At 39.0% G+C, this 1,153,433-nt stretch overlaps 3 protein-coding genes and 1 non-coding gene across 7 annotated transcripts; 1 reads left to right on the top strand and 3 right to left on the bottom strand.

Annotated features, from left to right (window-relative positions):
* Positions 1 to 120,833: 120,833 nt before the first annotated feature.
* On the bottom strand, positions 120,834 to 209,607 carry LOC136862781 (zinc finger protein ZFP2). Of its 3 annotated transcripts, XM_067139036.2 has the most exons (5): positions 209,417 to 209,607; positions 208,273 to 208,507; positions 189,210 to 189,371; positions 158,803 to 159,228; positions 120,834 to 122,671 (listed from the first exon to the last, which is right to left on the bottom strand). In XM_067139036.2, the coding sequence occupies exons 4-5, from the start codon at positions 159,195 to 159,197 to the stop codon at positions 120,967 to 120,969; spliced, it is 2,100 nt and encodes a 699-aa protein (XP_066995137.2). In that variant the 5' UTR covers positions 159,198 to 159,228; positions 189,210 to 189,371; positions 208,273 to 208,507; positions 209,417 to 209,607; the 3' UTR covers positions 120,834 to 120,966. The 3 variants fall into 3 exon arrangements, with proteins under 3 accessions (XP_066995137.2, XP_066995135.2, XP_066995138.2); XM_067139034.2 differs by lacking the exon at positions 208,273 to 208,507; XM_067139037.2 differs by lacking the exons at positions 189,210 to 189,371; positions 208,273 to 208,507; positions 209,417 to 209,607 and adding an exon at positions 182,412 to 182,514.
* A 110,815-nt stretch (positions 209,608 to 320,422) lies between these two features.
* TRNAK-UUU (transfer RNA lysine (anticodon UUU)) lies at positions 320,423 to 320,495 on the bottom strand. The gene has a single exon. It is a non-coding gene; the product is annotated as a tRNA-Lys (tRNA).
* A 75,211-nt stretch (positions 320,496 to 395,706) lies between these two features.
* On the top strand, positions 395,707 to 935,850 carry LOC136864067 (prolyl 3-hydroxylase 2). Of its 2 annotated transcripts, XM_067140608.2 has the most exons (13): positions 395,707 to 396,489; positions 457,528 to 457,671; positions 504,125 to 504,305; positions 578,992 to 579,117; positions 579,217 to 579,353; positions 615,270 to 615,383; positions 762,070 to 762,444; positions 776,884 to 776,979; positions 855,765 to 855,915; positions 890,661 to 890,775; positions 902,694 to 902,772; positions 933,548 to 933,945; positions 934,022 to 935,850. In XM_067140608.2, the coding sequence occupies exons 1-13, from the start codon at positions 396,031 to 396,033 to the stop codon at positions 934,059 to 934,061; spliced, it is 2,415 nt and encodes an 804-aa protein (XP_066996709.2). In that variant the 5' UTR covers positions 395,707 to 396,030; the 3' UTR covers positions 934,062 to 935,850. The 2 variants fall into 2 exon arrangements, with proteins under 2 accessions (XP_066996709.2, XP_066996710.2); XM_067140609.2 differs by lacking the exons at positions 933,548 to 933,945; positions 934,022 to 935,850 and adding an exon at positions 923,531 to 923,904.
* A 138,653-nt stretch (positions 935,851 to 1,074,503) lies between these two features.
* LOC136864066 (probable serine hydrolase) lies at positions 1,074,504 to 1,097,577 on the bottom strand. Its single transcript, XM_067140607.2, has 2 exons — positions 1,097,320 to 1,097,577; positions 1,074,504 to 1,081,356 (listed from the first exon to the last, which is right to left on the bottom strand). The coding sequence occupies exons 1-2, from the start codon at positions 1,097,369 to 1,097,371 to the stop codon at positions 1,080,506 to 1,080,508; spliced, it is 903 nt and encodes a 300-aa protein (XP_066996708.1). The 5' UTR covers positions 1,097,372 to 1,097,577; the 3' UTR covers positions 1,074,504 to 1,080,505.
* Between the last annotated feature and the right edge of the window lie 55,856 nt (positions 1,097,578 to 1,153,433).

Genomic DNA, 1,153,433 nt, shown 5'->3' with positions numbered 1-1,153,433 from the left:
ACTACATTTCTGAACATTTCTTAATATCACGGGAATGACACGTGGCAAGGAGGTTGCTACTTTCCGTCCCACGCTCTGAGATGTGACGTCATCCGCACGTGTCGGCAGTGGAAGGATACAGAAGAAAGTTTATGTTGAATAAATATAATTAAATGAAAGAATTAGTGGTGAATGCAATATAATGCGGATCCTGTAATTATTTATCTTTAATATAATTGGTCTTTAGTAAGACAGATTTGAGACTGCTAAGCCATTTCTGTGGATTATTTCAGATGGACGAGCGTGTCTAGCTTATCCACGCTAAGTCGACAAAAAGTAGTGCCTATCAAATGAGGTCATTTAACCCGTTAACTTAATAGGAATAAATTTTAAATGTCCCGGAACACTGCCGATAGCAATGTAACAAGTATGTGGTTACATCCAAAACTCTTTTAAATGCAGTTCATTCAAGTCGAAAAAGTTACGCAAATTTTCTTGGCGGCAAAGGGAAAATGCCTAGAGAGAGGGGTACTGTCTATAAATATAGAAGGGACGCCATGTTGAAAGCCCTGCATTTTGTATCGTGAGGCTGAAGAGGGAGGGTTGAACTGTTTCTGTAAATCGATGGACAAGTAGACTAAGTCCAACCAACAGATTTAGCCGATGTGGCTGGGGTCTTGACTCCATGTGGAGATAGTTTTTCTTTGAGCAGAAGTAATTGTATAAAAAGGACGGTCATACCGAAGAAGTTTTTATAAAATTGTTGTGTGGTAAAGAAAGTAATTCGTGTGCGGGAAATAAATACTATCAGTCGTGTGCGATCAACAAAATCAACAAGTGAAGGGCATTTCTTTTTTTATGCTTTATTTCCAGGAAACAGGAAGAAAATGCTATGTAAAGCCAAAAATGTAAAAAAAATGGCTAATTAAAGGAAAAGGGGTCGTCGGTGAGCCCAAAGATGAACGCTGGCGTGACTTAAGGTAGGTGACATGCCATCTTAACGCCTACTATATCTTGTTTCATGATGTCAAACTTATAGGTATTTGAAGTGGGTATTTATGACTCAGTTGGTCACCCATATGTGCTTTTTTTAAATGTCAGAAATGTGACGAAAGGGTCATCTGTTTTATTTTCTGCTTGGATAAATTTTTGAAGTCTTACGAGTGCCGTGTAATGTTGTAAAAGTTATTAAGGAGGGTTTCGAAGTGATATCACGTCCAAAGTAGATCGTCATTTTCCGTGTAGTTATTGCCTATATTTTGTGATCTCAAATTAAGATGTTTATTCGACGTAAAATTTTCAGTTGGAATTTTGATGAAATTGGTGCAAAAGGGATCCGTGGTTACCCATTTTCAATCGCATGGAAGCGCTGTACGTAGTGTTGAGTAATGCATGTCGGTGAATTTGTCATGAAATGTAACGTATTCTATGTCCGTTTAAACCGTGTCCGAGTGAAATAATAACAGTAAAATTTGTCAGTCACTTTCGTGGAAATCCAGTTTTAAAATACGAGATCATTTTATGCGAAGTTGTTCATTATTAAAGCATTGTGCGCTATTAGGCGTCAGGGATTCTAGTAAGGGTTTTTATTCCAGTTCTTTTGTTAGTGAGAGTCGTCGAGTTTGAGAAACAGAGATTAGATTTGTCGTATGAGTTGAGATAGGATTTGTGAATCAGGTGATTGGAAGCCTGTAGATGATGCCGGGATTTTGTGGAAGCCCGAGGAAGATTTTATAATGTTTGGGATGGAAAGTAGAGTACGAGAATCCGCGCCGGTATTAATTTGCGACGTGTACAATTGTTGTGGGACATTTAAAAGTAAATCTATGTGCATATTTGTTTGGTCAGAATATCGTATTTTGTTCTATTTTGCGAAGTCAAAGGGATTCATTCTTTGAAGCCAGTCATGTATGACCGCAGACATATGTTTAATGTCGAAACTGACAGACAGAGAAGGGTGGTTTGTGTCCAGTACCGCCCGCTGATCGGAATTCACCGTTCGAAGGTAACGGGGATGGGCGCGTGCTACGTGTTAAAACGAGATTGCATTTCTTGGTAGTGGATATCATTAACTGTTGGATCTAGTTGAAATTTTCATCCGGGAATAAAGTGTAGGTTATTAGATACTGTGAATTTGTTTAATGGAGATTGTAACGTATATCTGAAACCCTAAAGTTAGAGTATAATGAGCGAGGTTAGCCAATTTCAGGGTTGTCCAAAATATAGAGTGGTGGTAGTGATGATTGTTTTGTTTGCGAGGGTGCACAAACTTTATGATATGTTATGACAAGATATGACATCGTTAAATCGGCTTACATTATACGGCGAGTTACTTTTGGTTTGTACTAGATTATTAGGGTTATCCAAGTATTAATAATGGCTAGGGTTAGGTTAGATTTAAAGTGTGATGTCATGAAACAAGATAAATACTGTAAATGAATGATGTAATTTTTTTCCAGCTACATAATGCCAGATAATAAACATTAAACATGAATTGAATATAACTGCGTGAAAACGTTAGTAGGGACTTGTGAAAGAAACCATTCGTCCGTGGAGATAGAATTTGTTGTTCAATAAGATTTCATTAAATCATGTTTTATTTATTTAATTATTAAATTCCGTGGAACCGTATTTGTGAAACAAATGTAAAGCAAGCGAATAACTTGGAGATGCATTCTGGAAATCTTAGTTTATTTTTCTGGGAATATTTAAATGTTAACGTAACGATTAAGGGGACATATCCGAAGGTAATGGATTTTACTGCCACAAAGTATTGTGAGCGTTGTTGTTGAATTATTTGACTTTGATTTATTGAGCAGTAAATGTGCTGGGGTTAGTAAAGTGGAAACTTTGGTCATCAACCGATGTAACTTAATTGTGTTTAGCCTTCAGCTTAGAAACATGGATGGTCATGGGGTCATCAACCTCAGGGACTTAGATTAGGGCCATATGCCACTGTAACATCACTTTCCTTGCAGTCATCATCCACAATGACTTTAAAGTAACTTAGAAGTTTAGAGGTCGGTCCATGACATAATCACAGGTCACATCGATTCAATTAAGGGTCCATGCCGTATAACCACTGTGTGGCACACACCGATTGGACTGCCTTAATTATACCCAGAGTCCAGAGTTCGTGTTACGAGGGCTGGACCATCAAGAATCATTATTATGGTACATGTAGTCTCACATGGAAGCCGAATTTAAGGATTTCCAGACTTTCCTTTCTTTATTTAATAATTGAGACAATGGTTTCTTGTAAGGGTGCCCATCAGGCAGTTATGTCAAAGGCTAAAACCAGCGTTCCGCCCCTGAGTGTAAAATGATTGTGAAAGAGTGGACAATAGAGAGTCCGAATTATACATGGATTTCAAATTATTAGTTTCTTCAGTAAATTTTTCCAAAATAAAAATACAGACATTTTATGAATGAGACCTTTCATTTGAGTAGATAGATTAGGATTACTGAACCCTACCTTTACCTCAGCAAGTGATGAAGAACCCGATACGACCCAAGAGACAGATCTCATGAAATTTTGCTGATAGGTAAGGAAGGTAGGTATCCTTCAGAGTGGACCAAAGGGTTCAGTAAGAAGAAGGCGAATATGTGAAATATATACATCTTCATTTATCTTCTTCTTCTTGTTCTTAATCTGCTTACCCTCCAGGGTTGGTTTTTCTCTCGGACTCAGCGAGGGATCCCACCTCTACCACCTCAAGGGCAGTGTCCTAGAGCTTCAGACTCTGGGTCCGGAGATACAACTGGCGAGGATGACCAGTACCTCGCCCAGGCGCCCTCACCTGCTATGCTGAACAGGGGTCTTGTGGGGGGTGAGAAGTGGGGATAGACAAGGAAGAGGGAAGGAAGCGGCCGTGGCCTTAAGTTAGGTACCATCCCGGCATTTGCCTAGAACAGAAGTGGGAAACCACCGAAAACCACTTCTAGGATTACTGAGGTGGGAATCGAACCCACCTCTACTCATTTGACCTCCCGAGACTGAGTGGACCCCGTTCCAGCCCTCGTCCCACTTTTCAAATTTCGTGGCAGAGCCGGGAATCGAACCAGGGCCTCCGGGGGTGGCAGCTAATCACACTAATCACTACACCACAGAGGCGGCCATTCTCATTTATCGTTATTTTTTAATAATAATTATATATATCCGATAAAAGTCCATGCAAATAGAATATACCTTTTTCATTATATTACCTTTGAAGTGTAATATATTATATGATAGACTACCACAAGAGTTGTGCGGTCCCGTGGTGTTGGGGGAAACGCGGTTGTCTGTCACCCGGCGGCCCCGAGCTCGATTCCCAGGCTGTTCAGCTATTTTTAATATTAATTATTAATATCCCTGTCCTGGGGACTGCGTATTTGTGACGTCCTTAATCTTCCTTTCCTCACACACAAAATTCCACAATATCGCCACTCAAATTACACGCAGGTTCATACAATATGTTGCCAGTGGGGGCAAAAGATCCACATGGGTCGACGCCCCGAACAAATAGCATTTTAAAGAAAATGACCAGTGTTGAAGAACAAAGCGAGAAGCAGGACTCGAACCAGCGATTACGGAGGTTGAACGCTAACCACTCGATAACCGCCGTTTCGTGTTCGTGACCCCAACGCACCGGTACATATTCGACGATAAAATTTCTCTTGCGATTTTCTCGAGAACGCCTTAGTAGTACGCCTTACTACTTGCACATTATGTTGTCCTAATGGACTACTAAATGTGTACAGAGTTTGAAGGTAGTCCATGATCCGAACGTCGTGGCCTCCCCTTAAGTGTGTTGTACCTGTATTCAGTATGTGCTTATTAAATTTGCGTCTATATTTCCTCTGTTTGTTGTGTTTTGTAGATAATGCAAAGTATATTAGAAAATAATTGTGGTATTAGTTTGATATTTAATACCATTTTAGATGGTATTCATGTTTTAGAATATTTAAATGAATTTAATAAATTTTTACAGAAATTTGTACCACAAATGGCACGAAGACCGTCTGATGCATGGCATTTCTTTGGAATTACTGATGATAAACATCAGCAAAATGCAAATTTTGCGGCCGCATATACGGGACGGGTGGTAGTGCATCAAATTTGTGGAATCATATCAAGAGGCATCACAAGGATGAAATGAACAGGTCGGCTTCAGCAGCAGAAAAAAACATTGCTGTATTAAGCGAAACAGTTATGTTGTGAGAAAAGGGCATTGAATAGACAGGTGAAATACCTTTACGTTGTCATACCAGTAACGTGTTTAAACGTTCCGCTACAGTACATTCACTCCGTAGTTTACTCGGTACAACCGGATGATGACGTCACAACAAATGCTCCGCCACGTCCCAACCACTAGGCAGCGCTCTGCCGTCTGAACTACTCAACCCGGTACAGCATACTGTATAAACAATTCCATTCAGTTCTTTCTATTCAGTAATAAATGAGCTACGAATATAATTTATGGAAGAGCATCGTATATAGCACCTGTTCACATGCAAAGGAATATAATTATTACTTAAACATTTTAACTATTATAATATTGTAAATGCATTTGCAAGGGCATAATATATAGCAATATTCATCATCATCATCATCATCATCTGTTTACCCTCCAGGTTTGGTTTTTCCCTCGGACTTAGCGAGGGATCCCACCTCTACCGCCTCAAGGGCAGTGTCCTGGAGCTTCAGACTCTTGGTCGGGGATACAACTGGGGAGTATGACCAGTACCTCGCCCAGGCGGCCTCACCTGCTATGCTGAACAGGGGCCTTGTGGAGGGATGGGAAGATTGGAAGGGATAGGCAAGGAAGAGGGAAGGAAGCGGCCGTGGCCTGAAGTTAGGTACCATCCCGGCATTCGCCTGGAGGAGAAGTGGGAAACCACTGAAAACCACTTCGAGGATGGCTGAGGTAGGAATTTAACCCACCTCTACCGAGGCTGAGTGGACCCCGTTCCAGCCCTCGTACCACTTTTTCAAATTTCGTGGCAGAGCCGGGAATCGAACCCGGGCCTCCGGGGTTGGCAGCTAATCACACTAACCACTACACCACAGAGGCTATAGCAATATTCAATCTACATTATTCTATCCACCTGCACCTTTTGCAATCTGAATGTCTTCTTCCTCTTCTTTTATCTGTTTACCCTCCAGAGTCGGTTTTTCCCTCGGACTCAGCGAGGGATCCCACCTCTACCGCCTCAAGGGCAGTGTCCTGGAGCTTCAGACTCTGGGTCGGGGGATACAACTGGTTGAAATGACCAGTACCTCGCCCAGGTGGCCGCACCTGCTATGCTGAACAGGAGCCTAGCGGGGGGATGGGAAGATTGGAAGGGATAAACAAGGAAGAGGAAAGGATGCGGCCGTGGCCTTAAGTTAGGTACCATCCCGGCATTTGTCTGGAGGAGAACTGGGAAACCACGGAAAACCACGTCCGGGATGGCTAAGGTGGGAATCGAACCCACCTCTACTCAGTTGTCCTCCCGAGGCTAGTGGACCCCGTTTCAGCCCTCGTACCACTTTTGAAATTTCGTGACAGAGCCGGGAATCGAACCCGGGTCTCCGGGGATGGCAGCTAATCACACTAACCACTACACCACAGAGGCAGACGCAAACTGAGTTTCAACAGATCAAAATCTGTTGTTCATAGCGTAACAAATAATGAGGCAATCTTGAAACGATTGCAGCATTTGAATGACAAACGTAGAAAAACACACGCATCTGTGGACTTAGTACTGAAACCTAAATTGTAATTCCACCCAAGATCACCGTTACTACATTGCCCACATTAAAGCATTTGAATTTTCCGCCAGTGAATTCAATCGGAGGACTATCGGAGGTCTCCAGAGGAAGAGCAAAAACAATTGCTCCTCTCCGCTCCTACCGTTCTCAGCTCTAGCCAGTCTGTCTTCGTCTTTGCTATGTCATGTTCCATAGTTTCATTTGAGATTGCATCGGTTCGTCATTGGATGTAGAGCTGGGAAACGGAGCAGTTGCTCCTATGATTGCAATCCGACAAATATTGAAGGCACTACGGGACAGTAGAGAGTCAGGTGAATTGTTTTACAAAAAAATAGAAGCGAAGGGATTGTTAAAAAACTTCACTTAATAATCTGCATCGCAAGAGTGAAGACGTAACCGGTAAACGAGCTATATATTGAAAGAAGATACAAGAATTTAGAGGAGATTCTTGAAGAAAAGGGATCGTCGTTGTAAAACAAATAATATAATTCACCGGCCGACGAACCAGAGTTAATTAAAATATTTTTTAAAAATAAGCAAGATACGGTGATATACGCCTAGAAGGATCCCGAGAGCAATCGCGTCGCATTCTGTAAGGAGGGACCACTTGAAACCCAAGAGAAATACTTTCATACGGCAAGAAGACTACCTTGGTCTAATTCAAGAAAGAAGAAGAATAAATTTTTGAGATTTTCCCAGAAAGAGCCGATATATATATATATATATATATATATATATATATATATATATATATATACGGAGAACTTAAACCCGACGAGATCAAAGTTACATCTCAGAGAGCAAGAAAAAAGGAATAACAACTGGAGAATTATTATTGTCAGATGGATCATATCATGACAATTTTCTGCTCCGAAATGTATATTTTTGTTATCAGCAGAAGTAATATGATGTGTGCCTGCTAAGCATGCATGATGGACCAAACTGCGGAGCGGTACATCCTAACCAGATGACCAACCCATAATGAGGAAGGTAACGGCAAACCAGATGACAACCCATAATGAGGAAGGCAACGGCTAACCAGATGACCAACCCATAATGAGGAAGGCAACGGCCAACCAGATGACCAACCCATGATGAGGAAGGCAACGGCTAACCAGATGACCAACCCATAATGAGGAAGGCAACGGCCAACCAGATGACCAACCCATGATGAGGAAGGCAACGGCTAACCAGATGACCAACACATAATGAGGAAGGCAACGGTCAACCAGATGACCAACCCATAATGAGGAAGGCAACGGCTAACCAGATGACCAACCCATAATGAGGAAGGCAACGGCCAACCAGATGACCAACCCATGATGAGGAAGGCAACGGCTAACCAGATGACCAACCCACAATGAGGAAGGAAACGGCCAACCAGATGACCAACCCATGATGAGGAAGGCAACGGCCAACCAGATGACTAACCCACATCCTGACCGCAGAGCTAACGACATCCCAGTGGAGGCGGAACAACTAGACCAAATGTAACGACAAGCGAGCTAAGTCTTTACATTTTTAATTACGTAGTTTTTGATTTGCGTATACATTTACTTGTGGCATGTGCTGATAAGTTGGTGATAAAAACCATTCAATTAAGAGTGCAAGTGAATAATGAAAGTGAAGTGTGAGATATTTAAGTCTATAGTAATACGATCGAGCAGTGCAGAATAAGATTCTAGTACATTACATATACGCCACCGCATTTTTTTGGTCAGAATAACTAATGAGTTACGAGAATTTGAAGGAAGTGTCTTTTGTAACAGCTGATAGCAATGATTTGACACATTGTGGAATTTTGATAAATCTCGTATTGGTTATACTAAATGTTTACGGCATGTTTGGTCCGCGCGTCTGAGATGAATGTGTAGAATCACGTACTCTTTGCTCCGCAACATAAAGGTATGGAACTCAGTTTGGGGTTATGATATATAACGTTATTGAGATGTGTTTATAAGAAAGGCAATTGTGACATATTTGGCATGGTAATATAAGAGTAAACGCGACATGTTGTAGTGTTGGTTATGATAATGAAGTTGTTAATTGAATGTTGAAATCATGTTACAGTATTGGTAACTCGGCGAAATAAGTCAATGTACACTGACTGACAGAGCAAATGCAACACCAAGAACGAGTGGTCAGAACTTTATGCCAATTGCAGGGTAGACTGACGTCACTGAGGTATGCTCATGATGTGAAATGCGCCGGTGTGCTGCGCACGTAGCGAACGATAAAAGGGACACGGCGTTGGCGAATGGCCCACTTCGTACCGTGATTTCTCAGCCGACAGTCATTGTAGAACGTGTTGTCGTGTGCCACAGGACACGTGTATAGCTAAGAATGCCAGGCCGCCGTCAACGGAGGCATTTCCAGCAGACAGACGACTTTACGAGGGGTATGGTGATCGGGCTGAGACGGGCAGGTTGGTCGCTTCGTCAAATCGCAGCCGTTACCCATAGGGATGTGTCCACGGTGCAGCGCCTGTGGCGAAGATGGTTGGCGCAGGGACATGTGGCACGTGCGAGGGGTCCAGGCGCAGCCCGAGTGACGTCAGCACGCGAGGATCGGCGCATCCGCCGCCAAGCGGTGGCAGCCCCGCACGCCACGTCAACCGCCATTCTTCAGCATGTGCAAGACACCCTGGCTGTTCCAATATCGACCAGAACAATTTCCCGTCGATTGGTTGAAGGAGGCCTGCACTGCCGGCGTCCGCTCAGAAGACTACCATTGACTCCACAGCATAGACGTGCACGCCTGGCATGGTGCCGGGCTAGAGCGACTTGGATGAGGGAATGGCGGAACGTCGTGTTCTCCGATGAGTCACGCTTCTGTTCTGTCAGTGATAGTCACCGCAGACGAGTGTGGCGTCGGCGTGGAGAAAGGTCAAATCCGGCAGTAAGTGTGGAGCGCCCTACCGCTAAACAACACGGCATCATGGTTTGGGGCGCTATTGCGTATGATTCCGCGTCAACTCTAGTGCGTATTCAAGGCACGTTAAATGCCCACCGCTACGTGCAGCATGTGCTGCGGCCGGTGGCACTCCCGTACCTTCAGGGGCTGCCCAATGCTCTGTTTCAGCAGGATAATGCCCGCCCACACACTGCTTGCATCTCCCAACAGGCTCTACGAGGTGTACAGATGCTTCCGTAGCCAGCGTACTCTCCGGATCTCTCACCAATCGAACACGTGTGGGATCTCATTGGACGCCGTTTGCAAACTCTGCCCCAGTCTCGTACGGACGACCAACTGTGGCAAATGGTTGACAGAGAATGGAGAACCATCCCTCAGGACACCATCCGCACTCTTATTGACTCTGTACTTCGACGTGTTTCTGCGTGCATCGCCGCTCGCGGTGGTCCTACATCCTACTGAGTCGATGCCGTGCGCATTGTGTAACCTGCATATCGGTTTGAAATAAACATCAATTATTCGTCCGTGCCGTCTCTGTTTTTTCCCCAACTTTCATCCCTTTCGAACCACTCCTTCTTGGTGTTGCATTTGCTCTGTCAGTCAGTGTATAATGAAATGCGGATGTTTATTTATGTGTTACGGAGAGGGCAAGGATTGCCTGCATCTAAGGAAATGCCATGTCACATTTATAAGGGGTAAGGATTTGTGTGAAATGATACATGTACGTGAAACTGAGCACACCGCGGGAATGACCTAATCTAAGGTATGAGTGATATGCATTGAAGTAGAATTGAGATTTTGATGGCATTATATGACAATAGTAGATGCTATATTTCAAGTACCAGAATATTATGATATATTTTATAACGGTGTTCATGGCCAAATACAAATATGATATTTATAAATGCGGGAATATATTTCCGAGCATAAATGCATAGTATTTACATTCTGACTGCCCAAATGAATTGAGTAACTTGCGAAGATGAGAAATTTTATAGAATATGACAAAGGGAGAGCACATAGAGCCTGAAATAGATGTGTATGTGAATAAAAAATTATGTGGAAAGCTAGATAATAACTTATTTATTCTGACACAGAGTTTATTTGAATTTACATTCTTTAAGAGAATAATGGCTAGGGAAATGATAGGCTAGGAGCCACATTTAACAGGCATTAGGGAAATATGCCTTAGCCCGTAAGTCGTTACCGAAGCGCATCATAGAAGAAAGACCAAATTAAATGAGTTCAGATTTATGTTGAAATTTGTGTTCAAACTTATGTTCAGATTTATGAGCAGATTTATATTTATATTCATATTCAAACTCAGATCTATTTGTTTATTTTACGTTTTATTCTGCTAAACTATGCATTTTATTCAGATCTAATTAGCCTGATTTTGATGATAATGAGCAATCTAAACATCATAACGATATTTGCGTCAACTTAATGACTTGTTTTCAATGAAGACTGTGGATGTCCAGTGATCAATTGTAAATAGTAATATTCATTTTTGACTTCATTTCGGAATTGGTGTAAATAGCTTAACATTGCATTTATATTTCCTTCCTACGAGCCACCGGTGACTTTGAATTATCATCTGTACATAGTAACAACGTGAATACTACCCTAAATCACATTACTTTTTCCTAGGGCAATCTTTTATTCAAATAAATATTATTATTATATTTTCTAGAATTTGTGTGTGATGAATTCTTTCCCTTTTACGTAGTTGATAAGCTAGTTGGTAAGCCAAGAAAGTAATTGACTGAGTTGATGCCTGATTTGAATTTATCAAGGACTTACATCGTTGGTACTTTAGTCAGGTGAATTAATTATTTGGTGTTACATCCTCGGTGAACCGGCATTCTCTTCGAACTCACGTTAAGCGAGACCTAATGTAAAATCTTCAGATTTTACTTGAAAGATGGATACCCTGAGAAGAAATTGAGCCGCTGGGAATTATCTGCTTACCCTTTTCCTACATGGGGGCACAATATGATACAATGAATTGGAACAAGTGTGTGAGCTATATTGATAGTCTTCATTTTTTGTATTATGAGCCCAATTACTCCAGAATTGCGTCCTGCCGTAGAAGGTGCACCATCTGTTGCTATTGAAACTAGTTTGTTCCACGGCACGGAAGCATTTTCAACATCACTTACAATGCAGTTGAAAATGTCGATGCCTTGGTATTCTTCACAGGCACTAAATCCAGTAGCTCCTCCCAAAATTGTAAGTTTTTCGTCAACCCCCCATACGAAAACGGCTAGTTGTCAGTTCTAATAATTGTAGGTTGACATCATCAGATAGGTCTTGAATTCTTCTCGACACTGTGTGCGCGGACAAGCTGGTGGCTTCGAACTCTTCAATGGTATTTGGACAAAACTCTTCACGTGCTAGAATTAAACATTCCTTTACGAATTCACCATCAGTGAACGGTTTAAGTTTCTTTGCAATTAAATGTGAAATTTTATAACTCAGTCGAACTGCTGACTCACTGATCAAATGCTCGATAGGGTTATTTAATTTACCTTTTAGTTATGTAATTACACGTACCCTTTCCTCGCCTTGATACTGATCATAATCTGTAGCGTGACACAAACTGTAGTGGCGTTGTAAATTATATCCTTTTACATACTGTAGCACTTTTCTACAAACTAAATATTTAGCTGTAGCATTCCTATCATTTTCAACAAATAAATATAGATCTTCCCATAAAGATAAAAAGACCGGAGGCGTAGGTAGCTTGTCGCACCGTGATGTGCCCGGTTCGTCCATACTTATGTACTGTACCACTAACACCACCACTACGTACGGCACTGCACGTGTTTACTACAAAACGAGGCTGTCTCTTCGTCTAACTCTACGACAGCGACTCCCCACCTTCTGCGCTCTTACGTCACATGGGCTCTCCGACGTCACACGGGCTGTCTTACATCACACGCCAGCCAGTTGGCTGACCCTGCATTAGTACCTGATTTTAGTACAACCATGTCCGCCTCTGTGGTGTAGTGATTAGTGTGATTAGCTGCCAACCCCGGAGGCCGGGTTCGATTCCCGGCTCTGCCAGGGAAATTTGTAAAGTGGTACGAGGGCTGAAACGGGGTCCACTCAGTCTCGGGAGGTCAACAGAGCAGAGGTGGGTTCGATTCCAACCTCAGCAATCCTGGCAGTGGTTTTTCGTGGTTTCCCACTTCTCCTCCAGGCAAATGCCGGGATGGTACTTAACTTAAGGCCACAGCCGCTTCCTTCCCTCTTCCATATCTATCCATTCCCATCTTCCCATCCTTCCACATGACCCCTGTTCAGCATACCAGGTAAGGCCGCCTGGGTGAGGTACTGGTCCTCCTCCCTAGTTGTATCCCCCGATCCGTTGTCTGACGCTCCAGGACACTGCCCTTGAGGCTGTCGAGATGGGATCCCTCGCTCAGTCAGAGAGAAAAACCAACCCTGGAGGCTAAAAAGAAGAAGGTCAATGCATGTTTAAAAATAAAATTACTAAAAATAATAATTTTATGAAATTAATACAAAACAGCCGCTTCCTCCCCATTCCTAGACCTTACCCATCCCATCGTCGCCATAAGACCTATCTGTGTCGGTGCGACGAAAATAACAGCAAAAGGAAAGAAGAGTTCTAACGCAATGTGACTTACTATTAAAGACCCTACAGTTCATCAGTGTGACCTAAAATAAGTGGAGAACAGGACACTTGAAGTTTTACGATATTTTAGAAGTAAATAATGTTTTATTTAATACTAGCAATTGCCCGCGGCTTCGCTCGCGTGGATTTCGTAATTTTATTAAAGTAAACGTTCCTCGCCATTGTACTAAGACATTATTTGAAAATTCCTAAAGTATAAAAACACGCCCAAAATTGAGTTTCATTTACCAAGGAATTCTTTGTAAACCAAGTTTGTGGTATTACCTTTTGGGGCTATACTCTCAAGTCGAAAAAATAAATACACGTTTCTTTATTTTTAAAGGAGATTCCAAATACCTATTCCCACATCTGTAACATCTTCAGATTTTGAGATATACATAACTATCCCCATAAAAAGAATTCAACCCCTTGAACAGTGCTTCCCGCATCCCCACCCCCATCTAAGTGTATTTTCTGAAAACAAAATTACATGTTCCTTTATTTTTAAAGGAGATTCCATACACCAATTTTCATGTCTGTTACATCTTCAGTTTTTAAGATATAAGTATCCTCATAAAAAATCATTCAACTACTTTTCACTTCTCTTCACCCCCCCCCCCCCCGTTAAGTGCCTTCTCCGAAAACAAAAAGTACATGTTCCTGCCAAATTCCAAGTTTCTTGTCTCTAACATGATAAGTTTTTGACATGTAATGTAGATATACCGGTACTCATTTAAAAAATCACCCACTTTTCCAATTCTCATCAGCCCCTTAATTGGATTTTCCGAAAACAGAAAAATGCGTGTTTCATTATTTTTAAAGGAGATTCCAAATACCAGTTTTTATGTCTGTACGTCTGTAACACCGTCAGGTTTTTAGATAAATGTATACTCGTAAGAATAATTCAACTTCTCTTCTTCCTCTTGACTTCTTTCCACCCCTCTCCCGCCTTAAGTGGACTTTCCGAAAACAAAAAAGTAGGTGTTTCTTTATTTTGAAAGGAAATTCAAAATACCAATTTTCACGTCTCTATCAGCTTCAGTTTTTAAGATAAAGTATCCTCATAAACATATTTCAGCTCCTTACTTCCTTATTTTCAACCCCACACTTCGTCAATTTTCAGGAAAAAAAAAACAAATGTGTGTTTCTTTATTTTTAAAGGAGATTCCAAATACTAATTTTCACGTCTGTAACATCTTCAGTTTTGAGATATAAGTATCCTCATAAAAGTAATTCAACTCCTCCTCCACCCCCCTTCCTACCCGTTAAGTTGATTCACCCCTCCACAAAAGTGCCTGTTTCTTTATTTTTATAAGTTGATTCACCCCTCCCCAAAAGTGCGTGTTTCTTTATTTTAAAGGAGAACCAAATACCAATTTTCACATCTCAGACAAGGTATTCAACTAATTTTTCAATTAATTCACCCCTCTTAAGGGGACATTCCGGAGACAAAAGAACACGTGTTTCTTTTCATAGAAAGAAGATTCCAAATACAAATGTTCATGCCCCTAACATCTTCAGCTTCTGGGATATAAGTATCCTCATAAAAAGAATTCAACTACTTTTTCACCCCAGCCCGTTAAGTTGATTCCCCCCTCCAAAAATGCGTGTTTCCTTATTTTTTAAGGTGATTCGAAATAAAAGATGTTCACGTGTGTAATTTTAAATTTTTTAGATATAAGTTTCTCCATAAAAAATTAAACTTTTTCACTTCCTTTCACCCTCCCCCTTAAGTGAATTTTCCGAAAACCGAAAAGACTTGTTTCTTTATTTATAAAGGAGCTTCCAAATGCCCATTACCACGACTGTAGCATCTTCAGTTTTGAGATATAGGTATACTCATAAAAAGGATTAAACTCCTTTTTCACCGCCCCCGCCCCTAAGTTGATCCCTTCCCCCCACAAAAATACGTGTTTCTTTATTCTTAAAGGAGATTCCAAATACTAATTTTCACGTCTGTAACATCTTCAGTTTTTGAGATATAAGCATCCTCATACAAAGTATTCAAATAATTATTCAAGTAATTCACCCCCCTTAAGTGGACTTTCCAAAGACAAAAGATTACGTGTTTCTTTACTGTGAAAGAAAATTCCAAATATAAATTTTCATCTCTGTAACATCTTCAGTTTTTGAGATATAAGTATCCTCATGAAAATAATTCAACTCCTTTTTCACTCCACCTCCGTCCGTAAAGTTGGTTTTCCCCCTCCCAAAAAAGTGTGCTTCTTTATTTTTAAAGGAGATTACAAATACCAATTTCCATGACTGTAACCTTCAGTTATGAGGTATAACTTTTCCAGAAAAGGAATTCAATTTTTTTACTTCCTTTCACACTCCCCACTCAAGTGAATTTTCCAAAAATAAACAGTACCAGTTTCTACGATTTTTTCCGAAAACCAAAGAATACGTGTTTCCTTATTTTTAAAGGAGATTCCAAATACTGAGTTTCACGTCTGCAACATGTTAAGTTTTCGAGATATACTGTATATAGTCTCATTTTCAAAATTCACCCCCTTTTTTAGTTCCCCTTAAGTGAAGTTTCCGAAAAAAATATTTATGTTTCTTTAATTTTACAGGAAATTCCAAATACCAGTTTTCAGATCTGTGATATGTTACGTGTCTGAGATAATTTTCCGATATGATATTTTTTTAAATTTCACCTCGTTTGTCACTCCAGTTCACCCCCTATTCATCGGATTATCCAAAAACACAAAAAATACGTGTTTCTTTATTTTCAAAGCAGATTCCAAATACCAATTTTCATGTCTGTAACACCTTTCGTTTTTGAGATATAAATCTCCTCATAATAGGTGTTCAACCCCTTTTCCCCCTTTTTTCAACCCACCTAATGAGATTTTCCGAAAACAAAAAATACGCGTTTCTTTATTTTTAAGGTAGATTCCAAATACCAATTTTAACCTCTGTAAACGTTTAAGTTTTTGAGATATAGATATCCTCATTTTAAACATTCCCCCCCTTTTCCCACCTTAGCGACGGAATATCCGAAAATCCTCCCTTAGCGAGCACCTACATGTTAATATGAATGTATCCCCAAAATTTCATTTCTTTATGCCCTGTAGTTTTGGCTCGGCGATGATGAATCAGTCAGTCAGTCAGTCAGTCAGGACAAGTTATTTGCGATATATAGATTGTTCGATCACTGCACGGATGTAACATAGTTGCAAAGAAAAGACAACAATCCGGCGAAAATTGGCGATGGGGGTAAACCTCCATTTGAGACAGTGCAACAGCACGACAAAGCTACAGTGTTGTTTACTGTTCTTGACATACTTCAGCAAGAGATAGAGACTAGGGTTCAAGAAAATAACTTGGATGTTCCCAACCATTTAAATCAAGTTATAAATGGAAGCGAAGAAGACGTGGTCAGTGTAAAATATGTCAGTAAGTTCCCTTTGGACAAGAAACTTCTTCTGTATGAGTTGCAGTGTTGTCTTTTACAAAATGGAAGAATCAGACAGCAAATACATCCAAGAAACAGCTACAGTATTTTGTACAGAAGTATTTGGAAAGTGTGTTCGCTTTCGTTTTTAAAATTTCCCATATGTTTTTAACAGTTCCAGTGAATTCACCAACCTGTGAGAGGTACTTTTCATGCTTGGCGGCGTTTAATATGATACTGCTGGAACACGATCGCCCAGGAGAGGTTGTCTTCTTTGGCTTTTTGGCTATCAAAAGTAGTATTGTCCGCCTCTGTGGTGTAGTGGTTAGTGTGATTAACTGCCACCCGCGGAGGCCCGGGCTCGATTCCCGGCTCTGCCACGAAATTTGAAAAGTTTTACGAGGGCTGGAACGGAGTCCACTCAGCCTCGGGACGTCAACTGAGTAGAGGGGGGATTCGATTTCCACCTTACGCAACCTCGAAATGGTTTTCCGTGGTCCCCACTTCTCCTCCAGGCAAATGCCGGGATGGTACCTGACTTAAAGTCACGGCCGTTTCCTTCAGACTCCTAGTCCTTTCTTATCCCATCATCGCCATAAGATCTATCTGTGTCGGTGTGACGTAAAGCAAATTGTAAAATAATAATAATAATAATAATAATAATAATAATAATAATAATAATAATAATAATAATAATAATAATAATAATAATTAGTCCAGTGCCGACATTGTTCTCTCGTAAAATTCTATTAAGCTGTTTTCCCATGATGTCAGCACAAACAAAGAAACAGAGAATAATTGAACCGAACCTACCTTCGAATTTTGTATACCAAATCGGGGATAAAAACCGAGTATGAGGCAAAAATCTGACGTGTGCTGACAAAATTACATGTTTATTTGTATAGATGACTGGTGGTGGGAACAATGGAAAGAGGATATTGACAATAAGTGAATGAACATAGAAACTGTTTATCCCATATATTTCTAGAGTTGCTGTAGCAACCAGGCTCATTTTGGTTTAGGCCAGGAGTTTAAGACCGGTGTCCACGTGATTTTTCAAGTTAAAATTGAAACCCAAAATCGACCACGATTCGAACCGCGACCATCCGGACGGAAAGCCACTGAGCTAATCAGACACCCCCCAACCCCAATCAAGTTAGAAAAGTACAAATTAGATGGAAATATACGCATGCACTGTCTTAGGCAGTGGGTTAAGGTGAGATGAATGGATGAAGGTAGCGTGGATAAGAAATGAAAGAATTCGGCAGGGAAAAGCCTAGAAAATTATTGTTCGACTCGGTATTTCATTATTTCAACCTTACATGCATGGAAGCTGAAGATGATTATGATGGCACTTAGTTCAACCGCAGAGGTTTGTAGACTGAACATTAAAGGTACAACAATATAATGAAAAGTATGCATGTATATCCTTTTGCTTTTTTAATGTAGCACTAATTAATTTAGGTTTTCAGCATCAAATCGATAGGAAAGGGCTATAATAATAATAATAATAATAATAATAATAATAATAATAATAATAATAATAATAATAATAATAATAATAATAATAATAATTGTAGAACGCCAGTTCTGATTGAAGACGGTCTCATCAGACACCGTGGTGTCGGAATGTTATCCCACGGGAGTTTCTTAACGTGCTGGAAGTCTGTAAGACGGAGTTTTTGTATTGAAACACCTTTAAATGACATCGACATCAGCTGGCATCGAACTCAATATTTTAGGAAGGTAAGGGTAATGAATAATAATTGCGCCACAGAGGTCGACACGATGTATGAACGAAGTGATGGATCTTAATATTAGAACAATTACAGCTTCTCTATTCAGAGTTGATATTAGTTAGGTCCCTTATAGACGCGACTTTCAGCACCCTCATATTGGTGGAATTTCTTATTCTACTGCTGGCCCTGCGGTCTAGATATAGGCAGCCTGCCTTTTACCCAGACAACCCGGGTTCAATTCCCAGCCAGGTCAGGAATTTTTACCGGGACGTGAGGGCTGGTTCGAGGTCTACTCAACTTATGTGAGAACAATTGAGGAGCTACCTGATGGTGAGATAGCGACCCTGGTCTAGAGAGCCAAGAGAAGATTCGATGCGCTGATCACGTGTCTGCTCGCAACCTGCAACCAATCGGGCTGAATAACGATGGTTATGAGGGTTTTAGCGCCATGGGGCTGGTTTTGTTCGTCATTGTTACTGTACAACTCAACTTCAAGGTGAAGATAATTAGGCATTAATGGCGAAGGAGATGCTAGGAACGTTGGGTACGTCCACCCACTGTTCTGGAAGTTACACTACCAATATCTCCTAAATGTATCGATGATGAAAGCTCGAACCGCCAATACTTTTAGTTCTGGTGTTCGTTTAAAATATTTGGTGCAGCACTCTTCGCTCAGCAGGCTGAATCTGGAATGATTCTTGCAGTCGGTTGTTAGGCTGCCCACTCTGTACACAACTGATAACATGTAACTGTAAGCGTGGTCGGTAGGTGTACGTTGGCTAGGATCTGCTGACTTGGCTTTCCGTCTCAAGCTCCCGTCCAGGGCTTAGCGTCCTTTGGGCTCAGAGAGTAGGTGGAAGGCAGCCGCAGCGGTCGCATCAGCCAAGACGGTAAGTCACTTCAGAAGTTCAGTTATAGAACACATCACCTACCTCCATGGCCAACACGAATTAGGTGTATACAGGCTACGTTACGCTCCAGTTCATGCAGTCTTTAAGAAAAATGTCAGAATTTTGTATACCAGTACTCTCCATCAGTAGCATTGAATTCTTCGTGTTCGCCCACTCCCAATATAATTCCTCTTAAACTTTATACTCCTATAGTCGTTGGTACATAGTTTGACCTATCTTCTTCTTCTTCCCTTTCTTTGCCTTTTCCTCAAATACTTCAGATCTATATAACGTCGCCCAATATTCCCTTGCGTCCGCCTCTGTGGTGTAGTGGTTAGTGTGATTAGCTGCCACCCCCAGAGGCCCGGGTTCGATTCCCGGCTCTGCCACGAAAATTGGAAAAGTGGTACGAGGGCTGGAACGGGGTCCACTCAGCCTCGGGAGGTCAACTGAGTAGAGGTGGGCTCGATTCCCACCTCAGCCATCCTGGAAGCGGTTTTCCGTGGTTTCCCACTTCTCCTCCAGGCAAATGCCAGGATTGTACCTAACTTAAGGCCACGGCCGCTTCCTTCCCTCCTCCTTGTCTATCCCTTCCAATCTTCCCATCCCCTGCAAGGCCCCTGTTCAGCATAGCAAGTGAGGCCGCCTGGGCGAGGTACTGGTCATCCTCCCCAGTTGTATCCCCCGACCCACAGTCTGAAGCTCCTGGACACTGTCCTTGAGGCGGTAGAGGTGGAATCCCTCGCTGAGTCCGTGGGAAAAACCAACCGTGGAGGATAGGCAGATTATGAAAGAAAGTATTCCCTTGCGCACAACAGATAATGGCACAAAATATCGCCCAATTAATGCAACGCCCTGCACTGAATCATTTCTCCTATACGTAGTATAGTATGAAACTATGCAATAAAATAATCTAGTTTATCTTAAAACACGCGGTCTTTTCTTTGATATAGTGGTGGTATAGCAAACGGATGTGTATCATCAGTAGCGTAGCCAGGATCGACCGATTGGTGGGGGGGGGGGGTGTATAGTTTTACAAAATGATGGCAGATCATAATGAAAGTGGTTTTGTGTGTGTGTGTGGGGGGTGCGTGCATGCGTGATTATCATTATAATGGCAATGTTATAAGTAAATCATGTTGAACCGGGCGAGTTGGCCGTGCGGTTAGGAGCGCGCAGCTGTGAGCTAGCATCCGGGAGATAGTGGGTTCGAATCCCACTGCCGGCATTCCTGAAGGTGGTTATCCGTGGTTTCCCATTTTTACACTAGGCAAATGCTGGGGCTGTTCCTTAATTAAGGCCACGACCGCTTCCTTCCCATTCCCAGTCCTTTCCTATCCAATCGTCGCCATAAGACCTATCTGAGTCGGTGCGACGTAAAAAATAGCAAAAAAATACACAACAATAACAATATGATCAAGGTGAACAGTTTTACGACGAATGGTATGCTCAGATTACAATCTAAAATCCAACTTTCAGAGCTTCTTTGAAAACAGATTCAAGAAATCTGTTGGTTTTATAATTATATCTCTTTAAATGTTCAAAAGAGTCAACCCCTTGAATCGATTTTCACTTCTATATTGTCAATCTCTGTTTATTTTATTTTGTTAAAATTCCATGGCCCGGGGGGGAGGGGTCAACTCCCAGTAACCCCCCCTTTGGCTACACTCCTGTGTATCATAGAGTTCAGCTTTACAGTGCTGCTACGTACTCAAGTTCTGACTTCTACAACTCCAGAACCACACAACATTGGACATTGTTATTGATGTCCGGCTCCATGGCTAAATGGTTAGCGTGCAGGCCTTTGATCACAGGGATCCCGGTTTCGATTCCCGGCAGGGTCGGGAATTTTAACTGTAATTGGTTAATTTCGCTGGCACGGGGGCTAGGTGTATGTGTCGTCCTCATCATCACTTCATCCTCATCACAACGCACAGGTCACCTATGCGAGTCAAGTCAAAAAAGACCTGTGTCTGGCGAGCCGAACTTGTCCTCGGACACTCCCGGCACTAAAAGCCATACCCCATTTCATTGTTTTTGATGTCAACATGTAGAATTCCCTGATGGAGTGCTTGTCAGAAGGCATCCAGTCCTGTTGGATCTCACTCCTCCAGATGCTGTATCATCTACGACATTAGCGGGGAATAGAATGTTTCGTCAACCAGCGAGGTTTTACTTCAGGTTATACAAAGTTATTCATCTTTAAGAGGTCCACCTCAAATAACTCGTGAAGCGTTCAGGATAACGACATTCTTGTTTTGACTTTCAGTAATGGTAACAAAGCGCTCATGACTGGACTTACAGTACATTTCTTTTTCGCGCGAGTTGTCCGTGCGTTTAAGGACGCGCAGCTGTGAGCTTGCATCCTGGAGATGGTGAGTTCGAACCCCACTGTCGGCAGCCCTGAAGATGGTTTTCCGTGGTTTCCCATTTTCGCACCAGGCAATCGCTGGGGATGTACCTTAATTAAGGCCACGGCCGCTTCCTTACCATTCCTAGGCCTTTCCTATCCCATCGTCGCCATAAGACCTATCTGTGTTGGTCCGATATAAAACAAATAGCAAAAAAATCTGAGATAATAGTACTAACTTTGCTTTTCAAATAGAACTACACCGTTTTCTACACATAGCATTCAAACAGTAGCGTATTCCAGGATCGGCCGATGGAGCGGGTTATAGTTACAAAATGATTATGGAATACAATGAACGCGCTTGTGCGTGTGCAGTGCGCGCATGGAAGACTTTTCATTATAAGGACTGATAGTCTACAAGTGATATTGAAACTGTAGTACACTACAAAATCTCACATTAAAATAAACAACAAGAACAGTACGATCAAGATCAACAGTTTTAGATCGAATGCTATGTTCAGTTTACAATCTGAAATCCAACTTTCGAGGCTTCTTACAAAATAGATTCAACATATATGTTGGTTCTACAATGATGTCCCTGAATGTTTATTTAGTTTATTGTTAGTTTCTGTTTATTTCCTTTTCGTAAAATTTCCATGGGGGAATCCCCCCTCTTTGCTACGCACCTGCCATAAATTGGCAAATATTGCAAATTCAGCACCGTGATTAATTTGAAAATCGGATAGGCACTTCTCGAGAAAATGGATTAAAACGTGCTTCACTTGCCAGCTGGGGACTGCCCTGTTCGTTGAAACATGAGCCGAGCTGAGCGGCTCAGACGGTTGAGACGCTGGCCTTCTAACCCCAACTTGGCAGGTTCGATCCTGGCTCAGTCCGGTGGTATTTGAAGGTGCTCAAATACAACAGCCCCGTGTCGGTAGATTTACTGGCACGTAAAAGAACTCCTGCGGGACTAAATTCCGGCACCTCGGCGTCTCCGAAGACCTTAAGAAGTAGTTAGTGGGACGTAAAGCAAATAACATTATTATTATTATTATTATTATTATTATTATTATTATTATTATTATTATTATTATTATTATTATTATTATTATTATTATTATTATTATTATTATTATTGACATACGAAGTTGCTTTATCTTCTTCCTGCATATACAGTAGCTTTCTCTACCGTACTCGTAAATACACTATGATAAAATGTATGATTTAACACGTTTAATATCGCCGTAGGATAGATACGCGACGGATTTCCTTTCCTATCCGACTTCCCTTAGTCAACCCATCTTTTCTGATCCCGACAGTATTAGGTTTGCGAAACCTAGGGAGTCCTTCATTTTCACGCCCTTCGTGGCCGTTCTCTTCCTTTTGTTCATTATCCAAAGAACAGAACCACTACTTTCCCACCTCCTGCCTAATGCTAAGTTGTACCTTTTGAAATAACACTCACTTCTTCTTCTTTATCTGTTTACCCTCCAGGGTCGGTTTTCCCTCGGACTCAGCGAGGGATTCCACGTCTACCGCCTCAAGGGCAGTGTCCTGGAGTGCGAGACATTGGGTCGTGGATACAACTGGGGATGAGGACCAGTACCTCTCGCAGACGGCCTCACCTGCTATGCTGAACAGGGACCTCTTGGAGGGAGGGGAAGATTGGACGGGATAGGTAAAGAAGAGGGAAGGAAGTAGCAGTGGCCTTAAGTTAGGTACCATCCCGGCATTTGCCTGGAGGAGAAGTGGGAAACCACGGAAAACCACTTCCAGGATGGCTGAGGTGGGAATCGAACCCATCTCTACTGACTTGACCTCCCGAGGCTGAGTGGACACCGTTCCAGCCTTCGTACCACTTTTCAAATTTCGTGGCAGAGCCGGAAATCGGACCCAACCACTACACCACAGAGGCGGCTATACTCACTTCCATTACCTTAAAACATTCAAATTGACCTTTCTTTCTTTCTTTCTTTCTTTCTTTCTTTTTGTTTATTAATGCTTCTCCCTCTTTCTCGGCCAACGGCCGTAGCCGTTTTGAAACACCGGATCCCGTGAGATCTCCGAAGTTAAGCAACATTGGGCGTGGTCAAGATTTGAACGGGTTGCCACGCGCTGTTGGTGGGGGGTAAGGGAATGGAGGAGCGGAAAGGAACCGGCCACCCTACCTAACGTAAACTCCGGCTCAGGCATACCTCTGCGGAGGTTCGGACCTGCCTTCGGGCAGAATACACCCTTACCTTACCTCTTTCTCTGCCACTTCTCCCACAACTCGGTGGGAAGAAGTTGCGATCCTTGTCACGCATGTCTAATGGGCCCAGTTTTACGAGCAAATGTTCTTCCTGGCGGCAATCATGTATGGTTTTCCTTTTTCCTAGTGTTTTTTTTTTCTAGTTGCTTTACGTCGCACCGACACAGATAGGTCTTATGGCGACGATGGGACAAGGAAGGGCTAGGAGTTGGAAGGAAGCGGCCGTGGCCTTAATTAAGGTACAGCCCCAGCATTTGCCTGGTGTGAAAATGGGAAACCACGGAAAACCATTTTCAGGGCTGCCGACAGTGGGGTTCGAACCTACTATCTCCCGAATACTGGATACTGGCCGCAATTAAGCGACTGCAGCTATCGAGATCGGTTTTTCTAGTGTTAGCACTAAAATGGTGGATTTCGGCGACGATGGGTGAGGAAAGGACCAGGACTGGGAAGGCAGCGGTCAAGGCCTTAATTAAAATGAAAATTGTGTGAAAATGGCAAATCACGCAGAACTATCTTCAAGGCTGCCGATGGTGGGGTTCGAACCTACAATCTCCCGAGCGCAAGTATGTGTCTAAGAGGCCCACACCGCCCAGCTAGCTCGTTCGGTCCTGTCTGATTTAATGTCACGTCAGGATAAAAATGTTGTTTCATAGAACCCGTTGCATATCCCTTTTTCATTTACCTGTTACCTATGGCGATATTTTATTACATAGTATAATTATGAATACAGTACAGAGAATATCTACAGTATCTCTCAGAAGAAGGTGAAGCAGCTCTGTATATAAACACGCTGCTTTACGTCGCACCGACACAGATAGGTCTTATGGCAACGATAGGACAGGAAAGGGCTAGGAGTGGGAAGGAATCGGCCGTGCCCTTAATAAGGTACAGCCCCAGCATTTGCTTGGTGTGAAAATGGAAAGCCACGGAAAACCATCTCCAGGGCTGCCGACAGTGGGGTTCGAACCCACTATCTCCCGAATACTGGCCGCACTTAAGCGACTGCAGCTATGGAGCTCGGTAATCTGTATATAAATAGCTAGCACTTAGTGTAAAAAGTATTCGAACACTAGTCATTTGTAACAAAAAAGACTCTCAATCTTCTTGGTTATGTCGATATTTAGAGCAAATACACAACAGAAATATTTCTTCATATCTAAACATTATATAACTAGCGAAATTAAACAAAACATTTCCTTGACAATGAAAATTTAAAGAAAACTTTGAATATGCATTCAAAACACTGACACCGTGGGTAAGTATTCGAACAGAGTCAGTTCACAGGAAATTTCGGTCTCTCAAATCCACACGGCAATGATAATATTACACATAGCCTTTGGATTGGATAATGACCTGGAATCGTCTTGGCAATGAAGTTACCAAATTATACGCGGTAGAAGCGAAAATGTTCTATTCTTCTGCCAGTGCTCGCTCGTTTCAGATCTACTTTGGATGAAATGTGACCATTACGAATTTTTCTCATGGTAAACCCACAGATGTTCAATGGGATTGGCATCTGGAAACTGCGGAGGAGTTTAGAGCTACCTAGATTGTTTTGTGGAGTATCCACATTCTTGTATTTCAAGCTGTGTGCTTTGAAGCGTTATCCTGCGTGAACACAAAATTGTCTTTAAACCCCATTTTGCCGAGCTGAGGTTCAGACGGTTGAGGCGCTGGCTTTCTAACCCCAAATTGGTAGGTTCGATCCTGGCTCAGTCCGGTGGTATGTGAAGGTGCTCAAATACGTCAGCCTCGTGTCGGTAGATTTACTGGCACGTTAAAGAACTCCTGCGGGACTAAATTCCGGCACCCAGCCCAAACTTTGCAACATTTTTGCAACGCTACTCTTTTATTCGGAAATCTCCCAGAACAAATCCAGCTGCTTTTCTTTTAATTTTTCAAAGATCTTGAAGCAAGTAATGCTGGTGAGGGTCCCATTCACTGGGAGCATACTCTAGCTGGGGTCTTACCAGATACTTATATGCCCTCTCGTTTACATCCTACTACAACCCCTAAACACCCTCACAACCAGGTGCAGAGATCTGTACTCTTCATCTACAGTCATATTTATGTGATTAGCCCTATGAAGATCGTTACTTATATTAACATCTAGGTACTTACAATGATCCCCAAAAGGAACTTTCACGCAATCAAAGCAGTAATTAAAACTGAGAGGACTTTTTCTATTTGTGAAACTCACAAACTGAATTTTAACCCCGTTTATGGTCATACCATTGCCTCCTGTCCATCTCACAACATTACCGGGGTCATTTTACAGTTGCTCACAATCCTGTAACTTATTTTTTACTCTGTACAGAATAACAACATCTGCAAAAAGCCTTATCTCTGATTCCACTTCTTAACTCATATCATTGATATATATAAGAATACATAAAGGTCCAATAATACTGCCTTGAGGAATTCCCCTCTTAATTAATCTATTTTCTAGCCACTAAATCAGTCGCTCTTTTGTCTACTCCAATTGCACTCATTTTTGCCAGACGTCTCCCATGATCTACCCGGTACCCTGTCAAATGCCTTAGATAGGTTAATCGCGATACAATTCATGTAACCTCCTGAATCCAAGATATCTGCTATACCTTGCTTGAATCCTACAAGTTGAGCTTCAGTGGAATAACCTTTCCTAAACCCAAACTGCCTTCTATCGAACCACTTATCAATTTCGTAAACACATAATCAGAAATAATTCTTTCCCAAAGCTTACATACAATGCATTTAAAACTGACTGGCCTGTATTTTTCAGCTTTATGTCTATCACGCTTCTCTTTATGCACAGTGGCTACTATAGCAACTCCCCATTCATTTGGTATAGCTTATAGCTCCTTCATGCAAACACTAATCAAATAAGTACTCCAGATATAGTACTATATCCCAACCCAATGTCTTTAGTATATCCCCCGAAATCTTATCAATTCCAGCTGTTTTTTTTTTTTTTCAACTTTGGTATCTTATTGTAAATGCCGTTGTTATCATGGGTAAATTTTAACACTTCTTTAGTACCAGTCACCTCCCCTATCTGGACATTATCCTTGTAACCAACAATCTTTACATACTGCTGATTGAATACTGTTTCCTTTTGAAGATCCTCGCGTACACAATTCCCTTGTTCATCAATGATTCCTGGAATGGCCTTCTTGGAACCTGTTTCTACCTTAAAGTACGCATACATACCCTTGATTTTCGTTTGCCGAAGCTCTTGGATTGTTGTTTCAGCTCTATGTATTACCCTAGATATATCTCGCAATTATTTGCATTGATTATGAAATCTAATAATTACCTTTCTTTTTTACGAAGTCATTTCTTTCGCCTTCCGACCCGTTTTAGAGGGATGTTCTTTATAACACGCTAACTGCACAGCAACTGAAACTTCAGACAACTACAAGGACACAAGAACACTGCCTCACTGACAAAACCCGTCCTGAAGGGACTAAAGGGCCAAGAAACATGCCTGTATTCTACACTGCTCGAATACTTATTTTGCCTGTATAATTTTGCAGATATGAATTTGTTTGTGCTGTTGCGCGGCCAAGATAATATTCCTTTCTTTACTATTTGCTTTACGTCGCACCGACTCAGATAGGTCTTATGGCGACGATGGATAGAAAAGGCCTAGTAGTGCGAAGGAAGTAGCCGCGGCCTTAATTATGGTGCAGCCCCAGCATTTGCCTGGTGTGAAATGGGAAACCACGGAAAACCATCTTCGGGGCCGCCGACGGTGGGGTTCGAACCCACTATATCCCGGATGCAAGCTCACAGCTTCGCGCCCCTAACCGCACGGCCAACTCGCCCGGTAGGTAATATTAATGCTTAGTTATCTGTAAAATTTCATCCGCACATTTAAAGGAATATTTATATTACTAGCAATTACCCGCGGCTTCGCTCGCATGGATTTGGTAATTTTATCAAAGTAATCGTTCCTTGGCATTGTACTAAGACATTATCTGAAAATAACTTAAGTGTAAAAACTCACCCAAAAATTGAGTTTATTTACCCCAGGAATTCTTTGTAAACGATGTTTGTGGTATTACCTTTTGGGGCTAAGACTACCATGCGACATAGAACAGTACATGTGAGAAACAGTCTTCTCTCAAGTCGAAAAAATAAATACATGTTTCTTTACTTTTAAAGGAGATTCCAAATACCTATTTCCGTATTTGTAACATATTCAGTTTTTGAGATATACATACGCTTCCCCATAAAAGGAATTCAACCCCTTGATCAGGCCTTCCCCCATCCTCACTCCCATCTAAGTGTATTTATTCCAAAACAAAAATACATGTTTCTTTACTTTTAAAGGAGAATCCAAATACCAATTTTCACGTCTGTAACATCTTCTGTTTTTAAGATATAAGTATCCTCATAAAAAATTCAATTATTTTTCACTTCTTTTCACCCTCTGTTAAGTGCCTTCTCCGAAAACAAAAAGGTACATTTTCCTGTATTTTTAAAGGACTCTCCAATTACCAAGTTTCTTGTCTCTAACATGTTAAGTATTTGACATATAATGTCGGTATAAGGGTACTCATTCTAAAAATTCACCCGCTTTTCCTATTCTTTTCAGCCCCTTAAGTGGATTTACCGAAAACAAAAAAATGCGTGTTTCATTATTTTTAAAGGAGATTCCAAATACCAGTTTTCATGTCTGTACGTCAGTAACACCTTCAGTTTCTGAGATAAATGAATACTCATAAGAATAATTCAACTTCTACTTCTACACTTCTTTCCACCCCTCACCCGACTTATGTGGACTTTCCGAAAACAAAAAATACGTGTTCCTTTATTTTGAAAGGAAATTCAAAATACCAACTGTCACGTCTGTAACAGCTTCAGTTTTTAGATAAAGTATCCTCACAAACATATTTCAACTCCTGATTTACTTATTTTCAACCCCACACATCTCACGTAGATTTTACAAAAAACAAAAAATGCGTGTTTCTTCATTTTTAAAGGAGATACCAAATACTAATTTTCACGCCAGTAACAGCTTCAGTTTTTGAGATAAAAATATACGCATACAAGTAATTCAACTCATTTTTCACCCCCCTTCCTACCCGTTAAGTTGATTCCCCTCTTCCCAAAAGTGCGTGTTTATTTTTAAAGGAGATTCCAAATACCAATTTTCACTCCAAAAATGCGTGTTTCTTTATTTTTAAGGCGATACCAAATACAAAGTTTCATGTGTATAACATTTCATATTGAAATATGTGTCTTCATACAAAGCATACAACAAATTTTTCAATTAATTAACCCCCTTGATTGGACTTTCCGAAGACAAAAGAACACGTGTCGCTTTACTTTGAAAGAAGATTCCAAATACAAATGTTCATGCCTCTAACATCTTCAGTTTTTGAGATACGAGTATCCTCATAAAAGAATTCAACTCCTTTTTTTCACCCCAGCCCGTTAAGTTGATGTTCCCCTCCCCTCCAAAAATGCGTGTTTCTTTATTTTTTAAGGCGATTCCAAATACAAATTTTCACATGTATAACATTAAGTTTTTGAGATATAAGTTACTCCATAATAAGAATTACATTTTTTCCATTCCTTTCACCCCCCCCCCAAATACGTGAATTTTCCGAAAACCAAAAATACTTGTTTCTTTATTTTTAAAGGAGCTTTCAAATTCCAGTTATCACGACTGTAACGTCTTCAGTTTTGAGATATATGTATCCTCATAAAAAGATATCAAACTCCTTTTTCACCGCCCCCACCCCCAAGCTGATTTCCCCCCAAAATGCGTGTTTCTTCATTTTTAAAGAAGATTCCAAATACTAATTTTCACGTCTGTAACATCTTTAGTGTTTGAAATATAAGTATCCTCATACAAAGTATTCAACTAATTTTTCAATTAATTCACCCCCCTTAAGTGGATTTTCCAAAAGATAAACGATTACGTGTTTCTTTACTTTGAAAGAAAATTCCAAGTACAAATTTTCATGTCTGTAACATCTTCAGGTTTTGAGATATAATTCAACTCCTTTTTCCCTCCAAGACCCCCCCCCCACGTTAAATTGGTATGCCCCCAACAAAAAATGAGTGTTTATTTTTAAAGGAGATTCCAAGTACCAATTTCCACGTCTGTGACCTTCAGTTTTGAGATGTAAGTTTCTCCAGAAAAATAATTCATTTTTTGACTTCCTTTCACACTCTCAACTCAAGTGAATCTTTCAAACACAAACAGTACTCGTTTCTGTAAAAGAGCTTCCAAATACCAATTATCACGACCGTAACATCTTCAGGTTTGAGATATATGTATCCCCGTAAAAGGAATTCATCTCCGTTTTCATCCCACCCACCTTACCAAGTTGATTCCCCCAACAAATGCGTGTTTCTTTATTTTTAAAGGAGATTCCAAATACCAGTTTTTACGTTTGTAACATCTTTAGCTTTTTTGGTATATTCTCATACAAATAATTCAACTAATTTTCAATTCTTTCACCCCCTCCCCCGTTAAATGTTTTCCCAACACCAAAGAATACATGTTTTCTTATATTTAAAGGAGATTCCAAACACCAATTTTCACGTCTGTAACATGTTAAGTTTTTTAGATATACTGTAGATAAGCTAATTTTTAAAATTTGCCCCCTTTTTCAGTTCCCCTTAAGTGGATTTTCTGAAAAAATATTATGTTTCTTTACTTTTACAGGAAGTTCCAAATACCAGTTTTCAAATCTGTAATATGTTACGTGTCTGAGATAATTTGCAGATATATCTTTTTAAAAATTCACCCCGTTTTTCACTCCTGGTTCACCCCCTATTCATTGGATTATCCAATAGGTATTTCTTTGTTTTCAAAAGAGATTCCAAATATCACTTTTCATGTCTGTGACATCTTAAGCTTATGAGATATGTCTCCTCATAAAAGGTGTTCAACCCCCTTAATGGGATTTTTCAAAAACAAAAAATCGTGTTTCCTTATTTTTAAGAGAGATTCCAAAGAAGAATTTTTACGTCTGTAAACGTTTAAGTTTTTTAGATATAGATATCCTCATTTAAACAACCAACCCACTTTTCACCCCCTTAGCGACGGAATATCAAAAACATCCTCCGTTACTGAGCACCCCTAATATAAATCTATCCCCAAAACTTCATTTTTATGTCCAGTAGTATTGGCTCGACGATGATGTATCAGTCAGTCAATCAGGACAAGTTATTTTATGCTAGCAATTACCCGCGGCTTCGCTAGCGTGGATTTCGCAATTTGATCAAAGTAATCGTTCCTCGGCATTGAAAATTCCTAAAGCATAAAAACTCAGCCAAAATTGTGTTTGCGTGGTATTACCGTTTGAGGCTAAGGCGTCCATGCGATATACAACTGTATTTGTAAGAAACAGTCTTCTCTCAAGTCAAAAAAATAAATACATGTTTCTTTATTTTTAAAGGAGATTCCAAATATCTATTCCCACATCTGTAACATCTTTAGTTTTTGAGATATACATAAGTATCCCCATAAAAAGAATTCATCCCCTTAACCAGTTCCTTCCCGCCCCTAAACCCTATTTAAGAATATTTTCCGAAAACAAAAATACATGTTTCTTCGTTTTCAAAGGAGATTCCAAAGACTAATTTTCACATCTGTAACTTCTTCAGTTTTTAAGATGTAAGTATCTTTATAAAAAATAATTCAACTTTTTTTTTCACGCTTTTCCGCCCGTTAAGTGCCTTCTACGAAAACAAAAGTACATGTTTCTGTATTTTTAAAGGACTTTCCAAATACCAAGTTTCTTGTCTCTAACATGTTAAGTTTTTTTTACATATAATGTAGATATACCGGTACTCATTTTAAAAATTCACCCACTTTTCCAATTCCTTTCAGTCCCTTAACTGGATTTCCCGAAAACAATAAAATACGTGTTTCATTATTTTTAAAGAAGATTCCAAATACCAGTTTTCATGACTGTACGTCTGTAACACCTTCAGATTTTGAGATAAATGTATACTCATAAAAATAATTCAACTTCTTCTTCCTCTTCACTTCTTTGCGCCCCTCTCTCGCCTTAGTGGACTTTACAAAAGCAATAAATACGACTTCCTTTATATTAAATAGAATTTCAAAATTCCAACTTTCACGTCTGTAACAGCCTCAGTTTTTAAGATAAATTATACTCATAAACATATTTCAACTCATTATAAACTTATCTTCTACCCCACACCCCTTACCTAGAATTTCCGAAAAAAACAAATTAGTGTTTCTTTATTTTAAAGGAGATTCCAATACTAATATTAACGTCTGTAACATCTTCATTTTTTGAAATATAAGTATCCTCATAAAGGTAATGCCACGCCTCCCCCCCTCTTCCTACCCGTTAAGCTGATTCTCCCTCCCCAAAAGTCCGTGGTTCTTTATCTTTAAAGGAGCTTCCAAGTGCCAATTTTCATGTCTTTAACTTCTTCAGTTTTAAGATATAATTATCCTCACACAAAGAATACAACTAATTTTTCAATTAATTCACCCTCCATTAAGTGCATTTTTCCGAAGACAAAAGAACACGTGTTTCTTTACTTTGAAAGAAGATTCCAAATACAAATGTTCATGCCACTAACATCTTCAGGTTTGAGGTATAGGTATCCACATAAAAAGAATTAAAATCCTTTTCCACCCCAGCCCGTTAAGTTCATCCCCCCACCTCCAATTATGCGTGTTTCTTTATTTTTAACGGAGATTCCAAATACAAATTGTCACGTGTGTAACATCTTTAGTTTTTGAGATAAAAGTATCCTCATACAAAGAATTCAACTATTTTTTCAATTAATTCACCCCCTTAAGTGGATTTTCCAAAGACAAAAGATACGTGTTTCTTTACTTTGAAAGAAAATTTCAAATACAAATTTTCATGTCTGTAACATCTTCATTTTCTGAGATTTAAGTATCATCATGAAAATAATTCAACTCCTTTTTTAACTCCACCCCCGCCCTTTAAGTTGGTTTAACACCACCCCAAAAAATGCGTGTTTCTTTATTTTTCAAGGAAATTCCAAATACCAATTTCCACGTGTGTAACCTTAAATTTTTGAGATATAACATTCTTCATAAAAAGAATTAAATTTTTTCACATCCTTTCACCCTCCCTCTTAAGGTAATTTTCCGAAAACCATAAATACTTGTTTCTTCATTTATAAAGTAGCTTCCAAATGTCAATTATCACGACTGTAACATCTTCAGTTTTGAGATATAAGTATCCTCATAAAAATAATTCATATCCTTCTTCACCCCAACCCGTTAAGTTGACTCCCCCCCCCCTCAAAAAATGCGTATGACTTATTTTTAAAGGAAATTCGAAATACAATATTTCATGTGTGTAACATCTTCAGTTTTTGAGATATAAGTATCCTCATACAAAGAGTTGAACTAATTTTTCAATTGATTCACCCCCCTTAAGTGGATTTTCCAAAGACAAAAGATTACGTGTTTCTTTACTTTGAAAGAAAATTTAGAATACACATTTTCATGTCTGTAACATCTTCATTTTCTGAGATTTAAGTGTCCTCATGAAAAGAATTCAACTCCTTTTTCACTCCACCCCCGCCCGTTAATTTGGTTTCCCCCCAACCAAAAAGTGCGTGTTTCTTTATTTTTAAAGGAGATTCTAAATACCAATTTCCATGTCTGTTACCTTCAGTTTTGAGATATAAGTTTCCTCAGAAAAAGAATTCAGTTTTTTCACTTCTTTTCACACTCCACAAAACAAGTGAATTTTCCAGAAACAAACAGAAACAAACAAAGAGTTTCCAAATACGAATTTTCACGACTGTAACTTCTTCAGTTTCTTAGATATATGTATCTGCGTTAAAGGAATTCATTTCCGTTTTCATCCCCCCCTTCCCTACCAAGTTGATTACCACCCCAAATGCGAGTTTCTTTATTTTTAAAGGAGATCCCAAATACCAGTTTTCACGTTTGTAACATCTTTAAATTTTTATGTTTTATATATATATTCTCATACACATAATTCAACTAATTTTTCAATTCTTCCAACCCCCCCCCAATTGAGGGTTTTTCCGAAAACCAAAGAATACGTATTTCCTTATTTTAAAAGGAGATTCCAAATACCGATTTTCACGTCTGCAACATGTTAAGTTTTTGAGATATACTGTAGATATGCTAATTTTAAAAATTCATCCCCTTTTTCCGTTCCACTCAAATGGATTTTCCGAAATAATATATTTATGTTCCTTTACTTTTACAGGAAATTCCAAATACCAGTTTTCAAATCTGTAATATGATACGCATATGAGATAATTTGCAGATATAGTCTTTAAAAATTCACCCCGTTTGTCACTCCTATTCACCCCCTATTCTTCGGATTATCCAAAAACACAAAAATACGTGTTATTTTATCTTCAATGGAGATTCCAAATACCAATTTTCATGTCTGTAACATCTTTAGTTTTTGAGATATAAGTCTGCTCATAATAGGTGTTCAACCCCTTTTCCTCCTTTTATCATCCCCCAATGGAATTTTCCGAAAACTAAAAATACGTGTGTCTTTATTTTTAAAGTAGATTCCAAATACCAATTTTTACCTTTGTAAACTTTTAAGTTTTTGAGATTTAGATATCCTCATTTTAAAAATTCACCCCTCTTCACCCCTTAGCGATGAGATATCCAAAAATCCTCTCTTAGTGAGCACCTACACCCTAATATAAATGTATCCCCAAAATTTCATTTTTTTATGCCCAGTAATTTTGGCTCGGCGATGATGAATCAGTCAGTCAGTCAGTCAGTCAGTCAGTCAGGACATGTTATTTTACATACCAGGTGGCTCTCGATCGCCGTGTTTTCTACTTATAAATGCCCCGCATGTACAAATGATGAATGGGATGTCTACCAACTGATTTTCACAGGGGAACTACTGCCAATGAGCAGGTTACGTCAGGATATGAAGAGATAGGAAACGGAGTGTCGCTTGCAGCATGTTACTCAGCGCTACTGGTCTAATGCACCCCTTGCATTAGTAAACGTCGTTTTCGACCGCATAGTTCTAGGCTGGTGTATGGTACAGCCGCACTATATTTGCTGTCTGCATATCTATTTTTTAATTTTTTTTTTTTTTTTTTGCTAGTTGCTTTACGTCGCACGGACAGAGATATGTATTATGGCGACGATTGGAAAGGAAAGGGCTAGGAGTGGGAAGGAAGCGACCGTGGCCTTAATTAAGGTACAGCCCCAGCATTCACCTGGTGTGAAAATGGGAAACCACGGAAAACCATCTTCAGGGCTGCTGATAGTGGGGTTCGAACCTACTGTCTCCCGAATACTGGATACTGGCCGCACTTAAGCGACTGCAGCTATCGAGCTCGGTGTCTGCATATCAGCAATGGCTGGTGTGATCAGCAGCGGTAAATATACAGACATTATTTTAAGCTGGGCAACCTGGTCGGAGTGCAACAGAAGCTCCAAACAGACGTACGCCTTCTACACACGTACATCACTGAACAGTATTAGTTTTTGTTCCATACAATCAACTCTTTTATCGAGTTGAATGTCCACACGTGTATAAATTAATAAGTTATTAGATTTCATTTACTGCATCTTTGGCGTGTCTACAAATGGTAGCGGCGGTTAGGGTGTGGGGTGAGGAGGGACAGTCGCTCCCACCCCCACTTTGTAGAGTAAATATTACATTTTATTCCACTTTAGCCAGCTGGAACTAGGAATTATTTTTTAAAAAACTATTTGTACAAGCCTTGTTGTCTTATATGCTAAACCTTTCCTTTATTTTATAGTGCTACGGCAAGCACTGGAGACTTTGCATGTGCTGTGAGGAAGGGTAGTAGGGGTACATATTTTTTGCCGAGGTCGTGGCCTGAGTTAGTGCTGTAATTCACCCGCTTACTGCGCGCATTCGTCAGTCTGGAACTCTTCATTGTCTGTTAGTTTCTTAGTGTGTATTCAAATAGTAAATTATTTTAATTGCATAATCATGCCGTACATCTATGTAATTGTACCGGGCGAGCTCGCCGTGGGGTTACGGGAGCGCAGCTGTGAGCTTGCACTCGGGAGATAGTGGGTTCGAATCCTACTGTCGACAACCCTGAAGATGGTTTTCCGTGGTTTCCCATTTTCATACCAGGCAAATGCTGAGGCTGTACCTTAATTAAGAAAATAAACTAAGGAATTAGCAGATAAGATAACAAGGTTTGTACAAACAGCTTTTTTAAAATAATTCCTAGTTGCAGCTGGCTAAAGTGGAATAAAAATATAATGTTTACTCCACAAACTGGGGGGGGGGGGTGACTGACCCTCCTCGCCCCACCCCGTAATCGCCGCTACTGTTTGTAGACACGCCAAAGATGCAGAAAGAAAATCTAATAATTTATTAATTTATACACGTTTAGACATTCCACTCGATGGAAGAGTTGCTTGTATGAAACAAAAACTAATACTGTTCAGTGACGTACGTGTGTAGAAGGCATTCGTCTGTTTGGAGCTTCTGTTGCATTCCGACCAGGTAGTCCAGATTAAAATAATGTCTGTGTATTCGTCGCTGCTGATCACACTAGCCATTGCTGATATGCAGACAGCAAATATAGTGCGGCTGTACCATACACCAGCCTAGAACTATGCGGTCGAAAACGATGTTTACTAATGCAAGGGGTGCATTAGACCGGTAGCACTGAGCAACATGCTGCGAGCGACACTCCGTTTCTTATCTCTTGATATTCTGACGTAACCTGCCCGCTGGCAGTAGTTCCCCTGTGAAAATCAGTTGGTGGACATCCCATTCATCATTTGTGCATGTGGAGCATTTATAAGTAGAAAGTACGGCGTTTGAGAGCCACCTGGTATATAGATATAAAATAAGTTCTCCTCACACAAATAATTCAATTTTTTCAATTCTTTTACCCCCCTTAATTGGATTTTCCGAAATCAAAGGAATACCAGTTACTTTATATGTGGATACCTATATCTCAAAAAGTGAAGATGTTACAGATATGAAAATTTGTATTTGGAATCTTCTTTAAAAATAAAGAAACACGTATTTTTTGTCTCTTCGGATAATCCACTTAAGGGAGTGCGGTGTGTGAAGAGAAATGAAGAAAGAGTTAAATTCTTTTTATGGGGATACTTATAGATCAAATACTGAAGATGTTAGAGTCGTGTAAATTGGTGTTTAGAATCTCCTTTAAAAATAAGGAAACACGTATTTTTTTGTTTTCGGAAAAATCCTCGTAAGGGGGTAAAAAAAGTGAGAAAGGTGTGGAATGCCTTTTTTAGATACTTATATCGCAAACACTGAGGATGTTACAGTCATTAAAAGTTGTATTTGAAATCTCCTTTGAAAATAAAGAAACATGTATTTTTTGTTTTTGGAAATCCTACTTAATTTGGGGGAGGGGAACAGGACTGACAAAGGGGGTTAGTTTTTAAAATGAGTATATCTACAGTATATTTCAAAAACGTAACATGTTACAGACGTGAAACATGGTATTTTAACCTATTTTAAAAATAAAGTTATATCATTTTTTGTTTTCGGAAAAATTACTTAACGAGGGGGAAGGGGTTACATTATTTTAGGATACTGGTATATCATAATCTGAGGATATTACAGACGTGAAAATTGGTATAAGGAATCTCCTTTCTTTTGGAAAATCTACTTAAGTGGGGGAAAACAGGAGTGACAAATGGGTCGAACTTTTAAAATGAGTATGTCCACAATATATCTCAAAAACGTAACATGTTACAGACGTGAAAACTGGTAGAATTTACTGTAAAATTAAAGGGACACGCATAATTTGTTTTCAGAAAATCCACTTAAGGAGAAGTGTTAAAGGGGTGAATTTTTAAACTGAGCATATCTATATCTCAAAAAATGAACATATTACAGACGTGAAAATTAGTATTTGTAATTCTTTTTAAAACAAAGTAACTCGTATTTTTTTGTTTTCGGAAAAACACTTAAGGGGTGTAAAAATGACTGAAAAAGGGGTTGAGTTATTTTTATTAGGATACTTATATCTCAAAAACTGAAGATGTTACAGGCATGAAAGTTGGTATTTTGAATCTCCTTCAAAAATAAAGAAACACGAGCAGTTTGTCTTCGGAAAGTCCATTTAAAGGGGTAGGGGGTGGAAAGAAGTGAAGAAGGAGTTGAATTATTTTATGAGGATACTTATATCTCAAAAAATGAAGATATGACAGAGGCGAGAGTTGGTATTTTGAATCTCTTTTCAAAGTAACGCGCATTTTTTTCGGAAAGTTCACTTAAGGGTCTGAAAAGGTGTAAAAAGCGGGCGAATTTTTAAAATGAGTACCGGTATATCTACAGCATATGTTAAAACTTAACAGGTTATAAACATTACTTGGTATTTGAGAAGTCCTTTAAAAATACAGGGAAACACATTTTTTTCGGAAAAAGACACTTAACGGGGGTGAAAAGAAGTGAAAAAAGTGTTGAATAAATTATTACGAGGATGCTTATATTTCAGAAACTGAAGATGTTATAGTCGTGAAAATTGGTGTTTGGAATCTCCTTTAAAAATAAAGAAACATGTATTTTTTTGTTTTCGGAAAATACATTGAGGTGGCGGTGGGGGAAGGACTTATGAAGGGGTTGAATTCCTTTTATGGGGATGCTTATATCTCAAAAACTGAAGATATTACCGACTCGGAAATTGGTATTTGGAATTCCCTTAAAAATAAAGAAACATGTTTTTTCAACTTGAGAGAAGAGGGTTTCTCACATGTACAGTTCTATGTTGCATGACCACTTAGCCCTAAAAGGCAATGCCACAAACGTGGTTTGCAAAGAGTTTGTGGGGTAAATGAAACTGAATTTTTCGGTAAGTTTTATACTTTAGGGATTTTCAGATAATGTCTTAGTACAATACAGTACAGTATCGAATTACGAAATCCACGCGAAGGAAGCCGCGGGTAACTGCTAGTCTATATAACTATATAACTATATAAAGTAAAATGTCCTGACTGACTGACTGATTCATGATCACCGAGCCAAAACTACTGGACATAAAGAAATTAAATTTTCGGGATACATATATATCAGAGTGTAGGTACTCACTAAGGGAGGATTTTTGGATATCCCGTCACTAAGGGGTGAAAAGGGGGGGGGGGAATTGTTTGAATGAGTGTATCTATATCTCAAAAACTTAAAATTGGTATTTGGAATCTCCTTTAAAAATAAAGAAACACGTATTGCTTTTTTATTTTGGAAAACCGACTTAACGGGGGGGGGGGTGAAAATAAGTAAACAAGGAGTTGAATTCAGTTTATGAAGATATTATATCTCAAATTTTAAGATGTTACAGACGTGAAAGTTAGTATTTTGAATCTCCATTAAAAAAGAAACACGTATTTGTTGTTTTCGGAAAGTCCACTTAAGGGAGATGGGGTTGGTAAGAAGTGAAAAAGAAGTTGAATTATTTCTATGAGAATACATATAACTCAAATACTGAAGATGTTTTATTCGTGAAAACTAGCATTTGGAGTCTACTTTAAAAAGAAAGAAAGAAAGAAAGAAAGAAAGAAAGACGTGTTTTTCTTGCTTTCGGAGAATCCACTTAAGGGGCTGAAAAGAATTGACAAAGCGGGTGAATTTTTAAATTGAGTACCGATATATATACATATATATATATACAGTATATATCAAAACTTAACAGGTTACACACAAGAAACTTGGTATTTGGAAAGTACTTTAAAAATACAGGGACATGGATTATTTTATTTTCGGAAAAGGCGCTTAACGGGGGGTGAAAAGAAGTGAAAAAGAGTTGAATTATTGTTTTTGAGGATACATATATCTCAAGAACTGAAGACGTTAAAGACGTGAAAATTGGTATTTGGATTCTCCTTTAAAAGTAAAGAAATGTGTATTTTTTTGTTTTTTTTTTTTTGTTTTCGGAAAATCCACTTCTGTGGGGGAAGGACTGATAAAGGGATTGAATTCCTTTCATAGGGATACTTATATTTCAAAAATTGGAGATATTACAGACGTGGAAATAGTTATTTGGAATCTCCTTTAAAAATAAAACATGCTTTTTTTTTTTCGACTTGAGTGAAAACTCGGTTTCTGACATGTACAGTTCTATGTCACATGGTCATCTTAGTCCCAAAAGGCAATACCACAAACATGGTTTACAAAGAGTTCCCGGGGTAAATGAAACTCAATTTTTAGGTGAGTTTTTATACTTTAGGGTTTTCCAGATAATGTCTTAGTGTAGTACCGAGGAACGATCATGTTTTTTTAACTACGAAATCCACGCGAGCGAAGCCGCGGGTAACTGCTAGTCTTGTATAAATTAAATGTATGGTTCACTGCCTTACAGACGTCATTCTCTAAAGATTTTGTTGCCGAGCTGAGTGGCTCAGACGGTTAGGCGCTAGCCTTCTGTCCCCAACTTGGTGTTCAAATACGTTGGCCTCGTGTCGGTAGATTTACTAGCACGTAAAAGAACTCTCACGGGAATAAATTCCGGCACTTCGGCGTCTCAGAAAACCGTAAAAGTAGTTAGTAGGACGTAAAAACCAATAACATACATTCACTACTGCGTGTTTATGGCGGTTAATAATGTGGTGTAGTGTGTTGTATGCAGGTGAAGAGAAGTGTATTAAGACGAACACAAGCACCCATTCCTCGAGACAGAGGAATTAACCGTACGCAGTAAAAATTATCTGTCCAGCCGGGAATCGACCCAGGGACCCTCTGAACCGAAGACCAGTATGCTGACCATTCAGCGGAGAACTTCTGCGCTCCTGAACATGTGAAACAATCGAGGGCATTCTCACAAAAACCAAACAAGTACTAAACGTTAAATGTACTGAAAAGTAAATCAAGATGTCAATGTAGAATCATGGTTTTCTTCCCAAATTGTAAAACAGTAGATCAGATGGTATGAATAGCGCAGTGGTTTAGCTGCAGTGTTGTTTTTTTTGCTAGTTGTTTTACGTCGCACCGACACAGATAGGTCTTACGGCGACGATGGGACAGGAAAGGGCTAGGAGTGGGAAGGAAGCGGCCGTGGCCTTAATTAAGGTACAGCCCCAGCATTTGCCTGGTGTGAAAATGGGAAACCACGGAAAACCATTTTCAGGGCTGCCGACAGTGGGGTTCGAACCTACAATCTCCCGAATACTGGATACTGGCCGCACTTAAGCGACTGCAGCTATCGAGCTCGGTAGCTGCAGTATTTACAATCAGACGGCCATGATTCGATTCCCGGTGAATCCACGAGTAAATTTTCGCTGTAATGCGACGTGGTGTCAAAAAGGTCATCCAGCCGAAACCGAAAATGACATAGGGTGGCTTCAACGATCCCAGAAATACCTGGAATGAGCTGAAGAATATTCTTAGATCTTAAATCTAAATTAATATCTTAGCATTCTACTTCGTAACGAAAAATACAACTGAACCTAAATGAGTGTGTAACATGCAGCAACCGAGTAAGACCTGTTTGACACAGTGCGTGTTTAGTGCGTTGGTTCTGAACTGCGAACAGGAACATGAACGACCAAAAGATCAATGTACAGTTTTGTTTTAAGCTTGACAAGACACCGAAAGAAACGCATGCGATGCTGGTACGTGTTTATGAAGATCAAGCACTGTCCTTGAAGTGTGTGTACTAATGGTTCGCTCGTTTTCGAGGAGGCCAGGAAAGTGTTTCTGACAACCCCCGTAGCGGAAGACCGGCGACCGCCGTCTGTGACGAAAACATTGAGAAGGTGAGGACATGAATCACGAACGATCGGCGATTAACTGTGCGCATGATAGCGGATGAGCTGCAAATTAACCGTGAATCCGTACGACAAATCGTTACCCAGAAGTTAGGGAAGAAGAAAACGTGTTCTCGTCTTGTGCTACATCACTTGACTGACTATCAGAAGTAGCACGTTTAGAGGCTTCACAGGATTTTGTCGAAACGGCGGATGCGACACCAAATTTCCTGAACTGTGTTGTCACTGAGGATGAAACCTGGTGTCTCAGGTACGACCCTGAAACGAAACGGCAAACCATGGAATGGCGTTCTCCGGGATCCCCTCGTCGGAAAAAGGTCAGAGCCGAAAAGTGACGCATCAAACTCGCTTTGAAAGGAAAGAGATTGGGCGATAATCCAGAAATCCAACGAAATGTGACGAGGCTTTTGAACACCATCGCAAAGGAGGCCTTCTTGCAAAGTTTCCAGGTTATGTATCGCCGATCTCAGCAATGCATAGTTATGGGAGGGGACTATTTCGAAGGACAGTAAAGTCACTATCGTGCATTGCTCATCTATGTTGATAGTACAGGACTATTCACCGAACTTCATTGTCACAGGTTGTATTAACCTAAACTGTACATACATACATACATACATACATACATACATACATACATACATACATACATACATACATACATACATACATACTGTCCCCGACGTAGTCAGTCAGCGAACACGAGACACCCCAGGGGTGCTCAGTTCGATGGATGAAGGCTTATAAAAATAAATGAATGTGGCAGGATTAACATAGGGTTCATCGAATAAGCATGTTCAAAGTATAGAACAAATATGACACTTTTATTGAATTAAATGAAATATTAGCCATCCTGAAGTCTGTGATTATGACTATGACCACTATTTTAGGTAATTTAATATGGCTCTTGATGTAACAAACTCAAATGCAAACAAATGGGATGGTACACGGCAGTTGTTTTCCCTAATATTCTAACACAGTATTTTACATTGTTAATTTTCTTTATCGTCTTTAAAGTCGCTAAATTATTAATTTAAAGTTGAATCAAAAATTGTTATTCAAAAAATGAGGTCTGGGCCAAGCCTTCCTCGAACAATCTGGAAAAAAATGCAGTAATTGTAAGAACGAGTATAATAAAGAAACATCCAAGATTCATTATTTCGACTGTTATGGCAAAATAAAATTTACATTCGTTATATCAACAATTTGTAGTTATAAAATGAAAAGTTGAATTTGCCTTTGTTTTCTCTAAGCTAATCTGAGACGTCGGATATATCTGTTCACGTCGTCTCACATCTCTTTTCGTGAGAATTAATACTGAACTTTAAGCATCTGATCAATAATTGAACAAAATAAAACGCCTTCTAAGCTTACGAACATTCATAAGTGGAGAGAATATCATCCATGTGGAAATCCCATCCACTATCCATCGATAATATCAAAGTGTCACACATTATCAGAACAAAACATATAGAAAATAATTCTCTGACTACTAGCAAATTACTACATCTACAGCTAACTACTGAAATTATCAAGAAGACTGTGATTATCAAGAAGAAAATATCTACAATATTTACATGTCGACGAGTGTCGATCAACTATATCACTCTCCTGTTAACAGATTTATTACGTTCCAACAAGATCGAGTTACCTCATGAGAGCGAAATATTGCATTAACGAATGAACTTGCCTAGTCACGAATCAAATATTATTGAGATATTTCATCTAAGATCTGTTCTTCAGACCTAAGGCCTTCGCGAACATTCACCTGTACCTTCAACTTGAAATTATTAAATTACTTGAGCAAAATTGGGATATTCTCACGAATTAAGAAGTGCATCGATTAACATGGACTTTCATTTTCTTCATCTGAAGACACTAATATTAGACTACACTGCGTTCGTCTCGAATAATCCATATTCACATTACAACCTAATCAACATCAGGCTTAATAATATTCCAACATTAACATGTGAAAAACTCAGTTTCACGAAGATTCATATCATGCGCAATTATTCCACATACTCTACATGTACAGTGTAACACCATGACGACTCTAACTTGTCGCATCCTAATATCAAATATGTGTAGCCACGAAATATAAGAACCTACCATCGTCCTACAAATACAGAATATCCACTTAAATGCGTCTCGATGATTAATTAATCCAATTAATTTTCACATGCCACAATGCACATATTCCCATTAAATTCATACATAGAATTCAGACTTAATATCCCGATGACACGTTATCTCAAACACGAGGTACAAGTAGAAGTTCCATTTCAAGGAAAATATTGAAAATATTGACAAAATATCCTTTCATCAAATCCATCGGACATACAGTAACTCATATTCGTAACGAAATTCACTCAATAAGCAAAGATGGTTTCGATAACACATGGATAACTCTATCGGAACCCTCGCTGTCAAATTCATAGCCACATGGTCATTAAGCAATCACATGTGCTAATTTTACGACATATCCGAGCGAAAGATACAACCATAAAAATGTGTCAAAATAAATTACTAAGAAGAAAGAAAGAATAGATCAAAACTACATAGAACAGATATAAATGAGACGTAATCGACTTAACTTAAGGAGATATCTTCACGTCTGGAAGTCTGGATTCTCAATCAGCCATTCTAGGATGAAAGAATCTGCATCCCGACGCCGCCGACGGTGGTCGATGGTTTAGCATAGCACAGGTAATCCATAATACGAAGTTCCGTCCTCTTCTGGAAATGATCAAGTCCAGGTCCTCCACGTTCACTCGTGAGAAAGCTGAAACTTACACAACGTGCTTTAGAATAAACTCCAAACACACACGTAACTGTATTTTGGAAATGACACGTACTTAAGGGATTAATATCTGCACATTCGACGTCTGATCACAACACTGTTCTACGTTGTAGACAATTATCAGAAGTGTAGAGCACAGGAGTGAAGTCACTATTCCTGACGACAATATTCACGATGTTCTACGTTGAAAATCTTGCTGACCAGGACTCTGAGCGACTGAAGATGATAGTTCGGGAACACGTCAGTATGTGAGAGTGAGTACTCTTATCACATGACTTAAATATCGGTCTGGTGCTCATGCACGGAAGTAAAGTCAATTTAGATACTGAATTCTTCTACCGTATGAATATATAATTTTATCACCATTTTAGCCAAAAGGTCGTGTAAATTAGTTCAAAAATGTTAGTTTTTAATTTATATAATCTAAACGTGCTGTTATTCATCCAGTTTATTTTAATTTAATCCATGAGCATTCCGTAATTGTGCATGTCACTCCACCAAAGATATTATAAATATTTCATTCATATCGTTCCTCGCAATTACAAGTGACACGCGCTAGCAACTTTTTTTCTCTCGCCAACCTTCATTTTTTAAATTTTATTTTGTTAGTCGACCAGCCACCCTCTCTACGTCAAAAAAAACTTGTTCTCGTCCACGAGCCAAGGTCGCGCACACTCCCTCTCGCCGACAAACGAACACAAGCCACACACCAACACCTGTACAGTCAGCTTGTGACCTAATTACGGCCACAATACATACATACATACATACATACATACATACATACATACATACATACATACATATTCATTATAGACTGAAATGTTCAGTCTGTGTATAAATAACTTGCTTCTACAGTATAATCCTGTTTCCTCATTTAGTTCCATAAGCCTCATTATTCCCTCATCGTTGCAAACTGAGCCTAACCATCGACGCCCTAGTCTCTCTGCTTCCCTTACTCTCCACGGTCGACATTGTTCTCCTCCTCCATTCCCCTCACATGGCCCCACCGCCGAAAACGGTTTATGCGTACTTAGCCTGTATCTACTCATTCCGGGTACCTTGTTGCCATGTTTCTACCAGCTCTTACCAGCGATTATTCTCACTATCTTCGTGTTAGTTGCCTCCAACTTCTGAAAAAGGCGGGGGTGTTCAACGTGTTTATGTGGGCCTAGCCGAGATTTTATAATTTATTTTTTCGTAGATAACGGAAAACTAGACAATAAAAACTTTATTGTAATTTACGGTGAAAGGGGATAAAACCATAAGAAAAATATCTGAATTATTCGTAGTTTTTTCTTGACATGATGTTTCTTTTACTGGGCTGTAGAAAAGTTCCAAGACGCATAATTATTCCCACCTTAAACGCAGGTAAGGGTTAAACTTCATCCGTTCATTTCTTGGAATGACAGCTGCAGACTTGCCTTGAGCGTGAAAGACCTGCATTGCACGGGGGACTAAATCAGTTATCTTGGGACATCCACAAGAAATGGCCAGTTTATACCCGGAAAGTGCTTTGAGAGGTTCGTTGTGATTTATTATTTTACCCTGTGAACTAGCGTTCTTACGAACTGCTGTTATTCAAAGTAGTTTCAAGAATTTATTGTGAACAAATATGTCGCTTTCCAAAAGTAGAAAAGTGGGTAGTAAGTGCCGTGTTTTTGAAGAAAAATCAATTTTGCCCTTATTAACTTACATGTCTCAATAAATCCATCCTTCTTGGCAACAATAATTAAAGAATTTACACAATGACTACAAGATGGTTCAATTATTCCGTAATCCAGCATGATGTTTATCTGTTCTACGACGGCACTAGCATATTTAAGTGGAATGGGGCACTTACCTCCCACAAATGATGAATGGTCATGTACTACAAATTTATGTTCATATACGTGTTCTTCCTGGCTTATCACTAAATACTTCTCGATGATTATCTAACATCGAACAAAATTGCTCCTCCCGTAATTCACTCAAATTACCTTACGTCACTGCCTCATACAGACTATCCCTCGGATCCTGGTCGTATAGACACGTGACACACATCAAAACTTTTCCTCTCACTAGGAACACCTTCACTTACCTCTCATATATCTTCAATAGAACACACGTTACCAAACACTTGCCTCAGACCATCATAATTAACACGTACTTCTTTGCTAGTTTTATCCCAGAACAAACACACACTACCTAAATCAAAGTCTACTCTACTTCCATGATTTTCAACCAAGTTAGCTCCTAAAATAACTGAATACACAAGTTTTGGTACAACAAGGCATGACTGAAACTTACATTTTTCTTCAATCGTGATTGGTACCGATATCATCGTATTGACTCACTGTGACTTACTCAACGGCTGTTATAATATCTACTAATACCTTCACTTTCTTCTCCATATCTTAATTGCTATCGTCGGAGTTACTGCCTCACTACTTACAGTATATTTTCAGTATTATAAGTACTTACATCACTTAACAGATCACTTCTTACGTCTAATTTACTACTACCATTTATTACTTCATTATCTACGACTACGTCATTACTTAAATATATCACTTAATATTACTTAGGTCACAATCACACTGTTCTCTTAAATCTACTTTCACTACATAACTACTTATACTACACACCTGTTCAACTTCTACCTTCGGCCTGTGCACTTACTTTATCCGATTCCCTGTGCGTTTGGAATACTCTGGCCAATATTTGGCCAATCATAATCCCTCTGATAACTCAAATCCATATGCCTCCCATCTTCCGATTCTCTCTGGTTACACTTCTGACCCCTGCCACCCACGACATAACTATTAATCCTCAGCGGATCATGATTATTGATTACTATCTCTCCTCTGATACTTGGCTAACATTCCCCAACCCCTCTCTCTACTATACTACTTTCACCAGGCATCATGTGCTCTCTCTCTCTCTCTCGCGACCTTGTACACATTACTCCCAGAGCCTGTCAACGAACTTCTCCTCAAATTCTCCTAAATTACGCATATTATCCCAGTACACTCGAAACCATTCTTTACTTTCACCGATAAAAACATTCGACAAGATTTTCAGCACGTTTTCCCATTCAATAACATTATTCCTCAACTTACTTGCAAATCTTTTCTCAACTATTTTTACAAATTCCATTGGATTAAACTGTTTTCCAGAAAACATAGGTAAATCACGATCCCTACTGAACAAAACACTCGCTACTATCACCTCACCCGCTGTGTGACCTGTGAATTCCTGCCGTATCACTCCCTGGCAGTTCAAAATTTCTTCTTCCGCTACTCTCTCAGCATTCTCTTCCACTATTCTCACTTCTTCCTGCAATTCTTCCTCTCTCTCTCTCTCGCCCGCTGTGATAGCGTTTCCTGTTCATTCCGTAGTTCAGTGACCCCCTCCCCATGTTTGCTTTCAATTTGTTCGATTCTACTAACCTGTTCCCTCGTATCTTTCCCAACTGCATTGTAAATCTTGTCCAATCTTTTCTCGTCTACCTCATGAACTTCTTCCCGATTACTAGAAATGTTATTACTTAACAGTATGATGTTGTTCCTGTCCCCTGGACATATTTCTTCGACTTGCTCGGTCTGAATATGAAGATTGCTCTGACTCAACTCCATTTCACCTTCAATTTCAACACACTTTTCATTTGACTTATTTTCTAACTTAGATGTTTTACCATTTACTTCTAATATCTTAGTATCTATATTACTAAGGATCGCACTGTTACTACTAACCAATTCTTCGATTTTACTACTTATAGAGTTAATCTGTTTATTACAATTTTCACTATTAGTACTAATTAATTCTTTCATCTCTTTCGTATTATTTTCACTACTACTACTAAATAATTCTTTCATCTCCTTCTTATTATTTTCATTACTACTAATTAATTGTTTCATATCTTTCTTATTATTTTCACCGAACTCGGTAAATCTGGCCATCAGCAAATTTATAACATCTAGGTTCATCCCCCCGCGACTTCCTTTTAAGTTTCAGTGTGCTTACCAACTACTGCACTTTCCTGACTTACCACAGAATCTTCCTTCGTATTCACCTGCTCACTACTCTCAATTTCACCTCGGATGTCCGCAGAAGCAATGACCTCCTCGTCACATAACTTGTCACTGTCTTCTTTTCCATCTTTGGTTCACTAGTAATAGTACGCGATCTCAAATGTATTTCCCTCTTCAAATCCTTTGACATACCCCCAAAATACAAATATATATCACAAAATTACACTCCTGACATTTACCGATAATAATTTCGTTGGATTAAATGTGCACACTCTTCCCAAAATAAACCTATGATATGCTGTCATTCAGAACAAATTCTGAATTTATTCGAGTCTCACTTTGCGGCGTCACGATGTAATATGTTCCCAACTCGCTTACTTACTTCTGAAATGTATATAAATTAAAAACGAAAAATATGAAAATTAATATTCATTAAATAAAATACTCAATTTTCGGACCTTGTACTCACACTTAGTTCTTACCTGATTACTTACACATGCGTCATTTGAAGGGCGCCAGCTTAAACTCAGTGCAGCAATTATAGAATGTGAATCTTGACTATCTCTAGGGTGTGGGGTAATAAGCTTACTTTTGACAACATACCATATAAGTCCTGGGAAAAGGAGATTGGCGTTCGGTTTCCCCATTAAATTTGAGGTTATGTCATTCTACTCTGGAAATAAAACGACAAATTAATTTGATAGAACAAAATATATTCTTGAAAGAATTTCAATAAAAAATAGTAAGAACTGTTGCGATAAAACAGATGAGAATATAAAATTATGACATTGCAACTAAAAGAAACTCGGCAATAAATTTGAATTCTTCTTGACCGGACATTTAACAATAATTGTATAATTATTATACACGAAATGTATCCCTCACTGGTTCACTTGACTACCTTCAACACTTTGAGTGTAACTACGACGTATTCCTTTGATCTGGTGTTTACTGTAGATGTATCAAGCCTAATTTGGTGATGTATCCTTTTTGTTTCATTGACGACTAAGTATCCATGTGACTGCTTCTTCTCCACCCAGATGACTTCTTGGTCAGTCTGTCCTGTATGACTTCATGGGAAGCCTTTCCTTCCAACTGCACTGACTGACCAACTGTGGCCTCACTCTCTCAATGACCGATGACTAATGACCGACTGAGGCCTCTCCATCCCGTTGACTGAAGCTATAAGATGTTGGTCCTAGTATTTAAAACCATTGGTTGACACACCTACGCAATCTACAGAAATAACTCTGATCTACTCCCACCCTGCTCAAACTGTTTCGCACTGTGGTGAAACCGCCTGCGGCACCCTCCGTTTCTCAAACAAAGTGAGCTCGCCGCTAAATACGCACGATGACAGAGCGATGACTCGCCAGTTACTCCAGCAGTATTTCGCAATGTTACAATGTCACAAGTTATTGCACACACTACATCTACATCTGATATACAGCAACTCTTACTTACATGTTCTTCTTTTTGCTAGTTCCTTTACGTCGCACCGACACAGATAGGTCTTATGGCGACGATGGGACAAGGAAGGGCTAGGAGTGGGAAGCAAGCGGCCGTGGCCTTAATTAAGGTACAGCCCCAGCATTTGCCTGGTGTGAAAATGGAAAACCACGGAAAACCATTTTCAGGGCCGCCGACAGTGGGGTTCGAACCTACTATCTCCCGAATACTGGATACTGGCCGCACTTAAGCGACTGCAGTTATCGAGCTCGGTCTACATGTTTTTTAGTGTTAATATTCACACACATATATACACAATTTAACTACAATCACGCAAGCGACAAGCATTGCAGAATTGAATTGAACAATAATAATAATAATAATGACAATAATAGTAATAATAATTATAATAATAATATCACAGATGAAATAATAATAATAATAATAATAATAATAATAATAATAATAATAATAATAATAATAATAATAATAATAATAATAATAATAATACAGATATCATCTTGTAACGAGATTTGAACCGTTACACTTTAGAGATGAGCCTTACCCCTAGAATGTCGTGTTCGTCATCTTTAACATTTCCGTAGCTTACAAATTCTTCTTTCACCAGAATGAATATTCCCCCTCCTACGATTCCTATCCTATCTCTACGATACACCCTCCAGTTCAGTGAGAAAATTTCTGCATCCATTATAACATTTCTCAGCCATGATTCAACTAATATCACAATGTCTGGAAAGTATATATCCATTAAATTACTTAATTATATTCCTTTCTTTACAATACTTCTACAGTTGAGCACTAACAATTTTATGTCATCCTTACTTGATTGCCAACGGCCGTAGCCGTGTTGAAACACCGGATCCCGTGAGATCTCCGAAGTTAAGCAACATTGGGCGTGGTAAGGAGTTGGATGGGTTGCCACGCGCTGTTGCAGGGGGTAAGGGAATGGAGGAGCGGAAAGGAACTAGCCACCCTACCGCACGTAAACTCCGGCTCAGGTACACCTCTGCGGAGGTTCGGACCTGCCTTCGGGCAGAATAACCCTAAAATTGCCAACGGCCGTAGCCGTGTTGAAACACCGGATCCCGTGAGATCTCCGAAGTTAAGCAACATTGGGCGTGGTAAGGAGTTGGATGGGTTGCCACGCGCTGTTGCAGGGGGTAAGGGAATGGAGGAGCGGAAAGGAACTAGCCACCCTACCGCACGTAAACTCCGGCTCAGGTACACCTCTGCGGAGGTTCGGACCTGCCTTCGGGCAGAATAACCCTAAAATTGCCAACGGCCGTAGCCGTGTTGAAACACCGGATCCCGTGAGATCTCCGAAGTTAAGCAACATTGGGCGTGGTCAGGAGATGGATGGGTTGCCACGCGCTGTTGGTGGGGGGTAAGGGTATCGAGGAGCGGAAAGGAACTGGCCACCCTACCGCACGTAAACTCCGGCTCAGGAATACCTCTGCGGAGGTTCGGACCTGCCTTCGGGCAGAATAACCCTTACCTAACCTTACTTGATTTCCAGTTCCCTGTTCCCTTAACACCGCACCCTAGGCCACCCTGTTTCCCTGAATGTACCTACCTATAACTCTTCTAAACAAATTTTGCTAACTTATATGCACCACTGCGATTTAAGTGAAGGCCATCTCAGCGCAGATCCCTCCCATTAGGATATAGAAATCTCACTCCCAGTTTTCCACATACCCACTCCATAGTATCATTTAAATCCCCAATCACCTTCCAGTCAGCATCCCTCCTACACGGTATTCTACTGATAAAAATCTCCGCTTCCTTAAACTACACCCGTGCTGCATTTACCACGTCCCACACATCCCCAGCTATGTTGGTACTTATACCTGCTTGTCTTACGTTGGTTTTTTTTTTTTTTTTTTTTTTTTGCTACTTGTTTTACGTCGCACCGATACAGATAGGTCTTACGGCGACGATGGGACATTAAAGGGCTAGGAGTGGGAAGGAAGCGGCCGTGGCCTTAATTAAGGTACAGCCCCAGCATTTGCCTGATGTGAAAATGGGAAACGACGGAAAACCGTTTTCAGGGCTGTCGACAGTGGGGTTCGAACCCACTATCTCCCGAATACTGGATACTGGCCGCACTTAAGCGACTGCAGCTATCGAGCTCGGTAGGCAGAAACCTAGGAAAATTATTGCGGATTGTTGTAAAGGGAGAAATGTAGAAAAAATAGTAAATTGACCATCAAGTAAGCGACAATTTATTACGCGTCGGAAAGTGAAAATGTTGAATCCTTAAGTACAAATCAGTTATATGAACAAATTAAGGTCGTAGACTGTGCTTTCTCGATAATTTTGAAACCAGTGTGTGAAGGTGAATCCCTCTTTATCTCCACTTGCATTGTCCAAAACATCGTTGAAGGCGCCGTAGAGCTAAGCGAAAGGAACCTCTTATTTCAGTGTCTGAACGAGTTGGACAAACAAACAGTTAATAAACTATTTAGATGTTATGTTGTGAATAATTTGCCTGGTGGTAACATATCACTAGCTTCCACAAATTATGAGTGCATGTTTCGGAAAATATTCATTTCTAGAACGAGGAGTAAGGTATTGGAATAAATTATCAAAGAAAATGTTCGATAAATTTCCAATTTCATTGAAAATATTTAAGAAAAAGCTAAGTAACAATTATAAATAAATGTAAATATAATGTAAACACTTGTTAGGGAATCTGCCACTTGGGCAACCGCCCTCAATGCAAATGATTGATGACTGATTGACTGAAATTGCATTGATCACCTATTATAGGACATTAAGAGGTATGAAAAGAAATGGGGTGGTAAGATTGTCATATTTGGGGAGATACTTGCCAAGCTCCTGTGGTATCCAAAGGGTGATGAGCCTCAGATAATTGAGGCATGTATCCAAAATGCTCAAATATGGTCAAAAATTAAACTATTGCACCTGAAAACAAATATGCGTGCGAAGCCTTCCGAAAAGAAATTCGCGGCATGGCTACTACAACTAGGAAATAATGAAAATAACAGTGACATAGGTAATGATAAGATGAGGGTTTCCAATGACTTTATTAGTAACGATTCATTGGTGAGTCGGTTCGGCTTCATGGCTAAATGGTTAGCGTGCTGGCCTTTGGTCACAGGGGTTCCGGGTTCGATTCCCGGCAGGGTCGGGAATTTTAACCATCATTGGTTAATTTCTCTGGCACGGGGGCTGGGTGTATGTGTCGTCTTCGTCATCATTTCATCCTCATCATGACGTGCAGGTCGCCTAAGGTGTCAAATCGAAAGACCTGCACCTGGCAAGCCGAACATGTCCTCGGACACTCCCGGCACTAAAAGCCATACGCCATTTCATTTCATTGGTGAGTCACGTTTTCGGCAACTGTATACATTTCAATTCTTCAGCTTCAACGATGACCGTAACAGCATAAATTAAGACGTTCTTCACCTAATCCCAGGAAGCTTTAAGGAATATAACAGTGTCGAGATTCTGTTGTCAGATGACGATGCTGACACAGATTTCGTAAGCAGCACACCCACAGAATACCTACACTCCATTATGCCATCTGGAATGCCTCCATATGTATTAAAATTGAAAATTGGTGCAACTGTAATGCTTATAAGAAATATACCCATGGCCTTTGGTTTAATAAACGGAGTGCGTATGATATAGAAATGTATGACAAAATTATAAAATTAGAAGTAATTACAGTTGCTTCCAAGAATCAGGTAATTTATCTACCTAGGACTGATTTGGTGTCTATTGACAGTAACCTGCCTTTCAAATTTAAATGGAGGCAATTCCCGTTATGTCTTGCTTTTGCAATGACCATTAATGAAGTATGGGGTCAAAAGTTTGGCGAAGTAGTTATTTACTTATCTCAGTGCGTTTTCAGCATTCTGAGTTTAAGCTACGAGGGATGTCAAAATTAAAGTTATAACTACACCGTATCCGGGTCAGTTCCCCGAAACTGAAGGGTATTTCACACACACACACACACACACACACACACACACACACACAGACATAGTTTACAATGAAATACTAAAAATCAGTCAATGAATAGGACAGTAAAATGCAATCATTTACAGTGAACTCTAGCCTACATCATTAACGTGATTACAACATGACTGTTGCAAGCATGCATAAGAAGATTATGATAGGGTAATTGCTAAGGTTCAAGAATTCCACATCTATAGTTTCAATGGAAATGTACGTTTAAAGGCAAATAAATGGTATTCCGGAGTTCAGTATAATTTCCGTTACTTTTCTCAGGATTCTTTTATTATCAGTTTCATGCTGCGACAGGCACTAGTTTACTTCTAAAAGTCACGAACACTTATTGTAATCATTGGGTAGTGGTCTGACAATAACGTACTAAACCTTATCAATAGAGCTCGAAGTTCCTTGTGATGACGTCAAGTACTTTAAATGCGGGATATTCGCTTCGTTGGCACGATGTTGTTTCATTTTCGGATCAAATAATAAATCAGATTTCTTGGTAGAAGCTTCAACGCTACGTTGACCTACTGCAAATTGGAGCGACGAGGGGATAGGACAACTGTCTACGCTTGATACTGTTACTGGTTAATGGATAGGTCAAAGAAATTCGGTACTGGGAATCAATCAGTCTAAAACCATCAGACAAAACAAATTTTTCACTACTAGTATAGCCCCAGGCATTTCATGATGTGAAAATTGGAATCCACGGAAAACCATCCTTAGGGCTGTCAACAGTGGGGATCGAATATATTATCTCCCGAATGCAAGCTCACCGCTACGAGACGCAAACCACGTAGTCACCTCGCTCGACCGTAAATAGTTTAATAACGGAGAAAGGCAGAGAAATAATTTAGTTTCCAATGGAATTGTTAAACAGTTTGCAATTAAGCGGTTTTCCTTAATATACCCTCACATTAAAAACCGGTGCCATTGTGACAGTATCAAGAAAATTAAATGCCACTCAAGCTCGTTAAAAGCGGGACATGATTAATCGTACGAAATATATATGACAAATGTCCAGACTTCATACTGTTACTGGTTAAAGGATAAGTCAAAGGACTTCGATACCAGGAATTAATCAGTCTAACACCACCAGACAAAACACTTCCTTTTCGGCGTCAGTCTTATTTATTATTATTATTATTATTATTATTATTATTATTATTATTATTATTATTATTATTATTCTTTTGCTATTCGCTTTACGTCGCACCGACACAGATAGGTCTTACGGCGACGATGGGATAGGAAAGGCCTAGGAAGTGGAAGTAAGCGGCCGTGGCCTTAATTAAGGTACAGCCCCGGCATTTGCCTGGTGTGAAAATGGGAAACTACGGAAAACCATCTTCAGGGCTGCCGACAGTGGGGCTCGAACCCACTATCTCCGGATTACTGGATACTGGTCGCACTTATTTTTATTTTTTTAGAATTTGCTTTACGTCACACAGACACAGATAGGTCTCATGGCGACGATGGGATGGGAAGGGCCAGGAGTCGGAAGGAAGCGACAGTGGCCTTAATTATGGTAGAGCCCCAGCATTTGCCTGGTGTGAAAACAGGTAACCACGGAAAATCATCTTTAGGACTGCCGACAGTGGGGTTCGAACCCACCATCTCCTGGATGCAAGCTTACATCTGCGCGCTGCTAACCGCGTGGCCAACTCGCCCGGACGTCAATCTTTCACTAAGCAATATTGAATTAAAGTGCAGCAAAGGTAACGCAGTGGCAGTTACTCTGGGTGGTTTCAGGTTACATTAATCCAGGGGTGTTCAACTTAATTTGAAGGCGGGCCAAATGGCAGATTCCTAAACGTACCGGGGGCCACATTCTTCTCCCACCCACCAAACCTTCTCTAACACAAATATATCCACACACCCAGGTGCCCCCTTCTTCAGTCACCAACCAATTAACCAATCAAGCTCTCACACGGCTATTCGGCAACATAAACAATAACCTGAACCACAATACAAAACAAACTGAGAAAAGTAAACAATACTCTGTAACTTAAACTTACCAATTAATGAGAGGCCTAGGCCTTCGCTTGAAGTGACTGTTGAAATGTTTGGAGATAGATTGGACACAGCCACCCTCAGAATGGAATGTAGGTGTTCATCGCTGATCCGGGAACATAATTTTGATTTTATAAACATCATTTTTGAAAATGTTCGTTCGTTCACAAATATAAGTACTCGCAAACGCGCATAAGAATTTTCTCGCAAATTTAAGAAAGCAGGATTTTTAAAATTACTAAGTGCCCTGTAAAAGTTAATAACTGCAAATGGATTTTCGAACAAATTAATTTTCTCCGCATTCGCAGAAAGGTCTTTAAATCTGGTTTCAAACTCATTCTTCAGTAGGTCATTCAACTTAATAAACCGATCATATAGCACTGAACTGTTTGAGTTCGCTTTTTGAAGCTCAGTACAACAATAAAAGTGTGGGAACGTGCCCTTCTCTAATTGCTGTCGAAATAATTTCAATTTATTTTGAAACGCTAACACGTAACTATACACTTCATAACAGCACGCCTTTCCCTTGTAATCTCTTATTCAAAATATTTAAATACTGCGTTAAATCTGTGAGTGTTGCTAAATCCCACATCCAGTTTTCTTCCGCAAATTATGTCACTTCTTTCTGTTTCATGTTCATAAACGTGCCTATTTCTTCACGAAGATGAAAGAAGCGTTTCAATATATCACCACGACTAAGCTAGAGTACCTCGCTATGATAAATTACATCGCCGTAATCACAATCAATTTCAGCCAGAAATAACTGGAACTGCCGATGACTGAGTGCATGCGATCGAAGATAATTATTTGTAGATGTCACTGTGTTCATCACATGTTGCAAATTTAATACTTTTCCACATAACACTTGTTGATGAATAATGCAGTGTAATTCAAGAGGCATATCAGTATTTCTGCTAGTAAATTCGTTTCTTATTCTCCCAGTCAAAGGGCTCATGCGCATGTTGTTATTTTAGTTGCTAGCGCTCGTAGCGGTGACTTGTGTAGTCTTTCAGGGGCACGGTAGTAGCTTGTGCAACTACAAACACACAGAAGAATTGAATGTTCAAATGTCGTCTCTAGATATTTGTGTAGGATTTCGACAAGTTCAGTGGGATGTATCGTATTTCAGAGTTTCTACTTTAAAGAAGGGTGCAAAACTCTGTGACAGTCATTACATACTACAAGCAAGGGAAGCGTTGGGAGAAGAAATATCCCGCTTGTGTTTGTGAGAAACAAACATCCATCAGCCGCCTTATGCTGTTAAAATTAAAGTATGCTTATTTTTTCTCTTTCTGTATAATAACGTACCACAATATTTGTATCTATTGCAGTTTTAAGTGTTTTTACAATGAATTTACACAAGATTAAAATGTTTACAGATTGATTGCGGTAGAAAGGTTAAATCAGCTGAGTGCGGGCTTTCACAATGCTGTAAATATATTGCTGCATTGTGTATTTATATCAATACTGAGAGAGATCCTTCCCAGACTTCCTCTCTGCAACAATAGCAGGAATCTTTTTTTTTGTTTTTTTTTTTTGTTTTTTTTGCTAGTTGCTTTACGTCGCACCGACACAGATAGGTCTTATGGCGACGATGGGAAGGAAAGGGCTAGGAGTGGGAAGGAAGCGGCCGTGGCCTTAATTAAGGTACAGTCCCAGCATTTGCCTGGTGTGAAAATGGGAACCACAGAAAACCATCTTCAGGGCTGCCGACAGTGGGTCTCGAACCCACGATCTCCCGGATGCAAGCTCACAGCCACGCGCCTCTACGCGCACGGCTAACTCACCCGGTGCAATCTGTATTCTTGAATTCCTACTTTATCTTCATATTGTGGTCTTTCCTACTTTTAAAAGCTCCCAAAGCTTATTCTTCTACTTATGTCATTCCACACCAACTCACCACTGACAGCTTGAAACATACCACATAGTGGAACATCCCGTCTCCCAAGTTTTCCCAACCCAAAGTTTGCAACATTTTAGCAACACTACTCCTTTGTCGGAAATAACCCAGAAAAAATCGGGCTGCTTTGCTTTGATTTTTTCCAGTTGTCCTATCAAGTAGTAGTGGTGAGGGTCCCTTACAGTGTAGCCATACTCTAACTGCCTTCTTACCAGAAGCATAGTCCTCGGACACTCCCGGCACTAAAAGCCATACGCCATTTCATTTCACCAGAAACATACACGCCCTCTCCTTTACATCCTTACTACAACCTCGAAATACTCTCATAACCATGTAAAGAGATCTGTAACCTTTCTTAATTACCTCGTTAATATGATTACCCCAATATAGATCATTCCTTATATTAACACCAAAGTACTTACATTGTTCCTCATGAAGTACTATCACCCAAGCAACACAATAATTAACAATGAGAGGACTTTTCCTTGGGTGAAACTTACAGCCTCCTTGTCATCCCATTTACATTCATACCACTGTCTGCTGTCCATCTCACAACATTGTTTATGTCCCCTTCAGTCGCTCACAATCCTGCAACTCATTTACTATTCTATACAGTATAACATCGCGCGAATATCCTTATCTGTGATTCCAGAACAATAAACGGAAAGGCCGGGTAGGAGATTCCAGATCGTCCCAGTCACCAGCCCCTTCCTGGAAGTACCGGTACGGAAATGAGCTACTATGGGGCTGCCACGTAACAATATGGACTTAGCAACAAATGTACAAACTCATGAATAACTCTGTTATTTCATGTTTGTCATCTTCAGATATGACACTATATCCCAACCCATAGCCTTTAATGTATCCCCAGAAATCTTATCAACCCCAGCTGCCTTTCTAGCTTTCAAATTTTGTACCTTTTTATAAATGTCTTTATTATCATAGGTAAATTTCAGTACTTCGCCATTATTATTTGCCTCCTCTATCTTTATATCCAACTACCTTTACTGCTAATGCAAGCTCCAGGAGGCTGCGGGAAAACATTTGTCTATTCAAGTTTAGTATGCATGATTAGAAGCCGGGGTGAGATTGCAATCGCTGCTGCATGGACAGGAATTGCAGCTGTGTTATTACCAGGTGGTCAGACAATTCACAAAAATTTTGGTTTGCCTGTTCCAGTAACAGAAAGTTCAGTGTCATGTATTAAATGGAACACCTCAGAAGCAGGCGTTTTTGTGAAAATCAGCCATTATTATTAACTTTCTCGTAGCTTACAAATTCTTCTTTCACCGGAATGAATACTCCCCCTCCTACATTCCCATCCTATGTCTAAGATACACACTCCAGTTCCGTGAGAATATTTCTGCATACATTATATCATTTCTCAGCCATGATTCAACTCCTATTACAATATCTGGAAAGTATATATCTATTAAATTACTTAATTCTATCCCTTTCTTTACAATACTTCTATAGTTGAGCATTAACATTTTATGTCATCCCTACTTGAATTCCAGTTCCCTGTTCCCTTAACGCCGCTCCCTAGGCCACCCCGTTTCCCTTAATGTACCTCCCTATAACCCTTCTAAACAAATTTCCTGACATATGTACCACTGCGGATTAAGTGAAGGCCATCTGAGCGCAGATACCCATCTCCTACCCACCCACTAGGATCTAGATATCCCACTCCCAGTTTCCCACATACCCACTCCATAGTCTCATTTAAATCCCCAATCACCTTCCAGTCAGTATCCCTCCTACACAGTATTCCACTGATATAAATCTCTGCTTCCTTAAACTTCACCCGTGCTGCATTTACCAGGTCCCACACATCCCCAACTATGTCGGTACTTATACCTGCTTGTCTTACGTGGTTAGTACCAACGTGAAACACTACCACCTTCTCCTTTCCCTCCTCCTTCTCTTCTACTTTCCTCAACATCTGCCTTAACCTAATTCCTGGATAACACTCTACCGTGGTTCCCTTTCCGCCACACACTTTCCCCACATGTCTAACGATGGAATCCCCCATGACCAGAGCTCAACCCTAACCACCCCTCCTGGCCAGTCCTATCTTTCCTGACAGGTGCAGAAGCTACTTCCTCCTCCATTTTCTCCACCCCATGACCCTGTTCTTCCTGTCTTTTCCTATCCACTACTCCACATTTCCCTTTTCTACCTTTTCCCTTTCTCCTACTTCCACACTTTTCAGCAACACTTCCCTGTTCCTCACCTTCCCTCAGTTGTTCTACCTGCAGTGACTCGTACCGATTTCTCACAGACACCTGTCCTGAATTCTCATCCTGAATGGAGCCCTTAGCCTGCGACCTCCTTCCCCTCAAAACATTGGACCACCTGTCTTCTACAATTCCCCCCTTTCCTTCCCATCCCTCTTTTACACCTACTGTATCCTGTACATTGTTTGAGGGAGGCCTACTTTCCTTCCTATCCTCTGAGAGAATCCTAATTATCTCCCTCAAGCTCTCCAACTACTCCCTCATACTCGTTAATGCCTGGGCACACCCACAGTTCCTACACCTGCACTCCTTGGCCATTCTTTACTGAATAATGAAAATAAAAGGAAAAATAAGATAACTTATTCTGTGCAAAATAAAAATGAAAGGAAAGAAATATTGTCTAGGATAGTTCACAAAGATCACACAACAATAATTAATATAGGCTACTACTACACTACAGTACTACTTAATTGTACGATTTTTATTCCTACAACACCCTAACAGGATGAAATTTGCTGTCAATTACTGGAAACAGAGAATAATACACAAGAATTACACAATTCTTAACTGCAGTTAAGTCTACCCTAATTACTTCAACAGAATTCTAGTAAGAGAGTTACTACAGATACCGCATATACTATACTACACAAATATTTCACAGTAATAGAATAAACACACTATTTTCTAATAAGATACTATAATACACTACAGTAATTTTAAACTACGTTCAGACCTATTTTGATTACAACAGGTTATTACCAAACACAAACAGAAAAGAAAATTACCATTAAAGTTTGAAATTCGCAAAACTACTCAAAATAATAGAATAGGCACTCTAATTTCTAATAAGTTACTATACTACACTACAATAATTTTTAAACTACGTTCAGACGTATCCTAATTACAATAGGTTATTTCTAAGCGCAAATAAAAATGAAAATTCCAATTAGGCCTAAATTTACCAAAGATTACCAAAATTACCAACAAATTTAAACACGTAGACAGATTAATATTAGTACTACTTTATCCTACTATGCTGTAATAGAAATGAAATCTGCCGTTTGCACAAAAATACACACGAATAGAATAGGCAAGATACTATCTACACTACACTACAATTCTCAACTGAAATGTGGTTATGTAATTATTACAGAGGGTGGATAATTGTTATTTTTCCTACTGTGCGGGACGGAGAATAAAAGTGTACTTAAATGCTGAAAAAGTATGAGGTTGTTTACAGTAATTTCTCAACAATAGTTCTGTCTAAACTACGCCAGGGACTTGAATTGCAATTATTGGGATGTAGGAACTTGATTATTAATTATTAGCTAACTGCTCATAAATACTGAAAGATCGAGGGTGCGAAATATACATTACGGATACCTTAACTGCCTACTCAGAACTACAAATGATCGGAATACAAGAATCAGCTGATTTTATTCATATTTTTTTGATACACTACACCCTTTGTTCACGACTGTAGCCAACAATGCCAATATTTGAATACGAAGAGCGACAATAATCAATAACAATACGACTGTTAAATATTTCGCCAGTGAAATACTGTCTATTCTGTAGAAATCCTTCCTTTAGATTTCATTATGATTAGGCACAGATTCAGAAACCACGTGTTGAATTGCAAGACTTTCCAAAGGGCAGACGTGGACTCTGACCACAACTTCTTGGTCGTAAAATGTCATCTGAAGTTGAAGAAATTGAAGATAGAAAGGAATGCAAAGAGACGGGAACTAGGCAAGTATAACCAAATGAGTGTGAGGGGTTGCTTGAAGGAAGATGATGCACGAGGACTAAATGGTTTTTCTACAAGTTGCTTTATGTCGCACCGACACAGATAGATCATATGGCGACGATGTGATAAGAAAGGCGTAGGAGTAGGAAGGAAGCGACCGTGGCTTTAAATAAGGTATATCCCCTGCATTTGCCAGGTGTGAAAATGGGGACTAAATGAAAAGGCGGGAGGAAACACAATAGAGGATGAAGGGACCACCGTGAAAAATGAAGTCAGTAGGGCAGCTGATGAAAGGTTAGAAAGAAAGGAAAGATCAACTAAGAATAAATGGATAACTTAGGAGATACTAGAACTGATTGGTGAACAACGAAAGTACAAAGAAATAGCAAAAAATGAGGAGGGCAGGAAAGAATACAGGCGATTAAAGAATTAAATGGATACCATATCATTAAGCAATTTATCCAGATCTTCTGCAGTCTCAAATAAAATAACAATATCATCGGAAAATCTCGGGATTTGATTTTCCTTCCATGGATTGTGATTACCTTTCCGAATTCCTATTTTATTTCCTTTACCTCCTATTCAATATAAACATTGAAAAGGAGGGGAGACAACCTGCAGCCTTGCCTTACTCCTTTTCTGGATTGCTGCTTCTTTTTCATAGCCCTCGGTTCTTAACCCTGCAGACTTTTTTTAATGTGCTTTACCTCGCACCGACACAGATAGGTTTATGGCGACGATGGGATAGGAAAGTGCTGGGAGTGGGAAGGAAGCAGCCGTGGCCTTAATTAAGGTACAGCCCCCAGCACTTTCGTGGTGTGAAAATAAGAAACCACGGGAAACCATCTTCAGGGCTGCCGACAGTGGGGTTCGAGCCCACTATCTTCCGGATGCAAGCTCACAGCTGCGCGCCCCTAACCGCAACACTAATTTTTATACAGATTGTAGATAATCCTTCGTTCTCGATATCCGACCCCGATCACCTTCAAAATCGCAAATAGCTTGGTCCAATCAGCATTATCGAATGCCTTTTATAGACCTACGAACATCATTTACGTGGGTTTGTCCTCCTTAATTCGGTCCTCTAAGATCTGACATGAAGTCAGGAATGCTTCACGCGTTCCTGCATTTCTCCTGAAGCCAAATTGATATTCTCCCAACTCAGTTTCAACTTGTCTTTCCATTCTTCTGTAATTAATATGTGTTAATATTTTGCAGGCGTATGATACTGCGCCCTGGTGGGGGTGTGATAAGCGTCATGCAATTATGATGAATTATTGAGGAATATATATTTCATTTACAGAATAAAGAATATCTTACTGTACATACAGTAAGAGCAGGCCAGGCCGAGATGGTATGGTGAAACATGCACAGACTATTGTCTCCACTGAGATTAACAAACACAATGAACGGCAGAATTAGAATTCTCAGAAATTGTGACGAAGGGGGAAAGAGAAAGGCACGAGTTGTTGACAAGTTGCGGAAAGTTTTCATAGCCCCGGGCAGAATAGGTAGTAGCAACAGCGCAAAGAGCTGGGTGCAGATTTCTGAGAAATGATGGCAGGGTATCTCCATGTACTAGCGGGAGTTGAACGCGGGGATGGCAGTGGAAGAAAAAAATATGAGCCTTCCCGGTCCCGTGGTTTATGTGGACCAATAGAAAATTTCATCGACCAGTCGCAGGTACGCCAATTTCGTATTGTAAGAAGCACTAGCGAGGCTAACTCCGCGGATTAAACTGGTAGAAGGGAGTGAGTTATCAATTCAGAATAAGGTGGAATTTAGGAGCCTTACTATATTATAAAACTTATAAAAATTAATAATTGCGGGAGATTGCATGGTGTAATTCTGAGAATTCATGAATGCTATCTGATGATTGGCTGGAGGCAAAGAACGCCACAATAGAGCGCGAAATCCCAGGCCGGGATACGGCAGCTAAATTCGCAAATATATCCATTACCAGCGAACGATAATAGTTGAGAATTGGTATAGAGCCTTTGAGAACATAATTACATCATTGGATATCATATTTAAGCCACGGGCCGAACCGCAAATTGACGTATGAAGATATCGGGACTGCGCGTCCCAAGATGAACTCCGGTGAACTCGGAAGAGAAGGGATACAGGTATAAATATGAGGTCGTGAATAAGGACTGACAACTACTTTTGACAAAGCGTTCGAGCGGATACCACGCCTGGGGTGCGTGACAACTTCTGATATTTTGTTCGAGCCGTGATTACGCCAGGGGTGCGTGTGTGTACTTACTCGTGGAGTAGGGTTCGAAGTATTATATTGTTACATAGTACAGTGATTCATGACGTGATGTAGCTCATATTACAGTTTTGAGCAGTATAGTAGTATGAAGTGTTTCAAATAGACAGGACTCAGTAAAGCATAACTTACGGAGTGTGAAATTCTACCAACAGATTAGGAAGTGCGTTACGTAAGAACGGTTACGAGTGTTTATGTCACCTAGTAAACAGTCGATTCTAAACTGATACCTGGTCAGCTACACGAACGTGAGACGGGAAATTCAAGTGCGCGCACGGGCCGTTGTAAAGGGGATCCCGAGGTATCCCATGTTCCTAGTGTCCGGGAAAGGAATGAAGAATGCATATCTACATTAAGTGGGCTAGATACAAGGCCGAGAGTGTAAAATTTTTGAGTAGAATTTAGGGTGGAACTTATTCCAGAGTGCAACAGTTATTTTATTTGTTTTTATTCAAAATGTGTAAAGTTGAAAAGGGTCAAGGATTAATTCTTCAAGCTGGCATGAATACCAGTGGAATGCAGGGCTGAGACTGGACGGGGCCTGTGCTTCTCGTCCGGCTTAGCAGACTACAAAAACGAGATGAGTAACCTTTTCAAATATTTGTAGATTGCTATCGTTAGGGGGAGGAAATCATATTATTTTATCATGGTAACTTGATTGTGAAACGAGCCGTTTCCGGCTCGTATAAATTCAAAGATAGATAGACAAAGGGACAAATTAATAGGTACATGATTAGATCGAGCATTCATCATAATTTTGATTATTAAATAGAGTATAGTAGGGTTGAGTTGTTCATTCAAGTACTTGAGTTGTTTGATATGATATGGAGCACGTTTCACGTAAAGATAATGTTAATATTCATTTAGAAGTGCTTCCAAAGTGTTTTTCCAGTATCGGAACTTTTATAGATATTAAGGCATGTTGTTAAGATAATCCAGAGGTAGGGTTGCCAAGTGATATAAATTGTTGTGGGACGGAATGAAGTCCATTGATTTGTTTGTAAATATCGCGAAGTTCGCCAGTGGACAAAATAATAACAATCTGTACAAGTGTCGAAGTAGTTACATTAATATTGGGTAATGTGTAAAGGCGTGTTTAATAATAATCTTTGAGAATAAAGGCACGGGCCTAGTTGGATAGAATGATTGCAAATTAAAGTCATTTAAATGTGGAGATATTATGTGGCATGAATATTTAAGTTGGGCAGTGAATCCTATTTTAACACCAATTGTTGATTTAACGTTTTTGTACTCCATAATAATCATAAATAATTTTGGTAGAAACGAGATAGGCATTTTGATAATATGGTCACGCTATGCTTGAGGCCCAGAGTGATGTGAGCCAAAAGTTGAGATTTGGAGTTTTGTGGGACTGAAATCCGGCCCGAAATGAAAGTGAATTGTACTGATGTTGAAGAAATAGATGGATCTTAAGGCCTACATAGAGGTTGTATTTCTATACCGGTGATATGAGTGGCAGAAGAGAGTCCACACACCGAGGGTTAATTAATGAAAATGTTTTGAAGAGTTCAGATGGATAAATGGACTTCAAAATGGAAAAGGAAGGAATAATTTAACACTTGCAGAGATTGGAGGTATTTGTCCAACTGCGAGGTGTTATGGGATTTGAGAATTGTCTTAGGAGCATATGGTCTCCATGAATTAACGACAGTACGAAAATAAGGTTGCGGGTTCGAACACTATTATGTCCCGACCGATGTGAATTCGGATCTTGGTGATTTCTGTTTGGGAGAGAACGTATGTGACTAAATTATAAAGATGGGGAATAAAAATAAAGATTCTCGAAAGAATAATAATATTAATAATAATAATAATAATAATAATAATAATAATAATAATAATAATAATAATAATAATCCAAGTAAATCATGTCTGGATTGATTAGTGCCAAAATAAATCGGAATTGTAAAAGGGGTTATGCGTTAAACATATTAAGAGTGGACTACCGTGTAACAAGCGAAATTTCTTTTTGAAAATTAATAATAATAATAATAATAATAATAATAATAATAATAATAATAATAATAATAATAATAATAATAAGAAGAAGAAGAAGAAGAAGAATAAATATTTGAAGAAGAAGAATTTTTAAACAAATTATTTATGAACACAATAATGATGGTGGGAATTGAATTGAAAATATTGAAATTTTCAAACCACTTTAATAATGATAATATTTGAAGTATAAAAAAAGAAGCTACTTTTTTTTAAGAAGAAGAAGAATTTACTTTTTATATTTTGGACATAATGATGATGTTGGGAGTTGAAATGAAAAATTTGAGATTTTTAACTAATAATAATAATAATAATAATAATAATAATGAGAATATTTGAAGAAGGAGAAGAAGAATAAAAAGGAAGCTACTTTTTTATGAGAATAATAAGAGCGAGAAGTTGAAGTATTATAGCGAGGATGATTACGGGTGACGATAATCACGATTTCCACTATTAATAATAATGTTGATAATAATAATATTAATAATATTTTTTATATTTTTATTTTATTTTATTATTTCGGATGCTGATGATGAATGATATTAGGGAGGTCAGCTGGCGAATTAACGTAATAATGTCAAGCTGGCATGAATGCATAATAATGGTGATAATAATAATAATAATAATAATAATAATAATAATAATAATAATAATAATAATAATAATAATAATTTAATATTTTTATTTTATTTTATTATTTCGGATGCTGATGATGAATGATACTAGGGAAGTCAGCTGGCGAATTAACGTAATAATGTCAAGTGTTGTGAATAATAAGTTAAGTTAATAGTTGTAAAATGAAGGCAAATCCCTACATCTGCACCATTAGGTTATAGTCGCTTTGTCGTTTCCTTCAACTAACGATTAGCATATCTTGGTTAGGAACCCGGGGAGAGTTTGTAGTTTACCGGGTTGGTCTCATCTCACTCAAAGTGGAGGCGATAACATAGTTCATGTGATCGCGCCCACTTAGCCAACAGGTAATTGGTCCACGACCAAATAGGGTCATGGTGTTAACGAAGGTAAATCTGATACCTTCAGATATCAACGGTTCCACCACCCAAATGGAAGGGTGGTCAAAAGTGATAAATATTATGTAATCATTTTTCAGGAATAATTTGCCAAATTACCGGCAAATCAAGGGTCAACAGATTTTTATTGTGTGTAAAAATTATTTTGTTTACTTAAATAAAATGCTCCTTTAGCATTTGCAAGGAAACAGTTCCAGGTTCTTGTTCTTGTAGAATAGTAAACCCTTGGTAACCGTTTAAATATCCGTCCCCATTCCTAGGACGAAGCCTTCATAATTTTCCTTTGATCTGAATATATATGTATAATTTGTATGTTTGATGATGAGCCCTAAAGTTAAAGATTAGAGTGTCCCGTTCAACCCTGTAGTACTGATTGGATGGCGCCCTTACATTTAGTTTGAGATCTTATATCTCAATATATATTTTGTTATTGTTTATTAGTTGCGATGGATTCGGACCGTAACACTCCCTGAGATAAATGCTGGTTGGGACTCAGGCTTTAAGCGGGTACAATACTTAACTAATAGTGCGGTAGTTTTCACGCTTGTCAGCACCGGCATTCTTGGGATTAGTTATAACAACATTCTGCCGAAAATCGAAAGGCACTTCTCCTGTATCATATGGTACATCTTACACACTAAATGGAATAAATTCGCCGTGCTGGTATCTCCTAAGGCAGTCAGTAATTCAGAGGGTGTGTCATCAATTCCAGGTGCCTTGTTCCTATTTTTGTCCCTCAAAGCTCTATCAAATTCTGATCTCCCATTTCATTATCATCAACAGCCTCCTCTTGTTACGGAACCATATAATCTACGCCTTTACCTTGATCCAACTGTTTGATATGTTCCTAAAATCTTTCTGCCTTGTCTTCTTTCCCTAGAAGTGATTTTCCATCTGAGCTCTTAATGTTCATACACCTATTTTTTTTTTCTTTCTCCAAAAAGGTTTCCTTGATTTCTCTGCATGCAGCACCTACTTTTCCTAGGACCATACAACCTTCATCATCCTTGCACTTCTCTTTCAGCCATTCTTCCTTATTTGTCCTGCACTTTCGATCCACTTCATTCTTCAATCCCCTGTATTCTTTCCTGCCCTCCTAGGTTCTTGTACTTCCGTCGTTCGTCAATCAGGTCTAGTATCTCCTGGCTTATACATTGATTCTTAGCTGATCTTACCTTTCTTTCTAAACTATCTTCAGCAGCATTTCTGACGTCACTCTTCACGACGGTCCATTCTTTTTCCATTGTGCTTCCTTCAACATTTTCATTTAGTCTCGTGCAGCATGTTCGTTGAAACAATTCCAGACCCTTTTTTACTTCAACTTGTCTAGGCTCCATCTCCTTGCAATCCTTCCCTTCTTCAACTTGAGATGGCATTTCATGACCAAAAGTTGTGATTAGAGTCCACGTCCGCCCCTGGGAAAGTTTTGCAATCCAACACCTGGTTTCTGAATCTCTGTCCAATCATAATGAAGTCTATTTCATACCTTCCTTAGTGTCTCCAAGTCTCATCCACGTATAAGCCGTCGATTGCTGTGTTTCAACCAAGTGTTAGCAAGGACTAATTTGTGATTGGTGCAGAATTCAACCTGCCGACTTCCTTTTTCATTCCTTTGTCCCAATCGAATTCTCTTACTGTATTACCTTCTGTTCCTTGGCCTATCACTGCATTCCAGTCTCCCATCACAATTAGATTCTCGTCTCCTTTTACATGTTGTATTAAGTCTTATATCTCTTCCTATATTCTTTCAATTTCCTTATCATCCGCTGAACTAGTAGGTATATAGACATGCACTATTGTGGTAGGCATTGATGTGGTGTCTATCTTGACAACAATAATCCTTTCACTATGCTGGTCGTAGTAGTTTACCCGCTGCTCTATTTCTTATTCATTATTAACACAACTTCTGCATTTCCCCTGTTTGATTTTGTGTTGATAATTCTGTAGTCGCCTGACCAAAATTACTGCTCTCCCTGCCAACGTACTTCACTTATATAAACTACATCTAACTTTAGTCTATCAATCTCACTTTTCAGATTCCCTAACCTTCCACTACGATTCAAACTTCTTTTTTGGCTAGGGGCTTTACGTCGCACCGACACAGATAGGTCTTATGGCAACGACGGGATAGGATAGGCCTAGGAGTTGGAAGGAAGCGGCCGTGGCCTTACTTAAGGTACAGTCCCAGTATTTGCCTGGTGTGAAAATGGGAAACCGCGGAAAACCATCTTCTGGGTTGCCGACAGTGGGATTCGAACCCACTATCTCCCGGATGCAAGCTCACAGCCTCTACGCGCACGGCCATCTCGCCCGGTGATTCAAACTTCTAACATACCACGCTCCGACTCGCGTGATGATTGTCCCCTCTCGTGTAGCCTATACCTGAGATCTGAATAGGGGACTATTTTACTTCCAGAATATTTTACCCCGGAGTAAGCCATCATCAGTATATCATTCATACAGAGAGAGCTGCATGTCCTCGGGTGTTAGTTACGGCTGTAGATTTCCGTTGTTTTTATAGCCTTGTAGCGGTATCAACACAGCTAAGCCATATTGAGTATTAATACAAGGCCATATCAGTCAATCATCTAGAATGCTTCCTTCGCTAATTCCGAAAGGCTGTTACCCCCTCCCCGTTCGAAGAACCATTCGTTACTTTGGTCTCTCGATAGAAATCCATCCGATAGGGTTTCACCTGCGGCTCGGCTATCCGCTTCACTGGGACACGTAAGCCTCTCTACCGCAGCAAGGCCGCAACTTTCTTCTTGTGTTCTTTACTACAGAGCTACAAAACTTGCAGGGCGACTGGCTGGATTCCGGGTTTTCCATCTGCAGCTTGGAACTCTCACTAGAAACCACAATATCACATGCGAATGCAGAATTGCCTTCGTGATCATTGTCACTGGACTTATTTTTATTGTCTTCCTTATGTATCTCGAAAACGCTCTCTTCAATTCAGTCAACTCCTGAATAATTATATCTAATCAATTCCGTCACATATTGACACATTTCCTTCTCTTTCATGTTTATATATTTCTAATAGAAGAAAAACACTTTCCCGGAAATAACTCAACATGAACTCAACCCTATCAACAGAATGTAGAAGATCTCGCTCACAATCAGTGCGAACACAATGCAACTGTCCTTTCTATTTCTACATTACCCTCTCAATCCGTATTACAATTATTTCGCTAACACGAAATGGCGTATGGCTTTTAGTGCCGTAAGTGTCCGAGTACATGTTCGACTCGCCAGGTGCAGGTCTTTCGATTTGACTCCCTTAGGTGACCTGCACGTCGTGATGAGGATGAAATTATGATGAAGACAACACATACACCCAACCCCCGTGCCAGAAAAATTAACCAATGATGGTTAAAATTACCGACCCTGCCAGGAATCAAACCCGGGACCCCTGTGACCAAAGGCCAGCACGCTAACCATTTAGCCATGGAGCCGGACTTCGCTAACAGCAAATCGAATGTCAATAAACAGCTGATCTTTACTTCAACACAACTTGCTCACATCCTCCCTACGTGACATGACCGGTCTCTACGCTACCCTCTCTCCAATCCAACGTGACCTTCAGGTAAGCAGTCAGGGGCGTCCAGTCCAGCCAGTAAGCTCAAGTATTACTTACCTGTGCGGTTTAGCCCTAGATTTCGGGGCCTTGTACTTTAAAGTACCGTAGCAGCTAAGATTTTGGATATGACCTTCTATGATGCATCGCTACTGTCACTGGAATTTCAAAGCAGGTTTCGGTATGAAAGGTAAGTAAATTGCACAGAGTTTTCATCCATCACCTCGCCGTTTGAGCTGCTTATCCTCAACCGTTTCTTCTTTTCACTTCTAGTCTAAAAACCCAAAATTCCCAGGATATAAGGATGATTTCAGCACTGAAATGCAAGACATTCCACGAAGAGAGAGAGAGAGAGAGAGATGTCAGTTGGTAAGTAGACGTGCACAACGATATGTAATAGCCTGTTATACACTGCTGTGCAAAAATTAAGGACGAAAGTAACTTTCGCATGTTGTGTCACTGCCAAGTAACATAGCTCGATGAAACATGAACCATACGTAGGAAGAACTGCTACAGTATGCTACGGTAGGAAACTGAAAGGAGTATGCAATGAGGCGAACAGAAATGACACTTTTATGCACAGACAATAAATTACACGTAAGACACTGCGACTCAAGGTGGTACCCTGGACATCACAAAAGAAGGGACATGTTCTTAAAGGAGTGTGTGATCACCACGGACAGCGATGCATTCTCTGCAACGTGGTCCCATCATGGCCACCAGAATGATAAGGAGTTGTATTAGCTGGGCGTACCATTCCACCAACAGCGCGGTTGACAACTGCTGGATGGTCGTTGGTGCACGTGGACGTGCTGCAATACATCTGTCCAACATATCCCACACGTGCTCGATGGGATTTAAGTCGGGGGAACGGGCAGGCCAGTCCATTCGCCGAATATCCTTTCGTTCCAAGAACTCCTCCACCTGCGCTGTTCGATACGGTTGTGCATTGTCGTCCACAAAAATGAAGTCAGAGCCAAATGCACCCCCTGAAAAGACGCACATTGGGAAGGAGTACACTGTCACAATAACGTTGATCTGTGAGTGTACCGCATTCAAAGATTTGGAGGTCGGTACACCTATGCAACATTATGCCTTCCCCCACCATAACATTTGGACCACAAAAATGATCATGTTCGACAAAGTTCCTGGGTGTATTACGTGTTGCCACCTCTCGACAGATGAGGGTACATCGAATCACTACTCAGACTGAATCTGCTCTCATCTGAGAAGAGCACGCGACCCCACGCCTCGTCGATCCAGACCTGATGCTCTTGGCACCGTCTGTTTGACGTTAGTCTCTTCTTGATTGTTGCACAATGTAGCGGTCCTCTGCTGCTCTAGTTGACCGTGATCGACCCACTCATCTCCTTTGGGAAGCTGTGCGTGTGGTTCGGAATGCTCTCCGTGCACGTGAAACAATGCTGTGAACAATACCAAACTCCTGGGCTACACTCGTCACAGTTCATCCTTCTTCCTGTTTCCTGATGATTCTTCCCCGTGTGAAGTCATCCAAATGATGTCTTCGGGCCATGTTGTAATGAATAACACTACCGCAGTGCATCGCAACTGCTCGCTGATTGACTCACACTGCCTTGTCCCGTTCCTTCAACTGCCTCGTTTTGTGGGGCCAGACCCATTTGGCGCTATAGTCGCGCTGACTTCACACCAGGTTTCTATGTACGTGTGGGAGACCTCTGGCAACATGTTACTGCACTTTCATTCACTTCCACCTAGTAGTTTATATGTTAGGTTGCTTTATCTATCTCATCCCTAAGTTTTGCACAGAAGTATATGTTATAAGCTTACCACCAAAAGTGAATTGGTGAAGTACGATCGACTTGTACCACGAATCAATTCACAACGTTTCTGCATACTTCATTCGAGAGCCCAAGAGACTAGTTTCAGACCATGTGATGTGCATGTGGGCTTTCTGATATATTTGACTGGTGGCCCACACTCACATTACTAGCGGCTGGGACTAAAGCTCAACAAAAGTTCGCGTCTTCCCGCTTCAACGAGAGTCAGGTAAGTTTAAAATGTTATAGTCATAATGTATAGCGACACTTGTGCTCATTGTGTTTAAATCTCGAACTCACTCATTAAATGAATATAAGATACAGGTGATACATTTTGTATTTTATGATCAAATAGACTTAGTCCGCTACACACGTTCAATTCGGCTTGTCAGTTCGGCTTGACAGTTAGAATTGACAAATCGAACTGACGCAGAAATCGCATGCACACGTTCAGTTTGGTGTGTCAATTCGATGTGGTCAACTCCAAACTTTGGTCGTGCTTGTGTTTCGGAAATTGCAACTTCATGTTTTCGGACGATGAGTTATTACTGATGTATGATGCAGTGGATTGTGCAATAGTGAAAAGAAGGCGTCAATTCAAGCGGAATGTGTGGGTTAAAGACTGGCTTTTAAAACAAGCCCAGTACTCCCGTGTTAACCTTTAAAAAGAGCTTCGATTTCACCCCAAAGATTGGCATAGTTATTTGCGGATGAACGAAGAAACACATCTAGATCTGCTGCCCCGTGTATCTCCGTTGATAAAAGACACTGATAACGAAGATTTGGACGCACGCACATATGGATCGTTAACGTTGTACAGATGGCGCAGCGAACGAGTCCCGTACTCAACAGAACGCGCACTGCCTCTACGTGACCATAACGCAGTAGCGACCAGCTTCAAGCGGACAGTGTAGGCCCTACGTCAACATGTGTAGATGTAAGGATGTGACAGTGTGGTCGTGCCCATGGTCATACGGTGCGTGAAGTTGCTGGATTTGTTGATGTTTCGCAGTGGACTTTTCAAGGTATCTGCAAGCAGTGGTGTTCTACACATGGCCACGAAACACGACGTGAGAATGGTGGTCGGAAGAAGATCCTGAATGAGAGGTACCGGAAACGCGTTTCACGTCTTGTGAATCAAAATCGCTTCCCAGCCCGACAGAAATTGCTGCAGTCATTGAATGAAGGTCCATCTCAACCTGTTAGCAAGAGAACACTGCGACGGAAACTGCATGCAATGAGCATTTGGATACTGTCACCTCGCAAGAAGCCGTTGGTCATACAGATACATAAAGCTGCGCGTCTTCAATGGGCAAAAATTCATCGAACGTGGACTGACTGGCGGAGCGTAATGTGATCTGACGAATCGCGTTTTGCCTGTATTCCAATGACGCACATAGTCGAGTCCACCGAAAGCCAAATGAGGCATTTTATCCTGGATGTGTGCAAGGTCAGGTTCAGCCCAGAGGTGGGACTGTAATGTTTTGGGGATGTTTATCGTATCACGGATTGGGCCTGCTCACTGAGGTGACAACTAACATGAATCAGCATGTTCATTTAAACATTCTGGATGATCAGGTGTCGCCTTTCAGTCAATATCTGCATGATGAGTATGTATTGACACCCCAATTTTTCAAGATGACAACAGCAAAGTTCATCGGGCTGGACGCATATGTGACTGGTTTATGAATACCCCCGCCCCTTCCCCATTACATCTCAATTGGCCTGAAAAATCACCTGATGTGAACCTCGTTGGAAGTCTCGCCGACATCAGCATCTCCACAATTTGGTTGAATTGCACGATCAAATCCTCAGCGAGTGGCTTAACTTGGATCCGACGTACCTGCACAACCTTGTAGACTCAATTCCTAACCGAATTAAGGCGGTTGTCAAGTCCAGAGGCTGAGTTACACCGTATTAAATGATGCTTGTAATGATTCCTTCAGGGTTGACAATTTTTTCGCCCGGTGAGCTTATTTTCATTCGTTGAAATTAAATTACGTGGTAATAATGAACTTAGTAACAGAGGATGTTATGACGAATATTCTAGTCTTTTACTATTATTAATAATAATCCTGTTTGTCATCAATGTACCTTTCTTGTACAGGTTCAGTGGTGCAACAGGCTCAATTTCGGACTTGGGTGGGAGTTCAGAGCCAAGTATCCTTCCTGCCATCACGTGCTAGCTTTAGTTAAAATTCCACTCGCGTCGCCAGAATTTACACCAGAGACGTTTTAGTTGGGAGTCGAGTGGCTACATTACAGTCACAGAGTATACTAAGTGGTATGAATAGTGTGGCCTTGTGCTTCCCTTTGGGAGCGAATGAGTTCGAGTTCCACCGCCGTTAGACTTCAATCAATCAATCAATCAATCAATCAATCAATCAATCAATCAATCAATCAATCAATCAATCAATCAATCAATCAATCAATCAATCAATCAATCAATCAATCACTACTGATCTGCATTTAGGGCAGTCGCCCAGGTGGCAGATTCCCTATCTGTTGTTTCCCTAGCCGTTTCTTAAATGATTGCAAAGAAATTGTAAATTCATTCAACATCTCCCTTGGTAAGTTATTCCAATCCCTAACTCCCTTTTATATAAACGAATATTTGCCACAATTTGTCCTCTTGAATTGAAACTTTATCTTCATATTGTGATCTTTCATACCTTTAAAGACACCACTCAAACTTATTCGTCTACTGATGTCCTTCCACGCCACATCTCCACTGACAGCTCGGAACATACCACTTAGCCGAGCAGCTCGTCTCCTTTCTCCCAAGTCTTCCTAGCGCAAACTTTGCAACATTTTTGTAACGCTACTCTTTTGTCGGAAATCTCCCAGAACAAATCGAGCTGCTCTTCTTTGGATTCTTTCCAGTTCCTGAATCAAGTAATCCTGGTGAGGGTCCCATACACTGGAACCATACCCTAGTTGGGGTCTCACCAGAGACAAATATGCTCTCTCCTTTACATCCTTACCACAACCCCTAAATAGCCTCATAACCATGTGCACAGATCTGTAACCTTTATTTACAAACATATTTATGTGATTACCCCATTGAAGATCTTTCCTTATATCAACACCCAGAGACTTACAATGATCCCCAAAAGGAACCTTCACCCCATCAATGCAGTAATTAAAACTGAGAGGATTTTTCCTATTTGTGAAACTCACAACCCAACATTTATCCCCGTTTATCATCATACCATTGCCTACTGTCCATCTCACAACATTATCGAGGTCATTTTGCAGTTGCTCACAATCTTGTAACTTATTTATTACTCTGTACAGAATAACATCATCTGCGAAAAGCTTTATCTCTGATTCCACTTCTTTACACATATCATTGATATTTATATAAGAAAACATAAAGGTCCAATAATACTGCCTTGAGGAATTCCCCTCTTAATTATCACAGGGACAGATAAAGCTTCACCTACTCTAATTCTCTGAGTTCTAATTTCTAGAAACACAGCCACCCATTCAGTCACTCTTTTGTCAAGTCCAATTGCACTCATTTTTGCCAGTAGTCTGCCATGATCTACCCCATCAAATGCCTTAGACAGGTCAATGGCGATACAGTCCAATTGACCTCCTGAATCCAAAATATTTGCTATATCATGCTGGAATCCGACAAGTTGGGCTTCAGTGGAATAACCTCTCCTAAACCCAAACTGCCGTCCATCAAACCAGTTATTAATTTTGCAAACATGTCTTATATAATCAGAAAGAATGCTTTCCCAAAGCTTACATACAATGCATGTCAAACTTACTGGCCTGTAATTTTCAGCTTTATGTCTATCACCCTTTCCATTATATACAGGGGTAACTATAGCAACCCTCCATTCATTTGGCAAAGTTCCTTCATGCAAACAATAATCAAACAAGTACTTCAGATATGGTACTATATCCCAACCCATTGTCTTTAGTATATCCCCTCAAACCTTATCAATTCCAGCTGCTTTTCCAGTTTTCAACTTGTGTATCTTACTGTAAATGTCATTGCTGTCATTGGAAAATTTTAATACTTCTTTAGTATTAGTCACCTCCTCTATCTGGACATAATACTTGTAACCAACAATCTATACATAATGCTGACTGAATACATCTGCCTTTTGAAGATCCTCGCATACACACTCCCCTTGTTCATTAATGATTCCTGGAATGTCCTTCTTGGAAGCTGTTTCTGCCGTAAAGTACCTACACATACCCTTCCATTTTTCACTAAAATTAGTGTGGCCACCAATTATGCTTGCAATCATGTTATCCTTAGCTGACGTCTTTGCTAGATTCAATTTCCTAGTAAGTTCCTTCAATTTCTCCTTACTTTCACAGCCATTTCTAACTCTATTTCTTTCCAACCTGCACCTCCTTCTTAGTCTCCTTACTTCTCTGTTATAATATAGTGGATCTTTACCATTCCTTATCACCTTTTATAAGGTAAAAACCCATTTTCACATCAACAATTGCTTTAAACCCATCCCAGAGTCTGTTTACATTTTTATTTACCGTTTTCCACCGACCATAGTTAGTTATTAAAAACTCCCTCATGCCTGTTTTATCAGCCATATGGTACTGCCTAACAGTCCTAATTTTAATCTCTTCCTTTCTTTCACATTTAATATTAATTACCACAAAAACAGCTTCGTGATCACTAATACCATCTATTACTTCGGTTTCTCTATAGAGCTCATCTGGTTTTACCAGCACCACATCCAGAATAATATTCCCTCTAGTTGGTTCCATCACTTTCTGAATCATGTGCCCTTCCCATATTAACTTATTTGCCATTTGTTGGTCATGCTTCCTGTCGTTCGCATTACCTTTCCAATTGACATTTGGTAAATTGAGATCACCCGCTACCATCACATTCCTTTCCTTATCGTTTCCCACATAGCTGATTATCTTATCAAATAATTCTGAATCAGCATCTGTGTTACCCTTTCCTGGTCTGTACACTCCAAAGACATCAAGTTGCCTATTATCTTTAGAAATGAGCCTTACCCCTAGAATTTCGTGCTTGTCATCTTTAACTTTTTCGTAGCTTACAATTCTTATTTCACGAGAATGAATACTCCCCCCTCCCTACCTTTCCTATCCTATCTCTACGATTCACCCTTCAGTTCCATGAGAAAATTTCTGCATCCATTATATCATTTCTCAGCCATGATTCAACTCCAATTAAAATATTACAATTACTTAATTCTATTCCTTTCTTTACAATACTTCTACAGTTGAGCACTAACAGTTTTATGTCATCCCTACTTGAATTCCAGTTCCCTATTACCTTAACACCACTCCCTAGGCCACCCTGTTTCCCTGAATGTAGGCTACCTCCCTGTAAACCTTCTAAACAAATTTCCTAACTTATATGTACCACTGCTGTTTAAGTGAAGGCCATCTGAGCGCAGATCCCTATCTCCTACCCACCCATTAGGATCTAGAAATTTCACTCCCAGTTTTCCACATACCCACTCGATAGTCTCATTTAAATCCCCAATCACCTTCCAGTCAGCATCCCTCCTACACAGTATTGCACTGATAACAATCTCCGCTTCACCCGTGCTGCATTTACCAGATCCCACACATCCCCAACTATGTTGGTACTTATACCTGCTTGTCTTGCATTGTTAGTACCAACGTGAAACACTACCACCTTCTCCTTTGCCTCCTCCTTCTCTTCTACTTTCCGCAACATCAGCCTTAACCTAATTCCCGGATAACACTCTACTCTGGTACCCTTTCCTCTACACACTGTCCCGACATATCAAACGATAGAATCCCCCATGACCAGAGCCTCAATCCTACCCACCTCATTTGATCCCCTCCCCTCCTTGTCAGCCCTATCTTTCCTGACAGCTGCAGAAGCTACTTCCTCCTCCATTTTCTCCATCCCATGACCCTGTTCCACCTGTCTTTTCCTATCCACTACTCCACATTTCCCTTTCCTACCTCTTCCCTTTCTCCTACTTCCAAACTTCGCGGCAACAATTCCCTGTTCCTCATCTTCCCTCGGTTGTTCTACCTGCAGTGACTCGTACCGATTTCTCACCGACACCTGTCCTGAATTTTGATCCTGAATTTAGCCCTTAGCCTGCAATCTCCTTCCCCTTAAAACATTAGACCACCTGTCTTCCACAATTCCCCCCTTTCCTTCCAATCTCTCTATTACACTTACTGTATCCTGTACATTGTTTGCAGGCCTTCTTTCCTTCCTGTCCTCTGAGAGAATCCTAATTATCACCCTCAAACTCTCCAACTACTCCCTCATACTCCTTAATGCCTGGCCACACCCACAGTTCCTGCACTCGCGCTGCTTAGCCATTTTCTACTAAATAATGAAAAGAAAAGGAAAAATAAGATAACTTTTTCTGTGCAAAATAAAAATAAAAGGAAGGAAATATTGTCTACGACATTACACGACAGTAAGTTATTTAATATAGGCTACTACTACACTACAATACTACTTAATTGTACTATTTTTATTCCTACAACACGCTAACACGATTAAAATTGCTGTTAATTACTGGAAACAGAGAATAATAGACAAGAATTACACAATTCTTGACTGCAGTTAAGTCTACCCTAATTACAACAACTGAATTTCTAGTAAGAGAGTTACTACAGATACCACAGAAACGTTACTATACTATACAAATATTTCACAGTAATAGAGTAAACACACTACTTTATAATAAGATGCTATAATACACTACAATAATTTTAAACTACGTTCAGACGTATTCTAATTACAACAGGTTATTACCAAGCACAAACAGAAAAGAAAATTACCATTAAAGTTTGAAATTCGCAAAACTACTCAAAATTAGAGAATAGGCACTCTAATTTCTAATAAGTTACTATACTACACTACAATAATGTTTAAACTACGTTCAGGCGTATCCTAGGTTATTACTAAGCACAAATAGAAATGAAAATTCCAATTAGGCCTAAGAACTACCGGTAGGTACTCAAAGATTACCAACAAAGTTAAACACGTAGACAGATTAATATTAGTACTACTTTATCCTACTGAGCTGTAATATAAAATAAACCTGACGTTTGCACAAAAATATACGCGAATATAACAGGCAAGATACTATGTAATATACCGTATCTACACTACAATTCTCAACTGAAATGCGGTTATGTGATCTTTACAGATGGTGGATTACTATTATTTTCCCTACTCCGCGGGATGGAGAATATAAGTGTCCTTAAATGCTGAAAAAATGAGGTTGTTTACAATAATATCGCAAAAGTATTTCTGTCTAAACTACGCCAGGGACTTGAATTGCAATGATTGGAATGTAGGAACTTGATTACTAGCTAACCGCTCGTAAATACTGAAATGTCGAGGGTGTGAAATATAAATTACGGATATTTTAACTGCCTACTCAGAACTACAAACGATCGGAATACAAGAAACAGCTGATTTTTATTTATATTTTCTTGATTTCACAGACTGTAGCCAACTATGCCAATATTTGAATAAGAAGAGCAACAATAATCAATAACACTTACGATTGTTAACTATTTCGCCAGTGAAATACTGTCTATTCTGTTGATATCCTTTCTTTAAACAAAATTTACAACAGTATCGCGTTATTAAAAAATTTATTACCTTCGTGATAGATGGGACCGTTGAACTGCTATTTGAAATATCCTGTCAAATGCCTGCACTAATAGATAATACCGCTGCCGAAGTTACGACTCTTTTTATTATCCCGTCTTTGTAAGTACCTTATTTTATCAACAAACCTATTGATATTTTAATAATACCGTTAAAAAGAAAGATATATTTCTTCTTTCACGCAGACCTAAATTACCGGATGTAATCTAGCGAACGCCTACGGAACTACTCAGTGTGAAAACTGTAAATAAATGCCACTAATCGCAAATTACTACAAATAAACACTAAACACAACTATTTGAGGAGCTAAATGTATCACACACACATAAAATTTGGAAAATTTCTACAATTATTAACTACTTTATCGCTGAGATAACACAGAGCTCTTGGAACAGTCAACCACTCGCTAGCGCATCCAACAATGCATCTTAAAAATGACGTGAAAATGATTTGTAGGTGTATGACGTATCTGTAATATTAATTAAGAAAAGAGTCCCATATTATGCAAATCTCACCTCGTTTTTACTCTCGAATAAGATATTGCTAAAAAATAGGGATCATAGAAACTGTACTGCGAATGATGTGTTTTCAGCAACGGTATCAGATACAATTACCGTACATTCTTTTGACCGGAGAAGATGAAAACTAAATTTTGATCCACTTAGACATGACCCAACATTTCACTGGAAATGTCAAATGGTGTAGGGGAGGAAGTGCTGAAACCAAGCCACATGAGAAAAGCACTCTCAAGTGTAAGACAGAGTAGGAGATAAGACGCGACGCAACGAACAGTCTAATACGCCCAGAGGTGTGGCCCCTTTTACAGGGTTCCACACTAACAGAAGACACTTCCTGTTTTTTCTGCATGTTTCACGTGTGCCAACGTCAAATTTTGGTGCGCAAAATTATGCGATATTCTGATCCAGACATAGGATAAATATGTGAGGCACATCAATTAATAGAGCTGAATTTTCTGTGTATCCCAGACTGAAATTATGGAATACTTTATTTACGGGGTGAATTGAGATCACCAGACGTCCAGCTGTAATGTATTGCTAACTCGTGTGAATATAGCACGTCTCCCAAGCCGAGAATTGCGCCCTAAGTTAACCCCTCCCAAGAAGGGACGCGAGTGCCCTAATTAATGGCGGGAGCGTCATTACTTAAGAACTACCGATCGGATTGCGATCACATTTGGCTCGAGTGAAAGAAGGAATCGAGATCTACCATACGCAACCTTTAAATTTCTTGAACTCCAGTTATTAACGGAGCCGATGTCCATAATTCAGCGTGAAGGAGTCTTCCATCCTAGGGTCAGCGGGCTGACAATATAAGGCCGGTCCCGATCCACGCTGGGCAGTCAATGGGAGAGTCTCGTTACCACTTACAAAGACGAAGTTATTGTGCTCGTCGTGATCGTACAACTTTTACAAAGACGAAGTTATTGTGCTCGTCATGATCGTACAAGTATACAACCCGGGAGGGCATTTTGTGAACTGTGTATTAGGAACTTGAACAATAGCCAATCGAGCCTAGGCAAGTGTCTCAGTGCTGTACGTAATTAATTAAGTAGGCCGCTGGAAGAAGTTGTAGAAATGAATAGCGGGAGTTCGCTATGAACAACGCCGGCATAAATTAGTGCGCCCTATCAGTAAATTAGTGGTATCCAATTCGTAGCAGTAACAGTCGGTGGTAGAATAGCGTCGACAGGGACAATCCGCTTTTCAGAGTAAGGATTCCTCAAGCCTTGTGAGTCACCCTAATACTGTGTTAATGCGTGCCTCCCTTGATTAGAGTGACTTGCCTCCATAAGGGAAACTCCTGTGCAAATTCGGTGTATGTGTCGTTGTAGACAAAGGGAACATGTGACGAGTGCTGGAACTGATCCAATTGGATTACTTCAAGATATGTAGCAGTTGAACGAACCGATCAGGATGATGGACAGTCGCAAACCAGGTTCGAAGGCTGATACTCTCGTTTACAGCGCCGAGAGGAAGGACGAGTAGAACTCTTTTTTTTTTTTTTTTTTTTTTTTTTTTGCTATTTGCTTTACGTCGCACCGACACAGATATGTCTTATGGCGACGATGGGATAGGAAAGGCCTAGGAAGTGGAAGGAAGCGGCCGTGTCTTTAATTAAGGTACAGCCTCGGCATTTGCCTGGTGTGGAAAGAAATATTAAAATGTGTGGTAAAATAGTTCTATAAGTCTCATATGAAACTTGCAATTCACTGTATTTCTCCAGATACATACGATGCATCTTTTTTATATTTAGCTCTTCTGATAGATATGTTCTGTTCTGTTCGTGTTCTGAAGGGAATAGAGACTCTTTCTACCTTTATATGAAGCAATATGCTCAATGACAGCTTTTTCTTTACTTTCGCTTAATTTATGTGGGCGAGTTGTGTGCTTACCTCTGCCATCGCTTGGTGATTTTCCTGCTTTCATGTAAACTTGCAGAGTTTCAACTCTTCTCTTAGTTATGCCATGTAGAGCTTGGAATGCCTTCCAGCACAATGGAATTTCTTCACACACACACTATTTCTCAACACTCTAACCTTGTAAGTATAAGAGAAGTCGTCAAAACTCGCAGTCTCTTCGTCATTGCATGGTCTTCTCCTTGCCACCTTTGCAACTGAAATTAGTTTCGCTCATCTATTGTGTTCATGTTGTTGAATGCAGAAATATATTATTACGTCTTTTTTCAACAGAAATATTTTTGAAACACTTTAACCTAACACACTTGCAGTCACTACCAGTACAGTGAGAAGCAAGTAAACGTTTCTTCTTAACTTCTCTCATTCTGCCGCTCTTCTTCCTCTTCTTAGTTGAATGTTCTTTATTCATATTAAATTTACAGCACAATGTAAATCAGTGAATTAATACTGAACTATTTCACACCACGAGATCAAACAAACAAAAACAGCTGAATCCCTGCCAACATTATTCAACAACATGCTTACCAATATAAGGAAGGTGATCTCGTACCCATTTGGACCTTCCGCGTTTTTACTTGCTTTCTTGGACTCTCCTCGTTATTCTTCGGTTTCTTGTGGACTATACCCGATTTTCCATTGGACGGCATTTCTTAGAATGGCCACAGCACAGTGACTACCCACTGTATGCGACTGGCAGTTACACAGAACGTGCTTTATACAATCCTCTACAAGATGGCGGCAGTATCTCGATGTCAACAAAAAATGAACATTCCCCGTTTCTCCCCTGCAGTCCTCAAATATTAAAATATTCAAGCTCTTTAGGCCTTTTCAATTGTGAAAATTACCAGTGTTTCACCCAGTGTTGTGGAAGATAGTGTTGTATATGGTGCAAGAGTTGCAAGAATGTTGTGAACAGTACAAACTCCAAGTTCCCGAGCCAAGAAAATTAACTATGCAAGATCAAAATCTCTCAACCCACCAACGAATCAAACCCAGGGCCTCGAGGACTGAAGGCCAAGATGCTGACCACTCAACCATGGAGCTGGACAGTGTTATATAACGACAGATGGAAAAGGTAAGTGAGGTCATAAGAATAATGAAAAAATACAGTGAGATAAGACATAACACTACCATACAAGGCAGTAAATTCGCAGGAAGGAAATTCAAAAATATACTGATTTCAGTGTGGACTGGGAATGGGACGAAAGGCAGGGGGGATGATAAGTAACTTATAATGTATAAGAAGTGGAAATACAATGTAGGAAAATTTCTTATATAAGCTTCTACCCATACATCAACGAAAACATTAGTAATTTTCTTCATGTAACAGTCCTTTTTATTTATAACTACGGAGGCATTGTTAAAAAAGGTACATATCTGTGATGTATCTGCAAAGAAAAGAAGTTATACTCCCTAAAACAACAATTATCATCTCGTAAAGAAAAATTATCATATATTCGAGTGGCAGATCCTTTGCAAAATCCAGATGACAGAAACTATGGATCAGAAATACACGAGAAAAAAACATGGCACAATATGTTTCCAAGGTATTCTACAGTGACTCTTGATAATAAAGTCAGTGTTTGAAAAAATATAAGACAGACTTCAAGAAAACTACAGATCAATTGATCTAATTTTTACATTATGTACAATCTTAGAATCGTTAATATAGGAAGATAGTAGATTTTATTTAAAACAAATGGAATTTAATAAATGCATAACAGTTTGGTTTCAGAAAGGGATTAACCATCACATATCGCCCCCACTAAGGCAAACTAGCGAAAGTGACGAACTAGGGAACCTGTAGTTCTAAAGTTTTGGTCTAGATTTGATTATTTATATATATTGTACAAGGAACCGCCAGCGGTCTGGAACATAATATATTTCAGCGCGAGGTACTGCTAAGTAAACAAAGTCACAGCTGGAACTTTTGGTGAGAGAACGAGTAAATACGTCACGAGCTCCATGCAAGGAAGTGATATTGCTGTGACGCGCCGATCACGTGTACAGCGCGTGATTGCATGGAAAGGAATGGAACTTATTTTTACGATATCTTGATCCGGATAAGCTATCAAATAATGGAATATGTCATTTTGTAGCCCATCATTTGAAAGCAAACATAACCAAATTTCAAGTGAATCGTTCCACGGATTTACGAGTATTTCCACCTCAAAGGAGATCAATACTGCCTCGGCAGAATGATATAAAAGGAGATGGATTCGCCAAGTAAAAGTCAGTTCATAACTAGCAGCTGAAGGAACAGCACAATGTTGTACGCGAGTGACTGCGCCGAGGTTCGAACAAAGCCGCCACGAGTGAGGTTTGCCGGTAAGAACTCTGCCGTAATTGTCGTCAAAAGACTTGTATTCAAAGTGCTACTTTTACAAATTTTTCGAAAATTAAAATACGAACTTAGTTTTCACGAACTACTAGGACTGTTTCGAGAATGTGTGACAATAACTTTCGGACTGTTTCGAGAATGTGTGACAATAACTTAAACGGTGGAATACTGCCTTTTAACTTCAACTCAGTTGAAAGCGATTGTGCAGTACTTGTACTCACACCAGATTTATTTTTAGCTTGAAACATTTGAAATTTATAAGCGTGTGCATATTAACGCAATTGTCCAGTGAAATACTTAAATACTTAGTCTGTTAAAACCAATAACGCAATAAAAGGTGCTTAAAGATTGGTATTTAATTAAAGTGTGATTAACTCTAAACAGCATCAAAACATTCATCGCGGGTGAACAAGACAGTGCCGCATTAGACGATCTCTTCCTTGTAACACTCCAACTATTTGAACGTACAAACATTCATGAGTTTAAAACATCTACTGTTGTAAATAGAACTTTTCTTCTTGTGTCCTACCAATGATTATGTTGGAACTGTGTTTTTCCCCTGAACAGTTCTTCCGATAAATGAGCTTTCATAATTTTGTTGCCAGTGTTAAGAACAGTGAACAAGTGCGCATTACAAAATACCGTGCATACTTTTATGAAGTGCAAATACGAGTTATTTTGAATAGGACACTACTAAGCAATCATAGTCAGTTGAACATTCACGTGTTCGCTAACACTACACAGTGACGCGTGAAATCGTGACAGGTGCCTATTTCTCGTAATCATGATATGCCTGCCGCTACACAAGCTGAATCTCGAATCGTCGTGGGACCTGTCAACAAGGGAATAGAACTGCGGTATCAACGTGGGATATGGAGCGTGGTGCTATGTTGATGACTTCACGACATCGGCTGCCTATGGTAACAACTTGCTGTTCGCTGACCAGCAGCTGTCTACATTCCAGTCCTGAGTTCCAGTAAAAACAGGTGATATGAAGTGCATTTTAAACCACTTTTAAAGCAAGTGCATAAAATTCCACAAAAACTAACTTTCTTCTTGCAAGTGAAATAGTAAAATCAGTGACTTCGTTTAGCAGCTTTACGAACAATTATTACAACGCTCATTGGAAACTAGACTTTTTCTAAATTCTAGATTGCGTTATTTTCGAAATGTTAAATTTTTCATATGTATAAAAACTTTTATGGAGAAATTCACAAACTTTGAAAGTGAAAGAGTATTTATTTTAAAGTGAAGGAATATTTATTATTTAAAAAGACTGTAGGAAACAAGTGAAATTTATTATTTAAAAAGACTGTAAGGGAAAACAATTCAGCATTTGGAATTTGGAATTTGATCTTCTGACGAAAGACATTCATTTCAATTAATTTATGGTGGCTTACGTAAAAACAAATTTTCAAAACATAAAGATAAAGGCAATCTTTTGTGGATATCATGTTTTTAAATCAGGCAAACATTGCATTACGAAAATTTCGTAAAAATAACTTGCTTTAATGTTCAAATAATTTGCCAACGAAACAAATATTTCGTGAAAAGGAGCAGGAATATTACAGTAGGAAACATTGCCCATAAATGCATGGTGGTGAATAAATTGAATTTTAAGCCTAACTATTATTTTGCTCTGCGTACGCCTCTCTGTACCTACTCCATAAGAACCGTCCACCCCTACGTGAAGATTCTCATGCCCAGATCCCTGATCGTTTCCCGGTACAATATATAACGCCTATCCTCTAACAAAATCTCACATTTGCAGCTTGTTCTGTATGGCTAACACATAAAACCAATCATTAAATACAAAAATTGATTTTACATAAGTAATCACTGAAGCAACTGCCTTGAAAAGACTGAGTGAATCATATGGCATCATAGGAACAGCTCAGGATTGGATTGAGTCATAAGTGAATAACAAGTGACTACAAACAGAAATTTGTTTTAATAGTCTCAGAGGAGTATTCCACAATCAGATCAATTTCAGTCAAGAATCTAAACGGTGTACTACAAGGCTCTGTTCTTGGTTCCCTACAATTTATTCTCCGTATAAATGATCTATCTTATCAAGAAAATAGTTTGAATTATATTCTATTTTGACTCCAAAATGTAATGTAACCAACATTTTCGACAGTACTTGAATGATTAAAAACTAACTGAACAAATCCCGAGTATACCAAGATGTGCCCTATCAGTCTCATTTTCCGGTCACATTTTGCCAAGCATTGTACTCTCACCATCCTAAACAGCCAAATAATGTACATTTTTCTTTTTAATGTTAGAAGCAAGCAGAGAGGAGGGGAGGGTATTCAAAAGAGGTCTTATGTGTGATAAATATCCAAGTTATTTGAAAACATTTAAGAAGAGGTAGGTAAACAGTCGATAGGGAATCTGCCAACTAGGCAAAGGCCCTAAATGCAGACTATTGCTGATATATTGATTGACTACTTGTAGTACCCATCGATGGGACAATCACATAGCATGTGCAAAATTATCCCCTGCTACATTTTGCCAATTTTCATTCTAGATGTTTAACTCAGGATGCAGCAGTAATCCCATCTATCAGAGATGAGTGGCAGCAGAAGAGACAAATCACATCACAACAAGCGTCAGTGTAATGTTATTGCTGATCAGTTTTATAAGCTTTCAATATTGTAGCTATTCACATTTAGTTTTCTTCTGACTGACATTGCGGCATCTAACGTAAAGGGAGTCCTTCTTTATTTCACGACTCCCGCTTATCTTATTCTTCAAGCCATCATTCCTTCCTTTAAATTATTTCTCATTTTTTTAACCATCTTCACAATTTTCCTTGTCGATATGGACAGGTGATCACATGGTTTTACACCTTAAGATATTCATGACAAATACCATTGCCAGTTAATTAGACTGAACAATATTTCCATGTTAGCAATGCACGGCGTTGATATAGACTAAGCAACAAAAGTCTAAATTCATCAATTCTACAATCCACTTTGTCGTAGTTAAAACTAAATGTGATAGAAAGGAAGGTATTAAAAGTAGGACAATTAGGCAGTACCATATGGCTAACAAAGCAGGCCTGAGGCAGTTTCTAAAAAGTAATTATGATCAGTGGAAAACAGAAAATAAGAATGTAAACAGACTCTGGGAAGGGTTTAAAGAAATTGTTGAGGAATGTGAAAACAGGTTTGTACTTTTAAAGGTGGTAAGGAATGATAAAGACCCACCTTATTATAATAGAGAAATAAAAAGACTAAGAAGGAGGTGCAGATTGGAAAGAAATAGAGTTAGAAATGGCTGTGGAAGTAAGGAGAAATTGAAGGAACTTACTAGGAAATTGAAACTAGCAAAGAAGGCAGCTAAGGATAACATGATGGCAAGCATAATTGGCAGTCATACAAATTTTTGTGAAAAATGGAAGGGCATGTATAGGTACTTTAAGGCTGAAACAGGTTCCAAGAAGGACATTCCAGGAATCATTAATGAAGAAGGAGAGTGTGTATGTGAGGATCTTCAAAAGGCAGAAGTATTCAGTCAGCAGTATGTAAAGATTGTTGGTTACAAGGATAATGTCGAGATAGAGGAGGAGACTAAGGCCAGTGAAGTATTAAAATTTACACATGATAACAATGACATTTACAATAAGATACAAAAGTTGAAAACTAGAAAAACAGCTGGAATTGATAAGATTTCTGGGGATATACTAAAGACAATGGGTTGGGATATAGTACCATATCTGAAGTACTTATTTGATTATTGTTTGGTCGGAGGAGCTATATCAGATGAATGGAGAGTTGCTATAGTAGCCCCTGTGTATAAAGGAAAGGTTGATAGACATAAAGCTGAAAATTACAGGCGAGTAAGTTTGACATGCATTGTATGTAAGCTTTGGGAAGGCATTCTTTCTGATTATATTAGACATGTTTGTGAAATTAATAACTGGTTCGATAGAAGGCAGTTTGGTTTTAGGAAAGGTTATTCCATTGAAGCTCAACTTGTAGGATTCCAGCAATATATAGCAGATATCTTGGATTCAGGAGGTCAAATGGACTTTATCACGATTGACCTGTCTAAAGCATTTTATAGGGTGGATCATGGGAGACTACTAGCAAAAATGAATGCAATTGGACAAGACCAAAGAGTGACTGAATGGGTTGCTATATTTCTGGAAAATAGATCTCAGAGAATTAGAGTACGTGAAGCTTTATCTGACCCTGTAATAATTAAGAGGGGAATTCCTCAAGGCAGTATTATCGGACCTTTATGTTTTCTTATATATATAAATGATATGAGTAAAGGAGTGGAATCAGAGGTAAGGCTTTTTGCGGATGATGTTATTCTCTATAGAGTAATAAATAAGTTACAAGATTGTGAGCAACTGCAACGTTACCTCGAAAATGTTGTGAGATGGACAGCAGGCAATGGTATGTTGATAAACGGGGTTAAAAGTCAGGTTGTGAGTTTCACAAATAGGAAAAGTCCTCTGAGTTTTAATTACTGCATTGATGGGGTGAAGGTTCCTTTTGGGGATCATTGCAAGTCTCTGGGTGTTGATATAAGGAAAGATCTTCAATGGGGTAATCACATAAATATGTTTGTAAATAAAGGTTACAGATCTGTGCACATGGTTATGAGGCTATTTAGGGGTTGTAGTAAGGATGTAAAGGAGAGAGCATATTTGTCTCTGGTGAGACCCCAACTAGGGTATGGTTCCAGTGTATGGGACCCTCACCAGGATTACTTGATTCAGGAACTGGAAAGAATCCAAAGGAAAGCAGCTCGATTTGTTCTGGGAGATTTCCGACAAAAGAGTAGCGTTACAAAAATGTTGCAAAGTTTGGGATGGGAAGAACTGGGAGAAAGGAGACAAGCTGCTCGACTGAGTGGTATTTTTTTTGCTACGGGCTTTACGTCGCACCGACACAGATAAGACTTATGGCGATGATGGGATAGGAAACGCCTAGAGTTGGAAGGAAGCGGCCGTGGCCTTAATTAAGGTACAGCCCTAGCATTTGCCTGGTGTGAAAATTGGGAACCACGGAAAACCATCTTCAGGGCTGCCGACAGTGGGATTCGAACCCACGATTTCCCGGATGCAAGCTCACAGCCGCGCGCCTCTACGCACACAGCCAACTCGCCTGGTGATTGATTGATTGATTGATTGATTGATTGATTGATTGATTGATTGATTGATTGATTGATTGATTGATTGATTGATTGATTGATTGATTGATTGATCACATCATCATCAGCAAACAGCATTACCTAATTTCATCTCCTTCACCAAATACTTCATTTGACTCCTTCACTATTTCATTCATTAACCATTTAGGGCAAATCAACTGTGGATTCCATCTTTAGCATGAGGCAGTTTATGGAAAGATATTGGGAGTATGGCAAAGATCCAGTGATGGCATTTCTCCGTATAGTAAAGGCATATGATAATGTATCCAAGGAAAAGGTAAGGGAAACAATGCTAAGAGAGTGAGTAGCCAAACAAGCAATGGATGTACGGTAAACGTTTTAGCCGTGACCAGACTTAAGTTGGGAGGACGGAATGGTTTAGGAATGTTACAGGGCTAACACAGAGAAATACGCTGTCACCACTATTATTTTCATTCGTACAATGTTTTAGCTGTGTCCAGACCCGAGTTGGGAGGATGGAATAGTTTATTAATGTTACAGGGCTAAGACAGGGAAGCATGCTGTCACCACTATTATTTTCATTTGTACTTGTTCAAGAGATTTACTAGCATTTTTTTACTTAGTTAAAACTTAAAACAACTGTGGATAAATGAGCATTTCTCTACATTTAAGTGTTCATAATGCATTCAGTTGCCTAATCCAATACAATCAAAATGTCAGAAATCCCATTCACATACTGCAAGTGTTCTATTCCAAACCTGTGTCAGAGTCTTGTCCAGCATTAGCAAACATTTCATATAAATCTTCATCACGTGCTCTGGCCATACCCATTTCAAGCACTTCCTGCGGTACTGCTGCATGCTCTTTTTCCTCTGTCACTTGTACAGATAGCAGCATCTTATACTTTCTTCAGGAGTTTCTGCTGATGTTGCATTCTCTTCCTGAATCCACAATAGCATCTTTTCGTGTACTCTTAGTGTTCTCTCCAGAAATATTCGTCAGCTGGCAGGCAGGAATTATAGCTGGACGGGGAATAGGTACTACATAAAAATGAATATGATAACATTTCAATTTATTCCCCTCAGGGCATTAACAGTAATATCAGACAGGTAAACATTAATTACAAAATTAAACTCTTTTAGTGTTATCATAAGCAAGACATACCCGAGTATTTTGAACTTCCAGTATTCTGCTTGTTCATAATCATGTAACACCACGCCTTACCACTCGGTTGCTGTGGAGTGCCATGCGGTTTTGTAACATCATGAGGAATCGAGTGCTTGCATGCGACTCCAGCCATTGCTCGCACACGACATTACGTGATAGTCAAGCTAGACATTTAAAATCCTATGTAATTATGCTGACAATAATAAGATTTATCATTTAAATAAACAGTTTTACAGTATTTACATTTTAATTTGGAGCACCCAATGACTACAATATGTATTCATATTATGTAACTGCCAAAAAACTAGGTTATGTTAGGCAGGTGGCCTGTAAACCTGGCAGGGCCATGCGCCCATTAAATAGGTCCTAGGGAGAAAACTGACTCTTACTGCCCTTGGTACTGTTTTACAAATTGTCCTCCTTTCTATTTCTGGATTCCAATGCGCCAAGAAAGGGTCTTTTAGAAATTTCTTTTTTGCTAGTGGTTTAACGTCCCACAAGCACATCAAAGGTTTTCAGCAATACAAGCAGAGGAAAAGGGTTAGAATTGGGAAGGAAGCAGCCATGGCCTTAATTAAGGTGGGCTACCTGGTGTGAAAATAGGAAACCATTGAAAACCATCTTCAGCGCTGCCGATGGTGGGATTCGAACCGACCATCTCCCAAATGCAATCATTTAGAAATGACCTCCGTAAACTTAATAATAATGTTATTGGCTTTACATCCCACTTACTACTCTTTTACAGTTTTCGGAGATGCCGAGGTGCCAGATTTTAGTCCCGCAGGAGTTCTTTTACATGCCAGTAAATCCACCGACCCGAGGCTGACGTATCTGAGCACCTTTAAATACCATCGGACTGAGCCAGGATCGAACATGTCAAGTTGGGGTCAGAAGGCCAGCGCCTCAAACGTCTGAGCCACTCAGCCCGGCAAAATCTCCGTTAACTTCTCACAGTTATTAGTGTTCTTGGAATATGCTTCAGTGCATTTATAGCAGCAATGTGCATTATGTCAAAAAGACAAGCTGAGAAGCCAGCAGTGTGAATTCGTTGGAAAGTCAATATCTGATCAAGAACATCAACACCCAGTTTTGCTGCACTGTAGTGAGTAATCATTCTCAGTTTCTCATCGTCACCTGTCTTGGTATCAATTCTGCTGTTGTGGTGCATTGTTGAAATAACCAACATCACCTTGTTTCCCTACGGCACTTGCTCATTAAAGTTATGTCACCTCTAAAACCAGACATTGCTCAGGGCTACTCTGTTCCTTACACCACAAATTCAGATGATATTTCTAGATTGATTTTTTAGAGTGTGCCTGCCATGGCCACCTCATTCTGCAACAAAAGTTGAAACAAGATCGGTAGGACAATATTACATATATGGCTTTGAGTCCTGTTGCACTCGTCACATGCCTCTTCATAGACTTAGATATGCTGGCAAGGAGAAGTATTCCAAACAAGGTTTTCATAGACTTCATAGACTGTACTACCCTCAAGCCCATCGTCGGTGCTGTGCTCCGACCCCAATGCTACCTCTCCTTCACTTTTATCTCCGTGTTGTAATAAAACATCACAAGCCTTTTATTTCTTCTTCTTCCTCCTCCTCATCTAATAACCACTCATAATGACTAGGGAATACTAATTCCAGCAGATATGGTCAGTTAAGAAGCACATAAGCCATAAAATAACTTATCTCAACACAATAACACACTTTGACAGTCATGTTAGAAGTAGTTCACTTGGATTACAGATATGCTATGGGTCAGTGGTGCCGTATTTTGCAGTAATAAGAGTGGGAAAACCTTCTGAGAAAAATATTGAACAGCCTACACCAAAAGCTTGTTTATTTTATTTGCAGAAATAAAACGAAAAAGCCTGGAATTTAACAGTAATCCACCAGACCACAGAAAGGTTAAAATACACTGCCTGACAAAAAAGTTAAGCACCCAGAAGGACTGGTCCAATATTATCCAACTTCAGTATACATGCATACCATTGATGTGTGAGTAAATGATTAGACTTACAAGGATCTGTAATATGTACAATGCCCACCAGAGTCCATTCGTGATGGCAGCATCCTGTTATTGACAAGTTGCTACCAATCAACTGCTGTGAGTCAGACAGTTAAGCAAGACGTGCAGAGAGGACTACATACAGTACGAAGCACCCGCGATGCCTCGCAGACGCGTTAGACAGTCTATCCACCAACTGACAGCATTTGCCAGAGGCCGCATTGTGGGACTGCATGAGGCTGGATGGTTGTATCATGCAACTGCCAGGCATGTGGGCCACTCAGATGTTACAGTGGCCCAATGTTGGACTCAATGGGTACATGAGGGCACCCAATCACGTCGTGAAGGTTAGGGTCGACCAAGGTACACCACCCTGAGGAAGGACTGTCGTATGGTGCGCCAAGCATTGCAGGATCCCATAACTTCGGCACCCGCCATCTGCGAACATGTACTGGAGACTCTACAACATCCTGCGAGTTCCCGCACAGTATCTTGACGATTCGCATCCGCCGGATTCGTGTCCTACCACCCCATGCATCGGTTGCCATTGACACCAGAACACCAATGCCTTTATTTGGGGTGGTGCCGCATCCAAGAGGCGTGCACAGAGGACGACTGGCATTGCATCTTGTTCAGTGATGAGTCCCGCTTCTACATAACCTCTAATAACCATCGTGTGCGGATTTGGCGGCGTCGAGGGCAGAGGACAGATCCTGCCCATACTATGGAAAGACACACAGGCGTAGTCCCTGGGATTATGGGGTGGAGAACCATAGGATGTGCGTCCAGGTCATCTCTAATAGTGCTTCGGCAGACTTTGACGGCACAGCAATACATCACAGTCCTGTTTTAACCTTTCGTCGATTGTGTGGTGCTTGAGGTCCGGTTGAATTAAGATCCTCTAAAGGTTACGTTTGAACATCGTGTTTCATAAAAAAAGGTCAACCTTCGGCCTCAACCCACCTATATTTGAAGATACTACTGAAATTTTAGCGTCTATTATTATATGACTCATCAAGTTAAGACATACCAGTAAGATTACAACAACAATTACACTAAGAACAAGCTGTCCAACTGCTCTAAACATCTGACCAGTTTACAATGGCTATCTGAGTTTTTACCAAGAGGAACTATTTTTATTTACATTGAATGTACAATGGTCTTCTCTATTTTATACTGTACAGTAATACTCTAAAATGTGATAATTATGTATATAGGATTTAACCTTACACGTTAGAACGTTCTCAAGGACTCTATATGGTGTTCAAGAGCAATAGAATAATCGTCATTTAACTATATAGATGGTAAAAAAGAAAAATGAAGATCTTACATAACTTGTAGCTCTATACATAGAAATCATTAATCAACATTATTGGGTGATAAGAACATACTGAAATGTACATACAAAAAACTCTTATCTTAAATCTAGAATTCCAGAATTTCAGAATTTTAATATGTTTTTAGAGATATTATGTGGTCAAAATGTTTTATGATGTAACGCGACTACCATTGCTAGCTATATATGTACATATATATGTATATTATTAAGTGCCCTTGGTTCCTTAAATCTTGGGCTGATGATGGCATTATATAATGCCGAAACCGGTACCCACCAAATGGAATAATAAAATGTGATATTTTAATGATAACACATTGTAAGTAGTATTGAACAGGTGGATAACCTTACCTCTGTTTTTGAATGTAAACCTTTTTTTTCAATACGGACCATTATGAAGTTTTTGACGTTAAATACAAAGTGTGTTTCAAAATCTCATTACAAGATGTGAAGCTTGCACTGCAGCTGAAGGAGATCACTTTCAGCATCGTCTGTCAAATAGCGGTGAGTTCAGTTTAATTTCCTAGTTGATTTATTTATTTGTTTATTTATTAGAGTGAGCCTCCGTGGCTCAGATGGCAGCGCGTCGGCCTCTCACCACTGGATACCGTGGTTCAAATCCCGGTCGTTCCATGTGAGATTTGTGCTAGACAAAGCGGAGGCGGGACAGGTTTTTCTCCGGGTACTCCGGTTTTCCCTGTCATCTTTCATTCCAGCAACACTCTCCATTCTCATTTCATAGCATCTATAAGTCATTAATAAATCACTTTGGGAGTGGCGATCCCGTCGTAATAATAGCCTATATCTGCTTCATTCATTAGTATTAGTATTTATTTATGAACAAACAGGCTTTCCGCCCCATTACATGTTCACAAAGCAATAAGACACAATATTAATAATTATAATAAAAAATAACAATAATAATAAAATTAATAATAAAATAATTATAATAATATTTAACTAAATACATAATAATATAATAATGATAATAGTGATTATAGGAATAAATAATAACAAAAATGATAACAATTCTGTAGCAGTCATCGGCTCGAGGATCCAGCAAACTCATCACTTGTCCTTATGCCTACAGCAACTTTCGTCACATTCATTTTCCCTGACCTACTCCCGATCAATACCAAAACATCGACAGTCAGCACTTACATTCTAACCAGCCATAACACAAACAAAAGTCCTCCACGTTCACAACAATAAATAAAACAATCATAACACAGAAGAAAATAATAATAACTTACAACCAAATTTCAACACTGGTTTCTCTCCCCACTTACCTCAAATACCACTTTTCTTTCAACACATTAATACCACTCATGTTGCAACTTATCCTTATTTACTCATGCTTGATCTCATTTTAAAACCCAAGCCATGCTCAGCATTACATTTGCTATCGCAACCACCACTCATTACGTGTCTTTGTGCATTCAGCACATACTGTACCATTATATTTAACCGCGAGAATGGATATTTAACGCAGTAAAATTTTTGCAGTAGGACGCCGCTTGTGAGGGCGTGATGCTATACAGAGCGCGGGAATCGAGAAGGTGATTTCCCGAGGCAAGGCGTGGTCATGTGTGACGAAGAAAGAATATGTGAGGAAGAGAGAAAGAGAGATGGGATTTTGTCTGGGGGAGAGACCTGCCATTTTAACAGAGATTTTTAGCGGGAGCAGACAGGCCCACCACATTACGGAAATTGAGTCGTAATTCCCGTAATTGAAGGTTTCTCAGGAAAATAAAAAGATGGAAATGATGGCCAGAATTTTACGAAGCTATGGATACCTCTAGGTTTATTAACATAGAATTAGATCAATAAATATGTACCAAGCAGAACCACCGTGGGAAGCTCTGTAGTGGCCACATTCCAGACTCAAGTTGTTTCTCGGGACTTTCCCTGGCGTCCTTAGGTGTGTTGCCTCATATAAAAGCTGAGTGATATGGGGGGAGATCATCCAGTTGACGATCATATTGCTGCCAGCACGCGTCGCACGTCTGCCTAGATTGCGCCAGAAACCTTTTGTTCAGAACAAAGACAGTGTGTAATTATTACAGTGCGATAACTTTGATCCAGTGGATCGGTGACTTACAGAGTTACAGGTGGTGGATTTTTAGGTGGCGCGATGTTCAGATACCTATCGGTGAGATCGCCTGTGGTTAATTGTATCAGCAACAAAAGAACGCCGTACTTATAGACTCTGATAATAGCGGTAGGGGCGAAGCTCCCGAGGTGCCGAGGAAGTGTGGACAATAGGCTAAGGAGGTCTATATTTATCCTCTGATAGACTGTTGAATCCAAATTAAGCGGGCATAAAAACACAATAACCGAGTGGATAGTCTCTAGAGCAGAAAATAGTTTGGGGCATAGTGCACAAGTTAGCGAGTATTCAGTTATACGAGAATGGAGGACGAGGAATGTATATTGCAAAGTGTTAGCGCTGTATGTTAGCTCAACCTACATGAAGTCCAGAATGTTGCGTTGTGTTTAAAGTGAATATTTCATTGTAGTAAGAAGTCGAGATATTCCGAGGGAAGTGAGGTGCAAGAACTTCAGAACGTGGCTTCGAAGACGCTACCTTGAACGAGGCATCCCTCAAGAAGAAGACAGCACCATGGACCAGCGGGGCAGGAAGACCGGACTCCAAGAATCGACCCTGGCTGAGACCTCTACCGTGATGGGCTAAATCATGATAGCCTACCCGGAGGGAGAGAGGAGGAGATCATCATGATGAGATAAGTGGACCATGAGATACTAGACATATGGTAGAGTTGGGGTGTCACGCAGAGATAGTAGAATTAAGCTTGTAAATATTAACATAGGATTTGATTGTGGCCCATCAGGCTGCATATTAAGATAGTTTGGATATATCTCAAGGGTAAGGGTAGAGAGATTTTTTTTCTAGGTAAAGCAGACAATGATATAATTTTGTTAACACGGCAGGAGGTAGTATGCCTAGTTGAAACGTATTGTTTGAGTACGATAGACCGGATATTTTCCTTTGGGTCGGTCGTTAAATACATTTTCCTTGTAGGATTAGGATCACTATGGGTAATTCCCATTATATTCCAGGGGAAGGGCAGACATACCTGCGTAATGTAAGGTATGCATGCTGATGGTATTTATTTAGTTAAGGGGCTCTATTTACGTAAACTATAGCGGAGGCGCAGGTTTTAACGCTATTCGACTCTGTGCTACTCTGCCAAACGTTGGGTTTGAACCTCTGACCCCCAAGGTTACTGTTGACACGCCGCATATTGACGGTGATGGTTTGATGTGATAGTATGGTAGAACACTTTATGTGATTTAACTGCGACCCGTGTGGGTGGTTAAATGAAGTCAGGTGCGTATGTGAGATGTGTCTTTCCTCACTTATTTTGTGGCCATTTGCTGCTATGTGTAGAAGCTTGAAAGTCCCTTTGTGAAAGAATGTAGGGTAAGACGTCTAGCGGTAGTTTGTTTACAAGTTTTTTTTTGATGTAGGGGGAGGCTCCAGACCTGACTGCAGGTCAATGTTCGCCTGCTCTGTATTGGGGTGAGCTCGGCCATTTTTAAATCGCTCTGGAGGTAGGTCATTCTCCTTTGGCAGAGAAGCCTTTTGCAAACACAGTGCGTCATTTATTTTAACCATTTTACCTCCTGTTCCTTTCTTGTTTGATTCGCATTCTTAGGGTTGCGTATTTTACTAATGTGATCTTGGCACTATGCTACTGTTATGATTGCCCTGTTGACACAAAGTTCTGCCTGGTGGACGTGGGTTCACGTCCGTGTAAATATGAAATTGAGGGCGCTAGAGTAGGTTATCTGAGATGATTTTTATTACTTATTGTGCTGCTATTTTTGTGTATATAAATATCCCGGTATGGGAGGAAACTTTCATAATAGCGGTAATCTCTGCGGGTATCCTTAATTCTACCATTATATCATTTTATATCGCAGGCATAGCGATGCGGTTTCCATGTGGGGGAACACATCCGGTCTTTCTTGGTTCACAGATCGACAAACTTCAGCATAACGTCATCATCCAGATGGTATTTTCTTTGTTTTCCTTTTAAACTGTAGATGTGAGCCTTTGGGGCATTTATTTGGGCACTCCAGGTGCAATCATTGTAAATAATTTGAGTTGTGAATACAAACTTATGCTAAAAAATTCTGATCACAGCGAAAGTGTTCCTCTTTTCGTAGTTTAATGTAATTGTATGAGTTCGCCATGATCCTCTCGTCATAAGAACCCAACTATCGACCATTTCTGCCGACTGCAGCTGAGCTGGTGCCCGTATGCAAGAACAGAAGAGCAGGTAGGTATCATCCTGCAGTATTAATGTGCCCTGTAGGGTACAATACGTCATCTTCATTGTCCTCTAGCTTACTCTCTGTTCAAACCATAACAACAAACATTCCGCAATTGCCCTTCAATCCATCATACACTACATTTACCAACCCTCACTTAATACAATCACCTCTCCAACTCCAAAAATTTCAGCAATAAATTAAACCATCTCATTACCAAACCACCTTCGCCTACAAAAACCAAACACTCATACACCAACACTTCTCCCACACCACATTTCGTTTCAATCGATAATAAAATCACCTCTCAATCACTACCATTTAATGCCAACACATTACCTCATATACCACCTCTCAATCTCCCGAATTCAGTAATCAATGCTCCGTTTACATCATCTTACTAATACCAAACACAAATACAATAATACCACTTCCCAAATCTAAAATAATTCAGCAATAAATAAACCATCTACATACAAACTCCAGGATTCAGATACCACCTCTTACCCACAATTTCCATTCCAGATCCACCTCATATACCTTCCACAATACACCACGAAATCAAAATTTACAAAATCTCAGATTTACAAAATAACACCACTTCTCACCACATTTCAACCATAGTCCTCAATAACTGCGACCATTTTATACCACCACTTCTCCAACACCTCATTTCAGCAATATGACACATCATAACTTAATCATAACACATAATCATATGTAGATACCAAGCCATCTTCACCTTAAAATACCAAACACTCATATACCATCTCTTCACCAACACCACATTCCAATCTCCACCATCCAAAACTCTGCTCCCTCTTAACACTCACTTAGCATTAAATAAACCCCCTACCAAACCAAAAGCTAATACAACTACCCTTCAATACCAACACATCGCTTCATATACCACCTCTTAATCTCATACCACACTATCATGCTATCCTCTCTCTTATATACATAACAATTCCACCCCCCGACCCCCTTTGTCCACCCTCTAACTCACCCTCCTTCATTTTACTCTCGCAGGCCTTTTTTGTCGCACATAAATACCTGTTCAATTCCCCCTTTTTCCCACTGTTTAATAATCCATCTCAAGATTGCTTTCTCATCCCCTCTCCCCAAAATGTTCCGATGCTCGGCACTCAATAATCCATGTCTTATCTCCCTCGTTTTCTCACAGTCTCTTAGCCAATGAAATTCGTCATTCACAGCTCCACAAAGTATACACCTTGCCTTATCCCTCCCCTGCAGCCAACCTGCATTCCTTTGCAATCCTAACATCCACCACATCATCCCATACCGTTTTGACCTATCAACGTATCTGATATTCAACCCTGCTATCTCCTCTATTTTCGTCAAAACATTCAGCGAGTTTCTCAATCTGCTTTCCCCCAATAATTTCTGCCTATGGATATCTCTAATTCTCCTTTCAAGTATCTTCATCCCTCTCACTTCTGTCTTCGACCAGAACTCCCCCCACCGGTGTCCTAATCCTATCCTCTCCAAATATCGCTTTATTTTTTCTAGCCATCCACCCCTATGCATGCTCCTACATTGCTGTTCATACGCTGCCTGTAATACCCTCCCACCTTCCTGTCTTTTCAAATTCATCCAGTATCTAACTATTCTCTTTACACCCTCTGATTCCAAATCCTCCCAACACAATAATTTCGCCCCTGCATTTGCCGTACACCTAGGTAAGCCCATTACCAACTTAGCAAAACTACTAACAAACCTTCTTAGTTCCTCTCTTTTCTCGTCCAGCCCCCAAACTTCTGCGCCGTACACTACCCTCCCAAAAATTACCGACCTTAACACTAACCTCAGTGTTTTATAACTGATACCCGGGTATTTGGCTAGCAGATTTCTGACTGCGGCTAGGGATGCCAATCCTCTATATTTCACCCTTTTGATCTGGTCATTCCACGTTCCTTTATCATTAAAAATAACTCCTAGGTATTCCAATTTCCTTACCTGTTCCAATCTTTCTCCCTGAATTACCCATTTACCTTCTACCTTTCTTCTTTTGTCTACCTGGACTACTAATATTTTAGACTTATTTCCATTAATTCTCAATCCCCATTTCCTCGCAAATAGCGTCACTGAATTTAACGCCATCCCCCCTAAAGTTAGCGCCATCAATAACACATCATCCGCCATTATATCAGTCCTGGTGCCTCTAAACCATTAATTACCGGCACAGCCCAATTTTCTGCCCCAAACCACTCTAACACATCGTTGATAAATAAAATAAACAATATTGGCGATAACTTGCACCCTTGTTTTAAACCCACCTTGGACTCTAAGGGTCCACTCAGTCTCTCCTCTCCCAATTTTACACAAAACCTGACAACCCTATATATTCCTTCCACTGCCCTCAACATCTTTCCCAAAATCCCTAGCCTGCCTAATTTCTCCAATAGGGCCTCTCTATTCACCTTGTCAAAAGCTTTCTCAAAATCTATTGCTGCTACATAAACCGTACTTCTAGCCATATTCTTATACTTTTCTAAAATAGTCTTTACTGTCCTTATATTATCCACTGTTCTTTTCTTTTTCCTAAATCCCCCTTGGTAATCTGACAAAATTTCATTTTCTTCCGCCCACCCGCTTATTCTGTTCGTTAACACTCCGGTGTATATTTTACTCAAGGAATCTAACAGAGATATACCTCTATAACTGTTCACACTGTTCCTGCTACCCTTCCCCTTGTATATAGGGCATATAATTCCTGTTTCCCATTCCTTCGGGTACGTACCTCCCTCAAATATCTTATTGAATAGTTTAACTATGCCCACTATCATTATCTCATTTTTGCTAATTTCCTTCCAAAACTTGTTATTTATACCATTACATCCCCCGGCCGACTTTGCTCTGACTCTGCTTATCACTCTCAGGATTTCCTCCCTTGTGATTTCTTTATCCAGATCATAAATTGCCACTCTCCTATTCCTCCAAATCACCTCTTTCCCCATCCCTCTCCATCCTTCTTCCCCCTTTTCCCCTAGTAATTCATCAAAGTGTCTGACCCATTGCACTTCCTCAATACTCGTTTTCTCTATATTCCTCCCACCCTTAATAATTTTATTAATCTTGTCCCAAACTCTCTCAAAATTATTTGCCTTGCAATCATTATTTATGGCTTCAATTTGTTCCTCTAACCACGCCTTTTTTGTCTCACAAATTTTCTTTTTATACTCCTTCCTCAATTCACAGAAAATCTCCCTTTCTTGGCCCCCACCTTTCCTTCTATATTCTCCTAACGCGTCCATCACCTTCCTCCGCATTCTTTCGCACTCCCTATTAAACCATTCTTCTCCCTCTTTCTTATTTCTCTTCCTAGCTTTCGCCTTCTGCGCTATTATCGTTATTGGATGTAGCAGCAATTCCAAGGCTTTATCAGTATTATTCTCTTCTAACGCCCCTTCCCACCCATATTTCAGGAGTTGTAACTCCTCTTTTACTACCCTATTCCAATCCCGGCCCACCTTCTCTGACCATTTATACTTATTATAACTACCCCCTCGTTTATCATTCGTCTCATCCTCCTTCCTTGTACACTTCTCTACCCCCCTTTTCAGCATAACCCTCACCGGGAAATGGTGTGATTCAATCCAATCTATTATTTCCATTCTTACAATATCCTCAATCACCCCTTCCGAACTTAAAACCATATCTATCATACTACCACTCTTCTCAGTAACATATGTCAATTTCCCTATCCTGTCACCTTCTATCCACCCATTCAGAATATACAAATTTCCCACAGCACACATCTCCAGGAGCTTCTCTCCATAACTGTTTATAATTTTGTCCTCACTCCTACTTTTCAACAAACACATTCCATCCTCCCTACTATATACTATATATGGGCTCTGTTCCCCTATTCTCGCGTTCCAATCCCCGAATAACAGCATATCCTCTTCCCCTGGAAACATTCTTCTTATCCTACCAATATCAACCAATAACTCTTCAAAAAATATTTATTTGCATAAGCTGAATTACTCGGATGGCAATAAACAAAAGCTAGATTTATTTTCTTCCTCCTTCCCTCATCCCCTCCCATATTCAATCTCAACCACATGGTTTCTTTCATATCGGTTTCCCTAATTTCTTCCTTAATTAGAACTATCATCCCTCCTGGAGCTCGTCCCTTATTCTTCTCTTTTCTTCTATATTTATATTTTATCACAAACCCCTTCCATGAAATCTCCCTCCCTGTTTCCAGCCACGTCTCTAAGAGTGCCACAACATCGAAACTTCTATTACTTCCCGAACTTTCTTATTTCCTAATTTGTTCCTTAGTCCCTCAATATTCACACATCCTATTTTACGATATAGTTATAACTTTCCCTCCCTCCCTTCTAAGTCTCCCCCTCTATTCTTACTTCTTGTAGTTATCGACCTCTCATACCTTATCTCCAATCCTCCTTTTTTAACCAACCTATTCCGTTCCATGTCCTCTGTATCTTCCAACCCTTTAAGTACTTTTCCCCAGATGTCTTTTAAGCTCCTACTTTTTCCTTTACTCATATTTTTTTTTACCTTCCTGTCGATCAGTCTCCTCGTGTCCTTTCTTGCTCACTACACCACTGCACTCAGCTCTCACCGATTCTTGCTGCTCACCCCCACTCACCCCATCACTATTTTGGTCTTCTGAATCCACACTGCACTGTCCGTTCTCGTCTGCGCTGATCTCCTCTCCTTCCACGTCTCCCCTCCTCTTTGTTACTTCCTTCTTCTTTCCATCTTGCCTTGTCATCTCTCCTCTCTCGGAAGTAGCGCTTTCGTCCATCTCCTTTAGTTTCGCCACTTAGTGCTCCCTCATCCATCGTCCGTTTGTCACCACCAACCTCTGACCTCTTATTCGGGCCTTTAGCCCCTGATTCCTCGCTCTCCATAAGTGCCTGTTCAGGATCTTCATATTTTCACTTCCTTCCCTTCCTAAGTCTCTTTCCACTCCTACTTTCTGTCCCTGTAAATTATTACTGTTATGTAACACAATATCTGCCATTAAGGTTGAAAAAATTTTACCCTAATAGGCCTCCGACCTCTGGTTTTTCCAACTCTCTCTACATCATCAATGTCTACTTCACTGAAGTTGATCTTCATTCTGTCTCGTATGACTTCCACCACCTTGGATATCAGGTCAACCTTGTCCTCCCTCCCACCTTCAACTCCATATATAAATATGGCTTTCTTCAATCTCTCCTGCCTGTACCCCTCCACTTCTTTCTTCATCTTCATCACCTCATCTTTCAAATGTTTCACTTCCCCTCTCAATAACTCGATTTCCTTCTCATTATTATCCACTCTCCTGCTCGATTCCTCTGTCTTCGTTTCAAGCCATTTCTTCATGTCCCCTAACTCCTTTCTCTGCTCCTCCATCATGTCCTTTATTTCCTGCACCTTATCCCATTGACACTTTTCCTGAATTACCTCACTCACTACCACCTTGAGTGCTGTCAAGTCCTCCATGCTAAATTTTCCGCTAGTATTTGGGCCTGGGTTTAATTCCACCCCCCCAATAACCAGCAACACCGCTATCACCGTCACTACCAGCACCGCTTCACTCATTATTACTCCTTTTCTAAGCACCCGTCCATTCTTGGTATCCTTCTTCGCCTGCCATCTCCCAATCGCGGCCCGGTACTGCTCAATACCGACCATGTTCGCGGCACGCACTACACCACACGACCTCGCTCCTCAGCTGCTCGAGCTAGACTGTCGCTTCATTCATTACATCCCTGACCCGGTCAATGACTGGAAAACAGGTTGTAGGTTTTCATTTTCCATTTATTTATTACTGGTCAGTTCAGTTTAATATCCTAGTTGATTTATTTGTTTATTCATTAACTTATTTGTCCAGAGCATCTATGTATCCGGTGAGTTTCGTTTAGATTCTATAGGCGTAATCATGCCGCTTCTTTGAGCCGACTATGCCTGCTTGTCAAGGCAGGCACTGCGCTCGCTGCCTCCACTTCCTGGCGCGCCTAATCCTCGGCACTCTGCTCTGAACTTTTAAAACAATCACCCTGTATAATTTGGAAACAATTCCCTAAGTCCATGGGTAAATAGAAGAAATATCGAACTCGATTGGTAGGTGTTATTATTATTATTATTATTATTATTATTACTATAACTTGTGAGGTATGGTTATGAAGTCGTTTATGTCTATTAGTATTATTATTTACGTAGTTATGTACGGACTTTATATGGTATAAATCGTGGTCGTATCATTTATTATTTGTGTCTTGTGTAACAAAACATGTGAGGTTATGTCACGACATGTCTGCTGTATGTATATTAGTAACAGTTTATTTAATGTAAGAACACATAATTAATAGTATATAATTTATTAATACCTGTAAATATGATGCATAAATCCAGTGCAATATTGTGCAACACGGTAATAATGCAGAACAACGCATCTAGTCACTACAGAGTTACAGAACATTCAATCCATTTGTAAATAGGTTATTGGAGATTCTAGAAATTACAAGAAAACATGTTGTGTCATACTTTTCTACAAGCCTGGCCAGGCAATGTATATAAAGAGGCAGCCTTGGGAGTTGAGAGTTAAGTTGTTAGCGAGAGTTGTTAGTGAAAGTCGTTAGTCAAGTACGTGAAATTATGTTGTGATTTTGTTGTGTTGGTTGGTTGACATGCAAATGTTGCAGTCTTATTCTTATTCTTCAATTGACAGCAACACGCGTGTGTCCTTCTAGTTACAACAATGGCGACTGTAACAGGATTTGAGAATAATTTTCGGTAGTGAATACAAGGTAAGAGAAATCAGAACAAAATGCAAGTGACACTGGAAAATACTGTATGTCTGTAAAACAACTGCAAGACGAACTCACAAAAAAGACATCTTCTAACGAACAGCAACCATTGAAGACACGGCTACGAGAAGACCCCACTGAAAACGGCTATGATCCCGACAAGATTGTTATCGAGGTGGACGAAACACTCGACTCGTCATCAGAAGAGGAGGTAAATTTAACCAAAATGTGTTTCAACTTAATGATACAGGCACTCAAAGACAAGATCTCAGACGTTAATGCACGAGTTAAATCTACCTTAACAGAACAGATTTCACAAGTTAATTCTACCTTAACAGAACAGATTTCCAACATTATTTTGAAAGTAAATGACAAAATTTCAAACATCAACTCCTCCGAAACAGAACAGATTTCTGAAGCTAACACAGTTTTAACTAGATAAATATCTCAAGTGTGGATGCAGGTTTACGAAGTCAAACAGTACCTAGAATTAAAAATTTCAACCGTAGTTGATAAAATTTCATCCTAAATTAGCAACGTCACCAATCAATTAACATATCAGATATCAGACATCAGGTCAAAACTGGGACAGGTTGAGCATATCGATAGTAGGGTAAGCCAGCTGGAAGGGGACATCTCGAACCTCAAGGAGGAGGTGGAAGTCCAGATTTCCGGTATCAAACAACAGGTAGAGGGGAAAATTTCTACCATCGAGGGAAATTTTGAGAGCCGTTCTGCTGTTGGGTTAGAAAACTGGATTTCGACCATCAAGGGAGATGTGTAAAATATGAGAGAGAGCATCCTTCACGCGGTAGAAGATAGATTAACTCGAACAGGACATATCACTACACCTTCAACCTAGGGTTGGGCAGACCGGAACATTCACTTGTTCCGCAACATTAGAAACTTGAGGCGGAGTGTTTCGGTACCGAGTGCCGAGACACGGGACACAGAACACAGGACTGTAACTGCGTCCTAGAGAGAACTTCGAGAGGCAACAGGACATGCTCCGCTTCAGCTGGAATGTGCCTGAACCGAACGTGCTGTCCCAAGGCCGCACTAGATAGATTAGTTGGCCTTGGCTGTCTGCCTGTCGATACAGGCTGTGTGCCGCCCTGTGTTGGAGTGTCAACATTTTTTCATCCAGTTATATCTTTAATTCCAAAGCGATGACCCGTGTTTTTCTTGGGCTTAAAAGTTTCCTTAAAGTCCAAATTAATTTTTAACATCAATTCCCGAGAAAGTGTTGAGGGAAATTTTTGAGATATTGAAGAAAGTAAATGGAAGTTGAGAGGGAAGGAATTTGAAGTGCAGAGAGCATAAGGCGGAGCGCACATTGGGACGCAGGCGAAGCAGCTAAAGCAGTGCAGCGCAGCGCAGATTTTTGTAATCCACACAAATCATTGCACCATCGCAAGTTGACAGACAGGGAAGGACAGAGCAGAGCAGGCCGGTTCTGCACCTACTTCCGCCTACCACGCGCAGTCTTCGAAATACAGTTTCCTGCGCACGTGTCACGCAGTTAGTTAAAAAATGGAGGAGAAAATTACCAAAGCCATTCAGTCTCACCATGTTTTGTAGGTACTATGTGAATCATGTGGACTGCAATGCAGTATGTACGTATATATGTATGTACGTATGTATGTATGTATGTATGTATGTTCGTGAGAAAATGGCTGAACAGAATTTAATGAAAATCGGTATGTAAATTCGGGGAATAAGGCACTACAGTCTAGGCTATAAATAATTTTATTCACGTTGCGTAACAAGGTAGTTTAGAGAAAGGCCTAAAATGTAATCCACCGAGCAAGTGGCCGTGCGGTTAGGGTCGCGCCTCTGTGAGCTTGAATTCGGGAGATAGTGGGTTCGAACCCCACTGTCGGCAGCCCTGAAGATGGTTTTCCGTGGTTTCCTATTTTCACACTAGGCAAATGCTGGGGTTGTACCTTAATTAAGGCCACGCCCGCTACCTTCCCAATCTTCCACCCTTCTTCTGTCGCCGAAAACCTTCGATATGTTAGTGCGACGTTAAACAAACAGCAAACAAAAGAATGTAATCCTCATATATCTATGAAACAATCCGTGACCCAAGGTATCGCAACATATAGAATTTAAGACAAAGATCTAATGCTGATTATGGAGAGCATCATCGCCGACTCCGTCGCCGTCATCCATCATCACATTTACGTGAAGAGATAAATACGGAAAATCATTTATCATGTCCTGTCAAATATAAATGCAAACGCGTTCACAACAGATTGTCAATGTTGATTGATTTTAGTATCTTGTGTCTTGTGACAACTAGATGAAAATCTAGCAGTACATTTGTAAATACATATTTTTCCCTCTCCCCCACTGTGATCCTATTAATGAATTTACCATGCAAGTTGGTCGTGCGGTTAGGATCGCCTTGCTATGAGCTTGCATTCAGGAGATAGGGGGTTCGAACCCCACTGTCGGCAACCGTGAAGATAGTTTTCCGTGGTTTCCCATTTTCACACCAGGCTAATGCTGGGGGCGGGGCTGTACCTTAATTAAGGCCTCGGTCGCTTCCTTCCCATTCCTATTCCATCGTTGCCATAAGACCTATCTGTGTCGGTGCGACGTAAACAATATAAAAAATAATCATGAATTAAATTCTTTGCTTAGTCCATATGAACGCCGAACATCGGTAACATAGAAATATTGTTCAGTCTTGTAAACTGGCGAAGGTGGTTGTTTTTATTGCGATTGTCTTACGCTGAATAACCGCGTTGCCATGAGCACAAGGGAAATTGTGAAGATGACTAACAAAATGAGAAAAATCGCGAATGCTTGAAGAAAAAGAAAAAAAGAGCCTCTTTATACTGGATGCCCCAGTATCACAGAGTCTAAAGAAAATATGTTATTTCTGAAAACCGACGAGACCCTGCGTGTCAATGTGTGCTCACGTCCACTTCGCAATTTCGTAAACTTCGCGGTGTTCTGCTCTGCTCTTCCCTGCTCTGCGGCCAACTGCTTCTCAATGTGCGCCCGGCCTAACAGCACGAAAGTACAACAATGTATTCATCCAGTTATATTTTTAATTCCAAAGCGATGACCCATATTTTTCTTGGGCTTAAAAGTTTCCTTAAAGTCCAAATTAATGTTTAACGTCAATCCCCGAGAAAGTGTTGAGGGAAATTTTCGAGATGTTAATTACTCACTAATTACTCACAATACAGGCCAATACATTCAACTGGTAAAAATATTCTTGAATTGGTTACTTTTAAACACCTGCACTGCCATTGTAACCGTGTTATGTGTATTTTATATTGACCGGAAATATCTTAACCTAAAAGCAGCCTTTAACGTGATTATTGGGCGCGAATTTCAGTGTTCCGACTATTCGTTCACGTTCCCTGCAGCTTTATGCTGGACATGGCCATAACTACACACAGGCACACACCACACAGCACGTTCCGTACAGGCACACTCCCAGTTCCCACTGGCGCGGAGCATGTAATGTTGCCTCTCGAAGTTCTCTCTACACTGCGCAGTTAGAGTCCCGCGTCCCGTGCGCCCGCTGCACAGTTCAGCTAGTAGGCGAAGGGCAGTGCATAGTGGCGCTTCTGATGGGACAGCGAGTCAGTGTCTCCAGCTCGCTTGAGAATGTTTCGGAACAATTGACACTCGGTGTTCTGGAACAGCGGAACATAACTGTGCACCGGCACCTTGTGCCGAAACAGGGACATAGTGCCCAACCCTACTTCAACCCCCTCAAACCTAACCGGCAATACAGGACAAATAGACCCGACGGTGATTATAGAGAGCCTTCCAGAATTCCATGGGCAACTGGAAGAGAAATTGCTTAATCGAGGGACCGGTCAGTCTACTAGGAAGGACTAATCTATCGGACGACATCTTCGTTCAACTTGTCAAACCGCAGTTAACCCTCCAGTACTAACACGACAAATCCTAGCATGAGTGCTAACATCGGTCTGTGAGTTCGAAGTAGTAAACATGCATATTTCTTACGTTTTAAAGCAAGTAAATCACTTACTAAAGAGAAACCACACTACAAAACCTGATTACTAAGCCTTGCATTATTACTATTAATAAAGAGGAAAAGAAATAAAATCACCGTTGTCAGGTGGAAGCCACATCTCCTAAAGCCTCAAGTTTTTTCGTCAACTCCGATGGGGTGTAGTTCGCTTGAAAATTTGCCACCAAAACGTCAAATACATGCCGAATTGCAGCCAATTTATATGTTTCTTGATGGTGCAATCTAGTTTCTTTGTTTGCAAATCTAATATGCATCAGCAGAAACCTAAAGCTATCCAGTGACATAGTGAGCCGAAACATCTCGATTGATGTACCGTTAGTTTTACGTAAGTCCGTTGCGTTCAAATGATTTGTCTTACATACACCAGAAATATACAAGTAACCTAGCAAAGCCTTCATTTCCAATAAGTCAGTAAGTCTTGCAGTTCGGTATTCTTGGTCATAAGGTTCACGGGTTATAGAAAGATTTGTACAATCGACCTAAATATTTAGAATTCTGGCATCAAACAAGCAGTTCCATATATCTACAATAGAAGTAATATTTCTTGCCGGTCCTTTCACAAGAGTTACGAGTTTCACTGAGCGAGCTCTCACATTTTGAGGAGGAATATGCATTTTCTATTTTGTGACACCGTCTTTTCCAATGAAGTGCGGAACATTACGTTGTCGTTTTTGTTGTGTAGAAGTCCCATTATCAATATATTTTTCATCTTATATCTCCTCCACGCCCTGTACCGACTCCGAATCTTCTTCACGACGTTCAAGGTGATCTTCTTCCACAAAATCTTCAAGATCTTCTGCAGCCACGTCATTTTCTTCAGATTCCAGTAGTAATTTCGGCAGGCACTCTTGTTCACGTTCGTAATTCATTTCGTTTCATTTCCAGCAGAAAGTAGCACAAGTACTAACTTCGGTCTGAGAGACCAAAATAAAGGAATTCTTGCTAAGAACTTGAGCCAGGCACTTAAAATTCACGCAACAATAAGTAAACTGACCGATTTGAAGGTACCAATGTGCAAAGCGTAAGCGAAGCATGCGCACTGAATTTATATGAGAACAATTGGGCGGCCGGTCTCGGAGACCGGATGTTAGTACTGGAGGGTCAAAGGGCCAAGCCGCTACTTGGTGGAATAACTTGAGGGACTTAAACTGGACTGACTTCAAGAGGGAATTCCTTGCTAGGTTTAATTCCAAAGGGGTGAAAAGCTCCATGAAAAGGAGGCTACTGACTGATGCACAGCTCACCAGCATGAGAGCTAGTGCGTTCGTCCTCCAGAAACACCAGCTCTTCAAGCGGCTGCATCCTGAAGGAAACGAGAACAAGATCTTACCAGACATCGTAGAGCTACACCACGATAAGAATAGACCCCCAGTGAAGGTTATCGCAACCGAGATCCTTTGACGATCTGCGGAGGATCATCACCCAGTTGGAAGAAGAACACAAGAGTAAAGCCATGGAATAGACTAGCTAGGTTAGGAAATGCTACCAGTGTGGAGGAACGGGACACCTGAAGAACAGATGCCCAACTTCGGCATCAGAAATCTAGGTCCGGCTCATTCTGGATTGAGGGGGGGATGGGACCGGGAACAGGAATGCGCCTCAAGACCCAACAGACAAGCAGCCCTGGGCAAGTAGGAAAGGGATTGGTCAGATTGTGAGCAGAATAGGTAAACGTCACCCAGCTATCATCTTGAGGATAGGCAACGAGAATTTTCCAGCCATACTCGACAGCCAAGCAAGCCATGCATTTGTAAATGGGACTGTTGCCAGATTACTACCCCCTATGAAGTCTCACCATCTCGGAAGGCTAGTGGGAGCAGCGGACGGGGTAACCTATTCCATCCAACGACAGACTAACCGAACCGCTAAATGCATGGACCTCCCTATTGTAATTAACGTAGCAGTGATTCAGAACCTAATACCTGACATTATATTAGGCCATGACTTTTTGGTAGAATACAAGGTGATCCTAGACTATGCAGCTCATAAAATCTTTTTGGGAAAAGACAGATGTCTGAGGGCCGCCTGGCACGATGGAAATCCCCGGAGTCGCAATGATGTGGAAGTCAACGTACACCTGGGAGATATCCAGTTAACGCATCTTCAACCAAGTGAAGAACAGGAGCTGAGACACACCTTAAAGGACTTTCCGGAAGTCATCACTAATAAAATAGGATAGGCTACCACTATAACGCACACCATTGAATAAAGCACTACCTCACCCATCAAGCAACGCCCATATCCAATCAACCCGGATAAGCTCAACTTCGTCATTCAGAAGATTCAAGAGATGGAAGGGCAAGGTCTCATCAAACCCTCTACATCCTGTTTGGCTTCGCCTTTTCGTCCTACCGAAGAAGAAAAAGAAGAAGAAGAAGAAGAAGGAGAAGAGGGAGTATGAATTGTGCGTGGACTTCCACAAGTTGAACGAGAAGACCGTTTGTGATGCCCACCCAATGCCTGACCTGAAAGACTTGCTGAAACAAGTGAGTGAATCTAGGATTTTCAGCACACTGGATCCCTATTCCGGATACTGGAAAGTGGAGGTCGAGGAATGTTCTAAGCCACTGACCGCCTTCATGACACCGAGAGGATTGTACCAGTTTACAGTAATGCCTTTTGGACTGAAGAATGCTTCTGCAACCTTCATGCGACTGATGGATAAGGTATTGTCAGGATATGCTGGAGATTTCTGCCAAGTGTATCTCGATGACATCTTAATCCACGGCACGAATTTTCAAGGAAACCTTGTACATCTGAAGAAAGTGCTGGAACGACTGAAGATTCATGGACTGACTTGCCAACTGGAGAACTGCCACTTCGCACAGTCCCGCGTAGAATATCTTGGTCATGTCCTAACATCTGAAGGCTTAGAAAGGCAACCGGAGAAGAATTGAGCTATCAAACAAGGTGAACGCCCACGGACCAAGCAACAAGTATGTCAGTTCCTTGGCTTGTGTGGATGGTATAGCAGCTTCGTGCCACACTTTGAAGAGAAGGCAACACCAATCACCGATCTACTCCATAACAACCACCCGTCCAGATGGACCAGCAAGAAAGAGGCTTCCAAGTCATTAAGGCTGCGATACGCAACACTCCTGGTCTAGCCCATCCCGACCCTCAACGGAAGATGTGCCTGCAGACGGACGCCAGCAACTCTGGCTTAGGAGCAGTGTTATTCCAGGAGAGGAGTGAGGAGAAAGGGACATCATAGAGTATGCCGGCAGAAAGCTATCTCCAACCATACAACGCTTCTGCACTGCCGAGTAGGAAGCCTTAGCCTTGGTGTGGGCCATGTGCAAATTCAGAGGCTACGTGGAAGGAAGTTCCAGCTGTACACCGATAACGCAGCTCTCGAATGGTTGAACTCGGCCGCTGGCTCAAAATCTAAACTGATGCAATGGGCACTGTTAATCGCATAATTTTATTTTGATGTGTGTCGCATCCCAGGATCCACGAACATAGGAGCAGACAGTATATCTAGGCACCCACCGATGGAACCTGAAGCTATAATAGTAATAATGCTATTTGCTTTACGTCTAACTACTTTTACTGTTTTCGGAGACGCCGAGGTGCCGGAAATTTGTCCCGCAGGAGTTCTTTTACGTGCTAGTAAATCTACCGACACGAGGCTGACGTATTTGAGCACCTTCAAATACCACCGGACTGAGCCAGGATCGAACCTGCCAAGTTGGGGTCAGAAGGCCAGCCCCTCAACCGTCTGAGCAACTAGGAAGCTAGGATCACCATTGTCAAGAGGGTGTTTCCGGGCGAGTTGGCCGTTCTATTTCTATACTAAAACACAAATAATTAATGTTATTTCAATTAAATAAATTTCCCCTATTCACTAATTTTAAACTGATACTTTCAAAATAATTCGAATCGCACGAACATCCTCTCAGTGTAAATGAAATGCTTCACTTTAAGCTTTATTTTGCATTCTAGATACACTTTCCAGTTGGCCGTGCAGTTAGAGGCGCGCGGCTGTGAGCTTGCATCCGGGAGACTGTGGGTTCGAATCCCACTGTCGGCAGCCCTGAAGATGGTTTTCCGTGGTTTCCCATTTTCACACCAGGCAAATGCTGGTGCTGTACCTTAATTAAGGCCACGGCTGCTTCCTTCCAACTCCTAGGCCTTTCCTATCCCATCGTCGCCATAAGACCTATCTGTGTCGGTGCGACGTAAAGCCAATAGCAAAAAAAGAGGGTGTTTCCACAAAACCACCAGAACGAATCCAATGAACCTGTTCTTATGATCATCAAGAAGGAACTTTATCTGAGAGTAATCAAGCAATGGCAAGATCAAGACAAGCCCTGTAGGACCATGACGCAGTGGATTAGGAGACAGCACACCAATAGTCGACTCATCCCGAGGGACTTCAAGATGTGCTACGAGAACTTCCGGGTTAATAATACCAATATAAATGGTCCGTTATTGGACATTATTAATTTTCCAGCTAACTCATTCCTGGTTGCCAGCGTTTCGCCCTAGTGTGCTAGGGTGGGCTCATCAGTTGGTACCTTGCACACCTACCAATACGCTGGCTAGTGCATACCGGAGAGAAAGGCAACCGTAGAAGAATCGAGCTATCGAGCAAGGTGAATGCCCACGGACCAAGCAACAAGTATGTCAGTTGGCTTGTGTGGATGGTATAGCAGCTTCGTGCCACACTTTGAAGAGAAGGCAACACCAATCACCGATCTACTCCATAACAACCACCCGTCCAGATGGACCGTATGCACTAGCCAGCGTATTGGTAGGTGTGCTAGGTACCAACTGATGAGCCAACCCTAGCACACGAGGGCGAAACACTGGCAACTAGGAATGAGTTAGCTGGAAAATTTATAATGTCCAATAACGGACCATTTATATTGGTATTATATACTCATTCGGGACAAATATTTCAGATTCCCTATGGGAATCAATATCTATATCAACTTCCGGGTTGACGAAGGACTCTTAATGTACAGATGTCACCTATCCAACATGCCTGCAGTAGTGGTGATCCTGAAGACAGCACACAACGGACATCCTTGAGAAGTTCCACGACAGCACTGAAGCCGGACATCCAGGAGGTGAAGAGACATACCAGTCTATCCGACAAAGATTCTTCTGGGTGAACATGCAGAAACACATCCTTCATTATGTGAAAGGGTGCTACATCTGCGCCTGCACCAAGGCCATCAACAGGAAGGCAGATTCCAGTCAGCGAGCAAGACGGCCGTAACGCACTTGGTAGGTCATAGCCCTGGACTTCATGGGTTCCTACCCTAGAACAACAATAGGGTAAAACAGGACTCCTAGCAATCACCGACCTCTTCACAAGATGGACTGAAGCCTTTCCGATACAAGAAGCCATGGCGGGACACATCACCATTCTTCTACAGGATGAGGTATTCAGCCATTACGGTTATCCACGGTGCATTCTGTCAGACAACGAGAGTCAATTCACGTCAAGGAAGTGGCAGCAAATCATGACTGAATTGGGTGTGGAGCACTGGACCATCCCTATCTACAACCCAACAGAACGACAGAACCAGGAGCTAAAAAGGATGCTACGGGTCCACCCAATAGACAAGGAACACTGACCCTCAGATACAGCAGTCACTCTTTGCCCTGCTACGACGCATCAACCGTGTCGCTGCCCACTTCGCAGCGGAGCTGTTCCTTGGGCGACAGCTATATGGCACCGGGGATTGGGAGATTCGTCCACCACCTCGCAGCTGTTTCCGTAGCAGAGTGGCAGCATAAACAGCAACAGGACATCAATAAAAAGCAAGCTTTGGCCGAGAAGAGATCCTTTACCCACGGCTAAGCTCAAGATGTCCAAGAGACCCAGATCTTCCTGCCAGGCCGGCAAGTACTGCGACGTAACCACCCAGTCAGTAATAAGACTGGAGGGTTTCATCCAGGTCTCGCACCTAACTGGGTTGGTCCCGTCGAAGTCAATAAGCAGCTGGGCCATGGTGTCTACTTACTAAAGATCATTCTCCTGTCAAGGACCACGCATTGGAATTGTGGCGAGTCACCCAACCACTGTGCATACAGAGCAAGCCTGGTACTGCCACAGATCCACCTGGAAGAGAGGCTACTAATGATACAACCCAACCTGGCCATCAGGAGGAGAACGCATCGACTACCACCGAGGAAGAGGCTAGCAGTGAGGCGACATCAACCCCCGACAAGGCACGATCCGGTCAAGAGGAAGAGAGCACATCCAGCAAAGTCGAGGAAGAGAGAAGATATAATCTACGACCAAGGCAAGGTCGATGAGTATGATAGACTGTTGAAATTGTTTCAAGTTATAGGGAGGATATTGTTGCAAGTGTATGGACTAGTATAACTTGAAAACAATTCCCTAAACCCATGGGATAATAGCAAAAATAGAGCTCGATTGGTAGGTGTCATTATTATTATTATCATCGACTTGTGAGGTGTGGTTTTGAAGTCGTTTATGTCTATTATTATTATTATTATTATTATTATTATTATTATTATTATTATTATTTATGTAGTTAGGTACGGACTTTATTTGGTATAAATCGTGGTCGTAACATTTATTATTTGAGTCTTGTGAAACAAAACATATGAGGTTATGTCACGACACATCTGCTGTATGTATATTAGTAAGAGTTTATTTAATGTAAGAACTTGTAATTAATAATATATAATTTATTATTACCTGTAAATATGATGTATAAATCCAGTGTAATATTGTGCAACACACGGTAATTGTCCAGAACAACGCATCTAGTCACTACAGAGTTTGTGATAGTACATATATCACACCCCCGAATTATATGTAGAAGTTAGAGATATTATTATTATTATTATTATTATTATTATTATTATTATTATTATTGGTATTTCATTTGTATATTGCCATTTACATTGGTAAGCTGGAAGATATCCACATATGTAGGTATGAGTAATTTGTTTTGCACGAGTGGGAAAACATTGCTTTAATAACTCTGGTAATTTGGATTAGCCATGTGGCTACCCCAGTATTTGTTGTGGTCGTCGGAAAGTTCGTATGAGTCATGTATATATCCCAGCCTGATGAGATGAGCTTGGTGTTGTACCAGGGAAAGTTTGGCGATTCATGGAATATACCCCAGAGTTTGTTATTGTCTTGGGAGGAAGAAGTAGTTCAGGGCTTGGGCTTGAGAAGAGAACCACCCATGATTGGCTGGCAAGCACCAATCCAGGCGTATCATCTGAGAGGAGGGGGATGTTGATGTCTATAAAGGTTGATGATACGGCGGCAACCAGGGACATTGTAAAGAAACATTGTAAGGGAGATTGTATGGGTGATTGTAAAGGTGAAGGTAAAGGAACGAGAAGGAAGATAACTACAACTACAACTGACGCACTCTACGGGAAGGAAGTGGTGCTGATACACGGTACTGGAGTGACACGGCTGCAATGGACTGGACTTCAAACGTTCGTGGAGCGTAGTCTTGTTATGTTTGTGGAAAGTGGCTGATTGTGGAGAGTGCTTGCGCATTAAGTATTGTAGCACTTGTGGCGGCCTAGCATTATACGTTGGTGAAAGCTATCTCAGACTTTCCATAAATTTATGTTGAGGATCGACAGACGTGTGTATATATCTTTACAACAAGTGTTAAAATATGTGAACACAGTAGTACAAGGTACAGTATCTGTGTGATGTGATAACTGCCGATTATGAGAATCGGTATGTCGAATTGAGATAGAGACAGTGAAGGGTATTTATCTTCATACATGTACATTGTTCATCGGACTATCTACAAATGGTAGCTTAGTTCTCGCTTTCGTTTTCCCACGATTTTCATTATTATTGTTGTTGTTGTTGTTGTTGTTGTAAATATGGAGTCTTCCAGCAATATTTTATGTGTGTATTATATGTATAATGTTGTATGTTGATGAGGTGCTCATGCACGGAATTTGTTAAGAATATAGTTAGCTATTTTAGAATCAGTGTTATTGATGAACCTAGGTGCAGTTCCTACCTAATTAGTCGTTTTCAGGAGGTTAGGTAAGGCCTGCAGCAGATGTACCAGTACGCAGCATTATGTACACGCCCTGGGATATACAGTTTATCATGCTCTTATCTAAATTCGAGGGATCCATTCTGGTGAACTCTGGCGCCCATACTACGGACATTTCGGTTAATTATGCTTATTAATTTTATTAAGTTATTGAGTAATTTTATTTATATATTTTTATTCATGACTTTATTAATTATTATTATCATCAAAAAGTTACAAGTTACAGAACATTCAAACCATTTGTAAATAGGTTATTGGAGACTCTAGAAATTACGAGAAAACATGTTGAGTCATACTTTTCTAGAAGCCTGGCCAGGCAATGTATATAAAGAGGCAGCCTTGGGAGTTAGAGTTGAGTTGTTAGCGAGAGTTGCTAGTGAAAGTCGTTAGTCAAGTACGGTACCGTATGTGAACTTATGTTGTGATTTTTGTTGTGTTGGTAGTTGGTTGACATGCGAATGCTGCAGTTATCTTCTTCTTCGTAGCAGTGTTTTGTTCAAGATAGCAGTTTATTAGTGTGTATATATAATTTGTAAATAAAACCACTGTACACAATTGACAGCATCGCGTATGTGTGTCTTTGTAGTTACACCACCACTTGTAAAATGACATTGGAAGGGAACTCCGTCCCAGTACCAACCTGCGGGATCTCAAGGGACAGCTGCAATATCTGTGGATGAAGTTGCCTCAGGAGAGGATTTAAAGGCTGTCTGACACCATTCCGAACCGCATAAGGGCAAGCATCGCGGCTGGGGGGAGGGGAGGTGCGCCACTCTACTGACCTAGCACCAACACTCCACCTGTAATTGCTAACGGCCTTGTCTCCTTCATGCCATATTGTAATCAGTTCAATAAAGGCACATGGTCTTTCAGCATATGTAGCTTCATTCACTTTCAACTATTCCTTCTGGGTGCTTAATTTTTTTGTCATGCAGTGTAGTTACAGCAGAAACACTGCACTACTGGTATAACTTAACACACAGATACTATTGCTTTTTGATATTTAACAAGTAAATGGCACTTTGAATCTCTGAATTGATAGAATACATTACATACATTACATTACATTATATTACCATTATAGACTGTTATGCCTTTCAGCATTCAGTCTGCAAGCCTCTGTGAATTTACTAAACGTCGCCACAATCCTCGATTTGCAACTAGTGTTGTGGCCTCATTTAGTTCTATACCTCTTGTCTTTAAATCGTTAGAAACTGAGTCTAACCATCGTCGTCTTGGTATACCTCTACTTCTCTTACCCTCCATAACAGAGTCCATTATTCTCCTAGGTAACCTACCCTCCTCTATTCGCCTCACATGACCCCACCACCGAAGTCGGTTTATGCGTACAGCTTCATCCATCAAATTCATTCCTAAATTAGCCATTATATCCTCATTCCGAGTACACACCTGCCATTGCTCCCACCTGTTTGTACCAGCAATCATTCTTGCTACTTTCATGTCTGTTACTTCTAACTTATGAATAAGATATCCTGAGTCCACCCAGCTTTCGCTCCCGTAAAGCAAAGTTGGTCTGAAAACAGACCGATGTAAAGATAGTTTCGTCTGGGAGCTGACTTCCTTCTTACAGAATACTACTGATCGCAACTGCGAGCTCACTGCATTAGCTTTACAACACCTTGATTCAATCTCACTTACTATATTACCATCCTGGAAGAACACACAACCTAAATACTTGAAATTATCGACCTGTTCTAGCTTTGTATCACCAATCTGACATTCAATTCTGTTGAATTCCTTACCTACTGGCATCAATTTAGTCTTCGAGAGGCTAATATTCATACCATACTCGTTGCACCTATTTTGAAGTTCCAAGATATTAGACTGCAGGCTTTCGGCGCAATCTGCCATTAAGACCAAGTCGTCAGCATAGCCCAGACTGCTTACTACATTTCCACCTAACTGAATCCCTCCCTGCCATTTTATACCTTTCAGCATATGATCCATGTAAACTACGAACACCAAAGGTGAAAGATTACAGCCTTGTCTAACCCCTGTAAGTACCCTGAACCAAGAACTCATTCTACCATCAATTCTCACTGAAGCCCAATTGTCAACATAACTGCCTTGGATTGATTTTAATAATATACCTTTAATTCCATAGTCCCCCAGTATAGCGAACATCTTTTCCCTCGGTACCCTGTCATATGCCTTCTCTATATCTACGAAACATAAACACAACTGCCTATTCCTCTCGTAGCATTTTTCAATTACCTGGCGCATACTGAAAATCTGATCCTGACAGCCCCTCTGTGGTCTGAAACCACACTGGTTTCCATCCAACTTCCTCTCAACGACTGATCGCACCCTCTCTTCCAAGATGCCAGTGAATACTTTGTTTGGTATACTAATCAATGTGATACCTCGATAGTTGTTGCAATCCTTCCTGTTCCCTTGCTTATAGATAGGTGCAATTACTGCTTTTGTCCAATCTGAAGGTACCTTACCAACACTCCATGCTTATCTTACTACTCTATGAAGCCATTTCATCCCTGCCTTCCCACTATACTTCATGATTTCAGGTCTAATTTCATCTATTCCTGCTGCTTTATGACAATGGAGTTTATTTACCATCCTTTCCACTTCCTCAAGCGTAATTTCACCAACATCATTTTCCTCCTCCCCATGAGCTTGGCTGTTCGCAACACCACCAGGATGAATTCCTTTTACATTGAGATGATGTTCAAAATATTCCCTCCACCTCTCCAGTGATTCCCTGGGATCTATTATGAGTTCACCTGAATTACTCAAAACACTGTTCATTTCCTTTTTCCCTCCCTTCCCAAGATTCTTTATTACTGACCAGAAAGGTTTCCCTGCTGCTTGACGTAGCCTTTCCAGATAGAATAGCATTCCAAAATCATAATGAATAGACTTTAACCAGTCAAAATTCCTCATATTTATCTCCATAATTTTAATTATTTTATGAATGCATAGTTTCTTCAGGAGGATAGTGGATTGTGTTTTAAAAGAACTGCTTAGTGACTGAGTATTTATTTATGGACTTCAAAATGTTATCTTGGCATGAAAAAGAAATGAAAAATCAACATCAAATATGTGTGTGTAATTTACAGCAATAGAAGGAGGTATTTCTGCTACTTGACAGTCTGGATAAAGAACCATAAAAACATTCATCAGACAAGAAATGTAATTCAACATTAGTTAAGCACTGCAGTCATAACATTAAAGCCTTTAGTATTAACTACAAATCAGTCTTTTATGAATATATTTTGAAACATTTACTTGTATAACAGACTAGTAGCTCACACCATATAAACATAAGTAGCAGAACCAGGAATGTGTGATTGTTTATGCTTAGCGAGTGAAGTATCAAATGGGAAGCCCTTGCCACACACATCACAAATATGACGATTCTCTCCTGTGTGCAAGCGCTCATGACGTCGAAAGCTTGACCCATCAGCAAAGGCACGACTACACACCTGGCAGGTAAAGGGTTTCTCTCCAGTGTGGGTCCGTCGATGAGTCAAAAGATGGGACTTGGTAATGAACATCTTGGTACACTGCTCACATTTGTAAGGTCTTTCTCCACTGTGAATTCGCTTGTGAGCAACGAATGTTGAACTGGTAGAGAAAGACTTCTCACACACAGAACACTGATATGGTCGCTCTCCTGTGTGAATGCGGATGTGCTTCTTTAAACCACATGAGTCCACAAAGGCATTGCCACATTCCTCACATTTGTAACGCTTGATGATAGTGCCATTTGGCCCATGAGTACGTTCATGTTTCACAAAAGCAGATCTGTCAGCAAAACTTCTCCGGCAGAGTTGACACTGGAAAGGTCGTTCCCCAGTGTGAACTCTGCGATGAGTAACAAGGTGAGAATTGGTAGCAAATGCCTTATTACAAGTTTCACATTGATAAGGACGTTCGCCTCTATGATACCGTGTATGATTCATTAAAGCTGTGCTTGAGGGGTAGTTCTTGAAACAAATTTCACATGTATAAGGGCGATCGACATCTCCATAATGTAGTCTTCTATTGCTTTTAGTACACAACCTACCACCATCATTTCCCACTTTACAATGATTAAGGTTACTGTGCTGTACACTGAGTTTCTTCATGCCACTGACACAATGACTCACTACACTCTCTGACTTAATGTTGCTGTCTACACCATGATCAGAAGAAAATGAACAATTAGTACATAAATTATGGCATGAATTAACAGTATGGGGACTCGCAGCATTATCAACATCACTCAAATTCTGTTCCTCACCTGTTTGTTTTGTTTCAGCACTATTTCTAGAACAACACAAACATGAATAATGTAAGCCAGAGTGAGAAATAAAATTACATTTAATACAAGTATTCCCCACTACTTTTGCCATTTCTTCATTATCATTATGGTTTGAAACCAAACAACAATGCATATTTCTTTCATGAACACACTTCGAGCAGGGACTTAATACACAGTCCTTTTCTTTTGAAGACTTTGATGATGAATCACTATCATTGTTATCACCTGTATTAGTCTTAGCATCTTGATGAACTGAAACATATGGAATAGTCTGTGAATACTTGGATGCTGTATGAGAAGATGATTCATTGCCCTGTTCTCCACTATCATTTCTTGACACTGGACATGGGGAATATATAATTTTATGACAATGGGTCCTTTCTCTATTGGTCACACATGTAGAACAACTGTGATCAACTGGTGCAGTTTGTGTGTTTTTGTGAGAGGAAACTGTGCTGTTCTCATGATCACAACTATGTTGAGCAGCTTCAGAATTACAGTGATTATTTACACCAGACGTTGACTCAGGATGTTCTTCACTTGAATGACTGGACCGTGTTGAGTCAAAGAAAAATATACTACCAGAAAGTTGTTGATTCAGCACATAGTTCAAGAATGTATTAGAGTCACAGGTATCACCATTGGATACGCCATTAGTGCCACTCAACACATTAGAACCATCACGCTTACATCCACTTTTCAGCAACCTGAAAATAACAAAAGAGATACAAATGTACAGTTACATCCAGCACGAGATTAAGGAAAAATGTAATTTTATAACAGCATGGATCAACACATACTTGATATGCTAAGTACCCTCAACATAAGAGGAAAACTCAAAAGTTCAATACTATATATTCTGAATTCCTGGAAATTCCACTGATGTAATACGATCATGAATCAAATAGGCTACTATTTGTAATTACCGGCTGAGTTTACATGGAAATGCCATAAATGTTTTCAAACCTTAGCAAATAATGTCTCAGCGTAATCTTGCATATAAAGTCGTCTGAAAAGAAGTCGTACAACAAAAGCAATTATAAATTAAACATATTTTTAAAACTATTCATGATAAGAATAAAAAGGTACATACCAGAGTTTCAGACTAAGATATATTTTTCACTCACATAATTATACTCTGAGGTGGTGGCTGGTGATTATTATTTAAATGGAAGTACAACTAGATAACCAACTTTTAGCCACTCACAGTGAAACCAAATTATGTCTCCCTCATTCTGTCCAACTCAAAACTAAGATGCCATCTAATTCATACATGCAATATATTCAATATCTGCCACCTAGATGACAGCCCTAAATGCAGATCAGTGGTATATGATGATGATTTATAAGATACAAACATCTTTAATACTGCTATGTGTTTTAATTTTCATTTCTCTCCTAAATTACTATTTTCATGTCGTTAATTTTGTATTAATCTCCAATGAATGGAGATCCTTCCTAAGTGGAGATATTTTTAAGCTTAAAACTATAAATAGAAGCTAAATAATCATCCTTATAGTAGTAGTAGTTTCGTGTGGCTACGTCTAGCCGGGTGCAGCCCTTGTAAGGCAGACACTCCGATGAGGGTAGGCGGCATCTGCCACGTGTTATTGCGGTGAAGGATAGTGTTATGTGTGGTGTGTGAGTTGCAGGGATGTTGGGGACAGTACAAACACCCAGTCCCCGAGCCAATGAAATTAACCAATCGAGGTTAAAATCCCCGACCCGGCTGGAAATCGAACCCAGGACCCTCTAAACCAAAGGCCAGTACGCTGACCATTCAGCCAACGTGTTGGACAGTAGTAGTAGTAGTAGTAGTCTATGGTTGGGTATTAGAAAACTGTTCTACTGGGGGTTGCGGGTTACTTATTGTAGAATCTTGTATTATGAAATGATATTCCTCCATTATCATAAGTGAAATGAAATGAAATGGTGTATGGCTTTTAGTACCGAGAGTGTCCGAGGACAAGTTCAGCTCGCCAAATGCAGGTCTTTTGATTTGACCCCCATAGGCGACGCGCATCATGACCCAGCCCCCGTGCCAATGAAATTAACCAATTAAGGTTGAAATTACCGACCTTGCCGGGAATCGAACCCAGGACCCGTGACCAAAGGCCAGCACACTAAACATTTAGCCATGGAGCCGGAAATTATCGTAAGTGAAGTGTATCATTATTACTATCAATTGTTGAATATTTAAAAGACAGTTTCAAATACTGACCATTGTCAATAAGGTGAGTCAAATCAACAATAGAAGATGACGACGATGTGACACTGAAATGATCAGTGCACATTTTCAAACTTTTTTTTCTTTTCAGGAATGAATTGAATGGGTCATTTCTACGAGGCCCTTTCTGACACTTTTGGTGAAAATGAGTTAAGTATTGATTTTTGTTGTTGAAACGTTAACATACATACCACTCCATGCTGAAATGCCCTCTTTCTACCTATTAGTGTAGTCACAGGATGGCAATGATATTTGCATTCATTTCCAAAGGTCCCTTTCTGCAGTAGAAGGGGCAGTTTAGCAAGGAATCATAGCTAGCCAGATACAGATACCATCTGGTGGAGAAAAAGGGAACTTCCTAACAGCTGCTCTGCTATGATATAATGAGTAACATAAGAGGTTCTTTCTTGGACTGATCTGTGTTAAGTTCATAGTTTTGATTAGAAACGCGTGAATTAATATAAGAAGAAATGGAGGAAGAACGTAAAACAAGGAAAGGGCGTACCAGTAATCCGGAAAATTACCGGAAAAACATTCTAAAGAAGGCCAAAGAGAAGGGCATTGCTCACATTACATACTCTGGAAAAGGAATACCAGAGAGGAAAACAGTTGGAGACTGTCGGTAAGTAATTTTTTTTTCTATTACATAATAGGAAGTCATGTTGAAAAGTGATAATCTTAATCTATCATCATTTTGTATTCATATTGAGTAGGCCATTATAGTGTTAGAATTGGAGGTTATATTAACTAAAACACAGGTAACAAACTGCAGAAATAAGCCTAAAGCATTTTTACACAATATATATATATTGTTACTATAGTCCACATGGTGAGATGTATACTCATTTTGTTTTAGTTGTAACAAGAAATGCTTCATGAAGCTTCCTGAGGAACTGCAGCTTCAGATTCTGTCACAGTTTTTCTTACTTTACCACTAAAGATGAACAAGACATACATCTCCAGGGACTAATCAAAGCCATCCCAGTGAAGTGCCGCTGCCCTAAAAGCAAGGATCAACCACAACCATCCCGCCTCAGCTTCCTAAAGACTATGTGTCCCCACGAGGAGAGAAAGTGGAAGTTTGCAGGAAAGCTTTTCTATGTTTCTATGGCATTGGAGAGAAAAGGGTATGTAGACTTAGAAACCTATCATTGTTAGGACATTCTCCCCATGATCAACGTGGAAAGCATGTTAAGAAAGCCACCGCTCCAGAAGAACATACATAATCATATAATCATTTCCTGTCAAGGAGGCTCACTACACTTCTAGAGACTATTCTTACCTTGATTCAAGATTGGATGGTTTTTTTTTGTTTTTTGCTAAGGGCTTTACGTCGCACCGACACAGATAGGTCTTATGGCGACGATGGGATAGGAAAGGCCTAGGAGTTGGAAGGAAGCGGTCTGGCCTTAATTAAGGTACAGCCCCAGCATTTGCCTGGTGTGAAAATGGGAAACCACGGAAAACCATCTTCAGGGCTGCCGACAGTGGGATTCGAACCTACTATCTCCCGGATGCAAGCTCACAGCCGCACGCCTCTACGCGCATGGCCAACTCGCCCGGTACATTGGATGTTAAGGCAATGTATAATCTGTATAAAGCCAAGTATCCAGATTCCCCAACTAAATATTTCTACCTTAAATACTTCAAGGATATCTTCAATCTTCAGCTCGGCTGACCACAAAAGGATTCATGTTGTGCTTGTGAAGAGCTGATGATAAATATATGCAGTCCATTTTTAAATGATACTGCCAAAAAGGTTACAGTTGCTGAATTAATAGTTCTCAAATGGCGAGCAAACAAGTTTTATGTCAACATGAAGGAATCTGAGGACATATGCAGTGAAAGAGACGATGTACTTGCTCTTTGTTTTGATTTTATGCAAAACCTATCTTTGCATAATATTCCCGTGCAGGAACTGTGCTATCTATCAATCAATCAATACAGATCTGCATTTAGGGCAGTTGCCCAGGTGGCAGATTCCCTATCTGTTGTTTTCCTAGCCTTTTCCTAAATGATTTCAAAGAAATTGGAAATTTATTGAACATCTCCCTTGGTAAGATATTCCAATCCCTAACTCCCCTTCCTATCAATGAATATTTGCCCCAGTTTGTCCCCTTGAATTCCAACTTTATCTTCATATTGTGATCTTTCCTACTTTTAAAGACACCATCCAAACTTATTCGTCTACTGATGTCCTCCCACACCATCACTTCACTGACAGCTCGGAACATACCACTTATTACATGTAACTAATCTCATTATTAGACCCGTATTGAACTATGCTATGATATACTAACAATTTGTTGGTATAACATAACACTTAGTCGAGCAGCTCTTCTTCTTTCTCTCAATTCTTCCCAGCCCAAACTTTGAAACATTTTTGTAACGCTACTCTTTTGTCGGAAATCACCCAGAACAAATCGAGCTGCTTTTCTTTATATTTTTTCCAGTTCTTGAATCAGGTAATTCTGGTGAGGATCCCATACACTGGAACCATACTCTAGTTGGGGTCTTACCAGAGACTTATATGCACTCTCCTTTACATCCTTATTACAACCATTAAACACCCTCATAACCATGTGCAGAGATCTGTAACCTTTATTTACAATCCCATTTATGTAATTACTCCAATGAAAATCTTTCCTTATATTAACGCCTGGATACTTACAATGATCCCCAAAAGGAACTTTCACCCCATCAACACAGTAATTAAAACTGAGACGACTTTTCCTATTTGTGAAACTCACAACCTGACTTTTAACCCCGTTTATCAACATACCATTGCCTGCTGTCCATCTCACAACATTTTCGAGGTAACGTTGCAGATGCTCACAATCTTGTAAATTATTTATTACTCTATACAGAATAACATCATCCGCAAAAAGCCTTACATCTGATTCCACTCTTTTACTCATATCATTTATATATATAAGAAAACATAAAGGTCCGATAATACTGCCTTGAGGAATTCCCCTCTTAATTATTACAGGGTCAGATAAAGCTTCACCTACACTAATTCTCTGAGATCTATTTTCTAGAAATATAGCAACCCATTCAGTCACTCTTTGGTCTTGTCCAATTGCATTCATTTTTGCTAGTAGTCTCCCATGATCCACCCTATAAAATGCTTTAGACAGGTCAATCGTGATAAAGTCCATTTGACCTCCTGAATCCAAGATATCTGCTATATATTGCTGGAATCCTACAAGTTGAGCTTCAATGGAATAACCTTTCCTAAAACCAAACTGCCTTCTATCGAACCAGTTATTAATTTCACAAACATGTCTAATATAATCAGAAAGAATGCCTTCCCAAAGCTTACATACAATGCATGTCAAACTTACTCGCCTGTAATTTTCAGCTTTATGTCTATCAACCTTTCCTTTATACACAGGGGCTACTATAGCAACTCTCCATTCATCTGATATAGCTCCTCCGACCAAACAATAATCAAATAAGTACTTCAGATATGGTACTATATCCCAACCCATTGTCTTTAGTATATCCCCAGAAATCTTATCAATTCCAGCTGCTTTTCTAGTTTTCAACTTTTGTATCTTATTGTAAATGTCATTGTTATCATGTGTAAATTTTAATACTTCACTGGCCTTAGTCTCCTCCTCTATCTCGACATTATCCTTGTAACCAACAATCTTTACATACTGCTGACTGAATACTTCTGCCTTTTGAAGATCCTCACATACACACTCCCCTTCTTCATTAATGATTACTGGAATGTCCTTCTTGGAACGTGTTTCTGCCTTAAAATACCTATACATACCCTTCCATTTTTCACAAAAATTTGTATGAATGCCAATTATGCTTGCCATCATGTTATCCTTAGCTGCCTTCTTTGCTAGATTCAATTTTCTAGTAAGTTCCTTCAATTTCTCCTTACTTCCATAGCCATTTCTAACTCTATTTCTTTCCAGTCCGCACCTCCTTCTTAGTCTCTTTATTTCTCTATTATAATAAGGTGGGTCTTTACCATTCCTTACCTCCCTTAAAGGTACAAACCTGTTTTTGCATTCCTCAACAATTTCTTTAAACCCATCCCAGAGTCTGTTTGCATTTTTATTTACCGTTTTCCACCAATCATAGTTACTTTTTAGAAACTGCCTCATGCCTGCTTTATCAGCTATATGGTACTGCCTAACAGTCCTACTTTTAAGACCTTCCTTTCTATCACATTTATTTTTGACTACAACAAAAACAGCTTCAAGATCACTAATACCATCTATTACTTCAGTTTCCCTACAGAGCTCATCTGGTTTTATCAGCACCACATCCAGGATATTTTTCCCTCTGGTTGGTTCCATCACTTTCTGAATCAGCAGTCCTTCCCATATTTATTTGCCATTTATTAGTCATGCTTCCTGTCGTTCGCATTTCCTTCCCAATTGACATCTGGTAAATTCAGATCTCCCGCTACAATCACATTTCTTTCCATGTCGTTTCTTACATAGCTGATTATCTTATCAAATAATTCTGAATCCGTGTCAGTGCTACCCCCGGTCTGTACACTCCAAATATATCAAGTTGCCTATTATCTTTAGAAAAGAGCCTTACATCTAGAATTTCATGTGTCTCATCCTTAACTTTTTCGTAGCTTACAAATTCTTCTTTCACCAGAATGAATACTCCCCCCACCATTCCTATCCTATCTCTACGAAACAAACACACTCCAGTTCCGTGAGAAAATTTCTGCATCCATTATATCATTTCTCAGCCATGATTCAACTCCTATTACAATATCTGGTATATCTATTAAATTACTCAATTCTATTCCTTTCTTTACAATATTTCTACAGTTCAACACTAACAATTTTATGTCATCCCTACTTGATTTCCAGTTCCCTGTTCCCTTATCACCACTCCCTAGGCCACCCTGTTTCTCTGAATGTACCTCCCTATTACCCTTCCAAACAAATTTCCTAACTTATATGTACCACTGCAGTTTAAGTGAAGGGCATCTGAGCGCAGATCCCTATCTCCTACCCACCCATTAGGATCTGGAAATTTCACTCCCAATTTCCCGCATACCCACTCCATAGTCTCATTTAAATCCCCAATCACCCTTCAGTCACTATCCTTCCTACACAGTATTCCACTAATAACAATCTTCGCTTTCTTATACTTCACCCGTGCTGCATTTACCAGATCCCACATATCTCCAACTATGTTGGTACCGGTACTTATATCAGCTTGCCTTACGTTGTTGGTACCAACGTGAAAATACTACCACCTTCTCCTTCCCCTCCTCCCTCTTTTCTACTTTCCTCAACATCTGCCTCAACCTAATTCCTGGATAACATTCTACCCTGGTTCCCTTTCCTCCACACAATTTCCCTACATGTCTAACAATGGAATCTCCCACGACCAGAGCCTCAACCCTACCCACCTCATTTGATCCCCTCCCCTACTGGTCAGTCCTATCTTTCCTGATAGCTGCAGAAGCTACTTCCTCCTCGCTTTTCTCCTTCCTATGACCCTGTTCCACCTGTCTTTTCCTATCCTCTACTCTACATTTCCCTTTCCTACCTTTTCCCTTTCTTCTACTTCCACACATCTCAGCAACAGTTCCCTGTCCCTCATCTTCCCTCTGTTGTTCTACCTGGAGTGACTCGTACCGATTTCACAAAAACACCTGTCCTGAATTCTAATCCTGAATAGAGCCCTTAGCCTGCAATCTCCTTCCCCTTAGAACATTAGACCACCTGTCTTCTACAACTCCCCCCTTTCCTTCCCCTCCCTCCTGTACACCTACTGTAACCTGAACATTGTTTGAGGGAGTCCTATCTTCCTTCCTGTCTTCTGTGAGAATCCTAATTATCTCCCTCAAACTCTCCAACTCCTCCCTCATACCCCTCAATGCCTCACCACATCCACAGTTCGTACACTCGCGCTCCTTAGCCATTCTTTACAGAAAAATGAAAATAAAAATAAAATAACTTATTTGCAAAAAAATAAATGAACGGAGGGATATATTGCCTGGGATAGTACTCAAAGATCACACAGCAATAAGGTAATTAATATACGACTACACTACCATAGTACTTAGTCGTACTCTATTTCTTATCCTACAACCTCTAACCTCTGTTAATTACTGAAATTGAAAGGAATACACAAGAACTACACAATTCCAAACTGCAATTAAGCCTATCCTAATTACAACAGAATTGTAGTAAGAGTTTATACGGATACCTCTACTACACCAGTACTACACAAATATTTTACAATAATAAAATAAGCAAACTAAATTCTGATAGGATATTAGGCTACTCGTATACTACTGTACCGTACACTACAGTAATTTTCAAACTACTTTGAGGCGTATCCTAATTACAATACCGGTACCGTATGTCACTACCAAGCACAAAAGAAATGAAATTTGCAAGAACTACTGTACTCAAAGATTACCAACAAAGCTAAATGCTTAGACAAATTATTATTAGTACTACGCTCTAATAGATACACACGAAAGATAACACACAAATATAGCAGGCAAGATAATGGCACTATCTAAATATACTATATCTACACTAAAATTTTCAACTGAAGTGTGGTTATATGAACTTTTACCGCTAGTGGATTAGTATTTTTTTTTTTTTTTTTGCTACTATGCGGGACGGAGAATAAAAGTGTCCTTAAATGCTGAGAATACAAGGTTGTCTACTATAATTTCTGTCAAAACCACGCCGGGGGCTTGAAGTGCAATACGGTATTATTGGGATATAGGAATTTAATTATTAACTTTTACTCGATGAATAAACGAAGGTGGAAAGTACAAAGTATGCAGGGAACTAAGACTACAAATTATCGGAATAATAAATCAGCTGACTTTGTATTTATTTACACAACTATCATGTGCATGCAGCAACAATCGTCAACAATCCAAAAAACTGTTAAGTATCGTAATTATCCAGTGAAATTACCGTGAATTTTCTTTAACTTCTCTTTAAATCGATGTTTACAGGCGTATCATGTTATTTAATGTAATAAATTATTACCTTCGTGATAGTTTGAACGGATATCTGTACGAAATATCGGAAAAGTAGCGGCGGAAATTACAATGAGTTACAGCTCCTTATGATAATCTGCCTTTGAAAGTATTATACCAAAGAACCTACAGATATTTAAAAACATTGTTTTAAAAGTTAATATTATTACCTAAAGTATTTCCTAAACCTAAATTTGAAACGAAGTACACCTAGCTAGCCTACTTATCCTAGAAAACATAATCTACTGAACACCAAATGAATTACTTGTTATAAAATTCAAATAAATAACACTACTCCCAATTTCTACCAACAAGCACTAAACACCAATATATAAATAGCACTAAATGGAACATGCACACACAAAATTTAAATAATTTTAATAGGTTTTAAGTACTTTTTCACTACAATAATGCAAGAGCTCTCTCAACAGCCGACCGTTCACAAGCGCATCCAACAATCCAACCTACGGCAGTTGTGGGTCAATGTATTTTGCATATACAATATTAAGAGTGGGAAAATTGTACTGTACGTGTATGATGAAAGTACAGCAAAGAAAGGTGCCAACGAGATGTGTTTGTTCCTTTATAACTACATAGAGGAGTACGTTCCACGTTCTGTGAAGGTCTTATATTTGTACTCTGACTCATATGCAGGTCAGAACAAGAATCATTCAATGATTTGGCTTCTGGCAGCTCTCACTGACACTCACCGGCTTGAAGAAGTTCATAGATTTCCAATTCGTGGCCATTCATACCTACCATGTGATAGGGATTTTGGACTCATCAAGCAAGCTGTTAATAAGTTAGACAGAGTGTATATACCAAAATAGTACAGTAGAGCCTCGATTATCCGACCTAAACGGGACCTGGAGTACGTCGGATCACCGAAAATGTCGGATAATACAGAATAACTTTGAAAATGAACTAAAACAAACAGGAAGGCTGTACTCTAGTACTAAAACAATGACATGTTTTACGGTGCTCTGTTTATTGAATTATCAATTCAATTGTACAGTACATCCAGTATTGAACGAAAACATTCCAGATGTCTTACGAAAAGAAACTTTTCTCCATAGGTATTAAGCTGCCTGCCTAATGCCGTATCGTTTCTTCCACCAATCAAGCCACCCAGCACTGGCAGGAAAATTAGGGTCCCCTTCATTAAACTCCTTCTGGAAATACACAGCCTTTTCCTGCAGAATGGGGCCAGATATTGGCAGCTCCTTCTCCCGGTGTTGAGATAACCAAAGAAATAGTGCTTCACTTACTTTTTCGTACTCACATTTTTCATTTTTTCTCTGCTCTGGTAGAGAAGCACTTTTAAATTTCTTCCCTCTGTTTTTTTTCCAGTCTCCCACTGTAACACATCCAACGTCCATAATCTGAAGCCACATTTTGAAGAATTTCCTCTTTGTCCAGTCTCTTTAATGCACTCAACTTGTCTTCCATAGAAACAATCACTTTCTTCCATATACTCGCTATACTCACAGAGGATATGAAAACTACAACATCCGCACCCAACCAATACTACAATGAACAATGACTGAAGACTCACTGCACCTGTCCTTGAGAAAAAAAAAACTGCCCTACTGCCAACGGTCAGGCCAGTGCTTGTCCCATGGTCGCACCCTCCACAGCGGGTGTGCCTGAATTTAGTCTCCACCAAAAGTTCAAATTAAGTCTACCAGTGTCGGATAACACGGAATGTCGGATAAGCGAAGGTCGGATGAGCGAGACTCTACTGTATGTGAGAATCATTGTAAACTGTGCCCAGAACAACAAATTTACAGTTCATATAGTAGGTACAGAGGACATTTTGGATTTCAACAGCTGCTGGCAAAATCTCTACAAAAAAGGAGGATTCACCATGGAATCTACAGAAGAGAAGTTGAACGCCAGTCAAAGGTATCATTCAGTCCTGCCAATTTCTGTAAATTCAAATATAAGTCAACAATTCCATACACTGTGACGACTTTCGACTTCATTGGTGGACTTGTAAAGCAAGCTTTTGATTTGAGTTTGCCAGGAAATCCTCGCATTAATCTTCCTCAATGCTCTGTGTACAACGGACGTGTTCCCATTAACTCGAACAAGATAGAAGACATCAAGAAAGTTATGAAGTACATTCCAATTTTGGAGTATTATGATGATATATTGAAATGTCCGACAGAAGAGAACTAGAGCCATACACAAGAAGAATACTTGATGCTACTCAGTGTTATGGAATACTACTATACATAACATTATTAAAAATTACAACATTACAAAATAAAGTTTTTGACAAGTTTATTGGATGTGATCATTAAAAAAAAAAAAAACACAAGAATATTAAACATTTAGCACATATAAATATTGACTGTAGAGTCATTTCTAAAAGGCCATTATTTTACAGATTTTGGAAGCTTATTCTGTACTTCCTAATGAACCAGACCCAACAAATTTTATTTCTTAACATCTATTATGACATTTAGATGTATTGTACAAAAAATTGTTGGTCTCAGATAAATAGTTTAAATGGTGCTTTTCTCAAAACTAATCTCCATGCACATGGAGCCTTTTAGAAATAACCAATTCAATTGTAAAATGAGGGAAACCTTTTGTTTTATTTCATGTGTGATCTGTTACTTGCTTGATGATGCTTGTTGTTTAAAGGGGCCTAAAATCTAAGGTCATCGGCCCCATGTGTTATGTTAATGTGAATACTGATGTGATAAGTTACAAAAATATATATACACACCCCCATCATTATAGACTGTTATGCCTTTCAGTGGTCAGTCTGCAAGCCTCTGTGAATTTACTAAACGTCGCCACAATCCCTTATCTGCAACTAGTGCTGTGGCCTCATTCAGTTCTATACCTCTTATCTTTAAATCGTTAGAAACTTGAGTCTAACCATCGTCGTCTTGATCTACTTCTACTTCGCTTACCCTCTATAACAGAGTCCATTATTCTCCTATGTAACCTATCCTCCTCCATTCGCATCATATGACTGCACCACCGAAGCCTGTTTATGCGCACAGCTTCATCCATCAAGCCGGCCCCGTGGTGTACGGGTAGCATGCCTGCCTCTCGCCCGGAGGCCCTGGGTTCGATTCCCAGCCAGGTCAGGGATTTTTCTCTTGACCTGAGGGCTGGTTCAAGGTCCACTCAGCCTATGTGATTAGAACCGAGGAGCTATCTGGCGGTGAGATGGCGGTCCCAGTCTCGAAAGCCCAGAATAACGGCCGAGAGGATCCGTCATGCTGACCACACGGCTCCTCGTACTGCAGGCCTTCAGGCTGAACAGCGTTCGCTGGCCAGGCCAAAGCCCTTTCAAGGGGAAAAGGGCCGTGGGGTTTGGTTTTGGTTGGTTTCATCCATCGAGTTCATTCCTAACTTAGCCTTTATCTCCTCATTCTGAGTACCTTCCTGCAATTGTTCCCACATGTTTGTACCAGCAATCATCCTTGTTACTTTCATGTTTGATACTTCTAACTTATGAATAAGGTATCCTGAGTCAACCCAGCTTTCACTCCCGTAAAGCAAAGTTAGTCTGAAAACAGACCGATGTAAAGATAGTTTTTTATGGGAGCTGACTTCCTTCTAACAGAATACTGTTGATCCCAACTGCGAGCTCACTACATTAGCTTTACTGCACCTAGATTCAATCTCTCTTACTATATTACCATGCAGGGAGAACACACATCCTAAATACTTGAAATTACCTATCTGTTCCAGCTTTATATCACAAATGTGACATTCAATTATCTTTGATTTCTTACCTACTGACATAAATTTAGTCTTCAAAAGGCTAATTTGCATACCATAGTCATTGCACCTTTTTTCAAATCCCAACATATAAGACTGCAGGCTTTCGGAACAATCTGCCATTAAGACCAAATCGTCAACACAGGCCACTGCTTACTACATTTCCACCTACCTGAATTCTTCCCCTGTCACTTTACACTTTTCAGCAGATGATCTATGTAAACTACGAACAACAAGGGTGAAAGATTACAGCCTTGTCTAACCCTTGTAAGTACCCTGAACTAAGAACTCATTCTACCATCAATTTTCACTGCAGCCCAATTGTCAACATAAATGCCTTTGATTGATTTTAACAGTCTACCCTTAATCCCATAGTCCCCCAGTATGGTGAACATATTTTCCCTCGGTGCCCTGTCATATGCTTTCTCTAGATCTGCGAAACATAAACATAACTGTCTATTCCTCTCATAGCATTTTTCAATTACCTGGTGCATACTGAAAATCTGATCCAGACAGTAAGTCTGTGGTCTGAAACCACACTGGCCTTCGTCCAACTTCCCCTCAACCACTGATTGCACCCTCCCTTCCAAGATGCCAGTGAATACTTTGCCTGGTATACTAATCAGTGAGATAGCTTGATAGTTATTGCAATCCTTCCTGTTCCCTTGCTTATACATAGGTGCAATTACTGCTCCTGTCCAATCTGAAAGTACCTTACCAACACTCCATGCTAACCTTATTACTCTATGAAGCCATTTCATCCCTGCCTTCCCACTATACTTCACCATTTCAGGTCTAACTTCATCTATTCCTGCTGCCTTATGACAATGGAGTTTATTCACCATCCTTTCCACTTCCTCAAGCGTAAGTTCACCAACATCATTTTCCTCCTCCCCATGAGCTTGGCTGTTTGCAACACCACCAGGAAGATTTCCTTTTACATTGAGAAGCTGTTCAAAATATTCCCTCCACCTCTCCAGTGATTCCCTGGAGAACACTGTTCATTTCCTTTTTCCCTCCCTTCCTAAGATTCTTTATTGGTGTCCAGAAAGGTTTCCCTGCTGCTTGACCTAGCCTTTCCAGGTTACAGTATTACCAAAATCTTCCCACAGCTCCTTTTTGATTCAACAACTATTTGTTTCACTCTGTTCTTTTCATCTATCTGCATCACTCCTTGTTTGGAGCCATATCTGATAAGCCTTCCTTTTTACGCTTGCAAGCTGCTCTCACCTCATCATTCCACCATGATATTCGCTTTTCCTCATCTTTACACACAGCTGTTCCTACGTATTCCCTTCCTGTTTCTACTACAGCATCCCTGTATGTCACCCATTCTCTTCCTATATCCTGAACCTGCTTACTGTCCACTGTTCAGAACTTCTCGCTAATTATATCCATGTACATCTGTCTAATTTTCTCGTCCGGAGATTTTCTACCCTTATTCGTTTAGACAGACAGATTTCACTTTCTCTATCCTAGGCCTAAAGATACTTAGTTCGCTACAGATCAGATAGTGGTCTGTATCACCAAAAAATCCCGAGAAAACCCCTACATTCCTAACAGATTTCCTGATTTCGAAGTCAGTTAAGATATAGTCTATTATGGCCTTGGTACCCCTACCCTCCCATGTGTAATAGTGAATAGTCTTATGCTTGAAGAATGTATTCGTAACTGCTAAACCCATACTAGCACAGAAGTCTGGCAAACAACTTCCCATTCCTATTAGGTTCCGTATCTTCCTCACATTTACCAATCACCCTTTCATATCCATCAGTTCTATTTCCAACTCTCACATTGAAATCACTCATTAACACTATCCTATCCTTGCTGTTGACACTGACAATGACGCTACTCAGTGCTTCATAAAACTCGTCAACTTCATCCTCATCTGCACCCTCACATGTTGAATACACTGAGACAATTCTCGTCCCTAATTCCTCAAACTGCCAAATCTTTTTTCTTTTTTTGCTATTTGCTTTACGTCACACCGACACAGATAGGTCTGATGGCAATGATGGGATAGGAAAGGCCTAGGAGTGGGAAGGAAGCGGCAGTGGCCTTCATTAAGGTACAGCCCCAACATTTCCCTGGTGTGAAAATGGGAAACCAAGGAAAACCATTTTCAGGGCTGCCAACAGTGGAGCTCGAATCCACTACCTCCCGGATGCAAGCTCACAGCTGCGCGCCCCTAACCGCACGGTCAACTCGCCTGGTACTGACAAATCTACCCACATCATTCACTCATTTACGTGCCTAACAGAAACTATGTTGCATGCAATAGTATTCCTGCTGAAACGCCCTACCCCACACTCTGCCATTCCCTTTTTAACACCCGCCATGTACACTTTATACTCTCCTATCCCTTCCTCATTATCTCTCCTTACCCAAATGTCACTTATTCCTAACACATCCAGATGCATCCTCTTTGCTGACTCAGCCAGTTCTAGATTCTTTCTTCCATAAGCCCCATTAATATTGATAGCTCCCCATCGAATTCAGTTTCGTTTGCCAAGTTGTTTCCAAGGAGTCCCTCGCCTGTCAAATGGGAGTGGGACTCCGTTACTCCCATACGTCCAAGGCTTGCTTAAAATGTTCTGAGCTCGCTGAATTCATGAAGCAGGATGCTAGCCTACCTACGCATAGTCCAAGTGAGGATCTCTCCTCTAACAGGTTAGGGACCACCGGTGGATTGTATAGTCCTAGCCACCTGAGCACAAGGAGGGCTATGACTCAGAATATGTCCGAGATGCCCACTCCCATTCCATAGCAACTGGTATCCCGACTCTCAGGACCACTTACTAAGCCACTCAGCCATTGTCCATGGTTCACGAACTAGGACATGACTACAGTAACCCACACCATGAACCATAAACTATAGACAGTTATTTTAAAATACTGACAGTTATTTAAATTCAGTGTAAGAATTATTTTTAAAAGTGCAGTTCCCACAAGGAATGTTATATGTTTTCTGAGGGTGAAGTAAGGCCAAAGTAAGATAGTCCAATTCACACCCTGCGATAGAGGAACATCATTGTGCTCTAGTTTGAATTAAATTCTGAGGGATCCATTTGCTGAACTCTACTGCCCAATTTATTGGGTCAATGCATAAGTTCATGCAGTTCTTATATTTTATGTTTTATTTTATTTTACTGTCACTGTCACGTACTGTAACTCACAATCACAATCATTCAGTGATGTATTCACCTCCACTCTCTATGACCTTCTGCCAACATTCAGGTAGCAGTTGAATGCCTCGCCTGTAGAACTGTTTTGGTTTTGACTGGAAGAAATCTGTTACCCATTGGTCAACAGAAGCTTTGTCAGGAAACACTTGCCCCTGAATGTGGTTAATAAAAGAGTGGAAAAGATGAGGGAGCAAGGTCAGGGCAATACGGAGGATGAGGAAGAGGTTCCCAGCCAAGTTCAGCAATCACACCTTTGGTCAATTGTGCTGTATACGGACGAGCGTTATCATGGAGCAATAATACCAATATAAATGGTCCATTATTGGACATTATAAATTTTCCAGCTCACTTATTCCTGGTTGCCAGCGTTTCGCCCCCATGTGCTAAGTTAGGCTCATCATTTGGTACTTAGCACACCCACCAAGACGCATGGCTAGTGCATACCATAGAGGCCACTCTTTTGTGAATTTCAAATTGGGTTCGATTTCATTTAACTTATCTAAAATTTCTTGACTATTAGTGCCGTCTTTGTTTATAATTACAAATGTATCATCTACATATCTCAACCATAAATCAATTCCTTTAATTTTTGCTATTATTTCGTTGTGCTCGATTGAATCAATGATTATATCGGCAAGGAAGCCCGATATTGGGTCACCCATTGCTAATCCTTCTCTTACAGAGAACATTATCCCAGCATCTACTGACATTTCTCGACAAGGTCTCTGACAATATTTCCTACCGGTACAAAGGGCCACTTCTTCTACAATAATTCAATTGATGCTTCAGTTTCGCCTTTACGTGTATCTACCTGTGAATGTTTTAGTACCTTCACGCTTATGACTTTAGAAGCGGCCTTGAAAATGTTGTATATATGTCATCCGTTTTTGTGCTTATGTTCACGCACTCCTTTCATTGGCATTACATCATTATCACATTGGTAATCCACTAACAAGTTTATTTGAACCATTTTAATTAGACAACGTATTTTTAATGGAAGAAGTTTTAGTCTCTGACAAGATAGTTTTAGTATACGGTAATCATTGACAGTGTTCCATTAACATGTTTTTATTAATGTATCAATATTCACATTTTATGTATCAATTTTAGTAACTAGCTAATCTTTTAGCTTCCATATGTAATATTATATGTACTTTTGAAGATCATTTTAGGCTGAAGATGACCTAAATTGAGGGTGAAACATGTCCCAAGTAAGTGTTATTGTGTTTATGTAACCACTATAAGTGGAAATAAAGTATTGAATAGGTGGATTAAAGTAAACCTTTATTATTTTTGAACTGTAAATTTTCAATACGGACCAAAAATGAGGTTTGTAACATGTAATATAACATGTAACATACCACTTGGTCGAACAGCTCGTCTTTTTTCTCCAAATTCTTCCCAGCCCAAACTTTGCACAAATTTGGAATGCTACTCTTTTGTCGGAAATCACCCAAAACAACAGAAATCACCCAGTTCTTGAGTCAGGTAATCCTGGTGAGGGTCCCATACACTGGAACCATACTCTAGTTGGGGTCTTACCAGAGATTTATATGCCATCTCCTTTACATCTTACTACAACCCCTAAACACCCTCATAACCATGTGCAGAGATCTGTACCCTTTATTTACAATCCCATTTCTGTAATTACCCCAATGAAGATCTTTCCTTATATTAACAACTAGAAACTTACAATGATCCCCAAAAGGAACATTCACCCCATCAACGCAGTAATTAAAACTGAGACGACTTTTCCTATTTGTGAAATTCACAACCTGACTTTTAACCTTGTTTATCAACATACCATTGCCTGCTGTCCATCTCACAACAGTGTCGAGGTCACGTTGCAGTTGCTCACAATCTTCTAACTTATTTATTACTCTATACAGAATAACATCATCCGCAAAAAGCCTTACCTCTGATTCCACTTGTTTACTCATATCATTTGTATATATTCTATAACAAAACATAAAGGTCCAATAATACTGCCTCGAGGAATTCCCCTCTTAATTATTACAGGGTCAGATAAAGCTTTGCCTACTCTAATTCTCTGAGATCTATTTTCTACAAATATAGCAACCCATTTAGTCACTCTTTTGTCTAGTCCAATTGCACTCATTTTTGCCAGGAGTCTCCCATGATCCACCCTATCAAATGCTTTAGACAGGTCAATCGCGATACAGTCCATTTGAACTCCTGAATCCAAGATATCTGCTATATCTTGCTGGAATCCTACAAGTTGAGCTTCAGTGGAATAACCTTTCCTAAAACCAAACTGCCTTCTATCGAACCAGTTATTAATTTCTCAAACATGTCTAATATAATAAGAAAGAATGCCTTCCCAAAGCTTACATACAATGCAAGTCAAACTTACTGGCCTGTAATTTTCAGCTTTATGTCTATCACACTTTCCTTTATACACAGGGGCTACTATAGCAACTCTCCATTCATCTGGTATAGCTCCTTCGATCAAACAATAATCAAATAAGTACTTCAGATATGGTACTATATCCCAACCCATTATCTTTAGTATATCCCCAGAAATCTGATCAATTCCAGCCGCTTTTCTAGTTTTCAAATGTCATTGTTATCATGTGTAAATTTTTAATACTTCTTGAGTATTAATTTCCTCCTCTATCTGGATATTATCTTTGTAACCAACAATCTTTACATACTGATGACTGAATACTTCTGCCTTTTGAAGATCCTCACATACACACTCCCCTTCTTCATTAATTATTCCTGGAATGTCCTCCTTGGAACCCGATTCTGCCTTAAAATACCTATACATACCCTTCCATTTTTCACTAACATTTGTATGACTGCCAATTATGCTTGCCATCATGTTATCCTTAGCTGCCTTCTTTGCTAGATTCAATTTCCTAGGAAGTTCCTTCAATTTCTCCTTACTTCCACAGCCATTTCTAACTCTATTTCTTTCCAGTCTGCACCTCCTTCTTAGTCTCTATATTTCTCTAATATAATAAGGTGGGTATTTACCATTCCTTACCACCTTTAAAGGTACAAACCTGTTTTCACATTCCTCAACAATTGCTTTAACCCTCCAATACTCGTGCAGAGTATTTTCACTCCAGTGCTTGCGTGGGGTAAAATATTACCCCATTCTTTCATGTATATTTACTGTAACTTAAAAATGAAATTATACTCTTTTCATGACTCACCTGACTAAGTGCCCTATAAATGAATAAAACACAATTAATATAAACACAATTAATATAACTCCTATTATTGCCATTAATATATACACCATGCAGAAAAGGTTTCTTGCATAAAAAGCAGACAATTTCATTCATAATAACACTCGAGTTCATGTAGTCTTAAAAACTAGAAATATGAAAATCAATCACACTTCATTACTATTTGAACACTGATGTTTAGCCTCTTTTAGTAACTATCGGTTTTCTTGTTGAGGCATTCTTCACACACGGTACTGAAATTGTCTTGGCACATGTACTTTTCACACAGCACACAAGAGTTTCCGCTTTTCCTGTCCCGACTTCTAGGACATAAAGAACATCGTCCGGATGATCCTGGTGTTTTTTTTTTTTTTTTTAAGAGTAGAGTCAGAGAGGTATGGGAAATTTCTTCCTTACCATTTAAACTCATTTTCAAGGCTTTCACTCTGATACTGTGAGGCAAATTTGTTTGTGCCGCTCTAACAGCTATCCTAAGTTTCACCAGTTCCATTGCAATTGAGCTTTCATCAATAAAAAAGTTAAACAATGTCACTGGATCCGTAACGCGACGTGTTTTCAGCCTAGAGCCAGGCAAGTACGATGAAACATTGTTGTGAGCACGAGTATGAATGTTTTTTGGAGGCACTATGGTGCTTCATTTAGTCACACCATCACGTCTATATATGTAGTTTTGGCAGGGCCTGTTTGAAGCATCGTCATTTTCACTCCCTGATGTATTGACACAGTCTTCTTCAGGTAAGTCACTAACATCCTGTTGTGAGAGTGAATCATGCTCTGATGTTTCTATGTTGTCCTCGTCACTGTTGTCTTCTGAATCCACTAGTCCTTCGTCAGATAATTCAGAAAGGAGTTGACAAATTTGTTCCTGGTCCTTGCTAACGTTCTTGGCTATATCACGACTCATATTTACAGCCTACACTAACTAGTCGTTCTCACAATAAACACACATGCAAGAATGAAAATTAACAAAACATGAATATGCCAATCTACTTCCGCCAGTGCTTGCATGGGGCAATATGTTACCCCAGTCAACTTTGTGTCACTACCGGAAAAGTACCGACGCATGAAGATTTAAGATAGACCGCTCAGGAGGCACCAAACAGTGTCCTTGAAAGGTACACAACAGCCCAGAAAGTACGCGACAGAAAAAAATCAGCGTCCGTTTTCCAAAGGTTGGTGTAATTTATTACCCTGCACGAGTACTGGAGGGTTAAACCCATCCCAGAGTCTGTTTACATTTTTATTTACCGTTTTCCAAGGATCATAGTTACTTTTTAGAAACTGCCTCATGCCTGCTTTATCAGCCATATGGTACTGCCTAATAGTCCTACTTTCAAGACCTTTCTATCACATTTATTTTTAACTACGACAAAAACAGCTTCATGATCACTAATACCATCTATTACTTCAGTTTCTCTATAGAGCTCATCTGGTTTTACCAGCACCACATCCAGGATATTTTCCCCTCTAGTTGGTTCCATCACTTTCTGAATCTGTTGTCCTTCCCATATTAACTTATTTGCCATTTGTTGGTCATGCAACTTGACAGGTTCGATCCTGGCTCAGTCCGGTGGTATTTGAAGGTGCTCAAATACGACAGCCTCGTGCCGTAGATTTACTGGCACGTAAAAGAACTCCTGTGGGACTAAATTCCGGCATGTCAGCGTCTCCGAAGACCGTAAAAGTAGTTAGTGGGACGTAAAGCAAATAACATTATTATTATTATGTTGGTCATGCTTCCTGTCCTTTGCATTTCCTTCCCAATTGACATCTGGTAAATTCAGATCTCCCACTACAATCACATTCCTTTCCATGTCGTTTCCCACATAGCTGATTATCTTATCAAATAATTCTGAATCCGTGTTAGCGCTACCCTTTCCCGGTCTGTACACTCCAAATATATCAAGTTGCCTATTATCTTTAGAAATGCGCCTCACACCTAGAATTTCATGTGTGTCATTTTTAACTTTTTTGTAGCTTACAAATTCTTCTTTCACCAGAATGAATACTCCCCCTCCCACTTAAGTAGGTTAGGAACTGCCAATGCTTAACTGTGATTTTAAGAAAGTAACGCACATTCTTCAAAGCTATCATTCGAAACTATACGACAATCGAATTTGAAATTTAGAGTAGATATGAACATTCTTGCGGCAATTTGAAAGTGAATATTGACAGCAGTTCACCATCAGTTCTTTACTTTTAATTCTTTTTTTCTTTTTTTTGTGAAGAAATATTTTTAACATATCTGAAATCAAATGTAAACGAGATCACCTGACTGTGATATAATCAAAAGTGACAAAGTGACTGCTACATTATGGTTTTTTGAGCTTCAATTCTTCTTAACAACATTCCTTACGACTTTGATCAAGTTCACAAGCTACTCACTAGATAGCAAATTTAGGCAGGTCACTCACTCTCTGTAGTAGGCAGTGCAATAATAGGAAACAAAATCTGTGCCAGGGCCAAGAACCAGAACGGGGAAGCTTCCATGTTCCACACGTTAGTTCACAGTACTTCACGAAAACGAGAACTGGAACCTTGAAGTAAACTTAACCTAATATTTCGCAATAAGCTGGAAGTTGAGTGTATACTACAGTTCCGTGAAGTGTGCGACATGAAACAATGTGATAATTTCTTATTTTTAAAAAATATATTTTCCTATAAGGTTAGGTTAGGAGTATCTGACTTTGTGAACGGGAATTTTAGTTCAGGTTAAATAAAAAATAACGGAGTCATTCTTCACAAGTTGTCATTCATTCAAAAATGGTGGATGCCTGGTTTGGCGATATGAATCAGAACGAACAAGGAACAAGGAACCAAGGAAAGAGTTGCGGTTGCTATCTCTCGATTCAGCTTTCGATTCACAAATGAGTCGATTCATTTCGTACACTGAATCACGATTCAATCGTTCAGTGCAATGATTCATTTGTTATGAATCACTTGTTCAGAATCTTCCCATCTCTACAGCTAACCGTCAACTAGGTGATCGTGTCTACCAAATCCAACCCCTCTTTGAAAAACCAAAATTTTGAGAATGCCTTGACAATGAGGAAAGACACTGTTTCGTCCAAATATTTAGCAAACGTCCTGTGTGGGAATCGGCTGCGCATGTGGCGAGGGGCAATCAAGGGGGGTTGCGTTTCTCCCACTCCTCCCGCTGCCCAATCTTCGTCTGGGAGCGTGTTGCTGTGGATGATTGACAGGCCCCTTGATCATTCCTAGATCAAGTTCTTAGTTCCAAGCACAGTTTCAATAGGCATTTTTAGTTCTATAGTTTGGTCTGGTAATAATATAAGCTTATATTGTGCTGTGATATAGACTTTGAATTGTTCATTGTTCAGCTATTAGACTTGTTAGTTGTTCGACTCTATTGTGAAATGTACGTAGTGGACATGACTTCTAAGTCCTCTTTAAAACATTTTGCACCGAGCTCGATAGCTGCAGTCGCTTAAGTGCAGTCAGTATCCAGTATTCGGGAGATAGTAGGTTCGAACCCCACTATCGGCAGCCTTGAAGATGGTTTTCCGTGGTTTCCCATTTTCACACCAGGCAAATGCTGGGGCTGTACCTTAATTAAGGCCACGGCTGCTTCCTTCCAACTCCTAGCCGTTCCTTGTCCCATCGTCGCCATAAGACCTATCTGTGTCGGTGCGACGTAAAGCAACTAGCAAAAATATATATATTTTGCGCCTCCTTTCCAATCCTCTCTCCAAATACAAACACATACATTAGTACAGTCACCACAGTTACACAGGTTATCAGACAAATCTTCACACTTGCTTAGGGTTACCACATTACCCGTTTTTAACATGAACCACCCACCACTGAGATCCTTCCCCCAAACCCCCGTTCATTTTTGCTAGATAACACCCCCCCCCCCCTTTTTTTATAGAATCAAATTATTTAATACATATGATTTTAATTTATTTCGGTCCCTAGCAGTCTATACATGGGAATACAATACCTACTTTTATCTAGCTTTCTAGATAATTCTTCACACTAAGCATTTTATTCTATTTTATTTTTATAGATTTGAGTATATTTTTTAACATGTCTGCCCTCTAGTGAGTCTTTACTGTACTCAGTTTTAAAGTTGTAAAACAATGAAGGTGCCACTCAGTTCTTGTTTGTATTTAACTGGTTAACTCTTGAAAAAGTAGGTAGAGTAGCAAGATGTGCAAAGGTTGCAGAGAAATGGCACCAATGCATGTCCACTAATGTTGATTACGCTGAATTGTTAAGAGTGGTACAGTACTTCTTTGTCATATCTGCACACACTGCAGCTGTAGAGGGAAAATTTTCTCTTCTGAATTTTCAGTGGATGGACAAGTGAAATAAGTTCACAGTTGAAAATGTAAAATTGTTAATTGTACTGTACAACACGAAAAATGCAACATGTGTACAGTACTTTTGTTCTACAATTTGTTTTATGTCGCACTGCCACAGATAGGTCTTGTGGTGACGATTCGATAGAAAATGGCTAGGAGCAGGAAGGAAGCGATCGTGGCCTTAATTAGGGTACAGTCCCAGCAATTTCCTGGTGTAAAAATTGGAAACCACAGAAAACCATCTTCAAGGCTGCCAACAGTTGGATTCGAGCCCACTATCTCCCGAATGTAAGCTGACAGCCATGCAACTCTAACCCAAACCACACAGCCAGTCAGTCATTTATCAGTATAACAGTATTGTCTCTAGAATTTATGTTCTAAAATAATAGAAGTCCAAGCCAGTTAAAAATATGTGAAACAAACCACTGAATATGAATTACCCCAGTTTTTAAACTTTACAGTCTGGTAACACCCACCCCTGGCTTTTTTCATTTTCAAATAGGGTAACCCTACTCTTACTGAGTACAAGGGGTTGATGACCTTGAAGTCCTAAGCCCATCATGAAACTACAACAACATATTATGTACATTAACTTCTTAGTTTGTTTCATCATCTTACATTTTAAAAAACAGGCAAGCATACCAGGATGCAGTATTCTTTTATCCATGGCAAAATGAATTGTGAATAATTCTTAGTCTAATCAGTATTCTACTTTCAAACTTTTGTTACTTTCTCAATGGACTCTTCCAAGTATTTGTAATGGCTTGATATTTTTCTTCTTCTTCTTCTTCTTCTTCTTCAGCTTTTCCTACACCTGCGGGGTCACAGGTGCAAACTTGTTGGCAGGGTGTTGTATGAATATGAAGAGAGTGTTGGGGAAAACACAAATACCTAGTCCCCGAGCCAGAAGAACTAATCAGATGTGATTAAGTTACTACTGATGTTACAATAATAAGTCCCCAACCCATCTGGGAATCGAACCCAGGACCCTCTGAACCGAATGCCTCAACGCTGACCATTCAGCTAAGGAGTCAGAGAGTTTGATATTTTCCTTATGTCTGCGTTCTTCGAGATGTTGATTTCAGTGTCGTGTAATTTCAACCAGTGCATATGCTAACATAAGTTAACAAGAGAGGTCTAATTTTCTCATTGATGATGCTTGTTGTTTTAAGGGGTCTAACATCGAAGGTCATCGGCCCTAATTTTCTCATTCACTATTCGTAAAGCGATAATTACTTGGTGACAAAAAATATGAAATAATTAGTAGAAGTGACGAATGATAAAGACTTTGTTTATGAAAGTGGCCATAGAAACAATACCGAGTAAAAAACAGCTGTGCATCAAACATCAAGGGTTTTCTTTCAATGAATCTCTTCATGAAGTTGATAAGGACTAGGCCCCATTAGCTATGAGACTTCATCTTTATAAACATGCTAACTTCTCACCATGAAGTGCAACTTCATCACATATTTGTATGTTCTATCTGTGTAATATCATTCTAAAACAGTTGTTCACGTTTATTATTATATCATCAGTAGTAACATTATTAGGCCTATAGCAAGTAGTGAAAGTAGTGCAGTTGTATAACTGAATATTTTGTTTAATAACACTGATAAAAAACGAAATACTCCTTTAAATGAAGGTAAGTGATCTTTATGCATTGTGAGACGTGCTGATAACAAATATCACATCTGTTTCCCTGTATCACCTAAATTGTTTACAGAACACTCACATTTATAGTTCTATGGTTTCAGGTCTTCACAACTGGCTCCACATCCGGCTTAGTGGTTGGTTCCTAGTAAATGGACAAGAACAGTTTAGCGACCTTGTATGTTTATGACTGGCACTTAATATTTCGTGGAGGAAATATCTAGCAGTAGAGTAATGCCCTGTTCCTCTGTTTAAAATTTGTTCTTTTGCGGGTGAGTCAAGTCTTAACTTCCTTTCCGATCACTTCGCGAGTAGCGAGTAACCGTATTTTATGTTTGTGTATTTTTGTGAAATTGTAAATGTATCAATCAATCAATCAATCAATCAATCAATCAATCAATCAATCAATCAATCAATCAATCAATCAAGCAATCAATCAATCAATCAATCAATACTGACCTGCATTTAGGGCAGTCGCCCAGGTGGCAGATTCCCTATCTGATTTCAAAGAAACTGGAAATTTATTGAACGTCTCCCTTGGTAAGTTATTCCAATCCCTAACTCCCCTTCCCATAAATGAATATTTGCCCCAGTTTGTCCTCTTGAATTCCAACTTTATCTTATTATTGTGATCTTCCCTAATTTTATAAAAGCCACTCAAACTTATTCGTCTACTAATGTCATTCCACGCCATCTCTCCGCTGACAGCTCAGAACATACCACTTAGTCGAGCAGCTCTTCATCTTTCTCTCAATTCTTCCCAACCCAAACTTTGCAACATTTTTGTAACGCTACTCTTTTGTCGGAAATCACCTAGAACAAATCGAGCTGCTTTTCTTTGGATTTTTTCCAATTCTTGAATCAGGTAATCCTGGTGAGGGTCCCATACACTGGAACCATACCCTAATTGGGGTCTTACCAGAAACTTATATTCCCTCTCCTTTACATCCTTACTACAACCCCTAAACTTACCAAGGGAGATGTTCAATAAATTTCCAATTTCTTTGAAATCATTTAGGAAAAGGCTAGGAAAGCAACAGATAGGGAATCTGCCACCTGGGCGGCTGCCCTAAATGCAGATCAGTATTGATTGATTGATTGATTGATTGATTGATTGATTGATAAACACCCTCATAACCATGTGCAGAGATCTGTACCCTTTATTTACAATCCCATTTATGTGAATACCCCAATGAAGGTCTTTCCTTATATTAACACCTAGATACTTACAATGATCCCCAAAAGGAACTTTCACCCCATCAACGCAGTAATTAAAACTGAGAGGACTTTTTTTATTTGTGAAACTCACAACTTGACTTTTAACCCCGTTTATCAACATACCATTGCCTGCTGTCCATCTCACAACATTATCGAGGTAACGTTGCAGTTGCTCACAATCTTGTAAATTATTTATTACTCTATACAGAATAACATCATCCGCAAAAAGCCTTACCTCTGATTCCACTCCTTTACACATATCATTTATATATATAAGAAAATACAAAGGTCCGATAATACTGCCTTGAGGAATTCCCCTCTTAATTATTACAGGGTCAGATAAAGCTTCACCTACTCTAATTCTCTGAGATCTATTTTCTAGAAATATAGCAACCCATTCAGTCACTCTTTTGTCTAGTCCAATTGCACTCATTTTTGCCAGTAGTCTCCCATGATCCACCCTATCAAATGCTTTAGACAGGTCATTCGCGATACAGTCCATTTGACCTCCAGAATCCATGATATCTGCTATATCTTGCTGGAATCCTACAAGTTGAGCTTCAGTGGAATAACCTTTCCTAAAACCAAATTGCCTTCTATCGAACCAGTTATTAATTTCACAAACATGTCAATATAATCAGAAAGAATGCCTTCCCAAAGCTTACATACAACGCATGTCAAACTTACTGCCCTGTAATTTTCAGCTTTATGTCTATCACCCTTTCCTTTATACACAGGGGCTACAATAGCAACTCTCCATTCATCTGGTATAGCTCCTCCAACCAAACAATAATCAAATAAGTACTTCAGATATGGTACTATATCCCAATGCATTGTCTTTAGTATATCCCCAGAAATCTGATCAATTCCAGCTGCTTTTCTAGTTTTCAACTTTTGTATCTTATTGTAAATGTCATTGTTATCATATGTAAATTTTAATACTTCACTGGCCTTAGTCTCCTCCTCTATCTCAACATTTTCCTTGTAACCAACAATCTTTACATACTGCTGACTGAATACTTCTGCCTTTTGAAGATCCTCACATACAAACTTCCCTTGTTCATTAATTATTCCTGGAATGTCCTTTTTGGAACGTGTTTCTGCCTTAAAATACCTATACATACCCTTCCATTTTTCACTAAAATTTGTATGACTGCCAATTATGCTTGCCATCATGTTATCCTTAGCTGCCTTCTTTGCTAGATTCAATTTTCTAGTAAGTTCCTTCAATTTCTCCGTACTTTCACAGCCATTTCTAACTCTATTTCTTTCCAGTCCGCACCTCCTTCTTAGTCTCTTTATTTCTCTATTATAATAAGATGGGTCTTTACCATTCCTTACCTCCCTTAAAGGTACAAACCTGTTTTTGCATTCCTCAACAATTTCTTTAAACCCATCCCAGAGTCTGTTTGCATTTTTATTTACCGTTTTCCACCGATCATAGTTACTTTTTAGAAACTGCCTCATGCCTGCTTTATCAGCCATATTGTACTGCCTAACAGTCCTACTTTTAAGACCTTCCTTTCTATCACATTTATTTTTGACTACGACAAAAACAGCTTCAAGATCACTAATACCATCTATTACTTCAGTTTCCCTATAGAGCTCATCTGGTTTTATCAGCACCACATCCAGGATATTTTTCCCTCTGGTTTGTTCCATCACTTTCTGAATCAGCTGTCCTTCCCATATTTATTTGCCATTTGTTGGTCATGCTTCCTGTCGTTCGCATTTCCTTCCCAACTGACATCTCGCAAATTCAGATCTCCTGCTACAATCACATTTCTTTCCATGTCGTTTCCCACACAGCCGACTATCCTATCAAATAATTCCGAATCCGCGTCAGTGCTACCCTTTCCCGGTCTGTACACTCCAAATATATCAAGTTGCCTATTATCTTTAGAAATGAGCCTTACACCTAGAATTTCATGTGTCTCATCTTTAACTTTTTCGTAGCTTACAAATTCTTCTTTCACCAGAATGAATACTCCCCCTCCCACTATTCCTATCCTATCTCTACTATACACACTCCAGTTACAAGTAACTATTCTCATTTTGGTTCCGTATTGAAGTTGACGTATGTCTCAAATATTATTACAATATTATAAGTCCACCTGTTCAATACAATACAATATGATCCACTGTTTCATATGGTCAAAAAAAATTTATACATAATACATAAAAGTCAAAGGTACATGGTTCACCCTCCTTACGGGCATCATCAGCCTATATCAATCTTAAAAATAATACAAATAGAGACATTCTAATCTTATAAATTATAGGTTAAAATGTTGAAAAATGATTTCGTAAAACATTATACAATAACATCTAAAACAACGATAATGCACCAAAGTATGTTAAAAGAGAGTGAATTAACAGTTTTGAAGATTAAAACGTGATTAGACATGAAATTTTGAGAGTTTAAAACTAAAATGGATCCATTTTTTTATAATATCATTAAGACTGTGATGGCCTTGAGTGTAAACACAATCATCAAACGGGGATGTTTCTTCAATTCCCAAGTTGAATCCAAGATCATTTTTCAACATTTTAACCTATAATTTATAAGATTAGAATGTCTCTATTTGTATTATTTTTAAGATTGATATAGGCTGATGATGCCCGTAAGGAGGGTGAAACATGTACCTTTGACTTTTATGTATTATGTATAAACAAATTTTGACCATATGAAATAGTGGATCATATTGTATTGTATTGAACATGTGGACTTATAATATTGTAATAATATTTGAGACACACACTCCAGTGCCGTGAGAAAATTTCTGCATCCATTATATCATTTCTCAGCCATGATTCAACTCCTATTACAATATCTGGTAAATATATTATCTATTAAATTACGTAATTCTATTCCTTTCTTTACAATACTTCTACAGTTCAACACTAACAATTTTATGTCATCCCCACTTGATTTCCAGTTCCCTGTTCCCTTATCACCGCTCCCTAGGCCACCCTGTTTCCCTGAATATACCTCCCTTGTGCACAGTGAAGTGATGTTTATGTTGTATTTTAACAAAACGATAACAGCATTCATCATAATTGTTTTTGTAAAGGACTATATTATAACTCAATAAGTTTGTCATGTCACGCAAATGTGTGACTATATAACAGGAATCAATTGAGGGATGTTCCACCATTCAACACTTTATATTATATATAACATTCATTAAAAGAAAACCAGTTCCGATTCCCTTGGAATCATCATTAGTTATAAGTTACAAATTATGAATATGTGAATAACCCGAACTTGTTTTGTAATGTTTGCGGGGAATTTACCCTGAGGTCACAGAGAAATACTATCACTCCTATAGTAAAGAAAGCATCTGAGTTGTATTTTGGATGTAAAGAAGATGAGGGGAAAAAGCTGGGCAACAGATAAAATTAGTTGTCATTACTTGCAAACTTTATGTGGTTGACTTAATAGCACTCACAAATCAATGGCCTTCAGAAACCCTGTAATATGGACAGAACAGAAAGATCATCCTACGGATTGTTACTTCTTTTTAACAAACATAGTGGGATATAGTTCTAAATCAAAACATTCCATATTATATCCTGATGTTCCTTCAGCCAAGAAACCTATGAGTCATGATTTTATACCAATTCCTAAGCCTCCTAAAGAATGGACAGTGGATGAAAAGAGAACCAAGCAGTGGTTCTCCAGATGACAAAATTGGGCCCCATATTCAAACACCGATCCAAATTTCCCTGATCCAAATATACCTCACTTTATTTCCCAGTCTGAACTAAATAATCTAATCAGACACCTCAACATTTCTTAAGTTCAAGTGGAATTATTAGATTCTCGCCTTTAAGGGTGGAATTCATTACAAGGTGGAGTTAAGGTGTCATACCGGAAATGCCAACAATCACCGACACCTTTTTTTTCTTCTGTTAGTAATAAGTTAACTTGCTGCAATGATGTATAAGGCCTTCTGCAAGAACTTGGAAGAAGTCACAACCCAAAGAAGTGGAGACTATTTTTAGATTCATTTAAGAATTGTTTAAAAGTAGTATTGTTGCATAATGGGAATATATACTCATCAGTACCCCTTGCCTATCCTTTGTCCATGAAGAAAACACATGAAAATAAGGATAATATATTAAAAGTGATAAATTATGAAAAAATATGGTTGGCAGATATGCAGAGACCTCAAAATGATTGGTATACTGTTAGGCATGCAGTCTGGGTTTACCAAATTTAGTTGCATTCTTCACAAATGGGACAGTCAGGCAAAAGATAAACATTACAAAATTGTGGACTGGCTCATACAAAAAAAAACTTAATTCCTGGAGAGAAGAGTGTTAAGAATCACCCTCTACTTGAGATAGACAAGATTTTGTTACCACCATTGAATATAAAGTTAGGGCAGATGAAAAATTTTGTTAAGACATTGGATAAACACAGTGAGGGTTTAGATTACTTGAGAACAAAAAATTTCCTAAACTCAGTGATAGTAAGTTAAAAGAAAGCATGTCTATTAGGCTGCAAATCCGTGAGATCATTCATGTTGAAAACTTTGTGGAATTGCTAACAGAAAAAGAGAAATGCACATAGTTAGTTTTCAGGCAAGTATGCTATAATTTTCTTGAAAATGTGAAAGCTGACAACTACAAGGAACTTACTAAGAACCTGTTGACGTGTTATCAGTGCATGGGATGCAATATGTCCTCGAAAATTCACTTTTAACATTCGTATTTGGACTTCCCCTGCTAACTTACGTGCGGTTAGTGACGAATGCGGCGAGAGATTTCACCAGGATATTTCTGTCACGGAGATATGACATGCAGGAAAATCGGTACAGAACATGTTAGCAGACTGACTGTTGGAACTTTGAGGAAGAGGTGGCAGTTACAAACAGAAGAGTTCAAGAAAGAAATTTTGAAAATGTGAGAAAAAATGTACTTTCTTCCCCTGATTTTGGAATTAAAATTCTTCACTGAACAGTCAAAATTAGTCCTATATATATTTGAATATTTCATAATTATTCTCTTCAATATTTAAATATTATTTCATGAGCAAACAAACAAAAATAATTTCAAATTTAGAAGTATTAATACAAAGAGAATTAAATTTTTATTAAAAACAAACAAATGAAAATCCAGGGAAAACGATAGGTGATAGAGCATTTCTACTTTCAGATTTGGATTTAGCAGGGTCAAATTATAAATAATCACCTATTTTCATTCAAGGGAGCAGAAAAAGGTTTGAATTTGTTTATCAGTGTAATGTAAATCACTCATTATAAAGATTCTACGTTCCCACATGGTTGGTATGCAGTACCAAGCTTTATGTTTCACATTAATGTTGAATATAATTTTCTGTTAATGATGTATTATTAGATTCTTAAGTGTACAAATAGATATAGCATTTTTTCTTATCCCATTTAAGAGGAAGTAGACCTACTGTACTTATACATGGTGTTTTACCAATAAACTGGTTCAGTAAAATTTACCCAGTGCGCACTCGTACACTAGAAATCTGAGCACACGTCCTAACGGGTTAAAATATCCCGCTTGTGGACCTTAAAATAGTTATTACTAGGGCTCGGATGTTTAAGACCTAAAAATAGCCCAAATAAGCAAGCAAATATTACCTCAAAAGTGATGAAATATGACGTAAAAATTACAAAATATGACCCGAAAATGGTTAATCAAAATATGGCCATTTTAAAATAAGGTATAAATCGAAACGGCAATTCCTCTGATAGATATTTGTTAGCTAAATTCTTTATTCTTACGTTCATATTAATTTTCAGTGTAATGAGATGCTTGCTTGTTGTTTTAAGGGACCTAACATCGAAGGTCATCGGCCCTCAGTGTAATGTAAATCACTCATTATAAAGATTCTACGTTCCCACATGGTTGGTATGCAGTACTTTTCCTAAACATCCTAGCCCTAGTTATGAGCATGTTTAGCAGTTATTAATAGTCTATTGTCCTTGATTCACTTATCAAACATTTGTGAATACATACCTATAAAGTACTAAGTTCACTATAACTATCAGATCACACAACATTTTAAAAGTCCATGTGATTGTTGTACTGAAAGTTCAACACTTCTCATAATTTCAATACTTGCATGAATTTCTAAGCTAGCAGCTTCTAAACGAGTAATTGCACTCAATATAATTCCAAAATTCGACTTAATAAATGCCAGACTTTCTGACAAACTGTTGGAAACAATTCCTGCGCAATCTTGATAGAAAAGGCAGAGTATTCCACTTGTATTAACTGCAGATATGATACCAAGAAGCAGTTTTGTGGATACTAGTTCACATTTGATAAGATGAAGATGATTTTGCACAGCCACAGTTGTCGTCAAAGCCGAAATATGACGTTTCTAGGAAAATAGCTCAAAATATGACCTTATGACAAAAAACAGCCAAAATATGCATTTATATGTCAAATGAAAATCACTTAATTGTGACAATAATAACATGACTTGCACCCAAATCCAATCAGGCAAGAAAATAGAGACAAAGAAAAAAAATTCCGACTTTTCCAAAACATCCTAGCCCTAGTTATTAGGTTTAACAGGACAGTAGACAACGTCAGCTGAATCGTTGCTTACATGATGAGCACACAACAGCTGAACACGTGTCAACAAGCGAGTTAAGAGGTAGCGAATTGGGAAGAGAGAAAGTGCACTAAGCAGACCTCTTACACTACCTATATGACCATGCCCTGCCGGACACTCAGAAGGGCGTTTGCTAAGTATTTGGACTATATGGCTCCTTGGCAAAGTTGTTTAGTTTTCAGAAAGTACATTCCTAACAAAGCTCACACATATAGAATTAAGCTGTATAAACTCTGTACAAAAGAAGGCTATACTGTTAGAACGAAGATCTATGCAGTAAAATCTAGTGCGAGAGAAAACGGAGTGGGTCATGCTCATTCTGTTGTAATAGAGCTTCTAAGAGTGTTTCTAAATTAAGGCTGTATCCTTTGTGATGATAATTTCTACACCAGTGTACCTCTGGCAGAAGAACTTCTAAGGAACAAAACATTTGTGTGTGAGACCCTTCATAGCGATAGATGTTGACTGTCATTGATTGTGAAACTGAAAAGAAATAAAGAAAAGAGAGGTGGTGGGTAAAATAAGTCAACACAGTACTAGAGTCATCAAGTGGGTTGACAAGCGACCTGTTCTAATGCTTTTAACACTGCCAAGCCGTAGTGACTGTCTAGTAGACTCTGAAAAGAAAAATGGAGACAGTGAACATGTAAGGAAGCTTCTCACTATCGTCGATTACAGTGGAGCTATAAATGGGGTTAATTTCAGAAATCAAATGTCTTCATATTATTCAGGTCTATGGAAAGGATTAAAATAGTACAGGAAAGTAGCCCTAGAAGTTATCATTGGAAAGGCCTTGGTTAATGCTTGAATACTTCACACCATAACGTCTGGGAAAAAAAAAAAAAACACAATACTACAGTTTCAAGAGGAGGTCGCGAGAACCCTGGCTAGACCACAGTCAGAACCTGTCATTAGTCCTGGGAGGAGATGTGCACACACTCTGTCAGAGATAGAAGGACCAGCCTGAAAAGACTGATGACAATCTGTAGTTTGCTATCAAGTTCAGTGAGAAAGTGACATATCAAAAGAAGCTGACAAGAAAACCAACCGCGAGATAACATACTGTGAGGAATGCTGTGCACTGGATGTTTTAAAGTTCATAAATACTGAAATTGAACTTACTATGCTCAAAATACAAATTGCTGTATAATAATAAAAAAATTAGTGAAATCAAAAGTGTAAATATTTTTGGAAATTTCAAGATCACTGAAAAATATAGCCAGTTAGGTTCAAATAGAGAACAGTATTATTAAAAACTACTTACTTTTATATGCAATGCCTCATTCTATTGTAGAGTGTAAACCATCAATATGGAATGATACTAATATCTTGTAATTATGCCTCACCACACCATAATGCTTGGACCACCAAAATGATCATGTCTGAAAATGTTCCTGGGTGCATTACGTGTTCCCACCTCTCACCAGATGAGGGTACATCTAGAATCACTACTCAGACTGAATATGCTCTCATCTGAGAAGAGCACGCAACCCCACTCCTCGTCTGTCTAGACCTGATGCTCTTGGCACCATCGCAAACGGTGCCACCAATGTGCGGGTGTCAACGGAACACAACATAATGGTCATCGGGCAAACAGACCACCCCCACGCAGTCACCGTGCCACTGTGGAGCATGAGACTGGTGCCTTGCAGTCCTGTTAAATGTGGTTGCAATGGACCCGCTGTTTGACATTGAGTCTCTTCTTGCCTGTTGCACAATGTAGCAGTCATCTGCTACTGTGGGTGACCATGGTCGACCCCTTTCCCTCCTTTGGGCAGCAGTGCCTATGGTTTGGAATGCCCTCCATGCATGTGAAATAATGCTGTGAGCAATACCAAACTCCTGGGCTACACTTGTCGCACTTCGCCCTTCTTCCTTCTTCCAGTTTCCCGATGATTCTTCCCCATGTGAAGTCATCCAAATGTTTTCTATGGGCCATGTTGTAATGAATACCACCACCACAGTGCACCGTAATAGCTTGCTGACTGACTCACACTGTCTTGTCCAATTCCTTCAACTGCCTCGTTTTTAGGGGCCAGACCATTTGGCGCTATAGTCGCGCTGACCTCACACCAGGCTTCTATGCACATGTGGGAGACCTCTGGCAACATGTTACCGCACTTTCATTCATTTCTACCAAGTAGTAGATATGTTACGTTGCTTTATCTATCTTGTCCTTAAGTTTTGCACAGCAGTATAGGTTCATTTATTGTTTGTCTAAATGTGAATTTATACTCCTATAAGTCTACCTTTTTAACATGCCTGCCTCTTACCCGGAGGCCCTGGGTTTGATTCCCAGCCAGGTCAGAGATTTTTACCTGGACCTCAGGGCTGGTTCGAGGTCCACTCAGCCTACGTGATTAGAATTGAGGAGATCTGACGGTGAGATAGCGACCCCGGTCTCAAAAGCCAAGAATAAAGGCCAAGAGGATTTGTCGTGCTGACCACATGACACCTCGTAATCTGCAGGCCTTCAGGCTGAGCAGCGGTCACTTGGTAGGCCAAGGCTCTTCAAGGGCTGTAGTGCCATGGGGTTTGGTTTGGTTTTTTAATAAATCTACTTTTACCAACATATAGAAACAGATGTTACGCACTGTACTGTTCTACGTGAGGCATGGATAACTCGTGGACTTGAATTATTATTGCCGCTAAACTGAATGCTAATGGAATGCCCTACTGAGGAATGCAAGAACTCAACATGTCTTACAGCTACCAGTCTCATTATTTCGAAATAATATATTTTCATCATCCACCGGCATCCTGCAGAACTACTTCCTTAGCATGTGTCACACCTGCCTCATGGTGGTACACCAGCGAAGTACAATACAAGACATCGGTAATTCGTGACTCACACACACTTAATGCCAACATTGCAACAATAGCAGGGAACATGTTAATATAAAAGTTACACTACCAACAGAAATGAAACTTCAAATTATGAATACATTAAACCATTATTCAAAGTCCCAATTCTGTGAAGAATGCTCAATAAATAGTCAACAAAAATGTAATCATACACATACTAAGTGAACATCTCGCCAATGATGGGGACAGGTATAACAGTTAGTGTATACATATACAAAGCCGAATGTAAACCCACAGCCACTGTATAAATAAAATTCTTTATCTAACACACAGTACAAAAATTAGAACATTAATTCAATATCACGACTCAAAAAACATCCCATCAGTACTGAGTAAATACCCCTGTACTATATGCAGGTTCAAACTAAGGATTTTTGCAGCACTAGTTTTGTTCATGTCAAGCATGAGGGCCATCCAAATGTTGACCTGGATTTCGAACTTAAGAAAGTGTCGTAAAAGGGAGAAAATGGGCTGATCCCCAATATTCAACCAAGACACTCCTCTCCTAACTACACTTGTACTTTCTTCAGGTATGATTAACAAAGTTTATCCTCTTTCAGACTGGAGCCAGTCATACGGTAGTTATACCTTGCCATAAATTAACATAACCAGCACAATTCATTACAGTTTTTATTAGGTTCCAAGTGGAGTATGTTTCACCAAGTCATACCATTTTTGAATTTGTTGTTGGTTGTAGGGTACAATAAACAACATATCCTTCAAGTTGATTTTTTTAAAAATCAGGCACACACACAAACATATAAACACGCGTGCAATGTGCAAGGAAATACTACACCTTTCTCCTTGGTGTGTCAGAGACCCATCTTGAGTCAGGTAAGACGACTGTGAGCACTCGGGGTTTATCTGAGATGTGTAACAGTGAGAGAGCCATGGGGGTAGCTCAGGCATACTCGAACCATGGTGGTGCCGGAAGCAATGTGCAGAAGAAACTCCTTGAGCTGAAGTGACAGAATGTTGCTGCAAATTCTGCATTACTGATGTTTTTGAACTTTCTGTACCGCTATACTTTACAAGGTGGCTATTACTTGCAGTATGACAAGTAGAGGGATCACTGAGTTTTTCACTATTGTCCTCATTTGATTCAAGTTTAACACTCACAAAACATTCTGGTAATATTTGTGTGACTCGATCAAATTCTGAATCATCTTCAGGATCACCGGAACAATCCATTTTGTTCCGTCATTTCATTGCTTCCAAATACCTAAAATGCAAGTATGACTCTTAGACAAATTTTAAAAAAATAATCACTAAGTATTAACAGCAAACAAAATTTAATACTTCAGAAAAATTATATTGTCTTTGACAATCCAACTATAATTTTCCTAGAATCTATACAAAACAGCATTGAAATGCATTCACAATATATTTCAGAACTCAGCAATGGAAATGGCAATATAAAGCATCCATGAACTTTAATAGAAAATATCAATTTTCGTCAGGTGTAAAGGCAATGATTTCTTTAAGAAAGCCAATATATAATCTTGCTTCCTTTCTCGCACTTAATAAGCTGTTCTGAAGTATTTCATAATTTGGGAGACCAAGTGAAAGACATACCTCATACCCCTCTTACAATTCCTACCAGGCAACAGACAGTCAACAGTCAATATCAATGCAAATTATTAAAAATGTTATTACTTTTGATGGTCTTTTATTTTTGATACTTGTTTGACATCGAAGGTTTTCAATGATGGAAGGATGGGAAAGGGCTAGGATTGGGAAGGTAGCGGCCGTTGCCTTAATTAAGGTTGTGAAAATGGGAAACCACGGAAAACCATCTCAAGGCTGCCGACAGTGGGATTCAAACTCACTATCTCCCAAATGCAAGCTCACAGCTACGCGCCCCCAACGGCATGGTCAACTTGCTCGGAGGTACGATCTTTAATCAAGCTATTTTTAGCATTGTACGAAATCCATATAAGTTAGTGTATTTTCAAATTTAAAAATATTCTCCATTATATATCTGCACATCTGTACCTAAAAACTCAAATTTTTAAATAGTTAATAGAAGATCACAGAAATAAAATTGCTAACAGGTAAACCAAATCGAACCTCCAAAAATGCACAAACATAAATACCTAAAAGTTAAAAGAATACAAATATTCTGAAATCTCAAATCAAATGCAAATGGAGTAAGAACTATGAACGTTAATAAGATATTTCATTCCCTAACCACTTCATTAAACTCAAAGTATTTTAAAAGAAAGTCAAAACCTACAATTTATGACATACTTTAGGCCTGTTGCCTATACAAAGCAGGAACATAGAGAATAACGAAGAAAGAAATACCACCAGCTTCAAGTTTTGAAAATAAAAGTACGGTATCCAAAAACAATTTTGGCCCATATGTCAGACCACAAAATGGAGATCCAAACATGAAATTCACTCTCCCTACCAGGCAACCTATAGAAATTAGAATTCACTGAGCTAGCTACACAATCAGGATGAAGTTTACAGGGCAATACCAAATATTTACAGGACAATACCATAAACAGACAACAAACGTCTACATGGAACAGATGTCCAGGAAGACCATGGCATAATACAAGATGATGTTTTTTCAATATAACAATCCACTTTACGTTGCACCGACAGAGATAGGCTTTATGCCAACGATGGGATAGGAAAGGGCTAAGAGTGGGAAGCAAACGGCCATGGACTTAACTAAGGTACAGCCCCAACATTTGCCTGGTGTGAAAATGAGAAACCAAGGAAAACCATCTTCAGCACTGCCGACAGTGGGATTCGAACCCACTATCTCCTGAATACAAGCTCACAGCTGCGAGACTTTAACCACAGGGCCAACTCATTCAGTAAAGAAGTTCTCAAAGTGCCTTCCTTCCAATACATACAGTACATTTCCTCTCCCTTTTCTTGTTTTTTCTTTTTTATGACTTCCATGACTTCCTTCTCTGCTCAGGATTTTGGAACAGTGTTACATTCTCTTCCTCAAATGGTCATGGCCTATGTTCTACTTTACATACTGGCTTAAAAACATCTCAAATATTAAGCTAAAGAAAATTTGTCTGGTTAGAGATATTAACACCTCACATATCTGTTCAGTAAATTTCTAAATGTGTTTTGGCATTTGCTTGATAAAAAGGATGACAGGTGCTACGAGAACTGAGGTCACATTACCTAGATTGAATAAATTCATTGTTGGCACAGGAATATCATGAAATAAAATCACTATTTCAATATTTCAGACAGTCGTGCTCTTATTAAATATGCTGCAATGCCATAACGATTAGTTTTTAACAGATATGTAAACAATTTAAGGTAATTATTTTTTCCTTAAAAAGAATATTGTTCAGTAATCTTACAATTCTTGCAGAAATAAGATTACAGAAGTCACTGGTAAGCTACACCTTATTGTGCCATCATAAGTATTCCACCATTGTTTTCCACATCAGTCCATAACCAGTGCACAAGTTAGGACATAAGTTTCCAGAAATCTGTGGAATTATAGGTTGTTTCAAGAAACTGAATTTACATAGAGCCAATTGAAAGGCTCATACACGATGTATTTCCCATTTATTTAAGATTTGTCATAAGTTAATTCTACAAAGAATGAAGAAAAAGTTATTTAATTTAGATTACAGGAGCAGCTCTGGTGAGACTGCTCATTTAATAGTTTGTTACATAGTTGCAAGAAGGATGAGTGAAGTTGTTTTGTTCATTTTAATCAGTTGCTTTGATCTTTACAGAAAACCCAAAAATTTGGGATGCTCTAGCTACTCACAGAATAAGTTACACTACACGAATAATCACACTCTTGGTTTGGAGATAACCCAGACTATTACAGCATCCTGGGAGTTTGTTAAAGGGAACAAAGCTAAATTAACAAGCTAAACGAGAGTATCAATTAACTAACAGCTTTAAAAAAAAAGCTATGAAGTACAGTAGCTTGTTTACCATATAGACTGTAGTGAAGTTATCATTCATTGTCATTAACAATAATTACATAATACTGTATTTTAACAGGTAAATTAAGTTCTGAGGGAGGCAAGCAACTTTATTTCACTTCCTGAGATTTTGTAAATCAGTCTTCATTCATGTAAAGTCTCAAACAAACTCAAGTTACACAGTTCTTTAAACAATTAAATGATATCAAATCAAATCAATCACTACTCATCTGCATTTAGGGCGGTCGCCCAGGTGGCAGATTCCCCATCTGTTCTTTTCCTAGACTTTTCTTAAATGATTGCAAAGAATTTGGAAATTTACTGAACATCTCCCTTGGTAAGTGATTTGAATCCCTAACTCCCCTTCCCATAAACAAATATTTGCCCCAATTTTTCCTCTTGAATTCCAGCTTTATCTTCATATTGTGATCTTTCCTACTTCTAAAGACACTACTCAAACTTATTCATCTACTGATGTCATTCCACGCCATCTCTCCACTGACAGCTCGGAACATACCACTTAAATGTTAAAATACAAGTGTTTATTTGTATGTTCACCTATTCAATACATAAAATACATTTATAATAGGACTTCATCCTTGTTATAAATTCTATATTTGGTACATGTTTCGCCCATCTACCAGGCATCATCAGCCATAATAATGTCTCAAGGTTAGTTCAGGATCCTGACTTGAATCTTTATAAGTTACTAGCAAGATACCCGTGCTTCGCTACGGTATTATACTGAAGTTTATAATTAAATGCTTATTGTTTTAGATACATAATCCGCCGAAATTCGCGATCTGACTCGTTTTCTGTGAGAATCCACCAAAATTCCCGATCTGACTCGTTTTCTATTCTTTTACAGCACGTTTCCTCCCATATTGCAATCTTCCTTTCCAGCAATCGATTTCGTACTTCCCGGGCTAGGCTCAGGTATTCCTCCTGGTCGGTTGGGTCAGTAAATCTTTGCCATCTTTTCCTTTAATCATTTTTTATCTGGATAAAATCCTTCAGGAGATCCGGCGTGGTGTCATATTGGGTGCCATGGTGGCACTGAACCCGCGGCCGGACTGCATTCTTAGTCATTACCCGTCCAGGAGCCGTTACCAGTGCGGCCCGCACATTTGACGACGGTCCGGAACATTATTATTATTATTATTATTATTATTATTATTATTTTTATTATTATTATTATTATTATTATTATTATTATTATTATTATTATTATGTGTTGCTGGAATGGCTGATGACAGGGAAAACCGGAGTAACCGGAGGAAAGCCTGTCCCGCCTCCGTTTTGTCCAGCACGAATGTCACATGCAGTGACCGGGAATTGAACCACGGAACCCAGCTGTGAGAGGCCGGTGCGCTGCCGCCTGAGCAACGGAGGATCCTTATAAGTACATTAATAACAGTAAAATCAATTGGTCTCACCTCCTTCTACACCCCACCGCCGTTAAGTTGATTTACCGCCCCCCCCCAAAAAAAATTAAAAGAAGGCTTGTTTCTTTATGTTTAAGGGAGATTCCAAACACCAATGTTCACGTCTAATACCTTCAGTTTTGAGATATAAGTATCCCCATAAAAGTAATTTACTTTTTTCACTTCATTTCACACTACTCACCCCCCCCCCCCCCCTAAGTGAACTTTCCCGCAAAAAATACTTGTTTCTTTAATAGTAAAGGATTTTCTAAATACCAATTATCATGACTCTAACTTCTTCAGTTTTTGATTTATGTGTCCTCATGAAAGGAATTCAACTCCTTTACTCTCCCGCCCGCCAAGATGGTTTCCCGCCCAAAACGCGTTTTTCTTTGTTTTTAAAGGAGATCCAAATACGAATTTTCACGTCTGTAACAACCTTAGTTTTTATTAGATGTATGTATTTTCATACAATTAAGCCAATTAATTTTTCAATTCTTTCGCCCCCACCCCCCGCTTCATTGGATTTTAAGAGAATACGTGTTTCTTTACTTTTAAAGCAGATTGAAAGTATCAAATTTCACGTCTGTAACATCTTCATTTTTGATATATCAGTAGCCTAATTAAAAGAATTCAACACCATTTTCAGTTACTTTTACGCCCCCACTCCACCCAAGTGATATTTCCGAAAACTAAAAATACACGTTTCTTTATGTTTAATAGAGATAAAATACCATTTTTCACTTCTGTAACATGTTAAGTTTTTTAGATATACTGTAAAAATTCTCATTTTAAAATTTCACCCCTTTGGAGTTCCCCTTAAGTGGAGTTTCCAAAAACAAATCGCCTATGTTTCTTTACATTTACAGGAGATTCCAAACACCCACTTTTTACGTCTGTAACATTTTACGTTTCCAAGATATTCTGTAGATATAGTTTTTCAAAAAATTCACCCTAATTTGTCACTCCTGTTTAACCGCCAATTATTGGATTTTCCGAAAACTAAAAAATACGTGTTTCTTTATTTTTAAAGGAGATCCCATGTACAAATTTTCAGTTCTGTAATATCTTTCGTTTCTGAGATATATGTATCCTCATTAAAGGCATTCAACCCATTTTTCACCCTTTTACACCCCCCCTATTGGGATTTAAGGAAACAAAAAAAGACGTGTTCCTTTATTTTTAGAGGAGATTCTAACTACCAATTTTTACATCTGTAAATTTTAAGGTTTTAAGATGTAGACACACTCATTCTAAAAAATTCACCCCCCTTTTCACCCCCCAATATTTGGATTTTCTAAAAACGAAAAAATACGTGTTTCTTTACTTTTAAAGTAGATCCCAAATATCAATTTCAAGGTCTGTAATATCTTCAGGTTCTGAAATATAAGTAGCCTCGTTAAAGGCATTCAACCCATTATTCACCCTTTTACATCCTTCCTATTGGTATTTTCCGAAAACAAAAGAATACGTGTTTCTTTATTTTTAAAGGAGATTCTAAATACCAATTTTTACATCTATAAACTTTAAAAGTTTTGAGATATGGATACACTAATTTTAAAAAATCACCCCCTTTTCAACCCCCAACCAATTAACTGGATTTTCCAAAAACAAAAACATACGTGTTTCTTTTTAAAGGAGATCCCAAACACCAATTTTCAGGTCTGCAATATCTTCAGGTTCTGAAATATAAGTAGCCTCATTAAAGGCATTCAACCCATTATTCACCCTTTTACACCCTTCCTATTGGGATTTTCCAAAAACAAAAAAAATATGTGTTTCTTTATTTTTAAAAGAGATCAAGAGTACCAATTTTTAAGTCTGTAATATCTTCAGTTTCTGAGATATAAGCACCGGTATCCTGATTAGGCATTCAACCCCTTTTTCACCCTTTTTCACCCCTCCTATTGGGATTGTCTGAAAACAAAAAAATACGTGTTTCCTTATTTTTAAAGAAGATTCTACATACCAATTCTCACATCTCTAAACTTTTAAAGTTCTGAGATATAAACACACTCATTTTAAAATTTCACCCCCCTTTTCACCCCCTTAGCGACGGAATATCCAAAAACCCTCTCTTAGCGAGCACCTACATCTTAATATGAATATATCCCCCACATTTCATTTCTTTATGTCCAGTAGTTTTGGCTCGGCGATGATGAATCAGTCAGTCAGTCAGTCAGTCAGTCAGGACAAGCTACTTTATATATATAGACTAGCAAGATACCCGTGCTTCGCTACGGTATTATACTGAAATTTATAATTGAATGCTTCTTGTTTTAGATATATAATCCTCCGAAATTCGCGATCTGACTCGTTTTCTGCGAGAATCCAATATAATTCCCGATCTGACTCGTTTTCTATTATTTTACGGCATGTTACCTCCCATTTTTCAATCTTCCTTTTCAGCAATCGATTTCGTACTTCCCGGGTTAGGCTCAGGTATTCCTGCCGGTCAGTTGGGTCCGTAAATCTGTGCCATCTTCTCCTATAATCATTTTTAATATGGATAAAATCCTTTAGGAGATCCGGTGTGGTGTCGTATTGGGTGCCTTGGCGGCACTAACCCGCGGCCGGGCTGCATTCTTAGTCATTACCCGTCCAGGAGCCGTTTCCAGCGCAGTCCGCACATTTGACGATGGTCCGGAACATTATTATTATTATTATTATTATTATTATTATTATTATTATTATTATTATTATTATTATTATGTGTTGCTGGAATGGCTGATGACAGGGAAAACCGGAGTATCCGGAGAAAAACCTGTCCCGCCTCCGTTTTGTCCAGCACGAATGACACATGGAGTGAACGGGATTTGAACCACGGAACCCAGCTGTGAGAGGCCGGCACGCTTGCGCCTGAGCAACTTAGGATCCTTATAAGTACATTAATAGCAGTAAAATCAATTGGTCTCACCTCCTTCTACACCCCACCGCCGTTAAGTTTATTTACCGCCACCTCCCCCACCCCAAGAAAAATTAAAAGAAGGCTTGTTTCTTTATGTTTAAGGGAGATTCCAAACACCAATGTTCACGTCTATTACCTTCAGCTTTGAGATATAAGTATCCCCATAAAAATAATTTTCTTTTTGCACTTCATTTCATACTACTCCCCCCCCCCCCCAAGTGAATTTCAATTAATTTTTCAATTCTTTCACCCCCCTCCCTTTCATTAGATTTTCCGACAATACGTGTTTCTTTACTTTTAAAGCAGATTCCAAATATCAAATTTCACGTCTGTAACATCTTCATATTTGAGATATCAGTAGCTTAATTAAAAGAATTCAACACCATTTTCAGTCACTTTTACACACACACACACACACACCCCCCCCGCCCAAGTGGTATTTCCGAAAACTAAAAATACACGTTTCTTTATGTTTAATAGAGATAAAAAATACCATTTTTCACTTCTGTAACATGTTAAGTTTTTTGAGATATACTGTAAAAATTCTCATTTTAAAATTTCACCCCTTTTGAGTTCCCCTTAAGTGGAGTTTCCCAAAACAAATCACCTATGTTTCTTTACATTTACAGGAGATTCCAAACACCCACTTTTTACGTCTGTAACATTTTACGTTTCCAAGATATTCTGTAGATAAAGTCTTTCAAAAAATTCACCCCATTTTGTCACTCCTGTTTAACCGCCATTAATTGGATTTTCCAAAAACTAAAAAATACGTGTTTCTTTATTTTTAAAGGAGATCCCATACACAAATTTTCAGTTCTGTAATATCTTTCGTTTCTGAGATATATGTATCCTTATTAAAGGCATTCAACCCATTTTTCACCCTTTTACACCCTTCCTATTGGGATTTTCCGAAAACAAAAGAATACATGTTTCTTTATTTTTAAAGGAGATTCTAAATACCAATTTTTACGTCTATAAACTATAAAATTTTGAGATATAGATACACTCATTTTAAAAAATCACCCCCTTTTCACCCCCCATTAATTGGATTTTCCAAAAACAAAAAATACGTGTTTCTTTATTTTTAAAAGAGATCCCAAACACCAATTTTCAGGTCTGTAATATCTTCAGTTTCTGAGATATAAGTAGCCTCATTAAAGGCATTCAACCGCTTTTTCACCCCTTTTCACTCCTCCTATTGCGATTTTCCGAAAACAAAAAATACGTGTTTCTTTATTTTTAATGAAGATTCTAAATACCAATTTTTACATCTGCAAACTTTAAAAGTTTGGAGATATAGATTCACTCATTTTAAAAATTCACCCCCTTTTCACCCTCCGATTAATTGGATTTTCCAAAAACAAAAAATACGTGCTTCTTTATTTTAAAGGACATTCTAAATACCAATGTTTACATCTATAAACTTTAAAAGTTTTGAGGTATAGATACACTCATATTAAAAAATCATCCCCCTTTTACCCCCACCATTAATTGGATTATCTAAAAACAAAAAAATATGTGTTTCTTTATTTTTAAAGGAGATCCCAAACACCAATTTTCAGGTCTGTAATATCTTCAGTTTCTAAGATATAAGTATTCTCTTTAAAGGCATTCTACCCCTTTTTCACCCCTTTTCTCCCCTCTTATTGGGATTTTCCGAAAACAAAAAAATACATGTTCCTTTATTATTAATGCAGATTCTAAATACCAATTTTTACATCTCTAAACTTTAAAACGTTTGAGATATAGATGCACTCATTTTAAAAATTCACCCCCCTTTTCATCCTCGCATTAATTGGATTTTCCAAAAACAAAAAAATATGTGTTTCTTTATTTTTGAAAGAGATCAAAAGTACCAATTTTGAGTTCTGTAATATCTTCAGTTTCTGAGATATAAGTACCGGTATCCTGATTAAAGGCATTCAGCCCCTTTTTCACCCTTTTTCACCCCTTCTATTGGGATTTTCTGAAAACAAAAAAATACGTGTCTCCTTATTTTTAAGGAAGATTCTAAATACCAATTTTCACATCTGTAAACTTTTAAAGTTTTGAGATATAGACACACTCATTTTAAAATTTCACCCCCGTTTTCACCCCCTTAGCGACGGAATATCCAAAAATCCTCTCTTAGCGAGCACCTACATCTTAATATGAATATATCCCCAAAATTTCATTTCGTTATGTCCAGTAGTTTTGGCTCGGCGATGATGAATCAGTCAGTCAGTCAGTCAGTCAGTCAGTCAGTCAGTCAGTCAGTCAGTCAGGACAAGCTACTTTATATATATAGATTTGTACTTAATTACGATCTTAAAACTAATTTACAAAAAAATTACATTGTAATTGAAGATCAGTTATTACACAGTATATAAAATAACAGCTTGGCTGTGAACAAGAAAATTGACAGATCTGTACATTTTCAATTATATTAATTACAATAAAATTCTTGAATTCTTTTAAACATTGAATGTCTAAAACTCAATAGTGTCGTTCAGACTTGAAATGGTGAATGAAGGCAATTTTGTTGTAAAACATTTTAAAGTTTAGAGCGAGAAATCTGGCCAAAAGCTTCATGCATTTCCTGAACTTGTAAAATTCTTAAAAGTCTTACAGGCCTTCATCTTCCCATTACGTACTACTTATTTAATTATTTGTAGCCATGATCATCACAAGATTTTGTAGTTTGTTTCCAATAAATTAATTGTTGACATTATCAACTATGTCATACTGATGATGTTTACTATTTAAAGACTTGAAAGTAATCCGTTGGCATTGTAGAGTTTGAGGCTGGTAGTTTATACCAGAGCGTCGGTAAAAAGGAACAATCAATTTTTAACCTTAGATGTTGAATTAATTGTTGCTATTTATGCCAGCTGCAGTAAACACCACCAGGCAACCTAGCAGTAGTCAAAGGGACATATCAACATGTACTGTTAAGAATTTTACAAGTTCAGGAAATGCACAAAGCTTTTAGCCAGATTTCTCACCATAAACTTTAACATTTTTTACAACAAAATTGCCTTCATTCACCATTTCAAGTCTGAACGACACTATTGAGTTTTAGACATTCTATTTTTACAAGAATTCAAGAATGTAATTGTAATTAATCTAATTGAAAGTGTGCAGAACTGTCAATTTTCTTGTTCACAGCCAAGCTGTTATTTTATATACTGTGTAATAACTGATCTTCAATTGCAATGTAACTTTTTGTAAATTAGTTTTAAGATCGTAATTAAGTACAAATAACTCATAAAGATTCAAGTCAGGATCTTGAACTAACCTTGAGACATTATTATGGCTGATGACGCCTGGTAGACGGGCAAAACATGTACCAAATACAGAATTTACAACAAGGATGAAGTCCTAATTATAAATGTATTTTACATATTGAATAGGTGAACTTACAAATAAACACTTGTATTTTAACATTCATATTGAATTTCAATACGGGCTCAAATATGAGAATATTTACTTGCAACATACCACTTTTGCAGTTGCTCACAATCTTGTAACTTATTTATTACTCTGTACAGAATAACATCATCCGCAAAAAGCCTTACCTCCGATTCCACTCCTTTACTCATATCATTTATATATATATAAGAAAACATAAAGGTCCGATAATACTGCCTTGAGGAATTCCCCTCTTAATTATTACAGGGTCAGATAAAGCCTCGCCTACACTAATTCTCTGAGTTCTATTTTCTAGAAACAGAGCCACCCATTCAGTTACTCTTTTGTCAAATCCAATTGCACTCATTTTTGCCAGTAGTCTCCCATGATCTACCCTATCAAATGCTTTAGACAGGTCAATCGTAACACAGTCCAACTGACCTCCTGAATCCAGGATATCTGCTATATCTTTTTCGAATCCTACAAGCTGAGCTTCAGAGGAATAACCTTTCCTAAACCTGAACTGCCTTCTATCGAACCAGTTATTAATTTTGCAAACATGTATTTACCCTTTCCTTTATACACAGGGGCTACTATAGCAACTCTCCATTCATTTGGTATAGCTCCTTCATGCAAATAATAATAATCAAATAAGATATGGTACTATATCCTAACCCATTGTCTTTAGTATATCCCCTGAAACCTTATTAATTCCAGCTGCTTTTCTAGTTTTCAACTTTTGTCATCATCATCATTACTTCCCATTATCCAGTTGTAACTGGGTAGGGGCAAATATGTGTTCCTCTCCACTTTCTTCGGTCTTTCCACCACTCCTCCTCCAACTCATGTCCCAGTCCAGGTTTCTTTCTCTAATACTAACGTTGGATTGCGTCCTTCCATCTCAATCGTGGTCGTCTGCGGCCTCTCCTTCCTTGCATTTGCATTTCCATCACCTTTTTTTGGCACTCTTTCATCACTCATTTGCTTTATGAGCCCAAACAATCTTAATCAGCTCTTCTCTATTCTACCATTAATTTTTTTCCACTCCAATTTTCCCCAGATTTTCTCATTCCTTATTTTGTCTCTTCTACTCTTCTGTATCATACTCCTCAAGAACTTCATTTCAGCTGCCTGTATTCGACTCTCATCCTTCTTTGTCATTGTCCAAGTTTGTGCTCCATAAGTTGTTACAGGTACGTAATACACCCTCTACATAGTTTCCTTTGCTTCCATTGACATATCTTTGTCCCATAACATGTTCCTTACACTATGATAGAAATTGCTTCCAGCTTGAATCCTTCTACTAATTTAGGAATCCAGTCAAGCATTCTCCATTAATTCACTCCCCACATATTTGAACGTCTCCACTACTTCCAGGGGCTTGTCTGCAAGTCTAATCTGTCCTTTCCCTTCTTTCTCCCCTCTAGTCATAACAAGAGTTTTACTCTTTTGTACAATTATTTTCAATTCACATTCTTCGATCATCCCATTCACCATATCCAACTGTTCTTGAACATCCATGTCCTCTTCTCCCCAAATCACAATATCATCTGAAAATAACAACATGTTCATTTCTCTTCCTCCATATGCTGCTTTTGCTGTTCTCATGATGTCATCCATTACTATTGTAAACAGGACTGGCAATAGAACACTTCCCTGCCTCAGCCCTCTAGTGATTTTGAAACAACCTGTCCTGAAAACTTGTGTTTGCACGCAACTACAACATTCCTTGTACAATGCCATGATCATTTTTATTAATCCCTGTCCAATTCCTTTTTGCACCAGACTGTCCCTAACTTTAGTCCTGGGGACATTGTCATATGCCTTTTCAATGTCAATGAATGTCATCACCATATCATTCCCATACTCCCATTGTTTTTCCATTAGTTGTCTCATAATGAAAATGGGCTCTATTGTTGACCTTCCACTTCTGAAAGCAAACTAATTTTCCTGTATCTGATTTTCAACCCTTATCCTTATCCTGCTTTCCAGTATCTTCTCCATTATCTTAGCAACATGGGGTATCAGAGTAACTCCCCAGTAGTTCTTCAATACTTTTATATCGCCTTTCTTGAAAATTGGGATGCTTATTCCTTTTTGCCAATCCTCAGGGACCTCCTTATTTTCCCAGACAATCCTAAGAACTCTATATGCCCACTGTAGACCTACAGCTCCAGCTGCCTTTATCATCTCCACTGAAATTTCATGTATTCCAGCAGTTTTTCCACTCTTCATCTTTCTTACTGCCATTTCAGTTTCATTTATTGTAATTTCTTTATCCATTTCTTCATCAACTAACTGCCTTTCCTGGTGGTCCATTGAATGACTGTCATTAGTTCTCCTGCTCAGCAACTTCTGAAAATACTCTCTCCATCTATTTGTTATTTCTTCTGGCTTTGTTAATATTATGCTGCCTTCATCCTTCACAAATCTGGTGTTTACATGATCTCTCTTTTTTTTTTTCTTAAGATACCATACAATAATTTCTTGCTGCCCTGCATATCATCTCTCAATTTCTGTGTGAATAAGGCCCAGCTTTTACTCTTTCCTTCCTCCACTACTTTCTTGGCCAACTTCTTTGCCTGCACATATTTTCTTCTACTTTCTTCAGTCTTAGATGTTTTCCATGCTTTTCATGCCATTTATTTTTCCTTCACTTTCATCTTCACCCTACCAGTGTGTCTCTTTGTCTTTCACATTTCCTGATGTTCTACCACATACCTTTTTCTGCACATCCAACCAGTGTTTCTTAAATCTTTTCCATTCATCTTCAACATTCCCCATCTCCGTCCTGGGTACCAAGGGAATCATTTCCCTTTGAAATTCTTCTTGCATGCTTTTCTCCTTCAACTTCCATACTTTAATTATTTTCTCTCTTCTTAATGAGGGTAAGTTTTCTACATATTCATCTATGCAACCCGTTTGTGGGCATACAATTGAAATAGATCTTTCATGCCATTTTCAAACTGAAGTCTCATCACCATCATCGTATCGCTGATGCATTTTGTAGATTCCACATATTCTTGGATTTCTTTTTCTAAGTATGATGGCCACTCCATTTTTTGCTTCAGGTCCTCCACTGTAATACAACCTGTATCCTTCATTCAGAGGAATCTCTCCCGTACCTATCTTCTTGGTCTCGCACAGTCCAAGTACACAAGAACCTTGTTTATCACTTGTACAGTATTTTTTTATGGCGTAGATTCTTCTTGAATGTCTTTTTTGCCAAGGATAGTTAAGGACAGGAATCGGAAGTAAGTCGGCCACGGTCTATCAAAGGTATTGTCCCAGCATTCGCCTGGAATTGAGAATGGGAAACCGTGGACACTTCTGAGTTCCTTCACCTATTTGCACGCATTCCCAGATGCTCGGATGTAGATGTGAATGATGTAAATGACTGGTTGAAAAATGACTGTAATTCAGGCTACGGCATAATAACAGATGAAGGAATTATTGCCTCTTGTTCCTCAGCAGATAATGACGAGAGTGATGGTGAATTTGAAAATGAAACCGGCGCTCTATCAGAAGAAACAACTCATAAAGATGCGACAATGCAGCTGGACAAACTGATGGCCTATTTAGAATCCCAGACTAAAACCACACCAGCAGAACTGATGTTAGTAAAACATGTGATCATGCTGCGCGCAAACACTACACAAATGTAAAACAGAAAAGGCTCACACATTATTTTAGTGCATAAGACAAAGTCGTAAATGTAAGAAAAGTGTTCTTATATTTTTCTGTACAACTGAAAAAGGTATTACTGTACTACTTATCTTAATATAACATGTACTGTATTTGTTTTTTAGTTTTCCTGGATTATCCGGATTTTCGATAATCCAGATCAGTTCTGGTCCTACTTAATTCGGATAAACGAGCTTCTTGTGTATGGCTATATCTTTTCCTTTCATGAAGTTCTGTCTTTCGCGTCAGTGTTACAATGTTTACTGTCACAATCGTGATGTAGTTTGGTGCTGGTTACCCATTTCTCACAGTTCCCCAGCACCCAAAGCGCTGCGCGTCGCTTTTAGCAGGGGACGCCCTAACTTTTCCAAGGCACCATATCTGTTTTATCCATATAGGCTATTGTTACGATGGGCTCGCCACACCCAAAGGCATTTTATACCCACTGCCACGTTCAAAATTAGGCCACCCCTGACATGGGACAGACACCTTTCATAACCACTGCTCTGGAGTAGAGACGCTATGGGTTTTCCCCTTCCGTGATCTCTACCGTACCGAAATTCATCTTTTCCGCCGTAGATACTGTTGAGGACTTCACCCATAACCCAGGGCAAGAGCCCTCCATATTTATGATCCCTGGGGAGAGGGTGTCCCAGTACCTTAACCCATTCACATACCATTTAACTTGGTGTACCATTTATTTTCATTACTTCACATGACATTATCACCGACACTGAAATGCATGCTTTACAGCAACTTAATGGGAGGAAATATCCAAACTACTGTCAGATGCACTTTGTGAAGTCTTTATCTGTATGGTAGATCATAAAGCAGTCATATACGTGCAGCGCCACCTTGCACCAGTGGCATTCAAATGAAGATTCCTTCCTCAGACCCCGTATCACACAGACTTTGCGTCTCCATGATGGTATAACCTTCTTCGTTGTTGGGGGTATTTTGGTTGGAAAGTGTCCCCAGTACCTCCCCTGAAGTCTCAGTGGTTTATCCCCAGGGCTTGGGCGTCATTTTGGATAGTCAGGCAAGGTCACACTTGCGAACAGCTGTTCAGCCAAATTGATCCAGAAGCTGGCAAAGCTTCTTGTCAAGGTTGAGGAGGCGATGAATGATGCTGGAATTCAGAAGTGTCATGTCGAGCATGTAGAAGTATATTTTTTAGTATCCTTTTAGATACTTTCTCACCAAGGGGAATGATGCGAGTCTCTGGTCATGGGAATCAACACCACCCATTCCACAGTTGTAGTCAACAACAAGATTGGGTCTGAACTTCCTTTTTCCATCATACTTTACCACTTCAAGGTAATCTGGCCTTCATTTCATTTCATCCGCAGATCCAGAAACCCAGTGTTCCTTTTCATATGACATTACCCTATTTACATCCTCGGCAGCTGTTACAAGACATTTACTTCCATAAGCATTTGTCTCATTGGTTAGATGTTCCCAAAAGTCTGCTGTTAGAAATTCGTTCACAAATTACAGTTTGTTCAGGCACTGTCCTACATGCCTTTGAATAACACTATTTATTTCACCAGTTGCGATGCATGAATGATAATCTGGAGTATTACTTACATGCTCCCAGTTCCATTCCCTATCGTGTAAAATATGATTAGAAGCCGTTGGTGTGGCATCAGTTATAGACCTAAAATTCAGTGACATATTTGACGGCAAAACAGCGCTCTGTTCACCACTACCAGCGCTCATGTCACTATCACATGAACTACTTTCACTACTTTCATTTCCACTAAATTCTTCGTCGCTTATATCTATATCGATGTCACACTCTTCTAAAAATTCCCTTATATTTGCTTCGTCACTCAACTTGGAGCCAGCCATGATTTCGCTTACAATGAGGTTGCTAAGACATAGGTTATTCTTTCCACAGAATAACTGCACAGAAGTATTTATCGAATACATCAATGGAATAAAACATTGCTTCCATTTGTCAAGAAGTTACCTTACTAATATCAAATCCTTTCAGAAAGGAAACCGTCTTGGAGTGGGTCCGGAAATAAACACTACGTGCAGACAGAGAGATCCGTCTTTGTGCCGGAGTGCAGTCGAAAACCAGGACAGAGAGATCAGTCAAAGTACGTCAAATGGTTAAAGCCCCCAGGAATTGGGCTACCTGTTGGTCCGTGGGTTTTACTGGGTATTTCAACCAGCCCTACGTACTGTCGGGGCCCCCTATCTGCCACCTGGAGACGCGCTCCGTAGGGGTCAGGTTTCCCAGGTTACTTTTGGAAGTTAACCTCACTCACAAAGGCTGAGGTTATTTGCATCTTGTATCTTACTGTAAATGTCATTGTTATCATAGGTAAATTTTACTTCTTTAGTGTTAGTCACTCCTCTATCTGGACATTATCCTTGTAACCAACAATCCTTACATAGTGCTGACAGAATACTTCTGCATTTTGAAGATCCTCACATACACATTCCGCTTGTTCATTAATGATTCATGGTATGTCCTTCTTGGAACCTTTAAGTACCGATACATACCTTTCCACTTTTCACTAAAATTTGTATGACTGCCAATTATACTTCCCATCATGTTATCCTTAGCTGACTTCTTTGCTAGATTCAATTTCCTCTCCTCACTTCCACAGCCATTTCTAACTCTATTTCTTTGCAACCTGCACCTCGTTCTTAAGTCTCTTTACTTCTCTGTTATAATATAGTAGGTCTTTATCAATCCTTACCACCTTTAAAGATACATTCTTGTTTTCACATTCCTCAACAACTGCTTTAAACTCATCCCACAGTCTGTTTACATTTTTACTTACCGTTTTCCACCGATCATAGTTAATTTTTTTAAAGTCCCTCATACCTGTTTTATCAGCCATATGATACTGCCTAATAGTCCTAATTTTAATACCTTCCTTTCTATCACATTTATTTTTAACTACGACAAAAACAGCTTCATGATCAATAATACCATCTATTACTTTGGTTTCTCTACAGAGCTCACCCGGTCTTACCAGCACCACATCCAGGATATATTGTATACACCACTTCATGAAAATTTCTGGAACTGTTTGCATCCCTTGGTAGCGACCAATACACATCAAATACACATGTCAACTTCAAATGGACTTGAAAGAACTAAATAAGTGGACCAAAGACAATAACTCACCTTTCAATATTAATAAATGAAAAACAATTAGATTCACTAGACAAAAATCTAGCATCAACTATCAATACAAAATTTAGGGCAAATCACTATGTATATTTAGTGAAGTATGTGATCTAGGAGTTACATTAACCAATGATAGAAATATTACAACTCGTGTAGAAAGCACTGTCAGCAAGGCTCACAAATATATGTTTGTTTGTCAAGAATTTCTCCACTTTTTCTTATAGGACCTTCATAATAGTGTATAATGCTCACATAAGATCAAGACTAGAATATGTCTCGATTATCTGGAACCTGTACACCGTGAAGTATGTCAATGTAATGGAGACAGTCCAAAGAAAATTTTTCAGATATGTTTATTACAAGAGGTTTGAATCGTACGCCCTTATACTCAAACCTGTTGATGCCAGGGAACTGTCATACAGAAGAAATTGTCAGGGTATGAATTTCCTTTTCATAAAGTAATAAATAAAAAAACTGACGATAGTAAAACTTTTGTTCCAACAAGAACGGGAACAGTTTGCAAACTGGCTGACGCATGCGCAGTAAGGAAGGAGCATTCCAACAAACTTCAAACTCAAGCGCGGACTCAGAGTCGGTTGTTCCAACAGACTATGGGTTGTTTATGAACCAGTTTGCGGACTGGCAAAGCAGTTCGTGCTCCAGAACAAGAACTGTTCGTCAGTGACATGCGCAGTACACCAAAATTATTGTGGGCTGTGCATTGTGGTCCATAGCTGTCACTTGGTGAAGCGTGAACAGCTGATTGGTATCATCTGGCGCGAGTATACAATTATACAGTAAAAGTAAAAGTTATACAGTTAAAAAGTCATATTTGACTGCACATTAATAAAGTAAGAGGCACGAGATAAAAACAAGAATGATGCATGACGATTCTGAAGGCAATTCCTTGAGCCACTAGCTCACTGGGACATTCTATAACCAATAATAATAATAATTATAATAATAATAATGTTATTTGTTTTACGTCCCACTAACTACTTTTTAAGGTCTTCGGAGACGCCGAGGTGACGGAATTTAGTCCCGCAGGAGTTCTTTTACGTGCCAGTAAATCTACCGACACGAGGCTGTCGTATTTGAGCACCTTCAAATACCACCGGACTGAGCCAGGATCGAACCTGCCAAGTTGGGGTTAGAAGGCCAGCGCCTCTATAACCAATAAATAAAATAAATAAATTCTGATGATGACCTTATGAACTCGGACTCCAGTGAAGATGATCTAGGGATATATTACAATATCCCAAAAGCGAAAAATGAAGATTATTTAGGCAAGTTATTATAAATTTTTTACTTGTTTGCAATCATGTTTAAATGATATTTATTTTCACTACATGTACGAGTAACTCATAATTTAGTACCCAAAATTCTCTATAGAAGAAACAGTGCCTCGCTATAACAATGAAAGGTTCAAGGAGCATTTACGCGTCAGTAGGGAGATAAGGGAAAATATTGCAAGGTATGAAGGAATTGACCAGTACTGCACTGAGTCAGGTTGGTCTGCAGCTGCAATAATAATAATAATAATAATAATAATAATAATAATAATAATAATAATAATAATAATAAAAATAATAATAATAATGACAGTAATAATTCTTTCTTTCTTTCTTAATTCATTTACCCTCCAGGGTTGGTTTTTCCCTCGGACTCAGCGAGGTATCCCACCTCTACTCAAGGGCAGTGTCCTGGAGCGTCGAGACATTGGGTCAGGGGATAAAACTGGGGAGAATGACCAGTACCTCGACCAGGCGGCCACACCTACTATGCTGAATAGGGGCCTTGGTGGGGGATGGGAAGATTGGAAGGGATAGAAAAGGAAGAGGGAAGAAAGCGGCCGTGGCCTTAAGTTAGGTACCATCCCGGCTTTTGCCTGGAGGAGAAGTGGGAAACCACGGAAAACCACTTCCAGGATGGCTGAGGTGGGAATCGAACCCACCTCTACTCAGTTGACCTCCCGAGGCTGAGTGGACCCCGTTCCAGCCCTCGTACAACTTTTCAAATTTCATGGCAGACCCGGGAATCAAACCCGAGCCTCCAGGGGTGGCAGCTAATCACACTAACCACTACACCACAGAGGCAGACGACAGTAATAATAATTTTAACAATCGTTTAAGTGTTGCTTTTCCAATATAGGTTCAAATTTTCCTGTGGTTTATTGGGCATCAGACTGCAAGTTTCTGGAATGTTGCAGATCGGTTTGACATTTATTTGAGCTCTCTACATAGAATTGTCAAACGATTGACTGCCTCCATTAGCAACTTATCTCCACAAGTGATCACTTGGTCTACAGAAGATGAGAAAGTAAATATTGAGCAACATTTCAGGGAAAGTGAATTTCCAGGTGACATTGGTGCCATACGTGGCTGTCATATTGAAATTGTCCGGCTCCATGGCTAAATGGTTAGCGTGCTAGCCTTTGGTCCAGAGGGTCCCAGGTTCGATTCCCGGCCGGGTCGAGGATTTTAATCTTAATTGGTTAATTCCAATGGCTCGGGGGCTGGGTGTGTGTGACGTATTCAGCATTAGAAATCATCCTAGGTAGGGCCCTCATCTTCACAGACATGCAGGCTGCCTTATAGGCTGTCTATGAGAAAAAAACCTGCAACAGGCCTCTCCGGAGGCCATATGCCATTATTATATTGAATTTTTTTTTTTTTTGCTATTTGCTTTACGTCGCACCGACACAGATAGGTCTTATGGCGACGATGGGATAGGAAAGGCCTAGGAAGTGGAAGGAAACGGCCGTGGCCTTAATTAAGGTACAGCCCCGGCATTTGCCTGGTGTGAAAATGGGAAACCACGGAAAACCATCTTCAGGGCTGCCGACAGTGGGGCTCGAACCCACTATCTCCCGATTACTGGATACTGGCCACACTTAAGCGACTGCAGCTATCGAGCTCGGTATTATATTATATTATATTGAAATTGATAAGCCTCTTACATAAATAGAAGACACTATTCCATACAGGTATATTTTATGTATCAACATATGTCTCCATAGTAAACCACTGTTATTATCAATAAATGCGTATGATGCAAGCTGTTTGTGACCACAGGCGAAAAAATTTTTTGTTCGGGGTGTCGACCCATGTGGATCTTTTGTCCCTACTGGCACCATATTGTATGAACCTGCGTGTAATTGGAATGTTGTGTGTGAGGAAAGGAAGATTAAGGACGTCACAAACACCCTGTCCCCAGACCAGGGTATTAATCATTACATTTAAAAAACCCTACCTCGGCTGGGAATCGAACCCGGGGCGGTCGGGTGACAGGCGGACGCATTTCCCCCTACACCGCGGGGCCGGACTAGTAGAGTATTTAGAAGTTCATCTCTTGGCAATAATTTAGAAGAAAAAACTGTGGTCATTATTTTCTTTTAGGTGACAGTGGCTATCCTCTGAAGAGAACCGTCTACATAATCGGTTTTTACGCTGCCAGTACTCGTAGTAGAATTATAAATTATAAATTTAATAATTTATAATTATAAATTCACGTAATTCTGGAATAAATTAATTATTATTTTAGAAACAGGTCCATTAGTCTAATTTTATTAGCTGAGTCATTTATTGCAATTACCTTCCATTGACTAGGCCTAACAAGTTGTTTAGCATAGATGAACAAGAACAGCTGTTTGTTTATCCTCAAACAGGAACTTCCCGCGTAATCGTGAACGCATGCGTACTGTAGTTTTTCTTGACCGTCCACGAACCGTTTCAACAGACTGCTGTTTAGCGATGGTTCCCAACGAGTACATAGCTCGCGGATGCGCTTACATCAGTCCATGAATCGATACAAAACTGTCCACAAACTGCTTGTTGGAACAAACCTAAAATTAGGGAAGAATTAACATATATGTTTCTAATGTAACTTCCAGTAGACACTGAAGTAATACGAAATGAAATGAAGCATATCAACTGCCGTGTAATGACTTTCTACTGACTAACGACATTGATGATAAGGTTGACGGACTGAACTCATTAATACTAGGACTGTATGACAAATAAGCTCCGAAGAAGCAAATTCATGTTTCTCACCTTTCGTCTCCTTAGCTAACAAATGAAATTAAGTCGGTCATGGCAAATCGTGATACATGCTATTTAGGCGAAGTGGAAGCACTAGTGATTTCAAAAATTACCATACTCTTCAAAATAAAGTTAAACAATTAATTTGTAACAGCAAGTATAAACATATTCAAGAGATAACAAACAGGGGAAGTTTAGCACTAACATGGAAACATTTGCATCACATGGGTATATTTCGCACCCTGACCTAGCAGACACCCAGTATACCGCTTGATGATCTAAATTCTCATTTTACGAAAGCAGCATATGCTAATAATGATATTACTAATAATAATAATCATCATCCAGATGATGACCTAACTGCTCTGATGATATTAACACCATAAATACTCATTTCCAAGTAAATCAAGTAAAATTTACAATCAAAAAAGTTAGTGTGAATGATGTGAAGCATGTAATTTACTCCCTACAGCCAGATGCCCGGGTAATGATGGCATACCTTTATCTTTCACAAAAAATATTGGTGCAATATTACCTATTCTGACGCACATATTTAATCATTGCCTCGTACAGGGATTATTCCCAACTCTGTGGAAGTATGGTATCGTTATTCCCATTCCTAAGAAGTATTCTCCCAGTTTACCAGCAGATTATCGCCCTATATCCATTCTCCCACCCCTTTCCAAAGTACTAGAACGCTTGGTATACGAACAAGTCCTTGTTTACTTGACTAACTACTCACTGCTTAACCCTTACCAAGATGGTTTCAAGAAAGGACACAGCACAAAGCCTTACTGAAACTAACTGATGATATCCGACATGCAATGGACACTCGACAAGTGACTGTACTGTTTCTGCTCAATTTTTCTAGTGCTTTTGAAACTGTGGTTCCTCAACTGCTACTTTCGAAATTGGATTCATTAAATTTCAGCAAGACGGCAATAAGCTTTTTCAGTTCATATATCAAAAATCGCCGTTAGTGTGTCACAGTAAATAATAACAGATCTGAGTGGCTTAACAAACCCCTTGGCGTCCCCCAAGGGTCTGTAATTGGACCATTGCTGTTTGCAATTTACATACATGATGTTGCCATATTGATTATACACTAAATCATCTTTATGCTGATGATCTGCAGATCTACTACAACTTAAGAACTGATAAAATTCAGAGTGCTGTATGACAAGTTAACGTAGATTGAAGTGTTATCTACTACCACTTAAGAAATTATAAAATTCAGAGTGCTGTATGATAAGTTAACGCAGACTGAAGTCTTATAAGTAATTTTTCATTGAATAACAATCTCAAAATGAATCCTCTTAAAACGCAGCAATAATCATCGGCACATCAAAAAACTTACACGTCTTAAAACAATAACAAATTCCTCCTGTACCACTAAACAATAACATTATTCCATATTGTGAAACAGTTATGAATCTTGGTGTGGTTATAAACGAAATATTAAACTGGTCGCAACATGTGACGAAAGTAGATGTATGTGTAATGGAGTAGTATAACTTGGAAACAATTCTCTAAACTCATGGGTAAATACTGGAAATATTGAGCTCGATTAGTAGGTGTCATTATCATTATTATTATTATTATTATTATTATTATTATTATTATTATTATTATTATTATTATTATTATTATTACTTATGAGGTGTGGCTATGAAGTGGTTTACATCTATTAGTATTATTATTTACATAGTTATGTGTGGACTTTATTTGGTATACGTGGTTGTATCATTAATTGTGTGTTGTATGACCTGTCTTGTGTAACAAAACATGTGAGGTTATGCCACGACACATCTGCTATATGTACATTAATATGACTTTATTTAATGTAAGAACACGTAATTAATAGTATATAATTTATCCTTACCTGTAAATATGATGTATAAATCCAATGTAATGTTGTGCAACACAGGGTAATAGTCCAGAACAATGCATCTTTCTCACTAGAGCTTTACAGAATGTTCGATCCATTTGTACACAGGTTATTGGAGACTCGAGAAGATTAGAGAAAAACATATTGGTCCATACTTTTCTAGCAGCCTGGCCAGGCAATGTACATGGAAAGCCGAGTAGAGTTGTTAGTGAGAGTTGCTAGTAAAAAGCTGCTAGTCAAACTCGTGTGTGAACTCACGTTGTGATTTTATTGCGTTGGTAATCCGCTGACATGCTAATGTAGCAGTCAAATGTTTGACCAAAATGGCGGTTCATTAATGGGTGTATATAATGTGTGTACAATTTGTAAATAAAATAGTGTTCACAATTGACAGCATCCCATGAGTGCGTCTTTGTGAATACGATAACTGGCAACCGTGATAGAATGTGAGAATAATTTTCAGTAGTGAATGAGAGTGTAGAGGAAATCAAGACAAAATGCAAGTGATACTGGAAAATATATCTGTACAACAACTTCAAGACGATCTTACAAAACGAAATCTTCAGATGAACAGCAATAAGAAATCACTGAAGACACGGCTACAAGAGAACCTCATTAAAAACGGTGAAGGTCCTTAAAGGTATTTTATCGAGGTGGATGAAAAACCGGACTCGTCATCTGAAGATGAGGTAAATATAACCAAAATGTGTTCCAACTTAACGAGCATGATACAATTTACAAAGGTAAAAATTAAGTGTATCCTCATAATTCAATACATCATATAATTCCATCATTAGATGGAGTAATCAAATTCAAACATTTCAGCTCGTTTGAGCCATCTTGAGTGAAAAAAGAAAAGCGGGGGGGATTGAAATAATTTATATAATACAAACTAAATATGGCAAGAAAACATAATGAAGGAGCAAATGAAAAACAAAACAAAAGAGAGACATGACGGGAAAAAAATAGCACAATATACAAAGGCGTTTTTTTTTTCAACCTCCGATCGTGCAGGTAAAGAACCACACAAGCTGTGGGAACTGTTTGCGCATGGAAGGTGACTGCACAAGTCCTCCCCTCTACCCGCGGTCACAGCCAACTTCCTCACACCAGTGTGAGCCGAGGTATTGGCACGGAAACATGGCCGCTACTATTGACGCTCCCGCCAAATGTGAGGTGCATAGTGTGATACGTTTCCTCCAAGCAGAAGGGAATAGTGCAGCTGACATTCATCGACGAATTAGTCGAGTATACGGTCCAAATGTTATGAGTGATGGTGTTGTGCGTGAATGGTGCAGGAAGTTCAAAGAAGGCCGGACCGATGTTCACGATGAAGGGGGGCAAGGACGTAAGTCTGTCGCTACAGATGACATTGTTCACGAAATTGACCAAGAGGTTCGCAAGAACCGAAGGATTACCGTAAGTGAGTTGTGTGAGAAATTTCCTGCAGTTTCAAGGTCATCTGTTTACAAGATCCTAACAGAACACCTGCGCTACATGAAATTGTGCGCCCAATGGGTTCCGAAGATGTTGTCTGATGACCACAAAAGTCGCCGGATGGCAGCAGCGTTGACGTTTCTTAAATGTTATGAGGCTGAAGGTGGCGATTTGTTGAAGAAAATTGTGACTGGCGATGAGACTTGGGTTTCGTACGTCACCACCAAAACAAAACAACAATCACGTCAATGGATGCACACACACTCACCAAACAAACCGAAGAAGTTTAAGCATACATTCAACGAAAGGAAGATGATGGTTACAGTCTTTTGGGACCAAAAAGGTGTGTTGCTTGTTGAGTTCATGAAACGGGGTCTACGATCAATGCAGCTGTTTATTGGCAGACTTTACGACGACTGCGGAAGGCCATACAGAACAAATGACGAGGCATGCTGACGTCTGGAATCCTCTTCATTCATGACAACGCATGCCCTCACAGTGCTCGTGTCACCCAACAACTTCTGCAGGAGGAATTTCGGTGGGACGTTTTTGACCACCCACCGTACAGTCCCGATTTAGCGCCGAGTGACTTCCACCTCTTCCCGGGACTGAAAAAGTGGCTGGGAGGGCAGAGGTTCCAGAAGGATGAAGATCTTCAAACCAACGTTCGGGCCTATCTGAACTCACTGGCGGCAACGTACTGTGCAGGGGGATCGAACAGCTTGTCCACAGGTATGACAAATGCCTCAACCTTCATGGTGATTATGTTGAAAACTAACCACATTTGTACCTAACATTTGGTAATAAATTAATTTGGATACGTACACTTGTCTTTCATTTATGACCCTCCGCAGGTTGAAAAAAAAACGCCCTCGTACAATATTTACATCATCATGTGGAGCAAAAAACAACTCGCTGCGATAAAATTCAGTGAAAACGGGTTAATACAAAACATAATTGAAACTTAAATCTGTGTTAACTTAAGACGAAAAGGAATAAAAACAAATGATACGGATGGAAATGAACAATAAGTACACATAGCGAGGTTGCGGACCTCTTAGTTTACAAAATATTGGTTTTATAACAATTCAAAACAGGATGAAATCACTGTGTTGAAAATTCAGGCCGAAAGTCTGTCTTTGTAGAAACATCATCATATCGAATGTCTAGGAGGGGAGCGAGAGCTTGTATTATATAAATTATATCACACCCCATCTAATGGTGGAATTATATGATGTATTGAATTAAGAGAATACACTTAATTTTTACCTTTCTAAAGTGAAAACCATCAATACGGAATGACTCTAATATCTTGTAATGAGCATGATACACTCAATTCCACCTTAACCCTTTCTGCTCGTGTGTCGACCTGAGGTCGACAGCCGTCACTCAGCGTTATAGCTCGTGTGTCGACCCTGAGTCGACACAATGTTTCGCCGCTCGTTGCTTGGTTACCTGGAATGCCAGGTCTTTTGTACTTCGTTTCGTAAGTGCTGGTCCCTTCCGGAAACTGAAAGAAACCAAATAGGTGTGTTTTAGTTACTCTTTGCTTGGCAAAATTGCTCCGTTTCCTTGACAATGGAAAGCAGTCGCGTGAAGCAACATGGCAGCACACAGTCTGACCGAAGCTGAGTTTCTTGCGTCTATTTCGGCTGATTGTTTTTATAGTGACCATGAAAAAGATGAAAATTTTGAATCTGGCAATGAAAGAGATATATCTATTAGTGATTCAAATGGCAATTTTGATATCAGCGTTGCAAGAAATCATGGAGGCGGCGATAGTATTTTGACTCGTCCCGGTCCCAGTGATACAGTGCTGACTTCAAACTAACTTGGAGATCGCGGAGAACGGGTGATGCAGGATTACCCAAATGTCCTTACAGATTAGTCAGTGCATTCATAAATTGTGGCAATAGACTTAAAATAGAACTAGAGTACTGGTAGCTATTTTTGACTGATCAGTTGATAACCTCTATTGTCCATGAGACAAACAAATTTGCCGAAATATAAATTACAGCAAAATACTCCACTTCTGAAGAGATCTATCTGGTTTTCTTGGAAAGCTGTGACATTAGAAGAGCTGAAGGCATTTATTGGTACAATTATCAACATGGGGATGAACAGTAAGGCAAAAATGCAGGATTAATTTAGTGCAGACTGGTTGGATAAGCAAGCAGGGCTCCATCCAAGCATTTGCTTTGAACGCTTCCACACACTAAAGACATATCGTTAAGAAAGTGAAAAACATGATTTTGTGTCATGTAAATACCATACATTCATTAATTTTGTAGTTTCTTCCTGTATTATTGTTACAACCAGTACTTAACACCAGGTTTTAAAATATGAAGAATGCTGACAGAAATAAATGCGAGTTGGGAGAAATCAGGACGTACAAATAATTCGAGTGGAAAGGGTTAACAGAGAAAATTTCGAACGTAAATGACAAAATCTCAGATGTTGATTCACGAGCTAATTCCACCTTAACAGAACATATTTCACAAGTTAATTCCACCTTAACAGACCTTAATAGAACAGATTTCCAACAACATTTCGAAAGTAAATGACAAAATTGCAGACATCAATTCCATCTTAATAGAACAGATTTCCGAACAACTTTCAGAGGTAGAAGACAAGATTCCTGAAGCGAATACAGTTTTAACTACACAAATATCTCAAGTGTATACGCAGCTTTACAAAGTAGAACAGTGCCTAGCATAGCAAATTTCAACCGTAGATGATAAAATTTCATCCCAAATTAGTGACGTCACCAATAAAATCACACAGCAGATATCGGACAACAGGTCAAAACTGGGACAGGTTGAGCAGATAGATAGCAGGGTAAGCCAGCCAGAAGAGGACATCTCAAACCTCAAGGAGGAGGTAGAAATCAAGGTTTCCGGCATCAAACAACAAGTTGAGGGGAGAATTTCTACCATCGAGGGAAATTTTGGGAGCTGTATTTCTGCCATTGAAGGAAGGTTAGAAAACCGAATTTCAACCATCAAGGGAGATGTGCAGAATATGAGAGAGAGCATCCATCACGTGATAGAAGATAGATTAACTCGAACAGGACCTATCACCACACCTCCAACCCCCTCAAACCTAACCGACAATACAGGACACACAGACCTGAAGGTGATTAGACAGAGCCTTCCGGAATTCCATGGGCGATTGGAAGAAAACCCGACTAGCTTCATCAAGGGATGAGTCAGTCTACTAGGAAGGACTAATCTACCGGAGGATATCTTAATTCAACACGTCACACCACAGTTAAAGGGGCAAGCCGCTACTTGGCGGCATAACTTGAGGGACTTAAACTGGACTGACTTCAAGAGGGAATTCCTTGCTAGGTTTAATTCCGAAGGGGTGAAGAGCTCTGTGAAAGGGAAGCTACTGAATTACGCACAACCCGCCAGCATGAGTGCTAGTGCGTTCATCCTCCAGAAGTACCAGCTCTTCAAGCGGCTGCATCCTGAAGGAAGTGAGAAAGAACTTACCATACATCGTAGAACTCTACCACGATAAGATGAGACCCCTAGTGAAGGTATCACAACCGAGATCCTTTGATTATCTGTGGAGAATCATAACCCAGTTGGAAGTACACAAAAGTAAAGCCATGGAAGAGACCAGCTCGGTTAGGAAATGTTACCAGTGTGGAAGAATGGGACACCTGAAGAATAAATGCCCCACTCTGGTGTCGGAAAACTAGGTCCAGCCCATTCTTGATTGAGGGGGGATGGGACCGGGGAACAGGAATGCACCTCAAGACCCAACAGACAGGCAGCCCTGGACAAGTAGGAAAGGGATTGATCAGACTGTGAGCAGAACAGACCAACCTTGCCCAGCTATCATCTTGAGGATAGGCAACGAGAATTTTTCAGCCATACTCGACAGCCAAGCAAGCCACTCATTTGTAAATGGGACTGTTGCCAGATTACTACCGCCTATGAAGTCTCACCATCTCAGAAGGGTAGTGGGAGCAGTGGTTGGAGTAACCTATTCCATCCAAGGACACACTAACCTAACTGCTAAATGCATGGATCTGCCTATTGTAGTTAACGTTGCAGTGATTCAGAACCTAATACGTGACATCGTATTAGGTCATGACTTGTTGGTAGACTGCAAGGTGTTCCTAGACTATGCAGCTCATGAAGTCTTTTTGGGAAAAGTCAGACGTCTAAGGTTCGCCTGGCACAATGGAAACCTCCGGACTCGCAAGGATGTAGAAGTCGACGTAGACCTGGAAGATACCCAGTTAATGCATCTTCATGGCAAGGCATTTTCTAGGCACCTGGCAAACGAAGCTGAAGCTAGGAGCACCAATGTCGGGAGGAAGTTCCCACAAAAACACCAGAGCAAGCCCAATGAACCTGTTCTTATGATCATCAAGAAGGAACTTGATCTGGGAGTAATCAAGCAATGGCAAGAACAAGACAAGCTCTGTAGGACCATGATGCAGTGGATTAGGAGACAGACCACCGAGAGTAGACTCGTCCCGAGGGAATTCAGGATGTGCTACAAGAACTTCCAGGATGACGGAGGAGTCTTGATGTACAGATCTCACCTCTCTGACATGCCAGCATTAGTGGTGATCCCGAGACAGCACACGACAGACATCCTCGAGAAGTTCCACGACAGCACTGAAGCGGGACATCCAGGAGGTGAAGAGACATATCCGTCTAGTCGACGAAGATTCTTCTGGGTCAACATGTGGAAAGACATCCTTGACGATGTGAAAGGGTGTTACATCTGTGCTTGCAGCAAGGCAATCAACAGGAAGGCAGATTCCAGTCAGCGAGGAAGACAGCCGCAACGCCCTACGGAGGTCATAGCCCTGGACTTGATGGGTCCTTACCCTAGAACACCAAGGGGTAAAACAGGACACCTAGTAATCACCAACCTCTTCACAAGATAGACTGAAGCCTTTCCGAAACCAGAAGCCTCGACGGGATGCATCACCAGTCTTCTACAGGATAAGGTATTCAGCCGCTACGATTATCCAGGGAGCATTATGTCAGACAATGGGAGTCAGTTCACGTACGGAAGTGGCAGCAAATGATGACCGAATGGGATGTGGAACACCGGACCACCCCTATCTACGAAGGTCAATCAAATATAAACAGGATTTTTGTTCCTGAACATGACGCAAGTGAGATAAACTGTTATAACCTGAAAACAATATTCTCTCACCCATGGGTAACTAATACAGAGATAAAGTCTGAATTATTATTATTTACGTAGTCGAATGATCGTACTGTGTGCGAGGTTATGTCATGAATACGTGTTGCACACAGACATTGATATCAGTTCTGTTAATGTAAATACCTGTAAATTAATATTATAATTTATTCTTACCTGTATGTACAGTCCGCCTCCGTAGCGTAACGGTTAGCACTATTAGCTGTCGTCCTCGGTGGCCCGGCTTCGATTCCCAGTACTGCCAGAAATTTAAGAATGGCAGGAGGGCTGGTATGTGGTTAAAATGGTACATGCAGCTCACCTCCAACGGGGGTGTACCTGAAAAGAGGTGCACCACCTCGGGATGAGGACACAAGTTTACTTTTACTTTACCTGTATGTACAAATATAAATTGTAATCCATAATTGTGAAACACACTGTAACTTCCAGGATGGTATAGACACTAGAATGATTGAGAATATTTTGTACACTTCTATGAATTGAGCACTCTAGAATATTCAAGAAGGTCATTTTTTTTTGTAACGTATCTTTCTAGAAGACTGCCCAGCATATATATAAAGAGACGATCTTGACGGAGAAGTGAGTTACAGTTGTTGGACGAGTTGTGGTTTGGCAGTTATGGGAAGAGAGTTATTGTTTAGTAGCACGTGGCTGACATGCTGAGCCAGGCAGTCTCCATGTTGAATTAATCAGTAGTCATCTGTTTTCAACTGTGTTTCAAAGTGTAACCTCTGTGGTATTCGGTGTCAACTGTCAACTTTTTAAAGATGGCGGCTTTGTTGGTATCCTGCAAGTGAAGTGTTCTTGTTTTGTGATATGGTGATTATGGTTGTGTGTGTATTAATTTGCGAATATATGTAAATAAAAGTATTGTACCAACTGAGAGCATCTCGTATGCATCTGTGTGGCTACATTAACTGGTGACCGTGACATGACTATTGAAGCTATTGGACTCGAAAATGAAGAATGACCAGAGGACCGTGGTGATGCTTAAACAGTTAACTTCCTTCATTCAGGCCATTTGGAAAACTCGAGAACAACATCGGCACCCAGTTGGAAAAAAGTTGAGGAGGACATCAGAGCCCAGTTCGGAAAACTCAAGGAGAAAATCGGGGCCCAGTTTAAGACCGGATTGATGTCAGAAGAGGGAGCCGAATACCCGATCACTGGACTTCGTGGACAGGAGATGGAAGCACGACACAGCCCGCAGCCATGTTTGACCTGCGAGGAAGTTGTGGGAGAATTCGGCAGGCGCGGCAGTGTCCACCAGCTGGGAGCCGACTGCCGAGTCCAGCTGCAGGAGGGGGCGCAGCGCGCCAATGGAGCACCGCGGGTGTTCGACACTGAGACCGAACAACCAGACAACACGACGGTGAATGGGCCATACCGGCATTACACCAAGAGCAAGGCGTTCGACAGCCGCAGTAAGCTCAACGGCACAGGGAACTGTCCAGGGAGGATGTTCAGCGTGGAGCAGAACTATGGGGATGCTCAGACGATGTCCCAGGAAACGGAGGCATCGATGGCAATGACACAGCCAGTGGGACACCCTCTACAAGATGAAGAACCAATGGGGTCCGAACCGAGAACCAAAAAACGAGGGTGCCACCTGACAGAACACCAAGGTACGAACGAGGCCAGCGGAACTTCGAATGCCACGCAAGGAACGAAGACACCGTCGACCGGACCCAGCAGATCCACCATGGGAAGGTGGTGGTCCCCGATGGAACTGCCGGGCTGCGAACTGTGGACTTCAACAATGCTAACAGGAGGGCTGTGTGACCAAAGTAGTCTGTGTGCAGTTAAATGGTGAGGACCAAGAAAGTGTGACAAAGTGAGAAAATTGTTTCGAATTATAGGGGGGATATTGATGCAAGTGAGATAAACAGTTATAACTTGGAAACAATATTCTCTCACCCAGGGGTAACTAATACACATATGCAGCTCAAATTATTATCATTTACGTAGTCGAATGATCGTATTTTGTGTGAGGTTATGTCATGAACATGTGTTATACATAGACATTGATATCAGTTCCGTTAATGTAAATACCTGTAAATTAATATAATTTATTCATACCTGTATGTACAAATATAAATTGTAATCCATAATTGTGAAACACACTGCAACTTCCAGATTGGTATAGACACTACGAATGACTGAGAATATTCTGTACACTATTTCTATGCATTGAGCCCTCTAGAATATTCAAAAAGGTCATTTTCTTTGGTAACGTATCTTTCTGGAAGACTGGCCAGCATATATATAAAAGAGATGATCTTGACGGTGAAGTGAGTTACAGCTGTTCGATGAGTTGTGATTTGGAAATTATTGGAAGAGAGTTATTGTTTAGTAGCACGTGGCTGACATGTCGAGCCAGGCAGTCTCCATGTTGAACTGATCAGTACTCATCTGTTTTCAACTGTGTTTCAAAATGTAACTTCTGTGGTATTCGGTGTCAGTTGTCAACTGTTTAAGGATGGCAGCTTTGTTGATATCCTACAAGTGAAGTGTTTTTGCATTGTGATACGGTGATTAAGGTTATGTGTGTACTAATTTGTGAATATATGTAAATAAAAGTGTACCGGGCGGTACACCTCCACTCCGCTAATTTAAAATGTGCGCCTGTTGAAACTCCTCTGCTGGAGGAAGTCTGAACTTTATTGACAGTATTAATTTTCTACCGTCTCAGAAGATGTCACCACGTGGAAAATTTTGAGTTTTTGAACTGTGTCATTTTTGATGTGTTTTTGTTTCGCTTGAAGTAAGAAGTGTGAACTTTCTCTTCTAGAGGACACTACTGAAGATCTACAATAGTGCAACCTAGTGCGGAGTCAAAGAACTATTTTTTTGGAGAAAATTGAATTTCAAGAGTTTGTTCTTTGTTAAATTTCCTTCTATCATTGTTTAAGTTGGCAACATTTACCCCTTTCTTCCCCTTGTGTTGAACCTAACCAATCCCGAATTTCTTAAATTAATTTCTATCCAATCAGATGTATCTTCCCCCAACTTTAATCTGTTGCGGGGTCCTATCCAATAAAGAGTTTGTGGGAGGGTGTTTTCTTTCCCCTAACGCCTAGAAACTTCCGCGAGAGTATTTAAACTGCTGATTTTTGGGTCTCTAGGCCACTTCTGTTCCATCTTTCAGTGTGTTAAGTACATAGCAGGGGGCGGGAAGCGCCTCTTTCTTCTCCTGCCGTTCAACACAAGGTAATGGCCGATTAATAACTTCTTTCTTTGCTAGCTCAGCAGTTTAACTTTCGGGGCGGGTTTTAAGCGTTCAACCATGTAACCTTTTCCTAAAATGTAACTTCCCTTTTCATCTATTCTCTTGCAAAACGACATGTTGGGATAGAGAGTACTAACCCTCTCGAGCTCCCACTCACATTGTCTTGAGGTGAACTTATTTTCTCGACCTATTTTTCGTTAATGTAAAACAAATTGTTCTTTTCTTAAGTCACCTCTTTAGCATGGGATTAGCCCTTGTATTAACGGCCTAGTGCCAAGTAGGTCTTAATCAAAGTGTATTAGGAGTGCAAGTTCGCCTCCTCTCAAATTATTATTTTAGAGGTCATTTAATTAACCTGCTTTTCTTTTAATAGACCTCAGTAGATTGGGTATTTTACCCCTGTGTTTATGTCCGTTGAGGACAACTTGAAGGTGGAGTTTGGTGTGGCCTGGGAGAGGCTTAAATTTTGAGAGCGAGTGACTCTTTTGAAAATTCTGGGTTGTATGCCTCATGGAGGTTTTTCAGTGTAATTTGGAGCAAGGGCTCCTAGGTATGAATGGGGTTTTCTCCCCCTCTGTTAAAACTTGTGTTTGGGGTAAAACTGAGCTGATTGCCCAAGCATTGTGAAGTCAGGGCGCGAAGCCCAAATTCTGTAAATATTGTAACTAACCCCTTTTGAATTGCTACTTTGTACCTGCCATGCTTGTTATTTCTTTGTTTTCGAAAAGAAAATATAACCTTGTTAAATTTTAAATTAATTTTACATTGCACTATAATTTCGTAGCTTGAAACCCATTCACACCCGCACCTTCTTTCACCTCTACCTACCACGGAAAAGTCCGTAACAAGTGGTAGCAGAGCGTGGTTGAATGGGTCTCAATTTAGCCCCTTTTGACGGCTAAATATTGTTTGTTCCGAACTCTAACTATTTTCCCAGTTGCTGGAAATTTTTGAGTTTTTCAAAATTGGTCTGTCATCATGCCCGGCCCTCGCGATGTTCTCCTTCTTAACTATTTGCGCAAGGAGGAGTTGATCTATGAATTAACTATCAGAAATGTGCAATCTGGAGGCACGGTTGCAATAGACACTAACAAGCATAGAGAGTCCCTTGATTTGCCCATTTCCATCCCCAATTTGGGAGAGAAAGAAATTGACGACTCTCTTTCCACGATCACGGAGAATATTACTGGGCTAGCTTCTGTAGTTAGTTTTTTTGATGAAAATGATCCGTCTTCTAATCAAATTAAGCGTGTGCAAGGCAGGCTATATCATTTTTCGAATAGGGTTAACGATCTGTTGTCTCTAAAACTGAATGATGTTCAGAGGAAGGAAGCTAGTACGCTCCTGGAAAATATTTCCGAATTATCTAGTAAGGTCACTCAATTGTTAACTGGGGAAGTTCCTCCCAAATCTGATCAACCCACCATAGTAAATGCAGGTAGTGAGGAAGCGCCTCCCAAGGGAGAAGTTAATAGAATAACCGTTGCTGCTCAAACTATCCCTGCCCCACTGGACAACGAGTCTGAACGCCGTGCATCGCTGAGTAACATCCGTTCTGAATTAACTTCCTTGCCATTGAAACCTTTACCTACTATGTCACCCGGGTTTAGTAGCTTGCCTCATCCATTGGCAATGTTGCTCAGAGGTATATCTAAGTTTTCCGTTAATACCACCAGTGACGTAATTTCATTTTTAAGATTTCTAGTGGAATTCCAGGATCATGCCCTTGTTTTTTCTCTTTCTCCATGTCAAATCTTGCAAATTATCTATCCGTATGCTATTGGTATTCTCTCTGATAAAATCGTAAGAGCCATTGCCGAGCAATCATCTATTGAGGATTTCCATGCCCATTTGCTAGCTAACTTCATCCCTGCTAGGGCCAGGTCCTCCCTTATTCAGAAGTACTATTATCGTGTACAGCGCTTGGATGAAAACTTGGCTGATTTCATACAGGACATTAAGTTTTATACTAGGGTGTTTGCCCTTCATTTTCCTGAAGATCAGATTGTACAGGCTATTGTAGAGGGAATTTCACCTCCCTATAGGTCATATTTGTGTTTCGCGGCGTGCCCGCAAACTTTCTCGGAACTTGAAGCATTGGCCGTCTCAGCGGAAGGAGTTAGATACGCCGATTCTTTGCGTGTCGCGAAAGAACCCCCGCCTTCCATTAGTAATACTCGGCCTCCACCTCGCCGATCAGTCACCCCCCGTAAATGTTATGCTTGCGGGTCGCCTGACCATCTGCGCAATAAGTGTCCTCTGATCAAAACTAGTAGGGCAAATAATGGAGCTGGTTCATCACAAGGCTGTTTTAAATGTGGGGCTTTCTCACATATCGCAAAGAATTGTCCAAATTCGAATAGCACCCCCTCCTGCTCAACTTCTGGTGTAACTTCCAACAACAATCAAAAGTGACTAGTGGCTGCGGCTGAGTCAACTAATTCTGCTTCCCAAGGCTCAGCCCCTGGCAAAAAGGTCGAGAATTCAGGGAACGATAAGTCTTCGAATACATCTTTTGAATGCCCCAAAGAGTGTCTTAGGATTGCGGCGGATACCCCCGCACCTGTTCCTTTTCTTAAGATTGAGTTAAATAACGAGCCTATAACAGCTCTCTTAGATTCAGGCAGTGTTTGTTCGATTATTTCGGCTGAATGGTATTCTAAATTGAAATCGGTTTGTAAACTTCCTGACTATGTCTCATCTTCTATTCAATATGTTTCGGCTAATTCATCTCCATTAGAAATTCTAGGTTCCGTACTGGTCAAAATTCGTATTTTTAAGTTTACTTGGAAAATTAAATTGTTTGTGGCTAAGCACCTGTCTTGCCCCATTATATTGGGAGCTGACTTTATTTCTCACACTGGTCTTGTGCTCGATCTCCAGTCTAGGTCGTGCACATTCAAATTTGCTTCTAGTTGTAAAATACCACTATTAAAGTGTAATTCTGTGTCATGTTCTTCTATTTCACCTACCCAGGATGAGATGTTGTTAGACCTTAGACATCTACCTGAGGAGCAGGCTGATAGTATTCGCAAACTGTGTCAGTCATTTCCAGAGGTGTTCTCTGATACTCTTGGTGTTACTGACCTTATTGAATACAAAATTGAGGTCACGGATTCGATTCCTGTCCGTTTTCCACCTTATAGGCTATCTCCACCTAAAATGAAGGCTCTGAAAGAAATTATCGATCAGATGTTGAAGGATGGTATTATTAGGCCCTCTAAGTCGGCGTATTCATCGCCTATTTTTCTAGTCCCGAAACCCCAAGGAGGCTTCAGGCCTGTCATTGATTACAGGGCTCTCAATCGGAAGGTGGTGTTGCAATCTGTGCCCCTTCCTGACCTTCATTCTTGCTTTTCATGGTTTCGTAAGGCCAAGTTCTTCACTATCTTGGACTTGAATCAGGCCTATAATCAAATTCCCCTTGCCGAAGAGTCTAAACACCTTACAGCGTTTGCCACGGACTGGAATTTATACGAATACAACCGCGTGCCTTTCGGGCTCCCCACGGGGGCAGCTGTGCTCACTAGGCTACTAGATAGGGTCTTCTCCGACATCAAATTCGAGTACTTATATCACTATTTAGATGATGTCGTCGTATTTTCAGAGACTTTTGAAGAACATCTAGATCATTTGCGAGAAGTTCTCGATCGCCTTCGTAAGGCTGGGTTAACTGTTAAGTTGTCCAAGGTTGCCTTTGCTAAGCCCTCTATGTCATTCCTAGGGCATATTGTGTCACCCGATGGTGTAGCAGTCGATCATTCTAGAACACAGGCCATCCGTGATTTTAAACCTCCCAAGGACATTAAAGGTATCGCCAGGTTCATTGGTATGGTGAATTTCTTCAGGAAGTTCATTCCTAACTTTGCTAATAGAGCGGCGCCCTTAAACCTTCTTCGTAGGAAAGGCATCAAATTCGAGTGGGGACCTTCTCAACAAGCCGCTTTTGAAGATCTTAAATTAGCGCTTTGTAATGCCCCTGTCCTTGCTATGCCTGATTTCTCGAAGAAATTCATTGTCCAAACCGACGCATCGTCGTCAGCAGTAGCTGCAGTCCTTCTTCAAGAGACTGAACTAGGGAGGCGACCTATCGCCTATGCCTCTAGGACCTTGTCGGCTCAAGAAGCCAAGTATTCCATCTATGAGCTCGAAGGTTTGGCAGTCTTATTCGCCTTAGAAAAGTTCCGTCTCTATCTGGAACACGTCAAATTGGACCTGGAGACAGATAACCAAGCATTAAGCTGGGTCTTAGGTAGGCCGCATCGTACTGGTCGTATAGCCCGCTGGGCTATTCGTATTTCCGCCTTCCAGTTTGATGTTAGACATATCAGAGGTACCGAAAATGTTGTTGCTGATGGACTCAGCCGTATGTTTCATAACGACGTCGAGACCCACGAACCGGTCGACAGTTCATCACCTCCCGAGTCCATACTATCTGGTGTTAATGCCATCTTAACAGATGCTCCCATGCTTTTTAGGGATATTGAGAAATACCAACGTGAAGATCCGACGCTGGCTCCGATAATGGAAACCCTTTCTTCTGGGGAACATGTTGTCCCTTATGTTCTGAGGAATGGGGTTCTATGTTGCCCATCGAGGCATGATAGGATGATGAAAGTTGTCGTTCCAGCTGTTCTTGTACCTATGATCTTCAAGTATTATCATGAGACCCCATTAGGAGGGCATCTTGGAATCTTTAAAACTCGTGAGAAGATTCGTGAAATGTTCATCTGGAAAGGTATGGACGGTGAAATCCGGGAACTTGTAAAAGCTTGTAAATCTTGTTTGCTCAGTAAACCCACCATGTCCACCAAGGTAGGCCTTTTGTCTTCGCATCAAGCGTCGCGCCCCATGGAACGTCTGTATATCGATTATGTAGGACCCTTCCCCCAGTCAAAGGGTAATGCTAACAAGTTCATCTTTGTGTGCGTAGATGGTTTTACCAGATTTTCTTGGTTATTTCCGACTAAGCTGGCTACCGCTCAGTCTACCATTACCTGCTTAAATTCTATTTTTGCTTCTTTTGGTCCGTGTCAATATATTGTATCTGATAATGCTAAGGCTTTTACATCTAATTTATTTCGTAAATTCTGTTTTGACTTATCAATCTCTCATGTAACTACTTCTGCTTATTACCCTCAACCATCTCTGGCTGAAAGGGTTAACCGTAATCTCAGGTCAGCACTTATTGCCTATCATCATGAAGATCATTCCAGGTGGGACACGTCCCTGCATTGGATAGCTTTTGCTTTGAATTCGGCGGTTCATGAATCTCACAAGTTTACTCCAGCTTCTTTGATGTTCAAGTTTGTTCCCAACTCGCCGCTCTCTAACCTCTGGTCTCTGAATGACATTCTACCCGAGACAATAGATCCGGATAACATTAAAGATCTTTGGAAGAAGGCTAAAGCCAATCTTAAAGTGTCTCATGAAAAGGTTAGGGAAAGGTATGATCGTGGACGGAGACCCACCCCTTTGAAGGTAGGTGACCAGGTTATGGTCAAAAATTTTGTTCCCGCGGGCAAGCTTGCCCCCAGATTTCATGGGCCTTGTATAATTCTCGATTTCCTCACCCCGGTTACGTTGTTATTAAGCAATCCAGCCACCGAGAGGATATTTAGGGTTCACCTGTCACAGGTGAAACCAGTGTAAATTTTGTGTCAACTTGCTTCATATAATTTGAAAGGAATATGAAGGTTATATTTTTTTTTGAGTTCAACTTTTAAGGCATTCTGCTCCTTCTATTTTATTTTATATGTAAGCATTTCTTGTAAACCACCCTGATTGTTAAACTGCCTTCCTGTCCTTACCTCGGCCATTACCACGCTCCCGTCTCCTGCTTCAATACACACAGTGGCTTGACTTAAGCCATGGATATTTGCACGCCGCTGGCCCCTCAACCTCTCCACAAGCCTGTACCCTCAAAAAAGATGATGGTCCAACACAATTCTGCCGCCAAGCTTTAATGTTTCAGTGCCCCCGCAGCCGCGCGGCGCCGTGCAACAACTGGAGCTGAGGACGGGCCCCCTCGGCCCCAGCGAGGACGACGTGTGCACGGCGAGCCGGAGCTCTCCTCCCGGCCAAGGCTGATGTGCGGCGCACGACCTGCTACTTGCCCGCAGCCTGTATATGTTCACCGCGGGCGCGGCGTGCTTCAACACCTCTGCTCCCCTCATAGTGCGGGCGAGCGGTATCTCAGGGTACTTGAGGGGTCCGAGCGGCCTCCTTTGGACGCAAGCCGCAACGGCCGGTCTGGCAATCCCACTTCATCACCATCTACTACATGAACAGATACCATAAGTAATGACTACACTTGGGAATTCAACTGCAATATTTGGTGGACTTTGAAATTTCTTTTTTTCCTTCACTTTCAAGTATAAAAAGTTATCTTCAGAAATTCAACTTCTACAAATATAAAGACTTTACTTCATCTGCAACAACAAATTTTGAAACCAAATCAACCCCAAATTAAGAAAATCTTATAAATTTTTTGGCAATCAATCTTCATACCCACAGCATAACTTGGACCTTGTTTCAAACTGATTTCATGTGTCATCCCTGGAGGAACTTTTGGGGGGGGAGGTCTGTACCGGGCGGTACACCTCCACTCCGCTAATTTAAAATGTGCGCCTGTTGAAACTCCTCTGCTGGAGGAAGTCTGAACTTTATTGACAGTATTAATTTTCTACCGTCTCAGAAGATGTCACCACGTGGAAAATTTTGAGTTTTTGAACTGTGTCATTTTTGATGTGTTTTTGTTTCGCTTGAAGTAAGAAGTGTGAACTTTCTCTTCTAGAGGACACTACTGAAGATCTACAATAGTGCAACCTAGTGCGGAGTCAAAGAACTATTTTTTTGGAGAAAATTGAATTTCAAGAGTTTGTTCTTTGTTAAATTTCCTTCTATCATTGTTTAAGTTGGCAACATTTACCCCTTTCTTCCCCTTGTGTTGAACCTAACCAATCCCGAATTTCTTAAATTAATTTCTATCCAATCAGATGTATCTTCCCCCAACTTTAATCTGTTGCGGGGTCCTATCCAATAAAGAGTTTGTGGGAGGGTGTTTTCTTTCCCCTAACGCCTAGAAACTTCCGCGAGAGTATTTAAACTGCTGATTTTTGGGTCTCTAGGCCACTTCTGTTCCATCTTTCAGTGTGTTAAGTACATAGCAGGGGGCGGGAAGCGCCTCTTTCTTCTCCTGCCGTTCAACACAAGGTAATGGCCGATTAATAACTTCTTTCTTTGCTAGCTCAGCAGTTTAACTTTCGGGGCGGGTTTTAAGCGTTCAACCATGTAACCTTTTCCTAAAATGTAACTTCCCTTTTCATCTATTCTCTTGTAAAACGACATGTTGGGATAGAGAGTGCTAACCCTCTCGAGCTCCCACTCACATTGTCTTGAGGTGAACTTATTTTCTCGACCTATTTTTCGTTAATGTAAAACAAATTGTTCTTTTCTTAAGTCACCTCTTTAGCATGGGATTAGCCCTTGTATTAACGGCCTAGTGCCAAGTAGGTCTTAATCAAAGTGTATTAGGAGTGCAAGTTCGCCTCCTCTCAAATTATTATTTTAGAGGTCATTTAATTAACCTGCTTTTCTTTTAATAGACCTCAGTAGATTGGGTATTTTACCCCTGTGTTTATGTCCGTTGAGGACAACTTGAAGGTGGAGTTTGGTGTGGCCTGGGAGAGGCTTAAATTTTGAGAGCGAGTGACTCTTTTGAAAATTCTGGGTTGTATGCCTCATGGAGGTTTTTCAGTGTAATTTGGAGCAAGGGCTCCTAGGTATGAATGGGGTTTTCTCCCCCTCTGTTAAAACTTGTGTTTGGGGTAAAACTGAGCTGATTGCCCAAGCATTGTGAAGTCAGGGCGCGAAGCCCAAATTCTGTAAATATTGTAACTAACCCCTTTTGAATTGCTACTTTGTACCTGCCATGCTTGTTATTTCTTTGTTTTCGAAAAGAAAATATAACCTTATTAAATTTTAAATTAATTTTACATTGCACTATAATTTCGTAGCTTGAAACCCATTCACACCCGCACCTTCTTTCACCTCTACCTACCACGGAAAAGTCCGTAACAAAAAGTATTGTACCAACTGACAGCATCTCGTGAGCGTCTGTGTGGCTATGTTAAACATCAACATTTGGTAGGACTGGCCCCACGCTTCTGCTATGCTTAGGCGGGACCGTTAGGAGTGGGGAGAGCATTCTGTTAGATATTTCCTGCCATTCCGTCAGTAACGCTCATAATGTACGAGGGCCATCCAGAAAGTAGTACCTGTTATCGCCGCATGAAGAGCTGACGACTCGGGTAGCCGCTGGGCAAAGACAGACCGTGTCAGTGGCTTGCCTGCCTGCTCTGTGCGAGGTTGCGTGACACTAGCATTGCCTGTGTTGTGTCTGTGATCGTTTAAAATGTTTAAACAAATTGAGAACCCCGCCAGTTGTGAAGTGAGGGCCGTGATTAAATTTCTTAATGCACGAAACGTTTGACCTTGAGATATTCATCGCCAATTAACGGAGGTGTATGGAGACAATGTGATGGACGAGTCGTCTGTTCGGCGCTGGTGTCGCAACTTCAACCTGGGGAGAGAGAATACACATGACGAGGAGCGTTCAGGGAGACCATCTGTCATTACAGACCAACTGCTGAGCGCAGTAGACAAATGTGTGAGGAACGATCGGCGCGTCACAATTGATGAACTCTGTGAACCTTTTCCTAATGTGTCTCAAACAATTGTTCACGAAACTGTCAAAGACCATCTGCGTTATTCAAAAATCTGTGCAAGATGGGTCCCTCGCATGCTTACAAAGGAGCACAAAACCAAGCATATGGCTGCAGCACTGACGTTTCTGGGATGTTATTCCAATGAAGGAGACTCTTTCCTGACTCGCATCATTACTGGGGACGAAACATGGGTTTGTTATGCATCACCTGAGAGTAAACGACAGTCAATGGAGTGGCATCATGCTCATTCAACAACCAAACCAAAAAAATTCAAGACAGTTCTGTCCACCAGGAAACTCATGGCAACCGTTTTCTGGGATCGCCGAGGTGTACTGCTCATTGATTTTAAGGCCCGTGGAGACACAATTAATGCTAATGCATATTGTGAAACATTAAAGAAATTACGGCTGGCAATACAAAATCGACGGCGAGGTCTATTGTCTAAAGGCGTCATTCTCCTTCATGACAATGCCAGGTCTCATGCAGTTGCGATAACACAACAACTTTTGCAGCAATTCAAGTGGGAAACCTTCGACCATCCCCCGCATAGCCCGGACTTGGCCCCTTCGGATTTTCATCTCTTTACGAAGCTTAAAGACTTTCTGGCGGGAAAAAGATTTGACAGCAATGAAGAACTTAAACGAGCTGTGACTACGTATTTCAATACGCTGACGGAGGACTATAACGCTGGAATACAAAAACTCGTCCCACGTTATGACAAATGCCTAGATTTGCTTGGAGATTATGTGGAGAAGTAGTGTGAAGTATGCTCTTTCCAATAAAAATGTGTATATTTGTTAATATTTACTCCTGTGTCTTTGTTGCGCAAACGGGTACCACTTTCCGGATGGCCTTCGTAGGAGCAACAGTGCACCCCTCCACTGCATAAATGCATAATTACAAAATTTCTTGCTCGTGAAGGAGTTACAGTGGTGGAAATTTGCCAGAGATTGACTGCACAGTTCAGTGATCAAACACTGTCACGGACACATGTGTGTAAGGTGTGATAGAGGAAAGGGGAGACAGTACCAGTGAAACCCAAGACTCAACTGTCAGCTTGCAAGGTTCTTGCAACCGTTGATTTCGATCAGCAAGGCATTTTGCTGATTGATTTTTTGCATGAGCAATGCACAATCAATGCTGCTTACTATTGCAAGCTGTTGAACAAGGTGAGGGTTGCATATCGCCACAAAAGACGAGACCAACCGATTTGAAACTACACTTGATCATCCTCCTTACAGCCCAGACTTATCGCCCAGCGATTTCCATTTGTTCAGACCGGTTAAAGAAGCTCTAGGAGGGCAACTCTTTGAAGATGATGAAAGTGTGGAAGCTTTGTGCGCAACTGGCTGGTGACATGACCCTGTTCTTTTTACGATGAGGGCTTCAACAGCTGCCCACATGCTGGACCAAATGCATTTCCAAAGCAGGAAACTATGTGGAAAAATAAATCGTAATTGCCTTGTGTTTTTCAATAAATGAATTTAAATAAAAAATAAAATGCCGTTTATATTTGATTCCCCTTCGTACAACCCAAGCACCAATCCAATGGAACGAGGGAACCAGGAGCTAAAAAGCATGCTACGGGTCCACCTAATAGACAAGAAACATCGACTGTGGGACCGACTGATACAGCAGTCACTCTTGATTTTAAAACACCGCACATATACATAATGCCTAGCAGAGATTTGATTTCCAACTCATCTGTATATTTAGCATCTCTATCTCTGCTAAATGTATTTCTTATCTTATCTATATATATGTTTGTGCTTGAAACTACATGTCGAATCATTTCATCATCGATAAGACACAACAATGACGCTAATGGACTTGTTGCATGTTTTGCATTTCCTTGAGGCCCAGGCCGATGAAAAGCAGGTATTATGTTGATATCGGGTGTTCCTGAAGTTCGTGGGACTAAGGGTTCTAGATACCAGCGAGATGGTTCTTTCCTTTCCCTATTTTCTCTACCAATGTAAAACTCACGCATAAACATAAATGTTGCGTATGTGTTGCTCCAACAGCAGACTGTATCGGCATGGTTTCTTCATCCTCTTCTTCTTCTACTATTGGTCCTGGTGTGTCCTCAGTATCACTGTGTTCTGCACTTTCTTGTACAAAATCATCCTCTAGTTCTTCTTCATCCTCAACACCGAGCACACTTTCATTATCACTTTCTGCCTCCTCCTCCAACCACATTCGCACTTGCTCCCTGTCACATTCCGACATTTTCAATTGTATATAATCACTCAATTGTCAAAAAGGACATGGAGAGAAAAAAATACACGTGAGAATTACAAAGCACAAATGGTACGCGAGAGATAGCGCGATCTACAATAGTAGAACACTACATTGTTGTTCAGCTCAAGCTAAGTGCGCGACAGCTAGACGCGCGAAACTGCACTGGGGTACGTGTAAGTGTGTGGGGGAAGGTACATTGACCCTCACGGCCACACATGTTGCCAACCGCTCAGGGCTGGAAAAGATATTCTACAATAGTAGAACACGCGATCACTGCAGTGTTAATTATTAATTACTAGCAGTTACCCATGGCTTTGCTCGCGTGGATTTCGTAAAATGATCAAAGTAATCATTCCTCGGTACTGTACTAAGACATGATCTGAAAATCCCTAAAGTATGAACACTCACCGAAAATTGAGTTTCATTTACCCCGGAAACTCTTTGTAAACCAAGTTTGTGTTATTGCCTTTTGGGGCTAAGATGACCATGCAACATAGAACAGTACATGTGAGAAACAGTCTTCTCTCAAATCGAAAAAAAAAAAAAAACAAAAAAAAAAAAAAAAAAAGTCTATTTTAAAAGGAGATTCCAAATAGGCCTACATATTTTCACGTCGTAACATCTTCAGTTTTGAGATTTGCTATAAGAATTCCTATAAAATGAATTCAACCCCTTTATCAGTCCTTCCCATCTTCTGAAAACAAAAAAATACATGTTCCTTTACTTTTAACAGAGATTATAAATACCAATGTTTGCACCTGTAACATCTTCAGTTTTTATAAGCACCCTCATAAAAGTTATTCACTTCTTTTTTCACCCCCCATTAAGTGCCTTTTCCGAAAACAAAAAAAGTGTTCCTGTATTTTTAAAGGACATTCCAAATACCAAGTTTCATGTCTGTAACATCTTAAGTTTTGACATATACTGTAGATATACCGGTACTCATATTCAAAATTCACCCACTTTTTCAAATCTTTTCAACCCCTTAAGTGGATTCTCCGAAAAAAAAAAATACATGTTTCTTCATTTTTAAAGGGGGTTCAAAATACCAACTTTCACGTCAGTAACATCTTCAATTTTTTGAGATATAATTTCCTCATAAAAAGAATTCGACTTATTCTTCTCTTCTTTCCACATTGTTCTCTGCCACGTACGTCATCAAATCTTAAACATCGAATTAGGAATCTGAACTGATGCTCACTCATCGTGACATAAATCACCTCACAACCAGTCCCACCGGGCGAGTTGGCCGTGCGCGTAGAGGCGCGCGGCTGTGAGCTTGCATCTGGGAGATAGTAGGTTCGAATCCCACTATCGGCAGCCCTGAAAATGGTTTTCCGTGGTTTCCCATTTTCACACCAGGCAAATGCTGGGGCTGTACCTTAATTAAGGCCACGGCCGCTTCCTTCCAACTCCTAGGCCTTTCCTATCCCATCGTCGCCATAAGACCTATCTGTGTCGGTGCGACGTAAAGCCCCTAGCAAAAAAACAACCAGTCCCACAAATATTGTCCCAGAGCTCAAATATCATGTGAAACTTCAGCCTCATATGCCAGTAGATTTCAGAGATATGAATATTTGTGTTTTTGGGCCCCACCCTTACGGCCAAAACCCCTTAGGGGTATATTATTTTACGACCAATTTTTATTTAAATTCTAAGGCATACAGGAACAACCGCCATGTGAAATTTCAAACTTGTATGCCAAATGGTTTGAGAGAAATTAATATTTATGTCGTCAAGACTTCAACTTACATCTTCGGGGTAGATTATCACTTTTTGCTGATGACACCAATATATTCTATACCAGTGATAACATTCAAGAACTTGAACAAGATATGCAGCATTATGCAAATTTAACTGAAATATGGTTCTGTAAAATATTATTTACAATTAATCTGACAAAAACCAACGATATTCTATTTCAGAAACCTAAAAAGAATTCTTTTTAGCTTTACAATCGACATTTCTTGGACAATTAATACCTAATACCTAATAACCTTTGCTACTAAATTTCTTGGACTAATTTAGATGAATCACTAACGTGAAAAATCATGTCGAATCTATCTGTGACAAAGTGATCCCAGCTATCGGCATTCTAAACAGAATAAAATATACCTACATTTTCTTATGATTTACTAAAAGGTGTTTTCCAAGCATTAATTGAGAGGCATATTACTGATATGATCCATATATGGGCATGTTGTCCTAAAGAATTATTCACTAGCGCTTTTATACGGCATAAAAGGGCACTGAAAATAGCCTACTTTTTTTTAAATGCCTAGCTGTTAACTCCTACTGAACAATTGTACAGGCTATGCAATGTTCTTTCACTCAATAGCCTATGACAGAAATCTCCATTGGTATAAAATTACTCATATGTATCACATGTATTACATATATAAAATAACTCGTAATCTGGCACACTCAAATATATTATAGTATGTAAAAGAAATTCAGTAATTCACAATTATAATACAAGAAAAGCTAATAATATGTGTGTTCCCCTGATGAACTTATAGTGGAGTGATGAGGGAAACAGACTATCTTTAAAAGCCTTTTCTCAATTATGCAAGTTCTTATCAATGGTGGTAAATCCTGCAAAACTGGATTCTACACATTATTAAGAGAGAAAAATCTGAAAAGGCTTGTTAAAGGGCTTTCCACCAGGCGAGTTGGCCGTGTGGTTAGGGTCGCGCAGCTGTAAGATTGCATCTGGGAGATAGTGGGGTCGGCCCCCACTGTCAGGAGCCCTGAAGATGGTTTTCGGTGGTTTCCCATTTTCACACCAGGCAAATGCTGCGGCTGTACCTTAATTAAGGCCATGGCACTTCATTCCCACTAATAGGCCTTTCCTATTCCATCGTCACCATAAGACCTATCTGTGTCGGTGTGACGAAAAGCAAATAGCAAAAAAAAAGGGGGGAGAGGGGGAGCTATCCAAATAAAATTATCAGAATTCTGACTAAAGCTAGTAATCACATATTTTATGTATCTTTATAGCCTACAATTTCATAATATAAATGAAGCCACGTGCTACTTTGCCCCTAAAACTTTGCTGGTCACACTACTAGTGGTTATGACCGGAAGCACACATCCAACCAATGAAAGTAATCTTGTGTCCTCATCCCGCACGGTTGCATCTCTTTTCACGCACACCCTCAGCAGAGGTAAGCTGCATGTACCATTTCAACCCTAAACCAGTCCTCCTGCCATTCTTAAATTTCTGGCAGTACTGGGAATTGAACCCGGGACCGTGAGGATGTCCACTAATAACACTAACTGTTACGCTATGGAGGCAGACATCCAACCAATCACAAGCTCATTCATAACCATTCGTATTGACAGAGTGGAATCTCGAAACTTGATTGCCAACTCTCCTGTTTACATTCATCACATGGTAGTTATTTACTGTTTTTTACAGTTTGCTTTAAGTCATACCAACACAGATAAGTCTTATAGCAACGATAGGATAGGAAATGGCAGGGAGTAAGAAGGAAGTGCTCGTTGCCTTAATTCACTTACAGCCCCAGCATTTGGCTGGCGTGAAAATGGGAAACCACAGAAAACCATCTTCACACCTGCCGACAGTGGGGTTCGAACCCACTATCAACCGAATAAAATTAATGGCGAATGGCTTTTAGTGCCGGGAGTGTCCAAGGACAAGTTTGGCTTGCCAGGTGCAGGTCTTTTGTACTGCGCGTCGTGATGAGAATGAAATGATAATAAAGGCAACACATACACCCATCCCTAGTGCCAGATTATTAACCAATTAGGGTTAAAATTCCCGACCCTGCCTGGAATTGAACCCGGGACTCCCATGGCTGAAGGCCAGCATGCTAACCATTTAGCCATGGAGCTGGACTCCCAAATGAAAGCTCACAGCTCCTAATCACACGGCCAACTCTCTCGGTACCACATGGTTAAAGTAAAACATGTATGACTAATTGAAATGTGCCTCAAAACGTACCACACTCTGGTAAAAGGCTGGCCAGATAATTCAGTAGAAGGAACAATGGCAGTGTCCATTTAAATTACTGAGTTACAAGGCAGTACAGCAAACAAATGCATTCCTAGCAGTCTGTACATGTTCAAGGAAACTGGGAACTACCATGAAAAGATAAACAGTGCTACATTTCTGAATTGCTCTGAATTCTCATTAAAAATTAACTGCCTCATAACTGTATATTAATAACAATAATATCTCATCCAGACACACAATTTTTGTATCATATACACTACTCATAATGAAAACTGTAACACCAACAAATACTGTCATTTGCAATGATTTTCAACATATGGGATGGTGCTCTGTAGGTATGAGAACAATACCATTTTAAGCCAATTAAAATGCTTAAATGGCAGTATGTGATTGGTCAGACAAGCCATTTCCAATATGTAGAACACAATGCAACTTAGATGATTATGATGATATTGGATTTCTGTCCCACTAAAAACTTACAATTTTCAGAAATGTCATGGTGCCAAAATTTGGTCCCTGCAGGATTTCTTGTGTCAGTAACTCTACTGACATGAGACTGGCATATTTGAGCACCTTCAAATAGCACTAGACTGAGACAGGATCAAACCTGTCTACATTAGTTCAGAAGGCTAGTGCTCTAGCATCTGAGCCACTCAGTCTGGCAAAAGCTACATCACAGTCTGTGATATGAAATAGTTTCTTCTCTCTTTTTCCTAGTGATTTAATGTCGCACTAACACATTGAAGGTTATGAAAGGAAGTGATCCTTGATCAAACCTGGATGACAAAGATCTCAGTATCAACAAATATTGCAATTTGAGAATGTTTGAATAATTTATCTGTTTGAGAATGCTTCATCTCCAAGGACTGAAACTGCATGTGTTGGTCGACATGCTCTTATGGTACAACACACATGGCAGCAGTGGTCGAATAGTGGCAAGAAGAACTTGGTATCAACAAATATTGAAATTCGGGAGGGCTCTAATAATTTGTCCATGTGAGAATGGGCCATCTCTGAAGTGAAGTGTTGGCCAGCATGTACCTGTGGTTCAAGATGTATGGCAGCAATACAGGCTTGTAGACCAGGCACAGGACCAATCCGACGGACAATAGTGCGTGAAGAGCATCATTCGGGTGGCCTAGAGGGATACTTGAATGTGGCATCCAGTGTTATGCAACAGACATTTGGTAACTGTTTGCATGCAGCTGGCGTAGGAGCCTGCCAGCAGCAAGTATTCCTTCAATTCCACAATATCAGTGTGAAAGGCTGCACTGGCCTGGAATCGAGTGAACACATGTGAGTACTCTTGAATGCCAACAGAATGTACAGTATTGGGGTACAATACTGCAACCTTGAGCACAAATAAATCTAAATAAGTCATGTAACCAGTCGTAACATCAGAAGAGAAAAGACACAAACTTCTGGAAGATATCACTGAATTAGTAAGACAGGTGTTCGAACCTCCAACACTCACCAGCTGTGACCATACAAGCCAGTAGTTAACGTAACATAACCTGAGGGGTACAGAGGAACACTAAATCAATTCTACTTTTATCACAGATGGACTATAAACAGTACCTATTACAAACAGGAATACAAGGAGTTCAGAAAAGATTGCAAATTATCTGCAAGTGATAAAACCATGATTGAATGAATGAAAACTTCCTTGCCTTTTCTGAACAGTATCAAGGATTAAATTACAATAGGACAGGACTCTCAGACTAATGCTTGTTTGCTGTTGCTTATTGTTTAAAGGGGCCTAACATCTAGGTCATCAGCCCCTCTCAAACTAAACAATGCTTTCAAATATCAGAACACCTTACTGTAGCTATTTAAAAGAATATTCTGCAGCACAATTTTTCACATCACAAAAGAACCACGCATTTTTCTTACTTATAAGCTACCATTCAAACAAAAAACAATCTACGAAGTTGTTTATGTTCTCATTTAGGAAAATTAGCCAATGCTGAAGCACTTTCATTGTTAAATAACTCCCTGTCTTCAGTTGTTGCTATGGAAAACAGCACCAATGATGTCAGCTCAAAGTGACAGATGAGTTATCTTAATGAGAACCTTAACAAAAATCTTTAAGTGTGCTGGCCAGAATAGAAAATGGTCTACAACAATTGAGAGGATTGTGCATAATATCATTGACAACTCCACACAGAAATAAAAATAAACATACCGAGTGAAGTCAGCCTTAACCTGACCAATTATCCAAGGAATTTTCTTTCATTTGTATTTATTCCGACGTAATTATATGCTTAAACCTCTAGCATTTATGTACTGTTTCTACAACCAACAAGGGCAAAGGGAAGTTGAATTCTTATGCCCACATTTGACAGCACACCGCGGTTCTAACACTAAGACAATCTGTATTCCACTTCATAACAGGATCAATCAGAGCCCGCTATTTGAGCGGGGATTTGAACTTTCAACTTGTGTGTCCAACCACACCACCCTAAGCTGAAAAGCTGTACTACCAGAGCGACATTTGGAACTCAAAAATAAATGGCGAAATTTATTAAAGGAATAATCCTGTTAAATACTTATTTGATTTCACCAATTCTAAGATACAACACGCATTCGGTAAGTAAATCTGTACCTCACGAATACGCACTGTTTTCCTAACCAATCCTTCACCTTCAAAATCTCCATATGTAGTGCAGGAAGTTTGTTATTATTCTAAAGAAAGAAAAGCAAAAGCAAAAGCAACAGTACCGATTACATTTAATAACCTTCTTCTTCCTGAGGGATGTGGTTGGACTCAAGGATTGTCGTCCAGTCTCAAAAATTTACTAACCTCAACAATATCACAACACCACTTCAGCCTGTAATTTACATAGGCACACAAAGCATATAAATCGCAATATATAAATCGAGAATTCATTCACAATACTTACAATTGGATGTAATGAAAATAGAAATGTCACCGTCTTACAAATGGAATAAAATTCAGGGTGCAGATTTCGACAGAAATTTAACCCAAACCCAAAATTAAATCTAAGTTGAGGTATACATTCAATCACCACCTCCGAGAATTTTATTTTTTTGTTAGTGGCTTTACGTCGCACCGACACAGATAGGTCTTATGGCGACGATGGGACAGGAAATGGCTAGGGGTTGGAAGGAAGCTAGCTAGTGGTTTTACGTCGCGCCAACACAGATAGGTCGAATGGCGACGATGGAATAGGAAAGGCCTAGGAGTTGAAAGGAAGCGGCCGTGGCCTTAATTAAGGTACAGTTCCAGCATTTGCCTGGTGTGAAAACGGGAAACCACGGAAAACCATCTTCAGGGCTACCGACAGTGGGATTCGAACCCACTATCTCCCGGATGCTTGGAAGGAAGCTGCCGTGGCCTTAATTAAGGTACTGCCCCAGCATTTGCCTGGTGTGAAAATAGGAAACCATGGAAAACCATATTCAGGGCTGCTGAGAGTGGGAATCGAACCCACTATCTCCCGGATGCAAGCTCACAGCCGCGCGCCCCTAACCGCACGGCCAACTCGCCCGGTACCGAGGAAATTTATTCAGGTTTCTAACTACATAAGAGACTAATGGAGGGAAAACCCTTTATTAGCAGAATAATAATTTCTCAACCAATACCAGAAAGTACCGTATAGAAGTTCCCCATATTAAATTGAGGCTCCTGACCAACATCATTTCAGCACGTCACTATGACAGCTAATTCATTTCCTTAGTGTGTTGTGGCATTCATTTAACCCTAGAACACTAACCCTTTGTAAATTTGACGACGGCCTTCCGCGCATGCATACCTGCCGCCATTCTGTGCAGCTGATTTTTTCGAGCAGTTACTGACTGTGGCATGTGCGATTGTCGATATCTTTGTTCATTCTTGTAATAATTGGGTGGGTGTCGTCATATTGACGAACGGTTAGTGATAGTGTGAACTTATAAGTATAATGTGTCTTCATGCATTTTTTACATTTATACTTATTTTATTTATTTTCTTGGTAGTTTTGGTTTCTTTGCGATGTAACTAACACACATTCATAATTTTAAGGGTTTATTTGAATATGTTGTGTTATAAAATTCATTTCTTATAAAACCGGGCGAGTTGGCCGTGCGCGTAGAGGCGCGCGGCTGTGAGCTTGCATCCGGGAGATAGTAGGTTCGAATCCCACTATCGGCAGCCCTGAAGATGGTTTTCCGTGGTTTCCCATTTTCACACCAGGCAAATGCTGGGGCTGTACCTTAATTAAGGCCACGGCCGCTTCCTTCCAACTCCTAGGCCTTTCCTATCCCATCGTCGCCATAAGACCTATCTGTGTCGGTGCGACGTAAAGCCCCTAGCAAAAAATTTCTTATAAAACGTGTTCATTTAATATTTTTTGTGTGTCAAGTTTTCTATATTTAATAAATAATCACATAGAATTATTTAATATCTACGTATTTTGATTCATGTTAAGTTTTCAACACTATAGGAACTCTAAATAATCAAAATATTGCCAAATATAAGCTGTTACGTAGAAAATATAACATTTATAAATTGCAGTAGTCAAATTTACGAAGGGTTAGTAATAATGTGTGGCGAAATAGGCTTAGTGTTCTACGGTTAAACAAGGTATTAATGTTAAATGCATACAGGCTATGACTACAAAACATGAGGGCAGCATCAAGTGAACACCAAATATGGTGAAAAAAAAACCCATTCTTTACATTTCTAACACATGAGAAGACAACACGCACATGTAAGTTATCACATAATTTATATCACGAATTAGTAAAATACAACAAAACCCCGGTGACGCTCTAGAAAGATTGAAGACTTTCGCTCATGGAAATTCTTCACTAAAAGGTAATTAAATTCCTTTATTTGTTGATTACCGGGCGAGTTGGCCGTGCGCGTAGAGGCGCGCGGCTGTGAGCTTGCATCCGGGAGATAGTAGGTTCGAATCCCACTATCGGCAGCCCTGAAAATGGTTTTCCGTGGTTTCCCATTTTCACACCAGGCAAATGCTGGGGCTGTACTTTAATTAAGGCCACGGCCGCTTCCTTCCAACTCCTAGGCCTTTCCTGTCCCATCGTCGCCATAAGACCTATCTGTGTCGGTGCGACGTAAAGCCCCTAGCAAAAAAAAAAAAAAATTGTTGATTAACTATCGTACCGGTACGTACGATATTATTATAAAATCGTTTTAAGCCTAGAATCATCTCCGATGAGATGTAGTAATTAGGCATTATCTCTACAGTGGTGTTAATGAGATGGTGTAGAGAATCAGCAGTAATTCAGTGTGTAGTATTATAGAATTAAGTACAGATATAAGTGAAACCTTAAACTTTCGAGGCATATTAGTGATACTACGTACACGGAAACGATAACGGGCAGACATGCCAAAGGAAACGGAAGGAGCGACGCGTTTGTGAATTTACAGCGCGTGCTTACAAGTTAACCACTTACGACAGTTTGGAACTTAGAAGTGTCGAGAGATGTTACACCGCTCACCACAGAAATAAGATCTTGTCTTGTCTTGCTTGATAATTTAATGGGAAATAAGATCAACAGTAAAAGATAAAATCAAATCAGCGCTGCTATGATACGACAGGGACATTCGGAAACAAGCGCAACAGCATCACATACCCAGTGAATCCTATTTGAAACAAAAAAGTAGTGAGTGCGCGAATGATGCCTGGAATCGCGGTACTCGACTCTTTCGAGTCCAGGCTCGGGCTCGTTTCGCTTGCGAAGACTCGATGACAGCATGACGTCACACGTTCGCTCTCTCGCCCGCTCTTGGATGAATGGAGCATATGTACATGTGATCGCCGAGGTTTTATGGGATTGCGATAGACCGGTACGATATAAATATTCTTAATGAGTGATCAAAATAAATAATCTGAATTTTATGATGGCTTGCGAAAGATAATACTACAACTATATACGCATATTAAAGTATGAAAATAACCGTTCACGGCGTCTCTCACCCACTCCACTGAATATGCCCTATATTCTAATAATGATAGCATAGCTTATCTGGCCTTCAGCCCAACTTGGCAGGTTCGATATTGGTTTAGTCCGGTGGTATTTGAAGGTGCTCATATACGTCACCCTCGTGTCGGTAGAATTGCTTGCACATGAAAGAACTCCTGGGTGACTAAATTCCTTCGCCTCGGTATTTCCGAAAACCATAAAAATGTACGTAGTCGGACGTAAAACTCATAACATTATTATTATTATTATTATTATTATTATTATTATTATTATTATTATTATTATTATTATTATTAAAAATCACTGTCACGGTGTCCGGCTCCATGGATAAATTGTTAGAGTGTTGGCCTTTGGTCACAGGGGCCCGGGTTCGATTCCCGGCAGGGTCGGGAATTTTAACCATCATTGGTTAATTTCGCTGGCACGGGGCTGGGTGTATGTGTTGCTTCATCATCATTTCATCCTCACCACGACGCGCAGGTCGCCTACGGGAATCAAATCAAAAGACCTGCACCCGGCGAGCCAAAACCGTCTTGGGATCTCCCTGCACTAAAAGCCATACGCCATTTCATTTTTTTCACTGTCGCGGTATGCCTACAATCGTCCGAGGGGACAGGTGAATAGTTTATACTTACATCATACTTTCGGCAGATATAATGTATAATTAGGCGTCCGGAATGTGATGTATGTACACGAAGCAAGTCATCAGACAGATCGTCCTTCTGTTCTAGCTAAACAATGAACGCAATGAACAAAATACACCCTCCGTTTTGACGTTTATCATTGCAACACATGACTGTGCAAAGGAACAAAACCGAGTGTAGTCTTCAGAAGTTGAGCGAAGCTCGAAGAATAGCGGCGGGATGTAAGCAGTACCTTTTTTTTTTTTTTGCACCGACACAGATGGGTCTTACGGCGACGATGGGATAGGAGAGGCCTAGGAAGTGGAAAGAAGCGGCTTGGCCTTAATTAAGGTACAGCCCCGGCATTTACCTGGTGTGAAAATGGAAACTCACGGAAAGCCAGGGCTGCCGACAGTGGCATTCGAACCCACTATCTCCCGGATGCAAGCTCACAGCCGCGCGCCCCTAACCGAACTGCGTGTTTCTGTGGTGATTTGTAGTGTAGTGTGTTGTGTGAATATGAAGAGGAGTGTGTTGGGACGGAAACAAATACCCAGTCCCCGAGCCAGGAGAATTAATCAAAATCAAATCAAATCAAAATCTCTTTATTTGCAAATGAGGTGTTTACCTCGGTGGCAAATGGTACACTAAAATACATTATTGTCAAGCACTAAATATTAAATTAACAAGAGAATAAAATTTTCCTATAATACAATATTATATAATTTACGCTAACAATTTTTTCTATTAAACACACAGCTCATCCTTAATAAATTTACATTGTTTACAAAATTCTACTTATATCTCCTGTACTACTTACAAATATAGTCATCTGATATACAGTATGTGGAATTACTTCAAATGATACTGTACAACTGGTATAAGATTAAAATTTACATTGCATTTATTTACTTTTTCTTTTCTTTACCCATTCTGGAACCTAAGTAGCATAACGACCTGCTGCGTCTTAACCAGAGCCCCTTTCACCACCACTTTTCAGAGTTCCTGAAGGGCCTTCACAGCTACCGTAGCGGTCCCAGGGCCCTCGAAGTCCCCACTGTACTTCACCCCTACAGGCAGTCCCCTACTTTGGCTGTCCAAACTCCTTAGACCAGGGGATGGAATTAATTTATTCACACACATTTTTTATTTACATTAACCTGCACTGGTCGAATGCCCTCTAACATTTCATTTATTTTCTCTGTTGCTGTTTATTCTCTTCTTGAATATCTGTACAGATTTTGGAAAAGGATCAAACACTACCCCTGGTAAACTGTTGCACTCTTTCACACCCTTACCAATGAATGAAAATTTACCCCAATCGCTTCTGCTAAAATTCCTTCTAATTTTATATTTGTGGTCAGTCCTGCCGATATAATTATTTTCCAACTGAAGCCTCTCACGGATATCTCCCCATGCTGCTTCTCCTGTATAGGCTCTATATAAACCTATAAGTCTAGTTTTATCCCTTCTCTTACTTAAAGTTTCCCACCCTAGTTTCTTTAACATTTCTGATACACTACTCTTTCTCCTGAAATCCCCTGTTACAAATCTTGCTGCTTTCCTCTGCACACTGATCATCGGCGGGACGAACGACGTAGCTCACAACGACGCTAAGAATGTTATTTCTGAACTTAAATGTACACTAGGTAAGCTGACTCACACTAACATCTTTGTAGTGAACGTGCCCCACAGGCATGATTTGATTAGAGACTCGTGTGTGAACATTGAAGTGGACAAAGTTAATACAGATATGGTTAAAATTTGTAAACATTTTCGTAATACACAGGTAATTGATAGCAGCAGTTTCGAGAGACACTGTTACACAAAGCATGGCCTTCATCTAAACAATTCAGGTAAACGAAAAATAGCAAATATTGTTCTAGATTTTATTAATCATAAGATGTGTACTGTAAAAAAGGCAACTCCCTTGAGTTATAATACTGACCAGGAAAACTAGTAGAAGGAGCCAGCTGTACTTCAAGCTGGCTCAGCCAACTAGAAAATGAAACTCAGGAAATTAAGGAATTTCAGGTTACCCAATTGCAACAGTCAATTTTTAGGGAGGAAGGGGGTCTGAGATTGCTCTTGGTAAACTGTCAGAGTGTAGTAAATAAACAATTAAAATTCAGTACATTGATGGAATCTTATGAGACTGATGTGGTGATAGGAGTGGAATCGTGGTTGAGAGAAGGGGTGGGTAATAGAGAAGTATTTCCAGAAGGGTACACAGTCTATCGTAGAGACCGAGGAGATAAAAAGGGAGGGGGGTGTTTATTCTGGTGAAGGAAACATATTGTTCACATGAATGGTTTACCGATGAAAGGGATGAAATATTAGGGATAGAATTAATTTGTGATAATATGAAGGAGGTAGGAATTACAGGAACATACAGGCCTGGAAGAGAGGAAAGAGACATGGAAATATTTGAGAAAATAATAGATTATACTCATAAAAACAATAATAATGATGTGGTAATAATTGGGGGAGATCTAAACTTGCCTGAGGTTGAATGGAATGGAGCTGCAAGTGAAGCCCATGAACAGAAACTGGCAAATAAGTTAATTTGGGAGGGAGGATTTACACAAGTAGTACAAGAACTGACTCGTCTCAATAACTTACTAGATGTATTCTTGGTTAAACCATGGGAAATTGTTGATAAAACTGAGGTAATTGAAGGAATAGGTGACCATAAGGCTGTAGTAATGGATGTAGGACTGGTACCAAAAAGGCTTAATAAGAGGGTCACACAAGGCAAGAAATTGTACAGAAAAACTAAAGTTGATGAATTTGGGGCTTACCTTAAATCACAATTCAGTTGTTGGATAAGTGAAGGGAGTAATGTGGATACACTTTGGGCTAAATTCAAAGGAATCATTTGGGAAGGAGAGAAGAGATTTGTACCTGTTAGGAAGGGTAAAATGACCTCAGACCCTGTTTATTATACAAGGGAAATAAGAAAATTAAAAAGAAAATGTAGAATAGTAAACAGGAAAATCAAAGAAGGTAGGGAGAGTAGAGAAAGTAGAAAACAGCTAATGAGGGAACTGAATAGAGTGAAAAAGGAAGCAAAAGAGAATTATATGAATGGCATTCTTCAAGAGCGTAATGACCACAAAGGGAAATGGAAAAAGCTGTATTCATATATCAGGAATCAAACAGGAAAAGGTATCCAAATTCCTACAATGGTGGGAGAAGGGGGTGAACACTATTTAACAGATACCGAGAAAGCAAACCTCTTTAGTAGGGATTTTAGAGATTCAGTAGATGATTATCAGGAGTTGGAAACCGAAACAGAAGTTACAGAGGGACAGACACAGAGGGAAACAAGAAGCTTCTCGTTCACAAATGAAGATATTTTCAGAGAAATCCAACTGCTTCAGCATGGAAAAGCAGCAGGAAGTGATCAAATTACTGGGGAGGTGATAAAGACAATGGGGTGGTACATAGTGCCTTATTTAAGATCAGAAGCCGGGACCCTCTGATCAGAAGGCCAGTACTCTGACCATTCAGCCAACAAGTTGGACAATAACAATAAGTGATACTACAGCACATATATGTTTCTGAACGCCCTACACATGTATCTTTGCAATAAATTCTCTGGCAGTAATATTGTCATTATTTCGCACAATATTATTACACGTTTTCCTACAAGGACATCGCGGGAATAATATTTCATAGCTATCACCAAATCCCTGATCGCTACTTCCAGGTTGAATAACAATAATAATAATAATAATAATAATAATAATAATAATAATAATAATAATAATAATAATAATAATAATAGAACGCTGCCGTTATCGACATTAGAAAGGGTCCCCACCACAGTGTGGAAATTGTCCCCATCCCACGCTCATCTTCGGTCCTACGTGTCTATCTTTCAAGTTGACGGTTTGTTAGTAAGTCATAAATATTTTGCCTTTGATGATAATAATTATCGTAACAATCAAATTATTGACGACCGATGACTCAATAAAATCAGTCATCAGCAGCAAACATAATGCAATCGACATCACACAAATATTCTGTGGGTGACCCTGGATGAGGAGCAATCCAGTACAATAGATTATAGTCCTAAGGCATGTCCACAGATAGCGACACTAGTATGCTTGGACTCAAGTCTGGAGTCGAGTATATCGATTCTGAGAGCACATTACTCGATTCTACTCGATTCCGTCGCTAGCCCATCACTACAAAAAAGTGAAAGGGAATGACACCTGACAGGACGTACTACGGCTCCACTCTGAAGCTTTACCGAAACCTTACGGAGCAAGCCGAAGCTTTCCGAATAGCGTTCGCCGCCATCATGAATCGAGTAGTTCAGATAACTAACTGATCTGAACTGAACTATTCTGAAGAACATTGCTGTATGTTTATTTTCACCTACTGCAGCTTCACATGGTCAGCACTATTTCTATTATTTTATGCTCAGAGTATTAGCATATGTGTATATAAACGTGACTCGTGTGTTGAGAATGTCTTGTGAGAAGATATTGGATAGTGCTTTCCGTCTCAGGAGCTCAATGATTTTTACTGTTTGTTGTTATATCTCCGAGTGGTACATGTGATCTACTGCCCGTTGCTTGTGAGAAGATATTGGATAGTGCTTTCGGTCTCTGGAGCTCAATGATCGTCATTGTTGTTATATCTCCGAGTGGTACATGTGATCTACAACCCGTTTAAAGAAAGCCCAGTCTTTTAAAATGTACAGGCTTTATATAAATAAATGTGTAAAAAAAATTGTGTGTATTTTTTAATTTTATATTTGACGTTTATATTGTATATTCCAGTTCAATATTGCATCGAGTATTATAACCTCATATATTGGAATGAATGCCCTATTTTACCTACTTTACCTCAGATACCGATATACAGTTTGATTAATCAATAAGAATTGCACTAATAATCAGTGATCTGCATTAGGTGCTGTTGCCCAGGTGGCAGATTGTACTTTCACTTTAAGTCTCAACTAATACAGTATAGACCTACGGGATTGATAAAATTAGCCAAAAGATAATTAATTATAGTACAAGGTAGTGAAACTAAGGCTGTACTTTTATTCCAGTATTGCTGATCTTGATGGGTATATCCATCAGTGGTTGGTGAATTTGCTTGAATCTATATCAGGAAGTCAGAAGAAAGTGACAATGAGAAGGTTGAATATAATCCCATCAAACTCAGTACCTCTAGGTTATAGAAGAGGTTATGTAATTCCATAGGCAGAACTGACAGTGAGCTGATATTGAAGGGTATTCTTTTTCTTTCTGCCAAGCATGAGATAATATTCAAGCAAATTCGCCAACCACTACCGTAATGGATATAGGCTATCCTTCAAGGTCAACAATACCAAAATACAAGTTCAGCCTCAGTTCCACTACCTTGTACTATAATTAATTAATCTTTTGGCTAATGTTATCAATACCACATACTGTACTAATTGAGACTTATAACAGTATTTCTAGTGAAAGTATAACCTGCCACCTGGGCGACAGCACTAAAGATAATCTCTCATCCTAAAGGGTCAGTGGTACACTCCTGTTTCTATCGTAAAAAAAGGTCAAGTCACATGAAATTTTCAAGCACGATGTACTATGGTATGATTTTTTTTATCACACTCCATGAACTGTGTGACTGATATATGATAATTACCTTCCTGAAAGCTGCAGGTAACAGCTAAATCTGCTCTCAAGATTGTTGATTTGCAGCTTCCCTGTTGGTACATGGTAGTACTGCTGAAAGTGTCAGTCATTAGTGGCTCAAATTAAGAGTTCTGCAACTGTTAAGCCATGATCAGAAATTTGAAAGAAAAGTGAGGTGTCATTTGCATAACTTAAATTTGCTTCCAGAGGATTCCTGTTCAAAGTAAATTTTACAAATTTCTTACAACCATACATCATTACCTTCAAGCTCCAGTTTCCCAGGTGTGGAGTACAAGCGCTTGCTACTTCATCCTGTTAAAGTTTAGTTTCTGTTCCTCTATATCTTCCCACTTGGCATTCCTCTTGCTGACCTCCGATTTCACTGTCTCTATCCATCAACTCCTTGGCCTCTCCCTTTCACTTCTCTGTCGAAATGATTTCTTGCTGTTCTCGTTCTGTCCATTGTCATAACATGTCCAAACCATTGTAGCCTGCCTCTTCCTAAAAGCTCGGTAACAGTCATTTTGATGCCAGCCCCCTTCCTATTTGCTTCATTTCTAATCTTGTCCTTCCTGGTCTTTTGGTTCATTGTTCTGGTGAATTTCATTTCTGTTGACTGGATTTTACTATTTGCCTTGTTATGCAGGGTACATATTTCAAGTCCATATGTGAGAAATGGAATGAAGTAGGTATGAAACATGGTCAGTTTTGCTTTCTGGGTTATTTTATCATCCCAGAGTAGGTTTCTCACACGAAAATAAAATTGAGAAAATTTCTGAGTCCTGTTAAGTATTTCATTAAATGTGTTATCTTTTGAAATGATTCTTCCAAGGTAGCCTATTTGAAGTTAGAACCAGACTGCAATAGACTTCCCTCCAGGAAATTGTTTGATTCTGTACCTTTACTGTTGATAGTCATTTAAAGAGCTTTTGTTTTATTGATTTTTAGTCCATATTCTTTAAATTGCTATTCCAGGGATTTATGTTCTCCTCTACATCTGCTTCATTTTCTCCCCAGATCAGAACATCATATGCAAATATTAGAGTGTTAGGCTCTTTGCAATGTTCTTTGTTGGATTTTATGATCCAATCCATGCCAATGATGAACAGGAGTGGTGTCAAGGCACTTCCCTGCTGGACGTCTCTTTTGGTTTCAAACCAATCTGATCTTCCATCCAATATTTGGACACAGGTTAAGCACTTTTGATAGAGCATCTTTACTTTATCAATCAGGATGTCTGGCAGACCTATACCTTCTAGGTATTCCCGGATTATCTCTCTAGGCACACTGTCGTAGGCCTTCTCGATGTCCCTAAAATCCATCACTAAGTTCTTAACATAGCCTATTCCCAGTGCTTCCCCGTTACCATTCTGATGGCAAATATCAGGTTTGTAGTGCTTCAGTTGTTCCTGAACCCGCGTTGTTCCTCCTCCAATAACGGTTCAACTATATTCCTAATTCATTTTCAAATGATCTTCTCCAAAAGTTTGATTGAGAAAGTTGAGTGATGCCCCTATAATTTCTGCATTTCTTCCCGTCTTCCTTTTTATACAGGGCAGTAGCGGCGATTGTGGGGGGGGAGGGGGCAGTCGCCCCCTCACTTTGTGGATAAAAGATTACATTTTTATTCCATTTTAGCCAGCTGAAACTAGGAATTATAGAAATTATTTTTAAACAAAGCAATTTGTACAAGCCCTGTTGTCTTATCGGCTAATTTTTCCCTCATCTTATTTAATTATTAACAAAATTATTAGAGGAAATACGCACAGAATGTCGTTCGTCCCGGATAACCGATTTGTATACCGCCACAGCAAGTAGTGGACACTGCATGTGCTATGAGGAAGGGTATATTTTTTGCCAAGGTCATGGGCACTGAGGTATGGTTCACCCGCTTGCTGCGTCCATTCTTCAGTCTGGCAGTCCCTTTAGTGTCTGTTAGTTTCTTAGTATATAGTCAAATACTAAATGATTTTAATTGTATAATCACACCGTACTTTATTTAATTGTACTAAATGCGTAATATTGTTCCTTTGGTGAAAGTTTTATTGAATGGTATAGTATTGAATCGACCACCTCTGTGGTGTAGTGGTTAGTGTGATTAGCTGCCACGGTTCACGCAGACAGTTCTCATCCTAATTCCTCCAACGGCTAAATCTACCCAAGTCATCACCTCATTTACGAGCCTAACCAAAATTATGTTGTGTGCAATAGAACTCCTGATTAACAGTCCTTCCCATTTTAACACCTGTTAAGAACACTTTCTAATCTATCTCTTCCTCATTATCTCCACTTACCTGAATATCTTCAACTCCTAGCACACCCGGATGCACACTCTTTGCAGATCTGCCAGTTCTACTTTCTTTCTTGCATAAGCCTAATTGATATTGACGGATCCGCATTGAATTTCATTTTATTTGCCAAGTAGTTTCCAAGGTAAAAGTCCAGAAAACAAAAGCAATGAATATCAAGGTGAAGAGCAAACAGAAATTCATTGTCAGTGATGAAGACATTCAAGTCGAAGAGTTTACATATCTTGGCAGTATGGTTACGCAGGATGGAGGAGCGGCTGCAGATGTCAAAATGAGAATCCACAAAGCAAATGTGGCATTCATACAACTCTATCCGATATGGAGGGCCAGAGAAATCTCAATGAAAACCAAACTTCGCACTTTTCGAACAAATGTAAAAACAATACTGTTACATGGTTGTGAAACCGGGAAAGTTACCTCAGAGATCACTCATTAACTACAGGTATTTATAAACAGATTCTAAAGGAGAATTAAATGCATTTTTGGCCAAAAGTAATTTCAAAGGAAGATCTCTGGAAACAAACAGAAGAAGAGCCCGTTGGCATACAAATAAAGCGGAGGAAATTGAAATGGTTCGGCCACACACTGCAGAAGCAGCAGGATGCAGTGGAGAGAGAGGCTCTGTTTTGGAACCCCCAAGGATAACGGAAGAGAGGTAGACCCAGAAAGTCATAGAGAGACAGTCTGATGGAGGAGGCAAAACAAGAAGGGAACTCCTTTGGAGAACTGAAGATCCTAGCTCAAAATAGGATACTTTGGTGCTCCGTTGTCAAAGCCCTATGCTCTCCAAAAGAGTAAAAGGACATAACTAAGTACGTAAGTTTAAAAGGAGTCCCCCCCCAGTCAAATAGAAGTGGGACTGAGTTACTCTCATAGGTTCAAGGCGTGTTTAAAATATTCTGAACTTGGTACATTCTGTGAAGCAGGATGCTGCCTTACTTACACATAGCCACAGTGAGAATCTCTCCTATAGGAGGCAGGGAGCACTGGTTGAGTGTATAGTTCTAGCTGCCAGAACAACAGGAGGGTCCTGGCTTGGAACATGTCAAAAATGTCCACCCCAATTCCATAACAATGGGTATCCCAACTCTGAGGACGATTAACTTTGCCACTCAGCCGTTGCCCATGGTTCACACACTAGGATATGTCTACAGTAACACTCACCATAAACCACACATTTGGACTTAACAGTTGAGGGTTATTCAAACATTTGTGTAATGTAATACTGTTATGTAACAAAATGTGTGACATTATGTTAGCTGGCGACATTACCTTGAGAGCTGCACAAACCATGGATCTTAATGTCATGGTCCATTCTCCATCAATTCTTCAGATCACAGCCTGGATGGTTGCTAGGCAACATAGCATCACACATTTTATTGAAAGGCATTTATGCCCATTTGATTTTCCCAGAGGGAAATGCAATAACTTTTTTAAATATTCATTATTTTCCATTACCGAGACACAGTTTGCAGAAAATGTGCAATTAATTACTCCGTTTTACACTCTTGTTTGATCACAGGAAATGTAGTTTCATAGAAGTTATTAACTGCACAAGAGTTGTTGTTCAAGAGTATCTATGTGGAAAAACTATTCTGAAGTTTAGCTTGGGAGCCATTCTCAGCTAACAACCACTTTCTTTGGGTACACGCTTCTGATATCAGAACTTGGCAGCTGTTAATTTGTCATGGTAATAAAATGATGGAAATATTAAAGCTTTTTGCAATCTGTTTGGTTAAGCTCAGCTGATTATGATAATTTTTAAAATATACACACTGTCAAAAATGAAAGTTATGAAATTGTTTGAGAGATGACACTCATAACTTGCAGATATTGACAAGTCCTTAAACATTACATGGTTCACTCTGTTATTGTCTGCTATTATCACACAAATTTTAAGCCCTCATGTTACAACAGGCTTCACTTGCATAGGATGTTAGGTCCTTACCTGTGATATTTACAGTAGTAAGGGATAAAGTTTGCTTCTGTCTGTTAGGTCATCAGCCCAGAGGCTGGTTGGATCCTCAGAGCCCAAATGAGGCATACTAGGCAAGATGAGGAGTGAGGTAGTTTGCCATTGCTTTCCTCACTGGACCAGAAGGTGCTACTGTGGCATGACTGATCCTATGAGCAACACCTTTCATAACACTCAAACACTAGTTGTGCTCCAAATGTCATTAATCAGCACGACCAATACCCCAGCAGCTTCCATAGTCACAGCCATGGATGAGATTGGGACTTCGGTAGAAGCTACACTTTGCACTGGCCTGTGCCAAGAGACACATACAAAAAAAGTGAAATAAATAAAGAGGCACTAAAGATGCCACAACAGTGTTTGCTGCTGCTGATAATTTAAGCAAACCCATTGAGCACACCGCCAGTGTAGACTGTACTCTCCTGTACATACACAAACTTCCCATTAATTAAGCCACATATTTTTCGCTTGAATGTGGTACCATTAATGGTGGACTTTAAATAAAGTAAGTTTTCGCTGGGATTGTCAACAGTCACATTCAATGGGAAGTATAGGTGCTGAAATTTTCTGAAAATTATTTTGCTTTTGAACTTTGATAACTACTGACTCAAAAATTATTTTAAAAAATGCATACAGCATCATGATAACTGAATAATTTCTACCATGTTCTAACAGACAGAACTAAGTCTCGCTCTTCAGAAATATTTTGTGAGTTTTACCACAAACATACCAGTACAGTTTGTAGATCCGTAACATCAACTGGAAAACTACAAATTAATCGATAATTTCTTTTTTAATGTAACATACAAGGGTGAATTGAGTTTTATGCCCAGTGCAGCTTTGTTTAGTTTTTTTTTTGTTTTTTTTGTTTTTTTTTACAAGTTGCTTTACGCTGCACCGACACAGATAGGTCTTACAGCGATGATGGGACGGGAAAGGATTAGGAATAGGAAGGAAGTGGCTGTGGCCTTAATTACGGTACAGCCCCAGTATTTGCCTGGTATGAAAATGGGAAACCGCGGAAAACCATCTTCAGGGCTGCCGACAGTGGGGCTTCGAACCCAATATCTCCTGAATACTGGCCGCACTTAAGCGACTGCAGGTATCAAGCTTGGTGTTTAGATTACTCTCTGAGACTTTCCGAAAAAGAGAGAATGTTTATTCAAGTTTCTGTATGATGAGCTGAAGAATCTTGGCTACTATAACATTTGTAGGTTTGCAAGACTGATGTATTATGGAGGCTGAATACAGCATGGATTAAGGAGGAGATATTTCAGTTATGCAACCTTCTTTAATGCTAAGTAGTATTGGTTACTAATTTGTGAAAGACTTGCCAGAAAATGAAGCCCTTTTTTCTTCTGAAAAGTGTACAGGAACACTATACCACCAGTTGCAAACATCTTGCGGGGGAGGGGGGGGGAGAATCTACTTCTGCACATTTTGTAATACATACCTGTTTTTTACAACCTAAGGAGAAAATTCACATCACTGCTGTGTAGATATGGTGAAGGTTGCAAAGGTTCTTCCCATTGATATTTCGACTTATATTCTTCACAATAATAATATTTCCATTTCCATTTATTTAGGAACAACGTCCTGTATTTACAGGCTGCCACTAAAGACAAGGTAAAACATATCAAATTTCTGTACAGATCTATTAATTGAAGAAAACTCTAAATTATAAAGGAACAGTATAATTAGTGTGGCATTCCAGAGCCGTAGCTGTAGAGGTCGTGTCTCAGGATTTTGATGGAGCCTCTGAGGACGAGGGTCGCAATTTCAGGAATGAGCTTCATTGGAAGTTGGAAGCGCTTCCATGTGGCGATGAAATGACGAGGTACGGTACCGCGAACTCGACCATTATTTCTATTTCCTGAAGGTGGTATTTAGATTTGTAGTAAGGGATAGTGGATTTGTATTTGTTAATCTTTTTAAGATTAACCTCCTCTGGCTGACCGCTATGGTGCTCGAATCTGACAGTTGGATCTAATATGAATCCTTGAGAGCTGCTGTCTTTAAAGACTATGATATCAATTCTCTGCGAACTACTGTTTATGGCCAGTCTGTGTATCTCCTCATGTACATTGAATCCCTTCTTTCTTAGTTCTTCGGCAATGAGGGATCTGATCTGGTGGTGCCGCATGTTTCTTAGGAGCTCCCCGCGTGTGCAGAATCCCAGGACATAACCAAGAGTTTCTTTCTCTCCGTGGCAATGCCGACAGAGGTTGTTGTCCAGGGATCTGCCTGGCACCGAGCGCACCGCAGAAACATTAGCAGTCATCTTTATAGCCTCTCTCCACTCGTTACAAGACAGTCCGGTATGATCTCGCACCCAAGAGTTTACTGGTGTGTACTCTTTGTACAGTTGTACTCAGAGTCCTTTTTGCGGCAGTGAACACCAGGAGGTGAATTCACGTCCTCGTAGCTCTTGCCGGATCTTCTTAGTATCGTACAAGCCGCTCTGGGCGCTTATTTTCTGGATATCAGCGTTTGTTAGTTTTAGGCGTTCTACGCATCACCGACTCTCCGCATGAGAATCCCTTGAAGCGACGCCGAGTGGGTGTTTAGTCTTAAGCAAGATGTTACAGGCATTAATACATTGAAGGTAAACTTCCCACGAGGTTTTAAAAAGAGCGAGTCCTTTGTATTTCTTTTCGGTGTACAGCATGCCATCTGGAGTATCCGTCGGTAACTGCAATATCTCCTTTGTTGCACTTTTAACCATTTTATCGCTATCGGATAAGAATTTCTGTGCGATTTTCTTGAAACTGCATGTCAGGAAAGGGTACATCAGGGTGGGACAGATTGAGGAATTCAGTACTATGAGTTTTTGGTCTTCCTTAAGCAGTGGTGACGATGTTAGAAGTTGGAGCTTATTGTGAAGGTTTTTCATTACAGCAGTCTCGTTGAACACTAGAGTATCCCTGAATGTAGTTCCAAGATAACGAATTTGTTCGCCGTCTCCAATTAAGTCAATTCTACAGTCTTCCTCCATGGATAGTATTATCCTTCAAGATGAATGGAAAATATTTAAGTTTGAGAAAGTTAAGGCAAATTAAAAATCTGTAAGTTAAAAGAACCAGAAACCTCATATCAATCTAGAACTTCCATGTGGGAAAGGGAAATATCCTGAAGTAGCAGATACAATTAAGATATGTTTCACTCTATCCTGTAGGAGTGCAGATGTAGAGAGCTTTCTCTCAGATGAGCCAAGATTTGACCAATGACAAGGCATCGCCCATGTCACCAGGAATATTAAATACAAGAATAAATATTCAGGATGCTTTTAAAAATTACTGCAGTAAAACAAACCATAATTGATCTGGTCACAACGAAGAAACTGACAATGACAAGATATGCTCACACTTGCTACACTGCTCATCCAGAAAGGACAGAATGAGCACCAAATGAACTTGATGGAGAGGAAGAAAAGTGCATCAAAATTGGAAAAGTAAATAAGAAATGCAACTTAAATACTGAAGAATTTGAAGATATCAAGAAACTTAAGAAATAAAAGTGAAGAAATGGCAACTAGTGACAAGCTTTTTGAAGAAGTAAAATTGAAGTTAAAGAAAGCTATGTAATAAATGGTCTTGGCAATATAAAGGTTACTCAGGGAATGAATTTCATGGAGTAATAACTTTAAAACAAGAGAAAGCTTGTATATAAAGAAGTAGAATGCATGCAAAAGAACTTAGATGGATGTCTTATCTTATAACAAAACATTTTCCAGAAAAAATAGCAATTTAATGGTTCATAGAAAACCTTTTTAGTTATTGATCTAATATTCATATTATAGTACTTCTTTTTCATTGTATTATGGTAGTATTCTGATAAAAATTAGAAATTGAGGGCAAATGACAGATTGCTGTAAGAGGTGATGTAAAGGTTGTTTTGTGAAGAAGATATGCAATGTGTTTCTTTTTGTTTTGTTTTAGAAAAAAAATAGTATATCAATACTGAGTGGCAGCCTTGAGTTTTGTACAGATTATTCACCCACTTCAAGACACAGGTCCGACAGTGAGCTGCTGATAAGTTTTTCCTTCCTCTGCCAAGTATGACTGCTGTTGTTTATTAAGTGACTTAAAGTGTTCTGTCTCCTGAATTTCCTCCATCATGACTTTGATACTGTTCCTTGTATGATTCTTTCAACAATTGTAAACATCACTTATATTTTTCTTAACTAGCATACCTATTCTAAATTACTTAGGTATTCATAGTAGGATATATTGCAGTTGATTTCGATGAGAAAGACTTTGGTAGAGGAAGGTGGTACAGTACTGTACTACAGCACCCTGAAGATAATCTCGTGCTCTAAACAGACAGTGGTACAGCCCACGAGTCTATTGTAAAAGGTCCAATCACATTAAATTTTCAAATGTAATATCTTATGTATGGCCTCTCTTAAGTAGATCTCACGAAAAGCTTTACCTCGTTTTCAACTCGCAACCTTCTGCCCTATGAAAGGTCAACTATAAAGCAAGAAAGTTAAAAATAATTATACCCACCAAGTTATGCACCACCTCCATCATAATGTCTAGTGATCCTTCAGAACAGTACTTCTGAGGATTTCAATTCAGGAAGAAATAAATAGTAGTTTGTATATGCCTAAATGTATTTATTCATGATTAAATAAAGGACCTCAAATCTGTATCACATGTTCCTTTTTTTCTTTCTTTTCTTTTTTTGTGTGTGTAGTCTATATAGGATTAATTATCAAAGTTACAAACGAGAGTTTTACAGTGATGCTCATAACTTCCTACTTTTTGCATTAAAATCCTGAAAACAGTGATTGCTTAATTCTATGTATTATTTACCTACATACTGACTATATATTTCAAAACATTCTAAACCCTTTTCTTTACAACAGGCCACAAACACATATCTCATCTAATACTGATATCACAACATTTGGGGCTGATGACCTAGATGTTAGGGCCCTTTAAACAAGCATCATCATCATATGACAACATTCCAAACTACTCATTACTAACTGAAATAACAACTGCTTTTGATCTGAAACACTCAAAGCACAATGTTCATAGTCACTTTAAATCAAATGTTACATGATGCTATACACTCACTGACATAGCTACTAGGTGTGCAAGACCACCCCTATTTAATTCACAAAAATCTAAATATTGTTGCATTGTTCTCAGAATTTTATAAACATTTCCTTGTTTTTCCTTCCCATTTACTTTGGTCTGAATATTCTTCCTCCATGCTCTGTCAACATGCCATGAGCAAAATAATCTCATGGTTGCAGGTCCCATGACTGCATTCCAAGCATTGTAGAAGGCTTCTGCCAAATCGGACATGAAGACGTTTGGGGATACACGACCAACCTCATTCTTAATGTAGGTGAAAAATAGAGACAATATTTCCTGGTCACTTCTATTGGAAATCAGAAATTCACAAGGAAAGCCCTGTCTCAAGTCATCCAGAACTAAAAGCGTTATTAACTCAAACCCGTAGCTATTAAGCCCATGTGTTACAAGAGTGCATATACAGTCACTAACATATTTCTTTAATATTTCATAATAATTAAAATAAACTCATCACTGGATGCTTTTCACTGGTGGTCCCCTGAGGTTTATAGAATAATACACAGGGACTGTCACCTGAATTAACTTCATTGACCCAGGCCTCAACACTTTTACCATCCTCCTGATGTCTGACAGATTTAGAGCTCAAGTTAAAACTATGCTCAATATTATACAAATCCTGTTTTGTGATTAAATGAATTCTTTCAAGCTTTGAGTCTGTCACATATTCGCGAATTTTGTCCAGAATAGCTTGAAAGGGAATCTGGTTGGCAATATCTGTTGCTAATGTTTTCCTCTCTACATCTGCGAGGGCAAGATGGCTTAGATCATTTTGATGACCTCTGTGAGTGGGAACATATTTTACTTCACACATTCCACTTTCGTGTTCAATTAGTCGAATACTTGCTGGACAGATCTCATCAACTTTGTTGCTTCCCTGAAGCTTCAAGTGCCTGATGCCTTTACTTTCAGACACAAAAAAGCCTGATCGATGACACACATAGTAATGTCTCTTCGTGTTATCTGTTGCAGTGTAAGAACCCCTTTTCTTTACATACTGTGAATATATTTCGCTTTCAATGTGCTGTTTCCCCATAGGAAGCTTGAGAAAGAAGGTAATTTTTTTATCCTGTGTCTCAGGTCCTCCAATTAAGTTTTTGTGTGGCAATGACGCTCATGCCGTTTTAAATTATAACTGTGCGTGAACTGTTTATCACAAAATTTACACTGGTGTGGAAGAGATGTCTCGCCCTTTAAACAAGGCGCAATTTTATCTAGTTTCTCTGGATGGGCCTTAGAAACATGTTTCCTAAGATTTTTATTATACTCAGCTTTTATCACATTCAGAACACGAGTATTGCTTAACGTTCCTCATTATAACGCTATGTAAGTAGACCTACCTAAACTGAAGAGAAACTAAATAAACACGCGACACGTACCGTAACTAAATACACACTATAGCTGGACACACCAAACGAAATACACTAATCCCACAGGTACAGTAACGAACACTATGCACAAGTAGATATTCGAAAATATACACACGTAATTTTCTTCTCAAACCACTCGTACAATAAATACACTTTTCGGCTGTCAATCGTCACTGCCCGGTTCTCTTCGTATGTATTCGTAGTGTACCTCATAAATACTACAATAGTTCGTTCGTTCGTTCGTTCGTTCAGCAGATCTAAAGTTCGTTCTTTTGCATTGTCAACTCAAAGCCAGTGCGCCGTTCGGAAATCTTCGGCGTCGTCCGTAAGGGTTCGGCCGTGGTATCCAGGTGGAGCCCGAGTACGTCCCGTCAGGGGCTAACGTCGAGTGGGAATGAGAACATGAGAACTGAAGAAGATAGAATAGAAATGAGAACGCAGTTGCATGTGACGGCATTTGCAAGAGATAGCGCCACATCACCCGTACCAGAGCCATCTACCGTTAAAGCCTAGAAATTCTGTACCAATTTGCCACCGCCCTCTGGATCCTCTTATACCGCCTGCTCTATCGCATTTCGCTGATAATACAGGCATGAGGGAGTTTTTAATAAGTAACTATGATTGGTGGAAAACGGTAAATAAAAATGTAAACATACTCTGGAATGTGAAATAGGTTTGTACCTTTAAATGTGGTAAAGAATGGTAAAGATCCCCTATATTATAACAGAGATGTAAAGAGACTAAGAAGGAGATGCAGGTTGGAAAGAAATAGAGTTAGAAATGGCTGTGGAAGTATTATAAGATCCCATAAGCATCAGGAAGAAGAAGAAGGCTGTGGAAGTAAGGAGAAATTGAAGGAATTTCCAACGAAATTGAATCTAGCAAAGAAGTCAGCGAAGGACAACATGATGGCAAGCATAATTGGCGGCCATACAAACTTTGGTGAAAAATAGAAGAGTATGTAAGTATAGGCACTTTAAGGTAGAAACAGGTTCCAAGAAGGACATTCCAGGAATCGTTAATGAACAAGGGGAGTGTGTATGCGAGGATCTTCAAAAGACAGAAGTATTCAGTCAACAGTATGTACAGATTGTTGGTTACAAGGATAATGTCCAGATAGAGGAGGTTACTATTACTAAAGAAGTATTAAAATTTACCTATGACAGCAATGACATTTACAGTAAGATACAAAAGTTGAAAACTAGAAAAGCAGCTGGAATTGATAAGGTTTTGAGGGATATACTAAAGACAGTGGGTTGGGATATAGTAGGTACCATATCTGAAGTACATGTTTGATTATTGTTTGCATGAAGGAACGTTACCAAATGAATGGAGAGTTGCTATAGTAGCCCCTGTGTATAAAGGAAAGGGTGATAGACATAAAGCTGAAAATTACAGGCCAGTCAGTTTGACATACATTGTATGTATGCTTTGGGAAAGCATTCTTTCTGATTATATAAGACATGTTTGCAAAATTAATTACTGGTTTGATAGAAGGCAGTTTGGGTTTAGGAAAGGTTATTCCACTGAAGCCCAACATGTAAGATTCCACCAAGATATAGCAGATATCCTGGATTCGGGAGGTCAATTAGACTGTATCGCGATTGACCTGTCTAAAGGATTTGATAGGGTGGATCATGGGAGACTACTGGCAAAAATGAGTGCAATTGGACTTGATAAAAGAGTGACTGAATGGGTGGCTCTGTTTCTAGAAAATAGAACTCAGAGAGCAGGTGAAGCTTTATCTGTCCCTGTAATAATTAAGAGGGGAATTCCTCAAGGCAGTATTATTGTACCTTTATGTTTTCTTATATATATATCAATGATAAGTGTAAAGAAGTGGAATCAGAGATGAGGCTTTTTGCAGATGATGTTATCCTCTATAGAGTAATAAATAACTTACAAGATTGTGAGCAACTGCAACGTGACCTCGATAATGTTGTGAGATGGACAGTAGGCAATGGTATGATGATAAATGGGGATAAAAGTCAGGTTGTGAGTTTCACAAATAGGAAATGTCCTCTCAGTTTTAATTACTGCGTTGATGGGTTGAACGTTCCCTTTGGGGATCATTGTAAATACCTAGGTATTAATATAAGGAAAGATCTTCATTGGGGTAATCACATAAATATAATTGTAAATAAAGGGTACATATCTCTGCACATGGTTATGAGGGTATTTAGGGGTTGTGGTAAGGATGTAAAGGAAAGAGCATATTTGTCTCTGGTGAGACCCCAACTAGAGTATGGTTACGATGTATGTGACCCTCACCAGGATTAATTGATTCAGGAGCTGGCAAAATCCAAAGAAAAGCAACTTGATTTGTTCTGGGCGATTTCCGAGAAAAGAGTAGCGTTACAAAAATGTTTTAAAGTTTGGTGGGAAGACTTGGGAGAAAGGAGACGAGCTGGTCGACTAAGTGGTATGTGGTATGATACGTGCCAAGTCTCCCGATTTGAGCGGGAGACTCCCGGTTTTTCATCGTTCTTCCTGATCTCCCGATTGCCGGGTCCGATCTCCCGATTTTCAGAGCAATATCCGTAATTTTCGTATTTTAAACTCCAACGGATTTCTTCGTTCTAGCGATATATGGCTGAGTATGTCTGGTCGATAGTAGTTCTAATAATGATACCAGATGGCAGTACGGGCTCACAGTGGCCAGTCATGTGCTCCTCTTTGGTCTATAATACAGTCATTCTCTTTGCAAGCGAGTCAAGCAAGTAGCATTCTCTATGGAGTAACCTAACCTCAGAACAAGACCAACTACAATTACATCAGACCGTAATCCAGGAAAAACATGGCGGAAATCCTTGGGCGATATGAGAGGTTGAGGGTAAGGTTAAGCATGTTTATTCATAGTCACCTAAAGAATAGATCACAAGTCGAACGTCATAAAATACAACTCATTAACTCGAAATATGAATAATTAAACACCAAAAGTAGCGTAATGCTTATTGTAAGTCTAAATGTAATTTCAGAGGGGAAAATAATAACGAAGGGAGAATTATTGTATCAACGTCAGGTTGAAACAGACACAGAATACTGTATAAAAATATTTCACATATGAATCTCCGGTCAGCAAATACGATATATAGATGTCAACAAAGCATTATTATCCTTACATGAAATACTATGACACCACCATTAACCACAGCCCATTATGTAAAACACGCAAACAAATTTCTCCAACAATATTTCAACCCTCCAAAATCCACCTGTATTGTTGAGTAGGTACAAGCGATATTTGTATGATACACTCGAGCATCTAAAGCACTCGTCACCTTAAAACTCACCAGAATTGATGGCATAATTGTATATTATATAAAAAATAACATAATCCTCATGTTCACTCACGGGAAATGGGGTTAAGTTTAGTTTACGCACGTTCATTGTAAAACGTTGAAAATTAATTACATCATTCTTGCACCACCGTTTAAGATTAATTTCGTCATAAATCTTGATCATGATTTTCCGGATCTTTCTGGGACTGATTTAATTTTCTTTGTAGTAAGGTACGTTGGCTGATAGGGCATCATTAGGTTAAACATCGGAAGTTTGCGCGGCACTCGAATTAGATCATCACCTTCTATGGGTATATAATGTCTTCCCTAACAATACATTTGATTTCAAAAATGATAAAATGATTAATGCACAGAACATTATTAGGCCTATGATTCGGTTCGAAGTTTTCCTTACGAATGCTCTTAACCCAACTTTGCCTTAATACTAGGTCTGTTGGAAACGGGAACACTGAAACTCTTATAATTATATCCAGGCATACAGCACATTAAACTATATACATATTGCATAGGTAACTAAAAATGAAGAAAATACTTTCAGAGAACAACACGAGAATGAGCATCAACCTAATCACTACCGATATTGTTGGAATAAATAACCTCTTTGAGAACAAACAACTTCTTACGGCACTGCAAGAGGATCTATAACCTTCTTAAGACTATAAATAAATATAATGTACGATTAATAATATTCAAATATCCGTAAATATTTGGTAACAACACGACTTTCACAAATCAAAACAAGCGCATGCTAGCACTCCAGCTGCCACCATTATGGACAGTTTCGATAGGTCGGTTAAGGTCTGAGATATTGTAGTTGGTCTTGCTCAGAAGTAGCACACCATAGTCGTTCTACCCTTAGTCTACAAGGAATACAAAGCCTGCTCACTCGCAGTGCTCTCTTCAGAAACAGTGTCCGCCTGGCAATGCGCGACTTGACCACTGCAGCGCTAGTCGACTCACTAGCATTGCTAACGGGAGCAAAAATTTACCTCTACATTATACTTCCTGTATATTATATACGTTACTGAGCAGAATCAAAATAATAAATGTTCACCTTTTACCCCTAGGAGTTCCATTCAGCTGTGGATTTTAATTTTAGATAACACACATAACTGTCTAAATTTATGCCTGGCATTTAAAAGGATATAAGGTCTGCACTAGATATTTTTACTACCGCGCCGTAGATTTTCTGTGAAAAGGAACGACTTTAACCATTTTCCTTCATATTTTCTTCTCATAAATTGTTTTTCCTCTCAAGAAGTATTTTCGGCAATACTCATCTGTCATGCCATTAACGTAGTTAGTGACAGAGGGGCGCAGAAACTTCTGCAGTATTATTCTGCTTAGTTCCTCAGGATGATCACTTTTCCCACACTGTAGAGTAGTATTTTTAGCAACATGTGGCAACAGTATTTCGGTTAATGCTTGTGCTATTTTTGGACTGACCAGCGTTACCGATATCATTTCGTCCGTTACTTGCCCCAATTTCATCAGCAGTGAAACAAAACTTGGCTTTGGATACCTGAGACCACCTCTGTCTTTGATTTTTATTAATGAGGTTAGTGGAGATGGACTTTGGATACTACTAATTTTATCAACACACTCTTGACATGGCATGTGGTCTTCGACAACTCTTACTAAATACCTTCCAATATATGCCATTGCAGCATTCGACATAGAAACGCATGGTGCTCCCTCAGCTTCCTTTTCGGTGCTTTCCAGTTGTGTTTGAAAATTTCTTGCTAACTCAGGATTCGTTGCTGCCGGTTCATTCGCGTGTGCGATTTGTTCACTAACGGTTGCAAAAGTTAGAAAAGATACATTTTATTTATTTTGTTCCGAAAAATAAAAATAAAACCATTTAGGAGCTTATAGGAGACCATTTATTCCTTTTCTGTTTTTTTTTTCACGAAGAACTAAAAGGTAAAAAGGAACTGCTTATGTATGTCACTTTAAGTTCCACAACTATTACTCTCTTCCTCCTGCATATAGGAGCACATTAACTTACGCTCTGTGATAGGAATGAGCAGCTGCACTCTTCGAATATTCCAAGGTCCAAATCATAGTTTCCACACTGGCAATTCTCAATGTGAGTTTTATGTAGAGTATACCACGAAAATAATGAAAGTATGAGAGAGCCTTCAAGTCCTGGAGTGCCTACTCCAATATTTGTGCCAAATACGATGGCCATGACACCCAAGGAGTCTGGCATTGCTTATACCTTCCCAAATAATATGCTAATGTTGACGGATCATGTAACTACTAAATATTTTCATTCCTTCCCTGAAGAGCGTGGTAGACTTCCTAGACGGTGACACCGTCTCTCGGGCCAGGAGATTTATATCGAAGATAATATTATCATCAGAACAGGAGCAATAATAATAAGTAACCTAATTTTTGCCGTCACATGGTCTGCGTATTTACTGTACCATACCTTGTCTGCTTATTGCTTTAATCCATAATTCCCTAGTTGGCTCTTGGCAAGGGAATTCATGGAAACTAGTCCCAGGATCTTTATTTCTAGAGCCTTGTTTACAAAACGGTAAGCAACAGTACACCATTGTAATATACTCTAATTGACGTATTTTAACAATACGACGTCACCAGTAAGCATACAACGTGTAGAAATACTGCCAGCCGAGGTGTTCATGTGAGGTTGAATTGCAGCGCCTCTAGCGGCAAATATAGCATCCACAGGGCGGACAGCTATGAGTGGCTATTGGGCAGGCCTTGTATTCCTTGTAGGCTAAGTTCTACCAGGGCAAGAACTGCAGAATTGCTCGTGTTGTGCCTTAATATTTGTTTGGGCCAAGATGTCAAAAAAGAAATATGATGCAGTGTTTAAAAGTGCTTATAGGGAAGAGTTTCCGTGTTTCAGTGAATCCAGAAAGGGACCAACGTTCACATTCTGTACTATATGTAGGTGTGATTTTTCAGTTGCACGTGGCGGGAAATGCGATATACTCGAGCATATGCAAACGAAAAAACATAAGGAGAGTGTCCAGTGTGTAGAAAGAAACCATGTAAAAACCAAGAAGTAAATCCTGCGACGAATGCCGAGGCGTTATTTACGTCATTCAGAGTAGAACATAACCTGCCTGTAAATTGTGCCGATCACGCGGGACCTTTGTTTCGCAAAATGATTCCCGATTCGGAAATCGCCAAACGATATGGGTTTGTAGAATTAAAACAGCGGCTATCATTACAGAAATGTGCATGGAAGAAAGGGCGAAAATTGTATCACATTTGCAGGTGAATGCATTTTCTGTTGCTACTGATGGTAGCAATAAAAGCGACCTGAAAATATATCCCATTGTTGTAACACTTTTTAGGCCTGAACTCAATGAAATTCAGAGTTTTCTACTCTCTGTGCTCAATTTAGAAGGGGATGCTACTGGAGCTAACATTGCCAATCTTTTGCTCTCAAATTTTCGGGAATTCTGCATTCCATTAAAAAACTGCCTTGATCTTGGTGCTCATAATGGTCCAGTAATGGTAGTATTAAAGAATGGTGTGGCAGGATGCTTGAAGCGGGAAAATAGTAACATAATCATCGTAGGCTGCTCTTGTCACCTAATTAATCTTGCTGCCGAGAAGGGTGCAGCGTGCTTGCCCGTAAATATAGATGAAAGTATAATTGATATACTTTATTATCTGGAAAGGAGTGCAAAGAGGAAAGAAAAGTTCAGAGAATTTCAGTCTTTACACAACACAGAGATCAGGGAAATTCTGAAGCATGTGCCTACTCGATGGTTATCACTAAGAAGGTGTTTAGATGTGATTTTGCTTCAGTGGGACCCTTTGGTTACGTTATTCAGGAGTGAAATTGTGAGTAAGGATTCTCAGGTGGGAACTTTGAAGACTTACAAAATTCCCAAGCACTGTTTAAGTGCAGATGTGTCTTGTTTGTCTGAAAACGTTAAGGATTGTTATAACATTTCACCTCACTCCTCAATTAAAAGGAAAACCCAGTCATCAGTTTCACTTTAAAAAATGAAACTTTGCCTACACTAAGAGCCATGCATTGTCACGTGAAGAATGACTTTTCATGCTCCTTTCATCAAATTTACATAAATCATTTTGCCCTTTTCTCTCAAGTTTTATGGATATCTTTGAGAATCCAAACGTAGCTCTTCAGTCAAGTATGCCGCACATCCACTTATTGAGGTCAGTTTTAGAGGAACTATTGAAGAATGTGATGGCAAGGTTTGTGAAACCACACGTTATTAAAAGATCCTCCTCTCTCCTTGATGTAGATTATCATACTCCAGCAAATCAAACGGATGATGGTGATCTGATGATAGGGAATTCTGCGTTTGTTTTAGTGAACACCTTGAAGTCTGAGGAAAAGGGCATATTCTTTAAGTCTATTAGAAAGTGTTTCTCTTCATCATGTGACTACATGGAACACACATTTCCATTCAGAGGTGAAGTTTTAATTAATGCAGAATTTGCAAATATTTCTGCTATAAGTAAGATTTTCCATTAACAAGTGTCCGAACATTTTGACTAGTGAAACGGAACATTTGGATGAAGAAACTGATATTCTGCACTCCCAAGTTTTGTATCTTTCTGCTCGAAAAAACAGACCTGACAAAAGGAAGAATTGATGTTCAATGGCCATTGGTAGGTCAGATGAAATCAGCTGATGGTGTACTTAAACATGACACTCTCTCTAAGGTGATACTTGATATTTTATCAATTCCACATAGCAATATAGAATGTCCAAGAATTTTTAGCAGAGTCACAAAGACAAAAACACAGTTCAGATCCTTGCTGTCTGAACAAACATTGGAGAAACTTTTAACTTTGAAATCAGTTCAGCAAGGCAAGTGCTTTGAGCAAAAATTTAGTTCAGAGTTTCTGAAGAGGGCTAAGTCAGCTATTGGTGGGTTGAACAACAATTAGTCGTAATGTGATCACCATGTTGAAGGATGAGAAGTCACATATTCCTACAGTTCAGGTATGTCCAGTATTTAGTATTCACATGTAAATGATGAAAAATATATATGTGTGGGCCAAATAGAATTGTTAATGTATTGAATTATAATGAATTTGCACATGTTCTGCCATCAGTGATGTGTCGTAATACGTCGCGATTCGCTGCCAAATTTCTCCTGATTTTTCACTTTTGAAAGTTGGCATGTTTGGATATAGATGTTGATTCCCATAGGGAATCTGAAATATTTGTTCCGAATGAGTAAATTTATAATACCAATATAAATGGTCCCTTATTGGACATTATAAATTTTCCAGCTAACTCATTCCTGGTTGCCAGCGTTTCGCCCCCGTGTGCTAGGCTGGGCTCATCAGTTGGTACTTAGCACACCAACCAAGACTCATGGCCACTGCGTAGGCTAATTATAGATACCGGCAGTGCCAATGCACTATGAGAGATTTTGTCACATTACCAAAAATTGGTGCCTGCTTGGCCATCAGATGACATGGATGTTGATTTCCGTAGGGAATATTAAATATTTGTTCCGAATGAGTAAATTCCCGGACTTTGAGGTTGAGGTGGTCGGTGTTGCGAGTGGTGCTGGATTTGCACGGTTGCGGCGGAAGAGGATGGCTTGGGTTTTATCTTTAAGTGCCACCGGTCGCAACAGGAGATGAAGTGTCGAGGTAAGTTTGGATGGTTCGGTTGATGGTTTGAACTGAGTATAGGGGGGCCAGGATAGCTGTATCAGCTGCAAACTGTAGGAGTTAGGTAAGGGCAGGGGGTTGCGGGATATCAGCTACGAAGAGGATAAAGAGTAGCGGGGAGAGGGGCGATCTTTGGGGGACTCCTAGAGTGAGAGAAAAGGGTGGAAAGAGTTGGTTGTTGATGGATATCTGTGTAGTGCGGTTGGTTACGTATGAGGATATCAGGCGCATGTAGAAAATGGGAAAGGTGAAGAACCTTAGTTTAAAGTGTTGCGGGGGGTGCCGGATAGAGTTGAAGGCCAGTTGGAAGTAAAAGGTGATTAGGACCGTGGGGAGAGCTCGGTTAAAGTTATGGGACGTGGTTTGGATGAGACGGAGGAGTTGGTTTCAGTGGAAAGTTTGGGCCAGAAAGCGAATTGTGAGGGGATAGGAGATGGTTGTTTTGCAGGTGGGAGTGGAGATGGCGGACTAGGATTTTATTCAGGATTTTGGCTAGGACTGCGATCAAGGAAATGGGGTGGTAGGAATCGAGTTCAGAGGGGGTTTACCAGATTTAGGAACAGGAGCAATGTGGTATGTTTCCAGGCCGTGGGATAGAATCCTGTGCGAAGGATGAAGGTGTAGAGGTCGGCCAGTAGGGTGAGGAGAGATTGCGGGACATATCGGATGTGGAGGTAGCGGATTTTGTCGGGTCCGGGGGTTGTGTTCAGGGATTTCGACCGGGCTGATTGGATTTCGGTAGGTGTGATGAGGTGACAAGGGTTTTGTGGGAGAGGGTGTGGTTGTTTTAAGGGGTGAGTGGGGGGAGGAGGCTAAGGAAAGATATAGTGGGGTAACGGTGTTGTCGAAGTTGGAGTCGAGGTGGGTATTAAAGTGATGGGAGAAATGCTCAGCGAAGATTTCCAGTTTCTCCTGGGTGTTGGCTGGAGCTACTCCAAAATGGGTTATGGGGTATTGGGGGATGGATTTTGTCCCGAGGAGGCTATTGAGCTTTCGCCAGAATTTGGTGGGATGGGCGTGGAGGGAGTTCAGGTTAGTGCAGGTTTGGGCCCAGGTGCGGCGTGAGTGGGCTGTGAGGTAGTTTTTGATAGTTCTAAGGGTTTGGGGGTGTAGGCGAAGGAAGTAGCTGTCACGGGTGGTGGTGAATTCTTGAAGGTAGGATTGAGAGAGTTTCTTTAGGTGGATAAATCGGGGGGGCATTCGGAGCTGTGAAGGGGAATGTAGGGTTGTGGGGATGATGGATTGTGAGGCGGAGTTTACGGCGGAGAGGATGAGCGTGTTCGGGGTATCGGTGGAAGTTTGGTAGGTGAGAGGTAGGGGAGGGTTCTCTAGGGCTTTGCTTACGACAGTTTGGTAGGAGGGCCAGTCGGCTTTGGAGAAATTAGGAATGGGGATTGGGGGAGGGGGTGTTGGCCGGGTGTTTGCGGATGGGATTTGGAGGAGGACTGGGAGGTGGTCGCTTTCAATACTAGGGAGTAGTTGGATATTGAGGATTTGGGCTAGGGAGTTGTAGGCTATTATAGAATCTGGGATGGTATTGGAGACGGGACGGGTGTGGCCAGGTATAAGGATTAGGGAGCAGTCTCTATCACTTAGGAGGGTTAAGAGATTGTTCATTTCACTGCGGGTTCTAAAAGTGAGGTTCGGGTTGGCTTGTAGTAGGAAGTGGGGAAAGTTATCGCTCAGATAGGTTATGAAGTCTAGGGGAAGGGGGACATGTGACTGGTGGTATATGGTGGCTATGTGTAGGATCCAGCAATGGAAGTAGACTGTGATGGCTAGGGATTCGGGGAAAGAGAGCAGGTGGGGTGGGGTGTCGGTGCGGATGTGGAACAATGTGCGGGTGGCTATTGCAGCTCCACCTTGGCCCATGTCATGTAGGTGGTCTGCTCTGTGAATAGTGAAGCCAGGAAGGTGGGCGTACTAGTGGGAGTGTAGCATGGTTTCGTTGAGGAGGGTTACGTGTGAGGAGTATTGCGTGGTGAGGGATTTGAGGTGCAGGCGTTTGGACTGGAAGGACTGGATATTAAAGAAGATGATGGAGATGGGTTCCAGAGGCCGGGATCTTCTTGTAGGGATAGGGTCCATGGTTAAACGAGGGTCTCTAGGCGGTTGAAGTGGAAGTGGGTGTTGAGACTTAAGTGGGAGGTCTGGAAGTGGATGTTTAGGGTTTGGCTGGTGGTAGCCTGCAGTTGGGATAGGACTAGGGGATGGTAGTAGGGATGAATATTGAGGAGGGGGATAGTTAGGTATCGGATGATATCTTCAAGGGTAGGGGGTGGAAAGAGGGATTGGGAGGGTTGTGTTGGGGCATCGATGGTTTGGACAGGGGCGACCAGTTTAGGGTGCTACTTGGGAAGTTGCGGGCGGGCTTTGCACTTAAAGGAGTAGATGGGGTGGGATTCTCCGGAGGTGTTGCATTTGGGGGAGCTGGACGTTGGGGCATCAGGAGGTGGTGTGGGACTACGAGCAGTGGCTGCACACCGAATGTTCGGCGGTGCATGCACAGTATCATGTTTGTTATAAGATAGGTAGCGCTCGCATCGAATAGGATGGGTGCGGGGGCACGAGAGGGTTCCACTCGGTGGTGATGCCTGAATATAGATACCCCAGTTTCAAGGACACGATGCACGTCCTGGGAGGTGGGGGGTATTCGAAACATGAAGGTTGGGCCTGAGTTCTTAATCCGGACGGCCTTCCTTACCGGAATATTATTGGATTATTGTTTCCTCAGAAATGTCGGGGTCTACCCCATGGATAATGCAACTAAAGAGTCTGTGTCGCGGGGGTGCAGGTGGGGTTTTGGTTGCGGGGGGTGAGACGGGTTTTAACGGGGAAGCTGAGCCGAGTTGGGAAGCGCCGACTGAGTTGGTACGTCGATGGGCTGCGTCCTCACCATTAATCTTAATTGTACCGGGCGGTACACCTCCACGCCGCTAATTTAAAATTTGCGCCAGTTGAAACTCCTCTGCTGGAGGAAGTCTGAACTTTATATACGCTATTAATTCGCTACCTTCTCAAAAGATGTCACCACGTGGAAAATTTTGAGTTTTTGAACTGTGTCATTTTTGATGTGTTTTTGTTTTGCTTGAAGTAAGAAGTGTGAACTTTCTCTTCTAGAGGACACTACTGAAGATCAACAATAGGGCACCCTAGTGCGAAGTCAAAGAACTATTTTGTTGGAGAAATTTTTATTTCAAATGTTTGTTCTTTGCTAAATTTCTTTCAGTCATTGGTTAAGTTGGCAATATTAACCCCTTCTTTCCCCTTGTTTTAAATCTAGCCTGTCCCGAATTTCTTAAATTAATTTTCCACCAATTATGTGTTTCTTCTTAGTATTGTGTAGGGGGTTTATGGATGAACCAATAAAATCCTCGTGGGAGGGTGTTCTCATTCCCCTAACGCCTAGAAACTTCCGCGAGAGTATATAAACTGCTAATTTTGGGGTCTCCGGGCCACTTCAGTTCCATCTTTCAGTGTATTAAGTACATAGCAGGAGGCGGGAAGCGCCTCTTTCCTCGGCAGCGGTCAACAACAAGGTAATGGCCGATTAATAACTTCTTTCTTTGCTTGCTCAGCAGTTTAACTCTCGGGGCGGGTTCTAAGCGTTCCACCATGTAACCTTTTCCTAAATGTAACTACTCCTTTTATATATTATCTTTTGAAGCTACATACTGGGATAGAGAGTGTTAACCCTCTCGAGCTCCCACTCATATTGTTTTGAGGTGAACTTATTTTTCTCAACCTATTCTTCGTTAATGTAAAACAAATTGTTCTCTTCTTAAGTCACCTCTTTAGTATGGGATTAGCCCTTGTATTAACGGCCTAGTGCCAAGTAGGTCTTAATCAAAGTGTATTAGGAGTGCAAGTTCGCCTCCTCTCAAATTGTTATTTTAGAGGTCATTTAATTAACCTCCTTTGCATTTAATAGACCTCAGTAGATTGGGTATTTTACCCCTGTGTTTACGTCCGTTGAGGACAGCTTGAAGGTGGAGTTTGGTGTGGCCTGGGAGAGGCTTAAATTTGAGAGCGAGTGGCTCTTTTGAAAATTGAGTGTTGTATGCCTCGTGGAGGCTTTTCAGTGTAATTTGGAGCTAGGGCTCCTAGGCATGAATGGGGTTTTCTGCCCCTCTGTTGAAACTTGTGTTTGGAGGTAAAACTGAGCTGATTGCCCAAGCATTGTGTTTTCAGGGCTCGAAGCCCAAATCCTGTAAATATTGTAACTACCCTTGGACTTGCTACTTTGTACCTGCCATGCTTGTTATTTCTTTGTTTTTGAAAAGAAAATATAACCTGATTTAATTTTAAATTAATTTTACTTTAGTAGCTTGAGACCCGTTCACCACCCCGCACCTTCTTTCACGCATAACTACCACAAAAACACGGTAACAAGTGGTAGCAGAGCGTGGTTGAATGGGTCTCAATTTAGCCCCTTTTGACGGCTAAACATTGTTTTGTTCCGAACTCTAACTATTTTCCCAGTTGCTGGAATCTTTTGAGTTTTTCAAAATTGTTCTGTCACCATGCCCGGCCCTCGCGATGTTCTCCATCTTAACTATTTGCGCAAGGAGGAGTTGATCTATGAATTGACTATTAGAAATGTACAATCTGGAGGCACGGTTGCAGTAGACACAAACAAGCTTAGAGAGTCCCTAGATTTGCCCATTTCCATCCCCAATTTGGGAGAGAAAGAAATTGACGACTCTCTTTCCACGATCACGGAGAATATTACTGGGCTAGCTTCTGTAGTTAGTTTTTTTGATGAAAATGATCCTTCTCCTAATCAAATTAAGCGTGTGCAAGCTAGGCTATATCACTTTTCAAATAGAGTTAACGATCTGTTGTCTCTAAAGTTGAATGACGTTCAGAAGAAGGAAGCTAGTACGCTGCTTGAAAATATGTCTGAATAATCTAGCAAGGTCACTCAATTGTTAACTGGGGAAGTTCCTCCCAAATCTGATCAACCCACCATAGTGAATGTAGGTAGCGAGGAAGAGCCTCATAAGGGAGAAGTTAATAGGAAAACCATCGCCGCTCAAACTATCTCTGCCCCATTGGACAACGAATCTGAACGCCGTGCATCGTTGAGTAACATCCGTTCGGAATTAACTTCCTTGCCATTGAAACCTTTACCTACTATGTCACCCGGGTTTAGCAGCTTGCCTCACCCATTGGCAATGTTGCTCAGAGGTATCTCTAAGTTTTCGGTTAATACCACCAGTGAAGTAATTTCATTTTTAAGATTTCTGGTTGAATTTCAGGATCATGCCCTTGTGTTTTCTCTTTCTCCATGTCAAATTTTGCAAATTATCTATCCTTATGCAATTGGTATTCTTTCTGACAAAATAGTAAGAGCTATAGCCGAACAGTCATCTATTGAAGATTTTCATGCTCACTTGCTTGCAAATTTTATTCCCGCCCGCGCGAGGTCTTCTCTGATTCAGAAGTACTATTATCGTGTACAGCGATTGGATGAGAACTTGGCTGATTTCATACAAGACATTAAGTTTTATACTAGGGTGTTTGCTCTTCACTTCCCTGAGGATCAAATTGTACAAGCTATTGTGGAAGGTATTTCACCATCTTATAGGTCATACTTGTGTTTCGCGGCGTGCCCGCAAACTTTCTCTGAACTTGAAGCGTTGGCCGTCTCAGCGGAAGGAGTGAGGTACGCTGACTCTTTGCGTGTGGCAAAAGAACCCCCTCCTTCGTTTAGTAATACTCGGCCTCCACCTCGCCGACCAGTCACACCCCGTAAATGTTATGCTTGCGCGTCGCCTGACCATCTTCGCAATAAATGTCCATTGGTCAAAACTAGTAAGGCAAATAATGGAGCTGGTTCAGCACAAGGCTGTTTTAAATGTGGGGCTTTTTCACATATCGCCAAGAATTGCCCAAACTCGATTAGCACCCCCTCCTGCTCAACTTCTGGTGCAAATTCTACCTATGCCAATAATAAAAAGTGACTAGTGGCTTCGGCTGAGTCGACTAATCCATCTTCCCGAGACTCAGCCCCTGGTAAGCTGGTTGTAAATTCAGGGAACGAGCAATTTTCAAATTTATCTTTTGAAGGTCCCAAAGAGTGTCTTAGGATTGCGGCGGATTCCCCCGCACCTGTTCCTTTTCTTAAGATTGAGTTAAATAACGAGCCTATTACAGCTCTCTTAGATTCAGGCAGTGTTTGTTCGATTATTTCGGCTGAATGGTATTCTAAATTGAAATCTGGTTGTAAACTACCTGACTATGTCTCATCTCCTGTTCAATATGTTTCGGCTAATTCATCTCCATTAGAAATTCTAGGTTCCTTATTGGTCAAAATTCGTATTTTTAAATTCACTTGGAAAGTTAAATTGTTTGTGGCCAAGCTCTTGTCTTGCCCCATTATATTGGGAGCGGACTTTATTTTTCACACTGGTCTTGTGCTCGATCTTCAGAGTAGGTCTTGCACTTTCAAATTTGCCTCTAATTGTAGCATCCCTTTATTAAAGTGTAATTCTGCATCATGTTCTTCTATTTCGCCTACCCAGGATGAGATGTTGTTAGACCTTAGACATCTACCTGAGGAGCAGGCTGATAGTATTCGTAAGCTGTGTCAGTCGTTTCCAGAGGTGTTTTCTGATACTCTTGGTGTTACTGACCTGATAGAATACAAAATTGAGGTCACGGATTCGATTCCTGTCCGTTTTCCACCGTATAGGCTATCTCCACCTAAAATGAAGGCTCTGAAAGAAATTATCGATCAGATGTTGAAGGATGGTATTATTAGGCCCTCTAAGTCAGCGTATTCCTCGCCTATTTTTCTAGTCCCGAAACCCCAAGGGGGCTTCAGGCCTGTCATTTATTACAGGGCTCTAAATCGGAAGGTGGTGTTACAATCTGTGCCCCTTCCCGACCTTCATTATTGGTTTTCATGGTTTCGTAAGGCCAAGTTCTTTACTATCTTGGACTTGAATCAGGCCTATAATCAAATTCCCCTTGCCGAAGAGTCTAAACACTTTACAGCGTTTGCCACGGACTGGAACTTATATGAATACAACCGCGTGCCTTTCGGGCTCCCCACGGGAGCAGCTGTACTCACTAGGCTGCTAGATAGGGTCTTCTCCGACATCAAATTTGAGTACTTATATCACTACTTGGATGATGTCGTCGTATTTTCAGAGACTTTTGAAGAGCATCTAGATCATCTGCGAGAAGTTCTCGATCGCCTTCGTAAAGCTGGGTTAACTGTTAAGTTGTCCAAGGTTGCCTTTGCTAAGCCCTCTATGTCTTTCCTAGGGCATATTGTGTCACCTGATGGTGTAGCCGTCGATCATTCTAGAACACAGGCCATCCGTGATTTTAAACCTCCCAAGGACATCAAAGGCATCGCCAGGTTTATTGGTATGGTGAATTTCTTCAGGAAGTTTATTCCTAACTTCGCTAATAGAGCGGCGCCCTTAAACCTTCTTCGTAGGAAAGGCATCAAATTTGAGTGGGGACCTTCTCAACAAGCCGCTTTTGAAGACCTTAAATTAGCTCTTTGTAATGCCCCTGTACTTGCTATGCCTGATTTCTCGAAGAAATTCATCGTCCAAACCGACGCGTCGTCGTCAGCAGTAGCGGCAGTCCTTCTTCAAGAGACTGAACTAGGGAGGCGACCCATCGCCTATGCATCTAGGACCTTGTCGGCTCAAGAAGCCAAGTATTCCATATATGAGCTCGAAGGTTTGGCAGTCTTATTCGCCTTAGAGAAGTTCCGTCTCTATCTGGAACATGTTAAATTCGACCTGGAGACAGATAATCAAGCCTTAAGCTGGGTCTTAGGTAGGCCGCGTCGTACTGGTCGTATAGCCCGTTGGGCCATCCGTATTTCTGCCTTCCAGTTTGATTTTAGACATATCAGAGGTACCGAAAATATTGTCGCTGATGGACTCAGCCGTATGTTTTCAAACGACGTCGAGACCCAAGAACCGGTCGACAGTTCATCACCTCCCGAGTCCATACTATCTGATGTTAATGCCATCTTAACGGATGCCCCCATGCTCTTTAGGGATATCGAGAAATACCAACATGAAGATCCGACGCTGGCTCCGATAATGGAAACCCTTTCTTCTGGGGAACATGTCGTCCCTTATGTTCTGAGGAATGGTGTTTTATGTTGCCCTTCGAGGCATGACAAGATGATGAAGGTTGTCGTTCCAGCTGTCCTTGTGCCTATGATCTTCAAATACTATCATGAGACCCCATTGGGGGGGCATCTGGGAATATTTAAAACTCGTGAAAAGATTCGTGAAATGTTCATCTGGAAAGGTATGGACGGTGAAATCCGTGAACTAGTAAAGGCTTGTAAATCCTGTTTGCTTAGTAAACCGACCATGTCCACCAAGGTAGGCCTTTTGTCTTCCCATCAAGCGTCACGCCCCATGGAACGCCTGTACATTGATTATGTAGGACCCTTCCCCCAGTCAAAGGGTAATGCTAACAAGTTCATCCTTGTGTGTGTAGATGGTTTTACAAGATTTTCCTGGTTATTTCCGACTAAGCTGGCTACCGCTCAGTCCACCATTACTTGCCTAAATTCTATTTTTGCTTCCTTTGGTCCGTGCCAATATATTGTGTCCGATAATGCTAAGGCGTTTACATCAAATCTTTTTCGTAAATTCTGTTTTGACTTATCCATCTCTCATGTAACTACTTCTGCTTATTACCCTCAACCATCTCTGGCTGAACGGGTTAATCGTAATCTCAGGTCCGCACTTATTGCCTATCATCATGATGATCATTCCAGGTGGGACACGTCCCTACATTGGTTAGCTTTTGCTTTGAATTCGGCGGTTCATGAATCACATAAATTTACTCCAGCTTCTTTGATGTTCAAGTTTGTTCCCAACTCGCCGCTCTCTAACCTCTGGTCTCTGAGTGACATTCTACCCGAGACAATAGATCCGGATAATATTAAAGATCTTTGGAAGAAGGCTAAAGCCAATCTTAAGGTATCTCATGAAAAGGTTAGGGAAAGGTATGATCGTGGACGGAGACCCACCACTTTGAATGTAGGTGACCAGGTGATGGTCAAGAACTTTGTTCCCGCGGGCAAGCTTGCCCCCAGATTTCATGGGCCTTGTATCATTCTTGATTTTCTTACGCCAGTTACGTTGTTAGTAAGCAATCCAGCCACCGAGAGGATATTTAGGGTTCACCTGTCACAGGTGAAACCGGTGTAATTTCCGTGTTAACTTGCTTCATATTATTGTGAAAGGGGATATGAAGGTTACATTTTTTTTTGAGTTTTCAATTTCTAGGCATTCTGCCCCTTCTATAATATTTTGTTTTATATGTAAGCATTTGTGTGAAACCTCCCCCGATTTGTTAAACTGCCATCCTGTCCTTGCCTCGGCCATTACCACGCTCCCGTCTCCTGCTCCAATACACACTGTGGCTGGATTATATTAAATGCCATGGACATCTGCACGCCGCTGACCCCTCAACCTCTTCACCAAGGCTGTGCCCTCAAAAAGATGATGGTCCAACACAATTCTGCCGCCTAGCTTTAATGTTTCAGTGCCCCCGCAGCTGCGCGGCGCCGTGCAGCAACTGGGGCAGAGGACGGGCCCCCTCTTCTCCAGCGAGTACGTCAGGTGCACGGCGAGCCGGAGCTCTCCTCCCGGCCGAGGCTGATGCGCGGCGCACGACCTGCTACTTGCCCGCAGCCTGTATATGTTCACCGCGGGCGCGGCGTTTTTCAACACCTCTGCTCCCCTCATAGTGCGGGCGAGCGGTATCTCAGGGTACTTGAGGGGTCCGAGCGGCCTCCCTTTGGACGCAAGATGCAACGGCCGGTCTGGCCATTCAACTTAATCAACATCAACTACATGGACAGTTACGATAAGCAATGACTACACTTGGGAATTCAACAGCAAGATTTGGTGGCAATTGCAAAATTTTTCTTCACCTCTAAGTATTAAAAGTTTATCTTCAGAAATTCAACTTCTACAAATATAAAGACTTTACTTCACCTGCAACAACAAAATTTTGAAACTGAATCAAACCAAATTAAGAAATCTTATAAATGCTTCTGCAATCAATCTTCATATCCACAGCATAACTTGGACCTTGTTTCAAACAGATTTCATGTGTCACCCCTGGAGGTACTTTTGGGGGGGGAGGTCTGTACCGGGCGGTACACCTCCACGCCGCTAATTTAAAATTTGCGCCAGTTGAAACTCCTCTGCTGGAGGAAGTCTGAACTTTATCTACGCTATTAATTCGCTACCTTCTCAAAAGATGTCACCACGTGGAAAATTTTGAGTTTTTGAACTGTGTCATTTTTGATGTGTTTTTGTTTTGCTTGAAGTAAGAAGTGTGAACTTTCTCTTCTAGAGGACACTACTGAAGATCAACAATAGGGCACCCTAGTGCGAAGTCAAAGAACTATTTTGTTGGAGAAATTTTTATTTCAAATGTTTGTTCTTTGCTAAATTTCTTTCAGTCATTGGTTAAGTTGGCAATATTAACCCCTTCTTTCCCCTTGTTTTAAATCTAGCCTATCCCGAATTTCTTAAATTAATTTTCCACCAATTATGTGTTTCTTCTTAGTATTGTGTAGGGGGTTTATGGATGAACCAATAAAATCCTCGTGGGAGGGTGTTCTCATTCCCCTAACGCCTAGAAACTTCCGCGAGAGTATATAAACTGCTAATTTTGGGGTCTCCGGGCCACTTCAGTTCCATCTTTCAGTGTATTAAGTACATAGCAGGAGGCGGGAAGCGCCTCTTTCCTCGGCAGCGGTCAACAACAAGGTAATGGCCGATTAATAACTTCTTTCTTTGCTTGCTCAGCAGTTTAACTCTCGGGGCGGGTTCTAAGCGTTCCACCATGTAACCTTTTCCTAAATGTAACTACTCCTTTTATATATTATCTTTTAAAGCTACATACTGGGATAGAGAGTGTTAACCCTCTCGAGCTCCCACTCATATTGTTTTGAGGTGAACTTATTTTTCTCAACCTATTCTTCGTTAATGTAAAACAAATTGTTCTCTTCTTAAGTCACCTCTTTAGTATGGGATTAGCCCTTGTATTAACGGCCTAGTGCCAAGTAGGTCTTAATCAAAGTGTATTAGGAGTGCAAGTTCGCCTCCTCTCAAATTGTTATTTTAGAGGTCATTTAATTAACCTCCTTTGCATTTAATAGACCTCAGTAGATTGGGTATTTTACCCCTGTGTTTACGTCCGTTGAGGACAGCTTGAAGGTGGAGTTTGGTGTGGCCTGGGAGAGGCTTAAATTTGAGAGCGAGTGGCTCTTTTGAAAATTGAGTGTTGTATGCCTCGTGGAGGCTTTTCAGTGTAATTTGGAGCTAGGGCTCCTAGGCATGAATGGGGTTTTCTGCCCCTCTGTTGAAACTTGTGTTTGGAGGTAAAACTGAGCTGATTGCCCAAGCATTGTGTTTTCAGGGCTCGAAGCCCAAATCCTGTAAATATTGTAACTACCCTTGGACTTGCTACTTTGTACCTGCCATGCTTGTTATTTCTTTGTTTTTGAAAAGATAATATAACCTGATTTAATTTTAAATTAATTTTACTTTAGTAGCTTGAGACCCGTTCACCACCCCGCACCTTCTTTCACGCATAACTACCACAAAAACACCGTAACATTAATAATTACCCCATTATTAGTAGGGCGAATACCTGCGATGTCTTCCCGCTTGAAGTTGAATTGTAATAATTTTGTGAAAATGGTCCTGGGGTTGTGATATTCGGGGGCTGGTTGGAGGAGTAGGAAAGAATTGGTCCCGAGGGGGGCTTTATGTAGAGTTCTGGGGTTGGAAGCGCGTTTTCGGGATCCTGAGAGGGGGGAAATTCAATGGTGGAGGAGATGTTAGGTGAGGGGGGAAGGGGGTTCTCTGGTCCAGCGAAGGCAGGTGTCTGTTCGGTTGCTGGAATCTTCGTCCTATGAGTATTCTCTGCGGGGCTGGTGAAGGGTCGCTTAGGTACCACGCGAGAGGTATCCCGGGTTGGTGCTGGGGTTACTGGCAGTTGATGTGAGGTTCATTAGGTTTGTGTGGGGTCGGTGTTGGTGCACATCACTGAGCTGGAGTGGGCCATGCTATATAGCATCAAGTCTGTATTGGCCAGGGTTGCTGAGGTGGTAGTGGTGGTAGTAGTAGAACTGGCGGTGGCAGCTCTTTTGGGGTACATTGTGGTCCAGGTGAACACGTCACTGCTTTGGGCACTAAAAATCAAAACAAAAATCTATTTTTTTGCAAATGAGGTGTCTGCCACGGTGGCAAATGGTACATTAAAATACATTATTGTCAAGCACTAAATTTTAAATTAACAAGAGAAGAAGAAAAGTTTCCTAGAATACAACATTATACAACTTACGCTAACAACGCTAACCCAGAGCTCATCCTTCATAAATTTATATTGTTTACATAATTCTACTTATAATATCTACTGTACTTACAAACATGGTCAACTCATATACATTATGTGGAATTACTTCAAATAATACTATGTAACTGGTATAAGATTAAAATTTACATTACATTTATTTACATTTTTCTTTTTTTAATACCCGTTTTGGAACCTAAGTAGCATAACGACCTGCTGCGTCTTAACCAGAGCCCCTTTTGCCACCACTTTTCAGAGTTCCTGAAGGGCCTTCACAGCTACTGTAGCGGTCCCAGGGCACTCGCAGCTCCCACTGCACTTCTCCCCTACAGGCAGTCCCCTACTTCGGCTATCCAAGCTCCATAGACCAGGGGATGGAATTAATTTATTCACACACATTTCTTATTTACAACAACCTGCACTGCTCGAATGCCCTCTAACATTTCATTTATTTTCACTGTTGCTGTTTATTCTCTTCTTGAATATCTGTACAGATTTTGGAAAAGGATCAAACACTACCCCTGGTAGACTGTTCCACTTCTTCACTCCCTTCCCAATGAATGAAAATTTACCCCAATCGCTTCTGCTAAAATTCCTTCTAATTTTATACTTGTGGTCAGTTCTGCCGATATAATTATTTCCCAACTGAAGCCTCTCACGGATTTCTCCCCATGTTTCTTCTCCTGTATAGGCTCTATATAATCCTACAAGTCTCGTATTCTCCCTTCTCTTACTTAAAGTTTCCCAATGAAGTTCCTCTAACATTTCTGATACTCTACTTTTTCTCCTGAAATCCCCTGTTACAAATCTTGCTGCTTTCCTCCGCACACTATCTATTTCTTTTATTAGGTATTCTTGGTGAGGATCCCAAACACTGTTTGCTAATCCCAATAATGGACGAACCATACTTAAGTAACTTTTTTCCTTTAATTCTTCGTTGCATACTTTAAGTAGCCTCATTATGACATGTAACGATCTGTATGCTTTCCCAACAATGTCATCAACATGACCCTTCCAGTGCAAATTACTTTCAAATCTCACACCTAGGTATTTGCACTTGCCACCTTTTGGGATAACTACCTCATCTAAAGGATATTCAAATTCAGTTTTAAAGCTCCTGTTTGTAAATGTTGTAACTGTTGATTTGCCTCCATTAACCTTCATATTATTTTCTTCAACCCATTGTTTTATACTCTCAAGGTCTCTTTGTAATTCTGAACAGTCCTCAATGTTATTTATTTCCCTATAAACAATTATGTCATCTGCATACAATCTTATTTTTGATGTTATATTGTTCCCTAAATCATTTGCGTATACCAGTATTAAGAAAACTAATGGACCGATTACACTACCCTGTGCAATTCCCTTCCAAATTTTTCTTCCTGTGATACATTATTTCCTACTTTGACTTTTTGAACCCTTGAATTTAGAAATGTTCTTATCCAACGTATAACCCTTACGTCCAATCCTATTCCCTCCAATTCCTTTAATAATATTCCATGTTCCACTCTATCAAAGGCTTTGGAAAGATCTATGGCTATGCAATCTAACTGGCCTCCTGAATCCAACTGATCTGATATGTCCTCCTGAAATCCCACCAGTTGTGTCTCACAAGAATATTTCTTTCTAAATCCATACTGGGTCATCATGAACCAATTTTTATCATCACATATCCCTCTGATGTACTTTGCTATTAAACTCTCCAGTATTTTACAAACTATACTGGTCAGGCGCTGATTGGTCTGTAGTTCTCTGGTTTCCTTTTATCACCCTTTCCTTTATAAATTGTTATTATTATAGATTCCTTCCATTCCTTTGGTTTTACACTGTTATTTATGACATAGTCAAACAGAAATTTTAAATAAGACACTATGTACCACCCCATTGTTTTAATACCTCCCCAGTAATTTGATCACTTCCTGCTGCTTTTCCGTGCTGAAGCAGTTGGATTTCCCTGAAAATATCTTCATTTGTGAATGAGAAGCTTCTTGTTTCCCTATGTTTCTCTTGCTCTCTATCTTCTGTTACGGTTTCCAACTCCTGACAATCTTCTACTGAATCTCTGAATTCCCTACTAAATAGATTTTCTTTCTCTTTATCTGTTGAATGGTGTTCACCCCCTTCAACCACCACTGTAGGAATTTGGATTCCTTTTCGTTTTTGATACCTGATATATGAATACAGCTTTTACCATTTCCCTTTGTAGTCATTACTCGCTTGAAGTATGTCATTCATATAATTCTCTTTTGCTTTTTTTCACTCTATTGAGTTCCCTCATTAGCTGCTTTCTAGTTTCTCTATTCTCCCTAACCTCTTTGATTTTCCTGTTTACCATTCTACATTTTCTTTTTAATTTTCTTATTTCCCTTGTATAATAAACAGAGACTGAGGTCATTTTACCTTTCTTAACAGGTACAAATCTCTTCTCTCCTTCCCTAATGATTCCTTTAAATTTAGCCCAGAGTGTATCCACATTGCTCCCTTCACTTATCCAACAACTGAATTGTGATTTAAAGTAAGTCCCAAATTCATCAACTTTAGTGTTTCTGTATAATTTCTTGTCTTGTGTGACCCGCTTATTAAGCATTTTTGGTGCGAGTCCTACATCCATTATTACAGCCTTATGGTCACCTATTCCTTAAATTATCTCATTTTTATCAACAGTTTCCCATGGTTTAACCAAGAATACATCTAGCAAGTTATTGTGACGAGTCGGTTCTTTTACCGGTACTACTTGTGTAAATCCTCCCTCCCATATTAACTTATTTGCCAGTTTCTGTTCATGGGCTTCACCTGCAGCTATATTCCATTCAACTTCAGGCGAGTTTAGATCTCCCCTATTATTACCATATCACTAGCACTAGCACTTCACTATACTACACTACTCCAATGTTCACTAATAGCTTGTGAAAGTATACAGGGGTTGGTACCCCGGACAGTCCAGGAGTCAGCCCAAGTGATCTCCTTGTCTTGCCTTGCCTCGTTTTGCCCAAAACACACACTCACAAATGGAGAAAACAATCCAGGGATGAAACCCTACGCGGAGCATTTCGTCCACCTATCTGACCACCATTTCAAGGCAACCTTCAATTGCCGTGGCAGCTTACCGTGTAGGACTCCCGTTGGACATGACAAAACAAAGACATGCATTACTCACCGGTCGATGAAGTTCCTCAAGCAGCCCAGCAGACGTAGTAGCCGTCACCTGTTATTTCCAGTGATGGCCACTGCGTAGGCCACTTGGAGCCACCGGCAGTGCCAATGCACTACGAGAGACTGACTTTGCCTCATCACCAAGAATTGATGCCTGCCTGGCCATCAAATGATATAGATGTTGTTTACCATAGGGAACTTGAAATATTTGTCCCGAATGAGTAAATTTATAATACCAATATAAATGGTCCCTTGTTGGACAGTATAAATGTTCCAGCTAACACATTCCTGGTTGCCAGTGTTTCGTCCGAGTGTGCTAAGTTAGGCTCATCAGTTGGTAAATATCACACCTACCAAGAGGCATGGCTAGTGCATATCATGAAGGCTTAGGACCCAGGAAAGGTTTTCATTCCCCTCCCCTTTTTTAAGGGAAGCGTGGGCCAACTAGAAGGTAACGCCTTCTCTCTGGCCAGGAGATTCGGTGGGTTTGGTGGATTGATGGTGTTGGAAGAGGGGGCTGGGGGTTTGTTTTGGTGAAGGAGCTTGGGGGGGGGGTGTTCCGACCTCTTGTCTAAGTGCTTTATTGGATTTTCAGTTTGTACAGTTGTGTCTTTTGGTTGACATATTATATGTTTTTTTCAATTTGATTTGATAGGGTTACAATATGATTCTGAGTTTTTACATTGTCTTTTACAGAGTTAATGGTGATCTTCTGCCAATTTTACCGTTGATTTTGCATTGTTACAATTTAGAGTTTTTACACTATATATTTCAAAGTATATCAATTTCCCCATTTTCTTATTGGGGTTATTAGGATATTTACATTTTTTACAGATTTGATGGTAAACATGGTTTATGATAGTTACAGTTGTTAGCCATTATTTACAATATTTACAAGGCTTTTTTGTGGCATTTTACAATATTTAAAGTTGGTTATCTACTATTTACATGGTTTTTAACTCAAGGAATTGCGGTTTCCTGGATACAAGTTATTCTTACAGGTTATTTATGGTGTATACTGCTTCTGCAACATATTTAAAAACATATTAGTACAATGGTTTAAAACTCCTGTCTGATGGAGAGGAGGAATTTGACGAGGGCTCCCTGGGACTTATGTCTAGGTGGGGTGGGTTAGGGGTTGGGGATTTCCAGGGAGTTATGAGGGTTAGAGTGATGGGTTTGTTGTCACAGCTTCCATTTTCCTATGTGGCACCCCCATCGGGTTGGGGGAGGGACCGGAAAAGATGGTATGGTGTTTGGGTGAAGTGGGTGTTGGGGGAGGGTCTCCGCGCAGGAGTTGGTTTAGGGATGGGTTATTGCGGTGTAGGGCTCGGTAGTAGGATCGTTGGAATTGTGTGAGGACGGAGGAGTCAAAGGGTGGGAAGGGGAATATATCGAGAAGGTCCTATGAAGGCTTACTTCAAATGCTTTCATTCCCCACTCTGAAGGGGTTGGGCGGACCACCTAGAGAGTACGCCCTCTCTCTGGCCAAGAGATGTGAGCGAGTTGGGGAGATGTGATGGAAGAAGGAGGTGGGTAAGAGGATGTGGAGAAGAAGGACATGGGAGAGGAATTTTGCGTATGCCTAAGTTTTTTCTTTTTTTGCACATAGCTTTATTGTAAAGAGGTACAAAGTACAATACAAGAGATGAGAAACAGTGCTTTACAGAAAGGTGGTAGGGAGTAAATGAAGGGCTAGAAGGTGGTAAAATGAAGAGAAGTTAACAAGGGAAGTGAGGAGAAGGCGAAAAATGTCTGGGAAAGGTAACGGAGGTGCACAGCAGGTGGGAGGGGGTGAGGCGGTTGGAAAGCGAAGATAGGGACGAGGGGATTGGGGAGGTGGGACAGGCCGGGGGCGACTGCGTGATGAGGAAGGGCGGTGCGACTGTTGTAGAGGAGAATTAGAAGGTTCCACTCTATGATAACGACCGTACAGGTGGACTTCTTGATCGATGAGACGCTGGACATCGGCGTGGGTCGGCAATTTAAGTCTCACCAGGAACGTAGGACCATCGGTGTTATATATTCGAGATGATCTTCTTACAGGTCACGGGTGATGACGTCAGGCGCCAGGCTGGGGTCCATCCCACGAAGAACACAGCTGGAAGTAGCTGTGCGATCTGATGGTGGTGGCGGCGAAGGTGGTCGTTCCGCATTCACAGGAGGAACAGTAGAAGGTCCCTCGACAGATGGCAGTTGAGATGTTTGCTGGGGACTTGGCGAAGCGGGGTTGGGAGGGAGAGGGTGAGAGGTCAGGAGGGGATAGGGATGGGACGTAGTGGTAGTAGTAATGGGAGGGTTGGAAGAAACCAGGGCAGAAATAGTGGTGGTGGAGGTGGTAGTTGTGGTGGTAAAGACAGTTACGGTAAACGAAATATGTCAGAAAAAACAGGAGAGGCGGGAGCAGCGATGGTAGGAACGGTAGTAGTTGTGAAACAGGACGACGGAGGAAGAGGGGGTGAATAATATGGTGGAGGAGATCGGACAACAGGCAAAGTAAGGCCTTGAACGCTGATGTAAGCTGGATTAGAGGTCACGCGATGAAAACGGCGATGAAGAACCACTCCGGTATCTTGAAGAGACGTGCAGGTACGGGCAGAGGGAAAATGAAGCAGTACTTCAGTTGAAGGTTCAGGACCAGAGTAGAGACGGGTGGCACTAAAGACACCGAGCTGTCGAATTTCGGTAGTAATATCCTCGAGCGAGAGAGCTTGATCGACATCATGGACTAAACAGGAATACATAGCTGGGTACGGCCGTCCACCATCGTGGGGGCAGCCTATGATGTTGCGACTCGGCGAGGTGCAGAGATATAGATGATGTGGCACCCCGGCTGAACAAAAAATATTGAGGAAGAGCGAGGTGTTGCCATGTAGAAGGCCAAACCAATCAATCAAATTAGTTATTTCATTCCCACAACTCGTAGAGGGGTGGGTGGGACGTCAGCTATACGTGTAGCTCTTGGGCCATGGAGTGAGGAAGGAGAGTTGTGAGGATGAAATAATTCAAGTTGGGCGTATGTCTTGTACATACAATAAATTGAATTGAATATGATAGTAAATGCCTGACCGGCGCAGGGAGATAACCGCAGCAACAGGATGGACCCCAAGGGAGGCCCACAGAGCACCTCACCCAGGACAGACACCCCACAAACACCCCGTTTATTGATCAAATTGCATGGTACAGTGTTTACATAGGACAATGTTGACATATAGACATGGGTAAATAAATAAACAAACAAACAAAGAGAAGTGTTTGGCCTTGAACTTGCTGGGCCGAGTAATACGAGTTCTTAGTCCAGATATGTAAACAAAACAAGCACTGAGGTCAATGACCAAGCTGCACTCTGAAAGTCTATAGTGCGGATTACAGGCGATGTGCCACGACAAGGCCAAACTTAAACATGTAACAGAACGAAAGATGTAACTGTGGCACATGAAAACCAAAGTACAACCTGCGCCGGGGAAATATAAATATATCTTTCATTACTGTATTGAAGCACAGAACAGAAACATAAAAGCACTCCGGCACACGACACAAAGGGTAAGTCAAAGACTAAAAATTAACGGTGTCACATGAAGCAAAGGATAAGACATAAATAAACGGAAGTCTCACAATGGGACATCTTAACTTAAAAGAAAAGAACTAAAGCTAAAGAATAAAATAATAACAATAATAATAATAACCAAACATCAAATATGAATAACAAGAATGTGACTGAAAAGGAGAATGAAAATAGGAATAAGACAAAAATATGAACAGGTGTATAATAATAACAATAATAATAATAATAATAAGTATACGAGTAAGAATAGGAATAGAATAAGTTCAATACGAATAGTAGCAATAATGATAAGACTAAAAATAATAAGAATAAGAACTAAAAATAAGAAATCTCACAGTAACGCTAGTGTGGTATGCACCACTGTACCCAGGAGCAAGACGAAATTATTGCACAAATACTGATATTGAAAGATGAAATAGGAGGACAGTGGCGGGTAGGATGTGAAGCTAAGTGATGGGGGGAGAGAAAAGATGAGAAGTGGCGGGGGTACAGGTTTTATTGAGGATGGTCATGACGAGAGGGGAAAGGGTCAGGTATTCGGTTACCAGAGGGTTGCGGTGTAGAGTGCCATTAGTGAGATATTTCAGACGGAGGGAATGAAGATGTTCAAGAATGGTGGGGAAGAAGTAAAGGGGGTAAAATTGGCAGAGGGGGCATCATATGGAAGGTGATGGGCGATACGTATAGCGTGGCGGTCATGTTTGAGAAGTTGTATGTATTGTCGGACGTCGGCAGTAATCCATGTAAGTGAAGCGTACGTGATAATTGGTCGAATGAAGGATTTATAAATGTTAAGGATTTGAGAGGAGGTAAGACCCCAGGTACGCGCCGTGAGCATACGAATGGGCCGAAAACGGGAGTAGGATTTCTTATAGGCGAGGGTAAGATGATGGTTCCAACTGAAGTTGTTCTGAAAGAGGATACCAAGGTATGTTAGTGTGTTAGTTTCGGTTAACGGGGTTTTGTATAACGTGAGTGGAATGAGGTGACGAGAACGGCAGAGGCGGGATTGTTTACGAAAAACGATTAATTGTGCTTTGGCGGGATTGGCATAGATATGCCAGGAATTAAACCAGGATTCGAGGATGTCAAGATAATGTTGGAGTTATTTAGTAAGGGAAGCAGTGGTGTTACAAAGGGCAAGGTTGGCAAGGTCGTCCGCATATTGATAAAGGCGCAGGAGGGGGGGGGGTCGGGATGGGGTATATATGGGTAAATAAAAGATACAATATTGGAGACAATGGGCTGCCTTGTAGTACACCGGAAGTGACAGGAAAAGAGCATGACGGAATGTGATGTATAATGATACGCGCAGTACGTGAGTGAAGGAAATTATAAATGAAGCGGATGAACGTGTCAGGGAGGGGAAGGAGGCGGAGTTTGAAAAGGAGACCCAGGTGCCAAACAGAGTCAAAGGCTCGATTGACATCCAGGCATACTAGGGCGGCGGTTTTATGAGGACGGAGGAAAGTGTTAAGTGATGACGTAATATGAAAAAATGGTCATGAGTAGAATAATGAGATCGAAAACCGGCTTGGGAAGCAGGAAAAAGATTTAATGAGGTGAGATAGTGGTATATTCGGCGTGCAAGTATACCTTCAAACATTTTTGAAAGAATTCTTAATAAGCTGATAGGGCGATAGGAGGTGATATCTGAAGGGGGATGACCAGGTTTAAGGAATAAGAGGATGTTAGCTCCACCCCAATGGCTTGGATAGAAACCAGTGTAGAGGATGGTAGTATATAATATACTTAGTAAATCAAAAAGAAGGGGTGGAGCTTCACGGATATTGCGATAGGTAATTTTAACAGAGCCAGGAGCGGTATTACGACGGTGGGAAACAAAAGAACGGATTTCTTGAGGAGTGATAGGAGTGTTAAGAGGGTGAGTGTAGTCTATATTCGGATAATGAGAGAAGAATGGTTGTAAGTCAGGACGAGTGGGGTGGGCAAGTTGATTGAGGAGAGGTTCATCGGGGTGATGAAAGTGAGGAGAATAGGTCGAAGAGTAAACAGTGGAACAGTATTGTGCGAAGGTGTCTGCTTTGTCTTCATCAGTAGAGGGGATTCGGTTGCTATAACAGATGGGGTAGGTTGGGAGTGCTTTCCGAGTCTGGGTGTCTCTTGAAAATCGTCCAAAATTTACGTGGTTCGTGTGTGTCAGAGAGGTCGGTACAGGCCATAGTCCAATGTTTACGACGAACAGCTTTTATGTAGGAGCGTGCATGTCTAAGGGTACGTCTGTGCTGGAGGAGCGTGACGGGGTCGCGTGTACGAGTGTATTCACGATATAAGTCCTGTGCTAAGCTTAATAGTTGAAGTCCTTTAGGTGGGATAGGAGGTTTTAGAGGGGTATATGAGTGACGGGGGATGTGAAGACGGTCTGCAGTAATTAAAGCATGTTCAATGGTAGTGACAAGTGATTGAATGTGCTGATGGGAAGTGGGAGAGTCTCGGAGAAGAGTAGTGACAGTCTGACGATAGGCATTCCAGTCGGTATGATTATAGCGGCGGGTGGGGGGAGGGTGTGGAGGAGGGTTGTGTGACAGAATACCAGGAATGGTGATGAGGGCAGGTGCGTGATCACTGTTGTGCATGGAACAGGGTTCGACCGTAAGGTGGATGGACAAGGAAGGTGAGACTATGAGGAAAACAGGGGTGGAATTATGGAAAGGTAGAGTGGGGACGGGGAAAGGGAAATGTATGTCCCGGATATTATTACAGACAGCTGTAAAAAGAGAACGCTGATAAAGGTTGTATGAAGTGATATTTAAATCAGAGAAAAAGATATAATTTTGAAAAGAAGTATCGATGTGTTTAATAAAAGCTGTAGGAGGGGGATTTCGGCCGGGAAGATAGAGAGTTTTTTTTGCTAGGGGCTTTACGTCGCACCGACACAGATAGGTCTTATGGCGACGATGGGATAGGAAATGCCTAGAAGTTGGAAGGAAGAGGCCGTGGCCTTTATTAAGGTACAGCCCCAGCATTTGCCTGGTGTGAAAATGGGAAACCACGGAAAACCATTTTCAGGGCTGCCGATAGTGGGATTCGAACCTACTATCTCCCGGATGCAAGCTCACAGCCGCGCGCCTCTACGCGCACGGCCAACTCGCCCGGTAAGATAGAGAGTGACTATAGCAAAAGATTGAGTAGAAGTGACAATCTCTAAAATGAGCTATTCTTGAAAATTATCGGGAAATTTATAGAAATGGCGGCGAACTGTTAGATCATTCCGGACGCCAATGGCAACGCCACCGCTGGCTTTATGCGGTCGGTCAGCACGAAATAGTTTATAAGTAGGAAAAATAGGCTGCTGGCGACACGTCAGGAAGGTTTCATTGAGAATAAAGAAATCCGGGGCATACAAGGAAAGGGAGGTTAGAAGGAGGACACGGTTGGTGTTAACTGAACGAATATTTAAATAATAGAACTTAATATTGTGTTCTTAGCGAATAATGATAATGGTGTTCAGGGGAAAGAATGCAAAGTGCATTCTGTTCCCCGTATACGCTACATCCACGTGTGTGTTTAACAACAACCGCGCCGCGAGTTGGATTTGTTTAAGGATTTGTTGACGACGGAAAGGAAGGACATTTTGGAGAACCATCATCACAAATCGGATAATGTTCTCCGTAGTGGGGAGGGTAGTTTGGATGAAGGGGCAGGGGTAGGAAGGTCCTGCGAAATGACAGGGACGGCAGTTTCGGGATGGTTGGGGATGGGGAGAGGTTTCACCTTATATTTGTAGCTAAAAGAGGGGTGGGACTCACTACAATTTACACACTTGGGAGATTGCTTATTGCTACATGCATAAGAGGGGTGCTCCTGGGCACATATGGCACATACCTTAGGGTGAATGCACGGCTGTCCCGGAAGATGATCGAAGCGTTGATAGCGCTTGCAGCGGACACGACGTGGTGGGGCGGCTTGAGAAGCTTCCACGCGATTGTGGCGGGCGTAGATCAGCGCGCCGCCCGTAGAAGATTGTCTAAGGTGTTGACGTCCCGGGACAGGATCCCCACCAGAGACGTCGGTCCATTTGCATTCTTGATCCGGACAACCCGGTAGATGACGTGGCCCCCAAGCTGAAGCTGGGCAGCCACCTCCTTTTCGGTGTAGTCCCGTTCGACCCCATATGCCACCACAGATAATATGGGGGTGGGTCGAGATGGAGCTTGCTGGCGAGGCGCTGGTCGTTGCTGTGTCAAGTTGGTAGCCCTGGCATGCTTACACAACTGATGTATGCCGATGGCCCCGGTGAAATGGGAGCAGAATGGTAAGGAGGTTTTGAGATTAAATCCTTCTCTCGTGCGTTGAATTTCCAGATGATACTGGGCCAAATTAGGAGTGAAACGGGAAATAAGCTGGTAAAAGATCCTGGTATTGGCAAGATGGGGTTCGATATTGGTGAGCTTAATGATATTGAACTGGGGAGGTGGGGTAGAATTGGAGGCGATGAGACTGCACTGGTGAACTTGGTTGGGCAGGGCAAGGTTCTTCGCTGCTTCGGCGTAGCTTCTGACATAGCCTGGCATATAAATAGCCGGTGAGACTGAAGAAGTAGACGGTGCAGGCAGATTATTCTCAGGAGGAGGCAGCGGGTTAATGCCGCTGACGGAGGACGGCGTGCCTGCTCGCTCAGCCACGGAGCTGTCAGTACAGGTGGAACCAGCAGATTCGTCAGCGGAAGGTGGAGGAAGGGCACAAACATTCTTCCTACCACCAGGAGGACTAGGTGAATCAGCCTGAGAACGTGCAGATTTGATGATCTGGACATCCATGTCCTGATGTTCTAGGGTGTCCAATAGTGAAGACGGATCACCTTCCAAAGGTGAACTCATGATGAACGTAGGATAAAGTGAGGCCCTTCTAGAAGAATCCACGAAGTGAAGTGCAGAAGCGAAACCCGTAGATGGAAGGTGCTGGAAGGTTCTAGAAGCTTCTAGAATACGGAGATGATGACTGATGGAAGATAGATATAACGATGAAGATAGTGTCCAGGCCATGATGATCTTGCAGATACTGAGAGATGAAGAAGGCCACTGCGTAGGCCACGTGGAGCCACCGGCAGTGCCAATGCACTACGAGAGACTTTATCTCATTACCAAAAATTGATGCCTGCCTGCCCATCAGATATAGATGTTGATTCCCATAGGGAACTTGAAATATTTGTTCCGAATGAGTAAATTTATAATACCAATATAAATCGTCCCTTATTGGACATTATAAATTTTCCAGCTAACTCATTCCTGGTTGCCAAACGTTTCGCCCGAATGTGCTAAGTTGGGCTGATCAGTTATGGCCTACACAGTGGCCTTCACGGTATGCACGAGCCATGCGTCTTGGTAGGTGTGCTATTTACCAACTGATGAGCCCAACTTAGCACACTCGGGCGAAACGCTGGCAACCAGGAATGAGTTAGCTGGAACATTTATAATGTCCAATAAGGGACCATTTATATTGGTATTATAAATTTACCCATTCGGGACAAATATTTCACGTTCCCCATGGGAATCAACATCTACATCATTACCTGAGGTAAGACTTCAAAATTTGGATTTATACGTGGTATAGGTCTACAAGTCGCAATTATTGAAGAGGTTAGACATTCTGTGTTGGTAGCTAGGCCTATAACAATATTTATATTAAAATGCATGTGGCACAAAATAGTATAGTCATTGTCTTGAATAATGTACGTGATGTCTGTAAAGTTGACCTATATTTAAATTTAAAAATTAACATTACCATATTCCAGGTTTACATAACAGACTATACAACGCAGTGTCCTCAAACTATACACAGAAATGTACTTTTTAATATATTAATTATCGGTATGTATATAATCTTAACATACGCAGAAGATAAAAAATATATGATTAGTTAACCGGTGGGTAGACAAAATTGTATTACTTAGCTCCATATTTACATTAACATAACATAAGTTAACATAATATACTGTTACATTTTACTCGTAGTACTAATAGAAAGAATAATGAAAACCTGCTACCCTTTAGTGGTGAAAACAAGCAACTGTCATGGTCCCCGGGTTGTGTATAGTGCTCCTTTAATGATAGCTATGGTTTAATCTCCGCAATGAGGAATTAAATATTAGTATCACTATACCACCGGCATATTGTTTGAGAAAATACTACTTGTTGCTCAGTGAAAAAAAAAAGCAGTTATCCTGGTCCGGGAGTACTTGTATTCAGGACTCAATTATCGACCACCCGCGGTTCGATCCCTGTAATGTGCGACTAATTCTGTGCCCCGGTTTGGTTAGTATTAGTAGATATCCGCTGTATTTAAAACATTCTATTTGCTACTATAGCTTTTGCTAATACATTGTTATTACTGTTACCATTACCTTCTTTTTTTTTACCGCTCATCCCACAATTGTGGGGTTGTGGGTGGAAACTGCATCACACATGTGGATTCGGTCCTGTTTAATGGCCTGATGACCTTCCTGACGCAAATCCTCTCTGGAGGATGTAATCACTATTGCGTGTTTCTATGGTGATTTGTAGTGTGGTATGTTGTCTGAATATGAAGAGGAGAGTTATTAAAATATCTCGCCCGGCCAGGAATCGAACCCAGAACACTCTGAACCGAAGGGCAGTAAGTTGACCATTCAACCACGGAGTCGGACTATTATTGATATCATTATAATGTATGGGAAAACTCAACTTGATGCTAGGCGGCACTTAAACCACGTCCTTTAAGGGATGAATAGCCATAAAAGTTTCAATTCGAGAATATATCAATAATAATATCTCAAATGGTGAAAGTGTATGAGACATACAGTAAATGATCAGGAGTGACTTTTGTTATGCAGAGGTTTTAGATAAAACATATGTTTTCGAAGATATTCGGAAATTCGTGAAAATAATATAATCGTAAAAGTATCTTATTTTTCCTTACGCGGTAAAATCTCATAAAATATAAATGATCGGAAATTATATTCTAAACAACCTTTTAAGTACAGGTTTTCGATACGGCGAATATTAACGGATAAATTTGACATTTACACTCTTGGCCTCCATAAGATTACAAACCCATTTTGTTTATGATGATGATGCTTGTTGTTTAACGGGGCCTAACATCTAAGGTTATCAGCCGAACCCATTTTGTTATTATTGTTACCATTATAATGCACGAGACAACTAATCGTTGCTGGTAGCGTCATATAACGTGCTACTTTCAGAGCTGAAATCAAGCAATTGTCCAATTTCATATTAAAACCAATTCCGGGCCTCTTCCTGTATCCATAAGTAAAATAGCGTGGCGTAATTTTATTCAAAATTCAGACCTCAGAAATGCGTAAATTCGCACACATTTCGAAAATAATAACACAAAATAATCGCCCGTGTTTAATAAAAACTTGTTATCGGTTGTACTTCACTGAAATTGCATAGAGCGTGACCTTATCCTGTGCGAAATACATGAACGTTTAAATCAGCTGACGGGACATTTGGCTAAAACATGGCGGAGCCAATCAGAATGAAGAACTCGTTGACCACACTGTACATATAGAGTCACTGTACACAATCGTCGCGGTCAGTGTGGGTGTAATGTTGTGCTATTGATGCAAGCATGTGTGAAAAAAGCTGACTTATTTCGTACACTGTGTAAACTGGCCTGTTCAATTCTGTTTGTACAAGTGATATTTTGTACAGAACTGGGAAATGAATTAATCATGTTATGCTTACAAATATTTTGAAACTTATTTTAAAGTGTACTTGTTTTCTTCCGTCTGAGAAAGGTTTTTGATTTTAGAATTGAAACTTAAGAATTTTCTCCGAAATATTCAACTGTTGTGTACAATTTTGCAAATCTCGGCAGGGTAGTTCGCAACCAGAAGAATTACTATTTCAGGAAACACCGTCTAGAAGGGAATTAAGAGAAACGTGGCTGTCGGATATATCTAGGCATGGTCCTTCCTCATAACGGAAGTAGTTGCATATCCTCAGATTACTCTCGCATCTGTAACATTTCAACCTTATTTCAGTAGGTGATTAAAGCAGTGGAGGGTGCCGGTAGTGGATTCCTTGTGATAAGAATTTTGACCGACAATCACAAAACAAACGTCATGTTTAGACATTTTGGACAACCTCAAGTATCCAGATGATAATGTCCCAGTCAACCTAGAAATAGAACATTAAATCCTAATTTGCGGTTTCTTGGTCCGTGTTGAAGAGAGAATGGAATGTGATTTGAGCCCGGTGTTTCACTTCAAGCCTTCGTCCAGGTGGAGAAATTTTGTCGCCGCCTATTCGCAAATATGCCTCGCATAGAGCAGGCAGTATAGGAGGATCGAGACGGCGGTGCTATCTACACGGACGACTTGATGCATCGCTCTAGCTAGCTCCTTAGCGACCTTGACAATTGGGTCCAGTCACTGTAATAGGAGTAGTCTCATAGCTCGACACGTGGCGCTGGCGGCCTCAGTTTTTGCGATAGAAATGCACTTGCTTTCTGTTTCCTCCATAGCTCGGATTGTAGTTAGATGCACGACCTCTCTCATTCATTCTTCCTCTTCCAAAAGACTGACCTCTCCAATTTCTAAATTGTATCCCCCATGATACTCTGTATTTTGATTCTCATGATTCCTATTATCGTAAGTGTTAGTTCCCTGGGTCTTCATTTCAGATGTGCAGTCATCCTTAGTTAAATCAAATGTATAGACTAATTCAATATTTCTGTTTCTTGGATGGCATACGTTCGACGACTGTTTTAATTGCCCTAGCAATACTTCTGCTTCTACATCTGTTTTAACGTTAGCGGCTATCAAAGTCCTTTATACACTTACTGGTAATTGTCTTTCAATCGATGCCATTAATTCTTCTTCTGGCGGCGGACTGTCCAGTTTGCGAAGTTTCAGAAGCTGCCCACTGAAGAAACAAGCATATCTTTTAGGTACTGTACTCTGGTATTTACGTGAATATAGCTCAAGTCTAAGGCCCTGTTGAACTTCCTGTCCCCAGTACTTTTGTAAAAATGCACGCCTGAATACTTCATAAACCTCAAAACAATACTTGAATGCTTTGAACCAGATCAATGGTTGTCCAACAAGAAAACATTCTACTGTCCTTAATTTCCTGTCTGGGTGAATTCTGTGATCCTGAATATACGCGGATATTTCTTTAAGGGAACTTGGGTGTTATCTCGGGTCCACCTGTGAACTTCCTTGGCTTTCCCTCCGATAATCTGATCAATTCAAAGTATGGAATCGGTCCCATAACTTGTGGTGTCGAAGTTCGTTCCTCAAATGGCTGATTTGTGGTCTCAGGCAAAAGAGTATGATCCACTCCATTTCCCAAGCCTACACTGCTAGAACGACTCCCTGTTTGTTGTATGATATTCTGCTTATTCATCATTGATCTCATTAGCAGTTCGCCTTTGGTCTCCTGTAATTTTAGGATTTCCAAATCTTCTTTTAATCCCTTGATTTGTCCTATCTATTCTTTCATTACTTTTATTAGCTCTTCATGGATGTCCACCTACACTTCAGTCTTATGAGATTTGTGTGCCCATTCACTGATTTGCTTGTTTACTTCAGTTCCTTAAGCTCTAAGATCTGCCTGTATCCCAATTATTTCTTCCAATATTTCCTTTCTATTTTCGGCAATTTCTTCTTTCACCTGGTCTCCTATCTTCTTGACTTCCTCATGAACATAATCTCTTAATTGAAGTATCCAGTCACTAAATTCGTTAGCAGTTTTAACGAAGGATTCCTGCATTTCCTTCTGTAGCTTGGAAACATTAGCATCCGTCAGTATAATTGCTTCTTCCATGTCAATCATTGTATCCTTAACAAAATCCATTTTTCAGATAACCTGGCATCAACCAGTGCTACTGTTATGGCAACCTGGTCTACTTTCTCTTCTTGAGTGTCATTACGAGTTCTGGCTTCCATTCGTACTTCTTCTATATGTTTCTCTAATCTCTGAGCGTTTCTATCACAACCTTCGTTAATTATAGTTATTTCCTTCGATAAATGATTCTTAATATTGTCCATCTGGTCCCTAACTTCTTTGAATTGTTCGTTAATTTGTGCTATAACCTGTTATAATTGTTCCTTTGTTTCTTCCTTAACCTTCAATATCTGTTCATTAACGCCTTGAAATTTTTGGTTAACACCCTAATATTATACATTTGCGCTTCCCTAAATTGTTCATTAATGTTATCCATCATCTCCCTCATACGTTCGGTCATCAGACCTTTCATCACCTCTAAATCAATCATAATTTTCTCTGAGAAAACGGGGTTTCCCTCCGGGCTAATGGTGTATTAATCTCAAAAGATAATGATTTAATGTCGTATTTCACCAAATAATACCATGTATTTTAATTCCAGCTTCTTCACTTTACGTTAAATAAAATCAATCCAAACTTAGGCAATCAACACTGCCATTTAGAAGCTGTCCTTACCTCATCCTAGATTTTGCCAAAGTTATAGAACAAAAACCACCAAAAGAAATTCGCGTAAAATAATGAACATGTGCCCCAAAATAATTTTAAAACCGAACAACCGAATATCGCAAATGTACCATTGGGCTTTCGAATTACTAAGTACTTCACATACAGTACATGCCTGTTTATAAACACATGCTCTCAGCATTACGGCGAATACGACCTAAACAATGGCCTATACCGTAGTAAACTGACACCATATAATTTGTTACTGCCATTTTTCACAAAATGAGACCGAGGCCATCTCACCATTCCACGAAAAACTACGAATATTATTTAACTACTGCCCCTGGCTAAGTTTATTTGAAGAATAAACGATACACATTAACGTCGTTTGGATTTAACACAATCAATGTGGTTCATGCGCTCATGAACGTACGATTCGTTGGCAATTTTCACTATTTTCGGTACCTTTCCTACTTGTCCGAATTTATGTTACAGATGTTGCTCTTACCTTAATTGCTTTATGTTTGGTTAGTTTCCGTTGATTTATTATAAGTTCCCTTCGGCGTGCAATCATGTAACAGGTTAGAAGAATACTGCTTGCCTATTTTCTTTCTCTTGCTCCGCGGAATTACGTCATTTTTTCTTGTCGGTTGATTGGTTACATCACCTTGACATCAATGTTTGCGTCACCGGCAACTTTATTTCCAGTTGGTACCGAGAATGTATTCTTCCGCATCTTTCTACTTTTTCATTGGTCATTTCTGTTATTTGCTCTTTGCCTTTGTTATATTATTAATTCATTGGAAATTATTAATATTCTTTCTGGACTTCCTTTTTCCCGTTATTTCTTTTTTTTGATAAGGTTTTATGTACTTTTTAGTAATTACTACCGTTAGTCTTACGGCACTACTTTAGGTCGGATCTGGAACCTTCTGCAGTGCTTCTTAAGGACTGCCCTTTTCATGTTCTCCAGGGTTTGGCTCCTCACTCTGAACGAGCATCTCATCATAATTGCCGCTTTGCGGCTACTTATATGCTGACTTATCGCCCAGGCAGATATTTCGCCGCGATCTGGAGGCGGCACTCGATGACATGCATTTCACTTCGCCTTCCCTGAGGCCGTTCATTTGAGCCTTGCTCGCCTGTTTGAACCAAACCATGTCAAGTCGAGCGCTTTCGACACTTCAGCATCTGGCTCGGCTGGCACTTCTATTTTCTTATTGAATTCTACTCATGACAGCCTGGACTTTGCATTCTGCACAAATTTGTGCATTAATCTACGTTTCTGTCAGCATGTCTGTTTCTGGAAGACGACATTGGTTTGCCTTCGAAGATTTATCTATAGCACTGCAGTGTTGGACTATTCATTTTCCAGTTACTTCTATATGTTTCTCTAATCTCTGAGCGTTTCTATCACAACCTTCGTTAATTATAGTTATTTCCTTCGATAAATGATTCTTAATATTGTCCATCTGGTCCCTAACTTCTTTGAATTGTTCTGAATTGTTTGACAACCATTTCTTTCAATTGTTATCTCCCCGGTGGAGAGTTTAGTGCTGCAAACTCTTATTTCAAGTTCTGTTCTCAAATTTAGAGTCTTTGTTAATCTATTGGTCTTGGAGACCTCTTTTACAAGTTTGTCATGTTTTTATGTTTTTAATATCTAATCTCGCTTTCAAATGTCAAGATTGGTCTGGCATGGACAGGCCTTTAAGTTAATATAATGTTTTTTCAGATATTCTGAATTTTGTCAGCTTCAATAAGACACCAGTCTGATTTATATTTACATTTATGTGCACAGCCGGTGATCGCTTTTAGGTCGAGGGCATGTGTACGCTACCTGATTATTAGCCATTGTTCAAATCATTCAAATTGTTTATTGTTAATCTCAAATATTCTAATAAATGTTGTGACTGCTGATCCCTTACTTTTCTCATTTCCCGTAAAACGTTGGAAACCTCTCTGGCCTTTCCTAGTTTTGCCTCCCTGTATTCATTGGGCATATCTACTAAGTGACTGTCATGAGTCTATGTCCACAATATTGGTACTCATGATCTGTTCTCATTGATTTTCGCAAAATAAAATTACATTTACATGTCACTTAAAAATACCTATCAAAAATCATGAAACCCGAAATTTAGGATTTTCCGAAATTTTCCCCAAATTTCTATCATCACCATGATTAAATTGGTTTCACATACTGGGCAACAATACGCGAGCCCCACGGTGGGCGCCAAATCAACCCTCTACCCATCCAGCCTTTGAAATATGGCACCGGCAAAATCCCAGGGTCGTACACGGGTAATACCCAGAGATATCATCGAGTAAAAATAACTAATATTAAATTACTGAGCAGGAACGATAAGAGAGAAGAAGAAAAATTAATAAAATCTGAATGAGGACCTTTGTTGCAAACAAATTTATTAAAGAAAAATGAAAGGAACTTTGGCAAAGCAAAAAACGTAAAATAAATTAAAAATAAACAACACCTCGCTATGAAAATTTGTCAACCACGCACTAGGTCAACTGAAACCCTTACTAATTATTTCCTCTCATTAAATTAATAAGATCCACTTGTTATTAATTCCAAGTAAGCGCCAGTGCTTTCATGTATGGAATTTCATAAGTCGGCTTAATTTCAAATCAATTCAATTTTTACTCATAAATTTATTAACACTAAACAATCTTCTTTTGTAAACTCCAAATCTAAATAAATGCATTTTAATATTTTGAAATATATTATCACTTAACAAATTCATTTTGACAACTTCGTTATAACAAATACCGCCGACACCAATTTAATTAACTCATCCGTTTAATTACTACCTATCGCGTTTCATTATTATTTACTCATTAACATTTTTCCAAAAATATCATTTCCCTAGGTTATCTACCTCAACTTCATTTTGAGTGAGATTTGAATCCAAACACATATAACTACAGTTCTTCTATACATGAATTGTTTACTCGATATTACATCCGGACTGATGAATACATTCGGACACGGCGACTATAGAATATCATTCTGATTTTGGCTTAAAAACATTATCTCCACACATACATAACCAGCTGTTTATATATCTCACTAAAATAAAACAAACTCGTAGCGAAGGGCCCTACAACTAACACGAATTCCCCCCAAAAGCTTATATCTACACTGAGTCTACTGCAGTAGGACAGAACCTCTGACTCAAAAACATGACAACCATCTGAAATAAAATTCAACAATCAAAAACATTACAACCACAAATCATAACATGCGTTGCCAAAATGTACAATAAAGCAATTCTCATATGCCAACAAAATAAATTCATCCATCAACAATAATCATTAGGAAATATCGAGTCCACTAACCTGGTCGAGAGTCGAAGTGACGACTATCAAGATTGTGATATTACAGTGACCTAAAAATTTCTACCTTTAATTGAAGTATGTTAAATAATATTAAATCTTTAAATCTCTAGGTCCTGATACCAAATTATTCAATCTGAATTAAATAATAAATGGCATCGTAACTATCCTTTGATGACCCTATTTCAACGGGGTTTGTTCTTTAAAACGAAACGCAGAGCAGTGAAAACATCTCATCTTGAAACTCGAGCTCATTTAATTTCCTCGCACCTTAGCGGTATATCGGTCAACTCAACCAATATCTCCGTGTCCTCGGCAAATCATATAATTCCTCTCAAATCGTATTCCATATAACGTAGCCTCCACTAGGTTATATTCTCAATTGTTCCTCTGCCTTCTACATTTTAAAACACAAAACGTCTAGCATATAACAAGTAAATCCACTGGTTCAAACCTCACCAGGATTTATATTATCTTACTTCGACAACACGTAATTTCTTTGCCTTCAATATCCTTTATGGTCTCTCGTTCCATATTATCCTTGCTTCACTGCCTACTACAAGCGTTTTTTTGTGTTAAAGTGCCTAATCCCAAACTAATCTCGAAACAAATTACAAGATGAAGTATATAAAAAGATATAAAGTAACTCACAGCACATATCATTAGCCTGATAAATACAATCCCTTATCGATTAACAAAACTCTAAATATTCACTGTAATGTCTGTAGGTAGCCATTGGTTCATATCCGCAACTCAATATCAATGAACTTTCTCGACGATTACGGATATACATGCCACTTACTATAATTAACATGCCCCAAGAACTACTAAAAATCGTACTAAATGCCATACACCATTATCATTATATTCACACACACGAGTATTATTTCAGAACATCACACGCTTATATTATTCCAGAAGACTATATTACAACCACACGCTTATGAAAAATATGTTAAAGATCACAATAACATTGACACACGCAAATCAATATGTACAAAAATACTCATTCCCCCAAGGCATTAGTACCATAAATGAATATCTAATCCTAGCTGACCCTTGCTAAGTTTAAAATAAAAATGAAATTTAATCATCGCATGCAGGAAGTTAATATTTTAAAAAATTAAATAATAGGCTGATCATGCATATGTAAAGGATATAGAATCAGAATGTACTCATCTTAGTCCGGCCTCGTTCCACATTCATCCACACACCATCGCAGCCGTCAGATCGGCCCAACGACATTGTACTACACCATCATGACGGTGCCGTTACTTTCTGTGAAGATTCTTCTCTTGAAGTCCATGTTCATAACACAGTTTGAGTACGGCATAACACACGTTTCCCCACAGGTTTGACACTCTGAGCATACACAAAAGAAAAATTACATATTACTTATATTACAAAGTATACACAAGAATTTACAATCTACTCACACGCGTACGATTTCCATAACAGTTTAATAAGAATTGTATCTCGGCAAGAATCCACGATTCCATAATAAACTGCACTCCAAACGTAGCCCGAAACTTCACTTATAGTCACGTTTACGGCTGCACAGCGATCAGATTATTGGCGCTCGTTACTTAATATTTCAAATTTATGATAATTTAAGTGTCTAATTCCCTTACAGGAACAATCCCGGCGGATTACGTTCTACATTCTACTTCTACTTACTAGAAAATTGAATCTAGCAAAGAAGGCAGCTAAGGATAACATGATGGCAAGCATAACTGGCAGTCATACAAATTATAGTGAAAAATGTAAAAGTATGTATAGGTATTTTAAGGCAGAAACAGGTTCCAAAAAGGACATTCCAGGAATAATTAATGAACAAGGGAAGTGTGTATGTGAGGATCTTCAAAAGGCAGAAGTATTTAGTCAGCAGTATGTAAAGATTGTTGGTTACAAGGGTAAATGTCGAGATAGAGGAGGAGACTAAGGCCAATGAAGTATTAAAATTTACTTATGATAACAATGACATTTACAATAAGATACAAAAGTTGAAAACTAGAAAAGCGGCTGAAGTTGATCAGATTTCTGGGGATATACTAAAGACAATGGGTTGGGATATAGTACCATATCTGAGGTACTTAATTGATTATGGTTTGGTCGGAGGAGCTATACCTGGTGAATGGAGAGTTGCTATTGTAGCCCCTGTGTATAAAGGAAAGGGTGATAGACATAAAGCTGAAAATTACAGGCCAGTAAGTTTGACATGCTTTGTATGTAAGCTTTGGGAAGGCATTCTTTCTGATTATATTAGACATGTTTGTGAAATTAATAACTGGTTCGATAGAAGACAGTTCGGTTTTAGGAAAGGTTATTCCACTGAAGCTCAACTTGTAGGATTCCAGCAAGATATAGCAGATACCTTGGATTCTGGAGGTCAAATGGACTGTATCGCGATTGACCTGTCTAAAGCATTTGATAGGGTGGATCATGGGAGACTACTGGCAAAACTGAGTGCAATTGGACTAGACAAAAGAGTGACTGGATGGGTAGCTATATTTGTAGAAAATAGATCTCAGAGAATTAGAGTAGGCAAAGTTTTATCTGACCCTGTAATAATTAAGAGGGGAATTCCTCAAGGCAGTATGATCGGACATTTATGCTTTCTTATAAATGATATGAGTAAAGGAGTGGAATCGGAGGTAAGGCTTTTTGCGGATGATGTTATGCTGTATAGAGTAATAAATAATTTACAATATTCTGAGCAACTGCAACGTGACCTCGATAATGTTGTGAGATGGAGAGCAGGCAATGGTATGATGATAAACGGGGTTAAAAGTCAGGTTGTGAGTTTCACAAATAGAAAATGTCCTCTCAGTTTTAATTACTGCGTTGATGGGGTGAACGTTCCTGTTGGGGATCATTGTAAGTATCTAGGTGTTAATATAAGGAAAGATCTTCATTGGGGTAATCACATAAATGGGATTGTAAATAAAGGGTACAGATCTCTGCACATGGTTATGAGGGTGTTTAGGGGTTGTAGTAAGGATGTAAAGGAGAGTGCATATAAGTCTCTGGTAAGACCCCAACTAGAGTATGGTTCCAGTGTATGGGACCCTCACCAGGATTACCTGATTCAAGAATTGGAACAATCCAAAGAAAAGCAGCTCAATTTGTTCTGGGTGATTTCCGACAAAAGAGTAGCGTTACAAAAATGTTGCAAAGTTTGGGTTGGGACGAATTGAGAGAAAGAAGAAGAGCTGCTCGACTAAGTGGGATGTTCCGAGCTGTCAGCGGAGAGATGGCGTGGAATGACATTAGTAGACGAATAAGTTTGAGTGGCGTTTATAAAAGTAGGAAAGATCACAATATGAAGATAAAGTTGGAATTCAAGAGGACAATCTGGGGCAAATATTCATTTATAGGAAGGGGAGTTAGGGATTGGAATAACTTACCAAGGGAGACGTTCAATAAATTTTCAATTTCTTTCAAATCATTTAGGAAAAGGCTAGGAAAACAACAGATAAGGAATCTGCCACCTGGGCGACTGCCCTAAATGCAGATCAGTATTGATTGATTGATTGATTGATTGATTGATTGATTGATACTTTAGCAATTTATTATTTATTCAGTCAAGAAATGCTCAGGTCCGCGTTCCTCCGACGGCGATCACACATGCACGTCCGAACCGTTCCAAAGTTGAGAGAATGATTGTCTTCATCACAGCTTGGCGTTCTTCTGTCCACGTTCCTCCTGGCGCAGCATCCTAGGACTCCCCTGACCAATTTGACCATATCCTGCTTCCAGTAGTCACATAAATTAAATTAAAGAGTTAGCCAGGATATTTTATTTTAATTTTTCTAACCATGTAGAGGTCTTATTCGTCTTTTATAATATCCTCTTTTGGATGTTAGGTAATATTACAGTGCGTTCACATTGGTGTCATAGCTATTGCATTCACTTCTCTCCTCGCGATCTCCTTTGTGATTCGCTGGTTCCAAGGTCCTGCCAACTTAATTTTGGATAGCTCTGTTGCCTAACTCTTACACTTCTCTGTCTAGAGTGGAAGATTCCATTGCCTCCGTTCTTGTGCAATATACACCAACCCTGATACATGCGCTGTTGGACTTATAAATTTAGCAGGCTGGATTATAACATGCATCCGGCTACTCATACAGACTTTGCCTCATATAATATTACTTCTATACGATTTTTACAATTATATGCCGATGACATGAACCAATTGGGTTCAGATATTGACTTTGATTGCCGATTTATCGTAATTTAGAGATATGGAAAAATGTTACATTGGTTTATACTGTTAAAATGGCTAATCTTAATGGTTACTTTCGTTTATATTTGTCAAGATACAGTCGTGAAATGAAACTGCGATGAGATAGAGTAGTCCAGCTGACGTTCTGATATTGACTTTGATTACTGATTTATCTTAATTTAGAGGAATGTAGGAGAATGTTAGATTGACTAGTACTGTTAAAATGATTAATACTAAAGGCTACTTTCGTTGATATTTACCAAAATAACGCCATGAAATGAAACTGCGAGGGGATGGAGTAGTCCAACTGACGTTCCTTAACTGTCAGAAGTAAGAGTAATCACTTTTATTATCCATAGCATTTAGATACATAGCGGAACTTATCACAATACATTTGTCTTCTGATGTTAATCTTGAGATTAAGAATCATTAGTCAATTAGAGTTTTAAAGTTATTCTCGTGCTGCTGTCGGGAAGGGCGCATGGTCAAAATATAGTCTTATTTTTATACTTAAATATTCGGTGTATGGAAAACAAATATTTTGATTCAAACATGTTTAAATTTTAATTTCATTATATATAGTTTCAGATTACATTTCATTCATACCTTGCACTAGAATTTTACATAAAAATTCGATAAGAGGAAAGTATTTTGAGTAATACCCGGTAAACTGTTCATTGCACAGGTAACACTTAGCCTTATACGTTGGCCTAACTGTCATAACTGTAATGGATCCTACTTGTCAGTGTTTAAAGGTTAAATTTCAGATTATCTTGGAAACAAATGTGTTATGTTGTTGTCATATCGCAAATATGACTCCGCCTAAAGGATTATTCACTTAAATAAAATGTGGGGGTAATAAATGCCCGAAAATTGAAGCGGTAAATTAAGGTGTAAGTGCTAATTCAAGGGTGGTTCTAGAGGGCTATAATAAAAACTTAAGTGTTTCAGTAATCTTTGCGCCTGTAATGTCATTTCTGCTTGAGACATATCTTCACTTTATGCCAGTTGTCCTACAGTGAAACTGACATTTGAAACCTTGACTCTACTTTCGTTAGTGGCTGTTGAACAGTTTGGATCAAGATTTTGAATATGATAAGCAGATTCAACTCTTTTGCGTTTCATGGGTGAGGGTGGTGCGGTTCTGGTCATTTTTTCTTCTAGGATCTTTTGTCCTAATCGCCTTAGAACTAGGATAGATAGGGAACACTAATGGTACAGAACCCTTCTTCAGTGCTCTTCCAAATGAATAATGTTTTTGAAATGAAAGCTACCGACAACGGAAGAAGCAGAATTAGTGTTACGGACAAAGATATCGCAAGAAATTGCTCTGAGCCACTTCTTCGTTTTGCCCTGGTCTGCAAGGAATTCGTGAAATTACAGTGTCCGTTTGCTCCTTTTTCCTGTTCGAAGTACAATAAGGCACACAGCAATACAATGTCGAATATTTCCAAACGCATTTAAAGGAAAACAAACCACTTCACAATTTAAAAAAGCGAATTATTAACGCATAAATTAGAATTCTTATTTAGGATGAAATTACGACGAGAAATTACATCGAGCACTTATTACATTTGTTCTGTTCGAAGTACAAGAAGGCGCTCAACAATATCAAATATTCGAAGATTTGTAAACGCAGTTTAAAAAATCAAATCACCACACTACACAATAAAAAGTAAACTAATTAGCGCAAAACTATCAACTCTCGATAACAAGCCAACAAACACCTCATTATGAACACATTGCCAACACTTACGGCAGCAAATCAATATAAATGAAACAGCAAATGTGGTAGTTTGTGGTATTGCTTCCTGTCAGGAGTTAAGTGGCCAGCGCTCCAGCGGCATCTTGGAGAAACTTTTCAATCACAGCTTTATGCTGGTCTTCACAAGCGATTGTCAAGGCCGGTATAAGGCGTGCAGTGAGGGATCCAGTCGGCCGTGCTATCTGTCAAGCGGAGATCGAGAGAAAAGGGGCGCGCCCAACTTTGAATGACCTCTCACCCATATTCAGCGCATTCATACCAACACGTTGATTATGATAAATGCATGCTCTTCATAAGTGATATTAGGATTCATATACACAAACGAATACACTCAATAACGTCAAAGATACACATTTTTTAAGCATAAAAATAACATATTTGAAGAGCAGTACCCATAAATTCAATGTTTGTAAAGCCTTGACAGCCACCAAAACTCTTGTTCTTCATCTAAAAGAAATCCCACTGCGCAATAGCTTCCAAGGGTCTTTCCCTACATAGCGACCGCTGCTCAGCACGAAGGCCTGCAGATTACGAGGTGTTATGTGGTCTGCAGGACGAAACCTCTCGGCCGTTATTCTTAGCTTTCTACACCGGGGCCGCTATCTCGCCGTCAGATAGTTCCTCAATTGTAATCACGTAGGCGGATTAGACTCCGAACCAGCCCCCATATCCAGGTAAAAATCCCTCATCTGGTCAGGAATAGAAACCACGCCTTCCGAATAAGACGTTGGCACGCTACCCCTACACCGCGTGGCCGGCTTGTTCTTCATCTGCCTGGCTGTTCCATCTGGTGACCTAAATTTCAGAATGGATATAGGAATTGCCAAGAGTGACGAAGTTATCAATTGCCGGTACCTAAGAATCGAAGGTTTTGAAATACGTAATCGAAGTCAAGACTGGACTCATATAAGTTACAAGGGGGCAAGTACAATAAACGTCATATGCCCCAGAGGAATGTCTGGAAAAATGAGCGCCAATACAATATTGTCAGGAGGAGCTGCTGTCCGCAATCACATCCCAGTCAGAATAGGAATAGATGGTGAAGCTATCGAAGATATTCAGTCAACAATAACTAACCGCAACATAGCCACTGAACAAGGCACTAATAAATAATATCTCCCGTAATGATTTGAATGGCCCCCTTGCATAATATCTCAGTGCGGTCAGCAATTGCTGCATTGGAGATATATGGCAATTTCTTCCTGTAGGGTACTCTGACCCCTCTTTTTTTGTAGAAATAAGCCTAAGAATTGAATACTGTAATATTCACTATTTTCAGCTGCGTTGTATGTGTACAATTTCTTTTGATTGAGTGTTTTTCTTGTTGTTGTTGTTGTTGTTGTTGTTGTTCACAAGATGTCTTCCATTTGTGTGTGTGTGTTATAATAAACGTGTTCGATTACTGAGGAATTGTACCCGTGTTTTATAGTTTTGAAGTGCATTCCCAACATTTGGCGACCGTGACAGAATATTAGACAGTTATATAATTACAGAAAATCTTTCATAAATACAAGGACTGGGGCAAAAGTCATGGCAACTATTTTTTTCTTGTAGATATGTGAACGGATCACAAACGTATATGTGTCATGTGGAAGTTCTGTAGGCATAGTGTGTATGCAGAACAACAGATGGCTCTGTCATAGCTGGTAGTAGCGCAGCGAGGTATGTGAAATCAGTCAGTTGGTGAGTGTCATGCGAGATGGACGTAACCCGTTTTGAGCAGCGCGCTTACATCAAAATAGTCGTTCTCCGAGATAGGAATGCGATGGAATGTCACAGTTAATTAGTGGAAGCTTTTCGGACAAGCATTTTAGAAAAGGGTTCAAGAACGCTAACAACGTTCAACGTCACGAAGCCGCGTGTAACGTAGCTTCATCGAGAGAAGAAAACTTAAAGAGATCAATCGTATTCGAGCAAATTTTGATTTACTTTTACAAAGTACACCTCTGCGAGAGATTTCTTAATTCTCCCTTATTGTCTAGGCCTGCTACAAGTTCTGTTACTAAGCACACATTTCAAGATGAAGAGAAGCAAGATGATTATGATGACCATGAGGAGGATGATGATAATAGTAATAACAAAGAAAAAGAAGGAGAAGAAGAAAAATAGATCTGAATGTTTCTTTGCCATTAGAGCCTTATTACTTTATTTCATTTTCTAAACCTACCACACTTTCTGTTGCCGCGTAAACATTTCAGGAACAAGAGGTACAAGATTGTGTAGAAGAAGATTTCAATAATTCTTTGCTGTCAAAACAAGTTAAGTTTGTACGTAGAAACGCTACTGCAAAAGCACGTATTACATCAAAACAAGTCCCTACACATCAATTGTCTGCTTGCAGGCTCAAAGTTCACAACAAGCCCCTGTTAACCCATCTAGACGTAAGATACTGCGAAGACCCCAACTTACTTGAAAAACGTTTGCGACTGCTAAAAGCCTATCAAGGTGCTGGTTACACACAGTATAAAGCATATATTCTTAAATAGAGCCATTATTACGTCGTGCGTGTATTATTGAGCAATAGCTCTTCAAAGTTAAGACCTTACCTGTAGGCTACCTCTGGACAATACAGCAGCCTAAACACCTTTCTACATTCCCAGCCCCACCCTTACTCTCAACCTCACCCTCACCTACGTCATCCTTATGTAGCATATAGTGGATCGAGTAGCTATACTGGTACAGACCCTTTTCCATCGTTCCCCCTTCCTTAGATGATTAACACCGCCTCTAGCTGTAGAGCCTGTCTCAAGCCAGGATAAACGAGGAGAGACAACTTAAATACTAGAAAATGTAAACTCTTTTGCTCTTTTGCTCTTTAGCCCTTTTGCCATTTAGTCCTTTAGCAATTTTACTATGTTGCGATAATGCCATTTTCCCCTTTCGCCATTCAGGCCTTTTGCCATTTGGCCCTTTCGCCATTTAGGCCCTTTGCAGTTTAGCCGTTTTGCCCTAACTTCATTTTAGCCAGTAGCTCTTTTGCTCTTATTACCCTTTCGTCATTTAGCCCTTTTGTCCTTTATGTGGTCGCGCCCTCGAAGAGAGAATAAAGTACTGGCTACACTTTTGTAAGACAGGCTTACAGCCCCTGCTGCTGTGTTAATGACGGTTTCTACCTTCTAACATCCCGGTTGGCTTGTAACACTAACTCCTGCGTACCTCCAGGCTGTAACAGTACAAGTGTATGATCCCCGTTTTTTAGGTTAGGAAATTTTCGTAAAATAATTCGTAATATTGAAGTCCTGAGAATCATGTGATTTTGTTCATTTATAATGTAAAGATATAATATTTTAAGAAGAATTACTAGTAGGGAATATTGTATCTGTATAACTTTAATTTGTGTAAGAGTCTGCACATGACATGGCAGTGTAGGTTGCTCAAGAATTGTGCAGCACGGAAAACATTGGCTATATCGCGAACGACGGTTGAAGTCAGTTGAAAGTGTTGCAAACAAAGTGGCTTGGAAACACGGGGTACGGCAGGTAGTATAGGCTGAAGACTGGAGTTCATCAATGTCAATGTACATGAGTGGACGTTCTATGTCACATCAGACGCTCGATAGCCAATACGAGGGCTTTGTTTTAAGCAAGGTTGGCTTGACTGAGTGACGCGTAAAGAAGTGCCTGTGAGGGTGTTGCTACCAGTAAACTTTTCGGGACGCTATTTCCACAAGTATGTTAGCGTGTGCGGCAAGTGATTCTGATTCTCTTCCTCATTCGGGCCGGTACGTGGGAGCTACTTTGCATAGTTTCCTATGCGTTTTTCAGTATCCATTACGGAGTGAGCACTCTATAATCACAGATGCTAACGAGTTTCCGGTGGCTATTCTGTAAAAGACACTACTAATAAGTGTTTGTTTCTAAAACTCTATATAATAATCATACTATAATTCTTCTATGAAATAATGTACAGTGGATGTGAGGGTGCATAGTGAATCTTCATTCTGGAGTGGCTGTGCGGTTGTGCACAGAACTAATTCTTGGTAAGGGAAATCGTCGGCCGAGTATGCAGCTTTTCAGTTGGAGAAACGTGAGGCATCACACTAACCTGTGCGGCAATCGGGAATGACTCAAGACATCAATGAAGAAGAGTGTAAATGAGGTTAGGGTTGCTCTTCGTAAAGAAGGGTGCACCCGTACGTAGAGAAAGTCGTCGTACTTTTCTTTGCTAGTTAAGGATTTTCTTCTGCAGCAATGAGGAATGCCGTAAGACTGTTACCTGGAGGTATGTTGTGATATGTATGTAGTGAAAATAATGCTGTTGGTGTTTTTTTGTGGTTTGTATATTTGCCCTTTCGTTAACGGCAAACACGAGTTGGTCTTGTCAGCTGATGTTTTTGTTGGTGGTTTTTCGTTGTCTGTATATTTGCCCTTTGTAAACGGCAAACAGTGTTTGGTCTCATTAAGTGATGATTATTGTGGTGTTTGTCATATTGTTATTTATTTTGAGAGTAAAATCATGGAATGAAACTTGCAGTAAATCTTTTATCAATGGATTAAGGATGAACCTGTCATGCTACCCAAATTTAATTTCAGGGATAAATAGCAACAGGTAAGGTTATAAAGTAAGTCTGGAGCTTCGTCAGCCTGATGACCGTCGCCATGAGAGAGGGAGTTGCTCGTCGCTCTACAAAGTTAATCATTCCTGTAATTGTTTTGGAGGTGGCGCCCAATCTTCTTATTTATACTTATCATAGTCACCATTTATCCATTTAATAATTTCAATAGCTTGCAGATGTTACAATTGGCGCCACAACGTGAGGCCGAACGATATGCAGACTTGCTATATGACCTCGATAGGCACATTTGGTCCAGTGTTTTAGTGAGCTTGTGTTAGGAGATATGTATGTTTATCAGTGGAATGTGAATACTAGTGAGAATAATAGTAATGTTATGAATTTGAGGAGGAGAATAGTGCATACAGGAAGTATGTCCGTTCATGATCAGGAGAGCAGCTCTGACACAAGCACACAAAGTTTTGATGAAAGGAGTTGTCAGAGTGAAAATATGTCTATGGGAAAGTGTATGAAATTGTAATGGGGGGTGAAGGGGAATGTAATGAGCAAAATCGAAGTAACATGGGGATAATAATGCGTTTATGTAGTTAGTCTTAGAGCAGTTGGCCAAACTGACTGATCAAGGGAATAATTTTTTAGTAGTAAAGTTAGTAATCAGGGGAAGGAATTAAGTGATAAAATTGAGAGTCAACAGAAGGAGTGGCATAGTTTTGGCAAGATGCTTACAGAGAAAATGGAAGAGAAATTTTCAAGTATTAGCAGAGAATTGCAGAGTGTTAAAGTTGATACAGAAAGGAGGTTTGAACTGGTGGAAGAGAAGGCAATGAAGATGGATGAGATTAAAATAAGGCAGTATGTTTTAGAGAGTAAAGTTGAAAGCCAAATCACTCAATTCCAAAACCAACATATTCAGGTGTAGACGGACAAAAATGAATTTAGATCTATTCTTGAGGAGAAAGTAGAGAGCGTTAAGTCTAGTGTGACAGACGAAATTCGAGGAATGAGAATGAATGTTGACACAAGAATTAAGGAAACGAAAGAGAAAACTGAAAAGTTAGAGTGGGAATTAACTAATTTAAAGTCGAAGGAGGTAAACATGACCGAGGTAGCATAGCAGATTGAGGTGATCAAGAAAGTTGAGTTGCCACGATTCAATAATAGGCAATTAGGCCCTATCGAATTTCTCAAGGTAGGGTAACAAAGATTTGGGAAAGGGCTGTCAGATGGTATCACCCAGTGGGATACCGTAGAGGTTAGTGAATTTGAGGTAGCCTTTTCAGGCCAAATTTTGGAACAATGATATTCAAGGGAAAGCCAAAAACAACATTAATTTTGGCAGATATAGGACTCTGGGAGAGGGTAGCATGACCCAATACTTCTTGGAGCATGTGTTACTAAATCAGAGCCTGAACTTAAATTCTTCAGAACAGGATATAGTGAGAAGGATGTTGGGACATATTTCTGAAGAAGTTCAGATGGCAGCATGCATGCAGGGAATTAAAACTATTAAGGTCATGGAACAGCTTTTCGAGAGGTTCGATTCCTTAAGTTCTGCTAGGAATAGTGACAGTCATTCCAATATCCGCCAGAGTGGTGGATAGAGACAGAACGGTCCAGGAGAGTACCATCGGTACCCTGACAAAAACAATCGAGGTGGCAACCACAGAGGTCAAGACCCAGGGAGGAACAACCGTGGTTATGGAATAGGTTCTGAGTCCCACGGATATGTGGATAGTCGGGACAGGGATGAACAAGAATCGCATGGAAATCATAATCCAAATCAAGAAGGTCAGCCACCAAGAAGAAATTTAAACGCTTAAGGGGCGGGCGAGATAGGTCAGACGACTTGTCCCGAAATGAAGATGCTGTTGTAACATGTGCTATAAAGTTAATTAACTATCAAATAGATGTTCAAGAGGATCTGATTAATGACCACATTTCTGACAAGGATAATTTAACTAACATGCCCATTATTGAATTCTTTATTGAAGGGGAGAAAGTGAAATTGCTATTGGATAGAGGTAGCCAGAAGTCCTGTATTAACAATAAATTCTACGATGAGCTGAAGTGTAAAGGAATTGAGTTTGAAGAGATTCCTGTGTCTAATGTATATATGATTTCTGCTGTTGGTAGTAAGTCGCAGATAATCAGGAGCCAAGTCCTTGTCAAAATGAGCATTGGTGTTGTAGTGATTGAACAGATATGCTTGGTGGTTCCAAATTTAATTTATACAGTTATCTTGGGTTCAGACTTTCTGAGTAGAAGTAAGTGTAAATTAGATTATCTCAATGCTGAAGTAAGTTTGCAGACAGGGGAAGATCTGAAATCTGTTAGGCTGGCCTACTGTGAGACAGAGAACCAATTTGCATATGAGATGTGTCGTATTCAGATGGTGAAAGAGAGCAACCTGTCTTTGTCGAGAGAGACAGACTTTGGAGAATATTATGATGATTCGGAGAGAGAAGATGGAAGTATCCCTGATGGGAAGGGGAACTTTAAGAGTAAAGAGATCAGAGCAGTTGCTGAGGAGGTGGATCTAGATAAAGATCAGAAGTAAAGATTATTAGAGTTATTAATAGAATATAAGGAAGTGTTTTCTGGGAAACCTGGAATCACAAATTCATATGTACACTCGTTCAATGTTACGGAGAGGTCGAGTATTGATAGCTATCGGTATCCCATACCTCGCGCATATGCTAAGGCGGTAGATGATTTAACCTCTTAACATGAAAGCCCGAGTATACTCGGGGTTTAATATATTAGAATAAAATAAAATCCCGAGTATACTCGGGAATGTCGCTCATTGATCGGCACCTAATTTAAAAGCCCGAATATACTCGTTTCTTTTTGTTTCTCAATATTTCCGCCAAATGTTTGTGAAATTATTACTTTAGGGTCCTATTTTTGCCAACAGACGTCTCTGACTCAACCGTAGTGGATGTCGGTGACTCAGGCAGTTCGTTTTCGCGGCTTTCCCTCCCGATGTAGCATTGCGTGTGTTTTAGGGCATTTCACACAGCCACAAACATATGAACAGTATTGAGTGTCATTTTGTATTACTTGCCATCTGTTTAGTGCTGTGTTATTTATTTTAGAACTCGTAAAAAAATATCACGAGTATACTCGGGATTTTAAAACAAGAACTTTCCGGAGCCTTATATTTCATTGTTAAGTTCGAAAAATGTATTTTAATTGTTACCGCTGTCATTAGTTTTCAATAAATAGCCCATTTTAACAATTAAAAAATTAGGTAAAAAAAATCACCATTTTGTAAATAATTGGTATGTTAAGAGGTTAATTAAGGAAATGTTACTAGATGGGATTATTGAGAAGTCAGTGAGTCCGTATGTGAACCCATTGCTTGTTGTGGGTAAGAAAGACGGCACAGTACGCGTTTGCTTAGATGCTAGGCAGTAAACAAACGCATCACGGCTGATCATGAGATACCTGAGACCACAGAGGAGCTCGTTCAGAGATTCGAGGGTAGACCTCTGTTGACTTGAGTTCAAGTTTTTGGCAGGTCCCTCTCAGAAAAGAAGACAGGCCACTGACAGCCTTTTTTGCATCGTGGGAAGCTGTACCAATTTTGCCGTGTACCATTTGGCAGTAAGACGTCGTCTTCTGCCTTGATACGGGCATCAGATATTGCACTTGGGCCGGAAACTAATGAGTTTATGACGAATTACATTGATGACTTAGTAATTGCTTCTAGAACATTTGAGGAACATTAGAAAACTTGTTTACTGTTTTAAGTAGATTGTTGAGATCTGGCTTCACCCTGAAATTAAGCCAATCTAAATTTTTCACCCATAGTGTTACTTTTCTGGGGCATAAAATCACACCGGAAGGTGTGAAACCTGCGATAACTAGGCTTGACAAGATCTTTTCGGCTAAGACACCTAGGAATGCGAAACAGTTGAGATCATTGCTAGATGTATGCAACTATTTCAGGCGATTCGTGATTAAGTACTCCTATCTCACAGAACCGTTTAGAGAGCTACTCAAGCAGAATGCTCAATGGAAATGGACGAAGAGGCACGATGAAACGTTAGAGGCTTGGAAGAAAGGTTTTCACGAGGCAGTCATATTGCGGTACCCCAAACCAACGCTGGGTTTTTATGTGATGACAGATGCATCTGATTTAGGCATAGCAGCGGCGTTATGTCAACCTGACGAGGGAGGTAACTTTGGTGTTGTTTCTCTGGCCAGTAGAGGGCTTAACCCTGCCGAGGAAAGATACACTGTAAGTGAGAAGGAATTGCTTGCGATATTATATGCTCTTAGAAAATTTAGAGTTTATTTGTTAGGGAGGAAATTTGCGATCTACACAGATCATAATGCTCTTGCTTTCATTAGGACCTGTAAATTGATTTCGGATCGCTTGTCGCGGTGGATACTTGCAATCCAAGAGCAAGACTTCGAAGTGGTTCATATAGCGGGGAGCCAGAATGCCTTTGCAGACTATATGAGTAGGCACCCGGCTGACATGCAAGGGGAGGTAAGGAATTAAGAGAAGGGGGAATACTCATATGTAGTTTGAGGACGGAAGACAGTAAGCAAGAAAAATTAAGATTCTTAAAGATGAGAGAAGAATAGCTCTAGGACAAATAATTGAGAGAGTTTAAACTAGAATTGGAAGTGGAAGGAGAAGGAAAAACATACTTCGGGGAGTAGTAAATATAAGTTGATAGGGGACTTGGTGTCAAGAGAGGATTTTAAGGGGCGTTGGAATGTGGTAGTACCACAGCCCCTCAGGTCAGATCAATTTGGTTTTACCACAACAAGCTGGGTCACTCTGGAGCAGACAAGGTACTGGATGCCATACAGGAGATTTCATTTGGATGAATATGGGGAGAGACATTAGGAAGACTTTGGCAAAGTGTGATTCTTGTCAAAGAAGTAAACATCCTAACCGTTATCTGGAGGGCCCGAGGCAAGCGGTAGTGACGGATGGACCTGGAGTGTTGGTTTGTGTAGATTTGTATGGTCCCCTTGTCAAAACTAAGTATGCATATCAGTATATATTTGTTGTTATTGACTCATTCACCAAGTATGTCAAATTGTATCCATTGCGTAAGGCGACTGCGGGGGCCTATGTGGGGAAAATTCTGGACAGATACATACCGGAGTTCGGTAAACCGAAAAGAATCTTGTCGGATCATGGATCCCAGTTTACTTCACGTATATGCAGGGACGGACTGAGTGTACTGGGGTTAGCGTACATTACTCTTCCATACGATATGCTCAGGGAAATATGTCTGAGAGGGTAATGCGTGAGCTAGGCCCCTTGTTCCGCACATGCATTAGTGAAAACCACAATTCTTGGTTTTACTACTTGGAAGATGTGGAACACTCGTCCAATGTAACGAGACATGACAGCACTGGATTAACACCAATCGAGCTGCAGTTGGGTCGTAAGCCTGAACGAGAATTGGCTAGAATTCTAGGTCTTTCCACTGGAGAAGATGTCCAAAGGTTTTGGTGATTAAATTAGCGGGAAAGAATTTAAGGAAGGTGGCTGATAGGAGGATGATGCAGCAGGGCAGGCATCATGGAGATAGTTTTGAAGTAGGGGAGGAGGTGTTACTAAAGGTTCCACACATTTCATCTGCAGACAATAAGGAAGGAAATACACACGTTTTTTTAATTGTATCAGGGACATTACACAATACGTAAGAAAGTCGGCAAGTGTGCTTATCGTCTGTTGAATAATAAAGGTGACATGATTGGTACATTTTCCTTTAAAATCTTGAGTGAATTTGATTGGATGTGTAGACGTCTATTCTGAAACGATTGTGATTTGCTCAGATGTATTTCAACTAAATCTTCACAAATCAAGGGGATGTATTGTAACTGTACAAGTGTATGATCCCCACTTTTTAGGTTAGGAAATTTTTGTAAAATAATTCGTATAATTGAAGTCCTGAAAATCATGTAATTTTATTCACTTATAATTTAAAAACATAATATTTTAAGAAGAATTTGTAGTAGGGAATTTTGTATCTGTGTAATTTTAATTTGTGTAAGAGTCGGCACATGGTATGGCAGTGTAGGTTGCTTAAGGATTGTGCAGCACGGAAAATAGTGGCTATATCGCGAAAGACGGTTGAAGTGAGTTGAAATTGTTGCAACAAAGTGGCTTGCAAACCCGGGATACGGCAGGTAGTATAGGCTGAAGATTGGAGTTGATCAATGTGAATGTACATGAGTGGACGTTCTATGTCACATCAGACGCTCGATAGCCAATACGAGGGCTTTGTTTTAAGCAAGGTTGGCTTGACTGAGTGACGCGTAAAGAAGTGCCTGTGAGGGCGTTGCTACCAGTAAACTTTTCGGGACGCTATTTCCACAAGTATGTTAGCGTGTGCGGCAAGTGATTCTGATTCTCTCTCTCATTCGGACCGGTACGTGGGAGCTACTTTTCATAGTTTCCTATGCGTTCTTCAGTATCCATTACGGAGTGAGCACTCTATAATCACGGATGCTAACGAGTTTCCGGTGGCTATTCTGTAAAAGACACTACTAATAAGTGTTTGTTTCTAAAACTCTATGTAATAATCATACTATAATTCTTCTATGAAATAATGTACAGTGGATGTGAGGGTGCATACTGTACACCCTTACATGAGTATTTTTTGAGTATAATTTACATTTAATTACCACGCGTAATGTTCTGAGCACGCCTGGTTTGTTTACCGTCAGCGGGGCAAGCAAACCAGTGAAGGACAGCTGTGAGCTGTGACGTAGCCACAGGGGCTAGTTAGACCACCCGCCGATCACACACGTGTTCCCAGCCTGGAATCGTATATTCTAGATTCCACGTCACATCTTCCAGATTGTTCGACGGGGAAAATTTTGTAACTCCCGTAATAATTATGCTAGCGGCTTGAGCGATATGTCATCTTGTTTGAGATCACCTGAACGTCGCAATGCTTGAGTTTGAAGTAAATCCCTCGAGAGATTCAGGAGATATTCAGTCAAGCCGTATTGTGACGTAGACGTCCCGGATCGAATAAAAGGAGGGCCCACTGTAGCCTGTTCACTCAGTTACAGCTGAGTAGTCAACGTGGACACTCTCGCTGCTACTATCGTCGTGTAGTGACAGTCCCGACTAGGAACTCTGTAATTTTCTAAGTATTCATAAAGTGAACTTGTATTTTCTTCGAGTGTAGGAGAACGAATTCTTCCAAGTATTCTCAAGTGGACTTGCAATATTTCGAGTGTTAAACAACATTTTCTAAGTCTTCATAATTGAACTTACAATATTTACGGGTAGTCGAGACTGGAATTTTTCCAATTATTCATGAAAACGACTTGTATTATTTACGTGTGTTAAATTCATAATTGGACTTGTATTATTTACGTATGTTAAAGAACGAATTCTTCATAAATTGAACCTGCAATATTTGCGAGTGTTAAGAGACTCATTCCTCTAATAAACTTGTGTTTTTCGTACATGTTCACTCAAAGACTTGTACATTCGCCAGTGTTGATTCAAAGACTTATAAATTTCGCCAGTGATAGATTGTAAATTTATTCATGTGGATGGACTTGTGTTTTTCGTCCCTGTTCACTCAAAGACTTGTACATTCGCCAGTGTTGATTCAAAACTTTATAAATTTCGTCAGTGATGAACTTTAAATCTGTTCAGATTTTCATGTGGATGGACTTATGTTTTTCGTCCGTGTTCATTAAGAGACTCGTACCTTCGTCAGTGGTGAACTTTCAATTTGGTCATAGTTTCATGAGAAGGGACTTATATTATTTACGTATGTTAAAGAACGAATTCTTCATAAATTGAACCTGCAATATTTGCGAGTGTTAAGAGACTCATTCCTCTAATAAACTTGTGTTTTTCGTACATGTTCACTCAAAGACTTGTACATTCGCCAGTGTTGATTCAAAGACTTATAAATTTCGCCAGTGATAGACTGTAAATTTATTCATGTGGACGGACTTGTGTTTTTCGTCCCTGTTCACTCAAAGACTTGTACATTCGCCAGTGTTGATTCAAAACTTTATAAATTTCGTCAGTGATGAACTTTAAATCTGTTCAGATTTTCATGTGGATGGACTTATGTTTTTCGTCCGTGTTCATTAAGAGACTTGTACCTTCGTCAGTGATGAACTTTAAATTTGGTCATAGTTTCATGAGAAGGGACTTGTGTTTTTTTGCCAGTATTTATTCAGAGACGAGGACTTTGCTAGTGGTGAACTTTGAAAGTGTTCATAGTCCTCGTATACAGAGACATATCATTTTACGAGTGTTAAATTTTGAAAGTCTTGAGAAATAATTACCAGTGACTTCGTTAATAGGTTAATCACCCAAGGTTTTCATGAACTCAGATTTATCAACACTGCGAATGACCTTGGAGACATCAACCCTCTCAGTCATGTTGGACTGAGGTAATAAATGATCATCTGCAACATCACCTGGATCATCGGGGTTCGACCTGGGCCTCGAAAGTTCGAGGCATCTCTACCTTCTACCAACCCAGACAGTCCAGCTGCTTCTGTACGGAGTCCCTGGAATCTTCTGGAACGTGTTCCAACCTGCTCGGCTTGGTGAACTGGAGAATCCGAGCCATATTATAGGACTATGTGGAAGACTGCTTATATCTACCTGGAGGTGATGTGCAATTTCATGTCTTATATGAATAAACTCATGTTCAGTCAAAGTCAAAGTTTTCTTGTAGATAGGACCCTACCTCCTGTACCGAGCCCTAGCTACTAGTCACCCAGTTTTTGCCCTGAGAACTATATACTTGCTTACTTTAAAATATAATCTGAGAGTCGGGCTCTTTTACCGGTACAATACTGAATCTTCATTCTGGAGTGGCTGTGTGGTTGTGCACAGAGCTAATTCTTGGTAAAGGATATCGTCGGCCGAGTATGCAGCTTTTCAGTTGGAGAAACGTGAGGCGTCACACTAACCTGTGCGGCAATCGGGAATGACTCAAGGCATCAATGAAGAAGAGTGTAAATAAGGCTAGGGATGCTCTTCGTAAAGAAGGGTGCATCCGTACGTAGAGCAAGTCGTCGTACTTTTCTTTACTATTTAAGGATTTTCTTCTGAAACAATGAGGAGTGCCGTAAGGCTGTTACCCGGAGGTATGTTGTGAAATGTATATAGTGAAAATAATGCTGTTGGTGTTTTTTTGTAGTTTATATATTTGCCCTTTTGTAAACGGCAAACACGAGTTGGTCTTGTCAGCTGATGTTTTTTTTTTATTGGAGGGTTTTAGTTGTCTATATATTTGCCCTTTGTAAACGGCAAACAGGATTTGGTCTCATCAAGTGATGATTATTGTTGTGTTTGTCATATTTTTTTATTATTTTGGGAGTAAAGTCATGGAATGAAACTTGCAGTAAATGTTTTATCAATGGAGTAAGGATGAACCTGTCATGCTACCCAAATTTAATTTCAGGGATAAATAGCAACAGGTAAGGTTATAAAGTAAGTCTGGAGCTTCGTCAGCCTGATGACCGTCGCCTTGGGACAGGGAGTTGCTCGTCGCTCTACAGAATTAATCATTCCTGTAATTGTTTTGCAGATGACGCCCAATCTTGTTATTTATACTTATCTTAGTCACCATATACCCATTTAATAACTTCAATAGTTTGCAGATGTTACAAGGCTTGGACTAATTGATGTAAGAGCCCTCACAGAGGGAGTGGGGTACTGGCTACACCTCGGTTAGACGCGATTACAACCCTCGCTGTGGTGCTAATGGCGGTTTCTACCTGCTAACATCCCGTTTGGCTTGTAATCCTAACACCTGTATACCTCCAAGCTTTGACTAGTTGATGTTGAAGCCCTCACAGAGGGAGAGGGATACTTGCTACCCCTCGGTAAGACGAAATTACAACCCTCGCTGTGGTGTTAAATGGCGGTTTCTACCTTCTAACATCCCGGTTGGCTTGTTACCGGAACACCTGCGTACCTCCTGCGGCTCTGGTGAAGACGCAGCAGGTCGTTATGCTACTTAGGTTCCAAAATGGGTAAAATAAAAATATGTAAATAAATACAATGTAAATTTAATCTTATACCAGTTGTATAGTATTATTAGAAGTAATTTCACATACTGTATATGAGTTGACTATGTTTGTAAATACAGGATATATTATAAGTAGAATTTTGTAAACGATATAAATTTATTAAGGATGATGTGTGTGTTTAAAAGAAAAAAATATTAGCGTAAATTGTATAATATTGTATTCTAGGAAAATTTTCTTCGTCTCTTGTTAATTTAAAATTTAGTGCTTGTCAATAATCTATTTTAGTGTACCATTTGCCACCGAGGTAGACACCACATTTTCAAATAAAGAGATTTTGATTTTGTTTTGAAGGTTTGTCTAGTTGATGTTAGACCCCTCACAGGGGGAGTAGAGTACTGGATACACCTCGGTAAGACGAGATTACAACCCTCGCTATGTTGTCAATGGCGGTTTCTACCTTCTAACTTCCGGTTGTCTTGTAACCCTAACACCTGCGTACCTCCAAGCTTTGAATAGTTGATGTTAGAGCCCTCACAGAGGGAGTAAATTACTGGGTACACCTCCGTAAGACGATATTACAACCCTCGAAGTGGTGTTAATGGCGGATTCGACCTTCTAACATCCCGGTTGGCTGGTAACCCTAACACCTGCGTACCTCCAAGCTTTGACTAGTTGATGTTAGAGCCCTCATAGAGGGAGTAGAGTACAGGCTATACCTCGGTAAGACGAGATTACAACCCTTGCTGTGGTGTTAATGGCGGATTCTACCTCTAACATCACGGTTGGCTTGTAACCTTAACACATGCGTACCTCCAAGCTTTGACTAGTTGATGTTAAAGCCCTCATAGACGGAGTAGAGTACTGGCTATACCTCGGTAAGACGAGATTACAACCCTCGCTGTGGTGTTAATGGCGGTTTCCACCTCTAACATCCCGGTTGGCTTGTAACCCTAACACCTGCGTACCTCCAAGCTTTGACGAGTTGATGTTAGAGCCCTCGCAGAGGAAGTAGTGTACTGGCTACACCTCGGTAAGACGAGATTGCAACCCTCGCCGTGGCGTTAATGGCGATTTCTACCTTCTAACATCCCGGTTGGCTTGTAACCCTAACACCGGTAAAAAAAGTAAAAAAGTACTCAAAACGACTGCCATCTTGCGCATCAGTCCTTAGGCCGTCCCCTTGTGTCCTATGTATATCGCCTATCCTACCGTTGGCCAGCTTTCTCCATAAAATACTATGTATAGCCACCATCTTGTGCATTTGCTCCTGTGCCAGCTCTCGTATTTAGTCCCTTATGAGCCCTCTTATAGCCGTCATCTTGCGCATTAGCCCCTGTGCCAGCTCTCGGAGTTAGTCCCATAAGAACCCGTGTATATCGGCCGTCTTGCGCATTAGCCCGTGTGCCAGCCTTCTCTTATTCTCACTACTCTTAAGTTGTGGGTGAATTTGTATATGATGATATTGGATATAGAATGTTAAACACGTAGTTCTTCTTACAATAGGTATGTTCTTTCCATGGAGTTGCTTGCTGTACTCTTGTTGTTTTGTAATTATGTTTTACTTACTTTATTATCACACTACTCTAAGTGATCATTGGCACTGGGATATTTGCCAGTTGTCATGTATTTGTTAATAATAATAATAATAATAATAATAATAATAATAATAATAATAATAATAATAATAATAATAATAATCATTCGATCCTAAAATGGTTCCTAATCCACTCAGGTCTTGGAAATGTTCTAGGAAACCTAGCAAACAAAGATTTTTTTAAAAACAAGCATCAAAAGTAATAGGAATTGTATAGGGCAAATAACATTATAAGATTATTATAAGATTATAAGATTACAACCCTCGCTGTGTTGTCAATGGCGGTTTCTACCTTCTAACATCCCGGTTGGCTTGCAACCCTAACACCTTCGTACCTCCAAGCCTTGACTAGTTGATGTTAGAGCCCTCACAGAGGGAGTAAAGTACTGGGTACACCTCGGTAAGACGATATTACAACCCTCGCTGAGGTGTTAATGGCGGTTTCTACCTCTAACATCCCGGTTGGCTTGTAACCCTAACACCTGCGTACCTCCAAGCATGGGCGCCCGCAAGGGGGAGCAAGGGGGGGGGGGCGCTTGCCCCCCCCCCCCTGGAATTCTAAAAAGTTGATGTTCAATTGTTTAATATCATACCAGATTATTTCATAAACTGAACTTACTGACAGTCATCTAGCATCTGTAATATTCGCAAATTTCTGTAAAAAATTTAATGTTGCTGACGTTATATTGGTATTTATATTCAAGAAAATTGTTAATGTGCCCCCCCTTTGAAAAGATCCTGCGGGCGCCCATGCCTCCAAGCTTTGACTAGTTGATGTTAGAGCCCTCACAGAGGGAGTAGAGTACTGGCTACACCTCGGTAAGACGAGATTACAACCCTCGCCGTGGTGTTAACGGCGGTTTCTACCTTCTAACATCCCGGTTGGCTTATAACCCTAACACCTTCGTACCTCCAAGCTTTGACTAGTTAATGTTAGAGCCTTCACAGATTGAGTAGAGTACGATACTGGCTACACCTCGGTGAGACGAGATTACAACCCTCGCTGTGGTGTTAATGGCGGTTTCTACCTCTAACATCCCGGTTGGCTTGTAACCCTAACACCTGCGTACCTCCAAGCTTTGACTAGTTGATGTTAGAGCCCTCACAGAGGGAGTAGAGTACTGGCTACACCTCGGTAAGACGAGATTACAACCCTCGCCGTGGTGTTAATGGCGGTTTCTACCTTCTAACATCCCGGTTGGCTTATAACCCTAACACAGGTAAAAAAAAAAAAGTAAAAAAAAAAGTACTCAAAACGACTGCCATCTTGCGCATCAGTCCCTAGGCCGTCTCCTTGCGTCCTATGTATACCGCCTATCCTACCGTTGGCCAGTTTTCTCCATAAAATACTATGTATGGCCACCATCTTGCGCATTTGCTCCTGTGCCAGCTCTCGTATTTAGTCCCTTATGAGCCCTCTTATAGCCATCATCTTTCGCATTAGCCCCTGTGCCAGCTCTCGGAGTTAGTCCCACAAGAACCCATGTATATCGGCCGTCTTGCGCATTAGCCCGTGTGCCAGCCTTCTCTTATTCTCACTACTCTTAAGTTGTGGGTGAATTTGTATATGATGATATTGGATATAGAATGTTAAACACGTAGTTCTTCTTACAATAGGTATGTTCTTTCCATGGAGTTGCTTGCTGTACTCTTGTTGTTTTGTAATTATGTTTTACTTACTTTATTATCACACTACTCTAAGTGATCATTGGCACTGGGATATTTGCCAGTTGTCATGTATTTGTTAATAATAATAATAATAATAATAATAATAATAATAATAATAATAATAATAATAATAATAATAATAATAATAATAATAATAATCATTCTATCCTAAAATGTTTCCTAATCCACTCAGGTCTTGGAAATGTTCTAGGAAACCTAGCAAACAAAGATTTTTTAAAAAAACAAGCATCAAAGGTAATAGGAATTGTATAGGGCAAATAATATTATAAGATTATTATAAGATTATTATAAGATTATAAGATTACAACCCTCGCTGTGTTGTCAATGGCGGTTTCTACCTTCTAACATCCCGGTTGGCTTGTAACCCTAACACCTTCGTACCTCCAAGCTTTGACTAGTTGATGTTAGAGCCCTCACAGAGGGAGTAAAGTACTGGGTACACCTAGGTAAGACGATATTACAACCCTTGCTGTGGTGTTAATGGCGGTTTCTACCTCTAACATCCCGGTTGGCTTGTAACCCTAACACCTGCATACCTCCAAGCTTTGACTAGTTGATGTTAGAGCCCTCACAGATTGAGTAGAGTACGGTAATGGCTACACCTCGGTGAGACGAGATTACAACCCTCGCTGTGGTATTAATGGTAGTTTCTACCTTCTAACATCCCGATTGGCTTGTAACCCTAACACCTTCGTACCTCCAAGCTTTGACTAGTTGATGTTAGAGTCCTCACGGAGGGAGTAGTCTACTGGCTACACCTCAGTGAGACGAGATTACAACCCTCGCTGTGGTGTTAATGGCTGTTTCTACCTTCTAACATCCCGGTTGGCTTGTAACCCTAACACCGGTAAAAAAAGTAAAAAAGTACTCAAAACGACTGCCATCTTGCGCATCAGTCCTTAGGCCGTCCCCTTGTGTCCTATGTATATCACCTATCCTACCGTTGGCCAGCTTTCTCCATAAAATACTATGTATAGCCACCATCTTGTGCATTTGTTCCTGTGCCAGCTCTCGTATTTAGTCCCTTATGAGCCCTCTTATAGCCGTCATCTTGCGCATTAGCCCCTGTGCCAGCTCTCGGAGTTAGTCCCATAAGAACCCATGTATATCGGCCGTCTTGCGCATTAGCCCGTGTGCCAGCCTTCTCTTATTCTCACTACTCTTAAGTTGTGGGTGAATTTGTATATGATGATATTGGATATAGAATGTTAAACACGTAGTTCTTCTTACAATAGGTATGTTCTTTCCATGGAGTTGCTTGCTGTACTCTTGTTGTTTTGTAATTATGTTTTACTTACTTTATTATCACACTACTCTAAGTGATCATTGGCACGGGAATATTTGCCAGTTGTCATGTATTTGCTAATAATAATAATAATAATAATAATAATAATAATAATAATAATAATAATAATAATTCGATCCCAAAATGTTTCCTAATCCACCCAGGTCTTGGAAATATTCTAGGAAACCTAGCAAACAAAGATTTTTTAAAACAAGCATCAAAGGGTTTTTTTTCGTGTGGCTATTTCTAGCCGGGTGCAGCCCTTGTAAGGCAGACCCTCCGATGAGGGTGGGCGGCATCTGCCATGTGTAGGTAACTGCGTGTTATTGTGGTGGAGGATAGTGTTATGTGTGGTGTGTGAGTTGCAGGGATGTTGGGGACAGCACAGACACCCAGCCCCCGGGCCATTGGAATTAATCAATGGAGGTTAAAATCCCCGACCCGGCCGGGAATCGAACCCGGGACCCTCTGAACAGAAGGCCAGTACGCTGACCATTCAGCCAACGAGTCGGACAGCATCAAAGGTAATAGGAATTGTATAGGGCAAATAATATTATTCGAGTTAACTAACCATTGGAGGTCCTTTAGGAAAAAAATATAAAGTTAGGAGCCTGGTACAATTAAGTGGGAGAAAGCCTGGCCTCAGCTAGGTAGCCCGTGGTTGCAAACCGCGCTTCCAAGTTAAGAGATCCTGCGGCCTCTTTTGGTCACCTGTTTGGACAGGTAGGGGATACCGTCGGTGTTACTCTACCATCCCCACCCACAGTGGGTATAGATTATCAAAGCCCATTACAAACTGGTTCGCAGGTATCTACCACAAGTGTTATACCACTCCTATCAACGTGAGATGTGTGATTAGAATGATAAGTGTAGCCCAATATTCGTATAATGCCTAAGTATTCTTCCTCTTCTTTTTCTACAATATGCTTTACGTCGGTCTTACAGAGACGATGAGATAGATAAGGGCTAGGAGAGGGAAGGAAGTGATCCTAGCATTAATTGAGAAACAGCCCCAGCATTTGCCTGGTGTGAAAATGTGAAACGACGGAAACCATCTCCAGGGCTGCCAACAGTGGGGTTCGAACCCACTATCTCCCGAATGCAAGTTGATAGCTACGTGACCCAAACCACACGGCCACTTGCTCTGTCTTCTTCTTCTTTTTCTGATGATAATGATGATGAGTATTACCTTGAATTCTCTTTCTTGCCAAAAGCCAACGGACGAATGTAGCACTACAAATTATGATCACCAGTTTTCAAATGATTTTGCAATTTGTTTTACGTCGCAACGACACAGATAGGTCTTACGTCGTAAGTGGCGACTTAAAGGGCCTCCAGGGACTCTTAACTTGGGAGTGTGGGTGGACAACTGTGAGGCCCTTAGTTGAGTCCTGATATTGCATTCACTTACTTGTGCCAGGCTCCTCACTTTTTCTATCCCATCCAACCTCCCTTGGTCAACTATTGTTCTTTTCCGACCCAGACTGTATTAAAGCATTCGAGGCATAGGAAGTCTTTCATTTTCACGAACTTCATGACCTTTGTCTTTCTTTGGCCGTAATCTTCATCTTTTGAAGTGTCGGATCTCTTCCAATTTTTTAGCAGTTGATGAGCGTTAATAGCGGTTTGTTGTCCAGTTGTACTTCCTCCTAAAAATAACCACCACCACCACCACCACCACTTTGTACTATTTGGCTACATGGGTTAACTAGTTAGAGTAGCTAAGAACATCACTCTTGTTGTATATGTGAAGAGCATTTTTGCTTCTGAACCCAAAGAAATTACTGCATGAATGTATAACAACAGTTGGCAAACGTAATGTAATGCACTCAACTCAAGAGGCACTCAATGTTTGTCAGCATGCTCGGATAATCTTTAAAAAACTCAGTTCCGGTAACTACTTTCTTAATAAAGGAAATGCTGAAGGTAATTTACTACCACTGTCTTTTTAAGTACTTTTATTTCACTCTGTGGTTAGTGTGATTAGCTGCCACCCTCGGAGGCCCGGGTTCGATTCTCGGCTCTGCCACGAAATTTGAAAAGTGGTACGAGGCCTGGGGCTGGAACGGGGTCCACTCAAGCCTCGAGAGGTCAACTGAGTAGAGGGGGTTCGATTCCCACCTCAGCCATCCTCGAAGTGGTTTTCCGTGGTGTCCCACTTGTCCCCCAGGCAAATGCCGGCATGGTACGTAACTTAAGGCCACGCCCGCTTCCTTCCCTCTTCCTTGTCTATCCCTTCCAAACTTCCTATCCACCCCACAAGGCCCATGTTCACCATAGCAAGTGAGGCAGCCTGGACGAGGTACTGGTCCTCCTCCAAAGTTGTATCCCCAGATCCAAAGTCTCAAGCTCCAGGACACTGCCCTTGAAGTGGTAGAGGTGGGATCCCTCGCTGAGTACGAGGAAAAAACCAACACTGGAGGGTAAACTGATTAAGAAAGGAAGATTTCATGTAATCATAATATAACAGAGGGACCGTGCAGATTTCTACGTTGCTGTCACATGATATTGATAAAAAATGCAGTAAGACCAATCTGCATGGACGTAAAACAGTATACATGACCACTTCTGCTAATCTTGTTTCTCAATAAATGAAATCCAGGTTCTGTTAATTATCTTCCTGTTCAAATAGCTGCGGATGTTATATAGTTATATATACATGATCAAAGGATGCCCAATTAAATTCTACATTTAATATAGGCGTTTGTTTTTATTTCAACGTCTTCCAGATTCGAATACACCTGCCTTTGTTTACGCTCATTTAAAGACTCAACATGGTGGATCCGTAAGCAACATTCGTGTCTTGACCTCCCTAGACTGACCTTGATTCACTAACGCTAAGAAGAAGTCTTACTAATGTCACTTATATCAAATTTGTTACTTTCATTGACCTGTCTCAGTCTCATCCTTGGCTTTGACAATATGAACGTGACTGAGGTATGAGCTATGCTAGTAATACCATTGCTTATGCAGCCAGTACCTGTTATGAATGGTGTAAAAATATCGCTCATAGGGTCGGTTGGTGCATGCATCTCAGTGGGCTTGGCAGACTGATATGTAACAGCAACGGCTGGCTCGGTGAGGAAAGCAACGGGAAACTACCTCACTCCTCATTTCCCTAGTACGCCTCTTCAGTGACGCCTAGGCTATTTATGACAGCTGTTGGTGGTGCTGCAGAGGATCAAACCGGCCTTCGGGCTGAATACCAAACATACAACATACATTATTATTATTATTATTATTATTATTATTATTATTATTATTATTATTATTATTATTATTATTATTACGGAGTTATCCGTGGAAGTCAGAGGTGAAAGAAGGTGCGGGCTGGAATGGGTCTAACTACATGTCCGAAAGATGAATTAAAATTTCAATAAAGGTTATATTTTCAAAACTTAACAATTTTCATATAGACTTTCAAAACTCAACAAGTAACAAGTCAACAACAAGCCAAAATCAGGTACAAAGAAATCACAAGTGTTAGGGGATTATTACAAGATCTGGGCTTCGAGCCCCAAGTATAATTTCTGAGCTCTCAGCTCACAACCACAATTTACCAAAGGGCAGAAAACCCCTAATTGCATGGAGCACTTGCTCCCAACTTTTAACCTCAAGCCTCCCAGAGGCACCTTTCACACACAAGAAAGAGCTGACCCGCTCTCAATTTTTCAAGCCTATTTAAGAGGCCATAAACTGACTTTACACTAACTGCCCTCAAGGCACACTTATAATGGCACAGGGGTACCTCGTACCCAATCTACTGGGCCTTCTCAGGAAGGAAAACAAAACGGGTTAAATAAATGGCCCAAAATACAAAATTGAATGGAGGCGAGTACTTGCACTCCTACACTAAAGTTTTTTTTTAAACCTATGTGGCGCTAGGCCGATAATACAGGGGCTAATCCCAAGCTAGGGAGGTGACTCGTATGAGAAACTTTAATACATTAAGGAAGAGAAGAAACGGTTTTGAAAACGTAGTCACCTCAATTTCAAATGAAGGGGAGCTCGAGAGGGTAAGGCACTCTCTATCCCGAATTAAAGTTAAAAAAAACTGAAGTTTACCAGGAAAAGGGTTTACATGTTTAATAGTTTACATATTAAAGGTTTCGAACCCTCCCCGAAAGTTAAACTGCTGAGCTAGCAAGAAATAAAGATGTTAAAAGACCATTACCTTGTTGGAGATCTATTGCCCGAAGAAAGAGGCGCTCCCCGCCCCCTGCTACATATCCCCACACAAAGCTAGATGTTACTGAAGTGGCCCGGAGACAAGAAAATCAGCAGTTTTTATACCCTCGCAGAAAATTCGAGACCTTTCAGGAGTGAGTAGACACACCCACTCAATTTTTATTGGTTGACAAGGAGTTACACATGGAAATTCGAAGAAGAAAACTATGATTGGAGGAAAATTAATTACAGAAATTACTGACTGGCTAAATTCAAAACAGGCGGAAAGAAAGGATTAATGTTGCCAACCCACAAACCACAGAACAAAATTTAGTAAAGACAAAACTTATGAATACAACATTTCTCCAAGAAGGTTCATTCCTTTACACCGGAGTGCGTTATCATAGTTTTTGGTAGAGACATCTGTTAGAGAATGTCCACACTTCTTGATCAATGAAAAACAAAAGCAAATCAAAAACACTCAGTGACATCTTCTGATAAACCGTAGAGTTAGTTCAGTTGTTAAAGTTCTGGGTTTCTCCAGTAGAGAAGTTTCAATTGGCGCAAGATTTGAACTTTAGTCGTAGAGGTGTACCCCCCGGTACAATTATTATTATTATTATTATTATTATTATTATTATTATTATTATTATTATTATTATTATTATTATTATTATTATTATTATTATTATTATTATTATAGCTGGAGAATTTATGCATGAAAAAATAATGTTAATATTTTATTATGGTAATCTGTAGTAGGAATACGTCAGGTGCAAAGCCCCAACATTATTTGGGTTTGTTTTCCGTAACCTGAGAGGGGGGCAGGACTTTAGCCAAGAGAGCAACATCTCTTACTCTCATCTGGCCCATAATTACATATATAGCCCCTGTATAGCACCCAACTTCGAAGGAAAACATTAAGAAATTCGAAAGCCTAGATAAAAGAGCAATACAATTCATCAACCCTTTCAAAATCCCAAATGAATCCATTCTTCTCATACAAGAAGCAAATATTTAAACTTCCTTGACCTTATGTTTCTCAAAAACTGTTTAGCCCGCAGCTAAAATAGTGATCTCCTACGGCATTCGCAGTTAGGAAACAGATCTGCAGCTCACGGGCGAGGAGTGCCTCTACTTAGGCCCGCCAACTCAGCATTTCATATCACATAGGCCTACTACCCTAGAATAGCTCAAGCCTGGAATTCCCTTCCTGGGGCCTATTCCACAAAAGTATGATCTTGTAAATTACAAGTTACTAGTGTGGGTTCTTGTAATGTATGGAGTTGTACATTTATGTTCTACAAAAGATTGAAAGTCTATTGTTACAAGTTTTACAAGTGAGGACATATCAAAAAACATAATACGTCATAGCATGAATCAGCTGTTTTTCTTCGTATTCCATTCGTTGAATTAGGTTATGCTTGCCTCATTTATCGTAATATCGTATTTTAAGGTAACTTAAGCCCCATTCACAATGCAAACGTAACGTAACGTAAACTTAAAATTAACGTTAACTTAGAAGTTAGCGGCCATGTTATCTAATGGAACCATTCACAATGTGCCGACGTAAACCTAACTGCGAGTCCGTAAAATTAAGGGATTGCAAACTCCAAGCTCTTGCGGTTAATTTTATGTTAGGTTTAAGAACCAGCCAATCAGAGCAGACGTAAACATTGTATTCTGTGCGCGATATAATGTCTTCTTTCGACGAAACATTTGTAATTCTCTTTCAAAATAATCTTTGTGTGTATGTATGATAAAAGAAAAAGAATTACATAGACGCTGTACTGTACCGAAAAAGAATACGTGGAAATAAATATGCTGTAGCAATGAAATCTGACGGTAAATGGCGGGAGACAAGCTCGCAGCGCTGGCGACCGGAAGGGAAACAATCCCTGTCATAGATAAAACTATGTCCCTGTACGATATATATATGTCTTAACATTATGACAGACTACTAGTTTACGAAAACGATATCATCCAAACATAGCTAGGCGCGTAGATGTAGGTAAAGGAGACCTTACATGTCTTTTTATTAGGGAAGGGGAATCAAATCGTAAGATAGTGTCAAACAGTTCATCCGCATATACAAAACGAACTGATGAGGGTCATTTCTTACAGTAGATTACCGAAGTCGTCCTGAAATAACCTTCTTTGATTCAAGGGATGAACCCATTTTCTGCACCGTCGTTTAGTTCGCCTTTTCACGTACATAGCTCCCAGGAGCAAAGCAAGAGATGTCTGAAGAAATATGAATTCCGCTACCACGTTGTTTGATTCCATCGAGATATTAAAATATAAAACTGCGAGATAGCCTAAACCCCGACTTCCGTGCTAAATAACATGGCAGTGTTTTGATTGGCTGCTGTGTACTCTTTACGTCCATGCTACGTTCCTCCATTGTGAATACCCCAAATTTTACGTTAATTTTACGGCTACGTTACGACGTTAAGTTTACGGTTACGTTTGCATTGTGAATGGAGCCTTATGCGGCAAAGATTCAAAGAAATAATATTCTTGTGAATTTCTTAATGCTACGGTGTTATTTTTCAGTTTATTTCTTTGATGATAGGAAATTACTCCGTTATTATCACCCTTTCTGTTCTTCCGTGATCCTCGCATATGTTCCACGATAGTCTGACATACCTTGGTCTGTCATTAGGAATCAGTTGCCGCTAATAACGATATTCGGCCGCCAAACTTAATTGCTACGAAATTGCAAACTCTGCATGAATTGTTAAAATGATGTCAAGAGAAACGAATTTTATTCATTTAGAAGGAAATAGAAAGAAGGAAAGATATTCGTTTCGGTGCATTCAGCGAGATTCTGAAAAAACAAGACAAAATAAATGGTTGGATGGAACTATTTGACTTGGGAAAAATGGAGCTTTTGAGGGGGAAAGTTGGTCGTATGTAAGAGATATTATGCTCATTAATGATTCCAGGAATGTCCTTCCTGGAACATGTTTGTTCAGTATTTTCAGGCCAACGAACAATTTGAGGAAATGTTATATCATTTATTGCAGCTACCACAGAATGTATTGACCTACAGACCGAAGATTTTGCTATCCCATGCATATCTGCAATACCATGGTACTGACCACCATTTCCTAGCCAATGTAGTGTTTTTAGTAACTGTTGTTTAGCAGAGAGAGATTTATTTCTGTTCGTAGGATGTTTTAACTTATGTCCAATATCTATCAAAAGTTATTCCACTTGTATTGTGCTTAACCTAAAACGTTAATTATATTGAAATGCAGTGTTAAACTGGAAGTTTATTCTTTTCCTGTACAGACGGTAGTAGACTAGTAATTTGTAAGTATGGAGTAGTAAAGTACAGCTGTAGAAAATTCTTTTGTGGAACACAAAATCTGGTATTTGTACTAGTTACTAGAGAATTTACTTGTACTGTACAAGACCATACTTTTGTGGAATAGGCCCCTGGTGAGATTAAAACCTAAAAGCTAATCTGAAACCAAAGTAAATATTGGTTTGTCACTCCTGCGTTCAGTCTCAAACTCTCTCACTACATAGCTTCTTTCCATGCTCTCCCTCTTCATCCTTTTCAATTCACCCCCGGTCTAAACCACCCCATCTGTAACGATGTAAATATAATTAATTTTTAGATTTAAGATCTGAGTATTGATTTGAATCAATTAGCATGCCGTAACAAATAATAATAATAATAATAATAATAATAATAATAATAATAATAATAATAATAATAATAATAATAATAATAATAATAATAATAAAAATAATAATCTCCCCTGAGAACCATGTGAGCTTGTCGCGGTTGGAAGGCTTGCGGGTCACAGTGAAGCAGACAGCCGATCCGCAGGCCAACCGTATTGGATGGGTACTGTATCAGTTGAGAGACCAGACTAACGAATGGTCAGTGGCATATGCTAGGATCAAGACGTGGGCTACCACTAGACTTAGGTTACCCCTTTTCGATAGTTGGTTTAGTAAACGTGAAGGCTGCAAGCATTTTGAGCTGCAGCCAATAGCCAACGGAGAAGCCTGCTATAGTGTCAAGGGTGCTTCACAAGCTACTGCTCTGACCTCCGCCACTGCCAATACTCAACACCTGTTCAGTGGACATTACAGGCCAGTAAGTTTGACGTGCATTGTATGTAAGCTTTGGGAAGGCATTCTTTCTGATTATATTAGACATGTTTGCGAAATTAATAACTGGTTCGATAGAAGGCAATTCGGTTTTAGGAAAGGTTATTCCACTGAAGCTCAACTTGTGGGATTCCAGCAAGATATAGCAGATATCTTGGATTCAGGAGGTCAAATAGGCTGTATCGTGATTGACCTGTCTAAAGCATTTGATAGGGTGGATCATGGGAGACTACTGGCAAAAATGAGTGCAATTGGACTAGACAAAAGAGTGACTGAATGGGTTGCTATATTTCTAGAAAATAAATCTCAGATAATTGGAGTAGGCGAAGCTTTATCTGACCGTGTAATAATTAAGAGGGGAATTCCTCAAGGCAGTGTTATTGGACCGTTATTTTTCTTATATATATATATATAGGCCTATATATGATATGATATGATATGATATGATATGATATGATATGATATGATATGATATGATATGATATGATATGATATGATATGATATGATATGATATGATATGATATGATATGATATGATATGATATGATATGATATGATATGATATGATATGAGTAAAGGAGTGGTATCAGAGGTAAGGCTTTTTGCGGATGATGTTATTCTGTATAGAATAATAAATAAGTTACAAGATTTTGAATAACTGCAGCGTGACCTCGACAGTGTTGTGAGATGGACAGCATGCAATGGTATGTTGATAAACGGGGTTAAAAGTCTGGTTGTGAGTTTCACAAATAGGAAAAGTCGTCTCAGTTTTAATTACTGCGTTGATGTGGTGAAAGTTCCTTTAGGGGATCATTGTAAGTATCTAGGTGTTAATATAATGAAAGATCTTCAATGGGGTAATCACATAAATGGGACTGTAAATAAAATATACAAATCTCTGAACATGGTTATGAGGGTGTTTAGGGGTTGTAGTAAGGATGTAAAGGAGAGGGCATATAAGTCTCTGGTAAGACCCCAACTAGAGTATGGTTCCAGTGTATGGGACCCTCACCGGGATTACTTGATTCAAGAACTGGAAAAATCCAAAGAAAACCAGCTCGATTTGTTCTGGGAGATTTCCGACAAAAGAGTAGCGTTACAAAAATGTTGCAAAGTTTGGGCTGGGAAAAATTGGGAGAAAGAAGACGAGCTGCTCGACTAAGAGGTATGTTCCGAGCTGTCAGCGGAGAGATGGCGTGGAATGACATTAATAGACGAATAAGTTTGAGTGGCGTTTATAAAAGTAGGAAAGATCACAATATGAAGATAGAGTTGGAATTCAAGAGGACAAATTGGGGCAAATATTCATTTATAGGAAGAAGAGTTAGGCATTGAAATAACTTACCAAGGGAGATATTCAATAAATTTCCAGTTTCTTTGAAATCATTTAGGAAAAGGCTGGTATAACAACAGGTACGGAATCTGCCACCTGGGCGTCTGCCTTAAATGCAGATCAGGATTGATTGATTGATTGATTGATTGATTGATTGATTGATTGATTGATTGATTGATTGATTGATTGATTGATTGATTGATTGATTGTGAAGAGAATGTAATTGTGATGGGAGAATGGAATGCAGTGGTAGGCCAAGGGAGGGAAGGTCAGTGTGCGAAATCGCGGGGAAGAAGGGAGGGTTTACCCCCACCGATGATATTATCACAAAGGTTCCTCCCCACTAAAATTGCCTGGGAGAGGGGAGGGAACTTTCATTATAAAATAACAAGGAAAATGTAGAACACTTATAATACTGAAATTAATATTTTTTTTACTTTGCATATTTTCATAAAAACATCAGCAATAATAGGCCTATACGTAATTAGAAATAATGGAATGAATTTGAACAATCAAACAACGGAGCGGTGGCAACGCCACACCTGCATCCTATTGTTCATGTTTCACGCTGGCAAGTCCATCTGAATCCCGGGCAAAAATATATCTTATTTGAAGCTCTCCTCCCTTGTCATTGCTCTAAGAAGCTCGAGCTTACACCACTCCTGTACTTCTTGGAGAGGGTGTGTTTCCGATAGGTAGCCAATAGGACAATATTCACTTAAGATGTGTACAAAAGAAATAACTTTTCAATGTTTATCGTTCTTTAAAACAACAGAATTCAAACGAAAAATTCTTGGGGGAGGGAGTAATTTATTTACCGGGAAATTATATACCCCTCCCACGCCACGCCACGCCACGATGAGTCTGTTTTTTGCGGATGATGTTATTCTGTATAGTGTAATAAATAAGTTACAGGATTGTGAACAACTGCAAAAGGACCTCGACAATGTTCAATGTTGTGAGATGGATAGTAGGCATAATTTCCCATAATTTCTTTCTGATTTCGCACCCTGGAAAAGGTAACATAGTGGGAGAAATCGTACTGGGGCAGGGGAATGAAAGAGGAAGTCGGCTGCTTGAATTCTGCACCGATCACAATTTAGTCCTTGCTAAATTTAGTCCTTGGTTCAAACACTACAAAGACCTCGAGACACTGGAAGGTATCAAATAGACTTCATTATGATTAGGCAGTGATTCAGAAACCAGGTGTTGAATTGCAAGGTTTTCCCTAGAATAGACGTGGACTCTGATAACAACTCGTTGGCCATAAAAAGCCATCTGAAGTTAATGAAATTGAAGAAAGGAAGGAATACAAGGAGATGGGATCTACACAAGTTGAAAGAAAGGAGTGTAAAGCATTGTTTCAAGGTACATGTGGCATGAGGACTAAATTAAAAGTCTGAAGGAACACTTTAGATGAGGAATTGACAGTCGTGAAGAATGAGAACAGTAGGGCTGCTGAAAAAAAAAATGAGGAAGAAAGGAAAGATCAAATAAGAATCAGTGGATAGCTCAGGAGATACTATACCCGATTAACGAACGACGAAGGTGCAAAAAAAAAAAAAAAATGAAAAAATGAGGAGCGAAGAAAAGAATACAGGCGATTAAAGAATGAAGTGTATACAATGTGCAGGACAGCTAAGGAAGAATGGCTGAAAGAGAAGTGCAAGGATGTTGAAAGTTGTATGTTGTATGTTCCTCACTTGCTATGCTGAACAGGGGCCTTGGTGGGGGATGTGAAGACTGGAAGAGATAGACAAGGACGCGGGAAGGAAGCGGCCGTGGCCTTAAGTTAGGTACCATCCCGGCATTTGCCTGGAGGAGAAGTGAGAAATCACGGGAAACCACTTCCAGGATGGCTGAGGTGGGAATCGAACCCACCTCTACTCAGTTGACCTCCCGAGGCGGAGTGGACCCCGTTCCAGCCCTCGTACCACTTCCCAAATTTCGTGGCAGAACCGGGAATCGAACCCGGGTATCCCGGGGTGGCCTGTCTTCGAAAAAGTAAGGGGCTGGTGAACCACCTGGTATATAAATGATATGAGTAAAGAACTGAAATCAGAGATGAGTCTGTTTTTGCGGATGATGTTATTCTGTATAGTGTAATAAATAAGTTACAGGATTGTGAACAACTGCAAAAGGACCTCGACAATGTTCAATGTTGTGAGATGGATAGTAGGCATAATGGTATGTTCATAAACGGGGTTAAAAGTCAAGTTGTGCGTTTCACTGAGAGGAAAGTCCTGTCAGTTTTAATTACTGCGTTGAATGAAATGGGCGTATGGCTTTTAGTGCCGGGAGTATCCGAGGACAAGTTCTCCCGTAGGCGACCTGCCCATCGTGATGGGGATGAAATGATGATGAAGACGACACATACACCCAGCCCCCGTGCCAAAAAAATTAAGCAATGATGGTTAAAATTTCCTACTCTGCCAAAGGGCAGCACGATAACCATTTAGCCATGGAGCCATTACTGCGTTGATGGGGTGAAAGTTCCTTTTGGGGATCATTGTAAGTACATAGGTGTTTATTTATTTAATCGTGTCAGAAACATACATTATACTTACAATTATACAGGACAATAACAAATCTGATACTATAATCATTAATCACTTCTGATGATGTCAGGTAACGATGTGATTTAAGCTCTATATAAATAGGCTACAAATTTAATTAAATGTGGTGTCACAAATAAGCGGCTAATTTACATGCTTCCTTGGTTGCTTCGATCCCATTCTGGAGGGAGCAAGTAGTTGGACACAAGTTACAAACAAGAAGATGGCTCATTGTCTGTTCTTCACCACATTCAGAGAGAGTGGAGTCACAAACAAAACCCCACTTTCTCATGTTGGTCTTTGTTCTCCAACTCCTGAACGCAACCTGTTGAGCATCTTCCATGTTGACCAGCTTTCCTCGTGGCCTGAAGGAAGTCTTTCGGAAGGCGTCATCCATCCTGCAAGGTGGCTGGATCTGGAACGCCATGAATTCACTCTGAAGTTCGATGGTGATTAAGTGAGGCTTTCAGTTGTATGGAGAAACCATTTCCTTGAATTTGAGCCGTTGGGTTGCTGGATGGTACCCATATAAAGTATGGGTCGTCAGGGTCAGTGCTTTAGATTTCTCCAGTCTGGTTGCACACTCACGGCGAATATGTGGAGGTGGGATACCTGGTAGACAATAAACTTTATCAAGTGGTGTAGATCTCAAACATCCTGTAATGAGTCTGCAGGTTTCATTTAAGGTGATATCCACTTGATCAGCATGACTAGATCTACACCGGACAGGGCAGGCGTATTCTGTTGCTGAATAACAGAGGGCTATCACTAATAATAATAATAATAATAATAATAATAATAATAATAATAATAATAATAATAATAATAATAATAATAATAATAATAAATAATATTAATAATAATAATAATAATAATAATAATAATAATAATAATAATAATATTTGTTTTACGTCCCACTAACTACTCTTTTACGGTTTTCTGAGACGCCGAGGTGCCGGAATTTAGTCCCGCAGGAGTTCTTTTACGTGCCAGTAAATCTACCGACACGAGGCTGACGTATTTGAGCACCTTCAAATACCACCGGACTGAGCCAGGATCGAACCTGCCAAGTTGGGGTCAGAAGGCCAGCGCCTTAACCGTCTGAGCCACTCAGCCCGGCGAGGGGGGGGGGGGAGGGCTATCACTGATGTTCTTAAAAGGAGAGGATGCGTCCCCCAGGTTGAACCCGATAATTTCCGGACAATGTTGTTCCTTGCAAATACATTCCTTTTGGTGTTCAGACAGTGTGTTCTATAGGTTAGTGCTCGGTCAAGAGTTACTCCTAGATATTTGGGAGTGAAGCAGTGTTCTAATATTTTTCCTTCCCAATGGCAAACTACCTCACTCCCCATCTTGCCTAGGACGCCTCATTTGGGCTCTGCCATTGGTTCTTGCGGTTTCCCTATAACTGCATAGCCTTCGGTGGTGCTATGTGAGGATCCAACCAGCCTCTGGGCCCATGACCTAACAACAAATCACTTGCAATTTTCTCGCTGTCTGTCGATTTTTAGGTGGAAGGCACAGACATGTGCTATTGATGGGTTTGGCTGTAGTTGGTTCTCTTGGTAATAACCACCTAGACTTTGCAGGGCATGGGAGAGCTTCTCTTCAGCTAGTTCAAACGTTTCCTCTTGAGCTGCCAGAGCGACATCATCTGCATTAGTGATGTGCGCGAGTGATGCCTGGAATCGCGGTACTCGACTCTTTCGAGTCCAGGCTCGGGCTCGTTTCGCTTGCGAAGACTCGATTACAGTAAGGCTCTATAAGTCTTTAGAGAGCCCTAGATTACAGCATGACGTCACACGTTCGCTCTCTCTCCCGCTCTTGGATGAATGGAGCATATGTACAAGGGGTCGCCGAGGTTTTATGGGATTGCGATAGACCGGTACGATATAAATATTCTTAATGAGTGATCAAAATAAATAATCTGAATTTTATGATGGCTTGCGAAAGATAATACTACAACTATATACGCATTTTAAAGTATGAAAATATCCGTTCACGGCGTCTCTCACCCACTCCACTGAATATGTCCTATATTCTAATAATGATAGCATAACTTATCTGGCCTTCAGCCCAACTTGGCAGGTTCGATATTGGTTTAGTCCGGTGGTATTTGAAGGTGCTCATATACGTCAGCCTCGTGTCGGTAGAATTGCTTGCACATGAAAGAACTCCTGGGTGACTAAATTCCTTCACCTCGGTATTTCCGAAAACCATAAAAATGTACGTAGTCGGACGTAAAACTCATAACATTATTATTATTATTATTATTATTATTATTATTATTATTATTATTATTATTTAAAATCACTGTCACGGTGTCCGGCTCCATGGCTAAATTGTTAGAGTGTTGGCCTTTGGTCACAGGGGCCCGGGTTCGATTCCCGGCAGGGTCGGGAATTTTAACCATCATTGGTTAATTTCCCTGGCACGGGGCTGGGTGTATGTGTTGCTTCATCATCATTTCATCCTCATCACGACGCGGAGGTCGCCTACGGGAATCAAATCAAAAGACCTGCACCCGGCGAGCCAAACCCGTCTTGGGATCTCCCTGCACTAAAAGCCATATGCCATTTCATTTTTTTCACTGTCACGGTATGCCTACAATTGTCCGAGGGGACAGGTGAATAGTTTATACTTACATCATACTTTCGGCAGATATAATGTATAGTAATTTCCACGTAAGGAAATACCCCAGAAAGTAAATATCGCCACCCGATGCTCTTCTTTTCTCTTTTTTGTAATGGCTGATCACTGCTGCCAACCTGCCTGGTTACATATTAAAATCACCAGACATAACCATAACAAACTAACCTCAATGTAGGAAACACCGATAATCAATGTTTCCCTACCCTAGTAAATGATAAAAGATAAGATCAAATAAATCAAGATAATTATGAATATCTCGTCGATTTCCGCGCTCAATGAGGAATTAAGGAAATAAACACACTTTCTCACTCAAATTATCCGTCTTTATTTTGATATACACTAGGCGTACTATAACCATATTCTTGACAAGAGGGGCGTGTTAAACGATGCAATTTATTTAATAAGTCTTTGCAGTGTGATTTTAGAGAGTTCCAGACATCCAATGACTTCCCTTTCTTTTGCGCGAACATTTCCTTCTCTCTTCAACACCGGTAACCAGTAAGGAGAGAAATTATTGGGCATATTTTCAGCCTGCAGGCTGGTTATATCTTCAAGCTTATCAGGAAACATATAGGAATACTAATGTGCCAAGCTCCGTGAACGGAAATTAGGTCAGGTTTCAAGTTCACTGCGGATTTGAAAATAATAATGTTATAAGTTATACTGCCAAAATTTCGTCCCGCAAGAGTTATTTCGTGTACCGGTAGATCTAGACATGAGACAGACGTACTTGAGCACTGTAATCATTTCACGCAAACAATGTTAATAAATGCATTATCCGAACATGCCACAATTCTACTTAGGCCCCTACTTGGTATTAGCCAAATAGATTTACAATCCCACAGAAAAAGAAAATATGCTTTAAATATTCTCGCAAATGTATCACTAGTGACTTTAACGGCGATGCGGTGGCAACACGCAATTCATGCTAGAACAGTGATTGAACGTTGCCAACGTGCCAGATTAACGGTTAATGTAAGACGTCGTATCGGCAAGTAGGGTCCCTAAACTGTATGGTTACCGACACTGAAAAAGACCTGCAAAATACCCAACAGCAAGAAAAGTAACTATAAATTGATACCTTAATATTACAGGGGAGAAAGGGTAAGGTTGCACCCTTAGGGTACGTCCTTACACGGAGGCGTCCAGAATGTGATGTATGTATACGAAGCAAATCATCAGACAGATCGTCATTCTGTTCTAGCTAAACAATGAACGCAATGAACAAAATACACCCTCCGTTTTGACGTTTATCATTGCAACACATGACTGTGCGAAGGACCAAAACCGAGTGTAGTCTTCAGAAGTTGAGCGAAGCTCGAAGAATAGCGGCGGGATGTAAGCAGTACTTTTTTCTTTTTGCACCGACACAGATGGGTCTTACGGTGACGATGGGATATGAGAGGCCTAGGAAGTGAAAGGAAGCGGCTGTGGCCTTAATTAAGGTACAGCCCCGACATTTGCCTGGTGTAAAAATGGGAACTCACGGAAAGCCATCTTCAGGGCTGCTGACAGTGGGATTCGAACCCACTATCTCCCGGATGCAAGCTCACAGCCGCGCGCCCCTAACCGAACTGCGTGTTTCTGTGGTGATTTGTAGTGTAGTGTGTTGTGTGAATATGAAGAGGAGTGTGTTGGGACGGATACAAATACCCAGTCCCTGAGCCAGGAGAATTAATCAGAAGCCGGGACCCTCTGATCCGAAGGCCAGTACTCTGGCCATTCAGCCAACGAGTTGGACAATAACAATAAGTGATACTACAGCACATATATGTTTCTGAATGCCCTACACATGTATCTTTGCAATAAATTCTCTGGCAGTAATATTGTCATTATTTCGCACAATATTATTACACGCTTTCCTACAAGGGCGTCGGGGGAATAATATTTCATAGCTATCATCAAATCCCTGGTGGCTACTTCCAGGCTGCATAATAATAATAATAATAATAATAATAATAATAATAATAATAATAATAATAATAATAATAATAATAATAATAATAATAATAATAATAATAATAATAATAATAATAATAATAATAATAGAACGCTGCCGTTATCGACATTAGAAAAGGTCCCCACTACAGTGTGGAAATTGTCCCCATCCCACGCTCATCTTCGGTCCTACGTGTCTATCTTTCAAGTTGACGGTTTGTTAGTAAGTCATAAATATTTTGCCTTTGATGATAATAATGATCGTAACAATCACATTATTGACGACCGATGACTCAATAAAATCAATCATCAGCAGCAAACATATTGCAATCCACATCACAAAAATATTCTGTGGGTGACCCTGAATGCCGTTGCAATCCACTACAATAGATTATAGTCCTAAGGCATGTCCACAGATAGCGACACTAGTATGCTTGGACTCGAGTCTGGAGTCGAGTATACCGATTCTGAGAGCACATTACTCGATTCTACTCGATTCCGTCGCTAGCCCATCACTAGTCTGCATTAATAAAGCTCTTTGTCCCTTGTGGGCGAGGCTGATCATTGGTATAGATGTTGAAAAGTACAGTATAGGTGCTAGCACACTCCCTTGTGGAAGGCAATTCTTTAAGTTCCTCCATCTACTCCTCTGGCCTTGGAATTCAACATGAACAAAGATCTTCATTGGGGTAATCACATAAATGGGATTGTAAGTAAAGGGTACAGATCTCTGCACATGGTTATGAGGGTATTTAGGGGTTGTAGTAAGGAAGTAGAGGAGAGGGGATATAAGTCTCTGGTAAGACCCCAACTAGAGCATGCTTCCAGTGTGTGGGACCCTCAGCAGGATTACTTGATTCAAGAACTGGAAAAAATCCAAAGAAAACCAGCTCGATTTGTTATGGGTGTTTTCCGACAAAAGAGTAGGGTTACAAAAATGTTGCAAAGTTTGCGCTGGGAAGACCTGGGAGAAAGGAGACGAGCTGCTCGACTAAGTGGTATGTTCCGAGCTGTCAGTGGAGAGATGGCGTGGAATGACATCAGTAGGCGAATGTTTGAGTAGAGTTTTTAAAAGCAGGAAAAATCACAATACGAAGATAAAGCTGGAATTCAAGAGGACAAATTGGGGCAAATATTCGTTTATAGGAAGGGGAGTTAGGGATTGGAATAACTTACCAAGGAAGGTGTTAAATAAATTTCCATTTTCTTTGCAATCATTTAAGAAAATGCTAGGAAAACAACAGATAGGGAATCTGCCACCTGGGCGACTGCCCTAAATGCAGATCAGTAGTGATTGATTGGAATCCAGAAAGGAGCGAGACTAGGCTGTAATTTGCCACTGTTTCTTCTTCTTATTCTTATCCTTCATCTGTTTACCCTACAGGGTCGGTTATTCCCTCGGACTTAGCGAGGGATCCCCTCTCTACAGCCTCAAGGGCAGTGTCCTGGAGCATGAGACATTGGATCGGGGGATACAACTGATGAGGATGACCAGTACCTCACCCAGGCGGTGTCACCTGCTATGCTGAAAAGGGGCCCTAGTGGGGGATGGGAAGATTGGAAGGGATAGACAAGGAAGAGGCCTTGGCCTTAAGTTAGGTACCATCTCGGCATTTGCCTGGAGGAGAAGTGGGAAACCACGAAAAACCACTTCCAGGATTGCTGAGGTGGGAATCGAACCCACCTCTACTCAGTTGACCTCCCGAGGCTGAGTGGACCTCGTTCCAGCCCTCGTACCACTTTTCAAATTTCGTGGCAGAGCCGGGAATCGAACCCTGGCCTCCGGACGTGGCAGCTAATCTCGCTAACCACTACACCATAGAGGCTGACTGCCACTTTCCTTTTCGTGTTTATATAGAACAGGCGATAAATAAAATCAAATAGAAATTTGGAAAAGTAATCACAACCCAAGAACTGGAAATCAAAACTCTTAGATTTGTCGATGATATTGTTATTTTATCTGAGTCTGCGGACGATCTGGAGAAATTGCTGAATTGTATGGACAGAGTCTTGAAGGAGTACACGATGAAAATAAACAAATCCAGAACAAAAGTAATGGAGTACAGTCGCACGAAGTCAGGTGATACAGGAAATATTGTATTAGGAAAAGGATATTGTTACTTGAACACTAGAAAAACTAATGATGGTAGAAGTAAGGATTACATAAAATGCAGACTATGAACATTGATATAGGTGTTAAAAAGATATTTCTTGAGCGTGGCATTGTACGGAAGTGAAACATGGACCATATCTAGCTTAGAAAGAAAGAGAATATAAGCTTTTGAAATGTGGTGTTACAGACGAATGCTGAAAGTGAGATGGATATATAAAATTACGAATGATGAGGTAATGAATCAAATTGGTGAGAGTAGAACGATTTGGCGAAATTTGACCAGAAGAAGAGATAAAATAGTAGGACACATCTTAAAACACCTAGAACTTGTTCAGCTGGTTTCTGAAGGAAGTGTAGGCGGTACGAATGGCAGGGGTAGACCACGGTATGAATATGACAAACAGATTAAAGTAGGTGCAGGATATATGTTAGTTACGTAAGAATGAGAATGTTACCACTGGGTAGGGTGGAATGGAGTGTTGCACCATACCAGTCTGTGGACTGATGAACCAAAACAACGACAATAATAATAACAAACATACACCCAGTAATCAGGGGTACCGTATATAAAGTTGATTAGAATCAGTTAAGCTCGATGTTTCTAGGAATGTTTGACCTGCCAGCTGGAATTTTGTATTTATTTTATTTTTTCGGCTTGCCGTCCATTGCTGTTGGAATCTTATTGAACGAAGGATTATATTCCTACCACACTGCGTGCAATGTGTACGAGGTTGTAACACTTTTAATTCGATGTACACGCAAGCACATAAATGGTGCTCCGATATAAACAAACCATTGTGTACCCCCACCTCCTCTCTTAACGCATTGCTGCAGGTAGACAGCCCGCTACAAGACTGTTGTCATTGAAATGGGCACAGTGGTGGATGTATAGTAATACACACACTGTGCCTTCAGTACTACCCGTTCACTCATTTTCCCTCCTTTTTCGGAGTCTTCAACACTACCTTTTCACTACCTCCCCTTCTTTTCAATACTGGAGTGGGGCAGCATTGATTATGTATGTCGGGACACCAGTTCTGTGCACGCGTGTACAACTGGAGAATACCGAGCAAGTCAACTGCTTGGTTTGTGTCACGTAGCTGTGATCTTGTATTTGGGAGATGATGGGTTCAAACCCCACTGTCGGCAGTCCTAAAGGTGCTTTTCCGTGGTTTCCCATTTTCATACCAGGCAAATGCTCAGAAAGGCTGTATCTTAATTAAGACCACTGTCGCTTCCTTCCTAATCCAACGAAGTTCCTATCCCATCGTCGCCAGAAGCCCTGTCTCTGCCGGTGCGATGTAACGCAAATACAAGGAGAAATCAAACAACAACTGGGAAACGGATATTAGCCTATTTAACCCAAACGATTCCCATCATATTTTATTTTGAATGGCATCGAAGACGGCGGAATGGGGTGAGGACGATCAGAGGAAATAAAAGGAAGGGAAGCGACCATGGCCCTGCCGAAACTTACCTTCTCGGCATTCGCCTGAAAATGGCAATAAGAAACCACTTTATAGGAGAGATGATGGTGGAATTCGAACCCATGCTTCTTCCAACGCAGTAACCCTGGTTCTACAGCCACTGAGTTTCACCGCCCTCGCACCGCGCCGAGCTAAACCGTCCGATGCCACTAGGATCAAGGTGATACTTTTTTTACAGTACAACAATATTACTCTTTTTTTTTAACAAGGAGGGTGCCTGGGCCGGAGATCTCATACCGATACTTTCGCTACCACAGATGTCGTATAGTATGTCCTACGAACGCTCTGGTACGTTTCGGAGGTTTTTGTCTCAGTTAATATACACATACAGTCGCTCAGAAATGAGAAGAGAAAATTAGCGCAGAAACAATTGAACCTATAGATATAATATTAGTTGTGGGCATCCATAGGGAGGCGAATTATATTTTGATACTAATTAACATCAAGTATGATAAAATATTAAATACCGGGCGAGTTGGCTGTGCGGTTAGGAACGCGCATCTGTGAGATTGCATCCGGGAGATAGTGGGTTCGAATCCCACTGTCGGCAGCCCTGAAGATGGTTTTCCGTGGATTCCCATTTTCACACCAGGCAAATGCTGGGACTGTACCTTAATTAAGGCCACGGCAGCTTCCTTCCCATTCCTAGGCCTTCCCTATCCCATCGTCGCCATAAGAACTACCGGTACCTGAGTCGGTGCGATGTAAAGCAAAATAGCAATGCCATACGCTCATTCTTTTTTTTTTTTTTTTTTTTTTTTGTGACTACACATGTACGATCCCTTCTACAACACAATATCTAGTGACATCTGTTTTTCTGCTTTTGAATTTATGCCCCAAGTTGATATTATTCATCGATACAGACTGAACAAGGTCTGTGTATCTCTATGGCTTTGTCAGTGACTAATCTCGAGTATAGAGTTTTGTAAACGAAAACGGCTGCGTCAACTCGTTCGCTGAATGAAGAAGAAACCTTCGCGAGTTATTTAGTGCAGAGTCGGAAATCGATGAAGATGACAGCAGTATATTAGAGAATGGACTCTGTCTTCAAACGGAAGTGAAATTTTGGACAGTGACACTCAAAATCTGATTATGTCTTTTGCATTTTGATCATGTGTAAAGCTATTTAGGGCATATAGAAATGAGTTTCACAGAACGTGAATAAAATGAGAGTGAACAATTCTACATGTTTCAAAACTAGTCATTAAAGGGTGATGGGATTTTGAAATGAAAAGTCACGTACCGGTACGTCCCTGTGGTTAGGATTCCAAGAAAAACTGGAGTTTCCGTGGCTATTGCCGCGATATATAGGTACAGTAACATAAAACTACATGATGCTAGCTTGCTCGTATATCATCTCAAGGAATAATTGAGGGAAAGTTATTATTAATGATTTAATTTAATTCTCAAATAGAAAGGGGTCCGCCTCTGTGGTGTAGTGATTAGTGTGATTAGCTGCCACCCCCGGAGGCTGGGGTTCGATTCCCGGCTCTGCCACAAAATTTGAAAAGTGGTACGAGGGTTTCCACCTCAGCCACCATAGAAGTGGTTTTCCGTGGTTTCCCACTTCTCTTCCAGGCAAATACCACTCCATGGCCGCTTCCTTCCTTCTTCCCTTCCGATCTTCCCCCCCCCCCCCCGACAAGGCCCCTGTTCAGCATAGCAGATGAGGCCGCCTGGGCGAGGTACTGGTTATCCTCCCCAGTTGTATCCCCCGACCCAAAGGCTCACGGTCCAGGACACTGACCGTGAGGCGGTAGGGATGGTATAATAATAATAATAATAATAATAATAATAATAATAATGCCGCCTCTGTGGTGTAGTGGTTAGCGTGATTAGCTGCCACCCCCGGAGGTCCGGGTTCGATTCCCGGCTCTGCCACGAAATTTGAAAAGTGGTACGAGGGCTGGAACGGGGTCCACTCAGCCTCGGGAGGTCAACTGAGTAGAGGTGGGTTCGATTCCCATCTCAGCCATCCTGGACGTGGTTTTCCGTGGTTTCCCACTTCTCCTCCAGGCGAATGCCGGGATGGTACCTAACTCAAGGCCACGGCCGCTTCCTTCCCTCTTCCTTGCCTATCCCTTCCAATCTTCCCATCCCTGCACAAGGCCCCTGTTCAGCATAGCAGGTGAGGCCACCTGGGCGAGGTACTGGTCATACTCCCCAGTTGTATCCCCCGACCAAGAGTCTGAAGCTCCAGGACACTGCCCTTGAGGCGGTAGAGGTGGGATCCCTCGCTAAGTCCGAGGGAAAAACCGAACCTGGAGGGTAAACAGATGATGATGATGATGATGATGATGATAATAATAATAATAATAATAATAATAATAATAATAATAATAATAATAATAATAATAATAATAATAGCCGCCTCTGTGGTGTAGTGGTTAGCGTGATTAGCTGCCACCCCCGGAGGTCCGGGTTCGATTCCCGGCTCTGCTACGAAATTTGAAAAGTGGTACGAGGGCTGGAACGGGGTCCACTCAGCCTCGGGAGGTCAACTGAGTAGAGGTGGGTTCGATTCCCACCTCAGCCGTCCTGGAAGTGGTTTTCCGTGGTTTCCCACTTCTCCTCCAGGCAAATGCCGGGATGCTACCTAACTTCAGGCCACGGCCGCTTCCTTCCCTATTCCTTACCTGTCCCTTCCAATCTTCCCATCCCCCTTCAAGGCCCCTGTTCACCATAGCAGGTGAGGCCACCTGGGCGAGGTACTGGCCATACTCCCCAGTTGTATCCCCCGACCAAGAGTCTGAAGCTCCAGGACACTGCCCTTGAGGCGGTAGAGGTGGAATCCCTTGCTGAGTCCGAGGGGAAAACCAACCCTGGCGGGTAAACAGATTAAGAAGAAGAAAGATAGCAAGGACGATACAAATGACAATCGCTTAACGGAATGATATATGTTATTTTGGAGACTGGAAAGCAACTCGAGATAGAGCTATTTGTAAAGGTTCCTTTAGGAAAAAAAGTTCGCCCGAACAGGGACTTGAACCCTGGACCCTTAGGTTAAAAGCCTAATGCTCTACCGACTGAGCTATCCGGGCTCTGCTCTGGGGTATGTCTGGAGAGGAACATGATTAGTTTCTTGACTAGTCAGTCGTTGAGACAAATTGGTTATTAGGTGTACTTACGAAATTATTTTAGCCTACACTGCACGAGTGACATCGTGTTACTAGAGCCAACGTTCAATCGATATTTCCTCACTGTGCTCAGCTTGCGCAGCGTGGGGCGTCTGAAGCACATGCCTCACAGTAGTGGCGTTCCGGTATGCTGTGATCAAGACGTGGGCTACCACTAGAATTCGGTTACCCCTTTTCGAGTTGGTTTAGTGAACTTAAAGCTTTAAGCGTTTTGAGCTGCAGCCAATAGCCGACGAACTAGCCTGCTGTGTTGTTCATCTAACAATTTTAGGTTTTTTTTCGAGTAATTTCTTCTTTTTCTTCTTAATCTGGTTACCCTCCAAGGTCGGTTTTCCCTCGGACTCAGCGAGGGATCCCACTTCTACCGCCTCAAGGGCAGTGTCCTTCAGCCTCTGGGTCAGGGATACAACTGGGGAGGATGACCAGTACCTAGCCTATGCTGAACAGGGGCCTTGTGGCGGGATGGGAAGACTGGAAGGGATAGACAAGGAAGAGGGAAGGAAGTTTTTTTTTTTTGCTAGTTGCTTTACGTCGCACCGACACAGATAGGTCTTATGGCGACGATGGGACGAGAAAGGGCTAGGAGTTGGAAGGAAGCGGCCGTGGCCTTAATTAAGGTACAGCCCCAGCATTTGCCTGGCGTGAAAATGGGAAACCACGGAAAAACATTTTCAGGGCTGCCGACAGTGGGGTTCGAACCTACTATCTCCCGAATACTGGATACCGGCCGCACTTAAGCAAACATACATAGCCATAAGAGCTATCGAGCTCGGTGGGGAAGGAAGTGGGCGTGGCCTTAAGTTAGATACCATCCCGGCATTTGCCTGTAGGAGAAGTGGGAAACCACGTAAAACCTCTTCCAGGATGGCTGAGGTGGGAATCGAATCCACCTCTACTCAGATGACCTCCCGCGGCTGAGTGGACCCCGTTGCAGCCCTCGTACCACTTTTCAAATTTCATGGCAGAGCCGGGAATCGAACCTGGGCCTCCGGCGGTGATAGCTAATCACACTAACCACAGAGGCGGACATGTTGTCATCCATTCTTAAAAAATAAAGACGTTGTTGGTTTGTTTCCATGTAAGAACCAAACGTCACATTTCTTAGAAGAACTAATTTTGCATGTCCCTTAAGTATTAACAGATATAGGTTATAAGGTAGTATGCATAATTCCTGATAATAACAGTGTTAATAGAAAAATGTTTGAAAAGCTGTGCAAAAGCAATTTACAAACCACTTTCAAAATCCATTTGACGAAACACACAAACAAATTTATTGTTTGATACTGTTCATTTATTTAAAAGCTAAAGAAATAACTGGTCCGCCTCTGTAAGGCCACGGCCGCTTCCTTCCCTCTTCCTTGTCTATCCCTTCCCATCTTCCCATCCCCCACCAAGGCCCCTGTTCAGCATACCAGGCGGGGCCGCCTGGGCGAGGTACTGGTCATCCTCCCCAGTTGTATCCCCCAACTCAATGTCTCACGCTCCAGGACACTGCCATTGAGGCGGTAGAGGTGGGATCCCTCGCTGAGTCTGAGGGAAAAGCCAACCCTGGAGGGTAAGCAGATTAAGAAAGAAAGAAATAACTGGCTTAATCAAGCTGGTAACTGACAAACTTTCGTGTTCCCTGACGTTGACAACACTGAGCCAGACAAAAAATGTTTTTCTCTTGTTGGTCACCTTTTTAAACAGCTGCAGAGAGGAGAAGAGAATGATGTAGTTAAGCTTGCTCCTGCCTTGAACCAAAAAGTGTTGTACCCAAGTTCTTTACAGCGACAAAATGTAAACCTTTGTTCTAAGCTGTCCGATGAGAAAACTGTCGCCGCTTTAAAACACTTTGATAACATAAAAAATACAGATAATTTTAAAATCACAGCTGTATTTTTAGAAATAATTCTTCAGCGGTGGAAGATTGTTAATGTTAAACATGCTTTCAAAGGTGATAGATTTAACGACCCTCACTGTAACGCAATGTTTTCAATTCATGGCGACAATGTTTTATTTCTGCGCAAGTTTTTAACATGGATAATCTGTCTGTTCAAGAGGGGATTAAAAAAAAAAACATGGAGTCGTCATGGAAAACTTACTAATGAAAATCAAATAGCCTTAGTTCACACTATAGAAACACCGAACTCGATAGCTGCAGTCGCTTAAGTGCGGCCAGTATCCAGTATTCGGGAGATAATAGGTTCGAACCCCACTGTCGGCAGCCCTGAAGATGGCTTTCCGTGGTGTCCCATTTTCACACCAGGCAAATGCTGGGGCTGTACCTTAAGTAAGGCCACGGCCGCTTCCTTCCCACTCCTAGCCCTTCCCTGTCCCATCGTCGCCATAAGACCTATCTGTGTCGGTGCGACGTAAAGCAACTAGCAAAAAAGAAAAAAACACTACAGAAACTATTTTGGAGTTAAAATTTGTCTTGAAACAAGTTTAGGATTCAAGTATGTATTGTTAGGGAAATTTGAAACTGACAAATTAGAAGCACGATTTGGGCAGTACAGGGAAATGAGTGGTGCCTGCTACCATATTTCAGTGAAGCAAATCCTTGAGTCAGAACGAAAATTGAAAGCCCTAGCGGTAATACATTCATACTCTGTTAAACATACAGCCATCCCTATTAGTGATATTTCATCAAGTATGTGGATTGCAAGAGCTTAGATTGTAAAAGCTTCAAACCTACGGACATTTCACAGTTTGAAAATGTGGTAGTTGAGTTAAATGTTATTGTGTCTGAATATTTTGTGAGGTCTAGTTTATATTGGTGGATATATTTGTAAAATAATTATGAAAAATTGTACATGTATAAGTTGTCAAGATGTTTTATTGTTAAATAATGACAATGAAACGTCAGATAGGTCTAGTTTATATTGGTGGATATATTTGTAAAATAATTATGAAAAATTGTACATGTATAAGTTGTCAAGATGTTTTATTGTTAAATAATGACAATGAAACGTCAGATACGTTAAAGCCAGAGAACAATTATTATTTCAATATAATCGACAAGGGAGCTTTGAAATATGCATAAGATATTATTCTTAACATACTGATCACACAATTTGAATTATTTAGTGTACTTATAAGAGATAAATTTGAATCGAGGATTTTACATGGGGATTCTCAGAGAAGTATTCTGATTTTGCTTGTCAACAATGTTCTGGAAAATGAAAACGTCATCTTTGAAACATGCAGTAACTTTAGAAGTCGTTTTAAATGTTTCGTTGACAAATGTACATGCATCTTTTGCAATATATTATTGAACTAGTAGTTACCCGCGGCTTCGCTCGAGTGGATTTCGTAAAAAGGTAAAAGTAATCGTTCCTCGGTACTGTACTAAGACATTATTTGAAAATCCCTAAGGTATAAGCACTCAGCGACAAACTGAGTTTCATTTACCCCGGAAACTCTTCGTAAACCACGTTTGTGTTATTGCCTTTTGGGGCTAAGTTGAACATGCAACATAGAATTGCACACGTGAGAATTGAAAAAGGAAAACATGTTTAGTTTTAAAAGAGATTAATTTTTTATCTATTTCCATGCCTGTAACATCTTCAGTTTTTCAGATATAAGTCTATATCTATTAGGTCATCAGCCCATAGGCTGGTTGGATCATCAAATAGCACCACCAAAGGTTATGCGGTTATAAGGAAACCCCAAAAACCAATGGCAGCATCAAAATGAGGCGTACTAGGCAAGATGAGGAGTGAGGTAGTTTGCCATTGCTTTCCTCACTGGGTCAGAAAGTACTATTGCAGCACAACTGACCCTATGAGCAGCACCTTTCATAACACTCAGATGCACTAGTCGTGCTCCGAAAGTCATTACTCAGCACTACCCATACCCCAGCAACTTCCATATTGTCACAGCCATGGATGTTGACTGGGACTTCGGTGGAAGCTACACTTTACTATGGCCTGTGCCAAGTATCCCCATAAAAATAATTCAACCCCTTAATCAGTCCTTCCTCCACCCCCACGTAAGTGGATTTTTCGAAACAAACAATACATGTACCGAGCTCGATAGCTGCAGTCGCTTAAGTGCGGCGAGTATCCAGTAATCGGGAGATAGTGGGTTCGATCCTCATAAAAAGAATTCAACTCCTTTACCCCCACCCCCACCCCTTTAAGTTGATCCCCCCCCCCCTACAAATGCGTGTTTCTTCATTTTTAAAGGAGATTCCAAATATCAATTTTCACGTCTGTAACCTTCAGTTTTTGAGATATAAGTATCCCCATAAAAATAATTCAATTATTTTCACTTTCTTTCACCCTCCCCCATTAAGTGAATTTTCCGAAAACAAAAAATACGTGTTTCTTTATTTATAAAGGAGCTTCATAATATTAAGTATTTTCCGAAAACAAAAAATACGTGTTTCTTTATTTATAAAGGAGCTTTATAATATTAAGTATCAACATCTTCAGTTTTTGAAATATGTGTCCTCATGAAAGGAATTCAACCCCCTCCCCCAAGTTTAATTTCCCTCAATATGCGTGTTTCTTTACTTTAAAGGAGATTCCAAATACCAAATTTCACCTCTGTATCGGACTTAAGTTTTCATAAGATACAAAAGTATCTTCATACAAATAATTCAATTAATTTTTCAATTCTTTCACCCTCCCCTAAATTAGATTTTCCGAAATCAAAGGAATATGTGTTTCTTTACCTTTAAAGGAGATTCCAAATACCAATTTTCACGTCTGCAACATCTTTAGTTTTTGAGATGTAAGTATCCTCACACAAATAATTCAACTAATTTTTCAATTTTTTCACCCTGCCCTAAGCGGATTTTCCGAAAACAAAAAGTACAAATTTCTTTATTTTTAAAGGTGATTCCAAATACAATTTTCACGTCCGTAACATCTTCTGTTTTTGAAATATCAGTATCCTGATAAAAATAATTCAACCCATTTTTCAGTCCCTTTTACCCGCCCCCCGCAAGTGCTTATGAAACGGTTCAAATCCCGTTACAAGCATCCATCTGTATTATTATTATTATTATTATTATTATGATTGTTATTGTTACCGTATTTTTGTGGTAGGTAGAGGTGAAAGAAGGTGCGGGGGTGAACGGGTCTCAAACTACGAAATTAAAGTTAATGTGAAATTTTAACAAGGTTATATTCTCTTTTCAAAATCAATAAATAACAAGCATGGCAGGTACAGAGTAGCAAAGCCACTATTCGAGAATGTACAATTACAGAGTTACAGGATGGGCTCCGAGAGCCAAACCCACAATACATGAACAATTAGCCCAATCTTACGATATACAGAAATTCAACAAAGGGGCAGAAGACCCCAATCATGCCCAGGAGCACTTGCTCCCAATTACACAGTAAAGCCTCCTCGAGGCATACAACACTCAATTTTCGAGAAAGAGCCACTCGCTCTCAACTTTAAGCCTATCAAAAGCCACACCAAACTCCACCTTCAAGTTGTCCTCTAAGGACATAGACACAGGGGTAAAATACCCAACCTACTGAGGCCTATTAAGTGAGAAAAAGGTTAATTACATGACCTCTAAAATAACCATTTGAGAGGAGGCGATCTGCACTCCTAATACACTTGTTTAAAAACCTAATCTGGCACTAGGCCGCTAATGCAAGGGCTAATCCCATACTAAAGAGGTGACTTAAGAAAGAAACAATTTACATTACTGTTACGGAAGAATCGGTTGAGAAAAATAAGTTCACCTCAGAACAATATGAGTGGGAGCTCGAGAGGGTTAAGCACTCTCTATCCCAATATGTAGTTTAAAAGATAGAATAAATACAAAGTGTCTTTACATTTGAGGGAAAGTTACATGGTGGAAAAGCTTCGGACCCGCCCCGAGAGTTAAACTGCTGAGCTAGCAAGAAAAGAAGTTATTATACGGCCATTACCTGGTTGTTGAACTGCTGTCCGAAGAAAGAGGCGCTTCCCGCCCCCTGCTATGTACTTTACACACTGAAAGATGGTACTGAAGTGGCGCAGAGACCCTAAAATCAGCAGTTTATATACTCTCGCGGAAAGTTCGAGGCGTTTCAGGAAAGAAAACACCCGCCCACAATCATTTATTGGTTAGGGTTAAGCAGCATATCCAATTTGAAGAAGAAACACCTTATTGGCCATAAATTAATTAAAGAAATTCAGGATTGGCTAAATTCAAAACAAGGGGAAAGAAAGGGATATACAGCCAACTTAAACAATACCAGAAAGAAATTTAACAAGAAGCAAACTTTTGAAATAAAAATTTCTCCAAAAAAATCCAGTTCTTTCACCTTGCACTAGGGTGCACTATAGTAGTTCTTCAGTAGTGTCCTCTAGAAGAGAAAGTTCACACTTCTTACTACAAGCAAAACAAAAATACGTCGAAAACGACCCAGTTCAGAAACTTCAAAATTTCCAAGTAGTGACATCTTCTGGGTAACTTGAAAATTAATACATTAGATAAAGTTCGGACTTCCTCCAGCAGAGGATTTTCAACTGGCGCAAGGTTTGAATTAGCGGCGTGGAGGTGTACCGCCCGGTACAGACCTCCCCCCCCCCCAAAAGTCCCTCCAGGGGTGACACATGAAATTTGTTTGAAAATAAGGTCCAAGTTATGATGTTGATATGGAGATTTATTGCAGAAGTATTTATAAAAATTTTCTAAATTTGGTTTGATCCAGTTTCAAACTTCTTGTAGTAACTGTTGAAGTAATGTCTTTATGTTTGTAGGAATTGAATTCAGAAGAAAAACTTTTAATACTTGAAAGTGAAGAAAATTTTCCTAAGTCCACCAAATATTGCAGTAGAATTCCCAAGTGTAGTAATTGCTGATAGTAAATGTCCATGTAGTTGATTAAATTGGATGGCCATACCGGCCGCTGCAGCTTGTGTAGAGAGGAGGCCGCTCGGACCCCTCAAGTACCCTGAGATACCGCTCGCCCGCACTATGAGAGGAGTAGAGGTGTTGAAGCACGCCGCGCCCGCGGTGAACATATACAGGCTGCGGGCCGGTAGCAGATCGTGCGCCGCACATCAGCCTTGGCCGGGAGGAGGGCTCCGGCTCGCCGTACACAGGTTGGCCTCACTGTGGAACGGCGGGCCCATACCCTGCCTCAGGAACGGTACGGCGCCGCGCTGCTGCGGGGGCACTGAAACATTAAAGCTCGGCGGCAGAATTTTGTTTGACCAGAATGATTTTTAGGGTACAGTCTCAGTGGAGGAGATGAGTGGCCAGCGGCGTGGAGATATTTATTTCATTCCTCTAAGCCACTGTGTGTTGTGGAGCAGGAGACGGGAGCGTGGTAATGGCCGTGGCAAGGACAGGATGGCAGTTTAACTAATCGGGGGAGGTTTACAAAGAAATAATTACATACAAAGGAAACAGATACCAAGAGCAGAAGGCCTTAAAGGTGAAACCCCTCAAAAAAAATATATAACCTTCCTATTTCTTTCAAAATTATATGAAGCAAGTTAACACAGAAATTACACCGGTTTCACCTGGGACAGGTGAACCCTAAATATCCTCTCGGTGGCTGGATTACTTAATAATAAGGTAACGGGAGTAAGGAAATCGAGAATGATACACGGCCCATGAAATCTGGGGGCAAGCTTGCCCGCGGGAACAAAATTCTTGACCATCACCTGGTCACCTACCTTCAAATTGGTGGGTCTCCGTCCACGATCATATCTTTCCCTAACCTTTTCATGAGACACCTTAAGATTGGCTTTAGCTTTCTTCCAAAGATCTTTAATATTATCCGGATCTATTGTCTCGGGTAGAATGTCACTCAGAGACCAGAGGTTAGAGAGCGGCGTGTTGGGAACGAACTTGAACATCAACGAAGCTGGGGTAAACTTGTGAGATTCATGAACCGCCGAATTTAAAACAAAAGCTAACCAATGCAGGGACGTGTCCCACCTAGAATGATCTTCATGATGATAGGCAATAAGCGCGGACCTGAGATTACGATTAACCTGTTCAGCCAGAGATGGTTGAGGGTAATAAGCAGAAGTCGTCACACGAGAGATGGCCAGGTCAAAACAGAATTTACGAAAAAGATTTGATGTGAAAGCCTTAGCATTATCAGACACAATATATTGGCACGGAACAAAAGAAGCAAAAATAGAATTTAGGCAAGTAATGGTGGACTGAGCGGTAGCCAGCTTAGTTGGAAATAACCAGGAAAATCTTGTAAAACCATCTACGCATACAAAGATGAACTTGTTGGCATTTCCCTTTGACTGGGGGAAGGGTCCTACATAATCAATATACAGGCGTTACATGGGGCGCGAAGCCTGATGCGAAGACACAAGGCCTACCTTGGTGGACATGGTAGGTTTACTAAGCAAACAAGATTTACAAGCTTTTACTAGTTCACGGATTTCACCGTCCATACCCTTCCAGATGAACCTTTCACGAATCTTTTCACGAGTTTTAAAGATTCCAAGATGCCCCCCCTAATGGGGTCTCATGATAGTACTTGAAGATCATAGGCACAAGAACCGCTGGAACGACAACCTTCATCATCTTATCATGCCTCGAAGGGCAACATAGAAGACCATACCTCAGTACATAAGGGACAACATGTTCCCCAGAAGAAAGGGTTTCCATTATCGGAGCCAGCGTCGGATCTTCACGTTGGTATTTCTCGATATCCCTAAAGAGCATGGGAGCATCTGTTAAGATGGCATTAACCTCAGATAGTATGGACTCGGGAGGAGATGAACTATCGACCGGTTCATGGGTCTCGACGTCGTTGGAAAACATACGGCTGAGTCCATCGGCAACAACATTTTCGGTCCCTCTGATATGCCTGACATCGAATTGGAAGGCAGAAATGCGGATGGCCCAACGGGCTATACGACCAGTACGACGCGGCCTACCTAAGACCCAGCTTAAGGCTTGATTATCTGTCTCCAGGTCGAATTTGACATGTTCCAGATAGAGACGGAACTTTTCTAAGGCAAATAAGACTGCCAAACCTTCGAGCTCATAGATGGAATACTTGGCTTCTTGAGCCGATAGAGTCCTAGATGCATAGGCGATGGGTCGCCTCCCTAATTCAGTCTGTTGAAGAAGGACTGCAGCTACTGCTGACGACGACGCGTCAGTTTGGACGATGAATTTCTTTGAGAAATCAGGCATAGCAAGGACAGGGGCATTACAGAGAGCTAATTTAAGATCTTCAAAAGCGGCTTGTTGAGAAGGTCCCCACTCGAATTTGATGCCTTTCCTACGAAGAAGGTTCAAGGGCGCCGCTCTATTAGCGAAGTTAGGAATAAACTTCCTGAAGAAATTCACCATACCAACGAACCTGGCAATACCTTTAATGTCCTTGGGAGGTTTAAAATCACGGATGGCCTGTGTTCTAGAATGATCGACGGCAACACCATCAGGTGACACAATATGCCCTAGGAATGACATAGAGGGCTTAGCAAAGGCAACCTTGGACAACTTGACAGTTAACCCAGCCTTACGAAGGCGATTGAGAACTTCTCGCAGATGATCTAGATGTTCTTCAAAGGTCTCCGAAAATACGACGACATCATCCAAGTAGTGATACAAGTACTCAAATTTGATGTCGGAGAAGACCCTATCTAGCAGCCTAGTGAGTACAGCTGCTCCCGTGGGGAGCCCGAAAGGCACGCGATTGTATTCGTATAAATTCCAGTCCGTGGCAAACGCTGTAAGATGTTTAGACTCTTCCGCTAGGGGAATTTGATTATAGGCCTGATTCAAGTCCAAGATAGTAAAGAACTTGGCCTTACGAAACCATGAAAAACAAGAATGAAGGTCAGGAAGGGGCACAGATTGTAACACCACCTTCCGATTGAGAGCCCTATAATCAATGACAGGCCTGGAGCCCCCTTGGGGTTTCGGGACTAGAAAAATAGGCGAAGAATACGCCGACTTAGAGGGCCTAATAATACCATCCTTCAACATCTGATCGATAATTTCTTTCAGAGCCTTCATTTTTGGTGGAGATAGCCTATATGGTGGAAAACGGACAGGAATCGAATCCGTGACCTCAATTTTGTATTCAATAAGGTCAGTAACACCAAGGGTATCAGAGAACACCTCTGGAAACGACTGACACAACTTACGAATACTATCAGCCTGCTCCTCAGGTAGAAGTCTACCGGGCGAGTTGGCCGTGTGCGTAGAGGCGCGCGGCTGTGAGCTTGCATCCGAGAGATAGTAGGTTCGAATCCCACTATCGGCAGCCCTGAAAATGGTTTTCCGTGGTTTCCCATTTTCACACCAGGCAAATGCTGGGGCTGTACCTTAATTAAGGCCACGGCCGCTTCCTTCCAACTCCTAGGCCTTTCCTATCCCATCGTCGCCATAAGACCTATCTGTGTCGGTGCGACGTAAAGCCCATAGCAAAAAAAAAGGTAGATGTCTAAGGTCTAACAACATCTCATCCTGGGTAGGCGAAATAGATGAACATGATGCAGAATTACATTTTAACAAGGGGATTTTACAATTGGAAGCAAATTTGAATGTGCACGACTTACTCTGAAGATCGAGCACAATACCAGTGTGAGAAATGAAGTCAGCTCCCAATATGATGGGGCAAGACAAGTGCTTAGCCACAAACAATTTGATTTTCCATGTAAATTTAAAAATACGAATTTTGACCTGTAAAGAACCTAGAATTTCTAATGGAGATGAATTAGCCGAAACATATTGGATCGAAGAGGAACAATAGTCAGGAAGTTTACAAACAGATTTCAATTTTGCATACCATTCAGCCGAAATAATAGAACAAACACTGCCTGAATCTAATAGAGCTGTTATAGGCTCATTATTTAACTCAATTTTGAGAAAGGGGACCGGTGCGGGGGTATCCGCCGCAATCCTAAGACACTCTTTGGGGCATTCAAAAGATGGATTTGTAGATTGAACGTTCCCTGAATTTTCGATCTGTTTACCAGGGGCTGAGCCTCGGAAAGATGGATTAGTCGACTCAGCTGAAGCCACTAGTCACCTTTTATTATTGGCATTGGTGGAATTTGCACCAGAGGTTGAGCAGGAGGGGGTGCTATTTGAATTTGGGCAATTCTTGGCGATATGTGAGAAAGCCCCACATTTAAAACAGCCTTGTGATGAACCAGCTCCATTATTTGCCCTACTAGTTTTGACTAATGGACATTTATTGCGAAGATGGTCAGGCGACCCGCAAGCATAACATTTACGGGGTGTGACTGGTCGGCGAGGTGGAGGCCGAGTATTACTAAAGGAAGGAGGGGGTTCTTTCGCGACACGCAAGGAATCGGCGTATCTAACTCCTTCCGCTGAGACGGCCAATGCTTCAAGTTCAGAGAAGGTTTGCGGGCACGCCGCGAAACACAAATATGACCTATAAGACGGTGAAATGCCTTCCACAATAGCCTGTACAATCTGATCCTCAGGGAAGTGAAGAGCAAACACCCTAGTATAGAACTTAATGTCTTGTATGAAATCAGCCAGATTTTCATCCAATCTCTGTACTCGATAATAGTACTTCTGAATCAGAGATGACCTCGCGCGAGCAGGAATAAAATTTGCAAGCAGATGTGCATGAAAATCTTCAATAGATGACTGTTCGGCAATGGCTCTTACTATTTTATCTGAGAGAATACCAATTGCATAAGGATAAATTATCTGTAAAATTTGACACGGAGAAAGAGAAAAAACAAGGGCATGATCTTGAAATTCAACTAAAAACCTTAAGAATGAAATAACTTCACTGGTGGTATTAACAGAAAACTTCGAGATACCTCTGAGCAACATTGCTAATGGATGAGGCAAGCTGCTGAACCCAGGTGACATAGTAGGTAAAGGTTTCAGTGGCAAAGAAGTTATTTCAGAACGTACATTATTCAACGACGTACGGCGCTCAGACTCGTTGTCCAATGGGGCAGAGATAGTTTGAGCTCCAACGGTTTTCCTATTGACTTCTCCCGTAGGAGGCTCTTCCTCGCTACCTACATTCACCGTAGCTGGTTGATCATTTTTGGGAGGAACTTCCCCAGTTAACAATTGAGTGACCTTACTAGATAATTCAGAAATATTTTCAAGCACCGTACTAGCTTCCTTCCTCTGAACGTCATTCAACTTCAGAGACAACAGATCGTTAACTCTATTTGAAAAATGAAATAGCCTGGCTTGCACACGCTTAATTTGATTAGGAGAAGGATCATTTTCGTCAAAAAAACTAACTACAGATGCTAGCCCAGTAATATTCTCGATGATCGTGGAAAGAGAGTCGTCAATTTCTTTCTCTCCCAAAGTGGGGATGGAAATGGGCAAATCAAGGGACTCTCTAAGCTTGTTTGTGTCTACTGCAACCGTGCCTCCAGATTGCACATTTCTGATAGTTAATTCATAGATCAACTCCTCCTTGCGCAAATAGTTAAGATGGAGCACATCGCGAGGGCCGGGCATGATGACAGAACAATTTTGAAACAGGACAAATCAAAAATTCCAGCAACTGAGAAAATTGTTAGAGTTCGGATCAAAGCAATGTTCAGCCGTCAAAAGGGGCTAAATTGAGACCCATTCAACCACGCTCTGCTACCACTTGTTACCGTATTGTTGTGGTAGGTAGAGGTGAAAGAAGGTGCGGAGGTGAACGGGTCTCAAACTACGAAATTAAAGTTAATGTGAAATTTTAACAAGGTTATATTCTCTTTTCAAAATCAATAAATAACAAGCATGGCAGGTACAGAGTAGCAAAGCCACTATTCGAGAATGTACAATTACAGAGTTACAGGATGGGCTCCGAGAGCCAAACCCACAATACATGAACAATTAGCCCAATCTTACGATATACAGAAATTCAACAAAGGGGCAGAAGACCCCAATCATGCCCAGGAGCACTTGCTCCCAATTACACAGTAAAGCCTCCTCGAGGCATACAACACTCAATTTTCGAGAAAGAGCCACTCGCTCTCAACTTTAAGCCTATCAAAGGCCACACCAAACTCCACCTTCAAGTTGTCCTCTAAGGACATAGACACAGGGGTAAAATACCCAACCTACTGAGGCCTATTAAGTGAGAAAAAGGTTAATTACATGACCTCTAAAATAACCATTTGAGAGGAGGCGATCTGCACTCCTAATACACTTGTTTAAAAACCTAATCTGGCACTAGGCCGCTAATGCAAGGGCTAATCCCATACTAAAGAGGTGACTTAAGAAAGAAACAATTTACATTACTGTTACGGAAGAATCAGTTGAGAAAAATAAGTTCACCTCAGAACAATATGAGTGGGAGCTCGAGAGGGTTAAGCACTCTCTATCCCAATATGTAGTTTAAAAGATAGAATAAATACAAAGTGTCTTTACATTTTAGGGAAAGTTACATGGTGGAAAAGCTTCGGACCCGCCCGAGAGTTAAACTGCTGAGCTAGCAAGAAAAGAAGTTATTATACGGCCATTACCTGGTTGTTGAACTGCTGTCCGAAGAAAGAGGCGCTTCCCGCCCCCTGCTATGTACTTTACACACTGAAAGATGGTACTGAAGTGGCGCAGAGACCCTAAAATCAGCAGTTTATATACTCTCGCGGAAAGTTCGAGGCGTTTCAGGAAAGAAAACACCCGCCCACAATCATTTATTGGTTAGGGTTAAGCAGCATATCCAATTTGAAGAAGAAATACCTTATTGGCCATAAATTAATTAAAGAAATTCGGGATTGGCTAAATTCAAAACAAGGGGAAAGAAAGGGGTATACAGCCAACTTAAACAATACCAGAAAGAAATTTAACAAGAAACAAACTTTTGAAATAAAAATTTCTCCAAAAAAACCAGTTCTTTCACCTTGCACTAGGGTGCACTATAGTAGTTCTTCAGTAGTGTCCTCTAGAAGAGAAAGTTCACACTTCTTACTACAAGCAAAACAAAAATACGTCGAAAACGACCCAGTTCAGAAACTTCAAAATTTCCAAGTAGTGACATCTTCTGGGTAACTTGAAAATTAATACATTAGATAAAGTTCGGACTTCCTCCAGCAGAGGATTTTCAACTGGCGCAAGGTTTGAATTAGCGGCGTGGAGGTGTACCGCCCGGTACAGTTATATATTATTATTATTGTAACTATTATTATTGTTTGATTCAATTCTATAATCTGATTTCACTGTATAGGCCTATTAATTAATTATCGCTTGCTTTATTGTATTTAATTTATTGTGTATATGTATGTGTGTGCGTTAGCATTAACGAGGTATTTAAGAAGGTTACAGATCTCTTCATATAGGTATGAGGGTATTTGGGGATTGTAGTAAGGTTGTCACAGAGAGGGCGTATAAGTCTCTGGTAAGACCGCAGTTAGAGTATGGCTCCATTGTTTGGGTCCCTCACCAGGACTACTTGGTACGAGAACTGGAAGAAATTCAAACAAAAGCAACACGATTTGTTGTGGGTAATTTCCGACAGAGGAGTAGTGTAACGAAAATATAGCAAACTTTGGGCTGGGAAGAGTTGGGAGTAAGGAGACGAGATGCTCGACTATTAATATATGTTTCGAGCTGTAACTGGAGAGTTGGCGTGGAAAGACATACGTAGATGAATAATCATGAGTGGAGCTTTTAAAAGTAGGAAAGATCATGATATGAAGGTAAGGCTGGATTTCAAGGGGACATATTGGGGCAAATATTCATTTGTAGGACGAGGAGTAAGGGATTGGATTAAATTATCAAGGGAAATGTTCGATAAATTTCCAAGTTCATTGAACATTTTAAAGGAAAACCTAGGTAAACAATTCGTAAGGTATCCGTCACCTGGGCGACAGGCCGGTATGTAGATCACTGATTGATTGATTGATTGATTGATTGATTGATTGATTGATTGATTGATTGATTGATTGATTGATTGATTGATTGATTGATTGATTGATTGATTGATTGATTGATTGATTGATTGATTGTGAGTGCCAGTGGTGTTGGATAATTGGGGGCAAGTGTTTGCACAGGTTTTTCTTTTAACAGCCTAAATTAGTTTTATGGTCACGGAGTGTATTTGGGTCATGAGTTTGAAGCTATGCCTTGTAAAGTTCACGGGAATATTTTAATAGTTGGAGTACTATGGGTGGGGGAGGAAGTTTAAAGGGATGGGAGGGTGGCCATGAATATAAAGTAGGTCAGTAGGAGTTATTGGGGATTCCATGTTCTGAACTATTTCTTGTAACTCGTGTGGTGAAGTAGGTGGTTCAGTATTGCGTATTATATCTGTTATTGTTTGTATGTATGCTACCCAATCGGCTCAGATTTACTATGTGACTGGTGAATGACGTTGGTTATGTTGGTACATTATGTACAGTAGGGCAGGGTTACGGTCACTTCCGATTGAAGGTAGCATGATGATGGCACAGTTCGTTGCTAGGTTAGGGGAGAGGATCAGAATTTCGTGGGTTGTATTTGATATTGTGTGGTGAGGGAAAGGAAGGGTAAATCAACACCCCGTATATCAAGTAATAGTTGATCGTGAATACTTTGTTGTTGCATACATGGCGTATGGCGTAATGTTTAAGTCTGCGGTAATAAGTACTGTATTTACTATCGATATACTCTACAAATTTGTTAAATGGGGAAGAGCCAGGAGGCATACACATACATTGTTGCTAAAGCTGTTATTTGATTTCCAATCGTGATTACTGTTATAAAGTTTTCAGATGGATATTCATGTATTTATGAATACTAACTGCTACCCCTCCGCTTTCTCTGTTGGGGCGATCGGCGCGGTGAAAAATACGGTCTTTAAATTTTGGATTTTGTTTCCTTGTTAAAAATATTTCATTAAAAATTTGAAAAACGGTTTGTGTTGATCTATCTGCAGATTCAGCAGCGGACGCTTGATCTTCCAAGAAAATACATTATCTTAATAAAACTTTCAATTATTACAACAGTAGACTTGGATCGAGGTGGACAGAATGCGTCTATATTGGTCCTTGTCTAGTGGAAGTGACAACGAGACGTTCAGACTGGAATTTGTTATTTCACACCGCCAAAATCAGCTGAAACGAGCAGCAGCATGGCTAATATTGACCTGTAACGTGTCGAGAGGGGAGAACAATTCGCCCGAGGACGTTATTTTTATTTCTATTTCCTAGTGCTTGCTGCAAGCAAGGCACTGTACCACGTGACTGGGTGAACTCCACGAAACACACTCTAGATCAGATTATTCTCGGAACTTTAGATCCAAAAAGAACGAACTAGTGATAGTTAAGACTGTCGAACACACCTCCCCGGGAAACGAAGTGATAAAAGCTGTGCGCAGTTACTCTTACGCTCTCTTATATTATTTATTCTGCCAGTGGCTTTACGCCGCACCGACACAGATAGGTCTTATGGCGACGGTGAGATAGGAAAGGGCTAGGAGTTGGAAGGAAGCGGCCGTGGCCTTAATTAAGGTACAGCATCAGCATTTGCCTGGTGTGAACATGGGAAACCACGGAAAACCATCTTCAGGGCTGCCGACAGTGGGATTCAAACCCACTATCAACCCGATGCAAGCTCACAGCTGCGCGCCCCTAACCGCACGGCTAACTCGCCCGGTATGTTACTCTGCTCTGCTCGGGCTATGGCTTAGGCAGCTCCCCACTACTACGCTACAAGACTACCCAACATCACGCTGGACTCTGGGATATTTAACACGGCTTGCATAAAGCAAGTTGGCTTCGTGCTGCTTTAAGACATCACAATACGAGACCACAGATTCTACAGTATTACAATCTTCACTTACTCATTATTATCATCACAGCTGTCCGACTCGTTGGCTGAAGGGTCAGCGTACTGGCCTTCGGTTCAGAGGGCCCCGGGTTCGATTATTGGCCGGGTCGGGGATTTTAACCTTAATTGGTTAATTCCAATGACACGGGGGCTGGGTGTATGTGTTGTCTTCATCATCATTTCATCCTCATCACGACGCGCAGGTCGCCTACGGGAGTCAAATATAAAGACCTGCACCTGGCGAGCCGAACCCTTCCTGGTATATCCCGGCACAAAAAGCCATACGGCATGTCATTTCATTTCATTATCACAGCTTAGTACAACATGCATTTAGCTCTCAACACGATTCAAGTTGTGTATTATTCAATGAGGACGATTTAGTACAATAAACTGACAAAAAAGCACATCCTAAAGTTTTTGTTAGTTTCAGCTCATGACAGGAGAAAACCAAGAGGACATCGAATACAATCAACTACTGTATATCAGCGAGGTATCAACATGTTCAACTCATCACGAACATTTAACATCCAGCTGAGGCCTCCGACGATGGATCACCAAATCAACATGTGTGCTTAAACTCGACACGCTGCCAGGACAGTAAGGTGTATCATCCGGAGAAATGAAGGACTGACTAAAGAATTGACTCCCATTTACAAAAAATTACTACAATTCTGGCTAATATTTCCTTCAGTTAGTAAAATACAATTCGATCTTCATTGTAGACTTAATATTTACAGTTATTTCGAAGTAGTTTAGCATTCTTCCCTCTTCCATAATATACACTGACTGACAGAGCAAATGCAACACCAAGAAGGAGTGGTTCGAAAGGGATGAAAGTTGGGGAAAAAACAGAGACGGCACGGACGAATAATTGATGTTTATTTCAAACCGATATGCAGGTTACACAATGCGCACGGCATCGACTCAGTAGGATGTAGGACCACCGCGAGCGGCGATGCACGCAGAAACACGTCGAGGTACAGAGTCAATAAGAGTGCGGATGGTGTCCTGAGGGATGGTTCTCCATTCTCTGTCAACCATTTGCCACAGGTGGTCGTCCGTACGAGGCTGGGGCAGAGTTTGCAAACGGCGTCCAATGAGATCCCACACGTGTTCGATTGGTGAGAGATCCGGAGAGTACGCTGGCCACGGAAGCATCTGTACACCTCGTAGAGCCTGTTGGGAGATGCGAGCAGTGTATGGGCGGGCATTATCCTGCTGAAACAGAGCATTGGGCAGCCCCTGACGGTACGGGAGTGCCACCGGCCGCAGCACATGCTGCACGTAGCGGTGGGCATTTAACGTGCCTTGAATACGCACTAGAGGTGACGTGGAATCATACGCAATAGCGCCCCAAACCATGATGCCGCGTTGTCTAGCGGTAGGGCGCTCCACAGTTACTGCCGGATTTGACCTTTCTCTACGCCGACGCCACACTCGTCTGCGGTGACTATCATTGACAGAACAGAAGCGTGACTCATCGGAGAACACGACGTTCCGCCATTCCCTCATCCAAGTCGCTCTAGCCCGGCACCATACCAGGCGTGCACGTCTATGCTGTGGAGTCAATGGTAGTCTTCTGAGCGGCCGCCGGGAGTGCAGGCCTCCTTCAACCAATCGACGGGAAATTGTTCTGGTCGATATTGGAACAGCCAGGGTGTCTTGCACATGCTCAAGAATGGCGGTTGACGTGGCGTGCGGGGCTGCCACCGCTTGGCGGCGGATGCGCCGATCCTCGCGTGCTGACGTCACTCGGGCTGCGCCTGGACCCCTCGCACGTGCCACATGTCCCTGCGCCAACCATCTTCGCCACAGGCGCTGCACCGTGGACACATTCCTATGGGTATCGGCTGCGATTTGACGAAGCGACCAACCTGCCCTTCTCAGCCCGATCACCATACCCCTCGTAAAGTCGTCTGTCTGCTGGAAATGCCTCCGTTGACGGCGGCCTGGCATTCTTAGCTATACACGTGTCCTGTGGCACACGACAACACGTTCTACAATGACTGTCGGCTGAGAAATCACGGTACGAAGTGGGCCATTCGCCAACGCCGTGTCCCATTTATCGTTCGCTACGTGCGCAGCACAGCGGCGCATTTCACATCACGAGCATACCTCAGTGACGTCAGTCTACCCTGCAATTGGCATAAAGTTCTGACCACTCCTTCTTGGTGTTGCATTTGCTCTGTCAGTCAGTGTATATTTAGGTGACGGTAGATTAGCGAATTTCTGTTGTAGTTCTGCATTGAATGGGAAGGAAGTAGTAATCATCAAGCGTCAGAAATTCAATTGCAGGTTATCATGTCAAAAATAATTTAACTAAAAATAAGTGACCTAATCGAGAAGTAATTAATTAATGCTCGGATTAATTTCCGAATTAAGTTTGAGTTGTGATGAATTCACGTGTAGTATTAATAATACTCTTCTTCTTGAATTTCCTCGCGATAAACGACTTGGTCATCATATCAATTTCATGACAATTAGGGATTAAAAAAGTTACCGAGTTTTTGTGGTAGTTATGCGTGAAAGAAGGTGCGGGGTGGTGAACAGGTCTCAAGCTACTAAAGTAAAATTAATTTAAAATTTAACAAGGTTATATTTTCTTTTTTAAAACAAAGAAATAACAAGCATGGCAGGTACAAAGTAGCAAGTCCAAAGGGTAGTTACAATATTTACAAGATTTGGGCTTCGCGCCCTGACTCCACAATGCTAGGGCAATCAGCCCAGTTTTACCCCAAACACAAGTTTCAACAGAGGGGCAGAAAACCCCATTCATGCCTAGGAGCCCTTGCTCCAAATTACACAGAAAAGCCTCCACGAGGCGTACAACACTCAATTTTCAAAAGAGCCACTCGCTCTCAAATTTAAGCCTATCAAAGGCCACACCAAACTCCACCTTCAAGTTGTCCTCAACGGACCTAAACACAGGGGTAGAATACCCAATCTACTGAGGTCTATAAAATGAAAAGAAGGTTACTTAAATGACCTCTAAGGTAACAATTTGAGAGGAGGCGAACTTGCACTCCTAATACACTTTGATTAAGACCTACTTGGCACTAGGCCGTTAATACAAGGGCTAATCCCATACTAAAAAGGTGACTTAAGAAGAGAACAATTTGTTTTACGTTAACGAAGAATAGGTTGAGAAAAATAAGTTCACCTCAAAACAATATGAGTGGGAGCTCGAGAGGGTTAGCACTCTCTATCCCAGTATGTAGCTTTAAAAGAGAATATATGAAAGAGTAGTTACATTTAGGAAAAGGTTACATGGTGGAACGCTTAGAACCCGCCCCGAGAGTTAAACTGCTGAGCTAGCCAAGAAAAAAGTTATTAATTGGCCATTACCTTGTTGTTGACCGCTGCCGAGGAAAGAGGCGCTTCCCGCCTCCTGCTATGTACTTTATACACTGAAAGATGGAACAGAAGTGGCCCGGAGACCCTAAAATCAGCAGTTTAAATACTCTCGCGGAAGGTTCTAGGCGTTAGGGGAATGAGAACACCCTCCCACGAGGATTTTATTGGTTCATCAATAAACCCCCTACACAATACTAAGAAGAAACACATAATTGGTGGAAAATTAATTTAAGAAATTCGGGATAGACTAGATTAAAAACAAGGGGAAAGAAGGGGTTAATATTGCCAACTTAACCAATGACTGAAAAAAATTAGCAAAGAACAAACATTTGAAATAAAAATTTCTCCAACAAAATAGTTCTTTGACTTCGCACTAGGGTGCACTATTGTTGATCTTCAGTAGTGTCCTCTAGAAGAGAAAGTTCACACTTCTTACTTCAAGCGAAACAAAAACACATCAAAAATGACACAGTTCAAAAACTCAAAATTTTCCACGTGGTGACATCTTCTGAGAAAGTAGAGAATTAATAGCGTAGATAAAGTTCAGACTTCCTCCAGCAGAGGAGTTTCAACTGGCGCAAATTTTAAATTAGCGGCGTGGAGGTGTACCGCCCGGTACAGACCTCCCCCCCTAAAAGTACCTCCAGGGGTGACACATGAAATCTGTTTGAAACAAGGTCCAAGTAATGCTGTGGATATGAAGATTGATTGCAGAAGCATTTATAAGATTTTCTTAATTTGGTTTGATTCAGTTTCAACATTTTGTTGTTGCAGGTGAAGTAAAGTCTTTATATTTGTAGAAGTTGAATTTCTGAAGATAAACTTTTAATACTTAGAGGTGAAGAAAAATTTTGCAATTGCCACCAAATCTTGCTGTTGAATTCCCAAGTGTAGTCATTGCTTATCGTAACTGTCCATGTAGTTGATGTTGATTAAGTTGAATGGCCAGACCGGCCGTTGCAGCTTGCGTCCAAAAGGAGGGCGCTCGGACCCCTGAAGTACCCTGAGATACCGCTCGCCCGCACTATGAGGGGAGCAGAGGTGTTGAAACACGCCGCGCCCGCGGTGAACATATACAGGCTGCGGGCAAGTAGCAGGTCGTGCGCCGCGCATCAGCCTTGGCCGGGAGGAGAGCTCCGGCTCGCCGTGCACCTGACGTCCTCGCTGGAGAAGAGGGGGACCGTCCTCTGCCCCAGTTGCTGCACGGCGCCGCGCGGCTGCGGGGGCACTGAAACATTAAAGCTAGGCGGCAGAATTGTGTTGGACCATCATCTTTTTGAGGGCACAGGCTTGGTGAAGAGGTTGAGGGGTCAGCGGCGTGCAGGTGTCCATGGCATTTAATGTAATCAAGCCACAGTGTGTATAGCAGGAGACGGGAGCGTGGTAATGGCCGTGGCAAGGATAGGATGGCAGTTTAACAAATCGGGGGAGGTTTACAAAAGATGCTTAAATATAGAGAAATATTATAGAAGGAGCAGAAAGCCTTAAGAGTGAAACACAAAAAAATATAACCTTCATATCCTTTCAAAATAATATGAAGCAAGTTAACACAGAAGTTACACCGGTTTCACCTGGGACAGGTGAACTCTAAATATCCTCTCGGTGGCTGGATTACTTAACAATAAAGTAACCGGCGTAAGGAAATCCAGAATAATGCATGGCCCATGGAATCTGGGGGCAAGCTTGCCCGCGGGAACAAAGTTCTTGACCATCACCTGGTCACCTACCTTCAAAGTGGTGGGTCTCCGTCCACGATCATACCTTTCCCTAACCTTTTCATGAGATACCTTAAGATTGGCTTTAGCCTTCTTCCAAAGATCTTTAATATTATCCGGATCTATTGTCTCGGGTAGAATGTCACTCAGAGACCAGAGGTTAGAGAGCGGCGTGTTGGGAACAAATTTGAACATCAAAGAGGCTGGAGTAAATTTATGTGATTCATGAAACGCCGAATTCAAAGCAAAAGCTAACCAATGCAGGGACGTGTCCCACCTGGAATGATCTTCATGATGATAGGCAATAAGTGCGGACCTGAGATTACGATTAACCCGTTCAGCCAGAGATGGTTGAGGGTAATAAGCAGAAGTAGTTACATGAGAGATGGATAAGTCAAAACAGAATTTACGAAATAAATTAGATGTAAAAGCCTTAGCATTATCAGATATAATATATTGGCACGGACCAAAAGAAGCAAAAATAGAATTTAAGCAAGTAATGGTAGACTGAGCGGTAGCCAGCTTAGTCGGAAATAACCAAGAAAATCTGGTAAAACCATCTACGCATACAAGGATGAACTTGTTAGCATTACCCTTTGACTGGGGGAAGGGTCCTACATAATCAATGTACAGGCGTTCCATGGGGCGTGACGCTTGATGGGAAGACAAAAGGCCTACCTTGGTGGACATGGTTGGTTTACTAATCAAACAGGATTTACAAGCCTTTACTAGTTCACGGATTTCACCGTCCATACCTTTCCAGATGAACATTTCACGAATCTTTTCACGGGTTTTAAAGATTCCAAGATGCCCTCCTAATGGGGTCTCATGATAATATTTGACGATCATAGGCACGAGAACAGCTGGAACGACAACCTTCATCATCTTGTCATGCCTCGATGGGCAACATAAAACACCATTCCTCAGAACATAAGGGACAACATGTTCCCCAGAAGAAAGGGTTTCCATTATCGGAGCCAGCGTCGGATCTTCACGTTGGTATTTCTCAATATCCCTAAAAAGCATGGGAGCATCAGTTAAGATGGTATTAACATCAGATGGTGTGGACTCGGGAGGTGATGAACTGTCGACCGGTTCATGGTTCTCAACGTCGTTTGAAAACATACGGCTGAGTCCATCAGCGACAATATTTTCGGTACCTCTGATATGTCTAACATCAAACTGGAAGGCAGAAATACGAATGGCCCAGCGGGCTATACGACCAGTACGACGCGGCCTACCTAATACCCAGCTTAAGGCTTGATTATCTGTCTCCAGGTCGAATTTAACATGTTCCAGATAGAGACGGAACTTCTCTAAGGCGAATAAGACTGCCAAACCTTCGAGCTCATAGATGGAATACTTGGCTTCTTGAGCCGACAAAGTCCTAGATGCATAGGCGATGGGTCGCCTCCCTAGTTCAGTCTCTTGAAGAAGGACTGCCGCTACTGCTGACGACGACGCGTCGGTTTGGACGATGAATTTCTTCGAGAAATCAGGCATAGCAAGTACAGGGGCATTACAAAGAGCTAATTTAAGGTCTTCAAAAGCGGCTTGTTGAGAAGGTCCCCACTCGAATTTGATGCCTTTCCTACGAAGAAGGTTTAAGGGCGCCGCTCTATTAGCGAAATTAGGAATAAACTTCCTGAAGAAATTCACCATACCAATGAACCTGGCGATACCTTTAATGTCCTTGGGAGGTTTAAAATCACGGATGGCCTGTGTTCTAGAATGATCGACGGCTACACCATCAGATGACACAATATGCCCTAGGAAAGACATAGAGGGCTTAGCAAAGGCGACCTTGGACAACTTAACAGTTAACCCAGCCTTGCGAAGGCGATCGAGAACTTCTCGCAGATGATCTAGATGCTCTTCAAAATTCTCTGAAAATACGACGACATCATCCAAGTAGTGATATAAGTACTCAAATTTGATGTCGGAGAAGACCCTATCTAGTAGCCTAGTGAGGACAGCTGCTCCCGTGGGGAGCCCGAAAGGCACGCGGTTGTATTCGTATAAGTTCCAGTCCGTGGCAAACGCTGTAAGATGTTTAGACTCTTCGGCAAGGGGAATTTGATTATAGGCCTGATTCAAGTCCAAGATAGTAAAGAACTTGGCCTTACGAAACCATGAAAAACAAGAATGAAGGTCAGGAAGGGGCACAGATTGCAACACCACCTTCCGATTGAGAACCCTATAATCAATTACAGGCCTGAAGCCTCCTTGGGGTTTCGGGACTAAAAAACTAGGCGAAGAATACGCTGACTTAGAGGGCCTAATAATACCGTCCTTCAACATCTGATCGATAATTTCTTTCAGAGCCTTCATTTTAGGTGGAGATAGCCTATACGGTGGAAAACGGACAGGAATCGAATCCGTGACCTCAATTTTGTATTCGATCAGGTCAGTAACACCAAGAGTATCAGAAAACACCTCTGGAAACGACTGACACAGCTTACGAATACTATCAGCCTGCTCCTCAGGTAGATGTCTAAGATCTAACAACATCTCATCCTGGGAGGCGAAATAGAAGAACATGATGCAGAATTACACTTTAATAAAGGGATGTTACAATTAGAGGCAAATTTGAAAGTGCAAGACCTACTCTGAAGGTCGAGCACAAGACCAGTGTGAAAAATAAAGTCCGCTCCCAATATAATGGGGCAAGACAAGAGCTTGGCCACAAACAATTTAACTTTCCATGTGAATTTAAAAATACGAATTTTGACCAATAAGGAACCTAGAATTTCTAATGGGGATGAATTAGCCGAAACATATTGAACAGGAGATGAGACATAGTCAGGGAGTTTACAAACAGACTTCAATTTAGAATACCATTCAGCGGAAATAATCGAACAAACACTGCCTGAATCTAAGAGAGCTGTTATAGGCTCGTTATTTAACTCAATCTTAAGAAAAGGAACCGGTGCGGGGGAATCCGCCGCAATCCTAAGACACTCTTTGGGACCTTCAAAAGATAAATTTGAAAATTGCTCGTTCCCTGAATTTACAACCTGTTTACTAGGGGCTGAGTCTCGGGAAGATGGATTAGTCGACTCAGCCGAAGCCACTAGTCACTTTTTATTATTGGCATAGGTAGAATTTGCACCAGAAGTTGAGCAGGAGGGGGTGCTAATCGAGTTTGGGCAATTCTTGGCGATATGTGAGAAAGCCCCACATTTAAAACAGCCTTGTGATGACTCGGCTCCATTCCTTGTCCCACTTGACTTGATCAGTGGACACTTGTTGCGCAGATGGTCAGGCGACCCGCAAGCATAACATTTACGGGGATTGACTGGTCGGCGAGGTGGAGGCCGAGTATTACTAAAGGAAGGCGGGGGTTCTTTCGCGACACGCAAGGAATCGGCGTATCTAACTCCTTCCGCTGAGACGGCCAATGCTTCAAGTTCAGAGAAAGTTTGCGGGCACGCCGCGAAACACAAATATGACCTATAAGATGGTGAAATGCCTTCTACAATAGCCTGTACAATCTGATCTTCAGGAAAATGAAGGGCAAACACCCTAGTATAAAACTTAATGTCTTGTATGAAATCAGCCAAGTTCTCATCCAAGCGCTGTACACGATAATAGTACTTCTGAATCAGAGATGACCTCGCGCGGGCGGGAATAAAATTTGCAAGCAAGTGTGCATGAAAATCGTCAATAGATGACTGTTCGGCTATGGCTCTTACTATTTTGTCAGAAAGAATACCAATTGCATAAGGATAGATGATTTGCAAAATTTGACATGGAGAAAGAGAAAACACAAGGGCATGATCCTGAAATTCAACCATAAATCTTAAAAATGAAATTACTTCACTGGTGGTATTAACCGAAAACTTAGAGATACCTCTGAGCAACATTGCCAATGGATGAGGCAAGCTGCTAAACCCGGGTGACATAGTAGGTAAAGATTTCAATGGCAAGGTAGTTAATTCAGAACGGATGTTACTCAACGATGCACGGCATTCAGACTCGTCCAATGGGGCAGAAGTTGTTTGAGCAGCAACGGTTATCCTATTGACTTCTCCCTTATGAGGCTCTTCCTCGCTACCTACATTCAACGTGACGGGTTGATCAGTTTTAGGAGGAACCTCCCCAGTTAACAATTGAGTGACCTTGCTAGATAATTCAGACATATTTTCAAGCAGCGTACTAGCTTCCTTCTTCTGAACGTCATTCAACTTCAGAGACAACAGATCATTAACTCTATTTGAAAAGTGATATAGCCTAGCTTGCACACGCTTAATTTGATTAGGAGAAGGATCATTTTCATCAAAAAAAATAACTACAGAAGCTAGCCCAGTAATATTCTCCGTGATCGTGGAAAGAGAGTCGTCAATTTCTTTCTCTCCCAAATTGGGGATGGAAATGGGCAAATCTAGGGACTCTCTAAGCTTGTTTGTGTCTACTGCAACCGTGCCTCCAGATTGTACATTTCTAATAGTCAATTCATAGATCAACTCCTCCTTGCGCAAATAGTTAAGATGGAGAACATCGCGAGGGCCGGGCATGGTGACAGAACAATTTTGAAAAACTCAAAAAATTCCAGCAACTGGGAAAATAGTTAGAATTCGGAACAAAACAATGTTTAGCCGTCAAAAGGGGCTAAATTGAGACCCATTCAACCACGCTCTGCTACCACTTGTTACCGAGTTTTTGTGGTAGTTATGCGTGAAAGAAAGTGCGGGCTGGTGAACAGGTCTCAAGCTACTAAAGTAAAATTAATTTAAAATTTAACAAGGTTATATTTTCTTTTTTAAAACAAAGAAATAACAAGCATGGCAGGTACAAAGTAGCAAGTCCAAAGGGTAGTTACAATATTTACAAGATTTGGGCTTCGCGCCCTGACTCCACAATGCTAGGGCAATCAGCCCAGTTTTACCCCAAACACAAGTTTCAACAGAGGGGCAGAAAACCCCATTCATGCCTAGGAGCCCTTGCTCCAAATTACACAGAAAAGCCTCCACGAGGCGTACAACACTCAATTTTCAAAAGAGCCACTCGCTCTCAAATTTAAGCCTATCAAAGGCCACACCAAACTCCACCTTCAAGTTGTCCTCAACGGACCTAAACACAGGGGTAGAATACCCAATCTACTGAGGTCTATAAAATGAAAAGAAGGTTACTTAAATGACCTCTAAGGTAACAATTTGAGAGGAGGCGAACTTGCACTCCTAATACACTTTGATTAAGACCTACTTGGCACTAGGCCGTTAATACAAGGGCTAATCCCATACTAAAGAGGTGACTTAAGAAGAGAACAATTTGTTTTACGTTAACGAAGAATAGGTTGAGAAAAATAAGTTCACCTCAAAACAATATGAGTGGGAGCTCGAGAGGGTTAGCACTCTCTATCCCAGTATGTAGCTTTAAAAGAGAATATATGAAAGAGTAGTTACGTTTAGGAAAAGGTTACATGGTGGAACGCTTAGAACCCGCCCGAGAGTTAAACTGCCGAGCTAGCCAAGAAAAAAGTTATTAATTGGCCATTACCTTGTTGTTGACCGCTGCCGAGGAAAGAGGCGCTTCCCGCCTCCTGCTATGTACTTTATACACTGAAAGATGGAACAGAAGTGGCCCGGAGACCCTAAAATCAGCAGTTTAAATACTCTCGCGGAAGGTTCTAGGCGTTAGGGGAATGAGAACACCCTCCCACGAGGATTTTATTGGTTCATCAATAAACCCCCTACACAATACTAAGAAGAAACACATAATTGGTGGAAAATTAATTTAAGAAATTCGGGATAGGCTAGATTAAAAACAAGGGGAAAAAAGGGGTTAATATTGCCAACTTAACCAATGACTGAAAAAATTTAGCAAAGAACAAACATTTGAAATAAAAATTTCTCCAACAAAATAGTTCTTTGACTTCGCACTAGGGTGCACTATTGTTGATCTTCAGTAGTGTCCTCTAGAAGAGAAAGTTCACACTTCTTACTTCAAGCGAAACAAAAACACATCAAAAATGACACAGTTCAAAAACTCAAAATTTTCCACGTGGTGACATCTTCTGAGAAAGTAGAGAATTAATAGCGTAGATAAAGTTCAGACTTCCTCCAGCAGAGGAGTTTCAACTGGCGCAAATTTTAAATTAGCGGCGTGGAGGTGTACCGCCCGGTACAAAAAATATTGAGCTGATACTAAAGCTTCATAATTCTAAAATGTTACATCGGGAAATAGTTTCCGTCAAATTTATTGAGTGCATAAATGAAATTTATAGATAATAAAATTCGTTAAAAATGCGAATCAGTGCTCAATTCAACCGGCGGAATAAACGCTATGGTATGGTCCATTTTAATCATTTTGAGCTAAATAAATCATTAGTGGATGTATATAAATATTTTCAAATTAGCACGTGTTGCCATGTGGATGCAACCGGTAACTAAACAGTTATAATAATCTCTCTGAAAGACGCTCAACATCAATAAATATTGAGATAGGTATTAAACCCAGATGAAAGTATTACAGTCTTAAGAACCTTGTGAGGCAGTGTTCTTCAAATTAATTCCTAATGTGTCATGCTACGTCGGAATTTAAAAAAGGCTAGTGCAACAATGTGATATCCTCTGGATTCAGTCACGAAGAAAATGTGTTCAGTACATACAAATTCATGAGACATTTGATATTTCAGGTCATCTTCAGATTAATTTGAACTGCAAACGTTCACTAATCAACGTTAAAAGTCACATATTGGATGTGTGCTTGTGTGGGTCATGAGTGTTGATTACTGATGTATAATTGATATTGTATTTCGCCATGTGAATATTATTTAAGGGATTTCTGAACTTCAAGTGTTCTGTCACGGTGAAATGATGAGATCATTTAAAACCTAGGGATTTCGAGTAGTGAAAAGAAATTTTTTGTGCTTGGTGATTATGAAATTAATTCAGTTAACAAATAATAGATTTTTTGGAATGAGAATAATAAATATGAGTGAGGATCGTATATTGAGAGGAAAAGCCGACGAAATAAACAACAATACCTTCGTGTAAACGCAATGAAATAAATAATAAGGGAGGGTAATAGGGAGGTACACTCAGGAAAACGGTGTTGTGTAGGGAGCGGTGATGAGGGTACAGAGATCTGGAAGTCAAGTAGGGATGACATTAAAATGTTAGTGTTAAACTGGAGAAGTATTGTAAAGAAAGGAATAGAATTAAGTAACTTAATAGATATATATTTAACAGATATTGTAATAGAAGTTGAATCATGGCTGAGAAATGACATAATGGATGCAGAAATATTCTCACGTAACTGGAGTGTGTATAGTAGAGATAGGATAGGAATGGTGGAAGGGGGAGTATTCATTCTGGTGAAAGAAGAATTTGTGAGCTACGAAAAAGTTAAAGATGAGAAACATGAAATTCTAGGTGTAAGGCTCATTTCTAAAGATAATAGGCAACTTGATGTCTTTGGAGTGTACAGACCGGGAAAGGGTAGTGCTGACACGGATTCAGAATCATTTGATAAGATAATCAGCTATGTGGGAAACGACATGGAAAGGAATGTGATTGTAGTGGGAGATCTGAATTTACAAAATGTCAATTGGGAAGGACATGCGAACGACAGGAAGCATGACCAACAAATGGCAAATAAGCTAAAATGGGAAGGACAGCTGATTCAGAAAGTGACGAAACCAACTAGAGGGAAAGATATCTTGGACGTGGTGCTGATAAAACCAGATGAACTCTATAGAGAAACCGAAGTAATAGATGGTACTAGTGATAACGAAACTGTTTTTGTCGTAGTTAAAAATAAATGTGAAAGAAAGGAAGGTTTTAAAAGTAGGACTATTAGGCAGTACCATATGGCTGATAACGCAGGCATGAGGCAGTTTTTAAAAAAATGATGATCGGTGGAAAACGGTAAATAAGAATGTAAGCAGACTCTGGGATGGGTTTAAAGCAATTTTTGAGGAATGTGAAAATAGGTTTGTACCTTTAAAGGTGGTAAGTTATGGTAAAGATCCAATATATTTTAACAGAGAAATAAGAGGCTAAGAAGGGGGTGCAGGTTGGAACAAAATAGAGTTAGAAATGGTTATTGAAGTAAGGAGAAATTGAAAGAACTTACTAGGAAATTGAATCTAGCAAAGGAGGAAGCAAAGGATAACATGATGGCAAGCATAATTGGCAGTCATAGAAATTTTAGTGAAAAATGGAAGGATATGTATAGGTATCTTAAGGCAGAAACAGCTTCCAAGAAGGACATTCCAGGAATAATTAATGAACAAGGAGAGTGTGTATGTGAGTATCTTGAAAAGGCAGAAGTATTCAGTCAGCAGTATGTAAAGATTGGCAGTTACATGGGAAATGTCCAGATAGAGGAAGAGACTAATGCTAAAGGAGTATTAAAATTTACATATGATAACAATGATATTTACAATAAGATACAATAGTTGAAAACAAGAAAAGCGTCTGGAATTGATAAGATTTCTGGGGATATACTAAAGATAGTGGGTTGGGATATAGTACCATATCTGAAGTACTTATTTGGTTATTGTTTGGTTGAAGGAGCTATGCCATATGAATGGAGAGTTGCTATAGAAGCCCTTGTATATAAAGGAAAGGGTGATAGACATAAAGCTGAAAATTACAGGCCAGTCAGTTTGACATGCATTGCATGTAAGCTTTGGGAAGGCATTGTTTCTGATTACGTTAGACATGTTTGCGAAATTAATAACGGGTTCAATAGAAGGCAATTCTGTTTTAGGAAAGGTTATTCCAATGAAGCTCAACTTGTAGGATTCCAGCAAGATATAGCAGATATTTTGGATTCTGGAGGTCAAATGGACTGTATCGTGATTGACTTGTCTAAAGCATTTGATAGGGTGGATCATGGGAGACTACTGTCAAAACTGAGTGCAATTGGACTAGACAAAAGAGTGACTGAATGGGTTGCTATATTTCTAGAAAATAGATCTCAGAGACTTAGAGTAGGCGAAGCTTTACCTGACCCTGTAATAACTAAGAGGGGAATTCCACAAAGCGGTATTATTGGATCTTTATATTCTTTCATATATGTAAATGATTTGAGGAAATGAGTGGAATCAGAGGTAAGGCTTTTTGCGGATGATGAACTCGATAATGTTGTGAGATGGACAGTAGGCAATGGTATGATGATAAACGGGGTTAAAAGTCAGGTTGTGAGTTTCACAAATAGGAAAAGTCCTCTGAGTTTTAATTACTGCGTTGATGGTGTGAAAGTTCCTTTAGGCGATCATTGTAAGTACCTGGGTGTTAATATAACGAAATATCTTCCTTTTTGCTAGCTGCGTCGCACCGACATAGATAGGTCTTATGGCGACGATGGGACAGGAAAGGGCTAGGAGTGGGAAGGAAGTGGCCGTGGCCTTAATTAAGGTACAGCCCCAGCATTTGCCTGGTGTGAAAATGGGAATCCACGGAAAACCATCTTCAGGGCTGCCGATAGTGGGGTTCGAACCTACTATCTCCCGAATACTGGATACTGGCCGCACTTCAGCGACTGCAGCTATCGAGCACTGTGAAAGATCTTCATTGGGGTAATCACATAAATGGGATTGTAAATAAAGGATACAGACCTCTATACACGGTTATGAGGGTGTTTAGGGGTTGTAGTAAGGATGTAAAAGAGAGGGCATTTAAGTTTCTGGTAAGACCCCAACTAGAGTATGGTTCCAGTGTATGGGACCCTCACCAGGATTACTTGATTCAAGAACTGGAAAAAATCCAAAGAAAAACAGCTCGATTTGTTCTGGGTGATTTCCGACAAAGGAGTAGCGTTACAAAAATGTTGCAAAGTTTGGGTTGGGAAAAACTGGGAGAAAGGAGACGAGCTGTTCGACTGAGTGGTATGTTCCGAGCTGTTAGCGGAGGAATGGCGTGGAATGACATTAGTAGATGGATAACTGTGAGTGGCATCTTTAAAAGTAGGAAAGATCAGAATATGAAGAGAAAGTTGGAATTCAAGAGTACAAATTGGGACAAATATTCGTTTATAGGAAGGGAAGTTAGGGATTGGAATAACTTGCCGAGGGAAATGTTCAATAAATTTCCAATTTCTTTGAAATCATTTATGGAATGGTTAGGAAAACAACAGGCAGGGAATCTGCCACATGGGCGACTGCCCTAAATGCAGATCAGTATTGGTTGATTGATTGATTGATTGATTGGTTGATTGATTGATTGCATGATTGATTGATTGATTGATTGATTGATTGATTGATTGATTGATTGATTGATTGATTGATTGATTGATTGATTGATTGATTGATCGATATTCAACAACCGCCATATCACACCTCTTCTTTCCGTTCTCCTAACTTGTCTTATCTGCATCTTAATAACTTGGCTTATTCTATTAAATATCATGAGAGACGCTCTACTCCTGTATTCAGCCTCAAGTTTTGTTTTTGGATATCTTTCACTCTTCTTACGGTATTCTTCCAATTTTATTCCTTTATTCTTTACCCTGTCTCTCTCCTAGTAATATACGAAACCCAGCCTCTCCAAATTATGTTTCAGCTTATCTGCCCAATATCCTCCATACTTGCTTTTAATCTGATGATGGTACACTATCTGCAGGAGTTGTCTTCCCTCCACTCTTTTCAGTCTTAACAAGTAACTTATCACTCTCTTTAAGATGTCTACCTTTATGGATTCGTTGCACATTAATCTTACTCCCGCACTGGGCGCACAGCATGGGAGAACCATTACAATTTTACTAAATTTACGAACTATCTGATCCAATAATTCACTCTCATTCTCTAGTCCTCATACCTCGTTCCCATATGAAACTCTGCTTTTAACTACCTTTCGAAAAACCATTCTCAGGATCTTGTACTCAATGTTCGGGAATATATTTCCTATTATCCTTGTTACCGAGAGTGCAGCTAATCCTTTCCACTTAATTTTTTTTAATTTGGTCGGTCCATATCCCGTTCCTACTTATAAGTTTAACCAGATACCCTAGGTTGTACAATGCCTCAATTAGCTCATCCTTTATCAGCCATTTCCTCTCTTAGCTTTTCTTCTCCTATCCTTTCTACACACCATCACCTTTGTCTTACTACTGTTGGTTTTCAACGACCAATTACTGGCATATTCCACCACCTCATTAACACTTCCTTTGTAGGCCTCCGGCTGACAGGGCCAACAAGACGACATCATCCGCAAAAATCAGGCCCGAAATCTCTTGCTCGCCTAACGCAGGACAAGCCCATTCCACCCACCGTGCCCAATTAATACATACTTAATAAATAACAAATATAATAAGGGAGATAGTTTGCATTCTTGTTTCAACCATATTTTTGACTCATTTAATTACTAACCCTTCTTCAGTTCTACTACTGCAGTACATCTGATCATATAACGCCTCAAACGCTTTTTTCATATTTTTGGAAACACTTATCCGGCCCAATCTCTCGAACAATGCCCCTTGCTCACTGTGTCGGAGGCCTCTTCAAAATCTACCGGAGCCATATACACTGTGCCCTACTGCACTATAAAGTTCCGTCCAGGCGAAGGCCGGTCTCGAACCCAGAGTACAGTAGTAAACGAACTCTCACAGATGTGAGCTGGTGCACATAGTCTTACCTGAACACTGTCCTCTTCAATCAGCCGGGAGAGCGCTCTTCTCAGGGATAACATGGGTATAACGGGGCAACTTAAAGATAAAACACTAGGACATGTGCCTACTCAGGTAAGAAATCGACTAAATAAAAAAAAAATTAAAATAAAATATCTAACAGAAAACACCGCTGCATTCAAAGTTTAACAAATAGGGATTTATTACATAAAATTGAATTATTTACAAATAAAAGATCATTTCAATATGAGATGGAAAAAATGACGCTGAGCCGATGACTATCAGTTCACTGCCTTCATGAAAACCCGTGAGCTGCAACAAGCATGTAACAATGGTGTAAGTAACGAAGTTTTGGAAGATGGATATCTGCTTAATTACACAAAAACAATGATTCCCCATAAAAATTTACAATGCCTCGCGCCGTCGAACCCCGGTGCCAACAAAATCACCACAAAAATTTACAATGACCTGACTTGGTCACGAACCCTAGTCCTATGACAGGTAAGGTGTCCAAGATACCTATGCAAACAATATGAAAGAATCCAATCAACACATACAAGGGTGTCATTATAAAACGGGCCAGTGTTAAAATATTACGTAAAACAAATAGGACATAAAACAAATCTCTCTCTGCTTTCAAAACAAGAAGGTCGTTTCTTCCCCTCCTAGCATACTTGAAATACTGCAGACGACCAACACACCAGCCTGTGACGTCAAGCTCAATGACCTCCATTCTCACCCCTCCACTTGCGGCAGCCCCCTAATTTATGAGCTCCAACGGGGAGACAGGCTAAAGTCTTGCCTTTCAAAAGAACACTTCACGTAGTCAGCTGCTAAAGCCCTCATTTAAATATACCTGGGCTATCTGCCCTCGTCTCAATACCTTCCGCAATCTCGCTCATCTTACTAATGCCTCTCATGGGCTAAATCCTGGTGCTACAAAACACTAATCATTAAGCGATCGTCACATTGCCATACTAGGCATTTCCAAAATATATTCAATAAACTCTCAATGGTTGGGCTCTCTCATACCAACTGCACATTTTACTTCAGCCTCTTATGGGCTCAAATCTCTTAAATATTTGGACTCGCTCACTCTATCAGTGAATCTGGGTGAATTCCTGGTCACGACTTGGTCACGATTTGGTCATAACTATACACTTCTACGTCTGCTGAAACAAATGCCTGAATGTGATCTAATAAACGTACCTATCTGTAGACTAACCTCCTATGACCAAATGAGTTCAATCAGACCCTTACAAAAACACGTACGTTAAAATAACGCAATCAAAATGAACTATAAATTCGCTAACAAGGACTCTACCAATAACATCTACCTTAAAGTACGGGGTTCGAGTTTGAGGCCTAGCTCTATATTACAAGGGAAATTATCCTATTACCACAAATCTGCTGACTGACGGCACCCATAATCCTATCTAAATTTAAATGACATGCATGAAACAGAATTGGAAAGCTCTGACCTTAATTTAGAGAACATAGCGGAGCGGCCATCCCTGTGGACTACTGGATCTACCACATTCTGATAGACTGCAGAGCTGTCATCAGAGACTGTTGACCACTTGGAGACATTCTTGCTGGTGTGGCGTCTTCGTACAGCTCCCTCTGTAGTCGGAAGGTGTCCTCTTCGATGTTGTGCTGGTCAGGTGCTCCCAACGTTCCTGGATCGATGCCCGTTGTTGTGTTGGCTTCAGCTCCTGGTTGTGGCTTCTTTGCAATGATGCTGTCAAACACTCGTTCTGACTTGATGCTGAGGTAAATCTTTGCAGAAATAGCAGTACAGGTAGTCGGTGTAGCTTGAAGACAAAGCGTTGTTCTCAGCACCAACACGCAGTATGACGATTCGTTCCCGCAGCCTCTCGGTCCAAGAATGACTCTGATATGCCCTGGCGGCCTTAATTTATAATTCCGGGTAGCGTCATCAAGCCGCTTGGCTGCGTGTAATCTTAGCGTGCCCGGGAAAATTTCCCGCATTAATTATATCATGAGCTCAAATTAGCGAATGCATTAATTAATGCAGCCCTAATGCCTATCAAAATAAAGCGGAAATAATACAGGTTGCAATTCTTGTCTCAAATCCAATGCAACTCTTCTGTAACCAAAGATATTAATTTATTTCATTCTTCCCTCCTAGAATAAGTTTAGCCGGGAACTGGAAAGCGTCCCCAAACTTCATCAAGAGGCTTGGCTTGGGACATAACTTCTTTTAATGAGTTCTGGAGATTTCTCATAATGACGCTCGCGCTCACTTCACATAAGAACGCTTCTTCTGGACCCCTTTATGACATATACTGTAAGACATCGGCTTCGTGGGTGGCCTAGTATGATTCCAATATCCAATACTCAAATTAATACAATTGCTCCAATGAACAGAATGGTTCATAGCCCCCCGTGAACGACAAAATAAAATTTTGTCAAGAATTTTATTTTCCCAAAATCCAAGATCATTTTCTCATTGCAATCATATCTGCTGTCAATATTCAAAACTTCAGGGCATGGGACTATCTTCAGCTACAGACATGATAGCCTCCCTATCCTTCCTAACTTGGTAATAGGCATCCAGCAGAGCTAGAAATCTCCGGTGGTTACTCTCGCAGTCTTGACACTCCGTTTCTTTGCGCTGCTCAGATAGCTGTTTCTGGTCGCCTGGAGAAATCATATTCACTTCTTCTTCTTCTTCTCCATTGGGTACCTCTGGTTGTTCTTCTTCGCTGTCATTTTCATCTTCTTCCGGAATGATAACCTCCTCTCTGGCAATATTTTCGGTCTCTTCGTCCTCAGGTTCTTCTTCCTCTTCTTCGCCTCCTTCTTCTTCTTCTTCTTCCAGATTATCTAATTGATATTGGCCGCGTTGGAAAAAGGGCTTAAGGTTTGATGAGTTAAAGACCTTAGTCACTGTAGCATCCAAGCTTTGTACCTTGTATGAGTTATTTTCATAACTATGAATTATTCTGTACGGTCCAGTGTATAGCTCAGTATCTCTCTGTAGGGTTAGAGACAGTGGGTGTCTTAACTAACACTAACTCGCCCACTTGTAAAGGTCTATGAAATCTTTTATTCCTAGTTCTTCGCAGCCGCTTCTCAGCCTGTGCTTTTAAGTGTTCTGCAACGTTATTAACACATATCTCTTGAGCTAGTTGAGGATCCCTAGGGCACGGAATTACATTTTCCCAAGGACGTTTAGGCAGCTCATTATTGTGAATCCATGCTGGAATCATACCGGTCGATTCGTGTCTAGTTGTGTTAATACACTCTGTAATAATGGGCACTACAGTGTTCCACTTATAATGTTCTCTAGGGCAGTATATCCTGCAATACTTGGATATCTCCCTCATGATACGTTCACTCGGGTTAGCTTGCGGATGTCTGATGCTGGATAAGACATGCTTGATCCCTAGTCTTTCTAGTTCACGCTTAAACCCTGCAGCAGTGAATTGACTCCCATGATCACTTAAGATACTCTCAGGCTTACCCATAATGGGTATTACCTTTCTTTTGATCTGCGATAGCGTCGAACGAGTATTCGCCTTTTGAATAGGGCACAATGTAACAAATTTACTGAAGACGTCCATACAGACAAGGATGTACTTTAAGCCCCTAGTAGCAGAGGGTAAGGGACCGAAGAAGTCTATTGCGAATAATTTACGTGGTCCCGTAGGTATCAGTGGTCGTGGCGGTTGCTTCAGAAGGTACGGATTTGGTTTCACCCTCTGACAAATGTCACAGGTACGCAGGATTTTCTGTACCATCGACCTCATTTTAGGCCACACGAAAGTTTCCTGCAGTGTTGCTACCACTTTATCAATTCCTGAATGTCCTGTAGAGTGATGAGCTATCCATATCAAGTCAATCTGTAATCGCGGAGGCACCACAATTCTAAATTTCGTATGATTCTCATCCACAAATTTATGCAAAATGTTGTTAAAATAGTGGTAATTTACCGCTTTGCGCTCCGCTTCAGCGTGCTGTGGAGTCCCGGGTTGGAGTTCTTTCCGAAAGTACTGGATTAGCCGTCCGGTCTCTGGGTAATTTTCCTGTTCCTCATGAATATTCCGAAGTCTCTCCAGTATATTCTGATCCTCTTGGTCTAACAGAGTTAGGTGTATTGTAAGTTCCTCCGGATTAGGATTTCTGCTCAACGCGTCAGCTAGTATGTTCAGTTTCCCTGGGCAATGTTCTACCGTGAGGTCGAACTGCTGGACGTAAAGTGCCCATCTACTGACCCGTGCATTAGCCATGTCCGTCTTAAGAATGAAGGTAAGTGCTTTGTGATCAGTTCTAATCACTACTGGGAATCCGTACACATACTTTCTCCAGTGAGCTAAGGCCGTAACTATGGCTAACATCTCCAACTCGGTGGTCGTGTATTTCAACTCGTGTCCTCGTAATTTTCTACTCATGAAAGCCAAATATGATATTTTAGGCTCCCTCTCGGGTGTTTCCTGGTACAGCACTGCTCCGACTCCAACTGCAGAAGCGTCCGTCTGTATGATGAACTTCCTATCGAAGCTAGGGTACCCCAATTTTACAGAATTTTCTAAAAGTACCTTAGTGTTTACAAAAGCTTTTTCTTGCTCTTCTCCCCATTTCCATCTATTATTGGTTTTCAACATATCTTGAAGAGGCGCCACTGTATCCGTGTAACCGGGACAATGATTGGAGAAAAAGTTCGTTAGGCCCAAGAACTGCCTAACATGTTTAATCTTGATCGGCCTAGGAAAATTTTGTATCGCCGCAATTTTAGCTGGGTTGGGCCGAATGCCTTGACCATCGACAACATGCCCCAGGAACAATACCCTGCGCTGACAGAAGTGTGACTTTTCAAAATTAACCTTGAAATTGCATCTCTCGAGGTCCTGAAAGAGTAAATTCAATTTTTCCATGTGTTCTTCTAGGGTTTTAGTGCAGATTAAAATATCATCGATATACCGAATCGTAAACTCTTTTACCTCGGGACTGAGGTTCGATTCCAGTGCCCGTATCAAAGCAGCACAACTTGAGACCAGGCCAAATGGGAGACGTAGGAAAATATACGTCTGGTTGTCAAATAAAAATCCAGTTAGCATATTTGTACTTGGATCCAAAACGATATGGTGAAAGCTTGAAGTCATGTCTACCGTACTGAAAAATTCCATATCTCCGAACTTCTTGAGAATATCCTTAAGGTTTGGAGGTCTCTCATACTCGGGGACTAGGCGTTGGTTCAAAGATCGTGCGTCAAGGCACACGCGCACCGTTCCATTCGCCTTGGGCACTGCACATAACGGATTCAAAAACGGACTCGGGGACTTGGCGATTATCCCGTTCCTCTCCATGTCTTCGATTACCTCCCGGACCTGGGGTAACATCTTCTCTGGAATTGGATATGGTCGCTGTTTGAAAGGCTCCCAGTTATTTACACATAATTTGTATTGGTAATTCGGGATCTTTCCAGGCCTCGAACCAAAGACCGTCTCATGCCTCATCAATAACTCCTGCAGCCGTCCCTTGTCTTCCGGACTAATCTTTGCTTCTTCGATTTTATTCGGCAATAGTTCCAGAAATTTTTCTTTCTCTCGCTGTTCTTCCAATTCGGATACCATAATTTCGAACTCTGGAATAATTTCTTCGTGATCCTGTAGCCATCTTTCTGAATCAAGTTCTTCCGTCTGCATGTCCATTGTCCAAATACGTTCCCCGGGTTGGTAATCCTGGTTCTGGTTTAATTCTACTCGTTCCTGGTTACCATTTAATTTTAACAGGATAGAGTTCGTACCCATGTCAATTACAGCTTCGTATTCTCTTAAGAAATCGGCTCCTAATATAAGATTGTATTCCATTTTAGGCAGCACAATACATGGATGGGACACCAGTAAATCTCCAATCTGGATGTCAAGTAATACCTGCTCCTTACAAGACGTGACTTTGTCAGGTATAATCCCTTTAATTTTTACCTTTGAAATTGGTATAGACGGGATACGAACTCTACTTTGAATGTCCGAAACTAAGGCCTGTGATACTACACTGACCGTGGCTCCAGTGTCAGCCAGACAGCGTACGTTTAAACCGTGAATTCTGGTATAAATTACAGGTAATTCTTTCGGTCTGGGCAAATTACTTTTATTAGGATCCTCTAATAGATCATCAGGAGTGATAACCCAATTATGAATAGCTATAGTCATCCAACCGGCATCCTCGCGAAATATTCTATCTCCTGGCACTAAATTTCTCGTTTTTTTATCCTCTCTCTCGATCTCGGCAAAGCTAGGTGCATTTGGGTTGAGACCCTTCGGCCTGGCGCCATTATGAAATTCTTGGTATGCCAAGCTCGCAGCTCCAGGAGAGTTAGCCGCACTGTGATTCCGGATCGCTTCCTGCCATGTGTCGCGTGTTGACATCTCCCCCGACTCTCTCCCTCTTGAGTGGTAGGCGCCGTCTTGTCTCTCACCATTTCTCGGGCGCAGTGAACTCTCCCTCGGCCTGTCGTATCTCGCTCGGTTCCCATTCCATCGCTGGCGGTTGCTTCTAGAGTTGTAACGTTCACCGTCTCGTCTCCAGTACGGCCGGTCATTCCGCCGTTGTTCGAATGAATTTCTTCGGTGTTCTTGCCCTTTCCATCGGTCCGGTTCCTCCTGCCATGTGCTCCATCTTCGAGGTCGCCAGTTCGTATCTCCTCTGGGTTTCGGATTTTCTTCATCTCGTTCCCTCCGGGTAGGTGTTTGAGTGCCGGAATTTTGACATTCCTTGTGGCTTCTTTCTTCCATCTGCTCTTCTGCCTGTATGTTCACATTATGGACAGTCTCTATGGCCCGTATCCGTGGTTGATGCAGTGCAGACGTTTGGTCCCAGAGCCTAAGCATTTCTTCCGCTGCTACCGCCGTCGTAACATTAGCCGCGATAAGAGCCCTCTGTACCTCTACAGGCAGCTGTCTGATAATGGTTGTGACGATTTCCAACTCTTCAGGCTGATGATCTAGCTCTTGCAAACGTAAATATTGGGAAATGAAGAACTCGCTTAGTCTAGTGGGGGTACTATTCGCATATCTTCGTGCGTAGAGTTCCATTCTCAGCGCCAATTGATGTCCCTGATTCCAGAATTTATTCAGGAATGCCCGTTTAAACTCATCATAATTCTTAAATGATTGCCCAAACGCTTTAAACCAAGCTCCAGCAATCCCTCCAAGATACTTTTCTGCCGTGCGTAGTCTGCGCTCCGGTGTTATCTGTCCATCGTCCATGTAGGTCTCTAACTCTTTCAGGAATGAACGGGGTGTGACCTCTCCATTCCCCTCAAATTTCTTCGGTTTCTCCTCGGGTGCCCTAATCCAATGGTAACCCGGGAATACACTGTCTTGACTGAATAGGGTTGAATTTCCCATCCTTGGCTTAGCCCTAAATGATTCTCCTAGTATCTCATGTCCCTCTTCCTGACTTTCATTCAGGCTGTCATCTCCATACTGGCGTTCCATCGGGCTATGAGTTCTACTCAGCTTCCGCTTCTTTACTCCGTTGTCTTCCTCAATTTTTAACTGGTCCAAATTATCACGTATATTCTCCATTTCATGTTCTAACCCTAGTATACGTTTCTCAGTTGTCCGTTGTTCCTGCTCACGGCACTTCTTCAAACCCTGGACCTCCGCGCTGATTTCCTTCCTAGTTCGTTGTAAATCCAATTCTAGTCCAGCAACTTTAGCCTTATTTTTCTCGGTCGTCCTTTCATGTTTGTCTACCACTTCTTGAGTCCTAGCCTCTAGTTTTTCTTCTATTCTGACTAGTTCTTCTTGAGTATGATCCATGCGGACTACGACTGCCACCAAGTTTTCTCTAAATGTTCCTAGTTCGGACTGAGTCTCCTTATCTTTTTCTTCCATGCGCTGTTCTATCCCCTCGATACTATTCTTTACTTCCTGAATTTGCTTCTCTACCGTTCTGTGCGATTCTTCCATCTGTTGACTTAACTTCTCGGTCGTGGTAACACAGCACAGCCGTACATTTTCTATTTTGGTATCTAATTCTGCTATGGTCTCCCTAGTCGCTTCATTTTCAGAGGCCAATTGCTCCAAACGAATGCTAGTGTGTTCCTTTAGCTCAGTTATTTGGTTAGCTACCCGTGTTTCGGTGCGTACTACTTGTTCGGTCACCTTCTCTTCGCACTCCGCGATTTTCTCCGTAAGCTGCTCGGTTACGTGTACTTTAAGTTATTTTATCTGATCCGAGTTCCTAATTTCTTGTTCTTTAAATTGAGCACTGACTTGGTCGTTCAAACGTTCACCGTTCCTATCCGCTTGTCCTTTAATAGCTCCTACCTCCTCTTTAAGTTCCTCTCTAAGCGTAGTCTGTTGTCCTTTAATAATTCCTACCTCCTCTTTAAGCGCCACAAACTGTTCCTCGCTTTTCGCACATTGTTCTTTTATCTGCTCGCTGAGTTGCCTCAGCATCTCTCCTATGTCTACCGACATTCTACTCACTTGTTATAAAGTCCGGCGGGAAAAACCGCTCCGTATGTCCTCGATTAAATTTCAAATACTCTAAATTTCCTACACTTTCTAATTTATCAAAATGTTCCTACTGCTAAACTCTCGAACTTTCAAAGCCTAAATTGGCTACCTCAATCTAATATCATGTCATTCAAACATAGGGTAACCGTCAGTACAACACTATGATACAAAATATATATACAACACAAACATAAAATTCTCCCATAAAATGTCATAAACCAGCAAAAACTACCACATGCACAAATCCAAGCTATCCGATTATACACCTGTAAAACACAACACCTTGCAGGTCAAATCCCCGCACGAATATCATCCATCACTTCAAGGAAACCACAAAATCAGCACATCCTCGCTAAACACCATCAACAGCAATATCCATAAACTAATGGTAAGATCAAAGACAGAACCTCACAAAATACCTCTCTGAACTGGCAGTCATTCAACCTCACAAGTTTAACAACATACTCCAAATATATCACCAAGCTAACAGTACAGATCACAGACCAAACTTGGTATACCTGCATAACACCTAATCGAATGCAGCTGTCATAACATATGTCTGAAATCAAGCCTTGCACGACCTTTATTTCCCGAAATATCAGGTCCTGCCTTTATAGACACACATTATGACCTATGGCCCTATTTTATGGGGAAAATCAGCAAAATACCACTTGGTTATGTGAGCTCGTTTACACAAATATCAAGCATCACCTGACGGCATAATAAAATAAGCTGTATGACACTCCTTACTGCAATATCGGGTCCTCAGTTAGCCACACCAAGTTCACAATGTAGACAAAGGCGCTATGGTCCCTTTTACTGAAATATCGGGCCATTTGTTACTCGTCGTCATTAATACCATGGCGCTATGTTTAGCCCTTTTTCCAAAGTTATCGAGCCCCATCGTTGCTTGGCGATTTATACTATGGCGCTATGGCCCCCTTTACGGAATTTCGGCCACCACGTTGCTCGGCGCCAATTAAACTATGTGCCCTACTGCACTATAAAGTTCCGTCCAGGCGAAGGCCGGTCTCGAACCCAGAGTACAGTAGTAAACGAACTCTCACAGATGTGAGCTGGTGCACATAGTCTTACCTGAACACTGTCCTCTTCAATCAGCCGGGAGAGCGCTCTTCTCAGGGATAACATGGGTATAACGGGGCAACATAAAGATAAAACACTAGGACATGTGCCTACTCAGGTAAGAAATCGACTAAATAAAAATAAAAAAATTAAAATAAAATATCAAACAGAAAACACCGCTGCATTCAAAGTTTAACAAATAGGGATTTATTACATAAAATTGAATTATTTACAAATAAAAGATCATTTCAATATGAGATGGAAAAAATGACGCTGAGCCGATGACTATCAGTTCACTGCCTTCATGAAAACCCGTGAGCTGCAACAAGCATGTAACAATGGTGTAAGTAACGAAGTTTTGGAAGATGGATATCTGCTTAATTACACAAAAACAATGATTCCCCATAAAAATTTACAATGCCTCGCGCCGTCGAACCCCGGTGCCAACAAAATCACCACAAAAATTTACAATGACCTGACTTGGTCACGAACCCTAGTCCTATGACAGGTAAGGTGTCCAAGATACCTATGCAAACAATATGAAAGAATCCAATCAACACATACAAGGGTGTCATTATAAAACGGGCCAGTGTTAAAATATTACGTAAAACAAATAGGACATAAAACAAATCTCTCTCTGCTTTCAAAACAAGAAGGTCGTTTCTTCCCCTCCTAGCATACTTGAAATACTGCAGACGACCAACACACCAGCCTGTGACGTCAAGCTCAATGACCTCCATTCTCACCCCTCCACTTGCGGCAGCCCCCTAATTTATGAGCTCCAACGGGGAGACAGGCTAAAGTCTTGCCTTTCAAAAGAACACTTCACGTAGTCAGCTGCTAAAGCCCTCATTTAAATATACCTGGGCTATCTGCCCTCGTCTCAATACCTTCCGCAATCTCGCTCATCTTACTAATGCCTCTCATGGGCTAAATCCTGGTGCTACAAAACACTAATCATTAAGCGATCGTCACATTGCCATACTAGGCATTTCCAAAATATATTCAATAAACTCTCAATGGTTGGGCCCTCTCATACCAACTGCACATTTTACTTCAGCCTCTTATGGGCTCAAATCTCTTAAATATTTGGACTCGCTCACTCTATCAGTGAATCTGGGTGAATTCCTGGTCACGACTTGGTCACGATTTGGTCATAACTATACACTTCTACGTCTGCTGAAACAAATGCCTGAATGTGATCTAATAAACGTACCTATCTGTAGACTAACCTCCTATGACCAAATGAGTTCAATCAGACCCTTACAAAAACACGTACGTTAAAATAACGCAATCAAAATGAACTATAAATTCGCTAACAAGGACTCTACCAATAACATCTACCTTAAAGTACGGGGTTCGAGTTTGAGGCCTAGCTCTATATTACAAGGGAAATTATCCTATTACCACAAATCTGCTGACTGACGGCACCCATAATCCTATCTAAATTTAAATGACATGCATGAAACAGAATTGGAAAGCTCTGACCTTAATTTAGAGAACATAGCGGAGCGGCCATCCCTGTGGACCACTGGATCTACCACATTCTGATAGACTGCAGAGCTGTCATCAGAGACTGTTGACCACTTGGAGACATTCTTGCTGGTGTGGCGTCTTCGTACAGCTCCCTCTGTAGTCGGAAGGTGTCCTCTTCGATGTTGTGCTGGTCAGGTGCTCCCAACGTTCCTGGATCGATGCCCGTTGTTGTGTTGGCTTCAGCTCCTGGTTGTGGCTTCTTTGCAATGATGCTGTCAAACACTCGTTCTGACTTGATGCTGAGGTAAATCTTTGCAGAAATAGCAGTACAGGTAGTCGGTGTAGCTTGAAGACAAAGCGTTGTTCTCAGCACCAACACGCAGTATGACGATTCGTTCCCGCAGCCTCTCGGTCCAAGAATGACTCTGATATGCCCTGGCGGCCTTAATTTATAATTCCGGGTAGCGTCATCAAGCCGCTTGGCTGCGTGTAATCTTAGCGTGCCCGGGAAAATTTCCCGCATTAATTATATCATGAGCTCAAATTAGCGAATGCATTAATTAATGCAGCCCTATTGCCTATCAAAATAAAGCGGAAATAATACAGGTTGCAATTCTTGTCTCAAATCCAATGCAACTCTTCTGTAACCGAAGATATTAATTCATTTCAATCTTCCCACCTAGAATAAGTTTAGCCGGGAACTGGAAAGCGTCCCCAAACTTCATCAAGAGGCTTGGCTTGGGACATAACTTCTTTTAATGAGTTCTGGAGATTTCTCATAATGACGCTCGCGCTCACTTCACATAAGAACGCTTCTTCTGGACCCCTTTATGACATATAATGTAAGACATCGGCTTCGTGGGTGGCCTAGTATGATTCCAATATCCAATACTCAAATTAATACAATTGCTCCAATGAACAGAATGGTTCAATACTTTACCCCCATTTGACTTAATATATATATCCTCTGCGAACCATGTGACCTTGCCGAGGTGGGGAGGCTTGCGTGTCCCAATGATGCAGATAGCCGAGCCGCAGGTGCAACCATATCGGATGGGTATCTGTTGAGAGACCAGACTAACGAATGGTTCATCGAAAGGGGGGTAGCAGCCTTTCGGTAGTTGCAAGGGCGGCAGTCTAGATGATTGACAGATACGGACTTGTAATAATACTCAACATGGCTTCGCTGTGTTGATACTGCTACACGGCTGAAAGCAACGGGAATCTACACTATCTCCCGAGGACATGCAGCTCTCTCTGTATGAATGATGTACTGATGATGGCTTCCTCACGGGTAAAATATTCCGGAGGTAAACTAGTCCCCCATTCGGACCTCCGGGTGGGGACTTCATGAGAGGGGGCGATCATCAGGAAGATGGATACTGACATTCTGCGAGTCGGAGCGTGGAATGTTAGAAGGTTGAATCGTTGTGGTAGGTTAGAGAATCTGAAAAGGGAGATGGATAGGCTAAAGTTAGATGTAGTTGGTATAAGTGAAGTACGCTGGCAGGAAGAACAGGATTTTTGGTCAGGCGACTACCGAATTAACAACACAAAATCAAACAGGGGAAATGCAGGAGTTGGTTTAATAATGAATAAAAAAATAGGGCAGCGGATAAGCTACTACGACCAGCATAGTGAAAGAATTATTGTCGTCAAAATAGACACCAAACCAATGCCCATCACAATATTGCAGGTCTATATGCCTACTAGTTCAGCGGACGATGAAGAAATTGAAAGAAAATATGAGGAGATAGAAGATTTAATACAATATGTAAAAGGTGACAAGAATCTAATTGTGATGGGAGACTGGAATGCAGTGGTAGGCCAAGGAGGAGAAGGTAGTACAGTAGGAGAATTTGGATTGGGACAAAGGAACGAAAGAGGAAGTCGGCTGGTTGAATTCTGCACTGATCATAATTTAGTCCTTGCCAATACTTGGTTCAAACACCACAAACGACGGCTGTATACGTGGACGAGACCTGGAGACACTGGAAGGTATCAAATGGACTTAATTATGATTAGGCAGAGATTCAGAAACCAGGTGTTGGATTGCAAAACTTTCCCAGGAGCAGTCGTGGACTCTGACCACAACTTGTTGGTCATGAAATGCCATCTGAAGTTGAAGAAATTGAAGAAAGGAAAGAATGCAAAAAGATGGTATCTAGACAAGTTGAAAGAAAAGAGTGTGAGGGATTGTTTCAAGGAACATGTTGCACAAGGACTAAATGAAAAGGCTGAAGGAAACACAATAGAGGAAGAGTGGAGAGTAATGAAAAATGAAGTCAGTAGGGCTGATGAAGAAATGTTAGGAAGGAAGAAAAGATCAACTAAGAATCAGTGGATAACTCAGGAGATACTAGACCTGATTGATGAACGACGAAAATACAAGAATACTAGAAATGAAGAAGGCAGAAAAGAATACAGGCGATTAAATAATGAAGTGGATAGAAAGTGCAAGATAGCTAAGGAAGAATGGCTGAAGGAGAAGTGCAAGGATGTCGAAGGCTGTATGGTCCTGGGAAAGGAAGATGCTGCATACAGGAAAATCAAGGAAACCTTTGGTGAAAGGAAATCTAGGTGCATGAATATTAAGAGCTCAGATGGAAAGCCACTTCTAGGGAAAGAAGACAAAGCAGAAAGATGGCAGGAACATATCCAACAGTTGTATCAAGGTAACGATGTAGATAATTTGGTTCTGGAACATGAAGAGGTTGTTGATGCTGATGAAATGGGAGACCCAATTTTGAGGTCAGAGTTTGACAGAGCTGTGAGTGACCTAAATAAGAACAAGGCACCTGGAATTGATGATATTCCCTCTGAATTACTGACTGTCTTAGGAGAAATCAGCATGGTAAGGTTATTTCATTTAGTGTGCAGGATGTATGAGACAGTAGAAGTCTCATCCGATTTTCGGCAGAATGTTGTTATACCTATTCCCAAGAAAGCCGGTGCTGACAGGTGTGAAAATTACCGCACCATTAGTTTAGTATCTCATGCCTGCAAAATTTTAACACGTATTATTTACAGAAGAATGGAAAAACAAGTTGAAGCTGAGTTGGGAGAAGATCAATTTGGCTTCAGAAGAAATGTAGGAACACGTGAAGCAATCCTGACTTTACGTCTGATCTTAGAGGATCGAATCAAGAAGGACAAGCCCACGTACATTGCGTTCGTAGATCTAGAAAAGGTATTCGATAATGTTGATTGGAACAAGCTATTTATGATTCTGAAGATGATAGGGATCAGATACCGAGAACGAAGAATTATCTACAATCTGTATAAACATCAGTCTGCAGTGATAAGAATCGAGGGCTTTGAAAAAGAAGCAGCAATCCAGAAAGGAGTGAGGCAAGGCTGCAGTTTGTCCCCTCTCCTTTTCAATGTTTACATAGAACAGGCAGTAAATGAAATCAAAGAGAAATTTGGAAAAGGAATCACAGTCCAAGGGGAGGAAATCAAAACCTTGAGATTTGCCGATGATATTGTTATTTTATCTGAGGCTGCAGAAAATCTCAAGAAGTTGCTGAATGGTATGGATGAAGTCTTGGGTAACGACAACAAGATGAAAATAAATAAGTCCAAAACAAAAGTAATGGAGTGCAGTCGAACGAAGGCAGGTGATGTAGGAAATATTAGATTAGGAAACGAAGTCTTAAAGGAAGTAGATGAATATTGTTACTTGGGTAGTAAAATAACTAATGATGGCAGAAGTAAGGAGGACATAAAATGAAGACTAGCACAAGCAAGGAAGAGCTTTCTTAAGAAAAGAAATTTGCTCACTTCAAACATTGATATCGGAATTAGAAAGATGTTTTTGAAGACTTTCGTGTGGAGCGTGGCATTGTATGGAAGTGAAACATGGACGATATCGAGCTCAGAAAGAAAGAGAATATAAGCTTTTGAAAAGTGGTGTTACAGAAGAATGCTGAAGGTGAGATGGATAGATCGAATCACGAATGAAGAGATACTGAATCGAATTGGTGAGAGGAGATCGATTTGGCTAAATTTGACGAGAAGAAGAGATAGAATGATAGGACACATCTTAAGACACCCAGGACTTGTTCAGTTGGTTTTAGAAGGAAGTGTAAGTGGTAGGAACGGTAGGGGTAGACCAAGGTATGAATATGACAAACAGATCAGAGCAGATGTAGGATGCAATAGTTACGTAGAAATGAAAAGGTTAGCACAGGATAGGGTGACATGGAGGGCTGCATCAAACCAATCTATGGGCTGATGACTCAAACAACAACAACAACCTATATATCATCATCAATCACTACTGATCTGCATTTAGGGCAGTTGCCCAAGTGGCAGATTCCTTATCTGTTGTTTTCCTAGCCTTTTCTTATATATCTACTAGCAAGATACCCGTGCTTCGCTACGGTATTATACTGAAATTTATAATAGAATGCTTATTGTTTTAGATATATAATCCGCCGAAATTCGCGATCTGGCTCATTTTCTGCGAGAATCCGCCAAAATTCGCGATCTGAATCGTTTTCTAATAGATTACGGTATGTTTCCTCACATTTTTCAATCTTTCTTTCCAGCAATCGATTTCGTACTTCCCGGGCTAGGTCCAGATATTCCACCCCGTCAGTTGGGTCCCTAAATCCTTGCCATCTTTTCCTATAAGCGTTTTTAATATGGATCAAATCCTTCAGGAGATCCGGCGTGGTGTCGTCTTAGGTGCCTTGGCGGTACTGAACCCGCGGCCGGACTGCGTTCTTAGTCATTACCCTTCCAGGACCCGTTTCCAGGGGGGTCCGCACATTTGACAACGGTCCAGAACATTATTATTATTATTATTATTATTATTATTATTATTATTATTATTATTATTATTATTATTATTATTATTATTATTATTATTATTATTATTATTATTATTATTATTATTATTAAAAGATGTTCTGAACCCCACAGCAAGATGCAAGATCGCTACTTGGCGGTAAATTTCATCTGCTGCCGGTGTCATTATTACAATGTGACCAGCACCATCGTCGCGCGTAGGCAAGTGTGCGGGATTTCTGGCGATACCAATGACATACTTCTGTGCATTGTTGACCTTATTATAGAGGTGAACAATTTGACGGTCCATCTCATTCCTATCGTTTATTTCAAATGTGTTTAAATTTTTATTTACATGCCAGGAGAATCTACTGTAATCTAAGAACGTTCTCCGAAGGAAAAGATGGCTGTTGAAAACGAACCCAGGAAAGATTAAAAATGATCGGTTTATGATCAGAATAAGTACATCGAAACTATATAGCCTGTTTCCAGTCATTCGACAGGGTCAGGAATGGAATGAATAAAACCCCATCTAGCGGCGACAATAGGAATTTTGCCGGCTGCCGAAGCGCACCTCTGGGGCAATGATCGTTGAATGACAAATGAAATGAAATATTAGACAGTGTTGCTGGAATGAATGATGACAGAGAAAATCGAAGTATCCGGAGAAAAACCTGTCCCGCCTCCGTTTTGTCCAGCACGAATGTCACATGGAGTGACCGGGATTTGAACCACGGAACCCAGCTGCGAGAGGCCGGCGCGCTGCCGCCTGAGCAACGGAGGCTCCTTAAGTACATTATGAACAGTAAAACCAATTGATCTCACCTCCTTTTACACCCCACCGCCGTTAAGTTTATTTACCCCCCCCCCCCCCGAAAAAAAATTGAAGACGTGTTTCTTTATGTTTAAAGGATATTCCAAACACCAATGTTCACATCTGTTACCTTCAGTTTTGAGATATAAGTATCCCCATAAAAATAGTTCACTTTATTTTCACTTCCTTTCACACTCCCCTCCCCCCCCCCCCACACCCCGTAAGTGAATTTTCCGGCAAAATATACTTGTTTCCTTAATAGTAAAGGATCTTCTAAACAGTAATTATCACGACTCTAACTTCTTCAGTTTTTGATTTATGTGTCTTCATGAAAGGAATTCAACTCCTTTTCACTCCCGCCCCCCAAACGCGTTTTTCTTTTTTAAGGAGATTCAAATACCAATTTTCACGTCCGTAACAACTTTAGTTTCTATTAGATGTATGTATTCTCATACAATTAATTCAATTAATTTTTCAATTCTTTCACCCCCCCCCCCTTCATTGGATTTTCCGAGAATACGTGTTTCTTTACTTTTAAAGCAGATTCCAAATGTTTAATTTCACGTCTGTAATATCTTCATTTTTGAGATATCAGTAGCCTAATTAAAAGAATTCAACACCATTTTCAGTCACTTCCCCCCCACTTCCCCCCAAGTGGTATTTCAGAAAGCTGAAAATACATGTTTCTTTATTTTTAATAGAGATAAAAATACCATTTTTCACTTCTGTAACATGTTAAGTTTTTGAGATATACTGTAGAAATTCGCTTTTTAAAATTTCACCCCTTTTTATTTCCCCTTAAGTGGAGTTTCCAAAAACAAATCACCTATCTTTCTTTACATTTACAGGAGATTCCAAATACCCACATTTTACGTCTGTAACATTTTACGTTTCTCAGATATTCTGTAGATATAGTCTTTCAAAAAATTCACCCCAGTTTGTCACTCCTGTTTAACCGCCATTAATTGGATTTTCCAAAAACAAAAAAATTCGTGTTTCCTTATTTTTAAAGGAGCTCCCATATACAAATTTTCAGTTTCTGAGATATATGTATCCTCATTAAAGGCATTCATCCCATTATTCACCCATTTACACCCCTCCTATTGGGATTTAAAGAAAGCAAAAAATACGTGTTCTTGTATTTTTAGAGAAGATTCTAAATACCATTTTTTTACATCTGTAAACTTTTAAAGTTTTAAGATGTACACACACTCATTTTAAAAATTCACCCCCTTTTCACACCCCCATTAATTGGATTTTCCAAAAACAAAAAATATGTATTTCTTTATTTTTAAAGGAGATCCTAAACACCAATTTTCAGGTCTGTAATATCTTCAGTTTCTGAGATATAAGTATCCTCATTAAAGTCATTCAACCACGTTTTCACCCCTTTTCACCCCTCCTATTGGGATTTTCCGAAAACAAAAAATACCTGTTTCTTTGTTTTTAATGAAGATTCTAAGTACCAATTTTTACACCTGTAAACTTTAAAAGTTTTGAGATATAGATGCACCCATTTTAAAAATTCACCCCCTTTTCACCCTCCCATTAACTGGATTTCCCCAAAACAAAAAAATACGTGTTTCTTTATTTTTAAAAGAGATCAAAAGTACCAATTTTCATGTCTGTAATATCTTCAGTTTCTGAGATATAAGTACCGGTATCCCGATTAAAGGCATTCAACCCCTTTTTCTCCCTTTTTCGCCCCTCCTATTGGGATTGTCTCAAAACAAAAAATACGTGTTTCTTTATTTTTAAAGAAGATTATAAATACCAATTTTCACATCTGTAAACTTTTAAAGTTTTGAGATATAGACACACTCACTTTAAAATTTCACCCCCCTTTTCACCCCCTTAGCGACGGAATATCCAAAAATCCTCTCTTAGCGAGCATCTACATCTTAATATGAATATATCTCCAAAATTTCATTTATTTATGTCCAGTAGTTTTGGCTCGGCGATGATGAATCAGTCAGTCAGTCAGTCAGGACAAGCTACTTTATATATATAGATTATAGTACTCACTATCATGATATTATCCACAGTCACTCTTCCTTTCCTGAATCCACCCTGGTAAATCGAGAGTATGGAAAACTCCTCCGCCCAATTTCTCAACCTCTTCGCTAAATTGCCAGTAATACCTTACTGACGACGGAAGTGCCCCGGCTCGAACGGCTAAAACCGACAGAAAGTGGGCTTGAAATATACAGTTGTACCTATGTCAATAGCTATCAAAGCCATTAATCCGTAAAATTACGTGTTCGGTCGCCAGCGCCATCTAACACTCAGCGCACAGGCCGCGCTGCATTGGAGCTGTACACGCAATGCCTGTTAGTCTGTTGGAGTGTGTCGTAGTCTGACATGAGTAGGTGGAAGCCAATAAACCCTGTGAATGTTGTGAAGTTGCTGCGCGAAAAGATACGCCGACGCTACACACTGGATAGTGAAGATGTAAGTGGAGTGGAGGATGGGCCATTTGCATGCATGTTGTATGATATCATAACGCAGGAATACAGTGGATCTGTAACAGAACTACATACTGACGTATTGGAGAGTAATGGCGACAGTGGGGCGGACGGCGTAGAAGAAACAGCACATGAGTACGAGGGTTCCAACCGTACCGACAATCCAGCAACGGAAGGAACTACACGTGACAGTGATTTCGCTCCTTCACCCCAAAACGTGTACGACCAAGTTTAATACGTAGTATTGGTGACTGAACATTGGACAACATTTATGAGGATTATTATAATCGCCGTTACAATTCTTATCAGAGACTAATGAAGAGTTGTAGCTGCATTAGGTCGAAATCAAACTGCAAAATAATTTTAGACAATGTGACGCGCAAAAGGCAAGACCCAGGTCTGTTCAAGGGAAACAAAATATTAAAATTGAAGGCTTTAAAAGAGTCTGTAAAAGCAAAATTTGACAGAGCTAGAGATAATGGATCAGTGGTCCACTACTGGCACATTCAAGCGTGGGCTCTGGAGGCCGCTAGAGCGGTTTCTCTGGACAATTTTAAAGCTTCGTTGCATTCTTTCAGGGCCTTCAAAGACGAATATAATATTTCGTCCAGACATATCACTATGTTCATGGCTCGCAAAGAGATTGAAGATCAGCATGTTATTATACAAACAACAGAAACATTTTTAGCAGACGTCAACATGTTTATTAAAGACGGGAATATAACGAAGGAATAGTAATCAGAGCCTTTTTTATGAACTAACGTCTTCTGCAATACTTTCAAACAGAGGTGAAAAGTCAACAGTTAGTCTGGTACAGTCTGTGCATAGTTCTACGCATAGTTACACAATTGATGTGGCTGTGTCCATGAATGGCAAATTAGCGAACAAGCTTTACATTTGTCTGCAGGAAAAGGATGGAACGTTTGGTCCGCAGGTTGCAAAGAAATTGACAGCAATGTGTCCACGGAACATCCATTTTGAAACGAGTAAAAGTGGAAAAATGACTAAAGAACATACAAAGAGCTTCTTCAATTCGGTCCTCACTGAGTATGTTGGTGAGAGAGGTCTATTACTTTGCGATTCCTGGTCAATACACAAAGACTACAGCGTCATTGAAGAATGTTTTCCAAATAAAGATATTACATTTAAAGATATTCCCACCAAAGACAACCAAATACTGTCAACCTCTGGATGTATATCCTTTTAGACAATACAAGCTCTATGTCGGACGTATTGTTGATTTTGCACGTTTGCAAATAGATACCACGCAGGCCACGTTACATGATCGATACTTCATCATCCGTCTTCACTCCGTCATCTACAACCATCTGCATCGAGATACAGACCTACGTTAACATACGCATGGCAAAAGCAGGTTATGATGTGGATGTTCCTATTGCTTCGTTTGACAATGTGATCACCGTGGCATTTGAGTTTGGACTATTACAATGTGGGAGCATTGTAAATAATGTAGTATGTCAACATGTTGACCTCGTTAAGTGTGCATACTGTTCCATTCCGTTGTGTTTTAATCACTTCATTGAAACTCCACATTTATACTTCGACGTCGAATAAAGGACAACACAGTATATTCTATTGTGGTAAAGATGACTATGTCAACACGGTACTGCATGTGTTAAGAGTTCTTGTTGCAAGCACGTGTTCAACCTTTTGCCAGATGATACTGTTTGATACTGTTTCTTGTTACTATAATGGTCCGAAGTGCTTGTTGCACGGTAGTTTCTGCTGTGAATTGTGTTTCTGCACTCATTGTACGCCGTAACTTCCAAATATTGATTGTACACAAATACAGGGTTTTACAGATAAATGCCCTTTATGGGTAGTAGAACAGACATATCTTCGTATGTTAAGCGCACTTCCAGAAGGTTTTGGCCGTTCGAGCTGGGGTACTTCCCTCGTGAGTGAGTCTAATAATGTTTTACCCATATAGTTGCTTGGATTATTCCTATCTCCTTTCTTTTTATAAATGGGGTATAATATGCTTTTTGCAATTTTGCGGGTATTTTGCAAACTCAAAAATCTTATTACATAGCATCACCAAACTCTCCAAAACGTTTTTACTTTTACTGCCTCTTTTCAAAACACCGATGTTGTATCATTCAATCCCCCTCTAGACCCAACATTAAATTTTGCCAGCGCTCCTAATACCTGATCTTCCGTTATCTTATCTAAGGCCGAACTAGCCAGCTCTGTCTCCCACCACACCTCTCTCGTCAACCCCGCCCTATTAAATATATCTCTCCCCACAGTAATCTCTGGAAATATTCGACCCATTTTTCATAATAAATATTGACCACTCATTGCCTTCCCTCCCCTCTATATATTATGTTTATTCTGTCCCGCACCTTATTACTTTGTTTGCTTTAACAGTCCCTATTTATTGCCTCTGCCTGTTCCTTTCTACTAACATGTCCTTATACACCTTTCTTAACATACAAAAGTCCTCCCTCGTCTCCATCCCCCTTCTTCCTGAACACCCTTAAAGTCTCCATCACCTACCTCCTCATATCCCTACATTCCTTATTGTACCACCCATCCCCTCCTTTATGTTTTGCTCTACCTCTTATCACACCTGCTACACTCTCGATCGGTTTTTCTAATATTTTTAACGCTATATCAATATTATTATCCCCCAGCGCTACTTCAATCCCACTCCAGATGATTTGGACATTCTCATCTAAATAATTAATTAATTTTCTCTTTTGACTCGTCCAACCATTTATATTTAACATGACTCGTGCCTTTCTCTCTTCCCTCCATCACCGCAACCCCCTTCACCACTTCCTTCATCTTCCTTAATATTATTATATACCGGCACGTGGGATGATTCTGCCTAATCTACTACTTCTATCTTATTTAATATATCCAGCTTGTCTCCCGAACTAACCAAGTCTATTACACTCCCTCCTAGCGTCGATATGTATGTCATCTTCCCTTTCTTTATCCCCTCTCAATCAACCATCCATTCAAAATGTACAATTTTCCTGCCGCACAGAAACCCAACAGTTTATTTCCGTAACCCTTCTATACTAAGATTCTTCCTACTGATAGCCATGTATCCAAAAAGCAACAATATCAAGACCCTTTACCAACTCGTCCACTTCTTCGTTGCAAAGCTTATTAGACACTCCTTCAATATTTACAAAACCCACTTTCCAGAATAGTTATCTATTGCCCCTTCTTCTTCTCTGATCCCGCTTCTATTATTACTGCCCTCTATTGTATATGTTGTCTTGCTTCTAGTTAAACTCACTTTCTCAATTTCACCTCGTTCACCACCCTTTTTACCATTTCTCCACTGGTACCCCTTTCTCCTCTAGCACATTGTATTTCTCCCCTCAGAGGTCTTTTAAACTTAAGCTTCTTCCCGTACCCATTGACTCACGTCTCCTTTCTTCTCTCTCCTCGCATTCCCTTGTATACGTCGTCCTCTGGCTGCCCTCCATTCTTGCTCTCCTTGACTCCACGTGCCCCACATTCAGCTGTTCTCCACTTCCCGAACTTGCTGTGCGGTGGACTTCCCTTACTTCCGTAATATCACCCTCCTCTATGTCATCGCTACTTCTCCTTCTCGTGACCTTCCTCACTTCTCTCTCTGCCGTCCGGGTCGCCTTCTGTTGATGATGATGTTATTCATCAATTTCCTTCAACCGACCTACCGGTACCTTCCATGTACGTGACCATCTTCCATCCCCGACAACCAGCCACTTATATATATGCTCTAAGACCATGTTTTCTTGCCTCCCTTAGATGCATGCTAAGGATTCTGTTTTCATCAACGGCTTCACTGTTCATCTCCCTTCTCATCCACACCTTCCCTCCTTTAAAATTACTGGCATTACGTATCACAATGTCCGCCATCAATGTAGGTAATAATTTCACTCTAATGGACTTCCTTCCCTTAAATTTCCCGGTCCGATGCACATCGTCTATATCAACTTCACTAAAGTTAAACTTCATTCTATTCTGCACCACTTCCACCACTCTGTACACTAATTCCACTTTACTCTCCATTATCCTTTCTTGTACACCATAAATGAAAATATTTTCCCCCAAATGTTCTTGATCACCCCTCACTTCTAATCGCTTCGCCTCCCTCAGATATTGCTTTAAACTTCTTATATTCTTCCTCAATATTTCCATCTCATCTTTATTACACCCTACCTCCACCTTTAATTTCCTCACATCTTCCTTAATACACAGCTTTAGGTCCTTAAACTCCTTAGATTGCTCTCGAATTATTTCCCTTACTTGCTCCGTCTGACATGACTCTCAATCATCTCTTCTATCGTTTCAAATTTTTCCCATCCAATGGAACCCACTGTACCAGGAACCGGATTAACTTCCGCCCTCCTCTTTTCAACAACACAACCATCACCGCCGCCAACAGTAGAGCTGCCGACGTCCCCAATTTTTCACCTTATCTTCTCTCATTTCTACTTTCCATTCCATAGTGCCAGCTCTCTATCGCTGCCCTGCATTGCACCAACATTTTGCCTATACTCCGCGCTCAACTCAGCACATACGCACCCCTTGTCTACTCAAACGCAACTGGTCCCAAATACATGTTTCCTCGTCCGTAACACCTTCAGTTTGTGAGATGTATGTATCGCCATGAAAGGAATTCAACATCTTTATCAGTCTTCCACCCAACCTAAGTGGATTTTCCGAAAAGAAAAAAATGCGCGTTTCTTTATTGTTTAAAGAAGACTCCAAATACCAATACGTCTGTAAGATCTTCAGTTTGTGAGATATAAGTACCTTCATAAAACGAATTCGACTCCTCCACTTCTTTCCACCTCCACCCGCTTAAGTGTGCATTCCGAAAACCAAAAATATGCTTTTCTTTATCTTTAAAGGAGATTCCAAATACAAATATTCACGTTCTTGAGATATTCAGTTTTTGAGATGCAAGTATGGCGATAAACAGAATTTAACTCTTTCATTTCTTTTCATCTACTATCCCCACGTTAAGTCGATTTTCCGTAAACACAAAATACGTGTTTCTTTATTTTCAAAGGTTATACCAAATAGCAATGTTCACGTCTGTAACGTGTTCAGTTTATGAGATATGCTGGGGATATACTCATTTCAAAATTCACCCGTTTTTAAATTTTTTCGCCTCTTAATTGGATTTTCCGAAAACAATTGGATTGGTGTTTATTTTTAAAGGGGATTCCAAGTACCAACTTTTATGTCTGTAACATCTTCAGTTTTTGAGACATATTGTAACAGGAACGCCCGTACTTCAGTATATCGGAGAGCATGAGGAACGACAAGGCGTGTACGGCCCATGCTAAGAGAGTAAGAGAGAAGGGTAGTGAAAGAAAAATTCATGATTAAGTGGATCCTTCAGTTTATTCAATAAAATAGGCAAATAATTATGTCACCTTTTATAGCTGAATTGTAGATTTGTCCCTGAGGGCGTGAAGAGGACGTTGTCCCGCGGCGGCTGCGTCGTCTTGCGGTCGGCGTCGGCGTTGTCTTCCGTCGTTGGTGTTTGTATTAGTGTTGATGACTCGAACCAGAGGCAGGAACGGGGAAATGTGGAGCTTCCACATTTGACGTCATGGGGTACTGGTGTGACACTTCCCTATGGCGAAGCACGCCGAAATAGTTCCCACAGCAGCAAGGATAAAGTTAGAGTCACAGTTCGTATTTGGAATAATACGCAAATGAAACAATCTAGGACCTTCCGAGGTGCGGTGATCAAGCACTTCATAAAGAAAATCGAGTACAGTCTCTGCACTGTACTCCACCAGCATAATACATTTGTTGAAATAAATGACAGTCCAAGTTCCAGTACGTCGTGATTTTCAGATTATCACTGGCACTTAAGATCATAATGCAACACAGTTCAACGGATAGACACAATTAATGCAAGAACACAGTTTTAAACGAATTCAAAGCTGGCACAGTTTATGTGAGAACACAGTCTTTAAATGAATTCAAGCTGGCGAGAACACAGTCTTTAAACGAATTCAAGGCTGACATAATTAATGCAAGAACACAGTTTTTAAACGAATTCAAAGCTGGCACAGTTTATGTGAGAACACAGTCTTTAAATGAATTCAAGCTGGCGAGAACACAGTCTTTAAACGAATTCAAAGCTGACACAATTAATGCAAGAACACAGTTTTAAACGAATTCAAAGCTGGCACAATTTATGTGAGAACACAGTCTTTAAATGAATTCAAGCTGGCGAGAACACAGTCTTTAAACGAATTCAAGGCTGACACAATTAATGCAAGAACACAGTTTTTAAACGAATTCAAAGCTGGCACAGTTTATGTGAGAACACAGTCTTTAAATGAATTCAAGCTGGCGAGAACACAGTCTTTAAACGAATTCAAGGCTGACACAATTAATGCAAGAACACAGTTTTTAAACGAATTCAAAGCTGGCACAGTTTATGTGAGAACACAGTCTTTAAATGAATTCAAGCTGGCGAGAATACAGTCTTTAAACGAATTCAAAGCTGACACAATTAATGCAAGAACACAGTTTTTAAACGAATTCAAAGCTGGCACAGTTTATGTGAGAACACAGTCTTTAAATGAATTCAAGCTGGCGAGAACACAGTCTTTAAACGAATTCAAGGCTGACACAATTAATGCAAGAACACAGTTTTAAACGAATTCAAAGCTGGCACAGTTTATGTGAGAACACAGTCTTTAAATGAATTCAAGCTGGCGAGAACACAGTCTTTAAACGAATTCAAATATACAGCCGGACCGAGAGACGAATTATGTCGCGACGTGCTTACTTGCACACACTCGCTGACTCACGGCTTACTGCCGACTCACTCCACTCTCTGCCTTCAGCACACTGCCGTCGCATACCGCACACTCTCTTTCTGCTTTACTGCAGGCTCTCTGCTTACATTCTCTCTTACCCCAGGCTGGCGACTCGCTTATATTTCGTTCATGCAGCAATGGAACACGAAGGAACCTTCTGCGTGACGTCGCTTGTCCTTGGCCGGTGTTCTGGAACGTCGCGAACTTGCTCGCAGTTCCCATTATGCCTGTGCGCTCGGCGCAAGTTTTAAATGCTTACGGCCGGGTGTTAGCGAGCTTCTCTTAATAAAAGAATGAAACGTGAATGCTCGTAGGGTGTTACCGTTTCATCTCCCCCCCTGCTCGGGAAAAAGAAAATTGCTGGGCGATTTTCTTTTCGCTCATCTCCTAGTAAAGTATTTCTTGAGATTGGCCGAGTTGAAGATTCCCTCAACGTCGCTATCTGCCCTTCCTACTTCGTAGGCACCATTATCTAGTGCGGTAAGTATCCTGAAGGGTCCTATGAACAAGGGACAAAATTTGGCGTAAATTCCCTGGTCAGGGTGTGAAACTGCAGGCTTGCGTATTAATACTAGGTCATCCACTTGTAAGGGTTGTCGAAACTTGTGATGCCGTAACTTCTTTTCTCGGATTTGAGCAGCATGTCGTAATTGCCGAAGTGCCTTAGTAATGCGAGCTTGTTGGCTCACTGCTGCGTCAGGTTGATCAGGCAAAACTCGATCCCAAGGTCTGTCAGGGGTGAGGCCTTTATATACACTCAAAGGGATGTCCTGAATAGACTCATGCATGGTGGTATTGACGATCCTTTGCATAATGGGCAGAACTTCAACCCACTTCCAATGCTGTTGTCCACAATACAATCTACAGAATCTGGCAATTTCGCGCATAACCCGTTCGGCTGGGTTGGCTTCCGGGTGTCGGATAAGGCCGTTTCTTATAAGGTGATGTGTCAGTAACATCTAAGTGGTGCTTGAAACCCTTAATGACTCCAGGTTTCTCAGAAAATACATCTGGAAACTTCTTAAAAAGCTCTTGTTGCCTTTATTACTTTATCATCATCGTAATCTGGGCTTTCAGCTACATTGGCGTAAAGCGTGAAGTTGTAGTGGTCCTCGTTAAACTCATCATCGATAATGGACGCCATCTGGTCCTCTACGGGTCCCACTTCCTCGGGTCGCCCCTCTTCGTGGACGCTTTCTTCAACAGGCGGAGCCTCGCTCATCTTGCCTTCTACTATGCCCACCGGGGTCTCACATTCCGGATTCTTCACGTCATTATAAGTAACCAACTGTAGCCCTACAGATTCGACGTGGAAAAATTTAATCACATTAGCGGGATAATCAATGATTCCCCCATGTTGAATGAGAAAGTCTGATCCAAGAATTAAGTCAAATTTCATTTGCGTCAAGATCAAAAATAGATGTTGGAACTTAACACCACCAATTTCTAACTCAAGAAACGCTTGGAATTTGCATTTAATAGCTTTGTCAGGAACTATGCCTTTAACCTCAACTTGAGCAACCGGCAAGATGGAGATGTAGGTCGTCTCCTGCGCCACATCTATTAATTTCTGCGAAATTAGTGAGGCTTGCGATCCCGAGTCTACTAGAGAGTGGACAATCATATTACCTAACTTAATGATAATGATCGGTAAGCCGCGTTGTATCTGAGGCTGTCGTGGTGTTGAATCCTCATATAGTAAATCTGCATCCTCTAAATACCAATGGTTAATGAGTGCGCTACATACTACTTCTCCTCCCTCCCAGTTTTCAGGCAGTCTCTTTATTGCTTCGACAAAGTTTTTTTTTTGTACCCGTAGCTCTTGGATCCATTTCCGTTCTCTCATTTCTTCTCTGTATCTCTGCCTGGTATTCCAAAGAAGCTGCTCCAGGTAAACCCTCTTCCCTGTTCTTATTCCTTACATATTCCGTAGTCTCTCTCCAACGTTTCTCTAATTCTTCCCGCTGGGAGTTCCTATTATCATTGGGTTGATTAGCTGCCTGCCTCCATGAAGGTCCAGGTTGAAACTTAGCCCTCCCTTCGTAGGGGCGATTCCTAGATCTTCTATACCGAAACGGAATATCTCGGCGAGTTTCTCTTTCTTCTCGCGGTTCTGGATTTACTTGAACTGGAGTTTTCATTTCCGTAAAGTTGGTTGTAGTTTCTTTGGTTCGACCTGCTTTTGCTGCGCTCTGAGTGTGCGCAGTATCGAGTTTCCTCAGGACATGATCGAGCTGCTCCAAGTCCTGGACGTTTGCTGCCACCAATATTTCCTGAACATTTGGTGGAAATTGCAGCGTTATGACCTGAATAAGTTCTTGCTCCGGTAAAGGAGGGTCGAAAAACTGCATCTTTTTAAGCTGAGATATGAGATAATCTGAATATCGCGAGGAATTGACGGGCGTGTTATACTTTCTAGAGTATAATTGAAGTTTTATCAGGTGCTGAGCCTCAGCACTCCAAAATCGTCTAAGTAAGGCTTCCTTAAATTCTTCGTAAGTGTTAATACTGAATTTAAAAGCGGTAAACCACATTAACGCCTTGCCTTCTAACAATCGAGATGCTATTCGTAAACGACGGTCGGTCTTAACGTGATTTTCTTGAAAGAATTCTTCGAGGTTGAGGAGAAACTCCTTAGCAGTATACTCCTCCTTCCCCGAAAATTTGGCTGGTTTTTCCTCAGTTATTTTAAAAACTGTGGAAACATTCATGGATTCTCCACTAGTGTTGTGAAGGCTAGATGATGAAACATCCTGTTCGATTTGCGATACTTTGCTGTTGAGAGCTTCTATATCTCCTTGGAGTTCAAGTTTTAGGGTTTTAATTTTCCCCTGTACGGAATTCTCAATTTCCTTGACCTCCTTCTCTATGTCGGTCTTGACTTCTGCTACATCGCGACAGATACGAGTAATCTGCGTGTGAGCATTATCTAACTGAGTCTTGACACGTTTATCGGCCTCCTCTTGCTGACTTTTCAGAAGAGTAATTTCGTTTCCCAACTTCATGAAATTATTTTTAACAGATTCATGAAGTTTGTCTTGAATAGACGCGATTTTAGTTTGCGCAAGAGATAATTGAGCATGGGACTCTTGAAATTCTTCCTTTAAGCTTTCTACTTCTTTAAGGACTTCCTGAGAAGAAGACGGGAAAGCAAGTTTTAAGTCCTCCGCCACTTGTGATTTTATGTCTTGCTTAATGGTTTCTAAGTCACGTGTTAATCTTTCATTTATTTCCGTAAACTTAGAATCCATTCTTTTGTTAGATTCTTTAAATCTTTTTTCAATTTCGGCACCTGCACTATTGAGCCTACGTTCCAAATTATTATTAACTTCTGCAAATTTTTGATCAACAGATTCTGTCAATTTTACAATGTTGGCATCATTAGCTTCCCTTAGTTGACCTATACTAGCCTTAGTGGCTTCCAGGGTCGCGTTAGATTCTTTAAGTTGAGCTCCTAAAGTATTGTTAGGTTCTGCAATCCTACGCCCGAGATTAGTGTTACTTTCCGTAATCCTGTCATTTGGACTGATTTTTAAAGCCTCAATGGCAGCTAGTATATTTTCCATATTAATGTCGTTATTTTCACAAAATGCAGAAAATACAATCATTCACCTCATACGTAAAATCACCATTATTGTCCAATGGTAAAGTTCAAAATTTCACCAACACAAAATATCAAACACTTGTGCATAAAATTAAATGTCACCATTATTGTCCAATGGTAAAGTTCAAAATTTCACCAACACAAAATATCAAACACTTGTGCATAAAATTAAATATCACCATTATTGTCCAATGGTAAAGTTCAAAATTTCACCAACATAAATATCAAAATTTATATAAGCCTGTGCATGAATATTATGCCTGAAATGTTTTACATAGCAAGAGAAAGAGAAAAATAATCACTTGTGCCATAAACTTGATCAGAGTTCTGTGCCAAAAGTTTAAAATTTCGTCAAAGTCATTGAATTGAACTTCGTAAAATTTTAACATATTCACTGAACTGGAATTAACGTACGTACTATGCACTTTTATTTGAATTGGTAAGTTAAGATATCACTGATTTCAAAGTTAATTTTTATCAATTTACTCTCTGTAATCTGGCCCCAACGTCACGGGTGCCACTATTCACTACCTTCTCTCGGTAACAGGAACGCCCGTACTTCAGTATATCGGAGAGCATGAGGAACGACAAGGCGTGTACGGCCCATGCTAAGAGAGTAAGAGAGAAGGGTAGTGAAAGAAAAATTCATGATTAAGTGGATCCTTCAGTTTATTCAATAAAATAGGCAAATAATTATGTCACCTTTTATAGCTGAATTGTAGATTTGTCCCTGAGGGCGTGAAGAGGGCGTTGTCCCGCGGCGGCTGCGTCGTCTTGCGGTCGGCGTCGGCGTTGTCTTCCGTCGTTGGTGTTTGTATTAGTGTTGATGACTCGAACCAGAGGCAGGAACGGGGAAATGTGGAGCTTCCACATTTGACGTCATGGGGTACTGGTGTGACACTTCCCTATGGCGAAGCACGCCGAAATAGTTCCCACAGCAGCAAGGATAAAGTTAGAGTCACAGTTCGTATTTGGAATAATACGCAAATGAAACAATCTAGGACCTTCCGAGGTGCGGTGATCAACCACTTCATAAAGAAAATCGAGTACAGTCTCTGCACTGTACTCCACCAGCATAATACATTTGTTGAAATAAATGACAGTCCAAGTTCCAGTACGTCGTGATTTTCAGATTATCACTGGCACTTAAGATCATAATGCAACACAGTTCAACGGATAGACACAATTAATGCAAGAACACAGTTTTAAACGAATTCAAAGCTGGCACAGTTTATGTGAGAACACAGTCTTTAAATGAATTCAAGCTGGCGAGAACACAGTCTTTAAACGAATTCAAGGCTGACACAATTAATGCAAGAACACAGTTTTTAAACGAATTCAAAGCTGGCACAGTTTATGTGAGAACACAGTCTTTAAATGAATTCAAGCTGGCGAGAACACAGTCTTTAAACGAATTCAAAGCTGACACAATTAATGCAAGAACACAGTTTTAAACGAATTCAAAGCTGGCACAATTTATGTGAGAACACAGTCTTTAAATGAATTCAAGCTGGCGAGAACACAGTCTTTAAACGAATTCAAGGCTGACACAATTAATGCAAGAACACAGTTTTTAAACGAATTCAAAGCTGGCACAGTTTATGTGAGAACACAGTCTTTAAATGAATTCAAGCTGGCGAGAACACAGTCTTTAAACGAATTCAAGGCTGACACAATTAATGCAAGAACACAGTTTTTAAACGAATTCAAAGCTGGCACAGTTTATGTGAGAACACAGTCTTTAAATGAATTCAAGCTGGCGAGAACACAGTCTTTAAACGAATTCAAAGCTGACACAATTAATGCAAGAACACAGTTTTTAAACGAATTCAAAGCTGGCACAGTTTATGTGAGAACACAGTCTTTAAATGAATTCAAGCTGGCGAGAACACAGTCTTTAAACGAATTCAAGGCTGACACAATTAATGCAAGAACACAGTTTTAAACGAATTCAAAGCTGGCACAGTTTATGTGAGAACACAGTCTTTAAATGAATTCAAGCTGGCGAGAACACAGTCTTTAAACGAATTCAAATATACAGCCGGACCGAGAGACGAATTATGTCGCGACGTGCTTACTTGCACACACTCGCTGACTCACGGCTTACTGCCGACTCACTCCACTCTCTGCCTTCAGCACACTGCCGTCGCATACCGCACACTCTCTTTCTGCTTTACTGCAGGCTCTCTGCTTACATTCTCTCTTACCCCAGGCTGGCGACTCGCTTATATTTCGTTCATGCAGCAATGGAACACGAAGGAACCTTCTGCGTGACGTCGCTTGTCCTTGGCCGGTGTTCTGGAACGTCGCGAACTTGCTCGCAGTTCCCATTATGCCTGTGCGCTCGGCGCAAGTTTTAAATGCTTACGGCCGGGTGTTAGCGAGCTTCTCTTAATAAAAGAATGAAACGTGAATGCTCGTAGGGTGTTACCGTTTCAATATGTATCTTCATAAAACGGATTCAACTCCTCCACTTCTTTTCACACCTCCCCCATTTAGTGGAATTTCCAAAAAATACGTGATCCTTTATTTTTAAAGGAGATTATAGATACCAACTTTCAAGTCTGTAACATCTTCAGTTTCGAGGTATAAGTATTACCATAAAAAGTATTCAACTTAAGTGGATTGTACGAAAAGGAAAATACGTGTTTATTTTTTAAAGGAGACTCCAGATACCAATTTTTAAGTCTGTAATATCTTCAGTTTTAAAGATATAAGTATCCTCATAAAAATAATAGAACTCCCTTTTAATTTCCTTTAACCTCCGTTAAGCGGCTTTTTCGAAAACAAAAAATACATGTTCCCTTCTTTTAAAAGTTGATTCCTAATACCAGTTTTCACGTCTGTAACATGTCAAGTGTTTGGGATATACTATAGATATACTATTTTAAAAATTCACCCGTTTATTTAATTATTTCAACTCTTTAACTTCACTTCCCAAAACAAAATATGTGTTTCTTTATTTTTAAAGGAAATTTCAGACACCAATTTTCACGTCTACAAAACCTTCAGTTTTGAGATATAACTTACTTACTTACTGGTCGACGCTACAGTCATTGTAGGTCCTTGGCCTCCTTTATCACCTGCCTCCATTCATCTCGGTGCTGAGCTTTTCTTCTCCAACGTTTAACTCCTAACTTTCTAAGGTCATCCTCAGCATCTTCAATACATCTTTTCCTGGGTCTTCCTCTCCTCTTCCTTCAATCAAGTTTTCCTGTAAACACCTTTTCAACGGTGCAGGTTTCTACCATTCTCTGAACATGACCGGCCCACCTAATTCTTCCCTGCTTAATTTTAGTAACAATATCTGTCTGGCCAAAAAGTCCTTGCAGCTCTGCATTTGTCCTCATTCTCCACCCATCCTGATCTCTTACTGCACCAAATATCTTCCTTTCCCACCGTAACAGCCACTGTTCTTCTCTGGAGGTAATCACCTAGCATTCTGATCCATAAATAACTATTGGCCTTAGTACTGTTGTGTATCTTTTAATTTTTGTATTCCTGCTGACATTCCTGGATTTAAACATATTTTGCAAGGCGTAAAAGCATTGGTTTCCACTTGTTATCCTCTCCTGTATTTCCACGGAGGTTTTATGTTCCTCTGTTATTATAGAGCCTAGATATTTGAAAGATGTGACTCTTTGATATTCCTTCCCATTTAATCTTACTGTGGTCCTTCCTCTTGCTCCCTCTGTATCTCCCATCTCCATATACTTTGTTTTGTTTATATTCACTCCTAGTCCTAGGTCCCGTGCTTTCTCTTCTATTACTGAGTAGCTCTCTTCAAGAGCTCTTTCATTTCTTGCAATTATTGCTACATCATCAGCATATGCTATCACTTTTACTAATCTGTTCAAAATGGTTCCCCCTGGGTTGATGGGCAATTGACGGATTACTTTTTCCAATGCTAGGTTATAAAGCAGTGTGGAAAGTACATCTCCTTGTCTTAGTCCTCCCTCCACTAAAAACTCCTCTGACAGATCTTGCTCCACTCTCACCTTGCATACTGTTGTTTTCATGGTCATTTCTGTTAATCTAATCAATTTCCTCGGGATTCCAAATACTTTCATAATCTTGTAAATTTTACCCCTATCTAGACTGTCATATAAAACAAACCCCATGGCACTACAGCCCTTGAAGGGCCTTGGCCTACCAAGCGCTCATCCCTAAGGCCTGCAGATTACGAGGTGTCGTGTGGTCAGCACGACGAATCCCCTCGGCCGTAATTCTTGGATTTTTAGACCGGGGCCGCTATCTCACCGTCAGATAGCTCCTCAATTCTAATCACGTAGGCTGAGTGGACCTCGAACCAGCCCTCAGGTCCAGGTAAAAATTCCTGACCTGGCCGGGAATCGAACCAGTAGGCTGCCATATGCCTGTTTAAATCAACATGCAGCTGATGTAGCTGTTTGTCATATTCATAAAACTTCTCTAGCACTTGTCGTAATATTAATATCTGATCCAGAGTAGAGCGATGTTTTCTAAAGCCTGCTTGGTAATCCCCTAATATTCTTTCCATCCATAATTCAATCGGAAGGCTAGTACCTTACCAAAAACCTTGTGCGTTCCATCAAGCAAGGTGATCCCTCGATAATTTCCACATACTGCCTTATCTCCATTTTTACGTATTGGGTAAATTATACTCAATGTCCAATCCTTGGTTATTTCCTCCTTTGTCCAAACCTCCTTAATCAATTCATAAACAACCTTTTCAATTCCCTCTCCCCCATATCTCAACAACTCTGACTCCATTCCATCTTCACCTGGGGCTCTATTATTCTTTAATGCATTAATTGCAGCTTTGACCTCTTCTAAGTCTGGCTGTTTTACTGATTCATTTTCCAATTCTCGTTCTTCCCCATCAACATTTGTATTTTCCTCCTCTCTATCATCTTCATTATTTCCATTGAGTAACTCGTAAAAATACTCCTGTCATCTTCCAAGCACTTTGCTTTTATCACTCAGAAGGTTTCCATCTTTATCCTAGAAGAAAACAGCTCTTGGTTGAAATCCTCTCTTAAGGTCTTTTGTTCTTTCATAGAACTTTCGTACCTCGTTTCTATCCTTCATTTCATCCAGTTCTTTGATTCTCTTTCTTTCAAATCTCTTTTCTTATATCTACATATCTTATCTGTTCTTCTTCGTTTCTCTCTATACTCTTCTACTGTTTGTCTTGTTCTCCTTTGAAGCATTCTGTTCCTAGCATCATTCCTCTAATGGATTAGATAACATGGATCTAATGGATCTAATGGATCCATAACATTCCTCATCAAACCATTCTGCTCTCTTTACCAATTCCTTCTTTCCCAGGGTACTATCTGCAACTTCACTGATAGTTTTTTTCAGTATCTCCAATTTATCTTCCACTTCTCCTTTCTTCCATAATTCCCTTTTTATTTCCAAAGTTTTAGCCATTTTCTATTTTTATTTCTCTTACAATTCCTCATTTTTTAGACCTTCAATATTGTGCTTTGTCTTTCTTCTTACTTTTTCCGTTCTTGCCAAATCTATTTTTGTCTGTACTTGGCTCTAACAAGATAGTGGTCTGTATCTGCTTCAGCACCTCTGCAGCTTCTAACATCCATAATATCTGATGCATGTCGCCTGTCTATGATAAAATGGTCTATTTTATTTCTTGTCACACCATCTGGTGAAATCCAGGTCTCCTTGCGAATGTTTTTCCTAGGATGCCAAGTACCTTTAATTATCATCTGATTTCCACTCACAAAGTCAATCAATCTCAATCCGTTATCATTACTTACTTCATGCAGGCTTTCTTTCCCTACTAAGTGTTTGTACACCTCTTCTCCTCCAATTTTTGCATTTAAATCTCCATGGATAATTTTCACATCGTGTCTTTGAACTTCATTATTTTCTTCCTCCAATTTAGTATTAAATGCATCTTTCTTCTCATCTTCTGCCTCCTCAGTAGGGGCGTACACAAGAAACACAGTTACGTTGAAGAATTTTGCCCTAATTCTCACAGAGCACATCCTATCATGGATTGGAGTAAAGTTGATCACGCTTTGCTTTACCGACTTATGTATCAGGAATTCTGTGCCATTACTGCCTGCTTCCTCTCCACTGTACATCAAGATATGTTGTCCAGACATCATCATCCCCTGCCCTTTCCATCTCAGTTCCTGTAGATCTGCTATTTTCACTCCGTACTTATCCATTTCATTCCTTATTCTTTCAACTTGCCAGATCTTTTCAATGTCTTAACATTCCACGTTGCTAATATAATATACTTTTTCCTTCTCTTTAGCCGTTTTTCTCGCCGGTTCGTCACCAAGTTTTCCAGTCCTGCTTTATTCATTCTTAAGGTATCTGTAACAGTTGTTTTTTACGAGGTAGGGGAGTTAACCCTATGCTCAGCCCCAACTTGGATGACCAGGGTATCACTCTTAGTCTGGATCATCACCTTACACCTGTCCGGCTTGAGTGGCCCTACCAGGAGCAGATGCACCCGCCGGCATAGCTCTAAGGATCATTTGACCACGCAAGCCTCCAATAAACACCCGGCAAAATATATTTTGCCTTCGTCAAAGTGGTGATACCTTCGGGAGGTTTGAGATATAAGTATGTTCATAAAATGAATTCAACTCCTCTACTACCTTTCACCCCCACCCCCACCCCCCTATTAACTAGGCTTTCCGAAAAAAATGCGTGTTCCTTTATTTTTAAAGGAGATTCCAGATACCATGTTTCACGTCTGTAACACCTTCAGTGTTTGAGATATAAGAAATCTCATAAAAATAATTCAACTCCTTGTTCACTCCTTTTCATCCCACCTCCACCTCCCTTAAGTGGATTTCCGAGAGACAAAGTACCTGTTTATTTTTAAAAGCGACCCCAGTTACTGATTTGCTCGTCTGGAAATCTTCAGTTTTTAGATATATGTATCCTCAAGAAAAGAATTCAACACCTTCACTTCTCCCCTCCTCCGTTAAGTTGATTATTCAAAAACAAAAAAATATATGTTTCTTTTTCAATCACTCAATAAATTATCATCAGTCACTACTGATCTGCTTTTAGGGCAGTCGCCCAGGTGGCAGATTCCCTATCTGTTGTTTTTCGAGCCTTTCCTTAAACGATTTCCCCTGGTAAGATATTCCAATACCTAACTCCCCTTTATATAAAAGAATATTTATCCCAATTTGTCCTCTTGAACTCCAACTTTATCTTCATATTGTGATCATTCCTAGTTTTAAAGACACCACTCAAACTTATTCGTCTACTGATGTCATTCCACGCCATCTCTCTACTGACAGCTCGGAACATACCACTTAGACGAGCAGTTCGTCTCCTTTCTCCAAAGCCATCCCAGCCCAAATTTGTAACAAATTTGTAACGCTACTTTTTTGTCGGAAATCATCCAGAACAAATCGAGCTGCGTTTCTTTGGATTTTTTCCATTTCTTGAATCAAGTAATCCTGGTGAGTGTCCCATACACTGGAACCATACTCTACTTCGGGTCTTTCCAGAGACTTATATGCTCTCTGCTTTACATCCTTACTACAATCCCTAAATACCCCCATAACAATGTGCAGAGATCTGTACATTTTATTTACAGCCATATTTATGTGATTACTCCAAGGGAGAGTTTTCCTCATATTAAGATCTAGGCACTTACAATGATCCCCGAAGGGAACTTTCAAACCATCAACGAAGTAATTAAACCTGAGAGGACTTTTCTATTTGTGAAACTCACAACTTGACTTTTAACCCAGTTTATCATCATACCATTGCCTACTGTCCATCTCACAACATTATCGAGGTCATTTTGCAGTTGCTCAAAATCTTGTAACGTATTTATTACTCTGTAGAGAATAACATCATCTGGAAACAGCCTTATCTCTGATTCCATTTCTTTACTCATATCATTGATATATATAAGAAAACATAAAGGTCCAATAATACTACCTTGAGGAATTTCCGTCTTAATTATTACAGGGACAGATAAAGCTTCGCCTACTCAAATCTCTGAGTGATATTTTCTAGAAACGTAGCCACCCATTCAGTCACTCTTTCGTCAAGTCCAATTGCACTCATTTTTGCCAGTAGTCTCCCATGATTCACCCTATCAAATGCCTTAGATAGGTCAATCGCGATACAGTCCAATTGACCTCCTGAGTCCAGGATACCTGCTATATATTGCTGGAATCCTACAAGTTGAGCTTTAGTGGAATAACATTTTCTAAACCCAAACTGCATTCTATCAAACCAGTTATTAATTTAGCAAACATTGCTAATATAATCAGAAAGAATCCTTTCCCAAAGCGTACATGCAATGCATGTCAAACTGACTGGCCTGTAATTTTTCAGCTTTATGACTATCACCCTTTCCTTTACACACAGGGTCTACTATAGCAACTCTTCATTCATTTGGTATAGCTCCTTCAACCAAACAATAATCAAATAAGTACTTCAGATATGATCCTATATACAACCCATTATCTTTAGTACATCCGCCGAAACTTTATCAATTCCAGATGCTTTTCTAGTTTTCAGCTATTGTAGTTTACTGTAGGTAAATGTCATTGTTGTCATAGGTAAATTTTAATACTTTTTTGCATTAGTCACCTCCTCTATCTGGACATCATCCTTGTAACCCACAATCTTTACATACTGCTGACTGAATACTTCTGCCTTTTGAAGATCCTCGCATACACACTCCCCTTGTTCATTAGTGATTCCTGGAATGTCCTTTGAATCTGTTTCTGCCTTAAAGTGCCTGTACATACTCTCCCGTTTTTCACAAAAATTTGTATGACCGCCAAATATACTTGCCATCATGTTATCCTTAGCTGACATCTTTGCTAGATTCAATTTCCTAGTAAATTCCTTCAATTTCTCCTTACTTCCACAGCCATTTCTAACTCTATTTCTTTCCAACCTGCACCTCCTCCTTAGTCTCTTTGCTTCTCTGTTATAATATAGTGGATCTTTACCATTCCTTACCAGCTTTAAAGGTACAAACCTATTTTCACATTCCTCAACAATTGCTTTAAACCCATCCCAGAGTCTGTTTACATTTTTATTTACCGTTTCCCACCGATTATATTTACCTTTCGAAAACTCCCTCGTGCCATTTTTATCAGCCATATGGTACTGCCTAATAGTCCTAATTTTAATACCTTCCTTTCTTTCACATTTATTTATAACTATGACAAAAACAGCTTCGTGATCACTAATGCCATCTCTTACTTCGGTTTCTCTATAGAGCTCATTTTGTTTTACCAGCACCACATCCAAAATATTCTTCCCTCTCGTTGGTTCCATCACTTTCTGAATCAGCTGTCCTTCCCATATTAACTTATTTGCCATTTGTTGGTCATGCTTCCTGTCATTCGTATTACCTTCCCAATTGACATTTGGTAAATTGAGATCACCCGCTATAACCACGTTCCTTTCCTTATCGTTTCCCACATAGCTGATTATCTTACCTAATAATTCTGAATCAGCGTCATCAGCGCTACGCTTTCCCTGTCTGTACACTCCTAAGGAATCAAGTTGCCTATTATCTTTAGAGAAGAGCCTTACACCTAGAATTTAATGTTTGTCGTCCTTAACTTTTTCTTAGCATACAAATTCTTTTTTTCACCAGGATTAATACTCCCATTCCTATTTCTAAGGGAGATGGCAAATACCAATTTACACGTCTGTAACATGTTCAGTTTTTTTTAGATACAGTGTATATATAATCATTTTAAAAATGTATTCACTTTTCAATTCTTTACACCCCCCCTTAGGTGGGCTTTCCTAAAACAAAAAAATACATTTTTTATTTTTAAGTGACATTCCAGATACCATTTTTCCCATTTTTCACGTCTGTAACACCTTCAGTTTTTGATATATAAGAATTCTCATAAAAATAATTCAACTCCTACTTCACTCCTTTTCATCCCGCTCCCTCCACCTTAAGGGGATTTTCCGAAGGCAAAGGTACTTGTTTATTTTTTAAAGGAGTTTCCAGATACCGATTTTTACGTCTGTAATATCTTAATTTTTTTTAGATGTAAGTATCCTCATAAATAGAATTCTACTCCTTCACTTCTTCCCGTCCCCCAGTTAAGTGGATTGTCCGAAACAAAAAAGTAGTTGTTTATTTATACAGGAGATTCGAAATACCAATTTAATGTCTGTAACATATTTAGTCTTTTGGATATAAGTATTCCAATTCAACAATTCAACTTATTTTTTCAGTACTTTTCACCCCCCGCTCTTAAGTGTATTTTCCGAAAACAAAAAATGCGTGTTTATTTTTAAAGGAGATTCCAAATACCAGTTTATGTCTGTAAAATGTTACGTTTTTTAGATATACCGTTACTCCTTTTAATCACTCGCCCCATTTTCACTTCATTTTCCGAAAAAAATATGTGTTTCATTATTTTAAGTTAGATTCAAAATACCAGTTTTTACGTCTGTATCATCTTACGTTTTTGAGATATATAGGTACTCAGTTTTAAAATTCACACCATTTTTCAGTTCTCCCCCCCCCCCCAAGTGGATTTTCCGGAAACAAAAAATACGCGTTCTTTATTTTTTAAAAATGTTCCATGTGCTAATTTTCACGTCTGTAACGTTCTCAGTTTTGAGATATAAGTACCTTCATAAACAGAATTCAGCCCCTTTTCCCACTCATTTTTAACCCACTTAAGTGGATTTAAAAAATACGTGTTTCATTATTTTTAAAGTACGGTAACTATATTCCGAATACCTGGAGAATTGGCTGTGCGGTTGGCTCTTTGCTGCGACCGTGCGACGCACTTTGTGTCCTCCTTGTTGCTGCTGTGTGTTATCGTTGGTATTGTTGTATTGTATTGTATTTTATTTCGTCCAACTGATCATACTGATATGGGACACGTCAATAATCATATTTACAGTAACAAAGGATAAAACAGTAATATACATGCCATGATAAATAAAGAGAAATATACAATGTGGTAAAGAGGCACAGATTTAGAAAAAAGTGATACATAAGTTAATTTTCAAGAGCTAAGTATTCTTCAATAGAATAAAAACAATAATTAGAAACAAATTTGAATAATTCTTTCTTAAATTTTGAACATGGTTTTATCTGCTTAATGTAGTCTGGTAATTTATTAAATAAATGTACTCCTGCATAACTCAAACTTGATTCATATAGCTTAGTTTTGTGTGGTTCTATGTGCAGACTGTGTCTATTTCTAGTATTATACCTATGTACATCAGAGTTTATGGTGTAGCTGTTTACATTCGCCTTCATATATACAAGTGTATGGAAGATATAAAGGCTAGGCAATGGTAAAATAAATAAAGTTTAAAGTATTTCTTGCAGCTTGTCCTCCTGCCGACACCGGCCATTCCTCTAATTATTTTCTTTTGTAACTTAAAGATGACTTCGCTATATCGTGAATTCCCCCAGTAAATGATTCCATAGGTTAGTATGGGATGGACATATGCAAAATACATAATTTGGCAAGCCTTTAAATTAAAACTATTTTTCAAAGATATTATCATGAAATAAATTCTACTAAGAGCACTGTTTAATGGATGATGGGCAGAAGTTTTTCTTCTTAAAATGTATCCGGGAGGTAGTCGGTTTGAACCCCACTTTCGGCAGCCCTGAGGATGATTTTCCGTGGTTTTCTGTTTTCACACGAAGCAAATGTTTGGGCTGCACCTTAGTTAAGGCCACGGCCGCTTCCTTTGTACTCCTAGCCCTTTCGTATTCCATCGTTGCCATAAGACCTATCTGTGTAGGTGTGCGTAAAGCAGCTTGTAAAAAAAAAAAAAAAAAAAAAAGAGCTTCCAAATACCAGTTTTCACGTTTAAACTGTTAAGTTTTCGAGATATAGATGTTCTCATTTAAACATTCATCCCCCTTTCAACCCCCTTAGTGACGGAATATCCAAAAATCCTTCCTTAGTGAGCACCTACATTGTATTATAAATATATCCGGCCTCCAAAATTTAATTTCTCTCTGTCCAATAGTTTTAGATCGTCGATTATGAATCAGTCATGGCATGTTCCTTTCCATACAGATACATATGGATAGAACAAGCTAGATATAGATAGATTAAGATAAAGATAGATAGATGGATATAGAATGATAGAACAAGGAGAAGAGTTTTGTTTGTCAGTCGTGGTCATGCCGCATTTTTTGGCCCATGACGCACACTCTTTGCTGCGACCGTGCGACGCAGACGCACTTTGTGTCCTACTTGCTGCTTTGTGGTATCGTTGGTGGTGTAGAGCACTAATGGATGATAGGCAGAATCTTTTCTTCTTAAAATGTTCATATTCCAGTTATCCATTTCCTCACAACCAGTCACTCAATGTTCGTCGTTCGGATACTGAACTGTAAATTAATCTGAGTGAAATATTCCATGCATGTTTCCCACAATACACGCGTGTTTAAACTCGACCATAAGCCAGTTTAAGACCATCATTGGTTTTAATGCCCTCTTTTATTACCAGTTTTTTTCCTTTCTTCGGTTTTTTTTTCTTTTTTCTTTTTTTTTACATCAAGCGTCATCGCTGTTATTTAGAACCAATGAACTGCAGTTGCTACTGGAGCTAAGATCATGGCTGCTGCGGTTAAGTGCTTTTCAACATTATTTGTTGTCGCGATGTATTTCGTTGTGTTAATAAGTATTTTGGTGGTTGAAATTCGCGCGGATACAAACAAAGATAACTTGTCGTGTGAAAAGCTGTACTTTCAAGGTGTCGAAGCTTACCTTGAAGAAAGATGGGATGACTGCATTGGGTTTTTTGAAAAGGCAATGAAGGAGTATAACACTTTCAGACAAATGACTATTGACTGTCGCTCGAGATGTCAGTACGAAGCTGAAGCAGCCCCTCATATGGCCCCATATGATACTGAAAACCTTCACTTTTATGAAACGCTTATTAAAAAGACACTATGTATTCTGAAGTGTAAGAAGAATGTTTTCAAAGAAAGGAGTAGTTCCATTGCTGCGGGGGCAGATAAAGCATTTTCTATTTACAAACCTTACGATTATCTTCACTTATGTTACTACCAGGTGAGATATTCAGTAGTTCGTTTCATTAAAGACCTGAAGTTAAATCGTAATGTTTGCGCCCTTGGGAATTGAAAAATGGGACCAAAAACCACGTGACTATGTTTTGTTATTGTCCCGGTGTATGGACAAGACTGTCTATAGAGAGTGGAATGCAGTAATGTTCGTAATAGAATCGAAAGCTTCACTGATTTCAAACCACTTTTTTTTTTTTAAACTTTCGTATTGACTGTATGTTAAAATCCGTAATGTAACTAAATATCAGTGCATGTAAACAAATACCTAACCTTATCTTGGGTAACACGGATTCTGACGGGTCTGAAAATACTGCAGACCTTGTCATCTCGCCCACAAAATGCTGAAAATGCTCACATTTTACTTTCCTATCCAGCTCTCCCGCCTTGCTCCGAAAACCGTAAAGGTAGTTAGTGGGACGTAAAGCAAATAACACTATTTATCTCCCTCCTTGGATTGTAAATATTGTTATTTTGGAAACTGTAGCATTATTTGCCGGCGCCGTGGTGTAGGGGTAGCGTGCCTGCCTCTTACCCGGAGGCCCCGGGTTCGATTCCCGGCCAGGTCAGGGACTTTTACCTGGACTTTAGGGCTGGTTCGAGGTCCACTCAGCCTATGTGATTAGAAACTGCATTCTCTCTCGTTTGCATTTGATTTACTGTTGGTGACAGCCACTGTCCGACCTACCAAAAAGCACAACAATAATTAAATTAATCTATAAATATTATGTAACAGTCTCCAAGATCGCTGTAATATCTGTATGTTTTATAATTCCTTTTGTCCTCCCCCAGCAACAAGTGGACCCTTCCTTATACATGCTAGTTTAAGTGTTCATTGCTTGCTGTTATTGCATTTCAGTCAGAAACAAAATAAATAAATATACATATATTTTATTACATTTTACATAGCCTAACTGATATGTTATGAAATATTTCTTCATTGCCCAGTTATCACAGACAGGATGGACAGTAATCTCTCTCTCTCACTTTTATATGAGTTGTACAAATTAGTATGTAGTAAGATAATTTGTGCACACAGCTGAGTCGTTGACTGTGTAAAACTTAGTGAGAGGAGATCAAGTGATTATAAATTAACTGTCACCTCTGAAACTGATGCTATTCTGGAGTTTCTTTGATACTGAATTGGGCCATCACATCAGTGACAGCTTTGTTCTTCTGTTCGTGGAGGTCATTCGTTCAGTCTGGCTCAGGGTAACCAGATTTTGAATACAGAAACGGAGTTACATTCCACTTTATCTTCTTACTTCAGTTAGATTCTTGATTGAATGGATTAGCTTCAGTTTGGATTTTAATGAACACTTTTTTAAAAAATTATTACCGGTAATGAAAGGACTGTTGTGCAGACTATTTTACTCAATATGAACATGGACACTGTACTAACTTACTGTATGCTGTTACATTCACACTGAATGACCTAAGTGGAAGTTGCTTCTATGCTGTACATTCCTGCTTTTATTTCGTTACTGTTGATCGCTAGGCACCTGAAATGGTGTCATACAGTGGGAATTGTTCAGAGAACATTCTCAGAAAGATGATATGATAATTTTTTAGAAAACCAGAACATACTTGCATCTCAGGAAAGGGTTTTGGGACGTGGGATAAACTGCAAGATACCAGGACTGTTATGGTAGTATTGAGACGTCTGGTCACCATGGTCTTGACTCTCAATTAGCATTTAAGTTATTTAAGGTAATTCCATAATATAGGCTTTCAAAAATTTGAGAAGGAAATCAGTAAAGGCCCGAAGGACAAACTGACCAAGGTTACAGTTGATATTTACAGAATATCCTCAAAGGAATACAATAAGAGATATCTGTGTGATACCGAGCGAGAAGGCTGTGCAGTTTGGATCGCGCAGCTGTAAACTTTCATTCGGGAGGTAGTAGGTTCGAACCCCACTGTTGGCACGCCTGAGGACGGTTTTTAGTGGTTTCCCATTTTCACACCAGGCAAATGTTAATTAAGGTCGTGGCTGCTTCCTTCCCACTCCTAGCCCTTCCCTATCCTATTGTCAACATAAGACAAATCTGTGTCGTGCGATGTACAGCAAATTGTAACTATGTGGTTATTCCAAAATAAATGGCCAAAGTACGCTATGACCACATTCAGTCTTCCCAGACTCCTATTTTACAGAGTGTAAGGGAACGTTTTAGCAAAAACATGAGGAGTATATAGGAAGAGTATTTGCTGCAATATGGCACAGGTGTCTATGTCCTGTTATTGTCCAGAAGGTAAAAAGGCATAGGTAAAAATTTGGGGGATTTAAATCAGGAGACAAATTGCCCATCTAATTGGTCCATTGCACCCTATCCAATGGGATTGAAATGTATGGTTGAAGTATTCACATACACATGGCTCACATGAGATTGTGAACCTTCATGAAGAAATTACATGTTCATGCGCATTTGCAACAGTACATTCTCAGGCCCTAAGGCAGTAGTTCAGTTTGTTGTATTTTAGAGTGATCAAATGTAAATTTTGTTTTATTTTAGAGAGACCAAATACCCTGGTTTTCAGGAAAACCCTTGGAGGCACTTGATAGTTTCTGCTTTTTAGTCCCCAAATACAAGTCCCAGTTAGTTCTATTCTTAAAATTACATAAAATTGATTTACGGTACTAAAAAGAAATGGAGATTAGAGTTCAAGGAAGTATCTGTGTTAAAATATAGTGACGGTATTGTTAATTTTTCATTTAAGGTACTTTTAGAGGCTAACCATATGTCATATGTTGTTATAGGTAGGGCCTAAAGATGAATGAAGGGAATGTTTTCCTACCTGTGTGGTGTTGGTGTGTCTGGTAGGCCTATAGAATTAAGCTATAATCTACATTTGATAACATTAACTGTCTGGCCAGGTGACCCAGCTATGGTGATGGAGTAGACCATACAGCTGACGAATCAACAGCTAGTGTTGGGCAGGGGGAAGTAACACGACACCCTGAGAGGGCCAACTGCTTTGGGCAAGGGAGCCCTCTTGGGACAGATATTGTATCTCAGAGGAGGAAATACCTCTGAAACCCATCAGGTAGCATCTGTATCCTAGTTTAGGGGCAGCTACAAGAGTGGTTTTTCTTCAGGTGAGGAGCGGCCTTTTAGATCCCATGGAGGGTTGATGTCAGCAAAGGCATCTGGTGTTAAAACCTTGCTCCAGGATCAATAAGAGACCCAATCGAAGTCTGGAAACTGTTCAAAATGATGATGATTCAGGATGTTAAAAACAATGGGGAACAGTGATTTTGATGAAGTCTGTGGCAAGAATGCATTACCGTATAGGACGGTTGCACGTTGGGTCAAAGCATTTTGTGCGGGTCAGAATGAGACTGTGAATTTGCACTGCACAGGTCGGCCATCCATTAATCAGGATCAGATTGACATCGTGAGTGGTCTTGCTTCCATTGACCATCGATGGACTGTCCGGGAATTATCTGTAGATGTTGGTCTCGGTCATCAAACGGTGTGACACATACTGATGAAAATTGCATCCCATTGTGTTCCACATCAACTCACCAATGTACAGAAGTGGCAGCGATATGCACTGGCTGGCATCCACCAGGACAGGTGCCGCAACGAAGGAAATGCATTTCTGAGGCATCTTATCGCCATTGATGAGACATAGGCACGTGCTTACGAGCCTGAATTAAAGCGCCACTGGAATGAATGGCATCACCCAGGTTTGCCACATCTACAGAAATTTCAACAGGAACCCAATTGTGTGAAGCTTATGCTGATTGTGGTATACAACTGCGAGAGTGTTTTTCTTACTCATGCTGTGCCTGAGGACAAACCGTCAACAGTGACTACTATTGCTGATTTCTGGAGTGACACATGCATCTGGCTAAATGGTGCAAATGTCCATGTTTATTGGGAGACAATTGCCCTATTGTATTGCATGACATCGCACATTGCCATGTCGCAAACATTGTCAAGTTCTTATTGCAACGATGGCATTGGGCGGTCTTGGAACACCCTCCGTACTCACCAGACATGAGTTCTTGCGGCTTTGACCTGTTTCCGAGTCCACCAATTTCCTAACGTGGCATATGTACTCTGCGCTGTAGGGCATTCTGTTACTGTCATTAACAGAATGGTACCCTCTGGCTTCTCGACATTAGGCAGATAGACTGTGGGTGACTACATTGAAGGAATGTAAAGTAATTAAATATTGCGACTACTTCAGTTACAGCCCTCATATCTAACCACCATTATTTATTTATACATTTATCACATTAGGTTCATTCATTTCCTTCCATCAGCTCGCTGAATCCTCATTTCTGTGATTTCCTCTGATGCATTAATCTTGGACATTCTCATTGGATGCTCCAACAGCAGTCTACCATCATATGTATATCACATTGTCCACGACACCGTTCTTCCATTTTACTTATTTCCTGGTGAAAACGCTCGCCCTGTTCCTCGCTTACATCTCCAAGACAATCTGGAAATCAGTCCAAATAACTGTGCAGGTAGTGTAATTTGATGGTCATGTTACAACCAAGTGCACAAAAAGCTGTGAGCATATTCTCCACTTGTTAATCATAGTTAGGAGCCTTATAGTTTCCAAGGAAATTCTTCTCTACCATACAGAACGATGACCACGCAGCTGCCTCAGTATCATTCATTGACTCTTGAAATTTCTGGTCATTTATGAGTTGACAGATTTTTGGTCCATCAAATATACCTGCTTTTATTTTTTCCATACTCAATGCAGGAAATTTTGTACATACGTAGCCAAAACATGCTCCATATCTATTTGACGCCTTGATGAACTGCTTCATTAACCCATAGTTTGATATGCAGTGGTGACCAATAAGATGATGTTTCTGTCAACCAAAGGTTCTGTGATGATGTTTTTTTTTTCTCCAACGATTATGCTTTCTCCAAGAGGCTGCTGTCTTCTCACCCAGTGTTGATCTTTAGCTCTGTAGTCCCATAGACATATACTGCAGAGGTATTTGGTGTACCCACCTTGTTGTCCTAGAAGAAAATTCACCACCTTGAGATCGACACAGATAACCCATTGGTGATCGCGGTTTGAGATCTTCTCTAGCACTGTGAGTATTGTAGCTCGATTTGCACGCGTAGCAACTGAGTGACCAATTGGGATTGACCTGTATATCTTCCCATGAAATGAAATGTTGCATGGCTTTTAGTGCCGGGATATCCCAGGACGGGTTCGGCTCGCCAGGTGCAGGTCTTTCTATTTGACGCCTGTAGGCGACCTGCGCGTCGTGATGAGGATGAAATGATGATGAAGACAACACATACACCCGGGCCATTGGAATTAGCAATTAAGGTTAAAATCCCCGACCCGGTTGGGAATCAAACCCGGGACCCTCTGAACCGAAGGCCAGTACGCTGACCGTTCAGCCAACGAGTCAGACATATGTTCCCATTATCCAAAAGAACACATTTTAGGCTGTGTTTGGAGCTATCTATAAATAACCACCATTCACTTAGTGTGTATTTTCTTGTACCCAGTTTCATTAACAGTCCTTCAACATTGGTGCAAAAAAACAAATTGGTTTTCTGCTCTGAAGAACAGCAAGAAATCTGTTTCTCTTTTGCGATAGACTGTGATTTTTGTTCCCGGTAACAGACATTGTTTCTCTGCCAGCCCGGAAGCTAACAGACGACTTCTTTGGAAGACTTAGATCTCTTATGAGGTCATTCAATTCCACTTGATTAAAACCAGATGGAGCTGATGAAGGTCCTGCAAAATCACTGTCATTTTGCTTAGCATAGCTTTCAGCTGATTCATCCTCCTTTTCTGATGATTCTGGGAGACTGTTAAATATTGGAACAGGTATCTCCTCTGAATGTGGAAGGGGTGTTTTGCAGAGCATAGATCAGGATATATCCACCTATTCCAGTTATTGCTATTGATGCCCTTTACATTAACTGAACAAAAGTAACAGACATCATGGTGGTTTATTGGTTTTCATTGGTTAATTTATAATAATATAAGAAATTTGTTTTAACATAAATTTTTATATTATTATAAATTAAGATTCTTTCAATACAGAAAAAAATATTTTCATTACTTGCTATATCATTGGTTCCCCAAATTTCAAACACTTCCGTTTCCAATTAGTCCACTGTTGCAGATAATCTGTGCATGTTTTACATACAATATGAGGTGCCTAAGCCTTATCTTGATCTCCTAGTTTAATAATAAAATAATAATGTTATTGGCTTTACATTCTACTAACTTCTTTTACGGTTTTCAGAGCAAGGAGGGAGAGCTGGAGAGAAAAGTAAAATTTGAGCATTTTCAGCATTTTGTGGGCAAGATGACAGGTGGTGTGGAAATTTAGTTCGCTTGGCCTATATACATGTGACATTGCAGTTTGTTATTTGACATTTGAGTTCATTTAAATTAAGCTACCATTTTTCATTGTTATTACAGTTTTATTATCTTAATTTGAATAATTTTTTTGAAAACTATTTAGGGGTTGTCTAATGAGCTTTTAATGAGCTGGTTAGTTTTTCTTTAATTTTTGTTCTGTAATTTATGTCTATGTGAATGGCTTTCACGGAACTATACTTTTAGATTATTATTGTTGTTATTATTATTATTATTATTATTATTATTATTATTATTATTATTATTATTATTATTATTGTGATTATTATTATTATTATTATTATTATTATTATTATTATTATTATTATTATTATTGTCGTTATGTCCAACTTGTTGGCTGAACGGTCAGCGTACTGGCCTTCGGTTCAGAGGATCCCGGGTTCGATTCCTGACCGGGTTGGGGATTTTAACCTTAATTGGTTAATTCCAATGGCACGGGGGCTGGGTGTATGTGTTGCCTTCATCATCATTTCATCCTCATCAAGATGCGCAAGTCGCGTACGGGGGTCAAATAGAAAGACCTGCACCTGGCGAGCCGAACCCATCCTGGGATATCCCAGCACTAAAAGCCATACGACATGTCATTTTATTATTATTATTATTATTATTATTATTATTATTATTATTATTATTATTATTATTATTATTATTATTATTGTGTATTTGGGATTAATTTATATTAATGATTTCATTGAGCAATGTGTGAAATGAATTAGAGTATATCATGTAAGACATTATTTTTATTGATAAATGATAACTTGTTAAAACGTTATTCAGAGAATTTACTACAGATAAGAGTATCCTAACCCACATTCCAAACTTTTAAGTCAGAGAAATCTCCAGTGGGATTCATTATGCGCTAATGTAAAAGGTGTGAAATGTTGTTACAAAATTAAGGGTATGAATTTTTAAAATAAAAAATACTAAAAATGTGGTTTTGAGAACCACCTTGATATCTGAAACACTTTGCTGCTTTGATCAATAGAAATACCTGAATAAATGTTGCAATCCTCTCATTTTATGGCTTATAGATCATTGCAGGTAATGATTTTGTTCAATTTAAAGGTACTTTCCCCAAGTACCAATGTTATTTTAGCGGTCTCTGAAGCTCTTTTACCTCACCCTTGCTATTTCACCCTATTATGATCCAGGTTTTTTTAGTTATACTGCTGTTTACCATCCTCCAGTTCCTGGAGTATGGTCTGATGCTGTCATCATTCTCATTCAGATCAATTCTTTCATTCAATGCTATGAGAAGTTTGGTTTTCGGGCGTGGCTGCAAACAAACTTCTACAGTCTGCCCAGGGTGGTCTGCCACCAAAGCCTTTAACTTTTCATTCCCTGAGATGAGCAACCCCCTGGGAACAAGCACAGTTTGAAGGCATGAGATCCAGCTTCCCTAGGTTCTTGGTTGCTACTTGAACCAATGGGCAAAAGAATTAAGCTGGTGAAGTCAATGTTGTTCAGCAGACACATTGATGATATCTACGGCATACTTGAAGATTTATAGAAAATGCACAGCGGTAGCTTGTTATTGAAGACATGCACTGCAGTTCAGGCTGATCAGTTGTTCAAGTATGACCACTTTGGCGAAATCCCCGTCAGAATGGAAGAGCACAAAGCCTTGAATCTGAAGTTATCTTCTACCATGGTCTCATTCTGAACACTGATGATGAGTTCATGGAATACATGAAGCAGCGTGGTGTGACACGTCCACCACATTACTCGCAAAATCAGCGGTGGAGACGTTGCCACAAATGCATTCACTGTCTCCTTCAAATTGTCACTGTTGCCAGAAAAAGTCGAGGTTACAACCTATCATTACGATGTGAGGCTGTACATCCCGCCTCCCTTGCAGTACTGTCAATGCCAAAGATTCGGGCATATGGTATCTCATTTGAATCTGTCTGCGTGTGGTACATGTGGAAGAGAAGTTCATGGTGCGGAAGAGAGCACACCCCCGAACAAATGCACTAACTGCCCTGGTCTTTGTTCTCCTTGAGGTGGAAACTGCAGTCTATCTCAGTGAGAAGAAAATCCAGGAAATCAAGACTATGGATGGTCTTTCCTACCAGGAAGCACACCTAGTGTTGCCAGATTTCCGTATGGCAAATAAGGAACAGTTGCTCGATTCCAGATAGCAAATAAGGAACACTTCCATTTCCTTGCCATATAGTGCTAAATTAAGGCACCATAGCCATGATTAAGAGAAAAGACCAGGGTTATATTAATAAATAAATACTGGTAATAATATAACAGCATCAGGGTGAAATATGTAGGTACTTAATTTGTTACAAACTAATAAAGTGTTAGTCTTTACATTGATATGAATATTTTGCAAGTACTTGTCATTTGAAGAAGCAATTTTTAACAGTTTCTTATTCAACAAACTTTCTTGAGAAATTCCTTACAATTCTCATCATAGCTGATGTACACAAGAAGTTCATTTTTAATTAAATCTACTGAGCATCTGTTTCTGTCATCTCTCCATTTTATTGCCATTACTGAAAAATTTGTCAGTATATGCATTCGATGGAAATATACTTAAGACAAACTTAAGTAGGCCTACCATCAAAATGATTTCAGTTTTTGTGGGCCAATTAAACCGGTGATATATACCCACCTATCTAGTATTGTTTCACTTAGGAGAGTTAGTTTTAGCTTTTCACCAACACCACTCTCACCAAAAAACAAATTGACTCTTTCTACAAATTCTGAACACATGTCATCAACATTCAGCTTTTTCTGTAAACCTAGTGCCTCCACTAACTTTAAAATCTTGCTGTACTGAGGTGAGTTTTCTAGAGTTATACAATTCATCAGTGAAAAACATTAGAATCATCACTAAAATGAAGCTATTTACATTAGATAATTAATACAAACTTCATAGACATGTATAAAATCATTTTCACAAACCTTAACTTCCCATTAAACAAATCATTCAATTTATTTAATGTGCAAGTCATTTCGTAACCAAAAAATGATTTCCTCATTCTCTGTTCCAGTTACATTTTCAAATTTTTCATAACAGTATATACCTCACGGACTGTCAAATCACTAGTTTCAAGACTAAGAACTGTCTTATGGAAAACATCTGCTAATGAAACAAAAATTTAGATACAATTCTACTAGAAGTGTTTCAATCAATCAATCAATCAATCAATCAATCAATCAATCGATCACTATTGATCTGCATTTAGGGCAGTCACCCGGGTGGCAGATTCCCTATCTGTTGTTTTCCTAGACTTTTCTTAAATGATCGCAAAGAAATTGGAAAACTATTGAACATTTCCCTTGGTAAGTTATTCCAATCACTGACTCCCATTCCTATAAACAAATATTTGCCCCAATTTGTCCTCTTGCATTCCAACTTTATCTTCATATTGTGATCTTTCCTACTTTTAAAGACACCACTCAAACTTATTCGGCTACTGATGTCCTCCCACGCCATCTCTCCACTGACAGTTCGGAACATACCACTTAATCGAGCAGCTCGTCTCCTTTCTCCTAAGTCTTCCCAGTCCAAACTTTGAAACATTTTTGTAACGCAACTCTTCTGTCGGAAATCACCCAGAAAAAATCAAACTGCTTTTCTTTGGATTTTTTCCATTTCGTGAATCAAGTAATCCTGGTGAGGGACCCATACACTGGAACCATACTCTAGTTGGGGTCTTGCCCTCTCCTTTACATCCTTACTACAACCCCTAAATACCCTCATAACCATGTGCAGAGATCTGTACCCTTTATTAACAATCATATTTATGTGATTACCCCAATGGAGGTCTTTTCTTATATTAACATGTAGGTACTTACAATGATCCCCAAAAGGAACTTTCACCCCACCAACACAGTAATTAAAACTGAAGGGACTTTTCCTATTTGTGAAACTCATAACCTGACTTTTAACCCCGTTTATCATCATACCATTGCCCACCGTCCATCTCACAACACTATCAAGGTCACTCTGCAGCCGCTCACAATCTTGTAACTTATTTATTCCTCTGTACAAAATAACATCTGCAAACAGCCTTTCTCTGATTCCACTTCTTTACACATATCATTGATATATATAAGAAAACATAAAGGTCCAATAATACTGCCTTGAGGAATTCCCCTCTTAATTATTACAAGGTCAGATAAAGCTTCACCTACTCTAATTCTCGTGAGTTCTATTTTCTAGAAATATAGCCACCATTCAGCCACTCTTCTTTCTAGTCCAATAGCACTCATTTTTGCCAGTAGTCTATCATGATCTACCGTATCAAATGCCTTAGATAGGTCAATCGCAATACAGTCCATTTGGCCTCCTGAATCCAGGATATCTGCTATATCTTGCTGAAATCCTACAAGCTGAGCTTCAGTGAAATAACCTTTCCTAAACCCAAACTGCATTCTGTCAAACCAGTTATTAATTTCGCAAACATGTCTAATATAATCAGAAAGAATGCTTTCCCAAAGCTTACATTGCAATGCATATCAAACTGACTTGCGTGTAATTTTCAGCTTTATGTCTATCAGCCTTTCCTTTATACACAGGGGCTACTATAGCAACTCTCCATTCATTTGGTTTAGCTCCTTCAACCTAACAATAATCAAATATTTCAGATATGGTACTATATCCCAACCCATTGCCTTTTGTATATCCCCAGAAATCTTATCAATTCCAGCTGCTTTTCTAGTTTTCAACTTTTGTATCTTACTGTAAATGTCATTGTTATAATAGGTAAATTTTAATACTTCTCTAGTATTACTCACATCCCCTATCTGACATTATCTTTGTAACCAACAATCTTTACATACTGCTGACTGAATACTTCTGCCTTTTGAAGATCCTCGCATACACACTCCCCTTGTTCATTAATGATTCCTGGAATGTCCTTTGAATCTGTTTCTGCCTTAAAGTGCCTATACATACCCTTCCATTTTTCACTAAAATTTGTATGACCACCAGTTATGCTTGCCATCATGTTATCCTTAGCTGACATCTTTGCTTGATTCAATTTCCTAGTAAGTTCCTTCCATTTCTCCCTACTTCCATAACATTTCTAATGCTATTTCGTTCCAACCTGCACCTCCTTCTTAGTTTCTTTACTTCTCTGTTATAATATAGTGGATCTTTTACCATTCCTTACCACCTTTAATGGTACAAACCTATTTTCACATTCCTCAACAATTGCGTTAAACGCATCCCAGAGTCTGTTTACATTTTTATTTACCATTTTCCAGCGATCATAGTTACTTTTTAAAAACTCCCTCATGCCTGTTTTATCAGCCATATGGTACTGCCTAATAGTCCTAATTTTAATACCTTCCTTTCTTTCACATTTATTTTTAACTATGACAAAAACAGCTTCGTGATCACTAATACCATCTATTACTTCGGTTTTTCTATAGAGCTATTCTGGCTTTATCAGCACCACATCCAAAATATTCTTCCCTCTAGTTGGTTCCATCACTTTCTGAATCAGGTGCCCTTCCCATATTAACTTATTTGCCATTTGTTGTTCATGCTTCCTGTCGTTCGCATTACCTTCCCAATTGACATTTGGTAAATTGAGATAACCCGCTACAATCACGTTTCTTTCCTTATCGTTTCCCACTTAGCCGATTATCTTATCAAATAATTCTGAATCAGCGTCAGCGCTACCCTTTCCCTTTCTATACACTCCAAAGACATCAAGTTGCCTATTATCTTTAGAGATGAGCCTTACACCCAGAATTTCATGTTTTTCATCCTTAACATTTTTGTGGCATACAAATTCTTCTTTCACCAGAATGAATACTCCCCTCTTACCATTCCTGTCCTATCTCGACGATACACACTCCAGTTCCGTGAGAATATTTCTGCATCCATTATATCATTTTTCAGCCATGATTCAACTCCTGTAACAATATCTTGTAAGTATATATCTATTAAATTACTTAATTCGATTCCTTTGTGTACAATGCTTCTACAATTGAGCACTAGCATTTTTATGTCATTCCTACTTGATTTCCAGTCCCCTGTTCGTTTAACACTGCTCTCTAGGCCACCCCATTTCCCTGAATGTACCTGCCTATAACCCTTCTAAACAAGTTTCCTAACTTATATGTACCACTGCGGTTTAAGTGAAGGCCATCTGAGCACAGATCTCTGTCTCCTACCCACCCATTAGGATCTAGAAGTCTCACTCCCAGCTTCCCACATACCCACTCCATAGTCTCATTTAAATCCCCAATCACCTTCCAGTCAGTATCCCTCCTACACAGTATTCCACTGATAACAATCTCCGCTTCCTTAAACATCATCCGTGCTGCATTTACCAGATCCCACACATCTCCAGCTATGTTGGTACTTATACCTGCTTGCCTTACGTTGTTAGTACCAATGTGAAACACTACCACCTTCTCCTTTCCCGCTTCCTTCTCTTCTACTTTCCTTAACATCTGCCTCAACCTGATTCCTGGATAACACTCTACCCTGGTTCCCTTTCCTCCACACACTTTCCCCACATGTCTAACGACAGAATCCCCCATGATCAGAACCTCAAGCCTACCCACCTCATTTGAACCCCTCCCCTCCTGGTCAGCCCTATCTTTTCTCGCTGCAGAAGCTACTTCCTCCTCTCTTTTCTCCCTCCTATGGCCCTGTTCCACCTGTCTTTTCCTTTCCACTAAACTACATTTCCCTTTCCTACCTTTTCCCTTCCTCCTACTTCCACACATATCAGCAATAGTTCCCTTTTCCTCATCTTCCCTGAGTTGTTCTACCTGCAGTGACTCGTACCGATTTCTCACAGACACCTTTCCTGAATTCTGATCCTGAACAGGGCCAGAATCTGATTCTGAGGAACCTAACAAATATTTCTTAATGAATACTGTACAGTCATCAACACTTGAAAAATAAGATACTATCTCTGGGAAGTTTCTCATCAGTCTTTCAATAGCAGGCTTTATAGAAAACCATTTTGTTGGCACATATCTTAACAAATTAGTGTATTCAATATAAAGAAACTGAAATTTTTTAAGTGTGGAACTCTTTTTTTGGTGAATTTGGAAAGTAATTGAATACTTTAATTATCAACATTTTAATATTAATTAATATAGAATTCATCCCAGCTTTACATGAATTGTGAACATGTGCACAACAATTAGACTGAGCCAAGGTTGGATTTTCTGCCTTTAGGTGTACATATATAGATTTTTCCCCCCAAAATTAGAATTTGTGTTGTCAGCAGTATAGCTTGAAATCTTCGACAACATTAAACCATGTTCCAAAATTCTGTTGTAAATTTTTGAGACACTTTATAGCAATTTCGTCTGCATCTTCATAGAAGTCTATAATTCTGTTACAAATACCTACTTCTTCATCAAAATACCTCACAGCTATTGGGAAACATTTTTGGTTTCCTTTATTTGAAGCATCAAAACCCACACCAAAAAAAGACGTGTTCTCTTAATTCTTTTTTTACACATTCCACACTACATGGACCTAATACAGCTTTCACTAGAGCCTCACACTTTTCTCTTCCCACATGATATTTTATTTGCTAGGGAAGAATCTGGAAACAATTTGACAGAAGTTTGACATGGCAGTCTGTGCTGACGTAACTTAGGTGGTGTTTTACAGCATGGTATACAAGTGTAAGTTCCGATACACTTTTCTGAAAAAAATAGGCCTACATTAGAGAACACTCATTTAAAAAATTGTACGCTGACCCATCTCTTACAAGAAAATGTTGACTTACCTTTTCTGACTCGGAAGAATTTTTCTGAAAGTAGCTTTTCAATACAGTTGCATGCCGAGCTGAATTCTGTCTCTCCTTATGCGAAGCACTGTTGAAATGTTGCCGTACATCCGTCATTCCGCCATGACTAATAGAAAAGCCTTCTCCAGCTATTCCAGTACACACTCTGCAACTCGCTTTGTACTTATTATTGAAGGTTGTAAACTTCATTATTGGTTCTGTATTGAATTAAGATTACATATAATATATAAAGTTTATTCCACCTACGCAATACTGTACAGTAATTGCAATGTTTATAAATACATTACAATATATTATCAAGGTAGGGTTGAAACTAGTACCTTGATAATATATTGTAATGTATTTATAAACATTGCAATTACTGTACAGTATTGAGTAGGTGGAATAAACTTTGTATATTATATATTGTACTTATTACCCACGAGGTGCTGTAATTCTGGGAAATCTTTTTCCCAGATGGAATGATACTGCTGCAACCTCCTTTCCTTCTCTGTGTCTTTCTCTTCAACATTGATCTCTTCCCGTTCTCGTTTATTTATAAATTTATCCATTACGGTTATCACTCAAAATATTCCATGTGGTTAACGTAGCTGTCGTTTACATAACACACTATGCAACAGCAATTTCTTGTTTACCGCACACGTCATGCATCTGCTCACAATGTAACTCAAGAATAAAATGGAGGAGAATCATGTTCTACATGCCCGCTAGTACCGCTAGCACACTGCCAGAGGTGCTGTTCTCAACTCTGATGGTTGATCGTTGGTCAGGTCAGAATACAGAATATTCTGATCATAACCGTGCACTTTTTCTATACTATACTATTGTTTAAACCCTGATATTTAAAAAAAAAGAACACTGGGCTTACGGTTTAAAGGGTGCACCGTACGCGGAACAAAATGAGAAAAAAACGTATTTTTCTGGGCAAAACCGTATATCTGGCAACCTTAAGCACACCGTAAGTTTAATTCCGTGAATGCTCCTTCAAAAACACTTGACTTTGGCCAGATAGCACAGAGTCTACCAGGTTCCTTGTTTGCTTTGTCAACACTTGTAAAGATCACTGCGCCCGAGATGGCAGTTACTCCTGTGGGTAACTCTGCTAAGAGTAAAAGCTCGAAGGTGGGGTCTACCCACTCTTCGACCACACAGAAGCCTATGCCGGCTAGAAAACCTAAGCCAGCACAGCAGGGGGAGTAGGCCAAGTCTACATCCCCCAAGAGGGGAAACATCTCCCAGCCCATCTAAACAAGAAAATAAAGCTGCAAAAGAAGGATGCCTTTACCAGGCACTCCCCTACCCCTTCTGCAAATAGGGAAATGCCCTCCATCCAGAGGGTCTGTTTTAGCGCCAGAAGATCCACTTGCTGGAAAACCTGCACGCTCCTCTCACAGGAGGAAATCCCACTCTCGAAAAGTGTCCGAAAAGCTAAAGGTGTATATCACCTCGTCCAGTGACAAGGTGATGTACATTTGAATTATAACACAGTAGAGATTTCCACCTATTCAATACTAAGATGTATTTACAATATTTACATTGCATGGGACTAGTTTCATCCCTCCTTGGGGTCATCATCAGCCATATTAAAACATACATAATGTATGGCAAAATACTAAAACATGTTTTTTAATGGTAAGAATCTTATGGATTTATAATTTACAAAATGAAGTGTGGTTGAAATGTTGCAAATGAAAATGAGAGATATTACGTGTGATGCAGGTGAGTAATAATTAATACCAATAAATAATACATACTAAGAAGTCTGGAATAAAAGTACAAATAAGGTGCTCTGTGTTGTAAAAATTTATAAACTCATGGAATTCAGTAGGTCCTGGTAATAATGAACACAATGTAAAATGATACATATAAAAATATACAAGTATGTACAAAGTCTGGGTAGTAAAATGTGATACTCTCTAGATGCAGAGTCGACTTTACACTGTATCAGCTTAAGCAGAGAATTTGGCAGTTGGTGTATTAAGTAACCAAGCCATGTTGATGGGCTGCATTGTTGATTGTTGGAGTTGTGCAGAATGTGAAGTTATTTTGAATTCTTGTTAAGAAGAAAGTAGACACTGCGCGTGGAGATATTGATTGGTGGAATTCTCAGTTCATAGCAGAAACCAAATTGGACCTCGCGCTGCAGTGTGTGTAGTTTAGCTGATAGTGTGCGACTTCACATTCTGCACAACTCCAACAATCAACAATGCAGCCCATCAACACGGCTTGGTTACTTGATACACCAACTGCCAAATTCTCTGCTTAAGCTGATACAGTGTAAAGTCGACTCTGCATCTAGAGAGTATCACATTTTACTACCCAGACTTTGTACATACTTGTATATTTTTATGTGTGTCATTTTACATTGTGTTCATTATTACCAGGACCTAATGAATTCCGTGAGTGTATAAATTTTTACAACACAGAGCACCTTATTTGTACTTTTATTCCAGACTTCTTAGTATGTATTATTTACTGGTATTAATTATTACTCACCTGCATCACACGTAATATCTCTCATTTTCATTTGCAACATTTCAACCACACTTCATTTTGTAAATTATAAATCCATAAGATTCTTACCATTAAAAAACATGTTTTAGTATTTCGCCATACATTGTGTATGTTTTAATATGGCTGATGATGACCCCGAGGAGGGTTGAAACTAGTCCCATGTAATGTAAATATTGTAAATACATCTTAGTATTGAATAGGTGGAAATCTCTACTGTGTTATAATTCATTTGTTATTCTCAGTTCAATACGGACCAACAACATGAAATTCATAACCCTTGAAGGTGATGTACGTCGAGAATCTGTCTCCATCTTCGGATGGAGATGTTAGTGTAGGTTAGAAAGCATCTATCATCTTAAAACCCAACATTTTTTTTAGTAGTCTACACTATGACAGGCATCTTACCTAGCTGCACCAGCTTACTAGTCAGTTTTCGACAAGTATAGTCTGTATTCAAGAAACTAATCTCAGACCAGGTCATCTTATGGTCCTGAGAAATTTTAGACTGTTCTTGATGGTACGGGATTATACCAACCGGGCTTCCCGTGGCGTTGGTAATTTTACTCGTTCTGACACCTATAGCAAAGCGGTTCCATTAAGAACTCAGCTGTAGGCAATAGCGGTGCATGTTTCGTTGCCTGTCATAACTACAGTTTGCAATGTTTATTTCCCACTAGGCCAACCTTTTAATATGAATGATGTAATTGATCTCATAGATCAGCTCCCACCGCCCTTCCTCTTATTGGGTGATTTTAATGCCCATCACCCATTATGGGGCTCTGAAATGCCTTCCCCCAAAGAAGGGAGTTGAAAAAATTAATAGGAGATCTGTATTTATGCATCTTGAATGCAAGGGAACCCACACAATTCAGCTTAGCGCACGGTACCTTCTCCCGCATTGACGTTGAAATCTATGCATCCATCCACTCGTTCCCCTGCTTCGGTGGGATGTACACGATGATTTCTGCGTCAGTGACCATTTCCCCATTATTCTTTCTTTGTTGAATCACAAATCCATCGAGTTTCCTTTCTGATGGATTCTTAAACATACATCACTAGCTGTCCGAAGGTCTTGCTCCAAAGAGGTGAATGAATGATTAAAATCAACCATGTGGGAGCTCATGGCCGGATTTTACATTTAAGTAGGAAAGGTAATTTGCTTAGTCCTTTGAAAATATCTTTATAAATTTGGATCAGAAACTTGATCCCTCTCACAATGTAAATGGAGATCTCAAGGAGTTAAACATTCTTATTGAAGAAATCGTTGATAAATTCCTCAAACCCAGATGCAACATTAGGTCAACACACTCTCTCGCCCCACAAGCTGGGTCAGCCCCTCCGCATTTTCCCCTCCTAGGTAGCTCACCTCTTAAGTGACTTCCCAGTACAGCACTTAGTTAGCGCTGGAACTCAAGGTGAGCCAGGCCGATTTGGACGGGGCAGGGCGTGAGTAGCCGGGTGTGCCATTGCATTACTTAAGACTACTTAGCTGGTTTATTTTATTTTCGCTTATAGATTATTTCTATTTTTAGGCCAACTTTATTACTGGAGCACAACCCTCAAAGCAACTTATGCAGTTCAAATCAAATACTCCACCTCCTTGTAAATTTGCTTACAAAGCAACCAAGGCTTGCAGCAGTCTGTGCACATCAAAGACAATTGCACAACAGTCAACACCGAGTGCATCAAGTATTCATTCATCACACAGACAAGCTCACCTAAGATTTTCATCTGTGCTGTTTTAAATTCTGATATTTCATACATCGCATTTTAGCTGGACGCAATCATCATTGAATTTTTATACTTAATATGTTCAATATCCTTGTCACAATTTTAAAGTCTGTACATTCATTTTTTGACTGAAGATGTCCTGATAAAGGAAGAAACATATAGAATGTTAATACTGTGATGCATCAGAATTGCACAAGTAGTTACTTATGACGAGATGCGAATTATAGGCAATAAAAACAGTTAAAATAGGCAGGCATATCGGCTCTTAAATTAGCCAAAATAGGTATGTAAGTAGGCACTAACGTGTAAAATAGACAACACAATAGGCATGAAAATATTACCTATAATTTAATAACACACTCAGTTACTATAAAAGGAATTTACAACAAGCAACTTTTCAATATTTTCTGATAACAATCTTGTTCTCCTGTCATGTAGAATGTTATTGTACTGAGAGAAAGATCTCTCAACATCACATGAAGTGATTGGACAAAACTTCAATGAAGTCACTCGTAGCACCCTGGCTACATTTTTACCATCGCTTTCCATCCTGGATTCCACTGCATGGCCCTATCAAACTTTTCGCTGACAGTGGCTACCTTCCCAGAGGTTCGGTCAGAACTTCCCCTGGCTTCTTCCACAATTCTAAATGACTCCACCAGGGGCATGCCACTTTTCTCCAACTTGGTGATTGCTTCCGGCAGCTTGTTGAAGTTTGAAGATGCTCCATTTTATGCAGGGTAATATTAGCTCCCACCATTGCAGTGCATAGGTCTGAAGAAAATTGTTGTTGGTCGCTATTCACAGTGGACTGGTAGAAAGGCTGCGTTGATACATCTTTTTTTACTCGTGTCAGATGCATCGCAGTATTTCTTTGTTGATCAATATGGTATTATTTTTCACATTTGATCTGAAAAAATAATAAAATTGTCTTAAATTACAATGTTCCTATGTCTTACATTTTTACAGTTGGCCTAATTGGCAATAATGCTCAATGTATATCGTGCAATTGTTTTATAAAGAAAAGACTATTAGATGTGATGTTTCGAGAAGTACAAAACTTTAAAGGGAATTCATAGTTTACACAGAAATATGTCTTCAAAGATTTTTCAGTTATAATTTGGCAGTATCGTGTCAAGTTCATCGGGTGAAAAAATAAATAAAAATGATGTGAAATTATATCTGAGTAGCGTAGAGGAGATATCCATCCTTTATGCTTGCTAGGGACCCACCAAGCTGCCCCTGGCAATACTCTTACTTATATAGAAGAATGAAAATGGAAGCACTATAAATCTCTGATTTTTGAACATTTTATTTGTTGCTATTCGCTGGCTTTGGTTAGCTGGGTCAGCTGTCATGAAAACTATTTTCTTTTGCCTGCAATAGATCCTGTATCTTGTGTGCGACAAGGCTGTCACCCTCGTTAAAAATAAAATTAAAAAACAGCATAGTTTGAAATGGTCGTGCCATGCACCTATAACCTTACTTTTTGTCACAATTTAGCAAGACTCTTAGGGGATGCTAGAGGCTTGTTGGCCGCTTTGCGGCCCTAACCTGGGAGTTTATGCACCCCAGACTCTCTTTGCTTGCCCCCAGCACAACAGTTACTAACCAGACCTCACCAATCCAGACCAGTGGTCTTTTCACTGGCCTGGTCTTGTAACGATAGCCTTGGCAGCCTTGTAAAACACGCTGTGACATCGTCCGAGCCATGCCATGTTGTAGGTCTAGCCTCTGTGACATTGTTCTAGTCACGCCACATTGGAACTGCAACCTATGTTTCGTGGAAGCGTAATAGAGTTCACTATAGAGCATACACATAGCGCTGGTGAAAGTTACTCACAGTTTAAAAAAAATGTATTTCAGTTGTAAATCTCTATTTTCACAGGAAATGAATCACAGTTAAAAATACTGATTTTTAATTTTCATCCACTCTGTGACAAGAGACACTGGCATTTTAACTCCTCGTTCAGTAATTGCATGGTTATTTACATTTTAGCAGTATAAATTATTGACAGTTCACGACTAATACAGCATTTGCAACAAAACAACTTGCCACAATACATAAATTAATAGGCCTATAAATGCTACAATGAAATGCGGTCGTAGTTCTCAATCACAAAAAAGATAAAAGGAACAACCAAACTTACCTCCTTACAGCAAGCTTGGCAGAAGATTACCCTTCCATCCATAGGGGATCCACTGCTTCAGCCATTAGGACTTTGATGATTATTCTTTGGGCATTGCCGCAGACACTCTTCTTCTTCACAATAAATCACAACACATTTTGAAGATAAATCGTACGCGTACAACAGTTCGACGTTGATTGGTTCTTGCATATGTCTTAGGAGGTTGGAGGGGTTGAAGGCTTTGAGGTCAAATTGTTTCTTGTTTCTCCTGACGGAAATTTCCCAAGAACTATTTCTGGTGACTTCCGAGAATTCCCACTTTTTGTTTGTGGGGTAAACAGATATTGAGAAATGAGAAGATGATTCTGTCGAGTACACCAGCTACAATATAATGCACAGGAAGAAAACCAGCTTCTTTAAAATACAGTCAAAAGGCATAAAATAGGCAATTATACTCCACATAGGCACAAAACCCTGAAATAGGCATTTATAGGCACAATAAAACCGATAAAATCTAGCTAAAAAGACCCAAAAGCGGATTTATATTTCAAAAGCCTATGTTTCTGAACACAGGAATAAAATAAGCAAATTCCCATCTCTACTTATGACAATACGGGCTTTACGATGAAGTTTATTTCATATAGCGGCTTTCGTGGAACTATATTTGTAGCTTTGTTTTTCTTTGCCCCCCCACCTGGTGTCAGGCGGGAAAGGGGAATTGATTATGATGATCACCGCATTTGTCGGTATTCACATTAACCTGTGAGAGGAAGCAAACAGAGTTTTTGTCCAGGCTATAAATAGTGTAATTATGAATGTGTAATGTCATAGGATTGTGCTTACAGTCTGTCCCTTTCAATACCTTTTCCTCAAAATGTTTACTAGTGGTGTGGGAGGTTTTAGCCTAGCAACAATCACTTTTGTCAGTGTGAGCGCACTTTTCGTGAATGCCTGAAGCATTCCTCTGTGTGTGACCCCGCACGTTTCTCAGCGAGCCGGAGTTTTCAGTCGTGTGTGACCTCCTATATTACAAAAATTATGCAAACATTTTTGCTCAGTGTGTAAATATTTCAGTAGTGAAGTGCTTTACATTCTTCGTTGACATGGAAGAAGTAAATGAAAGAATTCGTAGACTGTTGGACAGTGTAGAATGTGAGGAGGGGCAAGAACTTCTAAATGCAAATAAGTCCACAGTTCCTGCTGGTGTATAAGTATTTAATACATCTGTTTGGTAATTTAATTCTGGAGTGAAAGTTTCTGTCAGTTCATTGTCTTCAAATCCCTCTGAGTTTATCTGCCTAAGACACATTATACCATTTGCAACAGAATTTGTACGTAACTGAAAAGCAAGTCTCACATTCATGCACTGACAACGGGAGGTCACGATGGCCGCATCACCGATTTTGTTCAAACTTTGCAGGTTGGTAGTACTACATCACAAAAACACACTGGCAAAGTAGTAGCGTGCAACTCTCAAAAATTTCCAAATAAAGCGATTTTGAAAATGTCGAGAAAAGTTACAAGAGCTTTAGCATGCCAGGTACCATCAAGGGAGAGAATGTGGTGCGGTGGTCGAGTGGTTAACGTTCTCCTCTTCAGTTATGAAGGTGGCAAGTTTGAGTTGTGCTCATCTCAGCTTTTTTTTCCTGACATTTCTTGATCCCCTTTTGTGAATGAAAGCAGCAGTTAGTCACTGTCTGACCGCGTTTTGTTGTGTAACGGTTGTGTGCGATGTAACTAGACGTCCTCATCATAAATTCGATCGGCATGGAGATCTCACATTTTTAATTATGTTTGAATGAAAATGTTTTTGAAAGTGAAGCTACACAAAGTACAAACGAGTTACCGGTAGAGCAAGCAATAAATAAACCGTTGAAAAGGGCCATGGCTTACGTTGAGCACCTTCTTTATATAAATCGCTTACTGGATCCCAGCAACTTTGTAAAGATTAAAGAATAGGCCGTATTACTGGAAAAGAAAATGTTTAATCTATTTTGACAGTAATAGAAGAAAATAAATTTTTAGTACATGAAAAAAGGGGGAAGGGGGAGGGGGTGGTAAAAAGCTGGTAGCAGCGTGACTTGAACTCGCCATGTTCATAACTGAAGTGGAGAACCTTAACCACTCGACCACTGCACCACAGTGTCTCGCTTGATGGTACCTGGCATGCTAAACCTCTCTTAACTTTTTTGGACATTTTCAAAATTGCTTTTTTTTTTTTTTTTTGAGAGTTGCGCACTACTACTTTGCCAGTGTGTTTTCGTGATGTAGTACTACCAACCTACAAAGTTTGAACAAAATCGGTGATGCGGACATCGTGACCTCCCCTTGTGAAATGAAGTGGGTTCTATATGCGCAGATGTTAGTTTGTGGCAAATTTTCAAACCTGCAAATTTATGGCAGTTATCCATTTCAAAAACCTTTCGATAGAATTTAATGTCCGCCACTCCATCATTGCAATAGACTTGCCTTTTGTCGTGGAAATTATTTTGACGCTCATAATTTTATGTACAGCATGTGAAAAGGCCAAAAGTCTCCTACGTTCATCGAAAGGGTTTGGTGTAGTGAATATGACTTTCCCTTTCCCAGTTATTCCTAAATATTTCTACACCTTCTTATTAGACTGACTTCAGTGTAAGGTACTGTAAAACCAATCATTCTGGTGCCAATCTACTCCAGTTGTAAGACCACTTGGATTAAAATTTATGATAAAATATCACTCGGTGTGGAATTTCGGCTTGAATTAACAGCAAACGTTTTAATCCAATTATGCATTAAGGGCACAAACATGAATGAACCTCAATGCCTGATTTGAGAGTTTATTTCTCCCATGTTCTTGTCATGTTCTCCAAATTCACATTCTCTTCATTTTCATTTAACAGCAATACAGGACTCTTAGGTTCTTGCCTTCACAGAACAACAGTACTGAAAATAAACACATTAGAACCACATATACCAACCCCCAAATAGCAATAGTGCTGCCCCTAGCAAACAGGTCATTATAGTTCCTGTACTAGCCAATATTAAACAACTTAAGAGCTCACACTTCCTCTTCTACTCTCTATGGTATGGGAGTATCTAGACAAAAAACATATACTGGTGTCGAGTATCAACAAAAACTCTAATTAACCCATGTCTAGTATACTGTATACTATACTTGTTTCACAGCTAACAGAGTGGCTTAAAATTATGTTGAGTGCTGGATATATGAAGTTAAGTTATTGACTTATTGTAAAAACAATAAAACAAGAAAGATCTGGCAGCATCCTGATTTCAGGGACATGGACCGAAAGGTTCATCAGTATGAGACATGGAAACAGGAAGCAATAATGATTGTCGTTTTGCAGAATTTCTCCCAATTGAAGACTTTAAATTCCCAACCCTAGGAGAATGTGATGTTTATTATATTTGTCAAATAAAAATGTAAAATTGTGTACTCGTCCCAGAGTGGTGCAAATCATTTCAGGCACACTCCGAATGGAGGTGAACTGCACTTATCTGTTTTAACCACAGACCAGCCATCGTGCCAATCTTAAATTGATTTCCTAGGAAACAATTCTGTGATGGGCAGTAATAACAGTACCAGTCAGTTTTTGGCAAAATCAGGATAAGTACATATTTGACATCGTCAGTTTGATATCCATGAGCGGTCAGATGGGTACAAGTCAAAGCCTGCCCTAACAGCCTGCATTCCTTAGCGCACATAGCAGTACAGAATGAAACTTTCAAATGACATACGATCAGAACAGTACAAGTCGACGTGTACTCTTGAACACTTTTTTGATTTGTACCATTATTGCATCCCATCACAAAATTGTAGTATGTGTAGATTTGTCACATGTTCATTTCATACAGATTTTGAAAATGAAATTTTTTTCCTTTTCATCCATCAGTCTTTCATTGTCATCTTAGGGTGTAAAAGGTGTCGGTTTAGAAAAAATGTCTTTAAGTGTGGTACCTACTGTGCCCAAGCTTAACTTTAGCAAAACGATAGGTGTTTTTAAGGATTTGGAGAATGGGTGGAGAGAAAAAGAAGTGACACGAATGTGAGATATTGATTGCTGCTAAGCATTGCATCAACCCTTTGTATAAAAAATATATAAATACAAATTCTGGGGAACTGGAATGTGGAAAATGTAGGAAGATGGTGATTATTCTTCTGATGTTGACTAGTGTGTGTTAAAGTGGTTAAAGTAACATTACAATCAGAACATTCTTTTAAGTGGTCTGTTTATCCGAGACAAGATGGTAAAAATTTAAACAAAAACTGGATGTTTCAGGCAAATTCTGATTAGTTTGCTGGATTCGGGGACAGAACTGATATCTCTTTTTAACAATATATGTGATTAAATCTTTAAAGTACATGGGACAGGTCTTTGTAAGTCTATGCCACACAAAGCATTATAATACCAATATAAATGGTCTGTTATTGGACATTATACATTTTCTAGTTAACTCATTCCTGGTTGCCAGCGTTTTGCCCCTGTGTGCTAAGTTGAGCTCATCAGTTGGTACCTAGCACTCATTCGGAACAAATATTTCAGGTTCCCTAGGGGAATCAACATCTGTATCACACAAAGCATTTACGTTCAAAGGAGAATGATGCAGTGAAGGAAGAAACATAGTAAAGAAGCAATCATTATTTTAGTGGGAAAAATTGAGAAAAATAAAAAATGAAAAGGAAAGAATATATTTAAAACATAATTTTTTTCCATGTACAATTCTGTTACCATGTTTTCTTTTTCAGGTAGTTTATAAATTTATTTAATTCAAAATTAGTTTCAATAGAGTGAAGAACCTAACAGTTATAAATTAACTGAGTCAAAACTGAAAAGAATATCACAAATTAAAATCTTTGGACCTTATATGCTGAGTAAAGCCTGAAAGAATTTCATTCTGTAGGCAATTACAAACTGCTTTCATGAGGCTGATTTCAAACCTCATTCTACATAAGAAACTGATGTGGCAATTGATGTCTCGAATACTCTCGGAAGATACAGGTAGTGAAGGAATTAATTCCTGCAGTTGTAGGCCATGGTCAAATTGGGTTAGTAGTTCCCAATGTTTCATTGGAAATTGTGCCTGGCATCCTCAAGGGGTCTGCTTTCTCTGAAGGTCATTAGTGGACTAACTGGAGCTCACAAATAACACGATTAATTTACTACTGTATCATTCATGAGGCACCATACATAAACAGTGTTTTATTTCTGAATATTGTCTCTAAATTTGATATATAAACATCTGCAGTGACTTCAGTAGCACTGGCAGATTGACTTCCATATTATCCAAATATACCATACAAAAAACTATGCACATTACTTACACTACTTTGGAGTTCCAAGGATAGGAGAGGACTCGAACATTGTTGGACATGTTGCATTGGTGTGTCTAGAAAATAATATTGTGTATTAATTTCATTTAATGTTGAGTACTTAAATTAGCAAATTAAATGGGAAATAGTTTATTTTCCAATTAGCTGTACTAATTCTTAGGATGTAGACTAAGAATCATATGATAATGCTATTTAAAAGAGAGGAATGCCTCAAGCTTTTCATTAGAATTTCTGTAGTTCTATCCAGATTATAGATTGTCCAAGAAGGTTCACAAACTTATAACCGATGAGCAATTGAATTAGAGACAACTGCCTTTTTGGCAAAATGGGGCTGTGGTCGGCCCAGCATGGTACATGACGGCGATGTTGTCAAACCTCGTATTAGCCATTTGAGTAACAGAGAATACCGAATTGTAAGACACACGATCTTGGTGCATTTGATCGCCATCTGATTGTCAGTGACGTACATATGGGCTATTCCTCTTCGAAGTTGTGCAGGCAATGAGTGTTCCATGGGCCATTGTGTCCAGAGTGTACCATGAATATGTTGACTCGGGTAAAACCACCATCGCCAGGGTCAACTGCCATGGAGTACATGTTGTTGACAGGGGTCAGCGTCGAAGGATTTGGCTGGTAATGTAACGTCGTATGGCTTTTAGTGCCGGGAGTGTCCGAGGACATGTTTGGCTTGCCAGGTGATGATGAAGACAACACATACACCCAGCCCCCGTGTCAGCAAAATTAACCAATGATGGTTACAATTCTTGACATTGCCGGGAATCGAACCCGGGACCCCTGTGACCAAAGGCCAGCATGGTAACCATTTAGATTTGGCTGGTGAGACCAGATACATGAGTCACAGTTCAACAGATTACTCACAAATTCAATGATGGATAACAGCAAAGTGTGACCATCCATACCATCCAGGACCACCTTCTCGCAGTGAGTTACAAAAGGCCACCATCCCACTTGGGTACCACTGCTCACTGCATGTCACAAGGCACAAAGAACAACATTGACACAGGAACACCACCATTGAACTCTCAAAGCATAAAGATAGATCGCCTGGACAAAGTGAGTCTTGGTACCAGTGTGTACATACCACTGGCAGGTTACGAGTGCGTTACCAAGCACCCGAGGCAGTGGATTCCCTTGTGTGCAGAGTACAGTTCAGGCCAGAGGTGGTTGTCTCACCGTAAGGGATGAAATGGGACCTCTGATACATCTAACAATGTCCTTCACTGACAAACTATACGGAAACCTGTTGTTAGATCATTTCCATCCGTTTGTTTCAGCACACTACAGGAGACCTGTAAGTACAGTAACACAGTGCACCTTCCAGTCTCTCCTGAATTGTTGTTGATTAGTTTGATGAACACTCCATGCCATGTGGATGCATGCCTGGACCGTTAGATCACCCTACCTCAATCATGTTGAGCATATCTAGGGTGCTGTTGAGAGAGACGTGCATGCTGATGACCCTGCTCCAAGCATTCTCTGCATTATGGAAACACTTCATGGACAAGTGGATGCATGCCTGGTCCCTTGGGTCACCCTACCTCAATCCTATTGAGCATATCTAGGGTGCTGTTGAGAGAGACATGCATACTGTTGACCCTGTTCCAAACATTCTCTGCATTATGGGAGGCTATGCTGTGGCCATGGAACATTATGACTTCCCAACTTATGGTATCTTGTGGAGTCCCTGTCATGCCACATTGCCATCACCATCAGGGTGAAAGGTTGCTACACGCAACTCGTAAGATATCTCTAATTAAATTGCTCATTGTGTGTAGCCTTCTTTTTATATAGTGCTACTGTTGCATGCACCTATATTCCTTAGAATGTAATATTGTTCTAGTACAGAACTTAAAGTAGTTTTCATGATGAGGTTTGAGGAAAAGGTTTGACATATTTTGTTCATGTTACATGTACAAGAAGACAAACATTAATATTTTAATTTACCATAAAACTCTCAACTAAATTTTGGTTATTATGCATTTCTGAATAGCAAATACTCTAGATATACAGCACTTTGAGAGCATGTACTGACTTGGCCCTTGGAAAAAAGTACTGTTTCTAGGCTTTACATTTCACTCAAATTTATAATAACAGATCATCTACATCCTAGTTTGCTCTGTAATGCTAAACAATGTGTATTTACTGTGTAGCACCACAGAAAGCAGCTAGTTACAGAATATGTTGGAAACTGCTGTCTAACGTGCCAAACCATGAGCGATATAGGAAGTATGCTACAAAAGTTATATTTTTGTAACCAGAAGTAATTTTGTAATGAAAAGATATAGGAAAAACTGAACACCAAGTGGCTGAAAGCAGATTGAAGCTAATGGACTGTTTGAACTACTTGGGCTAAGTATTCATACAGAATGGCAACACATTATTATTTATAGTTAGATGTACTTCACTACAACATAGCAAAGCAAATTCACTGGCTTCTGTGTTGTTAGCTACTCTATTCTGCAAAAAAGTAGTCCTCCGATTAACCAATATCTCAAGTTTTGATAAGAATTCTCTTGATGGAAGTTTTCCAGTATTACATACTTCCATTGGTAGACTTAACAGTTACTAGGGTGTTTGCCAATACTGGATTGTGGGAACAGTGAAAAGGACACCTATAAGGAAAACATTGTTAGAAGAAATAGGAAAAATTTGGAAGATGAAAGACAAGGTGTATGAATCACTTTAGATGGAGTGGCTGTGCAGTTGGAGTTATTGATCAAAATGGTCAAGATGCATAGACTGTCTGTAATGTGTAGGAGAAGGAGACAGGCTTTCAAGTTACTGGTTAGATTTCATATTTCATTATTTTAGGGTTGTTGGTGTTGATTCAGATAATGCCACAGTACTAAATTGCGAGGATCGGTTCATGGAGAAGATAAGTTTGATCACATGAACTAATTGACTGAATTCTCAAATAATATAACAGTTTGCTACGAGTATGTATGGAAGGACAGGCAAATGGGATGTTACATATTCAAGTTAGAAGGGATATAGTATATCATTGTATAAATACTGAAAAGTGAGGTGTTTATTCAGAGAAGGAGCCTTCATGCTTAGCTATAAACAAAGGAATCATAAAAGAGTTTAGCGTGGAGCCTGAGCTAATGCTAAATATTTATTATTGTTGTTGTAATGGGAGGCATTTCTTCTCAGTTTTGATTTAGTTAATATATTACTGTGAGATTCTTTAGTCTGTCAAAACTAATTCAGGAACAGATTATACCTGATAAAGGTACCATTATTTAAAAATTGCAAACATCAGCATTTACCATCTAATGGTGATTGTATTATTTGGTTTCTCTGCATTTAATTTGGTTCTGCAAACTGCCTGAGAACAGTTGAATATTTAAATACAGCCATGCTGAAAATTAAAATTCTTAAGTTGTTCCAATGTAAGTTTTCTGTGTAAATGTGATTTGCTTTGCTCATTCGTATGTTATTTTCATTGCCATCAAAAGTTACAAGTTGCTAGATTAAGGAATGTTCTCCTTATACTTCAAAAAGACTCAATGAAAGGGAACTGGTGGAAATGAACATAGTAGAATGTCACCAGGACTTCTAGATTTCTGGGAAAAGATCTGAGAAAGCATTCTTTCTAACAATTATGACAGGCAGATTGATATTCTTTTATCGAGTTCATTGTTAATATCGAAGTTCTAGCAAGGAGAGATGTAAATTTTCAGTTAAAATATAATTTGTCCTGCAAGTGATGAATGTGTTAGCTCTCCTCTTAGGTACTCATCTGAACTTGAAACCTACTAGCCTGATATATTAGCACAGGATACTGGAGAGACTGAATTATTATCTCCAGAAGGTACTGATGCAAAAGAATTGTGATTCAAAAGAGTGAGATGAAGTCTAAGCATTAAAGAGCTTGGTTATCCTTCAACTTTTGGAAGAGCTATTACATGACAGTGAAACTACTGTAGTTCTGAATCTTACCAGAAAGTAAAATACAAACATAATATTGTGTACTAATTATAAGAGTCAGAACTGGTGTAATTCGAGAAAAATAGATAAGTAAAATTAAAAATCCACCTTTTCAATAGTAATATTAAACCAAATAAGTTATAACATTTACTTGGAACTAGTTTCGATGCTGGTGAGCGTCATCTTCAGCCAAATATGAGAACAGGCAATCGTAAATATACATATCATCATTAAATCAGTGCATATATAAACACTCTTAATATGGGACTTATGATGCCCCTAAAAGTATCTGGGGAATAAAACTTCAAATAATCACAATTTCAAAATCTTGAAGTCACGATTAGCATGACACTTACCACAGTATAATCCTTCTCACTCAAGTTAGAACTTTGAAAGTATTGAGTTCGACTTAGAACTGTAAGATTCTCAAATATATAAAAAGTCTTGTCATAAATGAAATGTTATACAAAGGTCAAACCACATGTAGAGTTCTTAAATTTAAATAATTCAAGAAAACCTTGAAACTCAAAAGAATAAATGGATGAAATGGCAATAGTCAGTAAAATTATTGTTTTTACCATAGTAGAAAATTGTGCAAACATAATAATGAGAGAACTATGAGTTAGGCCTCCCTGGTTATTCAAATCATCCACCAGCTCTCTGTAGTGTAACCTACTTCAAAACTCGTGAAATCTCAGATGGAAGAAATTTAAACTATATGAACTAGATGTTTCCAGGGTCATTTTCTTAGCAGTGCCTAGTGTTCAAACACTTCAATTAATATGGAGAAAATTATTCTTTTAACGTTTGATCATGTAATCTGCATTCATTTGTTTATCTGTTACCATCCCTGCTATTAAAGTAATCTTTCAATCATGTTGCTTCTCTCCTAAAATCCTATCCTTCAATCACGTCTCCTCTTTCTTATTCCTTCTGGAAAAATCTGCTGGGTAGTTATTTAAGGAGTGCCTTTTTCTGAAAGTCGATCTTGCTGCTGTGAAGCTTTTGTAGTGCTACGGTGCGAAGTGTTCCTCAGAGAGGGGAAAACGTAGAGGTGGGGAAGTGGCAGGCATAAGAAGGCAGTTATGAGGTAGGCAGAATACCATTATGTGAACTATCTGCGTGTGTACGTAGGGAAGATTTCTACGCCCCCTTTGGTAATGTCATTTTCAGTTTCTGATTTAGTTAAATTTTAATGTAGGGTCTTCTCTTGTAAACTTCGATTCATGTAGGCGTCCATTCCCTGTCTTCGGACATATATACATTTTTCCCTAATGGGAACTTGTAAAATATGAGGAAGCACGATAAAATACGAGGAAGCACGAGTGATGTACCCTTGTTAACCCATTGCCTTGCAATGACGGAAATTTCCGTCATTTTCCGCGGGTTCCCATAAATGCAATGACGGAAATTTCCGTCCACCCTCTTTGTTGCTTTGTTGAGGTTTCCAAGGATACATATCGATATTTCTTTGCAATCCCAACATGTCTACGAGATGTTGGTAATCGTATTTCAGCTATCTTTGCCCTTTAGCTACGTATTTCGCCACCCAAGAGTCTAAATATGATCGAGTAAATTGCCACGTAAAGCTTTAGTGAAGGTAAAGTCAACGTCATGGCCGAGTCGGATGAAGCTCGAATATTACGTTTTTTTGGAAGAAAGCGATGTCAGTGATGGTTTTTCTGATGAAAGTGATACTGAATTACCTTCGAGTGACGTTAGCATTAGTAATTCTGAAGAATTAGATGACATTATTGAAGAAAATGAAGACGGGGACGCAGGTGGGCGTGTGCATAATCTAGAAGACTGAAAGTGTACATAAACAGACAATGTACCAAATAATATGTGGTGAAATCTTCTTGCTACCACAGAATTTAGTTCTCAAAGCCCCATAGTTTTTCTTCTGCTGAAAGAAGGTATTGATGCGGTTTGTCAGTCTTGTATTATTTATCATCATCATCATCACCATCATTATTATTATTATTATTATTATTATTATTATTATTATTATTATTTCCTGATGCCTGACTAATGAGCACAATTAAACTTATTTAGCTGATGTCGTTGCCTTTTCCTTCTCCCAAAATCTCTTCATCTTCTCACTGTGGCTTTTCTTGCGAGGTCTGCTATGACTACAGAGGAAAAAAAAATCCCAGGGGAAAGAACAGGGGTGAATCCCGCTATGAATGTGATAAGTGTAAGGTGGCACTGCATGTATATGAGTGTTTTAATATCTACCACACTGTGTTGAACTATTGTTAGAATGTGAACTGTGTTTCAGTGTGTTAACTTGCTGTAGTAAAAGTGTTTTCTTTTACGCCAGATTAAATTGCAATCAATGTATAATTATTTTCAAGAAAAATTGCAGTTCAATGGGTTAAACTTCCTTTCAACTTAAATTTTGGCGACTAAGTTTTTCTTACTGCTAAATTTAATATCTTCTTTTCGGTCTTTAATTTTCTTCCATTACTTATTCACTTGAGTAGTATGGATTAGCCTCTGCTTCATCGGGCCTTATGCCCAGTTAGATAATGTGAATATTTTCTCTGAAGTGCTTGGGTTTTGCCTCCATTAATTTTGATTTTTGGCCTTTCTGTTTTTTATTCTCTTTGTGGCCTTGTAGTGTGAACCATCTGCTCCTGTTAATGATGGATCTGTAGATCCTAATTTTCTTGTATCATATGAATAATGAGTGTACTACTTCCTTTCAAGCAACTGTTGTTGCTTCCCAAATTATAATGTAATCATCTGGCCCGTTTATCAGCATCTTTGTAAACTCTCGCATTGAAATCTCCCATTAACACTACCCTATCCTGCTGTTGTCCCTGACTACAATGACACTCAATGCTTTGTAAAACTTCTCAATTCATCCTCGTCTGCACCCTCACATGGTTAATACACTGAGACAATTCTTGTCCTAATTCCTCCAACTGACAAATCTGCCCACATTATTTGCTCATTTATATGCCTAACAGAAACTATGTTGTTTGCAACAGCATTCCTGATGAACAGTCCTACCCCACACTCTGGCCTTTCCTTTTTAACACCTATCAAGCCCACTTTATAATCTCCTATCTCATTCTCATTTTCTCCCCTTATCCATTTCATTCACCATGTTGTTTCCAAGGAGTCCCTCGCCTGTCTAACTTCGTTACTCCCGTAGGTCTGAGGCTTGCTTTGTTCTGAGCGTCCGTGGTGAAAACTCTGTGAAACAGGATGCTACCCTTACATGCACATAGTCCTAGTGAGTATCTCTCCTCTGACGTGTGAGGGAAAACAAGTGGATTGTATAGTTCTAGCGGCCTGAGCACAAGGAAGGCCATGACTTAGAATATGTCCGAGATGCCCACTTCCATTTCATAGCAGCTGGTATCCCGACTCTCGGGGCCATTTACTAGGCCAATCAACCATTGCCCAAAGTTCACGAACTAGGATGTGACTACGGTAACCCACACCATATTGACTAAATTCTGTATGTAACTAGAGGGCAGTGGGTAATAATGATGATTCCATCAGTAATTTTAAAACAAACAAGTTTTAACATTATGTACCATTGGTTCTAGAGTTATGTGGGAAACTAATCATGTACGTGACTTAGTGCATGTTGATACAAGTATGAATTAATGTCACTACTTGAGTACTACATCATTCATTCTCCAATTCACCCTTGCATTCATACAACCTGGCTGCGCACATACGATGAAACCCCAGCACGATCTTTTAAGAGAGGCTAATATCGTGCATTTCCTAACTCTTAACATGAGAGAATTCCATAGCCTAGCACCAGACATATGGAATGTACAGTTATATACAGAGTCTCCCATCTAAACTAAGACTGAACGCAAGCTGTTTGTACTCTGCGCTACGGCAGTTGCCACAGGCGTACTTATGTCGCATGGCTGCCCTGCTTTAAGCGTATATACAATCTTGTATGAAATCTTACCTTATAAATGATGCTGGAAGTGTTGTCCCGGTCTAGAAAGCCAAGAATAATGGTCGAGAGGATTTGTTGTGTTGACCACACGACACCTCGTAATCTGCAGGCCTTCGGGCTGATCAGCTGTCGCTTGGTAGGCCAAAGCCCATCAAGGGCTGTAGTACCATGGAGTTTGATTTGGTTTGGAAGTGTTGTCATACCTGGGTTATACAGGCATTGTATCTGGTAACTGCATTTTGGCTGACGCAAGTGAGTTCTGCCACTGTAATGTTTCTGGTTTCATTCATAATGTTTTCTTTCATTTCCTCCAATGTGTGAAGATTTGTTCGATACACTTTTTAATTCTGTCTACCCCACAAGTAAAAATCACACACTGTTAGATCTGTAGAATGAGGGGGAAAAAGACAAGCACAAATCTCACTGTCTGAAAACACTTCCGAGATTGTAAGAAGGGAGTATTTTGCTGTACGAACATGGCAGAATCTTGCTGAAACCACCCACGCTATTTTCCTTCTTCTGTTAATTGATGAAAGAACGGCATCAAAATGTTATCTTGTTACCTCTCTGCATTTACTGTTGTCTCGAAAAAAAATAGGCCCAATTATTCCTCTAATAACACACCAAACACCAATCTTCCTATCATAATGAGGGACTTCATAAACATCATTAGGATTTTCTGCACAACAATAGCGAGAGTAGCGGCTGTTCACACCATCATTAAGATGAAACCAGGCCTCATCCGAAAAGAACACAAGCTCTGGGTCGAATAAACGATCATTCAATGATGCAAGATACCACTCACACTATCTCACTCTTATGGCTGGATCAGCTGGTTTTAAACAATGGACTCATGTAAACCTGTACGGTTTGATGTGTAACAGCTTTGTAGTTCCGTGTGCAGATGAAACTGAAATCCCTACTTGTTGTGCTAATTTTGTGAGTGATTTATTCGGTGACTGTTCAAGATTCACACCAATGTCATCTAGCTATCCCTCTGTTAACCCTTGTCTAGTCGCACGAAAATTATTACGTTACTAGTCGCGCACGGAGGTAACCTCCGGGGTGAAAAATGCGCGTCATTTTTGTCCTTTGAGATGTTGTTTTGGCTTGTTCGTTTGCACTATTCTTTGGTATAATTAAAAGAAAATCTTTTAAGTACTTGTAGGTTATTTTTACACAGTATGTTTGATCTAAAAGCAGAATACTGTATACCTTAACTATGTCAAATGATCTTATGATATTAAATTCGTGAGACTCGCCATTACCTACGACAATCACATCGTATGAAATATGAAATAATATTTTTCTAAAATAAGTTCAGAAGAACAAAACAACAAGGTCATCGACCTCCAGAATAAAAAATTATGCACTAAAATATAAGGAAATTTACTTAATCGCACACGGAGGAAACGTCCAGGCGATGTCACTCATCAAAACAATGATCCCACACTCGCACACAGGATGCACTATTGCGCCAAAATGCTAACAAGATGAGTCCTAATGAACAAGGTATAGGGATGGGGAGACCCCCAGTTCAACTGGGAAGTTCAGTACCGTACAAAATGTAATTGGCCCGGAGGAAATCTCCGTGAGCGACTAATTAAGGGTTAAATCTGTTCATGTACACTCATGCTTTTATTATGCACTGAGCCAGTAGTTTCAAATTTATTTACAATTACATGAATCTGTGCTTGTGAAGGTTGCACTTCACCAAGAAATTGCTGAACAAATGCATCGTGTACCTGTCGAGCCGACTCATATTTAAAATAACTTTTACATTTTTACATATGAAAATATGGTGTTGCAATGATAACTGTTTCACCATGTTAACAGCTAAGATTCAGACTGGCGACTGATGCTTGCGAGGTTAAACATGTGCATGTTGTTTGCAAGGTCAAGAGCTATGCACGCACCTCCAATACTGCAGCTTATGTATCAGAGAGTAAAACCGCTGCTTGGACAGTCTTAGTTTATATGGGAGACCCTTTACTGATGTACAATTTACGGTTATTGTTGAGAGGTTGGGTCGAGTGTAATGCTGATGAGTGGAGGGGAGATAGCTAAGATCTGAGGTAAGATATTGTAGGGTTGGTTCATTTAAAAGTTGGAAAATGACTAGCAATGTGTAAATATCTGATATGATTAAACGTTAATCAGCTGAGTGTCTCGTAGTAGGGGTGACATGAACAGTATACTTTAATGTTTCTTTATATGTTCATTGGTAGCATCAACTAATACAACATCACAATAGTTGAGTATGGGTAACATGAGCATCTGAATTAATCTTATTTTCAAAGTGAGTGAAAGAAGCAACAGGTGAATTCTCAGTGGGTGAAGCGAAGCATATCCTTTCTTGAAAGTATCAGTTATTTTTTCATTCACAGACTTTTGCAATGGTATTACCACACTGTTGATCATGAGTGGGGGAGGAAACTTTCTTTTAGTATAGTTCTTACCTGTCTTGTAATTACAGCGTATGTCTTTCCTTAATTAATTAGGAGAAAATTTTCACTGGCATAGGTGTTGATTAGTTTTTTGCTATTTGCTTTACGTCGCACCGACACAGATAGGTCTTAGAGCGACGATGGGACAGGGAAGGGCTAGGAGTGGGAAGGAAGAAACGGTCGTGGCCTTAATTAAGGTACAGCCCCAGCATTTGCCTGGTGTGAAAATGAGAAACCATGGAAAACCATCTTCAGGGCTGCCGACAGTGGGGTTCGAACCTACTATCTCCTGAATACTGGATACTGGCCGCATTTAAGCGACTGCAGCTATCAAGCTTGGTTTGATTAGTTTTATGTTGGTGTTCATTTGCTGAATAGCGGTATCAGTATCTTGAATTTTGAAGCAAGTATAGATTGGTAGGTCATCTGCATAGAGGTAGTGGGTACAGTTAAGTAAATGATTTGCAATATCATTAATATGATAGCAATCATAATTGTATGGCCACAGGTACCATGAGCAGACATTTTAATTAGATGCCATCTGGGTGTTTGGTCGTCAATTTTGACGTTCCCTTGTACTGTAGGCGTATTAGATGGCATAGTAAACCAAATCTCTCTTGGGTGTCTACAGCCGTGTTTTGATGAATTTTGTTGGGTGAACACCAAATGTGTCACCAGAGATCTTTTTCATGCTATTGTCATATATGGAATGTTGAATGGACTTTTTTTCACCCTTCAAAAATCCAACTACCTCTGCTGTGTTTGAACCTGCTATCTCGGGATCCAGAGGCCGGTACTCTGCCTCTGATCCACAGAGGCAGCACCATTAATATAATGAATAAATTGCAGAGGTCCATACAGAACCCTGTCGGAACCTGTGATTTCACTGATGTTTTATCATCTATCACTACACACTGATGTCTTTCTGTGTGGAATGAGGAGAACATTCATACTGTAATGGAACTGAGATGAAGTCCTCGTAACGTTAGCCAATAAGGTGTCAATATTAAGAGTGTTAAAAGTGCTGTTGGAGTCCAGGAGAGTTAGAAGTGTCATTTTTCTGTCAGCCATGGATTTTCTGATGTCCATAATTCTAACTAGATCTGTCGCAGTGACGTGTCTTTTCCTAAAACCGCATTGAAGAGGATCAAACAGTGAAAATACTTTCCCAAGTATTGTATCAACTGTGTATGTACTAGTTTTCCTAGGGCATTAGAAAGAACCAAAAGGATAGATAGGGGGTAAAAATCTAATATGGCTTTTGCAGAAGACTTCTTTGGCATGTGAATGATAAAGGCATCTTTCCATATAGCTGGAAAATAACCAGTGATGTGACAGGCATTAACCCCTTAAACAGGGAGCTCGGTACACACCGGCTCACTCCCAGGTGGGGAGTGTTTTCCCTGATTGAAGAAATTATTACTCGATTAAAAACAATCTTAGACTAAAATGAACTATAGAAGGGCCCTAAGAGAAATATTTACTTGAATATAATGTATTTAATTGTTGATAAAACTATTATTTTAATTTTTCAATGCTTTGTGAAAGAACGTACTAAGTGCTTTCACACTGTGATATCGAGGTTGCTTCTTCCTAATAGCAGTCACTTTTACCTGAATATTTTAGACAGTTTACTAACAATCTCTGCCTGGAAATAAATGTTTCTGTATATGTAAATTGTAGCTTTACAAAGCACATAAAAAATTTACAATGGAATTAATTATAATACTCATAAAATTTTATGTTATGTTGGTTAGTGCTTTTGAGGGATCAAGTTTATATACCTACAATTCATAAGTGACACACAGATACTGTATTACTCTACACTACAGGTAATAATTACAGTATTTTCTGTCTGCACCGTGTTACGCCTTTTACAGCTGATACACACGGAAACAGATCATGTTATATAAACTGTCTTGGCTTCGCATAATTTGTATGATTCCATTCTGAAACGCGATCATTTTCTTGGTATGTATGGATGGTTCACATCAATTGACACTTTGCCATCAAGGGTAAAAGCTTCCGAAAATGTTGCTAACATATGGACAAATACTGGATTTATCTTGTACATTTTGGGAGTTAGGAGGAATTTGTTCATTATTCACCTCATTGTCAGAGATATGTAAAATGCTGTGGAGGAAAATCTAATAATAATAATAATAATAATAATAATAATAATAATAATAATAATAATAATATTGGCTTTACGTCCCACTAACTACTTTTATGGCTGAGGTGCTGAAATTTAGTCCCGTAGGAATTCTTTTGCATGCTAGTAAATCAACTGACAAGAGCCTGACGTATTTGAGCACCTTCAAATATCACCCGTCTGAGCTAGAATCGAACCTGCCAAGTTGGGGTCAGAAGGCCGGCCAGCACCTCAACCGTCTGGGCCACGCAGCCCGGCGAGAAAAGATCTCTTCTGTGTTATCAGCTCATAGAGAATAGGTGTAGTGAACAATTTATTGCGAGAAATATAGTGTCCTAATTTAGGTTTCTGTATAATCCTCTGCGGCAACAGTATGGCCACAAGAAGCTTTATTTCATTCTTATTTGTTATGACCCGGTCTTGATCTCGACTCCTTCATTTCATCTTACTAAACTGGGTTTTATGTGCGATTTCTTGGTGGTCATCATATCTGTTCAGCTATGTTCTGGCATATCTCATCATAAAAAGTAATTTAAATAGTTTGCTCGGTTTTATTTTCCCTAAAAACTCTCCCTTTACACCACGAGGGAATTTTGGATCACTGCGGGACCTTCTTTGTACATTTTCGGTATAAGTCAACGAAAAACTAGGACTGGTTGGATTGTAATCAGTATTGTGATCACTGTCATGATATCGCTACTTGAACTGGAATCGAACACATGTTGTCTTTTTCGCTACTACTGAATATTTGCATCAGCTGGGCCCGAACCCTGTAGATTCAAGCCTGCAGTACTTATTCCAGGTAAGTTCCCGTCACTTACAAATTCTCCTTCGGCAGAATTTACTTCACTATGATCACTATTCTCCCCACTAAATTCCAACATTTCGTTTATCATGGCCACTAAATTATCTTCCCCTAACGGTGGGGGCCGGTAATTCCTTTTAGAAATTTTAGCGGAAAATAATTAAGAAAAAAGATTGAATAGAACCGTGCTCTGTGCAGTGTGGATGGAAATTATGAATTGTGGCTGTATACGGATGCATACGATAATAAATGTTGTGTAACTCGCAGTAAACACACACTCCATTCGTGAAGGAAGAACACAAGACTGGGGATAATAAATCAGATCACAGTTCTGAAATGTCATCAGAGAGGTCTGTTCAGTATCATAATCTTTAGAAATCCCTCCTACAGCAATATTATTGCATCCAAGGGACGATTAGGCGATGAGCTAAAGCTTCAGTGCGAGGCTATTGGGCTCTAGGTCGTTCTTGCCCGGACGTAAATTGAGTTCTTTATGATGCAACTCGTGGATGGCACATTGGTATTGGAAGAACATAGTTGAAAATATTCACATCAGAGGGGAGACTCGTCCAGAATACGCTGCTGAGAAAGAAATAAACCTCTGCTGGCAGGCAACTGAGAAAAAAATTGAATTGGCGGATATATCCGCGTTCCCCGCTGAGCAAGTGACTTGTAGCCGTGAATCTTGCAGCATTGCTCACCGAATGGGTTAAATATATTTTGTTATTATTGACAAAATTATGTCATTGACATTGATGATGTAGGACATAGGTATGTCATCAACTCCCACAGGAAACTTAATAAAGAGTATCTCCTTGCTTAGTTTGTACTCTGTAACTGTTGTTCCGAATTTGAATGTTGGGTGATCTGGTGGTTGTTGCCTTAACAAATAGTTGATGGTATTTTGCAACGATTGTTGTCGTGTCTTTAGGACTTCCATAGCAAAGTGATTGTTTAGCTCATCGAGAGGGATTTTGGGTCCATCATGATAATATGGGGTTTACCAATACCTAATGATCGGAATTGTTTCCAAGTGATTCCACTATTTATGTTATTACCTAAATGTTGGAATATTTCTTGTTATGGATCTGTTGTTTGATTCTATTTCTTAGAGTTCTGTATTGTTCATATATATATGTCTGACTCTGAAATTTTGGTTATAACATTGATACAGAGCATCACAATTTGCCAGCATAGATTTTAGTTAAATTTTCAACCAGTTGGAGTCTGACCGGAGACCTTCACTCTTCTGTTAGATAATATGTATGTCATAAAGTCAGTGGATAATGGAATTAAACAGTTCTACTTTCTCATCTGTATTATTTGTCAGATTTACAATATCCCATCTCTGTAAGTCACGTATTTTGGTCAGAATTTAGGAACATGTAGTGAATAAGCTAAGTAAATAAAATCATGCGTGGAAATGTCAGGAAGTGGTATTTGGACATGTTTTAGGATTTTTGTGGATTATCCATTATCATAAGGTCAATCAATGTGTCTTGAGGTTATAGTTGAAATACTAACATGATTAGTTGGTTTAAGGGGCAATACAGTCATGTCGCAAGACTTGAAAGTGTTTATGAATTGTGTGAATCAGTGGTCTGTATAAATATGATGTTAAAGTCACCAAAAACAAGTACGTGTTCATAATGTTGTGTGTGTGTGTCAGGCTGAGTGGCTCAGATGGTTGAGGCGCTGGCCTTCTGACTCCAGCTTGGCAGGTTCAATCCTGGCTCAGTCCGGTGGTATTTGAAGGTGCTCAAATATGTCAGCCTCGTGTTGGTAGATTTACTGGCACATAAAAGAACTCCTGCGGGACTAAATCCCGGCTCCTCGGCATCTCTGAAAACCATGAAAGAATAGTCAGTGGGACGTAAAACCAATCATCATCATCATTTCCCAACTCCAGTTTCCCGGGTGTGGTGTACAAGCGCTCGCCATCTCCTTCTGTCTTCATACATCTTCTGTTCCAGTACATCCTCCCATTTGTGTCCTCTCTCCTCCACATCTGATCGTACAGTCTCTATCCAACATTTTCTTGGTCTTCCCTGTGGTCTTCCTCCTACAAGATTTAAGGTCAAAATATTTTCTGGCAGGTCTTTCCCTGTTCATTCTCATTATGTGCCCATACCACTGAAGTCTGCATTCCTTTATGACACTGGTAATAGGAACCTCAATACTAACTACTTTCCTGTTCACTTCATTTCTGATCTTGTCCTTTCTGGTAGTTTGGTTCATGGTTCTAATGAATCTCATTTCAGTTGCTTGGATTTTACTGAAGTCTTTGTTTAGTAGGGTACATGTCTCTAAACCGTACGTGAGGATTGGTATGAAGTAAGTGTGGTACATGATTGTTTTAGCTTTTTGTGGTATTTTGCAGTCCCAGAGAATATTTCTGACTTGACTGTAGAAGTTTGATGCTTTCTGTGTCCTGCTGAATATTTCCTACCTAACAGTGTTATCTTTCGAGATTGTGCTTCCGAGGTACTTGAAGTGGGAAACTGATTCGATTTTTGCTCCTTCCAGAAATTTATTGGAGTTTGTTCCTTCCCTGTTGATGGTCATTTCCACTGTCTTTGTTTTGCTCATCTTCAGTCCAAAAATTTTGAATGTATTGTTCCATTCAGTAAGTTTCTTCTGAACTTCAGCTTCTGTCTCTCCCCATAAAAGCACATCATCAGCAAATACCAGGGCGTTTGGTTCACTGTCCATTTTCTTGATAGATTTGATGACCTTGTCCATTACTATTATGAACAGGAGTGGTGACACAGCACTTCCTTGTTGGACACCTCTCTCTGTTTCAAACCATTTTGATCATCCTTTGCCTATCTGGACACAGCTGTAGGACTTCTGGTATAGCATCTTGATTTTGTCAATTAAGTACTTTGGCACCTTTAGGTCTTCCAGACATTCCCATTCATATGCTTTTTCAATGTCCACAAATGCAATCACAAGATATTTTCTGTATTCCCAGTACTTTTCTGTCAGCATCTTTACTGCAAAGATAAGATCCACAGTACTTCAACCTTTTCTGAACCCGTGTTGTTCTTCCTCAAGCAAAGGTTCCACTATCTTCCTAAGTCCCATTTCTATGATATTTTCCAGCAGCTTCAGTGAGTGTGACAACAGCATGATGCCTCTGTAATTTCCACATTTCTGTTGGTTGCCCTTTTTGAACAGTGGGATGATGATTCCATTGCTCCAATCTTCTGGGATTTTGTTTCTTTCCCGAATCACTGATAACACTCTATATAGCCAATTCAAGCCTGGTATTCCAGCTGCCTTTATCATGTCTGAGCTGAGATCATCAAAGCCTGGGGCCTTCCCATTTTGCATGCTCTTTAGTGCGGTTTCTACCTCAAGCCATGTTAATGGGTATTTGTTGTTTTTTGTTTCATCTACACTACAGTCATTGGTGGTGGTGTTGCCCCCATCTCCATTTAACAGCATGTTGAAGTACTTCTTCATTTCATCCCTGATCCCTTCCTGTGTTTGTATTAAACTACCATCATCTGTTTCCAGTGCAAGGATGTTTATATATTAATTTATTTTATTATTTACTATTTTGTATAGTAGTTTCCTACTTCCTTGACAGTCTTCCTCTATCCTTGTAGTAAAGTCATCCCAGCACTTTTCCTTTTTTTCCTGGATCAGTCTTTTTACAGCCAGTTTCTTTTTCTGGTATTCCTGTGCTAGGTGTTCAATTTCTAATTCATTTCATCTATCAAAACCAATAACATTATTTATTATTATAATGTGGTGTAAGTCTTTAATGCTCCCTGATCCTGCCTGAGATGGTATGTATACTGCTGCAGTGAGAACCTTGATGTTGTTAATAACAATCTCTACAAACATAAATTCAGGATTGTGGTTTTTGGTTGAAGCTGACATATATATTATCTTTCTCTTTAAACCTGACCTGCATAATAAAGCCACCGTTATTCCGGTCATGATGATGAATACAGTACCCCTTCAGTGTTAACCTGCTGGAACAGATGGATTTTCACAGCCAACTTTCACTTACATCAACAGTGTGTCTTTCACTCCTTTTAAAAATATCTTTCAGTTCTTCCAGATGAGCCACAACAGACTGGCTTTTTATATTGGCACAACATAGTGCCTGGGCAAAATATTTGTGTAGTATGGTAGGGGAAATATCTCTGTAGATATTTAGCTCTTACTAGAACACTATTGTTGTAAACCCCTGTGGGTGGGGGACGCAGACGACGAATACACCCACGGTATCCCCCATCTGTCGTAAGAGGCGACTAAAAGGGGCGACAAAGGGAAGATTATATTAGAACCATGAAACTCCTTGTGATTAGTACCACCTAGCAGGGAACACTATGGGTCGTTTTCCTTGCGTGTAGACCCACTATGTTGGGTACCAAATAGGTTTGTGATTAGTAGCAAACGAGAACGCGACGGCTTTTACAATACCTGTGATTAGTAGCACTACATGAGCAACACCATGGTATGACGGAACCCATGGTTCTGGTTTGCCTATGATTAGTAACCACTCTATGAGGAACACCATGGGATAGTGAGTAGTACCATAATGTGTGAGGCACTGTGGGTTGGTTCCACTGATTGTTTTAAATTCATATCCATCCATTCATTCTTTGTCCTCACGTTTTGAATTGTGGTCAGTGGAGGATTTTGGGTTTTTAATTTGTCATTTCATTTCGTATCATTAGGGGCAGATGACCTAGATGTTACGCCCCTTTAAACAACAAGCATCATCATCATCATCTATTGTTGTAATTAGGATTGGCTTAACTGCAGTTTAGAATTGTAGCATAACTAACAATTTATAGTCTTAATTTAAACCATTGATGAAGTCTGAGTAACATATCCACACTTCAGTCAATCAATCAATACTGATCTGCATTTAGGGCAGTCGCCCAGATGGCAGATTCCCTATCTGTTGTTTTCCTAGCCTTTTCTTTAATGATTTCAATGACATTGGAAATTTGTTGAACATCTCCCTTGGTAAGTTATTCCAATCCCTAACTCCCCTTCCTATAAATGAATATTTGCCCCAATTTGTCCTCTTGTATTCCAACTTTATCTTCATATTGTGATCTTTCCTACTTTTAAAGACGCCACTCAAACTTATTCGTCTACTAATGTCATTCCACGCCATTTCTCCGCTGACAGCGCGGAACATACCACTCATAATATGCTTACAATATTGTGATTTTTTATTCCACCTTTTCAGTACAATTGGTTTTATGTTGTTAGATCATAATGCTACAACTCTATATTATATAGGCTGAAGATGCTTGAAATTCAAGCGAAACATGTCCCTATAAAATAGTGTTGTAGCATTATGATCTAACAACATAAAACCAATTGTATTGAAAAGGTGGAATAAAAACTCACAATATTGTAAGCATATTATAGCAAATTCAATACAGGTCTAATCATGAGATTAGTTACATGTAACATACCACTCAGTCGAGCAGCTCATCTCCTTTCTCCCAGTTCTTCCCAGCCCAAACTTTGCAACATTTTTGTAACGCTACTCTTTTGTTGAAAATCACCCAGAACAAATCAAGCTGCTTTTATTTGGATTTTTACCAGTTCTTGAATCAAGTAATCCTGGTGAGGGTCCCATACACTGGAACCATACTTTAGTTGGGGTCTTACCACAGACTTGTAAGCCCTCTCCTTTACATCCTTACTACAACCTCTAAACACCCTCATAACCATGTGCAGAGATCTGTATCCTTTATTTACAATCCCATTTATGTGATTACCCCAATGAAGATCTTTCCTTATATTAACACCCAGATACTTACAATGATCCCCATAAGGAACTTTCACCCCATCAACACAGTAATTAAAACTCAGAGGACTTTTCCTATTTGTGAAACTCACAACCTGACTTTTAATCTGGTTTATCATCATACCATTGCCTACTGTCCATCTCACAACATTATCGAGGTCATTTTGCAGTTGCTCACAATCTTGTAACTTATTTATTACTCTGTACAGAATAACATCTGCAAAAATCCTTATCTCTGATTCCACCTTTTTACACATATCATTGATTGTATAAGAAAACATAAAGGTCCAATAATACTGCCTTGAGGAATTCCCCTCTTAATTATTACAGGGTCAGATAAAGCTTCGCCTACTCTAATTCTCTGAGATGTATTTTCTAGAAATATAGCAACCCATTCAGTCACTTTTGTCTAGTCCAATTGCACTCATTTTTGCCAGTAGTCTCCCATGATCCACCCTATCAAATCCTTTAGACAGGCCACGATACAGTCCAATTGACTTCCAGAATCCAAAATATCTGCTATATCTTGCTGGAATCTTACAAATTGAGCTTCAGTGGAATAACCTTTCCTAAAACCGGATTGCCTTCTATCGAACCAGTTATTAATTTCGCAGACATGTCTAATATAATCAGAAAGAATGCCTTCCCAAAGCTTACATGCAACGCATGTCAAACTGACTGGCCTGTAATTTTCAGCTTTATGTCTTATCAACCTTTCCTTTATATACAGGGGCTACTATAGCAACTCTCCATTCATTTGGTATAGCTCCTTCCTACCAAACAATAATCAAATAAGTACTTCAGATATGTTACTATATCCCAACCCATTGTCTTTAGTAAATCCCCAGAAAATTAGACTACTGTCTGCAAGTAGTTGTAATGATAATCTGTCAATTACTGTACACATTTAGTGTAGTTATACATTTCTATAGTTAGGGTAGTTAAAGAGAGAAAAGGAAGGGGGGAGTGGTTACTGGAGGCATCAGGGAAGTTAAGGGTGACCAGGAGGAGAGGGGATCAAGTGAGAAGGTAGGGTTGAGGCTCTAGTCATGGGTGAATCAATTGTTAGACATGTGGGAAAAGTGTGTGGAGGAAAGGGAACCAGAGTAGTGTTATCCAGGAATCAGGTTAAGGCAGATGTTGAGAAAAATAGAAGGGAGGGATGAGGGTAAGGAGAAGGCGGTAATCTCCCACGTTGGTACCCATAATGTTACCAAGCAGCAATAGGTACTAATATAGTTGGGAATGTGTGGAATCTGGTTACAGCAACATGGAAAAAGGTTAAGAAAGCAGAGATTGTTATCATTGGGATACTGTGTAGGAGGGATACTGACTGGACGGTAATTGGGGATTTAAATGAGACTATGGAATGGGTATTTGGGAAATTGGGAGTGAGATTTGTAGATCGTAACTGGATGGTAGGACATAGGGATCTGCACTCAGATGGCCTACACCTGAAAGGCAGTGGTATGTATTATTTAGGAAGTTTGTTTGGAAGGGTTATAGGGAGGTACATTCAGGGAGTGGTGATAAAGGTACAGGGATCTGGAAGCCAAGTAGGAATGACATAAAAGTGCAAGTGTTGAACTTTAGAAGTATTGTAAAGAAAGGAATAGAATGAAGTAATGTAATAGATATGTACTTACCAGATATTGTAATAGGAGTTGAATCGTGGCTAAGAAATGATATAATGGATGCAGAAATTTTCTCACGGAACTCGAGTGTCCATACAATTTACGAATTTCGATCTCCCCAGTCAAAACACTGAAACTAGCAGATTCTAACAAGGCTTGCAATGTTTTTCAAGTAAGGTCGTTCATATTTAACTTGGCTGAAAGAGTGTTTGCAAGAAGTTTTAAGCTACCTCTTTAAATATGTGTATATTTGTTCTGCTATGTTTTCTCAATAGTTTAAAAAGGAACTTCCGTTTCAAATACGGACAGCAATAATGGACATTGATTCCGTACGAGACTTTATTTACGAATTTCGATCTCCCCAGTCAACACACTGAAACTACCAGATTCTAACAATGCTTGGAACGTTTTTCAAGTAAGGTCGTTCATATTGATGTTCGCTGAAAGAGTGTTTGCAAGAAGTTCTAAGCTACCTCTTTAAATATATGTATATTTGTTCTGCTATGTTTTCTCAATAGTTTAAAAAGGAACTTCCGTTTCAAATACGGACAGCAACAATGGACAGTGATTCCGTATGAGACGTTATGGCAGGCTTGTCAATTTCAAGTTAATTTTTATTTTTTAACATTGAAGACAAAAGTTTCTGCAAGAAGTGAGGTCAATTTGTGTAAATAATGGATATATATTTGTATCTTTTGCATTTCCCAAATAGTCCTTAAAAAGACATTGGGTTCTTCCATTTCTTTTCATTTTTTTTTTTTTCAGTTTCTGATTTGAGTTTTGTAATCTGCCATGTGATTTTATGGCTGGTGAAGTCTCAAATAGAGACGAAACATGTCCCTAAATATTTTAAATATGTTTTTAATTAAATAGTTCACTTGTAAAGTGATGTGTGTTGATTGGGTGGACCAAAACCTAACATTGTTTCTTAGTTTTTACTGGAGTGTCTATCGTAGAGACAGAATAGGAATGGTAGGTGAGGAAGTATTCATTCTGCTGAAAGAAGAATTTGTAAGCTACAAAAAATTTAAAGATGACAAACATGAAATTCTAGGTGTAAGAAGGCTTATCCCTAAAGATAATAGGCAACTTGATGTTTTAGGAGTGTCTATATATAGAAAGGGTGATGCAGACACTGATTCAGAATAATTTGATAAAATAATCAGCTATGTGAGAAACGATATGGAAAGGAATGCGATTGTAGCAGGTGATCTCAGTTTACCAAAATGTCAGTTGGGAAGGTAATGCGAAAAACAGAAAGCATGACCAGAAATGTCAAATAGGTCAATCTGGGAAGGACAGCTAAATAGGAAAGTGATGGAACCAACTAGAGGGAAAAATATTCTGGATGTGGTGCTGGTAAAACCAGATAAACTTTGTAGAGAAACTGAAGTAATAGATGGTATTAGTGATCACAAAGCTCTTATTGTCATAGTTAAAAATAAATGTGATAGAAAGGAAGGTCATAAAAGTAGGACTATTAGGCAGTTGATATAGATGTTGATTCCCATAGGGAATCTGAAAAATTTGTCCCGAATGAGTAAATTTATAATACCAATATAAATGGTCCGTTATTGGACATTATAAATTTTCTAGCTAACTCATTCCTGGTTGCCAGCATTTCATCCCATTGTGCTAAGTTAGGCTCATCAGTTGGTAAATAGCACACCCACCAAGACGCATGGCTAGTGCATACCGTGGAGGCCACTGCGTAGGCTATTTGGAGCCACCGGCAGTACCAGTGCACTATGAGAGACTTTGTCTCATTACCAAAAATTGATACCTGCCTGGCCATCAGATGATATGGATGATGATTCCCATAGGGAACCTGAAATATTTGTCCCGAATGAGTAAATTTATAATACCAATATAAATGGCCCATTATTGGACATTATAAATTTTCCAGCTAACTCATTCCTGGTTGCCAGTGTTTCGCTCCAGTGTGGTAAGTTGAGCTCATCAGTTTGTAAATAGCACACTCACCAAGGCTCATGGCTAGTGCATACCGTGGAGGCCACTGCGTAGGCTACTTGGAGCCACCGGCAGTGCCAATGCACTATGAAAGACTTAGTCTCATTGCCAAAAATTGATGCCTGCCTGGCCATCAGATGATATAGAGGTTGATTTGCACAGGGAACCTGAAATATTTGTCCAGACTGAGTAAATTTATAATACCAGTATAAATGGTCGTTATTGGACATTATAAATTTTCCAGCTAACTCATTTCTGGTTGCCAGCGTTTTGCCCTAGTGTGCTAAGTTGGGCTCATCAGTTCGTAAATAGTTCACCCACCAGGATGCATGGCTAGTGCATACCGTGGAGGCCAAACAAACAAAGAGTTATTTCATTCCCACCTCCGCACAGTGCGTAATTTCAGGAATCTAGCCGGCCAAAAATCGTATATCGGAAACTAATGGACCGATTTACATAAAACTTAGTACGTAACTGCTATTATTGGAGATAATTAAGTGTGTGGTCAATCAAGTACAAAGAACAAATTACTACGCCAGGAATAGAATTGTTAGTCTTTGTAATTTTAATCATTTTTCGTCATAGCTTTAAGAAATTAAACAGATGTTGATAGTGGGACATGCGGTTTAGAATGTTTAAAATAGATACAGGATTACGTGTACTTGCCAAACCAGTTATTCATTAGATACAGTTACATCAGAATCGCTATCGTCACTGTCATTATCTCCTTTGGCAGAACCAGATACAGGAGGCACAGGCAGTAAGTTGAGCACTTCTCGTGAAAGCGGAATCAACTTCCTCCTTGATTTCCCTAAGCTGGTAATATAAGGGTCCGATGATATAAGCAGCCTATGGAAAAGGTCAGTATTTGTGTTTTTTGTGGAAGGTTTCCTATTACCTTTATTCCTGGTCTCCTGAGCTTCCTCAGAGAGTTGTCCAACAGGTATAATACAGAGCCTAATGACCTCCTCTCCATAACCCAAGAGTTTGCGCAAAGTTACAGGCATGTAGTACGATTTTTTTAAAAAGTACAATTGTATAGTTTCCTTTGCATACATGCCAAATGTCACTTTATCAATCGCATACCCACATGAAAGAGTTTCTACAATTGCATGTAGGTGGTTTATTAAATTTATATCTACTCCAGTAATATCCGCAGAAGTGGAAGCCTCTCTGAAGAATCCTCTAGCAGTTTCCATCACTGGTATTGCCAGCAGTTTGCATTGGATATCAACCAATAGACGCGTTTTCTTCCTGAACTTCTGTAGTGAAGTCATCTACAGTATTTATTTATTGCATGTGTATTTTAGACTTTAAATCTGTGCGTAAATGTATTGTGTTGAATGAGAGTTATGCGATAAGCCTACGCGTGTGATTTATTTCTTTAACATTAATACGGTGATCTTTTGTAGTCATCTGCAGTATTTATTTACTGTGTCTGTTTTCTAGCTTTTATTGTCTGGATAAATTTATTAAATGCAATTAAATACATCCCCGGCCCCTCGAGCCCATAATATTGTCTATTTTCTGCCCGCAGTTTCACTGCTGAGGTTTCCTGTGTGCCGTAGTTTACCTCTGATTCTGTACAAGCCAAAAGTGGCCCGTGGCCCCTGCAAACCCCACGTCCCCCTCAGTTCATAAAAGTAATTTGTAGCTTAGTTTCTTCAGCCTTTTGTCTTGAACTTGCATACTGAATTTCACAAATTTATGTGCCGCCGTTTTCCCGTGATGGCGCTGAGCGGAGCCGTTTGATATGGCAACATTGTTGTCATAAGAGCAATACTGTTTTCTTAACATGGAATGAGCTATAGAACTGGCAGGCTCATCCTGACATTGTTGTGATGCACGTCCTTCTGCAAGGCTCATTCTTTGCTCAAACCAACTTTTATTGCACTTCAGCAGTTTGTCCCTTTTTCTACTATCTTTTGTCCAGCGTGATCGACGAATTTCAGCACACAAAATACTGACAGATTTCCTTATTGACTTGGATATATCCTCGGAACAATCCTCAAAGCCTAAATGTTCAATTACAACATTCGCAGTATCATCGTTTTGCTTATATTCCCTGCTATTCCTCAACAGCTCGAAAACCGACCTCCTGGTTACAGAGTACATGGCTTCTGAAATAAATAAATTACTCTCATGGTCGCGCCTGGTCGCAGCAAAAAGTCACAGTTTTCTATTCAATAAAGTATACATAACTCATTCAAAAACTTTCATTGTGGAAATCAAAGGCAATCCATTTTGAAAGTCAGCTCAAATTTGTATAATTAGATAGCGCTTGGACACCGTGTACCTGAATTTTAAGTGCATATTTCGGACAACAATATAGTAATTTTCAGTAAATGCTACATACTATATAAAAATACATACCTTCATCTAATATAATCACATTGCAAGCTAAAGAAGTATTTAGTTCTGACGTCTTTACTGAGCCCTCACATCATAATAATAACTGCGCGCTCGCCTTGCCAGAATATGATGCCCTGACGAAGGAGAGCCACTTTATTCCTTCGGTGAGATTAGATAATTAGACAGCGCGACTTTTCAATACTTAATTACTGTATCGAATAGTTTTATAGACACGACTCACAGAAAATGCGCACCAAAGACAAGGGTTGAAAATATTATTTTTGGCCGGCTGGATGCTAGAAATTACCCACTGTGCTCTGATACTATGGAGGTGGGTGGGCCACCAGCTAAACCTGCAGCTCTTGGGCTGGTGAATTGAATTTTGAGCTTTGAATTTAAATGAGCACATCATTGAAGGTATGTATGGTACATGCAGTTAAGGAATGGAAGGAGTGGCGCAGATGTCACCGTAGCCCGCAAGGGGCACTTCCAGAGCAAACTCTCCCCACACCCGCCATAGTTGCCCCCTGCTGGCTACCCCCCCCCCCCCCCCTTCGTTTATTGGTCTCCGAAACAAATGCAGTGGCAGAGAATTATACGACAAGCTATACATAATATACATACATAAAGGGAGACAAATGAGAATAGATTTGAGAAAGTATTTGTAGTTCATAGTTCCGGTAGGGTATTAATTTACATGCACTAAGTACTTTTCATGAGGCGTGGGTATAACCACAAGTTGTTTGGAGCACTTACACAGAAAAACTGAAAAAGCACTGAATATGAAATTTTAAGAATAGCGGACACCATAACACAAAATAGCAAACCTATGGTTGTGAGGTACAACTTGGGTGCCCGTTATGCAACACCAAAAACAGAAAGAACTAAACTAGTACCGCACTACACTCGGTGCTTAAGGTTCACAGTTTCTGATGTAAACAATAAACAAGTGCTCGTTCTGTGTTTAGAAAAATAAGAGCACAATGAAAAGAAAAAATAATACTAGAGTTAATAACAATAAGATAATAATAGTAATAGTAATAATAATAATAATAATAATAATAATAATAATAATAATAATAATAATAATAATAATAATAATAATAATAATAATAATAATCATAATAATAAAAATAGTGAGAATAATAATATGAATAAGAATATGAATAATAAAAATATAATAGTATAATAATATAAATAATAATAGTAAGAGTACAAGAGAAAGATGTCATAATAATATGAGGATTGGGGCAAAAGTCATGGCAACTAATTTTTTTCCTGTAGATATGTGAACGGATCACAAACGTATATGTGTTGTGTGGAAGTTCTGCAGGCATAGTGTGTATGCAGAACAACAGAGGGCTCTGTGATAGCTGGTAGTAGTGCAGCGAGAGCTGTGAAATTAGTCATTTGGTGAGTGTCGTGCAAGATGGAAGTAACCCATATTGAGCAGCGCGCTTACATCAAAATAGCCGTTCTCTGAGGGAGAAATGCGATGGAATGTCACAGTGAATTAGTGGAAGCCCTTGGGTATAATGCCCTACCATACCATACAGTAGCAGGGTTGGTAGGAAAGTTTCAGCAAGGACGTGTGTCAACCAGTAATGAGCAACATTCAGGACGACCTGTCAGTGTGCAGACCGACGTTGCACTTGCCGTCATCGAGCAGCTCCTGGATGAAGACATACGATGGACGCTACTGGAGTTGGAGAGGACAAGTGGCATCGGGAAAAAGTCTGGATCTTGTGGACAGTGCAATAATCCTGCACGACAATGCAAAACCACATAAAGCAGAGTGTGTAGGGCAGCTACTGCGACATTGGCGATGGGATAAATTGAGCACCCACCGTACTCTCCTGACATTTCGCCCTGTGACTTGGATCTCGTTCGAAAAATTAAGGAACCACTACGTGGTGGGCGCTTTGCAACATGCGAGGACATTGCTAATGCTGTGTGCCAACAGGTGACCTGATTTGCACATGGTGTGGCAAATGCTGAGGCAGATGGTATTCAGCGCCTCCCACATCGTTGGCAGCTTGTGGTGTCAGTAGCAGGGGACTACTTTGAGGGTCTTTAGGCCCAGGTTTGTCATGTCAACTTATCATTCTGCGATGCGATTTTATTTTACGTAATTTTGGTTCAAACACCACAAACGACGGCTGTATACGTGGATGAGATCTGGAGACACTGGAAGGTATCAAATAGACTTCATTATGATTAGGCAGAGATTCAGAAACCAGGTGTTGGATTGCAAAACTTTCCCAGGAGCAGACGTTGACTCTGACCACAACTTGTTGGTCATGAAATGCCATCTGAAGTTGAAGAAATTGAAGAAAGGAAAGAATGCAAAAAGATGGGTTCTAGACAATTTGAAAGAAAAGAGAGTGAGGGATTGTTTCAAGGAACATGTTGCACAAGGGCTAAATGAAAAGGCTGAAGGAAACACAATAGAGGAAGAGTGGATAGTCATGAAAAATGAAGTCAGTAGGGCTGCTGAAGAAATGTTAGGAAGGACAAAAGCTCAACAAAGAATCAGTGGATAACTCAGGAGATACTAGACCTGATTGATGAATGATGAAAATACAAGAATGCTAGAAATGAAGAGGGCAGAAAAGAATACAGGCGATTAAAGAATCAAGTGGATAGAAAGTGCAAGGCAGCTAAGGAAGAATGGCTGAAGGAGAATTGCAAGGATGTAAAAGGTTCTGTGGTCCTGGGAAAGGTAGATGCTGCATACAGGAAAATCAAGGAGACCTTTCGAGAAAGGAAATCTAGGTGTATGAATATTAAGAGCTCAGATGGAAAGCCACTTCTAGGGAAAGAAGACAAAGCAGAAAGATGGCAGGAGCATATCCAACAGTTGTATCAAGGTAAAGGTGTAGATAATTTGGTTCTGGAACATGAAGAGGCTGTTGATGCTGATGAAATGGGAGACCCAATTTTGAGGTCAGAGTTTGACAGAGCTGTGAGTGACCTAAATAGGAACAAGGCACCTGGAATTGATGACATTCCCTCTGAATTACTGACTGCCTTAGGAGAAACCAGCATGGCAAGGTTATTCCATTTTGTGTGTAAGATGTATGAGACAGGAGAAGTCCCATCCGATTTTCGGCAGAATATTGTAATACCTATTTCCAGGAAAGCCGGTGCTGACAAGTGTGAAAACTAATTTATAGACGAGAAAGGTTCCACCTTATCAATACAAATTTATTTATACAAATATCTACAGTACCGGTTTCGACTCTTTACATGTAGTCATCCTCAGCTGTAGGGTCAGTCAGGGTAATTATGAGACAGACAAAAAAAGGGGAAAAATGAGACAGTCAATTTTTTCTGCTCTGATTAATCATCTCAACACTTTGCATGAATGATATTATATATTAGTCTTTTATCCATTATGGTAAAATAATTGGAAAGTGTCTGAACTATATATCTAGCAGTACACAAGTTTTTCGTCAGTGGTGTTTTTTCTAACCAAAAAACTTTCATGCATTGCACTTTGTATTTTGTTACTCTGGCTCAACCCAAATATCCAGGAAAGTGTTTCTGGTTTTATTTGGTAGTGTAAGGGAGAATCTTCTTTTTCAGCTTGAAAACACAATTTTTAAGTTTTTGATTTGAGAAGAAAGTTCATTTTTAAAAAAGGGGGTAAATATGAGACATCATTAGGGTAGAAGTGAGACACTTTTAGGGGAAAATGAGACAGATGGTACACTTGTTTCTGTACCTAAATACTTATGTTTGTCATTCCTACAGACTCCTTTCCTGATATACTTCCTGAAAATTCTTTCGAGAACATCCTACTTTCAAAAATCAAACACACTGACTAAACCATGATGAAGCGAAGATGAGTGGACCCAACAGCAAAGGTGATAACATCTGAAGAGTATTTCCAGCTTGTGAGGTAAAAGCAGAAACCACTTCATAAGAAGGATAGAAAGCGTACAGGTATTCAAAAGGCAACAGTTCCAGCAGTAAAACCTCCATCTAAGACAAGAGCAGAAGTTAATTCACTGAGCTTGATAGCTGCAGTCGCTTAAGTGCGGCCAGTATCCAGTATTTGGGAGATAGTAGGTTCAAACCCCACTGTCGGCAGCCCTGAAAGTGGTTTTCCATGGTTTCCCATTTTCACACCAGGCTAATGCTGGGGCTGTACCTTAATTGAGGCCATGGTCGCTTCCTTCCCACTCCTAGCCCTTTCCTGTCCCATCATTGCCATAAGACCAATCTGTGTCGGTGCGACGTAAAGCAACTAACAAAAAAATTACTTCAGTCTTCTGACTCAGCTACAAGTGAAGATGAAGATTGGCAAGGTAGCGGTGACAGTCTTGATGAAGTTGATCTGCTTGACACAGATGCTATGGAAATGACCATGGCAGATGTAGTAAATCCAGGTGACTTTGTACTTGTACTTTTTGAAAGTTCTGGAAAGCGGCATTCTTTTCAATATAAATATGTTGCCACTGTTCAGAAAGTTCTGGAAGGTGGAGACATGCAAATCATGTGTCTCCATTGTGTGGACAATAACAAAACTGTGTTAAGGCTTAATGAAAATGATGTATCTGTTGTGGAAAAGTGAAAATTACTAGGGAAATTGCCTCTTCCAATAATAACAGGGAAAGGTAGAGGCATTACATTTGCATTCCCAGGAACAGTTGATGTTTTTGAAAAAAAAACAAACTAGAACTCCTACAATTTCTTTTAAGCCAGTTTAAACCAAGTGATGTCTCATTTTTTTCACCATTCTGATTACAGTGGGCACTATGTATTTATTTAGTATAATTAAAATGTAACATAAATTCAGGCATAAAGCTCAGGTACCATTTAATTAGATGGTATAATGTCAACAGTCTATACTAAGTAATTTTTGTCAGGAATGAGTATAAAAATGCATCTCAAGCCAAAATTTCGTGGTATTTCATGGCCATTTTGTTCATATAATAAAACTGAGGAAAGTGTTGCAAACTATTACACCCAGATTTTTTTCCTGTCTTCCTTTGACCCTAAGCTGTCTAACAATTACCCCATTAACTCTCTAAAATGATTTTACAGTCTGCTACAATACTGTCTCACTTTTCCCCTGGGTTGTCTCATAATTCTCCCTTTTGCAGGTTAAAAATGAGATGCACATTTATATTTATTTTTCAAAAGTTAATGAATATTATAGTAATCTGTTGTTTCCAGTGTTTTTTGTAACACCAGTCACAAGTTATTATGATTTTTTGTATAACTGTCACTGTTGTAGTTTGTAATTTATGAACATAATAATAATAATAATAATAATAATAATAATAATAATAATGTTATTTGTTTTACGTCCCACTAACTACTTTTACGGTCTTCGGAGACGCAGGAGTTCTTTTACGTGCCAGTAAATCTACCAACACGAGGCTGTCGTATTTGAGCACCTTCAAATACCACCGGACTGAGCCAGGATCGAACCTGCCAAGAATTTATGAACAAAGTTGTAAAAAATGGCTCATATTTACTCTGACTGACCCTATCATTCTATCCCTTCTCCTCATCAAATTTAGCCAAATCGATCTCCTCTCACCAATTGGATTCAGTATCTCTTCATTCGTGATTTGATCTATCCATCTCACCTTCAGCATTCTTCTGTAACACCACATTTCAAAAAAGCTTCTATTCTCTTTCTTTCTAAGCTAGTTATCGTCCATGTTTCACTTCCATACAATGCCACGCTACACACGAAAGTCTTCAAAAACATCTTTCTAATTCCTATATCAACGTTTGATGTGAGCAAATTTCTTTTCTTAAGAAAGCTCTTCCTTGTTTGTGGTAGTCTGCATTTTATGTCCTCCTTACTTCTGCCATCATTAGTTATTTTACTACCCAAGTAATAATATTCATCTACTTCCTTTAAGACTTCATTTCCTAATTTAATATTTCCCGCATCACCTGCCTTCGTTCGAATGCACTCCATTACTTTTGTTTTGGGCTTATTTATTTTCATCTTGGACTCCTTACCCAAGAGTTTGTCCATACCATTCAGCAGCTTCTCAAGATCTTCTGCAGTCTCAGATAAAATAACAATATCATCGGCAAATTTCAAGGTTTTGATTTCCTCTCCTTGGATTGTGATTCCCTTTCCAAATTCCTCTTTGATTTCCTTTACTGCCTGTTCTATGTAAACATTGAAAAGAAGGGGGGACAAACTGCAGCCTTGCCTCATTCCTTTCTGGATTGCTGCTTCTTTTTCAAAGCCCTCGATTCTTATCACTGCAGACTGATTCTTATACAGATTGTAGATAATTCTTCATTCTCGGTATCTGATCCCAATCATCTTCAGAATCTTAAATAGCTTGGTCCAATCAATATTATCGAATGCTTTTTCTAGATCTATGAATGCGTGCACGCCAGGCAGCCAAAGCTAGCGCATCACAACCACAATAGCAATCACACACATCGGCATTTATAGACCAAAGAAAACCCACCTTCCTGCATTTGACACTCACAGAATAGAAATTACATTCAATACTCCAGCCATATTCAACCGCAGCTGCACACATCTACCTCGGACAATACATCAGACTTGTTATTAATGATTGATAAGTCAACCATAAACTAATGAATAAGCATAATATACAGCAGAAAGAAGAGCACCACTTACAAAAAAGCCTGTACTATCTCTTCTGACGATGATACTGAGCATCAGCTGCAATCAGATCAAAGTCTGGAGGAAGTTATGGCCCTTTTGGTCGGTAAGTGAGCGATTTGACTTTAAAAAAAAAAAAAGCCATGCATCTCCAAGTTTCAATGCTGCCTCCAAACAATTGTCCCTGACACTATGCTTCTTCACCAAGTGAACGGGATCCATTTATCAATAGCTTATTTTTTTCTATTCTGAAGCTCATTGTAATTAGGGGGAATCGATTCACCACATAATAAACAGTGATTTTTGAAGTCAAATCGCTCACTTACTGACTGAAGGGGCCATGACTTTGAAGGTCCTGCTTTGTGTAATCCTTGACGTCAGTAAGATTCAATCCTTCTCTCGCTACAATAATTTTTTGAGCAGGCACTGTACTCTTGAATCACATCTTTCCCCTATAGAATTTCCTCCAGACTTTGATCTTATTGCGGCTGATGCTCAGTATCATCGTTCTTGTCAGAAGAGATAGTACAGGCCAACAGTGGCAGGGTTGAAATGACGATGCAGACCGCTTACCCACACTGATAAAGCCATGGAGGATATTTATACTTTTTTGTATGAAAAAGGCAAGGAATGTCAATTCTCATTTCAACAACTGATGGATGCAATCAAGGAAGAGTTGAGGGAGACCGAAAAACATTGAAGTCCCGTTTGCTGCAGAAGTATGGGGAAGACATCCTCTTTGTGGAAACAGGCAAGACATCGACAGTCTGTTTAAAAAATACTGGGTATAAAATATTCACTGACTTGGTATGAAAATAAAGAAATGAATCCTGAGGAAGAGAGACTGAGAGTAGTCAAGGCAGCTGCAGTTATCATTACAGAGGACATTCATTCTAAGGCTTACAATATCGCAGAGGACATTCGCTCTAAGGCTTACAATATCACACAATACCCACTCCCTGATCAGTTTTTGGATACCGTTGAATCTGACATTCCTCAATCTTTATTGACTCTTCCCGAAATTGTGATCCTCAATAATAATACGTCAGTAAGATTCGATCCTCTTTTCATCACAATAATTTTTTGCACTTGACTCACATATTTTCCCAGAATTTCCCAATTATAATTTTGCCCTCTATTGATACTTGCTTTCTGAAGGGTCTCAACTCCTTTTTTTATTGACATTAACTGCTATCCCCTCTTCCGAACTCCCCTCGCATATGAAGCAACAAACATGGCCAGAAGTCCATGTTGCAGATGATGAAGCCATTGTACACGTCTCACCAATATTAGAAATGATACAATAAATTGTTAATTTATTTTTAAAAAAGGAAAAGGCTTTTTTAAATCATTTATATACACGGATATGAGTGAGGAAGTGATTGAAAAGTAGAATGCATGAAACTAAATGATCAAACATCATTTCTGGACAACTAAAAAAAATGTTCCTTCAGTTTTACCCCCACCCTTTGATACTGGTGGTAAAAGAAGCTTTTTGAGACATGCAAATTGAAAGTAATTAACATTTCCACAACTTAGTTGGGTGCATATTTATTAAAATTGGTTTTTCATGGAATTAACGGGATATAAAGGGACGGGAAAGTGACAATTTTGCTGGAATTGCGATTTTATCCCTTCTTTCCTGCTCTGTACCTCTTTTGCTATTGGTCATGGAAACAAAGTTTATTAGTGATTCTTGTAGGAAAGTTTGTCCTCTGCAAGAATGAATATGGAGCAAATTTGGCTATGATGCACTGTTTAGGAGTTATATGCGAAACACTGGAAAAAGTGTATTTTTTTCAAGATGTCAGAAAAAGCAGAGGGGTGGGGATGATGGAAACTTGGTTTATCACTCTCTAACCATCCCAAACAACATATTAAAAAATCAGAACTACCTGATTTAATGTGGGGTTGGACCCCTCTAGCGACTGGACTAAAGCACTTCTTTATTGGATAATTTGGCCCCTAGTCTTGGCTTTGTTACCTTCATCAATGAAAAAAAAAAATGTTCACTTATGCATGTGCTACGGAAAATTGTCATAATTCACACTGCAACTTTACGAACCATCATATGCTGTCCAGAGCTTGTAAAAGTTATTAAGGTCTTAGTTTGGGTTTGATTACCTCCAAGTCCTGAAATCTTCTATTGAAATCCATCTGAAATAATTTAACATAGGCTACTGCAGTATTTTTCAGTATCAATTGTAGTATCCATTGACTGAATATGCTGGAAATGAAAGTGACTGTGTAGGATATCTGAGATATCCACAAGGAAAGCGTCATCTTGCAGCTGTTATTCATGTCTGCTGTATTATAAAGCAAAATGTTTTTACCTTGTATCTTCAAATTAAAATTATTTAGGTGTTCAAGAAGGTCAACTAGAAAATATCCTGTATCCAGTTTGGGTCCAAAATTTTAGGCATTGCTCTGTACACCCTCTGAAGCCTGTGTCCATACCAGTGCGCTCGGCATGCTCAGGCAGTGCATATTCTCTGTTGCTCTTATATAGCACACTCCGATTGGTATTGCTGTTGTGTTGTATTATAAGTGATTTGCTTCTCAGCTGGTGGAGCCCTTACTTTGCCTAGAGAGTGGAAAGTAGAGTTCCGATCTTGTCAACTCTGGAAAACTGTTCTTAATGGAAATTTTATTGTTTTCCTTAACTCACTCTGTGCAGATCTCAGAACTCAACATTATGCAGGGTGGCTGTTCATCTTGTGGTCAAGGTCCGCAGAGTCCTGTCGTGGGAAACGGCACATTCTTAGGTCCCAAAATATACGTATGCCTTCATATGTAGGGTGTCCCAGGAGTAATGGCTAATATTCAGTGATATGACGGGAAAGATCATTTGAAGCAAACTTCATGGGGACATATGCCCTTTTCAGAATGGTTTGTGAGACACATTTAATGTGTACTTGTTTATGGGCTAGTAAATATAATTTTGTGTGGCTCTAGCCCAAAAACAAATGTACATTAATGTGTTCTATCTCACAAATAGAGCACATGTCCACTTGAAGTTTTTTGCTTCAAATCGTTCCTGTCATATCCCTGAATATTGACCATTCCTCCTGGGACACACTATATAAATCTTTGTACATTCCACAAATGACAGGTGTCCCAGTTCACAAAATAGGTAATATCTAGAAAGTTTTTCTGAAAGGTGTGTAAGGTGCTGAAAGTCACTATTACTGTGCCTAAGATCAAACTGCCTCTAATTTGGTATGCTCAGTGTCAAAATACTTGACTAATCGGAAAATATGTAATGTAGAATATTTAGGTTGATATTATCCACCTTTTGAAAATTATTTAGTATATAACCTACTAATATAGAAAATATTCTTCAAGTGATGCAGATTTTCTTCTTTTAAAAATTAATAACAGTGCACACATTTCTTTTCAGGATCACTTGCTTCATTTCTGTCATTCATGTAGGTCTTGAAGTATGAAATAATATCAGAATAGTGTAATTTTGGATAATTCATACATATTGTTAATGCAAAATATTTTGCTTGTAATTTTTTTTGTTTTGTTTACAGAAAAATCTTCTTCAGAAAGCAGCATCAGCAGCATTTACCTTCTTAGTAGCAAACCCAAAAAATGAAGTAATGATAGAAAACCTAAAGTTTTATTCAAATCTGCCAGAAGTTGACATGACAAAAATAGAAAATTTTGAATCTAAGGTACAGTGAATCAAATTTTATATTGTACTTGTTGAGGAATTAAATCCATTGCTCTATATTTCTTCTTTTTATTATTATTATTATTATTATTATTATTATTATTATTATTATTATTATTATTATTATTATTATTCTCCTATATTGATTGTTTCAGAGAAAGAATTTAATGTGTCACTTAGATTGGAGGTAAATAGGGATGTAAACATTTTAAATTTGCTATTCCTATTTTAGTATTATGAGTTAAAAACATGTTACTTCATAAAGTGATATGCATAAAGACAAGTAAGTATTTTCCACTCGCATATTTGGAGTTTTAACTCATAGTCGCATGCATAAGAACATGTTGGTTAATCCTGTCTGTATTGACTTATATTCAAATTTCTATAGTTTATTAAATTAGTCACTATATGTTATAAAAAAATTTTAAATCTGCTCTGCTCTTTGAACTTACATCCTTATTTACATCTAAAACAAAATAAAATGTTTCTTTGTGTCTAAATTTACATTTACTTTGTCATTTAATAAAACACTTGAAACAGATTTTTTTTGTCTAAAAATAAATAACAGCTATTAAGTTAGTCACTATGTTGAACTTAAAATATTTTCTGCTCTCTTCTTGAAATTTTCTCCTTTCCTTAAGACCTAAAAATTATATTTAAATTTCTAATCAGTAATTCCATTACCTTATTTATTCCAATAATTGTCCCGTAACTTACTCCTATATTTCTGAGACCTCTCATATAAATTGGAATTTCCTTCTCTTAATCTCGTCCAACCATGCTAGCCATTTTAACCGTCCAATTTCTTTAAAATAAACAACCAACAAACCAACTTTAGAGACATTTTTGCGAAGAAGAAGAAGAAGAAGAAGAAGAAGAAGAAGAAGAAGAAGACAACTCAGATGACTGGGGAATTTATTTTACTTATTTCAGTTTCAACTAAATTTATCCACAAATTCAAATGGCATAGCACTGGTCTGAACCAAACAATATGTCCTCGCTTGCTGTCAGTGACCTTCCAGGGCGAGCTGCTACCATGGTCGGGCGGGATTAAGAGGAGGAATTTCGGATTTATATGAGAGGTCTCAAAAATATGACAGTAAGTTAAGGGACAATTATTGGAATAAATACGGTAATGGAATTATAGATTAGAAATTAGAAATTTTTAATATAATGTTTTTCTTTTTTAGGACTTAAGGAAAGGAGAAAATTTCAAGAAAAGAGCAGGAAATATTTTAAGTTCAACATAGTGACTAATTTAATAATTATTTACTTTTAGAAAAAAATCTCTTTCAAGTGTTTTATTAAATGACAAAGTAAATGTAAATTTAGACACAAAGAAACATTTTATTTCTTTTTAGATGTAAATAAGGACGCAAGTTCATAGAGCAGAGCAGATTAAAAACAATAGCATATAGTGACTAATTTAATAGGTAATCATTTTTTATTTGAAAATTTCTATTTTAAAGTCTGTAATAAATTGACATAGTAAGTAAGTTAAAGTTTAAACACAAACAAATATTTTAACAATTTCAAGATTTATTTATATATAATTGTTGTGTTGATATGTATATTTGTAACAATGTACCAAGTCCAAAGATTATTGATGTTTTTTCACTGCTGAGGAAGAGAGTACGGGAATTAGGTATAATAAAATATGTAAAGTATTGACAAGGCAGGAAAGTATTCTATAGAAATTTGCATAAGAACAAGTGAGAAGTCCACTCACTATGTGTGTGACATCACCCAGCGGAGGGGTGGGGCAAGCAGACACTCGTTTCCGAAAGTGCTTTCTCCAGAGTGGTACGCATAAAGATCGAGTGGCGGTAGTTTATACTCAGAAAATCAGTGAATTACCTCTGCAGTTGACTCACGAGGAATTATAAGGGGTACACATGCAATGGAGCATTTTTTTGGATGTTGCAGGAAGAAGGAAGACCTATAAACCTTGCCGAGACTCTGATATCCTTAATTATAAAGAACTTTATAGGTTTGAAAAGGAAAATGTGCATTGGATGGCACAGTAATTTCTGGATTAAAAAATGAAACAAAAGGTGGTGCTCTTAGCAATCAAGAAAAGATGAGGAGATGAGGTTTTTTTTAAATTTTTGCCCTACATTGGCGATCCTGATTTTCAGAGTGGCATGACTGAAGACATGGGTGTTAATGAAAGAACAGTATCCTGTACAGTTTCCGAAGTTACGATTGCAATTGAAGTGAAAGTAAATTACTGGATGAAGTTTCCAATGACAATCCAAGCTCTACAGTCTGCCAAAATTCTGTGGCAGGAAAGGTATAATTTCCCTTGTGCTATAAGGGCTGTTAACTGTACACACATTCTTATAAAAAGAAAGCTGCATCAGCATGGTGAGGAATAATATAAGAAGAAAGGGGTACTCAGTATAAATGTGCAAGCCACTTGCAACGCGAATGAAGATTTTTTTAGTGTGGACGTCACTTGGCCTAGTTCAGTGCACGATTCCTGAATCTGGAGTAACTCTGATAATTGCAGAATAATGAAAGCCAATCATGCAAGCAACCCCTGTTGATTTTCTTCCTGCAATATTATTAGAAATATTTACTAGTGCAATTACAATTCATGTTGCACAGTAATTATATTATAATTTTTAATAGAATTATTTATTGTTTCAGGACTTTTTCTTGCCTTGTAGTCTGTTCATTGATGGAATTGAGTCACTCTCCATTATATCCAGTAATTCCTTTTCCCATGATAGTAGGTGGACTGGATTGTTCCCTGTTCTTTTCAAGTTTGTTTTTGCTTTAATTTCATGATCTTCATCCCTGTGATGTTTTGCTACATTGTGCAGAATGAAACAGTGTGAAATAACTAACGGTACTTTCTCTGTAGCTGGTCGTATTTTATTCTGAAGTATTGGAAAGCGTTGTTTTACCTGCCCGAAATATCTACTATGTCGTTCCGCGATGCGATTTTATTTTACATAAATAATTATCACACGAGAACACGTTCACTTGTATAAATTATTTTATTTACACTTTAAGTCACAACACACAATTATACACAGTAGCAAATGACACTGCAACACTTAATAGTGGAGTACCCTAGTGTCGATTCTGACAAGTACAGATATCAACAACACTGACTCGCGCACTATAACATACACTCTCTTGAACTCACCAACCCCACCTCGGAGCCGAACAGTTACTCGCAGTCCATCACTTGCCTCCGAGTCCAACCTGACTCAGAGTCCAACACTTGACTGAGTCCTAAGAACTGACTTCTCACTGACTGACAGCTCGATATATATATACTATCCGATCAACCCTCTAGAATTATCGATTTATGGAAGAGTTGTTACAACACTCTAATGGAACACACTCAAAACATTGATCGACCAGCTAGTCGAATGGGTACTCAAACTTTTGTTTACTGTTTACCAATACACATGGAAATCTCTACAACATTCGTAATGTCCCTACATGTATCTGGATAATAAAACCTTGCAATAAGTTTCCTGAACCCTTCATATATACCAAATTATAGAACAATAAGTCTAACATATGAACATTATGGAATTTTCTACCGCTTTCGACTATATAGATTTTGAGGTTAAACTTATACACAATACGTATTTGAGGTTATACAAAGTTTATAATACATATTTACAGGGAAACCATGTTCTAGTCATGTTTAACATTTAATAAAAGATAATTTAGCATTAAATAAACTATAATTAAAATATATTAAACATAATAATTGAAGGTTTTTCACCGGTTACGATGTCGTACCTACAACAATTATCCCCCACTAAAACCTTCAATATCTACCCTGTACATTCTTTAATCTAGGTCTTAAATTATATCAAGGTGTCCTTATATCTCTTTCTTCGTCTCTCTTAGTCCTCACTATTAATTACACTTAGACAACCTCAATCACACGGTCTTCCCTTTGCCGCTGTTGCAGTACACATTTCGCAGCCAGATAGTTCGATCGGTGGCCACCACCTTTCCATGGGGAATCCGTTGGGTCTGGCTGATGGTGTCCCTGTTCTCGGTAGCAATGATCCCCAGGTCCTCGCGTGGCAGTCGACACTCCACTGACTTTCCCCTTGCTCGTACCGTTGTGTTCTGTCAGGGCCCACGCCTCTTCCTAGTCCACCGATGTGATGCCCGGGAGAGGCTTACGTCGTGGAATTGGCCCTGTTGAGTCTCGTCTTTTTCCGGGGTGCTGAATTCAATGTTCCTACCGGCATATGGTTTCGTACCGGGACTAGTGTCCTGGTCAGGTGGCACCCTCGTTTGTTGGTTGTCGTCGCTACAATGATCCTGTCATCCCATGGAGTTGCCATCTTCACGATGCCGGAGCCGCCATCACTGCTTGCAGTCTTCACCCGTGTCTCCAGAGCTATCGTGCTTTAACACAGGGCACTCTGTTTTTCCGCTGGACCTTGAACTACACACTCCACCATCGCTAACAATGATCCCATCGCCCCGTGAAGTTGCATATTCACGACGTCGGAGCCGCCGTCACTGCTTGCAGGCTTCACCCGTGTCTCCAGAGCTGTCGTACTTTCACACAGTGCTCTCGCTTTTTCCACTGGGCCTTGAACTACGGACTCCATGGAGGCTCGTACTTCGTTGCCCAAAGACTTGATTTGGTCCTTTATTTCTTGAGACTGGGCCTCAATTTTATACTCAAGTTTTTCGGATTGGGCCTGGATTTTTCCAGACTAGGCCTGAATAAATACAGTTATGCAAACATAATGCTTACCCGGTCGTTGGTTTCTTCCTCCGAGATGACTTCAAAATCGAAACTGCCTGGGTCCTCCTCATTGTCTATCAAATCCTGGTGCAGCCTCTCCTGTAGGTCCGCTTTGCTTCCAGCCGTCGGTAAACCTCGGGATGCCAGCGTTTTCCGTAACATCGCCACAGTCATTTGTTTGATCTTGATTGCCGAGTCTTGAAGTGTCCTGTCCTGTCCTGTCCTGTCCTGTCACGGTTGCCATTTTGTCGTTCTGCGATGCGATTTTATTTTAAAATAAATATCACACAAGAACACGTTCACTTCCTTGTATAAATTACTTTATTTCCACTGTAAGTCACAACACGCAATTATACACAGTAGCAAATAACACTGCAACACGTAATAGCGGAGTACCCTAGAGTCGATTCTGACAAGTACAGATATCAACAACACTGACTCGCGCACTATAATACACACTCTCTTGAACTCACCGACCCCACCTCGGAGCCGAACAGTTACTTGCAGTCCATCACTTGCCTTCGAGTCCAACCTGACTCTGAGTCTAACACTTGACTGAGTCCTAAGAACTGACTTCTCACTGACTGACAGCTTGATATATATATTATCCGATCAACCATCTAGAATTAATGATTTCTGGAAGAGTTGTTACAACACTCTAATGGAACACACTCGAAACATCGATCGACCAGCTAGTCGAATGGGTACTCAAACTTTCATTTACTGTTTACCAGTACACATGGAAATCTCAACAACATTCGTAATGTCTCTACATGTATCTGGATAATAAAACCTTGCAGTAAGTTTCCTGAACCCTTCATATATACCAAATTATAGAACAATAAGTCTAACATACGAACATTATGGAATTTTCTGCCGCTTTCGACTATATAGATTTTGAGGTTAAACTTATACACAATACATATTTGAGGTTATACAAAGTTTATAATACATATCTACAGGGAAAACATGTACTAGTCATGTTTAACATTTAATAAAAGATAATTTAGCATTAAATAAACTATAATTAAAATATATTAAACATAATAATTGAAGGTTTTTCACCGGTTATGATGTCATACCTATGGCAACTATCACCCTCTCTTTTTTTATATACGTATTGTAGGATGTTTTCTTCTGGGGTTTCAGGAATTTGGTATGGGGTCATGTTGCAATACCATAACCTGCATCCTCAAGAAGAAGGGCACTTAACCTTCAGATAAATCGATCCCAAAGCTATTTCTTGTTTCCTTGATGATCACTTGCAATGCTGCCAATTTATTATTTTTTTTGATCGAATATCTGGTAGCTCAGATTTTGAAAATCGGAAGAGTTGTGACTTCAATACATATACAAAATCTGCCTGAAATTCAGTATCGTCCTCCTCCATGGTAACTAACACTTAAAATATTCTGGATACTGTAACCCGCTGTTAATTAAAATTCTTTAAAAAGCCAGTTTCATCCATGTTTAGCTCATCATAAGCAGCTATTTTTATGTTTCTTAGCACCACATCCAGATGTTTTATAATTATTTCTCAACAAAACTCTTCAAATTCATAATTGATATGAACCTTCTATAAATCACTAACACTATTGCCATGCAAAATTGAACATCAGTGTTATTAGCTAGTTTTGTGAGAAAATATTTTTACACTATTGATGCAAAAAAAAGATTACAACAAACACCAAAGATTTGAGTGTTGCAATATTTCGGTTCGTCCCCGGGAACTTGGCAACGGTAAATCGCAGGCTCTAACTGCACTCACTGTACCCCTGTGCTGTATAGAACATTTTTTTTTGTATAAATTACTAACTTAAGATGCTGTAAGTGGGTATTGAAGACGTAAATACGGCGTAATGAACCCGGAACACTTCCCACTCTTACAAGTCGTACGGAATGTCCTCTCCTAAATACTTTAAAGTAATTAGCTGACACATCGCATGTAATCAGCCGGTCACGTGGTACGAAATATCCATGGTACGAAATGTCCGGACACCAACCTACCTCAATGAGCCTCAATTCCCAGAAGCTGTGTGTTTGACACTGAGAACATTGAATAAAGACTCGTGCAATGCAGCGAGATGTTGTATTGTATAAAATTCTAAACAGTGCAATTGAATGACAGTCCTCTAGTCTTCTTCTTCTTCTTCTTCTTCTTCTTCTTCTTCTTCTTCTTCTTCTTCTTCTTCTTCTTCTTCTTCTTCTTCTTCTATATTGATTGTCTCATAGAGAAGAATTGTATGTATCACTTGGATTGTTGGTAACTAGGGATGTGAACATTTTGCATTTGCTATTCCTGCAAATTTTTGTATTATGTATTAAAAACATATTACTTGATAGTTGCCATATGAAGTAAACCAGTGAGTTACCTCGAAGTATTCTGTCCCCAAAGGAAACATTTCCCGTAGTAATTTACTGAATTGTATAAAATTCTAAACAATAGAATTGAAACAGTCAAGTTTTAGGGAGGAAGGGGGTCTGAGATTGCTCTTGGTAAACTGCCAGAGTGTAGTAAATAAACATTTAAAATTCGGTACGTTGATGAAATCTTATGAGACTGATGTGGTGATAGGAGTGGAATCGTGGTTGAGAGAAGGGGTGGGTAACAGAGAAGTATTTCCATAAGGGTATACAGTCTATCGTAGAGACCAAGGAGATAAAAAGGGAGAGGGGGGGGGTGTTTATTCTGGTGAAGGAAACTTATTGTTCACATGAATGGTTTACCGATGAAAGGGATGAAATATTAGGGATAAAATTAGTTTGCGATAATATGAAGGAGGTGGGAATTATAGGAATGTATAGGCCTGGAAGAGAGGAAAGAGACATGGAAATATTTGAGAAAATAATAGATTATACTCATATAAACAATAATAATGATATGGTAATAATTGGGGGAGATCTAAACTTGCCTGAAATTGAATGGAATGGAGCTGCAAGTGAAGCCCATGAACAGAAACTGGTAAATAAGTTAATTTGGGATTGAGGATTTACACAAGTAGTACCGGTACAAGAACTGACTTGTCACAATAACTTGCTAGATGTATTCTTGGTTAAACCATGGGAAATTGTTGATAAAACTGAGGTAATTTGTTACAGGTGAACTATGTAATGCGAGTGGAATGTATTTTTTTTAAGACTTTGTTTGTAAAATATGATATGATGTTTTATTTTCATTGACCTCTAACCTGTACTGTATAATGTTGTAACATAGGCATTTGTAAATAGTAGAATTCTGTCTATAGTTCCTGGAAAGATCCAGAAAGTTACATAACTTTTGTACAGGGTGTGTTACTTTGTTGGTATGTGTTCTAGAAAGTGTGTTCTGTCTATTCTGGAAAAATACGACTTTCGCGATCATGCGTATTCTAGAATGTTAGTCAAAGTTCGCGATCGAAAGTAAGGTTGTGATTGGTGAGTCTAGGTCGCGATAGGGAACACGTGCACGCTGATTGGCTGCCTCCAAGGCCAGTAATTCCTACATATAGTGAGCGAGGCAGTGTTCGAATTAATTCTGTATCCTGAATTCTGTCGGTCTCGGTTTATCTGTCTGCGAGCAGCCTATCTGGTTGACGTCCCCCGGCTTCCGGGATGGCACTCTCCTCGGGTAAGCACTCTTGAATTCCGTTCCTGCTAAAATTTCCGTAATGTTCCGATTTGCTTTTCATACAGGAGTCTGCCCTAACCTCGCCTAGATTCACCAAATTAGTTACTTATGACGCCTTAGTTTTTCAGCTGGACTTACCTGTTCGTTTCCGAGGCATTCCCATTCCTTGTTTCACTAAAATTTGTATATTGTAGTTTAATATTATTTCCCTTGGGGTTTGCCTCTGGTAGTTCTGTATCACTCTAGGTACGCTAGATTTTGGAGAAACCCTTCAACTTCACTGTATATCGCATTGTACAACTGCATTGGTAAATAGATGTATAGTTGACTTGAAATTTGAATTTACACTGCTACGAATAACCTATGTATATCACTGAACTTATAGCTCATAACTTGGAATGTATTTGTAAAGTTATCTTGTAAATAACATTTTTAAAAACTAAGGATCACGGTGATTTTTTCGGAATCCGCTATCTAAGCCATGTCCATGCCTTTGGTAGGTTCCCAGCCTTTTCATCTTCCCGGTTTGTTGTTCACTAGTTGGCCCTACTGATATTTCATACATGTTTTGTTGGAGATCCGAGTAATGCCAGCTACTGTTTTTCCGAGTGTGTAGTGATTTCTTATATTGTGTAGTTTACTCTTACCTTCCCCTTTTAACTCTGTTTGTGCCTTGTTTTGTGTTACCCCTGCACTTGAAGTAGCATAATTGAAGGAATAGGTGATCATAAGGCTGTAATAATGGATGTAGAACTCGTACCAAAAATGCTTAATAAGAGGGTCACACAAGACAAGAAATTATACAGAAAAACTACAGTTGATGAATTTGGGACTTACCTTAAATCACAATTCAGTTGTTGGATAAGTGAAGGGAGTAATGTGGATACACTTTGGGCTAAATTTAAAGGAATCATTTGGGAAGGAGAGAAGAGATTTGTACCTGTTAATCCTAGAATCATAAACTTTCGTCTCCCAGACTACGCACCCCTGTAGTTTAGGCGGTAATTTCCAGATGCTAATGAACTGTGCCTTCCCCCTCCATCTATTCTTCCCCGGCTATCAACAATCAGTGCTGACCTTGGTTTCAAGCATAAAGGTCCAGTTGTTTGTTCACTGCGATATGACCATCATCTGAGAGACGAAAGTTTATGATTTGTGAAAGTATTCGTGATTTGTACATAACTGTAAATAGCGTGAATATCTGGTTTATTACAGTAATGTTTTTGTACGTAATACGTAAGCTTAACAGGATACTGAAATGAAAAATCTAGCGCACGATGATGAATTGATAACAGCAGTGTTTTCTGAATTAGACAGAGAACCACTCTCTTCAGGGGACATTAGTGGTAATGTATTTCGTGAATGAAATTACCCAGCCAATACATGCATCAAAGAGAAATATTATGACCGACAATTGGTTCACCTCAATTCATCTGGCTGATTCTCTGCATGGCGACCATAACCTGACAATCATTGGAACAATGAGAAGAGACAAGCCACAGATACCACCAGAGATGAAAACAGTCAAGGGAAGAAAACTTGGGTCCTCCATGTTTTTTATGATGGTGTAAAAACAATGGTATCCTATAAGAGAAAACCAAACAAGAATGTAATCCTCCTTTCTACATGCCATGAAATAGGAACAATAGCAGCCAGTCGGAAAAAGATATGGCAGAAGACTACAATGGGACTAAAGGTGCCGTGGACACTTTCGATGAAATGTCAACATTGATGTCCTCTTCAAGAAAAACGAGATGGCCAATGTGTATCTTTTATAGTATGATTAATACATCACTTGTCAATGGATACATTATTTATGTTCATAAGATGGTTCAAAAAGGCCAAAAGCCACTTTCAAGGCGAGAGTTTTCAAAGGATATATCCAAAATGCTAATGGCTCCAAAGCTGCAAGAGAGACTTCAGACACCAACTTTGAGGCGCAGCCTGAAGGGGACCATTGCTGAAATTCTTGGTAAAGATGATATTCCTGAAGAGCCTCAATCAGGTACTGCTGAAGGAAGAAAAGTTTGTGCGTTTTGTCCATCAAAGAAAAGAACCGATTCCTTTGTAAGACATGCCGAAGCACATTTGTCTTGATCATCAGGCAAAACAGTGCATTGAATGTGACTATTGAAGAAAAACTGACCAGAGTGTGTTGTCATCACTACGTGTGGTAGTTTTAAGTTTAATATTCTTTATTTTGTGTAAAATGTTGGGTTTATGCTTATTAATGTACGTTTCTTTTTGGTAGTCTGACAGGCGAAAGTTTATGATTCGTGTTACCCTGGAGGGACTTCATGATTCTAGGGTTAAGAAGGGTAAAATTACCTCAGACCCTGTTTATTATACAAGGGAAATAAGAAAATTAAAAAGAAAATCTAGAATAGTAAACAGGAAAATCAAAGAGGATAGGGAGAATAGAGAAACTAGAAAACAGCTAATGAGGGAATTGAATAGAGTGAAAAGGGAAGCAAAAGAGAAATATATGAATGGCATACTTCAAGAGGTTAATGACCACAAAGGGAAATGGAAAAAGCTGTATTCATACGTTAGGAATCAAAAAGGAAAAGGAATCCAAATTCCTACAATGGTGGGAGAAGGGGGTGAACACTATTTAACAGATACTGAGAAAGCAAATCTATTTAGTAGGGAATTCAGAGATTCAGTAGAAGATTGTCAGGAGTTGGAAACAGTAACAGAAGATAGAGAGGGAGAGAGGCATAGGGAAACAAGAAGCTTCGCATTCACAAATGAAGATATTTTCAGAGAAATCCAACTGCTTCTGCAAGGAAAAGCAGCAGGAAGTGATCAAATTACTGGGGAGGTATTAAAGACACTGGGGTGGTACATAGTGCCTTATTTAAAATTTCTCTTTGACTATGTCATAAATAATAGTGTAATACCAAAAGAATAGAAGGAATCTATAATAATACCAATTTATAAAGGAAAGGGTGATAAAAGGAAACCAGAGAACTACAGACCAATCAGCCTGACCAGTATAGTTTGTAAAAAACTGGAGAGTTTAATAGCAAAGTACATCAGAGGAATATGTGATGATAAAAATTGGTTCATGAGGAGCCAGAATGGATTTAGAAAGAAATTTTCTTGTGTGGCACAACTGTGGGATTTCAGCAGGTCATATCAAATCAGTTGAATTCAGGAGGCCAGTTAGATTGCATAGCCATAGATCTTCCCAAGGCCTTTGATAGAATGGAACATGGAATATTATTAAATAAATTGGAGGGAATAGGATTGGACGTAAGGGTTATACGTTGGATAAGAACATTTCCAAATTCAATTGTTCAGAAAGTCAAAGTAGGAAATAATATAACACAGGAAGAGAACCTTTGGAAGGGAATTGCACAGGGTAGTATAATCGGTCTGTTACTTTTCTTAATATACACAAATGATTTAGAGAACAATATAACATCAAAAATAAGATTGTATGCAGATGACATAATTGTTTATAGGGAAATAAATAACATTGAGGATTGTTCAGAATTACAAAGGGACCTTGAGAGTATCCAACAATGGGTTGAAGAAAATAATATGAAGGTTAATGGATGCAAATCAACTGTTACAACTTTTACAAACAGGAGCTTTAAAACTGAATTTGAATATACTTTGGATGAGGTAGTTATCCCAAAAGATGGCAAGTGCAAATACTTAGGTGTGAGATTTGAAAGTAATTTGCACTGGAAGTGTCATGTGGATGACATTGCTGAGAAAGCATACAGATCATTACATGTCATAATGAGGCTACTTAAAGGATGCAACAAAGAATTAAAAGAGAAAAGTTACTTAAGTATGGTTCGTCCATTATTGGAATATGCAGTGTTTGGGATCCTCACCAAGAATACCTAATAAAAGAAATAGATAGTGTGCAGAGGAAAGCAGCAAGATTTGTAACAGGGGATTTCAGGAGAAAGAGTAGTGTATCAGAAATGTTAAAGGAACTTGGGTGGGAAACTTTAAGTAAGAGAAGGGAGAAAACTAGACTTATAGGATTATATAGAGCCTATACAGGAGAAGAAACATGGGGAGATATCCGTGAGAGGCTTCAGTTGAAAAATAATTATATCGGCAGGACTGACCTCAAGTATAAAATTAGAAGGAATTTTAGCAGAAGCGATTGGGGTAAATTTTCATTCATTGAGAAGGGCGTGAAGGAGTGGAACAGTTTACCAGGTGTAGTGTTTGATCCTTTTCCAAAATCTGTACATATATTCAAGAAGAGAATAAACAGCAACAGAGAAAATAAATTAAATGTTAGAGGGCATTTGACCAGTGCAGGTTATTGTAAATAAAAAATGTGTGTGATTAAATTAATTCCATCCCCTGGTCTAAGGAGAGCGGACAGCCCAAGTAGGGGACTGCCTCTAGGGGTGAAGTACAGTGGGGACTTCGAAGGTCCTGGGACCGCTACGGTAGCTGTGAAGGCCCTTCAGGAACTCTGAAAAGTGGTGGCAAAAGGGGCTCTGGTTAAGACGCAGCAGGTCGTTATGCTACTTAGGTTCCAAAATGGGTATTAAAAAAAGAAAAAAGTAAATAAATGCAATGTAAATTTTAGTCTTATACCAGTTGCATAGTATTATTTGAAGTAATTCCACATACTGTATATGAGTTGACTATGTTTGTAAGTAAAGGAGATATTATAAGTAGAATTTTGTAAACAATATACATTTATTAAGGATGATCTGTTTGTTTAATACAAGAATTGTTAGCATAAATTGTATATTATTGTATTCTAGAAAAAATATCTTCTCTTGTTAATTTAAAATTGAGTGCTTGACAATAATGTATTTTAGTGTACCATTTGCCACCGAGGTAGACACCTCATGTGCAAATAAAGAGATTTTGATTTGATTTGATTTGATTTGATTAGATTAGATTATAGTCCTCTATATCTTTGGAAGCAAGGCTGTACCCAGGGTTTTTCTTTTTAGAGGATAGGGGGCTTCCAGAAACAAAAACGATAGGAGCAAATATAAATACTGAATTTTTACTTTCAAATAGATTTTGCAGGAAAGTTAGAAACATTTTTAGAACAGTACCCTTTACAATTCAACTGGTTAAGTGGAAAGGTAAATTCATAATGGTCTAGCCAGCAGCATATGCTTAACCCTAGAACTATGGACTGTCTTTCTGGAAGACGGTGCACTGTTTCGTCAAATGCGATCGTCTTTGTGAGAGACGGTGCCGTTCTTCCCCTGTAGAGTTGTATATGGACACCAGATGGCGCTAATATAGATACCAGCTGAATACTGATACTTTTATCTTCGAAAGACTTTGTAAAACAAGCAACGGTCTGGAGAAGTTTATTTAGCTGTAGAAGTGAAAGTACTTTCATATGTTCTTCGATTCAAGATTGCAGCCAGTTTTGTTGACGATTCTGAAATCAAACACTTTATTTTCAAAGGTCTTATTGACAGTACTAATGGGGACAGTGATTATTGTGTTATTTCCGACAAGAAAATTATTCCTGAAAGTAGTGAAAGTGACAATGGTGTACAAGGTGCCTCAGAAGTAATGGGAAATTCCAATAACCGAAATTATGTTCAAGTCGGTGCAGGTTATGTTATTATTGGCAGTACATCAATATATGAAGAAACCAGTGTAGGGATGGATAAATGTGAACTGTTGATATTTGTGTAGATTTTTATAAGGACTTTGATCACAACACAGGAAAAGGAGAAACTGACCTATGCACGCATAATGGGCAGGACGAGTTCCTTCATCGTTCACAGAAGAGTATATGCGTAAAAACACTATCGTCACATTCCTTGAGTATACCGCATAAAATGCAACGATTGTGAAGCCAGCTACATGAACTCCACAGGCCCATTGCTCAAAAATATCAGTATGGACCAATACGCTAATCCCAACCTCAGCTTAAATGAAATTACAGATAAAGCAATCATTCTCTTCAACACAGCAATTCCCATTCTAAAAGACACATATTTAAAAAGATTCAACAGACACAAACCCACACACAACCCAAAAGACACACCCCACTCCACCCCACCCCACCCCCTCCAGAGGTTGCTTCCCCCTCCCCACCACCTCTCATTCTGAACACTACGACAGCCACACGACGTACATGCAACGGTGTGCAGCACACACCCAACTATACTTAAGGACATATCCAGCCCACACGTAACACACACTCTATAGCAGACAAACCATTTAGCAGGCACTCTTTATCAGTTATTCTAATTCCTACTTCCTTTTTCTTTCTCAGATTTTTTAATTTACCTTAGTGTAAATGCAAGTATGAAGAGGGGAGCTCTATCAACCTACTTTCTTTAATTTCAATATGTCATACATAGCATGATATGCCTCAACAAGGATCCTGAAAACTAGCATGTATCAGCAACAACATAGACTAAGAATGGACATAATACATGTTAAACAAGCTACAGAACCTCAATCTACTGAATGCAATATTCCCCACAAAATTGCAGGCCAACAATGCACCTTGATTCTATCTATACAACAGTTGGACATAATGCTGGCATACTGCATAGATATTTGAACTTGACACCAAAATCTCAGTGACCCTTTATTCTCTAAGAACTATACCCTATTTTTAACCTCAGCTATGCAATTTTTGGAATATGTGGCATTCATGGGACTCCAGTATGCCAAAGCTATTCATTGTACCATATGCGGTATACTCAAGGAATGTGACGATAGTGTTTTTACGCTTATACTCTTCTGTGAACGATGAAGGAACTCGTCCTGCCCATTATGCGTGCATAGGTCAGCTTCTCCTTTTCTTGTGTTGTGATCAAAGTCCTTATAAAAATCTACACAAATATCAACAGTTCACATTTATCCATCCCTACACTGGTTTCTTCATATATTGATGTACTGCCAATAATAACATAACCTGCACCGACTTGAACATAATTTCGGTTATTGGAATTTCCCATTACTTCTGAGGCACCTTGTACACCATTGTCACTTTCACTACTTTCAGGAATAATTTTCTTGTCGGAAATAACACAATAATCACTGTCACCATTAGTACTGTCAATAAGATCTTGGAAAATCAAGCGCTTGATTTCAGAATCGTCAACAAAACTGGCTGCAATCTTGAATCGAAGAACATATGAGAGTACTTTCACTTCTACAGCTAAATAAACTTCTCCAGACTGTTGCTTGTTTTTCAAAGTCTTTCAAAAGTGAAGATAAAAGTATCATTATTCAGCTGGTATCTATATTAGTGCCATCTGGTGTCCATATACTCAACAGATTAAGTGGAAAGGTAAATTCATAACGGTGTAGCCAGCAGCATATGCTTAACCCTAGAACTGCGGATTGTCTTTCTGGAAGACGGTGCACTGTTTCGTCAAATGCGATCGTCTTTGTGAGAGACGGTGCCGTTCTTCCCCTGTAGACGTAATGTTGGCAACAGCATAGATATTTGAATGGGACTCCAACAAGTCAAAACCCTATAATTGTACCATATTTATATATCTTAACATCAGTATTATGTTAGAATAAGGCATTCTTGTTTAATTCGTTTTTAGTAATGTTTTATTATGTGCAATCGCTATTAAGCAGGTTCACCAACAACTGATGATGACCTATTTACAGGTCAAAACTGGTACTGGTTTAATGTAAATAATTCTAAACATTTTGTGAAATAAAGTATTGATTAGGTGGAAAACTCATCCTTCATACTTGTGTGCTTAAATTATCAATACGGACAATGAAGCTGATAAATTATAGATTATAGTTCACACTTATCATGTCACAATCTAACCTGTCCAGAAAAATGTACCATGCCTTTTTCATACTACAAACTCTAGAATGATCACAATGCAGTTCATGTCACGGCTGTTCACGTCAGCTGACGGCATTGTGATGTAGAATTAGGTGACAGTGCTCTCACGTGGAGCACAATTTTCTGCTCCAGCACATACCTGGCAAAATGAGATGTGAATAAAAGCAGTTTCCTTTAGGGATATGGAGGAAATGTTAATTGAATTAGTGTGGATGCATGAGAATCTCTGTGATGTGCGTTTAATTAACAATAGAAACCAAGCATGGGTTGAAATATGAAAGGAATTAAAGTTCACAGGTGACCACTAAAATTAAGTAATGGAATAATTTTAATAGGCAGTTGGTGAAAACAGCCACCTATGTTTATGATAATTATGGTAATGATGATGATGATGATGATGATGATGATGATGATGATGATGATGATGATGGTGATGGTGATGATACACTTGAGCATACAGCTAATTTCTGCTTGGTGCAGATAGCTTCTCAAAACGTCTCTCTGTGGATCAGTGGTAGAATGTCGTCCTCCGGATCCCAAGGTAGGGGTTCAAACCCGTTAGAGGTGGTTGGATTTTTGAAGGGCGGGAAAAAGTCCTTTCGACACTCCATGTCGTACAATGTCAGCAAGTAAAAGATCTCTGGTGACAAATTTGGTGTTCACCCAACAAAATTCATTAAAACTCAGCCATAGACACCCAAGAGAGTTTCAGTTTATTGTGCCATCTAGTAGGTGTAGAGTAAAACAGAACGTCGAAATTGATGAGAAAGCAGCCAGATGGTGTCTAATTAAAATGATTATTAATATTGTTACTGATTTTACGTCCCACTAACTACTTTTATGGTTTTTGGAGATGCCGAGGTAATACCAGTACATAGTTGGTCCATTATTGGACATTATACATTTTCCACCTAATGCATTCCTAGTTGCCAGCGTCTCGCCCCAGTGTGCTAAGTTGGGCTCATCAGTTGGTAAATAGCACACCTATCAAGACGCATGGCTAGTGCATACTGTGGAGGCCAATGCGCAGGCTACTTGGAGCCACCGACAGTGCCAATGCACTATGAGAGACTTTGTCTCATTTTCAAAAATTGATGCCTGCCTGGCCATCAGATGATAAAGATGTTGATAGCCATAGGGAACATGAAATATTTGTTCCAAATGAGTAAATTTAGAGCACCTTCAAATACCACTGGACTGAGCCAGGATCGAACCTGCCAAGTTGAGCTCAGAAGGCCAGCGCTCTACCGTCCTAGCTACACAGGCTGGCTTTTTATTACTATTAGCTTCTTGAAATTGTGTATTGTGGCCAAATTTTCATCTTTGATGAGATTATTCAAGTAATGGTATTCCTCTTCATTCAATCTGAAGTACATTTATCTTTCTGAATGTCCATTTAGCTTACTAAATTGTGATATTCTCACTTTACTTCCATCCACAAATTTGTTTCATATACCCACTGTCTTTTGTGGCAGACAGTATTCATGATAACACAGACAGCACAGGCAATTTAAAGCTCATCAGAATCCCATGAAGTGGATGTACTATGGTAACTTGCCATCAGAGAAAGTGTGAGCGGGAGGACAGTGTGTTTCCTGCTTTCACGCCACGTGCAGTGACAATGTCAACCTTTCCTCCACGCTGATTCAGCTCGCGGGAGTTCACGTGAGGTGACAGTGGTGTTTTCCTGCCTTAATGGGCGTGATAAGGTAACTCATCACCCACATCATGATAATGGGTGTGACGAATTAACTCGTTTTCATTCAAAATATATTCCCCACTGTGAATGTTTGTTTCTCAGTGGAAACTCCCAGTTAAGAGGTTAAATAAATTATTATAATAATCCTGTTATCTTGACATGATGCTTTAAGGGTAACTATAACTTGACATGCTACTTTCACATGGATAAATTAATGTACTTCCACAGAGGTCAATAGGAATAAACATTTTACAGTAGTCTTAATTCCCATGTGATCAGAGTATCTCTCTACCACTAAAAACCTGAATTCTGCTGTGGAAATGACCACCAGAATCTGAATCATGGAATAACTAATATCCTCTTAGGGGCTCACAATCACACTAATTAACTGTCCCAAACTGGACTTAGGACAATCATCACATATTATATCTCAGGGGCACCCAGGCTTCATCTCGAAGTGCACATCACATATCATGTCTCAGAGGCTCACAGGCATATCTATGGACAACATCAAATTATAGGGACAAACACACATCCTCCAAATTACCTCACACAGATTCAGATACAACACTGCCCAGTTCAGAATTAGCAAACATAACTTCACTGGGATACAGAAGCCTACAAATGTGTGATTTAAAATTGGGCCTCAGTTCTATCCTGAATGAACAACTTCCATAAATATTGTTAAATTGCACTAACTTTACGAGTCATGTCAAACAAACTACTTTACTCTTGTCTTACATAGGATCAATTTTTATTATTATAAAACTTTTACATAGGAAAAAACAACTTCCTCCCTATTTCTGGACACACTAGATTCTACCTGGCAACCACAGCTATGAAACTTGATTTATTTCCTGTAGTTCCTTTAGGATCATAGGGCTTCAGTGAATTTTCGCCAATGAACTCTGCCGTGGATCATCTGACGAAGTTCTCCCGAGATTTTCCCTGCCTTGCTTGTCTCCTCTAGTACAGACCTCTTCCAGGTCTGCCTTGATCAACCTCGCTTTCGTTGTCCCGGAGAGTTCCACTCCAGGGCTTGCTTCTTGATAGCTCCAATGTGCTTCCTATCCAAATCCACTTCCGCTGTTTCCCCAGTCAATTCCCATAGACCTTTGTTACTGATCATATCCGACCAGTTTAGGATCATGCGGAAACACCAGTTTACAAAGGTTTGGAGCATCTTAATGAGTCCTGTAGTAACTTTTCAGGTCTCACATGCATAAAGGAGGACAGACTTGACGGTACTGTTGAAAATGCTCAATTTCGTTTGTTGTGTAACTGCTAACTATATAAATACATCAAGTAAAATACAACATACAAGGTGACGGAATTGGGCACCACAATACAAAATTAGTATGGAAATAAAGACATTTTTAAAATCGAGCATGAACTCTTCTTCTTTCTGGGCCATTGGATCATCAGCTGATAAGGCTCCAAATTTGCTTTATAACCTTACCTGACAGCTATTAACACCTGAAAAAAAAATCCGTAGTATGCCAGGTAAACCTTCACTACTAAAGAAAACATAAGGTTTTAACTAAACATTTTACTCCATTTATCTAGCTAACTCCTGCTCTCCAACAAATCACACCTTCTCCCAACATAAACAGATTTTTCCTTATCCCACTCCACAATCTTCCCACAGACAATTCATAACCCTGAATCACTATTTAGAAATACCCTCTACACTCACCTCACACTTCACTGTCCAAAGTGACCATCTCCTTTAAAATACCTTCAAATAACTTAACAACTGCCTGTACAAACAATATTTACAGATCCTGCTTCCTCTACAAAATGTCTGAAATATACACTTCAATTTACTCTCTTGAGTACCACACACTGTCTTATGCAATCCCTTCACATATGCACAGATAAATTTTGTCTCTCATATTGTTTTTAAACAATAAACCTAGAGCGTCATGACAACCGACTGCCTCTAGATTCGGTGCAATTACGAGCATAACTCGACGGTATAATTAGAGATATTAGCCTTCGTGTACCTCACCTCAAGCAGCAGAAACCGGCTGAAAACTCATGCACCTGGATGATACTGTAGAAATTAGGCCCATACCTGTACCTCCATAATAATTACCAAATGCTACTAACACTCACGACCTAACGTCGGCATAGATGATGACTTGTACAATAAAACTGAGGTTATAACAGATGCACACATAGACATAGTAAGAAAGTCATATGCATTGGACAGGCCTTTATAAAAGGTCTCAAGTGTGCCCATAATTCCTGACATTCAAAAACACTAGCGTCCACTCCATCATGATCTCTTCTTTACAAACACTCGTTCTTATTGGTTAATACACAATGTGCCTCACGCTACTCAATTGTTTACATAGTTGCCATATTAACTTTAACTTAATTTGTCTTGCATTACTACGTCTTGCTAGGCAAGGTTTCGTCACCTTGGGTGTTTCGTGCTTATTCAACTGCCACAACTCCTGATCCCTGGCAACATGATGCAGCATAACCTTCACCAACATAAATTTATACAAAAGGTGAAAATTAATATACTATCTTACAATTCTCCTAACCTAAATTATGGAACAAACTCATGTCATAGTCTTACCTACTAAACTTAACATAAAAATTTACAATAATATTTTAGTGGAGTCCTCGTCTTATAGTGATGAAGGGGCTTGTACCTAGGTACAGTTACATACCTCCCCTTAATTTGTGAAACTTGATGTTATTAATTGAACAAATCAGTTTGCAAAGGTACAGTCATGAAAGTACAAAATTCTTAGGTTGAACAACAAAATCATACACATATCATCAGCTAAGTAACCTTGGACATACCACCCTGTCCCCTCACATAATGTTTTAAGTTATGGATGAAGTGCCAGTGGTTCTATCATGATCATCAGTGATTTGATATGCATAGGTCCCTACCTTCTTGTCCACCATATAAGGACCTTCATACATTGAAAAATCTTATGTGTAGCTTTCTGTTCTGCAGACGATGGATGAAAGACCTTCAGGACATCCTCCTCTTCCTGAAAACTACCCCCCCTTGCCGTTGCTGCTCTCTTTCCGTCTTAACACCAGCCTTCTGTAGGTTCGCCTTAGCCATCTCGGTGACTATCTCCTTGGGTACTTCCTCACTAGTGGAAAGACCCAAGATGGTTTCCAACTCCTTCACAGGCTTGTAACTGAGTTAGAGTTTGATTTGTGTTAGCCCTGTACTATCATGCCTCGTCACATTACACCAGTGCTCCACATCTTCCAGGTAGCTAAACCATGAATTGTCCTTGTCACTGATGTAAGTGCAAAACTTTCTACCCAGTTCGCGCATTACTCTTTCAGATATTCCCCAGGGGATAGCGCGTGGACGAGTAACACCCGTGCACACCAATCTCCTTCAATTCATTCTTCTATATCCTAGATATGAACTGAGTTCCATGGTCAGATAAGATGCGCTTAGGGATACCAAACTGAGGAATTTAGTGGTCTAAGTTCTTCCCTACACAAGCCCTTGCATAAAGGATACAACGTACTTGTTAAAAGCATCCATAACAACAAAGATATATTGATGTCCATATCGTGACTTTACTAGCGGACCATACAAATCTCCACACAGCAACTCGTTAGGGCCATCTGTTAAAACAGTTTGCCTAGTACCCTCCAAATACCTGTTGGGATGCTTGCTCCTTTGTCATGTATCGCACCTGGCTAGTGTCTTTCTGATGTTATGTCCTGTATTTTGCAATACAAAATTCTCTTGGAGAGCAGCCAACACTTTATCAGCCTCAAACCCCGAAGTGACCTAACTCCATATGATAGAGCCAAATAACGGTTGTCCTGAGAGACTGTTGCACAACCACCTTCCAACTTCTTATAGTATCCTTTCTGGTTAGGAGACCGTTTTGTATTCTGTATCTCTTATTCCCACAGATTATTTCTCTTCCTTCATCGTCGCCATAAGACCTATCTGTGTCGGTGCGACGTAAAGCAAACTAGCAAAAAAAAATGTCTCTTCCACCTCTTTCCTTATCTCTTTCAACCTTTCATCCTTGCACTGCTCCTCTCTCCTCTTGGCAAATTTCTGCTTCCCTTCTAGGCAGGTGTCCTTCCTCAGAATGCAAACCAAGATTCCCTCCTATTTTTGTGCATTCCTATCTGCCTCAGCTGGATGTCTGCTCAGATAATCAGCCAAGACATTACTTGTACCTTTCACATGGACTACGTCATAATCATATTCCTGAATGGCTAACATTCATCGGGATCAGCAGCGCATCAAACGTCCTTTGGAAGCAATCACGGCTTTTCGGCATGGATGTCACCAGTTGTTGTTTTTTTTTTTTTTTTTTTTTGTCAATTTCAGGCCTATTTTGTGCCATTCGTCCATGAAGTATTGCTTCAAAGCTTCTTTATTTGTAATACGCTGCTTGCTCACTTTACATGCTGATTCCGCCCATAAATGCTCTATGTGGTTTACAGTAAGTCTGGGGACTGGAGTGGTGTCTGCAGCACATGAGGTGTATTGTAGAATAGTCATTCCCTAACAACGCGAGCAGTGTGCTTAGGGTCATTATCTTGCTGGAAGAAGTACACACTACCAAGACCTAATTTTGCTATGCTGGGTAATATGTGTTGCTTTAAAATATTCAAATACAGCATCTTATCAATCCGTTCAGGTATTATATGCCGGTTACTTACCCCGGCCGCCGCCATACACCCCCTACCATAATGGAACCTTATCCATATTTTACGGTTGGTTGCAGACTGATTTTGGAGCTCGTCGTTCTTATTTCTCCATACACGTCGCTTCCCAGAGCAATCAGATAAACTAAATTTGCTCTCTTCAGTAAACAACATGCGTTTCCAAAATGCTGGTGGCTTCTTAACGTACTCTTTGGCAAATGCCAGCCTCTTCTTACGGTTCACTTCACTCGTCCAGGGGCTTCTTCCGACTTGTACGGCCCTGCAAATCAGCTTTGTATAACAAACATCGTATGGTGTTTGTGCTGATGTTTTTCTCAGTGTACACTTGTACATCTGTTCATAGCACAGGTCCAGACATATGGGGATTTTGCTGGACGGTGCATATAATGCTTCGCTCTTCTCGTGCTGTCAGCTTCCTTGGCCGCCCAGTTCTTGTTCTGTTTAGTACAGTTGCACTGGTCTTATATAGCTGAATGATACTTGCGACTGTAGTTCACGGTATTCCTCTTTTGCCAGTTCGTTTCCTTATCTTACCCACTGTACTCGGGGCATGCACTAGATGTTGACTCACTGACACTGTCCATATCACTGATTGACTGAGCTTGGTGATGTGACTCACTTCCTTAATGCTGTGATGGTTATACAAGACAGTGAACAAGGCGGACGAATACTTTTGCGTTTCCATTTCCGAGCCCAACCACACTTATTATTTTCCTTTTGATTAGTTTGTAAGCATCTTGTTCACTCAATATAAAGGAGAGGTTCATGCTTAGAGTAGGGTCCTTTTTAAAATTCTGATCAAGTTATCTGAAATGGACATTTCAGTTTTTTGTATATACACTTGTTTATTCATGATTACTATAGTATTCCCTTTGTTGGCTTTTGTGATCACTAAATCATTGTCTTTAATTTTTTAAATTTAAATTCTTGAATGCTGCAGAAAAATATTATTATAATTCATTATTATTAGCTATTGACATTGTAAGTTTTTTTTGCAGACTTCAAACCTTATTTCTTCCCGTTTACATGTGGTTAGGAGCGCGCAGCTGCGAGCTCGCATCCGGGAGATAGTGGGTTCGAACCCCACTGTCGGCAGCCCTGAAGATGGTTTTCCGTGGTTTCCCATTTTCACACCAGGAAAATTAAGGCCACGGCCGCTTCCTTCCAATTCCTAGGCCTTTCCTATCCCATCATCGCCATAAGACCTATCTGTGTTGGTGCGACATAAAGCAAATAGCAAAATGGGAAGGGCAGAGTATAGGGTAGGACAGTTCTTTGGGAATACTATTGCACGCAACATAGTTTCTGTTAGGCACGTAAATGAGTGAATGATGGGAGTAGATTTACTGTAGCTGTTGTAGGAATTAGGACAAGAAATGTCTCGGTGTATTCACTATGTAAGGGTGCAGATGATGAGGAAGATAAGTTTTATGAAGCAATTAGTGACGTCGTAGTCAGGGTCAACAGCAAGGATAGGATAGTGCTAATTGGCGATTTCAACGTGAGAGTTAGGAATAGAACTGAAGGGTATAACAAGGTGACAAAGTGATGGCTAAATGTGTGGAAGATGAAGCTGATAGGAATGGGAAGCATTTACTGGACTTCTGTTCTAATAGATTAGCAGTTATGAATACATTCTTCAAGCATATGACTATTCACTGCTACACATGGGAGGGATGGGGCACTGGCTCCATAATAGACTACGGTATATCATAACAGACTTTGAATTCTGGAAATCTGTCAGAAATTTGCAGGTATTCTGGGGACTTTTTTTTTAAAATGATACAGACCATTATCAAATACACTATAGAGAATACATGCCACTTTGCAAGGTATAGCAAGACATTGATTGCCAGCGCACCTAGCAGAACGGCTTTCAATCTGAGTGTAGTAGTACACTATACACTATGAATTATGCCAAATGTGTCAGGCTCCAAGTCATCCTTAATTAAAACGTGGTTACAGGAGTTTCCCCATTTCACATCGGATGGTAAAATTATATTCTGTGACGTTTGCAGCAAAGAGGTGTTGAAATTTGTTTTATGTTTTCCCCATATGAGTTATTATCAATTTAGAAAAATAAGCATGGTATTTTAATTGATGCCTATTAAAATATGTAAAATTGAAGCTGCCTAAAAATATTTTAGAACCTATTTGAGAGTCTATTTTATGCAGCTAAGAAAACATTTAAGCACCTAAAAATCTTAGGTCTGGTTAACACTATTACATGTTTCTGTGGTGGTTGGAAGTGTAGTGTGTTGTCTGAATGTAAAGAGAAACATGTTGGAACAAACACCCAGTCCCTGAGCCAGATTAATTAGACACAATTAAAATCCACGATCCAGGTGGGAATCGAAGCCGGGACCTTCTGACTCAAAGGCCTCAACGCTGATCATTCAGCCAAGGATTCGCATAAAACGAAATTATTATTGAGTTTCATTATTTCTGTCAGTGTTAACATTCAACTTTTGTTGTAGAACAAAGCAAAAATCATTATTTGATTTCATTATTTGTTATCACTTTTAACGTGCAAATTTTGTAGTTTCAATCTTGCTGACTGATATTTAAGATCGGGCCGACAGGTGCGCCACTGTCACACTGTCAACAGTTTAGTATGGGAGAATACGGAAATGTCTAGTATTGTCTATATTGTATTTGCCACTATCTGATATGTAATGAACTAAGCATCTGTAGACCTAGGATAAGTATTTTTGTTATTTGGTGTGCTTTGCCAGTCAACAGACTGAGTTTACGGACGAGTGTTTCCCTATTTATGAAATTGAAGGCTTTTCTGTAATCTGTGAAGACTACAAAATATTGTTTCCGTGGGTGTCTTCTTGTATCTTGAGCATGTTCTAGTAACCAGTTCACACCATGGAGAGTGCTTCTTCCCTTTCTAAAACCAAATTGCTTTTCTGGTATTAGGACATCTACTTCATCAGGAAGCCTGCTGTTTAAAATTTCCATGAATATTTTGAAAGAAGTGTTTTTGAGGACTGTCCCTCTGTATGAGTCTGGGTTACAGATTTCCCCTTTCCCTTTGAACAGAAATTTTATTGTTGGTGTTCTCCATTCTTCAGGTATTTTCCTGTACTCAAACATGTATTGAATAATTCTATGCAATAGGCTTCCATCAGATTGTAAGATTCTTCGAGATCTTCTGTATAAATGCCGTCCGGTCCTGAACCCTTGTTTTTTGCTTTTGGTATTGCATAATATATTTCCTGTATATTGAAGTGATCATTAGGCGGAGTTCTACCCCATTTTGTTTAATCACTATTTGATACAAGAACTGGAAAAGATCCAAAGGAAAGCAACATGATTTGTTCTGGATGATTTCCAAGAAAGGAATAGTGTAATAACACTGAAAAATCAGTGGTAATGTTATTTATCCACCTTGTCAATAATAATAAAAATCAATTTAATTCATATTAATTAAACTGTCGTGTTGTTCAGTGTTGTTGTCAGACATAAGTCAGTACGAACCAAAATAAACCATAATGGTTAAAATAAAAAAGAAGGTGTAGTGTTATGAAAATGTTGCAAGGACTGGGAAGATTTGGGAGTAAGGAGAAGAGATCAAATCAAATTACTTTATTTGCAAATGAGGTATCTACCTCGGTGGTAAATGATGCAAAAAAAATACATTGTTCTCAACAACTAAATTTTAAATTAAAAAGATAAGAAGACATTTTCCTAAAATACAGTATTATACAAGTTACATTAACAATTTCTCTATTCAACACACAGCTCATCTTTAATAAATATATATTACTAGCAAGATACCCGTGCTTCGCTACGGTATTATACTGAAATTTATAATTGAATGCTTATTGTTTTAGATATATAATCCGCCGAAATTCACGGTCTGACTCGTTTTCTGCGAGAACCCACCAAAATTCCCGATCTGACTCGTTTTCTATTAGATTACGGTATGTTTCCTCCCATTTTTCAATCTTCTTTTCCAGCAATCGATTTCGTACTTCCTGGGCTAGGCTCAGGTATTCCTCCCGGTCAGTTGGGTCCGTAAATCTTTGCCATCTTTTCCTATAATCATTTTTAATATGTGTACCGGGCGGTACACCTCCACGCCGCTAATTTAAAATGTGCGCCAGTTGAAACTCCTCTGCTGGAGGAAGTCTGAACTTTATTGACGGTATTAATTTTCAAGTTTCTCAGAAGATGTCACTACGTGGAAAGTTTGGAGTTTTTGAACTGTGCCACTTTTGATGTATTTTTGTTTTACCGGTAGTAAGAAGTGTGAACTTTCTCTTCTAGAGGACACTACTGAAAAACTACAATGGTGCACCCTAGTGCGATGTGAAAGAACTGTTTTTTGGAGAAATTTTTATTTCAAAAGTTTGTTTCTTGTTAAATTTCTTTCTGTTATTGTTTAAGTTGGCTGTATACCCCTCTCTTTCCCCTTGTTTTGTATTTAGCCAATCCCGAATTTCTTTAATTAATTTCTGACCAATCTGATGTATCTTCCCCCAACTTGAATATGCTGCTTATCCCTAACCAATAAAGTGATTGTGGGCGGGTGTTTTCTTCCCTGAAACGCCTCGAACTTTCCGCGAGAGTATATAAACTGCTGATTTTAGGGTCTCGGTGCCTTCTGTTCCATCTTTCAGTGTGTAAAGTACATAGCAGGGGGCGGGAAGCGCCTCTTTCTTCGGCAGCGGTCAACAACAAGGTAATGGCCGATTTCTTTCTTTGCTAGCTCAGCAGTTTAACTCTCGGGGCGGGTCCGAAGTTTTTCCATAATGTAACCTTCCTTAAAATGTAAAGACCCTTGGTATCTATTTTATCTTTAAACTGCATTTCGAGATAGAGAGTGCTTAACCCTCTCGAGCTCCCACTCATATTGCTTTGAGGTGAACTTATTTCTCACAACCGATTCTTCCTTAATGTAATGTAAATTATTCTTTTCTAAAGTCACCTCCGTAGTATGGGATTAGCCCTTGCATCAGTGGCCTAGAGCCAAATTAGGTTTTGAAACAAATACATTAGGAGTGCAGATCGCCTCCTCTCAAATTGCTATTTTAGAGGTCATGTAATTAACCTCTTTCATTTAATAGACCTCAGTAGGTTGGGTATGTTACCCCTGTGTCTATGTCCTGAGAGGACAACTTGAAGGTGGAGTTTGGTGTGGCCTTTGAGAGGCTTAAAGTTTGAGAGCGTGTGGCTCTTTCTTGAAAATTGAGTGTTGTATGCCTCGAGGAGGATTTTCTGTGTAATTTGGAGCAAGTGCTCCTGAACATGAATGGGGTTTTCTGCCCCTCTGGTAAAACTTATTTTGGAGTAAAGTTGGGCTAATTGCCCTAGAAGTGTGAATTCGGGGCTCGAAGCCCAAATACTGAAAATACTGTAATTGCACCTTTTGTTGCCTTGCTACTCTGTACCTGCCGTACTTGTTATTTCTTAATTTTGAAAAGAAAATATAACCTTGTTAAATTTTACATTAACTTTGATTCCGTAGTTTGAGACCCGTTCAAGCCCGCACCTTCTTTCACCTCTACCTACCGCAAAAACATGGTAACAAGTGGTAGCAGAGCGTGGTTGAATGGGTCTCAATTTAGCCCCTTTTGACGGCTAAACATTGTTGTGTTCCGAACTCTAACAATTTTCTCAGTTGCTGGAATTTTCTGATTTTTTTTTTCAAAATTGTTCTGGCATCATGCCTGGCCCTCGCGATGTTCTCCATCTTAACTATTTGCGGAAGGAGGAGTTAATCTATGAATTAACTATCAGAAATGTGCAATCTGGAGGCACGGTTGCGGTAGACACAAACAAGCTTAGAGAGTCCCTTGATTTGCCCATTTCCATCCCCACTTTGGGAGAGAAAGAAATTGACGACTCTCTTTCCACGATCACCGAGAATACTACTGGGCTAGCATCGGTAGTTAGTTTTTTTGATGAAAATGATCCTTCTCCTAATCAAATTAAGCGTTTGCAAGCCAGGCTATATCATTTTTCAAATAGAGTTAACGATCTGTTGTCTCTGAAATTGAATGACGTTCAGAGGAAGGAAGCTAGTATGTTGCTTGAAAATATTTCTGAATTATCCAGTAAGGTTACCCAATTGTTAACGGGGGAAGTTCCTCCCAAAATCGATCAACCAACCCCGATGAATGCAGGTAGCGAGGAAGAGCCTCCTAAGGGAGAAGTCAATAGGATAACCGTTGCTGCTCAAACTATCTCTGCCCCATTGGACAACGAGTCTGAACGCCGTAACTCATTGAATAATGTACGTTCTGAATTAACTTCTTTGCCACTTAAACCTTTACCGACTATGTCACCTGGGTTCAGCAGTTTGCCTCATCCATTGGCAATGTTGCTCAGAGGTATCTCGAAGTTTTCTGTCAACACCACCAGTGAAGTTATTTCCTTCTTAAGGTTTTTAGTTGAATTTCAGGATCATGCCCTTGTTTTGTCTCTTTCTCCGTGTCAAATTTTGCAAATCATCTATCCTTATGCAATTGGTATTCTCTCTGACAAAATAGTAAGAGCCATAGCCGAACAGTCATCTATTGAAGATTTTCATGCACACTTACTTGCAAATTTTATTCCCGCCCGCGCGAGGTCATCTCTGATTCAGAAGTACTATTATCGAGTACAGAGATTGGATGAAAATCTGGCTGATTTCATACAAGACATTAAGTTTTATACTAGGGTGTTCGCTCTTCATTTTCCTGAAGATCAGATTGTACAGGCTATTGTAGAAGGAATTTCACCACCCTATAGGTCATATTTGTGTTTCGCGGCGTGCCCGCAAACTTTCTCTGAACTTGAAGCGTTGGCCGTCTCAGCGGAAGGAGTGAGATACGCCGATTCCTTGCCTTCTTTTAGTAATACTCGGCCTCCACCTCGCCGATCAGTCACACCTCGTAAATGTTATGCTTGCGGGTCGCCTGACCATCTTCGCAATAAGTGTCCACTGATCAAGTCTAGTAGGGCAAATAATGGAGCTGGTTCATCACAAGGCTGTTTTAAATGTGGGGCTTTCTCACATATTGCCAAGAATTGCCCAAACTCAAATAGCACCCCCTCCTGCTCAACTTCTGGTGCAAATTCCACCAATGCCAATAATAAAATGTGACTAGCGGCTTCGGCTGAGTCGACTAATTCTGCTTCCCAAGGCTCAGCCCCTGGCAAAAAGGTCGTAAATTCAGGGAACGTTCAATTTGCAAATCCATCTTTTGAATGCCCCAAAGAGTGTCTTAGGATTGCGGCGGATACCCCCGCACCTGTTCCTTTTCTTAAGATTGAGTTATATAACGAGCCTATAACCGCTCTATTAGATTCAGGCAGTGTTTGTTCAATTATTTCGGACCAATGGTATTCAAAATTGAAGTCTGTTTGTAAATTACCTGACTATGGCTCATCTACTGTTCAATATGTTTCGGCTAATTCATCTCCATTAGAAATTCTAGGTTCTGTACAGGTCAAAATTCGTATTTTTAAATTTACATGGAAAACCAAACTGTTTGTGGCTAAGCACTTGTCTTGCCCCATCATACTGGGAGCGGACTTCATTTCTCACACTGGTCTTGTGCTCGATCTTCAGAGTAAGTCGTGCACATTCAAATTTGCGTCCAATTGTAAAATTCCCTTGTTAAAGTGTAATTCTGTATCATGTTCATCTATTTCGCCTACCCAGGATGAGATGTTGTTAGACCTTAGACATCTACCTGAGGAGCAGGCTGATAGTATTCGTAAGTTGTGTCAGTCATTTCCAGAGGTGTTCTCTGATACTCTTGGTGTTACTGACCTTATTGAATACAAAATTGAGGTCACGGATTCGATTCCTGTCCGTTTTCCACCTTATAGGCTATCTCCACCAAAAATGAAGGCTCTGAAAGAAATCATCGATCAGATGTTGAAGGATGGTATTATTAGACCCTCTAAGTCGGCGTATTCTTCGCCTATTTTTCTAGTCCCGAAACCCCAAGGTGGCTTCAGGCCTGTCATTGATTATAGGGCTCTCAATCGGAAGGTGGTGTTACAATCTGTGCCCCTTCCTGACCTTCATTCTTGTTTTTCATGGTTTCGTAAGTCCAAGTTCTTTACTATCTTGGACTTGAATCAGGCCTATAATCAAATTCCCCTAGCGGAAGAGTCGAAACATCTTACAGCGTTTGCCACGGACTGGAATTTATACGAATACAACCGCGTGCCTTTCGGGCTCCCCAAGGGAACAGCTGTACTCACTAGGCTGCTAGATAGGGTCTTCTCCGACATCAAATTTGAGTACTTGTATCACTACTTGGATGATGTCGTCGTATTTTCGGAGACCTTTGAAGAACATCTAGATCATCTGCGAGAAGTTCTCAATTGCCTTCGTAAGGCTGGGTTAACTGTCAAGTTGTCCAAGGTTGCCTTTGCTAAGCCCTCTATGTCATTCCTAGGGCATATTGTGTCACCTGATGGTGTTGCCGTCGATCATTCTAGAACACAGGCCATCCGTGATTTTAAACCTCCCAAGGACATTAAAGGTATCGCCAGGTTCATCGGCATGGTGAATTTCTTCAGGAAGTTCATTCCTAACTTCGCTAATAGAGCGGCGCCCTTGAACCTTCTTCGTAGGAAAGGCATCAAATTCGAGTGGGGACCTTCTCAACAAGCCGCTTTTGAAGATCTTAAATTAGCTCTCTGTAATGCCCCTGTCCTTGCTATGCCTGATTTCTCAAAGAAATTCATCGTCCAAACCGACGCGTCGTCGTCAGCAGTAGCTGCAGTCCTTCTTCAAGAGACTGAACTAGGGAGGCGACCCATCGCCTATGCATCTAGGACCTTGTCGGCTCAAGAAGCCAAGTATTCCATCTATGAGCTCGAAGGTTTGGCAGTCTTATTTGCCTTAGAAAAGTTCCTTCTCTATCTGGAACATGTCAAATTCGACCTGGAGACAGATAATCAAGCCTTAAGCTGGGTCTTAGGTAGGCCGCGTCGTACTGGTCGTATAGCCCGTTGGGCCATCCGTATTTCTGCCTTCCAATTCGATGTCAGGCATATCCGAGGTACCGAAAATGTTGTTGCTGATGGACTCAGCCGTATGTTTTCCAACGACATCGAGACCCATGAACCGGTCGACAGTTCATCACCTCCCGAGTCCATACTATCTGATGTTAATGCCATCTTAACTGATGCTCCCATGCTCTTTAGGGATATCGAGAAATACCAACGTGAAGATCCGACGCTGGCTCCGATAATGGAAACCCTTTCTTCTGGGGATCATGTCGTCCCTTATGTTCTGAGGAATGGTGTTTTATGTTGCCCATCCAGGCATGATAAGATGTTGAAGGTTGTCGTTCCAGCGGTTCTTGTACCTATGATCTTCAAGTATTATCACGAAACCCCATTAGGAGGGAATCTAGGCATCTTTAAAACTCGTGAGAAGATTCGTGAAATGTTCATCTGGAAGGGTATGGACGGTGAAATCCGTGAACTAGTAAAAGCTTGTAAATCTTGTTTGCTTAGTAAACCAACTATGTCCACCAAGGTAGGCCTTTTGTCTTCGCATCAAGCGTCGCGCCCCATGGAACGCCTGTATATTGATTATGTAGGACCCTTCCCCCAGTCAAAGGGAAATGCCAACAAGTTCATCTTTGTATGCGTAGATGGTTTTACAAGATTTTCCTGGTTATTTCCGACTAAGCTGGCTACCGCTCAGTCCACTATTACTTGCTTAAATTCTATTTTTGCTTCTTTTGGTCCGTGCCAATTCATTGTGTCTGATAATGCTAAGGCGTTTACATCAAACCTTTTTCGTAAATTCTGTTTTGACTTGTCCATCTCTCATGTGACGACTTCGGCTTATTACCCTCAACCATCTCTGGCTGAACGGGTTAATCGTAATCTCAGGTCCGCGCTTATTGCCTATCATCATGAAGATCATTCTAGGTGGGACACGTCCCTGCATTGGGTAGCTTTTGCTTTGAATTCGGCGGTTCATGAATCTCACAAGTTTACTCCAGCTTCTTTGATGTTCAAGTTCGTTCCCAATACGCCGCTCTCTAACCTCTGGTCTCTGAGTGACATTCTACCTGAGACAATAGATCCGGATAATATCAAAGATCTTTGGAAGAAGGCTAAAGCCAATCTTAAAGTATCTCATGAAAAGGTTAGGGAAAGATATGATCGTGGACGGAGACCCACCAATTTGAAGGTAGGCGACCAAGTGATGGTCAAGAATTTTGTTCCCGCGGGCAAGCTTGCCCCCAGATTTCATGGGCCGTGCATAATTCTCGATTTCCTTACACCGGTTACGTTGTTATTAAGCAACCCAGCCACCGAGAGGATATTTAGGGTTCACCTGTCGCAGGTAAAACCAGTGTAAATTTTGTGTCAACTTGCTTTATATAATTTGAAAGGATTATGAAGGTTATATTTTTTTGAGTTTTCACTTTTAAGGCATTCTGCCCCTTCTATAATATTTTGTTTTATATGTAATCATTTTTGTAAACCTCCCCCGATTAGTTAAACTGCCATTCTGTCCTTACCACGGCCATTACCACGCTCCAGTCTCCTGCTCCACTACACACAGTGGCTCGCATCTGAAATGAAATGCTGCACGCTGCTGGCCCCTCAACCTCTCCACAATGAATGTACCCTACTATTATTCTGGTCCAACAAAAATTCTGCCGCCTAACTTTAATGTTTCAGTGCCCCCGCAGCCGCGCGGCAATGCGCCGCGTCTGGGATAGAGGAAGGGCCCCCTCGACCCCAGCGAGGACGATATGTGCACGGCGAGCCGGAGCTCTCCTCCCGGCCAGGGATGATGTGCGGCGCACGACCTGCTACTGGCCCGCAGCCTGTATATGTTCACCGCGGGCGCGGCGTGCTTCTACACCTCTGCTCCCCTCATAGTGCGGGCGAGCGGTATCTCAGGGTACTTGAGGGGCCGGGCGGCCTCCTCTGAACGCAAGCAGTGGCGGCTGGTCTGGCCGTTAAAATCATCAACGTTTGAAGTACATATCCAGCTATATGGACATTCCAGTTCAACTTTACTACCTTTTCTTGGGAATTCAACAGCAATATTTGGTGGACTTTGAAAATTTTCCTCAACTTTAAAAACTAAAGTTTTCCTTCTGAATTCAACTTCTACAAACATACAGACTTTACTTCACCAGTAACTACAAAAATTTTGAAACTGAATCAAACCAAATTAAGAAACTTTTATAAATACTTCTGCAATTAATTTCCATATCAACATCAAAACTTGGACCTGGTTTTCAAACAAATTTCATGTGTCACCCCTGGAGGAACTTTTGTGGGGGGAGGTCTGTACCGGGCGGTACACCTCCACGCCGCTAATTTAAAATGTGCGCCAGTTGAAACTCCTCTGCTGGAGGAAGTCTGAACTTTATTGACGGTATTAATTTTCAAGTTTCTCAGAAGATGTCACTACGTGGAAAGTTTGGAGTTTTTGAACTGTGCCACTTTTGATGTATTTTTGTTTTACCGGTGGTAAGAAGTGTGAACTTTCTCTTCTAGAGGACACTACTGAAAAACTACAATGGTGCACCCTAGTGCGATGTGAAAGAACTGTTTTTTGGAGAAATTTTTATTTCAAAAGTTTGTTTCTTGTTAAATTTCTTTCTGTTATTGTTTAAGTTGGCTGTATACCCCTCTCTTTCCCCTTGTTTTGTATTTAGCCAATCCCGAATTTCTTTAATTAATTTCTGACCAATCTGATGTATCTTCCCCCAACTTGAATATGCTGCTTATCCCTAACCAATAAAGTGATTGTGGGCGGGTGTTTTCTTCCCTGAAACGCCTCGAACTTTCCGCGAGAGTATATAAACTGCTGATTTTAGGGTCTCGGTGCCACTTCTGTTCCATCTTTCAGTGTGTAAAGTACATAGCAGGGGGCGGGAAGCGCCTCTTTCTTCGGCAGCAGTCAACAACAAGGTAATGGCCGATTTCTTTCTTTGCTAGCTCAGCAGTTTAACTCTCGGGGCGGGTCCGAAGTTTTTCCATAATGTAACCTTCCTTAAAATGTAAAGACCCTTGGTATCTATTTTATCTTTAAACTGCATTTCGAGATAGAGAGTGCTTAACCCTCTCGAGCTCCCACTCATATTGCTTTGAGGTGAACTTATTTCTCACAACCGATTCTTCCTTAATGTAATGTAAATTATTCTTTTCTAAAGTCACCTCCGTAGTATGGGATTAGCCCTTGCATCAGTGGCCTAGAGCCAAATTAGGTTTTGAAACAAATACATTAGGAGTGCAGATCGCCTCCTCTCAAATTGCTATTTTAGAGGTCATGTAATTAACCTCTTTCATTTAATAGACCTCAGTAGGTTGGGTATGTTACCCCTGTGTCTATGTCCTGAGAGGACAACTTGAAGGTGGAGTTTGGTGTGGCCTTTGAGAGGCTTAAAGTTTGAGAGCGTGTGGCTCTTTCTTGAAAATTGAGTGTTGTATGCCTCGAGGAGGATTTTCTGTGTAATTTGGAGCAAGTGCTCCTGAACATGAATGGGGTTTTCTGCCCCTCTGGTAAAACTTATTTTGGAGTAAAGTTGGGCTAATTGCCCTAGAAGTGTGAATTCGGGGCTCGAAGCCCAAATATTGAAAATACTGTAATTGCACCTTTTGTTGCCTTGCTACTCTGTACCTGCCGTACTTGTTATTTCTTAATTTTGAAAAGAAAATATAACCTTGTTAAATTTTACATTAACTTTGATTCCGTAGTTTGAGACCCGTTCAAGCCCGCACCTTCTTTCACCTCTACCTACCGCAAAAACACGGTAACAATATGGATAAAATCCTTCAGGAGATCCGGCGTGGTGTCATATTGGGTGCCTAGAAGGCACTGAACCCGCGGCCGGACTGCATTCTTAGTCATTACCCGCCCAGGAGCCGTTTCCAGCGCGGTCCGCACATTTGACGATGGTCCGGATTATTATTATTATTATTATTATTATTATTATTATTATTATGTGTTGCTGGAATGGATGATGACAGGAAAACCGGAGTATCCGGAGAAAAACCTGTCCTGCCCCTCCATTTTGTCCAGCACGAATGTCACATGGAGTGAACGGGATTTGAACCACGGAACCCAGCTGTGAGAGGCTGGCGCGCTGCCGAGGATCCTTATAAGTACATTAAGAACAGTAAAATCAATTGGTCTCACCTCCTTCTACACCCCACCGCCGTTAAGTTTATTTACCGGCACCCCCCCCCCAAAAAAAAATTAAAAGAAGGCTTGTTTCTTATGTTTAAAGAAGATTTCAAACACCAATGTTCACGTCTATTACCTTCAGTTTTGAGATATAAGTATCCCCATAAAAATAATTTACTTTTTTCACTTCATTTCACACTACTCCCCCCCCCCCCCCCCCAAGTGAATTTTCCCGCAAAAAAAATACTTGTTTCTTTAATAGTAAAGGATCTTCTAAATACCAATTATCACGACTCTAACTTCTCCAGTTTTTGATTTATGTGTCCTCATGAAAGGAATTCAACTCCTTTACACTCCCGCCCTCCAAGATGGTTTCCCGCCCAAAACGCGTTTTTCTTTGTTTTTAAAGGAGATCCAAATACGAATTTTCACGTCTGTAACGACTTTAGTTTTTATTAGATGTATGTATTCTCATACAATTAAGCCAATTAATTTTTCAATTCTTTCACCCCCCCCCCCCCCACCGCTTCATTGGATTTTAAGATAATACGTGTTTTTTTACTTTTAAAGCAGATTGAAAATATCAAATTTCACGTCTGTAACATCTTCATTTTTGAGATATCAGTAGCCTAATTAAAAGAATTCAACACCATTTTCAGTCACTTTTACCCCCTCCCCCTCCACCCAAGTGGTATTTCCGAAAGCTAAAAATACACGTTTCTTTATGTTTAATAGAGATAAAAAATACCATTTTTCACTTCTGTAACATGTTAAGTTTTTTGAGATAAACTGTAAAAATTCTCATTTTAAAATTTCACCCCTTTTGAGTTCCCCTTAAGTGGAGTTTCCAAACACAAATCACCTATGTTTCTTTAGATTTACAGGAGATTACAAACACCCACTTTTTACGTCTGTAACATTTTACGTTTCCAAGATATTCTGTAGATATAGTCTTTCAAAATTCACCCAATTTGTCACTCCTGTTTAACCGCCATTAATTGGATTGTCCAAAACTAAAAAATACGTGTTTCTTTATTTTTAAAGGAGATCCCATATACAAATTTTCAGTTCTGTAATATCTTTCGTTTCTGAGATATTTGTATCCTCATTAAAGGCATTCAACCCATTTTTCACCTTTTTACACCCCTCTTATTGGGATTTACAGGAAACAAAAAATACGTTTTCCTTTATTTTTAGAGGAGATTCTGTAAATTTTAAAGTTTTAAGATGTATACACACTCATTTTAAAAAATTTACCCTCCCCCCTTTTTACCCCCCAATATTTGGATTTTCTAAAAACGAAAAAATACGTGTGTTTATTTATTTTTAAAGGAGATTCTAAATACCAATTTTCACATATATAACCTTTAAAAATTTTGAGATAGATACACTCATTTTAAAATATTACTCCCTTTTCACCCCCCCCCCCCCAAATTGGATTTTCCAGAAACAAAAAAATATGTGTTTCTTTACTTTTAACAGAGATCCCAAACACCAATTTTCAGGTCTGTAATATCTACAGTTTCTGATATATAAGTAGCCTCATTAAAGGCATTCAACCACTTTTTAGCCCCTTTTCACTCCTATTGCGATTTTCCGAAAACAAAAAAATACGTGTTCCTTTATTTTTAATGAAGGTTCTAAATACCAATTTTTACATCTGCAAACTTTAAAAGTTTGGAGATATAGATTCACTCATTTTAAAAACTCTTCCCCTTTTCACCCTCCCATTAATTGGATTTTCCAAAAACAAAAAATTGCGTGTTTCTTTATTTTTAAAAGAGATCAAAAGTACCAATTTTCAGGTCTGTAATATCTTCAGTTTCTGAGATATAGGTACCGGTATCCTGATTAAAAGCATTCAACCCATTTTTCCCCATATTCACCCTTTTTCACCCCTCCTATTGGGATTTTCTGAAAACAAAAAAATAGGTGTTTCCTTATTTTTAAAGAAGATTCTAAATACCAATTTTTACATCTGTAAACTTTTAAAGTTTTGAGATATAGAGCAACTCATTTTAAAATTTCACCCCCGTTTTCACCCCCTTAGCGAAGGAATATCCAAAAATCCTCTCTTAGCGAGCACCTACGTCTTAATATTAATATATCCCCAAAATTTCATCTCTTTATGTCCAGTAGTTTTGGCTCGGCGTTGATGAATCAGTCAGTCAGTCAGTCAGTCAGTCAGGACAAGTTATTTTATATATATAGATTTACAAAATTCTACTCATAATATCTTCTGTACTTACACACATAATCAACTCATATACAGTATGTGGAATCACTTCAAAAAATACTACACAACTGCTCTAAGATTTAAATTTATATTGCTTTTTTAACTCATTTTCGTACCTAATATGCATAACGACCTGCTGTGTCTTAACCAGAGCCTCGTTTGCCACTGCTTTTTCAGAGTTCCTGAAGGGCCTTCACAGCAACCGTAACGGTTCCAGGGCCCTCAAAGTCCCCACTGTACTTCACGCCTACAGGCAGTCCCCTACTTCAGCTGTCCAATTTCCATAGACAAAAGGATGGAATTAATTTATTCACAAAAATTCTTTGTTTGCAATAACCTACACAGGTCAAGTACCCTCTAACATTTCTTTTCCCTTTTTCTGTTTATTCTTTTCTTGAATATCTGTACAGATTTTGGAAAAGGATCAAACACTTTCCCAGGTGAACTGCTCCAATCCGTCACGCCCTTCCCAATTAATGAAAATTTACCCCAATTGATTCTGCTAAAATCCCATCTAATTTTATACTTGTGGTCAGCCCTGGCGATATAATAATTTTCCAACTGAAGTCTCTCACGGATTTCCCTCCATGCTTCCTCTCCTGTATAGGCTCTATATAATCCTATAAGTCTAGTTTTCTCCCTTCTCTCCCTTCCCACACAAGTTTCTCTAACATTTCTGATGCACTACTTTTTCTCCTGAAATCCCCTGTTACAAATCTTGCTGCTTTCCTCTGCACAGCTTCTATTTCTTTTATTAAGTATTCCTGATGAGGATCCCAAACACTGTTTGCATATTCCAATAATGGACAAACCATACTTATGTAACTTTTCTCTTTTAATTCTTTGTTGCATCCTTTACGTAGCCTCATTATCACACATAATGATCTGTATGCTTTCCCAACAATGTCATCAACATGACCCTTCCAGTGCAAATTACTTTCAAATCTCACACCTAAGTATTTGCACTTGCCATCTTTTGGGACAATTACCTCATCCAAAGTATATTTAAATTCAGTTCATGTTTGTAAATGTTGTGACAATTAATTTGCCTCCATTAATCTTCATATTATTCTCTTCAACACATTGCTGGATACTGTCAAAGTCCCTTTGTAATTCTGTACAATCCTCTACGTTATTTATTTCCCTATGAACAATTATGTCATTTGCATACAATCTTATTTATGATGTTATATTGTTCCCTAAATCATTTGCATATATTAAGAAAAGTAATGGACCGATTATATTACCCTGTGCAATTCCCTTCCAAACTTTCTCTTCCTGTGATACATGATTTCCTACTTTGATATTTTGAACCCTGGAATTTAGAAATGTTTTTATCCAATGTATAACCCTTATGTCCAATCCTATTCCCTCCAGTTTCTTTAATAATATTCTATGTTCCACTCAATCAAATGCTTTGGAAAGGTATATGGCTACGCAATCCAACTGGCCTTCTGAATCCAACTGATCTGATATGACCTGCTGAAATCCCAGCAGTTGTGCCTCACAACAAAATTTCTTCCTAAATCCATACTGGCTCCTCATGAACCATTTTTTATCTTCACATACCCCTCTAATATACTTGCTATTAAACTCTCCAGTAATTTACAAACTATACTGGTCAGGCTGACTGGTCTGTAGTTCTCAGGTTTCCTCTTATTACCCTTTCCATTATAAATTTGTTTTATTATAGATTCCTTCCATTCCTTTGGTATTACACTATTTTTCATGACATAGTCAAAGATAAATTTTAAATAAGGCACTAGATACCATCTCATTGTCTTTAATACCTCCCCAGTAATTTGATCACTCCTTGCTGCTTTTCCTTGCTGAAACAGATGGATTTCTCTGAAAATATCCTCATTTGTGAATGAGAAGCTTCTTGTTTCCTCATGTGTGTCTCCTTCTCTATCTTCTATTTTGGTTTCCAACTCCTGACAATCTTCTACTGAATCTATGAATTCCCTACTTAGTAGATTTGCTTTCTCATTATCTGTTAAAAAGTGTTTACCCCCTTCACCCACCATTGTGGAAATTTGGACTCCTTTTCCCTTTTGTTTGCTAATATATGAATACAGCTTTTTACCATTTCCCTTAATGGTCATTACCCTCATGACGTGTGCCATTCATGTAATTCTCTTTTGCTTTCTTTTTCACTCTGCTAAGTTCCCATATTAACTATTTTCTAATTTCTCTATTCTCCCTATGTAATAAACAGGGTCTGAGGTCATTTTATCCTTCTTAACAGGTACAAATCACTTCTCTCCTTCCCAAATGATTCCTTTAAAGTTTGCCCGAAGTGTATCCACATTACTTCCTTCACTTATCCAACAACGGAATTGTCATTTAAGTTAAGTCCCGAATTCTTCAACTTTCGTTTTTCTGTACAATTTCTTATTTTGTGTGACCCTCTTATTAAGCCTTTTTGGCGAAAGTCCTACATCCATTATTACAGTCTTATCGTCACCTATCCCATCAATTACCTTGGTATTATCAACAATTTCTCACGGTTTAACCAAGAATACATCTAGTAAGTTATTGAGATGAGTTGGTGCTTGTACTACTTCTGTAAATCCATCCTCCCAGATTAACTTATTTGCAGTTTCTGTTCATGGGCTTCACTTGCAGCTCCATTCCATTCAACTTCAGGCAAGTTTAGATCTCCCCCAATTATTACCATATCATTATTATTGTTTTTTTTAAGTATAATCTGTTAGTTTCTCAGATATTCCCGTGTCTCTTTCCTCTATTCCTAGCCTATATGTTCTTGTAATTCCCACCGGCTCCATATTATCACAAACTAATTTTATCCCTAATTTTTCATCTCATTCATTGGTAAACCATTCATGTGAGCAATAAGTTTCCTTCACCAGAATAAACACCCTCCCCTCCCATTTTAAATGCTTGGTCTCCGTGGTAGACTGTATACCCTTCTGGAAATACTTCTCTATTATCCACCCCTTCTCTCAAACATGAGTCCAGTCCTATCACCACATCAGTCTCATAAGATTCCATCATTGTACCAAAATTTTAATTGCTTATTTACTACACTAAGTTCCCTATGGGAATCAAAATCTGTATCATCTGATGGCCAGGCAAGCATACATTTTTGAAAATGAGACAAAGTCTCTCATAGTGCTTTGGCACTGCTGGTGGCTCCAAGTAGCCTACACAGTGACCTCCACGGTATGCACTAGACATGCATCTTGGTAGGTATGCTATTTACCAACTGATGAGCCCAACTTAGCACACTGGGACGATACGGCAACCAGGAATGAGTTAGCTGGAAAATTTCTAATGTCCAATAATGGACCAAGTATATTGGTATTATAAATTTACTCATTCGGGACAAATATTTCAGGTTCTGTATTGGAATCAACATCTGTATCATATGTATTATGTTTCGAGCTGTCAGTGGAGAGATGGCGTGGAATGACATTAGTGGTCGAATAAGCTTGAGAGGAGCTTTTAAAAGTAGGCAAGATCATAATATGAAGACGAATTTGGAATTCAAGAGGACAATGGTGCTGAGAGCTAGACGCGTGTAAGTGTGCTCCGCATTTCACCCGCCTAAATCGCAAGGCAACCAGCAAGTCGTAATCGCGAGCGAGTGTAATTTGATAGTTGATAGTTTGTCTGCTCTCACCGGCAGTGCTACCAACCCCAGCAATGTTCTGACTGTGCTTCAAAGAGACTTCTGAACATTTTGAAATTCTATCTGTGCTGATCTCTCTGTTTTGGAAGATAATGTTGCTGATATTGAGAAACGACTGGAAATTCAGGAGGCTCGGAGTGACGAAGCGGAGCAGTACAGTAGGCATAATTGTCTCCTTCTGCATGGAGTGAGCGAGACGCGTAATGAGGACATCTATGGGAAGGTTACTGGAACTTTCCGTGATAAACTGAAAGTTGAACTGTCCATGGACTGCATTGATCGCTGTCATTGACTGGGACGCCAACGTAGATCGACTGCGGACGTAGTGCCTGAGGGGAATCGGCCTGTCATAATAAAATTCCTCCGTTACCACCAGCGGGATCAAGTTTGACGCGCTAAGCGACAGCTGAAAGACTCCAAACTACTTATAACTGAATCCCTCGCTAGGCTGAGAAAGGATGTTTTGAACACGGGACACTTTGGACTGCGCAACACATACAGTCAAGGTGGAAGGATAATCATTCACGTATCCGGCAAGAAATTCCAAGTGAACTCACTCGTGGAATTACAATCATTAATCAGGCAGTATGGTGAAAGCAACATATGAACAATGTGCAATCTATGTAGTTTATTTATTTTTAATTTAGTGTGTACTTGTGAATGTGTGTGTTTGTGTGAATCAGCTGGTCACTGTATGTATGAGGAAATTAAGGTAAGCCGCATGTTTTACATTCCTTTGGTGTGCTTGAGTTGAGAAGTGCTATTGAAAGCCCGCCTCCTTGCTCCCTCCCTCACCCCTCAGCACTCCTCTGTAGGACAGACCCCCCTCCCCTCACTCTCCCTTCACTACCCGTTCACCGGAACATACGTCTGGAAGGACATGGCTTGCCTCTGACCGTTCCTCAGCACTTTCTCCTTCCTATTCTACCCATACCATTTTAGAGAAGGAACTGATGTCATTTAATCGCGCCCTGTTGTATGCGCATGTCAACAACCAATCCATCATTGCTCACCTCGATAAACTGAAGACTATATTTGAAGACAGTCCAATTCATATCGCTGCTGTACGCGAGAGTTGGCTCCGTAGTTCGATACCCTCAAGCATGGTTGACATATCGGGCTATGATATTCACAGGCATGATCGAACGAATAGACGAGGTGGTGGGGTTGCGCTATATTGTAAATCAACGCTCAAGAGTAGAGTTGTTCACACGTCTACTCCTGCTGTAAAAACGGCCCCTGAATATATGTTTGTAGAGGTGCTTGTCAGTTCTGTGAAAGTACTTATAGGTGTAGTATATAGGCCTCCTGACACAGTGTGAGACTTCCGTGACTTAGAAGACAGCTTACTGAGACTGCTACCATCATACAAGCACGTGATACTTTAAGAAGACTTTAACACAAATTTATTAACCCAGAACGACGCCGCCTTACGACTACAAAATATTTTTTAATCCTGTGACATGACTATATTGCCCCTTAAACCCACCCACCACGTCCATACTTCCACTATTTCCGCTGATACATTCATAGACCTAGTAATAACAAATAACCCCCAAAAAATCCTTCACTATGGTCAGTATCTGTTCCTGACATATCTAAACATGACCTCATATACGTAGCATACTCTCTTCGTGTGCCTAAGTACCGACCGAAATCTGTAACATTTAGAGACTTTCAAAGGATGAATTTAATACAACTGAGATAAGATGCACAACTCTGCCCCTGGCATGACATAATGATGAAGAGTGACTTTGACAAGAAAGTAGAAATATTTAATTCCTATTTACATGAATTGTACAACAAACACGCCCCAAAGCGCAATGTGAGAGTAACACGTCTACCCTGCCCTTGGCTGACTACCGATGTTAAGACTATGATGAAAGAACAAGACGCACTACACCGATGCTATAAGCAGACTCAACTATCTGACGTACATGAGCAGTACCGTGTTCTTCAAAACCGAATTAAGCTTGTAATTCGTAATAAGAAATTGAATTACCATATTTCCAGCATTTAAACAAAAACATTAACACTGGTTCCACATGGCGACAACTTCGGTCACTGGGTATTGGCGACCCACTTGCGAAGTATACTGATCCCGAGGTGTCCCTTGATGAATTAAATACATATTTCTCCATGGAACGCCTCACTCCTGACACGACGACAGTACAAAACACCATTGAAAATATATTAAGGCAACAATCCCCAGTCCGTTCTTTATTTGAATTTGATACCGTTTCAGAGCATGAAGAAAGAATTAAATCTCACGCAACAGGAGCTGATGAAATTCCCATTTCATTCGTGATTTACATAATCGACATAATATTGCCCATTATTACGCGTTTACTTAATACCTGCCTTACTTCAGGCAATATCCCAATTAAATGGAAAGATACAGTCATTGTGCGTGTCCAAAAAAACTCTCCTGCAGGCAATACATCTGACTACTGGCCTGTCTGCATCCTCACAGCACTTTCTAAGGCTCTGGAGAATATAATGCATAAACAGAGAGTTAAATACTTGGAAAAAAATCTGTACTTGATCCCTTACAGTCTGGTTTCAAGAAAGGACACAGTACTGCAACAACACTAATCAAAATCACGGATGACATTAGACGGGCAATGGACGAATGAAAACTGACTATACTTATCCTTCTAGAATTCAGCAGTGCGTTTGACACTGTAAATATAGACATATTGATAGCTAAGTTACAAAAACTCCACATGGCTCATTCTGCTATTCAGCTCTTGGGCTCATACCTCAAAAATAGATGACAGCGAGTTGTATCAAACATGAAGACTACAGAATGGAGGACTAAGCTATCTGGCATTGCCCAAGGGTCCATTCTTGGACCTCTTTTATTCTTAATCTATATTAATGACATTTCTTCTAATATGCATGAGTGCAACTATCGTCTTTATGCTGACGATCTTCAGATATACTCACACTTTAAAGTCCCCGACATTGACAAAGCAATTCACCATATGAACTCAACTTTAAATTCAATTAGCTCGTATGCTAAAGAGAACTGCCTATTAATTAACCCAAAGAAAACGCAAGCAATAATAATAGGACAATCTAGGATTTTAAATACGCTAAACATCACACAACAGCCTAATCTCATGCTCTGTGGTGAAGCTATACCTTTTCAGAAGTGTGTAAAAAACTTAGGCGTTGTCATGAATGACGTATTAAACTGGAATGACCATATAACAAGTGTCTGCAGAAAGGTATATGCATCTCTTCACCCCCTAAAAATGAAACAATCCATTCTTCCACACAGCATGAAAATAAAACTTATTCAAACTCTCATTTTTCCAATAATTTATTACTGTGTTGTCGTATTAACCGATGCAACTGCAGAACAAACTATGAAACTTTAAAGGGCAATGAACTCTTGCATACGATTTATATATTCTTTGAACTTTAGGACACACATTTCCCCTTATGAGAAGCTATCCTGGCTGAAAATCGATCAACTAAGAAATGTACATACTGCGACACTAATTTTTCGACTTCTGGGTTTCTGCAAGGATGATTTTCGACAGTGATTTCAACCTGTTTTGTTATTGTTACTAAACAATATTTTGTAAACTATGAGGTCCACAACCTCACCAAGTGCTACTATTGTTCATTTCCATCTGCATCATTTGTTTTTTCATTCCTTTGTTTTCTTAGGTTAACACAGTTTTTAGTTTCAATTATTATTTTAAATTGACACCTTTTCGCTGAATTTTGTCGCAGTGAGTTGTTTTTTGCTCCGCATATTGATGTAAATATTGTATATTTGTGCTCATTTTGTTTCCGTCTAGGCTCTCTTTTGTTTGTTTTTTCATTTGCTCCTTCATTATGTTTTTTAGCATTTTTTCAACTTATATTATGTAAATTATTTCAAACTCCCCTCATTTTTCACTGAAGATACCTCAAACGAGCCGAAACATGTTTGAATTTGTTTACTCCGTCTAATGACGGAATATTTATTGTATTGAATTAGGAGGATACTCTCATTTTTCACCTTTGTAAAGTTCTGAACGAATCTACACCTGAATATCTATCCTCACAGTTTAACTTCCTCTCACATATCCATGGACATAATACCAGATCGACTTCTACCCTTATGATATCGGTTAATCACTCAACTGTATACAGCCGCTATTTCCTAGTGTCTGGAGCAAGGCTGTGGAACACACTCCATGTTAATATACGTAATAGCACTTCAGTAGTCTCACTTAAACGGTCTTGTTGAGATTTCCTCTTAAATACATGATCAGCTGGTATGAATGTTAGTGTGTATGAGTGCAGGTATGATTTAGAGCTATTATTAGGTGATATAGACAGGCTAGATAACATTAATCATTAAAAATAACAATTATAATCTGTTATAATATTACTCCATTAATTTAGGTAGTTCCTAGAGACTGTTAATGTTATTTTTCCAAGTTATGTGACTATGTACTGTATGTTGTGGTTAAGTGTAAGAGAGGGCCGTGAGTCCTAACTTTGCCACATACGAAGGCATAAAATAAATAAATAAATAAACAAATATTCATTTATAGGACTGAGTAAGGAATTGGAATAAATTATTAAGGGGATTGTTCGATAAATTTCCGAGTTCTACGAAAATTAAAAAAAATTGGTAAGCAATTTATAGGGAATCTGCTATCTTGCCGACAACCCTAAATGCAGATCATTGATTGATTGATTGATTGATTGATTGATTAATTGATTGATTGCAGACTGAACACTGAAAGGGATAACAGTCTGTAATAAAGATGTATGTATATGTGTGTGTATTTATAATGTATTCTGCTTGTACATGCCAATGAAGTTCTAAAAGATATTAATTTTGTCCTATGAAACTGTTATGTTAAGTGAAAAGTGATACTACATGAAAGTTTGTTTTTTTCAGCCTTATGTGTCACTCTATATTCATGGTTCTGATGCTTACAACAAGGGAGACTATAAGTCTGTCATCAATTACTTTGAAAACTCCTTGGAGGACTATTTGAAAGAAGACGAAGATTGCAGAGCTTATTGTGAAGGTCCATTTGATCAAGGCTGGTTCCCAGACTACACCTTATCAGTTGCAAGTGAGATTTAATGGATTATAATTTTCAGTAATGTTCTATTCTTATCAGATATAATGTTTTTTGTAGTCTGACATGGATTGGTGTGCTCATTAACCTCTGTAAGGTGAGAAGGATGTCAGTATCTACTGTGGATTTGCTGAAATTGTTTCCTAGTAGCTTTACATCTTTATCATTTCCTTATGCGTTTGGTGACAAGACTAGTGTTTACAATGCACTATGTCCTCTGGTATGGGCTAGAGCAATATTGTTACTTTCATTGATCTGTCTGTCTCACGAGGAACCCTCACGAGTATGAGGTCGTGAATGGCCAATGGTATCGAATGCGTTCAAATCCCCATCTATTGTCTGCGCAGTATTGGCCTTTAATGACAGGAGGAGATGGAACTGTAGGTATCAAAAAGTAAATAGAGTGTGAGGCTATGAGACGCAGATAAATGACACAGTCAACACGTACATCACAACAGTGCTATACTGCTTGTAGTATTGATATAAACCAGTGCAATGGCAAACATTCCCTTATGTCTACAGCAACAGTTGCGGACGTTGACATTCAGTCAGAAAGGAAGGCAGGACATTTCGCAGAGTGAGAAGGAAGTGGCAGATGATATATTAGCTTTATTGCAAGATGAGTCAGTGGAATGTGTAGTGTCGAATACTCTCGGCTGTGTGGACAGTGCACATGCGGATTGCACTGAGGACAATACGGGTGAAAGTAACATAAAAATAGATGTCCAGGCATGTAGTTCATCGTCCATGTTGGAGCCAGAACTCCCAGCTCCAGTGAAGTGTAGTAAAGAACAATCGTTATCCAGTAAGCGGGTACAAGACATAATTATGTACATGAATGACCATCCACATTGTAGTAAAAAAAAAATTTACTAACAGATTTCGAATGAGTCCGCAGTGATATGACCGTGTAGTGCAAAAGAAAACTATGGTACTTCAAGGGAGGACAAGACAAAACGGTTTTTAAAAAAAGTTGTTTGTGCGATTCAAGGACGCTCGAGGCCAATTACACGATGTGCATGGTAGTGGCCTACATTATGGGTACCAAATTGCACAAGACATAGGTTACAGTGACTTCAAGGGATGTAGTAGATGGTTGCACAACTTCAAACAGAAATACAGTTTTGGACAACTCAAAATAACAAGATTCCAAAGAAAGCGGCAACTTGACAATTCACAGCAAACTGCAGAATCAGCTCGAGCATTTGGTAGATGAGGTAAACCACCTTATCCCATCATTTAGTGCAGTATTTGTTTTCAACGACCAATCGTGATTTCTAAGAATCAAAGAATTATTTTTTAGCCACCTAATTGATACCTTTATTTGCCTTTGGCAATTTTACAAAATCATTAATTGTACATGTTTCGACTGCTATGCAGTTATCATCAGTTACATTCACATTTGCTTAGGTGTAAATAAGGTAAAAGTATGCACAATATATGTTCTTGTATTAGCCTTGATATCTTTTCATGGGAAACTTAAAATTTTTGTCTATTGGGGGAGGATGATGGCGGTGAGGGGGTGGGGAAGAATGCTTAAAAAATATTAATAACTTCTCCTTAGCTAAAATATTGTTTAAAAAATTTTCTTCTTCCAATAAGAAGATAAAAACGTCTTTTAAGTCTCTTTTTTAGCTTCTGCTCGGAAGCATATTTGAAATAACACTGATTAACTTTTTACCAACTAACTACTTGAGGTGTAATTAAATTATAATAAAAACTTATTCTTAACTAAAAACGTGTCATCTTACACTTGAGGAGTTAAAATCTTCTTTTTTAAGTCCCATTCATGTGTGTGCTTGAAAGCTTGTGGAGAAAGATGGTTAACTTGCTTTTTTATTGCCAAAGGTGGATTCTTAGGACGCTTTTGCAGCTCAATGTTGGGACGTGCTTAGATGTTATTTGTCCATAAACCAGATAATTGGGCAGCTTGTAACATGGTCTGCAACTGGTAGAAAATAGGTAAAAAATAATTTTAAAAGTTCTTTCTGAAAGTGTTGGCATTTAGAATTATTTCTTAGGAAAAAAGGGGGTGGTGTTTTGAAAAGTCCTAACTTATCCCTGTCCGTGGATATCCGTTTTTACTTCCCGCTGTCTTGTGTGTGAGTCTGTGCTAGTGTTCTCCATCCTCGATCTGGTATAGTAGCAATGTGTTGTAGCCTGCTTGCTAACATGGTTTGACGGGGAGAGGGGAGACAAGGCCGTGTCGTCACCTGTTGTTGTTTCTCGGGAGGTGCTAACTGTGACTTAGAGACGTTGTACTTGTTCGTGTTATTTGGTAAGCTTGTTTGCTTTCTTTCTAATAGTTTCATATATCCAAGTACTGTATATGTTCATATAGAGGGTTTCTTTGTTCGTTCGTATAATTTAAATTCCGATCCTTATTCGTAAACTTGTCAAGAAGAATGTGAATATTTTCTAAATTATTCATAAGTCTTCCCTTGTTTATTCTGTTAATAATTCCAAGGTCCTGTTTAATGTTGGTGAATTTGTGTTGTGATTTAATGAGGAATTACATACGAAAGGTACCCTGGCAGTTGGAGGTACCGAGAGAGTTCTAGCACGAACGACGAACGTTAGTGCCCTAACGCATGCATATACAATTATTTATGCCTACTGTTGGTCTGGATGGCACATTGGTTGGGAAGTTATTTATTGTGCTGCGAGCAGTTGGAGGTTGTCTGCCTCCAACGATTCTATTACGTTTCATGGACCTAGCAAGGGCATTAGGGAATGTTTATGTCACAGTAAGCAAGAGTGGGTAAAAGAGTTTACCAGAACTACAGCTATCATATGAACACTGCTTTTAGCCCATAGCTGGTGGAGATAACTTGCTGTTGCTTGACTCGTTGTCTGCCTACAAAAATTGTACTGTGTTAGAGAAAACCATCTCTCCTGCAACGTGTGTGACATTGTAATTCATACCACCTGGAATCACAGGACAAATTCAACTTCTGGATATCTGTTTTTTCATGCCTACAGAACGTACTATCACATCATCTGCTGCTACACCATAAAGAATAGTCAGTTTCACAATAAACTGCACAACGACTGGTTCGCATTCGGTTGCATGCAATCACTTTCCATCAGTTCACATCACCACATTGTATCAACATGATTATCTATGCATTCTGTAAGAGTGGATACCTAGCTGATCGTCCTGAATGATTCTTAACTCCCAAGGCACTCTAAAGGCGCTAAATTTTGTGATCACTGTGGTGCATCATATTTCTGCACCGCCTGGACACTCATTTGCTTCGCTCTCCTATGCACATGGTGCGTTACTAGCAGCTATTATTGTTTCCTGTCTCACTTGTTACTACAGCACTTTCAAATGCCGCATACTAGGCTTCGCACCTGCGACCTTGCACTCGTGAGGGTTCTTGCCAGTCTTATCCTTGGCTTTGATGATATGAAAGTGGCTAAGGTACTAGTAGTGCTAGTAATGCCATTCCTTATGCAGCTAGTTCCAGCTTTGAATGGTGTGAAATTGTTGCTCGTAAGATCGGTTGGTGCATGCATTTCAGTGGGCTTGGCAGACTGATATGTAATGGCAAATTCTGGCTCAGTGAGGAAAGCAACAGGAAACTACCTCATTCCTCATTTCCCTAGTACACCTCTTCAGTGATGCCTAGAAGATCTATGACTGGCTAATGGTGGAGCTGTTGAGGATACAACCAGCCTTTGGGCTGAGGACAGCACACATACTCATATCATTACCTTCTGTTTTTCATGATTAAGTATGTTGTGTAATTTGTTATACAAGGTAATTCATGTAAACCAGTGATTTTTAAAATAATATAACATTGTATACATTGCACCCTTTTCAGACAGGTTTTTGTTTGACAATGCAGGGTCTGTGGGAGTTTTGTTTGCCAAGGTAAATTTTTGTAAATTGTAAGTAACTTACATGATGTCATCGCACTGCAGGAGTTCAGTTTTTTAAATTTCTTTTTCTCTTTCACCATTGGAACACAACTAATTGCCTAGAATGCATCTGTCAACAATACACAAGTTATTTGTTGCATTAATAAGCAACAGTGCCCTAGTTATTTGCTCCATTTCGGTTGTTATTTTCGTCTATTCCTTCATGAAGATGGCCATACTCTTTGCCTCAATGTGTGTATTTAGTAAATTATTACTGGATCAGGTGTTTCACGGAGAATATTGTTTGCATGATCTTTCATTGAGCGAGACTGGCAAGCATTGCACATGTGCTTTGACAAATGTAGTAGATGATCATTTACCTCATCTACAGCATTCTCTTCAAAAATCCTTATTTTGATCACCTTAAGAGGTAGGGTATTTGTATTACTCTTTGACAAGAGTGGCAGTTAGGTAGAAAACAACACCATGCACGACGACAGTCAATTATGAGCTGCAAGAATCAAACTAAAAGAAAATAGCTTGTTACTGAACATGTTCACATTCACTAAATGCCATCTGGCATTTTTAAACATCACATAGTTCACAGATGAAGCCAGGTTCTATTTCTCTGGATTTGTGAATTCTGAAATTGCATGCATTTGAACTTCATTGTCAGCAATGTGGTGTTCACATTAAATCTTCACATCCACAGGGGTTGCATTTTCGTTTGTAGTTTCAGCTAACGAACTACTGAATCCGTTCTCGGATGTGATGAACACAGTCAAGTACATTTTCCAGGAATTTGTTGAGCAGCTAGAATGACATTGAACTAACTCAGGATCATTTTTATCAGCTACTTTGATGTCAGCTAAGTCTATGTATGGCTGTATGTTCAGGAAGGAGGTAATTTTCAACACTCCAGTGATGGTAAACAATTCTCCTAGAGGAATTTTACATTTAAAATGTAATTGCATTACCATAGTTGCTATCAGGTAGGAATGTGACAATTTTAAATATTACCTGTTTGTTTGAATCACCTGGCATACATACATACATACCGTACGCGCACCTTTTAGCGATACATGGACACCTTAGTGCTGAATAGGTCGACCTCGGGTATCTTCGAGATTCATATTGACAACCTTTGAAACACAAACTATGAATCGCTTATGCATTGCTGTGTGACATCTGGCGTACACTTTACGTACTAGTACTGTTGTTTACACAGCAAAGCCAAACTATAGAATTCATGCTGGGAACAAGATTTGCATCGAGAAATGTTATATAATGTTATATGAAGTGTGTATGACACAGTTGTTGCCTTAAGATAATAAAGGTTTAGAAAATTAATATCGATCAATCATATTATCGATTCAATTCAGATTTCATTTTCATTCAGTTGGCAGTATAACCGGAACCATGAGAGCTCCCTCCTTCCTCCACCCCCCGTACAAAGAAATAATGCTAAAAAGTGCGCGGACTATACATACATACATATATTATTATTATTATAGACCGTTATGCCTTTCAGCGCTCACTCTGCAAGCCTCTGTGAATTTGCTAAACGTCACCACAATCGTCTATTTGCAACTAGTGCTGTGGCCTCTTTTAGTTCTATACATCTTATCTTTAAATCATTTGAAACTGAATCTAACCATCGGCGTCTTCGTTTCCCTCTACATCTTTTACCCTCCATAACAGAGTCCATTATTCTCCTAGGTAATATCTCCTCCTCCATTCGCCTCACATGACCCCTATTACAAGTTATAAATCTCATTTTTTAACCGTATTGGAGTTCAGAGTATCAAATTATTATAATTAATGAACCACCTTTCCAATACATAAAATCCTTATATTTAGGATGAAACCATTTAATCACAAATTGGACATGTTTCACTCAACTTTGTGAGCATCATCAGCAATAGTTAACATAAATCATTGGTGGGTCAGGGCCCTGATCCTGGTGTATATCACAAAAGAATGTCTAATATACATTGATAAAAATATATAAATTTAACAATTTAAAAATAATCAATAAGATTATTTATGTCTATTAAAACAATTTTTTTAAAAAATCATTCAGATTGTTTAAAATGTAAAACGGAATGGATGGCTTAAATGTTAAAAATAGTATATGGTAATTAGATGTTTTTAAAAATCGTTGTCCAACATATCTACGCTCGATTATATTAAGACTGTTTATGATAAAATAAGTTTTTCAAATCAGGGTGAGTTCTTATTATAGACTATGTTGCTGTTTTTTAAGAATAAACATGATGAGAAACGCTAAAATCGCACATGATGGTTGAAAAACGAGTTCACTGGTGATAAAATGTCGTCTAGATCGGCGTAATTTAGCCTTTATGGGACTCCTTGCGTTGTAATTTCTGCCATTATTTTATGCAGTAATATGTTGAAATTGTTCTTCTAACGAAAAAATGCTGATCTATTATATCACTGGTGATAAAATGTCGTCTAGATCGGCGTAAATTAGCCTTTATGGGACTCCTTGCGTTGTAATTTCTGCCATTATTTTATGCAGTAATATGTTGAAATTGTTCTTCTAACGGAAAAAATGCTGATCTATTATATGAAATTGATCGAATGTATCCTGAAAAAGAAAAAAGGGGGGGAAAATATGAGTGTCGTCTATTGGAAAATTTAAAGAGTGTAGCACTTTAAGGAGATGATAACGGAAAGCACTTACCCGTGTGTGAACTGGTCCCTTGGTTATTTACTTAGGTTTGACGGTAACTGGCTTACTGCTGCGTGTATTGTACGAATGCGGTCGCGGAGACGGGAAGGTAGCGGTGAGGGGAAGGGAGGCGGGGCATTGCGCGAGTTGTCGGCCAATGGGGAGGATGCAATGGTAGGAAGCGTTCTGGGAGTGGCTACGGGAGGATTAAAAGCATGTTTATAATGGAAAATCTTCAGGAAATTATTAGCATTAATTCCGAATTTAGCAATTAAGTTGGGGATTTGTTCAATAATGGGACTGTTCATATCCGATACTTCATTTAAATTACTATCCTTATTGAAGTATTGGTCCAAGGAAATGTAAACATTTTCATACCCGGTCATTAGACTGCTTTTATTTACGTATTTGAGTATTTGCATATCTTGATCGATAGTACTGAAATTATGCCCTGTGTCTCTCATATGAATACTCATAGCGGAATGTTTTCTGTGTTTCAGGGCATTATAATGTTCTAAATATCTTATACGAAAACTGCGGCCAGTTTGCCCTATATAAGAAAAATTGCACTGCGTGCAATTGAGTCTATATATTCCCGAGTTTGAGTATTTGTCGTAAATTGTATTGACGGAATTAGAATTGAAAAAGATATTACGATTGGTGTTATAGGTTCGGTATGCGATGTTAATATTATGCTTATTTAATGGTTTAGTGACATTATAAATACCTGGGTTGGTGAAAGTAAAAATAGGGAAATTTGTTCTTTTGGTTTTTTCGGGAACTAGTGTAGTTGAATTCTTTAGTTTAATTTTACCTATGATTCTGATGATCATTTCAGGTTTAAAACCATTCATCATGGCTAGTTCTTTGATTAAACGTATTTCTTTTTCTCGATTAGCTTTAGAAAGGGGAATGTTCATGGCCCTGTGAATCAAGCTGTAAAATGTAGCTTTTTTATGGGAGCGAGGGTGCAAGGAATCGCTTTTTATTGTTATAGGGGCGGCAGATGGTTTCCTGTAAATTTGGTAAGTGAACTTATCTTTATCTCTAGTCAAGGTTAAATCTAGAAAGTTTAGGGAGTTGTTGATCTCGTCCTCTTTAGTAAACTGAATACTAGGGTTAAGGTTGTTAAGAAGCCTGAGTACGTTGTCACTATTATTCAATTGTTTTACGAATGTATCATCCACAAATCTCAACCATAGATTTACACCGTTAATTTTGTCAATTATTAATTTGGTTTCCATATCGTCCATAAAGATATTGGCAAGAATGCCGGAAATTGGGTCGCCCATTGCTAATCCTTTTTGATGATATATTTTATTATTAAATGTGAAATAGTTATTGTTAAGTACAAATTTCAATAAATTAATAAAATCGTCTATTTCGTATCTGCTTAGATTATTTTGTTTCATAAGGTTAGATTTTACGATTTTAATTGTGTCAAATACGGGTATGTTCGAATACATGTTAGTGATGTCATAAGATACCATAACGTGATTATCTGTTAGTTTGAATGTGGACAATTTGGTGCAGAAATCTACAGAATTCTTTATTTAGGCTTTATTGTTGAATTTATAATGCTTATACAGGAAACGATGCAAAAATTTTGAAACGTTATATGTGGGACTATTTCTACAATTTATAATGGGGCGCATTGGAATTTCTTGTTTATGTATTTTTGGTAAAGCTCTGGCTGTGGGTAATTTAGGGTTCATTATGGTAAGTTTTTGTTGTTCGTACTCTTGTAAAAGAAAAGAAGACTTCTTTAACAGGTTCTTAAGGTCTCTTTGGATTTTTAATGTGGGGTCTTTTTCCACTATATTATAGGTTTCAACGGAAAAGAAGTTTTCGGTTTTGCTAATGTATTCTTCTTTATTCATTAGTACCGTTGTAGGACCTTTGTCAGCTTTTGTGACTATAATATTGTTGTTATTGATTTTACACTTAAGTTCGGTTATCTGTTTGTTAAAGTTTGATATTGACTTAGAATTCAATTCTTTAACTAAAGAGGGGAGATTCTTCTTTATTTCATATTTCACGTCATTTTGATGTTCGATTGGGAGTTTTAAAATACTAGATTCAGCCTCGGCAATATTAGTAATGAGGTCGTCAGACTTATTGGAGTTGGGCCAGTTGAATTTCATACCTTTATGCAAGAGGTCCATTTCGCTGCTAGAGAGTGTGATATTAGATAGATTGATCGTGGAGGGAATATTATTTAAATGGGGCGTATGTGAGTTATTCATTCTGTGAGAGTTAACGGATTTTGTTTGTGAATCCTTAAGGAGTTTTAGTTTCTTCTCCAAAACTGATTGCTTATTGCTTATTGCAGCTGATACTTTTTCATTAACGAATTTAGAATAGGAGTCCCATTCTAATGGAGGTATGCTTAAAGAAATCTCTAAATGCGCATTATAGAGCCGTACATTCAAGAATGCCTTTTTCTTATAGTGCAATTTGATTTCGTTTTTCAACCAAATGTCATTTACTTTCTTTTGAGTATTTAGCAAACTGGAAGAAAAATTATTTTTCCTTTGTGAGCTTCTTAAGAATTTTGGGATTAGATTGTTCTTTAAACATTCTTTTAGAAATATAATGTCCCTAGATATTTTATTGACCTTCACATTGAGATTAAGAAATCTATTCTTCGAGTTTGCCTGGTTGGATGTAACATTACAAGTTATAAATCTCATTTTTTAACCGTATTGGAGTTCAGAGTATCAAATTACTATAATTAATGAACCACCTTTCCAATACATAAAATCCTTATATTTAGGATGAAACCATTTAATCACAAATTGGACATGTTTCACTCAACTTTGTGAGCATCATCAGCAATAGTTAACATAAATCATTGGTGGGTCAGGGCCCTGATCCTGGTGTATATCACAAAAGAATGTCTAATATACATTGATAAAAATATATAAATTTAACAATTTAAAAATAATCAATAAGATTATTTATGTCTATTAAAACAAATTTTTTTTTTAAATCATTCAGATTGTTTAAAATGTAAAACGGAATGGATGGCTTAAATGTTAAAAATAGTATATGGTAATTAGATGTTTTTAAAAATCGTTGTCCAACATATCTACGCTCGATTATATTAAGACTGTTTATGATAAAATAAGTTTTTCAAATCAGGGTGAGTTCTTATTATAGACTATGTTGCTGTTTTTTAAGAATAAACATGATGAGAAACGCTGACACAATTAAAATAGTAAAATCTAACCTTATGAAACAAAATAATCTAAGCAGATACGAAATAGACGATTTTATTAATTTATTGAAATTTGTACTTAACAATAACTATTTCACATTTAATAATAAAATATATCATCAAAAAGGATTAGCAATGGGCGACCCAATTTCCGGCATTCTTGCCAATATCTTTATGGACGATATGGAAACCAAATTAATAATTGACAAAATTAACGGTGTAAATCTATGGTTGAGATTTGTGGATGATACATTCGTAAAACAATTGAATAATAGTGACAACGTACTCAGGCTTCTTAACAACCTTAACCCTAGTATTCAGTTTACTAAAGAGGACGAGATCAACAACTCCCTAAACTTTCTAGATTTAACCTTGACTAGAGATAAAGATAAGTTCACTTACCAAATTTACAGGAAACCATCTGCCGCCCCTATAACAATAAAAAGCGATTCCTTGCACCCTCGCTCCCATAAACAAGCTACATTTTACAGCTTGATTCACAGGGCCATGAACATTCCCCTTTCTAAAGCTAATCGAGAAAAAGAAATACGTTTAATCAAAGAACTAGCCATGATGAATGGTTTTAAACCTGAAATGATCATCAGAATCATAGGTAAAATTAAACTAAAGAATTCAACTACACTAGTTCCCGAAAAAACCAAAAGAACAAATTTCGCTATTTTTACTTTCACCAACCCAGGTATTTATAATGTCACTAAACCATTAAATAAGCATAATATTAACATCGCATACCGAACCTATAACACCAATCGTAATATCTTTTTCAATTCTAATTCCGTCAATACAATTTACGACAAATACTCAAACTCGGGAGTATATAGACTCAATTGCACGCAGTGCAATTTTTCTTATATAGGGCAAACTGGCCGCAGTTTTCGTATAAGATATTTAGAACATTATAATGCCCTGAAACACAGAAAACATTCCGCTATGAGTATTCATATGAGAGACACAGGGCATAATTTCAGTACTATCGATCAAGATATGCAAATACTCAAATACGTAAATAAAAGCAGTCTAATGACCGGGTATGAAAATGTTTACATTTCCTTGGACCAATACTTCAATAAGGATAGTAATTTAAATGAAGTATCGGATATTAACAGTCCCATAATTGAACAAATCCCCAACTTAATTGCTAAATTCGGAATTAATGCTAATAATTTCCTGAAGATTTTCCATTATAAACATGCTTTTAATCCTCCCGTAGCCACTCCCAGAACGCTTCCTACCATTGCATCCTCCCCATTGGCCGACAACTCGCGCAATGCCCCGCCTCCCTTCCCCTCACCGCTACCTTCCCCGTCTCCGCGACCGCATTCGTACAATACACACAGCAGTAAGCCAGTTACCGTCAAACCTAAGTAAATAACCAAGGGACCAGTTCACACACGGGTAAGTGCTTTCCGTTATCATCTCCTGAAAGTGCTACACTCTTTAAATTTTCCAATAGACGACACTCATATTTTTCCCCCCTTTTTTCTTTTTCAGGATACATTCGATCAATTTCATATAATAGATCAGCATTTTTTCCGTTAGAAGAACAATTTCAACATATTACTGCATAAAATAATGGCAGAAATTACAACGCAAGGAGTCCCATAAAGGCTAATTTACGCCGATCTAGACGACATTTTATCACCAGTGATATAATAGATCAGCATTTTTTCGTTAGAAGAACAATTTCAACATATTACTGCATAAAATAATGGCAGAAATTACAACGCAAGGAGTCCCATAAAGGCTAAATTACGCCGATCTAGACGACATTTTATCACCAGTGAACTCGTTTTTCAACCATCATGTGCGATTTTAGCGTTTCTCATCATGTTTATTCTTAAAAAACAGCAACATAGTCTATAATAAGAACTCACCCTGATTTGAAAAACTTATTTTATCATAAACAGTCTTAATATAATCGAGCGTAGATATGTTGGACAACGATTTTTAAAAACATCGTAAATACCATATACTATTTTTAACATTTTAGCCATCCATTCCGTTTTACATTTTAAACAATCTGAATGATTTAAAAAAAAAAAAAAATTTGTTTTAATAGACATAAATAATCTTATTGATTATTTTTAAATTGTTAAATTTATATATTTTTATCAATGTATATTAGACATTCTTTTGTGATATACACCAGGATCAGGGCCCTGACCCACCAATGTTTTATGTTAACTATTGCTGATGATGCTCACAAAGTTGAGTGAAACATGTCCAATTTGTGATTAAATGGTTTCATCCTAAATGTAAGGATTTTATGTATTGGAAAGGTGGTTCATTAATTATAATAATTTGATACTCTGAACTCCAATACGGTTAAAAAATGAGATTTATAACTTGTAATGTTACAGCCAACCAGGCAAACTCGAAGAATAGATTTCTTAATCTCAAGGTGAAGGTCAATAAAATATCTAGGGACATTATATTTCTAAAAGAATGTTTAAAGAACAATCTAATCCCAAAATTCTTAAGAAGCTCACAAAGGAAAAATAATTTTTCTTCCAGTTTGCTAAATACTCAAAAGAAAGTAAATGACATTTGGTTGAAAAACGAAATCAAATTGCACTATAAGAAAAAGGCGTTCTTGAATGTACGGCTCTATAATGCACATTTAGAGATTTCTTCAAGCATACCTCCATTAGAATGGGACTCCTATTCTAAATTCGTTAATGAAAAAGTATCAGCTGCAATAAGCAATAAGCAATCAGTTTTGGAGAAGAAACTAAAACTCCTTAAGGATTCACAAACAAAATCCGTTAACTCTCACAGAATGAATAACTCACATACGCCCCATTTAAATAATATTCCCTCCACGATCAATCTATCTAATATCACACTCTCTAGCAGCGAAATGGACCTCTTGCATAAAGGTATGAAATTCAACTGGCCCAACTCCAATAAGTCTGACGACCTCATTACTAATATTGCCGAGGCTGAATCTAGTATTTTAAAACTCCCAATCGAACATCGAAATGACGTGAAATATGAAATAAAGAAGAATCTCCCCTCTTTAGTTAAAGAATTGAATTCTAAGTCAATATCAAACTTTAACAAACAGATAACCGAACTTAAGTGTAAAATCAATAACAACAATATTATAGTCACAAAAGCTGACAAAGGTCCTACAACGGTACTAATGAATAAAGAAGAATACATTAGCAAAACCGAAAACTTCTTTTCCGTTGAAACCTATAATATAGTGGAAAAAGACCCCACATTAAAAATCCAAAGAGACCTTAAGAACCTGTTAAAGAAGTCTTCTTTTCTTTTACAAGAGTACGAACAACAAAAACTTACCATAATGAACCCTAAATTACCCACAGCCAGAGCTTTACCAAAAATACATAAACAAGAAATTCCAATGCGCCCCATTATAAATTGTAGAAATAGTCCCACATATAACGTTTCAAAATTTTTGCATCGTTTCCTGTATAAGCATTATAAATTCAACAATAAAGCCTAAATAAAGAATTCTGTAGATTTCTGCAACAAATTGTCCACATTCAAACTAACAGATAATCACGTTATGGTATCTTATGACATCACTAACATGTATTCGAACATACCCGTATTTGACACAATTAAAATCGTAAAATCTAACCTTATGAAACAAAATAATCTAAGCAGATACGAAATAGACAATTTTATTAATTTATTGAAATTTGTACTTAACAATAACTATTTCACATTTAATAATAAAATATATCATCAAAAAGGATTAGCAATGGGCGACCCAATTTCCGGCATTCTTGCCAATGTCTTTATGGACGATATGGAAACCAAATTAATAATTGACAAAATTAACGGTGTAAATCTATGGTTGAGATTTGTGGATGATACATTCGTAAAACAATTGAATAATAGTGACAACGTACTCAGGCTTCTTAACAACCTTAATCCTAGTATTCAGTTTACTAAAGAGGACGAGATCAACAACTCCCTAAACCTTCTAGATTTAACCTTGACTAGAGATAAAGATAAGTTCACTTACCAAATTTACAGGAAACCATCTGCCGCCCCTATAACAATAAAAAGCGATTCCTTGCACCCTCGCTCCCATAAACAAGCTACATTTTACAGCTTGATTCACAGGGCCATGAACATTCCCCTTTCTAAAGCTAATCGAGAAAAAGAAATACGTTTAATCAAAGAACTAGCCATGATGAATGGTTTTAAACCTGAAATGATCACCAGAATCATAGGTAAAATTAAACTAAAGAATTCAACTACACTAGTTCCCAAAAAAAACAAAAGAACAAATTTCGCTATTTTTACTTTCACCAACCCAGCTATTTATAATGTCACTAAACCATTAAATAAGCATAATATTAACATCGAATCCCGAACCTATAACACCAATCGTAATATCTTTTTCAATTCTAATTCCGTCAATACAATTTACGACAAATACTCAAACTCGGGAATATATAGACTCAATTGCACGCAGTGCAATTTTTCTTATATAGGGCAAACTGGCCGCAGTTTTCGTATAAGATATTTAGAACATTATAATGCCCTGAAACACAGAAAACATTCCGCTATGAGTATTCATATGAGAGACACAGGGCATAATTTCAGTACTATCGATCAAGATATGCAAATACTCAAATACGTAAATAAAAGCAGTCTAATGACCGGGTATGAAAATGTTTACATTTCCTTGGACCAATACTTCAATAAGGATAGTAATTTAAATGAAGTATCGGATATTAACAGTCCCATAATTGAACAAATCCCCAACTTAATTGCTAAATTCGGAATTAATGCTAATAATTTCTTGAAGATTTTCCATTATAAACATGCTTTTAATCCTCCCGTAGCCACTCCCAGAACGCTTCCTACCATTGCATCCTCCCCATTGGCCGACAACTCGCGCAATGCCCCGCCTCCCTTCCCCTCACCACTACCTTCCCCGTCTCCGCGACCGCATTCGTACAATACACGCAGCAGTAAGCCAGTTACCGTCAAACCTAAGTAAATAACCAAGGGACCAGTTCACACACGGGTAAGTGCGTTCCGTTATCATCTCCTTAAAGTGCTACACTCTTTAAATTTTCCAATAGACGACACTCATATTTTTCCCCCCTTTTTTCTTTTTCAGGATACATTCGATCAATTTCATATAATAGATCAGCATTTTTTCCGTTAGAAGAACAATTTCAACATATTACTGCATAAAATAATGGCAGAAATTACAACGCAAGGAGTCCCATAAAGGCTAAATTACGCCGATCTAGACGACATTTTATCACCAGTGATATAATAGATCAGCATTTTTTCGTTAGAAGAACAATTTCAACATATTACTGCATAAAATAATGGCAGAAATTACAACGCAAGGAGTCCCATAAAGGCTAAATTACGCCGATCTAGACGACATTTTATCACCAGTGAACTCGTTTTTCAACCATCATGTGCGTCTTTAGCGTTTCTCATCATGTTTATTCTTAAAAAACAGCAATATAGTCTATAATAAGAACTCACCCTGATTTGAAAAACTTATTTTATCATAAACAGTCTTAATATAATCGAGCGTAGATATGTTGGACAACGATTTTTAAAAACATCTAATTACCAGATACTATTTTTAACATTTAAGCCATCCATTCTGTTTTACATTTTAAACAATCTGAATGATTTTAAAAAAAATTTGTTTTAATAGACATAAATAATCTTATTGATTATTTTTAAATTGTTAAATTTATATATTTTTATCAATGTATATTAGACATTCTTTTGTGATATACACCAGGATCAGGGCCCTGACCCACCAATGATTTATGTTAACTATTGCTGATGATGCTCACAAAGTTGAGTGAAACATGTCCAATTTGTGATTAAATGGTTTCATCCTAAATATAAGGATTTTATGTATTGGAAAGGTGGTTCATTAATTATAATAATTTGATCACATGACCCCCACCGCCGAAGTTGGTTTATGCGTACAGGTTCATCCATCAAGTTCGTTTTTTAGCCTTTATTTCCTCATTCTGAGTACCCCCTGCCATTGTTCCCACCTGTTTGTACCAACAATCATTCTCGCTACTTTCAGGTCTGTCACTTCTAACTTATCAAAAAGATATCCTGAGTCCACCCAGCTTTCGCTCCCGTAAAGCAGAGATGGTCTGAAAACAGACCAATGTAAAGAGTGTTTTGTCTGGGAGCTGACTTCCTTCTTACAGAATACTGTTGATCGCAACTGCAAGCTCACTGCATTAGCTTTACTACACCTTGATTCAATCTCACTTACCATATTACCATCCTGGGAGAACACACAACCTAAATACTTAAAATTGTCTACTTGTTCCAGCTTTGTATCATGAATCTGACATTCAGTTCTGTTGAATTTCTTACCTACTGACATCAATTTAGTCTTCAAGAGGCTAACTTTCATACCACACTCATTGCACCTATTTTCAAGTTCCAAGATATTAGACTGCAGGCTTCCGGTACAATCTGCCATTAAGACCAAGTCGTCAGCATAGGCCAGACTGCTTACTACATTTCCTCCTAACTGAATCCCTCCCTGCCACTTTATATACCTTTCAGCAGATGATCCATGTAAACGACGAACAGCAAAGGTGAAAGATTACAGCCTTGTCTAACCCCTGTAAGTACCCTGAACCAAGACCTCATTCTACCATCGATTCTCACTCACGCGCAATTGTCAACATAAATACCCTTGATTGATTTTAATAATCTACCTTTAATTCCATAGACCCCCAGTATGGCGAACAACTTTTCCCTCGGTACCCTGTTATATGCTTTCTCTAGATCTACGAAACATAAACACAGCTGTCTATTCCTCTCATAGCATTTTCAATTACCTGGCGCATACTGAAAATCTGATCCTGACAGCCTCTCTGTGGTCTGAAACCACACTGGTTTTCATCCAACTTCTTCTGAACCACTAATTGCACTCTCCCAAGATGCCAGGGAATACTTTGCCTGGTATACTAATCAATGAGATACCTCGATAGTTGTTACAATACTTCCTGTTCCCTTGCTTATAGATAGGTGCAGTTACTGCTTTTGTCCAATCTGAAGGTACCTTACCAACACTCCATGCTAATCTTACTACTCTATGAAGCCATTTCATCCCTGCTTTCCCACTATACTTCACCATTTCAGATCTAATTTCATCTATTCCTGCTGTTTTATGGCAATGGAGTTTATTTACCATCCTTTCCACTTCCTCAAGCGTAATTTCACCAACATAATTTTCCTCCTCCGCGTGAGCAACACCACCAGAATGATTTCCTTTTACGTTGAGATGATGTTCAAAATTTCCCTCCACCTTTCCAGTGACTCCCTGGGACCTATTATGAGTTCACCTGAATTACCCAAAACACTGTTCATTTCATTTTTCCCTCCCTTCCTAAGATTCTTTATTACTGTCCAGAAAGTTTTTCCTGCTGCTTGACCTAGCCTTTCCATGTTATTTCCAAAATCTTCCCATGACTTCTTTTTGGATTCAACAACTATTTGTTTTGCTCTGTTTCCTTCATCTACGTACAATTCCCTGTCTGCATCGGCCCTTGTTTGGAGCCATTCCTGATAAGCCTTCTTTTTACGTTTACAGGCTGCTCTCACTTCATCATTCCACCAAGATGTTTGCATTTTCCTATCTTTACACACAGTTGTTCCCAGGCATTCCCATGCTGTTTCTACTACAGCATCCCTGTATGCCACCCATTCACTTTCTATATCTTGAACCTGCTTACTGTCTACTGTTCAAAATTTCTCACTAATCATATCCATGTACTTCTATCTAATTTCCTCGTCCTGGAGATTTTCTACCCTTATTCGTTTGCAGACAAATTTCATTTTCTCTATCCTAGGCCTAGAGATACTTTGTTCACTGCAGATCAGATAGTGGTCTGTATCATAAAAAAACCCATGGAAAACTCATACATTCCTAACAGACTTCCTGAATTCGAAGTCGGTTAAGATATAATCTATTATGGATCTGGTACTCCTAGCCTCCCATATGTAGCGGTAAATAGCCTTATGCTTGAAGAATATACTTGTAACTCCTAAACCCATACTAGCATACAAGTACACGAGTATAAAGAATGAGAGTTTTCCACCTAATCAATACTTTATTTTATAAAGTGTCTAAAATATTTCAATCACATTAAAACACAGTACCAGTTTCGAACTGTTAATTAGGCCATCGTCAGCTACTGATGAACCTGCTTATTCAATAATGATTGTACATTGTAGAACATTACTGTACTTAGACTAAACATGAATGCCACATATTCCAATAAAATATAATGCTATAATGTTAAAATATAAAACAGGGCACTGATCTTGAAGTCTAGAAAGGCTTCGACATCCTTGTGTCACATGAATGACGTTCCATTAAAATATTATCTATAAAGTTAAAATCAGGGTACAGTTCTTCAAGTCTAAAGAGTTTCTGACATCCTTGTGTCAAGTTTAAATATCTTGTGCTGTAATGCCAACATTACATCCAACGTTTGTGCGGGTAAATTCAAAAGTGCATTGTTGGGCCGCAAATATGCGGAAGAACGTTATGTTCAGTAGTATATGGGGTTCTGTTCTTGCTTTATAGGTACTTATGCTCATCCTCGGCCCGTTATTCTGCTGATGAACAAGCTTGTTTTTACTAAGACTTCTTGTTGAGATATAAGTTGCTGTATATGAAGTATTGATATATTGATATCAATAAAAGTAAGTGTAAGTGCTCCCCTCTTCATACTTGTGTTCCACTTGGGTAAAGTCAAATGATCTATGAAAGAAGAAAAAGAAAGGTAGAAATTAGATTAACTAATAGAGAGTGCCTATTGAATGTGTTGTGAACTATCATGTGTGTGTTACTCACGTGCAAACTTGATATGTCATATGTCATTGAGCCTATACGGTATCACGTATTCTTTTGTTTTCGAAAAATCCACCTGGGGGGCGGGGGTGAATGAATTGAAAATTTAGTTGAATTCCTTGTATGAGGATTCTTATATCTCAAAAACTGAAGTTGTTACAGCCATGAAAATTGGTATTTGGAATCTCCTTTAAAAATAAAGAAACATTTCTTGTTTTGTTTTCTAAAAATCCACTTGGGGGGGAGGGGTGAATGAATTGAAAATTTAGTTGAATTCCTTGTATGAGGATACTTCTATCTCAAAAACTAAAGATGTTACAGACGTGAAAATTGGTATTAGGAATCTAGTCTGTTTAAGAGGATATTCATATCTCAAAAACGGAAGATGTTACAGACGTGAAAGTTGGTATTTTATAAATCTCCTTTAAAAATAAAGGAACACGCATCTTTGTTTTCGAAAAGTCCACTTATGTGGGTAGGGTGAGGAAAGAAGTGAATTCTTTTATGAGGACACTTATATCTCAAAAACTGAAGATGTTACAGACATGAAAGTTGGCATTTTCAACCTCCTTTCAAAATAAAGAAACTTGTATTTTGTTTTTTGTTTTTGGAAAATTCACTTAAGGGGCTGAAAAGAATGTAAAAAGCAGGTGAATTTTTTAAAATGAGTACTGGTATATCTACAGTATATATTAAAACATATCTTACAGACATAAAACTTGGTAATTGGAAAGTTAATGGGAAGGCACTTAACGGGGGTGAAAAGAAGTGAAAAAAAGTTGAATAATTTTTTTATGAGGATGCCTATATCTCAAAAACGAAGATGTTACAGACGTGAAAATTGGTATTTGGAATCTCCTTTAAAAAAATAAAGAAATATATTTTGTTTTTGTTTTTAGAAAATCCATTGTGGAGGGGGTGGGGCTGGGGAAAGGACTGATAAATGGGTTGAATTATTTTTATGGGGATACTTACATCTCAAAAACTGAAGATGTTACAGATGTAGAAATTGGTATTTGGAATCTCCTTAAAAATTAAGAAACATGTTTTTTTCAACTTGAGAGAAGACCTTTTCTCACATGTACGGTTCTGTATTGCATGGTCGTCTTAGTCCCAAAAGGCGATACCACAAACGTGGTTTGCAAAGAGTTTCTGGGGTAAATGAAACTGAATTTTTTGGTGAGTTTTTATAGTTTAGGGATTTTCAGATAATGTCTTAGCACAGTACCAAGGATCAATTGCTTTTATCAAATTACAAAATCCACATGAGCAAAGCTGTGGGTAACTGCTAGTTTTTTATAAGACATTAAGTGGTTCTCATCACTTAGTGAGGCTAAACATGATACCTTAGAAAGGTCAAAATGGTTTTCTCTCATATTTATTATTTTATTTTTTTCAAATATTATTTGTTCGGGGCATCAACCTTGCCCCTGCTTGCACCATGTGATATGAACCTGCCTGTAATTGGAATGGAGGAAGTGTAAAGCGTTGAATGTGAATCGAACCCGGGACCGCCAGGTGACAGGCGGACGCGTTGCACCCTACACCGCGGGGCCGGACTATTTTTTTATTTTAGTTAATGACTTAACATTGTTTAATTTTAAGAGTATTCCCAGCTGTGATGGATATTGTAGGATAAGTCAAATGTTTTTAAAAGAACTGGAGAGGTAAAAAAGTACCTCATTCAACCTGCTGTTGTAGAACTGACTGTTACCTACATCACTTTTATTTTTTTTTCCTCTTTCTGTTTTTGCTTCTGACGATTACTAGAATGTAACCTACTGTTTTATTTCAAGAAGTAAGTAACAAGCAAATTCTGTAGTAACTTTTATTTGTATTTATTTCTTGAAATGAAACAGTAATTGTTATGATGTATTAATCATAAGAAGCAGAAAAGAAGTGATTGAAGAAATTAGGCGAGAGGCCATCTGTTATTCTCTTCAGTCTGGTGCTCGACAAAGTCATAAAAGCCTGGGTACTTATACTGAGCAATCTCGGAATCAAACCGGTTACCACTGGAGCCGGAACATGGAAGATCGAGATCAGGAGCCGCAGATGACATCGCGATCCTAACCAACAACTCTAAGGATGTTGCAGTAGCTGTATAATCCCTACACAAGACAGCGCCGAAGTCAGGACTACAAATATCACACCAAGAGACCAAGTACTTCGAGAGCACCCCGGGAAAGGCCCTTTGATGACCATCTATGGAAAGATTGGAAAATTTAATTGATTCCAGTATCTTAGCGAATGGGTCCACCCCAAAGGTAGAGACGGAACCTCCATCTGGGAGCACTCTTGGCCCATGAATTTTCCGGAAACTGAACGCAGCATACCAACTGTTGCAAAACCATTACAACAAGAAGTGCATTTCGAAGAATGCCAAAATGCCAAAATTGTTGTCAGACCCCAGTTCTCATACACTGTGGATACCTTACTGATGGACAGGAAAGGCACCATGGACGACCTGGAAAAAGTCGAAAGATATATCCTCTGGAAAATTACTTTTACTCAGTTACTTCCCAAATCTGTTTAAATCATATCAACTAGTAATTGAAATTCTCATTGTTCTATATTGATATGCAGATTTTAAATGGGATTTTTAAAAAAAATATTTCATATATCAGCGATATGCAACCCATTCCCGTGGTCACACTTGTATAAGTGTGGAACGGAAGGGAGTCGTCCTAAAGAAAAATCATTATAGCATTCTTTTCAGAATTTTGGGCTCATTCATATTCTGTGGGATTTTAGCCTTTATTTTATCTCATTCATGTTAGAACGTGCATTTATTAGGACATAAGCTACACAATCTGTTAAAATATAAGGGAGTATTTAGACATGCCTCTTATCTCACATGTGAAGAAACTATAGGTGTATTGATGTTAGCTTTCATAGTCCCTATCCAATAGAAAGGTGGTATTTTCTGGCCTATTAGATTGTGACCATATTTTGATATTTGTCAGTATTTCACCTACACTACAGCAGACCCTGTCAAGACAGTGTGATGGTCAGATGGAATTGGCCTCTTCTTATGTGTGCAGAATTGCAAGCATTTATTGCACAGTCCAGAATTCTTGAGAAATTATATCAGAGCCAAGCTTCTGTCTGTTTCTGATTAATACGTACTCTACAGCAATTCAAAATACTGTTTTTCCTGTTTTTGGATCAATAACGACATGACGATACTAAATATAAACTCCAAGGGCCCCCTGCTCAACATAACCGAAGATTTCTACATTTCTTTAGACCAATACGCCAACCCCAATCATAACATTAATGATATTACTGAAAAAACCAGCATCATTTTTGACAAAGCCATTCCGACATTAAAGAATGATTACCTCAAAATAGTAAACACACGCTCTAACAAACCAACGAATCACAAGCCTGACCCCGCCCCTACTTCTCCTACGGCCACTCCTTCTTCCCCTCCACCTACAGTCCCCTCCACAGCTAATATGAGCCCCAGACGCACTCGCAGTAGAACACAACAAGCCTTCAAACACATCGGCACAAGACTTCCACAACAACTATAGTAAGTACTCTTTCCATACACACAGTACCGGCATACTTATATCACCTTATCTTTACAGACTACAACAACAAACGTAGACGAGAGAGGTGTTGCCACCAACTACTTCTAAATACAAGCTCGAGACCTGCTGTTTGCTATATTGAAACTTGCCATAGTATATCACAAGTTGGGATATATAACACAACAAAATTTCTTCATGACAAAGGCCCATATCAATAAGACGTACACCAGTTTCAGAATGTTCTCGAAGATTACCTTACGCAGCTAAAATCAACATAACTTAGAAGTAAAGGAACTGCACAGAGGACAGAAGAATGGAATCTATGTAGCATGAATTGAAAATTTTAACAAGTGTCTACCTATACGTACCATTTTAATGTGGTGAAACTTTTTAAATGTTATATATTGTGGCCTGTGTGTTTTAATATGTTTTACATACTCATGTTCTAATTTGTAACTTTTTACCCTGACTACTGATATTTTAATTATATGCTGTTATATACATTTCCATCCCCCATTAGACATCCGGATGCCTGATACAATAACAACTTGTGAATTGTCTAATGGCTAAAACAAATCATGTACTAGCTGATGATGGCCGTTAAAGAGCTGAAACCGTTACTAGTTTAATCTATTAAAATAAATTGTGTATTGAATGGTGGAAAAACACATTTCTTATCTATACTCATCACCATCAGACATCCATTCGGTGTACAACTGTTTCATTGAGTCCTCTGGGAATTATCAGAAGATCAGTTTTTCCTTTCCTCATCATATCTTTTACGGCATCAGTTGTATGCAATCAGTAACTGTCCAATACAAGCATGTTTCATTTTTGTAACAAAGCTCCCGGGCGACATTGCCAAATACACTTCACCCTTTCCTCAACTAACGCACTGTCCATCCAGCCGGACTCGTGTTCTAACAAGAACACCAGACGGCAAGTTTCCTTTTGGAAGCGTCTTCCTTTTCAGAACCACATATGGAGGGAGTTTAGTTCCATTGGCTAATACACACAACATTACCGTGCATCGTTGCTTCTCGTTACCACCTGTTCTCATGGTTATACTTTAAGAACCCTTCTTATCCACTGTATTTTCCAATGGCATTTCAAAATAGACAGGTGTCTACTCAGCATTCCCAATTTGCGACAGCAAATAAGAATTTTGCTTCTTCAAGTGAATAATCTGACGCTGAAAGGCCGTTAATTTTTCTTCATAAACCCCAGGGAGACGTTGTGAAAAAAAGTTACGGATCCATCCGCGGCTTGCAGTAAAACCCTGTGTTTTGAGTTCTTTTGAGATCTCAAGTGCTTTCAGTTGACACATTTCACTAGAAACACCATATCCTAACTCACATTTTTCTATCACAAATTTGTGGAGTCGTTCTTCAATTTCCAGAAACACTGCACTCCGCCCGCGGAACACTCTGCGATCGCCGTTACTTTTTAGAAGTTTTTCCTTCTTCCGCCGATCAAGAATACACGATTCATCAATATCATCCTTTCTGCCAATGGCACGATTTCTGTATATTTCAGCTTCGCTTATAACTTTAAGTTTCTCATGCACAGTAAATGACCGCAGACTCCATTGTGAATCTGCTGCTTACTATCGAGACAGCACTTTCACGGGGCAGATACGGAACTCAAATGTGAGCGAGGTAGACTTATGTAACCAACAGTCTCGACTCTTGTGAAGTACGATATCCCGCGAGATCAGCTATTCGCACACCCAGCATGCCAGCAACACTTGTGAAACAAATGACGATCGAGCATCCGCAGCAGCGGCTTTCATATTTACCGCATATTTACCCATATTCTTTGATTTACCGTATTTCATTACCTTACATTTCGCGTTTACATGCCATTGTAACTGCATTGAGAAAAATTAATCTTGTTTTTTAGAACGCAACTAAAACACAATAAGATCTGAATGCCCGTTTACATGCGGTATATTGAGTACAGTAACCATATTAAAATCTACTTCAATACTCCATGTAAACGTAGTAAATATTTACGAGAATGAACGGCTTGAATACGACCCGCACCCAAGATTTAGAACCAATATTTTGGGGAAAAAAGTGCGGGTGGTATTCGGGATTATACGGTATGTTTGCCTTTCAATGCCCAAATATTTTATATTTTTTTAAATGTTCATTTTTTCTAACATTCTTAGGATGGGGTATTTTTGAAGGAAAATCCATTATTTTGTAGCAAACATGTTTAGTTTTGGAAATATAGGGTGTTATATATATGCAACACTAGGCACTTAAGTAGTCTGCAAAGTACCAATAGGAGGACAATGAGGTAGGGAAGAAGATATAAGTCATTGATGGGTTGCCTATTTGCTTAGAAACAAAATAATATTGTTTATAAACAATATTACATTATTTACAGTACCTGTATTATATGGCTGCCTGGGCGAGGTGGTAAAGGCGTGCTCGATTCGCCCGGAAGGACGTGGGTTCGAATCCCCGTCAGGAAGTCGTAAAATTTAAGAAACGAGATTTCCTTTTCCGGAGGTGCATATGCCCTGAGGTTCACTCAGCCTACACCCAAAATGAGTACCAGGTTAATTCCTGGGGGCAAAGGCGGCCGGGCTTAGAGCTAACCACTCCACCCCATCACGTGCCGAGGTTAAAGATGGTGGAAGCCTTTACCTTCCACTCCTCCAAGGGTCTTCATGGCCTGTACGGAGGTGACTTTGCTTTGTATTATATGTAGGGGCAGCCTGACCGAGGCGGTAAAGGCGTGCTTGGTTCACCCGGAAGGACGTGGGTTCGAATCCCCGTCAGGTAGTTGTAACATTTAAGAAACTAGATTGCCGGGCTGAGTGGCTCAGACAGTTAAGGCGCTGGCCTCCTAACTCCAACTTGGCAGGTTCGATCCTGGCTCAGTCCGGTGGTATTTGAAGGTGCTCAAATACTACAGCCCCGTATCGGTAGATTTACTGGCACGTAAAAGAACTCCTGCGGGACTAAATTCCGGCACCTCGGCGTCTCCGAAGACCTTAAAAAGTAGTTAGTGGAACGTAAAGCAAATAACATTATTATTATTAAGAAACTAGATTTCCACTTCCGGAGGTGCACACGGCGTTGAGGTTCACTCAGCCTACACCAAAAATGGGTACCAGGTTAATTCCTGGGGGGAAAGGCAGCCGGGTGTAGAGCTAACCACTCGACCTCATCAAGTACCAAGGTTACGGACGGTGGAAGCCTTTACCTTCCACCCCTCCAAGGGCCGTCATGGCCTGTATGGAGATGACTTTGCTTTGCATTGCTATATTATATATATTATTGGGAAATATGCTGAAAACTGACTGGGTATTCACAACTCTTCCGTTTACACTTCTGTAACTTATTTTCCCCCAGGTGTCCTTCTGTGGAACAGAATGAAGCAAAGTATGCAGAGTCCGACATCACACTTTGCACATCCTGTACGGACTATGCCGGAACATTTCTCATTTGCACACCGTATACTTTTATTTTCTGGGATCTGCATCACAAGGTGGTTTCTCCCGTCGCACCGCAGAATTTGATGTACTCAACCTTCCTCCACACAAGAGAGTGATGGTCAACCCACTCCCCATGCCCCAGGACTTGATGTAGCATTTTGCCACTTCCCGCTTGAATTGGAGCTGCGTCACTTTTTGGCCATGACACATTGCTGAGGTACCAAGCATTTTGCAAGCTAATGTCTAGAATCTAGGAAATAATTGCCCACCACCATTTTTTGCTCCTAATCACCACACAGCACCTGTTGACATTCTTGTCCATCAGATCTGTCTCTCCCGTAAGGGTATTATAAATTCCAACTAATGCAGGGTGTTGAACTGTGATGACTTTCTTATCTGCCCTGGAAAAGCTCTTGACCAAATCTAGTAGGAAGACAGGGTGAATTGTGGAAACAACAGTAACGACATTGTTGTCACACCAGCGAGCTATTATCAAGTAATCGTTGCTTACTGTTTAACCGTATGTGCTTCAATATTTACCTTTTATTTCCTTTGTAGGAATTATATTGCATTCCTTTAGGACTCTGTTCTCTCTTACAGTCCCAGTGCCTGTGTACTCACATGGCTTTAGATATGAAAGCAAGTTCATGCTCATAAAGAAGTTGTCAAAATAGAAATTGTAATGTAGCCCCTTGATATTGTTGGGAAATTCATTTATCAAGTGAATCATCTCAGATGCCGACTTTCCAAGATGTTTACTAATATTATCATGGAGCCCTGGATCTTTACCTTGATATATATCAACATCTATTAGGTATCTTCCCTGTGTATTTAGGAACTGTGCTTTGTAGCCAAATGTGAGTGGTTTACATTAATGTATTCCATAGTATGCCATCATTTTCATCAAAATTTATTTTTCTGTAGGAACGAAGTGCTTCATGAAATTTTATTTAATTTTCCTGATAGTGGGTCTTAACTTCCATAACGTGTCATTTGGATCAACATCATTGTTCTCGGCAAAATGCAAAAATCTTATTAGCTGAATGAACTTGTTCTGCCTCATTAATTTACTTATACAAAGATTTCTCGTACTCTCACACGAATCAGAGAAATACATCACACCAGGGGCCTATTCCACAAAAGTATGGTCTTGTACATTACAAGTAAATTCTCTAGTGACTAGTACAAATACCAGAGTTTCTATTCAACAAAAGAATTTTCTACAGTTGTACTTTACTACTCTACTCCATACTTACAAATTACCAATGAATTTTTACGGGTGTGTTCCACAAAAGTACTAGTACTTGTAACTTACTAGTGAATTGGGAAGTATTCTCTACCAGTGAAAGGACAATAATATATAAATGTACTAGTGCTATTTAAATATACTTATTTCAGATGCATTTGATAAATATGTGGTCTAGCAGTAGTGATAGTGATGGTAATGAAAATGAAAACTACCATCTGTATAGGGAAAGAATAAACTTCCAGTTTAACACTATTTGAATACAATGAGTGTTTTAGGTTAAGCACAATACAAGTGGAAGAACTATTGATGGATATTGGGTATAGGTTAAAGCATCCTACAACGAGCTCGATAGCTGCAGTCGTTTAAGTGCTGCCAGTATCCAGTACTTTGAAGGTTGAATCAAATGTTCCACCTTTACAATACCACGATTCTTTATTATCTACTTATTTACATATCATTTTTAAAGATATGACAGGACATGTTTCGTCTAACTTGTAGACATCATCAGCCGCAAAAGTCTTTAAGAGAAAGCAACAAGGACAAGGACAAAGCAACACACTAAAATAATTCGGGTACCTGAATACGTCAATTAAAATGGTGAAGAGTGTTCAGGATTGTTCAGAGCACAACACTTAAAAATATATTGTTGACATTAAAATTAAAATTGTCCATGTGGGATGATTCAGTAAAACTTGGCATTAAAATTCTTCTTATGAAGGTGCTGTGTTGACATACAATATTCTGTTGTGTCGGTGAAAATTGATAATGTGATGCACAATGTTAAATCCAGTAGCATAAAAACGATATGTAAGGAATCCAGTGAGCGGATGTTAAGGTCGTCTTATTGGCATGATGTTGACATTTCTAGCTGAGAAGTTAGGTGGAATATTTAAACATAATAACGTGTGTGGAATGTGCAGTAAAGGGCCCTAGAATGAGAATGATAGCTGTTGTTAGTATTAAAATAGGCAAGTTTTTGTATCTTGTGATATAAAGCAATGAACATTTTATTTAATCAGTATCCAGTATTCAGGAGATAGTAGGTTCGAACCCCACTGTCGGCAGCCCTGAAAATGGTTTTCCGTGGTTTACCATTTTCACACCAGGCAAATGCTGGGGCTGTACCTTAATTAAGGCCATGGCCGCTTCCTTCCGACTCCTAGCCCTTCCCTGTCCCATCGTCGCCATAAGACCTATCTGTGTCGGTGCGACGTAAAGCAACTAGCAAAATAAAATTTAAAAAAGCATCATACGAACAGAAATAAATCTCTCTCTACTAAACAACAGTTACTAACAACACTGCATTGGCTAGGAAACGGTGGTCAGTACCATGGTATTGCAGATATGCATGGGATGGCAAAATCTTCGGTCTGTATATTGTCAATACATTCTGTGGTAGCTGCAATAAATGATATCAAATTTCTCCCAATTGTTTGTTGGCCTCAAAATACTGAACAAACATGTTCCAAGAAGGACATTCCTGGAATCATTAATTCCAATTAATTCCAATCATTAATCCAACTTTTCCCCTCATAAGCTCCATGAGCTTTTCCCAAGTCAAATATTTCCATCCAACCATTTAGTTTGTCTTGTTTTTTCAGACTTGCTGAATGCGCCAAAAAGAATATCTTTCCTGCTTTCTATTTCCTTCAAAATGAATAACTTCCTTTCCTTGACACCATTTTAACCATTCATGCAGAGTTTGCAATTTCGTAACAGTTAAGTTTGGCGGTCGAATATTGTTATTAGCAGCATCTGATTCCAAGTGACAAAACAAGGTGGGTATGTCAGACTATCGTAGAACATATTCGAGGATCGCAGAGGAACAGAATCGGTGATAATAACGGAGTAATTTCTTATCATCAAAGAAATAAACTGAAAAATAACATTGTAGCATTAAGAAATTCACAGAAATATTAGAGTTCTTTGAATCTTTGCTGCATAACTTACCTTAAAATACGATATTACGATAAATGAAGCAAGCATAACCTAATTCAACGAATGGAATACAAACTTAAACAGCTGATTCATGCTATGACGTAGTATATTTATTGATATGTCGTCACTTGTAAAACTTGTAACAATTCACTGGTAATATACAAGAGACTTTCAGTCTTTTGTAGAAAAGAAATGTACAATTCCATACATTACAAGAATCCACACTAGTAACTTGTAATGTACAAGACCATACTTTTGTGGAATAGGCCCCAGGTAGCATATTATAACCCGATATTACAAGTATTCCAACAAAGCACTTCAGTTCACTCTTGGTTACAAGCAGTGGCGAAACTACTTGGAGTCATTTGAGGCAATGCCTACCCTAAGAAATACGATTAAACATAAATATCGTAACAAATTTACCTGCTGTTGTTATTGTGTTAAATCAACAGTAATCTCTTTTTGATATGTGCTACGTGATGACAGCAGATGATGTGCTTCGCTGATCGCCCCGCTAGATGGCGTCAGGAGACTACTTGTTCTGACAGGGAGGTAGTCTGTAACTTGTCTCACCCAGGACTTTTTGTTTTGTTTCCCTTCAGTCAGCTTGGTGATTGGTGCGGGGTGGTGGAGGAAAGATAGATTTACCGCCCGCGCTCCTCTCTCCGCAAGGTCTAGACCCAAGAGAGGCAAGCCTCCTGTGCTATTTGCAAGCGTAGTAATTCCCAGAGCGAAGGTGACAATCAAGTACCCTATTGTTAAGTGTGTGTTTTTCTTTTAAGTTAGTAGGTAATCCGCACATTATTGGCTTTATTTGTGACAATTCAGACATGGACGTTTAGTTGTGTAAAACGAGACTGACATCATTCGGTTCAAAATCGCGTTGAAATAATGTGTGAAGTAGGCCCCTTCGGGAACTTAACGAGTCTTTTGTACTCTTTAAAACGTAAACCGTTCTCATCTTGGACTTACGAAGAGAAGTGTGAAGCCAAAAACAAAAGATGTATGCCTGATTTGGATCTTAAGTATGTTGAGGGTAAATTAGCGAGAAAATTTCAACTTTCTTGGTATACACAATATTCGTGGTTAACAGCCTGTTCCAAAAGCAAGAAGCTTTTTTGTTATACGTGTGTTTTGTTTGGTGGTGAAAAGGAATGGACTTTAAATGGGGTAATTGTTACAAAAAAAACTTTCTTAGAAAAGCAGAGAAGCATCAAAATTAAAATAAACATATTCAGAATGAAGAGAGATTCCGTCTACTGGGGCGCGGGAGGATAGAACATTCTTTATTGGAAGGTTCAAGAATTCAAGCTGTTAAATATAATGAAGCCATGAAACAAAATAGGCTTGTTGTTGAGAGACTTGTTGACATTGTGTGTTTTCTTGGGAAACAGCAGCTCGGATTTTGATGTCATTTGGAAGGGGTAGACTCGATCAACAGGGGCAATTACCTAGAGTTGTTAGATCTTCTTTCAAAACAAGAACAGTACATTCGAGATCTTCTCCAGTCCACATCATGCTTTAAAGGCACATCAAGCGAAATACAGAATGAATTAATTAAGTCTGTAACTGCCATAATTCAGAAGACAATCAAAGCAGAGTTAGATTCTTGTGATTTCATTGGTATTCAGGCTGATGAGACCTTAGATGTGTCAAACAGATCTCAAGTTAGTGTAATATTCCAATTCTGCTCAAAACAGGGTCCCACAGAAAGATTCATAGGCTTTTATGATGTTTTGCTTGATAAAACTGCATCAGGCTTATCAGAATGAATTGTCGATATTCTGCGAAAGTTGGGAGTGATTGATGAAGTCGTATGTCAAACATATGACGGGTGCTCCACGATGGGAGGAAGACATGGGGGTATTCAGCATTAAGTTAAGCAAGTTTGCCCAAAGGCAATATTTCTACACTGTTATGCCTACAAGTTAAACCTCATTCTTCTCCATTGCTCCAAAACAATAAAATCAGTCAGTCTCTTCATTCATAATCTGACAGCGTTTCATTCATTTTTTAGTAGATCCTCAGAAAGAGCTCATCTTCTGGAATCCAAAGGATTCACACTTCCACAAGCATGCTCTACACAATATTTTCACACAATGATGATCTTAGACAGATTTTTGAAGACATTGCAGAGAATGATGAGGGTTGGGACAGTGAGTCGTAGAATAAGGCTGTTTGGTTGCTTGCCATACACAAAAAGGCCCAGTTCATTTATTTGCTCTGTCTCTATAGAGAAATTTTTATTTATACAGACCATCTCTTTGCTTTTCTGTAACATAAAAGCACATGTAATTCTGTGCAATACTGAAATAAAAAACACCACTGGTATCCTCAAGAACATGCGATCAGAAAATACAGTATCCTTTTGCGTTGTAAAATGTTACAAAATAAATAACAAGATAAATGTAGATGACAGGACATTCCAAACGCTCAAAATGTTAACATATGAAGTTCTTGACACCTTAATTATGCAGATTGAAATACGGTTTGGCAATTTTGAAAGCATCCAGTTTGTTGAGTTGTTGGATCCAAATCAGTTCATAGTTTACAAGGAGAGCTTCCCTGCTATTAAACTGAACAATCTTATGAACATTTACCCCTTTTTAATAGAGAAAGATTGGAAAATGAATTGATTAACATTTATTCCGATATAGGAAAACATTTGTCCCCTGAAAAACTTTTACATTATATTGTCCTCAATGACCTCGAACCAGTGTACGTGGAAGTGTCAAAATTGATTCATTTAATATGAACATTTCCTGTTACCACAGCTTCCTCTGAATGGAGTATGAACACTCTGAAAAGGATAAAAACATACTTGCATAATTCAATGAACAATGAAAGACTCAGCAGTCTTAGTACCATATCTATCGAGAAAATGCTTGTGAAGGAATTGATGAGAGATCATGTATTCAGACATAGCGTCTCGTAACTAATTAAGATGCATAATTATTAATATCTAATAACATAAAATGGATGAACCCATGTCCTTTCTGAAGTGTTCGAAAAACACTAAAAACAATACATACTATTTTACCAAAAACAGTCTTAATACTTCCTTATAAAAATTCTTCACATGTTAAAATTTGATTCTAAATTATGTTTCTTGAAATTTAACATACAGTGCCGGTAGCTTCAGTGTACTGACTGAGGGAGATTTGAACTTTGGCCTCGGAATAGGAAAATGGAACCTTAACATCAACTGTAGAATAATGAAAGCTTTAGTTCTAATGAAATTCCTTTCAAGAGACAAGGTCTGGAAAGAAAAAGATATATATATATATTAGTGGGTTAAACCCTCAGAAATTGAAAAATGAGTTTTTATTTTGATTACATAACACAGAAACTTACCCTCAAAATTGGTTGTGCCTCCCTATAGCCGGTTCCCATCCGAGTCTAGCTCTGACCTGCTTCTCACAGCGCTACTGTGCGTGTCATAATTATATTTCCTCTTGCCCAGCGGATCATGGCTGGGGGCAGTAGGAGGAGGAGCAGCAGCAGCGCTATTAGTAGGGGAAGGGAAAACTGCTCCGCCTATATGCAGAACGGAAGGGTGTGTTGTTTGTTTTGGCAGAGGTAACTTCAAACTATTAATTTTGCACAATGATAAAAGTAATGGTATCTGTTCTTATAACGATTTCTTTTTTCTCTTGTTAGTGTTATAACTCTGGTCCAAACCTATACAGTATAAATATTTTCATATATACTCATCAGGTTCCCTTTGCTAACTTTTTTAAGTATGGTCAAGTCTCTATTTATATCAGTATATTATTGACCCACATTTCCCATATGGACACTCATGGCAGAATACTTCCTGTGTCTATTAGCATTGACGTGGTCCTGATACCTAGTTTGAAAACTCCTACCTGTTTGTCCGACGTACGTGACAAAACATTGATCACACTTAATTTTATAGATTCTGAACCTAAGTAATTTTCTTTACTGTAATTTACATTATTATTGTTGTAAAATAAATTACCATTATTGTTCTTTGTTGAAAATGAAACCTGATAGTCGTGTTTCTTAACTGATTTTGTGATTTGGAAAATCCCTGAGTTTGTAAACGTAAAAGTAGTGTACTTTGAATTCAAATCAAAAAATCAAAATCTCTTTATTTGCAAATGAGGTGTCTACCTCGGTGGCAAATGGTACACTAAAATACATTATTGTCAAGCACTAAATATTAAATTAACAAGAGAAGAAAATTTTCCTATAATACAATATTATACAATTTACGCTAACAATGTTTTCCATTAAACACAGCTCATCCTTAATAAATTTATATTTTTTACAAAATTCTACTTATAATATCTCCTGTACTACTTACAAATATAGTCAACTGATATACAGTATGTGGAATTACTTCAAATGATACTATACAACTGGTATAAGATTAAAATTAACATTGAATTTATATACATATTTATATTTTACCCATTTGGGAACCTAAGTAGCATAACGACCTCCTGCGTCTTAACCAGAGCCCCTTTTGCCACCACTTTTCAGAGTTCCTGAAGGGCCTTCACAGCTACCGGAGCGGTCCCAAGGCCCTCGAAGTCCCCACTGTACTTCACCCCTACAGGCAGTCCCCTACTTGGGCTTACCAAACTCCTTAGACCAGGGGATGGAATTAATTTAATCACACACATTTTTATTTACAATATCCTGCACTGGTCGAATGCCCTCTAACATTTAATTTATTATCTCTGTTGTTGTTTATTCTCTTCTTGAATATCTGTACAGATTTTGGAAAAGGATCAAACACTACCCCTGGTAAACTGTTCCACTCCTTCACGCCCTTCCCAATGAAAGAAAATTTACCCCAATCGCTTCTGCTAAAATTCCTTCTAATTTTGTACTTGTGGTCAGTTCTACCAAAATAATTATTTTCCAACTGAAGCCCCTCACGGATATCTCTCCATTATTCTTCTCCTGTATAGGCTCTATATAATCCTATAAGTCTAGTTTTCTCCCTTCTCTTACTTAAAGTTTCCCACCCAAGTTCCTTTAACATTTCTGATACACTACTCTTTCTCCTGAAATCCCCTGTTACAAATCTTGCTGCTTTCCTCTGCACACTATCTATTTCTTTTATTAGGTATTCTTGGTGAGGATCCCAAACACTGTTTGCATATTCCAATAATGGACGAACCATACTCAAGTAACTTTTTTCTTTTAATTCTTTGTTGCATCCTTTCATTCAAGATGGCGTCGGCAGTGCAAGCTAGTAATGAGTGTTCCCGGTTTTTGTCAGAAAACGAAGTGAAATGTGCTGTAAGATGTACAGAAAATGTTACAGATGGTGAGAACAACAGTCAAGGTATTCTCAGTAGTGAAAGTAATCACTCTTTATCTCCAGAAAAGGACATTTGTACCGGTAATATCTACGAACGCGAGTGTGTGTGTAGGCCTAAAATGACGCCTTCATCTGTCCATGAAACTGTTGAATCACTACACAAAATAATAGAAGTGCTACATAAGGATTTGGTAGAAGCAAACCTTGTAATTAAAAAGTTACGATCTGAAAAGACAAATCTGATTGAAGAGGTGGAAAAACTAAAAATATGCGATGGTGTTGGCGCGTCGTGGAGTGAGGTTACGTTGCGGCACAGGAAAGTGTCGCTAACTAGGCCTAATTCATCTGGAAATCAACCTACAGTAACGAACAAATTCAGCGTTTTACACGAAGTTCGGGAAGAGCAAGGAAGCACTTCTTTCTCCCGAGATGCGAGTTCATCGACGAAAAAACGCCGAATTCACACCGATAACGTGATCAAGAAAGTAAGGAAGGAGAAGAAAGTGAAACTGTTTGGTGATAGTCACGGTCGAGGCCTTTCAGCAAATATAGCAGAGTTGCGAGCCGACAGTGAAGTGACAGGTGTTATTCAACCAGGTGCCCCCTTTTCAGAAGTAGTGAAACCCCTCTTGAGAAATGCTGATAAAGTCTCGTCAAACGACGTCATAGTTATTGTCGGTGGAACCAACGACGTAGCAAGAAATGAAGGCCATCAGGCTGCAAAGGACTCTAGGTAAGCTGACCCATACAAATGTGATAGTGACAAACGTACCCCATAGACATGATTTAACAGACTGGTCAATTGTGAATAAAGCTGTCAAGGACACAAATGAGAAATTCAGGCAAATATGTAGTCATTTCAAAAATGTTACACTGTTAGACATTAGTAAATTAAACCGAACATCTCATACGAGACATGGCATGCACTTGAATGGACTTAGGAAGCAATATGTAAGCAAGTTAATAAGTAACATCATTACAAGTAAAGATCAGGAAAAGACTGTCCTAGAACTACCTAGTCCGGGAAACGTGTGTTAGATTCTGGACCCAATAACATTTCAATCGAAAATGTGGGTCCAGAATTAAATACCGGTAATGACTTGGAGGGTAGGAATAGGCGGTTCAAAATATTTCATCAGAACATTCAATGTCTTAAAAATAAAATTTTAGAATTACAAGTAATTTTAAGTTCAATACAGGATGTTATGTTTATCTGTTTGGATGAACATTGGTGTAATAATGATGAACTTGAACTCATTAATATTGAAGGTTATTATCTGGCAAGTAATTACAGTCGGGTTAATAAAGAGCATGGGGGAGTTTGTATTTTTGCTAAGTCAGGAATTGAATGTAAAGAAAGGAAGGATCTTGAAGTGCATAATTCTGAATTAGATTTTGAACTAACTTCAGTGGAATTTAAGCTTCCCTATGGTAAAAGGGTAATTCTGTTAACCGTGTACCGTTCACCGGATGCTGATGTGGAGATTTTCTTAGAAAAATTAGATCAAGTCCTTCATAACATTTTCGGTAGGAATAGCAGCGCAGAAGTAATACTTTGTGGTGATTTTAAGGGACACTGGGACTGAAATTTCCAAATTCTATATAAACTGAGATACAGCTTTGAAATTTTGCATGCTTATGAATAGTCATAACATAAACCACTGTGGTAAATTTGAGCATTGAAAGTTGATTAGTTCTTGAGATATTAATTATTTTATACATTTTCATGTGCAAATTATTCAATATTTATAAAGGTCTGCCGCATTAAACCAATCAAGATAGTGTAACTTTTAGGTAATATTCTATTGCATTAATACAATTGGAAGAAACCTACGGATTCTTTTTTGAATTGCATTAATGAGTATGAAGAAATAAATTTTTTTCATATCCAAGTTTTTAATCTACAAAAAATCTTCAATTTTTTAAGTTTGAAATTTTTTTGCAGCCAGACCAAAAGTTCAATCCAAAAATCGATCCGCAGTGAAATGAAGTGCAATGAAGATAATACATGCAAATTTTGAAAGCAATATCATAAGATTTATGATGCGTGTAACATTTTGAATTCCTGGAAAAGTGAAGCAGAGAAAAAAGCAATTTTTTAAAATAATGGACAATGCTCATAACCTGTATTGCCAGCTGAGAATCTCAAAGAAATTTCTTGTTTTCTCCTACTTTTGGATTTTGGCTTATGCCACCGAGAACTTATTGTATGCATTTCACCACAGAACAACACCAAACAATAGTAGAAAATACTCGCAAACCTCAACACAATCAAACTGGAAAACAACTTGTTTGTAAACAAACAGGATTTGCACATGGTATGTACGGAAGTAGTCATAAATAATGTTGAAACTAATAAATATTTATTTAATAAGTAATCACTGTCTTTGAAAATAGGCATACAAATTTACTCAATATATTATGCAAGGCGACACCACCACCTGTAATTTTCATTCAGATTTTTCAAACTTTTGTAGTTCTTATATAGTTTACGTAGTAAAAGTGCCTACTTCCTCCACTAGAAAGCAGCAAAATGCAGACCGACAGATGTAGGAGTGCAGGAGGCATTTTTGAATTATTCTTATGAAATGAAATCGTGAAATCTGCTTGAATACACCACTAATGTGTGCTGATCGTGAGTCGAACGAAAGTGGGCGTTTAAAGGACTGCACGCCAGGCATTTAAAAGCTACGCTAGAGCTTTAAAAATGGAGGAATTTGGATGAAAACACTGCTATCTGATCCGCGGGGGTTAGGGGTGTATTAATATGGAAAAAGCCGAAAATCAATATTTTACATATATTTCGCCAAAATTTCAGTCCCAGTGTCCCTTAACATAGATTTTGCTGAAGAAAACCTTCCATCAACATCACAACTACTGCATGTTCTTCAAAGCTGTAATCTAAAACACTTAATTTTTACACCCACTCGGGTAACTGCCACCTCAGCTACAACGATAGACAACATTTGTATTAATTTCACCGGGCTAGTTGGCCGTGCGCGTAGAGGCGCGCGGCTGTGAGCTTGCATCCGGGAGATAGTAGGTTCGAATCCCACTATCGGCAGCCCTGAAAATGGTTTTCCGTGGTTTCCCATTTTCACACCAGGCAAATGCTGGGGCTGTACCTTAATTAAGGCCACGGCCGCTTCCTTTCAACTCCTAGGCCTTTCCTATCCCATCGTCGCCATAAGACCTATCTGTGTCGGCGCGACGTAAAGCCCCTAGCAAAAAAAAAAATGTATTAATTTCCATTGTTCTAAAATGCAAGCATCCAATATAAATTTTGGATTATCAGATCATCATGCTCAAATTTTACAACTAGAATTTGAGAATGCTAGCAAGCATTCAACCAAAATAAAGCAAGCACAATTAACTCGTTTTTTCTCTGCAGCTGCATGTGGCAGTTTCATTGAAAGCCTTAAACTTCAGACCTGGACTCCAATAACATTCGGTCATAGCATTGACCAAAAGTATAGAACCTTTTTAAGCATTTTTTAAATGGAATTTGAATTACATTTTCCAAAAAAACTTGCAGTAATTAATGAATCTTCAAAAAAGCCATGGATCACGAAGGGCATACGGATCTCAAGTCAAAAATGTAAATTACTAAGTAGATTAGCACAGCAGAGTTGTGACCAGGTTTTTTGTAAGTATGTTAAAAACTACAAATCAGTCTATCGAAGAGTTCTTAGGATGGCTAAGATAATGCACAATAACAGGAAAGTTAAAGAGTCGTGCAATAAATCACGAACCATATGGAAGGTAATCAAGGGAGAAACCAACAGACATGCAGTTGGAAATAAAGTTGCTGCCATAAAAAATGATAAGGGAATACAAATGAATGACCCTCATCATTTGGCTAATTATATAAATGATTTCTTTCTATCCCTACCATACAAACTTGAAAATGCAAATAAATCAGATGTATTACCAGAACTCCCAACCTTTGTGCAAAACTCTATGCAGTTAACTCCAGTAACAGAACTGGAAGTTTTTAAAATCATACAATCTTTGAAGAACAAAACTTCCACAGGTGTAGATGAAGTTCCCACAAAACTCATTAAAAAATGTGCTCCCTATCTGGTACAGCCTTTAACTTATCTCATCAATGAATCATTTTCTAGTGGTCAGTTTCCTAATCTCCTAAAAATAGCTAAAGTTATCCAGTCTTTAAAAGTGGAAACTTACACGATTTACATAACTACAGACCAATATCAATACTTACTGTTATTTCAAAAATATTTAAATGTGCTATGAAAGATCGGCTTACTAAGTTTTTAATCAAATGTAACTTGTTAAATAATGCACAACATGGGTTCATAGCTGGCAGAAGTACTTTGTCTGCTTTATCACATTTTACACAGTTGGTCGTAAATGCTCTTGACAATGATGAAACTGTGATAGGACTATTTCTTGACCTTTCAAAGGCATTTGATACTGTTGATCATGAAATATTGTTGCACAAATTATATCAGATTGGAGTTAGAGGAATTGTTAATGACTGGTTTAGATCATACCTGAATAAACGATCCCAGTTTGTTGAAATTACACATTGTAACAGTAAAGGGCATAATGAGACATATCACTCTCAGGTAAAAAGCATAGACTTAGGTATTCCGCAGGGTAGTATTTTGGGGCCTGTTCTTTTCTTGATCTATGTGAATGATCTTCCTCACAATAATCAAGTAGAAACAGCAGTTCTGTATGCTGATGATACAAACATAATTATTAATAATCCTGACCCTACGTCTATAGAAACTACAGCAAATACAGTCCTGTCTAGGTTAGAATCATGGTTCAGGAAAAACAAATTAACATTGAACTTTAAAAAGACCCAATACATGGAATTCAAGGCATCTAACTACCATGACAAAACTGCAAAAAAACACAACCTTATATTAAATGCAAATGCAATTGAAAATACGTTGACCACAAAATGTTTAGGTGGCCCTATAGATGAAAAATTAAGATGGGATTGTCATATTAAAAAAATAGGGAAGTCTCTGAGTTCTGTTTGTTTTGCCTTAAGGATTTTGTCTAATAGTTGTAGTGAAGAATATGTTAGAATGGCATATTTTGGATATTTCCATTCAGTCATCACTTATGCTGTTGGTCTCTGGGGCTGTTACAAATCAAATCTTGATGTTATTTTTCGAATACAGAAACGAACTATCAGAATTATATTGAGACGTAACAGGTTAGATCATTGCAGACCATTATTTAAGAGACTAAGGATACTCCCAGTACCAAGTATATACATCATGCAATGCATTCTACACGTGAAAAAAAATATTGATCACTTCAGAAAGAATTTTGACAATCACAATTACCAGACGCGAACAAGAAATAATATTTTTATCGAACACAAGAGTAAAACCATTGCCTTGAGACATGTAGACTCTGTTGGAATCAGATTGTATAATAAGCTTCCAAATACGATTAAAGATATTAGTCCCGTCAGTTCATTTACCACAGCTTAAAAAAATCTCCTGCTGAGTAGCTGCTTCTACAGTACAGAAGAATACATGATGAAGTGCTGGTAATGATGCTACTACTTGTTAACTTGTAATCTAGTATATAGCCTTAAAAATATGTTAATGTCACATTGACTATGTTCACATTATTAACACCACACCAATATATTTTTATTTTATCTTGTAAATATTGGTTATTAATATTATTAAAAAAAATTAAGATGTGCTGTCCTAACATTGAGGTATGTGGTGTTTCTGTTCTTCCTTTTCAAAATGTTCATTGTTGTGCATATATTATTGTTAGTATTAGGAAATCACTTGACAACTCCTATACTGTTGGCATATTTCAAAATATGTAATTGTACAGTCTATGGAAGCTAAATAAATGAATGAATAAATGAATGAATGAATAAGTAGCCTCATTATGACATGTAACGATCTGTATGCTTTCCCAACAATGTCATCAACATGACCCTTCCAGTGCAAATTACTTTCAAATCTCACACCTAAGTATTTGCACTTGCCATTTTTTGGGATAACTACCTCATCCAAAGTATATTCAAATTCAGTTTTAAAGCTCCTGTTTGTAAAAGTTGTAACAGTTGATTTGCCTCCATTAACCTTCAAATTATTTTCTTCAACCCATTGTTGGATACTCTCAAGGTCCCTTTGTAATTCTGAACAAATACATGTTGTTTATTTCCCTATAAACAATTATGTCATCTGCATACAATCTTATTTTTGATGTTATATTGTTCCCTAAATCATTTGCGTATATTAAGAAAAGTAACGGACCGATTATACTACCCTGTGCAATTCCCTTCCAAACTTTCTCTTCCTGAGATACATTATTTCCTACTTTGACTTTCTGAACCCTTGAATTTAGAAATGTTCTAATCCAACGTGTAACCCTTATGTCCAATCCTATTCCCTCCAATTTCTTTAATAATATTCCATGTTCCACTCTATCAAAGGCTTTGGAAAGATCTATGGCTATGCAATCTGACTGGCCTCCTGAATCCAATTGATCTGATTTGTCCTGCTGAAATCCCACCACTTGTGCCTCACAAGAAAATTTCTTTCTAAATCCGTACTGGCTCCTCATGAACCAATTTTTATCATCACATATCCCTCTGATGTACTTCGATATTAAACTCTCCAGTATTTTACAAACTATACTGGTCAGGCTGATTGGTCTGTAGTTCTCTGGTTTCCTTTTATCACCCTTTCCTTTATAAATTGTTATTATTATATATTCCTTCCATTCCTTTGGTATAACACTATTATTTATGACATAGTTAAAGAGAAATTTTAAATCAAAATCAAATCAAAAAATCAAATCAAAATCTCTTTATTTGCAAATGAGGTGTCTACCTCGGTGGCAAATGGTACACTAAAATACATTATTGTCAAGCACTAAATATTAAATTATCAAGAGAAGAAAATTTTTCCTATAATACAATATTATACAATTTACGCTAACAATGTTTTCTGTTAAACACACAGCTCATCCTTGATAAATTTATATTGTTTACAAAATTCTACTTATAATATCTTACAAACATAGTCAACTCATATACAGTACGGTATGTGAAATTACTTCTAATAATACTATACAACTGGTATAAGATTAAAATTAACATTGAATTTATTTACATATTTATATTTTACCCATTTTGGAACCTAAGTAGCATAACGACCTGCTGCGTCTTAACCAGAGCCCCTTTTGCCACCACTTTTCAGAGTTCCTGAAGGGCCTTCACAGCTACCGTAGCGGTCCCAGGGCCCTCGAAGTCCCCACTGTACTTCACCCCTACAGGCAGTCCCCTACTTGGGCTGTCCAAACTCCTTAGACCAGGGGATGGAATTAATTTAATCACACACATGTATTATTTACAATATCCTGCACTGGTCGAATGCCCTCTAACATTTAATTTATTATCTCTGTTGTTGTTTATTCTCTTCTTGAATATCTGTACAGATTTTGGAAAAGGGTCAAACACTACCCCTGGTAAACTGTTCCACTCCTTCACGCCCTTCCCAATGAAAGAAAATTTACCCCAATTGCTTCTGCTAAAATTCCTTCTAATTTTGTACTTGTGGTCAGTTCTACCAATATAATTATTTTCCAACCGAAGCCTCTCACGGATATCTCCCCATGCTGCTTCTCCTGTATAGGCTCTATATAATCCTATAAGTCTAGTTTTCTCCCTTCTCTTACTTAAAGTTTCCCACCCATGTTCCTTTAACATTTCTGATACACTACTCTTTCTCCTGAAATCCCCTGTTACAAACCTTGCTGCTTTCCTCTGCACACCATCTAGTTCTTTTATTAGGTATTCTTGGTGAGGATCCCAAACACTGTTTGCATATTCCAATAATGGACGAACCATACTTAGGTAACTTTTCTCTTTTAATTCTTTGTTGCATCCTTTAAGTAGCCTCATTATGACATGTAACGATCTGTATGCTTTCCCAACAATGTCATCAACATGACCCTTCCAGTGCAAATTACTTTCAAATCTTACGCCTAAGTATTTGCACTTGCCATCTTTTGGGATAACTACCTCATCCAAAGTATATTCAAATTCAGTTTTAATGCTCCTGTTTGTAAAAGTTGTAACAGTTGATTTGCCTCCATTAATCTTCATATTATTTTCTTCAACCCATTCTTGGATACTGTCAAGGTCCCTTTGTAATTCTGAACAATCCTCAATGTTATTTATTTCCCTATAAACAATTATGTCATCTGCATACAATCTTATTTTCGATGTTATATTGTTCCCTAAATCATTTGCGTATATTAAGAAAAGTAACGGACCGATTATACTACCCTGTGCAATTCCCTTCCAAACTTTCTCTTCCTGTGATATATTATTTCCTACTTTGACTTTCTGAACCCTTGAATTTAGAAATGTTCTTATCCAACGTATAACCCTTACGTCCAATCCTATTCCCTCCAATTTCTTTAATAATATTCCATGTTCCACTCTATCAAATGCTTTGGAAAGATCTATGGCTATGCAATCTAACTGGCCTCCTGAATCTAACTGATCTGATATGTCCTGCTGAAATTCCACCAGTTGTGCCTCGCAAGAAAAATTCTTTCTAAATCCATACTGGCTCCTTATGAACCAATTTTTATCATCACATATCCCTCTGATGTACTTTGCTATTAAACTCTCCAGTATTTTACAAACTATACTGCTCAGGCTGATTGGTCTGTAGTTCTCTGGTTTCCTTTTATCACCCTTTCCTTTATAAATTGGTATTATTATAGATTCCTTCCATTCCTTTGGTATCACACTATTATTTATGACATAGTCAAAGAGAAATTTTAAATAAGGCACTATATACCACCCCATTGTCTTTAATACCTCCCCAGTAATTTGATCACTTCCTGCTGCTTTTCCTTGCTGAAGCAGTTGGATTTCTCTGAAAATATCTTCATTTGTGAATGAGAAGCTTCTTGTTTCCCTCTGTGTCTCTCCCCTTCTATTTTCTGTTACGGTTTCCAAGTCCTGACAAGCTTCTACTGAATGTCGGAATTCCCTACTAAAGAGGTTTGCTTTCTCAGTATCTGTTAAATAGTGTTCACCCCCTTCTCCCACCATTGTAGGAATTTGGATTCCTTTTCCTTTTTGATTCCTAATATATGAATACAGCTTTTTCCATTTCCCTTTGTGGTCATTACCCTCTTGAAGAATGCCATTCATATAATTCTCTTTTGCTTCCTTTTTCACTCTGTTCAGTTCCCTCATTAGCTGTTTCCTAGTTTCTCTATTCTCCCTACCTTCTTTGATTTTCCTGTTTACTATTCTACATTTTCTTTTTAATTTTCTTATTTCCCTTGTGTAATAAACAGGGTCTGAGGTCATTTTACCCTTCTTAACAGGTACAAATCTCTTCTCTCCTTCCCAAATGTTTCCTTTAAATTTAGCCCAAAGTGTATCCACATTATTCCCTTCACTTATCCAACAACTGAATTGTGATTTAAGGTAAGTCCCAAATTCATCAATTTTAGTTTTTCTGTATAATTTCTTGTCTTTTGTGACCCTCTTATTAAGCATTTTTGGTACGAGTCCTACATCCATTATTACAGCCTTATGGTCACATATTCCTTCAATTACCTCAGTTTTATCAACAATTTCCCATGGTTTAACCAAGAATACATCTAGCAAGTTATTGAGACGAGTTGGTTCTTGTACTACTTGTGTAAATCCTCCCTCCCAAATTAACTTATTTGCCAGTTTCTGTTCATGGGCTTCACTTGCAGCTCCATTCCATTCAACTTCAGGCAAGTTTAGATCTCCCCCAATTATTACCATATCATTATTGTTTTTATGAGTATAATCTATTATTTTCTCAAATATTTCCATGCCTCTTTCCTCTCTTCCAGGCTTATATGTTCCTATAATTCCCACCTCCTTCATATTATCACAAGCTAATTTTATCCCTAATATTTCATCCCTTTCATCAGTAAACCATTCATGCGAACAATAAGTTTCCTTCACCAGAATAAATACCCCTCCTCCCTTTTTATCTCCTCGGTCTCTACGATAGACTGTATACCCTTCTGGAAATACTTCTGTATTACCCACCCCTTCTCTCAACCACGATTCCACTCCTATCACCACATCCGTCTCATAAGATTCTATCAATGTACCGAATTTTAATTGTTTATTTACTACACTCTGACAGTTTACCAAGAGCAATCTCAGACCTCCTTCCTCCCTAAAACTTGACTGTTGCAATTGGGTAACATTTGACTCATGAGTTGAGAACTTCCCTGGAACCCAGATCCTTGTACATAGATCTTGATTTAAGGGTCTGGGTTTTCTGGCAAGTTTCCCTGTATGTGCCAGTTTAGTGGTATGGGTTTTCTTAAGTACAGATTAGTTTGCAAATCTCTGTTGATAATTGTAGCAATTTGTCTACAGAGAGTTGCTTTTCCATTACCATTTAGATGTAACCCATGTCTAGTGAACATTTGCCTGCCAAGACCTAAAGTATTTACTACATAGACATTTCTAAAACTCTTACATAATCTCTTGATTTTTATATTTACATTATGTACAGCTTTGTTCACACATGAGTCCTCTAAAAGGTCATACCTGGGTGGCACATTTACTACAATTACTTTTGAGTCAGGTAGTTTGGAAATCTTACCTCTGAGAGTCGTAATTAGTTCCTCACCTTCATTTGCAGCAATGTCATTTGTACCACTCACAATCACCACATAATTGTCCTTCTCTAACACAGGATCACAACTTGAAAGGACGTCTTCAGTTTTGGCACCTGGTTTTATTAGTCCTAAAAACCTCAGTCTCTGGATTCTGCAGCTCTTCCTTGATGCCTTCTGCCATACCCCGCCCTTGACTGTCTGTGTAGAGATGAATCTTTGGCGATCTTGACTTTCGGTTGGTTTTCTTCTTCTGTAGCTTACATCCACTGGATTTAAAATTATTTGGAAAACTTGGTGTGTCTTCTTCTGGAACTTGCTGCAATAACTGAAATCTATTTTGGCACTGCAAAGAGTTTTTTCCCGGTTTTAAGTTGTACGTAGTTTCTCCCATATGTTTAACATTAGGCCTAAAATGGCCACGCGTCACTTCCGTCCACGGCGATCTTTCTTCTCCAATGTCTTCTTTATCTTCCAGTTTCTTTATTCTGTCCTTTAAGCTTTCATTTTCATGTTTCAGAGCGCATAAGTCCTCTTGTAGCACTCCTAAAATCTTAATTATAGTTTTGTAAGTCTCTCTTTCTTGTTGTTCTGCCCCACTACCAGTTTGTTTACACTCGGGACACAGCCACTCACTTTCTTCAATATCAGTCCTATTTACAATATTTGCACAACGAAAATGGTACCATTCATCACACTTACGACACAGAATCCCATTTTTAACTACTCTTCTGCATTTGCCACATTTTTCACTGCATCTTACACCATTATCTACTACGGATATCACAGACTCACACACAGTAGTCGCCATCTTGGTATAAGGCACTATGTACCACCCCATTGTCTTTAATACCTCCCCAGTAATTTGATCACTTCCTGCTGCTTTTCCTTGCTGAAGCAGTTGGATTTCTCTGAAAATATCTTCATTTGTGAATGAGAAGCTTCTTGTTTCCCTCTGTGTCTCTCCCTCTCTACCTTCTGTTTCGGTTTCCAACTCTTGACAATCATCTACTGAGTCTCTAAATTCCCTACTAAATAGTTTTGCTTTCTCAGTATCTGTTAAATAGTGTTCACCCCCTTCTCCCACCATTGTAGGAATTTGAATTCCTTTTCCTTTTTGATTCCTGATATATGAATACAGCTTTTTCCATTTCCCTTTGTGGTCATACCCTCTTGAAGTATGCCATTCATATAATTCTCTTTTGCTTCCTTTTTCACTCTATTCAGTTCCCTCATTAGCTGTTTTCTAGTTTCTCTACTCTCCCTACCCTCTTTGATTTTCCTGTTTACTATTCTACATTTTCTTTTTAATTTTCTTATTTCCCTTGTATAATAAACAGGGTCTGAGGTCATTTTACCCTTCTTAACAGGTACAAATCTCTTCTCTCCTTCCCAAATGATTCCTTTAAATTTAGCCCAAAGTGTATCCACGTTACTCCCTTCGCTTATCCAACAACTAAATTGTGATTTAAGGAAAGTCCCAAATTCATCAACTTTAGTTTTTCTGTACAATTTCTTGTCTTTTGTAACCCTCTTATTAAGCCTTTCTGGTACGAGTCCTACATCCATTATTACAGCCTTATGGTCTCCTATTCCGTCAATGACCTCAGTTTTATAAACAATTTCCCAAGGTTTAACCAAGAATACATCTAGTAAGTTATTGAGACGAGTCAGTTCTTTTACTACTTGTGTAAATCCTCCCTCCCAAATTAACTTATTTGCCAGTTTCTGTTCATGGGCTTCACTTGCAGCTCCATTCCATTCAACTTCAGGCAAATTTAGATCTCCCCCAGTTATTACCATATCATTATTATTGTTTTTATGAGTATAATCTATTATTTTCTTAAAGATTTCCATGTCTCTTTCCTCTCTTCCAGGCCTGTATGTTCCTATAATCCCCACCTCCTTCATATTATCACAAACTAATTTTATCCCTAATATTTCATCCCTTTCATCGGTAAACCATTCATGTGAACAGTAAGTTTCCTTCACCAGAATAAACACCCCCCCTCCCTTTTTATCTCCTCGGTCTCTACGATAGACTGTGTACCCTTCTGGAAATACTTCTGTATTACCCACCCCTTCTTTCAACCACGATTCCACTCCTATCACCACATCAGTCTCATAAGATTCCATCAATGTACCGAATTTTAATTGTTTATTTACTACACTTTGACAGTTTACCAAGAGCAATCTCAGACTCCTTTCCTCTCTAAAACTTGACTGTTGCAATTGGGTAACTTGAAATTCCTTACTATCCTGAGTTTCTTTTTGTAGTTGACTGAGCCAGCTTGAAGTACAGCTGGCTCTTTCTACTAGTTTTCCTGGTCAGTATTATAACTCAAGGGAGTTGCCTGTTTTACAGTACATATCTTAAGATTAATAAAATCTAGAACAATATTTGCTATTTTTCGTTTACCTGAATTGTGTAGATGGAGGCCATGTTTTGTATAACAGTATCTCTCAAAACTGCTGCATTCAATAACCTGAGTATTCCAAAAATGTTTACAAATTTTAACAATATCTGTATTGACCTTGTCCACTTCAATGTTCACACACAAGTCTCTACTCAAATCATGCCTGTGGGGCACGTTCCTACAAAGACGTTAGTGTGGGTCAGCTTCCCTAGTGTATGATTAAGTTGTGATCTTACATTCTTGGCGTCGTCGTGAGCTATGTCGTTCATCCCACCGATGATAAGCACTGCATCGCCGCTCCTTGCAATTCTCTAGTGCTAATCTTATGTTGTTTTCTGTTTTTACTTTATAATTTTATTAATAGTATTAACACTGATCCCATTCATATTGTCTATCTTCTGTATAAAACATAATTCTTTATCTTTTTCCATACGAGATAAAGGCAAATTGAAGGTTCGATACATACATACATACATACATACATACATTATCATTATAGACTTATGCTTTTCAGCGTTCAGTCTGCAAGCCTCTGTGAATTGACTAAACATCACCACAATCCTCGATTTACAACTAGTGTTGTGGCCTCATTTAGTTCTATACCTCTTATCTTTAAATCGTTAGAAACCGAGTCTAACCATCATTGTCTTGGTCTACCTCTGCTTCTCTTACCCTCCATAGCAGAGTCCATTATTCTCCTAGGTAACCTATCCTCCTCCATTCGCCTCACATGACCCCACCACCGAAGCCGGTTTATGCGTACAGCTTCTTCCATCGAGTTTGTTCCTAAGTTAGCCTTTATCTCTTCATTCCGAGTACCGTCCTGCCATTGTTCTTACCTGTTTGTACCAGCAATCATTCCTGCTGCTTTCATGTCTGTTACTTCTAACTTATGAATAAGATATCCTGAGTCCACCCAGCTTTCGCTCCTGTAAAGCAAAGTTGGTCTGAAAACAGACCGATGTAAAGATAGTTTCGTCTGGGAGCTGACTTCCTTCTTACAGAATACTGTTGATCGCAACTGCGAGCTCACTGCATGATGAGCTTTACGGCACCTTGATTCAATCTCACTTACTATATTAAACCATACTAAAATAATCAGCCCTCTTATGACTCCCAGGATGTAAAGAATCATTTTTAATGGTCACCGGAGTAAACGTATCCTTTCTATATACTTTATAAGAGAACTTACTGGGTTCCCTCTTCACGGTCACATTAAAAATATTGAAAGCATTATCCTTCTCTTTTTCAACTGTAAATTTGAGTCTCCCATCTAATGAATTTAAAAATTGTAAAATATGGTTACTATTATTATAATGTTTATCTATGATTACAAAAGTACCATCCATGAATCTTGTCCAAAAATCCAAACCTTGAATGTGTCCAATTATTTTGTGGTGTTCTAAATGGTCTAAATAAGTATTGGCCAGGGTTCCCGAGGCTGGAGCTCCCATTGGTAATCCCCTTGACTATAAATAGTGTTGTTGAATGTAAAATAATTGTTTTTTGTGATACGAACTCCAGAATTTTCATGAATTGTTCAATTTCTAATTTCCCCAGTTGATCTGACTAGTTAAATTCATTCTAATAATATCTACTGTTTTACTGACCAGGATATTTGCATACAGATTAGTTATGTCATATGAACATAAGTAATGATGTGGCAAAAGTTTAAAACTTTCTAAACTATCACAAAAATCTACTGAATTCCTTATTATTGATTTATTATGAAACTTATAGTTGTTAGAAAGAAATTTGCATATAAATTTGTAGATTTTATACGTAGGACTGCTCTTGCAGTGATTAATAGGTCTGACAGGTACTCCTACTTTATGGATTTTGGGCAACGCTCTAGCCATAGGTAACATGGAATTCATATTTATCATCCTCTGAATTTCATCTTCATTGAGGATAAACGTAGAATTTTTCAATAATGTTTTTAAAACTTTTTGTATCCTAGCTGTGGGGTCCTTATTAACTCTGAAAAACGACTTGTCAGAAAAAAAACCCTTTCTTTCTTTTCAATATAATCTTTTCTATCCAATATGACAGTACACTTGCCCTTATCGGCCTTAGTCACGATAACGTCGGTGTCCTTTATTTTATTCCTAAGCTCCTTGTTACATTTTCTTTGTCTAATGGAATAGTGGTTTTGAGCTGACTAACTAACCGAGGGAGTATTTTCTTTATTTCAAACCTAAGATCATCCTGAGAGTCCACAGAAAGTTTTTGGATGTTAAATTCAGCTTCAGCGATAGTTGTAATGATATCATCATCTCTGTTAAAACTTGGCTAATTAAATTTAGGTCCTCTATTAAGAATGTCCAATTCTCAGTCTGTGAAATGTGCTCCAGAGAGATTTCTGACCGAATTGACTGAACTTTGTCTTGAACCATTAACTGATTAATTTTGGGTTTTCTATTATTATTATTATTATTATTATTATTATTATTATTATTATTATTAGGGCTCGGATGTTTAAGACCAAAAAAATAGCTCAAATAAGCAAGCAAATATGACCTCAAAAGTGAAGAAATATGACGTAAAAATTACAAAATATGACTGGAAAATGATTAATCTAAATTTGGTCATTTTAAAATGAATTATAAATCTAAACGGCAATCCCTTTGATACATATTTGTTAACTAAATTCTTTATCCTTACTTTCATATTAATTTCCTGAATATACATGTTTAGCAGTTATTCACACTTTATTGTCCTTGATTCACTTAACAAACATTTGTAAATACATATCTGTAAAGTACTACATTCGCTAAGATTATCAGATAACACATTTTAAAAGTCAAAAGATGTTTGCACTCTGCATTGGTGGTTTCAAATACGAGAAAACTAGAAATCAATCCATTTTATATATATAAGTGAAAGGAAGTTGAGGTTCTAATATCTGAACAAAGATAAGTGAGCGATTGCGAGAAGTTATTAGCTCACTGCTGGGATGGGTTCCTCAGGATTATTTCTGTCTCTACCTGGAAGACCGGGTTTCCGAGTACAGTGGGTGGGGTAAAACGTGCGGTGAGATCTATGACCTTCATTTTATACAAAGAGTATTCCACTTGTATTAATTGCAGATGTGATACCGTGAAGCAGTTTTGTGAAAACTAATTAACATTCGGTAAGTTGAAGATGATTTTGCACTGCTACAGCTGTCGTCAAACTGCCGAAATATGACAGAAATATGACGTTTCTACGAAAATAGCTCAAAATATGACTTTATGATTAAAAATAGCCAAAATATGCGGTTATATGACCAATAAAAATCACTTAATTGTGACGATAATCATCTGATTTGCACCAAAATCCAATCAGACAAGAAAATAGAGACGAAGAAAAAGTATGACTTTTCCTAACCATCCGAGCCCTAATTATTATTATTATTATTATTATTATTATTATTATTATTATTATTATTATTATTACGTAATAGGATAGGTTACCTAGGATAATAATGGACTCTGCTATGGAGGGTAAGAGAAGTAGAGGGAGACCAAGACGACGATGGTTAGAATCAGTTTGTAACGATTTAAAGATGAGAGGTATAGAACTAAATGAGGCCACAACACTAGTTGCAAATCGAGGATTATGGCGACGTTTAGTAAATTCTCAGAGGCTTGCAGACTGAACGCTGAAAGGCATAACAGTTTATAATGATAATGCATGTATGTATTATTATTATTATTATTATTATCAATGAATACTGATCTGTATTTAGGACAGTCGCCCAGGTGGCAGATTCCCTATCTGTTGTTGTTTTCCTCGCCTTTTCTTAAATGATTTCAATGACATTGGTAATTTATTGAACATCTCCCTTGGTAAGTTATTCCAATCCCTAACTCCCCTTCCTATGAACGAATATTTGCCCCAATTTGTCCTCTTGTATTCCAACTTTATCTTCATATTGTGATCTTTCCTACTTTTAAAGACACCACTCAAACTTATTCGTCTTCTAATGTCATTCCACGCTATTTCTCCACTGACAGCTCGGAACATACTACTCAGTCGAGCAGCTCATCTCCTTTCTCCCAGTTCTTCCCAGCCCAAACTTTGCAACATTTTTGTAACACTGCTCTTTTGTCGGAAATCACCCAGAACAAATCGAGCTGCTTTTCTTTGGATTTTTCCAGTTCTTGAATCAAGTAATCCTGGTGAGGCTCCCATACACTGGAACCATACTCTAGTTGGGGTCTTACCAGAGACTTATAAGCCCTCTCCTTTACATCCTTACTACAACCTTAAACACCCTCATAACCACGTGCAGAGATGAGATCTGAATCCTTTATTTACAATCCCATTTATGTGATTACCCCAATGAAGATCTTTCCTTATATTAACAGCCAGATACTTACAATGATGCCCAAAAGGAACTTTCACCCCCATCAACACAGTAATTAAAACTGAGAGGACTTTTCCTATTTGTGAAACTCATAACCTGACTATTAACCTTGTTTATCAACATACCAACACCTGTTGTCCATCTCACATCAGTATCGAGGTCACGTTGCACTTACTCACAATCTTGTAACTTATTTATTACTCTATACAGAACAACATCATCCACAAAAAGCCTTAACTCTGATTCTACCTGTTTACTCATATCATTTATATATATTCTATAAGAAAACATAATAATAATAATAATAATAATAATAATAATAATAATAATAATAATAATAATAATAATAATAATAATAATAATAATAATGCCTTGAGGAATTCCCCTCTTTATTAATACAGGGTCAGATAAAGCTTTGCCTACTCCTCTGAGATCTATTTTCTAGAAATATAGCAACCCATTTAGTCACTCTTTTGTCTAGTTCAATTGCACTCATTTTTGCCAGTAGTCTCCCATGATCCACCCTATCAAATGCTTTAGAAAGGTCAATCGCGATACTGTCCATTTGAACTCCAGAATCCAAAATATCTGCTATATCTTGCTGGAATCCTACAAGTTGAGCTTCAATGGAATAACGTTTCCTAAAACCAAATTGCCTTCTATCGAACCAGTTATTAATATCGCAAACATGTCTAATATAATCAGAAAGAATGCCTTCCCAAAGCTTACATGCAATGCATGTCAAACTTACTGGCCTGTAATTTTCAACTTTATGTCTATCACCCTTTCCTTTATATACAGGGGCTACTATAGCAACTCTCCATTCATTTGGTAAAGATCCTTCAGACAAACAATAATCAGATAAGTACTTCAGATATGGTACTATATCCCAACCCACTATCTTTAGTATATCCCCAGAAATCTTATCAATTCCAGCAGTTTTTCTAGTTTTCAACTTTTGTATCTTATTGTAAATATCATTGTTATCATATGTAAATTTTAATACTTCTTTAGCATTAGTCACCTCCTCTATCTGGGCATTTTACTTGTAACCGACAATCTTTACATACTGCTGACTGAAAACTTCTGCCTTTTGAAGATCCTCACATACGCACTCTCCTTGTTCATTAATTATTCCTGGAATGTCCTTCTTGGAACCTGTTTCTACCTTAAAATACCTATACATACCCTTCCATTTTTAACTAAAATATATATGACTGCCAATTATGCTTGCCATCATGTTATCCTTAGCTGCCTCCTTTGCTAGATTCAATTTCCTAGTAAGTTCCTACAATTTCTCCTTACTTCCACAGCCATTTCTAACTCTATTTCTTTCCAGTCTGCACCTCCTTCTTAGTCTCTTTATGTCTCTATTATAATAAGGTGAGTCTTTACCATTCCTTACCACCTTTAAAGGTACAAACCTGTTTTCACATTCCTCAACAATTGTTTTAAACCCATCCCAGAGTCTGTTTACATTCTTATTTACCTTTTTCCACCGATCATAGTTACTTTTTTTAAACTGCCTCATGCCTGTTTTATCAGCCATATGGTACTGCCTAATAGTCCTACTTTTAAAACCTTCCTTTGTATCACATTTATTTTTAACCACGACAAAAGCAGCTTTGTGATCACTAATACCATCTATTACTTCAGTTTCTCTATAGAGCTCATCTGGTTTTATCAGCACCACGTCCAGGATATTTTTCCCTCTGGTTGGTTCCGTCATTTTCTGAATCAGCTGTCCTTCCCATAGTAGGTGATTTGCCATTTGTTGGTCATGCTTCCTGTCGTTCGCATTTCCTTCCCAATTGACATTTGGTAAATTAAGATCTCCCACTACAATCAGATTCCTTTCCAAGTCGTTTCCCACATAGCTGATCATCTTATCAAATAATTCTGAATCCATGTCAGTACTACCCTTTACCAGTCTGTACACTCCAAAGACATCAAGTTGCTTATTATCTTTTAGAAATAGGCCTTACACGTAGAATTGCATGTTTCTCATCTTTAACTTTTTCATAGCTTACGAATTCCTCTTTCACCAGAATGAATACTCCCCCTCCCTCCATTCCTACCCTATCTCTACGATACACACTCCAGTTCCGTGAGAAAATTTCTGCATCCATTATATCATTTCTCAACCATGATTCAACTCCTATTACAATATCTGGTAAATATATATCTGTTAAGTTACTTAATTCTATGCCTTTCTTTACAACACTTCTACAGTTCAAGACTAACATTTTTATGTCATCCCTACTTGACTTCCAGATCTCTGTACCCTCATCACCGCTCCCTAGACAATGCCGTTTCCCTGAATGTACCTCCCTATTACCCTTCTATACAAATTTCCTAACTTATACGTACCACTGTGATTTAAGTGAATGCCATCTGAGTGCAGATCCCTATCTCCTACCCACCCATTAGGATCTAGAAATTTAACTCCCAGTTTCCCACATACCCACTCCATAGTCTCATTGAAATCCCCAATCACCCTCCAGTCAGTATCCCTCCTACACAGTATTCCACTTATAACAATCTCTGCTTTATTAAACACCCGTGCTGCTTTTACCAGATCCCACACATCCCCAACTATGTTGGTACTTATATTAGCTTGCCTTACGTTGTTGGTACCAACGTGAAAAATTACCACCTTCTCCTTCCTCTCCTTCTCTTCTACTTTTCTCAGCATCTGCCTGAACCTAATTCCTGGATAATACTCTACCCTGGTTCCCTTTCCTCCACACACTTTCCCCACGTGTCTAACGATGGAATCCCCCATGACCAGAGCCTCAACCCTACCCACCTCCTTTGATCCCACCCCTCCTGGTCAGCTATCTTTCCTGATTGCTGCAGAAGCTACTTCCTCCTCCCTTATCCCCCTCCCATGACCCTGTTCCACCTGTCTTTTCCTATCCTCTACTCTACATTTTCCTTTCCTACCTTTTCCCTTCCTCCTACTTCCACACATCTCAGCAACAGTTCCCTGTTCCTCATCTTCCCTCTGTTGCTCTACCTGGAGTGGCTCGTATCGATTTCTCACAGATACCTGTCCTGAGTTCTGATCCTGAATAGAGCCCTTAGCCTGCAATCTCCTTCCCCTTAGCACATTAGACCACTCTCTTCTACAGTTCCCCCCTTTCCTTCCCCTCCCTCTTGTACACCTACTGTAACCTGTGCATTGTTTGAGGGAGGCCTATCTTCCTTCCTGTCTTCTGTGAGAATTCTAATTATCTCCCTCAAACTCTCCAACTCCTCCCTCATACCCCTCAATGCCTCGCCACACCCGCAGTTCCTACACTTGCACTCTTTAGCCTTTCTTTACAGAAAAAAATGAAATGAAAAGAAAAGGAAAAATAAAATAACTTGTTTTGTGAAAAAAATAATAATTATATATTGTCTAGGTTAGTACTCAAAGATCACAAGACAAGTAGGTAAATAATATACTACTACACAATAATACTACTTAGTCGTATTCTATCTTTATCCTGCAACACCCTAACAGATAAAAACTACTGTTAATTACTGAATACTGAAAGGAATACACAAAAATTACACAATTCTATACTGTAGTTAAGCCTGTCCTAATTAAAACAACAGAATTAGGAAGGGAGTTTATACAGATACCTCTACTATACTACACAAAAATTTTACAATAATAAACTAAGCATGCCTATTTCTAATAAGATATTACTCGTATACTTCTGTACAGTACACTATAATAATTTTAAACTACGTTCAGACGTATCCTAATTACAATACCGGTACCTTATGTCACTACTAAGCACAAACAGAGATTGAAATTGCAAGTTTGAAATTTGCGCGAACTACTGTACTCAAAGATTACCAACAAGGCTAAATGCTTAGGCAGATTATTATTAGTACTGTGCTCTAATAGATACACACGAATACTGTACTATATACTATACTATACTGTACTATCTAAATATACCATATTTGCATTACATTTCTTTTTTTTTTTTTTTTTTGCTAGTTGCTTTACGTCGCACCGACACAGATAGGTCTTGTGGCGACGATGGGACAGGAAAGGGCTAGGAGTTGGAAGGAAGCGGCCGTAGCCTTAATTAAGGTACAGCCCCAGCATTTGCCTGGTGTGAAAATGGGAAACCACGGAAAACCATTTTCAGGGCTGCCGACAGTCGGGTTCGAACCTACTATCTCCCGAATACTGGATACTGGCCGCATTTAAGCGACTGCAGCTATTGAGCTCGGTACACTACAATTCTAAACTAAAATGTGTTTATATGAATTTTACCGTTGATGGATTACTATTATTTTCCCTACTATGCGGGACGGAGAATATAAGTGTCCTTAAATGCCGAAAAATAAGAGCATGATGATGATGATGAACCTCTGTATCATATTTTACCCTTTTGAGATTGTCTCATTTCTTGTCCAATGTGGCTTGTTTTTACTTAAGACACTTTCCACTTTATTTACAATATGACATTGGAATGAATTCTGTTCTAATGCGACCAGCCATAGGGGTGCCTCAAGATGAGCTAAATATAACTTACCATTTAAAAAGGATATCTTTCTGCAATGATATTGAATCTCTTCCCTTAACCACAAGTGGTTGACATTGTTTTACTCGAAAGGTGAAAATGAATACATATATTTATTCTTTGAGAAGATTTTTAAAATTTGGGTATTAAATTATTTACTCGGCACACTTTTAAAAACCGTCTTTTGACATTTTTGCTACTCTAATTTTAAAATTCTTAAACTTATTTAAAACTTTCTAAGCATGATTGGCTTCATTGTTGCAATTTACAAACTTCATTATATGGATCTGTATTGATACAGCGTAATTAAGAACTAGTATTAGGTTTAATGGTCCACCCAATCAATACACTTCACTTTACAAGTGAGAACACATTCAGTGTTAAAATATGCTATACATTATTTGGTATATGTTTCATCTAATTTAAGACTACTTCAGTCATAGCATCTGTAACTAATTTTGATACATAATTATTACTGTCTAATAATATAAAATGGATGAACCCATGTCCTTTCTGAAATGTTCGAAAAACACTAAAAACAATACACACTATTTTTCCAAAAAACTGTCCATCACTTTCTTATAAAAATTCTTCACATGTTAAAATTTGATTCTAAATTATATTATATAACTAGCAAGATACCCGTGCTTCGCTACGGTATTATACTGAAATTTAGAATTGAATGCTTATTGTTTTATATATAATCCGCCGAAATTCGCGATCTGACTCGTTTTCTGAGAGAATCCGCCAAAATTCGTGATCTGACTCGTTTTCTAATAGATTATGGCAAGTTTCCTCCGATTTTTCAATCTTTCTTTCCAGCAATCAATTTCGTACTTCCTGAGCTAAGTCCATGTATTCCACCTGATCAGTTGGGTCCCTAAATCTTTGCCATCTTTTCCTATAAGCATTTTTAGTATGGATCAAATCCTTCAGGAGATCCAGTGTGGTGTCGTCTTGGGTGCCTTGGTGATACTGAACCCGCGGCCGGACTGCATTCTTAGTCATTACCCGTCCAGGACCCGTTTCCAGCGCGGTCCGCACATTTGACGACGGTCCAGAACATTATTATTAGTATTATTATTATTATTATTATTATTATTATAGATGTTCTGGACCCCACAGCAAGATGCAAGACCGCTACTTGCCGGTAAATTACATCTGCTGCCATTGTCATTGTTGAGAATGTGACCAGCACCATTGTCGCGCGTAGACAAGTGTGCGGGATTTCTGGCCATACGAATGACATACTTCCGTGCATTATTGACCTTATTATGGAGGCAAAAAATTGGACGGTCAATCTCATTCCTATCGTTTATTTCAAATGTGTTTAAATTTTTATTTATATGCCAGGAGAATCTACTGTAATCTAAGAACGTTCTCCGAAGGAAAAGATGGCTCTTGAAAACGAACCCAGGAAAGATTAACAATGATCGGTTTATGATCAGAATAAGTACATCGAAAATCTACAGCCTGTTTCCAGTCATTCGACAAGATCAGGAATGGAATGAATACAGCCCCCATCTAGCGACGACAATAGGAATTGTGCCGGCAGCCGAAACCTGTCACACTCCTCTGCGGCAATGATTAGTGGATGACAAATGAAATGAAATGATATTGGACAATGTTGCTGGAATGAATGATGACAGGGAAAACCGGAGTATCCGGAGAAAAAACTGTCCTGCCTCCGCTTTGTCCAGCACAAATGTTACATGGAGAGACCGGGATTTGAACCACGGAACCCAGCTGTGAGAGGCCGGCGCGCTGCCGCCTGAGCAACGGAGGCTCCTTATAAATACATTATGAACAGTAAAACCAATTGGTCTCACCTCCTTTTACACCCCACCGCCGTAAAGTTTATTTACCTCCCCCCCCCAAAAAAGAAATTTAAAGAAGGCGTGTTTCTTTATGTTTAAAGGATATTCCAAACACCATTGTTTACGTCTATTACCTTCAGTTTTGAGATTAAAATAATTCCCTTTTTTCACTTTCACACTCCTCACACACCCCCCCCGCGAAGTGAATTTTCCGGCAAAAAATACTTGTTCCTTTAATAGTAAAGGATTTTCTAAATACCAATCATCACGACTGTAACTCTGTAACTTCTTCAGTTTTTGATTTATGTGTCCTCATGAAAGGAATTCAACTCTTTTCACTCCCGCCCCAAGATAATTTGCCCCCCAAAACACGTTTTTCTTTGTTTTTAAAGGAGATCCAAATACCAATTTTCACGTCTGTAGGCCCTAACAACTTTAATTTTTAATAGATGTAAGTATTCTCATACAATTAAGTCAATTTTTCAATTCTTTCACCTTCATTGGATTTTCCGAGAATACGTGTTTCTTTACTTTTAAAGCAGATTTCAAATATCAAATTTCACATCTGTAACATCTTAATTTTTGAGATAACTGTAGCCTAATTAAAAGAATTCAACACCATTTTCAGTCACTTTTACCCCCTCCCCCCCCCAAAAGCCAAGTGGTATTTCCGAAAACTAAAAATACATGTTTCTTTATTTTTAATAGAGATAAAAAAATACAAAAATTCACTTCTGTAACATGTTCAGTTTTTTGAGATATACTGTATAAATTCTAATTTTAAAATTTCACCCACTTTTTAGTTCCCCTTAAGAGGAGTTTCCAAAAACAAATCACCTATGTTTCCTTACATTTACAGGAGATTCCAAATACCACTTTTTACGCCTGTAACATTCTACGTTTCTCTGATACTCTGTAGATATAGTCTTTCAAAAAATTCACCCCAATATGTCACTCCTGTTTAACCGCCATTAATTGGAATTTCCAAAAACAAAAAAATACGTGTTTCTTTATTTTTAAAGGAGATCCCATATACAAATTTTCAGTTCTGTAATATCTTCAGTTTCTGAGATATATGTATCCTCATTAAAGGCATTCAACCCATTATTCACCCTTTTACACCCCTCCTATTCGGATTTACAGAAAACAAAAAAAATACGTGTTCCTTTATTTTTAAAGGAGATTCTAAATATCAATTTTTACATGTGCAAACTTTTAAAGTTTTGAGATATAGATAGGCCCTACACTCATTTTAAAAATTCACCCCCCTTTTCCCCCTCCCATTAGTTGGATTTTCCAAACACAAAAAATTACGTGTTCCTTTATTTTTAAAAGAGATCAAAAGTACCAATTTTCAGGTCTGTAATTTCTACAGTTTCTGAGGTATAAGTCCGGTATCCTGATTAAAGTCATTCAACCCCTTTTTTTCACCCGTCCTATTGGTATTTTCTGAAAACAAAAAAAACGTGTTTCTTTATTTTTAATGATGATTCTAAATACCAAATTTTACATCTGTAAAGTTTCAAAGTTTGGAGATATAGATACACTCATTTTAAAAATTCACCCCCTTTTCACCCCCCCGATTAATTGGATTTTTCAAAAACAAAAAAAATACATGTTTCTTTATTTTAAAAAGAGATCCAAAACACCAATTTTCAGGTCTGTAATATCTTCAGTTTCTGAGATATAAGTATCCTCATTAAATGCATTCAACCCTTTTTCACCCCTTCCCACCCCTCCTATTGGGATTTTCCGAAAACAAAGAAATACGTGTTTCTTTATTTTTAATGAAGATTCTAAATACCATTTTTTACATCTGTAAACTTTCAAAGTTTTGAGATATAGATACACTCATTTTAAAAATTCACCCTCCTTTTCCCCCTCCCATTAATTGGATTTTCCAAAAACAAAAAATACCTGTGGCTTTATTTTTTACAAGAGATCAAAAGTACCAATTTTCAGGTCTGTAATATCTTCAGTTTCTGAGATATAATTACCGGTATCCTGATTAAAGGCATTCAACCACTTTTTCACCCTTTTTTACCCGTCCTATTGGGATTTTCTGAAAACAAAAAAAATACGTGTTTCCTTATTTTCAAAGAAGGTTCTACATACCAATTTTTACATTTGTAAACTTTTAAAGTTTTGAGATATAGGTGCACTCATTTTAAAATTTCACCCCCTTAGCAACGGAATATACAAAAATCCTCTCTTAGCGAGTACCTACATCGTAATATGAATGTATCCCCAAAATTTCATTTCATTAGGTCCTGTAGTTTTGGCTCGGCGATGATGAATCAGTCAGTCAGTCAGTCAGTCAGTAAGGACAAGCTATTTTATATATATAGATTTGACATACGGTGCCGGTAGCCAGTAGCTTCAGTGTACTGACTGAGGGAGATTTGAACTTTGGCCTCGGAATAGGAAAATGGGACCTTAACATCAACTGTAGAATAATGAAAGCTTTAGATCTAATGAAATTCCTTTCAAAAGACAAGGTCCTCAAAGTTGGTGTGCCTCCCTATAGTCGGTTCACATTCGAGGCTAGCTCTGACCTGCTTCTGCAACATTGAAGCCAACCAGGCTAAGAAAGTTTTAAATATGTTTTTGAATCTTAAAATTAGAGTAGCAAATATTTCAAAAGACAGCATTTTTAAAAGAGTGTTGAGTAAACAACTTTTCTCCCAAATTTTTAAAACCTTCTCAAAGAATAAAATATATCTACTCGTTTTCACCTTTCGATTCAAAACAAGGTCAACCACTTGTGGTTAAGGAAAGAGATTCAATTTCTTTACATACATACATACATACATACATTATCATTATAGACTGTTATGCCTTTCAGCGTTCAGTCTGCAAGCCTCTGAGAATTTACTAAACGTCGCCACAATCCTCGATTTGCAACTAGTGTTATGGCCTCATTTAGTTCTATACCTCTTATCTTTAAATCATTAGAAACCGAGTCTAACCATCGTCGTCTTGGTCTCCCTCTACTTCTCTTACCCACCATAGCAGAGTCCATTATTCTCCTAGGTAACCTATGCTCCTCCATTCACCACATGACCCCACCACCGAAGCCGGTTTATGCGTACAGCTTCATCCATCGAGTTCTTTCCTAAATTAGCCTTTATCTCATCATTCCAAGTACCCTCCTGCCATTGTTCCCACCTGTTTGTACCAGCAGTCATTCTTGCTGCTTTCATGTCTGTTACTTCTAACTTATGAATAAGATATCCTGAGTCCACCCAGCTTTCGCTCCCGTAACGCAAAGTTGGTCTGAAAACAGACCGATGTAAAGATAGTTTCGTCTGGGAGCTGACTTCCTTCTTACAGAATACTACTGATCGCAACTGCGAGCTCACTGCATTAGCTTTACTACACCTTGATTCAATCTCACTTACTATGTTACCATCCTGGGAGAACACACAACCTAAATACTTGAAATTATTGACCTGTTCTAGCTTTGTATCACCAATCTGACATTCAGTTCTGTTGAATTTCTTACCTACTGACATCAATTTAGTCTTCGAGAGGCTAATTTTCATACCATACTCATTGTACCTATTTTCAAGTTTCAAGATATTAGACTGCAGGCTTTCGGCACAGTCTGCCATTAAGACCAAATCGTCAGCATAGGCCAAACTGCTTACTGCATTTCCACCTAACTGAATCCCTCCCTGCCATTTTATACCTTTCAGCAGATGATCCATGTAAACTACGAACAGCAAAGGTGAAAGATTACAGCCTTGTCTAACCCCTGTAAGTACCCTGAACCAAGAACTCATTCTACCATCAATTCTCACTGAAGCCCAATTGTTAATATAAATGCCTTTGATAGATTTTAATAATCTACCTTTAATTCCATAGTCCCCCAGTATAGTGATCATCTTTTTCCTTGGTACCCTGTCATATGCTTCCTCTAGATTTACGAAACATAAACACAACTGCCTATTCCTCTCGTAGCATTTTTCAATTACCTGGCGCATACTGAAAATCTGATCCTGACAGCCTCTCTGTGGTCTGAAACCACACTGGATTTCATCCAACTTCCTCTCAACGACTGATCGCACCCTCCCTTCCAAGATGCCAGTGAATACTTCACCTGGTATACTAATCAATGAGATACCTCGATAGTTGTTGCAATCCTTCCTGTTCCCTTGCTTATAGATAGGTGCAATTACTGCTTTTGTCCAATCTGAAGGTACCTTACCAACACTCCATGCTAATCTTACTACTCTATGAAGCCATTTCATCCCTGCCTTCCCATTATACTTCACCAATTCAAGTCTAATTTCATCTATTCCTGCCGCCTTATGACAACGGAGTTTATTTACCATCCTTTCCACTTCCTCAAGCATAATTTCACCAACATCATTTTCCTCCTCCCCATGAGTTTGGCTGTTTGCAATACCACCAGAATGATTTCCGTTTACATTGAGAAGATGTTCAAAATATTCCCTCCACCTCTCCAGTGATTCCCTGGGATCTATTATGAGTTCACCTGAATTACTCAAAATACTGTTCATTTAATTTTTCCCTCCCTTCCTAAGATTCTTTATTACTGTCCAGAAAGGTTTCCCTGCTGCTTGACCTAGTCTTTCCATGTTATTACCAAAATCTTCCCATGACTTCTTTTTAGATTCAACAACTATTTGCTTTGCTCTGTTTCTTTCATCTACATATAAATCCCTGTCTGCCTTGGCCCTTGTTTGGAGCCTTTGGAGCTGATAAGCCTTCTTTTTACGTTTACAGGCTGCTCTCACTTCATCATTCCACCAAGATGTTCACCTTTTCCCATCTTTACACACAGTTGTTCCTAAGCATTCCCTTGCTGTTTCTACTACGGCATCCCTGTATGCCAGCCATTCACTTTCTATATCCTGAACCTGCTTCCTGTCTACTGTTCGAAACTTCTCACTAATCATATCCATGTATTTCTGTCTAATTTCCTCGTCCTGGAGATTTTCTACCCTTATTTGTTTGCAGGCAGATTTCACTTTCTCTACCCTAGGCCTAGAGATACTTAGTTCACTACAGATCAGATCGTGGTCTGTATCATCGAAAAATCCACAAAAAACTTGTACATTCCTAATAGATTTCCTGAATTCAAAGCCTGTTAAGATATAGTCTATTATGGATCTGGTACCCCTAGCCTCCCATGTGTAGCGGTGAATAGCCTTATGCTTGAAGAATGTTTTCGTAACAGCTAAACCCATACTAGCACAGAAGTCCAGCAAATGCTTCCCATTCCCATTAGCTTCCATATCTTCCCCACATTTACCATCACCCTTTCGTATGCTTCAGTTCTATTCCCAACTCTCGCATTGAAATCGCCCATTAGCACTATTCTATCCTTGCTGTTGACCCTGACCACGATGTCACTCAATGCTTCATAAAACTTGTTAACTTCATCCTTATCTGCACCCTCACATGGTGAATACACGGACACAATTCTTGTCCTGATTCCTCCAACTGACAAATCTACCCACATCATTCGCTCATTTATGTGCCTAACAGAAACTATGTTGCGTGCAGTGGTATTCCTGATAAAGAGCCCTACCCCAGACTCTGCCCTTCCCTTTCTAACACCCGTCAAGTACACTTTATAATCTCCTATCTCTTCCTCGTTATCTCCCCTTACCCGAATATCACTTTCTCCTAGCACATCCAGATGCGTCCTCTTTGCTGACTCAGCCAGTTTTACCTTCTTTCTTTCATAAGCCCCATTAATATCCCATTAATATTGATAGTTCCCCATCGAATTCGATTTCGTTCGCCAAGTTGTTTCCAAGGAGTCCCTCGCCTGTCAAATGGGAGTGGGACTCCATTACTCCCATAGGTCCGAGGCTTGCTTAAAATGTTCTGAGCTCGGTAAATTCATGAAGCAGGATGCTACCCTACTTGCACATAGTCCAAGTGAGGATCTCTCCTCTAACGGGTTATGGACCACCGGTGAATTGTATAGTCCTAGCCGCCTGAGCACAAGGAGAGTCATGACTCCGAATATGTCCGAGATGCCCACTCCCATTCCATAGCAACTGGTATCCCGATTCTCAGGACCACTTACTAGGCCACTCAGCCATTGCCCATGGTTCACGAACTATGACGTGACTACAGTAACCCACAAACAGAAAGAATTCCTTTTTCAATGAAAAGTTATATTTAGCTCATCTTGAGGCCCCGCTATGGCTGGTCCCATTAGAATGGAATTCATTCCAATATCATATTGCAAATAAAATGGAAAATATCTTAATTAAGAAACAAGCCACATTGGGCAAGAAATTAGGCAATCTCAAAAGGGTGAAATATGACATGTTGCTTCTTAATAATAATAATAATAATAATAATAATAATAATAATAATAATAATAATAATAATAATAAATCCTTGTTAATCAGTTAATGGTTCAGCATAAGTTATGTTCAGTCAGTTTGATTGTACATCCTTAACAGAGGACCTAAATTTAATTGGCCAAGTTTTAACAGAGATGATGATATCATTACAACTATCGCCAAAGCTGAATCTAATATCCAAGAACTTCCTGTGGACTCTCAGGTTGATCTTAGGTTTGAAATAAAGGAAATACTCCCTCAGTTAGTTAGTCAGCTCAAAACCACTATTCCATTAGACAAAGTAAATGTAACAAGGATCTTATGAATAAAATAAAGGACACCGACGTTATTGTGACTAAGGTCAATAAGGGCAATTGTACGGTCATATTGGATAGAAAAGATTATATTGAAAAGACAGAAAGGGTTCTTTTTTTTTTTCTGACATGTCATTTTCCAGAGTTAATAAGCTATGATACAAAAAGGCTTAAAATCATTATTGAAAAATTCTACGTTTATCCTCAATGAAGATGAAATTCAGAGGATGATAAATATGAATCCCAGGTTACCTACGGCTAGAGCGTTGCCCAAAATCCATAAAGTAGGAGTACCTGTCAGACCTATTATTAATTGCAAGAACAGTTCTACCTATAAAATCTACAAATTTATACACAGATTTCTTTCTAACAACTATAAGTTTCATAATAAATCAATTAGTATGGAATTCAGTAGATTTTTGTAATAGTTCAGAAAGTTTTAAACTTTTGCCACATCATTACTTATGTTCATATGACATAACTAATGTGTGTGCAAATATCCCGGTCAGTAAAACAATAGATATTATTAAAATTTATTTAACTAGTCAACATCAAATGGGGAAATTAGAAATTGAACAATTCAAGAAAATTCTGTAGTTCGTCACAAAAAGCAATTAATATACTTTCAACAACACTATTTATCGTCAAGAGGTATTACCAATGGAAGCTCCAGTCTCGGGTATCCTGGCTAATATTTATTTAGACCATTTAGAACACCACAAAATAATTGGACTCATTCAAGGTTTGGATTTTTGGACACGATTCGTGGATGCTACTTTTGTAATCATAGATAAACATTGTAACAATAGTAACCTTAATTTACAATTTTTAAATTCATTAAATGAGAAACTCAAATTTACAGTTGCAAAAGAGAAGGATAATGCTTTAAATTTCGTGGATGTGACCGTGAAGGGGGAACACAGTAAGTTCTCTTATAAAGTAGGCCTATATAGAAAGTATATGTTTACTCTGATTACCATTAAAAATGATTCTTTACATCCTGGGGGTCATAAACCTTTCATACCTGAAAGAAAACTGGCAGTGTGAATTTTTGTTTGTACATCAAAAACTGACTAAAATGCTCTTAAATACATATAGTTTTAGTTTATTCTACAAAATAAAAATTAACATCTTAAAAAAAGCACCTGCACAATTGTGCGTGTCAGGACTTAATTCACTACTTACTAAAAAAAAAAATTACCTCAATGCATGTGAATATGCATATGTACATGGTCAGATGCTCTGTTTTACAGTGGGGAATAATTTAAAGCAATTAAATCTTCGTTCAAACACAAGTAAACGTTACATTTTCTACATTGAGGAAAGGCTTTGCTTTTACTGCCCTTTTGGCAGCAGCAACTTGTTGTCAGACCTGAAAGAAATTTGGAGGTGTCAAAACGTCAAAAACTTACTAAAATGCTCTCAAATACATGTTTTTACAGTTTATTTTACAAAATAAGAACTATTGGCTGAAAGACAGAACCCACACAATTGTGCGTGTCAGGACTTCATTCACTACTTGCAAAAAATTAAAAATTAAAAAAATTCAACTCAGTACATGTGAATATGCACATGTACATGATCAAATGTTCTATTTTACAGTGTGGAACAATTTAAAAAAATTAAAATCTTATACATTACATTTATCATGTAGAGTACGAGTTTTGCTTTCACAGTCCTTTTTGTGACAGGACCCAGCACTCCTGCATGCATTGCCTGTAAGGAAACCTAGCCCGCCCATATGTGCATATCACCATTCAAAACCTCATGGTATTACGTACGATGTTGTAAGTTTACAATTTACGTTTGCTTCACAATTTACGCACTTCATTGATTATATTCTGATATTCAGTAAAGCTTCTAGATTAATATGAATGCAATAAATAAATACTTACTTTAGGCATTACTGCTTCCTGCCATCTTACTAATGAAGTGTATTTTTAAACTCTTCTTCCTGCCCCCTGGTGGTCAAGTACTAAATAAAAACAGCTGAAGTACATGCTATGTGTCCCGCACAAGCACTGCAGTCCGGTCTAGCGCCAGGAAAACATCAAATAAGCTCAGACATAAATAAAATACGAACCCGCACAATTGTGCGTACACAGTCTGAAAGGGTTAAGAGGGCTGCTTATTTTAGTATGGTTTATCGAACCTTCAATTTGCCTTTATCTCGTACGGAAAGAGATAAAGAATTACGTTTTATACAGAAGATAGCCAATATGAATGGGTTCAGTGTTAATACTATTAATAAAATGATAATAGAGTAAAAAGAAAGAACAACATAAGACTAGCACCAGAGAATCACAAGAATTCAAAGTACACTACTAAGAGACACAGGAAGTGTTCTGCAATGAGTGTCCATATGGGAGATTCGGGTCAACGATATACCGATATAAATAGAGACTTGACCATATGAGTACACATGAAAATATTTATATATATTTGGACTAGATTTGTAACATGAACAACAATTTGAACGACTTACAAGAGAATAAAAATCCATTATAAGAACAGATACCGTTACTTTTATCATTGCACAAAATTAATAGTTTGAAGTTACCTCCGCCAAAACAAACAACCCACCCTTCCGTTCTGCATATAGGCAGAGCAGTTTCCCCTTCCTCTACTAATAGCGCTGCTGCTCTTCCTCCTGCCGCCCCCAGCCAAGTTCCGCTGGGCGAGAGGAAACATAATTATAACACGCGCAATATGAAACGCCAGGAATATGTGCGGCTTGCTCGCCCACAAGTTACTAATTATAAAAGAACTCGTACTACAGTCAGACTGTGATGAATTTACTTTCAGGATTTCCTAAAAGAGGTTAATTATTTCTAAATAATAAAATTTTATGTGGAATCTTACTCCTTAAGGTACGCCTTTGTGATAGCTGGAACACACAACAAATTTCAAATATACACCTCACCGACAATCAAGCGATGACTGATGATTAACAAACAATAAACAATGCTCAACACTTCACTTTACTGAATCACGCACAATTTTCTTTCTCTTAGTGGAAAACAACTTCAAACAATGAACTAAACAAGCACCAGCACACCATTGCACATACACAATGCTAGGCATTCATGGGTTAATGGACTTATGCCAGAGGAACCAATTAATAATAGGAAACACATTGTTGAGAAAGAAGAATAGGCAGAAAATTAACAGGTATGGATGGGGAGACAGAAGAATGAAAACATTGATTGATTACATATTAGTAGAATAAAAGACCAGAAAGATCTTATGGATGTTACAGCGGTAATCAAAAAGCAGTGATAGCTAAGTTGAAAGTAGGCAAGGTAAAAAAAAAAAAGAGAGAGAGAGAAAGAAATGTCAGGGTCTGGAGATTGAAGGAAAAGGATGTTCAAGAAAGAATTACAAAAACTGATTCCAAGGAGAGATATTAGTCATGTTAAACAGGAATGGAATAGTTTTACGAGTGCATTTGTAAGACATGCTGAGAAAACTGTGGCAGATCATCAGCAAAGGTAAGAGAGGAAGAGACAACATGGTGGAGTGATGGTGTGAAAGATAAAGTAAAGGAAAAGAAGAAAACTTCAAAGCATTGGAAAACACAAAATGCAGAGAGTAGAACCAGATTCACGGAAGCAAAAATAATTTGAAAAAATGCATTAGCCCAACAAAAGAAGAAAAGTTGGGAAACTTTCACTCTGGAAGTAAAGAAAAGATTTGAACTGTGGGAAAATTATTTGGAATTATAAGAAACTGTAGGAATGAAATGGTGAACACAGGATTTGTAAAGAATGTAGAGGAGTAATTCTGACAAAACCAGAAGAGATAACGGACAGATGTAAAGAATATTTCAGTGAACTAAAGTGTGAGAAATCAGACATGTGGAGAAGGTATCGAGGCATCAGGAAGAGAGAAAGTAACACAGTAGGAATCGGACATTACAATGTCAGAGGTAGAATGGGCAGTTAAAAATATGAAGATGTGAAAAGCTGTGGGAATAGATAAAGTAGCCATAGAAATGATCAAGGCTGAAGGAACAGCGGGACTGGATTTACAGAATACTCAAGTGTGTATGCAGAGAGAAAAATGTGCGAGATGATTGGGAAAAGGGGGGTTATAATACCAATATTCAAGAAAGGAGATAAGATGATCTGCAGTAACTACTGAGAAATCACCATCCTCTTGCATGTTGCCAAGATAATGGAAGTGATATGGGAAAGAAAAAATTTTTTTTGCTAGTTGCTTTACGTCACACTGACACAGATAGGAAGCGGCCGTGGCCTTAATTAATTAATTAAGGTACAGCCCCAGCATTTGCCTGGTGTGAAAATGGGAAACCACGGAAAACCATCTTCAGAGCTGCCGACAGTGGAGTTTGAACACACTATGTCCAGGATGCGTGCTCACAGCTGCGCGCCCGTAACTGCACGGCCAACTCGCCCAGTTAGGAAAAATTATAGAAAAGGTGGAAAGTCAGTTACAAGAGAAACAATTTGGATTCACAAGTAGAAGGTCAACAGTGGAACCCATTTTCATTCTGAGACAAATCATGGAAAAAAGCTGGGAATATGGAAAGGGTATACTAATGACTTTTATTGACTTGGAAAAATGCATATGACAGTATCTCAGATCAAAAGTTTGGGAAGGGGTTTTGGCAAGGAACTAATAACAATGATAGAAGTAATAGAGTAAAATAGCAGTATAACAAAAGTTTGGGGACCTCAGAAATTAATTAGTTATACTGAAATTTTGTTATACTCAAATAAGTCAATTCTTAAAAACTCGTCTATTGCTAAACCTGTTGAAGATTCTACATTATTTCAACGTGAATTTACACATATAAAACCTTAATACTGTATTTATTAAATGAGAGCAAAATTAGGATACGTATATTTACATGAAGTAATGATATAAAGTACAGGTACTTGCAAGAAGTTTTCAGCATCTCAAATTTTACCCTGTACTGGTACATTATCTCCTCAACTTTATCTTTTTAAAAAGTCTGTGATTTTCTTCCTAACACTCCCAGACACAAACGAATATTCAAGGTAGTCAGCAACCACTGCACTTGAATTTAACACAAAGTTAATTCAAAACTGCCTTTATATTAAAAAATAAATAGTATTTTACAGAGTAACTTAAATTTAACATTTATCCGCGTCATGATAGAATGTGCCTTCCGGAACGTACAGTGTACTTCATATTTGCAAGTTTCAAGTGAAATCATAATTCTTTTGTATTCAGCGTTTTAGGGAACGCCATAATATCGCGTAGCAGGCAGTGTGCGCAGAAGCAGAATCCGCGAACCCTGGCGTTGCCGACAGTTGGCGAAAAACATGTCTCATATAATCAATTCGTACGCCCCAAACGATATTGTCAGTGCCGATGAAACTGCCTTGTTTCTTTTAATGCCAAGCCCAAAGAGACTTATGATTTTAAAGGAGAGAAATGCCAGCTGGGAAATCATACAAGGGTTGGGGTCATTATACTGTGTTGCAATGCACACAGAAGCGAGAGACTATCCCCTCGTCATAGGAAACTTCGATAAGTCACGACATTCTAAGGGCGTCGGGCAATTTCTGTGCAAGTACAGGGCATATAAATGCATACAGTACAGTAATCTAATGAATAAAGCATTTGCAGATGAGAGCCAGCATAGATTTCTCCTCATCTTTGAATAATGATTTGTTTTTCTTTCGTTGCGTGAAGTTATGTTTGTCAGTGCATTATCTGAATACTGTAAATGCACCTTGTTGGATACATTTTGGAAATAGCTTTTTCCATGACATTTGAAAGGTTTAAGCTGTGAATCAAGGTAAATTGCATTCAATAACGGGTCTTTGAATATTTTGTGATGCGGCAAGGTTTGGCATTATGAGTTAACGGTTAATTCGAAGTCTGATTTTTGCATCCCAACGACTTTGCATTAATGAGGCTTTGCTGTAATGACATTCAGTACTGATACACCAAAACTGAGTAAGATAATCTTCATGTGCTGTTGGGTAGGCAACCCGATCGTCAGAATTGTGATGCGTTTGCTTACTTTCCCCTGATTTGTAATCGGGTAGTTTCGCCTGTGTGTTGTATAGAGTGTGCCGTTTGGTATTAGCTGTATAGACATGTTGTCCGAAATACCCGGTGATTAAAACAGGATGAATTTCAATTATATTATGCCGGGCTGAGTGGCTCAGACGGTTAAGGCGCTGGCCTTCTGACCCCAACTTGGCAGGTTCGGTCCTGGCTCAGTCCGGTCGTATTTGAAGGTGCTCAAATATGTCAGCCTCGTGTCAGTAGATTTACTGGCACGTAAAAGAACTCCTGCGGGACTAAATTCCGGCACCTCGGCGTCTCCGAAAACAGTAAAAGAGTAGTTAGTGGGACGTAAAACAAATAACATTATTATTATTAATTATATTATGAAGAAAAACGCTACATTTTAATTTGTTATACTGAAAGTTTGAATTTCGTTACAATGAAATATTTCAACACACGTTAAATAGGGAAAAGGGAAGGGGCCTAAAAATAATTTTGGTATTCTGAACATTTCGTTTAACTGGTGTTCATTACAATGACATTTTACTGTATATGATACCTGTTACAGCTGTATGAAGACAACAGTGGATAGAACAGAATGGTTTGGAATTGACAATGGGCAGTGACAATGTGCTGTCACTTTTGCTGTTCATAATGGTGATGGATGACATCATAAGGACACATATAATTTAATTGACAAAGTTTTAATCCACCTACTCAATACTATACAATAATTGTAATGCTTATGTATACATTACAATGTATTAGGGGACTAGTTTCAACCCTATGTGGGTCATCATCAGCCTAAATAAGGTACACATTTTATTTGTTGATATCCAGGAACAATGTTTTGTCGTAAATTGATAAAATTAATCAAATGAGCAAAATGTGTAATGTGATAACATGTATATAAAATGGTGAAATGCATGAAATGTTATGTGAGATAAAATTATATCGTATTACTGATCAATAGATAGTGAAATGTTCAAGTTTACATATTGCAGTGAGACTATAAATATAGTACCACATCGATTATTTACAATAATGGTTGAAATATTGCACTTTATATATACATTAAAATTGCCTAGGGATAAGGTATAAAATGCCGGTCTGAAATATAAAGTCCAGATGCTTCTAGTGAATTCTATCGTTCCATTATGTCTTCTGTCAAATATTGAATTTATGTTGTGTACAACATTGGCGCAGAGGGTAATCTATCTTGCTTAAAGTCCGGTATTTATGATTCAGAAAATGTATACAGGCTGAATATAGTAACTTCTCATCATGCAAAGAGTTTTGCATATGATGAGAGGTGAAATTCCCAATCCAAGATGGAGCCAATGGAACCTTACGCGGGAATGTGATCGACCTGACCGGTAGACAGTCCACATTAGTGTTGGCTACTGAATGCATGATTCGAAGCAGTGTATCGATTCATTCAAGTGTCCGAGTGAATCGATTCACAGGAACGGCGAGCTCACGGCACACGATTCAGCTTACTCCCAGCGGACAGTGCTGAGTGGCGCACTCACTGGACGTTGACGGGGAGCCGAGCTTCCGCTGCAGCGAGACAGTGAATCATGGTACATCGAAAGAATCGTGAATGAGCGCAGCTCAGTGAGACACATGATACACACGGCTCCTTATCGGCTCACTGGACACGCAGAGAGCCGAGCTTCCGCTGCAGCGAGACATACACTGAAAGAATCGTATGCTATAATGGACTCTCGAGCTCAGCTCATTTGAAAATAATACCCATTTGCATTCACTGTCCTCTTCTTACAGGGAGGTTTAAATAATAGATGGATTTATTTGCAGTGTTAAAAAAGTAGTCACAACATAATTCTGAAGTAGCTAGTAAGTAGGTAGGCTATTAGGTTAAACTATTTATTAGTTTAATGAATCTTAGTATTATAACTTAGTTGACATTTGATAATTAAACTCGACTCTAGCCTGCCCTATGACTATGAGTCATGCTCATGACCACTCAAAAGTACCTGTTTTATATTGGGAAGAACGGCTCAGTATTCTCTCAGTTCATATGTCACATCGTTGCACAAGACTTCAATCATATGTGGACAGACGCAATAACAGGATGTTGAATCAGAAAACCAGCGGGCTACTGTACATCTCGGGTAGCCTATACAAAATATGACGATTAAAAAAATCCTCGGCTGATAGAAAAATATTTTTTTAAAAAAATGACTGAGCGAGTTGTCGTGCGGTTAATATCGCGTGGCTATGCGCTTGCATTCGGGGGATGGTGGGTTCGAATCCCACCGTCGGCAGCCGTTAAGATGGTTTTTCCGTAGTTTCCCCATTTTCACACCAGGAAATGCTGGAACTGTACCTTAATTCAGGCCATGGCTGCTACCTTCCTAACCTTTCTCACCCTGCGTCGCCGGAAACCTTCGATGTATTAGAGTAACTAGCATTTTTTCTAAGAAAGGAGTTCATAGCATGAAGACCAGATGGCAGCTGCGAGCACTGAATGCTGTTGCTGCTGTCTTACCAGCACATACTACACAGATGCAGTAGGAGCGGTGACCAATGAGCCGTGAATCGGATCACTGTATCAATTCAGTAACGTGAACGGAATCAAATGAATCGATTCAGTAAAATGAATCGAATATCCCATCACTAGTCCACATATCCAACAGATTGGAGGTTGTGAAGTTGTACACCAGTATGTATATCTAGGCTCTTTGCTATCCAATTCTGGTGGTTCCAAAGGTGAAATAAAGCGAAGAATTGAAATAGCAAAGGTAGCAATGATCCGTCTGCAGAAGATCTGGAAAGATAATAACATCACCATCAATACAAAAAAGAAGCTTGTTGAATCTCTAGTCTTCTCAGTCTTCTTGTATGGCGCAGAGACATGGACCATTCTCAAATGTTATCGTGAATAGATAGAAAGCTTTGAAATGTGGTGCTGGAGGAAAATGTTGAGGATTCCTTGGACAGCTCATTGCACGAACACATCAATCCTGAACCAACTTCAGATAAAAGTTTGTCTATCGTGTAAGGTCTCCCAGCGGATTGTACGCTACTTTGGACATATAATGCGCCGAGATGGTAGTCTTCAAAAGTTGATTGTTGAGGGCAAAGTCCAGGGAACCAGACGAGGACGAGTACCAACATGATGGATTGACATGGTGAACGGCCCCCTACAGAGTTCTCTCAGAGCTACCACAGTGAAAGCATTAGATAGGGAAGAATGGCGGAGTGTGGTTCATCGGCTAGATAGCTGAATTTTATGATAGTCACAACGCCTCAGTCATGAGGCAAAACGAAGAAGAAGATGGTACAGAAGACAAGGAGGGATAGAGTGAGAAATAAAGACATAAGAAAAGAGCTAAATGTGCAAAAACTAAATGATAAGGTGGAACAGAAAACATTGGGGTGGTTTGGATATGTCAAGCAGATAAAAGAAGAAAAGCTGCTAAGACAAGCACTGGAAAGACAGATTACAGAGAAGAAAGGACAAAGGAGACAAAGATTATGATGGATGGATGCTGTGAAGAACAGCATAGAACAAAGGAACTTCGACTGGTTCCTGATTATTCTCAAAATAATCTAATAATTTCTTCCTATTATTCCTCTTCAAATTATTATTATGACAACTTAATTTCACATGTTACCCTGCCGTTAACTATATTTATGGTTAATGCATAAGCTTTTACAATTTCGGTCTAGTTTGGCACTAAGCAATCAATTAAGACAAGATTTACTTGGATTATTATTATTATTAAATTGAAAGTTTTATATTTTAATTTCCAGTGTTTAGAATTTAGTCACATATGTTAAATCCCATTATGAACCACCAAGATCCAACTTACCTTGGACCATTGGACAAGGAATGGTGGAGAGACAGGACGAAGTAGGGAGGAACCTTAATTGCCCCCACCTGGTATCAGCTGAAAAAGGGAAATTGATGATGATCATCATCATGTGAAAATGTTAATTCCAATCTTAGTTAATTTTCTTCAAACATGTCTGCTGATTTTAATTGTCAAATTTAATGATCTAATAACACTTACTGTCCATTTCTGAGCAGATGCACATATAATTATCATATGTAATACTAATTACCATAATTTTTTCCTACTTTCTTTCCAGATCATTTTACATTTTGTTTAAAATGTAAATATAATTGCTCTGCAACTTTGAACTCATTAAATGGTGAAGCTCATGATGACTTACTGCCCAGTCATTATCATTTTCTTCAGTATGCTTATTATAAAGGTGAGACACATTTTTATTTGAATGGGTATCATATGAAGGTCAGGTACACATTCTTTATAAGATATCAGCTAATTTATTCCATATTTTTCATCTGTATAGTTGGTATGCTGAAGAAAGCTTGTGAGGCTGTTGAAAGTTACCTTCTCTTCTATCCTGCTGATGAAACAATGATAAAGAACAAGAAATTCTATTTATCTCAGTCAGAAGTGAAGAAAACATACTTTGTTCCTAGAGAGGTAAGTTTACTGCATTTTCTGTGAAAATTTTATTAGAAATAAATTGAACAAACCAGAAGATTTAACGTTCTGGTAGTATTCTCTCTCATCCTTATGCGTGTGTGTTCTTCACACTCCCTTCCTTAGATTGTGTCATAAGCTGGAATTAATCTGTAATTTTATGCCATAGGGCCGCGCAGCTGTGAGCTTGCATCCGGGAGATAGTGGGTTCGAATCCCACTGTCGGCAGCCCTGAAGATGGTTTTCCGTGGTTTCCCATTTTCACACCAGGCAAATGCTGGGGCTGTACCTTAATCAAGGCCACGGCCGCTTCCTTCCCATTCCCAGGTTTTTCCTGTCCCATCGTCGCCATAAGGCCTATCTGTGTCGGTGCGACGCAAAGCAAAATAGCAAAAAAAAAAAAATTTTATGCCAACTGCAGTACTATGTGATCAAACATCTATTATCAATAACAAACATTTAAGGCAAGTGTAATTAAACAAAATATACTATTTGATCAAAGTATCTGGACACCTACCTCAAACCGAAGACAGGTTTTGCTGGTAGCATACTCTGTAATAGTTTATATTAATGTGATGTTGGTCCACCTTTTGCCTTTATCATAGCGCTGACTCTGTTCGAGAGCCTTTGCACCAGGTATCAGAAGTTTCCATACGAATGGAATGCCATTCTTCCTAAAGAGCCATAGCCAGAGAACGTTTTGATGCTGGACAATAGGACCTGGAACAAAGTTGCCGTTCTAACTAATTTCACAGGTGTTCATTGGGTTTGGGTCGGGACTCAGAGCAGTCCAGTTGAAGAATATTATTATCCTTAAACCATTGGTTTGCAGAGCCTGCTTTATAATTCAGAGCATTATCATGTTGGTATAAACGATGGTCACAACCAAAATGATTTTCCAATTAGGCAGTACAAAAGCATTACATTTCATTTACAGAAATTCTTGCTCTCCTTTTGTATCATTCCTCTTTAGAAAATTAGGTTAACTTTTTATTTAGCAATCAATTAACAAAAAATGGTATGGAGAGTACAATATAACAAAACAAATATTGCACCCGCTCACCTCCTGAGTCCCAGACTAGCCTTAATCTCAGGGGTGATCAGTTCGTAAAAGATGTTAAAAATTTTAATCAGTAAAAATAAAAATAATATAGGCGCACAAATGAACACAGGAAAGAACGGGGCATGCAAATTAAGGTAGGGGGACGGCTCATTGATAGATACTAATTGTAGGACTCCACAATAGGACTGGGAAGTGACAACTTAAATTCCATGGGCATACTGGACTAACTACAATAAAAACTGTTTCCTATTGAATTTGCAATAAGGAGCAATTTATTAACTTAATTTACAAACTGCAAGTGATGACAATTATTACATTTAGAAATTTCCATCCTGAAAAAGAATACATAAATTTGGATTCACCTCACTACTCTGGTAGTGTGAAATATTTGGTGAATTCTCCCCATTGGTCATCGGGGATCGAATCCACGTCCATGAGTGGACGTTTCACCGCTGGAAATCTTCCTTCGGAGACGTGGGCATGAGAGTAAACTATTTACCGTCATCTCTACGTTCCGTTGGATATGAGTCACTACCGGGTAATACATTCTAGTAGGGCGGATTCCCAGTGTGGAAATGTTATCGTATCTAAAACGGGAACTGATTGTACGGACAAACTCTAGCCTATATTACCAGATTTACAAACATGCCAGAGGTAGCTCGTCAACTCATAGCTTATATCAATATTTACATTTGTCAATACGACAACGACGTACGGAAAGGTTCCTTATTATACTCGCACAATTAAGACATGTGCCATCCGTGGGTTATTTCGCACATATTGCCAACTATCTCCCATGTGGAAAACCAACATTTGGTTCCGACCAATTCGACACATGACGACAGTCCCTATCGTATCTACCTATAATTATTATATAATTATCATTATTTATCTGATCATTATCATACATTGTGATTACCATTAATTATTTTATTATTATCATTTATTTCGATTATCATCCTATATTTGATTATTATCATTTATCATCTGGGATGATAATATGCTAACCTTTGCCGACGTTTCAAACGAAGGGTCGTGTTTCCTCGTAATTAATCCGCACAAATCAATGATCAGTTTCATAATAAATTATTATTATTATTATTATTATTATTATTATTATTATTATTATCATTATATTCATAACACTGAATCATCGTCCATTAAACATTTTAATTTCCTTACATCATTATTATTATTCTCAGGAATAATATTGCAAGTTCTTCTTCTGCTTCTTCAACTTTTGATTATTGTTATTGTTATTATTATTATTATTATTATTATTATTATTATTATTATTATTATTATTATTATTTATTGTTTTCATCAGTGGAGATTATCATTATCGTATCACTTATTCATCATGGATTTAATATTTTAAATTTATTTCACCAGTATTATTATTCTCAAAATAATCTAATAATTTCTTCCTATTATTCCTCTTCAAATTATTATTATGACAACTTAATTTCACATGTTACCCTGCCATTAACTATATTTATGGTTAATGCATAAGCTTTTACAGTTTCGGTCTAGTTTGGCACTAAGCAATCAATTAAGACAAGATTTACTTGGATTATTATTATTAAATTGAAAGTTTTATATTTTAATTTCCAGTGTTTAGAATTTAGTCACATATGTTAAATCCCATTATGAACCACCAAGATCCAACTTACATCGGTCGGGACACCATGGTATTCGGAACCGCAACCTTCATTTTCATACTGCCGTTAATTTTATGGGAACACCGTTTCCTCCCAAGACAAATCTCAAATCCCATGGCAACTCGCATCTGGGAAAAATACACCCATTACCTGCAATTGCTAAATTATTCCTTCCTTTTCATTTGAAGTCCATTTATTCCACTGGAACTCTTCAAACATTTAATTCACTCAATCATCGGTGTGTGGATTCTGCCACTCATAACACCAGAATCGGCATATTATATCGTCTTAGGCCTCGAGATTTATCTATTTCTCCATCAAAATCAGTACGGCTCAATTTTCACCTCATGCCGGATTTTTGTCCCGCACGAATTCCAACATCAAAATTGGGCTCAAATCACTCTGGGCTTTCAACATATCGTGACCTTCCTATACACGTGCCTCTATCGCTTCTAAACAAATTTTTATGGTTATTATAGAGTCCAAAAACGTGAAATCAACAATTTACGTAAAATCAAATTTACTGCCTGAATTAAAGTCTTTTACGCCACATGTTATCTCAACATTGATTATTACTTTCACCAGCGAACACTCAAAGCATTATTATTATTATTATTATTATTATTATTATTATTTTAATTTCTTTTTACATCGTTATGCCCTACTCAGGAGCACGGTTGAACTTGCTTAGCTGATGTGTTGTCCTTCTTTTCCTCCCAAAATCTCTTCATCCTCTCGCTGAGCCTCTTCCTTCGTTCTTCTGTCCAAGTTATAGTAGCTCTGGTGTTGGGTTTGTCTTCAAAGTGGTGATTGTCGATTTTGGTTCTGAATTTACATCTGTCCTGTACAATGTCTTCTGAGATGTTGATTTCCTGGAGATCTGTTTCAATTTCACGAAGCCAGCTGTTCTTGGTTTTAGACGAAAGGGCCAGGTTGAAAATTATTTTAGTTAGTCGGTTAGTGTTCATTCTGATAATGTGTCCATAAAATTTCAATTGTCTTTTCCGAAAAGTGTGAGAAATTTTTTCAGAATGACAATATATCTCCTGGGATGATTTTTTTCTCCATATTCCATCTATACAAACTGGGCCAAAAATTTTTCGTAAAATTTTCCTTTCTTGTTTCTCAGTGTCTTTGGTTAAAGATCCACCACCAATGATTAAGGTTTCTGAGGCATATAACGCTTCAGGTTTGATCACTGTATTATAGTGTCTTAAGTTTTGCATTCCGAGATATTGATTTTTTATTATACCTGTTCCAAGTGATCCTGTATGCTTTCTGTAATTTGGAAATTCTTTCTTTATTTGCTTCGCGGTTTAAACCAGAGGGCTGAATAATTTCTCCCAAATATTTAAATTGGTTCACTTGAACAATTTTGCCAAATTGAGTTATCATAGGTTGTCCATCTAAGTATCGTGAGGCTCCTTCCATGTACTGAGTTTTCTCATATGAAATTCAAAGCCCCGTTTTGATGGCAATTTAATGCAGTTTTTCAATGGAATGAATTGCTTCATGCCTATTATTGGAAAGGATTACTATGTCATCAGCAAAGGCCAGACATTGCACGTGAATTCTGTCTTTACGTAGTCTTCCAAGGGTTATTCCTTTAGTTTCCTTTTCCCAGGTCCTGATTACTTTCTCAAGTACCAAGTTAAACAGTAACGGCGATAAACCATCCCCTTGACGGACCCCAGTGTTAACCCGTTAAGTGGGGAGCGAGCTCTTCCTCTTTACACACTACGGTGGGGAGGTGTTTTCATCATTATTTATTTTTTTAAATACTTGGATTTATGCAACCCGACATGTATCTATCTAATATTACTTGTATATTGTGACAATAAGACACACTAATTTCGATACTGCACCGCATATTCACGATAAAGAATGATTTTTAAGCACTACGTTTTTTAGTGCAACAAAGGCATAAGTCTCATATTTCCCGTTTTTTCTCTTATGGGCATTGTAATAATTACTTTCTGAAACTTGTACATAAGCAGTAAACATTTACGAATCAAACTGTCATTGTAGTCCCACAAGCACTATAATATATTGTTATACTTTACTATTATTACACTATTGAAGAATATAAAAATGATCAGAGAAAAATGTACTCACCGAATATCTACTTTCTTCTCTTGTTCTGGATATGAAAATGCCGAGTCACTAATTTCACTCATAGATTTTAACTAGTCTATATATCCATACACGCAGTGGCGGTGACAATGGTGGGGGGGAGGGGGTTAGGGTTAGTGCTCCTCCACATTTTGGGGAAAAATAACATTTTTATTGCATTTTAGCCATATAAAAAAGAAATTAAATTCGCAGTTCAAATGTAGGTCCTACCCTTTTGTTTCTAATTTCTTTATCCGCTAGTCGCCGTCACTGTCTACACGCACGCACACACACGAGTTTACACAATTAGGGACACTATTCACAATACACGTTCAATGGACGCCTCTCAGTTCACATTTTAGCTGTGTGGTACACTCCGAAACAAGGAGCCGGGCACAGTACTACATCGCAGATTTTGCAGCAGTGCTGTGTCTCCTTTCTTTTATTATTTGCATTGCAAACAACACATCTCTTGCTTGCAATGGGTTTCGTCTTTGAAGGGGCATTGAAATCCGGGAAGTGCCTTCCCGAGAATCGATCCGAAGGGTCATTTGACAGTGACACTACTGATCTGACTGGCTGGGCTTCAGCAGGGATTGATTTATCATACTTGTCAAAAAGCTTCTGGATAACGTGCATACGAAATTGTAAGTGAGTGAATTTTCCTCCATGTTTTTGATAAATAACGAAGGAATTGAACATTGTTATGTCCAACAAGTGCCTGAATATCTTTTGGTAGAATTTCTTGATTCGCTTTCGGGCTGTACTGTACGGGACCATACACTGATCAGATAAATCGACCCCACCCATTGAGTCATTGTAATCTATACACATGACAGGCTTTTCTACTGTGTCCCCTTTCCTGTTTTTCACAGTGTGCATTTCGGCATCATGTATGCTACTTAGCATACACACATCCCTCTTGTCTCTCCACTTGAGAGCAATGAGTTTGTTACGATAAGCAAACGCAACTTCCCCCTTTTTTAGTTTCTTCCCCATAACATCTTTTGGGAGATTTTTCCTGTTCGGTCTTACGGTGCCTACAGCATCTGTCTGAAGGTCATTGAGCAGGTCAAATAGCTCCGGACTACTGTAGTAATTATCCACAGCTATTAGATAACCTTTATTCAGCAGACCTTCGGCCAGTGTAAATACAACTTTGGAAGGCTTAGTGTACTCAGAAATATCTATTCCACAAACTTCGTTTACCAGATCAGTTTCCTTCCCCGTATACCATAGGAGGTTCCACACATACCCAGATTTAGCTTCACATAACTTATAAGATTCCATACCAAAGCGCGACCGTTTCTTCGGTATGTATACCTTCCATCCCAGTCTACCTTTCCACAATAACAGGCTCTCATCGATAGATAGGCGATCGTCTGGAGTATATGCAGTTCTGAATTTTGATAATAGGTCGTCTAGAACTGGCTTCACTTTATACAATTTGGGGTGAACCTGTCTATTATATGCTTCATTGTCCGCAAAATGCAAAAATTTAAGTAAAAGGAAAAATCGTTTCTCAGACATAATTTCATAAAATACAGGTGTAGCTAACAGTTTATTACGAGAAAAGTAATGGACTAATTTCGGCTTCTGAACAATACCCTGCAGTAATAAGATTCCTAAAAAGAGTTTTATTTCATTTTTGTTAGTGGGTACCCAGTCTCTCTCACGACTTCTTCTTTTCACTTTTGCCATCAACGAATTTGAGGTAATTATTTGCTGAGCATACAGATTTGTTTGCTGTGCAATAAGATCACAAAGTCCGTCATCTATAAAAAAATCGTAAATTTCTTCGGGCTGTTTCTTATCCAAAAGTTCACCCTGAATTCCAGCATTGTAATTTGTTGGAAATCTTGCTCGCTTACAACCCCGCACATCCCATTCACCCTGTACAGCAGCAGGATTACCGTCATTCGCAGTTTCAGTTTCACTGCTTTCACTGGAACTCGAACTCCGCACCGATTGAACCGGTCTTGGAACACTACTAGAAAAGCTACTTCCTGGAATATTTACTAATAACGGAGATTCATCGTCACTTTCCGAGCTGAAGTCACTACAACTTTCATCTTCGCTATTTTCAAGGATATCACGAATAGTACAATCACTTGGAATATCCCCCGCCCTTTTAAACATACTGTATTATGATATAAAACAAAATAAACATTTCAAAAACGCAAAAGGAACACACTGAAGCTTCTATTTATCGTGAACTTAGTACAGCGCAGGGCCAGTCATGCGGCCTACTGACGAATGCACGGGCTGAATGTGATGCGGCGCTTAAGCGATTTTTGCACTGAACAAATACGAACGAAACAGAAAGGGGATTCCCTGTCGCAATACCGTTCTTACTACGTAGTTCAAAAAAAATCGTCAAGATAGCAGCACCTTCCAAAGCATGTGAGGAAAGTTTCAAGGCTCGCGCCTAATATTGAAGATAAGAAAAAAATAAAAACAGTCCCGCGTCTGGAGCCGCATCGCCCACCCTAGCGCAGAGTTTGAAGCGCGGATGGAGACGCAAGCCCCGCTCTACGGGTTAACAGGAAAAGGTTCAGATATTTCGCCTAGGAATTTAACTTTTGAAGTTGTGCCAGTTAATGTTTGTTTGATTAATTCTCTTGTTTTTTTATCCACTTGAAATTCTTCTAGAGTATTGAAAAGTGTTTGACGGTCTATAGAGTCATATGCTTTTCTGAAATCTACAAAAGTAATGACTGTTTGTCTGGTTTTGCGCATTTGGAGGATAGTTTTGAAATTAAGGATTTGTTCTGTACAAGATCTTCCTTTTCGGAAACCTGCCTGGTATTCACCAATTAGATGGTCTGTTTGTTTCTCAAGTCTAGTGAGCAAGGCTTTGGAAAAAATTTTGTAAGCAAGTGGTATCAAGCTAATTCCTCTATAATTATTGATGTTCGTTTTATCCCCTTTCTTGTGTAGTGGATGGATTAGCGCACATTTCCAATCTTCAGGAATTTCTTCAGTGATCCAGATGTTCTCAAGAATCGAGTGGATTTTCCGGGCTATGCTGTCACCTCCTATCTTCAGCATTTTGGCAATTATACCATCTTCCCCCGAGGCTTTATTATTTTTGAGTCCATGGATTATTTCTTTGACTTCTTCCAGTGTTGGGGGTTCTGAATCTTGATTAGATAAGGGTTTTTCAAAGGTGAGTTGTCCTTTAGGGGATTCACAGTTTAAAAGATCCTGGAAATAAGCTGCTAGAAGTTTGCAGTTCTCTTGATTATTTGTTTCCAATGTCCCATCTGGGCGTTTGAAGCAAAGACCAGGTGCCTGATAATTTGATAATTCTTCTCTGAAAGTTTTGTAGAAGTTTCGTGTATTGTTTTTTGTAAAATCTTGTTTAATTTCTGCCAATCTGTAGTGTTCGTATTTGCGTTTTTCAGACCTGATACTTTTTGATGTTTTTTTCTGTATTTTGGTGAATTCCTGCCAGGTTTGTTCGGTTTTATGAGAATTCCAATTCTGCCAGGCTTTAGTTCTAAAGTTTATGGCCTTGTCGCAGGTTTCATTCCACCACCTATGTTTGCGTTTCCTGGGTGGTGTGCCAACATTTCGAGAAGACTTCAAAAGTATGTCTTAGAGTTCTAACCAGTTCGAAGGATTGTGAGTAGGAATACTTTCAATGAAAGTACTAATATTCTGTTTAAGAAATTCCGGATCGACACGCAGGTTTTTTGTTATTCTGGATTTGGACCTGTTTGGTTGAAATTTGACCTTGATTAAGGATAGATGGTGGTCAGAGTCAATGATCCCTTTTTTAACTTTAACATTCATAATTTCTTTTTTATTTTTCTTGGAAATAGCCACATGATCTAGTTGAAATTCTCCCAAGTGAAAATTTGGGGATCTCCAGGTTGTTCTCTTGTGTGGAAGCGCCCAGAAATGTGTTGACATTAATTTCAGATCAAAATTTTTTGCAAAAATCAATTGATCTTTCTCCATTTTTATTAGTTCTATTGTGCGCTGGGTATAGTCCTATAATGGTCCTGAATTTCTTTTCTCTACCAATTTGGGCATTGAAATCTCCTAATAGAATTTTTATGTGATGATTTGGAATTGTGGCTGTAGTTTCTTCTAGCAGTTCCCAGAAGTCTTCCACCATTTGTGGATCTTTTTGATTGTTTATTGGTGGGTGCATGCGCACTAATTAATGTATAAGCTTTGTTTCCTGATTTAATGGATAGTGTTGAAATTCTTTCAGAAGGCGAAGAAAAGTTAAGTACTGAGTTTACAATGTTTCTTCTTACAGTGAATCCTGTGCCAAATTGTAATGGTCTCTTATGAAGGGAGATTGCTGGCTTGCCTTTGTAAATTCTATAATTTCCTGAGTTAAAATGATTTTCATCCGTGTATCTGGTTTCCTGAAGTGCTAAAATTTGGATGTTTAAGTTATCTAACATGTCTGTTAATTGTTTTAACTTCCCAGTTTTCCGAAGTGTGTTGATGTTTAGACCACCAAAGAAAGTTTTGCATTTTGGGCAAAGAGATTTGGGAAGCTCCGATACATTTCCGCATGATGTTCTCGGTCCCCCAGAATCCGATGACCGAGAAAAACTAGTATGTCTACCAGGGCCGGGTAGTTATATTGTAGGTTGATTCCATCATGCTATCAAGTTAAAAGTATTGGGGACATTGATCTATGTCGGTGTCATGGTTACAACTGAAGTAGTGAGCTTCAGAGGTTGCTGAAGATGTTCGCGAGCTGTGCCTGTTTTTGGTCCACGAGAGGTATTTTATTTCCCTCAAACCCTCCGGACAAGTTCGGCGAGCCTCCCGATCCACCACCTGGGACGCGCCCGAACTTGCGGACTCGCAAAGCATTATTCTTATTATTATTTCTCATGACCTTCCGTACGCAAACACATAATTCAGTGGCTTGGTTCTAAAAGGACCAATGTCAGAAAACATGTTTTTGAGCCATGAGCATTTGAAGTTTTGCTTATAGTTTTCCAACTATTTTTTTCAACAACTAACTTTAAATAACTTTATACTTTCTTTGTGGAAGTCACCTGATTAAACACTCATTTTTTCTATTGTATTCTTTAAAAATTGCCAGGTCTCTAATCTTTATTGGTAATCTAACATTATTGGCAAGGCCTCATTTAATTAAACGTTAAGTGTTCGTTTAGTACTTATCAGAGACATTGGCCCTTTTAACATGTTGTAAGCCAGGATACAAGGTGTTTGTATCAGTTAATATCTCAATTTCAATAAAAAATGATATTGGCCCTTTTAGAACCAAGCCACAGAATTTACACACCCCGGCTCTTTCATATATCTGGATGTCTGGTAACAAATATGCCTAACTAAGGTACAAATAATCACTGCAGTGATTGAGAAATCAAAATAACTGGGTTAGCATAAAATAAAAATCTGATACTTGAAATGAACTTCAATCAAAGTATTTACAAATAGCATGCATTAATTGAAAGATATAACCCATAATTTCATTATATGTATGTATGTATGTATGTATGTATGTATGTATGTATGTATGTTTAGTCCTCAGCCCGAAGGCTGGTTGGATCCTCAACAGTTCCGCCATCAGCTGTCATAGATGGCCTAGGCATCACTGAAGAGGCGTACTAGGGAAATGAGGAGTGAGGTAGTTTCCCGTTGCTTTCCTCACCGAGCCAGAAGTTACTATTACACATCAGTCTGCCAAGCCCACTGAAATGCATGCACCAACTGACCCTATGAGCAATATTTTCACACCATTCATAGCAGGGACTGGCTGCAGAAGGAATGGCATTACTAGCATTACTCATACCTGTCACTTTCATTTTGTCAAAGCTAAGGATAAAGCTGAGACAGATCAATGAAAGTAACAAAATTGCTCTAGCCCATACTAGAAGACATAGTGCACTCTAAACACTAGGTCCTGCCAGCAAAGGGACAATTTCATTATATATAACAAACAAATAATCAGTTAATTAGTCTAACCCATAATTACGTTAATGTAAATTAGTTCGTCCGTCTATCTTAAATAAATTGGATTCGGGAAGCGATCCATGTGTTACGTTAAATAACCATGATTAATTCACACTTATCCCCGTCTTATCGTGATAACATCCCCAAATATATTTATTTTATTTTATAATATCAAATCATGATACCTATGGTCCATCTCATCCGGGTACAATATATTCAACACTGGAACCTACAGGAATACAATTAAGAAGCAGAGTCAAAAGATGCTGGCTGTGCTACTGGTTCTCCGTAGAGAATATATACAATGACACAATCTCAACAGATACTGAGTTATGCAAAGAAACATACAAAATACACGTACAACATGACTATATGAAGTGAGAAAGGAAGTTTAAAAAATAATTGCAATCACATCATGCAATGGGCTCAGTGCATATGTCTTCATTTACATTTATTGCCTTCTGCTTCCTCAGATCATCAGCTTCCCTTGGTAAAAACATAGTTCAAGTTCACATAGATAAAATATTAAAATAAATTTGGTGCACTAGACTCATATGATGATTCATATAACAAATCAAGTCATACTAGGTAACTCTATTCACATAGATTCGTACATGTGGTAGTTGTAATAACACATGGCTGGTGACCTCTTCGCTGCATATCCCATACAAGTATTGCTTCCGAAGGCGTAACTATCACCACAACAGCACCTTCACAACAAAGCTGTGATTGTTTAAACATCATTAGGTTTCTCAGTATTGATGATTTTTACATCCTCATGCACTAAGTAATCTGTTACACCCATGTCATTCTCTTGCGATTCAGCACTTGCAGAATAATAACATTAACATATTTATGTCTAAACTCACAAAGATGCTATCATCACATATGCCTGTGCTTATTGGAACAACTTGAAGACTACATCCCATATTACTATTCAGTCACATAATATTTCATTACAAAGATCATGACAGTCATAACACTCATTTCATTTACATAGCATCCTTCAAGTTATTATTCGATGATTGGTATCCCCCATTTCAATATTTGCACACAACCCCTATCTGTACTTGACATACCACTGCATCATTGTAAATAGTTATTTCAAGATGAATATACTATTCTCAAATAATCTCTATCTGGTTGGTTATAAGACCTTTTACAATACCCCACTGTTTGTAAAATGTAACAGCACAGGAGGAATCCTGGTCTTAGTCATTTTAGAAAAAACTTTGAGTTACCAATATACATCATTTATTCACAAGCACCACTTTGTTACTTTGCCAAGCTGAGTGGCTCGTATGGTTAAGGTGCTGGCCTTCTAACCCCAACTTGGCAGGTTCGATCCTGGCTTAGTCCGGTGGTATTTGAAGGTGCTCAAATACGACAGCCTCGTGTCGGTAGATTTACTAGCACGTAAAAGAACTCCTGCGGGACCAAATTCCGGCACCTCGGCATCTCCGAAGACCGTAAAAGTAGTTAGTGGGACATAAAGCTAATAAAATTATTATTATTACTTTGTTACTTTACTGATTTCTGAGGACCTATCTTGCCATCAATCAGCCCAATAGTTTCAAATATCATAACGGTGAGAAAGCGTTAGTACATTTGAGGGTAGGATTACTTCTTTTCAGGAGATGGGATAGGTGTGGCAAAGGCATAAGCATACCAGGTGATGGATTAGAAATTGTGAGAATGACAAAGTGATGTACATAGAAGGCAATAGATAAAAAGGGAAGAAACCCAGTAATTTTCAAATATACTATTACAACAATAGTTGTTACAATAAATAGTCTGAGATTTAACATTTAAAAAAGTTAGCAAATTTGATCAGACAAAGATAAACTTCTTGACTAGAAAGAGAGATTAGATGGCATTTAAATACATATTTATAAGATTTGATGCCGAAAAAAGAGGTGAAAAACTCGCTAGTCAAAGATATTAATTTGTAGTATCTGAAATGAAAATCTTGCAGAATACAATTTTTAATGGAGTAATATTACACTAATATTTCTAGAAAGGAAGCACTGTAACAATAGTTATGGTGGTGAAGAAAAAATACTTGAAATTTGTATGCCACTAGATTGGCTAAGGCTGAAAGTATCAGTTTATATTGAAATTAGGAGATTGGATTACTTAACTTTTCGCCTTCAACATTCTTCTTCGAAGGAACAGCATAATACTGACATAAATTTTAAAACATACAAGATCTTGAGCAGTGTTGGCCAAGTTTGATGGTCGAAGTATGTGCTGAGCAGTAAAAGATCTTACAGGCAATTAAACTTGTGCAGTAAAGCATCCACGCCTGGCAGAATTCAAAGAGGTGAAGAAATCAGTCAGCCATTGTGGTGTAGAGAAGTCATGGCTAAGAACCACTTACTAGAGATAAAGGTAACGTAGGCTGTAGTAGCGTAGAGGTCTCATGATATAAGCCTTTGGAGGTCAGGTCACAGCCATGTGACGTAAGAGAGCAACCGGGCGCGCCCTTGCAGTAGAGGCAAGACCAGCTGTTGCTCATGACATGTGCTTCTTGCGATGTGTGTAGACATGTGCGGTACAGGAAGGTTGTGGTACTAATTATATACCAATCTGAGTAGGCATGGTTAAAACTATAACTAAGTTTACATAGATTAGACAGGAGAAATATGAATGGAAAGTACAACATAAATATAAGATAGTATAAGGAATATAATAAACACACAGTGGTTTCCAAAAAGAATGTAAAATGAGGTAGAAACCAGCAAAAAAGTTAAATGATGAAGTAATGACATCACAGAAACATCACAGCACACACATTCGACAACCATGAGAAATCAAATGATAGAAGGTACCAGAAACTGAGCAACCACAAGACAAAGAGACGGTTAGTACATAACAGCTGAGCAAAGGCACGGGTGTAATGGAGATCTATAAACTCTAAATAATACATTGAGTGAAAAATGAGACTTCCAATAAAGAACATCAGCAGAAAGGTACTGTGACATTTGAACTGGCTAATACATTGCATACAGAAGAAAATTAGACATAATTTTATTGCATAAATGTGAACATATTGGGAAGGGGGAACCACTGTGGCTTTGAGCTCACAATTCCTTTACAAAGTGAAAAAAGTTAGGGTTCGAGTGCTAAAGGACACACCATAGAGATGTGTCAAGTGACCGGTCCAGAATTAGTGTCAACCTTCACGACTTGTTCTCTTTTGTTACGCCCAAGAAAACAATGAACAACTCTACCGAGTTACCATACATGAGTAGAGCTTGCATTCTTAAGGAGGACCAAGTCACCCACCTTCATATTAGGTGCAGCACTCTGCAATTTTACTCTGGTTTTGAGTTAGCCAAGATGCTCAAGCTTCCACCGATGCCAGAACTGATTAAGCGATGCCTCAACCTTCTTCAAAGTATAGGAAGAGATGAAGTTTGGTCGATGAAAGGCAGAGGAGAGGCCAAAGAGCCATCAATTAAAAAATGTGCAGAAGACAAAGGAAACAAGTCCTGAGGATCATTAGACAAAGAATTCACAATCCCTTCAGTTTGAATTAACAAAGAATTAAATTCTTCATAGGAAAAGATAACATAAACGGCAACTTTCTTAAAGTGTTTGTTGGTTAACTTGATACAAGATTCCCATTGACCACCATGATGAGGGACATAAGGAGGTACATTCAAGGTAAAACCTTTAGAATAAAAGAAATTCAATGGCTTCCCTAGCTTAAGGAGAGGTAAGAGCCTTCCTAAGCTCTTCAGAAGCTCCGACAATGATCTTAGCATTGACTGAGCAGACATATGAAGGAAATCTGCTACGAGAAGTAAATCTAACAAAAGCTGCTAAAAAAAAAAAAGTAGAAGCATTAGATAAATGACAAACGAATGACATGACAGAAAGCACATGTGCCTGACAACCAATAGAAATCAAATGATAGAAGACAAGGAGGTGGTTATTTTGCGAAAAACCAAGCAAAGGCATGGATGTAATGCATTAGATATTAATAATAATATTAACCTGTAACTTTTTTTTTGCATAAATACAAACAAATAGGTTTAACTTTAAGACACTGCAATTATTAATTATCCATTGAACATGCTATGATGATTCTATCCAATTCCCTCAAGCTACATTTAATAAACATTATCCTACAGATTAAAATGAAACTAAATAAACAAATACAAAAAGGAATCATATTAATAAGGTGAAACATAAATGAAAGGCCAGTAAATATTTCCACTTATTTTGTGAAGTCTTCATCTCAAGCTTGCGCTGGTGGTTCATAGACTCCACTTCGGATGCCCCTATGACTCATTTAGCTGGTCATCTTGATGCTCTATTTCCATCTTGTATTGCTGGTACTTAAAGTCAGATGTTACACGTATGCTAATCATTTTATTCACCAGTTTCAAAAAATTACACTCCCTAACATGTGAATACGATGATTCTGCACACACATGCTTTTATAAATAGCATACTAATTTTCACCAAGTTTTTACCAAGTTATGCTTTCTCTAATTTTATACTATCACTTCCTGATGTCGGTGCGGTGTAAAGCAAATTGTAAAGAGAAAAAATAATAAAATAATAATGTCAGTTAATTATAAATCTTAAAATGCATTTCAAAGGAACCACTGACTTCTCCGTATTATTACATAACTGATTTATGGTATTGTAAAGATGGAACATTTGTTGTAAGGATGTTCACAAGTTAATAAGATGCTTTACATCACACTGTCACAGATTGGTCTTGGCAACGAAGGGATAGGAAAGGGCTAGAAGTGGGAAGGAAGCAGCCATAACCTTAATTAATGTCCAACCCCAGCATTTGTTTGTTGCAAAAATGGGAAGCCTCAGAAAACCATCTTCAGGGCTGCCAACAGTGGGGTTCGAACCCACTATCTCCCGAATACAAGCTGACAGCTATGTGACCCAAAAACTATGCGACCACTTGCTTGATGACAAGGAAAGAGGACATGTTCAGGTATTAAAGGGTATAAACAGAATCAAACACAAATGTTTCTACATTTCTAAACTACTTTCATTAATTTATAATAATTAATTTACTGGATGAGTTGGCCGTGCAGTTAGAGGCGCGCGGCTGTGAGCTTGCATCCGGGAGATAGTAGGTTCGAATCCCAGTGTCGGCAACCCTGAAGATGGTTTTCTGTGGTTTCCCATTTTCACACCAGGCAAATGCTGGGGCTGTACCTTAATTAAGGCCATGGCCGCTTCCTTCCAACTCCTAGGCCTTTCGTATCCCACTGTCGCCATAAGACCTATCTGTGTTGGTGCGACGTAAAACCCTAGCAAAAAAAAAAAAAATTAATTAATAGGGAAAAAAAAGTGTTATTTGATAGAATCTGATGATGGTCTTTCAAGAACAAAAACATGTCATTATTTGTTTAACAGTGTACTTTTACAGGTATGTTATAGCGTTATAGTTGTTATATTTTGTGTTCAGCAGCCTGGAGAACTTAGTTACATTAAAATAACTTTCCGTCATGTTTGGTTCCATAACTTGGAATATCTCCATAGCATGAAAGGTTACAGTACGATTATTATGTTATCTACTCTGGCAGTAAATACTGTTACTTATTGTAATAAAAATATATGTCCAACTCCTTGGCTGAATGGTCAACATTGAGGTCTTCGGTTCAGAGGGTCCCGGGTTCGATTCCCAGCCGGGTTGGGAATTTTAATTTGATTAATTCTTTTGGCTTGGAAACTGAGTGTTTCTGTTTGTACCAACACTTTCCTCTTTATATGCAACAACACATTACACTACCAACCACCACAGAAACACGCAATAGTGCTTACATCCCTTTACATAGGGTTGGTGTCAGGAAGGGCATTCGGCCATAAAACAGGGCCTTATCCCCATGAGCGATCCAGTTCGCACCCGCGACTTGACAGGTGTGGATAAGCAGTACAAGCAGTAGAAGAAGACTGACGACTATGACTGCATCTGGGCATATTAACAGTCAGTTTGATGGCTAAAATGTTCTTCAGTTGTGAAAACTTTCTTATCAGTCAATAAGGAGAAGTTTCTGATGACCATTTTTCCCATACCGCTTAGGTAAGGCTCACTGCTTGACAAGCCTCTGCTTCTTCAATTGTATTGCTAGACCAAGGTCACCCTTTAGCACCCTGGAAATTGCTCATGTTAAAAATGTTCATCTTGCCATTACCTTTTTGTTTTCACACAGGATTTTGTTGAATTCTTCATTTCACAGCATTAATGGGCTGTGGCATGCTAGCATACTTTGGATAGCTGGCGCAAGGGCATTCATACGTACTCCAGTCTTACCAAAGCATTCAATTGTTTGATGTGTGAACGTTCCACTGATACCTGTTGAGGATATTAACCTTTTGAGCGCCGTGTGCTATTACAGTTTTCCTACCACTGAGCACCAAGGCCAGTTTCCGTTTTTTGCAAGCTTTTGTTTGATCACACAGTTCAGCTGTTATTGTAAGTAGAAACTTGAAATTTTCGTTATTATTTTACTGATATGATTGCCTATATGAATAAAGCATTCTCAGTTCATTTATGACCATTAGTAAATATTTGGCAGCCAAAACCCAAAAATATAAAACAAAACAAAAGGTTAGCAATAAAATTTGGATAGAACAAAACATTTTTTATACATCGCGAACATATTTATTGAATAGTACACCCTATTATGAAGCTATATTGAAAATTTAATTAATTTTGACCCTAAAATATATCTGTAGTTTACATATCCAAATGAGTCAAAAACACAAGTGTAATGATACTCGTTTGGTTTATATGTCAATACCAACAAAATACGGTACAAACTTCTTTTACATAACACTTACAGAACATACTACAAATAATAATAATAATAATAATAATAATAATAATAATAATAATAATAATAATAATAATACCATTCAGTACAAGACCTCTCAAACACACTTATGTTTTGTCAAGGACGGTGGATATATAATCATTTTCACAGAAATAAATGAACAAGTAAAATATCCAGAGCAACTAGACACAGAGCAGACAAGGCACACAGCGAGACTGTTAGTGTTGTTGCCGCGCCAAGTAAAGTGCGCCAATAAATATGCCTGCTGATTGGACTGATATACTGAAACAATGTCCTTGAAAATAAAAGAGGCTGTTTATTGCAAAAATAGTGTCTTTAACTAACTATATTGGGAAATTCTGAAAGGAAATGACTGTTACTTTTAATAATAAAAAATAAATACTGAACGTCCTTTTGAAAGGACGTTGGCATTTTTCAGACGGAATCCAAACAGGCTTCAAAAGGATGTTGGTGCTTAGAGGGTTCAAGATGCCTGAAGACTGCCTTCCTACCTAGTGGAGTGGTATAATCATAACACAATTTTCTTAATTGTCCCTTTCCATGATTATGAGACACTGAATGCAGCAAAATCAATTTGGCGTTTTGGTCGGGGTGAGTGGCTCAGATGGTTGATGGCCTTCTGAACCCAACTTGGCGGGTTTGATTCTGGCTCAGTCCAGTGGTATTTGAAGGTGCTCAGATACGTCAGCCTCATGTTGGTAAATTTACTGGCACGTAAAAGAACTCCTGCGGGACAAAATTCCTGCATCTCAACATCTCCGAAATCCATTTTAAAAAGATTAGTTAGTGAGATGTAAAAAACAATAACACTATTATTAGTTTTGTAAACCCTCCCCTTTTACAGAAAGGTACATATAATATAAGTACATATAAAACTAGTAATGATGTAATAAACCAAAAATAACAAACCTGAAGGAACAACGCCAGCCACTGATACCCCAGGAAAAAACATTTTAAATTTCAACAGCACACACATGGGTACGCAGGGTTACCAACATGACAACTAGAGAAAGGATGTATGGGAAGCAGGCCGGGAAATCCTACAGAGGACGAGATCTTACGTGACGTAGGGAAAGAAATATGAGAGCATTAACCCTTTAGTCTTATTTACTCACAATAAAGAATTTTAACAAGGTATAAAACACCAATTAAAAGGATAATATTATCAATTAAGGAAAAGGTTAAATCGAACCCCGAGGTTCCTATCGGTGGTTCTTCAGAAAATTAAATATCTACACAATATCACAATTACATTTAAATAGGTGAGCATAACTTCGATGATGAAATTTACAAGGAAACTTTAACAGGGAATATGACATAATTACAATCATCTTACAAAGCAAAACGAAAAGAGTTTACAGAGAAAGAAAACAAGGAAATTTAAATTTAGCACAGAGGCTTTTAGAGGTGCAGTTCTCTCCTAATATACATCAGTGAGGGATACATAGCTGAATAGGTGTACACTAAATTGACGCTGTATTATGGGACGCAACCCGAATGGAAAAATTAAAATTAAAATTTACACAAAAGGCTAATAAAAGGAATTGCCTCCAAAACAAGGATATGCCTAGCTGATGAACTAAGGCATTACAAAACCAAAACGGTGAAAACCAGGGTCTAAGGTAAACTCCAAACAAATGAATTTACATATTAATTTAACATTTGATAAAAGAAAACATGCTTACCCCGGGATGACTGGAGCCGTTTAGCAGACCACCTTACAAGGTGCGTCCGATCGTTAACACGTACAAAAACCAAAGACGCTGAACAGAGCCTTGCTACTACCGAGTAGCCAAAGGCCGGAAATGGGGAAATACTCAAACAGCCAATCAGGGAAGCTACCTATGTTTCGACCCAAAGTTTCACCAATACAATTTTTTGTTATTTTTGCCAATTGCATTACAGCACCATATATGGTAATGTGGGAAATATATTCTAGAGGTATCAATTGTGAAACTCAGCAATTTTGTGACCGAAGCCTCCACGTGGCAACTAAAGGGTGATGCGAAAAATGGGTTACAACGTGTACACTACTGGAGGTCTTCAATCCCCCAAAATCAATGTCTCTTCATTAACACTAAATATAATTGTCTCTTCAATCACTACTGATCTGCATTTAGGGCAGTAGCCCAGGTGGCAGATTCCCTATCTGTTGTTTTCCTAGCCTTTTCTTAAATGATTTCAAAGAAATTGGAAATTTATTGAACATCTCCCTTGGTAAGTTATTCCAATCCCTAACTCCCCTTCCTATAAACGAATATTTGCCCCAATTTGTCCTCTTGAATTCCAACTTTATCTTCATATTGTGATCTTTCCTACTTTTAAAGACACCATCCAAACTTATTCGTCTACTGATATCCTCCCACGCCATCTCTCCACTGACAGCTCGGAACATACCACTTACTCGAGCAGCTCGTCTCCTTTCTACCAAGTCTTCCCAGTCCAAACTTTGCAACTTTTTTGTAACGCTACTCTTTTGTCGGAAATCGCCCAGAACAAATCGAGCTGCTTTTCTTTGGATTTTTTCCAGTTCCTGAATCAAGTAATCCTGGTAAGGGTCCCACTGGAACCATACTCAAGTTGAGGTCTCACCAGAGACAAATATGCTCTCTCCTTTACATCCTTACTACAACCCCTAAATACTTTCATAACCATGTGCAGAGATCTGTACCCTTTATTTACAATCATATTTATGTGATTACCCCAATGAAGATCTTTCCTTATATTTATACCTAGGTATTTACAATGATCCCCAAAGGAAACTTTCACCCCATCAACGCAGTAATTAAAACTGAGAGGACTTTTCCTATTTGTGAAACTCACAACCTGACTTTTATCCCCATTTATCATCATACCATTGCCTACTGACCATCTCACAACATTATCGAGGTCATTTTGCAGTTGCTCACAATCTTGTAACTTATTTATTACTCTGTACAGAATAACATCGTCTGCGAAAAGCCTTATCTCTGATTCCACTTTTTTACACATATCATTGATATATATAAGAAAACATAAAGGTCCAACAATACTGCCTTGAGGAATTCCCCTCTTAATTTTTACAGGGACAGATAAAGCTTAACCTACTCTAATTCTCCGAGTTCTATTTTCTAGAAACAGAGCCACCCATTCAGTCACTCTTTTGTCAAGTCCAATTGCACTCATTTTGGCCAGTAGTTTCCCATGATCTACCCTATCAAATGAGATAAGTCAATCGCAATACAGTCCAACTGACCTCCTGAATCCAGGATATCTGCTATATCTGGCTGGAATCCTACAAGCTGAGCTTCAGTGGAATAACCTTTCCTAAACCCAAACTGCCTTCTGTTAAACCAGTTATTAATTTTGCAAACATGTCTTATATAATCAGAAAGAATGTTTTCCCATGTCAAACTGACTGGCCTGTAATTTTCAGCTTTATGCCTATCACCCTTTCCTTTATATACAGGGGCTACAATAGCAACTCTCCAATCATTTGGTAAAGTTCCTTCATGCAAACAAAAATCAAACAAGTACTTCAGATATGGTACTATATCCCAACCCATAGTCTTTAGTATATCCCCCGAAACCTTATCAATTCCAGCAGCTTTTCTAGTTTTCAACTTTTGTATCTTACTGTAAATGTCATTGCTGTCATAGGTAAATTTAAATACTTCTTTAGTATTAGTCACCTCCTCTATCTGGACATTGTCCTCGTATCCAACAATCTTTACATACTGCTGACTGAATACTTTTGCCTTTTGAAGATCCTCGCATACACACTCCCCTTGTTCATTAATTATTCCTGGAATGTCCTTCTTGGAAGCTGTTTCTGCCTTAAAGTACCTATATATACTCTTCCATTTTTCACTAAAATTAGTGTGGCCACCAATTATACTTGCCATCATGTTATCCTTCCTTAGCTGACTTCTTTGCTAGATTCAAATTCCTAGTAAGTTCCTTCAATTTCTCCTTACTTCCACAGCCATTTCTAACTCTATTTCTTTCCAACCTGCACCTCCTTCTTAGTCTCTTTACTTCCCTGTTATAATATAGTGGATCTTTACCATTCCTTACCACCTTTAAAGGTACAAACCTATTTTCACATTCCTCAACAATTGCTTTAAACCCATCCCAGAGTCTGTTTACATTTTAATCTACCGTTTTCCACCGATCATAGTTGCTTATTAAAAACTCCCTCATGCCTGTTTTATCAGTCATATGGTACTGCCTAACAGTCCTAATTTTAATCTCTTCCTTTCTTTCACATTTATTTTTAATTATCACGAAAACAGCTTCGTGATCACTAATACCATCTATTACTTCGGTTTCTCTATAGAGCTCATCTGGTTTTACCAGCACCACATCCAGAATATTCTTCCCTCTAGTTGGCTCCATCACTTTCTGAATCAGGTGCCCTTCCCATATTAACTTATTTGCCATTTGTTGGTCATGCTTTCTGTCGTTCGCATTACCTTCCCAATTGACATTTGGTAAATTGAGATCACCCGCTACGATCACGTTCCTTTCCTTATCGTTTCCCACATAGCTGATTATCTTATCAAATAATTCTGAATCAGCATCTGCGCTACCCTTTCCTGGTCTGTACACTCCAAAGACATCTAGTTGCCTATTATCTTTAGAAATGAGCCTTACCCCTAGAATTTCGTGCTTGTCATCTTTAACTTTTTCATAGCTTACAAATTCTTCTTTCACGAGAATGAATACTCCCCCTCCTACCTTTCCTATCCTATTTCTGCGATACACCCTCCAGTTCCATGAGAAAATTTCTGCATCCATTATATCATTTCTCAGCCATGATTCAACTCCTATTACAATATCTTCTGTGAGTCCTGAAAATTCTTTAAATCAACAAAATTTCACAAGAAATAAAATACATAAAATTTTACATAAATTTACAGCAACAAAAATATATTTAATTGAATTCTTCAAAAAATGTCAGTTCCTCAGTTTCTTTCAATGATGGTTTCATGACAAATTTTTAGTATAATGTCAAGAATTAAATGATTCCAACGACTTTATGAACTCGCCACCGGCGACATCCTCCACTGCCGAATCTCGAGCTCTGCTCGATAATATATTTAAGAAAACACTTTACATTAAATGGCGGTTTTAACTGGAGGTCTGAATTTTGTGAAAACACACTGATACCAACACATATCACCCACATCTTGATGCGACTTTTACTAAGAATATCTTGGAAGCAGAATTTCCTAAGCTCGACCACAGGTATTGCGGTGCATAGGATCGCTGGCATCGGCCACCTGCCAACACGGTTTCCCTTTTCAGTCCCACCAGGGTCTCCAATGAAGCCTCATTTAGTTCACTTGAATAGTAAACTCACAGTGAACGTGTAGTAAGACATGGTGCAGTGCTGGGCAACTGCTACCACGAGGAATTCTGCGACAATGCACTCCCAGGTTGGATGCAAACAGGTCAGGAATTCATAGTTCCCCTTCCAACAGGCATGACAGGTTCCCTGTCTGTAGCAGGTTATCGTGATCACTGAGACAGAGATCAATCCGCAGCAGAAAAGGAAGTAACACAGGAAAAGTCATAGCCTCGGCTATGCAGAAGAGTCTTTTGAGAAACGTGTACTGAAGGGTGGTTTTCTGTTTTTTTTATTTTTTATATATGACTATTACTATATAACAGGAACTGTTAATATTCCGTGCGAGAAGGATAACCTCACCCCAAATATCTTTGGGAACTCCAAGCTCCCCCAGGGCAAGCATGTATAAAAAATTTACCAAACATAACAGACCAAACAAAATTAGGAAATTTTATCGGAGTTTACCTTAATACCAGAACTTTTTACAAGGGATCCCTAGTTATGATAATGAATGAAAATCTTAATCTAAAGGACATACTAAATTATACCTAACATGATCTCAAACAACCATTCTTATTACAAATAAAATCTTAAATAACCTCTAAACTTGCCAATGTATCTGGCCGGATATGTACCCCAAAAAATGCTTACAACTAAGTTTCCTTAAGTAACTAATAGATTCTAAAGCATCATCTCATAACTAGGGGATCTTGACTTGCGATAAATGGACTCGACTGATCCTTTTCTTTTCAGGATCGCTGACTAACAATGACACAGGGGTTAAAAACTTCAATAATGTGCAGGGACCTCATCAAAATCTTTGGGCCAACTTACTAATGACATGGTCCGCAGCACTACTCATAGTATGAGTCTTCACGTAAACCTGGTCACCCACAGGCAGATTGTGCGGTCTTCGCCCATGATTATAGTTACGTTGAACTTTAGCGTAATATACTTTCAAATTCTTACACGCACGGTGCCAAGCAGCACGGATCGTTTCTAGATTTGCAACATCAGGTAGAAGATTGTTAATAGACCACAAATTAGAGAGTGGAGAATTGGCGGTGAATGCTAGCATCAATGAAGTAGGAGTATGCTTATGACTTTCATGAACTGCAGTGTTGAAAGCAAATTATAATCAATTAAGTGATGAATCCCATTTAGCATGGTCAGAAGAATGGTAGGCAGTAAGAGGAGATCTCAGAATTCGATTGACTCTTTCAGCATAATTAGGCATGGGATAATAAGGGGTGGTAGTCACCCATGAGAAATAGATAGGTCAAAACAAATTACAGAATTGCACAGATGTAAAAGCTCTAGCATTATCACTCGCCAGAAATTGACAGGGTCGAAATGAAGAAACGATCTGTCTCAAGCAAGAAATAGTAGTATTAGCATTAGCCATGCGAGTAGGAAACAGCCATGTAAAACATGAGAATGCATCAACACACACACAAGTATTAAATGATGGCCGGTCCGTGGTTGCGGGAAGGGACCGATGTAGTCTATAAACAGTCTCTCCATTGGGCGAGAAGCTTGCTCAGATGACAACAGACCTAGTCAGGTATTAGGAGCAGGTTTACTCATATTACAGGTTTTACACGATTTGACCATGGTGCGGATTTCACCATCCATGAATTTCCAAATGAAATGTTTACAGATTTTCTCTCTAGTCTTGAACACACCGAGGTGTCCACCGACAGGGGATTCATGGAAATATTTGAAAAGAGTGGGAACTAAATTAGCTGGAACAACAATTTTGGGGTCTCTGTGCCCGTGAGCAGGACAACCCAGAACACCATTCTTAATGACATGGGGTTTGACATGCTCACCAGACTTAATCCTGTCAATAATAGCCTTCAATTCAGGGTCGTCTCCTGATGTTTAGAAATTTCTTTGAAAAGGAAAGGGGAATTGGTCAATACTACATTAACAAAGGCAGAAACTTTTTCAGGAGAGGGATCTGCAGGCTCTGATTGAGGATCAGAACTGCCAAGGTAGAACATTCTATTGAGACTGTCAGCAACAATATTTTGAGTTCCATGAATGTGACGAGCTTCAAATTGAAAAGGGAGCTGCATACTGCCCAACGCGCAAGACAACCGGTCCTTCTTGGTCTGGCCAGTACCCAACTCACCGCCTGATCATCAGTTTCAAGATCAAATGGGAGGTGTTCGAGGTACATTCTAAATGTTTCTAAAGAGAAAACAACAGCTAAGGCTTCTAATTCATAGATTGAATAATTACGGTCAGCAGGATTGAGACTACGGGAAGCATAAGAAATTGGACGACGTCCATCTTCAAATTCCTGAAGGAGCACACACGAGATATAGGCTACCAGTAGATGAGGCATCAGTCTGGAGAATGAAACATTTTAAAAAATCTGGCATCGCCAGCACAGGATTTCAAATAATAGAAAGCTTCAAGTTGAGCATCACCCCATTCAAATTTAGCATTTTTCCTCCTCAAGGCGTGTAATGGAACCGCTCTTTCAGCGAAATTGGGGATGAATTTACGGAAGAAATTGACCATGCCAACGAACCTAGCTACAGCCTTGACATCTTTAGGGGTTGGGAAATTTTGAGTCACTGCAGTACGAGATTGGTCAATCGAGACACCTTTTTCAGACACAATATGTCCTAAGAAGGACATCTGGGGCTGCACAAAAGTAACTTTGCTAGCCTTAAGGGTCAGCCCTGTTTTACGGAGTCTTTCAAGGACTTCATTGAGATGAACAAGGTGCTCTTCAAAAGTTTCACTAAATATAACCAAATCATCCAAGTAATTATAAACAAATTTGAATTTAATGTCTGACACGTTATCCAGCAGCCGAGTGAGGACGGCAGCTCCTGTGGCGAACCGAAACAGTACTCTTTGAAATTTATAGGGGTTCCAGTCAGTGGCAAAAGCCATGAGATGCTTGGATTCCTCAGCAAGAGGTATCTGCTAATACGCCTGATTCAAATCGAAAGTGGTAAAAATTTTGTCATTAGCAAACCAAGAGAAACAAGAGTGTAAGTCAGGAAGAGGAACGGATTGAAGCACAACTCTCTTTTTCAACATCCTATAGTCAGTTACAGGCCGAAAACCACCCTGTGGTTTAGAGACCAGAAATATGGGAGAAGATTCCGCAGATTTAGAGGGAGGTATTACACCATCAGCAAGCATTTGATCGATAATAGCCTTAAGGAGGCGACAACTGATACGGAGGTGAATGAACAGGTACATTTTCAGTTAACTTCAATTTTATATTCCAAAACGTTGGTTATCCCTAACTTATCAGTAAACACATCAGGAAATTTATCACAAAGATTTCTAAGTTGGTTGGCGTGGTCCTCAGGAAAATAAGTAAAGTCGAACGCTTGGGGTTCACTCGTGTCCTCAGGGACAGCACTGACATGATAAGGAAGAATAGGAGAACGACTACACAATTTAAAGATTCTAACAGAAAATTTAAACTGGAACTCGTACTGAAGGTCCAATATCATTCCAGTTTTGGCAATAAAATTAGCATCCAAAATGAAAGGACAAGATAAATCTTTTGCCACTAGCACGGCATTTTCCACGTGAAATTACGGATTCTAATTTTGACGTTCAGACTTCCAATCACATTCAATGAATAAGAGTTAGCTGTATGAAAGGTTAAAGACACAGGTTTTAAAGAAGGGAAATTACAAACAGATTTTACAGAGTTATACCCAGGGGTAGAAGAAAATAGAAATAATTCAGTAGCCAGCCTCTTTTTATCAGGAGCCAGCATATTTTTTTACATGATGAAAACCACAGGTTAGACTAGAATAAAGCTACGTATTGTTTTTGAAATGTGACAAAGTAGTATAGTCTCAGTTCATATAATGGAAATTTATATTTTAAGAGGTACCCAAATAATCACGTCACCTTCAAGGTCAGCGTCTTTTAAAATTACACTACTCGTGCCTGTTTGATTTCCCACCAAAACACCAATGATCAATACATTTTGTCGCATCAAAGTCCTTTAAAGATATTATCATGAGATCACAAAAGTTTTTCTCAGCAAGCTTGGTTCGCAGTTTGTGTTTAATCATGTTCATCATGCTGAACCCTCGCTCACGTGATGAGTCGATACAGGAGTTGTTGCCACTATATACTAAGATATTTGTTATTTGTTTTACGTCGCACCGACACAGATAGGTCTTATGGTGACGATGGGATAGGAAAGGCCCAGGATTGGGAAGGAAGCGGCCATGGTCTTAATTAAAGAACAGCCCCAGCATTTGCCTGGTGTGAAAGAAGGTTTCTTAAAATCGGAAATCGTCCTTTCACAGTCCGCGATTTTTCAAGTAGATCGTTCAGTGGAAGACCTTTCCCGACTACTTTGAACTCGTACCACTCGCTCAGTATGTCTTCTACGTTGTTCTCCTCAATTTGAAGGTGTTCTGAAAAATGAATGGCAAGAAGCTGTATTTCACTATTGCCATAATTTTCCAGTTGCTTTCCTGATTGCCAGAAATATGTGTCAATAAGACCAGTGGAACTTTGTATGTCCTCATTTTGAAGAAATGTGTCTTTCAGAAAGGTAACTCCACTTGCAAAAATATGTTCCTTGTCGCTTGTGAAATTCTTATTCGACACACCCGATAACTGTATTCCACTGAAAACTCCTGAAAGTATTATAGCAGAAAAAATGTTCTGCCATTGGGCCCTTGGTGTTGTGAAGTTGCTGCAATGAATTGCATTATTTGCATGCACTCGTATCTGACTTAAAATCAGTACATGCCTCAGAAATACAAGTGAAAGTCTTTTGAATATACTCAGAAGTCACACAACAAGTGAATTATGATGACAAATTTGAAGTCCTTCATCTTCTTTAGAATACCTTTAGCCGTGATTCCGTCTTCACCTTTCCTTTCAGAAATACTCTCTAAATACACCACTAACCATTCCCAGTCTTTGACAACTGCATGCAAAGCATTTAATTTGCTTGCTACCCATCTAACTTGGTGTAGGTATACTTCAATTTAGATATTACACATTTCAGCAACTCCGAAATTTCCTTCACTTCACAAAGTCGTTTTGGCGAATGTCGATAAAACATATAGTTTCCTGAGTATAGAGTCAATTTCATCAATGATTTTTAAGTTTCAAATTTTTCAGTGAGTGAAGAACATGAGTTTGTGTTGACTGTGCAACACAGTGAACGTTTTACCAAGTTCTCAATTTTTTTCAGATATTTTTGTAACCATATCATTATGGACACCACTCACACATGGTGTTCCATCAGACCCTATACCTATTAGTTTTGTACTGTGAAGAGTTCTCCAAGCCCTAACTGAAGTAATTCTGTTTCTAGAGCCTCCATATAGCTATTGCTTGTTGCATTCTCCTATGACACAATAGAAAGTCACCTTATTTAAAAGAAAAGAATGTGAAGTATCAGCTCCTCATCATCAGATTTATCTGTTGATCCATCGAGTAAGATACTGACATGAATTTTCCTTAATGCCACATATAAAATCTTCACGAAGATCTGAGGCAATGTATGAAATAAATTCTCTGCATTGTGTATCATTCACATACTTCTCAAAATCAATACCATTCAACTTGCGTAACAATGTAACCAAACCTTCAAAATCAGCGTAGGGTCTGCTATTTTTTGCAATATGATAAGATGCCATTAACAATGCATTCATATACTGGAACATATTCATATTAATTTTCTTTACGCACTTCGCTAAAAGTACTGAAATTTTCGTTTGCCTGAAAATTGAAATTTCGAAGTATTTTTAATGTTTGACCTATCATTGTCTTGAACACCATAACACTACAGTCGGCACTCCCATCAAGTGTTTTCTCACATTCGCTCGCTTCTGTATCACTTAGTGTTACATTTACGGGCCCTACTTACGAAGAAATCTGAAAGAGTACACTGCATCAGTCAATTTGTGCGGCTTTGTTCCTTTCATTTTGCCGATTTTCTTAAGTATAACACAGGAACGTAAAACATATCAGTGTTAAATGACTTCCGAGTTCGCGGGCTTCGATGTCTGATGCTACGTTGCCAATTTTCCATAAACGCACAGGAATAAAAACAACCGTATTTATAAAGTGCAAACCGTTCAATACCAAGATTCTGTAATTAAATTAAAAGCATAAATATTGTTCGGTGAAAATACAATAATTAATAAACACATCATTCCGTATGTTCTAAATGCAAAGAATGAATTCCACGGGAATTTATCAGCACTGCTTTGGCGGCATTAGTTTGGGAACGGCTAGTCACGGGAAGGAAGGCGGTAATGTAGTGTTTGTGGAATTATTTAACATAGTAGTTCTCTGCATTTCTCCACAACTCTGGTCTGATCTTTGTACTCGGCTACCGACAGCTGATCATCTGTAATGGAACTCGATGTGTTACTATAGGCCTATATCCACATGAAAGGATTCTTGTTTGACGGGTTACAACGATGTCTCCCATGACCGCTAGGCAGCTCCCGCGCAGAACTGAAACGTCCAGTTCCAAGGTACGAAGAGCAATTACAGAATTCAAGACTCTGCCAAAAGCACTGCAAATGTTTATTGCACATATTAGAATATATGAGCTACAGGAAAAAACGTGAAACACCGACTTGTTACTTTGTAAAGTGGTGGGAACGTACATGAAAGGGAACTCCGCATTTCAAAAAATAAATTTTCAAGACCGAATTTGAAAATTCAGGTGCCAGGTAAACATTTTCAGGCGCCATGGTGACTGGGCGCCCGGTATTTTTCGACCCCTGGTTATACCATTTTTCGCTCATCGAGGTGGGGGGCTACTTCCAGAATCAACTAAAGCACAAACAGGTTCATAGTGCACTTCTAGGCATATGTAAGGTAATTTACATGGAGGAATAGCAGAAATACCACAAGATTGTGGGAAATTGACACTTGGGTCAAATACAGGTTTACCATCAACTACAGGATTGTGTAAGTCATCATCTAGCTGAGAGCGATAACAGACAAAACATGAAGATACACTATAAGGTTTGGCACAAGAATTGGCGGTTATTCATCTGAAATTTCCATTACCAGAACGCCCAGAACCGGAAGAATTGCGAGGACACTGTCTAGAAAAATGTCTATTCGACCCACAGTATCTGCAAGAATTAGTCGAGGAAGAAACTCTACCCACATTAGGATTTGAATTGCCTAACGGCTCAATCTTAGGACAATTCCTCTGAAACTTTTCAAGTTGACCACCCATGGCAGGCTTTGAATTGCCTAAGGCCCCAATCCTAGGACAATTCCACTGGAAATGATCAGTGGAGCCACAATTATAGCATGCATGCAAATTACGTTGCTTGGAAGGAGAAGAAACGGCACTAGTGACCTGAGAAGACATGCTCATAGGAGGAGGAGCTAACGCAACGCGTAGCTGGTCGGCATACCTAATGCCTCCGGCAGAAACAATGATAGCATCGAACTGAGCAAAGGTAGCAGGTCGTGGTGATAGAGCAAGGTACGACCGATAATTCGGTGCAAGACCCTCAACAATGCTAACAACCATTTGAGACTCAGAATAGTTGAGCATAAAAATCCTGGCATTGAACTTAATGTCCTGGATATATTCAGACAATGTTTCATTCAAATGCTGCACACGAAAATAATGCTTTTGCACCAAGGAAGACAATGCACGGGAAGGAATAAAATAACTCAAGCACATGCGCGTGAAATTGGTCAATTGTCCACTTTTCAGAAATAGCTCTTATGATGTGTTCAGAAAGAGCTCCAGATACATGTGGATATAAAACTTGGAAGAAATTATCACTACTTAAAGCATATACTATACATTGATCTTTAAATTCAACCAAGAAACGTAGAAAGGTAATGATCTCTTCAATGGAATTAGCGGTGAACTTAGATACACCCTTAAATAGAGCAGTTAACAGGTGAGGTAAATTAGCAAACATTTGAAAAACAACAGGCGTAGTAGGTACCTGAGAAGGACTGGATTGTTTATGGGAAGGAACCATAGTTGTACAGTAATCCTGGTTCAAACGCCCTTGGGAAAAGTTTGGAGTACTGAAAGTGAGGTTAGGACTGTAATTAGATTGCAATGAAACTGGCACAGATATTCGCATCTGCAAAACATTTTCGCACACTTGAGAAACAACTGAAGTGTTTGACACTGATGGCACTTGAGCTCGGGAATAACTTTGCGTTATTGGAGGAGAAACAGCTTGTGTTGCAACAGAAGGTTGAGATAAAGATACAGTTGAATTAACAGTTCCCATAGGAATGATAGACATACCCACTTGTGTAAAAGAACCATCACTGGCATTATTCACGGGCAGAGAAGCACTTGTAAACATAACAGGAGAAGGTTGCAGGGAAACATTATCACAAGTTACCACATTAATTTGTGAAGCAGTAGATACCGAGATAATGTCACTGTCACAAGTTTCAGATGGAGCAGACACATTAACTACAGAACTGGTGCTAGACGACTCATTGCCTTCTAAAAAGCCTACTGTTTTATTGCAAATCCCGGAAAACTTTGACAACAGCAGCTCACATTCCTGTCGCTCGTTTATAGATAAATTAAGAGTTAACAGGTCGTGAATCCTATTCACGTAATGCTGCACTTGGACTTTTACACGTGTTAACTGAGCATTAGACGGTTTAGAGGAACAAAAGACAAAGGAATAGCTTCAAATTCGATAAATTTATCTTTAACAATGGTCAAAGATGCACACACTTCGTCTGTTGATAGACTGGGTACGGCGATTTGTACATTAAGCGATTGCTTTAACAAGCTCGCGTCATCCGTAACCTTTCCTGTCAAATTCAATTTACGAATACGAAGTTCGTAAACTAATTCCTCCTTCCTCAAATGGAACAGGACAGGGACCACACGAGACATGTTAACAAGAAATTACGTTAGGAGATGATACCAGGTTATTTTTAGATTAGACAAGGGTTATTGCTTTCGCATCTCTTTCTTCTGCAACCACACTCTGCTACCAGATGTAACCCATCCCCCCTTTTACAGAAAGGTACACATAATATAAGTTACATATAAAACAAGTAATGATGTAATAAACAAAAAATAACAAACCTGAAGGAACAATGCCAGCCAATGATACATCAGGAAAAACATTTTAAATTTCACCAACACACAGATGGGTACGCAGGGTTACCAACATGACAACTAGAGAAAGGATTATGGGAAGCAGGCCGGAAAACCCTACAGAGGACGAGATCTTACGTGACGTTGTAGGAAAAGAAACGTGAGAGCATTAACCCTTTAGTCTTATGTACTCACAATAAAGAATTTTAACAAGGTATAAAACACCAATTAAAAGGATAACATTTTCAATTAAGAAACAGGTAAAATTGAACCACAAGGTTCCTATCGGTGGTTTTTCAGAAAATTAAATATCTACACAATATCACAATCACATTTAAATAGGTGAGCATAACTTCGACAATGAAATTTACAAGGAAAATTTAACAGGGAATATGACATGATTACAATCATCCAAGGCAAAATGAAAAGAGTTTACAGAGAAAGAAAACAAAGGAAATTTAAATTTAGCGCAGAGGCCTTTAGAGGTGCAGTCCTCTCCTGATACACATCAGTGAGGTGTACACTAAATTGACGCTGTATTACGGGACGCAACCCGAATGGAAAAATTAAAATTTACATTTACACAAAAGGCTAATAAAAGGAATTTCCTCCAAAACAAGGATATGCCTAGCTGACGAACTAAGGCATTATAAAACCAAAACCGTGAAAACCAGGGTCTAAGGTAAACTCCAAGCAAATGAATTTACATATTAATTTAACATTTGAGAAAAGAAAACATGCTTACCCCGGGATGACTGGAGCCGCTTAGCAGACCACCTTACAAGGTGCGTCCAATCATTAAGACCTACGAAAACCAAAGACACTGAACAGAGCCTTGCTACTACTGAGTAGCCAAAGGCCGGAAATTGGGAAATATTCAAACAGCCAATCAGGGAAGCTACCTATGTTTCGACCCAAAGTTTCACCAATACAATTTTTCATTATTTTTTCCAATTGCATTACAGCACCATATATGGTAATGTGGGAAATATATTCTAGAGGTATCGATTGCGAAACTCAGTGATTTTGTGATCGAAGCCCCCGCGTGGCAACTACAGGGTGAGACAAAAAATGGGTTACAACATGTACACTACTGGAGGTCTTCAATCCCCCAAAATCAATGTCTCTTCCTTAACACTGAATATAATTGTCTCTTCTGCGAGTCATGAAAATTCTTTAAATCAACAAAATTTCACAACAAATAAAACACTTAAAATTTTACATAAATTTACATAAACAAAAAAAATATTTAATTGAATTCTTCAAAAAATGCCAGTTCCTTAGTTTCTTTCAATGACGGTTTCATGACAAATTTTTAGTATAATGTTAAGAATTAAATGATTCCAATGATTTTATGAACTCACCACCAGCGACAAGTTTGAAGGTGAATGCAGACTGTTTATAGAAAGGGTTTACGTATATGCCACCAGGTGATGTTACAGGAAAAATTGTTGACTTTGGCTGGTAGTTTGTAACAGTAATAATGGCCAGACTAGTTATTCAGGAATTGTTCGTGGAGAGGAGAGCATAGGTCAACATCCAACTCAACTCACTATTGCTAAGGCCACATGAGATGCGTAATGCTTTAGGTTTACCAGTAATGGAATTATCATTGATACAGTTTTTTCTCCGACTGTTGTGTACTCGACTTTCTCCAAATGTTCATGAACAATATGTTGGAAATTTTTAGAGTCTGATAACTTGTTATCAACTATTAAAGATCTTCTAAGATCTCTGACTTCCAAGCTTTGAATTTATTAACCATCTTCTGAATTATTGATTGATTTCTCACATTCCTCACACACGGTACAATTGTTTTTACTTTCATTTGAGGTGTTTATTCCTCTTTCTAGTAGAATAAAATGTCATTTAGAAAATTCAATCTTGCTCATCCATTTCCAGAACTGAGTAAGAAGTCTCAGTTTCTACTGATCATGCCTGAACTTCACTGAGATATGTAGTCAAATGTCATCTTATGGGAGGTTACAGCATATCTTCTGTTTTCAGTTGTTTTAAGGCATGAGGCTTGTCATTTGTAAACAATGTGAGCAATGACGTTCTTAAATTATTATAATTTTTTTCTTTTTGCTACTTGTTTAATGTCACACTGTAACATTCCAAATGTCACAGTGTAATTATGTTAATTTTATTATGTTTAATTAATTCAGGAATGGTATATTTGACGTCATGATATTTATCTTTGCATGGTTGATCATTTGCTCACTATCATTTCATTACTTTGTAACTACGACTTTTAAACGAGGGCTGAATATCCTTATATTAACATAGATTCTGGCGACATTTGTGTAAATTTAACTTGCAGTAGATTTTCCTCTATCTTGCCACATCATCGAGGAAGAAGAAGCGACAAATTTAGAACTCAATTCTTGGAAAAAGCCAGCACATGTCCAGGCGCTGTAACCGCAGCTGCTGTGTTCCGAGCTGAGTAATTCAAACTGGTCACCGCCTACATTTTCAAAGGAGCGTCCCGTTGCCATGGATACTGAGTGAAATGGCTAATAGAAGAACAGTTGATATCATCGTGGGGACCCTTCACCTTCGATATTTCGAGTAGGGAGAGACGTGTCACCTGATTGGACCACATGTTTCGACTTGTAATTAGAGCCAGTAAAGCTTACTTACAGGCGTGTTGGAGCTCTTGGCTTCATTCGATCCAATTCTATCTCGTATTTCGCTTTAGGTCTGATGACTTGTCTTATGGTTGATGTACCATAGTGGACTAGTTTGATAGTTTATCACTTCTTCATTCTTCACTTTGTTACCACGACGTGGTACTTAGGAATTCCTGAATGATGGGCGTATAACCACTCTCGTCAGGAAGTACAAACAGCTATAATACTAAATCGGTTTGTACCAGTCTAAAACAATAGGTAGCATTAAACTAGCTAGAAATGAAACTACGGTACAAATTTTCAGTAAAGTTGGAAGGATTGTTAATTCAATATCCTCTCCCACATAACCCAAGGAGGTTTTTCTAACAGTAATTCAGGGCTCATCTCCAATATATGGGATAGAGCATAACAGGGAGTGGTAGTTTCGAAGCCATCATCCTATTAGTGGTTGATGCAGGAATGGTACTTGGCGGCAGATGGAGACATCTCAAAGACGACCGGTGATGTTCCAGCTACAAGGACGGAGGCTTTCCAAGGACCAGCAGAACAAGACCACATGGTGAGCAAGCGAGTTAAAAATATTGCAAGTTTCCGCGAGGTAGAGTCATTTGATTTTTTTTTTAAATTAATTTCCTAATTTAAATTCAGTTCTCGTAAAACCGTTGTTATTTTTTTATTCAGTATAATAAATGTTATTTTCTTGGTTCATTTTAATCAGTCTGCCTTAATTAGCCATGTGATTTCTAATTCTCCTGCTTAGTGATTAGTGCACTGTCACCTCATCCCTGTGATGAGAGTCCGTCCGAGCTTTATTATAAATTTTTGTTTTTTAAGTCATCAGCTTAAAGACTGGCGCCCTTAGCTTGGATAGTTGCATTTCTTGTTCAGTTGTTCTCAAAAAGAGGGGTAAGTCACAACACTAGCAGATCAAACGTTTTTGGCTATGGAGGGATGGGAAAGGGCTAGGACTGGGAAGGTAGTATCTGTGGTCTTAAATAAGGTACAGCCCGGTGTGAAAAAGGGAAAAAACACAGTAAAACATCTTCAGGGCTTCCGACAGTGGGATTCAAAAATACTGTCTCCTGAATTCAAGCTCACAGCTGCGCAACTCTAACCGCATGGCCAACCTGCTCAGTAAATTTTATTTTATTCCTGCTGCTACTGCTATTACTATTGACACTGTTCTTATTGTTATAGTGTTGCTATTATTATTATTATTATTGTCTAATTTTACAGGAAGCTGTAAGATATGTCCAACGCCAACAGTATGAATCAAAATTGCTGCAGTTCATTGAAACTGAATTTAAATCGGAACAGAAGAAGAATCCAGTGGACACCAATGATATCATTGTAAGTAATTTCCTTAATGCTAGAGAAAGTTATATCCTGAAGGCGTTGAGTAATTTAGTGAAACTGCTCAGTTGTGTTGGGATGTGACAATAGTATACTAAATATTTTCAACCATTCTGTTATTATTATTATTATTATTATTATTTTTATTATTATTATTATTATTATTATTATTATTATTATTATTATTATTATTATTATTATTATTATTAATTGCCCAGATAGCCTGCAGATATTAGAGTGCTATTTGGTCAACATGACACCATCCTCAGCTGTATTACTTAGCTTTCTTGATTGAATCTGCTACCTATCATATCAGATAGAACCTCCTTGTTCTCTCAAGGCTGAATGAACTCCATTGCAGCCCATAGGCCAGGATTAAAATTCCTTGACAAAATACAATTCTATTTTGTATACACCATGGTGCTATGTACACTGACTGACAGAGCAAATGCAACACCAAGAAGGAGTGGTCAGAACTTTATGCCAATTGCAGGGTAGACTGACGTCACTGAGGTATGCTCATGATGTGAAATGCGCCGCTGTGCTGCGCACGTAGCGAACGATAATTGGGACACGGCGTTGGCGAATGGCCCACTTCGTACCGTGATTTCTCAGCCGACAGTCATTGTAGAACGTATTGTCGTGTGCCACAGGACACGTGTATAGCTAAGAATGCCAGGCCGCCATCAACGGAGGCATTTCCAGCAGACAGACGACTTTACGAGGGGTATGGTGATCGGGCTGAGAAGGGCAGGTTGGTCGCTTCGTCAAATCGCAGCCGATACCCATAGGGATGTGTCCACGGTGCAGCGCCTGTGGCGAAGATGGTTGGCGCAGGGACATGTGGCACGTGCGAGGGGTCCAGGTGCAGCCCGAGTGACGTCAGCACGCGAGGATCGGCGCATCCGCCGCCAAGCGGTGGCAGCCTCGCACGCCATATCAACCGCCATTCTTCAGCATGTGCAAGACACCCTGGCTGTTCCAATATCGACCAGAACAATTTCCCGTCGATTGGTTGAAGGAGGCCTGCACTCCCGGCGGCCGCTCAGAAGACTACCATTGACTCCACAGCATAGACGTGCTCGCCTGGCATGGTGCCGGGCTAGAGCGACTTGGATGAGGGAATGGCGGAACGTCGTGTTCTCCGATGAGTCACGCTTCTGTTCTGTCAGTGATAGTCACCGCAGACGAGTGTGGCGTCGGCGTGGAGAAAGGTCAAATCCGGCAGTAACTGTGGAGCGCCCTACCGCTAGACAACGCGGCATCATGATTTGGGGCGCTATTGCGTATGATTCCACGTCACCTCTAGTGCGTATTCAAGGCACGTTAAATGCCCACCGCTACGTGCAGCATGTGCTGCGGCCGGTGGCACTCCCGTACCTTCAGGGGCTGCCCAACGCTCTGTTTCAGCAGGATAATGCCCGCCCACACACTGCTCGCATCTCCCAACAGGCTCTACGAGGTGTACAGATGCTTCCGTGGCCAGCGTACTCTCCGGATCTATCACCAATCGAACACGTGTGGGATCTCATTGGACGCCGTTTGCAAACTCTGCCCCAGCCTCGTACGGACGACCAACTGTGGCAAATGGTTGACAGAGAATGGAGAACCATCCCTCAGGACACCATCCGCACTCTTATTGACTCTGTACCTCGACGTGTTTCTGCGTGCATCGCCGCTCGCGGTGGTCCTACATCCTACTGAGTCGATGCCGTGCGCATCGTGTAACCTGCATATCGGTTTGAAATAAACATCAATTATTCTTCCGTGCCGACTCTGTTTTTTCCCCAACTTTCATCCCTTTCGAACCACTCCTCCTTGGTGTTGCATTTGCTCTGTCAGTCAGTGTATATCACAGGATTGAAAAAAGTACGTACATATTACTGTCATACGTATTAGAATATCAGTGCTTTCAAGAAGTCTTCTATATGGGAGCTTTTCTTGTCTTGAGGCTCACTAAAGAGTCAGTTGTGTCCATAAAATCAAACTTTCTTACAAGATTATTTTCGTAAGTCATGATCCCAAGGCTTTGGACAATGTTCAGTGGTTTTTTTTTTTTTTTTTTTTTTATAAGCCCTAACTGATTAAAAGTTTCTGCTTGAAAAGCAGTAACTTGTACTGTATAAAACGCATGAGAATAGATTGGTCAAATAAGAAGTATATTCAGTAATTGAAGAGCTTTGACATTGCTGTGGAAGTTTGCTGGTTGGATGGTCTTAAGATAGACCATTTTAAATACAATGCCATGTACAGAAACATCATTCTCATTTCTACCCATTATTTCACTTTCACTTTCACCTTCACTTTCTATTGCAATGTTTTTACGAAAGTGGAATAATTCGGTAAGAAATTGAATTATTGATTTATTGTGTGAACAGCCAAGTAACACGCTGTTAAATTCTAAGTTCACTTCTTTTGACATTCATTGGCAAGCTTGTAATTTGAACCACTCCTGTGGCGTAATGCTTTAAAAGTTTCAGAAAGCAGTTATCAACCACTGAATATTCAGCTGATAATTTTACATGGCCTTGGCTTGGCCTTGCTCTGTTTTTGACACTCTTTCACAAAGAGTTTTTTGGTCATGCATTCATTCTCTTTCAAATGTACGTTTCATTCTAGTATTCCATAGGAGCCCATAATAGTGCCGTTGAAGGGTAGAGCTATGATGATTCGAGGTGGAAAATATTTGTATTTGTTTGAAATTCTTCCAAATGCATTTGAAATGAGAACTGGGACATAAATTATTTTCCAAGACACATGGGAACTATCTGTGGAGTGGTTTGTGCCCATTAAATTAAATAATCCGGTAGAGAACTGTCATTTGTGATGTACTGATATTCAAATCTAATGGTTTAAATGATGCTGCACACAACATTATTAAGGGCCTGTTTGTTAAGGTAAAGCTGATTTGATCGTATTTTATTAGTTAACTCAGAATGTTTGGTAGATTCTGATTTTCTTTTGTGTCCTTCAGTGGTAATAGATAGTGGGGTAGCAGTCTTATTTCTCTTTATATTAGCATTTATTTTATCATTGTAATGGTCTTTTCTTTGATTCAAGGCTTCAACTGTTACCTCCTGGTCTTCATATCCGAATCAAAGCCATCAAAGGTTCCCTGTCATTTCCCAGATAATGATTCCTTTGTGTCCTTCTTTCTAATCTGAGAACCGGATTATATGAGGTAACTCATGATAAATTTACAAGACTGACAAATGAATTATAAAACCTAGAAAACCTTCAGCAAACACTCTTGACTACATTAACTACCATACTGAGCACGTCAACCAACCGTGGACTACGAGCCAGTGAATGCCATGGATCATAGTACTGCTCCGATTCTTAGCTAGAATTCAGGTCCAGCACAGAGAATTACTAGCAGTCCATGGGCTTGTAAAGATGTTGTACACATTAAATTATTAATATTTTAAACTTTATAAATGCCCTTGCATTTTTTCAATGTATGTGGTTATGTTTATACACTGCCTTACAAAAAAAGTTAAAACACCCAGAAGGAATGGTCCAATATTATCCAATTTCAGTATACAAGCATCCCATTGATGTGTGAGTAAATGATTAGATTTACAAGGATCTGTAATGTGTAGAATGCCCACCAGAGTGCATTCATGATGCCACCATCCTGTTGTTGGTAATTTGTTACCAGTCAGCTGCTATGAGTCAAACAGTTAAGCAAGATATGCAGAGAGGACTATGTACAGAACGAAGTACCTGCGATGCCTCGCAGACACATTAGACAACCTATCCACGAATTGATAGCATTAGAAAGAGGCTGCATTGTGGGACTCCACGAGGCTGGTTGGTCATATTGTGCAATTGCCTGGCAATTGGGCCATTCGGATGTCACAGTGGCCCGATGTTGGACTCAGTAGGTACATGAGGGGACCCAATCATGTCGTGAAGGTTCAGGTCGACCAAGAAACACCACACCACGCCAAGCATTGCGGAATCCCATAACTTCGTCATCCCCCGTCCGTCAACATGTACTGGAGACTACAACATCCTGTAAGTTCCCGCACAGTGTCTCAACGACTCGCATTCGCCGGATTGGGGTCCTACCGCCTCATGGATCGGTTGCCATGGACACCAGAACACCAACGCCTGCGTTTGGAGTGGTGCCTTGCCCGGGAGGCATGCACAGAGGACGACTGGCATCGCCTCATATTCAGTAATGAGTCCCACTTCTCCATAACCTCCGATGACCATCGTGTGCGGGTTTGGCAGCATTGAGGGCAGAGGGCAGATCCTGCTCATATTGTGGAATGACACACGGGCGTAATCCCTGGCATCATGGGATGGGGAGCCATAGGATATGTGTTAAGGTCACGTCTAATAGTGCTTCAGCAGTCTTTGACAGCACAGTGATAGGTCACAGACATCCTGCGTCTGCACGTCCTACCTCTTATGGCACAGCACCCTGGGACAGTGTTCTGACAAGAAGTGCATATTCACACACAGCACGTGTGTGTCTGTGGACTGCCTAGAGCATGTTGAGGTCCTCCCGTGGCCAGCAAGATCCCCGGACCTCTCCGTCATTGGACACGTGTGGGATGACGTTGAAAGGGTACTCCGTCCCATTAGCAACCTGCAGGATCTGGAGGGACAGCTGCAACAACTGCAAACAAACTTGCCTCAGGAGAGGATCCAAAGGCTGTTTGACACCATTCCAAACCACATAAGGGCATGCATTGCGGCAGGGGGTGCAACGCCTTACTGACCTGGTGCCAACATTCCACCTGTAACCTGCCAACGGCCTTGTCTCTTTCATTCCATATTGTAATCAGTTCAGTAAAGGCACATGGACTTTCAGCATATGTAGTTTCATTCACTTTCAACCACTCCTTCTGGGCGCTTAACTTTTTTTTGTCAGGCAGTGTAGTTATCGTGACTTAGACGTGAAACTTCCACAGTGTGTAGAATTATTTAGTTTATTTTCCGGGTTGAACCGTGATGTTGTTTTCTATATATTATATACAGTTAGCTAACATTTCAAATACATTACAGTATTCTTTGTCAAGGCGACTTAAATACCCCTACTCGATCCAAGGTAATCAGTCTCCCAGGCAGCAATCACACTACAAGAGTGGTTCCTGACCTTGGTCTTATATATCCTAGCCTTTCTGGCTGATGTAAAGCCCCTGGCTGTCTCTTGAGAATTCTGGAAAAGTATGTGTCACAGCCAGGTAGTGGGGCTTGCCTGTGCCGTTTTTTAATTGGAGGTTTGACCTGCGTGTTTATGTTGTGGTCTGTATGTCTTAACCTATGTATGGTAGGCATCCAAGAATTGCCGATTTTATGTCCTCCTTGTAAATTCATATTGTTTGGATGTTTTCTTGATTTTGATAGCCTTGTGGATTTTCCTTTCCAGATTCCTAGCAGGTATCCCTTCCTTCAGATCCTCTCTTACTTCTCTGATCCATTTACATCCTGTCGTGGTATTTTTTTTCTTTTTTCATTAGAACTATGAATGAAAGTACTCGAAAGGACAAAATCAGAATGACCGGGGCAGTTGGCCGTGCGGTTAGGGGCGCGCAGCTGTGAGCTTGCATCTGGGAGATAGTAGGTTCAAATTCCACTGTCGGCAGCCCTGAAGATGGTTTTCCGTGGTTTGTACCTTAATTAAGGCCACGGCCGCTTCCTTCCAACTCTTAGGTCTTTCCTATGCCATCGTCACCATAAGACCTATCTGTGTCGGTGCGATGTAAAGCCACTAGCAAAAAAATAAAATCAGGAATGATGTGAACAAGAAGGTAGCTAGAATTGAGGTCCCTAATATTAATGTAATAAAGAAGCGTAGACTACAGTGGTATGAGCACATTATGAGAATGAAGAGCGAGAGACCTGCCAGAAATTACTTCTACCTTACTGTCCAAGGAAAAAGACCAAGGGGAAGGCCAAGGAAATGCTGGATATACACAGTGAAATCAGATGTGGAGGAGAGAGGTCTCAAATGGGAATAGAAGACGTATGCGGACAGGAAGAAATGGCAAGCGCTTGTATACCACTCCCAGAAAACTGGAGTTGGAAAGATGATGATGATGATGATGATGATGATGATGATGATGATGATGATGATGATGATGATGATGATGATGATGATGATGATGATGATATTGTTTGTAATTTATCTTCGAGGATCTCAGATGAGTTTGTTACAAATATATGTCAATGTTTCCATCTATGAACTTTCTGCCCTTCCATTCACTGCTAGTAGTAGTATACAAAGTAAAATCCTGTTGTATTTGTAGAAAAAGCAATTGCACTTCATTACATTACCTTGTGATATCATGATTCGCTGCAGATATAACTTCTTAGCTAAATATGCTGAAATAATTGAAAAGGCATATGTTTGTATTATAGGGACACTGTGAAAGACAGGGATATCACAATATACTGTTTTTGTGGGTATGCTGTCTATCCCCATAAAATGCAGTTTTCATGTTTGTCCTTTCCGTTGTGCCCATCCTGATCAGTTATTGTGTTTGTCTTTTGTGTTTGATATTAATGTTATTGTTCTTATGGCCCACTAACTACTTTTACTGTTTTCGGAGATGCCAAGGTGCCAAAATTTTGTCCCACAGGAGTTCTTTTACTTAAACTACCATCACGAGTCTGTTGTATTTGAACACCTTCAAATACCACTGGACTGAGCCAGGATCGAACCTGCCAAGTTGGGCTTGGAAAGCCAGCGCCTTAGCCATCTGATCCACTCAGACCGGCTGATTTTACTGTTCATACTATCTTAAATGTAACTGTAACTTTGGTACCTGCTGCAGTTAAGTGTGATTCAAACCCACTATCACCTGAATACCAGTTAAGTGTTCCCATCCCTAGAGTGAGTTGCCCAAGAATGGCTGCAAAATGAGGTCATTCTTCTACCGTTATAATTTAACACAGTTTTGAATCTAGTATTCAGGTGATAGTGGGTTTGAATCACACTGTTGACAGCCCTGAAGATGATTTTCCGTGGTTTCCCATTTTTTGCACCTTAATTAAGACCGCTGCCACTTCTTTTCCGCTCGTAGCCCTTTCCTGTCCCATCGTCTCCATAAGACCTGTCTATGTCAGTGCAACGTAAAGTCAATTGTAAAATATGTTTTGAATCTGAAAGATTTTAAATGTTAATGTAACCAGACTCATCTTATTTAAATTTAATATAATTATCAACTACTACTACTAATAAAATCTTTCCATTCACCCTCACTATGCTCTAGCAGTTTTAGGGTTAAGCCTTAAGCCTGTGCGGAGACTAAAATATTGTTAACCTGTTTAATTCTTAAAGAAATCCTAGCCAACATCCTGATTGTAAATAGGCCCTTATTTATAGACTATCATATTATCTTATATCATGTCACCGTTAATTTTTTCTTTATTTCTCAATTCCTCAGTTATACACTGTGTACATTTGGAAATCATCAAAATATACTATATCTAAATTTAAGGTACCTAATTATGAACATTATATATAATAACAGTTTAGCTTCATCCACAACCAAAGAAAGAAAAATACGTTACACAATATAATTATAACAAATATTAATCAATAACAAACAATTTGTAGGGATATATCAAGTTTGATTATTGTTGAATATTGATTTTTCACAACCGCATTGTAGTTGAAACCGACTTTCAACCTATTAGGTCGTGTTATGTACATTTAATACGTGTTGAAAAATGTTAAGTACAGAACAAAAATGGCCAACCAGACACCAGTGTGATCCGAACCCACAACCTTCCGATTTTGCATCAGTTGCTCTACCAATTGAGCTATGGTGGCCTAGGCCAACTTTGTTCTGTAGGAAAGGATCTAACCTACAGGTCTGGCATTACTGCCGTCACACTGTAGAGTGCATTTAAATCGCCCGTTGAGGGCCAAGTCAATGAATATTGAATTTTCACGACCACATTGTTATTGTTTGAATAACCACTTAACGTTGTCCGTTAAGTCTTCAGCCTGAAGGCTGGTTGGATCCTCATACTGTGTTAAATGTAACTGTAACAGTGATACCTGTAGCAAAACTTTAAATGTTCTTGTCCCTTGAGTCAGTTCCTGAGGGTAGCTGCGAAATCTTATCTTCATCCGGGTTGGACAATGTTCTCATTCTGTGTCCATTATGTACAGGTTGCTGACATTGCAGATGCATAATAGTATTCTTTATTAAGAGCATCCCTATTAGATTCATGCTAAACAGTCTCCCCAGGAAGATAAATTCAACTACTAAGGTTATGTAGTAGGGGCTGCCTGGCCGAGGCGGTAAAGGCGTGCTCGGTTCACCCGGAATGGCGTGGGTTCGATTCCCAGTCAGGAAGTCGTAAAAATTTAAGAAACGAGATTTCCACTTCCGGAGGTGCACATGGCCCTGAGGTTCACTCAGCCTACACCAAAAATGAGTACCAGGTTAATTCCTGGGAGCAAAGGCGGCCGGGCGTGGAACTAACCACTCTACCCCCACCAAGTGCCGAGGTTACGGATAGTGGAAGCCTTTACCTTCCACCCATCCAGGGGCCTTTCACGGCCTGTATGGAGATGACTTTGCTCTTTGCTTTTTTAAGGTTATGTAGATGTAGGGAATTTCTTTTTCCTCAGTCTACGTTGCACTGACACAGATTGGTCGTATGGGGACGACTGGATGGCAAAGGGCTAGGAGTGGAAAGGAAGCGGCCGTGGCTTTAATTAAGGTACAGCCCCAGCACTTGCCTCTGGTGTGAAAATGGGAAACCACGGAAAACCATCTTCAGGGCTGCCAAGAGTGGGGTTTGGACCCACTATCTCCCAAACGCAAGCTGATAGCTACGTGACTCAAACCACGTGGCCACTTGCTCGATAGGGAAACTACATAAACCAACAGTGGCGCCATAGTGTGTGCAAGACATGATGAGAAGTGAGGTAGTTTGCCGTTGCTTTTCTCACTTGGCCAGAAAGTGTTATTGCAGCTTGACTAGCCCTATGAATAACACCTACCATCCAGATGCAGTAGTTGTACACCAAATGTTGTAACTTGGAACTACTTATACCTCAGCAGCTTCCATACTGTCACAGCCATAAATGGGACTGAGACTTCATTGTAAACTACATTTTGTGCTAGTCTCTGCCATGAGACAGAAGCAAAAATATGTTGTCTATAAGGAAATGGAAACGGACAACATAGAATATTAATTAATTTATTAATGCCATTGTTTTTACGTCCCACTAAATATTTTTGAGAGTTTTCGGAGATGCTGAGGTGCCACAATTTTGTCCCACAGGCGTTCTCTTGCTTGCCAGTAAATCTACTGATACGAGGCTTCAAATCACCTTCAGATACTCCTCTGGACTGAGCCAGGATCGAACCTGTCATGTTGGGGTCAGGAGGCCAGCGCCTCAACCATCTGACATAAAAGATTATAATAACTCTGAAAAACAAATATAAGGTTCGAGAATTACATGCAGCCATTCAGTATAATTCTGATGGAAAGAAATCATTGTCATATCTTGAATTTGTGAAGCCAAAATGAAGGCAGTTCAGGCCATATCTTGAAGCTGACAACTGGACAGCTGAAGTCTCCCTCACTCAATTTTGACCACTGGAGTCCCTACACTCAGTTTCATTTGAGTGGTTTCATGCAAGGTATTCCTGCTTCCTTTCAAATGATCAAGTAAGAAGGCTAACAGGAGCATGATTTATTGCATTTTAAAACAATTTATCAATGAGTGTGTTCCCATGTATAGGAAACTGAGGGAGAGCGTCAACGTAAGTACTTATTTATTTATTTAGGATCAGCAACAGCATAGTGCTGAATTACAAACATCCGCATGGACAGAATGTACAACGTGTGTGGGTCCAAAATATTCGGCTTCAGCATTCGTCAGTGGAAGATAGAATAAGAATGGTAGTGATCATTGTTGAGAAGTAAATTCTGTTGTGAGGTAAATACAAGAAGAAAATAGGCAAAACAAAAGAAAAAAGAGAAAGGGGCAGTTATCTAAATGTTAAGTCAGGTAGTTCCCTGGACCTGAGTACCAGCTGACGCCCAACTTTGGAATCTCTTAGGACAAGAGGAGTGGGATGTTAGGGGTAAATGTTCAACGACTTTTAACGTTGAAACAATCATCAAATAAAGTTTGATGGGTGTGAATGGGGACAAGAAGATCCATGTGATGGATATTTATAGGTACTGCTGTGGTTACATTTGTTTGGTTAGAGTGTTGGTAGTTATGTCAATGTATAAATCTGAGCAGAGCCCGCGTTGGAGGTGGTACATCATGTTGGATGAAGTGCAGTCATGATGACCTTGTATAGCATAAGACTTGGTAGTGATATTGCTGGTTATAAATAGACAGTAGGTCTTGCAGCAGTTCTGTTCACAGGGGAAAGAGTAAGTATACGTTGTAACTTTATACTGCTGTATTTAGGCTAATAATTAGGAGAGTTGTTAAAAAGGGAAAGCTTAATGCCTTACCCACCTGGATGTTAACAACTGGATCATTGTCCCGAGCTAAGCCAAGGGATAATTGATTTAGTCTAAAATTCTCACGAACCATCTCCCTCATCCTGCGTGATGACGATCAGTCCGCAGACCTCGTTATCCGTTTTATGAGGGACAGTGGTCTTTTTTCTTGTGTTTAATATTGTTCTTGTCTTAGTGTATTTTTTGTCAACTGCGCTTTTATCCCATTGACTCTATTTTAGTTCGTGTTGCATATTTTAAAGTGTTATTTTAACTCATAACATGAATTATATGTATATAAATATATCTGACTGTCCAGGCAATGCCTTATTCCATTATCACCTCTATTTTCTATCCTTTTATTAGAAATAAGGCATTGCGAATTAGATCCACTTATTGTTTTAATCTCATAATATTCTTTTAAACTCTAGTCAGTGGATGCATTTTAATCTTTTTAAATTTTAATTTTTTATTTATCATCTCATTAAACAACAAGTATCATCATCATCATCATCATCATCATCATCATCATCATATTACTGATTGGACATTCCGAGCTGGAGTTTACTTGAGAGAGGGTTGCCATTTTGTTTTCATTCCTCCACCCAACCAGCTGGAGATGTTCTACATACACGATACTAACCACGTTCAGTGTTGCATAACCTCAAAGATCAAGAAGGATCCAGTATGTCAACACAGGTATGTTGTTGGTTTCAAAGGAGATACCTGTTGAAAACTGGAGTGAAAGTAATAGAACTAAGAGGTAGGCTGATAATGAATATTACAGCATGCTTTGTCTCCAGTTCTCATTAGCACAACTAAGCAAAACTTTTCAAACACATGGCCTTCTGATCCTATAAGTGGCAAAGCCATTTTATCCAGTTCTTCATGTGTCTTCACCCTGTTACCGGCCATGCTGTTAGAGGCGCGCAGCTGTTAGTTGCATTTGGCAGATAGTGGGTTCGAACCCCACTGCCGGCAACCCTGAAGATTGTTTTCTGTGTGGTTTCCCATTTTCACACCTTAATTAATGCCATGGCCGCTTCCTTTCAACTCCTAGCCCTTTACTATCCCATTGTTGTCATAAGACCCTGTGTCGGTGCAACGTAAAGCCAATTGTTAAAAGATACAAGATAGATCAAGACTTTCCTTTTGCTACAGTTCTCTCTCTTGTGAATCAAACTATTTTATTTTGCATGTTAAGTTCAGAGACTAAATTTGTCATGAATGTCTCCCACTTTTGACATGTAGCCTGCATATAAAAGCTGCTCAGTTTTTGTGTCCAAAACAAAATACCAACACTCAATGTGCGTATCTTTGAAATATGCATTAAAGAGTAATAATGAATTGTAAGTTGAAATAGTCAGTTTTTCAATCATTCATAGTGCTGGATTGGAGCAGGATTGCTCTATCAAACCAAGTCGTTCTTTGATATTGTGTGAATGTTCAGTATGTGTGGGAGGGTGGATGAATGTTTATGTGACCCTGAGTGTTTGATACTGTACATGGGTATGAATGAGTCGATTTACCTGGAGTATAGCTGGGGATTCATGTGTGTGTAAGTAGAATTACTCGATAATGTACAACAGATCCTGTGAATAAATAAATCAAATCAAAATCTCTTTATTTGCAAATGAGGTGTCTACCTCGGTGGCAAATGGTACACTAAAATACATTATTGTCAAGCACTAAATATTAAATTAACAAGAGAAGAAAATGTAAACACCATAATTGTATATAAACACATTCTGTAGCCTATCATTGTAAATGCTGGGGCTGTACCTTAATTAAGGCTACAGCCACTTCCTTCCAATTCCTAGCCCTTTCCTATCCCATCATCACCATAAGCCCTATCTGTGCCGGAGCGATGTAAAGCCAATTGAAAAAAAATGTAATTGTGTAATACTCTAATTTAAGTGGAGATGGAGGCTATGCCCATTCTCCATTTACCATCCTTTAATTGTATGAACAGTTTGTGGAAAGTCACCAATAATAACTAATAATGGCGTGCGCAGAGGCCTGGTGCAGGTCTTTCGAGTTGACGCCATAAAGGCAACCAGCGCATCTGTGAGGATGGGGCCCTACCTATGATAAATTCTAATGAGCCATCGGAATTAACCAATGAAGGTTAAAATCCCCAACCCGGCCAGGAATCGAACCCGGAATCCCCTGGGCCAGAGGCCAGCACGCTACCCATTTAGCCATGGAGCCGGACAGTAATAAAATATACAGTCAGTTTCTCTTATCGGTTGGCTGGCAAGCACGCCCAGCTTATCTGCCTCACGTTGACTCATCGCTCCCCGCTCCACGGCATAGCAACAAGGACTGCACTTCGCTCACTTTATCCATGCATGACATGAGATAACAATTAAAATTAAGAAAATTAGTAATTAAGAATTAAGAAAATTATCTTGTATCTTATGCTGAGCTCTTTGAAAACCCAGCTTTTTGCCCAAGTTTTCTTAGGGATTTTGTAGGCATATGTTCTAATCTTTCTGCGATTTCATTTACTTTTTCCTCGTTAAGTACACATTTTTTAACACTTCGCTTCTTATTAAGTAAAGATTCAGTTCCTCTCAGTTTGTTTACGAGTCTCCGCGCGGTCTCTCTATGTGGAGGGCGTATACCTGGAAATTGAGTTACAAATCACCTAACAACTTCCCTGCAAGACTCTGTTTTCACATAATTATCGTACATAAATACCCTTTCCTCTACTGTGTACACATGTGGAGGCATTATGAGAATTATACCCCAAAGTAATGCTTCACAACTCTAGAACAGTTGGAGTGACAGATCAACACTTAATACATGTTCCAAGCACAGATCAACTGTGATTCTCATGCTGTCGCTGCACTATGTAATAGGAAGTGATGAGTCTATGGCCACCCGATGAGAGAAACTCACTTTACATACATACATACATACATACATACATACATACATACATACATACATACATACATACATACTGTACCGGTAAAAGAGCCCGACTCTCAGATTATATTTTAAAGTAAGCAAGTATATAGTTCTCAGGGCAAGAACAGGGTGACTAGTAGCTAGGGCTCGGTACAGGAGGTAGGGTCCTATCTACAAGAAAACTTTGACTTTGACTGAACATGAGTTTATTCATATAAGACATGAAATTGCACATCACCTCCAGGTAGATATAAGCTGTCATCCACATAGTCCTATAATATGGCTCGGATTCTCCAGTTCACCAAGCCGAGCAGGTTGGAACACATTCCAGAAGATTCCAGGGACTCCGTACAGAAGCAGCTGGACTGTCTGGGCTGGTAGAAGGTAGAGATGCCTCGAACTTTCGAGGCCCAGGTTGAACCCCGATGATCCTGGTGATGTTGCAGATAATCATTTGTTACCTCAGTCCAATGTGACTGAGAGGGTTGATGTCTCCAAGGTCACTCGCAGTACTGATAATCTGAGTTCATAAAAACCTTGGGTGATTAACTTATTAGTGAAGTCACTGGTTATTATTCGTCAAGACTTTCAAAATTTAACACTCGTAAAATGATATGTCTCTGTATACGAGGATTATGAATATTTTCAAAGTTCACCACTAGCAAAAGTCTTCGTCTATGAATAAATACTGGCAAAAATAACACAAGTCCCTTCTCATGAAACTATGACCAAATTTAAAGTTCATCACTGGCGAAGGTACAAGTCTTTGAATGAACACGGACGAAAAACATCCATCCACATGAAAATCTGAATAGATTTAAAGTTCATCGCTGGTGAAATTTATAAAGTTTTGAATCAACACTGGCGAATGTACAAGTCTTTGAGTGAACATGTACGAAAAACACAAGTCCATCCACATGAATAAATTTACAGTCTATCACTGGCAAAGAATTCGTTCTTTAACACACATAAATAATACAAGTCCAATTATGAATTTAGCACACGTAAATAATACAAGTCCATTTCATGAATAATTGGAAAAATTCCAATCTCGAACACCCGTAAATATTGTAAGTTCAATTATGAAGACTTAGAAAATGTTCTTTAACACTCAAAATATTGCAAGTCCACTTGAGAATACTTGGAAGAATTCGTTCTCCCACACTCCGAAAAAATACAAGTTCACTTTATGAATACTTAGAAAATTACAGAGTTCCTCGTCGGGACTGTCAGTACACAACGATAGTAGCAGCGAGAGTGTCCACGCTGACTACTCAGCTGTAACTGAGTGAACAGGCTACAATGGGTCCTCCTTTTATTCGATCCGGGGCGTCTACGTCACAATACAGCTTGACTGAATATCTCCCGAATCCCTCGATGGATTTACTTGAAACTTTAGCATTGCGACGTTCAGGTGATCCCAAACAAGATGACATATCGCTCAAGCTGCTGGCATAATTATTACGGGAGTTACAAAATTTTCCCCGTCGAACAATCTGGAAGATGTGACGTGGAATCTAGAATATACGAGTCCAGGCTGTGAACACGTGTTGTGACGGGCGGGCGGTCTAGCTAGCCCCTGTGGCTACGTCACAGCTCACAGCTGTCCTTCACTCGCTTGCTTGCCCCGCTGACGGTAAACAAACCAGGCGTGCTCAGAACATCACGCGCGATAATTAAATGTTATTTATACTCAAAAAAATACTCATGTACAGGTCGTAACCGGTACAATACATACATACATACATACATACATACATACATACATACATACATACATACATACATACATACATATTCATTATAACCCTTTCAGACCTGGAAGAATAATGGAGGTGTGAATTTTTGTTTGTATGTCAATAACTGACTAAAATGATCCTAAATACATATATTTTATTTTACTAAATAAAAACTAATATCTTTAAACAAAAAAGCACCACATAATTGTGCATGTTAGGACTTAATTCACTCCTTACAAAAACAAATTCAGCTCAGTACATGTCAATATACATTTGTAAAAAATCAAATGTTCTATTTTACAGAGGGCAACAATTTAAAACAATTAAAATCTTTGTTCAGACACAAGTATACATTACATTCTGTACATCGAATACAAGTTCTGCTTTTACATTCCTTTTGGCGGCAGCACCCAGCACTCTCTTACACATTGCCTGTAAGGAAACCTAGCCCGCATAATTTATTTTGCATATCAGCATTCAAAACCTTATGGTATTACGTACAATGTTTTATCTCCACAATTTAAGTTCACTAACCAATTTTCATACTTCATTGATTACATTTCGATATTCAGTAAGGCTTCTAGATTAATATGAATGCAATAAATAAATACTTACTTTTGGCATTGTTGCTTGCCGCCATCTCGCCTATCAACTCTTCTTCCTGCACCCTGATGGTAAAGCGCTTACTACAAACAACTTAAGTACATGCTACATGTCCCGCACAAGCACTGTAGTCTGGTCTGGTGCCAAGAAGAACGTCAAATACACTCAGAATAAATAAAACACGACTGTTATGTCTTTCAGCATTCAGTCTGCAAGCCTCTATGATTTACTAATTGCCACCACAATCCTCTGTTCATAACTAGTTCTCTGACCTCGTTTAGTTCTATATCTCTTATCTTAAATCGTTAGAAACTGAGTCTAAACATCATCGTCTTGGTCTCCTTCTGCCCCTCTTACCCTCCATAACAGAGTCCATTATTCTCCTAGGTAAACTATCCTCTTCCATTTGCCTCACATGACTCCACTACCGAAGCCAGTTTATGCGTACAACTTCATCCATCGAGTTCATTCTTAACTTATTCTTTATTTCCTCATTCTGAGTACCTTCCTGCTATTGTTCCCACCTGTTTGTACCAACCATCATTCACACTAGTTTCACATCTGTTACTTCTAGCTTATTGATAACATATCCTGAGTCCACCCAGCTTTCACTACCGTACAGTAAACTTGATCTGAAAACAGACCGATGTAAAGATAGCTTCATCCAGGAGCTGACTTCCTTCTTACAGAATACTATTGATTGCAGTTATGAACTGTTATGGAGGGTAAGAGGGGCAGAAGGAGACCAAGACGATGATGTTTTGACTCAGTTTCTAACGATTTAGCTTTACTGCACCTTGATTCATTCTCACTATACCGGGTGAGTCAGCCGTGCCTGACATTTTATGCTGTTAGGCATCCCCCAAAAATCACTGGTGTCATTATGGACTATTCTCCTTTTTCCTTTGCCATATACCAAGCAATGATCACATTTAATCACTCACTGCTCCATTACCTTTGCAAAAACATGTACTGTATGCGACAGGCATTTACATAATGCATCAAACTGTCATACGGTTATGTAAAAAGTACATGCCAATTATGAGCTTTCAGTAGGGTATGAAATGAACGCTAAAAGCAATGGCATACTGATAGAAAATGTGTGTACATTTGTGAAGCGGAAGTAGTAGTCCATCTAGTAGGCTTTCTGGAAACCTACTCACTGGAGTCGCCGTGGTGTCATAGGTTAAGTGCCGTGCTGTTAATACAGCTGTGTTTGGTAGGTGGGTTCGAATACCACTTGAGCCTGAATAATTTTATTTGCATTTTGTGCTTCGAGAATCATCCACAGAGCCAATGTATGTGAATGCCCTGATGTCGTGGGTTATTTATTTATTTATTTATTTATTTATTTATTTATTTATTTATTTATTTATTTATTTATTTATTTATTTATTTATTTATTTATTTATTTATTCGTTCACTCACTCATTCACTCACTCACTCACTCACTCACTCACTCACTCACTCCATCGACCAGGATGTGTAACATTCAGGTAGTTGCGAACATCTGCTGACATGTGAGTGGGAGCTCCATTGTCTTCATACCACATGGTTACATGCCCACCCAGGGGCACATCCGCTAGCAGCAATGATAGTAGGTCTTGAAGAAACTGTAGGTACTGGGCTCCTGTCAAATGATCCTCAGAGAAATATGGTCCAGTTAGGTGATCATCCTGTATAACACACCAGACATTTACTCCCCATCGTGGCTAAAATGCTGCCTGCCTTACCCAGTGGGGATTTTCAACACTCCAGTAGTGCATATTATGACGATTCACAGAGCCATTATTATGAAATCGTGCCTCATCCGAAAATAAAATGTTAGATACAAAAGCTGGATCATGTGCCACTTGTATCATTATCCATGCACAGAAATCAACACGAATTTTGAAATCTCGTCCGTGGAGTTCTTGATGTAGTTGCAGATGATTCGGACGAAGAAAACTGGAATGCAATATCCTTACAACAGACGACTGGCTGATGTTGGCCTGTTGTGCTACTGCCCGGGTACTCGTCGTGTGAGGATTCCCCCAGAAAATATCCAGAACCATTTCAGTAGTTTCACCAGAAGTAAGTGATGCCTCTCTAACAGGGCCTTTTCGGGAAAGTGATGAAGTTATACGCAAACGTCGCTCCACCCTCCTAAACGTATTTGTGTTCAGTTGTTGTCTGTGTGGAAATCCTTCCTGGTACATTTGCTGTGCTTCTTGTGTGTGCTGTCTTGCTTCACCATAGATGAGGAGCATGTCAACATACTCATCTGTTAAATACATAGTGAAGAAATGACCAGGACTGCTAGGCTACACCAAATGTCAGGCCACTACACATTCAGTATGCATGCTATTGGTCGAATGTGGCACGAATGGTCTCTTATTTGATCCTCAAAGTTTAAAATGTGAATTAAAATATTAATCACTCGTGAATTCGAACCCACCTATAATCGCAACATGAGTCAACACATTTGTGGTTAGTCCACTACACCACGGTGACTGTTGCCTCCAGTTTATCAGAAAGCTTGCTTGGTATAAAACTACGTCCCCCTTCACAAACTCACACATGTTTTCTATCAGTCTGCCATCGCTTTTAGTGATAATTTCATAACCAATCGAAAGCTTATAATTGTCACGTACATTTTACATAACCATATGACAGTTTGATGTATTGTGTAAATACCTGTCGCATACATGTTTCTGCAAAAGTCGTGCAATGATGACGCAGTAAGTGTTTTAAAGGTGACTGTAGCTTGGTGTACGGCAAAGGAAAATCGACCATCACCCACTGACGTTTGTTGGGACGTCTGAAAGCAGAAACGTCAGATGCAGCGGACTCACCCAGTACTACCATTCTGAGAGAATACACATCCTAAATATTTGAAATGATCTACCTGTCCCAGCTTTGTATCCCCAATCTGACATCAAATTATTTTGTATTTCTTACCTTTTGACTTCAGTTTAGTCTTTGAAAGGCTAATTTTCGTACCTTAATCATTGCACATATTTTCAAGTTTTGGCTTTCGGCACAATCTGCCATCTAAGTCGCCAGCATGGGCCAAGACTGCTCACTACATTTTCACCTAACTAAATCCTTGCCTGCCACTGAATACCTTTCAGCAAATGACCCATGTAGACTGTGAACAACAGAGGTGAAAGATTGCAGCGTTGTTTAACCCCTGTAACTACCTTGAACCAAGAACTCATTCTACTGTCAGTTCTCATTGCAACCCAATTGTCAACATAAATGCCTTTGATTGAATTTAATAATCTACCCTTAATCCCATAACCCCCATTACGGCGAACATTTTTTCCCTCGGTACTCTGTCATATGTCTTCTAGATCTACAAAACATAAACATAACTGTCTATTCCTCTCATAGCATTTTTCAGTTACCTGCTGCATGTTGAAATTGTGATCCTGACAGCCCCCTGTGGTCTGAAACTGCACTGCTTTTCCTCCAACTTCCTCTCAAATACTGATCGCACACTCCCTTCCAAGATGCCAGTGAACACCTTGCCTGGTATACTGATAAATGAAATACCTCGATACTTGTTGCAATCGTTCCTGTTCCCGTACTTATAGATAGGTACAATTACTGTTTTTGTCCAATCACAAGGTATATTACTAACACCCCATGCTAATCTTACTGCTCTATGAAGCCATTTCATACCTGCCTTCCCACTATACTTCACCATTTCAGGTCTCATTTAATCTATTCCTGCTGCTTTATGACTGGAGTTTATATTTACCATCTTTCCACTTCCTCTAGCGTAATTTCACCAACATCATTGTCCTCCTCCCTGTGAGCTTGATTGTTCGTAACATCTGCTGGAAGATTTCCTTTTACATTGAGATGATTTTCAAAATATTCCTTCCACCTCTCCAGAGATTCACTGGGATCTATTATTAGTTCACCTGATGTACCCAAAATACTATTAATTTCATTTTTCCCTTCCTTCCTAAGATTCTTCATTACTGTCCAGAAATGTTTCCCTGCTGCTTGACTTAGCGTTTCCAGTTATTACGAAAATCTTCCCACGACTTCTTTTTGGACTCAACAACTATATGTTTCGCTCTATTTCTTTCCTCTGCGACCGATTCCCTGTCTGCATCAGTCCTTGTTTGGAGCCATTTCTTTTTATGTTTACAAGCTGCTTTCACTTTATCACTCTGCAAAGATATTTGCTTTCTTCCATCTTTACACACAGTTGTTTCTAGGCATTCCCTTACTATTTCTACTACAGCATCCCTGTATGTCAACCATTCTATTTCTCTATCATGAACCTGCTTACTAAGCATTATTTGGAACTTTTTACCAATCATATCCACGTACTTCTGTCTAATTTCCTTGTCCTGGAGATTTTCCACCCTTATTCGTCTGCAGACAGATTTCACTTTCTCTGTCCTATTGTCGCGGCCACCAAATTAGGCGGGTGAGGAAAACTGCGCTGTCGTCAGATATGGGAATTACAATTATTTTGGTTGGAGCCAAATTACAAATAGACAAATTGGAATGTTTTACCTCATCAATTTTAACAATTACAAATAAGTGTACAGTAATTATAAATTAACATTTGTATATACTACGTAGAACTACCATCGAACTCAATATCAAATAGACTTTGATTACTTTCATTGTTATACTGTACATATGATGGCCTCATTTTAATATTAAGAAACCACTAGCGTATTTTACTATGTGTAACTAGTCTATTGTTATTTCGTTTAGGATAGGACCTTGTACGTGTTTTTAATGTATTCTTTCTTACATATTATGTTCATAATTTCCAACCAGACGTCTGGTTTAATTTTGAGGTGCTTTGATATGACTGATGATGCCCCACATGGGGGGCGAAACATGTCTCCATTTTAACGATGTTTAACTAAAAATGTTAACATCCTGTGATGTATTGAATAGGTTGGAGTCCAATAAATTCTCTTATATTATTATTGAGATATGGGAATGGCGAAGCGACAGATGGTCGAGAGTTGCTTACCTCTGAGCACGGATTGTCAACGCTGATCGTGCAGTGCTGTCTAGTTGAAGCCCATCCGCTCCATGCCACCTTACCCGAGTAAGTCATGCAGCTGTTGAGCTTGCTTCGATGGTGCAGTTAAGCCCGCTACACACCTTCAATTCGGCTTGTCAATTTGATGTGAACAAGCCGAATTGACCGTGTGTATGCAAAAGTTTGTTCAAACGATGTGAGCTCAAGCCAGAAATTTGTACTGATGGCATGATGGAAATTCATCATTTTTGCTTGACACATCAGCTTGATGGCAAGCCGAATTCATCGTATGTGTGGGAGCGTCAGTTCAGTTCCTCAAATCAGTTGTTCTGCGCATGCGCACCAGTGATTGGCAAGTGTCCCGTGTATTTTTTACCGTGTGCGTAGTCAGTACATTGGTAGCCCTTTTTCAAGTGGCACCAGGCTTTGCTAAAGTAGCTTTTTATTTACATTTATTTACCTCTAAAGATGATCATAAAGTGAAACGTGAGGCAGCTTATAACAAGCTCGTACAAAAAGTTAGAGACTGATCCTCTTGCCAATAAAACACTAATGACAAAGAAGATAAACAGTTTGAAAACTGCATTTCGTAAAGAACTGTGTAAAACAGACAGTTTGGTTAGTGGAATGAGTGCAGACCAGGGGTATGTACCTAAACTATGGTACTTCGATCAGTTGTTATTCCTGACGGATCAAGAGGTGCCAATGATGTCCAAATCTTCGTTATCAGTGTCCTTTATCAACGGAGAAATGCGGGACAGCAGATCTAGATATGTGTTTTTGTTCATCCGCAAATAATTAGGCCAATCCTTTGGGTGAAACCAAAGCTCTTTTAAAAGATTAACATGGGAGTACTGGGCTCGTTTTAAAAGCCAGTCTTTAACCCACACATTTTGCTTGAATTGACGCCTTCTTTTCACAATTACACAAGCCACTGCACCATACATCAGTAATAACTCATCGTCCGAAAACATTAAGTTGCAATTTCCGAAACACAAGCACGACCAAATTTTGGAGTTAACCACATCGAATTGACACACCAAACTGAATGTGTGTATGCGATTGCTGCGTCAGTTAGATTTGTCAATTCTAACTGACAAGCCGAATTGAACGTGTGTAGCAGACTTTAAAGATGGATAGTGAATGTGAATTGATTTGGGCTCAAGTCAAGAGAGATGTGGCAGAGAGGAACAAGACATTCAAAATAAAGGACGTAGAAAAACTCACGTCAGAAGCCATCGACCGTGTGACTGCTGCAGATTGGGAAAAGTGCGTCAATTGCACGGAAAATCTTCAAACAGACGATTGGGCCAAGTAAATAGTAAGGGACGAAGGAATGGAGCCATTCATTCTCAGTGTAAATGACGATTCGACAGAGAGTGAGATGAGTGATGACTGTGACTAAGAAATCTTAGACTGCCTTGAAGCTAGAAACCGATTCTTAATTCATTATAAATTATTGTAAACCTATTCTTTAAAGTAGTTTTCTATATTACTCAGTACAGTGTACCGTATTCAAATATTTAAAGTTATAATGTAATAAAACTGATACAGATTAATATGTAATCCGAAAGAATTATCGGCGTCCTGCAGCCTGTGCTGACACGCGGGCCCCGAACGGCCTCAGCTAGCGACATTTACATGATCGCTTTTCGGGCCATTTTCCAGGAAAATTTCAAGACTCACGGAAATATGTTTCAGATAAAAAATATAAGTCAGGCGATTGTTTACATTTTTCCCGCAGACAAAATTTTATTGGCTGAAGAAATAAATATTTGGCCACTTACTGAAATTTTCAATACATGATTCTGCAGGTTTAAATTTACTCATTCAAGATTTTATTTTTAATAATTATTTAAAGTGGTTTATATGGAAAATAATTATACCATTGAAATCAGCAGTCTTTACTTTTGGTATATTTTGTTTTGAAGCATTATATGAAGTAACCTGAGGATCTTGAGAGAGAACAACTAGCCTCGCGCTCCGAAATTGTGTGTTCAGTTAGATATTTCTTTGCCAGTTGCCACATAACATTGGCAACAACGTAATTTCTCTGACCCGCCTAATTTGGTGGCCGTGACAATAGACCTAGAGACTACCGATCAGATAGTGGTCTGTATCATCAAAAATCCCCAGAATACCCACACATTCCTAATAGCTTTCCTAAATTCAAAGTCGGTTATGATATAGTATATTAAGGATCTGGTGCCCCTACCCTCCCATTTGTAGCCGTGAATCCTTATGCTCGAAGAATGTATTTGTAACTGCTAATCCCATACTAGCACAGAAGTCCAGCAAATGCTTCCCATTCCTATTAACTACCACATCTTCCCCACATTACCAATGACCCTTTTGTATCCTTCAGTTCGATTTCCAACTCTCGCGTTGAAATTGCCCAATAGTATTATCCTATCCTTGCTGTTGACCCTGACTATGATGTCACTTAATGCTTCATAAAACTTGTCAACTTCGTCATCGTCATGGTGAGTACACTAACAAGGAAACATCGGGAATGATTAAGTCGCCAATTGCGATGAAACTTGGAAAACACATTGAGGTGCACGTAAAAACTATGTCGGCATCAATTTTGGGGGCCAGCATTCATTAGGGCGTTAACTACGGGGCCTAAAAGTTGCGACATTTTAAATTCCGCGCGATCAGCGATGAATATCTGCTGGCCAATGCTAAGCTGGCACACTGCGTGCCTGGAGACACGCCTCTGCACCTCCTCCCCTACACACCTCCGCCGCTACTTCTGGTTTGCCACAGCACGTTTCCCTTCTCCCCGCGCCTATCCGTCTTCTTAGCTGTCGAAGAGAACCGGTGCTACACTTTGCGTACTCCTATCAGCCTTCCTCATATCTCTCCTTTGTAATTGCCACATTGTATTAGTCAGTTTACGTTTTCTGAAATGTTTATGGAAACGTTTGCACTGGGTGAGTTGGGCGTGTGGTTAGAGGCGCGCGGCTGTGAGCTTGCATCCTGTAGATAGTGGGTTCGAATCCAACTGTTGGCAGCCCTGAAGATGGTTTTCTGTGTTTTCCCATTTTCACACAAGGCAAATGCTGGGGTTGTACCTTAATTAAGGCCACGGCCGCTTCCTTCCAACTCCTAGGCCTTTCCTATCCCATCGTCGCCATAAAACCTATCTGTGTCGGTGCGGCGTAAAGCAGTTAGCAAAAAAAAAAATAAAGGAATGGTGCCTTTTGTTAATTGTGCTTTGTTTCTGTTTTCTTTTCACTATTTTTTAATGTTTCGAATAGACCAAAGATTGTTTTTGTTTACTATCAGTTATTGATGGGGAGTTTGCCCGATGTAATGTATATGGAGTCATTTATTGTGTTGCCTTGTAATTGTTTGTTGTTGTACCAGTTCGTACAATAACTATTTAACTTTTTGCGTATGTAACTGCCATTATACCCAGAAGACTGTAGTGTGATACTTTAATATCGGTACTTGTTGAATATATAGACCTTTGTCAGCTATAACGCAAAAGTACCGGTACAGTAAGACTACAGGTCTGCCTGTGATTACTGTATATCTACTGCATATATAAATGCACGTCTTTTTTATTTTTCAAGGCTTTTCTTATTACGTCAAACTTTACTACATTCCATGTCATATTCATATCAAAGTTGCCTATGCATTAAATTTATTTATATTTGACAACCATTGCTGCAATTGAAATGTGTTGTGCCTGTCACTGCAAAACATAAATAAATCGTTCAGTACAAGCACAAATAAAAACATTCTACCTATAGGCCTATTCCTTATACCAGAGTACACAATACGGAAAATACCAGTAGTTCCAAACTCAGAGTTTATAATTGTTGTTGTTGTCGTCCACGATGTCGTTTCATTATGACACAACTGATAGCATACACAAAATGGGTGGGGGGAAGGGGACATAAAAAGGAGGTCTGGACCTATAACCGAGTTTTGATATCCCGAGGTACCGAATCTCATTACACTCACTGAGATCCTCTACCCGGGCATGTAATTTCTTTACATAAAAAGGTATTTAACGTTGTTTAAAGGTGGGAGATTTATTTAGTGGTGGGTGATTTAATTTAATTAATTCCATATGTATGTCCACTCTATAGGACACTACTGACAGCTTTAAGGGGTTTTAGAAGTAAATAATAATTTAAGCGTAGGTAGGACGCGGTATCCCATCCCACGTTTGACCACGCCCGGTGGTACTTAACTCGGAGTTGTACCCACGAATGTGACAACTCACCGGAATTAGCAGTGTATATTAGTGTAGGTTATTTATTATCATTATATGTGCAACGGAACGTTATTTAAAGGATTTCAATAATTATAGTACGAAAAGAAGCAAAGTATAGAGCCGGTCCCATTGAACAGCTAAGCAGCCCGCAAGCGCGGGGAGAAGGGAAACGTGCGACGGCGAACCAATTGGAGTGGAGAGGGGATGAGGTGCAGAGGCATGTCTCCAAGTACGCAGTGTGCCGGCTTAGCATTGGCCAGCCGGTATTCATCGCTGATAGCGCAGAATTTGAAATGTCGCAAATTTTAGGCCCTGTAGTTAACGCCCTAATGAATGTTGGCACCCAAAATTGATGCTGACATCGTTTTTACGTGTACCTCAATGTGTTTTCCAAGTTTCCTCGTGATCAGTGACTTAACCATTGCCGATGTTCCCTTGTGAGACAATTCTCGTCGTAATTCCTCCAGCAGCCAAATCTACAAAAAGACTTCCAACAACATTGTGAGATGGATAGCAGATGGTAAATAGGATGAAAAGTCTGGTTGTAAGTTTTACCAATTCAATTTTAATTACTGTGTTAGTGGGGTGATAGTACCTCTTGCTGTTCACTGTAATTACTTAGGTACTAATATAAAGAAAGATCTTCATTCGGGTAATCTCATTAATGAGATAAAAGATAAATGTTACAGATCTCTTCATATAGTTATGAATATATTTAGGGGTTGTAGTAATATGTAAAGGGAGAGTGTACAAATCTTTAGTAAGACCCCAAGTAGAGTATGGTTCCAGTCTATGGTTCCTACAACAGGATTACTTGATACGTGAAGTGTAAATGATCCAAAGGAAAGTAGCATGGTTTGTTCTAGTTGATTTCTGACAAAAAAAAAAAAAAAAAAAAAGATATATAGTAGTGTTAAGAGTAAGGAAGAATTGAGAGTAAGAAGACGAGCTGCTCGACTAAGTGGTATGTTTCTTGCTGTCACTGTGGGGATGGTGTTGAATGACATTAGCAGAAGAATAAGCATTGAGTGGAGTTTTTAGAGGTAGAAAAGATCATAACATGAATATAAAATTGGAATTCAAGAGAACAAATTGGGGCAAATATTCATTTATAGGAAGAGGAATTAGGCACTGGAATAATTCATCCAGGGAAATGTTCGATTCATTTCCAAGTTCTTTGAAGTCGTTTACAAAAATAATTAAGTAAACAACTGATAGGGAATCTGCCAGCTGGACGACAGCCCTAAATGCAGATCAGTGATGACATACATACATAATTTTACTTGCTTTACGTCCCACTAACTTTTTTTTTGTATTCAGGGATGCTGAGGTGCCGGAATTTAGCTCCGCAGAAGTTCTTGAAATACCACTGGACTGAGCCAGGATCGAACCTGCCAAGTTGGGGTCAGAAGGCCAGTGCCTCAACCGTCTGAGCCACTCAGCCCGACTAAATAAATACATACATACATTCATACATACATATCATTATAGACTGTTATGCCTTGCAGCATTCAGTCTAGGAGCCTTTGTGAAATTCCTAAAGGCCACCACAATCCTCTATTTGTAACTAGCTCTCTGGTTTCTTTTAGTACCATACCCCTTAAATCATTAAAAAGTAAACTGGGAGATAGTGGGTTTGAACCCCACTGTCAGCAGCCCTGAAGATGGTTTTCCTTGGTTTCCAATTTTTACACCAGGCAAATGCTGGGGTTGTACCATAATTAAGGTCACAGCTGTTTCTTTCCCACTCCTAGCCCTTTCCTATCCCATCGTCGCCATAAGACCTGTCTGTGTCGGTGTGACGTAAAGCAAATTCTGAAAAAAAAAAAATAAGCATAACCATCATTGCCTTGACCTTCCTCTACTTCTCTTACCCTCTATGACTGAGTTCATTGTTTCCCTAGGTAACCTTCTCTCTGTCATTTACCTCATGTGACCACACCACTGGAGCTGGTTTATGCATACAGCTTCATCAATTGAGTTCATTCCTAATTTTGCCTTTATCTCCTTATTCTGAGTGCTCTCCTGCTATTGTTTCCACCTGTTTATACCAGCGATCACTACTTTCCTGTCTCTTACTTCTAATTAATAAATATGATATCTTGAATTCACCCAACTTCTACTCCCATAAAGCAAAGTTTTTCTGAAGACAGACTGGTGTAAAGGTAAGTTTTGGCTGGGATCTGAATTCAATTCGTTCTTACAGAATACTGTTGATCGCAACTGCAAAGAACTCACTGCCTTAGCTCTGCTGCAACTTCATTCAGTCATGCTTACAATACTACCAACCTGGGAGAATACACATCCTAAATACTTGAAATGATCTACCTCTTCCAACTTTGTATTCGAAACCTGATATTCAATTCTCTCATGTTTCTTACCTGCTAACATCACTTTAGACTGAGTGAGTGGCTGCATGGTTTGGGTCACGTTTGCTGTGAGATTAAATTTGGGAGATAACAGGTTCGAACTTTACTGTCGGCAGGCCTGAAAATGGTTTTCTATGGGTTTCCATTTTCACACCAGTCAATTGTTGTGGCTGTACATTAATTAAGGCCATGGTCACTTCCTTCCCACTCCTGACACTTTCCTTTCCCATTGTCACTATAAGACCTGTCTGTGAAAGTGTGACATAAAACAGGTTGAAAAGGAAAAAAAAGCACATCATCACTTTAGTCTTGGAAAGGCTAACTTTCATATCATACTCATTGCATCTTTTTCTTCAAGCTCCAATATATTAGTGTCATCATGACTAATTCGTTGCCATAGGCCAAACTGCTTACTACATTTCCACTTTGCTTAGTCCCACCCTGCCACTTATACCTTTCAGTAGATGATCCATTTCAACTATGTACAACAAAGGTGAGTGTGCAGCCTTGTCTAACACCTGTAAGTACCTGGAATTGAAAACTCATTCTGCCATCAATTATCACTGCAGCCCCATTGTCAACATAAATGCCTTTGATTGCTTTTAATAATCTACCTGTAGTCCTATTGTCCCAAACACTTTTACCCTCAGTACTCTGTTATATGCCTTCTCTAGATCTACAAAACATAAGCATGACTGTCTATTCCTCTTGTAACATTTTTCAGCTACCCGGCATATACTGAGAATCTTATAGCTTAGTTATTGCAGTAAAATGAAGAGAATTTCAAAATGCCTGATTTAAGGCATTGCCAGTGGGCGAACAAAATTATGCCTTAGCCAGTTGAAGGGTTAACAAGTCATCTGTCTGGGCATGGAGGAATTCGGGGTCATATCATATGATTATATTATATGATGACAGCTCACTGAACAACACTATTGGGTCCAAATCCTTTTTCATATCGATACTTCTGCAATGGATACCAGGTGATGCTATGTCTAGACTGGATGGTCCATTATCATCCAGTGGCAGCACCGTACAAACTCTTGTGCAGTTGACAGTGTGGCATAGTGTTGTCGAACACCAATATGATGCCTATTGACAACATGGTTGTTCTATGACATTTTGAAGTGTTGATGTGCCTTATAGATGGAATAATAAGATCGCACTACTTATTTTATTATTGTTTGCATGAAGGAACTGTACAAAATGAATGGGGAGTTGCTATAGTAGTCTCAGTGTATACATGAAAGTGGATAATTACAGGCCAATCAGCTTGATACGTGTTGCATGTGAGCTCTGGGAAAGCATTCTTTCTGATCATGTTACATATGTTTGAAAAATTAATGACTCGTTCGATAGAAGGCAGTTCGGGTTTAGGAAAGGTTATTCCACTGAAGCTCAACTTGTTGGCTTCGAGCAAGGTACAGCAGATATCCTGGATTCAGGAGGTCAATGGACTGTATCACGATTGACCTATCTAAGGCATTTGATATAGTAGATCATGGGAGGCTACTGGCAAAAATAAGTGCAGTTGGACTAGACAAAAGAGTGACTGAATGGGTGGCTATATTTCTAGAAAATAGACCTCAGAGAATTAGAGTAGGTGAAGGTTTATTTGACCCTGTAATAATTAAGAGGGGAATTCCTCAAGGCAGTATTATTGGACCTTCATGTTTTCTTATATATATCAATGATATGAATGAAGAAGTGGAATCAGGGATAAGGCTCTTTGCAGATGATGTTATTCTGTACAGAGTAATAAATAAGTTAAAAGATTGTGAGCAACCTCAAAATGGCCTTGATAATGTTGTGAGATAGTACGCAATGGTATGTTGAGAAACGGGGTTGAAAGTCAGGTTGTGAGTTTCAGAAATAGGAAAAGTCCTCTCAGTTTTAATTACTGCATTGATGGGATGAAAGTTCCTTTTGGTGATCAGATGATATAGATGTAGATTTCTAGGCAGGCATCAATATTGGGAAATGAGATGAAGTCTCTCATAGTGCATTGGCCCTGTCGGTGGCTCCAAGTAGCCTATGCAGTGGCCTCCACGGTATGCACTAGCCATTCATCTTGGTAGGTGTGCTATTTACCAACTGATGAGCCCAACTTAGCACACTGGGGCGAAATGCTGGCAACCAAGAATGAGTTAGCTCGAAAATATATAATGTCCAATAACGGACCAAGTACATTGGTATTATAAATTTACTCATTCGGGACAAATATTCCAGGTGCCCTATGGGAATCAACATCTGTATCATAAGTGGTATGTTCCGAGCTGTCAGTGGAGAGATGGTGTGGAATGACATCAGTAGACAAATAAGTTTGAGTGGTGTCTTTAAAAGTAGGAAAGATCACAATATGAAGATAAAGCTGGAATTCCCTAGGACAAATTGGGGCAAATATTCATTTATAGGAAGGGGAGTTAAGGATTGGAATAACTTACCATGGGAGATGTTCAATAAATTTCCAATTTCTTTTGCAATCATTTAACAAAGGGCTAGGAAAACAACAGATAGGGTATCTGCCACCTGGGCAACTGCCCTAAATGCAGATCAGTATTGATTGAATGAATAAATGATTGATTGATTGATTGATTGATTGATTGATTGATTGATTGATTGATTGATTGATTGATTGATTGATTGATTGATTGATTGATTGATTGATTGATTGATTGATTGATTGATTGATTGACTGGAAAAATGGTACTGAATATGATATACACTTCAGTAGACCCATTTTCAAAGCAAGCTCTGCGTTGAATTTCTGTAAACCTGCTATAAGCAACACTTTCAGTACATTGTATTCTTGATCAGGACCACAGAATAATTCAAGATTTCAGTTTCTGTGTATAGATGAAAAATCTATGTACATTTACTTCACCTTGCATGTATTGTTTAAAAGCAAGTATTCTGATTTTTTGCTAAAGAGATAACGTACCGGTATCCACGAAGACACATACGAAATGCTGTCATTTGGTACAGTTATTTATGCACATCTATTTACAAATTAAACGCAGATGACCTTAATCACTGTACCACAAACAAAACATTTCACTCCGAGAATCAACAGCCGCCATTTTAACAATTGCATATCACAGAACATAGAGATTGCAACCTTGAAACACAGTTGAAACAGATGACTACCGACTGCTACATCGGCAGGTCAGTTAACCACAACACGTGTTCACCAGTGAAACTCCTCCTAGACAATAACTCTCGTTACCATCAAGACTACCTCCTTACATACGTGCCTAGCCAGGCTCCCAGCAAGAAACATTACAAAAAATATGTTCTCGAAAATTCGAGGGTGCTTAACAACGTGGTTACAATGTACACCATGATCTAGTACCATTCTGGAAGTTACAGTGTGTTTCACAATTTTGTAGTGGATTACAAATTATATATACAGGTAAGAATAAATTATATACAGGTTCTTACATTAATTGAACTGATATAAATGTCCATATACAATGCGTGTTTCATGACATAACCTCACAAACAACGCGATCGAATGGATGTAAATACTTCATAGCTATATGTTACAAGTAATAGTAATAATAATAATAATAATAATAACCATAATCATAAAATAATAATAATAATAATAATAATAATAATAATAATAATACAAGCTCGATACTTGCATTATTTACCCATGGGTTAGAGAATATTGTTTTCAAGTTATGTCTGTTTATCACACTTGCGTCAATATCCCCCCTATAACTTGAAACATTTTCCAAACTTTGTCACACTCATCGACTTTGCCTTGGACGTAGATTGTATCTTCTTTCTTCCTCGATGTCGCTTGAGGTGCTCTCCTCCTCTTGACCAGCTCGTGCCATGTCGGAGGTCGGGGTTGCCTTGCTGCAAGCTTTTTCCTTGATAGTAGATGCGTTCTCCTCACGATGACCAGGTGGTGCTGTGTCATTAGTAGCCTCTCCTCCAGGCTTACTCTGTATGCATAGTGGTTGGGTGACTCGCCGCAACTCCGATGCATGGGCTTTGACAGGAGGGTTGGTCCTTAGTAAGTACATCCCATGGCCCAGCTGTTTATCCACCTCGATGGGACCAACCCACTTAGGTGCGAAACCTGCGTGAAACCCTCCAATCTTATTACTGATTGGGTGGTTACGTCGCAGTACTTGTTGGCCTGGTAGGAAGATCTGGGTCTCTTCAACATATTGAGCCTTGGCCTGGGTAAGGGATATCTTCTTGGCCAAAGCTTGTTTCTAAGGCCACGGCCGCTTCCTTCCAACTCCTAGGCCTTTCCCATCCCATCGTCGCCATAAGACCTATCTGTGTCGGTGCGACGTAAAACCCCTAGCAAAAAAAAAAAAGCTTGTTTCTCCTTGATGTTCTGCTGCTGCTGATGCCACTCTGCCAGGGAAACAGTTGCATCATCTCCCAATGCCCGGTGCCATATAACTGTCGACCAAGCAACAGCTCCACTGGGGAATAGCCGGTGATAGGTTGATGCGTCGTCGCAGGGCAAAGAGTGACTGCGGTATCTGACGGTCTCACATTCAATGTTCTTTGTCTATCAGGTGGACCTGTAGCATCCTTTTCAGCTCCTGGTTTCGTCGTTCTGTTGGATTGGCCCTTTGGGTTGTAGATAGGGATGGTCCAGTGCTCCACACCCCATTCTTTTATCATTTGCTGCCATCTCTTTGATGTGAACTGACTCCCATTGTCTGACACAATGCACCGTAGATAACCGTAGCGGCTAAATACCTCGTCTTGTACCAGGCTGGTAGTGCGTCCCGTCGTAGCTTCCGGTATCAGAAAGGCCTCAGTCCATGTTGTGAAGAGGTCGGTGATTACTAGGAGTCCTGTTTTAACCCGTGGTGTTCTAGGGTGAGGACCCATCAAGTCCAGGGCTATGACCTCCCACGGACGTTGTGCCTGTCTTCTTCTTTGGCTGGAATCTGCCTTCCTGTTGCTCACTTTGGTGCAGGCACAGATGTAGCACCCCTTCACATAGTCCAGGATGTCTTTCCGCATGTTGACCCAGAAGAATCTTTGTCGGATAGACTGATACGTCTCTTCGCCTCCTGGATGTCCGGCTTCAGGGCTGTCGTGGAACTTATCGAGGATGTCTGTCGTGTGCTGTCTGGGGATCACCACTACTGCAGGTGTGTCGGAGAGGTGCGACTTGTACATCAAGAATTCTCCATCAACCCGGAAGTTCTTGTAGCATATCTTGAATTCCCTCGGGACGAGTCGACTATCGGTGTTCTGTCTCCTTATCCACTGCGTCATGGTTCTACAGGGTTTGTCTTGTTCCTGCCACTGTTTGATTACTCCCAGATCCTTCTTGATGGTCATAAGGACAGGTCCCTTAGGCTCACTCTGGTGTTTTTGTGGGAACTCCCTCTCAACAGTAGTGTACCTAGCTTCAGGTTCCATCACCGGGTGCCTAGATAAGCTGTCTGCTCCTATGTTCATCGGTCCTGGAACGTGACACACTTCGAAATCAACTTCTGTGATTAACAGAGCCCATCACATCAATTTAGATTTTGAACCAGAGACTGAGTTCAACCATTTGAGAGCGGCATTATCGGTGTAGAGCTGGAACTTCCTTCCCGCCAAGTAGCTTCTGAATTTGCCCATGGCCCACACCACGGCTAAGACTTCCTTCTCAGCAGTGCAGTAGCTTTGTTCGGTAGGAGATAGCGTCCTGCTGGCATACTCGATGTCCCTTCCACCATCATTCCTCTCCTGGAATAACACTGCTCCTAAGGTGGAGTTGCTGACGTCCGTCAGCAGGCACATCTTCCGTTGAGGGTTGGGATGGTCTAGACCGGGAGCGTTGCATATTACAGCCCTAATGCCTTGGAATGCTGAATCTTCCTTGCTGGTCCATCGGAACAGGCGGTTCTTATGGAGTAGATCGATGAGTGGTATTGCCTTCTCTTCAAAGTGTGGCAGGAAGCTGCTATACCATCCATACAAGCCAAGGAACTAACGTAGTTGTCGCTTGGTCCGCGGACGTTCAGCTTCTTTGATAGCTGGATTCTTCTCCGGTTGCCTTTCTAAGCCTTCAGAGTTTAGGACGTGGCCAAGATATTCTACACAGGACTGGGCAAAGTGGCACTTCTCCAGTTGGCAAGTCAATCCATGAATCTTCAGTCGTTCCAGCACTTTCCTCAGATGTACAAGATGTTCTTGAAAATTCTTGCTGTGAATTAAAATGTCGTCGAGATACACTTGGCAAAAATCTCCAACATATCCTGATAATACCTTATCCATCAGTCGCATGAAGGTGGCAGGGGCATTCTTCAATCCAACTAACGGTCTTCTCGTTCAACCTGCAGAAGTCTACACACAGTCGATACTCCCCATTCTTCTTCTTCTTCTTCTTCAGTAGGATGATAGGTGAAGCCCAACAGGATGTAGAGGGTTCAATGAGACCTTGCCCTTCCATCTCTTGAATCTTGTGGATGACGAAGTTGCGCTTATCTGGGTTGATTGGATGTGGACGTTGCTTGATGGTTGAGGAAGCATTGCATACAATGGTGTGCGTTACCATGGTAGTCTGTCCTATTTTATTGGTGATGTCTTCCGGAAAGTCCTTTAAGGTGTGTCTCAGGTCCTCTTCTTCAGTCAGTCGAAGATGTGTTAACTGGATACCTCCCAGGTTTACATCGACTTCCGTATCCTTGTGAGTATGGGGATTTCCATCGTGCCGGGCGACCCTCAGACGTCTGTCTTTTCTTAAAAAGACTTCATGAGCTGCATAGTCTAGGATCACCTTGTATTCCACCAGAAAGTCATGACTTAATATGATGTCAGGTATCAGGTTCTGAATCACTGCATTATCAATTTCAATAGGCATGTTCATGCATTTAGCGGTTATGTTAGTCTGTCCTTGGATGGAATAGGTTACCCCATCCGCTGCTCCCACTACCCTTCCAAGATGGTGAGACTTCATAGGCGATAGTAATCTGGCAACAGTCCCATTGACGAATGAATGGCTTGCTTGGCTGTCGAGTATGGCTGAAAAATTCTCGTTGCCAATCCTTAAGATGATAGCTGGGTGGGGTTGGTCTGTTCTACTCACAATCTGACCAATCCCTCTCTTGCTCGACCAGGGATGCTTGTCTGTCATGTCTTGAGGCGCATTCCTGATCTTGGCCGAATCCCTCCCTTAATCCAGAATGGGCTGGACCTAGTTTCTCTGGGATCAATGTTGGGCACTTGTTATTCAGGTGTCCCACTCTTCCACACTAGTAGCACTTCTGAACTGCGCTGGTCTCTTCCGTAGCTTTGCTCTTGTGTTCCTCCTCCAGCTGGGCGATGATTCTGCGTAGATCAACAAAGGATCTCGGTTGTGATACTCTCACTAGGGGTCGAATCTTATCGTGGAGTAGCTCTGTGATGTCTTGCAAGACCTGCTTTTTGCTTCCTTCCGGGTACAGACGCGTGAAGAATTGTACTTCTGCAGGACGGAGGTTTTCCAGTGGGTTGTGCCTCAGTCAGTAGCTTCCTTTTCACGAAGCTCTTCACCCCTTTGGAATTAAACCTAGCGAGGATTTCCCTCTTGAAGTCCGTCCAGTTTAGATTTAAACCCTTCAAGTTGTTCCACCAGGTAGCGGCTTGCCTCTTTAATTGCGGTGCGATGAGTTGCACAAAGATGTCGTCTGGTAAATTAGTCCTTCCTAATAGGCTGACCGATCCCTCGATGAAGCTAGTCGGGTTCTCCTCCAGTCACCGGTGGTATTCTGGAAGGCTCTCTCTAATCACCTTCGGGTCTAGGTGTGCTGTATTGCCAGTTAGGTTTGAGGGGGTTAGAGGTGTGGTGATACATCCTGTTTGAGTTAATATATCTTCTACTGCGTGAAGGATGTTTTCCCTTATATTCTGCATATCTCCCTTGATGTTTGAAAACCGGTTTTCTAACCTTCCTTCAACAGCAGAAATATGGCTCCCAAGCTTTCAAAATTTCCTTCGATGTTAGAAATCCTCCCCTCAACCTGTTGTTTTATTCCAGAAACCTGGATTTTCACCCCCTCCTTGAGGTCCAAGATATCCACTTCCAGCTGGCTTACTCTACTATCGATCTAGTCAACCTGTCCCAGTTTTGACCTGATGTCCGATAGCTGCTGCGTTAATTGATTGGTGACTTCGCTAATTTGCGATGATATTTCATCATTTACGGTTGAAATTTTCGATTCTACACCCTGTTCTACATTGTAAACTTGTGTGTACACTTGTGCTATCTGTCCGGTTAACCCCTTAACTGGGGAATAGTTTCATAACGTCAACCAGCCAGTGGGTAATTATTCAGCGCAACGTGCACTTTTGTAATGGGTACAGTAGCGTGCGGCAGATGTAAATGCTCAACAGAAAAAATATATTTTACTTGATTTATTTAAATTATTAGTAATATAGTAGAAATTCAATAGCATTATGTTATTACCGTTTTTATTGTAAACCCGTAAATATATACGTATATACACAGTGTGTTCATATAAAAGTGAATATAAAAAGTGTTCCTTTCATTATTATTATGACATTTTTCAAGTTTTCAGATATGCATCAATAGGTTCTACATACTTTCTGGTTCATAGGTCATTCAGAAATTGCGCACAGTGTGGTAAATACAGAAGCACGGGCAAGCACAAAGTGCCACGTCACATTCCTCACAGCAGTAGACAGTTTCCCGTCGCCTCTGGTTTGATGGGCACACAACACAATGTTTTCTTGAGTGATTCCTTCTTCCAGTTGGCGGGTTTTCAGATAATTCAATGTCTTTCCTAACCAAGCCAGGGTCACGTCACACGGAACAGTTTACCACCATACACAGACCAATTTACAAAATGTTATCAGAACATGGACAATGGAGTTCGCAGAACAACTGTATCATAACAACAACGACGACGACAACTCCTCGCAATTTTTTTTTTCTAGTTGTTTTACATCGCACCAACACAGATAGGCCTTACGGCAACGATGGGACAGAAAAGGGCTAGGAGTGGGAAGGAAGCGGCCATGGCCTTAATTAAGGTACAGCCCCAGCATTTGCCTGGTGTGAAAATGGGAAACCACGGAAAACCATTTTCAGGGCTGCCGACAGTGGGGTTCGAACTTACTATCTCCCGAATACTGGATACTGGCCGCATTTAAGCGACTGCAGCTATCGAGCTTGGTGCTCGCAAAATTAGTAATTACAATGTACATATACACAAATAAATTCTTTACGAAGAATTTGGCACGGACCGTACAAGGCAACACGAGACAGCTTTTGGACTGCCGCCTAGCCGCGAACTATCCGACTGGCGTGAGATTGGATAAAAATGAATAGGACAGCAATAATCACATCTAATATGAATGGAATTAGTTTTAAATTACGATAGTAGATGGCAGATAGGCAGCTAACCCTACGTAAGAACACATTTAGAAGTACAAGAATGCCTAAAGGCGTCAAACCCAATACACCTGCGACAGCTGCTGACGCCTTTAGGCATCAAACCCAGTTAAGGGGTTAAAACTGAGTTAGCTTGAGAAATTTCGCCTGAAAGTTTGTCACTTACGTCTGAAATTTTGTTATTTAGTGCCTGCTTCATGGTCATTAGGTTAGAACACATTTCAGTTATATTTACCTCTTCTTCTGTGTCGGAATCTTCGTTGACTTTGATGAAAAGCTTTTCGGGATCTTCTCCTTTTTCCACGAGATCTTTCTGTAGCCGCGCCTGTAGTGATTTCTTCTTTCTGTTCGTCGGGAGATTCCTCTTGGTAAGTTTGTTTTGAGCTGTTTCAGCGACATATTCTCTAGTCTCACCTGCATTTTTATCTACTACACTCGTGTTCACTCATAAAGTGTTATGTCCTGTCCCACGGTCGCCAGTTAACGTATCCACAATGATGCACACAAAATGCTGTTGACTTGTATACACGGATTTATTTACAATTATTTACAAATTTAATGGACATTACCTTAATCACTGTATCACAGACATAACACTTCACTCCGAGAACATCAACAGCTGCCATTTTAACAATTGCATATCACAGCACATAGAGATTACAACCTTGAAACACAGTTGAAACAGATGACTGCCGACTGCCTACATCAGCATGTCAGTTAACCACAACACGTGTTCACCAGTGAAACTCCTACTGGACAATAACTCTCATTACCATTACGTGCCTGGCTAGGCTTCCAGAAAGATACGTTACAAAAGATTTGTAAATTGTACTAAAAAATACCTTCTCGAAAATTCTAGAGTGCTTAACAACATGGTTATAATGTATAGAATAGTCTACCATGATCTAGTGCCATTCTGGAAGTTACAGTGTGTTTCAAAATTTTGTAGTGGATTACAAATTATATATACAGATAAGAATAAATTATATACAGGTTCCTACATTAATTGAACTGATATGTCTATATATAGTGATTTCATTTTACTTGTACAGTATTTCTTTTACGGGGTCAACTCTTCTTGAATGTCTTCTATGCTAAGGATAGTTAAGGACAGGAATTGGAAGTAATTTGGCCGCGGTCTATCAAAGGTACCGTCCTGGCATTCGCCTGGAACTGAGAATGGGAACCCGTGGAAAACCATTCCCAAGATGGCCGAGGTGGAATTCGAATCCATGCTCTTCTGAATGCAACGCACTACTAATTTACTGATGGTGAATTCAAAAATGAAACCGGCACTCCATCAGAGGAAACAATGACTCATGGAGAGGCAACAATGCAGCTAGACAAACTGATGGCCTATTTAGAATCCTTGACTGAAACCATACCGGCACGAACTTCATCGTATAGTTCCGTATTGATACAGTTAAAACTAAGAAACAGTGTTATGTTATGGTTCTCAGAGCTGTTGTTAGTAAAACGTTTTCGTGATCGTGCTGCGCACAAACGATATATAAATGTAAAACAGAAAAATCTCACACATTATTTTAGTGCATAAAACAGAGTTGTAAATGTAGGAAAAGTGTTCTTATATTCTTTTGTACAATTGAAAAAGGCACACATTATTTTAGTGCATAAAACAGACGTAAATGTAAGAAAAGTGTTCTTATATTTTTTTACAATTGAAAAAGACATCAACTTACTGTACAACTTATGTTAATAGATTATATAACATGTACTATACTTGTTTTTTAGTTTTTCTGGATTATCCAGATTTTCAATAATCCGGATCAGTTCCAGTCCCACTTAATCTGGATAAAGGAGGTTCTTGTGTAATAATAATAACCATAATCGTGAAATAATAATAATTCAAGCTCGATACTTACATTATTTACCCATGGGTGAGAGAATACTGTTTTCAAGTTATACCTGTTTATCACACTTGCGTTAGAGAGACTTTCTTATCAAACTCAAATTTGATTGAATGTGAAAAGATGAAATAAAATAATGACAGTGGTGAAGAACATCATTACATCTTTGAAAATAACTCACTAGATATTGACCAAAGATAACAGAATATTACACAAAATATATGAATTTATGTTGTCACTTGTTTGCCTGAAATTTCCACTAGTAACCCACTATAAATAGACTGCTCTTGAAGAGCTGAAATATGGTGATGAGGAAATAGTGTCCCAGAGGAGGTGGAAATTATGGTACACTACCTTTTTATTGGCCCATATTGATGGTTTAGGTGGTATGGGATTGAGGAAGATATTGGTAGTATTAAATTTGCTATAAATTTATTCACTGAACAAAAAAAAAAAAATGTAAGTACCCGGAACGAATAGTTCAATTTGAATGTAAGTTGGTACATGCACATGTCGATGGGTATGTAAATCATTCAAGTTGCAATCACCTGTGGTGTCTTGACCATCCACCAGGGTGACATCAGTGGTGCCATCATGATTGTAGCAATAGTTTTATGAGGTATGTGTGTCAGTTAACACAGTGATGGAAGGTCACTGAACACAGAGTTTGCAAACTCTAATGCATTAGATGCACTTAATGGAGTTTGATTGGGACTGCATTGTAGGTCTCCATGAGGCTGGTTGGTCATATCATGCAATGCCAGGTAGCAGGGCATTCAGATATCACAGTGGCCCAGTTTTGGAACCAGCGAGATATGAGGGTACTGACACTCGTCATGAAGGTTCCAGAGTAAGACTTCAGATTACCTCTGATAGTGATTCAGGATAACTTGGCAGCTCAGCGGTACATCAGCAACATCCTGTGTCTTCATGTGTTACCCCTCAAAAAATTGCACCCTGATACAGTCTCCTAACAAGACAATGCTCATCCAGTCATGGCACATGTATCTACGGACTGCCTGCATCACTTGAGGTGCTCCATAGCCAACAAGGTGCCCTGATTTCTCCCTTATTGAACATGGGAGATCAGTTCGGGAATTAACTCTGACCCAGTGATGACAGTCTGCAGGATATTGTGGGCCAGTTATAACAGCTGTGCACTGAATTGCCTCAAGCGAGGATACGGCAGCTGTACAATTCCCACCTAATGAGTTGTCCGCACGGTTAGGGTCACATAGCTGTGGGCTTCCGTTGAGGAGATGATGGGTTCGAATCCCACCTTTGGCTGTTCTGAAAATGGTTTTCCATGATTTTCCCATTTTCACACCATGCAAATGCTGGGGCTGTACCTCAATTCATGCCGTGGCCACTACCTTCCCAATCCTAGCCCATTCCCTTCCTTGTATCTCCAAAAATCTTCTATGTGTTAGTGACATTAAACCACTAGCCAAAAACTGTATGATTCCAGTTTTGCAGACATAGTTACTGGATGGACTCTACAGCATTACAGGTCCACATCTACCACATCCCACACCCTATCAGCACATGTATCTAAACCTGAGGGGGTTTTACATCTTACTGATATGGGACCAGCAGTATTCCTGTGCTACCACGTCCATTGTCCATTCGATCTGACGATTACAGTGACATGACTTCCCATCACATGCAGTTTTATTTAATTTCCACAACTCCTTGTAGGAGCTTCAATTTTTTATCAGTGGATGCAGTTTGTCAGGTGTTAACCATTGTTGCCATAGTTGTTTAGGTACAAGGAGTGGTCTGTTTTAAACCTCTGAGCTTGAGTTGTGGACATTCCCCTACATATCTTCTGGACTGTCATTGAGTGGTACTTTTACAACCCTATCTCTTTTCAAATCTGTCTTAATATATACTTTCTTTCAACCTCCTCCTACTCAGTCGTCGTCGGCTGCTATTCATTTCAGAGTATACATTCTTCTGCTTAGAATTCACTAGCACTCAGTGCTGCTGATATTTGTACTTTTGATGACTGAACAAGCCATTTCTAGTGTGAAACATGCATCCACACAGATTGCACTAAGTGGATGGGGGAGGATGGGGCTGCATCTGACGGAGTATGCATAACTGTCGTTTAACTTCTTCATGCCTGCAACACTTGCTTAAACAGTTCAACAGCAGTAGAGGTGGTTTGGCACCAAACTGAGCAATCCTTGGCAAGTGTGTCCCAGGTTTGAGGAATGAAGTTTGTGACCTTCATAGTTTATTTAAGCTAGTCATTATAACCCTTCAAAGGTGAATCATGGGATCTTGTGCCTGAGGAAAGTTTACCATAAAGGAATTGGCGCGGAAATCTGATATCGCTCATATGGCACATGTGCCCAGTCCACCGAAGCCTAAGGCGAAAAACACTGGGTTCTACACTTTTCATGCACACTTTCTCAAGAACTCCACAATTGGAGACATGTTTCTGCCATTTTATATTTAAGATTGAACAAAGTTTCTGCTGATGAAAACGGTTCAATTTTCTTGATGATGTCATGGTACTACAGGGTCCGGGTTTCGCATCCATAGAGCAGCGATGTAATGATGGCTGCTTTATACACCATGAGTTTGGTGTGAACTGTTAGATCTTTATTCTTAAAGACCAGCTTAGGAGCCAACCAAATGCCAAATGAGCAGCATTGAGTCTGTTATCCACTACCTCTTTTGAGGCTCATTGTTTAGACAAGATCCTCCCAAGGTGTGAGTAATCCTGACTGATGTCTGAGATATTGAACTCAGGAAGGCTAGTCCCTGGAACAGATTGGGCAAGGATCTTGTTTTTTGTGCATTGATGTTGAGGCCAAAACAATCTTTTAAGCTATTGATCGGCTGTGGCAGGCCCTCAGGGGTAAGAGCAGGTGATGCAGTATCATCAGCATACTGCATTTCAGTTATTCTGGTCACATTAGATGAGCGACATGAGCAATGTCTCATCAAATTGAAGAGACTTCCATCAAGATGATACCTTAAATCAATGGCTGTTGGTACATGATGAATCACAAAGCTTAGCAGCCACGTACAGAGCAAAGAGCGTTGGTGCAAGTACACAACCTTGCTTCAATCCGTGTGTAATAGGAAAAGCATCAGGGATGTTTATCTGATGGAGAAACTGGCCAACATACCATCGTAGAGTGCTCTAACCAGGCCAACAAACCGTTCAAGGCAACCAAAGCGTCTCAACACTGCCCACATAGAAGGCCTCGTGAATGAATCGAAGGTCTTTTCCAGATCATAAAACACTAAGTAGATATATTGCTGTGGTTCTCTGCATTTTCTTGGAGTGTCCTTGCACAGAAGATCACTTCAATTCTACCTCTTGAGGCACGGAAACTACACTGAGACTCTGGGAGAATCTTTCAGATACAACCTGGAGATGGCTAAGTAGAATCCTTGCAAGAAGTTTGCCAGCTATGGACAAGTCCACACACTGATTGTTCACTTTACCATCACAAGGCAAGACTGACTACCCTCTCACTGAAGTCAATTCTGACAAGTTCAGATACCAACCAACTCCTCAGCTCACTGTAACACTCACTCTAACCCATACTGTACATTCTCTTACTGCACTGTCCGGTTCACTCAGCTTGTCAGCTCAATATATATACTGTTCGACAAACAGTCTAGAAATATTGACTTCTGGAAATGTTCTTGCAACACTCTAAATGGAACACATCCAAACATACAAGGAACAATCGATCGACTGGTCTCTCGATTGGAGTAGATCAAACTTGAATATTCAATTACATATATATGCCAAACATAGTGGAAAAAATCTACAAAATGCCTAATGTTTCTACATGTATCTGGATAGTAAATCATTACAGTAAGTTTCTAGAAACTTCCATATCTGTCAGAATGATAGTGGATTATACCCAATATATGAATATTACAGAATTTTCTGCAGTTTTTTACTATACAGACTTTGAGGTTAGATGTATTCACAATATGTATTTGAGGTTATACAAATGTACAGTACATATTTACAGGGTATAGTCATACTTAGCATTTAATAAAAGGTAATTAAAATAATTATTTAAGGTTTTACAAGAGTTTGGTTATGTGTAGGAAGGCGAACGTATGACAAAACCTTGAATTTCTGTCCTATACATTCTTTACTCTAGGTCTTCAATTATATCTAGGTGTCCTTATATCTAATTTTTCGTCTCTCTTATCCTCTACAATCAGAGTTAAGGGTAGGGTTTTCCACCTGTAAATCTCGTTTCCATACAGACCAGTAATTAAATTTTTGACATTGAAAAAATCTCTCATCCTCCACAGTAGGTATCAGTGTTGGTTGTTCCTCCATGAAGTCCGCATTCTCCTGAGCTGCCGTAGAGAGTGATGGCTGTTGGTCTTGCTCTTCGGTCTCTCCGTCTTCCTGTAGGGGTCGAGGTAACGCCTTCAATTCTGATGCATGGACTTTTGTTGGTGTTGTGGTTTCCAAGAGATACACACACCAATCCCCAGCTTCTTATGCACCTTGAAAGGTTCGAGCCACTTTGTTGACATCCCAGTGCGGAACTTGTGAAGCTTGTTACTGAGGGGGAGGGTTTTGATGAAGAACTAGCGTTCTAGGTTTGAAGTCCTTTTCCTCTGGTGCATCGTTGTTCTCGGCTTCCCTCCTTGAACGCTCTTCGGCTTGGCGATGCATCTGATGAATCTGCTGCTGGTTTCTCGCATGCCATGTAACAGGTTCCTCTGGTTCCTCTTTCTGTCTATGGATGAACTTCCAGTCACCAGTTCTATTGATAGGGCGCCCAAAAAAAAGTTCTGCAGGTGAGAAACCCGTGACTTGGTTAACCCGCTGTCCGTTGGCCAGAAGAGACTTGTATGTAGGTGTTGGTCCCGCTCCCTATGTTCTCTGTCGACGAAGTGGATCCGAAACATCTTCTTTAGCTCCTGGTTTCTTTGTTCGCTGGGATTCGCCTGCGGATGGTAGATCGGCGTAGTCCAGCATTCAATTCCATAATCTAATAAAGCTTGCAACCACTGTCTCAAGGTGAACAGACTGCCATTGTCCACGAATAGACACCAAGGATACCCATACTGACTGAAGACTTCCATACTTAAGAGTTGTATGATACGTCCTGATGTTGTTTCAGGGATGGCGAATGCTTCTACCCATCGGGTGAATAGATTGGTCACCACGAGGATCCCAGTCTTTTCACAAGATGTCCTGGGGTAAGGTCCCATCAGGTCAAACGCAAGAACCTCCCAAGGCTGATACAGTCTGCGTCCTCTCATGTTGGTACTCACCTTCTGGTTGTTTGCCTTAGTGCAAGCACGGATTGCACAGGCTTGGACATAGTTCTTAATGTCCTGACGCATGTGTACCCAGAAGAAACATTGCCGAATCGAAGAATAGGTTTCCTCTTGACCAGGAAGACCAGCTTCTGGATTATCATGATATTTTCCCAAAATACTGTCTGTCTGAGATCTCGGAATGATGATGACCGGGGAAGATTGAGGCACGGGTGGAAAATATACTTAAGTATACCGTATTTTAGTTGGAAGTTCTTGTAGCACATCTTAAACTGAGCTGGGACAGATCGATGATCAGTGCTGCATTTGTTGATCCATGGCGTCATTCTACTACAGGCCGCGTCCTCAGTCTTCCACTTCCTTATTAAATCTAAATAGATATCATTATTTGCTCACTAGATAGCAAGAAGCACAGGGTCAGCTGGGTACTTTCTACTTGGCCCGCGAATTTCTCTCTGGTAACTCCATAGCTGACTTTTGTCCGTCCTCAGGTTTTCTCGACAGACTGTCAGCAGCATGATTGGTTACGCCAGGAACATGGCAAATTTCAAAGTCAAAGTCACCAAGAATCAAGGCCCATCGCATCAGTTTGGGCCTAGTTCCAAACACTCTGTTCAGCCATTGAAGTGAAGAGTTATCTGTAAAGAGTTTGAATTTCCTTCCTTCCAGATATCCTCTGAATTGTCCGGCTCCATGGCTAAATGGTTAGCATGCTGGCCTTTGGTCACAGGAGTCCCGGGTTCGATTCCCGGCAGGGTCGGGAATTTTAACCATTATTGGGTAATTTCACTGGCACGGCGGCTGGGTGTATGTGTTGTCTTCATCATCATTTCATCCTCATCACGACACGGAGGTCGCCTACGGGAGTCAAATTAAAAGACCTGCACCTGCCGAGCCGAACATGTCCTCGGACACTCCCGGCAGTAAAAGCCATTCGCCATTTCATTTCATTTTCCTCTGAATTTTCCAACAGACCATACATCCGCTACGGCCTCCTTCTTGTCTGTACAATAGCTTCTCTCGGTAGCTGACAGTTTCCTACTGCCATACTCAATGGTATCCTTGCCTCCTCCTCCTCTCTCATGGAATAGTACAGCTCCAAGTCTGCAGGCCTCTCGGCTCGTATCCAGATAAGCTAAACCTGGAGCATTGCAAATATCTCTTTTTATTTCCTGGAAGGCTGTTTCTTCTTTTTGGGCCCATTTAAATGTTAAGATTTTATTGAGGAGGTCGGTTAGCAGAACAGCCTTTATCGTGAAGTTTGGTACGAAGCTACTGTACCACCCACAGAGGCCTAAAATTTGATAAACTTAGCGTTTCGTATGAAGCCTTTCTATTTCCTCAACGGCCCTATTCTTCTCAACTTGTCTTTCCAAGCCCTTGTCTGTCCATACGTCACCCAAGTACTCAATGGAGCTTGATGCAAACTGACACTCCTACACTTGGCAGGTAAGTCCGGGAATCCTTAACCTCTCTAAAGACTCTAGCCAGGTGTTCCAGATGGTCCAAAAACGCCTTGCTGTACACTAGGATGTAGTCCAAATAAACTTCACAAAATTTGCCTGTGTATCTGGACAAAACTTCATCTGTCAGGCGCATAAAGGTGGCTGGAGCATTCTTGAGACCAAAGGACATGACTTCGAATTGATATAATCCTCTTGGGGTGAAAAAAGCGGTTATTGGTCGAGACTCTTCTTTGACTTCCACTTGTCAGTAGCCTGAAATCAAGTCAAAGGCATTGAAGACTTTTGCCCCACTTACTTGCTTTATCAGATTTCGAAGATTTGTTATGGGGTAAGCGTCTGATATAGTCTTGTTGTTTACTTGAGGTAGGTCTGTACAAGGTTGGTAGTCACTGTTTTTCTTCTTAGGTAGTACTGTAGGAGAAGCCCATCCTGACACTTCAATCAACCCTTGGTTTTCCATTTCCTTGACTTTTTCTATTAGAAAATTTTGTTTATCTGGGTTAAGTGGGTAAGGCCTTTGTTTAACTGGAGCATTATCCGTACAAATTATTTTATGTTGTTCTGTTGTGGTAAATCCAATTCTATCAGTAATAACCTCAGGAAACCTGCTCAGTAATTTTTGAAGATCTTTCTTCTCTTCTAACCCCAACAGCCCTGTTTTCAGTTTGGTCAATATGTTGGTTTCCAAAGTTTGACACAAGGCTTTATTTTCTAACCATGCCAACCTGATTCTACTTTTATTACCGAAGAATATTTCGTTGGCTGTATAACCTAACACTACCCTATATTTGGTTAGAAAATCATGTCCTAAGATTACATCCAGTATCAAATCCTTGACGACTTGCACCAGTATATCTATTACTTCGTTGGAACATTTTGCTTGAAGAAAGGTATAACCCTCAATCTTGTAATTTATGCCATGGGTTGCCCCCTTGACAATCACCATCTTATCAAGACGAACCAGTTTAATTAATTTTGCCACATTCATGTTCACAAATGAGTGTGATGCTTGAGTGTCAAGGATAGGTTTGTCATTAATCGTCAAATTAATGGCTGGGTGGGGTGGATTAAATCCATCCTCACTATAAATTTGACCAATATGTTTACATTTTTGGCCAAGTGTAATTTACTTGGGGCTTCTTCATTCTTTCGGAGTCATCCTTGCCCATAATCGAACGGTTCCCATCTACTTTTCCGGGCAGCAGTCTTATAAATGCCCAGTCCGCCCACATCTGTAGCATTTCCGGGATATCCCGTAGTTGAGTTTTTCATCTTTGAGGCATGGTAACTTGTCTCTTCATCTAGATTTGTTAAGATGTGACGGAGCTCTCAAATGTTTTTACCTGTGCCACCTTGACAAGAGATTGAACCTTATCATATAACAGTTCAGTTATATAGGGTGTTTCCATAAGAGCATGCAAAAATTTAACAGGACATAGAGGTAGTGAACCTGGGGTCGGAGAAGCCGGCTTAAGGGGATATGGAAGTAAACTTGCCTACCGCTTGTCTCGCATTACAGTTTTCCAGCTTATTTACAACTAACATGCATACAAGTTTACACATACTGTGCTGTTTACTTACATGTTCATTCTTTATTCCCTACAAGGAAACAAGAAGGACGAGCCTGATTACTAGGAAGTCATGATGCAGATTTTGTTTACTTTACCTGACCATAAGCTGGCTCTGTTGTATCGTATTTACATTGTCCCATGACAGAACGTACTATGAATCACCGACAGACCCATTCATTTCTCAGTGCTATTCAGAGAAGAACAGTACAGTACAATGGAAAGGTACCGGTACAGTTTCGCAGAACTCACTGACATGCACCTGGTGTGTGGGGAAGCACGTTGCAATGCTCTCGCTGCTGAAAGGCTGTACAGGGAACGATTTCCTAACAGGCATCTTCCATCACGACGAGTGTTTATGTCTCTCGATCGATGAATGCAGGAGACTGGTTCATTGGAAAGAAGAAACGAGGGACCCGGCAACATGAAAACCACTCGCACACTGATTTTGAAGAGGTGGGGCTGGAACGTGCTGCAGCGGACCCCACTACAAGTACTCGTCGTATTGCACGTGAAATGGGTGCTGCACATACTAGCGTATGGCCAGTACTCCACAAGCAACAATTACACCCATATCACCCACGACACGTCCATGCAATGCTTGTGACTGACTTGGTACCAAGGGTCCCATTGTGTCAGTGGTTGCTCCAACAATGGATTGAGTGACCAGATTTCCTCCAAATCGTGCTGTTTACTAACGAGGCCTCGTTTGATCGTGATGGTATTTTGAACAGCAGGAATAGCCATGTGTGGGCTGTGGAAAACCCTCACACTGTAGTAGAGTCACACCATCAAGTACGTTTTGCTGTGAATATCTGGGCCGGCATTGTAGACGACAATCTCATTGGGCCACATCTTCTACCTGGCCATCTGAATGGCCACCTGTACTTGAGGTTCTTGCAAAGAGTTCTACCTGAGTTGTTGGAGGAAATACCCTTGGCTGTTTGTGCGAGGATATGGGTACAACATGGCGGTGCACCGCCTCACTTCAGTTGGATATTCGCAACCATCTCAATGCTGTATTTCCTGGTCGCTGGATTGGAAGAGGAGGTCCTATCCATGGCCTGCAAGATCACCTGACCTGAATCCCCTTGATTATTTCGTATGGGGATATCTAAAGTCACTTGTGTATGAGACCCCAATGGATACGGCGACGGAATTAGTTGCCAGAATTGTAGCTGCTTGTGATTTGATTTGAAACACACCAGGGATATTTGTCAGGGTGCGTCAGAATCTTGTTCGCTGATGTCATGCTTGCATTGAGGTTGATGGCCATCAGTTTCAGCACATTTTGTAAGATACAGTGCAAATGGTACATTCATTGTGTCAATGATGGTATTTGTAGTTAACTGTAACTAATGTAAATAAAAAGTACACAGTCATGTGATTGTATTCCTATTATCTCCTTAAGCTGGCTTCTCTGACCCCAGGTTCCCTACCTCAAATTGTTCAGTGGAGCATCTTCTATGTCCTGTAAAATTTTTGCACGCTCTTACAGAAAACCCTGTATAAGGGACTCTAGTATCAATGTCTTTTCCCTCGTTGACTCTCTTAAAAATTACAAAAGCTCCCACTTTCGTTCCACTGGGTTGTGTCTCGGTTAGGAACTTTTTTTTTTTACAGAAGTTTGGACAGCCTCTAAGTCAAATCTCTGGATGAATTCTTTCTTGAATTCTTCCCAGTCGATACCAAGAGCCCTCTAATATTCTGCTGCCAAGCCCCTGCTGACCTCTTTAGTTGTTGTCTGACAATCTCTAGGTATATTTCTGATGGTATATTTGTCCTACATAGTAGGGACTCCGATGTTTTCAGTAACGTTTTTAGGACACTCCTCGACCCTTCCATGAAATTCCGGTAGCCGGTCTTTAATTACTCCGGCGTCAACAGGTACGCCAAAGGGAAGATCTGTACCCAGGCCGACTTGGTTACTGCCTACACAATTACTCTGGGGTCAACAGGTACTCCAAAGGGAAGATCTGTACCCATGCCGACGTGATTACTGCCTACACGTTTTCTTTTCGAGGGTTAAAATTTTACTATTTACCTTCAACTCAAATTCCATAAATTTCTGGTCTACCTTAGTTTTTAAAATTGTTGGATTCTCGCTCAGGTTCTCCAAACTTTACTTCAACTGTATCTTCTAAATTATGCATATCGTCTATTACTTTAACTATGTCTGATTCTAAACTACTTTTTTTATCATTTATTATTGAACTATTTTCTTTGACAGCCTTGTCCAGAGAATTGATTTGGTCCTTTATTTCCTGAGACTGGTTCAGCTGGGCCTCGATTTTTCCGGACTGGGCCTAAATCAAACTTAGCTTCTTCCTCCGAGGTGTCTTCGAAGTCAAAACTATCCGGGTCCTCCTCGTTTTTCAACAAATCTTGCTGCAGCCTCACTTGTAAGTCCGCTTTGTCTCACGCTGTCAGCAAACCTCGCTTCACGTAGAATCGCCACAGTCATCTAGTCAATCTTCATTTTTTAATCAAATATCATCCAAGGGTCCTGTCATGGTCGCCAGTTTATTGTTCTCAATGCAATTTTATTTTGGTGTAAATAAATATCACATGAGATACATTCACTTCCTTGCATAACACCACTTTATTGCCATTACATCTATACCTCAACAACACACAGTTATACATAATTATACATAACACTCCACTATTAAGGGAAACACACTGAAGCAATTTACTGTCAATTTTGTCAAGTGCAGATATCAACAAGTCCTCAGACTGATCGTTCACTTCACTATCACACAATCGATTCTTAAAAGTACAGCTATCAGCCAGTCCACTCACTGATTATTCACTTTACCATCACAAGGCAAGACAGACTACCCTCTCACTCAAGTCAGTTCTGACAAGTTCAGATATCAACCAACTCCTCAGTCACTCTAAAACACTCGCTCTAACCCACACTACATTCTCTTACTGCAATGTCTGGTTCTCTCGGCCTGTCAGCTCGATATATATACTGGTATACCAAGAATGAGTTAGCTGGAAAATTTATAATGTCTAATAACGGACCATTTATATTGGTATTATAAATTTACTCATTCAGCTATTTTTTTGCTAGCGGCTTTACGTCGCACCGACACAGATAGGTCTTATGGCGACGATGGGATAGGAAAGGCCTAGGAGTTGGAAGGAAGCGGCCGTGGCCTTAATTAAGGTACAGCCCCAGCATTTGCCTGGTGTGAAAATGGGAAACCACGGAAAACCATCTTCAGGGCTGCCGATAGTGGGATTCGAACCTACTATCTCCCGGATGCAAGCTCACAGCCGCGCGCCTCTACGCGCACGGCCAACTCGCCCGGTTTACTCATTCAGGACAAATATTTCAGATTCTCTATGGGAATCAACATCTATATCATATATACTGATCAACAAACAGTCTAGAAATATCGACTTCTGGAAATGTTCTTGCGGCACTTTAAATGGAACATATCCGAACATGCAAGGAACAATCGATCGACCGGCCTCTCGATTGTAGGAGATCAAATTTGAATATTCGGTTACGTGTACACAAACCATAGTGAAAAATCTACAAAATTCCTAATGTTTCTACGTGTATCTGGATAATAAATCATTATAGTAAGTTTCCAGAAACCTCCATATGTATCAGATTGAAAGAGGATTATACCCAATATATGAATATTGCAGAGTTTTCTGCAGTTTCTGAGTACACAGACTTTGAGGTTAGATGTATTCACAATGCATATTTGAGATTATACAAATGTACAGTCCATATTTACAAGGTATAGTCATACTTAGCATTTAATAAAAGATAATTAAAATATATTAAAATTGAAGGTTTTGCAAGTATTAGGTTATTTGTAGGATGGCGTACGTACGACACTGTGACATTGCCATCCATACCTGGAGAGGCTGTTGTGGCACATCTTAGAGGAACTCGTCATCTGTGGTAGAGTTGCAAGTTAAAAGAGTGGAGAAGTGTTGTTTCCAGCGCTCCAGGATGTCCTTGCTACCAGTAAAGTTGGCAGCATTCTTGGCTGATTATAGAGTTTCTATTGAAGAACAATTTGGTCCATATATTTCTTTCATCCCTGCATAGAAGTTTTTCAGGCCTCTGGCATCAGATAACCTCTGAAGTTCTTGAGCATTCTGTTGCCACAGATGTTCTTCATTTCCCTGATTCAAGTTTTGCATTTCCATGTAAAATCTTGAAAATGGGCTGTCTTCAAGCTGGAGGATTGATCTTGCTGAAGGGATATAAGAACTTGCCATTTGGCATCAATCAGGCTCATAATTTTTGCATTGTTGTCCTCAAACCAGTCTTGACCCTTCCTTTCTTAAAAATCAATATATTTCTTAGGTCCCTCAAGGAGAACTGTTCTAATTATTGACCATTCTTGCTCCACTTCATTTGTGATAGTTGGATTGAATCCCAGCCGCTCGGAGATTGCAATTTGGAACTGTGTAGCAATGGATCAATCTGAAAGTTTACGAATGTCATACTTCCTTCTGGACAGACGTGAGCGATGCTATGGCAATTTACAGTGGGAAGAGATTCTGAGTTAACAGATCAGAAGTTTGTGGTCTGTCTAGCAGTCATCAGTTATTTTACCATCTTGGTGATCAGAATGTCTTCCTTATCATGTTGCTGGTTGATGACGTAGTTAGTCAAGAATATGCCAGTACTTAGAGCGTGGGGTTCATCCACGTGGTGTTAAAACTGTTAGGTAGCTGGAACTGAGTATTGTGACAAACCGTTTGTGCTCAGCACATAGGCTGAGAAACAGTAATCCATTGGTGTTGCTTTTCCCAATACTACGTGGGGCCATCACATTTTCCTACAGCCGATTATCACTCGCAATTTTGGCACTGAAATCACCAAGCAATAACAATTTGTCCTTAGGTGCTACTTTGCAGATGCGTGTACTCACCAGGCGATAAAACTTGTTCTTAACATCTATATCAACATCTAGAGTGGGGGCTTACGAGGAGATGTGAATGATGAAAATTTCCCCTGCAAGCAGTGTACAGAGAGTCTTAAGTCATTCACTGATTGCTGTTGGAGTGAGCTGAAGGGCTTTTACTTGTTTTGTTTTCATAACAAACCCAACACAATGCATACAAGCCACAACTTCCACTTTTCCCTTTCAAAAGATGGTATAGCTTGATCTGAACTCCAAAACTTTTCCATCACCAGACAATTTGGTTTCACTCAAGGCTGCTGCTGCTGCTGGGCTGAGTGGCTCAGACAGTTGAGGTGCTGGCCTTCTGTTCCCAACTTGGCAGGTTCAATCCTGGCTCTGTCCGGTGGTATTTGAAAGTGCTCAAATACGTCAGCCTCGTGTCGGTAGATGTGCTAGCACATCAAAGAACTCCTGCGGGACAAAATTGTGGCACCTCAGCATCTCCAAAAACCGTGAAAGTAGTTATTGGGACGTAAAGCAACTAACATTACTGCTTCTGCTGCTGCTGCTGCTGCTGCTATTACTACTACTACTACTACTACTACTACTACTACTACTTGGAAGTGCAGAGTGTTGCTATTGAAATTGTATTTAATTAGCTGAATATTTGTGTTTCTCAAACAGTAAATATTTCATGATTGTGACATAGTGACACTCAAGGTAATGGAAATATGTAATTGAACTTCTGTTGCTGGTAAATTACATACAGCTTTTACTTGATTTCTAAATTTTCTTCAGTATGTTGTTATATGCTCATATAGTTTCCCTGTTCTATTACAGAAAGAATCCTCCTGACTATTAAGGTTCACCATACTCAGAAAAATGTAGGGAGAAGACACGTCTGTCCAAGTGCCTTACTACTTTCATACTGCATGATATTTCTGGAGGTGCTTAATTTATATGGAAACTGTCTTGTTGAGTATTTTTTCTCAGGATCAGGATGATGATGATAGTTCAGCAAATCCGTTTTGACCCTTTCCGCCTTTTCACATCTCACTAAATGCGTTATTATACTGTCTCAATATGAAAACAATGCAAATCAAAGAGAATTCAAGTAAAACATAGTAACTAATTAACATCAAAATAATGCAAGTTCACATTTAACAAATCAGAGATGACTAACAAAGTAAATATTTGTATAACATATCTAGTAACTAACTCACACATACTTAAAATCTCCTAAACTGAAGAGGATTTTCTGGAATTTATGAGCATAATTTTATAACATTGTTCCATAATGCCTCATTATTTTGCACCCAATATTTGTTACTACTGTACTCACTGCAGCAGTTATCAAGAAACTCTTTGACATGAGAGAGTGAACCTCCTTCAGAAATCTCAGTAATAAAGAAGTCATTGGTAAATGTAATATACGAACTTGACGATGAAGAGTTTTCCTTTGTATAATACTTGTGAGTGTCTTGTTTACTGTTGAAGGCTTTTGTACATTAACATGCATAAATATCTGTGCACAGCACAAAAACTTTAATGCTTCGACTTTTTAATGAATAAATTGTAATTGTGATTTTTTAAATAATTCTGTCAAATATGTTTAACTTTTGTTTTCAAACACCTTTTCTCCCTATCAAAGTTTCTGTCATACTGGTATTTGCATATGGTGGATGAATTTTGCTGCCATGATAGTAACTTGAGAATATCTTTTATTGTAATTCTGCCATAGAAATAATACGAGGGTCAAGTCATAAGTTATGGCAACTATTTTTTTTCTCACAAACAGGAGACAATGCGGAATATCTAAGATATGCATTTGGAAATATAGGGCATGTACATATGCATAGTGCCTGAAGACAAATTCTGACTTCAGGAGATTCTCGTAGGAAAGTGACAGAACACAGGCCATTGATAAACATTGTTTTATTATGGTATATAGACAGCAAATACACAAGACTATGTACAAAGGACAGGTCTCCACTGGTTACATATCTTCAAAATAATCACCCAAGGTTTCCACTGTGTGTTGCCAGCGGTGGGGCAGGTGCTGAATACCATTCGCTGCATGTGTATCACTAATGTGTGACACCTCTCTCCGAAATGCTGTTACGATGTCCTCTTTGTTAGCAAACTGTTGTCCACGTAATGGCTCCTTGACTTTGGGGATTAGATCATAGTCACACACCTAATGACTCCCGCAGCTCTGCATTGCATTGGCGTGCATTTCTGCTGCAGAGAACTGCTATGTTAATATACGATCGTTGCTCCTGCTTGTTGACTTTCATTTTGTGACGCTCTCATGCACACACTGAACTTGGGGGCATGCTGTTTTTTACATACACAATCTAGTGGCATCATACGCAAGTACATACTGTACATTTCCAAATGCATGTCTTAGATTTTCCATGTTGTCTTCTGGTCACTAGAAAAAAAATTGTTGCCATGACTTATCACTCGACTTCCGTAATAATAATAGCCTATGCAATGGTTCATTGTGTGTTTAAATTTAGAATTTGGTTATGTATGCCTTTATTAAAATTCATGTCATAGGTTAAAACCCAATGTACTCCAACCTCAGATTGTGACTACAGTGTCTGGTTTTTAATTATGTGGCTGGGATTTTAATCCCCATCAGGTTTTGTTTTTAATATATCTCCATTCCACTTACTGAATAAAGTATGAATTTGTTGAATATTATTATTTTAATTGTACTGTATATAAGAGATGATTAATAAGCTGCAGAGATATGACATTCTTCATCAAAGATCAACTTTGGTTCATTCATTGGTATCTGTTTTAATGAAATTTGCTATTAATATTATGGTACTCTCGCTCGAGACTCTCAAGACTGATGTCATGGATCTCAAGAATCTTAAGAAGTTCTCGAGACCAGTTCTCCCGTGCTGTGGTCTGTGCAATGACCCAGTAAGACGAGCGTAAATGGCACCCGAAACTTTGTAGCTGGTATATCATCAGCAATTATTGTGTGAAATTATGTCCTCAGTGGAAACACCATCATGACATGTATGCCAATAAATGTTGTCAAAAACACACTGCTCGAGTTTTGAATTGTTATTTAATGATATATAACTGTGCACAATGTTTACAACTGCTGACTAAATATTACAATACATGTAATATACGGTACCAGTACTTCAGTATGTTACATAAAAAGCATTTGAACCAAACAAATTCTATACCCTCTATTTTGGAAAATGTGTCAATAAAACCTTTCAATTAACCTTTGAGATCAGCTTTTTTTTTTCCACCAGTACAATGTTAATATTGTTACATACTTCTTCAATTGAAGTCTTTATGCCATATTTTGCTATGATGTCATTTCATAGCATCAGTTGAAACACCCCCCCCCCCAAAAAAAACAAAAAATCACGCACCATGTATGAAGATCTGAATACAGTACCAAACCAAACCCCATGGTGCAACAGCCCCAGAGGGTCATGGCCTACCAAGCGACCGTTGCTCAGCCCAAAAGCCTGCAGCTTATGAGATGTCGTATGGTCGGCTCGACAAATCCTCTCGCCCATTATTCTTGGCTTTCTAGACCGGGGCTGCTAACTCACAGTCAGATAGCTCCTCAGTTGTAATTATTTAGGCTGAGTGGACCTCAAACCAGCCCTCAGATCCAGGTAAAAATTACTGACCTGGCTGGGAATCGACCCAGGGTGTCCGGGAAGAGGCAGGCACAATGGTACCGACTGAGTATGGTACCATACACGGTTTAAAATACAAATAAATTACGAATATCGTTGATACCAACAGACACGGCCTCTGGTTACTACATAATTAGTACAATGTCTATAACTCAAGGGGTTTAAGACCTAAATCACTGGTTTACTGGGTAACCTCAAATAAGAGTATTACTGCTGAATACACTGCCACAGTGCCTATCCTTTATAATAATATATCACATCAATAATAGATGCAGGCTAGAACTGAGTGGCGTAGTCTCTCATTGATATGTATTTATGGAATGAAGAAGGCCCATGAGACTACTCACGTACTCAACGCAAACAACTTCCAGCTCCTCCTAGGCACAGGTCTACTCCATGATACGGACACAATGCTCTCAAGATATCCTGACACCTCTCGCAAGCAATAGGTCATTATGCTATTCTTGAGAAATCTTGAGATCCCATTTCTGACTGTCCTTCGCTCAGTACTGGTCGCATTATAATATATACATATAATGTACATTGCTAATTTTCACCTTTCTAGCATTCAGTCTCTAAGCCAGAACCAGGCTTATCATGGAGACTTTAATGACTTCCTCACTGACAGATGATGCAATGTTTATATTACTAAATAGATGTCTGTATATAGTTTTTTACATTTTTTGTGTATAAGTTGAAGTGTGTGCTAAAAAGTACTTGTACATTTTTTCTCTGCTACACGGAAAACCATAGGATTATGGATATGTTTTCGGGCTTAGAAGATGAGAGAGCAAGTTATAACATGTAACTGGAGCTTACATTCTTATGCTAATGTATAAATGATGCTACTGTCCTAGTATACAAAGATGACAAACACTGGTTGCCATGGTTACAATGGTGTCAGGGAATTGATGTTGTTAATTCCAGATAGACCTCCAGCTCAAAAATATATCCTTGTTAATAAATGTAACTGAACTAAGTGCCTCCATTATCTTCTGTTTACAGCTAGCTCTCTGGTCTTGTCTGTTTCCTCTCTTATCTTGAAAATAGTACAGCTAAACCACTGTTTCCTAGATCTTCCACTTCGTCGCCATAAGACCTATTTGTGTCGGTGCGACATAAAGCCCCTAGCAAAAAAAAAAAAAAAAAAGATCTTCCACTGATGTGCGAGTCAATTAGTCTCATAAGAAACCTATTTATCTCATATGTCCTTATCTTCTAAACTGATTCATACGCACAGCTTCATCCAAGGTTCTCCTCCCTAGCTTAGCAGTTATATTTTGATTATGAATTATGTCTTTTCTCCCAAGATTCCCTAAGGTTAACAGATTGAAGAATCTTTCATGAACAGTCTTATATTGACATTGTCACAGAGCTAGAATATTCAGTGGAAGATAAGTGTATCGCTCAGACTTCCGTGACCTCTATAATAAAGGAGGGCTTTAGAGGTATGGGAAATAGGATGATTGGACAGTTAATAGGAAAGTAAGTGGCCATCATCTATAGGAAAGGCTTCATCCCAGCATGGTAAATCATTTAGAGAATGACAGGTAATGGGATTCAAACCACATTTTCTGAGGCTACTGATAGAATCCCAGAAGCCAGCACTGAAAAGTACTTGACCACCCTGGTCAATAAGAATAACTATTTCCATACATCAGAAAATTTGATGAATGAACAATAATTTTGCTACTTAAGGATCGCCTCACTGTGACAATTTTTGTCTGTAGAAAAGTAATAATGTGTTGACATAATGAAAAGTATACTGTAAAATACAAATCACTGGCATGAAAAGTTTAAAAGTCTTATGGACAGAATAACCATCCTGAAACAGACAGTAGAATAACGAGACACTTGATGATGATTCTAATCACCCAACCTCACACAAGTTAGCGGGACTGAACACGATGATAAACTGAGCAATAACTATACCAGTGAGCAAAACCTATTTTTACAACAAAATACAATAGCAAAACAAATCGTGGTAGAATACAACCATCTTCCCAACACAGTAGAACAGCTCTTCCCAACACAGTAGAACAGCTATTAAAACAACAACAGGAAAAACATCAACAAACCCCAACCTGAAAACAATAAATATGTGGTTCTTAATTTCATGAATAAAAATACGTACAAAATAGCTAATGTGCTCAAAAAGGAACAATTTAAAATTGCATTCAGAACATACAACACATTACAGAAACAAATTGGTAAATGGAATCTGAATAAAAAAAGGCCATTTCTCTAAATCAGGAATTTATAAACTGAAATGCCAAGAACCAAATTGTAACACCCCGTACTTCGACCAGACAAAACAATTTCCACATCAGGTACAAAAAACACAAAACACAATTAGTTACAACAGACACTCAGCATTTAGCGAACACATGTTTTACAGATGACAGCTCACACCAATTCACAGATATCAACACAGATCGAAAAAATTAACACATCGATAATAACAGCAAATCCTTGAATGTTGATAAATGTGTCAAAATTTACACATTCAAAAAATTCATCCCTATTCGCACTACTTAATTTCTGAACTACATTCCACACTTCCTTCATTAGTGCTTAATGAACACCACAGAGGTTACTCTGACTTAAAAGTCTGCAATGTGGGTTAGGATATTCTTATCTGTAGTAAATTCTCTGAATTTATGCAGCGTCTTGCCACTCCAGAAGTTTTAGTACGTTACCGTTCATCAATAAAAATAATGTCTTACAAGATACACTTTAATTAAATTCATTAAATCATTAACACAAATTTCATCCTAAATAAACAACAACAATAATAATACTACTACAAATACAGTTCCACAAAAGCTGTTCATGTAAACGTAAATTACATAACGGAAAATTAAAGGAAAATTAGCCAGCCAATTAAAAGCTCATTAGATAACCCTTAAGTACCCTTAAGTACAAACTGCAACGCCACATATACATGCCAAGCAAAAATATATTTCCATGCCATATTTTTAAATGAAGATGATGATAATGATGATGAACTGTGGGTACTGTTCCAAAACAGTTGAAGTAAGCGAAAATGACATAACGGAAAATTACCCGTATAATAGGCAAATCATTAGATATTAGTTTACAAAAGAACTGTAATACGATGATGATAATTATAATAATAATAATACCTAAAAGTAAATTACAGCGTGTCACTGACCTGGACAGGGTGGCGGGCATGGCTTAACGGAAGTCAACCGACTGACTAGCCCGCAGGACTTGTGCAATGACAGAGCAACAGTTTTTCAACAAGACTTCATTAAGATAAGTTCCAGATTTCAAGTTCATAAGTATTTAAACAGGAATAAACATAAATGTTTATACTTTCTAAATATTTGAGTGTGATTTTATAGAATATGATGTTCTCTTACAAACGAAACATGTCATTCTATTTCATTTAAGTTGTTTCTTTTTCAAGTATAATACTGTTACCATAGGTTTTCTTTTTCAGGTAGTTTATACATTTCTTTACTCAAAATTAGTTTCAGCAGACTGAAGAACCTAATTGTTATAAATTAACTGAGTCAAAACTGAAAAGAGATGACTTACGATATTACAAACATCTTTTTTTTTTCGACATCATGTTTACACCAGTACCTACAAAAATTACACAGAAATGGGGATTAATTGGTATTCACCCTTTAGCACAATTGTATATTATCTAACCATACCACATACACAATTAGATAGTTACTGCACTTCCTCACTTATCAAAACTATTGCACACTGACATCTTACAGACTCCTGATGATGTGAAGGAAATTGTGCAGTGACAAATTACCAGTGTTGCCACCAAGCACAAATGAATTTTCCCTGTGCCCTTGCCAAGCATGTGCCTGGAGCAGACTGCTGTCCCCTCTAACCCTGTAGTTGCACTCGTGGAAGCAGGATAGAATTGCTAAAATAAAACTTATGAAAATCTCCTTCTTTGGATGTGACTAAATCATAAAGCAAGCAGCTTTAGAAGTCAATTCATTTTTGTGCTCAAGGGTGTACATAGTGTACCTATATCTTTTGATACAGTACAATAAAAAAATGCACTACAAATATTTGAAATTTTACTTGAGAATTTATAATTTAGTAAACAGAATGGAGACTCTCTAAAAATGACTCAATATCTGAGGACTAAACCCTGGCCGTATGGGTCAGAGTTCGACATAGTAGCCACTGACCGAAACTTGAAACACGCACTTGAATATCTGTGACTTATGAACTTAAAAACATTTCTTTATACGCTTAGAACTGTTATAAATATTAGAGCTAGGAACAACACTGGTGCTTTTAATTATTAGATTGATAGCTACTGAAGACAATAAATAGTTTTAAAGGAAAAGATTTTAAATCCATTGGTACATCAAATTGACTGAAACATGTACATTGCACTAACTGTATTTGGTCATATTATCATGGAAACTATCAACTATATAAACAAAAATAAAATAATTTCTGAGAACGAATGTTATATTATTCATAGAATCGTCAACCAGAATTAATATTTTTGTAATAAAGAACGTAGATCATATATTATCTATCATACATATTTAATGGAGAAATTGGAAGTGTGTTAGGTGGTTATACCAGTGTACTGGTGACAGATTTATAATTAGGTTCTGTCTCAGGAAATTCAGAACTCTATGTTGTGTTGAATATTTGTAATGATTTTTAAAATGCTATTTTTATATATTAAGTGTGCTAACCATTTGTTGATCGGGGGGGGGGGGGGGGCAGCATGATTTGGATTAGATATAGATGTGGATCTAGTTGTTGTTGTTGTTGTTGTTGATTTCATTTAAGCAGTGTTAATAGTGGGTTATCTGCCTCATGAACCTAACAGGAAAATGAAGAGTTCTGACTCCTGAAACAGTGAGGGTATCAGGCAGGACCGTAAATGACAGGGAAATTTAACTTATAGGTCTCAAAATCATACTACTGTCAGAATTAGAAGAGAATAAGTGTTAACCAAAAAAATGAAGAGAAAAGATGACAGAAGGAACCTAGCTAATGCCTGCCTTAACTGAGCCCATATGCAATGCTCACAGCCAGTAGAAAAGTAAACATAGTACTGTAACTCGGTATACCAAGGACTAGAGCCTTAGCTGAGCCCCCGTGCATGTGTCACAACCAGCATGGGAAGTAAACAGAGTAACTCAGTATACCAAGGTCTAGATAGAAAACAGAATGTGGGTATGAATATGTTTGCTGATGTATTTAAGAAAGGGAAATGTTTATTTACTAATGTTGTCAGCACAGACTCTCATCTTAGAATGGTTAACAAGCTTCTGGTGCTTGAAAGCGCAAGTTAGATCCCTCTGGGTTTGAAGATTACAAAATACATACTTTGCTGTGTCGTTTGTGTGTGTGTGTGTACAAATTGATCCTGGTACTCTCAAAAAATGGCTACCTAGCAAAAGCCATATTGTTAGCTATGGTGATGCAGCTTTGTGCTGAGAATGGAACTTAAAAAATTAATATAACAATATACCAAGCAGCATCAAATTAAAAGACTCACATTCAGTTGTTATCATCATCAATATTGATATTAAACTAAAACTCACTAAACTCACAATCTGTACAGTCCATGGGCACATGGCTGTACAATGTCATTACTAGTGTCTCACATGGTGGCTGCAGTTTGAATCCTGGCCATTATATTTGGAATTTTTTTTTTTTTTCAATTACTTCCTTGTTAGGATTCTGGTTATAACTGGAGGTTCCGTGGCCATGGTCGTGATGGTACAGCTCTATAATATTACAAACATGCCTGCTTGTTTACAGCCCATGAAGGGCTTTTGGTCTGCCAAAAGGACTGACTGGTGAGACTGATAGCTTAGATGACTTCCTCAGCCAATTACATTTTAATTATTTTTAAACAAGCAAGTACTGTATTACTAAACCAAAGGTTCTCTCAGGGGGATTTTACTTGCAGTTCATATCATGTTGTTTTTATCAGTGTAAAATCTGTAACTTTAAAATTGTAATTGTAAACCATCCACTGTCAGTGTAGTAGAATGTTTTTATTGCTTCATTATAAGGAATTGTATACTAAAGTTTAAATTCAATTAAAGTTGTATAAAATTCCTATGCATACCTAATATGTATTCATTAACATAATTCATGCTTTTTTAAATTAATATATATTCTCACAAATCATATGTTAGAATAAGATTTACTCTGAGATTCCATGATTTATACTCTACCATTTTTAGACTTCAAATGAAATATTTTTGTAATGATTTTGGCAACATGTTGCAAGTAAATAAATAAATAAATAAATAAATATATATATATATTTGTGTACTGTATTGACATGTACGTATTCACATCCTAATAGGCTTTGTATTTCCTGTCTGTCTGTCTGTCTGTCTGTCTGTCTGTCTGTCTGTCTGTCTGTCTGTCCTGTCCTCTCTTTCTCCAAAATTGAGCCAGGTAAAGCATGTGAGGCACATTGTTTGTAGTGGTTTAACTACCTTAAAATATGCATGCTGAATGATATTCTGATTTTCAGGTATCACTAATTATGAATCAGACCTTCTGTAACAAAATTTTCACTTGATACTTGTTAATTCATGCTCTATAATAAGTGAAGGTGAATTTTTTTTTAATGCGGTAGCATATGCTCGTATGTGCCACATTAGGTCTTAGATTTCCTCCTTCTCCTCCTCATAAAATCTTTAAGTAATATCAAGATAATAACTAGCAAGAAACATATATTGACAGTGTTTGAATAAGTTTAAATTCCTGAATGAAAAGCCATCTTTTCCAACAGAATTAAAGTATTTCCAACAACACTACATACATAATTAACATTATTCTTGAACTCGTGTGTTGTACTTGCTAGTATAAGCAATCAGTCATTTTGTTCTTCTTAATGACATAAAATTCTTCCAGAAAATACTATTTATGAGGCCCTGCATTGTAAGTGTTTGTCAACTGTCCTAAACGTCATGTACAAAGGAGAATTGAGTCGGAAAGTTCCAAAACTCAACATGTTCACAAAAAAATTTAAAATGAGATATTGCACGTTTTATAATCTCTGGGGAACGCTATTTAATAGGTGATAATGTTTTGTTCCATAACTCTTCTAATTCCTTGGATATTAAACCTTAACGTTTCAGTTCTATTCCAAAACTGAGTATGTCCAAAACATGTTCTGTTCCATAACTTGACATGTCCAAAGTAACCTGATAACAGAAGGAAGCTTATTGTTGTAAGAAAGGTTTGCTGTTAATAATGTGTAGTTCAGTGTATGGACAGTGGCTACTTTCATTATAGAGAAGCCAGTGAGCACACTCACATAGCTTTTATAACTAGTAAACTGGATAGTGAACAAGGGATTAGAGTCTGTGAAAACAGCATTATAGCTGCCGAGCCAGGACATAGTAGGAAAAGATCAAAATATATCTGTACATCGAAGGAAAATAGAGATAAAGGAAAAAGTTGAGCACTGTAATTAAAAAATTTTGTGTTAAAACTATCATAGCATTAGACTAGCCTGAGGTTAAAATTAAAATCATGAATAAATCAAAACAGTTTCCTTATGGTATCAGCATTATCACAATTTTTATTCATTTCCAGGATTCATTGAAAAAACCAAACTGCACCCATCGTCCATATTCGGTTCCATTGTAATGATCTTGAAATGCAGGATGTCAGACGTTCCCACCAGTCATTTTATGATTCTCACAATAAAGTGTGTTAAGATTCATTCATTCTCCGGTATGTGACTCAAAAATCTCCTCAGAGAAAGCAACTACGAGCAAGAACAAACAACAAATGCAAACAAGTGACTTTACAGTACTATAATCCTATATTTCTTTCTGAAAACAGTCTCTTAGTTCAGGTATGTCAAAATGCCTTTGTTTCTGTTTTGGGAATTTCCAAGTGTCGTGTTCAGAGACTTGAAAGGGAACATCGACAGGTCTCTCGCCAAAGTAAACAAGAGGAGGTGATACTCGATCAAGAAAGTTTGAGGCACGTACTTAAAACGTGAGGAAGTTCATTGAATCTTTGATTCCCATTGAGTCACACTACTATTGCAGTAAATACAAGAGGCAGTACCTGTCAAGTGATCTGAATATTAAACAACTATAGCGTACTTATAATGCAGGACAAAATACTGAACTGAGAGTCAAATTTAATTTCTTTTATCACATATTTACAACCAAGTACAACATAAATTTCAGGACTCCTGCAACAGACAAATGTTTAAAATGTTTTGAGCTAGAAGAATGTATTAAGAGAGCAAAAACTGACAGGAATATAGTACTGAAAGATAAGTTGCTCGCTGAACTTGGTTATCATAAACTACGTGCAAAGGCATTTTACAAACTCTTGCGAACACAGAATGAGGCTGAAATTACTTACTCTTTTGACTGTCAGAAGAACGCTGTGCTGAAAAAGCTCCCCGACCAAGCTGCCTACTACAATCACCAGTTTTACATATATGATTTTACAATATGTGAGGGAACATCTACAACAACTCACTCGAAAGAAAACAGATTTATTTATTGCTGGACAGAAAGTACAGTTTTAAAGGCTCCAACGAAATAGCTTCTTGTGTTCATTACAGGTTAAATAACATGATCTTTCCTACGACTCTGCACACTATTTGTCTTTTTACCGATGGTTTCGGGGAGGGGCAAAAAAAAATATCAAATTATAAGGGTATGTTAAGTAAAAACAGTACTTGTACACTCATGTTCATAAAAACCAGAACACCTTGAAAGACTAGAGATAGGAACTTCATATTCACAGGACCGGGCGAGTTGACCGTGTGGTTAAGAGTGTGCAGCTGTGAGCTCTCATCCAGAAGATAATGGGTTCGAACCCCACTGTCGGTAGGCCTGAAGATGGTTTTCCGTGGTTTCCCATTTTCACACCAGGTAAATGCTGGGGCTGTACCTTAATTAAGGCCACGGCTGCTTCCTTCCCATTCGTAGGCCATTCCCATCCAAGCGTCGCCTTAAGACCTACCTGTGTCGGTGCTTCGTAATGCAAAAGAATAGCATATTCACAGGACATGGTGCATTAGTATGTTCTGAAGAAACGATTAGCATTTGAACCATGTTGGCCCTCAGGTTCAATGTACACATCAATATTTCGGAGCACCACCACCAACTGGTAAATTGTGCCTGCGGCTCTCGTTGTCGCTATAAACCGAAGGTAATGGATCAGTATGACTTGAGCAGACAGGCAGGATTCCTCGCAGATGTGTGCGAGAACCGTACCGTCAAACGAGTGAGTTTGAAAGAGGGTACATTATTGGCATGAGAGAACGTGATGGATCCATCCGGGAAATTGCTGCTCGTGTGGGACGAAGTGTGTCGGCAGTGCAGCAAGTGTGTACACAATGGTTCACAGAAGGCTGTTGAACACGATGAGATGGATCTGGTCCTACCACACAGACCACCCCTCCGAGAAGATTGACACCTCCTCCGAATGGCATTGCAGGACAGATCGTCTCTGGCGCAACAGTGGAACAGTGTAACACATCGTACACTATCAGGAGTGACAGTCCGTCGCCATTTATTACGGTCTGCGTTACTGGAGCATCGTCCACTTCTCCGCCTACCTTTGACTAATGTGCATACCGGGCGAGTCGACCATGCGGTTAGAGGCGCACGGCTATGAGCTTACATCCGGGAGATAGTGAGTTCGAACCCCACTGTCGGCAGCCCCGAAGATGGTTTTCCATGTTTTTCCATTTTCACACCAGGCAAATGCTGTGGTTGTACCTTAACGGAAGGCCACAGCCGCTTCCTTCCCACTCCTAGGCATTTCCTATCCCACCGTCGCCATAAGACCTATCTGTGTTGGTGCGACGTGAAGCAAATAGCAAAGACTAATGTGTATAAACATGCTAGACTGCAATGGTGTATGGGTCGACATCACTGGGGACAGGAACGGCAGCAGATAGTGTTTTCAGACGAATCCAGGTTCTGTTTGTTTGAAAATAATGGCCAGATTATGGTTCGCCGCAGACAGGGCGATAGGCATCACATTGACTGCATTCGCACAAGACATACAGTGCCAACTCAAGGCCTTATGGTGTGAGGTGCTATTGGCTACAACCACAAATCACAGTTGGTGCATGTCCAGGGCACTCTGACCAGTTTGACCTATGTGAATGACATCCTACGACCCGTAGCCATACCCTTTCTGCACGACACCCCAGGCGGCATATTTCAGCAGGACAATGCGCAACCACATGTTGCTGCACGAACACGTGCCTTCTTGTTATCACAGGATGTCAAACTGTTGCAGTGGCCCGCCCGATCACCGGACTTTTTTGAACTACGCAAGGCAACTTCAAGGACACTGTGAATGCATATCATCACAAGACGTTGTATTTAATTAGACATTACTATATTGTGTTTTTAATTTGTACTTGACAAAATGGGATTTTAATTCTATGTTTGTACTATCCAAATTTTTAAGTGTTACATTGTAATACTCATTGTTTTTAATTTTTAATGCCCCCCCCCCCCCCCCTATTTTAGTCAGGTCTTATTGTATACTGAATTTTAATCCACTAGCTGAGGAAGAGAATGCATAATATTCTCGAAACATGTACTAGATGTTAAGGTGAAAGGTAAATAAATAAATAGTATTGACTAGGCGGACCATCTCCAACATATTTACTGTTACTAAGTCAATACGGATCCAATCCCGACCATCATGGTCAAGATTATTAATAACGATCACCGGACTTGTCACCAATCGAAAATGTGTACGATATGGTGAAAAGACGGGCGCGGTGCTGTGACCCAATGCCAACCAGTAAAGATGAACTGTGGAACCAGATAAATAGAGTATGGATGGCTATACCCCAGGATGCAATTCACGCCTTATACGTATCGATGCCATCACGCATGGAACAAGTCATCAGTGCCCATGGAGGACCCAGTGCCTACTAGGCAACAGGACACATGCTGAACATAGGTGACTGAAATGCTAATCGTTTCTGCAGAACATACTAATGAACATGTCCTGTGAATATGAACTTCCTATCTGTTGTCTTCCAAGGTGTTCTGTTTTTTATGAACATGAGTGTAGTTTCCAGTACCAGAACATTATTTTATACCACCAGACAGAGTACTTGGTCACACTGAAAAAGAAATCTGAAGACTGGAAATAATTCTGAAGCCAGGGAATTATAGAGATATTTTTCAGAAATTTGGAACTGTAATCTATCCTAATATATATATATTTTTTTAACTGGAAGAAAGCAGTCAGTGAAGTTTTGAAATCACCTAGTAACTGGCATTTCAAATTTGCTCCCATGAAAAGATTCATCACACAAAGGAACAAAACCACAGTAATCATTCAAGATGAAGCAACGTATTTCACAATCCAGGGGGAGCCGAAAAGTGTTTGCAGAAGAGGCAAGAATATAAACCAAATATTTAGTGAACCAATACATTTTGGTGTTTTACCTAAAGTTAAAAAAGTCAATGACATTCTAAATCTACTCAAAAAGCATTATGGTAGTGAATGAGAATCTAACCCAGATCACAACTTTTACAAGGAACTTGGAAATTCTAGACAACTGGACTTTGGAGAGTAGGAAGAACAACAGGAGGAGGAAGATGAGTAAATGATTGACAACAATGCTATTTGAAAGTGTTCTCCGAGAAGGCAATATTAATTTTACTCTCAATGTTGAAGTAATCATTGAAGATGAAAATTTTCCCATTTTTTTACATAAAATAAGAGCTCTCTTGAACTTAACATGAAAATAAGAATGTTTAGTGGTATTAAGTCTTCAGCCCCCCTCAGAATCCATTTCAAACCACATTGTGTCCATCGTTGTTTGTTCCAAAACTGAACATGTCCACTTGTACTTTCCAAAACTCAACATGTCCAACAAACTTTCAATATTATTTAACTCTAGGACATTCTACATTATTGTTATTGTTGTTAATTCAATCATAACAAGTTCCTTTATCATAATACACATTCTCAATGGTTTAGTCCTAATATTAACACTGATAACGGTTTTCCACTTTTTCTCAGATCACTTTAACATGGACATGTTGAGTTTCGGAACCAACCGAATCAATTATGCTCTGTTAATTAACTTGCATTTGATATTCTAAGTCTGTTCTAATAATTGAGAATCTTCTTGAGAATGCTTATGAATGTTACACTGAATAGGATTTGTCAATATCTTACGCCAAAATTAGAAGTACGCATGGAAGTATGTTGTATAGAACACAATATAAATACATGTGAATAACCAAAGAACATTACATAAAGATTATTTAAATATTTTACATTGCTGAGAGGAGAAAGAGAAGTGTGTGTTATAGGCTATTAGAGTCTGTGTTACTATACTTTCAATTGCTATCACTCTTTAAGAGGACACTAGTCTACCTTTATTTGGAGTGCTTAAATACTATTACCATGAGTAATATTATTGTAGAGCAATATTTCTTCAATGTTTCATTTTACACAAGCAAAACATTCATTCTTATTTTCTTAAGAGAATAGGGCTCTTGCTGAATTAAAATTAGTTACTTGATGTCTCTCTTGTAAGTTGGTTTTGAAAATATCTGTGAAATGTTAAAATTTAACACTGCTGCATAAATAATGACATACTTTTGACAATACTGGGCTAATCTACGTTATAGCTCCCTCTGTGGATCAGTGGTAGAGTGTTAGTGTTTGGATCCTGGACAGCAGGTTCAAACCGGTGTCTGGTCTTTGAAGGGCAGAAGAAAGTCCATTCAAAACTGAGCCATGGATGTCCAAGAGAGATTTGACTTACTCTGCCATGTAGTAGACCTAGAGTAAAATGGAACAATGAAATTGATGAAGAAGCAGCCAGATGGTGTCAAATTAGAATGCTTGCATATGGTAGCTGAGGCCATACAATTATTATTATTATTATCATCATCTAAATTATATTCCTGTATAAGCAAGGATCCTTGAAGACTCAAGTAGAATGACAATATCATTGGAAAATCTTAGGGTTTTAATAATCCTCTACCGAGTGAGTTGGCTGCGCTTTGTAGCTTTTAGCTGGTGGCATTTATGAGATAGTAGGTTTAAATTCCCACCCACCCCGACCACCACCACCACCACCACCACCATTAACGGCAGCCTTGGTTTGCCTTGGTTTCCCCATTTTCATACCAGGCAAATGCTGGGGTTGTACCTTAATTTAGGCAGCAGCTGCTTGCTTCTTGGTCCTAGCCCTGTCCTACTCCATCGCCACAAGACCTATCTGTGTTGATGCGACGTAAAACCAATATTTTAAAAAAATCCTCTGCTGCACTATAAAATCTTTTGCAAATTTCTCTTTGATTTTCTTGGCTGCTTGTTCTGTATACATATTAAAGGATGGGGAAAATATTTGGTTCCAATCGTCTTCAGAATCTTAAAGATTCAGTCAGAGTCAGTGTCATCAAATTATTTTTCATGATCTATAATAATGTTGTAAATGCATAGTCAGTCTTCAAAAATCAAACTTCAAGTTAGTATTGTATCTTATGTTCAATATTTCTTCTGAAATCAAACTGATTTCCTTCGGTTCAGTTTTAACTTTTCATTACTGTAATTAATCTGTGTTAATATTTGTAGATGAGGGAAAACAAATTAATTATATGATAGTTACACACTTGTCAACACCTACTTTTTTACTTATTGGGATAACTTAACCCATTAGCGCCGTGCGTTGCCTTTTTTTTTTTTTTAGTACTGTTGGCAACAAGAAAGAATCTGGAAGATTATGGTGTCATCTGACAGTTAGAGAAGTGTTTGTAGAATCGAGTAATCACGTTTATTTAATTGTAAAATCTACTATTGTGACAAAGGAGTGGTGAACTGTTGGTTATTTTCAGATTCCTATGAAATGGCTGCCATCTTCAGGTAAGAAGGATATAAAATTTATGAATGAAGTTGTTTCATTAGATTATGTTTACAATAGTGTTGTGGGTTCGAATCCCACTGTTGGCAGCCCTGGAGATTGTTTTCCATGGTTTCCCATTTTCACACCAAGCTGTAACCTAATTAAGGCCACGGCCGGTTCCTTCCAACTCGTAGGCCTTTCCTATCCCATCCTATCTGTGTCGGTGCGACGTAAAGCCAATAGCAAAAAAAAAATACCAATAGTGCTGTGCACACTTTGTTATATATGTTTTAAGCATTTGAAACAGTACGGGTGCACAATGCCTGCAGTAGTGCTTGTTGCCATGGCAATGCTAGGCGTTCATACTCAGTAAAATATCTGACTTTCATTGTTCATCAATCAGATCTAGTGTCTGCCGAGTGAGCTGGCCATGCAGTTAGGGGTGCACATCTTTGAGCTTGCATTCGGGAGATAGTGGGTTCGAACCCCACTGTCGGCAGCCCCGAAGATGGTTTTCTGTGGTTACCCATTTTTACACCGGGCAAATGCTTGGATTGTACCTTAATTAAGGCCACGGCTGCTCCCTTCGAATTACTAGGCCTTTCCTATCTCATCATCGCCGTAAGACGTATCTGTGTCAGTGCAGTATAAAGCAAATTGTAAAGAGAAAAATCTAGTGTCTCTCAAGTTATCCATTTCATTTAAGAAGATCTTGCCTATTTTCTCCTACCTATTCATTTGTAACCCTAGTTATTTCCTTGCTTTGATCTGTCCACTCCTAATGTATAGTATCACTCTTGCCCTTTCCAGTAAGTTAAGGCCTTGAAGATAGTTTTCCGTGGTTTCCCATTTTCACACCAGGCAAATGCTGGGGCTGTACCTTAATTAAGGCCACAGTCACTTCCTTCCAACTCCTAGGCCTTTCCTATCCCATCGTCGCCATAAGACCTATGTGTGTTGGTGCGACGTAAAGCCACTAGCAAAAAAATTTAAGTTAACGTATCCACAAAGACGCACACGAGATGCTGTCAGTTGATACAGTTATTTTATTTACATTTATCTACAAATTAAACACACACATAACCCTAATCGCTGTTGTCAAAACAACCCACTCACATCACAACCGCCATTTAAAAACAACTGCCAACACTTCAGTATGACGACTGCATCCAATGCATGTCACGAGTATAATCTTGCTACACCATAACTCTACTGAATAATAACTCACTTAACAGTAACTCTCAATAACTAACTTCACCGTCAAGATCGTCTCTTTATATATATCCTGGCCAGGCTTCCAGAAAGAAACGGTACCAGCAATACCTTCGTGAAAATTCTAGAGTGCCTAATACAAAGATTTTAATGTATAGAATATTCTCAATCATTCTCGTGCCTATTACTATTCTGGAAGTTACAGTGTGTTTCACAATTATGGATTACAATATACAGGTAAGAATAAATTATAATATTAATTCACAGGTATTTACATTTACAGAACTTATATAAATGTCTATGTACAACACATGTTTCATGAGATAACCTCACACCCAACGCGATCATATCTTAATAATAATACAAATACTCACTGGATGTAACACTTGACAGCCATACATACAAGTAATAATAATAATAATAATAATAATAATAATAATAATAATAATAATAATCGTAAAATAATTATGATGATAACAATAATCATGGTCGTAAAATAATAATAACTTGATCTCGTTATCTGCATTAGTTACCCATGGGTGAGAGAACATTGTTTTCAAGTTATACCTGTTATCGCACTTGTGTCAAAGTTTCAACAAAAAAGTTATTTTCCTCAGCTTATCAATGTCTCATCTCTTTCCTTTCCATCAATGTCAGGTAGCATTTCATATATACATTTTTTTTTTTTTTTTTTTTACAATTTGCTTAATGCCGCACACAGATAGGTCCTATGGCGATGATAGGATAGGAAAGGGCTAGGAGTGGGAAGGAAGCGGCCGTGGCCCTAATTAAGGTTCAGCCCCAGCATTTGCCTGGTGTGAAAATGGGAAACTATGAAAAAGCATTCAGGGCTGCCGACAGTGGGGTTCGAACCCACTATTTCCCGGATGCAAGTTCACAGCTGCACATCCCTGACCGCATGGCCAACTCACCCAGTCATACATACATCTTCATTATAGACTATGCATCTCAATGTTCATTTTGCAAGTCTCTGAGAATTAACACATCCACAATCCTCTATTTGCAGTTAGCTCTTTGGCCTCATTTATTTCCACTCTTATCCTTAAATAAAAAAATAAAAACCAACTAAACCTAACCATCATTGCCTTGACCTCCCTCTACTTCTCTTACATTTTATTGCAGAGTCCATTATTCTTCTAGGTAACCAATCCTCTATCCTCTTCCATTTGCTTCACCCTTATGTGAGGAACACCATGTTTCTACATTACCTGTGATTTGTACCACCATGCAAGGAACACCATGAGTCTACATTACTTGTGATTAGTACCACTATAGGAAGAACACCATGTTTCTGCTTTACCAGTGATTAGTACTATTCTGAGGGGCTGGTGATCTGGATTTTGGATCACTTTGGAATACAAGCATCTTCCCAGAAAATAAGGCATTATGAATTGGATCCACTGATTATTTTGGATTCATGATCATTTTTCATAATCATTCTTTTTAGATTCTAGTCAGTGGATACATTTTGAAGTTTTAATTATCATTTCATTTGGTTGCACATCGAACCATCAGGGGCCTATGGCATAGCTATTAGACCACCTTAAGCAATAGACATCAGCAAAATCAAAATCATGTTTCATCACGGGGGATGGGGGGGGGGGGGGGGGGAAGCAGCCTTTCTGAAGATGAGAGAGTGTCAGTCTGGATGATTGATTGATATGGCCTTGTAGTAATATTTAACATGGCTTTGCTGTGCTGATATTGCTACATGGCTGAAAGCAACAGGAAACTACAGCCGTAACTAACTCCCGAAGACATGCAGCGCTCTCTGTATGAATGATGTACTGATGGTAGCTTCCTCCCCAATAAAATATTGAAAATCCACTGCCTGTTTCCAGTCATTCAACCGGGTCAGGAATGGAATTAATGAAGCCCCACCTAGCGGCGAGAATAGGAATTGTGCCGAAGCATGTCGTACTCCTCTGGGGCAATGATTAATGAATGACAGATGAAATGAAATGATATTGGAGAGTGTTGCTGGAATGAAATATGACAGGGAAAACTAGATTACCTCCCGGATAAAATAATCTAGAGGTAAAATGGTCCCCCATTCGTATCTCCAGGTGGGGATGACATGGGAGGGAGCAATCATCAGAAAGATGAATACTGACATTCTGTGAGTCGGAGCGTGAAATGTTGGAGCTTGAATCGTGATATGTTAGAGAATCTGAAAGAGTGAGATTGACAGATTAATGTAGTTTGCATAAGTGAAGTACGTTGTCAGGAAGAGCAGGATTTTTCATCAGTCAGCTACAGAATTGTCAACACAAAATCAAATATGGGAAATGCAGGAGTTGGTTTGATATTGAATAAGAAAATAGGGCAGCAGGTAAGCTACTCTGACCAGCATAGTGAGCAAATTATTTTTGTCAAGATAGATACCTAGCCAATGCCCACCACAATACTGCAGAACTCTAAGCCTACTAGTTCAGTAGATGATGAAGAAATCGAAATAATATATGAAGAGATACAAGATTTAATACAAAATGTAAAAGGAGACAAGAATCTAATTATGATGGGAGACTGTAATGCATTGGTAGGCTAAGTAAGAGAAGGTAATTCCGAGTGAGATGAAGGAATGAAAGAGTGTGAGGTATTTATAATGATTATTAAAGAGGAAGTCCGCTGGTTGAATTTTGCACCGATCATCATTTAGTTTTTGCTATTTCTTGGTTCAAACACCACAAATGACAGCTGCACACCTGGACAAGACCTGGAGACACTGGAGGATATCAAACAGACCTCATTATGCTTATTTAATATTAAAAACTTCATATTTGGTCCATAATGAAAGGAGACTAACATAAAATAAAGAAGAGTACAAATGATCCACCTTATATCATTACATAATATGTTGCTCATACAAGATGACAACATTTTTATTAGGTACCTGTTTCAATGTCTTTGGACACCATCATCAGCCACAATAGGTCAAATAAACAAAGATATGTATATATTATAATACTAGCAAGATACCCGTGCTTCGCTACGGTATTATACTGAAATTTATAATTGAATGTTTAACGTTTTATATATATCCTGCCGATATTCGCGATCTGACTCGTTTACTGAGAGATTACGGCAAAGTTCCTCGCATTTTTCAATCGTTTTTCCAGCAATCGATTTCGTATTTCCCGGTCTAGGTCCAGGTAATCCACCCGGTCAGTTGGGTCCCTAAATCTTAGCCATGCTTTCCTATAAGCATTTTTAGTGTGGATGAAATTCTTGAGGAGATCCGGTGTGGTGTCCTCTTAGGTGCCTTGGCGGTACTGAACCGGCGGCCGGACAGCAATCGTAGTCAATACCCGTCCAGGACCCGTTTCCAGCACGGTCCACACATTTTGACGACGGTCCAGAACATTATCATTATTATTATTATTATTATTATTATTATTATTATTATTATTATTATTGATGTTCTGGACCCCACAGCAAGATGCAAGACTTCTACTTGGCGGTAAATTACATCTGCTGCCATTGTCATTGATGACAGTATGACCAGCACCATTGTCGCCCGTAGGCAAGTGCGCAGGACTTCTGGCGATACGAATGACATACTTCCATGTATTATTGACCTCATTAGAGAAGTGAATAATTGCACGGTCAATCTTATACCTCTCGTTTATTTCAAATGTGTTTAAATTTCTATTTATATGCCAGAAGAATCTACTGTAATCTAAGAAGGTTCTCCAAAGGAAAGGATGGCTCTTGAAAACGAACCCAGAAAGATTAAAAATGATCGGTTTATGATCAGAATAAGTCCATTGAAAATCAACAGTCATTCAGCCGGGTCAGGAATGGAATTAATATAGCCCCCAGCTAGCGGTGAGCAGAGGAATTGTGCCGGCTGCCGAAGCCTGTCCCACTCCTCTGGAGCAATGATTAGTGAATGACAAATGAAGTGAAATGATATTGGAGAGTGTTGCTGGAATGAATGATGACGGGGAAAACCGGAGTACCCGGAGAAAAACATGTCCCGCCTCCGCTTTGTCCAGCACAAATCTCACATGGAGTGACCTGGATTTGAACCACGAAACCCAGCGGTGAGAGGCCAGCGCGCTGCCGCCTGAGCCACGGAGGCTCCTTATAAGTACATTAGGAACAGTAAAATCAATTGGCCTCACCTCCGTCTTCACCCCACCGCGGTTAAGTTGATTTAACCCCCCCCCCCCCCCCAAAAAAGAAGGCGTGTTTCTTTATGATTAAAGGAGATTCCAAATACCAGTGTTTACGTGTGTTACCTTCAGTTTTGAGATATAAGTATTCCCATAAAAATAATTAACTTTTTCACTTACTTTCACACTCCCCCCCCCCTTAAGTGAATTTTCCGGCAAAGAATATTTGTTTCTTTAATAGTAAAGGATCTTCAAAATACCGATTATCTTCAGATGTTCCTCATGAAACAAATTCAACTCCTTTTCACATCCGCCCCAAAAGATGATTCCCCGATCCCCCCTCCCCCAAAACGCGTCGTTTTATTTTTAAAGAAGATCTAAATACCACTTTTTACGTCTGTAATAACTTTAGATTTTCTTAGATGTAAGTATACTCTTACAATTAATTCAATTAATTTTTCAATTTTTCACCCCCCCCCCCCTCACCGCCCACCCTCCCTTCATTGGATTTTCCGAGAATACCTGTTTGTTTACTTTAACAGGAGATTCCAAATACCAGTTTTTACATCTGTAAAATTTTACGTTTCTGAGATATACTGTAGATATAGTGTTTCTAAAAATTCACCCCAATTTGTCACTCCTGTTAACCCCCATTAATTAGATTTTCCAAAAAACAAAATAATACATGTTTCTGTATTTTGAAAGAAGATTCCATATACTAACTGTCTGGTCTGTAATGTCTTCAGTTTCTGAGATATAAGTATCCTCATTAAAGACATTCAACAACTTATTCACACTTTTCACCCCTCATATTGGGATTTTCCTAAAAGAAAAAATACGTGTTTCTTTATTTTGAAAGGACATTCTAAGTACCAATTTTTACATCTGTAAACTTTTAAAATTTTTGAGATATAGATACACTCATTTTAAAAATTCACCCCCCTTTCAACCCTCCACTATTTGGATTTTCCAAAAACGAAAAGTACATGTTTCTTTATTTATAAAGGAGATCCCAAATACCGATTTTCAGGTCTGTGACATCTTCAGTTTCTGAAATATAAGGATCCATATTAAAGGAATTCAACCATTTTTCACCCCTTTTCACCCCTCCTATTGGGATTTTCCGAAAACAAAAAAATACGTGTTTCTTTATTTTGAAAGTAGATTCTATGCACCAATTTTTAGATCTGTAAACTTTCAAAGTTTCTCGATATAGATACAGTCACTTTAAAAATTCAGCCCATTCCCACCCTCCCAGTAATTGGATTTTCCAAAAACAAAAAAAACACGTGTTTCTTTATTTTTAAAAGAGATCAAAAGTACCAATTTTCAGGTCTGTAATATCTTCAGTTTCTGAGATATAAGTACCGGTATCCTGATTAAAGGCATTCAACCCCTTTTTTACCCTTTTCCCCCCTCCTATTGGGATTTTCTGAAAACAAAAAAAATACGTTCCTCATTTTTAGAGAAGACTTTAAATACCAATTTTTACGTCTGTAAACTTTGCAGGTTTGGAGATATAGATACACTCATTTTAAAATTTCACCCCCCTTTTCACCCCCTTAACGAGGGAATTTCCAAAAATCTTCTCTTAGCGTGCACCTACATGTTAATATGAATATATCCCCAAAATTTCATTTCTTTATGTCCAGTAGTTTTGGCTCGGCGATGATGAATCAGTCAGTCAGTCAGTCAGTCAGTCAGTCAGTCAGTCAGGACAAGTTATTTTATATATATAGATAAAATATAGACCATTAGTAGTAAAATGTCATTGATTGGATGAAATATACAACGTGATGGTGTTTAGAAGTCATTCTTACAAAATCTACAAGTTTAAAAAGTCATTGCCACTGTGTAATGCCTGAAAGTCTTGAGCAGGGAGTGAATAAACACTGGATGAATGTTGAATGTTGACATCTAAAAGCTGACGTAAAACATTGTTCCTCTGTTGATAATATGTAACTTGGTAGTGGCCTGTACCATCAGTTTTCATAAGGTAAACAATAGATTACAGAGTAATTAAGCAAGTGGATCGTGTTAACGCCATTGAAACCAGAACGTTCTCGATCCAGTGCGGAACCTGAAGTCTGAGAAAGAAAAAATTTTGAATTAAAATAAGTTGATGGAAAAGAGGACATTAAATTGAACATTTTTAAAGTAAGAGACTCACCTTGATGGGCCTGTTTGTACGGACAGAGAGGAACTGAAGGCTGGAGCTTACTGGCAGCATAGCACAGTGTTAAGGGGGGAGAGGGGTGGTTCAGGAGGGAGGGTAAGAGGGGCGGAGTCAGGCGGGTGTGATAGGGAAGGATAGCACAATAATGTGTTACGTAAAATCTGAAAGAACAAATTGTTTTTGGCAAGTTTGACACTATTAAGGACTGAAATGAGGATATCAAATAAGATTCTGGGCTTTTCGGAAATATTATTCAGGTTCAGATTCGGGTTGAAATATTGATCCAAATGTATATAGCAGACCTCCATGGTGTCTAGCAAGGGGCCTTTGCTCAACGTATCTAATATTGTAAAGTCCTGGTTTATTCCATTAAATTTGTGTTTATAATTGTGAATGTGCTGACCTACTGCGGAAAACCTATTGTATTTGATTGCATTAAGATGTTCTGTGTATCTAATGTTAATGTTCCTACCAGTTTGTCCGATATAAGAGCTGCGGCAGTCTTTGCACCTGAATCAGTAAACACCTGACTTCGTGAAAAGTTTAGATTTGTTAATTAAGTTGGAATTGTGAAGAACATGCATGTTACTATTGCTGGTGCAGAAGACAATATTAACGTTATGTTTCTTGAATAAGTTGGTGACACTGTAAATGTTTTGATTAGAGGTGAAAGTTGAGAATAATTTAGGTTTGGGTTCATCTTTTATTAAATTAGAATTTGAATGATGCCTGAATTTATTAATAATACGTTAGATGAAAATTTCATTATAACCGTTAAACTTAGCTATCGCACGTATGATATTGAGTTCTTTATTCAAGCCTGCTTTCGACATTGGGACTTTGAACGCGTGATCAACTAAGCTGTTGTAAGTAGCACACTTGTGAGAGTAGGGATGTTTTGAATCTTCTTTTATTGTTGATGCTGTATGGGTGGGTTTCCTGTAAATTTTGTATTTGAATGAAGAAGGGAGCCTAGTGATCGTTAAATCTAAAAAGTTTATGGAACCATCAATTTTGGATTCTATTGTAAATTTGATATGAGGGTCTATGTTGTTGAGGTTTACAAGAGTGTTTGGTGCGTCATTAGAACGTTCATCGATGATAACAAAAGTATCATCTACGAATCTGTACCAGAACTTGATATTGTTAAACTTTTCATTATTGTCAATAGCATTATGCTCTACGAAATCTAAATATATTTCTGTCAAGATGCCAGAGGCTGGTGACTCCATAGCCAAGCCATTTGGTTTATAAACTACATTGTCAAATGTAAAATAATTATTATCTATTAACAGTTTCAAAACAGACATAAAATCGGAGATTTCAAGTTTGCTTAAATGACTATTGGAATTTAGATTATTTTCAATAATAGAAAAAAGCTTGCTCATTTTTATGCTCGGGTACATGTTAGTAATATTGAAAGAGTGCAACGTATGGTAATGGTTGCAGGTCAAATCCGTCTAGTTTCTTGATTAGTTCCGAGGTATTCTTAATGGATTTATTAGAAGCAGAAGTGAAATGTTTTTTGAGGAATTGTTGAATAAACTGAGCAAATTTTTACAAAGGGCTTGGCGTATAGTTTATTATAGGACGTACGGGGACACTGGCCTTATGGATCTTCGGTAGTGATTTTGCAGTGGGTAAGCTAGGGTTCATATTAATGAGTCTTGACTTTTCCTTTTCGGTTAAAAGAAAAGACGTGTTCTTAAGTGTTTGTTTGAGTATCCGCTGAATTAGTTGAGTTGGGTCCTTTTTGATGACTGAAAAAGAGCTGTCTTTAAAAAAGTATTTTGTTTTTTCGGTATAATCTGTTCTTTCCATAATGACGGTAGCGTTCCCCTTATCTGCAGATCATATTGAAAAAACAAAAAACTTTTTTAAAGACGGCTCTTTTTCGGTTGTCAACAAGGGCCCAACTCAACTAATTCAGCGGAAACTCAAACAAACCCTTAAGAACACGTCTTTTCTTTTAACCGAAAAGGAAGAGTTGAGACTCATTAATATGAACCCTAGCTTACCCTCTGCGAAAGCACTACCGAAGATCCATAAGGCCGGTGCCCCCATACGTCCTATAATAAACTATAGGCCAAGCCCTTTATACAAACTTCTCAGTTTATTCAACAATTCCTCAAAAAACATTTCACTTCTGCTTCTAATAAATCCATTAAGAATACCTCGGAACTAATCAAGAAACTTGAAATCTGTGATTTTATGTCTGTTTTGAAACTGTTAATAGATAATAATTATTTTACATTTGACAATGTAGTTTATAAACAAAATGGCTTGGCTATGGAGTCACCAGCATCTGGCATCTTGGCAGAAATATATTTAGATTTCGTAGAGCATAATGCTATTGACAATAATGAAAAGTTTAACAATATCAAGTTCTGGGACAGATTCGTAGATGATACTTTTGTTATCATCGACGAAAGTTCTAATGACGCACCAAACACTCTTGTAAACCTCAACAACATAGACCCTCATATCAAATTTACAATAGAATCCAAAATTGACGGTTCCATAAACTTTTTAGATTCAACGATCACTAGGCTCCGTTCTTCATTCAAATACAAAATTTACAGGAAACCCACTCATACAGCATCAACAATAAAAGAAGATTCAATACATCCCTACTCTCACAAGTGTGCTACTTACAATAGCTTAGTTGATCACGTGTTCAAAGTCCCAATGTCGAAAGCAGACTTGAATAAAGAACTCAATATCATACGTGCGATAGCTAATTTTAACGGTTATAATGAAATTTTCATCTAATGTATTAAATAAATTCAGGCATCGCTCAAATTCTAATTTAATAAAAGATGAACCCAAACCTAAATTATTCTCAACTTTCACCTCTAATCACAACATTTACAGTGTCACCAACTTATTCAAGAAACATAACGTTAATATTGTCTTCTGCACCAGCAATAGTAACATGCATGTTCTTCACAATTCCAACTTAATTAACAAATCTAAACCTTTCACGAAGTCAGGTGTTTACTGATTCAGGTGCAACGACTGACGCAGCTCTTATATCGGACAACCTGGTAGGAATTTTAACATTAGATATGCAGAACATCTTAATGCAATCAAATACAATAGGTTTTCTGCAGTAGGTCAGCACATTCACGATTATAAACACAAATTTAATGGAATAGACCAGGACTTAACAATATTAGATACGTTGAGCGAAGGCCCCTTGCTAGACACCATGGAGGTCTGCTATATACATTTGGATCAATATTTCAACCCGAATCTGAACTTGAATAATATTTCCGAAAAGCCCAGAATCTTATTTGATATCCTCATTTCAGTCCTTAATAGTGTCAAACTTGCCAAAAACAGTTTGTTCTTTCAGATTTTACGTAACATATTATTGTGCTATCCTTCCCTACCACGCCCGCCTGACTCCGCCCTTTCCATCGCCCCTCTTACCCTCCCTCCTGAACCACCCCTCTCCCCCGCTTAACACTGTGCTATGCTCCCAGTAAGCTCCAGCCTTCAGTTCCTCTCCGTTCTCCGTACAAACAGGCCCATCAAGGTGAGTTCCTTACTTTAAAAATGTTAATATTTTTTCACTTTTATTTTATTACTCGACCATCAAGTCCCATACTTTTAGATTTGTAAGAATGACTTTTAAGACATTCCCAGGAGTAGACGTGGACTCTGACCACAACTTGGTGGTCATGAAATGTCATCTGAAGTTGATGACATTGAAGAAAGGAAAGAATGCAAGAAGATGGGACCTAGTAAGTTGAAAGGAAAGAGTGTGAGGGATTTTTTCAAGAAACATTTTGCATAAGGACTGAGTGAAGAGGCTGAAGGAAACAACAGGTGAAGGGTGGACAGTCATGAAGAATGAGATAAGTAGGGCTGCTGAAGAAAAGGTAGGAAGAAAGGTAAGATCATAAGAATCAGTGGATAACCCAGCAGATATTAAACCTGACTGATGAACAGCGAAAATACAATAATTTAAAAAAATTAAGAGGGCAGAATAGAGTACAGGTGATAAAAGAATGGAGGTAGAAAGTTTCAAATCAGCTAAGGAAGAATGGCTGAAAGAGAAGTGTAAGGATGTTGAAGGTTGTATGGTAGTAGGAAATGTAGGTGTTGCATACAGGAAAATCAAGTAAAACTCCAGAGAAAGGAAAACTAGGTGTATGAATATTAAGAGATTAGATAGAAAACCACTTCTAGGGAAAGAAGAAAAGGTAGAAAGATGGCAGGAGCATATTAAACTATTGTATCAAAAAGTAGGTTATAAGATTCTGCAACATGAAAAAATTATTGATGAAATGGGAGATCCAATTTTGAGGTCAGAATTCGACAGAGCCTTGAGAGACCTAATACAGGAACAAGGCACCTGGAATTGATGACGTACTCTCAGAATTACTGACTGCCTTAGGAGAAACCAGCTTGGGGAGATTATTCCATTTAGTGCGAAGATGTATGTTACAGGAGAAGTGCCATTCAATTTTTGACAAAATGTTGTTATACCTATTCCCAAGAAATCAGCTGCTGACAGGTATGAAAAACTACTGCACCATTAGTTTATTATCTCACACTTGCAAAGTTTTAGCATGTATTATTTTTAGAAGAATGGAAAAGACAATTTGAAACTGAGTTGGGAGAAGTTCAGTTTGGCTTCAGAAGAAAAATAGGAATACTTGAAGCAATCATGACTATGAGTCTGATCTTAAAGGTATCTTAGGATATGAATTCCATTAAGATCTCGAATTACAATCGAATTAAAAGGACAAGCCTATGTAGATGGCATTTGTAGATTTAGAATAGGTATTCGATAATGTTGTTTGGACCAAGATATTTGATATTTTGAAGGTGATCGGGATCAGATACCATCTACAATCTGTGCAAAAATCAGTCTACAGTGATAAGATTCGAGGGCTATGAAAAAGCAGCAGCAATCCAGAAAGGAGTGAGGTAAGGCTGCAGTTTGTCCCCTCTCCTTTTTTTCCACTGTTTGCATAGAACAGGCGATAAACAAAATCAAAGAGGAATTTTCAAAAGGAGTTACAGTCCAAGAAAAGGAAATAAAAACTCTGAGATTTGCCAATGATATTATTATTCTATTTGAGTCTGCAGAAGAAATTGCTCAGTGGTATGAACCAAGTTTTGGAGAAGGAGGACAAGATGAAAATAAATAAATCCAAAACAAAAGTAATGGAATCCAGTCGAATGACATTTGGTGATGCATGAAATATTAGATTAAGAAATGAAGTCTTACAGGAAGTAGATGAATATTATCACTAGAGATGGGAATTTGCCTATTTTATTTTTGTTCAGGTACGTAGGCTTTTGAGGTATAAATCCTTTTAGGGTCCTGTAAGCTAGATTTTGTTGGTTTTATCGTGCCTATAATTGCCTGTTTCAGGGGTTTGAGCCTACTTGGAGTATAATTGCCTATTTGATGCCTTTTGAATCTATTTTAAGGAAGCCAATTTTTTTCCAGTGCAATATATTGTAACTGATGTGCTCGACAGTATTATCTTCTCATTTCTCAAGATCTGTTTACTCCACAAACAAAAATGGGAATTCTTGGAAGTCACCAGAAATAGTTCTTGGGAAATTTCCATCAGGAGAAACAAGGAACAATTTGGCCTCGAAGCCTTCAACCTCTCCAAACTTCTAAGACATAGGCGAGAACCAATCAACGTCGAACCCTTATACCTCCTTCTCGATGTGAACTGTTATAAGCATACGCTTTATCTTCAGAACGTGTTGTGATTTATTGTGAAGAAGAAGTGTGTCTGTGCCATTGCCCAAGAAAAATCACTGGGCGAGTTGGCTGTGCACTTAGGGGCGCGCAGCTATGAACTTGCATCCGGTAGATAGTGGGTTCGAGCCCCACTGTCGGTAGCCCTGAAGATGGTTTTCCGTGGTTTCCCATTTTTACACCAGGAAAATGCTGGGGCTGTACCTTAATAAAGGCTACGGTCACTTCCTACCCACTCCTAGGCCCATCCCATCGTCTCCATAAGACCTATCTGTGTCGTAGTGACGTAAAAAAATTGTAATTGCAACAAAAAATCGTCGAAGTTCTACTGGCTGAAGCAGTGGATCACAGGAGATCCCAATTTCAGTACGGATGGAAAGGTAGACTTCTGCCAAGCTTGCTGTAAGGAGGTAAGTTCATTTTTTCCTTTTATCTTTTTTTTTGTGACTGAACTACGTTCGCATTTCATTGCATCATTTATAGGCCTATTAATTTATGTATTGCGAAAATTTGTTTTGTTGCAGTATTAGTCGTGAGCTTTCAATAATTTATATTGCTAAGATGTAAATAATCATTTAATTGCTGAACGAGGAGTTAGAACGCCGATGGTCTCTTGTCACAGAGTGGATGATAATTAAAAATCGGTATTTTGAACTCTGATTCAATTCCCGTGAAAATAGAGATTTACAACTGAAATATTTTCTTTCTTTCTTTCTTTCTTTCTTTCTTAATCTGTTTACCCTCCAGGGTAGGTTTTTTCCTCGGACTCAGCAAAGGATCCCACCTCTACCATCTCAAGGGCAGTGTCCTGGAACTCTGATTCAATTCCCGTGAAAATAGAGATTTGCAACTGAAATATTTTCTCTCTTTCTTACTTTCTTCCTTTCTTTCTTTCTTAATAATTTTACCCTCCAGGGTAGGTTTTTCCCTCGGACTCAGCAAAGGATCCCATCTCTGCCGTCTCAAGCGCAGTGTCCTGGAGTGTGAGACTTTGGGTCGGGTATAAAACTGGGAAGGAGGACCAGTACCTTGCCCAGACAGCCTCACCTTTTATGCTGAACAGGGGCCTTGTGAAGACATGCGAAGATTGGAAGGGACAGGCAAAGAAGAGGGAAGGAAGTGGCTGCTACTTTAAGTTAGGTACCATCCCAGCATTTACCTGGAAGAGAAGTGGGGAAACCACAGAAAACCACTCTGAGGTTGGCTGAGGTGGGAATCGAACCCACCTCTACTCAGTTGACCTCCTAAGGCTGAGTGGACCCCGTTCCAGCCCTCGGGCCACTTTTCAAATTTCGTGGCAGAACCGGAAATCGAACTCTGGCATCCGTGGGTGGAAGCTAATCACGCTAACTACTACACCACAGAAGCGGACTACAACTGAAATGTAATTTTTAAAAATCGTGAGTAACTTTCACCAGCGCTATGTGTAGGCTCTAGTGAATTCTATTACGCTTCTGCTAAGCCTTCACAAAACATAGGTTGAAAATCGAATGTGATGCAGCTAGGACGATGTCACAGAGGGTAGACATACAAGATGGCATGGCTTGGACGATGTCACAGCGTGTTTAACAAGGCTAGAAAGACTATCTTTACAATACCAGGCCAGTGAAAAGACCGTTGGCTCGAATTGGTGAGGTCCGGTTAGTAACCGTTGTGCTGGGAGGGGGGCAAGCAAAGAAGGTCTTGGGGTGCATAAGCTGTAGCATCCCATGTAGAGTTTTGCTAAATTGTGACAAAAAGTAAGTTTATGGGCGCATGCCACAACAATTTCAAATCACGCGGTTTTCTGATTTTCAACGAGGGTGGCAGCCTTGTGGGCACACATGATGCAGTATCTATTGCAGGCAACAGGAAATAGTCTTAATGACAGCTGACCCGGCTGACCAAAGCCGGCGAATAGCAACATATAAAATGTTCACAAATCTGAGATTTATAGTGCCTCCGTTTTAATTCTTCTATATAAGTAAGAATACTGCTAGAGGTAGCTTGGTGAGTCTCTGGCAAGCATATAGGAAGGATCTCTCCTCTACGCTACTCAGGTATCGTTTCACATCATTTTTATGTTTTTTCACTCGGTGAACTTGACAGGAAACTGCCAGATTATAACTGAATATTTTTGAGGACATATTTCCATGTAAATTATGAATTCTCTTGTTCCGAATTTAAAGTTTTGTACTTCTAGAAACAGCACCTCTAATAGTCTTTCTCTTTTTTTTTTTTAATGAAACAAATGCATGTTTATACTGTCCGACTCGTTGGCTGAATGGTCAGCGTACTGACCTTCGGTTCACAGGGTCTTGGGTTCGATTCCCGGTCGGGGATTTTTACCTTAATTGGTTAATTCCAATGGCTCTGGGGCTGGGTGTGTGTGGTGTTTTCAGCATTGGAAATCATCCTAGGTAGGGCACTCATCTTCACAGACATGCAGGTCGCCTAATAGGCCATCTACGAGAAAGACCCGCACCAGGCCTCTGCGGAGGCCATTATTATGTTTATATTAAGCATTATAGCCAAATAGCCCAAATGTAGAAATATAAGAACATTGTAATTTAAGTCAATTTTATTATTTTTCAGATCAAATGTGAAAAGATACCATATAGATCAACAAAGGAATACTGCGATACATTTGACACGAGTACAGAAAGCGTTGTCATCGCAGCTTTTCTACCAGTCCACTGTGAACAGCGACCAACAACAATTTTCTATAGACCTGTGCACTGCAATGGTGGGAGCTGCTAATATCCCCCTGCATAAACTGGAGCATCTTCAAACTTCAAAAAACTGCCGGGAGCAATCACCGAGTTGGAGATGAGTGGCTTTCCCCTGGTGGAGTCATTCAGGATTGTGGAAGAAGTCAGGAGAAATTCTGACTGAACCTCTGGGAAGGTAGCCGCTGTCAGCAATAAGTTCCATAAGAGTCCTGCAGTAGAATCCATTATGGAAAACAACGGTAAAAGTAGTCAGGGTGCTACGAGGTGAGGTAGATGAAGCGTGACTGGTGCGTGTGAAGCCAAGTCAAAGATGAAGTGGCTTTATTGAAGTTTTGTCCAATCACTTCCCGTGATGTTGAATGATTTCTCTCAGTACAAAACATTCCGCCCGACAGGAGAACAAGATTATTACCGGAAAACATTGAAATGTTGCTTCTTGTAAATTCCTTTTATAGTAATTGAACGTGTTATTAAATTATAAGTACTTTTATCATGCCTATTTTACACGTTAGTGCCTATTTACATGCCTATTTTGGCTAATTTAAGAACCTATATGCCTGCCTATTTTAACTGTTTTTAGTGCCTATAATTCTCGTCTCTAATTATCACTTGGGTAGTAAAATAACTAATGATGGCAGAAGTATGGAGGACATAAAATGGAGATTAGTGCAAGAAATGTAGCCTTTTCTTAAGAAGAGAAATTTGCTCACTTCAAACATTGATACAAGAATTAGAAAGACGTTTTTAAAGACTTTTGTATGGAGCTGAAACATGGACAATAACTAGCTCAGAAAGAAAGAGAATAGAAGCTTTTAAAATGTGGTGATGCAGAAACATGCTGAAGGTAAGATGGGTAGATCAAATCACAAATGAAGAGATACTGAATTGAATTGGTGAGAGGAGATCGATTTGGCTAAATTTGACCAGATGAAGAGATAGAATGAGAGGACACATCTTGAGACACCAAGTACTAGTGTAGTTGGTTTTTGAGGGAAGTGTAGGCAGTAAGAAAAGTAAGGCCAGACCATGGTATGAATATGACAAACAGATTAGAGCAGATGTAGGATGCAGCAGTTACATAGAAATGAAAAGGTTAGCACAGGATAGGGTGGCATGGACAGCTGCATCAAACCAGTCTATGGGCTGATGACTTAAACAACAAATGAGGCATTGTTTGGGAGGGTAATAGGGAGGTACATTCAGGGAAACGGGGTGGCCTAGGGAGCGGTGATAAGGAAACAGGGAACTGGAAATCAAGTAGGGATAACATAAAAATGGTAGTGTTGAACTGTATAAGTATTGTAAAGAAAGGAATAGAATTTAGTAATTTAATAGATATATATTTACCAGATATTGTAATAGGAGTTGAATCATGGCTGAGAAATGATATAATGGATGCAGAAATTTTCTCACGGCACTGGAGTGTGTATCGTAGAGATAGGATAGGAATGATGGGAGGGGGAGTATTCATTCTGGTGAAAGAAGAATTTGTAAGCTACAAAAAAGTTAAAGATGACACACATAAAATTCTAGGTGTAAGGTTCATTTCTAAAGATAATAGGCAACTTGATATCCTTGGAGTGTACAGACCGGGAAAGCGTAGCGCTGACATGGATTCAGAATGATTTAGTAAGCTGTGTGGGAAACGACATGGAAAGGAATGTGATTGTAGCGTGAGATCTGAATTTACCCGATGTCATTTGGGAAGGAAATGCGAACGACAGGAAGCATGACCAACAAATGGCAAATAAGTTAATATGGGAAGGACAGCTGATTCACAAAGTGATGGAATCAACTAGAGGGAAAAATATCCTGAATGCGGAGCTGGTAAAACCAGATGAGCTCTATAGAGAAACTGAAGTAATAGATGGTATTAGTGATCATGAAGCTGTTTTTGTTGTAGTTAAAAATAAATGTGATAGAAAGGAGGTCTTAAAAGTAGGACTATAAGGCAGTACCATATGGCTGATAAAGCAGGCATGAGGCAGTTTCTAAAAAGTAACTATGATCGGTGGAAAACGGTAAATAAAAATGTAAACAGACTCTGGAATGGGTTTAAAGGAATTGTTGAGGAATGTGAAAACAGGTTTGTACCTTTAAAGGTGATAAGGAATGGTGAAGACCCACCTTGTTACAATAGAGAAATAAAGATACTAAGAAGGAGGTGCAGACTGGAAAGAAATAGAGTCAGAAATGGCTGTGGAAGTAAGGAGAAATTGTAGGAACTTACTAGGAAATTGAATCTAGCAAAGGAGGCAGCTAAGGATAACATGATGGCAAGCATAATTGGCAGTCATATATATTTTAGTGAAAAATGGAAGGGTATGTATAGGTATTTTAAGGTAGAAACAGGTTCCAAGAAGGACATTCCAGGAATAATTAATGAACAAGGAGAATGCGTATGTGAGGATCTTCAAAAGGCAGAAGGTTTCAGCCAGCAGTATGTAAAGATTGTCGGTTACAAGTAAAATGCCCAGATAGAGGAGGTGACTAATGCTAAAGAAGTATTAAAATTTGCATATGATAACAATGATATTTACAATAAGATACAAAAGTTGAAAACTAGAAAAACTGCTGGAATTGATAAGATTTCTGGGGATATACTGAAGATAGTGGGTTGGGATATAGTACCATATCTGAAGTACTTATTTGATTATTGTTTGATCGAAGGAGCTATACCAGATGAATGGAGAGTTGCTATAGTAGCCCCTGTGTATAAAGGAAAGGGTGATAGACATAATGCTGAAAATTACAGGCCAGTAAGTTTGACATGCGTTGTATGTAAGCTATGGGAAGGCATTCTTTCTGATTATATTATACATGTTTGCAAAATTAATAACTGGTTCAATAGAAGGCAGTTCGGTTTTAGGAAAGGTTATTCCACTGAAACTCAACTTGTAGGATTCCAGCAAGATATAGCAGATATCTTGGATTCAGGAAGTCAAATGGTCTGTATCGTGATATACCAGTCTAAAGCATTTGATAGGGTGGATCATGGGAGACTACTGGTAAAAATGAGTGCAATTGGACTAGACAAAAGAGTGACTGAATGGGTTGCTATATTTCTAGAAAATTGATCTCAGAGAATTAGAGTAGCAAAGCTTTATCTGACCCAGTAATAATTAAGAGGGGAATTCCTCAAGGCAGTATTATTGGACCTTTATGTTTTCTTATATATATAAACTAGCAAGATACCCGTGCTTCGCTACGGTATTATACTGAAATTTATAATTGAATGCTTATTGTTTTATATATAATCAGCCGAAATTCTCGATCTGACTGGTTATCTAAGAGAATCCGCTAAAATTCTAATAGATTACCGGAAGTTTCCTCCCATTTTTCAATCTTTCTTTCCAGCAATCGATTTCGTACTTGCCGGGCTAGGTCCAGGTATTCCACCCGGTCAGTTGGGTCCCTAAATCTTTGCCATCTTTTCCTATAAGAATTTTTAATATGGATCAAATCCTTGAGGTCCTCTTGGGTGCCTTGCCGGTACTGAACCCGCGGCTGGACTGCATTCTTAGTCATTACCCGTCCAGGACCCTTTTCCAGCGCGGTCTGCACATTTGACGACGGTCCAGAACATTATTATTATTATTATTATTATTATTATTATTATTATTATTATTATTATTATTATTATTATTATTATTATTATTATAGCTGTTCTGGACCCCATAGCAAGATGCAAGACCGCTACTTGGCGGTAAATTACATCTGCTGCCACTGTCATTGTTAACAATGTGACCAGCACCACTGTCGCGCGTAGCCAAGTGTGCGGGATTTCTGGTGATACGAATGACATATTCCGTGCATTGTTGACCTTATTATAGAGTTGAACAATTGGACGGTCAATCTCATTCCTATCGTTTATTTCAAAGGTGTTTAAATTTTTATTTATATGCCAGGAGAATGTACTGTAATCTAAGAACGTTCTCCGAAGAAAAAGATGGCTCTTGAAAATGAACCCAGGAAAGATAAAAAATGATCGGTTTATGATCAGAATAAGTACATCGGAAATCTACAGCCTGTTTCCAGTCATTCGACAGGGTCAGGAATGGAATGAATAAAGTCCTCATCTGGCGGCGGCAATAGGAATTGTGCCAACTGCTGAAGCCTGTTGCACTCCTCTGGGGCAATGGGTAATGAATGACAAATGAAATGAAATGATATTGGACAGTGTTGCTGGAATGAATGCCGACAGGGAAAACCGGAGTATCCGGAGAAAACCCTGTCCCGCCTCCGTTTTGTCCAGCAAAAATGTCTCGTGCAGTGACCGGGATTTGAACCACATAACCCAGCTGTGAGAGGCAGGCGCGCTGCCACCTGAGCAACGGAGGCTCCTTATAAGTACATTATGAACAGTAAAATCAACTATTCTCACCTCCTTTTACACCCCACCGCCGTTAAGCTTTTTTTGATTTGTTTGACCTCATGAAAGGAATTCAACTCCTTTTCAATTCCCCCCCCCCCCCCCAAAACGCGTTTTTCTTTGTTTCTAAAGGAGATCCATATACCAATTTTCACGTCTGTAACAACTTTAGTTTTTATTAGACGTAAGTATTCTCATACAATTAAGTCAATTAATTTTTCAATTCTTTCACCCCCCCCCCCCCTTCATTGGATTTTTCGAGAATACGTGTTTCTTTACTTTAAAGCAGAATCCAAATATCAAATGTCACGCCTGTAGCATCTTCATTTTTGAGATATCAGTAGCTTAATTAAAATAATTCAACACCATTTTCAGTCACTTTACCCCCCCCCCCCCTCCAGCCAAGTGGTATTTCGGAAAACCAAAATACACGTTTCTTGACTTTTAATAGAGATAAAAAGTACCATTTTTCACTTCTGTAACATGTTAAGTTTTTGAGTTATACTGTAGAAATTCTCATTTTAAAATTTCACCCCGTTTTTAGTTCCCCTTAAATGGAGTTTCCAATAACAAATCACCTATGTTTCTTTACATTCCAAATACCACTTTTTACGTCTGTAACATTTTACATTTCTCAGGTACTCTGTAGATATAGTATTTCAAAAATTTCACCCCAATTTGTCACTCCTGTTTAACCGCCAGTAATTGAATTTTCCAAAAACAAAAAAATACATGTTACTTTATTTTTAAAGGAGATCCCATGTACAAATGTTCAATTCTGTAATATCTTCAGTTTCTGAGATATATGTATCCACATTAATGGCATTCATCCCATTATTCACCCTTTTACACCCCTCTTATTGGGATTTTCCGAAAACAAAAAAATGTATGTTTCTTTATTTTTAAAGGAGGTTTTAAATACCAATTTTTACATCTGTAAACTTTCAAAGTTTTGAGATATAGATACACTCATTTTAAAAATTCACACCCCTTTTCAACCCCCATATTTGGATTTTACAAAAACGATAAAATACCTGTTTCTTTATTTTTAAAGTAGATCCCAAATACCAATTTTCAGGTCAGTAATATCTTCAGGTTCTGAAATAAAAGTAGCCTCATTAAAGGCATTCAAACAATTTTTCACCCTTTTCCACCCTTATTACAGTATAAGGATTTTCCGAAAACAAAAAGGTACGTGTATCTTTATTTCTGATGGAGATTCTAAATACCAGTTTTTACATCTATAATCTTTAAAAGTTTTGAGATATAGATACACTCATTTTAAAAATTCACCCCCTTTTCAACCCCCATTAATTGTATTTTCCAAAAACAAAAAAATACATGTTTCTTTATTTTTAAAGGAGATCCCAAACACCAATTTTCAGGTCTGTAATATCTTAAATTTCTGAGATATAAGTATCCTCTTGAAAGGCATTCAACCCGTTTTTCCCCCGTTTTCACCCCTCCTAATGGGATTTTCAAAAAACAAAAAAATACGTGTTTCTTTATTTTTAATGAAGATTCTAAATACCAATTTTTACATGTGTAAACTTTCAAAGTTTTGAGATACCGGTATAGATACACTCATTTTAAAAATTCACCCCCCTTTTCACCCTCCCATTAATTGGATTTTCCAAAAATAAAAATATTTGTGTTTCATTATTTTTAGAAGAGATCAAAAGTAGAAATTTTCAGGTCTCTAATATGTTCAGTTTCTGAGGTATAAGTACCGGTATCCTGATTAAAGGCATTCAATCAATTTATCATCCTTTTTCACCCCTCCTATTGGGATTTTCGGAAAACAAAAAAATACGTGTTTCCTTATTTTTTAAGACGATTCTAAATACTAATTTTCACATCTGTAAACTATTAAAGTTTTGAGATATAGATACAATCATTTTAAAATTTCACCCCCCTTTTCACCCCCTTAGCGATGGAATATCCAAAAATCCTCCCTTAGCGAGCACCTACATCTTAATATGAATGTATCCCCAAAATTTCATTTCATTATGTCCAGTAGTTTTGGCTCGGCGATGATGAATCAGTCAGTCAGTCAGTCAGGACAAGTTATTTTATATATATAGACTAGCAAGATACCCGTGCTTCGCTACGGTATTATACTGAAATTTATAATTGAATGCTTATTGTTTTAGATATATAATCTGCCGAAATTCGCGATCTGGCTCGTTTTTTGCGAGGATCCACCAAAATTCCCGATCTGACTCGTTTTCTATTAGATTACGGCACGTTTCCTCCCATTTTTCAATCTTCCTTTCCAGCAATCGATTCCGTACTTCCCGGTCCGTAAATCTTTGCCATCTCTTCCTATAATCATTTTTAATCTGGATAAAATCCTTCAGAAGATACGGCGTGGTCTCATACTGGGTGCCTTGGCGGCACTGAACCCGCGGCTGGACTGCATTCTTAGTCATTGCCCATCCAGGAGCCGTTTCTAGCGCGGATCGCACATTTGACGACGGCCCGGAACATTATTGTTATTGTTGTTGTTATTATTATTATTATTATTATGATGTGTTGCTGGAATGAATGATGACAGGGAAAACCGGAGTATCCGGAGAAAAACCTGTCCCGCCTCCGTTTTGTCCAGCACGAATATCACATGGAGTGACCGGGATTTGAACCACGGAACTCAGCTGTGAGAGGCCGGCACGCTGCCGCCTGAGCAACGGAGAATCCTTATAAGTACATTAAGGACAGTAAAATCAATTGGTCTCACCTCCTTTTACACCCCACCGCCGTTAAGTTTATTTACCGCCAACCCCCCCCCCCCCCGAAAAAATTTAAAAGAAGGCGTATTTCTTTAAGTTTAAAGGAGATTCCAAACACCAATGTTCACGTCTATTACCTCCAGTTTTGAGATATATGTATCCCCATAAAAATAATTCACTTTTTTCACTTCATTTCACACTGCTCCCCCCCCCTAAGTGAACTTTCCCGCAAAAAATACTTGTTTGTTTAATAGTAAAAGATCTTCTAACTACCAATTATCGCGACTCTAACTTCTTCAGTTTTTGATTTTTGTGTCCACATGAAAGGAATTCAACTCCTTTGCACTCCCGCCCCCAAAAATGGTTTCTCCTACAAAACGCGTTTTTCTTTGTTTTTAAAGGAGATCCAAATACGAATTTTCACGTCTGTAACAACTTTAGTTTTTATTAGTTGTATGTATTCTCATACAATTAATTTTTCAATTCTTTCACCCCCCCCCCCCCACTTCATTGGATTTTCCGAGAATACGTGTTTCTTTACTTTTAAAGCAGATTGCAAATATCAAATTTCACGTCTATAACATCTTCATTTTTGAGATATCAGTAGCCTAATTAAAAGGATTCAACACCATTTTCAGTCACTTTTACCCCCCCCCTCCACCCAAGTGGTATTTCCGAAAACTAAAAATACACGTTTCTTTATGTTTAATAGAGATTAAAAAAAACATTTTTCACTTCTGTAACATGTTAAGTTTTTTTAGATTTACCGTAAAAGTTCTCATTTAAAAATTTCACCCCTTTTGAGTTCACCTTAAGTTGAGTTTCCAAAAACAAATCACCTATGTTTCTTTACATTTACAGGAGATTCCAAACACCCACTTTTTATGTCTGTAACATTTTACGTTTCCAAGATATTCTGTAGATATAGTCTTTCAAAAAATTCACCCCAATTTGTCACTCCTATTTAACCGCCATTAATTGGATTTTCCAAAAACTAAAAAATACGTGTTTCTTTATTTTTAAAGGAGATCCCTTATACAAATTTTCAGTTCTGTAATATATTTCGTTTCTGAGATATATGTATCCTCATTATAGGCATTCAACCCATTTTTCACCCTTTTACACCCCTCCTATTGGGATTTACAGGAAACAAAAAATACGCGTTTCTTTATTTTTAGAGGAGATTCTAACTACCAATTGTTACATCTGTAAATTTTAAAGTTTTAAGATGTAGACACACTCATTTCATAAATTCACCCCCCTTTTCACCCCACAATATTTGGATTTTCCAAAAACGAAAAAATACGTGTTGCTTTACTTTTAAAGTAGATCCCAAATACCAATTTTCAGGTCTGTAATATCTCCAGGTTCTGAAATATAAGTAGCCTCATTAAAGGCATTCAACCCATTATTCACCCTTTTCCAGCCTTCCTATTGGGTTTTCCGCAAACAAAAAAATACGTGTTTCTTGATTTTTAAAGGAGATTCTAAATACCAATTTTCACATCTGTAAACTTTTAAAATTTCATATGTAGATACACTCATTTTAAAAATTCACACCCCTTTTCACCCCCGCCACCATTATTTGGATTTTCCAAAAATGAAAAATACCTGTTTCTTTATTATTTTTAAGTAGATCCCAAATACCAATTTTCAGGTCTGTAATATCTTCAGGTTCTGAAATATAATTATCCTCATTAAAGGCATTTAACATATTTTCACCCTTTTCCACCCTTCCTATTGGGATTTTCCGAAAACAAAAATATACGTGTTTCTTTATTTTAATGGAGATTCTAAATACTAATTTTTACATCTATAAACTTTAAAAGTTTTGTGATATATATAGATACACTCATTTTAGAAATTCACCCCCTTCTCACCCCCCATTAATTGGATTTTCCAAGAACAAAAAATACGTGGTTCTTTAGTTTTAAAGGAGATACAAAACACCAATTTTCTGGTCTGTAATATCTTCAGTTTCTGAGATATAAGTATCCTCATTAAATGCATTCAACCCCCTTTCCACCCCTTTCCTCCTTTCCTATTAGGATTTTCCGAAAACAAAAAAATAGGTGTTTCTTTATTTTTAATGAAGATTCTAAATACCAATTTTTACATCTGTAAACTTTCAACGTTTTGAGATATAGATACACTGATTTTAAAAATTCACCCCCTTTTCACCCTCTCATTAACTGGATGTACCAAAAACAAAAAAAATATGTGTTTCTTTATTTTTAAAAGAGATCAAAAGTACCAATTTTCAGGTCTGTAAAACCTTTAGTTTCGGAGATATAAGTACCGGTATCCTGATTAAAGGCATTCAACCCCTTTTTCACCCTTTTTTGCCCCTCCTATTGGGATTTTCTGAAAACAAAAAAATATGTGTTTCCTTATTTTTAATGAAGAGTCTAAATACCAATTTTTACATTTGTAAACTTTAAAAGTTTTGAGATATAGATACACTCATTTTAAAATTTCACCCCCCTTTTCACCCCCTTAGCGACGGAATATCCAAAAATCCTCTCTTAGCGAGCACCTACATCTTAATATGAATGTATCTCCAAAATTTCATTTCATTATGTCCAGTAGTTTTGGCTCGGCGATGATGAATCAGTCAGTCAGTCAGTCAGTCAGTCAGTCAGGACAAGCTATTTTATATATATAGATGATATGAGTAAACAAGTGGAATCCGAAGTAAAGCTTTTTGCAGATGATGTTATTCTGTATGGAGTAATAAATACGGTAAGTTACAAGATTTTGAGCAACTGCAGCGTGACATCGATAAGTTGTGAGATGGGAAGCAGGCAATGGTATGTTGATAAACGGGGTTAAAAGTCAGGTTGTGAGTTTCACAAATAGGAAAATTCCTTTCAGTTTTAATTACTGCGTTGATGGGGTGAAAGTTCCTTTTGGGGATCATTGTAAGTATCTAGGTGTTAATAAGGAAAGATCTGCATTGGGGTAATCACATAAATGGGATTGTAAATAAAGGGTGCAGATCTCCGCACATTGTTATGAGGGTGTTTAGGGATTGTAGTAAGGATGTAAAGGAGACGGCATATAAATCTCTGGTAAGTCCCCAACTAGAGTATGGTTCCAGTGTATGGGACCCTCACCAGGATTACCTGATTCAAGAACTGAAAAAAATCCAAAGAAAAGCAGCTTGATTTGTTCTGGGTGATTTTTGACAAAAGAGTAGTGTTACAAAAATGTTACAAAGTTTGGGCTTGGAATGAGTGGGAGAAAGAAGACAAGCTGCTCGACAAAGTGGTATGTTAGGCATAGAATTTCAAGGATAATTTAATAAAAACCACCTATTCAATACTTTCCACGGTTAATGTGGTTAGAATCTACATGAATTTCTGTAGACTTGTTAGGTCAGGTACATGTTTCACCCATTATTTTGGGCATCTTCAGCCTGTAGACAACCTTTAGGTCAAGGTTTGGGACCTTTTTAACCAATATATACAATATATACAAACATTAATGATCTCTTAAGACTAACATGCCAGGATAATAATTTTTAAAATGTGATCTAAACATAACTTTGGGTAACTTAAGTTAATGGTGTTTTAACACATTAAAACTTGTCAGTCCTCTTCTATCTAATTTGAAAATATGTCTAAAAACTAAAATGGATCTGCTTTCTCTATCATAAGTCTTGGGTAAAGAGGATATTACATACTCTGGTTCATTTGACCCCTACATCATATCATGTTCTTGACGTACTGTAACTGATGTCAGGATGTGTTGCCAAAAACAAGTGGAGATTTTTGAACTGATTGTTAATTGTAGGCTGGTCAAGATTGAAAATATAAATTTAAATTAACTGTGTTTGAACTTGGCAGTTCTATTCTATTTAATTTAAAAATATGTTCAAAAATAAACTGGATCTTCTTCTCTATCAAAAGTTTTGAGAAAGGAGGATAATGATATTGGGGCTTATTGAGTTGTCACTTGTTACTTGTAAGTGGTATGTTCCAAGCTATCAGTGGAGAGGTGGCGTGGAATGACATTAGTAGACGAATAAGTTTGAGTGGCGTATTTAAAAGTAGGAAAGATCACAATATGAAGATAAAGTTGGAATTCAAGAGAACAAACTGGGGCAAATATTCATTTATTGGAAGGGGAGTTAGGGATTTGAATAACTTACCAAGGGAGATGTTCAATAAATTTCCAATTTCTTTGAAATCATTTAAGAAAAGGGTAGGGAAACAACAGATCTGCCACCTGGGCACTGCCCTAAATGCAGATCAGTATTGATTGATTGATTGATATAGTATAAGTCTATTAAATGTAGCAAAGCAAAGCAAAGTCATCTCCGTACAGGCCATGACAGCCCCTCTATTAAATATAATGAAGGTAAATAATTACATAATTTACTCTATCACAGTAATCCTTTCAAATCAGGTGCTTCATTGGCTAAAAATTTTTAAGAACAAGTCTTGGTTTTGATGTGGGAGTGGTATGGTTTTATAATTGTCAGTTAGTCAGCCAGGTTAGGCAAATGCTGGCAGGTGATGTTCGAGATTGGGGGATCAAATCTGCACAAATGTGCAGTTGGCAGTGACGGCAATATCTGGAATTTGAGGGAGGGGGTTCTTCCTTTTGTATTAAGTATGGTTAATATGGGTTAGTAAGGATTTTGACCCTTATCTGTAAGAAGAGAAAAAAAGATTTTTGAGATGGAGACGATATTTACGATTAAATTAGGTTTTATTTACAAAGTTTTGTAGCAATTTCTGGTCAGTTATAATGCTGAAAAAAAAACGTGGAACATCCTCAAGGAGAAGGTCATTTTATTCACAAGCAATGTGAAAGGTAGTTCACCATTGCAGAAGTATATGATTACATGTAACAAGCTTTAACAGCTTCATGTTAGATAATAATCCCGTATTGACTATAAATCAAATAGCGTAGTGGTCCGCCTATTCAATACATATATAATTTATTACATTTAGTACATGTTTCGTCCCCTAAGGGACAACATTAGCTATAATAAACTACAATAATATATCAGAATACCAAAATTACATTATTAAATTGGAAGGACACATTAACAACATTATTGTATGATAGGATATTTAAAATAAAATATTGGCAAACTTCGTTAAAGTTGCAAGTCATATAATCAGTAACGCTATTTGAAGTATATGATTACAAATTCAGACCAAATGAAACAAATGTCACAGTAAAGGGTGCTCAGTCGCATCAATACACAGTGTACCCCCACATGCTAACGATTCTGAGTTTTTGTAGTATTCTTGGATTATAGGTGAATTTTTTTGCAAGTGAATATAAGTGTTATACGTCTGAAGAATACTTTCCCGTATCTGTCGTCGCTGCACCTAAAAGAAGTAAGCGAGTGAAGCTGTAGAATTCTGGTTATGGTAAAGTACCTGCTAAGTTTTGCTCTATCAGTTTAGGTTAGTATTTTCAGTAAGAAACAAAAATTCCTAGTATATTTCTGTGAAAACAAGACTGTGCAATTACAAAACAGCACTGGGTGAAACTGTAAGTACATTGTTTAAAATCTGCTCTAACTTCTGTTCTGATGGTGCTGTGGATACCAATTTGAAAATGATAATGTTGGGGCCTGCAACAACTTTTTTCTTTCCTTTTTTTGCAGCTGGAGTAATGAACGTTTTCACCTCACGCCACTGAAAAAGATAATAGGTGGCATACAGGAATGCTATAGTAAAAACAGCTAAGGAATGCCTAGAAACAATTGTATGTAAAGATGGGGAAAAGCAAACATCTCGATGGAATGTCAGGTCAACTTAGAACGTAAAAAGAGGTGAAGAAAACGGTGTGAAACAAATCATTGTAGAGTCCAAGAAGATTTTGTGAGAGATTTTAGTAATAACCTGGGAAAGACTTGGTCAAGCAGCAGGGAAACCTTTCTGCACTGTACTAAAGAATCTTTGAAAGGGAGGGAAAAGGCATATGAATAGCGTATTGGGTAAATCAGGTGATCTTATTGCAAATCCTAGGGAATTACTGGACAGAAAGGAGAAACATTCTGAAAAATCTTCTCAGTATAAAAGAAAATTTTCCACTGAAGTCCTGAACCATAGAGTTTACAGGGAGGAGAACAGTGATGGCAGTGAAATTACAGTAGAAGTCCACTATAGTGAGTACAGCATATAACGAGAACCCCATTATAATGTTAGTTTCTTCAGTCCCTTCAAAATTCCTATATTAAACCGTATATTATCCTTTGGTTACAGCGAGAGCCCTGTCACTGATGCATCCGTTATTACGAGCCATTAAACATGCGCAATTTTTCCGTTATCACCAGCGAGTTCTCTCGTTGACATTTGAAAGCAATGTCGGAGTCGATTAGTAATACCTGTTGCCTGCTGTTCCGTAAGGAAAAATCGAATTAGAAGAGGATAACATGTTTTCGTAATAAATGCATAAATAACATGTCCGATAGCAGTTATTAACTCGTTAAAAATAAAAGCATTTTTCTGTAACGCCACATTTCGAAACCTATTCTCTTCCTTTCTGAGCTAGTCATTGTCCATGTTTCACTTCCATACAGTGCTACACTCCAGACGAAAGTCTTCAAAAACATCTTTCTAATTCCTATATCAGTGTTTGAAGTGAGTAAATTTCTTTTTCTAGGAAAGACCTTCTTTGCTTGTTCCAGTCTGCTCCTTACTTCTGCCATCATTAGTTATTTTACTACTCATATAACAATATTCATCTACTTCATTTCGTAATCTAATATATCCTGCATCACCAGACTGCGACTGCACTCCATTACTTTTGTTTTGGACTTATTTATTTTCATCTTGTAACTCCTTACTTAAGACTCTGTCCATATCATTCATCAATTTCTCTAGACCTTCTGCAGTCTCAGATAAAATAACAATATCATCAGCATGTCTCATGGTTTTGATTTCCTCTCCTTGGATTGTGATTCCCTTTCCAAATTCCTCTTTGATTTCCTTTACTGTCTGTTCTATATAAATATTGAAAAGTATTGGGGACAAACTGCAGCCTGCCTCACTCCGTTCTGGATTACTGCTTCTTTTTTAGAGCCCTCGATTCTTATCACCCCAGAATGATTTTTATACAGATTGTAGATAATTCTTCGTTCTCGGTATCTGATCCTGATCAACTGCAGAATCTCAAATAGCTTGGTCCAATCAATATTATCAAATGCCTTTTCAAGGTCAAGTCATGCCTCATACACCAAGATATACAATTACACCTGCAAGATAAAGGTGAGTTACATGTAAGCTAATGGGATCATACCCTGTAAATAGGATTGTCCTCCTTTTTAATCATTAATAATCCTGCAAACATTCTATTTACCCTACAGCTGAGCACTCTTACTCTGAATTATCTATATTAACTAACTTCTAATATGACAGAATAATGCGATAGATTTAAGCTCTACATATAAAGTTCATCCTTTTATTAGAACATGGCACCTCACCATTAATAGAACAACTAATCTTCTTTTACAACCATACACTCTTTCTCCTGCTAATAATTACTATTCTAGTAGCGTATATTATAGGAAGTCTAATATTCAATAAATTCACACAGAACAGTCCTCCCTATAAACACACAAGTTCGAATGCTAGCCACTCCTGCCGACATTCTCCACTTGTGAACAGCTCCGGCCGTAGCAGTAAACATTGATGCTACCCGTGGGCAGCTCAACCAGACTAGATTTTCATAAACTGACCAGGATTATACTACGTTCATTGTACAGAAATTTGTGGGACTAATCATAGAATTTAAGGTAAATTATTTGTTCTATTTTTATTAACAATTAAATCAGTATGCTTCATATAAATATGGTTTTGTATAAAATGTAAAAATTAAGCTAATGATTTTAATTATGTCCATGTTATATAAACTTCCAAGTAAATCAGGATATAATTATTTCTGGATAAACAAAGCTGTGCAGCAAATGGAACAGTGATATATTTCTTGCATAACCATTGTTACACAGTCACCAGAATTCAGTTTGGTCAAATGTTTTAAAGTCATTTTTTCTTTACTTAGGTTATAGCATTTTTTCATCCATTTAAGGGCATTTTATTGATCAACATCTGCCCCTAGTGATGAATATATCTACACCACCAGCAATATCATTGGAAGGTGATTTCTCCAGCTCCTCAAGTATTTCATTTACAGTCAGAGGTTTCTGAAACCTACAGAATCAAGACAAGATAGAGTTAGGTGCAGTGGCATATGCTGAGGGTTACCAAGGCTACCGGTGAACCCCAAACCTCAAGTGAGGAAGATGGAAATCTAAATCACATTATTATGTAAGCATCTGACACATTGTTTGTTCCCTTTACAAAACTTGAAAGCAATGAAAAAAACATTACTCCTATTTCTGAGTGCAAAGCATCGGAGACTGATATCGCAGTCCACGCACTGGGTTCCTCTCCCTTTGCTCACCTCGTGTTACTTGCTGCTGAATGTCTGATAGGTGCGGGGACCGAGAGGATAGGTGGACAAGGCTTCGCTCTGTCAGTTTGCCACTCGCCCTCACACTGCTAACAGGGTGGGGAGAAAGCTCAATGACTCAAAGTTCTCTGGAAGAATCAGAGCAGACATGATTGACCCATATACCGTAGTCTCACATGTTTGCTGTTGCATGTACAAGACATCTTACTGATTGTTTATAGTTGAGAAAATTATTTGTGTATTTCAGTAGAAGTACTGTTCTCGGAACAATTTCAGTTTATTTGAAGGTACAGTGTATAATGTGACTGGCAGTGTGGGGTTACTTTTGTAAAAAGGCTGGACCGTATAAAAGAGGTACTGGATAAACCATTCTCGCAATTGCAGTATGCAGATGAATTGCTGATTGTTTAAAATGGTAAGTCTGCCCCACATCTTCCCCGGAATCAGTCTCCTCGTAATTTTAATTTCCCTGGCTTGGTGACTGGGTGTTTATGACGCCTTCACAATTCATTTCATTCCTATGTCACCACCAAGCCTTTCAAGAAGACATACATTATTATTATTATTATTATTATTATTATTATTATTATTATTATTATTGTTATTATTATTATTATTATTATTATTATTATTATTATTATTATTATTATTATTATTATTATTATTTAATTCGCTGGGGCCATCAAGGACCACGTTAAGTCTTGTTGCATTTGACACTGAACTTGGCCTTCTTTAGAGCCCAAATTTCCCTCATTCTTTGTGAGTGGGCCTGCTTACGCTCCTCTGTCCAAGGGGCACCGTGTCTTCTCTTCGGTTGCTCGTCTCGGTTTAGCCCGTTCGTCAATATTTTCTTGCGGAAGAGATCTCTGTTAAGGGCATCTTCAGCTGAGATATGTAGCATTTGCAGGTCTTCTTTGGTATTTCTAAACCAGGGAATTGTGGTTTTGCGGTTTGAATCAAAAAAGTGAAAGATTTCTTTAGTTAACTTTCTTCCGTCCATTCTTTCCAGATGACCGTAAAATCGTGCCCGTCTTTTTCTGATTGTGTCGGTAATTTTCTCTATTTTGCTGTAGACTTCCTTGTTGGATCTCTTTTGATGGATTCCATTTCTGTACTTTGATCCCAAGATTCCTCTCACAATTTTGCGTTCTCTTTTCTCCAGTTCTTCAAGGAGTCCTTTGTTGGCATTTAGAGACAGGGTTTCGGCTGCATATAGAACTACTGGCTTCAGAACTGTTTCATAGTGACGTATCTTGGTGTTTTGGGAAAGGAATTTTTTGTTGTAGATTGTGCGGGATGTTTGGTAGGCTATTTCCAGTTTGCGTACTCCCTCCTGAAGTGCTTCTTTGTCCAGTCCATTTTTCATGATGATCTCACCCAGGTATTTGAATTTGTCTACTCGGGTGATGTCCCCGTATTTTGTATGGAGTTTTGGTGGAGCCTCTTTGATGTTAGTCATTACGATATCTGCAAACCAGTTTGTTTGGCAATTTCCTTTAAGATTTGAACTTGAGCTCTGGCGGTTTCTATGTCGTTTGAGAGAACAGCAATATAATCGGCAAATGCTAAGCAGTCTGTTGTGATCCCCTTGGATTTGGTTCCTATTCTCAATGGACTGTAGTTGGTTTCCTGTAATCTCACCCGCCAGGTTCTTATGATCTTTTCAAGAACACAGTTGAAGAGTATCGGGGATAGCCCATCACCCTGTCAGACTCCCGTTTTGATGTCAAAGGAATGCGAGAGACATCCGTGGAACGTCACCTTGGATTTTGTATCGGTCAGGGTGGCTCTAATTAATGCCAGCAGTTTCAAATCAACTCCAAATTCATTTAAGATGTTTAACAGGACTTCCCGGTCAGTGGAGTCGTACGCTTTCTTAAAGTCCACAAAGACAGACACATACTGCTTGGACCTTAGTGTACAATATCTGATGATCGTTTTGAGATTTTGGATCTGTTCAGCTGTTGAGCAACCTTTTCTGAACCCTCCTTGGTATTCACCTATTTGATGTTCGACTTGTGCTTCCAAACGCTCCAGGATGGCAAGTGATAGAATTTTGTAAGTCACGGGTAGCAAAGATATTCCTCTGTAGTTGTTGATGTTCTTCATGCTGCCTTTTTTGTGTAATGGATGGATCAAAGCTATTTTCCAATCTTCGGGTAGGGTCTCCTTGTTCCAAATTTCCACTATTTGCTTTTGCAAGATATCAAGTGATTCCTGTGGGGCATATTTCCATAGTTCTGCTACTACTGAGTCTTTCCCCGGCGCTTTGTTATTTTTGAGACGGGCGATGTGGCGCTTGATTTCATCTCTGTCGGGTGGTCTGGAATCTGGGTACCTGAGTAAGGGTTCCTTGGTCTCAATGGCGCTTTGCGGTTTAGAGCATTTAAGTAAATTCTTGAAGTAATCTGCCTGAATGCTGCAATTTTCTTCATTTGACATCGCCAGTGTGCCGTCCTTTCGCTCAAAGCATAGAGATGATGGTTTATAGCCAGTGAGTTTGCGTTTGAAGGCTCTGTAGTACTCTCTGCTTTCATTCTTCCTAAAGTTTTGTTCTATCTTTTCAATGAGAGATTTTTCATATTTACGTTTCTCAGTTCTGAACACCCTAGCTGCTTGGGCACGTTGGGTTTTGTAGGTTTCCCAATAATTTTCTGATTTCATAGAGTGGTACTGTTTCCACGCATTGAGTCTTTCTTGGAGGACTGATTCGCAGGTACCATTCCACCAGGCATGCTTTTTGCTTCTCTTGATTTCTGCAACGTCTTTGGCGGCCTCAACAAGGAGACTTTTGACGTTGTTAAAGTCACAGTCATTGGTCTAGCCTTCTCCTGGAACTCCTCGATCCTTTGCCGAAGTTTATGACTGTCAAAGTGTGTGATCTGTTTGGTTGTCTTCCTTGTGTTTGCGGGAATTGGTTTGAATTTGATAAGAGACATATAATGATCTGAGGCCACATTGATGCCTTTCTTTACCTTGACATTCATAATCTCAGGGCTGTTTCTCCTGGAGATTGCAACATGATCAATTTGGAACTCTCCGAGAGCTTGGACGGGAGAACGCCAAGTCATTTGCTTTCTGGGTAGATGGCGAAAGTGGGTCGACATGACCTGCAGGTTGTGATTTTCGCAAATGGACATCAGTCTTTGCCGTTAGGATTGGTTCTTTTGTGAGCAGGGTAATTTCCTATAACTTTCTTGTACTTCTGTTCACGACCTAGTTGGTCATTGAAGTCACCCAAAAGATGCTTGACATGGTGTTTGGGGATTTTGTTTAATTTTTCATCCAGTAGGTCCCAGAAATTATCAACTTCGTCTGGATCAGACTTGTTCTTATAGTTTGTAGGAGCATGTGCGTTAACTAGGGCGTAGGTTTTGTTCGCGCATTTAATTGTGAGTATAGACAATCTGTCATTCACAGGTTCGAAATTTGCAACCGATTTAAGGATCTTGGTTCTAACAGCAAACTCGGTTCCAAGCATCACAGCTCCATTGAGGATTCCTCTTTGCGCTTTGCTCTTGAAAAATCGGTAGCCTTCGGATTCAAAATTCTCTTCATCTGGGTACCTTGTTTCCTGTAGGGCCATTATGGATACCTGATTTTCGTGAAGAGCTTTGATGAGGGTTTTCAGCTTGCCAGTTTGTGTAAGTGAATTTATGTTGAAAGTTGCTAGAAAGGTTTTAGATTTTGGCCTGAGTTTTTGACTCTTCGGGGTACACCGAGACACTCCGACTCGTCTCTTGCATGATGTCGAGTCTCCCCCAGAATCCGAACGAGACTCGTGCGCCGTGGCGTTCACGACGAGGGATTTATCTGAAGATTTATCCCCTGGGGTATGTTTCTTGAAATGTTGTGCCATCATGCTTTTTGACTTTACTTTGCTTTGGACGGGTACCCATCCTTTTACAACTAGGGTTGTTAGCCCTAGAGGTTGCCTCAAGATGTTTTCTGGCTTCTGGTCATTTACCAGTCTTCGCCGTAACCCTGGCAAGGGACCAGTTTTTTTTTTTCAGGGTGGTATTTTATTTCCCTACTACCCTCTGACTCTGCTGGCGGCAGAGCCAGCGAGCTTCCCCAATTCCAATGGGACGCGCCCGATGGAGGTAACCGGTAAATCCCCACACGGGATTATTATTATTATTATTATTATTATTATTATTATTATTATTATTATTATTATTATTATTATTATTATTATTATTATAAAATTAAAATGTAAATTTTTACAGCATTACCAACAGTCATACCCATCGTTCACTGGTTTATTATCATCTTCGGTAGATCAGTGGTTGTGTCCGACCCTTGATCACGGGTTTGATTCTAAATAACCATGCCTTCCTCATTGTATATACTTCCTGACCTCATACTTCTGACTTAATTATATAGATAACAGAGTACTGGTATTTCACTCCCATCTACCTCTACAGCCTTGTAGGAAGACGCCAGGGCTCCTGTTACAGGAGTAATACAATTTTTTTTTTTATAGGTAAATCTTACTAAAATGAAAGGCATTCTTTTAGGGTTTAGTTTAGTGTTCTCTTTTGTTGTTTGGAATTGAACCTGTGATCATGGATCGGACACCAACACCGATCTACTGAGGAAGCTAATAAACCAATGAACAATGTGTATGATCGCAGATAATGCTGTAAAATTCTAAATTTTAATTTAATAATAATAATAATAGTGCATAGCCTCTTGAGAGGCTTGGTGGTGACTCAATGAGGATGAAATGAGCAGTGAAGACATCATAAACACCCAATTCCCAAGTCAGGGTAATTAAGAGTATGAGGAAGGGATCCCAAGAACTAAACCGGGGCCATCGGACCAAAGGCAAGCATTCTATCCACTTAGCCACACAGTCGGGCCTTAATTTTCTAAACACTGTGCTACCATTTCCACTGATCAGGCGTTGTGTATTGGTAGTGGCAAAGGCCGAGGCAGTAGCTTGTGAAACAGCCTTGACAACACGGCAGGCAACTCCGATGGCTCAAAACGCTTAAGACTTGATGTTCACTAAACCAACTGTCAAAAATATGTGTGAGGTGGGGTAACCTAAGTCTAGTGGTAGCCCACGTCTTGATCCCAGCATATGCCACTGGTTAGGTGGTATAAACATGTCTTATGCACCTGCTGGGCCATTGATGACTCACTTCAAGTTCCAATAATTTCTATGAAGACATGGAGAAAGATATATGAAAGGTACATATTCATATTAAAATATATTTTCACTACAGTTTAACATACAAGTCCTTTTTCCAACTAACAGCAGCAACTTATAAATATCATTATTTGGTTTCCATATTGGCATTAACTCAACTAAGGTTGAATGAAGAAGCCCACCTTCCAATACTTAATGTTTTTATAGCTAGTTCATGAAAATACATACATAATCCAACTTAAAGTCTAACTACTTATTTAAAAGGTTAGTACATGTTTTGTTTCTAAAATATGGAACATCTTCAGCTAAAAATGCAAATGCAAAAAATTGATTCCTATAATTAAAACAGTGATGGTAAGAATGAGGTTGGAAATATTTTTATGTTATGCTAAGAGACATAAAATATGTTCATAAGAAAATCTACATCCATAAGTAAGACGTGTTTGTGCAAAGTGGTCTTCTTTCTTCAAAGAGTAAGTTGGAACTATTACTGTTCACAACGCTTTACCAACAAGTCTACACAAGGCTTAACTTCAACTTTGGTTTCTCAAAAAATTTTCCTGGTCCTCGTAAATTTAAAAAAAAAATTCCAAGTCCACTAAAGTCAGTTTCAAGTCATGTAAAGTTTATATAAAGTAACAACAGTAAAGTTCCAGCTTACGTTTTGAAGAAAGAAGACCACTTTGCTCAAACAAGTCTTACTCATGGTCATAGATTTTCGTATGAACATTGACATATTTTATGCGTCTTAGCATAACATAAAAACGTTTCCAACCTCATTTTTACCATCAGTGTTTTAATGAAAATGAAATGGCGTATGGCTTTTAGTGCCGAGAGTGTCCGAGGACAAGATCAGCTTGCCAAGTGCAGGACTTTCGATTTGACGCCCGTAGGCCACCTGCGTGTCGTAATGAGGATGAAATGAAGATGACACATACACCCAGCCCCGTGCCAGCGAAATTAACCAATGATGGTTAAAATTCCCAACCCAACCGATAATCAAATCCGGGACCCCTGTGACCAAAGGCCAGCATGCTAACCATTTAGCCATGGAGCCAGACAGTGTTTTAATTATTTGTGCCAATTTTTGCATTTGCAGTTTTGGTGAAAATGTTCCATATTTTAGGAATGAAATATGTACTAACCTGTTAACTAAGTAGTTCGACTCTACACTGGATTATGCATGTATTTTCATGAACTACAGTAGCTATAAAACATTAAGTATTGGAAGATGGGATTCTTCTTTCAACATCAGTTAACAACAGCAACACGAAACAACAGTGGACCATGAGTGATCTAATAAACAAGCTCTCGGATGCAGTCTCGACAAAGTCTGAGAAAATAAACAATATACTACAGGACAATACAGTTCAACAGACCATATGTTGTAAAAAATGGAGGAAACACCATGGGTCGACATTACTTGCAACTAGTACCACCATGCGAAGAAAACCATGGGTCTACGTTATATAGGAGCAATACCATTATGTGAGGAACCTATAGGTCTAATTGTTGCTTACGATAGAGGCCATCATGTGTATTCCACTGGTCCGTTCCTCCGTGTTCAGAATGGGTCTGTGCTACGTATGAGTAGTACCACTTTATGAGAAACACCATGGGTTTACGTTGCCTATGGTTAGTACTACTGTGTGAGAAACACCATGGGTTTGGCTGACCTCTCGTGATTAGTACCACTATTTGAGGAAAACCATTGGTCTGCGTTTCCTGAGAGTAGTACCATTATGTGAGGAACATTATGGGGTTGTGTTGCCTATGGACATTACCATAATGTGCGATACAGTGTGGATCTGCATTGCCTATGATTAGTACCACTATGTGAGTGACGCCATGAGTGTAAGTGGCCTGTGATTAGTTCCACCAAATGAGGAACACCATGGGAATATCAGCAACCGTGATTAGTCCCACTGTGCGAGGAGCACCATGGGTCTGCGTTGCTTGTGAGTTGTACCCTTATGTGCAAAACACTATGGGTTTTGGTTAACTGCGAGTGGTGCCATTGTCTGTGACATACCATGGGTCTACATTACCTGTGATTAGTACCACCATCCGAGAAACACCATGAGCCTACATTACCTGTGATTAGTACCACCATCCGAGAAACACCATGAGCCTGCATTACCTGTGATTAGTACCACTATAGAAGGAACACCATGGTTCTGCTTTGTTAATGATTAGTACCATTGTGAGGGGCCGGTGACCTGGATTTAGGATCCCTTTAGATAACAAGCATCATCCCATTGATTAAGACATTGTGAATTACATCCACTGATTGCTTTTGTTTAACGATCTTCTCATCACCATTCATTTTAAATTCTAGTCAGTGGATACATTTTGAAGTTTTAATTTGCATTTCGTTACACCTCGTACCATTAGAGGTCGATGACCTAGCTGTTAGGCCCCTTTAAACAACAATCATTATCATTCGTCTTGAAAGAATGTCATCAAATTCTATCATTTTATTCTTTCTTTTTGTTAAATATATCAACTTATAAATGTATTAATATTATTGAGAAGTGTAAAATACTTTATGGTAAAACCTTTGTCCATGCTTCTAATAATTGTTTGATATATTGTAACTTATTAGAAAGTACTCCTCACGTGGTTCTTCTCTCCTCACTGGTCCACCTAGGAGTGTGATGTTGTTCAGTATGCTCTCACTGGCTTGTTTACCATAACTTTCCATTATATCACATTCCGGTGACATCATGGGCTTCCCAGAATATTAATTATAGCCTCCTATTTATTTATTTTTTTGGTTTGGTTTGTCTTACTAGGGACCACAGTGCTTGTCTTGACTCTTAGCTATGGTCTTCTGCTTTCATTTTCTGGCTGTGGGCCTGCTTTCTTCTATCCATCCATCCATCCATCCATCCATCCATCCATCCATCCATCCGTCCGTCCGTCCGTCCACCCACCTACCTTCTGGTGGTCCCTGTACTCTCTCCTTGCTTGGGAGGGACAGTGGGAAAACTCCCTGTAGGATGGCCTGTCGGTACTGAGATCGGTTCTCTGTGGTCTCTAATGAGATCTGTAGTTCCTGTAGGTTTGATTTTACTGAGGAGTTCCACTTGGTCTCGGAAGCCTTTCCCCTTCTTGTCAGTGTGAGGATTCTGTTGGCGAGCCTGCAGGTTTCAGGCAGGTCATGTGCCTGTAGAAGGTCAGTCACCTTTTTCTTATACATGTGTAATTATTGAATTCACTCGCATTCATTAAACATCCCTTAAATTATTCAAATCAATTAAAAATACAACAGTAATAATAATAAAAATAGTACCGGAGGTACACCCGCTCAGTGTATTTCAATCAAGCACCTTTTAGAAGGCCATCTGTAATATAAACTCTGAAACTGCTAGTGGGAGAAATTTGGACATTTATCGTCAGATGTCTATACTGTTGACTTACATGCGCCCTCTGTTGCGAGGATGAACAATCAATTTTCAAAGTAATTTTGTGTGTCAAGGTTTCCTAAACTGAATTGTTTGTAGATCATTTTTGGTATTCGAAGATTTCTAGCACTTCTATCTCTTCCTGCCCGTTTAAACTTGTAGCAATAGGGAATTTTGTACATTTATTTTATCAACCAATTAGGAATTTTTAAATATGTATTTGATTTACCAATAAGAATTGTGGGTGTGTCCAGGGCTTCAGCCCAGAGATTTCTGGAACCTTCCTCTCCGCTATAAAAGCTGGGACCTTTCGGGCCATATTCTCTTTTGATGACCCCCTGCGGGTGGGGGATGCACATGTAGAATACACCCGTGGTATCCGCTGCCTGTCGTAAGAGGCGACTAAAAGGGGCGACCAAGGGCTGATTGAATTAGAACCATGAAACTAATTTTGAATCGTACCATCACGCGGGGAACACCATAGGTTGCCTGTACTTGCGAGTAGTACCACTAAATTTGGTACGAAATAGGTTTGTGATTAGTAGCAGTAAAAGCCTGGCCTGGTGGATTCCAGTACCCGTGCGTCGTACCCATGTGAGCAACACCGCGGGTCTGGGCGTAGCTTGTGAGTTGTACCACTATATGAGCAGCACCGTGGGTCTGCGTTGCCTGTGATTAGTACCCACTATGTGAGGAACACCACGGGAATACCGGCGCCCGTATTTAGCACACCTAGGTGGGGAACCTTCTCGGTTTGCGTTGGCTATGAGTTGCGCCATTGTGTGAGACACACCATAGGTCTGCGTTACTTGTACGTATTGCAATACTTGTGAGTAGTACCATGTTTTGTGGACCACCGTGAGTCTTTGCTACTTCTGATTAACACCCCAACATGCCAATACCATGATTCTACTTTACTCGTGACATGTACCATTCTGTAGGGCCTTAGCCATGGATTTTGCACCCCTTTCGACATCAAGCATCATCGTGCTTTATGAGTGGTTCCTTGGTCAGTAATCAATTATGTATGATCTTTGTTTGAGTCTGATCCACTGTCTTTTGGTTGTTTGTTTCCTTATTTGTTTGTTTTTTGTTGGGTTCATGTCCATCCATTCATTCTTCATGACGACATTATTTTTTTTTTGGTCAGTGGATGAATTTGACATTTTTGTTCTTTCATTTCGTACCATTAGGGGCCGATGACCTCGATGTTAGGCCCCTTTAAACAACAAGCATCATCATCATCATCTCTTTTGATGGCTCCAGTCCAGCAGTAGTGTGTGTTAGTAGAGGAGGCAGGGGAGTGCTTGCCTCATCTATCTCCGGAAGGTCCACTAGCTCAAGTTAATGGCAGACATCTTTTAATCATGTAATTTTCTCAGAAAGCTAACTGGAGGGGAAGGTTTCAAAAATTTTTCTTAATGTAATCTGGCCATGTAAATTCTCAATCTGGTTTAAGATCTTAATTTAACTTAGGGAATAAAGAATGGGAACCCTCTTGTATTCCCCTTCAGCTTGGTCTTGAGGTGTTTATGATTTTGTAAACCATAAAATTTATCTTTGTAATTTAAACTTTCTCTCCATCTAGTCACCTCCATAGTATAGGCTTAGCCTCTGTAACTTAGGGCCATCAGCCCAAATAGGGTTTTAGGTATTTTTTCAAGTGTATTTCAAAGGAGTGCAAGAGTTCGCCTCCTAATATTTTGATTTCCGGCCAATAACTTTAATCTTTTCTTTTTACTACTAATTGCCCCTGTTAAATATTCTTATTCCATTTTCTATTTAATGCAATGTAGACTGTCAAGCGAGTAAGACAGTGGAAGCTGGTTGTTGTTTGCTTAATGTAATAGTTGAATTGTGCATTTAAGAGGCCTGGATCATGTAAATTTTGGAAAATAGTCTCCTGGAGTGTAATTGTGTGGTGCAAAGATGCTCTTTCTAATGTTGTAAAATTTGGAGCACAGTCTCCTTGTGGATTTATTGAAGGGAGCAATGGTGCTCTTGTAAAATTGTAACTTGGGAGCTTCAAGCTCATTTGTTAAATCATTGTTGTCTGATTGTTTTTCTAAAATTGTTTCTTAAGCTCATGTGCTAAACTGATCTAGTCCATTGTTATTTGTTTAAAGTTTAAAATCTGAAAAGAAAAGAGAGAAAAAAGGAAAGAGATAAAAATCCAAATTTTAAAGTTCTAAATTAAAATTTGATATTCTCTATATGCACACATTCATGCCCACATCTTCTTACACCTCTGTCCACCACGGTACCGCCCGTATCAATAATAATAATAATAATAATAATAATAATAATAATAATAATAATAATAATAATAATAATAATAATGCAACAGGAAGTTATGGTAAACAAGCCAGCTGGCACAATGCCAGTGACAGCGTATTGAGCAGCATCACTCTCCTAGTGGACAAGTGGGAAGAGAGGAACCACATGAGGAGTACTTCATTAATATAAGTTATAATATTTCAACAATTTTTAGTAAAAGATTGGATACAGGCTTTAACATAAATAGTTTTACACTTCTCAGTAGTATCAGTCAATCCATAAGTTTTATATATATACCAGGTGACTCCCGAACGCTGTATTTTCTACTTATAAATGTCCCGCATGCACAAATGATGAATGGGATGTCTACCAACTGATTTTCACAGGGTCACTACTGCCAGCAGGCAGGTTACGTCAGAATATGAAGAGATAAGAATCGGACTGTTGCTCGCAGCATGTTACTCAACACTACTGGTCTAATGCACCCCTTGCATTAGTAAACCTTGTTTTCCACCGCACAGTTTTAGGCTGGTGTATGGTACAGCCGCACTATATTTTCTGTCTGCATTTCGACAATGGCTAGTGTGTTCAGCAGCGACGAATACAGAGATATTATTTTAATCTGGACAACCTGGTCGGAATACGTGTATAAATTAATAAGTTATTAAATTTCCTTTTCTGCATCCTTAGCATGTTTACAACAGTAGTGGCGATTAGGGGGTGGGGCGAGGTGGTTGGATTAAACATTACATTTTTATTCCACTTTAGCCAGCTGGAACTAGGAATTGTTTTTAAAAAAAGCTATTGTTACAAGCCTTGTTGTCTTATCTGCTACTTCTTTCCTTTATTTTCTTTAGTTATTAACATAATTATTGGCGGAAATATGCACAAAATGCCATTCGCGGCTAACCGATTTGTATAGCACTACGGCAAATAGTGGAGACTTTGCATGTGCTGTGAGGAAGGGTAGGAGGGGTACATATTTTTTTGCCAAGATCGTGGACACTGAGGCATAATTCACCCGCTTGATGGCGTGTGATTAGATCGTGTATGTTTCACTGAAAATCTAGTCACACGCCATCAAGTTCGCTTTCTGTTTCATTACAGAATGATCATATTCTTTTCCTCGGACATCTACATCTTCAAAGGGCATTTCCGTTTTCATGAGATTGTCATTGGACCTATCACGCATTCTTATGAATAGTCTTAGCAGCGATTTTGGCCAACATTCCAATGTCTCCTAGCACTTCTCATGATACTATGGTTTTTACCCAGCATATCAAGATATCTGAATCCGTATCGCCTTCAATTTGACCACGTATTTTTAACTCGGAAAAGAAGAGCAGCTGAAGAGAACAGTTTTTTTAATTAAGACATAACATCGACATGAAAAAGTCCTTTTCAAATTTTTTTTTAAATAACGACTAAGAAAAACATACACTTCACATATGAACAAAAGTGCTATACATTAACAATTTTTAACATCTATTTAAGTGAATAGGAAATTGTTTTAAATTAGGTTAGAACCTAAGTAGATCCATCTTCCTTTCCCACTTAATCGCCCCATTCAGCCCTCTCGACCTATTTTATTTATTTGTATCTTTTTTAATTCGTTTTGTTTTAAGCATAACAAAGGTACTATTTTAAGATCGTTTTTTGAGAAGAAGATAATTCTATGCAATTTCACTTAAGCAATGTTAAGTAGCTGAATATGTTTCTAAGGAACAGTCTTCTTCTAATAATAATTTGCTTAAAGCAAATATATAGTATCAAACAGGTGGAAGTTTACTTTTATTGATTTAATATAAATAAGATTTGATATGGGAAATGGAGGTGATTTCTTGCAATTAAAATAACTAACGATGGCAGAAGTAAGGATGACATAAAATACCTTATGGCTTTCTTAAGAAAATAAATTTGCTCACTTTGAACAGTAATATAGGAATTAGAAAAATGTTTTTGAAGACTTTCATCTGGAGCGTGGCATTGTACGGAAGTGAAACATGGATGATAACTAGCTCAGAAAGAAAGAGAATAGAAACTTTTGAAATGTAGTGTTACAGAAGAATGCTGCATGTGAGATGCGTAGATCAAATCGCGAATGAAGAGATACTGAATCAGATTGGTGAGAGAAGATTGATTTTCCTAAATTTGACCAGAAGAAGTGATAGAATGATAGGCACATCTTAACTCTTTGCAGACGTATGGATCCAAGAAATTTCTGCAGCCGGTACATAATGTTTTAGGGTAAACAAGGAAGTTCATCAAATATTACAGTTTTACATATTATTACTTCTGTCTAATACAAAATTGATATCCAATAAAAATACTTATTTCTGTACATAAAAACCTACATATTTTCCAAAATGGGTACTTTTCCAATTCATATACAGTGGGTAAGGGTTACATCTGGCAATTGCGCCAAACTACTCATTGTCACAAAATAGCAGAAAAATAATCAATAGTCTCTGCATCAATTAGTAGGTTTGTCTTTATAGTTTTGGAATTATTATTAAAGAACGTATGTTCATTAGGTTTGCTGTCATCAGCCTTTACTTCCTTTCACTAAAAAGTAACTATGATCGGTGGAAAACGGTAAATAAAAATGTAAACAGACTCTGGGATGAGTTTAAAGCAATTGTTGAGGAATGTGAAAACAGGTTTGTACCTTTAAAGGTGGTAAGGAATGGTAAAGGCCCACATTATTATAACAGAGAAATAAAGAGACTAAGAAGGAGGTGCAGACTGGAAAGAAATAGAGTCAGAAATGGCTGTGGAAGTAAGGAGAAATTGTAGGAACTTACTAGGAAATTGAATCTAGCAAAGAAGGCAGCTAAGGATAACATGATGGCAAGCATAATTGGCATACATACATACATACATTATCATTATAGATTGTTATGCCTTTCAGCGTTCAGTCTGCAAGCCTCTGCGAATTTAGTAAATGTCGCCACAATCCTCAATTGGCAACTAGTGTTGTGGCCTCATTTAGTTCTATACCTCTTATCTTTAAATCGTTAGAAACCAAGTCTAACCATCGTCATCTTGGTCTACCTCTACTTCTCTTACCCACCATAGCAAAGTCCATTATTCTCCTAGGTAACCTATCCTCCTCCATTCGCCTCACATGACCCCACCACCGAAGCCGGTTTATGCGTACAGCTTCATCCATCGAGTTCATCCCTAAATTAGCCTTTATCTCCTCATTCTGAGTACCATCCTGCCATTGTTCCCACCTGTTTGTACCAGCAATCATTCTTGCTACTTTCATGTCTGTTACTTCTAACTTATGAATAAGATATCCTGAGTCCACCCAGCTTTCGCTCCCGTAAAGCAAAGTTGGTCTGAAAACAGACCGATGTAAAGATAGTTTCGTCTGGGAGCTGACTTCCTTCTTACAGAATACTGTTGATCGTAACTGCGAGCTCACTGCATTAGCTTTACAACAACTTGATTCAATCTCACTTACTATATTACCAACCTGGGAGAACACACAACCTAAATACTTGAAATTATCGACCTGTTCTAGCTTTGTATCACCAATCTGACATTCCATTCTGTTGAATTTCTTACCTAGTGACATCACTTTAGTCTTCGAGAGGCTAATTTTCATACCATACTCATTGCACCTATTTTCAAGTTCCAAGATATTACACTGCAGGCTTTCGGCACAATCTGCCATTAGGACCAAGTCGTCAGCATAGGCCAGACTGCTTATTACATTTCCACCTAACTGAATCCCTCCCTGCCATTTTATACTTTTCAGCAGATGATCCATATAAACTACGAACAGCAAAGGTGAAAGATTACAGCCTTGTCTAACCCCTGTAAGTACCCTGAACCAAGAACTCATTCTACCATCAATTCTCATTGAAGCCCAATTGTCAACATAAATAAATTTGATTGATTTTAATAATCTACCTTTAATTCCATAGTCCCCCAGTATGGCGAACATCTTTTCCCTCGGTACCCTGTCATATGCTTTCTCTAGGTCTACGAAACTTAAACACAACTGCCTATTCCTCTCGTAGCATTTCTCAATTACCTGGCGCATCCCTGCCTTCCCACTATACTTCACTATTTCAGGTCTAATTTCGTCTATTCCTGCTGCTTTATGACACTGGAGGTTATTTACCACCCTTTCCATTTCCTCAAGCATAATTTCACCAACATTATTTTCCTCCTCCTCATGAGGTTGGCAGTCATACAAATATTAGTGAAAAATAGAAGGGTATGTACAGGTATTTTAAGCCAGAAACAGGTTCCAAGACGGACATTCCAGGAATAATTAATGAACAAGGAAAGTGTGTGTGTGTGTGAGTATCTTCAAAAGGCAAAAGTAATCAGTCAGCAGTATGTAAAGATTGTTGGTTAAAAGGATAATGTCCAGATAGAGGAGGAGACTAATGCTAAAGAAGTATTAAAATTTACATATGATAACAATGACATTTACAATAAGATACAAAAGTTGAAAACTAGAAAAGCAGCTGGAATTGATAAGATTTCTGGGGATATACTAAAGACAATAGGTTGGGATATAGTACCATATCTGAAGTACTTATTTGATTATTGTTTGGTTGAAGGAGCTATACCAGATGAATGGAGAGTTGCTATAGTAGCCCCTGTGTATAAAGGAAAGGGTGATAGACATAAAGCCAAAAATTACAGGCCAGTAAGTTTGACATGCTTTGCATGTAAGCTTTGGGAAGGTATTCTTTCTGATTATATTATACATGTTTGCAAAATTAATAACTGGTTTGATAGAAGGCAGTTCGGTTTTAGGAAAAGTTATTCCACTGAAGCTCAACTTGTAGGATTCCAGCAAGATATAGCAGATATCTTGGATTCAGGAGGTCAAATGGACTGTATCGCGATTGACCTGTCTAAAGCATTTGATAGGGTGGATCATGGGAGACTACTGGCAAAAATGAATGCAATTGGACTAGACAAAAGAGTGACTGAATTGGTTGCTATATTTCTAGAAAATAGATCTCAGAGAATTAGAGTAGGCGAAGCTATATCTGACCCTGTAATAACTAAGAGGGGAATTCCTCAAGGCAGTATTATTGGACCTTTATGTTTTCTTATATATATAAATGATTTGAGTAAAGGAGTGGAATCAAAGGTAAGGCGTTTTGCGGATGATGTTATTCTGTATAGAGTAATAAATAAGTTACAAGATTGTGAGCAACTACAGCATGACCTCGAAAATGTTGTGAGATGGACAGCAGGCAATGGTATGTTGATAAACGGGATTAAAAGTCAGGTTGTGAGTTTCACAAATAGGAAAGTCGTCTCGGTTTTAATTACTGCGTTGATGGGGTGAAAGTTCCTTTTGGGGATCATTGTAAGTACTTAGGTGTTAATATAAGGAAAGATCTTCATTGGGATAATCACAAAAATGGGATTGTAAATAAGGGGTACAGATCTCTGCACATGGTTCTGAGGGTGTTTAGGGGTTGTATTAAGAATGTGAAGGAGAGGGCATGTAAGTATCTGGTAAGACCCCAACTAAAGTATGGTTCCAGTTTATGGGACCCTCACCAGGATTACTTGATTCAAGAACTGGAAAAAATCCAAAGAAAAGTAGCTCGATTTGTTCTGGGTAATTTCCGACAAAAGAGTAGTGTTACAAAAGTTTTGCAAAGTTTGGGCTGGGAAGAACTGAGAGAAAGAAGACGAGCTGCTCGACTGAGTGGTATGTTACAAGTAACAATTCTCATTATTGTTCCGTATTGAAGATGACGTTGGGCGTAGAATCTCAAGGATAATAAAAACCACCTTGAGATTCTATGCCTAAGTGGTATGTTCCGAGCTGTCAGTGGAGAGATGGCGTGGTATGACATTAGTAGACGAATAAATTTGAGTGGCGTCTTTAAGGGTAAGAAAGATCACAATATGACGATAAAGTTGGAATTCAAGAGGACAAATTGGGGCAAATATTCATTTATAGGAATGGAATTTAGGGATAGGAATAACTTACAAAGGGGGATGTTCAATAAATTTTCAATTTCTTTGAAATCATTTAAGAAAAGGCTAGGAAAACAACAGATAAGGAATCTGCCACCTGAGCGACTGCCCTGAATCCAGATCAGTGTTGATTGATTGCTTATTGATTGATCGCCAACAAAAATCACATCCATAACTATTATTAGCTCAACAAAGAATTTATAAATGTACTGGAATTCAAATAAACTACCTGCTTATTTTTACATTTTTTTTCTCTAATTATCAGTAAATTTTAGTCAGATGTCCTTCGTGTTAATACACTGAAAATTGAGTAGATGAACTGTAATGAAATCACCATAACTTTTTGCAATCACTTTAAAGTCATTTAATATTTTTTGAGGTGTGTCACAGACACTTAGGAATGTCTGGTGTATATACATAGCTTACTGAAGTCCATAGAGAATTATTATTATTATTATTATTATTATTATTATTATTATTATTATTATTATTATTATTATTATTATTATTGTTGTTCCGAGGTATCTGTGGAACAGCAGAGGTGAAAGAAGGTGCTGGGGTGAATGGGTCTAACTACAAAGCCGAGATATGAATTAAAATTTCATTAAAGGTTATATTTTCGAAAATAGCAAAACTTAACAATTTTCACATAGAATTTCCAAATTTAACAAATAACAACAATTCAACAAATAACTGACAATCAGGTACAAGACCAGGAAAAGCCAAGATACAGAACAATTCTGGGCTTTACGCCCCTCGCTTTACAATTCCCTTGAGCTCATAGCTCAAATATACCAAGCACAAGACCTTCAAGGGCAGAAAACCCCTTCATTCAAGGAGCACTTGCTCCTAATTACAATATCAAGCCTCCTCGACGCACTTTTCCAACACTAGAAAAGACCTGACACGCTCTCAGTTTTTCAAGCCTCTTCAAGGCCATACCATACTTTACAATCACTTGCCATCAAGGCACAAATTACACCACTGAAACGGAGGGTATCTTGTACCCAATGTAATGGGCCTTAGCAGAAAAAGAACAGGTTAAGTGAATGGCCCGCAATACCAAAGGAATGGAGGCGAGTACTTGCACTCCTAAATACACATTTTAAAACCTAAAAGGCACTAGGCCGATGAAACCGGGGCTATTCCCAAAGTATGGAGGTGACTCGTATAATGAATAAATTTAACACATTAAGGAAGAGTAGAAAACCAGTTACCAAAACGTAGTCACCTCAAATCAAAATGAAGGGAAAATCGAGAGGGTAAAGCACTCTCTATCCCCGATTTACAGTTAAAGATATATGAAGTTTTTACATAAGCCGGCACAAATTTACATTTTCAGAAGGGTAGGTTACATTGTAAAAGTTTCGGACCTTTCCCACGGGTTAAACTGCTGAGCTAGCAAGAAATAAAGATGTTAAGTGGCCATTACCTTACTGAAGAACTGCTGCCTGAAGAAAGAGGCGCTTCCCGCCTCCTGCTACACGTCCATACACTAAGTTAGATGTTGATGAAGTGGCCGAGAGACAAGAAAATCAGCCGTTTTTATACCCTCGGGGAAGGTTCGAGACCTTTCATGAATAATTAAGATACACCCTATTGGGTAGCTTACAGTTAAACATCAAAATCGAAGAAGAAAGGCACGATTGGTCAAAAATTATATACAGAAATTCTGGATTGGCTAAGTTCAAAACTGGTGGAAGGAATGATTAATATTGCCAACCCACAAATGAAAGAATGAAATTTAGTAAGGACAAAAGCTTATGAGTATAAAATTTCTTCAAATAAAGTTCCTTCACTTCGCACCAGGGTGCATGATCATAGTTTTCAGGCAGTGACATCTATGAGAGAATGTCCAAACTTCTTGATAAATAGAAAACAAAACAAGTTGAAATTCACACAGTGACATCTTCAGAGCAAAAGTTTAAGTAGTTCCAGTTTTAAGTTCCGTGTTTCTCCAGTAGAAGAGTACTTTAAGGTGGAAAATTTGAATGTGCGGCGTAGAGGTGTACCACCCGGTACAATTATTATTATTATTATTATTATTATTATTATTATTATTATTATTATTATTATTATTATTATTATTATTATTATTCCATTCAAACATGTATTTCCAGTAGAATTATGCAAATATGCTTTCAGACAGCAAAATGTTGAGAAACATTGTTCATTTGTATGTAGCAATCTATATATATATAAAATAACTTGTCATGACTGACTGATTCATCATCCCTGAGCCAAAACTACTGCACATAAAGAAATGAAATTTTGGGGATATATTCATATTAAGATGTAGGTGCTCGCTAAGAGAGGATTTTTAGATATTCTATCGCTAAGGGGTGAAAAGGGGGATGAAATTTTAAAATGAGTATATCTATATCTCAAAACTTTAAAAGTTTACAGATGTAAAAATTGGTATTTGGAATCTTCTTTAAAAATAAGGAAAAACGCGTTTTTTTGTTTTCAGAAAATCCCAATAGGAGGGGTGAAAAAGGGTCGAATGCCTTTAATCAGGAAACCGGTACTTATATCTCAGAAACTGAAGATATTACAGACCTGAGAATTGGTACTTTTGATCTCTTTTAAAAATAAAGAAACACATATTTTTTTGTTTTTGGAAAATCCCAATAGGAGGGGTGAAAAGGGGTGAAAAGTGGTTGAATGAATTTAATGAGGATACTTATATCTCAGAAACTGAAGATATTACAGACCTGAAAATTGGTGTTTGGGATCTTCTTTAAAAATGAAGAAACACATATATTTTTGTTTTTGGAAAATCCAATTAATAGGGGGTGAAAAGGGGATGAATTTTTAAAATGAGTGTATCTGTATCTCAAAACTTGTAAAAATGTAAAAATTGGTATTTAGAATATCCTTTAAAAGTAAAGAAACACATATTTTTTGTTTTCGGAAAATCCCAATAGGAAGGGTGGAAAAGGGTGAAACATGGGTTGAATGCCTTTAATGAGGCTACTTATATTTCAGAACCTGAAGATATTACAGACCTGAAAATTGGTATTTGGGATCTACTTTAAAAATAAGGAAACAGTAATTTTTTCGTTTTTGGATAATCCAAATAATAGGGGGTGAAAGGGGGGGTGAATTTTTAAAAGTTTAAACTTTAAAAGTTTACAGATGTAAAAATTGGTATTTCGAATCTCCTTTAAAAATAAAGGAACACGTATATTTTTTGCTTTCTGTAAATCCCAATAGGAGGGGTGTAAAAGGGTGAATAATGGGTTGAATGCCTTTAATGAGGATACAAATATCTCAGAAACTGAAGATATTACAGAACTGAAAATTTGTATATGGGATCTCGATAAAGAATAAAGAAACACATATTTTTTTGTTTTTGGAAAATCCAATTAACGGCGGTTAAACAGGAGTGACAAATTGGGGTGAATTTTTTGAAAGACTATATCTAGAGAATATCTGAGAAACGTAAAATGTTACAGACTTAAGAAGTGGGTATTTGGAATCTCCTGTAAATGTACAGAAACATTGGTGATTTGTTTTTGGAAACTCCACTTAAGGGGAACTAAAAAGGGGTGAAATTTTAAAATGAGAAATTCTACAGTATATCTCAAAAAGCATGTTACAGAAGTGAAAAATGATATTTTTTATCTCTATTAAAAGTAAAGAAACGTGTATTTTTAGTTTTAGGAAATACCACTTGGGTGGAGGGGGTAAAAGTGACTGAAAATGGTGTTGAATTCTTTTAATTAGGCTACTGATATCTCAAAAATGAAGATGTTACAGACGTGAAATTTGATATTTGGAATCTGCTCTAAAAGTAAAGAAACACGTATTCTCGGAAAATCCAATGGGGGGGGGGGGAATTGAAAAATTAATTGACTTAATTGTATGAGAATACATACATCTAATAAATCTAAAGTTGTTACAGACATGAAAATTGGTATTTGGATCTCGTTTAAAACAAAGAAAAACACGTTTTGGGGGGAAAACCATCTTGGGGGCAGGAGTGAAAGGTAGTTGAATTCCTTTCATGAGGACACATAAATCAAAACTGAAGAAGTTAGAGTCATGATACTTGGTATTTAGAAGATCCTTTACTATTAAAGAAACAAGCTTTTTGGCCAGAAAATTCACTTAGGAACGGGGGGGGGGGGGGGGGGGGAGGAGTGTGAAAGAAAGTGAAAAAAAGCAAATTATTTTTATGGTGATACTTGTATCTCAAAACTGAAGGTAATAGACATTAACATTGGTGTTTGGAATCTCCTTTAAACATAAAGAAACACACCTTCTTTTTCTTGGGGGGGGGGTCTAAATAAAATTAACGGCGGTGGGGAGTAAAAGGAGGTGAGACCAATTGATTTTACTGTTCATAATGTACTTATAGGGGGCCTCCGTTGCTCACGCGGCAGCGCGCTGGCCTCTCACAGCTGGGTTCCATGGTTCAAGTCCCGGTCACTCCATGTGACATTCGTGCTGGACAAAACAGAGGCGGGACAGGTTTTTCTCCGGATACTCCGGTTTTCCCTGTCATCATTCATTCCAGCAACACTGTCCAATATTTCATTTCATTTGTCATGCATCGATCATTGCCCCAGAAGAGTGCTCGGCAGCTGGCACAATTCCTATTGTCGCCGCTAGATGGGGCTTTACTCATTCCATTCCTGACCCTGTCGAATGACTGGAAACAGGCTGTAGATTTTTGATGTACTTATTCTGATCAAAAACTGATCATTTTTAATCTTTCCTGGGTTCGTTTTCAACAGCCATCTTTTCCTTCGGAGAATGTTCTTAGATTACAGTAGATTCTCTTGACATATAAGTAAAAATTTAATCACATTTGAAATAAACGATAGGAATGAGGTTGACCATCCAATTGTTCACCTCTATAATAAGGTTAATAATGCACGAAAGTATGTCATTCGTATTGCCAGAAATCCCGCACACTTGCCTACGCGCGACAATGGTGCTGGTCACATTGTGAACAATAACAATGGCAGCAGATGTCATTTACCGCCAAGTAGCGGTCTTGCATCTTGCTGTGGGGTCCAGAACATCTATAATAATAATAATAATAACAACAACAACAACAATAATAATAATGTTCTGGACCGTCATTGAATGTGCGGACCTCGCTGGAAACGGGTCCTTGACGGGTAATGACTAAGAATGCAGTCCGGGCACGGGTTCAGTACCGCCAAGGCACCCAAGACGATACCACGCTGGATCTCCTGGAGGATTTGATCCATATTAAAAATGCTTATAGGGAAAGATGGCAAAGATTTAGGGACCCAACTGATCGGTTGGAATACCTGGACCTAGCCTGGGAAGTACGAAATTGTTTGCTGGAAAGAAAGATTGAAAAATGGGAGGAAACTTGCCGTAATCTTTTAGAAAACGAGTCAGATCGCGAATTTTGGCGGATTCTCGCAGAAAACAAGTCAGATCGCGAATTTCGGTGGATTATATATCTAAAACAATAAGCATTCAATTATAAATTTCAGTATAATACCGTAGCGAAGCACGGGTATCTTGCTAGTTTAAATATATTTGGTATTATGTTGGGATTGCTCAGAGTTAACCAACCTATAGCCCTTTTTGGTTGTTCTCCCTTCTCAAGACGTGCAATTCTTCTGCACCATAATTTTAATTCATTATTGAAGTCTTGGAGCCTCCGTGGCTCAGGCGGCAGCTTGTCGGCCACTCACCGCTGGATACCGTGGTTCAAATCCTGGTCACTCCATGTGAGATTTGTGCTGGACAAAGCGGAGGCGGGATAGGTTTTTCTCCGTGTACTCCGGTTTTCCCTGTCATATTTCATTCCAGCAACACACTCCATTTGCATTTCATAGCCTCTATCAGTCATTAATAAATCACTTCGGGAGTGGCGACCCCATCATACTAATAGCCTATATATGCTTCATTCATTACATCCCTGACCCGGTCACTGACTGGAAAACAGGTTGTAGGTTTTCATTTTCATTTTTCATTGCAGTCTTCTTGGCAAATGCGTCTTATGTCACTGGTGTAGAACACTGTGAGTGAAGTGAAAGCAGAAACAGCCGGGACATGGATGGGTTCGTAGATAAAATACATGCAAGTCTTACCATATCTCCTTGTGTTTCAAGAACTGTGAACCTAGTTGGGATGTGAAGGTATCCAGAAGTGGAATAAAAGTGGAAACATGAAAGTAAATTTCTGGCATCACTGATGGTAAGTCTAAATTCACAATAATTTTTGCCCATGCTGCCATGTGAGGGATTTGAATGGGGAAGCCCAGCCTATTCAAGACATTCGAAGCACAAATGAAAATTTTAGAAAATTCTTTATTAGCATTTTTCACGTCTAGATTTCATTTCACAGTTAATATCTTCAGCAGGTTATATAGCTTCCGCGTGATCAGCAGTTGGATTCTGCAGGAATTTACACAATGGGGAGAATCAAATCTTTTCAATCTACAGTGGCCAAAATTACTTTCATGCCAAGCTGCAAGCATAGTCTGTAGGAAGGTTTGACAATTCACTAAAAATTGAGAATGAGCTACATTTTGGCAGCTACATCATGTTTCTTTATGTGTTAGACACGAGAGTATTTCCACAGATGGCAGTATTATCTGTCTAAGTCAGAGAATTTACAATATTTTAAATGAGTGTTCATTAGTAGATGTTGTCACTCAATGTGCTCTAAACCATGGCTTCTCGCTGAAAACAAGTTCTTGACTTAAGTGATATTTTCAATTATTTATGTAATCATGATCTACCATATCTAGGAAAAGCAGAAAATTTTGCTAGTATGGAAACATTCATACGTATTCACGCAATTATGAAATGCGTGGGATCATGTGGTAGGATGTAAAACGAATTCTAATCATAATGAAATGTATGAAGTTGTTTCAAATTCATATTCGGATGTCAATAATATTTCCATTTGTACATGAAATTATAATTTCGTACCTTCAGTATCATCTTCACTCTGAATATCTTCGCTAACCTCGCCTTCTGAGCCACTATCATCACATAAAAATATATAAATAAAATTTCATGAGAGCTCCCATTTTTGTTATTGTTAATACTATTATTATTGAACAATTATTATTTTTATATCATTTTCGTTATTGCTGTTATTTTGTAATTACAATGCACAATTTATATTATCAAAATAGGGTAAATATAATATTATTTCAGAAAACTGTACTTACGTAGTAATCCACCAGACTGTTTTTCATTCGCAAAGTATGGTATAATATATAAACAATTCTAATATCTCAAGTGATAACTGATGTGAAGCAAACAACATTTCTCATTATTAGATGCTCAAGCAAGCACAAAGAAAAAAGAATCGTGCAAATATCTCATATAGGTACAGTAAAATAATTTTTCTTAAATTCTTAAAAAGGTCCCGTCCAGAATGTTTGTTAGGAATCTTCAGGCATATACCGAAATAAGTTAAAGAAATCAGTCTCTGAATACAAAACAGCGATATCACAAATTGACAGTCAAGGCATATAAAAGTGAATTTGCTTGTGAAGATGAGTCTTTGTCCCTCACATCTGATATGCTTTCAAGGGTTGCAGTAATAGAGCCATACAATTCCACCACTAAGACCATGGTGTTATATCTTTCCATTCAACGTGTTGCACAAGTTTGAATGAGTTTTTCGTGGCATGAAGTTGTAGTTTCCATCTAATTTATCACTGATTTTAAAACATGTTGCCTTTTAGGCATATTAAGAGATTTGTACAGATCCGATATTGTACCCATGCAGTTTCTAATGGCAGCTACTTCACAGGCACTGGATACAGCTAAGTTAAGGCTGTATCCTTAGCAGTGGACATATAAATCTCATGGAATATTTTCCTTTATTTGTTCCTATTCTCTGTTTACTTTTTCTATTTGCTATTGGCTTTACGTCGCACGGACACAGATAGGTCTTACGGCAATGATGGGACAGGAAAGGGCTAGGAGTGGGAAGGAAGCGGCCGTGGCCTTAATTAAGATACAGCCCCAGCATTTGCCTGGTGTGAAAATGGGAAACCACGGAAAACCATCTTCAGGGCTGCCGACAGTGGGGTTCGAACCCACTATCTCCCGAAAACTGGACACTGGCCGCACTTAAGCGTCTGCAGCTATCGAGCTCGGTGTTTACTTTTTCTGACATAGACATAGCTCTGTCACATCTGTCATACCCTTGGCCACAAATCTTATATGTCTATATTTAATGCACACAACTTGTCCAATATCACTGCTGCGATTCCTTTTCCGGTCACATCGTATAATGGTACCAATTGTAGAAACTTTTCCTTCACACTGAAATTTTCTTAAGCAACATGATGAACACACAGTAATAATTGTTCTAAGCCTACCTGATATGTCTGACATCTCATATATACATGTCTATGTATATTCAATATCAGCCAAGTTTTCACAAGTGGATGTGAGACTAGTTTTAGGAAGAACGTTTGTGACAGCATCATCACGCTGTGGCTGCAAAGAAACATTTACCAATGTGAAATTTTCGTTAACCTCATGAGAAATGCTACCGGAACACAAGGTTTTGTTAAATAATTGTAAAATTAAGCTTTGCAGTCGCTGAAACACATCAATGAACCCAGAACGATAAGGTGAAGTTTCTATTTAAAAATATGAACTGCCAAAATCACAAAACATTCAATGATTGTTCCTCAACATAATCTGAACTGAGACTAATTGGTGAGTACCATTTGATATTGTACAGCATTTCACATTTGCACAGCAGAATGTCAAAACAATATGTTTCAAAACAAGTAAGTTTATATGGTGTTGGCCTAATTTTATTGAAAGTTTGATATTATCGTACCTTCTTAATAAGCAGCACAGCTTTGATGCCCCTTTCTTTCTTTCTTTCTTTCTTTCTTTCTTTGTTTCTTTGATTAGACGAGGAGGGGTGTATGCTATGAGACGCACTGCACCAATGAGAGCACTTCCGTGTTCTCAGAAGGGGAGGAGGAAACGAAGTGAAACTTCATGTGTTGAGAGAGTATGTGATGTTATTTCAGTGATTGTAAAATCGAGTCAAATTTACAAAGAACTTGGCAGTGCGAGCCCACTTATCAGTATGACGTTGCATATGGCCTGGATGCATGCACTGATTCGGTTGGGAAGGGTCTCATGAAGCCATTGTATCCTCTCCTGAGGCAAGCTGGCCCACAACTGTTGTAACTGGTCCTTGATGTCCTGGATACTGGCACTGGGACGGAGTTGACGTCCGAGCTGGTCCCACACATGTTCTGTTGGGGACAAATCTGGGGATTTTGTTGGCCACGGGAGTACCTAAACATCACGCAAACAGTGCCGTGTGTAGACAAGCATTGTCCTGTTGAAAAATGGCACCACGGTACTGTCGCGTGAGAGGTAACACCCGAGGACGCAGGATGTCCATGACGTACCGTTGTACCATCAGAGTCCCCTCAGTCACTACCAGCCCTGACCTGAAGTCATACCCGATGGCTCCCCTCACCATGACGCCAGGAGTAATACCGCTGTGTCTCTCTGAAACATTGGAAGAATGGGACTTCTCCCCAGGTTGCTCCCATACTCGCAGATGATGGTCATCCAGGGTAGTGCAGAACCGCGATTCAATGCTGAACACAGAGCAATGCCATTCGCGAGGAGTCCGTGTTTCCTGGTCACGGCACCGCTCAAAACGCAGCCGTTTGTGTTGTGGTGTTAACGGCAGCCTACGCATGGGAAGGTAATTCCTTAGTCCAGCTGCTGCTAGTCTCCGACCAATGGTGCGTGATGACACAGAATTTTGCAGGGAGTCCATTACTTGTTCTCGGATGGCAGGCGCAGATACCAAGGGGTTATTATTTATAAGCTTCATTTTCCGTATTGATTGGAATCAATGTATAGACAAGAAAAGTGTTCACCGATCAATAATTATTTATTGTGAATGAATTATTACACTAGTACCGGTTTCGGCCTATCCTGGCCATCATCAGCTAAGTACATAACATTTATAATCATTAGACAAAATTACATAGATGTTACGTTAGATCATCTGGATGTCTAATGAAGAATGGAAGTAAAATATATTGCAGTATTGTTAAGTTAAAATATTTGTGATTAAAGGTGGTGATGGTTACAGTAAACTAAAACCTATTTAGTGTACATGGATCTGAGTACATTAAACGCATTAAAACATATAGGCCACAGTATAAAACACTTGAAAAATTATAACACATTAAAACATAGTATATATTTTTAAAACGTCTATTAAAATTTGAGTTCATGTTGTGTAGCACTCATTCTTCAATCTTCTTGTGGTTGTTGTGCTAATTTAGTTGTATTAGGTGATCGTCGAGAATGTTCTATGGCTGATATACTTTATATTGGTGTGTTGTAAGAACTCTTGTCATTAAAATTTTTTGAAAATTGAGTATTGTGCAATTCAACTATTGATGTACTCCAGTAAGTTTTATATATACTGCGAGACAGGGTTTGGTTTTAGAGAGGTTGGTGGCGGCACCTCTCTTGTCTATGCACGTTATGTGGTTGTTATTATTGTTGTTGTGGAGGTTTTGTACCGGTATGTTTGGAGACTTGCTGTGTTCTGCCTTGTAGTTTTTGTAATTTTGTCTAATGACTATAAATGTTATGTACTAGCTAATGATGGCCAGGATAGGCCGAAACCGGTACTAGTGTAATAATTCATTCACAATAAATAAGTATTGATCGGTGGAACACTTTTCTTGTCTATACATTGATACCAAGGGGTTACGATGTGCTTGGTGGACAATGCTGTGATCCTGCCTTGTGGTGGTTGACTGAAACCTTGACAATATGCCTGCCCTTACGTTCCCGTGCAGTCCAATATCGGGCCATTGTCATGTCCGAGTGCCCCAAAAATCTGGATATTGCACGATTCGATCAGCCAGCCAAATGGAGACTAGAGATGAGCGAAGTGACACTGCTGACTGTTTCGAAACATTCGATATGGCACAGCAAATTGCTTCAAAGCAGTGTGTCGATACACGGCACACTTCTGTCTTGGACTGCAAGACAAAGTACCCTTATAAGCAGTATCTGGACAGTGTCTTGCAATGGCACGGTGAAGCAGTGTGTCGACACACGGCGCACTTCCGCCTCGGACTGCAAGAGAAACAGTGTTCCTATGCGCAGTACCTGGGCAGTGTTTCATGACGGCCTAGTGAAGCCGTGTATTGACACACGGCAGACTTCCATCTCGGACTACAAGAGAAGCAGTGTTTCGCGATGGCGTGGTGAAACATGAACAACGCTTCATAGCTAAGTTCAATTCACTCAATAAAGTGTTCAGCGTTCTGATAATGATATGAGGTTCATGAAATATTTAATGAGCAAATGTACAAATTACAGTAAGAAAGTACAGTAAGAACTTAGAAAATCACCCCAGTTGCTGGGTTACTAAAAAGACTTAGATATTTAATCCCTAAACACCTCCTCCTACAAATTTATTATTCACTAGTACATAGCCACTTCCAGCACTTATGTGTAATTTGGTCACATTGTATAAAGTCTTCCCTGAATGAACTAATGGTGATACAGAACAGGGCAATAAAGAACATATTTAACTTACCATTATACACCCCAGTAAAAGACCTGTACACTCAGACCAAAATTCCACCTCTCAGCATAATTACAGAGCTTAATTCTGTCATACTAATGTATAAAAGAAAAAGAAACATAATATTTCACAACACTACTTTAATAACCTATTCAGACAACCACAGGTATCAAACTAGACATGCAGATGATTTGGCCTTGTATCACATCCACTCTTCAAAATATGGGAAGAACAGTTGTAAATTCTCAGCAATTCAAGCATACAACAAACTTCCTGCTGACGTAAAAATTGCCCCTACTCTAATCGCTTTCAAACGAAAGGCAAAGGAAAATCTATGGAATAGATACTTCATAGGTGAAATATAAATAGGTAATGTTTAAAACAAACACTCGCCCAACTTTGTCAATCCTGTTGCATTGTTACTCACTTGTAGTACTAAATAGTTAAAGTATCTTAGTATAATTACGGAACTATAGAATGGTATTTTATTTTTATTTTTTACACTTTCTGTTTTGATGTCTCTACTTTTACTGTTTAAGTCACCTGATTATATCATTGTAGGTATCAGAGTTTGTAGATCCGCCATTGAATATATTATTCATTGTACAGTTCCTGTGTATGAGCCTTTGGCTCGTTGGAATTAATTATTGAAATAAATATCTATCTATCTATAAATAGATGATGTACAGTATAATAATAATTATATTTGCTTTACGTCCCACTAACTACTTTTTAAGGTCTTCGGAGACGCCGAGGTGCCGGAATTTAGTCCCGCAGGAGTTCTTTTACGTGCCAGTAAATCTACCGACACGGGGCTGTCGTATTTGAGCACCTTCAAATACCACCGGACTGAGCCAGGATCGAACCTGCAAAGTTGGGGTTAGAAGGCCAGCGTCTTAACCGTCTGAGCCACTCAGCCCGGCGATGTACAGTATAATAGTAGTATATAGTAATATTATGCATTTGCTTCTTCACTAAGTGCTTAGATTGATACTAAAAGAGATCAGTTTTACAGTAAAAGCACACTAGAGCAGTAACCAATTTGAATAATTAAAAAATGATTAATGAAATTGATGACGCTTGTTGTTTAAAGGGGCCTTACATCGAAGGTCATGGGCCCAATTAATGAAATTTAAGAAGATTTCAAAATAAGTATTCTATGTGCAATAACAAACTTAACCTAATCCAGTTACAGAAGCATCGTAAAATACTAGTTGAAGTAAGTGAACTATCTTGAATAATTATAAAATGAGTGATGAAATCCAAGAAGAGTCAGAAATAGGAATTTTACATACATTAATGAACAATGTAAACTATTTATGAAAGCACAGTAAGATAGTTAATAAACTAATTGAACTAATTTGAATAATTATAAAATGAGAAATTAAATCTGTGAAGAGTCCAAGGCTGGTATTATATGTAAAGTAACAGACTTGGGCAAATTCAGTTTAAAAATCTACTTCAAATTGAAGTTTAAAAACATAATTGTCAAAACTCTGCATTTGACAAACAGGAGCATCTTTCTGTTATAGTTTGACCCTGCTTTGAAAACAAAAATTCCTTTTTCTGTGCAAAACTAAGACCTTATATTATGGAGCACATTGGTCTCTTAGTAACTTGAATTTTGGTTCAGGTGAGGTCAGGTACATCCTGCTATCGTATGCAACAGTAGACGGTACTACATGCGACTGTCTGACCGAGGTTTGGGTGGCTGTTACCAAACCTGACAAACTGAGGGAGAACCAATGGCTATGGGCAGAGGAGTTCACCTTTAGGGGGCTTGTTGAAGCCATTGCGTAGGAAATGACACATAAATTCAACTGGAAGCTGCTGCCTTGCAGATGTGGCAGGGGACTGCTAAAGGCTAAGGGAGATAACCCTGACAGAAAATCTTCTCTAACATTAGGCCTAGCAAGTCAGTTGGAGAATAACTCGAATTGCTTTCAACACTTGTACGAGCCTCGGAGAAAACAAAGAACTCGGAGTAGACAACAGCACCCGCAGACCCACGGCAGTTTGTGATGGCTTACAGCCTGATGATAGGCCAAGCCTTGCGATTGTGCAACAACCTCGGAGAAGACAACACACTCAAATAGGAACAATCAGTGTACTGAATTTGACCGAGAAATGTGAAGAGTTAGTGGACATCATGGAGAGGAGGAAAATATCAATCCTAGGACTGAGTGAAACTAAATGGAAAGGTAAAGGGAAGAAAGAGTTAAGGAAAAACTATACCCTCTACTGGAATGGTAACAACAGAGAGATGAGAAATGGAGTACGATTGATATTGTCTAAAGTGTTAGATGGTATTACAGAGATCCAGTACATCAATGAGAGGATTATAAAGGCAACAGTTCACCTTGGGAAAGAGAAGCTGACACTGGTGCAAGTGTATGCCCCTCAGACGGGTTGCAGTCGAGATGAAAAGAACAAGTTTCTCGAACACCTAGAAGAGACCATCAGTGAAGAGAGGGCAATCATCATCGGGGACCTCAAGGCACAGCTCAGGACAGACAGGAATGGCTATGAAAAGGTGGTGGGACCACATGGCTATGGGAGAAGGAATTCAGAAGAGGAACATCTACTAGACTTCTGCATAAGAAACTGTTTGGTAGTAAAAAACAGTCGGTTCAACAAAAGAGTCAGTCACAAGACTACCCATTATAGCTGGGATGGAAAGAGCAAGATGGTCATTGACTATGTCATCTATATATATAAAATAACTTGTCCTGACTGACTGACTGACTGACTGACTGACTGACTGACTGACTGACTGACTGACTGACTGACTGACTGACTGATTCATCATCGCCGAGCCAAAACTACTGGACACAAAGAAATGAAATTTTGGGCATAGATACATATTAAGATGTAGGTGCTCGCTAAGAGAGGATTTTTGGATATTCCTTCCCTAAGGGGGTGAAAAAGGGGTTGAAATTTTAAAATGAGTGTATCTATATCTCAAAACTTTAAAAGTTTACAGATGTAAAATTTGGTATTTAGAATCTTTCTTAAAAATCAAGAAACACGAATTTTTTTGTTTTCAGAAAATCTCAGTAGGAGGGGTGAAAAACGGTGAAAAAGGGGTTGAATGCCTTTAATCAGGATACCGGTAATTATATCTCAGAAACTGAAGATATTACAGACCTGAAAATTGGTACTTTTGATCTCTTTTAAAAATAAAGAAACACTTTTTTTTTGTTTTTTGAAAATCCAATTAATGCGAGGGGAAAAGGGGGGGATGAATTTTTAAAATTAGTGCATCTATATCTCAAAACTTTTAAAGTTTACAGATGTAAAAATTGGTATTTAGAATCGTCATTAAAAATAAAGAAACACGTAATTTTTTGTTTTCAGAAAATCTCAATAGGAGGGTTGAAAAGGGGTGAAAAATTGGTTGAATGCCTTTAATGAGGATACTTATATCTCAGAAACTGAAGATATTACAGACCTGAAAATTGGTACTTTTGATCTCTTTTAAAAATAAAGAAACGCATATTTTTTGTTTTTGGAAAATCCAATTAATCGGAGGGTGAAAAGGGGGGTGAATTTTTAAAACGAGTGCGTCTATATCTCAAAGTTTATAGATGTAAACATTGGTATTTAGAATCTCCTTTAAAAATAAAGAAACACGTATTATTTGTTTTCGGAAAATACAATTAATTGGGGGGGATAAAAAGGGGGTGAATTTTTAAAATGTGTGTATCTATATCTCAAAACTTTTAAAGTTTATAGATGTAGAAATTGGTATTTAGAATCTCCTTTAAAAATAAAGAAACACGTATATTTTTGTTTTCGGAAAATTCCAATAGGAAGGGTGGAAAAGTGTGAAAATGGGTTGAATGCCTTTAAAGAGGCTACTTATATTTCAGAACTTGAAGATTTTACAGACCAGACAGTTAGTACATGGAATCTCCTTTAAAAATAAATAACATGAAAGTTTTGTTTTTGGAAAATCCAATTAATAGGTGGGGGGGGGGGTTGAAAAGGGGGTGAATTTTTAAAATGAGTTTATCTATATCTCAAAACTTTTAATGTTTATAGATGTAAAAATTGGTACTGAGAATCTCCTTTAAAAATAAAGAAACACGAATTTTTTTTGTTTTTGGAAAATCCCAATGGGAAGGGTGGAAAAGGATGAAAAGGGGGTTGAATGCCTTTAATGAGGCTACTTATATTTCAGAACCTGAAGATATCACAGTCCTGAAAATTGGTATTTGGGGTCTACGTTAAAAATAAAGAAGCAGGTATTTTTTCATTTTTGGAAAATCCGAATATTGGGGGTGAAAAGGGGGGTGAATTTTTAAAATGAGTGTGTCTACATCTTAAAACTTTAAAAGTTTACAGATGTAAAAATTGGTATTTAGAATATCCTTTAAAAATAAAGGAACACGTATATTTTGTTTTCTGTAAATCCGAAAAGGAGGGGTGTAAAGGGGTTGAATGCCTTTAATGAGGCTACTCAAAAACTGTAGATATTACAGAACTGAAAATTTGTGTATGGGATCTCCTTTAAAAATAAAGAAACACGTATTTTTGGTTTTTGGAATATCCAATTAATGGCGGAGGAGTGACAAATTGGGGTGGATTTTTCGAAAGACTATATCTACAGAATATCTGAGAAACATAAAATGTTACAACTTAAAAAGTGGGTATTTGGAATTTCCTGTAAATGTAAGGAAACATAGGTGATTTGTTTTTGGAAAATCCCCTTAAGGGGAAATAAAAAGGGGTGAAATTTTAAAATGAGAATTTCTACAGTATATATAAAAAACTCAACATGTTACAGAGTGAAAATGGTATTTTTTTATCTCGATTAAAAATAAAGAAACGTGTATTTTTAGTTTTCGGAAATACCACTTGGGTGGAAGGGGGGGGTAAAAGTGACTGAAAATGGTGTTGATTTCTTTCAATTAGGCTACTGATATCTCAAAAATGAAGATGTTACAGGCGTGACATTTGATATTTGGAATCTGCTTTAAAAGTAAAGAAACACGTATTCTCGGAAAAACCAACTGGGGGAGGGGGGGTGAAAGAATTGAAAAATTAATTGACTTAATTGTATGAGAATACATACATCTAATAAAAACTAAAGTAGTTACAGACGTGAAAATTAGTATTTGGATCTCCTTTAAAACAAAGAAAAACGCGTATTGGGGGGGAACCATCTTGGGGGGCGGGAGTGAAAAGGAGTTGAATTCCTTTCATGAGGACACATAAATCGTGTTAGAGACGTGATAACTGGTATTTAGAAGATCCTTTTCTATTAAAGAAACAAGTATTTTTTGCCGGAAAATTCACTTGGGGGGGGGGGGGGGGGGGGAGTGTGAAAGGAAGTGAAAAAAAGTTAATTATTTTTATGGGGATACTTATATCTCAAAACTGAAGGTAATAGACTTGAACATTGGTGTATGGAATCTCCCTTAAACATAAAGAAGCACGCCTTATTTTAATTTTTGTTTGGGGGGGAGTAAATAAACTTAACGGCGTGGTATGTAAAAGGAGCTGAGACCAATTGATTTTACTGTTCATAATGTACTTATAGGAGCCTCCGTTGCTCAGGCGTCAGCGTGCCGGCCTCTCACAGCTGGGTTCCGTGGTTCAAATCCCGGTCACTCCATGTGACATTCGTGCTGGACAAAACGGAGGCAGGACAGGTTTTTCTCCAGATACTCCGATTTTCCCTGTCATCATTCATTCCAGCAACACTGTCCAATATTTCACTTCATTTGTCATTCATCGATCATTGCCCCAGAGGAGTGCTTCGGCAGCCGACACAATTCCTATTGTCGCCGCTAGATGGGGCTTTATTCATTCCATTCCTGACCCTGTAGAATGACTGAAAACAGGCTGTAGATTTTCGATGTACTTATTCTGACCATAATCCGATCATTTTTAATCTTTTCTGGGTTCGTTTTCAACAGCCATTTTTTCCTTCGGAGAACGTTCTTAGATTACAGTAGATTCTCCCGGCATATAAATAAAAATTTAAACACATTTGAAATAAACGATAGGAATGAGATTGACCGTCAAATTTTTCACTTCTATAATAAGGTCAATAATGCACGAAAGTATGTCATTCGTATCGCCAGAAATCCCGCACACTTGCCTACGCGCGACAATGGTGCTGGTCACATTGTCAACAATGACAATGGCAGCAGACGTAATTTACCGCCAAGTAGCGGTCATGCATCTTGCTGTTGGGTCCAGAAAATCTAAATAATAATAATAATAATAATGTTCTGGACCGTCGTCAAATGTGCGGACCGCGCTGGAAACGGGTCCTGGCCTGGTAATGACTAAGAATGCAGTCCGGATGCGGGTTCAGTACCATCAAGGCACCCAAGAGGACACCACGCTGGATCTCCTGAAGGATTTCATCCATATTAAAAATGCTTATAGGAAAAGATGGCAAAGATTTAGGGACCCAACTGACCGGGTGGAATACCTGGACCTAGCCCGGAAAGTACGAAATCGATTGCTGGAAAGAAAGATTGAAAAATGGGAGGAAACTTGCCGTAATCTATTACAAAACGAGTCAGATCACGAATTTTGACGGATTTTGCAGAAAACGAATCAGATCGTGAATTTCGGCGGATTATTTATCTAAAACAATAAGTATTCAATTATAAATTTCAGTATAATACCGTAGCGAAGCACAGGTATCTTGCTAGTTACAGATAAAGAAAGGAGTAGATTTGTGACTGCTGTAAAGGTGATTCCTAGTGAGAACCTCCATAGCGACCACCGATTATTAGTAGCAGATCTGAAAGACAATGATGTACTAAATATAACAACCAGGAAATTACCTAAGATTAAAGTGTGAGAACTACAACAGATTGGAAAGAGGACCAACTATCAAGACCATATAAGAGGACAACTGCCTACAGAAGAAGTGGAGAGTGGTGAGGTAGAGTGGACAAGGTTTAAAAACACCTTGATAAAAGAAGCAATAGAGGTTTGCGGGAAGACAAGTGCGAGATTAAGGGAAAAAGGGAATGAAAGAGTAAGATCCTCGATAAAGGGAAGGAACATAGCACCTAAAAAAATGAGATAGAGAGAAATCCAAACCAGAACAGGTAAGGGACGAGGGGTAGATCAAAGATCTTGAGCAAGTTTAATGGGACAAGAAATTTAAGAGTTAAAAGAGTAGTAGAAGAGGAGAAGATAAAGTGCTGGGAGAAATTTACTCAAAAACTGGAGGAAGACAGCAGAGGCAATATGAAACTGTTGTTCAGAGTGATCAAAAACAGAAGAAATTCAGTTGAAACCATCAAAGCAATTGAGGATTCTAATGGAAACCTGGCCAGGAAAGAAGAGGACATCAGAGAGTTTCTGAGGAATCATTTTGATCACCTATTGAACAGGACAGAAGCAGATCAGAGAACAAAAGAACCAGCTGTTGAAACCTCTACAGAGGAACCTCCCATTACATGGGCAGAAACAGAAGCAGCCCCTAAGAAGATGAAGCAAGGGAAATCCCCATGATTCGTTGAAGTCAGCACGGACATGATTAAAGCAGCAGGAGTCCAGGGTTTACAGTGGCTATACAGAGTGCTCAATGCAGTTTGGAAAGATGGAATGATACCTACTAATTGGAGCAAGGGTGGCATTATCCCCTTGTTTAAGAAAGGAAATCACCAAAAATGCTCCAACTACCGGGGACAAATACTCCTTTCTCATGGGCTTAAGATTCTTGAGAAAATCTTAGAGAGCAGATTGCGAGTCATCTTAGAGCCACAGTTTGAAGAGGAACATTATGGCTTCAAGCCTAACAGGTCTACAACAGACCTAATCTTCAGTGTCCATATGTTAATGGAAAAAATTTGGGGAAAAAGGCAAAGATCTGTTTATGGTTTTCCTTGACATTGAGAAGGCATATGACAGCATTGCAAGAGAGAAGATATGGGAAAACCTGAGAAAAAGAAATGTGCCAGAGGAACTGGTGAGGAAAGTTCAGATGCTCTATGAGAACTGTACCAGCTGTGTGCGATTGGGTGACGGACAATCATCCTGGTTCAAAACCGAAAGTGGAGTCCAGCAAGGCAGTGCACTATCCCCATTATTGTTTATCACCATCATGGATGACATAATGAAGAACATCAAGAAAACCTCTGGTAAACTAAATGCAGTGGCCTTTGCTGATGATGTTGTGATCTGGGGAGAAACTGAGGAACAAGAGACTCAATGAATGGAGGGTTAAGTTCCAGGAGTTCAATCTCAAGATAAGCGAACCCAAAACAGTAGTGATGACAATAAACAGAGAGGGACGACCAACGAATATCATGCTAGAGAACCATCCACTAGAAAGTGTGTAAAGCTTTACATACCCTCGGCAGTGTAATATCTCGAGATACACTAGCCACAAAGGAGATGGCAAATAGAGTGCAGAAGAGCTCTCACTTTTACCAGCAAGTATGAGCACTCCTCTGGAATCCCAAAGTACCAACAAAATCAAAGCTGGTGATGTTCAGTCAGTACTTCATACCAATCTTAACGTATGGTATTGAAACTTGCACCCTCACCAAGAAGGATTCATCAAGGTCGCAGGCATCCGAGATGAAGTTCCTTAGGTCCACAATTCAAAAATCCAAACTGGACAAGTTAAGGAATGATGTGGTTAGGAAGGAAGCTGGGATTGTTACATCATTGTTAGATCAGGTCAGCATGTCCAGACTGAGGTGGTTTGGGCATGTAATGAGGATGGAGCCAACAAGGACAGCATATGTTAAATTGGAGAGACATGTGGCAGGGAAACAGATGGTGGAAAGACCAAGAACCCACTGGATGGACATCGTGAATACGGACATTGCAGATCAGGGAAAGATACTGGAGGACATCATTAACAACAGAACATATCTCAATAAGACAAGGAGCAAGAGGCTCGCCAACAGTACCCGGGAATCTGGAACTGTAAAATTATGATGCTGATGAATATGAAGTGTCTGTTAACGAGTGTTAGCTCATCTTCAGGGCAACGTCACGCAGAATGTTTCTGTTGAGGTGAAAAGATAAACAAAGCACTGCCACTGTTTCGAAGCATCGATGTAGCTGACATGTACAGAACAACTGTTGTTTCTGTTCGTGCGACACAACACACGAAGCAATCTCACTGCTTCGAAACAGTGGAGCGTTGATGTGTCGAGGCATCGAGACAACTGATTGCGCTGGCTCAGTGTTTTGAAGCATACACACACTAGCCAACTCTAATGGAGACCCACAATGAGGTCCCTTTCAAATTCTGTCATGTGCTGATAACGCTGTCTCACATGAGTATGTGGCATCTCCATGTCCATGAAAGTGATCACTCAACATCTGATGCTGTTCACACCTCTTATATATCCTACCAGGCCTGGTAACAGCACTAAACATGAACAACACTAATGCACTCTGGTGGCTGTTCTATCTGTCACAGAGAATTGCAACTCTCTTTGCTGGCGAGATGTAGTGTTTACAGTCCACTATGTCTTCTGGTATGGGCTAGAATAAATTTGTTACTTTCATTGACCTGTCACAGTCTCATCATTGGCTTTGACAATATGAAGGTGACCGAAGTATGAGCGATGCTAGTAATACCATTCCTTATGCAGCCAGTCCCTGTTATGAATGGTGTGAAAATATCACTCATAGGGTCGGTTGGTGCATGCATTTCAGTGGGCTTGGCAGACTGATATGTAATAGCAACTTCTGATGCAGTGGGGAAAGCAACGGGAAACTAACTCACTCCAAATTTCCCTAGTATGCCTCTTCATTGACACCTAGGCTATCTATGACAGCTGTTGGTGGAACTGTGGAGGATAAAACCAGCCTTTGGGCTGAATACCAACATACATCATTTACATACCTGCTGATGATGTGTACGTGTATGAAGTTACATTGCCATCCGACCATTTCAAATCAAAATCTCTTTATTTGCAAATGAGGTGTCTACCTCGGTGGCAAATGGTACACTAAAATACATTATTGTCAAGCACTAAATATTAAATTAACAAGAGAAGAAAATTTTCCTATAATACAATATTATACAATTTACGCTAACAATGTTTTCTATTAAACACACAGCTCATCCTTAATAAATTTATATTGTTTACAAAATTCTACTTATAATATCTCCTGTACTACTTACAAATATAGTCAAATGATATACAGTGTGTGGAATTACTTCAAATAATACTATACAACTGGTATAAGATTAATATTTACATTGCATTTATGTACTTATTTACTTTTTTTTTTACCCGTTCTGGAACCTAAGTAGCATAACGACCTGCTGCGTCTTAACCAGAGCCCCTTTTGCCACCACTTTTCAGAGTTCCTGAAGGGCCTTCACAGCTACCGTAGCGGTCCCAGGGCCCTCGAAGTCCCCACTATACTTCACCTCTACAGGCAGTCCCCTACTTTGGCTGTCCAAACTCCTTAGACCAGGGGATGGAATTAATTTATTCACACACATTTTTTAATTTACAATAACCTGCACTGGTCGAATGCCCTCTAACACTTCATTTATTTTCTCTGTTGCTGTTTATTCTCTTCTTGAATATCTGTACAGATTTTGGAAAAGGATCAAACACTACCCCTGGTAAACTGTTCCACTCCTTCACACCCTTCCCAATGAATGAAAATTTACCCCAACCGCTTCTGCTAAAATTCCTTCTAATTTTATATTTGTGGTCAGTCCTGCCAATATAATTATTTTCCAACTGAAGCCTCTCACGGATATCTCCCCATGCTGCTTCTCTTGTATAGGCTCTATATAATCCTATAAGTCTAGTTTTCTCCCTTCTCTTACTTAAAGTTTCCCACCCAAGTTCCTTTAACATTTCTGATACACTACTCTTTCTCCTGAAATCTCCTGTTACAAATCTTGCTGCTTTCTTCTCCACACTATCTATTTCTTTTATTAGGTATTATTGGTGAGGATCCCAAACACTGTTTGCATATTCCAATAATGGACGAACCATACTCAAGTAACTTTTTTCTTTTAATTCTTTGTTGCATCCTTTAAGTAGCCTCATTATGACATGTAACGATCTGCTTTCCCAACAATGTCATCAACATGACCCTTCCAGTGCAAATTACTTTCAAATCTCACACCTAAGTATTTGCACTTGCCATCTTTTGGGATAACTACCTCATCCAAAGTATATTCAAATTCAGTTTTAAAGCTCCTGTTTGTAAAAGTTGTAACAGTTGATTTGCCTCCATTAACCTTCATATTATTTTCTTCAACCCATTGTTGGATACTTTCAAGGTCCCTTTGTAATTCTGAACAATCCTCAATGTTGTTTATTTCCCTATAAACAATTATTTCATCTGCATACAATCTTATTTTTGATGTTATATTGTTCCCTAAATCATTTGCATATATTAAGAAAAGTAACGGACCGATTATACTACCCTGTGCAATTCCCTTCCAAACTTTCTCTTCCTGAGATACATTATTTCCTACTTTGACTTTCTGAACCCTTGAATTTAGAAATGTTTTTATCCAATGTGTAACCCTTACGTTCAATCTTATTCCCTCCAATTTCTTTAATAATATTCCATGTTCCACTCTATCAAAGGCTTTGGAAAGATCTATGGCTATTCAATCTAACTGACCTCCTGAATCCAATTGATCTGATATGTCCTGCTGAAATCCCACCAGTTGTGCCTCACAAGAAAATTTCTTTCTAAATCCATACTGGATCCTCATGAACCAATTTTTATCATCACATATCCCTCTGATGTACTTCGATATTAAACTCTCCAGTATTTTACAAACTATACTGGTCAGGCTGATTGGTCTGTAGTTCTCTGGTTTCCTTTTATCACCCTTTCCTTTATAAATTGGTATTATTATAGATTCCTTCCATTCCTTTGGTATTACACTATTATTTATAACATAGTCAAAGAGAAATTTTAAATAAGGCACTGAGAACCACCCCATTGTCTTTAATACCTCCCCAGTAATTTGATCACTTCCTGCTGCTTTTCCTCGCTGAAGCAGTTGGATTTCTCTGAAAATATCTTCATTTGTGAATGAGAAGCTTCTTGTTTCCCTCTGTGTCTCTCCCTCTCTATCTTCTGTTTCTGTTTCCAACTCTTGACAATCATCTACTGATTCTCTGAATTCCCTACTAAATAGGTTTGCTTTCTCAGTATCTGTTAAGTAGTGTTCACCCCCTTCTCCCACCATTGTAGGAATTTGGATTCCTTTTCCTTTTTGATTCTTGATATATGAATACAGCTTTTTCCATTTCCCTTTGTGGTCATTACCCTCTTGAAGTATGCCATTCATATAATTCTCTTTTGCTTCCTTTTTCACTCTATTCAGTTCCCTCATTAGCTGTTTTCTAGTTTCCCTACTCTCCCTACTCTCTTTGATTTTCCTGTTTACTATTTTACATTTTCTTTTTAATTTTCTTATTTCCCTTGTATAATAAACAGGGTCTTGAGGTCATTTTACCCTTCTTAACAGGTACAAATCTCTTCTCTCCTTCCCAAATGATTCCTTTAAATTTAGCCCAAAGTGTATCCACGTTACTCCCTTCACTTATCCAACAACTGAATTGTGATTTAAGGTAAGTCCCAAATTCATCAACTTCAGTTTTTCTGTACAATTTCTTGTCTTGTGTAACCTTCTTATTAAGCCTTTTTGGTACGAGTCCTACATCCATTATTACAGCCTTATGGGCTCCTATTCCTTCAATTACCTCAGTTTTATCAACAATTTCCCATGGTTTAACCAAGAATACATCTAGTAAGTTATTGAGACGAGTCGGTTCTTGTAATACTTGTGTAAATCCTCCCTCCCAAATTAACTTATTTGCCAGTTTCTGTTCATGGGCTTCACTTGCAGCTCCATTCCATTCAACTTCAGGCAAATTTAGATCTCCCACAATTATTACCATATCATTATTGTTTTTATGAGTATAATCTATTATTTTCTCGAAGATTTCCATGTCTCTTTCCTCTCTTCCAGGCCTGTATGTTCCTATAATTCCCACCTCCTTCATATTATCACAAACTAATTTTATCCCTAATATTTCATCCCTTTCATCGGTAAACCATTTATGTGAACAGTAAGTTTCCTTCACCAGAATAAACACCCCCCCTCCCTTTTTATCTCCTCGGTCTCTACGATAGACTGTGTACCCTTCTGGAAATACTTCTGTATTACCCACCCCTTCTTTCAACCACGATTCCACTCCTATCACCACATCAGTCTCATAAGATTCCATCAATGTACCGAATTTTAATTGTTTATTTACTACACTTTGACAGTTTACCAAGAGCAATCACAGACCCCCTTCCTCCCTAAAACTTGACTGTTGCAATTGGGTATCTTGAAATTTCTTAATATCCTGAGTTTCTTTTTCTAGTTGACTGAGCCAGCTTGAAGTACAGCTGGCTCTTTCTACTACTTTCTTCTAGGTGCTTCAGTATTTTTTGTCAGGCAGTGTGTAACACTGTTTCACTTTTCTTTACTGTTTAGTGTTTACATTTTCACATCACTATTAAATTCTTTAAAAAGAAACACAAGCCTAGAGGGTTTCTCTGTGTTTAATCAATGCTGTACTTTTGAATGCTCTCTCCTCTCAGCATTTGTTTCATCTATTGTCCACTGAAACAGTTTGAAATACTCGTCCTTCCTATTCATATTTTCATCTTTGTTTGGTGCATACATTATGATGCTCATGCTCTTTCAACCATTGGTACCCCACTGTACAGAAAAGTCAAATCACTTTCCAGTATCTCAATTCCTTTCCCTTTCTTCTTGATCTCAGTCCCAGCAAGATGCTTTATGTTTGTGTAGCATCTCATTAACCAGTTTGATCTTTCCATTTATGCCTTGAACATTACCTGTACCGGAATTCGTAGCCTGTAATCCATGCCAGTTTCATCATCATAAAATCGGTCTGGTGTTTTGCTCCCTTTCACTTGTAATAAGAGACAATTCAGGTGAGTAAGTTATTAGCCCACTGAAACCTAGTCAAGGGAGGGGCTGCCTCCTAACTGCTCTGGACTGTGGGATTTTCTCTCTGAATTTTCTCCCGTAGAATTTGAAGCCCCCTCCTAACTGCAAGGCAGTAGGTTGCCTCCAACACCAGTTATGCCATACCAAAGCCTATCTTCTCTCCCATCCCTGCTATACACGACTTCATCAGAGCTCCATTAGCTGTCACTTTTCAGAGTTCCTATAGGGCCTTCACAGCTACCATGTAGGTTCCAGGGCACACAAAGCCCATACTGTACATCACCCCTACTTTATGCCATTGCCCACCTCCCACGACAGGGACAAGCGGTTGATCTTGTGGGAGACAATAATAATAATTATTATTTTTCTGAGTCCAGCTCCTTGGCTGAATGGTCAGCATAGTTGCCTTCGGTTTTGAAGGCCCTGGGTTCAATTCCTGGCTAGGCTGAGTATTTTAACACTGTATGGCCCTTCTAGCTTGGGGGTTGGGTGTTTGTGTTGGTGCAAGTTAAGTTATATGTATAACTGAAAACAGTTTTTCAGATATTAATATTATTTTCATGTATTTAGGTTTAATCATGTGTACGTAGCCCATGTAGTAGAAGTTAAGTTATATTTATTGCTTGTAAATGATCTTTCATGTGTTCAAAGTCATTCAGGAAACTTCTGGTTAAGGTTACATCATGCTTATAACTTAAAAATAATCGTCCGTGTTTTCCAAGTTGCTCAGGAAAACTCCCAGTTGTGTGTGTTTAATGTATCTGAGCTTTGGACTACTGTACTCATGCATCAAGGACATGTTATATAATATTTAAGGAGATATCTTTAGACCATGTGCCATAGTGACAAACTTGTTTCAAGACAATTCTAGAGCAGGGACTTACGAAGGATTTCTTGATGTTATTGTAGAATCTTCTAGGTATCTTGTAGTAATACTATGTTGTAGGAAAGCAGAATTATCTTTATTAATAGCCAGTATACATATATGAAGAGTGGTGGGATAGTTGGAGTAGTAGTTGGAAGAGAGTTACAGAGTTGTGTTGATATTGCTGTGGCAGTATGCAGTTTACTTTATGAGTGGAGAAGTTGAGTAGAATGATGTGTTGATAGTATGTTGCGTCTTGTATACTGACACCGTGACAGCAGGTCATTTATATACTACTGTGTATTTTCTATATCAATTCAGTGAGCAACTTATAAGTACAGACAGTCAGCTGTTGATGTATCGAGCTATCGTAGATCAGTCATACCATACTGATAATGCTTCACAGATCGATTGTAAATTATTGTGTATATATTTCAATGTGCTGTCATACTGAAATTGTGCTAAGTGAAAATATACATGAACAAGTGTAGTCAGTGATAGCAGTAATGTTATTATTTTTACTACATTGTTGCCCCAATGTCAGTGTTTGTCTTAATGCACATCTTCATTTACATACAATGCATCACACTACCAACACTGCAATAGTAATTTAAATATATCCCTCCACATAAGGTTGGCATCAGGAAGGACATCCAGCTGTAAGACTAGGCCAAATTCACACCAGGTGCTACCACAGTAAATTAGGAAAAATGCCAGGAAGGAGAAGAGATGTTACTGTGATCATCAACTGATCCTTAGTACAGAAACACTTACAAGATTTCTTTATCAATACTCATAAACATTTATATTTACTGTTACAAGCAGCTAAAATAAGTGCAGTAAACACTGCTTACAACTGAGTTTTCCAACTCATTATATCAATATCTGTCAGGTATGTTCTGAATGTTCCATGTGAATGAAATGAGCTCATAGCAGGTTTGATTTTTTCCATTATATATATTTGAACATTCCACCTAACTTGGTAGTAACACTTGCAGTACCAATCGATGTCCGACTCGTTGACTGAATGGTCAGCGTACTGGCCTTCGGTACAGAGGGTCCCGGGTTCGATTCCCGGCTGGGTCGGGGATTTTAACCTTCATTGGTTAATTCCAATGTCCTTGGGGCTGGGTGTTTGTGCTGTCCCCAACATCCCTGCAACTCACACACCACACATAACACTATCCTCCACCACAATAACACGCAGTTACCTACACATGGCAGATGCCGCCCACCCTCGTCGGAGGGTCTGCCTTACAAGGGCTGCACTCGGCTAGAAATAGCCACACGAAATTAATTAAATTAGTACCAATCGATGGAACTAATATGTTCATTTACTATTGTTGTCACCTTAAGAGATGTCCGACTCGTTGGCTGAATGGTCAGCGTACTGGCATTCGGTTCAGAGGATCCCGGGTTCGATTCCCGGCCGGGTCAGGGATTTTAACCTTCATTGGTTAATTCCAATGGCCTGGGGGCTGGGTGTTTGTACTGTTCCCAACATCCCTGCAACTCACACACCACATATAACACTACCCTCCACCACAATAACACGCAGTTACCTGCACATGGCAGATGCCACCCACCCTCTTCGGAGGGTCTGCTTTACAAGGGCTGCACCCGGCTATAAATAGCCATACAAAATTATTATTACCTTAATAGATGAAGGTATAAAAGCTGTTCCCACAGTAGAAGAGGAAATGATTTTAACATTTTTCTGTCTGACTCTTTAGATGAATGGTTAGTGTTGAGGCCTTTGGTTCAGAGGGTTTTGGGTTCAATTCTCAGCAGATTTGTGGATTTTACCAGCATCTGCTAATTCCTACAACTGAAGACTGGGTGTTTGTATTTGTCCCAGTACACACCTATTCATATATACAACAGATCACACTACTGACCACCATAGAAACACACAGAAATGAATACATCCCTCTGCATAGAGTTGCAATTAGGAAAGGTATCTGGCCATAAAACTGGACAAAGTCCACTTCTGCGACACAGTTTGCACCAGCAACCCACCACAGTGTGGGACGTGCAGCAGAAGAAGAAGGTATTAACATATTTCTGTCTTATTAATGGAAATATAAAGGAGAAACTGTATGATTTGGTAGGGTGTGTACCAAATAAAAGAAAGTACAGTATGCAGCAAAACAAACCGTGCTAAAATTACAAACATGCTCTGAACATATCAAACAGTACTGAATGAGCCAGAAACCTGCAAATGTAATGACAATGGTTGCAACAAGATGGAGCTATAGCCCAGGCGCCAAAGGGGTCAGTTGTCCTTCTGCAACACCACTTTGGAGCTCGTATAATTTCCCTTATATCTCTCATTTCGTTGATATCTCACCCTCAGTTGCCTATGTATCGGGCATGCTGAACGAATCCATTTTCCAGTCAGATGACCCACCCAGGAATGTTCCCAAGTTATGACAGATGATACAGTCAATTTATTGTGTCCTTGTGGCAACCTGAGTTCATCAACAAGTTTGATAATCTGCAGGATTATTATGAAAGATGCATGAAACATGAGGGTGCACATTTTTGTTGCCATAGTGACCTTGCGCATTATTATGATATATTTTCATGTTCAGAACATGTTTGTAATTTCAATGCTGTTTGTTTTACTGAATATCATAGTTAATTGGTTAATCTAATTTGAGATTCCCTTGTAATTTCAGAAGGCACCTCCCCAATCTCACACAATGGATGTGGAGGATGCAGAGCTGTCTAAAAAGAAGCTTTCACCACCCCCTATTGTAAAATTCCAATGGCCTCAATATAAAGCCAAGGATTCAGCTTTGTTCAAAGTAAAAGAGAACATATCCAATGAGGAACCTGCTAAAAAGGAAAATTCACTCATAAGACAGATAAAGATTATTGAGGATGATGAAATAAAGAAGTTGAAGGAACGAGCTGTGAAGCAAATCAAGAGAACAATAAAGAAAGATGTAAAATTGGTTATGGGAGAAAAGGAACTCCATGGGACAGATCGCTTCTTAGCTGATGGGTTTGCTCAAGAATATGAATGCAGAAAATTGATGGAAATAGCCCAGGTAAACTATAGTTCTACTTTTTCTTCTAAAATCAACTTTGTTAATCCTTCTTCGTAACTTCCTGTCTTAAGTGATTTATTCTTCAACTTTAGAGAAGATATATCTTTGATCTGTAACTTCCTTTGACACAGCTCTATACTGATAGAGTAATTTACAATGTATATTTTTTCATTAAGGTCCATTTGCCAATATCTTTTGAAAGCCTGTTTTTTTTTTTTTTTTTTTTTTTTTTTAATTCTTCGATTGTACTCTGACTTCCGGCATATGAAATAACGTTGCTTACACATTTCTTGACAGCAATAATATGACATTGGTGGAGATTCATTGCCAGATCTGGGAAGTGCATGGCTCATTGAACTTTAAAGTAATTTAGAATTGAATTCATTATTTTAATAATAATAATTTTCCAGTCTGTCAAACACACAAGTTAAATTTAAATATTACACTATAACATACCTGTAAAAAAAAAAAAAACATTATTAAACAAGGAATACATATTCTACCAATTCACACTTAGATATTTAAAATATTTATGTTTATTTCTGTTTAATACTTAGGAACTTAATCTGGAACTTATCTTAATGATGTCCTCATTTGTCACTATTCCAGCATTTACTGCGAGGTATTTGGCAACCGTTGCTCTGTCATTGGCGTGGGTCCAAAATGGCTACACTCCGTTGACCTACTTGCACCACGTCACGCCCCTCTCCTTGACTACATCAATGACACACTGTGTTCTATTTCTATTTTTAGTGCTTCCTTCAGTATTACCATTGCTGTTGTTGTTTTTGGGGGGTGGGGGAGGGGATAGTCTATTGAGTTTTTTAAATGGCTTGGTTAGTTTTTCTTTAATTTTCCATTATGTTATTTACGTTTACATGAACAGTTTTTGTGGAACTATATTTGTAGTTTTTATTATTATTAAGGGTCCAACAAGCTTTTTAATGGATTGTTTATTTTTCCTTTAATTTTTCGTTATGTATTTTACATTTACGTGAACAGCTTCTGTGGTACTATATTTGTAGTTTTATTATTATTTTTTAAGATAGTCCTTGTAAGATGTTATTTTTAGTGATTAATGATAATCTATTTGAAGATTGTCTCGAGTGGCGAGGATGGTGCTTAATTTCAGTTACTTAATAGTGTGTATTTTGTTCCTTGTTTAATAATGTTTTTTTACAGGTACGGTATGTTATAGTGTAATATTTATATTTAACTAGCAAGATACCCGTGCTTCACTACGGTATTATACTGAAATTTATAATTGAATGCTTATTGTTTTAGATATATAATCCGCCGAAATTCGCGATCTGACTCGTTTTCTGCGAGAATCCACCAAAATTCCCGATCTGACTGGTTTTCTATGATTTTACGGCATGTTTCCTCCCATTTTTAAATCTTCCTTTCCAGCAATCGATTTCGTACTTCCCGGGCTAGACTCAGGTATTCCTCCCGGTCAGTTGGGTTCGTAAATCTTTGCCATCTTTTCCTATAATATATTTAATATGGATAAAATCCTTCAGGAGATCCGGCGTGGTGTCATATTGGGTGCCTTGGTGGCACTGAACCCGCGTCCGGACTGCATTCTTAGTCATTACCCGTCCAGGAGCTGTTTCCAGCGCGGTCCGCGCATTTGACGACGGTCCGGAATATTATTATTATTATTATTATTATTATTATTATTATTATTATTATTATTATTATTATTATTTTTATTATTATTATTATTATTATTATTATTATTATTATTATTATTATTATTATTATTATGTGTTGCTGGAATGGCAGATGACAGGGAAAACAGGAGTATCCGGAGAAAAACCTGTCCCGCCTCCGTTTTGTCCAGCACGAATGCCACATGGAGTGACCGGGATTTGAACCACAGAACCCAGCTGTGAGAGGCCGGCGCGCTGCCGCCTGAGAAACGGAGGATCCTGATAAGTACATTAATAACAGTAAAATCAATTGGTCTCACCTCCTTCTACACCCCACCCCCCACCGCCGTTAAGTTTAATTACCGCCACCCCCCCCCCCCACCAACAAATTTAAAATAATGCTTGTTTCTTTATGTTTAAGGGAGATTCCAGACACCAATGTTCACGTCTATTACCTTCGGTTTTGAGATGTAAATATCCCCATAAAAATAATTCAATTTCTTTCACTTCCTTTCATACTCCTTCCCCCCCCTCCCGTAAGTGAATTTTCCCGCAAAAAGTACTTGTTTCTTTAATAGTAAAGGATCTTCTAAATACCAATTATCACGACTCTGACTTCTTCAGTTTTTGATTTATGTGTCCTCATGAAAGGAATTCAACTCCTTTACACTCCCGCCCTCCAAGATGGTTTCCCCACCAAAACGCGTTCTTCTTTGTTTTTAAAGGAGGTCCAAATACGAATTTTCACGTCTGTAACAACTTTAGTTTTTATTAGATGCATGTATTCTCATACAATTAAGTCAATTAATTTTTCAATTCTTTCACCCCCCCCCCCCCCCCCCCCTTCTTTGGATTTTCCGAGAATACGTGTTTCTTTACTTTTAAAGCAGATTGCAAATATCAAATTTCACGTCTGTAACATCTTCATTTTTGAGATATTAATAGCCTAATTAAAAGAATTCATCACCATTTTCAGTCACTTTTACCCCCCCCCTCCCTCCAACCAAGTGGTATTTCCGAAAACTAAAAGTACACGTTTCTTTATGTTTAATAGAGATAAAAAAAATACCATTTTTCTCTTCTGTAACATGCTAAGTTTTTTTAGATATACTGTAAAAATTCTCATTTTAAAATTTCACCCCTTTTGAGTTCCCTTTAAGTGGAGTTTCCAAAAACAAATCACCTATATTTTTTTACATTTACAGGAGATTTACACCCACTCTTTACGTCTGTAACATTTTACGTTTCCAAGATATTCTGTAGATAGTCTTTCAAAAAATTCACCCCAATTTGTCACTCCTGTTTAACCGCCATTACTTGGCTTTTCCAAAAACTAAAACATACGTGTTTCTTTATTTTTAAAGGAGATCCCATATGCAAATTATCAGTTCTGTAATATCTTTCGTTTATGAGATATGTGTATCCTCATTAAAGGCATTCAACCCATTTTTCACCCTTTTACACCCCTCCTATTAGGATTTACGGGAAACAAAAAAAATACGTGTTCCTTTATTTTTAGAGGAGATTCTAACTACCAATTTTTACATCTGTAAATTTTAAAGTTTTAAGATGTAGACACACTCATTTTAAAAAATTCACCCCCTCTTTTCACCCCCAATATTTGGATTTTCCAAAAACGAAAAAATGCGTGTTTCTTTACTTTTAAAGTAGATCCAAAATACCAATTTTCAGGTCTGTAATATCTTCAGGTTCTGAAATATAAGTAGCCTCATGAAAGGCATTCAACCCATTATTCACCTTTTTAAACCCTTCCTATTGGGATTTTCCGAAAACAAAAGAATACGTGTTTTTTTATTTTTAAAGGAGATTCTAAACACCAATTTTTACATGTATAAACTTAAAAAGTTTTGAGATATAGATACACTCATTTTAAAAAATCACCCCCTTTTCAAACCCCCCCCCCCATTAATTATATTTTCCACAGACAAAAATACATGTTTCTTTATTTTAAAAGGAGATCCCAAACACCAATTTTCAGGTCTGTAATATCTTCAGGTTGTGAAATATAAGTAGACTCATGAAATGCATTCGACCCGTTTTTCAACCTTTACCACCCTTCCTATTACGATTTTCCGAAAGCGAAATATACGTGTTTCTTTATTTTTAATGTAGATTCTAAATACCAATTTTTACATCTATAACTTTTAAAAGTTTTGATATATAGATACAATCATTTTAAAATATCACCCCCTTTTCACCCCCCTTAATTGGGTTTTCCAGAAACAAAAAAATACGTGTTTCTTTATTTTTAAAGGAGATCCCAAACACCAATTTTCAGGTCTATAATATCTTCAGTTTCTGAGATATAAGTAGCCTCATTAAAGGCATTCAACCCCTTTTTCACCCCTTTTCACTCCTCCTATTGCGATTTTCCGAAAACAAAATAAATACGTGTTTCTTTATTTTTAATGAAGATTCTAAATACCAATTTTTACATCTGCAAACTTTAAAAGTTTGGAGATATAGATTCACTCATTTTAAAAATTCACCCCCTTTTCACCCTCCCATTAATTGGATTTTACAAAAACAAAAAAATACGTGCTTCTTTATTTTTAAAAGAGATCCAAAGTACCAATTTTCAGGTCTGTAATATCTTCAGTTCCTGAGATATAAGTACCGGGATCCTGATTAAAGGCATTCAACCCATTTTCCCCCATTTTCACCCTTTTTCATCCCTTCTATTGGGATTTTCTGAAAACAAAAAAATACGTGTTTCCTTATTTTTAAAGAAGATTCTAAATACCAATTTTTACACCTGTAAACTTTTAAAGTTTTGAGATATAGATACACTCATTTTAAAATTTCACCCCCCTTTTCACCCCCTTAGCGACGGAATATCCAAAAATCCTCTCTTACCGAGCACCTACATTTTAATATGATTATATCCCCAAAATTTCATTTCTTTATGTCCAATAGTTTTGGCTCGGCGATGATGAATCAGTCAGTCAGTCAGTCAGTCAGGACAAGTTATTTTATATATATAGATTTGTGTGTTTGACAGATAGGAAAACTTTTAAGTTCCATTTAACTGAGTCATCACTAGAAAGTATGGTTACCTTCTTAACAAATTATTTGGCCAGTCAGGCAAATTACGAAGCCAGGAAACTCAAGTCACTTAAAATCAAAATCTTGAACATTGACAAATCAATTGCATTTTATAAGAAATGTCTAGAATTAAAGTTATTTCACAAGTAGGCCTACATACCCATAAAAAGCTAAACCCACAACAACTTCAGCTAAAATATCAACATCCCAATCACAGTTATTATGGATCAGAAACTAAATTAAATTCACATTTAAAAAGAAACAGGAAATCAATAAACAAATTCTATGCATTCATTTAAACCTAAGTAACTATTGACACCATCTTCAGTGGACATCCTACACTAATTTTTTATACAATTACATGGAAAAAGAAGCAATCAAGAAACAACAGGTCATTGACAATAAAATATATAACCTAATCAACAAACAGAAAAAAACAGAAAACAATAACCACAACAGACTCACTAATTTTCACTCTATATTAATTAATAGGTCAATCTCTACTTTTTCAAAGAAAGAAAGAAAGAAAGAAAGAAAGAAAAATATCTGCTAGAGAAGGGGCTCAAGTTCAATTTTCATGAATATCATACCGAAAACAACATTAAACAGCTAATCACTGATGTTGAGATTGCTTGCAAAAACTTACCCTTACAGTGAAGTAAATTAATAAAAAACGTAGCCACCAACAAAGCCTTAAAAGTTGTCACACAAGGAATTTCCACCAAACAACCGAATTGTGCAACTCAATATTCAACATTGAAAACAGTTAAGAACAAAATACAAAATGACAACCTAATTGTCACAAAAGCAAATAAAGGGAACACAACAGTCATAATGAAGAAAGATGAGTACCTCTAAAAAACATTAGAATTCAACAACAACAGAATTCAAGAATTACAACTCGACCCAACAAATAAATTTCAAAACAAAACAAAACAAAACAAAACAAAACAAGCGATCAAGGAAACAGACTTTATTCTCACAAAACAAGAAGAAGAAAGCCTCACAATGAAAAATCCTAAACATGATATTGTATAGGCTTTTGGGCTTGTGCCGTGTCAAAAAAATAAGGTGAAATTCTTAACGTTTCACAGAAAACTGTGCTCTGCGTCCTCAGAAGAATTCTCGACTGTCCACGAGAAAGGCTTCTTAAACAACAAAAATCCTAAACGTCTCACAAGAGGAGCCCTCCCCAAAATACAAAAAACTCTTCTCCCATTAGACCAATAGAAAATTTCAAAGATGCACCAAGTTACAATTCAAGCAAACAACTCAACGAAATTCTAAAAGAAAACATCTCACTTAAGAAGATAGGTCAATAAAGAACATTGTATAGCTAATTAAAGATCTAAATAAACTTAAAATAATGGATAGCAGATGAATGATATCCTTTGACAATACCAGCATGTACTCTGATGTACCAATAGATGAATCCATTAAAATTATAGAAAAACTATCTAATAGAAAACACTTCACTACAAGAAACAAAAAAGAAATAATTAACCTTCTTAGAACAACATTAAACAAAAATTGCTTTACATTCAATGACAAAATCTATTGTCAAAAATAAGGTTTAGCTATGGGCTCACCTTTATCAGGTATTATAACAAACATTTCTCTAAATAACTTCAAAAACATTTTCTTAACCGACCAGCATTCTAACAGAATCATACACTAGAGCAGATTTGTAGATGACGTGTTATGCACATATGATAATGACGTGCGCAACATGCTAGAGTCTTTACACCAAGTCAATCAGGTTCACAATGGAACCAGCGACTAACAAGAAAATAAACTTTTTAGACATCATGATCAGCAGGAATAATGAAAACTTGATAGAAAGTATACAGAAAGCCCACTCTGACGTCACACACTATTGACAACGAATCAAACCACCCTTACACACACAAAGTAGCAGCACTGAATACAATGATACACAGAGCTATTTCTATACCAATGAGCACAATGGATTTCCATGAAGAGATACACATAGTAAACAAATCGTGAAAGAAAACAACCATCCTCCGGGCACGGGAGAAACTAATAAATAAGCAAAAGGAGAACAACCAGAAAAACCACACAGGATAAATACATTGTTGTCAACTTCATTAACAAGAACACATACAAAATAGCTAACATTTTCAAAAAACAAGGTCTAAAAGTAGCCATTAGGATGAACAGCACACTACTAAAACGCATCAGCAAATGCAACCAGAACAAAAAAACAGACCTGTTCTCCATGTCAGGAGTCTATGAACTCAAGTGCCAGGAAACTAGCTGCAAAGCCACGTATATAGGCCATACAAGACATAATTTCTACACAGGATACAAAGAACACAAAAATGCATAAGATACAATAGCCTGTACAGTTCAGAATTACGTAAAAATAACAAAGTTCACGATATCGTTTACTGATGAATGAAATACTTGACACTTCAGTTCACTATTCCTATTATAGCTTCACTCATTTAACACACTTCCGAGTATTATCTAACGACGATTTAGTCAGAGAAACGTTTAGAATATTTCCTTCGTCGTGGCGCGGCAGAAACTTTACTAGTGACGTCTTCGCATTGTTTTTAAGTGTTCGAGTGTGACCGCGATGTCCTCGCGAATTGCGACGGAGCATACTGTCCTTCATAATTGTAGAACACACTTACTGCACACTGGCCATAACCTTGGTTCACTGACCTATTTATACCTGTCTGCGAGCAGCGCTCGGAATCAGATGATGAAGGGGTGATAATTCCTTCCAAACTTTAACTTATTATATCTTGGAAACCACTGGACGGATTGATCTCAAACTTGCAGGGTTTCACTTCGAGAATATTGTCTACAATTCAGCATTGGCCTCATGTTAATTGGTCCAGGCGTTAAAAAGTTCATAAAATAATTTTCGAGAGAATTCTGAAGAGGAGGGAAACTACAGGCAGCGGTGACGTCACTTGACCTTGCTCAACTTGCGCTCTCCCTCACACAGCGCAGTGAGAAGGAGAACATTCTCTCATATAGCTGTTCATGCATCAGAACTTAACTGTATGCTCATAAATAAAATTTATAACTCGTATGTGCCAGGGCCTATGCCTTCCTGGTACAATACAGAAAGGCAAACTCAACATTGAGGTAAGAAAGGGAGTCCTACCAGACCTTTGTGGAAAAGGTTGTCACTCTGTACGAAGGAGTTTACCAGTAACTTGGATGGAAGTGCAGGATTTAGATAAATAGGTTCATTATTGCCAAGTGAACAATTAGATCAGCTTGCTAGTCCAGCATTTGAGGAGACTGTAGTTTATGTATAGTGATGGGGTAATAAACAAGATCTTGTGTGTAATTTACATGTAGTTGTGACAAGTATCAGTCTATTACACTGCCAACTTATGCATTAGAGCAATATTCCAGAAGCTTTTCCTATAGTTATTAAGCTAGTGTACAGAACACTAGCCATACCTGAACTCCTCAAGAAATGTACACATATGTGAATACATACAACCCTAATGAGAATTTAAATTTTTTTACTTTGGAAGAAATGTCCAGAGACAACCTTTCTTCACAGCCATTTGGTAAAATTAGCTGCCTTTGAAGCTGCTGTAGTCTTCAATGATATAAATTAAGACAGGATTGTCATTCTTGCAAAATTTGGATTTGGACCTGGATTCTTTGCACAAAAGACAGTACAGAAATTCAGCAACATGCTTGTCATGAAAGCAGTATGCTACCATACTATTCTGAACGTGGTACAATAACAAGGAAGGGGAGAGGCAAGAAGAGATTTGCAGAGGTTCATGAGGGAGAGAAACAGTGAAAGGATCCTCATTGCATTTCCTTTTTTTTTCTCATTTTCACAATATTCAGAACATATGTGCATTTTTCTTTCTTTCAAAATGATTTACAGGATTGTAATGAAATTTGACACACTATTTCTGTATTAGGTAATGTAAATTTTGACTGGAAGTATTTCTGTTAACCTCCATCTAATCAACACCTCAAAATACACTGACTGACAGAGCAAATGCAACACCAAGAAGGAGTGGTTCGAAAGGGATGAAAGTTGGGGAAAAAAACAGAGACGGCACGGACGAATAATTGATGTTTATTTCAAACCGATATGCAGGTTACACAATGCGCACGGCATCAACTCAGTAGGATGTAGGACCACCGCGAGCGGCGATGCACGCAGAAACACGTCGAGGTACAGAGTCAATAAGAGTGCGGATGGTGTCCTCAGGGATGGTTCTCCATTCTCTGTCAACCATTTGCCACAGTTGGTCGTCCGTACGAGGCTGGGGCAGAGTTTGCAAACGGCGTCCAATGAGATCCCACACGTGTTCGATTGGTGAGAGATCCGGAGAGTACGCTGGCCACGGAAGCATCTGTACACCTCGTAGAGCCTGTTGGGAGATGCGAGCAGTGTGTGGGCGGGCATTATCCTGCTGAAACAGAGCATTGAGCAGCCCCTGAAGGTACGGGAGTGCCACCGGCCGCAGCACATGCTGCACGTAGCGGTGGGCATTTAACGTGCCTTGAATACGCACTAGAGGTGACGTGGAATCATACGCAATAGCGCCCCAAACCATGATGCCGCGTTGTCTAGCGGTATGGCGCTCCACAGTTACTGCCGGATTTGACCTTTCTCCACGCCGGCGCCACACTCATCTGCGGTGACTATCACTGACAGAACAGAAGCGTGACTCATCGGAGAACATGACGTTCCGCCATTCCCTCATCCAAGTCACTCTAGCCCGGCACCATGCCAGGCGTGCACGTCTATGCTGTGGAGTCAATGGTAGTCTTCTGAGCGGACGCCGGGAGTGCAGGCCTCCTTCAACCAATTGACGGGAAATTGTTCTGGTCGATATTGGAACAGCCAGGGTGTCTTGCACACGCTGAAGAATGGCGGTTGACGTGGCATGCGGGGCTGCCACCGCTTGGCGGCGGATGCACCGATCCTCGCGTGCTGACGTCACTCGGGCTGCGCCTGGACCCCTCACACGTGCCACATGTCCCTGCGCCAACCATCTTCGCCACAGGCGCTGCACCGTGGACACATCCCTATGGGTATCGGCTGCGATTTGACGAAGCGACCAACCTGCCCTTCTCAGCCCGATCACCATACCCCTCGTAAAGTCGTCTGTCTGCTGGAAATGCCTCCGTTGACGGCGGCCTGGCATTCTTAGCTATACACGTGTCCTGTGGCACACGACAACACGTTCTACAATGACTGTCGGCTGAGAAATCACGGTACGAAGCGGGCCATTCGCCAACGCCGTGTCCCATTTATCGTTCGCTACGTGCGCAGCACAGCGGCGCATTTCACATCATGAGCATACCTCAGTGACGTCAGTCTACCCTGCAATTGGCATAAAGTTCTGACCACTCCTTCTTGGTGTTGCATTTGCTCTGTCAGTCAGTGTATAATTTGTAAAGACAGTCATTATGTCCCAAGAACCAGCATCATTTAAAAAAAAAAAAGCATAAATGGTATTAGTCTTATAATTGAAGTACAATAAGCCACTATTGTGAGGCTTTTGTTGCGATTTTCACCATGTCAAGAATTCTGGCTATAGTGCTCTATGAATGGCATCACATATAATAAGAACAAATCCGTGGATGTATTGTGAGCAATCCTAAATCTGTAAGATGCAGACATGTATGAGTCACCAATGTCCAGAAACCTGTAGGCCTAAATAAATATATTTCCACTGTTAATTGTAGTACCTTCAAATTATGAATTCAAATTGATGTACATAAATGCAGCCATTGTTTTCAGTACTTTTTTATCAATAATTTGGGCAACCTGCAGAATGCAAAGAAATGTACCTGCCACTAATCTTTTATTTGATATATTTTGCCACAGACATACTGTAGTTGTTTCGGGGGTGAACATCACTTCTGACATTAAACCTTAAAAGGTTGTTGTGAATATTGAATTTAACGATACTGACAGCCTTTCCTCAAAACATATACTTTTCCTGTAATTTGTTTGCCTGATGTCTATTAGTGACTTCATTTTTCCCACTAATTCCTTATAATTATTGATGGGTATTCGGTACTAGTTCCTGAATTTTTCTTCATCATTCCACAACGAAGGCACACATTGGTGGAATTCTCCATGGCTCTTTGCCTTGTCCACTGCGATCGCCTGGTTCTTTCCTTTCTCCTAATATATTCATACATTAGAATAATATCTTCACCCGAATTATCGCTTTTCCAACGCTTTCTTTTCCGCTCGTGAATATGAATATGTCTGTAGCCTGTACGGTACTGGGTGGGAGTACCAGCTGTATCCGTGCAGTCGATTCCTCTTGATCGATGACCAGTGTGACAAGGTAAATTAATTTAGTCGTTAGTGCTCGATGGCAGTTGGTTGCTCTTGATCGTTCGATGCTCTGTGTGACAGGGGGCTAAGACCTTTAAAAACATCGTGTAATATGTAATACCGGGTTCAAGACCTGTTTTCTAATTGTATAACTGCATCAGAAGCTACGGCTTCTTTCTTCAATGGTATTTTACATACCTTGTCTGACTGTACAGTCTCAACTAATTACTTTATATAACGAAGCGTAAGAGTTAGAGTTTACATTATATAATTGTGAAATAGGTTTGGGCCTTGGTGCTCATGTAGGGTGAAGTATTTTGAGCCCTTGTGCTCCCTCCTATTGGTGACCTCCAAGCTTTCGAGCTTCCGTGTAATATTAATTAAGAGCTATCAAGCTCCTACCCTTGGGTTTTCTCTGTAATATTAATGAGCCTTGGGGTTTGTTTTTGTTGCCAGAGCCTCCTGCTCCCTTACTATTGCTGTGTTATTTTGTATCCTGTGATGAATAGAAAGAAAATACAGTATTCTCAAATTTTAGCAGATTTTCTTGAACTCTAATTTGTGCTTGTCCAGGCTTCACCCCTCATGCTTCTTATCACTGTGCAGTCCACTACAATTCCTGTAAGAAAAATGATAGCCACTACTTTCTACTCTTAACCTTTCATATTCCACTGTTGTTGAAAACCTATATAAGTAATGGGAAGGAACAAACAAGTGCAAATCATCCCATAGACCAAGTGAATCAGCTGTGCCTACCTGTCCTCGAACATATACAACCTGCTAGGAATTCCATGTCTCCTAGTCATATTTTACATGACATCTTACTGTAATTTTATGTACATGAAGCCTGATACAGGCTTTCTCACACACTGCCAAAACCATACAAGATGCAGAAAGTGAAGCGCATCTTAAAGCACTGTACCCTGTTATATAGACCAGTGTTTACTTTTCTAATCTTTTATGATATGTTACTGTACGGTACACACTATATCCAGTCCTATAGCTTGTTAAGGAGGAAGCCATACTTTCCAGTGTTGACTCAGTTAAATGTAACTTAAAAGCTCTTCAGTCTGTCAAACACACAGGTTAAATATAAATATTATACTACAACATAACTGTAAAAAAGTAATACATCTGATGATGTTCTTTTAGGAACATAACATGTCATTCTTTGTTTAATAGTGTGTATTTTTATCCCTTATTTAATAATGCATTTTTTTTTACAGGTATGTTGTAGTATAATGTTTATATTTAACTTGTGTGTTCCACTGACTGAAAAGCTTTTAAGTTACATCCCTATAGCTATCACTGGAGAATTGTGTATGTAATTGGTTAAGGTCACCATTACTTTTTGAAAGAAAATGACAGAGTAGAATCACAAAGGATGCAATAGGTTGCGACTAATGAGACACATGCATATCCACCACCATACTGTACAGCTTAGTCACATTAATAAAAGGCAGAATTTTTAAAAAATTATGGTATAAACTATGGCACATAAATGGCATACAGCAGATGTGTTAGCTCACGTCATGCAATTCCTACTGTTAGAGCGTTCAGTAAAAGTTTAAAACTGGGCCATAATGCTGTAATACATTTGCAATATTTTGAAGTGAGATCCTCGGTCTGGAAGTTAATACTGAGTTATAAGGCACCAGGCTACATGCTTCAGGTAGCTGTGTGGAATTATTTTAGCTATGTAACTGCTTCTCAGAGCACTGAGGGATTCTGCTTCACTGATGTCTCTTTTTATTTTATTTTTGTGCTTGGGTTGGCATCTTCCATGAAGATTTTATATTCTACAAGACATAGATATCCTTATAATGACTATAATAAATAAAGTAGACATAGTAAATATCACCAGAAAATACTGACTACAGACAAACTTATTGTGCACATTACTGTCACCATTATACTGTACCTATTCAACCAAATACTGTAATAAGTACAGTATGTACTCGACTCATTGGGAATTGTTACAATATTCTGGGCTTTAGAAGGGTGTGATTTAACATAACGTGAACTTTGCAGCAAGGCAAACCTGTCTATATATAGTTCTTGTACAGGCAAAAAAATTATGGTATAAACTATGGCACATAAATGGCATACAGCAGATGTGTTAGCTCACGTCATGCAATTCCTACTGTTAGAGCGTTCAGTAAAAGTTTAAAACTGGGCCATAATGCTGTAATACATTTGCAATATTAGCTGATGAGTAGCCTACTTGGTTACAATATTACTCTATGGAGAAGCAAGGTGTTATGCTTCGAAGCACATGATTAGCCTACCTCAATACAATATTACTCTTTGGAGATGCAAGACAATGCTTGGGAAGCTCAACATATATATCAGAAACAAATTTCTGGATGAAGGCTACCAACTGCAGATACATTTTGAAGTGTAAGAGACATCTGTGTTAAACAATGCCAGTTGTAAGGGAACCACCTGTTTGGGATGGTCCAGTGACATTTGGTGTTAAGGAAAAATGTGTACATAATGCAGTAATTGAGAACAAACTACATACCAGCTCATGGCCATATCACATGATCTGAATATCAGCCAGGCATTTGTAGGCTACTGCACATATTACATCACAGTAAATTTGGTATGTCAAATGTTATATGACACATTGTGATCATAATTACTCTAAGTCTTCATTATTGTGGCTCACATGGGATTGAAATAAAGACATAAAAATACCCTGTCAGCACCAGGTTTTAACCTACGAACACACATCGCTGGTATTTAAACACTGCAGCCATACAGAAGTCTGTTGTAACTGACCTTACACCATAACATTTCACTATATTTCACTATTATCCCAGTTTATGATCAACACGGAGCATTCCTTTTATTTGTGTAGCACAGTTCTATGCGTTAATTAATCATTACTTGTTGGTCAGCAATGACTGTATGTATTCTTAGCCATGTGCCTACACAAGAACTTATTTCCATATGTCATATGTCTATGTTATAAATCACGAGTTGCATAAATTTGAAGAAATAGGCGTGGCTGATTCACCCAATATAAAAAGAAAGGAACATGTAACAGAATAAACACACTGAAAGGGCATTGTGGGGAAAGGGGGAAATAGAAAGGAAACACAAAAGTACAAGGAACATTTTCATACACAGCTATCTTCACACAGATTGGCTCACTCCTCGTCAATCCCTGTTCTTCTGTATCCATTTCCTATATGAGTTAATGTGACATTAAAGATATAGCAAAAAAAAAAAAAAAAAAAAGGGGGGGGGGCAAGTAACAATCTCAAATTTATGTATCTTTTTCTTTAAGGCACCCAAACAGAGATCAAGAGGGAGGAAATAAGTAAACTATTAAATCTTCTTACATGTAACATATTTTTGCATGAATATAAAAAAACTCTTATTATTGTGTTGAAGATTGCTGCAGTCCAAGGAGATGGTTATACTGGGAACAAATCACCGCACTCAGAGCATGAGAAGTTTGAAGGTCTTACCTTGGGAAGGGCAGCATTGGTGAGTAACTTGCACCATCTTGCAGTACAAAAAAAGGAAAAAGATAATGAATCAATTTCATCTATGTTTTATTTTTTATTGTACAAAGTACAACCAGCAGAAAAGGTTCCATTTTATTACAAACCATAGCATACATTAATTGTATACAGCAAAGCTTTTAATCATGTTTCTCACATATACTGTTGGTGAGGAATCTAAGAAGCTGATAGGCAGAAGTAAGCTATCAAAGAGTGTTACAAGTGGCCAGGCTGCTTCTTCCCCAATATTTCCAGTCAGTAGCAAGAACTGATAGTTGGTCTGAAGATTCTAGCATAAAATTCGGCTTTTCACATGTTATCACCGAGACCCAGTGACCCTGAACTTCTTTTCTATCCTGTATAGGTTGCAAGTGTGGATTTGGAATGAACCATCCAAAATTAAGTATGAGAAGGTAAAGTAGTAAGGAAATAGATTGAAAATCAAATGAAATGTCTGGACAGTAGATGTGTGAGTGAGAATGCAACTTCTGTTGCTTTCCTGAGAACATTTTATTTTCATACTGAAGTCAGTATGTAAGTAAATAATATATTATTATATAGCATAGAGGGCTTCATTAGGTAGAGGTAGGGTTCCCAGATGAACTGTTTTACCTGGAACATACAGTTCTTTTCTCTCGTTGTTCCGTGTAAAGTACACCCTTTAAACCATATGCTGAATGTTCTGTTTATCAGAAAAATCTCTTTTTTTTTTTAAGTCCCATGCTTTAGACCATAGTTTATTTTATAACTGTTAGGTTTTTCAGTCTGCCAAAACAAATTTTGAATAAATACATTTATAAACTAGTAGAAAATAATATAACTAATTCAGTATAACTTAAATTTACAAAATTCCTGAAAAATAAAACATTTACAGTAGAACCCCTATTTAGCGTTTTTCTAGGGACTGGAATTCTTTTACCTTCAATAGGGTTAACCTTAAATTGAGGTTTCAGTAGAAAGCAAACTTTTTCCAGAAATCTTTGCCTGTATTGATAAATTGCATCAACACACATTATTTTATTTACACAATGACAACAATAAAACAAGGACATACTACCGTACAAACTACAGGTATACTGTAATTACAACTATTTCTGTAGCACTAATACAGTAGTCAAAGATCGTAGATTCCCAGCACACTACAAAATTATAACACCCACAACATATTTACCCAATGACAACAATATATTGAGCTACATTGCCTGTATACAGTACATATTTACACAACTGTCAGTATCTCATTTTTTTCAATAATCAGAAATGATAGTCTGCTTTTTAGCACTGTTGGATTTTACATTCAAAATGTCCATTTCCAATTGGTTTAGTCCATCTATAACAGAACTGTTAACTAACGGGCACATTTGCGTTTCTCTCCACTTCCCGAATCAAGTCCCCTTCATCTGTGACAGATAGAGTTTTTCTTTTCACTGCCATAGTTAACTTCATTAAAACAACGAACTAGAGCAAACTGACGTAGAGCTGGATACTCCACGTGATAAACAATACACCAACTGACGCCAACTTACGTAAACTGACGCTATACTCTAATGCTACGACAGATATACACAACTCGAACAGAGCTCAGCCGCGTACTGCATGCATGCAAGCAAAGCATCCCAAGTGTTTGAACATTGTGTCATCGTTAGTCTTCAGCCGTGGTCGGCTAAATTCGAGGTCGCCCGTGCGTGTAGCGAGGAATCGATACGGAAAATGATCGATCACGTTATATAAACACTGGGGTAGAGAGTATGAATATTGATAACAGAGAAACTAACATGGCCCAAATTTGCCCGTAACAACGAATGAATCAGTGGAAAGGGTTTTTATTGTAACCGAAGGATATTGCACACATTAATATAGGAATTTTCAAAGGGCATAATATATTGTCATTACTTCTACTGTACTGCAGCGGCTGTGGTCGAATGTGTATCAGAGTCTGACATTTCACTTTAGCACTACGCGTCCGTGTTCTAAATTCCTCTTAAGCCGTGAATCACCCTTAGCAAGTTATACCGTCTTTTTCATACGTCTTTAATGTCCCATAACCATAACAAATAGAAATAAATACTTGCGAATTTTAAAATTTCCTAACGCTAAATGCGGGTTTTGCCGTAATGTTAATTATGTTAAATCAAATATGAAATTGCATTGTTCTTATGGCGTAATTTTTGGGACTTGAAATTTCTTCCATTAAATGTGGGTTTACCTTAAATCGAGATCACGTAAAATCGGGGTTATACTGTATTAACATATTATACCTGAAAAAGATGCCATTACTTAAAAGCAGAATGACATGTTTCGTTCTTGTAAAAACATCAGATTCTATCAAATCACACTTTTAATTTTCTTAAGTGTATATTATGAATTGATGAATAGTATCAAGTAGTACAAAACATTTATGTTTAACCTCTGTTTATGCACTTCCAATAGTTGAATATTAGAACTTATAATAATGAAGTGCTCCAGCTGTGCTGCTTTTTTTTGCTAGTCCAGCAAAGAGTGCAAGATGGTACAATGCTCTGTCGTTGGCATGAGGCCAGCTGGCAAGTTCGTGGGTAACTTTCTGTTCCACTTTTTATCGTTTTCCACCCTGGTGAACAGTCCTAGGTCTTTGCCGTTTTATGGGATGCCATTCAATTAGTTAATATCTTGTTCATTTTTCATTTCATAATCGCAAAAAGCACTAAATATCTGCAGCCTCTCTTGTTCTTGCAATCAGTGACCAAATATAAGAACAATTTGGGTGTGGACAGAAAGTGGTATTACAGAATACCTGTACCAATATAAAAAACCTTAATTGGGGAAACGGTTAATATTAGAGATAAAATCCCACTATCGGCAGCCCTGAAGATGGTTTTCCGTGGTTTCCCATTTTCACACCAGGCAAATGCTGGGGCTGTACCTTAATTAAGGCCACGGCCGCTTCCTTCTACCTCCTAGCCCTTTCCTATCCCATCGTCGCCATAAGACCTATCTGTGTCGGTGCGACGTAAAGCCCCTAGCAAAAAAAAAAAAATTACAGCCAATACCATTATTTTTGTACTGGTATGTAAAGGTTACATCATCAGTAAAGACTACAGGCAAATATAATCATAAAGAAATATTGGAAAGACCTAGTGCATTTGTTTTCTTTTATTTTCGTATGCCTTCATGACTACATCGGGACGGCATGGCTAAATGTCATGTGCTTATATTCTGGACTGCAATGATAACCAGACAACAATATTTATTGTGGATTAGTTGTGATTAACAAGATATCTTCAATTACATCGCTGCGTAAGTTGCAAGGACGAGGAGAAAGTAGGTACTTTAATGACGAAAAGACTTTCAACACTTGCTTGTGTGGATGGAACTGTTGTGAACTCATCTGTATGCTTGTGCTCAAATGTACCTCCACTTCCTCCCATGATTGCCCTAGAAATAAATTAGTCTGTATAAGTCTTGCATTGATATTATTATACTTTATATTACACTTTTTATACTTGGTTTGATAGACAATAACAGAACTGAGAGAATAACAGCGCTTGTCACCCATGAGCTTGGACAAATGAACATTGATATTGCTGCCTTAAGTGAAACCAGCGAAGGTAAACTTAACAGAGTTCAGCTCAGGCTACACAATCTTCTGGAAGGGAAAAGATGAGGGAGAACACCACATTCATGATGTTGAATTTGCTATAAAGTGCACATTGGTGAATGATTATCAGCTAACTCTAACAGCTGTGTGGAAAAGGATTATGACTCTCCGAATCCCACTCTCTGGAGCCAAATTTATGACACTCATCTCCGCACTTTAGATGCTTATATAGAAGCTAAAGATCAGTTCTACAACCTGCTGAGCACTACCATCACCAAAGTACCACCAAGAGATAAACTCTTACTACTTGGCAATTTCAACACCAGAGTTGGTAAAGATTATCAATTATGGGGCATTGTGATGGGAAAACATGGACTTGGGAACTGTAATGCCAATGGTCTACTGCTCCTTGGTTTATGTGCTGAACATGAACTTTTTATTACTAAAACTTAGTTCCTCCTGTCTAATCGCTACAAGACCACTTTGATGCATCCTCGCTCAAAGCACTGGCACATCCTTGACTATATCATCACCAGGCAATGTGATGATGATGATGATGCTTGTTGTTTAAAGGGGCCTAACATCGAGGTCATCGGCCCCTAATGGTACGAAATGAAACGACAAAGTAAAAGTTCAAAATTATCCACTGACCAAAATAAAAAATGTCATGAAGAATGAATGAACGAATGAATGAATGAATGAATGAATGAATGAACATGAATTTAAAACAATCAGTGGATCCGACTCAAAAAACTATCATAGTTAATAGTATTACTGACCAAGGGACCACTTCCAAAGCAAATCGAGGATGCTTGGTGTCTAAATGGGTCCAAAATACAAGACAAAGGCCCCTCAGAATGATACTTATCGCTAGTAATGTAGAACCATGGTATCTGTCCTGTTGCGGTACTAATCAATGGTAGCAGAGACTTGCGGTATTCCACACATTATTGTACTACTCAAAGCTTATGAAATTCGACATTAATACAGACCTATGTTTTTCTCACTCTGCGGCGCCATTCACAGGCAACGCAAACCTATGATGTTCATCACATAAGAGTACTAACCACAGGGACCTCTCCCTATCCCGTGGTGTTCCTCATATAGTGGGTACTAATCACAGGTAAGGCAGGTCCATGGTAGCTATCATCCCATGGTCCCGCTCATATGGTGGTACTAATCACAAGTACTGCAAAAGCCGACCGCGCGGTGCTCCTGTGTGCTACTAATCACAAAGCTATTTCGTACCTAATATAGTGGTACTACGTACAAGTAAAAGCGACCCTTGGTGTTCTCCGCGTGGTGGTACTAATCACATGTAGTTGCATGGTTCGAATACAACCATCCCTTGGTCGCCCCTTTTAGTCGGCTCTCACGACAGGCAGGGGATACCGTGGGTGTATTATTCGTCTGCCTCCCCCACCCACAGGGGGTGTGTGTTTGGTCCGCGAGAGGTATTTTATTTCCCTCAAGTCCGCCGGCAAGCCGGTTAGGACCCCCCTATCTGCCACCTGGGACGCGCCACGTGGGAGTATCACCTCTCCCCCTGCTACGCCTGCGTAGCAGGTTCGTGGAGGCAATGTGATAAAAAAGATGTCCTTGTTAGAAGGACCGCAAGAAACAAGAAACGTCGATGACTGCTGGACAGATCATAAGCTCCTTTTTTGCCGGTTGAGAATCTCAATCTGTTGCAAAACAAAACGATCCATCCACAACCTGCCCAGAAAGAAATTTGATACTTCTAAACTTCAAATTGAATCCGTTGCTACAGATTACAGAAATGCAGTCTCAAACTGGCTAGTCATCCAGTCAGCATTGATAGTACAAAATCAGGAGTTGGCCATGCTTCAGAAGGTCATCACTGAGTCAGCTGAGGAAACAGTTGGTTTTATGAGGGAAAAAAAGACAAGACTGGATTGATGAAAATAATGAAGAAATTAAAAGTCTCATCAATGCCAAATGGGAAGCCCATCTATCCTATGTTCAAGATCTGTCTTCCAATGTGAAGAAATCACATTTCTTGGAACTTAAAGGAAAATGTCAGGCACAAATAATAACTGGTGGCAACAAAAATCTGAAGAACTGCAAAGACTATCTGATGCCCATGACCTGCAAAACGTCTATGCTGGCATCTTATTCTTCTTCTTTTTCCTTCTTCTGCTTCTTCTTCTTCTTCTTCTTCTTCTTCTTCTTCTTCTTCTTCTTCTTCTTTTCTTCATGGGACCACTAAATATTAGTTCCTAATTAGCATCGACCTCTAAGATCTTTTGCTACCATGTTTTTCCTTCATTCCCACCTAGATATACCTGCTCCCTTTACAAAGCTGCAGGTTGTTCTTATTGGGTCTTCTTGGATTTTTTCTCTCTTGACCTGGTAGTCCTAGAGTGGATAGTCTGATTCTACCAAGCACCTCACATTCGAAAAATATGTGTTCAGCTGATTCCTCTGCTTCATTGCATTTCCTACATATATTGTCTCATATTCTATATAGGTGTTTTTTCAGATGGCAGTGTCCTGTCACCAGTCCTACTACCCATCTTATATTTTCTCTGCTGAGTTTCAACAGTTCTTTAGAATGCTTCTTGTTTGGTCCTTTTATCAGTTCCTTTGCAAACCTACATCCTGGAGTATTTTTCCAATTCTCCATTTGTTTCTTTTGTGCCCATTTTCCTATGCAGTGTCGGACTTGTCCAGAGGAAATCCTGCATACAGGTTCTGGGTCTACAAAATGTGTTTCTGCCCCTTTCCTGGTCAATTTATCTGCCTTTTCATTTCCTTCTATACCTGCATGCCCTGGTACCCATATTATTTCGACAATGTTGTACTTTGAGAGCTTCAGGAGAAGTGAGTGGTAATACCAGACAATTCTGGATATTATCCGGACTGCCTCTGGTGCCTAAATGGCCACTTGGCTGTCTGTAAAAGTGAAAATGTTCTTATTCCTATAGTTCATATTCAGATTTTCTTCAAGACATGTTGTGATAGCTATCATTTCAGCTTGAAAGACTGTAGTGTGTCTGCCCAGGCTCATTTGGATTGATCTCTCAGGTTTTCCCCTGTTGATCCCTCCTCCTGTGCCATCCACAGTCTTTGAGCCATCAGTCCACTACACTGTATCTTCTTTTTCAGTATTCCATTTGTTGACATCCCAGTCTTCTTTTTTTATTATCTGGGTCTCAAATGGTTTTTCAAACTTGCAGGGTGTACTTTGGTATCATATGATCAGAAGGCATGTGTAGAACTTCCTGTGTTATTACTCTGTTAATTTTACAGTGTCATTGGGTCATTGTGCATTCCAGCACTCTGATTTTGCCAGTATATATTAACTCATTCTAGCCTGTCCTTTTATGAAATTGCATAGTGATGGGAGGTGTGGTAAAGTATTCAAGGCTTCTGTCGGCGTAGTTCTCATAGCCCCAGTTATGGTTATGCATGCCATTCTCTGTAGGCTATCCAATCTACTGCCGACTTTTCCTTGACTTACTTTCTGCCACCAGATGATTGCAGCATAGGCCATCAACAGTCTAATGATCATTGTGTATATCCAGATTACCATTGATGGTCTTAGGCCCCATGTCTTCCCAACGACTCACTTACATGCATCCAGCAAGTTCTTGGCCCGGGTTATATTCCTTTCTATATATTCTGCCCGTTTAAGCCACGACTAGCATTTGGAGGCACGCGACCCTCTCAGGGGTGCTCAGTAAGGGATTGACATGTTCCATGATAAAATGGTGTGGATCAAGGAGATGGGCAGATATTCATAAATAATGAACCATCAAAATCCAAATAAATGGTGGATGATTTATTCCAAAAATAATAATAATTCCTTCCTTCTCAGAATGATTATGTGAAATGATCGCTAAAATTTTAATTTTATATCAACTCTTGCTGTACATCCAAAAATTAAAACAGATGGGATGGCACAAGTTAATGCATTCTTATTAATACTGACAAAATTGTTTCGTCCATGTCACATTTTTTAAAAAATATTACTTTGAAAGTTATCTGATTTTTCTAGAAAATGATGCTCGCACGCATGTCAATTCATGCCGGAAAATCTGGAACAAGATTTTAAATATTGAAGTTATATGACTGAGCGAAGCAAAAAAAAATTAAAATACAAAAAAATTTCAACAAATTACTTTTGTCGCTTAATTTCACTTTTAATTTAATTACTTTTCCAATTTAAATCGACTTTTCAATGATTATCTGCTCAGCGTAACATAATACACGTGATATTACGTGGCAAAGTAGGCAAGAAAATGAGAGAAAGAAAAAAATTAATTTAAATTAAATCCTTAACCATGTGTCATAATCCTGACACAACGCCGAAATTCGGAACAACGATGGTTACACACATAAATCGATATTGCACAATAAAATTAAATCACACAACCTGTGGAATAACAACATAAAAATGCACGAAATGATCTCCCATTACCATCATCCACCAAGGAAAAACAATTGCAACCAACTACAACTAAGAGTATTATTTACAAATATACACCTGTCCACACGTTGTCCATACATCTCCTGGGGATGGCAGACTCCTGTAAATAAAATCCGCGCCGGTAACTAATGCACCTGGTACAAACAATCTAGGTAATGATGACTGGAAAAAATATCGCCAATATCTGTATCGAACTCAGGATGTTACGAACATTTAGCATATATTGAGAAAGTGAATAATATTATAAAACTTCGATTTAATATTATTGGTGATGACGCTCATCCAGTATGACAAATAACTATCTCATACACTCAATTTTATTTTGAAGGAAGACCTGTGGTTCATCTCGTGGTTCAATATGTAATGAAGACGCTATCGCCTATAATTCTCTCACAAACAACAACTCGCACATACGTCAAATGACGATAAATTATTCCAAAATCTCCGTTCATCAATGCACGCAACATCGCAAAAATATATATTAAATGTGCCTCTATCCATAGAGATGTGAAGATTCGCCTTCGAATAGCACATAAAATCAGCATAATTCATGCCATAATTCACCACATGGCACAATGTGAGAGGTAAAAATAGCAAAAATAACTCGCAACATCCGTTCAAAATATTACGGGAAAATTCACATAAATGACTTGAGCCACATATAAATATAATAATAAGACACTATCCTTCCTTACAAAGTATGAAATTGGATTCAAAGAAAGCTATCCGTATCGTTAGCACAGCGTTAATATGTCAGATGAGCCTGTTGCCTCGTGTAAAATATAGCAAACACTTTAGGGCAAAATATAAGAGACATACATTTCAAAGAATGAAAATATCACGCGTACACAATCCTCAGTATCATAGTAATCGAATAGAAATGCAAAATTCCTTAAAGGTGAGTAGATGGCTGATATTTAAATCAGATACATGTCCGATGACATAACTATTTGAAACCCACATGGCCGATGATGTTGACACCCTGTCATCATGCACCTTAAAATCACGTAGTAAGTGAAACTGCAAATCCAACGTCGAATAATGCAAGAAAATAACATGGTAAAGATACTAAAAAGCTACTCAAACTACTGTATAATTAATAATCCCTTAAAGAAGAAAGTTAACTACATATTACAGCTACATAGAACAGATAATACCCAGTATAAATGAAATGTTGACTTAACTTGGATGTCTTGATGACCATGGTGTTCTTCTAGGCAGGATTCAAGGCATTAGGACGCCGTTGGCGTCGGTTCTGGGTTTTTAGTGCTGCATCATGATCCAAGCGATGTCTCCAAGGCACACGAACTTCACACTGCAGGCTTCCTTTTCCTTGGCCGGTATCGAACTCGTATTACTTGCAGTACACTGAAACTTTCACATAAATATTAACACAAATGCATCGAACTCGTGGTTTCGCAATTAGCAAAGGATGATACGTGCCTTCTTTCCTAACACTATTGACGTCTATTAAAATGTTGAAATGATCTGTTAAAGCTGCACTGAAACAACACTGCTCCCCTCGTAGAGCGAATAACAGCTGTGTCCAGGCCTGTACGAGACCTTCTTATGTAGTAGCTTCCCGAGCAATCACGCAGCCAGCAGAGAGCAACAGCGAAACAGACTTGAGAGAATGAATGAGAATATTTTTGTATCAGCTCGCCACCTATGTTCCGAGCTCTGACGTCACACCTCATGATTCAATTGACGTCCTGAATTCCTCGGCGTTGTAATTGAGATGTCCGTTAATTTCTTGTTAAATAATTATATAGTTAATTCCATAATTAACTTAATTTTCAATTATTACTATTCGTACCTTCCTGAAGTATGGTATCACGGTTTTTATGCATATTTGTTGGAGAGTGACTATTAGGATGTCGGATCTGACGTGATATGACGAAAGATTTTAAATGTAATATTTGTCGTGGGTGAAAAGTTCAGCTGTATTAAAAAAATTTCCCGTCTTCTCTTGTGGTAATAACATTGTCTTTCACTCCCCAGCAGGTTACACAAAAGATAAACAAAAAAAATTCTTCCCTTTGCATTTCCCTGTCGACACACCGCGCGAGACACCTGGGGTACAGTCCAGACTTATAAAATTCACGGCCGATCACAGTAGACCTAAAAATGTCACATCCACCTCTTGGCGAGTTTAAAATTTTATTCGGAATAAAATTTTACTTAATGATTTCAAATGTCTGATTATGTGGCATTTTGGTCTCAGATCCATCAGGTAATTCATTGGTGAAGTTATTGAGTGAGTCCATGCAATGACGGTGAAAGTTGGAGGTATTTTGTTTACACGATGACTGTAGCTATTAAGCGTACGGGGTTTGTGCGTCTTTTCTTTCTTCTATTCTCCCATGGCTTGCTCAGTAACGTGGACACGTGCTGGACTTTCGCCTTCGGATGGATGATACCGTTTTAAGTGAGCCGAGTTGAACGTGAATTCATGTCTGCTGTCCAAACTTTGCACTTTATAGGCATTGTTGTTGTAGGCTTTAATGATCTTGTAAGGACCGACGTATAAATCTGCAAATTTCCCATATTTGCGTTCAGTAGGCTCAGATAGTATGGGTTTACGGATCAACACATAGTCTTGTTCATGTAGTGGTTGGCGGAACTTCTTATTCGCTACCCTCTTCAGTCGCCGTTGTGCTTGTTTATGTAGGTGCTCGGCGGTCTGAATAATACATCTTTCGGGAGTTGGTCTTGGGTCTGGTAAACATGGTACTACATTTTCCCACGGTCTCGCTGGATACTGATTGAGATGAATGACTCTTGGAATTTGTCTCATGGATTCGTGCACCGTGTTGTTTACATATTCCATGATGATGGGTAAGACACTGACCCATTTCCAATGTGCGTCCTTGCAATAGATACGGCAAAACTTGGCAATTTCCAACATTATACGTTCAGCCGGATTTCCAGATGGGTATCGCACGGAATTTAAAGTGTGCTTAATGTCCAGCCGTCTCATAGCCTCCTGGAACTCAAGCGACGTAAATTGGGAACCGTGGTCTGTCAGTAGAAACTCTGGTTTACCCATTAGTGGAATAATATTCTGGGTGATTCGTCTCAGAACGGCCTTGGTGTTACTCTTTTGAATGGGAAACAGGGATACGAATTTTGAGAAAACATCCACTGTAACTACCACATGACGGTTGCCTTTGACACCACGGGGCAAAGGTCCGAATAGGTCTAAAGCGAATAGTTCTTTGGGTTTGGTTGGCAGTATCGGGATGGGGTACTGTTTCTGTAGATGAGAGCTGTGCTTGACTCGCTGACACCTATCACATGTCCTAATGGTCATTCTTACACTTTCGCATAACTTTGCCCATTGGAATGCCTCCTGGATGGTCGCGACTTTTCTATCTACTCCTCCGTGTCCAATCGTTCTGTGAGTAAGCCAGATAATTCCATTTTGTAATTTATTCGGTACCACAATCCTCAGTTTCGTGCGGTCTTGATCCACAAACTTGTAAAGTATTTCATTCCTTAAAGAGTATTGAGAAGCCATACGATGCACTTGTTCGTAATTTGCGTCGCCAGGTAACAGTCGTTGTTTAAAGTAGTCAATGATCTTCCTAGTGAACTCATCTCTACGTTGCGACTGCCGTAAATACCTCAACTTACGGAGTACTTCTTGATCTTCGTCATTCAATGCCAAATAGTTTACCCGAAAGGTGTTGGCGTCAGGATTCCTGATTAGGACGTCGGCAATGACATTGTCTCTGCCATGGCAATGTTCTAGCTCAATTTGAAACTGTTGGACAAAAAGTGCCCAACGCGATACGCGTTCGCTTGACATTGTGGTTTTAAGCATGAAAATGAGTGCTTTATGATCGGTTCGTAAAATGACTGGGAAACCGAATATTATTTTTTTCCAGTGTTGCAAAGCACAAACAATTGACAACATTTCAAGTTCGGTGGTATTGTAAGAAACCTCGTGACTCCTCAATTTACGGCTGTAGAAGGCAAGATAAACTTTATGTTCTGGATTAATTGGATCCTCTTGATACAAAACTGCTCCAATCCCTACGGTGGAAGCGTCTGTCTGGATAATAAATTTAGAATTGAAGTCCGGATATCCTAATTTAATGTTGTCTGTCAGCATCAGTTTGGTTTTTATAAAAGCTTCCAGCGATTGTTTTTCTTTAATAAATCCTGCAGAGGTGCGACGGTAGTAGTGTAGTTCGGGCAATGGTCAGAAAAGAACTGTCACATTCCTAAAAATTGTCGGACATGTTTAATTTTGGATGGTTGTGGGAAGTTTTGAATCGCCTGGATTTTCACAGGATTAGGTCTTATGCCAGTGCCATCAGTGATATGTCCCAAGAACAATAACCCCTGCTTGCAGAAATTAGATTTTTGGAGATTGATTTTAAATCCGGTGACTCGTAAATTTTCCAGCAGTTTTTCCAGATTATTTAAATGTTCATCCATATCTTTCGAGGCCAGCAACACATCGTCTACATAGCGAATTGTAACCTCCTTAACTTCATCAGTCAAATTCTTATCTAGTACCCGAATGAGAGCTGATCCAGATGTCTTAATGCCAAAGGGCAAACGTTCAAAAACATAGGTCTGCTGGTCGAATAAGAAACCAGTTAGCAAACGGGATATTTCCTCTAATACAATGTGGTGATACGAAGATGTGAAATCTACCCCAGTGAATAAGGACATGCCTCGAAATCGTCTAATCACATCTTTAATAGACGGTACTTGATCGAACTCCGGAATAAGGCTCTCATTGAGCTGCCTGACGTCCAAACACACCCTTAACGACCCATTAGGTTTTTGCACCACCGTCAGTGGGTTAACGAAAGATGTTACTGCCTTCGAAATAATACCATTGGCCTCCATTTCATTAATTATTTTCCTGACCTCGGCGTGGTGTTTCTCGGGAATAGGGTACAGTTTCCGTTTGTGAGGCGCCCAACTATTTACTCGTAAAGCGTACCGATAGTTTGGGATTTTTCCTGGTTTGTTATCAAAAACCTCCTCATACCGTTTTAGAAGATGGAATAATTTCCGTCTTTCTTCGTTGGAACAGTCAGTCTCTTGAATCTTCGTTCTTAATTGGTCGTCGAAGTCTTCTTCTCCCCTTTCTTCCATTACTTTCTCTATTACAGCGAGGAATTCTTCCGGGTCTTGATCGGCGTTCTCACTGTCCCACAAAAGTATTTCGTTTAAGGCTTGGGTATCAACGTCTTCCGAATCCTTGCGTGCCATTTCAATGGTCTTCAGTATAACAGGGTTATCTATAGTAAAGGACATCCTTTCAGTACGGCCTGATCCACGGAACTTGATTTCATTATTGGGAACGTCAATAATAGCATTGTGCTCCTTTACAAAATCGAATCCTAAGATAACATTGAAATTAATTCTAGGCATGACCACAAATGGATGAGAGAATATAGTGTTGCCAATCATTAAGTCAAGGAAGGTCTGTTCTTTGCATGTAGCTGATCTATCATTAATTATCCCTTTAATTTTCACGTTGGATACGGGAATAACAGAAAGTGTCTCTCTTCTTTTCAATTCTTCAAACAGTGATTTTGAAATTACACTAATGGTTGCTCCTGTGTCAACAAGACAATGGATTCTAAGTCTACCAGCTCTGGCTATTATAATAGGCAAACCCTGGGATCGGTTTGCATGAAATTGATGGGCGTCTTCGATTAAATCCTCTGATTTAATAAACCATGCGTCTACTTGGGCGATTGTCCATTCTTCCGGGTGAAGATTACTGTTTTCGGCGCGCTGGAAGTTTAGTTCGGTGGGTTTTTTTTCGGAGCCCTCATCTGGCTCGTATGGAGGTGCAGATGGACTTAAGCTATTCGATCCAGATTGTTTTCTATATTCCTGGAATGCTATACTTTCCGCATTCACACAATCCGGATTTACATCCATGTTTTGCATTGCCTTTTTCCACTTGTCCTCTTCATGATTTCTTCTCCGTAGCTCATCGATGTATCTCATACTTTCTCTATGTCGTTCTTCCATGGTATCTCGGAAGTTCCGCTGATTTTGACGAGCATTTTGTCGTGAGTGGTCGTAGGGTCGATTTCTTCTGTCCCTTCTAGATCCATCTCGGTATCGGTTGTATCGATAGTCTTCCTGTTTCCTATCCTCTCTCCTATAATGCGGAGGTAATCTTCTGCACACTTCTTCCCTATTCAAGCCCGATCTGCGTTGTGGATTAGGGTAAGAGTACTGTCGATTTGCTCCTCTTCTCCCTGTTACATTTCCCTTTTCTTCTGGTCCAGAGATTTCTACGACATTCACTTGTGGATGGTGTGGTTTCGGAGGTCTTTGCGCCAGCTGAGCGTTAGTATTATCCAGCTGTCGCAGAATTGCATCAGCTTGAACTGCATTTTGAACATTGGCAGCTATCAAAATGCGTTGGACTTCTAGTGGAAATTGTTTCTCTAAGGCTCTAATTAAATCCGTTTCTGATAATGGAGCGTCCAACTCTTTCATCCGCCTAAGCTGTAAGGCAAAGTAGTCTGCATAGCGTGTAGGTCCATTAACATTGTATTTCCTGGAGTATAATTCTAATCTAAGATTTTGTTGATGGTCCGAACTCCAATACTTCTGCAGAAATGTGGAGAGAGTTGGCAAGGTGGGAGGGCACAGACCCATAAAAGTGTCGCTGGTAACTTCATTGATGGTAGATATAGTGACAAGGAACGCTGGTAATCTGCGGAGTGGGAAAATTGGAGTTAAGTGGGATTTCGGAAGAGAAGAGAGTATGAATTTCAAAATTCTTAAGAAACATTTAGTGAAAGCAAAAATTCAGGGGTTGAGAGCGTATATTAGTGGCCAGATACTTGGGGTGAGCAACAGGAATTGGACCCGAAAGTGGACAGTGTCAAAACTGAAATCAATGGATGAGAGTTCGAAGCAAGAAGAAACTAGCAGGGTTGTGAGTTTGAGGCAAGAAGAAACTAGCAGGGCTGATGTGCATATTATCAAGGGAGGAGCACCGAGCAGAAGGGGTTCCTTGGAAGCGATTGTAAAAAGAGCTGAGGAAAGAGTAAATGCAAGGAGGACGGAAGAAGTCAGGAAATTAATAAACGAACTAGTGACGGAGGTCAGCGTTAGACAAGAAAGCATGATGCAGGAAGAGAAGATGGAAGAAGAAACACAGGGGATGACAAGTGGACATAATCAGAGCGAAAATAATGGTTTGAGGGAGGAAGCAGAAGTAAGAAGTGCCGTGGCTAAAGTGAGAAGCTTGAGTTTGAAGGAGCTATGGGGTAAAAAGGGAAAAAATGGAAGAAGGAGTAATTACAAGAAGTAAAAAGACAAGTAACAGTAGTAAGTAACCTGGTTTGCTTGTGTTATGAAATAGATGTCTGTATGGATGGATGATAAGAGAGGTAGCGAAGTTCAGAGGGTATTTATTCAAGTGAAGGTGTCTTTATGTGTATTGAGATCGTATTGGTGAGTGATTTATTAGTTAATGATAAGAAGTGGATATGTAATGATGTTTAAATGTTGGATCAGAGTTTAGATGGATGGATGATAAGAGAGGTAGCGAAGTTTAGATGGTATTTACTCTAGTAATGGTGTCTGTATGTGTAGTGTAATTGTTATGAGTTTGGAGATATAAAGGAGGTTGGATGGAGGTATAAGATGGATGGATTGGGGAGTTCGATGGATGGATGATAAGAGAGGTAGCGGAGTTTAGATGGTATTTATTCAAGTGAAGGTGTCTTAAGGTGATTGTATTTGTAAAGTAAATGAGGAGAGGTAGCGAAGTTTAGATGGTATTTTTTCAAGTGGTGGTGTCTGTATGTGTATTGTAATGGTTAAAGTAAATGGGGCCTGGAATAGAAGTGTTATGATGGATGAAGGATAAGAGAGGTAGCGAGGTGATAAGGTGTTTTTAAGTGTATTGTAATTTTATGGTATTTATTCAAGTGATGGTGTCTTTAGGTATAAGATGGATGAATTGTAGAGTTCGATAGATGGATGATAAGAGAGGTAGCGAAGTTTAGATGGTATTTATTTAAGTGAAGGTGTCTTAATGTGTAGTATAATTGTAAAGTAAATGAGGACTGGAATTGAAGTGTTAAGTATGAAAGGTGATGATGGATGGATGATAAGAGAGGTAGTGAAGTTTAAATGGTATTGGTGATAAGAGAGGTAGCAAAGTTTAGATGGTATTTATTCAAGTGATGGCGTCTGTATGTGTATTGTAATGGTTAAAGTAAATGTGGCCTGGAATAGAAGTGTTATGATGGATGAAGGATAAGAGAGGTAGCGAGGTGATAAGGTGTTTTTAAGTGTATTGTAATTGCATGGGATTTATTCAAGTGATGATAATTGTAAAGTATACGAGGACTGGAATTGAAGTGTTAAGTACGAGTCTCAACGTGGTTTCTGAACCTCCAGAGCCACAACAGATATGATCTTCTGTGCTAGACAACTCCAGGAAAAGTGCAGCAGCAGCCTCTGTATTTAGTTTTCTATGATCTGGAAAAAGCTTTTGATTCAGTACCAAGATCTGCTATGTGGAAAGTATTGAGACATTTTGGATATCCTGAACGTTATGTAGAATTGGTACAAGCTCTTCATGATGGCATGTCTGGATAGGTTCAGTCATGGTAACTCAGTATTAGGTTCGTTCCCAATCACTCATGGATTGAAACAAGGCTGTGTGCTTGCTCCTACACTCCTTGCACTGTACATGGCTGCCACGCTGCATGAATCATCTGCAAACAATTTAGGGATGGAAATTAAATTTCGTTTTGATGGAGGCCTTTTCAATCTGGCAAGACTTTGCTCACAAAGACGTACTCTGGTTACCCGGGTGACAGAACTGCAGTATGCCGATGACACTGCATCTCCTGCTCTATCACCTGTAGAAATACAATAGTCAGTCAACTGCTTTTAAACTGCATGTGATCACTTTGGTCTTGCCATTAATGCCAAAAAAACTAAGATACTTGTACAACCTGCTCCAGGATCCTGCTCCAGGATTAACTCTTCCTGTGTTCAGTATCTCCATCTTAGACACAACACTGGAACAGGTTGAACACTTTTCGTATCTTGGAAGCATTTTGTCTAAATGGTGTACCTGCGAACAAGATGTTGATAAAAGAATTGGGGCTGCTCATGCAGCATTCGGATGTTTAATGCACAGAGTCTTCATGAATAACGACCTAAATCTGCATACCAAACTCATGGTGTACAAAGCTGTTTTCATTTCCATGCTGCTGTATGGCTGTGAAACTTGGACACTCTATCGCCGTGATAACAAAAAACTTGAGCGCTTCCACCAACAGAAAATGAGATGCATCTTCAATATTAAGTGGGAGGACTATGTAACCAACACGACAGTTCTCAACAAAGCGCAGCTAAATAGCATTGAGACAACAGTCATCGCTCATCAAGTGAGATGGTTAAGCCATGTTCACCGCATGGGTGATACCAGGCTTCCCAGCCAAATTCTTTAGGGTGAACTTTGGTCCGGCAGTAGACCTCATGGAGCCCCTCTTAAGCGTTTTAAGGACTAGCTGAAACACATCATGAAGACAACTGGTATAAATATACAGACATGGAAAGAATGTGCTGTGGACCGTTCACTGTGGCGGAACACTACATCCACCGCCATCGAATTGTTTGAAAGGGAACGCTGCAGACTTCAAGAGGCCAAGCGACAAGCAAGAAAACTCCATCAATTACAACCCTGCCCTCCTGCATCCATCCAGTGTGATTTGTGTGGGTGTATGTTTTATGCCAGGATTGGTCTGTTTAGTCATGGCAAACACATCCATAAACTGAGTTGAACTGCTCAATGTATGCAGGAAAAAGTTATATATACTCAGATTGAGTTACAGCCGACGATTATACTTTCAGCACTTATCCATCATAGATACAACAGAGCATAGCACAGTAAGCCTGTGGTGTGCAGGAATTCTAGTAGTAGTAGTAGTAGTAGTAGTAGTTGTTTTTTTTTTTTTTTTTTTTTTTGGTGGCAGGGGAAAATCTTTTAGACACCACTCTCTGTGGGAGTTAGATTTCCACCAACTAAAAACCCCTGCGTTCTTCACTCAAACCATTCTGGAACTGCTTGGCGGCATAACATCAGAATGGAGTGTTGTATATTATTAAGTTCTTCCTTTCTCTTCTTTCTCCTTCGTCCCCATAATGCATATCGCCATCGCCTTTACTGTGTTCCGGCAAGCGGGCTCTCCAACATGATCTGAACTGGATTCCCTGGCATGAGTCGTCAGCCAAGTTGTTGGCAGGCTTTCCTTCGTTCTTCTTCCCATCGAACACAGCAGAAAAAAGTGTGTTCTACTGTATCCCTTTCAGAACAGTACCAACAACCATCTGCCTGCGTCTTTCCCATCTTCATGGCATATACACCAAATCTTCCATGTCCTGTCAGGATCTGCGACAGATAGTAATCTACCTGCCGATGTCTACATTTAAGCCAGCCCCCTATGTCGGGTATTAGCTTTTTTGTCCATTGGCCAACATCGGTTGTGCCATCACATCGGCCTTGCCAGTCTAGTAAGAGCTGGTTCCTCAAGGCTTTCTTTTCTTCAGCAGATATAGCCGCATCCCTTTCGTGCCAAAGTTTTCTCTCTACCACGAAGAGGGCAATGGGAATATTGGCAGCTACAACTTATAAAGCTGCTGTCGAAACAGTTCGATATGCACAAATTACTCTGATTTTCCTCTGTACTCTTTCCATAGCTCTCTGGTGAATCTTCCTCCTGAATGCATTGTGCCAGATAGGTGCAGCATAAAGTAAAATGGAATATACTGCAGAGCACATAATCTGTTAGGCATAAGTCTAGCTAATGCTGATGCCTTCTTCTCTGCCTTTTGAGTTACTGACTTCACATGTACACCAAATGTGCAATTCCTGTCGATAAGAACCCCAAGGTATCGTACAGACTTCCCTGGGATAATCACTGTATCATTTAATAAGAACGGACATTCTTCCAATTCCTGGAACCTTTGAAAATTACAGCCTGAGTCTTATGTGGAGCCAGTCTCAATTTATTATTTACCATCCGACATCGGGTGTGCCATCCCATCGGCCTTGCCAGTCTAGTAAGAGCTGGTTCCTCAAGGCTTTCTTTTCTTCAGCAGATATAGCCACACCCCTTTCAGTAGCAGCAGCAGCAGCAGCAGCAGCAGTAGTAGTAGTAGTAGTAGTAGTAGTAGACCTACGCAAAATGCAAGCAGTTGTTTTTTATGCATCTGGATGTGTTTGGTTTTCACTGATATTCAAAGTACCAGTATACAGGATTGGCTTTCTACCCATTTTAACTTGCTCACCACAGAACAGGTGGACTGCAGACCGACTTTGTTGCTGTATGCCCCCACCATGAAATGAAACAGTAGACTGCACATATCAGTGGTTATTTCAACTAAAGAACAAGCAGTCAATCAGAAGGGCCGTTTCTTTACCATGACTAGTTCAGAACTGCTTAAATCCCTTCATAAGTATTCTAGTTTAACTAGATGTATGTCTGTACAAGTATGCATGTCCTATTTATGACATAATACTGATATTAACAATGTGCGGTTTTCTATAGCGGTACTGTCAAATGCCAAATAATACTGGTAATGTACCAATACTTTCTGTAACAATACAATCTCTGCTTGCAATATACTGAAGCAGTGATGATTGCATCTAAAACAAACACACAAGTAGAGAACAGTGAAAGCACAAATAGAGAATATCATAAAAAAGGAACAAGGAAGCAGAACCTAATTATATTCCTACAGTTGACTCAGGAGAGAAAAGTGATTCGATCACAAAAAATTCACGTGACATACTCATCATGGGTGACTTGATGGTACGCTGGAGTGGTGATATTTCAAGGAGGACTAGTAAAAAGGTACAGTGTTATCCGGGAATATAAATTGAATAACTGTCTCAGCAGGTTGAAAGACTAGATGATAGTGATGACACGCAAATGTTAGTGCTTCATGTAGGGACCAATGATCTTAAAAGAAAGGTGTCAGTAGACTATTTAAAGGGAGAGGTATATGAACTGGTGAGTGCTGCTAAGAAAAAGTTCACGACTCCGAAGTGCAAAGGAAGGACGTACCTCTACAGCGGGTGAAGTCTTTGAACGACCAGATGGAATGGATATGTCAGCAGCTGGACTTGGTGTATGTGGAGACGGATTGCTGTATTGGAGACCAGGACTTTGTGCGGAACGTACTGCAACTGAACCACGCGAGGCTCCTACGAGTGAGGAAACCTGCATGTGAGAGTCATTAAGTTGTGCCGGCAAAGATGAGGAAGACTGGAGTCTGAGGTGGGCTGTCAACTGGAGCTGACGATGGGCAATGAGCAGCCACAGACAATATACTATGGAGGTAAGACCCTGAGACTTCTGCAGGTAAATTGTCAAAGCATGCCAAAAAGAAAAAAAAAATTCTTGAATTTTGGAATCTTACTGAATCATACCATGTGGATATTGTCATTTGTACAGAGTCATGACTGAATGGCTTGTAAATAGTAGCAAAGTAAATCAGGGTGATTTCATTACACACTCATGTTCACAAAAAACAGAACACTTTGAAAGACTAGAGATAGGAAGTTCATATTCACAGGACATTTTCATTAGTATGTTTTTTTTAGAAACAGTTAGCATTTCAGTCACCTGGGTTCAGCATGTGTCCTGTTGCCTAGTAGGCACTGGGTCCTCTATGAGCACTGATAATTTGTTCCATGCGTGTTGGCATCGACGCGTATAAGGCAAGAATGGCATCCTGGGGTATAGCCATCCATGCTGCATTCACCCGGTTCCACAGTTCATCTTTGGTGGCTGGAAATGGGTCACAGCGCCGCACCTGTCGTTTCACCATATCCCACACATTTTCGATTGATGACAAGTCCAGTGATCGGACGGGCCAGGGCAATAATCTCACATCCTGTGACAACAATCAGACACGTGTTTGTGCAGCAACATGTGGTCGCACATTGTCCTGCTGAAATATGGCATCTGGGGTGTCGTGCAGAAAGGGTATGGCTACGGGTCGCAGGATGTCATTTACGTAGGTCAAACTGGTCACAGTGCCCTGGACACGCACCAACTGTGATTTGTGGTTGTACCCAATAGCACCCCACACCATAAGGCCTTGGGTTGGCGCTGCATGTCTTATACAAATGTAGTAAAAGTGATGTCTCTCCCCTGTCTGCGATGAACCAAAATTCGGCCATCATTTTGAAACAAACAGAACCTGGATTTGTCCTAAAACAATATCTGCTGCCGTTCCTGTCCCCAGTGACGTCGATCCATACACCATTGCAGTCTAGCATGTTTACGCACATTAGTCAAAGGTAGGCGGAGAAGTGAATGACGCGCCGGTAACTCAGACCATAATAAACGGCGACAGACTGTTACTCCTGGTAGTGTACGATGTGTTACACTGTTGCGCCAGAGCCAAGGAGGACGCAGATCTGTCCTGCAATGCCATTCGGATGAGGTGTCGATCTTCTCGGGGGTTGGTCTGGGTGGTGTGAACAGACTCATCATGTCATGTTCTGCGGCCTTCTGTGAATCCTTTTGTACACACTCGTTGCACTGCCATCAATCAATCATTCAATCAATCAATCAATCAATCAATCAGTCAGTACTGATCTGCATTTAGGGCAGTCGCCCAGGTAGCAGATACCCTATCTGTTGTTTTCCTAGCCTTTTCTTAAATGATTGCAAAGAAATTGGAAATTTATTGAACATCTCCCTTGGTAAGTTATTCCAATCCCTAACTCCTCTTCCTATAAACGAATATTTGCCCCAATTTGTTCTCTTGAATTCCAACTTTATCTTCATCTTTATCTTTCCTACTTTTAAGGACACCATCCAAACTTATTCATCTACTGATGTCCTCCCACACCATCTCTCCACTGACAGCTCGGAACATACCACTTATTGCAGGTTATGAATTTCATCTTCTTTGTCCGTATTGAAGATCTATTTGTGATACAAATTCTTATAATTCTGTTAATTAGCACCTATTCAATACAATAAAAACATAGTACAAACTTACATATTTATTAAGATGTTTATATGGTACATGTTTTGCTCCTTTTTCGTGAGCATCATCAGCCAACTATCATTCACTTAAGGTTGTATAAGATCATGAAACAATTCTTTTGGATCAAGATTATTCCTATAAAACTAATTGACAAATCTTATAACATTTTAAAAGTCACACAACAATAAAATTATGTTTTTAAGTTAAAACTTTTTGTCTAAAATCTATCTACGTCTAACATTTTATTTTATTTTATATACCAAATCACTAATACCATCAAAAAACGAGATATTATCATTGCCTTCAAAACCCAAAACACGAACCGAAATATTTTCTTCAACCACAATAAAGTTAATATAAATAGTAATCAATATCAAGGAACTGGAATATATAGGCTCGCGTGCACAGAATGCAGTTTTTCGTACGTTGGCCAAACTGGCCGAAGCTTTATGATAAGATATCTCGAACATATAAATGCAGCCTAACACAAGAAACATTCTGCAATGGGTGCACACATGCTAGAAACTGGACACAGTTTTACAACTATTGAAAGGGATTTAAAAATTTTAAGAAGAGTAGAAAAAGGAAAAGAAATGACGGAATTGGAAAACATATACATTCATTTAGATCAACAATACAACAAAAATAAAAACCTAAATGACAAAACTGAAATAAAGAACCCCATCTTAGTACAATTACCAGAACTAATACAAATGCTTAAATGAGATATAAATAAATTCTATAAACATTTTAATCCGACAAAAGTTAATGGCTTATTGACGCAAACAAACTCAACTCCTCCCCTTACTTCTCATAGACAATCCCCTCCACAATCTACTGCAGCTATCAATGCACCGCCTACCTTAACTTCCCCTTCCCACTCCCCGCCAAAACGTAAACTCATCCACACTCACTCATATAATACAAGAAGTGCAAACAGAACAACAAGTAGTTTTCAAGAGGCTAGGAGTATCACCTGACAATTACGCAGCAGAAAGAAAAGTAAGTGACAATTCTTCCAATAAGAAGTTATACAGAATTATAATCAAAACCATAAACATATAATTCTTTTATCTTTCATTACAGATATACCAACAAGCCATTTTGGAACATACGAGAACATTTTAAATCCAATATCACATTAGAAAGTGTTTCATCAACAAGTTTGTTCATGAACAATATTATCCTATTGACAATATAAAATTAATGCCAATACATTTGTAGAAATGTTACTCCAGCAACGAGAACAAGTCAAATGTCCATAACATAAACAATTATCAACTGCAAAAAAATGTCAATATAGTTTATGAAGTTTTAACGACAATCATACAAGTTAAGCAACATAAATCAATACAATTAGCCAGATCTCAAAAGTTTTTTATTTTTTAATTATTTTTCATTTTTTAAACAATTTAAAAGATGTTCACCAGATGAGTTTCGTCAATAAAATGTTAGACTTAGATAGATTTTAGACAAAAAGTTTTAACTTAAAAACATAATTTTATTGTTGTGTGACTTTTAAAATGTTATAAGATTTGTCAATTAGTTTTATAGGAATAATCTTGATCCAAAAGAATTGTTTCATGATCTTATACAACCTTAAGTGAATGATAGTTGGCTGATGATGCTCACGAAAAAGGAGCGAAACATGTACCATATAAACATCTTAGTAAATATGTAAGTTTGTACTATGTTTTTATTGTATTGAATAGGTGGTAATTAACAAAATTATAAGAATTTGTATCACACATACCACTTAGTCAAGCAGCTCGTCTCCTTTCTACCAAGTCTTCCCAGCCCAAACATTGCAACATTTTTGTAATGCTACTCTTTTGTCGGAAATCGCCCAGAACAAATCGAGCTGCTTTTCTTTGGATTTTTTTCCAGTTCCTGAATCAAGTAATCCTGGTAAGGGTCCCATACACTGGAACCATACTCAAGTTGAGGTCTCACCAGAGACAAATATGCTCTCTCCTTTACATCCTTACTACAACCCCTAAATACTCTCATAACCATGTGCAGAGATCTGTACCCTTTATTTACAATCATATTTATGTGATTACCCCAATGAAGATCTTTCCTTATATTTATACCTAGGTATTTACAATGATCCCCAAAGGGAACTTTCACCCCATCAACACAGTAATTAAAACTGAGAGGACTTTTCCTATTTGTGAAACTCACAACCTGACTTTTATCCCCATTTATCATCATACCATTGCCTACTGTCCATCTCACAACATTATCGAGGTCATTTTGCAGTTGCTCACTATCTTGTAACTTATTTATTACTCTGTACAGCGTAACATCATCTGCGAAAAGCTGTATCTCTGATTCCACTTCTTTACACATATCATTGATATATATAAGAAAACATAAAGGTCCAATAATACTGTCTTGAGGAATTCCCCTCTTAATTTTTACAGGGACAGATAAAGCTTCACCTACTCTAATTCTCTGAATTCTATTTTCTAGAAACAGAGCCACACATTCAGTCACTCTTTTGTCAAGTCCAGTTGCACTCATTTTGGCCAGTAGTTTCCCATGATCTACCCTATGAAATGCCTTAGATAAGTCAATCGCAATACAGTCCAACTGACCTCCTGAATCCAGGATATCTGCTATATCTTGCTGGAATCCTACAAGTTGGGCTTCAGTGGAATAACCTTTCCTAAACCCAAACTGCCTTCTGTCAAACCAGTTATTAATTTTGCAAACATGTCTTATATAATCAGAATGTGACTGCGGACAAGGGGAACAGACAGTGGAACACCTTGCATTTGAGTGTCCTTTGCGTAGTTACGGAGGCTCTATTGAGGACTTAAACTGTGTCTCAAACGAAGCTCTTCTCTGGCTATTAAATTTTGACATGGAACTTTAGTTACGAGCTTGAGATGGTAGTTGTATATATTGTAAATAATATTGTATTCATCATACGCTAAATAAATAAGAAATAATGTTTTCCCAAAGCTTACATACAATGCATGTCAAACTGACTGACCTGTAATTTTTAGCTTTTTGCCTATCACCTTTTCCTTTATATACAGGGGCTACTACAGCAACTCTCCATTCATTTGGTAAAGTTCCTTCATTCAAACAAAAATCAAACAAGTACTTCAGATATGGTACAATATTCTAACCCATTGTCTTTAGTATATCCCCCGAAACCTTATCAATTCCAGCAGCTTTTCTAGTTTTCAACTTTTGTATCTTACTGTAAATGTCATTGCTGTCATAGGTAAATTTTAATACTTCTTTAGTATTAGTCACCTCCTCTATCTGGACATTATCCTTGTAACCAACAATCTTTACATACTGCTGACTGAATACTTCTGCCTTTTGAAGATCCTCGCATACACACTCCCCTTGTTCATTAATTATTCCTGGAATGTCCTTCTTGGAACCTGTTTCTGCCTTAAAGTACCTATACATACTCTTCCATTTTTCACTAAAATTAGTGTGGCCACGAATTATGCTTGCCATCATGTTATCCTTAGCTGACTTCTTTGCTAGATTCAATTTCCTAGTAAGTTCCTTCAATTTCTCCTTACTTCCACAGCCATTTCTAACTCTATTTCTTTCCAACCTGCACCTCCTTCTTAGTCTCTTTACTTCCCTGTTATAATATAGTGGATCTTTACCATTCCTTACCACCTTTAAAAGTACAAACCTATTTTCACATTCCTCAACAATTGCTTTAAACCCATCCCGGAGTCTGTTTACATTTTTATTTACCGTTTTCCACCGATCATAGTTGCTTATTAAAAACTCCCTCATGCCTGTTTTATCAGCCATATGGTACTGCCTAACAGTCCTACTTTTAGTCTCTTCCTTTCTTTCACATTTATTTTTAATTACCACAAAAACAGCTTCGTGATCACTAATACCATTTATTACTTCGGTTTCTCTATAGAGCTCATCTGGTTTTACCAGCACCACATCCAGAATATTCTTCCCTCTAGTTGGTTCCATCACTTTCTGAATCAGGTGCCCTTCCCATATTAACTTATTTGCCATTTGTTGGTCATGCTTTCTGTCGTTCGCATTACCTTCCCAATTGACATTTGGTAAATTGAGATCACCCGCTACGATCACGTTCCTTTCCTTATCGTTTCCCACATAGCTGATTATCTTATCAAATAATTCTGAATCAGCATCTGCGCTACCCTTTCCTGGTCTGTACACTCCAAAGACATCTAGTTGCCTATTATCTTTAGAAATGAGCCTTACCCCTAGAATTTCGTGCTTGTCATCTTTAACTTTTTCGTAGCTTACAAATTCGTCTTTCACAAGAATGGATACTCCCCCTCTTACCTTTCCTATCCTATCTCTACAATACACCCTCCAGTTCCGTGAGAAAATTTCTGCATCCATTATATCATTTCTCAGCCATGATTCAACTTCTATTACAATATCTGGTAAGCATATATCTATTAAATTACTTAATTTTATTCCTTTCTTTACAATACTTCTACAGTTGAGCCTTAACAGTTTTATGTCATCCCTACTTGATTTCCAGTTCCCTGTTCCCTTAACACCGCTGCCTAGCGCACCCTGTTTCCCTGAATGTACCTCTCTATAACCCTTCTAAACAAATTTCCTAACTTATATGTACCACTGTGGTTTAAGTGAAGGCCATCTGAGCGTAGATCCCTATCTCGTACCCACCCATTAGGATCTAGAAATTTCACTCCCAGTTTCCCACATACCCACTCTATAGTCTCATTTAAATCCCCAATCACCTTCCAATCGGTATCCCTCCTACACAGTATTCCACTGATAACAATCTCCGCTTCCTTAAACTTTATCCGTGCTGCATTTACCAGATCCCACACATCCCCAACTATGTTGGTACTTATACCTGCTTGTCTTACGTTGTTAGTACCAATGTGAAACACTACCACTTTCTCCTTTCTCTCCTCCTTCTCTTCTACTTTCTTCAACATCTGTCTTAACCTAATTTCTGGATAACACTCTACCCTGGTACCCTTTCCTCCACACACTTTCCCGACATGTCTAACGATAGAATCCCCCATGACCAGAGCCTCAACCCCACTCACCTCATTTGATCCCCTCCCCTCCTGGTCAGTCCTATCTTTCCTGACAGCTGCAGAAGCTACTTCCTCCTCCCTTTTCTCCATCCTATGACCCTGTTCCACCTGCTTTTTCCTATCCACTACTCCACATTTCCCTTTCCTACCTCTTCCCTTTCTCCTACTTCCAAACTTCTCGGCAACAGTTCCCTGTTCCTCATCTTCCCTCGGTTGTTCTACCTGCAGTGACTCGTACCGATTTCTCACCAACACCTGTCCTGAATTTTAATCCTGAATGGAACCCTTAGCCTGCAATCTCCTTCCCCTTAAAACATTAGACCACCTGTCTTCCACAATTCCCCCATTTCCTTCCAATCCCTGTATTTCACCTACTGTATCCTGTACATTGTTTGCAGGCCTACTTTCCTTCCTGTCCTCTGAGAGTATCCTAATTATCTCCCTCAAGCTCTCCAACTCCTCCGTCATACTCCTTAATGCCTGGCCACACCCACAGTTCCTACACTCGCACTGCTTAGGCATTTTTTTTTACTAAATAATGAAAAGAAAAGGAAAAATAAGATAACTTATTCTGTGCAAAATAAAAATGAAAGGAAAGAAATATTGTCTAGGTTAGTCCACAAAGAACACACGACAGTAAGTTATTTAATATAGGCTACTCCTACACTACAATACTACTTAATTGTACTATTTTTCTTCCTACAACATGCTAACACGATGAAAATTGCTGTTAATTACTGGAAACAGAGAATAATACACAAGAATTACACAATTCTTAACTGCAGTTAAGTCTGCCCTAATTACAACAACTGAATTTTAGTAAGAGAGTTACTACAGATACCACAGAAATGGTACTATACTATACAAATATTTCACAGTAATAGAATAAACACACTACTTTCTAATAAGATGCTATAACACACTACGATAATTTTAAACTACGTTCAGAGTAAGTACAGATACTACAATACACTACAACAATTTAAACTATGTTCAGATGTATTCTAGTTACAACAGGTTATTACCAAGAAAAAACAGAAAAGAAAATTACCATTAAAGTTCAAAATTCGCAAAACTACTCAAAATTATAGAATAGGCACTCTAATTTCTAATAAGTTACTATACTAAGCTTCTTACTAAGCACAAATAGAAATGAAAATTCCAATTAGGCCTAAATTTAGATATTCGCAAGAACTACCGGTAGGTACGGACGGTACTTAAAGATTACCAACAAAGTTAAACACGTATACAGATTAATATTAGTACTACTTTGTCCTACTATGCTGTAACAGAAATGAAACCTGCCGTTTGCACAAAAATACACACGAATTTAACAGGCAAGATACTATCTAATATACTGTATCTACACTACAATTCTCAACTGAAATGCGGTTATGTGATCTTTACAGATGGTGGATTACTAATATTTTCCCTACTCCGTGGGGCGGAGAATAAAAGTGTCCTTAAAAGTTGAAAAATATGAGGTTGTTTACAATAATTTCTCAAAAGTATTTCTTGTCTAAACTATGCCAGGGACTTGAATTGCAGTTATTGGAATGTAGGAACTTGATTATTAGCTAACCGCTCATAAATACTGAAATGTCGAGGGTGTGAAATATAAATTACGGATACTTTAACTGCCTATTCAGAACTACTAATGATCGGAATACAAGAATCAGCTGATTTTTATTTATATTTCCTTGATACACTACACCCTTTGTTCACAGACTGTAGCCAACAATGCCAATATTTGAATAAGAAGAGCGACAATAATCAATAACAATAACGACTGTTAACTATTTCGCCAGTGAAATACTGTCTATTCTGTTGAAATCCTTTCTTTAAACAAAATTTACAACAGTATCGCGTTATTAAAAGAAGTTATTACCTTCGTGACACACTTCATCCCACACAAGGAGCAATTTCCTGGATGGATGCATTACGTTCTCTCGTGCCAATAATGCGCCTTCTTTCAAACTCACTCATTTGATGGTATGGTTCTCGCATACATCTGCAAGGCATCCTGCACATCTGCTTAAGTCACACTGATCCATTGCCTTCAGTTTATAGCGACAATGAGAGCCGCAGTCACATTTAACCAGTCGGTGTGATGCGCCAAGATATCGATATGGACCTTGAACTTGAGGGCCAACATGGTTCAAATTTTAATCGTTTCTTCAGAACATACTAATGCACATGTCTTGTGAATATGAACTTCCTATCTCTAGTCTGTCAAGATGTTCTGGTTTTTATTAACATGAGTGTATATAGCAAGGACAGAGAGTCTAGAGGTGGTGGATTATCTATCTGTGTGCGAAAGAACATAGGTAGTTGTTTAAAATGGGTTGATGAGGATCACGAAATGCTGTGTGTGCAAATCATGGATCAAGGGAATGCCAATCCCATTCAAATAATAGGAATACGTAGGGTGCCTGGTAACAACTTCTTGGTATTTCATAGGCTGTACTATGTTACATGTACAGGCAACAATATGCAGAAAAGTTTCCTAATTGCAGGTGACTTAAATCTTCCGGACATAAACTGGTCTGGCGAGGCTACGGGAAGGGGCTAAAGTCAGGTGGCGGTAAACAAGCTAATTAGAGATGGTGGATTTACCCAAGTAGTAGATTTTCCTGCTAGAGGAAACAACAATTTAGATGTTTATCTTGAGCTGCCTGATGACTTACACATTAGCTGTATGGCAGTACCAGGAATTAGCCACGACTCTGCTGCAGAATTAATTAGCTGTATGGCAGTACCAGGAATTCGCCACCACTCTGCTGCAGAATTAAATATTAAATATCCCTTAAGCAGTAAAGTAGACAATGAGGAGAAAATAAAGTATACCAGTATAGTAAAGCTGACCCCTTTAAATTTCATGAGTTTCTATGGCAAATATTTCCCAATTGGGCTCACAAGGTGGCCACATAAATGTAATGTGGGATAATTTCATTAATATCATTAATAGGGCTATTGAGCAGATTGTGCCCCTTAAATTACTGAAATGAAATTCAGATCTGGAATACTACAACAGGAATATTAGGAGCTTTAAAAGGAAAGTAAGAAAAGCATACACAAAAGGCAGTTAATTTGGAGCACATGAACAGGTTTCACAAGCTGTCCAAAGAACTCGCTTCTGAAAAGAAAGCTTCTCATGACAAATATATGAAAGGTATACTTTCTTCCTGGGAAAATGGCTGGAAAAATCTCTGTAAGTATGTTAGGAATAGGAAAATTGCCAGCCGTGATCTGTCAATGATAATGTCCAGAGAAGGTTAGGTAATTAATAACAATTTACTAATAGGTAATGAATTAAATCATTGGTATGAGAACATATTTAATGAACAGAATAGCCTAGCTATAGATATTATCTTTAACCCTGATTGTTCTCTCTTCCAAATTAGCCATAAAAAAATTCAGGAAAGAATTAAGAACTTAAGGAAAAGTAAGTTGACAGGGCCTGATAATATTGCTGGGGAGATTCTGAACCTGGGAGGTAGAGCTATTCTACGCTATTTGGAAATACTGTTTACTGTGTCTCTCAACAATATGCAGATTCCAGATGACTGGGAAAAAGCAACTGTAGTCCTGATTTTTAAAGGGGGCAATAGGCTGCTAATTTGCAACTATAGACCTATTAACCTTACGACCATTGTATGCAAACAAATGGAATACCTCATTTCAGAATATCTAAGGGAATAATGGTAGAAAAGTTTGTGGATTAATGACTGGCAACCTGGTTTTAGAAAAGGTTTCTCCTGGGAGAGCCAGATGTTGATGATAATGCTTGTTGTGCTTGTTGTTTAAAGGGGCCTAACATCTAAAGTCATCAGCTCAGCCAGATGTTGTCGCTCTTTCAAGATATTAGTGAGTCATTAGACAAAGGTGTGCAAGTTGATGCTATTGTAATTGATTTTGCTAAACATTTGATGTAGTACCACATACAATTCTGATCTGAAAATTGGTGGAAACAAACAGTGATAAAAGGGTGGTTCTGTGGACCTGGGAAGTTTTGGCAGGCTGCGCGCAGAGGATAAAGGCGGGAAGTAAATACTCCGACAAAGTTTCTATAACATCGTGAGTAGTACAGGATAGTGTTATAGGGCCACTCCTATTTACGGTGTTTATTAACGATCTGCTGAACGAAATTCGAAGTGAATGCAGATTGTTTGCGGATGACTGCATAATATACAGAAAAATACAGAATGCTGGTGATAATAGGTCCAAGCTGATATAAATATACTCCATAAGTGGGCACTCAATAACAAAATGCAAAAATAAATTCTCAAAAATGCAGTCTCATAAAAATGAGAAAGAAACATACGCAAGGGGACATTCAATATTGTTTTAGATCAGATGCTCTGGTAGAGAGTGACTTGTGCAAGTACCTAGGAATCCACAATAAGAGAGATTTAAAATGGGACACACACATAGGAAATGTGATTATTAAAGCGTGCAAGTCCTTACACTTCATGATGAGGGTGCTAAAGGGAAGCAGTTCCCAGGCAAAGGTGCAGGGCTATATATCACTCATTAGGCCAGTCCTGGAATATGGAGCACCTGTATGGGATCCATACCAAACAGGACTCATTCAGGAACCTGAGATGGTACAGCAAAAGGCTGCAAGGTTCGTGCTTAAGAATTTCAATCCTTGAAGTAGTGTGACAAGTGTGATAGAAACACTTGGGTGGGAAACGCTGGGGGCTAGAAGAAAATGAACATGGTTATGTGCCATATATAACGCCTAAACAAATACAGTAAGCTAGCTTGGGGAGAGTTGAACAGTCGACTAGAAAAGCCCTGTTACATAAGCAGGACAGATCATCCACATAAAGTAAAATGTAGATTGCAGAAAACTAACTATGGTAAATATTTGTTTGTAAATTGGGAATTGATGATTAGAATGCATTACCTGCACCTACCTACTCCTGGTAGTGTACGATGTGTTACACTGTTGCGCCAGAGCCAAGGAGGACGCAGATCTGTCCTGCAATGCCATTCGGATGAGGTGTCGATCTTCTCGGGGGTTGGTCTGGGTGGTGTGAACAGACTCATCATGTCATGTTCTGCGGCCTTCTGTGAATCCTTTTGTACACACTCGTTGCACTGCCATCAATCAATCATTCAATCAATCAATCAATCAATCAATCAATCAGTCAGTACTGATCTGCATTTAGGGCAGTCGCCCAGGTAGCAGATACCCTATCTGTTGTTTTCCTAGCCTTTTCTTAAATGATTGCAAAGAAATTGGAAATTTATTGAACATCTCCCTTGGTAAGTTATTCCAATCCCTAACTCCCCTTCCTATAAACGAATATTTGCCCCAATTTGTTCTCTTGAATTCCAACTTTATCTTCATCTTTATCTTTCCTACTTTTAAGGACACCATCCAAACTTATTCATCTACTGATGTCCTCCCACACCATCTCTCCACTGACAGCTCGGAACATACCACTTATTGCAGGTTATGAATTTCATCTTCTTTGTCCGTATTGAAGATCTATTTGTGATACAAATTCTTATAATTCTGTTAATTAGCACCTATTCAATACAATAAAAACATAGTACAAACTTACATATTTATTAAGATGTTTATATGGTACATGTTTTGCTCCTTTTTCGTGAGCATCATCAGCCAACTATCATTCACTTAAGGTTGTATAAGATCATGAAACAATTCTTTTGGATCAAGATTATTCCTATAAAACTAATTGACAAATCTTATAACATTTTAAAAGTCACACAACAATAAAATTATGTTTTTAAGTTAAAACTTTTTGTCTAAAATCTATCTACGTCTAACATTTTATTTTATTTTATATACCAAATCACTAATACCATCAAAAAACGAGATATTATCATTGCCTTCAAAACCCAAAACACGAACCGAAATATTTTCTTCAACCACAATAAAGTTAATATAAATAGTAATCAATATCAAGGAACTGGAATATATAGGCTCGCGTGCACAGAATGCAGTTTTTCGTACGTTGGCCAAACTGGCCGAAGCTTTATGATAAGATATCTCGAACATATAAATGCAGCCTAACACAAGAAACATTCTGCAATGGGTGCACACATGCTAGAAACTGGACACAGTTTTACAACTATTGAAAGGGATTTAAAAATTTTAAGAAGAGTAGAAAAAGGAAAAGAAATGACGGAATTGGAAAACATATACATTCATTTAGATCAACAATACAACAAAAATAAAAACCTAAATGACAAAACTGAAATAAAGAACCCCATCTTAGTACAATTACCAGAACTAATACAAATGCTTAAATGAGATATAAATAAATTCTATAAACATTTTAATCCGACAAAAGTTAATGGCTTATTGACGCAAACAAACTCAACTCCTCCCCTTACTTCTCATAGACAATCCCCTCCACAATCTACTGCAGCTATCAATGCACCGCCTACCTTAACTTCCCCTTCCCACTCCCCGCCAAAACGTAAACTCATCCACACTCACTCATATAATACAAGAAGTGCAAACAGAACAACAAGTAGTTTTCAAGAGGCTAGGAGTATCACCTGACAATTACGCAGCAGAAAGAAAAGTAAGTGACAATTCTTCCAATAAGAAGTTATACAGAATTATAATCAAAACCATAAACATATAATTCTTTTATCTTTCATTACAGATATACCAACAAGCCATTTTGGAACATACGAGAACATTTTAAATCCAATATCACATTAGAAAGTGTTTCATCAACAAGTTTGTTCATGAACAATATTATCCTATTGACAATATAAAATTAATGCCAATACATTTGTAGAAATGTTACTCCAGCAACGAGAACAAGTCAAATGTCCATAACATAAACAATTATCAACTGCAAAAAAATGTCAATATAGTTTATGAAGTTTTAACGACAATCATACAAGTTAAGCAACATAAATCAATACAATTAGCCAGATCTCAAAAGTTTTTTATTTTTTAATTATTTTTCATTTTTTAAACAATTTAAAAGATGTTCACCAGATGAGTTTCGTCAATAAAATGTTAGACTTAGATAGATTTTAGACAAAAAGTTTTAACTTAAAAACATAATTTTATTGTTGTGTGACTTTTAAAATGTTATAAGATTTGTCAATTAGTTTTATAGGAATAATCTTGATCCAAAAGAATTGTTTCATGATCTTATACAACCTTAAGTGAATGATAGTTGGCTGATGATGCTCACGAAAAAGGAGCGAAACATGTACCATATAAACATCTTAGTAAATATGTAAGTTTGTACTATGTTTTTATTGTATTGAATAGGTGGTAATTAACAAAATTATAAGAATTTGTATCACACATACCACTTAGTCAAGCAGCTCGTCTCCTTTCTACCAAGTCTTCCCAGCCCAAACATTGCAACATTTTTGTAATGCTACTCTTTTGTCGGAAATCGCCCAGAACAAATCGAGCTGCTTTTCTTTGGATTTTTTTCCAGTTCCTGAATCAAGTAATCCTGGTAAGGGTCCCATACACTGGAACCATACTCAAGTTGAGGTCTCACCAGAGACAAATATGCTCTCTCCTTTACATCCTTACTACAACCCCTAAATACTCTCATAACCATGTGCAGAGATCTGTACCCTTTATTTACAATCATATTTATGTGATTACCCCAATGAAGATCTTTCCTTATATTTATACCTAGGTATTTACAATGATCCCCAAAGGGAACTTTCACCCCATCAACACAGTAATTAAAACTGAGAGGACTTTTCCTATTTGTGAAACTCACAACCTGACTTTTATCCCCATTTATCATCATACCATTGCCTACTGTCCATCTCACAACATTATCGAGGTCATTTTGCAGTTGCTCACTATCTTGTAACTTATTTATTACTCTGTACAGCGTAACATCATCTGCGAAAAGCTGTATCTCTGATTCCACTTCTTTACACATATCATTGATATATATAAGAAAACATAAAGGTCCAATAATACTGTCTTGAGGAATTCCCCTCTTAATTTTTACAGGGACAGATAAAGCTTCACCTACTCTAATTCTCTGAATTCTATTTTCTAGAAACAGAGCCACACATTCAGTCACTCTTTTGTCAAGTCCAGTTGCACTCATTTTGGCCAGTAGTTTCCCATGATCTACCCTATGAAATGCCTTAGATAAGTCAATCGCAATACAGTCCAACTGACCTCCTGAATCCAGGATATCTGCTATATCTTGCTGGAATCCTACAAGTTGGGCTTCAGTGGAATAACCTTTCCTAAACCCAAACTGCCTTCTGTCAAACCAGTTATTAATTTTGCAAACATGTCTTATATAATCAGAATGTGACTGCGGACAAGGGGAACAGACAGTGGAACACCTTGCATTTGAGTGTCCTTTGCGTAGTTACGGAGGCTCTATTGAGGACTTAAACTGTGTCTCAAACGAAGCTCTTCTCTGGCTATTAAATTTTGACATGGAACTTTAGTTACGAGCTTGAGATGGTAGTTGTATATATTGTAAATAATATTGTATTCATCATACGCTAAATAAATAAGAAATAATGTTTTCCCAAAGCTTACATACAATGCATGTCAAACTGACTGACCTGTAATTTTTAGCTTTTTGCCTATCACCTTTTCCTTTATATACAGGGGCTACTATAGCAACTCTCCATTCATTTGGTAAAGTTCCTTCATTCAAACAAAAATCAAACAAGTACTTCAGATATGGTACAATATTCTAACCCATTGTCTTTAGTATATCCCCCGAAACCTTATCAATTCCAGCAGCTTTTCTAGTTTTCAACTTTTGTATCTTACTGTAAATGTCATTGCTGTCATAGGTAAATTTTAATACTTCTTTAGTATTAGTCACCTCCTCTATCTGGACATTATCCTTGTAACCAACAATCTTTACATACTGCTGACTGAATACTTCTGCCTTTTGAAGATCCTCGCATACACACTCCCCTTGTTCATTAATTATTCCTGGAATGTCCTTCTTGGAACCTGTTTCTGCCTTAAAGTACCTATACATACTCTTCCATTTTTCACTAAAATTAGTGTGGCCACGAATTATGCTTGCCATCATGTTATCCTTAGCTGACTTCTTTGCTAGATTCAATTTCCTAGTAAGTTCCTTCAATTTCTCCTTACTTCCACAGCCATTTCTAACTCTATTTCTTTCCAACCTGCACCTCCTTCTTAGTCTCTTTACTTCCCTGTTATAATATAGTGGATCTTTACCATTCCTTACCACCTTTAAAAGTACAAACCTATTTTCACATTCCTCAACAATTGCTTTAAACCCATCCCGGAGTCTGTTTACTTTTTTATTTACCGTTTTCCACCGATCATAGTTGCTTATTAAAAACTCCCTCATGCCTGTTTTATCAGCCATATGGTACTGCCTAACAGTCCTACTTTTAGTCTCTTCCTTTCTATCACATTTATTTTTAATTACCACAAAAACAGCTTCGTGATCACTAATACCATTTATTACTTCGGTTTCTCTATAGAGCTCATCTGGTTTTACCAGCACCACATCCAGAATATTCTTCCCTCTAGTTGGTTCCATCACTTTCTGAATCAGGTGCCCTTCCCATATTAACTTATTTGCCATTTGTTGGTCATGCTTTCTGTCGTTCGCATTACCTTCCCAATTGACATTTGGTAAATTGAGATCACCCGCTACGATCACGTTCCTTTCCTTATCGTTTCCCACATAGCTGATTATCTTATCAAATAATTCTGAATCAGCATCTGCGCTACCCTTTCCTGGTCTGTACACTCCAAAGACATCTAGTTGCCTATTATCTTTAGAAATGAGCCTTACCCCTAGAATTTCGTGCTTGTCATCTTTAACTTTTTCGTAGCTTACAAATTCGTCTTTCACAAGAATGGATACTCCCCCTCTTACCTTTCCTATCCTATCTCTACAATACACCCTCCAGTTCCGTGAGAAAATTTCTGCATCCATTATATCATTTCTCAGCCATGATTCAACTTCTATTACAATATCTGGTAAGCATATATCTATTAAATTACTTAATTTTATTTCCTTTCTTTACAATACTTCTACAGTTGAGCCTTAACAGTTTTATGTCATCCCTACTTGATTTCCAGTTCCCTGTTCCCTTAACACCGCTGCCTAGCGCACCCTGTTTCCCTGAATGTACCTCTCTATAACCCTTCTAAACAAATTTCCTAACTTATATGTACCACTGTGGTTTAAGTGAAGGCCATCTGAGCGTAGATCCCTATCTCGTACCCACCCATTAGGATCTAGAAATTTCACTCCCAGTTTCCCACATACCCACTCTATAGTCTCATTTAAATCCCCAATCACCTTCCAATCGGTATCCCTCCTACACAGTATTCCACTGATAACAATCTCCGCTTCCTTAAACTTTATCCGTGCTGCATTTACCAGATCCCACACATCCCCAACTATGTTGGTACTTATACCTGCTTGTCTTACGTTGTTAGTACCAATGTGAAACACTACCACTTTCTCCTTTCTCTCCTCCTTCTCTTCTACTTTCTTCAACATCTGTCTTAACCTAATTTCTGGATAACACTCTACCCTGGTACCCTTTCCTCCACACACTTTCCCGACATGTCTAACGATAGAATCCCCCATGACCAGAGCCTCAACCCCACTCACCTCATTTGATCCCCTCCCCTCCTGGTCAGTCCTATCTTTCCTGACAGCTGCAGAAGCTACTTCCTCCTCCCTTTTCTCCATCCTATGACCCTGTTCCACCTGTTTTTTCCTATCCACTACTCCACATTTCCCTTTCCTACCTCTTCCCTTTCTCCTACTTCCAAACTTCTCGGCAACAGTTCCCTGTTCCTCATCTTCCCTCGGTTGTTCTACCTGCAGTGACTCGTACCGATTTCTCACCAACACCTGTCCTGAATTTTAATCCTGAATGGAACCCTTAGCCTGCAATCTCCTTCCCCTTAAAACATTAGACCACCTGTCTTCCACAATTCCCCCATTTCCTTCCAATCCCTGTATTTCACCTACTGTATCCTGTACATTGTTTGCAGGCCTACTTTCCTTCCTGTCCTCTGAGAGTATCCGAATTATCTCCCTCAAGCTCTCCAACTCCTCCGTCATACTCCTTAATGCCTGGCCACACCCACAGTTCCTACACTCGCACTGCTTAGGCATTTTTTTTTACTAAATAATGAAAAGAAAAGGAAAAATAAGATAACTTATTCTGTGCAAAATAAAAATGAAAGGAAAGAAATATTGTCTAGGTTAGTCCACAAAGAACACACGACAGTAAGTTATTTAATATAGGCTACTCCTACACTACAATACTACTTAATTGTACTATTTTTCTTCCTACAACATGCTAACACGATGAAATTTGCTGTTAATTACTGGAAACAGAGAATAATACACAAGAATTACACAATTCTTAACTGCAGTTAAGTCTACCCTAATTACAACAACTGAATTTTAGTAAGAGAGTTACTACAGATACCACAGAAATGGTACTATACTATACAAATATTTCACAGTAATAGAATAAACACACTACTTTCTAATAAGATGCTATAACACACTACGATAATTTTAAACTACGTTCAGAGTAAGTACAGATACTACAATACACTACAACAATTTAAACTATGTTCAGATGTATTCTAGTTACAACAGGTTATTACCAAGAAAAAACAGAAAAGAAAATTACCATTAAAGTTCAAAATTCGCAAAACTACTCAAAATTATAGAATAGGCACTCTAATTTCTAATAAGTTACTATACTAAGCTTCTTACTAAGCACAAATAGAAATGAAAATTCCAATTAGGCCTAAATTTAGATATTCGCAAGAACTACCGGTAGGTACGGACGGTACTTAAAGATTACCAACAAAGTTAAACACGTATACAGATTAATATTAGTACTACTTTGTCCTACTATGCTGTAACAGAAATGAAACCTGCCGTTTGCACAAAAATACGCACGAATTTAACAGGCAAGATACTATCTAATATACTGTATCTACACTACAATTCTCAACTGAAATGCGGTTATGTGATCTTTACAGATGGTGGATTACTAATATTTTCCCTACTCCGCGGGGCGGAGAATAAAAGTGTCCTTAAAAGTTGAAAAATATGAGGTTGTTTACAATAATTTCTCAAAAGTATTCCTTGTCTAAACTATGCCAGGGACTTGAATTGCAGTTATTGGAATGTAGGAACTTGATTATTAGCTAACCGCTCATAAATAGTGAAATGTCGAGGGTGTGAAATATAAATTACGGATACTTTAACTGCCTATTCAGAACTACTAATGATCGGAATACAAGAATCAGCTGATTTTTATTTATATTTCCTTGATACACTACACCCTTTGTTCACAGACTGTAGCCAACAATGCCAATATTTGAATAAGAAGAGCGACAATAATCAATAACAATAACGACTGTTAACTATTTCGCCAGTGAAATACTGTCTATTCTGTTGAAATCCTTTCTTTAAACAAAATTTACAACAGTATCGCGTTATTAAAAGAAGTTATTACCTTCGTGACACACTTCATCCCACACAAGGAGCAATTTCCTGGATGGATGCATTACGTTCTCTCGTGCCAATAATGCGCCTTCTTTCAAACTCACTCATTTGATGGTATGGTTCTCGCATACATCTGCAAGGCATCCTGCACATCTGCTTAAGTCACACTGATCCATTGCCTTCAGTTTATAGCGACAATGAGAGCCGCAGTCACATTTAACCAGTCGGTGTGATGCGCCAAGATATCGATATGGACCTTGAACTTGAGGGCCAACATGGTTCAAATTTTAATCGTTTCTTCAGAACATACTAATGCACATGTCTTGTGAATATGAACTTCCTATCTCTAGTCTGTCAAGATGTTCTGGTTTTTATTAACATGAGTGTATATAGCAAGGACAGAGAGTCTAGAGGTGGTGGATTATCTATCTGTGTGCGAAAGAACATAGGTAGTTGTTTAAAATGGGTTGATGAGGATCACGAAATGCTGTGTGTGCAAATCATGGTTCAAGGGAATGCCAATCCCATTCAAATAATAGGAATACGTAGGGTGCCTGGTAACAACTTCTTGGTATTTCATAGGCTGTACTATGTTACATGTACAGGCAACAATATGCAGAAAAGTTTCCTAATTGCAGGTGACTTAAATCTTCCGGACATAAACTGGTCTGGCGAGGCTACGGGAAGGGGCTAAAGTCAGGTGGCGGTAAACAAGCTAATTAGAGATGGTGGATTTACCCAAGTAGTAGATTTTCCTGCTAGAGGAAACAACAATTTAGATGTTTATCTTGAGCTGCCTGATGACTTACACATTAGCTGTATGGCAGTACCAGGAATTAGCCACGACTCTGCTGCAGAATTAATTAGCTGTATGGCAGTACCAGGAATTAGCCACCACTCTGCTGCAGAATTAAATATTAAATATCCCTTAAGCAGTAAAGTAGACAATGAGGAGAAAATAAAGTATACCAGTATAGTAAAGCTGACCCCTTTAAATTTCATGAGTTTCTATGGCAAATATTTCCCAATTGGGCTCACAAGGTGGCCACATAAATGTAATGTGGGATAATTTCATTAATATCATTAATAGGGCTATTGAGCAGATTGTGCCCCTTAAATTACTGAAATGAAATTCAGATCTGGAATACTACAACAGGAATATTAGGAGCTTTAAAAGGAAAGTAAGAAAAGCATACACAAAAGGCAGTTAATTTGGAGCACATGAACAGGTTTCACAAGCTGTCCAAAGAACTCGCTTCTGAAAAGAAAGCTTCTCATGACAAATATATGAAAGGTATACTTTCTTCCTGGGAAAATGGCTGGAAAAATCTCTGTAAGTATGTTAGGAATAGGAAAATTGCCAGCCGTGATCTGTCAATGATAATGTCCAGAGAAGGTTAGGTAATTAATAACAATTTACTAATAGGTAATGAATTAAATCATTGGTATGAGAACATATTTAATGAACAGAATAGCCTAGCTATAGATATTATCTTTAACCCTGATTGTTCTCTCTTCCAAATTAGCCATAAAAAAATTCAGGAAAGAATTAAGAACTTAAGGAAAAGTAAGTTGACAGGGCCTGATAATATTGCTGGGGAGATTCTGAACCTGGGAGGTAGAGCTATTCTACGCTATTTGGAAATACTGTTTACTGTGTCTCTCAACAATATGCAGATTCCAGATGACTGGGAAAAAGCAACTGTAGTCCTGATTTTTAAAGGGGGCAATAGGCTGCTAATTTGCAACTATAGACCTATTAACCTTACGGCCATTGTATGCAAACAAATGGAATACCTCATTTCAGAATATCTAAGGGAATAATGGTAGAAAAGTTTGTGGATTAATGACTGGCAACCTGGTTTTAGAAAAGGTTTCTCCTGGGAGAGCCAGATGTTGATGATAATGCTTGTTGTGCTTGTTGTTTAAAGGGGCCTAACATCTAAAGTCATCAGCTCAGCCAGATGTTGTCGCTCTTTCAAGATATTAGTGAGTCATTAGACAAAGGTGTGCAAGTTGATGCTATTGTAATTGATTTTGCTAAACATTTGATGTAGTACCACATACAATTCTGATCTGAAAATTGGTGGAAACAAACAGTGATAAAAGGGTGGTTCTGTGGACCTGGGAAGTTTTGGCAGGCTGCGCGCAGAGGATAAAGGCGGGAAGTAAATACTCCGACAAAGTTTCTATAACATCGTGAGTAGTACAGGATAGTGTTATAGGGCCACTCCTATTTACGGTGTTTATTAACGATCTGCTGAACGAAATTCGAAGTGAATGCAGATTGTTTGCGGATGACTGCATAATATACAGAAAAATACAGAATGCTGGTGATAATAGGTCCAAGCTGATATAAATATACTCCATAAGTGGGCACTCAATAACAAAATGCAAAAATAAATTCTCAAAAATGCAGTCTCATAAAAATGAGAAAGAAACATACGCAAGGGGACATTCAATATTGTTTTAGATCAGATGCTCTGGTAGAGAGTGACTTGTGCAAGTACCTAGGAATCCACAATAAGAGAGATTTAAAATGGGACACACACATAGGAAATGTGATTATTAAAGCGTGCAAGTCCTTACACTTCATGATGAGGGTGCTAAAGGGAAGCAGTTCCCAGGCAAAGGTGCAGGGCTATATATCACTCATTAGGCCAGTCCTGGAATATGGAGCACCTGTATGGGATCCATACCAAACAGGACTCATTCAGGAACCTGAGATGGTACAGCAAAAGGCTGCAAGGTTCGTGCTTAAGAATTTCAATCCTTGAAGTAGTGTGACAAGTGTGATAGAAACACTTAGGTGGGAAACGCTGGGGGCTAGAAGAAAATGAACATGGTTATGTGCCATATATAACGCCTAAACAAATACAGTAAGCTAGCTTGGGGAGAGTTGAACAGTCGACTAGAAAAGCCCTGTTACATAAGCAGGACAGATCATCCACATAAAGTAAAATGTAGATTGCAGAAAACTAACTATGGTAAATATTTGTTTGTAAATTGGGAATTGATGATTAGAATGCATTACCTGCACCTACCTACTCCTGGTAGTGTACGATGTGTTACACTGTTGCGCCAGAGCCAAGGAGGACGCAGATCTGTCCTGCAATGCCATTCGGATGAGGTGTCGATCTTCTCGGGGGTTGGTCTGGGTGGTGTGAACAGACTCATCATGTCATGTTCTGCGGCCTTCTGTGAATCCTTTTCTACACACTCGTTGCACTGCCATCAATCAATCATTCAATCAATCAATCAATCAATCAATCATGTAACATAAAAGCAACCAACCTGTGAAATTTTTATTTTGATTGTCGAACAGTAATGGAGGAAGTAATACTTTTTTAAGGGGTGAATGTTTCAAAATATTTATTAACATCTAGGATATAGAAGAAACCCTTCATAAAAAAGTTATGTTCATGCACGAAACGGTTTCAGAAGAATGATATTGTGTTTTTGACCATCAAATACCATCTAAACCTCACAGGCGAGAAATATTTTAAAGTACACGGCATTTTACACCTAGGACATAAAAGAAGACCCTTCTCGCAAAAGTACAACTTTGCTCGTCAAACGGGTTTGGAGGAATTTAGTTTACGGAGCTAACCTCATTTGACACTTTAGCGTTGGAACGTTTAAACATATTTCCTATTTCACACCTAGGATTTAAAATATATACTGCTATTTGGAATTTTGTCTTTGTACGTTAAACCGATTTGGAGGAAGGAATTAATTTATTTGTTTTCGGATCTTAACCCCCATTTACCTCTCTGAGGGGTTAAATTTGTTTCAAACCTCCTGTTATTTAACACCTAGGATATCATTTGACATTTTAACTTTGTAAGAGACTCTGTGGCTCAGGCGGCAGCGCGCCGGCCTCTCACCACTGGGTTCCGTTGTTCAAATCCCAGTCACTCCATGTGAGATTTGTGCTGGACAAAGCGGAGGCAGGACAGGTTTTTCTCCTGGTACTCCGGTTTTCCCTGTCATATTTCATTCCAGCAACACTCTCCAATATCATTTCATGTTGTCTATCATTCATTAATCATTGCCCCAGAGGAGTGCGACAGGCTTCGGCAGCCGGCACAATTCCTATCCTCGCCGCTAGATTCCTGACCCAGTAGAATGACTGGAAACAGGCTGTGGATTTTCATTTTAACTTCCTAATTCAAATGGTTTATTATAAACATATATTTTTGTCATCATTCCTCATCCCCCAGTCAAAACCCCTTAGGGGTGTATTGTTTTAAGTCCAATTTGTTATTTGTATCATCATAAAATAAATTCAACTCCCTTTAAACCCCCTTTCAGTTGTTGCCCTAAACCTCCCTCAACAAAAATACGTGTTTCTTTATTTTTAAAGCAGATTCCAAAATACCAATTTTCACGTCTGTAACATCCTTTGTTTTTGTGATATAAGTATTCTCATAAATTACAATGAATTAAACTCATTTTTCAATTCATTTGCCCACCCTTAATTGGATTTTCCGAAAACAAAGAATGGGTGTTTCTTTATTTTTAAAGAAGATTCCAAATACAAACTTTCATATCTGTAATATATTCAGTTTTTGACATATAAGTATCCTTATAAAAAGAATTCAACCCCACTTCAGTCTTTTTTTGCACCCTGTTTAAGTGGATTTTACAAAAACAAAAAAATATGTGTTTCTTTATTTTCAAAGGAGATTCCATATACCAATTTTCACGTCTGTAACATCTTCAGATTTTGAGATACCAGTATCCCAATAAAAGTAATTCAACCCCTCCCTAAGTCCTTTTTACCCCACCCCCCAAATGATTTTTCTGAAAACAAAAAGTATGTGTTTCTTTGTATTTAAAAGAGAATAAAAATACTAACATTCACATCTGTAACATGTTACGTTTTTGAGATACAGTAGAGTCTCGATTATCCGACCCAAACGGGACCTGGAGAATGTCGGATCAGCGAAAATGTCGGACAATACAGAATTACTTTGAAAATTAACTAAAACAAACAGGAAGGCCGTACTGTATTACTAAAGCAATAACATGTTTTACAGCACTCTATTTATTGAATTATCAGTTCAATTGTACAGTACATGTAGTATTGAACTAAAACATTCCAAGTATGTTACGAGAAGAAACTTGCCAGCAATCAAGGATGAAAGGAGTTTCCGCCGATATTTCCTCTTCAGTGTTTCCAGCACACCTTGGTCCACTGGCTGGCATAATGACGTCACGTTAGGAGGGAGGAACATGAATATGATGTCACCACTTCTAAGTTGTTGTTCATTTGGGTGCGATGGAGCATTGTCTAGTTGAAGAAGAGGTTTTCTAGGGAGAGTGTCTGAAGCTAGAAATTTTTCTACATCTGGAACAAACTGTGTAACCAAACAGTCTTTAAAGATGTCAGGAGACATCCAGGCAGCCTTCTGATTCGTGTAATGGACTGGAAGAGCATTAACAGAAATATTTTTATAAATGCCCTAGGCTTCTTTGCTTTACCAATCATAAGCAATTTTCCTTTTAAGTACCCAGTAACATTACTACAGGCAAGAACAGTAAATCGTTCCTTACTACGCTTGTAGCCAGGTGCAGACGTCTCGGCTTGGGCTGCGAGAGTTTTTGATGGCACCATCTTGAAATTTCGCCCAGTCTCATCATAATTAAAAATCTGATAACCGGTTAATCCTTCAGCAAGTATTATTACTTGACATTCCTTTTTAAACTTCACAACCTCATCGGCTTTAGCTGACAGATTTTCTCCACAGATATTAAGATGCCTCATGCCGTACCGTTTCTTCCACCGATGAAGCCACCCAGCACTGGCAGTAAATTTAGGGTCCCCTTCATTAAACTCCTTCTGGTAATACACCGCCTTTTCTTGCAGAATGGGGCCAGATATTGGCAGGTCCTTTAGTCTCCACCAAAAGTTCAAAATTAAGTCTACCAGTGTCGGATAACACGGAATGTCGGATAAGCGAAGGTCGCATGAGCGAGACTCTACTGTATACTCATTGAAAAATTCACCGCCTTTGTCAGTCCTGTTCACCCCCACCCCTTAGGTAGGCTTTACAAAAACATGTGTTTTTTAAAGGAAATTCCAAATAGAGCTTTTCATGACTGTAACATTTTTAGTTTTTGAGATACACTGACTGACAGAGCAAATGCAACACCAAGAAGGAGTGGTTCAAAAGGGATGAAAGTTGGGGAAAAACAGAGATGGCACGGACGAATAATTGATGTTTATTTCAAACCGATATGCAGGTTACACAATGCGCACGGCATCGACTCAGTAGGATGTAGGACCACCGCGAGCGGCGATGCACGCAGAAACACGTCGAGGTACAGAGTCAATAAGAGTGTGGATGGTGTCCTGAGGGATGGTTCTCCATTCTCTGTCAACCATTTGCCACAGTTGGTCGTCCGTACGAGGCTGGGGCAGAGTTTGCAAACGGCGTCCAATGAGATCCCACACGTGTTCGATTGGTGAGAGATCCGGAGAGTACGCTGGCCACGGAAGCATCTGTACACCTCGTAGAGCCTGTTGGGAGATGCGAGCAGTGTGTGGGCGGGCATTATCCTGCTGAAACAGAGCATTGGGCAGCCCCTGAAGGTACGGGAGTGCCACCGGCCGCAGCACATGCTGCACGTAGCGGTGGGCATTTAACGTGCCTTGAATACGCACTAGAGGTGACGTGGAATCATACGCAATAGCGCCCCCAGACCATGATGCCGCGTTGTCTAGCGGTAGGGCGCTCCACAATTACTGCCGGATTTGACCTTTCTCCACGCTGACGCCACACTCGTCTGCGGTGACTATCACTGACAGAACAGAAGCGTGACTCATCGGAGAACACGACGTTCCGTCATTCCCTCATCCAAGTCGCTCTAGCACGGCACCATGTCAGGCGTGCACGTCTATGCTGTGGAGTCAATGGTAGTCTTCTGAGCGGACGCCGGGAGTGCAGGCCTCCTTCAACCAATCGACGGGAAATTGTTCTGGTCGATATTGGAACAGCCAGGGTGTCTTGCACATGCTGAAGAATGGCGGTTGACGTGGCGTGCGGGGCTGCCACCGCTTGGCGGCGGATGCGCCGATCCTCGCGTGCTGACGTCACTCGGGCTGCGCCTGGACCCCTCGCACGTGCCACATGTCCCTGCGCCAACCATCTTCGCCACAGGCGCTGCACCGTGGACGCATCCCTATGGGTATCGGCTGCGATTTGACGAAGCGACCAACCTGCCCTTCTCAGCCCGATCACCATACCCCTCGTAAAGTAATCTGTCTGCTGGAAATGCCTCCGTTGACGGCGGCCTGGCATTCTTAGCTATACACGTGTCCTGTGGCACATGACAACATGTTCTACAATGACTGTCGGCTGAGAAATCACGGTACGAAGTGGGCCATTCGCCAACGCCGTGTCCCATTTATCGTTCGCTACGTGCGCAGCACAGCGGCGCATTTCACATCATGAGCATACCTCAGTGACGTCAGTCTACCCTGCAATTGGCATAAAGTTCTGACCACTCCTTCTTGGTGTTGCATTGCTCTGTCAGTCAGTGTATAAGTATCCTCAAAATGGTATTCATCCCCTTTCTCACCTCTATTCTCCTCTTAACAGGATTTATCCAAAAAAAAATTAATATGTTTCCTTTATGGTTCATGTTTGTGGGTTACTGTAGTCACGTCCTAGTTCGTGAACCATGGGCAACGGCTGAGTGGCCTGGTAAGTGGTCCTGAGAGTCGGGATACCAGTTGCTATGGAATGGGAGTGGGCATCTCGGACATATTCTGAGTCATGCCCCTCCTTCTGCTCAGGTGGCTAGGACTATACAATTCACCGGTGGTCCATAACCCGTTAGAGGAGAGATCCTCACTTGGACTATGTGCAAGTAGGATAGCATCCTGCTTCATGAATTTACCGAGCTCAGAACATTTTAAGCAAGCCTTGGAGCTATGGGAGTAATGGAGTCCCACTCCCATTTGACAGGCGAGGGACTCCTTGGAAACAACTTGGCAAACGATGGGGACATATCAATATTAATGGGGCTTATGGAAGAAAGAAAGTAGAACTGGCTGAGTCAGCAAAGAGGATGCATCTGGATGTGCTAGGAGTAAGTGATACTTGGGTAAGGGGAGATAACGAGGAAGAGAAAGGAGATTATAAAGTGTACTTGACGGGTGTTAGAAAGGGAAGGGCAGAGTCTGGGGTAGGGCTTTTTATCAGGAATACCATTGCATGCAACATAGTTTCTGTTAGGCATGTAAATGAGCAAATGATGTGGGTAGATTCGTCAGTTGGAGGAATTAGGACAAGAATAGTGTCCGTGTATTCACCATGTGAGGGTGCAGACGAGGATGAAGTTGACAAGTTTTATGAAGCATTGAGTGACATCGTGGTCAGGGTCAACAGCAAGGATAGAATAGTGCTAATGGGTGATTTCAATGCGAGAGTTGGGAATAGAACTGAACGATATGAAAGGGTGATTGATAAATGTGGGGAAGATATGGAAGCTAATGGGAATGGGAAGTGTTTGCTGGACTTCTGTGCTAGTATGGTTTTAGCTGTTATGAATACATTCTTCAACCATAAGGCTATTCACCACTACACATGGGAGGCTAGGGGTACCAGATCCATAATAGACTATATCTTAACCGACTTTGAATTCAGGAAATCCGTTAGGAATGTAAGAGTTTTTCGCAGATTTTTCTATGATACAGACCACTATCTGATCTATAGTGAACTAAGTATCTCTAGGCCTAGGGTAGAGAAAGTGAAATCTGTCTGCAAACGAATAAGGGTAGAAAATCTCCAGGAGGAGGAAATTAGACAGAAGTACGTGGATATGATTAGTGAGAAGTTTAGAACAGTAGACAGTAAGCAGGTTCAGGATATAGAAAGTGAATGGGTGGCATACAGGGATGCAGTAGTAGAAACAGCAAGGGAATGCCTAGGAACAACTGTGTGTAAAGGTGGGAAAAGGCGAACATCTTGGTGGAATGATGAAGTGAGAGCAGCCTGTAAACGTAAAAAGAAGGCTTATCAGAAATGGCTCCAAACAAGGGCTGAGGCAGACAGGGATTTGTACGTAGATGAAAGAAACAGAGCAAAACAAATAGTTGTTGAATCCAAAAAGAAGTCATGGGAAGATTTTGGTAATAACCTGGAAAGGCTAGGTCAAGCAGCAGGGAAACCTTTCTGGACAGTAATAAAGAAAGGAAGGGAGGGAAAAAGGAAATGAACAGTGTTTTGAGTAATTCAGGTGAACTCATAATAGATCCCAGGGAATCACTGGAGAGGTGGAGGGAATATTTTGAACCATCTTCTCAACGTAAAATGAAATCTTCCTGGTGGTGTTGAGAACAGGCAAGGTCATGAGGGGGGGGGGGAGGAAAATGATGTTGGTGAAATTATGCTTGAGGAAGTGGAAAGGATGGTAAATAAACTCCAGTTTCATTAAGCAGCAGGAATAGATGAAATTAGATCTGAAATGGTGCAGTATAGTGGGAAGGCAAGGATGAAATGGCTTCATAGAGTAGTAAAATTAGCATGGAGTGTTGGTAAGGTACCTTCATATTGGACAAAAGCAGTAATTGCACCTATCTATAAGCAAGGGAACAGGATGGATTGCAACAACTATTGAGGTATCTCATTGATTAGTATACCAGGCAAAGTATTCACTGGCATCTTGGAAGGGAGAGTGCGATCAGTCGTTGAGAGGAAGTTGGATGAAAACCAGTGTGGTTTCAGACCACAGAGAGGCTGTCAGGATCAGCTTTTCAGTATGCGCCAGGTAATTGAAAAATGCTACGAGAGGAATAGGCAGTTGTGTTTATGTTTCGTAGATCTAGAGAAAGCATACGACAAGGTACCGAGGAAGAAGATGTTCACTATACTGGGGGACTCTGGAATTAAATGTAGATTATTAAAATCAATCAAAGGCATTTATGTTGACAATTGGGCTTCAGTGAGAATTGATGGTAGAATGAGTTCTTGGTTCAGGGTACTTACAGGGGTTAGAAAAGGCTGTAATCTTTCACCTTTGCTGTTCGTAGTTTACATGGATCATCTGCTGAAAGGTATAAAATGGCAGGGAGGGATTCAGTTAGGTGGAAATGTAATAAGCAGTCTGGCCTATGCTGACGACTTGGTCCTAATGGCAGATTGTGCCGAAAGCCTGCAGTGTAATATCTTGGAACTTGAAAATAGGTGCAATGAGTATGGTATGAAAATTAGCCTCTCGAAGACTAAAGTGATGTCACTAGGTAAGAAATTCAACAGAATGGAATGTCAGATTGGTGATACAAAGCTAGAACAGGTCGATAATTTCAAGTATTTAGGTTGTGTGTTCTCCCAGGTTGGTAATATAGTAAGTGAGATTGAATCAAGTTGTTGTAAAGCTAATGCAGTGAGCTCGCAGTTACGATCAACAGTATTCTGTAAGAAGGAAGTCAACTCCCAGACGAAACTATCTTTACATCGGTCTGTTTTCAGACCAACTTTGCTTTACGGGAGCGAAAGCTGGGTGGACTCAGGATATCTTATTCATAAGTTAGAAGTAACAGACATGAAAGTAGCAAGAATGATTGCTGGTACAAACAGGTGGGAACAATGGCAGGATGGTACTCAGAATGAGGAGATAAAGGCTAATTTAGGGATGAACTCGATGGATGAAGCTGTACGCATAAACCGGCTTCGGTGGTGGGGTCATGTGAGGCGAATGGAGGAGGATAGGTTACGTAGGAGAATAATGGACTCTGCTATGGAGGGTAAGAGAAGTAGAGGGAGACAAAGACGACGATTGTTAGACTCGGTTTCTAACGATTTAAAGATAAGAGGTATAGAACTAAATGAGCCACAACACTAGTTGCAAATCGAGGATTGTGGCAACGTTTAGTAAATTCACAGAGGCTTGCAGACTGAATGCTGAAAGGCATAACAGTTCGTAATGATAATGTATGTATGTATGTTTGTATGTATGTATGTATGTGTTTCCTTATTTTCAAATGAGATTCCAAATAGCAATTTTCACATCTGTAACATCTTCGCTATTTGATGTTTAAGTATCCCCATGCAAAGAATTCAACTAAGTTCACTTCTCTTTACCCACTCCACCCTGTTAAGTGGATATTCCGAAAACAAAAAAATACATGTTTATTGTTAAAGGAGATTCCAAATACCAATTTTCATGTCTGTAATATCTTCAGTTTTGAGATATAAGTATCCACATAAAAAGAATTCAACCGATTTTTCAGTCCTTTTTACAAACACCCCCGCCCCCCCTATGAAGTGGTTTTTTTTTTTTTTCCTGAAAGCAAACAAAATATGTGTTGCTTTTATTTTTAAAAGAGATTAAAATACAAATTTTCACATCTGTAATGTGTTTAGTTTTTTATATATACTGTATAAATGCTCATTTAAAAAATTTACACCCTTCAACACTTCCCCGTAAGTGGACTTCAGAAAACAAGTTATGCACGTTCCTTTAATTTTGCAAATACCAATTTTCACGTCTGTAGGATGTTACGATTTTTAGATATATTTATTTTAAAAATTCACCCCATCTCTCACTCCTATTCACCACCCCTTATGTAGATTTTCCAAAACAAAAAATATGTGTTTCTTTATTTTAAAAGGAGATTCCAAATACCAATTTTCATGTCTGTAACATCTTCCGTTTTTGAGATATAAGTATCTACATAAAAAGAATTCAACCCCTTTTTCATTCTTTTAACCCCCCCACTGAAGTGCTTTTTTTTAAAACAAAAAAAGCATGTTAAAAAAATTATAAAAAAATTAAAATTAAAAAAGATTAAAAATACCAATTTTCACGTCTGTAATATATTAAGTTCTTGATTTATATTTTAAAAATGTACCCCCCTTAATGCATCCCTTTAAGTGGATTTTCACAAAACAAATTATGTTTGCTCCTTTACTTTTACATCAGATTCCATGTACCAATTTTCACGTCTGTAACATGTTACGTTTTTGAGATACACTCAGTTTAAGATTTCACCCCATTTGTCACTCCTGTTCACCACCCTTTAAGTAGATTTTCCAAAAATAATAAAATATGTGGTTCTTTATTTTTAAAGGAGTTTCCAAATACCAATTTTCATGTCTGTAACATCTTCAGTTTTTGAGATATAAGTATCTGCATAAAAAGAATTCAACCCCTTTTTCAATCCTTTAATCCCCCCACTGAAGTGCTTTTTTTTAAAACAAAAAAAGCATGTTACTTTTGTTTTTAAAAGAGATTAAAAATACCAATTTTCACGTCTGTAGTATATTAAGTTCTTGATTTATATTTTAAAAATGTACCCCCCTTAACGCATCCCTTTAAGTGGATTTTCAGAAAACAAATTATGTGTGCTCCTTTACTTTTACATCAGATTCCATGTACCAATTTTCACGTCTGTAACATGTTACGTTTTTGAGATACACTCGGTTTAAGATTTCACCCCATTTGTCACTCCTGTTCACCACCCTTTAAGTAGATTTTCCAAAAACAATAAAATATGTGGTTCTTTATTTTTAAAGGAGATTCCGAATAACAATTTTCAGGACTGTAACATCTTCAGTTTTTGGGATATGTGTATTCACATGAAAGGTCTTTAACCAATTTTTCATCTTTTTTCACCCCCTTTGACAGGAATTTCTGAAAACACAAAAATGTATGTTTCTTTATTTTTAAAGGAGATTCCAAATACCAATGTTCATGTCTTTAAACTGTTCAGTTTTCGATATATAGACACACTCATTTTAAAAATTCACCCCCCTTGCAACGGAATATCCAAAAATCCTCCCTTAGCGAGCACCTACATTGTAATATGAATGTATCTCCAAAATTTAGTTTCTTTATGTCGAGTAGTTTTGGCTCGGTGATGATGAATCAGTCAGTCAGTCAGTCACGACAAGTTATTTTTTATATATATATATTTCTCCTTGTGTACATCATGTGGTTGAGTGGATGATGCTTTGGTTCTAATTGTGGGGTCTATTATGAACCCTTTACTTGAGCCCGGTGGTATAGCTTTCATGTCAATCCGCCAGCTTGACCCTGTCTGATAAAATCCATGTACCTCCTTGCAGACTGTTTAATGCTTTTCTCTCAGAGCTTCAGCAATCATATATCTTATACGATGATGTTGTGAATTCCGTAGGATGTCATTAAATGAACAGGAACACAAGACGTGACCAAATGTGTCAGTCTCACTGTGGCAACGCTGACAGTGGTTATGAATGTGTGAATTTGTATATGAACGTGCTGTATTTATAATGCTAAGGTAATAGTTAGTAGTTGGGCCGCTCAATAAACTGTAAGTCATAGTATAAAATTTTGAAATTTGTATTTGACGGTGCTGTAGTGTTAAGGTGTTAGTAAGCTCATCCTATAGTATTGTAAGCCGTAGTGTTAAACACTGGAAATATTTAAGTTGTGTGTGAATTTGTATATGATAATGCTCTATGTAGAATGTTAAAATAGTAGTATTTCTTGTAATATTTTCTTTCCATGATTGCTTGTTGTACTCTTGCTGCTGTTGCTAGTGTAAAAGTTTGAAATATTTAAGGTACGTGGGAATTTGTATATGATGGTGTTAAAATGTTCAGCTAGTAGTAAGTTCAACCTATAGTATATAGCTATTAGTATTTCTTGTAATATTTTTCTCCCTTGGAGTTTTGTTGTTGTTGTAGTAGTAGTAGTAGTAGTAGTAGTAGTAGTAGTAGTAGTAGTTTTTAACTTTACTTCATTATCACACTACTGTAAGTTATCATTGCCACAGTGATATTTCTCAATTGTGATGTATTTGGTAATAATGATAAATTAAAAAAGTAACCTTGGTAAAATCTCTGTCAGACACCCATTAAGTAATCATAACTTTAGTCACAATAATCGTTCAAAACCCATTTATTGAAGTGAAAATGTTGGCAAGATAATACTTAAGTATAAACAATAATTTCCATAATACCTGTAGGGAAGTTGAATACTTTTCTGAGGAACTGCTTTTCCTGTATAGCTCGTGTATGCAGTACCCTTGATTGCTTTACTTTATTCCTCATGTAATTTCTCCCTTGTGTTTAAGTTTCTTTCCTTTCATAACTTTGTTGACCATGATGAAAATAAGGTTACAAACACAGCAAGAAAGAAAATTAATAATATGCACACCACAACAGTCTCATAGGATTGTCAACAACACTCACTCAACATCTTTGTAAACAATAGAAAGAAACGTGCAGGTTTAGACATTCAAAAGACAGTAGCGCCCTCTGAATAGGCTAGTTGGTCAACTTTCATGGTTATAGGTATTCCATGTTGAAATGCACTAACTGCAGGACTAAATTCCTTTCAGCATGAAATAACTAACCTGACAACTATGGTAATGGCACAAGGGCTTCTAGGACATGGTTCCTTTCAACATTTAAACATGCATCTTGCTTCTTACAACATGAATCATACTAAAAGGAATTTGTCAAAAATGTGAACGTAGTGCATTTCAAGGACAAACTATTCAGTTTGTTAGGTCTGTAATCAACGAGCGAGCTGGCCATGCGGTTAAGGGCGTGCGGCTATGAGCTTGCATCCGGGAGATAGTGGGTTCGAGCCCCACTGTCGGCAGCCCTGAAGGTGGTTTTCTGTGGTTTCCCATTTTCACACCAGGCAAATGCTGGAACTGTACCTTAATTAAGGTCAAGGCCGCTTCCTTCTCATTCCTAGCCCTCCTATCCCATCGTCACCATAAGACCTATCTCTGTTGGTATGACGTAAAGCAAATTTTTAAAACTGTTCTGTAATCTTACAGGAAGTCTTTAATATATATTGAAGATATATACACTGATCAGCCAGAACATTTTGACCACCTACCTACTATCAATATAAATCCATCCAGGCGATAGCAGCGTCATGTGACGAGGAATGACTGCTAGTCAGACACACACATGGTGCATGTAGTATCAGTGAGCGTGCTGTCCGTGTGTAGAATGGGGAAGGTGCGCGATCCATCTGAGTTTGACCGAAAGCAGATTGTAATAGCCCAGAGGCTCGGCACGAGCATTTCGGAAACTGCACGACTTGTCGGGTGTTCGAAGAGTGCTGTGGTGAGTGTCTTCAACAAGTGGAGAAACCAAGGTGAAACCACATCCAAACATTGAGGGTTTGGGCGACCACCCCTCATTATAGATGTTGGACGTCGTAGGCTGGGCAGACTAGTAAAACAGGACAGGCGGCGAACTGTGGTGGAACTAACATCAGACTTTAATGCTGGGGAGAGTACAAGTGTGTCTGAACACACAGTGCACCAAACACTCCTAAGGATGAACCTCCGCAGCCAACGACCCATGCATGTGCCAATGTTAATACCACGACATCGGCAAGTATGACTGAATTGAGTACATGACCACTGTCACTGGACGTTGGCGCAGTGGCAGAGCGTTGCATGGTCTGATGAATCCCGATACCTTCATCATGCCTATGGGAGGGTGCGAATCCATTTTCTTCCAGTGGAACAGCTCCTTGACACTTGTACTGCAGGATGGAGACAAGCTGGCGACGGCTAAATTATGCTCTGGGGAACATATACATGGGCATTCCTAGGTCCAGTGAAGCTCGTGCAAGGCACCATGACGGCCAAGAAGTAACATACTCTGGTTGCAGACCATGTACACCCCTTCATGACGATCATGTTTCCCAACGGCAGTGGCATTTTTCAACAAGATAATGCGCCACGTCACAAGGCCAGGAGTGTGATGGAGTGGTTTGAGGAACGCAGTGGTGAGTTGCAATTGATGTGCTGGCCCCCCAACTTGCCAGATCTTAACCCGATCGAACACATCTGCGCTGTGATTGAACATGGCGTCAGAGCTCATCGCCCTCCCCACCCCCATCCCCGGAATTTACGTGAATTAGCTGACTTGTGTGTGCAGATGGGGCGCCAATTCCCTCCAGCGATCTACCAAGGCCTCATTGCTTCCATGTCTAGATGCGTTGCCACTGTTATCCTTGCCAAAGTTGGACATACCAGCTATTAGGTAGGTGGTCATAATGTTCTGGCTGATCAGTGCATGTAGATTGCATTGAAATTATGCTTGTATCTGCTGCAGTTAAATTTGTATGTGTTATTGATAGGTTATATATAATTTCCTTGAGGGGGCCCAATTTTGTTTTCTGCATCTGTGCTCATATCATATTCATTACATCTCTGCCACAAGATGTAATAAGTCACTATGTTAGAAGGCAGTCTTTGAAAATACATCATACGTTTTGCAATTTTATTGGCCCTTATCATCATCTTTTTCTATCTTTTTCTTCTCAGTGGTAGAACTTTGTCACCTTTCTTCTCGTAAATTCTAGCCTTTAATTTCTTTCATCTTTACTTAAAGAATGGCCAAAAATGTACTGGACACACAAGCTCATCTTAAAATTAGTGAACTGTGTTTCTTACTTCTTGAATAGCAGAGAACTTCTTTCATCCTATAGTTTTGCAGACAACATTCTCTAGAAATATTCAAACTTCCTGGAAATAATTTTGCTATAGATATGAAGTGTGAAATGCAAAAACCTGTTACTTGGCATCCACTAATATGATGAGCATCAAAATATTTTGAACTAAAACCCTCTTGAATTCAGGACCAGGGATAACATACTGTACTTATGATATAGGCTATCGACTGTTTCTTTACTGTTACCCTTATCTCTTTTTGTGCTTTCTTGACATTTGTAAGAACAATTTTGAAAGTTACCATTTTCCTTCTGTACAACAGACACTTGCTTTCTCCTGCCAGGTCTAAACCTTAAAAGTAAGTGTCAGAAAGACAATATTTTGCTGTTTGATTTCTCTAGACATGATAGCTGTTTGGATTTATGCTATGTAAAATGAGATAAACTACCTGAAAAATTTTAAGTTCTGTGAAGAACTTGCTTTGCTTTCCTAGAAGAAATCATAACTGTTTTATTAAAGACAAATGGACAAGTCACATTTTCCTAGTAGTTTGTCTAGTCCCACAGAGCAAAACCTCAAGAGACTATTACCAATGCTGTTTCAGTGGAGGTCTTCTGACTAGTTCACAAAACTTCCCCACTTGATGTATGGAAAAGAAAACTGAGTTTCTTTGATATCCCATGGCCATGTTGATCTCATTCTGTTTGCTAATGTTGATTTTCATACATTTTGTCAGCTATATGGTGTTATCTTAAAAACTGAAGGTTCTTCCAACTTAGGGTTACCATATGTCCATCATAAAAATTTAAAAAAGAGGACATACTATCAATAAAATCATGTGGTTTACAAAAAAATAAGCCATGCAAAACTACCCTAAATTAAAACAGTGACTTCCTGTGGTTATTATAATCCTAAATATGCAGTACCTTAACAGTTTATTCATCATCACTGCATTAAATTATCTCATTATCGTCTTTTTCACACTTATGCCACCAATATTTGGAGGATGAAGAAATCTCTCTTGACAGTTTTTGTTTCCTAACAAGTACTCATAAAATCTCAGGCAGTTCAAGTTTTTGAAATTGTACTGGACACACAATACACCTTTTATGTTTTCTATTTTAAGTCTATTCTGTCTTTGGTCCACTGTGTCTTTTCAAGAGAAAAGACACGTTTCATGAAAGCATTATCGCTAGGTATAGAAAAAAAAAGAATTCAACATACACTGACTGACAGAGCAAATGCAACACCAAGAAGGAGTGGTTCGAAAGGGATGACAGTTGGGGAAAAAACAGAGACGGCACGGACGAATAATTGATGTTTATTTCAAACCGATATGCAGGTTACACAATGCGCACGGCATCGACTCAGTAGGATGTAGGACCACCGCGAGCGGCGATGCACGCAGAAACACGTCGAGGTACAGAGTCAATAAGAGTGCGGATGGTGTCCTGAGGGATGGTTCTCCATTCTCTGTCAACCATTTGCCACAGTTGGTCGTCCGTACGAGGCTGGGGCAGAGTTTGCAAACGGCGTCCAATGAGATGCCACACGTGTTCGATTGGTGAGAGATCTGGAGAGTACGCTGGCCACGGAAGCATCTGTACACCTCGTAGAGTCTGTTGGGAGATGCGAGCAGTGTGTGGGCGGGCATTATCCTACTGAAACAGAGCATTGGGCAGCCCCTGAAGGTACGGGAGTGCCACCGGCCGCAGCACATGCTGCACGTAGCGGTGGGCATTTAACGTACCTTGAATACGCACTAGAGGTGACGTGGAATCATACGCAATAGCGCCCCAAACCATGATGCCGCGTTGTCTAGCGGTAGGGCGCTCCACAGTTACTGCCGGATTTGACCTTTCTCCACGCCGACGCCACACTCGTCTGCGGTGACTATCACTGACAGAACAGAAGCGTGACTCATCGGAGAACACGACGTTCCGCCATTCCCTCATCCAAGTCGCTCTAGCCCGGCACCATGCCAGGCGTGCACGTCTATGCTGTGGAGTCAATAGTAGTCTTCTGAGCGGACGCCGGGAGTGCAGGCCTCCTTCAACCAATCGACGGGAAATTGTTCTTGTCGATATTGGAACAGCCAGGGTGTCTTGCACATGCTGAAGAATGGCGGTTGACGTGGCGTGCGGGGCTGCCACCGCTTGGCGGCGGATGCGCCGATCCTCGCGTGCTGACGTCACTCGGGCTGCGCCTGGACCCCTCGCACGTGCCACATGTCCCTGCGCCAACCATCTTCGCCACAGGCGCTGCACCGTGGACACATCCCTATGGGTATCGGCTGCGATTTGACGAAGCGACCAACCTGCCCTTCTCAGCCCGATCACCATACCCCTCGTAAAGTCGTCTGTCTGCTGGAAATGCCTCCGTTGACGGCGGCCTGGCATTCTTAGCTATACACGTGTCCTGTGGCACACGACAACACGTTCTACAATGACTGTCGGCTGAGAAATCACGGTACGAAGTGGGCCATTCGCCAACGCCGTGTCCCATTTATCGTTCGCTACGTGCGCAGCACAGCGGTGCATTTCACATCATGAGCATACCTCAGTGACGTCAGTCTACCCTGCAATTGGCATAAAGTTCTGACCACTCCTTCTTGGTGTTGCATTTGCTCTGTCAGTCAGTGTATTTTCAGCAATTCAAAATGACAAACAACACTAGATGACTAACTGAAATATGCTCACCACACTTCAGCTGCTGGTTAATTTTGTTTCCTTCGATAGTCTTTCAAATATTTTATAAAATTACAAAACTGATCAAAGCACAATGTATCATTAACTCTTACATTTGTCATTGAGATATGTGATACAGTTTTCAGCAACCTCCCAAATAGGAATTCTTAAGAGCTGGACCCATTTGAATAGTCTGAACTGTTGATATTGAGCCAACCACTTCTGTAGATATTCAGTAGCAGAACTATACACAACTGTCATCTTTTTGCCAAAGCTGTCACACTCTTGTAAGTGACCTTCTTCTCTTTTATGTGTAAGTATTGCCTTTATTTTAAGGGCATATACAGTAATTATTGCTTGTACCTTCCCTAGAGAGTCTATAAAGTAGATTCTAAAATAGAAATTGATTTAGCTACAGAATTTGATTCTTTCTCCAAGTTCAATATATTATTATTGAAAACTGACATCAATGAGTGAACAAACAATAACGTAGCTCACTTAGTTCATCCTCAAAAAATCTTTGAAGTACCACTTCGAGAAAAAAGTAATTTCAATGTTGAAAACATATAAATCAACCTCTCATTACAAGGAAATAGAGATAACCACCTAGCCTTTGTACAGTATAACAACTGGTGGTATCTAACCTCCACAAAATTACAAAATTCTTTCAACTCAACTATGTAAACACAGTGTAAATGGAAAAATAATTGAATATTTTCAAAACAATTGAATCAACAACAGTTTTCAACTCTATGTTGCACACAATTGTGCAGTTCATGTTCTGGACAACTCATTCCCACCAATTTTGAATTTAAAACATTTTCATTTGACTGAACACATTATTCTCTTCAGCTCTTACGATTCCACCAAAATTAGTGTTAGTGTTAGCGTTATCGCCAGTAAAAGCTACAACTTTCTTTTCTATACCAAATGTTTCTAACATATCCTTTATGTATGTGGCTATTGTATCTGATTTTTCATTAGGGGTGCATTTCATTTCAATCATTTTTGTATTGATCCCACCTGCTTTGGTATCAAAGAATTGTATTAAAACAGGGAACACTTTCATAGGACCATGGCTACTTCCGTCTGTTGCAACACTAAAGCAAGAAATACCACCCAGCACATCTACAGTAATATCTATTGAATGTAGTGATGAAACAGGACAGTAGCTTCAGCTTTGGTGTGAGCACGCAAAACTTGCTTGGCGATGGTAGAGTCTTTGTACAGAACTGTTTGTAATTTACTTGTGTAGTCCATTGACTTAAAGCTATGGTGGTGACAAACTGCATGAAAAGCCCGAGTACCTTCAATTTCACACACCAAATCATTCACTTTGCTTTGATTTGGAGCAAAAAACATTTGTAAGTTCGGAAGATGAGTTTACACTAAAGCAAGAAATTTTTAAAACTGTTTTCATGTGCTACTAGGTCCAGTGCACTTGAAAATAACGTGAGGGTATTAAACTCTATAATTATAAATAACCATTTAGATTAATAGATCAAATTTTAACCCTTATAATATTCAAACAACTTACCTTTATTAGCAATCCAACAGGGCAAATCAAGCAGTCTTTCTCATGTTCATTTCTTCCTGTATTGAATGATTTGTATTTCCCCATAAGAACATCATTAAAAACTGACTTTCTTTTTGGCATTTTGCATTTAAGTCCGTAACTTAATTTGATACAAAAGACACATCACACAACTTTAACCCCAACCTCCAAGGCTAGCAGAAGCAACACGAAAGAATAAATGCGGAAGACAGAACATACCGCATAAATACAGGATAGACAACTTCTTAATGATGTCACCAACAAAATAAAAAGAAATTTACCAAATCAAAGATCAGTCTTCTATCAAAAGTATTACTGTTGCATTTATTTACGGTTAATTGCATTTTTTGTCAGAACCCAAAAATGATGACTCCTCTTAGAATTTTGTGAAATTCACCTGGACACATTTTCATGTCTGAAAAAGAGGACCTGTCCAGAAAAAGGACGACATATGGTAACCTTATTCAAATTCTTGCATTTAACACTCCGGTCCACTCAAATCCAATTGAAAGTTTCCTCTGAACTGCTGAACCTTCTGAAGACTAGACATTTTACAAACTTATAGGAAAAAAATTATTTTTTTATCTACAGTACAATCCAACCAGTTGAAAGAAATGCCATTTTCATGAGGGAAACTTTAATAAAACATTTCTAAACATGAATGTCTTTAAAATTTGGTACTCAAATTCAAATCCTCCCAGTTCTCTAGATGGGTATGATGCAATTTCACCAAAGCATCTGATGCTAAAGAAATGTCTGTCATCTTCCCAGCTCATGATGGATATCTGAGTTTGAACCACTCTGCAGGGGCAGCTCATGAAAAAATCATCTTACGTGCTACAAAAAATGCTAAATGCAATGTTTTCAATCTGCATATTGCCATGATGAACAACTCATAAGTTATTTCAAACTTGTTAATAATAATAATAATAATAATAATAATTTTAACAGCTTTTCTCACAATTTATAACATAGAACAAACAAAAACAACATTAATTTGGAAGCAGATGAATACTTCGACAATTGTCTATGAGATAAATAATTAATTCAAGAAATATTGTTTTTACTCACCTAATAGCAAAATACAAAGTTCATACAGCAATCTTTCTTGCTGCAAAACTTGTTGATCACCTTTTGGTTGAAGTTCTTTATTTCCAAGATAAGTTTTTTCTCGATTGATAGCATTACTTATGCATTCAACCATTCCTGACACATTGTATTTCGAAGGAACATTTTAATCCTTGTAAGACTCGAAAAGCATCTTTATGGTTCTGAAGTAGAATCTTAATCAAAATCCTGAGCAATTCTGTTAACTGGGTGAAGGTATCTTGCAGTTTATTCTTCAGGATCAGTTGAAGCAAAGGAACTGCACTGTCAATTTCTCTGAAATCAGTTCTTTCATACAGAACGCTGAGCTCAGTCATTAGTCTATTCTTGTCTGGGAGTCTGTGTACGTCACACAAGGTGTTAACACCTTTTACAGGGAACTGTTTTGAATATTCGCTAAAATTCATCGAATCTAATAAATTTGCAACCTCTAAATAAGAAAGACTCAGATCTATGACCTACCTCTTCAGCGATTCGATCAAAAACATCCTTAGCATCAGCCATCCTATAGGATTCTGTTCTGCGTCTCATTTCTGAAGAAACTTAATTTACTATTTTATCGACAGAATCCCTGACTGAAGCAACAGTCTTCATAAAAATGCCAACAGCATTTCCTATTTTGATTGCATCTGTTGATCTTGCTTGTAGCTGGGAGTACAAAATATCCACATGAGGCATTATTCTGTGAAAGGACAGCCAAAATAAGAACTCTTCGTCCTCCAAATTGTGTCTGAATCTATATGCTTCTTGAACTGTCCTTACAGATTTTGACTTTTCCAGGTCCAGAAAGTATTACAACAAAGCATCTTTGTTTTCATGCACGACATTGATGGTTCTAGACTTCCATCTTGTTGATGAACATCCTGGAAATCGTCGTGCTACCACTTTTTCCAAAGCTGCCGGACATTGAGGAGATGTGGAAAAGAATGCAGGAAATGCAGATAGGAAGCAGAAAAATACACGCGCAGCTTGATTTTGAGAGGCTGCATGTTCTAATACGAGATTGAGCTGGTGGGCATAGCAGTGAATGTAATTGGCTAGGGGATAGTGAGCTTTATTTTCCTTTAAACTCCACCTCTTTCACCACTCATCACAGATGCTCCATCATAATTTTGGACGATAATTTTCTCTGGATTAACCCAAAAAATACGTGCTGCAGTATGCACTCAGATATTGCATCTGCAGTTTGTTCATCTGGATTAAAGCATCCCCAAAATCTTTCAAGTGGTTGGCCATTTAATACATATCTGAACACAGTTGCTAACTGTAGCTCTTCAGAGATGACGGTGGTTTCACTTGCCATATTATCAATGTACTTAGTGTTATGTACTGAACCCATAATTCTACCTTGCTGAAATTTCAACTACAAGATGAAGTGCACCAATATTTTTATTGCAAGCTCATCTCGCATTCTGTGGCATGAGAACTGACAGCGGGAAGCGGCCCACCAAACATCGAACGAGATCGGAACATTTCGGAAGACCTCGGGTAATTAATAATGAAATTCTGGATGATAACCCTCATTGCGAAAGATTTCGGCACTGCCATTAACAAAGAAATAATTAAGAATTTTGGGAACTATTTGTTCAAGCTAAAGTCCACAGGGTGGAAATGTATTTAATTAGGCTTGGAGAGAAGGTAGCACCTATCTTGGCCGAGAGGAAAACATGCATCAAGGACATACAGCCAAAATGCGCAGGAACCCTCGTGCAAGAAATTAATTAATTACGCCTGTTAAAGAAATAGGAAAAATTAGCAAACAACACCGTCATGACTGAGAAAATAGGTGGAATCTCTGGGGTGAGTCTCAAAGAAATCGGTCTAGTGGTCATCAAATGGAATGATTGCACCACAGTAGATAACGCCAAGCAGAGTGTCCCTTCTAAATGCATAAATACCCCCTCCTCAGGCAAGAGCGTCAGTCATCATTCAGTTGTCCAAGAGTTTGAATCCACGTCAGGTGACATTAAGAAGAAGGCTTAAAGTGGGCGAAATAGACTTGTAGAATATCTCAAGCCAGTTGGCTTGAGGGAGGAATATATTACCAAGCGGTAAATGGTAAACGGAGACAAATTAGATATTGATAACATTATATCCACGATATCCATCCCGGTCGGGGAAGAAAATCATAAGTTAAATAATTGTAGGATTCCTGAACTTCTGCATAGGGAGTAGAGGTCTGCATTATCTCTGATTTTTACCGGCGAGTAATGCTCGCCTCTCTGGCTCTCGGGAGTATGCGGCCGAGCGTCCTGTGCAGCCGGTTGTGGGCTACCGATCATCAGCGACTGGCCGAGCGCGCCAAACGCTCGGTCGGTCGCCAGTAACCAGCGGGCTCAGTCCTAGCCAGCCAGCGAGCTGCGCTTCGCCGGACTCGAGATCATAGGCCACTACTTTACATTAATCCTCACCTATTTCTTTTACAAATGTCTTTCGTTTTTTACTATCAGTTCTATAACCTAAATATAACAATTGTATATTGTACCCGTAAAAATGTGTTCGTATCTTTAAGGCGCTTGATATTAAATGAACGAGCAGGATTCTTAATCTAGGGAGTGGCTTTATCATTGAAGCTGGTACAGAGAGAGGTATAGTTATCAATTTGAGAGATTATTTTGATAAATTGAGTTTATTGATCATCAAAAGCAAGTTCATATCACCTTCGTACAGCAGCGTGGAAGTGTCGTGGCTGGTTGGTACCTCCAAGTCCTGGGATGGTGCTGGACATCGACTGGGCAGGGACCCCACCTGCTCGGATGAGGAGTTCTGGAATGTCTGGAGGTTCTGGAAATGTCTCGACGTTCTGGAAGTCTCGAAGATTGGCACACGTTCCTGGGTTCGATTCGAGACGTAATTCACACCTGAATTTCCTGCACGGCACTCCACACATTCAGGGCACTGTCTGAACAGATATGACCCTTTAATTATGGTTACTGCACTCTAGATATTAAATCAAAACGTTCTGGAATAATCACTCGAAGAACAAGTACTGGTAGAAATGCAAGTTCATAATGCAAGCCCACTATAAGTCAGAATGTTCTAGAGGATTACTGTCACTGCAGTCCTAAATGCATAGTTCTGAAGATTTAAAACATATTGGCAGTGAACTGAATAAGTAGCACTCGGAAACTGTCCTGTTGCATTAATAGGCGAAGTGAATAGCCATTAAAGAAAATAATATTCGAAAGAAAAAGTCTGACTTCATAAATTATGGATCACTCAAAATACTGGAAAGTTCTAGGCTTTCGGGAAATGCGATATGCGTATTCCGAATTGTAAGTCCCTGTGCAGCACTTGGAAAGCATTGCATATTTCACAATTAAACGTAATGTTGAATGTCCCCTAAGTTCAATGTTCCAGAAATTGATTCAAAAATTATAAGTTCGAATAAGTTCGAAACGTAAGTTCAATGCGATACACAATACACGTGAAATTCAATCGTCGTTGAATAAGTAAGTCCTTATGTGGCACTTCAAAAAAAAAAAAAAAAAAAAAAGTTCCAATGTGTAGAAGTAACAAAGTTCCAATGTGCCGAAATATTGAAGTCCCAACGCGACACTCGAAGAAAATAAAGTTCCGTGGTGTCGAAATGTTAAAGTCCCAACACAACACTCGAAGAAAAACAAAGTTCCAACGTGTCGAAATATTAAAGTCCCAACACGACACTCGAAGAAAATAAAGTTCCGATGACAATGTTCCAGTACGTCACCTTAAGAAAATAATAAAGTCTTATCGCGACACTTGGCGAAAATAACTAAGTTCCAATGAGACGCTTCAGAAAAAAACAAAGTTCTTATATGGCACTTTAAGAAAATATCACAGTCCAATCACGACACACGAAAAAAAAACAAAGTCCCAATGTGTCAATATGACTAAGTTCCAATACGATGCTCTCAAAAGTAAAGTCCCATTCAGGCACTTCAAGAATATGACAAAGTCTTGATACAACACTGAGAAAATACCGAACTTGGATTTCGCAGACTGTCGACTAGAAGTTCGACACGCACAACACTTATCTTGTCACCCGTGTCACAGAGACGGCGGAGTGACAGACACTGAATTCGTAGGTTGTTTTTTTGTTTTTTTTTTTCTTCGGGGGGGCCCCCGAAGCCCGCTCCCCCCGCGTGACCAACGACTCAATCTACATGGCCTCCGACATGCTATTATTTCTAAGAAGAAGAAAGAGATAGCAGGGAAGAGTGGGAAGTGATACAAGGAGTATCTGCCGGTTTCCGAGTCAGACTCGCTACCACGGCAAAGTTTGTATTGGTTGGATAGTGTTAAGGTATGGTATTGAAGGGTCAGGGAAAAACCACATAGGCAGAAAGAAGAAAGAGCCTACATGTAAAACCTGACATCTTTTGATAGCACATGCAAGGATGTGGGCTGGAAAAAGACCAGAGGTTATGTTAGTTAGGAACAGGTAACATGCACAAACATAAACCAATTCCTTGCAATTTTTGTTATTATGGGGATCAGTCCTTCTTGTCACTGCCGGGTCGGCTCGGGTCTGCTAGCGTCTGGGCTTTGGGCCACAGGTTCGTCCCATTGTCCAGCAGCCAGCAGTCCCTGGTGCCAAGTCTCCTTTTGGAGAGGGGGGAATTAGAGCCAAGCCTTGCATGCAAGGGACTATCTTCTTCCTCCTGTCGATGTCCCTCTATGCGGTGTTGTTTGAACACACTTGTCACTGCAGATCTAAAACTAAGATTATTAATAACATATGTATACGGGTGGTCTTCCTTTTATACACGTCCGCATGGAAGTGTCTAGAACTCGGGTACTATCTACCCTGATAACTTCTATAATACTCGGCGGATTTTCTTGAAATCTTAAGATATAATGTCCATTGTAAAGGCTTTCAAGTTGGCAGTGTCAAAATAGCGATGAATTAGCTCAAAATGTACTTTTGAGGACGAGCTGGATCATTACCATATATGGTAGCGGATAGCTGGCTTACGGCGGCCACGTCACTCGCTGGGTACGTCACTGCGTTCGGCGGGCTGCCTACCTTCCATCTCGCGCGAAGTTCAACAAACATACTTCGGACTTCTGTCGTAGCGGTGTTCCCGGTACAATATGTTACATTTGAAGTGTGTTAATATGTTGCAGACTATTAGATTTTCATCTTTGAGGTGATGATGTATCTAATAATTGTAACGTTATGAACTGTAATGTCTTCATATAGTATTTTGTTCCGTTCGCTAGATAAACGGGGACACAGTAATAGTGGGCTATGTGTAGCCTATCTCCAGACTCGGCCACATATACACTGTACTATTATCAAATGCAGGATCAAGAAGAAATGCAGGATTGTTTTTAAACAAATACTCATCAATTTTCTTTTTACAAGCGTTAATTTACAAACAAAGTGAAAGTGGTACTGTAAATAAAGTTATATGTGAATCATAAATATACAATTCGTTTTTCGTCATTGGTGCTGCCTGATGCACAGGATTCATTTGTGTTCCTGGAGCTACTACTACAGCTGGCGGTTTGCACTTATTCCTGTGACGTAAATGAAAGTAGAATCATACATCATACATTTGACTTGTATTGATAGGAGGATTTTATAAATATTTTCTTTTGTAAAGTCATACATTCATAGCGTTTGAGGAATGTTTCCTTTCTTGTGATTACGTGGTATGTTCAGAATACTTACGAAATTGTGATGGATCAATAAGAGATCATCCACCTTGTCTGATACTAAGCACGATCTTTTGCTGGACAGCAGGTGACCGGCCTGGCTAAAATTTATCTCGCTGGCAGCACTAGTGGCAGGAATGCAGAGAACTCTTCTGACTACTACCGACAGCCTTGGAAATAACTCTGCATGCGTTTTCCACCACTTCAAAATGTGGCATTCGGCACAGCTACAGTCGGATTTGGAGAGCGAAAGGTACCTGTCGAGATCATTAGTAGTATTTGTGTGTCCATCTTCGTCGTCTTCATCCGAACTCCAGTCCACCTTGGACTTTTTCATGGGAAGAACTTGGTCACTACTTGCTTGAATGGGCTCTAAAAAATGAACAAAACATCCGTAATGCATTCATGTCACCTTTAAATATGTATAAAAGTTAGGATACTGATTACTAAGAGCTATATTTCCAGTGAATTCCTATATATATCGCAAGAATTACACCAAAACGCATTGTGGAATATTTAGGTTGAGAAACCCTTCCCAAATATTGTACATTTTAGACGGCATAATTGCTGATCTAACGAAAGGTGGAAGATTAGACAAACAAACATTCGTTTAGTTGTTATTAATGATTTCCCGAGCCGTACTTAAAGATATGATACTGTATAGGCTTTTGAGCTTATGCCTTATTTTCTTGACACGGCATAAGCTCAAAAGCCTATACAGAAACATTTGTTTACTATTTTTTTTCAGTGATTCGACCTTGCCATTTACAGGCACATTTACGAGCACAATCGTCGAACTTCAGCATACGCGACCTGCTTTTCTTCTGCTGTAACTTTCTTCAAATGACGTCGTGATGGCCATAGAACCGTTGCTTTGTAACGGATAGCCTCCAATTTGCACTTCTCGCTGTTGAAATATGCTGCTCTCCTTTTTATTTTCGTCATGCACTGAAAATGATAAACAATATATACATAATTAAATTCTGATAATTCAGCAGGTTTATAAACGATCGTAACTTATAAAAATATTTCTTACTTCGTTGCCACTTTCTTCTGGTTCACAATGACGTAACAGACGCGTGTACCAAGGCGTTCCAGCTTTGTTACACTTTCCAAATCCAAACTCGCTTCTTTAAAGAGGGTTAGAAAAGCGATAACTTCTCGTATGCACTCTTCATGGAAAGTTTCTAAGAGTTTCGATTGCCCGCGGGATTCTAATAGATCTCGAATATCGTCAATTAAACTTATGATGGAATTGAGCATTAACAGTATACTGTTCCACCGCGTTACAGCTTCTTGCTTCACAAAGTGCTGCAGACGCCCCGAGTGACCCGATCTCTTCAAATAGCCTACTATAGCTCTTGCTGATAGCAGAAACGACAGGAGCTTCATCTTCTAAAAACGTCTCTTAACATGTGTGACGAAGCGCAGTCATCAGGCAGTGATCACAGCAAGGCAAACGGTCGTAAGATGAAAGTGCCTTCTTCATATTAGCTCCTTGGTCGGTGACAAAGTAACATTTTTTAAATTATTTTTTTATTTTTTGCTAGTTGCTTTACGTCGCACCGACACAGATAGGTCTTGTAGTGACGACGGGACGGCTATGAGTGGGAAGGAAGCGGCCGTGGCCTTAATTAAGGTACAGCCCCAGCATTTTCCTGGTGTGAAAATGGGAAACCACGGAAAACCATTTTCAGGGCTGCCGACAGTGGGGTTCGAACCTACTATCTCCCGAATACTGGATACTGGCCGCACTTAAGCGCCTGCAGCTATCGAGCTCGGTAAGTAACATTTTGTAAGATCATTCTTGTTAATTGCTAGCTCAAGCAACCGCTCTTCGATTTCGTGCCGAATGTTCTCTCCTGTCTTAGGTATGTCCGCAAACGCAGTTGTTAGCAAAACAAGCGTTTCTAGCTGCCACTCATCGTTAACATAATGCGATGTCACTGTCAAAAAATTTCTCTTCTTGTAGTTATCAGACCACAGATCAGCGTCTAAAGCGCACATTTTGTTCTTTATGGCACATATTAGCTTGGGCACCATTGTCGCCCGTATTTTTTCGGCCTTTTCTTTAATATGCCGTGATACAGTGTAGGGTGCGGAAGAACATTTTCTATTATTGACTTTGCCATAAGTGGCGCCAACACTGATGAGCTCCTGCGAATAATTCTTGAAGCCAATCTTACTACAAGTATTTAACGGTAGCAAATATATTCCACTCACATCGACCAAATTATCAACACCAACTTTCTTTATGCTGCTTGGTACTGCACGTATTCGGTGGAATTCTGATCCTCAGTTACTTTTGCAGCGCCAAATCATACCTGTTTTGCTTGGCTGGTAAGAAAGTACAGTATCACATGTGGCACACTGCACGCACCCAGAAGAAGCCTGCGTGACAGGATCCACTACAAGTGCAAACGATTTCCAAGCTTCACTCTTCGCCACCTCTTCCGACATGTCTTTCTTCTTCAGGACTAACGAGCCCCTCCTAATTCTCTCCAGAATACTTCTCTTCGTTTCTTGAATGCAGCGTTTACGACTTATACTTGGTTGATCCCTAACGCTGTTTGCACTGCTCAAAGCCCAGTCACCAACTGGTTTTACACACGATGTCTAATGCATTCCGCACTGTAGAGCGCGCGGCGGTTTTACTGTCACCGACCGGGATTATGATTACGCTCGAACGCCCGGCAGTGCTCGACAGCTCTTGTGAATTACTGCAGACGATGTTATTTTGGTAATTGGTAAGGGAGGACTGACGTAGTCTGGCAGAGATAAGCTTGTGTCTCACGGTCAGTCACACCAAGGTCTGTCTAGGGAGGTCAAGTCACGAATGCTACTTATGGAGCCGCCATATTGGGTCTTTAAGCGAGCGTAACCAAAGGCAAGTGCATACGAATTTAGAGGATTTCGGTACCCTACATTGAAATAAAAACAAAATACCAACTATTTTTCATAAAGAATTTAATTGGGCATCTACTGGTCATGTATGTATAACTGTATAACACATAAATGATATACATTCACAGCTATTTGAATAGGAAGACAATTAACAGAGCCTGAGATTTTTTTTAAAAAAATTTTTAGAAACAAGAATGAACAGAAATGCTCATATTCTTCTCTTTTACTTACTTACAACTTGGTCTCACTGTATTTCTTATTAATATCATCTGTCAAATATGTAATTATTGACAGAAAAATAGAAATCTGTGTCATATTATGATTACCGGTACATGAAATACTGAACTTGAAGTACTGTATTTAAAGTATTAAAATACAGTTGTAATAAATTACCTTCAGCGTTTTCTTTATTAAGAAAGTAATTACCGATACTGCGTTTCTAAAAGGCTACCCCAGTATGTTGACAAACACTGAATGCCTCTTGAGTTGAGTGCATTAAATTATGTATGGTAACTGTTGTTATCCATTCATGTGGTATTTCTTTGGGTTCTAAGGTAAAAATATTCTGCACATATGCAACAAGAGTGATGTTCCTAGCTACTCTTAACTAGTTTATTGATAACCCATGCTGCTATATACTACAAAGTGGTGGTGGTGATTATTGTTTTAAGAGGAAGTACAACTGGATAACCATCCTCTATAAACACTAATCAGAAGAAAACAAATGGAAAGGGTCCAACACTTCGAAAAATGAAGGTATCGGCAAAAGTAAGATGAAGGCCACAAAGTGCGTGGAAATGATAAACTTCCTAGGCCTCGTATACGCTAATGCCGTCGCGGTCGGAAAAGAACAAGTGTTGACCAGGGGAGGTCGGATGGGCTAGACTATTGAAAGCAATGTCAAGACTCAGCTAAGGGCCTCGAGCGGTGGGCTGGCGACCACGGGGCTCTTTAGCTGAGTCCTAATATTCATGCTTATAATAATAATAATAATAATAATAATAATAATAATAATAATAATAATAATAATAATAATGGTTAAGAAAATTAAAGCCATTGGTAGACACGATTCCATAAGAAATAGAAATTTAGTCACTATTAAGTTGAGCTAACCTAGGTTAGGCTATTTTAGGGATTACATTAGGATATTATGTTAGGCTACGGTACGTTAAATTAGAGTAGTTGGTTAGTGCGAGTGAAGCGAATGTTGTGATCTTTAAGTATTTGTCCAGCCATATAATGTACTGTAGAGCATTTAAGGTTATTGAAATGTAGCTGTAAATTATAACTACAGTACAGTATAAGACTGCTATTATCAATAAAATTGTTGTAATGATGGCAAGCTGGACATAAATTGTTGGTTTGAAGTGATAGGCCTATTGTTTGTTGTGACTGTAATTGGTAAATGAACAGGAACAAGCATTTCAAATATCTGTGAAACATTTCGACGTTGCATGTGGGGATAGAAAGACTCTGTCTGTAGTTTACATGAAAAGGAATGGAATGAAATGGCATATGGCTTTTACTGCCGGGAGCGTCTGAGGACAAGTTCAGCTCGGCAGGTGCAGGTCGTTTGATTTGACTCCCGTAGGCGAACTGCGCGTCGTGATGAGGATGAAATGATGACGAAGACGACACATACACTCAGCCCCCGTGCCAGCGAAACTGGCCAATTATGGTTAAAATTCCTGAACCTGCCGAGAATTGAACCCGAGACCCCTGCGACTAAAGGCCAGCACGCTAACCATTTAGTCATGGAACCGGACACATGAAAAGGAAATTTTCATAAACATCAATACTACTATTACAGATTTCCTGTTATTTTTCTTGCTTGTTTTGAAAGACAATTCTCTTTCTTTGGGAGGTTTCCTATTATATGTCAAAGAGTAGGTTGGATTAGGGACGTTAAAATTGTTGGGATGGAATTCCACTTGAGTTGTTTCCGTCTATCTGCCCTCTTTAGTTCAAATTGCGATTCTTCAGAATTATGCTAGAAGAAAATACATAATAAGACCTATAAATTTAATATAAAACATCGTTCATATAAACATACTATTATTCAGGAATAATACGAATGTATAACTTCACTAACCTCGCACAAGACGGATTTATCTGCAGGTTGCCATTTGTCACGCCTACAGCTCTCCTTTGCTTATCTCTAGGGAAGCGAAACACTCTCATTCCGTCAGTTGTCTTAATTTGGCAATTTGGTGCGGCGCAGTATCCCATTTTCCTTGAAAATACAAGTAATAACTCACATCATTACATCGGGCACGCCCACATAACAACGATATTTGAGACCCAATATGGCCGCCACCGCAAAGGATTGTGGTAGCGTGACCAGACCTTCCTAGACAGACCTTGAGCAAATACAGTAGAGACAATACACGACACTGAGCGAGATATCGAGGGACAGCTATTGGAGCTCACTCTAGCGGATAGACCTGAACGGTACTGATTCTGTCATAAGAGCACGTGTATTTTTGTGTGAAGTTTTTGCTGTTATTTATGCGTTTTCAGTGAGTTGACATAATTAAATAGTAGCGTGTGTCATTCCTTGATATCTCCTGTCAACATGAGGGGAAAGGTATGTGCTGTGTTTGGCTGCAGTAATTACGAAGTAGAGAAAAATGCGCGCTCGTTCTTCAGGTTCCCTCGTGACAAGAACATGTAAGTAATATTGTGTTTGCATATATATTCTTCCAGTGATAGAGATTTTTATAGTACCTCATAATCTTCTGACCTGCTCGACCTATGTTTTAACGGGCTTAAAATATAATACGCATATTTTATTGTATAGTGCAGCAGTTAACCTTCAATACCGATGTGTTGTTGTAGGTGTGATCTGTGGGTTTTGAAATGTCACAGAAGCGATTTGGATAAAGTGTACAAGAAAGAAGGGACGTTACGCTTGTATAAGAATTATAAGATCTGTTCAGATCATTTCCAGGCCAGCGACTTTAAAAATCCTCGACTATACAGCCAAGGGTATGTTACATTTTTACTCTAATTGTACGTAAATATTCCTCAAAGCATCACTATCGACAACATATTCGAACTTTTCTTTCTTTTATCGCTCTTCTCAGATTAAAGCCGGGATTTTATAGATTTTCTTTCTGTTAGTAGGCTTCATGTTAAGAGGAAAAATTGTCCAGCTATAAAATGTAAATTCATTGCATCATATGTGTAAGGAATGTGCCGATATTTTTATTGACAAATGTCTTAATGTGATGATACATTGTTTTTAAATGAGGAAAAAAGACAAATCCAACCGTAAGATTTCAGGCAGGTATGCTAAAGCTAAAAAAGTAATGCATAAATGAAAGATCAAGCCATGTCACAGCAGTCCATTTCACACCTTGTTTATACGTCTAATTTCAGTCTTTGAATAATAACCTTTTAAATAATTCTTCATTCATTTATCCAGAATTGCTTTAGCAACTTCGAAGTTAATATCTCAATACCACTGTCTTTCTAGACGTAATTTATTTATCCATTTCCGTATATACATTTCCATTGATATTTGAATTTAGCGCGATTTGTTCAGGTCAAGTCACTAGGAGCGCCACCGTTGAATTGTCTCCCATTTTAGCAAGGCGAAATCCGTAAGTGTCGTGTATTGTCTCTACTGTATTTGCCTTGAGTCACACCCGTGAAACAACTGTATTAGTTGAGTTCTCAACATGAAACGGGGTGGTTTAACTGTTGTATAAGAATACAGAATAAAATTTATTATAAAGTGTTCTATATATTTTAAAAAATTTAATGTGTGTTGCTTCAAGCCAAGTGGAGAATCAATGTATTTATAAGGTAGTGTTTAAGCAAAGAATGTGTCCTGCAATTATGAGAGGCTAAGTCTAAAGTGGCTGGCATAAAATGAAGCCGAGATAACGCCACTCCAACGACGAAATTACAGGTCTGTCTAATTTAAATATAATGTATTGTAGTTAGAATGTAAATGCTTGTCCCTTTAAATTAATTAATTAATTAATGAATCATAACATCACGTTGTATGTGTGGAATGTGTAAATTTAAGTGTTGCGATGATGATAATATTTCCTGTTGTTATTCTAGTGTGGAGGCAAATTGTCTGTTATGTATGTCAGTGCGCAGACTTTAAAAGGTGTTCAAATTTCTTTTAAAAATTTAAAAGTGAAGTTAAATATTGCAATGAAAATCAATGAAATAATGTTCAGACTGGTAAAAGTTACAATAATGATCACGATAAAATAACCGTTATGAGCGTGATAAAGTCAAATAATGATTTACCAAATAATAATAATAATAATATTCACGTTAGGATAAAATTTGAGATGATGATAATTATGCGTTCAGCAGTAATGTCAAACGAGATTTGCGGTTTATATCGAAATCCAGTGAAGTATGATAATGTTGGCATTTTTGGGAAACTTGAATTTTGTGACACCATGTATTTGTGATACTGAAAATCACGGTATGCTATTTTGCTCCTGAGGTCAGGAAAAATTTTGAGAAGTTAATTGTGAGATCATTATAAAATTGTTTGGTCATGAGATTGCTTGTATTTGAATAAGGTTTCTAGCAAGAAGAAAATGAATTGTAATGGAAATGAAATATTATGAGAATAATTAGGAAGATGTTAAAGGCAGAGTAAGCCTGTACTTTATGAGTGATGTAGAGTGAGTGGGAAGCCGAGAGTAAGAGGCCCTGTATTTCGACGGAGAGGAATTTTTGTGATGAGCCCAATATAGCTCACGGGGGGCGAAACGCTGGCAACCAGGAATGAGTTAGCTGGAAAATTTATAATGTCCAATAATGGACCATTTATGTTGGTATTTTAAATTTACTCATTCGGGACAAATATTTCAAGTTCCCAATGGGAATCGACATCTATATCATTAGTGGTATGTTCCGAGCTGTCAGTGGAGAGACGGTGTGGAATGACATCAGTAGATGGATAAGTTTGAGTGGTGTCTTTATAAGTAGGAAAGAAGATAAGAAGAAAAAGAAGATAAGAAGATAAAGTTGGAATTGAAGAGAACAAATTGGGACAAATATTCGTTTATTATAGGACGGGGAGTTAGGGATTGGAATAACTTACCAAGGGAGATGTACAATAAATTTCCAATTTCTTTGCAGTCATTTAAGAAAAGGCTAGGAAAACAACAGATAGTGAATCTGCCACCTGGGCGACTGCCCTAAATGCAGATCAGTAGTGATTGATTGATAATGGAATGGAAAAAAAATGAAGGAAATGGCTCTAATTGGCTCCTCAACATACTTCAGCCAATGTGTTGAGTGCCAAAGAAATTTATTTCTCTCTGTGTCAACTTCTTTATCTGATGGCCAGGCAGGCATCATTTTTTGGTAATGAGACGAAGTCTCTCATAGTGCATTGGCACTGCCGGTGGCTCCAAGTAGCCTACGCAGTGGCCTCCACGGTATGCACTAGCCATGCGTCTTAGTGGGTATGCTATTTACCAGCTGATGAGCCCAACTTAGCACACTGGGGTGAAATGCTTGCAACCAGGGTTGAGTTAGCTGAAAAATTCATAATGTCCAATAACGGACCAACTATATTTGTATGATAAATTTACTCATTCTGGACAAATATTTCAGGTTCCCTATAGGAATCAACATCTATATCAAATGTCTTCTTTCCGTAAGATACACATCAAAGAGATTTTTGGGTCTGCATGATCTCACTAACTGGTACCAGTCATTTGGGTGGATGATCTTCATCTCGGTTTTATTCTTTTTCTGCTCAATTATTGCATGATCTTCATCATATTTCATGTGTGTATGTCCATTTATAAGAAATTTGTGGTATATTTCTGGTATGTGGTCATTTCATACAACATACTTTTAAAAGCGGCATCTGTCTTTCTTTAACTTTTATTCCCTTTAGGGCCTACTTGTTTCATAAGCTAATCCCTTATTTCTAAGTTCCTTGTTGAGTCTCCTTTGATATCATAATATATTAGTCTTTTGTGGAACATTCCGCTTCATTTACGCTTAAATTGCTGTCACTTATGTCTGAGTTTTCGTCGGGGTTATTGTAATTATATTCTTCAGTGGTACTCTCTGCGACAAAATCTGGATCCTTTGCACTGTCATCCAAATTAAAGGCAGTATCAATTTAAAAATTGTCAAGTTCTAATAGCACCGTTGACTCCAAAACTGGCAAATTTGTAAATTATAATAACATTACATTCACAAATATATTTGGCATTTGGATTCTATCCCATAAGAATCAATTTCATTTCATAAAAGGCCTAGCAAGGAAATTGTGAGAAATTATAGAAGGGCAGTATAGTCAGGAATTCAGTACTTTAGTACATTAACTTGGCTACCCTTGATATTTCTCTGTTTTATTAATAATTCAAAGCTAAGTTGAGTTAGTTGATAGGATATAGTACATAAACAATTTCTAAAATATTGACCGGACAAGTTGGCCATGCGGTCAGGGGCACGCGGCTGTGAGCTTGCATCGAGGAGGTAGTGGGTTCGAATCCCACTGTCGGCAGCCCTGAAGATTGTTTTCCGTGGTTTCGCATTTTTACACCAGGGAAATGCTGGGGCTGTACCTTAATTAAGGCCACGGCCGCTTCCTTCCAATTCCTAGGCCTTTCCTATCCCATCGTCGCTGTAAGACCTATCTGTGTCGGTACGACGTAAAGCAACTAGCGAAAAAAGGGGTCTAAAACACTGAATTAATAACAATAATATTACCTTGGATACAATTAGCACATCATATTTTTTATGCTCTTCGTACATTCTGGCATTGGTATTATGGAGTTCTGCCTGTAATACTAAGGCTAGTGTAGCAGATTGAAAATTCAAGGGAAAACAACAATTAAAACAAGTACAGTAATATAATTTTTTAAGTACTACCAATTATTATTAAATCCATGAATGGATTTAACATAAATATTAAACTGTATAGGGTAGGGAGGCCAATACCCGGACAGCTCCTATTTCCAGACACTCATAACGTCTATGTGGTTTACATGTGAAATAAGCGTCAGATGTGTTTTTGAAACAGTTAACTAGATGACGGCACCCTCTTGCAGTAGAGTGAAACAGTAGTGAATGGCAGGACTCGCGCAGTTCTTGCTCCAGACAATATTGAAAGAAACGTGGTAAGATGCGCACCCTATACGTTTCCTTGTCTGTATATTTTTTTCTGATCTTTCATTTCACTTAAATTGAGAAAATGTACAACCTGAGAGTAAGAGAATCTGTAGTATTGAAGTTTAAAGTTTTAACCAGGCAATGTGTGGGTAGTAATAGGTAGGTTACGGCACGTGTGATCATGGCGCAAAATTTGAGTGATGGACAGGCTTGTTCCTATTTCTGGATGCTCGATTGTTACCAATTCCAGACACCAACAGTATATTCAAAGCTGGTTAATTGTACAGGTTAAAGAGACCACCGACATATATAAAGACATAATTATTAAGTATAATTACTCTTTTACATTTGATAACTTTGGTTCTAAAACTATAAGTTCAACTTTGAGGGGTGCCCAAGATAAAGGGGTCTGACTTTTCCTTCACATATCAATTCAGTAGCGCTGTAGATACTTTCTGAGATAATGAAATTACACAGTAAACGCAAGATACTACCTGTGTCTGACGGGAAGTCGCGGCAGCTTGTAGGTACGGCAGGAGTAACAACTGTACTCATTACAAACATTAGTCATGGCAGAAAAGTCAGATCCATGTTCATTATTAAGCTGTTCATTGTGCAATACTTATAATTGTTGTAAATGTATAACTAAGGCACAATTTATTGTACTACCACTTTAAAACTTCGCCAATTCGCAAGAGTCACCATGGGCGGAACATGTGTTTGTTGTCAGGCCTTGAGACTTGAGCATGGCAGCAATGCTTACCTCTTGCACCCTTTACCCTGCAACCACACGACCTTCTCTCACATGCTTCTTATTTGAATGCCAGGTGGAGTGAGGAAGATACAGTTACAGAGAAAACACACCTTCAAAAGCTATTTCTCTAAGCCCATTGTGTATTGTTTTCATGACGACTGGGCCCTTATCAGACAATTTAACACTTTTAACAGGACATGCTTGATATGACTCTCAGGGCTAACCAGCTTCGGTTATAGAGGGGTGTCCAAGATAGAGGGGAAATGAGGCTCTACCTTAACCCCGTCATGAAAAATTAAAAAATGATAAGGACAATGCATGTTTATGAGCTTTTGTGCTATTGACTATTTCAGTGACATTTTTGCATGAATGGGATCATGGATTCAGGGCAGTCTGTGCCAGATATGGTTTACATACTATCCACTTCATTCCATATCGATATTGTAATTCAGTTAACTAATGAAAAAGGTTCCACCTGATCGATACTTTCCTTTTTTATTATTTAGCCTTCGGCTAAATTTTTTGTTATTAAAACTTACAGTACATGTTTCGATTGCTTAGCAATCATCATCAGCTGTTTCACATCATGCTTAGATAAAAAATAGCATAAAACAACTCCATAATTAAGATTTAAAATGTTAGTAAGTCCATATCACATAGGTACATATGTGGCAGTTGATGGTAACACACAGTGTAGGCTCATGGCCAGATTTATAAGCAACATTCTAGTGGTTGCATGTGATATGCAAAATGACACATTTCACATCTGTTGCTTCATTTACATGTTTCTCCATCCCTCAAAGTTTCATCACAGTTATTGTTGGAAGGTCTGATAGCTTCCAGTGTCAGTAGATGTTGTTCATCAAAATATTGGCTGTAAAACTTCTTATCTACAGAAAGAATACAGAATTTGGAAAACCAGTTGTTGACTTATCTATTAAGATTATGTTAATTGTGTTCTAACGTGATTTTTTTTCAGTTGGTGTATTTTGGATTAATGGATCCGGATGATTTGGAATTGTACTTGAACATAAGTGAACGTGGTCGTGACTATGTAGAACGCCACTTTAATTTGAAGAAGAAACTTCAGTTTAATTTCACGCATCTAGTGTGCAGAACTGCATTATTATGTAAGTTACTTTAAGTACTTTAAAAGAAATTACTTTTGTTTACATATATTTTTCCTCTTTTCTTTTCTCTTATAATTTTTCTTTCTAACAAAATGATATACTCTGTAAACATCACAAGTCAAAAGTAAAAGAGAATGCTGAAAAGTAATTCTGCAAGCTATAATAGTACCTACATTGGGCATGGTAGGCTGGGTCAACAGTTTGGGTTTTAGCAAATTGTCCTGGAAAGTGAGTAATAGATTAAAGTTATGCAAAGACTGGTAGTGTTAGTTCTGTACAAACAGGATAACAGGCTTCTATTGCTTGTGCTATGGTCGCGAGGAGAAAACAATCCAGCTGTTAACCTATGGAAAGTGTATTGACATATCTGTGTCTCTATGACCACCACTACAAGAAAAGAGAATATCTGTTATCTTTGTTGTTAACAGTTCTCATACGTATCTGTTCATCTTTCCCTTAATACATCTCTTTATTTTACCATTCCTGTTGTCTGAAAGGTTGTGCTGCAAGTTGCTGCCTGGAAGATCATAAGTTGTATTCTCAACTCTACCATATTAAGACTGGTTATAGAGAATACTTGGCCTCATGAGAACTGTGGTGAACATGTCTGATTTGCAAGGTAACAATCTAAGTCTTTGTCGTGCCACACTCAGACCTGCCCAAAGATAGGTAGCCACTGCTCAATAGCCCAAATTCCCTCAGGACTTGTAGTGCAAAACTTTCCTTTTATATACATTCATATATTAATTCTAGCTGTAGTACCCATTGTTGACAGGACAATCACTTAGCATGTGCATGATTACATGTTTGCCCACCCCTCATATTGTTTCCCCCGATTTCAAGACACTTTAGCAGCATGCCTCTACCTGTCAGCGACTTCTTGTGATGTACCGGTACTCACTTCCTGGCCCTTTGCATTTTCATGTCCTTTTGCATTATTGTTGATCTTGATTTGATCTCTTCCTTCTTATATAAAAGAAAGCCAGGTATTGGGTTAATATTCAAAAACTACTGACAGATTTTCAAAGCCTTTAAAACATTACACATAAAATAAGTACAAAATTTTTAATCCACCTTCTCAATACTTGACAATCATGTGATGTTTACAAAAACATTACAATGTGCTATTACAAGGTACAAGTTTCGGTCCTATAAGGACCATCATCAGCCTAGCCAAGATACATAAGTATATACCATAGTCCTAAAACAGAGTTATGCGGTGAGAATGAGAGATGAAAGAATGGACTGGGGATGTGGTGGAATGATATACATATAAAATGGTGAAGATATGAACTGTTGTAGATGTAGCAAAGTTATGTTGAACAGTGACAAATAAAATCCTTTGGTATATGTCTCGTAAAATTACAATATTAAACAACAATTATCTCAAAATTGAATAAAATAATCTCTAGTTGACGAATAGTCCAAGGTTGCACATTTAAAAATTGGTTTATGTCAGATTTTAAACAATGTCTAATGTTTCTATTAAGTTCTAGAAGATATGAAGTTCACCATTGGCGCAGAGGGAATTATTGTGTCCAATAAATCCACAACAGAGGTTAAATGTTGACAAAACTGTTGGACATATCTTATGGTAAATTGAAATCTCGTTGTGTTACAAAGGAGCAATCCCAATTCAATAGGAACCAAATGAACCTGGAGAAAAGGAAGTTTGAGTTAACGCAAGAGAGAATTGAAATGAGGGGATGAGACTGGCGAAAAAAAGAACAAACATTGAGGGCTCACCTTGCGCAATATGAAACAAGCTTGCCGGTTGAGTGCAACTAACAGCTTAAAGTAGAAGGGAAGGAAGTTAGTGAGGGGAGGAGCATAGAATGACGTAAGTGGGGAGGGGCGGGGAAATGGGAAGTGGCTTAAGGCGAGGTAGGCGGGAGGGAAGATGGTGATGTTTGTGTTGGCGGGGGACCTTTAATTGACTTGAAGAAAGAATTTTGGTCTACTGACTCACTTTTCCTGAAATAAGTGATGAAAAGATCAAATAAAATATTAGGTTTCTCGGTTATTTCATTGAGATTGTAGTTAGTGTTAAAGTATTGGTCCAAATGTATATAAAAATTCTCGATTATATTAAGTAAAGGGCCTTTATTAGCTATTTCAAGGATATCCATGTCTAATTCGATGTTCGTAAACTTATGATTATAGTCGACCATATGTTGGCCGATAGCCGAAAATTTGTTATATTTGACTGCATTGAAGTGTTCCGAGTCTCTTATATTATAGCTTCTACCAGTTTGCCCTACATAAGAAATATTAGAACAGGAGTTACATTTAAGCCTGTAAACACCTGATTTTGCGTACTTGTTAACTTTATTAATGTGTGATGTATTATGTAGCATGTGTGTGTTGTTGTTGGTTTTAAAAGCTATTTTTACGCCTTTTTTCTTTAAAATATTAGTGATCTTGTGAATTTTGTTGGTGTAAGTGAAAGTAAGTGTAAGGATTCGTACTTAGGTAGTTCTTTTTTAAGTGTGGTTTTGGGACGGAATTTATGTTTGTTGATAATACTTTCTATGAAATGGCTGCTGAAGCCATTGAATCTTGCTATGCTACGGATAGTATTCAGTTCAGTATAAAGATCTTTCTTAGTCATGGGTACATTGAATGCTCTGTGAACAAGGCTGTTATATGTTGCTTTTTTGTGAGGGTGGGGGTGAGCTGAATCTTGTTGAATTGTGACAGCGGATTGTGTGGGTTTTCTATAAATTTTATATGTTAAAGATTCCGAATGTCTAATAATGGTAAGGTCTAGAAAATTGATCTTTTGGTCTGTTTCTGACTCCAAGGTAAATTTAATATGAGAGTCAATGTTGTTTAGAGCTTGAAGAGTGGTATGGGCGTCGTCTAAGTTCTCATTTATAACTACCAAGACGTCATCAACATACCTAGACCAAAAAAGGATATTATCAAAATTGTTGTTGTTGATTTTAGTGTTTTCAAGAAAGTCCAGATACAGTAAATTTCTGCGAGAATTCTCATCTTCTTCACTCCCTTCCCCTTCCACTTGACCTCACTCAGTCCCATCAGTTTGACATTCTCTTTCTCCATAAAGTCAATCAATTCTTCTGAATTTCCTGTCAAGGTTATAACATTAATTATTCCCACCTTCATAATATTAGTTGCTCATCGCCCACTTATCACAGCTCCCCCAACACAAGAACCGTGCGTCACTTTTTGAAGGGTACGCTCTAACAGTTTCCAAGGCCGATATTTACCATCACTCATTTTTAGGCTATTGTTATGATGGGGTCACCACTCCCAAAGGCATTTTAGAGCTACTGCCAGTAATTATTCAGGCCATCCCTTATGTGGGGAATAAACGCCCTTGCAGCCACCCTTAACATGGAAAGCAAACGCTACTGATGAATTCCCCACTGCTCCAAAGTCCGTCTTCTCCAATGTAGATTAAGCTGAGGTCTTCACTTATAACCCTGAGCTGGGACCCCTACCAGATGATATACACTGGGTCAGTGTGCCCTGGGACTCACATAGACAGGGGTGCTACTTCCTGGACAAGAAGAGGGTCCCTACCTGCTGCCTGCTTCATTCATTGTGCTGAATTAAAATAAATATATAAATAACAGCTATGTTGTAGATTTTTCAGTACAGAACAATATTGATGTTGGTTTTCATTATGTCCTATTAGTCTTGGCCTCAGGCTCAGTATTCCTTGTTGATGATGTTAACATGCAAAGGCATACTGGCACAGCACTACCTCCATTACCTAGATGACATATCCTTCCAATGTTTCTGTATGGAATGGAAGGATGATACCTACCCAGGCTCTCTGTTCGAGACTGGATGTGTTCGATATGTGAGTGTACAGGTGGATTCTCTGCATTTCCTGGATGGATAGAATCTGGAATTCCGAGGTGTTGGATCAATTGGGAAAGAAGACAGAAGTCATGTTGACTAGCAAAAAGCAGAAATTACAATATTTTGGCCATATAATGCAAAATAACAAGAACAGAAATCTGCAAATTATCATACAAGGAAGGATAGGACGTATGAGACCAGACAGATGACGAATTTTTGTGGCTAAAGAATCTCATGGACCGCTATGGATTGAACACTATCCTGTCCCATGCCACTGCATCCAAACTGAAGATCACCATGTAGATTGCCAACCTTTGCAAGAAGAAGAAGAAGAAGGAGAAGAAGAAGAAGAAGAAGAAGAAGAAGAAGAAGCACAATGGATTTCAATGAATAAATACAAATAATAAAAAAAATGCAAAAGAAAACAACCACCCTCCAGACACAGTAGTAAATTATTAAATAAACAAAGGAAAAACACCAGATAAACCACACTTGAAAGAGAAAACTACATTGTCCTGAACTATGTGAACAAGAGAATATACAAAATAGCTAATATTTTCAAAAATCAAGATCTAAAAATAGCCTTTAGAACAAACAACAACACACGTTGAAAAGAGACATTAGCAAATTCAACTTAAACACAAAAGACCTTTTCTCCAAGTCAGGAGTTTATGAACTCAAGTGCCAAGAACATAACTGAAATGTCACATATATAGGCCAGACAATATGTAATTTGCACACAAGATATGAAGTACACAAAAATGTGATCAGATACAATAGGCATTCAACCTTCGGAGAGCACATATATGACATATATGACTTATCAACACAGATCGAAAAGTTTTACACATTGAAAATACAAGCAAATCTTTGAATATTAATGAGGCAATCATAATTTACATTGCAAAAAAAGCTAACCAAACCAATCTGAAAGTTCATACACATTTTTAAAATTCCCCCTCTTTGCCCTACTTAATTAACTCTGAGCAACATTTGTATTTCTTGCATTAGCCCTTAACAAAACACACTGGAGGTTACTCGCACTTAAATCCCTGGAATGTGGGTTGGGATATTCTTATCTATAGTAAATTCTCTGAATTTACACATCGTATTTTGCCACTCAGAACTTTTTTTAGGTTATTATTTATCACTAAAAGTAATGTCTTACAAGATACTCTTTAATTCAATTGCATACTTTTATTAAATTAAAATCATTAACTTGCATTTATACCCTAATACACAAAAATACATTATAGAAGCCCTCCTTGTGGCCATGATCGTTAATGTGTGAAGTCTATATGTTCTGACACCATCTTTAGTTCGAGTCCTGTTGGTCGAAATAATTTTCACCATCAGAACCTTGGCCAGCAGGGTAGGAGAGGTGTTGGTATACAATTTCTAATCACTAGATTGCGTGCCAAAAGCCTGGATTCATTTCCAAACCTCTCCCCAATGCTCATATGGAGTGAGGGCATATGACACTGTTGATGGTGATTTGTCTGTCGGATGGAGACAAAAAGCCTTGGGTAGACCCCTTGGTGCTACTTGGCAGGAGTTGGCCATGTGCTAGAACTGGGTTTCACCCTCTCCCTTCGTACTATCATATATCATGTCATTTATTTCATCTCATTAACTCCTCTGATGAGATTGACATCAGAAAGTGCATCCAGTTGTAAAAACTTGCTACCAATATTCATCTCACTTCATACCCGACCCCGTAGGGAAGTGGGACAAGAGTTAGACACACATACACAAAAATACATTATGAAGAAGCAACATACCCCTTCCATCCACAATGGGCAAAATCTTGGCCCATAACACTCCTCTAATTCTCCTCCCCTCTCCCCGGAACAGAGTTCATTGCCCACTGAATTTTTCACTCGCCCCTCTGCTTAGCTACCAAGACTGGGCAAGGCCATGACCACAGTCCGGAAGCAGTTGCTGAAGGTGTCGGATAATTAATTACGTAGGTCGAGTCATAAGTCATGGCAACTATTTTTTTTCTCGCGAACAGGAGACAACACAGAAAATCTAAGAGATGCGCTTTGGAAACGTACGGTATGTACTTGCGGATGATGTCACTAGATGGTGTATGTAAACAACAGTGTGGGTCTAAGCATGCCCCCCAAGTTCAGTATGTGAGTGAGAGTGTCACAACATGGAGCAACGATCGGCGACTGATTTTGTCGAACCTTGTGTCTCCGTGGTGACACCTGACAACGCCATTCACTTGACTGTCTCTTCAGTTCAGGTTCATAAGCATGTGCCCATGTTTCATCGACTGCAATAATGCGATTCAACATGGCTTGTCCTTCTTGCTGAAACCTCTCCGGATTGATGCGACATGTTTCGTAACGAGCCCACTTCTGTACCTCAGTTAAGTGACATCGCACCCACTTTGCACAAAGTTTATGCATCTGTAGGTCCTTGTGTAAAATGCGCCGTATTGTTTCCGCTGGTATTGCTGTATGTTCTTGCAATTCCGCTAGAGTCCAGCGCCTGTCCTCATGTAAACACTGATCGATCACCATTATCCGTACATCTTTGTCCATGGACACTGGACGGCCTGAGTGAGGAAAATCGGCAGTTGATACTCTACCCCGTTTGAACGTCTCCACCCACCTCGCCACTGTTCTATAGGGCATGACTTGCACACCTGATGCTTCCCACAGCACTGCATGGCATTGGCGTGCATGTCTGCCATGGAGAACTGCTATTTTAATATGCGATAGTTGCTCCTGGATGTTGACTTCCATTTTGTGACGCTCTCACTCACACTCTGAACTTAGGGGCATGCTTATACCCACACTGTTGTTTACATACACCATCTAGTAGCATCATACACAAGTACATACCGTACGTTTCCAAATGCACATCGTAGATTTTCCGTGTTGTCTCCTGTTCGTGAGAAAAAAAATAGTTGCCATGACTTATGACTCGACCCTCGTAGCAGCTTAGATAAGTACAGAAACATTTCTATAAGTTAATAGGGTGATGCTTGAATACTACTACAACCATCGGTGAACATAAAATGGCGGCCGGTGCAGTATGAGTGTTAAGTGCTCTCTGTTATATCCTGCGAAAACAGAAGAACAACCGCGTCTAGGTACAAACTCTGTCACTGAAAACATTTGTACACTTGAAATATATCACTAAATCATGACACTTAAAGAAGTTATTCAAATAAGAACTGTCTTTGAAAGTCAACTGAGTGACTTCCAAGCTCGCCTAGCAGCAACGACCACCAGTGCTGGTGACACTACTACCCACCCACGACAAGAAATACTGAGCCTGGCTGCCGACTTTGAAACCTTCAAGGACCAAGTGACCACTGAAGGACTAAGATATCGACGATGGACAAGACTCTAACCCGTCATGAAGAAATGATTGACAATTTGGCTCATTATAGCCGTCGTTACTGCCTCCTACTGCATGGTGTTGCCGAGGAAGCTGATGAAGACGTGTATAAAATAGTTACGGACTTAATCAGGGATAAGCTACAACTGGACATCTCACTAGGAGACATTGACCGCTGCCACAGGCTTGGTGAGCGGAAACGTACAACAGCTGAAGCCGTAGTGATGGGAAGACGACCGATCATTGTGAAATTCCTTAGGTTTCAAGATCTTAACCGGGTTTGGAGAGTTAAAAAACTTCTCAAAGGATCTAAATTTCTAATAACTGAATCGCTTACGAGTATCCGGAAACAGATTCTAAACAGAGCTAGGGATATCCTAGGGCATAAGCGGGTATGGACAGTCGAAGGACGCATAGTAGTGTTACTAAATAATGGCAGAAAAGAATACGTTAGTACTCTAGGTGCACGTTATAAATTTCATATTAGAGCCCGTATTGTCAAAGTATCAACTTGTGAAAATTTAGATTTTATAATTCCACCTTTACAATACTGTAATTGTCTTTTTTACAAAGACTGCATTAAATTATACTCGTAAAACATGTTTCGTCCTCTTATAGGACATCTTCAGTCACAAATACAAATACATAACATTAAAAATAAGGCGAGGACACATTAAAATAAGTGAATGCATAGTCTTTGTATCCTGTGACGCGGCGTGATAGCGTCTTGTCAATCTTCAATGTTAAAATGGTGCAGTGTGAACATGATATGAAGCACGAAGTCCAATTAAAATCATGTGTTAAAACTGTTGTTCAAAACAACGAATTGTCAATTATAAAACACCCTAAGTGGCTATGCAAATAAAATGTATTGTCGTACTGGCATAGAAAGACACAAGATAAATCCAACATTCTATGGATCAGGAACGAAATTAAATTTCTTTATAGGAAAAAAAGCATTACTTAACACTCAGTTATACGAGGCCCATCTCATCGCGTCTGCCTCTATTGCCCCATTAGAATGGAGTTCGTTTCAAAATTACGTAAATGATAAAATCGCATACCTACTTGTAGATAAACAGAACAAGTTAGTTAACAAAACTAATACACTTAGGCGCAATAGTAAGAGAACTGAGACTGATTCTCCCTCATCTAAGGATCATAATAATCAGACTCATTCAACCATTCCTGTATTTCAAGAGCCGGTTATTAATCTTTCAGAGACTTGTTTTGATAAGTCCAAAATAAGTGTTATGGAGAAAGGTTCCAAATTCAATTGGCCTGTTCAATTTAAACTTAAAGACGCGATCACGATCATGATCACGATCACGGCGGAAGCCGAAAGTGCAATACAAAAGTTACCGATAGAGAACCAAACAGAGATGAGATTTAATATAAAGAAAAAAACTTTCCAATTTAATAAATAATAACAAAGATAGAGTTTCTACAGATCATAACCAAACAATAGCTTCATTGAAACAGAAAATTAAGGAGAATGGTTTGATTGTGACTAAGGCGGACAAGGGGAATGCGACGGTTATTATGAATAAAGAATCATACATACAGAAAACCGAAACCTTTTTCGCAGAGAATTCATTCAAAATTATAAAAAAAAAGACCCGACAAATATCATTCAGAGAAATTTAAAAAACTTCTTAAACAATCTTCTTTCATCCTTAATGAAAGGGAGTCTCAAAAACTTATTAATATGAATCCGGGTATTCTGACGGCTAAAGCACTACCGAAGGTGCATAAAGAGAATATACCTATAAGTCCCATCATTAATTTCAGAAATAGCCCTGTATATAAGACATCTAGATTTATACACAATTTCTTTTTTTTAAAAAATTATAGATTTGAGGGTAATAGGTCCATTAAGAATTCCAAAGAATTTTGCGATCGTATTAAAGATTTAAACATACAATCGAACCATAAGATGTGTTCATTTGACGTCAAAAATATGTTCTTGAATATTCCAATATCAAAAACGATAAATCTTGTAAAGAATAATCTACTTAAATACAGTAATTTGAGTAGGCAAGAGATAGCCGATTTTATTAATATTTTGGAGTTCTTCGTCGCTAATAATTACTTTACTTTCAACGGTCAAATATATAAACAGGAAGGTTTTCCTATGGGGGCCCCAGCTTCGGGAATTATGGCGGAAATGTATATGGATTTTCTTGAAAATAGCAAAATTAACAACATTAAAGGTATAATAAGCTGGTTGAGATACGTAGATGATACGTTTACAATAATTGACCATAGCATTACTAATGGACAGGAGGTATTAGAACAATTAAACAATATGGATTCACAGATTAAATTTTCTTTCGAAAGTGAAAATAATGAAACATTAAACTTTCTTGATATTGCAATTATTAATGACTCTAATAAACTTAGGTTTAAAATATTTAGGAAACTTACTCAAACAGCAAACGTAATTAAACAAAATTCCGTACACCCAGCAGCACATACAGTAAGAGGGCCTCCTTTTACAGTATGATTTATAGAGCTTATAATATACCCATGTCAGAAGCAGATCGTAAAAATGAATTGGATACTATTTATTTTATAGCAAAAAGAAACGGGTTCAACAGGCAATTTGTAGATAAAATTATTAGCAAAATAGAGAAAAAATCATTTTCCACATTAAGCAAGGATACCAAAAAGAAAGAAGATAGTTACGCCCTTTTTACTTATAGTCACAGTAAAATATACGAAATCATGAATGTTTTCAAGAAACTTAATATGAAAGTTTCTTTTAAAACAACCAATAAAAACACTCATCTTTTCTTCAATCAGCACACTATCAATAACGGCAATAGCAAATTTCAGAAATCAGGTGTTTACAAATTAAAGTGCCAGCAGTATCCCGCCAGTTATATTGGACAGACAGGCTGCAATTTTAATATAAGGTATAATGAACATGTTAATGTGTCAAAGTACGGCAGATTCTCAGCATTCGGTTCTCATATGGACGATATCAATCATACATTCACGGGCATACAACAAGACCTTCAAATTCTCCATTTATGTAAGAAAGGAAATCTATTGAACATTTTAGAAAACATCTTTATAAATATTGGTAAAAAATGCAACCCGATTTATAATCGTAATGAGATATCGGAGGATATCAGTATACTTTTCGAGGGGTTAATCAATAAATTCTTTTCACGAAGGCACGTGAGTAATACGTCACCTCACGCCTCTCCCCTTACGTCAAACTCCTCTCAACCTCCCCTCACAATCAGTCCTCAATGACCTTCGAGGACGTCACTCAGTTAGCCTTAGCACTTGAGGTGGATTGGTCGATGTAAGACGGGCTAGGAGGTGAGTGACTGGATGGGCACTTAGTTCACATTTTAACGGCATTTATTCTTCAGTTCATTCATATTTTCTTTTTCTCTTTTTAGGCCCCTATTGTCAACACACAATTAGGTTCAACTAGCATCAGTATAACTCCACCTCCTAATCAAGAAATCTATTACAATGTGGCATCACCACAACACTGTTTTATGTACAATATGCACATCATTTTATTTGCATAGCCACTTACGGTGTTTTATAATTGACAATTCGTTGTTTTGAACAACAGTTTTAAAACATGATTTTAATTGGACTTCATGCTTCATATCATGTTCACACTGCACCATTTTAACATTGAAGATTGACAAGACGCTATCACGCCGCGTCACAGGATACAAAGACTTCGCGTTCACTTATTTTAATGTGTCCTCGCCTTATTTTTAATCTTATGTATTTGTATTTGTGACTGAAGATGTCCTATAAGAGGACGAAACATGTTTCACGAGTATAATGTAATGTAGTCTTGGTATAAAAGACAATTACAGTATTGTAAAGGTGGAATTATAAAATCTAAATTTTCACAAGTTAGTACTGTAGGTGACCTGAACAGAGCTCTAAACTCAGCAGGTGTAACAGTGAATTAAGGTTTAAGTCTTAAAATGTTCAGTACCGTAGTTTTCATGTGTATGTACGTATTTGTGTGTGTGTCTGAGTGTGTGCAAATTGAGTCAGCGAATGTACCTGGGAAAATCTCGGTAAGTGTTTCTTTAGTTATGCATGGTAATGGCTAAGACTAATGAGCCTTTGCTTGTAGCAGGTGACAAATTCCTGCATGCCATTGACCCGGACGTATTCCAAGACAATGACAACCCTCTTTCCACAATCACCAGTAGCTCCTCTACCCCAACTTGAGCCCACAGGAATCCTATTAAAACGTGCTTTGTCGCAGTTTCCTAGAACCCTGCAATGTTGCCACATTAACTGTTTATCACTTTTAAGTCACTTTGATGAAGTCCTTTCTATAATTACTGATACAAATATGCATTTAATCAGTCTGAGTGAAAGTTGGATGACTAACAGTATCAGTTCCGGGCTTGTAAAAATGATGGGTATACTTTATACAGGAATGACCGCGCAGATAAACGAGGTGGTAGTGTTTCACTGTACTGTAGAGACAACATTAAGAGCAAAATAATTTGTAAATCTTCCCCCAATGACACCCCGCATACTGAAAATATGTTCCTTGAGGCAATTGTCAACCACCAGAAGGTGTTAATAGTAGTAGTATATAAGCCACTCAAGGTAAGTAAAATGACGCACTTGAAGCAGATCTGCTGAAACTTATACCAGGTTACGAACACATCATAATCCTTGGTGATTTTAACATAAATCTCCTGACCCAACATCATAATCCTTGGTGATTTTAACATAAATCTCCTGACCCAGACTAGTGACTCGAACCGAATTCACAGACTGTTCATTTCAGTGGACATGACCATCTTAACATTAGACGCAACTAATCACATACACACACGTAACTGCTCAACCCACACTCTAATTGACTACTTAGTGACAAATAATCCCCATAGGGCTGTCGAGCATGGACAAATCTCGGTCCCTGGTATCTCTACACACGATCATATCTATCTGTGCTACTCACTGCGGGTGCTAAAGTGTAAAGCTAGGTGTATAAACTACAGAGACATGAAAAATATAGACTTAACTCAACTACAACATGACGCATATAATTTGCCTTGGGACGACATACGACAGTTGCACGACGTGAACTTGAAAGTACATCGATTTAACTCTTATTGTTAGGACTGTATGACAAGCATGCTTTCATTCTGCAGGCAAGGGTTTCTCGCTCTCCTGCTCCGTGGTTAAACACTGAGATAAAAGCAACAATGGCCCGCTGTGATGCTTTGTTTCACCAGTACAGAGCAACAAAAGAGCTAACGAATTTTGAACAATACTGTCGTTTACAGAATAAAACAAAACAATTAATTAGAAACAGTAAATTTAAATATATCAGAAATCAAACCAAAAATCTCAATACAGTTAATGCATGGAGTCAGTTACGTTCAACAGGAATAGGAAAAATTAAAGAACCTCTATTTCCAACAATATCGCTGGACACACTCAACTCTCATTTCACTGGTAAACAAATTCAAGTAACTCGACCCCAATCTGGAATCCCGTTACACGAAGATGGCAAATACTTGAATATCGAACCAACGTTCTCATTGCAAACTGTCAGTATAAACGAAGTAAAACAAGTCTTAAATTCCATTACATCTCAAGCAAAAAGAGCAGATCATATTCCGATAGGCTTCATAAGAAATGTCATTGGTGCATTATTGCCGATCATTCCTCGTATCTTCAATTACTGTATAAATTCAGGAACTTTTCCAGACATTTGGAAGGATGCTCTAGTGATTCCAGTATTAAAGAACACCACATCAAATTATCCATCAGATTACCGCCCTATATCAATAATCCCTCCACTTGCGAAAGCCTTTGAACAACTAATACACAAGCAACTAACTGAATATCTCACAGATCATTCACTACTAGACCCGTTGCAATTTGGCTTCAAGAAGGGCCCCAGTACGACGACAGCACTTCTTCGGGTAACAGATGATATCAGGCTTGCTATGGATAAGTGACAGGTGATGTTACTCACGCTCCTTGATTTTAGCAGTGCATTTGATACAGTCAACATACGACTCCTGCTTTCAAAATTGTGCTCCCTTGGCATCGACCGGAGTGCGCTCAATTTCTTTCTTTCCTACCTGACAAATCATCATCAGTGTGTCTCAGTATACGATGTTATGTCCAAATGGGCTATCAGATTATCTGGCATGCCTCAAGGATCTGTGCTGGGACCTTTATTATTCAGCCTGCATATCAATGATAATTCATCCCCACTTGTCCACTGTAAATACCATCTGTATGCTGATGACTTAAAGGTATATTACCATACTAGTGTAGATAGTATATGCGAAGTGATCCAACATATGAATACAGACCTACGACGACTCACAATGTATGCCAGAAACAATGCCTTACTCATCAACCCACAAAAGACCCAAAGCATAATAATTGGACACAAAAAATTACTATGTGCTCTAAATAGTAATCACAATCCTCCTCCAATTACCATTGATGATACCGAAGTGCCATACGCCGAGATAGTTACAAACCTTGGGGTCACCTTAAATGAGACTCTGACCTGGAATGAGCATATAACTGATGTGTGCAGAAAAATGCATTCATCAATTTATCCTTTGAAGCATCATAAAAATGTTCTTCCACTGGACCTTAAATTAAAACTCATACAAACACTTCTACTTCCAATCTTTGACTACTGTGACAGTTTATTGACTGACCTAACCTGTGAACAAGCAGCAAAACTACAACGTGTACAGAACTCTTGCATTCGATATGCCTTCCATCTCTGACATGATGCTCATATAACACCATACTACAAAAAGTTGGGATGGCTACGTTTAAATGACCATAGAAAAACCCACCAAATGACCCTCGTCTATCAGTTCCTTTCTTCAAACAGCCCCACCTATCTATCGTCCAACTTTAGGCTTCTTTCTTCATTCCACGAAATCAACACACATTCCGGATCACTACTCGAAATAGTACTGCATCGAACAAATCTCTACAGCCATTCATTCCTGGTCTCTGCTTCGAGGTTATGGAATACGATCCCAGAAGATAATAAAAAGTCTTGCTCGTCTAGGACATTTAAAACAGCCTACTGTAAATTCCTCCAGAGTACATACAGTTGACTCGAATGAATGTAAGAGTGAATGAAACCAAAAATTACGTACTAGATTTAAGTTCTTAGGCTATCTCATTTTTGTTCTTACTACTCTCATTTAAGGCTATAGACTGTTCCTACAAATAGATTACATAGTAACATCGATTTTAGTATACTCAGATTGTAACATACTAATATTCAGTTAATTTATTTTAGCCTTATATTTGAATAAGTTTTCCTTTAAGCTAGTTGTTAATATATGGCTGCCTTCATTCCACGAAATCAACACTCGTTCCGGATCACTACTTGGAATAGCACCGCATCGAACAAATTCCTACAGCCATTCATTCCTGGTCTCTGCTTCGAGGTTATGGAATACGATACCATATGGCTGATAAAGCAGGCATGAGGCAGTTTTAAAAAAGTAATTATGATCGGTGGAATATGGTAAATAAGAATGTTAACAGACTCTGTGATGGGTTTAAAGAAATTGTTGAGGAATGTGAAAACAGGTTTGTACCTTTAAATGTGGTAAGGAATGGTAAAGACCCACCTTATTATAATAGAGAAATAAAGAGACTAAGAAGGAGGTGCAGATTGGAAAGAAATAGAGTTAGAAATGGCTGTGGAATAAGGAGAAATTGAAGGAACTTACTAGGAAATTGAATCTAGCAAAGCAGGCAGCTAAGGATAACATGATGGCAAGCATAACTGGCAGTCATACAAATTTTAGTTAAAAATGGAAGGGTATGTATAGGTACTTTAAGGCAGAAACATTTTCCAAGAAGGACATTCCAGGAATAATTAATGAACAAGGAAATTATAATTGAATGCTTAACTTTTTATATATAATCCGCCGAAATTCGCGATCTGACTCATTTTCTGAGAGGATCCACCAGAATTTGTGATCTGACTCCTTTTCTGAGAGATTAAGGCAACGTTCCTCCCATGTTCAATCTTTCTTTCTAGCAATCGATTTCGTACTTCCCGGGCTAGGTCCAGGTATTCCACCTGGTCAGTTGGGTCCCTAAATCTTTGCCATCTTTTCCTATAAGCATTTTTAATATGGATCAAGTCCTTGAGGAGATCCGGCGTGGTGTCGTCTTGGGAGCTTTGGCGGTACTGAACCCGCGGCCGGACTGCAATCGTAGTCATTACCCGACCAGGAACCGTTTCCAGCGGGGTCCGCACATTTTGACGATGGTCCAGCATATTATTATTATTATTATTATTATTATTATTATTATTATTATTATTATTGTTCTGGACCCCACAGCAAGATGCAAGTCCGCTACTTGGCGGTAAATTACATCTGCTGCTATTGTCATTGCTGACATTGTGACCAACACCATCGTCGCACGTAGGCAGTGCGCAAGATTTCTGGCGGCACGAATAATATACTTCCGTGCATTATTGACCTTATTATAGACCTGAACAATTACATGGTTAATATCATTCCTATTGTTTATTTCAAATGTGTTAAAATTTTTATTTATATGCCAGGAGAATCTACTCTAATCTAACTTTAAGTCCTCCAACGGAAAGGATGGCTCTTGAAAACGAACCAGGAAAGATTAAAAATGATCGGTTTATGATCAGAATAAGTACATTATGAACAGTAAAATAAATTGGTCTCAACTCCTTTTTCACCCCAACGCCGTTAAGTTGATTTAATCCCACCCCCCCAAAAAAGAAGGCGTGTATTTTTAATATGGATCAAATCCTTGAGGAGATCCAGCGTGGTGTCGCCTTGGGAGCCTTGGCAGTACTGAACCCGCGGCCGGACTGCAATCGTAGTCATTACCCGTCATGTTTACGTCTGTTATCGTCAGTTCTGAGATATAAGTATCCCCATAAAAGGAATTCACTTTGTTTCACTTCCTTTCACACTCCCCTCCTTATGTGAATTTTCCAGTAAAAAATATTTGTTTCTTTAATAGTAAATAATTGTTTCTTCTAAATACCAATTATCACGACTCTAACATCTTCAGTTTATGAGATATGTGGTCTCATAAAAGGAGTTCAACTCCTTTTCACCCCCGCTTCCCAAGATGATTTCCCCCCAAAACGCTTTTTTTCTTTGTTTTTAAATGAGATCCAAATACCTATTTTCACGTCTAAATAACAATTTTCACGTCTGCAAAATCTTTCGTTTCTGAGATAATAGTATCATCATGCAAATAATTCAAATATTTTTTTCAATTTCCTCCCCCTTTAGGTGGATTTTCTAAAATAAAAAATATGTATTTTTTATTTTTAAAGGAGATTCCAAATACCAAATTTCACGTCTGCAACATCTTCAACTTTTGAGATATCAGTATCCTAATTAAAAGAATTCAACCCCATTATCAGTCACTTTTACGCCTCCACCCAAGTGTTTTTTAAGAAAATAAAAAAATACGTTTCTTTATTTTGAATAGAGATGAAAATATTATTTTTCACTTCAGTAACATGTTAAGCTTTTGAGATATACTGTAGAAATGCTCATTTTAAAATTTCACCCCCTTTTTAGTTCCCCTTAATTGGAGTTTCCAGAAACAAATCACCTATGTTTCTTTACTTTTACAGGAGATTCCAAATACCAATTTGTAAGTCTGTAACGTCTGTAGAATTTGTCATTCTAAAAATTCACCCCAATTTGTCACTCCTGTTTAAACCCCATTAATTGGATTTTCCAAAAATAAAAAAATGCATGTTTCTTCATTTTCAAAGAAGATCCCAAATACCACTTTTCACGTCTGTAATATCTTCTGTTTCTGAAATATGAGTATCCTCATTTAAGGCATTCAACCCATTTTTCACCCTTTTTCACCCCTCCTATTATGATTTTCTGAAAATAAAAAATGTATGTTTCTTTATTATTAAACAGGATTCTAAATATTAATTTTTATATCTGTAAACTTTAAAAGGTTTGAGATATAGGTATACTAATTTTAAAATTCACCCCCTTTTCACCCCCCCCCCCCCATTAATTGGATTTTCCTTAACAAAAGTATGTGTTTCTTTATTTTTAAAGGAGATCCCAAATACCAATTTTCAGGTCTGTAATATCAGTTTCTAAGATATAAGTATCCTCATTAAAGTCATTCAACCCATTTTTCACCCTTTTTCACCCTTCCTATTGGGATTTTCCAAAAACAAAAAATACGTGTTTATTCATTTTTGAAGGAGTTTCTAAATACCAATTCCTACATCTGTAAATTATAAAAGTTTTGAGATATAGATACACTCATTTTATAAATTCACCCCCCTTTTCACCCCCCCATTAATTGGATTTTCCAAAAGAAAATACACATGTTTCTTTATTTTTAAAAGAAATCCCAAATACCAATTTTCAGGTCTGCAATATCTTCAGTGTTCGAGATATAAGTGTCCTCATTAAAGGCATTCAGCCCATTTATCACCCCTTTTCACCCCTCCTATTGGGATTTTCCGAAAACAAAAAAATACGTGTTTCTTTATTTTCAAAGGAGATCCCAAATACCAATTTCCAGGTCAGTAATATCTTCTGTTTCTGATATATAAGTATCCTCATTAAATTCATTCAAACCCTTTTTCACCCTTTTTCACCCTTTTTCACCCTTCCAATTAGGATTTTCGAAAACAAAAATTACATGTTTCTTTATTTTTAAAGGAGATTCTAAATACCAATTCTTACATCTCTAAACTTTAAAAGTTTTGAGATATAGATACACTCATTTTATAGATTCAACCGCCCGCCCCCCATTATTTGGATTTTCCGAAAACAAATGAGTACATGTTTCTTTATTTTTAAAGAAGATCCTAAATACCAATTCTCAGGTCCGTAATATCTTCAGTTTCTGAGATATAAGTGTCCTCAGAAAGGCATTCAACCCCCTTTTCACCCCTTTACACCTCCTGTTGGGATTTTCCAAAAACAAAAAAATAAGTGTGTCTTTATTTTTAAAGGAGATTCTAAATACCAATTATTACATCGGTAAACTTTTAAAGGTTTGAGATATAGATATGCTCATTTTAAAAATTCATCCCCCTTTTCACCCCCCCCCTTAATCTGATTTTCCAAGAACAAAAGATACGTGTTTCTTTATTTTTAAAGGATATCTAAAATACCAATTTTCAGGTCTGTAATATCTTCAGTTTCTGAGCTAAAAGTATACTCACTAAAGTTATTCAAACATTTTTTCACCCTTTTTCACCCCTCCTATTTGGATTTTCCAAAAACAAAAAAAAATGTGTTTCCTTATTTTTAAAGGAGATTCCAAATACCAATTTTTACATCTGTAAACTTTTAAAGTTTTGAGATATAGATACACTCATTTTAAAATTTCACCCCTCTTTTCAACCCCTTAGTAACGGAATATCCAAAAATCCTCCCATAGCGAGCACCTACATTGTACTATAAATGTATCCTCAAAATTTCATTTCAATATGTCCAGTAGCTTTGGCTCGGCGATGATGAATCAGTCAGTCAGTCAGTCAGGACATGTTACTTTATATGTATAGATGATTTGAGTAAAGGAGTGGAATCAGAGGTAAGCCTTTTTGCGGATGATGTATTTCTGTATAGAGTAATAAATAAGTTACAAGATTGTGAGCAACTGCGAAATGACCTCGATAATGTTGTGAGATGGACAGTAGACAATGGTATGATGATAAACAGGGTTAAAAGTTAGGTTGTGAGTTTCACAAATAGGAAAAGTCCTCTGAGTTTTAATTATTGCGTTGATGGGTTGGAAGTTCATTTTGGGGATCATTGTAAGTATCTGGGTGTTAGTACAAGGAAAGATCTTCTTTGGGGTAATCACATAAATGGAATTGTAAATAAAGGATACAGATCTCTGCACAGGGTCATGAGGGTGTTTAGAGGTTGTAGCAAGGATGTAAAGGAGAGGGCTTATAAGTCTCTGGTAAGACCCCAACTAGAGTATAGCTCCAGTGTATGGGACCCTCACCAGGATTACTCTATTCATGAACTGGAAAAAATCCAAAGAAAAGCAGTTCAATTTGTTGTGGGTGATTTCCGACAAAAGAGTAAGAAAGGAGACGAGCTGATCGACTGAGTGGTATGTCTGATACAAATTCTTATAATTTGGTTAAATACCACCTAGTCAATACAATAATAACATAATAAAAACGTACATATTTATTAAGTTGTTGATATGGTACATGTTTCGCTCCTTTTTCGTGAGCATCATCAGCCAATTATCATTTACTTAAGATTATATAAGATCATGAATCTATTCTATTGGATTAAATTATGCTTGTAAACCTGATTTACAAATCTTATAATATTTTACAAGTCATATAACAAGAAAATTATGTCTTTAAGTTAAAACATATTTGTCTAAAAACTATCTAACATTTTATTGACTAAACTCATCTGGTGAACATACTTTAAAATTATTTTATAAACCTTTTGAGATCTGGCTAATTGTGTTGATTCAATGTTGCTTGACTTGTATGTAGTTCGGGTTCCACAAATTCATAATTGAAGATTAGAGAAATGACCAGAAATTAAATTACTTACCAGAAATCAACGGCGAATTCACAAAATGGTTGCTTTTTACAAACAGTTTTGAGTCAACCATTCATAATGATACTCAACTGACAACTATTAATAATAATAATAATAATAATAATAATAATAATAATAACAATAATAACACCCGTGTGGGGATTTACCGGTTACCTCCATCGGGCGCGTCCCATTGGAATTGGGGAAGCTCGCTGGCTCTGCCGCCAGCAGAGTCAGAGGGTAGTAGGGAAATAAAATACCACCGTGAAAAAAAAAAAACTGGTCCCTTGCCAGGGTTACGGCGAAGACTGGTAAATGACCAGAAGCCAGAAAACATCTTGAGGCAACCTCTAGGACTAACAACCCTAGTTGTAAAAGGATGGGTACCCGTCCAAAGCAACGTCAAATCAAAAAGCATGATGGCACAACATTTCAAGAAACATACCCCAAGGGGTAAATCTTCGGATAAATCCATCGTCGTGAACGCCACGGTGCACGAGTCTCGTTCGGATTCTGGGGGAGACTCGACATCATGCAAGAGACGAGTCGGAGCGTCTCGGTGTACCCCGAAGAGTCAAAAACTCAGGCCAAAATCTAAAACCTTTCTAGCAACTTTCAACATAAATTCACTTAAACAAATTGGCAAGCTGAAAACCCTTACCAAAGCTCTTCATGAAAATCGGATATCCATAATGGCCCTACAGGAAACAAGGTACCCAGATGAAGAGATTTTTGAATCAGAAGGCTACCGATTTTTCAGGAGCAAAGCGCAAAGAGGAATCCTCAATGGAGCTGTGATGCTTGGAACCGCGTTTGCTGTTAAAACCAAGATCCTTAAGTCGGTTGCAAATTTCGAACCTGTGAATGACAGATTGTTTATACTCACAATTAAATGCGTGAACAAAACCTACGCCCTAGTTAATGCACATGCTCCTACAAATGATAAGAACAAGTCTGATCCAGACGAAATTGATAATTTCTGGGATCTACTGGATGAAAAATTAAACAAAATCCCCAAACACCATGTCAAGCTTCTTTTGCGTGACTTCAGTGCCCAACTAGGTCGTGAACAGGAGTACAAGAGAGTTATAGGAAATTAACCTGCTCACAAAAGAACCAATCCCAACGGCAAAAGACTGGTGTCCATTTGCGAAAATCACAACCTGCAGGTCATGTCGACCCACTTTCGCCATCTACCCAGAAAGCAAATGACTTGGCGTTCTCCCGTCCAAGCTCTCGGAGAGTTCCAAATTGATCATGTTGCAATCTCCAGGAGAAACAGCCCTGAGATTATGAATGTCAAGGTAAAGAAAGGCATCAATGTGGCCTCAGATCATTATATGTCTCTTATCAAATTCAAACCAATTCCCGCAAACACAAGGAAGACAACCAAACAAATCACACACTTCGACAGTCATAAACTTCGGCAAAGGGTCGAGGAGTTCCAGGAGAAGGCTAGACCAAATGACTGTGACTTTAACAACGCCAAAAGTCTCCTTGTTGAGGCTGCCAAAGACGTTGCAGAAATCAAGAGAAGCAAAAAGCATGCCTGGTGAAATAGTACTTGCAAATCAGTCCTCCAAGAAAGACTCAATGCGTGGAAACAGTACTGTTCTACGAAATCAGAAAATGATTGGGAAACCTACAAAACCCAACGTGCCCAAGCAGCTAGGGTGTTCAGAACTGAGAAACGTAATTACGGAAAATCTCTCATTGAAAAGATAGAGCAAAACTTTAGGAAGAATGAAAGCAGAGAGTACTACAGAGCCTTCAAATGCAAACTCACCGGCTATAAACCACCATCTCTATGCTTTGAGCGAAAGGACGGCACACTGGTGACATCAAATGAAGAAAATTGCAGCATTCTGGCAGATTACTTCAAGAATTTACTTAATTGCTCTAAACCGCAAAGCGCCATTGAGACCAAGGAACCCTTACTCAGGTACCCAGATTCCAGGCCACCCGACAGAGATGAAATCAAGTGCCACATTGCCCGTCTCAAAAATATCAAAGCGCCGGGGGAAGGCTCAGTAGTAGCAGAACTATGGAAATATGCCCCAGAGGAATCACTTGATATCTTGCAAAAGCAAATAGAATAAATTTGGAACAAGGAGACCCTACCCGAAGATTGGAAAATAGCTCTGATCCATCCATTACACAAAAAAGGCAGCATGAAGAACATCAACAACTACAGAGGAATATCTTTGCTACCCGTGACTTACAAAATTCTATCACTTGCCATCCTGGAGCGTTTGGAAACACAAGTCGAACATCAAATATGTGAATACCAAGGAGGGTTCAGAAAAGGTCGCTCAACAGCTGAACAGATCCAAAATCTCAAAACGATCATCAGATATTGCACACTAAGGTCCAAGCAGTATGTGTCTGTCTTTGTGGACTTTAAGAAAGCGTACGACTCCATTGACCGGGAAGTCCTGCTAAACATCTTAAATGAATTTGGAGTTGATTTGAAACTGCTGGCATTAATTAGAGCCACGCTGACCAATACAAAATCCAAGGTGAAGTTCCACGATGTCTCTCGCTTTCCTTTGACAACGTGATGGGCTATCCCCGATACTCTTCAACTGTGTTCTTGAAAAGATCATCAGAACCTGGCGGGTGAGATTGCTGGAAACCAACTATAGTCCATTGAGAATAGGAACCAAATCCAAGGAGATCGCAACAGACTGCTTAGCATTTACCGATGATATTGCTGTTCTCTCAAACAACATAGAAACCGCTAGAGCTCAAGTTGAAATTTTAAAGGAAATTGCCGAACAAACTGGTTTGCAGATATCGTTTGAGAAGACAGAAATAATGACTAACATCAAAGAGGCTCCACCAAAACTCCATACAAAATACGGGGACATCACCCGAGTAGACTAATTCAAATACCTGGGTGAGATCATCATGAAAAATGGACTGGACAAAGAAGCACTTCAGGAGCGAGTACGCAAACTGGAAATAGCCTACCAAACATCCCGCACAATCTACAACAAAAAATGCCTTTCCCAAAACACCAAGATATGTCACTATGAAACATTTCTGAAGCAAGTAGTTCTATATGCAGCCGAAACCCTGTCTCTAATTGCCAACAAAGGACTCCTTTAAGAACTGGAGAAAAGAGAACGCAAAATTGTGAGAGGAATCTTGGGATCAAAGTACAGAAATGGAATCCATCAAAAGAGATCCAACAAGGAAGTCTACAGCAAAATAGAGAAAATTACTGACACAATCAGAAAAAGACGGGCACGATTTTACGGTCATCTGAAAAGAATGGACGGAGGAAAGTTAACTAAAGAAATCTTTCACTTTTTTGATTCAAACCCCAAAACCACAATTCCCTGGTTTAGAAATACCAAAGAAGACCTGCAAATGCTACATATCTCAGCTGAAGACGCCCTTAACAGAGATCTCTTCCGCAAGAAAATATTGACGAACGGGCTAAACTGACACGAGCAACCGAAGAGAAGACACGGTGCCCCTTGGACAGAGGAGCGTAAGCAGGCCCATCACAAAGAATGAGGGAAATTTGGGCTCTAAAGAAGGCCAAGTTCAGTGTCAAATGCAACAAGACTTAACGTGGTCCTTGATGGGCCCAGCGAATTATATAATAATAATAATAATAATAATAATAATAATAATAATAATAATAATAATAATAATAATGATGTTATTTGCTTTATGTCCCACTGAATACTTTTATGATTTTCAGAGATGCATCATCAGCCAATTATCATTTACTTAAGATTATATAAGATCATGAATCTATTCTATTGGATTAAATTATGCTTGTAAACCTGATTTACAAATCTTATAATATTTTACAAGTCATATAACAAGAAAATTATGCCTTTAAGTTAAAACATATTTGTCTAAAAACTATCTAACATTTTATTGACTAAACTCATCTGGTGAACATACTTTAAAATTATTTTAAAAACCTTTTGAGATCTGGCTAATTGTGTTGATTCAATGTTGCTTGACTTGTATGTAGTTCGGGTTCCACAAATTCATAATTGAAGATTAGAAAAATGACCAGAAATTAAATTACTTACCAGAAGTCAACGGCGAATTCACAAAATGGTTGCTTTTTACAAACAGTTTTGAGTCAACCATTCATAATGATACTCAACTGACAAATATTAATAATAATAATAATAATAATAATAATAACAATAATAACACCCGTGTGGGGATTTACCGGTTACCTCCATCGGGCGCGTCCCATTGGAATTGGGGAAGCTCGCTGGCTCTGCCGCCAGCAGAGTCAGAGGGTAGTAGGGAAATAAAATACCACCTTGAAAAAAAAAACTGGTCCAGAGAAGATGCCAACATTAGACGATTTCTTGACATTTTCAACCAGACATTCCCATTCATATATGCTGTTACACCACAACAAAAGCAAGATGTTGAACTTGAAGGCAAATCTGAAGGACAAACAACTTTGCAAGAAAGTTGTTATGATGACCACTCATGCAAGCTGTAATCTGTGTGGTGGAAGTCGTCCCATTTTTAATTGTGAAGAATTACTTAAGTGATCAATCAAAGGTAGAAGGAAGCTGCTCCAAGAAAAAGGACAGTGTCGTGACTGATTAATGCCAGAACATATTGCAAAAATTTTAGAGCATCAAAATGCAAGAAATGTGGAATTTTACACAACACACTTTTACATGCAGGGGAAACAAAATGTTAAAGAAAACCAAATGCCCATAAATCTTTGTGTCAAATCAACATTCACTTGCTTCTACCAATGTGAACTTGGCGAAAGAAGTAGCATCGCAAATATTTTTGTCAATGGCTTTAATCGATTTGAAAGATGTTCATGGAAGAAGACCAAAATGTCGAACCTTACTGGATCCAGGGTCTCAGTCGAATCTAATAAAAGAGGATCTATATTAGAAGCTTGGTTTACCGAACACAGAGAGAAACACACAAATCATTGGAGTAGGCTGCTCCAAAGTATAAACAAAAAGGATTACCAGAGTACACCTCACTTCAAGGAATGACAGATTTGAGGTGGAAGCAGAATTTCTGGTTTTGCCAACTGTGAATGTCAATAATTGTTGTTTATAACTAATTTAAGTATAGACATGAAATCTTTCATTTCTAATATACTTAGACCGCTAAGTATTTGTTTAAATTATTTTGAATGATGGGGTATACCTTGGAGATTTGTATGCTAGGATACATATTTACAATATCAAATGAGTGGAAAGAATGAGTTGATTGAATGTTAAACTTTTTAAATTTATCGATCAATTCTTTAGTATTTTTGATGGATTTGCTCAACAAAAAATTATAGTTCCTTCTTAAAAACCTTTGAGTGAATTGTGATGCCTTATATACTGGACTCGGTCTATAGTTAATGATCGGGCGAATGGGGACGCCGGTTTTGCGTATCTTGGGGAGGGCTTTGGCGGTGGGTAAACCTGGGTTCATATGAATTAACTAGCTGATATACCCGTGCTTCGCTACAGAATTCTACCTTGTATACAGAATTCTAGGTTAGGTAGTGTACACGTTGTGAGCAAGATTGTATTAAATTGCATAGCTCTTAAACGTTACCCTAGAAACCCGACGGGGAATTCACCAAACGTCTTTTCTCATATGAAAACTGGGTTAGGACATTTTTGTTGTAAAGGTAGACCCACTTGCCTACCATCAGTCACAATCAGGTTGGGGAGTTTTCATTATAATGACAGACACTCACACTCCTGCCTTTTTACAGCCTCAGAAAGACTGTCTTAGTGGTTTTCCCAACTGAAATGAACATAGGTAATTACAATGACATCAGTAAGAATGGCGCTATTAAGGGCAATGCTTTCATATGATATAGTCCATCAAATGAAAAACCACCCATTTTCTCACTTTTAACGAACGCTGCCGATCTGACTGTCCAGAGTTCCAGAGCTGGAATGACAAAGCCACCAACAGCCGTGATCCGTGAACACTCTTCGTCCTTTTCGGCGGGGCGAGTTGAATAGTGGGGAGTCCCAGGGCAAAAACTATGTCTTTTAACTAATCTGTTTCCTAGGAGTACCCGATGAGTCGGAAAATCTCAATTCAATACATTGGCGGCAGAAAAATCTATCTGACTAGGAGGCAAATTTTTTCTCCAAGCCAGGGGAGAAACCCCCTCTTCACTGCTAATTTGGAATAAAATTAATGTAGAATTTAATAAAAGTGAAGAGGAAGAAGATTTTCTTAAGAAACGGCTCTTTTCCAGGTTGAATTTTGAGTTATTTAGTGAATTGTGGTGCTCTAATTTGGAATAGGTCTAAATTGTAATTCTAGACCAGGTGCTACTACTACTGCTACAAAGTGAGCCTCTGCCATAAGTGGACACACTGCTCATTCAAAACAGCGCGTCAGAGTAGGGATCGAATAGCTGGAATACTATGATGAACCAGTATGTTACGTACCAACAGTATCGGAAAATGTACGAACCAGAGGTTTGGCTTGCTAAAGGAGAAAGTTTTCTAACTCCCCAGCCATTTCCTGCCAATATTCAGTCAGGCTGTTATACTTGGTACACAGCAGTAATCCCATCTATCGGAGATGAGTGGAAGTATAAGAGACAAAGAACATCACAACAAACAATGGTCAATGTAATGTTATTGTTGCTCAATGTTATGCGCTTTCGATTTTGTAGGCCTTCATATTTAATTTTCTTCCGGCCCTGAAATACCACTCTTATCATAGTCGGTATGGTAAAACTGAATAGAACACAAATGATCGGAAATAGTATTCTCTATAACTTTTGTTATGTAGTAATTTTCGATAGGACCAATAACATAGGTATTTAAAAATTAAATTTTAGGTGTCTTCCCCTAAACTACAATTTCATCCAGGGTGAATAAAATTGTTTATAGCCTAGACTGTAGTTTCTTATTCCCAACACTGTAGGCCTATACTGATTTTCATTAAATTCTGTTAACCCATGATATGGACTTAACAACAAAAATACATATTCATGAATATCTGTGTTATCATAGCCAGTACGGTAAAGATGTATAAGACATAAATGATTGGAAATTTAATTCTATATAACTTTAGTTATGTATTATTTATCGATAGGACCACTAATAATATAAATATTTGAGAATTAAATTTTAGGCCTTCCCCTAAACTACTATTTCACTTAGCGTTAATAAACCTCAACTTTACATGCCGATTTTCATTAAATTCTCTTCAGCCGTTTTCTTGTGATGCATGTACATACATACATACATACATACATACATACATACAGACAGAAATTATGGAAAAGTAAAAAGTGCATTTCCTTGTTGCAGTGGGCATGACCGATACAGAAATACCATTCTTTTCAAATTCTGAGCAATGTACAGACAAAACTCTTATTTTATATATTAATTAATGTAGTTTTTCTAGATCTGTCAATAGATATGAAGTATTCTTGATGGTCTGCTTAAGTTGATGTTGGATTCTCGGGTTAGGGTCCTTCTTTACCGTAGAGAATGAGCTATCTTTAAAAAATTAATTTGTTTTGCTTACACATTCATTTTTGTCCATTATGACGGCCGTGTTACCTTTATCTGTTTTCATAATTATAAGATTATTATCATTGATTTTCTTTTTGAGAGCATGTATTTGCTTTTGTATGAGAATCGAATCCTTGTAGCTATTGTCGTTATGAGTAGTAAGGGGTGAATTACAGGAGGTAATATTGTTTTTTGGGTTAAGAATGGAGTTTAATTTTCTTTTTACTTCAGTTCTTACTTTGTCTTGTTTATCTGCTGGCAATTTGCTAATGGCTAATTCTGCTTCTACTGTAGTAGTGATGGCTGTGTTCAGAGTGTTAAAATTAGGCCAGGTGTGTTTAGGGCCCTTGACTAAAATGGAGTTTTCGTCTTCATTCAGTGGTACCTTGGACAAATTTATGATCGGAGGGTGAAATTGGCTGGGCATGTTAGGCCCAGTGTTTTTGTTGGTTTCTTTAGCATAGTTATTGTTAAGTTTAGAGTTCATTAACATATCCAACTTTTTCTCTAGGGTTTGTTGTTTCTTTGATAATACAATAAATAATCTGTTATCAACTTGGACTTGAAGTAGGTTCCAGTGAGCATCCGAAAGTAAACTTGTAGTTTCTAGGTGAGTCTCATATAATCTATGAATAAAAAGGGACTTTTTCTTGTACAAAAATTTGATCTCCTCTCAACCAAATCTTATTTGTTCTAGTTTGGGTTTTAGTAATTTGAAAAGAAGTACGATGATTCTTAAACTTGCTTTTAAGAAAGTTGGGTGTCAAATTGTGAGCGATACACTGTTTGAGAAATTCAATGTCTTTGCCCAATTTGGCTATTTTGACTTTAAGACCTAGATATAAATAGGCTTTCCGTTATGCCTGGTTGGCTACGTAATCATAGGATATAAACTTCATGGTTTTGATCCATATTGAATTGTGATCACAATAATAATTATAAAATTAATGTCGTATGGTCCACCATTTTCAATACTATATTATGCAATATTATTGAATTACATTACTAAACTAGGGACTAGTTTCAGTCTTAGCTGGCCATCTTCAGCCTTAATGTAATACATCTAATAACTAAACAAATGTAAAAACACACAAGTGACATTAATATCTGGGATGAAATAAGTGTAAAATCTGGAAAATAAATTAGGCTTTAATTCTTAGCATCTGGAGTATGCTCATCATCGAGACTCTTCCTTGCATCGATATTCATAGAATTGTTAGTTCCATCACTGCTAATCATAACAATTTCAATTGCAAAACGGGAACTGGTAAATGTTGATTCTGTAGTCAATATGTGCCGAATTCATACGTCATTCCTCATCAACCAGTGGTACGTCCAGATAATGACACAACAAAAGTCAGAGTGGTGTTTGATGCCTCAGCAAAGACACCGCTTGGGATGTCACTCAGTGACAATCTCATGAAAGACCTAATTTACAGCTAGATCACTTTCACATTGAACTTATATTTCGTGGCCATAAGCATGTCATGACATCAGACGTGGAAAAGATGTTTCGGCAAATCCTCATCCACCCTGAAGTTTGAGCATTACAGCAGATTTTGTGGAAAGAGGAACCTTTAGCCCCTGTGAGAATTTATTAGTTGAACACAGTAAAATACGGAACAGCATCAGCACCTTTTCATGCCATGAGATGTCTGAATGAATTGGCTGATCTTCATGAAAATGAATTTCCAGCAGCAGCAAAGAATATTCGTGATGATTGTATGAATAACTGCTTAAGTGGAGGAGACATCCTAGAAAACATGATCTGGCTACAGCAGCAAATACAAGTATTCTCAACAGTGGTGGAATACATTCGAGGAAATGGAGGTCCAACAGTAAACGGATCATGCAGGATTTGGGACTTAAGGGACTTCAATGGTTTTAGACAAAGGTGAAGCTAATAAGTCTCTTGTACTCCTGTGGGACTTGGCACAAGATTGCCTTCAGTTTCGAGTTGAGCTGGCAAAGCAGTCACCGATATCTGAAGGAGAAGTCACCACCAAAATTGCACAGATTTGTGATCCACTAGGACTTGTGAGACCAGTACTGATCAAAGGAATGTTGTTGATGCAACACTTATGGGTAGATGGATTGGATTGGGATCAGCCATTGTCCCCAGAGCACCTTTAGATTTGGAATGAATACTATATGTCATTACAAAGACTGAACTACATCAGAATCGTGAGAAATGTAAAACCTGGAAATTGCCCTGACTCTTTTGATTTGTTTGGATTTAATGGTGCTTCAGAGATAGCTTTTGGAACGTGCATGTATGCCATTTGTCAAATGCAATGTGGTCTCTATGTGGCAACATATCCTACTTAAATGTTCATCATCCTGAAGTTATGCCGTATAGTAGCATATTGTCAAATATTTATTTTTCTTGTGTGCAAAGAAGTGCAAGAAGTGCAAACAGGACAAGTAGTTCTCAAGAGGCTAGGAGTAACACCAAACAATTACGCAGCAAAAAGGAAAATACACCAATGAGCCATTATGGAACGTTCGAGAACATTTTGAATCCAATATCACATCAGAAAGTGTTTCATCAAGTTTGTTCATGAACAATTTTACTCCATTGATGATATAAATTAATACCAATACATTTTATAAATGTTACTCCAGCAACGAGAACAAGTCTATCGACCATAATGACAATTATCACCTGCAGAAAATATTCAATACTGTTATGAAGTTTTAATGACAATTATACAAGTTAGGCAACAGGAATCAACACAACTAGCCAGATCTCAAAAGTTTTTTTTAAAAACAATTTTAAAGGATGTTCACCAGATGAGTTTCGGCAATAAAATGTTAGACTGAAGAAGATTTTAGACAGAAAGTGTTAGCTTAAGACATAGTTTTATTGTTGTGTGACTTCTAAATTGTTATAAGATTATCAATTAGTTTTATAGGAGTAATCTTGAACCAAAAGAATTGTTTTTATGATCTTATACAATCTTAGATTAATGATAGTTTGGCTGATGATGCTCACGAAAAGGAGCGAAACATGTACCACATAAACATCATAATAAATATGTAAGTTTGTAATATATTTTTATTGTATTGAAAGGGGGCAATTGGCAAAACTAAAGGAATTGTATCACAAGTAGATCTTCAATACGGACAAGGAAAATGAAGTTTATAACCTGCAATGCAATGATGGCGACCGTAGGTGTGTAATCCTCGAGCGATAAGGTGCTGGACGTTGGCAGGAGTTGGCAGTTGGATCCGTACCAGGAAGGTAGGTCCGTCAGAGTTATAGATGTACTCTCACAACTCATCGTACAGGGAGGCCTGCCTGGCGAAGGTCTTGAGCGATGCGATGACTGCAGGCGCTACGCTGGGATCCACACCTCGGATGACACAGCTGCAGGTGGAGTGATGTGCAGATGGCAGTGGTGTCGAAGGTGGCCGTACTACATTCTCCGGAGGATCGGTGGAAGGTCCCTCGGCATATGGCTGAGTAGATGGAGGGTGAGTTGTGAAAGCAGTGGTGGGAGGGATGGGAAGAGAAGTCATCAATAGGGGGGAAAGGATGGGACCGTAGTTGTGGTAGTAAAAGGAAGGAGGGGAGAGGTGTGTGCAAAAGTGGTGATGGTGGTGATGGTGGTGGTAGTGGTGGTACTGGGGACAGGTAGGGTATACGAAATATGAGCGGAGGTGGGAGCCGATACGGTGGTGGTGATGGAAGGGTAGGAAGATGCAGGTAGTGGGGGTGAGGAAGACAGAGGAGGCGTTTGTACAGCATGCGCAGCAAGTTCTTCATCGGCGTCGACCTCAGCTTGAATGTGTGGTGGTGTGGGGATCACTTGGTGTAGGCGGTGATTGATGAGCACTCCAGTATCCTGGACTGAGAGGCAGGCAGTTGCAGAGTTGAAGTAGAGGAGGACCTCTTGTGCTGGATCAGGGCCGTGGTAGAGTCTTTGTACCAAAGAGACACCGGTCGTGCAGAGGTCACTATAAATGTCCTCGTCCGAGATGGTGGAGTCAACAGAACAGACGACGCAAGAAAACATGGCTGGGGAGGACTGTCCACCACTTGGGGCCAGCCGGTATGCGTTATTGACTCAGCGAGGTGCTGAGGTATAAATGTAGCAGCACCCCGGCCAAACAAAAAGTTATACAAGAGAGAGTAGTCCCCTGAGATGGAGATGTCGATGAAAGTCCCTGCATATTTTCTTCTAAGTGACTTGATCATGCAACCTGTGCAAAGGGATGTGTAGAGAGAACCTGATAACCACTTGTCATGTTGGTAGAATTAGCAGAAGATCTGGCGGTGGTTGTGGCAGAGATGGCAGCGAGAATATTTGCAGGAATTGTAAAAATGCGTCAAGTGGCATGATACCAATCAATGTATTTATGTCGAGAGGATAATATCCCACCTCTAGAGTGCCTAGGGGTAGGATAGTTCAAGTTCACCCAGGACGAGATGGCAAGGTGAGGGTTGTCACCATTCGGACAGCTATTGGAACTTTCATCCAGAGCATCAAGAAGATATTCCCTCTTCCCATTGAAAAGGATAATGAAAGGAAAACTGAATTAAAGATTTCCTGTGATTTCTTTAACTTTGTGATATTTGTTAACGAAGATATAATTTCAATATATCTTTCTTTTAATCATAAAAAAATCTACGTATGTAGATCTTTGTATTAATACACATGCTAAGACTAAGGTTTTTTTTTTACATTAGGTAGAAGATTACATTAGTTAGTTGAAAGAACTCCTTTCGAGGGGGGCAAAATGTTATGAAGAGGCTTTAATTTTTGTATATTTATTTCATTACTTGAAGTTGGCTGTTTCTGAGCCAATTTCTGATTGGTTGAATAATTATGTATTGTTGAGAATTGTTACGCACATGACACTCAAGCTCGTCATCAGTTAATGAGATCTATTGTATAAGCAAGACACATACATGTCGTATTCAATACAGTATTGAAGGAACATGAAAACAGCAAATTCCTTTCCTTCATAATATATCAAAGACAGTTTCCTTTGACACGGCAAAAAACCAGAATATAATCGTGTATGAATATGAGACCTGTTCAAAAAATTAACCAAACTTTGAAATTAATTCTTTTGGGACTTACCTGCAGTCTAGTTAGCGTTGTCTCCTTCAAAGTACCCCCTCCCCTATTAATACCTCACTCTCAGTGCTGTTTCCACTTCTCGAAGCAATCTGGTGGTTCACATGCAGTTCTGCCTGCAGTTTCAGTTTGATCCCTTCATTTGACTGAAATCTTCATTCTTTCAAGGAGAATTTCAGTTTAAGGAATAGTAAAAAGGTCTGCTAGATCAGGATTAATAGGAAAGCATAGTTTTCTTTGTACTTGTCATAAATTCAAGGATCAACAGCAATGCACAAGCTGGCAGGTTACAATTGTGGAGGCCCCAGGAATTGTTTTTCCACAATCTGGTCTTTTTCTCATGATATTTTGCCTCAAATATTTGAGGAATTTGAAATAACAACAGTGGTTCATTGTTTGACCCTCATATAGAAATTCATGGTGCACAATGCCATTAGTGTAAATAAAAGTTTGTCAACAACACTTTCACATTCGACCTGATCTGCCACGCTTTCATCACTCTCAACAAATTTTTATCACACCATTATGATGATTGCATTTTCATCTTCATCATTTGATATGTATCCATAAATTATTTCAATAGTTTGAACCTGAAGGAAATGTTGATATACTGCTTGTAATCTTCAGACATATTGACAATCAAAACTCATACTGAACACACAAACTAACAGTTGCTGAGAGATAACTGTTTTAGAAATTCGCAGTAAATGGCAAGTTACTTAGTAGCACTTATTGGAAACCGCTAAGACTTCACGTTTGCACAGTATTTTCAAATGGTAGATTTACTGGCATATAAAAGAACTTCTGTGGGACTAAATTCTGGCACCTTGCTGTCTCCAAAAACCATAAAAGTAGTTAGTGTGATGTAAAGCCACTAACATTGTTGTTATTGTTATTATTATTAGCATTTTTGAAGTTCAGTTATTTTTTGAATAGGCTTCATACATTGAATTGAACAAATTTATTTAGAAACAAATCCTTTTAATGGCTCTGTTCCTTTACTGCGCCAACGGCCATAGCCGTGTTGAAACACCAGATCCCGTGAGATCTCCGAAGTTAAGCAACCTTGGGCGTGGTCAAGATTTGGATGGGTTGCCACGCGCTGTTGGTGGGGGGTAAGGGAATGGAGGAGCGGAAAGGAACTGGCCACCCTACCATACGTAAACTCCGGCTCAGGCACACCTCTGCGGAGGTTCGGACTTGCCTTCGGGCAGAATACACCCTTACCTTACCTTTACTGCTACACTTTATGAATTCTTAATCAAAATAAATATCTCAACAACAACAACAAAAAGCTCTCCTTGTTAGTCAACACAGTGATGAAGTGTTAAGATGGGCATGTCTTTGCATATTTGTTGTTACATTTGGACAGATATCGTTTGATCTTCATCTTGTTTCTAGTTAATTCTCTGGCTGGATTTCATGTATTGCAGTATTGATATAAAACCTGAGTGTTTAAAACAAATAATTTTGGTGGCCATAGCTGGAGACTACTGTCGCCTATCTGTGTCCAGGATACATGTCATGAATATGATGTCTATCTGGTAGAGAGCCAAGAATCTCGATGTTTGGCCCGTATGACTACTGGTTACGTTCTAATGGAGGAATGTGCCAACATCAGGTTGAAACCAATTGCTTACTGCCAGCAGGAGCAGAACATCCTCTACAACATTTCTTGTGTTTAGCTTGTTTTGTATGATATCTAAATAACTCCAGCTAGTAAGCCTTGGGCTTTTGGTGAATAATACACCATACATTAACAACTTTTTGAATGTATGTGTTATCATCTCGAATTTAATTTGAGACTTTCCCTGTGCATATATTGTATCTCATCATATCACTGAATTAATAATAAGTTTGACTCATGTTGTTGACACCAGATGAACTTTCTTTGTGAGTCATACAAAGGATGTTTCTAGCCACAGTACCCCTACTTCTTCAGGAAATGGTATTTTGTATTGAACTCAGCAACAGGCTGTGCAAGTTAGTCAGCACACTTCCTGGCAAAGAATGCTCATTTTATTGCATATCTCTTCAAATATGTTTATAAATATTCTCTGATTACCTGGTAACATGACAACAGGTACCTCTCCCATGATCATTTAGTAGAATCTCCACCATTGCCATGATAGTTTGTATGCCAGCTGTTTAATATGTACAATTTTCATTTAAAACAATCACTCTATACTGAAGTGGACAAGATCTCAAAGCCTCAAAAATTTCTCATCATGTTGTTGGATTTTAGAAAGAAATCTCTATAGAGTATACCGGTATTAGAAAAATATTTGAAGAATTGTAAAATCCTATTTGACAATTTTTTGCAACTCCAGAATTTATTTTCACAAGTAATTTCGCAGTAATGTTGTGTATATTTTCAGCATCTTCAACTAATCGATCAGACATGAGCCATGCTGTGCATGCTGACAACTGCAACTTGCTGCCAAATGGAACGTGTACTAAACAACCTCCAGCATATACCTGGAGAGACTACAGGTTAGAAGGCATTTTTTGTTTGTTTGGGTAGAATAGTAAGGTTGTAGTGAAATTAAGACACAACTGGTGCAGGGATCTAAAGGGCAAGATGGCCACTATACATTGCTCTTATGCAACTAGGTCTCGGGAGCTGACGCAGGGCTACAGGGCAAGATGGCTGTTACACATTGATCTTATGGGAATAACTCTGCGGAGATGGAACAGTACAACCTCAGGGTCTATTTTTTTAACAAGTTGCTTTACGTCACACCAACACAAATAGGTCTTATGGCAACAATGGGTTAGAAAAGGGCTAGGAGTGGGAAGAAATCGGCCATGGCCTTAGATATTTAGATATTTTTAGATATTTTATTGCTTCCACCATCAAGTACAGAAAATGTACACTAGGTATTGTCAGTATTAATAAAAATAATCTATAGATGATATCTTAGCCATAATGCCTGAGTCATTAGAAAAATTATTTTAGCTACCTATATTAGGTCAGTTTTCAAAATACCACATTCTAGATACTCTTCTACACTATAAAATGCCTTTTTCCTTAAAGACTGTGACAGTGCCCTGTTAAATGCACTATTGTCTAATGTTTGAATAGGTAGTGGAAGCTTATAGTACATCTTAAGCTGTTGATAACAGTGGCTGTTTGTGATTTTACTAAGCCTGGAATAAGGAGTATCCAGATCATTCTTGTATCTTGTGTCGTGCATGTGAACTGTAGATCTTTCTTTAAATTCGGAAAGATTCTCTTTCACATGCATAATATTTGTGAGAATATATAAACAGGGATCTGTCATAATTTTTAGGCTCACAAAGGAAGTTTTATAGGAGTCTCTAAATTCTAATCCAGCAATTAGATGGACTGCCTTTTTCTGCCAAATAAATACATTATTTGATGCAGGACAATTGCCCCATAACCTGATCCCATACATTATATGAGGGTGAAAGAAAGCATGATAGGATGCAAGTAGCATATCCCGACTGATGCAACTTTTCAGTTTCCGCAACAGATACCACACCCTGGCTAATCTCTTACAGAGTTCTGATGTACAGGTAAGGTACAGCCCCAACATTTGTCTGGTGTGAAAATGGGAAACTACAGAGAACCATCTTCAGGGCTGCCAACAGTGCCACTGTCTCCTGAATGTAATCTTACAGATGCACACCCCTCACCATACGGCCAACTCGCTCGGTTCTCAGGGCCTGTGATAAGAGTACTGAACAAGATGGCTGGAATACACTACTGTTATGGGAGTAACTCTGGGAAACTGCCACATTGGCTAATGTGTGTATATTGGCTCTTTTGGGCTCTTATAGGAGGTACAGGACCACTGTGCATGCACCGTACCCCAGAGAGTGAAGTCTGTTAGCTCACTCAGTTGACTCTTTCATACAAAGTTGTGGGTTCAATCTTTCCTAAAGAAGGTAGTGGTCATATTTCTGAGCTTGAGTTCAAAGGTTCAATTCTTGTTACATTCTGGTAATTCTGTTACCAGAGAGGTCTTTAAATAAGAGAGCTTACTTGATAGCTGTTGTGGATTGTACTTTTGTAGCACAGTAGGATGATCTACATACGTAAGGGTACTAGTTGCCAGAACTGAGAATAGATGAGACATGCATGGCCTGCCTAATGTGTTGGAAGTGCAACACTAAGGGAACTCATCAGTATCAGGAGAGCAGGAGTTTTGTACAAGTTACTTAGAAACTGTGAAGTCTCTAAAGTTCATGGTAGTGACTTGTTCAGCATATCCTGTCTTCCTGCATGTCGCAGACTTTGCATACTATATCCTGAGCTACTATAACCTGTACATGTGCCCTGAGCATAGATGTGCTTCTGAGGCATGTGGATAGGTAGATAGACAGATAGATAGATTTATTTATCATCAGCGGGTTATTTACCGAATTGTAGATGATTCAATAAAAAATATACAACAAAAACTCCTTAAATAAATAAAACTAATATCCTAAAATAATTGCCAAGTTAAAACTAAATCTAGAGACATTTATATACATATATTTACAACACATTAAATAAATAAAAATGAATCTCCTTAAATAATTGCCATGATTAAATCAAATCTAGAGACATTTATGTACACATCTATCCAGTTAAGGGGGGATGTAGACAGAGTGGAAGGAGTACCTTTGGTTGTAGGGCTAAAACAGATGTTACAGACGTGAGAATTGGTATTTGGAATCCCCTTACAAAATAAAGAAACAAGGCATCACTGGGATATGTGTTTAATTGACTGTACAGTTGAAGGTGTGCCATAAAACTAGTCTGTCTACAATATGTATCCATTTATACAGGTGAAAAGTTATTTGTTGCCTAATGGCAACAGTACGCAATAGAGGGTTAAATAAATAAAAATGAATCTCCTTAAATAATTGCCATGATAAAATCAAATCTAGAGATATTTATGTACACATCTATCCAATTAAGGGGGGTGAAAGAATTGAAAAATTTATTGAATTATTTGTATGAGGATACTTATATATTATGAAAAGTTAAGTTGATACAGATGTGAAAATTGGTATTTGGAATCTCTTTTAAAATAAAGAAACGTGCATTTTAGTGGGAAAATAAACTTGCGAGGGGAGGAGGAATTGAATTCCTTTTATGAGGACACATATCTTGAAAACAGAAGATGTTACAGTTATGATAATTGGTATTTTGAAGCTCCTTTATAAATAAACACGTATTTTTTGTTTTTGGAAAATTTACTTAAGGAGGGAGGGTGAAAGGAAGTTAAAACATTGAATTCTTTTTATGTCGATACTTACATCTTAAAAACTGATGGTTACAGATGTGAAAATTGGTGTTTGGAATCTCTTTTAAAATAAACAAACACGCATTCTGGGGGGGAATCAACTTAACGGGGGGTGAGGAGAAAAAACAGTTGAATTCTTTTTGTGAGGATACTTATATCACAAAAAAAAAGATGTTACAGACGTGAGAATTGGTATTTGGAATCCCCTTAAAAAATAAAGAGACACACATTTTTTGGAGGAAGGGAATCAGCTTAATGGGCTGGGGTGAAATAGGAGTTGAATTCTTTTTATGAAGATATATATATATCTCAAAAACTGAAGATGTTAGAGGCATTTGTATTTGGAATCTTCTTTCAAAGTAAGGAAACACGTGTACTTTTGACTTTGGAAAATCCACTTAAGGGAGCTGAATGAACAGAAAAGTGTGTTGAATTCTTTGCATGAGGATACTTATATCTCAAAAACTGAAGATGTTACAGACATCAAAGTTAGAATTTGGAATCTCCTTTAAAAACAAGGAAACACACTTTTTTTTTTCTTTTCGGAAAATCGACATAAGGGGTGTGGGGTTGAAAATAAGTAAATAAGAAGTTGATATATGTTTATGAGGATACTTTATTTTAAAAACTGAAGCTGTTACAGACGTGAAAGTTGGTATATTGAATTTTGTTTCAAGATAAAGTAAAAAGTATTTTTGTTTGTTTTCGGAAAGCCCACTTAAGGCGGGAGAGGGGTGGAGAGAAGTGAACAAGAAAAATTTGAATTGTTTGTATGAGTATGCATTTATCTCAAAAACTGAAGGTGTTACAGACGTACAGACATGAAAACTGGCATTTGGAATCTCCTTTAAAAATAATGAAACACGTATTTTTTATGTTTTTGGAAAATCCAGTTAGGGGGCTGAAAGGAACTGGAAAAGCGGGTTAATTTTTAAAATGAGCACCGGAGTATCTGCATTATATGTCAAAAACTTAACATGTTAGAGACAAGAAGCTTGGTATTTGGAAAGTCCTCTAAAAATACAGGAACATGTACCTTTTTGTTTTTGGAGAAGGCACTTAACGGGGGGTGAAAAGAAGTGATAAATAGATGAATTATTTTTTATGAGGATACTTATATCTTGAAAACTGAAGATGTTAAAAGATGTGAAAAATTTGTATTTGGAATCTCCTTTAAAAATAAACCAACATGCTTTTTTTGGAGGGGGGAGGGAATCAACTTAACGGGCTAGGGTGAAAAATGAGTTGAATTAATTTTATGAGGACACTTATATCTCAAAAACTAAAGCTGTTACAGACGTGAAACATAGTATTTGGAATCTCCTTTAAAAGCAAGTAACCACACTTTTTTTTTCTTTTTGGAAGATCGACGTAAGGGGTGTGGGGTTGAAAATAAGTAAATAAGAAGTCGATATATGTTTATGAGGACACTTTATTTTAAAAACTGAAGCTGTTACAGACGTGAAAGTTGGTATATTGAATTTCGTTTCAAGATAAAGAAAGAAGTATTTTTTTGTTTTCGGAAAGCCCACTTAAGACGGGAGAGGGATGGAAAGAAGTGAAGAAGAAAAAGGTGAATTATATTTATGAGTATACATTTATCTCAAAAACTGAAGGTGTTACAGACGTACAGATATGAAGACTGGTATTTGGAATCTTCTTTAAAAATAATGAAACACGTATTTTTTTGTTTCAGGAAAATCCAATTAAGGTGCTGAAAAGAATTGGAAAAGCGGGGGAATTTTTTAATTGGTACGGTATATCTACATGATATGTCACCGGGCGAGTTGGCCGTGCATTTAGAGGTGCGCGGCTGTGAGCTTGCATCCGGGAGATAGTGAGTTCGAATCCCAATGTCGGCAGCCCTGAAGATGGTTTTCCATGGTTTCCCATTTTCACACCAGGCAAATGCTGGGGTTGTATCTTATTTAAGGCCACAGCCACTTCCTTCCAACTCGTAGGCTTTTCCTATCCCATCGTCACCATAAGACCTATCAGCGTCGGTGCGACGTAAAGCCAATAACAAAGAAAACACTATATGTCAATAAATTTAACATGTTAGAGATAAGAAACTTGGTATTTGGAAAGTCTTTTAAATATACAGGAACATGTACTATTTTGTTTTTTGGAAAAGGCACTTACGGGGGGTGAAACAAAGTGAAAAATTGTTGAATTATACGAGCTATTTATGAGGATACTACCCTTAGATCTTAAAAACTGAAGATGTTACAGACATGAAAATTGGTATTTGGAATCTCCTTTAAAAGTAAAAAACATGTATTTTGGTTTTTGGAAATGGTTCATGGTGTGGCCTACTGTAGTCACGTCCTAGTTCATGAACCATGGGCAACGGCTGAGTGGCGTAGTAAGTCGTCCTGAGAGTCGGGATACTAGTTGCTATGTAATGGGAGTGGGCATCTCGCACATATTCTGAGTAATGGCCCTCCTTGTGCTCAGGAGGCTAGGACTATACAATTCACCGGTGGTTCATAACCCGTTAGAGGAGAGATCCTCACTTGGACTATGTGTAAGTAGGGTAGCATCCTGCTTCATGAATTTACCGAGCTCAGAACATTTTAAGCAAGCCTCGGACCTATGGGAGTAACAGAGTCCCCTCCCATTTGACAGCTGAGGTACTCCTTGGAAAAAACTTGGTGAACAAAATGGAATTCGATGGTGTGCTAACAATATTAATGGGACTTATGGAAGAAAGAAAGTAGAACTGGCTGAGTCAGCAAAGGGGATTCATCTGGATGTGCTAGGAGTAAGTGATATTCGGGTAAGGGGAGATAACGAGGAAGAGATAGGAGATTATAAAGTGTACTTGACGGGTGTTAGAAAGGTAGGGGCAGAGTCTGGGGTAGGGCTGTTTATCAGGAATACCATTGCATGTAACATAGTTTCTGTTAGGCAGGTAAATGAGCAAATGATGTGGATAGATTTGTCAGTTGGAGGAATTAGGACTAGAATTGTCTCTGTGTATTCACCATGTGAGAGTGCAGATGAGGATGAAGTTGACAAGTTTCATGATGCATTGAGTGACATCGTGGTCAGGGTCAACAGCAAGGATAGAATAGTGCTAATGGGCGATTTCAATGCGAGAGTTGGGAATAGAACTGAAGGATACGAAAGGATGATTGGTAAATGTGGGGAAGATACGGAAGCTAATGGGAATGTTAAGCGTTTGCTGGACTTCTGTGCTAGTATGGGTTTAGCAGTTACGAATACATTCTTCAAGCATAAGGCTATTCACTGCTACACATGGGAGGCTAGGGGTACCAGATCCATAATAGACTATATCTTAACCAACTTCGAATTCAGGAAATCTGTTATGAATCTACGAGTTTTCCGGGGATTTTTCGATGATACAGACCACTATCTGATCTGTAGTGAACTAAGTATCTCTAGACCTAGGGTAGAGAAAGTGAAATCTGTCTGCAAACGAATAAGGGTAGAAAGTCTCCAGGATGAGGGAATTAGACAGAAGTACATGGATATGATTAGTGAGAAGTATGGAACAGTAGACAGTAAGCAGGTTCAGGATATAGAAAGTGAAGGAATGGCATACAGGGATGCTGTAGTAGAAAGAGCAAGGGAATGTCTAGAAACAACTGTGTGTAAAGATGGGAAAAGGCGAACATCTTGGTGGAATGATCAAGTAAGGGCAGCTTGTAAACGTAAAAAGAAGGCTTATCAGAAATGGCTCCAAACAAGGGCTGAGGCAGACAGGGATTTGTACGTAGATGAAAGAAACAGAGCGAAACAAATAGTTGTTAAATCCAAAAAGAAGTCTTGGGAAGATTTTGGAAATAACCTGGAAAGGCTAGGTCAAGCAGAAGGGAAACCTTTCTGGACAGTAATAAAGAATCTTAGGAAGGGAGGGAAAAAGTAAATGAACAGTGTTTTGAGTAATTCAGGTGAACTCATAATAGACCCCAGGGAATTACTGGAGAGGTGGAGGGAATATTTTGAACATCTTCTGAATGTAAAATGAAATCTTCCTGGTGCTGTTGCGAACAGCCAAGCTCATGGAGGGGAGGAAAATGATGTTGGTGAAATTATGCTTGAGAAAGTGGAAAGGATGGTAAATAAACTCCATTGTCATAAGGCAGCTGAAATAGATGAAATTAGACCTGAAATGGTGAAGTATAGTGGGAAGGCAGGGATGAAATGGCTTCATAGAATAGTAAGATTAGCATGGACTGTTGGTAAGGTACCTTCAGATTGGACAAAAGCAGTAATTGCACCTATCTACAAGCAAGGGAACAGGAATGATTGCAACAACTATCGAGGTATCTCATTGATTAGTGTACCAGGCAAAGCATTCACTGGCATCTTGGAAGGGAGGGTGCGATCAGTCGTTGAGAGGAAGTTGGATGAAAACCAGTGTGATTTCAGACCACAGAGAAGCTGTCAGGATCAGATTTTCAGTATGCGCCAGGTAATTGAAAAATGCTACGAGAGGAATAGGCAGTTGTGTTTATGTTTCGTAGATCTAGAGAAAGCATTTGACAGGGTATCGAGGGAATAGATGTTCGCTATACTGTGGGAATATAGAATTAAAAGTAGATTGTTAAAATCAATCAAAGGCATTTATGTTGACAATTGAGCTTCAGTGAGAATTGATGGTAGAATGAGTTCTTGGTTCAGGGTACTTACAGGGGTTAGACAAGGCTGTAATCTTTCACCTTTGCTGTTCATAGTTTACATGGATCATTTGCTGAAAGGTATAAAATGGAAGGGAGGGATTCAGTTAGGTGGAAATGTAGTAAGCAGGCTGGCCTAAGCTGACAACTTGGTCTTAATGGCAGATTATGCCGAAAGCCTGCAGTCTAATATCTTGGAACTTGAAAATAGGTGCAATGAGTATGGTATGAAAATTAGCCTCTCGAAGACTAAATTGATGTTAGTAGGTAAGAAATTCAACAGAATTGAATGTCAGATTGGTGATACAAAGCTAGAACAGGTCGATAATTTCAAGTATTTAGGTTGTGTGTTCTCCCAGGATGGTAATATAGTAGGTGAGATTGAATCAAGGTGTCGTAAAGCTAATGCAGTGAGGTCGCAGTTGCGATCAGCAGTATTCTTTAAGAAGGAAGTCAGCTCCCAGACAAAATTATCTTTACATCGGTCTGTTTTCAGACCAACTTTGCTTTTTCCGGAGCGAAAGCTGGGTGGACTCAGGATATCTTATTCATAAGTTAGAAGTAACGGACATGAAAGTAGCAAGAATGATTGCTGGTACAAACAGGTGGGAACAATGGCAGGAGGGTACACAGAATGAAGAGATAAAGGCTGATTTAGGAATGAACTTGATGGATGAAGCTGTATGCATAAACCGGCTTCGGTGGTGGGGTCATGTGAGGCAAATGGAGGAGGATAGGTTACCTAGGAGGATAATGGACTCTGTTATGGACGGTAAGAGAAGTAGAGGTAGACCAAGACGATGATGGTTAGACTCAGTTTCTAACAATTTAAAGATAAGAGGTATAGAACTAAATGAGGTTACAACACTAGTTGCAAATCGAGGATTGTGGCGACGTTTAGTAAATTCACAGAGGCTTGCAGACTGAACACTGAAAGGCATAACGGTCTATAATGATAATGTAATGTATGTATGTTGTTTTCAGAAAATACATTCAGATGGGGGTGGCGGAAGTGCTGATCAAGGGGTTGAATTCTTTTTATGCGGATACTTATATCTCAAAAACTGAAGATGTTAGAGCCATGAGCATTTGTATTTGGAATCTTCTTTCAATGTAAAGAAACATGTGTTCCTTTTTTTCCTTTTGAAAATCCACTAAAGGGAGATGAATGAACTCAAAAATTAGTTGAATTCTTTGTATGAGGATAGTTATATTTCAAAAGCTAAAGATGTTAAAGGCGTGAAAATTTGTATTTGGAATCTCCTTTTAAAATAAAGAAACACGCACATTTGGGTAGGTGGGAATCAACTTAATGGGTAGGGAAAAGGGGGGGGGTGAAAAAGAAGTTGAAATACTTTTATGAGGATACTTATAACTCCAAAAATGATTTTGTATTTCCTTTCAAAATAAAGAAACACATATTTTTGTTTTCGGAAAGTCCACTTAAGGCGGGATATGGGTGGAAAGAAGTCAAGAAGAAGAAGTTGAATTATTCTTATGAGTATACATTTATCTCTAAAACTGAAGGGGTTACAGACGTACAGACAAGAAAACTATTATTTGGGATCTCTTTTAAAAATAATGAAACACATATTTTTTGTTTTCGAAAAATCCAGTTAAAAGGCTGAAAAGAATTGGAAAAGCGGGTGAATTTTTGAAATGAGTACCGGTATATCTACATTATATGTCAAAAACTTAACATGTTAGAGACAATAAAGTTGGTGTTTGAAAGTCCTTTGAAGATATATTAACATGTACCTTTTTTGTTTTCGGAGAAGGCACTTAATGGGGAGTGAAAAGGAGTGAAAAATAGTTGAATTACAGGGGTTTTTATGGGGATACTAATATCTTAAAAAGCAGAAGATGTTACAGACGTGAAATTTGGTAATTGGAATCTCCTTTAAAAAAACATGTATTTTTGTTTTTGGAAAATACACTTAGATTGGGGTGGAGGTGGGGGAAAGACTGATGAAGGGGTTGAATTCTCTTGATGAAGATACTTATGTATATATCAAAAACTGAAGGTGTTACAGATGTGGGAATAGGTATTTGGAATCTCCTTTAAAATAACGAAACATGTAATTTATTATTTCTTCGACTTGAGAGAAGTCTGTTTCTCACATGTACAATTCTATGTCGCATGGTCATCTTAGCCCCAAAAGGTAATACCACAGACATGGTTTACAAAGAATTTCTGCAGTAAATGAAACTCAGTTTTTGGGTGAAGTAACTTTCAGGTAATGTCTTGGTAGAATGACGAGGAACGATTACTTTGATCAAATTACAAAATCCACACAAGTGAAGCCGCGGGTAATTGCTAGTCTATATATATAAAATAACTTGTCCTGACCGACCGACCCAAAACTACTGGACATAAAGAAATGAAATTTTGGGAATACATTCATATTAACATGTAGGTGCTCGCTGAAGGAGGATTTTTGGATATTCCATCGCTAATGGGATGAAAAGGGGGGTGAATTTTTAAAATGAGGATGTCTATATCTCAGAAATATAAAAGGTTACAGACGTAAAAACTGGTATTTGGAATTACCTTTAAAAATTAAAAAACACGTATTTTTGTGTTTTTGGTTAATCCGATGAATAAGGGGTGAACAGGAGTGAAAAACGGTGTGAATTTTAAAAAAGACTATATCTGCAATTTATCTCTGACACTAACATATTACAGATTTGAAAACTGGTATTTGGAATTTCCTGTAAAATTAAAGAAACATAAATATTTTATTTGGAAAATCCACTGAAGGATAAAAGGGGTTGAATTTTTAAAATTAGCGTATCTGCAGTATATCTCAAAAACTTAACATTTTGCAGATGTGAAAATTGCTATTTGGAACCTCCCTTAAAAATAAGGAAACATGCCTTCTTTTGTTTTCGGAAAAACCTTAACAGGGGAGGGTGTAAAAGATTTGATTGCTTTGTGCAGAAAATCAACACCAACTGGAGGGGACTGGGTGTTAAATAATGCCTGCCACTCATTTGGAGCTCCTTATTCCATTGTGATCACTATTCGGTTGCTGCATTAAAGTTTTTGTGCTATTTTAACTGGTGGAATCTTGGTTATAGGCGTCCTAAGTCTAAAGCTGTATCTTCATGGATGGGGAGTGCTATGTTTGTTGATAATTTTTTGTACTCTTGGACTAAGTTCTTCATTCTTCTTATTCTAGAGGTTCTATGTGGCTAAGCATGGGCAGCCAGAAAAGAGAAATGGATTTCACTAAGCTGCTGATAATGCATTGTCTGATTTAAGACCGTATCTACCTTATTTGATGTGCGGACTGTTCATCCACACAGAAAAGCAGTATTCAGCTTCAGGAAAAACCAACTCCAATGCTTAGGAGTGAAGAGTTGATTCAGAAGCTCCCTGTATAACCCAGCAAGTTTGTGGAGGATGGGTATTTGTTGTCCTAAGTTTAGGATACCTAGATACTTACAATGATCCCCAAAAGGAACTTTCACCCCATCAACGCAGTAATTAAAACTGAGAGGACTTTTCCTATTTGTGAAACTCACAACATGACTTTTAACCCTGACTTTCAATACGGAAAAAATGAGGTTAGTCTCTTACAACATACCACTTAGTCAAGCAGCTCATCTTCTTTCTCACAATTCTTCCCAGTCCAAACTTTGCAACATTTTTGTAACGCTACTCTTTTGTCAGAAATCACCGAGAACAAATCGAGCTGCTTTTCGTTGGATTTTTTCCAGTTCTTGAATCAAATAATCCTGGTGAGTGTCCCGTACACTGGAACCATGCTCTAGTTGGGGTCTTGCCAGACTCTTATATACCATCTTCTTTACATCCTTACTACAACCCCTAAACGCCCTCATAACCATGTGCAGAGATCTGTACCCTTTATTTACAATCCCATTTATGTGATTACCCCAATGAAGGTCTTTCCTTATATTAACACCTAGATACTTACAATGATCCCCAAAAGGAACTTTCACCCCATCAACGCAGTAATTAAAACTGAGAAGACTTTTCCTATTTGTTAAGCTCACGACCTGACTTTTAACCCTGTTTATCATCATACCATTGCGACGCTGTCCTACATCTTGTTCAGCGCGGGGGCAGTTGATACTGTGGCGGAGTCCTTGGAGAGGTCTGCAGCTGGGGTGACCGGGAGCTCCTCCGCAATGTGGTCGTCAGCTGCCGGTAGTGCTGAGGGGACAGGACGGGACGGGATTGTCCAACTGAGAGCCCATGCCGCACAAGGGTGAAATACTGATAATTTTTGGTGATTGAGTTTACTGAATTTTATTTAGCTACCTCAACTGGAAGCTGTATTCTTGAAATAGCTTTGTTTCATATACTATTGTTTCAGTAAAATCTATGACTTTAAATGTTGGATATATCTACTAAGTTACTCAAATACAACAGCAAAATATAGTAAAGTGAAAATGTTAGTTTCTTCATTTTAGTTTATTTTGCATCCCTTCAGATTCTTTCTTTTCTTTTTTTCTTTGCATTATTTTTCTCTCTTTTCAGTGCAATCATATACTTGAATGATGATTTTGAAGGAGGAGAATTCATATTTGCTGCAGACATTAAGGCAAAGAATGTTCAGGTATGATCCAATATGATATGTATTTAACTTGTTGCTTATTTTACTAATTAAGCTGCACTTCGTCAAATAAACATTATTTATAAATTTTAAATTGCTCTCTTTTACAACTCATGTGTAAATATACACACATGTTTATGCATAAGCCAACAGAAAATGAACACAATATAATGGAATTTTGATTAACACAAGCATATGACTTTTTATGGTTTTAGCTCGCTTGGCATGTGCCAAGTTTTCTTGGCACTCAGCTTCCTACTCTTCAATCAGAAATTTTGAATCAACTTTGTTGTCCACTTCCGTAGCGTAACAGTTAGCACTATTAGCTGCCATCCTCGTAGGCCCGGGTTCGATTACCGGTACTGCCAGAAATTTAAGAATGATACTAGCAATCAGTGAATACTGATCTGCATTTAGGGCAGTCGCCCAGGTGGCAGATTCCCTATCTGTTGCTTTCCTAGCCTTTTCCTAAATAATTTCAAAGATATTGGAAATTTATTGAACGTCTCCCTTGGTAAGTTATTCCAATCCCTAAATCCCCTTCCTATAAATGAATATTTGCCCCAGTTTGTCCTCTTGAATTCCAACTTTATCTTCATATTGTATCTTTCCTACTTTTATAAATGCCACTCAAACTTATTCGCCTACTAATGTCATTCCACGCCATCTCTCCGCTGACAGCTCGGAATATACCACTTATGATATACTAACAATTTGTTGGTTATTTTGATCCACCTTTTCAATACAAATTACAGTTTGTGTTGCTAAGTTGTAATGTTACAACACTAATTAGCTGGGACATGTTTCGCTTTTATTCACAAGCATCATCAGCCTATACAATTGCCTCAAGGTTTGTCATATTTGGGTTGTTGTTACAAATTTCATTACATTGAATGTAAATCTAATTTCAGTGATAACAATATTTAAAACAAGAATAATATACACATTAAAAATTATGACAGTATGATTTGCAATGTTAAAATGGATTAACTCTTAATTCTAAAACACATTGACGTCCAAAACACAGTTTTTACAGTTTGAAAATTTGGCTAAAAATTGTTTGCAATGTTAAAATAAAATTGATTCAACTATAATTTGGCATTAAAATTTGAGTCATAAATATAAATATAAATATTGGATGTTAATATATAGGAGCCATAGTTTCTGAAGTGCGTTGGTTTCTAGAATACAGTAACATTTCAGTATTGAGAATTTTAGTTAAGAATTGTGCTCTCTAAATAATGTTATTTAAAAAGACTGTAATTTTGCATTATGCGTGATTAGTCATGATGATAATCTAGAATTGAAGTCTTGAGTTCGTTGGAAAATGGCTTCTAGATTTGATGAGGCTTGCTGCTGCAGTTTGGCAATTTGATCAGAGGAAGTATTGACATATTTAATTCTTGTTTGTAGCGACCAGACTCTCCGTTGGAAGTTGATTGTTTTGATGTAAGTTATGGTTAAAAGGGGCTTCAATCCAAATTTTGAGTACCGGTATCTGATTATGTTTCTTTCGATTTATGGAATGGAAGAAGCATCCCTTTGTCTGCTGCTACAGAATCTTGTGGGCCTTATTGCGTTACTGTGACTATTGTCTGTTGGATTGAAGCCCCTTTTAACCATAACTTACATCAAAACAATCAACTTCCAACGGAGAGTCTGGTCGCTACAAACAAGAATTAAATATGTCAATACTTCCTCTGATCAAATTGCCAAACTGCAGCAGCAAGCCTCATCAAATCTAGAAGCCATTTTCCAACGAACTCAAGACTTCAATTCTAGATTATCATCATGATTAATCACGCATAATGCAAAATTACAGTCTTTTTAAATAACATTATTTAGAGAGCACAATTCTTAACTAAAATTCTCAATACAGAAATGTTACTGTATTCTAGAAACCAACGCACTTCAGAAACTATGGCTCCTATATATTAACATCCAATATTTATATTGATAGTTGAATCAATTTTATTTTAACATTGCAAACAATTTTTAGCCAAATTTTCAAATTGTAAAATCTGTGTTTTGGACGTCAATGTGTTTTAGAATTAAGAGTTAATCCATTTTAACATTGCAAATCATATTGTCATAATTTTTAATGTGTATATTATTCTTGTTTTAAATATTGTTATCACTGAAATTAGATTAACATTCAATGTAATGAAATTTGTAACAACAACCCAAATATGACAAACCTTGAGGCAATTGTATAGGCTGATGATGCTTGTGAATAAAAGCAAAACATGTCCCGGTAAATTAGTGTTGTAACATTACAACTTAGCAACACAAACTGTAATTTGTATTGAAAAGGTGGATCAAAATAACCAACAAATTGTTAGTATATCATAGCATAGTTCAATACGGGTCTAATAATGAGATTAGTTACATGTAACATACCACTTAGTCGAGCAGCTCTTCTCCTTTCTCTCAATTCTTCCCAACCCAAACATTGCAAAATTTTTGTAACGCTACTCTTTTGTCGGAAATCACCCAGAACAAATCGAGCTGCTGTTCTTTGAATTTTTTCCAGTTCTTGAATCAGGTAATCCTGGTGAGGGTCCCATACACTGGAACCATACTCTAGTTGGGGTCTTACCAGAGACTTATATGCCCTCTCCTTTACATCCTTACTACAACCCCTAAACACCCTCATAACCATGTGCAGAGATCTGTACCCTTTATTTACAATCCCATTTATGTGATTACCCCAATGAAGATCTTTCCGTATATTAAAACCCAGATACCTACAATGATCCCCAAAAGGAACTTTCACCCCATCAATGCAGTAATTAAAACTGAGAGGAATTTTCCTATTTGTGAAATTCACAACCCGACTTTTAAACCCGTTTATCAACATATCATTGCCTGCTGTCCATCTCACAACATTTTCCAGGTCACGTTGCAGTTGCTCACAATCTTATAGTTTATTTATCACTCTATAGGGAATAACATCATCTGCAAAAAGCCTTACCTCCGCTTCCACTCCTTTACATATATCATTTATATATGTAAGAAAACATAAAGGCCCGATAATACTGCCTTGAGGAATTCCCCTCTTAATTATTACAGGGTCAGATAAAGCTTCACCTACTCTAATTCTCTGAGATCTATTTTCTAGAAATATAGCAACCCATTCAGTCACTCTTTTGTCTAGTCCAATTGCACTCATTTTTGCCAGTAGTCTCCCATGATCCACCCTATCAAATGCTTTAGACAGGTAAATCGCGATACAGTCCATTTGACCTCCAGAATCCAAGATATCTGCTATATCTTGCTGGAATCCTACAAGTTGAGCTTCAGTGGAATAACCTTTCCTAAAACCGAACTGCCTTCTATCGAACCAGTTATTCATTTCACAAACATGTCTAACATAATCAGGAAGAATGCCTTCCCAAAGCTTACATACAATGCATGTCAAAATTACTCGCCTGTAATTTTCAGCTTTATGTCTATCACCCTTTCCTTTATACACAGGGGCTACAATAGCAACTCTCCATTCATCTGGTATAGCTCCTCCGACCAATCAAATAAATACTTCAGATATGGTACTATATCCCAACCCATTGTCTTTAGTATATCCCCAGAAATCTGATCAATTCCAGCCGCTTTTCTAGTTTTCAATTTTTGTATCTTATTGTAATTGTTATCATATGTAAATTTTATTACTTCTTTGGCCTTAGTCTCCTCCTCTATCTCGACATTATCCTTGTAACCAACAATCTTTACATACTGCTGACTGAATACTTCTGCCTTTTGAAGATCCTCGCATACACACTCCCCCTGTTCATTAATTATTTCTGGAATCTCCTTCTTGGAACCTGTTTCTGCCTTAAAATACTTATACATACCCTTCCATTTTTCACTAAAATTCGTATGACTGCCAATTATACTTGCCATCATGTTATCCTTAGCTGCCTTCTTTGCTAGATTCAATTTTCTAGTAAGTTCCTTCAATTTCTCCTTACTTCCACAGCCATTTCTAACTCTATTTCTTTCCAGTCTGCACCTCCTTCTTAGTCTCTTTATTTCTCTATTATAATAAGGTGGGTCTTTACCATTCCTTACCACCCTTAATGGTACAAACCTGCTTTCGCATTCCTCAACAATTTCTTTAAATCCATCCCAGAGTTTGTTTACGTTTTTATTTACCGTTTTCCACAGATCATAGTTACTTTTTAGAAACTTGCTCATGCCTGCTTTATCAGCCATATGGTACTGCCTAATAGTCCTACTTTTAAGACCTTCCTTTCTATCGCATTTATTTTTAACTACCACAAAAACAGCTTCATGATCACTAATACCATCTATTACTTCAGTTTCCCTATAGAGCTCATCTGGTTTTATCAGCACCACATCCAGGATATTTTTCCCTCTGGTTGGTTCCATCACTTTCTGAATCAGCTGTCCTCCCATATTAACTTATTTGCCATTTGTTGGCCATGCTTCCTGTTGTTCGCATTTCCTTCCCAATTGACATCTGACAAATTCAGATCTCCCGCTACAGTCACATTTCTTTCCATGTCGTTTTCCACATAGCTGACTATCCTATCAAATAATTCCGAATCCGCGTCAGTGCTACCTTTTCCCAATCTGTACACTCCAAATATATCAAGTTGCCTGTTATCTTTAGAAATGAGCCTTACACCTAGAATTTCATGTGTCTCATCTTTAACTTTTTCGTAGCTTACAAATTCTTCTTTCACCAGAATGAACACTCCCCCTCCCACCATTCCTATCCTATCTCTACGATACACACTCCAGTGCGGTGAGAAACTTTCTGCATCCATTATATCATTTCTCAGCCATGATTCAACTCCTATTACAATATCTGGTAAATATATATCTATTAAATTACTTAATTCTATTCCTTTCTTTACAATACTTCTACAGTTCAACACTAACAATTTTATGTCATCCCTACTTGATTTCCAGTTCACTGTTCCCTTATTACCACTCCCTAGGCCATCCCGTTTCAATCAATCAATAAATCAATCAATACTGATCTGCATTTAGGGCAGTCGCCCAGGTGGCAGATTCCCTATCTGTTGCTTTCCTAGCCTTTTCCGAAATGATTTCAAAGAAATTGGAAATTTATTGAACATCTCCCTTGGTAAGTTAATCCAATCCCTAACTCCCCTTCCTATAAATGAATATTTGCCCCAGTTTGTCCTCTTGAATTCCAACTTTATCTTCATATTGTGATCTTTCCTACTTTTATAGGCTCCATTCAAACCTATTCGTCTACTAATGTAATTCCACGCCATCTCTCCGCTGACAGCTCGGAACATACCACTTATTGAAATAATAACATTAAGTTATTTATTAGACCACCTAATCAATAACTTAATGTTATTATTTCAATCTACATCATCAATACGGACCAAAAATGATATTTATTACATGTAACATACCACTTAGTCGAGTAGCTCTTCTTCTTTCTCCCAATTCTTCCCAACCCAAACATTGCAACATTTTTGTAACGCTACTCTTTTGTCGGAAATCACCCAGAACAAATCGAGCTGCTTTTCTTTGGATTTTTTCCAGTTCTTGAATCAGGTAATCCTGGTGAGGGTGCCATACACTGGAACTATACTCTAGTTGGGGTCTTACCAGAGACTTATATGCACTCTCCTTTACATCCTTACTACAACCCCTAAACACCCTCATAACCATGTGCAGAGATCGGTACCCTTTATTTACAATCCCATTTATGTGATTACCCCACTGAAGATCTTTCCTTATATTAACACCTAGATACTTACAATGATCCCCAAAAGGAACTTTCACCCCATCAACGCAGTAATTAAAACTGAGAGGACTTTTCCTATTTGTTAAACTCACAACCTGACTTTTAGCCCCGTTTATCAACATACCATTGCCTGCTGTCCATCTCACAACATTTTCGAGGTCACGTTGCAGTTGCTCACAATCTTGTAACTTATTTATCACTCTATAGAGAATAACATCATCCGCAAAAAGCCTTACCTCCAATTCCACTCCTTTACTCATATCATTTATATATATAAGAAAACATAAAGGTCCGATAACACTGCCCTGAGGAACTCCCCTCTCAACTATTACAGGGTCAGACAAAGCTTTACCTACTCTAACTCTCTGAGATCTATTTTCTAGAAATATAGCAACCCATTCAGTCACTCTTTTGTCTAGTCCAATTGCACTCATTTTTGCCAGTAGTCTCCCATGATCCACCCTATCAAATGCTTTAGACATGTCAATCGCGATACAGTCCATTTGACCTCCAGAATCCAAGATATCTGCTATATCTTGCTGGAATCCTACAAGTTGAGCTTCAGTGGAATAACCTTTCCTAAAACCGAATTGTCTTCTATCGAACCAGTTATTAATTTCACAAACATGTCTAATATAATCAGAAAGAATGCCTTCCCAAAGCTTACATACAATGCATATCAAACTTACTGGCCTGTAATTTTCAGCTTTATGTCTATCACCCTTTCCTTTATACACAGGGGCTACTATAGCATCTCTCCATTCATCTGGTATAGCTCCTTTGACCAAACAATAATCAAATAAGTACTTCAGATATGGTACTATATCCCAACCCATTGTCTTTAGTATATCCCCAGAAATCTGATCAATTCCAGCCGCTTTTCTAGTTTTCAACTTTTGTATCTTATTGAAAATGTCATTGTTATCATACGTAAATTTTATTACTTCTTTGGCCTTAGTCTCTTCCTCTATCTCGACATTATCCTTGTAACCAACAATCTTTACATACTGCTGACTGAATACTTCTGCCTTTTGAAGATCCTCACATACACACTCCCCTTGTTCATTAATTATTCCTGGAATGTCCTTCTTGGAACCTGTTTCTGCCTTAAAATACCTATACATACCCTTCCATTTTTCACTAAAATTTGTATGACTGCCAATTATGCTTGCCATCATGTTATCCTTAGCTGCCTTCTTTGCTAGATTCAATTTTCTAGTAAGTTCCTTCAATTTCTCCTTACTTCCACAGCCATTTCTAACTCTATTTCTTTCCAGTCTGCACCTCCTTCTTAGTCTCTTTATTTCTCTATTATAATAAGGTGGGTCTTTACCATTCCTTACCACCCTTAAAGGTACAAACCTGTTTTCGCATTGTTTCCGTGAATGTACCTCCCTATTACCCTTCCAAACAAATTTCCTAACTTATACGTACCACTGCGGTTTAAATGAAGGCCATCTGAGCGCAGATCCCTATCTCCTACCCACCCATTAGAATCTAGAAATTTCACTCCCAGTTTCCCACATACCCACTCCATAGTCTCATTTAAATCCCCAATCACCCTCGAGTCAGTATCCCTCCTGCGCAGTATTCCACTGATAACAATCTCCGCTTTCTTAAACTTCACCCGTGCTGCATTTACCAGATCCCACACATCTCCAACTATGTTGGTACTTATATCAGCTTGCCTTACGTTGTTGGTACCAACGTGAAACACTACCACCTTCTCCTTCCCCTCCTCCCTCTCTTCTACTTTCCTCAACATCTGCCTCAACCTAATTCCTGGATATCACCCTACCCTGGTACCCTTTCCTCCACACACTTTCCCCACGTGTCTAACGATGGAATTCCCCATGACCAGAGCCTCAACCCAACCCACCTCATTTGATCCCCTCCCCTCCTGGTCAGCCCTATCTTTCCTGATAGCTGCAGAAGCTACTTCCTCCTCCCTTTTCTCTTTCCCATGCCCCTGTTCCACCTGTCTTTTCCTATCCTCTACTCTACATTTCCCTTCCCTACATTTTCCCTTCCTCCTACTTCCACACATCTCACCAACAGTTCCCTGTCCCTCATCTTCCCTCTGAGAAAAGGGAGGAGGAAGTAGGTTCTGCAGCTATCAGGAAAGATAGGGCTGACCAGGAGGGGAGGGGATCAAATGAGGTGGGTTGGGTTGAGGCTCTGGTCATGGGGGATTCCATCGTTAGACACGTGGGGAAAGTGTGTGGAGGAAAGGGTACCAGGGTAGGGTGATATCCAGGAATTAGGTTGAGGCAGATGTTAAGGAAAGTAGAAGAGAGGGAGGAGGGGAAGGAGAAGGTGGTAGTGTTTCACGTTGGTACCAACAACGTAAGGCAAGCTGATATGAGTACCAACATAGTTGGAGATGTGTGGGATCTGGTAAATGCAGCACGGGTGAAGTTTAAGAAAGCGGAGATTGTTATTAGTGGAATACTGTGTAGGAGGGATACTGACTGGAGGGTGATTGGGGATTTAAATGAGACTATGGAGTGGGTATGTGGGAAACTGGGAGTGAAATTTCTAGATCCTAATGGGTGGGTAGGAGATAGGGATCTGCGCTCAGATGGCCTTCATTTAAACCGCAGTGGTACGTATAAGTTAGGAAATTTGTTTGGAAGGGTAATAGGGAGGTACATTCAAGGAAACGGGATGGCCTAGGGAGTGGTGATAAGGGAACAGGGAACTGGAAATCAAGTAGGGATGACATAAAATTGTTAGTGTTGAACTGTAGAAGTATTGTAAAGAAAGGAATAGAATTAAGTAATTTAATAGATATATATTTACCAGATATTGTAATAGGAGTTGAATCGTGGCTGAGAAATGATATAATGGATGCAGAAATTTTCTCACGGCACTGGAGTGTATATCGTAGAGATAGGATAGGAGGGTGGGAGTGGGAGTGTTCATTCTGGTGAAAGAAGAATTTGTAAGGTACGAAAAAGTTAAAGATGAGACACACGAAATTCTAGGTGTAAGGCTCATTTCTAAAGATAATAGGCAACTTGATATATTTGGAGTGTACAGATCGGAAAAAGGTAGCACTGACGCGGATTCGGAATTATTTGATAGGATAGTCAGCTATGTGGGAAACGACATGGAAAGAAATGTGATTGTAGCGGGAGATCTGAATTTGCCAGATGTCCATTGGGAAGGAAATGCGAACGACAAGAAGCATGGCCAACAAATGGCAAATAAGTTAATATGGGAAGGACAGCTGATTCAGAAAGTGATGGAACCAACCAGAGGGAAAAATATCCTGGATGTGGTGCTGATAAAACCAAAGACTTTAATATTACTTATCTAGACTCACAGAGCGCGCTGGTGCTATGCGGAAAATTGAATATCTTCGCGCATCGCCATGTTGCGGGCGCTTCAGTTTTGAATGCATGGTTAACACGTAGTGATGTTTACAGTTTCTTGTGTGTTTTTCATGGTGATTCCTATCGGTTAGTGGGTCTGTGGTTGTGTTATGTGATAAAGTGATAATTTGTAGTATTGACAACTATTTTAGTGATGAGTGCGAGCTTACATTGATTGGCGATATTAAAGGAGAGCAGGCCTAAGTGAAGCCGTAAGTGCGGAGTGGAGAAATATTCACGATGTTGACCTCTTGTGCAGCTTTCAATTGCACAAATCGGTATCAGAAAGGATCTGGTATTTATTTTCACAAGTGAGTAGAAATTGAAATGTTATAAAATTACCATAATCGAGAATGGGCTACAGAGTGGTGGATTCAGGTATGTATGGACGTGGCATTCTCAATGTTTAGGCTTCTTCTTCTTGGCGTTTTTCATTTCATTACGGGAAGTTCTTAAGAACTAAACAGCTATTCTGAAAAAGCGCACATTTTGTTCTTACAGACTGTGTACCCGTATTAAAATTTCGATAAACACGGGCCTAGAATCCGAAAAATATGATTGATAAAGCTTGGTAATCCCATCTATTTTTAGGTCAAATTATGGCTTCAGATTGTTAACAATTATCAGAAAAATGATTTATTGATATCATTACCCATGTTTTCACATCTCCTTTATAATAAAAGAATTGTTAAGTATGCTGTTCCAGAGAAGTTTGACTAGGCTGACTACTTTGCACTAGAAAACACTAATCAAACTACCTATTTAACTGTTATATTCGTATATGCTTAATATTCAAGCTCCTGTGTCTTCTTCCTTATGTGAATCATAATGTTCCTGTAATAAAAAGTTAGAACACATTTTAATTTGTGCTCAGGAAATCTCCTTTCAGTTCGAGTTTATGAAATCATTAGGGCTAATATTGGTATTTAAGATGAGAATAGTATGAGAGGGAATTTTGCAACCTAAATGATATATTATTCCTCTCTTAAATTTAACCAACTGGTAAAAATATATTTAATTCCGAGAAACTTAAACTAAGCTAGGTATTCTTTTCATTGTTAGATACATGTAGAATTATGAGGTAGAGCAGTACTAGTGTAATGAGTTTTTTCAGGAAGAATATTTTCAAAAGGTAAAATAATGAGTGAAATGTGAATGATTGCTGGCTCCACCACTCTGTTCTGAAATATATCACATGAGGTTCTATTTATGAAGCAGAAGAATATACTGTGATAAATCACTTGGAGGATGTTCTGTCATTGTACCAGGAATGGTTGAGAAAAAAAGGAGGAGATAGAAATATATACATTTCTTTGATTTCGAATACATGGCTATTATTTTTAGACATATTGCTTACAGATTTCCATTGAATAAGCCTGAACTTCTGTCAAAGTGGCTAGTTGCTGTTAAAGGAGACAAGTTTTTTCCAACTTATTTGCATATACTATGTTCAATTCACTTCACAGAAGTAAGTTTTTGGCAATCTGAAGGGAACAAAATTCTAAAAGATGATGCATTTCCAACACTGTTTGACTTTCCAGATTATCTACAAAAAGTACTTGTAGTTCGAGTAATTTGGATTAGATATTGTATTTCTTCATTTTAATTTTTTTTTTTTTTATCAATGATAAGTTTTTTCTTATGGTAGACCCAATAGGTCTATTTATTTTTTTCAGACTGAAAAGGCTCCCTGTAGGATTTTAAAAAGGAAGTTAGATTTTGGAGAGACAAATCAACAGAATAACACCATAGATCCCAGTCCATGTAGCAATTCAGTCAGTACTGTTACACAGTGCATTTCATCTGAGCACATTTATTTTAGTGCAGGAAGCCCCACAAAACATAAAAATCTCAGCATATCTCAGTAGATTTTAGATAGCTATTTTCCAAACCATATAGAAATCATAACTGAAGTATACTCATCCTGATATACTATTTCACATCCTAGAAATAATAAAAAAGAAAAATGTCACTCAGATGGAAATTAGTAAAGTAAGCAAAGTTACTTGTGGTGAACACTGGGCATAGCTTTATTTTTTACAGATTTCTGCAGTCATGTACCTTTTCAACAATCTGTTCATAGTACTGAATAATATCTGCTGTGATTATTCATCAGAAAGAAACGATATGGCATGTAACTTTCATAGAATCTATTTCACAGGTTTTCTTTTTGCCAATATTACAGATTCTTGCTTTTGATACAACTGTTTGTAAAAACTGTAAATATTGAAAGAATTGATAGATTACTGATGTTCTCCAGTCTCCTATGTCACAGGTAAGAGATTGGTTTTCTCCTCATGATCTGGAAATCATACTGAAGTTGTAAACTGCTGTGATTTGAAAATGTCTTGGTATTTTCATGAAAACTTAACTGCTGAGTGTAGGATTTAATTGCATGTGTCTATTCCGAATATGCAAACAAATCAGTTACAAACATGATCATTATAGTAGGCCTAATGTGAGCTACATATTCTTTCTTGAAAATTATTAATTTAATGTACTGGTATACAATGTTTTCTGTTTTTGGAGAGTGTTCTCTAAATTTAAGACATGTGTTTATCTACGTAGGTATATATTTACTATCATTACTAGTGTATTTTGAAGTCTTCTTATCCAGTTTTCTAAATGTTTTATTACGTCTGTTACTTCTAGGCCAGCTATCTAAATGATTTGTGGAGATTTGTTCAATAACAATGCAAATGTGTTCAGTTTGTAAGAATAAGTATCATTTCCGTGTTATTACCGTCTTGATTCTTGTATATTTATTGCGTGTATTCATGTTAATCGGTGTAGGTTGTGCCGTTTATTATTAATGCATTAGGATCTGGAAATAGCTAAGTTTCCCTGATGCTTGGAAAGAAATATTTCCGTACGGATCTTCTGCTTTTGCTTTCTAAAGCGGCACCTTTTAAACATTTTATTTTGGATGTATCTAATTAACATCTTTTCTTACCGTGTTATCCTGTATCGCAGGAATAAAAATAACCTGTCGACAGGTGTTTTCATTTGTGCGTAATTGAAGTTAATGCATGAATTCCATACTACGGTCTCATCGGCGAGCTACAGAGTGCCCGCAACATGGCGATACGCGCATGGACAGCTCTTCCCCAGTCACACTCTACTGCGCAGCCAGCGGTGTAGGGCCTTGGATAAAACCAGATGAGCTCTATAGGGAAACTGAAGTAATAGATGGTATTAGTGATCATGAAGCTGTTTTTGTGGTAGTTAAAAATAAATGTGATAGATAGGAAGGTCTTAAAAGTAGGACTGTTATGCAGTATCATATGGCTGATAAAGCAGGCATGAGGCAGTTTCTAAAAAGTAACTATGATCGGTGGAAAACGGTAAATAAAACTGTAAACAGACTCTGGGATGGGTTTCAAGAAATTGTTGAGGAATGCGAAAACAGGTTTTGTACCATTAAGGGTGGTAAGGAATGGTAAAGACCCACCTTATTATAATAGAGAAATAAAGAGACTAAGAAGGAGGTGCAGACTGGAAAGAAATAGAGTTAGAAATGGCTGTGGAAGTAAGGAGAAATTGAAGGAACTTACTAGAAAATTGAACCTAGCAAAGAAGGCAGCTAAGGATAACATGATGGCAAGCATAATTGGCAGTCATACAAATTTTAGTGAAAAATGGAAGGGTATGTATAGGTATTTTAAGGCAGAAACAGGTTCCAAGAAGGACATTCCAGGAATAATTAATGAACAAGGGGAGTGTGTATGTGAGGATCTTCAAAAGGCAGAAGTATTCAGTCAGCAGTATGTAAAGATTGTTGGTTACAAAGATAATGTCGAGATAGAGGAGGAGACTAAGGCCAAAGAAGTAATAACATTTACATATGATAACAATGACATTTTCAATAAGATACAAAAGTTGAAAACTAGAAAAGCGGTTGGAATTGATCAGATTTCTGGGGATATACTAAAGAATGGGTTGGGATATAGTACCATATCTGAAGTACTTATTTGATTATTGTTTGGTCGGAGGAGCTATACCAGATGAATGGAGAGTTGCTATTGTAGCCCCTGTGTATAAAGGAAAGGGTGATAGACATAAAGCTGAAAATTACAGGCGAGTAAGTTTGACATGCATTGTATGTAAGCTTTGGGAAGGCATTCTTTCTGATTATATTAGACATGTTTGTGAAATTAATAACTGGTTCGATAGAAGGCAATTCGGTTTTAGGAAAGGTTATTCCACTGAAGCTCAACTTGTAGGATTCCAGCAAGATATAGCAGATATCTTGGATTCTGGAGGTCAAATGGACTGTATCGCGGTTGACCTGTCTATAGCATTTGATAGGGTGGATCATGGGAGACTACTGGCAAAAATGAGTGCAATTGGACTAGACAAAAGAGTGACTGAATGGGTTGCTATATTTCTAGAAAATAGATCTCAGAGAGTTAGAGTAGGTGAAGCTTTGTCTGACCCTGTAATAATTAAGAGGGGAATTCCTCAAGGCAGTATTATCGGACCTTTATGTTTTCTTATATATATAAATGATATGAGTAAAGGAGTGGAATCGGAGGTAAGGCTTTTTGCAGATGATGTTATTCTCTATAGAGTGATAAATAAACTATAAGATTGTGAGCAACTGCAACGTGACCTCGAAAATGTTGTGAGATGGACAGCAGGCAATGGTATGTTGATAAACGGGGTTAAAAGTCAGGTAGTGAGTTTCACAAATAGGAAAAGTCCTCTCAGTTTTAATTACTGCGTTGATGGAGTGAAAGTTCCTTTTGGGGATCATTGTAAGTATCTAGGTGTTAATATAGGGAAAGATCTTCATTGGGGTAATCACATAAATGGGATTGTAAATAAAGGGTACAGATCTCTGCACATGGTTATGAGGGTGTTTAGGGATTGTAGTAAGGATGTAAAGGAGAGTGCATATAAGTCTCTGGTAAGACCCCAACTAGAGTATGGTTCCAGTGTATGGGACCCTCACCAGGATTACCTGATTCAAGAACTCGAAAAAATCCAAAGATAAGCAGCTCGATTTGTTCTGGGTGATTTCCGACAAAAGAGTAGCGTTACAAAAATGTTGCAATGTTTGGGTTGGGAAGAATTGAGAGAAAGAAGAAGAGCTGCTCGACTAAGTGGTATGTTACAAGTAACTATTCTCTCTCTAGTTTTAAACTCTCAAATATTCATGTTTAACCACATTTTAATCTTCAAAAACTTTTAATTTTTTTTAACACACTTTAGTGCATTATCGTTGTTTTAGATGTTATTGTATAATGTTTTATGAAATCGTTATTCATAATTTATAAGATTAGAAAGACTCCATATGTATTATTTTTGAGATTGATATAGGCTGATGATGCCCGTATGTATTATGTGTAAAATATTAACCATATGAAATAGTGGTTTATATTGTATTGTATTGAACAGGTGGACTTAAAAAAATATTGTAATAATATTCGAGGCATAAGTGGTATGTTCTGAGCTGTCAGCGGAGAGATGGCGTGGAATGACATTAGTATGATATAGATGTTGATTCCCATAGGGAATCTGAAATATTTGTCCTGAATGAGTAAATTTATAATACCAATATAAATGGTCCGTTATTGGACATTACAAATTTTCCAGCTAACTCATTCCTGGTTGCCAGCGTTTCGCCCTTGTGTGCTAGGGTGGGCTCATCAGTTGGTACCTAGCACACCTACCAATACGCTGGCTAGTGCATACCGTGGAGGCCACTGCGTGAGCTAACTGGAGCCACCGGCAGTGCCAATGCACAAAGAGACTTTGTCCCATCACTAAAAATTGATGCCTGCTTGGCCATCAGATGATATAGATGTTGATTCCCATAGGGAATCTGAAATATTTGTCCTGAATGAGTAAATTTATAATACCAATATAAATGGTCCGTTATTGGACATTACAAATTTTCCAGCTAACTCATTCCTGGTTGCCAGCGTTTCGCCCTTGTGTGCTAGGGTGGGCTCATCAGTTGGTACCTAGCACACCTACCAATACGCTGGCTAGTGCATACCGTGGAGGCCACTGCGTGAGCTAACTGGAGCCACCGGCAGTGCCAATGCACAAAGAGACTTTGTCCCATCACTAAAAATTGATGCCTGCTTGGCCATCAGATGATATAGATGTTGATTCCCATAGGGAATCTGAAATATTTGTCCTGAATGAGTAAATTTATAATACCAATATAAATGGTCCGTTATTGGACATTACAAATTTTCCAGCTAACTCATTCCTGGTTGCCAGCGTTTCGCCCTTGTGTGCTAGGGTGGGCTCATCAGTTGGTACCTAGCACACCTACCAATACGCTGGCTAGTGCATACCGTGGAGGCCACTGCGTGAGCTAACTGGAGCCACCGGCAGTGCCAATGCACAAAGAGACTTTGTCCCATCACTAAAAATTGATGCCTGCTTGGCCATCAGATGATATAGATGTTGATTCCCATAGGGAATCTGAAATATTTGTCCTGAATGAGTAAATTTATAATACCAATATAAATGGTCCGTTATTGGACATTACAAATTTTCCAGCTAACTCATTCCTGGTTGCCAGCGTTTCGCCCTTGTGTGCTAGGGTGGGCTCATCAGTTGGTACCTAGCACACCTACCAATACGCTGGCTAGTGCATACCGTGGAGGCCACTGCGTGAGCTAACTGGAGCCACCGGCAGTGCCAATGCACAAAGAGACTTTGTCCCATCACTAAAAATTGATGCCTGCTTGGCCATCAGATGATATAGATGTTGATTCCCATAGGGAATCTGAAATATTTGTCCTGAATGAGTAAATTTATAATACCAATATAAATGGTCCGTTATTGGACATTACAAATTTTCCAGCTAACTCATTCCTGGTTGCCAGCGTTTCGCCCTTGTGTGCTAGGGTGGGCTCATCAGTTGGTACCTAGCACACCTACCAATACGCTGGCTAGTGCATACCGTGGAGGCCACTGCGTGAGCTAACTGGAGCCACCGGCAGTGCCAATGCACAAAGAGACTTTGTCCCATCACTAAAAATTGATGCCTGCTTGGCCATCAGATGATATAGATGTTGATTCCCATAGGGAATCTGAAATATTTGTCCTGAATGAGTAAATTTATAATACCAATATAAATGGTCCGTTATTGGACATTACAAATTTTCCAGCTAACTCATTCCTGGTTGCCAGCGTTTCGCCCTTGTGTGCTAGGGTGGGCTCATCAGTTGGTACCTAGCACACCTACCAATACGCTGGCTAGTGCATACCGTGGAGGCCACTGCGTGAGCTAACTGGAGCCACCGGCAGTGCCAATGCACAAAGAGACTTTGTCCCATCACTAAAAATTGATGCCTGCTTGGCCATCAGATGATATAGATGTTGATTCCCATAGGGAATCTGAAATATTTGTCCTGAATGAGTAAATTTATAATACCAATATAAATGGTCCGTTATTGGACATTACAAATTTTCCAGCTAACTCATTCCTGGTTGCCAGCGTTTCGCCCTTGTGTGCTAGGGTGGGCTCATCAGTTGGTACCTAGCACACCTACCAATACGCTGGCTAGTGCATACCGTGGAGGCCACTGCGTGAGCTAACTGGAGCCACCGGCAGTGCCAATGCACAAAGAGACTTTGTCCCATCACTAAAAATTGATGCCTGCTTGGCCATCAGATGATATAGATGTTGATTCCCATAGGGAATCTGAAATATTTGTCCTGAATGAGTAAATTTATAATACCAATATAAATGGTCCGTTATTGGACATTACAAATTTTCCAGCTAACTCATTCCTGGTTGCCAGCGTTTCGCCCTTGTGTGCTAGGGTGGGCTCATCAGTTGGTACCTAGCACACCTACCAATACGCTGGCTAGTGCATACCGTGGAGGCCACTGCGTGAGCTAACTGGAGCCACCGGCAGTGCCAATGCACAAAGAGCACACAAGGGCGAAACGCTGGCAACCAGGAATGAGTTAGCTGGAAAATTTGTAATGTCCAATAACGGACCATTTATATTGGTATTATAAATTTACTCATTCAGGACAAATATTTCAGATTCCCTATGGGAATCAACATCTATATCATCTGATGGCCAAGCAGGCATCAATTTTTAGTGATGGGACAAAGTCTCTTTGTGCATTGGCACTGCCGGTGGCTCCAGTTAGCTCACGCAGTGGCCTCCACGGTATGCACTAGCCAGCGTATTGGTAGGTGTGCTAGGTACCAACTGATGAGCCCACCCTAGCACACAAGGGCGAAACGCTGGCAACCAGGAATGAGTTAGCTGGAAAATTTGTAATGTCCAATAACGGACCATTTATATTGGTATTATAAATTTACTCATTCAGGACAAATATTTCAGATTCCCTATGGGAATCAACATCTATATCATCTGATGGCCAAGCAGGCATCAATTTTTAGTGATGGGACAAAGTCTCTTTGTGCATTGGCACTGCCGGTGGCTCCAGTTAGCTCACGCAGTGGCCTCCACGGTATGCACTAGCCAGCGTATTGGTAGGTGTGCTAGGTACCAACTGATGAGCCCACCCTAGCACACAAGGGCGAAACGCTGGCAACCAGGAATGAGTTAGCTGGAAAATTTGTAATGTCCAATAACGGACCATTTATATTGGTATTATAAATTTACTCATTCAGGACAAATATTTCAGATTCCCTATGGGAATCAACATCTATATCATCTGATGGCCAAGCAGGCATCAATTTTTAGTGATGGGACAAAGTCTCTTTGTGCATTGGCACTGCCGGTGGCTCCAGTTAGCTCACGCAGTGGCCTCCACGGTATGCACTAGCCAGCGTATTGGTAGGTGTGCTAGGTACCAACTGATGAGCCCACCCTAGCACACAAGGGCGAAACGCTGGCAACCAGGAATGAGTTAGCTGGAAAATTTGTAATGTCCAATAACGGACCATTTATATTGGTATTATAAATTTACTCATTCAGGACAAATATTTCAGATTCCCTATGGGAATCAACATCTATATCATCTGATGGCCAAGCAGGCATCAATTTTTAGTGATGGGACAAAGTCTCTTTGTGCATTGGCACTGCCGGTGGCTCCAGTTAGCTCACGCAGTGGCCTCCACGGTATGCACTAGCCAGCGTATTGGTAGGTGTGCTAGGTACCAACTGATGAGCCCACCCTAGCACACAAGGGCGAAACGCTGGCAACCAGGAATGAGTTAGCTGGAAAATTTGTAATGTCCAATAACGGACCATTTATATTGGTATTATAAATTTACTCATTCAGGACAAATATTTCAGATTCCCTATGGGAATCAACATCTATATCATCTGATGGCCAAGCAGGCATCAATTTTTAGTGATGGGACAAAGTCTCTTTGTGCATTGGCACTGCCGGTGGCTCCAGTTAGCTCACGCAGTGGCCTCCACGGTATGCACTAGCCAGCGTATTGGTAGGTGTGCTAGGTACCAACTGATGAGCCCACCCTAGCACACAAGGGCGAAACGCTGGCAACCAGGAATGAGTTAGCTGGAAAATTTGTAATGTCCAATAACGGACCATTTATATTGGTATTATGACATTAGTAGACGAATAAGTTTGAATGGCGTTTATAAAGGTAGGAAAGATCACAATATGAAGATAAAGTTGGAATTCAAGCGGACAAACTGGGGCAAATATTCATTTATAGGAAGGGGAGTTAGGGATTGGAATAACTTACCAAGGGAGATGTTCAATAAATTTCCAATTTCTTTGAAATCATTTAGGAAAAGGCTAGGAAAGCAACAGATAGGGAATCTGCCACCTGGGCGACTGCCCTAAATGCAGATCAGTATTGATTGATATTGATTGTTCTACCTGGAGTGACTCGTACCGATTTCGCACAGACACCTGTCCTGAATTCTGATCCTGATTAGAGCCCTTAGCCTGCAATCTCCTTCCCCTTAGAACATTAGACCACCTGTCTTCTACAACTCCCCACTTTCCTTCCTCTCCCTCTTGTACACCTACTGTAACCTGTACATTTTTTGAGGGAGTCCTATCTTCCTTCCTGTCTTCTGTGAGAATCCTTATTATCTCCCTCAAACTTCCCAACTCCTCCCTCATATCCCTCAATGCCTCACCACACCCACAGTTCATACACTCGCGCTCCTTAACCATTCTTTACGAAAAAAATGATATTAAAAATAAAATAACTTATTTGCAAACAAATAAATGAACGGAGGTATATTTTGTCTGGGATAGTATTCAAAGATCACACAATAAGGTAATTAATATATGACTACACTACAATACTACTTAGTCGTGCTCTATTTTTTATCCTACAACCCCTAACAGGATAAAATCTGCTGTTAATTACTGAATATCGAAAGTAATACACAAGAACTACACAATTCCAAACTACAATTAAGCCTATCCTAATTACAACAACAGTATTTTAGTACGAGTTTCTACGGATACCTCTACTATACCAATACTACCCAAATATTTTACAATAATAAAATAAGCACACTAAATTCTAATAGGATATTACTCGTATACTACTGTACAGTACACTACAGTATTTTTTTAAACTACTTACAGGTGTATCCTAATTACGATACCGGTACCGTACGTCACTACTAAGCACAAACAGAAATGAAATTTGCAAGAACTACTGTACTCAAAGATTACCAACGAAGCTTAGACAAATTATTATTAGTATTACGGTCTAATACACACGAATATAGCAGGCAAGATACGCCACTATCTAAATGTACTGTATCTATACTATAATGTATCTACACTACCGGTACACTACACTGCGTTTAGTTAAATGCTTAAGTAGCGAAAGGATTGCCGTACACGAAGAAAAACACGAATATAACTGGCAAGATACTATCTAATATATTATACCTTATCTTCACTACAATTCTACGAGGGCTGGTATGTGGTTCAAATTGTATATGCAGCTCACCTCCATTGGGGGTGTGCCTGAAAAGAGCTGCACCACCTCAGGACGAGGACACGAGTTTACATTTAGTCAACTTTGTTTGCAAAGTTAGCAACATTGAAATGTGGAACGTGCTTTGACCACCCCGCTATCTGGTGGTTTTTCTACGAGGGTTTCAGTCTTGTCATGCTTGCCATTCTTGTATGTTGTGCTCTGGTGATAATAGTTTGTTTTCAGTAGTCCTCTTGAAGTGATTAAGTAAAGAGATAATCACCATGGCTAACGCAACACCAATCACATCGCATGTACCTCAGAAGCTTCAAACTCCTCCTCGGAAAGGTACTTGTACAACTGAGCACAATATAGTCAGAAAAATAATAGCCAAGGTGATGGAATGCTGTGGAAGAAGTAGAACCGCCAGTTGATGCTCCCACTCAGCACGTCTATAGAATGAGCTGCTGCTTATATGGGAACAAGTATTAACTCTGTAAGGTGAATCAAATCATTTTTTGTATCTCATCCCAATGAATCACCAGAAGAAATACCCGACAAAACAAGGTAAGCCTATAACACAAGCATGTTGCTGCTGCCACCGTTATTATCATCATAACTATTATTAAAAATATGCCTGTAATGAAAGCTTGACTATTTTTCTTCTTTTTTCTTCCTTCCTTTTCCTCACATTTTCACTCCAGGATATATGCTATATTACATTCTGTTTTCTTTGCATTGTTTTTCTATTCTTTCCATTAGGATGCAAGTTTGAAGAAAGATTGAAATTAACAATTTCAACAAAAGAGTCATATGGGATACTAATGAAGAATTCTACACCATCCAGAAAGTGGTACCTATGGTGGAAAAATTTTTGCCTGTCTTTTGTGAAAAACTACAGTGGAGATGGACTGCGAATTCTCTTTGCAAGGTTTTGAAAAGTCCATGGGCTTTGTCTGGAAGAAGGTGGATGCACTGTTGGAGCCAAATGATTGGCAGGCTCATTTCCTTTGTCTGAATGAAAATTACAAGAAGAGCAGACAGGAAAGTGTTTTATTTGGATTCTGGATTAACAACAATTTCTTTTCATTTCTATTTCTTTATCCTTTTCTTTTTATTTATATTTACACTATAAAGTAAACTGCATATATGAAATAAAATAATGTTAAGATGTGCTTGATTTACTACTTTTTCTCATTTGCTTCACTCTCTTTGGTTGGCAGTACTGCAGAATTGAACACTGAAGCAGCACTCTTCTCCCTCTGCTGTCCTCACTTTCCTGTAAAGCCAGCACTCAGCAATCTTTGTAATAGAAACTTATCTAACACAGCTTTCTGGGTACAGTTTGATCATAAATGCTATTCAGTGTGATTCGATAACAAAACAAACGTGTAGATTTACATGACTGTTGACATCATGATCACAGCCACAGGACCTCCAGTTTTACATGGAATCCAAGTCACAGGGGTCTGTTTTTCATTTCAAATACACATATGCATTGGCTGGGATTCGAACTGCAGCCACCTTGGTGAGATGCCAGTGTCAGTGCCATCCTGCCATCATGCCCTGACTTTGGCCAAATAAGGGCTCAAATCAGAGCCCAAATATTCCAGTCTGATATTTCTAGATGACTGGCATGGGTGAGATGGTTTTATAATGTGAAGAAGACCTATTCAAGAGCAATTAGCTGCTCTGGATTAACACCATACCTCACCTCAACTACCAGTACATAAAAAAAACACGCACGTCAAAAAAAGTTTCACATTACCTAGAGCCAAAAAGTTCCTAACTCTTTACAAAAAATAGAAAAGAGACATACAGAGGTACTATATCAGCTTTATTTATTGCCCAACAAAACAATAAATGTGAGAGCCTTTACGACAACAGGTTTTCTTTCTCATTTTCAGTTACTGAATACAGCACACACTAGTACCTTTAATACTGGGTAACACACTATAACATCCAGGTGCTATGGTAAGAATGCAGTTTTAAAAAGTACATAAAGACGTAATGCGCCCAGTGCAACGTAAAACATTCAAGTGGAGTGTTTTCCCTAGAGAGCGCAGTAGGTTGTCAGTTGGGTTGCGATCTGTGTAGTATTGTGTTCCACAGTGTCATGGATCATTTTCAGCTAAAGAAAAGGAAAGTGCTAACTACGTTGCTGTTACTTGATCAGGAGATGGAGGATGAAGAGGAGGAGTCCGTGCTTCGTGAGTGGTAAAAAAATAAGTTGATTGGAAGATGGGATATACAAGAAAAGAGCCAATGAAGGAGCATTTGAATTGCTGATTACAAAGCATTTGATGGACAAAGAGAAAAAAATTAAAGATTATTTCAGAATCTCCCATCAGAAATTTGCCACCAGGCGAGTTGGTCGTGCGGTTAGAAGTGCGCAGCTGTGAGCTCGCATCCAGGAGATAGTGGGTTCGAACCTCACTGTCGGCAGCCCTGAAGATGTTTTTCCATGGTTTCCCATTTTCACACCAGGCAAATGCTGGGGCTGTACCTTAATTAAGGCCACGCCCGCTTCCTTCCCATTCCTAGGCCTTTCCTGTCCCATCGTCGCCATAAGACTATCTGTGTTGGTGCGACATAAAGCAACTAGCAAAAAAATAGAAAAAGAAAGAAAGAAATTTGCTTCCAATTTGCAGCTCATCGAAGAAGACCTTTCAGTGCAAACTTCTAATCTAATCAAGTCACCAATAACACCTGCTGAGAACCTGGGCCTTGGACTGAGGTGAATGGCAAATGGGCATAAACCAACTTTAAACTATCATCTGGGCAGAGCAAGAAGAGTATCTGAGAATGCCTTTGGAATCTTATGCACAGCTTTCCCAATTTTTTACATGCCTATCAGTTTGAAATCTGAAACTGTAGATTTGTTTATTACCATGTGCTGTTGTTTATATAACATGCTCTGAAGGATGAATACTTACCAGCTCAGGTGTCGCAGAATTCCCATGAAGAGGATTTCCCTACAAAGAATATGATATCTCTTGCAGGGACAGGTGGTTTTGCAAAATCAGAAGGATTTCAGATAAGAAGCAGATTTGCAGATTATTTCAACAGTGCACATTTTGTTCACTTTGGTGGCTCAGACAATCTTTGAGCACACTATCCCATAAACTTCAACAAAAACAGTCATTAAAAAAAATAATGACTACTTATATTCAACAGTAATGATACTAATGTTTACGTATATAGTCTACATTCTTTTGTTTTACTGTGCATGAAATAATAATAAAAATAATTAATTATTTCATGTAATGTACTGCCAATATAATATTTCTCTTCATGTGGGTGCTTATTTGTTTTGTTGATCATATTTCCAATATCTTCTCAAATCTTTTCTTTCTTTATGGTATCTTTGTACTCCAGGTTCTTCAGCTCCCACAGAAATGGATGGCCACTAACTATTTCAATTAATTATTCAATGTGCAAGTTGTGACATTGTGACCAGTGTGTGTGTGTGTATGTATACCAACTATGAATTGGCTGGTGGTATCACGTGATGAACTCTGAATCCAAATAGTACGCTGGGCAAGACACAATAGGTCGTTCGGAACCAGTCAACCTAACACGCTGAGCGTTTGTCGCAGGGATAGGACGTGTTGCGCTCTGTAGGAAAACATCAAGACTACTTTTACATAGAGGAGAGGAGAGGAGAGCGTGTTGCACTGGCCACATTGTGTCTGCCACGATTTACAAGCTTGTCTCTAGGAAAATGGCCGTTTAGTAATTACCATAGTCAACAACAGAGTGCACAGATAATGAAGGTAGTTTGAAGCATACTGGGCAGTGAGAGGATTCTATGGATGGTGCAAATACCAGGTTGAAATAGAGAAAGAATATTGACTCAAGAAACAGTAGATAAAGATTCTATTCAAATACCAAATATTAGTGTACTGACAATGCATGAAAATATAGCACCAAATTAATGGATCTAATTCTGAGGGAGTCTGATTAAAGTTTTTTATCCCACAAGATCAGAGATTAAGTACAAAGAACAATTTTTGGAAAGTAATTGAAAAGGAGATCAGTGGGAATAGTACCGTATTAAAAGAATTTGAATCAATGCTAAGAACAACAAAGAAGATTTCTCATACACCACTTACAAGATTCTCAAGTAAAGATATTTAGAACAATTATGAAGGCAGCTTATAAATGTCATATTTTGTCCCATATTGGCTCAACACAACTAAGGTTATGTTACAAGGAGATTCCCACCTTCCAATATTTGTCAATTCCTTATAGCTAGTTTATTATTTACATAACATAATCCAGTTTAATCTCTGACCATAATACTAAATAGAACATGTTTCGTTCCAATTGTATTCAAGAGTTACCCGACAATTGTATTTTAATAAAAATCTTTTATATTCTTAATTTTACCTCCAAGATCCAACAAGTACATACTTCTCCAGAGTAAAAATAAGACCCCTTACATCAATTTTATTCGTTAAGTTGGACATTGACTTGTTGGAAAATTTTAACCCAACATGAATGAACATTTTATCTCATCATCATTATCATTATCATAATCATCACAAGTGTTTTTGTCTTGTCAGTTTTTGTTAAATCTTTTAGCTGAAGATGTTCCATAAATGGAACGAAACATGTTCTATTTAGTATTATACTCAGAGATTAAGCTGGATTCTGTTACCGGCATGTAAATAATAAACTAGCTATAAGAAATTGACAAGTATTGGAAGGTGGGAATCTCCTTGTAACATAACCTCAGTTATGAATGATCAGTTATTTGCATCCAGAAAACGTGCCTCAGGCTTGGCAAGTGGATCAATCAATCAATCAATACTGGTCTGCATTTAGGGCAGTACCCCAGGTGGCAGATTCCCTATCTGTTATTTTCTTAGCCTTTTCTTAAATGATTTCAAAGAAATTGGAAATTTATTGAACATCTCCCTTGGTAAGTGATTCCAATCACTAACACCCCCTCCTATAAATGCTTATTTGCCCCAATTTGTCCTCGTGAATTCCAACTTTATCTTCATATTGTGATCTTTCCTACTTTTAAAGACGCCACTCAAACTTATTTGTCTACTTAGTTGAGCAGCTTGTCTTCTTTCTCTCAGTTCTTCCCAGCTCAAACTTTGCAACATTTTTGTAACGCTACTCTTTTGTCGGAAATCACCCAGAACAAATCGAGCTGCTTTTCTTTGGATTTTTTCCAGTTCTTGAATCAAGTAATCCTGGTGAGGGTCCCATACACTGGAAACATACTCTAGTTGGGGTCTTACAAGAGACTTACATACCCTCACTTTTACATCCTTAATATAACCCTTAAACGCCCTCATAACCATGTGCAGAGATGAGATCTGTATCCTTTATTTACAATCCCATTTATGTGATTACCCCAATGAAGATCTTTCCTTATATTAACACCCAGATACTTACAATGATTCCCAAAAGGAACATTCACCCCATCAATGCAGTAATTAGAACTGGGGGACTTTTCCTATTTGTGAAACTCACAACCTGACTTTTAACCCCGTTTATTAACATACCATTGCCTGCTGTCCGTCTCACAACATTATCGAGGTCACGTTGCAGTTGTTCACAATCTAGTAACCTATTTATTACTCTATACAGAATAACATCATCTGCAAAAAGCCTTACCTCTGATTCCACTTGTTTACTCATATCATTAATGTATACTGTATATATAAGAAAATATAAAGTTCCAATAATACTGCCTTGAGGAATTCCCTTCTTAATTATTACAGGGTTAGATAAAGCTTCGCCTACTCTAATTCTCTGAAATCTATTTTCTAGAAATATAGCAACCCAATCAGTCACTCTTTTGTCTAGTCCATTTGCACTTATTTTTGCCAGTAGTCTCCCCTGATCCACCCTATCAAATGCTTTAGACAGGTCAATTGCAATATAGTCCATTTGACCCCCTGAATCCAAGATATCTGCTATATCTTGCTGGAATCCTACAAGTTGAGCTTCAGTGGAATAACCTTTCTTAAAACCGAACTGCCTTCTTTCGAACCAGTTATTAATTTTGCAAACATATCTAATATAATCAGAAAGAATGCCTTCCCAAAACTTCGATACAATGCATGTCAAACTTACTGGCCTATAATTTTCAGCTTTATGCCTATCAACCATTCCTTTATACACAAGGGCTACTATAGCAACTCTCCATTCATTTGGTATAGCTCCTTCAATCAAACAATAATCAAATAAGTTCTTCAGATATGGTACTATATCCCAACCCATTGTCTTTAGTATATCCCCAGAAATCTTACCAATTCTAGCCGCTTTTTGAGTTTTCAACTTTTGTATCTTATTGTAAATGTCATTGTTATAATATGCAAATTTTAATACTTCTTTAGCTTTAGTCTCCTCCTCTATCTGGACATTATCCTTGTAACCAACAATCTTTACATACTGCTGACTGAATATTTCTGCCTTTTGAAGATCCTCACATACACTCTCCCCTTGTTCATTAATTATTCCTGGTATGTCCTTCTTGGAACCTGTTTCTGCCTTAATATACCTACACATACCTTTCCATTTTTCACTAATATTTGTATGATTGCCAATTATGCTTGCTATCATGTTATCCTTAGCTGCCTTCTTTGCTAGATTCAATTTTCTAGTAAGTTCCTTCAATTTCTCCTCACTTCCACAGCCATTTCTAACTCTTATTTCTTTCCAGTCTGCACCTCCTTCTTAGTCTCTTTATTTCTCTGTTATAATAAGGTGGGTCTTTACCATTCCTTACCACCTTTAAAGGTACAAACCCGTTTTCGCATTCCTCAACAATTTCTTTAAACCCATCCCAGAGTTTGTTTACATTTTGAGTTACCATTTTCCACCGATCATAGTTACTTTTTAGAAACTGCCTCATGCCTGCTTTTATCAGCCATATGGTACTGCCTAATAGTCCTGCATTTAAGACCTTCCTTTCCATCACATTTATTTTTAACAAAAACAGCTTCTTGATAACTAATGCCATCTATTACTTCCGTTTCTCTGTAGAGCTCATTTGGTTTTACCAGCACCACATCCAGGATATTTTTCCCTCTAGTTGGTTCCGTCACTTTCTGAATCAGCTGTCCTTCCCATATTAGCTTATTTGCCATTTGTTGGTCATGCTTCCTGTCGTTCGCATTTCCTTTCCAATTGACATTTGGTAAATTCAGATCTCTCACTACAATCACATTTCTTTCCATGGCTTTTTCCACATAGCCTGAATCCGTGAATCCGTGAATTCTGAATCCGTGTCAGCGCTACCCTTTCCCGGTCTGTACACTCCATAGACATCAAGTTGCCTATTATCTTTAGAAATGAGCCTTACACCCAGAATTTCATGTTTCTCATCTTTAACGTTTTCGTAGCTTACAAATTCATCTTTCAACAGAATTAATACTCCCCCTCCCTATCCTATCTCTACGATACACACTCTAGTTCCGTGAGAAAATTTCTGCATCCATTATATCATTTCTCAGCCATGATTCAACTCCTATTACAATATCTGGTAAATATATATCTATTAAATTACTTAATTCTATTCCTTTCCTTACAATACTTCTACAGTTCAACACTAACAATTTTATGTCATCCCTACTTGATTTCCAGTTCCCTGTTCCCTTATCACCGCTCCCTAGGCCATCCCGTTTCCCTAAATGTATCTCCCTATTACCCTTCCAAACAAATTTCCTAACTTATACGTACCACTGCGGTTTAAATGAAGGCCATCTGAGTGCAGATCCCTATCTCCTACCCACCCATTAGGATCTAGAAATTTCACTCCCAGTTTCCCTCATACCTACTCCATAGTCTCATTTAAATCCCCAATCACCCTCCAGTCAGTATCCCTCCTTCACGGTATTCCACTGATAACAATCTCCGCTTCCTTAAACTTTACCCGTGCTGCATTTACCAGATCCCACACATCCCCAACTATGTTGGTACTTATATCAACTTGCCTTACGTTGTTGGTACCAACGTAAAACACTACCACCTTCTCCTTCCCCTCCTCCCTCTCTTCTACTTTCCTCAGCATCTGCCTCAATCTAATTGCTGGATATGTAACTCTGCGAAACGTAAAGGATTTCACCTTATTTTCTTGACACGGCATAAACCCAAAAGCCTATATCATGTCTATAAGTATGGGCAGTGAAAGCATCATTGGCAACATATTTGTTACTGTCTCTGTAGGAAGATTTTGCAGTAACTATTTCACCATGTGGAATGATGTCACAAGCCACAGCAACTTGATCAACAAAGCACATAATACTCCAAGGAAAATAAACTCATATCATTGACTAGCAAAGAATGGACAGCAAATCATCAACATTATTGAGATTTGTAACTGCTCTAATAAAAGTTTAATGCACCCTAAACAAAAGCTACATGTTATTAAAAATCATGATCAACTGAAAGAGACACTAAGGGCCGATACAACCATCTGCTGTTAAACTAGATGGCAGCTATGCAGGTGGTAAACTACCCGTGGCTGAAAATCATGTGTGCTACACCTCTGCGTAAGTGCTAGATAGCTACCTGGAGCTACACACCAATATACGGGGTTAGCTAAACTGATTTTCAGTGATTACTCGCTTTCTACTGAAGTGCTATCTATCGTCAGATGTATAAAAGTAATTTTGATAATCTTATGTTCCTGTGCTTGCATCTGCTGATTGTCACCAACAAGCCTAACATGGGTTGTTTGTAGAGTTATAGACAACAATTTATGTCAAGCATTCGTGAGGTTAATCTATGTGGGTTCAAAATCAGTACCTATTTGGGCTTATAATCTTGAGATTTTAACATTTCCATTTTCTTACGCCAGTTATAAGGTGTCATGTAAGCCAGCATTTTGGAAAGTATTCTCATAGTAGAGTAGTCAAGGCACTCGCTCTGAAATAGAAGGTACGCAGGTTCGAGTCTCAATTAGACTTTGTCGTTTTATTTCATTTAAATTCGAAAATTATTTTTGTTTCCTGCCATTGTTCTTAACGCTATGTCTTTTACACGGTTCCATATACGTATATACTAGGCAAGTTGGCCGTGTGGTTAGGGTCGCGCAGCTGTGAGCTTGCATCCAGGAGATAGTGGGTTCGAACCCCACTGTGAGCCTTAGATGTTAGACCCTTCAAACAACAAGTATCATCATCATCATCATCATCATCATCAGAACCTTACTGTCAGCAGCCCTGAAGATGATTTCCCATAGTTTCCTATTTTCACATTAGGCAAATGCTGGGGCTGTACCTTAATTGAGGCCACGGCCACTTCCCACCCCTAGGCCTTTCCTTTCCCATAGTCGCCATAAGACCTATCTGTGTCGGTGAGACCTAAAGCAAATTGTGAAAAATATATGTATATATATGTACATACATCTCCCTTATGGACTTATTGCCTTTGAGCATTCTATCTGCAGGCTTCTGTGAATTAATTGCCTTCACGATCCTCTATTTGCAACAAGCTCTGTGGTCTCATTTAGTTTTGCATGCTTCCTTTTATTGATAGTTTATTTCATTTTAATGTTTAATTTTAAGAAGATAATCAGACCCTCAAAGTGGCCGATAAATTACATGGCGAGTAACTAGGGTATATGTTGCTGGCAGCGCTATACGGGAGTGGTCAAACAAAAATATCCTTTGATGCGGAGGACAAGTTATGTGCTGCTTTACCCTTAGGTGGTAGAACCGGCCCTAAGATGAACAAATCCTCCAGTGACTTTAATTATCTTTTTTTGCTAGTGGCTTTACGTCGCACCGACACAGATAGGTCTTATGGTGACAATGGGATAGGAAAGGCCTAGGAGTTGGAAGGAAGCGGGCATGGCCTTAATTAACGTACAACCCCAATATTTTCCTGGTGTGAAAATGGGAAACCACAGAAAACCATCTTCAGGGCTGCCGACAGTTGGATTCAAACCCACTATCTCCCGGATGCAACCTCACAGCCACGCGCCCCTAACTGCACGGCCAACTCACCTGGTTCTTTAATTATCATATAAACACATATATAAGAATGAGTGAAATCAAAATCTATTCAATTTTATGATCATTGTGAAAGACTTCTCATTCTCTGCCTAGCGTTTTGTTTTTGTTGTCTCAAACAAGTAAAGATTACACAGAGAAAGATTAAGCCTGTAAGGGAATGTTCAAGAGTGGTCCATTGAAGTTTAGCTAAATCTTCTTGTATTTTGGCTTCAGAGTGTTGTTTTGTGTTGTCATGGAGAAGCAACAGATTGCATTCAGGAAATGTTCATCATTTGAAATGAAATGAAATGAAATGAAATGGTGTATGGCTTTTAGTGCCGGGAGTGTCCGAGGACATATTCGGCTCGCTAGGTGCAGGTCTTTTGATTTGACTCCTGCAGACGACCTGCACGTCGTGATGAGGATGAAATGATGATGACGACACATACACCCAGCCCCAGTGTCAGCGAAATTAACCAATGATGGTTAAAATTTCCGACCCTGCCAGGAATCGAACCCGGGACCCCTGTGACCAAAGGCCAGCAGGCTAACCATTTAGCCATTGAGCCAGACATTTGAACTGATACGTTGCTTGCTTCCAAACTAGCAGTTCTCATCAATACGCAGAATTAGGTTTGCTAAGAAATTCAACCACAACACAACCTCTATAGTGCAGAACTATACCCAAGCCAAATATGAACAGATATAATTGATGAGTTTCAGTTGAAGATACCAACCTCTGCTAGCATCCTTGATGCAGTTTTTATATACTTTGCAAAGTTAACTATTATCTTTTTTTTTTTTTTTTTTCCAGAGCATTGTGAGACCGAAATGTGGAAGACTAATTGGATTTTCTGCAGGGAAAGAAAACTTACATGGAGTATATGGTGTGAAGAAAGGTAGCCGATGTGCAATTGGATTATGGTTCACCTTCAATGAGACTCACCTAGAGACAGAGCGGATGCTTGCAATTCAAGTTTTGCAACAAGTTCAACAAGAAGGAACCATTACTAACCAGTTGCTTAGAGAACTTAAGAGATATGTTACATTTGATGTGCCTCAAGATTCAAAACCAAAGAGAAATGAAAATACAGATGTTGTAGTTGATACAAAATCCAGTGTATTGCATGAAGTTAACGAAGAACGTAAGACCAGAGTGTTATCTAATATCCATGGAGAGAAATCAGAAATAGACACTTCAAAGACATCAAGGTGAAGTTCAATATTCTTCTTACAGTTTCCATTAATTTTGCAACTACATTTTATAATATTTTGAATCTGTTTCCAGGTTAAGTATTTCAATTGTAAAAGGCTCTAATAACCAATGATGAAGAAAATTTGCAAAAGCATTCAGACAACATTCCATTGGAAGGATTTGGAACTAGAATCTAAATGTTCCTGTCATCTCCATGTCCTCTTCAATATATAATAATCTCATTATTTATTTATTTGTCTACTCATTCATTTATTTATTAATCATGTAAAGTGTGATAAACGTACATTATACTGAAAGTTGTAATATACCATAGAACTGATCTCTTGGACTGGTAACAGAAGTTATTTTCATTAAATTTAATTCTATATAATGACTTGGTCTGTATTTTCTTCTGATTGTATGAATTTCAGAGTGCAGTTTAGCCTTCATGGAAATGTTTAAAAAGTGCTAACATGGAAATTATTTCTGATTCTACCTTAGGATTAGAGCAAGTAATTTGAAGGATTTTTTTTTTTTTTTTTTTTCCCTTCCAATGTGAACAATTCAATCTTCATTATTTATGTATTAGCGTGTTGCAACTGTTACCTGTGTTGTAAGTTACAAAATAATCTAGATCTACTGTTACCATTGGATATGTTATGAGCATTATGCAAGATGAAGTATCATAGCTGTAGCACCCCCTTTCATCTTGATGACGGGGGCAATGCAGCATGACATGGACAACTGAGCAAACTGGCTATGAATTATGGTCATTTGGCTGTAGCTTGCATTCAGAAGATAATGGGCCTGAACCCCCCAGTCAGCAGGGCTGAATATGGTTATTCCGTGGTCTCTATTTTCAGGCCAAGCAATTACTAGGGCTGCACTTTACTTAAGACAATCGGCTCCTTGGCTGAATGGTCAGCACAGCGGTCTTCTGATCAGAAGGCCTGGGTATGATTCCCAGCTGGGCAATTTAGCCATGTATGCCAACAACTACAAAACGTATAATAGTTGAAAAGATCCCTCTGCACAGTGTTGGCATCAGGAAGAGTATCTTGCCATAAAACTGGGTCAAGTCCACAAGCGAAACACATATCATAAGCGAGACCCCAGCATGGTGTGGGAAAAGTGGTGAAGAAAGAAGGTACTTTAACCAGGGTCACAGCAAATACCTTCTCATTCGTTCTCAAATCTTGCCGTGAGTCTCAAATACTGGACTCCACAATATTAGGTATCACCTTGAACTGTTTACCAACAATTTCATTCATCTCTTGCCTCAAATCTCAAACACTGGATTCAGTCTGAGATATTACCTTGAATTATTTTTCTATCATTCCACTTACAGTATATCCTGCATATTGTCCCTTTTTAATCTTACTTCCAAAACTTTGCACCTCGTCTCTAACTTGTACTGGCCACCCTTAAGTTTGATCAACTCGGCTTTAAGTTCATGCCGACTGGATTGAAGTTGTGACTTACATTAATTCTGACTAGCATTAAACTCTACCTTGAGTTTGTCCTAGCTAGCTCTAAACTCTACCTTAAGTACACCTTGGCTAACTTTAAATTCATCCTCAGTAGCTTTAAGTTCACAAAGCTTATATAAGAGGATCTGGAAATTAGACTCCATCTTGTCAATTATCAAAACTTCCCTTGCTCTAAACATGCTACCAATTAACACAGGTTTTGCTCACAATTTTCACGCGCATTAACACATAGTCATGACTAATAGAAGAGAAAATGTGCTGACCGAACTTGTTTTGTATATTCTTATCATAATGTGATAATATCACCACCAGGTGATAATTCAATGGCAGCTGATTGCAAATACAAGTAATAAGAGAGATGTGAATTTGTCAGGTACAGTGTTTTAATCATCAACAAATCATTAAAATGTCTTGTTTCCTTTTTATCCACTTATTAACTCACAGTTGAGTTTCCTTATCAGATATGAATGATACAAAATGGAACACAATAGTAAACAATTTGTGGTTCACAGTGAAAGCAGCTTAACTTCATTTATTTAACAATAAATTGTTATTTTACTGTAATATTTCATTTGTTTGTAGCTTTTAGCCACATTTAACCAACTGTCAGGAATATACACTCATGAGCAATTGAATTTAGAGATACCTGTCTAGTAGCAAGTTACACCCCCTTTCATCTTGATGACGTGGGCAATGCAGCATGACATGGACTCCCACAAGATACCAGAAGTATTGGAAAGCTATACTGATCTGTAATCACTGAACAGCTTCCCATAATCCACTAATATAGGTCGGAGCAGGGTCCAGGACACACACATTCCTCTTGACAACACCCCAGATGTTCTCAATTAGATTGAAATCGGGGCTCCTCGCGGGCCAGGCAAGCATCTTGACATCCGTGAAGTGCTTGTCAAGCCAGTCAGTCACAGTTCGGGAGTGCTAGGCTGGAGCATTGTCTTGCTGTGGGTATAGGTTGCCTGCAGGGTGCCTGAGGCAAACAAAGGGGTGACTATGATCTGCCAGCAGGTTCCTGTAATGTTTGCCAGTGAGGGACATTGTTAGATGTACCAGGGGTCCCATTTCTCCCACATGAATAGTTCCCACATGAGGGTACCACTACCACCAGTTTGAACTGTACCCTACTGGCAAGAGGGATCTATTGCTTCATGTGACTGACAAGATGTGCCATGAAACACATTCTTCTTAATACCAGATGGTACCTCGACTCATCTATCCAGGCGATCTTTCGCATGCTTCGAGCATCCAGTGGTGGTGTTTTCTTTTGCCCATGTCAGTTGTGCCTCGTGACGGGTGTTGAGCAGAGGTACTCTCATGGGAGCTTGCTTCTATACCCAATGGCAAGGAGATGGTTCTGGATGCCATGGTTGCTCACATGTCATCGTCATCCAACATTGAACTGACGAGTGATCTGTTGCACAGCGGCTCCTCTATCTGCTCTTATGATCCAAACTAGCTGAAACCGACCCTGTCATCGCCACATTGTATGCTACAACATGTGACCATGGCAGTGGTGGTTTTGCCCAATTCCACATACTTAAAGTACAGTCTTGATACGGTGGCCCTTGGAAGGCCCATTGTCTGCAAGGCTTCAGAGATGGAATGGCCCATACATCTGGCGTTGACAATTGGGCCGAAATCAAATACACTTAGGCCTTGTTTTACTCATACTGTTATTAACTGTTACTCATACAGCCCATACTAGGTCTGACATCCTGGCTGTTACATGTCACGCCCTCCTACTGCATTTGCTGGGCCGAACACAGCGCCATTTCCCCACAACTGCAGCTCTCTCTCATTCAGCTGGTCATGAATGTATGTATGTCTCCTTGAGCTAATGGACTGAAGCTACCAGGCAGTGATATTTATTGCCATAACCTGAAAGTATTATTATTATTATTATTATTATTATTATTATTATTATTATTATTATTATTATTATTATTATTATTATTATTATTATTATTATTATTATTATTATTATTATTTAGTATTATTTACCTTTGGGACAAAAAGGCAACAACTAGCTGGATTCAAAAAGTAAGGAAAGATTTAGAAAGAAATAATATAAGAGAAGAAGAAACTATGGACAGAGAAATTTTTAGAAAGAGGGTAGTAAGTATGGAAGGATTCCAAGGAAGATTTAGTATAATAATAATAATAATAATAATAATAATAATAATAATAATTGCCATTTTTCGGACATATTTACAGAATGGATGATTCCAGATTAACAAAAAGGATTTTTGAAGTACCTTTGGGACAAAAAGGCAACAACTAGCTGGATTCAAAAAGTAAGGAAAGATTTAAAAAGAAATAATATAAGAGAAGAAGAAACTATGGACAGAGAAATTTTTATAAAGAGGGTAGCAAGTATGGAAGGATTCCAAGGAAGATTGAACAAGAAGCCTGGTGCGAAGTGGTCCGAGGACAGAAGGAAACAGCATAGTGAAAGGATGAAAGAATATTGGAAGGAGCGGAAGAGAAAACAACACAGTATGAAGAACTGAATTGAAATTGGCACATGGTCCTTAGCAGGCCTCATCAGAAAGAAAAAGAATAATAATAATAATAATAAGTAATTGTTCCAGTGTTTCCATGGTTTACAGAAGTATAAGAAGCGCCTGGAGTGTATGGGTGGACAAGGAATTAACTAGAGCATAACGTAACACAATAAATTTTGAAATTTTATTTCTTTCCTTTTTTTTTTTTAATTTAAAATTTGATAAATAGAAGATCTGAATAAACAATAACAATCTTATAATGAGCTTGTTAGCTCCAACAACATAGTTGACTTAGAAGTCCAAATATCAGGTACAAAGCTTGAGAGAATTACAAATGATAAATTACACAGAAAAGAGCTGAATTGCTCTTGGCAGGTACCAAATTTACAAGAGCAAGATTTGCTCCTATCTTTTACACTACAGGGGAGTCTGTGCTTCAACTATACCATAGTCCAGCCTCGCAGAGACATCAATATCTAATTGCGCACTTACGACCTGTCGTTTGTCCTTAAGTGAAGAATTTGCACAATGTAGCCCCGAGGTGAGCTTATCTATTGCACAACAGTTTATAACTTCCTGTTCCTCAAGGGAACTTAACACCAGAAACAATTCTACACACCACAATAAATTTACAGGGCACAACTGCCCATACTAAATGGCCTTAATGACAAAAGAAAAAATTGGTTGTAACCGGCCATAAACAAAATGCAAGGAGGCGAAGCACCTGCACTTCCAGAAATACTTAAAACACTAAGTGTGCTTATGGCCCAATGACACAGAGAAACTAAAACCAAACCCCACGGCACTTAATGCCCTGGAAAGGGCCTTGGCTTGCCAAGCGACTGCTGCTCAGCCCGAAGGCCTGCAGATTATGAGAGGTCATGTGGTTAACACAACGCATCCTCTCGGTCGTTATTCTGGGCTTTCGAGACCGGGGCCGCCATTTCACCATCAGATAGCTCCTCAATTCTAATCATGTAGGCTGAGTGGACCTCGTACCAGCCCTCAGGTCGAGAGAATAATCCCTGACCTGGCCGGGAATCAAACCCGAGGCCTCTGGGCGAGAGGCAGGCACACTACCCCTACACCACGGGGCCGGCACCCAATGACACAGAGGCTAAGCCTATTCTACAGCGAGGTGACTAAGTAAGAAATATTAAAGCCAAATAAGTGTTGAATGGGAACCAACAGAGGGTAATCACACTTTGTTCCCTTACATTACATATTTCCCAGTAGGGAAGAGAACAGAGTCCTCAGACTGGCCAAAAGTCTACATTTAAACCACAAACTTAGAAATTTACATGATATAAAAGAGATTGAAGCCTTCCCCTCAAGCTCTTTGCAGGACCTACCACATGTTCATGAAAATTCTGCCATTACCTTGCTTTGCTGGGCCTTCCGAACGCCACCCGCGGCCCTTGCCTCTCTTAGGACACGCCGCACTCAATTAACTGGAGCAAGAAGAATACAATACGGCCCTAAAGAGCCCAGCTTTTATAGTATTTTTGAGTGGAGGATTCCAGAACTCTTTACTGATAGGCCAGATTCCTGTACACACCCCTGATTTTTAAACAGACTTATTCCTAATCTTACCATAATAATCAGTTAACTGGAAACATTGGACTGTGTTTAGGTTGCTTAAAGGGATTTATTAGCTTGAATTTATTTCATTGGTTTTTTGGTTTGGAAGAAAAACTGACATTTTATATAGCAAAATATAAATTTTGGAATTATTTTGCATAAATATTAAATATTTTTTGAGAGAAGTCTACCTTATCAATACAAAAGAGAATGTATTTACTTATTAAAATACAATTAAAATCAATGTTTCATCCTTTCTTCCGGGGCATCCTCATCCACTTATTAAATAAGGACAAATTCCAAGAGATACAAAAAAGATATACACAAAAACAAATGAGATATACAGTAACATAATCCATTGTCTGTCTTAAAAACATGTTCCAGTAGTATAACTATCGCATAATAAAAGTCTTGAAGACAAAGTCCTGATGTAAGGACAGTCAAAAAGCCCAGGTAGGGCAAATAATATTGGCATGATGACACTAAAACAGGTACAATTATTTGTTAAAAAACTTGTACCCTTAGCAAGGCATATCCATGCTTGTTGATATGACAAATATACTTATGTAGTGATATGTTACATTATATGTGGCTATTTTATACAATTGAAGCGATGCGCCTAAAAGGGATCTAAATGACATTTTCCCTGAAAAGTGAGATTTCATCGGAATAAGGATCTATATGGATGTTCCTGCATAGTGGCGTAGTCATGTGGAAGAATTCGGAACTTGTTGCTGTGCTAGGGGGTGGAGAACATCTGTCTTGCGCAGAAAAGGGATCTAACTCCAGTCCAAGATGGCGGAGCATAGTTCTTTGCTTGTGACGAGTGCTTTAAAGCATGATAATTCAACTAAGAAACGCAAACGTAATGTGATTGAGTGGAAGGACATCAAGTGCAAACATCCTAGGGATGCAGGCTTGGCATATACAGTAGAACCCTGTTTATCCAAAATAAAGGGTTCGGAGCCACTTCGGTTGATGCGTTTTTTCGGATGACACGTGGTAAATATTTTCGGAAGTTAAATGTTGAAATAAAAATGCATAAAGTCTGTTAATGTACAGTATGCACCTTTGTTTAACATTAAAATGTTTACAGAATGTCACTTGTATAAAATCAGTGATTTTCTTCTGAATTTTCTTGTGCAGTGCTGTCACGCCACCGTTTAATCAACAATACATCAGTTGGTGTAGATTCGTTGCTTTGTTCAACAAAGCGCAAAACAATCTGAAATAATTAAACATTTTTTGTTACTACTGAACTGAATACTGTATACAGTAATTTTATTACATTACTGTAATTAAATCGTGTGGTACTGTATTTATTAAAAATTCAAAATCAATCTTATCTCCAATGCATTAAATCCATCATCTGCTGTAACTCGATTCTCAGAACTGCTGTTGTCAAGGTCGGAGTCGTCTGCACAATCTTCATGACGAATAATATAGTAATAAGAATAAGAATACAGTAATAATAATTCCTGTTAATGTCTTAATGGAACGAACTAGAGGGTAAGAAACTGTTTTGTTTTATGCTACACGTGCATTCTGGCATAAGTCATAATATAAAAATAGGGTTTGCATAGTAGCTCTCAGCATATATAGCAGGAGAATTACTAATATCAACGGCTAAGAACGAGAGGGTAAACAAAATATTAACATACAATTTTGCCAAAGCATTTCGGTTAAACCGAGTTTCGGTTAAGCAAAGTTTGGTTAAGCGCGGTTCTACTGTACTTCAAAGAAAGGTGTCACATTTCCAGGGAGGAAAGCACCAAAACCGGTCAGTATGTTTGCATGGAATAGGAAATTATATGCATGGAGTGGAGTTGGTCAGATTATCGAGTATGATTTTTCGAGCTCTCAATGACAAGTGCTGCTGTTTACCAAGCTTGTGGTTTGCCATGTTTCCCAGGTAACTGCATGGATAGTCCCCTTCGAACAGGCCATGGTGATTCCTCCATAACTCCTTATCCCTACTAATTTTAAAAGAGTTTTGTGTTTGCCTATTGGAAAGTAGAGATAGAATATTGTTAACCAAGACATTATTTCTCTATGGCTATTTAGAACAGGGCCAGCCCTGTGGTGTAGGGGTAACATGCCTGCCTCTTACCCGGAGGCCCCGGGTTCGATTCCCGGCCAGGTAAAGGACTTTTACCTGGATCTGAGGGCTGGTTCAAAGTCTACTCAGCGTATGTGATTAGAATTGAGGAGCTATCTGAGATAGCGGTCCCGGTCTAGAAAGACAAGAATAATGGCCGAGAGGATTCCTCGTGCTGACGACACGGCACCTCGTAATCTGCAGGCCTTCGGGCCGAGCAGCGCTCGCTTGGTAGGCCAAGGCCCTTGAGGGCTGTAGCGCCATGGGCTTACGGTTATGTAGAACAAGATGACATATTACTAAGTGTAAATTCCTCTATTGATTTATTCATTACAGCCCACTTAGTTCCATGCGTATGTTTATATGTAATCACTAATACATTTCAGTTACTTTTTCCATTACTTAAAAAAACATAATAGTGTACAGATGGCTCTTACAGCGCATATTTCAAAACGAAGACATTTTTTCCTGTTTTATTGTTACAGAATAAAATATGTAAATGCCGGTATGAAGGATATGATACACTCACCCCTGCACAGAAGGACGATCTCTTTAGAGAGTACTATGCCAGGAGCTATGATCAGCAATCAGCAATCCTTATTGCATGCATGTCACTTGTTCCATTTCAACGTAAAACAGGGGCAGATGCTGACAAATCCAGACGAAGTGCCATCTACATTTATACAATTTCTGTAAATGGAAAGCGTTTACGCGTGTGCCAGAAAACATTGCGTGATGTTAATGCTGTTAGCCATAAACATGTACAAAACTTACAGAAGAAAATGAAAAGTGGAATATGCAGCCCAAAAGATGAATGGAGATTACATAAATCGGCCAAACTGAATATTAGACGATGATAAGCAATTATTCGGGAGCATATAGCCTTGTTTTCAATGTATGAAAACCATTATTCCTGCAGGAAGAATATTGGGAACCCCGAATATCTTAGCCCAAACCTTTCATTGCAAGCAATGTACAGACTATTTTTAGAAAAACATAATGATCCTAAAGTAAAATTTTGGCTCTACCAAATTGTATTCCACAATAATTTTCAGCTAAATTGCGGTCAAACGAGATCGGACACTTGCAAGTACTGTGATAAGCTGTACGTGAAACAGCTTGCCACTGAGACACCCAAGGAGGCAGAGAAGATATACAGAGAGAGTGAGCTCCATCATAGGAAGGCTGAGAAAGGCTATACAGCATTAGTAAGTGATACAATTTATGCAAAGGAAAATTCGAACATCATTGTACTGTGTATTGACCTGCAACAGGTTATGTTTTTACATAAACTCAATCACAGTTCTACCAATGCCAGCATTTGTGCTACAACATGGGTGTCCATAATGCAGGTACAGGTGGAGCGAATATGTTCTTACGGAATGAGACTATTGGAGAAAGAGTTTCCAACGAAGTTGCATCTTGCCTCTTAAAATATGTGAGGTCTCATTTCTACATTCTTTTTCCTCGTACCGAAAGGAAATTAATCCTTTGGTCCGACAGATATGTTGGACAGAACAACAACTGGCAGATTGTGTCTCTACTGATCTACTTAATTCGATTGGGCTATTTCACTACAGCTGAACAAAAATTCCTTGTATCGGGACATTCATTTCTGCCGTGCGATGGGGACTTTGCCCTCTTGGAACAGAGACTTCGTCTGAGTTCAGTGCAAATTCCAACTCAACCATTGGAAATATTTGCCATTGCAAGACCATCAAATCCCTTTGAAGTGACAATGATGAGCAGAGACGATTTTTTTGATTTTGGACACATTGAAAGAGGGATAAAGAGAGACCCACGCCTCATAATCACTACAGTAATGTGGTTCCAGTTAAATGCAGATGACTGTAATTCGATACATGTGCGTAAAACTCACAATGTATTCGAGCCGTGGAATTCACACCACTTAGTTTCACTGAAAAGAAAGAATGTGACCACGAAGGCCCTAATTATGCCAGAGGAACTACCTAAGGCGTATCACATGCCCTTACCCCTCAAAGAGGAAAAGAAGAAAGACTTGACTGACATGCTGCAGTCTATCGTGCCAGAACAAAGAAGTTACTATGAAGATATTTTGTCCCTGTAAATGTGAACTGTGTCTATTGATATAGTGATTGCTTAATTTTACCCCCTCTTTGGGCATTATACTCTTGTTTTATTTTAAAGTTTCGTTGTATTATTATTTGTGTCTTTGTTGTTTAGCTCTAAAGAAACTCGTGCAACCATGAACATGGTCAATGTTTTTGATATCTTGTGACTTTTTTATGAGAGGAGGAGAAATAAAACGATTTTTGTACATAAAATAGCCCACGATGCAGTACCTATCCACTATGACATCTAAATCAGCCCGTATGAGCAGCTATCAGTTGGTTCTCAATAAACTGTACTTGTTTGGGTAAATAGAAGTGTGCCACTTAGATCCCTCTTCCAAATTTTTGTCCTTTTGTTATAAATAGTTTCTTTTGAACGTAGTTGCTGGACTGTCTAATTGTCTCAATCAACATACTAGTAATCAATCTGCACATAACGACACAAATTTTACCTAAATTTGGTTTAACTACGTTTGGCGCATCGCTTCAGTTATAGGCTATCTCACATTAAAAAGATATAGTCTTAATGTTTGAAGAACAGTTCATAAAAATGTATGATTATGTAGTGTCCCCAACCACCTATTCCTTAAATTGCACTGGTGCCCTTCACAGTGTATGCAGTTCAGCAGGGCGTTATCTAAATTAATTAACATGAAGGGAAGGCAGGGGGAATTGGGAACAAGTAAAACTACAACAAATGAGAAGCAAACAACAAATGTGGTAAAAATAGGAATATTACACCTATTTTGGATGTTGTTACTTTAGGTAAAACAAAAATCTTATTTACAGTTTTTGATATACTTCAGGGTCAAACCCCTGATCAAACAGAATTAAACTCTCAAAATCTTAAAAATTTGTGAGCTCTCATGGTTGAGGAAAGCACTGCCTTAAATGATTGCCAAGGTGATATTAATTATATGGAACTCTACGTACGCACTTTATGTCATGAAAAATCCTAACAACTCTGAGATTAGAAAATCATTGAAAACGTCTGAATTGAGCTGAAAATCCTTCCTAAATGATAAATCCCCTCCCAAATGCACCAGCATGAAATAATGACAATATAATGACAATTAACAGCTCAATGTGCCGAGGTAGTCGGTCACAACATTCAAAAGAAACACTAGAAATCAAGACAATGCAACAGTACAACTACAACATATACCGGTATCTGAAATATACAACACTCAATGAAGATATCACACATCCATCTGGAGCATGGATGCACAGCCTATACTTCACATGCACGAGATTCAAATTTGTGACCACCTGGTAACTAACTTTTGGGGGCAGTTGAAATCCCTGATTAAAACTTTATTGTCTTTATAACCTGATAGGGTGTTATCAACATATCTTCTTATTTAATTCTCATAGAACATTTCATAAGCAGACCCGGCCAACAGCTGGAAACAGCAGATGATGATGATAAGAACATTTCTTAATGACTTCAGTCCGTTAATCTAACAACAAATATACAGTAATCATGTGTTTTCGGAACCCTCAGCTGTTTCTCTGTATTCATTTAAAAGAACACTTCCTTGTCTGGCCTTGTCTCGGCCATAAATCTTTCACCAGTCCTCTTGGGACATAATTCCACTAGTAAGCCCGATTTTTAAGACTCACTTTCACAAACCTTCTCATTTAATTCTCTTAATTCTCATCATATGATGGTTAGTCCACACCAAAGTTAATAAACAATGTTAACAAAACAAAGTTAATAAATAGTGTTAATGAAAACATTTATCCCCATGTTAATAAACTTTTGTTAACAAACTTCTTCAACATAGTGTCCACACCAAAATAGCTGTTTGTGAGGTTACAATTGAATATACTTACAGCTGCACCTTTCATTATTTTAGTGAGTACAATTAGAGAAAAGCGTAGACGCAAAGTGTGGCAAAGAAACATAGTGGAAAGGCGAGTAGAATTAAATTTGGATAGAACACCTATGTCAGAAATTTTAATTCATGATGCAGCAGGTGTTCAAAATTCCCTTGAGAATTCCCCCCACATGACTTTCAGTTCTTGTTGACAGTAATTGGGTCTGAAATTGCAAGTAATGGTACAGATTATCGGAAAGCAGGCTCCGCTAATGACAGGCTATATTTTTTTATAGATAGGCTATAACATTAAAGATTCCTAGCAACTGGTGACATTTCACTTACATACCTATTTGTCTAGAATATCAAAATAAGCAATCTCAATTATTGTGTCTAAGCTGTTTGAAGCTTTATACAACAATATCAAGGAATTGGTAAAGGTACGAAATAAAGAAAATCTTCTTTAAACCTACTTGGTTAGGATAGTGTTATTTTGATATACAAGTGATTATGGGAGGTTAGGTTATTCAGCGAGGAGCAAAGCTGGAAATGAAACTACATTAGAACACAGCTAAAGGAATATCATACTGAATTAAAGGTACTGTATATTAGAACTTTCGCTTGCGATTTGATAGTCAATTTTTAGAAGAAATAAGAAATCATCATATTCTGCGCTACGAATCTGTGTGCTCCTTGCGCATGTGCAAACCAAAATGTTGACAAAAACATGAAATATTAATGAAAAGTTTCATTCACAAAAGTTAAAGAAATTTTGTTTATCAACATGCTATTTTGTTTATTAACATACAAAAATTTTCATGAACATTGTTCATTAACAGTGTTTATTAACAAAGTTAATGAAATCAACTTGGTGTGGATGCACCTTGAGGCAACCTTCCATCCTTTCATATAATTCTTATATTCTCTTTCATATTTCCTCATAGGTCAACAGCTACTTATTCAGATTCCCAAACACACGTTCTGACACTCCGTCATTAGCAAGGTCAAGATTTGAGGATTCCTAGTCATCAGGAAAAAGAACTACCTAATCTCACAAAAGAATTCCCTGCCTGTTGTTTTGGTGGAGATGGCTTTGAACCTCACCAGGTTATCTTCATACATGTTAAATACAATTAATTTATATTTTAGAGTCACGTCTTTGTGTTTGGTGCACGCCAAGACAAAGAGGTATGCACAAAGCTGGAACAGATAGGATTTTCCACCTACGAGTGAGTGAGCCAGCCTGCGTTTGTGAGAGAAGCTTGAGTGAGGCTTGCCAACTCAGCTTTTAATGCAGAAATTAAATTAACTCATAGATCTGGACATTAATTAAAGAAAGAAAGGTCACACAGTGCATCAGTATAATTTACAGAAACAATTTACCAGGAGACATGTTCTGGATGTTATTGATTAATACAAATTACACATTAGGAAAATGAAATGGCGTATGGCTTTTAGTGCTGGGAGTGTCCGAGGACAAGTTCGGCTCGCCAGGTGCAGGTCTTTTGAATTACGCCCTTAGGCGACCTGCGCGTCGTGATGAGGATGAAATGATGATGAAGACGACACGTACACCCAGCCCCCGTGCCAGCAAAATTAACCAATTAAGGTTAAAATTCCCGACCCTGCCGGGAATCGAACCCGGGACCCCAGTGGCCAAAGGCCAGCACGCTAACCATTTAGCCATGGAGCCGGACAACACATTAGGAACAACTTACCCACAAAGGAATCCCACTCCAACGTCTGCCGACCAGATGTCTAAGCTGGGAATTCCCCTGGATAACTGAAGCGAGTGAGGGATGCGAAGTTGATTACGAGAAACTGGATGATCGACTCTACTTCCGCATATGATCAAAAATTATTGGAATATGCTAACCACCTGTAGGGTGAGCCTGTGGTAGGGTACAGTAGTCATTGTTTTAAATTACATCACAAACTATCCCAGGTAGAACTCAGGACGGAAACCTCTGTCGCAGATGCGTCAGAGAGAAAGGAACACTGGCTCACATTCTGGGTTCTTGCCCCTACGGCGAAGTAGTGAGAAACTCACGTCACCACAAGATAAGATCACTGATCGCAGAAGAATTCTGTAGCAAAAACTTCCGTGTACATGAAGAAGTTCATGATTTGTGTACAACAGGGAGTACAAGACAAATTGACATAATTGCCTTTAAAGATAACAACAAGAAAGGCTTCATTATCAATCCGGCCATTCGATTTGAGCACCATGTTGGCCAGTCTACTGAAGTTCATCTTGAAAAGCAGAACATTTACGCGCCCACCATCCCGTTTTACAAAGATAAATACCAGCTGAATGAAGTAGAGATTATCGACTTAATGGTCGGCACTCGTGGCACAATACCTGCCTTGTTCATAGAATTCTGGAAGAAGTTCAACCTGCCTATGAACAGCATTGAAAGAATAGTTACCACCACCATACATGGATCCGTACACATCCTGAAATCTCACCTGTTCGGACCTCCATAATTTAAAAAATCCGTATAACCGCTATATTTCTATATGATAAAACATTCTCTATCCTGATATGCTTTACTTTGTCCATTGTGGCAACCCGTAATAGCGGGAAGTCGTTGATTCGTTCAATAAATATATTTAACATATTTATGTATCTGGACGAGTGGTAAAACACTTCACTGAACAAAATTTTTTTGAGAGGAAAGTTCTCGAGCTCAACTGGTAAAAAGAAGAACGTTGAGTGTGCTCATACAATAGGCGTGATATAAATTGTTGTTGGGTGTAGAAGAAAGAGTTTTCTCGCTGGTCTCCGTTATGGTGGCTGACAAGCTGGCAAGCTTAAGAAAGTCTTTTCTTTTACCAGCTCAACTTGAGAACTTTCTTCACTGAACAACAATTTTTTTGAGATGCGTTTTCCCTGGTACTACCAGCTACATAAATATCTTAAAAACATTCTGATGTATTATAAACACTGAGTACATAATCGGATGTTTTTACGAACTGTTCTTCAAACATTAAGACTATATCTTTTAATGTGAGATAACCTACAATTACATTAATAGCCACATATAATGAAACATTGCTACATAAGAACATGTGTCGTATTAACACATATGGATATGCTTTTTTAAGGATACAAGTTTTAAACAAAAGATTGTACTTTAGTGTCATCATGTCAATATTATTTGCTCTACATGAGCTCTTTTTACTGTATTTACATCAAGACTTTTATTATGAGACAGTTATACTACTGCGACATGTTTTTAATAAACAGTGGATTATAATTATTATGTCACATTTTTTTAGTATATATCTTGTATGTTTCTTTTGCAATTTGTTCTTATTTAATAAGTGGCTGAAGGTGTCCTGGAAGAAGTGACAAAACAAGTCTCACTTGATTTTAATAAGTAAATACATTGTCTTTGGTATTGATAAGGTGGACTTCTCTCAAAAACTATTTACCAGGTGTATGCATAAGTTTTTGCCAGTTTTTGTGGTAAAGAAAACGGGTAATTTTTAAGGGTAATTCATTTTTTGTTTATTCAAAATATTGGCCATCGGCTTCTGCACACTTCACCCATCTTTCAGGTAAGTTATGAATACCATGCCAAAAAAACTGCTTGTTTTTGCGGCAAACCATTCGTCGAGCCATTTCCCAACTTCCTCGAAATTGCTGAAGTGCTTCTCTGCGAGTGTGTGCCCCATTGATGCGAAGAGGTGACAGTCAGATGGCGCCAGTTTGTAGGAGTACGGCGGGTGCGTAAAGATGTCCCATTCAAGCAATTTCAAGGTGTCTTTCACTGGTTTTGCTGTGTGAGACGGCGTATTGTCGTGTAACGAAATCACTTTGCCATGTCTTCTGGCCCATTCCGGTCGTCTTTCGATCAATGCATGATTTAAATTAATATTTTGTTGGCGATAGCGTTGTGCATTAACGGTTTTGCCAGGATTCAAAAGTTCATAATACCTGTGGTCTACCAGAGCGCGCACTGTCTTTCACATTGAAATCACCACGTTTAAATTGTTGAAACCATGTCTCGCATGTTCTAATCGACGAGCGTGTTCACCATATGTTTCTACCAGCAAACAATGACTTTCCACAGCCTTTTTTCTTTTGATTGAATAAGAAAAGCAATGCATGCCACAAATGTTCTTTTTCAGGCACAAACGTCGAGATGATCACTGAATGATACAACACAGACGCTAGTGTTTAGCGGACTCAACTTGTGTGTGTTGGTAGGTTAATGTCAGACAAACAACCTGACATATGTGTCAAATTCATACGCTGCGTACTATTCGCTGGCACCATCTCTTAGTGAAACCGGAAAAGACTTGTGCATACATTTAATCATTCACTGTCAATATGGGCTTTTAACCTGAAATTTATTTCATGCAGAATTTGTTTGTTAAAGGCGAGTCTTGTCATGGTATTTTGGTGGCGAAAAGAAATGTCTCCTTTTCCTGTTTCTCCTTGTTATAATCTGAATTTCAGCCTGAAATAAAAGAGCTAGCCTGCATTTTCACATCACGTATGACATTCACTTAACAATACATATCACCTGTAAGCTATATTAGGTAGAATATAGCTCACACTCAACTTTAAATTGTTTCCTGACACACTTTACACAGTACAGAAGATGAGAAAAATTATTTGTCTCATATTCACTGCTTTTCAAAGAGCAACAACATCATTGAGCAATAGCTCGACTGCAGTAGCAGCGCCGCAAGGGGCAAGAACTTAGGCATCCTAAATATTAACATATGACTGAGAAGAAAACAGCATATTTGAATGTTCTAATTGTTATGACATAGTCACTCAGGTGATCACACTGCACTTCGGCGCATTGAATTCCTGCTTCCTAACACAGCTTCTCAAAGTACAGTTTCATTCCACAACAGTTCACAGCAGCAAGCCTCATTGAACTCCGTGTAGCCATCTGACACACTCAAGAATGACTTATATCTCTGTACTAGCAGATACCCGTGCTTTGCTATGATTTTAAACTGAAAGTTATTAATCAAGGTTTTATATTTTGGAGAGTCCATTGTCAGCTAAGCGTGTAAAATATGCCCTCAATTCATACATCAAACGGTTTTGGGGGAATGAGTGTTTATTTTCTGGTCTAATACTAATTTGAACCCCATACGGAAGAATTTGAATGTTTTCAACCCTATCCTATTTAACATCTAGGATGTAAAAGCGAGCAATCTGTGAAATTTTGATTGTGTTATTGAACGGTAATGTAGGAATGAATACTTTTTTAAGGGATGAATGTTTTTAAATATTTATTTACATCTTGGATACAGAAGACCAAACCAAACCCCATGGCACTACAGCCCTTGAAGGGCCTTGGCCTATCAAGCGACCGCTGCTCAGCCCGAAGGCCTGCAGATTACGAGCTGTCGTGTGGTCAGCACGACGAATCCTCTTGGCCATTATTCTTGGTTTTCTAGACCTGAGCCGCTATCTCACCGTCAGATAGCTCCTCAATTTGAATCACGTAGGCTGAGTGGACCTCGAACCAGCCTCAGGTCCAGGCAAAAATCCCTGACCTGGCTGGGAATCGAACCCGGGGCCTCTGGGTAAGAGGCAGGCACACTATCCCTACACCACGGGGCTGGCTATACAGAAGACCACCCTTCATTAAAAAAATATTATGTTTGTGCCTGGGTTTCGGTAGAATGTATATTGTGTTTTTGAGAGTCAACCACCATATAAACCCCTTAGGGGAAAAATACTTTGAAGTATACGATATTTTGCACCTAGGAGATAAATGAAGACCCTACTCGTAAAATTACAACCTTGTATGTCGAACGGTTTGGGAGGGATGAATAAAAACACTGACCTGCGAATTCAAACTTTCTGATCATTGCATGAAGTTTACATAGTGATCTTTTATATTTCGGGCATGGTGATTCCGGAACTGAAGTCAGTTTTCCCCTATCATATCAGGTTTTTGCGCAAATTTAAAATGAAAATTTTATAAATATGCAGCACGCGCACATGCAGGATTACTATTATCACATGTAAAGAACGCTTCTTTCTTATTATTTTCACCCATCTGAACACTCCTATCTTACACTGGTATACTTATGAACGTAATATAAAGTTATGTAGTGCATTGTATTAACAGATCTGTAGAAAAACACAGCCAAATGGACCAGAATTTACCACGCATTAAGCCTCATAACGTACTGAGAATGTCCACGAGAAAGGCTTCTTATAAAGAAGAAAGAAGAACAGACTTCTTTCTCCTTAATTTGCTGAATTTTGAAGCCTTCTTAAGAGTATTCTCCCCATAGAGGTTTTTAATGTTGTCATCAGAAGAAAATCTCGACTGTCCACAAGAATGGTAAGTCTACGGTTTCAGTTTTATAATGTCCTACCTTAGTAATGAAAAGTCTTCGCCTTGCTTTTCGTGTGTGAGGAGTAGTTCGACCTTCTCTCTTCAGTAACCAGCTGTAATCTGCCAGCATGTTTTTGTTCCATTTCCCTTGATATCTGCGTTCCATTTCCTGTAGATCCTGATGGAATCTTTCTCCTTGCTCTTCGCTCAGCATTCCTAGGTTCTCAGGGAAATAGTCCAGATGTGAATGTAACATGTGCACTTTCAAGCTCATTTTGCAGCCTAAATCTTGGAAAGAAACAAGCAATCTGTCCACCATTTATTTGTAGTCTGAATCTGTATTTCCAAGAAAGTTTTTGACCACATTCCAGAATGCTGTCCATGCCAATCGCTCTGCAGTGCAAATAACGTCTTCAAAATTAGCATCAGAAAGAAGTTTTCTGATATCTGGACCTGTGAAAATACCCTCCTTGATTTTTGAATCACTGATGCCTGGGAATCAATGACACAAGTACTGAAAGCATTCATCTTCATTTTTTAGGGCTTTAACGAATTGCTTCATAAGCCCTAGTTTGATATGTATACCAATTTCCATGTCTGTAACCTTCATTTTGGAGACATAAGTATCTCCAGAAAAATAATTCAATTTTTTACTTCCTTTCACACTCCCCTACTCAAGTGAATTTTCCAAAAGCAAACAGTAATCGTTCCTTTAAAATAGCTTCCAAATACCAATTATCACGACTGTATAATCTTCAGTTTTTGAGATATATGTATCCTCGTAAAAGGAATTCATCTCTGTTTTCATCCCCTCCCCCCAACCAAGATGATTCCTGAACCAAATGCGTGTTTTTTTTTATTTTTACAGGAAATTCCAAATACCAGTTTTCAAATCTGTAATATGTTACGTGTCTGAGATAATTTGCAGATATAGTCTTTTTTTTAATTCATCCCGTTTGTTACTCCTGTTCACCCCCTATTCATCGGATTATCCAAAAATGCAAAAATATGTGTTTCTTTATTTTCAAAGGAGATTCCAAATTTCAGTTTTTCATGTAACATCTTCAGTTTTTGAGATATAAGTCTCCTCATAAAAGGTGTTCAATCAATTTTCCCCCTTTTCCACCCCCCTTAATGGGATTTTCCGGAATGAAAAAAGTGTTTCTTTATTTTTAAAGGAGATTCCAAACATCTATTTTTACAGGAGATTCCAAACATCTATTTTTACGTCTATAAACTTTTCTTTTTTTGAGATATAGATATTCTCCTTTTATAAATTCACCTCCCTTTTCACTTCCTTAGCGACGTAATATCCAAAAATCCTCTCTTATCGAGCACCTACATGTTAATATGAATGTCTCCCCAAAATTACGTTTCTTTATGTCCAGTACGGTAGTTTTGGCTCGGTGATGATGAATCTGTCAGTCAGGACAAGTTATTATATATGTTGTTGTTTGAGTCATCAGTCCATAGACTGGTTTCATGCAGCTCTCCATGCCACCCTATACTGTGCTAACCTTTTCATTTCTATGTAACTATTGCATCCTACATCTGCTCTAATTTGCTTGTCATATTCAAACCTTGGTCTACCCCCTACCGTTCTTACCACCTACACTTCCTTCAAAAACCAACTGAACAAGTCCTGGTTGTGTTAAGAAGTGTCCTATCATTCTATCTCTTCTTCTAGTCAAATTTAACCAAATCGATCTCCTCTCCCCAATTCGATTCAGTATCTCTTCATTCGTGATTCGATCTATCCATCTCACCTTCAGCATTCTTCTGTAACACCACATTTCAAAAGTTTCTATTCTCTTTCTTTCTGAGCTAGTTATCGTCCATGTTTCACTTCCATACAATGCCACGCTCCACACGGAAGTCTTCAAAAACATCTTTCTAATTCCGATATCAGTGTTTGAAGTGAGCAAATTTCTTTCCAAAAAAAAGCTCTTCGTTGCTTGTGCTAGTCTGCATTTTATGTCCTCCTTACTTCTGCCATCGTTAGTTATTTTACTACCCAAGTAACAATATTCATCTACTTCCTTTAAGACTTCATTTCCTGCCTTCGTTCGACTGCACTCCATTACTTTTGTTTTGGACTTATTTATTTTCATCTTGTACTCCTTACCCAAGACTTCATTCATACCATTCAGCAACTTCTCGAGATCTTCTGCAGTCTCAGATAAAATAACAATATCATCGGCAAATTGCAAGGTTTTGATTTCCTTTCCTTGGACTGTGATCCTTTAAAAATTTCTCTTTGATTTCCTTTACTGCCTGTTCTATGTAAACATTGAAAAGGAGAGGGGACAAACTGCAGCCTTGCCTCACTCCTTTCTGGATTGCTGCTTCTTTTTCAAAGCCCTCGATTCTTATCACTGCAGACTGATTTTTATACAGATTGTAGATAATTCTCCGTTCTCGGTATCTGATCCCTATCATCTTCAGAATCATAAATAGCTTGGTCCAATCAACATTATCAAATGTCTTTTCTAGATCTACGAATGCCATGTACGTGGGCTTGTCCTTCTTGATTCGATCCTCTAAGATCAGACGTAAAGTCAGGATTGCTTCACGTGTTCCTACATTTCTTCTGAAGCCAAATTGATCTTCTCCCAACTCAGCTTCAACTTGTTTTTCCATTCTTCTGTAAATAATACGTGTTAGAATTTTGCAGTCATGAGATACTAAACTAATGGTGCGGTAGTTTTCACACCTGTCATAACTGGCTTTCTTTGGAATAGGTATAACAACATTCTTCCGAAAATCGGATGGGACTTCTCCTGTCTCATATATCTTGCACACTAAATGAAATAACCTTGCCATGCTGGTTTCTCCTAAGGCAGTCAGTAACTCAGTGGGAATGTCATCAATTCCAGGTGCCTTGTTCCTATTGAGGTCACTCACAGCTCTGTCAAACTCTGACCTCAAAATTGGGTCTCCCATTTCATCAGCATCAACAGCCTCTTCATGTTCCAGAACCAAATTATCTACATCTTTACCTTGATACAACTGTTGGATATGCTCCTGCCATCTTTCTGCTTTGTCTTCTTTTCCTAGAAGTGGCTTTCCATCTGAGCTCTTAATATTCATACACCAGATTTCCTTTCTCCAAAGGTTTCCTTGAGTTTTCTGTATGCAGCATCTACCTCTCCTAGGACCATACAACCTTCGACATCCTTGCACTTCTCCTTCAGCAATTCTTCCTTAGCTACCTTGCACTTTCTATCCACTTGATTCTTTAATCGCCTGTATTCTTTTCTGCCCTCTTCATTTCTAGCATTCTTGTATTTTCGTCGTTCATCAATCAGGTCTAGTATCTCCTGAGTTATCCACTGATTCTTAGTTGATCTTTTCTTCCTTCCTAACATTTCTTCAGCAGCCCTACTGACTTCATTTTTCATGACTCTCCACTCTTCCTCTATAGTGTTTCCTTCAGCCTTTTCGTTTAGTCCTTGTGCAACATGTTCTTTGAAACAATCCCTCACACTCTTTTCTTTCAAGTTGTCTAGATCCCAACTTTTTGCATTCTTTCCTTTCTTCAATTTCTTCAACTTCAGATGGCATTTCATGACCAACAAGTTGTGGTCAGAGTCCACGTCTGCTCCTGGGAAAGTTTTGCAATCCAACACCTGGTTTCTGAATTTCTCCCTAATCATAATGAAGTCTGTTTGATACCTTCCAGTGTCTCCAGGTCGCGTCCACGTATACAGCCATCGTTTGTGGTGTATGAACAAAGTATTGGCAAGGACTAAATTATGATCAGTGCAGAATTCAACCAGCCGACTTCCTCTTTCGTTCCTTTGTCCCAATTCAAATTCTCCTACTGTACTACCTTCTCTTCCTTGGCCTACCACTGCATTCCAGTCTCCCATCACAATTAGATTCTCGTCACCTTTTATATATTATTAAATCTTCTATCTCCTCATATATTCTTTCGATTTCTTCATCATCCGCTGAACTAGTAGGCATATAGACCTGCACTATTGTGGTGGGCATTGGTTTGGTGTCTATTTGACGACAATAATTCTTTCACTATGCTGGTCGTAGTAGCTTACCCGCTGCCCTATTTTCTTATTCATTATTAAACCAACTCCTGCATTTCCCTTGTTTGATTTTGTGTTGATAATTTGGTAGTCGCCTGACCAAAAATCTTGTTCTTCCTGCCAACGTACTTCACTTATACCAACTACATCTAACTTTAGCCTATCCATCTCCCTTTTCAGATTCTCTAACCTACCACAACGATTCAAACTTCTAACATTCCACGCTCCAACTCGCAGAATGTCAGTATCCATCTTCCTGATGATCGCTCCCTCTCGTGTAGTCCCCACCCGGAGATCCAAATGGGGGACTAGTTTACCTCCAGAATATTTTACCCCGGAGGAAACCATCATCAGTACATCATTCATACAGAGAGAGCTGCATGTCCTCGGGAGTTAGTTACGGCTGTAGTTTCCCGTTGCTTTCAGCCGTGTAGCAGTATCAACACAGCTAAGCTATGTTGAGTATTATTACAAGGCCGTATCAGTCACTCATCTAGACTGCCGCCCTTGCAACTACCGAAAAGCTGCTATCCCCTTTCGATGAACCATTCGTTAGTCTGGTCTCTCAACAGATACCCATCCGATATGGTTGCACCTGCGGCTCGGCTATCTGCATCATTGGGACATGCAAACCTCCCCACCGCAGCATACATACTAGCAATTACCCGCGGCTTCGGTCGCGTGGATTTCGTAATTTGATCAAAGTAATCGTTCCTCGGCATTGTACTAAGAGACTATCTGAAAATACCTAAAGTATAAAAACTCACCCAAAAATTGAGTTTCATTTACCCCAGAAGTTCTCTGTAAACCCTGTTTGTGTTACTACCTTTTGAGGCGAAGACAACCATGCGACATGGAACTGTACATGCGAGAAAGTCTTCTCTCAAGTCATAAAATAAATACATGTTTCTATATTTTTAAAGGAGATTCCAAATACCTATTCCCACATCTGTAACATATTCAGTTTTTGAGGTATACATAAGTATCCCCATAAAATGAAATCATCTCCTTGATCAGTCCTTCCCCTACCCCCATCTAAGTGTATCCTTATTTTTAAAGAATATTCCAAATATCATTTTTCACGTCTGTAACATTTTCAATTTTTAAGATATGGGAATCCTCATAAAAAATAATTAAATTATTTTTCACTACTTTTCACCCCCTTTTAAGTGCCCTCTCTGAAAACAAAAAGGTACAGGTTCCTGTATTTTTAAAGGACTTTCCAAATACCAAGTTTCTTGTCTCTAGCATTTAAGTTTTTTACATATAATGTAAGATGAAAAGGCGTATGTATGGCTTTTAGTGCTGGGAGATCCCGGAACGGGTTCAGCTCGCCAGGTGCAGGTCTTTTGATTTGGCGCCCGTAGGCAACCTGCACGTCGTGATGAGGATGAAATGATGATGATGAAGACAGCACATACACCCAGCCCCCGTGCAGGGGAAATTAACCAATCATCATCATCCTCATCATCATCCTAAACCATCTCCAGTTTCCCGGGTGTGGTATATGGGCCTCCTCCATCTCATCCTGTCCTTGTACCATTCTTCCTCCACCAACTTGTCCCAATCATGACCTCTCAGCATTACATCGCTCTTAACTAAATCTATCCATTTCCTTCGTGGCCTTCCCACGGGTCGTCTTCCTTCTACCTTTCTGTCAAATTCCTTCCTTGCAGTTCTGTTTACTGGCATCCTCTTCATGTGACCAAACCACTTCAGTCTTGATATCTGAATCTTATTTAGGAGAGAATTGTCTATTCCTACTTCTTCTCTAATTTTCTCATTCCTAATCTTGTCTTTCCTGGTTTTCTGGATCATAGTGCGTAGGAATTTCATTCCCTGCCGGGAATCGAACCTGGGACCCCTGTGACCAAAGGCCAGTACGCTAACCATTTAGCCATGGAGCCGGACGAAATATAATGTAGATATACTGGTACTCATTCACCCGCTTTTCCACTTCTTTTCAGCCCCTCAATTGGATTTCCCGAAAGCAAAAAAAAATATGTGTTTCATTATTTTTAAAGGATATTCAAATACCAGTTTTCATGCCTGTACGTCTGTAACACCTTCAGTTTTTGAGATAAATGAAACTCATAAGAATTATTCAACTTCTTCTTCCTCACTTCTTTCCACCCCTCCCCCGCCTTAAGTGGACTTTCTGAAAACAAAAAATACGTGTTTCCTTATTTTGAAAGGAAATTCAAAATACCAACTTTCACGTCTGTAACAGCTTCAGCTTTTAAGATAAAGTATGTTCATAAACGTATTTCAACTCTTTATTTACTTATTTTCAACCCCACATCCCTTATGTCAATTTTCCGAAGAAACAAATGCATGTTTCTTTATTTTTAAAGGAGATTCCAAGTACTAATTTTCACGTCTATAACTACTTCAGTTTTTGATGATAGTAATTCAACTCCTTTTACACACCCCTTCCTACCTGTTAAGTTGATTCCCCCTCCACAAAAGTGCATGTTCCTTTATTTTTAAATGAGAATCCAAATACAAATGTTCACGTCTTTAACCTTTTTTAGTTGAAATGAAATGGCGTGTGGCATTTAGTGCTGGGAGATCCCAGGACCGGTTCGGCTCGCCAGGTGCTGGTCTTCTGATTTGACGCACGTAGGCGACCTGCGTGTCGTGATGAGGATGAAATGTTGATGAAGATAACACATACTCCCAGCCCCGGTGCCAGGAAAATTAACCAATCATGGTTAAAATTCCCGATCCTGCCAGGAATCGAACCCGGGAGCCCTGTGACCAAAGGCCAGCACGCTAACAATTTACCCATGGAGCCGGACAACATTTTTAATTTTTTGAGATATAAGTATCCTCACACAAAGAATTCAACTAATTTTTCAATTCATTCACCCCCTTAAGTCGATTTTCCATAGAAAAAGGAACATGTGTTTCCTTACTTTGAAAGAGGATTCCAAATATAAATGTTCATGCCTATAACATCTTCAGTTTTTGAGATATAAGTATCCTCATAAAAATAATTTCAACTCCTTTTTCACCCCAGCCCGTTAAGTTGATTCCCCCCCTCCCCACCAAAAATGCGTGTTACTTTATTTTTTAAAGTGATTCCAAGTAAAAATGTTCACGTGTGCAACCTTAAGTTCTTAAGTTTTTTTAATTTCCTTTCACCCTCCCCCTAAATGAATTTTCCGAAAACCAAAAAAACTTGTTTCTTTGTTTATAAAGGAGCTTCCAAACTCCTTTTTCACCATCCCCGCCCCCAAGTTGATCCCCCGCCCCCCCCCCCCAACCAAATTCATGTTCCTTTATTTTTAAAGGATATTCCAAATACTAATTTTCACGTCTGTAACGTCTGAGATATAAGTATCCTCATACAAAGTATTCAATTTTTCAATTAATTCATTCCCCTTAAGTGGATTTTCAAAAGACAAAAGGTTACGTGTTTTTTTTTATTTTGAAAGAGAATTCCAAATGTTAATTTTCATGTCTGAAACATCTTCAGTTTTTTAGATACCTAAGTATCCTCATGAAAAGAATTCAACTAATCTATAACTCCACCCCATCCGTTAAGTTGGTTTCCCCCACCCAAAAAATGCGTGTTTCTTTATTTTTAAAGGAGATTCCAAATACCTATTTCTCCATCTGTAACCTTTAGTTTTAAGATATAACTTTCTCCAGAAAAATTATTCAATTTTTTACTTCCTTTCACATTCCCCACTCAAATGAATTTTCCAGAAACAAACATCAAGATGGCGTCCGGGAGTAGTCGTGTGTCGGTATCGCTCTGTGTCTTTTGTCTATTAGTAGTGTTCAAATGTAGTATCACGTCCGTTCGACTTTGCCTCCGGGTACAGAATGTGGTAGACTTCGACATGACTTATGAAAACGATTGGGAAAACACTTTTGTGAATGGTGTGGAGCTTCGTATTTCGGCCCACGCGCTGGCTTTAAATGGAACTATGTATCTGGTGACGTCACAACCAGACGGCCTGTCTGCGAGAAAACAACAGACGAACTCTAGCCCAAAGATATCTGGTTCAGCGATTTGTGTGCTTCTATTGGCTTTGTCCGGCGATATACATCTGAACCCATGACTTCAGCATGACAGAGGTATGAATTTCTTCTACCAAAATGTAGGGAGCATGTGTAATTCTTTGACGGACTTTAACCTCGCTTTCAGTGACGCCAGCAAAGATTGTATTTGTATAGTTGAAAGTTGGTTAAATGATTCTGTTGGTGATAATGAACTGTTGTCTACTGATTACTGTGTGTTTCGTCAAGACAGACATCAGGTCCATAGTAGCAAAGTGAAAGGAGGAGGGATTATGATTGCTGTGAAATCTGTTCTAAAGCCAGTTTCCCGGCCAGAGCTGGCGGGACACTGGGAGTGTCTCGTGGTCAAGGCCACCCCAACTTCAGGGAGGTCTGTGTTTATAGTGTGCTACTAACTGCCACCGGACGAAGTGACTCCTAGGATGAGTAATCTTCGAGCAACACTGGCCAACGCCACAGCTGTTTTAAACCCGCAGGATATCCTTGTAGTTTGCGGAGATTTTAACATCAGGCATTTGGCTTGGAATCCTGGTCCCGTTATAACACAAAGATGTGCGGAAGTCTTCTTACTTCTTGAAATCGTCAGTGAATTCGGACTCAAGCAAATGTGTCACTTCCCAACAAGAAACGAGAACTTCCTGGACCTTGTTCTAATCTCGGATCAATACTGTGGACACTTGAAGTGCTTTGAGACGGAAGAGGTAATTACATCCGACCATCGAGCTGTAGAATTCACTCTATCTTTACCGCAAGTTATGCGCCCCGTATCGCAGAGGAAGTTAATGTTCGCATGGACTAAGGCCGATTTTCCTCAAATGAGAGATCTCCTTTCGTTGTGTCCCTGGAATTTAATCGAGGACTCCTCCTCCGTCGACGAGGCTTTAACCCTTTTCTACGACTTCCTTCGCGCTGCAATAAAAGACGCTGTTCGTCCCGGATAGTTAGCACGCGGAAGTACCCATGCTGGTACGACTCTGAGGTAATAGATAAATTAAAAGAAAAGGAGAGGGCAAGAAGGAAGTTTAAAAACGGGCCATAATAGTTATTATGTGCAATTTTCGACCATACACGGTGAATTTAAGCGTCTTAAGCTCAAAAAATACAGAAATTATATAACTTCGATGGAATCGAAATTAGCTGCCAACCCGAAGTGTTTCTGGAATTTTGTAAACAACAAACGGAGGTCATCTCGCCTGGCATCTACTATGCTTCAGGACGGGAAAGAACTACTGGACAAGAGGAGCATATTGGACAGTTTTGCAGATACGGGTACCTTTGAAAAGTATCACTCACCTGCCGCACAGTGTAATCTATCCACTTCGTCCGTGTGTGATATAGGCCTAACTTCAATAGTGACCTCTCCAGCAGAAGTACCTTCAATTCTTGCTTTTTTGGATACCTTCAAATCATGTGGTCCAGATGACGTACCCGCAATAGAGTAGTATAATTGGAGAGTTCGGCGGCCACCTCCACCTCCGGCTCCGAGGGACCTCCTCCTCCCGAGGGGCCTTCCCAGGGGCCTCCTCCTTCGCAGCCAGGGGCCTCCTCCAGTGCTGCCAACTTAACCTTACTAGCGCGAAATTTGAATTGGTAAACAAAGCCACGTGCTTTTTTTTGACAGACAACAACGTATCGCAAACCTCAGTACTGCCATCTTGACGTGCCTAAACCTTAGTGGTACCAACTTATCATAACTAGCGCGAGATTTGAATCGGTAAACAAATCCAAGTGCTTTTTGACAGGCAACAACGTATCGCAAACCTCAGCGCTGCCATCTTGACGGACCTAAACCTTAGTTGCGCCAACGTAACCTTACTAGCGCGAGATTTAGATCGGTAAACAAATTCACGTGCTTTTTGACAGACAACAACGCATCGCTAACCTCAGTGCTATCATCTTGACGGGCCTAAACCTCAGTGCTACCAACTTAACCTAACTAGCGCGAGATTTGAATCGGTAAACAAATCTACGTGCTTTTGACAACTGTCATCCGCCATCTTTAATCAAGAGAACACCGTGCTACCCTCTTTATGGCATGTAGTAGCGGGCAATTTCGTCAGCTATCATCCGCCATCTTTAATCAAGAGAGCACCGTGCTGCACTCTACAGCTACTTACCTTTGAAATGTGGTAGTGGCAAATTCCACGTGCTCTTGTTTGGAAACAAACCCACATGCTTTTTTTTGACAGCTGTCATGCGCCATCTTTAATCAAGAGAGCACCGTGCTGCACTCTTCATTTACTTACCTTTGAAATGTGGTGGCGGCAATTTGAAACATTCCACGTGCTCTTGTTTGGAGACAAATCCACGTGCTTTTTTGACAGCTCCCATCCCCCGTCTTTAATCAAGAGAGCACAGTGCTGCACTCTTTAGTTGAAATGTGGTGGTGGCAAATTCCACATTCTCTTGTTTGGAAACAAACTCACATGCTTTTTGTCATCTACCATATTTATTCAAGAGAGCGCCGTGCTGCACTCTTCAGTTGAAATGCGGTGGTGGCAAATTCGAAGTGCTTTACAAACACACGTGCTTCAATATCAATCAATCAATACTGATCTGCATTTAGGGCAGTCACCCAGGTGGCAGATTCCCTATCTGTTGCTTTCCTAGCCTTTTCCGAAATGATTTCAAAGAAATTGGAAATTTATTGAACATCTCCCTTGGAAAGTTATTCCAATCCCTAACTCCCCTTCCTATAAATGAATATTTGCCCCAGTTTGTCCTCTTGAATTCCAACTTTATCTTCATATCGTGATCTTTCCTACTTTTATAAACGCCATTCAAACCTATTCGTCCACTAATGTCATTCCACGCCATCTCTCCGCTGACAGCTCGGAACATACCACTTAGTCGAGCAGCTCTTCTTCTTTCTCTTTCTCCCAATTCTTCCCAACCCAAACATTGCAACATTTTTGTAACGCTACTCTTTTGTCGGAAATCACCCAGAACAAATCGAGCTGCTTTTCTTTGGATTTTTTCCAGTTCTTGAATCAGGTAATCCTGGTGAGGGTCCCATACACTGGAACCATACTCTAGTTGGGGTCTTACCAGAGACTTATATGCACTCTCCTTTACATCCTTACTACAACCGCTAAACGCCTTCATAACCATGTGTAGAGATCGGTACCCTTTATTTACAATCCCATTTATGTGATTACCCCAGTGAAGATCTTTCCTTATATTAACACCTAGATACTTACAATGATCCCCAAAAGGAACTTTCACCCCATCAACGCAGTAATTAAAACTGAGAGGACTTTTCCTATTTGTGAAACTCACAACCTGACTTTTAGCCCCGTATATCAACATACCATTGCCTGCTGTCCATCTCACAACATTTTCGAGGTCACGTTGCAGTTGCTCACAATCTTGTAACTTATTTATCACTCTATAGAGAATAACATCATCCGCAAAAAGCCTTACCTCCGATTCCACTCCTTTACTCATATCATTTATATATATAAGAAAACATAAAGGTCCGATAACACTGCCCTGAGGAACTCCCCTCTCAACTATTACAGGGTCAGACAAAGCTTCACCTACTCTAACTCTCTGAGATCTATTTTCTAGAAATATAGCAACCCATTCAGTCACTCTTTTCTCTAGTCGAATTGCACTCATTTTTGCCAGTAGTCTCCCATGATCCACCCTATCAAATGCTTTAGACAGGTCAATCGCGATACAGTCCATTTGACCTCCAGAATCCAAGATATCTGCTATATCTTGCTGGAATCCTACAAGTTGAGCTTCAGTGGAATAACCTTTCCTAAAACCGAATTGCCTTCTATCGAACCAGTTATTAATTTCACAAACATGTCTAATATAATCAGAAAGAATGCCTTCCCAAAGCTTACATACAATGCATGTCAAAATTACTGGCCTGTAAGTTTCAGCTTTATGTCTATCACCCTTTCCTTTATACACAGGGGCTACTATAGCAACTCTCCATTCATCTGGTATAGCTCCTTTGACCAAACAATAATCAAATAAGTACTTCAGATATGGTACAAAATTCCAACCCATTGTCTTTAGTATATCCCCAGAAATCTGATCAATTCCAGCCGCTTTTCTAGTTTTCAACTTTTGTATCTTATTGTAAATGTCATTGTTATCATATGTAAATGTTATTACTTCTTTGGCCTTAGTCTCTTCCTCTATCTCGACATTATCCTTGTAACCAACAATCTTTACATACTGCTGACTGAATACTTCTGCCTTTTGAAGATCCTCACATACACACTCCCCTTGTTCATTAATTATTCCTGGAATGTCCTTCTTGGAACCTGTTTCTGCCTTAAAATACCTATACATACCCTTCCATTTTTCACTAAAATTTGTATGACTGCCAATTATGCTTGCCATCATGTTATCGTTAGCTGTCTTCTTTGCTAGATTCAATTTTCTAGTAAGCTCCTTCAATTTCTCCTTACTTCCACAGCCATTTCTAACTCTATTTCCTTCCAGTCTGCACCTCCTTCTTAGTCTCTTTATTTCTCTATTATAATAAGGTGGGTCTTTACCATTCCTTACCACCCTTAAAGGTACAAACCTGTTTTCGCATTCCTCAACAATTCCTTTAAACCCATCCCAGAGTCTGTTTACATTTTTATTTACCGTTTTCCACCGATCATAGTTACTTTTTAGAAACTGCCTCATACCAGCTTTATCAGCCATATGGTACTGCCTAACAGTCCTACTTTTAAGACCTTCCTTTCTATCGCATTTATTTTTAACTACCACAAAAACAGCTTCATGATCACTAATACCATCCATTACTTCAGTTTCCCTATAGAGCTCATCTGGTTTTATCAGCACCACATCCAGGATATTTTTCCCTCTGGTTGGTTCCATCACTTTCTGAATCAGCTGTCCTTCCCATATTAACTTATTTGCCATTTGTTGGTGATGCTTCCTGTCGTTCGCATTTCCTTCCCAATTGACATCTGGCAAATTCAGATCTCCCGCTACAATCACATTTCTTTCCATGTCGTTTCCCACATAGCTGACTATCCTATCAAATAATTCCGAATCCGCATCAGTGCTACCCTTTCCCGATCTGTACACTCCAAATATATCAAGTTGCCTATTATCTTTAGAAATGAGCCTTACACCTAGAATTTCATGTGTCTCATCTTTAACTTTTTCGTAGCTTACAAATTCTTCTTTCACCAGAATGAAAACTCCCCCTCCCCCCTTCCCTATCCTATCTCTACGATACACACTCCAGTGCCGTGAGAAAATTTCTGCATCCATTATATCATTTCTCAGCCATGATTCAACTCCTATTACAATATCTGGTAAATATATATCTATTAAATTACTTAATTCTATTCCTTTCTTTACAATACTTTTACAGTTCAGCACTAACAATTTTATGTCATCCCTACTTGATTTCCAGTTCCCTGTTCCCTTATCACCGCTCCCTAGGCCATCCCGTTTCCCTGAATGTACCTCCCTATTACCCTTCCAAACAAATTTCCTAACTTATACGTACCACTGCGGTTTAAATGAAGGCCATCCGAGCGCAGATCCCTATCTCCTACCCACCCATTAGGATCTAGAAATTTCACTCCCAGTTTCCCACATACCCACTCCATAGTCTCATTTAAATCCCCAATCACCCTCCAGTCAGTATCCCTCCTAAACAATATTCCACTAATAACAATCTCCGCTTTCTTAAACTTCACCCGTGCTGCATTTACCAGATCCCACACATCTCCAACTATGTTGCTACTTATATCAGCTTGCCTTACGTTGTTGGTACCAACGTGAAACACTACCACCTTCTCCTTCCCCTCCTCCCTCTCTTCTACTTTCCTCAACATCTGCCTCAACCTAATTCCTGGATAACATTCTACCCTGGTTCCCTTTCCTCCACACACTTTCCCCACGTGTCTAACGATGGAATCCCCCATGACCAGAGCCGCAACCCTACCCACCTCATTTGATCCCCTCCCCTCCTAGTCAGCCCTATCTTTCCTGATAGCTGCAGAAGCTACTTCCTCCTCCCTTTTCTCCTTCCCATGACCCTGTTCCACCTGTCTTTTCCTATCTACTCTACATTTCCCTTTCCTACCTTTTCCCTTCCTCCTACTTCCATCCATCTCAGCAACAGTTCCCTGTCCCTCATCTTCCCTCTGTTGTTCTACCTGGAGTGACTCGTACCGATTTCGCACAGACACCTGTCCTGAATTCTGATCCTGAATAGAGCCCTTGGCCTGCAATCTCCTTCCCCTTAGAACATTAGACCACCTGTCTTCTACAACTCCTCCCTTTCCTTCACCTCCCTCTTGTACACCTACTGTAACCTGTACATTGTTTGAGGGAGTCCTATCTTCCTTCCTGTCTTCTGTGAGAATCCTAATTATCTCCCTCAAACTTCCCAACTCCTCCCTCATACCCCTCAATGCCTCACCACACCCACAGTAAGTACACTCGCGCTCCTTAGCCATTCTTTACAGGCGAAAAATTATAAATTAAAAAATGAAGTAACTTATTTGCAAAAAATTAAATGAACGGAGGGATATATTGTCTGGGATAGTACACAACAATAAGGTAATTAATATACGACTACACTACAATACTACTTAGTCGTGCTCAATTTTTTTTATCCTACAACCCCTAACAGGATAAAAACTGCTGTTAATTACTGAATATCGAAAGTAATACACAAGAACTACACAATTCCAAACTGCAATTAAGCCTATCCTAATTTCAACAATATTTTAGTAAGAGTTTCTACGGATACTTCTACTACACCAGTACTACACAAATATTTTACAATAATAAAATAAGCACACTCAATTCTAATAGGATATTACTCGTATACTACTGTACAGTACACCACAGTAATTTTTAAACTACTTTCAGACGTATCCTAATTACGATACCGGTACCGTACCGTATGTCACTACTAAGCACAACAGAAATGAAATTTGCAAGAAGTACTGTACTCAAAGATTACCAACGAAGCTAAATGCTTAGACAAATTATTATTAGTATTAGGGTCTAATAGATACACACGAAAGATAACACACGAATATAGCAGGCAAGATACGACACTATCTAAATGTACCGTACTGTATCTATACTACAATGTATCTACACTACACTATACTGCGTTTGGTTAAATGCTTAAGTATCAAAAGGATTGCCGTACACGAAGAAAAATACGAATATAACTGGCAAGATACTATCTAATATATTATACCTTATCTTCACTACAATTCTACTGAAATGTAGTTATGTGATTATTACAGCTGGTGGATTACTATTATTTTCCCTACTCCACGGGACGAAAAAAAAAGTGTCCTTAATTACGCCTACTGAAAAATACGAGGTTGTCTACAATAATTTCTCAAATATTTCTGTCAAAACTACTACTACTACTCCAGGGACTTGAACTGCAATTACTGGGATATATGAACTTTATTATTATTAGCTAACCGCTCATAAATACTGAAAGATCGAGGGAGCGAAATATAAATTACGGATACTAACTACCTACTCAGAAGTACAAATGAATGGAACACATGGTCAGCTGATTTTTATTTATATTTACTTGACTACACTACACCCTTTGTTCACGACTGTAGCCAACAATGCAATATTTGAATATGAGGAGCGACAATAATTAATAACAATACGACTGTTAACTATTACCGTGTAATCTCTTTAACTTCTTTTTAAATGGAAGTTTACAGGCGTATCGTGTTTTTTAATGTAGTAAATTATTACCTTCGCGATAGTTTGAACGTATATCTATACGAAATACCGGAGAAGTTGCTGCAGAAGTTACGGTACTATTCCTTATGATAATCTGCCTTTGTAAGTACAACCAACGAACCTACAGATATTTACAAATATTTTTAAAGTTAATATTGTTACCTAAAATATTACCTAAACCTAAATTCGAAACAAGGTGCACCTAGCTAGCCTACTTATCCTAGAAAACGTAATTTACTGAAGACCAACTGAATTACTTGTTACAAAATTTAAATAATTATTACTACTCCCAATTTCTACCAACAAGCACTAAACACCACTATATAAACAGCACTAAATGAATCAGATCTACACAAAATTAAGCTATTTCAATAGGTTTTCACTACTTTATCACTACAATAATGCAAGAGCTCTCTCAACAGCCAACCGTTCTCAAGCGCATCCAACAATGGACTTGCTTTTTGACAGCTACCATCCGCCATCTTTAATCAAGAGAGGACCGTGCTGCCCTCTTCGGCTACGTACCTTGAACATGTGGTGGTGGCAAATTCGAAGTGCTTTACAAACTCACGTGCTTTTTTGACAGCAGTCATCTTTAATCAAGAGAGTACCGTTCTGCACTCTTTAGTTGAAATGTGGTGGCGGGCAATTCCACGTGACAGCTGTCATCCGCCATCTTGCATCGCTAACCTTAGTGCTGCCCTCTTTACGACACTGCTGGTAATTTAAAATCCACGTGACAGCTGTAATCCTCCTCCTTGCATCGCATACCTCAGTGCTACCCTCTTTAGTTGAAATGTAGTGGCGGATAATTTGAAAAATTCTACTTGACAAGCTGTTATCCGCTATCTTACATCGCTTACCTCGGTGCTGAACTCTTTAGTTGAAATGTGGTGGTGGACAATTCTATTCGACATCAGCCACCTTTATTCAACAGAGTACCGTGCTGCTATCTTTACGGGAACTACATCGCTAGTTAGCACTTAGGTGCCTACGACCCAGATGGCGGTGGCTGTTATAGCCTCTCCCTCGGTTAATGCATAGCTTTATCGAACAAGTTTATACATGCATCGGGAAAGCTAGAGTAAGCACGTGCTGCAGTGATGACGTCATTGTGCATGTTTAGACCTGATCGTTTTCTTAAGAGTAAGTAGGTGAAAGGAATGCAATAAGTATGCATCATAAAAGCAAGACTGCATGTGCTGTAGCGATGACGTTATTGTAGGTGTGCATGTTTAAACCTGTTCGTTGACTAAAAGCTTTAGTCTTCAAGAAACAGTGATAGAGAGTGGAGCGCAAACATGACGAAAACATTAATAGTTGATGTGCAAGGCTTTAAAGTAAACGGCAACAAATTTGTATTTAAAGAGGTGGCTGTGTTAGATTGCAGTGCGTTGTGGGCACCAAAACTTGTTAGTTTAGTATTTAGCCCACCTTTCCCTTACTGTTTGCAAACAGATGAAGATAAAAAGCAGACTGAATGGATTGAAAACAATTTAGGTTTGAAGTGGGAAGAAAAAGGAATACCTTATCGTTTTCTACCTTTAATAATGAATGCACATTTGTCAAGAGCAGATATTATTCTTTTAAAGGGTTGTGAAAAGAAAGAATGGTTGAGTGATTATCTGCCATCATCGTGTGAAATTATCGACATGCATGAATTGGGGTGTCCATCATTTAAATCTCTTCCGAAAGAGCATAGTAGAGAAACAAGTAAACAGTCTTTACAACATGTATGCATGCTCTTTGATTGGTTGTGTTGCAGTGCATGCCGGGAAGCGTACAATGTAAACTGCAGTGTCGAAATAACCTTAGTGTAAAAGAAACATTTGTAGAGTAAAGACATCATGTCATTTCTAACAGATACTAAGCGTAACGCAGTTGAAAAGGCGATCGTAAAGTTTTATGCATGCAAAAAGAAACTAAACACTTTTACTGAAGAAAAGTTACATGCATTACCAAAGGCATTTTTTGTTAATGTAGCTGCGAATGCTGTAAAGAAGATTTGGGATAAGGTGCCTCGTGAGTGGACTCAAGATCCTGTTTTGTCAGTGCTTCAAACGTGTAGTTTACATCATGAACACGTGAGTTTAGGTAGAAGACCTTCTGTGAGACAGTGCCGTACATGTCAACTAATTAAACTGTATCACGGACCTAAAACTAACGAGTTGTCTTCGATTATAAACACTTATCATTTCTGCGGAGAGAGTAAACAAGGAAAAGGTGAAGAAACCTGCTGGAAAAAAGATGAGGAAGCATGTTGGGCGTGGACTCATCAATAAAGTGATTGATGTTCTTTTCTTCGAGCTTCACCTCCCATGCGGCCCTAGAACACGTTCGCCTGACACGTAATTACATGCTACCTGCACAGAGTATGTCGTGTAGCTGTTAAAATCTGCTTCGTAAAGTTATGCTTTGTGTGTGTGTGTGTGTGTGTGTGTGTGTGTGTGTGTGTGTGTGTGTGTGTGTGTGTGTGTGTTATTACCTAGTGCTTCAGCTGCTCAGAAAAAGATAGCAGCACTTGTCGTTGTTGGTGTAATAAAACGAAAAGTGAGTGACAAAGACCGTAAAATAAACAAAGGATAAAAAATATATATACTAAAATAAATATGAATTGTCAAAACATATTACAGGTGTTGTTTAATCCTACAGCATGTCCTAGTGACTTAGAAGAAAGGAGAGGTAGAGGATTAAAAGAAAACACACATAAGATTTAAAGTACATCCTCTTTATAAATCCATGAATTAAAGCTGTTATTAAAACCAAGCCATTTAACATACAGTTTATTCCTACGACGTCGAATAACATGTTCAACTAAATAGTGATCAGGATATTTTGTTTTCTGCAGTTCTTCGATGTAGAATCCTCCTTCAATAGGCTGTCCTCTGAGATCGCGAAGTAAATACGTAACTGGATTAGTAAGCTTAACACTTCTGATTTGAAAAATTTCAGTGCTCAAGTTGTGTTTGCTTGTGTTTGCTGTTGCGAACAAAATCACATTTTTAAAAGCGATAGCGACGTGGATCAGCTGTTTTAATTACAAGATGAATAGCATCTATACGAGGTGTATTCTTTGTAACAAGACGTGGTATTGTTCCGATAGTGCGATGAGGCGTATCGTTGTAGGTAGATAAAAGTCTAGGTAGCAGATCAATCCAACGATATGAACCTTGTGCTGTAAATTCTCCCCACATCATTGTTTTGAGTGTATGATTAAAGCGTTCTACAACACTTGCCTTGAGATTGCTGAACGTAGAGTAGTGTTGAATGCCAAGTAACTTGAGGTAAGAAGAAAAATCCTTGTTGTAAAACTCTTTACCTTGATCAGTTTGAAGAAGCCTTGGGCAGCGTTTCGATTCTTCAACAATATGTTTAAATGCTTCTTTAACTTGAGCTGCTATTTTAGAACGCACGGGTTGTGCAAAAGCAAACATCGAGTACACATCGATAACAGTAAGTAGATACTTATACCCCTTATTACTAGAGGCATATGGAATAATTTCTACTAACCCTGATTGCCAGAGATCATCTTTTCCTCGTGTAATAACGCGCCTGCGACATTAAGTGCGACGTGCTGGTTTATGTAACTCATGTGCGATGTTTACCTTTACAGGTGAGATCTTCTCTTGACGAGCCATTACAAAATAATACTGGCATAACGTAGTTATCTTTCTATTTCTAGAATTTCTGATTCGTGACCTGTGTCACCAGCCTCTTGCGATGCCCTTAAAAGTTGTAATCGTTCAACGAGTAAGTTTGGGTCATTCCAGTATCTTACATCCACATACGGCAACAAAGGCTTGTAGATAACATCAAGACTACGTGCAGTCGGAAACAGCTTAGAAATAAACTCACGATACTTGTAACTCTTTATTTGCATTTACAGCTTCTGTTCCCTTGTAATTACGTCGTGTTGCGTCAGTTGCAAAAAGTATTGCTTTATACTTTTTAAGATCATCTTGTAAAATTATATCCTTGTCAGGTATTCGTGAGAAGAGTCCTTCCGTAGGTTTATAAGTAACACCTTTTACAATGAGTTTGTTGTTATTAATCTTAACATTTGAATTTCCTATCCAGAAACAGTCATCTTCGTAGCGAATACCGTAGGTAGTGTCAGTTTGTCCTGTAAAAAGTTTTCTATATAAGGTGCAAAGAGAGATCCATAGGTATCTTGAATAAAAGTTCTAAACCGATTGCGATACTCTGGTGTTATCATAACCTCAGACAAAGATGGTAGATTTTGCGTCGATGTAGCAGGTGTTTCAGCAATAACATCTGTAGTTAAAAACTCAACACGCTTGGATGGTGATGTATCATTAAGTTCTTCTTCTTCCTTATCTTCCTCTTCCTCTTCTTGATCTACATCCTGCTTCTTCTCTTCCTTATCTTGTTCATGCTTTTCTTCTTCTTCGTGCTTCTCTTTATGATATGATGTTTGCATAGAAGCAAAACTTGAAGTAGACTGCAGTAATGAAGTAGAATTAAAAATTTCTTTCAGTGGTGTACTTAGTTGTGTTTTTAAAAATAAATCCGTGTCTGCTTGAATACGTTTAAGCTCTTTAAATTTCCGTCTAATATTGTTTCGAGCTTGGATGATATGTTTTGTAATCTCCTTGCTAGATGTTAACATGATGATGGTTTTTAATCAAGTAGTTACTGTAATTCTGTGTTAATGCATATAAAATGATCGAAACCCATACGATATCGTCTATGCTGAACATCACTTTCTTTATCGATAACTAAAAAGCTGTAACGGTGTAATGACCAACATTTAGCACACATACGTTTTTAAAGTCATCGAATGTCATATCAGTGTTAACATGATCGTTATACACATGTCGCATGTTGCGCTCATCTCGCCGAAAAAGCACAATAACATTTGCGTTGTCGCGTATCAACTACTTAGGGACACGAGAATAGGTTTGACACAAATAGATGCAATCAACATATTTATGCCGACCCATATTAAAGAATGCACAAATAAAATTTTGCTGTTCTGTTGCGACATCATCAAAGATCATAAGAGAATTAGGAAGCACATCGTCTGGTGATGGTACTTGCTCATGCGAATTAAATTTAAAATATCTTATTCCGTCTTTAACTAGATCGTGCATTACAGTTTGTAGAATAGTATGTAGCGGTTGATAGAGTGACTTTGCAAAAACGTAAATATTCTCGAAGCGTACACCATTTACAGAAGTAATAAATGTAAGTAAAAGATTTGTTTTCCCGCATCCCGACGGGCTTGATATAATACATTGAACAGTAAAAGGAAACAACGTTCCATGGCGTTTTCTTGTAGTTGTACCAGAACTAGGTAAGAGATGTGGTACAATGTCGGTAACAGGTAGTGTGTCTTGCTGCTTTATAATCTTAATGATAACTGAATCATAAAGCACGTAATAGTAATATATATATATATATATATATTAAACTAAACAAGAGGTAACGGTTAGTTTATGATTTGCTCTTGACTAGTAAAGTCGTGTAGAGCATGGTGAAACAACGATATCCAAACGACATGAAGAAGAAGAAAGTAAAAACTGTTGGATGGAAAGATGTTATAAAGGCTGCGCAAAAAGCTATTCGAGGGGAATACAATACTCGTGTAGCTATTACTAAGGCATTACGCGCAGCAAGAGCGAGTTTCAAGTTGTGATCCTGTGTTAGAGAAGGACAATTATGTGGTGATTGTGAGTGGTACAGATGACATTGCTGCTAATGAAGGTGAGGAACTAATTACGACTCTCAGAGGTAAGATTTCCAAACTACCTGACTCAAAAGTAATTGTAGTTAATGTGCCACCCAGGTATAACCTTTTAGAGGACTCATGTGTGAACAAAGCTGTACATAATCTTAATATAAAAATCAAGAGATTATGTAAGAGTTTTAGAAATGTCTATGTAGTAGATACTTTAGGTCTTGGCAGGCAAATGTTCACTAGACATGGGTTACATCTAAATGGTAATGGAGAAGCAACTCTCAGTAGAGAAATTGCTACAATTATCAACAGAGATTTGCGAACTAATCTGTACTTAAGAAACCCCATACCACTAAACTGGCACATACAGGGAAACTTGCCAGAAAACACAGACCCTTAAATCAAGATCTATGTACAAGGATCTGGGTTCCAGGGAAGTTCTCAACTCATGAGTCAAAATTTACCCAATTGCAACAGTCAAGTTTTAGGGAGGAAGGAGGTCTGAGATTGCTCTTGGTAAACTGTCAGAGTGTAGTAAATAAACAATTAAAATTCGGTACATTGATGGAATCTTATGAGACGGATGTGGTGATAGGAGTGGAATCGTGGTTGAGAGAAGGGGTGGGTAATACAGAAGTATTTCCAGAAGGGTATACAGTCTATCGTAGGACCGAGGAGATAAAAAGGGAGCAGGGGTATTTATTCTGGTGAAGGAAACTTATTGTTCGCATGAATGGTTTACTGATGAAAGGGATGAAATATTAGGGATAAAAGTAGTTTGTGATAATATGAAGGAGGTGGGAATTATAGGAACATATAGGCCTGGAAGAGAGGAAAGAGACATGGAAATATTTGAGAAAATAATAGATTATACTCATAAAAGCAATAATGATACGGTAATAATTGGGGGAGATCTAAACTTGCCTGAAGTTGAATGGAATGGAGCTGCAAGTGAAGCCCATGAACAGAAACTGGCAAATAAGTTAATCTGGGAGGATTTACACAAGTAGTACAGGAACCAACTCGTCTCAATAACTTGCTAGATGTATTCTTGGTTAAACCATGGAAAATTGTTGATAAAACTGAGGTAATTGAAGGAATATGTGACCATAAGGCTGTAATAATGGATGTAGGACTCGTACCAAAAATTCTTAATAAGAGGGTCACAAAAGACAAGAAATTATACAGAAAAACTAAAGTTGATGAATTTGGGACTTACCTTAAATCACAATTCAGTTGTTGGATAAGTGAAGGGAATAATGTGGATACACTTTGGGCTAAATTTAAAGGAATCATTCGGGAAGGAGAGAAGAGATTTGTAACGGTTAAGAAGGGTAAAATGACCTCAGACCCTGTTTATTACACAAGGGAAATAAGAAAATTAAAAAGAAAATGTAGAATAGTAAACAGGAAAATCATAGAAGGTAGGGAGAATAGAGAAACTAGAAAACAGCTAATGAGGGAACTGAATAGAGGGAAAAAGGAAGCGAAAGAGAATTATATGAATGGCATTCTTCAAGAGGGTAATGACCAAAAAGGGAAATTGAAAAAGCTGTATTCATGTATTAGGAATCAAAAAGGAAAAGGAATTCAAATTCCTACAATGGTGGGAGAAGGGGGTGAACACTATTTAACAGATACTGAGAAAGGAAACTTCTTTAGTAGGGAATTCAGAGATTCAGTAGAAGATTGTCAGGACTTGGAAACCGTAACAGAAGATAGAGAGGGAGAGACACACAGGGATAAAAGAAGCTTCTCATTCACAAATGAAGATATTTTCAGAGAAATCCAACTGCTTCAGCAAGGAAAATCAGCAGGAAGTGATCAAATTACTGGGGAGGTATTATAGACAATGGGGTGGTATATAGTGCCTTATTTAAAATTTCTCTTTGACTATGTCATAAATAATAGTGTAATACCAAAGGAATGGAAGGAATCTATAATAAAACCAATTTATAAAGGAAAGGGTGATAAAAGGAAACCAGAGAACTACAGACCAATCAGCCTGACCAGTATAGTTTGTAAAATACTGGAGAGTTTAAGAGCAAAGTACATCAGAGGGATATATGATGATAAAAATTGGTTCATGAGGAGCCAGTATGGATTTAGAAAGAAATTATCTTGCGAGGCACAACTGGTGGGATTTCAGCAGGACATATCAGATCAGTTAGATTCAGGAGGCCAGTTAGATTGCATAGCCATGGATCTTTCCAAAGCCTTTGATCGAGTGGAACATGGAATATTATTAAAGAAATTGGAGGGAATAGGATTGGACGTAAGGGTTATACGTTGGATAAGAACATTTCTAAATTCAAGGGTTCAGAAAGTCAAAGTAGGAAATAATGTATCGCAGGAAGAGAAAGTTTGTAAGGGAATTGCACAGGGTAGTATAATCGGTCCGTTACTTTTCTTAATATACGCAATTGATTTAGGGAACAATATAACATCAAAAATAAGATTGTATGCAGATGACATAATTGTTTATAGGGAAATAAATAACACTGACGATTGTTCAGAATTACAAAGGGACCTTGAAAGTATCCAACAATGGGTTGAAGAAAATAATATGAAGGTTAATGGAGGCAAATCAACTGTTACAACTTTTACAAACAGGAGCTTTAAAACTGAATTTGAATATACTTTGGACGAGGTAGTTATCCCAAAAGATGGCAAGTGGAAATACTTAGGTGTGAGATTTGAAAGTAAGTTGCACTGGAAGGGTCATGTTGATGACATTGTAGGGAAAGCATACAGATCGTTACATGTCATAATGAGGCTACTTAAAGGATGCAATAAAGAATTAAAAGAAAAAAGTTACTTAAGTATGGTTCGTCCATTATTGGAATATGCAAACATTGTTTGGGATCCTCACCAAGAATACCTAATAAAAGAACTAGATGGTGTGCAGGGGAAAGCAGCAAAGTTTGTAACAGGGGATTTCAGGAGAAAGAGTAGTGTATCAGAAATGTTAAAGGAACTTGGGTGGGAAACTTTAAGTAAGAGAAGGGAGAAAACTAGACTTATAGGATTATATAGAGCCTATACAGGAGAAGAATAATGGAGAGATATCCGTGAGAGGCTTCAGTTGGAAAATAATTATTTTGGTAGAACTGACCACAAGTACAAAATTAGAAGGAATTTTAGCAGAAGCGATTGCGGTAAATTTTCTTTCAATGGGAAGGGCGTGAAGGAGTGGAACAGTTTACCAGGGGTAGTGTTTGATCCTTTTCCAAAATCTGTACAAATATTCAAGAAGAGAATAAACAACAACAGAGATAATAAATTAAATGTTAGAGGGCATTTGACCAGTGCAGGATATTGTAAATAAAAATGTGTGTGATTAAATTAATTCCATCCCCTGGTCTAAGGAGTTTGGACAGCCCAAGTAGGGGACTGCCTGTAGGGGTGAAGTACAGTGGGGACTTCGACGGCCTTGGGACCGCTACGGTAGCTGTGAAGGCCCTTCAGGAACTCTGAAAAGTGGTGGCAAAAGGGGCTCTGGTTAAGACGCAGCAGGTCGTTATGCTACTTAGGTTCCCAAATGGGTAAAATATAAATATGTATATAAATTCAATGTTAATTTTAATCTTATACCAGTTGTATAGTATTAATAGAAGTAATTTCACATACCGTACTGTATATGAGTTGACCATGTTTGTAAGATATTATAAGTAGAATATTTTGTAAAGAATATAAATTTATTAAGGATGATATGTGTGTTTAATAGAAAAAATTATTAGCGTAAATTGAATAATATTGTATTCTAGGAAAATTTTCTTCGTCTCCTGTTAATTTAAAATTTAGTGTTTGACAATAATGTATTTTAGTGTACCATTTGCCACCGAGGTAGGCACCTCATTTGCAAATAAAGCGATTTTCATTTGATTTTGAATTTCTCCAAAGTGCAGAGCTATATTTAGTAAACGTGCACGAATTATTCCTGTACAAAAACGAGCAGGATTTCTTCCTGCGCTGTTTGCTGGCCTAGCAGCTTTAGGGTCATTGCTAGGTGGTGTTAGTGCTGTAGCGAGAACTCTCAAAGGTGTAGAAGAAGCGAAACAACAGTTGAAAGGGAGTGAACGTCATAACAAGACAATGGAGGCAATTGCATTACGAGGCAAAGGTGTGAACATGAAGCTAGCGCCATACAAGAAAGGGCTTGGTATCTACATCTAACGCATGATGAAGTTTTTACGTTTGCTAAACAACTAGGAATTTATTGTTTTCGAGGAGTGTATATGCGCGATCAACTACCAGCGCGCCCACGTGAATGTGAAAGTGCCGTAATTAACTTGGACAACAGTCGTGCACCTGGAACTCATTACGTTGCTTATGGAGACTTACCTCCTCCTTTTGAGCTCATACGTTATTTCGGAAGCAGTGCAGACATTGTTTACAATAAAAACCGTGTGCAAAACTTTAATACATGCATGTGCGGACGATTATGTCTTATGTTCTTATATCAAACCCATACAGTAGAGAAAGAGCATTAGTGTCTACGTGATGACGAACAGTGAAAGAACGTTTGCTGTACGTGGAGAAGGACCTGAAACAACCGTCTATTTTAATCCGCCAATCGAACTTGGCTATCAGCTGCATAGTCTTGGACTAGTATCGTTCGAAGGCTACAATAAAATCTATAATGTGCGTGATGGTGTAAACAAGTTCTATTACGAAGAGTTTGTGCTAACACTACCCTCAGGTAGTTATTCAGTAGACTATATTCATGACTATATTGAAAGTACGTTAATTGATCAGTTTGGAGAAGATAGTTTTAGTAATCATAATTACAAGTTCTCAATCACTATAAGCAACATTACACATAAATGTGTTATTGAATCATGATTTAAGTTTGACTTCAAATCACAACCTGATTCGATTGGACCATCGCTTGGATTTTCATCGAGGGAGCTCCTACCGAACGTACGTTACGAGTCTGATCAACCTATAACACTCCTCGATGATTACCGTGTGAACATTACTTGTAATATTATTACAGACTTGAATAGTAATCTACAACCTTCACACGTCCTGCACGACGTGGATATACTATTTGTGAGAAACCAGAAGTAGTTCTTTATCATCCTGTGTCTGTAAAACACATTAGCAACATTACTCTTAGACTTGTAAATAAACATAATCAGCTTATTCATTTAGATCGGCACGCGTACGTAGCTTACCAACTACATCTTAAACCAGTATGAAAAACATCTATAAAACACGGTGTACATTGCGAAGTCATACTACATGTGTGCAGAGACTCATCGAGTTAACAGATACCCATAAGCAGATACTCGAAGATTTAGGATATACACTACTACAACAGAATGGTAGAAATGCTAGACATTACGAATACAGTAGAAACTCGTTAAGGTGTAGTACGAAGTGAGCTTCATTCCTATCAACCTTTTACGTTTGGATTAAATAACGATGATGAAATTCATTTTATTATTAATCAGCAAGATGTATACACCTTACCACACGAAAGCTACCTCTATATTGAAGGACGACTAGAAAAGTCGGATGGAAGTGGACCTAGCACTTCACATCTAAACAACCATGCTCTAGCTCTTCTCTTTTCTGAAGCGCGATATGAAGTAAATAATGTTGAAATAGATCGAATGAAGAATGTTGGTATTACAAGTGCAATGAAACTCTACCCTTCTTTCTGTGATGAAGAAAGTAATCTTTTGTGGATGGCTGGATGGTGTCCAAAAGCTACTAACAACTGGATGATTAATGAGGATGGAACCTTTACGGGAATATTATCACTGAAACATATTTTTGGATTCGCAGAAGACTTTACACGTATTATAATCAACGCAAAACAAGAGCTTATTCTAATCCGTGATCGAAGTGTTTACAATTCTCTTAAAGCAGTAGAAACACCAGTAGAATCGAAAATTACACTTCATCGTATACTGTGGAGGATTCCACATGTAACCTTATCTGATCGTGAAAAACTTCGATTGCTCAAGATTGTAGAAAATTATACACCATTACCTATACGTTTTCGAAGTTGGGAACTGCATGAATATCCTGTGTTACCACTTACAAACAAGCATAGCTGAGCTGTTAAAACATCACGTTTTACTGAGAAGCCCTTGTATATTATTTTTGGATTTCAAACTAATCGTAAATTCAATCACGAAAAAGATAGCTCACTGTTTGATCACTGTAAATTAAGACACGTTAGACTATATCTCAACGGAATTACGTATCCCTATGAAAACATAGACATTAACTTTGAGAAAAATAAGTTTGGGATGCTCTATTACATGTTTTGTAAATTTCAATCATCGTATTATCAGAAAGAAGATAATCCGCTACTTACACCTCAAGAATTTAAAAATAAAGCACCGATTGTAGTTATAGACTGCTCTTATCATGAAGAATCTATAAAAGAATCTCCAGTTGATATTCGTTTAGAATTTGAAACATCTGAAAACATTCCTGCTAACACAGCAGCCTGTTATCTTATTATTCATATGAGTGATGTTACTTACCATCCGCTAACGAATACTGTTACGAGACTATAAATAAGAATAGCTCTTTATCATTTACATTAGTGTGTGCTTCGACATCGTACGCTATGGAACAAAACTGTAAATGTGCATGCTGTTTGCATGCTCATACGCAACATCTTATTTATCTTACACGAGTGAGTGTGGCTATTAAGATGTTCTATAAACATAGATCGTCGATGCTGAAACATCTTATTCAATACTTACCACCAGGATTTTTATCTACATACGCTGCCTCTTACGTACATAATTTTTGGGACATCCTTCCTGTACACAGTAAGATGTCGATCGAAGTAGCTTTATGCAGAACTTGTCAACGACATTACAAGCATCGAGGAGAAAATGTTGATGGTGATTGGGATGGACCAAATCCGAGGATTGAACACTGTACACAGTGTATGAATGAACTTTCTCTAGTACCTCATGATGATGATGATGATGATGATTCAGAAAAGGAATAACAGCAAGGTAAGAAGTGTATGATCTTCTCTGTAAAGCATAACATACTTAATATAATATACTTCTAAATGTTTTTGTTTAATTTGAATGTTGCAGGAGGCATACTGCAAAACGTTGTTAAGAAGCATACCAACCTTGTCAGCAGCAAAACGAACACTGTTGTAGTACATTGTAAATAAACATTTGATCGCATTCAAAATGTTGTACTTATTGCAAAGGTAAGCAGCTAAAGAGAGCAGCACTAAGGTTTGCGATGCAAGATGGCGGATGACAGCTGTGACGTAGAAATTGTCCACTACTACGATAAAGAGTGCACCACGGTGCTCTGTCGATTAAAGATGGCTGCTTTTCAAATTGTCCGCCACCAGATAGAGTGCAGCACGGTGCTCTCTTGATTAAAGATGGCTGCTGTAGAATTTTTCAAATTGTGCACCTCAAAGGTAAGTAGCTAAAGAGTGCAGCACTGTGCATTCTTTTTAAAGATGGCGGTTGGCAGCTGTCGAAAAAGCACGTGAGTTTGTAAAGCACTTCGGATTTGCCACCACCACATTTCAACTAAAGAGTGCAGCACGGTGCTCTCTTGATTAAGGATGACTGCTGTCAAAAAAGCACGTGAGTTTGTAAAGCACTTCGAATTTGCCGCCACCACATGTTAAAATTATGTAGGTAAAGAGGGCAGCACGGTCCTCTCTTGATTAAAGATGGCGGATGGTAGCTGTCAAAAAAGCACGTGAGTTTGTAAAGCACTTCGAATTTGTCGCCACCACATTTCAACTAAAGAGTGCAGCAGGGCGCTCTCTTGAATAAAGATGGTAGATGACAAAAGCATGTGAGTTTGTTTCCAAACAAGAGAATGTGGAATTAGCCACCACCATATTTCAACTAAAGAGTGCAGCACTGTGCTCTCTTGATTAAAGATGGCGTATGACAGCTGTCAAAAAAGCACGTGGATTTGTTTCCAAACAAGAGCACGTGGTATTTGCCGCCACCACATTTCGAAGGTAAGTAGCTGAAGAGTGCAGCACGGTGCTCTCTTGATTAAAGATGGCGGATGACAGCTGTCAAAAGAGCATATGGGTTTGTTTCCAAACAAGAGCACGTGGAATTTGCCACCACCACATTTCAGAGTTAAGTAGCTGAAGAGTGCAGCACGGTGCTCTCTTGATTAAAGGTGGCGGATGGCAGCTGTCAAAAAAGCATGTGGGTTTATTTCCAAACAAGAGCACATGGCATTTGCCACCACCACATTTCAAAGGCATATAGCTAATAAAGAGTGAAGCACTGTGTTCTCTTGATTAAAGATGGTTGAAGACAGCTGACGGAACTTTTCAAATTGCCCGCTACTACGTGCTTAAGGTAGTGGCCAAAAAGAGGGCAGCAGGGTGCTCTGTAGATTAAAGATGGCGGATGACAGCTGACGAAATTACCTCAAGAGGGTAGCACAGTGCTCTCTTGATTAAAGATGGCAGCTGTCAAAAAAAACACATGGCTTTGTTTACCGATTCAAATCTCGCGCTAGTAAGGTTAAGTTGGCAGCACTAAGGTTTAGGCCCGTGAAGATGACAGCACTGAGGTTTGCGATACGTTGTTTTCTGTCAAAAAGCACGTGGCTGTCAAAAAGCCCGTGGATTTGTTTACCGATTCAAATCTCGCGCTAGTTAGGTTAAGTTGGTACCATTAAGGTTTAGGCTCGTCAAGATGGCAGTACTGAGGTTAGCGATGCGTTGTTTTCTGCCAAAATGCACGTGGCTGTCAAAAAAAGCACGTGGAATTGGTTACCAATTTAAATTTCCCGCGGGGGTTGGAGCGGGCCCCTGGGAAGGCCCCCGGGAGGAGGAGGTGGAGCGGGCCCCTGGGAAGGCCCCTCGGGAGGAGGAGGTGGATGAGGCCCCTGGGAGCCGGAGGTGGAGGTGGCGGCCGAATCCCTGTATTATACTACTCAATAGTATTGAAGGAATGTGCATCTGAGCTCGGTAGGCCACTTAGCATCATAATAAATATGTCATTCTCGTCAGGGTATTTTCCGTGTGAGTGGAAGAAAGGTTACGTCATACCAGTGTTCAAGAAAGGAGACAAAATGGTGTTTGATAACTATAGGCCTGTTGTGTTATTGTCCCTAATTTCAAAGGTGGCAGAGAAGATCGTGTATAAGAGACTGTACAGTTCAGTATCACAGTATAATAATATAGCGCAGCACGGTTTTGTACAGAAACGCTCTACCATGTCCAATATGGCGGTGTATATCAATTTCATTTCAGAATCTGTCGATAGGAGGCAACAAGTGGATGTTGTTTCTACGGACTTCTCCAAAGCCTTTGATTCAGTTCAACATGATGCTCTACTTAACAAATTGTCAGCATATGGGATAGGAGGAAGTGCTTTGGAGTGGATTAGAAGCTATCTAACTAATAGTGTTTGCGTAGTAAAAGCTGATGGTATTATGTCAAAGCCGTACCACCCTACTTCAGGTGTCCCCCAAGGATCTTTACTGGGCCCTCTTTTCTTTGTCATATTCATAAATGATATAACATCGGTTATACAGCACAGTAATTGCCTTCTCTATGCTGACGATCTAGAGATCTTTAAGGTAATCAATAGTAAGTTGGACTGAAAGTTGATACAGTTTGACTTAAAACTACTAAGTAACTGGTGTATAAAATGGCTGCTTGGTTTGAATATTTCAAAATGCAACGCAATTACATTTTCACGCAAGTTGGAACCAGTAAATTACCCTTACCATTTATGCAATTTCCAAATAGCTCGTGTGATGATCTTGGTATGACATTTTCAAACTGCTACGGTCTTTCCTTCGAGAAACATTTAGACAAGATTTCTAGGAAAGGGTTTAAATTACTTGGCTTTCTGAAAAGAAATTGTGCCGAATTTGTTTCTCCTAGAACTCTAATAACTTTGTTTTGCACTCTAATCAGGCTATCACCGAGCTCGATAGCTGCAGTCACTTAAGTGCGGCCAGTATCCAGTAATCGGGAGATAGTGGGTTCGAGCCCCACTGTCGGCAGCCCTGAAGATGGTTTTCCGTGGTTTCCCATTTTCACACCAGGCAAATGCCGGGGATGTACACTAATTAAGGCCACGGCAGCTTCCTTCCTCTTCCTAGGCCTTTCCTCTCCCATCGTCGCCATAAGACCTATCTGTGTCGGTGCGACGTAAAGCAAATAAATAATAATAATAATAATAATAATAATAATAATAATAATAATAATAATAATAATAATAATAATAATAATAATAATAATAATAATAATAATCAGGCTATCGTTAGAATACTGTTGCAAGGTGTGGCTGCCTTCTCAGCAGTATTTAATACAAAACTTGGAAAGAGTCCAAATAAGGTTCATGAAATGGATCAGCTACAAGGGTTTGGGTATTTCTCTCTCTTCGTCCGATTACGAGTCTTTTTGTGAGACTATGAGCATGAGGACATTGTACTCACGCCGCAGATGTGCCAAAGCCCTCTTACTTTATAGGTGTCTGACGAATAGAGTGGATTGCTCAACATTACTGGAGCTGATTCCATTACATGTTCCTCGTCGCAATACTAGGCAAAGGTATATTTTTCATCTGCCTAAAGTGAGAACTGTGGCTCGGGCTAACTCATGGCTTGTGAGGGCACTAAGATCACTGAATGAGGTGGGTGAATCAATTGACCTTTTTCGCTCACCCCCGTCTAAAATCAGACAGGCCCTATTGACCTCATGAATGTAAGGCCCTATCTGTAAGGTATGTAAATATGTAAAAGTTACTGCATGTAGTTTAATTATGTCAATTATTTAAGGACATTTTATTTATTTATTTATTTATTTATTTATTTATTTATTTGTTTATTTATTTTGTTTATTTATTTATTTATTTATTTATTTATTTATTTATTTATTTATTTATTTATTTATTTATTTATTTAAGGTTTTGTAAATATGCATATAAAAGTTCTCTAGATTTAGTTTGAACTTGGTTATTATTTTAGGAAATTAGTGTTATTTACTTAAGGTGTATTTGTTGTATATTATGTTTTATTGAATCATCTTTAATTGGGAAATAACCTGTTGATGGTAAATAAATCTAGTCTATTCTACGTACTCGTTTCTTTAAAAGAGCTTCCAAATACCAATTATCATTCTGTAACATCTTCAGTTTTTGAGATATATGTATCTTCGTAAAAGGAATTCATCTCCGTTTTAATCCCCCCTCTACCAAGTTGCTACCGCCCCCCCCCACCAAATGCGTGTTTTCGTGTTTCCTTTTTATTAAAGCAGACTCCAAACACCAGTTTTCACGTTTTTAACCTCTTTAAATTTTTTGGTATGTATATGTACATTCTCATACAAATAATTCAACTAATTTTTCAATACTTTCACCCCCCTCCCCCGTTAACGGTCTTTTCCGAAAACCAAAGAATACGTGTTTCCTTATTTTTAAAGGAGATTCCAAATAACAATATTTACATCTTCAACGTGTTATGTTTTGTGATATACTTAAGATACGATAATTTTAAAAATTCACTATCTTATTTATTTCCCTTTAAGAGGATTTTCTGAAAATAGTATTTATGTTTCTTTACTTTTACAGGAAATTCCAAATACCAGTTTTCAAATCTATTATATGTTACGTGTCTCAGATAATTTGCAGATATAGTCTTTTTTAAATTCACCCTGTTTGTCACTCCTGTTCACCCCCTATTCATCGGATTATCCAAAAACACAAAAATACGTGTTCCCCCCAGTGCGTGTTTTCGTGTTTCCTTGTTATTAAAGCAGACTCCAAACACCAGTTTTCACGTTTTAAACATCTTTAGATTTTTTTGTATGTATATGTACATTCTCATACAAATAATTCAACTAATTTTTCAATACTTTCACCCCCCCTCCCCGTTAACGGTCTTTTCTGAAAACCAAAGAATACGTGTTTCCTTATTTTTAAAGGAGATTCCAAATAATAATTTTTACATCTTCAACATGTTAAGTTTTTGAGATATACTGAAGATACGATAATTTTAAAAATTCACCATCTTATTCACTTCCCTTTAAGAGGATTTTCTGAAAAAAGTATTTTTGTTTCTTTACTTTTACAGGAAATTCCAAATACCAGTTTTCAAATCTGTAATATGTTACGGGTCTCAGATAATTTGCAGATATAGTCTTTTTTAAATTCACCTGTTTGTCATTCCTGTTCACCCCCTATTCATCGGATTATCAAAAAACACAAAAATACGTGTCCCCCCCAAATGCGTGTTTTCGTGTTTCCTTGTTATTAAAGCTGACTCCAAACACCAGTTTTCACGTTTTGAACATCTTTAGATTTTATGGTATGTATATGTACATTCTCATACAAATAATTCAACTAATTTTTCAATACTTTCACCCCCCCTCCCCGTTAAGGGTCTTTTCCGAAAACCAAAGAATACGTGTTTCCTTATTTTTAAAGGAGATTCCAAATAATAATTTTTACATCTTCAACATGTTAAGATTTTGAGATATACTGAAGATACGCTAATTTTAAAAATTCACCATCTTATTCATTTCCCTTTAAGAGGATTTTCTGAAAAAAAGTATTTATGTTTCTTTACTTTTACAGGAAATTCCAAATACCAGTCTACAGATATAGTCTTTTTTTAAATTCACCCTGTTTGTCACTCCTGTCCCCCCTATTCATCGGATTATCCAAAAACACAAAAATATGTGTTTCTTTATTTTCAAAGGAGATTCCAAATTTCAATTTTCATGTCTGTAACATCGTAAGTTTTTGAGATATAAGTCTCCTCACAAAAAGGTGTTCAGCCCCTTCCCCCCCCCATTCTGCACCCCTCCCTTAATGGGATTTTCCGAAAACAAAAAATACGGGTTTCTTTATTTTTAAAGGAGATTCCAAATACCAATTTTTACATCTCAATTTAAATATTCACCCCCCTTTTCACCCCCTTAGCGATGGACTATCCAAAAATCCTTCCTTAGCGCGCACCTACATGTTAATATGATGTATCTCCAAAACGTCATTTCTTAATGTCCAGTAGTTTTGGCTCGGCGATGATGAATCAGTCAGTCAGGACAAGTTATTTTATATATATAGACTAGCAATTACCCGCGGCTTCGCTCGCGTGGATTTCGTAATTTGATCAAAGTAATCGTTCCTCGACATTGTACTAAGAAATTATCTGAAAATTCCTGAAGTATAAAACTGACCCTAAATTGAGTTTCATTTACCCCATAAATTCTTTGTAAACCATGTTTGTGGTATTACCTTTTGGGGCAAAGATGTCCATGCGACAAAGAACTGTACATGTGAGAAACAGTCTTCTCTCAAGTCGAAAAAATAAATACATGTTCCTTTATTTTTAAAGGAGGTTCCAAATACCAATTTTCATGTCCGTAACATCTTCAGTTGTTAAGATATACCGGTAAGTGTCCTCATAAAAATAATTCAACTATATTTCACTTATTTTCACCCCCATTAAGTGCCTCATCCGAAAACGAAAACGGCACATGTTCCTGTAATTTTAAAGGACTTTCAAAATACCAAATTTCTTTCCTCTAACATGTTAAGTTATGAAATATAATGTAGATATGCCAGTACTCATTTTAATAATTCACCCGCTTTTCCAATTCTTTCCAGCCCTTAACTGGATTTTCCTAAAAAATACGTGTTTCATTATTTTTAAGGCGATTCCAAATACCAGTTTTCAGGTCTGTACCTCCAGTTTTCGAGATAAATGTATACAGTACTCATAAAAGTAATTCAATATCTTCTTTTTACTTCTTTTCACCCCTCTCCCGCCTTATGTGGACTTTACGAAACCAAAAAATACATGTTTCTTTATTTTGAAAGGAAATTCAAAATACCAACTTTCGCGTCTCTAAAGGCTTCAGTTTTTAAAATAAAGTATCCTCATAAGCATATTTCAACTCCTTATTTACTTATTTTCAACCCCACACCAATTACGTCGATTTTCCAATAAAATTGCGTGTTTCTTTATTTTAAAGGAGATTCGAAATACTAATTTTCACGTCTGCAACCTCTTCAGTTTTGAGACATAAGTATCCTCATAAAAGAAATTCAACTCCTTTTTCACCACCACTCTCCCTACCCTTTAAGTTGATTCGCCCCTCCCCAAAAGTGCGTGTTTCTCTGTTTTTAAAGGGGATTGCAAATATCAGTTTTCACGTATTTAACATCCTTAGATTTTGAGATATATGTACCCTCATACAAATAATTCAACTGATTTTTTCAATTCATTCACCCGTTATGTGGATTATCCGAAGACAAAAGAACACGTGTTTCGTTACTTTGAAAGAAGATTCCAAATACAAATGTTCATGCCTCTAACATTTTCAGCTTTTGAGATATAAGTATCCACATAGAAAGAATTCAACTCCTTTTTCACCCTAGCCCGATAAGTTGATTCCCCCTTTAAAAAAGTGTGTGTCTCTTTATATTTTTAAAGTGATTCCAAATACAAATTTTCTCGTGTGTAAACTTAAGCTATTGAAATATAAGTTTCTCCATAAAAAGAATTAAAATTTTCACTTTCCTTCACCCTTTCAGAAAACAAAAAAAACGTGTTTCTTTGTTTATAAAGCAGCTTCCAAATGGCAATTATCACGACTGTAACATCTTCAGTTTTGAGATATATGTATCCTCATAAAAGGGAATTAAACTCCTTATTCACCGCCCCCGCCCCCGAGTTGATTCTCTCCGCCCCCTCCCAAAAGCGTTTTTATTTATTTTTAAACGATATTCCAATTACTTATTTTCACGTCTGTAACATCTTTAGTTTTTGAGATATAAGTGTGTATGTATGTATGTATGTTTAGTCCTCAGCCCGAAGGCTAGTTGGATCCTCAACAGTTCCGCCATCAGCTGTCATAGATAGTCTAGGCATCACTGAAGAGGCGTACTAGGGAAATGAGGAGTGAGGTAGTTTTCCGTTGCTTTCCTCACCGAGCCAGAAGTTGCTATTACATATCAGTCTGCCAAGCCCACAGAAATGCATGCACCAACTGACCCTATGAGCAATATTTTCATACCATTCATAGCAGGGACTGGCTGCATAAGGAATGGCATTACTAGCATCACTCATACCTCAGTCACTTTCATTTTGTCAAAGCCAAGGATAAAGCTGAGACAGATCAATGAAAGTAACAAAATTGCTCCAGCCCATACCAGAAGCCATAGTGCACTGTAAACACTAAGTCCCGCCAGCAAAGGCACGAGATATAAGTATCCTCATACAAAGTATTCAACTAATTTTTCACTTAATTCACCCCCGTTAAGTGGATTTTCCAAAGACAAAAGATTACATGTTTCTTTACTTTGAAAGAAAATTCCAAATACAAATTTTCATGTCTGTAACGTCTTCAGTTTTTGAGATATAAGTATACTCATGAAAAGAATTCGACTCCTTTCCCACTCCACTCCCGCCCGTTAAGTTGGTTTCCCCCACCCAAAAAATGCGTGTTTCATTATTTTTAAAGGAGATTACAAATACCAATTTGCATGTCTTTAACCTTCAGTTTTGAGATATGAGTTTCTTTAGAAAAAGAATTCAATTTTTACTTCCTTTCACACTCCCAAGTAAAGTGAATTTTCTGAAAAAAAAAAACAGTACCCGTTTCTTTAAAAGAGCTTCCAAACACCAATTATCACGACTGTAACAATTTCAGTTTTTGAAATATATGTATCCTCGTAAAAGGAATTCATCTCTGTTTTCACCCCCCCTCCCCTCCTGCCAAGTTGTTCCCTCACCAACTGCGTGTTTCTTTATTTTTAAAGGAGATTCCAAGTACCCGTTTTCACGTTAGTAACATCATTAGATTTTTGGTATATATACATTCTCATATAAATAATTCAACTAATTCCTCAATTCTGTCACCCTCCCCCCGCATTAAGGGTTTTTCCCAAAACCAAAGAATACGGGTTTCCTTATTTTTAAAGGAGACTCCAAATACCAATTTTCATGTCTGCAACATGTTAAGTTTTTGAGATATACTGTAGATAAGCTAATTTTAAAATTTCACCCCTTTCTTCAGTTCCCCTTAAGTGGATTTTTCGAAAAAGATATTTATGGTTCTTTACTTTTACAGGAAATTTCAAATGCCAGTTTTCAAATCTGTAATATGTTACGTGTCTGAGATAATTTGCAGATAGTGTCCTTTTAAAAATTCACCCCTTTTTTCACTCCTGTTAACCCCCTATTCATCGGACTGTCAAAAAACACAAAAATACGTGTTTCCTTATTTTCAAAGGAGATTCCAAATATCAATTTTCATGTCTGTAACATCTTCGGTTTTTGAGATATAAGTCTCCTCATGAAAGGAGTTCAACCATTTTTCCCCCTTTTTCATGCCCCTTAATGGGATTATCCAAAAACAAAAAGTGTTTCTTTATTTTTAAAGGAGATTCCAAATACCAATTTTTTCATCTGTAAACTTTTAAGTTTTTGAGATATAGGTATCCTTATTTTAAAAATTCATCCCCCTTTTCACCCCCTTAGCGACAGAATATCCAAAAATCCTCCCTTAGCGAGCACCTGCATGTTAATATGAATGTATCCTCAAAATTTCTTTATGTCCAGTAGTTTTGGCGATGAGTCAGTCAGTCAGTCAGTCAGTCAGTCAGTCAGTCAGGACAAGTTACTTTATATGTATAGATGAATGCCTTCAAAATTTCTGTATAGGCTGAATGGAGAGCTTATGTTAGGCAACAAACTCTTTTAAGAAGGGAACTGTCTCCCATGGGGAAGTGGGTTCACCATGAAACTTTGGCAGCGTATTGCATATGAGTTGAAACCAACATACATATAGTGATTTATTTCAAAGTGATTTGGAATGTGATCTATGGAGCTTCAAAGTTTGCAAAATGTTAACTTCAGTACATCTAGCAATAGCAGACAGGCAACTCTCCTGCCACATATGCCATATCTAGTGTGGAATTCTCAAATAATTAACTAGATTAGTGTCCATTGAAGATATGTGATGAAGCGATGGTCAGTAGTGAACCAGATGTAGATATAAACATTAGAGGAAAAGGAATACACCTAATTTAAAAAAGTTAAAGCTACTGAATGTTATGATGATCACTGATCAGTATGAGTATGGATGATATAGTACAATACAATACAATACAATATAATACAATGGATTTATTTTGTCTTGCAAGATTAAGGCCATCAGGCCCTCTCTTCTATCTAACCAGAAAATACAGTATTTACATGTGGAAAATTAAAGTAAATAGACTTACAATTGAAACACCTTGTAACTACTAAACAATATAATATTATGATAAAGAGCAATAATAAAAAAATAGGGAAAAAAGGAAAATGATGATGATGATGAAGATTATTATTTACACAATTATGACATGATTAGCTCATTTCTGTTAACTTTAATAATAACAGTGTGATTATATAAAGTCTTGAGGAAGGCTAAATCTACAATCAAAAAATATGTACAATATACAGTACCTAGCACACATAAAACATATTATATAATGTACATAAAATATTAAAGACACCTTGATAACACAAGTCTTCACTTACTTGTGATTCCAAGGTCTATTTTTCCCCATTTTAATGCTTTGAAAGAATACAATTACCAAAGCAGTGATGAAGTATATGCTAGGAACATCTTATGAGGGAATTTTCTTCATATTCCTTTCTCAGTACATCTTAAATATGTTGCAAAATTGGCATCTAGTACATTGGCAAAATGTATCCTTGATTAATTGGAAAGATATCCTGTCACTTGCCACATATATTTTAAGATATGGAAATATGCAGAATATAACTGATTGTAAATAAAAAGAGCATGTTCATTATGAAAACCTTATCGTGTAGATTTGTTGTTGTTGCTAGTTGCTTTACGTCGCACTGACACAGATAGGTCTTAAGCGACGATAGACAGGGAAGGAAGCGGTCATGGCCTTAATTAAGGTACAGCCCCAGCATTTGCCTGGTGTGAAAATGGGAAACCACGGAAAACCATCTTCAGGGCTGCGGACAGTGAGGTTCGAAACTACTATCTCCCGAATACTGGATACTGGCCGCACTTAAGTGACTGCAGCTATCGATCATGTAGTTTTGGAGGGTTATCTACTTTGCATATTCTCCTAAATGCCTATCAAAATCTTTACGCTAGTGAAGAAGATACATATCAAGTGTCAGAAAATACTGTCTTCATACAGGTGATGTAATTTTAATGCATACATCTACTGTATATCACTACTGGGAAAGGCTTTAGGTGCAAATGTAGAATCCATTTGACATGATCAGATATCACGCAAAAGGCATGAAGTATACCGTATTTCTTCTTTCAGAACATTTTTCATTCAGGAAACCACAAATGAAGTTGACATTTTGTAGCTCCAAGAGCTATCACAAATAATATTTGGTGGCATATTTTCCTTTAATTTGCTTAGCGATGAACTTCTCAAACTGTCCACCAGCCTCTTGTAAACAGATGTAAGTTTTCTCGCAAGCTTGCCACTTGCTGACACCAGAGCTTGAATCATATCGGAGTGGGTTACAGAAGCAAGATAAAAATTATTTCGGCTGAAAAGACGCATTCCCTCCCTTGTCAACCTATGTTGATGCTAATAGTATTAACACTAGTGGTAGGTAGTCTGAGACGGTGTCTGAAGATTTCTCTAGACTAGTGCAATCACCTGTTCCTTGCCGGAAATGTCGAGAGATTTTGAGCGGTGAGCATTGTCTAATAGGGCTGCAGCTAGGTGGAGCTGAATGTTGATTATGGCAAATATGCGAGTAGTCAGCAACAGGCCTTCTCCATTGTGTAAATATGTGTCAATGAACTACTAGGCTGTCAGTTCTATCAAGGTCTATTACTGACACAGTGTGACATAATTATAAAGGATTCACATACTGACATTGAATGCAGTGGTAAGTACACAAATGAATAGGCTATGTACCTGAAATTGATGACTACTGTAGGAATACATTGTTATCACTTATAACTTATCAGTCCCCATCTTCAGTACCAATTTGGCATCTCTGAAAATTGTAATAGATTTGTTTTTTACAAGTTGCTTTATATCACACCAACACAGGTAGGTCTTATGGTGATGATGGGATAGGAAAGGACTAGAAGTGGGAAGGAAGCAGTCTGGCCTTAAGGTAATTCACAAAAAAAAAAAGTAAATTCAGGGCTGCCGACTGCAGGGTTCGAAAACACTATCTCCTGAATGTAAGCTCATAGCTGCGCGCCTCTAACCAACTGGCCAACTCACTCGGTGTAGTTAGTGAGATGTAAAACCAATAACATTATTTATTATCAGTATCCATTTGACCAGTGCTTATGTTTACAAACATTATGGTGACATAGGAAATAATTCCTTACAATATTACAGAGTATTTGCATCATAACTAAATTTATAATTTATAAACTAGCTGAAAAAGAAAACATATGATAACAGAATCATACTTGGAAAAGGGTAGTTTATATATGTATTTATTCAAAAATAGTATTGGCAGACTGAAGAACCTAACAGTTATAAATTAACTGACAAAGGAAACCTTCCGATCTGATTGACATTTGGTACGAACACTTCAACAGGAATATTTTATTCAGCCATATCAAAATTAGATACCCAATTGTATATTTAGCACCTGTTTTGGGGTGTCGTAGGTTGCTCATCTGAGCACTGCAGAGACAAGAGTGAGCATCAGGAAGCAAGTAGAGATGGCACGGCCGCGCCGGCCAGTTCATGTCCCACATTCTCACTTCTTCTCTCTCATGCACACACACACACACACACTAGTACTTTCTCAGCCTCGTCCACTAGTACTTTCTCAGCCTCGTCCACTAGTACTTTCTCAGCCTCGTCAATCGCTGCCACTCCACGAGGTGACCGGTACCAAGAGTCCCTCAATGCAATATTTTGTTGAATTCGTGGAAATACTCCATCTTCATGACCATGTAACGGGAACTGGATGTGTTGAATTGCAATGAGTAATAAGTTCTTATATAAATCTATATATATATAAAATAACATGTCCTGACTGACTAATTCATCATCGCTGAGCCAAAACTACTGGACACTGAGGAATGAAATTTTGGGGATACATTTATATTACAATGTAGTGCTCACTAATAAGGACTTTTGGATATTCCATTGCTAAGGGAGGTGAATTTTTAAAATGAGTGTATCCATATTTCAAAACCTTAAGAGTTTAAAGATGTGAAAAGTGGTATTTACAATCTCCTTTAAAAATAACGAAACACATATTTTTTGTTTTGGGAAAATCCTCTAAAGGAGTGTGAAAAAAAGGTGAAAAATGGGCTGAATACCTTTTTATGAGGATACTTATATCTCAATAACTGAAGATGTTAGTCATGAAAATTGGTATCTGGAATTTCCTTTAAAAATAAAGAAACATATTTTTATTGTTTTTGAAAAGTCTACTGGGGGGGGGGGTGAACAGGAGTGACAGGCCCGATGACCTCAGATGTTAGGCCCCTTTAAACAACAAGCATTATCATCATCATCAGGAGTGACAAATGGGGTGAATATTTAAAATTAGTAGGCTATATCTCAAAAACGTTAACATGTTACAGACATGAACATTGGTACTTGGAATCTTCTGTAACAGTAAAGGAGCACGCATATTTTTTTTCTAAAAATTCACTTAAAGGAAAGAGTCAAAGGGGATGAATTTTTAAAATGAGCATATCTACAGTATATCTCAAAAATGTTACATATTACGGATATGAAAACTGGTATTCTTAATCTCTTTTAAAAATAAATTAACATGTACATTTTTGTTTTTGAAAAAAAACACAGGTCTAAGAGAGCATAAAAAGGACTGAAAAAGTGGGTAGAATTATTTTTATTAGGATACTGGTATCTCAAAAACTGAAGATGTTACAGATGTGGAAACTGGTATTTGGAAACTCCTTTAAAAATAACGAAATATATTTTTTTGTTTTCAGAAAATCCACTTAAGCGGGGGTGGGGGTGGGGGGTGGGGGGTTGTTGTTGTATGAAGGACTGAAAAAGGGGTTGAATTCCTTTTGTGAGGATATATCTTTGTGGGTTACTGTAGTCACGTCCTAGCTTGTGAACCATGGGCAACGGCTGAGTGGCCTAGTAAGTGGTCCTGAGAGTCGGGGTACCAGTTGCTATGGAATGGGAGCGGGCATCTCGGACATATTCTGAGTCATGACCCTCCTCCTGCTCAGGCGGCTAGGACTATACAATTCACCGTTGGTCCATAACCCGTTAGAGGAGAGATACTCACTTGGACTATGTGCAAGAAGGGTAGCATCCTGCTTCACGAATTACCGAGCTCAGAACATTTTAAGCAAGCCTCGGACCTATGGGGGTAATGGAGACCCACTCCCATTTGAAAGGTGAGGGACTCCTTGGAAACAACTTGGCGAACAAAATGGAATTCGATGGGGAGCTATCAATATTAATGGGGCTTATGGAAGAAAGAAGGTAGAACTGGCTGAGTCAGCAAAGAGGATGCATCTGGATGTGCTAGGAATAAGTGATATTTGGGTAAGGGGAGATAATGAGGAAAAGATAGGAGATTATAAAGTGTACTTGACGGGTGTTAGAAAGGGAAGGGCAGAGTCTGGGGTAGGGTTCTTTATCAGGAATACCATTGCACACAACATAGTTTCTGTTAGGCACATAAATGAGCGAATTATGTGGGTAGATTTGTCAGTTGGAGGAATTAGGACAAGAATTGTGTTCGTGTGTTCACCATGTAAGGGTACAGATGAGGATGAAGTTGACAAGCTTTATGCAGCATTGAGTGACATCGTGGTCAGGGTCAACAGCAAGGATCGAATAGTGCTAATGGGAGATTTCAATGCGAGAGTTGGGAATAGAACTGAAGGATACGAAAGGGTGATTGGTAAATGTGGGGAAGATATGGAAGCTAATGGGAATGGGAGGCGTTTGCTGGACTTCTGTGCTAGTATGGATTTAAGTTATGAACACATTCTTCAAGCATAAGGCTATTCACGGCTACACATGGGAGGCTAGGGGTACCAGATCCATAATAGACTATATCTTAACAGACTTTGAATTCAGGAAATCTGTTAGGAATGTACAAGTTTTTTGCGGATTTTTCGATGATACAGACTACTATCTGATCTGTAGTGAACCAAGTATCTCTAGGCCTAGGGTAGAGAAAGTGAAATCTGTCTGCAAACGAATAAGGGAAGAAAATCTCCAGGGCAAGGAAATTAGACAGAAGTACATGGATATGATTAATGAGAAGTTTCGAACAGTAGACAGTAAGCAGGTTCAGGATATAGAAAGTGAATGGGTGGCATACAGGGATGCTGTAGTAGAAATAGTAAGGGAATGCCTAGGAACAACTGTGTGTAAAGATGGGAAAAGGCAAACATCTTGGTGGAATGATGAAGTGAGAGCAGCCTGTAAACGTAAAAAGAAGGCTTATCGGAAATGGCTCCAAACAAGGGCCAAGGCAGACAGGGATTTGTATGTAGATGAAAGAAACAGAGCGTAACAAATAGTTGTTAAATCCAAAAAGAAGTCATGGGAAGATTTTGGTAATAACCTAGAAAGGCTAGGTCAAGCAGCAGGGAAAACTTTCTGGACAGTAATAAAGAATCTTAGGAAGGGAGGGAAAAAGGAAATGAACAGTGTTTTGAGTAATTCAGGTGAACTCATAATAGATCCCAGGGAATCACTGGAGAGGTGGAGGGAATATTTTGAACATCTTTTCAATGTAAAGGGAAATCATCCTGGTGGTGTCGCAAACAGCCAAGCTCATGGGGAGGAGGAAAATGATGTTGGTGAAATTATGCTTGAGGAAGTGGAAAGGATGGTAAATAAACTCCATTGTCATAAGGCAGCAGGAAGAGATGAAATTAGACCTGAAATGGTGAAGTATAGTGGGAAGGCAGGGATGAAATGGCTTCATAGAGTAGTAAAATTAGCGTGGAGTGTTGGTAAGGTACCTTCAGATTGGACAAAAGCAGTAATTACACCTATCTATAAGCAAGGGAACAGGAAGGATTGCAACAACTATCGAGGTATCTCATTGATTAGTATACCAGGCAAAGTATTCACTGGCATCTTGGAACGGAGGGTGCGATCAGTTGTTGAGAGGAAGTTGGATGAAAACCAGTGTGGTTTCAGACAACAGAGGGGCTGTCAGGATCAGATTTTCAGTATGCGCCAGGTAACTGAAAAATGTTACGAGAGGAATAGGCAGTTGTGTTTATGTTACGTAGATCTAGAGAAAGCATATGACAGGATACTGAGGGAAAAGATGTTCACTATACTGGGGGACTATGGAATTAAATGTAGATTATTGAAATCAATCAAAGGCATTTATGTTGACAATTGGGCTTCAGTGAGAATTGATGGTAGAATGAGTTCTTGGTTCAGGGTACTTACAAGGGTTAGACAAGGCTGTAATCTTTCACCTTTGGTGTTTGTAGTTTACATGGATCATTTGCTGAAAGGTATAAAATGGCAGGGAGGGATTCAGTTAGGTGGAAATGTAGTAAGCAGTTTGGCCTATGCAGACGACTTGGTCTTAATGGCGGATTGTGCCGAAAGCCTGCAGTCTAATATCTTGGAACTTGAAAATAGGTGCAATGAGTATGGTATGAAAATTAGCCTCTCGAAGACTAAATTGATGTCGGTAGGTAAGAAATTCAACAGAATTGAATGTCAGATTGCTGATACAAAGCTAGAATAGGTCGATAGTTTCAAGTATTTAGGTGTGTGAGATTGAATCAAGGTGTAGTAAGGCTAATGCAGTGAGCTTGCAGTTGCGATCAGCAGTATTCTGTAAGAAGGAAGTCAGCTCCCAGACGAAACTATCTTTACATCGGTCTGTTTTCAGACCAACTTTGCTTTATGGGAGTGAAAGCTGGGTGGACTCAGGATATCTTATTCATAAGTTAGAAGTAACAGACATGAAAGTAGCAAGAATGATTGCTGGTACAAACAGGTGGGAACAATGGCAGGAGGGTACTCTGAATGAGGAGATAAAGGCTAATTTAGGAATGAACTCGATGGTTGAAGCTGTACACATAAACCGGCTTCAGTGGTGGGGTCATATGAGGCGAATGGAGGAAGATAGGTTACCTAGGAGAATAATGGACTCTGTTATGGAGGTTAAGAGAAGTAGAGGGAGACCAAGACGACGATGTTTAGACTCGGTTTCTAACGATTTAAAGATAAGAGGTATAGAACTAAATGAGGCCACAACACTAGTTGCAAGTCTAGGATTGTGGCGACGTTTAGTAAATTCTCAGAGGCTTGCAGACTGAACGCTGAAAGGCATAACAGTCTATAATGATAATGTATGTATGTATGTACTCATATATCAAGTACTGAAGATGTTACAGGCGTGAAAACTGGTATTTGGAATCTCCTGTAAATGAAAAAGAACATGCATAATTTGTTTTCTGAAAATCGACTTAAGGGGAAATGTTAAAGTGGGTGAATTTTTAAAATGAGCGTATCTAGATTATATCTTGAAAAGTTAATCTATTACAGACGTGAAAATTGGTATTTTTCATCTTCTAAAAGTAAATACATCCATTCCTACACACATTATAATTATAGACTGTTATGCCTTTCAGCATTCAGTCTGCAATCCTCTGTGAATTTACTAAATGTCGCCACAATCCTCAATTTGCAACTAGTGTTGTGGCCTCATTTAGTTCTATACCTCTTATCTTCAAATCATTAGAAAGTGAGTCTAACAATCATCGTCTTGGTCTACACCAATTTTTTGTTTTTGGAAAACTCTTAAGGGGTGTAAAAAAGACTGAAAAAGGGATTGAATTCTTTTTATGATGATACTTATATCTCAGAAACTATATGGTTGCAGAAATGACAATTTGTATTTGGAATCTCCTTTAAAAATAATGAATACCTTATTCTATTGTTTTGAAATGAATGAAATAGGTGAAATTAATATTCTTTCGTTTTTGGAAAATCCAACTGGGGGGGGTAAATGAATTGAAAAATTAGTTGAATTCTTTGTATGAGGATACTAATATCTAAAAAACAAAGGATGTTACAGATGTAAACATTGGTATTTGGAATCTCCTTTAAAAATAAAGGAACACATATTTGGGGGGGGATCAACTTGAGGGGGATGTAAAAGGAGTTAAATTATTTTTATGAGGATACAAATAAGAAGTGAATTTAAAACAATACACCTCTAAGGGATTTTGACTGGGGGGGTGAGGAATGATGACAAAAATATGCAATTATATGAAACCTTTTGAATTATGAAGTTAAAATTTCAAATGATGTCCTAGGTGTTAAATAACAGAAGGTTTGAAACAAATTCAATCCATCAGAGAGTTAAATGGCGGATAAGATCCGAAAACAAATATATTCAGTCCTTCCTCCGAAACGGTTCAACGTATGAAGACAAAATTCCAAATAGCATTATATACTCTGACTGACAGAGCAAATGCAACACCAAGAAGGAGTGGTCAGAACTTTATGCCAATTGCAGGGTAGACTGACGTCACTGAGGTATGCTCATGATGTGTAATGCGCCGCTGTGCTGCGCACGTAGCGAACGATAAATGGGACACGGCGTTGGCGAATGGCCCACTTTGTACCGTGAGTTCTCAGCCGACAGTCATTGTAGAACGTGTTGTCGTGTGCCACGGGAGACGTGTATAGCTAAGAATGCCAGGCCGCCGTCAACGGAGGCATTTCCAGCAGACAGACGACTTTACGAGGGGTATGGTGATCGGGCTGAGAAGGGCAGGTTGGTCGCTTCGTCAAATCGCAGCCGATACCCATAGGGATGTGTCCACGGTGCAGCGCCTGTGGCGAAGATGGTTGGCGCAGGGACATGTGGCACGTGCGAGGGGTCCAGGCGCAGCCCGAGTGACGTCAGCACGCGAGGATCGGCGCATCCGCCGCCAAGCGGTGGCAGCCCCGCACGCCACGTCAACCGCCATTCTTCAGCATGTGCAAGACACCCTGGCTGTTCCAATATCGACCAGAACAATTTCCCGTCGATTGGTTGAAGGAGGCCTGCACTCCCGGCGTCCGCTCAGAAGACTACCATTGACTCCACAGCATAGACGTGCACGCCTGGCATGGTGCCGGGCTAGAGCGACTTGGATGAGGGAATGGCGGAACGTCGTGTTCTCCGATGAGTCACGCTTCTGTTCTGTCAGTGATAGTCACCGCAGACGAGTGTGGCGTCGGCGTGGAGAAAGGTCAAATCCGGCAGTAACTGTGGAGTGCCCTACCGCTAGACAACGCGGCATCATGGTTTGGGGCGCTATTGCGTATGATTCTACGTCACCTCTAGTGCGTATTCAAGGCACGTTAAATGCCCACCGCTACGTGCAGCATGTGCTGCGGCCGGTGGCACTCCCGTACCTTCAGGGGCTGCCCAATGCTCTGTTTCAGCAGGATAATGCCCGCCCACACACTGCTCGCATCTCCCAACAGGCTCTACGAGGTGTACAGATGCTTCCGTGGCCAGCGTACTCTCCGGATCTCTCACCAATCGAACACGTGTGGGATCTCATTGGACGCCGTTTGCAAACTCTGCCCCAGCCTCGTACGGACGACCAACTGTGGCAAATGGTTGACAGAGAATGGAGAACCATCCCTCAGGGCACCATCCGCACTCTTATTGACTCTGTACCTCGACGTGTTTCTGCGTGCATCGTCGCTCGCGGTGGTCCTACATCCTACTGAGTCGATGCCGTGCGCATTGTGTAACCTGCATATCGGTTTGAAATAAACATCAATTATTCGTCCGTGCCGTCTCTGTTTTTTCCCCAACTTTCATCCCTTTCGAACCACTCCTTCTTGGTGTTGCATTTGCTCTGTCAGTCAGTGTATTTTAAATCCTAGGCGTGAAATTGGAAATATTTTTAAATGTTCCACCTCTAGAGTGTTAAATGAGGTTAGCTCTGTAATCGAAATTATTCATCTCTCCAAAACTGTTTGACATACAAAGTTGTATTTTTACAAGAAGGGTCTTCTTTTATGTCCTGGGTGTAAAATGTTGTATACTTTGAAATATTTCTCCCCTTAGGGGTTTAGATGGTGTTGACGGTGGCTGACTCTCAAAAAACACTATGTCCACTCTTCTGAAACCGTTTGAGGCACAAACTTAATTCTTTTTTATGGTCTTCTATGTCCTAGAAGTTAATAAATATTTAAAAACATTCACCCCTTTAAAAAAATCCTCCATTACTGTTTGACATACAAACTCAAAATTTCACATGTTGGTCGCTTTTACATCCTAGATGTTAAATAAGATAGGGTTTAAAACATTCAAATTCTTCCGTATTGGGTTCAAATGAATGTTGGATCAGAAATTAAATGATTATTCCTCCAAAACCGTTTGATGTACTAACTGAGGGTGTATTTTACACGCTCAGTCAACAGTGGACTCACCAAAATGTAAAACTTTGAATAATAACTTTCAGTTTAAAACCGTAGCGAAGCACGGGTATCTTGTTAGTGTTATATAATTTACAAGGTATATGTGAATAATTACGTGCTGTTTCTGTTGACTCGTGAGTATTTATGGGTATTTTTAACTATTAACAGATATCACAATGAATGTCTGCATCGTGCTGTCTAATGGCTAGAATGTTGTTCAAAAGCCTAATGGCATTATTTGCCGAAGACTGACAGGAGACTGCAATAAACAAAGCAGAGGCTGATCTGGCTTTTGATATATGCAGTAAATTTTCTGTGTATATTTGTTTAACAAAAACAAGGAGTAAGACCACGTGTTAATTAATGTTTTTATTTATTTTAGGACTAATATTTGTACGCAGGACCGCGCGGTCCCGTTCACTGCATTGAGTGGCAGCGATTGCTGAGGCTAGGGAATGAATGTGTGTGCGAGAGAGAAAGAGTGAGAGTGTGGCAGATTCACTGGCCGGGCATGCCACCTCTGCCTGCTTCTCATTGCTCACTCCTGTTTATGCGGTACTTAAGTGAGTAACTTTGGCACCCCAAAGCAGGTGTTAAATATATGACTGGGCATCTAATTTTGATATGGCTGAATAAAACATTCCTACTGAAGTCGTCGTACCAAATCTCAATCAGATCGGAGGCTTACACAAGAAAGGGTTTCCTTGTGAGTCGAAACTGAAAAGAGATGGCTTCAGATATCACAAAAAGAAGAGAAAAAGCTAGGTACTCAACATATGACTGTGAAATTTGTAATTGTTCTAATTGTACATGATAACTTTCAGGCAATATCTGAAAGACAGTGTAAATCAACGATATGGGATTAATTTTAAGAGATACCACACAGCACAATCCCCGTGTTGTATGTTCAAAATTAACTAAAATACAGTATGTCAGCAGAAATACTTCTGGGATGATCTGACAGTGGTACACTTCAAAGGGGGCTAAATCCCCTTCCAGGACCTGATTTTTTATCATGTTCATATACATCATAGCCTATAACTGTAACAATTGCCATTATGTTCTCTACATCTAGGTACACAAATATTTATGTGTTTATGTACAGTATATGATCTGTAGTCTGAATGTATTCCCGGCTGCTGCACGCCATGTAGATATAGGGATATGGAGTTGGTGAGGTACCGTAACTTCGGCCACGTTTTCGTATATTTTTAAAAATAAAATATGAAATATTCACCCTAATTTTCTGAAAAATATATTATAAATTCTGCCATGTTTGTTCTTCATTTTTAAATATTAACATAATTCTAATTGTTATTCAGTAATGAATAATGATTATCGAAAAAATAACTCAAACAAAGTTTTCTTCGATGTGGTGTTACTTTGGCCACCGTGAATGTTTTTTAAAAACCTGAAAAATGCCCAGTATCAACAATCACAAACAAATTAAAATGATTTGTGGTGAAACAGATGTATAGTGATCAAATTCACTTTTTTCCCAAAGAAGAAACTATTTTATTTAGCCTAAGCGTACAAGCATTGTATGATATTACAAATTACATGTTGCATTGCATAAATATTTGTAATGGTACAAAAGATAATAAAAAAAAGGTACGGAAATCATAAAGCCCAATTGTATGGAGAGAAAAGGCAGTTGGAAAAGAAGCAATCTTGTAGACTGTCCTCATAACACACTGTCTTCTAAATTAGAAAATATATGGGCGGTCAATTAAGTTCTTAAATGTGTATTGTCCATGTCAACTGACATCCGTCTATTTATCATTGAAAATGGAAACTCTTTCTCCTCCCTGTCGGGATAAACTTCCCCGTTTATTGTTATGGTGCCTTTATTAATCTCTTCTAAAGTGTTCTTGAAGTAAACAGGATTGTAATTACAATATCCGCGGCCGTGCAATGTTTTCCTGTATGTTCTTGGCATGGCCGAAGTTACCCTGGAAGATGACAACTTTTATCACAAAACTATTTCCTGAAAAACGTATTTGAATAAAATGCATCAAATTGTGTTGATCAGTTACCAGACGAACTTACATCTTGACCCCATAAACCACTGGAATGGAGAATCGAATGCTGGGGCTAGAGAACAGTTTGTTTTCTACTGTTACCAGAGAAGACAATAGTCGGGGCTGCAAAAAAAAAAAAAAAAAAAGATTTACTCAACAATGAGCCCGCCAATGTTATTTGGACTACCGAGTGTTGATAGAGCATTCTATTGTATGTGCATTTTAGTTGTTGCAAGTGGTTCATATTTTTCATTATAGGAGACAGGAGAAAATAAGTGTTGCTATTCGTCAGTGGCCGAAGTTACCCTGTATGGCTGAATACCCTACTTTACGGTATTTTGCTTGTTTATTCAGAACATAACTAGCAACAGCAACAGCAACAGCTTGATGCATCGTTGGTGCATATGGTGACAAATGATTGCCAAACCCTGTCCATCATCAACGATACTGGAGTCTGTAATTTTGTAATGCTTATGGATCTGAAATATAACATTACATGCAGGAACAAACTAAAACAACTTGTTAAGGAAGCTTATGAACAGGTAGAGAAATATGTTCATAATGAAGAAGTACGGCACACGTTTCCTTGACCACCAACATGTAGGACATCGATGAATTGTGAATCTATAACTGTTAAGTTCTTCGGTCTATCAAAACTAATTTATGAATGAATAAAATTTCGAAAATACCTGATAAAGAAATGACTTAATTAAAACAAATGACATGTTTCGTTCTTGAAAGAACTTCATCAGATTCTATCAAGTCACACTCAAATATTTAGAATATTTATGTTTATTTCTGTTTAATACTTAGGAACTTGAAATCTGGAACTTATGTTAATGATATCCTCCTTTGTCTCCACTCCAGCATTTAGTGTGAGGTTTTCTGAAATCATTACTCTGTCATTGGTGCAGGTCCACAATGGCTGCAGTCCGTTGACCTACTTTTGCCACGTCACATCTCTCTCCTTGGTTACATCAATGACATGCCAGATTTTATTTTTAATTTTAGCGCTTCCTTCAGTATTACTGTTGTTGTTATATTTATTTTTTATTTTGAGATAGCCTAATGAGCTTTTTTAAATGGGTTGGTTAGTTTTCCTTTCATTTCCCATTATGTAATTTGCGTTCATGTGGACTAATTTCATGGAACTATATTCATAGTTTTTATTATTATTATTATTAAGGTATAGACTAATGAGCTTTTCAGTTGATTTTTTACTTTTTACTTAATTTTCTGTTATGAAATTTATGTTTACATGAATTGCTTTCATGGAAATATATTCGTCGTTTTTATTATTATTATTAAGGGATAATCTAATGAGAATTTTTAACAGATTTCTAACGAAATTTTTAAACGGATTGTTTAGTTTTCCTTTAATTTTCTGTTATGTAATCTATGTTTATGTGAACGGATTTCATAGTACTATATTCATAGTCTTTTTGAGTCCTTGTAGGATGTTATTTTTAGTGATAAATGATAACCTGTTTAAAGCTTGTATCGAGTGGTGAGGATGGTGCATTAATTCAGAGAACTTACTACAGATAAGAATATCCTACCTCACATTCCAGACGTTTAAGTCAGAGATTACCTCCTGTGGGATTCATTAAGTGCTAATTTATTTATTTATTTATTTATTTATTTATTTATTTATTTATTTATTTATTTATTTATTTATTTATTTATTATATACAGCCTATGGAAAGCCATTTTACACTAATAATATAACAAATTTAAATTAGTAAGATAACAGTCTGTATAAACAACAATATTAAGTATCAACAGCAAATAAATACCAATAATAAAGTAACTACAGTGGCATTGATAACTGGCAAGGGTCGGTTACAGAGTTAGCAAGAACAAAGGTCATGGGTTGGAGGGGCGGAACAAAATGGAAACCTGGAGAGGACTTCAAAGGAATCTTTTAATTTTGCATTTGAAGGATGCAAAGAGTGTGAATATGTCAATATCGCGTAGTGAGTTACCAAGAATTGGGAGATGGTGGAAGATAGAGCAAGCGTTGTTGTAAGGTTAGGCGTGGACAGGACACATGATGAATATGCCGGTTACATGTTGGGTGGGGGGAACATGTATAGGGAAATTTGTTGCAAGATTATTGCATTTGGTAAAGCCATTGATTATCTGGTGTGGGTTACTGTAGCCACATCCTAGTTTGTGAACCATGGGCAACGGCTGAGTGGCCTAGTAAGTGGTCCTGAGAGTCAGAATACCAGTTGCTATGGAATGGGAGTGGGCATCTCGGACATATTCTGAGTCATGGCCCTCCTTGTGCTCATGCGGCTAGGACTATACAATCCACCAGTGGTCCCTAACCCGTTAGAGGAGAGATCCGCACTTGGACTATGTGTAAGTAGGGTAGCATCATGATTCATGAATTTACTGAGCTCAGAACATTTTAAACAAGCCTCGGACCTATGGGAGTAAAGGAGTCCCACTCTCATTTGACAGGCGAGAGATTCCTTGGAGACAACTTGGCGAACAAAATGGAATTCAATGTGGAGCTATCAATATTAATGGGGCTTATGGAAGAAAGAAAGTAGAACTGGCTGAGTCAGCAAAGAGGATGCATCTGGATGTACTAGGAGTAAGTGCTATTTGGGTAAGGGGAGATAACGAGGAGGAGATTATAAAGTTTACTTGACGGGTGTTAAAAAGGGAAGGGCAGAGTATGGGGTAGGACTGTTTATCAGGAATACTATTGCATGCAACATAGTTTCTGTTAGGCATGTAAATGAGCGAATGATGTGGGTAGATTTGGCAGTACCGAGCTTGAGAGCTGCAGTCGCTTAAGTGCGGCCAGTATCCAGTATTCGGGTGATAGTAGGTTCGAACCCCACTGTCGGCAGCCCTGAGGATGGTTTTCCGTGGTTTCCCATTTTCACACCAGGCAAATGCTGGGGCTGTACCTTGATTAAGGCCGCAGCCGCTTCCTTCCCACTCTTTAGCCCTCTCCTGTCCCATCGTCGCCATAAGACCTATCTCTGTCGGTGCGACGTTAAGCAACTAGCAAAAAAAAAATTTAATAAAATAAATTGGCAGTTGGAGGCAACCAGGAATGAGTTAGCTGGAAAATTTATAATGTCCAATAATGGACCATTTATTTTGGTATTATAAATCTAATTCGGGACAAATATTTCAGGTTGCTTCTCCACTGACAGCTCGGAACATACCACTTATACGGTAATAATTTTTGTGATGTAAATTTCGATTGCTTCTTTTATATTCAAAGGTTTACTTTTATTTTCAACTAGCTGATGTACTGGTGCTTCGCTACGGAATTCTACATTGCAAACGGAATTCTAATGTACACGTTGTGAGCAAGATTGTATTAAATTGCATAGCTCTTAACGTTACCCTAGAAACGCGACGGGGAACTCACCAAACATCTTTTCTCATATGAAGACTGAGTTATGGAATTTTCACTGTAATGGTAGACCTGCTTGCATACCATCAGTCACAATCAGGTTGGGGAGTTTTCATTAAAATGGCAGACACTCACTCTCCACCTGCTTTTTACATCCTCAGAAAGATTGTCTTAGTGGTTTTCCCAACTGAAATGAACATACATTATGATGACGTCAGTAGGAATGGCGCGATTAAAAGCAATGCTTTCATACGAAATACTCAACCAAATGAAACACCACACATTTTCTTGCTTTTAACGAACAGGACTACACTGCCGATCTAACAGTCCAAAGTTCCAGAGCTTGAATGACCAAGCCGCAGACAGCCGTGATTCGTCAATACTCTTCGTCTTTCTTCGGCGGGGAGAGGGTCGAATAGTGAAGACTCCCTTGGCAAAAACTATGCCCTTTTATTAATCTGTTTCCTAGGAGTACCCGATGAGTCGGAAAGTATCAATTCACTACACTGGTGGCGGTGGAAAAATCTATCTGACTTGGAGGCAAATTTTCCTCCAAGCCAGGGGAGAAACCTCCTCTTCACTGATAATTTGGAATAAAATGAATGTAGAATTTAATAAAAGTGAAGAGGAAGAAGCATTTCTTAAGAAACGGCTCATTTCAGGTTTTTTTTGAGTTATTTAGTGAATTGTTGTGCTATAATTTAATGGGCCTAAATTGTTTTTCTAGACCAGGCCATACTACTACTACTACTACTAAGCCAACCTCTGCCGTAAGTATGCACACTGCTCATTCAAAATAGCGCGTCAGAATAGGGATCGAATAACTGGAATAGTATTAAGAACCAGTGTGTTTCCTACCAGCTGTATCAGAAAATGTATGAACCAGAGGAATGGCATGCTAAAGAAGAAAGTTTTCTAACTCCCTGGCTATTTCCTACCAATATTCAGTCAGGCTATTATACTCGGTACGTAGCAGTAATCCCGTCTATTGGAGTTGAGAGTCAGCATAAGAGACTAAGAACATCACAACAAACAATGATCAATGTTATGCGCTTTCGATATTGTAGGCCTTCACCTTTAGTTTTCTTTCGACTCTGAAATACAACTCATCATAGTCAGTACGGTAAAAGTGAATAAAACAAAAATGATCGGAAATTGTATTCTACTTCTGTTATGTAGTACTTTTCGATAGGACCAGTAACATAGGTATTTAAAAATTAAATTTTAGGCGCCTTTCCCTAAACTACAATTTCATCCGAGGTGAATAAATTTGTTTATAGCTTAGACTGTAGTTTCTTATTCCCCGACTCTAAATTCTGTTAACCCATTTTCTCGTGGCTCGGCGTCAATATGGACTTAGCAACAAAAATACAAATTCATGAATATCTGTGTTATCATAGCCGGTACAGTAAAAATGTACAAGACATAAATATCAGAAATTTAATTCTATATAGCTTTGGTTATGAAGTATTCATCGATACGACCACTAATAGTATAAATATTTGAGAATTGAATTTTAGGCTTTCCCTATAACTACCATTTCATTCAGCATGAATACAATTATTTATAGCAGTGGCTCATTCTCCGACTTTGTATATCAGTTTTCAATGATATAGGACCACTAATGACGTAAATATTTAAGAATTAAATTTTAGGCCTTCCCCTAAACTACCATTTTACTCCGTGTGAATAAAATTATTTATGGCTTAGATTGTAGCGACTTATTCCCTGACTTTGCTTACCGATTTTCATTAAATTCTCTTTAGCCGTTTTCTAGTAATGCGTGTACATACAGACAAACAGACATACATACATACAGACAGACAGAAATTACGGAAAAGTAAAAAGTGCATTTCCTTGTTACTGTGGACATGACTGATACAGAAATACCATTCTTTTCAAATTCTGAGCAATGCACAGACAAAACTCTTATTTTATATATATAGATGTGCAAGATTTTTAGACCTGTGCTGATGTCTGTGAAATGTTGTGAACTGTCATATATGCGCTCTCCGAAGGCTGAATGTCTATTGTATCTCATTGCATTTTTGTGTTCTTTATATCCTGTGTAGAATATTAGCGCTTAATGAATCCAATAGGAGGCAATACCTGACTTAAAGGTCTGGAATGTGGGTTAGGATATTCCTCCTGTAGAAGTTCTCTGAACTTATGCACTGTCCTCACCACTCGATGTGATCTTTAAATAGATTATCATTTATCACTAAAACTAACATCTTACAAGGACTCTTATGCAAATAATAATAATAATAATAATAATAATAATAATAATAATAATAATAATAATAATAATAATAATAATAATAATAATAATAATAATAATAATAATTTTTGCTAATTGCTTTACGTCGCACCGACACAGAAAGGTCTTAATGGTGATGATGGGACAGGGAAGGGCTAGGAATGGAAAGGAAGCGGCCGTGGCCTTAATTAAGGTGTGAAAATGGGAAACCACGTAAAACCATTTTCAGGGCTGCCGACAGTGGGGTTCGAACCTACTATCTCCCAAATACTGGATACTGGCTGCACTTAAGCGACTGCAGCTATCGAGCTCAGTCATAATAATAATAATAATAATAATAATAATAATAATAATAATAATAATAATAATAATAATAATAACTATAATAACTATAATAACTATGAACTATTGGCACCACCTTCAATCGACATCCTACATTAATTTTTTTTTACATGATTTCATTACAGTTTTCACACTAGCACTTAATGAATCCCGCAGGAGGTAATCTCTGACTTAATGGTCTGGAATGTGGGTTAGGATATTCTTATCTGTAGTAAGTTCTCTGAACTTACGCACTGTCCTCGCCACTTGAGATGATCTTTAAATAGATTATTGTTTATCACTAAATTAACATCTTACAAGGACTCTTATACAAGTAATAATAATAATAATAATAATAATAATAATAATAATAATAATAATAATAATAATAATAATAATAATAATAATAATAATAATAATAATAATAATAATATGAGATATTATCTAAGGCTTTATTGAACAAAGCCGAACCTCAATTGGATCCACAATTGGGGGAATACCAAGGTGTTTTCAGAAAAGTATGTTCTTGTGCTGAACAGATCCTCAACTTGAAGTCGGTACTAATGCAAGTTAAACTAGCAGGCAGGAAGTATGTAGTCACCTTTGTTGACTTTACAATAGCATATGACTCAGTAGACAGAACTACCCTCATGAGAATTCTGCAGGAAATGGCCTGAGTAATGCGCGATCACGAGTAAAGTTCAGAGGAACACTTTCGGAAAGTTTTGAAATAAAAATAGGAATTAGACAGGGAGACGGAATTTACCCCCTTCTCTTCAACTGTTCATTGGACAAGGTCATCAGAGTGTGGTGGAAAGAACTGGAAGAATAAAAGATACCAGGTGGTATTTACCAGGGACACAAACGGAAGGAGCTACTAGTTGACTGTTTGGCATTCGCAGATGACCTGGCACTTCTTGCAAATTCTATAGAAGTAGCTGTGAAACAACTCAGTGCACTTAAACACCAAGCTGCCAAGTTGGGATTACAGGTATCTCTAAAAAAAGACAAAATTCTTCACCTATATCAGTGATACTCCCAGGAAACTACAGTTGGAACAGGGCCAGATTGAGAAAGTCAACAGATTTAAGTACCTGGGAGAATGGCTGGAACTAAATATGTCAAAAGGGGTCACACTAACAACCCGGATTAACAAACCAGAGTTAGCATATTGACTGACCAAGAACATTTATAACAAGAAATGTATCTCTCTTATCACTAAATTGAGGCACTACCAGACAGTTATCCGCTCAGAAGACCTATATGTCACAGAATGCTTGATGCTGAACAGGAAAGGATTGTTGGACGAACTGGAGCTCCAAGAGAGGAAAATCTTGAGAAAGATACTAGGACTGATCAAAGTAGATGGTGAGAACAGAAGGCGACCAAACCAGGAGCTATAGAGCTATACTGAAAAAATCACAGATGTAGCCAGGAAAAGGCGTCTGACCTTCTATGGACATGTCACAAGGATGAATCCAACTAGGATGACCTACCGGCTTCTCGACTACTGGGCAAACAGAAAGATAGGGACACCATGGGTAACAGAAGTGAAGAAAAACATGCAAGAACTGGGAGTAACTGAAAATGACATCAGAAACCGAACACCTCTCAGGAGTATAATCAAACAAAAGAGGTTTCAGGGCAGACCATCATGTAAAAAAAGAGGCGCCCTTTAGACAAAGGAAAGAAGAGATAAGCTTAGCCAGAGAATGCACGAGTATTGGGCAAATATCAAGTCCCTCTCCAAGCAGAAAAGTTGAGCATCCTGGTCCTTAGTTGGCCCATTCGAAGAGAGAATAATAATAATAATTACAAACTATTGGCACTGCCTTCAATGATCATCCTACACTATTTTTTTATATTTTTTACATTACACTTTTTACATTATCGCTTAATGAATTCCACAGGAGAAAATCTCTGATTTAAAGGTCTGGAATGTGGGTTAGGATATTCCTATCTATAGTAAGTTCTCTGAACTTACACACTATCCTCACCACTCAAGACGATCTTTAAACAGATTATCAATTATCACTAAAAATATCAACTTACAAGGAATCTTAATAAGAGAATAAAATTACAAACTATTGGATCCGCCTTCAATGGACATCCTACACTGATTTTTTTACATGATTACATTACACCTTTTACATTAGCGCTTAATGAATCCCACAAGAGGTAATCTCTGACAAATTAAATGGAGTATGGCTTTTAGTGCCGGGAGTATCCGAGGACATGGTCGGATCGCCAGGTGCAGGTCTTTCGAGTTGACACCCGTAGGCGACCTGCACGCCGTGATGAGGATGAAATGATGATGAAGACAACACATATGCCCAGCCTGCGTGCCAGTGAAATTAACCAATAATGGTTAAAATTCCCGACCCTAACGGGAATCTAACCCGGGACCCCTGTGAACAAAGGCCACCATGCTAACCATTTAATCATTTAGCCATGGAGCCGGACATCTCTGACTTAAAGATCTGGAATGTGCTTTAGGATATTCTTATCTGTAGCAAGTCCTCGCCACTCAATACGATCTCTAAATAGATTATAATTTATCACTAAAAATAATATCTTATAAGGACTCGAAAAACTCTGAATATAGTACTACGGAATCTGTTAAAGTAAACATAAATTACATAACGGATATTAAAGGAAAACTAAACAATCAATTTAAAAAAATTGTTAGACTATCCTTTAATAATAATAAAAATTACAAATATATTTCCACAAAAGCCATTCACGTAAACATAAATTGCACAAAAGAAATTAAAGGAAAACTAAACAATCCATTAAAAAGCTTGTTAGACTATCCCCTAATAATAATAATAATAATAATAATGTTTAAAATCTACAAATATACTTCCATGAAATTCGTCCACGTAAACATAAATTACACAATGGAAAACTAACTAACCCATTTAAAAAAGCTCATTAGACTCTCTCAAGATAAATCAATAATAATAATAATAATAATAATAATAATAATAATAATAATAATAATAATAATAATAATAATAATAATAATAATAATAATAACACAAATGGCAATACTGAAGGAGACATAATAAAATATTGATTAGGTGGACGGTATCCATTCTTTGTAATTGTGAATACAAGTACCAATACGGACATGAAACTGATAGATTATAATACTGAAGGAAGTGCTGAAAATAAAAATGAAACACAGCGTGTCATTGAGGTAACCAAGGAGAAGGGTGCGACATGGCAAAAGTAGGTCAACGGACTGCAGCCAGTTTGGACCCACGCCAACGACAGAGCAACAGGTTTAAAAAAAAACTTACTGTAAATGCTGGAGTGGAGACAAAAAAACGGACATCAATAAGATAAGTTCCAGATTTCAAGTTTCTAAGTATTAAACAGAAATAAACATAAATATTCTAAATATCTGAATGTGACTTGATAGAATCTGATGATGTTCTTTCAAGAATGCAATGTATCATTCTTTGTTTAATAGTGTGTATTTTTATTCCTTGTTTAATAATGTTTTTTTTACAGGTATGTTTTAGTGTAATATTTATATTTAACTTATGTGTTTGACAGACTGGAAATCTTGTAAGTTACAACTTATGTTACCATTACAAGTCACTATATTGATTATTAATGGGCCATATGGAGTCTGTCTCTACAAACATTTTGATTTCTGCAGAGCCCTACAGCACTGAATACTAGTGAAGCACTGGATATTATAATTACAAACTGGGGATAGATGGAAAAGTACTATCCACTGTTACAGACAATGCTACCAATATGGCAGCTGCTACAGAATTGATCCTTAGCGGAGATGAAGGAGCACAACACGTATCATGAATGGTGCATGTTCAATGTAGCTGTTGACATTTCTGTGGTAATGCATTTAAATAGCTGTAATAGTTGCAGGGCTTCATCTAGGACATGCCATTCTTCCCTTGACATACATTCAGTGCCTACACAGAGAGCAGTCAGACAGGATGCAATGCATTCCTTTCACTCCTGAAGCCTCGTGAACATGTGAAACATACTATTCCAATGCGTTTTCACAACCTCGTTGAGCCAACATTCAGGTTTTTCACATTGTTTTTCTGTCTCCATTAGTTTCTCCTTGCCATTACAGCTGGACTTCAGGCATGCGACTATTTTTCTGTATGGCAAATAACGCTTCATTGCTCACAAGAGCTCGCATTATTGTCGCCATAAGGCCTATCTGTGTTGGTGCGACGTAAAGTAAATGGTAATAAAAGAGCTCGCTTTACAGCTAACATTTTTTTTATCAAATCATTATTTGTGTTATTTATTTCTTCATTGTCTGGCTTTTACCGTGTAGTTCATGACATATGTTTACGTTTTGTTTGCTTTCAGATCTATTGTTTGTGATATCGTCCATGAACCCAGGCGAGTAAACTAATAAAATAATGCTTTCATACACAATATTCCACAAGACAAAACTAGGTTGGCCGTAATAATCTTATTCTAGGGTATCGAATAAATCAGCTATTTCTGTCTTAAAACTGGGCTACAGATGTCATACTAATAATTACATCATGACTAGAGGATGTGTATGGTAGTACAGTATTAACGATATGCATGATTTGTTCACATTTTAAACTGAGCATGTTATGATACGGCACTTAGTTTGGCCTCAGTTCTTCGTATACAGTACATGATTTTCTGGGTTTGTTGATGCTGCAAAATAACATCATCATAGCCAAATAGGGCATAAATAACACAGTTTGCAAAGTATGTAACATCTTGACTGTTCTAGCAGCAAGAAAAAGCCAGTCTCATATGTTGGTTGGTTTCTTTTTACTGGAACATTTACATGATTAGAGGGTACAGAATTTGTTTGGTTTTGATGCCTTGTTTTATGTAATATACCAAAGTCCTGGTACTATATATTACACATTTTGTGATATTTAGTCAGCAGTTCTAAACATTGTTCATGTAGCCTATATAAGTTGAATAACGATTCAGAACTCGGTCAGCATGTTTTTAAAATTTTTTGGCATACCATACACCTTATGAATGTGTTTCCATATGAGAACGGTATTTCATGTAATAATCGCCAATGATATATGAACTACCAAACTTACCCTCATAGTTAATGGGATCTGGGATCACACAGACTGCAGTATAACAGAAATGGTCTCGAGAATCTTTAGCGAGAGAACTGCCTCCACTAGTGTTAGCCTACATTTGTGTGTCTTGATAAATTTTATTTGCATGTGCTTAGGTATGTATGTAGTTAAAACTTCATAGTTTGTCCGTATTGAACCAAGATTACAACTTTTATTATAAGGTGGACCCAAAATTATAATAAAAGTCGGGTATATTGATTAATTTATTTCCATGTGATCTTTTTTCCATGGAACAAATTAAATTAGAAACTTTCTTAATGATTTTTTTGTGATATCTTTGAAAATTGGCTGGGTTCTTGGACCATATCACAAACAGAAGATCTGAATGCAAACAAAACATATGCCATGAACTGCATAGTGAAAATCAGACAATGAAGAACCCAACAGTTACAAATACTCTTTTCAGATGTTGTTTTAAACATTTTAGCTGTAGTAACTGTCATAGTCTTCCTATGAACTTTCACATTCCAATATATTTGGTTCATCACTTTATCAGAAAGTTGCTCTCCTATAGCAGTTTTTCAGACATTAGAAAGCAAAGAGTGGTAGAAATCTGAACCCATACTTTCTTCATTTTTGTCTAGAGGTTCCTGTACTAATATGTAATGTATTTTACTGTCCAATGGATAGCTACTTTACCATAAAGCACCATCTTCCACACATACAGCGTCCCCAGAACATTTACTACTGATGAAGATGTATATCTCTTTGGAAAGTCTTTCATCAAACACAGTGGGGGCTTTGTCATTCTATTGAAAGAATTTTTTAAAAAATGAGCATTATGACTGTATGTAGATTGTAAATATTAACACATGTTCCCTGTTCTCTACACATAAAATGCAATATCAATACATATACCACAACTTATCTGATTTCATCAATTGAAATAAAACATATGTCTTGGACTCCAACAAAGTATATATGCAGGTTCAAAAAATCCTGGGTGCCAGGCCGGCATGATGGGTGGAAATAGGAATCTGGCACCTAGGAATTTCTGACATTGGTATTTCCAATTTTTACCTGACAGTAGATCCAATTTTTATGTGATTGGGTGGATGGATTAAAAATAAATGACAATAAATTTGTTAGTGGATAAAGTTCAATGTTTCAGATTCACCTTGAATGTCAAATATATTTCATTCCGATGAGTTACGAGTGTGTAAATACAAGGGTAGAATAATAGTACAAGTTCTCTTCAAGCTGAAAAAGAAGCTTTGGTGCAAGATAGAGCAAAACATCTTGAGGAAAGGTTTCTCGAGAGTGAACATAGCACTGAAGTGTGCACCAAGTTATCTGATACTTTCTCGTGGATAGCAGGTAAGTTTTTAAAAGTATGAAAGATAATAATATGAAGATAAACTGGAGTTCAAGAGGACAAATTAGGGCAGATATTCATTTATAGGGGGAGGAATTAGGGATTGGAATAGTTTACCAATAATAATGTTATTTTCTTAACTTCACACTAACTACTTTTATGGTTTTCGGAGACGCCAAGGTGCCAGAATTTTGTCCCGCAGGAGTTCTTTTACGTGCCAGTAAATCTACCGACACGAGGCTCACGTATATGAGCACCTTAAAATACCACTGGACTGAGCCAGGATCAAACCTGCCAAGTTGGGGTCAGAAGGCCAGCGCCCCAACCGTCTGAGCCACTCATCCCGGCAGAATAATTTACTAAGGGAGATGTTTGAAAAATTACCTATTTCTTTGAAAGCATTTATGGAAAGACTAGATAAACAACTGATAAGGAATCTGCCACCTGGGCAACAGCACTAAATGTAGATCAGTGGTGATTGGTTAATTGATTGTGGGAAGGAACTAGAGAATTTTGGAGAAAAGGAGATCAAAATATTTACCCCTATATTTGGGGAGGTAGTATAACATTCATGGTGTCTCCTGCCTGTTGCAAGAGGTGACTAAAAGAGGGACCAGGGGATCTAAACTTGGGAGTGTGGGTAGGTTACCTTGGTTCTGTTTACTTGTGTCAAGATCCTCACCGTCATCTTTCTTCTCCATCCTCCCTTGGTTAAATTTTTTTCTTTTCCAACCCTGATAGTATTAGGTTTATGAGGCCAGGGAGGGTTTCACTTTCACGCCCCTCGTGGCCCTTCCCTTTCTGCCGATACCTCCATTTTTTGAAGCGTCAGGCTTCTTTCACTTTTTCCCTCTGATTAGTGTTAATAGAGGAAGGTTGCCCATTTGTATTTCCTGTTAAAACAAGAATCACGACCACCAGATTAAAATATTGGTGCAGCAATTTAAGAACCAACTTGTGGGTTCTACCAGCGATTTTGAAAAGGTAAAGCAAAGCATTCTACACAAATAATAGGAGTTCAAAGTGCTTGGCTGGCAACAGGATGAAGTTAAGTGAGCTTTTGAGGAAAGTTGTATCAAAAAGGACAGATTACCGATTTTAGGCAAGTGTCTTCATATTGTGTCAATGCTACCTGCAATAAGTGTTTCTTGTGAGAGAGGGTTTAGTTCGGTGAAACTAAGACAATTCCGATCCATCCAGAACAGTGGAAAAAAGATATTTCAGTGCTAAAAATACAAGAACGCCGTGCTGAGAGGCTCAGACAGTTGAGTTGCTGGCCTTCTGACCCCTACATGGCAGATTCAATCCAGGTTCAGACCAGTGGTATCTGAAGGTGCTCAGATATGTCAGCCTCATGTCGGTAGATTTACTGGCATGTAAAAGAGCTCCTGTAGGACTAAATTCCAACACCTTGGCATTTCCAAAAACCGTAAAAACGTAGTTAGTGCGACGTAAAACAAATAACATTATTATTATTAAAATATAAGACATGTGCATGGACACAAAACACACACTGCTGCTTTGTGTAACTTCACTTATATTGCCTTTAATTAATGTAAACTTTGAGGGATAACCTGTAGACTGAGGTAAGTTTGTACTGTTTATATCAGTAACTAATTATATAAGACCAAAACATCTCTGCCTATGCATCACACTATATTTGTATCATTGTGGTGCCTTGTGTTACAGAACAAAAAGTGTCTATCATGCCATTAATACTGGAACCCACTGTGGATACATAACCAACAGGTGTTCATAAAGAAATTATGCAGATTTTGAGGCCTGGAAGTCGTGTCCCGAAACATTTGGAAATACAGCACTATTTTCATGCCAGGGAAATGCTGGGGCTGTACCTTAATTAAGGCCACAGTCGCTTCCTTCCCATTCCTAGCACTTCCTAATCTAATCTAATCTAATCTAATCTAATCAAATCAAATCAAATCAAATCAAATCAAATCAAATCAAAAATCAAATCAAATCAAATCAAATCAAATCAAATCAAATCAAATCAATCAAATCAAATCAAATCAAATCAAAATCTCTTTATTTGCAAATGAGGTGTCTACCCTGGTGGCAAATGGTACACTAAAATACATTATTGTCAAGCACTAAATATTAAATTAACAAGAGAAGAAAATTTTCCTATAATACAATACTATACAATTTACGCTAACAATTTTTTCTATTAAACACACAGCTCATCCAGTAGCGTAGCCAGGATCGGCCAATGGGTGGGGGGTTACAGTAACAAAATTAAGATATAACATAATGAAAGTGCTTGTGCGCGTCTGGTACGCGCATGCATGACTGTCATAAGGATACTGATACAAGAGTGAATTACTGTATGTGATATTCAGATTGCAATACACTACAAAATTCTTACTTTAAAATACAGAACAAGAACAATATGATCGAGGTCAGCAGTTTTATCTCAAACGGTATGTTCAGTTTACAATCTAAAATCTAATTTTCGAGGCTTCCTAGAAAATAAATTTAACACATCTGTTGGTTTTACAACTATGTCTCTGTGAATGTTCAAGGGAGCCAACCCGTTGAGTTGACTTTCACTTGTGGTATTTCTGAGGTAGGTTTTAAGGCGTCTTAATGTTAAAAATGATCTCTCACTGGCTGCAGTGGTGACAGGTAGGGTGGGAAACACTCTCAACAAGCAGTAGATTGCAGGGAGTTTATCTTGATCACATAAAAGAAGTTTATTGTTTACTGTCAGTTTCTATATATTTTCTTTTTGTGAAAGTTCAATGGGGGGGGTTCTAACCCCCAGTAACCCCCCCTGGCTACGCCCCTGAGCTCATCCTAAATAAATTTATACTGTTCACATAATTCTACTTATAATATATCCTCTACTACTTACAAATATAGTCAACTGATATACAGTATGTGGAATTACTTCAAATGATACTGTACAACTGGTATAAGATTTACATTGCATTTATTTACTTTTTTTTACCCATTCTGGAACCTAAGTAGCATAACGACCTGCTGCGTCTTAACCAGAGCCCCTTTTGCCACCACTTTTCAGAGTTTCTGAAGGGCCTCCACAGCTACCATAGCGGTCCCAGGGCCCTCAAAGTCCCCACTGTACTTCACCCCTACAGGCAGTCCCCTAATTTGGCTGTCCAAACTCCTTAGACCAGGGGATGGAATGAATTTATTCACACACATTTTTTTATTTACAATAACCTGCACTGGTTGAATGCCCTCTAACACTTCATTTATTTTCTCTGTTGCTGTTTATTCTCTTCTTGAATATCTGTACAGATTTTGGAAAAGGATCAAACACTACCCCTGGTAAACTGTTCCACTCCTTCACACCCTTCCCAATGAATGAAAATTTACCCCAATCGCTTCTGCTAAAATTCTTTCTAATTTTATATTTGTGGTCAGTCCTGCCGATATAATTAATTTCCAACTGAAGCCTCTCACGGATATCTCCCCGTGCTTCTTCTCTTGTATAGGCTCTATATAATCCTATAAGTCTAGTTTTCTCCCTTCTCTTACTTAAAGTTTCCCACCCAAGTTCCTTTAACATTTCTGATACACTACTCTTTCTCCTGAAATCCCCTGTTACAAATCTTGCTGCTTTCCTCTGCACTCTATCTATTTCTTTTATTAGGTATTCTTGGTGAGGATCCCAAACACTGTTTGCATATTCCAATAATGGACGAACCATACTCAAGTAACTTTTTTCTTTTAATTCTTCGTTGCATCCTTTAAGTAGCCTCATTATGAGATGTAACGATCTGTATGCTTTCCCAACAATATCATCAACATGACCCTTCCAGTGCAAATTACTTTCAAATCTCACACCTAAGTATTTGCACTTGCCATCTTTTGGGATAACTACCTCGTCCAAAGTATATTCAAATTCAGTTTTAAAGCTCCTGTTTGTGAAAGTTGTAACAGTTGATTTGCCTCCATTAACCTTCATATTATTTTCTTCAACACATTGTTGGATAGTTTCAAGGTCCCTTTGTAATTCTGAACAATCCTCAATGTTGTTTATTTCCCTATAAACAATTATGTCATCTGCATACAATCTTATTTTTGATGTTATATTGTTTCCTAAATCATTTGCGTATATTAAGAAAAGTAACGGACCGATTATACTACCCTATGCAATTCCCTTCCAAACTTTCTCTTCCTGAGATACATTATTTCCTACTTTGACTTTCTGAACCCTTGAATTTAGAAATGTTTTTATCCAACGTGTAACCCTTACGTCCAATCTTATTCCCTCCAATTTCTTTAATAATATTCCATGTTCCACTCTATCAAAGGCTTTGGAAAGATCTATGGCTATGCAATCTAACTGACCTCCTGAATCCAATTGATCTGATATGTCCTGCTGAAATCCCACCAGTTGTGCCTCACAAGAAAATTTCTTTCTAAATCCATACTGGCTCCTCATAAACAAATTTTTATCATCACATATCCCTCTGATGTACTTTGATACTAAACTCTCCAGTATTTTACAAACTATACTGGTCAGGCTGATTGGTCTGTAGTTCTCTGGTTTCCTTTTATCACCCTTTCCTTTATAAATTGGTATTATTATAGATTCCTTCCATTCCTTTGGTATTACACTATTATTTATGACATAGTCAAAGAGAAATTTTAAATAAGGCACTATGTACCACCCATTGTCTTTAATACCGCCCCAGTAATTTGATCACTTCCTGCTGCTTTTCCTTGCTAAAGCAGTTGAATTTCTCTGAAAATATCTTCATTTGTGAATGAGAAGCTTCTTGTTTCCCTCTGTGTCTCTCCCTCTCTATCTTCTGTTTCGGTTTCCAACTCCTGACAATCATCTACTGAATCTCTGAATTCCCTACGAAAGAGGTTTGCTTTCTCAGTATCTGTTAAATAGAGTTCACCCTCTTCTCCCACCATTGTAGGAATTTGGATTCCTTTTCCTTTTTGATTCCTGATGTATGAATACAGCCTTTTCCATTTCCCTTTGTGGTCATTACCCTCTTGAAGTATGCCATTCATATAATTCTCTTTTGCTTCCTTTTTCACTCTATTCAGTTCCCTCATTAACTGTTTTCTAGTTTCTCTACTCTCCCTATCCTCTTTGATTTTCCTGTTTACTATTCTACATTTTCTTTATAATTTTCTTATTTCCCTTGTATAATAAACAGCGTCTGAGGTCATTTTACCCTTCTTAACAGGTACAAATCTCTTCTCTCCTTCCCAAATGATTCCTTTAAATTTAGCCCAAAGTGTATCCACGTTACTCCCTTCACTTAGGTACCCAACAACTGAATAGTGATTTAAGGTAAGTCCCAAATTCATCAACTTTAGTTTTTCTGTACAATTTCTTGTCTTGTGAAACCCTCTTATTAAGCCTTTTTGGTACGAGTCCTACATCCATTATTACAGCCTTATGGTCTCCTATTCCTTCAATTACCTCAGTTTTATCAACAATTTCCCATGGTTTAACCAAGAATACATCTAGTAAGTTATTGAGACGAGTCGGTTCTTGTACTACTTGTGTAAATCCTCCCTCCCAAATTAACTTATTTGCCAGTTTCTGTTCATGGGCTTCACTAGCAGCTCCATTCCATTCAACTTCAGGCAAATTTAAATCTCATCATCCCCATAAGGCCTATCTGTGTCAGTGTGACGTAAAGCAAATAGTAAAGAAAAATTTTAAAAGTACAGCACTACACTAGTGTTCATTTCAACAAACGAACAGTACACTGTCAAGTTCCACGGTGATTCTACTTTTCTCTCGGAGTTAGCGATGTACAAAAATTTAGCTGCCATTTCGGACTGGAAGGTGTCGAAGTCTTGACATAAAACCCATGTGACAACGCAGCTACTGGACAATCCTTGCATCTTGCTGGCTGGCGCAGGACACAGCAGGGTGCAAATGTAATTGTGCTGGAGAGAGAGAGAGAGAGAGAGAGAGAGAGAGAGAGAGAGAATGAATTAGCAGGTTATCGCAAGCCAAGGTCACCTTATTGTTAGCGAACGAATGTGAAACAGAAACGAGGTGCGTTCATTGCATGACAAAAATACAAATATTTTTGGCAGTAAGCACAACAAATGTGCATTTTAAGGCCATTTTGTTCTTCACAGTTTTCCTTAGTTGTTTGAAGGCAATATATCACAGGCACTTCAAACTCGGGAGATCTCTCCATTTTATAATTAGGTCTGTATTTCCGCTATAGTGCCGAGAGGAATCTGGAGAATTTCTATAGTGTTGCCTGGATGAATGTCTTATAGACAGCTTTTATCAATGACAGTAACAAACACTTCTCTTCTACGAATGGGAAGCAGGATTTTTAAACCAATATTTTCATTCCTTTTCCCCCCATTTTTCCTGAATTTTTGGCTGTTACAATTATATTTCTGGCTCCAGTTGCCTCCTGTAGTACAATGAATAATTTTGAGAAAAGAGTATCGGCCATACTAACTGTAGGCATAATTGTGTACAAAGGGGCGAGTGCACTAATTGATTGAGCAACTGTTTCTGTACGTTTCTCACCAGCAAACAATAGAGTCTTTTTGCTTTCATTTTGTGCACAAAACCACTCTGATGTGTATTGTATATTGAAGAAGGGGTGTATTCTAAAAATCGCTCTGTAGCTGCTTCCACAAATTTCTTTGCAACTTTATATTTATCCTCTTCTTCTTGCAGATATGCAAGGGATACAAATTTGGTGATTTTTGACTTTTTATTCTGTACTTTTTCATGAAACAACTCAACCAACAAGTAGGTGCACTGATATTAGTTTGTCCCATTGAAATCTCTTTTAAAATTTCCAAGGGCCACAGTCACGTCTTCATCGCGGACATTCTGCCTCAGTCTTCTTGCTTCTGAAAAGTGAGAAAATATTTTTGTGTGTATCAATTTAGTGTGTTCAATGGGACTTATGTAGATTCTAATTGGTTCTTTTAGTCTTACAGTTGTCGTAGTGACGTCACCTAACGACAACTTTTGTGAACAGTGGTTAATGAAAGCCACTTTATTTAACCATAAATTTACAGCTTTTCTCTTGTAGGCAAGAACTACAGTTTGTTTCACTTTCTTCTGTGGACTGGAGGCATAGCTTGAACTAGTAGATTTGTTAGGTGACTGCGGTGTCTCTTCACTGGATTGACAGGAATCAGACTCGGGGCTCAAAACTTGGATCTGTACCACCTCTCGTACCTGGCAATGGTGTGCTGCCTTCTCTTTCAGATAATGTAAATGAGGTGTTGCTGCTTCTACTATCACTTACACTGTTACTATTTCTCTCCAGACATGACTCCAAGACAATGCCGCCACCCATGGGATGACTTTCAGTTATTTCAATCATATGTTGACCCATCTCCCTTTCTACCAAAGTTATTTCACGGGAAGAGGAGAAAACTTTTTTCACAGAAATATCATAACGCACACTCTAGAACATTAGCTGGATTCATGACTGCTCTCTCAAAGGATCAGTTATAGAAAATTATTAAATTAGGATTCAGTAAGCTACATACATTATCTTTACAGCAAAGGCCATATGAGTAACAAAGAACAAAAATAGAAAAAATTCCTTAGATATATTTAAGATGTTTTCACATTAAAAACTGTGATATTTCTTTTTGTTTCTTTAAGGAAACAAAATGAAAATTATGTAGAAAGCTATTATATGACACACAAATACTGTATGAAGAATGACTACCGGTATATCATTTAACTATTGGAATGTAAAAGATTCGTTTTGTATTCTCTCCAGTTTGTCAATATGGCACCTAGCAGAAACTCGTGCGAAAACCAGATGAAGAGAATAATTCATGGAAAGGCCAGCTGGGAGCTTACTGGTCGATTGACTCACTACTTCCATCCAGGAAGTACCAAAAGGGGCTACCAAAGGGCTGGCAAATAACGAATGATCCCACAGTACCTTACGCTCCCCATTCCCATCTATGTATTTCCATTTGTCTGGTAGGTCCCACATTCGTGCAGGACTTATGACTTAACCCCCAACCCTCGTATACAGTATACAGTTTAACCCTTAGCACTCACGCGGCGGACCATGCCTGACAACCAGAATATCCCACATAGATCATATGTCGGGCAATGCTCGACATGATTTTCTTCCCTATATAACTATTTTGTCGCATTATGCACGCATGAATTACTACTGGCATCTTTTGATGACAATTTGAAGCCATGTATAGCTATAATTTCTTTGAAATCAGGCTTTGTGCTAATTCTTTGAAGACCATGCGAGTTTGTAAACAGACGTTGTTTAGCAACATGGCGTCATTCGAACAACATGAGAAGGAAATAGCCAAACTTTTAGATGAAAATGATGTTGATTTCAGTGATAGTGAGAGTGATTTTCAATTAGAATGTGAGGAAGATATTGCAGAACGAGATTGTGTTGGTGAGTTGAGTGAAGTTCCCGATAATGAGAAGAGTATGCTAAATGGCAGTGCTGGTACCTCTACTGATGGCTGAAAGGAATACCGTGACAAGGACTTGGAATTAAGAAGAACCCCATTCACAGGTATGTCAGGTTATAAGCCACCGCAAAGGACTAAACTTAACAGTGACCTTGACTTTTTCCAATTATTCATGACTGACCAAATATTGTCGGAAATTGTGCGCGAGACTAACTGGTAGGCCTATGCCAGTGTAAACATTCAAATGGATACGCCCCACAGATGTGAGTCTAATTGGAGGTTGTGTATTGATGTTACCTTCCTGAATTTAAAGCATTTTTAGGTTTAATCCTCCTATATGTGGTAATGAACAATAAGCCTGAATTACGACGTGAGACAGTGTTTTTCTGCAATACTTGTAGAGAAAAGCCACGATTACATCCCGTCGAGTGGACTGAGAAGTTCCACACAACGCACAATTACAGATAAAAGGTGATTTTCTGAGTTACTTTCAGGCTTGAAAATGCTGAACATTGCACCTCAATTATATATTGTGCTTGTATTATATTTATTTTGTGTTTGCTTTATTTGATTTTTTATGTATGCTTGTGTATGTATGTTTGTGCTGTCTCTTATCCCTCTGCAAGCAGGTTCTTAAATGGAGCTGGAGAGGCAGGAGTGTTCAGAAAAAAGAGAGCTAAGGGTTAATAATGTTAACAAGAACAGTTCCTTCTGAGAAAGGCTAGGAAGTGGTGTGTTGATCTGCTGGATAAGCATCTGGTACCTGGTTATAATTTGAGCAGTGCTGCTGCTGTTACCACGGACAATTCTAGCCAGGCACAACGAAGTCCTAATCATATATCAACCATGGTCAGAAACTGTGCTGCCCATGGTGGATTGCAACGCCTTCAATGAAATACACTAGCCAACATGATTTTGGGGTAAAATAGAGAATATGTAATTCTTATGGAAATCGCTGCCCTGATTCCGAAAATGATGCTATTTTTTTCCTATCGCGTCTATTTTTGACGCAATTCTGTTTTTAGTATCTGCATGAATTCGTAAGATGTAATGTTGAGATATGTTCTCGCGCAACTATTTTTAGAAAACAATTATGTGATTTGTTATTGTTTTCATTTCATTATAGGTTTATTGTTGTCTAAATTTTCATTTTGTAGTTGGGGGTTTGCTGGTAAATTCATAACAAACTCCTCCAGATACGCAATATACCGCGAGGTATGTAGGATTGAAAATAAGACAGTTGAGAGTTTGTCTTTCATCTTAGACCACTTGAATAAACAGACGTGTTAAAAGCCCCAGCCCTTATGCAATGTTTCTGATGGACTAATAAAGCAGTTTCCTTTCAATGATAACAGGCCGAAAGTATTATACTCAAGAAGATGAACTTGTATTTTGTACGGATGTTTCAAATCTTCTATGTCAATTGGGAGAGAAAGAGTATGATCCTAGTAACTGGCGTGTTTTTATTGACTCCTCCAAATTAGTTTAGAGGCTGTTTTGCTTCATAATACAAATGTTCTGGCATCCGTCCACTTGCACACTCCACAAAAACGTCTGAAACATACCAGACCTTAAAGTTGGTGCTTGAAGAATTTACATATCATGAGCAAGGGTGGCAAATTTGCGGTGATTTGAAGATCATTGGATTGTTGCTGGGATAACAAAAAGGTTATACAAAATTTCCCTGTTTCCTATGCGAATGGGAGAGCAGGGCATGGGATGAACATTGGCATACAGTGAATTGGCCGGAAAGGAAACAACTACAACCAGGATCCAAAAATTTCTTGAATGTAAGTCTTATTGACCATTAAAAAATTCTACTTCAACCCTTGCACATCAAATTAGGATTGGTGAAACAGTATGTCAAGGCATTAGATAAAAGTAGCCTATGCTTCCAATATTTATCCACCAAATTTCCCCCATTATCAGATGAAAAAATCAAAGAAGGCGTATTTGATGGACCACAGATTCATAAACTGATGAAGGATAAAAATGTCACAGACACAATGAACAAAATTGAGACAGAGGCATGGAACGCATTCAAAGATGCAGTGACTAAATTCCTTGGCAACATTAAGTACCCTCAATACAAAGAAATTGTAAGGAAAATGTTGGTAAAGTTTAAGGAACTCGGTTGTAATATGAACCTTAAGCTTCATTTCATAGCTTCGCATCTGGATTATTTCCCTCCAAATTTAGGAACTGTCAGTAAAGAACAAGGTGAAAGGCTCCACCAGGATCTCAAAGATGCAGAACGACGCTATCAGGGACGTTGGGATGTGAATATGATGGCCGATTACTGCTGGTCGATTGCACGAGACGACCTTTCTAGAGATCATTCAAGAACTTCAAAAACCCACGGAAAACGGGAAAAGATGGAGGTGTGAATCTAACCTGCATATAATGTAAGTAACAAAACTATGTATGATTAACCATGTAATTTTTATTCAAGGTACGGTTATATTAATTTAAAAACAACTGTACAGCCGAAACTAAATAGGCGTTTTATGCTTCAGTTTCACGAATTTCAATATACATTAAAAATATAATACAAACCATCTACTTGCTTACAAAGCAGCATTTATGTGTATTCAAAGCATGAAAAATATGATTACGTTTTGCAAGCTGAAATTTATATTAATACATCAAATTTAATCAATACTAAGTATCAAAAATTTTACGTAAGAACAAAATAATATTTTGTAAAATTGCCACTAAACCAGACGTGATACGCCAAAACTAATTTTTTTCTCGAATTCTGCGTTAAGAAATTCAAAAACCCACCTATTTTCGTTTTTACCGCACAAAAAGTTTTTTTGCAGGCTAGTGATATTCCTGGAATATGTTACACTGTAGATCGAGGAATGTTGAATTGATCACAGTGTGCTTCTTAGTAAACTATCTGGATTTGGATTTAACAATCCTATGCTAAAACTTATCTCCTCCTATTTACATAACAGATATCAGTTTGTCACCTATCATCAGACCAAATGTTTTGTATTCAGTGTTAATTCAGGTGTACCTCAAGGTTCAAATTTAGGACCATTCTTGTTTATGTTATTTATAAATGATTTGCCTGATGTCCTAAATTCTAATGCCTCATGTTTGCTGGCGATCTTAAGTTGTACAACGAGATATCATATGTTAGTTACTGTATTTCTCTAAGCAGGGACATTGAGAAATCTACATGTGGAGCGTCAAGAATAAAATCACATTTCATATCAGCAAATGCTTCGTGATGACTTATTCTATGGCAAATGATCCTTTTCAGTGTGAATACTTCATGAACGGACAGAATCTATAACGAGTCGAGTCCGTAAATGACTTAGGAGTTACAATGAGTAGTAACTTATCATTCAGTGCACATATTGAAATAATAGTAAATATAGCACTGAAACAACTAGGTTTTATCATACGAAACTGGAAGGACATAAATAACATTAAGACTTTATGTGTTCTCTATAACTCATTCGTGAGGTCAAAATTAGAATATGCATCCGTTATATGGATGCCAAATTACAAATCTACATATATAAAATAACTTTTTCTGACTGACTGACTGATTCATCATCGCCGAGCCAAAACTACTGGACATAAAAACATGAAACTTTGGGGATATATTCATATTATGATGTAAGTGCTCGCTAAGGGAGGATTTTTGGATATTCCGTCCCAAAGGGGGTGAAATTTTAAAATGAGTGTATCTATATCTCAAAACTTAAGACGTTTACAGATGTAAAAATTGGTATTTTGAATCTTCTTTAAAAATAAGGAAACACGTATTTTTTGTTTTCAGAAAAATCCAATAGGAGGGGTGAAAAAGGGTGAAAATGCGTTGAATGCCTTTAATCAGGATATCGGTACTTATATCTTAGAAACTGAAGATATTACAGACCTGGAAATTGGTACTTTTGATCTCTTTTAAAAAGAAAGAAACACGTACGTTTTATTATGGAAAATCCAATTAATAGGAGGGTGAAAAGGGGGGTGAATTTTTAAAATGAGTGCATATATATCTCAAAACTTTTAAAGTTTACAGATGTAAAAATTGGTATTTAGAATCCTCATTAAAAATAAACACGTATTTTTGTTTTCGGAAAATCCCTATAGCAGGGGTGAAAAGGGGTGAAAAATAGGTTGAATACATTTAATGGGGATACTTATATCTCAAAAACTGAAGACATTACAGACCTGAAATTTTGTTTTGGGATCTCCTTTGAAAATAAAGAAACACGTATTTTTTGTTTTTGGAAAATCTAATTATTGGGGGGTGAGAAGGGGGTGAATTTTCAGAATGAGTGTATCAATATCTCAAAACTTTTAAAGTTTATAGATGTAAAATTGGTATTTAGAATCTCCTTTAAAAATAAAGAAACACATATTTTTTTGTTTTTGGAAAATCCCAATAGGAAGGGTGAAAAAGGGGTTGAATACCTTTAATGAGGCTACTTATATTTCAGAACCTGTAGATATTACAGATCTGAAAATTGGTACTTGTGATCTACTTTAAAAATAAAGAAACAGGTATTTCTTCGTTTAGGAAAATCCAAATAATGGGGGTGAAAAGGGGGGTGAATTTTTAAAATGAGTGTGTCTACATCTTAAAACTTTACATATGTAAAAATTGGTACTTAGAATCTCCTTTAAAAATAAAGGAGCACGTATTTTTGTTTTCTGTTAATCCCAGTAGGAGAGGTGTAAAAGGATGAATAATGGGTTGAATGCCTTTAATGAGGATACATATATCACAGAAACTCAAGATATTACACAACTGAAAATTTGTATATGCGATCTCCTTTAAAAATAAAGAAACATGTATTTTTTGTTTTTGGAAAATCCAATTAATGGCGGTTAAACAGGAGTGACAAATTGGGGTGAATATTTTGAAAGACTATATCTACAGAATATCTGAGAAACGTAAAATGTTACAGACGCAAAAAGTGTGCATTTGGAATCTCCTGTAAATGTAATGAAACATATGTGATTTGTTTTTGGAAACTCCACTTAAGGGGAACTAAAAAGGAGGTGAACTTTTAAAATGAGAATTTCTACAGTATATCTCAAAAAACGTAACATGGTACAGAAGTAAAAGATTGTATTTTTTATCTCTATTAAAAATAAAGAAACGTATATTTTAGTTTTCGGAAATACCAAATAGGTGGAGAGGGGCAAAAGTGACTGAAAATGGTGTTCAATTCTTTTAATTAGGCTACTGATATCTCAAAAATGAAGATGTTACAGATGTGAAATTTGACATTCGAAATCTGCTTTAAAAGTAAATAAACACGTATTCTCGGAAAATCCAATGAAGTGGGGGGGGGGGTGAAAGAATTGAAAAATTAATTGATTTAATTGTATGAGAATACATACATCTATTAAAAACTAAAGGTGTTACAGACGTGAAAATTGGTATTTAGATCTCCTTTAAAACAAAGAAAAACGCGTTTAGGGGGAATACCATCTTGGAGGGCGCAAGTGAAAAGGAGTTGAATTCCTTTCATGAGGACACATAAATCAAAAACCGAAGAAGTTAGAGTCGTGATAATTGGTATTTAGAAGATCCTTTACTATTAAAGAATCAAGTATTTTTGCCGGAAAATTCACTTGGGGAGGGGGGCGAGAAGTGTGAAAGGAAGTGAAAAAAGTGAAGGTGATATTTATATCTCAAAACTGAAGGTAACAGACGTGAACATTTGTGTTTGGAATCTCCTTTAAACATAAAGAAACATGCCTTCTTTTAATTTTTTGGGGGGGCGGGGGTAAATAAACTTAACGGCGGTGGGGTGTAAAAGGAGGTGAGACCAATTGATTTTACTGTTCATAATGTACTTATAAGGAGCCTCCGTTGCTCAGGCGGCAGCGCGCCGGCCTCTCACAGCTGGGTTCCGTGGTTCAAATTCCGGTCCATGTGATATTTGTGCTGGACAAAACGGAGGCGGGATAGGTTTTACTCCGGATACTCCGGTTTTCCCTGTCATCATTAATTCCAGCAACACTGTCCAATATTTCATTTCATTTGTCATTCATCGATCATTGCCCCAGACGAGTGCTTCGGCAGTCGGCACATTTCCTATTGTCGCAGCTAGATGGGGCTTTATTCATTCCATTCCTAACCCGTCGAATGACGGGAAACAGGCGGTAGATTTTCGATGTACTTATTCTGATCATAAACCGATCATTTTTAATCTCTCCTGGGTTCGTTTTCAACAGCCATCTTTTCCTTCGGAGAACGTTCTTAGATTACAGTAGATTTTCCTGGCATATAAATAAAAAATTAAACGCATTTGAAATAAACGATAGGAATGAGATTGCCCGTCAAATTGTTCACCTCTATAATAAGGTCAATAATGCACGGAAGTATGTCATTCGTATCGCCAGAAATCCCGCACACTTGCCTACGCGTGGCAATGGTGCTGGTCACATTGTCAACAACGACAATGGCAGCAGATATAATTTACCGCCAAGTATCGGTCTTGCATCTTGCTGTGGGGTCCAGAACATCTAATTGTAATAATAATAATAATAATAATAATAATAATAATAATAATAATAATAATAATAATAATAATAATAATAATAATAATAATAATAATAATAATAATAATAATAATAATAATGTTCTGAACCGTCGTCAAATTGTGCGGACCACGCTGGAAACGAGTCCTGGCCTGGTAATGACTACGAATACAGTCCAGCCGTGGGTTCAGTACCGCCAAGGCACCCAAGACGACACCACGCCGGATCTCCTTCAGGGTTTGATCCATACTGAAAATGCTTATAGGAAAAGATGGCAAAGGTTTAGGGACCCAACTGACCTGGGAAGTACGAAATCGATTGCTGGAAGGAAAGATTGAAAATTGGGATGAAACTTGCCGTAATCTATTAGAAAACGAGTCAGATCGCGAATTTTGGCAGATTCTCGCAGAAAGCGAGTCAGATCGCGAATTTTGTCGGATTCTCGCAGAAAGCGAGTCAGATCGCGAATTTCGGCGGATTATATATCTAAAACAATAAGCATTCAATTATAAATTTCAGTATAATACCGTAGCGAAGCACGGGTATCTTGCTAGTCTTATATAAATAAAATTGAATAGGTTCAAAAGAGATTCTTACGGTTTATTTATTACAAGAAGCATAATCAGTCAGCATATAGGTTGAGAATATCGTATACCGGTAGTCACTTATTAGAAGAATTTAGCTAGAATTCATTAACCGCTCGCCGAGAATTATACCGACAACTGTTTCTACACATAATTATAAATGGCATTATAGATAGTGGTGATCTACTAGCCAGAATAAATTTTAACGTAAATCTAAGTTGCGTAACCGGACGTACTTTTACAGTCCCTTATCCAACATATTAATTCATAAAAATTCGCCATTAGTAAGGATGTGTATTCCGTTTAATGACTTATTCAGAAACCACGACATAGATCATTCAATGGCCCTAACAGACTTCAAAAAATGTCTAGTGATTTTCTTTAGTGAATATGCTTAAACAACCTTAACAAATAGCATCTTATAAAAAGAAAATAGAATTCATTACGCTATCTCTTTGTCAATTACCCAAATGGAATTTAATTGTCTATAAACTCCGAGATATTACTTTTACAATCTTAATCATGCACCTGACCTGTTCGAATATGTGTGTGCTTGCACATAAAGTTTTAGCTCTTCCCACTTATGTAATCAGGAGCCAGTAATTGCAGCATTACCTAATCCTGATCTGTATATAACCTATTGTTGGTTTTGTGATTTTTCTTCTAAATTTGTTTATTATAATTGTTCAAAATATGTTGTTAATTTTTCGTGAACCTTTTCTGTTTTGCATTGTAGGCCTATATTATTGTACTATATTTTGTAATGTCTGTTGTAATTGGAGTGCAGCTCTGTTACAGACATGCGTAATAAATAAATAAAAAAATAAGTAAATAAATAAATAAATAAATAAATAGATAAATAAATAAATAAATAAATAATGTTATTTGTTTTATGTCCCAGTAACTACTTCTACAGTTTTCCGAGATGCTGAGGTGCTGGAGTCCTGCAGGATTGGTTTTATGAATACTCCCCCACCTTATTACATCTCGATTGGCCTTCAAAATCACCTGACTTCAATTCCAATAAAATCTGTTGGAACAGCAGGTAAACCGCCGACACCAGCATTCCCGCAATTTGATGGAACTGCGCGATCAAATCTTCAGCAAGTGGCTTAACCTGAATGTGATGTACCTGCCCAACCTAGTGGACTCACTTTCTAACCAAATCCAGACGATTACCAAGTCCAGAAGCAGATTTACACTGTATTAAATGATGCTTGTAATGATTCATCCAGGGGTGACTGATTTTTTGTTCGGTGAGCTTATCATCTTAAGGTAAACTAGCAGCTTATTATAATAAACAAATTACAGTCTCTCTATGGCACTGTCGCAGCTTTCATGTTTTTTGGTTTTTTACAGCGCTCTCTAAGTCAATGTGCTCTCTACTAAAGCGGTATTTCAGGCGAGAACTGCGATATGGAATAGGATTCTTGCTATGACGAAGTTCGTTTACCAGATTATAATAATGAAAAGGAAGTACTAGAAGCATTCTCAAAAAAATGAAATGACGTATGGCTTTTATTGCCGGGAGTGTCCAAGGACAAGATCAGCTCGCCAGATGCAGGTCTTTTGATTTGACTCCCGTAGGCAACTTGCATGTCGTTATGAGGATAAAATGATGATGAAGACGACACATACACCCAGCCCCATGCCTGCGAAATTAACCAATAGGGATGTATAGAACTAGCACCGATAGAGCGCACTGCTGTTGTACTGGGTAAGCGCAATGCGCTCTTCATTTGTCTCCTGTGTACTCACGCCACTAAATATCTAAGAATGTAAGTTGTTTAAATTGTTATTTTCGTGACTGTGTCGACCTATTGCAGTATTCCTCTTCGCAAAAGTCAGGGAAGCCCATTTTCTTTTCACCAGTTTCCACAAAATAAAGAAATGAAGAAGAAATGGTTAATTGCTATTAGAAGGAAAAATTTCGGTGAGAAGAATCTGACAGAAAATATTAAAGTGTGTTCCCATTATTTCCAAGCCGGTGACTTCACGAGAACTTAGTTGGGTAAATGCGATTTACGAAGGGAAAATAATTCCTATTTTCTACCTTTAAACTGATTAGGCATTTCGATAACAACCACCGAATGTATGCGTTTGTATTTAAAGGTGAGAGAGCAAGATTAAAACCAGGCGCTGTTTCATCGCTTATTCCGTAGACCACGAACACAACAAAAAACAAGGAGGAGGCCATACACCAAAAAATCGCCGGATTACCACGATAAACCTACAATATCGGAATATGCAGAAATCACCTCCATTTAAGTACGGGAAGAAATCGTGAATATACCCGAGGAAGTGAATGTATCATTTGTGACTCCCATTTTCAAAGACATCAGCACTCAAACAAATACTACAGGTAATTTGGTTGTTGAGCAAACAATGCGTAATCGTGATGCCATATTGTTTTATACAGGGCTTATAGATGTCCAACATCGTAATTTGGTGTTTACAGATATTCCCTCTTGAACCCAGACTGTGTTTCTCCTTGACAGATATGAAGCTAAGGAGCAACAAATCTGACAAGGAACTAGGCCTTAACTTCGGAATCCACAAAACTACTGTTGGGATATTACTTAACATTTGGATTAATTTCATGTACTGCCAATTTAAAGAGTTGAACATTTGGCCTGATAGAGAAAATGTCCTTGAAAACAGCCCCCTTGCTTTTAGAGAGAAATACCCCTAGACTAGTTATAACTGGTGCAACCGAGATTATAATAGCAAAACTTGTTCCAAGGGCAAACATTCCACTTTCATAGGGCTAACTGGCCTCAAGCGTTTGGTAGGGGGATGCTGAAAAGTTTATAAATTTTGGATGCATGTTTCTGAACAGTGAATAATACCAGTCTTGGGGAAGTGCTCTAATACATAGCTTACTGCTGCAATATGCCTACAACATGCCTTGGGGCCTGCTCCAGCAAATCATTCACATTCCTCTCCTATAATATCACCCGGTACTCCTAAAATAACCTTCACATTATAGGTCTTATGTTTTGTGTACTCGGATTTCACAGCACTGCATTTTAGAATTTCACCCGATTGAAATTAATCTTTTACACTGACTGACAGAGCAAATGCAACACCAAGAAGGAGTGGCCAGAACTTTATGCCAATTGCAGGGTAGACTGACGTCACTGAGGTATGCTCATGATGTGAAATGCGCCGCTGTGCTGCGCACGTAGCGAACGATAAATGGGACACGGCGTTGGCGAATGGCCCACTTCGTACCGTGATTTCTCAGACGACAGTCATTGTAGAACGTGTTGTCGTGTGCCGCAGGACACGTGTATAGCTAAGAATGCCAGGCCGCCGTCAACGGAGGCATTTCCAGCAGACAGGCGACTTTACGAGGGGTATGGTGATCGGGCTGAGAAGGGCAGGTTGGTCGCTTCGTCAAATCGCAGCCGATACCCATAGGGATGTGTCCACGGTGCAGCGCCTGTGGCGAAGATGGTTGGCGCAGGGACATGTGGTACGTGCGAGGGGTCCAGGCGCAGCCCGAGTGACGTCAGCACGCGAGGATCGGGGCATCCGCCGCCAAGCGGTGGCAGCCCCGCACGCCACGTCAACCGCCATTCTTCAGCATGTGCAAGACACCCTGGCTGTTCCAATATCGACCAGAACAATTTCCCGTCGATTGGTTGAAGGAGGCCTGCACTCCCGGCGTCCGCTCAGAAGACCACCATTGACTCCACAACATAGACGTGCACGCCTGGCATGGTCCCGGGCTAGAGAGACTTGGATGAGGGAATGGCGGAACGTCGTGTTCTCCGATGAGTCACGCTTCTGTTCTGTCAGTGATAGTCACCGCAGACGAGTGTGGCGTCGGCGTGGAGAAAGGTCAAATCCGGCAGTAACTGTGGAGCGCCCTACCGCTAGACAACGCGGCATCATGGTTTGGGGCGCTATTGCGTATGATTCCACGTCACCTCTAGTGCGTATTCAAGGCACGTTAAATGCCCACCGCTACGTGCAGCATGTGCTGCGGCCGGTGGCACTCCCGTACCTTCAGGGGCTGCCCAATGCTCTGTTTCAGCAGGATAATGCCCGCCCACACACTGCTCGCATCTCCCAACAGGCTCTACGAGGTGTACAGATGCTTCCGTGGCCAGCGTACTCTCCGGATCTCTCACCAATCGAACACGTGTGGGATCTCATTGGACGCCGTTTGCAAACTCTGCCCCAGCTTCGTACGGACGACCAACTGTGGCAAATGGTTGACAGAGAATGGAGAACCATCCTTCAGGACACCATCCGCACTCTTATTGACTCTGTACCTCGACGTGTTTCTGCGTGCATCGCCGCTCGCGGTGGTCCTACATCCTACTGAGTCGATGCCGTGCGCATGGTGTAACCTGCATATCGGTTTGAAATAAACATCAATTATTCGTCCGTGCCGTCTCTGTTTTTTCCCCAACTTTCATCCCTTTCGAACCACTCCTCCTTGGTGTTGCATTGTCACTGTCAGTCAGTGTATAAACAAAACAAACTTTTCACTGAAAAGTCTGTATCCAGAATAACACAACGATTTGTGGTTGGAAATAGGTGCACCATCTATTTCCGATTTTCTAAATACGAAATAACCCATCAAATGCAAATTTGTGATAGTGATGTTCACCTTATGGCTGATAGTCAAATCTTCAAAAGGAACAGGCACCGGGGAAACTCAAGAAATTCACATGCCTTTGGTGGTGGACAAGGCAGTATCTGCAGTTTCGTAAGCCATCAACCTTAAAGAAATACATGAATCAAAGCTAGGGGGGCATGTTTGTATTTAAATCTCTAATTATGATTTAAGTCTTGTGGAGGTTTATTTATATATTTATCAATGTACAATACTCAAGTAATTGTAACCTTTAGGAAAAAGCATGCTGACTCGTATTTATTATTTGGATAATAACGCGTGTTTACGGTAATTTTCTAATTACTGCTGTAGTTATTCTTCCTTCCTCCCGCTAGTTTTAGCGTCTCTGGTCCGTAGCTTATTTTGCAACTGTTTAACGCTTAAACGCTGAAAATCGTCCGTAATATACTAGGGGATATACCTATACAATTAATTAACATAGTCTTGGAGAAAAATTAGAGAAGATACAATCGTCTTTAGCTCATAAAACTCGGTAACATTCTATACATTACTCGCAGCTGACTGGGAGAAACATAAGACGATCGCCTTGCGCTTACCCAGTACTACACGAGCGCTATCTGGCGCGACCTTTCTCTGCCTACATCCCTATTATGGTTAAAATTCCCGACCCTGCCGGGAATCGAACCTAGGAACCCTGTGACCAAAGGCCAGCACGCTAACCATTTAGCCATGGAGCCGGACAGCATTCTTAGTATAGGTAGATTACATTAAGAAACTAGGACAACCTTCTTCAGAATGCACCATTGCCACTGATGACTTTGAGGCTAATATAGATGAACAGGGTACAGTAAATATACAAAGAGTTTTGAGTCCACATATTCCAGAAGTTCATTTAGATGTGACAAGAGCTGGACCAAGTCCCATGTGGTACAACATGGGTCCCGCGCACAGAGACACGTATGAAGACCTTAACGGCAGTAAATGCGTAAAATGAAAGTGTACAATACAGCTGAATTGGCAGTGGAGGCAACCAATCCATCTGGGGATAGTACAGAAAGAACCCACTGCCTTGTGGGAAGAGGAGGGATCCTCAAAGGCTAAGGGAGTAAACCCTGAAAGAAAATCCTCTGATGCATTAGGCTTAGCAGGTCAGCAGAAGAGTGTTATTATGTGTTGCTTTCAGTCTAAGAATGAGCCCCGGATGGAAGAATAAACTAAATTTAGGCCAAACTCCATGTACCTTTGGAATGAATGACAACTCTCCAGAGTTTGAAGGTAATCCTAGGAATACAGGAAGTAATATCAATTAAAGTCAAAATACTCGGACTGGACTAAAATACAAACGTAAAATAAGAATAGGAACAGTATATATAGAGATCGATGATCTGCCTCTATATATACTGTGACAAGTCAATACGGACCCAATACTGGCCATTATGGTCAAGATGATTAAAAGTGAGAATAGGAATTCTAAACATGATAACTCTGACGAGCAAGAGTGAAGAGATTGTAGATATGATGGAAAGAAGGAAGATTCATATATTGGAAGTGAGGGAGACAAAATGAAAGGGACAAATTCAAAATTATTAAGGGGAGATTACAAACTGTACTGGCATGGTAATAGAAAGGAAGAACGAAATTGAGTATGTTTGGTACTCCACAAAGATATCACACATGTCACAGATGTTATTTTTGTAAACGATAGAATAATGATGCGCCCCCACAGTGGGGTGTGCGAAATAAACCCTGTGAAAGCCAGAGTAAACTTAGAGAAGAATAGTTTGACAATAGTCCAAGTGTATACTCCTCAGTAAGGATGCAGTGATGATGAGAAAACAAAGTTCCTGGATGATTTGAAAGATCGAATACGAGAAGACGGTGTTATGATAATTGGATATCTGAATGCCCAAGTTGGAGATAATAGAACTGGATATGAGTTGGTGATAGGCCCTTTTGGATATGGAACAAGAAGTGTAGAGAGCGAACGTATTCTAAATTTGTGTGCAAGAAACAATCTTTTAATAAAAAAATACATTCTTCAAAAAATGGGATACACATAAGGTTACCAGATATGGCTGGGATGGGTAATCAAAGACAGTTATTATGTGATAATTGATAAATTAATTAGAGAAAGTGAGGGATACAAAAGTTATCCCAAATGAAATGTTGGGTAGTAACCATATAATTCTAGTAGTGGATCTAAATTGCACAGTTAATGCTACCCCTGCAACTGAAAAATGAAGAAATCAAGAGGATTTTCAAAATTTGATAGCGACTAAATTCCAAAAATATGGGACAGGTAGTGTTGATGAAGAGTGGAATGCATTTAGAACAACAATAGTTAACTGCAGTTGAGGCATGTGGTAAAACGAAAGGTAAAGTCAAGGATAAACAAGTTGGTGGAATGATAGGGTAAAGCATAAAATTAAAGTAAGAAACATAGCAAAGAAAAACAAAGATGTTGAGAAACAAAATTAGGCTCAGGGAATTTTACCGAAGGATGATGAAAACATAGGAAGACTGGAACAGGAATACGAAACTACAGGTAAAAAGAGTAGTGAAAGAAGAAAAGGAGAAGAGCTACGAACTGTTCACCCAAAGAATTGAGGAAGATAGTAAAGGAAATCAGAAAATGTTATACGGGTTAATGAAAAGTAAAAAACAAATAGGGAAGAAATTAAAGCTATTGAAACAGAGGATGGGATCATTATCAGAGACATGGCAGGAATCTGAGAAGAGATGAAGAGTTATTTTGAAAAATTATTGAGAATGGGGAGTGTGAACAAGAACAAGTTGCCAAAGTCACTAATGAATTGCAGAAGAAACAACCTCCAATTACATGGAATGTAACAGGAAATGAAAAGTGGAAAGTCAGCGGGAGCAGATGAAGTAACAGCAGACATGATTAAGGCAGCTGGAATCCCCGAAATACAGTGGCTACATTGAACACTGGGAGTTTATGGAAAGAGAACAGGTTGCCAGATGACTGGAAAAAAGGAATTATAATACCATTGTTTAAAAAAAGGAAGTAGAGGCATCACCCTTTTGTCACATTACCTTAAATAATGGAGAGGATTATAGAACAGAGACAGAGAAATAATGGAAGATCAATTTGAAGGGGAACAACATGGATTTAGAAGAAATAGAGCAACCACAGTTCTAGTTTTTCACTCAGGCATCTAATAGAAAAGTTTCAGGGAAAAGGGAAGGACTTGATAATAATGTTTTTGGATTTGGAAAAAGCATATGACAGGGTGGAGAGAGGAATAATTTGGGAATGTTTAGAAAAACATAACATCCCAGAAGCACTAATTAAAAAGTTCACATGTTATATGATGGTCGTAAGAGTAGTGTGCAAGTAGGAGATGGAAGATTTCAGTGGTTTGAAACAACATTTTTTAACAACTTACTTTACGTCGCACCGACACAAATACGTCTTACGGCGACGATGGGACAGGAAAGGGCTAGGAGTAGGAAGGAAGCGGCCGTGGCCTTAATTAATGTACAGCCCCAGCATTTGCCTGGTGTGAAAATGGGAAACCACGGAAAACCATCTTCAGGGCTGCCGACAGTGGGGCTCGAACCCACTATCTACTGGATACTGGCCGCACTTAAGCAACTGCAGCTATCGAGCTCGGTATTAAAACAACAAGAGGTGTCCAACAAGGAAGTTCTCTTTCCACATTGCTCTTGACGCTAGTGCGATAAACTGGTATAACTTGAAAAAAAATTCTCTCACGCATGGGTAACTAATGCAAATATCGAGCTTGAATTATTATTATTTTACGATCATGATTATTATCATTATCATTTTTTTATTATTATTATTATTATTATTATTATTATTATTATTATTATTATTTTCATCAGTGGAGATTATCATTATCGCATCACTTATTCATCATGGATTTAATATTTTACATTGATCTCACCATAATTATTCTCAAATTAATCTAATAAATTATTAAATTATTACGTAGTTGAATGATCGTATTGTGTGTGAGGTTATGTCATGAAACATGTGCTGTACATAGACATTTATATCAGTTCAATTAATGTAAGAACCAGTATATAGTTCATTCTTACCTGTATATGTAATTTGTAATCCATAATTGTGAAACACACTGTAACTTCCAGAATGGTAATATGCACTGGAACGATTGAGAATATTCTGTACATTATAATCTATGTATTGGGCACTCTAGAATATTCAAGAAGATATTTTTTGAAACGTATCTTTCTAGAATCCTGGCCTGGCACATATATAACGAGATTGTCTTGATGGTAACGACGAGTTATTGGACAGAGAATTGTTTGTTGACGAGTTATTGGACAGAGAGTTATTGGTTGGAGAGTTATTGTTCAGTGTAATAATGGTGTAGCAAGAATATTTATCTCGTGTGACATTGCACCCGCTCACCTCCTGAGTCCCAGACTAGCCTTAATCTCAGGGGTGATCAGTTCGTAAAAGATAAAAAAATTTAATCAAAAACAATCAAAATATATATCGGCGCACCAAATGAACACAGGGATGAACGGGGCATGCAAGTTAAGGTAACGGGGGACGGCTCGTTCATGGATACAAATTATGGACTCCACAATAGGACTGGGAAGTGACAACTTAAATTTCATGGGCATACTGGACTAACTACGATAAAAAGATATGGAAACTGTTTCCTATTGAAATTGCAATGAGGAGCAATTTATTGACTTATTTTGCAAACTGCACGTGATGACTATTATTACAATGGGAAAATTCCATCCTGAAAAAGAAATGACAATACCTGGATTCACCTCAATACTCTGGTAGTGTAAAATATTTCGTGAATTCGCCCCATTGGTTACTGGGAATCGAATCCACATCCGTATGAGTGGACGTTTCACCGCTGGAGGTGTTCTTTCGGGGACGAAGGCATCAGAGTAACTATTTACTGTCATCTCCCCGGTCCGTTGGACATGAGTCACTTCCGGTATGTACATTCTGGTGAGCCGGTCCCCCACCATGGAAATGTTATCGTATTTAAAACGGGAATTTATAGTACGGACAAACTGTAGCCTATATTTCCAGATTCACAAACATGCCAGGTAGAGCTCATTAACTCAAAGCTTATCTCAATATTTACTGTTGTCAATACGACAAGACGTACGGAAAGGTTCATTACTATGCTCTGACAATGAAGACATGTGCTGTCCGTGGGTTATTTCGCATCTACCGCTAACAATCTCCCCCGTGGAAACCCAACATCTGGTTCCGACCAGTTCGACACATGACGACTGTGTCTACCATATCTTCCTATGATTATTAAATAAAATCATTATCATTCTTTATCTAATCATTATCATGTTCTGTGATTACCATCAATTATTTATTATTATCATTAATTTCAATTATAATCCTATTTTGATTATTATCATTTGTCATCCGGAATGATTATCTGCTAACCCTTGCCGACGTTTCAAACCAAGGGTCGTTCTTCCTCGTAATTTATCCGCATAAATTAATGATCAGTTTCCTAATAAATTATTATTATTATTATTATTATTATTATTATTATTATTATTATTATTATTTTCGTAACACTGAATCATCGTCCATTAGACATCTCAATTTCCTTCCATCAACTATTATTATTCTCAAAATACTATTGCAAGTTCTTCTTATTCTTATTCTTCAACTTTTCATTATTATTATTATTATTATTATTATTATTATTATTATTATTATTATTATTCTTATTATTTTCATCAGTGGAGATTATCATTATCGCATCACTTATTCATCATGGATTTAATATTTTACATTGATCTCACCAAAATTATTCTCAAATTAATCTAATAAATTCTTCCTATTATTTGATTATTATTATTATTATTATTATTATTATTATTATCATTATTATTATTATATAATTCGCTGGGGCCATCAAGGATCACGTTAAGTCTTGTTGCATTTGACACTGAACTTGGCCTTCTTTAGAGCCCAAATTTCCCTCATTCTTTGTGAGTGGGCCTGCTTACGCTCCTCTGTCCAATAGGCACCGTGTCTTCTCTTCGGCTGCTCGTCTCGGTTTAGCCCGTTCGTCAATATTTTCTTGCGGAAGAGATCTCTCTTAAGGGCGTCTTCACCTGAGATATGTAGCATTTGCAGGTCTTCTTTGGTATTTCTAAACCAGGGAATTGTGGTTTTGGGGTTTGAATCAAAAAAGTGAAAGATTTCTTTAGTTAACTTTCCTCCGTCCATTCTTTTCAGATGACCGTAAAATCGTGCCCGTCTTTTTCTGATTGTGTCGGTAATTTTCTCTATTTTGCTGTAGACTTCCTTGTTGGATCTCTTTTGATGGATTCCATTTCTGTACTTTGATCTCAAGATTCCTCTCACAATTTTGCGTTCTCTTTTCTCCAGTTCTTAAAGGAGTCCTTTGTTGGCATTTAGAGACAGGGTTTCGGCTGCATATAGAACTACTGGCTTCAGAACTGTTTCATAGTGACGTATCTTGGTGTTTTGGGAAAGGCATTTTTTGTTGTAGATTGTGCGGGATGTTTGGTAGGCTATTTCCAGTTTGCGTACTCGCTCCTGAAGTGCTTCTTTGTCCAGTCCATTTTTCATGATGATCTCACCCAGGTATTTGAATTTGTCTACTCGGGTGATGTCGCCGTATTTTGTGTGGAGTTTTGGTGGGGCCTCTTTGATGTTAGTCATTACTTCTGTTTTCTCGAACGATATCTGCAAACCAGTTTGCTCGGCAATTTCCTTTAAAATTTCACCTTGAGCTCTAGCGGTTTCTATGTCGTTTGAGAGAACAGCAATATCATCGGCAAATGCTAAGCAGTCTGTTGCGATCCCCTTGGATTTGGTTCCTATTCTCAATGGACTGTAGTTGGTTTCCTGTAATCTTCTGATGATCTTTTCAATAACACAGTTGAAGAGTATCGGGGATAGCCCATCACCTTGTCGGACTCCTGTTTTGATGTCAAAGGAATGCGAGAGACATCCGTGGAACTTCACCTTGGATTTTGTATCGGTCAGGGTGGCTCTAATTAATGCCAGCAGTTTCAAATCAACTCCATATTCATTTAAGAAGTTTAGCAGGACTTCCCGGTCAATGGAGTCGTACGCTTTCTTAAAGTCCGCAAAGACTGACACATACTGCTTGGACCTTAGTATACAATATCTGATGATTGTTTTGAGATTTTGGATCTGTTCAGCTGTTGAGCGACCTTTTCTGAACCCTCCTTGGTATTCACCTATTTGATGTTCGACTTGTGCTTCCAAACGCTCCAGGATGGCACGTGATAGAATTTTGTAGGTCACGGGTAGCAAAGATATTCCTCTGTAGTTGTTGATGTTCTTCATGCTGCCTTTTTTGTGTAATAGATGGATCAAAGCTATTTTTCAATCTTCGAGTAGGATCTCCTTATTCCAAATTTCTTCTATTTGCTTTTGCAAGATATCAAGTGATTCCTCTGGGGCATATTTCCATAGTTCTGCTACTACTGAGTCTTCCCCCGGCGCTTTGTTATTTCTGAGACGGGCAATGTGGCCCTTGATTTCATCTCTGTCGGGTGGTCTGGAATCTGGGTACCTGAGTAAGGGTTCCTTGGTGTCAATGGGGCTTTGAGGTTTAGAGCAATTAAGTAAATTCTTGAAGTAATCTGCCAGAATGCTGCAATTTTCTTCATTTGATGTCACCAGTGTGCCGTCCTTTCGCTCAAAGCATAGAGATGGTGGTTTATAGCCAGTGAGTTTGCGTTTAAAGGCTCTGTAGTACTCTCTGCTTTCATTCTTCCTAAAGTTTTGTTCTATCCTTTCAATGAGAGATTTCTCGTATTTACGTTTCTCAGTTCTGAACACCCTAGCTGCTTGGGCACGTTGGGGTTTGTAGGTTTCCCAATCATTTTCTGATTTCGTAGAGTAGCACTGTTTCCACGCATTGAGTCTTTCTTGGAGGACTGATTCGCAGGTACCATTCCACCAGGCATGCTTGATTTCTGCAATGTCTTTGACGGCCTCAACAAGGAGACGTTTGGCGTTGTTAAAGTCAGTGTCATTTGGTCTAGCCTTCTCCTGGAACTCCTCGACCCTTTGCCGAAGTTTATCATTGTCGAAGCGTGTGATCTGTTTGGTTGTCTTCCTTGTGTTTGCGGGAATTGGTTTGAATTTGATAAGAGACATATAATGATCTGAGGCCACATTGATGCCTTTCTTTACCTTGACATTCATAATCTCAGGGCTGTTTCTCCTGAAGATTGCAACATGATCAATTTGAACTCTCCGAGAGCTTGGACGGGAGAACGCCAAGTCATTTGCTTTCTGGGTAGATGGCGAAAGTGGGTCGACATGACCTGCAGGTTGTGATTTTCGCAAATGGACACCAGTCTTTTGCCGTTGGGATTGATTCTTTTGTGAGCAGGGTAATTTCCTATAACTCTCTTGTACTTCAGTTCACGACCTAGTTGGGCATTGAAGTCACCCAAAGGAAGCTTGACATGGTGTTTGGGATTTTGTTTAATTTTTCATCCAGTAGGTCCCAGAAATTATCAACTTCGTCTGGATCAGACTTGTTCTTATCGTTTGTAGGAGCATGTGCGTTAACTAGGGCGTAGGTTTTGTTCGCGCATTTAATTGTGAGTATAGACAATCTGTCATTCACAGGTTCGAAATTTGCAACCGATTTAAGGATCTTGGTTCTAACAGCAAACGCGGTTCCAAGCATCACAGCTCCATTGAGGATTCCTCTTCGCGCTTTGCTTTTGAAAAATCGGTAGCCTTCGGATTCAAAAATCTCTTCATCTGGGTACCTTGTTTCCCTATTATTATTATTATTATTATTATTATTATTATTATTATTATTATTATTATTATTATTATTATTTTCATAATGGTAACTTAATTTCACGTGTTACACTACCGTTAGCGATATTTATGGTTAACGCATAAGCTTTTACAATTTCGGTCTACTTTGGCACTAAGCAATTGATTTAAGACAAGATTCACTTGGATTATTATTATTATTAAAAATGGAAACTTTGATATTTTAATTTCCACTCTTTTGAATTCAGTCACATATGTTAAATCCCGTTCTGAACCACTAAGATCTGCTTTATATCGGTCGGGACAACACGGTATTCGGTACCGCACCTTCAGTTTCGTGCTGCCGTTAATTTTATGGGGACACATGTCCTCCCAAGACACATCTCACAACCTATGGCACATCGCGGCTGGGCAAATACCTCCAATGCCGGCGATTGCTAAACTATTCCTTCCAATTCATTTGAAGTCCATTCTTTTTTTTTCATTGGAACTCTTCAAACATTTAATTCATACATTAATCTTCGGTGCGTGGATTCTCCCACTCATAACATCGGAATCGGCATTTTATACCATCTTAGGCCTTGAGATTCATCTATTTCATCATCACAAACAGTACGGCTCAATTTTACACCATGCCGGATTTTCGTTCCTCATGACTTCAACTCTAAATATGGGCTCAAGCCACTCTGGGCTTTCAACATAACGTGACCATCCTATACACGTGCCTCTATCACTTCTAAACAAATTTTTATGGTAATTATAGAGTCCAAAAATGTGAAATCGGCAACTTACGTAAAATCAAACTTACTGCCCGAATTAAATTCTTTAACGCTACATGTCATTTCCACATTGATAATTATTTCCGCTAACAAACTCACAAAGCATTATCAATATTATTATACTTCTTGCAAGAGCACAAAATCATATTATTACTATTATTATTATTATTATTATTATTATTATTATTATTATTATTATTATTATTATTATTATTATTATTATTATTATTATTATGACCTTCCGTACGCAACACAAATTTTACACTCTGGCACTTTCATAATCCGGCTGTTTGGTAACAAATATTCATACTAACATACACATAATCACCGCAGTGATTGAAAATCAAATAAATGGGTTAGCACAAAAAGAAACCTAACACTTGAAATGAACTTAAATCAAAGTATCCAAAGAAATATCCCATATTTACATTATATACAACAAACAAATACTCAATTAATTAATCTAACCCCTTATTAAGTTAATATAAATTAGTTCGTCCGTCTATCAAAAAATCATGGTTTCGGGAGGCGATTCATGTTAAGTAACCATGATTAATCTACACTGAATGCCGTTTTGTCGCGATAACATCCCCAAATATTAAATTTGTATACTCATTCCTATGTAGAATTCCATTGTCTCGTAGCGGATGAGAAGCCTCATGGCCCCATGGTGATTTACTCATTCATCATATCGCACTTTATACAATTAACACAACAAAACACTTCTGGGCGATTACCCATGATTAACATCTTACTAGATAATTTACGATGATTTATACAAGAATAAAAGAAAATACTTATAGGTGCCTCTAGACTCATTACATTTGCACAATATTATTCTTCCTTGAGCCCGAACCACAAGTTGTGACACATTACGACGAAGTGTCGTTTCATTCGAACCGGCGCGTATCGCGTTCTTTATCCGGCACTTCCTGATGTATACGAGGCCGTCTTGTGATCGCCTCGCTCCTACAGTTCCCTGCTACAATAATTGTTATACTGTCTATCATGAAATATTTATTTCAGGCTCTGAACAATGCATCCCAAAAGTACTATCGGCATTTCGTCGACCCTTAAAATTCCAACACATGAAATGTTGAGAAATATATTATTTTCACAGACAGTGATACTGATAATTTACACTCGATATTCTGAATAATTATCACTGTTCGTCTTCACCTTCAAGACTACTAACGTACTTTCAACTCTAACAGAATCTATAATGCGTTTTCTGGCACTGAGTTACAGAGTCACCGTGTCAGCGTATCAAATTATTTCAAACGACTGGTTGATGTGAAGCTCGACTCCCTAGTATATATGGTCGACCTGGTTTCGGGCGTGGGTCATCCGTGGTCATACCAGAGGGAGGGGGGTCGGTATCCCAAATCGGCATTTGCAGGTGGATTTGGATCTCTTAATTTATCCCACATAATAAACTGGCGATACACATTCCCGTGTCGTATTCTGATCTCATATCGTTCGGCGATCACGGAGATATCACTTGATTTCTATCCTCCACATTTCGGGCGCTAAGTCGGCGTCCCTGATGGCATGATCGTCTTGACCAATGGCGATCTAGCGTGGGTCACTTCCAAGAATTCTTTACTTCATTTATTACAATTACAATTAATCAACATTACGATGATATCACTAAAATCCCCTCTGTTCAATTTTGTGGTTGGAATAATTTAATTATTTTTATCGGATAAGCTAACTGGAGTTCACCTTGGTTTCTCTTATGTTGGCGCATCTGCGAGTCTCAGATAAATTTTGTCATTGGCTAACACTGTAGCAGTTAGTTTAAATACCTCTTCCTTGCAACCTGACGACAAAATGCCTCGAGGCGTTGGAAACTCTATTTCGTCATCTTCTTCGTACTTTGTAACACACCGGCTGCACCTTGTTCAGAAATAAATACTCTCTCACTTCCTTGTTGCAATTAGGACTGTTGTTGTGAGTTCTAGATTTAATCCTCTTACCTTTCGACAAGGAAATAATACTACCCATAATGGCAGGCTTAACTCTTGGCTACAGATTGTCGAGAATACGTCTGACTATGTTGAAATTCTTCATTCCACACCAAACTGACACTTTACATAATTTAATATTCCCATATGTCTGCATTTATATTATAATATCAAATCATGATAACTTGGGCTCATCTCATCCGGTTACAACATGCAATAGTAGCAGTCTCCATATTGAAGTGATAGTTGTTTTTTAAAATCGTGGCTTTGTGATGTGAGTGTTTTGTTTGTGACAGCATTGATTAAGTTTATGTGTGTGTTAAATTGTAAACAGATGTGAATAAAATAATTGTACCAACTTAGAGCATCTCGTGTGCGTCTTTGTGGATACGTTACTCTTCATTTCACTCATGGATACTATTATAAAGAAAATCAAAGAAATAGATAAGGAAGATATTAATGCATTTGTTTTTGCTGATGATGTTGCTATTTTGGGAATAACAAATGTTGAGAGGAGACTGGATCTGTGGAACAACAAGTTTAAAAAATATAAGTTAACTGTGAACAAGAGCAAAATAATGGTAATGAAAGGTAGAACAAATACACCTTGTAACCTCACCCTCAAGGGAGAGAAGGTTAAATGTGTGAATACCTTTAAATATCTAGGGAGGACAATATCAAATGATGGAAGTGCCAAGAACGAAGTGTTGAAGAGGGTGCAAAAAGGATCCGACTTCTTCCATCAAGTACGGAACATAGTATGGGACAAGGGAGATCTTCAGAGGGCTAAACAGGCTCTGTTTAAGACTTATCTCCTGCCCATCATGACGTATAGTCTAGAGAGTTGCATCATACTTACAAGAGAGGTCAGTCAACTGCAAGCTGTTGAAATGAAGTTCCTTAGATCAGCTGTAGAGAAAACAAGGAAGGACAAAATTAGGAACATTCAGATACGAAGAGACCTGCAGGTCAACCTGACCATGGAAGAAAGGCTGAGTGTTGCTAGGCTGAAGTGGCTAGGACACGTTAAGCGGATGCAGAAAGCTAACACTAAGGAAGAACCTTGAAAAGATCGTTCCGGCACGAAGACCAATTGGATGCCCTAGAAAAAGATGGTTAGATCAGATAAGAGAAGACCTAGAGAAGAAAACATGGGATGCCCTAGAGAGAAAAGAAGCATACCAGGACCGTAATAAATGGAGGCACATCGTTCTTAAACATCCTATCCGGCTCGCTGGAAGGAGATTATGATGAAGAGCACTTTCCCAAATTTGTTGATGCAAAGAATGCTTTGAAATACAGAAGAGCTGGATGACACCCCAAAGCCAGAATACTCCGTACATAATGTAGTGTAACTTTGCGTTCTAATAAATCCAACTGCTTGCCTTCTTTCTTTTTTGTGCTTTTTGTTAGTGATTTAATGTCTGACGCAAGTGTGATAAACAGATATAACTTGAAAACAATATTATCTCACCCATGGGTAAATAATGCAAGAACAAGGTCGAATTATTATTATTTCATTATTATTATTATTATTATTATTATTATTATTATTATTATTATTATTATTATTATTATTATTATTATTATTATTATTATTATTATTATTATTATTGTTACGTGTACGTATGGCTATGAAGTGTTACATCCAGTTAGTATTTGTATTATTATTATTATTATTATTATTATTATTATTATTATTATTATTATTATACGATTGCGTTGTTTGTGGGGTTATGTGATGAAACCTGTGCTGTATATAAATATTTATATGAGTTCAATTAATGTAAATACCTGTAAATTAATATTATAATTTATTCTTGCCTGTATATATAATTTGTAATCCTTAATTGTTAAACACACTAACTTCCAGAATGGTAATAGGCACTGGAACGATGGAGAATATTCTGTACATTATAATATATATATTAGGCAATCTAGAATTTTCAAGAAGATAGTTTTTGTAATGTATCTTTCTGGAATCCTGGCCAGGACGTATATAAGGAGACGATCTTGACGGTGACAAGGAGTTATTGGTAGACGAGTTATTAGTTGTAGAGTTATTGCTCAATAGAGTTATGGTGTAGCAAGAATATTTATCTCGTGTGACATGCAATAGTTGCAGTCTCTATATTGAAGTGACAGTCCGTTGTTTTTAAAATGGCGGCTTGTGATCTGAGTGCTTTGTTTGTGACAGCAGTGATTAAGGTTATGTGAGCGTTTAATTTGTAAATAGATGTGAATAAAATAACTGTACCAACTGACAGCATCTCATGTGCGTCTTTGTGGATACGTTAACTGGCGACCGTGGACAGGATTCTTAGAATCTATTGAAATCGAAAATGAAGAACGACCAGAGGACTGCGGTGATATTTAAACAGTTAATTTCCTTGGCTAAAAACATCAAGGAGAACATCGAGACCCAGTTCGGAATACTCGAGGAGAACATCGAGGCCCAGTTCAGAAAACTCAAGGGGAACATCGAGGCCCGGTTTGGAAAACTCGAGGGGAACATCGGGGCCCGATTCAAAACCGGATTGACGCCAGAAGAGAGAAGGATACTTAGAATGTTGGAATCGAAAATGAAGAACGACCAGAGGACTGTGGTGATGTTTAAACAATTAATTTCCTTGGCTAAAAACATGAAGGAGAACATCGAGACCCCGTTCGGAAAACTCGAGGAGAACATCGAGGCCCAGTTCAGAAAACTCAAGGGAACATCGAGGCCCCGTTTGGAAAAAACTCGAGGGGAACATCGGGGCCCGATTCAAAACCGGATTGACGCCAGAAGAGAGAGTCGAATACCGGATCGTTGGACTTCGTGGGCAGGAGATAGAAGTACGACACAGCCCGCATCCATGTTCGACCTGCGAGGAAGTTGAGGGTGAATTTAGCGGTTGCGGCAGTGTTCACCAACCGAGAGCCGACTACCGAGTCCAGCTGCAGGAGAGGACTCAGCGCACTGATAGAACGCCGCGGGTATTCGACGCCGAGACCGAAAAACCAGACGACGTGACGGTGAATGGGCCGTACCAGTATGACACTGAGAGCGAGACGCTCGACAGCCGCAGTAAGCTGCATGGCACCGTGATATGTCCAGGGAGGATGTTCAGCATGGAGCAGAACTATGCGGAGGCTCAGACGATGTCCCAGGAAACGGAGGCAGCGATGGCAATGACACAGCCAGTGGAACCCCTCTAGGAGACGGAGAACCAATGGAGTCCGAACCGACAGCCAACAAACGACGGTGCCACCTGACAGAACACATAGGTACAAACAAGGGGAAAGTCAGCGGAGCTTCGAATGCCCGAATGCCATGCAAGGACCTGCAGGTCACCATCACCAGGAACGAAGACACCATCGACCGGACCCTGCGGATCCATCATGGGAAGGTGGTGATCCCCAATGGAACCGCTGGGCTGCGAACTGTGGACTTAAACAACGCCAACAGGAAGGCTGTGTGACTGAGGTAGTCTGTGTGTGGTTAAATAGTGAGAGCAAGAGAGTGTGACAGTGTATGGAAACTGTTTCAAGTTATAGGGGGATATTTACGCAAGTGTGATAAACAGATATAACTTGAAAACAATTTTCTCCTCGCCCATGGGTAAATAATGCAAGAACAAGCTCAAATTATTATTATTATTATTATTATTATTATTATTATTATTATTATTATTATTATTATTATTATTATTATTATTTTAAGATTATTATTATTACTACTACTTGTATGGCTATTAAGTGTTACATCCAGTTAGTATTTGTATTATTATTATTATTATTATTATTATTATTATTACGATACGATGGCGTTGTTTGTGAAGTTATGTCATGAAACATATGCTGTACATAAATATTTATATGAGTTCAGTTGATGTAATACCTGTAAATTAATATTATAATTTATTCTTACCTGTATATATAATTTATGGAGGTCAAAGGGGTAGTATGTGGTCCTGTGGGTGCACTTCTTGCTGATGGGAGTGTACTAGCAAAGCACAGGAAATGCCATCTATTCCTACCAAGTCCGATACATGCACGTCCACGTCGTGGCCCCTGGACAACGGGTACATTCTTTAAGGTACACGGCTAAGTCATGTAAGGGCAGAAAGCGAGTTCCCGACGCTGAAATGGGGACCAATCAGCTAAGGGAGACAACCCTAACAGAAAACATCGGTCCTCCAGGATTGCTGGGGGTTGGAGCAAGGCTAACAACCTCGCTCCGGAAAACCAACAGAATATGCCTCGGAATGGTGGATTTAATAGACGACGAGCTAAGCTAAAGGCAATGGATTACGCAATTGGTACATGGAATGTACGCACACTTCTACGAGCCGGAGCACTGAAAGTACTGATGCAGAAACTAGAAGTCAACAAAGTGGACATAGCAGCCATACAAGAAACTAGATGGTCAGGAAGGGACACCAAAACCCACACAATATTCAGTAGTGGGAAGTCAAGGAATGCACAAGAAGAAGGAGTAGCATTTATAGTACGAAAACAAGCTAAAGATGATGTACTACAGTTTTTGGCAGTAAATGAAAGATTGGCAACATTGCGTGTTAAAATGCAATTCTACAACTTAACAATCGTAAATGTATATGCACCAACGGAAGACAAGGAACAGATAGTCAAGGATCAGTTCTATGCTGAACTGGAACGAGTGCTAGATTCAATCCCATCGAACGATGCTAAGATGATAATAGGAGACCTAAATACACAAATTGGGAAGGAGGAGATATATCAAGGAATAATAGGGATCCATAGTTTACACAACACTACTAATGATAATGGACAGAGATTGCTTGACCTCTCTACCAGCAGAAACATGAATGTGATGTCAACTTGTTTCCCTCATAAAGAGGTACACAAGCAAACATGGATATCGCCGGATGGAAAGACCTGTAATCAAATAGACCATGTAATAATGGAGAAAAGATGGGCATCCAATATCATGGATGTCAGATCATTGAGAGGAACAAGTTGTGGCTCCGACCAATTTCTAGTTAAGGCAATCTTAAGGTGCCGCATTATGAAAACAAGAACGGAAGGAATGAGTAGGATAGAAAAGTACAATACTTGTGAACTGAAGAATAAGGAAGTATCAGAAAGATACGGGGAAAAAATGGCAGAAGTGTTGGTAGAGAAATATAATAAGGACCAAACAGCAACGGTCGAGACCAAATGGACTGCTCTGAAGGAAAGCGTTAAGGCCGTGGCAAAGGACACACTAGACATTGTACCCAAAAGGAACACAAAGGAATGGTTTGATGAGGAATGCAAAAAAGCCATAGGAGAAAGAGATAAAGCATATAAAGCATACCTAGAGAGACCAACAAGGGTGAAGAAACAAGAAGTTGAAAACCAGAATAAAGAAGTAAGGAATGTATGTCGAAGAAAAAAGAGAAGAAAATTAAATGAGAAAATGGCTAGAATAGCGGAGGAATTTAAAAAAGACAATAGCTGCATGGCTTACAGAGAAGTTAAGGAAGTGATAGAAGGATTCAAGGCAAGAACAAGCATGTGTAAGGACAGAAATGGACAGCTTTTGGGAGATAAAGAAGGGATCCAAGATAGATGGAAGGAATATTTCCAACACCTCCTGAACCCAGTAGAAATGAAATGGAAAACACCAACTACCTCAAGGAATAATACTGAGACAAATGAATCAGAAGTCACAGCACCATCTATGCAAGAAGTGATAGAAGCCATACAGCAACTGAAAAACAATAAAGCACCAGGTATCGATGGAATCCCTGCAGAGTTGTGGAAATACGGAGGAACCACACTACAAGAAGCTATATATGATCTAATTGTGAGTGTGTGGAATACAGGAGAAATGCCTGAAGACTGGCGCAAAGACATCATATGCCCAATATACAAGAAAGGGGATAAGTTGGTATGTAGGAATTATAGAGGGATCAAACTGCTGTGTACAGTATATAAGCTGTTCACTTCCATTCTGAAGAAGAGACTAGAGCCCCTGGTGGAAGAAATTCTAGGAGAATACCAGGCAGGGTTCCGGAAGGGAAGATCCACTATTGATCAGATATTTACTGTGAAACAAGTGTTGGAGAAGTGTTGGGAACGGGGCATAGATGTGGTACAGATGTTTATCGACTTTCAACAAGCATACGATTCTATTGACAGGGATAAATTAATATTGATATTAAGAGAGTTCAAGATACCAGAAAAGCTGGTGCGACTGGTGGAATTGACTATGAGAAATACGATGGTGGGAGTGAAAATTCAGACTGAAGTAGGCAGCTTCTTCGAAGTGAATCAGGGATTGAAGCAAGGAAATGGCTTAGCACCAATTCTATTTAACCCGGTACTAGAGTCAGTGATTTGAAAGTTAAGGGTGGACACCAGTGGAACACTTCTGTACAAAACAGCTCAACTAGTTGGATATGCTGATGACATAAATTTGATGGGAAGAACAACAAGGAGAGTTAAAGAAGCATTTGAAGACTTGAGTAGAGAAGGCAAAGAGATTGGACTTAAGATCAATGAACAGAAGACGAAGGTAATGGTGCAGGCTCGGAGAAGGAAGTAAACAAATGACCAACTTGTCCCTGAAGGATCCAAAGTGGAGGTGGTGGATGAATTTAAATATCTTGGTGTACATCTGAACAACAAGAATGAGGAAATGGTGGAAATACAGGCAAGAATTCAAGCTGCCAACAGAGCATACTTTGCAGTACTACCACTTTTCAGAAGTAGAGATATAAATCAGAGCTTAAACGTTATGCTATACAAAACCCTCATTCGCAGTATAGTGATGTATGGAAGTGATACGTGGACCCTCCCAACGAAAGCCGTGGAGAAGATAGATTCCTTCGAAAGGAAAATCCTGAGGAGAATTTATGGACTCATATGCGTACAAGGGGAGTGGAGAATTAGATATAACAATGAACTATATTCCCTGTATGGGGAGGCACCCCTGTCGCATGCCATTCGAATGAAGAGACTTAAATGGGCAGGTCATCTAATTAGGATGGAAGAACGCCGAATCCCAAAGAAGGTATTTTTAGGAGACTTTGGAGGAGGAAGGCCTGTGGGAAGGCCACGTAACAGATGGGAAGATGGTGTACATCAGGATGCAGCACATATCCTCAAGATCCGGAATTGGAGAGTAGCTGCACGAGATCGACAAGTTTGGCGGAGAGCAACTGGGGAGGCCATGACCCGAAAACGGGCCGTCGCGCCATAGGTAAGGTAAGGTATATAATTTGTAATCCATAATAATTTTGAAACACACTCTAACTTCCAGAATGGTAATAGGCACTAGAACGATGGAGAATATTCTGTACATTATAATCTATGTATTAGGCACTCTAGAATTTTCAAGGAGGTAGTTTCTGTTGTAATGTATCTTGCGGGAAGCCTGGCCAGGACATATATAAGGAGACGATCTTGACGGTGACAGGGAGTTATTGGTAGATGAGTTATTGGTTGGAGAGTTATTATTCAGTAGATTTATGGTGTAACAAGAATATTTATCTCGTGTGACATGCAATAGTTGCAGTCTCCATATTGAAGTGACAGTCCGTTGTTTCTAAAATGGCGGCTTGTGATGTGAGTGTTTTGTTTGTGACAGCAGTGATTATGGTTATGTGTGTATTTAATTTGTAAATAGATGTGAATAAAATAACTGTACCAACTGACAGCATCTCGTGTGCGTCTTTGTGGATACGTGACGTCGCACAAGAAAGGGAAAGGGCTCGGAATGGGGAGGTAGCGGCCATGGCCTTAAGGTACAGCCCCAGCATTTGCCTGGTATGGAAATGGGAAACCACAGAAAACCATCTTCAGAGCTGCCAAAATTAGGATTTGAACTCTATCATCTCTCAAATGCAAGCTCACAGCTATGCGACCATAACCACATGGCCAACTCTTAACTGCTTCCTGCATTATCATATCAGGTAATGAGAATATCATGATCTTGTAAAAAGGAATATATGCCTGTCAAACTGTTCATGTCCTATACAGAAAGCAAAAAAAAGTGTCTGTTCTAGTGTTTTCAAAGAAAGGCATTCATTGCAAGCAACTGTAAATACACTGCCTGACAAAAAAATTGAAGTACCCAGAAGGGGAGGAAAAAACAAAATGAGACTTTATGTGCTGAGAGGGTATGAGCAGTTATTTTGGTAATTACAAAATCAAGTTAAATTTTCAAAGTACTTGGCAGTACCAGCCCACTTATCAGTATGACACTGCACTCCCTCTGGCCTGGATGTGTGCACTGATTCGGTTGGGAAGGGTGTCATAAATTCGGTGTACCCTCTCCTGAGGCAAACTGGCCCACAACTGCTGTAACTGGTCCTTGATATCCTGGGACAGAGTTGACATCTGAGTTGGTCCCACACATTCTATCGTGGACAGATATGGGGTTCTTGCTGGCCACAGGAGTACCTCAACATCGCACAAACACGAACACATTCCATGTGTGGATAAGCATTTTTCTGTTGAAAAATTGCACCACGATACTGTCACAAGAGGTAACACATGAGGATGCAGGATGTCCGTGACATACCGTTGTGCCGTAAGAGTTCCATCAACCACTTTCAGCTGTGATCTGAAGTCATACCTGGTGGATGCTAACACCATGATGCCAGGAGTTACACCGCTGTGCCTCTCCAAAACATTGGAGGAATGGGACCTCTCCCCAGGTTGCTGTTATACTCGCATATGATGTTCATCCGGGGTAGTACAGAACCGCGATTCATTGCTGAACACAATGTGATGCCATTCATCAGCAGTCCATGCTTCTCGGTCACAGCACCACTCAAAACGCAGCCGTTTGAGTTGTGGTGTTAATGGCAGCCTACACATGGCATGGTAATTCCCCAGTCAGGCTGCCGCTAGTCTCCGACCAATGGTGCGGGATGACACAGAATATTGCAGGATAGCCGATGGCAGGCACAGATGTTATGGGGTTACGATGTGCTTGGTGCATAATACGGAAATCCTCCCTTGTGGCGGTCAGACGCGGTCAGCTGGAACGTTGATGATGAATGTGCCTCCCTCGTGTTCCTATGCAGTCCCACATCGGGCCACTGTCACATCCGAATGGCCCACAAATCTGGAAATTGCACAATTCGATCAGCCGGCTAAATGATGATGCTTGTTGTTTAAAGGGGCCTAACATCTAAGGTCATCGGCCCAATCGGCCAAATGGAGACCCACAGCGAGGCCCTTTTCAAACTCTGTCAGGTGCTGAAAACACTGTCCTACATGAGTACGCGACACCTCCATGTTCCTCAGAATGATCACTCAACATCTTTGCTCCAATACATACAGTACACATTTCATATTTTAAATTAACTAATTATTTATTTTCACCTAATATACCATACATGTTTCGAGCACACCGAGACGACTGAGCAAATACTGGCACGAATTTTACTTGCTACAGAATTCAATGATATACAATGACAGTCACCACAAACATTACGTTCACGTTTTTGATAAGAGTAACGAGTGGCATTTTTAATTACAGACTATGAATCTCATTGGTTGTCTGTAGATGTTTTATAGAGCATTACAGCTAGGTAAAGAGCAAAGAGTGTTGGAGCAAGTACACATGGCATTTTTAAGGTTTTTAGAGGTAAGTTTCCACTTTTAATCAATTCCAGAGGAATGTTACCTGGGCCAGAAGCCTTACCAGATTTCATTTTACTGAGAGCAGCATTGAATTGCAGGACAGCCATCCATGGTTGTTTGGATATAGAGGTACATCACTGAGAAAGTCCTCAGCAGCATTTGAACTCCAATTGAGGAGAGTGGAGAAATGTTTCCAACGCTCTAGGATTTCTTGCAGTTCTTGAAATTTCTGCTGCCACCAGTTCCTTATCTTGCCCCCGACATTTACGCCTAAGTTTGAGAAAATGTGCTTTCTTTGCGTTAGAAGATGGATCTCGAAGAAGGGATAGATGGGCTTCTCGTTTAGCATCGATGATGCAAAATATTTCTTAGTTGTCATCAAACCTTGTCTTACCTTTTTCTCAAAACCAATGGTTTTCTCAGCTGATTCAGAGATTATTTTCTGCAATGTTGCCCATTCGGGCTCTATATTTTTTGTGTTGACAGGAGCATTTGCCAGCATGTCTGAGATCATGTTGTGGAAATTCTTGATAGTGGATCCGTCTTGAAGTTTAGATGTATCAACCTTCTGCCTGGACGGGGTTCGAAGACGCCTGGATGGTTTGCGGCGAAGACTGATCCTAATCATAATTATCTTCATTTCTGTGTTGACGCATGACTTCCATATAAGACATTAAACGATGACGATGGATGTTCCACCAATCAACACTTTAATAGTTACAATTTTTACAAATTTAATAAATAAATACCGGTTCAGATTCCCTTGGAATCATTCTCAGCTTATACAATATATTAAATAAGAAATAGTTAAGATTAAAACATACATTACAAAAGATATGCCAAAAAATAAGCTCGATTTAATCTCATAAATGTTTGTGTCTTATAAACATATTAAAAATAGCTTTCTTGAAGTCGAAATTGTCTGGATGAAAGTGTGAGACATTCCATTAGATTAGAGATTGTTTTAAAATATATAACGTGTACTTGAACAGAATTTGTGGAATTGTCTCTGGAGTAACGTCGCTTATTCGTGATCCTGTGAGGTTGTATAGTGGTTGCAAAAGAATCATCAATCGCTACTGATCTGCATTTAGAGCAGTCGCACAGGTGGCAGATTCCTTATCTGTTGTTCTTCTAGCCTTGTCTTAGATGATTGCAAAGAAATTGGAAATTTATTGAACATATCCCTTGGTCAGTTATTCCAATCCCTAACTCCCTTTCTTATTAATGAATATTTGCTCCAATTTTTCCTCTTGAATTCCAACTTTATCTTCATATCGTGATCTTTCTTACTTTTAAAGACACCACTCAAACTTATTCATCTACTAATGTCATTCCACACCATCTCTCCACTGACAGCTCGGAACATACCACTTATTACAAGCTTTAAACCAAATGTGCTAACTAGTCCCTCTTATATATTCCACTTATATACTACGAATACGAGAGTGGAGTTCAATGCTGGTTACGACATTTTAAATCGCCAAATACAAATAATGATACATCAACATTTTCATTTTTAAGCCAATCTTATACAGGATTATATTCTTATTGATGGACAGCTACATAAGACACCAATATTAATATATTGTTTTTCCATGACGTAAAAGTTTTAAAGGATACTTACGTTGTTCTCAGTTACAATTATAACATGATAATTTTAACCAGATTTTCTAGGTACAAATTATAGTAAGTACTATGTTTCAAATAATCTTCATGGGGTGCACGGAAGAAGCCTCCCCGAAGATTGTATAAATTACGCTATGAAAAATCAGTACAATCGGGCGCACCCTGGGCAACGTTGCAAATTAGCAGCGGCGGATTCTTCCACTACCGGTCAACACAGAAGTAGTAATCCTCCTAAAGGGTCTTTTTTAAGACCACTTGTTATAGTCTCGATAAACATTGAGGGTTTTTCGTGTGCCAAAGAGACCCTATTGGCTGACTTGTGTAAGGAATGTAAATGTGACATTCTTCTAGTGCAAGAGATTCACCGGGGCTACAACAGCCATCGACCGAAAATCGCAGGCACGGAGCTTGTTCTGGAAAGGCCCCATGATAAATACGGTAGTGCTATTTTCACCAGACCAAACCTAAATATCACATCAACCTCACTAACTCAAAGGGATGATATTGAGATTCTTTCTGTATGTACGCCACACTTTAGCGTTACTTCTGTACACAAGCCTCCTAATGTTGACTTCACGTTTGAAGAACCTACTAACTTTAAGTACCAAGGCGTAAATCTCATCCTTGGCGATTACAACTGCCGAAGCACATCTTGGGGATACCCAGATTCAGATACCAATGGAGATAAACTGGAAACCTGGGCAGAGAATCATGATCTTCATCTAATTCATGATCCAAAACTACCAGCATCCTTCAATAGCGGTCGGTGGAAGAGAGGCTACAACCCTGACAATATTTTCGTGTCATCAAAAGTTGCTGGGAGTTGTGTGAAGATGATGGGTAAGCCTATCCCATCTACCCAACATAGACCTGTAATCTGCAAAGTGAATGCCATGGTAGTGCCAGAGGAGGTACCTTTCAGGCGAAGGTTTAATTTTCAGAAGGCCAATTGGGAAAGATTCACCAACGAGCTTGATATAGAAGTTGCCAAGATCCCACCGAAACCTGAGATGTACGAGGCATTTGTCAAATGCGTCCAGACAGCCTCTAGAAGGACCATTCCAAGAGTTTGTAGGACAAATTACATACCAGGAATGACCGATGACAGCAAACAGCTGATGAACTATTACAAAGATCTTTTTGAGGCTGACCCATTTGCTGATGAAACTATCCAGGTTGGTGAGGAATTGATGCAAACTATCTCAGCAAATCGCAAAGTTAAGTGGACCTCACTGGTAGAGAATCTGGACATGAAGTTGAACAGTAGGCGAGCCTGGAATCTCCTGAAAAACCTCAGCGGTGACCCAACAAAACCTAGAAACTTCACCACAATTACAGCTGACCAGATTGCAACCCAATTACTCACGAACGGGAAGATTAAAGGTCGGAGTACACGGGAGCAACTGGAACGAACCCCAGGAAGTGAGAACCAAAATCTCCAAGAACCCTTCACCTTGAATGAACTAGAGTCTGTCACATCCACCTTGAAATTAAATAAGACTGCTGGCATCGATGATATCAGAGTAGAGCAGATCAAGAAATTCGGCAGGACTACTCTGCAATGGCTGCTTACAATGATTAATGAGTGTGTATCTAAGCTTTATATTCCCAAGCTCTGGAGGAAAGCTCGAGTGGTTGCACTACTTAAGCCTGGTAAGGAGCCAAACGATCCTAAAAACTTTCGCCCAGTATCATTGTTATGCCATTGTTTCAAGATCTTCGAGCGCCTTATCCTTAACCGAATTAGTGGCATCCTCGAAGGAAAGTTCATTCCTCAACAAGCTGGTTTTCGACCTGGAAAGTCATGCTGCAGTCAAATCCTGAACCTTACTCAACACATCGAGGATGGTTTTGAACAGCGTAAGGTAACTGGAGTTGCCTTTGTTGACTTAACAGCTGCCTATGACACCATCAACCACAGGAAGTTACTGAGGAAAATTTACCAGCTCACTAATGATTATCAACTAACAGCTCTTATTGGCATTCTCCTGCAGAATAGAAGATTCCAAGTCTCTCTCCATGGTAAGAAGAGCAGATGGCGCGTACAAAAGAACGGTTTACCTCAAGGCAGTGTGCTAGGCCCTGTGCTCTTTTATACTAATGATCAACCCATAATGGAACATACCAGGCTTTTCATCTATGCCGACGATACTGCAGTGGCTGCCCAAGGAAAGACATTTGAAGAGGTGGAGGAAAAGTTGACTTCTGCACTAGATACTCTTGGCTCTTACTATGAAGGCAATCATCTAAAGCCAAATCCCAACAAGACTCAGGTGTGCGCATTTCACTTAAGGAATAGAGAAGCTCGGCGGGAACTGGACATTATATGGCAAGGCAAACGACTAGAACATTGTCCAACACCTGTGTATCTAGGTGTTACTCTTGACCGAACACTGTCCTTCAAGAAACATTGCCACAACACCAGGCTGAAAGTTAGTTCACGGAACAGTATTTTGAGAAAGCTCACAGCCACCACCTGGGGAGCAAGCCCTCGCGTCCTGAGAACCTCTGCTCTTGCTTTGTGTGTGTCCGCTGCAGAGTACGCTTCACCTCTGTGGAGTGCATCCACTCACACCAAGGAGGTTGACATTGCAATCAACGAGACCGTACGTATCTTGTCGGGATGTCTGAAGCCAACCCCAGTTGACAAACTCTACCCGATTGTTGGAATAGCTCCCCCCGCTATCAGAAGGGCTGTTGCTGCTGATGCAGAGAGGACAAAGCAGACTAATGATTCTCGCCACCCACTGCATGATCACCAGGCTGTAGTCTGTCGACTGAAGTCGAGAAAGAGCTTCATCACCAGGACTCAACCATTGGTAGGAACACCTGAGTATAACCGCATCACCAGGTGGAAGAGCATGCTGCCGCCTGATACTCCTGCAAAGGAAGAGCTAGCTCCAGGAAATGACCTGCCCTACCCTATTTGGAGATCACTTAATCGTCTTAGGGTGGGCGTACCTCTTTGCAAGACCAACATGCAAAAATGGGCCATACTTCCAGCTGATGGAGACGCATCCTGCGAGTGTGGTGTAACACAAGATCCGAACTACCTGCTCATTTGTCCCCTACTAGAACATCCCTGCACTACACAGGACCTAATCGAGGCGAACAACAAGGCCATCGGAGTTGCTACATTTTGGAAATGCTGACCGGACACGGAATGATGATGAATAATCTTCATCGAATAATCTCGAACTAGAATAAATTTTTAGACATTTTAGACATTCAAGCTTAGAATAATCCAACATAATTGTCACTAAATTGTAAAATAATTGTTATTCAATGTACTTAGTATTTAAGCCACTATCACAGCCAAGTTGTTAGTTTTGTATGCTTCAAAACCATAGCTGTTTTCAAACAAAACTAGAATGTGTAAATTAGATTTTATGACTGTAATTGTAGAATCCAAGAGTACATTTTTGAACATAATCAGGATCCTGATTTGATTTTGAGGAGCAATGATTGCTGATGATGCCCGACTAACAGGCGAACCATGTCCCAGTTAGACAATTGTAACAAGGATTAAGTCCTAACTATAAGTAATTACATGTATTGAATAGGTGATTTTTTCAAATAAACATTTGTATTTTAAGAATCACACACCCCTTAGTCGAACAGCTCGTCTCATTTCTCCCAAGTCTTCCCAGCTCAAACTTTGCAACATTTTTGTAATGCTACTCTTTTGTCGGAAATCACCCTGAACACATCGAGCTGCTTTTCTTTGGATTTTTTTCAGTTCTTGAATAAAGTAATCCTGGTGAGGGTCCCATACACTGGAACCATACTCTAGTTGGGGTCTTACCGGAGACTTATATGCCCTTTCCTTTACATCCTTACTACAACCTCTTAATACCCACATAACCATGTGCAGAGATCTGTACCCTTTATTTACTATCCCATTACGTGATTACCCCAATGAAGATCTTTCCTTATATTAACACCTAGGTACTTATAATGATCCCCAAAAGGAACTTTCACCCCATCAATGCAATAATTAAAATTGCGAGGACTTTTCCTATTAGTGAAACTGACAACCTGACTTTTAACGCTGTTTGTCATCATACCACTGCCTACTGTCCATCTCACGATATTATCGAGGTCATTTTGCAGTTTCTCACAACCTTGTAACATATTACTCCATACAGAATATCATCATCTGCAAAAAGCCTTATCTCTGATTCCACTTCTTTCCTAATATCATTTACATATATAAGACAACATAAAGGTCCAATAATACTGCCTTAAGGAATTCCCCTCTTAATTATTACAGGGTCAGATAAAGCTTCACTGGCACTCTAATTCTCTGAGTTCTATTTTCTAGAAATATAGCCACCCATTCAATCACTCTTTTGTCCAGTCCAATTACACTCATTTTTGCATAGTCTAACATCCCTTTATCAATTCCGCATTGTCTCATTCTCTCTCCCATACAGAATACTTCCGCTTAACTCCCTACTTTTAGGTCACCTTCCACCTCCACTATAATAATAATAATAATAATAATAATAATAATAATAATAATAATAATAATAATAATAATCCCGTGTGGGGATTTACCGGTTACCTCCATCGGGCGCGTCCCATTGGAATTCGGGAAGCTCGCTGGCTCTGCCGCCAGCAGAGTCAGAGGGTAGTAGGGAAATACACTGACTGACAGAGCAAATGCAACACCAAGAAGGAGTGGTTCGAAAGGGATGAAAGTTGGGGAAAAAACAGAGACGGCACGGACGAATAATTGATGTTTATTTCAAACCGATATGCAGGTTACACAATGCGCACGGCATCGACTCAGTAGGATGTAGGACCACCGCGAGCGGCGATGCACGCAGAAACACGTCGAGGTACAGAGTCAATAAGAGTGCGGATGGTGTCCTGAGGGATGGTTCTCCATTCTCTGTCAACCATTTGCCACAGCTGGTCGTCCATACGAGGCTGGGGCAAAGTTTGCAAACGGCGTCCAATGAGATCCCACACGTGTTCGATTGGTGAGAGATCCGGAGAGTACGCTGGCCACGGAAGCATCTGTACACCTCGTAGAGCCTGTTGGGAGATGCGAGCAGTGTGTGGGCGGGCATTATCCTGCTGAAACAGAACATTGGGCAGCCCCTGAAGGTACGGGAGTGCCACCGGCCACAGCACATGCTGCACGTAGCGGTGGGCATTTAACGTGCCTTGAATACGCACTAGAGGTGACGTGGAATCATACGCAATAGCGCCCCAAACCATGATGCCGCGTTGTCTAGCGGTAGGGCGCTCCACAGTTACTGCCGGATTTGACCTTTCTCCACGCCGACGCCACACTCGTCTGCGGTGACTATCACTGACAGAATAGAAGCGTGACTCATCGGAGAACACGACGTTCCGCCATTCCCTCATCCAAGTCGCTCTAGCCCGGCACCATGCCAGGCGTGCACGTCTATGCTGTGGAGTCAATGGTAGTCTTCTGAGCGGACGCCGGGAGTGCAGGCCTCCTTCAACCAATCGACGGGAAATTGTTCTGGTCGATATTGGAACAGCCAGGGTGTCTTGCACATGCTGAAGAATGGCGGTTGACGTGGCGTGCGGGGCTGCCACCGCTTGGCGGCGGATGCGCCGATCCTCGCGTGCTGACGTCACTCGGGCTGCGCCTGGACCCCTCGCACGTGCCACATGTCCCTGCGCCAACCATCTTCGCCACAGGCGCTGCACCGTGGACACATCCCTATGGGTATCGGCTGCGATTTGACGAAGCGATCAACCTGCCCTTCTCAGCCCGATCACCATACCCCTCGTAAAGTCGTCTGTCTGCTGGAAATGCCTCCGTTGACGGCGGCCTGGCATTCTTAGCTATACACGTGTCCTGTGGCACACGACAACACGTTCTACAATGACTGTCGGCTGAGAAATCACGGTACGAAGTGGGCCATTCGCCAACGCCGTGTCCCATTTATCGTTCGCTACGTGCGCAGCACAGCGGCGCGTTTCACATCATGAGCATACCTCAGTGACGTCAGTCTACCCTGCAATTGGCATAAAGTTTTGACCACTCCTTCTTGGTGTTGCATTTGCTCTGTCTGTCAGTGTAAAATACCACAGTGAAAAAAAACTGGTCCCTTGCCAGGGTTACGGCGAAGACTGGTAATTGACCAGAAGCCAGAAAACATCTTGAGGCAACCTCTAGGGCTAACAACCCTAGTTGTAAAAGGATGTGTACCCGTCCAAAGCAAAGTCAAGTCAAAAAGCATGATGGCACAACATTTCAAGAAACATACCCAAGGGGGTAAATCTTCGGATAAATCCCTCGTCGTGAACGCCACGGCGCACGAGTCTCGTTCGGATTGTGGGGGAGACTCAACATCATGCAAGAGATGAGTCGGAGCGTCTCGGTGTACCCCGAAGAGTCAAAAACTCAGGCCAAAATCAAAATCCTTTCTAGCAACTTTCAACATAAATTCACTTACACAAACTGGCAAGCTGAAAACCCTCACCAAAGCTCTTCACAAAAATCAGATATCCATAATGGCCCTACAGGAAACAAGGTACCCAGATGAAGAGATTTTTGAATCCGAAGGCTACTGATTTTTCAAAGAGCAAAGCGCAAAGAGGAATCCTCAATGGAGCTGTGATGCTTGGAACCGCGTTTGCTGTTAAAACCAAGATCCTTAAATCGGTTGCAAATTTCGAACCTGTGAATGACAGATTGTCTATACCCACAATTAAATGTGCGAACAAAACCTACGCCCTAGTTAACGCACATGCTCCTACAAACGATAAGAACATGTCTGATCCAGACGAAGTTGATAATTTCTGGGACCTACTGGATGAAAAATTAAACAAAATCCCCAAACACCATGTCAAGCTTCTTTTAGGTGACTTCAATGCCCAACTAGGTCGTGAACAGAAGTACAAGAAAGTTATAGGAAATTACCCTGCTCACAAAAAAAACCAATCCCAACGGCAAAAGACTGGTGTCCATTTGCGAAAATCACAACCTGCAGGTCATGTCGACCCACTTTCGCCATCTACCCAGAAAGCAAATGACTTGGCGTTCTCCCGTCCAAGCTCTCGAAGAGTTCCAAATTGATCATGTTGCAATCTCCAGGAGAAACAGCCCTGAGATTATGAATGTCAAGGTAAAGAAAGGCATCAATGTGGCCTCAGATCATTATATGTCTCTTATCAAATTCAAACCAATTCCCGCAAACACAAGGAAGACAACCAAACAGATCACACGCTTCGACAATGATAAACTTCGGCAAAGGGTCGAGGAGTTCCAGGAGAAGGCTAGACCAAATGACTGACTTTAACAACGCCAAAATTCTCCTTGTTTAGGCCGCCAAAGACGTTGCAGAAATCAAGAGAAGCAAAACGCATGCCTGGTGGAATGGTAGGTACCTGCGAATCAGTCCTCCAAGAAAGACTCAATGCGTGGAAACAGTGCTACTCTACGAAATCAGAAAATGATTGGGAAACCTACAAAACCCGTGCCCAAGCAGCTAGGGTGTTCAGAACTGAGAAACGTAAATACGAAAAATCTCTCATTGAAAAGATAGAACAAAACTTTAGGAAGAATGAAAGCAGAGAGTACTACAGAGCCTTCAAACACAAACTCACTGGCTATAAACCACCATCTCTATTTTTTGAGCGAAAGGACGGCACACTGGCGACCTCAAATGAAGAAAATTGCAGCATTCTGGCAGATTACTTCAAGAATTTACTTAATTGCTCTAAACCGCAAAGCGCCATTGAGACCAAGGAACCCTTACTCAGGTACCCAGATTCCAGACCACCCGACAGAGATGAAATCAAGTGCCACAGTGCTCGTCTCAAAAATAACAAAGCGCCGGGGTAAGGCTCAGTAGTAGCAGAACTATGGAAATATGCCCCAGAGGAATCACTTGATATCTTGCAAAAGCAAATAGAAGAAATTTGGAACAAGGAGACCCTACCCGAAGATTGGAAAATAGCTTTGATCCATCCATTACACAAAAATGGCAGCATGAAGAACATCAACAACTACAGAGGAATATCTTTGCTACCCGTGACTTACAAAATTCTATCATTTGCCATCCTGGAGCGTTTGGAAGCACAAGTCGAACATCAAATAGGTGAATACCAAGGAGGGTTCAGAAAAGGTCGCTCAACAGCTGAACAGATCCAAAATCTCAAAACGATCATCAGATATTATACACTAAGGTCCAAGCAGTATGTGTCAGTCTTTGTGGACTTTAAGAAAGCGTACGACTCCATTGACCGGGAAGTCCTGCTAAACTTCTTAAATGAATTTGGAGTTGATTTGAAACTGCTGGCATTAATCAGAGCCACGCTGACCAATACAAAATCCAAGGTGAAGTTCCACGGATGTCTCTCGCATTCCTTTGACATCAAAACAGGAGTCCGACAAGGTGATGGGCTATCCCCGATACTCTTCAACTGTGTTCTTGAAAAGATCATCAGAAGATTACAGGAAACCAACTACAGTCCATTGAGAATAGGAACCAAATCCAAGGGGATCGTAACATACTGCTTACCATTTGCCGATGATATTGCTGTTCTCTCAAACGACATAGAAACCGCTAAAGCTCAAGTTGAAATTTTAAAGGAAATTGCCGAGCAAACTGGTTTGCAGATATCGTTCGAGAAAACAGAAGTAATGACTAACATCAAAGAGGCCCCACCAAAACTTCACACAAAATACGGCGACATCACCCGAGTAGACAAATTCAAATACCTGGGTGAGATCATCATGAAAAATGGACTGGGCAAAGAAGCACTTCAGGAGCGAGTACGCAAACTGGAAATAGCCTACCAAACATCCCGCACAATCTACAACAAAAAAATGCCTTTCCCAAAACACCAAGATACGTCACTATGAAACAGTTCTGAAGCCAGTAGTTCTATATGCAGCCGAAACCCTGTCTCTAAATGCCAACAAAGGACTGCTTGAAGAACTGGAGAAAAGAGAACGCAAAATTGTGAGAGGAATCTTGAGATCAAAGTACAGAAATGGAATCCATCAAAAGAGACCCAACAAGGATGTCTACAGCAAAATAGAGAAAATTACCGACACAATCAGAAACAGACGGACACGATTTTACGGTAATCTGAAAAGAATGGACGGAAGAAGGTTAACTAAAGAAATCTTTCACTTTTTCGATCCAAACCACAATTCCCTGGTTTAGAAATACCAAAGAAGACCTGCAAATGCTACATATCTCAGGTGAAGACGCCCTTAAGAGAGATCTCTTCCGCAAGAAAATATTGACGAGCGGGCTAAACCGAGACGAGCAACAGAAGAGAAGACACGGTGCCCCTTGGACAGAGGAGCGTAAGCAAGCCCACTCACAAATTAGGGAAATTTGGGCTCTAAAGAAGGCCAAGTTCAGTGTCAAATGCAACAAGACTTAACGTGGTCCTTGATGGCCCCAGCGAATTATATATAATAATAATAATAATAATAAACATCATTTTTCAGATCCAGTTTCGACAACTGGCATTTAATTGCTCCTCTGTCTGGAGAATGTTGAAATTTTCAATTTCTTTTAACTCACTTTCATTCTAAATGCACTCATATATAATAACCCTTTCCAATGCCAAACTCTTCAGTTATGTATGCCGTATTTGATTCATTTGCCATGTGCTATGGCAATATTACAACAATGGAAGCGCTCTTTAAGCACCTTTACAAGCTCACGGAACCATCACAGTTACCACATAAATACATTGCATGTACAGATGTTTTGTCAAGGGAGATATCGATTTTTCATGAAGGTGGTGGCACTTTGAGTTCCAGCCAGTGCACAGGATTTGTGAAATAAGACTTACGAGTGCTTGGTTAGTAGAACAGTCATCAAATTCAAAACTGCAGGATCAGTACTGCACAAGAAAATAAATTAATGACATCACCTTTTAACAGAGAAATAGCTTGACAATATTGGTTTTCGATTAACATAGCCTAATCGCCTAAAATCTCTCTTAAAGCTAGCCCAAGAAGCTATGGTAAGTTAATGCTACCTATAGTTTAGATTGCATGTTCTTCATTTGTAAGTATGTACGTACTGTTTTATCAATTGTACATGGTCTAAGTTTGGGCTGCTGTATTGCATACACCATCACAACAATGTTTCCAAGCATTCAATAAAGTAAAAGGAAGGACTGTATATCCAGACTCTCATTTACTTACCACGACTGGAATGCAGATCACAGGAAAAAGGACGGATGAGGAGTGTGGTAGTGTGGAATTTCAGATTCTATTCTTTTACAGATATTGCTACAGCAACTAACACAACTGCATGTATTATCCAATCAGAAAAGTACAGTTCAAGAACCAAAGAACTCAGTCAAAAATGATATTAAACCATAAGTACGGTGAGAATAAACTTCCAAAAACACAAGTAGAAGAAAGGAAGCAGGTGAAGGAAAATAAGGTAAACAACTGAAGTTTTAATTTTAAAATATGTATTACAATTTCTAGGAAATGTCATTTACAAAAAAGAATTATTACTACAGAACAAAATATAAATGAGAGTATAAGAAAAAAGTGGAATTATTGTTGAGTCCAATTAAATGCTACATCCATAAAGTTCTAAATAAAAAGAACATGCCCATTAAAAAGGAAAAAGAGGGGAAAAAAGGAACATGTAAATGGAACAACAAGCAATATTATCATGGAATCAAATCAAAACATAGACATTCTATGTATCAAACACAGATTAAGAGGGCTGATTTGAAGTCCACTCAGCCTATGTGATTACAATTGAGGAGCTATCTGACCATGAGATGGTGAGAGACTGGTCTAGAAAGCAAAGAATAACGGTTGAGAGGATTTGTCGTGCTGACCACGACACCTCATGCTCACTTCTCCAGGCCTTCGGGCTGAGCAGCAGTTGCTTGTAGGCCATGGACCTTTGAGGCTGTTGTGCCATAGGATTTGGGTTCGGTATACCTCAACATAAAGAACTACATAGTTATGAGCAATGAAATCCACAAAATACAGTAAATGTTTGACACAACATGGTTGTCAGAGGATATACTTTACTCCTGTGTTACAGCTTAACTATGGTATATTGGAGGTGACCTGTGCAGTGACAAATGATGGGGAGAACGGGAAAGAAAGATTACAACATAATGCACTACTATACGTAAATTATACCACCAAACATAGAAATAAAAAATAAGAAAACTTACCATTTATACCATTTACTCCAATGGAATTGGAAATACCCTAGTTACACATTAATCACTCCACCTACCATAAGCATAATTGTCTATTGTTTATATGAAAGAAAAATAGGTTCCCTCAGATGCATTAAGGTCATTGTTGCCATCTTGTTTTATCATGACAATGGATTGTATACTGAGAGAGGCAACGAATAGAAAGCAGGGCATTCAGTAGGGATTAATAATAACCGATTGGAAGAACTGGATTATGCAGATGATCTCAGACTTCTTTCTTTGTTAGGAAGGATGGTCAGCCAGGATGGAGGTGCTTTTAGAGATGTGGCGAGTTATATAAATAAAGCCAAAGCAGCTTTTGTACAGTAACAATCAACGTGGAGATCCCCCCCACATTTGCATATAAATGAAGCGAAGAATATTCAACTCAAATTTAAATGAGATTTACTGTATGGAAGTGAGACTTGAAATGTGACCAAATACATTACTGCAAGGTTACAGACTTTTATAAACCACTGCTTGAAGTACATTTTGAGAATATGGTGGCCAAAGACCATCTTAAACAAAGACCTTTTGGGGACCACAAGTGAAAGTCCCATACAGCAACAGATAACCAGAAGAAAATTGAGGTGGACCGGCCACACCCTGAGAATACCACAAGAAAGTATCATAAGGCACAAGGTAGACACAAGCAAGGGAGACCGAGGATAACATGGAAGAGAACCGTACACAAGCAAAAAATGATACGGTGTATGGCTTTTAGTGCCGGGAGTGTCCGAAGACAAGTTCAGCTCGCCAGACGCAGGTCTTTTGATTTGACTCCCGTAGGCGACCTTCACGCCGTGATGAGGATGAAATGAAGAAGACGACACATACACCCAGCCCCTGTGCCAGTGAAATTAACCAATTATGGTTAAAATTCCCAACCTTGCCAGGAATCGAACCCAGGACCCCTGTGACCAAAGGCCGCACACTAACCATTTAGCCATGGAGCCAGACACCATACACAGGGAACCGGCTGGAGTCAACAAGACACGGAGTGAGGTGAAAGCATCGGCAGGAAAATTAAGCTAGAGAATTTTGTTGAAGTCCTATGTGCCACTTATGAACTGAAAGAAATACGTCAGTCAAGAACTAACTGGAATATAAAAATAAGGATTTAAACAAATTTTAACTACAAAGCATACATTCTGGATGAGAAATATCAATCCCTTAGTGATACCAACATTGCTTACTATATATATATATATATATAAACTCAACTATAGACACAACCAAAATGACCTAGTTATTTGAAGGGAAATGGGCCAAATTTTGTTGCATCACAAGATTGGCCTGCAGGAAGTCTTAATCTTAGTACTATTCTTACCTTTAATTCTATCTAAAAATTCATCCATAACCTTTTTTAAAATCTCCATTTGAATAAGGATTTGATCCAAAAGGATTAGAATAACTACATTCTTTTTAACTGTTGCAATTCAACTCCAACCATAACTATTTTACCTCTTGAATATTATAGGGGTTAGAGGTTTTAAACTTCACTGTGACATAACCATTCTGAAGGGAACAATATGTAGAGCTTTTGTTATAAAGTGGCAGATGAATAAATGTTATCATACTTTAAAATGTATTTAAATGGTATAACTAAATAAATATTATTTTCTTTCATAAGGAACTTGTACCAAGATATGCAATCAAGTATTTGCGCCTGCAGTACTTATTAGCAGACACAATATGTTGCCCATCCAACCCTAACCAATATTGGAAAATTTTAAAACAGGATGTACAATACATATGACAGCAAATGACTATTTTTATTATGCAAAGAGAACTGCAGCAGGGAATGCATAATAGTGAAGTGGTAAAAAAAAAAAGTTTGGAAAGCAAAGGAGATATTTTGAGCTCTCTTACCTTAATTTATTTGGTGAGCACATAATATTTGAACTTTTTCTATAACTGATTAATCCAAAAGTTTGTATTTTGCTGGATTACCAATGCTCAGTTATAATCAAATTAACATCTGGAAGTACAATTCTGAAAGTGATACTTTATTTTGTATTATTAAATATTCTTAGAATTGCCTATGGCATAACAAACCCCACGGCACAACAGCTCTGATAGGTTTTGATCATTCTCAGCCCGAAGGCCTGCAGATTACAAAAAACCTTTTGGTCAGCACGACGAATGCTCTCTGCCATTATTCTTGGCTTTCTAGACCGGGGCTGCTACCTTGCCATCAGATAGCTTCTCAATTGTAATCAGGTAGGCTGAATGGACCCAAATCGAGCCCTCAGATCTAGGTAAAAATCTCTGACCTTGCACGCTGTTCCCTAGACTGCAAGGCTGGCACTGTCTGTGGTATACTACTGTTCAAATTTGCAATGTAATCTCACCTATATTTATTACTGACAAGTAAGGGAATTTCAATGATTCAGTTTAAATTCCTAAAATAAATAAGGGAAGAAGAGTATTTACATTCAAGGATCACCCAAGCCAGAATAGCACTGTCAAACGAAGGGTTTAAGACTCAATATTTTCCATAAGTTACTCTTCTGCAGGATGAGTTAGAATGTGAGGCATAAAAGGAATCAATGAAAATCACAAGAAACAAAAGAGTGGCACATTTTGGTAATTTATAGTGAATGTCAGTGCTAACTTGTACAGTTATGTGCAAAGTTTCTTCTTTATTACTGTCCCCAAAAACCGTAAAAGTAGTTAGTGGGACATAAACCAATAACATTATCTTCTTTATTAAAATGTGTACAATTTTCATATTGCATCAAGGTTTAAATCTGTATAATATCATAATTCATACTGAAACTGGAAAAATACCAGTAAGCCTTAAAAAACAGTTATCTTGAGTTATGTAAAAAACATGAATTACACTGCCTGTTGTACACGATCAAATTGTTGTCAAATTCAAGACTTCACAAGAATTTTAAATACTTCACAGGTTTATTTGTCAAACAGCTTGCAAGACTTCACAAGTCTTGAAAAGTCTTCAAAAGTTCTGAAAGTGAATTAGAATATGTTTTAATCAATCAAAGAATTGCCAAGATTTTCGACAGAATTGACCAATTGAATTCAAGTATGAATGGTGGGCGCTAAGCCACTAGGCATGCTGGGATTGCTGGGACGGGAATCAAAACAACAAAAATGGCTTCGTCCTGACTTCGTCTTCACGACTGAGGGATGCTGTGTGTGTGTATTCATTGTTAAGTATGAGGCAAATCCCTGCCTATATACTCTTCAGACCCAACGCCCACGCAAGTGGACAACTATGATGAAATCCACATTATGAGCTCTTATATTCCTAAATGAACAATATGTACCAGTATTTATACTTTTTAACTTCAGACGTTTCTAATATAATTTGTCCACAAATGTGGACTTTAGGTCTGCATTATGTCTATGCATCATGTTCACTTTTGTGAATAAATGGTGAAATCCGCTAATATTTGAAGTATGATAATGGTTAACTTCAATAAAGAGTGGGGTCAACTTAAATAAATTGTAAATGTATTGTATCTTTTGAATCAGCTGACATGAACACATACGAGAAACACATATTTACATGTTATTTCAGTAACAGACTGTAAGTTTTCTTCCCTTTTATGAATCGAAATGCACAAAACAATTCCTGTCCTTAAGACGGCATAAGTAGACTTTGCATGTTATGCAGATAATGCGGCTTTTTTCATTGCAGCCAGGATTTCGGCATTTTTTCACGTTAACATCTATGGCTAGAGGAAGATGACCGGCAAACCTAGAAACAAATTGATTGTGTAACTAAATAAGTATGATTATTTATGAAAGTTTCCTCTGTGTGTTCTAGATTACTGTAGATTTAGTTAAATTAGGTACCATGGCAACATGGTCCCTACATTACCTTGAGCAACTTATTGTTGGTAAGACCAAATGTCCACATGCGTGGACAAATAGTCTTACCCAGCCATTGTTGTTAAGACCAAATGTCCACATGTGTGGACAAAATAATTTGCATGCACATACAGTCGACACCAAATAAAAACAATAATACATTTCTGCATTATTCGTCAGTTCGGGTCTTTGATTACCAGAAACTAACTGAAAGAGTTTATCAGACAAGCCTGTAAATGAAGTATTAACAAGCATTTACCTGTAAGTCGGCTGTCCTGTGATGTATCCATGTCTTTACTTCCCGCCAACTTGCTGAGTGCTACCAAGGAGGTTATAGAATTTTGAAAAACAGTGAAGTTTAAAGAGAGATCCTTCGAGAACACACTCAAAGTAAAATTGGAGGGAAATTCCAATTTCATTGTTAGTCAGAGAATAAAACATATTTGTCCACATATGTGGACACTGGGTCGGAAGAGGATATACAGTGGACTCCACAGATTACCACAATGAAATGAATAAAACTGCAGCGTATTAGGAGATTGCAAGATAAATACGGTATCTCAAGGAAGTGGACACTTATATTTATTACCATACGGTAACCTACAATGGTGCTCTACATAGCACCCTACGGTAGCCTACACTGTCAACAATGATCAATTTACGGCGATCTTCGCATGATATTATTATTATTATTATTATTATTTAATTCCTAATATTTTTTTTTTGTAATAAGATATGAATGTCTGTTGCATTGCTATCATTTTTATTCAATTAATGTGAGTAAATGCAATATAACATAACCTCTGCAAATTATGTTATGGCAGAAAATATATTATGTTGAAAATAATCACATTAATATTTTCACCATGTAAAGTATTGTATACTGCAAGTTTATCTACTTTTCAAGAATATCCCACTGCATTTTTTTTTTTGCTATTTGCTTTACGTCGCACCAACACAGATAGATCTTATGGCGACGATGGGACAGGGAAGGGCTAGGAGTGGGAAGGAAACGGCCATGGCCTTAATTAAGGTACAGCCCCAGCTTCAGCCTGGTGTGAAAATGGACAACCACAGAAAACTATCTTCAGGGCTGCCGACAGTGGGGTTCGAACCTATCGCACTGCTAGTCCAAGAACCACAACTGCTGTTTGACTTTTCTCCATGTTAAAACAAAATGCTACCAAACCTTGCCAAATCTTTTGAAATTTTGTCAAACCCTTAACCTCTGACAAGATCTGACAACTCTTCTTGTGAAGTATTGAATTGAAAGAAAAATTTGATGGTGTACAACAGGCTTACCACTGTCATGACTAGAAAGCAGGATCACTATCTTCAGCCATGGAATTTTCAATATAACTTTCACTCTTCAAATCAAATCAAAATTAAATCAAAATCTCTTTATTTGCAAATGAGGTGTCCACCTCGGTGGCAAATGGTACATTAAAATACATTATTGTCAAGCACTAAATATTAAATTAACAAGAGAAGAAAATTTTCCTATAATACAATATTATACAATTTACGCTAACAATTTTTTCTATTAAACACACAGCTCATCCTTAATAAATTTATACTGTTCACAAAATTCTACTTATAATATCTCCTGTACTACTTACAAATATAGTCAACTGATATACAGTATGTGGAATTACTTCAAATGATACTACACAACTGGTATAAGATTTACATTGCATTTACTTACTTTTTTTTTTTTATTCATTCTGGAACCTAAGTAGCATAACGACCTGCTGCGTCTTAATCAGAGCCCCTTTTGCCACCACTTTTCAGAGTTTCTGAAGGGCCTTCACAGCTACCATAGCGGTCCCATGGCCCTCAAAGTCCCCACTGTACTTCACCCCTACAGGCAGTCCCCTAATTTGGCTGTCCAAACTCCTTAGACCAGGGGATGGAATTAATTTATTCACACACATTTTTTTATTTACAATAACCTGCACTGGTTGAATGCCCTGTAACTCTTCATTTATTTTCTCTGTAGCTTTTTATTCTCTTCTTGAATACCTGTACAGATTTTGGAAAAGGATCAAACACTACCCCTGGTAAACTGTTCCACTCCTTCACACCCTTCCCAATGAATGAAAATTTACCCCAATCACTTCTGCTAAAATTCCTTCGACAGAATCGACCAATTGAATTCAAGTATGAATGGTGCATGCTAAGCCACTAGGCATGCTGGGATTGCTGGGACGGAAATCAAAACAACAAAAATGGCTTCGTCTTCACGACGGAGGGATGCAAACACTGTTTGCATATTCCAATAATGGACGAACCATACTTAAGTAACTTTTTTCTTTTAATTCTTTATTGCATCCTTTATGTAGCCTCATTATGACATGTAACGATCTGTATGCTTTCCCTACAATGTCATCAACATGACCCTTCCAGTGCAACTTACTTTCAAATCTCACACCTAAGTATTTCCACTTGCCATCTTTTGGGATAACTACCTCATCCAAAGTATATTCAAATTCAGTTTTAAAGCTCCTGTTTGTAAAAGTTGTAACAGTTGATTTGCCTCCATTAACCTTCATATTATTTTCTTCAACCCATTGTTGGATACTTTCAAGGTCCCTTTGTAATTCTGAACAATCGTCAGTGTTATTTATTTCCCTATAAACAATTATGTCATCTGCATACAATCTTATTTTTGATGTTATATTGTTCCCTAAATCAATTGCGTATATTAAGAAAAGTAACGGACCGATTATACTACCCTGTGCAATTCCCTTACAAACTTTCTCTTCCTGCGATACATTATTTCCTACTTTGACTTTCTGAACCCTTGAATTTAGAAATGTTTTTATCCAACGTGTAACCCTTACGTCCAATCCTATTCCCTCCAATTCCTTTAATAACATTCCATGTTCTACTCTGTCAAAGGCTTTGGAAAGATCTATGGCTATGCAATCTAACTGACCTCCTGAATCCAATTGATCTGATATGTCCTGCTGCAATCCCACCAGTTGTGCCTCACAAGAAAATTTCTTTCTAAATCCATACTGGCTCCTCATGAACCAATTTTTATCATCACATATCCCTCTGATGCACTTTGATGTTCTTGTGATAATTCACAATAATTACAATGAAATATCATCAAGAAAGAAATAATCATGATTACCTCAGATAGCTGACAGGCCAAACACATGCATTCATAGTTATAGGTTGAGAATATAGGAACTAACTTACCCTTGAAGCTGTTATGCTACTGAACTGAAAGACAAAGTGGAGAAGATTATGGAAAAAAGACAATTATTAAAGAACAGACTGATACTCTTACTAATTTACTTCATATTGAAATTTTTGAGAAAGGATCCAGGCAACAAAAACTGATTTCCCTAATAATATAAACTGAAAATTCTAATTACCAAGTCTAACAAGTTCAAATGGCCTAAGTTGATCACTGAATAGATGAATATGGCTCCACAAGCAAATGGGCTTAAAAATGGTTAAAGTGCCATCCATACCTTAGATATTGACAACAGCAAGAAATGCTGGAGAACGTAACGTTTCACTGTTTTTGTTAGATAATGGAATGTCAGGCAAAAGCAGCATTAAATGGAAGAATAAAGATAACAATAATATAATAGAATTAAAACAAAAATATTGGACACCAAAACTGGACTCTCATATCACCAAAAGCAATATCGTTAATTGCATGAACATGGCTGATATTACGGAAGGCAGAGATCATCCTGTTAGTTATAAAATTTACCAGGACACCACAATGTTTTCAATTATTATTAAACATGTTTATGTTATTAATAAAATAAATAATGAAATAAATATGATAAGCGCTTTACCTCTAAATTATAACAATACAAATAACTTTTAAAATTGTCAAACACATTTTATCAGCACCGCATATTCATCTATATATATAAAGTAACTTGTCCTGGCTGACTGATTCATCATCGCCGAGCCAAAACTACTGGACATAAAGAAATGAAATTTTGGGATCACATTCATATTAAGATGTAGGTGCTCGCTAAGAGAGGATTTTTGTTGTTGTTGTTTTACGTCGCACCGACACAGATAGGTCTTACGGCGAGAGGATTTTTGGATATTCCTTCGCGAAGGGGGTGAAAAGAGGGTTGAAATTTTAAATGAGTGTATCTATATCTCAAAACTTTTAAAGTTTATAGATGTAAAATTTGGTATTTAGAATCTCCTTTAAAAATAAAGAAACACGTATCTTTTTGTTTTCGGAAAATTCCAATGGGAAGGGTGGAGAAGGGTGAAAAATGGGTTGAATGCCTTTAACGTGGCTACTTATATTTCAGAACCTGAAGATATTACAGACCTGAAAATTGGTGTTTGGGATCTGCTTTAAAAATAAAGAAACATGTATTTTTTTGTTTTCGGATAATCCAATTAATGGGGGGGGGGGGGGGGTGAAAGGGGGTGAATTTTTAAAATGAGTGTATCTATATCTCAATACGTTTAAAGTTTATAGATGTAAAAATTGGTATTTAGAATCTCCTTTAAAAATAAAGGAACACGTATTTTTTGTTTTCTGTAAATCCCAATAGGAGGGGTGTAAAAGGGTTGAATGCCTTTAATGAGGATACATATATCTCAGAAAGTGAAGGTAATACAGAACTGAAAATTTGTATATGGGATCTCCTTTAAAAATAAAGAAACACGTATTTTTTGTTTTTGGAAAATCCAATTAATGGCGGTTAAATAGGAGAGACAAATTGGGGTGAATATTTGGAAAGACTATATCAACAGAATATCTGAGAAACTTAAAATGTTACAGACGTAAAAATTGGGTATTTGGAATTTCCTGTAAATGTAAAGAAACATAGGTGATTTGTTTTTGGAAACTCCCCTTAAGGGGAAATAAAGGGGAGAAATTTTAAAATGAGAATTTCTACAGAATATATAAAAAACTTAACATGTTACAGAAGTAAAAAATGGTATTTTTTATCTCTATTAAAAATAAAGAAATGTGTATTTTTAGTTTTCGTAAATACCACTTGGGTGGAGGGGGGGAGTTAAAGTGACTGAAAATGGTGCTGACTTCTTTTAATGAGGCTACTGATATCTCAAAAATGAAGATGTTACAGACTTGAAATTTGATATTTGGAATATGCTTTAAATGTAAAGAAACACGTATTTTCAAAAATCCAATGAAGGGGGGCGGGTGAAAAAATTGAAAAATTAAATGACTTAATTGTATGAGAATACATCTAATAAAAATAAAGTTGTTACAGATGTGAAAATTGATATTTGGATTTCCTTTAAAAACAAAGAAAAACGCGTTGGGGGGGGGGACCATCTTGCGGGGCGGGAGTGAAAAGGAGTTGAATTCCTTTCACGAGGACACATAAATAAAAAACCGAAGAAGTTTGAGTCACGATAATTGGTATTTAGAAGATCCTTTGCTATTAAAGAAACAATTTTTCCCGGAAAATTCACTGGGGGGGGGGGGCGATGGTAGGAGCGTGAAAGGAAGTGAAATAAATTATTTTTATGGGGATACTTATATCTCAAAACTGAAGGTATTAGACGTGAACATTTGGGTTTGGAATCTCCTTTATACATAAAGAAACACGCCTTCCTTTAATTTTTTTTTGGGGGGGGATATAAACTTAACGGTGGTGGGGTGTAAAAGGAGGTGAGTCCAATTGATTTTACTGTTCATAATGTACTTATAAGGAGCCTCCGTTGCTCAGGCGGCAGCGCGCCAGCCTCTCACAGCTGGGTTCCGTGGTTCAAATCCCGGTCACTCCATGCGACATTTGTGCTGGACAAAACGGAGGCGGGACAGGTTTTTCTCCGGTACTCTGGTTTTCCCTGTCATTATTCATTCCAGCAACACTGTCCAATATTTAATTTAATTTCATTTGTCATTCATCGATCATTGCCCCAGAGGAGTGGTTCGGCAGCCGGCACAATTCCTATTGTCGCCGCTAGATGGGGCTTTATTCATTCCATTCCTGACCCTGTCGAATGACTGGAAACAGGCGGTAGATTTTCGATGTACTTATTCTGATCATAAACCTATCATTTTTAATCCTTGCTGGGTTCGATTTCAACAGCACCTTTTCCATCGGAGAACGTTCTTGGATTACATTAGAATCTCCTGGCATATAAATAAAAATTTAAACACATTTGAAATAAACGACAGGAATGAGATTGACCGTCCAATCGTTCACCTCTATAATAAGGTCAATAATGCACGAAAGTATGTCATTCGTATCGCCAGAAATCCCGCACACTTGCCTACGCGTGGCAATGGTGCTGGTCACATTGTCAACAACGACAATGGCAGCAGATATAATTTACCGCCAAGTAGCGGTCTTGCATCTTGCTGTGGGGTCCAGAACATCTAATAATAATAATAATAATAATAATAATAATAATAATAATAATAATGTTCTGGACCGTCGTCAAATTGTGCGGACCACGCTGGAAACGAGTCCTGGCCTGGTAATGACTACGAATACAGTCCAGTCGTGGGTTCAGTACCGCCAAGGCACCCAAGACGACACCATGCCGGATCTCCTTCAGGATTTGATCCATACTGAAAATGCTTATAGGAAAAGATGGCAAAGATTTAGGGACCCAACTGACCTGGGAAGTACGAAATCGATTGCTGGAAAGAAAGATTGAAAAATGTGAGGAACTTTGCCGTAATCTCTGAGAAAACGAGTCAGATAGCGAATTTTGGCGGATTCTCTCAGAAAACGAGTCAGATCGTGAATTTTGGAGGATTATATATAAAACGTTAAGCATTCAATTATAAATTTCAGTATAATACCGTAGCGAATCACGGGTATCTTGCTAGTTGAGGTATGAAGTTCTTTTTCTCTCCTCAGCAAATTAACTGACACGGGCACACTATGAACTAAAAAAAAAGAATTAATTTAATATGTCACTCATATGCCTCTACAGGCAATAAATATTTTCCAAGTATTTCTATTTGAAATGTTTCACTCCTGGAATAAATAACCATAAATCACGTATTTTATAAAACAGAATATTATCGGAGGACATAAATGCTTCCGAGTTAACATTTTCATGTTATACAAGGCAAATGGGTTGCCTTTCCAGAAACCTTGAGCTGTGCAATATATTAAATACAGAGTCAATAAAACAAAGTGAACAATGTGCAAACAGTACATGGATAGTAGAATTACAATATGAAAACAAATTATGATGCTCAGACACTATTATGTTCAGTGAATTGCATACAGTGTACATGAAAAAACAATAAAAAAGGAATGTGTTATTCTAAATATAAGGAGCTACTAAAACAAAAATTAACTAAAATGGATAATACTTCAATTTGTAAATGTGATGTTTCTAACAGGTCATAAATTAAAAAACATAATTTGTACCTTTACTCCCATGTACTATGGAAGTGCCAGTCATCTGCTAAGAAAGTCTATTACATATGATGAAATTAGCTCTGGAGTGTTGATGTGAAAATGGTGAGTACCTTCCACCTCATAGAATTCAAAGTGTTTGGCTGTTTTCTTAATCTTATCAAGAACTAGGAAGTAATTTTCTGGATGGTCAAATTTCATCCCAGGAATTCCTTTTATATTAAGGTATTCACATCTAATTTTAGAAGCATATTCTAAAACCAAGTCAATGGTTAATGCACCCATACCAGCAATTTTCAGTCTAGCATCGCGACAGAATTGATACTGAGTGGTATCTTCACTGAAAGCTCTATAAGCAGGTGCCATCCCCCTTTTCATCAAAACTTCACAGCATTCTCGAGTAAGAGAGCCACGGTATGTGTCCCACACAAGGTCAATCATGTCATTATACACATAGCATGGTTTACCAGCTTCCTTCATGTTTTCGTACTCTAAAAATTTGTCAATACACTGCCCGGTCTCATTTACAGTTCTGGACAAATCCCTAACTGAAGGATGTACTATATCGAAACAGATAAGTTTCTCCACTTCATCAGGGAAGGATGCTGCATATAGGAAACCAATCGCTCCTCCTAATGAATGTCCCATTATAGACACACGTTTCCATCGGAAATGCTTCACAATTCGTCGAACTACCAATACTCCATCCCAAAACAAGTAATAAAATTGTCCCTTTGGGTAGTGTGAAGACCGACCATGTCCAGGTAAATCAATGCAAAGCACTGAAATATGATCTGGAAAAAGCGGGATCAATCTGTCAAATGATCCTGCATTCTCTTGCCACCCATGCAAGGCTAAAAGTGGCTGCTTGACACGTGGCCCCCACCATTTTCCTGAAAAGAAGTCAGAACATTAAATTCATAAATAAAGTCTTAAATCACAAACAAATTCAACTAAACCCAGTTTCATTATTATAACTGATGAAGCTACCACTATAAACTAATTCTTCAAAATATGAACCAATTAATAACACAAGTACTTTATACATTTAAAAATCAAATGAAGGTTACACTGACCGACCGAAAAGCTGTGTTGGATGCAATTTGGGCTGCATGGATCAAATATTTTAATTTACTGTGTTTTCCATTTGCATCTCGTACATAGTTTTTAATAATAACAATAATGATAATATGTTACGGTGATTTCCATGGTCCAGAGGAGGAAAGAAGCATGAGGAATAAATAGCTGGACAGAGCATAAACCAAAGTTTAATTATTGCGAACAAAATCTTTGAAAAGTTGTACTTATTTTCTCACAATTGGATTTTTAAACAACAATAGTTTAACAATGTAATGTTTCACCAAAAGAAAACTTTACAAGGATAATGTCCAGAGAGAGGTGACTAATGGTAAAGAAGTATTAAAATTTACATATGATAAAGGTGACACTTACAGTAAGATACAAAAGTTGAAAACTAGAAAAGTGGCCGGAATTGATAAGATTTCTGAGGATATATTAAAGACAATGGGTTGGGATATAGTACCATATCTGAAGTATTTATTTGATTATTCTTTGCATGAAGGAGCTATACCAAATGAATGGAGAGTTGCTATTGTAGCCCCTGTGTATAAAGGAAAGGGTAATAGACAAAAAGCTGATGATGATGATGATGATGATGATGATGATTGTTTAAAGGGGCCAAACACCTAGGTTATCGGCCTCTAATAGTAAGAAATGAGATGAAATGTAATGACAACTTAAAAGTCCAAAATTATCCACTGACGTGAATTCAAAACGTGATGATGAAGAATGAATGAATAGATATGAATTTAAAACAATCAGATCTCACTCGCAGTGTCCCACATTCCCAGAAACTAGCGGTAAACAATAGTAGTACTGATCAAGGGTCTGCTTCTAAAGCACAATACTGAATCGATTATGCTTGCAGTCTAAAGCAGTCCAAAATCCAGGTCAGCAGCCCCTCATAATAGTACTTATCGCTAGGAAAGTAGAACCATGGTATTTGTTATGTTGCGGTACCAATCAAAAGCAGCATAGACTCGTGGTATTCCACATATTATGGTACTACTCACAGGTAATGTAATGCGCACATGTAATACAGACCTATAGCATTTCTCACATTGCGGTGCCATTTTCATGCAACGCAAACCTGTGGTGTTCCTCACATAGTGGGTACTAATCATAGGCAAGGCAGACCCATGATGTCGCTCATATAGTAGTACTAATCACAGGTAGGCTACTGTAAAACCAACCCTGATTCACACACTGTCGCTACTAATCACAAGTCTATTGTGTACCTAACATAGTGGTACTACGTGCAAGTAAAGGCGACCCATGGTGTTCTCCGCGTGATGGTACTAATTACAAGTAGTCTCATGGTTCTAATTCGATCATCTCTTGGTCGCCCCTTTTAGTCGCCTCTTACGACAAGCAGGGGATACCGTGGGTGTATTCTACGCCTGCATCCCCCACTCACGGGGGGATGCGTGTTTGGTCCGCGAGAGCTATTTTATTTCGCTCAAGTCCGCAGCAAGCCAGTTAAGACCCCCACATCCACCACCTGCGATGCGCCACGTGGGAGTATCACCTCTCCCCCTGATAAGCCAGCGTAGTATATTCGTGGAAGCTGAAAATTACAGGCCAGTAAGTTTGATATGCATTGCGTGTAAGCTTTGGGAAAGTATTCTTTCTGATTATATTAGACATGTTTGGAAAATTAATAACTGGTTTGAAAGAAGGCAGTTCGGGTTTATGAAAGGTTATTCCACTGACTCTGCAAATAACCTTACTCCTTGTGGGTGGGGTTAACTTCCAATAAGTAACCAGGGGAACCTGATCCCTAGAGAGCGCATCCCCAGGTGGCGGATAGGGGGCCCCTACAGTATGTAGGGCTGATTGAAATAACCAATACAACCCGCAGACCAACAGGTAGCCCAATTCCTGGGGGTTTTAAAATACTGGGTCACCCTCTCTCCAGGGGTCATAAATATGAAGGGCCCTTGCCCTGGGTTAAGGGTGAAGACCTCTATGGCATCTACGGCGGAGAAGATGCACTTCGGTACGGCGGAGATGGCGGAAGAGGCAACCCATCCTTCTGGGGTGTACAGATGGAACCTACTGCCTTGTAGGACGAGGAAGGCATCCTCAAAGGCTAAGGGAGTAAACCCTGAAAGAAAATCCTCTTATGCGTTAGGCCTAGCATGTCAGCAGGAGAGTATTAAATACAGTTGCTTTCAATAAGAAAAAGAGCCTCGAAAGAATATTATAGACCGGACTGACACGTCCTCTCAGACAATTGTAAAGTATGATGACCGTAAGGCTGATGATATACAATGTTCTGAAAGGAAACCCCAAATAAAAGAGACCCAAATACCGAATTGGAACTATGAACATTCTATCATTAACTGGAAAGCTAGAAGAACTCATAGACATGATGGATAGAAGAAAAATATCAATATTAGGATTAAGTGAGACCAAATGGAAAGGGATTAGAAGTAAGACACTTCGTGGAGGTTATAAATTATACTGGAGTGGACAAGAGAAGGTAGTGAAAAATGGTGTTGGATTCTTAATTAACGAAAGGACTGATGCTACAGCTGAAGTTATCTGCAAAAGTGATAGAATAATTAAAATGTTCATGAAACTGGAGAACACTAAGTACACCATCATACAAGTGCTGCAGTGAGGAAGACAAAGAGAAATTTCGGCAAGACCTGGAAGATACAGTTAATGAGGAAAATGTTATTATTATTGGAGATGTAAATGCGCAAGTTGGGGTAGACAGACTTGGGTACGAGAATATCATTGGTCCATATGGATTTGGACAAAGGAACCCAGAAGGAGAACAACTATTAGATCTGTGCAGAAGAAATGATCTTATAATCAAAAATACATTCTTCAAAAAAAGAGAGTCACAGAATAACAAGGTACAGTTGGGATGGCCAGTATAGAACATTGATTGACTACGTAATCACAAATAAAGATTGTGGCAGGTACATCACAGATGTAAAGGTCATCCCTAGTGAAAGCATGGACAGTGACCACAGATTGTTGGTAGTAGACTTCAAACATAAGGCAAATGAAACGCAGAATCTTATTACGAAAAAACCAAGGGTTAAAACTTGGAAGTTGCAAGAAGTCCAAATAAAGGAATACAAACTAAGGATTCAACAGAGTTTGCCGAAGTGTGAAGTAACCAGCGTAAATGAAGAATGGAAGGCCTTCAAAGACACCTTTGTGGGAGAAGCCAAAAACCTATGTGGAGTTACAAGTTCTATCAAAAGAAAAAAGGAGACACTATGGTGGAATGATAGAGTGAAAACAGCGGTGAAAGAAAGAAACCAAATAAAGAAGGCACTGGACAAGGAAAAACAAAAACAGGGACAAGAACGAAATGAACAAGAAATACAAAGACTTCAAGGAGTATACAGGAACAAGAAACTTGCTGTAAAGAACATTGTAAGGGAAGAAAAAGAGAAGAAATGGAATGAGTTTGCAGACAAACTGGAAGAGGACAGTAGGGGAAATATGAAATTGCTATACAGAGTAGTGAAAAACAGGTGAAGGGATCAAGAGACCATAAAAGCAATAGAACGTGATGATGGAACTCTGGCACAAGAAGAGGGAGAAATTAAACAAGAACTCAAGATCTATTTCGAAAAGCTGCTGAATGGAGATACAGAAAACATAACAACGGATAGAGGAGAGCCAAGTCGAGGAACCACAACTGAACCACCAATTACATGGCTTGAGGTTGAAAATGCGCTCAAGAGCATGAAGAAAGGAAAGGCAGTGGGCATAGATGAACTAAGTGCAGATGTGCTGAAAGCAGCGGGAGTTCCAGGAATCCAATGGCTCTATAGACTGCTCATCAAGATATGGGAGGAAAATACTATTCCTGAGGACTGGAAGATGGGCATCATTGTACCTCTGTTCAAGAAAGGAAGCCAACGAAAGTGTACTAATTACCGTGGTATCACACTACTGTCTCATGCCTGAAAATATTGGAAAAAATAATAGAGACCAGAATCAGAGATATTGTTGAACCAATTTTGGAAGAAGAGCAGTATGATTTCAGACCAGGAAGGTCAACTACAGACCTTATATTTGCAATTAGGATGCTAATGGAAAAATACTGGGAGAAGAACAAGCCTTTATTTCTAATATTTTTGGACATTGAGAAAGCATACGATAGTGTACCAAGGGAAAGAATTTGGCAATGCATGAAAGAACTTCAAGTGCAAGACAGCCTCACAGACAAAGTGAAAATGTTGTATAGTGGGAACAGAAGCTGTATTCAAGTAGGATGTGGTTTGTCGAACTGGTTTGAAACAAAGAGAGGAGTGCAGCAGGGCAGCTCATTGTCACCACTTCTATTTATTATTGTAATGGATGTAATAACGAAATCTATTAAAAGGAAAGAACATGGAGATATCAAAGCCTTCACATTTGCAGATGATGTTGCGATCTGGAGTGACTCAGAAGAGGAATTGGGAGAGAGAATACAAAGCTGGAGTGAGGAGTTTAAGAAATATGGTTTAAACATCAGCAAGACCAAGACGGTGGTGATGAAAGTGTATGGGGAAGGAGCAGAACCAATAGTCATGTTAAATGAAGCTCAACTGGACAGTGTTCCAGTTTTCAAATACTTGGGTAGCGTTATATCAAATGACAACCTAGCAAAACATGAGGTGAACAATCGAATCAATAAGGCAACACAATTTTACCACCAGGTAAGACACCTGCTGTGGGATGAGCGAATACCCATGAAAACAAAAATGACATTGTACAAGTCCTATTATACACCAATTCTTACATATAGTCTCAAAACCACAACACTGACCAATAGAGATAATTCTAAACTTCAGGCAGCTGAAATGAAATTCCTACTCACTATGATCCAGAAAACCAGGAAAGACAAGATTAGGAATGAGAAAATTAGAGAAGTAGGAATAGATGATTCTCTCCTCAATAAGATTCAGATATCAAGACTGAAGTGGTTTGGTCACATGAAGAGGATGCCAGTAAACAGAACTGCAAGGAAGGAATTTGACAGAAAGGTAGAAGGAAGACGACCCGTGGGAAGGCCACGAAGGAAATGGATAGATTTAGTTAAGAGCGATGTACTGCTGAGAGGTCATGATTGGGACAAGTTGGTGGAGGAAGAATGGTACAAGGACAGGATGAGATGGAGGAGGCTCATATACCACACCCGGGAAACTGGAGATGGTTTAGGATGATGATGATGATATTCCACTGAAGATCAACGTGTAGGATTCCAGCAAGATATAGCAGATATCTCGGATTCAGGAGGTCAAATGGACTGTATCGCGATTGACCTGTCGAAAGCATTTGATAGGGTGGATCATGGTAGACTACTGGAAAAAATGAGTGAAACTGGACTAGACAAAAGAGCAACTGAATGGGTTCCTATATTTCTAGAAAGCAGATCTCTGAGAATTAGAGTAGGCGAAGCTTTATCTGACCCTGTAATAATTAAGAGGGGAATTCCTCAAGGCAGTATTATTGGACCTTTATGCTGTCTTATATATATAAATGATATTAGTAAAGAAGTGGAATCAGAAAAGGCTTTTTGAAGATGATGTCATTCTGTATACAGTAATAAATAAGTTACAAGACTGTGAGCAACTGCAAAATGACCTCGATAATGTTCTGATAATATGAGATGGACAGCAGGCAATGGTATGATGATAAATGCGTTTAAAAGTCAGATAGTGAGTTTCACAAATAGGAAAAGTCCTCTCAGTTTTAATTACTGCATTGATGGGGTGAAAGTTCCTTATGGGGATCAATACAAGTACCTAGGTGTTAACATGAGGTAAGATCTTCATTGGAGTAATCGCATAAATGGGACTGTAAATAAAGGGTACAGATCTCTGCACATGGTTATGAGGGTGTTTAGGGGTTGTAGTAAGGATGTAAAGGAGAGGGCATATAAGTCTCTGGTAAGACCCCAACTAGAGTATGGTTCCAGTGTATGGGACCCTCTCGAGGATTACTTAATTCAAGAACTGGAAAAAATTCAAAGAAAAGCAGCTTGATTTGTTCTGGGTGATTACCGACAAAAGAGTAGCGTTACAAAAATGTTGCAAAGTTTGGGCTAGGAAGACTTGGGAGAAAGAAGATGAGCTGCTGGACTAAGTGGTATGTTCCAAGCTGTCAGCGGAGAGATGGCGTGGAATGACATTAGTAGACGAATAAGTTTGAGCGGTGTCTTTAAAAGTAGAAAACGTCTCAACATCAGATTTTCGGTCAAAAGGTGAGGGACCCATCTGGAACATACTTTACGGAACTGTAGGTCATTTGTGATGATTGCTTGACAGCTCCCATAACTGATTCCAACTTGTTCTGCTATTTCTGATACCGTCGCCCATCGCCAATAGTCTTTGACCGCACGAATGTTTTCGTCTGTAATGCTGCTCTGAGGACGGCGATCGTGTTCCTGATTTTCCACACGTTCTCGTCCTTCCTTGAACTTTTTATTCCAGGCAAATGCACGCGTCCTTGACAATGTTTGATCACCAAACTGTGCAGTCAATCTCTGGCAAATTTCCGACGCTGTAACTCCTTCACGAGCATAAATTTTATAATTATGGGTTGCGCAGTGGAGGGGTGTACCTGTTGCTCCGACATCGTGAGCGTTACTGATGAAACGGCAGGAAATATCTAACAGCACGCTCTCCCCACTCCTAAGGGTCCCGCCTAAGCATAGCAAAAGCACGGGGCCAGTCCTACCAACTGTTGATGTTCAGGAACAAAAATCCCATTCAAATTCGATCGACCTTCGTATATGTACAATATTGTCTATGTTGCACAAACTAGTCAAGATTGTGAATTGTTGATGTTATGAATACGTTAGACAAAATTATGAATGCAGAAGCTTTCCTTCTTTGAGGATGATTTTTGAACTTATATTAAGCTGCTATCCATCTGTTACCTTCAGCATTTCCATTTGGACAGAAGCCAGTTCCCTTGCTCTGGACAAGGTCTGCTATGTAGGTGGTGTGAGGAAAAGGCAGCAGGCAATAAATCTCTTCAGCAGGAGAAGGTGCCACTTGGTTATATTAAGTTTGCCTTAATGTGTATTAGTGCCTAAATGCATCATGATGATAGGGAAGAAAAATTCTAAAATAAATTGAAAGGTATCTTGTAAGGCATTATTTTTAGTGATAAATAATAACAGACTAAAACGTTTCAAGTGGTGAGAACACTCCCTAAATTAAAGAATTAAGTAGATATAAATAACTAACCCACATTGCAGACATTTAGCATCTGAGTAGCCTCCTTTGAGATTCATAAAGCGCTAAAGAAAATAATGTGAAATACTATTTAGTCACTAATACACATTAAGACAAACTTCCCCTCCGCTCTCTGCTGAACAGAGTTACTGCCTACTACACCCTTTCCCTCACTCCCCAACGTAGCTAATGCTGAAAATAATGGATGAATAGCAGCTTAAGATAAACACAAAAAAATATTCTCAAAAAAGGAGAACTTCTGCATTCATAATTTTGTGTAACCTGTTCATAACTTCACCAATTAACAATCACTGACAAATTTACATAACATAAACAATACTGTACCATGGTTACTCATGGTTAGAAGTGATCGGCTGTTCTTGTAGAATAAAACATAACATTCATTCTTATCAGTGAGTTACTTTTTTACAGGAATGTTATAGTATTAACCATTACACTAACATGTCCCTATTATGTGTGTTACAATTAGATTGTCGCCAGACTGCATATCTTTAAAGTTGTACTAATTGAGTCTATACTGAAAAAATATGGCCTCTTTTAAAGAATATATACTGAATATAAAGTGTGATCTAATTACCAAATATCTGAAAACATTTAAAGTGTAATTAGTTGAAAGGGTACCAACAAATTTATATTTACGCCACAGCTGCAGGGCAACGATTCATTTGACTTTCCACTAAACTATACCAGAGCATGACTGGAAGACTTTGTAAGCAGTCCTGAAAATGTTATTAAATTATATCAATTCATCTTGAGATATGGAATACTGTGTGTTATGCCTACATAGTGAATCTTATTACTGCCATTAGATTGATTAACGTGGATATTAAATACTGGCAAGAAGGATTAAGGTCTGAGATTAAAGACTTGTAATAAGTCAACACTTTTTATGCATAATGATTCAAGACCAACATCTAGAGTTTTAATTGCTCTCCACAACGCTGGTTTTTTAAAAAATAAGCCATGCATTTAAATACTGTGTCTTGGCATTCAAGATCATCTGTTTGATATGACTTTGGATTTTTAAAACAATGTTGTTTTCCTTTGGCTTTCATGTTCCCACAGATTTCTTCCTGACTTTGCCTCATTCCCCCGTAAGACTTACTTGTGTAGATAAGCAAGGCATTCATTTACTCCTTCCTGTATACAACAGATCACATCTAAATGCAATGGTATTGAAGTTGCATTAAGGCGTAATGTATTATCAAAGAGTATTACACAATAGATTAAACAAGGTAAGAATATAGTCTAACGTCTGTCTCAAAAGTACCACTAATAAAACATGCATTTTTATCAACAAGTAAAGTATAGGCCTACATAACTAAACTGCAAGCAAGATCATGTTGTCATTAAAACTTACATTCGGCACCAGCAGAAAGTGATGCTGAAAATTTTGGTTCAAAATCATGCTTTCCTTCAGTGTGCGCTATCGAATCTGGTGAATCATTGTTCATCATCTGTCTCCTCTTTAGCATGCTGGTGATCTGAGTGGTTAGATTTTGGTATAGCCTCTACAAGACTTTTATAGAGGTGCCAATAACCACTGGAATGTCTTGACTCATCTGTAAGTATATCCACCAAGCTTCTTCACCAAATTTTACATGATAAATTTGATGAATGACTGCATCCATCAAATATATCCTGAAATTCCTTCTGAAGGTTAGAAATAACCAGAAAAGAGACCTGATGCAGAAAGAAACATCTTGTTTAATTGAGACCACCATCTTTCTTCTACTTACTTGCATACATGTCTGGTGAGGCATGTCATTATTTAATGCCTAGGCATATAATGTAGGAATGTCGTGGAATCTAGCTGGCAGAGAAGTGTGTTCTTCCACGCAATGCAAGTCTGAACGTTCGCTATAAAGCATAGGTATCTTTATGAAAAGCTAGATGTGTCTTGAAGTGGTGGCATTGACTGAATGTGTTCCAACATATCGTGCATACATGGGTGCCCATAGGGTAGTTTGTAGGAAGGGGGGTGGGGGGTAGACCTGGGGGTATGTAGTATTTTTAATATTTTGGAAGATGAATGTCGACTTGTATTCCACGGTAGAATAATAATAATAATAATGTTATTTGCTTTACGTCTCACTAACTACTTTTTAAGGTCTTCGGAGACGCCGAGGTGCCGGAATTTAGTCCCGCAGGAGTTCTTTTACGTGCCAGTAAATCTACCGACACGGGGCTGTCGTATTTGAGCACCTTCAAATACCACCGGACTGAGCCAGGATCGAACCTGCCAAGTTGGGGTTAGAAGGCCAGCGCCTTAACCGTCTGAGCCACTCAGCCCGGCATTCCACGGTAGAATATGACACATGGTATCCCCTACCACTTCTACGTAATACCGATTTTTAAACCATTTTCTTGAAAGAAAAACAGCTGACTATATTAGATTTTTTCCCTTCCCTTAGAGCTAGGAGGGGGGGGGGGGGGGGGCGTCCCCACCTTGCCCCGAAGTATGGGCGCCCATGCATGCATAAATACATTCTCTTCTTAGAATGGGGGTAAAATGTGTTTCTCAGAGTATCCATATGCAAAAACTTCTTGCTGCAGTTAATACAGGAAAGTGGCTTTTGAACTGAACATGTTGGCAGGTGAACATGCAGGTGAACATTTAGCTGACTAAGTTGACTAACAGAGCACTGAGGACCTTGATCCGTGAACACAAATGCTGCCCATCAAGATGGCCTGCAGATATTGAAATGTAATGCGACTGGTATGACATGGGAGAAAGGAGATTAGCTGCTCGATTAAGTGGTATGTTCACAGCAATTATAATAAGAAGTATTTCTTATCCACCTATTCAATACAAATCACCTTTATTGGTGTTTACATTTTTATACAATTAATTCTTTTAAGGGGTATGTTTCGCTCTTATAAAGAGCATCTTCAGCCTTTAATTTTAATCTTAAAATGATGTTCATGAACAGTTGTAAACATATTAAAAAAGACAATAGTCAAAATTAAAATTACAGTAGCCTAAAAATCTAATTACATCACATCTAAAAAACAACTATAAAACACTTCAAAAATGTGATAATATGAACATTTAAAATTATCACAATGTCCATTCAAAACCTTGTGTCTGAAACTATTATTGAATCTTCATCTTAAAAACAGCACCAAGGTGAACATCATTCTTACGGAAAAACAAAAATTAAAATGCAACTTATGTGACGTAAGTATTTCCAGAATGTAAGTTAAAATAGAGTGTCCACAAGCTAAATTGTGAAAATACAATGATCCATATTGCTTAAAACATAACAGGCAGGACATAGAACGAATGCAGGAGTCAAATGTGGGCTCTAGTTGAAAATAATGTTTAACTTGTTTACAAATGTAGGTCGTAAGCATGAGTCATGTTACGCAAATTTGTGAGGTATAGAACATCGTACTTGACCTCTGACCAATTTTGTACAGATAGTGGAATCTGTAAAGAAGAAAGGGGGAAATTTAATATTATGAGTATGTGTGACTTTCCTAACTGATCACATTTAACCCCAGAACACTAACCCTTCGCAAATTTTTACGACAGTAGGTAGCAGAACGGTATAGTTTATTGCCTTCCGTGCAAGCGTGCCTGCCGCCATTTTGTGTAGCTGATTTTTTCGAACAGTTATTGACTGTGGTAGGGTCGATGGTTGATAACTTTGCTCATTCTTGTAATAACTGGGAGAGTGTCGTCATATTGACGAACAGTTAGTGATAGTGTGAACTTACAAGTATAATGTATCTTCATGCCTTTTTTACATTTATACTTATTTTATTTATTTTCTTGGTAGTTTTGGTTTCTTTGCGATGTAAATAACCCACAATCATAATTTTAAGGGTTTATTTGAATATATTGTGTTATAAAATTCACTTATTATAAAACGTGTTCATTTAATATTTTGTATGCGTCAAGTTTTCTATATTTAATAAATAGTCGCATAAAATTATTTAATATCTACCTATTTTGCTTCCTGTTAAGTTCACGACACTCTAGGAACTCTAAATAACCAAAATTTTGCCGAATATAAGCTGTTACGTAGAAAATATAACAATTATAAATTGGAGTAGTCAAATTTACGAAGGGTTAGTAACAATGTGAGGCGAAATAGGGTTAGTGTTCTAGGGTTAAATGGGAACTTACTTGTTATTATTGAGATGATAGGTATGTCCTGCTGATTTGGAGTTGCTAACTTGTCTGCCAGTTTGGCTCCTAGTATTGTATTTGTGTGATAGAGTTGGATCCTAGTATTGTATTTGTGTGATAGAGGTGGAACCCTCTCAATTTACAGACAAATATGGAAACTCTTATTTCTGTTCTACCTGCAACATTTTGTAGCGTTGACCTTGTTTCTGTTCCTTCACAAACCGATAGAGGGTGCCATGCTGGGACTGTAAGCAGGGTTCGGTACTACTTCCCACTTCATTTTCCAGACTTCCTATTTTGTGAACTTAAGAGGGTTTGATTTTATTGTGCTGGTTGCTGGGTTTTTTTTTTTTAATGTCATTCCATGCTGTGCTGTTTTGTTTCCAGTTCATAATGATGAAACCAGCATTCTACACTTGTTTTAGTACTCAATAAAATCTAATCATACTTTTAATATCTCTGAAAAACATCCAGAGCGATGGTTTTGCAGTGGAGATTAAGTTGAAAAGTCTGTATATGTGGGTTTTAAATAAATACTAAGTATAATAACACATTATTACTATTGTTATTATTATTATTATTATTCTGGTTCATGAAAAATTCTTGTTAATTAGTTTCAGTACAATCCTCATACTTGCGAGGAAAAAAAAGACGACAGACTTTCAAAACTGGGTGACAAACTATCTAAGTTACTTAAACTTTGTTTGAACTACTAGTAGAACGAAAGTAAAATTCCATCTTCTTTTATGACCACATAGGATCACTTTAGTCAGTCCATCGTTCAGGTCTCTTTGAAGGGATTGTTTGGGCTTTGCGGTCCTCCCAGTACTTCTTCAGGCGCTCTGATCTTTATGCCCTTTCCTCAGTTGAAAATATGCGTGTTGTTGGTTTGTTTTGTGTAAGGGTAAAGCGGAGGTTTGTGTTCTTGAGTTTTGTATTCAATTTTATCTTATTTGTGGTGTCTTCTGTTGTAAGGCCTATATCCTTCAGATTCTTTATTACTTCTCTGATCCATTTACATCCTGTTGTGGTATTTTTTGTGACGAGATTGTGTAGTACTAGTTGTTTCAGAAGTCTCCAATCCTGCATCCTCAGGATATGTCCAAAGAATCCCAGTCTCCTCTTACTCATAGTATCTGTAATGGGCTCTAGCTCTTTGTACACTACTTTGTTAGGTATTATCCACCACTGTCCATCTTTCTGGTATTTTTTGTTGATGCAGGTTCTTCCAATCCTCCTTTCAATTTTTCTGAAGTCGGTAACTCTTTGATTGTTTATTCAGGTGAAAAAGTGTTTCTGCTGCATATGTAGCTTCCGGTTTTATAACTGTGTTGTAGTGTTTTATTTTTGCATTTATTAATAGACATTTCTTTTTGTAGATATCCCATGTTAATTTCTTTGCTTGACAGTTTTAGCTACAGTATTACTAGGCCTATAGTTGCTGATGCTCCTAGCACAATGAAAGTTGACCTTGTAGTTACGTTATTGAAAAGCACTGCCCGACTATAAGCAAAACACAGGCATAATTCACATAGGGGTTACCAAAAAATATTTTAGTAGCTGGGCACATCTCTTGATATGGAAGTATGAATTTGAAGGTGGAAACAATATTATACCACATGCTCATCAGCAGGTAACAATTAAAGTCACAAGGTTTTGCTGTAGAGAAGTAAATTAGAATATTCAACTGGTTGCAGAATTTGTGCAAACCAGTACGAAAATACATCTGAACTTTTTTTTGACACCACTCTTTCCATACAAACTGGGCAATTTTTGTAGTATATTCGGACAAAATATCAGCTCTTTCCCCACATTAGTTTTGACAATGGAGGGCATTCACACAAATAGCAGGGAAGAACTAATGCACAAGTAGTGGAAAGAATGTAATAATGTCATGGCTTTATGTCCCACTAACTACTATATACGGTTTTCAGAGATGCTGAGGTGCCAGAATTTTATCCAGCAGGAGTTCTTTCACATGCCAGTAAATCTACAGACACGACGCTGACATATTTGAGCATCTTTAAATACAATCGGTCTCAGCCAGGATTGAACTTGAGAAGTTTGAGTCAGAAGGGCAGCGCCTCAACCGTCTAAGCCATTCAGTCCAGGATTGGACGAATGTGTAAATCAATTAATGGTGATAGAGGCACTTAACTCCACTACAAAAAAAAAAAAAAACACTAATGAATAAGGCCTATATCTTTCTCTCATTGAACAGATTCCTGTGAACCTCAAAATAAACAGATTACTAATCAGGCAATCAAGAAATTGAACTGCTGCATGCCTTCAGTTAGGAATCATGTAATTTGGAGTATTTCCCACCTGGCTGATAGAAAATCATGTCTAGTTCTAATAAAGGATACAAACTTGCAGTATAAACATTTCAAACACTGTACTCCACTGAATTTTAGTGCCGTTTCAAAGCGATGTGGAAATGATACTGTAACTTACCCTTCTGAAGATGTAAGTTATAGCACATTATAATAGAGTAGTTTCATATCTACAATACTAAAATGCATCAAAAATGCAGTAATCAATAAATTCACAAGTAAAAATTTTTACAATCTGCTTTCCGTCGCACTAACGTGAACAGGTTTTATGATGATGATGGGATAGAAAAAAGGGACAGGAGTGGAAAGGAAGCGGCCATGGCCTTAATTAATCAGTCATCAATTATTTTTCTAAACATTTTCAAAGAACTTGGATGTTTATCGAACATTTTCCTTGGTAATTTACTCCAATCCCTTACTCCTCATCCTATAAATGAATATTTGCCCCAATTTGTCCTTGTGAATTCCAACTTTATCTTCATATTTGATCTTTCCTACTGTTAAAAGCTCCACTCAAGCTTATTCATCTACTTACATAATTCCACACCAACTTTCCACTGACAGCTCAAAACATACCACATAATTCCAATATAAATGGTCCGTTATTGGACATTATAAATTTTTCAGCTATCTCATACTTGGTTGTCAGAGTTTCGCCCTAGTGTGCCAATTTGGGCTCATCAGTTGGTAACTAGCACACCTACCAAGATGTATGGCTAGTGCATATAGTGTAGGCCAGTGTGCAGGCTACTTGGAGCACAGGCAGTGCCAATGCACTATGAGAGATGTCTCATTTACAAAAACGGATGCTTGCCAGGCCATCAGATTATGTACATATTGATTCCCTATATCTACATCACATACCACATAGTTGAACGGCTCTTCTCCTTACTCCCGAGTCTTCCCAACTCAAAGTTTCTAAAATTTTTGTTACACTACTCCGTTGTCGAAATTGCCCAGAATGAACAGTGCTGCTTTCCTCTGAATTTCTTCCAGTTCTTGTATCAAATATTTCTGGTGAGGGTCCCATATACAGGAGCCATACTCTAACTGCGATCCTGCCAGTGACTTAAAAACTTATGCCCTCTCCTTTACTAAAACCCCTACATATTCTCATAACGATCTGAAGGAATCTATATTTAAGGTACAGCCCCAGCATTTGCCTCATGTGAAAAAAGGGAAATCACGGAAAACCATCTTCAGAGCTGCTGACAATGGGGTTCGAACCCATTATCTACCTACCAAATTCAAGCTCACAGTTGAACACCCCAACTCGTTCAGTCTAATGTAAACAAATATGCATCCCAAACCTAAGTGATGCCATAAATATTTGACCTAATCAAAAAATTAATTAAAAAGGTTTTGCATTCATGTACAACTTGCATAGAGAGCAACAATGATGTCTTCTGCCTCGTCATACTCATATGGGTTCGAGCAGTGAGGAAGATTTATTGGTGTGCAAAGACCAACTACCCTGTAATACCACAACTAACCCCAAGGCAGTAGTAAATCAGGTACGTACAAGAAAGTACTCTTACCCGCAATTCTGTCATAATTAGATGTTCATTTAACTTACACCCACCAGACAGACTCTAACTGCGGTCCTGCCAGCGACTGCCAGACAGCGGCCACAAGAAATCAGTTGAAACAAAAACGGCCACAAAAGCACGAAAATTAAGAATTTCTCACGGATGTAATCTGACAACGTCCAATTGCTCAATAATACTTTGTTAGGTAAAGTAAACTCGTGTCCTCATCCCAAGGTGGTGCAGCTCTTTTCACGCACACCCCCAACGGAGGTGAGCTGCATGTGCCATTTCAACCACATACAAACCCTCCTGCCATTCTTAAATTTCTGGCAGTTCTGGGAATCAAACCACAGCCCCCGAGGACGGCAGCTAATAACTAACCGTTACGCTACGGAGGCGAACACTGTGTTACGTGTTCAGTAATAACGAAAAGTAGACAACATAGTCGCTTCCAAAAATAAAACAACATAACGCAAAAATCGCATTAATATGAATCCCAACATCGTCCTTAAATTGACAGTGGAGAAACAATAATCGCATTCCACAACCGACTTACCACAAATGTAGCCCCATGGTACAGGGATCTTAATCTCTTCTGCTGAATCCATTACTTCCGCTGACTTATAAACAATCTATTTGAGGCTTTCAGCACCAATTATATTTCTGACTTACGACACCGGCAGTCTGGTATAACCTCTAATAAATTCATATACATCAATACCGTGTAACTACTAACCAACGACAGCACCGAAAAACTTGACTTTGCTCGCAACAATACATATAGACCATTCCTACGCTATACCCCCTTCCACAAAGTGATTTATCATCATGACTGACAATTTCTTTCTCACCTACAACTTTAATCATATAGCAAATCTATGACCATAGTTAAGGACAAAGAGAATGAGTAAGAGATGACTCTCAACGTTATTTTCACTTCTGTACGCAACGGCTGCGCAAAGATCGCCAGGGATTGCACAATAGCGCCTCTAGTGAGCACAGGGCAGAACTAAAATTACCGGGCGGGCGATTTAAATCGTTTAGCGCGCGGAGGGTCACCAGGTTCTCGCCCCCCACCCCACTCTTAAATATTATATTAAATATATTTCTGTTCTTTTTTTTTCCTCATATTTTTTCTTTAATTTCCTTTTCTTTCTTTCCTTCTTTGTTACCTTTTTCTGAAATACTGCATTCTGAACAACAATACACCTGGAGGTTGGCCTGTGCTTTATTATTATTATTATTATTAATAATAATAATAATTTTTTGCTGGAGAAAAGAAACTTACCAGCTTGTGCTGCTTATTATAATTATTGCATTTATGGAGTTATATTTTACTTTTACTAATTCACAAAGCCATGAAGGATGGGAGTGACTGGCCTTGCCTGTGCTGCTTTTGTTTGTTTCTGCTGAGGAAAATGGAAGCTAACTCACAAAGGGAGGAAGGAAGTGACCAGAAGGTGAGTGGGATTGGCAATCCCTATCTCAGATTAAGACCTATGACCTATGACAGAAATAGACACTAACATCCCCTCGTACATCAGTCCTCTTTAACACTACTTAAGCCAACCGTAACAGTCAATAGTATCAAGATATGCCACTTATGCAGGAAATAAAATATAAATACAATGTAAGAAAAAAAACCATACACAGGAACCACAATGATGAAAGAAAACTCATATGATAAGGAGGGAGTTTGTAGGATTCAAAGATAAATTGAAATGAAACATGATATTTTGGTTTATGGAGCTATATTCTACCTACTAGCCACAGTGTTACAGGTATAAAATTGTGTAGAAATTTGCACAAAAGTTTTAGTGATCATAGTATATCATAATCTCATGACATTACATTCAGCAGTGTTAATCATCAATTAATATTCATCAGCCAGAAAACTATGCAATACAACACAAATACAAAATCATTCATTTAGGAAAGAAAGACTGGAACTGACAAGTTACAACATAATACTTTTCTCTCTTATTGCAGTCTAACGTTGCACTGACATTGCAAAAGTTTTCAGCAACACCATTTGTATTTTCCCAAGGAACTTACTATATGATACATCTTTCAGTCTGTCAAAAGAGGCACCTAGGGCCACACACTGAGAAATATTGAGATTTGTACTTCTTTTGCATCTACTAGAGGATGGCAAATCTCTGGCAGAGTAGTGTTTGAAGAAACCAAGACATGATAGCACATACTCTGTTCCTACATACTGCACCAAAACACAACATATCATTCAATCAGTCATCTGCATTTAGATGATAAACAATGTCAAGCTACAAAATTGTATGCATCCCGTGTATTCATTGATCTGCACTATTTACAATACTTAAAAATGTTCTATTTTATGTGACAGTAGGATATATCTAAATTTTTCTGCTACATGGAAAAAGATGGAATCATGAATATGTTTGTGGGTTTAAAAGACAAGAGAGCGCTTACAGATTCTGTGATTGTTCCCTCTTACAACATGCAGGAGGTACAAATAATGCTTCCTTTCAGTCCATCCGCAGGAGAGGAGTTCCAATAAATGGACAGAAATATGTAGCATCAGGATCTATGTACAATAATATGGCAGCTGATCCAGCACAAAACATTACCATGTCAAGGCACAACATAGCTCCGCCTATTAAGAGCTATGTCCAAGGAATTGTATGCTAATTTAGTACAGTATTATGAACAATATGCTGCTACTTCCACAACATTATGGTGTGCAAGGGCCTTTGCTGTGATCTAGACGAAATGCCTGTTGAAGACAGTGGAAACTCACTTCAGACAGTGTCATTTGTACCTACTGTATATCGAAGGCGGAAATCTATGTTGGTGGTTGCAGAGTAGGCTGATCTATGGTCTGACAGCATGCACTCCACCCGGCCAACCAAGTGGGGAGCCCGGCACAAGTAAGCAGAAACAATGCCAAAATTCAATTAAGGGCTGCGTGGTTGCCCACCCCCTACCCACAGGGGGACAATTATGATAAGGCTAGTTTCTTTACGTTGCACTGACACAGATAGGTCTTATGGCAGCGATGGGACAGGAAAGGCCTAGGAATGGGAAGGAAGCAGCTGTGGCCTTAATTAAGGTACAGCCCCAGCATTTGCCTGGTGTGAAAATTGGAAACCACAGAAAACCATTTTCAGGGCTGCCGACAGTGGGGTGCGAACCCACTATCTCCTGGATGCGAGCTTGCAGCTGTGCGCTCCTAACCGCACGGCCAACTTGCCCAGTACTATGATAAGGAAAGTTTGTAGAACTGTTACCATCACATCAAGTGAATGGGTTACCAACATCACAAAATTCACAAATATTAATTTAGTTACTTGGACATTGCATACATACCAGTACATACTTTTGTATAGGAGGATGTGCATACAAACTGCAAATAAGAGAGGAGAGAGCATAATATATTTCCTGTGTTCTGATGAGAAATGTTCTCCAAAATACAAGATTTTCAGTGAAACCTCCTTTGGTAGAAATGGATGCTTAACCAAAACTATGACTTCTTTACACAAATCATTCACACAATATCACACGACACTTCCACTTCAGTGTTTGAATATTATCATACAAATGATGATCTCATATAAAGGAACAGACTATGTGTTCAGTAAACCACATGTTTGAAAGGTTCATTGCTCTTGAAAATAACTCCACATTACAGTTTTTTACTTCCCATTTAGCAGATATGTTTCATGCTGTACTTAATCTCCCTATAATAATATTAATAGTAATACTAATATTAATGATAATAATACATGTCCCATGAAGTTTAAATAAAATGTTTGATTATATAACAACTGTAGGGCAGGAATTTATAAAAGTCATTATGAATGCAATTAAGACAAATGGGGGTCTGAAACATGCAAATGTATGGCATATTTTGAATTACAACACTGAACATGAACTTAACATTTTTCCAACTTTATGAACAATTATAATGATGTTCTGGGCTTCATAATGATCTCATTTTTTTGCCTATGAGGCTCATACACCGATTCATGGCAACGATGGAATGGGCCTAAGAAGGATGCAACTGTGGCCTTAATTACGGTATGGCCTTAGTATCTGCCTGCCTATTGCAAAGAAGGGAAACCATCTTCAAGATAGCTGACAGTGGGGTTCGAACCCACCACTGCCCAAGCACAATTTCATAGATACATGACCACACTGCACAGCCTACTTGTTGGGTGTTTTGTAATACAAAATTAAATATATTGCTAAACAATCATTAGCATTCATAAATTGAAATTGCTTAATTTGAATGTAAAATTAACAATAATAACATTAGCACCAGTGTTCTCCCAGAAATGTTTGTCAGGCGGGTGGCAAGTATGAGTAGCCGGGCGGGGAATACTATGTAAAACTTCAATATGAATATAAATTTCAATTCATTCCCCTCAGGGCGTTAACAATAATATCAGACAGGTAAATATTAACTGCACAATTGAACTATTTGAATGTTATTATCATGAACAAGTTATAACAGAGTACGTTGAACGTCTAGTGTTCTATTGCTCCTTCCAAATCATGTAACACTGGACTTAGGCCTCCCACTCGGTTGCTGTGGACATGTGGACTGCCATACAGGTTTGTGATGTCATACGGAATAGAGGGCTCGCATGCGATTCCACGCTAATCCAGACCCCTGCTCGCGACTACATAGTGGTCAAGCTAAACATTTGATCTCCGATGTAACTGATGCAATTATGGTAATGATTTATCATTTAAATTGGCAGATTTACAGTATTTATAGGTGAATTTGGAGCACCCAATGACTCAAATGTGTACCTATTAATAATATTATGTAATTAGCATATATCTAGGTTTAGTCAAGCTGTCTCTAAAACCGGCAGGGTGGTGCACCCATTAGAAAGGTCCTAGGGAGAACACTGAGCACATAAATACCAATTAGTGAAACAACAATTACAGTCCACAGGCTGAAGAGAATAAGAAATTACCTCAATAGTTCTTCATAATAACAACTCTTTACTATGAACGACATCCACTCAGGAAGGGAAGATTTCTTTCTAAGGGTTATATATCACTGTCAGCACAGACGAGTGATGACTCATTAAAAGTTTATTCGTAGTAGCAGCAGGCGTGGAGATGGTGGTGGCAGCAACAGCACCGGTGATAGTAGTAGTAGTAGTAGTAGTAGTAGCAGCAGTAGCAGAGGCAGTAGGAGTGCAGGTGTTGGGGGCAGCTGAATGCCTTGGCCGAGGACCAGACTCGTGTTCAGGCACACCTACATGCACAAGAAAAAACAATAAGAATGGTACCATTTTTTCCTCCTCTACTACAGTGAATGCAGGGTATTGATTTTCAAATCTCATAATGTCATTCATTCATAAACATGTATTATGGTTCTTATGGTCCCTCTATGGTTCTTATAGTAGGCAAAACAGCAATAAAATTACATTGAGCATATGATATTGTCCACCTAAATATTAAGCACTTGAATACATTAACAGTAACTGTATTGAGAGATGTCATACACCTGTTTTTGCTCCATTCATGTTCAGTTGAACTTAAGGAAGAAAACCTAATTGTACTTGCACATTTTATATTCACTGAGTCCAGAAAAGATCCCCTACACGCTGAGAGGATGTTGGAAATAAATTCAAAATGGTACATTCAAATGTTAGAAATTCCCCATCCCCTCCCCCCATGGGCCTGGTTCACCTCTGCTTAGCCAACCCGGTCACTCCAAGCACCCCCAGGGTCACCTGTGCAGACACCAAGTCAACGTAGATCACTGACCAGAACTCCTGACCTCAAACCATCCTCTAAATGAAGAGTGGACACTGCAGTTCAGCACATAATGAAAGCCATAAAAATAGTGAAAAATAAAGAGCCTGTAGTTCTGGGAGGTGACCTAAGTTGTAGAGTTAATACACCATATCAAAAGACAATGATTATACTATAATTAATAAATGATGAAGGATACAAAGTAATCAACAACTCAATGGAAAAGATATATATAACCCTAAACAGTACAGTACCACTGACTTAGTTTTTGTGAAAGGCGCCATTGTATGAATTCTAGTGCAACAGATAATGTACACAGATCCGGGAAACATGATGGTAACAAGCAGGTAAATACTAAACAATGTCTTGTCACAAAATAAAGTAGGAATTCATGATGGCAAAACAACTTCAGATACTATTAAACAGTGGGGTGGAGTATTACAGGGTGATCTATCAGTCCGCTTCTATTCAATATCGCCACAGCAGACGTTACAGAAATAATTCATAACGCAACCAAATTGTACTTATACGCTGATGACCTAGATATAGGTTCTAACAACAAAGATTATCTTCAAGCAACTATGGTCAGCCTTGAAAAATATTCTGAAGACAACAAACTTAAAATTAACCTGGACAAAACGGTACAAATGGTTTTCGGATAAAGAGGCAGTTAGGATAGTGAGCTCATTTAAATACCTCGCCTTCACAATACAGGCAACGTAAAGCCATTGATGGATTATAACAAGGAATAACATTTGCACATGTGTGCACTATTTTGTTAATAATAAATGTTAGGTATTTCAGCTACACTCTGCCTCAAAGAAATGTACACATTTCAACTTACAGGTAAGGCAAGCTCAGGTATGACAGGCATTATAGTAAATTTCATTATGAGAAGCGAGGTTCCCCCTCATCTGGCACTGATGAATTTATGATCATTACCTCTGGAGAGCAATTGAAATGAATCACAGGAAAATGTGATAGGTCACAGTACCGGTACTGTGAACAACAATAATAACAACTACTTACTTCTTTCCGGGACAGCATCTTTGATAGGGGTCCTGGATAGCTGGAGTGACGAAAGAGCCTCGAACACACAGTGCGGTTCCTCAGCTGCTTCGGGGGAAGCTGCCGCAACCGTTCGACCCCCACAACGTCCAACCACTCTCTGCAAATGTTAGGTCTAGCAACAGGGAAATGATGAAATAAGATTCCCTGTTGCTGGCCTTCTTCGCTATCTGTGTACATTCCACAGATCTGACACTTTTCGTGCATGGTCTGAGACATGAAAAGAAATAGAAGAAAATAATTAAGGACACTGTAATCAGCTTATATTTTTACTGCTAATATCAATACTATCAAAACGATAGTGGCTTATCAGACATAATATAACATTACATCAACTGAATTTTAAGGTGTCTGTTTCAAGTAGGCTTATGTAACTATCATATCAACCACCATGCAAAAAGGTAATAAAAAGGTGACAGTCAAAAATAATAAAAATACATTTTTGGGAACAGAAGCAACTATCAATCATCAACTTATTAACTTACTTAAGGATGCTTACCTCAAATATCTTGTACTTTTTCTTCAAACACGCAAACGAAGATAACAGATATACGCATCCAAATCAAAGTGAAGCAAAATGTCACAAACGTAGTGATGTGCGCGAGTAACGCTTGGACTCGCGAGAATCGAGTCTGGCGAGTCCAAGCCTCGCTGAGTAACCCGTGCGAAGTACTCGAGTCTCCACTGTGACGTCACGATCCATAACAGCGACCTGTTGCCGAGCAGTCGGAGGAAATGCCCCAATCATTAAGTACTATTACAACAGCTACGTAAATGATAACCATAACGTGAAACACGCGAGTGTATGACCGTAACTTATTTGTTTCGAAATACCATTCGTTTAGTTTTTTACACAATGTTCTTCCTTTTCTCCTTCGTCTATATTTAGTTGGGCGCACTCATTGCAGCACCTATGTAGCGTAACGGGTAGTGTTACTAACTCCCATCCTTGGAAGCCTGGGTTCGATTCCCGGTACCGCCAGAAATTTTAGAATGTCCGGAAGGCTGGTATGTGATTGAAATGGTACATGCAGTTCACCTGCAATGGGGGTTTTCCCGAAAGGAGCTGCACCACCTCGGGATGAGGATATGAGTTTGCATATTTGCATTATATCGCCCAGTAGGTTAGCCTTTGGTAACTTGAGATACGGAGTAAAGATTAGGAACATGATTTAACTATTCATTGTAGGCTTCCTTCCCTCTTCTTGTCTATCCCTCCCAATCTTCCCATCCCCCACCAAGGCCCTTGTTCAGCATAGCAGGTGAGGCCGCCTGGGCAAGGTACTGGTCATTCTCCCCAGTTGTATCCCCGACCCATTGTCTCACGCTCCAGGATATTGCCCTTGAGGCGGTAGAGGTGGGATCCCTGGCTGAATCCGAGGGAAAAACCAACCCTGGAGGGTAAGAGATTAAGAAAGAAAGATAGCAATCTAGCTGTATCCCTATTTCTTCTTCTTCTTCTTCTTCTTAATCTGCTTAGCCTCCAGGTTCGGTTTTTCCCTCGGACTCAGCGAGGGATCCCACCTCTACCACCTCAAGGGCAGTGTCCTGGAGCTTCAGACTTTGGGTCGGGGGATACAACTGGGGAGGATGACCAGTACCTCTCCCAGGCGGCCTCACCTGCTATGCTGAACAGGGGCCTTGGCGGGGGATGGGAAGATTGGAAGGGATAGGCAAGGAAGAGGGAAGGAATCGGCCGTGGCCTTAAGTTAGGTACCATCCAGGCATTTGCCTGGAGGAGAAGTGGGGAAACCACGGAAAACCACTTCCAGGATGGCTGAGGTGGGAATCGAACCCACCTCTACTCTGAGTGGACCCCGTTCCAGCCCTCGTACCACTTTTCAAATTTCGTGGCAGTGCCGGGAATCTAACCCGGACCTCCGGGAGTGGCAGCTAATCATGCTAACAACTACACCACAGAGGCGGACCATCCCTATTTCACATTAAAAATATCTTAACATAGTCGCTAGTTACGTAGATTCATCTGAACACACTGCAGACAATTGACAGTGCGAGACGCAAGGTTCGGTAAGGGGCGCAATGTTCACACAATTGTAGAGGTCAGATATACCACACACAGCTTTAAAAGCTTTACGGTCAGGTATTATTTGTATAGTCACGAGCGTGCAATAATGCCCTTTATAATATAAATAGATTAGTCGAAAATGTACATTTGTCCTGCCTGATCTCTACAATTTCACACTGTGCGCCGGTAAAATGAAATGGCGTATGGCTGTTAGTGCCGGGAGTGTCCGATGACATGTTCGGCTCGCCAGATTCAGGTCTTTCGATTTGACACCGGTAGGCGCCCTGCTCGTCATAATGAGGATGAAATGATGATGAAGACAACACACACACCCACCCCCCGTGTCGGCAAAATTAACCAATGATGGTTAAAATTCGTGACCCTGCCGCGTATCGAACCCGCGACCCCTGTGATCAAAGGCCAGCACGCTAACCATTTAGCCATAGAGCCGGACTGTAGCTCATAAGCACCTGAGTCCACACATTCCTTAGTTTACGTTACAATATGATTTTGTTGTGTAGGCCTATACATTCATGTAAATACGGCATAATGTACATCAGTTTGTACATTATATCATTGTGCATTATTTGGAAACGGACCCAATACTTGTCCTTGGCCTACCTAAAATATTAAGCACCGTGTTGTTTCCATACACGGCTCGCAGATAACGCTGCCAGCGTCCTCGGCCTCGAGTCCGGACTCGAGTACCTCGAGTTTTACGATCCCAGACTCGAGTCTTCGCGAGTCCATTCGCAGCCCATCACTACACAAACGTCAAAAACGTGGTCGTCCCACGTGGTCCAAGGTGTCAAACTCAAATCGACCAATAGCAATCGGAAGATATTTCTACCAATAGGAGCTGCCGTATTCGTCACGTGGGCTATGGGTGAGTGACGTGATGTACAACAGCGCGCTCACAAGAGTGGAGGGCGAAAGCATTCAGTCTGAGCCGAGCCCTCGGAAGGGTAGGACGTATGCCGCTGTCAAACCCTTGGTTAAGAATAATCCAGTCAGTTCGTTGCCTACGAGATATACAAGGCCGGGACATAGATACCAAAGAGATAGATACTAATTTGTCGCAGAAGAAGCGGCCCAACCGTGTTCAGGGTTTGGCCGCTAGATGTCAGGTTTGCGTTCTATTCTTGACGGACTTTAACATTGTGATATGCGGAATAATTGTGATGCTGTGTTAATTTTGTGCAATTTATTGTGAATATTTTTTCTGTCGATGAGTGTCTGTGAGGTTGAGAAGAAGGTGCACTATTGTGTACCTCTCTGTATTTCGGATGACATTGAAAAAAAAAATTAATTAAAAAAAAATTAAAATTGACGTTCCATAGTTTCCCTTCCGAGTGCGGTTGAAGGGAGATATGGAAGCTAAAAAAAGTATGAAAATTGACGTTCCTTAGTTTCCCTTCCGAGTGCGGTTGAATGGAGAAATGGAAGCAAACTATTTCTAGGCAAGGTGATATACGTAGTAGGATCTCTTTAGGTACCTAGCACTTCTTCTCACAAAACAGATTTCAGTGTAAGCACATCAATCAAACTTCCTTCTGTTTTCATTGTGTATCCTGTTCACAAACAGGAAAATGTCAAACACAGGAAGTGTCCAGCTCCGAAAAATGGTGTATTGCCATCAAAATTTAGTAAAACTTCCGATTCAGATAACGATGAACATACCATATCTTCATACGTCAGCCACAAACGAAAAAGGAGTACAAGTATCGTTTTTATATCAAGGAAAGTCTACGAGTACCTCTGTTACATATAAAAAATATACGGATGAGAAAATTAAATACCAGATTACATAAAACAATCTGTACGGGTGATGAAATCAGAAAAAAGTTTTACGGTATCTTAACTTGACCAAAAAGCAAACCAAATTGAAAAGCACGCTAAAATTGGCCATTTAGGAGCTTTAATCCCGTTAGAACGAATTTAATTTTTTTCTTCTTTCTTCATCCGTTTGCCCTGCAGGGTCGGTTTTTCCCTCGGACGCAGGGAGGGATCCCACCGCTACCGCCTCAAGGGCAGTGTCCTGGAGCGCCAGACTTTGGGTCGGGGGATACAGCTGGGGAGGACGATCAGTACCTCGCCCAGGCAGCCTCACCTGCTATGCTGAACAGGGGCCTTGTGGAGGGTTGGGAAGATTGGAAAGGACAGGCAGGGAAGATGGCCGTGGCCATACGTTAGGTACTATCCCGGCATTTGCCTGTAGGAGAAGTGGGAAACCACGGAAAACCACTTCGAGGATTGTTCAGGTGACCTCCCGAGGCTGAGTGGACCCCGTCCCAGCCCTCGTACCACTTTTCAAATTTTGTGGCAGGGCCGGGAATTGAACCCGAACCTCCGGGGGTGACAGCTAATCACACTAACCACTACACCACAGAGGCGAACACAAATTTAATTTTACGGGAAGGAAAAGGAGAAATACGGTGAAACGACGCTAAATATTTGCGTCCTCTGGCATAGAGAAGCACTTACCAGTTACAGATTTCTGTGATCCGTGCACTGCCTAACTCTACCGTATCAGAAGACGCTAAAAAATTACATAGGATTTTCTAATGACGAAGCGGGCATAACATCGCTCACCAAACAGCAGCTTCAATACGAATGTCGAAACATCAGATGTGCGGTGGAAAAGATTGGATAGCAGATAATTGGTGAAAGGGCGATTAAACCCAAAGTTGTTTATGACCGAAATCTCGATCCGCTTATCGGATACTCTGAGGCACGATTAAAGGAATCGGTAAGAAGTGACAAACTCGCTATCAGATTTATCTGCTTCTTTCGTGAATTGCTTATTTCATTTAAGCATATTGTAAGAAATACGTTGTAGAAAATAAGTCAAACAATTGCTCTTGGTCTATCTGTGATCTCATATCTGTTTGTTGCATTCTGAAATTACTAGTTTTAATGATTTTTTATAGTTTTACATATTCGAACGTGTTGCAGTGAGCGGGCGAGACAGATCAGTAAAGAGAACTCTAGCGGCGCTTGTCGAAACTATCTCGAGTACGAGTCCAGTGTGCTGTATTTCCCGGCCTTGTGTATCTCGTAGGCAACGATCAGTTACATTCCCGTTCATGGAATGTACTTTCGATATCTCTAAAAACATTCTTAGACGCCTTATCTGGCTCTTTGCTCCCTCTCTCCTCCTGCCCTTTACTTTTCTTCCCCCACAGATCTTTCAGACTTATACATATAGACCTGGTCGTTACCACTCTACGGCTACTTGCATCCTCCTCCACGACAGCACTTTCCGGTGGCGCACGACCGCTCACGCCTCTCTCTGTACGTTGAACATCCTCTCCTTCTACTTCCCGGCCATCTTCACTATTGCCTCCTCTTGTATCTTCGCGCTAGTCCTCGCTCCTCCCCTCGCCAGCAGCCATTCCACCATCACCCCACACCGAGCTCTCCTCTTCTCTTGTCGCACCTGCCGTTCTCTTTTCCCTAATCGTCTGTAGGTAATTCTGGTTTCATATGTTGCAAACTTTCTATTGGCCATTCTCTTACCCAGCGGCCATTCCCCACCAGCAACTTATTGACCCTAATGAACGCTCTCAACCCTTGTTTCCTCGCACTCCACATGTGTCTTCTTAACACTTTAAAACTCTCTCATCGCTTCACTACCTATATCCTGTTTCAACCATATCTTCTCTTCCTTTAAATTCCCTGCGTTCCTTAGGACAATATCAGTCATCAGGGTAGATATCAGCGTGAGTTTAATTGGTCTCCCACTTCCGCCTTTCACTCTTCCCACTCTCTGTACCTCATCAATATATACTTCACTAAAATTGATCTTTGTATCACGTTCACTACCTTATAACCTAATGCCACCTTATCGTCTTTCGCCGCTTCTTCAACTCCGTATATAAAAATATTTTTCCTCCTTTGTTCCTGGTTCCCATCCAACATTTATGTCTTGAGTTTCGCCACCTCCCCCTCCAGTAACTGTACTATCAATCTCATTTCCTTCATCTCCGCCACACTTCACCCCACATTTTCCTTCAGCTCATCCACCTCACTTTTAACGCACTGTCTTAAGTATTAAATTCTATACACTCTCTACTTTCCATTAAACTATTACATTTCAGAAAATACTCAACAGCTTGAGGAGCAACACGACCGCACAGTGGGTAATTTCTAGCATCCAGCCGGCCAAACATAAGATTTTCAACCCTGGCCTTTGGTGCGCATTTTCTGTGAGTCGTGTTTATAAGACCCTTGGGTACAGTAATTAAGTATTGAAAAGTCGCGCTGTCTGATTATCTAATCTCACCGAAGGCCTAAAGTGGCTCTCCTCCGTTACGGCATCATATTCTGGCGAGGCGAGCGCGCAGTTATTATTATGTGAGGGCTCAGTAAGAACGTCAGAACTAAATATTTCTTTAGCTTGAAATGTGATGACATTAGATGAAGGTATGTATTTTATATAGTGTGTAGCATTTTCTGAAAATTACTATATTTTTGTCCGGAATATGCACTTAAAATTCTGGTACAGGAGTGTCCAAGAGCTATCTAATTATACAAATTTCAGCTGACTTTCAAAATAGATTGCCTTTGATTTCCGCAACGAAAGTATTTGGAGGAGTTATCTATACTTTAATGAATAGAAAACTGTGACTTTTTGCTGCGACCAAGCGTGACCATGAGAGTAATTAATTTTTTTAGAAGCCATGTACTCTGTAACCCTGAGGTCGGTTTTCGAGCTATTGAGGAACAGCAGGGAATATAAGCAGAACGATGAAATTGCGAGTGTTGTAATTGAATATATAGGCTTTGAGGATTGTTCCGAGGATATATCCAAGTCAATAAGGAATTCTGTCAGTATTTTGTGTGCTAAAATTCGATCACGCTGGACAAAATATAGTAGAAAAAGGGACAAATTGCTGAAGTAAAATAAAAGTTGGTTCGACCAGAGAATCAGCCTTGCAGGACGTGCATCACAGCAATGTCAGGATAAGCCTGCCAGCACTATAGCTCATTCGATGTTAAGAAAACAGTATTGCTCCTATAAAAACAGGGTTGCCTTATAGAACGGCTTTTCTCAACGCCATCACGGGAAAACGGTGGCACATAAATTTTTGAAAGTTCAAGACAAAAGGCCGAAGAAACTAAGCTACAAATTATTTTTACGAACTAGAGGGGACACGGGATTTACAGGGCCCACTTTTGGTTTGTACAGAATCAGAGGAAAACTACGGCACATAAGAAACCTCAGCACTGAAATATAAGGCAAATTGAGGGAGAAAATAGACAAATAATTTCATGGGCTCGAGGAACGGGGGATGTATTTAATTGCATTTAATGAATGTATCCAGAAAACAAAAGCTAGAAAAAAGACGCAATAAACAAATAATGCAGAAGACTATAAAAGGTGACAGTATTAATGTTAAAGAAATCGTACATGTAAGCTTATCGATTAACTCTCACTCAACACAATACAATTACGCACTGATTTAAAGCCTAAAATACACACGTAATAAATAAATACTGTAGATGACTTCACTACAGAAGTGAGGTGCCAGCGGTTCACAGAGAGGTTGAACATGAGCTACACTTCACTGTGGTGGATGGAAAAGTCTGCAGTGCATTGTCTTCCTATCAGTCTTCCCAAAGGTGCTATATATGTGGCGCGTCCCCCAAAGGGATGAATAATATTCCTGAAGTGACTGAAAGAGTAATTAACCCAACAACCCTTAAGTTTGGGTTATGACCACATAATGCATGGATTCGATGTTTCGAATCCCTTTTACATATAGCGTACAGACTTGACGTAAGAAAGTGGAAAATAAGAGATGCCGAGGAGAAGAAACTGGTTGAAGAAAGAAGAATATACAGGTTAAGTTCAGGGAGGAAACGGTTGATATCCGAAGCAAAGTGCTGGCAATACCAATGATGGAAACCGCTAGAAGATTCTTCAGAGAGGCTTTCACTTCTGCGGATATTACTGGAGTAGATCTAAATTTAATAAACCATCTACGTGTCATCCTAGAAACTCTTTCGTGTGGGTATGTCATTGATAAAGTGACATTTGGGATGTACCCAAAGGAAACTATACAATTGTACATACAAAAATACAAATCGTTCTACATGCCTGTAACTTTGCACAAACTCTTGGTTCATGGAGAGGAGGTAATTAGGCACTGTATTATACCTATTGGACAACTCTCCGTGGAATCCCAGGAGACCAGGAATAAAGATAACAGGAAACCTTCCAGAAAGAACACAAATCCTGACCTTTTCCATAGGATGCTTATACCATCGGACCCTTACATTACCAGATTAAGGAAATCAGGAAGGAGAAAGTTGATTCCGCTTTCACGAGAAGTGCTCAACTTACTGTCTGAGTCTCCTCTATGTGGTTCTTCCGAAGGAGATAATTACAGTGAAGTTAGCGATTCTGGTGTAACTGCATCTAATGACTAAGTACATGAATTTCTATATCTGTTTTAAACATTCTAAACAGCATGTCCCACTATTAACATCTATTTAATTTCTTAAAGCTATAACGAAAAATGATTAAAATTACAAAGATACTAATTCTATTCCTGGCGTAGTACTTTGTTCTTTGTACTTGATTGACCACACACTTAATTATCTCCAATAATAGCAGTTACATACCAAGTTTTATGTAAATCGGTCCATTAATTTCCGAGATACGATTTTCGGCCGGCTAGATTCCTGAAATTACGCACTGTGCGACCGGTAGGCGCACACATTTACAAATAAATCTCGGTTTGTGCACATTGCCACACAACAGTAATCCGGCAGTATTACGGAATCCCAGGGTACCACAATAGTATTTATGAGTCATGTAATGCATTGAATGACAACGATAGGCTAACCTTCAAGCCCCGAATCAAATGAAGAAGGAATGGCGCCGTCGTCGGAGTAGTACACGCGCGCCACCTATATTTTATTTTCCTAACAAATAGGAAATATCCCGGTGGCAATGGTCACTTACAGTAGTGAAATAATAAAGTATAGTAAACATAATCACCCAACAAAAACAAACTAACAACAAGAGTACAACAAGCAATTCCATGGAAAGAAAATATTACAAGAGATACTACTAGTTTAATATTCTAAATCCAGCATTATCATAACTTGTACAAATTCGCACACAACTTAATTATTTCCAGTACTTAACACTACGCCTTACAATACTATAGGTTGAACGTACTACTAGCTTAACACTACAAGTGATAATAAAGTAAAGTTAGAGACATAACTACCCAACAACCACAACGCGAGTAAAAAACCAATTCAATTGAAAAATATTATAAGAAATACTACTAGTTTATCATTCTACATCCAGCTTCATCAAATACAATTTCATACACAACTTACTTACTTCCAGTACTTAACACTACGGCTTACAATACTATAGGTTGAGCCTACTACTAGCTTAACACTACAAGTGATAATAAAGTAAATTTAAAACATTACTACCCAACAACAACAACAACAACAACTGGAGTACAACAAGCAATTTCACGGGGAAGATATTACAAGAAGTACCGGTACTACTAGTTTAACATTCTTAATCTAGTATCATCGTGTAAAATGTCATACACAATTTAAGTATTTCCAGTACTTAACACTACGGCTTAAAATAATATAGGCTGAGCTTACTACTAGCTTAACACTACAAGTGATAATAAAGTAAACTTGAAACATAACTACTCAACAACAACAACAAAAACTACTACTACTACTGAGTACAACAAGAGATACCACGGGAAAAAATATTACAAGAAGTACTGGTACTACTAGTTTAACCTTCTAAATCCAGCATCGTCGTATAAAGTTTCATACACTACTTAAGTACCTATTTCCCGTGCTTAACACTACGGCTTATAATACTACTATTAGGTTAACATTACAGTGATAATAAAGTAAAGTTAAAACATAATTACCCTACAGGAACAACAACAGTACAACAAGCAAATCCTTGGAAAGAAACTATTACAAGAAATACTACTAGTTTACGTTTAAAATTCTAAATCCATTATCATATACAAATTCACACAAAACTTAAGTACACTCATGCTCATAAATTAAGGATAATTGCATATTGTGGTGCCACACAAAGTGGCACTACACAAAACTGGCGCTAATAGCATAGGCACATAGTGAACACAAAGGAAACATATCTGTAAGTCCACGGTATTGGTGATAAGTTGAGAAAACCATCCCAAAACACATGTGCTACAAAACGGCACTGTTTCCTGTGCATGTACCCCGACATCAATATGGGATAAGATCATCATGCACACGTACACAGGCCGCACAACGGGTTGGCATACTCTAGATCAGGTGGTCGAACAGCTGCTGGGGTATAGCCTCCCATTCTTACACCAGTGCCTGTCGGAGCTCCTGAAGTGTCCTAGGGGTTTGAAGACGTGCAGCGATACGTCGAGCGAGAGCATCCCAGACATGCTCGATGGGGTTTAGGTCTGGAGAACAGGCAGGCCACTCCATTCGCCGGATATCTTCTGTTTCACGGTACTCCTCCACGATGGCAGCTCGGTGGGGCCGTGCGTTATCATCCATCAGGAGGAAGGTGGGACCCACTGCACCCCTGAAAAGGCCGATATACTGGTGCAAAATCACGTCCCGATGCACCTGACCTGTTACAGTTCCTATGTCAAAGACATGCAGGGTTGTACGTGCATCAATCATAATCCCACCCCACACCATCGAACCACTACCTCAATACAGGTCCCTTTCAAGGACATTACGGGGTTTGTATCTGGTTCCTGGTTCACGCCAGATGAGAACCCGGCGAGAATCACTGTTCAGACTATACCTGGACTCGTCCGTGAACATAACCTGGGACCACTGTTCCAATGATCATGTACTGTGTTCTTGACACCAAGCTTTACGGGCTCTCGTCTGAACAGGGGTCAGTGGAATGCACCTTGCAGGTCTCCGGGCGAATAAACCATGTCTGTTCAGTCGTCTGTAGACGGTGTGTCTGGAGACAACTGCTCCAGTGGCTGTGGCAAGGTCCAGAGCAAGGCTACCTGCAGGACTCCGTAGCCGTCTGCGGGCAATGATGGTGAGATATCGGTCTTCTTGTGGTGTTGTACACTGTGGACGTCCCGTTCTGTAGCGCCTGGACACGTTTTCTGTCTGCTGGAATCGTTGCCATAATCTTGAGATCACACTTTGTTGAACACGGAAAGCCCGTGCTACGACCTGCTGTGTTTGACCAGACTCCAGTCGCCCTATTATTCTTCCCCTCGTAACGTCATCAATATGTGTTCGTTGAGCCAATTTCACCACACAGTCACCATTAGCAGGTCTGAAAACATCTGCACACTTACTCGCTGCGCCGTACTCTGGCATGCACCAACACACCTCTGCGTATTTGGACTGCTGCCAGCGCCACCGTGCGACGACCGCAGGTCAAATGCGCCACATGGTCATACCCCGAGGTGATTTAAAACCGCAAACCGCCCACCATAGCGTTGTTTCACCATGTATTACCATTATCCTTAATTTCTGAGCATGAGTGTATTTTCCAGTGATTAACACTACAGCTTACAATACTATAGGTTGGGCTTACTACTAGCTTAACATTACAAGTGATAATAAAGTAAAATTAAAAACATGGGTAATTACCCAACAACAACAACAACAAGTACAGCAATATGAGTACAGCAACCAATTTCCTGGAAAGAGAATACGACAAGAAAAACTACTATTTTCACAATCTAAACCTAGCAGAAAGTAACAAATTCAGTGTCTAATTTACAACTTATACTTTTCTCTTTACACTACCACTAATGGTCTTCTTAAACGACTAGATACCGGAAGGGAATCTATCAAAGGCTGCTGCAGGTAATTTATTCCAATCCCTTATGGTCCTGTTTATGAAGGAAAACTTGCTCACGTCCGTATGCTTGTTTCTGGTACCTATTGGTACTACCTCAGGATGACCCTATTGCGGATGATTTCCAGTGCCACCTGAAATGTGTGTTCATAAAATAAGTGATTGAAGCAGAACGAACTGAAATTACAATAGACCAAATATTTCCGTAGTAAATGTCTTTATGAGTGACCGACGGGGCGTGGTCATGTAGGTATGGTGGGAGGTCTGCTTACCCCTTCCTCTCCCCCTCTCTCACTCCCTCCCCAGTTCGCTATCTCTTAGCCCGTTAATTAAAACGTTTCTTGTAAGCAACTATTCGCCTGACGTTGGCTACGATCCTGTTACAACTAATAACTATCATAAGGTCCACAAGCGTGATACTTTAACCCATTAGGGGGCGCACTTTTTTGTGACGTATGATCACTGGGTATATTTTAACCGACCAGACTATCAGTGTAAAACACCGTGTATAAGAAGGCATACTTCCTCTCAAATGGTATTAGAAAAATGTGATATCCATATATTGTGATATATCATATATGCCCCATGAATATAATGTGCAATATTGCGTAATCCTGTGGACTCATTGCAAGAGGGATGGTATGGGGTAGGAGGAAGTTACACAACGGAAGCTTTCTGGACCGCGCGGAGTTGGAGACCAGCCGTTATCTTGCCTAGCTACAGCGTTCAATTTGAATATTTCAAATAATTTAGCTAGAAGTATCACGAGATCGCCTGAGTGCGGTACATTTGAAAGAGACTAATCACGAGCTTGGAGGCGGAGTTTCTGACAGCAGGGATCCCCAGAACAAATGAACCCAGAACTACCAACTTCGATATCTACAGTGCCGGACCATCATCATTTTACGTAGGCAATATGTTATCAAGCCACAGTCCACGGTTTTGATATGCACAAGAAGATAATTATGAATTTAAAACTACCTGTAGGAAGGAATATTAATTAATTCTGATTCTAGTAAAGAAATAACATATTTTAACGAATCAGCGCTTTATTCCCCAGTAGGCGGTTGGATTATCGAGATATTATATAACTGGAGTTCCCCGCGTTTGAACGAAGACAGGAAGTCTTTAGAGAAGCGTGTAGTATGGGACGCGTCCTCACACTCACTCTGCTTCTCTTTTTCGGTTGTGCTGGTCGGCAGTCGATGCGCCAGTCACATGTTAAACTTTGTACCATTACAAGTGACGCTTTCTTCAAACTAAGTGTAAAGAACTATGTATCTTGTTTTGGGAGACGTTATTTCAGAGTGATTAATATGCACTATCGCTGTGCAAGTGAATTTAATTAAATACAGGAGTGAACAGTACGAGTTGGAAGCGGTTACTTCTCCCTGTGTGTAACGTTACGGTATTGTCAAAGTGCGGGCTTGGCATGGGAACAATTAACTGTATAAAACGGTATAAGTAATCGATATTACAAAGCCCGGGGACTCAGTTTGCATTTGCGTGATGCATAAACTATAATCGGTTCGCGTACCCTGTTCGCAAGAATTGAGTGCGTTTTGTTATTTACCTCTCTGTATAATGCTATGATTGGGACTCGAACCCTAAAATAACGGTGTGAACAAACCAATTCATATAACGGTGGTAATTAAAACCAGCCATTCATGTAAGCATATCCAAAAGTATTCGTGTACTTTGAGCGGAGAAGACAACATAACATTGTCATTATAGGAGCACCACATTTGTAGGACGGTGATGGCAGTAAACAGGACCAGCAGTGTTTTTTGTATCGCCATGCAGTGTGTTGCAATGATGGTGTAAAATACGAGGTGTAGGGGTCTGGGAACCGTTATGGAAGCTGAGATTGACATAAGTTAAGTTCATCATGACAATTATAAGCATGCCTTAGACAGAAGAGTTAGCCTAGTACGATCCTTTGTAAATACAAATTAATATTAAATGTCAGTCTTTTGTGGCTGAGCTGTGCTATTTTAACGTAAAGTAACGGTTGATTCCAAGGGATATGCATGTTCGAACCCCGTGTTACTTTGTTATTATTTTTCTTTTTATTAGATGGGAAAGAGGGAAATTATAAGGAATAGTTAAGAGTGTGTGTCTGCTACGATATTACAGTGTATTCCATTATGTGTTACGAGATGAAGGATGGAATCTTTTACTGGAGAGGCTTTGCAGCCTTAAGTTTGATTGGGAACATATTTCAGTAGGGAATAGATCCTTTAGTGCATGGAGCATGATTTACAGGTGAATTGCATGGCAGATGTATCCAGCATGAAAGTGCAACGTTGTAAAGTTAGTGTCTTTCACTTAATCAAATAGGACAAGCTAAATGGGTGTGTGAGAAATATGAGAGAAAGGCAATAATAGCATGAGAAACTGAGATTTGTTACAGGTGTGTTAAGACAGGACTGAGATGCCTGCGAAAATTCAATAAAGAGGAAAGGTACCTGTTATAGCTGCGTGAACAGAGTAGGGCGTGATTTGCCTAAGCTGTTCATTGGTATCGCAAGAGTCGAACTCTTGTGCCGCGAGATGTAAGGTCGGATGCGCCTTGTGTCTTATTATGTAGCTGTGTTTGAATTGAAATGTGTGACTGAGGCCTTATTAATTCATAAGTGAAAAGCACTGAGTTTGAGTAGAGGCCTAGTTATATGTTAGTTTCTCTCAGGCAAGCAGTAAAAACACCATTAGCTGATGTCATCTTTTGCTAGGCAGGCCGTCCTACAGCTGGAAGCAGTAAGAAGTGATAGCAGAAATATGCCATGTCGTGCCAGGTGATGTACTCTACCCTTGACGTGTATGTAACTGGGTCAGTATCTTCCAGTGGTTTCCAATGAGAAGAAATGCATCATCATATGTAATATTTATTTCAGATATGCGGATACACAGTGATTTTCTCCTTGTTTCTAGCATTTTTATTTACAGGTTTAATTGAGTGATTTTGCGTTTATATTTAACTGTGTCATATTTATTTTATTGATGTCAATGTGTCATTGTCAACGTTGTTTAAATACTTGTATCTTAAATATAAACCCGAAGCTCATTTTGATGGGATGTCAGCTTTCATTCTGTCCAAATTGCGACAGAACGGTCTGTCTGTAAATTCAGTGTAGTTATAAGTTAAGGACCGCTGGATAAACTTTTGTTGATAATTGTTGTATATATAATGAACCGTGAGTTTTATCTCCCCCCGCCTTAACAAACTTGATATGTGCGGCGCTCCTAGTGAGCTCATTGAAATTTATTGTAATTAGTTGTGCGTGTTTCTGTCTATCTTGGCCATTGAGATGTTGTAATAAATTTGTTTGCTCCCTGTTCCTCTCTTATGGCTCCATGGGCAAGGAATTCATTCCGTCCTGGGGTGTCCCTGTTCTCGCCTTTCTCTTCGTATGTCGATCTTCTGCCATGCCACCTCGCGCGCGCTTATCCCCTCCCGGCTTCTCCGAGAGGGGGCGTGCTGAGGTTGGTCTTGAGTCTTTCCCCTCCCAGCGAGCATGAGCGGCTCGCCGGACGGTGGACAGAATCACTCGCCTGCTGCTCTTGGTGCAGTGCACTTCTCTTACATCGAACCAAGGACCGTGAGGGGGGGAAGGTAGGTAAGATCTTCAGGATTTCCATGTGTTGGTAGGATGATGGGAGGAACTAGGATACGGATATGTAAAGCCATGTATCTGGCGACTTTAGTTTGTGAACTCACAACAGAGCACAGCAGAGATATTATTGAGTAATGAACTTGAAGTGTTATGGCCCTTAATTTCTATGTTTCTTGTATCGGTGGCCACTAGAGCCTACGTTATCGATATTAGTTTGTAATCAATGTAGGAGCCAAGGAAAGAGCTCACGCAAATGATATGAAGGTTCCAGAATGTTCTGGGTGTTTAGTTCGAGAAGCGATGTTTTACGTTTGCTATAAGTTTGAAGTTTATATGGTACCAAGTCCAAAAGTTATGTTCATGTTAGACCTCTAGTAAGAGGAGAGGATTACCTTTCTGTTTTAAGATGAATGATGGAAACGGGTCAAAACCCTCTTTTTAACCATGTTAGTTCCCAAGCGCTTCCGAATATGTTTGTTCTAAATTGTATGTAAAATAAATGTTCTAGTCAAGCTGTTGGAAACGTTGTCTTGACATTGTACCTCTGGGTTGGTCCTTACGATTAGTAATCCAGATCCCTGGCCCGCTCTCCTTTGGGTCGTCCTGCCGGTAGAGTCACGGCACATATATATCTACGTGATTATGGATCGGAACTAGTAGAATTTTCTTCTTTCGTGCGATGACTTAAACGGCGTTTATCTGAAACGAAACCCTTGCGGGATTAGACATAATGAGCTTAACTACGCCGACTCAAAGCGAAGTGTAGTGTTCCCCAAGATTCAATTGCATATATTTTATCATTTATTCGGGACATTGACCGACTTTCCATGTGATTTTTAATTCATTCCTTTACGATGTGCTCGACACATATAATTTGTTTTGGCAATTATGTGAGCTTATTTCAAGCGTTTTGGTTTGGTAAATCTTTATGTAGAATGAATATTCAATAATGTTCTTAGTTAATAAATCCATCTTACCCACTATTTTTGCTTATTATTCACGGATTTATATTGTAGTTTCCCGTTCATATACCCATGGTATTTGTGTCCTGAGATATTTATTTATTTATCACCCTAGTTTTATTTACGAACCGTTCAATCAATCAATCACTCAATCAATCAATCAATCAATCAATCAATCAATCAATCAATCAATCAATCAATCAATACTGATCTGCATTTAGGGCAGTCGCCTAGGTGGCAGATTCCCTATCTGTTGCTCTCCTAGGCTTTTCCTAAATGATTTCAAAGAAATTGCAAATTTATTGAACGTCTCAGTTGGTAAGTTATTCCAATCCCTAACTCCTCTTCCTATATGAATATTTGCCCCAGTTTGTCCTCTTGAATTCCAACTTTATCTTCATATTGTGATCTTTCCTACCTTTATAAACGCCATTCAAACTTATTCGTCTACTAATGCCATTCCACGCCATCTCTCCGCTGACAGCCCGGAACATACCACTTAGTCGAGCAGCTCTTCTTCTTTCTCTCAATACTTCCCAACCCAAACTTTGAAACAATTTTGTAACGCTACTCTTTTGTCGGAAATTACCCAGAACAAATCGAGCTGCTTTTCTTTGAATTTCTCCAGTTCTTGAATCAGGTAATCCTGGTGAGGGTCCCATACACTGGAACCATACTCTAGTTGGGGTTTTACCAGAGATTTATATGCCCTCTCCTTTACATTATTACTACAACCCCTAAACACCCTCATAACCATGTGCAGAGATCTGTACCCTTTATTTACAATCCCATTTATGTCATTGCCCCAATGAAGATCTTTCCTTATATTAACACCTAGATACTAACAAAGATCCCCAAAAGGAACTTTCACCCCATCAACGCAGTAATTAAAACTGAGAGGACTTTTCCTATTTGTGAAACTCACAACCTGACTTTTAACCCCGTTTATCAACATACCATTGCCTGCTGTCCATCTCACAACATTTTCGAGGTCACGTTGCAGTTGCTCACAATCTTGTAACTTATTTATCACTCTATAGAGAATAACATCATCCGCAAAAATGCCTTACCTCCGATTCCACTCCTTCACTCATATCACTTATATATATAATAAAAGATAAAGGTCCGATAATACTGCCTTAGGTATTCCCCTCTTAATTATTACAGGGTCTGATAAAGCTTCACCTACTCTAATTTTCTGAGATCTATTTTCTAGAAATATAGCAACCCATTCAGTCACTCTTTTGTCTAGTCCAACTGCACTCATTTTTTTCCAGTAGTCTCCCATGATCCACCCTATCAAATGCTTTAGACAGGTCAATCGCTATACAGACAATTTGTCCTCCAGAATCCAAGATATCTGCTATATCTTGTTGGAATCCTACAAGTTGAGCTTCAGTGGAATAACCTTTCCTAAAACCGAATTGCCTTCTATCGAACCAGTTATTAATTTCACAAACATGTCTAATATAATCAGAAAGAATGCCTTCCCAAAGCTTACATACAATGCATGTCAAACTTACTGGCCTGTAATTTTCAGCTTTATGTCTATCACCCTTTCCTTTATACACATGGGGCTAATATAGCAACTCTCCATTCATCAGGTATAGCTCCTCCGACCAAACAATAATCAAATAAGTACTTCAGTTATGGTACTATATCCCAACCCATTGTCTTTAGTATATCCCCAGGAATCTGATCAATTCCAGCCGCTTTCCTAGTTTTCAACTTTTGTAACTTATTGTAAATGTCATTGTTATCATATGTAAATTTTATTACTTCTTTGGCCTCAGTCTCCTCCTCTATTTCGACATTACCCTTGTAACCAACAATCTTTACATACTGCTGACTGAATACTTCTGCCTTTTGAAGATCCTCACATACACACTCCCCTTGTTCATTAATTATTCCGGGAATGTCCTTCTTGGAACCTGTTTCTACCTTAAAATACCCTTCCATTTTTCACTAAAATTTGTATGACTGCCAATTATGCTTGCTATCATGTTATCCTTAGCTGCCTTCTTTGTTAGATTCAATTTTCTAGTAAGTTCCTTCAATTTCTCCTTACTTCAACAGCCATTTCTAACTCTATTTCTTTCCAGTCTGCAGTAACACGCAGTTAAGACGCAGCTCACCGACAGCGCCGGTAGGCTTCACTAGGACGGGAACGGTACAGTAAACTGTTAAGTGTATAATACATCGTTGAAAGAAAGTTATATTAAAAGTTAATGCAAAACATATATCTTGGTACTGCATGTCAACCATGTGGGAACGTAGAATCTTAATGAGTCATTTACATCATTAAACAAAGTAGTTATAATACTATACTACAATATTTACTCTACATGCCATAGGCCTAGTGAAGGTACTTTTGAAAACTCAATAAGAAAGGCGAACAACTGTTTAGACTCGTCTTATACAGGTGGAACACCGTGGCGAAGCGTGCTAGTATCCACTGTTACCACTGGTAACAGATTCAAAATAGAAGAATATAGTATCTTTCATTTTAATATTTAACCCTTTCCCGCCCGCATTTTCACTCCGCTTATCCCCAGGTTTCAACCTATTATTTAGCAAAAACTGAAACGGTCCGTATTGTTTCAGATAAAGTTAAATACAGTAAAAACTATTGATCACAATGAATTCAAATTTTCAATAACATTAGAAAATATACCATCACATCCATTTCTCTGTTTATTGAGTCATAATGTGTTCTTCAGCCCCCCCCCCTGGTGATACTCGACACAGAGACAGTCTGCATTTGTCACATTCCCATGTTGTCTGAATCCCTCAAAACCAATAATCACGTGTTTCTGGAAGTAGAATGATGCCCATGTATATAAGATTTTATTTCATCTGGGCAAGGGTCTTCCCGTTCTGTTTCTATTTTACCGGAATGCGACTGTTTGAATGCTGCATTGTTATATGCGCAATAGGCTATGCCACTGAACAGCTTCTCTTCTCCTAACATAAGTAAAAACAATCTCTTTCCTCTAATACCCTTTCCGAATTATGCGCAGGTTCAACATCATCCATTTAATCATTCGGAGTAACGAAACGTAATATTTGTGTTACCTGTATTGCCGTGGCATCGCCATCAGGTCCGATTTATCGATATTCGTTTTCATTCATATCACTGTTATCACTAAAATTATCTTCGTTGATATATTATTCACTCATTCAAAATTCACCTGCACCCCTAGTCAAGGATTCTGTGTCACTTTTTTCGCCCATATTCAGCTCAGTTTCAATATACGCGATATTCAATCTCGCCATGTTCACGAACGAAACAGCTGACCCGCGCTCGCGGAAGTTCAAGACCGTTGCCTAGGCAACGTCAAGACAGATTATCGCTCTTCCTTTATTTCCTAAGACTTGTAGATTGCACTGCGTGTTCATAAATGCCTTATAAACACTTCACTGAAGAGAAAAATAAAAAAAAACTATCTCACAGATCGCAGACGAATGCAGATAATGCAGCCGGGCGCTTTCGGGCGCTAAGGACCGGAAGGCTAAATGAACAGTCGGGCGCTTTCGGGCGCTAAGGGCCGGAAAGGGTTAATATTATACCCTTTTCGTGGTATTAGTACATCCAATAGATAGAATAGTCCTGTAACATGGCATTAGAATGAAGTACGTAGGATGAGATCTTCGAACAAAGCCCGGCATCGAAGTCTCATCTCCCCTACTGGAGTAATACGCTAGCTGCATCGGTAGAGCATACTGATCAAGTGGAACGTCCTAAAGGTCAGTATACAGTAGGGGAACCTTAACTATGAGAATCATACTATTTACCTATGAAATTAGAAAAATGAATGATATATTTTTCACACTTTTAATGCCTGAGAAAGCACATAGATATTATACAGCCCCTGAAGGTACGGGAGTGCCACCGGCCGCAGCACATGCTGCACGTAGCGGTGGGCATTTAACGTGCCTTGAATACGCACTAGAGGTGACGTGGAATCATACGCAATAGCGCCCCAAACCATGATGCCGCGTTGTCTAGCGGTAGGGCGCTCCACAGCTACGGCCGGATTTGACCTTTCTCCACGCCGACGCCACACTCGTCTGCGGTGACTATCACTGACAGAACAGAAGCGTGACTCATCGGAGAACACGACGTTCCGCCATTCCCTCATCCAAGTCGCTCTAGCCCGGCACCATGCCAGGCGTGCACGTCTATGCTGTGGAGTCAATGGTAGTCTTCTGAGCGGACGCCGAGAGTGCAGGCCTCCTTCAGCCAATCGACGGGAAATTGTTCTGGTCGATATTGGAACAGCCAGGGTGTCTTGCACATGCTGAAGAATGGCGGTTGACGTGGCGTGCGGGGCTCCCACCGCTTGGCGGCGGATGCGCCGATCCTCGCGTGCTGATGTCACTCGCACTGCGCCTGGACCCCTCGCACGTGCCACATGTCCCTGCGCCAACCATCTTCGCCACAGGCGCTGCACCGTGGACACATCCCTATGGGTATCGGCTGCGATTTGACGAAGCGACCAACCTGCCCTTCTCAGCCCGATCACCATACCCCTCGTAAAGTCGTCTGTCTGCTGGAAATGCCTCCGTTGACGGCGGCCTGGCATTCTTAGCTATACACGTGTCCTGTGGCACACGACAACACGTTCTACAATGACTGTTGGCTGAGAAATCACGGTACGAAGTGGGCCATTCGCCAACGCCGTGTCCCATTTATCGTTCGCTACGTGCGCAGCACAGCGGCGCATTTCACATCATGAGCATACCTCAGTGACGTCAGTCTACCCTGCAATTGGCATAAAGTTCTGACCACTCCTTATTGGTGTTGCATTTGCTCTGTCAGTCAGTGTATATACGGATATGCCGCCTTATTAAACACATAAATTAAACACTGCAATTTTCTTGAGCTTATAACTGTTCTTTCTAGTCCTTTTTCTAGATTCGCAATTCGCTCTGAAAATATTTTGAACACTTCATACACTTGTACCCTTGTACACAGAAATAATTTAATGATGGCGTATCTGGTATTTAGCTCGCCTTGTTTACCTTATTAAGTTATATATTCGATTGACAAATCGTCGTCCTATAGGCGAATATTAAGCATTAGCTGTCGAATTAACTGGGTGGGAGACAAGTTTTATATATGAGCTTGTTTAAAATATCTGAAAGTCGTATCACTTATTATAAAAACTTATCTCGCTATCTCATAAAATGGACAAATATTACATGTCGTATGTTCCAATGGGATTTAACTTATATACACACACGACTTGGACATTGATACAACGATGGTCCCTGTAACAACACATATTTAACAAACCAAAGACCAACACAATATTCACATAAGAAACACTCCTGTAATAGAAGACAATAAATACACTTGACATACTCAAGATAGATCATCCATCCGTAGTTGGTGGCAGTGGGCATAACTGCCTCTGGTACTGTTGAGACACGAACTCATGTCCTGTGACAATTGTGAAGTGTTATTTCCGCTGTGAAATCCCTAGACGTTTTAATTAACATAAAGAAATGGGGGAGTTCTCACATTATTGGAAATTAGGTCTACCCAAAGGTGTTTATTTCTGACTGGTTGTATGTAATATCGATACCGGAGAAGGGAAATGAGCCTTTTAACAACACGTTCCTCACTCTGCGGTGACAGTATTCCACACCCCTCCATACCTGGCCCGGTTTTAAATCCCACCGGTCAGCTGTTGGCGTTGTCCTCGCCCTTCACTCTCAATCTCTACACAAGGGAACACAGTCGGTCCCGTTATCTGGCCATCTCGGCGCTTTGCTTTAAATCTCATATTATTCTTGGATGCCATTCGCATCAATTAAACACATCGGCTTGCATCCAGCCTAATTTATACAATTGACGCGAAATAAACAACATCGCGAATATCGTTTACTCATCTGGGTAGGCTCATTTCATCAGCTCATTTCATGAACAACGCATTTAATTATATCCCTTATTCGTTTGAAAAGCTCGGCCCCACTACTCGGCATACACAATACATACATATTATAGGCCCTATCACTCGGGATAAAATATGTTGACAATCGCGATCTAGGTAAAGCACAAACATTTTCACACCTCACTTGTCACATCGTGGTTTCTTCTTCACAATTCTTAATTCATACAGGGGGATTACCTAACATTTTACGTGAAGCTTCTAATACAGAAAGTTTTGGAATTTCTAGATGACTCATATTAGTTATTACCATTGATACATGGAGTGATTTTCCCTGAATATTTAAACACTCCTTTAATTCCCATAATGCTTCACAATTAATCAACTCTAGGGCTCTTAAATATGTTATACACTAGTTTCCATAGTAAATAAATAAAATACGGTCCTACATCCGTGAAGAAAAATCACTGCAAACCCTAACAAGTAACTACTACCATCCCTTTGAGGACTACGAATTTCTACCCTACATTTCTAAAGAATTGGCATGCATTAAAATATTTACATTTTTTACAGAAAATCGACTTTCAAATATGTTGTGGTACTCATCTGTCTGGATCACACCCACAGCTCACCCAAGAAGACACATATAGCAGTTCAGCCGCACATTGCGACTACATCAGCAACATGAAGTCCTGCGTTCGGCTGCAGCTGGATCGATGGCATGATGTCTTGATTACACGTACAATGTGGGAAGTTCTCGATGTTCGACGGCGTCTTGACTATGTACAGGTTTCCTGTTGACACACCCCCTAACACTTGTAATAATGAAATGGCGTTCGGCTCGTAACACCATGGGGTGACGTATCACAACAATGAAACAAACAAAATAAAATGCCACAGAAATGACTAACTCAAAACAAGTGTGGAAGACTGAATATTGAGCAGCAAGGACCCATTATTCCCAGGAACCAAAGAGGTGGGATCACCAAGGATACCAGAGCAAGCATCTACAAAAGAGAAAAAGTAAGACCCTTTTCCTTTTAAATACCACTATAATTAACTCAATGAACTAAACATAACTTTCCATCTTTAGCAAGAATTAATTAGTAAAATAAAATCTATTTTGTCTAGGTATCAGAAAAATTGGAAATATAATTAAATAAATAAATCTTCATTCACATTAACAAATTCATTTTTAAAAAGAATGGTGAAATTTTGTTAAATATAGTGCCCTTCAATTAAAATTAAACATTAATTTTATAAATCATAAGGTGAGATTTAAAAAATATATAATATCTTTTAAATAAAATATATAAATTATTAATTTTAAGGTAACTAAGTCAAAGTTTAAGTAAATATAATCTTTTAAACGAAAATATCTAACCTAGCGGCCTAACTAAGTAAGGAGCTCCTTAAATTAACTTAAAATATACCATGCTTACATCCTATTTACATTTAAAAATAAATAGAATTTAATCAGGTCCATTCTAGATGGCGGTACATACACTGAACCAAATATAGTAGAGACAATACGCCACACAGAGCGAGATATCGAGGGACAACTATTGGAACTCTCTCTAGCGATTAGACCTGAGAACTACTGATTGTGTCATAAGAGCACGTATATTTGTGTGTGAAATTTTTGGTGTTATTTACACATTTTCTGTGATTTGACATAATTAAATAGTAGCGTGTGTCATTCCTTGATATCTCCTCTCAACATGAGGGGAAAGGTATGTGCTGTGTTTCGCTGCAGTAACTATGAAGTAAAGAAGAATGCACTGTCTTTCTTTCGCTACCCTCGTGACAACAAAATGTAAGTAATATTGTGTTTGCATATATATTCTTCCAGTGACAAAGATATTTTTATAGTACTTCATAATCATCTGACCTGCTCGACCCATATTTTAACTGGCTTAAAATATAATACGCATATTTTGTTGTATAATGCAGCAGTTAACCTTCAAATACCGATGTGTTGTTGTAGGTGTGATCTGTGGGTTTTGAAATGTCACAGAAGTGATTTGGATAAGGTGTACGAGAAAGAAGGGACGTTACACTTATATAAGAATTATAAGATCTGTTCAGATTATTTCCAGGCCAGCGACTTTAAAAATCCTCGACTATACAGCCAAGGATATGTTACATTTTTACTCTAATTGTACGAAAATATTCCTCAAAACATCACCATCGACAACATTTTCATACCTTCTTTCTTTTATTCCTCTTCTCAGATTAAAGCCGGGATTTTATAGATTTTCTTTCTGTTAGTAGGCTTCATGTTAAGAGGAAAATTGTCCAGCTTTTAAATGTTAATTCATTGCATCATGTGTGTAACGATTGTGCCGATATTTTTATTGACAAGTGTCTTCATGTGATGATACAATGTTTCTTAAATGAGAAAAAAGACAAATCTAACCGTAAACGTTCAGGCAGGAATGCTAAAGCAAAAAAAGTAATGCATAAATGAAAGATCAACCTATTTCACATCTTGTTCATATATTTAATTTCAGTTTTTAAATAATAACCTTTTAAATAATTCTTCATTCATTTATCCAGAATTGCTTTAGCAACTTCGAAGTTAATATCTCAATAATACTTTCTTTCTAGACGTAATTTATTTATCCATTTTCGTATATGCATTTCCATTGATATTTGAATTTAGCGCGACTTTTCAGGTCAAGTCACTAGGAGAGCCACCATCGAATTATCTCCCATTTTATCAAGTGTCCCGTATTGTCTCTACTGTATTTGACTGAACACAGAGCAGAAGATAAATACCATAAAAACCTCGCACTAAATCAGTTTACAAAGACATATCTCAACGCAAAATTATCAGTCACATTAAGAAGCACCGAAATATAGAACAATCTCACCATAGCAAAATTAAACTCAACCAAAATTTAAACACCACCAGAAAGAAACGAGAAATCATAATTCACATGCCCCACACTTCAAGACAGAACCGGTCAGATAATAAAATGCGTTAATAAACACATATTCTCAAATACACTCTCATCAGAAGCAACAATCATGATCCGTTCACAACGGCATTCAGAGGCAGTCTCCACACGCGAGATAAGATAAAAACGATAATGCAACAGTTACGTAACGACCAGGAAAAGATAAGAAGATATACGCAACAATAGCGGATACGGCAATGTTAGAGGTAAGGTAAGATAACCACAATAATGCAAAAATGACGACACAAACGTTAGCAAAACCCTCCATCAAGAATCACTTACATTTTACTGAAGCATAATTTGTTAAATGGATAATATGAAAAAATTATCTACCACCAAGTAGACCTAAATATAATTTTAATCTAATTTTAAATTAATTTTAATAATAATAATAATAATAATAATAATAATAATAATAATAATAATAATAATTACATAATTAGAACAAGATGTCAGAATAAAATTTACGACAAACACCGGAAAAATTTACAAGCAACGGGCAGCAATAAATTATTATTATTATTATTATTATTATTATTATTATTATTATTATTATTATTATTATTATTATTATTATTATTATTATTTTAGTGAAAATGAGAGTGACAACTAGTGATTGCTCGGCGCACAATTCAAAATGTACCGTCGCACGGAAGAAAACTACCCGCACTAAAATAATTACATAATTAGAACAAGATGTCAGAATAAAATTTACGACAAACACCGGAAAAATTTACAAGCAACGGGCAGCGATAAATTAGATGTAAACACCAGCATGACAGAAAACGTATCGTGAAACACACGCAAAAATTACCAGAATAAAATAAATAAAAGGAAAAATAAAATGAGAAATAATGAAAGCACACCAAAAGGTCACCCGACAACAAACACAATGCCCCTTAAAGGCAACGACCAGAGGGTCCACATGACGAAAATGAAAGAACACAAATCACGCCTCGCAGTAATATGTACAGCAAAATACAGAGGCACACACAAAAATAGAATAGAATAAATTTATCAACAAATAATTAAATGCAGTACTTACATAAATGAAGAAAACTATTTTGCCATATAATCCATACTGAACAATGCACCGAGCAACCATGTCACACACCTAAAATTAACACTATATTTAAACTAATACAACACCATTTTCATACAACCATAATACATGTTTTATAATGCAACTCATCCCTGAAAGGGATTCATCCCATCATTTTACCCAATATCCTTTATAACAAGTTCATCTCGCAAGATGATATCGGAGACATTACAGCGCGTCTTGCTCCAGTAAGTTCAAAAAGGCAGACAGCCGTTTGGGGAGCGCCCAGCGCAACAGCAGTCAGTCTAGCGAGCCGCGCGCGCTCTGTCTATCGGCATTCAAACACACTACAAGTTCCACTGCGCTCGGTTAGATGGCGATAAGGTACACTTCCCAGTCTGTTGAATGCACACGTTACAAAAATCGAAATATTAAATGAGCCGTGCAATTAGTCCCACAGCTTATTTAAGTAGTCCAGTGATATAATGCACATATACGAAGACGTATACAGTCAGATTCCAAATGTTTATTCAATAATTATGGTACAGGGAGGTACACCTCAACCCCACACATTTAAAAGTAGCGCCTTAAGGAACTCTATCTATCAAACAAATCGTGAAACAGCGACTGGATAAAGTTGGGATATTAATGAGAAGATGTCACTCATAAATAACAGAGCATTGTGTTGTTTTAAAGTTTCCTAAACTGGCTGGATTTATTTGTTTTGGTGTGCAGCTGGTAGTCTGTACTTTTCTCCATAGATGTCCTTACAAACTCTGAAGTCTTGCACCCTTTCTTCTGGGGAGCGTGTCGTACCTCATGTGTTGAGGAACAGGGTATTGTGTTGCCCTTCAAGGCACGATCAAAAGATGAAAGTAGTGTTTGCAGCTGTGCTTATGCCTATGATCTTTATGTACTATCACGAAACCCAATTAGGGGGGAATATAGACATCTTCAAAACTCGGGAAAAGATCCTAGAGTTGTCTATTTGGAAAGTAATGGACGGTAAAATTAGAGAAATGGTGAAAGCTTGTAAATCTTGCTTGCTTAGTAAGCCCTCCTTGTCCACTAAGTAGGGCTCTTGTCATTGCATCAAGCGTCTCGCCCCATGGAACGTCTATATATTGCCCCCTTCATGCCGGGCTCAGCTCGGCCGGTGAGCGAGGATCTCACAGGGTAGATCGTTCGCTTATCGGCTGCGCGAAATATTTTAGGTGCAGGGATAAATGAAGAACTATTGGCAAATGAAAGAAAGGCAAAATAGGGTTTATACATTTATTAAAACTACTGCTCTTTAAATTTAACAAAAAAATTTACAAAATCTAGGAAATCTTGAGTAAGTTTTCTGCCATTATGACGTTACTAACATGGACACATCTTCGATTAATGGATCAACGGAAACCTGAATCTGCAAGTATAACGTAAAATTTCTAGTTAAAATTCAATTAAATGATAAATAATAATTGTTTTGATATTATTTCCTTCAATTATAATTGAATTATTTGAAAATTAAAATTTATCCTTTCAATGGATTTCATTAGAATCGTATTGGAAAATGATAATTTTCTCTCCATTATAAGAATTAAAATAAAATTTTTCTTCCATCAATTTATGATCATATCGTCTTCCTTAGACTTTAAACTTATTAATCAACTCATTTACATAATTATTTAGTGACTAATTCTCACATAATAATTTTACATTTGACCCCATGTTAACCTACATTTCACTCGTTATCTCGTAGTAATGGGTTATATTACATTTACAATTTCCATTTGTTGAATTCAATCCATTGATATGGCCTTTACGTATATGATCTCATTCGCTAGTTAAGACTCTATTCCTCCTTAAAGACTAATAAAATTCATTAAAGATTCATATTCTGTTAATCAGTAAACTAATGGAGTCGGCGTAAAATCAGCCAAAAATCACGCGAATAGCGAAGAGCATCATCACAAATATGGACAATAAAAATCACACTAGGCAAAATATAGACGAATCACACACACTACATTCACACAAAGGTACACGGGGAAATTATAGACATATTTACGCGAATGCTAGCCTTTGATTATTATTTTTCAAGTTTACTCAGAGTCAGGAAATATCATTACGGTGACAATATCATGAAAATTCCTCTCGTCAACTTGAGATGTGATAGAGCATAGATTGTCACTTCACTGAGGAATCTGATCATACGACGATGTTCATGGGAGTATTCCGAATAGAAATCATCCAAAATTATCGGTTAAGACTGCCTATAACACAAGTCAAAATCAACAATACGCGCACGCGGTTCATGAGCTATTGTATTTATTTTTATTCTCCTACCGTAATTATAACTCTCAATTAATCTGCGCTCACACTGAAGAAGTTGTGTCAGATAACACATTTTCTTCCAAATTGACTTAACAATGGATGCACAAATTATCCTCTAAAATTATAATGTCCATCCACAAGTCAATTAATTATAATAGCACAGCAAAATATACAAGTGTATCTTTCGGATACTGCCATTTTCCAGGCCTATATTTAAACAAATTGAGCACATCTTAATCATTATTATTCCTGGCCGCGCAAGATCACACATGCGGAAGCTACTGTATGATAAGATCTAGATGACTCTAACGCACTCAAATTCAACAACATGTCGTACAATTAAAGAATGAAATCTCACGTAATGAAATTTACGAAATTACTGTCCCTTTTGATTTTAATTCAAATGTAAAATCATTTAAACCATTCTAGTTTAACGTTGGGGTCAAGTTAAATTTATCTCACCTGCCACAACGAACTCGGGACAGTTGAAATGTCTCTCGATGACATTCAATGCAAAACAAACTAACAGATTCCAAACACACATACAACATCACAAACTACCGTCACCAAAGAAAGAAGAAATAGAAATTTCTAACTATGACTAACTAATAGAAATTATTAAACAAATAAGTAGAGGCTATAGCATTACAACTTTACATTTACAGAAAGAAAGAAGAATAACAATGTTTAAATATTACTTGAGTGACTGTCGATGGTTGAAGTAGGCTGATGACCTACTGCATTACCCCATCTTGTCCCATCGAATCTGGTCTCGTCCGCGTCTGAGGTGCCTCACATGTTACTCGTTCATTGAGGACATATTAGCGCGCAGGAAACGACAGCATTCTTGTTGTAGAAGGACTGGCATCTTGACTTGCGCTCGAACCAACAGTCTCCTCTGTAGAAGTTCCTCGTGAGAGCTGAAACTAATAAAAAAGTCTTAGACAAGTCCAGGACACACACCGACGATTTACGAGATGGATGGAATGACTGAACTTTTATTTTCTCCCTTTAAATGTAGGCAAAATTTCAAGAATGTCAGAACTGCTATGTGTTATGCGTTGGAGGCTTTAAATGAAATGAAGTTCACCAGTGAAGCAAAGTACGTCTTGTCCCGTCCGCAGCTGTAGTCAGAATAATTCCCCAGTCGTTGATTTCAGAGGTAGAAACCCAGGGTAAAATTTCCTTAGGAAATACCATAATTTCGTCTTCTTAAGATAGAGGTGTGTCCTTTAATTGCATTTGATTGGTTATCTCCTTACATTTTCACGAAGATTATCATCTGATTGGCTGCCATAGTTCCACGTCACATAATCTTGCCGGGCGACCGGCTGAAAGACAAATATTTCGCCTGGCCAAGTGGTACGCACGGCTGGTTGAAGGTCGGTCGGCTAACAGTATTTCCGCTTGTCTCCCTTGCTCGCTGTCAGCTGGAGTTCCCGTCCACCTGGCGACTAGCTCTCGCAGACACGAAGTGATGAAATTCACTTCCTTGCATACGAAATAATGTTCCAACTTAATGCAGGAATGAAATATTTCCCCTTAATAAAATTTTTACCATTTTTAAAGGGGACAATATAGACTACGTCGGACCCTTCCCACAATCCAAGGGGAACGGAAATAAATTTAATCTGATGTGTGTAGATGGTTTCACGAGATTTTCTTGGTTATTTCCAACTTAGCTGGCAAGCGCTCAGTCTACCACCTCTTGTTTGAATACTATTTTTGCTTCTCTTGGAGCTTGTCAATGCATAGTTTCTGATAATGCTAAGGCACTTACGTCTAACTTATTCCGTAAATTATGTTTTGATCTGTCTATCTCACACGTAAGAGCTTCTGTTTATTACCGTCAACCGCCTCTGGCTGAGCGGGTAAATCGTAATCTTAGATCTGCTTTAATTGCATTTCAACACGAAGATCATTCCAGGTGGGATACGTCCCTGCATTGGATGGTATTTGCTCTAAATTCGGCGGTTCATGAGTCACACAAGTTCACTCCAGCATCTCTAATCTTTGCTCACTTAACGTCATATTACCAGAGACAATACATCCCGATAATATTACAGATCTGTAGAAGAAGGCAGTGGCGTATCCTGGAATCTCCACTGAGGCATGCAACTAGTAACCATGCAGTTAACACAATGTATTAAGTAAATTTCAATTCTACTCACCCTAATTACATGTAGGTGAACTCGAGCCAAACAGTTTTACTGTAAGTTTCTGGATTGAACCTGCGTACACAATTCTTGTTTTCTCTTTTTAAATTTACGAGGGTTCGCCTTTGTGGTGTAGTAGTTAATGTAATTAGCTACCACCCCCGGAGGCCCGGGTTCGCTTCCCGGCTCTGCCACGAAATTTGAAAATTGGTCCGAGGGCTGGAACGGGGTCCACTCAGCCTCTGGAGGTCAACTGAGTAGAGGTGGGTTCGATTCCCACCTCAACCATCCTCGAAGTGGTTTTCCGTGGGTTCCCACTTCTCCTCCAGGCAAATGCCGGGATGGTACCTAACTTCAGGCCACGGCCGCTTCCTTCCCTCTTCCTTGTCTATCCCTTCCAATCTTCCCATCCCCCGCAAGGCCCCTGTTCAGCATAGCAGGTGAGGCAGCCTGGGCGAGGTACTGATCATCCTCTCCAGTTGTATCCCCCGACCCAGAGTCTGAAGCTCCAGGACACTGCCGTTGAGGCGGTAGAGGAGGGATCCCTCGCTGAGTCCGAGGGAAAAGCCAACCCTTGAGGGTAAGAAGATTAAGAAGAAGAAGAAGAAGAAGAAGAAGAAGAAAAAATTTACGAGAAAAGGCAGAGGTCTCGCGGCTTTAACTATTTGCATCTTTTCATCAAACGAACGGCCAGTAAATGGCTTTTCAAACTGATTTACATTTATATCCGTTTTAGACTCATCCATCGTTAATACCACATTGCGCAAAATATAATAAAACTCCGAAAACGACGAATAGCACAGGAACAGCACACACAGAATGAACTCACTAATCAGCAAAACACACAATGAATTAACTCACTAGTTAGCCACAACTCAAGCACTGGAGATAAGTCACCCCAGTGGCATTGGTCAGTTTCGTCACGTTGGGTTCTCGCTAGGGGGTAATCTGTGTGTCCCGTTCGCTGTAAACATGTTGACTTTCTCCAAGTTGCTAAAAGATGGCAGCGGGTAGCACGGGTATGGGGTGACAAATTCTGACCAAGTTTCAATTGCAGCGACATCGTTCGGAGGGTTTCAGAACTACGTCTGCTACTGAATGCAATTTTAAGATTGAATGCCTTACGTTGTTAACTCCTCCATTTGCTGTCTCTTTCTTCCGAGAGTGGAGTAGACGGCGAGACTACACCAGCACCACACGTAGTCAAGCAACGGAACCAGTACAGTTGCGCGGACCTTTTGAACTTCTGAGAGATGAAATCGTTAATATTTGACCTGAAACAACCTAAAATCGTAAATCAGACAGTTCTTTGTGTTATCATAACGCATGCAATGAATGCCTTGCATTCAAGGAGAATACGCCCCTGGAAGAAGGTTAAATACAATCTTAAAGATTCCCATGAAAAGTTGGACAGAGGCCCACCAATTTAAAAGTTGGATATCAGGTCAGGGTTAGAAATGTTGTTCCTGTGGGCCCACTCAGCCTACGTGGTTAGAATTGAGGAGCTATCTGACGGTGACACAGTGGCCCCTGTCTACAAAGCCAAGAAAAACGGCCGAGAAGATACGTCGTGCTGACCACACGACACCTCGTTACCTGCAGGCCTTCGGGCTGAGCAGCGGTCGCTCGGTAGGCCAAGGCCCTTCAAGGGCTGTAGTTGCACGTAGTTAGTTTGTTTGTTTGTTTTGTTTGTGGTACTTCTTGAAGCAAATTCCAGGATGAAGACCAGGTTTCTTGGTGCAGGTGTTGCAAAAGTACATTGATTCCCTTCTTCCGCGCTTTTTCTGCCTGTTGCTGCACACTGAGCAATCTTTGGAATTTCCCTTGGTGTTTGGATATATGACGTGAGGCTTCTTATTCAGCATTCTTCTTAATTACTGGTTGATGGTCGTCCTCTCTTGTTGACATTTCGGTTACGGACAACACCAGCCAACTCTCGTACGAGTTCTTTCCTGTACTGACTTTGCCTCAATGGTTTCTACTGCTGTGCTTTCCTCTCCACGTTGAATAATAAGAAGCTGTTCACCACACAGCCATCCAGCAACTAGAAGAAAAGATTATGCCACCATTTGAAAGATTTGCTCCCAAAATTATATGTTGACGTATAGTGGTCGGATATGTCCAACCCTCCCATATGGTCAGTGTAATCACAAATAATTACAGCCTTCAGAATAGGATCATCATCCATCCTACTTTTGGGTGTGTATTGCTGCATACTGATGTTGTGCCATGTACTGAACATGGACACAGTCCATTTGTCCTTCAATGAGAGAGCGACCACTTTATCCTCCTTCCTGAATACCACATCTTCATGCTTCTTCATCTTCTTCAAAGCGGTTGATTTCATTTGAGTTGGCAATCCTTTCCTGTTTCTATTCATTGTTCCAGTTATGTGAAATCCTAATTTCGGCAGTTCCACTGCCAGATCGCAACTGGTATAGAATCTATCAGTGAAGATGTGGAGGCCAGCAGTACCATTGATATTCTGAAGCATCTGTTGGCATAACTGAAGAACAATTCTTATTGTAAACGGATGATTCGGATGTGTTAGTGCATTTGTTGTGGGAGCACCGTAGTATGTAATGAATGAGCATACAAATGCTGTGTTTGAATGTGCTGCTACATATATGTGCAGTCCCCAGTTAGTCGGTTTACGGGGATTGTAACACTTGAAAATGATGCGTCCTTTAAAGCCCATCGTACTTTCATCTATAGAAATATTACGCCCTGGAACATAATACTCTCTAAATTTCCCTTCCAAATAGTCCACTACATTACGTATTTTGCCGCCCCTGGTTCTAGTAGCAGCAGGAATAGGAGGGCACACATGAAACATAAAAAAATAATTAGAAAACAATCTCTGGAAAACACATCTGTGAAAAATGAGCGTTTGTCTACCCAATCTTCAGCAAAATAACCCTTTATATCTGGTTTAGGATTCATGCCCATACTGAGTACTACATTGAGAGAAGCCCTTATTTCTGCGATTGTCACATCAGTCCAATTAGCCCAGATACTTCTCTCCCTCAATTGTGTATTCATTTATATCTTTTCTCTTGCATAGTGGTAAAAACGAAATGTCGTATGGCTTTTAGTGCCGGGATATCCCAGTACGGGTTCGGCTTGCCAGGTGCAGGTCTTTATATTGACGCCTGTAGGCTACCTGCACGTCGTTATGAGGAGGAAATGACGATGAAGACAAAACATATACCCAGCCCCCGTGCCAATGGAATTAACCAATTAAGGTTAAAATCCCCGACCCGGTCAAGAATCGAACCCGGGACCCTCTGAACCGAAGGCCAGTACGCTGACCGTTCAGCCAACAAGTCGGACTTGCATAGTAGTTAGTCTCATCAACAATTTGTTGTGCCAATTCTTCCGTAAAAATTCAACGGGAGTAGATGGTTTCTTACCTGTGGGAAGTTCGAAACCACAAATCAAAATGTGCGGTTTCTTTACAAAGTTTGGATCAAACTCTCCTACCATTGTCTGATTCACTACTATTTGTATTGCTTTCATTTTCGCATTCAACTACTTCCATTTCACTAGAATTGTCATCATCGCTCTCAGAAACATCGAACTCGCTGTCTGTAACTGTTAATTCGTCATCACTGCAGTCAATTTCACCTTAAAGACGAGCTATATCAGACGAAGTAGCACTACCCCATCTGCGCGCCGCCATTTTCACAGCAGACTAATGTAAACAACAGCTCATTCTTTATTTACCTGTAAAAACCATAAAACGAAGTTTTAACGCATCTAGAAGGCTGTGACATTCCTAAAGGTTCTATACAATAACTACAGATAGCAGCAGCACGCATAATTGCTTCACATGCGTATATATTTACCATGAAAACAGCTGGCGGGTATATCCCGAAATACGTCCAGAACAGGAAACTACGATGCGGGAAATATCCGACAGTCATCCGCTGAGGGTAAAGTTCAGGGAAGATTTTACCTTTTCTCCCATAAACTGTTTGATTGGATCAAGTAATTAAGAAAATCTGCCAAGATCATTCCTTACTGATCACCATCTTACTAAGCAGTACAAAGATACATCATCAGAAAGCTTATCATTGTTCATATCTTCTATAAAAGATTTGAAATGTCGGTGTGTTTTGGCACTTGAGCGAATACAGTTCACAATTTTTAGAACTACCTGCATAATATGCGGGTACTGAAAATATTTTGCTGCTAAATGATCTCTGATAATAATACAATGTAAGGTAGGAAATGATGTGTCAGCATTTAAAAGGCCAGTAAGTCCTTGTTTCGTGCCGGTCACAGATGGTGCACCATCGGTAGCAATCCTGACAATATTACCAATAGGCGCTGAGTGTTTCTGTAAAACACCATCTAGGGCTTCTTTAATGTCACAACCACGAGTAGTATCCTTCTGTTACTAATTTTAATAAACCACATTCATTTTAATCAAATTTTCAAAGTAACGGGATCTAAAACTTCTTCCATCACCTCCAAGTCCTTTCACACATCCATCACAAATATGGCTAGTTGTGATTTATCTTTGATATCAGTAGACTCAACCAGAGACAGACTTACTGCTGAGCACTCGCTTAGATTTTTTTTGTAAATTATTTAATATGTCCGAACTAATAACAGAAACTCGCCTCTCTGTTGTGTGTCTAGCAGCGGGCATTTCGTTGATCAGTTTCTGCAGTTTTTTATTTTCGGGTTCTAAAATAGAAATCACATTTGCCATGTTCTTCTGTATAAGGCTTTTTTGGTTTTGCAATATCAAAAGCCAAGATGAAGCCAGCTTCAGCAGTCAAATCTGTTTCCTTTGTAAAAATTGATATAACCCTGCTCTGACCTTGAAAATTTTCCTTTAGTGATTTCAGTTTGGTTTTCCTTAACTGAGAGCCGATAGGAAAATCTTTATTGAAACCGCTGTGGTTAGTGTCATGATAGCGTTTTAGATTACTGGCTTTGAACTGTGACAAAGTCATTTGACACACAAGACACATTGCCTTACCGTTTCTTTCTACAAAAAACATTCTTCCTCCCAATCGATATTAAAAACTCAATTTCCCTCTTCATATTTACGCTTCTTAGACAGCATCATGACTGTTCGGACACCAGGCCACAATTGTACTCAAACAGCACACAACGACAAACCTTAAAGTATCGACACTCGTTACTGCCTACAGGTGAATGCGACTGGCTTCACATCACGACACTGATTCACTGATACCCTCTGGCGCTCAAAGCACTACCGGTTCCTAATGGAAGGCCCGGGAACTATCTTCACCTTCCATCTCTCACCATTGACCTACAGCACTAATAACGGTATGCCGCACATCGCTGCTACTGACTGCCACCGCCCGCGATGTTGTTAGTGTCCATTAATTATATCAACTTTATTCTAAGCTTGCTGCCAAGAGCCGCGTGCGGCTCGCAAGCCTCTTGTCCACCCCAGCTTTAAAATTTCCTAAATCTTCCTTGTTATTTCTCTTTACCTGAATATCATATCATACCTCCCAACATAGCCAGACGTATCCTCTTTTGCTGATTCAGCCAGTACTATTTTCTTTTTTCGTAAGCCCCATTAATATTGATAAATCCCAATGGAATTCCATTTCATTCGCCAAGTTGTTTCCAAGGAGACCCTTGTCTGTCAAATCGAAGTGCGACTCAGTTACTCCCATAGGTCCAAGGCTTGCTTAAAGCGTTCTGAGCTTGGTAAAGTCTGTGAATAAGGATGCTACCCTACTTACAAATAGTCTAAGTGAGGATCTCTCCTCTAATGGATTATGTACTACCGGTGGATTGTACAATCCTAACTGCCTGAGCACAGGGAGGGTCATGACCCAGAATATGTCCGAGTTGCCCACGCCCATTCCAATGCAACTGGTATCCTGACTTTCAGGACTATTTACTAGGCCACTCAGCCGTTGCCCATGGTTCACAAACTTGGGTTAAACTACAGCAACCCACTGCTCTATGTAGGAGCATGCCATGTATTTCTAATTTCATAGTGCTGTATGTAATAAGGAGCAGGGAGAGGGGTGAGTGAGAGTGACCGGCACGAGTGGGAACCTATTCAATACTTAAACATCTAAGGATTTTATCCTTATTTTATTGCCAAATTATTAAAAACGTGGTACATGTTTTGCTCATTTTTGAGCATCTTCAGCCATATTGTCATCACAAGGTTAATTAGGAACATTGGTCTTGAATTTGTATGCATGATTTGTCATTAGCAAACTTAAATAATACAATTTTTAAGAAACCTGATTAAATATAATTATCTTATATATTACGTCGTATGGCTGTGATCATCATCATCCGCAGTTTCCAGCTGTTGGCCGGGTCTGTTTGGAACATAAGCCTCTCCACTTCCTCTTGTCTTCCCGCCACTTCTCCCTAGTCACTCTTGCCCAGTCCTCTCCTCTCCTCTCCTCTCCTCTGTACACATTCTTCCACTCCTTCTATCCACCTGTCTCTTGGTCTTCCTCTTGGCCGTTTACCTGTTATCTCCATTTCGTGCATCCTCCTCGGTATCCTTTCCTCTGTCATTCTCTTCACGTGTACACACCATCTAAGTCTTTATGCATCTATCCTATTGTGTAGCGGCCCTTCTTTTATTATATCTCGAACCTTCTCATTTCTCATCTTATCCCATCTTGTCACTCCTATCCTGTTTCTCAGAAATTTCATTTCACTTGCCTGTATTCTATTCATGGACCTCTGCCACATTACCCAACTCTCAGCTTCATACGTAAGAATAGGTATTATCGGCACACTTTATCTTGGTGCATTTACACCCTAGTGCTGAATAGGTCGACCTCGGCAATCTTCGATATTCGTACTGGCAATCTTTGAAACACTAACTATGAATCGCTTAAGCATCGTTTTGCGACATCTGGCGTACGCTTTACGTACTAGTACTGTTGTTGTTTACATAGCAAAGCCAAACTATAGAATTCATGCTAGGAATAAGATTCGCATCGAGAAATGTTATATAATGTGTATGCGACACAGTTATTTGCTTAAGATAATAACGGTTTAGAAACTTCATATCGATCGATCATATTCTCGATTAAATTCAGATTTCATTTTCGTTCAGTTGGCAGCTCTACCGGAACCGGGACAGCTCCCTCCTTACTCCTCACCCCCGTATACAAATGCACCAAGACAAAGTGTGCCGATAATGTATAGTACAACCTGTATTTCACCCTTTTGCTTCTCTGAGGGACATCCTTGCACCAAACCAGCCTTCTGACGCTTTTCAGGAATGCTCCTGCTTGTCTTCCACTCTCGATTATTTCCTTATCATTTCTTCCACTTTCATTTTTTAATGATACTTCCTAAGTACTTGAAACTCTCTGCCTTCCTAAGCTGTTCCCCTCTAGTAGGTCTCCTTCTTTCTACATGTGATCACTATCTCGCTCTTTTGGGCATTAAATTTCATTCCATATTGTTCCACCTCATCTACCCAAGCATCTAACTGTTCCTGGATATCCTCTTCCTTTTCTCCCCAGACTATCAGTTCTTCTGCAAACATCATCACTTTCATTTTTCCTTGCCACTTTTTTCATTATCTCGTCCATTGTTACTACGAAGAGCAAAGGTGACAGAGCACTTCCTTGTTTTAATCCATCTTTTTGCTCAAACCAGCTTGTTCTCGCTCCTCCTATTTTCACACAACCGACACTCCCATTGTACACCTCCTTCACTCTTTCCACGGTCTGTTCCTCGACACCTGTTCTCTGTAAGGTTTCCCATACCTTGTTTCTACACACATGATCATAAGTATTCTCAAAGTCCACGAAGGCCATCACAAGATCCTTACCCTATTCATAATGACGCTCTTGTGGTTGCCTTACTGCGACTGCGAATATAAGGTCTACTGTGGACCTTCCTGATTTGAAACCATACTGCTTTTCTGTTAACTTTTCTTCCACCTTCTTTCTGATTCTAAGGGAAAATTTCGTACCGATATACTATATATGATGTAATATCGAGGCCTCACATTCTCACATTAACACGTTCAGTGAGGATCAAGCGCTGGGCGTGTGACGCTACTTTACAAGTATGTGCGAAGCACGCGCCTAGTGCGTCATGGGACGGTTGCTAGGAAATGTGAATCACAGGTTTCCCGCATGGTGAGAAAGGCTATGAATGTCATCCCGCACATTGTGTAAGTCCAGTCTACTAGCAGATTCATCCGTAGCCATACTTGCGCATACGTATTCTGTTTCCCGCGAATTTCCTCTCCAGAGTTGTTGTCATACATCATCATTCATTTATGGGATCATTGAGCAGCAAGACCACTTTAATGCGAGGTAAGACACTGCATTTTCTGTTTATTATTACTTCAAGAGAATTACGAGTGATTCCGCTTTCGAAATAAATAAACTCCACTACTGCAATATGTTCAGTAAAAGAACTGAACTTGTAATTGTCATTTATTCTTGCATCATATATGTGTATAACACGAAATAACTTATAATTGTCATTTATTCGTGCATCATATTTATAAGTAACTTGAAACAACGCGACGTAATCATATTTGACTGCGTCATGATGCTGTTATCATTTTATTGATATTTTATTCAATGGCCGACAATGTGGTTCCTTCAACATCACGAGACCCACCCAATTAGGCAAAGTGTTTCATTTTTGTTTGTCAAATTCTGTAATAGAGAAATGTAAATATGAATATATTTATGTCTGTAACATACTTTATCCATTTGTTTTCTATCCGCGGTAAATAATCCACAGTAATCTACCAACGCACGTGATCCGTTTGGTGACCAGTATTACTTCTCGATTTCAACCACCGTGCGGTGCGGGTCACGCACCAGGCGCGTAAGTGGGATAAGTCCACGAGTTCGATTTAACGCGTCCTACCAACGTACAAAACTTCGATAATTACAACTTTTAAAGAGTCCCACACAAATATTTTGTTCAGGCTGGCGGGTATCTCACGCTCTGCTAATACGCAGTGAACGTGTTAAAGGATCAACACTTACCCCTTCCACTCCTGCCTACGTATCTGCTAGTGTTCTTGGCTGTTTGACGACTGCTGTCGTTCTACTAGCAATCCTTGTGTTGTATGTGTGGGTACGTAACCGCGGGGAGTAGGAAGGGGAACTAGCAGTGGGCGGCGTCATAATGGTTGGAGTGGTTTGCGGAGGGCAATATCCATAAGTAGTATTGGAGGGGGTGTTTCTTCTCTTAGATTGACTATTAATATTATCAGGAATGGAAATATATGAAAATTTTTGTCTATCAAGTTTAAATGATTGTATTAAATTCGGTAATTGTTCAATTAAAGGGTTCTTAACTTCAATTTCTTCATTCAAGTTTTTACTTTGTTGAAGAGTTTGTCTAAGTGGATATATATATATTCCAGTTCATTCAACAGTTTTCCTTTTTCAATCTTTTTGATTTTTAAATCTCCTTCTATAGTCGTAAAATGGTGCTCTTTTTCTTGCATGTGATTACTCACAGCTGAATATTTATTATGTTTAACGGCATTTACGTGTTCTAGGTATCTAGGTATAAAACTTCTACCAGTTCGGCCTATATACGAAAATCCGCACGATGAGCAAGTGAGTTTTGTAGATTCCTGAGCATTGGTAATGGTTATTACGTGAATTTACTATGTTATGGTTGAAAAAATTTCAATTTGTTTTTTCAGTTTTAAATGCTATATTAATTTCTTGTTTTTTAATTGGATTAGTGATTAGATGTATAGTTGGAGTTGTGAATGTGAATGTTGCAAACTTAGGTTTTGTAGTTTTGATCAGAGTGAGGTTAGTGGACAATTTCAATTTTACTCTACCGAGCTCGATAGCTGTAGTCGCTTAAGTGCGGCCAGTATCCAGTATTCGGGTGATAGTAGGTTCGAACCACACTGTCGGCAGCCCTGAAAATGGTTTTCCGTGGTTTCCCATTTTCACACAGGCAAATGCTGGAGCTGTACCTTAATTAAGGCCACGGCCGCTTCCTTCCCACTCCTAGCTCTTTCCTGTCCCATCGTCGCCATAAGACCTATCTGTGTCGGTGCGACGTAAAGCAACTAGCATTCAATTTTACCCTATTAATTATTTTATGACAATTTCTATTTTATAACCGTTAACAGATGCCAAGTCTTTCATGAATTTAAGTTCTTTCTTTATTTTCTGTGAGAGGCATTTTAAAAGCTCTGTAAAGCAGACTAAAAAAAGCAGCTTGTTTATGTGATTAAGGATGAAGATATTATTTTTTAATAGTTATCGGGACGTTATAGGCCCTGCTCACTCACATAAGATATTCAAATCTTGAATAGACAACAGCAAATGTTGAATTTAAGAAGTTTCAACAAATGTTAATCTCAAAGTGTGAAACATCACCTATAACAAACCACAGCACTTTAGAGTTTCAGATATTATGATTACGAACAAAGTAATTGCGCCTGATCTCATAATTTGTTTTGTGTGTGTAATATAGTTAATTTCTCAAGTTTATATGAAGCAACAATGACTCTTCAAGATTTTAATAAAATATTTTAAGTTCAAACAACAAACTTTTAAGAAAATTAATAGTTTTAATAGAATGCCAAAAAAATTGTTACATTTAGACCAACTAACTGATGTCACATACGGGAATATTGTAATAGTTTTAATTTCAATGTTAATACAGTAATTTTCATATTCTGTATCCCAGCCATATGACGTAATATATAAGATAATTATATTTAATCAGGTTTCTTAAAAATTGTGTTATTTAAGTTTGCTAATGACAAATCGTGTATACAAATACAAGATCAATGTTCCTAATTAACCTTGTGATGACAATATGGCTGAAGATGCTCAGAAAATGAGCGGAAAATGTACCATGTACCTAATTTTGTATGCTAGTTAAGTACTGAATATGTGTGAAACAAAGTTGTATTATTCTCCCTTCAATTGATTTTCAGTACGAAATCTAAAAATGAGAATAATCTTCTGCAACGAGTGGGAACTACGGGAAGTATTGCAAAATGCATCCACCTGAGTGTACAAAGCCGAAGTGGACTTTCTTATATTTCAAGTCTCCAGAGATGTGACAATTTTTGACTGTTCATCTGCATTACGGTGGTTCATATATTTCACAACTCATTGAAGAAATCTGCAAAAATTATTATATATTTACATTTTTGTATTTGATCATGTCCACTAGTGTTAACATGTCTTGTTTACTTCATTACAGCAAGTACAAATTAGCAGGATGTATCATATTTTACAGAGTTTTAAAAATAAGAAATATACAGCCTTTGCTTCTTCATTCACGAAGTCCTCCTTTCCTCTTCCTTTTGTATTCGTTTTCAGATATTTCACGTTTTAACATCCAACAACTGCCTGCGAGCATACTGATGTTCCAGTGTCTCGGGTATCTTCTTTCGAACTCCTGCAGATTCTTGTGAAATAATTTGCCTTGTGCTTCACTCAAAGAACCTATATTTCTTAAGAAGTAGTCCAAGTGAGAAAATAGAAGATGTATTATGAGACTCATGTTAAAACAAAGTCCCTTGTATGCTTCAAGCATATTAGCCACAATGTTTCAGTTATTAGGACCCTTGCTAGCAAGAAATTCTGAAACAACTTCACTAACAGATACCCGTACTGCTTTCTATTTTTCATTCATTGTGTCTTTAAATGCTACATCAAACATCAGTTATGTTATATCAGGGCAATTACATATGCATTCTTTTAATTTCACTTCAAACAGAAGAGGAAATTTTGCACTTAAGAATTTGAAACAGTCTTGTTCCTTACGTAAAGCCCAGCTTAATGCGTAGAGGCAGCGGGACGTAGGAGGACTCGCAAGGTTTTGCGCAGAAGATTCTAAAAACTGACTTTCAAATTTTCTTGTGGTGGCCAGTCTTAGTCCAGTGGTCAACACATGCCCTGCTATCCCACTGACAAATAAAGAAGGGGGAAATTTGGTAAAACAAGGCTGTTTACCCAGCAGCATAGTAAGAATTTTGAAATCGCCACAAACTTGCCAGTTGTGTTCACTGTAGTTCAGTCTCTGTAAGAGCAGTTCCAAATGTGTATACGGTGCTGAACCAAAAATTTTCCATTATGGTAGAGGATATCTTTTAAGCAGATGATTCTGGAAGATAGTCACTATCACTGATCACAATTTCCCTCACTTCTGCATCGGATTTGGATGGAAAATCGCACAGGAATTGGTACATCAAGCCCATGGGGCACAGGTTAACAACTGGATACATGATTTGCTTTTTATTTTTATAACTGAACCCGGCACATCATATAAACAGAAGTAGCAGTATGGTACCAGTAGAAGTATGGCTCAACTCCTCTCTCAAAACCACAGGTATTCTTCTGCAATCGACTCATGGATGAAGTTCTTCAGTGCACGCTCTTTGCACATACTTTGTGAGGTGCCCAAGGTATGCTTTGGTCTCGAAGTTCAATTTCAATAGGCAAGATCTTTTTTTTCCGACAAATTATGTGATCTTATGCGTCTGCTTAGGCATTATGGCCTTTCCCCATATTTACCATACTTTGTTGCATAATTAACACACTTTTTTTTGCAAAAAATACAGGCAAAATATTCAGGTGCATAAATTATTCAAGGAATTGAGATGTACAAAAAAATTATTCACATTTAAAATATACATCAAATATTCTACACTCTACACAAGGTTGGTTCAACTCATTTGCATTTATCATTTGGCATAAAATTATAGCATTAGTTTTCTTCTGAAAAGTCAAACAGAGTACATCAGGCAAGTTGACATGCAGATTTGAAGTATGGACATCGGAAAATATTCTTCCCATTATGAGCTGATAATATGGCCTGAAGCAAAATAAATTTGACTTAACTAAAGTACCAATCATATGTTGTCTTTTGTAGGCAACCATCTTTGACATCACTACAGGCAATACAAGAGAAATAGCTGCTGCTATCACTGCTCACATCTCTCCATAAGAAGTCATCTCCACTACCATCTAACATATTTGTGATTTCAGTTTTCTTGAAGCTCTTTTCAATCAATTATAAAGAAATCATGTTCCCAGGCACACAATATCCACTCACCAAGCAGTTCCACAAGTGGTTTCCGAATCTTGCCTGCTGGAGTAAGTTCGTGCACACTTTCTGCCATCCAGCACTGACAAGAGTTTTCACACATTGTCCTTGAATGGTTTATTTATTGAAATGTCCAAGGATTGAAGTACTTGGAATCGCTGCAAAATTGATTTTCATGTTTCCAATAATTATTTTGTGTCTTCTATTAGGTGGCCACAAAATCTGTCCAACATGAGGAGGGCTGGGCGCCGAAGGAGAGACCCGGCTACATTTCCCTAAACCATTCATATCCAACCTTGTATATGACATGCCCATCCACCCTTTTTCTTGGATACGAACGTGGATTCCTAGCAGAAATTGAGGACATGCCCGGAAAAATGGGTTAACCCACACTTATTTAAAATGGAGAAAATTTGAGGTTTGTGGATGAGGCTGAAGAAAATATAAGACATTAACTTCATTCATTTTTGTAATCATAAGGTCCAAGCAGACAGTATAACTTTTCATATTTTATTACCCAAAACAAGACATTACCAATAAACGAAGAGAAACTTTACATTAAACTTCTTCAATCCTTTACACACCTATCAAAGATGGTAATGAAAATATTTTTTGTTTTATTATCTCAAAAGTAATCATTATATCTTTCATTTAACCCATTTTTAACATATACTTTTTTCTATTGCATTTCCAAAATAGTATAACTGTATCTTATACCGGGAATTTATGGTTAAAGATGTTATTTAACAGTAATCAGTGCTATGGTCAAAAAATTGTTCATAAGGAATAGTCTCAGATTCTGGAACAGATTTAACGTTTTGGTAGTATTCATGATAAACTGGTGGAATATATTCCATTAGTTCCTGTAAATCTTTCAGCTGTGCAGGATTTATAGCTCTTGGACCATGATATTTGGGGGGGGGGGGATGTCTCACAACTAAGTGAAAGTCTAGCAGATAATTTTCTTTTTCTAATGTCGACAGAATCATAACTCTCAATTTCACCACAGCTATACTTGAAAAGGACCTTAAAAGGTTGGTTTTTTGTTACTTTCAAACAAGTAATCTTGCTCAGCAGTACCTTTTGACCAGATTCCGACACTATTTTATCTCTGGATTTTATTGAAAAATTTTGCTGTGATAAACATACCAGTTGTAATTTTGACAACACTGAATGGATTTTTAACTCTAGTTTTCTTAACTAGCTCCGTCCACTGATCAGGAACATAAATATAAGATACATGGTAAAAATGTATGTCCGGGTACCAAGTATTTATATACTACATCATCAAACCTGCCAGATTGTGTCGGATACGTCCAGAAACTAAACAAACTAAGGTTCTTGTTTTGGCCAAAACAAGAATCAGAATGGACAATGAATTGACATACTTCAGCAGGGATTGATTTTACATAATACTTAATACAAGAAATAATGTCATCCGCTCTCCTCCCTTCAATGTCTTCCGACCACATAAACATTGTTGCATCATTAAAAGTATACAAGTACACAAAAGTTGTATGTCCAAAGTTGACGTTAATAAAATGCAACTCCTACAAACAAAAGCAATAACCATTACAGAATTATTATTATTATTATTATTATTATTCTTTGAACATTCTGTGCATTTCTTCTGATTTTCGTATGCAGTATTAGCCTGTTTGGCGTGAAAGATCAACTTAGATTGAAGTTCCATCCTTTTTAAATGTTCTTTTCTGATGAAATTTGCACTTTAAGGCTATCAAAAACTTTACATGTCGCTATGTGGTGTTCCTAAGCCAATACTGAAATACTTGTTGAATATTTTATAATATACCAAAGCTGAGAGGTTCCTTGTTATTATATTTGCACTTATCTTCATAGAGAGAGTACATTTTGCATACATTTAGTTCTCCACGTAGGTATTTCGTATTCGGGTTTCTTTTCCTACAATAATGACTCGGCTGAGCAGGAAAACTGTTGATGTGAACTTGAGCAAATTCCAGGTCTTCATCGCTGCATTTACTTGGGCGATTTCTGTGATGTCCTCTTTTGTCCACCTTTAATAAGTGAATAATAAATGTGCTATTTAATAAAAAACTTGGCTTGTATTGTAAAACACTGCAAAATTTCCACTAATTCGAATTTACTGCTTTACCTAGTGATGCACAACAAAAATAAAACATGCAAGCTTACCTGAGGAGAACCATACGTTTTATCTGTTGAATTACTCGAGACATTCGCTCACTGCTTATACGAAAGATGTCAGCTGCAGCAGTGGGTTAGACCTTTCTTGAAATTACAGATAGAGCAAATCCAGAAACGCAAGAACTTTCGCCTTTTGTATTTAACCTAATATGATCCCTGCAGGATAGCCTAATATCACAAAGATAGCTCTCGTATCCGACAACAGACTGCAGCGCATAACTCAAATATTTTAATTTTGAGGGTTAACCCGTTTTTACGGGCATGTCTTCAATTTTACTTTCAGCACTGTTTCTCATTTCAGAACAACATAAAGTGCAAACTTTCTACCAACAGCTGTTACAGCAAGCAATGCGGTACACCATCGTTTTTCACTTCCAGTAGTGCTTATGATAATGCTTGATGCCCTTTCTTATCGACCGTTCAACTTTATGGCAAAAAGCACAAATTTCTACACTTTCCATTTCCCAATGACAACTATTTTTACGTGATATAAATTTAATTCCGTACTGACGTACTCGCTTTGACGAAGTAATTGTTTACTATATCCTCCTGTTCAACACAACATATTTCAGCTATTAAGATGATGTTTCTAAATTTTCCATACAAGTTACAACTTGTTTGAGTCATCTTCAGTGGATATTTAAATTAAAATGTATGTTATATTTAAAAACAGTCTGATAAAATAATATACATTCTTTTTTTTACAATAAGAGTAATTTTAGGAAATTTGGATATTATGTATATAAAATTGTTTCCACACGTGTTGAAACATGTACGGATAATTTAGAAACGCCATCTTAATAGATGAAATGCATTGAACAGGACGACTTGGTAAAACATTTACTTTGTGAAAGTCCCAATCACAAAGCGATGAAAATGAAATGATATTTTGGTTGAAATCACTCAACACTGTTTGGCATAATAACGTTCTTTGTCTCAGAGAAAGTCAATTTCTCTTCATCAAATTTATAATCCAGCCCCGGCTAACATTAAAATCCAAAGCCACTGATCCCATGTGCTGCAGCTCGTCCTTTAAAATACAGCATGTCGTGAGAAATGGCATATCCATTGTTGCATAATGAAATCGTATATTTCTGCAGAACCTCGTCTACTTGCAAAAACTTGCCACTTTTTGGGTCTTGAAATGTTTTGCGATACTTATTCGTCGCTTGAAATATAGTTCTCTGTTTCCGCTAGTTGTGCACGTTGCACTCGGATACAGGGTACTTTTGGCCCGTTGCCCTATTCCTTTGTGTTTTGGCGTAGCTGATCACTGCAAATTTTGTGATGCAGTATTACTTGAATACTTGCTCACCAAGGGTTAAACAAACGATTCTGGGATCACAGAACACACGTGTACCCAAAACACTAATAAAATATGTTTACGCCAGACTGGAATACAGCATTACTAGTCAAGTCTGCGCTGATTTACTCACTGAACTAGTGCAGTGTTGCTACCTGACGGCTGATAACAAAGAAGCTGTGCAATATTTGGAATGGCAGGTTTTGCAATAGGAAGGCATCTTTATATCTTGACATGTTTATTTCAGAAGGCATCTGGAACTGTGCAATGTGTGTGTCAAATAAATACGCAAACCCCTAAAAATAATTGTGCTGCAGAAATTATGCACGAGTGAGCGAGAAAATATGGCATAAGAAAAGTAATTTGGATTGTTTATACATCCTTGATATGACACGGTAAACACTTTCTTATTGAACTTAAAACACACATTTTTCTACTTGAATACATTAGCTTCAAACTGATTTCATTTCCAAAAAGAAGGACTAATGAAATGTGAGAGGAACCTGATGGTGTGCGTAAGTAAGTGCTTGGTAAGATTTATGACATCTCACAAAGTGAATGGTCCACATTTCTATCTCCCAAAATAATGAGAACAGCAAGGCTGCATGTAATCTTGCTCCCTCTAACTACCTGATACGCATGTACCTGCTTTCCGATAATAAAAAAATCAACTCCAGTGTCCTCGGTTTTGACTATGAACATATAAAAATACACATAATTATTTGGCTTTCATATGTTGACACGATATTAAAATGATTATGTTAAAGTATTGAAGTTTTAATAGCTATGGTATAATTTTCAAAATATTTCATATAAGAGGAAAGCAACAGAAAACTACCTCACTCCTGTTTTCCCTAGTATGCCTCATCAGTGATGCCTAGGTTATCTATGACAGCTATTGGCGGAACCGTGGAGAATCAAACCAGCCTTCGGGCTGAATACCCAACATACATAACATATCATACAAAAATTAAATTATCAAAAAATGGTACGATGGCAAACTTTTTCTGGTTTGATTTCAGCATTCTAGAAACATCCTAAAAACATTTTTTTTTGCTAGTTGAGTTTACGTCGCACCGACACAGATAGGTCTAATGGCGACGATGGGACAGGAAAGGGCTTGGAGTGGTAAGGAAGCGGCCTTGACCTTAATTAAGGTACAGCCCCAGCATTTGCCTGGTGTGAAAATGGGAAACCATGGAAAACATTTTCAGGGCTGCTGACAGTGGGGTTCGAACCTACTATCTCCCGTATACTGGACACTGCCCGCACTTACGCGACTGCAGCTATCGAGCTCGGTCCTAAAAAAAAAACAACAACATTAAAACATGGCAGGCAATAATTTCCTTGCAGACTACCAGTAGTGTTATGTTAATGCATACCCAAATCTAAAATATTAATGTATTTTATTTCGCTCGCAAGACATCGATTCTAGGTTCTCTAAGTAAAATTAACCTTTAATGAGTTCATCTGGGCATGTCCATTCTACGCACAACCAATATCCGTCAACTTTCACACGCCAATATGATATTGACGATCCACGTGGTGTTGATACGCTCTGTTTACTTTTTAACGGTGTGTGGCCTCTGGTGAGGCCTGGCGCAGGTCTTTTGAGCTTATGCCGTATAGGTGACCTGCGCATCTGTGAGGATAGGGCTCTACCTGAAGTAAATTTTAAAGCTGAAGACACCACAAACATCCAGCACCCGAGCCAGAGGTATTACCTAATGAAAGTTCAAATCCCTGACCAGGTCGGAAATCGAACCTAGTACCCCCCTGAAACCAAAGTCCAGCAGATAACCATTTAGCCATGGAGCCGGACACTGTTTACTTACAGGTGCTATGCGTACTATATTTAACAATTACACTGTATGTAAAATAGGAAATTGTCCATTTCCCCCTCGCCTTAGTTTAAAAGTTTCCAACGTAGTATATTCAATGTTAAACATCAAACAAGCTCCTGTAAACCTACAGGATCCAGGTGATATAAACTACCTGGTGACAGGGCTATACTAGGAAAATATGAACTATCAGTACCATCTTAATGTTTCGGCATTTTCCATATGGATCCATAGGGGTGAGGTTTTGTTGTAATTTTTGAAAAGATCATTGGCTGAAAGTCTTCCAGATGACAACCAAGTCTTTACATATGGTAGTGGATCAACTGCCGAGGTGTGGGTGCTGTATGATTGATAAACATTACGTCTGCTAAGCACTTTATTTAACTGAGCTGAAGGCTTGTTCACACTCTGCTGTGGATACTGCAATAGTCTTGACTGCTGACAAAAGGGGGATGATATCATCTACTTTTTTCCTGTTCTGAGACATGCAAGCCTGTCTGGTATAAGCAAGGATACTACTTAAGTGGGTATCACAAAATGACAGGGGTGTATGGTACCATAGAGAAAAAATCTGAACAAATAAATAAGAATAAACTACAGTAGAATTCCGTTATAGCGAGAATCCACAACAGTAAAAAATTTAC

The sequence above is a fragment of the Anabrus simplex genome, chromosome 2 (genome assembly GCF_040414725.1).
Source record: "Anabrus simplex isolate iqAnaSimp1 chromosome 2, ASM4041472v1, whole genome shotgun sequence".
In the NCBI taxonomy this organism is placed as follows: domain Eukaryota; kingdom Metazoa; phylum Arthropoda; class Insecta; order Orthoptera; family Tettigoniidae; genus Anabrus; species Anabrus simplex.
Note: the sequence above shows the minus strand (reverse complement) of the source record. Positions and strands in the feature narration are given on the sequence as shown.

Bases quoted from the DNA above. Each gene is read 5' to 3' on its own strand.
- LOC136862781 (XM_067139036.2), bottom strand. From the start codon at position 159,197: ATGGATTGTTCCGGTGATCCTGAAGATGATTCAGAATTTGATCGAGTC. The intron at 122,672-158,802 runs GTGTAGTATTTC...TGTTATTTTCAG, and splicing joins CTGACACACCAAGGAGAAAG to GTTGCTGAAAAGTGGATGTA.
- LOC136864067 (XM_067140608.2), top strand. From the start codon at position 396,031: ATGGCTGCTGCGGTTAAGTGCTTTTCAACATTATTTGTTGTCGCGATG. The intron at 615,384-762,069 runs GTAAGTAATTTC...TTGTAATTTCAG, and splicing joins TGGACACCAATGATATCATT to AAGGCACCTCCCCAATCTCA. The intron at 902,773-933,547 runs GTATGATCCAAT...TTTTTTTTCCAG, and splicing joins TTAAGGCAAAGAATGTTCAG to AGCATTGTGAGACCGAAATG.
- LOC136864066 (XM_067140607.2), bottom strand. From the start codon at position 1,097,371: ATGGATTCAGCAGAAGAGATTAAGATCCCTGTACCATGGGGCTACATT. The intron at 1,081,357-1,097,319 runs GTAAGTCGGTTG...ACTTCTTTTCAG, and splicing joins ACCATGGGGCTACATTTGTG to GAAAATGGTGGGGGCCACGT.